Consider the following 1,137,522-nt stretch of genomic DNA (forward strand, 5'->3'; position numbering starts at 1 on the left):
ATCATACTTAACTGTCCAAAACAGAATTCTTGATTTCCACTCCAACCATACCCATTTACCCAATCTAGTTGATGGAATTACCATTCACTAGTTTGCTCAGGCCCTGGAGGTCCTTCACTTGTTTTTTTCTCACCCTTTGCAATCATTTAGCAAACCCTGTTGACTCTAACTTCAGATTCTATCTGAAATCTGGGCACTTCTCCCCACCTTTACTGTTTTCATCCGAGTCTGACCCAGCACTGTCCTATATTGTGTGGGTTTTTCTTCTTGCCCCTTTACCACCATCTCCATGGAGTCCAGGAGGCCTTTAAAAAATGTAGATGGTTGTCATTACAAATAATCTAAAACGCAAATGTTACCGTGGCACCCCCTGGCTGTAAAAGCTTCAGTGTCCCCATATCCCCGAGGGTGGTGTTGTCTTTACTGCTGGGCAATAAACTGTGGGCTGAATAATATTAATCTGGCATTTCTTGAATCACAATGCAAAGATTTGGTGAAATACTATGCCGTCATTACAAATTGTCTATTTGATGTAGTAACATGGGATTAATCCTGACGAAATAAGGGAGCGGATAGCAGATCCTACCGTTACTTTCACACTATGGCTGAGTAAATTGTTATGCGTATACGTGATTATAGCCTGCAAGTGGATAAGAAAAAATGAAAACAGTTACCACAATCATGGAGTTATAAGTGATTATGTCTTTTAAACATTCAGTTCAATCATGTTATTAAACAAAACAAAACAAAACAAAAAAACCCAAACCTTTTTCTTCCTTTCTTTTTTTTTTTTTTAAAGGAACGGGCCTCCTCTCCAGTAGGCAGTCACATCCCTCCACACGTCCCCTCCCCCAACCAGTACAAATTAGCATTGGGCCCTCCGGGCCACCGTCCACAGGCTGGGCCCGCCCAACGCTTGCTAGAGACGCGACGAGCCACTCCCTCGGCGCTGTGCTCTCCCTCCGCCCCACTTCCTCCCTCCAGGCCCCGCCCCACGCCGGTGCGCATGCGCACAGGCGAACACGTGGCTGCCGCGGAGCCAGGACAGCAATGGCGGCGGGTGGCGGTGGTGTTGCGGACCCCCTGTCCCCGGCAGGGGTTCCTTGCGCCTTCTCTCCGCTGAACCAGGCCTACTTCGCTTTGGCGTCTGCCGACGGTCAGTTGCGAGTGTGGGAGACAGCCAACAATAGGCTGCATCAAGAGTACGTGCCTTCCGCGCACCTCAGCGGTACCTGCACCTGCCTGGCCTGGGCGCCAGCGCGGCTACAGGCCAAGGTAAAGCAGGCGGGACGGCGGGGGGCGGGCGTCCGCCCGGGCTCGGTCTCAGCGCACCCGCAGTCCGACGGCGCGTGGCCGGGCATCTCGCGCGGCCCTCCGAGGCCCGGGGTGAGGAGGCACGGAGTGCGGCGGCGGCGCGGACTCGGTCCACTTCGCCAGTCCCGCGTGCGGCCTGCCCGCAGAGTAGCGAAAAGAGGGCGCGGCCCGATTGGACGGGCCGTAGACTGGAGCGCTACCGACTGGCTCCATGCGGTCTGCGCCCCGCGCCCGGCTGTCGCCGGGGCCGCCATGTTCCCGTAGGCCCCCAGTTCGCCGGGGCGGCTTCCTTCTGCCAAGCCTCGCGCAGCAACATGTGCTCAACGTCCTGGATTTTGACAGAGCCCTTCGTTGGGGCTATAGTACTCTTTTCCGATTTCTCTAGCTCATCGGCTTTGCCTTAGGAGATTGGAATGAGTAAGTCTGTTTCCTTGCTTCCGGACAATCCCCTCCATTCCCGAACCCTTGGGTGCAGCAGGCTCACCACGTGTTCTCTTCCACGTCCAGTGTGTGGTACTCTCACTCTTCAAACTTTTGACTTTCCCAGGCTCGTTTCCATTCTCAGTCATTTGAAACTTCAAGCCTTTTTTTTTTTTTTTTAAAACATCTGCTTAGTTCCCGTTTATACACCCCCTTTTCTGAAGTCTGCCTTAGGTTGTGGAGGTAAAGTGAAGTAGCCGGATTAATGTAATGAATGTGAATCCAGGTGAAGTTTTTCTTAGAGGGGACATTGCCGAGTTAGGGAAGGCTTTTCTCTTAGGGCCTCATCTCAGGTAAGATGTCATTCACTGTTGAGTCTTTCCACTACGTCTGCCCCAACTCACGTGCACGTGGGTCCTGCAGGTATAGGGTAGTCAAATCGAATCAGTCTAATGTGATTTGGAAGCATCAGGTATCGTGAATGTTTAGATGACACTATGTGTAAAACTTCAAAAGCTAGTATTTAAGACAGATTTTTAACTCCATCATGACTACCATGGGGGGACTTTCTGCTAAATTTTTAGGTTGAAAGTAGGGGTACATCTAACTGTGCTTTCGGCGAGTATGTTTAGGTATTTTTCAGATCTTAAAATAGAGTCTCTTAGTTTCTAGATGAAGTGACTTTAGTTGATAAATAAAAGAAACCTTTATCCGGGCTCTTAAGGCAAGGCGAACTTGGACTTTAAAAAAAATTCGTAGTTGTCGTTAAAGTTACAGCAGTCTGCATATCTTCCCTTTTTTTAAAGTTGTTCTCTGTGTTTCTTTTTAACATTCCTGTAAAGAGGGTGCCTGGGTGGCTCAATTGGTTAAGCAACTGCCTTTGGCTCGGGTCATGATCCTGGAGTCCCGGGATCGAGTCCCACATCGGGCTCCCTGCTCGGCGGGGAGTCTGCTTCTCCCTCTGACCCTCTTCCCTCTCGTGCTCTCTGGCTCTCATTCTCTCTCTCTCAAATAAATAAATAAAATCTTAAAAAAAAAAAAACAAACAGTCCTGTAAAGAGATGATAATAGCAATGCTGAGGGAAAACGTGGAGCGATGATTAGATGCATGAATCCAAGCTCTGCTGCTTACATTTGCATCTAGGTTTGGCTTCACAGTGGTGATTGTGCCTTTAGTTCCTCATTTGTAAAACAGGGGTAATAGTACCCACCTCAGAGTGGTTGTGAAGGTGAACATGTTTAGTAACACAGAAACATTTAGATTAGTGTACGTAAGTGCTGCATGTATCGTTGTTATTAATATCTCGGATTTGTATGGTTAGTCCTGGAAGGTAGATAAAGACTAACTTTTTGCCTTGTTTGTGAAAAAGAAACTAAGACTCTGGAAAATTAGGCAGCTTGCATAAAAACCAAAAATAGAACCAGGACTAGAACTCAGGTATTTAGAGCTTTGTTGTCCATTATTTACAACAAATAATAATAGGCTAGCAAAAATTTGTTGCCCCCCCCTTTGCTTTTCTGTTGACTTAAGTCACATTATATGCCTCAAGAATAAAACTTTAGCCTAATCTTAAATTTCCTGTTGAAAATCATAGTTTTGGATTATGTATACCACTCTGAAATAGTAGAAAAATATCTAGATTTGGTTTCATATCCAGGACTTAAATTGCTTTTTGTCACATTGAGCGAGTCACTCATTTGGAGGGCCTCATTGAAAAATGAGTTTGGCTTCTTAAAAAAAGTTTGTATAGGTTTCAGTATCCTTTTATATCTGTATGTTTTCATTTTAGCCACACAGCTCTATGAAGTGTCCTGAAATAAAATTTTTAAAAACTGAGAATCAGAACTAAGGAAGTTCCAAGTGACTTCACCAAAGCTTTAGTAACCAATAAAGAGACTGTGACCATTAGAACGAGGTCCTCTGACTCTGGTCTGCTGTTCTTACACTGTAACCCTAGATCTTGAGTCACAGAATTGAGAGCTGGGAGGAATGTAAGGAGGACATTCGGTCCTCATATTGGCGATGTGTCCACCTTGAGCATCAATTTTACTTGAAGATTAGAGGGAGAAGTGGTTCTCTTAAATGTGCACATATATTATGGGATAAAATTATAAAGTCACGTTATTTTTTTAAAGCTAGAAAATGAAGAGTGATGTGTAGTAGCTGCTTGAGTCTCTGCTCCCAGGTCCCTGGGTTAGGATCCTTGCCACTGAAGTTTTAAGATGCTCTGATTTTATTAAACCTTTTTATTTTACATCTTTGAGGATTAGAGTATGAGTCTTAGAAAGGATGTTATTCTGAAGCCTGTGTTCCCAACACCTTAAGATTTTTGTTACTCAAACATGAAGTAGAGCTTATGTTACCCATCTTTCAGGGTCCTCAGAATTAAATGAGGCAGTGTATATGACTGGTGTAGTAAGTGCTCAGTGAATGTTAGTTGTTATTATTGAGTGATTCAGTGAGCATTCTCTATGGGCTCATTTTACCATTTACTGCCACATTCCTCAGTATAAATCATTTTTTTTAAAGATTTTGTTTATTTGAGAGAGAGAATGAGAGAGAGAGAGTACATGAGAGGGGGGAAGGTCAGAGGGAGAAGCAGGACTCCCCACCGAGCAGGGAGTCTGAAGCGGGACTCGATCCCGGGACTCCAGGATCATGACCTGAGCCGAAGGCCGTCACCCAACCAACCGAGCCACCCAGGCGCCCTCAGTATAAATCATTTTGTAAGAGTATCCTGTATCTGGTTCAGTAATTGGCAATTTGCCACCCAAGGACAAAGTTTGGTAACATTACTCCTGTGAGTGGAGAAAAATGAGTTGGTGCTGGGTTACTTGGGTAATAAGCGTTAAAATAGTAGTTCCTAAATGTTTAGAAAAATCATCTTCTGTTTGTTGTTCTTGGTCAAGAATGATTATAATACCTCACATTTATGCCAGTAGTTTTTGGAAGGTTTTTGTACATATTATGTAGCTGAGCATTTCATTTGGTTAATGGAACCTGGGGCAAGAGGACCTGTAATGATAAGAAAAGTGCAGGGAGACACATTGATGGACTATAGATGGATGCTGTTTTTAAAGCTCGTCAGGTTTGTGCATGTAAACTGAGGCTGAGCTGTTAAATGATATGCCAAAGCCACAAAGTGCCTGAGCCCCATCTTGTAACTGACCCTGCTATTTCATTGCCCCCTAAAATCTCTCCAACTTTTCTACTTTTCCTTCCCTAGCTGGTGTACAGCCCTGAAGAAACAGACCTTGTCTACCATCAGCTACCACAGTTCATGTATTTATGCTGCTTTGCTGTTACTGCAGTTAAACTGACCTCACACAGCTTAGTTCTTGTTAAACGAAGCACATGGTGCTTCAGCTATGAGACAGGGCAAGCACAGTAGCATTAAGAATGTTTCTAGGAAGGGGCGACCCTGTCGGGACCCCTCTCATTCTTGAGAGCTTTTTCTGTATCTTCACTTAATAAACTGCTATCACTTTACTCAAAAAAAAAAAAAAAAACGTTTCTAGGAAGAATCTGAGTTGAGTTCCCCATTCCCATTTCTTGGAGATGTGGTACAGTCTGGTTGTGTTCCTGAATGTATGATGCTGTATCTTAGGGTCTCTCCAGTATTTAAACTTCAAAACGAGGAAAAGTTTGCAGATTAGATCCTGTTGGCAGGAATAGAAATTCCTGATTATTAGAATTTGATTGTTTTTGATATAAATATGTAGTGACATGTAAAATGCACACATTTTTTCATTGTTATCCATGAAACTTAAACATTTGCCAGAGAGGTGACAGTAGGTAGGCTAAGAAAAGGCGTATGAGACTAATTGCAGAATGAAACTTGAAACTCTGGCATAATTTTCAGTGTCTAGAGGTCAGGATTTTTCAAAAGTAGGTTTTGATTCATTAGTGGATTATGAAACAGCTTTAGTGGGTTGTGATAGAGTTAAAAAAATGAGTGTATTTTGCATGGGAAAGGATAAGTTTTTTTGTGGAGCTTGTTTCAGTTATATATACATATGTTTTAAAGAGTGTGTATACTAGCTCTCCATGTAAACTTTCCTTACTCTGGGATCTCAGTCTTAAAAAGTCATTGCTTAATTGATCAAATTCAGACTTCTCATCACTTGGATGCCCTTTGTTTTCTGTCTTCACCACATCTGCCCTATGTCTTGCTTTTGTAAATCATGCACTTGCCCCTTGAGACTCTCACTCAGCCTTCTGATTGCCTTCTGGATCAAATGCTGATAAACTTTTTCAGACTGGTGCTACTCTTTATTGCTTAGCCTTGTCAGACTTTCACACTGAAAAAGACTCTTTGGGCGCCTGGGTGGCTCAGTTGGTTAAGCGACTGCCTCCGGCTCAGGTCATGATCCTGGAGTCCTGGGATCGAGTCCCGCATCGGGCTCCCTGCTCGGCAGGGAGCCTGCTTCTCCCTCTGACCCTCTTCCCTCTCGTGCTCTCTGTCTCTCATTCTCTCTCAAATAAATAAATAAAATCTTTAAAAAAAAAAAAAAGAAAAAGACTCTTTAAGAAATCACATTTTTTGCGTCTTCGCTCCTGGTACCTCTAGGAACTCCCAATTTTTCAGTCACAGATATGAACTCAAGTTTTAGCCTACCCTTTTCATTACTTTATGTACTTAACATGTATAGTGAGTATGCACATGACCTTGTGCTAGGTAATTCAGAGGAAGTAAAACTGAGTATGATTGAGACACATCAATGAAGAAGTGGACAATTCAGATATACTGTGTCTGTAATGCAGAGTGCAGTATGATGTGTGCCTTAAGAGAAGAAGAGGGGGTGCCTGGGTGGCTCAGTCGGTTAAGCGTCTGCCTTCAGCTCAGGTCATGATCCCAGGGTCCTGGGATAGAGCCCTGCATTGGACTCCCTGCTAAGTGGGGGTCTGCTCGCTCTGCCAACACCCCCCCCATGCGCTCTCTCAAATAAATAAATAAAGTCTTTAAATAAAAAGAAAAGAGGTTTTTATGGGGAGATGAGAGTTGGGGTGGACCTTGAAGCATGGATAGATTTTTAACCAAAAGAAAATTGAAGTGAGCAGGAAAAGACCCCTCCAAGTTGAGGGAAAAGCAGAAGCAAAATGGGAAAGTGTTAGGGATTAGGGAGTATAATATAAAGATGGAATTGGAAATAAGGTTGGAAAAGGGTGGTTTGGAGGCAAATTGCAGATGCTTTTGAATGCCAGAGAGTTGCTTGTATTGATTTCGTCTTCTCTGGGGAGTCATTGACGTTTTTGATCACAGCAGCAACAGGTTCAGAAAGAAAATGCTGACAAAGGTCTGTCAAAATCTATAATCATCAGCACTAAATTCCTGGTTTCAGAAATATTTGGTAATGAGGTAATATTTAAAATAGATTTTACTAAAATGCACATTGCTTATATAAACTTAGATCGTTGACCTGTTCAGACATGTTCATCCTGCTAACTGGGAAGTGATTTTTAAAAAAGGTCGTCCGGCTCTGAGAAAATATGCATGAGTCAGTAGTTCTTTGAGATGCATTAATTGTGTTATTATTTAGGCTTAGACCACTGATCCTCAAAATTGGGCATAAGTTCTGTGGATGCTCCTCCACTTGCCTCTGCTTGCTTCTCCCGAAATACACAGATTTTGTTGATAGGGAAATTAGGGTTTGCATATGTTAAGGATTAATATCTAAAATTTCTTGGTGCTTTTTATTTTTTATTTTTTTTAAATTTTGTTAAGAAATTTCTACACCCAGTGTGGGGCTTGGACTCATAACCCAAGATCAGGAGTTGCATGCTTTCCTGACTGAGCCAGCCAAGCACCCCTTTTTGTGCTTTTTAATGCAAATTCATATCTGCAGAAAAACATACACATATTTGGACCAGCCTATGTTTCACACATTAGAAACCTCAGTGTGAGATGATTTTAACTTGATTTGGGAAAACCAAGAGTTGGAGAAATAATTTCTAGGCTCTTTGAGAGAAGAGTTTTCTGATGAGGTGTAGTAGGACGTTGATATACTTAACCCCAACTGCTCTTGCCTGAAATAGGTGTTTGTGTTCATAACCTTGTGCTGAAACCACATCTGCCTTGTGGGATCATTTAGAGGTGGCTTTAGATATTCACTGAACTGAAGGTGGGACCTAGGACATTGCTTGTGCTAAGGTTTAATGTTTCAAGCAAATTAAATGTTACTGATAAGACCATCATATGTTTTTATACTTTGGCTTTTAATTGTAACTTCTCTTTGGGGTTTATTAATGTAGATATATTTCTTAGGACTTACAAAATGTGTATTTTTTTCTCTATATAAAAAGTTACTATTTTTTGTTAAATCTTTTTACTTTTTGTTGACCTAAGTGTGTCAAGTGAATAAAATTCTTCAAATGTAACATCTCCATAAGATTAACTAAACAAAAACAAAATGGAAAATGCTTTATAAATCTACTCCTTGATACTCTTTTTTTAATAGGTTTTATTTTTTTTTTAAAGATTTTATTTATTTGTCAGAGAAAGAAAGAAAGAGAGTACAAGCAGGGTGAGCGGCTGGTGGAGGGAGAAGCAGGCTCCCCACTGAGCAGGGAGCCTGATGCAGGACTCGATCCCAGGACCCTGGGATCACGAAGGGAGCCGAAGGCAAACGCTTAACCGACTGAGCCACCCAGGCGCCCCTACTCCTTGATATTCTTTTTTTTTTTATTTTTATTTTTTAAGATTTTATTTATTTATTCATGAGAGAGAGAGAGAGAGAAGCAGGCTCCCAAGGAGCAGGGAGCCTGACACGGGACTCGATCCCAGGGCCCCGGGATCATGACCTGAGCCGAAGGCAGATGCTTAACCATCTGAGCCACCCAGGCGCCCCTTGATATTCTTTATACACTTGTAACATCATAGTTTTCATTGGTGGTTTTCGGGTTGGGCAAATTTTTATGTATCCTGGCCTGCTGCTTTGTGCTGTAGAGCAAAGGTCTTGCGCTATTGGGAAGCTGTTCTTTTTCCTGTGGTAGTGAGTGGTCTGTTTTATGTTAAAAGAATGGGTATCTCAGCTTTCTGCTAAAGCACAGGCTGGCACGCTTTAATTAAAAAAACAAACAAACAAACATATGGAAGAGAAGTTCTGAAATTACATATTTTTAGCATTGTAAACTTTGAGGTAATACCCTGAAGTCGTCATCATTGATTGTGTTTGGACTAACAGCTGTTCTGTTTTTGAAGTAAATCAAAGCAGTCTTGTGGCATTTGACACTAGGTTGGAACTTGTGCCTCTTGTCATGAGGATCACCAAGACTGCATGGAACTTTCAGAATAACCCTTAATTCTCACACTAGAGCAACTTCTAGTATGCTCTACTAGTTACAACTGTGTTTTGACTGAGACTGAAATAAATGTTTGTTTATAAAAACATTTGAGTCCCCTTTCCTGAGAATGAAGCTACAGCACAAGGAAAGATGAAGACGGAAAAAGGGGAAGTGTTGGTTGCTTGGCTGTGGATCTGTAGTCTCTGCTTGGGAGTGGGGGCTTCACTTGGACCTGTCACGAGTGGTTCCTTTCTGAGAAGTGGAAGCAGCAGGGAGGCTGCTTGGACCTTTTAAGAGAATACTGGGAGCATGCCCTATTTGTCGCCTTCCTTCCAGAGAGTTAGGGGACAGGGACAGAGAATTATAAACTCTTCTTTCCATTGGAGTGATTTTTTTTTTTCCCAAATAGTGAGAAAGATAGCATTAGAGAGTGAGTCATCTGCCCCACCCCCCCAATCTTTAAGTGTCTTTTGGTAGCGGTCACATTTCATTTGTGGGTTAGTGGGCATTTGCATTTATGCATTAATGATGTCTTGTGTTTGAAATACAAAATGAACCTTTTCTTTTTCCCCTCCAGGAAAGTCCCCAGAGGAAAAAAAGGAAATCAGAAGCTATAGAAACGAGTAACCAGATTGACTTGTTGGCTCTTGGTACAGCAGTTGGTAGTATTTTATTATACAGTACAGTAAAAGGAGAATTACACAGTAAATTGATAGTAAGTACAGATAAGTGTGTGTATGTGTGTGTGTATGGATGTATATTGTATATAAAAGAAATGGGAAACTGATTATTAGAGATTTATAAAAACAAAACCGAATAATGCTATAGGATCTGTATTACAGGGGCATTTTTCTGCCCCCACATTTAAAATTGCGAACAGTAATATTTGTTAATAGCTATAATAGGTAACATAATCTTTGTTGTAGGTTAGAATATGAAGAACTGTTGACTAGATTTAAGATAAAGGGTAGAAAGAGTTCTAGGTACCTCAAATTGTGACTGTAGGAAAGAGCTCACCACCTCTAGGGCTAGGGAACAAAGGAGGCAGTTGGGATAACTGCTGAAACTCAAACCTTTGAGGAGCTGGTGTTGTTCTCTTTGCTGCTGTCTCTGGTGGAAGAGTGGCCCCATGCTTGCGGTCCAGACCTCTGAGGACAGAGCTTGTAACTGACTGCTGGTGTCCTTGAAGGGAGGGGAGGAGCATAGTTCCTCAGGTGTTGGAACAGTTGCATATTGGGTTCAGCTGCTACCAAAAGGAGCACAGTAGGAGCCAGGCTAGAACAAGTTCCTCTTCCAGCCTTGTCTCTCTCTAGCAGCCCTTATTGGTGGAGCCTACTGGCCATCTGGCTGGCAAAGCAGGGATGTGGTCTGTGGAGTCCCAGCCCCGGCATCACAGAGCAAAGTGAGAGTTTGGCACTACAGGGCAGTGACTTAACTTAGCATAATTTGTTTTGGACACTGTCTGTTACATTATGTGTTTGGTGTTCACTGAATGTCTGTCTTTGTATAGGAATGCTTTCTGTATATATGAATCAAACAGTGTTTTTTTTTTTTTAAAGATTTTATTTATTTATTTGACAGAGAGACACTGAGAGAGGGAACACAAGCAGGGGTAGCGGGAGAGGGAGAAGCAGGCTTCCTGCCAAGCAGGGAGCCCGATGCGGGGCTCGATCCCAGATCCCAGTACCCTGGGATCATGACCTGAGCCGAAGGCAGACGCTCAACGACTGAGCCACCCAGGCGCTCCTTAAACAGTGTTTTCTGTTTTAAGTAACATTCTCCATAGATAATTCGGAACTACATAATGTTGAAAAGGGAAATAATTGTTCTTATATCTATCACCGAGAGATGTTTAATAAGATTGTATTTCTTGGGGCGCCTGGGTGGCTCAGTTGTTAGGCGTCTGCCTTCGGTTCAGGTCATGATCCCAGGGTCCTGGGATCGAGCCCCACATCGGGCTCCCTGCTCCGCGGGAAGCCTCCTTCTCCCTCTCCCACTCCCTCTGCTTGTGTTCCCTTTCTCGCTGTGTCTCTCTCTGTCAAATAAATAAATAAAATCTTAAAAAAATTTTTTTTTTTAATGTTTAAGAATATGTTTAAGAAATACAGTTGAGTTCTGTCCATCTATTTTGTAACCTGATATTTTCCATTACATTACAACATGAGCAATTTTCATGTTTGTCAAGAACTAGTTAAGACATTTTCAATGACTCCCTAAAATCCCACTAAATTGGATAGTCCCTTGGTGATTTAACTATTACCGACCCTTAAGGTGCTTTCTAATTTTTTGTTGTTACACATTTTGTTTGCTGTTTACATGGATTCCGAAAATTACTGACCTGTAATTAATGAGTGAAAGGGTTTTAATATTAAGGCTTTTTATGCATAGTATACAGATAGTTTCTGGAAGAGTTTTCCTGATTTTCTGTATCAGCAATGGAAAGAGTACCTGTATTCCAAAGCATTATTTCCACCATTGGATATGCCCATTAAAACAGCAAAAACATTAACAAAAGCTCAGCTGATTTGATAGATGAAAAATTCTGATTTTAAATTTGCATTTCAAAGTATGTTACTTATTTTTATGTTAAAGAGTATAAAAATACAACTGTAAAACAAATTAAAGCATTTAGATGTATAGATAGTAAGAAGGGAATTTCTCTTACTTCCTCCCTCCTCTCCAAGTCGAGTACTGTCCTCATGTAGGCTTTTACCCTGCTGTAGTTGGGAGCCCATCCTTTGATTTGATCAGTCTTTTGTGGTGAGCAAGTACCTACTATCCATGCAGTGTGATAGCTGCTTTATTCAGCTACTGTGGCAGTGGACATAATGCTAATGAAACCTAGAACTCCTTTTTAGATAATTTTGGCACTTCATGGGATTATACATTAATCTTTAACAGGGAATGAATGTATTAAAAAAATAACTAAGAAGGTCAGAGTAAGGAGTGTTGGGATGATTGGTGAAGTAGAAAGGGATCAGGCTTTGGAACTATTCTGTCCTGAGTTTGAGTCCTTTTAGTTATGTGGTCATGGGTAAGTAATTGAACTTCTCATTTCTTAAATGGGTATTCTGTAACCTACCTTGCATGCTTTTTTGGATTTAGATGTAATAGTATATTTATTACAAGTGTCTAGTGCAGTGCCTGACATGTAATTGGTATTGTGCAAATGTTTGTTGAGTAAGTGAATGAATGAATGGACAGTTGGTAGATTGTTTTTCAAATGGGTGCACTAGCTCCTGGCAATGTATGATAGTGCCATTTTTTTCTGTAACCTTACCAGTGTGGGTATTATAATGCTAATAAGCAAAATGCTAGATGGACAGACTGAAAATGTACTTTGTTTTGCTTTAATCTCTTGGATTACTAACTTTGAAAATTTTATTTTCTTACTGAAATTTTTCTATGGAATTTATGTTATATCCTTTATTCAGTTCTTGTGTATGTGTCAGTGATATAGGACTTAATTCTTTGAGTGGATAGCTCATACTAGTGAAAGGAAATAGCTGAACTTAATATTTAGAAGTATTTTTCTTGGGATGCCTCGAGGGCTCAGTTGGTTAAGTGTCTTCCTTCAGCTCAGGTCATGATCCCAATGTCCTGGGATCGAGTCTTGCATTGGGCTCCTTGCTCATTGGGGAGCCTGCTTCTCCCTTTGCCTGCCACTCCCCCTGCTTGTGGGCTCTCTCTCTGACAAATCTTTAAAAAAAGAAGGGAGCAATCTAATAGAAATAGTGATTTTGAGTTTTATCCTTAGTTTACATATATACATGATGGTGATTCATATATTCATTTAATTGTAATGTGAATTCAGGTAGAAAGAGTGAAAATCACAGTTGCTCACAGTGTAAATTATTTTAGGAGCTTATTCTCCTGAATGAGTTTGTCCCGGAATGTGTGTGTAGTGGGTGGGAGAGTTGAACTTGCCTTTCCCCAGTTGATGTCTCCATTCCTGTTTGCTGCTGAGTGAGCGAGCATCTTGCTATGTTGAATATGTTTAAAGTTTTGTTCATATGGTATCTTCCATAACACAAGGAAATATTTAGTGCTTACCTGAAGAAATAGTGGTTTTTTTTTCTTTTTAAGATTTTATTTATTTATTTGACAGAGAGCACAAGCAGGCAAAGCAGCAGGCAGAGGGAGAGGGAGAAGCAGGCTCTCTGCTGAGCAGGGAGCCCGATGCGGGGCTCGATCCCAGGACCCTGGGATCATGACCTGAGCCAAAGGCAGACGCTTAACCGACTGAGCCACCCAGGCACCCTGGAACAGTGGTTTCTTTATTGAGAGATAGTTTTGGTAGTTTGTTTTTTAAAGGTTTTATTTATTTGAGAGAGTATGCACGGGGGGAGGGACAGAGGCAGAAGGCGAAGCAGACTCCCTGCTGAGCAGGGAGCCTGATTCAGGGCTCCAGCCCAGGACCCTGATTTCATGGCCTGAGCTGAAGGCAGATGCTTAACCGACTGAGCCACCCAGGTGCCCCAGTTTTGGTAGTTTTTTTAAAAAGTGACTGTGATTTTCAAAGATAGTTTTGACTAGACATGATTTTTATCATAATACTTTAAACTCCAAGATTTGACTTTATTAGTTCACTCAAGTGTCATAAGCTTTTGCCACTGTACATGAAGTATTCTGTCTTGTCTTAGTGCCGGCATTCCTTATTTATTTATTTAGTTAGTTAGTTAGTTATTTGACGGAGAGAGACATAGCGAGAGAGGGAACACAAGCAGGGGGAGTGGGAGAGGGAGAAGCAGGCTTCCCACGGAGCAGGGAGCCCGATGTGGGGCTCGATCCCAGGACCCCGGGATCATGACCTGAGCCGAAGGCAGACGCTTAATGACTGAGCCACCCAGGCACCCCAGTGCTGGCATTCCTGTCAAAAGCAAGTGGCATTTAGAACTCGTATCCTTTGACTTATGTCATCAATAAGTTAAATGTAACTATGTGGAAGTATATTTTTTCAACAGAGAAGGGAAAGTTAATTTCCCTTTAGGGAAAAAGTTAATTTGATGAATTTATAGATGATTTATCTCATTTTTGATGTTGGAAGTAGATAGCTATAGGTCAGGGTGTTTTTAGTTAGGTTAAAGCCTGTCTTTTTTGTTAACTTAGTAATGATTCTAGGATGTGTAATTATGTTATATCAGGTGTGGGTTTTTTTCTTTTAATCTGTTTTTTTTTTTAATCTGTAGAGTGGTGGACATGACAACAAGGTTAATTGCATACAGTGGCATCAAGACAATGGCTGTTTGTATAGTTGTTCAGATGATAAACATATTGTGGAATGGAATACACAGACATGCAAAGTAAAGTGGTGAGTAATGTTGATGGTTCCATAGTACTGGAGGGGTAACTTGTTATTGTTGCATTAGAGTTGGACAAATCAAGACTGTGTTCTTGGCTGTAGGTCAAGTTTGATACTGGACACAGAGAGGAATGTAGATACTAAACTAGACTTTTCAAGGAATTTTTAATCAAATCAGGCATGCAAGATTTTAATACATAAACGTTAAATAATGATGCAAGAGTAAAATAATTGCACAAGAGATACCGTAAGATAGCATGCAATTACTGGTCAAATGAGTTGGATGGTGTTGGCAAGGCCTGGTGGAAGAGAAGAGATTTCAGTTGGGCCTTCTAGGAGAGGTTAGATTTGGATAGAAGAGGGTGGGGGAAGGGAGGTGGGCAGATGGCAAGACCAAAGGCTAGGAGAAAGGGCAGTGAAAGATTTAGAGGATTTACATACTAGGGAATAATGGCTGATAGAGGACATGGGCCAAAGTATCTTAAGAGTCTGGCCTTAACTGTCAGTAGATAAAAATCTCAGGTAACTCTTCTAGTTCAAGCACCTAATCCTATCATAAGCTTTGTAGTAGATGTTCAGTAAATGTTGAATTGATTCAACTTAGGCAGATAAGGACCCTAGGAAGGATAATGATGCTCCTGGTCTTACAGCTAGTAAGTGGCAGAGAAGTTCTTATACTGTCTTGAATTCTGGTACAGTGTTCTTTTTTTTTTTAAGATTTATTTATGTATTTGAGAGAGAGAGAGAGAGAGAGCACATGAGAGGGAGGAGGGTCAGAGGGAGAAGTAGACTCCCTGCTGAACAGGGAGCCCGATGTGGGACTCGATCCTGGGACTCCAGGATCATGACCTGAGCCGAAGGCAGTCACTTAACCAAATGAGCCATCCAGGCACCCTCTGGTACAGTGTTTTTCTACTGTATTAAAACTATTTTCTTGGAGTTTTAGATTCTATGTCGTAAACAGGAGAGCGCCACTAAAGGTAATGTCTTGGGAATAAAGTCACCAAGATAATGCTTTAGGAAAAGGTCATCTGCCAGCATTGTGTAGAGTAAATGGAAAGGAGCTGGTTCAAAGGCAGAGAAGCCATTAAAAAACAAAACAGAACAAGGCAGAGAAGCTAGATTGCCGGTGGTTGTAGTAGATCAAGTGTGGGATGTAAGAGTGGGAAATGAGAATGGAAAAGATACCACCTAAGAACATTTGGGTAGCATGGAAGGGGGTATTAAGTAACAGCAATAAGGTAAATGTAACTCTTCAGTTTTCAGCTTTGTGACTTTACTAGGTGAGTAGAGGTACAGTTTGTAGGAATTATGGCCAGAAGAGGGAAATGGTTTTGCGTTTTCAGACAAGTTGAAGTTGAAATAATACATGAAAGGCAAGACTCAGCAGATGAGGTGGTGATGGAGGCTTAGAATTTGAAGGAGGGTTTGGGGCAGTCAGTATAGATGAATAGGTCATCTGCCTAGAGATTCGGTAGGTGTCTTCATTTACATGTGGCAGTAGTTTTCTCCACTTATGACTGTCAGAAACACCTGTGGAGATTCTCACCCCCTAGGTCTGGGATGGGACCATGCCAGTCTATTTTTAAAATGCTGTCTGGATGAGAGTTCCTAATGTCAAGTACTTCACGTAGGGGCTACTAATGTTCAAGGCTCTGTTCACATTGTACACAGTGTTGGATTTTTTTTTTTTTTTTTTTAACGCTGTGAGGTAGGCTCTACAGTTGAGAAATAGGTTGGATCCAAGCCTGAGCTCATCCACACCATAGTCCCATAGGATATTGTTCCCAACTTCGTTCCTGGCATCCTTATGCTGCTGTTAAGATACTTTGGCCCATGTCCTCTATCAGCCATTATTCCCTAGTATGTAAATCCTCTAAATCTTTCACTGGCCTTTCTCCTAGCCTTTGGTCTTGCCATCTGCCCACCTCCCTTCCCCCACCCTCTTCTATCCAAATCTAACCCCTCCTAGAAGGCCCAACTGAAATCTCTTCTCTTCCACCAGGCCTTGCCAACACCATCCAACTCATTTGACCAGTAATTGCATGCTATCTTACGGTATCTTGTGCAATTATTTTACTCTTGCATCATTATTTAACGTTTATGTATTAAAATCTTGCATGCCTGATTTGATTAAAAATTCCTTGAAAAGTCTAGTATCTACATTCCTCTCCATTTTAGGTACTATGTGTTGACTTCCTCCCATGGAAGATGAGGATTTAGCTCTCGGTCTCTAGCCTCTCCCCTCTCCATTCTCCCAGTATTGGTACATCACAGTTTTTGATGAAGGACTATTCATAGTTTGCATTAAATATTATTACAGATGAGCCTTGTACTCTACCAGGTTTTTGTTATTTCCTGGCATAAAACTGATTTTCTTGGGGTATGTAATTGCCTTTTTGTTCATTTGCTTAGTTTTGTATATACCTATCATTAGCTCATTTTCACCCTCACGGTAGCATGTTATTTTGGGGCATATCAGTTAATCAGTTGTATTTATTTCTTGAAGGCTTCCCTCCAGTTTCATCTATTTCTTGGAGGACTTCTCAGCTTTCTTCCAGGATCTGCTGAACAGCAATGATCCTGGGATTTTCTTTCATTATCATTTTGAAAATTCTCTTGTCAGATGGAGCCTCTATGTCTTGGATCCCATTTTTCTCTTTGTTGGGTTACTCTCTTCTTTTTTGTGAAACACACCAATCGGTAGCTTCCTAAGAAAAGTATGAGGATGGTAAATTTAGTGAGATTTTGCTTGTCTACTAGCACCTTTATTGTATCCTCACAGTTGATTTATAGTTTGAAGATAATTTTAGGTTGGAAATAATTCTCCCTCAGGATTTTGAAGCATTGGTTTATTGGTTTATTTATTTATTTGTTTTTGCTTAATTGGTTCTTAGCTCTCAGTACTAATTAACCTTATGTTCTAAAATATCCAGTGCATTTTTAGTCCGTGAATTACATTGGCGCACAGGGGACCATTTAGCCCGGGAGTTCTGTGTTCTTCGTTTTTCTTTTAGTGTGTATTTGACAATTTCATCCCTCTGTTGTCTTTGACCTTTCTCTAAGAACAACCTATTATTACTTAGATCAGTGGACTGATCCCTTAAATTTATTCTCTCTTATTTTCCCTTTTGTCCTTTTGTTACTGGGGAGATTGCCTCAGTTTCATCTTCCACATCTAGTGAATTTTTAAATTTCTCTAACCATTTTTTTTTAACTTCTGGGAGCTTTGTTTTTGTTCTCCTAATTTTCTTTTTGTTGCACCATGTTTCTTTCCTGGATATAATATTTTCTAACTCTCTGAAGATAATTAAAGGATTTAAAGTATTTTTCTTTTATTCCTTACATCATCTCCCTCTTGAGGATGTGTTTTGATTTTTGTTTGATTTTAGCCTCTTTTATGTTAAAGGCATTCTTTGAATGACTGTGGATCCTTGGCTGCCTGTCACTATTTGAAAATGAAACATTAAAAAGCTGATTGGAAGGCCTGTGTGGGTGGGTGGCTCAATTGCTGGGCTTCATTTGTAGAGTGATGGGGAAGCCTTCACATGTCAGTATGTGTGGGTTATTACTTTGGGTACCAGTCACATTTCCTACAGAGGAATCTTTTAATCTAGTGCTTTTCAAGCTCTGATGTGCATGTGAATTACTTGTGCAGACAGAGCTGTTTTAATAGGTCCAGGTGGGGTTTGGGAATCAAGTCTAATCAGTCTCCAGGTGATGCCCGTGTAGGAGGTTACAGTGTGAGTTGCACAGCTCTTACTGGGGGTTGGGAGGGAGCTGTGGCAGTGGTGTTAGTTCTCTGCTGGCGTGTTAGTGCCGAGTGGCGAGATGGACTCAGGGAAGCTTGTCAGGTGGTGATCCTGTCTTTTTTATGTATGTCAAGTGAATAGGTGTGGAATAAGGAATATAAAATGTTGAAGCTCTGGGACAATTTGAAAAACTGTCAAAAGCATTAGGAGCTGAAAAGGGTAAAGGAAAAGGTCTCCTACATTATTGCTACATCTCCTTGATTACTTGAATCAAGTAATCGTTTTCATGTTTATTGACAATTTGAATTTCTTGTATGAATTGCCTGTTCATATCTTTTGTGTATTTTTATTTTGAGTTCATTTTTTTTGAACTTGAGCTATTTCTTGAATATAGAGTGTTTATGTATTCTGAATATTAATCCTTTTCTTATATATTTTTGGTATTTTCTAGCCTTTTGCATTTATTTTGTTTTTATTTATTTATTTTTAAGGATTTTATTTATTTATTTGAGATAGAGAGTTCAAAGGGGTGGAGGAGGAGGGGGAGAGGGAGAGAGAGAAGCATATTCCCCGCTGCACAGGGAACCGGATGCGGGGCTCGATCCTAGGACCCTGAGATCGTGACCTGAACCGAAGGCAGATGCTTAACTGACTGAGCCACCCAGGTGCCCTTAGGCTTTTGCTTTTAAGTTTGTGACTTATTTTGTGGTACAGAAGTTCTATTTATTTAAATCAGGTTATTTTTGCTGTTATGATTTCTGGTTTGTAACCGCTTTGGAAGGCCTTTCCAAAGGGATAGAATGGACTTGTGGTGGTCCTGGTATCCAGTCTGATAGTTTCCTGGGCATTACCAAAATCTACTTCATAGATCACAGGATACACAACTACCCATTTTACATTCTTAAAACTCTTACTCTTCCATTTTCTGGAACCTCTTGAGAATGTGTTTTATTGGGCAGGCAGGCTTTACCTTAGTGTCCAAGGTTAGTCACCTGACACAGGCTTTTAAGGAGTGTAATGTGGCATAGAACCTTAAGTGATATTTTTAATGCTTGATTTGCTTTTTGCTATCTTTTTGCTCTGAGTAAAGTTTTCTCTCTATTCATTGAGGCGTTTTTGTTTCTCTTCACAATACAGCAAATGGAAAGGCGACAATAGCAGTGTCAGCTCCCTGTGTATCAGCCCAGATGGAAAGATGTTGCTTTCAGCTGGTCGAACAATCAAACTGTGGGTTTTGGAGACCAAAGAAATCTACAGAGTGAGTGAATCAAATTAGTTGTAAGCCTAACAGTCATCTAGAGTAAGTATGGAGAAGGGCAGAAAGTCTGAGCCATAGCATATTGTTTTAAGAATACAGATTTGTTATTTTCAGGCATATCAAATAGTGGAATCAGTAGACAAAAGTTAGCCTCCACACCTGGTTTGTTGGTATTAAATATGTTAGATGTGTTCATTTCACATGCATTTGAAAAACGAATAGAACAAATAAGTAGAATTTGAATTAAAAATCTTTTATTCTGCTGTGGAATATAGTAGTTTTGATTTCTAGCTTACATCCAGCATTTAGTACATTCACAGTATTTGACTATGGAGACATAGTGTTACGTTTTGAGTGTGCCCAGGGGTGTACTTTTGGTGCTGTGATGATGCCCTAAAATTGTGGTTTCGACTCACTGAGAGTAAAATGAGGACCTACAATTCCTTGGCTGTGTCTGAGCACCCAGGCACCCCTTTAAACACGGATAGAATTAAGTGGATCTTTAATGCAAAAATGGAAGAAAGAAAGATTGTGGGTAGGACCCTGGGAGTTAGAAGGATGTCCTGATTTTTCAGTATTTTCAGATGGGAGTTTTTAAAAGTGAGAGGAATATAGCACAAATAGCCTCAGTTGCTTAGAATTAAATTTAGCTGTTACCTTTAGTCTGGAGTTCTGATTTCAGATGTGGCTCATATGTATTGCTTATGGTCCAGATGGACTCTTTAATTTTTGTTACTGCTCTGTTCCCTCTCCTAATTGAGATTTAACTTTCTCTAGCACTTCACAGGCCATGCAACGCCAGTTTCGTCACTCATCTTCACTACTATCAGACCTCCTAATGAGAGCCAACCCTTTGATGGAATCACTGGTCTTTATTTCTTGTCTGGAGCAGTACATGACCGGTTACTCAATGTCTGGTATGTAGTCTTTTGGATCTGGGAGGTAGCATTGCCTTGAAAGAATGTGTCACAACTTGTATGGTTAATATAAATGATGAATTTGAGACTTAACTATTGTATTTAGTATTAGATTTACCTTGACTTGTAATAAAGAATTGAGCCTGCCTAAAAAACAGATCTTTATGAGAAAAATTTAAGAGCATTATATAATAGAACCTCCTTTTTGCTTGTTTAGAGGTAGAGCAGTCTGAATATTTTTGTGACTGGGAAAATTATAAATAACCTTAAAAAAATTGGGATAATCTCTGATTTTGTTGAAATAGGACTTCTGGGTTAGTGCAGTAATGTCTATTTACTGATCTTTTACTGAAGACATTTAATTCCTTGGCTTTGTATGAAATTTCCCAATTAGGCACCGCCCCCCCATTTTTTTGTTTTGTTTTTTTTTCTTCTGCTTTTTGCAGTAGTTGTTGTTACTAATTTTCCTTGGAACTCCCTTTCCCCCCCCCCCGCCAAGATTTTAAGTAGTTGACAACCAGTGTGGGGCTTGAACTTAACAACCTCAAAATCAAGAGTCACGTGCTCTGTTGACCCTGGCTTGCTAGCTTGCTTTCTTTCTTTTGATACAATGTTCAGCGATTCAGTAGTTGTATAGTAACATCCAGTGCTCATCACATCACGTGCCCTCCTTAATCCCATCACCCAGTTGCTCCCTTCCCCCCCTTTCACAACGTTTGTTTCCCGGAGTCAAGAGTCTCTTATGGTTTGTCTCCCTCTCTGATTTCTTCCCATTCAGTTTTCCCTCCCTTCCCCTATGTCCTCTGCACTATTCCTTATATTCCACATATGAGTGAAACCTGGCACTACATTTATTATTTTTAAAGATTTTATTTATTTGATAAAGAGACAGGGAACACAAGCAGGGGGAGTGGGAGAGGGAGAAGCAGGCTCCCCTTGGAGCAGGGAGCCCCGAGACACGGGGCTCTATCCCAGGACCCTGGGATCACGACCTGAGCCGAAAGCAGATGCTTAACGACTGAGCCACCCAGGCGCCCCCTGGCACTACTTTTAAAAGTAAAAATTAATTTGGTATTAAATGGCCGTTGGAAAGTTTTTAATTTTTAGAAAACAAGAGTTTTCTTAGATTTTATGAGATCTGATGGTGAAGCTTTTTTTTTAAACCTGCTATTCATGGACAGAATAAATGGAGATTTAAAAAACAAGTAGTTTCTCATCCTAGTAATCAATTAGTTGAGCTTGTTCTTGACCATATAAAGTTACTATGAATTTACACCAAATAATACTCATATAGAAGTAGGCTTCATCAAATATGTAATCTTGACATAGTTGGGAGGGGACAGGTTCATGAGGCCTAATGTGGACCTCTGTTCACCTTCAAACTATCAGCTGAGCCATAGTTCCTAATTATGCCTCTGCTAATCACATTGTGTTGGTTTTCTGTCCTGTGTTTGGTTTTTGAGGTGTGCCTATTGGGATAATTCCTTTTAGTTCTATGTATTAGTAAAGCTAGAAAGTTAAAATATACCACCAAAGCCTCCTGATATTACTCACATGTTTCAGTCTTTTTTGTTTTTCTTTTAAATTTTATTCTTCATTTATTAGAGTGCACGTGTGCATGTGCACAAGTGGAGGGGGTGCGGGGTGCACAGGGAGAGGGAGAAGCAAACTCCCCAGTGAGCAGCATGATGGGGCTCAATCCCTGGACCTTGAGATCATGACCTGAGCCAAAGGCAGACACTAACTGACTGAGCCACTCAGGCGGTGTTTCCGTCTTAAAAATGCTTCACCTCTTTGGCTCCCTAGACCTAGGGGTCTCCAACTACAAAATTTTTTCTATAAAAGAAAAGTTGATTTCTGTTGTCTTAACATCCCTCAAATAATACGTGTATGCCTGAGGGCTTCCTAGTTACAGAGAAGTAAACTTGAAAAATTACAAAACCATATTAAAAGGCTGCCCCAGAGGGCCATTTATGGAAAACTTTGTGTTTTGGTAGGTAGAACAAGCCTAAGGTTGCCTGATAATTACCTTTGAAAGACATATTTCTTTTAGGAAATAACATTTAAAGGTTTCTTGCTGCTGAATGAAAAATTCAACAAAAAAAGACGTTGATATTACTGTAAGGACAGTACTATCTCCTACTGAGGAACTAAGATAACAGTTTCTTCTGTATTAAGTAGTCTGTTGGCAGTGATTTTGAACATGTATAGTATAAATGGCTTCGAGTTAGAATTAGTGTTTTATGAAGAATTTATAAATGGAAATATTTAGAATTGATCAGATAAACTCTTAATTTTCTTCTAGACAAAAATATTGAAAGATTGTTTACTGGTGAATGCATAAAGTCTCACTAGTTGATAAACTGATTTTGAATTGGGTTTGCAAATCAGTTTTGTTACTGCTACTCAGTCATTTTTTAATTATTATTTGTGCCTTAAATTTTTAAAATGCCTTTATTGAGGTATAATTGATGTATAATTAACTGCATGTTTTCTTTCTCTTTTTTAAAAGTATTCTAATTTTTTTCCAGCTTTATTGAGATATAATTAACATACAACATTGTGTAAGTTTTAGGTGTACAGTGTGATGATTTGATACACATGTATATTGCAAGGTGATTACCAGGGTTAGTTACTATCTCCATCACCTCACTAATTACCATTTCTTTTTTGTGGCAAGAATGTTTTAAGATCTATTTTCTTAGTAACTTTGAAGTATATAATACAATATTGTTTACTATAACCACCATGTTGTACATTAGATCTCCAGACCTTATTCATCTTATAGTTGAAAGTTTGTACCGTTCCACCAACAACCTCTCTCCATTTCTTCTGCTCTCCAGGACCTGGGGACCACCATTCTCCTGTTTCTATGTATTATGAATGAATTGCACATATTCAAAGTATACAATTTGATAAAGTTTTAACATATGTATACATCCATGAAATCAGTTACCACAATTGACAGTGACCATGTGCATTGCTCCTAAGAGTTTCTTCATATCCCTTTATAATCCTCATCCCCATTCCAGTCACCAGGCTTGTTGACATGTTTGGGACATTACAAATAAAGTTATTACGGACATTTGGGTATAAATCTTTCTACAGACATATGATTCATTTCTCTTGGGTAAATAAATACCTAGGAGTGCAGTGGGGGGATCATAATGATAGGTGTATATTTAACTTTTTAAGAAATTGCCAAATTTGGGCACCTGCCTGGCTCAGTCAGAACATGTGACTCTTGATTTCAGGGTTGTGACTTCAAGTCCCACTTTGGGCATAGAGCCTATAAAAAAAGAGAAAAAAAGAAATTGTCAAGTTTTTTCAAAGTGGTTGTACCATTTTATATTCTAACTAGCTGTGTATAAAGATTGTGAATTCATATTTTCACCAATGCTTGATATTTAATTTTAGCCATTTTAATAGGTATGTAGTGGTACCCCACTGTGGTTTTAATTTGCATTTCCCTAATCGCCACTGATGTTGAGAATCTTTTATGTGCCTGTGTGCTATCTGGATATGTTTCTTGATGAGTGTCTATTCAACTATTTTGGCCTATTTTTTATTGGGTTTGTTTTCTTACTGAGTTTTGAGAATTCTGTGTATATTCTGAATATAAACCCATTAATCAGGTACATGCTTTGCAAATATTTTCTCCTAGTATGTGGCTTGTCTTTTTGAAGAGATGTTTTTAATTTTGATGAAGTCCAGATCATGTTTAGAGATCTTTGCTTAATCCAGGGTCACAAAGGTTTTCTCCTGAAAGTTTTAGTTTTAAGTCTTGCATTTGATTCTGTGGTCTGTTGTGAGTTAATTTCTGTATATGGTGCAAGGATGCATGGCTTTTTTTTTTAAGTTTTTATTTAAATTCCAGTTAGTTAACATAAAGTGTAATAGTAGTTTCTGGTGTACAATATACTGACTCAACACTTCCATATAGCACCTGGTACTCATCACAAGCATACTCTTTTTTTTTTTTTTTTTTTCTGAGAGAGAGCAGGGTGTGGGAGGGCGGGGGGGGGGGCACGGGGCAGAGAGAGAATCTTAAGCAGGCTCCACCCATGTCATTGCAAGTGGCAAGATTTCATTCTTTTTTATGGCTGAGTAATCCTCCATAGTGTGTGTGTGTGTGTGTGTGTGTGTGTGTCACATTTTTATCCATTCATCAATCGGTGGACACTTGGGCTGTTTTTGTAATTTGGCTGCTGGAGATATTGTAGAAACATCAGGGTGCATGTATCCCTTTGAATTAGTATTTTTGTATTCTTCGGGTAAATACCTAGTGCGATTGCTGGATCACTTTTTGAGGAACTTGCATGCCTTTTTCCAGGATGGCTGCACAAAAGTTTGCATTCCCAAAGAATGGATGGACATGTATGTTTTGGTATTGGGAATATCCATTGGTCCCAGTACCATTTGTTGAAAGGACTTCCATTGAACTGGGTTTGCATATATACATGGGTATACACACACAGTCAGTTCTCGTTATTTGCAGTTGTATAGTTGTACAAGTCCTCATGAGCACTGAGTTGGTGATGCTGAACTATTATTCCTCTGGGAAATACAGGGTTAGGTTTCTGTAAGCCTCGTTGGTTACATCTTTGTCATCTAAGCAATACATAGCCTTGTTTCGTGTTTCTGTTTAAAAATACTTATCTATATGTATGCACACACACACATATACACACGTATATATAACTAGCTGTGTGTAACTATATACACATACTGACATGAATTAATCAACTATATGTATAGTTGATTAATTCATGTCAGAACAGAGTTTGCTTAGCACAAATATTTTCCATAAGGAATATCAGTTCTTTCCTCTTAGGTACACTAGACAGCACTTCAGCACTGTACTTAGGGGACATTTTAAACAGTGAAATCAACAAAAAGCATAAAAGCAAAAAAAGTGGCACTTTAGAAAGAATCTTTTTAGTATTCTAAATAATACTAATAATACTTATTAGAATATAGTATGAGAGCTGAAATAAGTCATAGCATATAGCCTTGTTTAACATTGTTGGCAACTCTTATATTTCACTGCTCTGAGCATAGCTGTTAAAGACCATGGAAGTTCCACAAATACTGAAATTGATCTGTAGTCCCCTTATTTAGCTTTCAGGATGCAAGAGCTATGGGGAATCTAATGCTGTGATTCCCCATAGGTGCTCATCTTTTTTTTTTTAATTTCTTTTTATCTAATCATTGGTTTTGTTATCTAGGCAGGTCCGGTCAGAAAACAAAGAAAAGAATGCAGTGATGTCTTTTACAGTCACAGATGAACCTGTCTATATTGATTTGACTTTGTCAGAAAATAAGGAAGAGGTAAATGGCTTGATTTTTGAGAATTTGTTTTTGGATTTCACAAATTGTATTTTTAAAATTAGTGTTTTGATGATTTTATGATTTGGGAAAGAAGGGGACATGAGGGAGGGAGAACAAAATATAACAAAAATCTTAGGCTCTCCGGGATGAGCGTTCAGTCACTGTGATGCGCTTTCAAGGGGAGGGGTCAGCATGCAGAGGCATTTGCAGCGATCCCAGCCAACTGCTCTGCTGTGCGGGGCCTGCCAGGTCCCTTTTGTCAGTCTCTGCAGTTGGTAGTAGTGACTTTGCTCCTCTAACTTGCAGGCTGCATTTTCCTTACTGTTCTCTTCCCCTACACTTTCATTTCTAAGCTTTACAACAACCACTCTGGTTGTCATTTTGATGACAGTAAGGATTTTTAAATGCAGGAGTTTTGCAACCTTGGTGTTCTAACTTTTTCTCTGATTATTTCAAGGGCGGGAGGGGGGAGAATAGTTGGTTTGGTAAGTGTATTAAAGCAGTTATCCATTAGAGTAGACTGAAGTGTATTAACTCATTAGAGTAATCAGTTAAATTTTTCTCTTAGCCTGTCAAGTTAGCTGTTGTTTGCAGAGATGGTCAAGTTCATCTTTTTGAACACATATTAAATGGGTAAGAAATTTCTCGTTTATTTTCTTTCCCTGATTTCTTATTCTTTTTTATTCCCACCTCAATATTCTTTGCCTTATATTCCTTTTCAGTTAGATTATTTTGAAAGCATTATTAGTTCTTTATCCACATGACTACATACATTCCCAGTAAGAACTCAAGTTTTGGAGTCATGGACCATTTTTTCATATTTGTGGTTAGTAAAGTAGTTTTACAATACATGCTTAGTAAATGTTGGCAGTTCTAATAACACATTTTAAAAGAAAGTGGTTCAGTTGGAAAACTTTGCTTGTGAGCTCGGTAAAACCTTAATTTCTGACTTTGATAATACATATGTGGATCAGTGCAGCATGGCAATGCTAGTGTTTTGGTGAATAGAGGGGAGTATTGCTGTTGTGTAGTAGTCCTAGACCAGGGGTCAGTAAATTATGATCTGTGGGTCAAATCAATATATGGCCCCCCAAAACTAAAATACTGTCTGCTCTTTATAGAAAGTTTGCCGATCTCTGCCATATTCTATAAACATGGTCTAAGACTCAGTCATGTAAACTTTAAAATGGTTTCAACTTTTTGTCAGTTGGTATCCTTCCTTTTACAATCGTAGGGTAGCAACTTAATTTAAATATAAATAGTTATGAAAGCATAAAACATTATTTTAAAACATTTAGGATGCATAGACAGTTGATTATAAAGCCTAATTCTCCCTCCATTGAGTTCTACTCCCTAGAGGGTACTGTTAACATTTTGTGTGTAACACTTGAGGCTTTTATTTACATAGTCATATGTGTACGTGGAATATATAACTTGAGGGCCCAGAAGTAGTGGGCTGGAGTGAGGACTTGGTCCCCTCTCCTTGGTCAATAGTAAGCCTTGCTTTTATGCAGAAGACTGATGAGGTTTGACCTAAGTGTTAAGGCATTAAGCTTTAAGTCGTTCTGTCTGATGTGTTGACAATAGATTACAGAGGGGTCAGAGGCTAAAGCAGAGGCCAGAAGTCCTGGATAGAGATGGTTGTGGAGTCCATATAACTAAGGGAAGTAAGTTGGAAAGATAGGGATAGTGGGGTGCACTTTTTGGTGATAAGATGTCTGTGGTGTGAGTGGCTGAGACACGGTAAAGGCCGGGATTGTTGGAGGTGGGAAGGGTTCAGACCTGGAAGGACAGTGTGTCAGAAAGATCATCAGCCTGTGTGGTGGATATGGAGACCACTTGAGACAGTGTTGGCCAGAATGACAGTGGAGCCACTAGAATCTTGAAGAAGTAAGGGGGAATGACCCAGAAATCATTGGTTGGCAGCAGGAGAGGGAGGTAGCTGGTATTGGGTGACAACATTTCCCAAGGTTACAGAGATGACAGAGGGAGAGACACTTGTCTTGAGATGTTCGTGAAGAACAAAGAGCACACTTAAATGATGTCCAAGGCTTCTGACACAGAGTATGGAGAGAAAACAGCTACAACTTGGGAGATCTGCCCTCATGAGCCAGCGTAGAGCAAGAAGGTGAAGAAAACCCTTAGAGGAGAAATTGAAGATGGGATTCTGTTGATTACATTTTGCTGATAATTTTGCTCCTGGAACTGTGTTGCAGAGATCATAGTGAGGCTTTTGGGGGTTGGAAACAATTGGGGATAGCGCTGATTGGAACAGATGTAGAGAGTCATGTGGGGTTGAAGCTCAAGGCAGCAAGAGAGCACTTGGAGCTTGGGCACCTTGTGGGGCTTGACAGTGGGATAGAAGGGCACATGGTCTCCAGGCAGATTTTGATGGTGAGGTCTTGCTAGATGAGGTCTTGACAGCAGCACTGGTGCTGTGGGGACCCTGGGCACTGTGGTCGTAGTGTGGAGGCCATAGGAGGGTTATATTTCCTGACTCGATGCCAACTTTCAAGCATTCCTATGAGATGTTACTTTGAATTTTCTAATTAATTTTTTTTCACTTCTAGATACTGCAAAAAGCCTTTGACTTCAAACTGCACAATTCAGATAGCGACACCTGGGAAAGGCAAGAAATCAACACCAAAACCCATCCCTATTCTAGCAGCTGGTTTTTGCTCAGACAAAATGTCATTGTTGCTTGTATATGGCAATTGGTTTCAGCCCATCATTGAGCGAGTGGTACGTAGATGCTACTCTGGAGTAGAACAATACAGCATCAGCAAGGCCATGGAAAAAAATGATTTTGAAATGACTCATTGGTCTGCTTATTGGAATACTTAAAAAGAAGTCATGTATTTTCCCTTAACTGAAGGACCTTTCACTCAGTGGTTTATTTTAGTTTGTGAGAGCTATGTATTTAATATTACTTAACCCAGCATATCCAAAATACTTTAATCCTTACTGTGAAAAATTATTTGAGATATTTTATTCCCCTCCTTTATTTGGTATTATGTCTTTGATGTTTGATTATATTTTCACTTACAAGCACATCTCAGTTTGGAGTAGCCACATTTCAAGTGCTCAGTAGCCCCACATCCCTAGTGGCTAATGTTCTGGTCAGCAAATGTATGAGTGAATTTTACCCACTTACTCAAAAGCTAAATCTTAATAAAAGAGCCCTTAGTAACATTACCCATTGAATTTTCTCAGTGGAAATGTAATGGGTGGTTCAGTCACTTAACTTTTTTGATGGCCAAAGTTTCTTTGGAGACTTTTGGAGAGTTATAAGCATGTCTAGTAGGTGATTTCTTCAGCTTGCATTTATACTGCTTTTATTCAGTAAGGCCCTCTGGGAGATGATGAATGGAATATTACATGCCCAAGCAAGCTCCTGTTGAGTTTATTTTAATTTAAACTCACATTTAATTAAAACTTAAGTTTAAGCTCTTGTTGAGTTTATTAAACTCTTCGCTTTTTTTTTTTAAACTCTTTGCTTTTTAAAAATTTAACACATGGATATGGTTTAATAAAAAAAGGAGAAAGACGTTAAGCTGTAAACCTAAGTCTTCTTGCCATATGTGGACCCCCCCTAAACCCTCCTCTGCCCATAAAGCCATTGTTTCCTGCTTGTTTTATGTCCTTCCGGATACTGATTCATTATTATATGGTTATAGAGAATTACATATAACCTTAAAGCCTTATGGGTATGGGTAACATGTACTTTGCTGCATTTGGTTGTCCTCCCTATTTAGTACCACATCACGGTGTAGAGGTCCACCCAAGAGCATTATTCATCAGCAGTGCTGTCTTTGACTTGCTTGTGGAAAGTAGAGCAGTAGAAAGTTTTAGCGTAGGACCATTCTTTTTTAGCCTAGACTATTGTGTTTACAAGGGTGACAAACTGGAATGTTTTCTTTAAAATGTGTTACATTTAAAAAGCCTGTTGATCTCTTAAAGCTATACGTGTGAAAAATTTGAAGAATTTTTCATAACTGAAGAAAGTACACATTATGCTTAATATCTTCAGAGTTGACCCACTTTTCTCTGCTGCCATTGGTCTGAATGGTGATCAGTCTGAGTGGTTCAGTTTTGTGGGGAAACTTTCTGTACTTTTTTGTATTTTTATAAAAATGCACAAGTAGGAATTTGCTTTTCATATTATTCCCAAATGCTTTGTTTGACACTCTTTTTCCCCCCCCCCGTCACACTCCCTCCCCTTTAAAATTGTATTCCCAGGCTTTAAATTCCAAAGAACCTCATGTGTGTTTAGTAAGAGATATTTCAAACTGCTGGGCCCCCAAAGTAGAAACGGCTATAACAAAGGTGAGTGCATTTCATATTAGAAGTTGAGAAAAAAGAGATTTGCGTAAATCTAATTGTAATATATTATTATGTTTAGACTCTTTAATATCCTCTTTATGATCTTGTCTAACAAATTTGTGGGATTAGGTTTCAGGTAACGAGATTATAAAACCACTTTGTTTCTGTGCTCTTCATTTGTTGAATGCATGAGTGAATAGACAACTACAAGTTGAAGACTTGGGAGTTAGCCCCTCCCCCCATGTATGATCATTAAATATCACATTTATCAATAAATTATTTTACTGATGTCAGTATTTAAAAGCGTAACTTTGAGGAATCCTATATTTAAGGGTGGAATAAAGCTTAAAATTATGGGTTTGGAATTGAACATTGTATAAGATGATCATCTTGATGCTTTATTTTGAATATAACATGGCATCTACATGTAGATATCATATGTTTGGCAGTTTAATGAGTAAAGGAAAGCCAAGACATGCTATGATGACATCCATATATGGTTTCGCTTCTGGCTGAGTTCCAGAGATGACACCTTTCTCTTGGCTGTCTGAGCGTTTCTGGCAAAGCTGGATTCCTGGAGGTGCTCATAAAGCCTACAACTTCACTCTAACATTTCTAAGTAATCGATAATCTGTAAATGTTCCTGGTTTTTACTCTTAATGTGGTATTGAAAGCTTTAAAACGATGAACTTTCAGATTATAATTTAAAAATTGCTTGCCAACATTCACTTAAAATTTATCTTTAATTCATGTCATATTAAGTTAGTTATATTAGATTTTCTAGTAGAAAAAGCTTTTAGATGCTGTTAGTTTTCTCACTGGGGCTCAGTTTTGCCAGGACTAAGGCATCATTTCCTTTGTCACGTTCCCGCTGTTCCTGTTCAACAGGTGAGAACACCGGTGATGAATTCTGAAGCAAAAGTTCTGGTGCCAGGGCTACCTGGTCATCATGCAGCTATCAAGCCTGCTCCTCCACAAACTGAGGAAGTAGAGAGCAAGAGGAGATTGGGGGAAAATGAGGTAGTACACTCACTCTGACAATTTTTGAGTTTGAAATTTAAGATTACTTGTGAGACTCTTTTAACAAATAAATTGGGATAGAGCCAAACTTGGAACTTCAGGAACTTACTGAGATTGCTGCTGTTACCCTCTCCCTAATCCCCAGCAGCATAGGATCCGAAATTCCAGACTGTAGTCTGTGAGACATTTACTTGGCCACTGTTAATGGAGAAGACAGACTTGCACTAACCATAGAGGGTGCTGTTTTGGTCATTGTTAGCGGTCAACTGGATCACGTAATTGAATACATTAAGCCAGGACTTGCTGTGATGATTTCCATTGGGTTTCGCTTGTTGCTGACTATCAGTGATGCCTCTTCTCTTGGCTGTCTGAGCAATCCTGGCTAGTTTAGTGATAGTTGGTTTTTAGAAGTGGTCATTATAACGTCTTAAAGTACTTAGAAATTTGATTTTTTTTCTCAACTCCGTAGACTTCCTTCCTGTGGTTACTGTACTAGTCTCTGCAGCCCTTCTTCATGTGTGTCACCCTAAATGATCTAGAGCTTTAACTTTTATTTTTAGAGAAAAGATGTCATGTTTCTTTATCTGATTTTAAATGTCTTTATTGGGTAGGGGGGTTGGGGCTAAAAAGCTCTTCATAAAAATTATTTCTCAATAACATGGTATCTGTATTTAAAAATAATGTGCCAACTTTCTTTATCTTGGCCTAGATCTACTTCTTTAATTTCCTCCTGCCTTTTTTGTTTTTAATAAGATAACCCAAATAGGAGGCTTTGCCAAAGCCTATCTGCTTTGGTAGTTGTAGAACATTTGTATTTTGATTTAGTTACTAAGAGGCTGGCAGAACATGGTTGTCTTGTTTTAATAAGAGATCAGTTTTCTACAATTGAGATTTTGTTTTTTTTTTAATATTTATTAGAGAGTGCGCCCTTGCACGAGCGCATGGGGAGGCGGGAGGGGGCGGTGCAGAGAGAGAGGGAGAGTCTTAAGCAGACTGTGCTGAGTGCAGAGTCTGATGCTGGGCTCAGTCTCCTGACCCTGAGATCACAACCTGAGCTGAAACCAAACATCAGATGCTTAATGGACTGCACCACCCTGGCGCCCCTAGAATTGAGTTTTTGTGTAGTAAATTGAATCATGTTTATTTACACTTAAATTTTAGGTCTGTGTGAAGGAAACTTAGTTGTAGTAGAGCATCTTCTAGAAAATAAATCACCATTTGGAACTGACTAATAAAGACAAAAATAGGAAGGCATTTTATAAATTGTTTTGACAAAATAACTGTCTTTATTTATTTTATATTTATATTTATTTTATAATTAAAATAAATAAAAAATAAAATAATAATATTTTATATTTATATTTATTATATATAATATATATTTATTTATTATATATATTTATTATTTAATGTATAAAATATAAATATATTTATGATATAATTATATTATTATATATATAAATATATTTATTTATATTTATTTATTTATTTTTTAAGATTTTATTTATTTATTTGACAGAGAGACACAGCAAGAGAGGGAACACAAGCAGGGGGAATGGGAGAGGGAGAAGCAGGCTCCCCGCCGAGCAGGGAGCCTGATGCGAGGCTTGATCCCAGGACCCCGGGACCATGACCCGAGCCGAAGGCAGACGCTCAACGACTGAGCCACCCAGGCGCCCCTAGCTGTCTTTATTTTTAATTTTCTTTTGATAATACTTGTTTCCTTTTTGAGATCTGAGGCTGATGACAAAGCTTTTTCCATAATAGGTCTTTTCTTCTGTTTTAGTAAAAGATGCCAGGTGCTTGGCCTTTTTTTGAATCTTACATAGATGTGTTTATGAATTACATTTTTAAATCATGATTTGTTAGGCAGTTGTTTTTTTTTCACTGGGATCTGGTAACTTGGATTGGGAATCATCAATCTGGGAACCACCCGGTCATCCCTTGACCGAACTACTTTAAGCCTTGTCTGGTTTAACATTAATGATCATTTCTGTCCTGCAGATTAGCATTGAAGAGCGCCTGGGAGCACTGGATATAGATACAAAGAAAGAAAAGGATGACCTTCCACAGACAAATAGCTTTCCAGTTCTTCTCACACAGGGTTTAGAAAGTAATGATTTTGAAATGCTAAATGTAAGTATTCTGGCAGTTTTTAAAATGAATTAACACAGTTAATTTTTCTTAGAAAGTGATTGACCTAGCACATTCCGTGATAGTCATATGATGTAGCTGTTTTGAATTTAATATTTTGTGAGTCCAGTCAAAACATTTATCACTTGGTGGCACTATACAGACAGTCACCAACCTACAAAGGCATTGTATTAAATTATTTTGAACCTGGAATGCATTTTCTCATAGAAATATTGTTTTGAATTGTTATTAGGTCTTAGGCTTTAGTTCACAAAAGCCTTTATAAACATAGTGTAGCTGAACTATAATACTCAGCATTCTAGATCACAATTTATATTTTTTTCTGTAGGAAAATGCGTTCCTGAGTTTTTACTCTGGATTCCAGAAACTTATGTCCCCCTGGCCGTGAGAGGGGGCGGTGAGGTGGAACCTTGGCAATGGGTAGGAGGTTTGGGGGAAAAATTCAGGAGGGTTGGGGGTTATGTTGTGAAGTATTTAGAGGTAAAAATACTAGAAATTTGTATAAGGGAGGCATTTATTATTTCTGTGTTTGTAAGTTGGTGACTGCTTGTATGAAGTTACTTAATTAGGTCTTCTTAGATTTCAGAATTTAATATTGGTCTGTAGAAAAAACTTAAGTGTAAAAATTGGATTTAAGTACTGTCTGATTAGATTAAAGCAGTTTACATTTTCTTAAGTGCCTTTATTCTTAGTGATTCAATGATGTTATGGTGCCACTTAGTATTGATTTGACTTTATTCATACGTTAACTTTATTCGGGTAACCTATGAATAGTGTCTTTCTGATTTATATTTTGATCTAAATGGAGATATCATTTTTGTCTTAAGGTGATTTTGCAAAATGAGAGGAGAAACCAGCACATCCTAAAATTACTTTTAACATTAGTTGTAAAATAGTTTGTGAATGTATGTAATTTGGGAGGTGGTTTTTAGTTAACATGGCATAGAAACCTAGGTGAAAAATAAGCTGTAGAAAACAATGGACAGTGTTTTTAAAATGTAATATAACTTAATCTGCCATTATTAGCTCCTTAGCTGTCCCTTTTAACCTTTCTCAGTACAACTAAATCAGCTACCATTTTTTTTAAGAAACATTTCAGAACATTTAAAATTATTACAGTGGCCCCCCCATGAACTCATCACTCAGTTTCAGAAATTACCTACACTAGCCAGATCTATGTGTGCTTGTGTCATCTGTCTGCCCACATGCCTCCCCAGGTTATAGTGAAGCATAGAGACATCATTTTATTCATAAATACATCCCTCTTCAACCCTGACAATAACAACTCCTTTTTGAAAACAACCACAATCCATTATCACACCTAAAAAAGTAAACTAATTCCTCAATATCGTCAAATACCTGCTAGCATGTTTACATTTCCCTGATTGTTTCATAAACTTAAGTTTTTTTATGTTTGCTTTCTTTAAAACAGAATCCTCATAAAGTCCACATAGTACTGGGGAGAGATCTGTCTTCTGTCTCTTGCAGTTAATGTTTTGGAGAAGCTAAGTTATTTGCCCTATAGAGATTCTCACATTCTGGATTTTGCCTCCCGCAAAACTCCCATTTTGTTGGGTCATTTAATCTAAAAATGGTATCATTTAACATGTTCCTTTAGCATATATCCTGTACACTGGTAGTTGGATCTAGAAGCTTGTAGAGATTCAGGTTAAAATCTTATGGCACTTCAAAGGTGACAGTGTGTCCTTTTATCAGGTGTCACAGAGTTGTTGGAAGAACAAATGAAATGATCTTTATGGAAGCACTTCTTAAATTGTAAAGGATTGTACACATAAGACTTTTTTGTTATTACGGCTCTTTAGGTGATACATTGTATTTCACTAGAAGTAATTGGAAACTAGAATCCTGGAAAATTGTGTGCTGGAAAAGACCTGTAAAAGTTATAGTGAAGGGCTTAAAATAACCTAAAAAAGAAAAAAAAGTATGGAGGTTTCCCCATAGTATATTACCTGGGAGATGATGCACTCACATTCTGTACTCTCTTACAAAAAAAAAAGAGACAAGTAAAAAAAAAAATTTTTTTTTCTCCTAAAAATAGTCTTCCCCATTCCCAAAAATTACCTTATGAGGATACATGAAATATAGTAGGAGGACAGTAAGAAAGAAAGAAGTAAGCAAGCATTGGCAGAGATACATCATACAACTAGAAGTGAGGATAAGAATCCCTACCATAGAAAACTTAACATTAAATTTGTGGCTTTAGGAAGGTGGAGATTTGACTCTAGAGAAAACAGCTTACGAGAGAAGAGAAGAGAAGCCTAGTCATTTATGTAATTCATGGCACCCACAGAAGACGGATATTTTTAAGATTTTTAAAAATTTATTTAAATAATTTTTGTATGTGCCATTTACAGTAGTACCTAAAAGTTAGGATAAATTTATAAAAGATGCCTCTCCCTCTATATCAAAAATCACAAAAATCGAGAGAAATTAACCAAGATCTGAGTATAAAGTGATGTAAACGACCTTTATGGGTTGAAAGATTCAATACTGCTAAAATGAGGAATTCCCCCCTTATTTATCTGTGTATTCAGCGCATTCCCAATTAAATTTCAGTAGCATCTCCAGGTAAAATTGGAGGACTTAGCGTACTCAATTTCAAGGTAAAGTTACGGTAATCAAAGTAGTTTGATATTAGTGAAAAATAAATATAGATTAAGGAATCAAAATAGTCCAGTAATAGATCACACACAGTTGTTTTTTAGTAAAGGTACTTAGTTGAGTTAATGGAGACAGTAAAATCTTTCCAGCAGTTGGTCGTGAACCAATGACATATCCATATGGAAAAAAATGCATCTCAGCTCTTACTTCACAAAAGTTGACCCAAAATAGATATGTAAAACCCAAACCTACAGACTTCTAGAAGAAAACAGGATAAAGTCTATGCAAACGTTAGCGGATGAAATCTTGGCATCACAAAAAGCATTACACACCACAGGAAAAAAGTGGTCATTTGGACTTAATGAAAGTTGAAATCTTTTGTTCTTTCTGAAATGGCAGGGTTTGTGACTTCTAAGTGATTATTACAGTGTTGGTTCCTCCTTCCAGGTTGGGAGGTGATAAGCACCATCCCAGGAATTCTCAATACATTCTTATTACTTAAAAAAAAAGAAAAAGAAATGATACTGTTAAGAGAGTGGAAAGGCAAGCTGCAGGGGGGAGAATATTGGCAATTCCTACATCAGACAAAGGATTCGTGTCCAGAAAATAGAAAAAACTCTTAAGAATGAAATTCAAAAAGCAATTGGTAAAGGTGGGAATAGATACTTCCAAAAGAATTCAAACGGCCAATAAGTGCATGTAAGGGTATTATACATCATTGATCATCACAAATGCAAATTAAAATGGCAATGAGCTAACACTACATACCCATTATGGATTGATTAAAATTTAAAAGACAGTTCCATCTGTTGGTGAGAATGTGGTGCAGTTGGAATCTCAAATCTTGCTGGTGGGAATATAAAATGGTACAACGGAAAACAACTTGGCAATTTCTTAAAAGTTAAGGGTTCATCTACTTGAAGACCCAGCCATTCTACTGCTAGGTATTTACCTGCAGAGTCAAAAACATGTTCATAAAAAGACTGATACATGAATGGTCATAGCAACTTTATTTTTTTAATAGCCGGACCCTGGAGAGAACCAATATGTCCCTCATCATATGAATGGATAAACAAATTCTTTATCTAGCAGTGGAAGGAATGTATTATTGATACATCAACAACATGGATGAATCTAAAACTTACGCTGTGAGAAAGAAGCCAGAAAGAGTACATGCTCTGTATGATTCTATTTGCATAAACATTCTAGGAAATGCAGACCAATAATAGAGTTCAATGGTTGTCTGAGAATGGGGGTGGAGGGATAGAGTTAAGGGACCCAGGGAGACTTGAGGGTGATGGAGTGTTTATCACAGTGTTTGTTTCATGGGTAAATGTTTATGTCAACCTGATTAAATAGTGTATTAAGTGTGCACTGTTAATTCTTCATTTATAGTGTAGTAGACTTGCAAAAGAAAAACCTTCAATATCTTCTTGCTAATTACAACTGTGGTTTATAGGGTTGTTTCTTTAAATATATTTTCAGTGGAAGTTAATGCTAACTTCTGTATCCATTTAACACTTCACTTTGTTTTGGGATAACTTAACTTTTACTTGCTTATTTTAAATTTGAAAATTACCATAGAGCCTGTTGTTAGTTGGCATAAGAATTACTTGAGAGCTTGTTAAAAAACTCTTCTGCCCTACAGTTTGATTTAACTTCTAAATAGCTAGGCCATAGGTTCTCTCTGTCTCTCTTTTTTTTTTTTTTTTTAAGAGAGAGGGAGGGAAGATGGGGAGGGGCAGAGGGAAGGCAGAGAGAATCTTAAGGAGGCTTCCCATCCAGTGCAGAGCCAATGCTCGCGGGGCTCGATCTCACAACCCTGTGAGACCATGACCTGAGCCAAAATCCAGAGTTGGACCCTTAACCAACTCCACTCAAGTGCCCTAGGCCGCAGATACTCTTGTTTGCCTTTGACAGTTCTGGTTTATACCTCTTACCTCCGTATAATAATTAAGTGACTTCTTTCGTTGTTACAAGTGTCCCAGTTTAGACAAGTTATATGATCACTTTACATTTAGAGCACTGGGGAATTTCAAACCCTCATTCCTACATTGTTTTTTTAACTAAGCTTGGTATAAATAATGTGCAACAGCAGGTTCAAGTTAGTATTCCTTGACCTGAAGGGCTACTACCGTACTTGGCCAGTTAGGACAGTGAAACCTGACGGTTTGGTGGACATGCTGTGAAAATGGAGGACCTCAACAAGAGCATGTCTTCTCTCAAACAGTAATTTGTAGACTAGTTCAGACAGATTATTTCCTCTAACCTGTGCATTGTTGGAACTTTGGGGTAACTGATAGTTATAATAAATGTGATTTGAGGAATGTTTAGTATCATCACACACCTTCTGAATTATTGTGGAAGTTCTAATCAACATGTTTTGCTTTGAATCTTGTATTTGAAAATATAAATTTAGGTTAATTTGGACTATTGAATAAGGACAGTCCACCCCTCACTTCTTCAGTGATTGTGTATAAAGAGTTTTCTTTTGCATGAGAAACTATGCCATTATGCCTGTGGTAGTTTTTATATAGTTCTTGATGGATTTTTTTTAGAAGGACTTGGTGTAAAGATACTTTTATAAGCAAATAAAATTCATAGGGCATTCTGAAAGGATACTGTTAAAATAAGCTGTAAACCGATTTTTTATATTTTCCCCTTTGGTACTTCTGCTCTTTATATCTTTATAGTACCAACCACCACCAAAACAGCATGCACCCATCATCAGGGAAGTTCCTCTGGGAGTTAAGCCCTTTGGAAAGAATAAATACATAGAAGTATTCAAGAGGAAGGGGGGAATCAAGATTTTGAGACCTGAAAAGCCTTGTAGTTCCCATCCTTTCCTATGGAAGAAGCCTCTGAGATTTGGAGACATTGAAAGGCCTGCCAGGATGAGGACTAATCGCTCTCTCCTTTTCTGTACCCTGCTGTGGAGACTGGGTTTCTCCAGTTGATGGACCCTCCCAGGATTTTGACTCAGGCACTCATTAGATATGATCTTTTGATTGGTTTAAAATTTTATCAAAAAGTTGACAATTTTATTTTTTTATTTTTTTTTAAAGATTTTATTTATTTATTTAATTGATAGAGAAAGAGACAGCAAGAGAGGGAACACAAGCAGGGTGAGGGTCAGAGGGAGAAGCAGACTCCCTGCCGAGCAGGGAGCCCGATGCCGGGCTCGATCCCAGGACCCTGGGGTCATGACCTGAGGTGAAGGCAGTCGCTTAACCAACTGAGCCACCCAGGCACCCCAAAAAGTTGACAGTTTTAAAAGGTTTGTTGCGTAGTGTGGTTTTAGTGTGTATTGCTCCTTATGTGGGTATATCTCTGATTTCATAAAATGATGGTTTGACAGCTTCTCTAAAGTGGCATATGTCTATTTAAGTGAGTAGAGGTGTTCTGCTTTATATAAAAATTTGTTCATAAATTTTAGAATCTGTAGGTAAGAAACCCATTTATCAAAGTAAATGTCCTGATTCCTGAAGATTATACTTCCCTGATAGCCAAAGACATTAACATTCTCCAGTCAGTCCCTCCAACCTTCATTCACTAAAATTGTTGGTAGTTTATTGTTTTGTTTTTAAAACAGACACTTGAAAAAATGCTCACCATCACTCAGCATCAGGGAAATACAAATCAAAACCACAATGAGATACCATCTCACACCTGTCAGAATGGCTAAAATTAAGTCAGGAGACAACAGATGTTGGTGAGGATGCGGAGAAAGGGGAACCCTCTTGCACTGTTGGTGGGAATGCAAGCTGGTACAGCCACTCTGGAGAACAGTATGGAGGTTCCTCAGTTAAAAATAGAACCATCCTATGACCCAGCAATTGCACTACTAGGTATTTGTCCAGAGTATACAAACATAGTGATTTGAAGGGGCACCCCAATGTTTTTAGCAGGAATATCCACAATAGCCAAAATATAAAAGAGTCCAAATGTCCATTGATTGAATGGATAAAGTTGTGAGATACACACGCACACACGTGCACACACACGCGGTAATATTACTCAACTGTTAAAAAGAATGAAATCTTGCCATTTGCAGTGATGTGGATGGAGCTAGAGGGTATTATGCTAAGTGAAATAAATCAGAGAAAGACAAATACCATATGATTTCACTCCTATACGGAATTTAAGAAACAAAACTTAAGGGGGAGGGAAGGATAATAAAATAAGGTAAAAACAGGGAGGCAAACCATAAGAGACGCTTAATTATGGGAAACAAATTGGGGTTTCTGGAGGGGAGGTCGGAAGGGGGATGAGGTAATTGGGTGATGGGCATTAAGGAGGGCACTTGATGGAATGAGCACCGGGTGTTATATGCAACTGCTGAATCGCTGAATTCTCCCCCTGAAACTAATACAGTTTCATGTTGACTAAATTGATTTTAAATATAAAAAAAAATCATTTTTACTGTTTTTCCTGTAGTGTCCTTAGCTTCTGCATATGCTTATCTTCATGTTTCTTTTATTTTCTCACAGAAAGTACTTCAAACTAGGAATTTAAACCTAATTAAGAGGACTGTATTAAGGATGCCCCTGCATGCTGTTATTCCATTGTTACAAGAGGTAACTGAGTACTTTTTTCGTTTTAAGGTCCTAACACTATGAGTTAAAGAGAAAATCTAGTGTTTAGAGAAATGGAACTACAGTATGTAAGCAAGCAGGGTATTTAGAGTAGATAATAGATCTACTCAAACAAAATTTACCTAGTCCACATTTTTTAATGTATTTTTTTATTGAGATATAATTCACGTACCATAAAATACATTCTTATTTAGTACGTATAATTCAGTATTTTTTTGTATATTCACAGGTTGTGCAGTTGTCATGCCAAAAAAAAAAAAAAATCATATACCAGTTAGCCATTCCCCATTCTCCCTTACCCCCAGTTTCTGGCAACCACAGATTATTTTCTGTCCCTGGGTTTGTCTCTTCTGAATTTTCATTCATATAAATTGTGGCCAGATTTTTGTCAGGTAATTACTTTTACTGTGGGAATGTGTTCCTAGATTATGTCATACTGGTTGAACATTTAGGAATTAGGAAATTTAGGAATCCTTTAGGAGTAGTGATTTCCTAAGTCTTTTTTGGTGGGAGGGGCAGAGGGAGAGGGAGAGAGAGAATCTTAAGCGGGGTTCTCCACCCAGCGCAGAGCCCCAATTTGGGGCTTGATTTGATGACCCTGAGGACCCTGAGATAATGACCTATGCTGAAATCAAGAATCGGGTGCTTAACCAACTGAGCCCCCCAGGTGTCCCCTTAATAGTCTTTTCTGTATTTTCTTTGTATCGTGGGAATTGGTGCACATGAGCTGCCTCTGAAGAGCGGTTGCTAATACTCTTTCTCTCCCTCAGCTTACAAAGAGATTGCAGGGACATCCTAATAGGTAAGATATTTAGGCAACTTAAATTGCTTTGATTTTATCAATATTTTAGAAGTGATTCTTAAAAACAGCAGTTTCTGACAGCATGAAATTACATAGTCAGCAGCTCCACACTCTTTAAGTGGTAAGACTGTGTCTGTAAGGGTCAGATACTGCTCTTCCCACTTACTGTAAGTTCAGTGACTCTTATTCCTAAGATTTTAGTACAGTTTTTTTTCCTTTCTTTTAGGAAACTCCTGTGTAGTTTTTCCAGCTTCATTATCAGGTCATGTAATGAATTAGTCTTAGTAATGTTTTCGTCCTCTAATCAGATGTAAAATTGCCTTTTGTAGAACTGCCCCAACCTCTGGTAGCTAAGACACTATAAGGAAGTATTTTATAGGACTGAATTTTGTGGGTCTTTTTTGTTAATAATTTGATGATTAAGTATTCAAATAGGGAGTTGGTATCTCAAAGATCCTAAGCTGACAGTTTAATATTATCAGTACTACAGTATATAGTTTTTTTCTTTTTTAAGATGTTAATTATTTGAGAGGATAACGAGAGAGCATGAGCAGGGCAGGGTGGTGTCAGGGAGAGGGAGAAGCAGACCCCCTGCTGGGCAGGGAGCCCAGTGTGGGGGCGATCCCAGGACCCTGGGATTATGACCTGAGCCAAAGGCAGATGCTTAACCAACTGAGCCACCCAGGTGCCCCTGTAATTTGTCTTTTCTTAAAAAAAAAATAAAAATAAAAATAAAAGATTTTATTTATGCATTTGAGAGAGAGAGCACGAGTGGCAGGGAGGGGAAGAGGGAGAAGCAGGCTCCCCGTTGATCAAGGAGCCCGATGTGGGACTTGAACCCAGGACCCTGAGATCATGACCTGAGCCGAAGGCAGCCGCTTAACCAACTGTGGGCCACCCAGGCACCCCTTTTCTTTTTAAGTTTTTTTCCCCTGATAGACTTCGTTTGTGTTTGGAGTTCACAAAGAAAGGTCAAAGAATTCATTGATTAGGCCCAGCTTTTACACATTTTTGGTCTATATTTGCCTTTTAATGTGGCATAGAAATCTTACGCTGTTTGTACCTGATGGTGAGTAGATGGTGGGCGTAAAAATGCGAAGTCAGTTAAGCCCAGTTTACTGCCTTGGTATCAGTTAATTACGAAGTAAAGCATGGGTTTTATTCTTGAATTGTTTTAGAGGAAGAGAGTTTTGTCCTGTTCAGTCCATGTTATTCTCCTCTCCTTCCCAAGAGATAAGTCTGTTTCACAGATCTCAGACTCATGAAGGGATGAGAAGATCATCAAAGTCATCAAATAAACAGTGGTTTATTTAGTAGTGTTGTTTTTCACAGGGCACAATTTATAGATCTTTACTTGGCCTGAGTTTTTTATAACTCCATTGTATTTAATTTTGAATTCGTGAATATTCGTTTACTTGGATTTTTCTTTTTTTCAGTGCTGTTTTAATGGTTCAGTGGCTAAAATGTGTGTTAACGGTCCATGCATCCTATCTATCCACAGTAAGTCTTCAGCTATTGTAGTTGCTGAATAGTTTGGCTTTGATGAGGATTATAAACTGATACGTTAATGAAACCGTCATCCCTCCACCTGCCCTTCAACCTGCTTTTAAAGATTTTATTTTACCCCAGGTGCATTGTAATAATGTCATCGTTGTTGCCTTTTGTAAATTGGCCTTTTCTTTGCCCTGGATTTTTAAAAGTAATATATGTTCTATAGAGAACTTTGAGAAATACAGAAAGGAGAAAAGTAAAATACTGATAAATTAGCCTTTAGATTTTTTGTGTGTATATATATATATATATATATAACCTGTTTAGCAAAATTATTTTTACAATGTATGTATCTCTCCATTGTTCTACCTTGTCCCAGGACAATAGAAGATAGTTTGTGATAAAAATGAAGTTAAATATTTAATAGCTGTCATTTTGTGGGACTGCTGTCAGGTCTTGGTTATCTGTTACAAATGGAAGGGAGGAAACAACAAGTTTTAATCATTACCAGAAAACACAGTTTTATAATACACATATTTATATACATTTCATAATATGAATTGGGTTCTTTGCTTATTAAGTCAGTTATATGTATGTGTGTGTATATATATTTTTCAAGATTTTATTTATTTATTTGACAGATCGCTAGCGCAAGTAGGCAGAGTGGCAGGCAGAGGGAGAGGGAGAAGCAGGCTCTCCGCTGAGGAGGGAGCCCGACGTGGGGCTAGATCCCAGGACCCTGGGATCATGGCCTGAGCTGAAGGCAGCTGCTTAACCGACTGAGCCATCTAGGCGCCCCAAATCAGTTATATTTTAAGTTTCTGGAAATAAAATTATACAATTCACTTTTTTCTTTTTCTTTAATTTTAATACCTAGCACCTTATAATAGATTTTCTTAATAGGTTATAGTGGATAGTTGAAGAAAGTTCTTAATTGCTCTTCTTTCTTAACACAGTTTCACCCAACTCCGCCTGGTCACTGTCCCTTGTTCTGTCTCAGGCTCCTTTTGCTCTCAGTAGTTTGAAATAGGGAAAACAAGTGGATAACTTGCTTTGAAGCCAGGAGTTTGTTCTTTATGTGTCTGGGGAGAATTCTGCCAGGATGTTAGAATGGGGGGAGGTTAAGAAACAGTAAGAATGGCTGTGGGGTTTCCCCGCTTGCGGAATCTTGGGATCAGTTGAGGCAGTGGTGAGTGGAGTGGTGGAGTGGTGGGTGGTGGGCACAGGAAGAGTCCCACGAGCATCCGGACTTGGGGTGAACAGGACAGCACTTATTTGAGAACCTCGTTCATTTGCTTAGAAGTGAAAAGAGCCCTAGGAGGCCTTGTAGAGAAATCCCTTCTGGAGCCAAGGGTGAGCTGCTGGAGTAGTAGTTGTGTGACGGTCACAGTCATGGCAAAACAGACCAGAGAAGCACGGTGTGGTGAGGGCTCCCCTGCCTACGGGAATTCTGTCCTCACAAAACAGTGCTTTTCCTTCCACCGTTCCTTTGCTTCCTCCTCCTCATCAGGTGTCCTTACCTTCTCTGAGCTGAGGGACTGTGCTAGGCATGAGGCTTAAGGAATGGACAAGATACCCTGATCTCCCTGTTCTGGAGCTTATTGTGGGAATAGGGACAGATGAAAAAAGAGATCGTGGCCACTGGAATGTGATCATGTTCAACTTTGTTTTACTCATTTTTGTGTCTGCTGTTTAAAGTTTAACATTTGAATGAAACTCTTAGGCTAAATCGTCAGTGAGAGGAGGGCAAGTAAAGGCTAATTAAAGGGCAAAGAGTGGGGTTCTTTTTTTTTGTTCCCCTGGAGGGACAAATTTCATGCTTTAATTCCTTAAGCACGGTTCAGAGGATTCTTTAACGGGGAGTATGTTTGAAATACCGTAAGGTCAGCTTTGTACTCTATCGCTCTGTTGTGTTGTCTCTGGAAGCTATGAAAAGCTTCCTTTAGCTTGCTTATGGTATAGATAATGTGATATCATCAAAGAGTAAGTTTCAGAGGAAAGCCCTCTTTAGCCTGGAGATACGTGGTGGGGGTATTTTTTATTTAATGTTTCAGTTATATTGACCTCTCAATATTTTTATTTTTAAATTATTTTTTAATTTATTTTTTTTAGTAGGCTCCACACTCAGCGTGGAGCCCATCTCGGGGCTTGAACTCACCACCCGAGATCAAAGACCTGACCTGAGATCAAGAGTCAGACACTTAACCGACTGAGCCACCCAGGCATCCCCCTGTATCATTATTTTAAAAAACGCGCTATTTTTTGCCATTAGGACATGAAAGGCCAGCCTGTGAAAATTTGCGATGTTGCTAGGCTATGTCCCAAGCAGCCACCGCCACGGGAGGTGTAAGCAGATGCTTATGGTGCAGAAACTTGGGTGTTTCTGAGCGTGATTTGTCTGTTTGTTATCTATACTTTGTCATGACAGTATGAATACGATAATCTTTTTTCCCCCCTAGTTGCCTGATCTGGTACCCCAGCTGGGAACACTATACCAGTTAATGGAAAGCAGAGTAAAAACTTTTCAGAAACTGTCCCACCTGCATGGAAAGCTTATTCTTCTAATCACTCAAGTGAGTAAATCAGATTGTTTTGTGCTAAACTTTAGATGTGATAGGAGTAGAGAGGAAAAGGATCATTTACCTGAACATTGAAAGCCCCATGTTTCAGCAAGAAATTGATAAATCAGGATCCAGTCTTTAACTTTGGGAATCTTATGTATTTGACAGTAGGTAAACTTACTTGTGCCGGATTCTGCTTTTCCTCAAAGGTTCTCACTGTCCTATGTCAGTTGTTAATATAGTTAGGATGGTTGTGCTACTAGGAACAGCAAGTTACAGGGTATTTATACAGTTACAGTTTTGGCACAGAAGCAAGTTCTGATCACCTAAAAAGGTTTTCAACTTTTACAGAGTAATTCTTTATTCTTGTATTTAACAAGTTTGTTTTTTGCCCTGTATTGATCTGCATTGTATTGAGGTCATCCATCATACTGGTTGAGGGCAAGTTTACCGTTGGGGAAGGTGGAGTGTGGTGGTGGCTGCTGTACTTGAGATAACCTTTACTCTACTTCAGAATAATACTTGATTATCTTTCAGGTTACAGCGTCAGAAAAAACAAAGGCAATGACTTGTCCTGCACAAAAGGCAAAATTGGTGTATGAGGAAGGTAAGGCTTGAGGGTCCTGTAGATCTAGAATTGGAACATTCATTTTTTAACATTGAGTTCTGTCACCTTATTTTGTAGAACATGACTGTGAGTAAGGTCATACTATGGCACACCATATTTTCTAATAAAATGGGCAAGCCTGTGGCAAAAACATCCGATAGAAAAGAAAAGGTGCAAATACTGTATGGTAAAACGAGAGAGGGCACTAGGCATGGAAGATAAAGTTAGGTGTAGGAAAGCACGTGAACAAGCTTCCATGCTGGCCATTAAAACCGTAGATGAGAAGAGGTGATTTCCTAGGAAACATGAATGACAAAAGTGACTTAGAAATAGAAATAGAAACCTTGACTAAGCCAGTGGCCTTGAATTGATTTAATCAAAACCTTTGCTCAAGGATGCCAGGCACATTGTTTTTATAGGTGAATTTTATCAGTCTTTCAAGGAACAAGTCATTTTTGTCATATATAACAATTCAGGCATTTTGTGAGTCAAAACCAGGTAAGGAGAGTTAAAACATTTTAGAAGTCTTTAAATATCTTGAGTAGCAAATTGATTACAGAAGTACTTAAGATAATATGTCATTACCAAGTAGAATTTATTTAAAGATTGTAAGGCGATTTAGCATCAAGAAATCTATTTAATATAGTTACATTAACAGATTAATAGGGAACAATATATATTAATAGATGGAGAAAAAGAATTGAGTAAAATTCAGTCTTCCATCTCATTATTGATAATCTGAGCAACCTACGAATTTAAAGGAATTTCCCTAATCTCTATCAGACAAAGTTGAGAAGCATTCCCATAAAGTCAGGAACTAGACAATAATGTACCTTTTATTGCTTCTGGATATCTTGCCTAGTATTGTATGAAAAAAGTGAATTCTAGAACATTGGACTTGGCTGGCAGTTGTTACCCTTCTCAACTTAGAAAATGCAGCAGAATCTACAGTTTATACCATCATTAATGAGATAGGGAGGTAAGCAAGTTTACCCAGATGAGCAGAAAGGAATCAATTGCATGGTTGTCTCAGCAATGTATTGTATGTCTACTAATGTATTTCCCAGTCAGAAAATGTATTAGGAAAAAAGATTTCATTCACCGCAGCAGTCAAAATTAGGAAGTACCTAGATATGTATCTAAAAAATGAAATAAAACCTTTATAGAGAAAATAATAAAACATAGCTGAAGGACATAAAAGCATACCTGAATTAATTACTTAGACTTTATTCTTTTCCAGTTTTACTGAGATATAATTACATATAACATATTTTTTTTAGGTGTACAACATAATGATCTGATGATCTATGTATATGTTGTGAAATGATCACCATTATATGTTTAATTAACATCTATCACCACACATAGTTGCAGTTAATTTCTTATGCTGAGAACTTTTTACTCTCCTAACAGCTTTCAGATATACAGTACGATATTGTTAAGTGTGGACACCATGCTGTACGTTATATTCCCAGGACTGACTTCTCTTATAATTGGAAGTTTGTACCTTTTGATTTTCACTCATTTCCCCCACCCTCCACACCTCTGGCAACCACCAGTCTTTCTCTGTGTCTATTGGTTTGGTGTTTTAGATTGCACATCTAAGTAAGATCATACAGTATTTACCGTTCTCTGTCAGACTTACTGCACCTGGTACAGTGCCCTCCTGGCCCATCCATGTTGTCACAAATGGGAGGGTTTCCTTTTTTTTAATAGCTAAATGGAATTCAGTGGCTGAATGTATATCACATTTTCTTTAACCATCCATCCAGGCCATCGATGGACTCTTAGGTTGTTCCCATATCTTGGTTGTTGTAAATAATGCTGCAGTGAACATGGGGGTGCAGGAATCTCTTAGATCCTGATTTCGTTTCCTTTGACATATACCCAGCAGTGGAATTGGTGGATCATCTGGTAGCTTTATTTTTAGTTTTTAATTTCTTAGGGAGCCTCCATACTGTTTTCGATAATGACTGCACCAATTTACGTTTCTACCAACAGTACCATGAGGGTTTCCTTTTCTCCGCATCCATGGCTTAGTTTTTTAAGATGGATTGTGTTAGGGTTTTGGTACTTTGTCCTACTCAGTGAGATCTTGATAGATGGACTTTTATGCAGATAGGAAGATTAATGTTACTACTTAGATGGATGGTAGCTGAATGCAGTATTTCTAAAAGTAAATTCAGGAATCTGACTCTTGTTAGGGCTCTGCCCTCTGCTTGTTGATCACCAACTTAAGGCCTGCGTTTTTCCCCTCGTAGAATCTTCTGAAGAGGAGTCAGATGACGAAATTGCAGAGAAGGACTCTGATGTGAGTACCTTGTTTCCTGGTGCCTAAATCTGCCTTTACACCCTTGCGCTCTGTGTGAACAAGGCCTTCATGAAGGCTTTCTGTGCTGCATCTCTTTCCACCAGGATAACTGGGATGAAGATGAGGAAGAGAAAGAAAGTGAAAAAGACGAGGATGTTGATGAAGAGAACGAAGAGGAGGAGGAAGATGCTGAAGAAAAGGATGAAGAGAATGGGGAGGAGGACAGGGATGTCGCCAGTGAGAAAGAATTAAATGGAGATTCCGACTTAGATCCCGAAAATGAAAGTGAAGAAGAATGAGGACGGAGAACAAGCCGATGGAGCTGTCACCTCCGGTGCGCCTTCCCCAGTGCTGCCGAGTTCTCCTGGGAAGGGTTGTCTCTGGGACAGGCGCCAAGGACCGTTGCACATTTCCAGATTCCTCGTGGTGGTTCCCATGCCGTCTCGCTGTCCTGAGCACCCCAGACTTCACTGTGTATATAAGAGTGTTTCCTTCAAATGTTAATAAACTTTACACAGCAAATAGACACCTTTTCTGCAATGTACTGACATGAGTGTCCAATATATGGTATATTTTTATAATATAATATCCCAGTATGGTTGGTTATAGCAAGAATTGACATAAGTGAGGACACAGACATTTCCCATGTAGGGTTTCAAAAACTGGACTTTTGTGAAGGAGTCAGCTCTTATCTCAGGTTGGTATCTTTCATCAGATCCAGATACAAAGCGGCACTAGTGAAAACAATTTTTAATTTGGTACATTTTCATAAAATATGAAGGGATAACTAAAGATTCGGAGTGAAAACAGTTGGGATTTAAAAACTTTTAAGTATCAGTATCCCTAGCTTGTCTATTAATGGTGGTGGTCTGATTTGAGTCAGGTTGAGTATTTGGAGTGCTTCCCCCAAACAGCCACTTATTTTTTAAGCTGTCATGTGGAATATTTTTTTAAAACAAAAAATTATGGTAATTAAAAAAACTAAAGAATTAGCCATATTAAATAGGATTTTTCTCGACTGCAAGTTGCCTGTAAAGAATCATCAGTGTATAGATTTAGAAGTACTCATTATCTGCAACTTTTTAAAAAATTCAGTTATAGCTGCTTTTGAAGAGGTTTTCATTTTTATTTAAATTACTAATGGATCAAAGAACAACTGTTTATTTTTTCTCTTTGGTTTTAGATATTAATGATAACCTTGTTGGAATTTTTTTCCAAAGAAAATATTTTTATAATTCAGTAATTTAATGTTTTCCTTCCTTTTCATTACCCACTCTTGGCAGTGTTAGGGTATCTGTTTACCTTTAAAATAATAAATCTGACTCAAGATTTTTTATGTATGTATAAATAAGTATTTTGGTGTGCTACAAAAGCCTTTTCAAATTATCAGTAATTTTTTTTTTTTTTTAAATTAAAAGAATGAGCCAGTATTTGTGTAGTGCTCTCTAGGGAACAATGCAGATGGAAGCTCAACTCTAAGGGAGGGCTGGGGAGATGGGTTTATTTTTACCACCTGTGAATATGTAAAACACAAAACCATTATCTCTGAGGGACTTTTTAACTTTAATGGCAGAACAGATTTCTGTGCTCAACTCATAGAGCTGGAGCCACACAAGCATCTTGGGAAAACAAGTTTGAGCCGCTACTGGTGTAATGTACAGTTATATTTGTCTATAAATGGAACTGTTTATGGCAATTTAATACCATTCTCTTTGTAAAGTGAATAAATATTCATCTTTACCCGGTGCTTGTCTTGTGGTATATGTAGAGGAACACAGCCACGTTTGGGCTTGTGTGCACGTTTCAAGAAAGTGATCTTAACTCCACTAGCATTAAAAGGTAAGCACGCTCTCTGGGTTCGTTGGAAAACCTAGAATTTGTAATGAAGTGAAAGAACCACGAACTTTGAATTTAGATGCAGCCCCGCTTGGCTGGGTGATGCTTCCACAGCCGGAGGCTGCAGCGGCATCGCCAGGATGGAGGTGCTCATCCACTGGGTCCTGCTTTGTGGTCTTTGAGTCTCCTTTCCCTGCACGTGACTCTCCCTGAAGGAGTCGAGGCCTATGGTGTGTAGCGATTGCTTACTCATTATTTTGGGGGTTAGACAAATCCAGGGCTTAATTAGGCTTGTCCCAAAGACATTTCTGGTTTCAGGGTATTTTTCACTATGTTGTTCCGTTCCTAATCCAGGCAACAACATTTTCTGTGGGTAAGGTCATCTTTTCTGAGATAATTTTCTTCCCAACCTTTGATTTTGGAAAGTTAACCTTCCATCATCATCAAGGATTACACATTCTATTTGATTGTTGTTGCTCTATATTTGTTTGTGTGTGTGTGTGATTGCTCTATTAATCCAGAATTCTCCCTTGTGTGTGTGTGTTTCATGATTTTGATGTTTGAATGATTCCACATAAGCTGTGTTAGAGAATGTTTTATAATCTGGATTTGTCTGTTTCCTTATGGTTAGATTCTGGCTTAAATGTTTTTTGGCAAGAATACTAAATAGGTACTGATATTTGAGATTAATTTGTAAAAGTAGTTCTTTGGGTATAGATGAATGTAGAGTATAAGTATGTTTTGACATAAGTAGATGTCCAGCTTTTAGGTTTGGGACTTTTGAAGTTTTAGTACAGAGGGGTGTTTGAGGGTCAGAAACAGGATCTTGGTAGTGAGAACACTGGGTATATCGATGCTATATAAGGCTCTTTCCTGTGGAAGTTAACTCAGCATTGTACGTACGTTCATCTAACAAATATTTATTGATTGCCAACTCTGTGCCAGGGATTGTGTGGGTGGTTGGTATACATCACTGAATTCTGTCCTGAGGAGCTGACGTTCTACCAGAGCGATCTAGGCAAAAAACACTGTATCAAGAGTAAGTAAATTCTATGTAGTATGTTAGAGGGTGGTAACTTCTGGGGAGAAAAAGTGGTGTAAGGAAATGGGGAGTCTGGGTGGGGGGGTGTAGGTTGCAGAATTAAATACACGATCAGGTTAGGGTTTATTGAGAAGGCGAGACTTACCATAAACTAGGAGGGGTGGGGGAGTTAGCAAGTGGGTATCTGGGGAAAAGTGTTCTGAGCGAGGAAACTGAGCAAAGGCCCTGTGGTTAGCACATGCCTGTGATTGTGTTATAGAGAGATGTCAGTGAGACTGGAAAGGAGGGAGAAAGGGAGAGTGCATCAAGAGGTTAGCGGAGAGATAATGAACAGTCAGGTTGCATAAGGCCTTTCAGGCCACTGTAAGGACTGGTCATGCTCTCAGTGAAACACTGTTGCAGTGTTTGAGCAGAGGTGTGCTCTGTGCTCTTGACTTCTGTGTTGAGAATTTTGTATCACCCTGGTGCTATGTTGAGAAATTGAAGGACTGCATCCTAACAGGCAGAAGCCAGTAGGATGCTTTTGCAGTAATCCAAATGAGAGATGACGGTGATTTAGGCCAGGGTGGTGGTCATGGAGTTTGGTTGGTTTCTGGGTTGTTTTAAAGTTAGAGCTAATGGATTTCTTATGAGGGAGACAGAGAAGTCAGGGAAGACTCCCAGGTGTTTTTTCCCTAGAGCACCTGGATGATGCTGTGGGTGGAGCAGGTTTTAGAAAAGTAGATCAGGAATTGGGTTTCAGACATGTTGAATTACAGATACCTAATTAGGAATGTGAATACATACCCAGCTGACTTGGGGAAAGGTCGAAAGGGAGGCAGAGATTTGGTATTGACATGTAGGTGACAGTAAAGCCACAAGACTGGATGAGCTTCCCATGGAGTGAATGCACATAGGAAGAGCACCCAGGCCTGGTGCTCCAGCATCGGAGTAAGAGAAGAGAAACCCCAAGGGACCCATCCAAGAGAGTGTCCGTAACGTAGGAAGGATTAATGTGTAACTCTTCATTGTCTTCAAATCTGAATTCATGACAACTTTTAGCCCTGATTTCTTTCAACTCTTAAGTGATGTTCCTGGTGAGTCCTCCCAGGCCGCAGTGAGGTTATGATGTCTGCCCTTTGTATGACCGTTTGTTGATCCCTTCTTTGAAGGCAACTCAGGCATACATTTTGTTTCTTTAACCCAATGTTGTCTTCACCTTTATGGCCGCTTAGCACTGTCCCTTGTGCTGACCCATTATGTGTCCAAATTGTATACTGGATCGGAAGGTGCAGAACGAGAGGTCACAGGAGTGTGGACAGATGAGCAAGCATCATTCAGACAGGAAACACAGTCTGGCAGAGGCACCGGATAGGTAGGGTTCACTCTTCTGCACAGTGCTGGCTGACTTGCTGTGAGAAAAGCAAATGGGTTGTACTTGGCAGTACCCTGATGGATTGTCATAAATATGTGGATGATTTTTAAAAGGAAGGTTGTTCTGAGAGGAACAGAGCAATTATAAATGCACTTGAGGAGGTGAGGAACGTCAAATGAAAAACCCAAAAGTTGAGGTACCTGGGTGGCTCAGTCGGTTAAGCGTCTGCCTTTGGCTCAGGTCATGATCCCAGGGTCCTGGGATGGAGTCCTACATCGGGTTCCTTGCTCAGTGGGGAGCCTGCCCCTCCCTCTGCCCGCACCTCTCCCTGCTTGTGCTCTCTCACAAAATCTTTTTTTAAACATTTTTTATTATGTTAATCACCATACATTACATCATTAATTTTGGATATAGTGTTCCATGATTCGTTGTGCATAACACCCAGTGCTCCACGCAGAACGTACCCCCTTTAATACCATCACCAGGCTAACCCATCCTCCCACCCCCTCAGTTTGTTTTTCAGAGTCCATCGTCTCTCATGGTTCGTCTCCCCCTCCGATTTCCCCCCCTTCATTCTTCCCCTCCTGCTATCTTCTTCTTTTTTTTCCTTAATATATATTGCATTATTTGTTTCAGAAGTACAGATCTGTGATTCAACAGTCTTGCACAATTCACAGCGCTCGCCATAGCACATACCCTCCCCAATGTCTATCACCCAGCCACCCCATCCCTCCCACCCCCCACCACTCCAGCAACCCTCAGTTTGTTTCCTGAGATTAAGAATTCCTCATATCAGTGAGGTCATATGATACATGTCTTTCCTGACTGACTTATTTCACTCAGCATAACACCCTCCAGTTCCATCCACGTCATTGCAAATGGCAAGATCTCATTCCCTTTGATGGCTGCATAATACTCCATTGTGTATATATACCACATCTTTACCCGTTCATCTGTCGATGGACATCTTGGCTCTTTCCACAGTTTGGATATTGTCTCACAAAATCTTAAAAAAACAAAAGAAACCCAAAAGTTGAAAATCACCACTTTAAAAATTGCCTGGCATATTGTTTGCAGGTAATAATGGCTCAAAGGGGGAGGAAAGAACTCTACTTACTGGCTGCTGAAGTTAAATAAAGGATTTCCTGAAGAAGTAAGTAGGTATGAAAGCTTTCGGTTCTACTCTCAGCCCCACCACAGTGTGTTTTCTAGTTAGAAAGAGGGGAAGGGGCATGATGGCCTGGCAGTGCAATCCCTGAAGTCTGAGGCCATTTGGCTACTACCCTAGCTGGCTTGGTGTGGTCACGATGCTCTGAAACTGGGCCAAAGCTTCGCAGGTTCAGAAACCTAGTTCTATCTTTGTCCTTAGAGTCGCTGCATTTTCACAGAGTGAAATCATTAACGAGGCTTCTAAGAAAAATTGGTATTTGGGTGGTATTTACAGTGAGGAAGTCTACTTCTCAAGTGGAGCAGAGTGTTGATGTTGGGTGGTGACATGTCTTCTTTCTGCACAGGGAAGCCACAGAGTAAACTGGCTTTATAGCTGGAAGACTGTCTTTGAACCAGAGTGTGGAATTGGAATAAGAGAGATGAATTGGATGGTCTTATTAGCTGGTGTTACGGGCCGTGAGGAGTCTGTATCGAAGGGGTTGGGATCTTGGCTTCCCTGTATGTTGCTCTGGGTCCTCTCGCTTCAGACTGATCCTTCTCCTTTTAACAGGACAGTCGCTGTGGTTGGAATGCTGGTGTTTGGGGTCTCCTCAGACACCCACTTAGGGCAGCTGGTTAGGGTATTCTAATCATTTGAGGGGACAGCTTTCTCCTGACCACGGATACTGTCACCATACGGTTACACCTAAAAAATAAACTTGCTATTTTCAGCCCAACTTTGACCTTGTTTATTATAGTTAAGCTAGCAAAATCTGGCTTCTCCCCTTTTCTTTGATTGTGGTAAAATATACCTAAAATGCACCATTTTAACCGAGTTTTAAGCGTATGGTTCTGTGGCATTCATTACATTTACATTGTTGTGCAACTGGCAAAGTCCATTGGTGAAATTCATCATAGGATCAGGTCTAGGAAATGAAAGAGGGCAAACACGAATACAGTCGGTGTGCTGTGGAGGGACCCAATTTAGGGCCAGAAGCTTCAGTTCTGGGCCCACGCTGCAGCATGGCAATGATAAATCTACTTAATTTCTTCTTTTTTTGGTCTGTGCAGGAGAGTAACAGCAGTGCTGTTACAAGAATGCCGTGAGAACCAAATGGAACAGTGTCTGGGACACTGAACACCAAACACCAAGGCACAGTACTTGGTGAGGAGCTTGTTTTCAGAACAATTGTCAGACATTTTTCCAACATGAGAAGGGAGGATGGGGTGCAAGTTATCAGGCAAACTCCTTTTCGTCTCTGGCATTTTTAAGAAATCCACACAGCCTTACCAGTAAGCACAGACACTCCTCCCCCACTTCCACAGGTGAAAAGTGAAATGAGTCAAATCGTTTCCCTTTTCTTTAATATATTTTTAAAATCTATTATTTTAAAACTAATGACATCCATTCAGTAAGATTTGGAAAATACCAAAAAGCATGAAGAAGGAAAATAAAGTTATATTAACAGATAACCATTTTATACTGTTTTGGTTATGTCCTTTTAATCTTTTTCTCTTTGCCTGAGTGCACACACAGTTTTCTTATGAAATTGGAATCCTAATATCTGTTCATTTTACCCTTTGTTACATAATAGCATTACTTACCCTTTGAAATAATGCTGTCTGTGGTTCTTCATATTCCACTGTTATACTTGAACTAAATCTGTTATAAGTAATGCTATAGTGAACATTTTTATTCACATTTTATATTTCTTTTTAAACGTATCCTTATGAGATTCTTAGGAGCAGTGTTACTACATGAATATTCTCTTCAGACTTAAGAAATTTGCTAAATCATTTTCCAGAAAGGTTGTATTGATTTTTTTTTTAGCCCCACACGCAATGCTCATGTTTTTGTTTCATTATGAACCTACGTTCACTTGCTTTGTTCATTGCTGCTTGTATTTCCATAGAGTATTGTGAGTTCAGGTCCTTGTCTTTGCCTCAAAAGATTTGTCTTATTTAGCCGTAATGCCTTTTTATATATTAAAGATACTCAACCCTTGCCAAACATATGCCACAAATATTTTCCCTAGATTGCTTTTTCGTTTTTTGTGCAATACAATTTTCCTTTATAGTTTTCTTATTTTTAAGTTTAAAAAAACCTTTCCCCTAGGAAGATATTCCTTGTATCTTATTTTCGTCCTTTTATATCTTTATCTTTTTTTTTTTACATTTACCTCTCTAGTCACTGGTTGTGATTTATCAGTGCATGTGGAAATAAAGTTGGTTGCAACCACCATTTTTCAAAGTAGAAAAAATAATTACTGTAAAACCTATCAGTATGTTGCATGTAGTTGAGAGTAATTGTTGAGGGACATATATATGTTAGGTTGCAATGTAAAATGTGTTTCTGTGGGTAATCCATTTGGAGTTCTTTGCTGGGTATCTGTGAGATGAGACTCTTAGTTTTCCCCCTAAACACATCAGTTTTCTCTACACTGTTGAATACTGTCGCCTATGGACCAAATTTGTGTCCTCCTGAAATTCCTATGTCGAAACCCTAATCCCGATGTGATGGTATTTGGAGATGGGGCTTTTGGGAGGTAATCAAGTCAGGAGAGTGGAGCCTTCATGGTGGGATTAGTGCCTTTATAGAGAAGACCCAAGAGAGCTTGCTTCCTTTCTCTGCTCTTGCCATTTGAGGGTACACTGAGGACGGCCATCTGCAGGCCAGGAACCAGGTCCTTGGCAGGCACCAGATCTGCCAGCACCTTCATCATGGACTTCTCAGCCTTCAGAGCTGTGAGTACTCACTGATATGAGGAATTCTTAATCTCAGGAAACAAACTGAGGGTTGCTGGAGTGGTGGGGGGTGGGAGGGACGGGGTGGCTGGGGGATAGACATTGGGGAGGGTATGTGCTATGGTGAGCGCTGTGAATTGTACAAGACTGATGAATCACAGATCTGTACTTCTGAAACAAATAATGCAATATATGTTAAGAAAAAAAAAAGATAGCAGGAGGGGAAGAATGAAGGGGGGGAAATCGGAGGGGGAGACGAACCATGAGAGACGATGGACTCTGAGAAACAAACTGAGGTTTCTAGAGGGGAGGGGGGTGGGGGGATGGGTTAGCCTGGTGATGGGTATTAAAGAGGGCAAAAAAAAAACAAAAAAAAACAACAACTGTGAGTACTGTTTGTCTGGTAGTTTGCTGCAGCAGCCCGAACGCACTAACACTCTCTCTCTCCTGTAGACCCGTGCTCCCATGGTCCGTCTGTCTCAGTGTGGTCCATTCTGTCCCACTCCTCTCTCTTGGGCCTGTACTACATTAGTTTGAACTGTTGTAGCTTTGTAATTAATTGCATTTTATTTCTTGGTATCTTTATACCTATAGTTTCCTAAATCTCTGTTTGCCTTTTCATTCTTCCATATTATTAAGGAAAGATTCTTTGGTTGTAAGAAACAAAAACTTAACCGGAGGCAGCTTAAGCAAAACAGACGTATTTTAATTCCCAAGCATCTCCGCACACAGGCCAGCTGGGCCTCGGGAAGGGATTGCAGGCGGCAGGAGGAAGAGGTCCCTTATCTGCTGCTCTCTGCTGCCTCAAAGTCTCCCCTTCACTTGGCTGCCCCGCAGTGCCCACGTTTATGAGGTTATAATCCAGCCAGTGCTGCCTCTCGGGAGAGCTGGATGTTCTCTGCCTCCCCACATCCACTCTCCGGGCTTTCTGCATCTGCTCTGTGTGCTAGGAGGCTGAGTTTTCTGTTACTGCCTCAGCCCGGCTCCTGGGCTGGCCGCTGGCTGGAATCAGCCAGTGGGCAGCCCTGGCGGGGCCTGGAGGCTGGGAGGTGGGGGTGTGTGGTGATGATTCGCCTGGGGCTGCGGAGGCAGGGGCTTAGCTCTAGCTGGAGCTGGTGACAGTCCTCTCTTTGCTTCACCGGTGGCTGCAGTGTTGGCTTTGCCTTCTTGGCCTTTGTCTTAGAATGCCTCACCCTCCACGGCCAGTTTCCCCTAACTCGGGCCACACCTTTGTAAGTAGCCCCTTGATGAAACTCGTCTGACACCCTCAGAGTGTGTCCCCTGTTTTCCGCTGGGCGCCTGAGCCAGTCCAGACTGCCAGTTCCTGGGAGAGACTGGCTTCGTTTTGTTCAGGTGTCCACCACGTCCAACCACCCAGCACCGCAGTGGTGACTCCCAGGAGCCCACCTTGGTCAAGGGGGCAGTCTTCTGCCCAAAACCAGGTTCATTGTGAACTGAGCTGTTGGCTAGCTCATGAGAGTTTAAACACTTAAAAAATACATTTAACAAGTTTTTAAAAAGTTGTGGTAAAATATACATAGTATAAAATTTACCCCTTTAACCATTTAAGTACACAGTACAGTGGCATTAAGTACATTCACACTGTGCAACCATCACCACCATCTGCCTCCAGAACTTTTTCATCTTCTCGGATTGACACTCTTTACTCATTAAACACGAACTCCTCATCTCCCCTTCCCCATAGCCCCTGACAACCACTGTTCTCCCTTCTGCCTTTGAATTTGATTACTCTAGGTACCTCATTAAAAAAGAAATCTTAATTAGACAAGTAACACAAATACATTCTTGTAAGAAAGGATGAAAACATTATGTTTAAGCCTAAACTAAATTTGCCCACCACCTTGAATCCCCCTTCTTGCCACTTGCAATGGTTACATGCAGAGGTGAGTATGGTTATTTTAGAGTCTGGGTTCCTCCAAGTCTTTTTTTTCTTTTTAACAATTAATTTTAGAGTGAGAGAGTGAGAGAGAGCCTGAGTTCACACAAGTGCGGGGAGGGGCAGAGGGAGAGAATCTCAAACAGGCTCCCCAATGAGCACAGAGCCCCACACGGGGTTTGATCACATGACCCTGTGATCATGACCTGAGCCGAAACCAAGAGTCCGTCGTTTCACCCAGTGAGCCACCCAGGCGCCCCCCCCTCCCCCCGGCAAGTCTTTTCCTATGCGTTTGGGTACATACAGATGTGCTCTTAGAAAATAAGTAGTTTCTTCTTTTCTCACATAAATGGTATCATACTGTATTCTGCAACTTGAACTCACTTTTATTACCCAGCGTATCTTGGAGGACTTCCCAAGTTAGTAAGACAGGACTACCTCATTCCTTCAAACTGCCTCAGGACCAGCTGGTGGGGCTTGGGATGGACCAATAGGTTAAGAGAATTGATTTCATCATAAAATATTCTAACAACATTTCTTTTTCCCATTTGATAGGAATATCATATGATGATTGCTATTTTTTAAAAATTGGGAAGTGGTCACTCTTGTTTCTCCGTCCTCAGGCTGGGGTCATTGCATTGGAAGAAATGATCTAATTGCTCCTTAAGGAGTATGTGTGGCTGGACATCCCAATTTGGGCAAAGTCAGTAAGATTCTTGCACAAAATATTTACCAGGCCGTTCCCTCAGGATTGAATGACTTTGTGTGTTTGTTTAGGACTCCAGTAGGCTAGGGGAGGACTAGGGTTCTGCATAGGTGAAGAATCTTCAACGGGAAGGGTTCTTTTTTTTTTTTTTGCCTTTCTTCTTCCACAGCTGGGTGCTTAGTGCTTCGCACACAGTTAATTACATTTGACACGCAGCATTGAAGGCCCCTGGGATTGCTACTTCCCGCACTTATAATTTAGGGGTGGGGATGAGTGGGGAGATACAGTGGAACAACTAATTAGAAAACAAGTGGAATGAAGTAAATGTCATTTACTTTTACAAGAGAGGTACCATGGAAGTCATGAGAAAGGGGAGACAAACCTCTCCCAACCAGGGATCAGAATGACTTTACTACACTGACTCAGGCCTGAGGGAGCATCTTTTAGGAAGCAACAACAACGAAAGTGAGCAGCAAATAGATGCTTAATAGGTGCATTCTAGAAACTTCCAACATGAACACCTTAGAACTGAGATTCTTAATCAGTGAAGTGTGGTAGACTGTCTACTTTTAAGAAACCAAAATGAGTTTTGATGAACAGAGAGCCTATGGCAAAATTTTCTCAGGTAGTCCCACATGGTCCTTTCTCCCTCATCCAACATTCAGGGTCCAGTTTAGAGTGCACATGTGTGTTGTTTATTGCCCTTGCTCGAGTTTGCTGAATCTAGTGGGTGCGTCTTGGAACCAGGGCATTGCGTTTTCTCACCAGGCCTAGTCCGGTTGCCCTGGTTACTTTCTCAGCTTAGAAGGACAACATCAATATAAAAACAACCACTAGGTGCCATCCTTGCTTTGTGCAAATTTCCCAACTCTCTTTTCTGGGGTCCACGTCCTGAAACAGAGCCTAGGTGTCTCAAGCCCAGCAACACGCATTGCGAGAGGGACCCAGAAGTGAACCCCTATTTAGAGGAGGTTGAGTCTCCAGGTGGTTGGTCCCTTCGGACAGTGGCCATGGAGTAGGCAGCTGGTCTGCTGGTCTGTCCACTCTTCTCAGACCTGCCTGGCCCCACCCCCTGCCCCGGTCCCCCACTGGACCACAAGCACCTGCCTGACAAAAAGCCCAGCTGACAGGAGAAGGAGCAGTCTGTAGGAGTTGCTCAGCATAGGAAGTTTGAACGGATGTTTCCCTTTCTGCATTTCCCTCAAAAGTGAAGTAATAATGATAAAGCCACAATCAGAAAAATCACACATACCGCACACCAACTGCATTAGTCTCCCCTGTAGAACCTTGTCCAAGGAAGCCATGATTTTACACTGTGGCAGTAATGGGAGGGGGGTAGAATTTTTTTCCACTTCTTCTCCCAACTTATAAAAATTTCAAATATACAGAAAAGCTAAAAGGATAGTGTAATTATCTATATGCATACTGGTTATGTTAAACCATTGTTAATATTTTATTATATTTTGCATCATCTATATTTGTGGGCACGTTATTTTTGCTGATCTTTTAGAAAGTAAATTGGAGATGTCACGACACTTCTAAATACTTCATTGTGAAGTTCCTAAAAATTGTGACCTCAAACATAATCACAATACCAATATTACACCCCAAAAATCAAACAGTAATTCCCTAATGTTGTCTGATATCTGGTTCATCTTAGTTTCTTCCAGCTCTCCCACCAGTGTCCTTTATTTATTTATTTTTCTTCTTCTTCTTCTTTTTTTTTTTATAGCTGTCTTTTCTCAAGCCAGGATCTAGTCAAGTTTAGCTCATTGGATCTGGTTAAGTCTTCTTTGGTTACTCTTGCTCAGTCTCTTCCCCTTTCCCTATTTAGTTTTTTCTATGACGTCAACACATTGGAGAGACCAGGCCAGTTGTCTTGTAGAATGAGCCACATGCTGGATTTGATTGTTTCTCTGTTGTGGGTATAACTCATTCTTCTAACCCCGGTGTTTTCTATAATCTGGACGTTACATCTCAGTACTATCCAATAGAATTTTCTGTGATGATGGAAATGTTCTCTGCGATGTCCAGTATGGTAGTCACTAGGCAGATGTGGTCATCAAACACTTGGAATGTAGCCAGCATGGCTGAAGTAACTGAATTTTAAATTTTATTTGATTTTCATTCATTAATTTACATTAAAATAGCCACATGTGGCTAGTGGCTATGGTACGGAATAGCACAGATTTTAAGACTTAATCAGATTTGGGATTAATAGTTTTGATAAGACATCAAAGATGACACTGTATATAACACATCAAGAGGTGAGAGAATGAATGACACATTGTCTCACTAGTAGTTATGCTAGCTAAAAAAAAGAAAAGCCAAACTTTTTTGAGGTATAATTTACAATCAGTTAAAGCATACATTTTAAGTGTATAGGTCAATGGGTTTCAACAAATGTTTACAACTGTGTACCGTGGCATGATCCAGATACAGGAAATTTCCATCAACCCAAAAGTTTCCCTGGTGCATCTTCCTAGTTAATCCCAAATGTCTCCCTCCCCATAAGTCTGAGGCCACCACTGATAGGCTCTCTGTCACTATGGAATAGATACCTTTCCAAGAGCTTCATGTAAATAAAATCATATAAATGTACTCTTTTGGTTCTGAGATTCCAATGAAGGATACTCAACATAGTGTTTTTGAGATTCATTGATGTTGCATGAATCTATAGTTTGTTTCCTTTATTGCTGAGTGGTGTTCCATTGCATGGATATGCCATAATTTGTTTATCCCTTCTGTTAATAGAGATTTGCGTTGTTTCCAGTTTAGCATTAAAAGCCAAACTTTCCCTTTGCTGAAACCCACAAATTTTGACAGGCTGTGTTTTCATTTTTATTCAGCACAAAACATTCTCTAATTTTTCTTTTCTCTTGTAAGTTCTCCTTTGACTCATGAATTATTTAGAAGTGTGATTTTTAATTTCCATACATATGGGGATTTCCTGAGGATCTTTCTACTCTTACTTTCTAACTTGTTGTGGTAAGAGAACACTTATTAAGGCTTGTTTTATGGCCCAGTACATAATCTATCTATCTCAGTGAATGTTTCTTACGCATTCGAAAAGAATGGGTGTTTGCTGTTGTTGGGTAGAGTGTTCTATAACTATCAATTAGGCTGGGTCACCTCGGTGGTGCAGTTGGTTAAGCGCCCCACTCTTGGTTTCAGCTCAGGTTGTGATCTCAAGGTCATGATGTCAAGGTCGTGAGACTGAACCCTGCATCAAGCTCCCCAGTCAGCACAGAGTCTGCTTGAGATTCTCTCTCTCCCTCTCCCTCTGCCCCTCCCACTTGTGCTCTCTCTCTCTCAAATAAATAAATAAATCTTTAAAAAATATATCAATTAGGTCAAGTTGTTTGATGGTATTCAGGTTTTCTACTTTTTGCGTCTACTTATCCTATCAATTATTGAAAGAAGTCTATTCAACTAAGTATTTAACTATAAATGTGAGTTTGTTCTCCCAGTTTTTGCTTCATGTATATTAAGCTTTGTTATTGGGTACATACACATTTAAGATTGCTGTATCTTCTGGATGAATGGGCCACTTTGTCATTGTGACATGTCTCTCTTTACACCTGGTGACATTTCTTGTCCTAATGTCTACTTTGTCTGATATTAACATAGCCACTCCAGTTTCCTTATGCTTATTATTTGCATGATATAAACCTATTTTCATCCTTTTACTTTTCACCTATCTGTGTTTTAAAGTATTTTTCTAAAAGATTTATTTATTTATTTTAGACAGAGCAAGAAGGGGGAGGGGCAAAGGGAGAGGGAGAGACACCTGAAGCAGACTCCCTGCTGAGTGCGGAGCCCAGAGCGGTGCTCCATCTCAGGACCCTGAGATCATGACCTGAGCTGAAACCGAGAGCTAGCCACTTAACTGACTGAGTCACCCAGGTGCCCCACACCTCTCTGTGTTTTAAATTTGAAAGTGTACGTCTTGTAAGTAGCATGTGGTTGGGTCTTGTTTTTGCCCAGTCTCTCTCTTCCTTTTGATTTGAATAGTTTAGACTATGCCCATTTACTATAGTAATCAGTATGACTGGGATTAAGTGTACCATTTTGCTATTAGTTTTCTGTTTGTTTCCTTTGCTCTTTGTTCCCTCTTTCCCCCCCTTCTTGTGACTTTTGGTTGAATAGTTTTAAAAATTCCACTTTCTCTGCTCTACTTCTTTGTTTTCTTTACTGATGGCTCTAGGTTTCCTTATGCATCACAATATACATGACCTTATAAGTAAATGCCCTGAGTTATCAGCAAGGACTCTCCTTTCTGGCGAGGTGGAGCTTAAATGCTGTGTAACTTCTGGGACCAGCTCTGCTCACTGTTTGTTGGTAGCTCTTTGTCTGACCTCCTGGGATTGCACTCTACACATGAGCCTCTTGGCATTCAGGGAAGACTCAAGGGCATGCCTGGGCACAGAGTTTTGGAGCTGCTTTTCTACCTACCTCTCTCTCCACCAGAACTCTGTCTTGCAACTTCCAGCTGCCTCAGCTTCTCTGAACCCCCATCTCCATAACTGCGACATAGCCGGATTGGGGTTCCCCTTCCTGCTCTGTGGTCTGGAAGGCGCCTCTAAGCAGAAAGCTAGGATTCCTTCAGACCTCACTACTTCCGTTTCCTTTCCCTAAGGAATCACAGTGCTGCCTGTTGTCCAGTGTCTGAAAATAATTTTTTCATATGCTTGTCTGTTTTTCTAATTGTTTATTGTGGAAGGGTAAATCTGGTCTATGTTATTCATGCGAGAAGGAGAAGTCTCATTTAACTTTTGATTATTGATCTTTTTTATGTGGCTACATAGTCTTTATTATAGTAATTTTAAAATGCATATAAATAATCTATGTTCATAGTAGAAAACCTTGAAATACCAATTGAAGTAAAAATCATCCATAATCCCCTCCATCATGGAGTAAGCAGAAATTAGGTTTTAGCATATATCCTTCCAGACTTTTCTATGTGCACATGTATTTATAAATATAAAAATAAGACCATACTATTCCCACCACAATGATGGTTTATAACAGCTGCCTACTCCCCAAGAATGTGGGAGAAATGGCATCCATTTTTCATCCATGTTATGTCAGCTCATGAGTTTCACAGGAGAGCCCTAATGCATTTCAGAGGCATTTGCAAGACTCTGGACTTGAGAAATTTCATGTGTAAGAGAAAATCATCTTTGTTTTTTGTTTTTTAAAGTCTGCAAGTTTGCAAATGTAAAATTTTACAAGAGGAAGATTTTATTTAATGGGTGGGGGGAGAGAAGCAGCAGGTTTGATGTTACATTGTTAGGCCCCCAAGGGGCTTGTCCTCAAATGTATTATTTGAGTGGGCAGAGACAGAGAACTTTTTTTAGGGATTGTCAGATTTCAAGAAATTTGTCCAAGTCTGGACTGTTTATCAATGTGGATCTATTATTTTATTTATTTATTTATTATACTACATCATTAGTTTTTGATGTAGTGTTCAACGATTCATTAGTTGTGTATAATACCCACAGTGTGCTCATTACCACACGTGCCCTTCTTAATACCCATCACCCGGTTACCCCATCCCCCCACGCCCCTCCCTTCTGTAACCCTCAGTTTGTTTCCCAGAGTCTAGAGTCTCTCATGGTTTGTCTCCCTCTCTGATTTCTTCCCATTTGGTTTTCCCTCCCTTCCCCTGTGGGCCTCCACGCTATTCCTTATGTTTCACATGTGAGTGAAACCATATGATAATTGTCTTCCCCTGCTTGACTTATTTCACTTAGCATAATCCCCTCCAGTTCCATCCATGTCGATGCAAATGGTGGATATTCATCCTTTCTGATGGCTAATGTTCCACTGTATATATGGACCACATCTTCTTTATCCATTCGCCAGTTGAGGGGCATCTCCACTCCTTTCTCAATGTGGATCTTTTAAAGTTAAAAAGAAAAAAGCAAAAAGGCCACGCTGCTTAAGAACTGTATGCATTAAACCTCTGCAGCTCTTCTCGTGACACGGCCAACGTTGGCCCTCTCCGAGGTGGCCATTGGCTGGCCTGACGTGCCTTTTCCTATAAAGAAATCGAGTACGGCAAAAGCTTTGGAGTAGTGTGGAGGACCCAGGCCTCTGGCAAGCCCTTACCTTCCCCGAGTATGTGTCCTCATCCACAAAGGGAAGGTGAGTGTAGCTCTGAAGGTGGCAGTGAAGATGCAGTAAAATAAAGTTTCTAATGTGTCCCGTGGCCATGTGTTCAGTAAAAACCCTCAGAGAGCTGAAAAAACCAGCTTCAGACCGTAGAACTGGCAGAGCGTCAAATACCAAATTCCTTCTTCCGACCCAGACTACATTCGTTCCCCCACCTTCATCTATTTTCCAGTTAGGGCCTCTCTTTTTAAATAGTTCGATTGTTATTGTTGCCCATAACACTGCAAATGCTCTATGCGGTCACCTTGGCGTCTAAACTCCGAGGTGCACTGTGCTGCCATAGACGTTCTCTCTGGCTCTCTCCGTCACTCTCTGGCTCTGTGTCCCCCACTCCCACCCTCTGGGCGTCTTCCCTTTTTCTCAGTGTCTATTTGGTGAAGACAAGGCCACTTTTGTCCTTTATACCTTTGCCCCCTCCTCTAACCGGCACACATCCCAAGGAAAGCGTGCACGCTGGATGTATTTCCGGGAAACCCCCCCAGCTCTGTGACACGCAGGGTCCTTGGAGAGTTATTGCTTCAGCAGTGGTCATAGGCAGCGTTTCAGAGGTTCACCCTGCCTCTGGGGTGGATGGGGCCAACTCCCGGTGGTCGTGTGAGCTCTGAGAAGACCAGCATGAGAAACGCAGGCTCCTTGCTCTTTGATCTCAGCAGAGGAATGTGCCATTTCTGTATGCAGCAAGAATGACAAGTGTCCATCTGGGTTTTATGAAACATCGGGATACTCTGTGCACAGAGAGGCCTCAGGAGGATTCTAGCCAGGCTGGAGGAGGTTTGCAAGGTTTGCAATGCACGGCATGCTGCCTCCGGGGGTTGAGATTTGCCATGCACCCTTCAATTCTGGTCTTAGCCCCATTGAAAGGTGAGTAGATTGAGTCTGATTGCCTGGCAGGATGTGGGACAGAGCAGTGGGTGCTACAGATGACTCAGAGGCGGAGGGTCTTGGGCAAGTGTGGGCAGCTTTCCCAACTGCAGAATTTAGAAGCTGCAGCCTTTCTGTGGCCAGTGAGGCAGGACATACCCACACTGGTGGGGCAGATGAGGATTCTAGAAGACTAGAGTCCCAAGGGGCCTTGGATTATTAATGCTAGTGGGTTCTTTCTGTACCCATAACATTTTGGTATACAAAAACAAATGAACAGAAAACATAAAAACCAAAAGTTTTGGAACCAGATAGATCTCTTTTGAATCCAGACTCTTGGGCTTCCTCGCAACCAGGTCTTTGACACATGGCTTTCTGCTTAGGTTCCTTATCTTTCTTGCAGAGTTAGAGAGAAGCCATTACGTGAGAACCAATGTAACTGCTCTGACACATAGTAGGTGATTAGAGAATGCTAATTTCCTTTCTTTTTCTCTTCCCTAAATTTGGATTTGCTTTGACATAAGAAGGGAAAACATCTTTATTCCCATTTTACAGATTAGAGAATGGGATACAGAGACTGATGTACTGATCTGCACGAGGCCACAGGGACAAGCTGGGTCTGGGTCCCTGAAGTGCTGGACAGTACAGGAGAACTGGGAGGGAACTGGGTAAGCTGGTTTTTGATCCTGGCCCTGCTGCTGCTCACTGGGTGATGCCTCTGTGCCTCAGTTTCCTTGTCTGTAAAGTGGAGGTGGTTAGAGTATTTACCCCCAAGGATTATTGTGGGGATAAATGAGCTAGTGTCTATAAAGTGCTTGGACTGGCAACTAAAGGGTGGCTCTGATTATTAAATGCCTCATTATAGGGCCTACTCCCAGGGGCTTGTTTTTAGATATTTTCTTTCGGCATTCTGGGAGGGTGTCCTTTAGAATTCTGGGTGTCCTGCCTATTAAGGAGGGGTAAAAGGAGTCAGTACCCATCTGTGTCATAGGGCTTCTCCGCGAGGGCCCGTGTGCACGTGTGGGTGCCGTGTCAGGACCTGGGGTGCTGTCCCCGAGCAGTTGCCCGCTGACGTCCACTCCATCAGCGGACCTGAGCTTGCGTCAGGCTGTCCACCGGATATGTCCCTGCGTGACTGTGTTTCAGGGCGAGCTTGCTCTTTATATTCAACTGGCAACTGACGGGCACCCTAACTTGATTCATATCCATGGTAACTGTCACCCAGGGGAACAGTGAGAAACAAGAGTCTTTTCTCTCCATCCTCATCAAACAGAGCTGGTGCCCAGAGACCAGCAGGCCTAGCTCTCCCTCCGGCCGGCGCTGAGCGGGTCTCTTCGGAGAGGATGTGGGTATCTCCTCCTCCTCTGTCCCTCCCAGGGCACCCTGGCTGACTGCTCAAGGCTACCGGCGACCAGCAGGCCTGGACACTGCAGAACGGGGCCTGGGACTTCTTGCCTTTGAAAACGCCCCCGAAGCCTGGCACCTCAGGTAATGGGTGGGAGGCTTGGGGAAGTGTTTGTCAGTCGTGGTCTGGAGGGGGCCCAGATTACTCAAAAAAGCTTGAATCTGTGGTAGTTTAGAGTTTTTAGGGAGAAGATTGGTGGAGATGTTTGTGGGGGAGGTCCTCGATCGACTTTATGATGGTAGGAAGACACGTCCTGTCTCTCTTTTATATCTGCTCTGAGGTATTTTTTTCTCCGAAGGGTTTTTCCTCCTCTTCTGCTTCTGATGAGTTTTCTGGAGACAGGTACTGGTGTTCTGGTACCAGCTGGCAAGGGAGATACACACCTTGACTGATGTGAACAACTTTCTTGAGCTCTTACTTGTCTTGATGGTCCCAAGAGGTAAAATATGATTTGTATTGAATTATAAATTTGTTATTCAGCTGGGCTCAAGTTCTGGGCTAGTTGCCCTGGAAACTTTGAGACAGATCAGAACATTGTTTTGTGACATGTGTTCTTCAAAACTCTGGTCCTAAGAAATATTTCATGAACAAATAGGTATAAGTTCACATAGATATAGAAATTGTTTCATACGGGTCTATGGTCATATATATTTGGAAATCACTTCATACTCTAACCCTTATTGGAGCATTATAATACATAGAACACATGAAAGATCCTGAGACATGGTCTAGTTAAGAAACTAGTTCAACATTATTTGAGTTCGTGTTTCCCAAACTTCCTTTACTGGAATTTTTTCTTCTTTTTTTTTGTATTCACCTTTGTTCCACAAAACACAACTGGGGGATGGCTGGGCTGGAATTCCGTATATATTTCAGATTCATTCTACATTCCAGAATGTAGCTGGAATGAAACACAGAATTCATCCAAGATCCAGGGGGCTGCATCTCCCATTTCCCCTGCATTCCAGAGTCACGGAGCTATAAATGTTCTTAGTGGGGTTGGGGAATGGGAGGCCGGATAGGGGGAAGCTGGATCCCTATCAAGCATCCTAGAAGGATGCTGTCTCACTTCTCACACATACCTAAGGATAGAGAGTTAATTGCTTCCTGGGAAGCAATTTGTTAGAGTATCAGGAAGAGCAACCTCCTGCACATCCGGTAAGTAGCACCCTGACCTCTGGAGCTGTGCAGCCAAGCCCAGTTTATTGTGGCTTGTTATTCCCTCAGTGGCTCAATGGAGCCCTCACATTCCTCTCTGAGTTCATTTTTTCTATGTCTTCATAGTTCCTTATATGATGTCATGGCCTCACTGTCATGTTCTCGTTCCTGCGGATGGAGTGTGTTTTGCTGATATCCTTCCCACAGTGTGTAAGGAGAAGCAGATCTAAAAGCAGACTGAACATTTCCCTTCAGAGTCTGAAGCAGTGCCTGCCCCTAGAAGGGGTCAAGCTCTCACCTGCTTGCCTTTCTCCTAGGGCAGCAACTTTTAGGTGTAGGTTCTTTGATTAGACTGTCCATGCCACACAGGTCCACACCAGAGATGTGATTTGTATTCACATGGGTTGAATTAGGTGTCACCCCTAGGTGAGGAGGATTTGTCAAGACTTTCCATTTTAGTCATTCTGTTCTCAGCACGAGAGTCTTTGGATATAAACTCTCAGCAAGCAAGTTGCCTTGTTATTTAGGAATCTGTCAGCTTCAAGTAATAGAAAACCCTCCCCAAAATGTCTTAACGAAAGAACTTTACACACACATTAGTTGGCATTTGGTAGTAAGGCTTGTGGTTTGCTTGAACCAGTGGCTTCAGGTGCCTCAAACATACCCTTTCACTTTGTCCCTTGATGGCGTCCAATTGTGTGAGCTGTGTGTGAGGATTTTCAAGGCTTTGGGACACTCTCTTGAACCCTACATGTTTGCCCTGCCCCAGGGAGAATAGCCATTTACCCATATTTTTCCTTGTTCTTTCCTAATTCCTGAGGTCTCCAGTTTCCTTCTTTTGTTATTTCCATTCTTTTTGAAGAACTTCCCTTAGCCATTCTTTTAGGGTAGGCTTGATGGTGACAAATTCTCTTAGTTTCTTTTGTCTGAGGATGTCTTGATTTCAGTGTCATTCCTGAAGGATACGTTTGCTGGGTATAGAATTTTGGGCTGACAGCTTTTTTCTTTCAAGATTTTTTTTTTTCTTTGTCTTTAGTTTTTTGAACTCTGATAGTGATATGTCCCGGAGTGGATTTCTTTAGGTTTATTCCATTTGGAATTGGCTCAATTCTTGAATCTGTAGATTAAAGTCTTTCACTATATTTGGAAAGCTTTCAGGCATTATTTCTTTGAATACTTTTTTAGCCCCACACTCTTTCTCCTCTCCCACAAGTCCCTGAAGTCCCTGTTCCTTTCTTTTCAGTCTGTTTTCTCTCTGCTATATGTATTGGGTAGTTTCTATTGTTCTCTCTTCAAGTTTACTGATTCTGTCCTCTGTCATAGTCATATTCACATTGAGTTGTTTATTTCAGTTGTATTTTTCAGTTCTAAAATTTCCAGTTGGTTCTTCTTTATATCTTCTATTTCCTTGCTGAGACCTTCTACTTTTTTATGTGTTTCAAGCATGTTCATCAAAGCATTTTATGATGGCTGCTCTCAAATCCTTGTTAGATAATCCTAACATCTGTATCATTTTGGTGTTGCATCCCTGATTGGCTTTTCTCATTTAAGTTGATATTTTCCTTGTTCTTGGTATGATGAGTAATTTTCAGTTGTGTCTTGGACATTTGGGTGTTAGGTGGTGAGACTCTAGATCCTACTTAGTCTCCTTCTTTTTGGCTGTCTACGTGTAGCGCACTGATCTAGGTAGGGATGAATTTTTCCCACTGAGCCCCACTGGCACCATCCTAGGAAAAGCAGGGCCCTGCCTCATACTGCCATGCCTTGCCTCATTGGCAATGGGCGGGGGGTGGGTATAGAAGTTCCATCCCCCACTGGACCCTGCTGGGTGGAGCCTTAAAAAGAAAGACAAACATACAGAAATGTACACATATCATGTGATGAATTTTCACAAACTGGAAACATGGGGGCATTTAAAAATTTTTCTGATTTTTTTGTATGTTCTTATAAAAATGTATCAAATCATTTTCTCTATTAGCTCCAGAATTATTCATTCACTTACTGATTCCTTCTTTCCTTCTACCCCTCATCTCTCTTTCTTTAATTCATTCTTTCATTTCGTTTATTTATTCACATACTAGTTTTTCTCCCTCCCTTCCCTCCTCCTTCCCATCCATCCATCCATCCATCCACCCATCCATTCATCCATTATTGAAGGAACATGTATCCTCCTTCATGTTCCTTCCATGGCTGTGGGGCAGCGAACTTCTCTACTCTAACACTCTTCTGTGGGGGTAAGGAAGGAGAGGCACACCCCATGTGGGGTAAGGGACTGGCTTTTCTTGGAGAAGTCCCTGAGGGGCAGCTGGGCCAGAAGCAGCATAATCAGAAAGCTTCAGTCCATGCCCTGTCACTACCACTGATTTCCTTTGAGACCCTCTGGGCCTCAGTTTCCCTCATCTGTAATATGAAGGGTTTGGCTTGGTCCACTCTTTGACCCTGTGACTCAGGTTGCCTATATGATTTTGGAGTTTCCCTGGAACTTCCCAGGGGATGAGCCAGCCCACAGGGAGATACGGATTGAGTGGGGCCCATTCTGTGCCCTTGGCAGTGTCTGAGCACCTGCGCCCAGCCTGCACTGCAGTCAGCCTCTCCCAGGCTCTCACGATCTGGGCTCTGAGGGGTGGACTGGGGTAAGAAGGAACATAAGTGATATTTTGGGAGGATGAGTCAGTCCAAGTGTCAGTCTAGAAAGTACCAGCTTGCCTCCATTTTTCTACTTCCTTGTGTGGGTGTGTGTGTCGTGTGCAAGGTGGGGAGACTTCCAACTCTTCTCCTCCACCTGGGGGAGGACCCAGGATACACGGAATCCAGTGTAAAGGGACCTGGAGGTCATCCAGTGCCTGATCCCCTTGTTTCACAAATGACAGTTTGGAAGCCCAGGGAGGATGGGGACTTGCCAGAAGCCACACAGTAAAGTTGATGACAGGGTCAGGTCTGGGACCAACCCTCCCCCCCCATCTCCTTGTCTTAAACCCTTGGTCTGGTCATATGCTAATCATCAATAGACTGGACTTGCTTTATCCTGAGAGGGGGGAACCCAAGGCCCAGCCTGGGCATTCACCTCCCTGGGGTCTCCCCCAGGAGGGCCTTGCCACACCTGCTACATGTGAGCTAACCTCTCTTTGTGGCTAAGACAGTGCTGGTTTTTATTTTTATTTATTTATTTTTATTTTTTATTTTTTTAAAAGATTTTATTTATTTATTTGACAGAGAGACAGCAAGGGAGGGAACATAAGCAGGGGGAGTGGGAGAGGGAGAAGCAGGCTTCCTGCCAAGCAGGGAGCCCGATGCGGGGCTCAATCCCAGGACCCTGGGATCATGACCTGAGCTGAAGGCAGATGCTTAACGACTGAGCCACCCAGGTGCCCCGACAGTGCTGGTTTTTAATGGGGCAATGCCGGCCAAGAGGTCACCCAGACCCCCTTCCCATCTTCCATACAATGTGTGGTGCTCAGACTCTGGTCTGTGGCCTGGAGATAACATTTCCAATGTCTGCTCCTGGGAAAAGCAGTGAATGTTGCAGGGAAAGGGAGCTCTTCACCACTAACAGTCCCCTGGCCTCTATGTCATCAGGGTTTGTGGTACTCCCATCACATGAACTGAGTGTCTACTGTGCACTCTGGCTGGTGCTAGGATCTAGGGAGCTCATGGCCTAGTGTGTGTATGCAGCTGGTTGGGGCAGGGGTGGGCCAGGTGGGCCATCACAGCTCAGTGTGCTGAATGGAGTTATGACGGGGACATGTGAGGCTAGGGAAGCAGAGGAGATCCTGTGGAGTCAAGGAGGACTCCCCAGAGGAGAGCGAGACTTGGCCAGGGGCAATATGTATATGTATAGGGGGAGGAAGAGGTTCGAGAAAGGCTTTTTCTAGTTATGTATTTAGAGGTTTATTTGCATATTTCAACTAGACATCTGGATATTTTGCAATGGGAAGTGTGTTCAGGATATCCAGTCTTTTCCATTGCTAGAAATAGAGCAGTTTAATTCATTTTACAAATCAGTAAGGGCCAAGAGGACCCTCAGGGACATTTTCATTGAGGGAATAGGGTCAAAATGTAATCATCATCCATTCACTGAATCATGTGTTTCAAGTTTCAGGATATCAGTTTTTGAGATCTTGAGCTGCATGCTCAAGGGCTGTCCTCTGTGGATGTGATAGGGACTACTTACCTGGTGTGTACAAGAGTCCTTCTCTCCCAGCTTGTGATTCTGCACAGTCAGTCCATTTAATTCATCATTTCAAGTATTTACTCAGTGCCTTCTGGGGCAGGCTGAGCCTCGTGCCCTGTGTCAGGTGTATAGAAATCACTCATGGTCCTTGTGTTCAGGGAGTTCACAGAATGGTGGGGGACACAGACACGGAGTCATCAAGCTCACCTGAGAATTAGTGAGATGACAGGTAACTTAGGGACTGGCGGAGATAGCCTCATACTCAAATTGGGTGATTGGAGGCAAGTTTCATGGGAGGGGTTTATCCAGGTGTGGGCAGGATGTGGAGAAATCATGGGGGAAGCGCTGAGGCCGGCTGGTCATGCTGGGCACCCCCACCATCCCTCCTAGGCTTGAAGGGGAGTAGTTATAGGACCTCAGAAACACAGAGGGCTGCCTGTCAGGAGCCATGACCTTGACCTTTGTGTGACAAGCTGTGACCTTCAGGTGAGGGGTGCAGCCAGCCCTGCAGGACTGAACAGGGGAATAGAATCCTGGCCTCTCTCCTCTGTCTTCCGCTGGCCAAACCCAAGGGAGCCAGAAGGCAGTGGCCACTGCCTTAATGTAGCCGGAGAGGTGGGCACAGAGAAGAGTGAAGGGGAGGGAAAGAGGCTGGGTTGTGGGGGGAGTGGAAAATAGCCTGCACTCAGACTCTTACCGGAAGGGGCAGGGAGCTTCTTCAGGAGAGGATGCTTGAGTTCTGTATCAGTTTCCTGGGCCTGCTGTAAAATGTACCACACACTGGGTGGCTTAGGACCACAGAAATTTATTGGCTTATAGTGCTGAAGCCCACAAGTCCAAAGTCAACCCTGTTGGCAGGACCACCCTCCCTCTGAAGGTGCTAGGAAGGATGATCCAGCCCTTGCTCCCAGCTTTGGTAGCTTGACTGTGGCAGCCTAACTCCAATCTTTCCACAGCATTCTCCGTGTGTGTGCGTGCGTGCTCACGTGTTCAAATTTTCCCTTTTTAGATGAAACCAGAGAGGGAGACAAACCATAAGAGACTCTTAATCATAGGAAACAAACTGAGGGTTGCTGGAGGGGAGAGGGGTGGGGGGATGGGCTAACTGGATGATGGGCATTGAGGAGGGTATGTGACGTAATGAGCACTGGGTATTATATAAGACTGATGAATCACTGAAGCCTACCTCTGAAACTAATAATACACTTTATGTTAATTAATTGAATTTAAATAAAAAAAATTTCCCCTTTTGATAAGGGCACCAGTCATATTGGATTAGGGGCCCACCCAACTCCAGCAGCACCTCCTCTTAATGGAACCAGTTACATCTGGAAGACCTTATTTCCAGATAAGGTCCCATTCTGGGTTGTCAGGACCTGAAATGTCAACATATGAATTTTTAGGAAACACAATTCATCCCCTAACAAACTGTCTTGAAAGATGTGTAGGGATTCACCAGGCACACAAGCATGGGTGTGTGAATGTGTGTGTGTGCGTGCATGTGCACGTGTGTATATGTGCATGTGTACGTGTGTATGAGTGTGTATATGCACGTGTGTGTACATGTACGTGTGTGTGGGCGTGTGCATGCACATGGGTATATGCACGTGTGTACACATGTGTGGGTCCATGCATGTGTATATACACATGTGTATGAGTGCATGTGTGTATATGCAAGTGTGTATGTGTGGGGGTGCATGCATGTGTGGGCATGTGGGCTCATGCATGTGTGTGGTGCTATGCAGGGGGAGCTATTAGGCAGACACCCAGGGGCCTGAGAGCCACATGTTTGGGGTCTTTCAGGTGGCTTGGATGACGTTGAATCTGGTCTCTTCTCCCTCACTGCCTTTGCCTATGCCCTGCAGGCTCCCCACACCCAGGAATTCCTCTGCCTGTGCCCTCAGCACCCTTCTTTCAGGGGCTGATCCAGGCTTAAACAACGTGGGGGCTTCTTTAAGAAAGAAGACAAAATTCGATCTGAAAATATTTAGGATGACAAAAGAAATCACAACAATTTGGTGAGGCAGAAGATTCAAGCCCCTTCCTTCTGGGATCTCTTCAAATGAGTGACCAGAAAGCTTCCAGATGGCAGCCTGCCCCTAGGCTCCCCACTCTCCTATCCGGGCAACTCTCCCGGCTGGAGTTCCACCCCTGCTGGCACCTGGCCAGCTCCTTAGCCTTCAGGCTTCAGGCTGATACCACACCTCATGGCCCCAGGCTCACTCTGGTCATGTGGTCCCGGAGCGGGGAGCATGTGACTCACCGAGTGCCTGCTCTACCCTGCCCAGCAGAGCTCCGAGTGCTTTCCGAGGGTCAAACACCCGGGGAGGTGGGAGAGCCAAGCCCCTCCCCGCTTGGCACTTGGGGGAACCAGGCCTCCAATAGCTTGTGTCTTGCCTGAGGTCGTGCAGTGTCTGGAATCAGGTCCAGTCTGCCCCCAGAGCCCTGCCTCTCAAGGGCTGCACGAAATATCCCTGCCTTATTGTAGGTAATGCAGGAATGCACAGGGAGTTGGGCGGCGGGGGGGGGGGGGGGGGGTGTCTCTCTCCATTACTCGGCTCCTAAGGGCAAACTGTCATCTTTCCTGTGTTTCCAGCATCTGGCAGAGACTGTGGCGCAGGAGGTCCTCGGGAGATGCACTATGTTCCACTGTCCCACAGGGTCAGGGCGTGAGCAGGGAGGCACAGGGAGAGACGGGGCTGACGGAGGACAGGCGGGGGGCCGGGCTGGAGGGACTTGTCAGATGTGGTGCCAAGTGTGGCCTTTACCAGAGGACACTGGGAGCCACGAGGGGTGTCCGGCTGGGGAGTGATCATCGGATCTGTATTTTCGAAGCTCTGACTCGGGCTATGATGTAAGGACGGGGTCGGTGGGCGGTGCACACATGCCCTCTCCCAACAGAGCTCAGGGACATGAAGGCTGGCCTCATCCTGTGCCCGTGCTGTCTGGCGTTGCCACTGATGATTCACTCTCACTGATGAGCTATGAGACTTGGGCAAGGGCTCACCTTGCTGGGCCTCAGTTTCCCCATTTGTAACCTCAGGTTTTTTTGCGCCGACCTCGCAGCGGGAGGCCAGGGCAAAACACATGGAAGCCTCTTCCTGCTCCTAGCTGCCACTGGTCCTGGTTTGGAGGAAGGGCCTCCTTCCTGGAGCCTCTGGTAGAGGGAGCTCAGGAGCTCAGTTCCCCTTGCCGGCTTGTGCCCTGAGGAGCGATGGAGGGCGGCAGCCTTCCTGTGGAGCCCAGTGGGCCTGTGGGGTTCTGGCCCCGGGGCTGGTGCCTGCCACTGGGGGGATCTTCTCAGTGCTTATGGGCTGGCCCTCCTGGTCCCCTCGTGGAACGTGGTTGCTGCTCCTTCCACAGGAGAGGCTCCACGGGCCTGCTCTCAGTGGTGTCTCAGAGGAGAGAACCCAGGAAGGTGCTAGAAAGGCCTGGAGAGGGTTCAGTCAGTAAGCCCTGGGCACGTGTGATTCAGCCGGCCAGGTCTCCTGGATGTGTGGCCAGCCTCCCGCCGGCTTTCCCTGCTCTGTATTATGCATGCCTGCCTGTTCCCCTGTAACCAGCTTGGGGCATCTGCCTAGAAAACTTCGTAGTGTCTTTGGGTGAGTGGCTCTTTGCAAGGCTGTGTAAAATCAGCAAGACCCCTGGCTCCCACTGCCCCCACCCTGTGCCCCTTGGACGGCGAGGGTTAGAAGGAGGTGGCGTGAGGATTGGGAGCAATTATCACAATGTCAGCCTGGTGTTTCTGCCAAGGGCCTGGGCTCGGCGAGGAAGCACATATGGGCTATTAGTGTTCACATTTTCCAAAAGCTGGGATAGTGAAATCGGGCTGGTGAGGAGGCCCCAGGCTTCTCGCTATGCGTGTGTTTCTGCTGGGGATGGGCGCTACCAGAGATGCGGGGCCTAATGACAGGCTGATGTTATCACAATCTCGTTACCTGCCCTATGTAATCCTTACAGCTACCCTATCAAGTCAGTGTTGTTATCCCTATTTTATAGATGACGAAACAGAAGCCGGGAAAGGTTAAGGACTGGCCAGAGGTCACAGCAGGAAGAAGCTGGATCAGTATTCAAAGCCAGCTCTGCCTAGTGCCAAGGCCTGGGTGCTCACACTCCCTGCCCCTCTGCGTCTAGAAACAGCTGGAGAGCTGAACCAGAATTGGGCTCACAGGCCCCTGCAGCAAAGCCAGGGGTTCATTGCCAACGGCATCCTTGCCCCAAGCCCGCCACACACTCCCTTGCTGTGGGCACTGCGCAGTGGGGGCCAGCTGGCTCTCACCGGCAGCCCCACGGGACCGGTTGGCCACTTGGGAGGGCCCCGCGCCTGGCAGGGCCCCAGAGGAAGTGAGGCCAAGGGGAAATGTCTCCTGGCTCCCTCTGTCCCTCCTGCAGGAGCTATGGGCTCTTTCCGAGCAGTCGTTGCTATGCAGCCTTGTTTATGCAAGGAGAGCCTGGCAGAGGCCAGCAGCACACGCACAGCAGGGCCGGGAGCCTGTTTAACAGCCTGGGGCCGGTCAGGCCCGGGGCCACCTCGTCCTTGCCCATCCAGGCCCATGGGCCACATGGTCCGCGGAGAGATGCCAGAGCCTGGATTCCTCCAGTGACAGGGGTTGGCCTCTGGACAGAGAGGTAAGGGGGATGTGCAGGGGGGAAGGGAACGGGAGGAGGGCCAGCCTGCCTGGAGTCCTCGGAGGGATGTGGAGGAGCTGAGCTGGAGCAAGTACAAAGGGCTCCGAGGGATGGAGGCCTTGGGACTGTGGGGCGGTCCCTTCCTCTCTCCGGAGCCTGCTGCTCTCTGAGCCTGCGAGCTGAGGAGGGGGGCTGTGCTCTCCTCCTGGCCATTGCCTCCAGCAGAGCTCCCTGTTTGGGGCTAAGCTGCACTCCCTGGGGGTGCTGAGGGATGAGGAAGGCTCTGTGTCAGGGGCGCTGGGGCGCAGGCCTTGGACAGGCTGGAAGAAGCAGGATTCAGGCCGCTCTGCCTGCTGCGAGGCCTGGGTGCTCCCACTCCCTGCACTCCTGCGTCCGGGTTTCAGTTCGGGCTCCACCTCTTACTGGCGGTGCCGACTTAGGCTCTTTTCATTCTGAGCCTCAGTTTCCTTGCCTGTGAGGTGGGGGTTAAGTGACGTTTCCCTTGGGGCTGCTCGTGAAGGGTTGAGATGGTAAGGAGAGAGAGGAGTGTGTTGGTTCCTGTGCTCAACAAAAGTTAACTTTTGTTGGTGCCATTATTATTATAGCGGAGATGATCGTGTTCCCTTCCAGAGCAGATGTGGGGCTCCGGAGACAAGGGTTTTGTGAACCACCTCTCCAGGACAAGGGCTCACATTGGCTGGGGACCTCGAAGGGCTGATGTTTCCTCCAAAGCCCTGAAAGGGACTCTAGGGCCTGTGCTGGGTGGGGGCATTGCTGTGGAGAGTCCTGGAGCACGGTGGTGCCCAGCCCCACCCAGGCGGGCCATGGAGGGGTGTAGCCAGGCGGGTCCTTTCTAACCCCAGGCTGGCCAGCTCAGCCCCTGCAACCTTGGCCTAGTCGACTTGAAGGAAGGGGAATGTTGTGGGAGCAAGTGACGGGGAGGGGTCAGGTTGAGCTCAGGAGGGACCTACTTCAAGGTCACCCATTGCCCCCAGTGCCACCTGAAAGGAACCTGACTTGGCTCACCGGCATGATTAGAAGTTTATTACTTGTTTTATACCCAACCTCTTGCCGACAGAAAGATGTATAAAACTTACCAACTGTTCAAAGTAGAATTTTAAAGTCAATGTGTAGCCCCCACTGCCCAGGGCAGGAAAGAGATGCCCTCTAGGGCAGCCCCCAGGTGCCTCCCTCACCGGACCCTTCCTATCACAGCTGCCTCCCTGCCCCCGAGGGTTGACCACACTCCTCATTTCCCCTGGCTTTTCCATAAAGTCTTACCATCTTTGTGTGCATGTCTAAGCTGCTGAATTTTGTCTTTGAAATTCATACAAACAGAATGGCAGCCTTTGGAGTCTTCTGTGTCTAGCTTCTCTCAGTAAACGTTGCACTGAGGAGTCACCCATGGTGCTGAGTGGAGTGGTGTTGAGTGGTTTTGTTCATTTTCTTTGCTGTGCAATATTCCATGGCATGAATACCCATAACTTTTTCTCCAGTTTCCTGCTGGGCATTGGGATTATTTCCGGATTTGGGCGACTGCCAACAGAGCTCTATGAACATTCTTGTACTTCTGTCTTGGTTCACAGCATGCAAGGTTTTCTCGAGGGTAGACGCCTAGGAGCGGTCTTGCTGGGCATAGGGCTTGCATGTCTTTAACTTTAGTAGATGAGCCAGACCACTTTCCCATGTGGCCGTGCCCTCGTTTCCCTCGCCAGCCCTGCGTCGGAGGCCTGGCTGCTCGGCGTCTCACCCAATACTTGGTGTCATCCAGAGTCCTCCAAAGACTTGGCAATCTTTGCAGACTGGCGACAGGGACAGCGGTCTGACTAATTTGCATTTCCCAGATCAGCAGGGGGTCAGGGCCTGTCTTGCCTTTCTTCCTCCTGGCTTTCCTCCATCTTGGGGAGGCCCCTTTTTCCCCTGGTCTCCCTGCTCAGCCCCCTCATCATGCTGTTTGCCGACCTCCATTTTCCTCTCTGCCCTCCAGGCCCCTCTGTCCCTAGGCCCCATTCTCTTTCTTAGGGGACAGTCACTCATCTGTGTTATTCCCTTGCCATCGAGCTTGGAGCAGCAGTCCCGGGCTCCCGTCTGGAGGTCTGAGATTTCCACTGGATCTATGCTTCAAAACCTCTGGATTTTGGCCCTCCTTGCCTCCCTTCCTGGGCCTTGGCTTTCCCTTCAATAAAATAAGGACAGAAGAAATGGCCCTCCACAGAAGCCCTTTCTGTTTTCCAGGCCAAACCTGGCGTATGTCCTGGAGAGGCAGTTGGAAGACTCTAGCTTTTGGTCGGGCAGAGTCAGCTTTCGCCTGGGGCCATTGGGAAAGGACAGAGCTGGTGGTCTGAAGCCTGCTGAGCTTCTTACAGGGAGACCTTTGTCAAGAGCCATTTCCTGGGACAGGACATGCATGTAGACGCTAGGCATGGCCAGCACGAGTTTGCTGAGATGCTGATTGGAAGAGGTGTTTCTTTCTTCTCAGCCCCTCTGGTCCTCTCGCACCTGTAAAGTGCTCACACAGTGCAGTTTGATGACCAGAGCTCCAGCTCCTGGGCAGGGGTCCCCAAGCAGGGAAACCCATGCATAAAGCCTTCCTGGGGCAGTGGACCGGGCCTCTCTGTGTGTCAGACTCCAGGCCCAGGATCAAGCTCTTGGACAACTCAGCCCTTGATGGTGTAAATGTCAGGGTGGATGCAGCAGAAGACTTCCAAGGACTAGCCAGGGGCTGTGTGATTTCAGGAAGGATTGACACAATGGCACCCAGCCCCACCAGGAAACGTGGTCCCCGGGAACACGTTGTCATGGCTTTGGCCAGGCCCTGCAGTCTGAGGCACTGCCCTGCCCACTGCTGAGGTGCCCATTTTCGGGGAGGCCTGGGTGGGAGGTGGGAGAGGGGGAGGAGGGAGCTGGGGACCCTGCCAGCCGGTGGCCAGGGGTATGGCCATCATGGTACGCTTTGGCTCTTGAAGGCCCTGGGTATGTCCTGTAGCCTCGCCAGGCCCCACATTAACCCCTCAGTTACCAGCCAGGAGACTAGCTAACCTTCGGGGTCTCTTACAGCTGAAAAGTCAGAGACAGAGGAAGCAGATGAAGTCTCCTCTTGGCCCCACCATGTGAAGCTTTGTTGAATTACTAGCACATGTTCTGATTTCGAATTTATATTTGCATCAAGATGATACACAAAAGTGGGGCAGGCTCAGAAGATTTTGAATTTTGGAAATTTATGGATATGTCACATACCATTTTCACTAGGGCCACGACTGCTCATCCAGTGCCTTGGTGTGAGTTAGAAAAAGACACCTCTTTGTCAAGGCACTTTACTTCTATTCATCAGAAAAGGGCAATAAATGTGCAAATCTGTAGTGTCTGCAGTGTGAATGATATCTCTTTAATTATGATGCCTTGTGCAGTGCCCAACCTGAACAATCACACAAGGCGGCTGTGCTGGTCACTTGCTGTCATTGTTTTCCAAACAGAGCTTAAATAAAACTTTTTCTCAACCAGGGGCCTTCCCATGTCTTCTAGACCAATGATTCTCATATCAGAATTCCTGGGAGGTGGGGGGCTGTTTTGAATGTCACAGCCCTAGACATAGAGGCAGCTCTCTCCTTCCTCCCCCAACACACACACACACACTGGACTATTGCAAACGGAAGGCCACCTTCCTCAGCTGTGATGGGAATAAAAATGGTTCGAGAAGTTCTGCTTTGGGCTCTTGAGCATGAGATCCACCCTGTCCCGGAAAGTCATTAAGATGCAGGTGCTAACCGTCTCCTTAACAGACTCTGTTCTGGTAAGAAGGGCTCTCTTGGAGCATTTCCCAGCAAGGTGATACTTGAGCTGTTCTTCTAAGGGTCCTGCCCCAGCCTGTCTGCTGCCTCCTGCTCGCCCCGGAAAACTTCCGCAACGAAGGTCATCTGCCAGGCGGCACCTCATTCCGCCATCCAGCCTCAACCAGGCCTCTGGAGCTTCTTGCCCCAAAAGCTTTCAAAAAGGATATTGTCCCTCTTCTCGCACATCTCAACACACACACTGAAATTGTTATTAAAGAATAATATTAATAGGCCCCATTTGTTGAGTTCTCACTTAGGGGCCAGATGATTTGAGATGCTTTTTGTATTTTATTGAATATGCTCAGTAACCTTGTGAGAAAGGCATTATCATTTCCCTTTTGCAGTCAAACGGAAGCTCAGGTTTAGTAACGTGTTGCGTGTGAAGTCTCGCAGCTGGTAGGTGATGGAATTTAATGCAGGGCTGTTGGCCACCGGGCAGTACTGTGTTCTTCTGCTTCGAGCAGCAGAGAACGTCAGCCCCGATGCCTCCACTGGCCAGCTCGGTGACCTCCATCCAGCTACTTAACCTCTCTGAGCCCCAGTCTTCTTAGGCATAAAATGAGGACAATAACATATGCCTTGTTGCTCTATTTCAAAAGCTAAATGGCATGATGTGTGGCAGCACCTAGCGCCGTGCCTGGTGCAAAGCAGCGTGGAAGTAAGAAATGTTAGTTCCCTTCCTTCGTTTCTTCTCAACAAGACTGTCTATAATTTCGACATTTGGGGCTATAATTTTGATTTCTTCATTCATGTGTGCTGCAAGCAGTCATGGAGCTCTTACTATGTGCCAGGTACTGTGTTTGGCACTTTGTATTTCTTTACAGTCCCATAGGCCTGCTAGCTGAAGCACATCCTGCTGTCTGGAGCACAGAAGGTTCCCGTAGCATTGACCCCACCTGATCCCAATTATGGCAGGGAGGTGGCATCTGCAGTCAGAGGGTGTAGCTCCAGAGCTGGTGAAGAGGCTCCGGAAGGGGGCACTTATGGTTGCTGGGGGGCATGTCATCTATGAACTGTCTTCCTGCCGGCCCGCATGCCAGTCACTGCTGGAGCCAGGAGCCTGAGGGGGGGGCCCTGGGCACCTCTCCTGGGGGGTCTGGTGGGTGTGGGGATCAGTCTCCTGGTTTTGGTGGTTTTGGTAGCTCCTGGCTACCAGCGTCAGGAGTCAGATAATGCCATTTCCTCTCTTCAAAAGCTCTTTAGAGTTCCCTTCCCTCCCCACACGGGCTCTCCACCTTCTCAGCCTCGGGTCCTTCTGCCAGACCCCCACCCCACAGCCTGTTTCTTCCTCCATGCCTCTACTCAGACTGTTTTGTCAGCCTGCAAGGCCTTTCCTGTTTCCCTCGCCATCTAGACTCTGCTTCCTTCCAGGCCCAGCGAGGATGATGCTCTCCTGTGGTGGGTCTCCAGGCGCCTAGTCAGACAGCTCTGCAGGTCTCCCCTGTGCCCGTCTCCACCCAGGACCCCCTGCGCTCTGCCTGGTGTCACGGTGGGCGTTCGTTTCACAGGATAGCATCCCAGGTAAGAACTGCAGGAGGGCCCGGCCCGGCCCGTTTGAGCCTCTGACTCTACGGACATGTCTGTCTCCTCCACGTGAGGGGCACCCATGGCACCCGGTCTGTCTTGTAGGGACGGAGGGCTGGCCCCTCATAACTTTAAAGACGGCACGTGGGCGGGGGCAGGGAGAGGAAGAGTCCGCACCTGATCTTACTATCTACCAGCAAAGGTGCTGAATTCTTTTCGCACTTCACTTAATCCCAACCAAACCCTTGGGTAGGACATTTTTTTCAGATGAGGAAACCAAAGCTCAGAGGAATTAGAGTTAATATGAGTGGGGCAGGTGGGAAGGGTGCCCATCTGAGGCCTCTCTTCAGAGAGAAAATGTTTCTGCAGGGGACATTTTTGGGCTCAAAACCTAGGTTTGTTCACTCTGCCATCTTTGCCCCATTCCCCTTCTCTACCCATCTTGACAGGGCACCGCTGTTCCCACCCAGCACGTCTGAGGAGGCACAAACTCTGACTTCCTGGAACCCATGTCCTCAGAGGACTCTAAAAGGAGGAGTGGGTAGTGTCATGGCCCCACAAGGGATGCTACATGTGTGGCAGCCCCTGGGAGGGGGGGCAGGTGGGGCTGCTTCTCAGGATCGGGGGCCCATCCCCTCCGGGGCCTCTCTGCAGCCACAGGGGTGACTGGGATCTTGTCCCTGGGGCTGACGTTCTTTACTGGGCCAGTTCTAGCTTTATTTCCTTTCCACTCGAAACCTGAGTCCCTTCCGTCACCTTGTTCATTCCCGTGGCGCCAGTCGCCATGGAGCCTCTGTAGTCATAGCTTTAGTGGAAGGAGTGGACAGCGGTCAGTTACCTTGGGCCACTCCACTCCCGAAGCTGGAAAACCAAGGCCAAGGGTGGAGGAGCCAGCTACCTTGGGCAGAGCCTCAGGGAGTGAGGACAGAATCCTGGTCCCCAGAACCCACTGGCTACTAGCCCTTTAGGTCAGGGGTCGGCTGTTCCAATAGGGAACAGTCACTCCTCGGTGCCCAGAGCAGAACAGTGCCAGGGGCACATGGGGGCTCAGTGGATTGTGTCTTGGGGGTCAGGTGCTAAGTCAGGTTGATGCTAAACCCCAAACTTCTATCTATCCACATTGGGGCTGGAATTTCTGATCTTGGTTTTTAGAGTTTGTACATGGATTTTTAAGTTCCTACCAGGTCGTGGGCCTCCATGATTTCCCTGGGGAGGTGCCGCCCATTGTTCTCGCGTAGGACATAAGACGTGGTTGTTTGTCCATTTGCAGCTGTGGCCACCTCCCCTTGGGCAGGTGCCTAGGAGGTCCTGCACGCAGACCCTGAGGGCCTGCCTAAGGGGTCAAACGTGTTGACACAGTCAGGAGCAGGCCCAAGAGGGGGTCTGCCTGCTGGGTTGCCCTGGCAAGCTAAGAGAAAGAAACCAAACAGATCCCCGTGGCTTGCTCCCTAGAAGACTCTAATTCAGTAGGGGCCAGAGGTGGGGCCTTGGAATCTGTCATTTTTATCAGTTCCCAGGTGATTCTGATCCACAGCCACAGTTGAGAACAAGGGCTGTAGCTAAGTATCACTTCTCTGCATATAATTTGCATAGAAAGCCAACGCTCTGGTTAGATATGGTAGCAGCAGTCTGTGGGTCCTGCAGCTCTCACTGTCTACAAAGCCTGGACTCTAGCTTGTTTGCTTTAATTCAGCTGTGGATGGTGTGTCCCTGCCTGGAACATTCCTGCTGGGCTTTGCTGGCAGCTGCCTTGCCAATCTCTTGAGTCTCTTTGCCAGCTCACTGAGGCGAGGGGCGGGGTGTTGAGACCTGTGGAATAGTCTTCCACCACCTTGCTCTGGAGAAGTACTGTGTCTCACCGACATCCCCTTGTGGCCAAATACTTATCCTAGTAGTCAGCACATAGGGAGTTGTGAGGAAAATTCTCCTCGGACAGAGAACCTGAGTGCTTGAGGACGTAAGCAGAGAGACCAGGCAAAGGCTGGGCTGGAACCTCTGTTGGGGCCAGAAGTGTTGCTAGGAGCTGCTCTGCCTTCTGGGGCCGGGGTGGGGATGATGGCAGGCTGGCTTCCAGACGGAAGGCAGGTTTTCTCAGTTTCTGAGTTGGGATATGCTGCTCAGCAAAAGGAAGTTGGCATTGCATCTTGCCCTGTCCCCAGATGATATCTCAAGGGAGCTACTCCAGAGTAGAGAGTGGGAGATGTGGCCTTTACCCCTGATTTTGTCACTGATTGGCTCTGGCCATCCACCTCCCCATCTGTCATAGTGAAAATGGGTCACCTTTGTCTCGGCAAAGACTATAAAACTGTGTGAAGTTGCAGAGTCTGTGGTGAGACCCTTGTCACGTGGAAAGAGAATGAAGTTAGGTCCTGAGCAAGAGCCGATGACTGACCCCAGAGGTTTAAGGGGGACCAAGAAGAGGCTTGACGTGGTCAAGCAGTTGGCCACAGGACAATGAAATGACTCTCTGACAGGGTCAGAAGTGTATGGCTTGGTGGGCATGTGGACCAAGAACTTCATGCAGATAGAGCCTGGCATATCCGAGAGAAAACTAGAGAGCTGGTTTCTGGGGAGAGACCCTGCCACATACCCGAGTGATAAGCAAGAGTCACAAAGCTCGACATTCGTCAGGAGCTTCCAGGGCAGCGGGCAGAGAAAATGGGATTCTGAAGAAAATAGAAACTAAAGGAGAAAGAAGGTGTCAGACTCAGCCTTGATCAGTTCCACCTTCCCCGGAGACCCTAAGGTGTCCTTGTCAAAGCCACAGGTGAAACAGCTTTAGTGGGCTTGGTGACACTCTTCATCTACAGCTCTGCTCACAGTGGTACAGCCTTGGCACCTGCAAAACTTCGAGCGTCTCAGAGAGGCAGGATGTCAGAAAAGGGGTGTCCTTTGATCCAGCAGCAGATTTCCTCACTCCGAGAATACCTGGGCTCCTGATGGACTTCCTGCAAAGTCACTTAAAAAGTGTTTGTTACTTGTACTGACATCGCTCTGCCGCTCCCTACCGTAGGACCCTGGATGTTACAGGCTGCCGCCTTCTGGATACCCCAGGACTGTGCTCGCAGCCCAGAAGTAGCTGCTGCCTCTGGACAACCTCCCAGGCACCTTCTCCACCCAGGGCATGAGCACCCATGATGCTGTCCCCCCAGGTAAAGGGCTGCACTTGGCCTGGGAGATGGAGCCAGGCAGGTGGCCATGCCTTTCCGCCCTGGCCCAGCTCCCTGCTGGCTGATGCTGGCCCTCCATGCTCAGCTTGCTGTCTGGGGGCTCCCGGGCCCAGGGAAAGGCTCAGAGTATTCTAGAAAGTCGGCTGAGCTTTACCTCCCTTCTCTGTGCTGGTGGGCTGGCTGAGGAGCTGGCCTGTTTTGTGGTCAGAGGACATGGGGCTGGGCCCTCGGACAGCGGCGTCTCCATCTCTTCAGCGGACAGAGCAGGAGAAGGGGGGGAACAGTGTGGCTAGCTCAGGGTCAGGAGATGGCGTTACAGGCCTGATGCTCTTCCTCTGGGAGCCAGCTGTGTGAACCTCCGTTTCCTCTGGAGAGTGAGGGGATCCACAGGTTCTGCCACAGAGGGAAGGGGTGCTGAATGGTGGAGAGCTGCTTTTCCCTGGTGGGGTTGGAGCCGAGGCCCCGGGATGACAGAGTAGTTCAGGACACAGGTCATTACCTAGGGGCAGAGCACCCTGGGGCTTTGATATATTAATGTGAGGACAACTGCATAATTTAATGCCACATCAGATCCTGCCGGACATTAGATTCTTAGAGGGAAGTGGGGAGTGCTGAAAGCTTAAGAAAAACCTAGAAATCTAGAAATAGAATGAAGGTGTGACCGTATGAACCCCTAATCCTGTCCACCTCCTTTGTTTTACTGATCTGGGGATCGAGACTCAGAGAGGCTAACTTATTTCCCCAAGGTCACACAGCTGACAGAAACAGGAGGGGAACAGACTCCTGACTCCTGGTCTGGAGGCCTTCCACCCTGGGAGTGGGTGTGCTGGGTCGCCCCTGGGTGGAGGCTTCTCCAGGTGGTGGGTTAGGGCCCCAGGGATAGTCCTGAGGTGGCCTCGGATGGGGAGCCATGGGGGTGTTGGACCAGCGATTCAGCTTGCTAACATTCAAGTGCCTCCTGAGCACGGGTCCTGCAAAGACAAATAGGATAAAGTCCCTGTGCCAGGATGTGAAGGGTGGGGTGGGGAGAGGCCAGGAGGGGGAGGGCGGGGTAGGGTATGCCTGGGCGGCTGCAGGGGCACAGAGGAGAAGCCAGGAGAGGGGAGGGTGGGGTGGGGTATGCCTGGCGGCTGCAGGGACACAAAGGAGAGGCCAGGAGGGGGGAGGGTGGGGTGGGGTATGTCTGGGCGGCTGCAGGGGCGCAGAGGAGAGGCCAGGAGAGGGGAGGGTGGGGTGGGATATGCCTGGGCGGCTGCAGGGGCACAGAGGAGAGGCAAGGAGGGGGGAGGATGGGATGGGGTATGCCTGGCGGCTGCAGGGGTGCAGAGGAGAGGCAAGAAGAGGGGAGGGTGGGATGGGGTATGCCCGGGCGGCTGCAGGGGCGCAGAGGAGAGGCAAGGAGAGGGGAGGGTGGGATGGGGTATGCTTGGGCGGCTGCAGGGGCGCAGAGGAGAGGCAAGGCTTCTCAGCGTAGTGGGTGCTTAGCCGAGGCTCCCCCTCTCCCCTCCCAGGGAGTCCTGACTCTCAGCTCAGGCCCCCCCAGCCCCCCTCCCGCTGGGCTCCTGGGCCCCACACTGTCACTGCTGGTTACTCATGGTCTCTCCCAGCAGCCTTCAGGTCTCACCAGGGACTGGGGAGCAGGGTCTCTGACAGGCAGCGTTCGATAAATATCCACGGTTAGGGATCAATCAAATCAATTTGCTGAGCCGGGGAGGTTTAGGAGAAGACGAAGGGTCAGTGTGGGACACGCTGATGAGGGGCTGGAGGACTCCCAGGGGAGGGTTGTTGGGCAGGTAATTGGATGCTCCGCTCTGCCCCCGTGGGGCGAGGTCAGGGCCAAAGCCACAGGTCAAGGGGTTACCGCATGAGGGTGACAATCACAGGCACGGCAGTGAGGAGTAGCCCACGAGAGGTGCAAAGGACAGAGGCGGGGTGGGGGTGTGTGTGGAGGAGGGGGAGCCCGTGAAGGAGGCTAAGGTGTGGGGTAGCCGGGTGGGGGTGCAGGGGCTGGAGCAAAGTCGGATGGAGAAGGCGTGCGAGTGTGAGAGGTGGGGGAGCCAGGCCGAGAGGACTGGGAAGAGGGGGTGGTGGGATTCGGTGGGGAGTGTAGTCCCCTGGCCTGCTGGGTGCGGGGTGGCGGGCCCCCTCTCTGTGGGCCAGGCTCTGGTTTGGGGATGGGCTGCAGAGACCCCGAGAGCGAGAGTGCTGCGGCAGCCTGTTCCCCAGTCCTGGTCTCAGTGGACTTCCTATGCTTCTGTCCCCAGCCAAGGTTCTGGCTCCCGTGGCCGTGTACTGTGGGAGTGTCCCTCGGACCAGTGCTGGGCCCCGCGCGCTCCCGGGCAGGAGAAGTGACTCCGAGCTCCAGACTTACGGAGAAGGTGAGGTTGGTGGGACTTGGCCTGCTGACTGGTCACACCAAATGGCCTTCCAGTGCCCTCAGTGGCCTCTCTGGGGACTGGGGGCAGAGAATCGGGGTTCCACCGGCAGCTGCCCAATCAGGGCCGGGGACCAGCGAGCAGAGCTTGGGCCCCCTCCTGGAGAGAGGATGTGAGTTGATTTAGATGCCTGGCTGTGTCCTCCAGCTCTTGGCACTGGCCACTTTTACTGTGGTCCCTGCTGAAAATGCCCTTTGGTCTTAGGTGGGTCCTTTCAGTTCTGTGCCTCCGGGGATGGAGGTGCACAGAGGGCTGCCCCAGGAACAAGGAAGTGGGGATCTCAGCACGCCCCTCACTCTCATCAGAACCCAGGGAAAGCCGCCGTGAGCCCCGGGAAGACAGGGTCTGCTGCCCCTCGCTTGGGGGTCCGGGTGGGCGGTCAGCAGCCAGGGTGGTGGTGGGGACGGGGGCCCCTCTAGTGGGACAGCTGCTCATGTTATTTTCAGGACAGCCATTCTGGTTCTCGGCCACTCTCTGCTCTAACTTCCAGCTGCAGACCCTCTTCTCTGCAGAGCCCCAGTTCCCATGTTTGCGAGGGAGAACATGATTGTTCTAGCTACTTGCCCTCTTTCAGGCTACTCCCCTTACAGGCCTGTGGCTGGCACCTAGGTCAGCTTTTGCTGGGCCTGGTGCTGCCCAGGATCTGTGGCCTCTTCTGTGGGCCTTGTGGCTTAGGTCAAGGCCCTCCAAAAAGGCTATGTGTGTGGCAGAGATTCTAAAAACTGGTCTCTGTATTTGTTTTCCCCGGCCCTTCCGTGGTCTAGGCTCCTGCAAGGCCCAGTTCAAACATCACCACTTTATGAAGGCTTTCCAGATCCTTCTCTTCCTCCTCTATGTGCACAAAGCATTTTGTTGATATCTCTCTTATGGCACATCTCCCAGTTTACCTTGTAATGAACCCACTTAGGGATAAATCTTCTTTCTCTAATAGCTTGAAAGTCCTTTTGTGGCAAAGACTGTGTCTTACCCATCTCTGGATCTCCACTGCCTGGACGGCTTGGCACATAGGAGATGCCCTCTGAATGTTTATTGAATGAGTGGTTGGATAAGCTGGTGTCTGCATGGAAGCATGATTGGTTCTGAGTCACCTGAACTCTTTTCAAATCTGCATTTGGTATTGTCAAGTGTACTGAATGGATTGGTAGGGATCCTGGAGATTGCTGGATGGTGGTCCCTGGACAGAAGGCCTTCCCTAAGTATATATGCCCTCATGTCTGTGCTGTCATTGGGCTGCATATCGACTCCCTTGTTCTTCCCTTGAGTAGCTCATGACACATCTTGTTAAGGTTAGGCTTCCCAGATACTGTTGAATGAATGAATTGACCCAAGGAGCGATGGTAACAACAAATGATCGGGATTCATGGGGCAGAGCCGGACTGTTCTAAGGAACCAGCACCGAAGAGTTCACTGGTACCTGGTGCCACCATGGGTGCTGTGTGCCCAGCCACTCTCGCCTCTGTCTCCCTCAGCCTCCCTCCAGCCAACTCCGAGTGTCCTGCTAGAGAAGCCGCTGCAGCTCTTGAGTGGACACGGGGACCCCAGCGGCCTCAAGTTGGATGCCCCCCTGAAGGGCTGGCCCGCCAGGAATGGCCACCCCAGGAGCCTTGCGGCCCTGTCTCTGGGGTCCAAACCCCTGGCACCCTTCTCCTCTCTGGAGTCTGAGGCCAACAGTGTGGCCCGGGACACCACCCAGATCAAGGACAAGCTCAAGAAAAGGAGGCTCTCAGAGGGCTTGGCGGCATCCTCCCGAGGTGAGCACTGGGCCCTGCCCACCTGCCTCTCACCCACCCTGAGGCCAGGGACTCAGGCTACCTGGCTGTGAGGATCAGTAGGTGTCCGGCTGGCAGCCGGGTTCTCTGCAAGCTGGTCAGGACGCACCCACCCAGGGCACTGTGAGCCGCCTGCCTGGGAATGCACCTCCTGCCTGGGCTCTGCAGCGGCCTCCCAACTAACCTGCCCTTTCCCACCCTTGCCGCCTTCTCCTCCTTCTAGTCTTCTCTCCAGGGGGATCCTTCCAAATTGCCAGTCTGATCATATTCTCCCTCCCGCTCCCACCAACGATGCTTAGAACCACCCCGTAGTTTTTGGATGTGCTTAGAGTAAGCTCCTGAACAGTCCCTGTGCATGAGGCTGACTGCCCTCACCCTGTGCCTGCACCACACTCTCCCCTGCTCTCCGCTCACTCTCTCCCCTGCTCTCTGCTGTCAGATACACTGACCCTCCAGTCCTGGAGCAGGTGGGCTCTCTCTGGCCTCAGGCTCTGACAGGCTGCTCCCCCCACCTCCGGAATCCTTTCCTCACGGGGCTACCATTCATCCTTCCTGCTTGGCTCAGAAGCCTTCCTCAGAGAGGTCTCCTCCACTCCCCAGTCGGCATCCATCCCAGGGACCCTCTCTAATAATGCCCTCCAGTTTTCTCTCTTACCTCTCTTCGTAGAGCTGTGTACTTACACACCTGTGTACTTACTTGTGTGATTATTTGTTTCACATGTGAATTTTGCACTCGATGGTATTCTTGATGAGGGCAGGTGGGGAGTCCTCAGTGCAAGGCAGAGTTGCCTGGCAAGGGAGATTCTCCAGAAATGTTTGTTGAATAGATGAGCAAAGAATTGAACAGCGAGCACTTTATATTTCTCTCTCATCTGCGTGGTGGGCAAACCAGAAGAACAGGCCAGATTCCAATCTTAGCCCTGACACTGGCTGGCTCTGGGACTTTGGGCAAGTCAGTCACCCCTTCACCCTCAGTTTCGCCTCAGTGTAATGGGGATACTAATACTTCTGTGTGCCTGAGAGTTTGATGCAAACATCGTACACAGAATTCTCAGCACCCGGCATTGTGGGTAGCACTTAATAAATTCTCATTTCCTTTTCTCTCTCCTCTTCTCCTGGACTCATCACTGGGTCCTTTTTTAGCTCAGTGAATGCTTGAGTAACACAAGGAATAAGGAGCCTCGAAGTCTTAGGAAGGAAGGGGACATCCTCTTCACTGAGCAAGATGCTCCCCCTGCTGAGGTCTCCCCGGGGCTGACGGTGCCCAGGATGATGCAGGGGAGCCCCTGTAAGGAGTCCCCCTGTGGCTGGACAGTATGGACGCAGCAGGCGGGGGCTTGGAGTGCTGGAGAAGCTTGCTTAGAATTTTCAAGTGGTGCAACTTCTGGAGTTGCCAGACCAGTGACTCCCTCCCCAAGAGGTCTGAAGTCTTTTTCTAGACATGTCCTCTCTTTGTACAAACTTCTAGTACAGGAGAAAAAGAACAGGAGTTGTTCTACGCAAGGTACGAATGGGATGTGATCTTGACTTAGCAGGTCCCTCAGCAGGTGTGGCGGGATGGGGATCTCTGGCCCCCTGAGCAGGGCTGGGCCTGCCCTCTGCATCCTGGATGGAGGCTGTGTTGGCCTCTCTGTATCAGCTCCCAGATGGAGCCCAAGGCAGGTACCGTCGCCACCTGGCTTGTGACCCCTTCGTGCCTCCCTCCCCTCAGCACACCGACAGGACTGATGACAAGGCAAAGCAGAGCCAGGCTGGGCAGAGGAGCAGAGAAGCTCTTTTGATGCGACCACTTTGATGTAGCTGGAACAAAATGGCCTTTGAGAGTTAAATGCTAAGTTTTTTTCACCACCACCACCACCAGTAGTTGCAAAGATAATCCTGAGCTCTTTACTGTGGGGATGGCAGGAGGCATGTTACTCAGAAAAGAGCTAAAAGTGGGAGTGGTCTGCTTTCAGATGAGGTCAGGGTGTCTCCTGTGTCGAAACAGCAGTACCCACACGTCATTAACTGAAAAGGAAGGGGGGACAGAAGTAATTTATGGGCACCTGCCACGTGCCCGGGACTTTCTTGGCATTTTACAGAAGTCCCTGAATTTTTGGATAACCCCGTGATGTAACTACGTTCAGTTTACAGATGAGCTAATGGGGATTCAGAGACTTGCCCAAGGTCCCACAGCTTCTAGCCAGGACTGGAGTCCGCTGTCCTGACTCCTGGTCTAGTACTGGTGTGTTTCCCGTCCTGCCCAGGCTGCCTCCGAATTTTATTTTTTTTTTAATTTTTTTTTAAAGATTTTATTTATTTATTTGAGAGAGAGAGAGAGAATGAGAGATAGAGAGCACGAGAGGGAAGAGGGACAGAGGGAGAAGCAGACTCCCTGCCGAGCAGGGAGCCCGATGTGGGACTCGATCCCGGGACTCCAGGATCATGACCTGAGCCAAAGGCAGTCGCTTAACCAACTGAGCCACCCAGGCGCCCCTGCCTCCGAATTTTAAATGGGTGACTTTGATTGGCCCTTTTTACCAAAGTTTATAGGAATGGGCACGGTCCGCTTGCTCAGCCTAGTGGTGGGGGTGGGCCGGGGTGGATCTCCTTCTGCTCTCACAGTCTCAGCCTCCCCTGGAACCGATGGCCCTGTTGCCAGTATCTGAATTCCCCCATTCCCAATGCTCCAGGGACTAACTTATTCCTCACCCCCACCCCCTGCACAGTCTCCCTGGATCCTGTGGGAGGCCCCAAAGGAGTTCCTCTGAGGAGCACCATCCCCCGGGCCACTTCTCAGAGGCTGCTGAGGGCGCCCAGGCCAATGCCTCCCATCCAGAGCATCCCCCCGACCCCTGAGGCTGGCGGAGCCAAGGAGAAGGGCCTAGACCCACCTGGGAGCAGTCAGGGTCCCCAGGAGCTGAGACCCGGAGCCCAGGAGGTAAGGTGGCTTGACTGTTCTGAGTTTTGCCTCTCCTTCTTTCTGTCTTTGATTCTACTCTTTTTTTTTTTTTTTTTAAGATTTTATTTATTTATTTGAGAGAGAGAGTGCATGAGCTGGGGGAGAGGCAGAGGGAGAGGGAGAAGCAGACTCCCCGCTGAGCAAGGAGCCCGATGCGGGACTGGATCCCAGGACCCCGGGATCATGACCTGAGCCGAAGGCAGACGCTTAACTGACTGAGCCACCCAGGCGCCCCTGTTTGTTCCCATTCTTTACCACTCCCCCCCATTCCTGAGCCCTGAGCTTCTCTGGAGGTGTGTGAAGGGCTGCCCTCAAGGATAGGGGTAGCACTGGGGGGGCATCTTCCCTGCAGCATCCAAAACCTCCAGTGCCAGGGCGGAGCTCTGGGGGCCTGGGCACGATCTGGCTGGCTGCCCCAGAGGTGCTGAGCACAGGCTGTGTGACCACCGGCCCTACACTTGGGGATCCCTAGGCCTTCTCTGGTCTAAACGTTCCAGAGTTCCTGATGCTTCTGACCATCCCTATCACAGGCAAGGGCGTGTGGCAGAGGGGAAAGGTGGCTGGGCTGAAACTCAGGAGATTTGGGCTCTGGTTTCCACTCTGCCCCTCACTGGCTGTGTGACCTTGGGCCAGTCACCCTCCTCTCTGGGCCTAGTTTGCACATCTATAAAAAGAAGGTATTAGACCAGACGTTTTTGAAGATCCCTTTCAGCTCTGATGTTGTAGGAGTTTCTGAAATGAGAAGAATAGAAAAACAAATAATAATAACAAAAAGAGAGTAGAGATGAGGGGGGTGCCCCGCGGCAGGTCTTCTGTCTTGGAGTGGTAAGGAAACAGTGAGCTTTCTGGGGGTGGTCCCAGGGTGGTGTGGCTGGGAAGAAAAACCAGAGGCCACTTCCCAGCACTGCCTACCACCCCAGGTGGCTCCTGATAAAAGGGACCACCCTGTGTGAGGGGCCTGGGAGGTGAGCCTCCAGAACCTTCCCTCAACCTCCGCTCCCGGGTGCAGATCTCCAGACAATACCTGCATTGCAATGACGAGAAGATGCACAAGTCGCTGGGAGGCGTTGTGACCCCGCCCATCCCGAAGGCCGCCCTGTCTGCTGGGGCCTCCTCCTCTACGGCTGGCCCCCTTCCCAGCTGCTTGCCTCCCGGCCAGGGTGTCCTGACGGGCCTGAGGGTCCCCCGCACGCGGTAAGCAGCCCTCTCTCCAGCTGGCCCTCTGAGATCCGAGATCTGCTGAGCCTCCAGTGCCAGGGAGGAGCTCTGGGGGCCTGGGCACGTGAAGGGCCTGGCTCACCCATGAGCCACAGACCTGGGGACCTCACAGAGCTGATCCTTGAGCCCAGCGGGCTGGGCGTCTGCGCTTAGTAGACAGTGTCTCAGCCTCCATAGTCCACCAGTTTGCTGATGTCTGTGGTTGTTGCAGTGATGAATGAAATAGGAACTCTATTCCCGGTAGCTCTTTGTTATTATGTATTTTCTTAACTAATGGATACTAAAAATACAAGCATTATCCGGTATCTGTAGGGAAGTGGGAGGGAGTGGTCCACAAAAGCTTTGGATGTAAAAAGGGGTCTCTATACACAAAAATGTTTGGGAATCGGGGGAGGTAGAGGGTTGCTGTGTTGTAATGAATCTGGATTTATGGCTCTCAAGTGGGACAGACGGAACTCTTCAGATGTCCCAGAACATCCCCATGGTCAGTCCAAACTGATGTCGGAGCAGGTATGTGTGTGTGTGTGTGTGTGTGTGAGAGAGAGAGAGAGAGAGAGAGACAGAGAGACAGAAGCAGACAGAGGGAGAATGACAGAGGCCTCCCTTCTCGCATCCCTGTGGGGCCTGCTGTACTGCGTTCTGCCATTTCTCTCATGTTCCTCACCTCTCCGTCTCCCATGCTGCCTCCCTGCCCATCTGTACCCACGTCCACCTCCTCCCCAGCCCCGGTGGAGTGTGGGCCTGCTCCTGGATCTGAATGCCCGCTCCGTCGACCTGTGCTTCCTCACGCCAGGCCCTTCCTCCCCTCAGTGGCGGTGTTGGTGGCTGGAGGGACTCTCTGGCCCCAGACCAGTGGCCTTCACTCCACCCTCCTTGCTCTCGACTTCACATCCTGTGAGGGACTGACGTCCACGTCCTTCCCCTTCCTTGCCCTCCTGACTTGAACGCTGCTCCCTGACCTCCTGTGGCAGGACCTTCTAGGCAGTGTCCCCTGCGCCCTCCTTCGTCCACCTCTTAGATGCGGCTGTTCCTGCAGTTTGGTCCTGGCCGTTTGTGCCCAGCTACTTGTTCTCCCCTGGGGCAGTCCTGTCTGTGCTGGCAGCTTCCAGGGATGGGCGGCCCCCTCATTCCCTCATCCCCCGCTCTGCCCCAAGGTCTCCCTAGAGTTGGGCTCCGCGTTTCCATCCTCCTGGTGGGCATCCCCGGTGTCCTCATGGCCGATGCCGATCCGGCGTCAGAGGGAGGGAGGGAGGCTGTGCCACCATCATGGCCACACTGACGGGCCACCTCACGTTGCCCCAAACCCCCTCCCTCCCACGACCTCCCGACTCCCACCAGGGTGCGGGCATTCTCTTCCATCTTCCAGTTTCGGCATCATCTTCGGCTCTTGCTCCTGTGGCCCCTTGTCCTAGCAGATTGCCACATCCCATCGGGTCTTCCGTAAACAAGAGAAAGTATGAAGGCTGCCACCCTCTCTTGCCCCTGCCTGTCTTCTCCGTTTCCACTCACGGGCTCCCTCTTGAGCGCCCCAACAGTTCCCAGCCCAGCACCTTGCTGCCTGGGCTCTGCATTCTAATCTTCCCTTCTCGTGCACCACCCCGTGTACCTTTCCTCCGCGCCATTCTCATTTTTTTGACGTCCTGTATCAGCAGGTTAAGGAGAGTCTCCTCGGTCTGACGTTCAGGGCCTGTCCCAGCCCACCACCCCGCAGGCCTCCTGGGCTGCCCTCCGGAGCCGGCCCACCCCCAGAGCCTCCCCACCCCATCCCTGCAGTCCCAACACCAGCCTTCACCTGGGCGGGGGGGGCGGGGGCCCGTTCAGCTCCTACTGCTCTTCAAGCCCCAGTCGTACGCCAGTCCTTGCGCTCAGGTCTTCCCTGCCCTCCCTGGGGAGGCGATCAGGGAAAGAGCCTCCTCTGCACTGTCCACACAGCATTTAGCCCACGGACCACCTGACCACACTTTTTTTTTTTTAAAGATTTTATTTATTTCTTCATGAGAGACAGAGAGAGAGAAAGAGAGAGAAAAGCAGAGGGAGAAGAAGGCTCCCCGCTGAGCAGGGAGCCCGATGTGGGACTCGATCCCAGGACCCTGGGATCATGACCTGAGCCGAAGGCAGACGCTTAACCATCTGAGCCACCCTGACCACACTTTTATTTAAACCGCCTATCTATTCTTCAACGGGGAGCACTTCCGGGCAGAGGCCATAACTTGAAATCTCTGCCCATCCTTCTGGGGAAGCCCCCGGGAAATGATCTCAATCAGGCTGGGAAGCCTTCCTGGAGGAGGTGAGGCCAGAGCTGAGTTTTGAAGCCTGAGGGAGAATTTGGGCGACGAGGAGGGAGAGACGTGAGGCATTCCCGGAGCCTCAAGGGGTGTGCGCACCAGCACCAGTGTTGGTGTGACACAGGCAGGTGAGGTTAGCAGGACTGCACGGCTCCGTGTGCTAAACCGAGGACCGTGAGCTTTACTCTGAAGTAGCAAGGTGCCACTGAAAGCCTTTAGGTGTGGAAGTGCCATCAGATCTGCGTTAGAAAGGCCACTTTGGTGACCAGAGAGGACTGAGCACGCTGAGGCGGAGACTCTTGCAGGATCGGCGGGCAGAAGCCATGGGCCCCTGAGCGGGGCAGCGGCGGTGGTCTGCGGCGTCTGTGTCTGGACCCAGCCTGGCCTGGCCTGGTCTTCGGTCGGCCTGCCCTTGACTTTGCGGATGGAGCTGCATCCCCCGCAGCTTTGAGCTCCTAGCCAAGAGCCTCTTTACAGAGCCGCCCCCGCCCCCTTCACGGGTCCCCCCGTCTCGCCCGTTGCCCCATCCTGGAGCCACCCAGGCTCCTCACCGAAGTGGCTCCTACTTGCCATCTCTCATGGTGCTTTTTTTCTCCCTGATTCTTTCAAGATTGGTTCGGGAGAGTGGGCCTCGGGAGAAGACCCCTAAATCTCTGGGTACGTACTCCCCACACACACCCCCACTTGCTGTTAATTCAACTCCCTGCTTCCTGGGCCAGGTAGGGGATCAGAAGTAGGGTTGGAGTAGGTGTGAGCACCCTCGGACCCTAGCCCCTCATTTTATGGACGGGGAAACTGAGGCCTCGGGCCATGCCACCTTGGAGGGCGGTACCAGCACATGGAGCTTCCTGGTAGCCCAGCCGCGAGGGAAGCCTGTGTGACCTGTGACTGGCTGCACCAGGACTGCAGGCTGGGGTCTTGTCCCCGGTCCCAGAGCCTGGAAGGTGGCCCGCCATATGTGCGCACGGGTCTGCAGGGCTCCAGAGACCGTGCTTCTGACATCTTGGGCGGCTGCCCCTGCACTGTTTTAAGCAAGCAGAGGAGAATGTTCCATACCAGGCCAAGTGAGACATTGAACCATATCCCCTGAACCCCTCAGTCAGCGGGTCCCGGAAGGCTTAGTGTCGGGAGAATAGGGCCATCCCGGTTGTTAGGGAGGCGGGTGGCCTGCAGGAGGCCGGGGCGCAGAGAGGCTTCAGAAGAGGGAGCCGGAGGCTCTCCAGCCTGATGACCCTAGTCTGTGGGGAGGAGGGAGGCTGAGCCCCGGGCAGGTCCGGTGAGGGGATCTGGACGGAGCACCCCGAGCCTGGGGAGGAGGTTTGGAGATAGCTGCTGTGCTGACCGGCAGGAGGGGGCAGACTCCTAGTCCAGCTTTCGGGCAGGTCACTCTGGACAGCTTAGCAAGTGGATTGGTTGGTGAGTGGGGGGCTGTTGCCCAGGAAGCCCCAGGCTCAGGACTTGAGCTGAGCCCAAGAGGCAGGCCTGGCATAGAAACCTCGGTGGGGGCTGCTTCTCCTGGTGCAGTGGGGTGACCTCGGACTGTCTGCTGTGACCCATGCTGGCACCCACGGTGTCCCTTAACAGCTACCCCTGAGTGTGCCGGCATGGGGGTTTGGGCCAGGAGACCCCAGTTTGCAACTATTCCCCTGTTTGCATCCCCAGCTTGCTGCTTGAGAACCAGGTCCCCGGGGGCTGGGGGGGGGGGCAGGGGCCACGCTGCTCAGACAAGGCTTTCTAGGATGTCTCTTGGAGGTGGAGGTGAGGAAGGGGATACAAAATAGTAAAGTCCTTAAAGGGCTCTCTGACCCTCCAGCCATTAGCTGGGGATAACATTGCCCAATACGTGTAACGTGCCTGCCTACCACATAGAAGGAGCTCACGTGGTATTGTCTGAAGCTGAGGGCTTCCCCAAATCGTGTGGCCTTCCTGCAGTCCTTGCCCTCCTTAGCCAGCACCTGAACATCTGTGTCCTCTGCCCTGCCCCCTTACTTTTGGGCAAATGAAGCCTTTGCCCTTCTTCTGTCTTGGCCCTCGATCCTTCTCCTGGAAGCCAAGCAGAGGGATCCTTGGCAGAAGGCATGGGCTGGGCAGAGGTCCAGGGTAACCTGGGAGCCCTCCTGGAGGCCCCAGATTCAAGGCACCCCTTCTAACCTCAGGCAGCCCCAGATGGTGGCCCCCATTCCAATGGACCCCTTACTTGCAGGTTCACCCAAGGGCGGTGTGCTCCAGACGGTGATGACAGGAGAACCCAGTTAAAACTGATCTACCCCTGTCCTGCCTCCATAAGAAGGCACGTTACTTTTGAAATCTATTGACTAGGAAAATCTAGAATGACCAGGAAACACTAATGATTTGCTGTCACTTGGAAGTGAATTTGTATTGTATCAGTCACAAGAGCATGTGAAGGTTGCTGGGTCTCAGCTTCCCCGTCCGTACAATGAGGGGATGGGACTAGCATTGGTTAGTTCTCTGGTCCCTTCACGCTGTGTGATGATGGGACTCGGTTTATTTTCTCTCTTCCTGAGGTGCACGCCTCCTGGGGAGAGATAGACTGACATGCTCAGGAACTATCTTAAACTTCCTAGATAACGGACCCACTCCCTGTTTCCTGCCCTGCCTCCTCCCTTCCCTGTCTTACGATAAGGTGTGCAGTAATTATTGACTGAACGGTTGGATGGATGGATGCACAGAGGAGAGCAGGAGAATGTTGGTCCTTGGGCAGCCTGCTCTGTGCTTGCCGGCGCTGTTCGGTAGAGTTTCGCCACCAAGGAAGCATTGGGCGGAACCGTGGAGAATGGCAGGCTTAGGCAGTAAAATGCTATACCAGCCACAGGGTCATAGGGCCCCAGGGGGCAGCCCAGAAGGGTGAGTGCTGCTTCAGAGTGCTGGGTGTCCTCAGCTTCATTCTTGTTCTTGACCCCGCAGAGCCAAGACCTTCGGCCCTGCCTGTCAGAGACAGGTCTGCCACCCCTGAGAAGCCCGCCCTGCTTTCATCTCAGTCCGCTCCTACACTGACAGCTTTCTCCTTCGGCCAGAACAAAGGAGCCCGCCCCTTGCTCAAAGAAGAGGACCAGAAGGAGAGCAGTACCAAGGTATCTGGAAAGCGAGGGGAGGAGAAAGTGGGGGTCAGAGTGGACCACTGGCTGAACACAAGCATGTCTTCTGAAATACATAAATGTGGGGCCAGCCTGAGGAAGGCAAGAAAGAGCCCTGAGTCGGCTTCCCGGTGCTTAAGGCTGGAAGCTGTAGATGGTTTGGGGGTGAGGACCAAGGAAAGGAAGAGAAGGATGGGGGTTGGGGGCTAGGTGAGGGGAGGAGTGCAGTGGGGAGCTGAGGGGCGGGGTGGGGGGGAAGGGAGGGCAGAAGGAGGTCACGCGGGGTTCGGGAGGAAGCAGGATGTGGAGAGCCCAGAGGGGCTTAGGTGAACCAAACCGAGTAATTTGAACCAACTCCCAAGATAGCAACTGAGAGACAGCTGACGGGCAGGTCAGCCAAAGACTGTGCTTGACAGGCTGACGAACACCTTGCGCTTCTAAGGTGACCTAGGTCCGGATGATTCCCTTCCCTGGTCTGGATGAATTTACTAAAACTTGAAGAGTCACTATTAGGGGAGCTCTGTGCTCAGTCTTTGAAGCAGAGATATGAGAGTACAGGAAACGTGCCTGGAAGGCCCGCTGCGCGCACGTGCTCCGTTAGAGTCCAGTGATGACGACGATGGGGTCTGGGCCGCGCGGCCTTCCCACTCCAGCCAGGGCGCCGGAGCTCGACAACCGAAGGAAGAGTAATTCAGGGCTGTGACGTGACCCCACTGCCCCCCCCCACCTTGGCCGCTCACCCCCAGGGTCGGACCGTGGACCTTGTGATCACTTCACCCCCCACTGGCATCTTGCTTTCAAGCATCCCCTTCGCCCATCATGGCGTCCTGTCCTTCCAGCTCTGTCCAGCCACACCCCGGCCCCGCACCTCTTCCTGTTCTTGCATCAGCAATATCCCCCCCAGGATCACACCATTCCTACCAGCATCCTAGCTCTCCGTTATTTCTTTTGTCTTAAGAAAACAAAACTACTGCCTCGTCTCCACCCGTTCTGTCCTGAGTCTGCTACAGTCCGATTTGGGTCCCACTGCCCCCACGGAAACGGCCCACATCAAGGCCACCAATGACCTTCACCTTCCCACATGCAGCACGGCTCAGGTCTCTTCTCACTCGACCCGTCAGCAGCTTTGGTGGCTCACTCTTCTTGCAGTCCCCACCTTGGGAGGGAGGCGGGTGAGGGGGTGGCTTCCTTCTTGGTTCTCTGCCTCTGTCAGATTTGGTTGCTTCCCAGTCCTTCTTGGCTGGCTCCTCCTCATCGTCCTGCCCGTTACACGCAGGAGGCCCCAGAGCCTGCATCTCTGGCCTCTGGTCTATTTCTACTGACCCCGTGTGACCTGTTCTGGTCCATGATATTAAGTGCCATCTATATGCTAAGGACCCCCAAATCTCCCTCTCTGGCCCAGACCTTCCCCTGACCTCCAGGAGCAGTTAAATTATATAACTAAGTATGTATTAACTGATACTCTGCATTTCCATTTAGGTATCTAATTATATTTCAAACTTACCTCCTCCAAAACTCAACGGTTGAATCTTTACCCCCTAAAATCTCTTTCCCCAGTCAATGGCAGGAAAAGGCAACTCCAGCCTTCCAGATCCTCTGACCAAAAATCTTGGGCCCACCCTTGCCTCCTCTCTTTCTCTGTCGCCCCACACCTCATATATCAGCAAAAGCGGTGGGCTCTACTTTGGGGACCTGTCCAGAATCAGGCCATTCTGTCATCTTCATTCTCACTACGCTAGTGCAAGCCCTACCACACGGAAACTCTTGGTTCTCTTTTGCAACTTTCCGTGAGTCTTAAATTATTCCCAAATATAAAACTATAAAAAACAACAACACTTAGAGGAACCCCGCATCCCCCAGTGGAAGTCCAACAACGTCACTCCTGTGCTCAGAACCTCGGTGGTTTGCTGTGTCCTTTAGAGGACACGTCTGACCCCTCACCATGGGCCACGGGGCCCGGTGCACTATGGTTCTGCCCACCCCTGCCACCTCTGACCCTGTGTCCCACCATCCTCTGCCTCGGGGTGCTCTGGCCAGTGTCCTCACCGCCCCCCAACCATGCCCAGCACACTCCAGGCTCAGGGCCTTTGCATTTGCTTTCCTCTGCTTAGCACCCTCCGCCCCTAGAAATCTGCATGGCCTCTGCTCTCTTAGCTCATTCATGTCTCTGCTTAAATTTCCCCTCCTCCGGGAGTCCCTCTGGGCCTTCCTACCTAAAATGGAAGCCCTGTCACCCTCTGTCCCTCACTTTCCTCCTGGTACATACTGCCTGACGTTAGAGATTGGTCTGTTTGGCAGCCCTCCAGGAGCAAGGTCTCGGTTGTTTTGTTTACTCCCAGAAGAGTGATGGCAGGTAGGAGCCACTCACATTCCTGACTGAATAAATGCAGGTACAGAAAGCGCCATTGGGTCCTCACCGTAACAGAGTTTACCTTGACCTTCTGCCAGATCCACGTCACCATCTCCAAGTCTGCCCAGGAGAAGATGCGGTTGAGGCAGATGAAGGAGATGGAGTTGCTCCAGAGGGCAGAGGAGCTGGAGAGGGAGAGGGAGCTTGCTTCCCAGAGCCTGGCCTCCCGGAGAGCCCTGATGAAGGAAGGTACTGGGTGCCTGGGGCCCGATTCCCTCAGGCTGGGGAGACTTCTTGGCCAACCACTGGGCAAGAGATTTACCCACAGCTCCCCATGCTCCCCATCCAGACACTGGACAGGGAGCTACTGATGGGCCCATGTCCAAAGGAGGACACAGGCTGAGGACAGGCAGGACCAGTGCCATCCTAGGACTCTCTCTGCCTCCCCAGGCCTCCTTCCCCTCCGGGGTAGTGGGACCATGTCTGTGCCCACGGGGCTGAGCAACCCACACAGAAACATCGGTGGCATCCTGAGGAAGCGGGCCAACCGGGCCTCACTGCCCAGCATCCCTGTCAGCAAGCAGGAGCCCAGCTTTGCCCGCCATGCTTCAGGTAGGGCCCAGGCCGAATGCCTGGGGGACACATGTCCCTCTCGCTGCGTTGCCTCGGGATGCTCTGGGGTACAGCAAAGGTGACCTGGGCCGTTCTGCTTCTTCCTATTACCTGTGTTAGAGTAGAGGGCAGTCTGAGATGCGATTGCCTTGCCAGAGAACGAGGGATAGTATGGGAGTCAAAAGCATCTATGGTCCAGACTGGGGATCCAGGGAATTGCAACTAGAATTACCGATAGAAAGGCAGGTGTGCCCAGCCTGCACGACATGTCCTAGAGGACTCACCAGTGCACCAGGACCACAGATGCTGGGGAAAAACACCCACGAAAGTAGCCGGAAACATCGGGAAGGGGAAGAGAGGGATCCGTAAAGACCTCGGGTTCCTGCAGTTTGCCTCATAAAATGTCGGGGTGGGAGAGGGCTGATTACAGCCTGGGATCCCAGGATCCAAAAGTTCTTTGGGGTGCTCAGGAAGGTGCCAAGGCACAGTGGAGGCTCTGACCCCATTCTACCGGAGCAACATCTATTTTGCCTCACTTTTTTAGATATTGGGCATCCACCTGACATTTCAGTTTTGAAAGATTTTGCTACTAAAGAACATTTGAAAACAACCAGCCTGACTCAGAGTTTCTTTAAGTGTGGGCTGTAGTGGGACCATGGTGACAGCGTAGAACACCATGTTTGGTGCCAGAAATAACATTGACGCATCCTTCTTCTCTGTTCTCTTTCTATCCCTTTGATTCCGTCAAGTAGAAAGTCTTAATTCAGTGCTGGTCTTGAGCATCCCTTTCAGGCTTGGCAATCTCCTTTTTAAACAAAGAGATCTTCCTTCCAGCTTGAGTCATCAGAAGCTGCCTACAATTTGGTAGCTGGAGTTTATAACGTCCTCTTACTTTTACTGCAAATATCCTAACCTGTGGCGAATAATATTTGTTTACCAGTTATGGTAGTGACATAAATTTCCCTTTAGGATAAACTTATTTAAGATCTGAAAAGTGGGTTGGCTTGAAGAAAAAAATGCCATATAAATAAAATTACAGGTAATGAAGAGACATGGCAAGAAGTCATGAAAGTGGTGATTGAATGGTTGATACTTGGGCGATATTGATCTATATAATCCATCCCACTCATTTTATAGTCAACAGGACTGAGACCAAGACCCAAAGTCACCTGAGTTTACTTAAGGTGATGCTGGTCCATGGGGACTAAGATTTTGGCTAATGAATCTTATCCAATGGCAAAGGTGAGAAGAGAATCTGGGAATGAGGTCTTTTGGTCTTTAAGTAAAGGATTTAAGTAAAGGATTGCCCTGCCAACTCAGATTTGCCTAGGACCTCCTGGGTGCGCCATCTTGACAATCATGCTGGTGGAGATGAGCCTCTGAAGAGAAGTAGCCAGGAAGCGAGGCGTGGCAGTGTGAGCTCTGGGTTCGGAGGAGAGCCTCTTGTCATGGCTCCGCTGATGGAGACGCTGAGGGACTGTGGGTGGGGACCCACACCCTTCCAATGCCTCTGAGGCCCCGATGATGTGTTTCGGGCATTGGAGCAGGTAGATGGCTAAACTGCCTTCCTGATCCGCTAGGATTTTATGATTCTAGCATCCGTCCCCAAGGAAGGGGAGCCTAGAAAACATGACCTGAGTTTTAAACAACATCCCTGCTTATCGGCAGTCCCTGCCACATCTTGACCACACGGGCCCCCATTAGCTGCATTGTCTCCTTTGAGCTTTCACTGTCCCCTGCTTCGTCCTTTGGGCCACTTCCCTGCCTTGCCCCTGGGCAACTTCACAAAGGATGGAGAGTGGGGGAAGGAGGAGAAGCTGATAACACAGCCTCCTGGGTGGGGATGAGGTTAGAACACCACCAGTGTGAGTAGGGGCTCCCTCCTCACAGACTTATGAGCCTCACCCAACCACAGATAGGGCAGGGTTGGGGGTGAGTCACCGGCACGGTGGGCTTTGTCACGTCACATCAAGCAGAGTATCACAGGCTGGCTTGTTTAGAACCATGAGGATGGCAGGGCTGGGGCGGAAAAGGCCAACAAAAGCTAGAACTTTCGGAGGTGTCCGCGTCTCCCGGCGGGGGTGGGGCGGGAGGGGACACACAGATCCTGCCCTCCAAGCCCTGGGCAGCTCCTCCTCTGAGCACACCTCGTGTTAGGCCAGGCCTGGGTCTTCCTGCTGAAATGTGCCATGTTCCTTTTCCTTTCTGTGAGGGCAGCCAACTCATTACCTGTGGTGCTTACCTTGGGGTCTCCCGAGCGGGAAGAAGAGGAGGAGGAATTGGATCCTAGAACCTTTAAGGAGTTGAGGCCTTTCTCGAACCCTGAGGTGGGGCTGATGGATGCCCTCCAGTGCCTGGAGAGCAGCGACTGGTGAGGGGACGTCCCCCTTCTCCTGACCCCAGCTACCCGCCTCCCTTGCGGCGGGAGAGGGGTGGTGGTGGCGGGGGGTGGGGAGTGCCCCGATCCGCATGGGGAGCAGGGCTCCTCCCTCCCCACCTGCCTGTGACGGGCCTGGAACTCGCTTCTCAGGCAGATGAAGGAGAAGGGCCTGCTGAGTGTCCAGCTCCTGGCGGTTTGTCATTCAGATGTCCTTGCTGGGAGGCTACACGACGTGTCCTTGGCTGTGACGGGGGAGGTGAGGCCACCTAGACAGCCTGTGTCCTGTGCACTGTCCCCACCCTGCAGAGCAGGCCGTCCCCCTTCCCTGGTGCCGCTGCTCAGGGTGGGTCACATGGCAGCCACGGAGGGGCCATGGCTCCCTGGAACGTGGCATCCCCTGCTTATTTCTTAGCCCTCAGCCACAGAGGTGGGAGGTAGCCGCCCATGTCTCAGATTGGAAAACTAGGCCCTGGGGTTTCCTTGTTTCTAATCTCTGGGCACTGAAACAACCAGAGTCCTGTATGCCTCTTCGTCCCAGCCCTGTGCTGTCCTCTGTACTCAGATGCCCAACAAGGGGCTGTAGTGTTCTGGGCTAGATCTCCAGCCTCAGGGAAGTTGTAACATCTCCCAAGGATTTTTCTCCCCTGGGGCTGGGGCTGGGGTGGGGGCCTAGGCCGGGCCCAGGGAGGCAAAGAGATGCATCTTATCATCTGGGAAGGCCAGGTCCCTTCTTGGGAATAGACTATTCCAGTGGTGGGGGTGATGTTGGTGGTGGTGGGGGGGGCTTGTGAAGGCTAAATTGAACATTCTTTGTAAAAGTACTTAGAAGACTAAGTGTTGCACAAATTTCAGATGTTCAAATTTTAAATTTCAGGTGGAAGTAATAACTACGATGATAACAATAATAACATTTTTATAAAAAATGGGGCTGTTTTGTCCAGAGCTACTGCATGGTTTTCGTTTCCAGCCTGGCAAAGCCTAGGCCTGCAAGAAGGGTGGCGGTGGCAGGAGACGGTGGGGCTGTGCCCCATACTTCGTATGTTCTGGAACCCTTGGCAGGGTCCAGCAGTCCTTGAGGCTCCCTGTCCCATCTCTCTCCTAGGTCACCAACCTCCGCTCCAAAGTGTCCCGCCTGGCCATCAGCACTCTGGGAGCCCTCTTCCGGACCTTGAAGAAGAACATGGACCAGGAGGCTGAGGAGATTACCCGCGGCCTGCTCCAGAAGATGGGGAACACCAGCGAGTTCATTCAGAGAGCCGCCCACCGCTCCCTGGGGGCCATGGTGGAGAATGTGACCCCCGCCCGCTCCCTGGCAGCCCTCACTTCAGTGGGCATCTAGTACGTGGTGGCTCGTTGTCGGAGGGGTGGGTTGGGAAGGTAAGGCAAGGGGAGAGGTCTGGGGATGGGAGAGGAGCAGCCAAACGCAGGAGGTGCCCCACACATGTAGCTGGGGGGGGGAAGACCCCTGCTTCCTGGTGTGCTTCTCTCCCACTTTTCTTGGGCTAGGTTGGGGATATTGAGGCGAGCTCAGGGCAGCCCTGAACCTCAGCTGCAAGTGGAGAGCTATGGCGTTCTGTTCAAGGCTGGGGAGTTCAGAGTGTCCGTGGTAACATCCCTGGAGACCGGGCTGAGAGCCAGCCTGCGGCCCGTGTGCCTCTCCCAGGGGATGGGTGTTCTTTCTGATAAAATCAAGGCTGTGAGCAGAGCAAGGCACACAATCTTACTCTAGCTCATACTCTTGGCCTTTTCCCAGGGAGGAGGAAGGTGCTTGCCTACCAAGGGAGCCTTTCTGCAGCCAGATTTGCTTTCACCTTATTCAAAAACCCAAACTAAAGCAAAACCGAAACCATTTCCCAAACCCTTTCTCCCATAGGGCCAAACCTCTCTCAGCCCCAGAGCCACTTGTAACACAGATGCAGGGGCCTTCTGGAAAGCCCCCAGGGTGTGTGGTAGCCACCGCCAGGCCTTTGCTAGCCGCACCACAGCTGGGTAGGAAGGGTGAGGGGCTCCGGAGTCATGTTGCCTGGGTTCACATCCTGGATTGTTACTTAACTTCTCTGTGCTCAGTTTCCTCATCTGTAAAATGGGAATAATAATGGTGCATACCTCTTCAAAGTGTGAGGAGTAAATGAATGGATTCATGAAAGAGCGCTCAGAACCATGCCTGCCTTTACCGTAACATTCACTGAGAGCTCACTGTGGCTGCCACTAACTTGGGAGATGTTATTTGTCCTTTTTTCTGGATTCCTCCCTTCGCTCAACTTGCTCACCTGCAAAATGATGCTAATAGTGGCTTATGGAATCGAACAGATAATAGATGGGGGGTGTTTAGCAGGGTGCCTGGCTCTGAGGCTGTGCTAAGTACAAGCTGAGGCAATTGATCATTGTTTTTTTTTTAAGATTTTATTTATTTATTTGACAGAGAGAGACAAAGCAAGAGAAGGAACACAAGCAGGGGGCGTGGGGGAGAGAGAAGCAGACTTCCTGCTGAGCAGGGAGCCCGACCTGGGGCTCGATCCCAGGACCCTGGGATCATGACCTAAGCCGAAGGCAGATGCTTAACGCCTGAGCTACCCAGGCGCTCCAATTGATCATAGTTGCAAGAAGCAGGGTCAGGTGTCTAAAGAACTGTGGGCACTCAGGCCCTGTTTGAAAGAGTGAAAAAGAAACAAGTGACATTCTGATGGGTTTCCCCTGTTAGGGTTACCAAATCACCCATGGATCCCCTGTCCCTCCCTCCTGTCTCAGCTCACTTGGACAAACGTGCAGTTAGCTCCCACTAAGTGTGGGCATGTGCCAGGCACCAGCAGGGCACAGGATTCCACTGGGGGGAAGGAAGCTGGGCGCCAGCTCCCCGGGAGCTCCTCACCCGGCTGGGGAGCCACAGGGGTGCACCTGTACTTCCCAGGGGACCAGGACAGCCCTAGCCCCAGGGAACATTCTGCCGAGGGGGTTGGGGAGGGCAGAGAAGGAGACAGGGATTGGGTAGGATCTTTCTAGGTGGGGAAAAGGTGGGGAAGGGAAACACGGGCTCAGGAAAGCGCAGAGGTGGTGAGCACCTGTGTGCGTGTGCAGAGCACCACGTGGCTGTAGGCGCTCCTTCCTTCTCCTGTCGTTACCACTGTCATCCTGGGTTCTATGATCAGGACGTGACTCCTCTTTTCTTGAAGAGTCCCTGTAGTCCATATGAGAGATTGCGGAGCCCATCACGGCATGAAACACGGAGGCACAACTCTAGGTCCACGTGCGGCAGTCTGGGGACCCCACACCCCATTCCTTGTCTGCACCCTTGACTGGGATTGTATTTTTTTTTCAGCCACCGAAACCCCTCAGTCCGGAAATGCACTGCCGAGCACCTCTCAGCCGTCCTGGAGCAGATAGGTGCCGAGAAACTTCTCTCGGGCACCAGGGACAGCACGGAGATGCTGGTGCACAACCTGGTGAGGCTGGCCCAGGACTCCAACCAGGACACCAGGTGATGCAGGGCCAGGGGCTGGGGGCTGCCTAGCCGGCCAGCCCAGGGCAGATAAGGCAACCAGCCAGCCCTAAGGGCCCTGGCCTGCACAGCTCAGCTTCCCTGGGGCCATGGGAGGGATGGTCAGACAGACCGCAGCTGTGTCCTTCCGTTATGGCCGCCATCCATCTCTCTCCACCGGCATAGCCAGGCCTGGAGGAATGGCCGGCACTGCACGCCTCTAGTTCTCCCTCTCTCGCCACTACTCTCCCCCTGTTCCTGACCCACCCCAGCTCCCTCCACCCTCTGAAAGGCCATTCATTCTTTTCAAGGATAGGGATCAGATCACGCTTCGTTATTATGGACAGGGCAGTGAATAAGAAGAATTAGGCCTCTGCTATCCTGGAGCTCACCCCTAGTCAGGTGGACAGATAATAAACAAATAAATTATTACGGTCACTTCAGATAGAGATAAAGGGTACAGAGAGAAAAGCACCACGGTGGCGAATGGGGTGGTGGCTCCTTTGATGGAGAGTCGGGGGAGATCTTTCAGAAGAGTGACACTGGAGTTGAGAACTGATGGGCCAGCAGGAGCCAACTCATTGGGGGTCGGGGGTGTGAATGTGCCAGCGACGGAAATGTACAAAGCCAACCCCCCCCCTCCCCGGATGGGAGTATGCTCGGTACTCCGGGAGCAGGAAGGCTGGGCTGCAGGGCGCCCTGGCGAGTGGGGCAGGGTGGACGGGCGATGAGGCGGATGAGGGCCCCTCGGGCAGCGGTCAGGAGACAAGATTCTGGCTGGGTTGTGACCGGAAGCCACTGGAGGATCTTTAGTAGGAGTGTGAGAAGATATTCGACGGTATAAAGCAGGAGAGTGATAGAACCTGATTAGCGGTCTTGGAAAGCTAGGGTTAGGGTCCAGGTAATCACACTCCTTAGTCCCTGGGACACTGTGGCCAGATCTGGAGACCACGCCACATCTGGTACACCTCCACAGGGCATGTCCCCCCTGCCTTCTGTGCTTTTGTACAGACGAGAGCGCGCCCTCCCCACTGCAGCGGTGCTCCACGGAACAGCCTCACACATGCTCCCTGGTGGAGCCCCGGGAGAATGTCTGGGAATATTCCCCCGGGGGCAGGACTGTGGTCAGGGGCATGTGTCCACCTAAGCCGCCCGAGCATCGTGGGGAGCTCTTGAGCACACCGTGCCCCTCCACTTCCCTCCTTTGGGGCCAGTGCCTACGTCCTCATGACCTTGCGGTATCGGGAGTTCTAATTTTTATTGATCTAATGGGTAAAAGTGCCAGCTCATTATTATTTCTGAGTGCTTTTTGCCCCTGGTTACTAGAGTTTGTGTGTCTTTAAATGCTCGCTGTCTTCTTGATTTTTTTTTTTTTTTAATCTTTCTGGCTGCTCATTAGAGGATTGATAGTAGGGGAGGGGGGCCAGGATGGAGAAGGGACACCAGACAGATGGCTACTCCCCAGTCCCTGCCAGAGGTGCTGGAGGCTAGCAGAGGGGAGGGGAGAGCTGGACTGGGGTGTCTTTTGAAGGCAGAGCCAACAGGATGTGGGTGGTGAGGCTTTCAAAGAGAAATCAAAGATGATGCTTGAGTTTTTAAGCTGAACAATTGGGTAAATGATAGTGTCATTTACTGAAATGAGGAACATTGGTGGGGAACTAGAAGGTTCTGCTTGATTTGTTTTTAGTTGTTGGGAGGGGGATGGACATTCAGATCTAATGTCTCTCCAGCTGGAATGTCGCCCTCCATTCTGACCTCTCTCACATTGCCGGCGTTGACGACACTCCACTTTCCTTCTTGGCACCTGTGCTTCCGGTGTCCATGGACCTACACTCCCTAGTTCCCCTCTTCCTCTATGGCCGCCTCTCCACCTGCCTGCCCTCGGGATGTAGATGGCCGCAGGAGTGTCTTCATTCTTGTCCTCTTACAACTTTCCCTGAGTACTGTCACCATTTCCGTGGCTCCAGCCACAGCAACTCTGATGCTTCGTAGGGTCTCCCTCCAGGCTACCCCTTCTCTGAGCATCAGTGCTTTACCTCTAAAGCCTCTGGAGGACACATCACCACTGCCAGATGTCCCACTGTCATCTTCGGTGCAGAATTTCCCTGAATGAACCCATCGCCTTCTCCCCAAGCCTGTTTCTCTGGCTGTGTTCCTTCTACTCTAAAAAGTCACTATTATTTACTGAGTCATCTAAGATGCAGAATGGGGACCTTCATACTTCATTGATTCTAAGACACACAATTTCCCCCACCTTTTAATATCTTACACTCAGAGGCGTCTCACAGTTGCTGCTGGCCAGGCAGCAATTCTGATTTGGGTCTTAACTCTCTGCACATTCTCAAACTTGGGCATTATTGCTCATAGCATAAACCTTTGAATCACAGTGTGCATTGTAGGAATTAAACTAGGAGCCTTGCTCGTTGCCTTTTATATTTATTTTAAGAAGTCACCATGGATGCTCTGTGGGGACTTGTTGAGTTTAATTGCTCCCTAAAATGTCTCAGAAATATTACACTATTATTAGGCACTGAAATGAAAAGTTATAGTGTATGAGAAGAGGCATGGAACTAGAGCAATGGGACATAAATTAGATATGAATGCAAACAGTCATAGAAGGAACAACCCAAATTCCGCATTTCCTTACCAGGCAACCACCAAGTAGTTTACCCAGCCTAAGGAAGGAAGGGCACTGCCTGTGAGTAACGTTACCTCTGTTGCTGAGATAATACACGAAAGTGTTGCCTTCCCACATGGGGCAGTGTCGTTGAAGGTAGTGGAAATTGCCAGTGCTTTCTATTTTTTTTTTCCTCAGTGGAAAATAATCAATGGTGCATTTTATAATCAATGGAGTCTTGGGTTGAGGGAAATAATGACTGCAGATGTTTCCTGCTCCACCTCCGATCAGCTCCCAAGCCCTGCAGTCTCCACTTTCTTAGCAGGTCCCGAGTCTGACCTCCCCTTCCTCCTCCCACTCTCTGGACTGTCATAGTAGCCTCTTAACAGGTCTCCTGGCCCCCGCCTTGCCACCAGAGATGTGTCCTCCACACTGCTGCCAGACACTTTTCCACTAAAGTGCAAATCTGGTCATTCCGCAGCTTCCCGTTGTCTGTGCTTTAAAGCCCAGCTCCTTCACATTTCCAGAAATTGGGTCATATCCGCTCCAGGCCCTACCTGCTGTTTACCAACCACACACCTGCTAACGTGTCAAATTGTATTACAGACCCTGGAATGACCCCCACCTCCACCCCCCTTCCCCCCTGATCCCAACCCACTTGTGAACTCCTACTCCTCTTTTGAGTCCCAATCTAAGCGTCACCTCTTCCATGAAGCCCTCTTTGATTCCCCCCCCCACCCACTGCTGTTCGCTAGGTGGAGCTGACCACTTCTTTCCAGACTGCCCCCCTCCCCCGCACACTTCCTCAGACTTCTAGATGCCTCGTACTAGAAGAAGTTAAGTACATTTTGGTATAGTCATCCAATGGAATATTATGAATCCACTAAAAAGGATGATATGGGAAGATGATTAATGATGAAGTAAAAAAAGCCAGAGGCAAGTTGTATATACATTCTGGTATCAACAAAAATGTATATGCGTCAAAAAGGCTACAAGAAAATATGTGAAAATTTAATAGTGGTTTTCTCTTGGTAATGGGGCTACGGATGATGTTTATTCCTTTATGAACCTAGTTTTTAACTGTCTTAATCAGCAATTATGGTCTTAATTAGAAAAAGTATCAAAAACTCTTTTACTACAATTACAAAACTCCTGTAAATCTGTAAAGCAGATTTATGATGCATTTCTATGGCTGTTTCTTCATCCCTCTCTTTCTCCTGCGGCAGGTTTTATGGCCGCAAGATGGTGAATATCTTGATGTCGAATACGAAGTTTGATGCATTTCTGAAGCAGAGCCTCCCGTCTCATGACCTACGGAAGGTCATGGCGGCTATTAAGCAGCGGGTGAGTTGGTGGCCTGAGCAGGTGGGGGTGGGGGGGGTGCGGGGGAGGTCAGAGCTGAGCTGGGGAGGGGAGTGGGGTGTGCATTCCAGAGATTCCATTTCACCCATAACCCCTGCCAGGTGGGATAAGGGTGATTTCCTTCCCCTGTGCTCAGACCTGGCTCTGCCCCTCTCTGCCGGTGTGCCTTGAGCCACCCTGGGCACGTCCACACTGTCTCCTGTTAAATGGAGATCTTGACCCCTGCCCTGACTACCAGTGGCCTGGAATGCTCAGTTTTGCCCTCAGAAGCTCTGCCAGGTGGAAGGGGTTATTCCTGTCACTATGGTCTAGCCTAGAGTGGTTGGCAGTTCCCCAGAGGGCCACCCCTTCGGCTCATATTCTGTGTGACTTTTTCAAGGGACTAGAAGAAAGCGACGGACTTCCATCTGCCAAGGGCCGCAAGGTGTCGAGGAGTCTGGTGCTGGGTGAGAACGGGCTGCCCAGCAAGGATGGGTATGGCTGCTCTTGTCTCTCTGGGGCTCCACATCCAAGGCTGCCGATGGAGATGGCCCACTGGCCCTGGGCAGGGGTGGCTCTGGGAGGCTGTGTGGATCTGGGCTACGGTGGAGACCTAGTTGGGTCTGCAGCACTCATGGGTGAATTTAGAACAGGTGTTCCCCACCCAAATCTCAGGGAGACCAAATCCTGGGATCGGAAGCACTGGCGGGAGACGTTGGTTTCTGCAGTCCTGCGGGGTGGGTGTAATGGCACTAGTCCGCACGGGGCGTGTTGCTGGCCAGGCTGTCTGCCCAAGCTCAGAGCTTCTCCACCCACTTCGAGCCGCTCATCCTGTCGCCATCAGGGCAGCCTGGGGTGAGTTTAGAGGCAGAGCTGGGGCGAAGGCAGATGCGAGGGAACGGGTGGGGAGGCTGGAGGGTGGGTGCTGGGAGGAGCAGAAACAAGGCAGAAACTCTCTGGTCACTGATGTGCCTGAAACCCAAAATTCTTCTCCCTAGCAGGCGCTCAGGGAAACCCCCACTACCTGTTCAAGATCAGCTTCCTGCTGTCCCCCACACATGGTCTCCCCGTCAGACCAGAGCAGCTCATCCTCCTTGCCCGACACCCGCCCCCCCGAGCCACGCTCTGTCCCCTGCTGTATCTTTGCTTATGCCACACCGCCTGCACCTGGAACATGCCTATTTCTTCTACAGGATCCCACAAGACCCATATTACTGTCACCTCCCCCCAGAGGCTCTCTCTGACACTCTCTGCTCTCTGTTCTTCGGTCTTCTGTCAGCCCCTTGGCTTACCTGCCTCCATTGGTCTGAGAGCTCCTTAAGGCAGAGAACGTGCCTCTCATCTCACTGTCCTCAGTGCCCACGACAGCGCTGGGCACTCAGTGGGCCAACCGCGCGGACTGCAGGAATGAATGACAGCATGGATGACGTTGGGCTCTGTCAGAGGGGACTTGCGTGTAGGGCACGAGCTCAAAGAGCCATGTTCTGAGCTGGGCGTGGGGGGTAGGAGTGCTGTATGGAACTGCTCTCATGCTGGCTGGACTGGGCCAGAGGCTATGATAGACATGTGCTCTCAGCGGAAGAGAACAGGGCTTAACAGTTCCCTGGTCACTGGAGAAGTATGAGCAGGGCCAAGGCAACCGGATCAGGATAAAGGCACTGGCGAGATCTTCCCTCACTCTTAGCTTAAATGTGCAGTCGTCCTTCGGTGGACTCCCGCCTCTCATTCCCATACCAGCACCTCCCCCTTCTTCACGTGTTTTCTGAAAAGAGAAAAAAAGGCAGGAAGAGAGGGACCTGTCCCCTGACAAAAGGGTGGGCCTCTAGGCAACCTGATTGCTGTCCCCTGAGGAAACAGGATTTCCAGAGTTCCAGGGCCGGTGTCCTCAAGCCGCAGGTAGAGCCGCTGGGGATGGACCAAGCTGCAGGTAGCGCTCTTGTCTCAGTCTCACCTGTCTGCGGGCAGGGCATGGGACAAGAGGCGCAGCCGTCCTCTGGGGCTGCCCAGGTCAGAAGTCCCTTCCACACAGGCTCAGCTCCAACGGCCCTCAGCTGGCGGGGCTTCGCTCCTCTGTGCGCGGCGGCCTCAAGGTGGCGGAGCATCTTTGGGAGCTGACGCGGCTGCTGGAGGCCAAAGAGTACCAGTCTCGGATGGAAGGCGTGGGGCGGCTCCTGGAGCACTGCAAGGCCACGCCGGAGCTCATCACCGCCAACCTGGTCCAGGTGAGTGCTGCCCCAGCCCTGCCCCCCGACCCGTCTCTCTCCTGTGGGTGCGACTTCAATTTGGAAACCTCAGGACAGAGTTGGACATGGTGCCAGATGCCTCAGGGTAAAGGGAGCCGGAAAAGCACCTGCTACCCGGTTGCCTTGGTGACACTGTGAGACTGCCCCGAAGTAGCTGAGTGGGACAAAGGCCCCGCCTCCTGCCAGGCGCCTTGGGACCACCCAGAGATGTCCTGGGCATCTCTCATCCCTTTAGCAGATTTATGGCGAGGAGGGTAGAGGTAGAGGGTCCCATGGCTGAGGGCTGCTCCTGGTCTAGCCAGGCACATGATGTGTTGGGGGCAGAGTATGTGGTTGGCCAGGCGACTGGGCAGGGATGGGTAGATGGGTGGGTTAGGAGCCAGCACAGGCCCTTCACAGACTGGAAACCAGGGCAGATGCTTGCTTCTTCCAGGATCCAGGCTGCTGATGGTCAAGCTATGTAGCACAGTAGTTAAGACACAGGCTCGAAGTCAGCAGACTTGGGCATCCATCCAAGTTCCTTACTAGCTGTGTGATCTGGGCAAATCACTTAAACTCTTTCTGCCTCAGTTTTGGCTTTGTTTTGAATGGTAAACTAAGGGTGGGGACGCGTGCCTCATGGATTAAGATCATTCCACGAGAGGGCAGGGTACCCCTAATGAGATGCTTTAGATGCTTTGGTGGAATGAGTGCTCAACAGGTGGTTGCTCTTCCCCTCTTGTCCTCCTCCCCTTTTGAGGAGGTAAGCGCCTCACCACTGAGAATGTTCTGGCATAAGTTGGATGACCCTGTCGGGGAGGCAAGAGGAATCCCTGCCAAGGGTGGTTGGTTGGGTTGTGGGCTTCCTGCCCAGCCTGGGTTTCCATGGGCTCTTGGTTTCTCTTCCCTCAATAGGTCTTTGATGCTTTCACCCCAAGGCTTCAGGATTCCAACAAGAAAGTGAACCAGTGGGCCCTGGAGTCCCTTGCCAAGATGATCCCCCTCCTGAAAGAAAGCTTACACCCCATGCTGCTCTCCATCATCATTGCTGTTGCAGACAACCTCAACTCCAAGAACTCGGGGATTTACACTGCCGCGGTGACTGCACTGGATGCCATGATTGAGAATCTGGGTAAGCCTCCTGCCTCCGCCCTGCTTGGCTCTGGTAGGGAGAAGACTCGATCCCCGAGCTCGCCCCAGGGTGGGCTCACCCTTCCCGCTGGGAATCAGCAGAGTGCTGATGGGCACTGGGGGGCTCTCAGGCCAGATGTTTCCCCGAAGGCTGCGTAGGACGGGGTGGGCAGCCCAGGACCTGGTTGGCAGGCTTTCCCATGTCACATCCACCCGAGTGTCCCAAATGGGAGGCGGGGAGGATAGATGTGTAGATGATCTAGTCTTGCCTCCTCAGAGTACATGTGACAGAAATGACTCATCCAGGGTCACACAGTACCGCAGTGATTGAGCCAACAGGGCATTGAAGGAAAAATGGGTCCGGATTGCCAGGAAGAAGCTGGAAGCATCGCCAGCAATGTTTTTAGATGTAGCGATGATAGCAGTGGGCGTGGCTTGTAGGGGATGGCGGTGAGACAGCAGAGCAAGCCTGCTGGAGAGGACAAAGTGGACGGGCAGGTGGGCCTCCTTGATTGTCTGGTATAGGAGTGGGGCTGGGATCCCATTGGCTTTTGAGCGTGGAACGGATGAGAGTTGCCTTTGAGAAGGAAGACTGTTCGGGGCCAGGGCTCAGGGTGGGAGGAATCTGGGTGAGGAGTAGGGAGTGAGGGTTGGGGGTGGAATGAAACGGGAAAAAGGAGTGAGCTATGGGAGACACATCAGGAATGGTGAGAGCTTCTCAGTTCCTGTGTGCTTTGCACTAACACATCTTGGTTCTCCAACACTCCTAGGTGGGATTTTGGGTGCATCCACTTCTGTTTGTCATTCTTTTCTCAGATGCTTAGAAGGTGATATTTGGCACGTCTAGGACACATACCGAAGTGCAAGTGCATGTGGGACATAGCACCTGAGTAGTCATGTCCAGAGCAGAGGAACACTGAGTTTTCACAAACCACTCTTGCCATGATGTAAGGAAGCTTGTGACCTGAGAACCACCTGTGCTGGTCTTGTTGCTGTATGTCCCCATGAGCACAGAGCCACGTCCTGCCTTTAAGACCCATAGAGCATCCCCATGGTGAGGCTGCAAACACCGCCAGGCACCCCTCCCTTCCCAGTGCCCATACCCTGTGGGAGCCCAACTCCCTGGGGCTGGACGGCAGCTGTGTCCTTGGCTGAAGCTTCCAGAAGCAGTTTCAGTTACAAATCAAAGGCCTGGTCAGGCCCTTCTCTGCCTTTCGAGTCCATAAATACTGTCAATTTCCTCTCTTCATCTCAAAGGGAATTTATGATTTGCTGAGTTTGTTGCTGTAGAACAAACAATATAAATCCAGCTTTAAATTACGGCTTGTTCTCAGTGCTGCTCTGGGTAAGTGAGATTGCTGTTGCCAATAACCAAGGCTCTTGGTAAATCACTGCAGGCCCTGGATTTATTGGGAAAACCTGCACCAAGCAAAATAGGTTTTAGCTGTTTGAAGAGGCTAAGCACCCTTGTTGGCGGAGAGGCGCTTTTAACCCTTCCCTCTCCGGGTGTTAGAGTTTCCACTTTCTGCCACTGGGCCATCCTCCTAGAGCACGCAGGAGCTCTGGAGCTTTGGGCTGCAGAATCTGGTGTCTTGCATTGTCCCAGGACTCAGGCCTTCTCTACCTGGGGCCCTGTTGTACCTACCTGGGCTGGCCATCCTGGAAAGGGGGCCTGGGGCTGGCCTGCTTTTTTTTTTTTTTAAGATTTTTATTTATTTGTCAGAGAGAGAGAGCACAAGCAGGGGGAGCAGCAGAGGGAGAGGGAGAAGCAGGCTCCTCACTGAGCAAGGAGCCCGATGTGGGACTCAATCCCAGGACCCTGGGATCATGACCTGAGCCGAAGGCAGACGCTTAATGACTGAGCCACCCAGGCGTCCCTAGCCTGCTTTTGTCATCTGACTACACCTTGAGTCAGGTTGCAGCCTCCAGGAAGATGCCTATAGTTGTCCTTTCCTCCTGGGACAGGGTCTCCTTGGAAATGGCTGACGATGCCCCCTCTGGCCCATCAGCCAGAGGATCTATGTGGGGAGAATGGAGGCAGGCGTGAGGGATACTATTTTCCTCTCTAATCCTTAGGTCAGTGTTAGGCTGGAATGGAATGTTGTTGGCCTCGAAGAGTTGGATGGAGCCCAGCAAACCCCTGGCAAAAAAGCTCCTGTGGGGCCCAGAGGGTGAAGCCCAGGGTCTTGGCTCTGGGTCATTTTGAGCAGGTGCAGCAGTGGGCTCTTGAGGCCACGTGGCTGTGCTGTGAGCCATACCCATTCTGCCCAATGAGCAACCTTGGTTTTGGAAGTGTTTTTTTTTTTTTTAAGATTTTCTTTATTTATTTGAGAAAGCATGAGTGTGTGTGTTGGGGGGGGGATGGCAGAGGGAGAGGGAGAGGCAGACTCCCTACTAAGCAGGGAGCCCCAGGGACCAGGGAGCTCCGAGGACCCTGGGATCATGACCTAAGCCGAAGGCAGACACTTAGCCAACTGAGCCACCCAGGTGCCCCCGGAAATGTTTTTAACGATGAAGTGACCAGCTGATTTCTATATCTATGAAGGGCAGAAGTGGAGGGGTGTACATCGCCAGTAAGAATTCATCACTGCCAGGGAGTACCTAGGGTAGAATCAAGCTCTCTCTGGGAATGGTTCTCATCTGCCTGGAATGGTCTGAGTCTGACCTGCGGAAGGAAAAAATGGATGCAGGTCACTAAATTTCCCACTGTCCCAGGGGATTGGGTGGTAGAAGCAGAGACTGGAGCAGGAGTGGCAGAAGGGAAGGGGTGTAAGTCTTCCTTTCCATTTCATCCTGGTGGCTCCAGTCCACCCTCAGCATCCCGAGGCCCCTCCTGGAAGTGGCTTGGAGCCCTTTGAGCAGAGGGAGCTTTCTCCTAAGCCTAGTGTCATCCCCCTCAAGGGATCCAGCCTCCAGGCTGGAGAGGAACCATGAAATGCTGTGAAATACTTAAATGTGGAGAGTCACAAAGGAATGTCTCAGCGTATTATGGTTTGTTCCCCACTCAACGGGGGCCATGGGGACTGAGAACACAGCCGGGGGAGTCCATCTTCTGGCACAAAGTCCAGATGGCACAGCCAAATTGGGAGGTTGGCTTTCTTAGGCAACCTCTTAGGGTCCCTCTTGATTCTGAAATTCAGTGATAAGTTGACTCATCAGCCACCCCATCTCTTCCAGTTCCTTGGTCTTCCTGAGGGTGTATAGGGTGGGTGGTATGGTGGTCGACAGAGCAGGTAGGGATTTCTGCCCATGTCCCCTTTTTCAGAGGTGGTGAGGAAGGAGGCATGTGGGCACCTTGCTCCCTGACCTCTGCCTTTCGTCACTGCCTGCCTGGGGACCTCTCCAGAAAGGACCCTGGAGAGGCATCCTTTCTACTCAGCACCAAGACCTTCTGATTTCAGGGGAGTTATTCTGGGGATCAAGGCAGTTCCTGAGCAGACTGGCTGGTTCTGTCTTTGGGCCTTGTTACCAGGTTAGCTATAGAAGAAACTTCACTAATTAAAACATCAGGCTGCTGACAGCCCACTCCCTCCTGGTCAGACTGAGCGTCAAAAGGAGTTCTCTTAATTTAGCACAGCCCCCAGCCAGTGCTGGAGAGAGCAGATAAGCTCTGAAATGGGCAGCTTCAGATCTACTTTTGTTATTTTGCTCTGCTGACTCTAAATTCATTACCTTATACAAATCATATGACCAACATGGTATTGTTCAGGGAATTTAGAAATTCATCCAAGGTGCCCCTCTAGTGTACCAGCTGCTTAAAAATCTCTCTTCTCTTTCTTGTCTACATGTGTACACATTTCCCTGGTTAAAGGTTGTAATGTAAATACAACTTAGACTTTGCTTCTTTCGTTTAACTGACCAGTTTTTCATGGTACCAGGCAGCTTAGCTTAAAAATATAAAGTTTATTTTCCACCATGTAGAAGTCATACTTGTTCATTATTGAGAAAATGGAAAATACAAAGCATTGGGAAGGAAAAATTTGAAAGCCCCTCATTTTTAGTCTCAACTTCTGGAAGAGACCATTATTAACATTTGGCACTTTTCATTTCAGATATTTTTTTCTGTGCCTATTTGTGTCAAGTCATGATGATATTATGCATTTAAATTTGCCTCCTGCTTTTAAAAAAAAGCAGAGCGTAAGCCTTTATGTATGATTACACACTTGAGTCACTTTTAACAGCTCTATCCCATGCCTAGACCATAGCTTGCATTTTTCTGTTTAAATGGATCGTTCCCACTTTTCCTGCGATGAGTGGACCTAGTTTTGGAGGCTGTGTGACATGATATTCACAGAGTCCTGTGCTTATTGTCGGGGATCCATTTGGACCCCAGTTTCTTTGCTGTCACTATCCATGATACCATACTTTTCATGCTTTTAAAACAGTTCTTCTCTGGCTTTCCAGGAGCCTGAGGATGACGTGGTCTGGTGGCTGTGGGGCTTGGCCACATGGGGCAGGTGCGAGGCCCCATAGACCCCTGCCCCCTAGCAGAGAGGGAAGGCAAGGCCCAGGGAGGATAAGTGTGTGGCCTGCCAGCTGTGGCTGTTTGCTTGCCCTGTGTGGGCAGCACCGAGGCCCGCTGTGGTTTCCTTGTAACATAGCAGAGGGACCCATGAAAAACTCGGGCTAACGGAGCATGGATCTTTAAGGTTTCAGGTTAGATTCCAGCCTCTTAATGGTCTTTCCACCATTCAGGTTGCTGGGCTTTTGGAGCATTTTTGGGTAATGATAGTAAACAGTAGCAAAGATAACTGATAACTTACATAGTAATTACACACTCAGGGCACTATCCTAAGCATCATAACATGAGAGCAGCTCTAAGAGGAAGATATGAGTATTATCGGCTTTTTATAGATGGGTAAACTGAGGTGTAGGAGGTTCTGTCCAATGTCAACACAGAGAAATGTGGAAGAGTTAAGGATTCAGCCCAGGCCACCTGGACTCAGAGCCCACACCCCTCACCGTATACTTTTCCGCCGCTCAATAAGCCTGGGTGTGACCTGGAAGGCGAGCCATCACCACAAAAGCAGACGGCGGGAGAGAGGCCAGCTACTTGGGGCGTTGAGCTCTGGGGTTTATAAACCAGCTCGGGCATGCTTAATGTCTCTGCTTTAACACTCCCTGTAGTCCTGGAGCATTTATTGAGCACCTGTTGTGTGTCAGGGACATGGGAGCATGATCTGGCACAGATGTCTGCTGGATGTGCATTTTCAAGTACCCCCAAGTTCTTCACCTCTCTCTGGCTCTGGGAGGCCACATCAGCCACCAGGAGCGGGGAGACCCAGCTGTGTCCAGAAAATGTCCTGGACTGAGTGTTGTTGGGGAGAGCAAGGAGGCAGACGTCCTTGTCTTTGGAGGTGAGCTCATGGCTAATGATGGGGTGGGACAAATAGAAGCACCTGGAAACAATACAGGTGACATTGATATAAAGACCTATTCTTACACAATTACAGATTTACCAAGACACCCTGAGACCACTTCTTGCTAACTGCAATATTCTAGAGGCGGGCCTCTCTTTTATTTCCCAGAACGAATTATTATTATTTTTTAAAGATTTTATTTATTTATTTGACAGAGAGAGACACAGCGAGAGAGGGAACACAAGCAGGAGGAGGGGGAGAGGGAGAAGCAGGCTCCCCGCAGAGCAGGGAGCCCGATGCGGGGCTCGATCCCAGGACCCTGGGATCATGACCTGAGACGAAGGCAGTCGCTTAACGACTGAGCCACCCAGGCACCCCAGAACGAATTATTTTAAAGACTCTTGCCTAACTTACGGATGGTACTTTTGCAAGGAGCAGGGATGTATGTGATGTACACGTGTACATTTTCTCCTCTGTATCCCTTATAGCTCCCAGGAGGAGAGCAAGGGAATGAGCTCTTAGCTAGAATAGTTGCCTGGTGGGAAAAGCGAAGCTTTGATTGCATATCCAGGGGGATGCTGAGGTATTTGAGGGATCCGGAGAAGGTGGAACTTGCCTGGAAAGACTTCCTCAGGTGGGTCTCTAATCTCTGTCCCCTGCTGAGAGACATCTGGCCTTGAGCGGGTCAGCCCCTGGGACTGGGCTGTGTCCTGGGGGACACACTTTCTGGGGGCGCCTGTGGTAACACCCATGACAGACCTCCACGACAGGTGCAGGCAGGCCCCGTGGCCATATCCCCCGAAAAGTGGTTTTGTTATTTGCGTTCCGTCCCATGGAGTTTTGTGGGGACGGCTGGGGCAGTGTTGGGGGCTGGGTGTGTATCGTCTACATGAGCACGCTTTTCTCAGGTAAAGGGCTACTTTGCTCACCTTGTGTGTCTCTGTGAGGAACGCGGGACTTCAAGTGTAATAGTTTGAGAAACCAGGAGACGTCAGCCAGAACGGGGAAGAATGAGCCGTTTCTAGATTTAGCATCTATGGGATCCTGCTGGGGTTGGCTTTAGAAATACAACCGAAGAATGCCAGAGGGCTTCTTTATCCCCAAACATTCCCCACCCTAGTTGCCTGTGATTTCACCATCTGTGGTTCATTTTAATAAACACTCCATTGGCATCCAAATGGGGGAGCCCCCAGTCCTCGGGCCCCACCATGAGCGTGGCTGGGCAGCAAGGAGAACTGTCTCCTGAAGCCTGATGTGGCTGAGAGCCCAGTGGGTGTCAGGGTGCTGGGACAATTGGAAAAAAAGAGTTAAAAATCCCTCCTTCCCCTAACCCTCCTGAAGAGTGGGTTGGAGCATGTGGAGGACAAACTGTCTGGTCTTTACAAGGATGCCGTCTGGGCCCAAGTCTCACACAGGGAGGTTATATATAAACTATTGAGAGCTAATACACGCCCCCCGCGAATCCCCTCCCCCGACCCAAACAGAGCCAGCCAGAAGCTTCTGCTGCTGGTAGGGTGACCAGCCCTCCTGGTTTGCCCAGGACTGTGAGCAAACGCTCTTTTGCCCCCAAACTCAGCAGCTTTGAGGAAGGACAGACAATAGGAACCAGACCTGTGGGAGTAAGTGAAACCTGTTTGGGAGCCAGTGTAACTATATCAGGCCACTCACTCTTCCCCAAACACCCCATTGTGACTCAGAGAATTTAATTCGGCTCCCCGACAGGTCTCCTTCCCTGTGTGGGTGTTGCAGGTACGTGGCACTGAACAGCGGGTGCCATCGCTCGGGCCACGGCATCCTGGCCGCTGACACCCTCCTTCTCTTCCAGACAACTTCTGCCTCCTACAAGCGTTCGCTGGGCGGGTGCGTTTCCTGAGTGGCCGCGCGGTGCTTGAGGTCACGGAACGTCTGTCCGGTGAGCATCCCGGAGCCCCTCGCCCCAGCCTTCCAGTCAGCTTCCTGGCATGAAGCTGAACCACCCACTATCTTAGAACCCCCAAATAATCCAATAATCCTCACAGGGCTTTTAGAAAATTTTTGATAATCTGCTTTTTTAAAAATAATTCCCACATTACCAAAAGATAATCTTTGGTCTTGACCAAAATGAGGCAGGTTGGTACATACACTAACTCGTTTTTAAGAAACGATGATGCATTTCTTCTTTGCACACAGGACTTCCCCTGGTCCATAGGGTACCTTTGTGTGAATCAGAAAAATCCCCAGCTCTTCTGGGTAGACCCTGGCTCACGGGCGTGGGGCTCAGTCAGCAGCAGCCCTGTGGTGAGCATGAGAGCTGTCCCTTCTTGGGCATGCACAGCCTGCAAGGCAGAGCACAGCCTGGATGCCAGCCCTTCACCGGGCGCCCGGGCCCATGTTACGCGGAGTTGGTCTGAGTCTGCTCTGCTTTGTTCAGGCTTTGGCTGAGGAGAGCTTGCTCCAAGCCGATGTCTGCTCTGAGTTTGCAGTCTCGAGTGATTTCTTTCCAGGGCTGAAACCTCCTGTGGCCCTTGAGCTGGCAGCATGGAAAGGACACAGGCTTTGTGGCAGACAGACCCATTTGCCACACGCCAATTCTGGTCTTGGGCAGGTTACTTGGTTTTCTCATCTTTCGTACTTGCCAGAAGCCTCCTCTTCCTTCTTAGGAAGGTCCCATGCAGGAAGGAGGCAGGAGGACTCTGTTCTCTAGACCTCTGAGCACCCCTCCCCCTAACATGCAGACAGGTGGTGCTGCCTCCATGCGTAAATCCTTGCATGGGTTGTCCTCAGGCTAGTGTCTGGCTCCCTGGCCCTCCAGGCTCTGCCCCTTCCCCCGCCTCAGTTGTATGCACTGGATCATTTAATCCTCATAACATCATAAGGAGGGCGTGGGTTCCATGATTATCCCCTTTAAAAAAAAAGATTTTATATATTTATTTGAGAGAGAGAAAGAGTGAGAGCATGAGCCGGAGGGAGGGGCAGAGGGAGAAGCGGACTCCCTGCTGAGCAGGGAGCCTGACACGGGGCTCCATCCCCGGACTATGAGATCATGACCTGAGCTGAAGGCAGATGCTTAGCTGACAGAGCCACGCAGGCACCCCAGTGATTATCCCTTTTATAGAAATAAGGAAACTGGAGCTTAGAAATGTTAGGTGCCCAAGGTCCTTTGCCGAGAAATCCAGGATTTGTCCCCGGGAGCCTGGCCACAGAGCCTCCCTGAGCAGCCCCTGCCTCTGTCCCCTGGGCACCAGCATGCCAGCCACCCTGCAGAGACGGATCTCTCATCCCCTGTGCCTGCCCACATGTGGCTGGTGGCCTGTGGAGCCCCTTTCTGCCCTTCTTCCTTCTTCCTCTACCTGGGCGGTGCCCGCCTGGTCTGGTGCCGGCCCCTGGGTCTCCTTTCTCCCTAGCCCTCCTGCCTGAGTTTCCCGAGCCTCCCAAGAGCAGGTCCCACCCTGTGCCAGCCCCGGTCCGCATTGGGGTGCTCAGCACATGTTGCCTGACTAAGGGTGTCTTTCTGCGCCTCCACCAGCCTATCTCTTGCCCTTGGCCTTGCCTCTGTGCCCTGGTTCAGTCCTTCCGGTGTCCCTGGAGTGGACCCTCACCTCCCATCCAGGTGCCAGGCCTTCTCCTCCAAACAGGTGGGGCAAGCAAAGTAGGGTTGGGGGCCACAGTGTCACGATCTTGGTGCCCAGGGGCCATGTAATGGAGACACTTGGCCACCAGACAAGGAACCCTTTTCTCTTGCTCAAAATCTGCGTTCTCTGGTTGAAACCCTTACCTGTCCTTGTACAGGTGATATATGGGCCCCAGAGGTGGATGGGTACCTCACTTTAGATTATCCATTTAAATGTAAATATTTTCTACCTGTTTCCAAGAGACCTCAAAGGCAAAAGTTTCTACATAGCTCTCCGGGTAGGTCGGTGTCAGCCAGGAGCCGAGAAGAACATTTCAGTTGACACAAGGTGTGGACTAATAATAGCACAGCTTAACAGGAGTAAATCTTTTGCTAATTACTTCAGCTGCCTTGTAAGCTCCAATTTAATGGGGTTTTCTTCCTCATGATCAGAAGGGCCACTGCCTGCCTTTGCTAACTTGAGAGGCCCACCGCTGTCAGCCAGGTGACCTCCGCCTCCCGGACCCGGGGAACGGGGGCCTCACTGTAGAAGTGAGCTTCCTGGGCCCGTGTGTGATCGCCCGGCTGCTGGGAGGGAGCGAGTTCAGGTGGGAGTGCAGTGTGCCGGGGATGGGGGCGGGTGGGGGGGGCGGGTGAGGGGCAGGTGAGCCTCTCACCGTTTGGTGGGCACGGGGGAGACCTGCCTGGGCCTGGTTCTTGGGATAGTCCTCACCTTGGTTTGCAGGTGGATCCCACGGAGGCTTAGGATGTGGCTAATCAGGATCTTTGGCTTTCTTTTGTTCCCTCTGGCCACCCCCCACCCCCCGCCGACCTCTCCCTTGCTCCTCCTAGCTTCCCATCTTGGGGCTGCCCTGGTGGCTTTCCTGGTACCTGTGCCCTCCTCTGAGCCTGTCTCCAGCTTCAGCGTTTCCAGCAGGTCCCGCCTCTGTCCCGCTTTATGAAGCTGCTCACCAGCCAACATGGCTGGGCTGACACCCAACATGGCTGGGTGTAGTCCTGCCTTCCCCAGGAATGAGGACCACCTTTACTTCTGAGGCTTTGGTGACACTGGGGAGCCTCCGGGGAGGCCCCACAGGGTGGGGTGCAGGAACCCTGAGGGTGTGGCTTGGAAGCCAGAGTACACACTCCATGAGAAATGACACTGCTCCAGTGGCAGGCTTTGCTGGGGGCGGGGGGGCAGCTCATCTCTGACCCCCTGTTGTCCCAGCCTGGCCCTGGAGTCCAAGGGGCCCTGTGGGAAACATCCTGGGGGGTTGGATGATGTTACACTACTGAACAGTCCTTCCAGTCCTCTGGTGTTTCCTGGGCAACATGACCGGGAACGGTGTCCTGCCCGGGCACGGCAGGAACGTCTGCACGGTGGTGCGTCGGCTGTCCAGAAATTGGATATCTTCATCTGTCCAGAAGGAAGGACAAACTGGAGATTAAAAATAAAACTCCTGGGCACCTGGGTGGCTCAGATGCTTAAGCGTCTGCCTTCGGCTCAGGTCATGATCCCAGGGTCCTGGGATCGAGTCCCGCATCGGGCTCCCTGCTCCTTGGGAGCCTGCTTCTCCCTCTGCTTCTCTCTCTCTCTCTCTCTCTCTCTCTCCCCCTCTGTCTCTCATGAACGGATAAATAAAATCTTAAAAAAAAAAATAAAAAAAATAAAACTCCTCACCAGCCCCTGACATGTGGAACCCCTAGAGACTTGGGGTCACCGAGGGGTGCACAGCATGAGCTTTGGAGTTGAGGCAGGCTCTTGCCCTCATTAGATGTGTGGTCTGGGGCAAGCTCCTTGACCCCTGAGTGCTGGCTTCCTCCTCTACGAGATGGACCAGTGTCCTGCTTCTCGAAGCACTGTGAGGACAATGGAGTCATGCCACAGAACTCTGAGCCCCAGACTCTGGACTCAGGCAGTGTTAGTTCCCCAGGTGTGTCTCAGCGCAGGGAACGTTCCAGTTTCCTTGTTCCATCAATAAGTGAAGGTCCTTTGCTCTCACCAGCACTTTTCCTTTGGTAGGAGGATAGGCAGACTGCACTGATTGGACAGAGAAAGCTTTGTTAACATGGATGCCCTCAGGGTAATGTGGCCTCGGCTGAAGGCTGGAGGGGCCCCTGTGAAGTGACTTAGGGTTCTCTGGAGGTGGCTTTGACCCTGGCATTTACTCTGGAATGGAAGTTTTGCTGGCAGGGGTAGCCTGCTTGTGGGTTTTTTGGGGACTAAAGAAGAGGGCCTTGGAGAACCAGATGCAGGGGCTTCATCACTGAATCAAGGGTCTGTGCAGAGCTTGCGGGTTGACAAAGCACATCGATGCCTCCTGGATTACTGCTGGTCTTGTCGTGGGGTTTGGCATCCAAACACTGGGGAGGCCACACTGGTCCTATCCCCTGCTGGCTGCTTTATTTTTCAGAATGCTTCATTTGAGAGAGTGTTGACTTTTCTCCCTGGTACGGTTTTTCTCTGTTCGTATGAACTCAGAGAGGTGGGAATGTGGATTAAAGTAATACTAGATTGCAGTCCAGGTGTGTCTGCGTCTTTCTTCTCCCCGGGGCTGCAGGGACCAATTACGACCATCATGGGCTCTGAGTACTTTTGCGTTTGCATACTCATTCCTCCATTGAAAAAAAAAACTTAAAAATTGTATTTTATAACTGGCTGGTATAAACATGAATATAAACGAAGTTGGATATCTTCATATTTTTTGCTTTTGATTTTAAAAGAAATCAAGCCATTTTCATGGGCCCCTAAATGTGTCCCGAGCCTTAGCTGGTGCGTCTAACGACTAGTTGGCCCTTCTGGGCGGCCTGCCCTTTGGGGGGAATAGAGTTGGTGTCCCAAGAGAGGGCAGCAAGAGAGGGAGAGAGTGCCTGCCTCAAGTCAGTCTCTCCGTTTTCTGTCCAACAGCGCTGGTGGCCTCCGTGTACCCCCAGAAGCCCCAGGCTGTGGAGCGCCATGTCCTTCCAGTCCTCTGGTGTTTCCTGGGCAACATGACCGGGAACGGTGTCCTGCCCGGGCATGGCAGGAACATCCGCACGGTGGCGCGTCGGCTGTCCAGAAGCCTCCAGGAGCACATGGGCTCCCGGCTGCAGGACCTGGCTGCTGGCCAGCCACGGCAGGTCCTCAGAATGCTCCAGGACCTCCTAGACGCAGCGTCCCCGTGAGGCAGCCCCAACCAACGTCACCGACAGAGGGATGGCATTGGACAGCAAGACAACTGGCAGCTCACACCCCTTTCAACCGGCTAAGAGACGGACCTGAAGTGGGCAGTCGTTATATCTTACCTTATTTTATTTTTACGATGGAGTCTTCTCCAGGTCTACTTTCTCTTAGAGTTCCAGATGTATATAGTATATTTTGAAGTAGAATAAAAGCAGTACTTATTTTTCTAGGGTTTTATTGTCTTGTACTTTTTTAACCTGAGAATTTTTTAATAACTAGGGTTGTCACAAAGGACACAAGACAACAGCAAAACCAGCTGCAGATGGCACGGGGACGAAGAGTCAGGGAGGAAGAGTGTAGCACACACCCACAAGGTGTAGACCGTGTCTGGGCACGGCCCCCCATCTGTGAGAGGCTGGGCAGCCCTCCACAACCCAGAGACCCTGAGTTGGCCATTCAAATCCAGTTCAGTTGTTATAAGGCTGATTCGAGGTGAGTAGAACAACCCTCTCTGGGATCATCCTGCTTCTGCCTTAACAAAATCTTCCAAGGGAGGGTTTGACATTTGCGTTCCTGAAAGCCTTCTCTGGAAGCCGGCATTCTGGCTAGTTCTACAGAAGACTAGATGATGCTTCACACTCGAAATACCATCCATGAAAGCACGTGGTGGAGTATAAAGCTACAGGACGTGCAGGGGTCATGTGGGAACTCTGAAATTGCACAGGTGCCCCCCCGCCCCCCGCCTCAGGCTGGGTCACGAAGCTGGAGGGGTGTGCTGGATGCAGGATGTGCCAGAACATGAGCAAGCTGAGAGAAGGTGTTGCCCACGGATGCAGCAGCAGGAGAGGTGGGGTCCTGCGGGGAGAGAGGGATGTGTGGGGCTGGGACTCTGGACACAGTAGGAGTGGCTTTGCCTTGTCTGGGGCCCGTCAAATTGACAACCGTGTGACCAGGAAGAATTAGAGCTCGGATCATGACCTCAAACACACGGGGAAGGTGAAGGCTGAGGGGCAGCGGCTTGGTCCCAGCCAAGGAACACAGCCAGACCCATAGCAACGCTCTGGGGCAGATCCACATGGCTCAGGCCCTCAGACCCCAGCACGCTGCCAGCAAGTTTTCTGGCAGACCCCACCAGTGGACCCCCTCCACTGTCGCCCACCCCTAGGTATAATATCAGTTCCACATCACTGTTGTGAGCCTCTCCTGAGGAGGATGACCCAGAGCAGGCTGGGGAGCCCCAAATCAACTTACATATTTCCAAGTTCATGGGTACCTCTGGCTGAGAAAGCCACTTTTTCATCTTGCCTATGTCTCCTGGGGCAACCAGTTGGGCCCCCACCCTCCCAATGCCCTGGGGTGAGGTTGGTATGGCACAATCATCCTGGGACTTGGGCTTTTAATAGGTGGCATAAGTGTGACTTTGAGTAATTCTAGCCCCAGTAGGAGCTGCTTCTCACTAATTGTGACCGCAGCAGGGGCTTCCCAGCAACCGCCCTCCCTTAGGCTGATTCTGACTGAACCAGGTTAAAGGCCTGCTAGACAGGGGGGCATCAGAGATGCCCAAGAGGCTGATTTGTAAATGTTTGTAAAGTTTTACACCATTTAATTAATTGTGTTTGCTTGGAGTCTGGACAGACTCTGGGTTGGATGGGGAGACTGACATTTTCGGCTTGTCAAGATCCTAGAACCTGTACGAACCCAAGGATGCAGAGTCTGGCAGGGATTTTGTAGGCAGAGATTAAGCTCAAAGGCATTGTCTTGTCTTCTATGCGCATCTTCAAAATGGAAGCTTCCAACCCCCTGTGCTCTGTACCCACCCTCCGGGGTAGAGGTGTTTAAAACAACTGAAAACAGCTGAAAAGCAAAGAATAACTCTGCAGGGTTCTGTTTTCCTTCACTATTTTAAGTTTAAATCTAGTCTCTGGGCAGCTGGGCTCTGTGGGCAATGCCTCTGGCCCAGCCCCACTGGGGAGGGGCCAGGTGGTTCTTGGAGGGTGTGGTGGGGGCTCCAGAAATTTCAGTGTCAAAATGTTTCTTACGAAATTAGCTTAAATTTTTTTCTAAGATTTATTTATTTTAGAGAGAGAGAGAGAGAGAGTGGGGTAGAGGGGCAGAGGGAGAGAATCTCAAGCAGACTTCCCACTAAGCTTGAAGTGCGACAGGGGGCTCGATCTTACAACCCTGAGATCGTGACCTGAGCTGAAATCAAGAGTTGGGCACTTTACTGACTGAGCCACCCAGGCTTCCCCCACATCATCACTTTTAAAGCAAAGGGAAGACAGCATATTAGCCTGGGCCTGTGAGAAGGAGGCAATGAAGATGGAGGGCTGGGGGCGGGGGTGGGGGAGGGTCTGAGCGGAGCCTGCCCCATTCTCTGCTCAGCTGTGTGCGCAGCCAGGAACTCTGCCTCCCTAAGATGCTCTCGGGGCTGGGAATACAGCTTCTAGCTATGCGAGGGCTCCCCTCTCCCTCCCGGTAAGAATTAAGGACTAGACTTGTCTGAGAACAGGTAACTGCTTCGGAAATTTCTGGGGCTTGAGGAAAAGCTGCCTCTAGGCCCTTCTTCCTGGCTTGTTTTCTTTTTCCTCTCGCTCTGCCTCAGCATCTTCCCGGGAGACAGAAAGAAATACTGATGTGGGGCCTCACCCCCAGGGATTTTGATTCAGTTGGTACAGTGCAGGGCCCAGGGTGCTGTCTCCCCGCCCCTCCCCTCCCCCTCCCCCCCCCCCGCTCAGCTTTATTGCAATATAATTGACGTAGAACATTGTGTGAGTCGAAGGTGTACAAAGTGTTGATTTGATACATTCTGTCTTGCAAAGTGATCACCCCCATAGCATTAGCCAACACCTCCATCCCATCCCGTGACTACCATTTCTTTTTTTTGTTGCGTTTTATACTCTTAGCAACGTTCAAGTAGACAATATAGAATTATTAGCTGTAATCACCATTCCATACATTAGGTCCCCAGAATTTGGATCTTCTAATTGGAGGGTTGTCCACTTTGATTATGTCCCCATTTCCCCTATTAGGCAGCTGGCTTGGAGAAGCTGTGCCCGAACCACCTGTTTCCTGCTGGGCTCCGCAGTCCCTTGGGGGGGGGGTGCGGGACAGCATCACCTCTGGGGCTACTCACCAGGTGGGCGTTTCTGGGTCTGGGACCAGTAGACCAGTTTGGTCCTTATCATTACTGGGGCTTACTGGGCGGTGGGGGGAGTGTTACTTCTCCTTATTCCGTCACCTGGTGTCTCAGTGAAGAAGCTTATAACATTTGAAGGTTTTGTTTTGTTTTAATCACGGCTTTATAATTACCTCTCCGGGGGTTGACAGGGGCTATTAGCATCACCTGGGGTTCTCCTTGAGAGTCTTTACACCCAGAAAGTGATCCAGCACCTCTGTGGCTGGTGTCAGCAGCCATTAACTAAACAATAGCTCTAAAAAGTCACCGGGTTTTGTAAACACAGCCAATCCTGTCCCCTTCCAAAGGAGAAAAAAAAAAAAAGATAAATAATTTTCATGAAGGCAATTTGTTTCCCAGGGTCTATAGTTCCTTTCTGTCTCATCTGCTGGGTTTTACTACTTTGGGGCACTGGCAATAAAGTGAGAAAGCTGTCTCCTCGAGTGCTGTCTCTTCCAGCCTGGGCGGGGGGGGGGGGCGGGTTCACCTAGAAGCCCACTTTGGGGGTTCATAGCAACAAGGAACAAAGACTTTTTTTTGGAAAAGACTTTTTTTTCTTAATGCTGGGGGCAGTTTTATATGTGTGTGCAGGGGAGGGATGGGGAGCGGTAGAGGAGGTGATTATAGAAAATAATTCTCTTGGAAATTTTGTTTTGAATTTCCATCCAAGCTAGTTGCAGAGGAGTGGCTAAAATTACAGCTGGCCTTCGGCTGGATCTGAAAAACAATTTCCTATGTGTCAATGTTGGAGAAAACTGAGCATTTCTTCCACGGAAGGTTGTGGTGTCTTTTGGAATAACCTCACTCCTGCTGGCTGTCGGTGTTAGAACCAAGGCTGGGCAGGAGCTGGGGAGCCCCACTTGCTGGCCAAGTGTCTTTGACATCCCCCAGCCTCCTGTTTTTCATTTGTCAAAGGTGTTGAAAAAAAGACTTGCTTCTCATCTCATGCGATTAAAAAATAATAATAATAAAACACTGTAGATAATCGTATTTTGAAAATGTAGAGTGTTACACACAAAGAAAATGTATAATTATTATTGACTCCAGCCTCAGCCCAATAAGACCTGCTGTTCAGGAGGCACTGAAGTCATTCCTGGCATCTGACTGACAGATCACCCACGACTCAGTATGGGAATAAGTGGGAAATTCTGAAGCTTAATTTTTTCCCCCGTTTGGAATATTTGACATTTGTAGTCGTGATGGCAAGCAAAATGTTTTAAAGTCTTTTCACTTTGAAAGATATGGAATCCTATGGAGAAGGAAGTCAATTCGAGCTGAGTTTGACAGCTATTCTTAACTTTCTCCAAGAATCAAAGCACAGATCTGGAAGGAGGGGGATACCCTACTTTCTTTTCTTAATCGGAATCTTGAAGTGCAGAGATGGCAGACATGAACGTTACAAACAAAAGTGGGAGAGGGATCATCAGTTCAGTTCTTCCAGAGGGCTCGAAAAAGATGGTTTGGAAAAAGCGAGTTTGCCTGTGTCTTGTAGATGGCAGGGTATGGAGGTTGGCATTGCCATTGCAGCTTTCCAGAGGAAGGAACAGGCCCCTAGAAGCCGGGTTGCAGGGTGGAGGGGGTGGAGGTATAGGGCTTAGGCTTCTGGGTCCCAACCATCGGGAGTGGGATAGACTCCAGCTCCCCAGGGTGACCGACACATTCACCACGCCCTCCTTCTTTCTCTTCCTTCTTCTTGTTTCTTCATTCCTCTTCTTCCTTGGACTCAGGCCCACCAGGCTTGTCTCGGGGCATTACCTGATTCCTGCTGGGGCTGCCATTCCAGCCAAAACAGGTTGTTGATTCGTGTGCGAGACGTCAAGGGTGCCTGGAATTACAGCATTCAGGACCCGGGCTACTACATGGGTGGAATTCTGTAGTCACAGGGCCCACAGGCTATCGGTCAAGTTACTTTCTGAAGTCCATGAGAGTAATCAAGCCAGCAGCGTCCAGGGTCTTCCATAAGAGGGAATTAGAGTGTGGAGTGAATTAACCATTTGCTCCTCTGTGTGTGCAACTCTTCTTTAATTACATTTCATAAAAATATCGGGATGGATTGATGGAAGTTTATTTAAACTTCAGGTAGGCACAGGGAGTGAACCACAGTGCAGTATAACATGTTCTGTTAATATAGGCCCAGAACACATTTACTTTATGGCAGTTCAACAGAATCTCTGACGTGAGGCTACTTAAAAATATATTACCTTTGCAAAGCTTTCCTTGAGAAGATGCGTTGGGTGTGGGCAGCCTGTAAGCAGTCAACCAAATGATCAATTGACAAACATGTTGACACTTAAAATTTACTGCATCAACTCCCCTGATAGATGCAAAACACTGGTTTATTTCAGAAAAAAGAATGTATTTCTCAAAACCCCTTTCATTCATGTTGCAGTGTTGGATGAGACAAGTCTTATCAAACAAAAGCTTTTCACAGTGAAAGAAAAGTCTCTTAGGTTGTCTGCCCTGAATTTTCTAACAACATGGATTATTTCAGGTTCTGAACTGGGTACATGATGTAAGGAAAGAACTAGATGCTGCTCAGAGTGAACAGCCACACAGATCCAGGCTGTGGACAGAAGTTATATTTCGTCTTGAAGATTGTATTTATCCTTGCAAAAAGCTATCACTGTTCCACCAGAATATTATATCTGCTTTTTTCCTCCATGAATCCTTTTGATGGAACTGGAAAATTGTGTTTTTCCCTTGGGGCAGAGCTATAGGCTATGTTACTAATGTGTTAGTTAAAGAGCTGGAGCACCTCTCTCTCCTCAGCTCTAGGGGTCTCCATGGGTGTTGACAATGGCTGGACACCCCTGGAAAAGAGTTGGCCCAAACAGGAATATGGGTAGAATATGCACCTCTTAAATTGATCTCCTTTTCTGGGGTGAGCTCTCTTGTGCCTTTATACCCAACATTCCTTCTTGGTTTCTAACTTTGGGAAGGAAAAGTGCAGACTCCTGAGTCCTTAGTGGGTTGCGTCTATTGGTGTCATTATTCTAAAAAGACAAGACAAAACTGAAGCCCTGCTCTCCCTTCTCCTTGGAGCCCAGGAAGTGGATTGGGCTCAGCAAGGACGAGGTTCTTGGGTGGAGGGAAGGTGGGTGGGTGAGAGTAGCCCATCTGAGAAGTTGTGGGATTGGGCTTGTCCCTCGTGATTTCCGAGGCAGAACCAGAGACGTGGATTTGAGTAAAGGCCTGGTCTCAAGGAGGGGTGAAACTGAGTTGAAGCCACACAAGTTGCCTGTTGTGGTACATTTAATTTCTTTTGTTCAATGTCCAACTCACCCGTGATTTGGGCTAAGTCTGGTGGTTGGGATGGTAGCCAGGAACCCACATCTGTGAGCCATCTGCTCCAGTGCTGGCTGGGCCCTGCTTCACCTGTGACCTTTATTGCCTCCCAGCCCCTTGGCTTTGGCGACCCCTCTGCTTTACCCCAGGGGAAGCTGACTTGGGGCTCTTGAAGCAGTGAGGTCCTTGGCCAACATGATAGTCTCTATCAGCTCACTGTTCTGGCTGCTTGGGCCTAGAGGTCTCTGACTGCATCACGTACGGGGCTCTGTGGCAGGAGCCCAGCACTGTCCTGGCACAAGTAGGTGCTCGGTAAATGCAGAGGGATGAGGAGGAGCCCTGACCTGCCCCGGGGCTGACGCAGGGACCCTGGAAGCCCTGTGTTCATCCACTGCTGCGTGCAGTGTGGGGACGGTGGGTGCCCACTGCTGCTTAGCGGCCTAGCTCGGGGTGGGGGGGGGCAACTTCTGCTCTCAAGAGAGCCTCCTGCCAGGCACCCTCAGGGAGGCTCATTCCAGACTCTTCCAGGGCATTCTCTTTGATGCTGACCCCTTCTGGGAGGTAATAGGCTGCCTGGCTCCCAGCTGCCCACACCGAGCTTTCATTGCTGCAACTGGGTGCACTTGGCCCCCACCTACAGACTCACACCAGCCCCAAACCTCTAAGAGGGGGCCCTTTAATGGGGAGCTTGGCCTCACTTCTGCCTCCTACGGATCTGGCTCCCACTTCCTATCCTGGTTCCCAGAACTAGACTTTTTATTGTCTCTGTGGTTACACCCCCATGTTGTCTCACCATTTCATGAACGGTGGCTCTATCTAGCCTCCCTTTGTTTCTCTGTTTCTGCTGTTTCTTCCCACCTCTGGAAGTCTGCCCCTAAACCCCAGCCCAGGGCCCCTACACCCTAGCCCGGGTCTCACCTTCAGACCTCAGGAAGTCTGCCCCTAAACCCTGTCTGCTTTCCGACAGCCCTCCCTGAAGCTGCTCAGCCGTGAGCCGCCTCTCCTGGCCTGCATGCTTCCCCTCGGCTCGGTGCCCAGCCTGCCCGGGGCCCACACCCTCATCACCCTTCGGCAGCTGGCCTGCCCGGGTAGGCACACTGGCCAGTTCTGTAGCGAGCAAGTTTCCTAAACCTGGCTGTTCTCACGCACTTACCTCAGTCCTGCCCCGGGAGCTGGACTTCCTCCCACTTCCTGGGGCCCAGGCGGTTCCCCAGGTCCACCCACTCACCCCTGCGTGGGGCTAGGCCCGGAACCCACCCTGCTGCGCCCGAGCTCTGCTCTGACAGTTAGCGCAACCCCACAGCAACCGTGTGGGTGTGGACAGACATTTCCCAACCCAGGGGTGCCGTGTGGCCCCTCCTCGTAGTTTAATCAACTGTTCCTTGGGTGCCTTTGAAGAAATCAGCCTGGTCACCCCTATTTTAATAACTGGACAAGTCAAGGTGAATTCATTTACAGGTAGCTGTAGTCCCCAGCACCCAGAGAAACACGTCCTTGAGCCACGGTCTATTTCAACAAGAAAGGACTTGAAGTCATAATTTTCCCAAACTTAAAAAAAAAAAAAATCAGCTTTGCAGCAGATCTGGAGGATGGCCCCTTAGCTGTACCCCGTGGGTGAGAATTCTTGTCTTTTGACAGCCCACTGAGCCGGCATTGAATCACCCAATTATTGCAAATTCATTTCTAAATAGAAAGCACTCCACAGCCACCCATGGAAACATTCCAAGATCTGCAGCTAATATCTAGCGCATTGGCATGCATGGTAGTTCAACCTCGGCAGGAGTTGTGCGGATGATTTGGGAATAAAGTTGGCCGAGAAGCCCCTGGGGGAGACTGGCATGCGCACGAGCGTTTGTGTGCTTGCATGTACGTGCGTGTGCGCACATCCTCCTGAGCTCCAGCCCCCGCGGGGCGTGGGGAATAGGCTGCTTGTTTGCAAGGCTTGGTTGCACCCACCCAGTTTGAGAGGCATGTGGATGCGTGGGGCAGAGCATCGGAGACACGCCTGCCTCTGAGACACAATCCGAGGCCGCTCAGCCGCAGGAGCGGGCTAGAAGCTTGATGTTGGGAGCTTTGGGTCTGTGCTTGGGAGGGAGGAGAGGAAAGAGGGGGAAGGAGGGTGTGTGTCTTAATTCCACCTCAGTCTTCCGATCTCTGGAGCAGTCAGCTTCTAAATAAAGCTCTCAATGGTGACTTGAATGCTGTGCCACTATTTAAACTTAAAAAAAAACAAAAAAACAAGGCATTCCAACCATTTGTACGACTAGGTTTGCTTTAGGCAGATGGAGCGAGAATGGAACGAAAAACAAGGGATTCTGGGGCCAGCCACACCTGTTTGAATTTTTGCTCCGCTCTCTTTCTAGCTGTGTGGCCTCAGGCAAGACTCTTCCGGGCTCGGGGGAAGGGACCCTTTGGTTTTCCTATCTGCAAAACCGGGAGAATGCGATCTGCTTCATTCTTTGTTGTGAGGATTAAATTAGTCCAGGAAACTAACCCAGGTAAAACCCCCCAGCTCATCAAGCATTCGACAAATGCATTTTTCTCCTAAATTAAGGCCAGTACTTGAAGGATTTTTTTTTTTTTTTTTTTTTTTTTAGTACTTGAAGGATTAAAGAGTGTCACTGTGGGGTCCAAAGTTATAGTTAGCCTTTAGACCCCAAGGCAAACCAGACTCTGGGGCTGAAAATGGCAAAGGTTTAGAATTTAGCAGACTCTCTGGGCAGTGCACCTTCCAGATCTTTCTAGGAGTAGGAGTTTGGTTGGCCCACCCTCTATGGGACAGTCTGGTGCTTGGCTTTCACCCATCGCCTTCTGGGGTGACTCGCATCCGTGTGACCCTGTTGGTTAGCCTGTCAGGCTACTTCCTTCTGTTGAGGCTTGTCCTGGGTGCGGCTGGCTCTGGCCTCCCGTTGCAGCCCGTGACCCAACACGCAGAGTTCTGGGGGAGAGGCACCCCTGCCACCGCCCCTCAGTTCTGGGGCATAGGGGCTGTTCCATGGCTCTGTGTCCTTCTTGGGGCTCTCCTCACTGCTGCGGCAGAGAAAAAAGACAGATGCAGATCAAACACTCCTCAGTTGTTCCTTCTAGGCCCCCCTCCCCGCTCCCCTCCACCCCCATCCATCCTGGCTCGCTCAGTCCCTCACGGTCTGTTTCACCCACAGGCCTGTAGACCCCCCCATGCCAAGCCTCCGCCCTTCCTCACCAGGTTTGCCTGGCTGGTGCCATCCTGGTGCGTGCCTGCTGTGGTCAGGCACCGTGGGAGCCGAGCCCCTGGTGTTTGTGCGGACGGGTTGAGTCCTGTTCTCCTCATGCCCAGGATCTCACTGCTCTGAGCAAAGCAGCTCCCACAGGAACTCTGGGAGCTGGCCTTTATTCTATTTTTGTTTTTAAAGCACTTCTTGTTTAATAAAGGGCTAGGCTTAGCTAGCCTAAAAAAAAAAAAAAAAAACCAAACAAATCCCACCACACCCTGCTTTGCTCAGCGGCCTCCCTTTTCCTGAACAGAGTAAAATGCCAAGTGCTTGGCCCAAGCCTGGCATTTGGCTAGAACAGAGCCTCCCAGCTGCTGAGTGACACAGCGAGAGGGCCTTTGAGGGGAGAGGGACACCCAGTGTGCATTGGGGGTGCAGAATGCAGGAGGATCACAAGCGTGGAGCAAGCTCAGGCCAGAAAGGGGACCAGCTCCGGAAGCCACATGGGCTGTGTGCTGGCAGGCTGGCCTCATCGTTACTGCCTGGAGGTGGGAGTCCGGCTGTCTGGGTTCGAGTCCTGCACTAACTAGCTGTGTGTCCTGTAGCACATTCATTAATCTCTCTGATTCCCAGTTCCCTTCTTTGTAGAACGGAGATGATAACAGCACGCATCTGACAAGGCGCTCAAAGGTATCAATACTGGGTGAGGCGTGCAAAAAAACCCTTCGCATACGAACCAGCACATGATAAGTGCTCAGTAAACGACCAGCTGTCACGCTGGTCCTGCTTCATAGCATGAGCAGGAAGTCACGCCTGGAAAGGAAACTAGGGACCACCCTGTCACATGACAGGCAGGTACCTGAGGGTCAAGCCTTGCCATCAGTCACCTCAGGTCCAGGACTGGACCCAGCTCCCATGTGCAGAGACCCGGAAGGTCCTTCTCTCTGCCTCTGACAGCAGATTCTTAACCGTGCCTTGAGCTTTATTCCGCAGCGCGCTCGGCGCTAGGCTTCCATGAGATGTCGAACCGGTGGAGGGCAAGTTTGAGTTTGGATCCCACTCAGATGAAGGTGGCCGGAATGTGGGGTGAAGTGGGGAACTAAGTGAGGAGCTAAGATGGGCATACACGTGATTTTTAGGCTGTGAGAATCGTACCGTGCTCCTTAGAGCTAGCCTCACCCACGCTGGCCTCGGGCCTCGGGCCTCGGGCCCCGTTCCCGGGCCCTGCGTGATGGAGTGTGATTTTGTGCGCAGGACCAGCTCCCACCTTCCTTGCTTCTTCTCCCTGTGCCCCTTTTAGAGCAGGGAAAGGCATGTGCAGGATGCACCTCCCCTGGGACCCTTTGCTGCTCCCCGACTGGAGTAGCTAGCAGGAAAGGGAGAGGCATGCTTGGCGTGTGGTATCAGTGGAGGTGACAAACGATTTTGTCCTAGAACCGTGTCTTCCCCGACCCCAACCAGGTTCCACACCTGTGTGAGGCTCAGGCTAGGAGGGAGATTTTCCTGGTTGCCACGATGTGGCCGCGGTTCCGCCTGATCCCAGAATGGCTGGGGAGGCAGGCTGGCCAGGTGCTGCCCCGGGGGTCGGTTGGGAGCCTGATCTGGGAAATAGGGTTGGGGGACTGGGCGGCAGAGAGCCCCTGCCTGGGTGGTCCAGTCTAAGCAAAGACTAAAAGCACTGTATTTAAGGGAGAAAATCTGGACCCTTCTTCTTTTTTTTTTTTTTTTTAAAGATTTTAGTTTTTTGACAGAGAAAGACACAGCGAGAGAGGGAACACAAGCAGGGGGAGTGGGAGAGGGAGAAGCAGGCTTCCCGTGGAGCAGGGAGCCCGACGCGGGGCTCGATCCCAGGACCCTGGGACCACGACCTGAGCCGAAGGCAGACGCTTAACGACTGAGCCACCCAGGCGCCCCTGGACCCTTCTTGAATGTTCACCGCCCCGCAGCGTGCTAAGACCTAGAGACGGCACCTCCGCCCGGGGATTCAAAACATAAATAACAGTTGAAGCTCAATAACTGAGCTTCCTAGGTGAGCCTCCAAGGATCATTCCCAATCCCCTGGGCCCCAAGATCAGGAGGATATAAACATCATCATTTTTTCTATAAAAGGGGCTCGTGCCTAGCTTGGGATGATGAGAAGCAGGTCAATGCCAGGTGGAGGCCGGGTTATCCCGTCTCTGCCGCTACATACCATGGGGTGGTTGCATCCCTGCAAGTCCCTGCTTGGGGAAATAGCCCATTCTGAGTCTTTCTGGCTCTCTGGCTGGCTTGTTGGCTAGTTGCATGATCTCAGGCAAATCCTGCCTACTTCCTTGGTCTGGTTTCCCGTATGCAGGAGGGCAGGGAAAACAATGCGTCTACAGTGTTTTCTAGCTGGCATGCTTCTGCTCTCAGATGTCAGCTTTACAGGGGTGGAGGGGTGGAGGGACTGGGGGATGAGCGTTTTCCCATCACATCCAACACATGCTCACAGTTTCAGTTCCGAGTGGCTCGGAGGTGTGGTCTTACCAGGAGGCAGGGGAAGGAGTGTGAGCCATTATTGCGACCTTCCTTCCACACAACCTTGGGAAGTCTCCCGTTTACGAATCCTCCTTTCTTTCAAGCTACAAGCACTTCTCCCCGCCCACCCCATCTCCCTAAGTATTGAGATTCAGGACATAAAACAACCTTTTAGGCTGCCCTATTCCATGGAGAAGCCTGAGAGAAGGGCATTATTTTCTTCTTGAACAATTTTATGTTACTTTATTATTGCTCCTGCTCTTAGTGTTTTTAATTAATGCCATTTTATTGTCCTGTTCTCCCAAGCTCTTCTCCTGAAGGGCACAGTTTTAGAAATGTAATAAGAGAATAAGTGGCTAGTGTGAGGAATAATGCATTAACATTTATACAGGTTCTTAGATGAAAAGCACTGTGCTGTAGGAAGCCCATTTTAGATTTAAGAAAAGAGCAGCACTACATTAAGATTCTTGCAAAAATAATCAATATTTCATTTCTTTCAAGTGGCTGGGGAAGTTTATATAACTATAATAATGCACAACTTTCCCTAGATAATTTTATTTAAAATCGACTGCCGAGTACTTTGTAAAAAAGTACCATTTATGCCTCAACAGATTGTGAAGTCTGTAACATGTATCACTCTGGCCGAAATAAACTGCTGATTGACGCAACAGTGGGCATTTCGAAGACAGCAAGGACTGTGCTGGTTGAGCTTTGTCCCATCTGATATCAAGACACATTGGTAAGAGCTCTTCTCCAACAGGGTCTCAGATAGACAGTTTTCTTCTCATGCCGCATCCTGGAGAAGATGCATTTCCCCATGTGTTCTACCTACTTGGGCATATGTGTCTTTCTTTCCATGTTCAGGCAAATGGCTCTACCATGCCTCATGACCTGTTGCTATCTCATGCCCAGGCCTGCCTACATGGCTGGGCCAATGACCTGTAAGTCAGCTGCCGTCTCGAGAAAGGCGCACTTGGAACTCGGTCTGCCAAGGGTATCGATGGCCATCCTTCCACTGATACTGGTACTTGGTGCCCATGAAGGGTCTTGTTCTTGCTCTACACACCTCCAAATGGGTAGGTGGAGGTGACGCTAGAATGGAAGAGAAGTGGAGGCAGGTCTACACACCTCCAAATGGGTAGGTGGAGGTGACGCTAGAATGGAAGAGAAGTGGAGGCAGATCTTTGGGGGTGTGGGAAAACTAAACATTTATATTCTATACCTCTAGGACCAGTCGTCTCAAGGTATGTCCCCTGGGTGTCCCCAAGACACTTTTGAGGGGATTCTATGAAGTCAAAACTATTTTCAAAATACTGTCAAAATGTTATTTGTCTTTTCCACTCATTCTTTCATGAATGTAAAGTGGACTTTCCCAGTCTACGTCCTGTGTGATGTCCCACCAGATGCACTGCCAAAGCAGGTCTGAGAAGGCCACCATCTTTCCTGGAAGCCAGACATGAAAGGAATTTGCAAAAATATAAGACAATGCCACTCTTTCCACTAAATGTCTTTGTTATGGAAAATATACCTACTTTTAATGGTAATGTATAATGGGGTCATTGAAAAAAATTAATAAGTATTTTAAATATTTCTCAATTTTAATGTATAATACAGTAAAAAGTGATAGATAGAACCCACCTGCACAAAGGTTCTTTTGGGTTCTCCATAATTCTGAAGAGTTTTAAAGGGGTCCTGGGCCAGAAAGTTTGAGAACCTCAGTAAACCAGAGAAAACAGAAATCCGGCTGCTGGTTCCAGACCATGTGACAGTGGCTCAGCGGGGGGTGGAGGGGGTGGGTAGTCACATCATTTCCTTTTCCTCAGGTGTAAAATAAAGGGGAGGGTGTGCTTGGATTAATGTGATTGTTTTAAACTCTATTTTTTAACACAGCAGAGCTTCTTTCAATTAAAATCTTTCTCGGGAACCTGAAATGAGTGGCAGATGAAAGCACAGCTGCTCAAGGACTGGTCCGTTGGCGGGAGGCTGGATATCCCTCAGCCCCCTTTTCCTCTGCCTCTTCCCTTGGAGCACAGTTTGAAAACTGCTGACCCAGATGACCCCAAGGGCCGCTGGGCTCTATTGGATTACCGCAGGGCGGTGGCCCGAGGACCCCCCTTACCTGCTCCTGCTGAGTGCAGATTCCCAAGCGTCGCTGGTGGCACCGGGGACAGGCAGCCCGAGGCGGATACTCGGCCGGCGGTCAGAAGCTGTCCTTCTGATGAAAGGCTGAGGGTTGAAGGCACACAGAGCCAGGCCCCGCTGGGAGCCCGCCCTCAGCCGTGGCCCCGAGCTCCTCCAGCCTCCTGCGGGGGTCCCCTGAGGGCCGCCGGCTTCAGGGGGCAGCGAGGCTGGGGTGCGTGGGTGGGCTGCTGAAGGTGGCAGGGCAGCTTCAAACAGAGAGGAGGTGGCTGGGCGGAAGATGGAACACGTGTTCCCACATGCTTTAGCTGTGGCTGCCCGACTGTCCTCAGGATCTCTTGTTTGCTGGTGCCCCTGAGCAGGGGACACTGGGGGGGACGGGGAGGGGCCAGAGGAAGGGGAACTCACTTCTGTGTGCTGGGCAGGGGGGCTGGAGGCCTTGTGCTGTGCGGGTGGGCTCACAGGGGGAGTGCTGGGCGGCTTGTGCCGTGGTGGGGTGGAGGCTCCTTCCTTTGTCGCTGGGGGGCTGAGCACCGTGGGGCTTACCGGAGGGCTGACGGGCGGGCTGGGGGAGCCGTGCACAGAGGGGACACTTGGCTGGGCAGATCTGTGAGAGGGGAGCTGCCTCCTGTCGGCTCGGGGTGTCCAGTGTCCCCTTGTGGCAGAGGCCTTCCTGACCAGCAGGGGGCTTCTCTCCTGGCTCTGCCTGGGGGCCTCAGGAGAATGTGGCCCTCGTGTTGGCCTGGCCAGGCTGGGTTCCAAGGTCCTGTTCGGGCCAGATGTGTGGCTGGAGGGGTGCCAGGGGATGGCCTTCTGGGGATGCTTGGACAGGCTGGTGGCCCTGTCTGTGGGTGCCTGACCCTGAGCCCCTCTGCTCTCCACCTCTGGGTTTCTGCTGGTTGCTGGTGGGTGGCTCAGGTCCAAGGTGAGCTTTCTGGTACTGCAGCCACTCTTGCTGCCCCCTGGCCCTGTGCTGTGGGGCCTGGTGGGGGCAGTCGTGCGCTTGCTGGGTAGCAGGTCAGTGGGGCTCATGGAGGCTCTTAACTTTGGGGAAGCCCACGTTCTCAAGGCAGGGTCAGCCCCTCCCGGCCCTGGTGCACGGGTCCCTTTGGAGGAGCTTCCTTTTGGCTTGCTGCTCTCTGGGGGCTCCAGAGAGGTAAACGATTTGTCCATCAGGATTTCCAGAGGCGGTGGAGGCAGATGCTCTGGGTCCTCTCCTGTTTCATAGTTGAAATTGAGGTCCTCCCTCTTGGACACTCCTGCTGTCAGCAGAGGGGGGAAAAGAGGAGCTAAGGGCCTCCCGGCTGGGCCCACCTTGAGACATTCTCCACTCGCTGCTGGAGAAATTTGGGGCTTTGGATACAAAGGGGCAAGCCCCCTGTAAATGGGAAATCTGGGGGGCATGAGGGGGACCCCCCACTTCCTGAGGCAGGGGCTTGGCCCGGCATCCCTGGAATCCCCCAGGGTCCTCAGACTCTCAGTGGGACTAAACGTCTCAATGAGTTTCTTGACCGATGTTCTGGTGGGACAGCCCCTGACATTCCAGTCCTCGGCCCCCGGAGCCTCACTGGTCTTCTCACCTGATGGGATGACGACGGGCAGCCCCTCAGCCTCCCCCTGCCGGGGCTGTTCACTGTCAGGGCGGGGACTGCATTTCTGCAAGATGCTCTTGTCCTGACTCGGTAAAATGATGAAGTTCTTGGTGAGGGATGCCTTCAGCTTGCTGATGGTGTTGCTTGGCCCGCTCCCCCAGGTGTCAGGCCTCAGAGCCACTGCGCGGGGCTGCGGAACCTGCTCCGGGCTCTGCCCCTGCTGTCGTGCACCCAGGGCGTAAAACGCCTCCAGCCTCTGGCTCAGGCCTCTCTGGACCCTCCGCAGCTCCTGGAGGGTGGAGTCCTCCACTTGGCTCTTCAGACACCCCTCTGACTGGGACCTCCTCTGCCTCACAGGGGTCCTGCTGCTGCCGCTGGCTGTGCTGGGTCTCGGGGGGACCGCTGTTCTCCTCTCGTCCTCATCGGCCCAGTCCTGGGGCCCAGTAGGCACAGGGACAAACTTGATCCTTTCACTGATGGCTTCCTTCATCTTCAGAATCATTTCCTGGGCTTGGGGGTTCCTGAGCCTATCGGGGTGTGGCCGAAATGGGCCTTCCGGGCCACCAGGTGAAGAGCGTGGCCTGGGAGGGAAAGAGTTTTCCTGCCGTGGACCCGGACTCATGCCACTCACCTGGTCCTCCTCCTCTGGGCTACTGTCCTCCCCTTCAGAGACGGAAGGAGCGTCCACCAACCCGGAGCCCTTAGACAAATGTGCTTCTGTGGAGATCCCAATCCCAGGGGAATCACACCGAGTGCTTTTGCCCATTCCCAGAGGCCTGGCGGCCATAGTTTCTGGGCCTGTGCTCGAGGGGCACGGGCCCCCTGCTCCACCCTGTGCTGCAGGCTGAACCTTTGCCGACAGAGGCCTCGAGAGGGGGTAGTCCTGGGGTGTGTCTGAACCCATCCGGAAAGGACTTGGCTGCCAGGCCTGTCCTGACAGCCTGGCTTCTACCGGGGATGAGAGCACCAGCTTCCATTCTGCGGGCTCCGACACCGAGTCCCAGCTGGCTTGCTTGCCCAGCTTGTCCACCAGCTGCACAGAGTCGTTGTCCCCACCGATGCCACTGTCCTCGGAGCACAAGGGCACACCCTGCATCCCAGGGTCCCCGTGGCCGCTCGCCAAGTTCTCCAGTTGCCCCAGAGCCCGCAGGAGGCGTTCATCCACACCCTTCTTTGTGCTCAGCTTCTTTCCCAAGTGGCTCGCGGTGGCATGGTGGTAACTGCTGGAGCCCTCCAGGAAGTGGCCAGTGATCGAGGCCACCGTGCCACTGAGCACCAGCAGCTTGCTGACTGTGTACTGCAGAAGCTGTTGCAGGAGATCTGGCTGGTCCTGAGGCTCTCCTTTCCTCAACGGCCAGGCCAGATCTGCCCGAACTTCCTGGAGGAGCATTTCTCCATCCTTGGAGATCTCCCCCAAGAGCCGGTTGACCTCATCAAAGCATAGCAGCAGGAAGCTGACCATGGGCTGCAGCAGCTCTTGGGTCTGGGTGGCCTGATGGGTGATGGACAGGATTGCTTCATATTTGGCGATGCAGGTGTGGAGGTAGGTGTAGGCGTGCTGGTGGGCCTTCACCAGGGGCTCAGGGAAATCCACTTTGCCTTCAGGCTCATGAGCAGGAAGGACGGTTTGGCAGCAATGGCCCTGTTGGCCACACGTGTGGCATCTCAGCTTCCTTTGCTGGGTATTCCTTTCTTTACTCTCTTCCCCAGAAGAGGCTGTCCCCTGTGACCCGTGGGAGCTCTGTGTCTTGGATGGAAGATCCTTAGCCATGTGGCTTTGTGATTTGTCCAGCTGGGATGTGGAGATTCTGGTTTCTGGGGGCAGTCCTTCCATATCTTTCCCTTTGCCTGCAGTGGGATCTCTTGTGAGCTGATAGAGACCTTCAGCTGTGCTTTGGGTCCACCTGGCCCTCGTCTGCTCCTCTGTCAGCCTCTGTCCCTGGGATGGGTCTCCCCCAGAGTCATAGCAGGTGGAGCTTGGAAGCAGCAAAGGGATAGAGCATCTTGCACCACCCCCTTGACGTCCTGGCAAAATTGCTTTGGGCTTTTTAAAAAACTGGATGCCACTCTTAGCAACGCTATTAACAACGTCATTGTGGGAAGGTGTACACCCCATGATTCCAGCTTGTAGTTATCGCCCACCCATAGTCTTCACAATTTTCAGAGAATCATCCTTGAAATAGGCACCAAAGGCAGCCTTACTAGTCGGTCCAGGCAATTTCCAGGCCAGAATGCTCTGAAGTCCATGGCGCCGGGTCCTCGGAACCAGCTTTCTTTACTTCCTTGGCCCCATCGTGTAGAGGCGGTGGTGCTTGTGGTCTTGTTGCTCTGTGTCTTGAACTGTCCGCTGTGAGGGAGCAACAGGGCAATTCTAAAGGCTCTCCGTCTCGTGGATTACGTGCCTGCGTTCTGCTCGAGTCCTGACAGATGTGGACGGCAAGTGGAACTTTAAGCCTATTAGGTTAATCATGCCCTAGCCAGTCAGCACTCACAGTGTGTTCTAATATAGAACTTCTCAGCATTTACTATCTTGGGAAACGGATTATTTTTGCACGTGCTTATGCTTTTAATTCTGTTCAGACGCCTGCCATATGAAACCTAGAGAAATGAGCCATAATTGCAAAAAGCTCTGGAAGAGACACATTTGTGGAAGAGAAGGGAGGGCTCGCTGGCTACAGATCCTGGCAGAGAAGTGACCTTCACGGTTTAATAAGGGCAACCCAGCCAAGTGTACTCCAACCTGCTATTATCAAGGAGACCCCAAAACACACAGTAAACAGCAATTGAAGCAACACGTTGTTGTTTGTGTGGCTTATACAAACTCTAAGGGTCTAGTGCTAGAGAACTTCTCTAAATAAGAGAGGGAATAAAGAAGGCGAGGTGGCTTTTCCTTAACACTAGAAAAGTGACTTTGATCGCAGGGAAGCCGTCTTCCCTGGTTTGGAGGGGAAAGTAGAGAAAACTCACTGCCATATAAAGCTCAAGGCTGGTCCCTGCGGAGCAGAGGGGCTCAGAGAGGCAACGCTCTTAAAGAAAGAGGCTTTTAATTAAATCTTTCCCATGGGAAAATAAGCCAGCCTTAGGCAGTGGGGAGTCGTTTGTTCATTAGGAGTAGAACATTGGGGGAAAATGTATTTTCCTTTTCAAGCACAGCTTCTACACAATGTGAGCGTGGAGCTCTTGTCCATAGCGAAGGGTAGAGGCTGCCCATTTTAAAACTCCTTTTAAACTTGTAAAAAGTTCCACAAGTCTAGAGCAAGGAGTAGAGAGACGTGGGTTCAAATCCTGCTCCTTCTCCTTTTAGTTGGGGGAGCTTCCAAAGTCATCTACCTGCCTTGAGGTAAGCCCATCTTTGGAATGGGGGTAATGATACCTACTTCATGGAGTCGTTGTGGGAATTAAGTTGATTCATGCTTGGTAAGTGCTTGGTGCAGTGCCTGGCCAGTGATAAATTAAAAAAGGAAGAGAGAAAGGAAGAAAGGAAAGAAAGAAAAAGAAAAGGAAGAAAAGGAATTCCTTATTCCTTTCCCCCGGCATCTAAGCCACTTATAATAATACAAGTCATAAGAAATTCATGAATTAGCCCAGGACCAAGCCCCAATCCTTTCCTGAATTATCTGGAAATAATGCAGCCCTGGATCTGGGTTTTGGCCCTTTTGTGCGTGCGGAATGACCTTTGCTCAGCACACTGTTGCCTCAGGATTTCCTCATCATGTCAATCCTCTGCTCTTAAACACACAATCCCCATCATCTGCACCAGGAAGAGGGGCTTTTACTGAACCATTTCTCATTTTTGATGGTTGCTAATTTCTAATTTTCCTAATAGAAAAAAAGGTCGTATTGAGCATCTCCTGAAGTTGTTGAGATTGGACTTGATATTTGGGCTTTATAGTTTTCATTTTCTCTTCCAGGGCCCTGTACAACTGAGGAAAATAATCCTGTGGGTCTCCAGACGGTTTCAGAACCAGAAAGGACGGAGGGACACCTCCTGTGCTGTGAGCAAGCTGGAGATGGGCTACTGGGGCTGTGTGCAGAGCCTGAGCCTATCACTGCCCTTATGCCCCAGAGTGCATAATTAGTAAAGTTATCCGATCTGTTTAATTGAGGCCGAACTCATGGGAAACACAAAGCTGACTCAGTGCCTGGGGGCGAGCTGTGTTAGGCATCAAGAAGTTGTTTCATTTGTCATGGTGCTAGGCTGGCTCAGTAAGCAAGTGTGCCACGTGGGAAGATGCCTCTTTCTTCCATTTAACAGAGTGGAAATCTCATCCGAAGGGTTCTTTATGTAAATTCTCCTCTCGGGATTTGGGGCCCTGGTCAAATCATCTTTATGAAAACCTTTGATTTAAGTGGCTAAAATTATGGCCAAACCAATGATCAAAATAAAAGTATTTGCCTGGAGGATCAGCTGTCAGGTAGCTCTGTGCCTTGTAGAACGGTTTTCTTGACTACTCCAAATAATTCAAGAAGCTCTTTATTCATTGCCACTCATTTTTCATCAAGACTAACTTTTAATTTTCTTTCTTTTCAAACTGAGTTTGCCTCAAATGAAAAAAAACATTACTTTGAGTGGAAATGTAAGATGACCCAACTACTTTAGAAACTTGTTGACAGTTAAGCAAACACCCACCTTATGACCCATCAATTCCACTCCTAAGAATTTACCCAAGAGTATTGAATACATAGGTCCTCAAAGGGACTAGTACAAGAAAATTCCTACTAGCTTTATTCATAATACCCTCAAATTGGAAATAATCCAAATGTCTAGCAATAGGGAAATAAATAAATTTGGCATAATTGTACAATGGAATACTTCCCACAAATAAAAGGAACAACCTACCGAAACATGTAACAATATAAATTTTAAAATTGTTATGCTGAGTGAAAGAAGCCAGGCATAAAGGAGAACATATGGAATAATTCCATTTGTATAAATTTCAATAACATGCAAAACAGTCTTAGTTATAGAACTCAGAAAAGTGGCAACTGCTGGGAAGAATTATTAACTGGATATGGGCATGAGGGAATTTCTTAGAGTGATGGAAATGTTCTATATCTTGACCTGGGTAGTGGTTACATATATATGTACAAATTCCTTGAGTTGTACACTTAAGTTGTGTACTTTATGTATGTTAACACACACACACACACACACACACACACACACACACACACACACAACTAAAATGCAGTACTATATGCTCTACTTTGTACCTAAAAGAGTCCCAGCTCTTGAATGCTCTTGATCTTGGAAAAGGGTCCCTGTATTAATTGCCTATTGTTGCATAACAAATTACCTAAAAATTTAGCAGCTTAAAACAGCAAACATTGTCTTATTATGAAACACTATGTTTCTGTGGGTCGGGAATTTGGGAGCAACTCACAGGATGGTTCTGGCTAAGGGTCTTTCATGAGGTTGCAGTCAAGACATTAACCAGGGTTGCAGTCATCTGAGGGCTTGACTAGGGCCGGTTGACTTGCTGCCAAGGTAGTAGATCATTCATATGACTATTGACAGAAAGTCTCAATTCTTTGCTTGATGTCTTTAGGAGTCATCAGTTCCTCATTGTGTGGACCTCTCCACAGTCCTGCTTAAATGTCCTCACAACATGGCAGCTGGCTTTCCCTAGAGCAAGCTGTTCAAGAGAGAGCAAGAAGGAGGTCACTCTATTCTCATCTCAGAAGCCATATGCTTTCACTTTTCCACATTTTATTCTTTGGAAGACAGTCTCTAAGTACAGTTCAGGCTCAACAGAGAAATTAGGCTTCACATTCAAAAGGTCACCAAAAATTTAAAAATCTGGACATATCATTCATATGTCAAACTGTGACATCCAACAGATAACTATATACAGTAAATGTTAACTTACTAAAGGCTCATCTTTGCCCTTTAGCATGTTAAATAAATTCTACCCCATTTTTAAAATCATGTGGCTTTAAACTAATTGATCAGTAAAAGAAGGCTCTATTGTGGCATCAATTTTGAGCCACTACTGTAGGTCATTTAAACAATCTGATAAGATGTCTTATTTCTCAAGTTCTATCAGTGTCACTAGTGAGCATTCCTGAACCTTAAAAGCTAAGAAACATTTCCTACTACCCAAGGCCTTGGGTGTATCTGGTCCTTCAGATCTGAAGGGATGATCTTTGCACACAACTCCCTGATCCAGATGTGGGATAAACAGACAACACGCAACTGTTGTAGTGAGCTAATGTTTGTGTTCCAGGTGTCGTGTTAGGAACTTTACATATATCATTTCACTAGCTCACCTCTCCTGCTTTGCTGAGGAGAATCACTACCCATCATTAAAAAATTAGCCTGGTTATTGTTATATATGTCAGTGCAACCCATCCAGAGTTGCTTATGTGATAAGCAATTTTTTAAAAGATTTATTTATTTATTTAGAGGGGCAGGGGCAGAGGGAGAGAAAGTCCAACATGGGGCTCAATCTCACGACTCTGAGATCACGACCTGAGCCGAAACCAAGAGTCAGATGCTTAACGGACTGTGCCACCCAGGTGCCCCCCACGTGATAAGCAATTCTATCAGAAATCACCATGTGACCTTCAAGTGTCTGTCCTAAGCAGCTTCTCTTTGAGTGATCACATTAGAAACCCTATTTTTACCCCATCTTCATATGTATGGCTTATTGTCCTAATCAGTAGTCACACAGACATTTTATGGTATCTCTGGAGGTGGATTGCTTAACTCTTTGAGATGTCTCTGAGGATCCACCAAAATAAATTTCATCTATACTATGTAGCCTATATTTGAAATCAAAGTATCCTAAATGTACCTTCCAAATTTGGCAAAAATTCATCCAGTTTTTTTTTACATGATAAGAGAAGCTGTTTTATTGCAAAGACTTAATTCTTATCTATAACAAACAATGCCCAAATCTCAGTGACAGCACATGGAGAGTTACTGCTGCCCACAGAATGCTAACATAGAAGTTCTTAGTTGAGTTGCTGTCTTAAATAGCTCTCCTTCAAGTGGAGATCCGGGCCCTTCCACAGGGAAACATCAGCAGTGTCTTTCTTTCTTTCTTTCTTTCTTTCTTTCTTTCTTTCTTTCTTTCTTTCTTTCTTTCTTTCTTTCTTTCTTTCTTTCTTTCTTTCTTTCTTTTTCTTTCTTTCTTTCTTTCTTTCTTTCTTTCTTTCTTTCTTTCTTTCTTTCTTCTTTCTTTCTTTCTTCTTTCTTTCTTTCTTCTTTCTTTCTTTCTTTCTTTTATTTTTTAATTTATTTTTATTTTTTAAGATTTTATTTATTTATTTGAGAGAGAGAGAACAAAAGATAGAGAGCACAGGAGGGAAGAGGGTCAGAGGGAGAAGCAGACTCCCCGCTGAGCAGGGAGCCTGATGTGGGACTCGATCCCGGGACTTCAGGATCATGACCTGAGCCGAAGGCAGTCGCTTAACCAACTGAGCCACCCAGGTGCCCTCTTTCTTTTTTTTTAAAGAATTTTTATTTATTTGAGAGAGAAAGAGAGAGAGAGCACAAGCAGAGGGGAGGGGCAGATGGAGAGGGAGAGGCAGACTCCCTGCTGAGCAGGGAGCCTGACACAGGACTCCATCCCAGGACCCTGGGATCATGACCTGAGCCACAGGCGGACACTTAACCAACTGAGCCACCCAGGTGCCCCATGTCAACAGTTTCAATACATGATCTCCAAGGCAGAAGGGGAAGAGTGTGGGGAAGGCATGCCATATACTCAACTATCTTTGCTCAGAGTTGACACCCATCATTGCTGCTCACATTTTAATGTCTAGGACTTATTCCATGGCCTCACTTAGATGCAGATGGGCTGGGAAATGTCATCAGTCCCTGGCGGGACAACCACTTTTCAGCAACATCTCTATACCATGGAAGGGGAGCCCTAACTTTTGGTCACCAAGTAGTCTCCTCTGCCACACCCATGTTTCCAGATGAGGACAGAGTCTGAACAGTTTCAGATAATTTGCTCAGGTCATATAACTAGCATATAGCTGATGTGGGATTTGGATTCCAAAGCTGGTGTTATTCCTACGACATTTTTTGGATAAGATATCTGTGTTTCAAGCTTCACTTAGGATTGATGGTTCATCTCCTGTTGGACTTTTTAGTCACAAACTCGGATTCTGGCCCCACCAGGAGGAAGCTTGCAGGAATCTATGAGAAGTAACTTCGGATTTGCTCTGCAACCCAAAGAAGACCTGCAGGTTGCCCTTTTAAACCTTCTCTGTCTCTGACTAATGATGACTTGGCTGGATGGTCATTGATTTTTATTTTGTCCCTGGATGGGGACTTTCAGATAAACTCTAGCTCTAAATTCTAGATCCCACAGGCCATACTCTGGTACCTCTGACTTCTCAGCCCAGATTCCTGGTCGTCTCTGGCCCTTAGCTGGTTCACCTCCTAGGATGCTAGCTAGCCAGAGTGGTGGTTGGGGCCAGGGAATTAAATAGGAAAAATAGCTTCATATTAACTACTGAATAAAGTCACTGGCAGAGGAAGACGAAGATTGGACTTCTATTCCCAGAGGTATTTTAAAGTAAGAGATGTTGATTTCAGCAAAAATGTTTGCATTTCATAAACACGCTTGCATTTCACAAGCATTGTAATTTTATTTTTGCTTATTACCTTCCACTCTTTTCTTCTACTTGTATATATATTCTGCATAGCTGTTAATCATATTGTACATGCCATTATATTATCCTTGTTCACTAAAAACACATTATAAACATTTTCTGTGATACAGTGTTTCAAAATACTTAAGGGAAAACTCCTGTTGTATATAATCGCATCAACGATCTTTTACTTTAACAAAAAGATAAATAGCAGAGTCCATAGGTATAAATCAAAGTACAATTTATGAATTTGTTAACTCTTCTTCCCCCATGCAGATGTTTCTCAGAGAGAAGACCTTCACAGAAATGCATATAGACATAACCGTACATACCTCCTCTGTGCATAGGTGGATTGGAGAAGAGAGAGGGTGACCAAATGTACAGGATATGTCTGAGAAACTCGTGCCTAGCAAAGATGAACATCTTGATAGTAGTGAGGTGGGGACTTAAACCTCAGGTATGGCTGACTCTCAGGCTCCTGTTCTTTCCATATTTAGGTTATGTCTATTTTAAATAATACTGAAATATCCTTGTAGGTAAATCTTTGACCACATTTGTGATTATTTCCTAAGAATAGTTTCTGGATGGGAATTGCTTAGCCAAAGAATATAATATTAAAATAATTTAATTGACTTAATTTTTCTAGAATAGTTTTAAGCTTACAGAAAAATTGAGCAGAGAGTTCCCATATACTCCCTCTCAACACAGTTTCCCCATAATAACATCTTACATTAGGGTGGTGTATTTATTACAGTTATTAAACCAATTTATAATTATTAGCTAAAGCCCATACTTTATTCAGAATTCCTTAGTTTTTACCTAATGTCTTTTTTCTGTTTCAGAATCCCATCCAGAACACATTACATTTAGTCCTCATGTCTTCTTAGGCTCCTCTTGACTATGACAGTCTCAAACTTGCCTTGTTTTTGATGACCTTGACAATTTTGGGAAATACCAGTCAAATTGTTGGCTGTCTCTTAATGGGGATTTGTCTGATGTTTTTCTCATGATTAGATAGGAGTTATGGGTTTTTGAGAGGAAGATTATAGAGGTAATGTGCCATTTTTATTACATCATATCAAGAGTACATACTATCAACATGATTTACAACTGCTGATGTTGACCTTGATCACCAGGCTGCTGTGATGTGTGTGAGGCTGCTCAGCTGTGAGATTATTTCCCCACCCTCTTCCTCTACTGTACTCTTTGGAAGTGTGACGGGAAGCCACACTTAGGGAGTGGGGAGTTATGCTCCCCCTGAATATAAATATTTTTCTTTTTTTTTTTTTAAAGATTTTATTTACCTAACAGAGAAAGACACAGCAAGAGAGGGAACACGAGCAGGGGGAGTGGGAGAGGGAGAAGCAGGCTTCCCGCAGAGCAGGGAGCCCAATGCGGGGCTCGATCCCAGGACCCTGGGATCACGACCCGAGCCGAAGGCAGACGCTTAATGACTGAGCCACCCAGGCACCCCCTGAATATAAATATTTCTAAGGCTTTTGGTACAAGCTGTGGAATTACTCTCCAGGAAGAAAGATTATACCAGTCTACATTCCCAGCAAAAATGTGCATATGTATCTACTTTATTGCAAATTTGCCGGCATTGGATATTGTCCTTAAAAAAAATCTGTGGATTTTAAAGAGGAAAAATGGCATCTCATTTCTATTTGCATTCATGAATTTATTGGAGAGTTTGTGTATTTTAAAAACTATATGCTCTGTTGGCTGCTTGCATATGTTCTTTTAGGGATTACTTGTACATCCTTTGCTCATTTTTAGATATTGGGGTATTTAACTTTGTTTTGTTAATCTTTAGTATATTGGTATTTCATTTGGTCATATATGTTGCCAGTATTTTTTTTAAGGTGTTTTTTTTTTTAAGATTTTATTTATTTATTTATTTGACAGAGAGAGACATAGCGAGAGAGGGAACACAAGCAGGGGGAAGTGGGAGTGGGAGAAGCAGGCTTCCCACCGAGCAGGGAGCCCGATGCGGGGCTCGATCCCATTATGACCTGAGCGAAAGCAGACGCTTAAGCACTGAGCCGCCCAGGCGCCCCTTTTAAGGTTTTTTTTTTTTTTTTTATTCATTCGAGACACAGAGATACAGAGAGAGAGAGAGAATATGAGCAGAGGGAGAAGCAGAGGGAGGGGGAGAAGCAGGCCCCCTGCTGAGCAGGGAGCCCGATGCAGGGCTCTTTCCCAGGACCCTGGGATCATGACCTGAGCCGAAGGCAGACGCCCAACCATCTGAGCCACCCAGGTGCCACGCCAGTATTTTTTTTTTAAGTTTTCCTTTTTCCTTTTAATGTTATTTGTGATATTTTTTGGAACATGGACGTTTTCATTTCACATGATCAACACTTCGGTCTTTTTCTTTATAATTTTTAACTTTGTTGTCATGTTTAGAAAGGTTAAATTTGTACTTTGTAAGATACCTGAACAAATTTACATTTGGAAAGTTATTAGTATTATTATTTTAAGAAGTTATTACTTTTAAATGTTGGGTTCCCATGAAATGGGGGGGACATGGCCTAGCTAGCTTGAACTTTGGAACAGTTAAAACATTTCAAGCACACATTTGAAATGGACGTATGTCAAGATGGATAACTGTAAAGCATGGCCTCTTGAGAATTTCTGGTTTTAATGTATTAAAGAATTCTTAAAATGGTAGTGAACTGGCTGACGTGATACTAAGTTCTTTGGGGCCACAAAATGGCAAACTAATGGGGTGACTTGAAAATGTGTTAAGTGAGCACTTAGGTGAGAGATGAGCTTTAAAGAATACGATGATAAGAAATGTGATTCTTAAGAGGCGAATTCGATCACCATCCTTCAGTAATTTGCATATCGAAATGAGTAGTCAGAAATGGGGATTTGGGGTCTTGGGAGTGGTGGGGTGGTAGGGGTGGCCAGAAACATGTATTTCCACAAGTAGCTATTTCCAAAGCCCCCAAATTTTTAGAATAGTCTCGTTTAGAATTTTCTTCTGAGCCAACATCAGTCATGAAATAAAATTAGTCTAATTAAGGTTAGTTGTGCCTCACAAGGTAAAATAGTACATGGAAATAAAGCAGACCATGCTGTGGCAGACTGAGATGCGGAATGTTAATTGATGTGCTTTTGTCTCTCCTTATACTCATCAGATCTTTTCAGTGCATCTCAGACCCCTTTCCTCAGGGCAATGTGGGGGGCAGGGAGCCCTTCAGTGAAGCACCAAAGAGCAAGTCAATGAATCACTGACATCGAAGTTCAAAGGCTCCACCCAGGGATAGGACAGAAAAGATCTGCAAAGGGATTGGAGGAGACAGAAAACGCCCCCCCTCTTCCAATAGTTAAAGAATATCTCCTGAGCTAGGAATGGGAAAGAGTTGGGAGAGAAGCCACAGGGTTATGTGTGAGTGTGGGACTTCTGTTCCTGCTTCTGATCGCAAGCCCTCATCTGGAGGGTCCTGAGAGAACAGGTTCTCGTGCCCCCTTCCTGGGCCATAGCCTGAGGCCAGGAGAGATAGCAAGCCAGCAAACCTTGAGGAGAAGTGCCTCATATCACCCTGAAGTGGCAGACTAGGAAGGTTGGTGTGGCATGTCTAGGTACAAAAGAATGGGAGATTTGCCCACCCCAGTCTCCCACGGGTCAGACTGGCATAAGAGGAAACCTACAATGTCCTGAAGGCTTCCATGTGGAACAAATCTACCAGAGAAAGAGAGAAAGCCAGGGGGTCAGCCAGCCCAGGATGAGGCTGGGAACCGGGTGAGGATGGACCTGCCCTCTCAATGGAGAGAACTAACAGGAACCCCCTTATGTCCCATAGACCAGCCAGGTCACCTCTCAAGGGAACACATTTATCTGCTGGGCGGGACAGATTAAGACCACGTAGGGGGGGGCTCCTCGGATAAGCCCTTGAGAGTTGAGATTAGTTCCAGGGAGGAGAAGCAGAGGGAGAAAGAGAGAGAGAGTTTTAAACCTAATTGTGATTGAATTATAAGCTTGAATTGTCTAAGAAATGACTGAATTTGGATGAGTTTATCTGAGAGTGACTAGGTTGAATTTTCTCTGCTTTGAGGCAGAATGGAGGCTCAAGGCAGAAATTACACTCAATTATAGAAGAATAGAGAAAATGACGTTTTTGCATGCTCGAGTCCGTGACTGTGAAATTTGTGCTGGCTCCGATAATTACAGGCAGCCAGGTGTCAGCAAAATCTCAAGAAAAGACCATGGAATCTATAGGCTGCTTGTCCACGTTATTACCTCATCTGTTGCCATAGCTCAAAAGGTCAACATGATGTCTTCTCATTAGAAATCCTGACAAAATCCATTCAAATTCCTGTTCAAAATGTTCTCTTTATAGCAGAGAGCTGAGCTAACACTTGGTGGAAAAAAGAACACTTTTTGGAGTTCTGAGGAGGCCCAGTCCAGGTTGTAGCCCGCTGACGCAGGTAGTGCTCGGATCTTCTGTCTGCCCCCTCCAGATCCACTCTCCGCACTCCTGCGCCCTTGCCAGCACCCTGGGTGGCGGGTCCCTGGGGTCCCTGGCGCTCCAGCCCTAGAGAGGCGCTGCCCAGGACTTGGAGGAGGGACAAGTGAGTCTGGGTATTGATTCCCCAGTCTCCCCTTCAGGAGAGTATCCTCAGCGCCCAGGCTTCTTCCTGGCCAGACCCTGTTAGCCATGCTTCTTCCTCCACCACTGCTGCTAACAACCTCAGAGGTAGGTTCAAGGTTATAACTCTGCTCTCTGGCCCTTTAAATCTGGTATCCATAGCGTCACAAGCAACGTCATTATTATGTATCTGCTGCCAGTAGCAAAGCCGGCTGGCCACTCAGAGGAAGCCTCCATCCACCACAGGGAGTCAAGTCAAAGCCACCACCACCCCGGCTTTCTGTAACTGGAATCTGCATATGGGCCTGAGGGGGCCCATTGGGAAAACACCTATTTTCATAGACTCCCAACCAACACTCTAAATAATTGGTGCTCTTGCTGAGGAAGACCCATGAGAAATTGACTTTTTTTTTTTTTCTTCTGGGTGACATTGCGAGGACAGTGTCATGACTGGGTAAGTTTCATTATAAAATGAATCTCATACCCACCCAGGCCTCTGATGGAACCTCATTTGTGCTCAGGCACAGGTGAGCATCCTGAACAAAGCATACCATCGTTTTAGACAAATTGCTGCGAGGCAATTTAGACACATTTTACAGACGTGTATCCTTTCCTACATAGTAACACCAAAAAGTCAAAAAGGCATTTCAGTGCTGAAAACCTGAATGAAGTATTAAAAATGCTTCACAATCCACTCCTTTTTTTTTAAATTTTTTACAATCGATGAGCCAATATTGATACATTACTGTTAACTGGAGTTCGTAATTTACATGACAGTTCACTCTTTGTGGTGTATACTCTGTGGCTTTTGACAAACCATCATGTACCCACCATTACTGCACCATACAGAGTGGTTTCACTGCCCTTAAAAATCCCTTGCGCTCTACCTGTTCATCTTTCTCTTCCTCCCTCCCCAGCCCCTGGCAACCCCTGATCTTTTTACTGTCTCTCTTCTTTTGCCTTTTCCAGAATGTCATACAGTTGGAATCACATAGTATGTAGCCTTTTCAGACTGGCTTCTTTCATTTACCAATATGTGTTTAGGTATCCTCCAGATCTTTTTACGGCTGGATAACTCATTTCTTTTTATCACTTTCAATATTCCATTGTATAGATGTACCACAATTTGTTTATTCATTCCCTTACTGAAGGATGTGTTGGTTATTTGCAATTTTTGGTTAATTATGAAGAACTCTGCCATAAACATTCATGTGCAGGGTTTTGGAGACAAATTTTCAAATCACTTAGGTAAATATCTAGGAGTGAGAACGCTGCATCCTAAGGTAAGACTATACAGTACTTAGCTTTATAAGACACTGCCAAACCGTCTTTCAAAGTGGCTGTACCATTTTTCATTCCCACCAGCAATGAGAGTTCCTTTTGCTCCACATTCTTGCCCGAATTTGGTGTTGTCAGTGTTTAGGATTTTAGCCATTCTAATAGATGTGTAGTAGTATCTCATTGTTGTTTTAATTTGCAGTTCCCTGATAGCGTATGATGTTGAGCATCTTTTCACATGGTTTACCTGCCATCTTCTTTGTTGAGGTCTGTTCAGATCATTTTCCTAAGTTGAGTTGTTTTCTTACTGTTGAGTTTTAGGAGTTCTTTGTATATTTTGGGTACGAGTCCTTCATTAGATATGTGTTTTGCAAAGATTTTCTCCCAGTCTATGGTTGCTTTTCATTCGTTTAACAGGGTCTTCTGTAGAGCGGAAGTTTTCAGTTCTCATGAAGTCCAGCTTGTATTTGGTGTTGTATCTAAGAAGTCATTACCAAATGCAAGGTCATTAGTTTGTCTCTTATGCTATTTTCTAGAAGTTTCATAACTTTGCATTTTACATATATACCCATAATCCATTCTGAGTAAGTTTTTGGGAGAGATATGAGATCTGTGTCTAGATTCCTTTTTCTGTATATGAATGTCTGGTGGTTCCAGCACCATTTATGGAAATACTATTCTTTGTCCAGTGAATTCTCTTTGCTCCTTTGTGAAAGAGTGGTTGACTGCATTTGTGTAGGTATGTTTTCGTATGGGTATATTTTGCTCTGTATTCCATTCCACTGATCTATTTGTCTTTTCTTTTGCCAATACTATGCTCTCTTGAATACCGTGGCTTTATCATGTCTTTAAGTCTCATCAGTCGTTTGACTTTGTTCTTCTTCAACATTGTGTTAGTCATTCTGGGCCTTTTGCCTTTCCATATAAACTTTATTTATTATTTCTTTAAAGATTTTATTTATTTATTTGAGAGAGAGAAAGATAGTGAGAGAGAGCACGAGCAGTGGGGAGAGGGAGAAGCCTGACATGGGGCTCTATCTCAGGACCCTGGGATCATGACCTGAGCCGAAGGCAGACACTTAACTGACTGAGCCACCCAGGTGCCCCTCTATATAAACTTTAGAATCAGTTTGTCAATATCCACAAAATAATATACTAGGATTTTGATTGGAATTACATTGAATGCATAGATCAAGTTGGGAAGAACGGACTTAATAATCTTGAGTCTTCCTATCCATGGACATGGAATAGCTCTCCATTTATTTAGATCTTTTTTTATTTCTTTGGTGAAAGTTTTCTAGTTTTCCTCATGTAGATCTTGTACATATTTTCTTCAATTTATAACTAAGTCTCTCTCTCTCTCTTTTTTGATACTGTTTATGGTGTGCTTCTAATTTCAAATTCAGTTGTTCATTGCTAGTATCCAGGAAAACAATTGACTTGTTGTATACTGGTCCATGTTTTAAATGTCTTTTTTGCCTTTTCCTTCTTTGCTTCCTTCTGTCCCTTGAAAGAGAGGAAGGAACTCAGGATTTGGAGAAAGATATTAAACATTTTAAAATTAATAACCTTTATTTTTAAAGAGTAGTTTTAGGTTTATAGGAAACTGGGTAGACAGTACAGGGGTTCCTGTAAGACCCTTCTGCCCCTTGACAGCTTCCTCTATTATTAACATTTTGCATTAGTGTGGTACATTTGTTACAACTTTCAATTTTAAATTTGGTAGAGCAAGTAGGTATGGAGTGCTTTTAGGCATACAAAAGAAATGTTCCCTGCCCTCATGGAGTTTACAGCCTCACTGGAAAGGCAGGAAAAATGCTTCTGTATGAGTGACTAGTATACAAAATAGCATATAATTGGGTTTTAAAATGTGTCCTTCTTTAGTGAAAGGGAGAAATTAGAGAGCTAGCTCTCCATAGATGAGGTGAGATGTAGGAAGGGTCTGGAAGGGGAGTAGGATTTGGATAGGTGGAGGTAGCTTGCAGGCAAAGTCTAAGTAGAAGGAATGGCCCATACAAGGACGCAGAGGTGGGAATGTTGAAGGGGCAGCTTTATCACATTGGGCAGAGTTGGGGTATGACCTTGAAGAATGTCAGTGTGAGTCATCAGAACTCGATAAAGTGTTTCAGGTTGAGTTTCTAAGCAGATCCTTTGGGTCTGGTTCTTTTAGGACCATTGGTTTTTGGTTTCACATATATCTCAAGGCAGATATTCTGAACCCTTTGCTTCTTTGAATCAGAATTACAGGTTCACACCAGGAAGTGTTTCTAAAGAGAAGCACTGCCCTTCTGGGGAAAAACTACCAAATGGGGCTGTGGGGTTTTCATTTGCCCCAAGAGTAGAATTTCGCATATGCACATCAGGAAAAAAGCAACCTACTTGGGAGGTCAAAAATAGTGATGCAGTTGCCAAGGGAGTTTCCCCAAGTTCCCCAGGCCCCTCACTGGCTGGCTGCATTGAACTCACTCTCTTTGAAGAAGTCAGCCATTACTGGGAGGCAGGGGAACCCTGTGGCTGTCTCTCAGGAGGGAGGAAAACAATGAAGGGATTGTATGAATTCCAAAGCTTTAATCTCTTCTTACAACTAAGGGAAGAGCAAAGAGGGCATTAAATGCCCTGATTTTTTTTTTCTTGGTCTGAGTTAACTTACCTCATGAGGCCTCTCTAGAGTTACATGTAATTGCTTATTCAGTTTACCAGTAATAAGACTGTAGGGATTCAAGGAAGTTTTCATAGTGAAAGGACACATTCATATTCAGGACTCCAGTCATGCCTTCTTCACAGACCTTACCTTCCTTCACAACACCTCTCGGCATTCAATTCTTTTTCCACCCCCATCCTGCGTTCAGGCCACCCACCTGACTATAAGGACAGCCACATACCAGATCTCTTTGACGATAGAGTCCCTCTCATAGTGCCTTGGGGTCAAAACCTCAGATCCATTCTTTTCCTTCACAGAGGCTCATTCATTCTTTCTCTGAAGCATCCCTTCCTTTTGATTCCCACCTTATCCCAGGACCCCAGCCCTTTACCGCTAACTCTCCCAGGTATTCTGCATCAAATCCAGGCTCTTTGGCCTGGATCATAAGGTGTTCCCTCTAAAACTTACAAGCCTATCCCATGAGTTGCTCCTGTCTTGGGTCCGCTGCCACTCATGTTCATCCCTCAGCCTGGCATTTTTCTCTCCTCTCTTGCCATTTTAAGCAAATAAAATATCCAGACATGTCCAGCTAAATTTGAATTTCAGATAGACAATAATTTAAAAACATAATTTGGTACATACTTATACTAAAAAATTACTTGTTATCTGAAATTCAAATTTAATCAGGCAGTCTATATTTTATGTGTCAACCCTACCACTCTGGAAACTTTTCTTATGATCCAATTCTTCCAGATCTGGTTTTTTTTTAGTTGCTAAAATACCTAATTGAGACTTTCATTATATGGTATCTTATAATTATTGATTACATATGCAGTATTAACGCTTTTGGAGCAACTATTCAGCATCAGGCACTGTGCTTAGTTCTTTTTATACAACAGCTTATTGAATTCTTACAAGAAATATGTGATAAAGTAGGTCCTACTATTGATGTAGGAAAGACATTAGGGCTCAAAGCCGATGGCTAAGAAAGAATTCTTAGATGTCTTTGGTGCAAAAAGGTTAATTTTTATTTAAAATTTAAATTTTTTAAAAAGTTTAATTTTTTAAATTAAAATTTAAAATTTAATTTTAATTATTTTTATTTATTTATTTGAGAGAGTGAGAGCGAGAGAGATCACAGAGGAAGAAGGAGAAGCAGACTCACCGCTGAACAGGGAGCCCGATGTAGAGCTCGATCCCGGGAAAAAGTTGGTTTTCTTAAGGCACGGGGACAGGGCCTGTGGGTAGAAGGAGCTGTACCGGGGTCATGAGGAGTGGCTCATTACAGACTTTCAAGTTGGGAGAGGGTTAGGGATAGCATAAGTCTGTAAGGAATTTGGAAGCAAGGTTTCCAGGACCTTGAGGGGGCTAGCTACTGTTGGGAAAAGGTCATTTATTACTGTCTAATAAAACCTTAGTCATGAGACCCTTCAGATGTATATCGGAGGGTCATATGCTTGGGGGATGATTGCCAACACGTATCTTGGAGGTGGTTTAGAGATAAAGGAAATTTCCAAAAGAATTTTTTTATGTTAAAGTCGTTTACAGGATCCTGGGGCGGGGGTGGGGAGATGGGGGTGGGAGGTGAGCATCAGGCTAGGATTGCCTTTTGCCCTCAGCAAAATGTCAGCATCCAGTCAGTTGAGTCCCTAGAGGAATGTCACTCTGCCTGTTTCAAGGACTTGTCCATATGCTGTAGGTAGTAAGGAAATGTAATAATTTTTCTTCTGCCTTTGTTTCCCACATTACTATGATACCAATTTTATAAATGAGGAAGCTGAGTCTTTTTGAGAGGTTATTTTATTTGTTCAAGGTCCCAAAGCTAATTAAATTTGAACTTTTATCTGTCTGTAGGGTGGTCAGCTTGTTCTGGTATCTCTGGCAATGTCCTGGTTTTAAAACTGAAAGTGCCACATCCCAGAAATCCTTTCAGTTCCATATGTCTGACTTCAAAGCCTGGGATTCTATCCTGCTTCCCATTTTGTTTTTTAATTTTTTTTTCCCCTCTCAGGTTAGAAAGCCCCCAAAGACAGGGTGATAGCTAATGGTATTTACTGATACTAAGAATTATTTAGTAAGTGCTTGACAAATGAAGACCAGAAGCTCCCCTCTGAGGCCACACCTCTTTTCTTGAGCCTCTTTAGATTGTAGGAGCTGAGCAATGTGTGGACCGTGCTTGAGGGTGGCTAATCTTAGATGCAGCTGAGACCTGAGCATGGCCAGTGGCCTTTACAATAGAGGCACAAAAGTGACCAGGATGTCACTGGCCTTTGCTTACAAAGATGCTAGGCTATTGTTACTAGCAACAATGCCTCCAAATTAGTGGAAATGCAGCTCCTTGGTAGGTGTGTGGTGCCTCACTTGACAAGTTGAACTTTGAGAGACTCCCTGCTTTGAAGTCTGAGTTAGGGCTTGGGTGAGGCTGGAGAAACAGAAATCATGGTGCCAAGAAAAGTGGAGTGCAATAAGGTGGGAAGCAAGTCCATTGCACCTTGCTGGATGGACAGCACCCAAAGAAGCAAAGTGGCTGGTGTTTTTTCCCTGGGCTTGTGCTTTTGTGCAATGCACACATATCCAGAAGATTATTATGTTATTACGTTATTATATAATAACTGAGTGGTGGAAATGGTGATATGTAGGTGTTATTGTTATGCTGCAAAGTGGTTAATAGGGTGCAATGGGAAAGACAGAAACGATAGATTTCCATCCCCCAAGGACATCTGTATAACTTGTCTCAACCTCATTTTGAATGCAGGTCATTACTGTGCATGTGTTACACTAAGTTAAATTAAGCTGTCTGTGGAGGAATCATTTGTGAAAATAATGTGCTATTTAAAAGAACTGGTTAAATTGATTTGATAAAGGCTAACACTCTTAAGGCAACTTTGTTTTTAGTTGCTAAATTTCGCTTCAAAATGCCTGAATTTTTAAGTGTGCTTTTGTTTCAGGTTTTTTATTAAGAGAGCATAACAGATATGGGGCATAAAGATTAGGTAGGAGTTTCTATTTTGAACATTGCTGACAGATTCTATGGTGGTTTTTCTTCATCCCCGCAAGAGTCTCTTAGCCTCCTTGTGTGACATTCGAGGCCATTCTGGTCCAGCCTCAAACTCCCTTCCAGCTCATCTTCTACCAGTCTATACCACAGGCTCTGTGCTACTAGACTCTTTACATCCTTCAAACATACGGTCAGCTTTTCTGCTTCCGATCCTCTCTCTGCTTCCGATCCTCTCTCTTGCAAAGCATCGTGGTTAAGAGTTTAATCTCTTGAACTAGACTGCCTGGGTTCAAATCCTGATTCTGCTATTTACTGTGTGTGTGTGTGTGTGTGTGTGTGTGTGTGTGTGTGTTTAAGATTCATTTATTTATTTGAGTGGGGAGGGGCAGAGGGGGAGGAGAGAGAAATTTAAGCAGACTCCATGCTCAGCGCAGAGCCCCATGTGGGGCTCAATCTCAAAACCCTGAGGTCAGGTCCCTGAGATCATGACCTGAATGGAAACCAAGAGTAGAATGCTTCACCTGCTGCGCCACCCAGGTGCCCCCGCTGTGTGATATTGAGCAAGTTGCCTAACTACTCTATGCCTTTATTTCTCCAAGTGGAAGATGAAACTAAATGATATTTCTCCTTCAGGAGTAAAATAATTCATGGAAGTGCTTAGAACAATGCATAGCACATACTAAAACCCTCGGTAAATGCTAGCTCCTCATTTATGTAACTCATTATCCTCCCCACTTAACTCTAAGTATATCTCTTCCTTGAAGGCTTTCCTGATCACGCCATCCTGCAATGTGCTCTCCCTCTTGGGAAATCCCTAAGACTAACACTGTTTCTTTGGCAGGTTGTTGGTATTCTTTTCTCATGCTCATGTTTCATGACCACATGCTAGAGTTGTCATCCAGGTATTTACTGAGCACCCACTTGGAGTCAGGTGTTTTTTTAAAAGGTTTTATTTTAATTAATTAATTTATTTATTTGACAGAGAGAGATACACAGTGAGAGAGGGAACACAAGCAGGGGGAGTGGGAGAGGGAGAAGCAGGCCTCCCGTGGAGCTCGATCCCAGGACTCTGAAATCATGACCTGAGCCGAAGGCAGATGCTTGACTACTGAGCCACCCAGGCACCCCTTATTTATTTATTTTAGAGAGAGAGAGTGCGCGTGCTTGAGAGAGCACGTGAGTCGGGGGAGGGGCAGAGAGAGGGAGGAGGAGAGAATCTCAAGCAGACGACCCTGAGACTATGACTTGAGCTGAAATCAAGAGTGAGATGCTGGGGTGCCTGGGTGGCTCAGTCCTTAAGTGTCTGCCTTCGGCTCAGGTCATGATCCCGGGGTCCTGGGATCGAGCCCCGCATCGGGCTCCTTGCTCCACGGGAAGCCTGCTTCTCCCTCTCCCACTCCCCCTGCTGTGTTCCGGCTCTCACTATCTCTCTGTCAAATAAATAAATAAAATCTTAAAAAAAAAAAAAAAGAAGAAGAGTGAGATGCTTAACCGACTGAGCCACCAGGTGCCCCAGAGTCAGGTATTTGTGATCTCATTTTACAAAGGAGCAAACTAAAAGGATTTGCTAGGTTTACAGAGCTAGGGAAAGATGGTTCTGGGGTTCCAGCTCAGGTCGCACATAATTGCAGCCCCAACACTCTTCCTCTTATTCTAAAAAACACGGGGCGAATCTTATACTGTGTTAGAGTCCATACTTCCCTTCAGCTGGGAGGCATTCAGTTTATTTCTGGTGATTTGATGGACCAGTATGCAATTTGGTTGCCTTTCTAAGTGTCATTCAGTGCTTATGCTTGTGATTATTTTGATGGTGATAAAGATATTGCATGGGATTTTTTGATGGGCCTTAAAAAGATAACCTGGAACTTATTCTTCTTGGGTTGAACCCCATGTGAATCTAAAAACGCAATTCACATTTATTTTTGTCTTAACTATTCCCTGCTGTTGCAAATATGGTTAGATGAGAAATGTCAGAACCCATCTCATTATCAATGCAGGTTTTGTCACAACGGAGACTTTCTCATGACTCAGTACCAGCTAATTGATCTGTCAATGGCTTTCTTTGTTAGGTGAGTCATTTGATACATTGTTGACAAGATGCAAACTGCTCTCTACCCACCGGGGAAGCTCCAGTGGGTCTGGCATTCTTTCAACCCCTAATCAAGATGCTGTTAAGCAGCTGATGGCTTACAGTGAGCAGGGATGAAACTATTGGTTTTGCAAGCAGCTGCTGGAAAGACAACTTGATAGAGCTTTAGTGAGGTATGAATCCTTCCCATTTTAGAGTGTGTGCATGCATGTGATACAAGGCAACTTCTGTGATTTCTAGACTCCTTGGACATAATAGTTGTATCTTTACTGAGACTGAAATCTTAAAGAACTGGGTCCTTCTATCAACAAATATTTATTGAATTCGTATTATGTGCCAAGTACTGTCCTAGGTCCAGAGGATACAGCACTGACAGAAATAGACTAAAATCCCTGCCCTCTGGAGCTTTCTCTTTGAAGATTTTATTATGGAAAAAATTTCAAATTTATGCAAAAAAGAAAGAATAATATGCCCATCATTCAGCTTTAATAATGATCCATATTTTGTCATTCTTATTTCATCTATCCCTCCCATCATACACACATTTTTTTAATTGAATAAATTTGACATGTCACATTGTGTTGGTTTAAGGTGTATAGTGTGTTATTTTGATACATTTATATATTGTAATATGATTACCAATGTAATGATATTTATTACATTGCCTAATTACAGTACAACACTATTGTCTAGATTCATTACATCTCTAAGACTTATTTATTATTCATTAGAAGTTTTTGTCTTTAAACACCACACTCTTAACCCCCCTAACTCCATCCCCTGGTAAACTCTAATTTTTACAGTTTTAATTTTTTTAGCTTCTACATAAAAGTGATGTCATACAGTACTTGTCTTTCCCTGTTTGACTGACTTTGTGTAATTACTCAAAGTCCATCCATGTTGTTGCAAATGGGAGGATATCCTTCCTCATGGCTGTATAATATTCCACTGTGTGTGTGTGTGTGTATATATATATATCTCACATCTTTTTTATCCATTCATCCATTGATGGGCATTTGGTTGTCTCCATATCATGGTTATTGTGAATAATGCTACAATAAACATGGAAGTGCAGATATCTTGATGAACTCCTATTTTCATTACGTTTGGGTGTAAACCCAGAAGTGGAATTGCTGGATTGTATAGTAAACCTATTTTAAATTTTTTGAGGAACCTCCATATTGTTTTCCATAGCGGTTGGACTAATTTGCATTCCCATCACACACCACTTTAAAGCAAATCCTGGACATCAAACATTTTATTATAAATACTTCAGAATGAATCTCTAACAGATAAGGACTTTTTATTTTTTATTTTTTTTTATTTTTTAAAGATTTTATTTATTTATTTAATTGACACAGAGAGAGAGACCGCAAGAGAGGGAACACAAGCAGGGGGAGGGTCAGAGGGAGAAGCAGGCTTCCCGTCGAGCAGGGAGCCCGATGCGGGGCTCGATCCCAGGACCCTGAAATCATGACCTGAGCTGAAGGCAGTCACTTAACCAACTGAGCCACCCAGGTGCCCCCAGATAAGGACTTTTTAATAAAAACATAATCACAATGTTGTTCTCATACCTAAAGAAATTAACAAAAAGGGACACCTGGGTGACTCAGTCGGTTAAACATCTGCCTTCAGCTCAGGTCATGATCCCAGGGTCCTGGGATTGAGCCCCGCATCAGGCTCCCTGCCCACCAGACACCCAGTTTCTCCTTCTCCCTCTGTTGCTCCCCAGGCTTGTGTTCTCTCTCTGTCTGTCTGTCTCTCTCTGTCGGATAAATAAATAAATAAATAAATAAATAAAGTCTTAAAAAATTAAAAAAGAAATTAACAAAAATTCCTTTTTAAAAAAGAATTGTTTAACCACTACCTTATTATTTATTATCATATTCCTTCATTGTAGACAGCTGAATGGTCTATGTCATAACCCCACCGTGAGGTTCGGTCTCTTCACTGATCATTTTAAAATTTTATATCTTTTCAGCCCAACTGGGTTGGAAATTCTTTAATAAGGGCTTGGGTGTCGTTATGATGTTGGAGCCCCAGAACCCAGTGATCTGCGAAGTTGTGCACACTGTAAATCTTCAATAAATACCTATTGCTTGATTGGAAAAAAAAAGAATTGTTTATTTATTTATTTGACAGAGAGAGACACAGAGAGAGAGGGAATACAAGCCGGGGGAGTGGGAGAGGGAGAAGCAGGCTTCCCGCCGAGCAGGGAGTCTGATGCAGGGCTTGATCCCAGGACCCTGGGATCATGACCTGCGCTGAAGGCAGACACTCAATGATTGAGCCATCCAGGCATCCCAACAAAAATTTCTTGATGTAATTTAATGTCCAATTCAGGTTAAATTTCCCTCGACTCTCAATAATTTTTTTACATTTCTTTGCATCCAGATTCAAATGCTCTGCCCATTATAGGTTGTGGATAGAGCTCTTAGGTCTCTTTTGATCTATACCAGTTTCCCTTAGTTACTTTTTGATTGTAGGAATTAGGTTATCTGCCCTGTAGAAGTTCCTACATTTTGGATTTGGCTTATTGCATCCTCACGGTGGTGTTTATGGTATTCCTTTGTGCTTCACATTTTCTATAAATGATATATCTAGAGGCTTGGTTAAGGTATGTTTCAAAGGGGGGTGGACATTGGAGCTAACATCCTAGTGGAAACTGTCTTGATACCATTACTGTGTGCCAGAGATGTTTCTGGAAGTATCTGGGTGGCCAAAACTTTGAGCAGCCAGTGTGAAAAATTTAGTTCTTGGACTGTCAGTTTTAATCCTGATGCCGTGAAACATTCCCTTCGTTCCTTCTTCCTTTATGTTGGCCCATAAAGAAGACTTTTAAAAATGGTTGTGTCATATGGTGTTTGGGAGTGGCACCTACCGGAGGACCTGGGAAGCAGTTCCCCATACAGGAACGAGTTGGGTTTGAAAACTTCATTTGTTAGTGTCTTTTTGGGACTCAGACTAACAAAAGAGATGATAAACTTTTAGAATAGCATGACTTTAAATTAGGCCAGTTGAGTTTGAATATTTGAGGGAGTCTCTAGCATATATTTTGTGAATGATATTCAGGAGATTCCAGCAGGCAACCAGGAAGGAGAATCATGGATTCAGATAATGAGGCTTGTGGGGGTCTTCAGTTTGTGGTCCACTTCAGTCGACGGGTCCCCACCTGAAGCTTTGAGAAAGAAAAGGAGATGGGTCAGAGGAAAGCAACCTGGGGTGACAGCACTAGGAAGTTCCTGGGTCTCTGGTGACTATTGATTTGTAAGGACTTCAGTGATATTGATAAATTTCTTCATCAAAAAATGATGTCATGGGTAGGGGTGTCTGGGTGGCTCAATCAGTCAAGCGTCTGCCTTTGGCTCAGGTCATGATCCCGGGGTCCTGTGGGGACCCTGCCTCTCCCTCTCCCTTTGCAGCTCCCCCTGCTTGTGCTCTCTCATGCTCTCTCAAATACATAATAAATAAATATCTTTAAAAATTAATGTCATGAGCTTTTTTAAAAAATGGGGAATGGGACTTTGGTTTGGGAAATCCAGAACTATGAAGGAAAGGAAGGATGATTCCAGTGAGCAAACAGAAGAATCCAGATGTCATTTACCAACTTGGGAAGGTCACGGGGAAGGGTTCTATTCTGAACATGCTGTATTTGAGATGCTTACGATACACTACAGATTAGATGTGGAGTAGGCAGTTTGATGTATGTCTGAAGTTCAGGGCTAGAGATAGAAACTTCGGAATCATTAAAATAGAGATGGCATTTAAAGCCACAGATTGGGTGAGATCATCTAGTAAATGAGAGAATGGCTTCCTGGAAGCCACATGAAGAAGGTTATAAACAGGGGAGCCTGGGTGGCTCAGCTGGTTAAGTGTCTGACTCTTGGTTTCAGCTCAGGTCATGATCTCAGGGTTCCGAGACTGAGCTCTGCATTGTGTCAGGCTCATTGCTCAGTGGAAAGTCTGCTTCTCCCTCTCCCTCTGCCCCTCCCCCTGCTTGAGGTTTCTCTCTCTCTCTAAAATAAATAAGTGAATCTTGGGAAAAAAAAAGGGTTACAGTTTCTCAGAGGCATGTCTAGGAGGGTGATTGCTGAGTCATAAAGCATGCTGATACTTTTTCACTAACAACCGCCAGATTGCTCTGTGGAATGTATTTACCAGTTTAAATTGCCATCAACAGTGCATGAGGATTCCATTTCCCCATATCTTTGCCAATATTTCAGACCATTTGACTAATTTTTGCCAAGCGGATGGGTGAAGCAATGGTGTGTTGGAACTGGCTCATGAGAGCAGATTGAACACATTTCTTCTGAACTCCTTGTTCAATGACTTCATGCTGGTAGTGTGAAATCAGCAGGCGTGAGAGTATTTGCACCATGGAAGTTGGCAAACCTGAAAAAGTAGGACCCCCCCCCCCCCCGCCCTCGGCCTGGGCTGTTTTTTTAATATGCCAGCATACTGGTGACTATAGGTAGTACCATACTGTTTGCATTTCTATTCTTTCACTAATGGGTTTGAGCATCTCTCCTATGCTTGCCATTCTGGCTCTTCCTTCTGTGAACTGCCTATTTCTATCCTTTCCTCATTTTTATATTGGATTTTCTAACTTCTTTTTGTTGACTTGCAGAAGTTCCTTACATATTTTAGATATTAATCCCTAGCTGCTTTTGAACCTATCATATATCTTCTCCCAATTTGTCAGCTGCTGTTAACTTCTTCTTTCTTTCTTTTTTAAAAGATTTTATTTATTTATTTGTCAGAGAGAGGGAGAGAGCACAAGCAGGGGGAGCGGCAGATAGAGGGGGGCCAGGGAGCCCAAGGCGGGACTCAATCCCAGGACCCTGGGATCATGACCCAAGCCGAAGGCAGACACTTAACCAACTGAGCCAGCCAGGCGTCCTGCTGTTAACTTTTTCTATGGTATTCTCCATTGGAGAAAAGCCTTAATTGTGACGTAGTCAAATCTCCCAGCCTTTTGTTTTAAGGTTTGTGTTTTTGCAGTCTTGTTTTATGAAGTAAATCCCTACTCCACATTCATAAAGATATTCTCCTACATTTTCTTTTCTACCTTTCAAATTGTAGGTCCTTAATTCATCTGGAGTTCACCTTTGTATATGGTAGACATATAACTAAGCCAGTTTCCCCAACAACATCTTCTAAATAATGTATATTTTTCTCATTGATTTGTGGTATCACGTTTATATATATTGAGGTCTCATCAGTCTGCTTCTGAGTCTTCTGTTTTACTGTTCTGTCCATTCCCATACTAGGACCACACTATTTTTTATCACTGTGGTAATAACAATATTTTGCAAGGCAGTTTTCATCTCTTTGCTCTTGCTTTTCCAAAACTGACATAACCATTAAACATTTTATTTTTCCTTACATATTTTATAAATTTATTGAAGTTTCTTAAAATTTGAGTTCCTGCTGGAATTTTGGTTGGTATAACATTGAATTTAGAAATTAAATGGATTTTTACAATGTCCAGACGTCCTATCCGTGGCATATCTTCACTTATTCAATCTTCCTTTTTGTCCTTAAATAGAATTTTAACATTTTCTCCATAAAGCTCTTGCAAGTTGTTAGGTTAATTCCTGGATATTATGCTTTAGAGTTTTATTGCTATTGTGAATCTTATTGTCTATTATATTTCCTGGTTGCTTACTGCCGATGTAGAAGAAACTACTTTTAGCATTTGATCTTGTACTTGGCAAACTCATTGGACTTACTTATTACTTCTAATAGTTGATTTTGTTAGCTTTTCTATGCTGATGATCATATCATCTGCAAATATAAAAATTTTAGGGGCTCTCTCCAGTGCTCTGATATTTTGCATTTAACTACTTCTGCAAGTTGGTGCTACTGCCAATCTGACATCCCAATTCTGAGAGCTGAATGTCTCTTGTGGTCCTAATGCTCTGTACAACCAGATTCTGGAAACTGAGTCCTTGTGTTCTTCCCCTGTGAATGGTATATCCTGCCCAATATCTCAGTCCTCATAAGAGCAGTGACTTGGTCTTCTTCTGCCTATGTCTTCAATCCTTTCCTCTTGGTTAGGGTCCTGTTAGCTGCTGAGAGACCTTTTCGATGCTGACTTTATTTTATTTTTTTAAGTTAAACGAAACTTAATTTACATTCAATTAATTAACATATAGTGTACTATTAGTTTCAGAGGTAGAGTTCAGTGATTCATCAGCTGTATATAACACCCAGTGCTCATTCCATCATGTGCCCTCCTTAATGCCCATCCCCCTACCCCGCTCCCCTCCAGCAACCTTCAGTTTGTTTCCTATGGTTAAGAGTCTCTTTTGGGGGGGGCACCTGGGAGGCTCAGTCACTTAAGCGTCTGCCTTCGGCTCAGATCGTGATCCCAGGGTCCTGGGATTAAGCTCTGCGTGGGGCTCCCTGCTCAGCGGGGAGTCTGCTTCTCTTCCTCCCTCTCCCTCTGCCCCTCTCCCTGCTCATGCTCTCTCTCTCTCTCAAATAAATAAAAATTTAAAAAATAGAGTCTCTTTTGGTTTGTCTCCCTCTCTGATTTCGTCGTCTTTTATTTTTCCCTCCCTTCCTCTATGCTCCTCTGTTTTGTTTCTTAAATTCCACATATGAGTGATATCATATAATTCTTTCTCTGATTGATTTATTTCACTTAGCATAATACCCTCTAGTTTCATCTATGTCATTGCAAATGGCAAGATTTCATTTTTTGATGGCTAATATTCCATTGTGTGTGTGTATGTGTGTATATATATATATATAATATACCACATCTTTATCCATTCATCTGCTGATGGACATCTGGGCTCTTTCCATAGTTTGGCTATTGTGGACATTGCTGCTATAAACATTGGGGTGCAGGTGCCCCTTCAGATCACTACATTTGTATCTTTGGGGTAAATTTCTAGTAGTTGATGCTGACTTTCTAACTTTCTGCCTGAATTTCTGAACGATCCATGCTGTTTGACACAGCATTTCTGAGTCCTGAATGCGCAAAAGGACACCCTGTGTAAGTAATACAAAACAGTGGATCAACACAGGACTTTATATCAGATAGACTTAGGTTTGAATCTTTTTCTGCCCCAAGGTACACTGAGCAAGTTCCACAACCTCCTGGAGTCTGCTTCTTCATTTGTAAAGTGAAGGCAAATAAAATCCCATTGGTAAGGGCCATATAGTAGTCAGTCAGTAATGCCCCTTCTCCAGCCTGGTGCTGATCACCTCCTGGGACTGTGGTTTATACTTCGTTGTCCAGGAACCTTGCTGTGCCTTAGACATAATTGCATCTTAGGTGCAGCTGGACCATATCCCCATGTGCCTTCTCATCCCAGTAGATGGTTCAAGTTCCAAGTTCTGGTCCCATATCACTGCCCAGTCCAACTCTTGTTAAACAGGCAATACCTGGTCATACTTGTATGACCCATGGGGTGTTCTAGGAAGTATTACCCCATAAACTACCTTGATGATGGTTTATGGTGTAAACTAAATTTTTTGGACAAAGGCAACCAAGTGAGTAGGAGAGTCTCTCCCTAATGGCTTGGTATCCTGTGAAATTGCCTCTCAACTGTTTTGTATGTGGGTGTAGCAGAAAAAGTCAGTAACCTGGCTGGTTTGAACAGAAAGTTGCATTATAGTTAAAAACAACACAGCTAGCCACACCCTGTCACCTAATAATAGTGGTATCTCAGAGGGATAATTTAAATCAGCAATAAAAGTGAATTGTATACCTCTGGAAACTTCTGTTACACACAAATCTTTCTGAGTTTTTGTGGCTTACTTACCATAGGACTCATTTACAGTTGCTGAAAGCCAACTGAAGGCAGATCGCCTTTCTTCTTTTAACCAGTTAAAGAGGTGGGCGGGGTCAGACAAAAACAGGGTAAGATGAGATCAGGGCGAGGGAGGTGGAAGCCCCAAAGGGAGGAAGCCTCTGTGTCACATTATCATCCCTAAGAGTGCATGAAGATGCTGAACTTGCAGGGACAAAGAAACTGGCAGCTGACCGGGGACTGTGGGATGGTCATGGTGTTTAAATATTACATAAGTTCTATGGATTTCAGTTGACAGTATGTTCCAACCAATATAACAATGTAATGTGACTGCTGCAAACAACTCTTTTGATATCTTGAGCTATGCTAATAGAAGCATAGGACCGAGAAAGAGGTCAGAGTTTCTATCCTCTCTGCATGCAGCAGGACACTCCCGTTCATTCAGGAGCTCTAGACAAGCTGGGGTGCATCATAAAGAGTCCTTTAACATGCTGGTGAGTGGGATCTTGACCATGTCTTATAAGGAGCAGCCTAAGGGATAGGGAATGCTTGTCCTGGATACCTTGGAGTGAGACATGATCTGGAAATCCCTAGGGTAGAAAACCAGTAAGGAGGAGATGCAGGGAGCTGGATTTGGCTCAAGGTAGGAAGACCTTGTCAACAAGATTGACCTATGATAAAATGGCTGTTTTCAAAGGAAGTGAGTTCCTGGTTACTTTTTTTTTTTTTACATTTTTTTATTATGTTATGTTAATCACCATACATCATTAGTTTTTTTAATTTTTATTTTTTATTGTTATGTTAATCACCATATATTACATCATTAGTTTTTGATGAAGTGTTCCATGATTCATTGTTTGTGCATAACACCCAGTGCTCCATGCAGAACGTGCCCCCTTGAATACCCATCACCAGGCTAACCCATCCCCCCACCCTCCTCCCCTCTAGAACCCTCAGTTTGTTTTTCAGAGTCCATCGTCTCTCATGGTTCGTCTCCCCCTCTGACTTACTCCCCCTCATTCTTCCCCTCCTGCTATTTTCTTCTTTTTCTTTTTTCTTAACATATGTTGCATTATTTGTCGCAGAAGTACAGATCTGCGACTCAACAGTCTTGCACAATTCACAGCGCTCACCATAGTACATACCCTCCCCAATGTCTATCACCCAGCCACCCCATCCCTCCCACCCCCCACCACTCCAGCAACCCTCAGTTTGTTTCCTGAGATTAAGAATTCCTCATATCAGTGAGGTCATATGATACATGTCTTTCTCTGATTGACTTATTTCACTCAGCATAACACCCTCCAGTTCATCCACGTCGTTGCAAATGGCAAGATCTCATTCCTTTTGATGGCTGCATCATATTCCATTGTGTATATATACCACCTCTTCTTTATCCATTCATCTGTCAATGGACATCTTGGCTCTTTCCACAGTTTGGCTATTGTGGACATTGCTGCTATAAACATTGGGGTGCACGTACCCCTTCAGATCCCTACATTTGTGTCTTTGTGGTAAATACCCAGTAGTGCAATTGCTGGATCGTATGGTAGCTCTATTTTCAACTGTCTGAGGAACCTCCATACTGTTTTCCAGAGGGGTTGCACCAGCTTGCATTCCCACCAACAGTGTAGGAGGGCTCCCCTTTCTCCACAACCCTGCCAACATCTGCCGTTTCCTGACTTGTTCATTTTAGCCATTCTGACTGGTGTGAGGTGGTATCTCACTGAGGTTTTGATTTGGATTTCCCTGATGCTGAGCGATGTTGACCACTTTTTCATGTGTCTGTTGGCCATTTGGATGTCTTCTTTGGAAAAATGTCTGTTCATGTCTTCAGCCCATTTCTTGATTGGATTATTTGTTCTTTGGGTGTTGAGTTTGATAAGTTCTTTATAGATTTTGGATACTAGCCCTTTATCTGATATGTCATTTGCAAATATTTTCTCCCATTCTGTCGGTTGTCTTTTGGTTTTGTGGACTGTTTCTTTTGCTGTGCAAAAGCTTTTTATCTTGATGAAATCCCAATAGTTCATTTTTGCCCTTGCTTCCCTTGCCTTTGGCGATGTTTCTAGGAAGAAGTTGCTGCGGCTGAGGTCGAAGAGGTTGTGGCCTGTGTTCTCCTTTAGGATTTTATACATCATTAGTTTTTGATGTAGTGTTCCATGAGTTCCTGGTTACTGAAGGCATTCAACTATGGCCATTTGGTGGAAGGATGTCATAAGGGAGACTCGAGCAACTGGAAGGGGGCCTTTTCTAATCCCTGGAATCGATGATTCTAACAGGAAAAGATGCTCTGGTGTGCCCCAGCACTTACCTCTGCTCGTGCAGAGTCATAGACATTTATTCATTCAACATCTGCTATTCCTAGGCACTATGCTTGGTGAACACAGAAGTACATTGTAGTAATCTGTATAGCAAAGCCAGAACAAAAAGGCCTCAGAGAGAGTTGTTATGGTGTAACACTAGTGATTCAGTGTTATAAACCTCAGTCATGGGGAAACAATGGACTCATTAAGTTCCTTCACTGAGGGGACTCATTAAGTGTCAAGTAACACCTTTCCTTCACTGGATGATGGAGAACCAGGATGTCAGCATTTCTGTCTGTTAGTTGTCACAGTTTCACCGCCTTCTGGCTCTTGGGGGATGGGGACTGGGACCAAGAGAGAAGAAGGTAAGAAACGAGCAAAGCAGTAGGGGAAATAAAGTTCTGGGATGACTACTGTTTACGCTGTCTACACTGACACCTTTGCGTGTAATTATTCCACCTGGGCATACTATTGACTAGGCTTTTTACGGTAAGACCTGCAAACAGGTAATTGGCTGATGGACCTACTCTGGACCATGCACGGGGTTAGACACAGGGGAGCCCCCAAACAGGTAAGATGCCCTCGCTGCCCTTGTGAAGTCGGTGGGGGCGCTCCTAGCCCCAGGGGCTAGCTAAGGGCTTTAATGGAGGAAAAAGCGCGCCCAGGGCTGCTTCCCCCGCTCACTGCCCTGGGCCCGGCGGGGTTCCTCCGAGAACCGCCCTCGAGCTGCGGTGGAAATGTCACAGCAGCACCACCTCCACGCAAGCTTAACCCCAGACAGTGCTAACCTGGAGGCCTAACCTTGCGTCGGCTGGGGGGCCGCCGGGGCGCAGGCAGGAGGCGCGCGAGCACAGGGGCGCGTTCCCCGCCTCCGTTTCCCCCCCCGCCCCCTCCTCCGGGTCCCGGCGCGTGCGCGGGGCTGGGGCCGAGGCCTGCGCGCGGCCCGGGCGCCTGCACTGCGCGCGCGCCGACCCCGCGTGGGGCCCGGCTCGGCGCGCGCGGAGGCGGCAGGCGGGAGGGGCCGGCCGAGGTCGGGCAGCGGCGCGGCGGGAGGCTGCGCGGCGGGCGACTGGAGACGGGCGCCGGGTGGAGGAGCGCGCCTCTCGGCCTTGCCTCCGCGCCTCCGCGTTCGCAGCCGGCCGCCCCGACAGGACCCGAGGAGCAGGTGGGGCGGGAGCGCGCCGGGGGGGGGGGGAGCTCCGGGCCGGCAGGGCGGGGGCGCGGGGGCCCGAGGGGCGGTTGGCTGCTCGGGGAGGGCGGCGCGGAGGGGAGCCCTGTGGCCGCGTCCAGTGGCGCCGGTGTCGCGGGCTCCCGCAGGCCTCCCTGGGGCGGCGCCGGGGGCGGGGGCGGCGCGGCCCACCTTCGGGGAGGTGGGTTTCTCCTCTCCGCTCCTGGCGGGCGCCTTAACTTTCGGAGGAGGTGCGGCGCGGTGTCTGGTTGCGGCTCCCCCCGCCTCTGCCGCCGCGGCCGCGGCCGCCCGGGCGCCCTGGGAGTGCCACCCGCGCGCCGAGGTGCTGCGTGCGCTGCGCCGCCCTCCGTCTTTTTCCTGCGGCGGGCCTCCTCACATGTCTCGTGCCTCCCTTGGCTTCTTAAATTGTTTAAGAAACCTTTTGCCAGTGGGAATGCGACGCGAAACCAAATGACTTTGCTTCCGGTCTTTGGCTGTCCTGAGATCCCTTAATTCTAAATCGTGGGAATTGGGAAGGGAAGTTGGAGGGAGCACTTGCATCGAGACCTGCCCTAAACAGAGACGTGGTTTAGACCTCATCCTTGCAGATTAGATTGATGGGTTTGTAATGTCAGTTTTCTTTTAGATGTCAGGTTGTTCATTCATCCAGAGACTAAAGAGGCAGTTTGGATTTAAACTCTGAGACAGTGTTTTGATACGTATCAGAGGATGATATTCTCCTGGGATAGTAACTTAGTCTATGTTCCCAGCTAGACTGTGGTTCATATTGTAGCAATATCGTAGTAAAAATCGGCGCCTTTGAAATATTTCAACCAGGAAACGCCCTCTTCGGAAACATCCCCCAAATACTTTTACTTCATTTTCACATTGACATTTATGAATCTTCTGCAGAATTTAAAGTAAGTCGTCTAAATGGCAGAAGATCAGGCGGTGCGGGACATGTAGCAACGATGGACGAAAAGCAGGGAATTGAAAATGGCAGAAGTCTAGCTTTCTGTGTTTTTATTATGCAGAACCATCCCGGCTCTATCTTACTTTGCTAACATTAATATGCATTTTTAATGCTTTCGTTTGATAATGGACTACCAGGGCTGTAAGATTAGATCTCGAAATGGAATGAATATTTTTATTTAGATTTTATAGACGATTTAGCAAGTGGTATATTATTTGTAGTATTTCAGATATTTCAGATTTACCAGATACAGTTTCCACCAGCAGGGCCTTTTTTTAAAAAAAAGTGATATTTATATGGTGTCTTTTATTGTTTATAACGCCCCTAATTTTGAAACATGTACTAGTGATCTTTATGTTATAGAATCAACTCTGTTTATTTTTTAATTTTTTTAAGGATTTTATTTATTTATTTGACAGAGACAGACACAGCGAGAGAGGGAACACAAGCAGGGGGAGTGGGAGAGGGAGAAGCAGGCTTCCCGTGGAGCAGGGAGCCTGATGCGGGGCTTGATCCCAGGACCCTGAGATCATGACCTGAGCTGAAGGCAGATGCTCAATGACTGAGCCACCCAGGTGCCCCTCAACTCTCTCTGTTTAAACCTGCAAATAGGGGTGCCTGGGTGGCTCAGATGGTTGAGTGTCTGCCTTCGGCTCAGGTCATGGTCCCGGGGTCCTGGGATTGAGCCCTGCATTGGGCTCCTGGCTCAGCGGGGAGCTTGCTTCTCCCTCTCCCTCTGCCTCTCCCCCTGCTCATGCTTCCTCTCTCTCTCTCTCTCTCTTTCTCTTTCTCTCCCTCCCCCCTCTCCATATATATATATATATATATATATATATATCTGTGTCTCAAATGAATAAATAAAATCTTAAAAAAAACCCTACAAATATCTGGTTACTTTTAGGCTTACTGTTCCCTTGTTAATTATGTATAATTAACTGTGATGCTGTTGGCTTTCTTAACCTTTATTTGTTTCTTGCTGTTTATTATTTTCTCATCTGGAGTTTGAGCAGCACTGTTTTACTTCAGTGATATTCAGTAGAACTTTCTGCAAGGAGGGAAGTGTTTCTGCACTGTTTCAACAGGTTAGCCACTAGCCACGTGTGGCTTTTGAGTACTTGTATGGGGCTAGAGCAATGCAGGAACTGATTTTTTAATTTAATGTAAGTAGCCACATGTAGCTAGTAGCTACCTGTTTGGACACTGCAGCTATAAATTTAGTCTTTCAGGAAGCTTCCACTGGCTCTCTTGAATCCAGCGCTTGTTACAACTATATAGTACCTACAGCTTTCTTATAGGAATCCTGTACAAGACTCTAATCTATGTGAGGACAAGGGCATACCTATTTTCTTTCCCTTTGCTACCTAGTCTAGGACTTAGAAACACTCAGCAAATGTTTGTTGAGTGACTAAGTGAAATTCTTGAGGGCAGGTGTCTTTTATAATCTCTCTAGGGCCCAGAGCCAACTAAGTATTAAATACTGTAAATACTTGTTTAGTGATTGAACAGATGCATGTACATAACAAATAAGTGGGTAACTGGAGATGTTACATTAGAAAATTTTTTGTTATTAAAGTATAATTAACACGTAGTGTTATATTAGTTTTAGGTATATAGTAAAATGACTCAACAATTGCTATATTACTCAGTGCTCATCATAAGTGTATTCTTAATATTCTTTATCCTTTTCACTCACCCCCGCCTACCTCCCCTCTAGCAATCACTGGTTTGTTCTCTATATTTAAGAGTCTGCCCGCCCTCCCTCCCTACTTTCCTTCCTTTTTTGTTCCTTTGTTTTGTTTCTTAAATTCCACATATGGTTGAAATCATATGGTATTTGTCTTTCTCTGTCTGACTTCACTTAGCATTATGCCCTCCAGGTGCATCCATATTGTTGCAAATGGCAAGATAGTCTTTTTTATGACTGAGTAATATTCCACATGCACGCACGCACACACACACGCACCCCACACATCGTCTTCATCCACTCATCTGTGGATGGACCCTTGGGTTGTTTGCATATCTTGCCTATTGTACATAATGCTGCAGTAAACATAGGGTGCATATAGTTTTTTGGATTAGTGTTTTCATTTTCTTTGATTAAATATCTAGTAGTGGAATCACTAGATCATATAGTAATTCTATTTTTAATTTTTTAAAAGATTTTATTTATTTGACAGAGAGACACAGCGAGAGCAGGAACACAAGCAAGGGGAATGGGAGAGGGAGAAGCAGACTTCCCACCAAGCAGGGAGCTAGATGTGGGGCTCGATCCCAGGACCCTGGGATCATGACCTGAGCCGAAGGCAGACCCTTAACCGACTGAGCCACCCAGGCGCCCCTATTTTTAATTTTTAGAGGATACTTAGAGATATGGTTTAAATGCTTATTTTGGTTATAATACTTCCCTGGGAGTCTAATGAATATAAAGACTCATGGCATGATACAATATGAAATTGAATGGAAGAGCCTCATGATTCCAACTTGTGTGGATACAGCTTAGATGTCCTGTTAGTTGAGTAGCTCAAAGATGCTGCCCTTGAACCATATTCCAAATAAAACCAAGAGAGTCTCTTGACCTCAGTAAGGTTCCATAGTGAGGCCTACCAGCCCTGAACCACTTTGAAGAAGTTAGTGGGCATCTCTACTCACCACCATTCTGTGTTAGGGTATGGCCAGGAAATCCTTGAAAAATCATTAGATACTAGAGCCATGTTACAAGTGGCATTTTCTGGGGTGCCTGGGTGGCTCAGTCGTTAAGCATCTGCCTTTGGCTTGCGTCATGATCCCAGGGTCCTGGGATTGAGCCCCACATCGGGCTCCCTGCTCCGTGGGAAGCCTGCTTCTCCCTCTCCCATTCCCCCTTCTTGTGTTCCCTCTCCCTCTGTGTCTCTCTCTGTCAAATAAATAAATAAAATCTTAAAAAAAAACAACTTTTAAAACAAGTTGCATTTTCTCAGAGCTGATTTGGGGTAATGGTGTAGGATGGGATTCCTGCATAAATCAAAAATTTGGAGAATTTGATTCTACTTTGACCAAGTTTGATCAAGATCCCAGGTGTCATAGATCTTCAGATCCAGAGATTGCTTTTAGGAAGGATTCTAAAACTTGACCAGTTTTTAGAGGTGTGCAGTTTTCTTAAATGGGGCAAAAGGTAGAATGTTGAGTTTTTCATAAAGGAAAGGAAATGGGACTAGGGAAAAATGCAATGAAGACAGAAAATACAAAGAATGTTCAGTACATTGATCAAGTAATATTGTAGCGTCTCTGGGCTTGAAGTATCTAGCATGTGAAATGACAGCGTTTATTACATCTTGTTAAATAAATCATCTTTCCACCGTGAATCTAGGATTTGAATTAAAAATATGTGTAAGACACTAATCTAGCTTCTGTGGTAGGTGATAGTTGTATAAGGTACAGTTCTTTAAGGATCTCCAAATCCTGCAAGGAAATGACAGGTGGTCTCAGGATCACTTTCAAAAAACATTTTTGGATGAGAAACTCTAGGGTGTGTGTGACTTTTTGGAATTGAAGTATTTGAGGAAGATCACCTTGCTGTGTGATACCAGTTCCTTGTTATTTTCCTGTTTATGTGGCAGAGTTACTGTCAGAATGATTCAAAGTATTGGGTGGCAAGTAACTTTAGCATCCAAGAGAACTTGAATACCTTTAACATAGTTAACACTGGATTAGGTTCTTTAATATAGAATATCCACACATCCATATAAGCATGCACTTTATGAGAAAAAAAGAAATCACCTTACTCTTTACCAGTTCCTGTTAGTCTTCAGAAAACATATGAATCAAGTTGGAAAGGAACCAGTTAGCTCAGAGGGGTTACTGTTTCTTTGGAGCAGGATGGTGATGGTGGAGTAAAGATGGGTAAGTTAGATATAGGACTGGTTAACGAAGTATAATAGAACACACATTGAGTAATATCCTTACTCTACCATGACCTGGTAGAGTAAGCTATCAATTTACTATCTTGATTTATTCTTTCTAAAATGGTCAAAAATCATTTTTATTTAGTTTTTTAATGTAGTTTTTTGCTTATATTTAAAAATAGATTCATAGTATTTCAGACTTTAAAGATTTGATACAAAAGAAACTGGATGTTTTTTACCTTTATAGTTCAGTTTTACTAACATTTTCTCTGCCTTCTATGCCATTGCCAAACGAGCTAGGCTGCAGCAGCAGTCCAGTTTATAGCACATTTATTCTAAGCTCTCATGTTTTCTGGGAAAAAGAGGTAATATAAGTGACGTGGTTTACAAGGCATGGCCTTCCAACTTCTGCTAGGATAGACTGAATAGGTCTTGTATGTTGATAAGAAGTGAACGATGCTGGTAAGCTCTTAGATCCATATTTGTGTAAGTGATGTGATTGATTTTCAGTAAAGTGTTCTGGGATTTCAGAAAATAATAACATTCTAAAGTATATGATTTTCATGTGATGAGCATATGACATGAGCTATTACTGGATGATAGACAATATAACCTGTGTCAGATCCTATGATAGATAGAGATATATCTATAAGGGATATTATGTCCCTTTGTTACTTGAGTAAAGAGAAGATCACCCATTTAGATTAACTCAGCATTTTAAAATATTTTCACCTATTATTGGGAAATACATAGCTTTTTATTACTCCCGGGCTTTGTCTAAAAAGACTACATGTCTGTAAGAGACTTATGAAGCAACATATATTCTTCAACAACAGTTTGCTAAAAGGAAGTTTTATTTTCATCTTCCTTTCTAAAAGAGATTCTTGAAGGTTGAAGTTTACAATGTCAGTGGGTTGGGGTGCCTGGCTGGCTCAGTCGGAGGAACATGCAACAGTTGATCTCGGGGTTGTAAGTCTGAGTCCCATGTTGGGTGTAGAAATTACTTTATAACATAAAACCTTAAAAAAAATGTCAGCAGGGCGTCTGGGTGGCTCAGATGGTTAAGCGTCTGCCTTTGGCTCAGGTCGTGATCCCAGGGTCCTGGGATCGAGTCCCGTGTTGGGCTCCCTGCTCCTTGGGAGCCTGCTTCTCCCTCTGCCTCTCTCTCTCTCTGTCTTTCATGAATAAATAAATAAAATCTTTAAAAAAATGTCAGTAGGTTATATATTAAAAGAAAATAGGTTTTTTTATTGTGATTGAAGGCCATCATTCTAAGTTGCATACAAATATAATAGATATGCTTTCTTCTCCCTCTCATTAAAGGTGCCTTTCTAGAAGATGACCATAGAGGACCTTCCAGATTTTCCAGTAGAAGGAAATTGTTTGATTGGAAGATACCCGTTTTTATTTCCAGGTTCTGAGACACCAGTTGTTTTTTCCATTTCTGCGGCACCAATGCCTTCGGACTGCGGTACGTCGAGTAGCTGATAATGGCCTGGAGACTTGACTTCTGTCTTGTGCCCTTTTTGCATTCATAATTTTTCCTAAAACTCTTTGGCATGGTTTCCATAAAATTGCTAGTTTTCCTTTTTCAAAAATACAATTGCTTATTGCTTTTCTTCTGCCTCTTAAGCCATGAATGCTTTATTTTGCTGTCAGCATTTTTATTATGTAAAAATGTTCATTTTAAGCACCGTGATGGATTTAGAGGATCTTATTTTTAGAATGCAGTGGTGCTTAGACATCTAGCATTCTTGTGCTATTGATGTATTTATTTTGGTTAAATGTACTGACTTGCTTAAAAAGCCATGTATTAAGACAAAACAAAATATTATGAGCTAGCCATCTCTAAGGGCCTTGCTCTCTGAAGTGCTAGGATCTAATTTACCAAATAGTCACTACTGAAACGATCCAAATTTGGGGGATAATATAACAAGTTATGTGTTTGAGTACATAAGCAAGCCGAATTGGGATCTTCTCTCACTAGTTTTCCGTTGTAATTATAATGTATACACAAATATAGTAAAACTTAAAAAAAAAAGCCATGTACTTAGGTAGAGAGTGTGAGGCGTTGCCCTGGAATGTGAAGTGGGATTGGTTCATATTTAAATCGGTTCACTTAAATCTCCTTTGTAAAATGTAAATTTATAGCTATTCTAGTTTTTACCTATTTAGGCTTATTTCTCCAGAACTATATATTATCAGATTGTTGCTAAAGGAATAAAAGAAAACCAGGAGATAAATTTAATAGATTTATTACATTTCTAGTTTAGTTAGAATTTTTCAAGTAAAGTATTGGGTCATCATTTCAAATTGTCTTTGGAGACAGAGATCATGCAATTTCTTTTTTTTTATTTGTTATTTTTTCTTCAGAAATGCAACTTTTAAATATTAGTAGATATGAAATTGTTAGGTGGGGAATTTATCTCTTTAGTCATATCCATTCTAATAATTACTCACCTCCAAGTTCAGAATCTAGAGCAGCTTGCCTTGCAGTGATCAGAAATATTCCATAAAACCTGTGCTTGGATCCTGGGAGTTATTTGCAGCTTTTATAAAACGTGGACTGGGTTTATTTTCAGATATAACAAAATCAATTATGCAGGAAAAACCTTAACTAAAGCACTTTGTGCCTCGCTTATGGCACTTACTTCATTCTATCCTGAGTCGTAATTGTCTTATTTCCTTTCCTAGGCTATAGCTCTTTGGGATGGAGTAACAACCATGCTTTGTTTTTGTTTATCTTCTTAGGGCTAATGTAGGGCTAGTGATTTGTTGATTAGTTGCTCAGTCAGTGTTTGTTGAATAAATACATTGAATGTAAGGTGATAATGGCCGTTGACCCCTTTGTATGACTGAAATTAAACATTGCCTATATGCTTAGAATTATACATTCTTAGAATCTGAATGGACCTGTAGGTCAACTTTCCCTACTCACTTCTTAGTATAGAAATTCTATTTTCAGGATCTCTGATGAATAACCACTCAGCCATTTGGATAACTTCAGTAGTGGGAAGCTAGTGAAACAGTCCATTTCATGGTTAAAAAGTTTTAGTTGTGATAAAGTTGTTTTTGTATATAGACTCAAAATATGTCTCCTTGAAACTTTGGCCAACCGATACCAGTTTTTGATGTGTGGAACATACTTCTTTATATGATAGCCTTCAAATATTTGGAGATAATTTGAATATTTTTATTTAATGTAGTTCCTTAGGCTACATGTTTCTGGTTCCTTCATCAGTCCCTCAGCGTCAGGATTTCTAGACCCTTTTCATTCTAGTTGTTTCTTTCTTTGTACAGTGTAGTCAGTGTCCCCTTGAAAAGTGGCATCCTGTATTTATTATTTATTGAGGGCCTGTTATGTGCTGATACTGTTCTAGTTGCTGGGGATAGCACAGTGACTGAGATAGACATTCTAATGGGGAAAGACAATAAACAAATTAATAAACAAAACATAAATATTATGTGGAGAAAAGAAACAGGGTGCTGTGACAGAGGATAATGGTGCAGAGTGTCTCTTGTAGATGGGGTGGTCATCCGGAGTCAGAAGAAACTGGTCACAAGAAGAGCCTGGAGAGAAGTATTCCAGGCAGAAGAATAGGAAGTTAAAGGCACAGAGTTGGGGAAAAAACTTTGGTACATCCTAAGAATTAAAGGAAGGCCGTTGTGGTTGAGAAGCAAAGTGGTTGAGGGGCAGAACGACAGGAAAGGATGTTGGAGAGAAAGGCAGGGGGCAGATCACGCGGGATCATTTAGGCCTTGGTAAGGAATTTGTATTTTATGCGGAGTGTAATGAGAGCCATTGAATGTGAGACTGAGAATGAGATTAAAAAAAGAAACAAAGAAAAACCAACTGCACAAACCAGAGTTTAGACATGCAGGTCAGTGTTGATTCTCCAGGTGGTTACCCTGCAAGGCAATATAAAGATTTTTGGAATCCAGTTTACACAGAATGCATATCACATATATTATAAACCCCACGATGCATTATTATTTTTCCTTAAAGAGTGAGTTACCTCTTAAAGGGATTTAAGTAATAGTAGCATATCTTATTTGCCCAAGTAGTTACCATTTCCAGTGTTCTTTATTCTGTTGTGCAGGTCTAGATGTCCAGTCAATACCATTTTCCTTCTGCCCAAAGGGCTTCCTTGAACATTTCATGTGGTGCAGATCTGCTGGTGAGGAATGCCTACAGCTTTTAGATGTCTAGGAACATCTTTATGTTGCCTTCTCTTTTGAGAAATAGGTTTGCTGAGTATAGAATTCTAGGTTAATAGTTTTTCTCTTTCAGTGCTTAAAGATGTTGCTCCATTGTCTTTTTACTTGCATTGTTTCTGATAGGAAAAGTGCTGTGCTTGTTGCCCTGAATGTAATGCCTCTCCCCTCGCCTCCCCACCCCAGCTGCTTTTAAGATTTTTCTCTTTATTACTGGTTTTGAGCAATTTTCCTATGATGTGTCTTGGTGTAATTTTCTTTATGTTCTTCTGCGTGGGGTCTGTGAAGCTTCATGGACCTGTTGGTTTTAGTTTTCATCGAGTTTGGGAGATCATTATATCTTCAAATATTTTTTTCTGCCCCTTGGCCCTTTCAGACACTCCAGTTCCTAGAAGTTGTCCCACAGCTTGCTGATGCTTTCTTCATATTTAAAAAATTCTTTTTGTGTTTTATTTTGGATAGTTTCTGTTGCTGTGTCGTCAAGATCATTAATCTTTTCGTTTGCAATGTCTGATCAGCTGATGATCTCATCCAGTGTAGTTTTCATTGCAGCTGTTGGTTTCATCTCTCAAGTTCAATTTGGTTCTTTTTCATATCATCCATGTCTCTACTTAACCTTTTGAACATTTGAAATACAGTTATAATGGGTGTTTTAATGTTCTTTTCTGTTAATTATAATTTTATGTCAACTCTGGGTCTGTTTCAATTGATTATCCCTGATTATGGGTCATGTTTTCCCCTTTATTTGCATGCCTGGCAATCTGTGATTGGATGCCAGACATTGTGAATTTACCTGTTGGGTGCTGGATATTTTTCTATTCCTGTAAGTATTCTTGAATTTTGTGGTGGGATGCAGTTAAGTTCCTTGGAAATAGTTTGGCCCTTTCAGGTCTTGTTTTATGATTTATTAGGTAGTTCTGGAGCCGTGCTAATCTGGGGCTAATTATTCCTCACTATTCAGTTTTCTACCCAGTGCCCTGTGAATTTTTTTCCTAGTCTTTTCAGTGGGAATGGGCACTATTTTATTTCTTTTTTATTTTATATATTTATTTTTAATTTAAATTTAATTAAATTAACATGTAGTGTATTATTAGTTTCAGAGGTAGAATTTAGTGATTTACACAGAATGCATATTACTCACTTGCATATAAACACCCATTGTTCATTCCATCAGGTGCCCTCCTTAAAGCCCATCACCAGTAACCCCATCCTTCCACTCATCTCCCCTCCAGCAACCCTCAGTTTGTTTCCTGTAGTTAAGAGTCTCTCTTATGGTTTGTCTCCCTCTCTGTTTTTTTGTTTTGTTTGGTTTTTTTTGTTTGTTTGTTTTTAAAGATTTTATTTATTTATTTGACAGAGAGATAGCGAGAGCAGGAACACAAGCAGGGGGAGTGGGAGAGGGAGAAGCAGGCTTTCAGCAGAGCAGGGAGCCCAACGTGGGGCTCGATCCCAGGACCCTGGGATCATGACCTGAGCCGAAGGCAGGTGCTTAACGACTGAGCCACCCAGGCACCCTGCCCTCTCTGTTTTTGTCTTGTTTTTCCTTCCCTTCCCCTATGTTCATCTATTTTGTTTATTAAATTGTACATATGAGTGAAATCATATGATATGACTTAATTCACTTAGCATAATACCATCTAGTTCCATCCATGTCATTGCAAATGGCAAGATTTCATTCTTTTTCATGGCTGAGTAATAGTCCATATTGTGTGTGTGTGTGTGTGTGTGTGTGTGTGTGTGTGTGTGTGTGTGTATGCCACATCTTCTTTATCCATTCATCTGAACAGGTACTATTTTAGGCCCTTTACAAGCACTGGACTCTAATCTTTTTAATCCTTTACGATGGTTCTTTCTCTTACCTCAGGTTTTCCTCACAAGCATATGTAAAATACTCAAGAAGACCCTTCATAGATCTTTGGGATTCTCTTGCTGTGTATCTCTTTCCTCTCTGATACTCTTTCCTGTGAACTCTAGCTCCCTGGATTTCCTTGGCTCTCAGTGTTGTCTCCTCAACTCAGGGAGTCTTCTGTGCTTCTCTTGGTTTCCCTCTCTCTGCACTGAGACCTGGAAACTGTCAAGGCAGATACCTGAGGCAATTGTAAGACCCACCTTATTTGTATCCTGTTATGATCACTGTCTTTCATTGCCTTGATGTTCAGTGTCCTTGAAAACTGCATTTCATCTATTTCCTTTGTCTTTTTTTGTTGCAGGTGGAAGGGTGAATCTGGTCCTCATTACTCCATCCTGACATGAAGTGGGACAGTTCCTCCCCAACACCCCCTGCTTTCTTTTTATTAAAGCTTCCCCCCCCCCCCCGTATAGAAGCTTAAACTTTAGATTTAGTTAGATTTGTTAATATGTAGTATAGCGTCGAGATTAAGATTACAGATCAGTCTGGCTTTTAATCCTGGCTCAACCACTTACCAGTTGCGTGATTTTAAGAAAATTATTTATTTTCTCTGTCCCTTCTCTGTTCCCTCTATTTCCTCTTTGATAAAATGAGAACAATAACAGTACCGATCTCATATGGTCATTATGAGGATTAAACTAGGCAATAAAGTACATAGAACAGTCCCTGGGATCTATTAAGTACTTAGTAAGTGTAACATATTGTCATTATTATTTAAATGAGCTGTCTGCTGTTTGCCATCACCTCAGTATATAATTACTGAAACCTTGTTATATGCTTTATTATTTATTGGGCTACTGCCCCCTCTCCCTACTCAGATCATTGTTTTTGTTTTTAGTTCAGGTGTTTTTATTTATCTTATATTTACTTTCTAGATCTTTGCTACTTAAAGTGTGATCCTTAGTCTGGTAGCATTGGCATCACTGGGAGCCTGTTAGAAACTCAATTCTAGGGCTCCTGGGTGGCCCAGTCAGTTAAGTGTCTGACTTTGGCTCAGGTCATGATCTCAGGGTCCTGGGATCATCCCCCACATTGGACTCCTTGCTCAGCATGGAGCCTGCTTCTCCCTCTGCCTCTGTGATCTCTTTCACTCTCACTCTCTTTCAAATAAATAAAATCTTAAAAAAAAAAAAAAAAAAAGCAGCAGCAGCTCAGTTCCAGGCCCCACCTGAGATTTACTGGCTCAAAATTAACATTGTAACAAGATCCCTAGGTGATTTCTATCTACGTTAACCTTAACGTTTGAGACGCTCTGCTACTGATGAACCGTAGAGTAATTCTGTATCTCCTCTCACAAATAAATCCTGCTGAGATTTTTTGATTAGAATTGAAACTATTTTAAATAATTATTTTTGGTAAAATTGGCGGCTTTAGATATTTTTTAGTTCTGCGACATGATGTATCTCGCTCCATTTAAGTCACTCACCTCTTCCAGTTTCCTATAAATAAGCCTCACACATTCTTTGGCATGTTTGTTACTTTTATTGATATTGTGTATGGGATGCTTTTCCCATTGTTTTTCATTTTTTTAAAATAGGAAATCATATAAAAATGCACAAAATACAGTAGTAGCAAACATATATGATCACACATATCTACCATCAGAAAGAATAAATGTTAGCATTTTGTCATTTTCCCTTTAGCTCTTGTTTTTTGGTTACAAGAAAACCTTAAAGTTGAAATTCCTTCTGTTTTCTTTTGGTCCTGTTCCCGTTGCTCTCCAGAGGCAACCATTATCTGATATTTAGTGTGAATATTCCAGACCACATTATTATATATTTACTGTATGAATGAGCATATTTAAATGATACGTAGTATTGTTTTGTGTATTTGTGGTTTTATGTAAATGATAGAAACTGCATATTATTCTGCAGCATAATTTATCAATCAGTATGTTTTTTGAGACCTAGCCTTATCAACTTATGATTTAGATATCTAATTCATTTCTTTAGTTGTTAAAAAGCAAAAAATAGAATATACCAATTCTGTCCGTTTCTTTATGGAGAAATGTTTCAGCCCAGCTGTTTTGCCATTATAATTAATGTTAGAATTCTTGAACGTGTCTCCTGTGGACACATGCAGAAGAGTGTCTAGGTATATATTTAGAAATTCCTCCACCATCAATGCCCAGTGCTTAAAAAAAGGACGGATCCATAAATATTTATTGAATGATCAGTTAGACACCCCCACCCTATCTAGTCAACTGCTACTTATAAGAAATTTACCCAAATCTATGTTCAAGAAACCATGCAAGGTGCTTCTCTCTGTTGGATACCAGTTCTTTTCTGAGTCTTCCTTTCTGAACCTAGAGGGCCATTTTGTTGTCTAAGATTTTAGATACTATCTCATTCTAGTTTTAGTTTTTCTGATTCTCTTCTAATGGACTGCTGCTCTCCTTTTATACACATCGTTGGTTTTGTGCTTTCCCACTCACCTTTTAGTTATCCTGATTCTGAAAATATGAATTATGTGTACATAGTATAATTTTGGAAAATATGTAAAAATGCAAAGGGCATTAAAAAAACCATGAATCCTGCTACTCACGTATGCTGTTGAAAGCTGACTTCAATAGTGAATTCTTTTACAGAGGCAGCACAATAGAGGAAGGAGGATAGACTTTGGATACAGATCTGGTTTTCTACCCCAGATGTGCCTTACTTACTAGCTGTGTGACTTGGAGCAAGTATTATTTAGTCTGAGCTTTGGTTTCTTTACCTGCAAAATGAGAATAATAGTATGTCCCAAGTAGGGTGTTTGTGAGGACTTGTAAGATGTTTGGTAAGTTGTAAGTACTCAGCAAATGTTGGTTCTCTAATGCTTTCCTTCTTTAGATGCTTCTGGTTTTTTAGATTCCTTGCCCCCCCTCCTTTTGTGGGATTGTTTGAGATAGTACAATCTGATTTTCTTCCATTCTCTTCTCTAGCCATAGGCTGACCAAAGTTTTCCATGAATCTTAGAGAAATTTTAAGAGATATTTAGATCACATTCAATTTTGCTAGTGTTCCATGTTTTTACTAATACATATTCCCAAATCACCCAGTCACTCTGGTCCAAGGTTTCACTTCTGCATCGCCAGATACTGGTCCCTTATTGTTGGCGTGGCAGTTCTCATGCCTCTTTAGTGGGTAGAGAGTAATGCCTGTCTCTTATAGAAAATTAGGTAAATACAGGGAAGTAAAAAGAATATATAAAATTGCACACCAGTTGATATTTTGGCATTTTCCCCCTTTTATGTGTGTTTTAATTATAGATGTGAATCTACTGTTCATGATATATTTATGTTGTGAGAGCTGAAAAAATTGATAAAATCTGACAGATTTTCTGTGCCTTAGAAGTAGTTGTTGGAAAGTTCAAGGTTTGAGATGGGTGCGCTCACATATTTTGTTCTGTCTGTAATAAAATGTGATATGGTGCACAGAAACCTCATTCCCACAATTCAGGAATGCCACATACTTTTTGGCTCTCTTGGGTTATGAAAATTGTTTAATGTAAACCTACTTCTCTTAGCATCTAAAAATATCTGTATCATTTGAGCCCTGGTCTTATTGTTTATTATTTTCAATATATTTATTTGGCACTTTTAATAAGTTTAATTTACACCCTTTTTTTTTAAATTTCAAACAGAGTTTTCTTTCTTTGATCCTAATGATACATCATGCCAGGAAATTCTCTTTGATCCTAAAACTTCTGTATCAGAATTATTTGCCATTTTAAGACAGTGGGTTCCTCAGGTCCAGCAAAACATTGACATTATTGGAAATGAGGTAAGGAATTCTTCCATTTTACATTTTGCATTGTTAGGATTGTTAATTGTATAGATGCCCCCCCCCCCCCGGCCCCAGCAAACCCCACCATCTGAATGGAAAGGTGGTGATAAATGAAAAACCTTTTAAAGATTCTGATGTTTGTTCTTTGTATCTCCAGGCTTTGCATGGGGCAGTTGAGTTAGTATTGTACATTCTTTCCGTTGTTCCCTCATGCTCCTCACTTGCTTACACCTGGAGTTCTGATGTTAGAGACTCGGTGACAGTGGCATTTTCCATACTTCTTTCTTTGTACACATTAATTTTGTAGACTTTAAAAAATACATTTCATGAGGAAAATTGATTACCAGCATGTTTTATCCATACTTTTGGGTGGTCTGGTAAAGATGTAGGCTTAAATATAGTTTTCAAAAATATTTGATTTTTTGAAGGAGGGAAGAAAGAATAACTGGGTTTTTTGACCTGCATATTGTCATGTGGTTAAGAGAGAGCTTATATATTTTTTCAAATACCATTATACCCATTAGAAAGAAAATTCTGCTTATCCTTTGAGAGGCTAAGGGACATATTTGGAGTGCCAGATTACCTTGGAATAGTCTTTTAAGAATTTCCTTCAGTCTGGTGACAAATTATTTTCATTATTGCTATTGGATGCAGAATTTAAAATTTATCTTTAAGAGAAGCCAGTTCTAGCTACTCATTTTATTGAGAACTAATTCTGATAGAATGGACTAACTTGGTTCTCAGCGTGGGTTTGAAATCAGTTTTCGGTCATCATGTTGTCATATCTTCCTTGGTTTCTTCAGATTCTTAAGAGAGGCTGCAATGTGAATGACAGAGATGGATTGACAGATATGACTCTTTTACATTACACTTGCAAATCTGGAGCTCATGGTATTGGTAAGTGTGTGGCAAATCTGCTGGTGGCTTAAGACATCTGTATTTGTGTTTGTATAAGCTATGTTATGCCCCCATAGTCCCTGGGAGGGCACCTAGCTGATGATAATAATGTCCCCTGAACAGGCAAGCATTCAGTTGGGTCCTCCCAAAAACCTTGTTCCCTCCCCCCACCTTTTCTCAGGGGTGGGGGTCTTTATAGTCTCCTGATACCTCCCAACTTTTCTAGAGCAGGCTTCATAGGTGCATTCTCACTAGATGAGAGTAACTGATAGCACCCTAGAACATTCCTGAGAGTTTACAGCAAGTTAGACAATCTAAGCTGTTTTCCAAGCATCCCGATCCTCACAGACCCCAGTCTTTAGGCCTAAGGAGTATTCCTGTATACATAACATATACGCATATTTTCCCAGATTGGCGTTCTGTGCTTTACCATTGTATAAACCTGCCTCTGTTACTTAACTATATACTGTGAATATCTCTCCCTGTTTCAGTAGTCTGATATATGCCTCTTAAGCTGTTGATGGTGAAGGACTTTTTTTTCTATAATCCATCATGGACTGATTGTAAAAAAAAAAAAACCAAATGAAATTATAATAGAAAAATGAAATAAAGACATAAAATACAAGCCCAGTTTTTCAAAAGGCATAAAATTACATTTCAATTAATATATTCTGAAGAAATTATTGCATTGGGAAAAAGAAAAGGGTTATCAAAAGGACAGAGAAATGAGTTTGGGACTGGTAGTGGTCCACAGAACACGCTGAGTAGCACTGGTCTAGGGCATTGCTTTTAATGACTTTATAGTATCCTAGTATGTAGATGACTTATGATTTATTTAACCAATATCATATTATTGTACTTTTAGAATAGAATAGTTTGTTTATTTATTTATAAAGTAGTTTAGTTTCAAAATTTTATTCATAATAAAAAGTGCTGTGATGAACATCTTTACAACTAAGTGTTTATCCATATCTCTGAGTATGATTGTTTTTTAGAACAAATTCCTTGTAAGTGAAATTTTTGAGGTGTATGTGTAGATTCAATATGCTATTTGCTTTGGCTTTTTAAATAAGTTAGTAGATAACCATCCAATGGAACTTCAGGTTGTACTGAAGGAAAATAATTTAGAATACTTTCTTTAGGTGATGTTGATACAGCTGTAAAATTTGCAATTCAGCTTATTGATCTGGGAGCAGATGTTAGTTTACGGAGTCGCTGGACAAATATGAATGCTTTGCATTATGCTGCTTATTTTGATGTCCCTGAGCTTATAAAAGTGATTTTGAAGACATCTAAACCAAAAGGCAAGTACTATAAGATCACCAGTAGATGTTATTAGTTGAACACTTTATTAGTGGCATAAAAATTAAAATTCAAAGAGATTTCTGCTTGTAATCCATCTTGTTCTGTATGACCTCTTATCCCATTTTTTTTTCAGGAATAGTTTAATATTTCTTTATTGAAGATTAACTGCTGTTGTTAAACAAAAGGCTTAGTACAAAGAGATACAAAGTGAAATAGTGTTCTCTGGGTTTTTATACCTCTGCAAATTCCCCAGTATAACGTGGATTTTATAAAGTGTAATTGAATCTATGGGCTATATAATTCTTTTGTCTTGAGTAGCCAGAAGTAGAACAATAAAGCTTTCAGTGCTAAGCATTGAAATCATAAAGAGTATTTTAGATGGCGTTTGGTTCTGAAATTCTCTGATTAAAGAAGGATACAAATTCAGGTGTTTTTTTTCCCCCTTCCTATTTTGATAGTGATATCCTAAAATTGAATATCAGACTGTCTATATTACAGTGCTGGTATTTTGACTTTCTCTCTGGTCCTCTCAGTGGGTCAGTTTTCTATTGAGAAAAATAAGAGAGCAAATGCAATAGTATTACCCTAAGTTAAAGGTGAGCAGCGTACGGTGTTTTCCCCATTCATAGAAGACTTGTTTTAGAGATTCAGTAGCTAAATTTCCCAGACTGTTTCTCACTCTGCTTTGTATAGTCGTCCATTTTATCTTTAACTTTTACCTTTTAATTTTTGATTGATGTTAGGAAGAAAGCCTCTTTTGATAGTACAGTGTCTTTAATAACTCAGGAAAGTTTGTCCTGAGCATGTCTTAGTTGTTCGCAATTATAGGTAGGACGTGGGGTGGTGTGGTTTAGATTAAGATAGGATTAGTAGAACCAAATGTATTAAACCCGTGTTACAGAAAACATGCAAAATGGGATTCCCAAATCTGGAAGATTTCTTGTGTCTAAGTATAGCATCATGGTGATTTATTGAAAGTTAATTACAATATCCTTAGAATTGCAAGATTCTTTTTTCCTACCATGAAGTCCAAATTCATTTGTTAAATAAAGTATTATGAATGAATATGATTTGTAAGCATTTATATGTTTAATTAGTCTTTAACTTATTCCCTATTTGAAAATTCTACATTGTTTTACCTACTACATTTTATGTGAAGGACCAGATAGGAAATACTGTAGGCTTTGTGGACCACTGCAGCTACTTGATATTGCAGTTATGGCAGGAAGCTAGCCATGGAGAATATGTAGATAAGTATTTGTGGCTTGTTCTGGTAAAACTTTATTTATAAAAATGGGTGGTGAATTGTGTTTGCCCATGGGCTGGTTCCTGACCTAAACCTAATATCTCATTGTAGCTGTCACGACATATATGCAAGACATTAATGAGAGATTGTGTTAAGATCATTACTTTTACAAATGATAATTATTGCCATTAATTTCTTTTAAATATAGTTTATATAATTTAGTTTGTGATAGTTGGAAAATCTATGATAATACCAGTCCATGTTATAACGAAGTTTTATGGTACTGAGAAAATAATTGGTTAACCAGATTGTAGTATGAAGATTTGGTTCCATCATGAAATGATGCTTCTAGTGGCTGGATTTAAGTCTCAAAAATGGCTTAATAAAGTTCTCTCTCCCCACCCCCAACCAGGAAAAAAAAAATCCTACGTGTCTCCTTTTATATTATAGCTAAATTTAAATTCTTAGCTAATATACTTGCGGTGTTTAATTGCAGATGTAGATGCTACTTGCAGTGACTTTAATTTTGGAACAGCTCTGCATATTGCTGCTTATAACTTGTGTGCAAGTACTGTGAGATGCTTATTGGAGCACGGAGCAAATCCTGCATTTAGGGTAAGAGGTTAAACTAAAAGTGAAAAATATTATAAAAGTTAAAGTGTCTAACATTATATTTTAGTAAAGAGTTGAATCTGGATGTTGTTATGGAACTCATATGAGGAAGGAATTTATGTTTTTGTGCTGCATATAAAGAATAATGGTGATCAACTTTATCTCAAATAAATATAATGCATAGCAGTGAATTTCAGTCCCCTTATTTTGATAAGCTCTATAAAATTTCCTTTCATTCAGTGAAGTAAAATGTTCTGTAGTGTGTCATCATCTTTAAGTGTCTTTCATTTAGTTTTTTGTTATATTTATAAAAAGTTAACTATCAAATTAAAATGCATATGTTAAAGTGATATTTCTATATTAAATCATATTTTAAATTCTTTTGGAAAGAAATTTTATTCCAGAGTTTTTTTTTGTTTTGCAGGTGACAGGATCTTTATTTTTTTTTTTTTCAGAAAATTTTTAAAAATGCACATTTAGGAGTGCAGTAAACCTTTAAAAATTAAATTAAAGGAAAAATGAATTTTTTCATGGTAATCATGTAAATTAGTAAATTTACAAAGTTAACACACAGGATTGAATTTCATAATCTTCAAGTCTCTTGGTATTTTATTGTTTTTACAGAGTGGCTCTCACTGTTCTTTTCCTTAATATGAATAACAGTGACTTGCTCTGGCAGGAGTTCTTAATTGGGTCTGGGCCTTCCTTTGAAGGGACAGGGGAGGGCAGTGTTTGAAAAAGCCTCTTCCCTTCCCCTTTTCCTCTCCCCCTCCCCGCTTTCTAGTTTCCCCTCTCCTCTCTGCTTCTTTCTGCCACTCTTCTTTCTGTTTTACCCCATCATTAGTTAATTAACCCTTCTCCCCTCTTCCCTTCCCCAGGCTCCCCCTCCCTCCTTTCCTATTGTTTCTTGGGCACGGGGAGAAAACAATAAATAAAAGTCACTGTCGCCAAAGAGAATATAGTCTAGAGGGGAGGATGGACAAGTAATTTTGCTGTAGTGTGTTGGCATTCAGTGGGTTACGATGTTGGGGTGGGCACAGAGTGCCATGGGTCACAGACAAGGGCAAAGGTGACATTGGGCACTTAAACATAGTTAAGAACTAACCAGTTAGAGGAGGGAGGTGCGAAAAGCCTTTTGGGCAGAGAGGAGAGTAGCATTCACCAAAGCTAGGAGATGATTCCCCAATTTAGCTGGAATGTGAAGGTGATATATTTTTGCTTTTCCTAGTACGACTGTTGACAAAACCTCCTTAGTGGAGAGACTATTTTTTTTTTTTAAGATTTTATTTACTTATTTGTCAGAGAGAGAGAGCACGAAAATGTGAGCACAAGCAGGGAGAGCAGCCGGCAGTGGGAGGAGCAGGCTTCCCGCTGAGCAGGGAGCCTGATGCGGCGCTTGATCCCAGGACCCTGGGATCATGACCTGCGCCGAAGGCAGACGCTTAACGACTGAGCCACCCAGGGGCCCCTATTATTATTGTTATTTTAACAGAAGTTTTAGTTGCCACATTCTGTAGGAATTAACATAAGTGTGTGACTTACTCTAGAAAGGTGAGGACTTAAAAATCTAAAGTAAAAGAGTCCTTGACTATGGACTCTGAGAAACTAACTGAAGGTTCTAGAGGGGAGGAGGTAGGGGGTTGGGTTAGCCAGGTGGTGGGTATTTAAGAGGGCACATTCTGCATGGAGCACTGGGTGTTACACGCAAACAATGGATCATGGAACACTGCATCAAAAACTAATGATGGTAATTAACATAACATAATAAAATTAAAAAAAAGAGTCCTTGTCAATATAGCTTACAACTTATCAGTACAAGGTTTAAAAAAAAATCCCCCCTCTTTTTATCAAGAGTACATATTAGTGCTATACATTTATTTATTTACATACCTTTATTATATTTTGTATATTTTCTTTGAAATCTGAAATTCTTTAAAACAGTCCCATCACTATCCCAGAAATTTAATAACATGTCTCCCTGCCATGCTTTTACTTAGGACCAGACTGACTTGAATTTTAAAATAAAAACTGTGAGGCACTCACAAACTAAGTGTGTTTTAAAAACCTCATTCTTTCATCCAAATGGAGCGTTTGAAGATCATTATCAGCAGAGAAGACAAGGAAAAGAATTTTCTCAGCAAAAGAATCTCGATTCATCATATTAAAAGAAGATTACAGTGTGGAAACTCTCGTAAAATCTAAGTTTTTTTGGCTAGGGAATACAGAAGAGAGATGCCGTGTTAGAGGGAAGGATAGCCCTAAGTAGGAGAAAGGCTGAATGTAACGGGTCCTAGACATGGCTTCAGATGTCCCGTCTGCCAGGAATCCTGTAAATGACTTTGAAGGAGTCATTAACCTTTCCTTACTGAGTTTCCCTAATTGGCAAACCAGAAACGATAGTAATATTTTACTTGTTTAGTTGGTTATTGTCTCTTATGCTACAATATATACTCTCGGCATGGATTTTTATCTGTTTTATTCATAAGATTTTTCTTGATGTGCGAATCAAATGAGATAATTTATGTGATTGGATTTGGTTATATAAACACCATACAAACATTAGTGGGTTTGTAACTGACCATTTTATCTTGTTGCAGGATTAAATCCAAGGATGCAGTCTCTCCTTTATAGTGAGACCAGGGCTGTTTTCTTGATTATAGCACACATTTTAGAAGTATTGAAGTATTGAAACTGTAGTTTCTATTCCTGAAATCCACACTCTTTCAAACACTCACCAGATTCTCAAGTCTATGCTCCATTTGGGTCATCCACACTGGAACGTAAGCCCCATTAGAGCAGAACACTGCTGTCACAGGACCTGGCCCAGTGCCTGGCAGATAATATGAAAAAATCGACCTACACTGGAAACAAATTAAGGCTTTGACTGACCTGATAAGTTTTTTTGATGGTAATCTGCAGTTAGCATGAAGCCACCAATGGTGGGAGCAGGGCACTGGCCTAAAGGACGTAGAAAGGTCACTAGGGTCATGCAGTAGAGGAGGATGCGTTTGAGGACGGGGATCTGAGGCAGGCAGCCGGGCTTACTTAAGTCATTAAGAAATGACAAGAGTCTGCTCTACCCAGTGGCAGCATGAATGTAGATACAAGACAAAAGTCACTCAATAATGGGGCGCCTGGGTGGCTGAGTCAGTTAAGTGTCCAACTCGGTTTCGGCTCAGGTCATGATCTTGGAGTCTTGGGATGGAGTCTCATGTTGGGCTCCGTGCTGGGCATGGAGTCTGCTTGAGATTCTCTCCCTTTCCCTCTCCCTTTGGCCCCCCACCCCTTTCAAATAACTAACTAAATCACTCCATGAGTGGGCAGGATGGATCAGGTTACATGGCCGAGACGGCAGAATCTCTGATCTGGGGTTGGGAGGCCAGTCAGTGCTGTGACTTCTGTCTCCAAACCTGCGCGGCCAGGCATGCTGTCTAGTCATGAGCTCAGCGTTCGCGCTTCCCCAACCAGCTCGCCTGCATGGTGCTCCCACATCTCCTCTGGCCTGTGAGTCCTTCCCCGGCTGCCCTGCCTGCGTAGATGCCACCCTCCGGGTCTTCTCCCCTTCCCTGCCTGGAACTTTTTTTTTCTGCCACTTTTTACCATTTAACATACCATCTCTTTTACTTGTCTGTGTGTGGTCTGTCTCTCGCATCAGAAGGTGTGCTTTCTGAGGGCAGGGTTTTTCTCTTCAGTGTGGTGTCAGTAGCATTTAGAATGGCATGTAGTAGGTGTTCAGTAAATAGTTTGACTGAATACACGATGAATGAATTGAACTTAATTTTTTTCACCTTTATTTTTAAAAATAATTGTGTATGACCGTGTAGAGCTGTGAGTGATATGGATTGAAAATGTTCTCTTCTCTGTATTTGCAGAATGACAAAGGACAGATCCCTGCTGATGTCGTTCCGGATCCAGTGGAAATGCCTCTGGAGATGGCCGATGCTGCCGCAACTGCTAAAGAAATCAAGCAGATGTTGTTGGACGCAGCGCCCCTGTCACGTGACCTTTCAAAGCCCCTGCTTCCAAACTGTGACCGTGTCACTAGCAAGGCGATGCTCACATCCCTCGGTCTGAAGTTGGGGGATCGCGTCATTATTGCAGGACAGAAGGTAAGGAAGTAACGGCCGTCTCTGAAGCTGGGTCCGAGGTCTGCAGTGTGCGTGGCCCGTGTGCCATGGCTGCAGCCGTACACTGTGGACAGGGTTTTGAGTTTTTTTAAAAAGTGCAGTGTGTACATAGAAACAGACTTAATGGAAACAGTGAAACTGAGAGGCACGCTTACCCTTGGACGGAATAATGAAGGCCTCTCCGTTGGGGTGGGGAGAGTGGGATACAGTAGGGCTGCTGAGTGCATTAGGAGGCCCGAGCTGAGACATCGCTGAGCCTGGAGGCGTTTCCTTGCAGCCCCCCTGACGCCCTCACTGGGTTTTTCCCACTACAACTACCTCGCAGTAATGGAGCAAAGGAGACTCTTGCCATTCATGGATGTTTGGCCTTGAGATCCTAGAAATAGAGAAATCCTAGATATTATTTCAAACCTCATAATAAAAATGTATGTGGAAAAGAGGACCCTCCTGCCCCCCACCCCCCGCCAACCCAGCCTATTGAAGATGCTCCAGATGCCTCTTTTTCTCCAAAACCTCAGAGTCCTTAGGGCGCTGTCTTGTTGCCATCCATTCTCTCTTTTTTAATACCTCATAGGGAAGGGCTGTTTTGTTTTAACTTTGGGTTTAATAAGGAGCTGGGTATGGAGAATGGAACAGGGAGTTCCGCTATTTCCTAACACAGTTATGTGTAAATATATGGGTGGGCTTGTGGGGACGGTGACACGGGTTTTGCAGAAAATGCCAAAATCTGGAAGTTTGATTTACTGAGAAAAATGCTCCAGAAAGGAAGGTAAACTCCAAACAGATGATTATGTTGAGAATGACATTTTACCAGCTTCCAAAAGAATATATTCATAGGACATTTGTTAGCTTTTTTTTTTTTTAACTTGGGATTAATGTTCAGCCTCTTCAGTATTCCCATCCTGTGTCTGAGAATGGTTGTTTAGAAGAGTTATTCTGTTGTCCTTATTTTGGAAAATTTGAAGCTATACGAAAGTAGAAGCGTATAAGGTGCATTGACTGGGTTTAACCTGATCGTCTCATGGTCAGTCTTGCTTCCGTTATACTTTCTTTCACTCTGTTGCTTGCCTTTTCATCCTTTTAAGAATGTCTTTCAGAGAGTAGAAGTTTGAAATTTTGATGAAGTTCATTTTTCAACTTTTTCTTACATGGATTGTGTGTTTAGCATAGCTAAGAAATTTTCTACAGTGTCATAGGACAGTGGAAGATATAGTACATGGACTTTCTCCCAGAATTTTATAGTTTTGGGTTTTACATTTAGTTTTATATTTAATTTTGACTTAACTTTTGTACAGAATACTAGGTATAGGTAGAATTTCTTTCTCTCTCTCTTTTTTTTGCATCTGATTACCTCTTTGTTCCAGCACCATATTTTGAAAAGACTGTTCTTTCTTTCCTAAATCGCCCTTGCCCCTTTGTCATCTGACTTTAGGTGTATGGGTGTATTGCTGGATTTTATTCTACTCCATTGATCTGATGATTACCCTTTCTTCACTACTACTCTGTAATGATTGCTCTAGTTTTATAGTAAGTCTTGCAATCAGATGTTGTTAGGCCTTCAAATTTTTTTTTTTTTTTTAGTTTCTTTGTCTTTCCATGTACATTGTAGAATCAGCTTATGGATTTTCAAGTCATACAAAAAATCCTGCTGGGATTTTGAATGGAGTCGTGTTGACATAGATCAGTTGAGGAGAACAGTTATTGTAAAGATATGGAGTCTTTAAAACCCAAGCGCGGTAGGGGTGCCTGCGTGGCTCAGTCGGTTAAGTAGCTGACTCTTGATTTCGGCTTTGGTCATGATCTCAGGGTCATGGGTTGGAGCCCTGTGTTGGGCTCTGTGATCAGCACGGAGTCTGCTTGAGATTCTCTCTCTCCCTCTCCCTCTTCCCCTCTCCTGCTCGTGCTCACTCTCTTTCTCTAAAATAAATAAAATAAAAAAAACACAAGTGCAATATATCTCTATTTAATAGGTTTTTTAAATTTATTTTTATTTTTTATTTTTTTTAATTTTTATTGTTATGTTAATCACCATATATTACATAATTTGTTTTGGTGTACTGTTCCATGATTCATTGTTTGTTCATATATTTAATAGGTTTTTTATGTTTCATCAGTTTTGTAGTTTTAAGCATTTATTTATTTAAATTTTAGGTAGTTAACATACAGTGCAATATTGTTTTCTGAAGTAGAATTCAGTGATTCATCACTTAGGTACAACACCCAGAGCTCATCATGACAGGTGCCCTCCTTAATACCCATCCCCCACCCAGCCCATCCCCCACCCACCTCCCTCCATCAACCCTCAGTTTGTTCTCTGTCATTAAGAGTCTCTCATGACTTGTTTCCTTCTTTTTCTTTTCCCCTTCCCATATGTTCTTCTGTTGTCTTTCTTAAATTCCACATAAATGAGAGCATGTGGTATTTGTCTTTCTCTGATGTATTTCACTTAGCATAATACACTCTAGCTCCATCCACATCATTGCAAATGGCAAGATTTCATTTTTTGGAGGGCTCGGTACTATTCCATATATATATATATCTCGCATCTTCTTTATCCATTCATCAGTCGATGGACATTTGGGCTCTCTCCATAGTTTGGCTATTGTTGATAATGCTGCTATAAACATTGGGGTGCATGTATCCCTTTGAATCAGTATTTTTTGTATCCTTTAGGTAAATACCCAGTAGTGCAATTGCTGGATCATAGGGTAGGTCTATTTTTAACTTTTTGAGGAACCTCCATACTGTTCTCCAGAGTGGCTGCCCCAGTTTGCATTCCCACCAACTGTGCAAGAGAGATCCCCTTTCTCCCCATCCTCATCAACACCTGTTGCTTCTTGTGTTGTTTTTCTAGTCATTCTGACAGGTGTGAGGTGGTATCTCATTGTGGTTTTGATTTGTCTTTCCCTGAGGATGAGTGATGTTGAGCATCTTTTCATGTGTCTGTTAGCCATCTGGATGTCTTCTTTGGAAAAGTATCTATTTATGTCTTCTGCCCATTTCTTAACTGGGTTATTTATTTTTTGGCTGTTGAGTTTGATAAGTTCTTTATAGATTTTGGGTACTAGCCCTTTATCAGATATGTCATTTGCAAATGTCTTCTCCCATTCTGTCGGTTGTCTTTTAGTTTTGTTGATTGTTTCCTTTGCCGTGCAGAAACGTTTTATCTTGAAGCCCTATTTGTTCATTTTTGCTTTTGTTTCCCTTGCCTGTGTTGATGTGTTTAGTAAGAAGTTGCTATGGCCGAGGTCAGAGATGTTTCTGCTTGTGTTCTCTAGAATTTTGATGGTTTCCTGTCTCATGTTAAGGTTTTTTATCCATTTTGAATTTATTTTTGTGTATGGTGTAAGAAGGTAATGCTGGGAATGAGTTGAGAATTAATCCTTCCACTTTTATATACTAGGTTTGTGTAGAGATGATTATTTTTCCTTTAAATTCTTTGGTAGAATTCACCAGTGAGTCCATAAGGTTCTGAAGGGTTTGTTGTTGTTGTGTTGTTTTTGTTTTTTGGACGTTTCTAAACTACCAATTCAGATGTGAGCTTTGACAGTTTGCATCTTTCAAGGAACTGGAACATTTTATCTCATTTGTTAAATTTACAGGCACAGGGTTCAGGGTATTTTCTTACTATTTTTTAAATGACTGAGGGTATGTAAAGATGTCCTGCTTTCATTCATGATGTTTGCAGTTTGTGTCTTCTCTCTTTTGTTTACTTGGTCCCTAGCTATAAGTTTATTAATCTTATTTATCCTTACAAAGAACCAGCTTTTGGTTTCATTGATTTTCTCTGTTCTTTTTCTGTTCTTAATTTCTTTTTTTAAAAAATATTTATTTGAGATTGAGAGAATGAGAGAGAGTGTGCAAGAGAGTGAGCATGAGCTGGGTGGGGGGACAGAGGCAGAGGGAGAAGCAGGCTCCCCGCGGAGCAGGAAGCCTGATGTGGGGCTCGGTCCCAGGACCCCAGAATCGTGACCTGAGCCGAAGGTAGATGCTTAACCAACTGAGCCACTCAGGTGCCCCATAATTTCTTATCTTTATTGTTTCTCTCCTGCTTGCTTTGGGCCTTCACTTTCTAGTTTCTTAAAATGGAAGTTTAGGTCATTGATTTGAGACCTTTCCTAATACAAGTGTTTAATGCTATAAATTTCCTTCTAAACACTGCTTTTGCTGCATCCTACAAATTTTTATATATCGTGTTATCATTTTCACTCAATTCAAAATGTTTTTAAATTTCTTTGTGATTTTCTCTTTCATTATGGGTTATTTGGGAGTATATTTATTAATTTCCAAATGTTTGGAGATTTTCCAAAATCAGTTGTTAGGTGCATAACGATTTAGGATTCTTATGTCTTTTTGGGGTTGGCTCTTATCATTATATAATACCTCTTTTTATCCCTGGTAATATTCCTGTTCTAAAGTCTACTTTGAGAGAATGGTTTTTAAAAACTTCCATGGTAAAGTTGCAAGAGTAGCACATTTAGAATTACTAGTAATCCTCAAAATTTATTCTGATTTATGTTTTCTTCAGGTTGGAACATTAAGATTTTGCGGAACAACAGAATTTGCAAGTGGGCAGTGGGCTGGCATTGAGTTGGATGAACCAGAAGGAAAAAACAATGGAAGTGTTGGGAAAATCCAGTACTTTAAATGTGCCCCCAAATACGGTAAGGTTGATACTATCTAACTTAATGAGAATTAGTTTAAGATAACCAAATTTACTTTTATTTATTTATTTTTATTTTTATCATTTTTAAAAAGATTTTATTTATTTATTTAGAGAAAGAGAGCACGATCGAGGGGGAGGGAGAGGAGAGAGAGAATCCCAAGCAGACTCCTCGCGAGTACGGAGCCCAGTGTGGAGCTTGATCTCATGACCCTGAGATCATGATCTGAGCTGAAATCAAGAGTTGGATGCTCAACCAAGCTTAGCCAACTGGGCCATCCAGGCATCCCTACTCTTCTATTGTTTTTAAATAAACCTGGTTGGGTGGGAGAAAAAAAAAAAAAAAACCTTTCCTCCTGGCTATCTATGTAGTTAATGAAGGGACTGCCCTTTTCCTGCTATGAGCAGTATAGTGATGGGAAGATGGTGTCCCACCAGGAGTACTTCCTGCTCCGTGGACCTCCTGTAAGTCCTGCTCAGGGTGCTGTCATGACTGAGGGAGGGACTTTGTTATCAAGGAAATACAGAACTCGGGGGGTTAAAAAACTTGAAAACTTGGAAAAGCAAGGGAAGGGAACTTTAAAACTGTATTCCTGAGGTGGGATAATTCTTTCTCTTTCTGACAGATGTTTGTTTAAATTCATATTCTTTCTCTCTCATACACATACACACATACAGACTCCTTGACATCTTGAACTAAATTTGTCACTTGCTATGTTGTGAATATTTTTCCTTGCCATGAAATAGTCTTCTAGAACATTAACTTCCCTGGTTGCACAGTATTTCAATTATAGCTGCACAGGGAGACACTCTGGTCTAATGCTAAAGTCCTTGCTTGGAGTCTGACAGCTTGGGTGTGAATCAGCTTCTCTATCTACCAGTTATGTGACCTTAACTTTCTTCTTGTGCCTCAGTTTGTCTTCTATAAAATGGGGCTAACAATACCTCAAGAGTTCGTATGAGGATTGAATGTGTTGATAAATGTATAAAGCACCTTGAATAGTGCTTGATTCCCTATAAGTACTCAACTAATGGTAGCTATTTGCTAGGTGTTACAAATTTATCAAAATTACCAGTTTCCTTTGGTCATACACTTAAAATTGAGCATCATTTTTTTGTCTATTAATTTTTTTGTTTATAAAAGTATTGTATAAAATTTGAAAAACATAAAAAATGTTAAAAGAAGAAAATAAAATCACCGGTATATTTCTTCTGTTTAATTCTTTTTGCAAAATTTGGATTATACATAGTTACATATTTTGCATTTTTACTTGATATGCTATTATAATTTCTCCAAATCATTAAATATCTTTTGAAAATGTGATTTTTAATGGCTCCATTTCCTTTAATTTTTCCAATTTAACGGGTAAAAATTTCTATGTTTGAATTCATATTTCTCTGATTGTGGTGGAATAAAACACTTAAAATATTTTGTTGTAATATATATATTAGCAATTGCCAAGAAATAATTGTTCATATTACATGCTCATTAAATAATTGAGGTATTAGTGGGTTTTAAAAAACTTTAGAAATACAAATACGTATTTAAGATATTAAACTTTTATAGTTATCATAGATATTTTGCCCAGTTTGTCATTTGCCTTTGAACTTCATTTGCAGTGTTTTGGCATAGAGTTTTATGTAGTTAAGAGACTTTTTCTTTATAATTTCTTAACATTGCTTTTATGTTTAGATATTCTTTCTAATCCAAGGATTAATTTAAAACTATATATTTTATTCTTTTGAATGTTTTAATTTTTTGCCCTATATTATTTAACCCATTTGGAATATATTTGGGTAGTTGTGCGGAATTAAGAATTTGATTTTAGTTTTCCTCTGTTAGCTAATTGTGGCAGCTGTGAAGCCGACTCCTAGCAATGCACAGGGTTGATGTCTGTCGGAGTCACCGGAAAGGCTTAGCTTGTAACAGAATGCATGTTGCCCCCCAAATCTCATCATCCCAAGGAGAGGCATGCTTGACGAGGACAAAGCCAGATACACCAAGGACCCTGCTTCTGTCCCTTTCACATGCTTAAAGGCGAGTTTTGGGGGGCAAGGATCATGTGTTGGATTATGGAAAAACGGGAGTTGCCCTGACTAAGCAGAAGCCAAAGAATTTATCTCTTCTCAGCAACAGATTTTTTTTTTCCCGCCTCTATCATTTTTCCTTTGGCTTGTTGTGCTTCCTTTATTATAAATTCTTATAAATGCTATAGTCTGTTTCAGGATTATTTTATTCAACTGATCTGTTAATTCTCACACATACTAGATTTTTTCAATTGTAGAAATTTTATAATAATTTTTAAGACTTTTTTAAGAGCAGCTTGGGTTCAAAACAAAATTGAGAGGAAGGTACAGAGATTTCCTGTGTATCCCGTTTCCATGTGTGCAGGGCCACTCCCAGTATCAGTGTCCCTTCACCAGAGGGTACATTTCTTAACATAGAGGAACCTACACTGACTCGTCATCAGCACTCAGAGACCATAGCTTACATTGGGGTTCACTCTTGGTGGTGGATGTTCTGTGAGTTTGGACAAGTGTTTAATGACATGTCTCTGTCATTACAGTGTCTGTATAGAGTATTGTCACTGCCCTGAGAATCCTCTGTGCTCTGCCTGTTCCTCCCTTCCCTGATCAACTCCTAGCAGCCACTCATCTTTTTACTGTCTTCTTAGTTTTATCTTTTCCAGACCGTTGTATCGTTGGAATTCTACAGTATGAACCCGGCCTCTTCAGACTGGCTTCTTTCACTGTGTAATTTGCATTTAAGTTACCTCCATGTCTTTTCATGGCTTGATAGCTCATGTCTTTTTAGTCCTGAATAATATTCCATTGTCTGGATGTACTACAATTTATTTACCCATTCATCTACTAAAGGATATCTTGGTTGCTTCTAAGTTTTAGCGATTATGAAAATTTTTATAATAAATTTTAATACTTGGTGATACCATTTTTATGTCTTAATAATTACCAAAGTGAATACATAAGTCAAATTGTATTATAAGGTTTATTAAAAACATCAGTTAAATCCTTCCCGGCTTGCCCTTCCCTGACCCTGAGTCCTGTCTTTTAGAGGCAAGAACTGTTTTAACTTCTTTAGTTGTATCTTCTGATATTAATATTTGTATTTGTAAATAATACATGTATATGAATCTCTCTTGATTTTTCCAATTTTATTTTTATTTTTTTAAAGATTTTATTTTTTTTAAATAAAGGGTTTTTTTAATATTTATTTATTTGAGAGAGTATGCACAAGTCAGGGGGAGGAGCAGAGGGACAGAGGGAGAAGCAGAGCAGGGAGCCCGTTGCGGGGCTCGATCCCAGGACCCTGAGATCATGACCTGAGCCGAAGGCAGACGCTTAACAGACTGAGCCACCCAGGTGCCCCTAAAAGATTTTATTTTTAAGTAATCTCCACAACCAACTTGGGGCTCGAACTCACAACCTGGAGGTCAAGAGTCACACGCTCCACTGACTGAGCCAGCCAGGCATCCCTGATTTTTCCAGTTTTAGACATCTATTGAGTTCAGTTCATACTATGAGGAGAAAGATTGGGCGCCTTCATTCTAAGTCAGTTCTTTTCTTGGTTTACTTCTTTGTTTTGGTGGAGCATATCCTCTAGTAGCTTTTTGACAAAGGACTCATGGGAGATACATTTTTTGAAAACTTCCATTCTAAAAATATGTTTATTTCTACCCTCACACTTCATATGATAGTTTGATGGGATAAGGAATGTTAGGCCAGAACTCATATTTTCTCTGTATTTAGAAGGTGATTTTTAAAAAATTTTATCGTGTTATGTTAATCACCATACATTACATCATTAGTTTTCGACGTAGTGTTCCATGATTCATTGTTTGCATATAACACCCAGTGCTCCATGCAGTACTTGCCCTCTTTAATACCCATCACCAGGCTAACCCATCCCCCCACCCCCTCCCCTCTTAGAACCCTGTTTGATTCTCAGAGTCCATAGTCTCCATGGTTCGTCTCCCCTTCCGATCTCCCCCCTCTTCATTTTTCACTTCCTGCTATCTAGAAGGTGATATTCTATCATCTGATGGAGTTTGGCAAACTTCTCCTGTAAAAGGCCGGAGGAGATACTTTAGGCGTCAAGGGCCACACAGTCTCTTGTTCAGCTATTCAGCTGTCCTGTTGTAGTGAAGAAGCAGCTGCAGACGGTGTGTAAACACACGGGTGCTAGGGGGACTTGACGGGAGGAGGTGGTGGGCAGGATGTGGCTCCCGGGCTCTTGGTTTGTCAGCTACTGTCTTGAGCTTCCAGTGTTGCCGTGTACAAGTTGCAAAATCTTTCTTCCGTGTGTGACTTTTTTCCCCTCTCTAGCAGCTTTTAGTATTTTTTTTCTCCTTTTTATCATTTTCTTTTTTCTTTAGAGTTTATATCGTTTTTATCCCTTTCTAATATTTTGGTGCCATTTTGAGAGGAGTTGTGGTAAAATGGGCCATGTTTATCTAGAAATTTGTTATTCTATTTAAAAATCATTCTTCCCTATGTGTTTATTTTAGTTAAGTTTTATGATTAATTATATGTCAAGATCTGAGAAAAGTCCCATTGGTACTTTGATTAGCACGAGTTACTTACTAGGAACTTTAGCCCACATTCTGCATGCACTCTGGGCTTTGCTTGTAGCCAATCTTTGCTCTAAATTTAGTTTTGGTTCTCCCAAATGATTTATTTCATTAAAAAAAGCAGGAAGAAGAAGAACTTATATTAGGTGGGGTTTTATATGCTATGGAAATCTTTTAAAGCCATAGAATTAAATATTTACTGTTTAAGATATTATGTGGACCCTGCTTGTGTCCCCTCTCTCGCTGTGTTTCTCTCTGTCAAATAGATAAATAAAATCTTAAAAAAAAGATATTATGTGGAATAATATTGTGTGGAAATTTTCTATTAAGATCTTGAAATAAAAACCATGCAACTTTCCGCAGATTAAGAAAAAGCCATTCAGGGGCGCCTGGGTGGCTCAGTTGGTTAAGCGACTACCTTTGGCTCAGGTCATGATCCCAGGGTCCTGGGATCGAGCCCTGCATCGGGCTCCCTGCTCTGTGGGAAGCCTGCTTTTCCCGCTCCCACTCCCCCTGCTTGTGTTCCCTCTCTCGCTGTCTCTCTCTCTCTGTCAATTAAATAAATAAATAAAATCTTTTACAAAAAAGATCTTTGTTTTAAAAAAAAAAAAAAGCCATTCATTAAACAACATTATAATGCATTAATGACAAATTTGAAAGATAATTCGAGAGTAATCTGATTGCTCTCAGAAATGTGTTTTGGTTTTCAGTTTTTTACAGTTTTTCTTATATCCACACATAAAATGTTTCTCAGATACAATCATAATGTAATCAAATATATAATTTCATTTTTCTTTTCTTGATTTAATTTTCATACTTTCTGTATTTCTTTACAATTTTTATTGTTTTACTTATTGATGGTGATGTAACAGTTCAGGGGTATAGTTCTTTCATTCATCCTGTTGACACATACTTGTTTTCTCCTACTCATGAATAATATTGCGATGATGACATATCAGGTATACAGTCTTTTCCTCCCATTTGGATTTTTTTTTCATAATTAATTTCCAAAATTGTAATTGGGTCATAGTAGTAGTAAACTAGAAATTGTTTTGGCTCTGGAAATCTATCTTTTCTTTATACCATACAAGTGTAACTTTGTAACTTTTTGTGCACAATTCTATTTCCTTATAATTTAATGCCACAAAGTGGCCTAGGTTAGAATTTTTGTCTTCCAGTAAGATTGTACACATTTACAATAGTCAGTAGCTTAGTCAGAAATTACTATGATGGAAAACTGTTACCTTCACTCATTTCTCTTTTCCCTGAATTTCACGTAATACATGATTATGCCTCTTTTATGTGATTCTTAAATTACTGTGTATGTTGTTCGTCTTGACAGCTAAATTGTAAGCTCTCTGAGGGCACGTACTGCATGTCACTTTTTTCCTGTCTTTCCCTACAGGACACCTGGTAGGCACTAAAAGAACTTAAAGATTTATATTTCCAAATGGTTGTACTTGCCCCTTTATTTGAAATGGTTTTAATTGCTTCACACTAACTCAAGCTCTCCATTCCTCCCTTAGGTATTTTTGCACCACTTTCAAAGATAAGTAAAGCAAAAGATCGAAGGAAGAATATAGCACACACTTCTTCTGGGAAAGCTGTGCCTCTCATCAGGTCCCAGAAAATTGATGTAACTCATGTAACGTCAAAAGTAAACACTGGTAGGTCAAACCAGAAAGTTAAGTCTCTTCTTCCCTTTGCAGTCTGCCTTATGTTTAGTGTGCTTCACACTTTTTTTGTTAGACGACTCTGGAACCTGAATTTAATAAAATCTGCATCTTACATGTTTTTAAATGTCAGTCATGGTTTATGATTTTGATTCCTGACAAGAGTATTTTACATTTGTTCCTTTCTTTTCTTTCTTTCCTACTACCTGCATACCTTCATCACCCCCTAAACTCCAAGCTCAATTTTATACCTCCAATAAATCCTTATTAACACAACTAGCTTTATGTTTCTCCCCTATTCAAGAATTTTAGTGACTTCTTTTTAATCCGAAGAAGTCCTGACTCTCTAAACTGGTGGTCTGAGTCCTTCCTGTATGTAATGGGGTCTCTGGCTACCTCCATAGTTGAACTGTGATTCCTTGTCCTCTGTACTTCGTCTCGTGCTATTTCTCTGAGTACAGTAATTTGACTTCTGCATTTTGAGGCCCTTACTGTGCTTTACCTCCTTATTTGGATGCTCTTTCTCCAAGAAGACTTCCCTGGGGACCCAGATCCCTTTAATGTCTCCCTTATGTCCACCCTTGTGTACACTTGTATCCACACCACACAATTATTTGTTAGTTCGGGTCGTGTCCTCTGGTTGCTTCATTTGTGCAGATCTTTATCCTCTCAGCAGAAATTTAAACTTTAAGTGGACTGTGAGAGTATTTTTTACTTTGGTATTCACTGTAGTAGTACATAGCACAAAATACGTGCTCAGTAAGTACTTGCTAACTTACCAGTGGCTGAAGCAGAAAGGCTTTCTACCATGATTCAAGGATTTTGTCCAAGAATTGGTTGGCCTTTCTGCTCTCTTCCATTGAGCTATTTGAATATCTCTGTGTCAGTCTGTACTTCATAACTACTAGAGTTTTTAACAAATACATCTTGATACCTAGTAGAGGAAAGCTTCTTACCTTATTCTTATACAGTGTCTTGCCTGTTTGGATCACTATAAATCATACTTCCGTATAAATTTTAGAATAAGCTGTTAAGTTTCTTTAAAAAAATATCTGCTAAAGTTTTATTGGTTTTGCATTTAAACCATAAGTCAATTTGGGAAGAACTGACATCTTTACAATATTCAGTCTTTTAATTGTAAGCTTGGAATATTGCTTTATTTAATTAGGTCCTTTAAAAATATGTCAATAAGATTTTCTCATTTTCTCCACAGCTCTTTTTGTACCAGTTTTGTTAGGTCTGTTCCTAGATACTTCATACTTTTTGATGCAATTGTAAATGGTATCCTTTTAACCTGAAACCCAGAAGTTCACGGCCATCATGGAAAGAAAGCCCAAAGAGAAGCCCTCCATTTCTGGTCTAAGGATTAGGGAAAGGGTCCCCTACTAGACAGAAAATATAGGAAATCCCTTTTTTTTATGATAGCTTTTTTTCCCCCTTTGGTCCATTCCCATGCTGGTCCCTAGGCAGTCCTGCATGGTGCAACAGCAGCGGTAGGTGGTGAGGCACCTGAAACCCCACGGGAGGGGAACACTTCTCTCTGACCAGAGAAACTGTGGCCCCAAGAACAGGGATGGAATCCCCAATGGTTTGTCTTCTGCTTGTTCCCAGGGGCAGAGTCAGTCCTGGGAGACTGTATGACAGAGCAGGGAAATCAAAGCCTAGGCATCCTGCCCAGATACCGAGAAGGGATGCCTCCGGGAGCAAGAAAGTAACAGGGAGACCATGGAGAGCAGGGAGCTCAAGAAAGTGATCTCAAAATGTTGGGTATGAACTCCTGGGCTTGCTCTCCAGTGGTGCATGTGTGGATCTGACCACAGGCTTTGGTCTCCGGGGTAGACCGCTGCCCAGGTCCCAGGCACTGCTGGATGGCAAATCATAAGATTAGATCCCAAAGAGTCTTTGGAAACTGAACTGACATTGGAACCACAGGGCACAGGAGGTGGTTAGGGATGTCCAACCTGAACTGGTTTGGGTTGACTCCTTCATAAAACAAAACAAAACAAAACAATAAACATTCTCTGTAGAATTTAAGTAAGACCCAGAGTCCCACAGTGTAATATTCGAAGTGTACAGGATACAATCCAAAATTGCTCAAAATAGAAAAACCAGGAAAATCTCAACATCTCTCAAGGAAAAAGACAGTTAAAGGTTGCCAACCCTAACAGGACACAGACATGACACAGATAGAGACTTTAAATAATACATTAACCATTCTTTAAGAATTAAGGTTAATACTCTTGAAAGAAGTGGAAAGAAAGTTCAGAGAAATGAGGATATAAAAAAGAAATGATGTGTGAGCACACATGCACCTGCACACGGATGCACAAAGGAGCTTGGTTAGAACTGGGGTGACCTAAGATTGGCAGATTGGATCAGTGTTGGCGTCCTGCTTGTGGGGTTATACTATAGTTATATGAAAAATTACCTTTGGTGAAATTGGGCAAAGTGTGCAGGAGATCTCCCTGTATTACTTTATACAACTGCATGTGAATCTCCTGTGACTCAATTAAAAAATTCAAGTAAGAAAGAACCAAATGGACATGTTAAAACTGAGAACTATAACTGAAAAATAAGAAATGCACTCCGTGGGGTGCCTTCACAGAGTCTCTCTTACCCACCCCTCTGTTCAGTTCCTGCTGTTGTCACTCTGGTCCTCATTCCACCTACAGTAAGAACTTCTCTCTGGTCCATGCTTCCTTCCCCTGCCCCTCTCGCTTCCTTCTAAACTTTGCTGTCAGGGTGATGTTATTTCCCAGCCCCGTTCAAGTCCATCAGAGGCCCACTCCTTCCACAAGAAGACCAGGTCCTTATCTGGCACTGTCCTCCTTTGAGGTTTCACTCTGACCTGTCTGTCCAGTCTTACTTCTCCCAACGTCCCAAAAATACTCTTTATTCCAGCCATGCTACTTCTCCATCTCTGACCCTGTTCTTCAGATTTTTCTTTTCTTTTTGTCCGTCTAGAATGCCTATCTTCAGTTCTTTCTTTCTTTCTTTTCTTTCTTTTTTCTTTCTTTCTTTCTTTTTTCTTTTCTTTTCTTTTTTCTTTTTTTCTTTCTAAGATTTTATTTATTTGAGAGAGAGAGAGAGACCATGGGGGGGCAGAAGGAGAGGGAGAAGCAGACTCTCTGCTGAGCTGGGAGCCCAGTGTGAGGCTCGATCCCAGGGCCCTGAGATCATGATCTGAGCTGGAGAAAGACACTTAACTGACTGAACCACCCAGGTGCCCCTGGAAGTCTTACCTGTCCTTCAAGACATATCTCAGAATGTGATCTCCTTGATGAGATATTAATTTATCTTTGTAACCACAATTATTGTCGTTTTCCTCTGTGTTAGTGCTTTATCAATAAATGTCCTCATACTTTAGTTATTCATGCTTACATCACTCTACCATTCTGAATTGAAAGGTGCTCCTTTCGGGCTGGGACCATGTCTCGTTCCCGCTGGTGCTGCTGAGTGCCAAGGATAGTACTTCACTCAGATGCTTCCTAAGCGAGAAGAATTGAAATGGGTGCTTGATGGAATTTAAAACTGGGTGGAGTCCGTTAGGTTTCCTATTTAAATAATTTGGTTCTGTAGAATGGAAACAGAAGTCTTCATAAGGCGAAGTATTATTTGTGGGCTTCTTTTTAAAGTGAGTCTGTTCGTGACACTTGGGTGTGGCGCTAGCGGGTCTGTCGTCGTCAGAGCGCCGAGGGCAGAGAGTGTGGGGCTTCTTCCTGTTTCATGATGAGTGACTACGATGGTTTGCAAAATTTTTACCCAGAATTCACTATCTAAGTAGAAACTCTGCTGTAACCGATTTGCAGACACATGAGTGAAATCTGTGAGTTGTGTGCAAGTCCTGGTCCGTGTACGGTGGTTGTCCTAGAGCTGCGTGAGTTTTGCTCTCTACCTGCCGGCGTTGTGCGGACACACTCATGAGTGTGTGAAGTGTCAAACAGCTAGAGCTGGCTTTAACTGTTTATAGAATTTAGAATTCCTTAGTGGATTGTTAAATAGTTCTAAAAGAGACCTTGGTGGTATTTGAGGAAATTGATTGAGGTTTTCAGAGGGGCTGAGAATGCATTCTTTTCCCCCGCCTCTTCACGTAATGAAATATTGGATTGGCCCCAGCTCTCTGTGAATTTACTATCCGGCATGTTTCCAGAAGTGGAGAAGATTTAGATAATGAGGGATGTCTGTACTTTAAACAGCAAGTACATTTGTGTGTTTAATGTTGAAGTTCTTTCTTGCTGAACATGTTTTGTTTCTATGTGCTAGGATTAATGACTTCAAAAAAAGATAGCGCTTCTGAATCAACACTTTCATTGCCTCCTGGTGAAGAACCGAAACCTGTAACAGAGAAAGATGGTAAAATAATTTTATAACTTCCATTCTAAAAGTTTAGTTTACAGATGGAACTTCGAAATAACATAGTGATAAAGCTTATATGGGGGCTAAGTTTTAGTGTTTTTGAGAGAAAAATCATTGCAGTAAAAAATTATCCTCGGAAATACCTTAAGCAACTCATCGTAAAGTGTGTATGTGGTTTTGGTATACAATGCTATGTGGTGCCTCTGTGTACACTTACATTAGAGAGCTACCAGGTTAATTTAAATGGGAGACTAAAAGGAAATTCCAAGTATAGATGACTTGATAAAAATGTTTAAAATTGCCTTCAGCTGTCAAATCATTGGGTGAATAGAGCATGAACAACACATTCAAGAGTATTCCTGCTTGCCTTCAGGTTAGCTCGAAACGTTTTTTTAGAAGATTTTATTTATTTGAGAGAGAGAGAGAGAGAGCACAAGCAGGGGGAAGAGGCAGGGAGAGAGGGAGAAGCAGGCTTCCCGCTGAGCAGGGAGCCCGATGCGGGCTCGATCCCAGGACCCTGGGATCATGACCTGAGCTGAAGGCAAGACGCTTAATGACTGGGCCACCCTGGCGCCCCAACTCAAAACATTTTAATACTACCTTTTTTTTATCTTAAATTAATAGAATTTTTACGTGTAAATAAGATTGGATTGTACTGAGCCATCTAAAGTGGGAGGTGAGAGAGAGTGTGGGGGGAATAGGGAGGTAGTCAGTTTCAGTGAACCCGGATGTGCTCTCCTGTGTGAGAGTGTCCTCGTGCAGCATGAACCCTTACAGTACAATAGCTTGGCTGATAAAGTCTTGTCTGTATGAACTACAGGACAGCTGGATGAAACCAGGCATTTAATTCAACACTAGATATTCCACAGCTGAGAAAGCTAAATGGAGGGTTTCAGAGGGATTTACCTGGGAAACATCTTACTGGCTCACTTCTTACTGCCCACCCTTCGCTGTGTTCTTTTCCTTCACCTGTCTTAGGTACCCTGCTTGGACCCAGCAGCAGCTCCTCCTCCACATCATCTTTGGAACACAAACCGAGCTACCCCAAGAAACTGAATGCACGTAGCAATAACAAGAAGACAATGAGCAAAAGCCCGTCTGTCTCCTCTAGAGCCAGTGCTGGTATCTATGGCTTTTTCAACCAGGCTTTCTTGGTGTTTTTTATCTTGGTTTGTTTGTAAGTAGATTTGCTCTTTTTAAATGTGTAGAAGGAACGTTTTACTTCAGTCAGATTGAACTACTTGTACTCTTCTGTCTTGCCCGTGCCCCTCCCTTCTTGTGAGCGTCCTTGGTCCCCCTGCCTCCCTCCCCGTGCTCCTGCCGTGTCCTTGTCTGGACTGACTTCCTCCCTACCACATGCATGTAACACCTCTGACCCTGTAAGGTTCATTTTAGAAATTTATGATAGATCCTCAGATATGTGGAAACCATGTGGCTATTATCTTTCTTATCTCTTTTCTAATCTAGACCTAATAATAACTAACACTTATTGTATACTTATTGTTTCATTCTAAGCACTTTACATACCTTATTTCACTTAATTCTCAAAACAAACCTTTGGGTAGGTACTGTTATTCTCACCCTCATTTTATGAATGAGGGACCCGAGGCTTAGGGGAGGTAAGTCATTGGTGCCTGATGGCAGTTTCTAAGTGGCACGCATGGGCTTTAGCCTGAGGTCGGTCTGCTGCTTCCTCGGCTGCTGTTAGGTTTTGCCTCCATCCCAAGTACCTTCCACTCTTCCTCCTGCTCCTGGGTCTCCAGACCCCTCACGGCCAGCCCCTGGAGAGCTGAACTGTTGCCCGTGGGCACAGCACAGTGTGAGGCCCCTCCTGCAATGTGGCGACCACACCGTCATCCTGGCTCCGAAGGAGCCTCCGGCCAGGGCCCTTCTTATTGCCGCTTCACTTAGGACTTATCTGCATTCTCATTTAGTTGAATGTTAGGGGTTTCACCCCTTTGCATTCTGTTGCTTACACCTTGAATACTAGCTTTCCCACATACTTTTGTGTCATCTTCATATTTGAAGTTCAAGTCCTTGTTTAACACTAGGTAGGAGAGGGTCACTGGCTCTCCTGACAGGTGGATGATGGTAACCCACTGGGATGTGGCGAGTCCTGAGTAACCTTGTTCAGTCCACATTTCTCCAGTTACATGTAAGGATATAGAAAGCACTTCATAGCAGACATCTTGCCGAAATCAACATATATGAAACATACTGTCGTTCACTCATTTGGCTGCCTAGCAAACTTGTTCGGAAACAAAATGAAACCCTTTTGGCATAAATTGTTTTCACTGAGCCTCATAATAAGACTCTCATTCACGTACTTTTAACAGTTATACTGAAGGAGTATTTTAATATAGAAAATGTTTGTGACAGTTTTTTTGTTTTTTGTTTTTTCTCTTTAAAATACTGTACTGTGATGGGGAGGAGCCCTCAGCGATAGCATTGACGTAATAAACCTATAGGGTGGGACTCTAAAAGCAGAGAACCTAGAAGTTTTGCCTGAAATTGTTTACTTGGAACTTGTATTTTCAGTGTAGGTGCTCCTTCCCCTGTGAGCAGTTTCTGTCTAGCCCCCTGAAGAACAGAGCTACCGAGACAGGGGTATAGCATTCCTGCTTGTCCTCATTTTATTCACAGTACAAGGCCTCCTTCACTTGGAATTTGGGCTTTTGACATTTACTTGATTTTAAAATTTATATGTGCGTATGGAAGTACCTGTTTTACTTTTATAAGAAGTAGTTCTAGTGTAGCTATGTATTTAACCTTTTTACCCTTTTTATAAATTTAAGCCTGATATAGGCTTAGATAGCAGTAGATGAAGAGACCTGTCAATTAGAATGAGCAAGAAGGCCTTTTAGGAGGGGAGGGAGAGAGAATGGGAGATCCGTGAGAGGAAGTCCATGTTTGGGACCTCAGAGACGTTTCCCTAGGACACTTTTGTAGAGTGAGTAGGTATTTCACTTTCTCCATAGATTTGCATTTGAGGGATGTGAACATACTGGCAAGTGAGGATAAAGAGCAGAAAGAACAGATGAGGGGAATGGCAGAGGTAGGGGAGGTGTGTGTTCTCAGCGTCGTTGTATCCCATGATCAAACATGCTGTCCATTACACAGCCTGGGGACCCACCTGAGGACTTGTGGTCGTAGAGCCCCGGGCTCTCGTCCGGGTGTGCCATCGACTACCTGTGAACACCATGTCTTAGTTAATTCCTGAGTCTGTGTCTTATCCATAGTTGTAATTCTATGGAAAGCACTTTGTAAACTCTGAAGTGCATTAGAAATATTAGCTATTATGAGGACCTAGGACTTTTTAGTATAGCGCTTTATCCACCCCTGCCCCTCTCTCTGGGTTCATGTTCCTCATTTGTTGCCATGGCTTTAGCTTCTCTCCCGTTGGCGGTGTGACTTATCCTCTGTCCCCTGTCTTCACAGAGGCTTCTGTAGGCCTTCCCAGATGATGGCTGTTCAAGTCTGTTTATGGACTGATGGGAGAAGCCTCAAGGGCCCACTTTCTGTTATAATTGAACAGCTTTCCAGACAGCATTTCTCTAGGATGTTTGATAGTTGGCATTTCAGGGATTAGGTTTGAATCAAGGTGAGGGGGACTGGTTTGGTTCCTAAGAAGGAAATCAGTTGGAGCTAATTGGAAACTTAGAGCAATTTTCACGTTCAGATCACATTCCTGAATATATAATTCACACTGAGTCCCAATGAACGACTCTAATTCTAGCATTTTAGCAGAAGAGGGATTGGTACAATAGAGCCTGTGGGCCAAATCCAACCTGCCCCCTATTTCTGTAAAGTTTTACTGGAACGTACCAGGCCTTGTTTTGCTTTTGTGCTAGGGTAGCAGAACCAAGTAGTTATGACAGAGATGGTATGGCTGCATTGCCTCACGTACTCGCTCAGTGGCCCTTTGCAGAAAAAGCGTGTTGGCCTCTGTTCGAGTAAGTGCACCCCAGGCAGTCTGGGTAGAATTGATGCTTTACCAGGAACCATGTGCGTGTCAGGTTCTCATGGCAATAACTTTTTCAGGAAACCCTTCACAAGTTCCTTGAATGTCTTGACCTCACACGTGAGAGCCACAGCTGTAGGTGATGTGTATCATGAAAGGTGTCATACATTGAAATCTCTCAACTAGCTAGACTGGTTAGAAACACGTGGTGATTTTTTGGCTAATATACTTTTTGAGGTTGGTTTTTTTTTTCTTCCCCTTTGCTATTTTCCCTTCTCTTTTCCTGCCCCTTCCCCTTTCCCCACCAACCAATTAAACAGGTTTGAATTCCTCAGGAGCATCTGTAGCAAATAACAGCCGCTGTGCAGGAGAGCCCCACCTTGGAGATAGAGTGCTGGTGGTAGGCCAGAGAATCGGCACCGTTAAGTTCTTCGGGACAACAAACTTTGCTCCAGGTAACTCATCTGTATATTCTTGGCTCAGCTTGAGCACTTCAGAATACAAAAGGTTTAAAATTTTACATGTAGGGAATTCCTGATGAACAGTTCTTGTGGATGTTAGTTATCTATGGCACCGACAAAGCCAAACAGTGATGGAAACACTGACTGGACTCGGGTTGACTGTCATCTGCGAAATCTCGGTTGTATTTTAAATTGTCTAATGTTAAAATTCGTGGCCGTTCTCCAACTTCATGCTCACTGATTGCCAAGCATGCTCAATAACAGAAGATACCAGGATTAGATTTTTGCTAAGGTTATTTTTTTTAATTTCAATTTTATATTTAAATTCTAGTTGACATAATTGGTAAAATTGGTGTTAGGTGTAGACTTCAGTGATTCATCCCTTACACGTAACACCCAGTGCTCATCACAAATGTCCTCCTTTAATCCCCCTCCCCCATCCACCCTACCCTCTACCTCCCTCCCTCCAGCAACCCTCAGTTTGTTCTCTGTATTGTTCTCTGTAGTTAAGAGTCTCTTATGGTTTGCCTCCTTTTTTTTTTCTTCCCTTCCCCTATATTCATCTGTTTTGTTTCTTAAATTCCACATACGAGTGAAATCATATTTGTCATTCTCTGACTTATTTCGCTTAGCGTAGTACACTCTAGCTCCATCCATGTCGTTGCAAATGGCAAGATTTCATTCTTTTTGATAGCTGAGTAATATTCCAGGGGATTTATACCACATCTTTATCCATTCATCAGCTGATAGACATTTGGGCTCTTTCCATAATGTGGCTATTGTTGATAATGCTGCTATAAACATCGGGATGCATGTACCCCTTTGAATCAGTATTTTTGTATCCTTTGGGTAAATTGCTAAGGATATTCTTAAAATGAGTTCACAGCATATAGCTTTTATCTGAGTGGCTTGGAAAGAAAAGCCAACAGACAGATTTGAGGGAAAATGAAAAGCTTCTGTGTACCCTGGGACCTTAAAAATACATGTTTGTGTATTTACATAGTCATTCCAATCTAGACTTAATATTGTGTTTCCAGAAGTAAAGATTAGCTTTCTTTTGTATTTTCAGTGATTTTAATTTCAAATATAGAAGCCAGTTGACTGAAACCATGTTTGTGTATTTTAAATGGCAGTATGCTATTTTGACACATGGTGGCATTGCAGCATTTTAGGAAAAGGTTACCCAGAACATTGATTTTAAATTTGTGGTCTTCTGTCAAGAACTGTGAAGGATCTGAGATTTTACCCTACATGTATAAGCTGACAAGTTAGATTGCCAGTTTCATAGATGCTAATGGAAGACGTTAGGCTCCTGATTCAAGGACAGGACTTCTGGAGTCCCAGCAGCGGCAGAAGCAGAGGGTCAGCATTTTCTTGCACTTGCTTCCTGAGCCCCAGTTCCCCGGGGTGGGGGGGGGAGGTGACACCTGCGCACCCAGTGGTTTATGCTACAGGAGAAGAGCCCTGAGCTTAAGGAATCTGACCCTGTATATTAGACAACACGCATGCCTGTATTTTGGGTGGGGCATGCGGCCCGCACCCTGTCTCTGTCCTCCAAGGCTGTCCTCTGTGCAGACATCCATGGAAAGACAGTGCCTTTGTTCATAAGACATGCAGAAACATGAGCGAGCCACGGAGACTTGTCTCCCAGCACAGTCTTGTTTCATTATACCACTTATAATTGCAGTCCAGCTAATTGATTTGAGATGGGCTGTGTGTTGTATAATTCATGTCTCTCACAGGTCTCCAGGTAGTAATTGAGATGAGTTAGGATGGTCTTAATATAGTTCTCAAATAAAAACTTTTAAGACCCCAAAGGTGGGGTATTTTTCACAATCTCCATGCCTTTTGAGTTCCCTTTTTCTATATTAAAACAAGGTTAGAGTGGTTTGGGTCACTGGATGCAATTCATTGTTTTAGGTTGACTTTTAATTTTTAAATTCCTAAGGTTAAGCATTTAGAAATTTGGGTAGTCATAAGCAAACATAAAGTTGGAAACTTTTCTGTTAAAGTCATTCTGTCCTTTTAGAAAGTAGTAGCATGTATGTCTTGTGGCATCAAAATTTAGATCAGTCAGTTCTAGAGAACAGTGCTGATTCATTGAAGCTTTTTAGATTATAAGATCTAGACCTGAAGTACGTCATTTTTAGCCTCTTTAGCCTTTTTATTGGAAAAAAAATTACCATTTAAGTGGGAAGCCGTACATACCTCACCACTACCAGACAAGGTGTAGTCACAATTGTTAACACTTGTCATGTCTTTCTGTGGGATGTTATACTTTTTCAAGAGTCATATGGTAAATGTATTGCCATTATATGGTACATTGTACCATTGAACATTGTAACTGTGGCACTCAGAAATAAAAATGGCAACCAGACAACCTTGGTTAATGACATTCAGAAATGTGATGACCTATTTCCAGAGCATTAGTATGGCTAAGAAGTAAGTTTGTTTACATTACTCTGTACTCGTGTGCTGTTTAAGTATAGAGGACTGCCGTCATTCATTAGTCTTTTCAGTGCAAAAGTACTGAGAAGTGGGCTCAAGGGTCTTTTTGAACATAAGAGGAAAAGACTGGAGAACTTCTAGGTTGCCATTTTTGAGGTTATATAGACTCTTTGAATTAGTCATCTGAAAGAAACAGTATTTTTGTATTTTGGAATTTGGAATTTGCAATAAGTTTCTCAACATCTGTATTCTTATTTTTTATTTGATACTGATTGTAAGAGACCAGATGCAGTTACTGCTGTATTCTCCTTTTACATAAAAATGAATGGATCATTAGACATTTCTAACTGGTCTTGAGGTACCCTCCATTTGAGAATCTTTATTCCAGGAGTATGTATGTATACACTTAGACTAGGAGTGTATGTCCATCTACCTAATTCTCACCACACTGAAAGCAACCTCACTGCTTTAGTTTTGGCCCTCTAGAAAAGGAGGTCCTATTATTTTCCTCAGAGTGGGTCCTTTTACATACTTAAAATAAGCCTTTTAGAAAATTCTTCCTACTAGCTAATCTAAATCTTTTTACTAGGGTTAAGTATTATGATTTTTCTTTTTATCCTGGGTGGGAAAACAAAAAGAGAAAAAGAAGAGTCACCCTGAAGTCTAATCATATTTTCCATGTTACTTTTGTCCTTCCTTAATTATTTAAGGACAGTCTGTGATGTTGGAATGTTGGGAGAGTGAAAGGAGAAGATTGCACACGCACTTTATGATCCATACGGCTCAGTGTTGTGTTGTGCTGCTCTCACTGAAACGCGCTGTATCACTGAGTCAAGGGCAGTTTCTTTTTCATTATAGCTTGTAGATGTACTGTGGTCATAACACTACTTGCATAATAGCTAAGTCGTGCCAAATTTGTGTATTTTATCTCTCTCCTTTAATGTACAACTCTGTAATTGTGCTTGTAAAATGTTTTTCCTGTTCGTTTTTTCAAATTTTCAAATTTTATCATTTGAAAGCTCAACGATCATGATGCTCTTCCATCATTTTGGTCATTTTGTGAAAATGTTAAGCCATTCGGGTTCTGGGTTTGTATAATAGCATAACCATTTTGGGTGAAATGCGGATGCTTTTAAAATCCAATATTCTTGTTCTAGGATATTGGTACGGTATAGAGCTTGAGAAACCCCATGGCAAGAATGATGGTTCAGTTGGAGGTGTGCAGTACTTTAGTTGTTCTCCAAGATATGGAATATTTGCTCCCCCATCCAGGGTACAAAGGTGAGAAAAAGGAAATTTATGTTTTTTCACAAGGCCTTTTTGTAATTTGCAGTGGTTTATAGTTAGAGTTCCTCATTTTATATTAAAGACAGGCACTGACTACAGCTCATGTCTTCTTTCAAGGGGTTAACCCACCACCTTCTTCAGAGAGAAGGCTCATGGAAAGCTAAATTTGCTTTGCTGAGGATTTGCAATTTTAAAACCCTCCTTTATTCCTCATTTGCAAACCCTATGAGTTTGTGTAGGCTATTACAAGTGGCGTTTGCTGCTAAGAACAGTGAGAGCAGCAAGCTTAATCTGTCATGCAAACAAAAGTAAAAATGCTCTCTGATTGCTTCAGTCACATCCTAACTACATTAAATTTCCTGCCAGCAGGCACCCCATTCATTCTCCTCCAAACCTAATGGAACCAAAATGGCTTTTTCCTCTGATTTCTTTAGTTTTCAAAAATAGATAGGCAGTAGATCTTCGGGGGAAGTGAAGCTTTAAGGATTTATATATAATGTACCTCCTCGGTGTTTCTCCTTAAGATGGTACACTTCTGGACCAGCTCACTCTGGCTTTAAAAAAACAAGTTGAGCAGAAACAAGTTCTCATGAAATCCCAGGTACCATTATGTGAAATGACTTATGTGCTGAGAGAAGTTGGCTTGGCATGCTTTTCCGTGCAGGGGAAATGGGATGCTAATCTTTAAATAGGAAAGAACATATATGGTGTAATCACGTTCATGAGAACGGATCTGCCATCACATCCCAGAGCCCCATCTAGTTCCCTTCTACCTAGGCTGTGTGACTGCCTCCTGGCAGATTTTAGAGTTTTTTTTAGGTCTGTCTTCCACCTCACTTTGTTTTTCTTAATAATTTCACATAATTTTTGTATTAATTTCCTTCTTTGATGTACTTGATGTACTTTTTTTCTCATTATTTATGACAGTATGGTATTGAACATATGTAGTGCTTTGCAGTGTATGAAGTATCTTCAATTGAATGTTGTTTCATTTGATTCTAATAAGTATTGAGTCAGGTAAGCTGGAAAATAACAGTAATTATGACAAACATTTATTGAGCATTTAGTAAATGGTGGGCTCTGTACAGTGTACTTTAGATGCATATTTCATTAATCCCTCTCAAACCCAGTGAGTTGTAAGTTATTATAGTTGTTTCATTTTGCCAGTGAAGAAAAGTTTCAAGAGATAAAGTGACTTAACTAAAGTCATATAGTTAGCATAGGGGAGCAAAAAATTTTCCTCTGCCCTCTTAGGGTCAGTAGCTGATGAGGGGGTTGTGGGGGGTGGTATCTGTGAATTAAATTGACAACAGATAGATTAACAGGAGAAAAGGCATACAAATTTATTACATTTAAATTTGCATGCACCTGGGCATCACGGAAAGAAGTGAATACCCATATAAGTGGTGAGATTGGTGTTTTTGTAGACCATCTGAGTAGGAGAAAGGGAGGGAGAACAAGGCCACTTGTGGGAGGGCACATGGTTTTTAGGGAAGCTAGCTGGGTGGGAGATAAGATAGTTTGTGATGTGGTATTAACCTCCCAGCTCCTCACCTATGAGAAGAGTCGGTCTTCCCTCCTTGATGAAACTGCTGGGGAGCGGATATAGGACAGAAGAGTTCTTTTTTGGGAGCACCTGTTTTAGGCAGATAAGGAGAGTTCAGAGAAAGCCTCTTCCTGCATTTGTTGTTGGTTTTTAAAATTTTTATTGTTAATCACCATACATTACATCATTTGTTTTTGATGTAGTGTTCCATGATTCATTGTTTGTGCATAACACCCAGTGCTCCACGCAGAACGTGCCCTCTTTAATACCCATCACCAGGCTAATCCATCCTCCTACGCCCCTCCCCTCTAGAACCCTCCGTTTGTTTTTCAGAGTCCATTGTCTCTCATGGTTCGTCTCCCCCTCCGATTTCCCCCCCTTCATTCTTCCCCTCCTGCTATCTTCTTCTTTTTTTTTTTCTTAACATATATTGCATTATTTGTTTCAGAGGTACAGATATGTGATTCAACAGTTTTGCATGATTCACAGCGCTCACCATAGCACATACCCTCCCCAATGTCTATCACCCAGCCACTCCATCCCTCCCCCCCTACTCCAGCAACCCTCAGTTTGTTTCCTGAGATTAAGAATTCCTCATATCAGTGAGGTCATATGATACATCTCTTTCTCTGGTTGACTTATTTCACTCAGCATAACACCCTCCAGTTCCATCTACATCGCTGCAAAGGGCAAGATCTCATTCCTTTTGATGGCTGCATAATATTCCATTGTATATATAGCCCACATCTTCTTTATCCATTCATCCTCCTGCATTTGTTGATTCTCAAATGTCTTTAGCTCAAAATAATCCTTCTGCCAGAGTGGCATGTTTTGGAGTGGCATATTTTGATCTGTCTTACACTAGTTAATGATGGAGCTGGACTCAGCCCAGATTTGTTATTTTGTTTCTCCTAAGCCCTTGCTTTTAGATAGTTTGCTGTTTTGTGGTAGGCATTTTATAAATAGAGAAAAAGCCGTAGCCAACACACAGCACTTCTGTGTGTCAGCAGTTAATAGCGCTGCATGCACTGTTCACACCTTGGAAGCTCCCTCTGGGTCAGGTCTTGTAATTATCTCTAGTTCAGAGTGGGGGAAAGTAAGGCACAGGGAGGTTAAGTGAGTTATGCAAGTGTGCACAGCTCCCAAGTGGAGATTTGAACCCAGGTAGTTGAAGTTATGTTCTTAACCAGTACCCTGTAATGATTAAAAGAGGGTTGCTGACTTTCTTTAGGACCGATGTGTTCTGGATTGATTGATTGAGGGGAAAATCCATGCTGGAGTCCCCAGTCTTCTGGGTTCTCTTAATGCTTTGGACAAATATTCATTAACACATTGCTATAGTCTCTTATGAATTTTATTTGTCTCTTAGTCATGAGGACTGGAGTTCTTCATTTTATGTTTGATTACCCAGAGGACATAGTTTGGCATATTTTAGACACAGTAAATACTGACCAAATCTAGTGCAGTGTGTTTTTATGCTGTAACAGCTTTTCCTCCTTTTATATTATGAAGCCACTTTCTTTCTCATGGTTTCATGTTCTTTTTCTTGCTTTGTTTATGGAACACATGGTTTTTACCTTTTTTTTTTCCCCCTCGCCTTCTATTTGGTCTTCTTTAAGGTGATTTATTTAAAAGCACCCCCCTCTTCTTAGAAGATACAGGGCTCTCTCTCTAAATGAACTGCTGTCTCAATCCAGCTGTCTTCCTGTCATCTTCTGATTGTCTCATTCATCATCATCAAATACTATTAAGTGTCTTTTAGCACTTTGTGCTGTGCTAGGCATTCTATAAGCAAATAAAAAGACATGGTCCCTGATTTTGAGGAATTTCTAATTTAAACCAGCTTTAGAGCTCTTGAAAGACACCACTGATCTGTGAGAAGAAGGAATTTTAAACTAAGGACTGCTTGAGGACAGTCTTAATAAAGTAGTGACCAGTCACAATCCCACTCCTCCTAGACTGTAGTTGTCTTTTTTCCCCTCCTTTCCATTGAGGAAAAACCAATGTGCCTCCTCTATGAGAATCTGCGCAAGTGTTATTTCCTCTGCTTGGATAGCTTTCTTACTATCACCAGCTTTCACTGAGTTCATACCTTTTTTTCTGTTAATATATAAATCATCCGGTATTTCTTTGCAGAAATTCCAAGAAGACTTACTGACTAGATCTAATCTTATCTCTCTACCTACTTACCTATTTTTTGCTTAGGTGGTCTTCATCAGCACAGTATTAATTTTCTTATTCTTAGTTCTCACGATTAGGTACTTATTATTAATGAACTGATCACTTTTAGAATTAAGTTCGTCTCAACTACCCATCACCACCTACTTATCTGTCCTCTTCATCAAGTCCTATTTGCGTTCATCAGTCTCTCACTGATTGCCGTAGTGTGTATATCATGTAAAAATGATGCACATGAAGTGCAAGATGGAATTGCAGATATTGTGAGAGTTGCAGGGTTTCTGGATGGTGACCAAGTGTCCTGCAGGAAGTGGGTGACAGAATGAAGGCTTTGTGGGTCAGGTCAGTAAACAACTGAAAGAAAATGAAACTGTGAGGATTGGCTTTTTAACAATGAAGAATGATTTGAATATTAAAAAATACAGACAGACCTGCAGGAAAGTTACCTTTATGGTTGTGCTGAGAGTCAAATATAAAGTAAAAGATGTTGGATTCTATTTAGCCATGCAATTTTATCAGAAAATTACATGCATACGCAGACTGAGTCAGTATTTTTTTTTCAATTTAAGAATGTGATGTTTTTATAATTCTGATCGAACATTTGTTAAATTTAACATAAAACAAATTTATTTTCAGATTTTTAAGTTTCATTTTGGAAGATACAGGTTCCAAAGAAATAAACTCAGGTCTCTATTTTAAGTGAATTTACTTTAAGTTGACTTTTTCTGCATTACTCATCCTTAGATAACAATGATCTCTTCTATTTTTGTTAGTGCCCGTCTTCAGTGCTAGCCTGAAGTTCATTCTTGGCTCCTAATAGATGCTCAATAAATGTTTGTTGAATAGGTGAAATAAGAAATAACCACTGGTGTGAAAACCTCAGTTAAGAGGCAATCTTAAATCTGAAGACCTGCTACTTCTTCTAATGAGGTTTGCTAATTAGGTTTGTTTTATTCACAGGGTAACAGATTCCCTGGATACTCTTTCAGAAATTTCTTCAAATAAACAGAATCATTCTTATCCTGGTAGGTTTACACTGTTTTATGTTCCTAATAATTATTCCTTTGCTTTTATTCATCAATTTTTTTATATTCTCATATACCTTGTCCTCAGATTATGAGTCTTGAATTTTATGTTAATTATTCTCTTGATTTTTTAAAAAAAATCTTTATCACCCCTGTATAGATATATTAATAAATAATATATATTATAAAATGTATATATATTTAATTGTTGTTGGCTATTTTGTTAGTGTTCCATTAAAATATATTATTCATCCTATACTTGATGGATATTTGTGTTACATTTGTTTTTTTACTACTACAAACTAGACTATTGCACACTTTTGCCGAAGTTTCTCTAGGGTTGCGAGGCATGGGCCATCCAGACCTTCAGCCTTCCTAGGTAATTGCAGACTGTTTGCAGTGCACGTGCCCATGAGCAGTGAATGGGAGCCTCTGCAGCCCCTTATCTCACACTAGTCCTGTTTGATTGAGAAGTCTTTGCCCATCTGATGGATTTAAATTGTATCTCGTGGTTTTAATTTGCATTTTTCAGATTATAAATGAGGTTGAACCTCATTTTTTTCTTCTTGATGGGCCATATGCATTTTCTCTTTTATGACGTACCTGTTCAAGTCTCTTGCCCACTTTTTTTTGGTTTGTCTTATTAATTTGTAGGTTTCTGAATATATTTTGGACACTAATACTTTGCCAGTTCTGTGTGTTGTGAATGTCTTACCTGCCTGGTTTTCGACTTGTCTTTTGCCTCCCCCGCCCCCACCACCCATTTGATGTCTTTTAATAAGCAGATATTTAAAAATTTTAAGTAATCAGAATAGCAAACCACTGGGACACCTGGGTGGCTCAGTTGGTTAAACGTCTGCCTTCGACTCAGGTCATGATCCCAGGATCCTGGGATCAAGTCCTGCATCAGGTTCCTTGCTCAGCGGGGAGCCTGCTTCTCCTTCTGCCTGCCATGGGCACGCTCTCACTCTCTTTCTGAGAAATAAATAAATAAAATCTTAAAAAAAATAGCAAACCATTATGTTTTCCATGTTTTATCTTAGGAAATCTTTTCCTAAAACAAACCCCACACAGATATTTTCCTATATTGCTTTCTAAAAGTTTTGTTTTGTATTTTTGCTTTTCATAATTATCAATTCACCTGGAATTGATTTTGTATATAGTGAGGGTCTAATTACATTTTTTTCCATAGGATAACCATCTGTGTAAGAATGATTTGTATAAGTAGTCCTTAAATATTTGTTGAGATTAATTTTATGGCCTGTGGATTTTTGCCATTGTAATAGGTGTATAGTAGTATCTCATTGTTGTTTCTATTTGAAATTCCCTGATGATGTATGATGTCGTACGTATTAGTTTCCTAGGGCTAGCATAACAAAGAACCAGAGATGGTGTGGCTTAAACAAAGGAATTACTTTCTCAAAATTCTGGTAGCTAAAAGTCCAAGATCAAGGTGTTGGCGGCAGGGTTGGTTTCTTCTAAGGCACTTGCTTTGCCTTGTAGATGGGGGTCTTCCCGTGTCTTAACAAAGTCTTTCCCTCTGTATGTGTCTGTGTCTTAATCTCTTCTTTTAAGGACACCAGTCATCTTGGATTAGGGCTGACCTATTTCATTTGATTTTAACTTAATTGCCACTTTAAAGGCCTCGTCTCCAAATACAGTCACATTCTGAGGCACTGAGGGTTAGGATTTTAGCATATGAATGACGGGCACAATTCTCATAACAGAAGTTGAAGATCTTTGCACATATTTGCCATCTGTCCATTTTTGGTGAATTGTTCATTCTGGTCTTTTGCTCATTTTTAAAATTGTGTTCATTGTTTTCTTACTGTTGAGTTTTAAGAGTTTTTTTGTATACTTTGAATGCTAGACCTTTATCAGAATGTGTTTTGCAAACATTTTCTCTAGTCTGCGGCTTGTCTTTTCATTGTCTTAGCAGTCTATCACAGAGCAGAAGTCTTTGATTTTAGTGAAGTCCAGGGTATCAATTTTTTTTTCATGAATTGTGCTTTTGGTGTTATATTGGAAATGTCATCGTTGAACTCAATGTCATCCTGATTTTCTCCTGTGTTATCTTTGTAGGAGTTTTATAGTTTTGTGTTTTCCCTGTAGATCAGTGATCCAAGGAGTTAATTTTTATGAAAGGTGTAAAGTCTATGTCTGGATTCATTTTTTTTTTTTTTGCATATTTTAGGACTATTTGTTAAAAAATCTCTCCTTTCTCCATTGAAGTGCCTCTGCTCTTTTGTCAAAGAACAGTTGACTATATCTGTGTGGGTCTATTTCTGGGCTCTCTGTTCTATTCCGTTGATCTATTTATCTTTCATAATACCACATTGTCTTAACTACAATAGCTTTATAGTGATTCTTCAAGTTTCTTCAGTCTTCTTGATCTTCTCCCTCAATATTATGCTAGTCATTCTGGGCTTTTTGCCTCTCCATACAAACTTTACAAATAGTATCTACAGAACAATTTGTTGGGATTTGGATTGAGATTGCATTTATTGTATAGATCAAATTGGGAAGAACTAACGTCTTAACGATATTGGGTCTTCCTATCCATGAACATGGAATACCTCTCTATCTTATTCGATTTCTTTCATTAGAGTTTTATAGTTTTCCTCATATAGATTTTGTACATGTCTTATTAGATTTATACCAGTCTATTTCATTTTTTGGTGTTAATGTAAATGGTATTGCTTTTTAAATAATTCCTTTTACCTTATATCAGCTTTCTTTTGGTCAAGTATTTGCTTAATACATCTTTTTCTATCAGCTGTCTTGTAACTTTTCTATATGCTTATGTTTTTGGAATATTTTATAAATAGAATATGGTTGGATTTCACTTCTTTAAAAAATATGGTTTGACAATGTTTGCCTTTTAACCTGAGAGTTTCACCTATTTACATTTATTGTAAGTACTCATATATTTGGGTTTATTTATGCTATTTGTTTGCTACTTTTCAGTTTTTTATACTTGTGGTTCTCTTTCTTGACTTTATTCTAGTTATATTCCTACCCCCTCTTGTTCTCATTCCATTCTCTACTTGAATGAAAGTTATACTCTATGAACATACTTCTTAGTAATTACTGTAGGTACTGTAACATACATACTTAGCAAAGTCTAAAGTTGATCATCAGGTGTACTCTTTCCCAAGTGATAGAAAATCCTTAGAAACTGAGTTATTCAGTTTCTATTTTATTTCCCCCACAAATTTTGCATTATTATAATAGTTTTTTAAATATAATTAATAACCAATATTTAATTTGCTCACATATTTACCAGTGACTTTAGTCCTTAATCTTCAGAACTTTAACTTGGGATCATTCTGTTCCTACCACGTGTGTGTGTGTCTGTATATATATTTTAAAGATTTTATTTAAGAGAAAGAGAGCGAACAAACGAGCACAGAGGGAGAGTGAGAAGGAGAAGCAGACTCCCTGCTGAGCAGGGAGCCCTATGTGGGGTTTGATCCCAGGACTCTGGGATCATGATCTGAGCCAAAGGCAGATGCTTAACCGACTGAGCCACCCAGGTGCCCCTACCACACATATATTTTTTGAAATTTCTTTTAGAAAGGGTCTGTCAGTTTTTGTCTTTTCTAATGATAGTTTTACTGGGTAAACCTAACAATTGGTGAAAATTTGAGTTTGAAAGATGTTGTCTCCCTGTACATTGACAATATAATCTTATTATTTTCATCTTCTGTCACTTTTTTGAGAAGTCTGCTATGAGTCTGCCTAACCCATACTTTTGTAGGTGATTTATCTTTCTTTTTTACTGCCATTAAAGGTCTTCTCTATTTCCTTAGTGTTGTATAGTTTTACTCTGATGTTGTCTAGATGGAGATTTCTTTTTGATTATCCTGTTTGGTATCATGGGTCTTCCTGGATCTGGAAATTAGTATCTTTGATCAATTCTGTGAAACTCTTGTCTGTATACTTAAAATATTTCTCCTTCAATCTCTTTATTATCTCCTTCAGAAGCTCTGATGAGTAGTGTAGTAGACTTTCTCACTTTTCCATGCCTCTTTTATATTTTTCACCTTGGTCTTTCTGGACTGTATTCTAGACATCCTTAGCTCTATTTTCATGTTTCCTGATTCTTTCTTCAGCTATGTTTATTGTGCTGTTTAATCCTACTACCAAGTTTTTAGTTACATAATTTTCATTTCTTTTTTCCTTTTCACAAATCTGTTTTGTAGTTATTTATTATCACTTGTTATTTCCCAATATTTTTAAGTTTTTCTTTTATGTCTTTAAACATTTTAAATATTGTTATTTTTATGTTAAATAATTCCATGTCTGAAGTCTTTGTGAGCCTAACTTATGGTTCTGCCAATCTGTTTCTGTGAGCCTAACTTATGGTACCTTCTTTCCTTGTGAATTTTGTAATTTATTGTTGTGAGGTGCTTATTCTACTCATAATTTAATGTGTAGGAATTCTTTGAGACCTGGGTTGATGCCTCCAGAGAAGATTATATTTACTTCTGCCAGTTATTACTGGAGGTACTGCCAACCTGGGACTACTTTAATTTACATTCCCTGCAATTTTTTTTTATTACATAGATAAAATTAATTTGGCTTATGATCACAAATTTTGAAGGGAGAAAATTTTGCCACCTTCTCAGCATTAAGATTGACACAAGCCACTTTGTTTTGTTTTTGTCAGAATGGTGTTTCATTCTGTTCCTTATTTAAACTTACATTGAGGGTGAGCTGGTTGGAATCTGCATTTTAACCAGGAGTCTTGTGTTAGAGTCCCCCTTTTGTAGGTCCCAGGTTTTATGTCCTTTCCTGTCTCCTGTGCAGCTGGTAAGGCAGAAGCCAAAGTTCTCTAGAATTTAGTGGCAATCCTGTGGTACATCTCTTTGAAATTGTGCCTTTGTATCAGCTCAACGGCATATATATATTTTTAATTATAGTTGTATAAAATTATACTTGCTTTGATCAAGAGATGGATTTAGCACATCTGGTCTGCCATTACTTTCCAGAACTGGAAATCTTACTTTTTTGAAGACATCTTTTTAAAAATGTGCCTTTCATGAAATCTTTTTTTTCTTTAAATTTTTTATTGTTATGTTAATCACCATATATTACATCATTAGTTTTTGATGTAGTGTTCCATGGGTCATTGTTTGTTTTTATCCTTTCATATGATTTATCAAGATTATAATATTTGAGAATAAAAAGATTCAGCTTTATCAGTGTCTAATTTAGTTTTATTTGGTTTTCAAGAAATTTTATAATAAAAACCTCCAAATGGAATGTCATGATCTTATTTTTGCATATGCATAGTTTGATGAGAAAGGTAAGATAAAAAATTGTCAAAAAAATGTAAACCACTATTATATTCTGTATGTACTTAACTTTCTTTGCTTTCTGTTTCCAAAGAAACATTTCATAGAGTAGAACACCTATAGAAGAAATGATAAAAGATACCTTTTAATGAGGACTGCAAATTTGTGATTTATTTTTCCTCTTTTGACCTTAACTTTGACATTTAGGTTTTAGGAGAAGTTTCAGTACGACTTCTGCTTCTTCCCAGAAAGAGATTAACAGAAGAAATGCTTTTGCCAAGTGAGTATTAAGAAGATTTAGAAAAACACTTTTCAAGATGAACATGACAGGATTCTGTGAAGGAAGAAATTAGATTTTGTACCTTTTGCATTGCTTGGTAGAATTTTAGCACTTACAAGAAAAGGTGTGATGAGTGTATTGAGAAGAGTCCTCCCTCCTTCCCCTGCGAGCTCAATTAAAAATGTCACCAATGACTAAGAGTAGTATGCTGCATATATTTTCAGAGGGTTTAGTACCATTAATAAGAGTTGGAGGAATTTACATTTTATGTTACCATTGAATAGGGTGGATTGATTTTAAACTGTTTATTTAATTAGTCAGAGATTTGATTTAATATTTTCAGCAACACATGAAAGAAATGTCAGGTCTGTTTGCATAAAGTGATCTTAGTATTATTTTAAAAAATACTCCCACTCCCTCTTGTAGAATATACTGCTCAAAATGCTTTTTTTGTTGTTTCTTTATAGAATTTTTTTTTCTTTTTCATTTATATTGATTTCCCTCAGACCCACTTTACTCCCCCTGATGTTTTTCTGACACTCTGGGAAACTTTTTTATTTTTAGAGGAATATGAGGCTCTTCTAGATTGATTGGATTAAGGAGTTCTTTTTTTTTTTTTTAAATTTAAAATTTTTCCACTTCATCTAAAGGCTAATGCCCGTGGCTGTGGAGGGGTGGGTGGGGAAGGAAAGAAGGACTAGCTGAGCAGGAAAGCACACGTCCTTGCTTAAGTGTGGTACTCTGGAAACCACTAGAAAGTGGAGCCCAGGCGCTGGAACTGGGCAGTCAGCTGAGCAGCAGGTAGGCGGTTTATATAATCTGCTGGGAAGTTACTCCAGGCGTCACAAGGATCTGAAATTTCACTTGCCAACCCTGATTAAGACATTGCTAGGTACTGTTTAGCAGGGTTGGCTGGGGGTTTTGTTTTTGTTTTTTTCTTTCCTTCAAACTTTCACCAGTTTTGAGAGTGTTGAAATTGGTCTCCTCACTTGAGTGGCTGAGTGTGTTAAGAGCAGTGACTCTCTGCTCCAGTTTCTTGAAGATATCCAAGAGTTCTTAGGCAGAATAGGAGAAATACCAGGAAGAGACCATCGGGTTATAAAGGACCTGGGGTTAGGGGCAGTGTCAAAGACCGTGTGCGATGCTGGGGGTGGGGGAACACGATGTGCAGGGAACCAAGGGAAGGACAAGAAATCTGAACCATGGGAATTACGCCGCAGGTATGGGTAGACACAAGATCATCTGCTGACACGAGGGAAAATGTGAGGACCTTCTCTTTATTTTCTATAAAAGTCAAAAGAAATGAAGCTTTACTGATCCTTGTACAGATTGAGACTAGTACCTGTTTAAAAAAAACCTCTCTTATTGAGGGTATAAAATCAATTTTAAAAATAATTGATGTTTGCTTATAGAGTACGGGACTGAAATGTTTGGTGGACACTGTTCTGAGGAACAAGAGGAAGACTTTGGGTGTTGGCAGGTAGTAGGAGAGCTGCCTGTGACCTTGGGCTAGGGGAGACGTGGGAGTGACGGCTGGCCTTCTGCCGATGGCACAGGGGGGATCGGGTACTGTGCTGTGACCAGGCCGGAAGCATGATGGATTCTGAAGACTGGGTTGAAAAATGAGCTTGTTGAGATTCCCCGCACACTACCATTTTCTTGTTTATTCATATGGAAATAAATGATACTTCCAGAAGAAACATGGAAAACGTAGTGGTATGAAAATTCCTGGGGAGGAAACTTGAAGGGTTTGTGCAAAGGACGTGCCTGCCCCACATGAGAGAGGACGTGAGGACAGGCGGGCAGGATCTGGTTTTCTGCGTCATTTGTCGAAATGACAGTGATGAACGCATTTCATTCAGAGGACAACATGATGGCAAGGGGCTTGATGCAGTTCTCATGTTTTCAGAATTCTATGTGGATCTAATGCCAAGAATAGGACTAGAGAGGAAGGGGGCTTGGGAATTGAACCCGGCACCACAGTGATCTGGTGGTCACGGGGAGTCCATCCTCGCCCACCTGGCATCCGGCCTGCATCTGTGTCCTGTCACCACATGCAGCCTGGTCCTGCCAGCTTCTCTCAGCGCCTCTCCGTGCTGTCACGGCGCGTCCCCTCTGTGGGATCCAGCCTGTGGACACGGTTTGTGTGGTCAGCTCAAATTTGAATGTCTTTAGGCAGAACTCGCAGAATCCTGTTTGCTGCATGTTCCATTATGTCACATCATCCATTTGCATTCACTGCCTGTGCCTTGAAGCTTCTCAATTCTCAAACACACGATGAAGTCCAGATTCACTGGCACGGCATCTGAAGGCCCGCCTGCACGCACGGCTCCTGTGTGTGCCCCTGACTTCGGTCTCGTGGGGATAGCCTCACCGGTGAGGCTTACAGGTCACTTCCTCACTGAAGGGTCTTCCCTGGCCCTTAAGGGAGGATAGACTTCTTCCTCCTCCTGTGCTCCTTCTGCACCGCACACAGTCTGTATCGTGGTATTGATGACATTTTACTGATTATTATGCACAAATCTAGAACCTAACCCTGGGCCTGCCATTTCATAGGTGGTTAGTTAATGTTTTTGAATGAGTAGCTCTGAAATGTACTGTAATTCCTAGTTTCTCACTTCCCTGAGCTTTTAGAGCTTTTAGAGCTTTTAGACGTAACTTGAATCAGATCATTCTTATTAGAATGTTAACTCTTCACCCAAACCATGAGTTTTTGGTTTAGATCTCGAATTCATTTATTACTAGTTTATTTCTCTTAAAACTTTTTTGATTATGAAAGTTGATTGTACAAAATTTGAAAAATTATAAAAAACTAAGTGCAGATAAAGATCATCTGTAATTTTTATCACCTAGATGAAATTATCACTTCGTTTTGGTGTATACTTTCCTAATTTTTTTCCTAAAGCATGTATCTGAATTTTAAACCAAGATGGACGAATCAGATTCTCCATACCCTTTGAAAGTTTTTCCCTTAATAAATCCTGTATTCTTTAACAGTTTTCCTCAGTGTGGCTTTTGCAGTATTTTAAAAGACTGTCCTGTGATATGGAAATGTTTTTATGGCATAATAATAAGTGAAAAAATAATAATTTAACTAAGAGTAGATGCTAGACTTTTCATACATTTTCTGTTTCCCTCCCTTCCCGTGTGTGTGTGTGTGTGTGTGTGTGTATTCAGGCAGATATCCAGCTCTATTTCCTTCTGGTTCTTTCCTGTTTTCTAATGTATGTATTTAGCTGTTTAATTTATTTGAAAATTATTTTAACATACAGCGAGTGGTAAGAATCATATTCTTTCCCCCCAAATGATTTTTACAGCACTCCTAGTTGAATGTTCACTCCTGTCCCTACTGATTTGAAGTTTTCCTTTTTAATCACATAAGAAATTATGTGTATTTCTCTAAGGTATCTTTTCTGTGTCATGTAGAAGTACATTCTTGTGCCAGAGCCCCATTGTTTTAGTTATAGTAACTTTAGAATTTAATGTGCTGGCAATGTAAATCTTTGCTGTGTTATTTTTCACTTTTGTGTTAATTACTAATACCCATCTGTGGCTGTAAGCACCTGGCCTTTGTGCTTGGACCACCTTGCACGGGAGCCCCATCTGTCTTCTTCACCATATCTCCGACCATAGGCAAATAGCTTAATTTTTTTTGGTCCTCAAATTCCTCTTCTGTTCAAAGGGAGATAATATCTATGGCAGTGGCTTGGGTGAGGTTGGATAAGATAGTGGATGGAAAGTGCCTGGCACATAGTAGGTGCTCAGGAAATGATACATGGCATCATTTTTATTTGAAATTTAGACTGATTTTGTGAGGTTGCAAATATCCCTCGGGGCGGTGAATTTAGGGAGAATTGACACATATATGTTTCTATCCAGGAGCAAAGCTTGTATATTTTTCTTTTGTGTGTTCTTCAGTAAAGGTTTGTACTTTTCCCAACAGGTGTTATGCATTCTTTGTTAACCTTATCATTGTATGTGTATGTTTGTAATAAATAATACGTTTTTCCATTATATTTTCTGACTAGAATTCTATCATGTGTTGGCAAATGTGGCTTGGGACAAATCTTTGGACCTCAGTTTTCTTACCCATGAAATTAGAGTGGTCTTCCTTTCTTACAGAGTTGTTAATGGAAGGAAATGCAGTGTTGTGTGTGATAGTGTTTTAGGAAATATAGACAGTGAAATGGGATAGAGAACCAGGAGGACCCGGTTTCTTCCAGGCACCATGCAGTTTTGGTAACAGGTTCTGCCTTGTCTCTACAGTGGGAACGGGGAGAGGTTTTGTTTTGGAGGAGAGGTGGTACGCGGGTGGAGCCTGCAAGGCTTCAGTGGTGGTGGTTTGGGGAAGTCTCAGGTCATGTAGGGCAGCAAGAACCTGGTGATGTTTCTATTGAGTTCCAGGCTCAGCGACTTCACAGTGACAGTGGAGGGTGCTAGGGACAGTATTGGCTTGAGGCCTTGGATGAGTTCCCTGCTCAGTAGTTTTTTGCTATCAGGTCAGGTTGGTGGTGGGTGCCAGGACACAGTTCATTATAAATAACGTTTTGTAGAGAAAAGGAGAGGAGTCCTGTGTCTGGAAACTAAGATCCTCCTTACTGTTAGTGACAGGGAGGGTGGTAGATCCTGAAGTGTGGCTGGAGTTCATTCATAGAAGATATATATAAATTTATTTTATAAAGTCAGAGATGAGCAGTTTCTAAACATTGTTTTTCAGGTAAATAAATGTTTAAAAAGTGAACAGAAGGTCATTTTAATTTACCATAGCCCTAATGCTACGTTCTTTTTTTTTTTGCTTTGATAATTGAGCGCAGTTAAACAAGTTACAAGTGTATTTTTTTCTAGTGGCTATTTTTACAGAAAGTAAAAATTGTGTGTGTGTGTGTGTGTGTGTGTGTGTGTGTATTTAGAAATTGCTAGTGAAATCTTGAATCCAGATTAGGGTACTATTAAAATAGCCAAGAGAGAAAAATGTTTCAAATGTTGAACAAAAGTATATCCTAAGGTGGCTATTTCGAATACAAACAATCAGGGTGTGAACAGAGAGTATTTTGTTTTGCGAATGAATCGTGACTGTGGCGGTGGGAAGGGATCTGACAGATCGCTTGTGTTGCTTTCCTGCTGAAGCCGTCCCCTTGCTCTTCCCTCCGCCAGACCGAGACCTGCCCTGCGCCGCAGTTGGGGCAGCACCACCTCCGCTGGGAGCGGGGAAGGGAGCGTGAAGCTGCACGAGGGGTCCCAGGTCCTCCTCACCAGCTCTAATGAGATGGGGACCGTTAGGTATGTGGGCCCCACTGACTTTGCTTCTGGAATCTGGCTTGGACTTGAGCTTCGAAATGCCAAGGGGAAGAATGACGGAGCCGTGGGTGACACGCGCTATTTCACCTGTAAGCCAAACCACGGAGTCTTAGTTAGGCCAAGCAGAGTAACCTATCGGGGAATAAATGGGTCAAAGCTTGTGGATGAGAATTGTTGAGTTAAACTTCTAACATATTCACTGAGCTCATATACATGCCTAAAGAGCCCATGGCCAATGGTTTATTTATTTAGCCATTATTTTAGATTTGAAAATAGAGCTATCTTCCTAAAAAAAAAAAAAAAATAACAATTCAGAGAGACTCCTTTAGAAAGCTAGAAATCTGAACCATGGGAACCATGGTTCTCTTAAAATAAGTTCAAAATAAGCATTTTTAAGAGCTTTTAAGGCTTTAGAGCCAAGAACATTCTGAGACTTAGGGAAAAAAATGTGCCCTTAGGTAACCAACTGACGTTGCTTACTCGGTTTCATTTTTGCACATAATACTGGATTTTTCATAGGCTGTCATCCGTGAGAGTTTTCACAGGCTTTGGTTAACATATGACCGTCACATCCTTTTTTCTGTCAAGTATTTTTGGAGTTTTTCTTTCTGTACTAATAAGTACAGTAAGAGAAGAGCAGCTTATGATTAGTGTATTTTTCTTCTCTTTTTTTTTTTTTTTGGAAATGATTTGCCCTTTCAGGAATGCCTCATCTAGAGATATGTTAAAACTCTGGAGTCGAATGGGCCTTCGAGGCTCTTCTGCTGAGCCTCTCAGCTATTGCCAGATAGAGAAATGGAGGTTCTAGAGCAGTTCTTTTACCCAGAGTCTCTAACTAGCTGATTAACAGAGCTCAGAATAGAATGGAGGTCTCCTGACCTGTGGCTCGTGCTCTTTCCTCTACACAAAGTATGTAATCACAGATTTTTCTTCTGTGTTGGCAATTGCCTCATCTGAATGAACTACAAAACCCCATCATTAGGTTTATGAATTCAAGTCATAATTGGAATTTTTTGCACGTACTTGTCTAATTCCTTATTGGACATACCTATAAAACACACACACGAAGCACTTTTAAAACAATGCACTTTCATCTTTGTGGAGAATTTGCCATTATTTCTTCCTGGGATATGAAAAACATTTAGAAAAATTATATTTAAGAGAAGAGAATAAATTAAGATGTGTTAGGAAGAATATAATAGTTATTTAAATGTTTATGATTTCTCGATGTTTTTGGTTCTAATCATAAAACTGGTGTTGTGTTTGCTACCTTTGCTGTTTTTATGTTTTCAGTTGTTGCAAAATTCAGCCTGTTACAAAGCTACAGAACTGTATCATGTTTTTGTATTTCTTTTTGAGCACATGTTAACAAACTGGGCTTCAAAATATAGTGATATAATGTAAAACATTTGTGTTGTGGATATGTATTGACATTTATGTCTTATATGTGTAGAGATTTATCTTTTAGTGTAGATATGTAGCCTTTAAACGACACAGAAATATTGAAACAGTTTACTTTATAAGATTAAAAGTATCCTTTAGAATGGAGGTCGCTTTGTGCTTAGAAATAATATGTTGAACTATTTTGCAATATACTATTTAAAATCTAAATTCTGTTGCTTTGCTGCCTTTTTAAAAAGAAGTGTGGTATTTCAAATATTGCCAGAGCTATTTTCCTGATATACATTTGCAAAATATGGCTGCTTTATAATCAAGGAATATTTTTATTGATTGAAGAAAATGCCTGTATTGCAATTCAAAAGTAAACTTATTTTATTATACAGCTTATTTCTTTAAAACTCTATTTATACCTTCATATGGAATTCATGATTACTCTGAACTTGGGTGTCCATAATTCTTCCTGTTAAATATGAAACACTCTAAGAAACAGTAATGCCGACTCTAAGGTCAGGGAAACAATTGTTCTCATATTTAGGATCATTAAATCCATATAATGTGTATGTTTACATATACTATACATACAAATGAAGTGTTTTCATTTGTGTTTTGCTTACTAAATGTCATTCACAGTTCAATTCTTGAGCATTAATAAAAAAGGGAAGCTGTTTCGGTCTTGGAGTGTTACCTTGTCGTCCCCCTTCCGCAGCGCGCCTTCTCTCAGTAACTCACAGTGCATGGGCCCCGTGCGTTCGTTTTTTGTCTTTACCGCAATGACTTGGATTTGTCCTGGCCCTCTAGGGTCTTAAAAAGTATCATGCTTTCTAGGCAGCAAGTAAAGTTATATTTTTAGCGACCCTCCTACTGTCTCGTTTTGATGGACAGAGAGCCATTTAAGAGAAGAACGGGTTTCTAGAGTTTTCTAAAATTGCTTCGCTTTCTTTTATACCAGTGCGATTTCATTTGTTTATTTAGGGTAGGATAGACTATTTTGAATTTAAATTAAAAAAATATAAATAATTACCTACATTCTACTACAAAGCTTTATTTTTTATTTTAGGGTAATTTGGTGGGAATATTAGGTGCATAAAAGTGTTCAGATGCAGATGTTTGCCACCTCTGAACTCTGAGACATTGCAATCTTGGTCTGAGACGCTTGCACCCTTCTGTCCAGAACCGTATATATCACCCCCACCCCGTATCTGATTTTTCTCCTTCGTATTTACCATCCTTGATCAGGCTAGACTTTTTGCTTCTTATTTCTCTCTTCCCTCACTAGGTGGAGGGATGGATTTGACTGGTCCATTGCTTTATCCCTGACACCTGGAGTAATACCTGCACCTAGTTAGATGCTCAGTGAATGCTTGTTGAATGAACAAAGGCAATGAAGGCCATTGATGGTTAAAGTAGGGATATTATCTAGCTAGCTTCAGACAGGTGGCCTCAAGAGACCAGGCCATGGAACAGGTAATTGTGCTCGGTACGGGAGGGAAGGGGACAAGGAAGGTTTGAATCATGGGAGTCTAACTTTCCCCCAGAACAGTGACCTGCAGAGAAGGATGCCAGGGGCTGGGTAAGAGAAAGGGAGGAGGCACCTGCGTGTGTGTGTGTGTGTGTGTGTGTGTGTGTGTGTGTGTGTTTCCCTGGGGATGGCTTTGAATTTCTATTTTGGTAGGACCGTAATCCAGAGAATGTCGTCATATGTATGGTCAGATACTGAGTGGTGCACAGCATTGGTCTCTGGGGCCAAACCTTTTTATTTCAGAGTTTCATTTTGGACCTCTCCACTTAGAATATGTGATAATATTATTTAAGCCACATTGACCAATGGCTAGAGACCCAATGTGTTAAGAATCATTCTTAATTAAGAAATGGATCTAGTAATTGTAACTACTCACTGGACAATTTCTAAATGATTCTACGTATTGACACAATGCAATCAATAGGAGAATTTTTTATTCATACCCTGTGCTTCACTATACTTATAATACAAATGCAGTAGTTGATACAAAACTCACATTATCACATATATTTTTAGTAATTATTTAATAATATCCCTTGATACATAGGCCCTTATTTACAAACACTGTCACATATAAGCTGCTTGAATATACAAAGGACATTCCTAATGACGCTTGTAGGCCGAACAAGTTAAATAGGACACATTAAGATTTTATTATAAGCAGAATATGATGCCTTTGCATAGGCAAAAAGGATTTCCTCTGCCAAAATTTTTGCTAATGCTCCTTTTCACAGGAGGGAAAAACAAAGCATATGCGGAGGAATTATGGTTGGTGGGCACCTGTTACTGATGATGCTTTATCTTCATTATGCTTGGTAGGAATGAAGCTGAGTTTCTGCTTATGGCCTCTCCCTTGCAGAGAAGGGCACCAAGAGGTGTGGGAACATTTCCCCCCCGCCTCTTGTTCCTTTAGAATATCTTACAATGAATAAAATTTTCATGATACAGCAGCAGCAAGTTTCAACATTTTCATCATCTACTACCCAGGGAAGGGTGGGGGTCATGGTGGTGCTGAGGGGGCAGTGGAGTTCTGAGTTATGTTAGCAAAGGTATTTCAGGTGTTTAAATCGAGGCTCTTAGGTTAAAATAGAATCTGTTCCTAAAGATCACTAGTGTCATTTTAAAAATGCTCACAAATCTGGCATAAGTTCAGCTCTAAAATCCTGAATGAACCCAGACAGCCAAATCTGCTGCTCCTGTAGGTACTAGGTATTTACCCGCATGCACACCCCTGCGGGCTTCTTTGTCTGGAGGAATATGGTCTCAGGATTGGGTATTCTGTCAGAGTTGTCTGAACTGGATAGATGAAATTAAATAGGGAGTCTCAGAAATTTACTTGTATCGCACTGAACTTGAATTTTAAGCATTTCTAACGTGTAGGAGGTGTAAATACCCAGAGGCTGCATCCTCCTGAGCCTGAGCCAATCTCCTCAGAGCTTACGTTCTTTCAAATCCAGTCCACCAGAGTTCAGGCTGGCTTTACTCAGACTTCCCTTCTTGAGGACTGAACTAATTATTCTTCACTTGACAAATCAGACTGACAAAGAAATGAGTCATGTTCAAATCATACACAAAGCTTCCAGCACTCTCTTTCTAATATGACGTCTGAGATTCAGCTTAAATCTCAGTCCACGGTGTTCCAGATAATGGCTGTCCCTCACAGTTCTCGTCATGAAGGATAGGTGTTACTCTCCAGCGTCTTTGGAAAAAAACATCCTAAGATGGATTTTAAAATGAATTTTAATAGTCACAAAAAGTCCCATATTGGGCGCCTGGGTGGCTCAGTCGGTTAAGCGTCTGCCTTCGGCTCAGGTCATGGTCCCATGGGATCGAGCCCCGCATCGGGCTCCCTGCTCTGCGGGAAGCCTGCTTCTCCCTCTCCCACTCCCCCTGCTTGTGTTCTCTCTCTTGCTGTGTCTCTCTCTGTCAAATAAATAAAATCTTAAAAAGAAAAAGTCCCATGTTGATGGCAGGGCAAGTGAATTTTGCATTCGAGACAACAGAGAAGAGTAAAGTGTCAAACTTCAGTCCTTTAATTGAAACTGCTTAATAAAAGCGAATTTCTAATAAGAATTCCAATAGATTATACATATGAGTTTAAAAGATTATAATTTTCTCAAGTGCTCTTTCCCTTTTCTTGAACGGAATAGAGTTTAGGGAATAAAGAAGGTGCATGAAGTTTCAGGAGGCCTCACTTCACGCTGCCTGGTGCGTGACCAAAGGAGAATCCGGGTGATGCTCTGCACGTTTCCTGCCTTGCACAAAACTTCACTAGCTGCTTACTGGTGCACATGTGTGCCAAAAGAATCTGTCTGTAATATCACTCTATTTCTTCTGAGAACTGTGAAATATACCATAAATATTATTTGGAATAATGCAAAAGGGCTTAGATTTTTTAAAATTTTCTGAAGTATTAGAAGTACTAAAATGTAGAAAATTTGCTGGCAAGTCTTCACAATCTTATCTTTCGGTGAGATACTTGAGTGGGCTCTCTTTGGGGATTCCCTAGTTCTAGATCTACTATAAAGCTATATTATTTACCCCATGTTCAAAAAATGGCCATCCAGTTGCTGTGGGTGTGTCTATAAACCTGAAAAGAGGGATTCTCTCCGATCCTCTGTGGCTGGGAGAGAGGAGTCCTGTTAGAAATGAATTCCTTACCGTAATGGCACCATGACACTTGTTTAGGGATGCCTGACTCAGCAGACACCTCCTGTCCCAAAACTTGTGGCTTATTCTGGGCTTTGTATCTGGCTCTGGGAATGGAGCCTGGGAGGTGCTCATTGACGATGGACAGGAAGTGCATCAGACCTATCGTGAAATATCAGGTATGGCAAGCCCTCCAAAGATAAGTTTTATCATTCCACTTTGCCAATAAGTCTGCAATTGTAGCAGACATAAAAGAGAGAAATGAGTGTTACAGCACTGAAGGCGTACAGTTCATTCAACGAACCCAGTTCTCCTAGCCCTGGCAGCTTTGCTGCTTTCAGGAAACCACCCAATTAACTTTTTTGCTATGTTAATAATTTTATGACTTGTTAAAGAGATCTTCGAATAGAATAAACAGAGAACTGATACTAAACTTTCTGGGCTACTTCTGCATAAAGACTATAATTTGGCTCACTGGGAAGGCGCACTGAGTTAATTGGCTTCGGCTCTAAATGCATGACGAGTCAAGAGTCAAGGTGCTAAGATTAAGGAAAAGGACACACAAGCGTCCACACACCAGTCCTGTTGGGATTTGCCTTGGAAGGGGCTTTGAGACCAAACAGTTCATGCCGTGAAATGAGAAAGCGAGGCTTCACGGAACTTGCTGGAGTCACTGGGGTGTAAGGGTACTTGCAGTCGAGGCTGACCCGTCTGCCTCTGTCTCTCAGATACCAAGTAGTGCCAACCCATCCAAAGTAGTATATCGTCCATCTGCTACTCACCTATACTGGCAAATACTATTTTGTAGAATGTAAATATTCTAGAGGCTATTAACATACACTAGTTGCTGAGGTGTCGAGGGAGTTCATTTAATCAGATTGCCTTTCAACCTAATATATACCAGCTGCCACGTGCCTGTGAATGAGCATTTGAGGGAGGGCAGGATAAATAATTGTAATTGCTTTCAAGAAGGCAAGAGCCTCGGTAGATGGATGGCGTAGGGAGATGGCTGGCGAGTGTGGAACAGAGGCCTCTGAGAAGTGGATATGGGGCCAGCACAAGGCATATGGACTTTGGTGCTTGCAGGCTTTCCGAGGTTGGCCTGTAGTGCCGTCTTCACGGGGAAGGGTAGCACACTCGTTTTACGTTAACTGAATACCGAAGAGGGAGAAGTCATTGCTTTAGTTTTGTGGTTGTAGTTCCTGTTCCTTCCCCCCACCGTTGCATGTATAGTGTGTTCTTACACTGAGCTTTTCCAGTGTTTCAAAAGTTGAGTTAGAGCTAAAAATAGCTTTGTACTTGAGTCGCTCATTAAAAATTAAATACACCTACTCAGAATACGAAAGGAAAACCGAATCTTAATAGAAGCCTTACTGTTTGTTCTCAATAATTCTCTTTTATTTTAGGGCATCCTGTGGAGGATTACAGGAATGCTGGGTTTTGTTTTGCATGTTCGCACAACATATTCGCACAACATGGGGAACCATCTGCTGCAATGAACTTAGGAAAGTCAAATTGTATGTTCTTTGGGGACCCATTTAAAAAATCATTAGCTAAAGACAGAGTGACAACACACTTCATATGGTTTTATGAATCTTGTCATAGGGAGTCTGTTATCAAGGGTAGTCTGAATTCATGCGCATCTGGTTTTTAGGTCTCCAAAGCTCATGTGAATGTGAATCTTGCTCTTATTGGAGAAAATCTATTAAACTAGCCTGATCACTTAGGATTTCTTAGTGGAATAAAGGTAACCTAGAGTTACATAATAACTTACAGCTAGAGAGTTTGCCAAGTATTATATGAAGATGCCAGAGAATTTTTTTTTTTAATTACTCAAGCTGATTACCTTCCTCTCTGTGATGTTTATTTTTAACATTTAAACAGTTCTAAGTGTGGTAGAGTCTTTACAGTCGTTTGAGCTGAAAAGGACTGGGTGCTGGTAGGGTTCTTGTTCCTGTGATTACACAAGTGACAGATGAAATCAAACATGGCGCTTTGGTGGTAGCGAGGCAGGGGTGGATAGGCACATTCTGACTTTTGAAATTCTCCCCCACACCCAGCCCAAATCACTTGGGAATTGAAGGGGTGTACGAAGGAGTGCTCGTGCTTAGACACAGATTGTAATCTCCCCGAGGGGCCATGAGGAAAGGAAGCCATTCTCCTCATTGTACATGGAGACAGGGACAGCCAGGCCAGGTGTGAAACCCCAAGGAGAGCCAGGACTCACAACCTAACTGGCGGGAGAGAATCCAGTCTTTTGACCACTGAGTAGATCGTAGTCTTCAAGAAAAATTAAGCTTATTCCCGCCCTTTTGAAATTTGCTGTAATTTTGAGTTGCCACATATTAAGCTGGTCATTCCCTTACAAACTGCCAATTTCCCAGTGGTACAAGTTGTGCACTTTTGATGAGCTGCTTTATAGACATGGAATATAAATCATTATTCTAGCTTATGGTTTCATTAACATGGCTTTCTGTAAACTCTAATTGTGCCTGTTCATGCTCTAGGTAGGACTCTTCTATCAGTCACTGGACAAGAGCATCCACAGCATCTAGGCGAATTGCCACAGCCGTGTGGCTGGAGCATGACCGAGGGGGCACTAGTCCAGGTTAAAGTCCTGGTGATACCTGGGGCTTACAGCGAATTAAATGAAACACCTTGAGGCCATAATATCTCAGTGTGGAGTTGTTTATTTACTTATCCATGTACACAGGCTTTTAAGACTTGACTATCATTTACATGAAAATTGATACCAATGAAGACAATTAGAATCAGCAAATCAAACTCAGTGGTAGTAAGGCACAACCTGAAAATGTAATGGACTTGTAGTTTTTAAGAAGAGGAAGGGATACGATTTTTTTCCCCATTAATGACAATAAAGAGTTGGTTATTTAACCATGTAGCATGCTCCCTGTTTAACTGTTTACTGGTGTTACAGATACAAAATGAAATTGTTCTTCTCAGGTCTTGTCAGCTCCTCTGTCATTATCCTTTAGGAGAGTGTTTCTCAGTGTTTCATTCTTGGGCCCCGCTAGTGGTTTATGAATTAGATCATATAATTAGACTATTTACTTTTGCACCTGGCATGAGCCAAAACTTTACTGATATGGTTATTTAGAGATGAGTTTGTTGATGTTTCAGCATGATCTGTGGTCTGGTGAGAATATTTTTGGCAGTTAGGATAAAGGAAAAGTGGCGTCCAGGGTATGAGTGCTTCTACAGATGTGCAGGACCCCCGACCAGGGCGAGGCATTTGCCTCAAACAGAATGGACACTTGTCTAGTGTGGGCCTGGATCAGAATGGCTTTCCCACATCTACAGCGATACTCGTGACCTAGGGGAGAGTGAGGAGGTGGGGAAAAGGTGGTTTTATATATATATATATATATAGTCCTTTCGCTTGGGGATGCTTAGAGCCTGACAAGTCACGGAAAAATGCTCTCCTCCCAAAGCAATGTTTCGGCACAGCCACCACCAGAAAGGAAAGAATGAAATGAAAGGTCACCGATAAAGCATTATTGCCTAAGTACGTGTGTGGAAAACTTAACCCATTCGCAGTTCGTTTTCATGGAAATCAATGTCAGCTGTGAAAACCCAAATTCGGAGCCCCCAATATCGCGTGCCGATGTCCATCTCCACACTCCAGTGCCCCGCTGATCCTCTGCCACCCAGAGGGGGAGTCCTGTTTCCATCTGTATTTGGTAGCTATACCAAGGATGTTGTGCCTATGTGAGCAAATCAGTGTTCCCCTGTATGCTGGGATCGCATGCTGCAGGAGGGTGAAGGTAGATGGACACTGGAAGGGTGGACGCTGCACCTCTCAGGACCACCAAGGGCCTGGGTGTCCAGTGACTCGCCTGCCACTGCAGGTGGAAACGTCCCTGTGCTTAACCTTTGTGATGGAAACTGCTGGAAGGTTTGGGCCTGGGATGGAACAACACCTAGGCCCATGAAGGGGCATGTGTCTAGGCTTCGATGCATCACTGCTGCTTACAAATTTTGCTTTTAAATGATCAGAGTTGATTTTAATTAGTGGGAAGTTTTAAATTTAGTAAGAACTCAAATCTCGAGCTTTCAATCCGGTAGGAAACCTCTCACTCAGGCCCCCTTTAGTAGGAGGGTTTTCTTAAGGCATGAGGTATATTGACAGGATGTTTGAATGTCTGGATCTGGACGGACTGGGTCTTTATCATACTCAAAGTACGCTGAATATCTGCTTTTCATTCAGATGAGCATATGCGCATTTTCTCTATCGCACCATAACTATTCATCACGTGTTTATAATCATCAGCGAATCGGCACAATCGGAAGCATCCAGACATCACCTAAAGGGACATTTCAGCTAGTTGTCTGTGATTTTTCCTTTCCCAGTAAAGAGCGTCTTTCCCCATGCCGGCTCCTGACAAGTAACTCCTTTATTTCTGTTCCCTCCCCCGTTCAAGTGGTCCGGGTCCACACCCGCAAGGTCAGGAAACACCTGTGACTCCAACTCGGAGCCACATGAGCAGCTAATGCTGACCGAATTGAGCAGAGCACACACAATGTGAGTGAGCAGGAGGACGTGGACGTCAACCATGCACAAAAAAAAACCTTCTGCAACTGAATCGGGGCCTTGCAGTTATCACTTGTCTCTACGATGTTTTCTTCTTTTGAAAGAATAAGATGAACCCATGCTCAAAACCTTTTTCTAAAGCATTTTGAAAATAGAGCTGTGTATTGGGGCACTTCAAAACAAGTTGGCACAAAATAAGAAGTGACGTTTGGTCTCTGGAGCCATGACCTTGCCCTCCTCCATGGGCTCAGGCTTCCCAAGGAAGAGAAATGAGGGCCAGGGGGGCTCAGGGCCCAGGCTGGTGTTTCAGAAGGGTGTCCTCGTAATGACCGGTCCCGGGGCCAGAGGTGGTCTCCAACGGTAAGCCCTGCTGCTGGTAGCCATAGTTGACGTTTCCACACGGGAAGTGGCGCAGCCTGAACAGAGGCACTTCCTTCATGTTGGCAGTCAGCGAGGATGGCTCTAGGAGCAGAGAGGCACCCGGGAGTCGGCCAGGTGCCACGTTAGGTGGGACAGTACAGCTTCCCTCACGCCCCAGATTTCCCCTCTCCTGATGCTCCTTCTTTGCTGGAGGATTGTTCTTTTTGGTGGGTTTCTCTGTAAACCATGAGCCATACGTTGGGTTCCAGAGGCTGGTCGGTTTGTTTCTGGATCCCTGGACTTTGTGCAGCTCTGATGGCGGGTTGGACTGGGAGAATGCCATGTTAACGTGTCCAACTTCCACGGCTGGCCCTCTTGGGACTCGAACAGAGAGCGCTGCTGCCGTGGGCTTCTTCACGGCTTTGCCAGAGGAAGTGGAAGGAAGGGGGGGCGGGGCAGCGGGATCCTGTTCTTCCTCCCGTTTGGCTTGCGGAGGAGAGACGAGGAGAGGAGGAATACCTTCCGGGTCTTGGGGCCTCATGGGCACCTTCTCCTCCTCTTCCACGAGTGGGCCGTACTCTGTGGGCAAAGCCGTGTTGATCACATCTGGGTCCTACAGGTGGGAGAAATGAACCGATTAAGATGTTGAATCACAGACCAAAATCGTTGGGTCTGGAAGATACCTTAGCGATGGTCTCATCCAGACTTCTTTTCTGGATGAGAAGACCACCCAGTGATTACTGGGAATATATTAATTCATAGGCCCCGGGGAATAGATGAAAATGGGAGGTCATCGTCATCCTTGAAGAGCTTGGAGGGTAAACACTTGTTTAGAGGTGTCTGGCGCAGGGGAGTGGCTTTCCAGATACCACCTTTGGGCAAATGTTACAGATTCATGGATTTAGAAAAATTATTCCAATCCATTCCCAATAAAATCCCTTCTGCTGAAAAGAAGAGTCTGTGACTTCAGGTGTGTGTGTGTGTGTGTGTGTGTGTGTGTGTGTGTGTGCGCGCGCGCGCACGCATGCAGGATGAGGGGAGGGGAGGAGAGACACACGCTGTGTTGGCTCACAAGGTTTACCTCTTCTCTTCCTAGCTACCTTCCACTTTCATCATATTTGGATGGGCTGCACTTGATGATGACGTTTCCTGTGTTACATCATCGTGCCATTCTGTGTGCAGATAGCACAGTGGTTCTTGATCTGGTCTGGATCTGACCGGACCCTTTGTCAAGCCCAGAAAGAACTGCAGTGCCATGAGGAACACCACTCACAAAACTAGCTCTGTGCTAGATCATTTTTTACAGCAATGGATGGTAATACAGAAAAGCAGAAGCAGTTGCCAGAGATTTGAAGAAAATCTGTGGAAGGAAACTTAAACTTGGGGGAATTTAATTCTTTAATATTTTGTGCAAATTGGGAAAACCATTGCTTCAGTGTAGCAGAAGAACACGTTGGTCCAGCATTCATCAATAAAAAGAGTATAAGAATAAAAACTACCTTCTGATTCCCTTATTCTTTAGGTCCTTCCTGGGTAATTATTCATTCTCTATGGGGAGTCATTCAAAATATGCTTGTACAGAATTACCATCTTTTAAAAGAGGGATGTTATATGCTTGGGAGAAGAATTACTCCAAAGTATATATAGTTGAGTGGGTATACTCCATTAGTATTACAACATAATAACCTAAAATGCCATTCATCAGACAGCAAGTTTTCTGAAAGAACCCCATAGAACTTGATCAATGAAGTCCATCCAGATAAAGGCCAGTCCCCTCCCTTCTGAGCTGAAGGAGTCGAAGGGTGGGACAGTGGTGTTAGGAACAAATGAGGTGGCTTGAACATGTATATGGCTTCTGTCACAACCAAGATGGGCGATTTAGGGAGGTAGTGGCTCATTATGCGACTTCTGAAATACTCTCCAGAGTTACATATCCTGGCAGAATGAGAGCCGAGGCAGGGAAGGAAGCAGATGTGTGGAGAGGAGATACTGCCGGAGGGAGGGAGCGCCCCTGAGGGGGCAGCTGGTGGTGCAGGCTGAGGGGCTCCTCTGAGGGAGGGGGGCTGCCCCCTCCACTGACATGTGGGGAGGGGGCTGAGAACCAGTGTCCATGCACAGATTGGGGGGGGAGGGAATGAATTCTCAGCTTCTTCCTCTCTTGAGGTAGGAGACAGGGTCTGCTAAAATAGCGTTTTAGAAAGGGAAAATTTAGAGTCCTTTCTGAAGGAAACGGGAGAAGGATCCGCATAGGGGCCAGCGGTACGGCCAGGAAAGTGCGCAGCTTGGAAAATCTCTCCACGCCTCAACTCATCTGGAAAATGGGGATATTTTACGTACCTCACTGAGGCTAAAATGAAGTACAGGAAAAGTGATTAGTGTGTTACAGACCCTGTACTAATGCTATTGATGAGCTCACATTTCTCCAGCTTACTCTGTTCCTTCCTTGAATCCCTCTAGTGGTTATCACTGGGCACCCAATCTTACAATTACATATTGTTAATTATTTCACATTATTATTTCTCTAGCCACACTATAAGCTCTTTGAGAACACGTGTTTCCCACACTTCTCTGGAGCTCCAGTTTTGTCTAAAAAACGATTAGTTATCCAGGACGGGGACGGATTTAGTTCATACTTGTGAGTTGAATTGATCCCCTAATAGTGTTGGGTGTCTGCAGCTGCGTCATGTGCCAGAGAAGGAAGAGGCAGTGACCGGCATTTATTTACAAAACGGGCAAACTGAGGTACCAGTCAGCTTACTTCATAGATCAACAGTCATTCTCGTGATCATTAATAACTCCTATTTTCTGGCTGGCTTAACTTCCATTTCATAGTTTGGTATTTGCCACCTTTTCATATAAATGCTGGTCAAAGGGGAAAATGCTTATACCTGGGTGCAGTATTCAATCCTCTCCAAAATTATGGCGAAGTTGGGCCTATCTTCAGGCTGATGTTGCCAGCACTGGGTCATTATCCGGTATCTAAAAGAAGAGCAAAGATGCTAATTTAAACCAGGAGAAAGAGGGGTGAATACCTTTTCCCCAGCACTTCTCTAAGGGGGACCAGAAGGTGGCACCGTCTTGGAGAGTGACAACTCAGCGAGGTCCCATGTGGTTGGCATCTGCTGCCCTCTGCTGATGGGCCAAGGAATGGTGCCCAGGTGCGAAGGTATTAGAACACCAAAGCTCCCTAACAGACATCCTGGTGTTTATGTGAAATATGGCTCCTCTCATTCCATTTCTGAATTAAAGGCACCTCTGGGGAAGAATATTCTAATTATATTTCCCATCTGCCTTGGTTGTGGGAAGGAGGTGAGGGATGCCAGACAGGACAGTAGAAAATGCAGGGAATGGAAATAGTCAAAGGAGACTTAAGACAGATGGTGCAGGGCAGCACGGTGGGGAGTCCGGGACACAGACTCCTAGGCGGTGTTGAGGAACGTCAGCCTGGTGAGTCCACAGTCTCCAGCCAGACAGAGGATAACGTTTCAGGCATGACATTACTGCTTTCGAGGGGCCGGAAGACTAACCCACCTCACTGAAGTCACAGACACACTCCTATCCTGGGGCATATTAAAGGAGGTCAGCCATCTATCTGCCCCTCCATCTTAAAACAAAAAAAGCATGTGTGGCTGCAATATTTTTTGAAAAGAAAAACTGTTCTTAGCAACTCGTAGAAACGTTCCCAAAAGAGTCATACACGGGCCCAGGACAGTTCTTAGGTGGGTCCATCCGTCCTCCGCTGGTGACGAACTCCAGAACTTCCTGGTTGCTTTTGCTGGGGTATGGCATGTATCCAAGAGAAAATATTTCCCACAGCAGCACTCCAAAGGACCTGCACACAGAAGAGATCGTACGGGTTTGCATACACACACACATATATACGCACAGATGTTAAATTTTTTATTACACATTTTTCCACAATTGAGAATTCTTAATACGGAGAACAAAAATAAAAAAAGAATGAGAAAGCAGCCACAGGTGATGCTCTATAAAACGATAACCATGGTTAGCATGTTATTTTTTGTTCCAGTCGTTTCTGTACTTAGATTTCTTTTACATAATTGCAGTTATATTTCAAATGCAATTTTGAACCTTGACTGTTTTTGCAATCTCTATTAGAGCATAAACATTTTCTGTGCTCATAGAAACATCTGAAATGGCCATAAAACATTCCATTGAGTAGTTGTGCCATAATTTGCCTTATCATTTCCATATTGTCTTCAATTTTTAAAATATTCAAAAGACTGATGAACAGCTTTTAAATCTGTGATGCATTTTTTAAAAGGACAATTTCCTTAGGACAAATCCCTCAAATTTACGATTAGGATAATCTAGTAAAATCTAGGATAATTCTAATCAAATTACTAGATCAAAAGAATATGAACATTGAAAAATTCTTGGCACCCTATTGTCCACTTCCACACTTCCAAACGCGTCATTCCAATCACAAGCAGCCAGCATTGTGCAGGAATGCATCAGACTCACCCACATTGAGTATCATTAAAAAATGACAACTTTGACTGATTTTAAGGGAAAAAAATGGTAGAATCTTTTAAATTATATTGACTTGATAATTAACATGGTTGAGTGTTTTCTCAAGTATTTATTAATTCACTTCCTTTTTTTCCTCTATGAATTGTTTGTATCTTTTGCCCATTTGTATCTACATATTGTTCTGATATTTATCAAGTTTCTTTTTGGTTTGTAGACATACTTTATGAGATGCTAACCTTTATCCAAAATTGAAATACTTCTATCAATTGCTTTCTAAAACTACCAAAGATTTTATTTTTAGGTAGTCAAATCTATTTTTTAAAAATTTTGTGATTTCCTCCATCTGTTTTATAGATTAGGCAATCCTCCCTTCACTAAAGATTAGGTGAGTATTTGCTGTTTTCTTGTATTTGTTCTTCGTCTCCAGCTGGATCTGAGAACTTAGTTTGGTGTGTGGTGTGAGGTAAGGGTTCTAAATTGAATTGTTTTGCAAACAACCACTCTTCTAACACTATGCATGAATACTTTTCCCCTTACTATTGACTTGTGAGTAAAAACAGATTTCTCGGCTCTCTGTTGGCTTCATCTCTATGTCTGCTTCTTGCATTGATACCATTCTATGTTAACTCTTTGTATATTTATGTTTTAATATCTGGTAGGCACTTTTTTGATTATTTCTCTTTTTAAAGACATATAGTTAAGGGGTGCCTGGGTGGCTCAGTTGGTTAAGCATCTGTCTTCGGCTCAGGTCTTGATCCCAGGGTCCCAGAATTGAGCCCCGCATCAGGGAGCCTGCTTCTCCCTCTCCCACTCCCCCCTGCTCATGCTCTCTCTCCTCTCTCAAACAAATAAATAAAATCTTTAAAAAAATAAATATAGTTGAATTCTCATTTGTTATTTTAAATGAACTTTAAAATGATACTATCATGTTTCAGAATCATCTCCTTTCATATTTTGACTAAAATTTCTATTTTAAAACTTTAATTTCATTATTAGCTTTTTGGCCAAAAAAAAAAAAAAGCGCGCCTATCTTTGTTTTTGTATCTGGTTGTAGTTTTTGGATGTTATAAATATTCTATCAAAAACTTTAGAGAACTACAGCTACTCCATCTCCGAAGGAACAAAAAGTACATCGGCTCGGTGAAATTTCAGACTCTAGTGAGGAGCATAGGGCAAAGATATTTTCCATATTTTTCAGGTGAGAAGGCTGAAGCAGAGGTTATTATGCAATTAATCTGAGACAGACTGGAATACGTTATTAGATCCCTCGACTCTGGTACCTACAAATTGCCTGGTACGTATTTTTCTCTGTTTGGTGGTTTGTCTTCCTCCAAGGCAAAACAAAATAAGCAAAATCATGCAAAAGCCTGGCAGTAAGGCCTCAAGAATTCCATATATCTGTTTTCTGCCTGTCTAGATAGCTAGAGAAATAGATTGTGGTATCTTTGAGAGAAGCAGCATATAGATGGCAAACAGATGTTTATTTTCTTGGTTTGGAGTTCAAAGAAGCAAGAAGTAGTGTTGGTCATAGAATTTTGATAATTTCAGGTAGGGAGAGTTGTCAGATTTAGCAAATAACCATACAGGACGTCCAGTTAAATTTGTTCCAGACAAACAAGAAATGCTTTTAGAATATAAGTATATCCCAAATATTGTATGGGATGTACTTATACTAAAAAATTATGCACTGTTCATCTGAAATTCAATTTTAACTGGTCATCTTTTATTTTGTCTAGCAACCTTACAGGTCAAGTAAATCTATATTTTATCTGCCAGATGTTTTTTACTTACATATAAGCCTGTCCTAACTAGAAGCAATCGGTCCCACAGCTTTGCAGTAAACATTCCAAGTCAAATAAAAACAAGTATTTTAAAAAATCCCACTCTCCTTCTCTCGGTATTAAACTTGCTTTGCTTGAAATGATAGAAACAGGTTAAGTGATTGCTGATTAAATTACTTTAAAAATTTGAATCAATGAAGATAATCTGATGAAAAGGTTTTAAAATTATGAGTTGTGCTGTGCTTATCAGTCTTTTAAAGTTACATTTTATTTTCCTTTATTCATACCTGGAAGATTGTCTTGAGGTGTGGAGCACAGTTTTTGGAAAACTGGGAGCCCAAAGTGTATTGGGCTTCCAGTTATGGAATGAGTAAGTTTTGGGGATGAAAGGTAGAGCAGAGGGCATGTAGTCAATGGTGTTGTAATAACGCTCTACAGTGACAGATGGTAGCCATGCTTGTGGGGAGCACAGCGTAATGTGTAGACTTGTCCACTCCCATTCTGTACATCATGTGTCAGCTATACTTAGAAAAAAAAAGGTTACTGTATTGTATTTAAATATGCAGCCATCTGATTCCACTGTCTCTTGCAGTTCTCCTCGAGCCTCAGACTCACAGATCAGAAGTCCACTCAACGTCTCCACTGACCCATCTTACAGACATCTCACACTGGACTTGTGCAAAAGCTCTTTCCGCACCCAACCCATCTCCTTTGTTCTCTCCAGTGATGGCCAACCTAGGAATTGTCCTTGATCTCTTTCCACACCTCCCACTCCACGGCCTACTTTCATTAGTCCTGTCTGCCACCTTCAAGACAGAGCTTGAATCCCACCACTGCTAATGGCTTCCCCTGCCACCACTAAGCCTAGCCCCTCTGTTCTCTTATCTCGAAGTGGGTAGGATTTCCCTATCTTCCCCTGTCCCACTCCAGTCTCTTTTCATTAGCAGCCAGAGTGATGTTATATATATATATATTTTTTTTTTTTTTCCCTAAAGATTTTATTTATTTATTTGACAGAGAGAGACACAGCGAGAGAGGGAACACAAGCAGGGGGAGTGGGAGAGGGAGAAGCAGGCTTCCCGCCGAGCAGGGAGCCTGACGCGGGGCTCGAGCCGAGGACCCTGGGACCATGACCTGAGCCGAAGGCAGACGCCTAATGACTGAGCCACCCAGGCACCCGATATGATATATATATTTAAGGATCTTGTCAAACTCTGGCTTCCAGCCTTTCAGGGGCATCCTATTGGGTGCTAAATAAAACCCACATCCCCTAACCTGGTTCCTAGGGCCCTCCATGTCTGGCCCCTGCCTGCCCTTCTAACTCAGCTACCACTGGCCCCCGTGCTCACTAGCTCCAGCCATGAAAGCTTGTTTTCATGCCTCAAACAAGCTCATCTTGCCCCTGCCACTGACCTTTTATACTTGACTTCCTCCTCAGCCTGGAAAGTCTTTCAGATTTTCTGCCATTCAGGCATTGGACTGTCACCTCCTCCATGGAGCCTTCCCCACCATCTGTATTAAAATAGCTTCCCTCCTGGGGCCGCTCCACCCCTCCACTCTTGATCCTCTGCTTTTTTGTCTCCCTGGCACTCACCAGTATCCGAGGCTATGCAATTTACCTGTGTCTTTAAAGGTTTCAATTAGGAAATAATCTAAACTTTAAGAAGGAAATGTAATTTAATAGTTCTTTAGGTACTGAGATGTTAAAACTTTGTCTTATTTGTGCCTAGTCTCCTTTTCTTTTGGAAGAAATAAAATAAATACAGTTAAGTCCAACCCTCCCTCCTCTCTTCCTCCCTCCCCTTCCCACACTGAAGTTAGAATCTAGAAAACACAGATGTGTTTTCACAGTTTATACAATGTGTAAAAGCATAAACCGTAAAGAATCTGTATGATAGACTTGATTTTTGTATTGTAAAATTATACTTAATGATATTCCATCCCTTTCTGGAACTTGTCTTTCTTTCTTTCACTCAAGGCTGCACAGAGATTTATCCATGAGGATACATGTAGCTTTGGGTTGTTCTTTTATATTGCTAAAGAGTTTTCCATGATATCAGTAAACCACAGTTTATTTTCCATCACCCATTTGAGGGGTACTTAGGTTGCTTTGTGCTTTTTCTCTATTATAAACAATGCTGCAAACGAACATCCTTGCCCAAGTCCATTTTTGTCGACCTCTGTCTAATGCAGACACTTGGAGGTAGGATTGCTGAGACGTAGGAGAGACATGTGTTCAGCACAATTACTTAGAACACAGATTGCTGGCCCCACCTCTAGACTTCCTATCCCATTCGGCCTGAGGGGGGCAGCTAAGAACCTGCTCTTCTAACACATCCCAGGTGATGCTGGTGCTGCTGATCCGAGGACCACACCGAGATCCACTGGGTTTGGGTAAGTCCGATCTCGGCGACTTAAAACAACAAAGCTCCTGCTCACATCGTCAAACATGGGTCAGAGAGGGACTCCGTTCACTGTGGCTCCTCCAACTCGTGATGTTATTTCCACACAGGTTTCACAATTTGGAGGACTTTTGTCCGTTGTCTTCCTGGTTTCCTGTGTTGCTGTTGAGAAATTCGATGCCATCTGGATGCTCTTTTTTTATCTCTGACCATTTTTTACTACGATTATTTTGTTTTTCTCCTTAGAAGCTTACAGAATCATGATCACCACTGGTCTGAATATTTCATGATGACATGCTTTTGTGTGGCTCTCATGATCCACTGCAGTTGGCACTTGTTGGATGCTTTCATTCTGGACATGTATGCCTGTCTGTTCTGGAAAATCTTCGTGAATTATTTCTTTGATATTTTTATTCCCTTCATTTCTTCTGCACATTCTTTTTGGGACTCCTGTTTGTCAGCTAATTGGACCTAATGGTCTAATCCTCTTAATTTTTTTTTCCTTTCTTTCCTATGCATCCCATCTGCTTATAGTTGTTTTCTTCTTCTTCTTTTAAGATTTTATTTATTTACTTGACAGAGAGAGCGCACAAGCAGGGGGAGCTGCAGGCAGAGGGAGAAGCAGGCTCCCCACTGAGCAGGGAGCCCGATGCGGGGCTCAATCCCAGGACCCTGAGACCATAACCTGAGCCGAAGGCAGACGCTTAACTGACGGAGCCACCCAGGCACCCCTAGTTGTTTTATTTTCTAGAAGATTTATTCAACTCTGTCTTCCAAACTTTCTGGTACTTTTGCATATCTATCATCATACTAAAAATATAAATTTCTTGAGAACAGTTTTAGATTGTAAATAAATGATGCCGATAATACACGGAGTTCCCACAGGCTCCACATTCAGTTTCCCCTATTTTTAGCATCTTATATTCATATGGTACATTTGTTACAATTAATGAGCCAATATTAAGGCATCATTATTAACTAAGACCTATAGTTTATTCAGATTTCCTTAGCTTCTGCTGAATTTCCTTTTTCTGTTCTAGGACCCCGTTAGAATATCACATTATATCTAGTTGTCATGTTTCCTTGGGCTACTCTTGACTGTGACAACTTCTTAGGCTTTCCTTGTTTTTGATGACCTTGACAGTTTTGAGGAGTATTGGTCAGGGCTTTAGTAGAATGTCCAATTGGGATCTGTCTGCTTCTCTTATGATTAGACCGGAGTTGTTGGGTGTGGGGAGAAAGACCACAGAGGTTACATGTCATTTTCATCACATCACATCAAAGGCACACGCTATCAACGTGATCTAACACTGTTGATATTGACCTTGGTCACCTGACCTGACGTTGCTGTGTGCAGCTCACACAAGCTTCCGGAGACTAATGCTCCATCTCTTTCAGGGCTCTCTCCTATTTTTATTTCTAAGAGCTTTTTTCTCTAAAAACCTTGTTTTAAAAAATCTTTCATCCTTAGATCATGGTTGCAATAATTTATCTTTCTGAGAATATTATGGGTTTTTTTTAAGATTTTATTTATTTATTTGAGAGAGAATGAGATAGAGAGAGAACATGAGAGGGGAGAGGGTCAGAGGGAGAAGCAGACTCCTCGCTGAGCAGGGAGCCCGATGCGGGACTCGATCCCGGGACTCTAGGATCATGACCTGAGCCGAAGGCAGTCGCTCAACTGACTGAGCCACCCAGGCGCCCGACGATATTATGGTTTTTACAAGTTTTCCTAAGCTTTCTGTATTTTTCTTCCTCCAAGTTCCCTCTTTATGTTTGTTTCCTTCAGATTAGACTCTTTTCTCAAGCCTTTTTTGGTTCTTGGCTGGCTGTTCATATTTTATGACTGGGACATTGCAAAGCTGATGGGAAGCTCTTGTAGATCTTGTCCACTGGGGGGCAGCTGGCTTGCACCTTTCACTGGGTGTATCAGTCTCCTGTGGCTGCTGTAACAAACTGCCGCCAACTTGTGGCTTGAAACAATGGAAGTTTGTTTTCTCACAGCTCTGAAGGCCAGACATCCAAAATCAGCACAGTATCCCAGGATAAAATCAAGGTGGATAAAATCAAGGTGTGTGCAGAGCCACACTCACTCCAGAGGCTCCAAGGGAAAATCTATTCCTTGCCTCTTCTGGCTTCTGGAGGCTTCCAGAATTCCTCGACTTGTGGTCACACGTCTTCAGCCTCTATTTCTGTTCACATTGTCCCCTCCTCCTCTCTGTGTGTGGAATCTCCCTCTGCCTGCCTCTTATGGGGACTCTTGTGATGGCATTTAGAGCCCCCAGATAATTCAGGATGACTGTCCCACCTCAAGATCTTCAACTTAACCACATCTGTAAAGATTCTTCTTTCCTTATAAGGCAACAATGATAGGTTCCTGGGATTAGAGCCTGATACTTTGGATGGCCATTACTTAGCCTACTGCCACTTGCAGTATCTGGAGTTTTTCTCTTCATTGGTCAGTTCCTCCAGTGAGGAGTTCTCTGATCGACTCCTACACGTGGCCGCGTTCTTGGCACTGAGGGGAAGAAGGAGGGCACACATTTTGAAGTCGGTAGACTTAAAAAATATGTATCCCTGTTTATAGTAGAGGATTCATCCTCAGTAATGTCTAATGTGCCCAAGACCAGAAAGGCTTTAATTCAGTCTCTTCACAGAGGGAACCCCTGGTTTTGGGTGATGGTAGGGGACAGATAGGGGGTGAGGGAATGGGCCAAGGATCTGGTTACTTTTTAAACACACCTGTAACTGATTTTCCTGTCTGCAGCACTCTATGGCCAGGGGTGACTGGCACCCTCAGTTTCTGGGCCTTTCCGGGGCTTTTGCACAGAGTGAACCAGGCTGTTTCTGGACCTAGTTATCAACTTTCCAGTCTCCCAAGAAAGGTACCACTTGTGCATAAACTTCCCAGTTTCCAAACTTTTGTCATTGTTGTCATTTTTGTCCTTGTGGGTTTTTATACAACTAAAAAGACTCCCTTTAGTGTTGTGCATGTGTGTGTGTGCGTGCATGTGTGTGTGTGTGTATTTTGGCAGACAGCACAGGTTTAATCTGCCTTTTAAAATTCTGTGTTGCTCTTATAGACATTATATGGAAAAAAAGTATGGAGATTTCCTCAAAACATTAAAAATAGAACTACCTTAAGCTCCAGCTATCCCGCTTCTGGGTATACAGCCAGTGGAAATAAGAGTCCGTATCTCGAAGAGATATCTGCAGTCTCAAGGTCACTGAAGCATTATTCATAATAGCCAACTTACGGAAGCCCCCTAAATATCCACCGACAGGAGCGCCTGGGTGGCTCAGTTGTTAAGCGTCTACCTTCGGCTCAGGTCATGATCCCAGGGTCCTGGGATCGAGCCCCACGTCCGGCTCCCTGCTCGGCGGGAAGCCTGCTTCTCCCTCTCCCACTCCCCCCGCTTGTGTTCCTGTTCTCGCTGTGTCCCTCTGTCAAATAAATAAAATCTTTTAAAAATAAATAAATAAATAAATATCCACCGACAGATGAATGGATAAAGAAAACGTGGCATGGATATGTACCATGGAATATTACTCGGCCTTAAAAGAGAAGAAAATCCTGCCAGCTGTGACAACGTGGATGAACCCGGAGGACCTGACGTGAAGTGAAATAAGCCAGGCACGGAAAGACTTCCTGCACGTTCTCACATGGAGGTGGAATCAGAGCAGTAGAGAGCGAATGGTGGTTGCAGGGGCGGGAGGAGGGAAGACATGGGGAGATGTTGGTCTGGGAGCACAAAGGTCAGTTTGCTGCAGGACGAGTAAACTCTGGAGATTTCACGTACCGTGTTTTCCACTCTCAGTTTTAACTGTAAAATGGGTCTCAACACCCCTAAGCATGTAGCACTTTTGTGCTGATAATTATTTTCTCCTTTCTTCTGTTGATGGAGAGAATGTCACTGATCAATTTTTCTAATCTTAACTCAATGTTGCATTCCTGGAATAAACCCCAACTTTGTAGTTAGGTGAGAAAGAAAAAATAAATCACGTGTCTCTCAATGTGTAGTCCCCGGCCAGGGGCATCGGCATCCCCTAGACCCTTGCTGGCAATGCAGATTCTCTCAGGGTGGGGACAGTAATCTGTGATCTACCAGGCCTTTCTGCTGATTCGGATCCATGCCAGCATTTGACAGCCCCTGTGGCAGAGGTGCGTTGACGTGTCTCCTCTTACTCTTCCCCGTGGGAGAGTGTGGGAGCACTTGGCTCAAGAGCGGTAGGGAAAGGCCCTCAGCAAGACCCGCAGGAGGGCAGCGGAAAGACTCACCATGTGTCCGTTTTAGAAGTAAATATTCCTTCCATGAAGGCCTCTGGAGGCATCCATTTGACGGGCAGCATGGCGCAGCCTCCCTTTCGGTAGTAGCTGGCTCTGTGGGGAGAAGAGGGGACCCACACTTGGTTCTGGAGGGGGCTCCGAGTGGGAGCTCTGCTGGGCAACCATAGGCTGCAGCCATTCCAGGACTAAAATGGACGAGGGGTTCCCGTGGCTCGGGAGGAGGGCAGGGGGACACATGAGGGGCTCCCGTGGCTCAGGGGGAGGGCAGGGGGACACATGAGGGGTTCCCGTGGCTCAGGGGGAGAGCAGGGGGACACATGAGGGGTTCCCGTGGCTCGGGAGGAGGGCAGGGGGACACATGAGGGGTTCCCGTGGCTCGGGAGGAGGGCAGGGGGACACATGAGGGGTTCCCGTGGCTCAGGGGGAGGGCAGGGGGACACATGAGGGGCTCCCGTGGCTCAGGGGGAGGGCAGGGGGACACAGGTCATTGAAAATTAAGGTAAGAACTTTGGGATCATTTAATAGGAGGTGGCCCGCCGGAGGAAAGGAAAGATCTATGTCATGACTAGAGTATCCAGTAGCAGATGGGTAGATTTCCCTGGATGGGTTTCGTGTATTAAAACTCGCCACGACTAACAGTATTCCAGCCTGGTGCCTGATGGTCCACAGTCATGGAAGACCCAACCTGGGGGGACTGAGAGCAGGGCCTGTGTCTTGTTCGCAGACTCTTGGATTCTCCGTGGCACTCACACAGTGTTTCGTTCAATATAGGTGCTCAGCAAATAATCTGGGGAGCTGGAGGGACACTGCCTTCCCGAGCACACCCTAGCCCGAGAACACGGGGCCGGTGACAGAGGTGGCTCCAAAGGTGCGAGTTGATTTATTAGTTTTTATCATGAGCAGCATTAATGACATCACTGACATAGCTAATAAATTAGCTCACACCTTCGAAGCCAGCTCCACCCCCAGCCCCGCGTCCTCCTGTTGGGGTGCGCTCAGGGAGGCAGCTCCTCACCAGGCGCCTAGATTAATTACTTCACTAAACGTGCAGTGGTCCCCCTCCTCCATGGGGCATATCCTCCCAAGACCCCCAGTGGATGCCTGAAGCCACAGATAGTACCAAATCTTACATAAACTAGGTTTTTCTTATACATACATACCCATGATAAAGTTTAGTTTATAAATTAGGCACAGTGAGAGATTAACAACAAAACTACAATACAACAGAACAATTATAACAATATAGTGTAATAAATGTGAATGTGGTCTCTCTCTCTCGAAGTAGCTTCCTGTCCTGTAGTTACCCTACTTCTTGTGATGTGACATGATAAAATGCTACGTGAGGAGATGAAGCGTGAGCCCAGCGACACAGGGATTGGGACGTGGAGTTAGGCTACTGTTGGCCTTCTCATGGTAAGTCAGAAGGAGGGTCATCTGCCTCCAGACCACACAGTCGACCCCAAACAACTGAAACCCGGGAAAGAGAAACCACAGATAAAGGGGGGGCCCCGGACCGAGTATTTATTCTGCTGAGTGCTGAGGACATGAATAAGTCATGGTCTCTGTCGCCCCAGCGGAGAGTTTAATGGAAGAAACAGACACACAGACGCCTGCAGCGGAGAAGAACCTGTACAGTGATGGAGTGTGTACGAAGCTCAGGGACACAGAGGCGGGGGTGAGGGACAGGAAGAGCTTCACTGACGGGGGCCAATGGAGCTGAGTGCTGAGGAGCTCTCCTGGAAGACTATTCCTGACACGTGAGATGGCATGGGCGTGTGGGGCCAGTGGGGCCAGTTGGGGTGGTGAAGCCAGGGCCGGGGAGCTGTCAGAGCTGAGGATGGAGAGAAAGGGCTGGCTCGCTGAGTCATGAGTCATGCTGCAACATTCGTTATCTTGAACTAAGGGCAATCCTGGGTATTCTGAGAAGGGAGGGGGAGGGGAGCTGAGACCCTGAGAGGTTAAGAGAAGGGAGAGCAGAGCACCTGATCCTCCCTGTGCTGCTACCCTGCAGGAACGGGGTGCCCTCAGCATTCCCTCCCATGTCGATCCCTACCAGTTCTATGGGGGCCTTCAGGGCTCCCCCATACACTCAAAGAGTGAAAGCTCTCTGTGACCATCACTCCTCACTCCTTCCCTGGATTAGGGGTGGGAGGTGCGTAATTAGTGACCATGCAAAGGAGTGACTTGCTCAGCTCACGCAGCACGTCACGGTTGTAAATAGTCAGCTGAAAGTGAAATGAGGGGTTGGGAAGAGAAGAGTAAGGTAAAGTACAGTAGGAGGGTTTTCTTTTTAATTAGAAAAATTATTTTATTTTTTAATGTACCCCTGAGACTATGACAGGGGTAAAGAGATGAAGCTGAGCTATGGGCTCTGAACCACCCTCCCGTGGCTCCTGGTGTAGGTAGAAAAGACTGGGGAGCCGGCCCATAATGTTGTCAGTTCTGGGGTGCTCCTGTCTGGGGTGATGGAAGCCAAGTCCCATTTAGAATTCCTGAGTATTGAGGAGTAAAAGTTTACTGAGAATTTTTTCCCTATTAAGTATCCGGGTTACTCTGTGTCTGAGAACATTCTGGGATTAGAGAGTTGGAACCAGAAAGACGATCTCCTTAAGAACATGGTGTCAGTGACAGCAGTCGGTGTGATCCTAGAATTAGACCACCAGGCATGCGCACTAACTAAGCTGTTGTATGTCCCGGAAAGGGCCTTAAGGAAATGTTAGGCGGCCAGTGGACAGGGTGCCAGAGAGGACTTAGGGCACAGGCAGCCACGTCCCATTCTCTTGAGGGGATGGGGCTTTGTTGGGTGACAGCCGTCTTTGCTCACCTGTAGATGTCTCGGGCCATTCCAAAGTCTCCAATCTTGGCCACTCTGCCAGGGCCCGGACAGGTCAAGAGGCAGTTTCTGGCAGCAATGTCCCTGGAAGAAAAAAAGGAAAGCGAAAATGCATTTCCTAATTTTATTTCTGGGAAGATACACAGGTAATATTCATCACAAGGATTTTCACCTCCAATTAAAGTTCAAATAGTTCCCTCCTTTGCCCTCGATTTCCTTTACTATGTTATACTCCAGTATGGGAAAGATAGCTCGACCCATTCCAGCCCTCAGAACTAACAGGTGAGTGGAAACGGATTAGGGCAGATGATTGAAAATGTTTAATGGGATGGCAATAATGAAAGTAATGATAATAGGAACTAGAATTTATTGGCCTTTTACTCTGCACTAAGCATTGTTCTAAATGTTTCATGGTAATTATCACAACAACCCTAGAAGATACAGGGCTCTATTCTCATTCTATTAAAAAACTTAAGCTAAAAGAAGATCGTATAGGGACATAAGAAATGCCATTTGGCCTTAGCTTATTTTTTTGTACAGATTGCTGTTGGTTTCTGCCAGTTGCCTGGGGCTTGTTCTGGGAGAGCATGACTTGCATGATACCAAGTTCAAGCAGGTCAAAGTATTCCCCAATAATTCTAGTTTTCTTTTTAAATAAGCTACTATTGTTCTTACATTTATGATTTTCACTAATGCTTTTGCTAAGCTGTATGCATCACAGCTCTGGGGCTGAGGAATCATTTCAAGTCGTAAAGTTATCGTGTTTTCTTTGCCGTTGTACTCCAGATGGCCTATTTTCCTGTAGCACGCCTGGAAGGCATGATCAAAGCTCTGTAAGACTCATCCACTCATCAACTGCTTACCCATTCTTGACATGCATGTGGGAATGAAGGATGCATCCAAAGAAAGTCTGGAATGGGTCTCTAATAAAATTGAAGTCCTGGGCAGAAAAAAAAGTCTTTCTAAGGGAGTACAAGTGGCATTTTCCTGTTTTCAACCAGTTTCCCAAAGGTCCTGATCTTTGGTGAAGAAATAAGGACATGGATAACATGTGAAATAAACAGGATCTAGACTGAGGGTCACTAAGATACCAGAACAGGGGGGCAGAGTGGGAGATGGATGTTGTCAATGCCACTGACCTGATACAGAGGGTTTCAGTTGAATTTTGAGGAGCAGTGGTACATAAAATACCCTAATAAAACTATGAAAGCATAACATATATGACATCAAAAAGAAGAAAAATAGTAGGATATATAGCCATTGCTTCTCAAGAGAAATATACTGAAGCAGCAAACAATATTTATATCTCCAGGAAGGTCTTTACGCTGATGCGCATGAAATTGTTGCTTAAAACAGTGATCTTGAATTTAATGGTAAGAAAGTGAATGTGATATCAGAGAACACACCAAGAAGTGGTAGAATGACCCATAATTCTTGAAATGGCAATAAACCATGTCCAAAGGAAACAGATTTAATAGAAAAACAGGAGCCTGTGGATCTGGGAAAGGAGTTCCGCTCTGAATTCAGGAGGTGTGCACGCATGGGAGACTGGGAATCTTGAGGCGGATGTCCGTGCAGGAGAGGGCATTAGAGGTCACACTGCTGTGGGGGTGTGTGCCACAGAGCTCATGGACAGTGAGGAGGTGGGAAGGATGCTTTCCTAATGCTGGTTACCCCAAAAGAAAAGCTTTGATTGGGATGGACAGTTTCTGTTAGATGTTGCCTTTTGCTTATAAAGCAGACCCTCTGATACATTACTGATTTGATCTCCGACAATTTCATTTCTCAAAAAAGATAAAAGTAGCAACAAACAATTACTCTGGGACATAATTCTGACCTTCAGTAACTATTTACAGATGTGGAAGTGATAAGAATCTCGAGAGAATGTGATCCTGTTCTCTCGTTATCTACAATAACAGAGCACTGGATATAGTCAAAGGTCTCATGGCTCCAGGAAAGCAGATTTTAAACAACGACAGAGGAAAGAAGAATGTGACCCCTCAGCTGGAGAGTCTGGACGGTTGGGGATGAACATGGGGCTCGGATGAGAAAGCAGAAATGATCTCGTTGAGAAGGGAAGGCAGGTGGCCAGAGTCACCAAGGTGGCTGCCCAGCTTGCTCTCCAGTGAGTCCAGACTTAGAGGACACAGGCAACGGGTGGAAAGGTGGCTCTAGCCAAGAATGAACTCCAAGAAGAGCACGACCTTGCCCTATCTGAGCAGCCATAAAGCCCAGAGCTGAGATTTATGGAACGTTCTGGCCACAACAGAAAGGGCAAGAACAGTGGCAGGGCTGCCCTGTGCTTTGACGCAGAGGGCGTAGCTTTGGAGGAGAACATGAAGGACTGGTCCCAGCTCCCTTTTCACTCCTGTTATTTCTATTACGCACAAGACCTACAAGTGGGACAGCGTTAGAATCAAGAGGAAGATCTGAAGACCAAAGAGATGGAGCGACAGTGAAAGGGTATGCCGGTGTGAACGTTTATTGCCTTGTTTTAGGAATGAATTTAGGGGCCCAGGCGGTGCCTTTCTTGATCTTTAATTTCTCCATTTTTATTAGGGCAGGAAGCATAGCTTGCTATCTGCTTACATGCTTTTCCATCTCTGAACTCACAGCTTCTCTCATTTCCTGCTTTGTACTTACATATTCTAATTATTACAAACATGTCTTATGCTCTTTGAAGACATTCGTTAAAAAGTGATTGTTCATTCACCAGGCTGGTATTTACCAACTGAGAAGCATATCATTAGGAAGAGCTTTGCAAACAGCCTAACAATCTATTTGACTTTTCAATTTCAGAATCAAGGTGTCAGCTGAGAAAGTCGTCAACATCCACATGGAAAGAAATATGTATAATCTATCATGTCTATAGCATTACATGTGGATTTGATGTCCCTATCAAATACCATTTAAACATAAGGGTCCTATAGAGTAGAGGAGATGAAGTATGGAAGCAAAGAAAATGATCTATTATGCTTCATTTCAGAGTATTTTAGAAAAAAATTAATGTATCCAACAGACATTAATCGTGCCCCACGAAATACCAGGGATACGAAGATGAATAAAACAGGTCCTTGCCTTAGAGTTACCCATAGTCAAATATGTGAAAATAGGAACTCCTCTAACTTCCCTTAAGGAACTCGGTTTTCTAGATGGGAAAAATGTTAAAGTGATAGTGGACTGCAAGGTACCGGCAGGAGTCCCTGCGGAAGGTCAAGAACAGCTCGGCTAGATCTCTGGCACTGGGAAGGAGATTTTATGATACCCATTTTACATATGGGGTAAATGAAGCCCTGATAGAATAAGTAATTATCTTAAAGACAAGTGAAGCCGAGTCATCCAAACAAGTCTGGAGAGAGACCTACCATTGTACTCTGAAGGGGGGCACCTGGGTGCTTGAGACATGCAGGGAAGCACACAGAAGGCAGAGGGGAGAGCAAGGTCGCTTTGACTCACCGGTGGATGAAGTGATTTTCCTCCAAATACTGACAGCCATAGGCGATGTCCCGAGCCACGTGCAGAAGGTCCAGCATGGCCAGGGAAGAGGGCTGGTTCTGTGGGGAGACAGAAGCGGTCCGCTGACGAGAAGCTCATGGGCAGAGAAGATCTGAAACGCGGCCTTTAAGAGCCGGCAAGGAGCGAACACGGACTCGCTGTCCAGCTGGGTCTCAGCCCCGGCCCACTTCAGGAATCACGAGGCAGCTTTCAACACATACGTCCGGGCCTCAACCCAGACCAACGAGCCCGCCTCTCTTGGGGAGCGTTAGTGTTTTCAGGTTCCCTGCACACCGCCCCCCCGCCCCGGGTCCGTGCAACATGCAGCCAGAGCCGAGAGCCCCCAAACTACAGCAACCCAGGATGGGGCAGGTCTATTCTGCACATTCTTCCACCTCAAACTTCACAAACACTCAAACCTCCCAAACTTATAAACAAACCTGCAAAGAAATCAAAGGAGATAGGTTTTTAAAATGTTTAAATGTTTAAAAATATTTAAAGAAATCATCTTCTTCAAGAAGATCTAGACCTAAAGTGGACTGAAAAAGAAAAGTTCTCAGGAAATGCTGGGCTGGTGAAGAGCTATGTCAAGCATTCTTCTGTGAAGTCTCTTGTGCAAAAGGAGAAGTCACCCCATCCCCGGGGGTGCAGCTCATCTCAGCTTCCTTGAAAGCCTTGCCGGGCACCTGGCAGGCTTTTCCGAAGGCTACGTTCCATCTTGGTGTCTCTCTTAATTCCTAAATCCTCGAAGTCTGCAGTAGCCTGTTATCACTGTGTCACATTCACTTTGCTGTTGTGTTTCTTTGACCATATCCCCAAGTAAACTGCGAGGTCCCTGAGTGGGGATTTCAGTGTCCAATTCCGCAGTACACAGCATGATGCTCGGCACACGGCAGCAGTTCGGTGAATACTGGGGCGGGGTGGGGGGTTGGTTGATGACAGCTAAACTTTGATTTGCCCAGATGCCGGCTGGGAGTTTTCTCTGCCCCAGATCAAGGCCTCCTCAGGACTCCCTGGAGCAATAGTATGGATCTAGGGGAGGCAGAGAGGAGTCGAGCTGCTCTAGGGCACGCTTCAATTCTGGGGGAGACGACTTGGGGAAGGATATACCCTCTGCCCACGAGACCTCAGGCAGTGCCTTATATGCAACAGAGCAAGTCCAGGCACATGACCTCCTTTGATGCAACATCCTGTGTGGTTGTAGGGAAGAGACGGTATCTCCATATTAAAGAGAAGGCTGAGGGCTCAGAGAGGCTAAGTAACTCACTACAGGTCACACAGCCAATAGCCGGGAGCCGAAACCGCCCTGAGCTGGGCTTTAAGGATCTGGGTTGGGGGAGGCAGGATTCTAGGAGTTAAAACTGGGCTGCTCAGGATAACATGTCCAAGAAGGGATGGAGAATTCATGGACACAGTGCATAGTACCCAACTGAATCAGAATACAGCACACAAATGCAGTGAGCAACATAGTTCAGTGGCCAGTTGAAATGACCCGGGCTTCATCCCTGCTTGTCCTTTACTCACTGTGTGGCCTGGGACGAATTACTTTGCCTCTCTCCAAGTCAGTGTCCTCGTCTGAGAAAGAGGCATGTTACTATCACCCTCGCTAGATTGTTACAAGGACCACAGCAAGAGTCACAGAGTGAATCCTTCATGAAAGGATCTGGAGTTATGGTGGGGCTACTACATGGAGGATCACGGTGGTCTCAGGAAATGTTCCCTGTTTGGGCTTCTCTAAGGGCCTGATTAGGGTCAGAGCCTCTGGGCACTGTGAGAGAGTACCCATCTCCTGGGGTGGGGGGGAAGTAATATATTTCCAAGGGAAATACTAATCTTTTTTGCTATAGTATTAGAAATATCTTCTCCCTCTCCAGGAAAATGCTCTATTCCTATAAAAGAGGACCGGTCATCGCTTCCCCTGAGTCTCTTTGTGTCTTAGCCCCCATCACTCAGGCTGCAAGGACCACTGATGTCTTAAAAGCCTGGCATCTGGCAGGGACTAAATCTTCCCAGGCATTAACCCATGGGCCATGTTTATCTGAGCTCCCTGTCTCCTGCTGCTCAGAGCAAATTAACTGCTCCGCTAATCAGTTTGCACAGAAGCGGACAGTTGGCAAGCTGTGTGTGTGTGTGTGTGTGTGTGTGTGTGTGTGTGTGTGTGTGTGAGTATGCGTCTGGGGGGAGAATTGGGGAAGGTTTAGATGTTGTGTCAAACTGATAATCAAACTAGCAATGCGGAGCATAGCTAGTGTGTCCAATGGCATTTGTATTGATCCAGGCAAAGAAGGAGTTGGAATCAGGGTTTTGTTTTTTTTTTTTTTTTTTTTCCCCCACCGATTCACCACTGAGTGTGGCACTGTTTGGCAACCATACATTCTTTGGCAGCCATTGTCATGGACATATATCTTGTCCAGTACTCAGAGAGGATTTTGTTCAGTATTTCCCAAAGCGGGCTTGTGGGATGGAATTTGATCAAATAGGCATGGGAATTCCTGGGTCCAAACGGTTTCCTGAGCACAGGAATCATCAGTCTTGGCTATACACTGATGTCCATAGCTAATCAATAAGACAGCAGTCTGCATGGCTCTGAGATGTGTCTGACCATGGAATTCTTTCGAGCCTGCGTGTGAGTGTGCTCCTCAGGGCACTGGTGTTCCCCTCAGGGACACTGTTTAGACCAATATCCTACTTTTGCAAGTCAGAAAACCGGCCCAGTGAAGGAGAATGATTTCTTTGGTTACAGCTTCTGAGGGGCTCTTCCCAGAGGGTAACGTATATACTAATAAAATGCAGAGCAATATGGGCATCTATTCCTTCCTGAAGTAGCTTCTCCTGGGCCGTTTAGAGGTGAAGAATCAGAGGAGATGCGGTAGGAACTGTTTCACCAGTGAAAAACAGAATAGGGATATATTTTAAAGATTTACTTATTTTAGAGAGAGAGCAAGCGAGCAGGGGGAGGGGCAGAGGGAGAGGGAGAGAGAGAATCTCAAGCAGACTCCCCACTGAGCGTGGAGCCTGCCACGGGGGTCGATCTCAGGACCCTGAGACCATGACCTGAGCCAAAAACCAAGAGTCGGGTGGTTAACTGATTGAGCCATCCGGGCGCCCCCAGGGTAGGGGTATATTTTAAATTGATGCATAGAAGGGCACGAGAGAAAGGTGAAAGGAAGAAGCAGGTGCAGATGGGGAATGTGAGGTACAAAAAGCAGCAGAAAGCCCTTGTCAAAAACGATGAGAAGTCACTGCTGCTGGGGCCTCGTATTTCCTGGCTGCTGATGTGGCTGACTTTTCACCAGAACCAAATGCCCCTTCGTGAATTTTGGAGCCAGCATTGGTCTGGCAACCTCAGAGCCAAAGATTTACACTTGGGCATTAGCCCAAAGCAAAGGTTCTCGTCTGGACACTGTGATCCCTGAGATACAGGAACCTCCCGTGTCCTGAGCATCTGCTCAGAGCCGCTACCCACAGGCATTGCCGTGTTCCAAATAGGTACAGACACTGTTGTGGTTAACGACGGTCACCTTTAATTGACAGGTTACTGACCCCTTAATGGCTTCTGTCATTATTGATTGAATCAACGGATACCAAAGACAGCTATTAGCCTGTATCAGGCTTATCTTAAACCCTCAATAAATATTTGTTGAATAAGGATTGGGTCTGTAAAATTACTTTGACATTAATCTTTCCTTCTTGAGAAGGTGGGGTCCTGGGACCAAATGAGGTTTTCATGAATTTTGTTTCCATGACAGCCTGGGTTGGCCAGGGCATCCATTCTGTCCCACCGCGTCTGCACATACCTGTTCTGTCACTTCATGTCAGCACACCTGTTATCTGAAGCCAGAGCCTCTTAGACCGTCTCTGAGGTCCTTCGATCCTGATAGTCTATGGAGCTGCTGGACCCCAGGGACGGCAGGAAGAGAGGACTAAGACCGTGCCTGATTCCGAATGCCCAGCCAAGCGCCTGCATACAGCAGGTGTCAGGTAAGCCCTGAGAGTCTCAGGGGGTTCAAACAAATGAACCGGGTGGAACTCAGGCCTTGGAATCCAGTGTCACACCTCTACCCGCCGTCTTTCGGTGTGTGTATTTCTCCAGCTGCGATGCTCATTGGCCAGTCCCTCCGGCCTTCATCCCGTGCAGGTTACTTGGATAGCCCCCTCTGCCCACGACAGTGCATGTTCCTTTCTCACAGTCAGCCCGATCCTCACCCAGCTAAACTGGATTTTGTGGCTCTGAGAATCCGTGCCCAACGCCCGGCAAATCTCCCAACCCCCAAGGAAGTTGCAGCCACAAACTCATGTTCGAGGGCTCACTCTGGAGAGCTATAATCCAAGACTTAAAATCACCTCTCGTGGGTGGGCGTCTCAGGAAGGACCGGCTCCCTTGGGATGCGTGGGTGTGTATGAAGGTGAGGAGCAGGGTGATTGGGATGCTACCAGGACGTGGGGGCTTGGCCGGCAGGGAGAGCCACGCAGAGGAAGAGTGGGGTCAAGGGTTAGAAGAGTGGATTTGGTGAGTGGGATCCTGACCCTCAGAAGCGGCCCTCCCAAGGAGAGTCGACCAGCTTCTGGCTGTGGGCATCCCCTGGGCGGTGCCTGCAGTTAGAGGTCGCAACTTGGCATCAGGCTCCTTAGGGTGGTGCAGGGGGTAGGAGGTGGCATGAGGTGTGAACGGTCTGCCTTTCCTTGCTGGTACTTTGCTCTTTGGGACAATACACAAATCATCTTTATCATCACAAGGCAGAGACGCTTTTGCTTGCAAGAGAGAGGGAAGATCCCCGCCCCCCATGTCCTCGGGTTTGCCAAGTGAGAGCGTCCCAGGCCCCCTGTACAAGCAAGTCTGTCCTTTGTGTGCACAATACTTTCTTCTCAAGCCTCAGGAGCATCCAGGAGGAAAACCAGAGCCAGGTCTCCTTCCAAAGTGTGATGCTATGTGTCCTTATTTGACCCCTGCCAGAAGCACTGCTGAGAATCTCGGGGCACAAGAGCTGAAGGCTCTGCCTTGCCGAGTGGTGGTGGGAAAGCCTTTGAGGCTGGTGTCCATACCCTGCAGGGACGTCTGGCCGTATGGGCTCTCAAGGACCCAACCTCATCTTGGCATTCCATGGCTTCCTAAAGAGGATCATTTGGATAAACAGCATGGTACGTTGGAGCGAGCCCTGAATCAGGAGTCCCACGTTCTGAGGTCTAGTCTCAGGTCTTTCACTTCCTGTGTGGCCTCAGCAAGTCACCTAACCTCTCTTGAGTCACAATGTTCTTAGCTGGAAAATTAAGGTGAGATCTACGCTGTCTACTCTACAGGGTGGCTTTCAGAAATGTGGCAACCACGAGGAAGATGAAGATAATGCTGATGAGGGTTATTATGAGATGGGGTTGGTCCTTCACCCCCCTCTCTCCTCATCCTCCTGTCAGCTGTGCTCAGGTGTGCACACACTCAACTTTGCCGGGAGTTAGACCGGATTCTTCTCAGATGCTGAGATAGATCACCCAGAGGCTTGTAGGAAGAGTATGGAGGCTCCCTGGCCTAAGGTATCCTAACTTCAGTCTGACTGACGGTGGGGATTAGAGCAGGTGTGACCTTTCAACGTTTCTGCCTCCAGTCTGAGTCCGTGAGAGCACCGCGTTCAGTTCTGGGCTTTCTGGCTCAAGGTGGCTGTCCTCTTGTTCTGCTGCCCCGGGGGTGGGGAGGGTACAAATCTTCCCTGTGGTCTTCATGGTCCAGCAGCAACTTGAGGAAGCTGGGTCCTAGCTCGGGGGTCTGCTCTGCTCCAGTTCCTGATGCTCAAGGCTTCCTGAAGACCCCGGCAGGGACAGGAGTTGGCAGCTGGACTTGGGGTAGGCCCCATGGGCTACGTCTTAGAATTCAGAACCATCTCTGAGATGTTCTAGTCCAGCCCTTGGATTTCACACTGCCGATCCTGAGGTTAGGGGGTTCACAGTCCTAAGCCACATGGGTTGTCTAATGGCCCACCAGGATGGGGGGGTGGCATTCCTGGGTCTACCTAGGTTTCTTCGCTCCCCCAAACTCCAGCCCCTTAATCATGACACACATGCAGAACCTTCATAAATATTTCAGTATTTTATTTTGACAGTAAATCTACAAGCTCAGGATGTCCCCACTTAAGAGATGGGGGTAGTGGGGTTCAGAATGAGTAGATGTAGAATGCCCTGCCCCAAGTCGGTTGAGTGAATGACATGGCCGACATGAGAGTCCCCCTCTGTGCTTGTCCCTAATTCTTGGAATCAGCAGGCCACAAAAATGGATTCAGGCTGGAGGACCCATTGCACAAGCCTGGCTCACGCTCCCCAGGGTGGGTTCAGCCGGCATCCACCTTCTGTCCAATCTCTCCTGGTCATTCCCCCAGACCCAAGCCCCAGGGCTGACTACCCTCCCACTGAGGATGTTGCTCCTCAGGCTGCCCCCTCTTGCCCCTCCCACCCTCTGCTCCATTCCCTGGCACAACCACTAGGGCAAGAGTGGGTCTCACTCACCGGGCGAGGGCGGGTCTCCCGGAGGAAGGACTTGAGGTCTCCACCTGCCATGAGCTCCAGCAGGATAAATCGGGGCAGGGCTTGTAGACTCACCCCAATACAGCGCACGATGTTCTGGTGGTTGAATTTGCTGCAGAGCAGAGGGGGAGTAACCAAATTTAACTGAGCTGAGTCTGGGAAAAATCTTAAGTAGGAAAAGCAGGAGACAAAGTTATGTTTTCAGCAGCTGCATTATGTAAATGCATTCGGTAAATGTGGGTAGCCGGGGTCCCACGCAGAGCCTAGGATGGGGAGAATCTCGCTGCTGAGCAGGTGGAAGAAGCGGAGGGCAGGCTGGGCAGGAGCTCCGTCGGCAGGAGAGTATTTGCCTGGAGACAGAAGGACGCTACACAGGTACTTGGTGAGGAAGTGGGGTCAGAGTGGGGGCGGGGCAAGAGAGCGGCCAGGGTCTTGTCCATTGGTGCACGGACCGCTGGCTAGGACTCATGTGTGAGTTCTTTGAGGAAGCCGTCAGGCAGAGAAGCTGAAGGAATTGCTTCCTCCAGGGACCGTGTGAGCCCTGCCAGGTGACCGTGTGTGAACGAGAGTGAGGAAGAGGGCCCTGGGTGCACCCCCATGGGTGCTCATGGGGAGAGACTGAGTCTGGCCACTAGGCCCTAAGATCTGGGTTTTCTTGCTAATGGGATCCTGTCAGGACACCTGGGGCGTGGGGCCAGTGTACTCCGTGTGGGCACACTCGTGCAGAGCTGAAGGACTACACTGCTCTTCACGGAAATACAGTAGTGATGAGAGATCAGCAACAGTGAGAAGGGATGATTTGGGTCTCCTTCCACATCATCTTATACTTCCCAAATTTTAGTCAATAATCATGTATCACCTGTCTAATCGGAAAATACGTTACCCTTAGAGCTAGGGGCTGAGCCTGCTGGGCATCCCTCCTGTGGCCCCAGACCCCATGGGCACCTCACATCCTGTCCTGGCCTTATTCCCGTGCCGCTTCCACGCCGGGGGGGGGGGAGGCGGGGACCCCAGGCCACCTCACTGTGTCTGGATGTTTGAGGCTCTCCAGCCTCGAGCGGGAGACCACAAGCATGGTGAGATCTTAAGGTCAAACACCTGTGTCCTCTTGAAGGCGATCTGCTGTCAGAGCACATGCCCTCAGGGGCCCTGGGCACTAAGATTTCAAGTTAGGGGCCCCAGAAGCACACATGGAAGGGTGCAAGCCAGCTGGTGTGGGACAGGGTGTGGTGGCCTCCAGCACGTTAGGGGCATACTTCCTTACACAAGATCTGAGAGCTGGGATTGGTGAGGGGCCTTGTGGAAGAGTTAGCGGGGGTGAAAGTATATCGTCCACTGTCAACAACTAGCATGCTCTATTAAGAGAAGGGGGGAGCCCCACTGGACGACACAGGGGTGCTCGTTGAAGGCAGAGTGATATCCGTCGGATTATTAGGCCACAGAAATTTTTTTTCTTGGACAACCACCTGGGGCTATTTCACCCTGGTAAGATGTGTTAAGAATTTTAGGGAGTCTCCCGGTGGAGAGGAAGGGGACGCTGGAGGACGACACCGTGTCCCTTGGAGACTGACAGGAACGTCTAACAGGGGTGGGGGTGTCTCTCTGTGGCTTTATTTACCTGATAATCAGGGCTTCCATGAGGAAATCCAGTTCGTCCTGTTCAGAACACACTTCAGGCAGCGTCTGGGCACAGAAGGGGAGGGTGGGAAAGGAGAAGGCTGTGAGCCGCAGCCAAGAGCTGAGGCCCACACAGACTGCCGGCCAAGGTCAGGCCCGCGATGGAGCTGCCTCTTACCTTTACGGCCACTTGCAGGGGGCTCGGGTCGCTGGGCACTCCGGACACCTGACCTTCATACACCTCCCCAAACGCACCGTGGCCCAGTCCCCTGTGTGCAGGAAAAGGCAAGGTGAGGCAGAGGGGGGCGGGCCATGAGAAAGAGACATACAAGAGGCGGGGGTCACGTACGCACTCAAGAGTAACACCCCCCACCTGGCTTGGCTAGACCATCCCAGGCCGCCACTGAGTTATCTGAAAACTGGCAAGAAAGGTTCCCACCGGGGATTCGGGACACTGGTTGAATGTTCATTCATTCAATGAAGACTAAGTCTTTGATATCCACCAGGGTCACAGAGGTGAAGAAGACACGGCCCTTCCCCAGGGAAAGGCTCCCACGCCCTGGGGAGGGACAGATCACTGGCAGACCCTCCTGTGGGGTGTGCTCAGTAAATGATGGAGGAAGGCATGGGGTGACCTGGAAGCTCAGAGGAGGGACACTTTGCTCCACCTGGAGAAGGAGGGGCCAGGAAGATTTGGGGAGGGAGCAGTTGAGTGGCTTTTGAGGAATGCCCTGGCTCCCTCCCATGTTGTTCTCCTCTCGCTGTGCAAACCCCATGAATAGATGGGGTGTTAAAATAAACAACTACCTCCCCAAATGGCCCCAAACATTAAACGTTCTCCTCCCGGGAAGGTTGGAAATGCCTGAGAGGTGGCTTTGATGGCCTCTTGTGGCTAGAAGAATCCATGGTGCAGGGAAGACATCCAGCCCCCCTAGAACTCCTCCCCACTTGCCATCCCCCCTCCCCTAGTACAGCCGTGGAGCACTCACCGGATGAGGGTGATGTTTTTCCGAGGCACCTCCTTCAGGTCACTGATGGAGGAGGTCTTGCCAGCAAAGCAGTAGTTGGGGTTGTAGTCAGTCATGATGGTGGAAGTGCGGAGCTTGCTCAGCTTGTACTCAGGGCTCTGAAGCTCCATCTGCATGGCTTGCAGCTCCTGGTGCTTCCGGCGGTACACTACAGACAGATGAAGGTTAGCTGCAGTGTGGCCTGGACCAGGCAGCCTGGCCCCTGAAGCCCAGCACGGGCTGCCTCCTCCAGGAAGCCTTCCTGGATCTCCATCTCCTCCTCGGGGATCTAAACGTTTCCATCACACTTAGTAATACTAACAAAATGAAAGATCATTTAAAGGAGATGTACAGTTTAAGATCATGTCAATGGAAAAGATTTTATTGTCTCATACAGGGACAGAAGCCCATTAGCTGGGGTCCTCTGAGAAGCAGACCCAAGATTCACCGTGCAAGGATTTCATTAGGGGAAATGGCTGAGTGGTGGTGGGGAGGGGCCCGGGCAGGCTGGGAGGGCCGTCAGGCGGTGTTGAAAGTCTGAATCCCAGTGTGGGAGCGTGAGGGAAGGTTGAGTGAGGACCTGAGAGGGCCATGCAATCTAAACAAGTTTCAGCAAGACGGCTGAAAGTTCTGAAGCCAAAGTCAGCTCTCAGAGGGGTCCCCTGTCTCCCAGGGGTGGACCCGCCTCAGAGTCTCTGCTCAGCCCTGTCACCGGTGCAGCTGGGTGTCCTGGTCACTTGGGCTTCCTACAGCTAGAAACTGCCATGGACTGAAAAGGTCTCTCAACTGGTGCCTGAGGACGTGCATGCATTCTAATCCCGCCTTCATTACTAGCAACTGAGCAACACTGACCAGGTCATGTGACCTCTTTGGCCCTCAGCCTCCTTCTCTGTAAGCAGGGACAGTAACTCCTGCCTGTCCCCTAAGCACCCCCACTCCCTCTCCTTGGGGACGTCAGAATGAAATGAATTCACCAACGTAAAATGGTTTTGAAAAAGTCTCAAGAGCCCCACCGGTGGAAGGGACCATCATCACTGCTCTTACTCTCTATCTGTGAGAACATTCTGTAGGGCCAAGTCCACGGGAGGCAAGACGAAACTGTGATGCAGGGGATGGATTCTGTTTTGAAAGCCCCATCCCGCTAGTTATGGGCCAGGGCAAGTGAGTCAACAGCTGTGTTCTCAGGGCCCTCCTCTCTGAAATGGACCAACCATGCTCATAGGGTCAAGTGAGGATTCAGTGAACTAAAAGGTGTAAATCACCTGGCACATGGTAAGTGTGCAGCAAGTGTTAGCTCTCATCATCCTGTCTCTCAGAAGGATGGCATCATATAGGAATAATGCCTGTTGCCCTCCCCCTGGCCACCCGCAGGTTCCCTTACCACCCGCCCCCAGCTCCCCAGGGGGCCTGTTCTAAAAGTGCCGTCCATGCTAAGCCTTCCCTTCTGCCTTCCTTCATGTCCCTGCCCACCTGCCCTGCACATTTCCAGCAGGAAGAGCCTGGCTGGACCTCGCTGAGCCCTCCGAGACCTGCCTATCAGCTCACCTGGGCTCACAGGCCTAACAGAAACACTTAGAAACCAACTTCGCGTTGCCTGCCCCACATGGGGAAGGGCGGGGCTGGAGGTGTTCCCTGGGGAGTGAGCCCAGCCAGGTGTCCCCTGGAGCCCAGGTCTGATGGCAGCTGAAAGTGAACTCTGGGGGTGGGACGAGCTTTGGCTACTGTGTCCTCCTCTGCAGAGTGCCTCCAGAAGGCTCTAAGGGGCATCGGGGTGTGGAATCAGCAGTTCCTCTAGGGAACCAAGGCGGTGCTGGGGGCTGGGGGAGGGGGCTTCGGTTTGAGGCTGGCCTGGGCTGCTGTAATCACCACGCACCCAGAGTGACACCTCTGCACCCACGGCAAAGCAGGAGATGCTGTTCTGTTCCACCAGATTGGCCTTCCTTGCCTCCCCCTGCCCCGCCTCCCTGGAAGCCCTGGGGCTCTGGCACACTCACCAATCATGATGCCTGAGAAAGCCAGGACCAGGGCGGCCACGAGGGCGGAGGTCACGACCGACAGGACCAGCGAGAGCGGCAGGTGGGGCTCTGGGGTGGGGGACACTGCAAGACAGATCCCCGCGGGGCACTGGTGACAACACTGATCACCCTCTGAGCTAGCTCCAAGACAGAAATACCCTCCCCCGCCCGGACGGACCCCACCCGCTCCTCACCCGCTCCTCCCCCACTCCGGAGGCCTTCTTTGCGGAGGGCCAGGGCAGGCAGGGGGCTCGTTCTGGCTTACAGCCTTCAGCAGTAGCTTTTGGGTGAGGGAACACGTGGCAGGGATAAATACCAAATCCTGGACATTGATCCCCAACATCAAGTGCACAATGACACGAGGAGGGTGGGAAGGTGAGCCAGCAGAGGCTAAGGAAGAGCTTCAGCGGCCTTGGGTGACCACAGGCTCAGTACGACCCAGGAACAGAGGGTGCCCGTCAGTGACCCTGGGAGGCTGAGTTACTGCCCGGGGCCCAGGTGCACACCGGCACAGCCCCCCCTGGGGCATCCTGCCGGGTCCTGGACACTACATCTCACAAGGACATTGTCACTGGAATGCCCGGAGATGCAGGACACAGGGTGGGGAGGAGACATGAAAGTGTCCCATGTGAACTGATGGAAACAAATGCGTTATTTCGTCTGGAGACTTGTAGGAGGAGGGAGACGGAGCTCGGGCTTCAAACCCCTGCAGCGCCTGAGAGGATCTGCAAGTCCAGCTTGCAAACTCTTGATGGGACAGCACACCTTGGGAGTGTGGAGGTCCCTGGCGCTGGGGTGTTCCAGTGCGGACAGGATGGCCCCTTGGTGGGGACGTGGGGCGGCACGCCCTGGCTTAGGGGTGGGGCAGGACACCTTAGGGCTCCTTTCACACACAGGTCCCTCTGCCCAGTCCTTAGAGCGCCCGTGTTGGGGCGGAGAGATGGGGGTCAGAACGCTTACCGAACTGCATCTGAGGAGCCCCAGAATCGTGGACACCAGCTGCGGCCTCCGTGGGCTCACACTCTGGGCCCCTTCCCTGTCACCGCCCTCACCGCCCCCTCACCGATGCAGGAGATGCCATCCTCAGCCAGCACTGTCCCGTGGTCACAGAAGCAGATGACCTTGTGGCTCTCGGGGTCCATGTGGCACTCGTCTCCCTCACAGTGGCTGCAGTTTAGATAATGCTTAATATTCACTTCCCCGTGGCCCTCCATCACTGGCGACAAGAAGGGAGGATCAGCCTGGGGTTGAGGCAGCGAGGACCACCCTGCACCCCGTTCCCGGCCTCTGTGTGTGCTTTGTCTCTAGCTTGTCAGTGTGGGTTCTCTGGCTCCTGCCCCCACGTCCCCCGGCCCCTGAGGGACCGCAGTGGGGAGGGAAGTCCCCCACGCAGCTGAAGGAGCTCAGACAGGGGACACGTGGCTGCACTGCTGTGGGCGGATGGGCGGCTCCGAGTGCATGCCCCTCTGGCGGGCTGGCCCAGGCCACGGGACTATTGCTGCGGCATTTTCTAGGACGGGCCTGCCTGAAAGTCAGTCTTCTGCCTGCATGTCCGGATCAGACCACACCTCTTGACTTCCAGAAAACGTGCTGAGACGAGCAGCGGGAAGACTTGCCTGTGAGGGACCCGTAATGGTGCCTTCATATCTTGGCTCTGTGTCAGGGGCCCTGAGGTTTGGTCTGGGTGGGAGAACAGGCCTGGCAGAGGGGATACCTTTTAGAGCGGGGGTATACAGGATGCCCAGCGGACTGATGAAGGAAACCCCGTCCTCCCCGTCCATCTCGGGGTCATTGTCTGAGGCCGCGTTGCCGCCTGTGCCAAACCAGAGAAGAGTTTAACGCAGAGAGGCAGGGGGCCCATGTCTCAACACATCTGCGTATCAGCGGGGCATGCGGGGCCTCAGGGCGGTGAAGGGCCTCAGGGCGGGGCGGTGGGGAGGGAAGGGAGGCCTGGGGCACAGGGGCGGCACTTGGGGTGTGGCTCGGGAGATGCTGGGTATGGGGGCCACCTTCCCCCCCGGGCTGGGCCAGCTCCTGCCGGGGAGTCCCCACCACTGCACTGGGGCTGCTTGGAAGCAGTTCGTGTGAATAAGGATCAGAAGCGGTCTCGTGTCCTCAGGCTGGACTAGCCCCTTGGTGCCTCCTCCAGAACTGGCCGGGCCAGTAGCACTGAGGAGTTGCTCTCCAGTCCCATCGGGTCAGGGTGAGACATGGGGGGGTGGGCCCCTGTGCCTTTAGGCTCCTGTCCCTCCTTTCAGCTGGGCTGGGTTATCTTTGGGCTCCCCCCTCAGGCTCCTCCCCCCCACCCCCAGAGTTTGGAAAAGAAGAGCATCTGGTTAATACAAGCATCTTACACACAGCGGAAAGCAAAACACAGACAGAACATCACAGTGCGTGCATGCATCGTGTCCTAATCTGTGGGGATGGTGGAGCCGCCGTTTCCCAGCCTCCCAGCCTCCCAGCCTCCCAGCCTCCCAGCTTCAGAAGCCTCTTGGGCTCTGCTCTGAAGCTCGGAGGAGAGCTGGGGCCAGTGGCCGGCTGCTGGCTGACCGGCTGGGCTGGGGCTGCCCCTCGGCATGGAGGGGGCAAAAGTTCTGGAAGCTGGTGGGCTGGGGCAGGGAAGGGAGAGGGAGTCTGTGAGGCCAGAGGCCACAAACCAGGCCCTTAAGGAGCTGGCTTGGCAAAGACTCAGGCCAGGACGTCCAAAGGGAGGCACGGGCCTGGGGAGCGTGGCCTCTAAGGTTCTCGTGGCAGCACGACGTTAGGGGCAGCTCAGAGAACAGTCTAGGAAATCGAAGCCCTTTATCATTGGCTTTGGGGGAGGCGGGCATCAAGAACACAAGAGCTCTTGAAGCCTTGAGGCAGGATGCTGGCTCGAGAGCCAATACCCTGCCTCTGGCCGGTCCTATGGGGCTGAGAGGAAAGCGTGCATGGTGACATCACAGTCCACACTTGGGGTGGGTGGGGGGAGGGCAGGCGAGGGCCAGGGAGAGGACAGGAGTGCCTAGGACTAAGAGGGAGGGAGTGACACCTTGAACACGAATCATCTTTACCTATATATCCTCCGCCTCCTCCACCTGAGGAGCACCCCCCTCCACCCCCTCCGAAACCCCCTCTTGTCTCCCACCCCCACTTCTTCATGGCCTGGGGGCAGGAATGTCCTCCGGTGGCGCCCTCCAGCAAAGATTTTCCAGACCAGAGCAAGGAAGTGTTATCATTCCAGCCACCTCCACCACCTGCAGGAAGAGACAGAGAAAACCTCAAGCGAGAGGGTCCTGGCTAGGCTCGGTGCGTCCGCCGCGGGGACCCGGCACAGGAGGCAGGACGCCGTGTGTGCTCGTGCTCTGAGGGTGCTCACTCCGGCTCCAGCGCCCAGCCCAGGGGGGCCTGGGGGCTTCGGAATCCACAGCTGGAAAAACAGCAGCGTGCCCTTGGTCCTAGTGAGACCGGCTTTGGCCTCAGCCATGCACAGCCAGTTGGGGCCATGCTTCAGACCCCTGCTTCCCATCAGGCCTTTGGATCAAAAGCTGGGGAGGGTGTTTGGTTAGGGGTGGGGACGTGGGGGGACGGGCAGCATGACAACTAAACTCATTCCTCTGCCTCTTCTCCATGCCCCAACTCCTGAAGTGCAGGGACTTTGTTTCATTAATGCTTCGCATCCCAACAAGGACTGGGACCTGCCAGTCCTTGGGCATCCAACTGTCAAAATCCTGCTGGGGTCACTGCAGTGGGGTTCCTCTGCAGGAATCCCAGACTAGGCCAGACAACCCGATGGGCTTTATTGTTTACTGGCTTTGAAACCCTGGGCCAGCACGTGCCCGTTCTGAGACTCAGTTTCCTCACCTATATCTTGGATATAGTAAGACTTGCCTCATTGGGTTGATGTTCAGACCGGAGGGGACAGTGGGCATGGCTGACGCTTCCTAAACCACGACAGGTAGGGACGGTTGGGCATCAGAAGTAGAACCCAAGTGTGAAGAGGTCTTCACACTCTGAAGCTTTGTCTTGCTTGACTGCTTCTAAAGAGCTGCTCCAAGGTCAGGTACAGGGAAGATGAGGGTGGGGAGGGGGTTGAGGGAAGGAGTGGGCAGGCCCCTGTGATGGCAGCCACTGGAGCTGTGCTTTCCGACGGGCCTGGGGCTGAGGTTGAATGCAACTTTATCTTAAGGCCACAGGCTAACCAGAATCAATCACTCATGCAGGCCCTTGAGATTCCAGGACCCTCTTTGTCTCCACCTATATTGTTTCCTAGGACATTTCAACAGGGGGTCTACTCCAAAAGACCCCACAGTACTTCCATTCCAGCAGGTGATGGATGGTGAGGACCTGGAGAAACAGTAGTGCATGGGTCTGTGGAACCACGAGGGTTAACTGGCCTGGGCCGGTTAAGGGCCTTCTGGAAGAATGTGTGGCAGAGGCTCTTCTGGGCCCTGAGGGGGCAGCAGAGGGACGTCTAGGTGAGGAGCTGCGGCTGGAGATCAGTACTGTGCTAAAGAGAAAGAGCCGGGTTTTAGGACCCAAGGCCAAGGTCAGGAACAAGCTTGGTCTAGAACAGGGACGATCAGAACTGAATTGAGGCCCCCAGGCAAATCAGCTTTGGAAGCTGCAGGCCTGTGGCGTCCGGCTTGGTTTTCAAGCGTCTGGCCTCCCTTCAGCCAGCCAGAGGGTGGCGTGTGGGCCTTTCAGGGCCGTTGATGTCTCATGGCAAAGAGAAGCCCCCTCAGCAAACTTAGGGACCTGAAGTGGGCCATGAGGGTGGTAAATAAATTAGGATGACCTGGCCCTGATACCGTGTCTGCCACTCCACCCTGTGCCCAGCGCAGTCCCTGGCTGAGGGGGTTTCTGATCCCCCACTCCGTCTTACAGCTTTTAAGCAAAGAAAACAACCTGCAGGGGTGCCAAGAATAGTGCTGGGTTGTCCTCACCGAGACCACAACCCCTATTTCTATGCTTCCTTCTCTTCTAGCCATCTCTCACTCGAAGGGAAAGTTTGAGTATTTGTTTAATTAACCTCGAATCTTAAATGCCTCCAAAGATCCTTGGTCTGATTGTGGAGAAAAGAAAATACAAAACTGAACTGTGTTTCCTCTTCGGACATGGCTGGCTTCAGAGGAATCCGAATTCACACCCCCTTCGTGTCTGTCTCCAGGTTCTGTGTGGCTGCCTCTGACTCTCGAGCATGGATTGCCAAACCATGGAGGTTCCTGAAAGAGCTTTTGCAGTGAGACGTGCGAGCTGGTAGCCCCGGGCCTGGAGGCACCAACCACAGGGCCTGGGAGGGCTGACTCTGCCCGCACTTCTTCCATCTGCTCACATCCTGCTGCATTTGAGGAAACCCAGGGAGGCTGGGCTGCCCGTCCCAAAGCGGCTGCCTGTCTCCTGTGCCCGGTGACCTCTGCAATTCAAACCCCATGTCTGCAGAGATGCCTCCACGTCCCCAAGCTGTGGCCCGCCCTTCCTCCCTCCCTCGATGTGGGTACCAGTATCCAGAGCTCCCAGCTTCTCAAGCACCAGCAACTGAGACACAGGTGTGTGATGGCGGCCGGCCGAGCCCGAGCTCATGCAGTCCTGGGGGCCTGTCCTGGGGGTCAGTTCCGGGGAAGCGCAGGCTTGCAGCGCCTTACCTGCGGCTCCGGAGTTGCCATTCAACCCCAGAACTGAGGAGTTATTCTCCAGTCTCTCTGGGTGGAACATGTCTGTCTTGGCCCCATAAGCCCTGCCGCCACCGCCGGCTGCAATGATCAGGGGCACTGGCACGCCATCCTTCATCTGCCGGGGAGACGATCAGAGATTGAGAAAGCGAGCAGGGCTCCCACTCTGGGGACCCCCGAGCCATTGCAGTGTTTACAGTGTCAGAGTGTTGGCTGGGCCGTGGGTGACATCCCGGTGGTCTGGGGGCTCTGACCTCATGTTCCAGCCACCCATCCGCCCTCACCCGCCCCCGGCTCCCATATCCGTCGGGGTCCAGTTAGAGAAGCAAAAGCACCAGGAGATCTAAATATATGAATACCAGGAGGCAGGGATGGATCTTTTCCTGAAGCTGCTCACACTAGGCTCAGAGGACTGGGTGCTGGTGCTTAGAAGCACGTCTCTCTCCTCCCCCTTTCCTCCCCACTCTCCGGGGTCTCTGGCTCTAACCTCCACAACTTCAAGATTAAGCCCTCAGCACCACTGTCCTGGTGGGAGGACCTAGCAGATGCCTTTGACTGCTTTTAAGCATGTCAGAAAAGGCCACCATGGGGCAGGGGAGGGCACCGTGGGACCCTCTGGAACTCTGAGGCAGGGACGACAAGGCCTGCATGGGGCCATCGGGCTGGTATGTCAGGAAGAGAAGAACCTGCCTTTTCTGGGACAGACAGGGACCCCTACATCCGTCTGCGCCTCGCTTTGCTCCTCTTTAGATGGGGCTAAGGACACCTGAGGTGCTCCATTCCCAGGGCGGTCGTGAGGACCCGGCATGACGGATCCATGACTCGCGGAAGTCACCGCCCATGGCGAGCTCTGGCAGCTGGCCTTACCTTGAACACGTAGGTGGCTCCACCTCCTCCTCCACCCCCTCCTGCCCACTCATGCACGCTTCTGTTCACGCGGATTTCTTCTTCTATCACATTGTTCTCTCCAATGCAGACTTTCTGGATTAATCGGTTTGTCTGGAGAGACAAAAAGCACCTCAGGTTGGTGCCCAAGGTTCTCTACTTCCCAGCAGACAGACCTTCTGTGCTTCATGATAGGCTCTGACGACCTCTCAAATAGCTGACAGTTGAGTTGAAGAGATAGAGATAGATATATGACATATATCTGTAGATAAATCAATATCTATATTTATACACACACACACTCACACATAACTGTCCCTAGAGCGTATTAGAGAAAGACCATAGGATAGCTTAGATAGAAAATGCCGGGAAGTTGGGGCACAACAAGCAACTTTGTTGCTGACTGGTGGTCAAGGAGGACTGCCTGTAGGAGGTGGTATTTAGTTCGACCTTGAAGCACAGGGAGATTTTAAAACAGAAAATGGGGGAAAGTCAGAGCAACCCAGAGGAAGAGAGTAGCATGAGCCCAGAGAGAAGCAGGTGAGGGGGAGCTGGGGGATTTGGGGAAAAGTACAAGAGTCTCTTTGGTTCAGAAAAGTCCACTTTAGGACAGAGAGACAGTCCAGGAGGACCTGTTAGGATCCTCTGGACTCTGAAGAAGGGATGACAAAAGCCCTGGTTTGCGAGGTAGGGCTGGAGGGGGTGAGGGAATTCAACTGGACAGTCAGGTAATGGCCAGAAGACTTGACTACAATCAGACTGCATTCTCTAGGCGGTGGTGAGCCATTGAAGGTTTTTTGAGAAGCTGCAGTTTTGAAGTATCATGGGAAGAGAACACAGCAGTGCGAGCCAGGCTCAGATTTATCCCCAGCCCATCTATGTGAAAATCATTTCTCCATTTTGGACATCTCTTCCCTCCCATCTAAGGTCTCACTTCTTGCCTCCAGAAATCCCCCAACACGGCCTGAAATGGAGCTGTGTCCATCATGGAGAACAGGGTGCGACCCCAGGAATCTGCAGACACCCCTGGGTGCCTGAGGAGAAGGTGCTCAACCTCTCTGACCTCCAGGTGTAGAATGGGCAGGCCGTATGTACTTAGGAGAGGTGTCTAGGACGGTGTCTCCTGTGTTAGGGACTGAATAAACAGCTGCTATTATTTCACATGGTCTCGGTGTGCGCCCAGGCATCTGGGAGTCCCGGGGGATCTGCAGGAAATCCCTGTGACCCAGAATCCGGAATCCCTGAATAAGGGGGAGGGCTTCAGGAAGAACCAGCCCGCTTGTCGGGCACAGCAGCTAAGAAGAACGCTCCAAATATCCACCCGAATTCGGAGGAAAATGGCTTTTCTTTCACTTATTAGAAAAAAAGGCCAATAAAACATCACATTTCCATTGACTGCTGCTGTGTAACCAGCCAGTGGACATGCCAATTCATCTTGAGCCACTCCTTATGCAAAAGCACTCAGGGGTGCAGGCAATGAGTACTAGAGAAATTTCCAGATAAATAGCCAAGATGCAATTTGTTTTAAGGCATTTTGGATTTAATGATGGAAATAATTTGATATTTCTTAGAGTGGATTTAGTGTGGGTGGGAAGGTTCTGAATTGCTATTGTACAGGGCTGACATTTCTCCTGTGTGTTTGTGCAGTGCTGTCCGGGTGGGGAGTGCGGGGGGTGGGGGTGGGCAGTGCTGGGAGGAAACCCTGCTAACTGCTGTGGGGTGGGCATGAGAAGCTGGGGGCATGCCCAGAGGGCTGAGCCCGGGGGCAGGGGACACAAATGTGAGCTGTCCACCAGGCAGAGCGGAGCACAAAATACAGGGTCCAATCTGGCTTCTTGACTGGCTGTGCTGGAGATTTGCTGAGCCATGTTGGGTGAGGCACCTCACTTCCCCGGACCTGCCTCCTCCTGTGTAAATCGAGGGGCTGTCCAGTCTGAACCAGTGGTACGAAGAAGGTCCATCCCTTTAGACCCTGCTCTCCTCCTCCTCTCTGTCCAGCGGCAGTGGGGTCTCCACCCTTTGCGGATGCCCTCTTCCTGTGAACAGAATCTGCTGACGGCTAGGAATTGCAGGAGTGGGAAGGAGGGAGCAGGCGGGCTGGGGAATGGCCTTTCCTCTAACGAGAGCCCAGACTCACGCCCATCCCCCCGCTGCCCATCTGCATTGGCTACCAGAAGTCTCCACCTGGCTGTCTGCCAGACCTCTCCTAACCGTGCCCCCAAACCTGCTCCTTCCACACCATTCCCAGCTCAGGTGACGGCAGCTCCCTCGTTCCCATGGTTCAAGTGCAATTCTTGGAGTCATCCTTGATCCTTTCTTTGTCTCAGTTCTTCATCTAGTTGGGCAGGAAATCCTTCTTGATTTTGCATTCCAAATATGCCCAGAATTCAGCCACTGTTGCCATCTTTATCCAAGCCACCATCATCTCTTGCCCAGACTAATGCAGTAACCACTGGATTCATTGTGCTGACTCTTCCCTTGGTCCCAAGCAGGCCATGACGGCCAGAGTGGGTCTTACAATATGCAAATCACGGCAGACTCCCTATCCCACCTTCTTGCCACCTTTAGGCTCAAAACCCTCCTATGGCTTAAGAATGTCCTGATGGTGGCCTGATCACCTCATCTCTCACCAACTCTCCCTCTTGCTCCCCGCACTCACCCCAGCCGATTGAGAGTACACCAGGCACTCTCCCACCTCAACGCCTTGGCTTCTGCTTGGCTGGCACCCCCACATATGTTCCTGGTTCAATTCCTTTCAGAACTCTGCTGGGCTGTCATTTGTTCAACAGGCTTCCGTTGACCACCCCATCTATAATTGCAACCTGCCCTACACACCTGACTCTTGTTACCCCACTTCTGTTCACCGGAACACTTTCACTTATGGGTGTTTTGATTGACTAATATTACTAGTCCTTGTTCATCCCTCTTCCCCCAGTGGGAATGTTAGCTCCTTCAGAGCAAAGATCTTTCTTTTGTTCATGGATCTATCTCAAGTTGCTAGAACAGCGACTGGCACATAGAAGGATACTTGATAGATATTTGCTGACTACATTCGAATGAATTGGGGACTGTCTGGGTATGCGCTGACCCTCACAATATTTGCCTTTCGAGTTATGGTAGTTGTGAAACGTAACACTTAGACCAGTGGTTTTGCTCCCCTGGGGACATCTGGCAAGATGTGGACACATTTTTGATCGTTAATACTGGGGGATGCTACTGGCATTGGGGGGATAGAAGCCAGGGACGCTGCTGGAGAGCCTACAGTGCCCACCACAGTCACCCACAACAAAGACTCATCTGCTCCAAAATGTCAATAGTGCTGATGTCAAGAAACCCATGCCACCAGGTCTGGTGGTCATGCCACCCTATGAGGCTTGGGAGAAATTGAAGAAGCTGTAGCTGAGGGGGTTTCCAGCTGCCGGAGCCCATCCCAGGCTCAGGTGAGGCCAGGCACAAAGGAAGAGCAGCTCCACAGAGATGTGCTGTTGAACCGGGAGAGCTGCCAAATCCTGCAGTTTAATTCTTAGAGTGCACTCCCTTCTTTAGAGGATCCTCTTTAGGCACCGTTTTTCTGCCTAGAGAAGACTGCAGACTGAGGGAGTACTATGAAAAGATCTTTCTTTCTCTCTCTCCCAGTGACTCCTGCAGGAGGAGGCGTGGAGCCACAGGGAAGACCCATGACTTACCCCCCGCCCCCGCCCCCGCCCCGCCCCGTCCCTGCTATGCCCGGCCCCACCAGTAGGGGGCTGGAAGAGAATGGGCTTCTTTAGAACTCTCCCTGTGCATTCACAAAGTTCAAGAGCAAGTAGGTTGATTAATAAAATGATAAAGGGCAGCAGCCCCGAGGAACAAGTAGATTACAATTGAATTAAAAAAAAAAAGGACTTGGTCCTGTGAAAAGACATAACTGATTACAATCCAATCAAGTAAAAGTCCCTTGCAGAAGTCAATGCAATCTTTCTGCTTAGATGAAAGGATTACATTAGCACTCGATACATTCCTGTGGAAATTACAGCAGCCTGTAACTTAATGACTTAATATATTATACCAGCCTCGAAAGTCCTGATTATAGTTGCTAAATAAAAGTTGGAGTCCAGACATTTCTCACGTGCAAGGTTGCACCTGCTGAGCTTACTCCTGTTGCTCTGTTTTAACCCTGTCGGGGGTGGGGGTGGGGGTGCGGTGCTGTGCTTTCCTCCTTGCTCCCAGCCTGGGGCCCAGCTTTTAAGAGTCCTGAATTTATTTTGTGGCATTGTACTGCTTTCTGGGTAGTCCTGGTTCCCACATCTGTTCCCCAAGGCTACTCTTGAATGAGCTCTTGCAGAAGGGGCGCTGGGTCCTGGGCACGAGAACCCAGCTCCCTGCCCTGGCCCCACCCTGGGTGGAAGTTGGCCTTCAGAGGAGGGTGGGGCCTGGCCTTCTGGTGCTGAGTTCTGCCAGGACAGCCCGCACCACCAGGGACCTCTCTCCCCCAACACAGACAAGAGGCAAACAACCGGGATGCCTGGAGTCTCCACAGCTGCTGCTTTGTCAGTCTTCAAAGTCTGATTCTCCTGGTATTTTAGACCACCACTGGCTTTCTCAAGTCCCGCTGTTGGAGCGCTCCCTGTTTAACAGGTGGATACCCCAATGGGGTCAGAAACCAGAAGGACAGGCTGTCTCTGCGGCTGCAGAGGATGGCAGTCTGGCTTGTCCGATGATGGGCTCTCAGTGGGAAAAGGGCATAGAAACTGAGGCCTAAGCAAGCGCCCAGCACAGCACAAGCAGGAGCCAGAGTCCCTACTCCATGCTGCATTGTGAGCGGCTTTTGAAAAGTCCCTTCCCTTCTGTACTCTTGATTTTCTCAACTGTAATATGTCCTGTTTATAATAATAGGACTAAAGACCATGGTGCCCCAGCAAGAAAGTTTAGGAGATGGGCTTTAGCTTGTAGTCTGCTGAAAAGAACCACCATTTACCCATTCAAGTAGGATCCAGTTCTTTAGTTTTAAGGGTTACTCTTGAAACCCATCCCTCAGCCTTGGTCCCTGTGGGGATGTGAACCCCCAACAGCCATACCACCCCCTTTCTCATACACCCTAATGGGCCCGGAAAGGGAGGGGCATTTGTAGGCAGGACGAGGGGTGAGTCCTGCCATCTTCAAATATGAGCTCCCAGAAGGAGGGTATCTAGCGTTGATGCCCTCCGAAGGGCCACTAGGTCCCGGTAAGTGTGAAGCAGAGGTCCCTGCTCTGGGCACTTACGTTGGGGCAGGCGTCTTCCCCCTGTTGTCCAACCAGGATATACAGTGTGTCGCCCTTCTCCAGGTTGAAGATGCCCAGCACAGACACGCCGTGGGACCGCATCATGGTGTTCTTCCCGCCTTTCCCACCGGCAGCTCCGTAGCCTGAGATGCTGCAACAGAACAGAGCACATGAAGACTGATTCCCTTCCTGCCAACCCAGCAGCTCCTAGTGGGTTCTGTGCGCCATTGTGGTCCTGATGGTTCTCCCCCTCCACCTCACATCAGCCCATGAGGTCAGCAAGGAGGCTTCCTCTCCCCATGGTCAGGAGTCCGGTTTACAGAGGGATAGGGAAATGCCTCATTCCCAGGGCCAGGGAGTAAAGAACTAGTACGGGGTGCAAGAGAGAAAGAGAGGGAGAGGAGAGGGAAGATGGGGAGAGTCTGTTTTAATGGGGGGGTCGTTGGGGTGATGCTTTCCTGAATACCTGCAATGTCCCATTACGGTTTCTCTCCCCGTCTGAGATCAAAGGACTCATGTGACCTTAGACAAATGACTTTGTCTAACTTTCCTGTTCCACATCTGTAAAATGGGGATAGTAAGCGCACCTACATTCTAGCATGTGTGTGTGTGTGAGATTAAAGGAATTAAGACATGGAGCCATAGAATTGTGGCTGACACATAATAAGTTATTCCATAGTATTATACAATATATATTATTACATTTTATACTGGTGGAAGTCGCAGTAACTGACTGGGTGTACAGTTTTCAAGTTTTCTCCCCGGGTCTAGACACAAGGAAGTCGCACATGGAATGACCAAGGTGAGCAGTGTTTCTGAGCGCAGACTAGTGGTAACTAGTAGTCCATCCCACCAGTAACTCTCTCTAGAGCCATGTGCGTACAGAAAACAACCAGTCATGATGAATAAAAACAGAGTGGGGGGAGTGCAGGATTATTTCTGTGCCTCTTAGGTTGTTGAGATGGAGTCGCCCAAGGATGGGAGGAGAACTCAACGGGTGAACCTTATCAGAAAAGCAGTATGTCTTGAAGACAGCTACACACCAGCTACAAATGCCTCCCCAGAGACCATCTGCCAGGGAAAGGTCTTGGGAGGTGTTCATGTCTCCGTGTATTCAGATGCAGGGTCCTTTATAGAAAGCATTCAGGGAGATATGTGAGGCGGTTTTGTACATGTGCACACGTGGTGGCTTCTCCCCTGTAATTCTAGGAAATGTACCATGTTCCAAGCATGCGAGGGGCCTCCTGGGGGCTCTCCTAAGGCAGAGCTGAGCCCGTCTGTGCAGGGAGAAGCCTGGAGGGCTGGCAGATTGCTAATGTGGCAGGTGAGGAACAGAGGTCTCTGTGCAATGCCACAGAGAGTCTGATGTCTGTCACCCTGTTGGTGGCCAGACACTGAGTGGAGCTCACTGAAGGCTGACACGGCTCAAGGCTGTGTGCATAAGGGGAGACTGGAGATGGGCTTCAGCTCCTCATGGGGCTTCCAAAGAAACTGGAGAGACAGTTATGTTATGAAAAGAGAAGTCTCACCTTAAGGATGGCTATATTAGGGAGGCAAAGAGACTCCGGGGTTCTATGACCAGAGCCGACCATTTCCTAGCTGTGTGTCCTCTTGGAGTCCCAGCCTCTTCTGTAGTCAAAGAAGAACCGTATCTTCTCTGAACTCACAGGGTAGCAGAGAGGTTCAGCATCAAAAAGAGATCACGGGCGAAAGCCCTGAGAAAGTGACAGATCTCTGCGCAAAGTCAGGGCAGCTAGGTATTCAGGGCTTGGGAAGGGAGACGGGACTGTGACAGGCAGGGGAGCAGTATCACGCCACTGCTGGACATGGGGGGGTGGCGGCGGCAGAGCCAAAGGATGGGTAGGACTCTCACACACGCAGAAAGAGATGGAGGATAGGAGTCGGGCTTGCGTGAGCAGAAGTGAAGAGGCAGGAAAGCCTCCGGGGTGTGGCTGCAGAAGGTGGCTGGAGCAGGGAAGGGATGTAGCTCTGCCGAGCGGGGTAGGGGCTAGTTCCTGAGCGTCCTACAAGGGGGCAGGCATGAATAGGACATCTCCCCAGTAGCCATAAATAGTAGCTGTTAGTAATGCACTTGACATATGAGGACACTGAGGCTCAGAGGGACTGAGTAACTCATCTGAGGCTACACAGCTGGTCACTGGCAGACCCTGGTCCAAGCCCCCTCCCCTCAAAAAGACCATTTTCTCTCCAACATGCTGTTGTGAGGCTTATCTGGTTACACGGCGAGGGTGGTCGGACACGCTACTGGCCCATCCTCGCTCCTGACTCATTAGAAATGGAGAAGGTGGCCAGGACTATTAAAAGACAGAGGGAAAAGGAAGGCGTATTGGTGACAGGAAAGCAGCTGGATTATTTAGCTCAGAGAAGGGAAGCCTGGGGCAGGGCAGGGGCGGTGGTGGTGGGGTTCCAGGGATGGCCTGTGTAGAATCTAGAGAGAGGGTGTGGTTCCCCCCACCGCCCCCACCTTGGTTCTGCTCATTACTCCGTATTTCCAGGGCTTTGTCAGGAGAAAATCCTTTCAACCTGAAGGTATGGTTTGCTTGGAAAACTGCTGCCCCAGAGAGCTTGTCCTGCCCACTCGCGCTATGGCTGGGAGGTAAGCTATACCCTGCTCAGCCCTTTCTGCATCATTTGCATAGTCATTTGCATCAATCTGCATGCATTATGAATCATTCTGAACTCTTGCACATGATTAAATTTAGCCAAATTATTATATTTTAGAAGTTGTTTGTTCCTGGCTCCTTTTTCCTCACTAGCCCTTCTTTCCTATTTCTCCTGCCACCCCCACCCCCAAATAGGGACCCCAGCCCCCAACCCCATCTAGGTCTAGACCTAGCTCTTGGCAATGAGGTGGGAAGCAAAGAGGACTGAGTTCTGAGTCATATACCCGGCGCTCTGCTGGCTGTGCGGCTTGGGGCAAGCTGGTTAACCTCCAGGAGCTTCAGCTTCCCCACCGAGGGAGAAAAGGAGGACAAGGAACCCTGCCCTCATGAGGAGAAGTAATGGATTTGAAAAGACTGCACACGGATGCCAAGTGCAAGGTGGGACTCTAGGCTGGGTCAGCTCTACGGAGTAGATAGTAGAGCTTGGCCACCAGCTGTCAGCAGCCGCATTTTACTTTCCTGTGTGGGTCTCTGCCCCATGTTTCCGACCTGGACTAGGGGTTGGCTTAAAGCCAGGGGAGCATGCAACCACTCGCCTGGACTAATTGTAGGAGAAGCAGGGCCTTCCTCGTCAGCCCTCTGAGGCCTGACATCCCACCATACAGCTGCATTCCTTTGGAAGCTTCTAGTCTCCCATCCAGGTCACTACTTACAATGCTGATCTCTGGAGTGGGCTGTGCCACAGTGAGAAAAGCATGGATGGGCTTGAATGCAGACAGAATTGGATCCAAATCCAAGCCGTTACGCAAGCCCCGGGGTGGATGAGGCACCTCCCTCCCAGGTGCTGACCCCACACCCCGCCGAACCTGAGAGCAGGTGCCTTCCTAAATTTTGTGCCTGAGGCACCTTGCTTACCTCTCCTGGTCCTGGCCCCTGGTCCCTGGCACACAAACTCGTGCCAGAATAATAACCTCAGCCTGACTCTCTGAAGCATCTCCCCCATCCCTTGTAAACAATTTATTTTTGATGGTTGACAAACGATAACAAATTAATATACCTGCCACTCAAGTGGGGAAAATGACTTGCAGTGCTTCCAATTTACTGGAAATTACAAGATACTGTTCTTGATGAGCTGATGCTATAATTTTTGTTGTTGTTGTTGTTGTTTGTTTTTCCTCATCTCAATCCATGCCCCCTGGTCAGAATGGATGTTTATTGGGTTTACGTTTTATATTATTGACTCTGAGCCATTTTTACCTGATGTAATTGAGTGGTGAATCTTTTTAAAATAAAGAATTAGCGGGGCGGAGCAAGATGGCGGAGGAGTAGGAGACGTGGATTTCGTCTGGGCTCAGGAATTCAGCTGAATAGGGATCAAACCATTCTGAACACCTACGAACTCAACAGGAGATCGAAGAAAAGAGTAGCAACAACTCCCTGAACAGAGAAGCGACCACTAACTGGAAGGTAGGACGTGCGAAGAAGTGAATCCGAGGCGATATTTGGGAGGATAGACGGCGGGGGAGGGGCCTCCCTCGGCCACTTCTGGCGAGTGATAGAGCCGCGGAGCACAAAATCGGACCTTTTAGAAGTCGGCTCCGCTGAGGGACGTCGCTCCAGTGGCTAAGTGAGGGGCGGAACCCTCGCGGGACAGTGTGGTCTCAGGACCCTCGGGGTCACAGAAAGACCGGGGGTGCCTGAGTGCGGCAGAGCTCCCAGGGATTGGAGCGGGGAAGCCGGCTGCAGAGACGGAGCCGAGGCGCGGGCTCTCAGCTCGGGGTGGCCATAAACCGTGATCCGCGGCCCAGTCGGGCCACTGCTCCTCCAGCAGGGACCCAACAAGCGGCAGAGCCGGGGAGACTCCCCTTCCTCCCCCGGGAGGAGCGGCGCGGGAACGCACCGCAGGGATCTGCTGGGTTTGGAGACTCCACACGGGGTCGGGAGCCAGAGATAGAAACGGTCGGTCACAAGCCGGGTGAGCACGGAGTGCGGCCGGAGAGACCGGGGAGACGGGAGTGACTGCTTTTCTCTGGGTGCGCACTGAGGAGTGGGACCCCGAGTTCTCAGCTCCTCCGGGCGGAGATTGGGAGGCCACCATTTTCACCCTGATCCTCCAAAGCTGTACCGAGAGCTTGGAGGGAACAAAAGCTCCTGAGAGCAAACCGGAGCAGCTTGCTTAGCCTGGAATCACAAGGGCGGGGCAATTCCGCCTCTGGCAAATACCTTTGGGAACCACGGCAACAGACCCCTCCCCCAGAAGATCAGCACGGAACAGCCAGCCAGCCAAGACCAAGTTTACCGATCAAGGAGAACGGGAGAACTCCAGCGCTAGGGGAATACTGCACATAGAATTCACGGCTTTTATACCATAATTCATTAGTTTTTCAAAGTTAATTTTTTTAACTGGTTTTCTTGAATTTTTCTTTTTCCCTTTTTCAAACAACATCTTATCAATCCCTTTTAAAAAAAACATTTTTTATTTTTCATTTTTAGAGTCATATTTTTATCCCTTCATAGTAGTTACCCTTATTTTTGGCATATATATATATATATAAGTTGTTCTCTCTTTAAAATTTTGAGATACAATTTCTTCTAACAGATCAAAATATACCCTAAATCACTAGTATATGGCTTTGTTCTATTCTCCTGCCTGATCACATTCTCTCCCTTTTTTTTTCTTTTTTCTTTTTCTTTTTAAATCTTCTTTCTTTTTAAAAACAACTTCTTATCTTATCAATTCCTTTTATAAAATCTTTTTTTTTTTAAGATTTATTTATTTATTTAAGAGAGAGAATGAGAGAGAGAGAGCATGAGAGCGGGGAGGGTCAGAGGGAGAAGCAGACTCCCCGCTGAGCAGGGAGCCCGATGTGGGACTCGATCCCGGGACTCCAGGATCATGACCTGAGCCGAAGGCAGTCGCTTAACCAACTGAGCCACCCAGGCGCCCTCCTTTTATAAAATCTTTTATAATTTTCATCTTTACAGTCATCTGCCATCCCTTCATTGTATCAACCCTTATTTTGTACATATATAAGTCTTTCTTCCTTTAAAATTTTAGCAGGCACTTTCTTCTAACAGACCAAAATATGCCCCAAAGCTAGTGTGTGGCACTGATCTATGCACTAGCCTGATCCTATTTGATCATATTTTTTTCGTTGTTTTGTTCTGTTTTTGTTTGTTTTTATCTTTTTCTTTTTCCTTTTCTTTTTCTCTTCTTTCTTTCCCTTTCTTGTCCCCTGGTTTCAGGTCTTTTCTGATTTGTATAGAGTATATTTGCTGGAGACATTGTTAACCTGTTAGCATTCTGTTCTCTCATTCATCTGTTCTCCTCTGGACAAAATGACAAGATGAAAAAAATCACCTCAGCAAAAAGAACAAGAGGTAGTACCGTCTGCCAGGGACCTACTCAATACTGACATTAGTACGATGTCGGACCTAGAGTTCAGAATCATGACTTTAAAGATACTAGTTGGGCTTGAAAAAAGTGTGGAAGTTATTAGAGAAACCCTTTCTGGAGAAATAAAAGAACTAAAAATCTAACCAAGTCAAAATCAAAAAGGCTATTAATGAGGTGCAATAAAAAATGGGGGCACTAACTACTAGGATCAATGAGGCAGAAGAAAGAATCAGCGATATAGAAGACCAAATGATGGAAAATAAAGAGGCTGAGAAAAAGAGGGATAAACAACTACAGGATCACGAGGGCAGAATTCGAGAGATAAGCGATACAATAAGATGAAACAACATCAGAATAATTGGGATCCCAGAAGAAGAAGAAAGAGAGAGAGGGGCAGAAGGTATATTGGAGCAAATAATAGCAGAGAACTTCCCTAATGTGGGGAAGGAAACAGGCATCAAAATCCTGGAGGCACAGAGAACCCCTCTCAAAATCAATAAAAATAGGTCAACACCCTGACATCCAATAGTAAAACTTTTGAGTCTCAGAGACAAAGAGAAAATCCTGAAAGCAGCTCAGGAGAAGAGATACGTAACCTACAATGGTAGAAACATTAGATTGGCAACAGACCTATCCACAGAGACCTGGCAGGCCAGAAAGGACTGGCATGATATCTTCAGAGCACTAAACGAGAAAAATATGCAGCCAAGAATACTATATCCAGCTAGGCTATCATTGAAAATAGAGGGAGAGATAAAAGGCTTCCAGGACAAACAAAAACTAAAGGAATTTGCAAACACAAAACCAGCCCTACAAGAAATTTTGAAAGAGGTTCTCTAAGCAAAAAGAGAGCCTAAAAGCAGCATAGATCAGAAAGGAACACAGACAATATACAGTAACAGTCACCTTACAGGCAATACAATGGCACTAAATTCATACCTTTCAATAGTTACCCTGAATGTAAATGGGCTAAATGCCCCAATCAAAAGACACAGGCTATCAGATTGGATTAAAAAACAAGACCCATCAATATGCTGTCTGCAAGAGACTCATTTTAGACCCAAAGACACCCCCAGATTGAAAGTGAGGGGGTGGAAAACCATTTACCATGCTAATGGACACCAAAAGAAAGCTGGGGTGGCAATCCTTATATCAGACAAATTAGATTTTAAAACAAAGAGTGTAATTAGAGATGAAGAAGGACACTATATCCTACTTAAAGGGTCTATCCAACAAGAAGATCTAACAATTGTAAATATCTATGCCCCTAATGTGGGAGCAGCCAATTATATAAGGCAATTAATAACAAAAGCGAAGAAACATTGTATTGTTGTCAATACAATAATAGTGGGGGACTTTAACACCCCCCCTAACTGAACTGGACAGATCATCTAAGCAAAAGATCAACAAGGAAATAAAGACTTTAAATGAAACACTGAACCAAATGGAATTTACAGACATATTCAGAACATTCCATCCCAAAGCAACAGAATACACATTCTTCTCTAGTGCCCATGGAACATTCTCCAGAATTGATCACATCCTAGGTCACAAATCAGGTCTCAACCGGTACCAAAAGATTGGGATCATTCCCTGCATATTTTCAGACCACAATGCTTTGAAATTAGAACTCAATCACAAGAGGAAAGTCGGAAAGAACTCAAATACATGGAGGCTAAAGAGCATCCTACTAAGGAATGAATGGGTCAACCAGGAAATTAAAGAAGAATTAAAAAAATTCATGGAAACCAATGAAAATGAAAACACAACTGTTCAAAATCTTTGGGATACAGCAAAGGCAGTCCTGAGAGGAAAGTATATAGCAATACAAGCCTTTCTCAAGAAACAAGAAACGTCTCAAATACACAACCTAACCCTACACCTAAAGGAGCTAGAGAAAAAACAGCAAATAAAGCCTAAGCCCAGCAGGAGAAGAGAAATAATAAAGATCAGAGCAGAAATCAATGAAATAGAAACCAAAAGAATGGTAGAACAGATCAATGAAACTAGGAGCTGGTTCTTTGAAAGAATTAACAAGATTGATAAGCCCCTGGCCAGACTTATCAAAAAGAAAAGAGCAATGACCCAAATCAACAAAATCATGAATGAAAGAGGAGAGATCACAACCAACACCAAAGAAATACAAACAATTATGAGAACATATTCTGAGCAACTCTATGCCAGCAAATTAGATAACCTGGAAGAAATGGGTGCATTCCTAGAGATGTATCAACTACCAAAACTGAACCAGGAAGAAATAGAAAACCTGAACAGACCTATAACCACTAAGGAAACTGAAGCAGTCATCAAAAATCTCCCAAGAAACAAAAGCCCAGGGCCAGATGGCTTCCCAGGGGAATTCTATCAGACATTTAAAGAAGAATTAATACCTATTCTCCTGAAACTGTTCCAAAAAATAGAAATGGAAGGGAAACTTCCAAACTCATTTTATGAGGCCAGCATTACCTTGATCCCAAAACCAGACAAAGACCCCATCAAAAAGGAGAATTACAGACCAATATCCTTGATGAACATGGATGCAAAATTCTCACCAAAATACTAGCCAATAGGATCCAACGGTACATTAAAAGGATTATTCACCATGACCAAGTGGGATTTATCCCTGGGCTGCAAGGCTGGTTCAACATCCGCAAATCCATCAACGTGATACAATACATTAACAAAAGAAAGAACAAGAATCATATGATCCTCTCAATAGATGCAGAAAAAGCATTTGACAAAGTACAGCATCCTTTCTTGATCAAAACTCTTCAGAGTATAGGGATAGAGGGTACATACCTCAATATCATAAAAGCCATCGATGAAAAACCTACAGCCAATATCATTCTCAATGGGGAAAAGCTGAGAGCTTTTCCCCTAAGGTCAGGAACGCGGCAGGGATGTCCACTCTCACCACTGCTATTCAACATAGTATTAGAAGTCCTAGCCACAGCAATCAGACAACAAAAAGAAATCAAAGGCATCCAAATCGGCAAAGAGGAAGTCAAACTCTCACTCTTTGCAGATGAGATGATACTGTATGTGGAAAACCCAAAAGACTCCACCCCAAAACTGCTAGAACTCATACAGGAATTCAGTAAAGTAGCAGGATATAAAATCAATGCACAGAAATCAGTGGCATTCCTATACACCAACAACAAGACAGAAGAGAGACAAATCAAGGAGTCGAACCCATTCACAATTGCACCCAAAACCATAAGATATCTAGGAATAAATATAACCAAAGAGGCAAAGGATCTGTACTCAGAAAACTATAAAATACTCAGGAAAGAAATTGAAGAAGACACAAAGAAATGGAAAAACGTTCCATGCTCATGGATTGGAAGAACAAACATTGTGAAGATGTCAGTGCTCCCTAGAGCAATCTACACATTCAATGCAATCCCCATCAAAATACCATCCACCTTTTTCAAAGAAATGGAACAAATAATCCTAAAATTTGTATGGAACCAGAAGAGACCCCGAATAGCCAGAGGAATCTTGAAAAAGCAAAGCAAAGCTGGCGGCATCACAATTCCGGACTTCCAGCTCTATTACAAAGCTGTCATCATCAAGACAGTATGGTACTGGCACAAAAACAGACACATAGATCAATGGAACAGAATCAAGAGCCCAGAAATGGACCCTCAACTCTATGGTCAACTCATCTTTGACAAAGCAGGAAAGAATGTCCAATGGCAAAAAGACAGTCTCTTCAACAAATGGTGTTGGGAAAATTGGACGGCCACATGCAGAAGAATGAAACTGGACCATTTCCTTACACCACACACAAAAATGGACTCCAAATGGTTGAAAGACCTAAACGTGAGACAGGAGTCCATCAAAATCCTAAAGGAGAACACAGGCAGCAACCTCTTCGACCTCAGCCGCAGCAACTTCTTCCTAGAAACATCGCCAAAGGCAAGGGAAGCCAGGGCAAAAATGAACTATTGGGATTTCATCAAGATAAAAAGCTTTTGCACAGCAAAAGAAACAGTCCACAAAACCAGAAGACAACTGACAGAATGGGAGAAAATATTTGCAAATGACATATCAGATAAAGGGCTAGTATCCAAAATCTATAAAGAACTTATCAAACTCAACACCCAAACGCTCGGTGTCAGGGAAATCCAAATCAAAACCTCAATGAGATACCACCTCACACCCGTCAGAATGGCTAAAATGAACAAGTCAGGAAACGACAGATGTTGGCGGGGATGCGGCGAAAGGGGAACCCTCCTACACTGTTGGTGGGAATGCAAGCTGGTGCAACCCCTCTGGAAAACAGTATGGAGGTTCCTCAGACAGTTGAAAATAGAGCTACCATAGGATCCAGCAATTGCACTACTGGGTATTTACCACAAAGATACAAATGTAGGGATCCAAAGGGGTATGTGCACCCCAATGCTTATAGCTGCAATGTCCACAATAGCCAAACTGTGGAAAGAGCCAAGATGTCCATCGACAGATGAATGGATAAAGAAGAGGTGGTATATATACACAATGGAATATGATGCAGCCATCAAAAGGAATGAGATCTTGCCATTTGCAACGACGTGGATGGAACTGGAGGGTGTTATGCTGAGTGAAATAAGTCAATCAGAGAAAGACATGTATCATATGACCTCACTGATATGAGGAATTCACAATCTCAGGAAACAAACTGAGGGTTGCTGGAGTGGTGGGGGGGTGGGAGGGGTTGGGTGGCTGGGTGATAGACATTGGGGAGGGTATGTGCTATGGTGTGCACTGTGAATTGTACAAGACTGATGAATCATGGATCTGTACTTCTGAAACAAATAATGCAATATATGTTAAGAAAAAAAAGAAAAAGAAGAAGATAGCAGGAGGGGAAGAATGAAAGGGAGTAAGTCAGAGGGGGAGACGATCCATTAGAGACGATGGACTCTGAAAAACAAACGGAGGGTTCTAGAGGGGAGGGGGGTGGGGGGATGGGTTAGCCGGGTGATGGGTATTAAAGAGGGCACATTCTGCATGGAGCACTGGGTGTTATACACAAACAATGAATCATGGAACACTACATCAAAAACTAATGATGTAATGTATGGTGATTAACATAACAATAAAAAATTATTAAAAAAAAGGGCACGTACTGAATGGAGTGCTGGGTGTTATACGCAAACAATGAATCATGGTACACTACATCAAAACCTAATGATGTATGGTGATTAACACAACATAATAAAAAAATACCAGTTTTCCAAAAATAAAATAAAATAAAATAAAATAAAATAAAATAAAATAAAATAAAATAAAATAAAGAATTAGCAGCAAATCAAGGTGGCTGCCTGCCAGATCCTGAGATGTGAGTGCGCTAGTGTGGGGCACAGTGGCCCGTCAGTGTCACGCCTCCATGGGGACACTGGAGGGGGGCTGACAGGAATGAGACAACCCCACTCGGAGATACGCGAAGCACCTCATTCCTCTCCTGTACCTGACTCTGGGCTCTGCCTCTACTTCCCAGTGGGACCTTGGGTGAGCCCCTCCTCTCCTTTGTGTCTTGGTTTTCTCCTCTGCGAAATCAGGGTGTAAGATCTGCCGTGCCCATCCTAGCGCTCAGGGTTATTGTGAGGGCACAGGAGATGTGGGAGGGTGTAAGCGCTCGGTCCATGGGAAATTTGTGTTTAGATGTATAGTTGCATTACCCAGCTGGGTCATTTGAGTCATCAGGAGACCCCGCTGGGGGTTGGCTGTTAAGGGCGAGTGGAGGAGGCACGTGCTTCTCGCAGCCCCAGCTCTGTTCTGGATTGCTCCGGCGAGCAAGGCTCATGGTTCTCTTCGTCCTCCAACCTTCCTGACAAGCGCAGCCCTATGCACCTGGAAATATCAGCTCCAGAAGGGATCTCAGCAACTTCTCTCTACAACCCCTCCCTCTAGGGCCACTGGGGAGAAGGGAAAGCACACTTTCAAGGTCACATGATGTCACTGGCAGAATTTGGACCCAAACACCATTCTGCCTGCAGCCCGTCAATCTTTGCGCCATCTCCCTGCCTCTGACTTTCCCTGCTCTGTGCTCCTCGTGGTGATGGTTATCTGCACAATTACTCTGGCAGTTGATCATGCCCGTGACTCCTTTCTGCAATTGTCTAGAACTTTATTGGCATCGTGGACTGTTAACTTTTCTGCTCTGCAGAGAAAAGATGGTGAGAGGCTTTGCAAAGATGGTGAGAGGCTCCAGCGTCTCAGTCCTCTCTGCAAGTCCTGCAACGCCTAGTCAGTGATCAGCCCGCAGCAGGAGCTGCACGGCTGTGGGTGGATTGGGTTAATGACGGTGTCATTCAGCCGCACACACCGGTCCCTGGAGCCAGGTGAGGAAATGAGTGTCAGTGATGGAGACCATCAGGAACTGCTGTGGCCCAGGTTAGCTGGCAGGATTTGCTGGCTCCAGCTGGGATCTGGGACCTCATGTACATTACATCTGAGGAACAAGTGAACCATCAGAGAACTGCCATCAGGAGCTGTGGGCTGTGCTTGACAAATGTTTTTATAAATGATCTGTGTGTGTGGTGGTGGGGTGGGAGAGGACCGAGGGCGTGGAGGGATGCTGAGCCCTAGAGAAGCAGGAAGGCAGGCAGTGGGGAGGAAGGGAGGAAGAGTGAGAGGGACCGCCGACCATCTACCGAGCGGGCACTGAGTCACAGGATGTCCCCAGCAGTCTGCCTCTGCTCCACGGTGAGGCGGAGCCCCCCACTCGCCCCAGCATCCATGCCCTTTTGGTGCCCTACTTCGGCCACCACCCCCATGGCACACTCTAGACATCGTCACTCCGATCAGTGCTCCAGAAATCTCCCTGACGCCTGATAAGGCGTCACTCTGGCTGTTGCCCTAATCCTTGCCTGTCCTTCTCAGTCAAGCTCCTTGAGACGGTAGCTGTCACTCACCGTCCTGCCTCCTCAGCCCCAAGCTCCGGCTGTCACCTGGGTTCTGCCTCCACCCCCAGTCCTGCAATCATGCGGATCCCACCTCCCAAACACATCTTGGCCCCACCGGGCCCCTCCGTGTGCATCTCCCTGCTGCTGGCTTAAGCCCTTTAGGGCTCCACTCCAGCCACCTTTCCATCGCTGTCCCCGCCTCCAGGCTCGCTTCTCCCCAAGCCGGCGCCAGGGGGAGCTAACAGCATTCGGGATGTGAGGCTCCAGCCCCAGGGGCTCCTTCCTCCCCTCTTCTTTGTGGACAACTCTATCACCTTCAAGACTGAACTCAAGCTCTGTCTCCCTGTGGAAGCCATTCATGAACTCAGGCCCTTCCCTGGCCTCTGGCAGCAGTGCCTGATGCAAACCTCCCCTGAAGTACTTTCTACATCACTCATAAATGCTTTCTTTCTATGTCCAACAACCCCATTGGCTGGGGTTCCTCCTAGGCAGAGCGTGGACCCTGTGCACCTTTACATACCTAGTGTCAGGCACAGTGACCTAATATGTGCTGAATGCACTCCACAGAGATTTGGGAAGCAGGAGGGGAGCAGGTCTGGACACCGGGACATATGTACTTGGAGGGAGTGAGAGCATCACTGTTTTGACAGAGGAAGTGGCAAATCTAGGGGAAGGAGAAGCCCAAGGCAGGAAAGCAGGGGGTTGCGGGGGGGGGGGGTGATGGGGATTTAGATGTTGTCTCTGAATCTCCCTCCCTCTCAAGCCTGCTGTTTCCTGCCCCCCAGCCTCTTCTTCCTCTCCCTTTCTGGGTTTCTTCCTTCGTGGTGGTGGGCAAAGGAGTAGAGAGTGGGAGATGGGGCCCAGGATAACTCACAAGATAAGGGCACACTTTTATCTGTGTGCATCCCCGAGGAAGGCCCAGGCAAGGATGGCCCCACCTTGGCATACAGTAGGCTCTCTTTCCTTCACCTTCTCAGTAGTAAAGAAGTCAGTGGGAACAATAATGGTTCCAGGCCTCAGGTCGCAGCCAGACAGCACTAGTGAGCACTCACACTCTTCCAGGAACGGGGGGAGAGCATAAGAAATGCTCCCACGCTTTCTCTCCTTTTTCTCACCTCTTGAGAAAACGTGATGTGTCCCATGTCTTTCTCACTAGATGAGCTGCACTTACTAAACAAGAATTAGTTAATATGGAGAAAATGTCTTCCAGAAAGAGGGCACCTGACTTGTCAACATGGATAGTTTGACTTGGGGACGTTTTGATGTGGTCTAAAAAGCAAATCATTAAATGGTCTGTTTCTTTGATACTAAATTATATGATCAATATGCATTACTGTCCAAGCCCTGAGCCTCCTCCAGGGTCAAGGTCAGAAATATCTGTTACAGCCCTTAAAGGGTTAAAAAACCCCAAGGTTTCAAAAACAACAACAAAAACCCAACGTTTTTCAGTTTTAACTCCTCCCTTTTTGATACAGTGCTATCTCAGGCCAGTTTTAAAAAGTCCTACGGATCAAAATCTTCCCCTTTGCCAATCTAGACATGTTGAAGTGTCCTGCTTCAACAGCAAGATGGCTCCTTGTCCATGTTTCCAGTGAGTGTTCACCAGGCAATTCTGGGGGCTCGTCGCAATATTTCAGAGAGAAAGAGAAAAGGTTCTCCGATTTGGGTTGGGGTTCTATCAGGGAAGTGTGGTAATATGTGGTGATTCACGCAGATCAGAAACCTGGCTAGACTTAGATGTGGCTGTGATTAATTAGTTATTTTTAAAGTACAGTGTGTCTGCCAGGCGAAATCTTTTGAAACATGGGGCCCATGTCGTAAGAAGTCGGTAAAAAGTCCTTGGAAATGGCGAAGTCAGGAAGTACCCCCTGTGGGATCAGTCTGTTCCTGGAAATGCTTCTGGCCACTGCCTCCTGCCTGACGCTCTCACGGCTCCCACTGATTTCTCTGCCCATGGGCCAGGGAACAGCCAGTGCGCACAGGCCATGTGCGAGGCACTTGTACGTCACCTTCGCAAGCCACTGGGCAGATGTTAGCATCTCCCAACCCCTGCCTTTTACAGATGGGGAAACAGCCTCAAGGGATTAAATGACCAGCCTGAGTTTGGAAGTGGGTCTGATTCACACTGTCTCAGGGGGAATGCAGCCCAAGAGTAATCCCATACGTGGCGCCTCCTATTTGTGGATCTTTGTGGGAAGGGCAGTAAGGGACTTTCAGTCTGGCTTGGGAGTTGCCCTGGATGGGATGGGACAGCGGGTCTTGTTGGGCGTTTACTGTTGAGGTCTCTCTGCCCCCCAGCTCTTCTGCCCTCTTCTTCACATTGCCTCTTATACATGGGGATCTGCACGCAGGGCTGGGCTGGCCAGTATCCCTGCAGGTGGTGGGGCCTCCCCTCCCAGGCTTTCATTTCCAGAGGCTTCCTGGAGGTGGGTGGTGGATGACTGCTAGGCCTCCTTCCCTTTCTTGTTCCTCTTGCCCCCTGCATGCCTCTCAGAGTCCAGATGTGGGCATTAGTGGAAAGAACACACAGACTTTGAGCCAGAGGGCCCTGGGTTTACTGGTTATGTGGCCTTCGATCTGTTGCTAAGCTGCTGACTCCAGTTTCCCCCTATGGAAACAAGGGAATTTCAATAATCATAGTAATGACATCTGCCTCACTGCTAAAAGGGGGAGAAATACTTGATGAGACCTCAGCAAACATTCATCTCCATCTCTCTGGGATGGTGGCTGACCCAGGGAACCTCAGCCAGGCAGGGAGCAGAGACCTGGCTTGCTCAGTGTGGCAGGTGCAGGGGTGACTGGGTGTCTTTGACAATTTATTGGGGATGTGTGGGACCTAGAGCAGCTAATCTGATTGCAGCCAAACCTTGTTACTGCATTCCTGCCCAGAATGTCATTTAAAAAGCACTTAGGGCTCTCCCCGAAATGCATTTACACTGAGGTCCCAGGGGTGGGGCTGCACAGAAAACCGGGCAACTTGAGACCCTCCTTTCCTTCCCAGGGTGGCTGAGGATGCTGGGGGTTGGGGGCTGAGGAAGGGGAAAGAGAGCTCACGTCCCACTGTGTTCAGCCTCTGGGGGCATTTGCACCAACAATGTCATGGTTATGCTGCTTCCTGTTTCAGCCTGCCGTTTGCTGTGGAAGGAGCCTCAGACTCAGAAGTCTGGGGTTGGAAGTGATATCCGGCCTGTCTGTGGGGAGGCTTCTGACTCTCTGACCCTCAGTTTCCTCATGTGTCAAATGAAGACTGCAGCACTGGCCTTGTCCACAGAGCTGTGGGAGGACTACATGCAAGGGTTCAACCTAATTTAGTTATTCTCGGGGGCTGTATTAGCATCACCTGGGAACCTGTTGGAAATTCATTCTCAATGAATGAATGAATGAATACAACAGCACGATGAATACCACTCATGTCTCCCTTCCCAACCTGGATCCAATAAATGTCAGTATTTTGTCATATTTGCTTCATCCATATAAAAATGTTTAGCCTAAAATTTTTCTTAATATTCATATTCCTGGACCCCTCTCCAGACCTACAAAATCAGATGCTCTGTGAAGGAGGGCCAGTAATCTGCATTAACCAGCCATTCAGTCTTTCGATGGTTGAGAACCACGGGTCTGAGCCTTGCTGTCAGCTTCACTTATTAGCTAAGTGGCCCGTTGGGGTGAGGCCTCCCTCCAACCTGGCCTTGCTTTGGTGGAATACTGTGCAGCCGGGGTTGGGTGTGGGACAAGAGTTCGAGAACAGCTGCTTTACTTGTGAACAGTGAAGGCCCAGGGAAGAAGGCTCAAGGGTAAGGGCATCATCTTTCGTGTACATCGTACGTTTGTTTCCCCAACATTTTACGTGCGCTGATTTGTGTGAACAGCATGAAGTAATATTCAAAGAATCCACTATAATTATAATTATTCATAATAAAGAATATTCTGAAGCTAGCTCGTGCATGTATATCATCTCCACAAATAGTCTGGGCTCCTTGAGGACAAGGGACACATCTTTATTGCCATATCCCATTATCCCAAATCTCCCCATCTCCAGCCCCTGTACCAGAGTCTGTGGCCTCTGAGCCTAGGTGTGCCCAGGCACCCGGGGGGCATGCACCCGCAGGCAGCACCCCATCATTTTCAGAAGGGCAGATCCACTCCTTGGCCTCCCCCTCCCCCATACGCACCTGTAGGTGTCGGTGGCTGGCACCTTCCAGGTCTGGACGCCTTTCAGGGGGCCCTCGCTCCCCACCACCACGCTCAGGTTGGTATTCCGGTAGGCATTGTTACACTGCGCCTGTGTGGGGCCATGAGGCCCACTGGCCCCGCACGTGGTGAACAGCCAATGAACTGTGGCACAAGAGGAAAGACAATCACTCACTTGGCCTGGCCCTCCCTCCTCCATACGCTTCCCCGGGCTACCTCTGAGCTGTCAACTCCACGGCCCCAAACCCATGTTCCAAGATGGCACCAGGGCCAGGGCAAGAAACACCGATCAGCCATTCAAACTGGAAACGTCTGTTGAGGATCTACTCGGTGCCAGGTCAGATATGAGGGGAGAGACACAGATGGAGCAGAGTGATCTGGCCTTAAGAAGCTTACAGGCTCCTAAAGGAGTCCAAAAGGGATACAACATCTACAACACAGGACGGTAAGGTAAGGAAAAAAAAAAAAACCGTCCGAGGGTCTGGTGAACACGGCCCTGTGAGAGTTACCAGGAAGGAGAGAAGGCCCCTGTCAGGTATGACAAGCATGGGCAGTGGCTGGACCCTCCCCTCGTTTCTCACTGAGTCTGGCACAGTGCTGGGCAAACAACATCAATCTATGCTACTGTGACTGCACTGAACCTGCTCCCAAAGGTTGGACATAGGCGTGTAAGAACTTCTTAGCTTGGAGAAGCTTAAAAGAGTAAACCGGACATAGAGTCAGCTCCATGACCCTCCGCCCCCGTTGGCCCAGGGACCCAGGATAGTGGTGGGAGCAGGAAACCTTGCACACCTGGCTAGTGGCTTTGTCTATCTGTCAGGACCTCAACAGGGCTCAGCCTCCTTATTTACAACCAACTCAGGTTCATCAACACAGTGAAGGTGGCTTTCAGGTTCTCTATGCAAGAGAAAGTAAAAAAAATGGGGAAACACAACACATTTGTCTCTGGTGCATGCTCTCCTTTCCTAAGTCCCTCACCCAGAGCACCCAACGTCGTTACGTGGCCTTCTGGGGGTGGCTCAGGATCATTTAGCACACCCCAACCCTTCACCGCCACTGGGCCATTTTCTTTGAAACTTTCTATCTTTGAGCCAGGCTGGATCTTGAAGAATTGTCAGATTTCATGTTGGCCAGAATTCTAAAATTTTTACAACCTATAACAACTTCTTAAAAATGTGTTCTTGATAAGTTACTTTTACTTAAAATATAAAAATCTCATGATAAGATTGAAGAAATTATTTCCCTCTAATGTGATTAAGTCAAATTCTACCTATAGAAAATTGTGGAAAAATTAATTTGGTATACATAGTTTTGCTCACTAAAATGTTCAAGTGAAAAATTTCTGAAGACTTTCAACTAATTTAATGATGTGGAAATGAAAGCTTAATATGGGTTGCTAATTACAAGCAATCAGATTGAGATCACACTGGGTAGTTTTGATAATCTGAAAACTTGGCCAGTGTGGTGGGCTTTTGTGATACTGCCCTGACCTCAAGGTCAGAGACCAAAGTCCTAGCTGAGATTCCAATGTATACAGCTACTCAACACTGTGTATTCAATGCTTTTCTCTGCTGGATTCACCTTTTTGAAATGAAGATGTTGATTTCTACTTGGTTTCTGAAGGTCGTTTCAAGGGCAAGAAGGTAATGAATCCATTCATGTTTGGTGTGAATGGTTGATTGTTAATTTTATGATCTTTCTGTATTCTAACGGAGGTAACCTGTTATTTCAAAGAGCTAACTCTTCGAATCCTGAGGGTATTTTAGCAGAGCTCTCTTGGCCAGTTGCCTTTTTATCCTCTCCAGCACCCAAATCCTAAGTGTGGGCTGTGCCCAAGTGGTGAATAGAAAAGGACATGGATTTAGGGGCAGCCTTATCAATTATTGGTTGTGGGACCTTGATAGAGCTCCTTGGTCTGTAAAAGGGGCTGGATTGGCATGAGGATTAAAGGAAGTACGGGATATGAAAGGTCTTTGTAAAATCCAAAACTCTAAAAATATGCGTTGTGTCCATGATTCCTGCTTATACCCAGGGCAGGTGCTGTTCTTGACAATGGGAAATGTGACCAGGGGAGTTTCTGTGAATATAGATCCTCCACCAGCAGCACCTAGGGATTTAAACTCAGTGAGCTGGGGATGAGAATGGGGACAGAGAAAAAAAGATAATCCTGGAAAGGGAGCTGAAAAATCCACTTGCTCCATATGATCTCCAGCTCTTTGAAGCCTATTCTCAGATCCAATATGTGCCTAACGCAAGCAGCCTGGGTTTGGGGGCAGCCTTTTCAATCTGAGGCAGAGCCATGACAATCCATACAGTTAATTCAATCCTGGAAATGAAAGAATATATATGTGTGTGTGTGTTTTTTTTCTTTTTTCCTCAAGAGTGTGCTGCAGAAGAGAGCTAAAGGTATGGGTGTGGCACCCTACCTGAGCATCTCCCCTTCCGTGGGACCCACTTCTAACTTCAGTCTCGATTAACATTGATCTAAATGTTCTGACACATTCCCAGAGATGCTGGGATTCTACTTCTTGACCAGGTAGGGTATTTGGTGAGGTAGAAAGAGAAGCCCTTTGGATCCAGATGGACTAACTTTTCCTACCCTGGATTTTGCTCCTGACCAGCTATGATATCTGGGGTAAATCATATATCTCTCTGAGCCTCAGTTTCCTAATCTGAACAAACCAAGATTGGACTTAGTGAGACTACTGAATAATGACTTAAGCAAAGTGCGTAGAAGAACATATGACATTAGAGATGCATGACGAATACAGTTTAAAATTGCATAACTTCCTGTTCAATTTCTTTTTTTTTTTTAAAGATTTTATTTATTTATTTGACAGAGAGAGACATCGCGAGAGAGGGAACACAAGCAGGGGGAGTAGGAGAGGGAGAAGCAGGCTTCCCGTTAAGTAGGGAGCCCAATATTGCGCTCGATCCCAGGACCCTGAGATCACGACCTGAGCCAAAGGCAGATGCTTAACGACTGAGCCACCCAGGCACCCCTCCTGTTCAATTTCTAACTGTGGGAAGCAGAGACACCCAATCTCAAGATTTATGTTCCCCATTCCATAAGAGGGGGACATTAGGGCTGTTTCTCAATAAAGGGATCAGTATTTTCCCAACTCAGTGGACATATATTAGTCTCAGGTGATTTCTATACACAAAATTTTGTTTTTATTTTCAGTGATTCCTGATGGAAAGTCCAGAGAGAAAATTCTTTCTAGAGTGGATTCCATGGGAATGGGATTGCCATCCTAGGTCAGATCATGATTTATACAGCTAGAATTCTCTTACTTTCAGCAGCTTTCCAGGCATGGTGCCTGCTCCCTCAGATGGCCCTGACCCTCATAAATCTGCTCGGAGTTGCTTGGAATCAATTTATGTTTCCCACCAGCTTTACCTCTTTGGGGAATGGGGAATGGGGTTTCTGAGTTCATTGCCCGTTGTCTAAGGGCTGTCCTGCTTCTTATGTATGTGGGCTTGTCTTGCTTGAGCTTCATCCTGTTGGTTCTCTTTGCTCATTCTGTCTGGAATCTGACATCATAGAATGTCACAGCAAGATGGGACCTTGGAGATCACTGAATTCAGTGGTCCCCAAAACACCTGAGGACCTTTAAAAGTATGAATTTCAGAGCCCTGGAGATTCTGATTAGAAGATACTAGGTTGGACGATGATTCGGGGAGGATAATACTTGCATTTTGTAAAAACTTTCTCAGGAGAATCAACCAGATTTGTGAACTAAGTCCATCTACTTCATTGTTGAAATGGAGAAAGAACATTCTAGAGAAGGGAGGAGACTTTTCTAAGTAAATTAGCTTTAGAGAAGGAACTAGAAATTGGGGGTTCTTTTGTTTATGTCCAAAGATCCTTTGGTGGTGATCAAGCCCTTCCCAGCTTCCTGTCCTGACGATTTCTAGCCTTTTCAGATTGTCTCTACATGAATCCCTGATCCTGTGTCCTTCCTAGGACTTTAATGCTAGATTCTGTTTTTCGAGATAAGGTTACCAGAACTGTGGGTTTGTATAAGGGGACAGGGACAATTGTTATTCTGCTTTATTTCTGGTGTCCCTCTAAAGTGCCTAACACAGTGTTGGCCCCCCTCAGCTGAGCATTGGATTAAGGCTTATTGGGAGCAGGCCATAATAATTTCCAGATCCTTGCTTGAGAGGTGGGTTCATGGATGTAATTGCAAATTACTGCTGCTTTGAGCCTGGTCGTATTAACTGCCATGGGCCCAGGAAAGCCCCAGAGGAGGCATGGAAGCAGGAAGGGTCTGGCAGAACATCAGGCAAGATATCCAGGCATGAGATCCGTTCTAAGCTAAGGCTGATAGAGTGAGAACCATAAGGGGGTAGGCAAACACTAGGTTGATTTTCGGAAGTGTCTCTGGGGGTGGAAAGTGTTGGATACAACCTTATAGATCAAAGCAGGCAGGTCCAGAACCTGAGAAGCAGGAGGATTAGTGACAGTAGTCCCAGGGGGCAGGAGAAGTCAAGGTGATCCCAGGGTAGAAGCCATTTGTTTCCTGACTTGTTTTATGCTTCCTTCTGTGTGTGTGTTGGGCGGGAAGGGCTGAACCTCAGACACCTAAGAAGTAAACTCCTCCCATGAAGGGGGCAAAAGCCTCTCAATATAGAATGTGCACATAATATGAGTCAGGCACTGTGATGTTATGTATGTATTAAATTTAAAAATCAGGAAATTCAAGTTCAGAGAAGCCAAGTGACTGGCCTGTTGTACACAGAATGAATAATCAGTCAAGCCAGGAATTAAGCATAGATCTTCTGAGTTCCAGCTCAAGACTTGAAGAGGTGCTAGACTCACCAGGAAATCCTCATGGAACTTGTCTGAGAGTCTGTTTTTTTTTTTTTTTTTTCTTTTGAATCCATAAGCCTTGGGTGCACGTAAAGCCAGGACAGACCGTACCAAGATTGCTCAGGCCCAGAGAGTAGGCAGGCCACCATGAGGGACAGGTGAGAGTCTGGTCAGGATAGCATGGTGGGTGGACTCTCAGCCCCAGAACTGTGGCCCTGTAGTATTGTAGCATAGCAGAGTGTAGGCTTTAGGGGGTCACGGGCATAAGCCAGGGAAAGCAGGTGCTTAGCATCAGGGGGAGCCAAAGGTATCAAAAGGAAAATCCAGTAACTGGAATGTTTACAAGGCCAGGAAGTAGAGATGTAAGAGAGAGGGATTGGGTCATGAAACAAGGCAAAAGCTTGGTTTTTGGTGAGAAGAGCAAGGTCACAGATTAGTAATGTGGTGGGCTTGAGGCTGAGCTGCCAATCCGAGAGTACAAGGGTCCTCGTATTCCCCTAGATGAGAGTCTACATTGGTCTTCCCCTAGGTGAGAGTCTACATTGGTCCCTAAGTATGGGAGGATCAAATTCCCCCCAAGGAGGAGACTGGATTGGGGGTAGGGGAAGGAGGAAGCCTGGTTCTTTTCTCTTGGAAAAAAATAAAAACCAACAAAAATAAGACCAAAACTATTGTATTAAAACTCATTTAGGAAAGAAAAAAAAAAAAGAACTGCTTTATCTTGTTCTATTTATACCACACACTGGAAAGTTAGTTTAATACTCATTCACATCTAAATTGTACAAAGAACCCACAAACATCAAAATACTGATTGGTTATAGACAGCTGAGTAAGGAAATACCCATTAAACACTGGGTTTCATTTTAAGTATATTGCAGTACCCTCCAAGAAGAAACAAATCAATTAGTAATATACCGCACAATGCTAAAAATAATAGGCTAGACAGTGATTGTGCTAGTTTTATTACTGTTGCTAAGCCATCTCATCTGCTCAATTGAATGCAAAGAAATAAAGCGTGATACCAAGGAAAATAAGTTTTCAACTATTACTATTAATCACAATAATAAGGATCTGCCTCCTGTTGAAGGCCTATGTGGCTGTACCACAGAAAAGCACTCAATGGAGCTGGTGGATTTTTTGGTACCATTTTGATTCTGATCCATGGAATTGAATTCTATCTGTATCTGTTGACTGAGCTGAACTTCACGGGAGCTGTGGCATATTGAGCCATTTCAGCTGCCATTGTAGATACCATTAAATAAAGTCATGACCCAAATCCAAGTAAATATAATCATTCACCATCAATAAATGTATATGACACCATTCTTTATTATAAATTGAAAAAAGTAACCCTTTTTTGGGTACATGATGAAAATTAATGAATTGTTCTCCTTATTAGGGAAAAATAAAAATAATACACATATTGTAGCCATTGTGAGGTTAAAACATTTCTATCATCTGTTTCAAATCTTTAAATAATGGAGCAGCATCCCCTTCTAGATATGTGATCAGTGATTCTTGTTTTTGTTTTTTGTTTTTTTTTGAATGTTAGCAACTGTTGAAACTTAATGCTTAGCTACATTTATTTATTGGGAATTGCAAAATAATGATATTTAAATGATATCTTTTTCACTTATTTATTAGTTGGAATATATAAGAAGATGCTTCCTTTCATCTACTATTTGGTTACCAAGTGGTACAGTTCATACAGGAAAGGCAGGATAAATGCTCAATTCTTTCATCTTATTTATAGTTTCATGATGATGGATTAATTTTCTATCATCCTCTGAAGTTGACCAGTTAGTTTCTTATATATCATTATTAATCTGTGAATTTAAACATATTTTTGAGTTTTAATTAATCATAATTATTATCCTTTAGAAGTTCATATTGTCACATTTTTGCTCAGTGGTAGCTTCCTAAGTTATTTTGTTTCCTTGCTATCTGGTAAGATGAAATGTTCCTTCCCTAGACCTGGACTCAGCCATCTTCTCAAAAGTTTTGATTTCTTTTAGTGAAAAAACATCCTGTAAGTACACAATCTAGGTGCCATAGACACTTACTGCTACTGGGCTGGTGATTGTTTCTAGGCTTCTTTAGAGGACAGAGCTAAGATACATGTATGTGTATCACTATAAACATACATACATATGAAGTAGATACATATGTATATGACAAAATACCTCATGAGCTCACAATGATACTTTCAGGTCAAATTCAGGACTACAAGGTTTTAAATTTAATCTCCTCTGTATTACATCGGCATTTCTTTTTTCCACACTGAGAATCTTGGTTCTCAAGAACACAGGTGATAATAGGTTTAGAATATTCTATAATTACTCAGTTACTTTATCCTTCATAATACACAAAATAGTATCAGAACTACAACACTGCTACTTTACCATCATTGATATAAAAACTGAGATCCAGGGGACCCTGGGTGGCTCAACTGGCTAAGCGTCTGACTCTTGATTTCGGTTCAGGTCAGGATCTCAGGGTTGTGAGATCAAGCCCCTTGCTGGGCTCTGCTCTGGGCATGGAGCCTGCTTGAGATTCTCTCTCTCCCTCTACCTCGGCCACCCTCCCATGATCCCGCTTGCATTCTCTTTCTCTCTCTAAAAAATAAAATAAAATAAATAAAAAAATAAAAACTGAAATGAGTTAAAATTTTTTTTTTGATGTATGTGCTCTCCTTTCTCCTATAATTTCCCAAAGTTGTACTGTAGCTACTCTGTTTGGGCATATCACCATTACATACAATACTCTTCCCTCTTTAACCTTTAGTTAGTCTCACTTCTGTAAGTGCTATACGTTTAATGCTCCTATCAGTCATGCTGAAATATCTCTAGTCATTTTGGTTGTCTGAAGCTTATTTTCAAGTAGATTCCTTAGGAAGAGCTCATGGGAATAATATTCTTTGAGTTCTTGGATATTGATAATATTTTTTCTCTTGCGTATATTAAATATTTTACTCCATTGTTTCTGGTATAAAGTAGTACTATCAAAAACTCTGATGATAATCTAAATTTCATTTTCTAATAAATCACTTGCTGTCTTTGGTTAGGTGCCCAAAGTCCTTTTCTTCTTTTTCTTTAATTTCCAGCAATTTTACTAGAATACCCTTTGGTATTGCTCACCTGGGTTAGTATTCTCAGCAACACAGTGTGCTCTTTTAATAATTAGATTCAATAAGAAAAATTTCCTTGACTTACAGCTTTAAGCATTTGTTTTGTTCCCTTTCTCCGATTTTTCTTCTTCAGGCACTCTTGTTATCTGCATGTTGGATCTTCTCTGCCTATCTTGATGGATGTCATCTTTTTTATTTAAAAATTTTTTTCTCTTTTCACCTTCTATTTCTTGTAAGGCATTAACTGTTGGGTGTATTTGCTCTTGCATACCTTCTAATTTAGTTTTTATTTCTGAAATTATTTTTTCCTTTTATCTCAAATTCTTTTCTGAGTTTTACCACTTCATTTTTAATCTTTTGTAACACTGGCTTTTGTTATTTTTTCACTGTTTTAGTGTCAGCTCATTTGGAAGTAGGTTACAATTTTGATCTCTTTTGTAGGTGGGTCTTTCTGGTATGCTTTCACTGGTGTGTGGGGCTGTTGTTTTGTCTTCTACACTCTTTTAAAGTTCTTATTGTAATGTGGATAGGATTTGGTCTTGATACCTATGCATTTTTATTTTTCTATTTCTAAAAATTAATTAATTAATTAATTAATTTTATTATGCTATATTAGTCACCATACAGTCATACCTATGCATTTTTACATGAAATTAATTTTCTAGGACTTTTAGAGTTCAGGAGCTTTTCTAACTTCACAGAGCTCCTTCTATTCTTTTCTTCATACAGTGTTGAAAAATATGGTGGTTTTCCTTCAAACATTTCTGGCTCTCTTTCTTTCCTTCATATTTATCTGGATATCTATCTATCTATCATCTATCTATCTATCATCTATCTGTCTATGTCTCTGTTATTCCTATCCTACTCAATGTTGGAATTGAGTAAAATCTAGAAATTTCTTCTTGGTATGGGCTCTTTCCTGGAAAGGAGGCTTGGTGGCCAGGTCCCCCTAGCTCTTTCAAACATTACCATGGCCCCTTGTACTCACATATACCTGGACTGGACAAAGCCTCTCCTAGATTGAGCAATGGTTCTCAAATTGGTTGTCAGTCATTTTCAGCAAGTATCTGTCAGCGATTTTCTCCTGCTCTCAGGTTTATAAGACAGCCTGTTGCCTTCATCTCCTTTCTCTTGCTCAGATGCTGATATTAGGCAGATCATATGGTGGTTGCACTTCGTCTGCATCCATTTGTATCTGGGGTATTTTTTAATAAAAAATTGTTGTTGTAAATGTCCATGGGTTTTCAGTTTTGATATATGGTTGTTTGCTTTTAGATTCAGAGAGATGGACAACTATGCTGGTACCACCATCACTGCCATCTTCCCAGAATCTTTGAGAAAAATTGTAATGTAGGTATCACTTGAGGTCACTTGCTATGATTAGCCCTTGTATATCATCTGTCTGGTCAGTCTCTCAACTGCATTTCTACTACTGGGGCTGCAGGGTTTTTCAGACTACATATCAGGGACATCTCCAAGGACCATGGCCTAGAACTTGCTGTTACATCATGTCTGCCTTTTTGGAATACAGCCCACTAAGTATAATTTAACTTTTTCTTGGTAGTGCCACCCAGACTTAACCAGTTGTTTAGGGCTATTTGTCCTTTCATGAAATGGCCCTCAACTATAAATACTTTATACTAATCCACTTTCTTCTCTCTCACTGTCACACATGTTTTCCTAGTGCTTCAGCATGTCCTTCTATGTATAATCTTATTTTATACTCAGTGTTGGGTGAGGGCGTGAGAGTGACCCCATATCTCTGCCTCAGGCTGAGGGCCAGCTAGCTGCAAGAGGCCTTTATCTCACAATTTGGGGATATATTGATATCTTGGTACTTCTATTTAGTAGATGGTGGAAGTTCCTGGAAGTCCAACCTTAGGTAGAAAGACATTACTATGATTATGAGTGAACAGGGCCTCCAATTTCAACGCATTTCATTATAGCACATTTATGTAACACCTCCAGCCTCCAGCAAGTTTAGCTCCTGAAAACCATGTTAGGTCAGTAGATAGGGAAGGGGGGAAGAATCACTTTTATCTTACCAGATAGGCGACCATGTAGAAAAGTTAAATCTGGGGTTAAGTGAGGAGAGGCAGGTCACATTTACTCTTCCTACAACACAGTTCTCAGTTGGTGAATTTTCCATGTTCTAGTTTGCTTCTTAGACTGTTTCTTTGCATGACATATGCACACACATGCACACTCTCACACACACTCTCATACCCACCATGCAAACTCTCACACACATACTCTCACACACTCATACCCACAACACTTTCACACCACACATACACTCCATATGTTCACACACCCACCACAAAACTCTCATATGCTCACACTCACACTCACTCACACACATCACACAAACTCTCACATCACACATATGACCCACTCACACACTCCACACACTCACACACCACATATACACACGACACACACACAGTGTTCATTTGTGCAAAGCTTTCTGGTCATTTCTCTCTTGTTCTTTTTTGATGATGAGAAGTTAGGAGGTGGTAACAATAATTCAAACACCAGCCCTGTCTTCTGTGCTAGGTAGGCTCCTGCACATGATCTGTGTTTTACTGTTACATCATCATCTCCTTGGCCCCTCACACAGTTCCACCAGACAGGATGCCTAAAAATGCTGAGGTCTCCCAGAGAACAAAGACCAGAGGCCCATGTCCCTCTCTGCTGGGAGGCAGATATCTCTTCATGGAAGGGAACCTCTGAGCTAGCCAGCTCCCCACCAGCAGGGCAACAAGTCAGGGCTGTTGAGATAAAAGCTGCTTTCAGGATGGAGTTACCCTAAACAGCTCTGACACCCGGCAATCCGAGGGCGTTTTTAATGGCCCTGTGATGGTTGCTGTGTTGTGTTCTCAGCCACCCCCTGCTCCCTGAGGGAATGTCAGTAACACATGAGAGAAGAGAAAGGTCACAGGAACAACACTCTCCTGAAAACAGAGCTGTAAAAATTAAGTTAAGGGAGTCTTCAGGGCTAATTTTGTTATTCCCAAGTTGGTTTCAAGGCCAGAGTTGTGTTAATAAAGTATTTGATGGGGAGAGGGTTGTTGCAGACTCACCCATCTGGGGGTTACACATAGTGGATTTGGTTTTGAGTTTCCAGTGGGAAGTGGTGGCGGTTCGAACACCAGCCTTGCCACATGCAGGCCTGAAGAGTCATTGATTTCTGCCCGTATCTGCTCTTCTCCATGGACTGGTTGGGGCGGGTGGGGAGAGAAGACCTTAGTCTGGTGCTTGGCCATGGGGGTTATGTAATGGGATTCACTGTGTCTGGAGAGAGGGGCAACAGTACAGGAGGCCAGAACCCTTCATTGCTTTATTCTTAGTAGTTCTTGCTTATGGTCTGGTTCTAAGTCATTAAGGGTGAAATCCTTACAAGGCCCTTGTGACTGGGACACTTCTGACAGATGGACAGATGGAGGGCCGGTGGCCCAACTGGCCAAGTGATTTGGACTAGAAAGAACAAATGTCCTGACTTCTGCGTCTGGGTCTTGGACCTTCTAGGATGAATTGGAGAACAAAGACACCTGAGAAGGTGGGAAATCCAAATGTCAAGGGCAGAAGGGAAAGGAGTAGGGGAAGAAATAGGACCAAATGGTGGACCAGAAAGAGAAGGCAATGTGTCTGAGTGAGAGGCCTAGAGAAAAGGGGAGGAGAAACACTTCTTTCTTATTCCCGCTTATGATGCCACCATGGCGGCCGGAAATGCAGCCTCATAAGAAACAAACATGGGGAAAAGGCCAAGAAGATCACAGAGATATGCGCCTCCCCATCATCAGGCACTGAATTAATGACACTAGTCATGTACAGGGCCACTGAACTAATGTCAGCAATCATCTATAAAGTACTTTTCGTTATGGCACTGGACCCTTCCTTGGGCTCCCAGCCATTGTCTGGGTCCTACTTCAATCTGAATGGACCCTTCTAGAATCAAGATCTCCAGCAATGACCAGAGACTCCTGCTGCTATCCCTCAAACAGTGATGGAGAGAGGGAGTAGGTTTCCGAAGCTTCTTTAGACACCATACATGGCCTTCAGCTTGCCTTCGCGCTGGTGGGGAGCCAGACATTTGGGTCGCTCTCCCCGCCTGGCCTGCTCAGCCCAGGCATGCGCTCCCCTTTTTTCATCCACTCTCGGTTGTGTCTCTGCACACTTCATAGTCAGGGCCTTTGCATTTATGAGAGTTGTAGCTATGCCATGAGGGCCTTGGAGGTTTTCCCAAGCCAAGTCTGCCTAGGAGTAAAAAGTAGGACTTTAATGTTAGTAATGAATAGCATCATCTGATTCTGCTCTGATACACACTTGAAGGAACCTAGAGTTTTCTCTGTTAACACCCCCATCATTGTAGCACATATGCACACACCACATATGCTTTGCCACTGTCATTTCTGTCCTCTTAACTTGCTTTATTTTCTTCACAAAACATCACTATCTGAAATATATCACCGTACACTTGCCTTGTTGTCTGTCACCCTCATTGGCATGTAAGCTCTATAAGCTGAGTAAGGCTTAGTCGATTCTGTTCACTGCTTTGTCTCCAGGACCTAAAACAGTGCCAGTCATGTAGGAGGAAGTTAATAAACCTTTGTTGAGTGAAGAGCAAAACAACATAGAAAGAAGAGAGTAGGCCAAATATCAGCCCTCAAACCCCCTTGAGGGGTCAGGAGGAGGAGATCATGCATGCTGAGGGTACTGCGTGTGGTTTGGCGGGAGCACCTTTGGCCCTTTGTGTTCCTGTATTAGCATTAGAGCAATATAGGATGGCAAGAGCCAGGCAGTCTGGTAGTATAAATGGGTGTTTGTTGAAAGCTATTTTGTCTCTTAGCCATGACTGCACAACAGAAAGGGGTAGGGCCCGAGGAGACAGCACACATCTCCACATTGTCACTCACGTACACACCAGCACACACTCATAGACATACAACCACACCCACATTACTGACATGTAGGGAGCCCCGTAGTCCTTAAGAGAATGCTCGAGTCCTACTTCTTAGTAGTGTGGACCCTCCACTGACCTGACAGTTGACAGCAACTATCATTTCATAGACTGTACGGACTAGTAAGTAGGATCAAAATCATAAAGCCAGTTGAGAAAAATAAATAGTCCTTGTTTCCAGGTAGTTATTCTGAAGCCCTGAGGAGTTTTCCTGATTCTGTTAGGTTGCTGGACGAGCCCAAACCATGCCTTATTTTCCTCACTCGTTAACATTAATCCTGGAATAGGATCAATCCGTCAGTCACTTAAAAAATAATAATTAAATGTGTAAAATGTGCTCACATTATTATGAAGATACTGTCAATATTCACTGTAAAAACCAAATCAGGCCTCTCAAATCCAATCTCCTGGGATTTGATTAAAAAGCTGTTCCTGGAGAAAGTTCTGGAGTCCTCATATGACTGAGATTTTGACAAGCTTTAAAAGACTAAAATCGCTCTTTCAATTTGTATCAGTGAGTGGGTCTTTTTGGAGCAATCCTCTATGGCCCCACATAAGTCATATATTTCCCCCAAATGGAGTTTGAGCATTTCATTTGCAAGTTGAAGATGAACTGTGTTGGGAGGGAGCTGATTGGACGAGAGGACCCAAAATGCAGAATACTACCCCTCCTCCCTTTTTAGCTCTGAGAGTGCCTCGCTGGGATTTGCCTGAAACTTTTGCAAAAAAATTCAAAGAAAAATATACTCAGAACACACACTTCCATATAAACAAAGGTGCACAGCTCATAGTTTGGGGAGGAGGAAGATTATAAATACACTGAAAATTTATAGAGGGCAACATATGGGAAGGATGAGTGAACTGGCCTGATCTTTTCCATTATATATTTTAATAATAATGTTAATAACAATGTCACAACATTTTATGTTAGTATATTCTTTTGTACCCTTCAAAGTCTGCTAGAAATGAGCTCATTTGCTCACTACAATAACCTGCTCGAGAAAGAAGTGTGGCAGGTAACTGTTCTCTCTGCTTTACACAACGAAGGAAAAAACTGGGGCCCAGAATGTTTGATTCTACTCAAATCACAAAGCTAGAACCCTAGTCTCCAGGATTCTTGACCAATGCATTTGTCGTCTTGCTGTGGATTGGCACTCAGGGGGTGTTTTGTGAATATTTAGGTGTCTGATAGGCGTGAGATCACGAACAGGAATTCTGCCCATCAGCCTCCACAATGAGTTCTCAAAGCTTCCTGGTAATCAGGTGATCTCTGGCATACAAAAGCCCACTGCAGGTAGGTTCTAAGGTGGTCCCCAGTGATCTCTGCATCCTGGTAGTCACACCTTACTTAGTTTCCTCCCTTTGAGTATGGGTGAGACCTCTGCTTTGCTTCTAAGCAATGGAATATGGTAAAGGGGATGGAATGTCTTTTTCATGATTACATTACATAAGATTATAACTAACTTCCATCTTGCTTGCAGACTCTCTCTTTGTCTTTCTCCCTTTCTCTCCTCCTCCTCTCTTCCTAGGCTTCTCAAGAACTGCCAACAATCATGTGAACCCGGGAGCGACACCTTCCCTGGTTGAGCTTTCAGATGAGACCCAGCCTTAGCTAACACCTTGATTGCAACTGTATGAGAAATGATGAAGGAGAAAACGCAGCTGAACTGTGCTTAGTTTTCTGACCTGCAGAAACGAATATAACAAATGTGTGTTGTTTTAAGCTACTGCATTTATGGTAACTTGTTATAAAGCAATAGATCACTATCTAGCCACCCCCAAACTCCACACCAGCACATTCACTGGCTTCCACGTCTTCTGTGTAAGCACCCAGTGTGGAGGGCCCTGGCTAGGCTGCATTCTCCCAGGTGTCTTCTCTCTCCTCCTCGACTCGGTGATGGCCAGGGTGACTCCACCTCTTGTCCCTTTTCCTCTTGCCAGTGGAGGAGCAAGTGGGGAGGATCCCCTTATGTGATCTAGAGTTAGTATTTCAGTCTTTCTCCTCTTAGTTCCTCTGTTCAGCTCTGGGCCCAGATGAATTAAAACAAAACAAAACAAAACAAAACATCTCTCTGTCCAAGACCACTGAAGCTTTGCTGCAACAAGCAGAAAACTGAATAGACTCCAAGGGGGTACAGGTTTGTTCTGCAGGCTGAACCAGCAAGTCTGGGAGTAGGGCGATAATTAAAAGTGGTCTTCCCCACAAGAAGTGCTTAATGCATTTGCACTGATGGAGGGGCCTTTTGTGTTCTGCTGGTCTTGGAGCTAAATGATCTTAATCAAGCTGTGCTGAGACGAGAGTTCCTGGATCATTTGTTGTCTCCCACTTATGCAGCCTTTCACTGAAACAAATGGGTAAAAGCAACATGTTTTCTGAGGCCATCCAGAGGAGAGAAAGGCAGTGAATCATCTCTTCTGCTAACAGGAACTATGGCCTGGTGTTAAGGCATTTTGTCTGTAGCTTGGCCATGATTCCAACCACCACATAGCATTAGACTGGGGGTTCGTGAGGTGTTTTCGAGTCTGTCAGAGCTGGTTGATGCTGTGCTGTTTCTCCAGTGGGGCCCACGGTTGGGAAGTTCTGAAGTAACAGCATAGATTCTTTCCTTTCTCAAAGGACACTCGATTTCTTTTCAAAAATGATGATCAGTTCAGTAGAATTTGCAATGCACCCATCTTGGATGAAGACCTCCTCATCATCCAGCACAGGGTGAAGTCAGAGCCATGGAGTATAGGGGTGGGGGAGGACCCGTCCAAATTCCAGATGTGATCAGAATTAGAAATTGGAAAGGGAGCCAGGATCTCCCTTGTGCTGAGAGAGCAGTGGTTTCATCTCAGGCTTATGTGGACCCAGCTCTGGGTGGTGCATTTTTTCAAGAGTGGCGCTTTGGCTCCTTCCCAGCTGTAGGCCCTGGGGCACCCAGTACAGGGCTCGGCACAGACCAGGCATATAGCACACACTTGTTAAGCTTGTTGAATTGAACTCAGCCCTGCATGATTTTTTTTTTTTTTTTAAAGGACTAGGATTCAGGGAATTCTAAGAACACACTGACTAGAAAGCAATGATGCTTTCTGTGTTGAATGCTGAGCTGAATTTCCTGAGTTGGAAAGAGAAAACCAGTCGATCTGGATGCAGCAAGAGCTTTTCCCTTTTCAGCAGCTGGATGGTATTTGGGATTGCTCCCAGTGGGCATAGTGTTAGAGCAGGAAGACTTTGGAGTGAGCCAGCTTGAGTCTGGATCCTGGCTCTGCACTTTAACTGGGGGGACAAGCTACACAATGTTTCTGATGCTGTCTCCTCACTTCTGAAATGAGGAACACAGCAATGACTCAATCAGCTCACTTTGTGTCCTGCACCTCTTTCAGCCTGGGACAGGCATGCACTCGCCTAATCCTTTTATAGAGCCTATGAAATGGAAGCACTAGTGAGAAAAGCACCATTTTTTTTTTTTTTACGTGGGGAAACAAAGGCACAAAAAGGAGAAGGAAGTAGCTTAAAGTAAGTGGCATAGCTGGGACTTGAACACAGGTGGTCTGTGCTCTTGGAAAGTATACCCAACTCAGAATGGGTGAAGCGGCGTGGGAGGTTCAGGCTTCCGGTCATGGAATGAGTAAGTCACAGGGATGAGAGGTACAGCATAGGGAGTCTAGTCAATGGTCTTACGATGGTGTTGTGTGGTGCCAGACGGAAGCTACACTGGTGGGGAGCACACAGCATAGTGTATAGATGTGCCAAATCACTGTGTTGTACGCCTGAAATGAATGTGCAGTTGTGTGTCAACTATACTTCAGTAACTAACAAACAAACAAAAAACCAACAGCGTTGCCATCTTGCATTCTGATAGTAATGTCTATCCTCGGGGAGCCTGGGGGGGAGGTAAGGACCAGAGGAAAGAAGGTGAACATGCTTAGTAACCAGGTACAGATCCAAGGGGGCAGCCTGCAATGGTGCACTATTGGCCCCGGAAACTGTTCCTGGTAGGGGGGCTCTGTCGGGGGAAGTGGGGAGCAAGCCTCCTGCTCAGCCCTCTCCTCCGCCCTGCACTGTCACCAGATCCCCATGGCAGGGCTTTCTCTCCCTCGGCAACCACGCAGGCCACCTCTTGGGGATGCTGACGGGGTCTCCTAACACCAAAAACCTCTTGCACTGGAAGAGACTCTTGCATGTCAGTCACGGGCATCATGCATCACAAATTAGTTCATGACGCCTGTCTTCCCGGAGCCTGGCCCTGTTAGCTCCCAGGGAAGGGAGCCGCTCTCAAAGGGAGAGTGACAGGGCAATTGGGTGGGCACTGAACTTGCCGTGGGGACTGGGGGCCCACAAGCCTTGTTGAGGCTGATGCTTCATGCGTCCTCACGAGTTCCCTTGCTATAAATAGGTGATAATCCACAATACTCGGTAAAAAAGCAGACCAGCTGAACAGGAACATGGCCAGCCGCCCAAACAAGTCCCCAGGATTCTATCTACGGCCCATGCCTGCCCAAGTCGTAAGGAACTGCTCCCCTCAGTGGAATGGCTGCTGACAAAAGTACGTTCCATGTGCACCAGTGAGGACTGGGGTACACAGAGGGGTGCCAATTGGTTGCAATTATCAGCTTTCTTACGTGTGTGTGGGTACATCGTGTGCTGAGGGTGCTGTTTGGAGCATCAGTGAAGATGCAGATGTGCTCTAAGCAAAAACTTTAGACAGAGTTTTTTTGTTTTTTTTTTTTTAAAGAGATTCCTCTAGAAGACTAGTCAATGGTAGAATTCCTTTAAGATTTATGACAACCTGCCCTTCCAAATGTTACCTGGCTTAGAAAACTTAATTTTCCCATACAATTTTTAAAAGGACCATGTATTTTAGCTTTTTATACAAGTTGTATAAGTTAAGGCAAGTTACTTACCCTCTGTTTCCTCATCTGTAAAAGGGGGATTGTGTTAGAGAACCACCTAGTGAGATAATGCATACAGAAGAGTCCAGGACAGTTGCTCACATCCAGCACCGCCCAGTGACTGGTGGTTTTTAGGTGTGTAAAGAGGAGACGACAAAATGCTTTGCTGTCTGAGAGATAAAAACTTAAAAGTATGCTATGTGACTCTGAGCCAGCCCCTCACCTTCCCCAGGCCTAGGCTCCTCCTCATCTGTTTTCAAGAGGTCAGGCTGCCCTTTGGGATTGCGAAACTTTATTTCAAATCAGGCTTTCCTTGAGAGTTTGTTAAAAATGCAGAGTGTGACCTCCTCTTCCTAGACATTCAGATTCCACAGGTCTGTGGGGACCAGGAAGCTTCATTTTGAATGAGCAGCACTTCTGGGTCCTCCCTCCCCTCGCAAGGTGACCCGAAGCAGATGGCGTGAGGAGACACTTGGAGAAAGCCTGAGGTGGATCTGGGTCCCTGCTGCACTCAGTAAGTCCCAGATTCTGTCACTGGGCACCTCTGGGGAAGGCTGTCAATGATGCAATGGAGCTGAGAGTCCAATCAGAGTTCCCCACCCCTCCCCCCCCCACCGGGATGAGTAGGGCTCCCCTGCACTTCTATCCTTACTTGTTTCCTGTCCTCCCCATATGTCTGGGGGCCTCCTGCCTCCCAGACCGGCACACGGTAAAGAGCTAAGGCGAAAGCAGGGACCCCAGCTCCCTCCAGCTTGTAGGTAGCTGTCTGCAGTGCCAACAGATGATAGGATGCTATGATTTGTTTGGGACTGGACTGGAATACATTTATTTGTTCAGGAACTCGCTGGCTCCTCACTATTTGGGTATGCCGCCGAAGTGAGCTTGGCTGGGCCTGCAGTGCCCGAGCACAGAAGGCTCTGGTGGAAATGAGAAGACAGGTTCTGAGCGAGGGGGCCGGGCCCTGGCAAGCCTGCCTTGCAACAATGCTGTCATCCCCAGAAGAGCACGCTTGGACCATAATGGCTCTAGCTACAAATTCTATTAGCTCTAATAGTTGTTCTGTGGTGAATGGATAATGCATTTAGCAGAAATAGACTCAATCAATTTATATGAAACACATAAAACTTTCTCATTGAAATTGGCATCTGTTCTTGAGTCATAGGAGCATGCGGGGAAATGGACAGTCTGTCACCCTTTCTTCTGGGCACATTAGCAGTGCCATGGGTTAATTAGAGAGATAGGCCAAGAAAGCTCTGGGTCCCTTACACCCTTATTCCTTCAGCCCTTAAAACCTCGGAGCTGGTGATGGGGAGGGACCTGGAGACTGTCTACTTTAAGCCTGGACTATTAAAAGAAGCAGTTTGCTTGCCTTTGCCTGTGTTGCCATTAGCGCCTCTCCTCTGAGCTCTGCTATGTGGGGGTTTGCTGACATGCCCCAGCTGTTAGATGAGGAGAGAGAAGGCTGTGCAGAGGCAGGACCCACCCCAGGACCATAGCCTGCTAGTGCAGGCCTGCCAAGGCTGTGCACAGAGCTGCTGACTCCTGGTCTAGTGCTCTTTTCGTGATCCTACCCAGTTTTAATTGCCCCCCTGCCCTTCGGCAAGAGATGTGTACTCAGAAAACAGTAAACCAACCATCACTAACCAACTCAGAGGCGAGAGTGTGGTTTGATGCCAGGGCTCCATGAGTTACTGATACTTGTGGGTTGGGCCCAAGGTTTGGGCTGGTTCTTATGTAAGTTTTCTGAGCTGATTCCCTCCTGCTCTCCCTATACAACATGTGAGCTCACAGGAGGAGAGAGGGGTAAGGAAGCTGAAGCAGGGTCATGGGCCTTGGGGGTCCTGCCTGTCCTTATCTGGGCTTTGAGGGGGTGGCAGAGCCTGCTTGCACTTTCATTACTGCCGAGAGAGAGAGAGAGAGAGAACTCTGCAGCCCCGTGATTGCATTATCCTAAGCAGTTGGTTAGCGTAATTGTATGTGCAAAGCTGACAAATGTAATTTTCCCAGACTTAATACTTGCCCCATTTTCTCTCTCAGTTTCTTCATCTGATTAGCTAAAGTGACTCAGGCTTCCGAGAATGCTTCAGGAAGCACCTGGACAGGCTTTTCCCTGCCTCGATGCTCCAGTGGCTCAGCTCCGCCCTGTGGCCTTTGGGGTGAGGGAACCCCCAGACCCAGAGGTCAGGGCCTTGTCATGGGGCTGACTTTGGGGACGTTCAGAGTGCTTAGGGAGACCTGGATGTGTTGTGGGTGACTGTTTTCAAAAGCCCCCGTGTACCTTTTGTGTTTCCAGGAGCTGCTCTAACCCCTGCCAGGAGGAGAGCTGAAATGCCACCAGCTGACCTTGTTCCAGCCCAGCAGAAACTGACAGCGCTGAACTTTGGGAAGGAAATCTTGTTATTTGGGGTCCCCCATCCTTTGTTGAAGGCTGGGAGCTGACGTGTTTACTGGACATGCAGGCGTTTTGTAGGGATGCTTTCCTGCTCTTTCCCATGTTCAGTGTTCATCTCTGGACTTGGCTACCTGGAATGGCTTAGTTGGCTGAAAGAACGTAGACTTCGGGGTCACATCTTGGCTCCATTCCCTACCAGCGGGGGGACTCATCCCTCTAAACCATCTTCTCATCCCACGGTGGTAATGACACCAACTCTCCCCAGCCAGAGTGAGGTCTGGATGGGTTGGTGTATGAAACACCCCAGCCCAGGGTCAGGCAGGCAGACCCCTCAATCGCTCTTCCCCTCCCCTTCCCCTCCCACCGCAGCCCTCCCTTCTTCTCTAGAGGCCCTCAGGAAGGCAGAAGCTCTGAACTGGTCTCAGCTTCCCCTTGCTGGCCATGACCTACTGGCTCGCAGGCGCCCCTCCCCCTCTACCTGCGCTCTCCTCTTGTACACTGGCAGTTCTTTGACCGCCTGACCTGGGTCTTGCTCGGCTCAGCATCTCTGAGCACGTAACTGGCCCCAGAGGAAGTGTGTAGGAGCTGTGTGTAGGTCTAGATGAAAGCCAGGTGAGGGAGGGCCACGGCATAGACCCAGGGTGGCCTGTTCTCCTTGACCCTGAGGCTGGGTCCTGGCCAAGTGGCACCTCAGGGGGCGTGATGGGCTTTGCCTGTGGGGGGTGGGGAAAGGCAACCCTGCTCCTCCTTCTCCTGATGATTCAGAGGGTGCTAGGTGTGGGCAGCATGGTGGGGCTGGGACATCTGTCAGCAGGGGCAGGGGCTGGGAGCCTGCCTCAGTTTCTCCCTGCCCTCGAGCTCCCCTGTGCAAGAGTGGGTTCCTGGGAAATCATTGTCTCTGTATTCAGTTTTCTAAAGCCTTTCCAAGGAACCCACTAAGGCTGCTTGGGGATGTATCTGCCTCAGTTCCTCTTCCCTTAGAGGCGGGGTCATTCCAGAAGGGGGCCTGGAGACAGAACACTGTCCCATAGCCACCTGCCTCCTGCTCTGAGGCTGGGTTGGGCAGTAGAGGAAGCTCCAGCCTCTCAGGCAGCCACTCGCTTCCAATTTTATTTGGAGGTGGTGGGGGAGCATCGCCGCTTTCCAGCCACTGCATGATTTCATTAGTCTAAGTGGCCACTGCGTGGACCCTCATTGATGAGCCTTTTAGGGACAGTGGGAATTATATGGCAATAAACTGGGGAGTCAAGTGGCGGGGATGGCTGCTCCTAAGTGCTGGCTGCCAACATCCAAGAACTGAGCTCAAGCCTCAAGGGCCACCCACCCCAACCCACCCTGTCACCCTGTCAGTCCGCCAATCTGTAAGTGTTTCTGGAGCTCCTGCTATGTAATCAGTGTTGGTGGTGAGGCAGGGCCGGGGCCTGCCACGAGGTTTGCTGAACGTGTCCTGAATGCATTGCAGGGAGGCAATCACTGACCAGGGCCCGGGGAGTCCCGGAGGTCCGTCCCTGGGGTGGGTGGCAGGGAGGGGAGTGGTGGCAAATGATGGACAGGAGGCTGCAGCCCTCATCTTAGCCGTTTTCATGAATGATAAGGCAGAGTAGGGAAATGGAGGTGGCAGGTTCCCCTTCATGTAGACAAATGAAAAAGTGTTTTGAGGGTTTAGTTAAAGGTGAAGGGAGGAGAGGGGGAGAGGTGAGGGGGAAAAGCAATGAACTTTTCCCCCCTGGTCTGGCTACTGGGTTAGATCAGGCAGGAATCGGGGACAGAGAGAGCTACGCCTGGTGTGGCTTTTCAGCCAGAGAAAGGAGGGGTTTCTTTCTTAGAAGACAAAGCAAAGCTGATATTTACAAAATAAGTTGAGAGTCAGTGAATTTAGTGTGAAGGTGTAAGTCTCCACTTGTTTTTCTCTTTGTACTTTGCACTAAACAAGGATTTTACATTTTAAGTAGAAATTTATCATTTATCTATTGTTATTTTAATAAAGTGATCTTTTATTGGAAAAAGAGTGTGGGTGGACAGTGCTGTACACGTACTTCTCCAGGTTACTCACTTCACTCCCATACCCAGGCATCCAGCCCACCTGGGGGAACCCCTTGACCTGCTGGTGTTGGGCCCCAGCTTCTCTGGGGCGAGGCTCACAGGTCTAATAACTGCCAAGGAACATCATACTGGCTCTGGAGACTGATTCTAGGAGATTTCCTCCTTGTACAAAGAATAGCTGAGAAGTCACACCATGGTTTAGAGCCAGAGGCTGAAGAAGCCTGTGTTTGAAGCAGCAAGAGTCCCCATGAGAAGTCCTTCAGCCTGGAAGATGCTGAAACAGACAGCTTTGGAAGGGAGCCAAGGTTTGGGGAAATGTGTTGAACGTGAAGTTTTGGGGCCTTTACCCGTGATGGCTTTGTGCTACAAATAACGTTGGTTTGGGGCCCGACCCCCTTTACAAGAAGTCTGATGTAAGGTTTCCTTTGTTCAGTAAATGGGGAGTGGTTTCAAGGGACCGAGTTTGAGGAAAGGAGATCAGCTTTGTTCTCCCGTGTTGGTGCCTGGGTATTCCCCAGGCACAGAGGAGAGTTGCTCCTTTGCTCAACTTCCAGACGCTCCATTCAGCCAGGCAATAAGAGACCCAAACAACCTCCCCTTAGAGGCCTATAGCCAGGGTAGAGGTGATGGTCCTTTTAAAGGTTGACTATTTTATTCTTTAAACACAGCCCCCCACTGCCATCACAACCCGTATCTTTCTTCTGCCTTTTGCAACAACAACAAAAAATGACTTTGCTCAAATTTGTAAGTTGAACCCTTACCTGTGGGGTCAAAGACGGGGACCTCTCTTGTACTGTCCCAGGCTTTTGGCTCCTTGTTTGGATTTCTCTCAAATAGATTTCTTGATCTGGGTGCCGTATCCTGTGGTATCTTGTGCTCCCCACTGACTAGAATAGAGAAGACCCCGTGGGCTGAGTTAAGTGAGGCCTGGTTTAAGGGAGAGAGCAGAGCATGCCCCCAGGGAAGGTGGGAGAGGCAGGTGGGCTCAGGTTAAGGAGGGTAAGTGAGGCCCGGGGTTGTCTGGGTTGGGGACAAGTGCCAGGGACAGGGTGAACTCACTGGTGAGGTAGCAGTCCAGGCTGATGGAGATATTGTCAAAAGCCACGGTGGCTCTGGATCCTTGCCCCCACCAAACAACAATCTGCAGCCAGAACCTGTAGGTGTGTTAAGAGGAGCGTGTGTGAGAAACGGCGTGGGTCAGTCACCTGGTAGGACTCAGCATCTGGTGGATGCGTGCCGATGCCTGGCTCATAGCAGTCCTTCATGTGAGCCTCCCCTAATCACAGAGCAGTTGTGAGAGGGGAACAGTCCACGGCTCCCCCTACTTCCTTTCTGAGGGATCGTTCCATAGGTTCATCCATCCTGGAGTTTGGGGCTTGGTTCCAGTACTGCCTGAAGCTCCGAGGAGACCTCTTTCACTTTTTGGGTGTGGAGGGTGGGTAGAAATGGGTAGGCTTGATATTCAGTGGGTACCCCCTGGTGGAGCCGAAGTCATTATTAAAAAATTTCTGTACCATCTGATAAAGGGCCACTGTCCCCCAAGTGTCCCCTGGCTTCTTCCCTGGTACCCCTAGTTTTCCCCATTATTCAGCAACTGAAAAGTTAACCCCCTGCACAGCGGGGTGGGGGAAGGATCTCAAGGATCTGGTGTCTTATCCAGTGTCAGTCTCCACTGGGCTTGCTCTGTGCGGTGCCTGACCCGTTGTTAAATATTAAATAATTTGACTCTGATCCCTGGGAGTGTTTGTAACTAACACAGAGCAGGCTGTAAGTATTAACGGCAAACCTACTGAGGTTTCTTCACAGAGAAGGCAGCCTTTAAGTTGGTTTCGAAGGAAGGCGAGGACTCGGAGGTGTGCTTGTGGGGCCGGGGAACCGTGAGGGGAGGACATCTGTGGCAGAGGAACTGGAGTGAGGGACAGCTCAGAGCATGGCCCGGCCCTGGTGGCTCGTGGCTGAGGGGTGCGGAAGGACACAAAAATGGTGAGCGGCATGTGTGTATCACGCACAGCATCAGGCTTCTCCATGAGCCATGGCAAGGTCACGGTTTCCTTAGATTTCCCGGGGGACTCTGTCGGCAGATGAGCTCCCAGCTCCAGCCCGTGTCACCTGGGACACAGCCAGGCCTGGGATCCTCAGGGGGCAAACAGGGGCCCTAACACTGTCGTCTTGTTCTGTTTACAGCAGTTGCCAGGGTGAGAGAGATGCTACTTGCAGGCAGCAAGAGAACAGGTGCACGGAGCCACTTGGGGATGGAGACTAGAAAGAATCACATCCCTGGGTGGAAGAGCAGTGGGTAAGGCCCCACAGCGCACCCTTCCGATTTCTCCACCCTGGGTTACCACCTCCTCATCTGTTATCCACAGGCTGAGGGGACAGGCAGGTGCTAAGCGTCACGGGCGTACCTTGCAGGCGGCCTGGGCCCGGAGCAAGTGAATTACCTGTGTGCGCCTGCTGAGCATGGGGGAGAGGGACAAAACCCCTGTTTTGCCCTAACTGGGCCCTTCCTGGGAGACTGCATGGCTCCCCTCCCCTCTCTGCTCTCCCTCCCTTCTGTCTGCCCTCCTTCTTCATTACTGAGAGATTAGGGCTGCAAGGTTCTCAAGCCGCCACTGGGCCTCTTAGCATGGAAGGCGTGATGCAGGCTGGGGCTGGCATGGTCTCTAAATAGAAGAGTTTCTAAAGTGCTCTGCAAGGCAACAACAGTGGCAGCTGCTGTTTAAAAGAGTTTGATTGACACGGGGAATTGCACATAGTTGGAGTCAGGAACACTCCTAACAATCAGGGAAGACTCAGTCAGATGTCGAATCAGACATAAACATGCAGTGCAGCCTCCATCCACCCACAAGGCCACCCTGCCGACCCTGCCCCAAATGCTCCAGACTCCAGAGGCTGCAGGGAGGGGACGGGGCGGGGGGGAGGTGTCGTGGGGGGACGAAGGTGGGTCCTGCTGGGGTGTGGGGACCGCAGGGGTGGAGCAGAGGCATTCTGGGAATGGGGTCTGGGGATGGTAGGTGCTGGGGCAGGGAGGAGACAGCAGGACCCATCTGGGAGTTTCTGTTCTGTGGGGGCACTAGCCGAGAGGCCGGGTGGCCATCGGGGCCACCCAGATTTAGGAGATTCAGGATTCTCTGCTTTGGATGGTACCTGGTTGTGTGTCTTCAGCTGAACCCCAGGGGAAGAAGAGATTGCTCCTGGCTCTGCTTCCCCCTCCCTGCTGAAGATGGGGGCGACTTCCTCAAGGCTCTCAGTTTCTCTGGTGCAACCTGTCTTTCCTGTTGCGCTCCCCCAGAAGTACAGATACCAGCTCACTCTCCAGGGTCAGCCGTGGCCTCAGGCCTTGAGTTCTAGCATATATCAGGTGGAGTGCTTTGGGGTTGAGGGAAAGTTTAGCATGTACCAGGTGGAGTGCTCTGAGGTTGACAGGAAGTTCCAGCATGCACAAGTTAGACTGCTGTGGGAATGAGGGAAAGTTCTAGCATGAACCAGATGGAGTGCTCTGAGACTGAAAGTTCTAGCATGTACAAGTTAGACTGCTCTAGGATTGAGGGAAAGTTCTAGCATGTACCAGATGGAGTGAGCTGAGGCTAAAAGTTCTAGCTCTTGTACCAGTTAGACTGCTCTAGGATTGAGGGAAAGTTCTAGCATGTACCAGGTGGAGTGCTCTGAGACTGAAAGTTCTAGCATGCACCAGTTAGACTGCTCTAGGATTGAGGGAACGTTCTAGCATGTACCAGGTGGGGTGCTCTGAGACTGAAAGTTCTAGCATGCACCAGTTAGACTGCTCTAGGATTGAGGGAATGTTCTAGCATGTACCAGGTGGAGTGCTCTGAGACAAAGTTCTAGCATGTACCAGGTGGACTTCTCTGGGTCTAAGGAAAGACAAGGTCCATGCCACATTACTGCCAGGATTACGGACGTCAGGTTCTAACAAACATTTGGTTACTCCACTGTTCTTTATCCCAAAGCCTTAGCTCTGTGCGGAGGAAGAAATCTGAGCCCCCATGGCTAGAAGAACCTAGCCCTCCCTCTCCGTGGGCAGCCTGGTCAAGGAGAAGGGAAGAGCGAACTCTTTGGGGTTCCTCCAGCTCCCTCACTCATCTGTGCTATTTAAGAACATGGCAGCTGAGCTCTTTCTAGCCTTTAGCAATTGATTTCACTCCCTGTCCCTCAGTAGTTCACACCTGCTCAGCTCTTCCAGTTTTTCCAAATAAGACACTTTTGATTGCACGGATTATTGTTGTTTTTTCTCTTTTTTCCAGCTGGTGGGGTTTGGAACTTGTTGATAAAACAGACTTGGCTTAAACAAACAAACAAAACAACAAAACAAACAAACAAACAAAAAAACAGACTTGGCTTGAGATCTTGGTTGGAGCCTGTCTTCACACAAAGAATATACCCCTTGACTCTGTTCTTGCTCAGAGAGGCCTGTTGAAAATTGTCCCGGGGGATTTGGGGAGGTGGCCACTGGGGCAGTGGGCCAGGTTTAGAGGGGACAGCCTTGAAATTGGGTGTCTCCCAGACTCACTGGGCAGATCTCTGCGTAGGAAATGGTGAGGCTACTCATGCACAGCTCTGAAAACACACAGTCTTGTTCAGGCAACAGACTGTTAATGGACAGTGAATATAATGCCTTATTTGCCACCCTGGCAGCCTTAGGGATTGACAAACCTAATTAAGTTCACTTAATGATTTTAAGTAGCTGACAAAAAGGTGTGTTTCTGAATGTGGACTGAGGGAATAGCAATGCTTTAGACAGCGAGAAAGAATGGCCAGCCTGGGTAAAAGGCATTTATTTAACGGATGGGCACCAACCACATCTCAGATTCCTCTGGACCATTTAGTGGGCTCAGAAGGGGGGGGGAGTGTTCTGCATCCCTTTTCGCAGCTGAGGCTTGTCTGGGTTCTGGCTGCTTAGGATAGAGCTGGCAGATATTGCTAAGGAAAAATGCTTTCTCCAATTTCTCACTGCGCACTTGATTTGCTCGGCAAAAGTCTTCTAAAATGGAATGTCACAAAGCTCGGGTCGCGGTATGCATTTCTATTAGAATAATGTATGTGATGAAAAAGCCCCGCCACATCCATCCTATTATCTGCATAATTGACTTCAGTTACCAATTCAAGAGGAGTGGCTGATGGCCAGCTTTGGGTTCCTGGGACCAGCCTGGCTCAGATCACCATGGCCAGGGCTGGACATGTGTGCCCTGCCTGACTCTAGAAGTCTGGCTCTGCGACAGTAAAGTAGGTCCGGACATTAAAGGCCAGACTCAGTAGTTGGAAGCACCCTCTCTTCCTGCTCAGCCCCAACTCTCAGAAGGAATTTACCATGCTCTGACTTTGTTTCCCCTCTGGGCATCATGACCCCCACGGCAGTGAGGGGGGAGTCACTACAGAGTGATTCAAGGGCCACAGAGATCTTTCACAATGAGTTGGCTTCTGTGAGGGAGCCCTTTGGGGTGGAAGAGGGGAGAAAATGAGTTTTCAGCCAAGCTGAGCAAGCACAGAGAATCACTCACACTCTTCAACAGTCTCAGTCCCAGGCTTCCAGGCACTGGCTGTGTGTGACTAATGGTTCTGGTTCCCACATTTGCCATGGCATGCCACCAATCAGCAAGGCCTGCCACCAGGGTGTTCCACCAGACTGCAGGGAGAGAAGAAGCCCTTCTCTGGCAAGTTCCCACTTTGCTCTTTCATTTTCTCATTCTGCACTATGTATATTGAGCTCTCCCTGGGCCCTAGGTTTGCGGGGAATGGTGAAGGGCAGATCTTGCTTCCAGGAGCCCCGGCCCGGAAGGGGAGGTGCCGGTGCATGAATACACCTGCTCAATAGGCTCAAAAGTGTCAAGTGCCCTGAGGGAGGAGAGGTCATGCACTTGCCCCGGGGATCCCTTGGAACAAATGGGGGTCTTTGGAAGGCTGTCCAGAGCTAGACGGCACCTGCATCCATTCTGCTCAAGAGACGGGGATATCCACTGCACCTTTCTCAGGACAGAGAGACATTTCCGACACTGGCTTCTTCCTCTACTCTTGGCTGTTGTGTGGGCTTATGGCTTTGAGAGCTGAGATGGTGCCAGAGGTGGAGGCACTCTCCACGGTGAGAAGACCCAAGAAAAGGGTTGTTGCTGGTTCCCTTCTCTCCTGACAGAAATATCTTTATGAGGGTGAATTAGCAGCTTTCTCTGCTTGTTGAGGGCCAAGTTTCAAAAGGTAGAGTGGCGTGAGGACTGGGCCACATACTTGGTGGGACCCTGGGCAAGTCACTGAAATTTGTTAAGCACCATCTTAGTTTAAAAAAAAATCACCTATGTAATATGGGTATTTTTTTTTTATAGTGGAAGCTTTTCTTTAGCATGGGAATTCTTGTTCATTGTTCCTGTTTTATGTTTTTATTAGAAATCTGTGCTTCCTCAGCAGTGTTATAAGTTCCATATCTCCCCCTCTGCCTTTGAGCAAAGATTATTTGAGCTCTTACTCTGAGTCAGGCACCGTGTCTGTAGCTGGGAGTATGGAGATGCACAAGACATCGACCCTCACCTTGAGGAATTCAGAGGACTTGTGATTCAGTGACTAGGAGATTTCTAAACACCTTTTTAGTTCTGCTCCCATAGAGCTAGAATGTACAACCTGGGAAAACATTGAATCTGGGCAGTGAGAGAGAAGTCAAGAAAGACTTTGAAGAACTGAAGGTCTCAGATAATGGTAGGGCTATGGACAGAAGAATCACATAGGGGCGGGGTGTTGGGGGGCATATTGAATGTGTGGGCAGGATGCAGATCAGGCAGCTGTTAAGCCAGGTATGGGACTCAGGTGAGATGAAGACTATGCGTCACCTCACAGAGGTGAGGGTAGATGTGGTGTACACCGAGGAGATCCTAGAGAACAGCACGTATAGAATTGGATTCTGCTTTGTTTCAAATATCAGCAGTCCAGTTTCCCCCTAAATTCCAAACTCTGTGCTTGGGGAGAGAAGGGCGGAGAACTTAGGTCTACATTCTGAGGGGCACTAAGAGCTATGAAAAACATGCACATCTGTTGACTTGTAAATTGAGCTGTGGATATTACAAAGGAAATCTTGAGAAGATCTGAACATCCTGTTATTCTAAAGGGGTTCACTTATTGCCATTTTGCGTGACTACTTAAAACCAGGCTCACAGGCAGGATCTGTCTCACTGCTTTGCACTCTTGATTGTGGAAACTCAGCAATCAAAAGCAACAACTTGTCCCAAACGTCGCAGTAAATCAGTGTTAGAAATAGGATTTAAAGCTCAGAATTGCTAATCTACTCCTTGCTCCAGTGATCTGGGATATTTTCTGAGAAAGAAACAGGGCCAGATAACTTTCAGAGTTATGAATGTTTGATTTGTATATATCTATGCCTGGCTGCACATTGCATTGCTGAGCCACCAGGTACACCTATCCCCTTCCTCTTGGAGGGCTGATCCATGGCAGTCCTGGGTCAATGGTGCCATTTAGAAGGTGGCAGCAGAAGAGGCCTCTTCTCCTCCAGCCTCTCTTCCCCCCTTCTGTGCTCTATTTCCAGGCACAGAGCATTTCACATTTGGTCCCTCACAGAGCTTTCAACAGTCTTCTTGCTCTGGTTTCCCATCCTCCACAGTGTGGAGTCCAAAATATGTTGCCCAATATCCATGCTCACATTCTGCCAAGCAGATTGCTCAGGATTCTCTGATACAACCTAGTTGGCTATTCTTGAACCCACATAAAACATCCCTGCCTATAAGCCTCCATTCATCCTGATGGCCTTCTTTGGAATGCTCTTGTCCCTGTCCCGTTTCTGGAAGATCTAAATTTTCCTCAAGGTTCATCTTATAATAATCCATGTTCTCCATGACATCCCCCCTGACAGGGAGGTCACCACGCCATCCGAATATTGGCCATGCTGTTGGACTCTGCACAATACCACATGTGTTGCTGTTTGCCTCTCAGTGTGTATGCTCCGTGTCTCTCCCCATCCCCAGCATGCAGGCCCTGTGACTGGCAAGAGGCTGGGTCACACACCCCTTTCCTTCCTCTGTGCTTGATGGGGGCTTAATGTATGTTTGATGACGATGTGACAATGATCCTTCCCTAGTCAGTCATTACCCTGTCTTGCCCACAAGACATCTGAATCTGACATTTTATGCCGGTGACTTCCAAATGTGGTCAAACATCAAAATCACTTATGAAACTTAAAAAAAAAATGTATCCTTGGCCTAATATGTGACCTCCTGAGTTCGAATCTCTGTGTCTGGAGCCTGGGGCTCTGCATTATTAAAAAAATGAATTTGATCTACATTTTCAATGCAATCCCTATCAAAATACCATTGACATTTTTCACAGAGCTGGAACAAACAATCGTAAAATTTGTATGGGACCAGAAAGACCCCGAATCTCCAGGAGAATGTTGAAAAAGAAAACTAAAGCTGGGGGCATCACGATACCTGACTTCCAGCTCTATTACAAGGCTGTGATCATCAAGACAGCATGGTATTGGCAAAAAAACAGACACATAGATCAGTGGAACAGAATAGAGACTCCAGAAAGGGACCCTCAACTCTATGGTTAACTAATCTTCAATAAATCAGGAGAAAATACCCAATGGAAAAAAGACAGTCTCTTCAGTAAATGGTGCTGGGAAAGTTGGACAGCCACGTGCGGAAGAATGAAACTGGACCATTCTCTTACACCATACACAAAGATAAACTTAAAATGGATGAAAGACCTTAATGTGAGACAGGAATCCATCAAAATCCTAGAGGAGAATATGGACAGTAACCTCTTCGACATCACCGACAGCAACTTCTTTTAAGATACATCTCCAAACACAAGGGAAACAAAAGCAAAAATGAACTTCTGGGACTTCATCAAGATAAAATCTTCTGCACTGCAAAGGAAACAGTCAGCAAAACTAAGAGGCAACCCACAGAATGGGAGGAGATATTTGCAAGTGATAAGAAAAAGGACTGGTATCCAAGATCTATGAAGAACTTCTCAAACTCAACACCCAAAAAACAAATAATCCAGTCAAAAAATGGGCAGAAGACATGAACAGACACTTCTCCAAAGAAGACATACAAATGGCTAACAGACACATGAAAAAATGTTCAACATCACTAGCTATCAGCAAAATACAAATCAAAACCACAATGGGATACCACCTTACACCAGTTAGAATGGCAAATATTAACAAGGCAGGAAATAACAAATGTTGATGAGGATGTGGAGAAAGGGGAACCCTCTTACACTATTGGTGGCAATGCAAGCTGGTACGGCCACTCTGGAAAACAGTATGGAGCTTCCTCAAGATGTTAAAAATAGAGCTACCCTACAACCCAGCAATTGCACTACTAGGTATTTATACCAAAGATACAGACGTAGTGAAAAGAAGGGGCACATGCACCCCAATGTTCATAGCAGCAATGTTCACAATAGCCAAACTGTGGAAGGAGCCAAGATGTCCTTCAACAGATGAATGGATAAAGAAGATATGGTTCATATATACAATGGAATATTACTCAGTCATCAGAAAAGATGAATACCTACTATTTGCATCGACATGGATGGAACTGGAGGGATTATGCTAAGTGGAATAAGTCAAGCAGAGAACGACAGTTATCATATAATATCACTCATATGTGGAACATAAGGAATAGCGTGGAGGCCCACAGGGGAAGGGAGGGAAAACAGAAGGGGAAGAAATCAGAGAGGGAGACAAACCATGAGAGACTCTGGACTCTGGGAACCAAACTGAGGGTTACAAAAGAGAGGGGGGTGGGGGGATGGGGTAGCCGGGTGATGGGTATTAAGGAGGGTATGTGTTGTGATGAGCTCTGGGTGTTAAATGCAACTAATGAATCGTTGAACATAATAAAAAAATTTTAAAAATAAAATTAAAAAAATGAATTTGAAAAATGTTTAGCCAAGTTTTTCAACTGTCCTATGGTACCTTACTGGTTTTAAGCCTTCTCAAAAATACCTTTTATTTATTTAATTTATGTTTTGATTTTAGAAAGGAAAAATTCAGTGAGGGAAATTCTGGGTGATTTCTGTGAGAAAGTAAGGTTTCGCTATGTCATAAAATTTTGGGAATGAAACATTCATGTTTTAGAATAGATCCTGGAATTGATTTCAGCCTTGAAGTATGAAGGTTCGAGGAAAAGACTGATCAATGCTCAGAGTAGCTAAATAAGGAATTGGTATTCTCAAATGACACTTTGATAGATGCCCAGAGATAGGGGCTATATTTCTTGGCTAATTCCATGACACAACATACCTTTTATTTTTAACCCCATCAAACCCATTTTCCCTTCTTCTGGACACACAGCTAGACTACATTCCTCATCATCCCTTGCAGCATACCACGTGACTGAGTTCTAGCCAACGGAAAGTGAGCTGAAGCAATGAATCACAAAAATCTTCCTATGTGAGATTTCTTCCCCTCTCCCCCATGCTTTCTCCATTGGCTGTCTTAATGCAAAGGATTCCAAAACTGGAGAAAAGGATTGAGCCACAGAGAGAAGGAGGCTGGGCCCCTGGATGACCATGTGGAAGGACACTCTCCAACTAGCACACTCATTTTGGATTTCACATGGGTAAGAAATACATTTCTTTTTGTACGTCCCTGAGGATTGGAGGTTTAATGTTACTCTGGGTAGTATTACCCAACCAACATATCATGTAGCACAAACCTAGTTACTTAGGTGTTCTCCATGTACATGACATGGTTGGGTTGATGACTAACTCCCTCCTGGGGGTAGGATGATGGGTAAAGTTAGCCCTTGTCTGGCTGCAGGACTCTGAAGTACCCTTCCCTCACATCTCCAGCCATCCCCCAGTGCACACTTTACACCTCTCCAGGACTAGGGACACGCCTGAGTAAGGCAACATGGATTTAAGGAGTGTGCTCTAGTGCTCTGGGATGTTAAGTCCCTCATCTCTCTGGGGAAGGTAAGGAGAGCAAAGTCAAGTTATCCATGAAGGGCTTTGAGCTTGCTGGGTTTAGTCAGTGTTATTATTCACCCTGTTTGGCCTAAAATTGCCCTGGAGCCTACCGTTTTCTCCTGGCTCAGAGGACTAACTCAGGCTGATGTTAATAAGCATGTGACAATCCCTGGCCCCTGTAGCTTCAGAAAGGGACACTTGCACTACCACAGCTGGCTAGAGGCAGAGAGCATCTTTTTTTCTTTACCCACTGGGAAGAGGGCCCTGGAAGTGCTGTGTTTTGCCTGCGTACATGGACTCAGGGCAGTCAGACTCACTCCAGAGGGGTAGATGCCACCTGGGAATGAGAGCCTTGAGATTTTTCCCTTCCCATTGTCCCCACCTCTGACTTTGAAGCCCGTGGGGGCACTCCCGAGTGAGTCCCTGATGTGCATCTGTTGATAGTGAATGAATGAACAAATGCAGGCTACCCAGGGTGACAGTCATTGCTCTCTGCTTCTGTTAGCATGGGCATATCTGGCAGAGGGAGAATCCCAAACTGGCTACCAGAAAGGAGCCCGTTTGGCAAGCAAGGAACCCCAACAGCTGTGGCTTTATTGAGCCTCATGCTCTTCTGTCTGTGCTTCCCTCTTCCCTGGCCTTGACTGCCCTGTGATGCAAAGGTCTTGGTTTCCTACCAGGCTCCCCCTTAGATGATATTCCTAGAGGGCTGAAATACATTGCTTGTCCAGGTAAGCCTGTCACCTGGCACCAAGTAGTCAGTAAGTGTTGGCTGGATACATACATAATATCTGGATGACTTTGGAGGTTAGTACCATTTTACACTAGAGCATTCACAGGTATTCTCTGGTGGACTGAAAGGAGATGGAAGGAGCTCTGAGGAAGAGCCTCTATGTTTAACTCCCCGTACCTTGATTTAACCCTTCTGTGCCTCCATCTTCTCACCTGAAAACGGGGGATGACATATCTGCCCCAGCTACCCCAAAGTGTGGGACAGAGTGGGAACTGAGAGTTGTGAGGGGGTAAAGCACTTGGGGAGGCAGGTGCATGGCTGCTGTGGGTGCAAGGAATATGGGGCAGAGTAGATGGAATTCCAGGAGCTGTTGTGACAGTTGACACAGCCTGTCCTGTAGAGGGGCAGCAGACACTGGTTTGAGGGGCTTGCAGGGGTGACATCCACTCCTTCCATAGGCATCTCTCCTTCCTGGAACTGGTGGAGGCAAATGGGAACTTGTGCAGAAGAGAAGGCAGGCAGAAGGTGAAGAGCCCAGGCAGGGCCTGACCCTCTGCTGGCTTCTCCTGGGGACTGTGTAGCCATTGTATGACCTAGATTTTCTGTGTCTGTCCTTAAGGAAGTGAACTTTATTCTCTACTTGAGGGTGATTCATTAAATGTATAACTAAACATATTTTATATTTATGCTTTTGTTAGACATGGTACATGAATACATTTGCAAATGAAAAATGGCTATTGGGACTTATGCTCTAGTTCTGAAGTGGAGATAGTTAAAGACATGCTGGAGTGGTGAACTGAAAAGGCACATGGGGAAGGGGCCATTGTGTCCCAGGAGAGCAAGGAGAGACTCTCCCTGTGCTGGTGGTACTGCCCAGGCTGGAGGTCTGAGAGAAGGAGAATAGGCAAGGGCTGGGTGGGGAGTGGTCTTCAGCAGGAGCTGGGCTGGGGAAGCAGACGATGGGTTTCCGTGGTAGAAGATGCAAAGGAAAGACAATAAACTAACTCAAAATGAATAAGAGGTGTGGTCTAAAAAATCCAAAACCAAAATATTTTGTTCATAATGATGGCAATCACTTATCAAGTTTTCTACTACATGCCAAACACCGTGCTTTCATTTCCTCAGGCATGTACATACGAAGTAGACTAGCCTAAGAGTTAAGGGAAAGTTATTTAATCTCTTTAGAACTTCTATTCCTCTTATAAAAAGGGGGAATTAATTACAGTGTCTATCCCAAGGGCTGTTATAAGGATCGAATGAGATAATGCATGTTAAGTATTTGTGACAGTGACGGGCATGAAGTAGTACTCAATGAAAGCTAGTCTAGTCATTATCATTTATCACTCTGCTCATAGCTCTATCAGGAAGCTGTGATTCAATTTACAAAAGTCTGAATTAAACACAGCTTCTTAGGAGTGTGTCGAGACCTGCAAACTGAGGTTCATTGTAAATTTCTGGATTTCTTCTCCCTGGAAGTTACTACTTCTCTACTCAGGTAAGAATAAGTAATGAAAATGCCTTTTTCATCACAGAAAGATGCTACACAAAGAGAGAGTATTGTTACTGATAGCACCCCGTCTAAAGTGGAGGTTCTGTGGATGAGAAACAAGAATGGGATATGAGAAAAATCTTGGCTCTGTGGAGGTTGGCCTCAGTACATGAAGACATAACTCTCAGTTTAACAGATCCCATTTGAAAGATGCATTTGTCAAACACACTACTTGTCATTTAGGACAAAGGATACAAAAAGAACAGAAATCTAAATATCTTCAGAGGGAACATTTTTTCTTGTTAGACTATGTATATAGGGTACGGTTAAAAGCCTTTATAATGATAATGTTGGGGAAGAGAGCCTCCACATGCACATTAAGTTATGTACTTTCTATCTGACTGTGTGATTGCAGTGATTTGTGGGACAAGGTTTGATCCATGGCGTTTCCAAATCCATCTTGTAATGAGTCAAACTTAGCACCTGCTTCTGCTCTGTAAGCATGTCAAAGCTTAAGATGGTGTCAGAACATTGTGTTTAATTTACTGGGATATGTGATTATAAAGAGGAGGAAAACTATGTCCCTATAAAAACCTGACAGATTAAGGGGAGAGAACATGCCTTACTTCCATTTTGAGAAAACGTAGAATTAATTCCAACAGAAAGAATGGCAGTTGAATGGGGAGGGAATGAAGAAAACTAGCTATATGAGGTGGATTTAAAGTAATGAGATAACTCTTAAGCACACATCAAGCCAGTATTTGACTTGGTGCTGTCCTTCAAAATTACCTTGAAAGCACGTATCTGTATTCGAAGGATGCTGCTACTGCTCAAAACATCATGGGCACTACTCGTGGAGATTTTTCTTGTTACTCTTTATAGTATGGTTTGATACTCTAGTTGGTTAATATCACTTTATAATGATGACAGAGTGTGACATTATTTCTATCCCTTTGCCCGTTTGTAAATGGACAGAAGAAATACCTTTCCATGGATCAATGTCTCCCTATCATCATCCTTTATATACCAATGGCATATTCTCTGAGCCTTCACAGAAAGACTACTATGTGGTGGCAGCAATGTGAATATAGCTCTTTGCTCTCGAGTGCTCAGCTCTAGCTCTCTCTACTCACAAGGATTAAGGCACACAATTAAGATCAAGGCCTTTCTTATAAAGTGATTCTGACAGAACAGTGACCAGAGATAAAGAAAGCACAGGTACCAGGCAAGTCCCTAAAGAAAATTCCTTGTCTTAAGAGGAACAAATGCTGCTTGGGTTCATCTGATGGGATATAGGTGTTGCTCTGATATATAGAACACTTTGTAGCAGTATTTATTGTAATGTGATTTTATCTGTTTTGTTAGATTGAACACAGGAAGAATGCTAGATGGATTCCAACAAGTGAAATTCTCAGTTAATTCAGCTGGGATTTGGAAATATATGCAATTTCTCTCAACACATCATTCTGTAAACACATATTTATTGGGCATATGATGTGTTAGGCATGTTCTAGATGCTCAAGGAACAGTGATATATAAGATGGATTTGATCCCTGTCTTATTAGTGTGTATATTCAGCTTAAAAAAAAAAAAACCCAGATAGAAAAGAGTGACAAGTTATTATAGGGATATTTCAAGAGCTATGAGAAAATATTGTAGGTATACTATTTAGTCTAGAAGTCTTTAAAAAGTGAAGGAAGAGTGGTAGTTAGGGAGAAGGAAGGTAAAGGAAGAACATATCAGGTGGAGAGAATGGAAGGTGCCAAAGTCTGTAAGTAAGAATCTAGCAAGGTACAACTGAATTGAAATAAGTGTCTTGAACCTGGGAGCAGTTTAGAGCTAACGTGTGAACCCTAATAAAGTTGCTTCAAAAAACTTTGTAATGTATGCAATGTAATGTAATGTTGGGGAACCTAGGAACGGAGGAGATTTGGGACAGCATTGGGAATAAAGTAGCTGCTCCTTCAAGGTCCATGATTGAGGAGCTGTCCAGGACTTGGGTGCTGAATAGCTGAAGCCCCGACCTGCCTAAGGAAGCAGGTGGTACAAGGTGCTAATGCCTACCTCAGGGTGGGGAGAAAGAGAGTTGGTCTTTATCTTTCATCCATTTTCCTTCTCTTTCCCTTATATACTTCCTTCCTCTACCTCTTTCTCCTCCCATTTTCATTTTTCTGGCAATCTGGCAGCTATAGCTCACTCTCCCAGGGAGGAAAAGGAAGAATGTGTTTCTTGCTCCTCCTCCATCAGTGACTTCCCCTTATAAGGAGTCTACATAGCATTGATGATAGCAAATTTGGAAGAACACTCACCTCTATCTTAGGGTTGCATGACTGGTTATTATTGCTAAATTGGCCATCCAGCCTCTTCTGAGGCATTAGGTGGGGAGATATTATTATTATCATATTATAGTTATTGTTAGTGTTATCACTGACTGAGCACCTACTGTGGGCCAGGCAGTCTACCAAGCACTTTACTTCCCTAAGCCTCAGAGGTAAATTTTATTATGTCTGTTTTACAGAACATGGCTTAACTTGGAAGATCAGTTGTTGTGACTTGTGCTCTTTTTTCAGTGAGTTATCTGAGACTACCTAACTGAGCGATGAGGATGGAGGATGTGGGAAATAAAATTCACTGGTACTTACTATACATAGATGCTTTTAACAGTTGTTTTATTTAGTCTCATAACAATACGGTGAAGTTGTACTGGTACTATACTTACTTTACAAATGTGGACACCAAGGCCCAGAGGGGTTCAGTGACTGGCTGGGGTCACACCACTGCTGAGTGGCTGAGACAGTTTTAAACTTGGGACTATCTGATACTAAAGCCTATGCTCTTTCATCCACAGTGCTTTTTTTGTTTTATGGGCTAGTCACATCTACTGGTAAGTGACTTTAGCAACTGAAAACTGCCGTGCCTCACTCTCCTGCAGTCCCATTTTCCTCTGGGTCTTGATGCCTTCTATATCTTCTCTAGCTCTGGGTGGGGGGAGTAGCTTCCCACATCAGAACATGTCAGTGGCGTGCAGGCTCCTGGTGAATGGGGGGCGCTCGTGTGTTCTGTAATTGCACATTTATTAGGTCACAAAGCATCATCAAACCACGCTGGCCTTTGTCTGAATTCCCACTGGACAGTTTGGTCTCAGTATCAATATTGGAAATGTCAGTTTGGTAAACAGCCTTTAACAGGGAAGATGGAGGCTGAGAACAAAGTCTCCTTCAAATGAAACTCTAGCGGATGGGAGTGAACAGAGTCAACATCTTACTTGCTCTAAATCCCCTGGAGTGGTTATGAAAGAGAGAGGACTTGCTAGATTGAGGAGAAAAAAAAAAAAAACCCTTTGATTCATCCGAATTAATTTAGCATCTCCCAGGAGGGAGGGCTCTGGCATCATCCTCCTGTTCTCCATCCCCTGCATGCAACCCCCACAATCCTGAAGGACAAAAGACCAGTCTATGGTAGGGAGTGCCCACACTGCCCCTTCTTCCACTTTAATTAAATCCATTTGTCCTAGGGGCAGCACTGTGCCTCGGGATATCCAAGGGCTTTGATCTTTAACCCACACACATCTGAGGGAGTGGGAAGCTGGTGCTCAGAGTGAGGACAATCGCTTCTTCCCATGACAGCACAGCTCAAGTTATGAGCTCTTGGAAATAGCAGACTCTGTGAAGTTTGGGTGATGAATTTGAGACCCAACTTTATACTTACAAAGCTGCAAGGCAACTGGCAACACCCTTGCCTTACCTTAAGCTCTTTGTCCTCATTTTTCAAAGGTGGATCTACCAGGATGGTAATTTGAATGGGTTTTAAAAAGTCTAAATGCAGAGGCTGCTCTGGATTGCTGGGTTTGACATTTAGCCTATAAAAGGCTCCCCTTCCAGACCCATTTATTTGCCCCCTTGAAAGAAGTAACCCCCATCCTCTGCCTTCTGCCTTTTTTGGTCTGGAACAGATCAGCGCACCAACCATGGAGGACTCAGTATGATGCATCAGGGAGTCACGTGAGCTGATGTGCTGAGCCAGGCCCAGCTTGCTCCTGGCCGACTGCAGGTGGCAGACTGGTGCCATCTCGGGGAGACAAGTGGTAGATGTTCTCAGTGGTTATAGCTCCATTTCAGAGCCACATGGAGTCAATGATCTTCTAGTCCAACCCTCTCAGTTTAAAGATGAGGAAACTGAGACCCAGAGAAGTTCAAGGTCACAAAGCCACTGGGGATAGAATTCAAATAGGACCCAGGGCAGGGCCTCTGGTAGAAGCCCTCCTCTGTTTACTGAAGAATTTGTCATCTCCCTCATCTACCTGCTTCAGGGACCTGAATCCACAAAGCCCTGGACTTGGACTGACCTGAGCACCAGTCCTCACTCTGAGGCCAACTTGCTGGTGCTGTAACTCTTTGGTTCTTGATGAGAATCTTGTGAAAGGGCAGGCATGGGGAACATGATAAGGTCTGTATTACCCATGTCACAAATTTTGTTGTTAATAAGGGATAAATAAAACGTCAAATGGGAAAGTAAGGCAAAATGCATTAATTAAGAGAAAATGTGATATACGCATAGAGCCTGATTATTATTTGGCAGTAATATGAGTTGTTCAGTTTTATTTCTTCCTGCTACAGATACTGGAAGCAGCCAATCAGGCCAGGCCAGAGATGCAAGAGATGAGGGCTCATTAGCATGGAAATCCCACAGAGAAACTGAGTGCTCCCTAGAAGTCTGTAGAAAGTGTGTGTGTATGTGTGTGTGTGTGTGTGTGTACATATTTGTGTGTATGCACATGTATATGCTCATCTGGATCTGTATCTTGGGTAGAAGTGTTGGGGGGGAAGACATGACCCCTTTCTGCATCTTGGCTGATCGAGGAAAAGAGAGTGACAGGAACGGATGGAGGCCCACCTGTCAGCCACATCGAGAAGAGGCAGCACCGTCCACTGCCACAGGCTCAAGCCTTCATTGGTGGCAACATGCCAGACCATTCTGCTTTGTTCCTTCCCAGTTTTGTTCTCCACCAGCACCAAGGAGACATTTCCCTGCAAGACTCCACGGATGAGCCAGGACATTCGGAGCTGCAAGGGAGAGAAGAGCCAGAGGACAGGTGTTAATGTTAAAAGGAAGCCTCAGTGTTATGCTGAGTGAAATAAGTCAATCAGAGAAAGACATGTATCATATGACCACACTGATATGAGGAATTCTTAATCTCAGGAAACAAACCGAGGGTTGCTGGAGTGGGAGGGATGGGGTGGCTGGGTGATAGACATTGGGGAGGGTATGTGCTATGGTGAACGCCGTGAATTGTGCAAGACTGTTGAATCACAGACCTGTACCTCTGAAACAAATAATGCAATATATGTTAAGAAAAAAAGAAGAAGAAGAAGATAGCAGGAGGGGAAGAATGAAGCGGGGGGAGCCGGAGGGGGAGACAAACCACGAGAGACGATGGACTCTGAAAAACAAACTGAGGGTTCTAGAGGGGAGGGGGTTGGGGGGATGGGTTAGCCTGGCGATGGGTATTAGAGAGGGCACGTTCTGCATGGAGCACTGGGTGTTATATGCAAACAACGAATCATGGAACACTACATCAAAAACTAATGATGTAATGTATGGTGATTAACATAATAAAAAAATTTAAAGAAAAAAATAAAAGGAAGCCTCAGGTCCCCTTCCTGGAATTCTCAGAGATATTGCTGGAGACTCAGACAAGGGTGCCCAGGAAGGAAAGCTGGTGGCTGCCTGATCTTGCTCAGTCCCCCAAAATGTCTTTCATGAAGGTTCAAGGAGCTGGGCAGGGGCAACGATGGACAATTTTGGAATTTTTTTCAGGTTGATCCTAAGTTTCACCAGATTCTGTGTCTGAGGTGATATTAAGATCCATGGGATAGTAAATGAACCTCTTAAAGGGGATCCAAAGATTCTTGTCTGTGGCCCCAATTCACTTTGTGATCTTGGACAAGTGATTTTATGACTCAATTTCTTTAATGCCTTAGGTATCATAGATTTTTATTCTCCCCTCCCCAGACTCTAATAATCTTATCTGAATGATACTATACCTTGTGTTAGCTAACTGGAGACTCTGTGACTTGATACCTGTGGGCACTTGTAGGCAAAGTTAAGACAAAAATCTTGTATTGAGATACTTCCATATACTTGTCTTTCAGAACAGTATACTTGTCATCCATTTTGACAAAAGGAAGCTACAATCATATGTTTTCATTGGGTCTTGATTAAAGGTTCCTATGGCATTGTTCCCTAGACATATGAAAGGGACTGTAGCTAATATTTCTGAAAGAGTTTAAGGGCAGTCATGCCCAGAGTCAGTATATACTATAACGAGGTCTCTGATCTTTGTGTTTGATAGAAACAATCTATAAACAACATTTAAAACTTAGGACAACCAGAGCATATAATTTGCCCCAAATATTCCCATTCAGATCCTGTAATTAAAAAAATGGCTATTGTAGAATAGAAGGTAAAATATATCCTCTGGAAAACGAGAGTTTTCAACTGCTATGGTGCCCCCTTTTCTTTGTTTCTCATTGTTTGAAGACATGCTTTTCTGTAAATGACCATTCCTTTTTCTCCCAGTCTCTGAGCTCAAGGTTTCCTCACAATTTGACCAAAGAGGTCACGTACCATGAACTTTCCACTTTGTTGCACATGACCTCTTCACTAATAAGGTCACACCTGGCACTGGGGTGCCCAAGTGCTGTTCTACTTCTGAGAGCCTGAGTCAGGTAAGCCTGGTCTATAACCATACCTCTTCCCTTATACCGTACCCCTTTCCCAAATCCAGTGTAGCAAAAGTACTTGTCAACAACGAGCCCTCCCAGGATAACTTAACAAATCTGTTAATTGTTTTTCCTGACCTCACTTGCTTCCTTGTGCAGTCTGGATGCCATGACTAGAAACTTTAATCCTACCATTGCCAACTAACCTCTCTCAGCCCTTAGCCCATGCCCTGCAGTGCCTAGCTTGGGACATTGCTTGCCACAACCTTTCTCTCCTTTTGCTCCTTGGCCACAGAATATTGCTGATGTGGACTTCTGTGAAATCAGAATGTTGAACCTCAATGCCCTGGATGGTTGGTGGTACTTATTCATCCACTGTTGATTTCCATAGTTGATTTTTGAACACCCACAGCACAATGGGTGTTTCAAACTCTTCCTCAAACACTAATGCTGTTACCTATTGGTACCTAACTCTCTTGATCATTATTTTGATTCTTACTTTACTGATAAAGGTTTACTATATTAGGTGAAATCTCCTTCAGCCTCTCTGCTTTCCTTCCTCCCTTCCTTTCTTCTTCTTCCTCCTCCTCTCCCCCTCCTCCTCCTCCTCCTCTTCCTCCTTCTTTACATAGGTGTTTATTTATCCACCTTCCTTCTTCTTTTCCTGTCTTAGAGGAAGATGTAGCCTTCATTTTCTTCTATGTTAATTCCTCCTGTTTTACCACCCCCTAGTCCTTGCTCTCTTAGAAACTGCTTCCAGCACCTTCAGACTCTTTCTGCCTTCTGGGTGTCCTGTCTACAAATAAGATCAGCTTTCACCTGTCCCAGAAAAATATCCTTTATTTGATCCTGATAGCTCCTCTGACTCACAACCTATTTCTGTACCTCCATTCAGATGTTAACATCATGGATAACTGGCATGTAACTGCTTTTATTTCCTTGTTGCCCATTCTTTCTTTAAATTCTTTTAACCTGGCTTCTCTTCTCATTACTCTAACAAGGTAGCAGTCACAATGTCCTTTATAACTTACTCTTTCAACTCTCTCCACGGCCTCTTAAAGTGCCTCTCCCTCTCTACTTTCTCCCTTCTAAATTCTTTTGTGTATCTTGATCACATCTTCCTGTTTACCACTGCCATCTGTGACTCTTCCGTGGTTTCTCACTCCCTATCAATTAATGTCAAAGCATTCGTGTTCCTCTATAATCTAAGAAAATAAGCTTTTTAGGCATTCAATGAATATTTATTGAGTACTTATGCCGAGCCACATGTATCCTCCACCCTAGAATGGTCTAAGAGTTTGCGTTAGAGAGATCTGGATTCAAAAACTGTTCTTGTCACTTTGGTCCTTTTGAAGCTCAGTTCTGTATTCTCTAATATGAGAATAGGTTTATCTACCTTATAGGATTATAGTGACAATTTAATGAGAGATAACAAATAGTGTAACAAAATGGTAAAAAGGCATTTCGGCTGAAGCACTGAGGCAATAGATACTACAAAAGGATGTCTGAGAGCACAGTGACACAGGACTTTCATGAGGGGGTGGATGAAAACAGGTTATACAATTCTTAATCTCTCATCCGTACTTTGGATTTTTTTTAAAAAGTTGGTGGTTGACTACTAGGAGAGAGTTTTTGGAATGTGCTTTTTGTATATCATGAGTTCCACCTCACTTTACTCTCCTGCAAAGAAGGTTCCCTCTTCATCCCAAGTCAAGAGAGAGAGAGCAGTTTTAATGATACCCCCTTGAGCACTTGATATTAATCCCCTGCAATTTGGGGAGCTGAATAGAATACTGTCTAACTCCTACCTGGAAAATCCAAAGTATGAACAAGGGCCTGGTTGGCTGCTCTGATGGCAGAACAAAGGCAAGGTGGAAGCATTGAATGGCCTGTACTCCCAGAGTCTGGCGGTATACAACATGCATGAGCATTACACATAGACTAGAGTGAGCCATGTATACGGGAGCCCATGTGGGTCATTTTAGATCTTGTCCAAGAGGGCTTCTTGAAGGGGTAAATAGAACTCAGAAGAAAGAAGCTGCAGGCATCTTAAGATGCCCAAGGACAGAGGAAAGTGATTACCTGGAATGATACATATACCCTAGTCAAGGTGAAAGATTCCTAGCCATAGTGGAGGGGGTGAGGAGAAAGGTAAATCTCCCAAGAAACCACCAAAGTGCCCCCCTGTGAAAACTAGTAAGCCTTGTCACATCCAGAGAATACCAGTGCCAGATCACCACAACAGGTCTGGTCGAGTAAGATTTTCTTTTTCCCCTTAACCTCTTTTCTTTTCCCTGCACTTAAGACCTTGAAGGGTCACAATTAAGCCAGAAGACTGAAAAGGAGGAGCGCTGAGTGAAAAAGAAGAGAGATCAATGATCCGTTCCCCGATCTCAGGCTTCTCCTCTGCAGTAGGGCCAAGCATGGCAGGGCAGGGGAGGAAAGAAGCCCTAGCTTTATTTTTATTTTTTTAAACAATTTTTTAAAGATCTTATTTATTTATTTGAGAGAGAGAGAGAGAGAGAGAGAGAGCAGAGCAGGGGTGAGGGACAGAGGGAGAAGGAGAAGCAGACTCCCTGCTGAGCAGGGAGCCCGATGTGGTGCTCCATCCCAGGCCCCTGGGATCATGACCTTAGCTGAAGGCAGACCTTTAACTGACTGAGCCGCCCAGGCGCCCCAAGAAGCCCTAACTTTAAAGCGAGGTTGAAGTTCTGACTAGATGGGCATTTTGATTTCTAAATAAGCCTGCTTTGTGTTTTGCAGTGACTAAGAAACTATATTACCTTAGAGCACCCAGACAAGGAGTTTTCACCCAGTAGTCCAAACGTGGGGGCCTAACAGATGTTAGTTCCTAGGCTCTCTCAGGTCAGTCTACATACCAGCTCTGCACCTGACATGCATTTTTCTGTTTCTGTGCTTTTGATCCTTCCATTTCCTCTACCTCTTCTTTCCTTCTCATCACTTAAAAAAATTCAATCTATTTAATTTTCAGGGAAACTTTTCTTATCATCTGTCTCAGAACGACTTTCCCCTCCTCTGAAATCTCACAGTTGAGGCTATTGGGATCATCACAGGACATAGTTCTGTTGCCTTGTCTTCCCTCCATCCTCCTTGGACCACAAGTTCCTTCAAGGTAGGGACTGTCTTATCTTGTATTCACAGTCGTTGTCAAGTGAGGGCACATGGTGGCTGCTGGTCAGTGTCAGAATATATAAAGGTCTGTACACTTCCAGGAAGAGCTTCCTGTCTTTACCCAGTCCCCTCTCAAGGACAGAAACCAACTTTGCACCTGTGAAGCTCCTTAGCACTTTCCTGCATTCTAGGGGTTGGGTTCTAGGGGGTGGGTTCCAGGGAAGGGAAGGGGATCCAGGCATCTTGCTGCTAACTTGGCTGTAGTTGAAATGGCCCAGTTCTCCGCTGTTCTTAGGAAACTTTCAGTCTGAAGTAGAGTCTGCTAGTGGCCTGAGCATGTCAGTGAGATATAGCTCTGTCATACTGACAGTGGGGCCACTGGCTTGCTGACTGTTGAGCTTTCTCCACCTGCCTGCACTGTATTTTAGGCCAATAGGGCCTGGAAAGTGAGAACAGTACTGGCTGCCAAGAGATGGCATCCCTAGCTCTTGAGGAGGTCTACCAGGATCCCTCTTGGTATCAATCTTTGAGATGATCATCCATTCATTCAATAAATATTTACCGCATATCTACTCTGTACTGCATATTATATGTATCTTCCCTGTTCTCACGAAGCTTATCATCTAGCCAGGAAGTCTGAATTTAAATGAGTAACTGCAATTGTGCTGAGTGTAGCAAAAGGGGAAGTAAACAGAGCCACTTGATGGTGAAGACATAAAACATAGGAGAGTTAAAAATTTGACTCTCCTTTCATCTTACAATACCACCACATATATTTATAGCAGAAAGCATGTATCTCAGCTACAACTCAAGCCAAGGCATGCACTAAGTTTCGGCAAAGTCTATTTCTAGAAACAGACGCAAAAGTTTTGGTATGAGATTACAAACTGGCAGCGAGTGAATGGCTAGCAAAGTATGTCTTCCGGCCATTCCTTTTTTTTTTTTTTCATCCACTGAGTGTTTAGTAAGGTGATGCATCCAGGTGATACTGTTCTTCCTCAGATACAAGCAGTCTAGAACCTCTGGTCTTTCACTTGGCCTACTTCTCACCTGTAGTTAGCCCTAGTCATTCCAGGTTCACCTCTAGAAGTCAGTCAGTGCTTTGCTACTCAGAGTGTGATGTTCAGGATGGTGTCATGGGTGTTACCTGGATGCAGCATCTCTGGCCTGATCCTGGACTCACTGCATCAGGATCTGCAGAGAAGCAGCCTTGCCCCTGTGCTCCTATGACTCATCCTGCTTCCTTTCTGGAATGCCCTGGAAGCAACTGCCCTTTGCACCAACATTCACTCTCGGGGGGCTTATCAGACTATCCTTGTTTCTTGCCTATTGACGATGGGATAAACCGGGGTTTGTGCTCCAATATCCAAGTGAATCAGTTGTGTGACTTTAAGCCAACCACTTAGCTCCTCTGAGCCTCTATTTCCTTATAGACGAAACTGTCATCATAGCCATACTTTCCCTGCCCATCTTAAAAGGTGGTTGTAAGACTGAGGTAAAGAATGTGGAAATAGAGCCCACATGTTGTGAATGAAATGGTGATACTAGTGACTTTCAACCAGGGCTCCAAATTAGAATCACCTGGGGAGTTTTCACAACTACTCGTTTCTGAGTTCTCACCTCAGAGATTCTGATTTAATTGGCCTTGGGTAGGTCCTGGGCATCAGCAGTTTTCAGATCTCTCCAGGTGATTCTAAAGCACATCCTAGGTGGAGACCACTGGGGAGATGGGGCTACTTAGGGCCAGAAATAGCCTGGCCTTCTCGGTGAGGGGTCCATTCTCACTTGGACTTCGAGTCAGAGGTAATTCTTAATAACTAAAAAATGGCTTAACAAGTGCCCGCCATCACCAAGGTGTACAAGGAGTGTCTTTCCTGCAAGGGGGAGGACACAGAACCCAGCAGAGGGCCTTTGCGCGGCTGCCATGTCATCCCTGGGCCAAGACTGAGGACAGCCCTGAGGGTGAGCAGGGATAACCTAAAGATGCAAATGGGACCAGAACCATCCTCTTGGACCTACAGGGTCAGGTTCTTACCAATTTCTTAATTAGAAGACCTCAAGGACTGATGTCAATTCTTTCTGAATATCCCTCACTCATTATTTGTACGTAAGTGTACAGAGTGACTCTTGGTGGTTTCTAGGGCAGACTGCAGGATCAAGGCCTTCTCCAAGACTTCCATTTTCCTTATAAATGCAGTCTCAGATAAAAGAACCCCTCTGATACCGTTATATGTAGATATCCATGCCAGGAAGACCTCACTTGATACTGACAGTTAAGGATCAGGTGCTCAGAGTGGGTAAAAAACACTCTTGGAATTAGATCTTACTAAGACCAGCTTCTATCTGGGGGCCCATAGGATAATTTGTTAGTTGACTGTTTATTGAATACGAGAGCTGTGCCAGGCACTTGTACAAATGCTGTCTCATTTTCTGTTCACAACATTCTTTCCTGGGGGTATGATCAGGCCCATTTTTCAGATGCGGGATCTGAAGCTTAGGTAGGGGAAGCCGCCTGTGGTCGCTGAGCCCATGTGCTGCAGACTTGGATTCCATGCGTTGGTCTATGCTGTTTCTACAATATCAATAGCGCTACATACACGTAACATGTTATGATAATACTTAAATCTTTGCGGGGTGTATTGTGAAGGTTGTCTAGATCCTTGTTGCTCCAAGTGTGGTCTATAAACCAGCAATATTGGCATGACCTGGGAGCTCATCAGAAATGTGGGGTCTCAAATCCCACCCCAGGGCTGCCAAGTCAGAATTTATATTTTAACAAGATCTTAGCCCAGAAATACCTTCATAACAGAGGAATTAGGGAAATAGAGGGCTTTAAACCATTTGCAACCTTGTCTCTGCCAGACAATGAGTCGTCATATGTGTGTGTGTGTGTCCATATATATGACAAATGTATTCACACAAATATGAGACATCTACAAATCCTAGGTCATGTTTGTGAGAAATACCACTTGTTGGAGGCTGTAACAATAAAAATGTTGATCCTTCTAGACACGTCCTGGTAGATACAGGTTATGAACAATAGCTTTTGACTAATAAACTCTTTGATATGCAGACAGCAAATGAGACAAGTGGGAAGAGACAACGCCAGGAACATGCCACCAGCTATTATATTTCCTGGCTCCAGCAGACCCTTTCACAAGGGTCTTCCCCACTCCCCCGCCCCCCATCTTGGTGGGGCCTGATAGACTTTCCAATTATGTACTACCAGTGTTTGTCATTTTATTAAAGTTCTGTACATAAGGCAAGAGTAGCACTGTGGCTAGGCCTATTGCTATTATTTCTCTCATGGCCCTTTCCTCCTCCAGAGGTAATTATTGCAATTTTATGTCGAGAATATACCCCGTGTTTGCTATGCATACCTCGGGGCAACTTCACAACAATCTCTTGAACATATTAAAAAAATATCAGTGTGGAATTTAGGCTGAAGTTGGACAAAAGAGACTCTGTGGTATCAAAAAATGTCCATTCTGCATGCAGCACCCCCAAATGTAGGTCATGCTGTGAGGGGGAAGGTGCGACCTTTCTTCCTCTTTCTGAAGGGCTGTGTGAATTCCTGCAGGACAGACAAAGCCGGGATGGATGCTCTAGTGTGTATTTCACTTCAATAGAAGGAAATGCTTTTTAACAGAGAGAGAGGCTCAAAGATGACCTTGCTTGGGGGTGGTGTGTGCTCCTCCGATATTTCCCAGCCTGGGGGTCATCCAGCAGTGACTGGGAAACCGGGATTGGAGTTGTTGTTAGGGACATCCAAGCTTTGAATGGAGGTTAAGGCTGCTTCCCAACCTAAGCTGCCATGGGGCTGTGATTCTGGGGTGAACTGGTAATTTTAAGAGTTCCTTGGTTTCAACGTGGTCTCTTATTAACTTTAATTGAGAGTACTGACTCACTGCAAAACCCAGTGTTTTTGTATGCCATCTCCTAATTCACCTGGAAAGAAAAATGAATACCAACTCTCTAGCTATAAATAGCCTAATGAAAAATCAACCCAACACAGCAAGAAGCAGACCAGAGGCAGATTTTTTGATAACAAGCAAATAAAATATGCTGGCAAATACTTGCAATTATGGAGGCTTAAGAAATGCTGGATTCCTGGCCATGTAGGGGACTTAAAAGATTGAGATCCTTTCTGAAAACAGCACCCCATGTCTCCTCCTTTCTGAGACGTCACTTCGAAGCCAGAAACAGCCAGCCAGGGAAATCTACATGCCCCCTTTGTTGAAAACACAGCAAGAAAACATGAAGGTTATATACAAAAATAATAACTGTGGGGTGGGATCCCTGGCTGGTGAGGTTACAGAGTTATCGGTATTTTTTTTTTTTCCTTCTTTGGTCTCCTAAATTTTTTACAATGAACATCTCCTACTTTTTGATAACCTGAACAAAAACAATAAAATAAATGTAGTGTACACAGCAATTAAAAGGATGTTTATGAAGAATTACACTGATACAGGAAAATATAATAGTAAGTGAAGAAAGGAGACATAAAATACTTATATGGTATGATGCCAAATTTGTATAAACGCTTTTCACTCTGCTCAAATAGACGTCCATGTGTCTGGAAGGAAATGTACCAACGTGATAAGCAGGGTTACCGATGGGGGTATGACTGTGGGCAATTTCAGTTTTCTTCATGCTTTCATGTATTTTCCTAATGTTCTGCAATGAACAGAGAGCACTTTTGTAATCAGAAAAAACAATAAACACTATATTAAAAAATGGCAGCAAGGGAGGGTTCTGATGTCGTTTGAAAGTGGTGAAAAAAGAGTACTTTCTTTCCACCCCCTTAGGGGAGAATGAGTTTCTCTTGCCTGCCTCGTGCGGGCTTTTTGGGGGAAGACCAGGGAAGGTGGGCACTTCTGGGAAATGAGGGCTGCGGACAGAGCACGAGTTTTGAAATCAAAGAGAGGTTCTGCCTTTATTTGTGGCATAATTGGTGTCTCAGTCTTCATCTGTAAAATGGGGCCAGACATACTCTGCTCAGAGAGCCGCTGGGGGACTGTCACAAGATCATTAAGGAGCCCAGTGCCCAGTTACCAAATACATTCAATCAATGTTACTTCCCTCCTCCTGCACTGGGAAGGGCGGGCAGGGAACACCACGTTAGAGATAAACAGCTCACAAAAAAAAAAAAAAAAAAAAAAAAAAAAAAATAGAAAGGGACAGCGTGAAGGAAGCTGTATTTAAAAATTTCAGTTCAGTGTTCTATCTTCCAGTTTCCCCAGAGAGTTATCTTTCTCGTCTTACAGAAAGAAAAGGGTGATATTTTCTTTTGAGTTACATTGCGATGGTATGATCTTAAGCTAACAGCCTCCTCTGTACCTCCGTCTCTCTGTGTGTGATGGGGACAATGCTGCGAGATAGCTCTGTAATGGGATCGACTCTGTGCAATGAAAGTGGACAGAGGAAAGAGAATGGACCCCAGGCACATGAGCGTCTGCAGGGGCCCAGGGCCACTTGGGGAGTATTTATTCTGACAGTTGGAGAGAGCCTCTGCTTTCAACATGGTGCCCCCCTGCATATGGCCTTTTGAATGTGTCATCAGGATCTCCTGTAGGAGCCACAAGGGTCCACGATTAGCAGGTGGATTCTGAACTGGATCCAGATCTCTGCCAAGTGCCCAGGAGGATTTTATTCACACCCATGAGCCTTGACAGTAATTCTCCCTATGCGTTAGTTTCATCATGTAATAGAGAAGTATTAATTTTGAATGGCTCAAAGGTATTAAATTAATTATGTCCGACGGCAATTACAATTGCTGTTGATTACTTTGGGCCATTAGCGTGTGTCCTGACAGCATCAACTGCATCATAGTAAGGGGTGGTAGAGTGCTAGGCACCAGCATCTTCCCAGCTCTAGGTCCTGAGGGGAGAATTATTTTGGCTCAGAGATCTCAGTAGGGCCATGTTTGTTGGATCCTTGAGAATCAAGGAGTCGTCTCCTTGTTAGCGCCTATCCTGGACCAGGGTTATGCTGTGTAATTAATGATTGATTAAGCGGATTCAGGGGGCATGTCCTTCTGGTGCTACTCCTAGGCACTGTGCAAAATAATGCTCCCAATCTTCCCGCATGTCGCTATTGACCGAGAAGAGAAACAAGAGCACACACGGCGTCTGAATTCATGGTGGACTGACTTCTGCCTGCCTGCCTGTGCAAAGAGCAGATAATAATCATTGTTTCCACCCATAAAACTCTGTGGGCATTACAAAGAGTTCTCACTTTTCATTTGATCTTTGCAGCAAATGAAACAGCTATTTTTATCCCCAGTTAGGGGGAGAGTGACTTGGTTGAGGTCATGTGAATTATAAGGGGCAGAGCTGGGATTCAAACTCAGGTGACCTAAATTAAGTCCAGTGACCTTCAAGGGAGATGGAGGATGTTCGTCTAAATCCTGGCTCTGCCTCTTACTAGCAGCCCCCCCCCCCCCCCGGGGCAAGTCACTTAACTTCTCTAGGCCCCAGGGTCTCCATCAGTGAATGGGGGTAATGATGCCTCACAAGTCTGTTTTGGTGGTGAGATAAAACAAGTGACATTCTTAGCATAGTCCTAGCCACACACTAAGGGACTGATATTTCAAAATGCTCCCTCAGGTGGCTTACGAGCTATGAAGAGTCCCTACCTCAGACCCAGACTAAGGAAGGTTTCTTTTTCCCAAGAGTACAAAGAGTTAGGTGTTTGAGGGCTCTAGTTAAGAACTTTGGCTTGCTTTTTAATGTAATGCAGCTGAGTGATCCCTAAGTTACCTGGAGACCAGAACTTGTCATACTGAAAGTATTTTTAACTTTTCTGCCGAATAAACACTCCAAAAAGATCTCAGATTCTTGCTGTCTATCTCCAGCATGGCTGGCCACACGGTGGGCTTGAAATGAGTACTTGCTGGTTTACTGCCTGACTGAGAGACCTCTGTGACCTTCCCTCCCTCACTCCTGCCAGCCGTCTTCGTGCCCATCCAACCCAGCCAAGTTCCAAGCTACGGCTCTGATCCTGTCCCTGCAGCTGCCCACCCTTTGCATGCTCAGGGGGCCACCACCCCCCCCCCCCCCCCCCGCCGACTACCTGGCAGGGGAGTGGTTGAGCAGTTACCTTTGAAGTTAGGAGACTAGTATTTGAGTCCTGGTTTCTGCATGCCTTAGCCTGTGACCTTGGGGGTGTCTCTTAGCCCTCTGAGGCTCTCCCTCTGTAGAATGGGGAAGGTTTCATTCACCTCACAGGGTGACGGTGGAGGTGGGCAGGCTCTGTGATCTTTGACATTATAGAGGATTCTTAATACAGGGTATGGGTGTTATGTGATTACAGGCGTATAGGATGGTCCTTAGAGACTGAAAATGGGGTTCAAGTCTCAGTCATCCAGTGGGTCTGTGCAAAAGCCATTTGGAAAATGCCTCCAGAACCAACCTTCTAACCTCTACCCCTTCCCTCTCTGACGCAAAGTGATACAGGCTTAGGCCCTGGGTTACGGCCCTACGATAGTGTCTTCATCACAAGGGGTCTGAGTGGTTACAGAGCTAAGGTCCTCCTAGAGTTTCAGACACAGTGTCAGAGTCCGGGTGACTCATGGGGCAGTGGGTGGGGGACAGGCATCGTTGAGGTGGACTTTGGGGGTGATTGAGGCAGGGCAGATACTCTTCAAAACGCACCACCTATGGGCCTGATGCTGACCCCGGGGGATGGAGTGAGGTCACACAAGAGGAGGAGGCCTTTGGGCTTCAGAGAAAGGCAGTGGGGGCGGGAGCTCTTCCTTGGGGCTTCTTAAACCAGGGGACATACGCCTCCCAGGTCTTCCTAGGGGGCCCCAAAACCACAGGATAGACAGGGTGTATCTTCCTAAAATCTTAGCCATTCCATATTAAGTAGTGAGTCATGTTTTTGAATCCAAACAAACACACAATGTTAGAGAATACGGCATTCGTTCTCAAGTTATAAAAAGAGGTAATAGAAGTCAGGCATGTGATGTTCTGCTTCGGGTCATTTCGCCAGACTCCCTCTGTGCCGTCATGTCTTCCTCTCTTTCTCTCGGGCCGTTCCCCCTACACGCTGCAGCTGTCCCTTTCCCAGGAATACCCCCAGGGGAAAGCGGAGATGCCTCTGTGTCTTAAGGCCACGTGGCCACACTGCCGGCCAGCCATGCATAATCGCAGGCTCCCTCCTCATTTGTGAAAGTGTGACATTATCATCTCTCGGTGTCTGCTGCCGGGGCGGAAGTGGAGAACAGGAACTTCCGCTAGATTGGAAGAGGCCGTTCCCGTCTAGATTGGAAGAGGTGGTGGGGAGAGGAGCTGGTGGGATGGTGGAAGGGGTGAGGGGTCCGTCCATCTCTGGGAGAGCATTAGCTTCCCTGGACCCCAGTCACTGAGCTGGGCAACATCCCCCATCCCCTCTAGTGCCAGGTCATCCAGGGCAGAGCGGACGTCAAATTCTCTGGACGCAGAACCTCAGAGAGGGCAGCCGCCAGCCTCTGATCGTGGAATCGCCACAGAGTCGGTGATGATAGGAACGGTAGTGGTACAGAAGCAGAAGCCACACGTCCCATTTATTAAGCATCCACTACGTGTCCAGCTCCAGGCTGGGCACTTTATACGCCCACCTACCAGTTTCTCCCGACAGGCCTGTAGAGGCTCCTGAAGCTGAGAAGAGTGAGGTGATCTGCACCAGATCGCCCTGCTACAAAGTGGCAGGACCCCACCAGGGTCTGAGTGGCCTCAAGGAGCTGCTTTCCCCACCACACTACACTTTGTCCTGGGCCTGCGTGACCAGCTGGGTTCCTTTGCACATGGGTGATGTCACGTGTGTTGGGCCGCAGGGCAGGAGGGAGTCCGAGGGGCACTGTGCTTCCTGCGGGGGGCCCGTCATTATGTCTCCCTGGGCAGAGAGTGGGCGATCCAGCTGGACATTACATAGCTAGCACGTTCCGAGGCCTGCCCCAGCTCCCCAAAGGTTCCCAAGCAGGAAGGGGACTGGGGAGAGAACAGAGAGTGGAAAACAACCCTCGGCAAATCCATTTGGCAAGCACTGAGGCCTGGAGCTGTCCAAAGGTGAGCTGGCCTTCCCCGTGAGCATTCTGTCACTGCAGTGGGTGTCATGGCATTTGGCGAGACGGGGGATGGATTCCAGCTCCCACATACCTGACCCAAGGAGCTCGGGCTTGTGGGAGGGGAGCTAGGGCTGATGTCACCCTGGAATGCCCCTAGCGTGGCTCTGGTCCCTATTTACAAGGAGGATTTCTATAGCCACCCTAAGGTGTCTGGGCAGCATTGCCTGGCCACACAAGGGCAGAGGCTGGTCCCAGGTGGAGCCTGGTAAGGACCAGCTTGTCCTTTCACTGGTCAGCAGTCGGCCTGGATGCAGGGCAGGATGAGTGGAGAGAGAGAGAGGAGAAGGTCTCCTTCTCCCCAGATGGGCACGTGTTCTATAGAAGGTGGAATAGATCCAGGAAATGACAACCTTATTCAGGATCAAGACCATGAGGCCTCTTAGAATAGTTTTTCCTTCCTGATTTGCTAAAACAAATGAGACCACGTGGGGTGAAGAATAAGGCACTCACAATGCATACATCACATTGGGGTCCTCTTGGTGAGTAACAATGTCCCATTGGCCACTCAGGAATTAGGTCCAATGACTGGTCTCAGCCTGGGGAGAGGCTAAGTGGGTACCTTGATTGCTACAAAATGGGGCAGTGTCTCCTTCCTGCCTCCAGAGATGAGGAGTTTGTGGTGGGTGGGCAGGGGCTCTGTTAGGCAAGAGAAATGCCAGTCCTCAGGGATGCTATGCAGGCTCACGGCAGTGCCCCACAAGTGGAGAAGGTAACACCACCCCCCCTGCCCCCCACTCCCGGGGCAGGGCAGTGTGACAGAAAGAGCATGAGGCTCAGACTAAAAGGTCTGGGTTTGCTTTTGATTTTGCATTTACTGGCTGTGCATCTCTGAGTACATTCCTCTCCTGCCTTGCTGAGAAGGGCCGCTCTTACCCCCTGGGCAGCCCTGCATGCGCCCGCACCCAGATCTGCTCCGTAAAGCCAGCAGAGCAGAATGTGCTTGTCAAGGGATTAGTGGGGGCTGCTAAAGGAAGAGTCTTCTCCTTCTGTTTTCTCCTCTACATCAAGCCATCCTATAATAATTAGGATTGCTCATCCTTGTCTTTTGCCTTTCCACGGAGGATTCTGCCACTGAGTTTAATAAACTCTCAAAACAAAACAGAAAAGAATTTCTCTTCATCTTGTCTGAAAGTGCTATTTGTCTGTCCCCGCCCCCCCCCGGGGAGAGAGTGGGGTCAGCTTACATAAACCCAAACGACACCAGCCATGGCTCATCTTACTTTGTCTTTGAGTTACCCTGAGATGCCGGAGAACACCCTGTCAGCCAGATCCCTGGAAGGATGGGCCCCGTGTCCAGGAATGATCTCCGCCATCCTGAAAAGTCTCACCAAGTCAACCAGAGAGCAATTTGCTGAAAAATTCCCTGGCCTCCAGCCTTCAGGGCCCTGCCTGCCCTAAGGGGGCCCTTCTCAGTGGGGCTTTGCGCAGGGCTTAACAGACAGCAGAAGGCAAGTTCAGATGCCAGACTGCTCTCTCAAGTCCCTCTGGGCCACATTTACTGGTTTTAATGACACTGAATGGAGAGCTCCTTCCCTGCAGGCCAGTTCCCCTGCTGACCGGAGGAGGCCTGCTGGTGGCCTTCTGTCCTCATCTCAGGAGACCCAGGCTAATCGAAGCTGACCCCCTTATCACCACAGGGCTGACATCAGGGGCAGAAAGGCCCCAGGTGTGTTCCAGGGTGCCAGGGGTTATGTCCATGTGCATGCACATGTATGTGGGGGCAGGGCAGAGGTGGCTTCCGCTGCAGCAAGGTCAGAAAACCAGAAGCTGGGAACTCACCTGCCCTTGGGTGTCATCACCCATCAAGTGGGTCACATCCCACTCCCTGGGCCCCTTTTGTTCCTGCAGCTCGGAGAAGAAAAGCTGCTTATGCTTTGGAGAGAGGGAAAGTGAAGGAGGGAAGTCCACTTTTTCTCTTCCCAGGCCTTGTTCTGTCCTGAGAACACGGTTTAAAATATTCTAGTCACAGGCAGGCTATTCAAATAAAATAGAATTTCAAACCGCACGGGGCTTGTTGAGACATTCAGGCTTCTGGGCTGTGTGAAAGGCAGGGGGAAGGGCGGAGACGGCCCCCCTCCCGACTCTCCCCGTCCTCTTTATTACCAGCAGCTGCAACACTAGACACATCCGAGTATGTCTCCCAGCTAAGGCGGACAGAGCAGGGCTGATGGCGAGCGAGCACACGAAAGCCACAGCAAGACTCCCCTCCCCGGTGGCAACTTTAATTATTTGAACTGGAGCTCCGCAAAATAAAAATAAAAATAAAAATAAAATAAAATCTGAATATTGTAAGTGGCTCTCCAGTTTCCCGCAGAGCAAAGCTTGGGGGAGGCAAAAAAACCAAAAAAAAACAAAAAAAAACAAAAAAACCACAACGCTCTCTGTTGTTTGTGGCTGGGCTAGGCATCGGTCTTTAAATATTCATGCCCTGTATGCAAGTGTGCGGCCATAGGGAGGAGCGGACCGTGCCTGCACGAGGCTGGCCAGAGAGAGGCACGGGGCCAGCGGTGGGGACTGCAGGCATCTGGGGCGGGGGGGTGGGGGCGGGGGGCTGGAGCCGGCGGGCTTCTGGAATACCCGGGAAGCTGCCTGGCACAAAGGCACATCCTGGCTATGTCTCCACGATCTATCGGTGGGCATCTGACCTGCCTTCTACTGTGCTGCTTTCCTGGCCCCTTCTGTCTCCATCGCCTATGCCCTCCCCCCGCCCCCCTGGGTCATTTCTCACCACTTCTGACTCATCTCTCTAAAAGGCAAGTTACATCACAGGTAGTGGCGGAAGACTGCACCGACTCAGAAAGAATTCCCATTACAACTGGCAGGCGCACCTCTGGCCAAGTATTTTCAAGTGTCAATGTGCATCTAAATCGCTGAGAGTGCGGTTTGAAAAATACAGATTCCCAGGCCCCGCCGCTCTAGGGCGTCATCAGGGAGGCCTGGGGTGAGACCTAGGAATCCCCAGTGACCGCATTTTCTAAGTGCCGGCAACTGGAGAAACAGAGTCCTACTGGTCAGGTTGTATCTAGATTTTCAAGGAAACGCACAGAAGGTGACGCCAGCTCCCTTTTGGGAATCGGATGATTGTGGGGTTTCTTGAGGGAGCATTTTGAGATATTCTGCAACTACTTCAACTCCCAAGAGTTGGAGGGACCCTAGGGCTCCCAGGACTGGTCTTCGTTAAGAGGAGATGCTCAGTGCTGGGTGTCAGCCCTGGAGCTTGGCCAGCCTCTTGGTCCCTGTGGGCTTGACCCTCATCAGAGACTGTCACCCATCTCTGCCTCGTGTCCCCTTCCTGTACCTGTCTCCAAGGCCAACGAAGGCCCCTCTCAAGTTGGTGGGGTTTGAAGGCCCTGAGGTAACCCCACACAGTTCACACAGCAATGCACCATCCCCTGTCACCGACGTTCACCGACCTGGGAGGAGGAAATCAACTTGCAGCTTCTGCATTTAGGAGCTGAATAAAATAAATGGCAAGGCTTACAAACCTGGAAGTGCATATTTCTATTTTGGTTATTTATTTTTCTGATGAAAACATTTCCCCCAACACTGGGAATTCAAGACCCATCAGCACTAGATGAATGGTCTGCAAACCTGAACATGAACGAGCTGTGTGCTGAGAATGGAACGGACTCACTGCCTTCCCTTCATTACTCCTGCTGAGCCAAGTTCTGGAAAAGGGCAGGAAATAGCAGAAATAGCCCAGAGCAAATTTGACTGGAGGGAAAATAAAACAGGCCAGTAAAACAAAACACCTGTTTAAGCTATTGATCAACCAAAGGTTATCAGAGAAATGATGAAGTATTAGAAAAATATCATTTTTAACCTTGACATTTCTTACTCTAAAATTAGGCCCCTGTTAAATCAAGTGAAGAATACATTTAAAAATCAAATGCTTTTAAGGATCCCCCTGACCTCTCAAGAAGGCCAACCGCCTCTCTGCATTTAGATTTTCCTCTTAAGAAGCCTTCCCTCCCAGGAGTCCGCTGGGAGGCACCTCAGAAATTTCAGCGAAGACTGTGTAACCCACCACCTGCATCAGATAACAGGATTTCTCAGATACAGTTCCATGTAATGAACCTATTCATTTGTGCCCTGACTTCTTCCAAAAAGGACTTAAGGTGGCTCACAGAGATATGTAACATCTAGTAAGGTAACATAAACGAACTAGAAGGGGGTGAGAAATTGGCCAAACGTTGGCTTGGAAAATCAAGCCGGGAGTGAGGCTGCCTCGGACTACACATCATGAACCCCTCTTTGCTTACTAAGAGTGGAGCCTCAGACTTAATTTGACCATTCTTCCGATTAAAAGAAAAATTCATTGATACATCTTTTCCATGCTTATTTGTGCTTGCCTGTGAGTTTGTATCTCACAAAAAGCCTGGAGGGCTTGAGTTTAGCTGTGTCCCCGAGCCATCGAAGCCTGTCTCCCTGGGGCTTGGGGGCTCTGCGGAGCCAGTGCAGGGGAAGCGAGCCGGTCAGTTTCACAGAGTCCACAGCTTGGAAGGAAACGAATTGCTCAGGGGGCACGTAGCTATTCCTGAAACAAAGCCAGGAAGGGATTTCTCCTGTGCGTTTCCAGAAAGAGAGGACTGGCCAAATCTAAAGCCTGTGTTGGCTTTCTACTCAGTGCAAGATGTTGATGGTGGCACAAAGAAGCAGAGTCATGTGAGGCTCCTGGAGAACTTGGAATCTGGTTTTGGCTCATGTCCTTTCCCGCCTTCCCCATTCTCCTTACCTGTTTCCTCAGGGTACCAGGCACTGTTGGCTAAGTACTGTCACACTTACTTTGTGCCAGGAACTGTGATAAGGCCTGAGTACATATTAACCTATTTAATCCTTTCCTCTTTGGGGTAGGCAATCCTATTGTGTCCACTTTCCAGGTGGGAAGACTGAGGCCCTGAGAGGTTATTAACTTCCCAAACAAACTGTACAGCCAATCAGTGGTGGAACCTAGCTTGGACTCAGGCAATTGATTCCAGAGTCCATGAGCTTAATCACTGGGCCATGTTTGGGTTTAAGCACATTTCTTGTCTCTAGAGATTATGACCTTAAGCTAAGAAACATGGCAAGCCCCTCAGTCCACACACTAAAGCTGTTACAGCCATAGGAACCATCCAGGCAAGTGGCTTTGGAGGTACCTTACTGAATGCCACCGATATCTTAGTGAAATTTATGTAGATCAAATTTTTGATGCTCTATAAAATTTGAAATGTATCACAAGAGCTGGATGTTTATAAAAAGGCTTGTGTAGAAAGTCTTTTGTAGATCACTATTACCCTCCCCTGTTATGCCTTGGAAATATTTTCTGGGTTTGCTTCAATCGAGGCCCCACTGCAAAGAGTCCAGTGTAGCTGAGTATGGGTGTTTAAGGTAAGATTCTCTGCAGTTGGTTGGTGCACCGTGTTGGTGCATGCCCTCTGCCTAAAAGATGACCAAAAGGCCATCTTGTCCTCACCCCACCCCCCCGGAGAACAAGCAGCCTACCACCCAGGCTACTTTGCTTATGTTTGGGTTCGGCTGGAAGTGCCCAAGGCGAGGAGTGGGAGGAGCAGTCCAAGAATTAAGGGAATATTGAGACTTGCCTCACATGGAGAGTTCTTCATCGGGGCGGGAAACGTAGCGCTGGTGACTGTAGCACTTCCAGAAGTAGGGACATCAGTGGTGCTGAGCAACAGGGCGTGGCCTAGGGCAGAAAGGAAAAGGGTCAGAAATGCACCATCTTCATGCACTGAAGTGCCTCAGGGTGCAGGGTTAATGGGCTCTGCATCATTCTTCTCTAGACTTGGAACATCTTTGAGGACACAGCTTTCTGGTGGCCAATGGATAAGGCAGTCTACTTGTCACTGTCAACAAAACTTGGCTCATGCACAGGTCTTCCTTCCAAATGCCCCACAATATCACAGCATCATACATCCCGAGCTACTGCACCCCTGATCTCCCCAAGTCACCAGCTTTAGCCTATAGCCCAGGAGCAGCCTGAAGCACACTGGACTCCCCCACCTCTCCCCATTTCCAGTCCTGCCAGCCCTTTGCCCTCCAGTGGTCTCCACGACCTTCACTCTCTTCCACCAGGTCATCCTGTGCCCCATGACCTGACCAGGAAGTCTTATTTCTTGTGTTTTTTCATCGATCTGCCTGCAAACCTGGGAGAACATGAGCCTCCAACCCCACATGGTGGGGAAGAAGCATCTGGAAACATCCAGGAAGTACAGAGTGTTTTGTAGGTGGTCAGTGCCATGGAGATAGGTGTCAGGGTGCTCCCGCAACCTTTTAGGTACGCCACAGAACCCCAGAGAGGACGTTACTCATTCATTTCTGCTCTTCTCTCTTAGCCAAGTCTGTTTTGGGGTTGCTACCAAGTAACAAATTCAAGTGGGTCCAGAGCAGAGTAACCAAGACAAGCCAGAAAGCCTAGAAAGCATGTGGCCCGTCCTTGAGGAAGAATCTGTGACTAGGGAGAGAAGTCCTTCACACAGTGGGTGGGTCACAACCAGTGTCTTCAAATATCTGAGGGGCTGCTTTGGTGAGAGAGGGAATAGTTGAGTTCCAAAGGGCTCCGGGAGACAGAAAGTATGATCCATGAGTAGAATTTACGGAGAGGTGGAACTTATCTCTGGGAAAGGAAAACTGGTCTTTGGTTGCAGCAATCAATGGAAAGGACTCCTTTAGGAGGCTGTGAGGGCCCTGTCACTAGAGGTATTTGGCCAGGGTCAGATGCTTACTTGTTACGGGTGCCATGGGAGGCTACCGAACTGAGAGCAGAGACATGCAGACCATGTCTTGCTTTGAGGCCCATTTCTGTTCTCTTCTCCTCCACAAGGTGCTGAGGATGATGCAGTACGGTGAGGAGGCCGGGAGGAGAAGCAGGAGCTCTGGGGCCTCCTCTCTGCTGAGAGTCTCCTGTGGCTGCAGTAACTCAGCCTGCTTCCTCCCGGGCCAAAGCCAGCTCGCTCAGGTGCAGTTAGCTCTGAGGGCCAAGGACAGGACTGCATGGGCTCTGAGATCTCCAGTGGTGGATCTGGACATTGTCCTCTCTCACACTTTGATCATCATCACTATTATTATTATTAATTCTTAGAGGGATCCATAGGCTGTATGATCTTTGCTTGGAAAGAGAGGGATTTGGTACAAGGGGCTCTAGCTCCACAGAGTAGATAAATGCAGGGGAGAGAGGGGGAGAGAGCCCCTGCCGCTGACACCAGCTCTATCCTGCACAGAGGTGGGCCACAGGGCCTGCTCAGGCCTAGCTACTGGGTAGAGCCCAAGGCTGGGCCCATGGCTGGGTGGTCCGGCCGCTCCAGCAGCGCAAATTTGGAAGCTGTGCTGGCCTCCCAGGCCCTGCCCCATTCCTCCTCCTTCATTCCAGGCCCCAGCCATGTCTCCAGTAGCGTCAGCTCACCCAGGTGTGGGTGGCCATCTCTTGGGTGCGCGAGGCCCTCGTTCCTCTGGCAGGCCAGCAGGAGCAGTGGCAGGATGGGCTCTGGCCCTGGGAAGGTGGAAGTTGCCAGCTTTAGCTGGGCAGGGATGGGAGATATCGCTGAGGAGGCTGGGCTCCAGGGAATGGACCAGATGCGGGGCTAGGTTCCCAGGGCAAGGCCTTGGGCCCAATGACACAAGGCCTCCCTGTATATCAGCCTCCCCATAGAGAGCTAGGGTTTTCCTTACCTCTCAGTGAGTTATGTGCCAGACACAAAGTTGGTTCTCAACAAACACTTAGTGAATGAATGAATGGTTACTATTGTTGCCACTCTTATCTTTTAGCCAATCCTTCATCCAGGTTCTCATTTTAGGGAATCAGAGGTGACATCTACCTTGGCCTGATTTAATCATTCTGAAGCCCAGGAAATCTGAAGAGGGAATTGTGAGAGAGCACCCCAGGGCAAGCTCTGTGCAGTCCCCTCACCTTGCCCTGCAGGGATGGGGAGGTCTGGCTATTCTGGGCTAGGGCCCTAAGTCTCTTGTCTGGCCAGATGGGCAGCAGGGGGAAGGGAAGAGAGCAACAGTACCTCGGTGGTCCTGGCCCCGGGCATCCTTCAGGGTCCTGACCTGCCACCGGGGGCTGTGGGGTGCGAGTGTGCCCTGGGTCCAGCCACAGGAGCCATTCTCGAAGTTGCAGTAAAAACCAGCAGGGAGTTTACCTGCAGGGAAAGCACAGGGGCATGGTCATTTCTGGGACTGCTAAAAGCAAAATATGCCAATGTCAAGTAACATTAGCCAGGCATGACCCAAGTATCCTCATCAGCTACAGCTCCCCAGCTGGACTCTTGATGTCTAACGATACTGATGATAATGAAAAGAAGCCCGGGTCCCTAACGTGTACACATGATCTTCAAAAAATAAAATAGTCATAATAATAATAATAGTGTGGTAGCAGGGGAATAACCCAGTTCTATATGTGACAGAGGAGAGCTCAGGAAGGTTAAGCAATCTGACCAAGGTCACACAGCCAGTAGGTAACACAGCCAGGCTTGAACCCTGATCTTCTGCTTCTAAGTCTGCGCTCCTTATTCTGATCCACTGTGAATGTGACCCCAGGAGAAGGCCCTGGAATCCATTTCTGGTGGTCGACACAGTGACAAGAACTCGTGGCAGTGGTAGTGTTGGTGGGACTCGGTTGGATCCCTCAGTCGCTCCTGTCTGTAGAGACACATACTGCTCAAGCTTTCTACTTGCCCCCCTTTATCTCCCACCTCCCTTCCAGTGAAAGGAAGCCACGTGAGTAGCTCTGGCTTCACGAAATGTGAGTGGAAGCAATGTGTGTCGCTTCTGGATTGAGGCTGCAGAGAGCCCCTGTGCAATTCTTCAGTCTCTCTCCCTGCTGAAGCGGCCAAGGGGAGCTCTTGTTCCTGAGACCGCTGCTGTCTGACAGTGGGCCACCCACTTCGGTGCGCAGGTACTCTAAATGTTATGTTAAGCCCCTGAAATTTGGGGATGGCTTATTACTGTTCTAACCTACCTTTTCCTGGCTGAGCAATGCCAGCCACGGGGCCCCTTTATATCATCTGTTGGCTCAGCATAAAGGGCCCCGTTACCCTTTTCTCTACATCAGGCTGACCTCGGGTCCCATTGAAAAGGCCACAATCAGCTTTATGACCATATATTTTCCAAGTGCCTGCAGAAGGAGAAGGAAAGGAGAAGAGGGTCCAAGAGAGCTTACTCTCTGTGGCTTGCTCAGAGAATGGCTGCAGGGAAGGCACCCAGCCCTGAGGAGCTAGTGGGCCATTCCAGGCTATTCCGACAGCACCAACAGCCCCAGGCCAGGCTGGGGAGAAGCAGCAGGACTATGTCTCTGAGCAGGAGGAAAGGCGCTCTAGCTGGACCCACCACTCTCTGCGTCCTTCCTCTGTCTCAGCCTTCCCGGCAATGGCAGGCTGACAAAGAGGGTCCTAACGCTTCCTGGCTATGACAGCACCTTAGTGAATTATTACTCATTTCCCCCTGATTCTTGTGCATTTCACACAGAGGCGGAATTATAAATTAAAACCGGCTGTCACTGACTTTGAACATCTCTTCCCATTTATACCCCCCTGAAGAAATCATTTCCCCCCCAAGCCCCGCATGTTCCTCTGATTAAAAATCCAAAAGCTAAGGAGATCTTTCTGTTTTATTTTTTATGCCCCCTCAAGGGACCCCACATCCACTTCTTTTGCAAAAACTAACTGGTAGCTGGAAGTGACCTTCCATGAAGTGTCCTTTACAGGTGTGCTTTAAACCAGGGACCATGATGGAAGATTCTAGCAGGCAATGGCTCCTGGTAGAAGGAGGAGGCAGGGCTGGGTTGAAGCCTTCACAGCTTATCACTCCCTCCTTCCCCTTTTAGGAGGCAAAGACTGAGAAGTTAGCCTCAACAGTCCTGGAATTTGGACACCTGGAGGTAGCCCTAACCTGCTGCTTTCTGCTGTGTGACTCTAGGCAAGTCACTTTCCCTCAGAGATGTAGCTCCGTCATTTGTAAAATGGGGCAATATTAGTGTCTACTTCACAGGGCTGTTTTGAGGGTCAAATACAGCAGAGAGTGTGGAGTTTTGTAAGCAGACAGTTGAGGGAAATACAGGATGGTGGTGGCATTATGAATCATCGATCATTCCCGGACTCATCAGAGGATGAACTGAAACAGTCAACACTGCCCTGGGGGCAGAGACAGAGCCCTCGGCTGCCTCTCTGGAAATGCCCATGGTAGTTCTGCCCAAGCCTTCCCCCTGGGACAGGAACGAGGAAAGCCAGTGGTGTTCTCCACCTTCTGGAAGCCCATCGTTGTGCTGGCTTTGCCTAAGATCCAGGGTGAGCTGGGATGGGGAGCCCCTTTCTTTTTGGCTGCTTGAATAAAGGGGGAGGAGAGAGGTGAACTAGTTGGGTCAATGGACAATTTCTGGGATCCTGAAAGCCTTGCAGGATGGGAGGGGGCGCAGGAGGAGAGGATTGCTACTCTTGCCAACACAGCCTGTGTGTGCTCAGTGAGAAGCTACTCCTAAGGAAGCTGGTGGGGTGGGGGGTGTCCTAACAAAGACCCTTGATGGATTAGGGCCAGGTTTGGGACATTGCTGCCAGGGACAGTGGCTGCGCACAACATTGGCGTGCAGAGTTGAGTCCAGTGGTTTCAACTCCTTCTTTGATCATGCCTTTCTCCTCTCATTTACCCCAAGAGCCTACTTAGGGCTCAGCGCGCTGTAGGACCAAAATACTTATTTGCTGAATGAAACAGGCGTGGGTTCAGTCATCTAACACCTTGCTACTCCAAATGTGGTGCAGGGACTAGCCACACCCACCTCACCATCACTGGTGAAACTGCTAGAAGTGCAGACTCTCAGGCCACCTCCCCCATAACTACCTGCTGAGTGAGAATCTGCATTTCTAACATTTTCCAGGCGGTTCCTATGCACGGTAGTGGCCACCGAGAAACACTGTCCTAACTGATCCTCTTACTTCGTTGGCTGGATGGCCAAATCAGCCTGCGTGGGGGTCAATCAATCCTGCAACATTTGGCAATTATGACAACTGATTCCACTGTAAGAGAGACAAATTGGGAGAGTCACAAAGATGTGGCCTCAGCAGGGGCTGCAGGAAGCTGCCAAGTATAAACTCTAGGCCAAATGACACTACTTCTTTTCCTTCCTGTGTGACAGCTCTGTTAACATTTTTGATAAATAGGTGTTATACATTTCCTTGAAAATATAGAGTCATGGGAAAAAATGCTAGAAGAAATACATCACCATATTATGGTTATCTCTGAATGTCTGAGAGGGAGGATGACAGGTGATAGTTATTTTCTCCTGTGTACTTTTCTAGATTTTCCAAATATTTTACAGGCAATATGTTTTATTTTGCAATAAAGAAATAAATTTTAAAAAACTGTTTGTTTGTGTGTTTTTTTTTTTTTTTTTTGGCCTGGCAGAAAGAGTGTCTCCACCAAACAGACGAGATTAGTGAGTACGGGGAGGGGAAGCGAAGTGCCTGGATTGCACAGCGAGTCAATGACCTATCAGGGGAGGAAGCGGAGACACCTGACCATTTTCTGGGGAGTCACATGCCATTGAGGCCATGGCTTGACACACAGGAAACCCTGAAAATACCCTTTGATGGGCTCCAGCATTCTGGGATATCTCACTGGGATCAGCAATGTTGAAGGGGAGAGAGGGAAGGAAGATGGGGTGAGGTGTGTGGCTTGGAGGATGCGATGTGAATGGACACATTCATGCTTGGATACAGGAGGGCAAGGGCAATGCTACCTCCATTTCAGGTACCCTACTTGTCCTGGCTTGAAATGGTGCTCAGGATTGAGTCTGATAATCTGCATGAAGCTGTGTGTGGACTTCCTTCGGAGCAAGTATGGGGAGTTAAGGCTGGGAGTTGATGGGATACAACCTACTTTCCCCTCCAAATTCCAACCATGGAGGGGCTTAGTGGACTACCCTGACCAGAGATTAGTGACCCTCACTCATGGGGGTTCCTTAGAATGGGACATTCCCAACAAGGCTTGGGTGACCACCTGCTCAGAGAAGACATTCTAACAGGTTCCAGAGCATCTGGGAAGGACCAGGTGATGTCAAGACCATTGTCCTAAATGCATCACAAACATCAACATATCAGTGGGCATCATGTTATAGGTTATATATTACATGTGAGGAAATAGGCCCAGAGGCTGAAGACAAATGATCTGAGCCCCTTCTCCCCGCAGAGGAATGTTGTGACAGAGCTCTGGACCTTCCTTGACTTTTCCCTTCCTCCCCTTCTTCCTGGGTAGATACGTAGCTAGTGTTGTGCTTGGCACAACCAACCACTAGAAACTGATATAACAAGTGAGTCTGACTCGCAGTGCTTCAGGTTGGGTCTGAACTGCTGCTCAACCACTGGTTAACAATTTCATGGACTTTAGGTTCCTCATCTCTAAGATGGGTATAATAGCATCACATAGGATTATTTTGAGCACAAAATAAGTTCAAACATGGAAAGTATTTGGACAGTTCCTGGCACACAGTAAATGCTCAATAAATGTTAACCATCATCATCATCACTGTCATTATTATCTTCTTCTTTATGGGGATGTTTTCTAGAACCAACATCAGTGTGATAGGGAAAACTGCAATGATGCTAGACAGAATGGGGCATGCTAAAGAGGAAAAGGGTATTTGCTGAGAGTACTGCCAAGATCAGAGTAGTGAGACTGGTATAACCCTCCTTCTGAATTGAATTTCTCCTCCTAGCAACTGATTTCTATAGCAAAGAACTCCGTGGGGGCGTTCTCCAGGGTGGAGCTGTCATTCTGAGAGCTGGTCAGAGCAGCTTTTCAAGTGTGGCTGGAAAGGCCTCTGGGCTCCTGGAAGCTGCCCTCCATAGGGGAGACAGGCTATCCTCAAGCTTGGAGTTGGCCCTGGAAATCCATTAATGCCAGCCCCAGAATGGTAAGAAAATGCCCCGAGCCCACAGTAATGGGCTGGATCCCACAGACTCAGGGCTGTAATCATGGCTCTGTTCCTGACAGAGGTGTGACCCCAAACAAATCAATTACCTTCTCTGTGCTTTCATTTCCCCAATTGTAAATCAGGGCATGGCCAGCCTGACCTGTGTCCAAGCTGGGAAGTGGGTATCAAAAAACTTTAAAAAGGCAAAAACAAAATCACACAGCTCAGATGCACTGCTGGAAATACTGCAGGGACCAATAACTAGAGAGACACACACAAAACCCTGCCCGGGGCAACATGGGTGGGCTGGCTTCATTTTGGTCCACGTGTATAGTGAGAGCTTTGTGAGAAAGGCCAGGAACAGTGTGGGATAAACAAAGGGCTTACCTGCAAGTCTTTGCTGAGTTTTATCGAAACAACCACAATCCCATCATGATTGGAAAAGTTCACTGGAAAGTTTTATATAAAAAGGAAGTTTTTCAAATTGAAAAATGGGTTTTCTTTATTACTTCATTTAAAAGAGAATAAATAAAACCTTTTCACCTCCCCCCCAAGGGAAAAATCTGTCTTCTAGATGATGTGGAGGTTACCGTTAACTTCTTAAAGCCATTTTGCAGGCCACAAGGTCTTAGGGCCAGTGTATCTGAGAGGTTGAGGCATTTGCTTCTGTGTCTGGGCCCACAGCACCCCAGGGACACATCTGCCATATCTGGTCCCTGCTGGGACTCTGTGGTCCCACTCCCTGCCCCTATGCTGGATTTTCAGCACTCTGAAGACAGAGGCTGTGTTATTTATCTCTGCTGTAGGCTCTAGTACATTTTCTAGCTCATAATATATGGGTTTTATAAGTGTTTGTGGTTCCCCTGGCATACACGTGTATACTCTGAGCCAGACAGCTGCTGAGAACACCAGATTCAGGTGGAGTGAGCACCAGCCTGGGAGTCTAACTCTGTCCCCAACTACCACTGAGACCTCAGCAATTTGTTTTTGTCTATGGGGACAAATTTCCCTACATTTAGTCATTTTAAATCAACAAATAGTTAGTGACCCCCTAGGCTGTGCCAGGAGATACTGGTCTGGGGGAGAGTACCAGATTCAGTCAGCCCACAGCAAAAATCAAAAGACATCACAATAAGTGTTGACAAGGTTGTAGGGAAACTAGAAGCTTTTACATTACCGGTGGAATGTCAGGTGGTATAACTACTTTGGAAAACAGCCTAGAAGTTTTTAAAAGTGTCAAATACAGAGATGACCCAGCTATTTACTCCTAGGTAGATGCTCAGGAGAAATGAAAACATCTGTCCATCCAAAAACATGTACACGAATGTTCAAAGCGGCAGAAAGCCAGAAAGTAGAAGCAACTCAAATGTGCATCAACTGATGAATAGATGGACAAATGTGCTATTAGCCATACAATGAAATAGTATTTGGCACTAAAAAGGAATGAAGTACTTACACATGACAAGCAGGAATGGGCCTTGAAAACATTATGCCAAGTGTAAGAGGTTAACCACAAAAGAGTATGTATCGTATGATTCCATTTATATGAAATGCCCCAAATAGACAAATCTATAGAAACAGGAAGTAGATTAGGGGGTGCTTAGGGCTAGTGGGTCGTGGGGGGAGTAGGGGAGGCGAGATTGGAGGAAATGAAGAAAGGTTGCTAGCGGTTAACTTTGGAGTGATAAAAATGTTCTAAAATCAGATTGTGGTGATGGTGGCACAGCCCTGTGACCATACGAAAAAATACTGAAAGGTGTACTTTAAATGGGTGAATTGTATGGAATATGAATTATATTTCTAAAAAGCTGTTAATAAAAAATAATGGATGGATGCACCAAATTGGGGGGGCATCCAGAGGAAGAAGAACCGACTGTACTTATTGGGGTGATACTTGTGGGAATGTGATTAGAGGAGTCTCTCCAGAAGGATTGACTCTGGAAGTGAGTCTTTTTCTTTTTTTTAAGATTTTATTTTCTATTTCTTTGAGAGAGAGAGAGTGTGAGAGAGAAAGAGCATGAGCAGGCGGAGGGGCAGAGGGGAGGAAGAAGCTCACCCCCCGCTGATCAGGAGCCTGATGTGGGGCGCGATCCTAGGACCCTGGGATCATGACCTGACCTGAGGGAGATGTTTAACCGACTGAGCCACCCAGGTGCCCTGGATGTGAGTCTTGGAGGAGCAGACATGACCGGAGAAGGAAAGGGCCTCCTGGGCCAGGGGTACTGCCTGAGCAAAGCCACAGAGAAGCGGTCTGATCCAGCTGGCTGGGGTACATGGAAGCTTGGGCGGATGCCCGGGCCGGGTAGGCGGTGGAAGAGACAGCCTGAAGAGGGCAGGGAGTCTGGGCACAGAGGGCTTCTAATGTCAGGTTCCTGAGTTAGGCTTTACCCTGCACATCTTCTCTGTGCCATGAGGTTGCTGACAGCATAACTTACAAGACCTTGTTTGGTTCTTAACTTAGCTCCTTCTCTTGAAGACTGTGTAGCTTTTGGAAGTCACCACTGAGAGGACACGAGTGGCACTGGACGTGAGGAAGGGTGTCCAAGCTCATGTGCCTGGGGTGATGGGGGCAGGGGGCTGAAGGCATGGGCTGGGCTGGGGCGGGTGGTGCAGCCCCATCTACTCACTGCACAGCTGGTCCTCATCTTCTCCGTGGGCGCAGTCCTGGTGGAAGTCGCAGGCCTGCCCGAGCTGGAGGATGGTCCCGTTCCAGCAGGTGAAGGAACTCTGCAAGGCCATCTTGGAGCCAGGAGATGTTCCTGGAGAACACAGAGAGACACACGCCCTTGGTCAGTTTGGGTGGCCCTGTGGGAAGGCTCAGCAACAGCATCGCTCTGCCCTGTCGCATCCCACTGGGATGCCCACATCTCAATCTGGTTACACGCAGGGCCAACACCAGGAGGCTGAGGATGTCAGCCTTAACACCCCATCCCCTAGCCCCTGGGGGGATCCTCACTTTCTAGTGATGGTGACTAGCAGAGTGGCCCCAGGTTTGGTCCATGTGCCCTCAACACTCTGGGGTCCTCAACCCCTGGTTTCAATGTGCCAGGTAGAGAGTCTGTGGGTGGAGACAGCTCGACCTGCAAGGTCAGATTTGAAGCCTATCTGGTCCAATGTATCACCCACATGTTCTTGACCCCAACTTCACCATTGGAATGATGCTAGAAGCATGCAGCACTTTCTAGTGTTGGACCAGCTGTGTGAAGCTGACCTTATCCCTTCTCTATCTGGCCCCCTGTGTCCCCATCCCTGAAAGGAGGGATTCTGATGATATTTCTAAGGTCCATTCCGGAATTTTTACATAAATCATAAATCTCACATAAATCATATTATTCAGTGGCAGAAGGGAGAAGGAGCAGTTTATCATGAACATATTAGCAGTTATTTCTGTATCAAGAACAATGGGTTATGGTAATGAATTAACCCGTGACCCCAGAGGGCCAGGCTTAAGTTGGCCTGCACCAGCCTGCCCTTCTAAATGGGGGCTTTTGCCTGGAGCTCACCTAGCAAGGGCCTGGTTTGTGTTTCTGAGTGTGACTCCTGCCCTCTAGCTCTTGGTTTGTATTGGATGGGGGAGATTTTGGCTCCTGTGGAGATGAGCAGGCAGGGCCCACCTGGGTCAACCCCCCCAAGTCTGGTGGCTTTGCATTCTGTCCTCTTTTCTAGCTCCCTCCCCATGATGGCTGGTGCTTCCGCAGTCTCCCCATCCCCACCCCACCCTCTCAATGCTCAGCTGGGTGGGCAAGAGGGTGAACCAGGACCCCCACTTGGCCGAGTCCCACAGTCTCTCTGAGCTTCACATAAGGGGTGGACTTCTCCAACCCTGGCTGTGAGAGTAGACTCCTCTTTATTAGATTTTATTTCAGTAAAACCTCCCAGCTGATTGTGATGTGGGACCCTGCAGGTTAGATCATCTTTACTATCTGAAATGCCATGATTTTCTGGCTCATTTGTTCCCACTGAAACTATCATCAAGTCCAGGTTGTTTGCTTCTAGAATCCTCTGCGTACCTCAGCACATCTGTCAAGAGGCTAGGCAAGTCTTAACAGTGCCCATTTCCTGAGTGGGGAAAATGAGTCAGTGCAGTGAAGTGACTTCTCTAAGGCTGGTAAGTGGGTTGCAGGCCCACCCTGTCAGACTGCAAAGCTGCTCTCTCCATGTCACAGAAGGGGAGCGCTGGAAGTGGCCTTGGGGCCTCTTTTGCAGACTAGTCTAGATAAGGCTCAATTTGTTAGTGGCTAGCACATGCTACCACCGTTGTCAGATGGGCCCCCGGCCTGGCTGGGGGTTCTCTGTAACTGCTGGGCATGGGAAACACAGGCCCTGCTTCCTTCAGGGGATCACATCAAAACTCTTCAACCTGCTCTTCAAGGTCCTCTGTGCTCTGCTCCCCAATTTCCTTTCCTGTCTCACCTCACTCTGTCTCTCCTACAGACTTTTGCTCGAGCCTCTTTGGGTGTTGGTTCCATGGTTTCGTGCCCCCTAGCTCTAGAACATGTGTGCACGGCCCCATCTTCTTCCCCACGTCGCTGGAGTGTCTGTGTGTTGTCCCTCCAGCCCTCGCCAGTGCCTGGCCCCAGGAGTGTTCGTGAAGAGCCTGCACGTTAGGTTACCTGCCTGCAGTAACCCCCAGAATAATGGCTCCCCAGATAGCCATATCCGAATCCCCAACACCTGTGAATATTACTTTATGTGGCAAAAGGGACTTGGTGATGTGACTAAGTTAAGGGTCTGTAGATGGGGAAAGTACCTGGATTACCCAGGTGTGATCACAAGGGTTCTTAGAAGAAGGTGGCAAGAAAGTCACGGGAAGAAGCAGGAGATGTGACCATGGAAGCAAGTCTGGAGAACTGTGAGGAAGGCGTCACGAGCCAGGGAATGCCGGCAGCTTCTAGAAGCCAGAAAAGGTGAGAAAACCGTATCTCCCTTGGAGCCTCCAGAAGGAGCTGGCCCTTCCTCTAACTTGACTTGAGCCCAGTGAAACTGATTTCGGGCTTCCGCCCTTCAGAACCAGAAGAGAATAAATAGGTGTAGTTTTAAGCCACTAGGTTTGTGGTGGTCTGTTACAGTGGCCTCAGGAGGAAAATACACCGGCTAACCCCGACGCCAGATGCAGTCACGGGCTCAGTCAGCTGAGGCCCCGCATGGCTTTAGATCAACTACTCTGTTCCTTAGCTTGTTTTGTGTTTCTTGGTTCCCTGGACTAGACATCTCTGCCTTTCCTCCTCACACAGAAGGAGAAACACCACCCTCTCCATCTCTGTGCCTTGAGCACAGAGACAATATTCCCTCCAAATCCCTTCCCGATCCAAGTGCAGGGGACTGCACAATGGAAAGCCAGCCCGCCCCTCTCAGTTCCAAATATTCAGCTCTCAGGATCAAAATACAGAAGGAACGATAGGAGACACGATGCTCATTTTCAAAGGTAAAATGCCAAATTCATTTTATCGCTTTAACTCTGCACAGGAATTTCCCACTTGTCTGTCATGGCGTCTCGGAAGCTGGGCAACACGGTGCTTCTAAGGAACAGGTGCTGGTCCCCAGAAAGTGCAGTCTCCCCGCTGGCAGAGCTGGAGGAGGGGTGTCCTCCCTGAAGCCCTGATGGAGGCCGACTGGCTGGGGGCGGCTGTGGTCTTTGTCCCTGGAAGCAGGGGCCCAGCAAGGACACCTGGCATCCAATATGGTGCACCAGCTCCTTGCCAAGTACAGTGCCAGGCATTTCACCTGCTTGTGCACTAAACCTTATAGCCACCAGAACAGGGCAGCTCTGTCCTTCCCACTTAAGAGGGGGGAGTCCCAACTAAGGGAGGGTGAGGGGCAGTGGCAGGCAAGTGGCCTCCAGATGGGCTCTGCTCCTGAGGGCAGACTGGTGTGTGCACCGTAGCCGGCAGGCCCTGCCTGCTTGCGACGCTGCCTGTCCTCTCTAACCCTCCTTCAGCACAAGCACATTTAGGACAATAAGAAAAATTCTCCTTCATCTTGTTTGGTGATTTCCCAGTGTCCCAAACATTCTCTTCTTATGCCCTCTATGGGACCATCACATAATGAGGACCTTATTCCCTTCACTCCCAGCACTACCAAAGACAACATCAGGGAAATAAAAAAAAATCTGTGAAGTCTTCTTCCACCTGTGGGACAAATGAAAATCGTGTCATGTTTGAGTCACACCTTGTGATTAGGCCTTACGTTTCACTGAGTGTTTTCCGTGAGCATGTGCGTGATTCACGCACCCATTACTTGTCATTCCCTGAATATGTCTCCTAGTTTCTTTTACCTTCCTTCATTTGAAAAATATAGGCCTATTGTCGAAAGCTTGAAACCAGGGTAAAAAGAAACAAAAACAATGCCCAGAATTCCACCGCCCAGAGGCCAGCATTTTTAACATCTTGGTAGGTTTCTCATTAATGTTTTTGGCCGATGCTTTCCAAGTGTGTATAGTTGTGTCATATGTATATAGGCCTTAAAATAATTAGGGTTATATCACAAGCTTTTCCCAGGCTTTAAAAATTCCCCAAAGGAAAAAAAATTCCCCGTAAGGACACTTTTTAATGGCTATGATCTTTCGTAATATGTGCCATCATTTATTTAAACATTATTCAATGACTGGATTGTTAGGCTGTTTATAATAACACTTTGAAGAATATCTTTGAGCATAAACCTTTGCCCACATTTCAGATTATTTTCAAAGGATAGATTCCCAGAAGTGGAATCACTGAACCAAAGAGTATAAACATTTTAAAGGCCCTTGATACATATTGCCAAATTGTTTTCTAGAAGTTAATCCAATTTACACTCTCACCAGCTGTGTTCATACACGCACGCCCCTCTTACTACATCCTGGCCAACCCTGAATATTATCATGGTTTTTATTTTTAACTCAAAGTATTTCCCTGCTGTTTTATTTGTATTTCTTTGATAGTTAGGCTGGATATTTTCCCGCACGTTACTAGCTTTATTTTAATCTTTTAGGGACTTGTCCACTTCCTTTTGCCAGTTTATCTGTTGGGTTCTTCATGCCTTCCTGTTGAAGTGTATGAGATTATTGATAAGGATGTGAAATATTTGGTTATATGTTTGACAATTTTCCCCAGTGTGTATTTTCATTCTGTCTATAATGCATCTTGATATGCAGGAGTTCTAAACTTGCATGTCATCCAAAACTATCCATAGCTTCTTTGGTGATCGATTGTCTTTTATGCTTCCAGAGTTTCTTCCATGTGGGGTTGGTAGGCAGTGCGTGGGTCAACCTTGGTAGTCATAGGGTTGTCCTGTCATTGCTAAGGCTGCTTGGCATTTGGGAACATCTTCCGCCAACTCCCCATTTTGCAGTAATGGGGATCTAGATCTCCCCAGCTCATCTGTGACATTTTCATGGAGTGCCCCATTCTCTCCCTTCCATGAACTGTCCTTTCACTTGGGCTTCTTGCTTGAACATGGCAGACATTCTGCTTGATGTTGTAACTAGCTGTTTGTATGCCTGTCTTCTTCAGCAAACTGTAAGTGACTTGAAGGGAGGTATGAAGTCTTATCTGCATGAGTCTCCAACAGCGCCTTCCACAGAGATCTCCCCACCCCAGTATTGGGGATTTGAACTGAAACGATGTATTATGGGTGGGAAGTAGCTTGCCTCCATTTTATAGTGGAGAATACAAAGTTTCGGAGTGCTTACATGGCTCTCCCGGGGCTTTGACACCTTGTTCTCTGTCTCTTGTACTGTGTCTGTCTGTGGGATCCCCCTGGGTGATGGGGGTCCTCAGGAATGGTGACAGTGGGTACAGAAGGGCAGGAAGTCAGTATCCCTCCCGTGCGACCATAAACCTCACCAAAGGAGGGGTCCGGTAGCTGGAAGGGAGTGCTGCTTTCACTCTCTGGAGGCCACAGAGTTTATCCCCAGGAGCCCCCTGCTGCACAGCTGCAGCCCAGAGAAGCTCTCTCCTTCAGCCCCTGCTCTACCAACTCCTCCGCACCCCCCTCCCCTGGCTGGAGACTTCCAGGCTCCCTGACATTGCCTCCTCCCCTGTACCACGGGGAACTTTATGCCTGTGAGAGATTCAATTAGATGGATGCCCGGCACTCTGATCTCTACTGCCAGCCCAAACTCAAAACTAATGAGGCGCAACAGAAAACAACTGCTCTGTCTTCCCAAGTTCTTCTCTTTATGGGGCCCATAAATTCCAAGGAGTAAAGTACCCCTGGGGAATGGTTTTAATCAAGGGATTGAGTTTCCTAACAGCATCCCCTCGGTGGCTGTCAAGTGGTTGTTCCAGCTTGTGTGGTAGGGTAACGCGAGGTCCGGGATGGTCAGAGCCTGCTTCAGAGCATGAGGAAGACACTTCCTGTTGGCGCTTCCCGATCACTTCTGGTCACGGTGCCAGTGACTCCTCGTAACCACCAAAATGCCAAATGCCCGAGTCACAGAAAGATTATGGAGAGCTGAGATCAACTCTGGGGAGAGCTGGTGCTCAGGGATCTTTCGTTAATAAGGGTCTTCTCCTCTGGGAATTTATTTATTACCTTCGAAAAGGCAGTTCTTCCCAGAATAACATCTCAGGCACTAGGGAGAGTAAACTGTCATCATTCCTTACCCTTGGAGAGCATTTTAACACCTTACCATGTTCCTTCCTAATCCTTCTTTGCGTGAACCTCAGAAACAACTGGTAGGACATTTATTCTTATCCCCATCTGATTAATCAAAAGACTGAGGATTTGAGAGATTAAATAATGTAGAGGGAAATGATTTTTAAACAGTAAGGCACAACAAAATGCAACCAGTTCCTTGCGAGGTGCCTTGCCAGAGGTCTCAGCAGCAAGCAAATCACAGGGGAAGGGCCCCGATCCGGGTCACACGGTCCCAGGTGGAATCCATCTCCCAGGATGCAGATTACATCACCTTCTGGAGCCGCTCCCTGACTGCCCGTGGGAGTCACTCGGGAAGTTAGAAATACTGTCGATGATCTGGCTGGATCAGTGACATCAGTCCCTCTGGAGGAGGCGCCCTTGGCTCTGGTGATTTTTAGAAGCTTCCTGGGTGATTCTCATGCACATAGGGTTGAGAACCACTTGCCTGGAGGGCTGGAGGATCTGTGTGTCTTAGGTGGGTCCTGTACCTCCATGGTTCTCCAGGGTGCCCTGGTAAAGTGAGAGTGTAACTTCAACCTCCAAGACCCCTTCCATCCTCGACATCCTGATTCTGGGCTTCTGGCAATGGTTGGCGGCGGCTCTATGTTCCTAAGTTGATTTGGTAGAGTTGGTGCGATTTTTATTAATGTTGACCACTTAATGACTTTCCCCTGAAGCCTGCTGCCCTGCTATGCATCTTAACTGAGCCACTCACTTGCCCAGCAAGCTTCCCTTAGTTACCTCATGTTGGCTTTTCCTGTCTCGGTCATCTGTCATTGGCACCCTGGAACATCTCTCCTGAAACAACAAACAGCATGCCACATTTGTTTGGCCATTTCTCTCCTCTGTGGATGCAGTAGAAATGAGTTTGGATCTGCACTGGAGACACGTGTGCCCCAGGTCAGGTTACATGAGGTGCTCTTCTGCCCCACGGGGGACTTGGGGGGTTCGCTCCCTGGGAATGACTCCTCTTCCCTAATTGTGCATTCAAAACAGAAACCCACACCTGCTCTCCTCCTTCAGTCACGTCTTGGAGATTTGATGCTTTGAAATGGACACAACTCTCTTAACTCAAATTTCTTTTTAAAATGAATGTCAAATTTTAGGGGGCTTAATTAATTTTTAATTAATGTGATTTATGTGGCATTTAAAAAGGCACATTTGTATCAGCTTTCAGGCCTCTCCCACCTGCTTGCTCTTGCCTAACGGATGCCACTCATTAAAGGGGGAAAATTGAGTGCTGTGTCAGCGAGAAGGGGGTCTTGCTTTTAAATTAAAAAGAAGGGGAGATGGCTTGTGGGAGGAGGCTGGCTTCCAGAGGGTGGGGAGGTCAGGAGCCAGGCTACAGCTGGAGCCCAGAGGTGGTACCCAGCTCCCACCTCCTGGTGGAATCTTCACGTTTTCCAGGACAAGGAGAATCAAGTGCTCAAGGGGAAAGAAGCCCAGAGATGTGAAAATGGATGGTGGCATGGTGAGGGTGTAGTCAGACAATGTGCATAGACTAATAGCTGCCACCACCACACTGGCATTAATGGGGATGTTAGAAGGCCTGTGAACTGTGTATATTAAGCCTGGAAGAGACCAGTCCTGCTGAGGACTTCGGGCCTTATAAATTGTAGTTGGACAACCTCATTAAAGAACTGGCATCTGGGGTTCCTACTCAAAAGGCAAACTGGCAAGGAGAGGGCCTGGGTATGGAGGACCCCAGTGGGCTGGGTAAGAAAGCACCGTGCTGGGAGCCAGGAGAGCTGGTTGGCGGCCTGGATCTGCCACTAGGCCTCGGACTTCGTGGGCATATCACCTCTCTGGGCCTCAGTTTCCTTGTTTGTAGACCCTCTACAGCCAGCCATTTGTGTTTACCATGGGCTTAGGCTACTGCCTTGATGGCATGTCCCCACTGCATCAAAGTCATATGAGCTTGGTAACTATCTTATTTCCTAGGCCTCACTGCAGACCTACAGAGTCAGAATATCTGGGGGTGAGATTCTGGAACCAGCATTTTCCACAAGCTCCCTGGGTGACAACTGGTACACCAAAGTCTGAGAACCTCTTGTGTTGGAGAAATAAATGGATCTTCAGTTTCTTCTCCCTTTGGAAGAATCCTGAGCCTCCCGGCACCATCCACTCTCTCACCATGATGACTTCCTCCTTGGTCCAGGGTTCTCAGAGTTCCCTTCACCCCCATATTCCGTCTCTGTTCTCAGTTTAGCAGGCCCAACACATCCCTAGCTAGCGGTACAAACTCTGACACACTTTAGAGGGCTTTTCCCTTCTGTAAGTTGTGGATACTATCTAATTCACAGGGTTTTTGGAGGGACCAAATGAAATTGTGTCCATAACACAATATGTGGGTTTATTTTGAGCTAAGTTCAGAGAGTATCCCAGGAAGTTGGGGAGAACTGGCTATGGAGGGTGGGTGGGAAGGCGTCAATGAAGAGGTTGAACAGTCCCAATCTTGGGGTCAGACAGCACTTTTGGGAATCCCCCATCCCACAATAGGGGCAAATATCTACAATGCAATGATAGAAACAAACCCAATAGTAACCCACAACACAGATATAGCTATGAAAAAGAACGGCAGTGATGAATTTTCAAGATGATTTGTCTCTGGCGTCACCCTACCACTGGACTGAACTTTCTGAGCCCAGCTTCCTTTAGGTCTTAATCCTCCATCTTTGCTGGTTTCCATGGCATTCAAGCCAAATTGAGGCTTTGCACAGCTGGCACAGCCCACGTTCCCAGCTTCACCCTGTTCCTTTACATCTTTAGCTCAACACCACGACTAGCAGCTTCTGGAACAGGGAGCCATGGTTACAGCCTCTGTGTAACTCTATTCTGTTGTCTAGAATCATCTTCTCCATCTGAGCAATTCCTCCTAACTCAGATGTCACTTTCCCCAAATGCTTGTTCTTCTCCCTTGAAGAAAGACGTGTGCCTCCCTCTGGGGTGCGATGGTAATCGCTCCATACCTTTAACTGTGCACTCACCTTTCCTCTTGGGCGATTATGTCTACACTGTTAGTTTCTCTCACTAAATTCTAAATTCTTGGAGGCAGGGGGTCTGTCTTCTTTGTTTGATCTCCTGGAGAGTGCCGGGCACATAGCAAGCACTAATGAATGTATGGGGAAGGAACGCAGAATAGATCACCAGGTTTGAGCAGAAGAATGGGGTGAGGTGGAATTTCCTTGCATTCTGGAATTGCTAATTCTTTAGGTCATACTGTAGACATCCCCCTGCCCCCCCAACTCTGTCTTTGGTTTATTGAACAACTATGTTCAGAGCTGCTATTGAAAGCTTGGCACTGGGGTTAGGAGTAGTGACTAGGGGGCAACGTGGGTGACCTAGTTTGACAGGTGGGCTGCATGAGTTCTCTCTGGGGAGGTGATATTTGAGCCGACCCTGAAGGATATGAGAGAGTCAGCCCTGTAAAAAGGCTCTGGAGGAGCAGGAACCACAACACCCAGAGTGAGAGATCTAGAAACAGAGCAAAGGCCAGTGTGGCTGGAAGGGTCACAGAGGGTCAGGAGGGCCATGGGGAGGAAGGCAGAGGCCCAATCAGGCAGGACCTTGCAGGCTGTGAAGGGGTGTGGATTTTGCTTAGGGAGTTTAAACAAGTCTCAAATTATTTGAAAACAATTTGATTCATTTTCTTAAAAGATCATTCCGAGCAATTTAGAGAGAATGGCTTGGACAGGCAACAGGAAGCCATGGTGATGTGACAGAGCCAGCTGACGTGACAGAGCCACTGAGGGCAGGCTTCAAAATCGCAATTCCTCAGACAAAGTCAGTCTCCATATAAACTCAGGAAGAAGCACAAAGATTCCTGTAGGCCAGCTGTAGGAAAGCTGACTGTGTTTTGTTTTCATGGCTGAGCTCTCTTAAGAAATTAAAAATTTTCTCATCCCTCTGTAGTCTCAACAGGCCCTTGATGTTTTTGCATGGCCCTTTCCCCAAGGTTTCTCTATGCGACATTTATCTTCGTTGCTTTGCCGAAAAGACCCAGCAATAATTTTATTTTTAATATTATAAATGACCTCTGTGCACATTTACCATTAATCTCCCTGAAAAGCGGTGATATTTAACCATTCTGCACCACATCTCCCTATATAATATGTCATTTTCTCCTCTTGTTTGTTCAGTAAACAATGAACAGTCCCAGTCGTACCTTGGAGAATTAGTACTAATCACAAACAAATTACAGCGACAACCAAGACCACAAAGCAGATTGCGCAGCAGAGAAGGCTGCTTGGAATGGAGAGCAATCGTGGTAATAATAACTACCACACTCACCCTTTATTGAGTGCCTGTCATTGCCTAGGTACTGTCTTAATGGCTTTATATACCAGGACTCCAGGGTCACAGAGGCAGGATTTTACGTCCACTTGACTCCAAAGCCCATGCTCTTAATCAGTATGCTAGACCCGCCAGGTGGAGGGGCCATGTTAGAAGTCCCAGTGATACACAAGAGGGAGGATCATGGACTGCAAGCAAGTGGGGCACCAGAGAGAGAATGCACGCAACAGGCTGGAGACCAAGGCTGGGCAAGCAAGCTGGCAGTCTCAGAGAACCATGGAGGGGTAGAGAGAGAGGCTAGCTGGGATTCTGGGCTGGATTCTAGTCCCTCAAAGGGCTGGTAATATGCTTTTAGGGAGATGATATACCCAGGTAGGTGATAAGCCAGGGTCTAGGCATGGGGGGAAGAAGATGGGACCTGAACATCAGGATTCATAGCCTGTCCCCTGGGCCAGGCAAAAATCTCTGTTGGGGGTGGCTGGGGTCAGATACCTAAGGAAAAGTACTTTGTAAACCACTGAGTGCTAGCAAATCATTAAGGTTTTATTTGATTATTAAACCACCTGACATTTATACAGGATCTCACCAAAACTGTAAGAGGCTCACTCCCTCACCTCCCTGTCTTTACTGAAATTTTAACTTCTCAGTGAGGTGTTCCCTGGTAACCTTATTTAAAATCCCTCCCCTGCCCCCCGCCCTAGACACTTCCTATGTCCCTTTTCTGCTCTGTTGTTTCTCCTTCTACTTACAGTTGGGCAACACACACTTTCCTTATTAGCCCCCTTATTGCTTGTCTCTCCCCCACTGGCATTAAGGGGATGGAATCCCCAGTTCCTAGAACACTGCCTAGCATAGATTGGGTGCTCAATAAATGTTTGTTGAAAGAACAGGTAAATAGGTGTTTTTAATAAGTAATTTTTGACAATGGATTCCAAAGCGGGATTTCTGTTTTATTCACAGTTTACAACTGGTATTTCAGAGAAAAGACCTTTCACTGAAGAGGACCTCCACGTAGCCCCACCTCCCATGGCTCCATGCATACACAGTTGGGATTTGTCCATATAAAAAGCAAATCATGTAGAGGCTCATGGCAGTGGCTGCGGCCCTCTCTGTTTCTAAAGACCTTGCTCACATGCTGCCATCCCATTCAGGATGACAGCTGCACACTCGTAAGCATGATGGAGCACTAACTGGGGAGGTAAGGAAGCTGGGGTAGGCACAGGCTGCTGGGAGCACCACATGCGGAGGTGAGAAGTGCCGGCTGATCCTTAGTGAGGAGTGAGACGGTCAGAAAGTACACTTCCCGTTCCAGACTCCAAACCAAGAGGGAGCCTGGGACCAGGCCCCCAGCTCTCAGGGTTCCGTGGTTGGACCACTTCCAGGCAGAGTCAAGAGGAAGCTCAGTGTCATTGGAGGAAATGTGAGGAGCTTTCGTGTTATTCAGTTTGATAGGTAGGAATCTAGAAGGGGGATAAAATCTCCTATGACAAGATCAAGGTCACTTGCTCTGGCTAGGAGTCAAGACTCTCTTCGCATTTTTTAGTTTTTAGTTCATTTGTAAGACTCTCATCTTAAAGTCTGACCTCAGAACCAGAAAATTGAGAGAAACCTAGTGAAGGAGGAAAGCTTGGTGACAGAGAAACCTAGTGAAGGAGGAAACCTTGGCAGGGAGGACGGGTGGGAAGTAGTTATAAGATGAAATACTATGCAGTGAGTATCTCCTGTGTATCAGCCTTTTTTGTGTGTATAATCTCTCACTTCATTCTTTACATGGACATAACTGAAATACATAAGAAGTGAGAGATTTAGAATGGTAACTATAAAAAACAAAAGGAAAATATCAAACGGTGGCAAGATGTGGGGAAGAAATCGAAACTCTCGTACTCTGTTGGCAGGAATGGAAAATGGAGCAGCTGCTGTGGAAAACAGTATGGTGGTTCCTCAAAAACTTAAAAATAAAATCATCGTATGACGCAGCAATTCACTTCTGGGTAAACATATCTAAAAAGTTGAGAGCGGGGTTTCAAAAAGATGTTTGTACACCCATGTTCATAGTAGCATTAGTCACAATAGCCAGAAGGTGGAACTAACCGAAATGTTAATCAGCAGATGAATGGATAAGCAAAGTGTTGTATATACACACAATACAATATTATTCAGCCTTCCGAAGGGAGGAGCTCCTGACACCTGCTACAACATGGGTGAACCCTGAGAACATCATGCTAAGTGAAATCAACCAGTCACAAAAAGACAAATACTGGAGAGCCTGTGTGGCCTCTGCCTTCAGCTCAGGTCATGATGTTGGGGTCCTGGTATCGGCCCCTACATCGGGCTCCCTGCTCGGTGGTGAGCCTGCTTCTCCCTCTCCCTGGGCCCCTCCTTGCTCCCTGCTTGTGCTCTCTCTTTCTCTCAAGTAAATAAATCAAATCTTTGGAAAAAAAACCAAATACTGTATGATCCCACTTATATGAGCTAACTAGTGTAGTCAAATTCATAGAGCATGGAATGCTGGTCGGCAGGAACTGGGGGGAGGGGAAAATGGGGAATTGTGTCATGAGTACAGTTTCAATTTTGCAAGGTCACAAAGTTCTGGAAACTGGTTGAACAATGTGAATTTTTTTTTAAGATTTATTTATTTTAGATAGTGTGACTGCAAGCTGGGGAGGGGCAGAGGGTGAGGGAAAGAGAGAATCTCAAGCAGACTCCCTATCGAGCACAGAGCTGATGCCAGGCTGGATCCCATGACCCTGAGATCATGACCTGAGCCGAAATCAAGAGTTGGACCATCAACCAACTGAGGCATCCAGGGTGCCCCATCATGAATATTTTTAACACTACTGAACCGTATACTTACAGATGGTTAAGATGGTGAATTTTATGTTATACATGTTTTATAATGATTAAACAACAAGAAGATGACTGGTTATGCTGGCCTTAAAACTAGGCCCTAGCTAAAATGGCAGGGCAAGGGGACACCAGTGTGGCCTAGTAGGTAAAGCCTGTTGCTGGGGCCTTGCGAGGAGATCAGGTTCTTCTTCTCTTTCTTCTTCCTTTAAATACCCCTGTTTGGCTTCCAGTGGGATAAGCTGGTATGTGAGGCAGTGGACGCAGCCAGAGTGTGCCAGGCTGGTGGTGAGGAGGCCTTAGATCTGCGTGGACACTGCTAGGTGCCTGCCACGTGATGCTGGACCAGGCACATGCGCTCTCTTGGCCTCAGTCCGGTTAGCTGGGAAATGATGGTTGAGCTCTAAGGGGCCACGATTCTGCTTTTCCTGAAGGTTAAGGTCTAAGCTAACAACAGGGAACAGGGGAGAAGAGTTCCATACGTAGGAGGAAGCAGCAGGGTGGGTTCAGGGTGGGGGAGGGCAGTCTGGTAATAGTGATAAATGTGAATGACAATTTGGAAAGCTTATGGGGACACTCCCAACTCAACTAGAATACTCTCAGTCCCTGCTCTTGCTATTAAATGTGGGGCATGTCACACAGAGAGCTGCTTCAGGCCCAGCAGGGTCCCGCCTCACACAGGGCTCCATTTCCACTTTTATGAGTATTTCCCGAACACCCAGGGGGGCTTCTGCCAGGTACTGTATGCTCGAGAGTGAATCGCTGCTGAATAGAGTTTACAATTTCATTTTGAGAAAATAGGTGAGAAAGAGAGAGGACTTGATGGGACACATCTGTGAGGACACCTACAGGGTTGTTCTTCATGCCCACAGGTCTCGGGCGGACCTGCCAAATCACAGGGGCACAGACACACACGTCCTCTCAGTTCAGGAAGAGTCACCAGAGGAAAACAGTTCTTCCATGGAACTCCTGGGAATACCAAGATAGCCTGTTTTAAAGGGACCCAATGGAAAGTTCTTTTTTTTTTTTTAAGATTTTATTTATTTATTTGAGAGAGAGAGATTGCAAACATGAGCAGAGGGAGAAGCAGACTCCCCGCTGAGCAGGGAGCCCGATGCGGGACTTGATTCCAGGACCCCAGGATCATGACCTGAGCTGAAGGCAGACACTTAACTGACTGAGCCACCCAGGCGCCCCATGGAAAATTCTTTTTTATAATTATGTTAATGTTTTCATTTTGGAGGTTTCAGCAAATATGCAGTACCTACAATAGTTCTGGTAATACAAAATGCACTTAATAAATTCTTGCCAAATAAATTAGAATCACAACGGATATATTGCTTTTAATATACTCTGCCTATTTGTATCAAGGATTTGAGTAGGTTTAAAAAAATACATACAAAGGAATGAGATCTTACCATTTGCAACAACGTGGATGGAACTGGAGGGTGTTATGCTGAGTGAAATAAGTCAATCAGAGAAAGACATGTATCATATGACCTCACTGATATGAGGAAATCTTAATCTCAGGAAACAAACTGAGGGTTGCTGGAGTGGTAGGGGGTGGGAGGGATGGGGTGGCTGGGTGATAGACATTGGGGAGGGTATGTGCTATGGTGAGCGCCGTGAATTGTGCAAGACTGCTGAATCACAGATCTGTACCTCTGAAACAAATAATGCAACATATATTAAGAAAAAAGAAAAAGAAGAAGATAGCAGGAGGGGAAGAATGAAGGGGAGTAAGTCGGAGGGGGAGACGAACCATGAGAGACGATGGACTCTGAAAAACAAACTGAGGGTTCTAGAGGGGAGGGGGGTAGGGGGATGGGTTAGCCTGGTGATGGGTATTAAAGAGGGCACATTCTGCGTGGAGCACTGGGTGTTATGCACAAACAATGAATCATGGAACACTACATCAAAAACTAATGATGTAATATATGGTGATTAACATAACAATAAAAAATTAAAAAAATACATACAATAATAATAGACTATATGTGAATTAATTGAATTTAAATAAAAAAATACATACAATAAAAAGTAAAATAAGTAAACGAGACAAATTAGGGCAAAGGGAAAGTACAGGCAGGAAAATAGATCTATGGTAAGACTGGTATACAGAAATGCATATGCATAGTTGCTAGAGGTTGGCAACAATTGTCTCTGTGCTTCCTAGTGACCAAAGCAAAGAAGGAAACAGGACCAATTACATAGAATTTGGTGTCCAATGGAAAGTTTTTTTAGTTGTGTGGCTGTCCTGAATCCCCATTGGTCTTTGTAGTTTGCTGAGAATGCACAGAGGCTAAGGAAATAGGACTGATTTTAGAGACAGATGGACCAAAATTGAATTCTGACTCTACCATGTGGTCTTGGGCCAAGTACTCCATTGTCTTGAGCTTCAGCATTTATCTCACCAGGCTATTTCCAGGTTTAAAAAAACTGCAAATAAGCCTCAATGAGAAGTACATAGTAGGTACTCAATAAATAGTGAATGATGGAGAAGACACAGTCTCCGGTCTTGAGGCCATCTTGTATGTTGGGGCAGCTATGTGCACAAATAATAATAATAATAATAATAATAATAATAATAATAAAAGGGCTAAAATAGGTATGTGTTGTGATAGTTTTACAACATATCTGCAATTTCTTTAATAATCTTCTTGAGAGGATTACTGAGGGATGGGAAATCTCTATCTCCTCCCCTTGAATCTACACAGGCTTATGACAGCTTGGACTCATAGCACAGAATAGAAACCACCATGTGACTGTTGAGGCGAAGTCATAGAAAGCTATGGACCTCCCAAGTGGGAGGTCCTGGACATGTGACCTTGGAGCCTGGAGCTTCCATGCAAGAAGTTTGACTCCCCCAAGGCTACCATGCCAAAGAGGTCAAAGGTAGGCACATGAGGGACAGTCCCAGCTGAGCCCAGCCTCCCAACCACCTTTGCAAATGCAGCAGATATGTAAGCAAAGCCATCCTGAACCCTGCACACCAGTCGGTCCGCCAGCTGAGGACTCCTGCATCACCTCCAGCCATGCCACGTGGTACAGAAAGTTACCTAGCCGAGCTCTGCCCGAATTACTGCCCCACAAAATATAATAGTTGTTGTTTTAAGCAACTATACTCAGGAGAATTCGTTGCTCAGAAATAGATTACTGAAATGTATGAATGATAGGCACACAGAGGAGAGCTGTCTCTGGGCCAAAGGAAGGCTTAAGAACAAAAGAGCTGACAACTGAGTTGTGCTCAAAGAATGGACAGGAGTTTATCAAACACGGAGAAAGGACAAGGAGATACCAGGAAGAGGACGGTGTGCTCAGAAAACAGCAGGATGTCTGGGTGACCCCCAATATGAGCTGGCCACGGGGCAATCTGGAAAAACACGCAGGAAGCAATTCATGAAAGCCTCGAATGGTAGACCAAAGAGTTCAGGCTTTAGGCTTTATCTTATTTAGAACATTCCGCAACTCCCTGAAGTAGCTGTTGTCTCCATTTTACTGAGAAGGAAACTGGGATCCAAGGATTTGTAAAGTCATTTCTGAGGTCATAGAGTATTGGCAGAGCCAGGATTTAGACAGCTCTGCCCAACTCTGAAGCCCATGTCTTAATCAATGTGCTAGACCCAACAGGGAGGAAGAGGTCATTTTGAAGGCTCAGAAATAAGTCAAGAGGGAGGATTGTGGACTGCAAGCCCATAGATGACAATATCTATCTAAAGATAGATATAATATCTAATATTTAATATTAGATAAAATAATATAGAATATCGAAAACACTTGTGAAAGGGATAGGACCAGAGCAGATGACAGGACTCCATGTCCTAGAGGGGTTTGGAGAAAGGTGTGGGGTGGAGAGGGGAGGGGGTTGGAGATGCTGGTGGTCAGAGGGCCATCGCAGGAGTCCAGGGAGGTCTGGGTCAGAACAGGGCCATGGGTGGAAAGGAGGGGGCTGGTGAGAACTATTTCCAAGGTAGAATCAGGAGTACAGGATGGTGGAGGAAGAGGTGGATGGCATTGCGGCTTCAGTATCTGGGTGATGGTGGACCTTTATCTGCAGAGGCAGATGAGAGGGGCAGGTGGCTGCCAGCTGGGACGGCACCAAGGGGCAGTGACATGGACCACCTCTACTCTGTCCTCTTACAAGGCCTCCAGGGCCTCGGAGGGCAGCTGCCGTGGTGTCAAGGAGGCCCAGGAGGCAGGGCTACACTGGGAGTTGCGGAGTGCGGGGAGGACTCTGACTGGCGTATGGGGTAGCATGTCCCAGATGGTCCTGAGGTGAGGTGCATTCTGGGAAGGTACACTGCTGCAGAAGGTTGAGGCGTGGCCGACCCAGCCAGCTGTGGTCCCCTTTCCCTTGGCTCCCCCACTATAAGCTCCTCCCTGTTGCCTTCTAGTCCTTGAGGCTCTGAGAACAGATGGCTCCGCAGGCCCTCCCCACCCTATAGTCACCACAAAAGGTTATGTGTTGTAGATTCTTCATGAAGCTGGGACTGGCCTGAAGATGGAGGGATGCCTTCTTCCCTCCCCTCCTCTGCTCCAAGAATCCATCTCTTCCTCCACACCACCTGCACTGCATGCCAACATTTGGTGAAACCAGCCATCCCTAAGTGTGGCTGTGCCATGGAGTTTCTTCTTCTGTAAAATGGAGACAACATCTTCTATCCTTTGCAGGGTCATTGTAAGGATTAAGCTATGTTTCCTAAACAGGAAAGCAGTCAGAGAGAGGCTGGCCTGTAACATTTCCCTCCCCATTCCTTCCACCTGGGACTCCATTTCACCATTGAGGAGACAGCAGAAAGCTCTGTTCCGAGCTCAGATTGGCAGCCGTTGGCCCACCTTGTCAGCTGAACTCTCTGGGCAGATGAGAGCGGCCTCCTCTGCTCGGCACACACCTGCCTCTTGGTGGATGACTGCAGGCCCTGGCTTCGGAGGGGGCTGCTCTGGGTTTGCTTCCCCTTGCGGTTTTCTGTTGAAGTGCTTGGCGCAGCAAAGGGGAGAAGGCAGGTGCCAGGGGTGTAGGGAGGATGCTGGCTCAGATGCAGGGGTTTGGGCAGCTCTGCAGTCGGATCCTGGAATGTGAAGCCATTTCTGGACCCCCCTGGAACACTGCCGACGTGCTGGCAGAGCACAGCCTTCTTGCCGATTGCAGACTCTGGGCCAAGGACCAGCACCAACAATGTTGATGATGGGAACTGAACCAAGTCATTAACAGGGCCAGATCTGCTGGTCTGGAATGTCTTATGCCAAAAGTTGGCTCAGCAAAAAAGACCCTCAGGAAGATGCTTGGCCACTGAGCATCTTTGAGCTAAGCAGCCTACTTGCTGCAATGTTCATGTCAAACCTCTGAGGCCTCCTGCCGATGGAGGGGAGGAGGAGGGAGAGAAAGGGAAAGGGTAGGCACGGCAGGGTGGTGGACTAGTTCAGCACATTCCAATTCTACCCAGACATTGGTGCTGGAGGCCTCAGCGTGCATCTCTCTGGGTTCAAGTGTCAGAAAGGAAAAGAGGACCGCTCATCAGACCCTCTCATGAAGTCCATTTTACTGATGGCAAATTTACTCTCTTCAATGAGAATAAACAAACTCAAGTCTTTGCAGGTAACAGATGAAAAACTTGAACTATTTCTGCATTGTTCAAAAAAGGATCTGAGGTGACATGTGATGACATATAATAAAAGCATATGAATAAATGAATCAGGCCGATCTATCTTAGTGCAAAGGTGCCCTCAGATTTCTACATGATAACCAAAATTTAGCTAAAGTACACTTCTGTGCTTCGTAGCAGCCAAAGCCAAAAGGCAAACAGGATCAATGATAAGATTCAAAATGTTCACAGGAAAAGGAATGTTGTTGCTGACACTGAGCTCCAAGAGAAATTGTTTTGGGAGTCCTCATGAGTGTTACAAATGACAACATCCTCACCTGTGTGTGCGTTAGTCAATACAATAGCATGTTCATTTAGTCATTTTGTAGAGTGGGATGAAGCACTTAACTGACCTGAGGGTTAGATTTAAAAGTTTGGGGCTCCAGACTCTTAACAATAGGAAACAAACTGAGGGTTGCGGGAGGGGAAGGAGGTGGGGAAATGGGGTAACTGGGTGACAGGCATTAAGGAGGGCATGTGATGTAATGAGCACTGGGTGTTATATGCAACTGATGAATCACTGAACTCTACCACTGAAACTAACAATACACTGTATGCTAATTAATTGAATTTAAATTAAAAAAATAAAAGTACTCAGTACTAGCAAGGATGTAGTGAGTTAGGGACTTTCACAGACCCCTGGTGAGAATGTGAGCTGATAGAATTTTCCCAGAAATATTTGGCAATATGTTTCAGGAAACTTAAAAAAATTTTGTCCGGACTCTTAGACCCCAAAGTTCCACTTGTAGGAAATGTCCTTGGGGAAAGAGAGCATTATACAGATAGTTTGACCCAAAGGTTTTCGTGGCAGATTAGAACACCATAAAAGTAAAAAGAAAGAAAGAAGCCTAATGATGCGGGAATGCTAATAGAAACTGGCATGCCTGTCTCACACAAAGATGTTTTTGAAGAACTTTTACTAAACCGAGAAAATTTTCATGATAAATTAAAAATAAAATAAAAGCACTGAAGCCTGGGTAGAATTTGAATGTGCTGACCATTCACCACCCTGCCATGCCTACCACCTGTAGGTAAGACTGTCAGAACAGCATGGCAAAACCCATTTATATGCACAGAAAGACAAAGTGGAAGAAATATCAAATTGTTAACCCAAGTTCCCTCTGAGCTGAAGAATTATGATGCTTTGAGTTTTCTTTCATGTCTTTCTGAATTTATGTGCTATAGAAAGGACATACATAATAATAACACAATATGATAATTAGGATAATGGAAGTAAAGTTACTCTAAAAGAAGCATGAGCTTGTCAATCCTCTCTCTCTCTTCCTAGTCTGATGCTTACATTCTAAGGATACAAATTCACCCGAGTTTCTATTCATGAGAGTCTTCAAAGCACTTCCATGTCCATTACCTCATTAGTTTCTCACCATCACTCCAGAAGGCAGGCAGGGCAGTTTTTTTAGAAGGGAAAAAATGATCCCTAGGAAGGTCCCATTTGAATGGCGCCTTTGCTTTATTTTTAGGAATACACACCCCTGACCCACACCTGAGAACCTCTGGCGGTACGACGAGGACAGTGGTAGAGACAGGATGATGGACCCTACCTGGGGCTGGACCACCAAGCTGTTGACACTTCTCAGGGCTACCTCATCCCTGAGACGCCCACGGTGCTCTGGCAAGGCTTCTAAATCATGGTTTAGACCAGCACTTCTGACAGAGGCACAAATTGCTACTTTGCACTGCAGTGAATCTCAACATCTGATTTCCACTGACAGCTAAATTAACACATCAGCTAAACTCCGATATATTTTATGTCTCATCTTATGCCAGATTTAATGTGTTCCGGGCACAATACGGTGCAGAGGAGTTTGGATTTACAGGCTCAGGGGTAAACTGTAAACTATTCACCACGTCCATTTCACTCACCGAATGAGGAGGCAATTCCTGCATCCATCTGTCAGGATCTCTGAACAGGGAGGAGAGGAATGAATCAGAGGCAGCTGACCTGGCCAGACAGCCCCCAAGAGCTGGTTATTCACTTTGCAGCACACTTCCTGGGGCTCCATTACAATCAGTGGGCTAATTTCACTCATAATTTCTTGACCTGGGCACACTTGTTCTACATCTGCTCCCCAGACCTCACTTGGCTTCCTTGAGGATCAGTGACTCAGAACAATAAAGACCTTCATAGGCACAGACCCTCCACTTTTTGAAGTTCAACAACACATATGATTTCATTTGATCCTGACAACAACCCTGTCACATGTTACTGTCACCACCATCCTATAGATGAGGAAGTTGGTTCAAGGTCAGACAGGTGGTAAGAGTCGAGAGGGACTAGACTTGTGGTCTCCTGGTTGCCAGTCTGGACACCTTTTAGAACATTTTAAGGGTGGGGTCTCTGACTTGGAACTAAGAGGAAGGACTCTGACCACTCCTCTGGAGCCCGAGTACCTTCCCTCTGCTAGAACCTGGTTTTCCAAGCAGACTTCTGTTCTGGTGAAGGACACACCGACCAGGCAGCGTGACTCCCAGCTAGCTGGCAGGTGGCCCCTCCCTTTATTATATTAAAAAAAATTTTTTTTAATTGTGGTAAAATACACATAACTAAAAACTTACCATCTTAACTGGTTTTTTAAAATATTTTATTTATTTATTTGTCAGAGAAAGAGAGAGAGCGAGAGCACAAGCAGGGGGAGCTGCAGGCAGAGAGAGAAGCAGGCTCCCCACTAAGCAAGGAGCCAGACCCAGGACTCGATCCCAGGACCCTGAGATCATGACCTGAGCCGAAGACAGACTTAACTGACTGAGCCACCCAGGCGCCCCTACCATCTTAACTGTTTTTAAGTGCACAGTTGAGCGGCATTAAGTACATCCTCACTGGTGTGCAACGATCACCACTATCCAGCCACAGAACTCTGGCTATCGTGCAAAGCTGAAAGGCTGTGCCCATTAGATGCTAAGTTCCCACTCCCTCCTCCCTGAAACCCCTGAAAACTACCCTCCTGCCTTCTTTCTCTATGACTTGATTACTGTGTCTATGACTTTGACTATTCTAGGTCCCTCAGGTAAGCGGAACCACAAAACGTGTCCTTTTGTGAGTGGCTTTCTTCACTTAGCATCATGTCTTCAGGGTTCATCCGAGTTGCACCATATTGCAGAATTTCCTTTCCTTTTAAGGCATTCATCCTTATTATTCAAATGACCCACTGTATGCATATACCACATTTTGTTTATCCACTGGTAGACACATGGGCTGCTTCCGCCTTCTGGATCTTATGAGTAATGCTGCTCTGAACAGGCACAGATATCTGTTTGAGGCCTGCCTCTCCTTTATAAAAATGGCAGAACAAGCTTCTAGTCTTCATTTGCTGAACCAGCCTCATGATAATTTGGGGGGCCTGAGGCCTCTCACCTTTTCTTTTTTATCAACGTTATCAAGGAATATTTTATGTAGAGTAAACCACATCCATTTAGAGGGTACCAATCGATGACACTGATATATACCTGTGCAACCATCACCATAATGAAAAACTCAACATCTCCATCACCCCCAGAAATTCCTCATGTCCCTTTGCTGTCTATCCTTTCCCTCTATCTCAGCCCTAGGAGGCTACTGGTCTGCATTTTTCACTCTAGATTAGTTAGCATTTTAGATGCATGGAACCATATGCTTATGGACTCTTCTCTGTTTCCTTCTCCATTCTTGATCTTGCTACCCATTTGCTCAGAGCCCAGACCCTGGAGGCTTGGGTGGGAACAGCAACGGGGAGGTGTCTGTTTGAGGTTAGTGTCTACATGTGGAGGAACTCGTGTCAAACTTCTGACAGGCCACCCCACGTAGCCAGTGGCCACCACCAGCTTTTGGGCTCAAACCTAACTCCACAGACTGCTGTGGCCAGACCATTCCATTTTTCCCTCAAATTTTAGGGCTCCAAGATTCCTATGTCCTTGCCTCAAAGTATTATCCTAAGAAGGACTGGAGAGAACAGACATTCCCTGTGTGATAAGGTGCTTCAGACACACCTCATTTGATCCTCACAGCAACCCTGGAACGTAGGGTTTGCTCTCTCCATGTTCTAGATGGGAAACACTTGTCAAAGGTCTAGTAAAATGTCAAAGATCACCCAACTGTTTATTTCTAGAGTTGTCTTTCCGGCTACAGAACCCAGGCTCCTTCCCTTGCCCCCTGTCTCCTAATAGGCACAGGGGTCCTTGATGATGAAGCCAGTGGGATAGCATCGAGTTCTCTACCATAGCTGATGCCAACATTCCCTTGGCAGCAATTCCTTCTTACCCCAGGCCAGTCTCAAGCTTTCCCTGACATGAACCATGAGTCTGATACACATCTCTGCAGGCATTGATGCCACCTAACTCTAACCCTCCCCACGTTTGCTGTCTACCACTCATGGGTTCACAGCTGGGCACTACACTCTGTGTTCCTTCAATGCAGGCTTTGCAGGGAACCCTCTGGGGAACCCAGGGTAGATTGCCCCCAATCAAAACGACTACAGAGCACCCCTCACATGTTCGTATGGGGCTGCAGAGATAAATGAGAAACTGCATGGTCCTTGCTCCTGAGGTACCCAAGTCAGATATGCCAATATGCTGGGGGATACCAGAGAAAGAGAAAGTGTGCCTGCTTGCTTCTGATCATACCCCGATTATTAATTAACCTGGAGCTACCTGTCAGAGCAGAGTTCCCTACTCAGCAATGAGAGATGGGAGCAGTTCCATTAGCACTTAGGAGAAATACTGAACAGAACCACTAGAGGTAATCGTTTGGTTTGGATGGGATGGGGAGGAAGTGACAGGGTGGACGCTCTGAGCTGCTAAGGTCTGCCTGCAGCTGAGACTTTGGTGCATTTTTCAGAGGACAGAGAGATTTAGGTCTAAATTCTCAACCACCAGGCAAAAGGACTTGGGAAGCCTCTCTCTTCTTACATCTTATTAACTATCAAAGAACTGGAATGTGGTCCCATCCACTCCCAAAATGCAGGGAATGCTTGAGTAGTAAGAGGGACAAATGGGGTGGTAATGGTGGTGGTGGTGGTGGTTGGGGTGGCTTTAACCTCCATGGAGGTTGCTCATGGAACTGAGCAAGAATGATTGCTCAGGAACTGAGCTGTCATAAAGCTAACCCTGCACATCTGCAGACAGTACCTTCCATGGGAGCCAGAAATAAACCACCTGGAACTGGGATTTACTCCAAGAAAGTGGGCTCTCAGACTTTAGCATGCATCAAAATCATGCTTCTTAAAATTCTCCAAATTTCTCATTCAGGAGGTCTAAGGTAGAGCCTGATAATTTATACTTCTAATTATAGAAATTCTAATGGTGCTGGTCCTGGGACACACCTTGAGAACCTCTGCTATAAGGGTTTGGTCTGCAAGGGACTGCTGTCGGGGTCTGCTGTGTCACCTTGAAGACTTTCCCATTAACTTGATGTGGGCTGGCAAACTGCGCCCCTTCAAGGACAAGGGGAAATTTGGGAGTGAAGGAGTCTACTCCTTTCTCTAAGGGAAAACCCCACAGTCTGGGCCAGGTTGAACAGGGGTTGAAAGCACGAGTTCCAGGATTCCACCCCCACCCCACTCAGCCAGAGTCTCTCCATCTCTCCCAGGCTGACTTGGCACATCTACCCAGCCAGATGGTCCCTCAGGGTGGTCCATCTGGGTCTGCTTAGAAGAATGAATGAACTCTGTTGGTTAAGTACTGGCAGCTCTCTGGAGAGGGCATCTTGGTGCAATCACCATCATAATAAATGCTTTCCTTTCATATGGTGGCTGTGTGTCCTCAGGGCACTCAAGGGCCACAGCTTACTGGGATTTTTACAACTTGGACAATTAGGTCATTAGGAAGCCAAGGGAGAAGGTGGTCATGTGTCAGTCATGTCATTCTGTGGTTGGAGAGCTGAAGCTCAGATGTACCATTCGCACAGCCCGTTGAGCCACTGCGGTTAGCCAGCGAGTAGCAGACTTCTTCAACTGGTTCTTCTTACAACAGCAAGTCCTAATGGTTCACACGCTCAACATCATGGTTTCCGAAGCACTTTGACAAACATTATGAGATTCAATCTTTGTAACAATTGTATGAGGTAGTGATAAAGCACAAAGAGGTCTGCTTCTTGCCTGGATTGTGTAGAAGGAAAAAGGCAGAGCTGAAGACAGCCCCATTTCTCCTATTTACAGCTCCTTCTGTCAGAATAGACAGTGGCCACTGAGATGCTCCATAAGAGGGTCCCCAATTCAATCAGGACGGCTCAGTGGGTCCTGAACCGGGTGCTGAAGACAGGCTGCCTGAGTTTGACTCTGGCTCTATTACATATTTGCTCCATAAGCTTGGGCATGTGGCTTATCCTTGCTAAGAGTTAGTTTCTCAAGTGTATAATGGGGATAAATGAGAGTACCTTCTTCATCGGGTCTTTGTGAAGAGTCAGAGTCCATAACGCTCTCAAGGGTGCCTGACCTGGAGCAAAGCTTGCATGCTGGCTGTATTACTATTGCCGCCCCCCCCCACCCCAACACACACACACAATGAAATGGTTGCAGGGCCGCCCTCTCTGCCAGCTCGGAAAAGACAGTGCAGTGTGCCTTCTTCTATGACGCTTTGCTGGGTCCTAATTACCAGGAAGTAGTGGTTTCCCTGGCCTGTGGCACAGCCTACCCCTTCGTTCTTGACCCCGCTCTGACTGGTGTCTTGACAATAGGCCTGAGCCTGAGTTTTGGCTTCTGTTTGTGGTCTAATCTAGGGAAAGCCATTTCAAACGGCTTGCTTGTGATTGCTGCCACACAGTCTAAGATTCATGGGGCAACACTGGCCTAACAGTCCATTATGAGGCACAGTGGGGAAATTAGAGTACATTATGTGAGACAATTGGCATGGTGGAGCCCACCAGGGCAAGGGCAGTGGCCGAAGAGAGAGGTTTATTTAGACACAAAACAACTCCATATCCAGGAGGCAGGGTTCTACCACACTGGGGCTATTTTCAACCTTTGAATGCAAAAATAGGTTGTAGCCTACGCCCTCTCTTGTGGCCTCTCTTTTCCTTATTTCTAGCTCTTGAGGAACATCTTGCAGGTGCCATGAAGGATATGTAGAGGTTGGCTAGGTGATAGCTCATGGTGAGGAACCACATGAGCAAGGAGAGGGATGGAGACATGGTTTACACAGTCAACACCGGGGGATATGCCATGGCCAGCAGAGAGCAGCCTGGGGCATATGGTGAGGCCTGCGGGGAAGGCTCCAGGCTGTACAAACAGGACCAGTGCCTACAGGATCCCTGTCACCATGGGTACCAGACAGGGCTGGTCAGGAGGGCAGTGTGGCCTAGGCAAGGGAGGAGTCACTGAGATGGGAACATCACATACTCAGAATGGAAGCAGGCAGACCCCAGAACCCTGGAGGGTGACTGAGAATCAGTAAGAGCATGTCCAGTAGGCAAAGCTGATGAATTGTTGATCTTAGGGCAAAGCCTTGGGGAACTAGCTTATTTTTTCCAAGTCTCGCGTTTTGATAGGGCATAAATAGACTTTGTCCTGTCTATCCTGGGATCACAACTGTTCCATTGCACAACTCCAAGGCATTCTATGCGAGGTCTATTGGACCTGGTTGAGGTGATAGAACAGAAGCCTTAAAGGAAAGCTCTTTGTGAACTTGAAGGCACTATGCAAATGTAGGTAACTTCATTATTTTATTCAGTATGCTAGATGAGAGTGGCCCGGAGCCAGGGAGTATTTTTTGGTCAGAAAGAAGTTAGAAGTCCATCAGCGATCTCTAGCTCTGGTGAGGGGATGGGCAGAGGTGGAAATCCCAGGAAGATCCCTGCCCTGAGCTGAGTGTCTGAGTCTCCCACAGGGATGGCTGCAGTTGGCTTTCACCTTGCTGGGTGTCTGTTGGCTATCAGGAGTCTTCTAGATTTCTCCATGATGCTACGCTTCTGAATGGGCACCTCCTGAGCACCCGCCCCAGAGTAAACCCAGCAGTGGAGGAATACAAAGAAACTAACAGTGCCCATGTATTGAGCACCTGTTCAGCATCAGTCAATGTGCAAGTCACTCTGCATACCCCATATGCCACTTCATCCTCCTGCCGACCCTATGAGTAGGTGTTATTATCTTTGAGCAGATGAAGAAACCCAGGCCCAGAAAAGTTAAGTGACTTGTCCAAGGTCACAGAGCCAAATTTGAACTACGACTCGTCCACACCTGAGTCTAAGCAACTTCTGTTACACTGATGTCTCCCAAACTGTTTTCTGTAGAAAACACTGGTTCTGGGAGTTGTTTTTGGTGCTTCCTGAAAAGGCAATGTCATGGCAGTAAGTAAAAGAAAGTTACATATTTTATTTTCCCATTGGAGTTTACAAAGCACATTAGCAAATTAAAGTCCTGTGCTAGAGAAATTTGGGCAACATTTAAAACTCAACATTCATTACATGTATTTGAAGAGATGGCACTTTTTCACCCAAACAATGCTGGGAAAAACTGAGTTACATTAGGACTTTTTAAGAAAAATTAATAAATAGAATTATTAAAGATAGATGAAAAATACTTTAATTCTCTTGGAATCTTTATTTGAGAGCTTTTATTTATTTATTTGAGAGCTTTTATTTATTTATTTGGGAGAGAATGAATGAGAGAGAGCACGAGCAGGGTGAGGAGCAGAAGCAGAGGGAGAGGCAGGCTCCCTGCTGAGCAAGGAGCCTGATGCGGGGCTTGATTCCAGGACCCTGATATCATGACTTGAGGCGAAGGCAGACGCTTAACCAACTGAACCACCCAGGCACCCCCGGGATCTTCTATTCTTGTAGGGGTTAAGATATATGTGAAACTGAAGAGAGATGTATGGAAATCTAGAAGGAGGGCTGACGTTCTCACTGAAGGCTTCATAAAGGAGGTAACACTGGGTTGGGCCATGATGAATCATCAGGGACCACCTGATAAGGACAGAAGAGAAGGTGTCCCAGGCAAAGATCAGGGCATGAGTAATATATCTGCACTGGATGTGTCCGTCCTGCTGCCTTCATTGTCCCAAGTTCCGGTATCCTGGAAGGCCACCTCTGTATCACACGACACCAGCTTGAGCCACATCTGATGGAGCCCGGGGCAACTGATTTCTAGATTGGCCATAACCTGTGACTTATGTGGTTTGACTTAAAGAAATAAGCTAGAGAATCAGATTCTCAGCTGGGGAAATCTGACACACACATGGAAAGATCTGATGATTTATGGCGACAGTTGCAGCTGAAAAGTCTTGGAGGGGAATGAGGCTGGAGCGGCCAGAGTAGGCTGGGAGCAATTCAGTTACTTCCGTGGGAAGGAGGGGTGGGGTAGGGGATGCAAATACTTATTCCTTAAGTAGAGGGCTCTAGTTGGAAGAAAAAGAGCCAGAGAGAGGATTGATGCTCAGTTGGGGCTGATAGACGTGAAGGGCAAGATGTTGGTTTTAAGAGCCAAGAACGTTCCTGTTGGGGTCCCTGCAGCCCCAGGTATTCCAGACCCTCCTCAACCCTGGCCACAGAGAAGCCAACTCTATCATCACCCTGACACTGGCAGTCATCATCTCTTCTTCCAGCGTCCCTTGGCATAAGGATTTGGAAATGGTGACTGTCTCAGAACAGGGAGGTGCAGTATTATGGAGACAGGCCTAGGCTAGTAGCTAGTAATCTGGTTCCAGTTGTGCTGTTGGCCACCCACTTTATGTCTCTGCTGTGCCCTTACCTCCCCCACTGCTAACCTGGAGACAGCAAGGATTGTAGGGAAGGGCCAAGGAGATGCTGTGTATGAAAACCCTCGGTAAACTATCACAAGTAGCATAAATTTATTACTGTTATTAGCGGTGGAAATGTAGGTAAAAAAGGAAGGCAGAGATGCCTTTAAAGGCCATGTGGGGGCTGCCACTGCTCACGGGAGCCATGTGAGACAGTCTCCAGCTGAGATGGACCACGTGGTTCTGAAGGAAGGCCACTGCTCCATGCCCACCCAAGCCTCAGTCTCCCACATGTCCCCCGAATGTCACATGTCTGGCGGTATTGGATACGCTAAAGTGAAGGCATGGAGGACAGAATGTCAGATTGGACAACGGAGGCCTGAAGAGGTTATGAGACATTGTGATGTTGACAAATTCATTGGCAAGTAGCAAGTCAGGCACTTCTAGATCCATCTAGTAGTGCATAGTGTTGTGCATAGAGTAGTGACCTCAAGGTTCCTAGATTGTGATGGGCAAGAGGAAGGGAGGCCAGAGGGTGGTGGCTGGGGGTGGGTAGGGAGGGATAGGAAGGGTGTGGGAAGGGGGCAGAGCCCAACAGTGCCCCATGGGGAGGGGTGTCTGGAAAGGGCACAGAATGAGAAGGGGTCAAGTGTGGGGCGGTGAATGGGCAGGGACCACTCATTCACTCACAGTTGGCATAGGACTCACTGTGGCCACATCCTCTCGTTCCAGATTATCTGACGATGTGCACTCTTGTCTCAGAGATTGTTGGTGCTAAATGGGAGTGAGGGTACACCTAACTGAGAGTTCAGTTTGCAGATGAGAAACCTGAGCCCCAGCAAGGAAAGGGGCTAGACCTGAGTACCATGCTGTTACCAGCTGACTTGGCTCCCAGGCCTACATCCTCCAGCTTCTGCCCCAGCTACCCCTCACAGCCCTGTGGCCCACCTCCTCCATTAGCCCCTGACTGTGCAAGAACTGCAGGGCTGGCTGAGTGCTGCTCCAGGGGAAAATAATGAGCTGGATCACATTGTTCTTCCTTATCAACCATCAATTTTTCACTTTCTGTGTATTTACATTTGCAATTGTCCCAAATTCCAGGGGAAAGAGGGAAAAAAATCCCAACATAACTGAACAGAAGACTCATCTCTGAAGTTTTCCAAACTGAGAACACAGAGCTTTGGTTTCCTTGCCAAGTCTGGGTTGGGCAAGCCCCCATCTCTAGAGGGCAGAGGGCAGAGGTTTACAAGGTGCTGTCTGAGCTAAAGTTCACTCTGTCTGCATACCCAGGAGAGGTGCTCTGTCCATTACACACTCGTTTTGAACTGTAAATGACCTGAAGGTAGTGTGTGGCCTTCCGATATTTTCTGGTGGGAGGGGGTCCTATTGAAGTAAGGGCTGAAGGGAAAGTATTTATTGAAACTTTTTAGATTGAAATTGCAGACACTGGACCATTCTGGACCCACGAACATGGCAATTTCATACAATTCAACTGAATATATACATAGGCTGCTAGATTCTTTATAAACACGCCACCAGGAAAACATCTTTCTTTTTCTTTGCCTGATTAGGGTAATGCAACTCAAAGATAGAGAAATGGAGGAATACTGAAACTTTCAACAACGGGCTGCCATTTTGGTCCCTATTTACAGGAGAGACTTAACTCTGAGACAGAGGCATTTTGTTCACTACAGCTAAAATGCCCCAAACCCTCTTCCCAACCCATGCACCTTCCAGGTGGTTTCATGTGTCAGACACAAGGTCCTTCAGAATTTTATTTCTGAGGGTGTAGGGGCCATAAAAAGACTGGAAACATATCCAAAAAAGATAGGATGTTCCAGAGAGGCCAAGTGTGGTCTGCTCTCTGCACTGGCTCCTAAAGGAATCTGCCCTGTCTTGAGTGGCCAAGTTCTCTCTGTGCTGTGTGACCCCTTCTTGGCTGAGAATTAAGGGCAGTCTTTCCCCAGGCTGGCCAGCCACACATGATTTATACGGCTTTGCTTGAAAGGTCATTCTGGGCCTTTGTTCAGAACTGGAAACCAAGGTGGTGCTTATTGTCTGCAATGGTTCAGCTGAAAGGTCCTAGAGTGGATGTGGGGGCCAAGGCAGCCCTTCTGGGTCATTCTCCAGCTAAGGTTAAGAGGAAGCTGGTTATCAGATAAGGAAGTCAGAACAGTACCCCAGTAGAAGCAGAAACACTATGCAAAGGACACCATTCTAACTAACTCTTCATCTTACTCTGCATTCTTTCCCTTCACCCAATGGTAGACACAGAAAGGCTAAAACTCAGGCTTTCATGATCCCTAACACACAGGAACAGAGATGAGATGCTCACACCTCTCCCTTGAGCAATAAAATGAAGAGTCACTTTCCAGGTGCCTATAGCTTTCTGGTTCTAGTCCTAGGCCGTGAGTACCCTTACAGTATTCCCACCCTTCTTGGTGGCAACACGAGTGAATATCTGACACCTGCCTAGCAAGTAACCGATTTCAGGGGCCTTTGGCCAACCCCTGGGTATTTTGCCACTTCTCTGATGAGTAGGGTTTAATCTGGTCCTTCTGTAGAGAGCTTTCACAGATATTATTTCCCTTGATCCTATAATACTCCTGTGGACAAGGCATGGCAGGCATCATAATTCTCATATTTTCCGAAGGGAACACAAAGTTAAACGGTGCTGGTCCTAAAATCCAGGCTCCTGGATCCCAGTCCAGGGCTTTTCTATGTGATCTCTCTAGTTCTTGGGTTATCTTCTAGTAGATAACTCCTGAATTTTCTAAGTCCAAGACTCTCAGCCCATGCTGGCCTGTGCTTCCCCAGAACACACACACACACACACACACACACACACACACACACACACACCCATCATCCTTGAAGGGCTCTGCAATGGACATCATTATGCCACACTCTCATCCCTCAGCTGAGGCTTGCTGCCCAATGGGCCCTAGAAGTAATTGAATAGCTGCACTCAAAGGGAAAGCCTTTTAGCCACAGGAAGCAGTTGTGCTGATTCAATCTCATCTAATTAAGAGTCACTGAACTGTCAGACACATTGCCTTTTGGATTAGGCATAAAACCAAGACCCTGAACTCTCCAGACTGTTCTTGCTCCCTACTCTTTGCCCACTGCTTTACATTTGCCCACCGCTGGGGGAAGCTTAATTCCAAAGTTTGGGTTACCCTGAGGTAGAATACACAAGAATACAAAACTAGAGCTAGGAGGGACCTCCCAGATTCTCTGGCTTCCACACTAGGTTTCCAGAGTGCTAGGGCCAGTGGTGTGCTGGAGTCAGCTGTGTGAGTACATCTCGTCCCATGTTTGTGTTCAGTGACCTCATGAGGGTGCCTAAAAATCAGCCATTATTGGGAGTATGTACACAACAGAAATTGGCAAATGTCAAGATCAGAGAGCCTTCTCTCCTATCCCTCTGGAGAGCCAGTTGTTAACATATCTGTCAGCTCGCCACCGCCCAGGGCCCCCAGAGGTAGCATGAGAGCCTCCAAGGGGAGTGTGGGTGGCACCAGACTGCAGGCCTCTCCGTCCTGATACAACAGCTCTGTTTTTGTCTGTCCCACAGAACAACTGTAGCTGACCTTGACTTAGCACTGAACGTGTGCCAAGTTCTGCGCTGAGGCTTTACAAGTCTTAACTCACTTTATCTCCTTAAGACCCTAAGAGTAGGTAGTATTACTAAGTGCCCTTTTGCACATGAGAACATTGAGGCTCAGAGAGGTTAAGTAACTCACCCCAGATCACTCAGCTAGTGAGGGTGGCGCCAGGATTTCAATTCAGACAGGCTGACTCTTAGCCCCACACTGTCAATCTCTGAGCTCTATTTCTTCTCCACATCCGATTTAACTTGGGAAAAAAAATTCCCAGGTTTAAAAAAAAGTTAGAAAAATCAAGTAACATTTTCACTAAAGTATGAATCGAAGGAACAGGTATTCCCTTCTATCCTCCTGCACTTTCGTTGCTTCTGGTTCTAAAATTTAGCAAAAGCTGCTTGCTCGGAGTTGGCCCAATCAATAAGTACACTTCAGAAATCCCCAAACCATTCTACTCCTCCTGTCTGAGTTTGGGACGGGAGACTGAGCAGACCCACGAGGGTGGTGGAATCGCTCAATCACACTGAAAATGACATCTAAATAAATAAAGAAAATCAAGCATACCATCTGGGCCCTCCACACAGCATAGGCTCCCACACAGCTGCTGGGTGCTATTTATTCCGGGCTGCTTTGGGCAGAGAAGGAGAAACCTGAGTTGAGCTGAGGGTAAAGAATTTTCCAGGTTCCTGGGTATAAGTTGAAACCTATTAGTGCCCAGAGTTTTCCCTGCCATTTGTAACCCGCCCTGGGCTGCCCCAAGTCTACCTTTCCTCAAAACTCCCAATCCTCCCTCTGGACCTTCAGCCACCCCATGCTTCTCAGGGTTTCCTAAGCAAGCTCTCCTGGGCTTTTCCCCCATGGAATTGAATGAAAAGATCCAGTCAGGCCACGGCTGTCACCTTTGTTCTGACACATTAGTTCTAGTGGCAACCTCTGTGTCTAAAATTGGGATAGTGAGCTACCACGTGGGTTATGGTGGGGATAACCCATCTAAAGTGCTCAGCACAGAGTGTGGCACCTGGCCAGGACAAAATATGGGTCAGCAGTGACAAATGGTGATGATGTTGATGTTAGTGCTCTGCCCTCATCCCCTCCTCGCCACCATTCTCACTGTCCCCTGCACCTGGATCACCTTCCCATCTCTCAGTGCATGCTCCGACTCATGGCAAGGCCCGGCTCGTACTGTTCTTTGAAGACTTCTGTGGCTCTTTCAGGGAGAGACAGCCTCTTTGCCTTCACATGGTATGTTACAACACTGCTTCCAGATTCTAGAAAACCAGTTGCATTAGTCCTGAAATCTGAGCGGTCTTGGCAAGTTTTCATGGCAGACATCTTTGCTACCCATTCTGCCCTCCTCACGATAGGTGAGTTCCGAGGCACACCCCCTGGTCACCCTGTCCTTTGGGGTGTTCAAGGTCCCCATGTCAAGTACCAAGCTCCAGTTGGGATCTGGTGTATTCTTTCATGTCAGCATCCCCCTTGCAGAATCTGCAAGGCTGACTTAGCAGGCTCTTCCTGCGGGGTGGGGTGGGTAGGGAGAATTCTCCTCTTGTATATGGTGCTCGAGGGTGTATCTCAGAAACTAGACCTTCAATATCTGAGATGTTTAATGATATCTCATTGGCTTGGCTCTTTCCTGGGCCCTTAAACGATAATAATTTCTAGTTATCAAATCTCCCTATATACTAATCACTGTGGCAAACACAGAATATGACCTATCTTACTTACTCCCCTCAGCACCTCTACTCTAGTTATCAAATCTCCCTACATACTAATCACTGTGGCAAACACAGAATATGACCTACCTTATTTATTTCCCTCAGCACCTCTATGAGATAGGCAGTATTATAACTATTTTACAGATGAGTAAGTTGAGGTTAGGAGGAACTGACCCTGTTTCACACTGCTGGGAAACAGCAGGTGGGAGACTTGAACCCAGAACGTCAGACTCCAGAGCCAGAGTTCTTAATCAATATCATATTGAATTTGTCAGGATCCCCGTGAAGTTGTGTGTGTGTGCGCGTGCGTGTGCGTGTGCGATAAGCAAGTTATGTAAGGAAACTTGCAAATGTGACAAAAGAGATCAATGGTTGACCGAGACACGGGTGCTGTTCTTTGAAATAAGCAGTGCTGTCCTCAGAAGATATTTTATCTTATTATTTGGAAATTTGAATCTCTGAATGAGGACTGATAGACTGACCAAATTCTGTAATTTTAAATAAATGTCCTGGCCTTAGATGAAAGATAAAGTTGGAGAACACACCTTCCTCAGATGCATATGTGGTCTCACACGGAATGTTAGGGATTCAGCCCACTTCTGTTTCAGGCTCTTAGTCTTGTTTGTCTCCAAATACGAACAAAAGTCTCTGGCATCTGGCCCCCAGGAAGCTGTCTGGTTGACAGCGAATTCTTCCAAGGGCTCCCGAGGAACCGTTTTGATCTTCAGTTTGCTCAAGTGTTGGGAGAAGTCAATTGTTCACCAATCCTACTTGCATATGGATTTCCTCTGCCCGTGGGTGCCCACTTTTCAGTACAGCTCCCCATCTGCATCTCCATAAAATAAACTGTGTGTGGTCTCAGTGAGAGGCAGGCACCAATGTCATCTCTCCCATTTGGAATCATCTGCTCATTTCCCTGTTTCCACAGCTTCCCTCCTGGTGGTACTTCACTCCATCATAATTAGCTGTCATATATCCTCCTTGACTACCCTACCAGCTCTGGGAGGATCAGCAGTTCCCTACTCTGCAGATGATTCATAAATGTTGGAAATTAATAAATGAGTCGTTCCAGCACAGGACTTTATCAACTGAGGGGTGAGCATTTAAGACGATCGAGGTGTATCTAGAAGGATGAGCCACAGGAGAATTTAGAAGGAGCCTTTCAAAGCTTGCACTGGAGTCTCCACACACATACCAAGTGGATCTGTTGTTGTCCTTGGATCATCAAATCAGAGTCTGTACTGCAGCCAGCTCCCCAAGCCCTGAAGAGGGGATTACTGAGGCTGGCCTAGTACTCCTCTGCACCCCGATTCCAGACCTCCATCTTCTTCAAGTGCTACCGAATCTGTGCCCTCGGGCTTTCAGATGGTCCCCCATACGCAGCAGGGTTCCTGGCAGGGTTGATGTCTGGATGTTCTCAGTGAGGAGCTTAGTCAATTAGCCCAGAAATCCTGTTCCCTTTTCACTGGATGCTTTCTTGTGGTTGGGCCAAGTCATGGTATTTCATTAGGATAATAAAAGGGAGAAAGTCAAACTCTTAGAATGTGAAAGTCTCTCACATAATAAAGGCTGACTGGTAAATTATGGCTGTTCCACCTGAGGGTGACTTTGGGATCAATACACTCTCCAGTTGGACTTTCAGAGCTCAATTCAGTGTATCATTTAGTGGACTGCATCAGCCAGCTCACCTCCAAGAAGGCAGCCAGCACAACCCAGCTCATCCCTAGACTGAAACTCGGAGCCAGCGTTCTGGTCAGGTAGTCTAACCACCTGCTCACCTCCTTGTTCCCCTTGGAGACCATTCTACCTGACACAGAGCTTATGGAGCTTGGCCCGTGAGTGGTGCCAGCATCTTCGAAGGCTTTGTCCAAATGCTTCCTCATTACTTTTTTGGGGGAAAGATGTGCATTTCAACTCCCTTCTTACATCCAAGGCAGTAAGTGTCCACAGTTTGAAAGCCTGACCAGACTCTGGAATCATGAGTCGGGGCTATTCCTGCTGTCTCAAAGAGCTCTGGCTTCCACGGCCCTGACCCCCCCTCGCTGGGCAGAGTCTACATAGCCACCAGGGAGCTTCCAGTTCTGGGGGCTCATTTTCGCCAGAGAGGGCTGTGTTTCTGTCCTTTCTGATGAATGAGCTGCTACGGAGTTTCGGGGTTGGCACACTGTTCTGAACGTAGCCAGCCGACCTCAGCCCTATCCCAGATCCAGTTTCTGTGAGGCCTTTTGGCCTCTGCAGAGCGGGAAGGACAAAGGGCGCACATTATCCAGAGCTCCCCACCAAGGCTCCCCACTGCATGGCTTTTCTCTAAAGCCGCATATTAAACCTGTTTTCGTCAGTTGCTCCACGCCAAGGTTTTATTCATGGGACATCTTTCCTGTGGCAGGTGTCAGGTGCTGAGGAAATACAGAGATGATTCATTGACTCTTAGCCTCAACGAGCAGCCATCTTAGGGCAGATGTGACAGAAGCACAAACAGCTAGGAATTGTGGTAAAACATAAGTACCATCATGGTGGTAAAAATAAAAGCCTGCAGACATTTAGAGGAGGAGGAGTTATTTCTAGGTTTGATGAGGTGAATTAATTATGCTTAATTTATGTGCTTTAGAGTCAAGATGCTTGTCTATGAGGTTTATTTTAAAAAGAGGGGTGGCAGGAAGCCCACTCATTCTGGGTTCTTCTAAGAATAGAGTATTTCTCTAAATCCCCATGCCATGTGCACTCCCTGGTACTGGGGCCTAGAACCAAACAGGCTGCCAGGGGCTGGTGGGAGACGAAGTAAAGAAGAACAGGTATATCTGAGGGAGGGCCCCTGGAGGCCACAGTGTCAGAAGCCAAGCTGTAGCCTCCCTGGGTCCTCCTGGCTGGAGAGACTCTCAGGGCCCCTCTGGAAACTGATGAGTGTGCATGCTGATCTCTGAGGCCGTCTCAAACTGATACCTCTGACTGGCAAAATGGGTCCCTGTGCTATTAGGAGTGGTGACAGCTTTCAGACGGGACATCAACCAATTGTTAAAGACCCCTCAGCATTATTCACCAGGCAGGAGAATTAGTTTTGGTATCCGGGAAAAACAGCCGTTTGGGTAATTACATTCTGTTTCCCCGCATCTCCTCTAAAGCATTAGCAGGAGATAATGTTCTACACTCTAAGTCCAGAACCATCCCACAGAGCTGCTATTAAACAGCTGTCACCTTCCTCCCAATCACTGCATGCATTTCTCAGCAGGAAGAATGAGTACCCGTGTGTGTGTGTGTGTGTGTGTATGTGTGTGTGTGTGCGTGCGTGGCAGCCTCATCCATCCTGGTGTGCAGGAAACCCAGCGCTGGAGCGAGAGGCGATGCGTTGCGGTGGGAAAAATTCTGCACTCCTTGTCGGGAGATGGGGTTCTGGGTTTGGCTCTGCCATGACGTTGTGTGACCTTGTCTAAGTCACTTAATTTCTCCGGTGGCTGGGGTTTCTAAGCCGTAGTGTGAGGAAGCTGGGATAGGTGCCGTCTGCCATTTGGGGTCACTATGTGGGCTCTTTATCAGCAGAGCATGGACTCTCTTTGACTCTGGTGATGGGCTGAAAACTCAAAACAGATTGGCCACATGATCCTTGGAGACTGTGGCCTATCCACGGCCACCAACTGCAGAGAGCAAGGGCTGTGGAGACACTGGGCCGGGTTCTTCTTTGTTCCTCATTGACCCGAGGTCTAAGGAGACTGGCTGCCTTTGAAACAAATTGTATTTGGTGCATCCTTTCCCTCACTTCATCGTTTTTCATCATCCATATCAGACTTCTGACCTCACTAAAGGAATGGGAAGTTAGGGAGGGAAGGATGGAGAAAGGACACGAAGGCTCAGGGGTGGGACCGGAAGGGAGAAAGGGGCAGCAGGTGGACAAGAAACAGGAAGCAGGGCTGAGGAAGGGGAGAGGGAGGGCCCAGGCATGGGTGGGTGAGGACGAAGGATTAGAAGGGAATAGGTGGAAAGAGAGACAGACTCCGAGCAGGAGTTATTGGAAGGAGGCCAAATATAGGAAGATGATAGGAGGTTATGGAAATAAGCCCTGGATGTTTGAGAAATTCATTTCCCTCCTTCCTTCTTTCCCTCCCTCCCTACTTCCTCCTTGTTTCCTTGCTCCCTACCCACCCTCCCTCCCGCCTTCCTGCCTTCCGTCCCACAAACGCTAATTAGCAAGCCACAATCTGACACACAATATTCTACATCAATATTCTAGGTGCTAAAGATGCAAACATGAATAAAACATGGTCGTGCTTGTGAGGAGTTTACAGCACATTAGAAGGAGGCAGAGTGTTTAATGTGTGACCAGGTGTGGAAACACGAGCATAGGAGGGGTGTGTAGGCAGCAAGGAGTGTGGATCGATTCTACGGTGGGAAGGGACGGAGGGTCAGGCAGGCTTCAGGCAACTGGACGGGTCTCATGAGAGGCGAAGGATTTCTGTGTTGTTCTATTACACAGCTCCCTCTCTATAGCTTTGTTGAATTATCTTCCTTCACACGGGCCCCGAGTTAGTTACTTTGTCCTCCATATTTCCATGGCGCTGTGCAAATCTGCATTCACCTCACTGTGTTGTAATCACTTCCTTACATGTCCTTCTCACTCACTAGACTGAGCTCTTTAAGGCTAGGAAACTTGGTTGAATTGCTTTTAAATTTATATTGCCCAGGACTTAACACATTGCCAGCAAATAGCAGATTCAAAAAAAACCTAAACCCGAACCAAAAGTCCACTGAATGGAAATGTTAGGCACACGTAGCAACCCTTCTACTGGTTCCCATCTCCGTGGGTTACCATGGTGACTAACTCCCAGGCCAGTATTTCCATCACATCACCACCATTTTGGAGAAAGATGTTTCTCTGAATGCTTTTATCAATATCCACACCTTTCCTTCCCCGTTTCCTCTTCCTTCCTTCTTCTTCCTTTTGCACCTGCCTCTTCCTCCCCTCAGAGGTCCTGAGTAGAAGTGGGTTAGCCTCAGTTTTCCTTTCATACTGGCCATCTAGAACCTTTTTTTCAGGGTGTGGGGTTTCAGGGATCTCCTCTCAGTCAGAGCCTGGGGTGTGCACTAATGGAGATCAGTGCCTCCTGGGATTATCTCTTTCCTGGGAACAGGGACCCCACTTTGGCTTCCTTCTTCCTGGGGGGCCAGCATCCATAGCTGCTGGGGTATTTCTTGGAAAGCAGTATATCCAGGGAAATGGAGGCACGGCCTTTCACACAGAGAGGTGGTGCTTCTCAGAGCTCACACCACTCAGCCCCCAAAATGTTGGATAATGGCTTTTAAGCATAGGTGGAAGTCACCTGGCCTTATCTCTCAAACTCTCATGAAACCTTCACTTCTACCAGGACATATCTCACTGGACCACCACCACCACTGGATTGCATGGTTGTCTAGACTATAGTTGGCTTGGCCTACACATAGGTTACTCAGTCTATTTTTCTGAGGGAATTGTGTCTTTTGATCTTTGCACACAAGCCCAGGGACCTCAGTGATGGACATATTAAAAAAATCACAATAAATAACTCCTCAATTCATCATTCCCACCTCTGAGAGCAGGATTCTTGGAAAGCTGGTATAATTTAAGACAACAATTCAAACTCAGTCATCTCTTCAGAAAAGTTATTAAGAAACGTCTGGAGGAAACCAGATTGCAATCTGTTTGTGAAAAGCATCAGGAGAATTCAGGAGAATATAATACCTTAGCTGGAAACACTGAGTAACACCGGTGTGAATCAGCACCTACCCTCCAAGAGACCTCTTTCTTCCTCCCATTTTGGGAGTGAGATTATGAAACTCTCTAATGGTCTCACTGAAATAAATCTAAGCCCTTAAAAATGTCACCCAACCTCATAGTCCCTCATTATTATGAGCTATAAACACAAATTCAAAATGGGGAAAATCTAAATACTACTGAGTTAATGTTCTACTTTGAATTGGAGTCTTTAGTGATTAGAGATTAATTAAAGGGAGGTTTTTCTATCCAGATATAGCTACCCTACCTCCGTGGCAGACACCTGGCATTTTCAGACCAGGAAAAGAAATGTCCAGCTTGGGTAATGATAATAGCTGGCTTGGCTGCCAGGCTCTGGTTTTGGGTATATCTCCTTGTTCACTCTGGAAAGGGAAATGGAGCAGTACAAGGAGCTGTGATGGCTTCTCTTGAAATGCAGGGCAGTTGTTGAACTGGGGAAGGGCCAGATAATGAGGTTGGCCTGACATGGGTTTCCTGCCACTGCTTAAAAAAGCTGGGAGCCCCTAGCACACTTGCACTAAGAGAAAATCTGGTTCTGACAGAAATCCTGGCAGTTCTTTCTGAAGGACGCACTGCCCTTGAGGAAAGAGCCAGCTATCATTCCTTACATGTGCCCTGGTTTTCACTGCTAAGTAAACTGAAGGCCCACTTTATGGATCCTTGCTAACCTCTCCCTTAGCAAAATGGACAAAGGAGAGCTGGGGCTTGGGGCAGAGGTCAGAGACCTCCCAGAAGCTGGGCGAAGTTGCTCTGGTGAAGATGGAAGTGGAATGGAGAGTAAGTGTGGGTAATGAAGCAATCCTAACATGTCGTTCCTTCTCATTAATTCATTCATCCATTTATCTTTCATCCATTTAGCACATCCTTACTGAGGACTTCTTAAGCTTCAGGTATCAGATCAGCATGTGAGTTGATAGGACCCATTTTGCTAAGTGGAGGGGGGGATGCGGGAGGAAAGGTAGAACCCTAAGGAGAAAGAAAGAAGAAAACCAACTTTTTTGAAGATTTCTTTTTTTTTTTAAAGATTTTTTCATTTATTTATTAGTGAGAGACAGAGAGAGAGTGAGCAAGCAGGGGGAGGAGCAGAGGGAGAGGGACAAGCAGACTCCATGCTGAGTGCAGTGCCCAATGTGGGGGCTGAAACCAAGAGTCAGACACATAACCAACTGAGCTACCCAGGCACCTCTGGAGATTCTTGTGCCAACCTCAGTGAGGTTGTCTCACTGAGTCTGATCTCTTCCCTATGAAGTTGGCATGACAATGACTCTCATTTTATATTGGGAAATAACCAGGGCTTAGAGGGGTTGAGTCAGGTTTGCGTGTAGCTCCAAAATCTTTTCACTGGAGTTCACTGTCCTCAGAGTGCTCACCATCTAGGTAGCAGGCACACATTCTTGTGTGCTGCATGAACGAGGAGTTGGTAGACTCTAAATAAGACATAGACCAATGCTAAAAATGAAATAACTTTTTATAAGAAGCCATGACTAGCGAATGACTTAAGGCTAGTTAGTGACAAAAAGGGAGTTTATATGATGATGCCATGGGAAGTGTTCATGGATGAAATGAACATTATGATGGTCGTTGATGAATGGATGGGATTGGAACAGCTGGAATGGCCATCGTGGCCTGTTCAGAGGACAGGTTATTGGTCTGGTGGGCTGGAGTGTGGGATTTAGTCAGAGGCCAAGACAGAGAGGGCTAGGCAGGAAGGTTGGAGCCAGAGAAAGAAGGCTTCAAGGTTTTGAACTTTACAGGAGATAGTGATCTTGAGCAGGAAAGAAAGATATAAGAGGTACTTTCAAAAAATGAATCTGGCTATAACAGAACACAAGTGGGATTTTGCCTTAGGTCATGATCTTTTTTGCCAGGGGAAAATATGGTATAAACCAAAGAGATTCACATATAGTTCTGTGGAGCTCTGAGCCTGACTCAGGACTGCAGTTTATACCTAGAAAGGGTGAGTGTTTGCTGGAACATCTTAGAATTTAAAATATTTTGAGTTATTTGTCTCCTATCAAAATTGTTATGGAAACTCCTTCCATGAAGTCACTAAAAAGGGGTACCTGATAGTTTCCTCTGGTGATTGTTTAGCTGGAGGCACAGTTGGACAACCGGAGTTGGGGGGTGTGATAATAGAATATTATCATGATTATGATAATTATGATTCAAAATACGATAGTCATCTGAAGTTTCTTTTTTCTGAACTTTGTGACCCATTCCCTCCAATTTCCTCCATTCAGAGTTGCTATCACTCTCTCCTTGCACTGCCTTGGATCGGGGGGGGGGGCAGATATACTTGAAAATATAGATTTTCAACAGTAAGATCTAGACTTTTTAAGAGTGAAATAGATCTTGGAGTAAAAAAAAAAATTGAGTCTTGAGTATCTGGAACCAAGAATCGAGGGGCCCCCAAACAGGCCTATAAGTAAAAACACAGAGTGAGGCACAACATAAAAGGGTGTGAAATAGACCCCATAGATTGGGAACAAAGAGAAAATTAGGAAAGGAGAGCTAGGACAACAAAGTCTGTGCATTGCCTCTACTTGGTGGGACTTGTCTGGTGGGGGTGTAAGAAGGACATAAAGACCAGAAAGTTTGGGAAGACTTGTAAGCAAGAAGGCACATGAGCTACACAAAAATGGATGAAAGACCTAAATGTGAGATGGGAATCCATCAAAATCCTGGAGGAGAATACAAGCAGCAACTTCTTCGACCTGGGCCACAGCAACTTCTTGGTAGACACGTCTCCAGAGGCAAGGGAAACAAAAGCAAAAATGAACTATTGGGACTTCATCAGGATAAAAAGCTTTTGCACAGCAAAGGAAACAATCGACAAAACTAAAAGGCAATTGACAGAATGGGAGAAGATATTCCCAAATGACATATCTTATAAAGGGCTAGTATCTAAAATCTATAAAGAACTTACCAAACTCAATACCCCCAAAACAAAAAAGTCCAGTCAAGAAATGGGCAGAAAATGTGAACATTTTTCCAAAGAAGACATACAGACGGCTAACAGACACATGAAAAAATGCTCAACATCACTCGGCATCAGGGAAATACAAAGCAAAACCACCATGAGATACCTCCTCAAACTGGTCAGAATGGCTAAAATGAACAACTCAGGAAACAACAGATGTTGGCAAGGATGTGGGGAAAGGGGAACCCTCTTACACTGTTGATAGGAATGCAAACTGGTGCAGCCACTCTGGAAAACAGTATGGAGGTTCCTCAGAAAGTTAAAAATAGAACTACCCTATGACCCAGCAATTGCACTACTAGGTATTCATCCAAAGGATACAAAAATAGTGATTTGAAGGGATATATGCACCCCAATATTTATAGCAGCAATATCCACAATAGTCAAACTGTGGAAAGAGCCCAGATGTCCATGGACAGATGAATGGATAAAGAAGATGTGGTATAGATATACAATGGAATATTAGTCATCAAGAAGAATGAAATCTTACCATTTGCACTGATGTGGATAGAACTAGAGGGTATTATGCTAAGTGAAATAAGTCAGTCAGACAAAGATAAATACCATATGATTTCACTTATATGCAGAATTTAAGGAACAAAACAAATGAACATAGGGGAAAGGAATGAAAATAAAATAAGATAAAAACAGAGAGGGAGGCAAACCATAAGACTCTTAACCCTAGGAAACAAACTGAGGGTTGCTGGAAGGGAGATGCATGGGGGGATGGGGTACCTGGGTGATGGGCACTAAGGAGGGCACTTGATGTACTGAGCACTGGGTGTTATACGCAACTGATGAATCGCTAAATTCTACCCCTGGAACTGATAATATACTATATGTTAACTAAATGGAATTTAAATAAAAAAAATTTTTTTAAAAAGGCACATGAACGTTGGGTTAGCTCTAGGCTATTTCAGTGGAATCAGAAGAGTGGAGGGGAGCAGCTGGGAGGTTGTGGGTAGAAAGGGCCTGAACCCAGAGCAGCATGGGAGAGTGTCGAGGGTCTCAGTGTCTTCCCGAGAAGGGCCCAGAGGTGGCTGAGAGAGTATGGGTTGAGCTGTAGAGGCCTTGTGAATGGAGCTGGGGTGATCTAGGTGGACCAGATGACCTACAAACAAGGACTCCTTCAGTCACACTCATGGGGCTGGCCCAATGACCGAAGACCAACAGGGAGTGAATCTCTCAGGGCAGGCCAGAGGGGATGGCTCTTTCATTACCAGATGACACAGAAACCTCCTCATTTCTACTTGCTTCCCAGAGGAATGGGAAGGAGAATGGAAAAGGGGAGAATTCAGAACAGTCTGATTATCTATCCAAAAGGAATTTAAAAAAATTCCCATTCAGAGTTGACTTCAACTCTTGACTTTAGATTAAGCTATTTGCCATCAATGGAAATGAGGGGTTCTCCTAAGAGCCAAGTTAATTTTCATTTTTAATTTTTGCATGTGGACTGTGCAGTTTACATCCTCTATATGATGCTTAAAATCCTTTCCAATGGCTGATTCTCTTATATGACAACTGGTCTGGGTCTTCCTGCCCTACTATAGCTCTCTTCTTAAGCATGCCCTTTTCCTGGTTGAGCATGGGCTGGTCGTCTCTCTGAAAATACAAGCTGAGATAACAAGGTTCCAGTACAATTATCATTCATTTGATACTTTATTGGGATGTCATGTATGCCATTTATTTCAGTTAAGAACACTGACTGAGCATCTGGTCTGTGCCAGGCTCTATGCTGATGGTGAGGATCTGGGACAAGGCTCCCATGGAGGGGGGAACAGAAATGCATAGATGTTAAAGACACTTTCTAATCATTTCAAGGCTGAGAAATAGCAGGGAGAGGTTGAAGGAAAAAACAGAGTAAGAGGTAAAAAGTCACAACTTGGCCATTTGGTAATTATAGAATCTTGATGTCTTTGGGCCTCAGTCTGCTAATCTGTAAAATTACGGAGGAGAGGAAGAAAATTCCTTTAGGCCTTTCCCAGATGCTAAATTATATGACACTTATGATTTTTAAAAGTGAAGAATTGTATAGTTAACTGAAACCCCCGAAGGCAAGAGTTAATAGAATACAGCAAGTACAAGTACCTTTGCTGTTTGATTCTGTTGTAATGTCTTTGGAGCAGTGGCAAAGTCTTACCTCAAGCAAATCACGTGGGGGTGAATATGTCACTCATCACCAATCTGGGTCATCCTAGCAGTGTTCAGGACCTAGGGAAGGAGTTGCTAGTTGGTGTATACTGGAGGTCCCACACTTGTGATCATTATTATTAATATTAGTAGTATTATTTTGGCAGGGGAGAATCTGGAATGTAAGTATGCTACTGGCTATTTGTCTTTGCCTGTATTTACAAAGCAGAATGCCCACCTACAATGGTTAAGTGGATAACCGAAACCATTTGAAATATTGACATATTTGCCTTGTTTACAGTTTCTTGTTGCTGATCTCAATTTTCCACTCTGCTTTGCATTCATAGACACTTTCTCACACTGCTCCCTCTTGACTCATTTATACATTCATTCATTCAACACTCTACAAAAGCTCATGGAGCCCCTATCGTGTGCCAGGCTTTAAGCCAAGCACTAGGGATGCAGAGATGAGGTGGAAAGCACACAACTTAGCAGGAGGGAAAAATAACAGCAGAAGTCAAACAAGCTGCGGTACTTGGATGATCCACTCTAGCCATCTGAAGCCTTGCTGGAGCTCTGTGGACACAGCACTGGGTTACCCCTCATACCACACTTAATGAGGTTGTCTGTGGCTGGAACCAAGGGCTAGGGTAGGGGTGTGGTGGAAGGAGTCCTATGCCTGACAAAAGAACCCATCAAATGGGCGCCTGTGACTCCTTTCTGTTTTTTATCTCTGAAAAGCAACAACCAATGATGAGAGAAGGTAGTGCCTCATATGTTAGTGGGGCTTCTGATGAATTTGCTCCAGATAATATAACATGGAAATGCAAATATGATTTTTTAAAAAATCCCAAGGAGTTTGGGTTATTTAATAAACTCTCCAGCCTTGTTTCTGGAAGCATGGAGTCCAGTTACTAGATGGTGGGGAAATGGAAAGCCCAGTTTATGCATTGGGACAGATACCAGGTCAGTAGGTAGGAAGATTCCACCTTCCTTAACCAATGCAAGCTCAGCACCTCCTAGTTTGGTACAAGAAGAGAACTTTACGGTGGGTGGAGTGTCCAGACCTCATAGCCTTTTCTACCTCTCTCTTTTTTTTTCAACTTCCTTTCTCCCTCTTATTTCCTTGGAGAATCTTATGGATCACAACTGTGATGTTTAAACCCTTTAAAACCCTGGCCGAAGCCCAGACAAAACTCTTGCAGTACAACAAAAGTAAGCTGGAATGTTCAACATGACTTTACCAAAGACTGGGAAAAACAAGGGGAAAAAGTCTCCAGTGCGTACCATGAGCTTCGACTCTATGCTTTGCTGACCCCTGAAGAGAAGAGAGTTTTCCCAAGATTCTCCTTCTTAGCTTCTAGTGTCTTCTCTTGTTGTGATTGCAACCTCAGCTCCCATTACCCAAGAGCTCACTCCAATTTAATTTCTTGACCCCTAAAGGAAAATGCTGGACCCTCCTATCTATCTAGATTCTTGCCTTTGCCATGTGATTGACTCCAGGAAGACCTCACTCTCAACTAAAGACTGTGGTCTTGCTCCTGAGGCCTTCTTTAGGATCACGATGTCCAGATGCCCCACAAACCCCCTCACTGTTCATATACACGTATGTGCCTATGTGCACATGTGTATGCATGCGGAGTGAGGGCTCCTCATGAGAGGGTGCCAGGTACATGAAGGGAAAGGAAGCAAAGCAGAGGAAGAGAAAAAGGAGGAGAGGAGAAAATCTATGCTTAGAATAAGGAAGAAAAGTAAGGAAGACTCCCTGTGTGCACACCCCAGATCTGGCCCCTGAACAGCCAATCTGGCCATTTCAGTTGCTGTCCATATGCCTGGGGTAAAAGCAGACTAGGCTTCACTGATTACTGAGGTGCCCCAGCAGTCAGATGGCCGACTCCATGGCCCAGTCCCTCCCCCCACCGCCCCCCGCACAAAAAGAGAGGAAGAAAGTTGAGAAGTGAAAATGAATTAATAGACAAGTGAAAAGACAAAGGCATTCAGAGTCTGGGAGAGACAGAGGGAAGGGAGACTGAGGGCGAGGAGATGTAGGAAGGACCTGTCCACAAGATGCCAAAGCAAACAAGATGGGTGATGATCTGTCTGCCTTCACATATTGATTATCATACAGCGCAAGCAAATGCTTTGATTCTGAATCGAGTAGATGCTTTGGCATTACAAATAGCCACAGGAGAGGAAGGGGGAGAAAGGAAGGGGGGAAGGGCCATGCCAGGGGAAGAATGGTCGAGAATGGGCAGCTCTCTAGCATTGGTATGCAAGCACGCACATGGGATATGTGAGAGAGAGTGGGAAGTGCAGCAAACTAGGGTTTGTATTTGCACACTGACAAGAAAGTTACCAGTCCTGAGATGTAAGGTAAGGAAAACAGAGAACATCTCTCCTTGTCATCTTCTCCTTTCTGTCACCTCATAATGTGATTCTGTCACCTCAGCTTTATATACTCATAAGCTCAAGTCCGCAGGACAGAGGCTTTGGGCTACTCCCAGGCTCTCCTTGACCTCTGGGAGTGGTGTGACCCTCTCCTAGGGTCCGTTCCACTGCCCTTCCCGGCTGTGACCGCTCCCTCACTGTGTTCCTGAACCATAAACCTGTAAACAGGCTGCCTCGGACCCTAGACTCGAGTTGCTTATCCCTGTAGCATGAAGAAGCTAATCAGTGCCAATGTTTTAATTATATTTACATTTCACAAATGATCGAGAGGATCAGCTTATAAAAGCACAAGAAAGTTGAGGCATTCAACCTCTCTGGGCCTTTTAAGACAACAAAGTTATTATGTCCATGTGAATTTCCAGGAAGAAGCTTCTAATTAAGGCTTATTGTTTCTCAGCTGCCATTGGCCGGCAATGTGTCTCATCCTTCCTGTTCATTAGAGAATAGGGGTTGTAGCCTCACAGAATCAGTGCTCACCTTCCGGCCCACACCTCCTGTGAGCTTGGGAGGATCCCAGAGCTGCCATGATGGCCCCATCACCCCCCACCGCCCCCCCCGTTGTGTGACTTGGGAACCAGACAGGATATTGCACCTGTGTTCTTGAAGGAAATAAGACCCCTGGTCTACCAGTTGCATGAATGATTAATGAGGGGTAATTAGTCACTGTTGTTAAGCATTTTATAGAAACAAAAATGCTGGCTAAGAGCTAAATGAAGAAGCAAAAGCAGCAAAAGCCAAAAGGCTTTACCTCCACCCAAATGCTGCTCAAAGAATCCCAGAATGTTGTAGTGGAGGGAAGGAGGGATTATTCAGAGACCATTTACCCTGTGATTTGCAAACTGAATTGCAGGGCCTTCTAGGCACCCATCAAGCAACTATTTCCCCATGTTTCCTCCCAAAACAAATCACAACCAAAAAGACAAACTAAAGTTCCATGCTCACAGCATAACCTAAAGACAGAGAATGCCAAAAACTTCAAAATAACCACGAGTAAAAAGAAAAAGCACCACATCCTAGCAGTGGGAGCTCTCACACTCCACTCTGGAGGACCTGGCCATTTGGTTCCCATAGTCCCTCATGTTGAGGAACTTTGTCCAGGGGTCTGGGCAGAGAGGAAGTAAAATGTCTCCCAGCTCTTCAGATAGAGAAGTAGCATCCCTTTCTATTCCCTTTCAAAACAAAACACAGCCAATTCTGAAATCCATTCTGTCTTGGGGGAAATTAAATAAGCTTTAGACCAATGCACAGGGGACTTGAAAACCTAATATTTGGTTAGTCTGGCTCTGACCTGGTACATAAATTTTAGGAACGGAATCCTTCTCTGACTGATTTGGTAGGTTAGGGCCCCCCTGCTGGTCTCTGGTATCACCTTGAGATTCGGCCTGTCACCCTGCCCATCTCTGACTGATTTGGTAGGTTAGGGCCCCCCTGCTGGTCTCTGGTATCACCTTGAGATTCGGCCTGTCACCCTGCCCACCTATGGCTTGCAACTGAAAGGATACCTTCCATTTGGCTCCCGCTCTCCAGGTCTAGCTGTACCTCCTTTTCTTAGCCTATGTCCCTCTGTCCCCTTAAAGTTGTGCTTCACCAACATCCCCTCTGATATTACCCCAAACGGCAGAGAAGGGTGAAGTCACCCCCCAGAGTCTGGGGGATCACTTCTAGCAGAAAAGGTCTTAAAGCTCATGTTTTATCTTAAAATTTGTGTGTAGCTTGCACAAAGCCCAATATATAGCCATGCTAATTTAAATATTAAAATATCCCTCTATTCCAATATTTTGGTAAAATTGAAGGTCTGGAAAAATGTACCATGTTGATTCTCTGGGACTGCGCATGCCCAGAACACTACTACGTATCCTCAAGGTCCAAGTGTCGAAGTGTGAGAAACACTTGCCCCTTTACCCCAACCCACTTGTTGGATCCCGGCCCCTCCCAATTTGCTCACAGCCAAATGCCTTTAGCCATTTCCTGTGTGGACGGGGCTTGGGAGGCAGGGCAGTGAGCCTGATCTCAGACCTGTGGGGCAGGGCACTGAGAGTGGAGCCATCCCGTCCTTGCTCCAGGGGATGTCCTTAGACTTCGCCAAGCCCCTGAAATTGTACAGTTCACTGTTGGTCCAGTTTATCTTGATGACTCATACCAATTATTTGTAGCACGGTTAACTAAGAGTTGCCAAGGCCACTGGATCAACATCATTACGATACACTCTTTGGACTTCGGGAGGGGTGGGACTAACCCTGTTTGATTTCCCACTAGGTTGCAGGCACTGTGTCACATAAGGCGCACACACTGTCATTTAATCCTCACACGGATTAAATCCTTACGGGGAGCAGGTACCACCATCTCCATTTCCTGCGTTAATGATCTAGCACTGCAGGGTGTGATGGATACGTAGCACCCAAACAACTCAGGATCCAAACCCACGTTTTTCTCATCCAAATCCTGTCTCCTTTCCACCGTTCATGATGCAGTGTTCCTTCCTTTTTTTTCTGTTGCACCTTTTGCCCTTTTCCCTCCTGATGGCCTCTATCAAGGAATGAAAGAAACAGAGAGGAGGTGAGATCCGAATGTACGATTTCTGCTATCAGCTGTTTCGGGAAGATGGAGAGGATGTGGGAGAGGTGGTGGGTTGAAACCAGTGTCTAAACTGACATTTCTCCTATCTCTGGAATTTATTTATTTGGGTCTGCCTCACAGGGACAGATTTTAAGGAATGGTTACAGAGGGGCCTTAGAGACCTGGGGAGGGAACATAGCTTCACCCAGCCTCTCATTCATCGCCAGCCAGAGCTTTGGTCTCCTTAATAACTGGGGCTTAATCCTCCACATTCGAAGAGATTCCCATTACCCAAAACAATAATTTTTTTAATTACCCAGGCAGAATGGCAATCGCATATTGAATACCAAGGATGATTTAAAACTAATAAATACTTTTGGAAATTCCTTGAACATTTTAATGAATTAAAAGTTATGAAATATTTATAAGCAGTAACAACGCCATTTAGTACCATTAATAAAATAAATACATTAGTCAGAGAATGAAATTCATTACTATTTTACTACTAGACATTTATGTCAATGACTGAATATTGCTCCAAATTACTTGTAAAATAGACCAATTATTTTAGTGTGATTAATCTTTTCAATTATTTCTTTTATGTAGTTGTAATTTGAAAGTAATTTTCTTCCGGGAGTACAATGACCTCAGCACACTGGTTCCTTATTTATTTGTATTTAAAAATCTTTTGGCTCTGCCCCCATTTCCGGGTGATTTCCAATGGTCAAATATTTAAAATCGTCGCCCAAGCAATCATTGTTCCCATGTACTTTGCGGGGCATTTTTTAATGGGCTTTATTAGTGATTATGAATAAGCCATTCCAGTGTAAGGAAGTCTCTGCCAACAGCAGCTGTACACGGGTAGGGAAAGGAGGGGCAGAAAAACTCTTTCCTGGTTCCACCAGCTGGGGGCCTGGCTGATTTAGACCCCATCCTCAGTCTGCCAGAAGGACACAGTACGATAAGCATATCCCAGGAGGTTTAGGCTCTCCCTTGGCCACTACCCATCCCTACAAGATTAAGCAGTCTTACTCCTTTGCATGGCACATTGGATTCTGGGCACCCAGTCACAAATAGAAAAATGACTTTATCAGAGATAAAAGCAGAGATTGTTGGGGGTGGGAGTGAGGAAAGAGAAGCAGCGGCCTTCGAAACCAGAAAATAGATCTGGGCTTTCAGAGTTTCTGTTGGAAGGGGGGTAAACTTGACCTTGGCCCAATGGCTCAGACGAGGCGCAAGTGGAAAGAAAAAGGTGGGTGCAAACCTGCAAACATACCCTGGGCTAGCTGGGATGAATTATTCCACCCTTGTTCCAGGATGAGGACATTCAGCTCAGTCAGGGGGTGAGGAAGGGAGAAGGCAATAGTATTTATTGTGCCGAGCTCTGTGCCAGGGGCTCTACACATAGCATCAGTTTTTCATTTCCCAACAAACCTATAATTATGTATCATTAGCTCCATTTACTGTTGAGAAAACCCAAAACTCAAAGATTTAAAAAAAAAAAAACTCTTCTGAGCTCAGAAGGGTGGTAAGCGATAGACCTGGGATTCCACACTCATTCTGTCTGATTCCAAAGCCTATAATCTCCCTCCTACATTGTAACCAGAAAACCTTTATTCAGTGCTTACCACGAGAAAAGCACTGTTAGTTGCTAATTGGGGTACAGAGATTAAAAAGAAAAAGACACAGTCTTTGATTCTAGGAATTTAGCATCTATTGAGCAAGACACATAAATAACTCTGGAAAGTAGACGGTTCTAAAACGGAAATCTATGGAGACATAATTCTGAGCTGAGACTTCTTGGAGAAGACAGTATTTGAGCCGAGATTTGAAAGAAGTGTGAGGCTTGGGGAGACGGACACTGGGGATGGGAGAGGGAGGGCACTTGACCGGGGGCATAGCTGGAACCAAAGCGTGGGGCGGGAGGTCTTTGGGAAATGTGAGGGGAAATCACAGTTTTAATGCTTATCTTTTTAGCAGTACAATCCACAGACAACTTATGGGTGGGAAATTTTAGAAACAGGTAGTTAAGAAGAATAATGAAAGATAATGGGCCTCGCCCTTCAAGGGAGAGCACCATGAAAACGAATGGACAAGGCTATGGCTGCTATTTCTCCTTGGCTTTCACTTCCAAACAATAGATCCCACCCCTGCAGAGGTGACCCCGTCCCCCGAAGTGACCGACCCGGGCAGTGGCCACCTCGGTGCCGGTGTCATGTTGGCAGGGCCGTGATGCTCGACTCCCGCGTGGCATTTGGTTATTGTTAGCATCCCACGATTTGTTTCTGTGAATAGCACTTTCTCCGTAAGAAACCGAGCAGCAAGGAGGGAGCAGCTATGTTTTTAGAGGCTTCAGGCCAGATGAGTTCCAGAGAGGTCCGGGAGCTCCAGGCATCATGTACAATGCATCTCCACAGTCCTCTTCTCATCGGACCCTCACGGTGAAGGTCATTGTTGGGACCACCACTGACATATGGTTATTCCTGTTTTAAATAAAAAACAATCCATGTGCCAATTCTGATAGAGACCTTTAATGTCCCCTCTGATCCAAAGAGTTGATGAGGCTAGGGTAAATAAAAGGTTGAAAGGGAACGTTGGTCCCCCGAAGGCTGGTTCAGTGCTCATTCCGTGGTATTTCTGAGAAAGACATGGGAACCAGTTCAGAGGAAGACAATCTCTACAAATGGAGCATTTATTCAATACCTCTGGTGCGGATTAAATGTAAGTCAGAGATGCCCTTTGGTGAGCAGTTTTGTGTGAAGTAGGACGGGGATCTTAAGGCCGCCACACCAAAACTCAGTCCTAAGACAGAAGCAAGTTTATATCGGTGTCACTGTACGTTCAGTTTAGTATGTGCTCAATAAATGTTTGTCGAACGAATGAGCAAATGCACGGATGGGGAGATGGATGATTCTGCTACATAGAGCGTTTTCTGCTGGCAGCTCCAAGAGAGCACCCCAGTAATCTCCGTTTTACAAACACGGACTGAGGATCCTGCTGGGGTGTTGCTTGCTGTTGGAACAGAAAATGCCCAGTTTTGGCCACGCTGTCAGGAGCCCGGGAGCCTATGCCTCATTTTACCCAGCTGGATTTTGGAGCCTACTCCAGAGGCTGATTAGTTCCACATGGCTGGCCAAGATGAGAATCCGTTCGTTCAGCTTCTTTCCTTTCCTCTTGTCCCCCTCTTGGCCTAAGGAGAGCATCCTTGCCTGGCCAGTGTTGTCTTTGGTGGAAGAGGAGAAGATAGAGGGAACAAGGCTGGAACACGCCACACATTTTTGTTGTTGTTGTTACCGGAAACATTCATACAGAGCTAGTAGCTCTGTATCTAGCATCTCAAACCTAGGATCCAGTGAGACAAGAACTTGCTTTGTGTAGATGGGCCACTGCCCAAAGTATAACAGCCTTGTACTTAGTCTTAACTGTTTAAGGAAGGTATAGTTAATGTAACAATTTTTGGCTATCACATTTTACATAAGCACAGAATCTTATGATCAAAAAGCTGGAATTAATAGGAGAGTTGAAAATCAGGATGTCCAGTGGTTCTCAAACTGTATTTTATGAAACCCCATGGTGGTGGTGGGGCGTGGGTGTCAAGGCCTGTGGAGCAAGTGGGTTCTGGGCCCCCTACTTATCACTTCCCCTGGGCATCTCTGCTTGTGTAATTTTATTTATTTAATTTTTAAATTTTTTTGTGCATTCTTAAAATTTTTTTATTGTAGCACAAACATACATGGTAAGTTGCTTGTGTAATTTTATATACTGGACTTCTATATAGGACTTTATTTGAATTAAGCATTCAGCCTCTAAAAAATGTTTGAAGTCCATAGATCCAGTTTAAATGCCATCATTTTAGGCCCAGAGAGGTTAAGATATCTGCACATCCCCAACTCTTTTGGGACATGTGTTTTAAGGTATCCATGGTGGTGGGACTGCTTTTGATGTTTTGTATTCCTGCCCCTTCCTACAAGACCGAAGTTAATGAAATAACCCCTCAGGGGTAACATGAGGATTATGACATCCTCTCTGCTGAACAGATCAGAGGAGGTAATGTGTATGAAAATGTCTCAGTAGGGTAAGAAACCAAGAGTGCTTCTTGTGGAGAAATCTGTTTGTGAGCTGAATGTGGTTCTGACCTAGGAAATCTCAGATGTGATTCTTGTAGGTTCATGAAAGGGAACAGGAACCCAGGGGACCGGCAGTAAAATGTATTTAGGCTCACCTAGGTGCCATCTGCAGCTCTTTGATGTTATGGATGGGGGTGTCCACTGTTGGTCAGTGGACAGCAGTACACCTAAACTACCTCTGACCAACCAAGGCAGGGAGAGGGAGGTTCCGAATTAGCATCTTAGAAAAATCGAGAACTTGACAATCATGAGGTGAAGGTAGAAATCATACTGGGCTGGTCAGTTATTTAGTGTGTTGAAGTTCAAGGTAAATCACTGGGTGGTTTGTTCATTCAATTTCCACTGGTGAGAGAGGCAGAATAGATGCTTTCTGGCATGTTTTCCAGCAGGTAGCAATAACACGTAGCAGCAAGAGCATGGGTGCTGGAGCATATGACCTCTAATATCAGCTGTGAGACGTGGGATAAATTACGTAAGTCTCTGTGCCTTGATTTCCCTATCCATATCATGGAAATGTTGATAATGATAATACATTCCTCATTGCACTGTTGTAAGGATTAAATGAGTTAATATATGCAACAAGTTTAGAACAGGGCCTGGCACATAGAAGGTGTGAGATGGGTGTTTGCAATAATGTATATTCCTTTCTTTAAAGAATTATTTTTATTTATTTATTTGAGAGAGAGAGAGTGCATACAAGCAGGGGGTGGAGCAGAGGGAGAGGGAGGGGGAGAAGAAGAGAAGCAGACTCCCTGCAGAGTGTGGAGCCTGAAAGGGGGGGGGGGCGCTTGATCTCATGACCCTGAGGTCATGACCTGAGCTGAAATCAAGAGTCGGATGCTCAACCAACTGAGCCACCCAGGAGCCCCCAATAACATATATTCTTATGAGCTGCTCAGAGGCACAGGGTTTTTCAAATCTTTTTCAAGAAGCTAGCCCTAACCCCCCTTTTTTAAAGAAGGTTTTTCTTTTGTTCTTTTTTTAATTTTTAATTTTTAATTTATTTGAGAGAGAGAATGAGAGAGAGAGAGAGAGCACACATGAGAGGGGGGAGGGTCAGAGGGAGAAGCAGACTCCCCGCTGAGCAGGGAGCCCGATGCGGGACTCGATCCTGGGACTCCAGGATCATGACCTGAGCCGAAGGCAGTCGCTTAACCGACTGAGCCACCCAGGCGCCCTAGCCCTGCCCTTTCTGACACGTGTTTTTCCATAGGCTCCTCTGAACGTGAGGGGTCCTGATGAGTGTCCTGCACCATTCTATTGCTTTGGACTGTCTGCTGAAGGCGGGTCTTTGTGAATGGGTGAAGGGTTCCCTGGGAGCCCAGGCATGGGTGTCTCTGGGGGCTGATACCCTTCCCATCACTGCCAAGTATACACACTGGCTTTTTTAAGATCAGGGAAAAACCTCTTCTAAGCAATTTCCACCTACTGCTACCTTCTTTTGGCATTAGTAGGGTAATAGCCCAAAGCTAAAAAAGCAGGAGCAGTATTTATCAATTGATTGATTGACTAACAATCAGTCAACAAGTATTTAAGCAGTGTTTTCTATGTGTTTAGCGCTGTGTTAACTGTCCCCTGGGGAAATAAAAGAAATACAAGACAAGATCTCAAACCTCAAGTTAGGGCCCCAAAATGACTAACTGGGAAATAACTGTAAAGCAGCTACTAAATCTAGATGTAGAGAGCAAAGTATTCAGAGAAGAATTTCTATGGCTGTGAACGATGTTCTGGAGGGTTTGGGCCCTAAACTGGATCCTCAGTGATGAGTCTGCATTCAAAACGGAAGGCCTAGGACCAAGCTGGTTTTCTGTACACTGCCTCAGCCTGACTAGAGGGCCAGGGGTGTGAGAGAACAGAGGGCATAACGTTGGACAGGTATTGAGACCAGATTTTAAAGAAGCTTGGAAATCACGCAGAGACACTGAGGGCTTTCCAGGCAGGACAGAGCAGTGGTAAAAGTACCCAAGTCAGAGTCGAGATGGCCCTGATGTCACTCTCAGCTCTACCACCAACCAGCTGGGTGATCTTCAGCCCATCACTTGCCTGGACCCAGGAATGAGTGAGATGGCCCACTCTAGCTCCCATGTTTCTGATGTGGGAGGCAATAAGAAGTTACTGAGGTCTCCTGAAAATGACACATGGAGAGGAAATGTGTGCTAATGTGTGAGGGCTGGGTAACGCTATCAGGGAGACCAGCTGGCTACTGCCAAAGCCCAAGAATGCGTAACAAAGGCCTGGAAAAGGCACGCTGCTGAGGAAATGAAGTCAGAAGGGTAAATTCAAGAGACAGCAACAGTAGCATCTAGACAGCAACGGATAGGATGAAAAGCAGCCACGAGTCTAGAGCCCAGGGCCTGGCCATCTGGATGCAAGAATAAGAGGATGAGTTAAAGACAATTCTAAGGCTTTTGGCAACAAATTTAAAACCCCAGCCTCTACACATTCCATACAGGTGACAGAGCTTTGTGGACAGAAACAGTGGCTTGGTGGTCAGACTGACTTGGGATGGAGTTGGGCTCCATCTTTCCCTAACTGAATGACCTGGGCAAGTTTTGAAACTTCTGTGAGCCTCAGATTCCCCATCTGTAGATAAGGATAACAGAACCTGCTTCATAGCATTATGGTAAAGTTCCCAAAAGGATCAGCATTTCCCTTTGCACGTGGTAAGTGCTCTGTTGATGTTAGCTTTTATTGCTTCTTAACTGAGCACTTATTAAGTGTTACACAGTGTGATAGCTGTCAGGATTCAGAGAGGAAAGAGGATGGCCTCTGCCCTGATGATACCCACAGATAAGTATCATCTCCTATGCAGGGAGAATTGTCCCAACATCCCCTGTAAGGCTTCTCCGGACCAACTAAAATGGCACCTCTTTATGTGGGCGAAGGAAGAGCTGTAGAGTTCTACAGATGTGTCTCCTTTCATATTCCTTCTGTGTCTCATCAGGAGGGGACCGAGTTGCTATCAGAAAATAGACCAGGCATTCTGCAGACCTATCTACAACCCAGGCTAACATGCCACCAGCCCTGTTCACCCCCTCAAAGATAACACTTCTCTCTCCTTATCGCTTTCTTTTCATGACCTGATCAAAGCAATACATCAGAAAACACAACCATTTGTCTACATCAAATAAGCCTTGAGCATACCTCTGAAATAACTCTTTCCATTTAAAAATGTGAGTGTAGTTTTAGGAGGCTTCTTATGTTTGCAACTTGTCCACACCAACTGATGTGCACCTGAAATTGTTCCATGATGGGGAGGAGAATTAGAAGTTCTCAGGAAACACAGGAGTCACTTTGTTTTTCCTCTGCTCTGTGCTTTACACATCCACACTTATTTCTTCATACCCACTGGTGGCCACAGGAGTCCAAGTCAGAGAAGGAGTGCAGAGAACATCTGCTTCTCCATGGAGACCCTCTGTTTTTAGACATGAGCTTCTGAAGGAAGGTAGCTGGGACATGAGAACCTCCCTAGGTCTCTTGGCCAATTTACCTTCTCAAGGGAATTAGAAGCAGACTTCTTTTCTCTGTCCTCTTAGAGACTGTTCTGCCAGAAGACATACTTTTTGGATCATTAGAGAAAGTTAGAGAGGTCACCTCTCTTGGTTTCATAAGGGTAGAGAGGCCGACAAGAAACAGGTCCTTAAAACTCTGCAACAAACTCACTGCAAATGCAACATAAGATACAGAGGAAGAATTTCGTAGGTGAAAGGGAGTTGTAGGGGTAAGGGAGGAAAAATCTGCATAACTGGTTGAGAGCCTTACTCAGAGGTATGAAGAATTTTTGCAGGAGGATGGGCTGGGCCTGATATCTGGGGTTTTGTAGTCTCTTATTCCCTTCTCCTGACCATTGTTCAAATGAGATTAGGCCAATTCTGGGAACTGATACCTTCTCCCTGTCACGTTCCTGTTAACTGGCTCCATTTCAACAGATCGCCTCTTTTGGATGGCACACAGACCTTTGACATCAGCAAGGACTGATGATGTCCAGAGCCATCCACAAATCTGCAAGTTTGTGAACATGGAAACATTTGTACAAGCTCCTGGCTTTCTCCCAAACCACATGTTTCTTATACATTGCCTCCCATCACAGGTTAACCACCTTTTCAACTAGAACTGAAATTCAATCTATCACATTATGATGATTTTTCTTTTTTCTCACACATAACCCAGTTTTCATTAAAGGAAAAAAAAAAAAAACACCACTTTGTGAAGGTTCTTGCAAGACCAGCAACGAATGAAGAGCCATAGCAGCATAAGAAACTGGGTGGTCAGCGGTCTCCTAAGGGAGTCCCCTTGTATAGCACCTCTAAGAGGCCCAAGATTCAAACCTGGGCCTCTATGCAATAGATTGCTGTGTGTTCTGAGCCTTCATGGCTGCTCATGAACAGTTTAAATTGAGAACTTAGGTCTGGGAGTACCACAGGCTTCCTTCCTCTCCAAACTTCATTCTTGGTCCTCTCAGACCACAGATTCTGTGGCACACGGGAGAGCTCCCTTCGCACTGAACCTCTGGGCAGACGCAGGCACAGAAGAAGAGCAATAACGAAAACAACCTCTTCCTGAAGATCTGTATAATTCAAGCCCATCTCCTATACCTTCTACACGCGGGAAACAATAGAGGGTGTTTATCGTTATGACCCTAGGTCTTCTGAACAATCAGGGACAGATCAACCTCCTGTATCTATTGATGATTCATTTCCTCCTGTTTACCAATCAGACTTGAAGCAGTGTCTAATGAAAGCTAAATAGGTGATCTTGAAAACAAGAGTAGAAGGTCAAAAACTCTCTAGAGGGAGGGGAAATAAGCTTATCAGAAACCTACACAGATATAACTACTGTGACTGAGTATTGCATTTAGTTCAGTTTCCTGGCAACAAAGGCAAAGAGAAAAAAACAACAACAAATTATTCTTCAGGAGAGAGATGCTTTTTCTTGGTAACAAATCTTGAATGTGGGACTTATGCAAAGGAATTCAATGACAGAGTGGACAGTGCCCTAATGGTATTTACAAAATAATCAAAACATTTCATATATAACCATTTCCCAAGTTGCCCCTTAATAACAGTAGGAATCAAGTCATTAAAAATAGTTAGTCATAAATTTTGCCTCAGGGAAAAAAAGTAAAATAATCACTCTCAAGTTGGAGGGGTAAGGAGTGGGTAGAGATACAGGTGAAAGAAAAATGGTAGAATGTTGATAATTATTGAAACTGAGTTGAAGGTATATAGGGGTCACTGCACTATTCTATTTATTTGCATACATTTGAAATTCTCCACAATAAAAAACCAAAGCAAAGCAAACCAAACCAACATAGCTGAAAGCATTTGGCAGCCCGGGAAATTAAGCTGATATGTTCTCTAACAAAGACTATTTTCTGTTTGATGAAGTTTTAAGGTAAGCAGATATAAAGTTATACTCAGTCTTTGAAAGTTGATCAGCTGGGCTGTGGAGCACTTGATAATATTCAGAACCAGCCCCAAGGCACCATAGACTTTACTAGATAAGCAAACACATGCCCAGCTAATCGTGGCAGCAGGTTATGGACACACTTAAGACAGCAAGCTACCAAGGAAGGGAAGAGAAAGCCAGATTCAGATACCTTCACTGCAGTTCTTCAGGGCAAAGAAGTCCACTGCAGACAAACTTCGGTTTCCACTCGAGATATATTCCAGGGCCACTCGGAAGGGATTCTCTGGACGCCCAATTCTTCCCTGAAGCACCGTCCATCTGGTCACATTGGAAAGCAGAGGGGAAGAGCAGAGAGAAACAGTGATGAGAAGCAGGGCTAACTTGCACAGAGATTCTGTAGTGATTTCTAGGCCCACACTCTTCATGGGCCCCAACCGATGCCACCCTAAGAGGCTCTGAGAATGACTCTGACAGCAACATGCAAACGTTTGTTTCCTTCTTGTCCAGCTAACCCAGAGACCCACTTCTCAAACCCACTGTAGCCTCTGGTGTTTCTTCCGTTATATTCTTTCAGGCAACTGCAGACCTTCCGACTGCTTTAGTAGTTAATCTTATGGGAAAAGAATATATGTACTTAAGAATATCTGTTGGCAGAGTGAAGGGATAATCTTCAAAAACATGTATCGGTGGATCTGTAATTATCTTTGGAAAGAATTTTGGCTTTCAGAATTTTTTCTGATCCCAAAGTCTCATAACCCTTGAGTTTGCTATGTGGTCACTTAAGGGAAGTGATCAAGGGTTATTTATTTACTTCAGGAAAATTAAAGTGCACCAAAGCATGTAGTTTGGGGTAAAAGGTACCTAAGATTGGTGTGAACTCTGCAAAAAGGTGCAAACAGAAGAAGATAGAAGTAGGTCAAATGGTGAGCTCTGCAGCCATCTATGATCAAGGACACGGACACCGCTGGAGAACAGAGAATAAGCTGAATGAACATTTTTTACACCTCACTCATGCTATTAACCTCTCGGAATAGCCTCCTGTCACTGATTGGAACATCAAATTTATTTTCCACCATTGATTCAGGTTTCTTAAACATATACAATTATGCTGACATTTTGCGTGGTGAATGGCAATTACCTGGACTACTTCATATTTTTTGTCCTTTAAAAAACAGTTTTATTGAGGTATAATTGACGTACAGTAAATTGCGTGTCCTAAAAATGCATAGCTTGGTGACTTAAAGTGTATGAATTGATGAGGTTTGACATATGAATATACCCATGAACTCCTCACAGTGTTTCATAGTGTCCTACCATGATGTAAGGCCTTAGGTAGGTTGGCCAGTACAAGTGCAAAGGAATTTAGGGAAAGATTAGCTTTCTGTTTTAAAAAAAAATGTTTAAAGCACCCCCAGCCCTGCAAGGTAGAAAGTGATGCTCACCATAAAAAAATATTAAAGATCCAACCATTCAGAAAAGTTGGCAAAGGAAATTAAGAGTCACCCAGAAGCTCATTATCTAGAGATAACCATGGTCAACACCACAGTGGAGCCTTTTAGTTACACTTTTATATAAACAAGGCCATCATCTTCCACGTGCTCTCTGTGAGCGGACTTTGCCACTCAATTGTATGTCGGGAGACAATAAATACAGACTATGTGATGAGTTCAATGATTGCATTTTTAATGATTTGTGCATTGCTTCTGAGTTTTTCCCTTCGTGATCATGCTGAGGCTAGCCCTGTGTATCTCTGTAAATACTGCCTTAAGACAAATTCTTAGAACCCCAGTTAAAGTGCATGCACACTGAGAACTCTGAGCATATTGTCAGTCCTCCAACAGTGCATCAGAGAGCCCATTTCTCCATCTGCTTGTTAACGTTGGATCTCATCACATCTGTCCTGTCTTTGCTGCCTTTTGATGATGAAGGCATCGCCTAAGGCAATCGGTGGTCTTTCAGTGGGGTGCCCTTGCATGGCAGTTTTGAGTCTCCAGGCCTGCCACGTTGCGGGGTATGCAGTGGGAGTCAGCTGAGTGAAGAAGGTAGTTTTGTTCTCTATGCTCTTCTGTAGTTAATTCAGATCACCAGAGCCAATGCCTCAGCCATTTAATACAAGTGTATTAAGTTTCCCCACAATAGACGCTGTAGAAGGGATTACTGCTGTTGTAGAGTTTGTTCCCTGTTACGGTACCCAGCAGGATTCCTATCCAAAATAAAACCAGTGCAATTGAATAAGGAAAAGGAGGCCTTTCGGTTTAAATGTGGAGCTGTCAAAGAAATAAATATTTGAAAAGCAAATGTAAATGCAGCGTTCTTAAGAAAAAAAACACACAAAGAGAGCAGAATTTTTCTTGTCCTTCTGAAATAAAGAACCTTATTTTTGAGGAAAGATGGTGGAGAAACGCCTGACTATTCATATTCTGCCAAAATTGTAGCTCTCTGCTGCAAGGAATGATGGCTTTTAATTCCAGGTACACTGTGGCCCTTGACAATGATTTCCATTTCTATATTGGCATTAGCCCTCTGGATAAATGTGTCAAGAGTTTTAGGAATTAGTTTCTGAGTTACTGATGCAATAACTTTTGTCTGAAATTCTCTGGCCTCCCATAGTTTACTGTTGCAGCTTTAATAACTTTCAAAGCAGTTGCCAAACATGTATTTTATGACCAGGGAAGTTGGGATAAGAAAAGGGCAAGTTTGTACCTAGGGTCAGCTTTGTTTAAGAGACAGCAGAAACAGGAACAGCAAATGCAAGCTCTCTTTTCTGTCTGACTCCATTTTCTTTGCTCATATCCCTGCAGTCATGAAATTCCCTTATTAGGGTTCTATTTTCCTCTTTGGCTGTGGCAAAGAGGGAAAGGTTATGTTGCGGGAGGGAAGGTTATGTTCTGACCTAGATCCTCCTAGAGACCAACGTGCAGCTGTGTCCATGGGCTGGGGATTTGTGGGTATCTGAGCACTGGTGCTTCAATCAATCAACGTGACAGTGTGGGGAGTCCATCTGGATTCTGGGAAGCCAGAAAGACTGTATGGTCAGCCTGTCACCATCCATTATCTTCCAGTTGTCTCTCTAGAGTTCTCCACTTCCAGTTTTGGCTCTGCCCCTCAAGTGTCTGATGACTTTGGATAAGGCACTTTACTCTGAATGCCTGAAATTTTGGATCTTTTCTGATCAATGTATTCTCAACCAGAGAAAGTGTCTCCAAATTTGTGTGAATTTGCTGAGGAAAAAAAACCTGACCACACATTTTTGCTGAGTGGTTACATCATACTGAATAAATTAGAACCCATGTTAAAAAAAAAAAAAAAAAGCCAGGAGGGTTGGTTTGTGAATATCAAGGTCGATTTCTGAGTTGGAGACTGAAAATAGGACATATAAAGGCCACTCAGTTGGGAGTTGGGAGCTGAATCCTGGGTTCTGGTTTTGGATCTGCATGGGTTAGGCTATGTTCCTGTACCTCCTTGGGGTTTAGTTCCTTTGTTAGCAAAATGCAAGGATTGAATCAAAAGTTCTCCAAGGTCCCTTATTGATCTGGTGCTTACACTTCTCTAGCAATTTGTAGGAGTCCTAGTGACAACACACTTCATGAAACCTCTGAAAGCTGCAATGCGCAAACAATATTCTACAGAAGGTGGAAGAAGTGATTAGTCAAAGAATTAGAGATTTCTATCTGTAAAGAGACTAAGTTCCATCCCTTCAGAGAAATGGAGCAACTTGCCCAAGGTCACATTTTTGGTTACCTGCAGACCTAAGATTAAAGTCAAGTATATTATTGCTTCCAGACTGCAAGGACAAGAGACAAGGCAACCTATGGTTCAGTTTGTATACTCAGTCACCATACTCAGTCACCACTCCGTATCACTGGAATCCCGGAAACAGAAAAGGAGATACCTACTTCGCATTATTAGAAGAATCACCAGTCTGGGTTATAAGGATACACAGGCCAGCCAGATAGTAAAATACATCGTCAGAAAATGCACACACAAACCCAAAAAATCCTAAGAAGCTCTGACATGGTCACAAGCATCTCCAAGGTACCCCCCACTCCATACCAGGTTAGTCTGTACATTTTTAAAGGAAACCGTCAGCACATCTGATGTGAAGCCAGCTGCTGATGAGATTGAAAGTTTAGCATCCATGACTCAAGGAGGATGAAGGCATGAAGTTATTTAAAGCCCAGAGAGGGGCACCTGGGTGGCTTAGTCGTTAAGCGTCTGCCTTCGGCTCAGGTCATAATCCCAGGGTCCTGGGATTGAGCCCTGCATTGGGCTCCCTGCTCTGTGGGGAGTCTGCTTCTCCCTCTCCCACTCCCCCTGCTTGTGTTCCCTCTCTCGCTGTCTTTCTCTCTGTCAAATAAATAAAATCTTAAAAAAAAATAAAGCCCAGAGAGAAGGGAACTTTTTGATGGCCCATGAGGACTATGGATGGCAGTTGATAAGACAGAGAAGTATGTGTTACTTTGCTATTGTGTGCTCTTCTAATAGGCATGATGCTGACATGGGGCTGGCTCACAAAGCAAGCCTTTGAACCCTACATGCTATTCAATGGGATGCCTTTCTGAGATGGTTTTAGTTGTTGCAATATTGTGAGGCCTAGAGTCAGTTCTCAGCTCTACCATCTAGTTAGCTAAATGATCTTAAGCAAATAATTTAACTTCTCTGATCTTCAGTTTCCTTATTTTTAAGATGGAAATCATAATGCCTAGCTCACTGGATTGTTGTGAGGATTTGTCAGAAGGATGTATGCAAAAGGACATCCTTTTGGGATGTAGTAGAAGCTATTTTTATAGAAGACCACGGCTTTCTTCATGGAATGGCACTGGTCCATGAAACTATCAGTATCTCAACTCATTTATGAAATTCAAGGGGGAAAGGAATGTACGTAAAAGAAAGGGAGAAAAGCATTTGTAATTTATCAATAGCAGACACCTTATTTACTTAAGCCAGAAAAAAGTCTTCATTTTTAAACGGATCTTCATGTGTTAAGCACAGCCCAAAGAAATCATGTTGAAATACCCAGACAACAAAATATATTAGTGACTATAACAGGAGGTCAACATTCTGTGCAGAGACCTCCAAATGTACTCATCTTGCTTTAGAGTAAAAGCCTCTTATTTACCTTTGTATCTTCTTGTGGCATGTGGAAAGATGCCTTGTGTCGAGATGTCGGTTAGAATTTGTTGAATTGAATTCCATTTCTCAGGTATTTATTGGTGTGTTTTTGCACACTAAATAAAGTATTAAATGCTCTGGGGATCCTAAGAGTTTAGGATTTAGCTTGGCACTCCTGGCACTTACAGACTAGTGAGAAAGAGTGAAAGAAAATACCAACATTTACAGTGAATGGCAGTATAGAAAAGCTAAGTGAGTGGCATGGGCATTATTTACATTGAAAGCTTAGAGGGCAAAGTGATGTCTCAGGTTGGGTGTAACTTGAGGCTGGGTTGTGAAGGGGGTGCAGGAAATGGGAAGAGGGCAACACAGAAAGAGAGGTTGGTGTGAGCATATGAGCAGAGGCCATAGAGACTGTGTGTTCCGAGAACAGGAGGTCCAGGCTGACTGGAGTCAATGGTTTCCATTGGTCTCTATAGGAAGGAGGTCCCTTAGGTCTTTTATGCTCCTCCTTAAAGCTAGGGTAGTAGGTCATTCATTATTGTGTCTCCAGATACCGTATTTGTTGAATGAGAGAACAAATACATGGAACACATTTCTGTTAAATCAGACAAGATTCTGACATTCTTGGATAAAAGTTATATTATAATGGAGCTGAGTTCATCTGAAAGTTCCTGTCAATTCATTACTCATTAGCTATCAGCCATTCAGGTAATAAGGATGCCTTCCCTGTTAGGAGGAACCTAAGGACTAGGAAAGTTGGGGGGTCGAGGGCTGTTTGCAGGTTTGTTCATCACGTAGCTCTTGGTTCTCCATTTGCCCACAGGTCTGTTCTTTAAAGGGGCAGGGCCATGGGAAGCAGCCATCAGATTAGCTCTTCTCTGAGTACCCAAGAACCCAAGAAAAGACTCAGAGAATTGAAGTAATTGAGACATGGAGGGATCTGAGTGCTCAACTAGGAGAGGTCCCATCTGATGTGTGAATGTCCTCTACAAGGCAGGTCAACCTTAAACCAAGTCACTATGAATATTAACAAGAGCAACAACAACGGTTAATATTATTGAAGGCCTACAGTATACTCTGCTTCCAGCTGAGTTTTAAAGATTTATTTATTTGAGAGAGAGAGTGTGCATGCGTGGGGGGAGGGGCAGAGGGAGAGGAAGAGGGGAAGCAGACTCCCCACTGAGCAGGGAGCCCCACGCAGGGTTCCATCTCCCAACCAGGAGATCAAAACCTGACCCGAAACCAAGAGTCGGATGCCCAACTAACTGAGCCACCCAGGTGTCTTCTCAGCTGAGTTTTAAACTCAGGTTAGTGTGACTCCATTAGTCTTTAGGGACACTATCTTAAACTGCCCTTTTTAGCTTCCTGAGGTTGGGAACTGTGTCTTTCTGAGGCTTTGTTCTAACTGCTGGCCCTGGTGAACATGGCTGGGGGCCGGAAGCTAGAAGGTGTGGTCATCTGCATGGTCTGCAGTGGTCATGAGAGCAAACTCATTTAGGTGGTCACTAGACCCCTTGCCAAGACAGCCAAACTCCTGGGTTAAGCAGAGGATGATGGAAGCCACATCAATTAGACAACCAGCTTGTCCCTGTCTGGTAGAACTCGGTCCCACGACTATCATTTTCAGTGAGCGTAACACTGTCAAGGCTCAGGCCCTGCTGCTGACATTCCTTCACATGTCTCTCTGCTAAGACTGTCTCTTGACAAGTATCCAGACGTGCGTATGAAGGTGTGAAGATCTGGGAGAAACAAGAAACTGAGCCTGTGGGAGTTTGTCTAGATCAATACAGGAAAAAAAAAAGCCAATTGCACTTTTCTCTCTCATCTTATCCTAAAGGAAAAAAAACACACACAACTTTCAAAATTTTCTTAAAATATACCTTATAGTAATTCTGCAGCAAATATAAACCATTCAGCACTATTTTTTATTGTTTCCATTAAATCAGCCTGCATTTAAAGCATTTTTTAATGGAAGATAGCAGGGGGGAAATGCCAGATCAATGTAAATTTTAGTGTGAAGTCCTTTGTTGGTTGTTAATTTTCTATAATAATAATAACACTTGGTATGGGGTGTGGGGTCTTTTATCCAGGTACTCTTGGCTTTCTTATTCCCTTGCCCTCTACAAGTCCCCAAAACTTAATAGATGTGCCCTGGGGAGGATCAGATCTGGGTGGAAATGAGGTTTCAGGTTGGCTGTGGCTCCCACCAGCCTGTGGTGGCAAAGAGCTGCCTGGAGGCGGAGAGTGGCTTCCGGCTCTGCTGGAGCAAAGGGGATGCTCGCTGTGGCCACAGGTGGACTTGGTTGAGAACTTAGCACTGGCAGCTAGAAAGCGGTTTTGGTTTACATCAGACATGCTGTATCGGTGACAGGGATCTGGAAGGTTGCCCAGCTTTCCTGGAGCAGGGTCTAAGAAAATGTTCTCAAACTGTATTTCTTCTAATTCTTCTCTCATGCTTTTGAGCAAAGAAGAAATGAATAGGCTCCTTTTCCTGGCCTCTCTTTAGCTTCTTCTAATTTTCCTCCCACCCTCCCTCCTTCCCTTTTTCCTTCTTTCAAGGAAATATATTAAGACCACAAACTCTGGAGCCAGATTTCCTGTTTTCTAAGCTCAATTCTGTCTCTTTTTGGCTGTGACCTTTGGCCAGCTACCTAACCTAGCGTGTCTGTGCCAGTGTTCTGTCATTAAGAGGTGGGGATAATAATAGAACCTTCCAGAGGTGCTGTGAAGACTGAGTGAGCTAACACATGTGGGGCTAACACTCAGTTAACACATGACTCAGCTGACACTCAGTAAGCCTCTCAGGAAATACTGCTCTTATTGTGTTCCTGTTTCTCTTCTCTCCTAAACCCAGGGTGGCAGATGACCTTTCAAAGAGCGACCTCAGAAGAAGGTAGAATAGAAAACTGACCATGTGGTGGGATTTGGGAAATTTGGGGAGAGCCTTCCACCCCAGAACACCAGGATTTTCGAAGCCTCTTTTGTTCCCTCCTGTGGAGATGAAGAGGCAAAATGTACAAATGCAGATATCCCAGGGAACATTGTGCCAAGCATTTTATTGGTCTGTGTGCATGTTTATTTATGTTCTGCATCTTTCCAGAAGGGATTTAAGGCAGAACATAAATAAAGCTATTTTACCTTATCTCATTTAATACTCACAATAAATGCATGAGACAGATATTATCACCCCCATTTTATAAGAAAATTGAGGCTCAGAGAGGCTTACACAACCTGCCCATGTAGTAAATGCTAAGTGATATGAACCCGTGACTTTTTATCTCAAAACTCTCGCACTTTCTACTACACTGTACACAGGTTTATATTTATGCTAAATGTAAATGATTAGTTTCTTAGAAGAGCTTTTTGCTGGGTTGAGGGTGGTTAGTACTTGAAGACCAGCAGTGTGCAGAAAAGGATGCATCTAATAAATATTTTGGCTTCTTCTCAAAGTTGTCCCAGACTACCCTATTCCTTCCCTCCTCAGATTCCACATCATCCTAATCCAGGTTGGAATACGCAGGCTTGTGGGAGGCAGGCATCCACCCGGCCCCTGGTTGAGATGCTTTCCTTTATTCTCTATAGCAGGCCAGGAAGGGGAGACAGAATCTATATCTAGTGATCTAGCTCCTGAATCATTAGGAGTGGGGTGGGCAGAAGTAGACTGATCATAGCCACAGTTGTCAGGAAAATAAATGGTCGAAGCAGTATTCTTGACTGGCCTCCATGTGACCAATTGGCTTGCTGGGGTTAGACCAATCTCTGCATTGCACATTCAATGGAACTCCCCTGTGCCTCCTGGATGTTCCAGCTTACCCTCCAGGACTCCTACACTCTCTACTCCCATCACCTGAGTTAGATGCCTACGCCTACTGAGAATCAGTTAGGGTTGTTCCCAAGCCTGCTTATGCCAGGTGTGCTCCTTCAGTGGATGCAACACGAGCAAGAAAAATTTAAATTACTTTGTAAAGACTAGTACTGATAAATCACTAAAAACAATTGCTGTTTAATTTGGTCTATATGGGGCAACAAAAAAGATCAGGGGGAAAAATCTTAAAAATCTAGAAGTTTTCAGGTTAATTCCCAAGTGTTTTAAGATTATTTCCATTTTGGAGGAACTGAAACTGAAAATCGAGGATGTGGTGTTGTGGTGTCATGAACGTGGTTTATGGAGAAAGACAAAGCAGAACTCCAATCAACAGGCCCATACTGGAAGCAAAGGCCTTGGCCCTACATCAAGAGATTAGTGAATGAGCATGCATCTAGAAGTTGTAAGTAAAGACAAATGTTTAAGGACGTCAGTTGATTCCCAAGCAACTATTGGTCCCAAGCTTGTTGTCCAGAGGGCTTCTTCTTTGCTCTCGGTTGTATAAAAAACACCTGGAGGATTCACTGGTATTTTTTTGTTCTTTTTAAAGGAGGTTCCACTGATTACCAGGCAAAAAATCAAGTGAGAGAAAACCTTAAATCAAGAGTAGGGAGCCTGGGAGTCCTGAATTTCCTTTCAGTTCTTCTGCATTTTGGATTAGGTCCTACACAAGCCCCCACCTCCTCCAGCATCTGCTGAACATCCCTCCTAAGGGAGGGACTCAGCTGGATTCTGGGCAAGGGATGGGAAAGGAGAGAGGGTTCGGCTGTTGCCACATTCCAGGAATCATTTAAGATTACAGAAGTGCCTCTGGTTGCAAAGGCAAACGCCTGTCCTGTGACAGCACTTTCAGTTTCAAATATATCATTTAAATGAATGTAAAAAAAAAAAACAAACCAAAAACCTGCAAAATTACGAAGTGAGCACCAGAGGGGATGCCAGCGGGGTTCCCCATTCCAGTCTTGTCAGACAATCTCTCTGGCAGGGTGGGCGGTCATTTTCTCAGGTTAGAGACCCAGGTGATCATTTTGCCTTTCAAACTCCTTCTGTAAGGAGATTTGGGCATGTCACCCACCTGCAGACAGTAGGAGTCTGGAATTTGGTTTCCTAACTCTATTCCTTCCAATAACTTTTTACCACCATCTGTTCTTTCCAAATACAATCTCTTTTTTTCCCAAGCCAACTCAATGCAGTTAGCCCTTTTGTTTTGTTTTGTTTTGTTTTTCAAATACATTCTCCCCAGGAGAAAGAATAAAGACAACATTGAAACCTGGAATGTGGCCGTTTCTGTAGGATCCTTCCTTCAGCACAGTCTGCCTCTCACTCAAGTTCTGAGTCCTGAGTGGGGCTAGGGTTAGGGCTTTCATCTTGTGCCCTCACCTCAACACCCATGATTTTCCAGGCCTGAAAGCAATCCTCTTTGCTCACGCTCAAATGACAGCCAGTTGCCCATCTTGCTCCCTAGAGAGGCAGCCTAAATGCCATTTAATGCGTTAATGTGTTGATTGGTTCAATAGAAATGCAAGCCTCTACACCAAGTGAAATGCTGACACCCAAGCTCAGAGGCTCTATTTCAGTCATGAATCTCTGGCCAAGTCAAGCCAGCCTGTGCTGAAACTCCATATGGTAGGGTAGACCCGGCCATAAACTGCAGCCCTGTAAGCACATTCTGGGGCTGGGATAGGGGTCAGCTGGAAAAGGCTGGAGGGGCCCGGATAGGTGGGGTCAGGAGAGCCCACAGACTTGTCCCCATGGGAGATGATTCCCCCATTCCACATGCTGCACCTGCCCCACCGCTTTGCTGGGTGGCCATCCAGGGATGCAGAAGTAATTGCCAGAGGCACTGATGGACTATGTTCTGAGCTCCTTGGTGCAGAGGGGCTCACTGGCCCTGCTACAGGGGCTATACTGTGCCGTGGCAAGTATCGTGGATGATGATGTTGTTGTGAGGTCAAAAGATGTAAGACTGGCATGAATCTTGGAAATCACCATGTGTCTTCCTTCCATGGGGCAGAGGAAGACTGAGGTCTGAACTATGCACCTCCCCTCCGTGGACAGAGAAGAGTTCCATTCTATAGCTTGTGTCCTGAATCACTCTTTAAAACTGAAACATGACCATGTTCCCCAATGCCCTCAGGACCTGCCTGTGGTTCCCAAAGCAGGCCAGGGTTCTTCCCTGCCCCATACATGTGCTCAGGGTGTCCCTTATACCCCAAGTCCCCTTTCTACTTTTTCTTTGCTGGGCTGCTCTTCACTGATCAAGACTGAACTTGGTATCCCTTACTCATCTGACTCCCAGGTTAAACTGGGCGGCTGGTATAGGGGAACAAGGGCAACATGTGCCTACCTCTGCCCAAGAGGTTTTTAGAAGAGCTTCTTAAAGGACGTAACATCTGTTATTATTGGCTGGTCCTCTCTGGCCCAAGAAGGGATGACAGAAAGGGTGGTGTTATGTAGTGAACTGTATCCCCCAAAAAGATATGCTAAAGTCCTAACACCCAATGCCTCAGAATGTGATCTTATTTGGAAACAGGGTCTTTATAAAGGTGATCAAGTTAAAATGAGATTATTAGGGTGGGCCCTAATCCAATATGACTGTGTCCTTATAATAAGGGGAAAGTTGGACACAGAGACAGAAACATACAGGGAGAACGCCATGAGAAGAGGAAGGCAGAGATCGGGTGATGCATCCACAAGCCAAGGAGTTTCAAAGATTTGCCACAAGCCACCAGAAGCTGGGAGAGGCATGGAACAGATTCTTCCTCATGGCCCTCAGAAGGAACCAACCTGCTGACACCCTAAGCTCAAATGTCTAACCTCTACACTGTGAGACAATCAATTTCTATTGTTTAAGCCCTCCAGTTTGTGGTACTTCTTTATGGTCACCATAGAAAGCAAATATTGGTGGATAGTTCAAAACCATCCCAACTAAGTGGAGAAACAAACTTTAAAATATGTTTACCAACTACGTGTGAATGATTATCTTTCTATGTGATGAGCAGCCCATGGACAGGCAGCCCACAGTCTACTGAAAAACCAACTGACTTCTCACAAAGAAGCCCCATTTTCCTTGGGGCCAGAAAGAGTACAGGATGTTTTCCTACATGCTTACCTCTGACTTCCAGGTGAATAATATCAGCTTTGCCTTCAGGGAGGCCCAGTGTATGAATGATACTAGAAGTACTTGCTAATAACCCAGGAATCATGGGCCCCTTAGATTCACCTGGGTAATGCTCATACCTTTAAGCCATGCTCAAGGAAACTAATGGAATTTAAACTTCAGGATTCTACCATGTCAGCCATGTGGGAGTCTTCTGGAACCTAGCAGCCAGAACCGCTTGAGAGGCCATGAGATTGTGCCAATGATGTGTTCACCTGGGAGTCAATTTCTGGGCTGAAACTGCCAACACCAATTTTCACATGAGATCAGAGGGTCAGCTCAAAATTGTGACCTGGAACTTTTAAGGCATGCTGAGCCTGCACTAGAAACAGAGGCACATGGGGGAGCCAGAAAGATTTGGGCTGGGGTTGAGGCCAATCTTTTCTCCCCTCTCCTGATTCATGTCAGACTTTGAATACTCACAGTCAGAAAGCTCAAGACACTCAGAATCTTTTGACACTGTTCCTGACCCTATACACGGGAAGCTGCAATTTTCTGGAAAGAGCAGGCTTCTGTTTTTTGCCTGGTTCAAGCCCTAAGAGCTTGGGGAACAGTCACCTGATAGGAATAGCCCATCTTCTTTTACCTGCCTCCCAAGAGATATATGCAAAGTGTCTTAGAAGAGCTGCCTGCATATCTGCTATATTTTAAATGTTACCGTAGCCATTGGTAAGCCTGCAATGCAGTTTTGTTAAAAGGAAACCAAGCAGAAACTCCAAAGAGTAAATAAAAACTGACTCCTAGAGATGAGGTTGTAAAGCCCATCTCTTTGCTCAGGCCTTGTACTCATAGATCATGGAAGCTGGAGTCTATCCAGTTGTTTGGCATGTTTCTCATGGAACCAAGAGGGATAGCAGAAGCTCTCTTTTCCTCTCCAGTGTATGGCATCCTCAAAGGACAGAGGATTGCAGGAATGGACTGTGACAAAGGCTGGGAAACAAAGTCTAGTCATGAGCTCCTAGCTCATGGGAGCTCTATGGGTTGGCTCTGCCAACAGCTCTAAACAGGTTCAGAGACATCATTCAAAACAGCTCTGATCCTCTGGTTCAAGGGACTGATGGCCTCTGCACCAAGCAGGTGGTGGACACTCATCTCTGGCCCTTCATGCTCACAGAGCAGGGATTGTGTGGCCAGTGCTGCTATGGGTAGATCCTGAAAGATGCGGAAGGAATTGGTGGTCTGCTAAGATCTCTGGCTTTGGAAACCTGCCAGTGGTGTCATCCAAGCAATGATGGTAATAATTGTTATGTTGCTTTTAGATGATTATAAGTATCATAATGCCTACCACTCCTTGGACACCAATGCTGCGCCAGAGACTGTGAAGGAATTCGTCATGGCTATTTCAGGTGATCCTTTTAAAACCTGCAAGGCGAAGGTGCTGTTGACCCCTTGAACAGATGAAGAAACTGAGATCTCAGCAGGTGAATTATTTTGCTCTCGACTTAGTAAGTAACAGAGCTGAGATTCAAACCCAGGCCTGTCAGACTCCAAGCCTATGGCTGTCTCCGTATGCCTCAGCTTCCCAGAGAAGCAGGATGCAATCTGGCCTGCTTTAGGAACTAGGGGAGGATGGCCTCAGGCACTCAGAGATCCCATAGCTTTAGAGCCGAGAAGTATCCCAGGAAGGCTGAGATGCAGTAGTTTCTTGAGGGCCTACGGTGGCAGAACACAGTGTTTATCATGTGTATCAGATTTTAAACCTGAGATGGACTCAGCGTGAAGATGGATTCTCCTTCCAGAATATTTAGGTTCATAACGCTAGTGCTCCTTGGGACAGCCATGGGACATCTGCTTGAGCACACTGACTCCCATCTGAGGGGCTTCGTGTTCCTGCACGCACTCTCTCATCGCCACCTGGGGTGACAAGTACACAGATGCTCTTATCTTCTTGGTCACACAGCCATGTGGAGTGGAATGAAGAGTTATAGCCTTGCTCAGAGGACTAGTTAAGAAGTGCTAGAGCATGATCTTGTGATTCCAAAGCTGGTGCTTTCCTATCCATCCCCTGAAGACTACTGGAAGCAGGAAGAGCCTCAGAGTGTGGAGACTGGCCACCATGTTGTCTGCTTGGTGCTGGTACACACAGAGCCTGACTGATGATGTTCTCCTATTTCTAGAGCCATCCCCCGGCAGGGGATGAGAGGGGTGTGTGTGTGTGTGTATAGTGGGGGTGGAGGCTGGGACAAATCTGAGTTGGGAGTTTCCTCCTTCCCTGGCATTTTTGCAGGGTGAAAATGAACATCAGTTCTTGTAGGACAGGAATAATACATGACTCTTCCCATTTTATAGATGAGAAAACAGAGGCATGGGAAGTAGAAGGAAATGGAACCCAGTTTTTTAGCTAGGAAAGGAGCATAGACACGAGGGTCCTTGGGGTCAGCATCTAGCGCCTAATCCTTGTAGTGTCCTACTGAACTGAGTGAAGGTAACTGGGGCCCTTTTGTCCTCATCCATGCCTTGGCCCTGTGTATGTTTATGCGCCATATGTTTGTATATGCCTGGGGGTGGACCTGGGGCTGGAGCCCATGTTGAATTAAATCAGATACCACCGAATTTTTAATATCAAGTCACTTAAAAGTATCATCAAACTTAAAAGATTTTATTACTTATTTTCCTCTATTATGAAATTCTTCTGAATAGGTACATGTACTCCTATCTGATATTAAATATCAGTAACATTTACTATCTTATTTTTAAATGAGTAAAACATATAAGTAGGTATGTTTACAGTACCTCCAAGGAGCCATTTCGCATGCCCATGGGGTGAATGCACTCTGCCTGGAGATACATTGGCTTAGTCCATTGCCATGTGAGAAGATCAACCCTCTTGAGTAAGGAACGTTCTTCTTATTTTGGTCCCATCTGCTGATCATCTAACAGAACACAACTCCCAGTACAGATGACCTCTAGGTGGCCTGGGATGGGTTGATGACCTCTAGGTGGCCTGGGAAGGGTTGCCGACAGAGGGCCTGGGGGCACCTCCTCACCAAGGTTGGGGAGTCTCATTCCCTCTTGGCTGCCTCTACCAGAGGGCAGGACTCAGAATATCAGTGTATGAGGCCAAGTCTTTTTAGTGACTTCCCCCTTTCTCAGCCTGAGCTCTGGCCCCCACCCAGCCCACCGAAGCAGATGTTTTTAGTCCATAAGTAAATCTTCTTTCAGCAATTGATGACTCTGGAAATAGTTATGCATTTCTCCCATACCACCTGCTGTCACCAGATAATAAAACACTGAATGACATCTTGGAGGTGGCTCCTTTAAGGTACTCTCACCCCAGCATCCTGGCTTAGTCTCCCTCACTATACCCTGTCCTGCTGGGGTCTTCGGACAGGGTAAGAGCTTACTGAGACTCCAGCTCTTCTCTCTGTATGGCTTAGCTGCCCTGTGCAGGATGTTGCTGCTCCAGTGTCCTCATTCTGTCTTTGGTGGTGGTGGGCGGGGGGAGGTCGCTTTCCAATACAACACAACCCCTTAGATAGCGTCTGCTTTTACTTTCCCCAAAGTATCACAGGGCTCTCTGGGGCTCAGCTGGAGGATCTCTCCCCTCCTTGATCCTTGCAGTGACGCCTTGAATCACATTGCTTTAAGTTATTTTCCATGGAAGGGTTCCCACTCTGCATTTGCATGTTCTCAGGACTGTACTGCTTTCTCAACAAGCATGGTGAACATTCACATCCTAATGCATCAATCTCTGGCTTCCTCCTGGGGACTGGGAGGGCAGGGGTGGATGGCCATTTGGTTCACAGCCTCAACTCCCTGCATAGGGAGATGTCTTTCCTACAAACCCCAAGCTCTTTGGTGGAACTGCTTGTTAGACCTGGTGGCTTCACCCATGACCCATGGCTAACGTCTCACGTGCAGTCCTCCAAAAAGGAGGTGACACAAGTTGAGTATTCAGATTGACCAAATCCCGGGGGCCACTGTGTGGAAATAATTGAAGTCTTTTAACAGAGGTGTCTAAGAGAGCGATTAAAAGAGAATTGCAATTATCGAGCCCAGAGGTAAAATTTCAGAACTGGTCCATAAATCCTGGTCTGACATGAAATTTAAAACTCCCCAATGGTCTCCAATGCCATATTAAAAGGGTTTTACTACTAAGAAGTAGAAATAATGAATGATAACCAGGGTATCGTTTCTGGGAGCAGGGGCAGCTCCCAGGGACGGGCTGCAGGAAACTGCAGGCTTGTGTTTGCTTGTGTTTTACACCCCTCACTTCACAAGAGATCTATGATGGAAGGGAAGGTGGGCTTGGCAGAGGGGTATTGAGTAAAAACCTGGTGGAGCCATTCCCCAGTGAACCTCAGCTCAAGCTCTGCTGAAAGCCAGAGGTGCCGATGGCCCTTGGCTGCCTTGCTGACGCTCTGGGCCAGACCGGGCAGGCAGCACTTGCCTGGGGAGGGGTCAGGGCCGGGGAGCTGACCTGAAGAGGAGGCATGACACTGGGGAGGAGCCCTGGATTGAGAATCCCCAAGATCCTGGCTCAAGACCTAACTTCTTCACGGCTGGGGGGCTTTGGCAAGTCACTCCACCTTTCTGTTCATGGTTCCTCTATTTTAATGCCTCCTTCACAGGATTGCTGGAGGGTTAAAAGGCAGAACGAATAGGAAGGTGCTTTGAAATATATATTATAACAGGTTTCTATTGTTTTGGTTTCTGATGTTCATCTCTATGTGGTCATTCTCCTCTCAGGACTTACTTTAAGTTTATTCCCTTAAAATTTGTCAACAAAAATACAGCTAGATGAGTTGTAAAGCTCTTTTCAGCTCCTGGAAACTAGGACGATGGCAGTACCTTGCACTAGTTTGGACAATGCAGGGAACACTGGTGTCAAACCTCCCTGGGATTTGGACTCGGTACCTGCGGTCTCTTGGAGCACTGTCTTCTTGGTGGGGGGGGGCGGGCTGCAACACCCCATGGCTTCGGGCTAACTTGTGATCAACTGGAATCCCCTCCCACCCCAGGTTACCCCTAATCCTATCCCCAGAAACTGTTTCCAAACCAGATGTGGCAGATCCTACAAGTTGTGGCTCAAACAAGTGGGTTGTTTTGAACCAGAGTGCAAGGCCATGATGTTTCCTGCAGCCAATTTTAACTGGCTTCGTTTCCAGAATTTAGAATCCATTACCTGTGGTATTAGCTCTCCTACCAAGCTTGGAATCATCAGCAGACCAGGCCTCCTATGAAATGAGATAAAGAACACATAGCTTCTAGTGCGGTGGCAGGCGTGCAGGAGGTCTGAGCAAATGTTAGATTTTCTTTCTGCCAACCATCCCAGGCATGCAGCAAAAACACACAAGAGCCAAAGGTCAAGGCAGAAGTCTTTACTGTTTTTGTTGGAGATCCGTTCCAGATGGACAGTCTCACTCACTAGCCTCTTTGGATACAAGTGTTTGATTGCTGCAGACCCACATACCAGAATATCAACGGAAACACTGTCAAACGCATGGCTTAAATTAAGAGAATCTGTGTCTGTCACATCCCCTCATCCTACTAATCACACGACTCTTTTGAAGAAAATGTTTTCCGGGACCTGTTTTGGGTGAGCCTGTGTTGGTTCTTGGAAACACTGCAAACCACTTCTTCAGCAACATGTTTAGAATTTGACTAGGATTGGTATTTTAAAAATTAAAAAAAAAATGATTGACTCCTCAAGTAAACAGAATCCTAAAAATACAGCGTTGAGATCTTTGCATTTAAATCTAAAAATAAAATTGGCTATAAAAGGAAATCGACTCAGACGAGCCTAGTTTCATCTTATAGAGAGAGCATATAACAATCTACTCCAATAGGACATTTTATAGCTCATGCTGGGTGGGTATAAAAAACGGACTTTAAACAACAATCGACATGGCTGTCGAGCATGTGAAGAACTTATTACATAAATCTGTAGGAAGTGTTCTAGCGGTAGGGCAAAGGAAGAATGAGACAAGAATCCTACCCTCAAGGAATCTGCAGTCATGAAGACTAAAGAGATCATACGGGATAAGAAACAAATAAGCCCAAGGCACATAGAGGCAAGTTCACCGAATTCAACCAAGGCTTATTGAGCACAGTCTATACTAGGCATGCGGTAGGCCCTGGACATGGAGGATGGGACATAGTTCCTGCATGAAGGGAAGTTATATTCAATAATTCATGGGTTGAGACTGCTTAAGTGCTGAGAAAATTCAAAGTAATTGGGGAAAGAGGAATTTGAAGGAAGTGGAGGCCAGGGAAAGACATTCCAGGTAGGCAACAGAACAGGAAGCAAAGCAGCATGAAAGTCCCTGAATCTAGCTCCGGGTGAGCAGGGATGAGAATTCCCTGTGGGGGCGACAAACTTGGGTTTCCATCACCTGATTGCTCCAGGCTCCTAGAGTTCAAATCCCCCCGACAGAGACAATGGTAAAAATATGGAGAGAGAGTGAGAGAAGCCAAATTCCAATTCAACAAGAAATAGATCATGTTACAGGTCAGGGAACCCGTTCTGAAGTAAGGCTTCCTTTTTGACAGTGTCCCTTTAAATGATGTGACTCTGGGGACTCTTCCTTGTGCAGCATCTGCTACCCTACACAATAATTAGCCAGCGACACATTTTCTTTGTTGTTCATTAAAGATTAATGAGAGGCAGAGCTTCAGGCCTGGTTAGATGGAGAAACCTGAAGGGTTCATTTGAACCTTTCATATCGGTTCCTTTTGGAAACTCTGATGAACAGGTTTTCGATACAACAGCAGCCGTCTGCCTTCTAACCTACAATATGTCTTTGGTGGAGACTCAGACATTTCTGGCAGGCTGTCTCCCACCATCAGCTTAAAAGCACATGTACAGAAAGAGGCAGAACAGATGTTTGCAGCTCTGCAGCGGGGGGAGCATGTTTCATGCCGGGGTGATGGGCATTCTCGGCAAAGTGTGTCTCCTCACTTGGTGCTGAGTTCCTAAGGTACCATCAAGTAGAAACGCCAGGTGGCAAGGTGCCCACCGGGCAAACACAGCAAGGTCTGGCCAATTTGGAGGCAACTCCTCTTTTACTTATTTCTTTTGTTCTGGTAGATTTCTGCTACTTCTCCCCCTGCAGACGGCGACGTTGGAAGAGGCTGATAGGTGATAAAGAGAAAGTTTACTTAACAGAAAGGATAAATGGAAATCTAATAGAAGTTTAAATACTTCTGGCTAAAAGTAGGCAGCTGAAAATAATGAAGCTGGAATAACGAATGCCCTTCTTGAATTTAGGAGCCCTGGCCCTTTAAGATTAGCTCACATCAATGGCTTCAGGCTGATGTAGATCTTGCTTCTCAGAATGAGTCCTGGTCGGGTCTACTTTCTGCTCTTTTCCATCTTTCATTTTCTGAATCTGTATTTGGCACTATTTAGCATCTTGTACAATGCCCTGTACCCAGAGGACTTCGAAACCCATTAATAGATGATGTTGATGATGCCAATAATCAGAGCTGGGAGCTGTGATTGTATTCTAAGCAAAGCATTTGAATAATTGCAGAGCCAACAGGCCTGGAGTGACATTTCTCTACCCCATCACTGATGAGCATGACCTTGGGACAAGTCAACCCCTACTGTTCCCCAGGATGCAATTCAGGGAAGGGTGGGGCATCTTCTACAGAAAAGACCGAAGGAATTGAGGCATCACGCCACCAAATCTGCCATCCTGTGTTTTCTCCAGTCTTCCCTGGGAACTCTGACACCCTAACCCCCTTTCCCACACCACTCTGTTCTCTATTCCTCCCACCCAGAACCCCTTTGTACTGAGACTCCTTAGGATTTGAGGTAGAATGAGAATCTCTGAGGCTATGAGCTGAATTATTTCTAGCCTGTCCTTAGATTTGCCTTGAGTAAACGTGAGGTCCCTCTTAGACTCAGGCCTCCACTTGGGGGATGACCAGTACCTCTGAAGTCAAGCCTGCTGATCACTGATTGTACCTCAATTCATTTGCAGAGCCTGGGCAGAACTGAGAGGACTGCCCAATTCACGGACCCTCTTTGTGATCAAGTTAAAACAGAATTTTCAGGACAGAACTGGACTGAGTAAAGATCGGGAGGCAGGACTTGCTGCTCCTTCATCCTGTGGCACATTGATTTTGTCCATGTGTCAGCCATCCCTATTAGCAGCGCATCTTATTCTGTGCACCGAGTCACAAGCATCACCCACGCTCCATGCTCCATCTGGGGCAGCAGGACCCTTCCTCAGCTCTGCGGCCAACACTTCTAAGTGCCTAGGAGTCATAACTTTCTGAGCAAGTTCTTTATCTTCTTGGCAGAGCATATTTTTCACCAGGCTCAACCACACAGGAGCCTGTGAATCGGCTTTGTCTCCTCTGGGTGAGATGTTGCAACACCCCAGGATGAGGGCTTCGGGAGACCTGGGTCTCTAAGTTTACCTTTGTGGCTATTTGCAGCTGACATTTATTGAGTTCTTTTTAGGTGCTGGACAGTGTGGTAAGCACCTCCTATCCGCTACTTCACTCGACCTTCACCACATCCTTATGAGGTAGGACTATCTTGATGTGGCAACAGGAATTGAGAAAATTTAGGTGAGTTGTTCTAGATCCCACAGCTAGTCCCAGATGTGGAGTTGGGACTGAAGATGCAGGTCTGCCTGAGTTCAAAGTCACACTGTTCTTAACCACTACCTGCACTGCCTCCCAAACCATGTGGAATGAGGCAAGCCCCTTTGGGTCTCTGGGCCTTGGTTTCTTCTTTATTTGCAAAATAAGGGGGTAGGTCTAGGACTTCCTATGTCCCTCTGGTTCCTAAATGTTATGGACCAAGTCCCCACTTGGACCCTGTAGCCTTTTCTACCCACGAGCCATTCAGAGCTGCCCAAGGTTGTGCTCTCTTCCTACTGGGCCACTGACATTCTCTCCCCATGAGCCATATTTGGTGGCCCAGCCATCATGTTCCGCATGAGTGTGGAGCTGAGAGAGGAAAGGAACCAAATAAAGGCCAAATCCTAGTGTAGTGGCCTGGAAAGCCAAAAAGCCACAGAGACCCTTACAACTGGAGGCAGAGAAAGGTACACCACCAGGGTCAAAGGAGAAAGAGTGAGCAGACTATGGGGTGGGGTCTGAGAAGATTCCTGAAGGCAAAAGTATTCAGGAAATACCTTTTGATAGAACCTGCCAGGAGCTCAGGATGGGAGTGGTTCATGAAGGGCAGCAAGCCAACTGCAGCTCAGGGTGCATGCCAGTGGGGGAGGTACATGCAACACATCTCAGCCAGGCTCTTCAGGAGACAAGTCTCCATCACCAGTCAGCTTGAACCAGACTTTGGACTCTTAACCTGGAGTCTTGGGTTCCCTGGAGGGATAAGTAGTGTATCCCTCCAGGACTCATAAAATATCCTTTTTTTATTGAAAAGGGGCTCATACAATACTCTGATTTGAGAAATACTGCTTAATCCATCATATGCACTAATGACCTTGGGCAAGCCATTTCATCTCTTCTGGAATGGTTCTTCATGTTAAAAACCAAACCAAACCAAACCACAAAGTGGGGGATGGGAGATGAGATAATCTTCAGTTCTATGAAGTTTAGGCTGAGAAGAGAGGGAGGGAGACTTTTCTGAGATTACTGCCACAATCAACCACGTCAAGGTCACCAGTTTTGAGCATGACAGTGCTCAGTTAGAAAACTGGATCACGAAAAAAGCAAGATTTGCTGATACTTTCTCTGGAATAGAACTGTCCAGGGAGAAGGAAACATGCAAACATCCACATCGAGGGGCTGATTTATTTCTGTGGCTTCCACATCTCAACCCACACTCTCTGAAGGAAAAGAAAACCAGGGACTTATTTTGTTGTTTTTGCATTCTGGAGACAATGGAGATGCCATCTCATCAGTGAACAATAATGTAAGTGAAGGAGAGGCACAGATAGGTGGATCTGATAATATGCAACTCAAGGAGGAAAGCCCATATTTATTCCTGTGTCCTCTAAAATGCCACTTGTCCTTTCTCCCACCTGTCCTCAACATATACTTCACTATTAGCCTGGAGTAAGGGAAGAGGATAGGGTGCTTTTTAATTTACTTGTCCAGCCAATGGGGCGCCTGAGTGGCTCAGTTGGTTAAGCAACTGCCTTCGGCTCAGGTCATGATCCTGGAGTCCCAGGATCGAGTCCCACATCGGGCTCCCTGCTCAGCAGGGAGTCTGCTTCTCTCTCTGACCCTCTTCCCTCTCGTGCTCTCTATCTCTCATTCTCTCTCTCTCAAATATATAAATAAATAAAATCTTTAAAAAAAAATTTACTTGTCCAGCCAAAATGGGGATGTTCTCTAAGATTGTCTTTGACCTTTCTCTTTCTCCCTTTGCTCTCTGGAGAGAGCTTATCCATTCTCACAGGTTCAGTGCCACTTTCTGTGGGAATGACTTTCAAGACCTTCAGCTCCAGCTCTGATCTGAGGGCTCACCTGGGCCATGAGCACTGCATCTCCTGCTGCTTTGAACCATTTCTACCTGGATGTTCTCCACCGCATGGAGCTCCCTTCAGTCAACCAGCCAGTCCTTCCATCCGTTAATCTTCCAGAGGGTAGGAAACAATCCACAAGCCCAGGGCTTCAAAGAAGAGAAGCCTTTGGACCTCTAGTCTTGGAATTACCACTATTGGCTGGGGCCATGGCTCCCCATCAAGCCTTTTGCTTGACTTTTGCTTTTCTTTGTCAAGACTCTTATCCAGGTTCTTGATTTCTAGCAGGCTTTCCACCTGCCTGCTCTGTTGGTGATCCCAGACCTATTCTGCTCCTTGAACTCTGGATTCTCCTGCCCACTTCTCTACTCCATTCTTCATTTCTGGCTTCTCTGTGTGGCCTGTTGGCAGCTCATCTTTCTCTGCTTGGACCTTGACCTGGGTCAAGTTCTTCCAGTCCCACCCTCAAGCCTGAGTCTTTATCTCAGTAGTATACATTGTTAAACATATGTTCAACCTTCATAATTTGTAGCTCAGGAACCCTCACAGGAGCACAATACAGTAAGACCCTTTCCTATCTTCACATGTGAATCAAGAGTTGAATCAGATAATTTCTAGGATTTCTTACAGCTCTGAAACGATAGGATTTAAAAGCACTGAGAGACCATTCCTCTAAACTCTTCACTTGAGAGACAAGAAACTAAGACTCAGAGAGATAAAGTAATGTGACAGTCTGGGGAGTGAGCTGGGATTAGAATCTAGGTCTCCCAACCCTGACCCTTGCTAAAACTCTCCACTTGGTCATTTGTTGCCTCCCTTGCTCCCTGCAAGCAGGCCCTAGTTCACCCCCCTGGCCATCTGCTAGATTGTTGTTTACTTGGAAATAAGAAGGAATATAAAGGACCCTGGCTCCCAGGTCACTTCTTGCATTAGCAGCTTCAAGACGACAGTGGGAATGTGCAACCCACTTACGAGAACAAACTGTTTTTAAGGACTTGAGCACATTGATTGCGTGCGAGGGGCACCACTAATTACAAATATGTCCTGTCTATTTATTAAAGCAGGCCCCTTCCAGACACTTCCCGCATGCAAATGATCTTTCCCCACAATTAGGGTAAATCAGTAAGGTTTTACTGAACTAATGAGACAATGTTTGTGAGGCTTGTCTTTATGTTTTCCAGGCTGTTTTGAGACAAGAGTCTGTAATGGGGATTCTTCAACTGCCACGTTGAAGGCAGGGCTGCATGAGAAGGGAGGTTGTCAAAATCCCTGGTGGCTTCAGGAGATGCCGCCTGGAGGTATGGCTCCGCGTCCAGGGGCATGCACGTGCATGAGTGCATACACAGGGTATGTGCACACTTACACATGCACATATACACAGACATACACAGAAAACAAAGTCACATGTTTCTGTTCACAGTTAAGCTTCCCCTTCTCTTCCTAACAAGTGACCATCCAGAATGCTTCAAGTGCTGCCATGCTGGGTCTGACATCTTGCCTGGTTCATGAAGGATAATACAAATAAAGCAAAAATACTAGCAGGTGCCTTTAATTGCCAACTAGACTTTTGCTCTATGTTAGCAATTCTCTTCATGACCTTCTAAGAGAACTGTTATTATCCTCATCCTGTGGGGGAATACAGGATGCCTGTGACCCAAGGTACATGGTTAGTATTCTGAGCTGGTGCGGAAACCCACTATCTTTCCACTCTGCCCCCAAAGCAGAGAAGAAGGCTTTGGACCTCTAGTCTTGAAATTACCACTATTGGCTGGGGCCATGGCTCCCCATCAAGCCTTCTGCCAAAGCTCAATTTGCTCCCCTAAAGAATTCTTTTTCCTTTTTAGCATAAAATGGAGTCTAAACTTAGGTTGTTAGCATTCTTCCAGCCTCCACCTCGATCCTTTTGAACCTCCAGATCCCTGCCCTGCAGCCCTACAGGAGACAGTGAGCAAGGAGCTACCTTAGGATGGCGCAGCACTGCTTCAGGGTTTGGAAAGAGCAAGCTTCCCAGTCAGAGCCACTGTGTCAAGGACACCAGCCTGAAAGCTGCAGGTCAGGAGTAGGAGGGTGGATAGGTCTGTCCAAAGACTGTCATGCAAATCCAACAAGAAGCCAGGGGTTCTGGGGAAGGGGATTAAGAAATGAAACTCCCACCTTTTAGCTATTTCTTCAAGTACCTGATTGTGATCTGAAATAGGGCCTCTAGAAGTATCAAACATGGTGCCCAAGGCCAGGCTTCAGAGGTCTAGTATTGAGTTTTCCAGAAGAGATTTTCCAAGGGATTAGTGTGATTTACAGGAGATATTTCTGCAAAAATTTTTAAAGAGAGTGAGGGATTTTCAGAGACCACTAGACCTTGGGGATAGTGTCAGGAAGCATAAAAACCGACTGTGGTGGCTCCATTAGAAAGAAGATGGAGGGACAGATGAATGGATAAAGAAGATGTGGTATATATACACAATGGAATATTATGCAGCCATCAAAAGGAATGAGATCTTGCCATTTGCAACAACGTGGATGGAACTGGAGGGTGTTATGCTGAGTGAAATAAGTCAATCAGAGAAAGACATGTATCATATGACCTCACTGATATGAGGAATTCTTAATCTCAGGAAACAAACTGAGGGTTGCTGGAGTGGTGGGGGGTGGCGGGGTGATAGACATTGGGAAGGGTATGTGCTATGGTGAGCACTGTGAATTGTGCAAGACTGTTGAATCACAGATCTGTACTTCTGAAACAAATAATGCAACATATGTTAAGAAAAAAGAAAAAGAAGAAGATAGCAGGAGGGGAAGAATGAAGGGGAGTAAGTCGGAGGGGAGACGAACCATGAGAAACGACGGACTCTGAAAAACAAACCGAGGGTTCTAGAGGGGAGGGGGGTGGGGGGATGGGTTAGCCTGGTGATGGATATTAAAGAGGGCACGTTCTGCGTGGAGCACTGGGTGTTATGCACAATGAATCATGGAGCACTACATCAAAAACTAATGATGTAATGTATGGTGATTAACATAACAATAAAAAATTAAAAAAAAAAAAGAAAGAAGACAGAGGGTGTCAGATCCAGTCTCAGGCTCCAGACACTACTCCTTTTGATCCTTTTGACTCAACTCCCAGGATGCGACATGACAAACTGCCACAGTCAGAACAGTCCACCCACCAGTAGCTACGTGACCTTATGCCAATTACTTAACCTCTCTAAAGGTCAGTTTTTCCATCTGTAAAACGTTGCACCTCTAGTACCTGGTTCAATATCTGCTGTACAGTATGCAGTCAATAAATATTTGCTCATAAGACAAGAATTACTCCTGTCTTATTACTCCTGTTTGGTGCATTTTATGCATTCTAGCAAATCAATTGATGTTAGCATCTTTTCTTTGCTTTGCTGATCAACTTTTGAAACACTTCCTCCTTCCTTTCCTAAAATTCCTAAACCCAGTTTTGGAATATCTCAAGAGGCAAATTTGTACTGCAAAGTGATCGTCCTGAAGATGCTATGAAGAACGAACATTCATAGGCTCCTAGAATTTCATTCACAAGAGGGAGCTCTAGGTTTGAAAGGAGACCCAGAAACCCTCCTTTCTAATCCCTCAGTTCACCAGCTAGAGACTGATGGAGAGGGAAGTGACTTGCTCAAGATCACACAGCTAGACAGAGTATGTTCATCCCAAGTCAAGGCTGTTACTGCTGATTAAGCATTCTCTAACATACATCTTGTGCTCACCAACTAGACAATTTCCAACCCAAATAAAAAACCCAGATATGACACCAGGAAAGGAAACTCTTCCCCAAGGCTGTCCCCTCTCTGTGCTTTAAGTGCATAAGGACCAGAACTACTGTGCTCTATTCTTGCAGCTGCTAAGTATGATTGTCTTATGTCCTGGAATATATCTGAACACTATGCTTAAGACTGAGAGCACACTTACCCTAGTATGCTTCAGGACATGTTTATTTTATTTATTTGTTCCTCACAAGTATGGTTGGAATTCTATTTGTGAAAATCAACAGAAGAGACCTCAGTGCTTCACAACACAGGGGCATGGCACCCCTCTAAGTTAATGCTTCCCGGCTTCTTTTTCTTACCCTATACTTCCAACCCACAAGAAGTGGCTTGCTTTTAATGGCTGAATTCAATTAGTCCTTTAATTTGAGTAAAAACACAGAGAGCTAGATTTCCTAGTTCTTGACCTTTGAAAGCTGAATCAACTCTACAATTGAAAAATATTCACCCAGACCAAAAAGCAGTCAATCTCTTGTGTGCTCCGGCTGGTCTAATTCCTAATGGTTTCTAATCCCTACACCTCAGCACTCCTTGGAGATTCCTAGGATTAGAAAACCCAGCCCTTAGTTACAAGTTTTTATGCTCCCCTCTCTTAAAGTATTTTTGCAACCAAGTGTTTCAGAGAAAAAAAAACATAATTAGTAACAGATATTTTATAATCTTGCTTTTCAAATCACATTACTAAGAGGTGAGTTTCTTTGCTTTGTGTAGCATAGGAAAAGAGAGACTAGAGGTTAAGGGAAGGTATGTCCACTATTAATTAACAAGTTAATAAATTTGTTGATCATTCATTCATTTATATATTCATTCATCATTAAAAACTTATTTATTGGGCGCCTGGGTGGCTCAGTTGGTTAAGCGACTGCCTTCGGCTCAGGTCATGATCCTGGAGTCCCGGGATCGAGTCCCGCATCGGGCTCCCTGCTCGGCAGGGAGTCTGCTTCTCCCTCTGACCCTCTCCCCCCTCATGTGCTCTCTCTCTCTTTCTCTCATTCTCTCTGTCTCAAATAAATAAATGAAATCTTTAAAAAAAAAAACTTATTTATTAAGTATATGGGATATCCAAAGCAGTGGGCTACTAAAAGTGAGGGGGCAGGATAGAAATAAAAAAAAAAAATACATGGTCTCTACTCTCAACCCTATATTCCAAGTGGGGAAGATGAGATACCTACTCATATGTTTATAATACAAGAAGTTCAATAAAGATTTCCTGACCCTGGGGCATGCGTTGGAATGTGACAGGCAGAGATGGGAGGTGAGGGCCTTCCAGGTGGAGGAACAATCATAAGTAAAGGTTGCAGAGTGAGAAGGTGTGAAGGTCGATTATAAATAAAGAGTGAACCTGCTTGGCTGGAGTGGAGAATGTAGAGCATTATTAATATGATACAAAACAAAAGACCTTATCTGATCTATGAAGGAATTCAGTTTTTGTTTGAGGGTCAGTGGGGAGCTTATGAAAGTTTATCATCACCAGGGAAGTTATGTAAGTAAAGTGGTCCATAGGAAAAATGCTTTGACGTTAGCAATAATGAAGATATTTAGGGGTCGGGGTCAGGGCTGGGATGAGCGGAGGCATATACATGATGGGCTCCTCATGCTAGTGCCAAGGTTTGGGGAGTAAGACTTGAATTTGGGTGGTGACAGTAGGACGAAAGAGGTGGGGGCTATACCAGGAAGGTCTCCAAGGCAGCATACTAACATACCTGATATTGCATTTCTAAAGAACAGTGATTAAGTTCACATCTCCCCCAACTTCTGAAAGATGCAGACCAAAGGTAGTCAGTAGATGGGAGTGAACATATGTGAATAAAACAAACTTTTACTGGTGTTTGAAGGTTTTAGATGCTGCTTAGAATTGGTCAGAAAAACACCTGAGTGCCCAGAGGCATCAATTTCACCCCATGGAGCTGCTCCCAGGTTCATTACCATATTTATTCAGTGGTTATTCTCATTTGAGGGATGCATTCCCGCAGAGGGCTGATTTTTCCTTCCAGCCTCCCACTCCAGGCCTATGAAACCACAGCATCCTAACATAGCTGGTTCAAAGGAGGGAAAAATCCTCCCCTGTTTAACATTCTGCAAAAGACACGGGCAAATCTCCGAAGTCAATCATCATGAATGAAGCCATTTAAGAGTGAGGCCCGTGACTCCTCTGTGCGGATGAATAACTAGGCGGAGTGAATCGCCAGCGGAGGAGACTGCAGGCGACTTTCTTTCTGCTTTGTCACCCTTTATGACCCGTCTTACAGTCCCAGCGCCCTTCACGGGAATGTCTTGCTTTGCAAAAAGAAACAGCTAATAACCACAGAGAGAACTGCTAGTCCCGCAGCCTGTTATTTTAAAAAGTCTGGAGAAATGGAATGCTGGCCGGACCTTCCTTCCACGCTGACAAACCTATTCCCTCTGATTTGCAATTACCGGCCAGGAACCGCAGCAGAAGCAGGAGAATGGACCGAGGCCGCCCGCCTGCCTGCATCACAGAACTTGCCAGGGAAAGCAATGGCCGAGGGTGCTTCGGTGGCTCACGGCCCCTCCTGTTTCCACAGTTAGTCCCTATTCAGCCAGGGTGGACCTGGCCGAACAGCAGTGTTCTTCCATCCTCCCTGGTCTCCAAAGAGGAAATTGGCTCCGATCCATTCCTTAAGTCCATGGCATCCTCTGCTGGTACTGCGCGACAGCCCCGGCCATCCAGGGGTCCGCGGAGCAACCAGAGGAGGGGTTTTCCAGACTGAGTGCAGGCAGGAGGCCACCTTTGGCGACTCTGTGTTTAGCTCCAAGCAACTGTGCTTGAACATGCTGACGAAGTATTGCTGAGTGCTGCCTCCATGACTCATGGGGGTGGAAAAGAGAGTCTTGTGTGCTAATTTAGCTCCACCACTGAGTCACCAGCACAATGTATACTCACTCATTCCTCCTTTGCTGAGCACCTAGCCTGCATCAGGAAGCATGCTGGTAGCTGAGAACATTAAGATGAATGAGACCCTCATGAGTACCGGGGGAGGAGTCACTTGGAAGGTCATTTGATCCCTCTGGGCCCGTTTCCTTTAAAAACCAAGGTGCTGAGCATGACTTCTAAGGTCCCTTCCTACCCTAACAGTCTGCGAGGGAGTGACTGGGTTCTCCCACCCCACCAAAGATGAGCAAAGCTTGAGAGATGTGGGTCCTGACTCCCAGGGCTCAGCCTGGCTCCCTCCTATGTCTCAGAAAGCCAGAGCACTGAGTCAGACAGGAGAATCCTAGGTGCCAGGCAGTGATCAGGCATCTCAAGTAACCTCTGTCCAGATTGCAGCCACAGTGGGGGTAGAGAAGAGCTCTTATATTCAAACATCCCTGCAAAGCCCCATTCTGCAAATCAAACTACAGAATACACCCCTGTAACGTCTTGCAGAAGAGCCTTTGCTAGAAATTCTAGAAAAGCAACTCCTTTTATTGCCAACTTCTTTTTTAACTTTTAAGAATGCTTAGGATTTGTTTGTAGGTAAACTCCATTCTGGAATTTTCCCAGAAAACTTCATTATAGTAAGGCCTATATATTGAGGATCCCGGGGCTTTGTCCAGGAGGAGAGGCCAAGGAATGAGTCTGGAGACTAAAACGCAGGTGGTCTACTAGGAGGATGGAGGTCAGGTGGGTGAGACTCAGCGCCTCTGGGCCAGGATCATAGAAGTAAATGGCTGACTAATGATAAGCAAGTCCTTTCAGAAGAAGCTAATGGCCCGCAGCAAAAATCAGGTGAAATTCAGCAGTTAGTGGGGTCTCTCGACTTTCTCACTAATGGAAAGCCCAGTGCCCCTTGACATGGGGGCATCCTCGTGACTGGCTGTAGGCTGCAAATTGGTGGGATGTACTCACTCAGAGAAAACCTCGTCCCTGATCCTATGGGAGGTCTCTCGAGTCCCAGGTTTCTTACCACAGATGATGAGTATCACCGGGCATTTGTAAGTTTGGGTGATTCCCCAGGTGCCAGTCCAATGTGACATTCTCCCTTTCCCAGCTTCTCTCATACTTGCTTTTGGAGGAAATGCTTAATGAAAGCAACATGATGGTCAAGAAGTTTTTATGGCTTTTTCCCTCTTTAGGGGACTTGCTAGGTATCCTTCACACCAAGTTTATCACACGGAAATAAGAATACCAGTGACATCTCCTGCCACCTGCTGTTTCTCCTCGAGAGCCCCTAGCTAGAGGATGGGAGCATTTGGCATGACCCGGGGTTATCCTTCCTCAAGCACCCAAGTTTTACTGCTCCTACTGATACTGGAAATCTTTTATCTTAGAAGCTTTTTCAGGAACTGCTTCAAAAGTGGTGCCTGGGCCTGGAACAACTCCAAGCCTCCATCAGAACAACATTTGGTAGTTTGCTTTTTTTCTGTTCAGTCTAAGGGATCTTACCTGTAAGTGTTACCAACGGTACTGGGGAGAGGGATGGGCATGGGTGAGGACTGCTCCCCATATTTTTAGAAGGAGAAATAGAGGATACATTAATGCCATAAAAATGAGAATTTTTTTTTCTGTCTTAGCAGAGGGAAAGGAAATTGGCAGTCAGTCATAGAACACCTTCACGTACCCCTAGCATTCATGGAACTCGGCTCTTTCATGTGTCATTTAATTTAATTCTGGAAGGAGGGGGGGGAGGCAGAAACTTAAACTGACTTGGAAGGGACTGAGACTTGCTTGTGAGCCCATCAGCCAGAAATCAAAACAAGATTTGTATCAGGATCAAAGCCCCGTAGTCCTTGCCCTCTCTACCACATAGCATTGACCTAACCAACAATCTGCATCCTTCTGTGACTAACTACATGGGAGCAGTTAGTGTCCACTGAGGAGATGGTGGAAAGGCAGGTCTGGGCTCTGCCACACCCAGCTGTCTTCCCTGGGCTGCCCCGGCTCGATCTCCAAGCAACGATGTGACTAGAGACTGGGAACAGAATATGCCTTTTTTTTTTTTTTTTAGAAGTATCTCTTCAATTCCCCCTGCTCCTTCATGATCAAGCTGGTGTTTACTGGCAAATAATCTAAGCAATAAAACTGCCATAAACCGCAGCAGACCAAGCTAATAGAAAATGGACATTGTAGATGAAAAAGGCACAGACAAGAAGAATGGTACCCTGTTTCTCCTACTCGAGAGACACCAATTAGGAAGAGGCGAGTGATTTCTCTGGCCATTGGGGGACCCACTAGGAGGTTTTGGCTGAATTTATTTCATATACATGTGGGGGTGTGCACACGTATATGTGCACATATGTGCACATATGTGTTTGCACTAAGATGACAGTGAGCAAAGGGAATGAAAAGGAGGAAGGCACATTCTCCTTGTAAAATGGTAAAACATTACAGATAAGCCTAGTGTTCTCTTTGACCAGCGGGCCCCCTTCCTCTGCTTCCCATTGCCATCCCCAGAGATAACTACTGTGTTGCTTGGAATAGATCTTTGCAGGCCTCTTTTTATGTCTCTCTCTCTCACTCACACACGCACATACACAAATATGTATCCATAGAAGTGTTCACAAGGAGAATATATTCATGTGTTACTTGGGTAATGAAAATTTAATTCTAAAAAAGAAAAAGTCAGAAAGAAAGAAAAAGTGGAACTTAAAAAGTAAAGCTCCTTTTGGAATGAAGCTACTGATTCAACATTCAGTGCATTAGAGGGAGTTGTCAGAACTAGACTGAGATACAATCACACCGTGAATGGTATACCTGGCTGAATTTCTGAACAATGCAGCATGGAAGATGACCGACCTAATAATAGCCAAAGTGATGAATTGTGCACAAATCTAATAGCACAGAATACTACCACCTACAATCTGTCACTGAAATAAACCCGAAGGGAAGACATTTTGCAAATTCCAGAGAGCTTAGTGTTCTACTTCTGAACACTGTGGCTATACACTACCCATTGATCTAACGTAATGGATTTAGGACCAAGGTTGTTATTGTATTATGATTGCCATTAAGGCAGCGGGACTAATTAGCAAAACCAGAGAGGTTTCTGTGAAGGTGCAACAATGAGCTGGAAAGCAAAATGCAGAACGAGTAGGGGTAGCCATGTATTGATATACATTCTTAGACTTCTGTGCCTAAGAGTTCAATGACTGATTCATTCACTTAGAATTTTTTTCACATTCATTCTGCTAGCACCTGTATCCTAAGCACCACGCTGAGTGCCAGAGACGCAAGGGCGGTGCGGGGAGAGAGTCTCAGAGAGGGAGACTTGGTTTGGTCTCTTGTCTCCAACACTTGCTAAAGGTGAGATCTCAGGCAAGTCGCTGAACGCCTTAGACCTCAGTTTCCTCACATGTGGAGTGGTGATAATAACCAACTTGCTATGGAGGGGAATGGAAATAGTAACCAGAGAGTAGCATGCGCATCATTGCATGCATTCTGATGTTAGATTCCTCACGGATCTCCCCAGGCCCTGTGCTTTGGAGCAGCTCTGTTTAGAGCTTCAGGAGGAAAAGAGTCCATCAGGGCAGTGCGGGTGCGCTCCATAAGAGCTCCAGCTGGGGAAGGCGGCTGGACTGAGAGGCACGCTAAGGACAAGGAGGCTCTACTGCAAAGGGGAAGTGTTTTTCTGTGATTGGGGGGTAAAAATAACAGTTCTTGGAAATATAATCACTTCCGCCAAAGACAGATTTGGAGATGCCAGACACAAGAGAATCATTATAAGCTGTGAGCCAGAAAGGACAACAGTAAGCTAGCTGAAAGCAAAGGGAAATTGATTTAGGTGATTCAATCAAATGATTTCTGATATAAGACACAAAGGGACCTAGAAGGTTGGAAAATTAAACCAAATGATAAATATGGGAAGATAACATGCTCTCGCGTTGTAACCCCCAAGAGTCATTAATACCCATTTAAGACCATGTCTATAAGAGCAAACAGCAATGTGAAAAGCAGAGCATTCAGGCTAATGGATTAAGTAGGAGATGGTAGTCAATCCTCTTGACTCCTGTAACCAACTGACTCTGAATTTTAGCCAAAACTAAATCACGAATAGAAATCACTGAAGTGATTTATTTTTTCCATTCGTTATGATCTATTCTAGGTACCTAAGGACAGACAAATCAATTTGGTGAAACCTTTCCTCTTGCTCAGGATTCCATGCAAACTGCCTGCTTGTCCCTTGACTCAGCTGACTGACAGGTGTGGGTACCATGGCAATGGCAAGCAGGATCAGCAGCCGGGACTTCGGAGATATTCACCGAGTGTGCACCCCTGGTGATAGCCACCAGTAGAAGCTGAAGGTCCTGCAGTCAGTCATTCTTGTGATGGAGGCTGAGTCAATCAGTGGATTATGAAAGAGCCCCCTTAAGAGTTCCACCAGGCAAATAGGGATTCAGGGCCTACTAGGTACGAGGTGCTTCGGGGACCCAGATACAAATCAGATGTGCATTATGTCTTCAGGAGCTCCCAGGCCAGTAGAAAAAAGAGTGCTCTGTCCCATTCCATGCCATTCCCATTCATTAAGTGGAGGAGGCAGCATTTTAGCTGGCCCTTGAAGGACGGCCTGGGGGGAGGGCATTCTAACACAAAAGGAACTTAAGGTGACCCCCTCAATCCCTGAGGCCTAGGTTACAAGTAGGTCTCTCCCTGAATTACTTACTCTCTGGGATTGTCAGGGGACAAATAACCTTGTATTGTATGATTGCATGATAACTAGGTCATTTATTTGATGATTAAACTTGGCCAGTCTGCCCGTTGTCCCTGACTAAGGCCATGGCACTAGCTATGGTACAAAATGGCCATGTTCCTATGATTCTATTTTCTCCCCTTGAGAATATGACTCTAAGCCATGGATCACCTAATGATAAATTAGATGTAGTCATTTTTTTTTTTTTTTTTTTTACTGATCTGATCCATTGTGCAGCAATTGATTTGTGATTCCTCCAGACATGCCTTGCAGTGGAGGGGGAATGGAGTGAAGTGGAGGTGAATAAGCGCTAACTAATGAAGTTCAGAGACCTCAGTTCTAGCCCCGGCTCTCCTACTCACTAGCCATTAGCTGTTGATCGTTTCCCAGCTCTGGGTTTCCTTATTTCTATCAGGAGGAAATAGGTAGTCAGTCAGATCCTTCCCAGCCGCACCATCTATGATTTCACATAATCAACAAAAATTTCCTCCTTATCAGACCTGTAGAGAAAATCTCTAATTATTTCCCAAGTGACCAGGCAATATTTAATTACTATAAGAGGCTGTTATGACAATATTGGATGCATGGTAGGGACTTCAGGATGCCTCCTGTGAGTACCCTTTGATTGGCTAAGTGATTGTTTCTCAGACTCCTCTGGTCTGCAGCAATGCTTCTTAAACTTTTAATGTACATGTGAGTGACAGCAGGATTTTGTTGAAATGCAGATCTTGATTTAGTAGGTCTACAGGGGGGTTGGAGATTCTGTATATCTAACAAGCTCCCAGGTAGTGCTGATGTTGACCACATTTTGAGCAGCAAGTTTCTAGAGGGTTTTGAGGCGGAGACATGAGATCATGGAGGTATCAGGAGGTTTGCTACTATATCTGAAAGAATACCAAATTTCAACTAACTTATGTTCTCCCCAAGTGCTAACACCAAGGCCTTGCTCAAAGGCAAGTGCCTAGTAAGTGCTTGCTCACTGATTGATGGAATTCACTCTTGTTAAAAGTTAGAAGAAAACGTACCTTCCTACCTAAGGCAATGATTGCCCAACGATTTCCCTTACCTGGAGGATCACATGCCATCCCGCTGGCAATCCCTATGAAGGCTTTCTAAATCCGTTAGACCAAGTTTAATGGAATATCTGCAACAAGATATTTTAAAACTCAGAGATTCCTTAACCCTAACCTCTCCATAGCCGGAACCAGTCCATGTATTTTCATTAAGTGTAGAGAAGCAGTGGACATGGGATGCATGCTTTTGTCTGCAGGTTTATGAAGGATGTTTTCCATATCACTTCAACACTTGAACATGTACAAGAATCCCTCATGTGTTATCCTTGGTTAGAAAGTCAATGCATAAAGCTTTTAACTGAACATTTTCAAAAACTCCTAATCTCAATCTTATATATCTCTAAGACATACTCCAAGTAAAAAGAGGATGAAGGAACATAATGGATTGATGAAAATGGGATTAGGGCTACAGTGAGGTACCCGGGATAGCTTACTCCTCTTCTGAAAGCCAAGAAAGCAGAATCGGACCCAAGGCCCACTTCCATTCCTGCTTTGTCTCTTAGGAATATCCAATTCATATTGATTGCTCTCTGATGAATGATTTACATGGCTAAAATGGAAACATGTTCATCAATTTAAGCCCTTGCTTGCCATAATGTGTTTCTTCCTGAATATAGTGTGCATTGCTTGGAAGCAATGTTAGTTGCATCATAAATATTACAGCTGCCAATGTTTCGGACTTGTTTCTTTGACCTGGCTCTAAATCAGTCAGTCAATAAGTAATAACAATAGTTTGGTCTTTAGAGTTTGAGGACCGCTGAAAATCCACATGATTAAAATTCATAAGATAGGCATTTATCAAATTAACACTTCACCCACAAAGGAAAGGCATTGATCAGTCCCTAACATGTATAACATCCACTTACAGTGGAGACTCGCCTTCCACTTCTAATGGACGTCACTGGACGTATAGCTGAGTGACAAGGCAATTGTATCTTTTCCCATTTGATCAGTGGGAAATCCATTTGCAAGGGAATAGTCAATTTTGGATCACAGATCATTAGAACTGGGAAGGAATAATAGAAATCGTCCAGCCCAAAGCTGTCATTTCACAGATAAGAACACTAAGATCTAGAGAATTATTTGCCCAAGGTTATACAACTATTTTAAGCACCCAGATCTCCTTGGTTGTTAGGCCAGTAGAGTTCAAGAAAGCACCTGCCTTGTATTAAGCAATGTCCTTGGAAGCACCCAATTTAGTGGGCTATTCTTCTTTTTACCAATAGATTTTTGTGGCTTTGACCCAAAACAGAGTGGCTTTGTGGCTTTTGTGGCTTTGACCCAAAAGAGAGTGCAAATTGATTAAAGGAAACAGAGTCCCTACTACATGATATCCATTCATTATACAAAATATGCATTGAGCCTACTATGTGCTCGGCATTCAAATGATAAAATCCTGAGGAGTCACTGAACTCTCTTACCCGGAACTCTGAATCTCATTTTTCAATAGAAAGACTCATAGGAGTGTAGAGCCCCACCAAAAAACCATTCTGCTGAGTCTACCTCGAGAGTAATACCTTTATGCACCTGTCAGAGGTGGCCCTATCAGGTGCTATAAACAAGAGGATAACTGAGAACAGTATAACATCAAAAAAGTTTCTGAGCCTCTAAGTGCCGTGTCAGGTGCTTTCAAACCCATGTTCTCACCTAGTTCTGGCAGTAACACAGAGGATTGCCTTCCTCCCCCACAGTAAAAACAAACAACAACAACGTAAGAATACAGAAGTTTGGAAAGGTTTTATGAAGCCGATCCAAGGTCACAGAGGTAAGAAAAGCTGGAGCTAAGACTTGAATACCCCAAAGGCCCTCTATTTGTTAATTCTGTTGAGGAATTGTGTCAAGGGCAGTCAGCGAGACAGACCTTCACTTTAAGCCTTAAAGTAGTGCTAAAGGCTAAATGTTTATGTCCCTCCCAGATTCATAGGTTGAAGCCTAAATTCCCAACATGGTGGTATTTGGAAGCAGGGCCTGTGGGACCTGATTAGGTCATGAGGGTGGAGCCATCATGATGGGCTCTGTCACTTTATAAGGAGATGAAGAGACCAGAGCTTCCTCTCTCGCAGGTGTGACAGGAGAGCAAGAAAGTAGCCGTCTACATACCAGGAAGTGGGCCCTCCCCAGACACCACATCTGCTCGTGACTTGATCTTAGATTTCTCAGTCTCTAGAACTGTGAGATGTCTGCTGCTTAAGCCACCTAGTCTGTGGTATTCTTGTTAGAGCAGCTCAAACATACTGAGACAAGTCGCAAAGGTGGGATCCATGTGGCCATTACGATTCTTTCCTCCTACTTGTTAACCACTTAATTTTCCACCTTTATCCTAGGCATTTTTTTTCTGTATGATATATAATGTGTTCTGGCCTGGATAATGCTAAGATTTGGCTCTGAGTATAACTTTGGTCCCCCCAAAATGATAGGAAGAGACCAAGAAGGCACAGCAAGTATAACCAGAGAACTTTCCTAGTAATGCAAAAAAAAAAAAAAAAAAATTCAGAATCTATTTATTATAAAACCATCAGTAAGACTTGAACTCCTTAGAAATGTGACAGCCAGTTAAAATTCTTTTACCAACGAGTTTGGCCACATCTTCCAGCCTGAGTGAGGCGTGGTGAACTCACTTCCCAGCACCTGCTGCCTATTCCCTGGGGGACTGGTTTCATAATCTCATCATCTTTTAGCTGATGTCTTCACATCAAATGATCACCTCCAAACTCTTCTCTTACATCATTTTCATTAGCCCCTTTAAATTAATCTGATTCAATTGAAGCTATTAACTGAAATGTAGCCAGTATCAAGAGTTCATCTTCTACCGGGATCATGAGGTCTTTTAGAAGAGCCCCTTCCAACAGAGGCCAATTTTGTTGCTATCATAGTGATGTTCGCTCATCAGCTGATAACTCTCTATTAGCCCATAGAGTTCAGCTTTTAATGGCCAAGCCGTATCTGTGACAACAATTCAATTTCCACTCTGCACTTCTGGTACCTCGATACCTCGGAATTTTTGAAACCTGCTTGATTAGCCACCTGAGGTAAATGGCTTAGTCATTTTTAGGTTTCATGAAACATCTGTGGATCCTTGGATCACAGACCAGCCACAGGAGAAAATGGCTCTGAATCCCCCTCAAACCATTCAGGAAGCACACATAGCCCCCAAGATCCACGTGACAGAATCCAGGGGAAGTGGGAGAGGACGTTAGGACTGAATCTATAGCCAATCCCAGGATCTGATGAAACTGGTGTCCCTTTAACGGACTTGAGTGGCTTGGTGCTTTCTAGGCTGACCTTTTGATGCTGCCTCTGGTGGTGGCCTATTATGAAGTGCAATTAACTCAATCCGTTGGAGCTCTTCCTCTGCTCCCAGAGTCCCAGTGAATGTGCACACCCCAGCCTCTCACATTCTTTCCCTGTTAAATCCTCCTTGCTTTTTCTCTCTCCTTTCTTCCTTCTCTGTTACCTACCTTGAGTGCATTATTTTTAAAACTCCATGTAGGCCCATGGTTCTACAGAGAACCTGTTGGTTTGAACCCGTGTAATGTGAGAGAGAAGAAAAGAGCAGCCCCTGACATTCAGAAGCTGGCCTGGCACTTGCAGCTCAGCCATGTTATTCTCCTATCAGACACGAACACAGAATACTGAGCTCAGACAAGGTTACTCTGAGATCGTGATAAAAAGAGACAAAGCAAGGCCACTTCTAAGCACAGACAAAAACACGATCACTGTGCTGCATACCAAATACCAAATACCCACTCTCTGGACCGTGAGTTACTCCTGCTTCCACCACACAGCTTTATCCTCCTTGTGGTCTTCCCTCTCAACAGGGAAGACTTACCAAGATTCCCAATCATAGAATTGTGCCCACTTTCTGACGGCATCCAATTTAGAGCAAACCCCTGCTTCCTGAGACCTCTCAAACCATCCAACCAAAGCCCAAATCCTAGAAGAAGTTCCTCTAAGACTCTTACCGAGACACCCCCTGGCTCTCCATTGTGTTTGTTCTTCCAACTACAACTAATGATTGACTCCACTTGTTTTAACTACAGGTATGTTCTTGGTGGTCTCTGGCTGAAGGGCATTGACACATGGCAAAAATAACTCAGCCTGAAACTGCAATTTACATTGTAAAAAGCTTTCACACCCATTATTGTATCCAATCTTCATGACAATGAGGAAGGGAGGCAGGTATTGTTATTATTATATCCCTTTTCCAGATTAGGAAATGGAGGCTCAGTATGGTTAAAAGAGCTATGTAAGCTCCAACATCTATTAAGTATTGTAAACAGTTGTTTTTTTTAATTGAGGTGTAGTTGACACAGAATTTATATTAGTTTCAGATGCACAGCATAATGCCTCAACATTTACAGAGTATGAAGTGATCACCATGATGAATCTAGCTACCATCTGTCACTATACAAAGTTGTTCCCCATTATTAACTGTATTTCCTATGCCATACATTGTATCCCCATGTCTTATTTATTTTATAACTGCAAGTTTGTACATTTTCATCTCCTCCCTCCTTTCACCCATGCTCACCCCCTCCCTCCCCTCTGGCAACCACCAGGCTGTTCTCCAAATCTGTGATGTGAGACTGTTTCTCTTTTGTTTTGTTTTGTTTTGTAGGTCCTACATATAAGGGAAATCATACAGTGTTTGTCTTTCCTTGTGTGACTTATTTCACTCAGCACAGCACCCCCTTGAGGTCCATCCATGTCACGAATGGCGGAATCTCACCCCTTTTTATGGCTAAGTGATATGGAATCTGAATTTGAGCCAAGTGTTCTTGCTCCATACTCAGTGTTTTTTCCTCTTGGCCGGTCGTAGAAGAAAAATGTCCCTCAACTATTTGTTACTTAGTGCAACTGGAGATTGCAGGTGAGAAGGGGATAAGGCTGGAATACTTTTCGGAAGCATCTATTTTAATTAAGGAGTTTTAAGGAAACTAGTTTAATATTTTTAAAAAGAATGAGGTTTAGGGGCGCCTGGGTAGCTCAGTAGGTTAAGTGTCTGCCTTCAGCTCAGGTTGTGATACCGACTCCTAGGATGGAGCCCCGCGTTGGGCTTCCTGCTCAGTGGGGAGCCTGCTTCTCCCTCTCCCTCTGCCCCTCCCCTTGCTCATGCTCTCTCTCAAATAAATAAATAAAATCTTAAAAAAATAATGAGTTTTAAATATTTGTAGCTAAACAAAACTCAAGAAAAACTAAAAGATAAGAAGAAAAGCAGACATTCATTATTTGCCGCAAGGGGCTTAAGGCTACTCACTGGGATTCCCACCCCCACCCTCCTGGGGTCTGTATTTAGGGATACTTAGGTGGAGCTGAGAATTCCATCTGATGTTCATCCATCTGTTTCTGGATCACAGAGCATAGCAAACACCTTGGACTGATGTTCAGGCTCTCTTGTTGGAGTGCTGAGGGCAAAAATGGAGGGTCAATAGAGTAGAGTAAAGTGTTCCCTGGGGCTCCTACTGACTCTGGGGAAGAGGAGCTGTGGACTCGTCTCAGATGCCAGGTATTTTCTAGGGTTCCAGGGACCACCCAACTTCTTGGAGCTTGGCTATCTCTGGACCCGCCCTTCCTGTGGGATGCAAGCCAGAATCTGGCCCCTCTCTGGCCCAGATATTACTGCTGAGAGGCAGGGGGGAAAGGAAAGGTCCCTGACACAACTGACCTTGACTCCACACCATGTCAAACCCCACTAATGACCTTAGGGGCATACGCTGGTCATAAGAGGTACACAGACCTTCAGGGAATTTGAAATCTGACCATATACCTAAGAAAGCTCCTTTTAACAGATCTACTCACACCTAGCTTTGGAGAGGTGCCATCTCCTGTCACATCTGGAATTCATCGAGACCCCAGGGGCTCTAGTACTGAAACAACATGCAGCTACTTTAAATAGAACAAAAGGAAATTGTCAAGGACTACCTGAGCTGACAAATTATTTGTATTACAATGTCATTTAAAAACATACAACATAAACGTGGGTATAATCTCCTTATGCTTACAGCTCTTGTATGACTATTAAAACCAAACAAAATAATCTAATAATTATTTACAAAGCAAATACAAAAAAAGGTACAAAACCATGCGATTCAAATGTGCAGATCAATTCAACGTGACGGCAGGTGCTTTTGCTGAAACAACAGCATTGCTCACACACACAACGGGCACACACTGCTCCTGCTCAGTCCCTGTTACGCATGAGTTGTGTCTCCCAAAAACATACGTTGAAGTCCTAACCCCTGTACCTGTGAATGTGACCTTATATAGGGTCTCTGCAGATTCAGCCAAGATGAGGTCATGAGGGTGGGCCCTAATCCAACATGACTGGCATCCCTATAAGATGAAAAAAGAAGAGCCACAGAGAGAAGTTCATGGGACTGGAGATCAGGTGGTGACAGCTGCAAGCCAAGGAAGGCCAATGATCAACAGCCACCACCAAAAGGTGGGAAGAGGCAAGGAAGGATTCTACCCAGAGTCTCAGAGGGAGCACGGCCAGCTGACACCTTGATTTTGGCCACTAAAACTGTGGGAGAAGAAGCCATCCAGTTTGTGGTACTTCCTTACAGCAGCCTTAGAAAATAAATACAGGGCTTTCCAGCTTGACATGCCCATACTACATGGGCCGTGTGATGAATCAATTCTCCCAAGAGGCTGTGCCATGCCAACTACAGCAAATCCTTCTCTTCTCCAAGTCTCTCTTGGTAGATTGGCCATCAAGGGCATGAACACTTACCAAGGCTACCTTGTTTCTTTTTTCGGGTGTCATGACAATGAAAGCACCACTCTTTGGTGCCAAAGTGATTGAAAACATAAGCCCAAAGGTAGAGGCAGAAATGTCTTTCTTTTAGATTCTCATCAAAATGACAACAGATCATTTAAATTATCAGAGGGAACTCACAGACCCTTGTGTGTCGACGGGCTGTGATTGAGGGGGAGAAACACCTAGATTTTGTTATTTCTCTTTCTCTCTTGCCTCCCCTGGTTCTCTGATTCTTGTTTGCCTCTGGGCCCTGGCTGGTAACTCTTGGATAAAGAGCCTCTGGCTTTCAAAGATACTTTAGATTTCCACTCCTCACCACACGTGACCTTAGCTCGGCTTTGCAGTCAGGGTCTGGGCAAGCAGCCTCTAGCATCACCCACCTGACCCCTGTAAGAAGCAGGGTTTGGAAAGCCCGGCTCCAGGGCCAGCCATGTCTACCTCACCGCCAACTAGTGGGCCCCAGACCTACAGAGTTCTCTGTAAAAAAACACTGCCCTCCTTGTGCCCATCACTAAGAAATCTGAACATACAGTGTGATATTAAAACCATTCAGCAACCAGTCTCCCCTGGGAGTGCCATCTCCCTCTGCAGGGCCACGCCTGTGTGGCTGGGGGACAGGCAGGAACGAGGCAGGCACACACAAGCCATGGGGCTTGACTGGCAGGTTGGTGAGGGGCTGGGTGCCAGGGCAACTCCTTGTTGAGGTGCATTTGGGCTTCCTGCATCTGGGGCAGCTGGGGACGTAAGCAGGCATTTGCACAGCCCAGAGAAGTGGCTATTTCTTCAGACCAGGTTGACTGGGAAAACATCAATGTTTTAAGAATCAACACAGTTGTGGTGGTGTAGGCTCCCTGAATATCTGTCCCAGCTTAGCAACTATAGAAGAGCCAATCATATGCTTTCCAAAGTGCTTTGGAAGGGATCAGACATTTCTCAAGACCTTGATTTGGGTGTTACGTGAATGTACTGAGATTATGCAGTAACAATGACTTCTCGAACACGGGCAGAAACAGGAATATCCACCATTCTGTGACAGCCCAGCAAGACCCCTCAGATGTGTCCATCTGGCCGACTGTGAGAGGAGTAAAAAGTTATGGTCATAAGAAAGCAAACAACTTTCTGTTATCTGTCTTGTAGAGGCACAAATCATTTCTAAAAAAGCTAAATTAGCACTAATTGAGAAGCAGATGTCCAACTCCTTGTGTGGAACTTGCTAGTTCCATCATTCAAATCTTCGCAGGAAGCAGGCTCATAGGTACACCAAAGTGTACCTACGATTGTTAATGACAAACCCAAATCATGCCTTCCCTCCACTCTCCTCTGGCAGGTGTCTTTACCCCTCCGTTGTAATCCTCATGATAATGCCACTTGACCAGTAAAAGAGCATCTGTCGGGAGAATGCACTGAATCAAAAAAACCTTATAGTACTAGTAACTTTGGGGTGTTAATTACACAAATTGCCCATCAACTCCATTGTTACTCTCTTTCCTCTCATAAATTAAAAAGAAAATGTTGAGACTTCGAAGCATGAAATGCAGTTGAGCCAGAAGTTTTTCCTATAAATATGGATGGGAATCCTGGCTCTTTCATAAGAACCATAGCCAAGAGCCCTGGACAGTTGGCTCCAAGGCAGTGTGGTGTCTGGGAAGTTCACGGTCTGGGAGTCAGGAGACTCGATTGTATATCGCCTTTGCTACAATGACCTGGTTGAACTTGAGTATTCTCCCTTCCCCATTTTGAGCTTCAGCTTCTTCATTGGTAAAAATGGGGATATATTACTTGTTTTCCAGGCCTGGTTGCTGTAAGGATGCATAAAATAATGAAAGCACACCTAGACCCCCAGTGTGTGGAAATGTGTTTGTGTGTGTGTGTGTTTATGTAAGTGTGTGTGTATACATGCACACCCACGCACACACCTAAAAACTTTATGCACTACAGTGAAATGACACTGGACTGGATAGCAGAACACCTGGGTTTTGGTGCTGACCTATTTGCTGTGTGAACTTAGACAAGTCCCTTAAGTTTCTGGGCTTCAAGTTCCTCATCTGTAAAAAGGCAGTGTTGGACAAATGATTTCCAATGTCCTGCCACTGGCTAGTGTTAGGGGCCACATGGTGGCTGCAATGTGACAAGGGTGCAGGGGGCTGGGGAGCACTTCCTGAGTGTCCTGCCCAAAGGATGAGCATGCAGTGCAGAATAAAGGCACCGGCCTGGAATGACACCCAGGCAGGTAGGGGTGTCCTTTCCCTTCCCTATGACGCCTCTAGCTTCCTTTTCTCCTCTTGCTCTTCCCTTCTTGCTCCCGTGTCCTCATCCCTTGGATCTGAGGCCTGCCAGGAGGTTGACCAAGGCTTTCCAAAGTTATTGGGCAGGAGCATGGCTAAGCCTGCAAGCTAAACCGACTGCTGGCTCGCTCAGCCTTTCACAGGTTGTGGGTGTGAACTGAGAGTGGGTGTGAACCAAAAATCAGGGCCCTTTCAGTAGTGATGAAATTAACGGATGGTAATTCAGGAAGGAAGTGGAGGACAGTGAGCTCTGGAAACACAGGAAGTCCTTATGCCCTGGGCACTCCGAGAGGCTTGAGCTCACTGATAATCAAGCTAATAATAACTCCTAGTTCAGCTTGAATGTTTCTTCTGAAGCATCTGCACCTTCTCAGCTATAATTTCATTCCCCTTCTCATTGCCCCTTCCACGGCTGCTCTTATTAGCCTCAATTTGCAGAAACTGAGGCACAGAAAGGAGAAAGTCACATCATGAATTGGCATTGGTTTTCCTATTTTCTCAATGGTTGTGTCAGATAAACTCCAATAAAGAACCATGTGACTGCTATTGAAATATTTATCTGTGCTGCTCAAACGATTTCTGAATGAAAAGGCAGGGAGGAAATGGTGTGCCATGGGATAGGGAGACAGGAGTTCCCCGTTTCCCAAGCACCTTCTCCCTTCTTTGTCCTGTTGCTTGTTCTTGGCAGTTCAGCGGTTGTGGGCAGGAACACGAGAGCAATGGGGAATGTGGACTGACAGTGGCTGGAGCAAGACACAGGGAAAGCAAGTAGATGAGTCTGGGCAAGTCAACCACATTCCGAAACAAATGACCTTCGCAGAAAGGTGGGGTTCTCATATCATCTTGAGATGTTGGGGGCTAGGTCACCCAAGACCCCCAATTTGGATGCTCTTTTGTAAATGAACAGATGAAAATTGAACAGAATGGGTGCCCAGGGGACAATAGAGGGCTAGGCGGGAGCATCCAAGCCTGCATTATGACTTTCAAAGGCTCAGGTACTTTTGCCTTCATGGGACCCTTCCTCCAGAAAAAAAAAAAAAAATACAAATAAAAATTTATTTTACAATTGCATTGGTATACAGATAACTATATCAATATTATATATTAAACCACTCTGATTTTAAAAGAAATTAAAATGTTTTCATGGGGCCCTAAAAGTACCCGAGGCACGTGCTTGCTGTGAGTTGGAGACAGGTCGGCCCCGGGAGCATCTGCTGCTTCTAAGGGCTGGCGACTGCACTAGCTGACCGACCCCTCAGGTCTGCCCAAGCGTGCCCAGGCTCGGCTTACCCAAACTTGATCCTCCTCAAAGCATCGGTGTAAGCTTCTAGGAGGTGCAGATGCACGACTGCCTTTACAGAAGCTGAAGCTCGAAGAGACCAAAGTCAAGTTATGAAAGGTGGAGGAATCATGATTCGACCTTAGCTCAGCCTGGTTCTAAACCCCATGATTTGACTCCTACTTCCTGCTGCTGAACACCACTCCCCCAGACCAAAGGCCTTCCAGGACTTGCATCAGATATACATATAGATCGATCTATCTATCTATCTATCTATAAAACGTATATATTATATGGAAATAAGTAATTAGGCAAATATGGAAATTAGTAATTAGGCAAGGGTGGAGAGGTGATGGTGGATCATAGGGAGAAAAGTCTAAAAATAAGTTCTACAAGATGCAGTGAACAAGGTCCCACAGAGAAGCTCACAGGAAAAAAAGAAATCATCCCCAGAGGATTAATGTTCTAGTAAACTGTAAGCTGCTTATATTTTCACCTCATTACCGTAACTTTCAAGTATCTGTCTCAAACAATAAAAAGGCAATTACTTAGGGCCAGAAGCATCACAGGCTGGGCGACGCTCTCCCTGAGCCATAAGGGGGTCCCCCCGCACAGTGTTCCAAAGGCAGTGTGGTGGCTGAGGAGCCTCTGGATGGGCAGTAAGTGGGGACACTTCGCCTCTTCTGGAGGGAACTAGATCAGTTCTCCGAACATCAAGCCTCTGGAGGACCAAGAGACCTGGACTGGGAGAATCCGAGGTTTCTGTGTAGGCGTGACCATATACTGGTGTGTCACGAGCAAGTCACTGCCCCTCTCTCACGCTCTTACGAATGAAGTCCACACCAATCCCACCCCTACTGTGCACACAGGTTCCTGTGAGGCTTAAATGGGGTTCGGGAACGACCAGGTGCTGTCTGGTTGCTTGAGACTTCACCCTGCCCCCCTCCCCCCTCCCCCGCCGAGAGTTTCCTGTTCTCAGACTTTATTGCGTCCATTTGCTCTGGGATACACCGAACCAGGGGCGTTCATGGCTTTCTCAAATCTGCCTCTTTGCTCTCCCAGCCTCTGGCCCCCATGCCACCACCATCGCCTGGCTGGGCTGCCGCACAATGGCAGTAGATTACACTAATTTGTTTTATTTTATTTGACATACTTAGAATTAAGGCTTATTGAAAGCACCATGCAAATGTATGTAAATGACTACATTTCATGCAAAATAACATGCAAATAGTGTCCCTGTGTTGGCTTAGAAAAATCTCGTGGCCAAAGGCTGTTTATATCATCACAAGAATCAGGAAGAATATTTTAAACTTCAGTTCCCCTTCCAGATGTTTAAAAAAATATATAGACATTAGGGAACCTAGAGTTTAGTGGGTGGCTTCTCGGCTGTCTGGTGGTTATGCTTTTTTAGTCTTCATCGGGAGATCGGAGAGCAGTTAAGCTAAGTCTTTTGTCCATTAATTATTCAACAATGATGGTACGAGGTACGAACTCACTAGAAGAGGAGTGAGATGCCAGCTCCCCTTTAAGGTCCTCCCTGGCAGTGTGGAGGCCAGAGGTGCCTGTTAAAACTCAGCCGGGGGGCGCCTGGGTGGCTCAGTTGGTTAAGCGACTGCCTTCGGCTCAGGTCATGATCCTGGAGTCCTGGGATCGAGTCCCACATCGGGCTCCCTGCTCGGCGGGGAGTCTGCTTCTCCCTCTGACCCCCTTCCCCCTCGTGCTTTCTGTCTCTCATTCTCTCTCTCTCTGAAATAAATAAATAAAATCTTTAAAAAAAAAAAAAAAAACTCAGCCGGGGCCTCAGTTTCCTGGTGCACATTCGTGGGGGGTGCCCAATGCCATCCTGAACAAAGTCCAAATACCTGGTCAAGGCTCTCAACACTCTTTACAACCTAGCCCCAGTCGACTTTTCCACCAGAATCTTTCCCCTTCCTCTTTTCGGGAGACCTCTACTTTTCCCAGGTGTTCAGCATGTAATATTTTTACTCTTCTAAACATGTATACCCCTGCCCCTGCTCTCTACCTCTGATGTTGCTTATTTCCCCAATACCGAAGAGCATTATATCATTGCTCCTGGCCCAGGTTTCCTTTTGGTAGACGAACAGGAGTGTTTTGTTAACGTGGGCTTCTAAAGCCAGAGAAAGTTAAAGCAGGTGAGTCTTTAGTGATTGATCACATAATCCAACACCCTCGTTCTACAAATGGGTAAACCGAGGCCAAGAGATGGGAAGGAACTTGATCAAGGTGATAGAGCTAGAACCAGAACCCAAGCGTCCTGACCCAACTCCAGGACTCTTTATAACAAATGGATGGTCATGGCTCCCAGCCAGAAGTACTGGGGGTACTAGGGGTCATCTAAACGAATCAGACTACGTTTATTGAACACCTACCCTGTGTGGAAAGTAGTGAGGGGACACTAAAATTCTAGAACAAGACCCTCCCCTCACAGGGATGCTACACAGATGTGCAACCAGCCTTTGTATGAATGATAATAATAGTAATGAGAGCAGCTCACACGCACTGTGTCTGAACTCAGAGTTGGGCACTGTGTAACCCTCTGCCACCTCTCCAGAGCCTGGACAAGAGGTTCTCAAGCCTGGCTACACACTAACATCACTCGGGGGACAAGCGAAGCCTATCAGTGCTCAGGCTCTGCCCCCACCAATTAAATGGGATCTTGGGGGTGAGGCCCAGGCATGGATACTTTCAATACACCTGGAGAAGGCAGACTGCAGGGAGGTGAGGTGAGGTGGCTCCCTCACTCTGTCCAGAGACCTTCTCTGTGTTCTCTGACTGCCCCCAAGATGCCCCCGATTTGGTTCATTCCCCACGGCCATAGCACAGCTGCAACACTGACCTGGCTACCTCCTGCCTCTCCCCCTGGGCGGAAGGAACGAGCGGGGCCTGGACACCGCTTACCCTGGCTCTCCAGGGGCGAGGCCTCTTACTTATCCTGAGGTTATCTGCTGTTGTTCATTAGCGCGGCTCATGCTGAGTTCCTGCAGAGACCCCGCTGGTAGGTATGCCAGCGCCTGGGCAGGGAGCATTCAGATGAAGCCACCACCGCATCTGTGTCGGACGGGGACACAGAATGGGTCCGCTGACATGCGGTGTTTTTGTCAGACTGGGAAATTATTGTGAGCAGCACGGCAAGCCTTATCAAGTAGCACACTGGCTTCAGGAGGGGGCAAAAGTCCTCTGTGTTCATGATAATGCTGTCCGAGATGATTGACCCGAATGAACAAAATATAATAGAACTGGTCCTGGTTTGTTGAGCACACATAAAAGAAAAGCAAATGGAGTCAGACCCCGTCCTTCCCTCCGCAGTCTGCTTCTATTAGTAAATGACACAATTCAATGGCACCTCTGGTAAAAAGAGGGTGGCTGGGGGACAAATGAAGGGATGTCACCTTGAGCACAGGTGGACACTGTATCTCAGTTTCAATGGCACAGGTCCTCCAGGTAAGCTCCTGGCTCTGCTTCCTAACTGGAAACCCACCCACGCATCGTGTCTCTTTGGGGTGGGCGGTCTTATCACTCTCAACTCTTCCTAGTCTCCTTGCTCCTTGAATTTGTGTGAATTTCTCAGTGCAAGTGTTCTGCCTTCTGGAGGCTGGGGAGAGACTGATGTTGCTTTTGATGCCCTTTCACAATTGGTGAAGTAAAAGCGTGAACAAAAAGTGATGAAGAATCGAAATGATTTTTTTTTTTAAATGACAAAGGAGAGTAACAGTTTTTGGTTTCTTGCATTATTGTTTTCTTTATAAGTTTAAGGCCAGATGCAGCAATTTATGGTTTATTATTCTTTCCTGTGGTGCTTGCTAAAAATTTCAAAGTTATACCATACTGACTTTTTTTCCCTTTGTATTTCTTTGCTAGCGGACACAGTTTGAATCAAATCTCCAACAAAGAGACAAGGCTCAGAGCCTGCTTGTTTGCTGAAACTGCTGGAAACCTTTTTTGATTTTCTAGGAAGCCAGAGAAGATGCAGGGGCTTCTGTAGTCCACAGGCTTAATAGATGAAGTAATTTAGGAGGGAGGCTGGCTTGGTTTTGATGGTAATGTGAGTTCATTTGCAATTCTCCTCTCTTCTTAGGCTTGGAAATGAGTGTTGAAATTCAGAAGAGGGTGTGTGTGCCTGTGGGCGTGTTAAGCCAGAGGGTGTGTGCTCCTTGTCTATACTCCGGGGAAGGGACGGCTGGCCATCCGTCATTTTTTACAGCTGTATTTGCACAGGTGGGAAATAACAGTGTCATCTTGGAACAGCAGACAATGATATACGTGTTTGGGGGCAGCTAGAGAGCACGGTGAATCATGCAACATGTAAGGCAGCCCCACTATAAGTCAATCCACGCTGCCCACCAAAAGCTCCTTAGGTAAGTGGGGAGGCTGCCTTCAGATTACTTTGGAAGATGAAAAATATCCCTACATATATTCAGGCCAATAAAGCAGCTATGCAGGTGAATAAAAACAAATCCTGAAATCAGAGTCTCAAGGTTGGAAGAAACCATAAAGGTGTCTAGACCAGCCACCTGTCCAGGCACCCGTGCTTGAATCCTCTTAATATCTTTGCATACTCTCGACTAGTTTCCGGTTTGAACACCTTCCACGATGGGGATCTCACTGCCTCCAAGCAATTAACTCATTCAACTTCTCAGTGTCCAGACAATTAAAAACCAAACCAAGACAAAATCTGTACGTTGTTAAAATCATAGCACCTACTGCTCTATTCTAGTTTTGCCCGCTACTGCACAAACAGTAAACATGATGCCTCTTTGCGTGACAATCTTCCAATAGTTGCAGACAGCTGTCATGCTGTCGCGCTCTAGAATTTGTTTCTTTGTTCATTCACGAACTGCACATGTTTTGAGCACCTACCATGTGCCAGAAACCAGGGTCTAGGGACATGAGGTGGATAAGACATAGAACCCCCATCACAATATAATAGGGAAGTAGACACCTAACTCGACTAATTTGAATTCACAGTGTTGAGTAAAGGTCTAAACAATGTCTTCTGGGGGCCTGCAGGAAAACATTTATTTGTCCAGTGGGTGGGTAGGTGAGTAGAAGCATAGATGACCTCCCAAGGTGGTAGCTCTGGTCATGGACCCTGCATACTTCCTACCTGCTCTCTAAGCTGCTTGGTAAATTCCTCATTAGGAGATTTGCATGTTGGTGTCTGCCCAGCCACTGTGTTGGGTCTCCGTTAATGCAGGTCCTGACAGTTACTGCTCTTGGGTACTTTTCATCTGGAGCAGGGAAGCCCTTGAGAGAGGACACAGCCCCCAAGGGTCTGGCTGTAGGACCTGAGGGCTCATGGATATCAGTCCCCCTCCCCCATGCTAGTCACTTCCCTGTAGGAACTGTCTATGCAGATGAGGCTCTGTGTCAAAACCCTCATCTGTTTTGCAGAGACATAGGTTGCCAAAGGAAATCTTGAGGCTCCTTTTGCAACATTTTGTCTGCAATGTGACCTATTTAGGAGAAAGGGGCCATGTTAAATTGTGAAAGCTCCTTCTTTCTGTGGAATTGGAGATTGGAGAAAGGTCCTTAATTATCACCCTCTGGACTTCCCCAGGTACCTGTGAATCGGGCGTGCTCCTCTTGAAGACGGGCTAATGGAACAGCTGCCTGTTGGTGCAGATTGCATCTGGGCATTTGACATTGGAGAGACAGGAAGAGAAAATGCCAGAGCTGGAAGTGAATAACAGCAAGCAAACCCCAGAGGGTAAAAGAGAAGCTGTTCCTTCCGCATCCTGCTCACTCTCCTGCTCCCCTCTTGACAACAGGGCTCCCATGACTCCAGGCCATCAGCATCACCAACCTTGCCTGAGGCCATGTGGTGAAGAGCAAAACCTGTGGGGTGCTGGGCTCAGAGGTTTAAATTCAAAATCACTCCGATATTTACTGCATTCCCTTGAAGATGCCACTGAAACCCTTTGAGATTCAGTGACCTTATCTGTGAAATGGCTTTGGTAATGACCCTAGTTTGGCAGGGTTACTAGAACCCTTGAGGTACCAGGTGGGCTACCGCTCTGAGGAGGGTCCTACAAGTACCAGCTAGCTGTGGTGATCGCAGGGCACCGGCCGAGCCCTGCTGGGTTCCTGGAAGTGACTCCAACCAGGTCCTTGTCCTCACAGGATTTTTGGCTGTGTAGGGCAGACAGGGCAAATCAAAACAATGTCAATATAACAGATATGTGTGAGAAGGGCAGACAGACCAATCTCTGGAAATGAGCACTTGGAGGAAAGAGAGGACAACGAAGGGGTCATTCTTTTCTTTTTCAGTCAAAAAATTTTTTTAATTAAATTTCTTAATTTTTAATTTTTTTAGAAGGGGTACTTCTTTAAGCCCTGACCCCCCCCCCTTTTAAAAGTAAACTCTACCCACAATGTGAGGCTCGAATTCATGACCTCGAGGCCAAGAGTTGCATGTCTACTGACTGAGCCAGCTGGGCACCCCTTTAAGCCTATTTTAAGTGGATAAAATAAAAAGAAATTAAAAGTGGAAAAATATGTTACAGTTCTCTTAAACCACGTACTCCATGGAGTTAGGAGAAAAGGGCCTGATGGGAGAGGAACATACTTTTATATTTGTAGGACTATAGGCTATAAATAATGAGAAGGGGACTCTGTTAACTTGAAGAAAGAAAGCTCTTGGGATTGGTCAGTTTTTCTCAGGTGCCCTTTCTCAGGTTATTGCTCCTTTTATGTTAAAATACAGGTTCCTAGGCCCCATCCCATGCCTAATAAATCAGAACCTCTGGAGTGGGGCCCAGAACTCTGCATTGTAGCAAGCTACACAGGTGATTTTTAGGAACACTAAAGTTTTGAAAACTCTGATTTGGGTAAATACACTTGCACAAAGGTCACCTGTTTATCAAATATCCATACCAAATCTTATGGGATTTATATGTTAATATTAATTTCACAGTTTCAGTATGTATACTGCAGTTCTAGAACATGTTTGCTTGCTATAAAGAGTAAGTGGTATCTTTTAAAATCTCAAAGTTTGTTTCTGAATGTCATATTTCAAGCAACCTATCTTTACGTGCTTGATAATGCTTTAGGCTTTAGAAAAATATATGCTGGGTCCATATATACAACGGACTATCACTCAGCCATCAGAAAGGATGAATACCCAACTTTTACATCAGCATGGATGGGACTGGAGGAGATGATGCTAAGTGAAAGAAGTCAAGCAGAGAAAGGCAATTATCATATGGTTTCACTTATTCGTGGAACATAAGGAATAGTATGGAGGACATTAGGAGAAGGAAGGGAAAAATGAAGGGGGGGAATCGGAGGGAGAGACGAACCATGAGAGACTATGGACTCTGAGAGACAAACAGGGTTTTAGAGGGGAGGGGAGGGGGATGGGTTAGCCCGGTGGTGGGTATTAAGGAGGGCACGTTCTGCATGGAGCACTGGGTGTTAGACGCAAACAATGGATCGTGGATCACCACATCAAAAACTAATGATGTATTGTATGGTGACTAACATAACATAACATAATAAAATTTTAAAAAGAAAAAAAAAGAAAATATATGCTGGGCTAGGATCGAGTTCACGTTTGCTCGACTGCAAATGGATGTCCAACCCTCCCTCCCCCTATGGTCTGTCTCTCCCAACTACAGTCCACCTCATACAGCACAGACCCATCGATCTTTCTGAAGCACACCTTTGTGTGTGATAATGTTACTCCTTTGGTAAAAACCATCAATGGCTACCCACTGTCTGAGGGATGAAGATAAAACTCCGTAGACTGTTCCAATACCTTTTACACTGTATTGCCCACCTGCCTACTCATCTTCCCCTCCCAATATCCTACACACACCCAAGTTCCAGCCAATGTAGACTACTTGTCAGCCTTGCCTTGGACATTATGCCTCCCCAACCTCAGCTCACACCAAGCCTTTCATCAGGAATGACTTCCTCATTTCAACCCATCAAGATCTTAGCATAGACATCAAAGCACTGCTTCTCCATGAAACCTTTCCTGATCTTCCAGTTGTCAGTGCTTTGTCCAAATCCTACAGCATTTTTTTTTCCTGTGCCATGCCCACGTTACTGGCATGGTGTTTAATCTTTGCACATTTGCCTACCATCGTTGAAGGACTCTTAACTCGGTCACCTGTGTATTGCCTGTAGAAATGAACACAACGAATGACCTCCAGAAGGCATACACAAGAGCACACTGTCCAGTAGAATTCCCTGCTGTGACGGAAATGTTCTGTATCTGTGTCATCCAATAGGGTAGCCACTAGTCACAACAGTGACTATGCAACACTTTAAAAAATGTGGCTGGGCTGGCTGAAGGACTGAATTCTTTTTTCACTTTATTTTGATCAATTAAAATTTAAGTATAAGTCGTAGATGTGGCTAGTAAATACCCTATGGTACAGCACAGATAGAGACCATATTTCATGAAGGAAGTTGCACTGCCCTTAGAAGACTTGAACTCTCTACCCTGCCTTCAAGGTCCACCTGAAGGGAGGTCCACCTCCCTCCTTTGGGCATCCTTAGCTCCCACCACTTTGCCTCTTATTTTTTTTTTTTAATTTTGTTTATTTATTTGAGAGAGAGAGAGAGTGAGAGAGCATGCATGCACCCATGGGGGGAGGGGCAGAAGGAGAGGGAGAAGCAGACTCCCTGCTGAGCAGGGAGCCCACGCGGACCCTGAGATCATGATCTGAGCCAAAGGCAGACGTTTAACCCACTGAGCCACCCAAGCGCCCTGGCTTGGCCCCTTATTCACTCACTCTAGCCATGTCTGGGTCATTTACTTATCTCAAACAGGCCTTGCTCATACTAGTCACCGGGCTCTTGCTCTGACTAGGTGCTTTGCCTGGAGTGCTCTTCTCTCAAATTTCACTCCCCTGGGTTTTTGTCATTCAAGTCCCAGCTCAAGTGTCACTTTCTCCGAGAGGTCTTCCTTGATCTGCCATCCAAAGTAGACCTCTCTTTCTGTCACTCCACCTTCTTATATTTTCCTGAGAACACTTTCACTATCAAAAACCATCTAATTTATTGCATTACTTCTTTTTACTCCAAATAAAAGGTGAGCTTCTTGAGAAAGAAAACGCTCAAAAAACAATGCGTAATAAAATCAGTGAGTGAAAGGATGATGAGAAACAGGGTATTTCTATAGTCTCACACCATCTCTCAGCAAGTCACTAATTAATTATAAAGGAGAAATGGTACCTTTGTTATGGAGGAGAAAACTCTCAGATGCCACCGTCATCAGGCGTTAACTTCTCCAAGTGTCGCCTAGGATTAACGTCACGAGTGACAAGACATTTTGACATCATGTACCTCCTTGCTATGATGCATGGAGAATACATCATGACTGTGGTATCCTTCCAATACTGTAGGACCTCAGTATAATCATGAGACAGTGTTAGACAATCCCAAATTGAGTGACGTTCTACAGGATACCTGACTAGTTCTATGAAAAATTGTCAAGGTGACAAAGACTGAAGGATTGCCATTGACTAGAGAAAACTAAGGAGATGTGATAACTAAACATGATACAAGGATCTGGGTTGGCTCCTGGATCAGAAAAAAAAGGAGTAGGAAAACAGGAAAAACATCCTGGTAGTATCTGTAGGATTACTATTATAAATGTACCAATGTTAATTTCCCGGTTTCAGTATTCATACTATGGTCATATAAGATGTTGGCAGATGGGGAAGTTAGGTGAAGGGTATATAGGAACTCTCTGTAACTTTTTTTTACAACTTTTATGTAATTCTAAAATTATCTCAAAAATAAAATGTTTTTCTAAAAAATACAAGCTTTTTGAGAGCAGATGCTTATCTGTTTTGTTCTAGAACAGTAGCTATTATGTAGTCACTAATTATTTGTGAATGGGAGGAAGGATGAGAAGGAAGACAGAAGGATGGGCTAGAGGGAAGCAGGAACTGGTGAAGGACAAGCGGGGGTGGAGGGAGAAGAGATGGAGGAAGTGTGGGAAGAAAGGAGTGTGTGGCTTTGGGAAGGCTTGAGGTGTCCCCTGAAGAAGGTGTGAAACACATAACAGACCATTAAGGTCCTCAAGGAAAAAGCTCACTTGCAGCATCTGCCACAGGCATGGGCACACAGAGGCTTGGGGATATCCCCTAGGCAGGGGCTATGGTTATTCATCTTTGTGTCCCTGGAACCTAGCACCCACGTCACATTCTAGGGGTTCAACACACATTTATTGAATTTGATTTAATTAAAGTAGTTAATGACTTGGATTAAATGCAATGGTTGGATTAACACAGGCAATGCCCTCCCAAGAGAATTCTCTACCTTCTGGTGGGCAGGTTAATAATGCGGGCTGCTCAATAGAACCGGCGAAGGGTAAGGCTTGGGTTGTGAGAGCTTGGGTAAGTCTCCGTAGACTACAGGAAATTGGAGCTACATTAATTTAGTGAAACACAGCCCATACTGGGATGACCTAAAGAATTGAATCCATTTTCAACTGCAGGGTATATAAAATTACATACTTCACTGTCCTCCAAATTGAAGAACATAAGAAGGGCTCACAATTTGGGTTGTCTTTCTAGTAGAAGGAGTGAAATTTCATCAATGAGTATTATTTCAATTCTACATATCAACAACTGATTGTGTGCCTAGCATCTAGTTAGAGATTTCCTTAGTTGTTCCCAATAAAAACACCTCGAGATTAAGTTAATATTTCTGCCTTATGGATGAGGAAAATGAAGCCCACAGAGGTGAATCACTGATCTTAGTTTAGACAGCATAGAGCCATGGAGTCCAAAACTCAGGTCCCACTTTATCTCATCCAACACTCTTGAAAAGGGTCTTAGACATCATCTAAACTCAACACGGCCTTGCCCCATCTTTCATCCTGATAATAATAGGCATTAGCAGGTGAGACAGACTAGACTTTCAGAAAAAGAGGCCCTTGGCCGCTCTTTCACAAAGCACTAGGGCAGGAGGCCAGTGGGAACGATGTGCACAAAGCCGGGGAACCTGCAGACTGGAGTCCCTTCCGGCCTCTCGTGTTGTTTTCCCTGTGGGATCTCGGTCAAGGCACATGCTCTGTCTGAGCTTTATCTGTGCCATCTGTCAGATGATGAAGATATGGAAGCCCGCTCCTTTGCTAGGAGAACAGCAATGTGAGGTCTTGCGTCTGGTCTCTGCTGGAGATCCTGCTGCCCCGAATGCCAGGGATACATACAGCAATGGTTTAACTGGCGGAAATACTGTGCCATGCTACACACATCAATCTCATAATTCTCTCTTTTTCTCTCATTCATTGCCTCTATTTTGCCGTCTTTCTCTCCATGTGTGTGTCTCTCTCTCACACTCTGAGTTTTCCAAATAAAAACTGTGTGTGTTAACTGCACAATCAAAAAACAAAATGATCTAATTGGCTGCAGAAAGGTACATGCACGATGTCTCCACGGGGAACCTTAGTCTGGATGCAAGAAAGAAAATGTTCGAGACCACTTGACTGACCAAGAGAAGTAAAAGAAACGGAAATTCAAAAGCCTCAGTGTATAACCGTGGAAACCGAAATTCTGAGTTCTGCTCTTGAGCAGGCAATTACATCACAGAAACAGCCTGTCCATCCTCGGGTGGCTCTTGGGAATGAAAACAGACTCAACCAGGCTCTCCTCTGTGGTTCTCCCGAGGGCTCGGCATGCCTAGCAAAAAGTTTGAGGTCTGAGAGTTCTGGATTAGAATCGAGAATCCTTGCCTTGCCAACAGCCTGATGTTGAATAAGTTACCTCTCGTGTTTGAACCTGAGCTTCCTCACCAATTAACTGGGAATGCCAGCTCACATGCACTTGGATGGCCATTATCACACCACAACCACAACCACAGCCAGAAAATAACGGGTGTTGGTGAGGAGGGGGGGGACCTGGAAGCCTCACGGCTGGTGGGAGGGCAAAATGGCACAGCTGCTGCAGGGGAAACCCGGGCGAGAGTGCCTCAGAAAGTTAAACACAAAACTACCCTAGGAGCCAGCAATTCCATTCCTAGGTATACAGCCGAGAGCACAGAAAGGAAGGACTTGAACAGATACTGGATGGCAATGTTCATAGCCACATTTTCCCAATAAGCAAAAAGTGGAAACAGCCCAAGTCCTCTTCAACAGATGAATGGGTAAACAAAACGTGGCCTCCACATATAATGGAATATTATTCAACCTTAAAAGGCAAGGAAATCCTGACACATGCTACAACATAAATGCACTCCGAAGACGTTATGCTAAGTGAAATGAAGTAGGCACAAGGGGACAGACACTGCATGATTTCACTTAGATGGGGGGGTACAGAGAGTAGTCAAATTCACAGAGACAGAAAGTGGAATGGTGGTTGCCTGGGAGGAGGGGGGGAGGGGAATTGATGTTTAATGGGCACAGAGTTTCAGTTCGGAAAGATAAAACGCTCTGGAGGTGAACGACGGTGATGGTTGTCCAAAAATATGAACGCCAGTGAACTTTACACTGAAAATGGTTAAGATGGTAAGTTTGATGTTATGTATATCTTACCACAATTAAAAGATGGGAATACTACTACCTAACTTGCGAGGTTATTTTGGAGATTAAAGTAGATACATGTGAAACAGCTAGAACAATGCGTGTTACGTAGTAGCTACATAACATATATTAGTTTCCCTCTTCACACAGCATATACAAATTTTACAGGGCCTCTCCTTGACGTCACTGAAAAGTGGCCACACAGATGGAGATGGATAGAATAACATTTCTACATAAAGATGATCACACTCCAAGAAAGAAGATGTTAATTATAGGTCAGTCTGGAAACACCTCTTCCTTCCATTTTATGCTCAAAGAATAATCTGCTCCTTGAAGCAAACTGAATGCAGAAAAGAGCCCCTGAGGGACAACTGTAAGTTTCTCTTGTGTTTAAAATAGGAATGGAGAAAAACCTTTCTAGGTTTCAAAAGTGAAGGAAAGCATCCTTACCTGCCTAGTTCACTGCCAACAGACATTTCGGCACCAGCTTGACTCGGGTGTGGGAACCAGAATCTCATCCGCCATGCTGAATGGAATTTCTGATTGGGAAGTCACCACACCTGCCCAGTTATGCACAGGGGGCCTTCAGAAACAGGAGGAGGAGGTAAGTGGGAGGTTAGGTCCTGTCTGAGGCAGGAGTGGGGAGGGTTTCTGCAGCTGACGGGAAATGGACTTCTAAGGGGTGATGCCAAAGAGCGCCTCTTCCAAATACAACTTTTGGTGCCTTTGTGGCTCCATGTTGGAGAACAGGCTGCAGCCTGCAGGTCAGGGAGAACTCTTCCAACAGGAACCCATGCCAGGCCCTGAGCCCTCTAGCACACCTGGCCAGGTTGGGCTGGGACTCTGTCCCTCCTTCCCAGATGGTGCCTTTGAGCGCTATGACTCAGGGAGCTTGGGCTCAAATCGCTTCTTCAAACCTGTCACATCTAAATATAGAAGGTAGTAAAAGTAAAAATAACCGTGATTTACCAAGGCCCTACTATGTGTTAGGGCCTGTCCTAGGTGCTTTATATACATTATTCCACTTGATCTCAGTAACAATATTGTGATGTCGGTATTATCATACCCACCTCATGAATGAGGCAACTAAAGTTGAGAGAGGCTAGGTACCAAAGTAAAAAATCCTTATTTCCATATACTTCTCCTTCTGCCCCTTGCTAACTCTTTAGCATCTTGAAGGTAGTATTGTTAGGAAATTTAGGAAGGTCTCAGATGCTATGCTTACAAATAGCCCTAGTGCAAACCCTAGAAGTGTGCTTAGCCTATAGGAAAAAAGTTCAAAGAATGACAAATGGAGCTATGCAATCTACTTTTTAAACCAATAACCCTCTCGACGATGTGGCTCCCATAGTATGTTTATAATGTGTGTGTGCATGTGTGTGTGTGTGTATATATGTGCAGGTCCAGTTATGTAACTTGGGACACACAGCCTAGAATGATCGTCTATAAATGATTAATTTGTTTTAAAATCAACTAGGTAAGCATCTGCTCAATCATGCCCAGATACTTAGCCTCAGACATGCTATATTGTTATGTATAACTTTTCAGCTTTCTGCCAAGGGTCTAACCAGTAATGTATCATCTGCCCTTCCCAACACTCTGGGCTAAGGAGATGCCACTAATCATTACAGCTTGAATTTGTTTTAGGCTGTCTTTCTTTTGAGGGACTCCATACCCTTTAAAGATAGTACATCAGTCTTACAAATATCTTCAAAACAATCTTGAAGCTTGAAAATTTTAATACCCTAGAGAATGCACTGGACATTTCCTATTGTTCCTGTGGATTGAATTAGGAGACCTCAATGGCGCCTACCACATGGAGACTTGGGTAAGAGTGAATTCATTTCACAGACAGTGACTGAACAACTGAGCCATAGCTGAGGCATCCATTAAGATCTGGGTCTCCTGGTGCTGGAGAGAATTGTCAATAATAATAAAAGAAAAAGGTGCCAGCATTATTGAGTGCTTACATTGTGTTTGGGGCTGTGCTGCAGAGAAAGTATGGTTACTGTTCAGCAGTCTGCTCCTTCGGTGTCCCTTCTCTCATGTGCACATCTACCCAAGAATACCTGTTTTTATTTTATTGGGTCATCCCCAGTCATGCATGGCCATGGTTCTCCATTTTTAAGGGGCATAAGAATTACTTGGGAAATGCTTTAAAATATAGGTTCCTAGAACCCACCTAAAGGCTCATCTCTGGTAGGTCTGCATTTATAGTTTTAACTATCAAACCTCCTGGTATGCTCTAATGCAGGCATCACACAAGTCTACTTTGATAATCACTGACTTAGGATTTTTGATGCCATTCTTAATTTCTACTGAAAATTTCCCCTCCATTCACTTCTCAAACATCCACCAAAAAGTTAACATAGTGAAGAATCTCATTTGAGGGTGCTTTGACAGTTGGAAAATCACTTCCATATACATCCTAATTGACGCTCATACCAGTCATCTAAACTCCATCAGGCAGGGATGGGGGCAGACAGAGCAGACACCAGTGAGCACTCTTCTGCTGCTGATTCACCTCTGCCATCAGGACCCTGATGCATTCATGTGTTGGGTGGAGAGCCCATGAAACCTGGGAAAGTGGGTTCCTTATCCCATCCCCAGGGGAAAACTTTTGATTGGCCCTAACTCATTACTTTCAGCAATTGATTGGCAAAGGATGAGCATGTTCTGGCTAATGAGATATAAAAAGGAGTATTCTGGGGAGAATTTCCCTTCCTAAATTAAAAAACAAACAACATCAAAAACTAATGATATACTGTATGTTGGCTAAATGAACATAATAAAAATAAATTAAAAAATTAAGTACATCTATTAATTTGCTAAAAATAAAAACAGAGGCAAATCAACAACAAAAAAGAAAAAAGAAAGAAAAGAAAAGAAAAGAAACTAAACAACTTCCTAAGGTGGATGCCTGTCCCTTCTTACTTTCTGGAACTCATAAATGAATGGCCATCTTGTGACTTCGAGGCAATGAGCATAAGAATGAAAGCCAAAATGCTAAATATGGTGAAGCAGAAGAAAGATAAATGGTACTGGGGTCTCCAATAATATATATAATTGAACTTGTGAAAAAACTTGGAAACTGCATATATCTGAACTCGTTTATATGTAAGAAAAATAAACCGGGAGCCTGGGTGGCTCAGTTGGTTAAGCGACTGCCTTCGAGTCAGGCCATGATCCTGGAGTCCTGGGATCGAGTCCCACATCGGGCTCCCTGCTCAGCAGGGAGTCTGCTTCTCCCTCTGACCCTCTTCCCTCTCATGCTCTCTATCTCTCATTCTCTCTCTCTCAAATAAATAAATAAAATCTAAAAAAAAAAAAGAAAAGAAAAATAAACCTGTGTTTTTAGGTTACTATAAGATTTTTTTTCTGTAACTTCAGCTAAAAGCATCCCTAACTGATACAGAGGTATTATAATTATCAAAATCCTTATTTTTTAGAAAACAGCCTCAAAGGGGTTAAGAAACTTGCTCAAAATCTCTTAGCAAGTAAATAGTGGGTCCTGGATTTGAACTCAGATGGATTTATTTTATAAATTGGACTTTTTTTTAAAAGATTTTATTTATTTATTTATTTATTTATTTATTTATTTATTTGACAGAGAGAGAGAGAGAGAGAAATCACAAGCAGGGAGAGCAGGGGAGGGAGAAGCAGGCTCCCCACTCAGCAGGGAGTCTGATGCGGGGCTTGATCCAGGATCCTGGGATCATGACCCGAGCCAAAGGCAAACACTTAACCAACTGAGCCACCCGGGTGCCCCTGGGCTTTCTTTTAAGACATAATTTAAAGAAAGGGTTCTGCTCATTTAAAAAAATAGTTTAAAATAAAATGGCATTATGCCATACTGCTTTCCTCTTATATGTAAGGCATTGCAGATACAAAAAACTGCAATACTTGATTTTTTCTTTCAGCACATTTGTTACCTAGTGGAGAAGATTAATGTGCCCAGACACATACACATACCATGTTGAGGAGCAATGCAAGAGTTAAACTAAAGCTGTTTAAAGCAAAGGCTACTTTTTGCTACAATATGTCCCTGAGAACAGTGTTATAAAGCAAATCATTATAAAATGATTCCTATTTCTCCCACAGGAAGTATGTCATAAAAAGGGTTATATTCCTAACCAAAGACATAGGATCCAATTAATTATAAATATAACCAATAACAAGGCACAAGAGCAAAATGTAACATCATTTGAAATAATAAAATGATGATCCAAGTCTTATAAAGTGGGAATAAATATATTGAACATATTATAGCACATTTGGGCTTATGTATAATCAAAGTAGTCATATAACATATAAACATAAAAATCTACACCATAAATCTGACCTAAAACTAACACACTAACAGCAGTAAACCAAAAATATGTAATGAATGATAATTTTCTTGCTGCTTTGGCACTTCAGATGGAGTTTTACAGGATAATTTAGATGCTCACTTCTCTGGTAAGTGTGAGATATCCAAGGAAATCAGTATTTATGCACTTCCTTGTTTTAGATTGACTCCTGAAGCAAGCAGAAGTATTCCAAGTATTCTATTCACTTGAAATTCCATGGAAAATGATGACTTTTGTTCAGAGATCCACAATGGCAGGTGTGGTATTTTTCATAATGCAAAATGTTTTAAATGGAAAAGTCTGCTGTTTTTTGTTGTTGTTGTTGTTGTTATTGTTGTTTTATTCAAAGCTCTTCATGGAGACTTCCACATCTGCCCATGAGGATTAACTGCTACAAGGATTGGCCTCCTGTCACAAACGAGATAGCTAAAAATCTATATAAATCTATATAAAGTGGTGGGTTTCAGACACTTAATAACAGATAGAACAAGACTGTGATCCACGAAGGAAGGAAAATCAGTGAGAAAAGCCTTATAACTTTCCTAGATTATTGCCCAGAAGCAGCTTCCAGGCTGTTAATCAGAGACAGTAGACCCAATCAGAGCATGGTGACTTTGCCAAGTTGAAGAGGCAGAGATGGGAGTTTGGGGAGAATAAATTGCTACAATTTTCAGGTACAATACCAGAGAAAATGCTGGAGAAATTGGAGGGAGGAGGTGTGTGGTGAGGAGAGCATGAGCACCCTGGAAATCTGCAAGGGTCCCCTTGAATCTTTGGCTGAGTACTAACTCAGGCATGCATGAGAGAAAACCACCACAGGACAAGGAAAGAAGCACCAGGAAGCAATAGACTAAACAATCCCTGGAGCCAAAGCTATAATAGTCTGTGTCCCAACCAGCCAGAGTGGAGAAATCTAGTAAGACCATTCAGTAGAGTCCTCAGGAGAATCACATTTTAGTAGTAATGGGTTAAATTTGTCTCAGAATAAGAACTACTCTGACCCTGCCACAGCAAAACTTAAAAAAGAAGAAGATAGCAAGAGGGGAAGAATGAAGGGGGGGAAAATCAGAGGGGGAGATGAACCATGAGAGACTATGGACTCTGAGAAACAAACTGAGGGTTCTAGAGGGGAGGGGGTGGAGGGATGGGTTAGCCTGGTGACGGGTATTAAAGAGGGCATGTTCTTGAGTGGAACTTGAGTGCATGGAGCACTGGGTGTTATATGCAAACAATGAATCATGGAACACTACATCAAAAACTAATGATGTAATGTATGGTGATTAACATAACGTAATAAAAAAAAAAAAACAATCCTTGAAAGGATCAAACTGTTACCTAACTGCACACCAGAACAAAATTCAATACTCTTTAAAGGAATATAGTAAATGTCCAGCCCCCAACAATGGAGATCACAATGTCCAGCATCCAGCCAAAAATAACCAGGCAATCGAAGAAGAAAATATAACCCATAATCAAGAGGAAAAGCAGTCAATGGAAACAGATCCAGAAGTAATAGAAATAACAGAATTAGTTGACAATGACCTTAAAACAGCTATCACAAATCTTACAAATATGTTCAAGTATGTAAAGCAGGGTGAAACTATCCAAAATGAAGCTCAGAGAGAAAAAGACTGGAAAAAAAAAATGAACAGAGTGTCAGTGAAATATGAGATAGTTATCCAACAGTCTAATCTAACATAAGTATCCTTGGAGTCCCAGAAAATGGGAAAACTATTTGAAGAAATAATAGCAGAAATATTTACAAATTTGTTGAAAACTATAAATTCACAGATCCAAGATGCTCAATGAACCCCAATCTGAGCAGACAGAAATCACACTAAGATCTATTATAATCAAATTGGTGCTTAAAACCAGTGATTAAAAAAAATCCTTAAAGCATCCAGAGAAGAAGGATACATTATGTCCAGGGGAGCAAACATAATAATGGCAGCCACCTCTTTGTTAGAAGTCATGTAGGCCAGGAGAAAATAGAGCAACGTCTTTAAAGTGCTGAAAGAAAAAATGTCAACTTAGAATTCTATATTCAGCAAAAACATCTTTTAAAAAATGAAGGCAAGAGACTTTCACCTTAAGACATGTTAAAGGAAGTTCTTCAGGCAGAAGGAAAATAATACCAGATGGAAATTTGGATCTGCGCAAAGGAATGAGGAATGCCAGAAACGGTATATATGTAGGTAAATAGAAGAGACAATTGTCTGATTTTTCAATCCTTTTAGAAGATTTCACTGTTTAAAGCAAAAATAATAATGTATTGTGGGGTTTTTAACATATGTAGAAGGAAAAGTATAACAATAAGAGGATGAAGATTGGATTTATACTAATATAACAATCTTATACTGCACATGCAGTGATATTATTTGAAGACAGATTTTTATAACTTCAAGATGAATAATAAAAACTTTAGAACATGAACTAAGATATAAAACAAGGAGGTTTAGCTAATAAACCATAAGTGAAGTTAAATTGAATTAAAACAATATTCAATTAATTTGAAGCTCTTTATGGTCCCAGGGCTTCTCTCCCTTATTTTTTAGAAAGTCATGAAAACATTAGTACAGACCTTAGAAAAGAATTTCTAAACCTCTTTTTTTCCTTTAAATTTTTTTATTGTTATGTTAATCACCATACATTACATCATTAGTTCTTGATGTAGTGTTCCATGATTCATTGTTTGTGCCTAACACCCAGTGCTCCATGCAGAACGTGCCCTCTTTAATACCCATCACCAGGCTAACCCATCCTCCCACCCCCTCCCCTCTAGAACCCTCAGTTTGTTTCTCAGAGTCCGTCGAAGAATTTCTAAACCTCTTTAACAGTGTTGATATCTTAGTTCTCAGTATCTGTTGTCACTCTATGCCAATGAATCATGGAAACCACATACACAAACACACACACACACACACACACACACACACACACACATACACACACATGCCCCAAACTTTATTTGGAGTCTGTCAAATATGCTTCATTTTATATATATATATATATAAAACAATGTTCAAATACATGTGGATGCTCTCATGGTAGAAATTTATTTTAAAGTGTTATTAAATTGATAGGACTTGCCATTATGTGTTTTTTTTTAAATCCATTAATGTTTATGACTAAAGAATTAACTTCTACTACATGGGAGTCATTAAAAGGGCTTTCATAAAGACTGGGAACCATGGAACCACTGTGTTAGATTGAAGGGCTTGGCCATGAGAGTTTGGGACTCTTCCTTATAGATAACAAGCAATCACTGACGGTTGCTGATTGGTGTGACATATGACAGCAAAACTCTCACACTTTCTACATTTGATGGAAGTGACATAGACAAAAGTTGAACAGTTTGTTCTGAAGCTCAGTGACTAAAACTAAATTGAACAATCGTAAATCAATCACTCAATTGTTAATTTGGCTGGCCTACAGTTCTCTGTTTGGATCAATGAGGTGATCAGACCAGATATTACACATCTGATAATTTGAGTTTACACTTGATTAGATAATCAGTCATTTATTGATAGGTTATTATGACATATTCAGTGGATGTTTGTAATTTTGGGTGACATGTGCTCAGTGTTCCTTATTTTTGGGAACTGCTACAGTCTCAATTTGATTGTGGTGGAGTTGTTAATAATTTTACCGCTCTTCCCTTTCTGAGCTGGCAATACCCATTCCCCTGATAGACAGTAATTAATTCAGAATGGGCACGTGGCCCAAGAAGGGCCAGTGATTTTTCCCTTCTGTGGAATAATATGGATGCTGTGTCAAGAAAGGGGTTGCTTTTTCTCTGGGATTATGAGCACTAAGGACCATGTTTTACCAGAGCTTCCAGGGGCCATCTGGCCAGGGACTCTCACTGCTAATAGAAAAAATAAGAGGCAAGCAAGTTGAGGAATGGAAACAGTAATTCATATATTGTATAATTAATTAGAAAACATATATTTAGTACATACTGTGTTTATCACTGTTCTTGGCCTTAAGGATATGGCAGTGAACAAGCCTCATAAATGATTAGATTTTCAAGAATTCTTCAGCTCCTTATTGGGTAGCTCAGTCCCATTATTTTATACTTTCTAATTATGTGAGCCAATTAATCTTCCTTTTTCACTTAGTTTACTTTCAATTTCTGTCATTTGAAAGAATTAAAATACATTATTAATTTTGATTTAAAAAGCCAAGGGGATCATTTAAAAAGAAGAGCCCCGTTGAAGACCAGAACTTGGAATTTCCTCACTTTTTCTGGTCTACCAGCTTATCATCTTATCACTGCCTCTCAAAGTGTGACTTAGAGACCTCTGGGGGTTCCTGAGTCTATTTCAGGGCGTCCTCAAGGGCAAAACTATTTTCATAATCGTATTTAGATATGTTTGCCTTTTCTACTCTCATTTTCTCATAAGTATATAGTAGAATTTTCCAGAAGCTATATGACTTCTATTACACCAGACATGAATGAGATTTGCAAAAATGTACAATGCCACTCCTCTCACTAAATTAGTTTTAGTTTTGGTAAAAATAGTTGTTTTTCACTAAACATGTTATTTATGTTAAGATTTAATAGGTTTATTATTACTTGCAAATAAATTAATAAACATTTAAACATTTCTCAGTTTAATATATATAAATAGAAGAGACAATTGTCTGATTATATATATATATATATATATATATATATAAAATCAATAGATTTAACCCACATGAACAAAACTTCCTGGGATCCTTAATAACTTTCAAGAATGAGAAGTGTTCTTGAGACAAAAAGTTCAAGGCCTGCTGATCTAGACCAGTGCTGAGCAGTTAATGGATCAATACATACATTTTGTGATGAAACTGAGGAGTCATGGATATACAGATTAGAAGAGTGCCAGCTTACTAGGGGTGTGAATGCAATATAAGTTCACAAACATACATTTCTCTCTTCTATTCTTCTAGATGAAAAGTTCCTGACTCAAACTGATTTGGCACAAAACAAAGTACAGTAATGGTCTTACCACTAATGAATGGCACAGACTGATGTATCTTGGAAGGGGCCAGCCCTAATGAGGCTTGAGAGGGCAGAGATAGTGCTAAGAATCTCTCCTAAGGAAGCTACTCTTACTGCCGATCTGAACGAAGGAACAGGTATCCTGTCAACAAGATAATGAAGAGATGAATGTTCGATCTATTCACAGTTGTGGATATGTTGGAGAAACATAAAAATTACCCAAATCAGTGATCATTAGCCATTAGCTTGTGCAATCAACTTCTCAGTACCCAGAGCTTTTAGTTTGACTGGTACTGAAGTCAATAGGAACATCAAATAAGGAAGCAGCAAGTGGTCTTTAGCTATTACAACTTCTATTAGCTTAAGTATCTTGATAAGGTCCCTTTCACATGAATTTTTGACTTGTATTTCAAGGTGTTCTTTCCCAAATAGCTAAAACCAGTGTGTCTATCCAATCCCAACATCCTTTCACAAGCATCTTCAACTCTGTGGCAGTCAAATCTCTCCCTTTTCTTTCCCAATTTTGTCTTCCTTGCAGCTCTCTTAATGGCATCATCCTCCTGGTCACTGAAGTTCCCAGCTTAGAGTGTTTGACTTTGCTCCTGACGATCTTAACCACTCCCTTTCCTCCATCCCTGGATTTTCAGTAAGTTGGTGATCCCTGCCAGTTCTAACCAGTCTTTCATTGAGACTCCACAGCCTTGAATGACTTACTCCTTGATTGGATCAACGGGATCTGCCTGCCAAAATAAAATGAAACCTCTCAGAAGAACAACAAAATCATCCAGAGCTTCTGTAATTCAATAAAGTATTACCAGGAATACAGAAAATAGGGTCAAATGGCCCAAAGCTGAGATAAAAAAAAAAACAAAAAAACAGAGAAAAACAGAACTTGAAGTCTGGTACTAGAGTTATCAAATATATACTTTAAAATGATGATCTGAAGAATAAGTTCAAGAAAATGAATGAAACATGAAGAATTTTCATGAACACAAATTTAAACATTCACAGAACATGAATCTATGAAATAAGAATAAAATAGAAATTCCAGAAGTGAAAAATATAGTAACTGAAATCAATAATTTAGTAGATGGATTTAATAGCACATTGGACATAGCAGAAGATAGAATTAGTAACCTAGAAGAGAGAACAGTAAAAATATCCAGATTGAATCATAGGGAGAAAAAAGGAGATGAAAAATTCAGAAAAGAGAGACATACGAGACACAATGAAAAGGTCTAAACAGATGTAAGTTGAAGTCGCAGAAAGAGAGGAGAGGGAAGAAAGGAGCAGGGTAATATTTGAAGAAATACTGGCTCAGAATAAATAAAAAGAGAAACACATTTAGTTATGTCATAATAAAGCAGCTGGAACTCGAAGACAAAAATAAAACCTTTAAAACAGCCAGAGGGGGGAAAAATATTACCTCCGAAGGAGCATCAATAAAGCTAAAACCTGACTTGTCAACAGAAGCAATGGAGGCCAGAGAACAGAGTGATATACATAAAGTGCAGAAGGAAAGTGACTGCCAGACAAGAATTATTTACCCGGTAAAAATAATCTTCAAAAATGAAGGTGAAATAAAGATTTTTTCAGACAAATCTGCTGCAAAGTTGTTTGTTTGTTTTTCCAGCATATCTCCACTAAAAGAAATACTGATGAGAGCGCTTGAGGCAAGAGGAAAATGGTCCCACATAGACACAGAGTAATGCAAGGGACTAAAAAGCATTGGAAAGGGAAAATATGGAGAAATATTTAAATGAATTTTGAGTATTTCACGTGGATGTCCTGAGAGATTTAAGATATGTGAGGCAATAATATACATGACAAGAAAAGGACAAAAGAGAGGGAGGGAGTAAATGGAATTTAGGTAATCTAAGGTTCTTGCCTTGTTCAGGAATGATAAGCATATTAATTTAAGATATACTCTAATGATCTCTAGGGTAACAACTAACAGCATATTATAAGAATATGTAAGTAACAAGTTAAATGAATACATAATTTTTCACAAAGATTATTCCAGGCCAAGATGGCTTTACCAGGGAATTCTTCCAAATATTTAAAGATGGAGTAAAACCAATTTCACACAAACTCTTAGCAGAATATTGAAAAATAAGGAAGACTTCCCATCTTGTTTTATAAGGTTAAAATAACTTCGATAGCAAAAGCTAAGAAAACTTATAAAAGGAAAAAAATCACAGGCCAATCTCTCTCATGAACATAGATGCAAATTCTATAAGTTCTAAAGAAAATATTAGTATATCAATATGAATTACATATAAAATGGATAATCCATCACAAGGAGCTGGGCTTATTCCAGGATATAAGGTTGGTTTAATTCTCAAAATTCGATCAGTATAATTCAGCACATTAATAGAAAAAGGAATAAACATTATATAAACAACTTGATAGATATGGAAAGAGCACTTGATACAATTCATCATCCATTCATGATTAAAAGTCTCCATACACTAGGTATAGGAATTGTGTTAAACTCTTTTCCAATAAATGGCCACAATATTTCTGTTTCCACATGCTCTTCTAGAACTTGCAGAAATCTGTTGAGTAGAATGCAGTAGAAATGATGCTGTGAGAATTTTGAGGCTGGATCATAAAAGGAAATGCAGCTTACACTCTGCCTTCTTGCAGGATACTCACTACTGGAACGTATTCATTCTGCTATGAGAAAGCTCAAATTAGCCTGGATGAAGAGACTGTAGGGAGAGACCCAACTAGAAAGGCTGTAGGTAGCCTTAGCCACCAGATGTATGAATGAGAAGCTTTCAAATGATTCCATCCCCTCAAATTCAAGTCTTTTAGGTGAGGCCACAGACATTGTGAAACAGAAACAAACATTCCCACTGTTCTCTGTCTAAATTCCTGACCCACAGAATCTTTGGGGGATAATAAATGGTTATTTTTTGCCACTAAATTTTACAATGAAACCATAGGAACCACAGAAGAAAATGTCCTCAATTTGATAAATGACATTCTTTGAAAATCCTACAGCTAACACCATACCCAATGATGAGATATTGAAAGCTCTCTTCTAAGTTAAGGAATGAAACAATGATATTCATTATCACTACCTCTAAAATACATTTTACTGGCTTTCCTAGCCAATACAATAAAGCAAGAAAAAGAAATAAAAGGCATACTATTTGGAAAAGGAAAAATAAACCTCAACTTTGGCAGATACCAGGATAGAAAATCCAATATAATCTATAAACTTTTAGAATCAATAAGTAAATTTAGCATGGTCTTTGGATACAGAGTAAATACACAATAAAAAGTATATTTTAAAATACCAGCCACAAAGGAAAATGAATTTTTAAAAACAACTTTTACAAAAGCACTTAAAATTCACATAGGACTAAATCTAAACAAAGATTGGCAAGAACACAAAATATTACTGAAAGAAATTAAGGAAAACCTAAATAAATGGAAAGCTCTATTATGCTAATGGATTGGAAGACTCAGTATTGTAAGAATGCCAGTTCTCCTCAAGTTTATAGTCAGTGCACTCCCAATCAAAATCTCAGCAGGTTTTCTTTTTCTTTTTTTTAATATGAGATGATTCTAAAATGGGAAAGAAAGCGTTAAGCATGGCAAAGATAATTTTGAAGACATGCAAACAAAGACACACAGAGCAACTGAACAGAGTCCAGAAACAAACCCACACTTATAATTGCCTGACTTATAACAGAGTTGCCATTGTAATACAGTGAGGAAAGGATAATCTTTTCAACAAATAGTGTTGGATCACAAGGGGATATCTATATGAAAAAAGTGAGTATGCATCTGTACTTCATGATATACACAAAAATCCACATTAAGTGAATTATAGTCCTAAATATTAAAAGTGAAACAATATAGTTTCTAGAAGATAATGCAGGAGAATATGTTCATGATGTTGGGATAGGTAAAGATTTCTTAAACAGGACACAGATCACATTAGTAAAAGAACTGGTGAGCAGGACCTCATAAAAATTCAAAACTTCTTATTGGAAGATTCTACTAAGTAAATGGAAAGGCAAGCCACAGACAGGGGGAAAATATCTGCAATATTCACAATGCTTAATCTGATAAAGCACTTTTGTTTAGAATATATAAAGAACTCCTAAAATCAAGTAAGAAATATTTGGATAATACAATAACAACAACAAAAGAGCAAAAGACTTACATGGGTACAATAAGCCTATGAAAAGACATTCAACATCACTATCCATCAGAGTAATGCAAATTAAAACCACAATGAAATACTACTTCCCAACCACCAGAATGGCTAAAGACCAACAAAAAGAACAGAACAACCAAAAGCCAAAAAAAACCCCAAAACTGACCATTTCAACTTGTTGAAGATATGGAACAGCTGGTAGTCTCATATATTGCTGTTAATTGGTACAACCACTTGGGCAAACTGTTCAGCAATATCTTCTAAAGCTGAATGGGCATACACTTTTGACAACCCCCCCAAGTAAATATATGAAAGAAATGCAGACATATGTGCACCAAAAGATATGCACAGAAACAGTCCAACTCATTGGATAAATTATAGTATATTTATACAATGGAATATTATATAATAATGAAAATTAAGGGCAACTACCTCACAGAGACAAAATAGTTAATAATATTCATATACTTATTCATATAAAACTATATACATTGTAAAAGCAGGAAACCTAATCTATAGGGAAAGAAGTACAAATAATGATGATCTTTAAGGGAGGGGGCACATGTTAGCGGGGAGCCTTCTCATATGTTGGTCATGTTACATATCTTGGTCTGCCTGGTAGTTGTATGAGTGGTTTCATTTTATAAAATGTCATCCCCCAGTGTGTGTATGTATGTTACATTTCATCAAAAGACTTAACAAAAATAAAAAGAAGAAAACATGAGAGACAACTGAGGAGTGTTGATGGCAACAGCGAGGACTTCCTGATCCTAAGCAGACAGGTGTCTCTGCCCAAACCCCAACGGGTGGACTCCATGCAAATATCACAGTTGGAGTTCTAGTTACCACCGTGTAACTAACTCGGCAGTAACAATGTCTCTGTTGTCTCTGGGAACAAACTGTGAATTCAGGACCGTGGGAAGTGGCACCGTAGAGTCAAAACCTACTCCTGAATTCACTTCTTATTCTGTTGGGTTTGGGGAGGGTTAGTTCAGGTTGGTTTTCTGGAGGAATAAAAGTAGGGGCAGGGAGAAAGATGAGTGTGGGGAGGGGTGATTCATCAGATCAAGTTGAAAGGCAGAGACAGAACAGCACAAAAGCCTGAACTAATTATCTGCTCAAAATGCTTTCCCAGTCGGGGCCCGTCCACCACTCCTGCCACTTGTCAGGGCCCAGGCTTTGGCATCACTTTGAAGGGAGACCTTAGGGGACCCTTGAAGTTCCCGCAGAAGCAGACACTGCGCCTCCTCTGTCTAATCTGAAGTCCCCTCCTGTCCCCCCTACGCAGACATCAACTCTACCTTTGATTCCTTCAGCTTGCCTCCTGGAGTAGCAGTGCCCAACCTCAACCGAGAGGGAGGGGGGTGGAGAAGACACGAGGAAGGCAGGGGCGAGGTCAGAGGCCCAGCAGCCAATCCTGGAGAAATCCCCTCCTGGCTGAGCCACAGGCACGTCTCAGGGACAACGTGGGCCTCAAGGAGTCCCAGGGCAGCACTGAAGGGACAGAACTTCCCTATATTGTATATCTATTACTGTACCCCACATGATCTCAGGTAGTATTATTTCTACTTGATTGATGGGGAAATAGGCTCAGAAAGGTGAAGTCCCCTGTCCAAGGCCACAGTGTGTAGGTGGCAGAATCTACCTCTCTGGTCTTATCCCGGGGCCCCTCCCCACTCTGCCGGGGTCCTGCATTCTCCAGGTGCCCACACCCGCTGAACACTCTGGGCCTCCCTGGGTTAGCTGCAGGAGACCCCATCTCTAGGCCCTTGGAGCCAGCAGGGGAGGGAGGCAGCTTCTTTTCTCCCCCTTAGTGAGTGGCTGACTCCCTGCGGACACTCTGGACATATCCCTGAACCCCCTGGGCCAGTCTCTATTTGGCCCTGGCCTCTCAGTCAAAGGTTTGGAAAATCTGGCTGGAAATTTAAGACAGCAGAGAGCACAGCTGGCTCCCACTGAGTAAAGAGCAGGGAGCCCCCGATAAGAGCTCATTCATCTCTAGGAGCTTCATGCTTGAAAGGCTTTGAGCCCCTGAAGAGAAACTGTGCAAACTGACATCACAATAAACAGAGAAAGCATGTCTATAATATCCCAGACAGGCGGCAAATGCCCCTGGTGACATCGAGGCCCACATTGCAACAAAAAGAAAGTGTCAGTTGGGCCCGGTAGATGGCCTCAGACAGATCGGGTGGGGACAGTGGGGTACAGACCCCAGCCAGGGAGTTCTGGGACCCGCCAGTGCTTGCTATGGGAGACAGTGGTCATGAGAAGCCCTAGGAACAATTTACTAGTCTACGATGCTGAGACCAATAGGATTTATTACTCACTTTCCGGATGATGAACTGAGGTTTGGATCATGTCTTTAATTGCCAACTCAACTGCTATCCTCTTATTCATTCATTCATTCACTCACCGACATAAAACTAGCACACAATAGGTTCTGAGCTTTGAAGATAAACCAAAGAATACCTGGTTTCTGGCTTTGACAATCCCATGGCATAGTGGGAGGGAGGGATGGACAGACAGAAAATAACCACCATGGTGGTGGTGGTGGTGGTGTTAACACTGCCAATTGTTTTTTCCATTTATAAAGATAATTGTAGGAAAGATACATTGTAGGGGAAAAAAAAGAAAATATCTGAAAATATCAAGAAGGAAATAAAAACCACACACAGTCCTGTTATCCAGAGACAACCACAGTACACATATAGATGGGGCTCATAGACCCAGTAACCAGTGCGGTGGAAGAGGCAGAAAGTGGGTAGGGGCTCGGAAGAAAGAAAGAGTGAATGACTGGCCCAGGCAGTGGTGGTGGGGGGGGGGTCTCTCCAGGTGGAGAAGGAGGGCAGTGCTTCCCTGGGAGAGAGGGAGGAAGGGGCAGGACAGCGTGGTGTGTGTGAGAGCTGGGGAGAAGACACCAAAAAGATAGGTCAGGCAGATTGCAAAAGAACCCTGGGCTCTGTAACCTCTCTCACTAATGGTGTCCCTCTGCAGAAATTAGTTGTGAGATGGGTTGCTAGTAGTTTGTTACTAATGACTCCAGATATTGATTGACATGGCTCTTTATAGTTAATTTACAATAGAGCAGATTCAAAGTGGTCACTAAGCACCTCATCTCAATGGCTTCCAGAGTGGATGCGGAAGGGGTGGGGCAGAGCCAGGACGGTGCCCCCTCAGGAGCGAGCATCAACATGTCCCTTCCGCCCCGTGATAATCACCTGCTGCGTCGTCCCTTCCATAGCTGTCTTGATGTTTGCTCTGTCCCCAGCTCCTTGCACATCTCATTTATTCATCCATTTAGCCATTTATTAAGTATTTATCGAATGCCTACTGTGTGCTGGACAATTGACACACTTCACTATGGCAGACAAACTTCCCCACCTCTTGGAGTATACAGTCTGGTGGCTGTGGGACTTTAAATGAGTAAGCATGCTGATAAATGTTTCATTATAAACCCTAAGAATACTGTGGAAGAATAGTACCAGGGTTCTGCACGGGGAGGGCTTATGAGACCGGGAGCCATGAAGAAATTGCAGAGGAAATTACATTTTAGTTGGTTCCTAAAGGGGCTGGAACAGAACCGGCACCAAAAAATTATGTACTGAATGGAAGAATCGTCACAATCTGCATACGCTGATGGATGCGTGTCATGCGTGGGAGTGATGCCTGTAGAAATCAAAGCGTGGCTTCCATGGCCGAGGGCGAGGAAGAGCTCGTGGTATGGGCGCAGCATGGTCAGATCTGTGTTTTAAAAAGATGATGGCTCCTCTTTTGGACCTTAATTTCTTTTTCTGTCATTTCTGGGAACAGACCTAGAGGCTTCCTAGGAATTCTTCTACTTCTCCTGTTCTGGAATCCTTGACCTATCAGTCAACAACCACCAGGCCCTTGGGCAAACTTGGCAAGAGGGTGAGGGCAACCCTGACCTCTCTCCCACTCAAACTCTTTCTCCCTTCAATTGCTGATCTTCTCATTGTCCTTGGGCAACTCCGTGGACCTCACACTGATTCTTCCTCTTCTCCTTATCAAAACTGCTCTCCCAAAGTAAATGATGCAAATGCCTGCTAGGGCTCATTATGCCTCATTCCTTCCTGTTACCAATGATAGACTCGTGAGCCAAATAAATGAATGTGAATAGCAGAGTCCCAGCCAAATCCAGGACCACAAATGGCTGCCATCAGGCCCGCGTGTACAGCGCCTCCTGGGCCCTGCTCACTCTGCCTGCTCACTCGGAGCTCCACCATTGCTTTCCACTAACCACTCGGGGGGAGGAGGATGCAGGAGCGTCCAGGATGGGGACAGACTGGACTAGAGAAAGGCTGTGGGTGCCACAGGAGGAGGCAATCAGGGAAGGAGCGTTGAGCTGAGTGGTGCAGACGAGGTAAGGTTCGGGTAGGGGAAGAGGAGCAGGGGGATAGTTCCTGGTGTGGAAGACCTGAGTGGGTCACAGAGGCCGGAACGAGCTAGGGGACCAGGGTATCAGAGAGTTGTCATTAACATGCTGGGGCCACCTTATCCCACGAGCCGTAGGCAGCAGTATGCTGCAGACAAAGCTGCTCAGCTACGGTCCGGCTGTGTGGTTTGGGGCACACGCTGAGCAGTTCTGAGATTCCATCTCCTAAGACAAATCGCCTTACTTAGCTCTCTAATTGTGGCGAGGGTTTAGGAAGATGGAAACCATGAAATCGCCTCGGAGAGTGCCTGTCACACAGCGCGTGTTCCATTGATGTCAATTTTCTTTCCTTGCCAGCCAAGTGAGTCCGTAACTTCCCACCCTCAGGATCGGGCGGTTACACTAGAGGCATTGTAGGATTCTTAATAACCCAGAGTGTGTCCCAGATTTTGAAGGTCAACCACTAAAAGGGTGATCTTTCAAAGGTCCCAGCGTTTCCTGCTCTGGGACACAGCTGTTCTGAGGGCGACAGATTCTAACTGGCTCCCAGTGTTAGAGGTGTAGTGATGGCAGACAAGGGGGTGTGGAGGGCTCTATGTGGTAAGGGGCCACAAGAAACGTGGGCACTTCAGATGTGGCTGGATGACTTAGGCAAATTGCTTACCCGGCTAGCTAGCATGAGGTCGGCGGTCCGGGCATGTGAGCTGAATTTGAATGTGATTTAGTAGCTTGGGTTTTAGTGGGAGGCGCTGTGCAGGAGCACATAGGCAAGGCCAGTGAAGGTCTTTTGCCAGGAGATAAAACATTGATTTTAAACAAAAAAAGAGAAAAAGACTATTTTCTCCAGTCTGAGTTCAATATTGATAAGCTGTGGAAAGTGCTGCCCTGCTTGATGTATGTTTCTCCATCCATAAGAAATGAAGAGACTGTGTCACTTTTAGCTTTGCAGAGATGCCCAGGCTCCCTGCTTCTGGCTCCAGACCGAATAGATAGAAATATGAATATTAAAATCACAAATATGAATAAAACACATATAAACATAATATGTTCATACATATAAAACATAAACACATTTATGAATACAGGACCTGTCTTCTTCCTCTGGTCTTGGGGGAGACCGTTCTCACTCCATAGTCCTTATTCAGAATCAGCCTTATACTGTACACATGACTATAATGATCCTTATTTCGTCTAAAGTGTGTTGTAGCCTGAAGACAGCTCTCACATCCCTTGTCTGCCATGTGTCAAACAAGCTCCTTCCAGAAAAGCTAGGGCAGGTGCTGTCACCTGGGTGTGCATGTGGAAAGAGCCACGGACAGGTGGAGGACTTGCCTCCCCGGTGGGTGGCCACTGCATTCTTTCCACTACCCTCTTACTCTCCGCTGACCTTTAGAGGATTTATTTTGTGCTCTAAGTCTCCTTGCAGAACAATTAGGAGTGAGTCATTTGCATATGCAAATCCATTCACACCACCAGGTTTTTTAGGGGCAAGATTCCACCCTGAGCTCCCAAGGCTCTAGAGCTGCAGAGACTGTCAGATGTGAGCCCTTAAGCACAGCCTCGGTCTTTCTCAGTGCACAACTCTGTTGCCGAGATCAAGACCTAGGAGAGAGCTAATCAGGAGGCCCAGGGGATGCTTGAACATACCGTTCTGAAACTCCCTCTTTATCTGCTTGGTGATTTTGGAATTAATTAAATATCCCATTTTACCAAAGCTTTAGGGTATTTTTGCTCTAGAAAGCTTCTTTTCTCTTAACTAAATTGAGGCCCATAAATGAGAAATACAGTGTCTGAAATCTCTGGATGTCACACCATAAATCAGGCATGCAGCTTTGCAAATCTCCTTTAGGATAAATTGTAGCAATAAAGTGTTTGCATTTTCTCCATGTACTGTTTGGTGCGGGGGAACTGGGCCTTCTCTAATCCCTGGCACTTTGACTGCAGACCTTGGGATAAGGCAGGGGAATGTGAGGTGTGGTGGTTGTGGGCCCTGTGGGTCCCCGGGTCTCTGCCCTTCGACCACCACCTAGAGGTAGGGGTGTTTCTGTTGGCAGTGACCTTGGGAGAAGTTAAGAAGGTGTGGACAAAGTCTTCTCAGGGGCAGAAGGCATAGGTTTAGATCAGAAGGGGCATGGGATTCTTGTGATGCAGTACAGAAAATTTTTGACCTAAAACACAATAGACACATAACTAAAATTTGCTTTTTTTCTAAACAGCCTTTCTCATTCTCTTCAACCTGATGGTTCCTCAGTGTTTTACTCATTCAGTGAAATACTAAATAGCAGTTTAAAAAGAATGAATGAACTCTATACATTTCTTCAAAAAGAAAAATCCCAAAAATAATACCGAGTAAAGAAACACAAGTTCCAAAAGATACATACGGTGTGATCAAAACAAGAATATGGATTGGCTATGGACGCATTCATATATAGGCAAAATATAAAGTCTCATGTGGGATAACACTCAGCAACTTCAGGAGAATAAAGAGGGAGTGGGGGAGGGCAAAGGGGAAATGGACCATGGCTTTACCTTTATTAAAAAGGAGGGAGGGAAGCAAAGCAAATAGGGCAAAACGTTAACTTTAATTTCAAGTGGTGGGTACATGGGTGTTTGTTATAGTTGGTATATTATTTTCTGTATGTCTGCAATATTTCACAAATAAAAGTAAAATGTTACTTTAAAAAGAATAAAACTTATACCAAGAGGTGTGAAATGGTATTTTTTCCCTCAATTTGAATTTCCTGAGGTTGGGCATCTTTTCACAAATTTATTGACTATTTTACCTCCTTTTTTGTGAATTGCCTGTTCATATTCTTATTTTTCTTTTATTTGTTGGTCTTTTGTGCTTTTTCTTCTTGAGCTAGAAAAACTCGTGTAACAACTCCTTAATAGACATAACTTAACCCCTCTCTCGTAAGTATTTTCAGAGTTTGCAGAGTTGTATGGAACTGTTTATCTCTAACTGGTCCCAGGTTTTCTGTTTATATTTCTTGTCTCTGCTTTTTACTGTTCCCTTGCCCGAGGGACATGATGACGTTTCTTGCTGTTGTCAGTCAACCTACCCACTTCCTTTACATACCAGCCCAGAAGGTAGCCCAGTCAGAACCGGAAGGAAAGCAGGAGTGGGGTTGCCTGGGACGGGAAAGAGCCCTACAGGCACTCTGTCTGCACACAGGTGGATGCAAAAGTGGGCAGTGCGGAAGCTCAAAGAAGAGCCATCCGTCATCTGGGAAATTGGAGGTGTCCTCAGCTAATCGCTTCTCAAACTTAAATGTGTGTTGGAATCTCCTAAAGACCTTGTTAAAACACAGATTCTGATTTGGCAGGTCTGAGCCGGGCCTGAGATTCTGCTTTTCTAATGAGCTCCCAGGTGCTGCTGCTGCTGCCGCCGCCACCGAGCAACAGCCACACTTTGAACATCGAGGTCCTAACGTGGGAAAAAGAGATTCGACGCAGTCCTTTGGGTCACCCCACATAGCACATGGGTATATTCATCCAACAGGAGCCTGCGCTCCTATGTTGGAGGATCAGCTCCCCATTTAGTGAAGGGGAGGTCTTAGAGATAATTCTAGAATGGCTGGTGAGGAAACAGTGATTCATCCATGACACACAGCTGGGTAGTGGTAGATCTGGGCCGGAACTTGGATTCCTGATCTGTAGTTCAGTGTTTCAACTTTTACTATCTCATCATTTCCATCTTAGTAAGAAAAAAACTCCAGCACTAAGAATTCACTGAATTGCCAATATAGTTGGTTTAAAGTAACTCTCCTGTAGATTAACCCCGATTTAAAATAGAAGAGCAATGGGGAAGGGAAAAAAATTGTTTCAGTCTTTATCATAGCATTCCTACAAACTGCAAGCTACCATAATAGACTTCATATATAATTTGATTTTACCAAAAATCAATTTGTACGTACTATTTTATCAGCACACATTGCACAAATAAAGCCCCACCTTAACTGATTATTCTGTCCCGGCTGGATGCTAGGTCCATGTCTTTCTTTAGCTTTCCAGAATCTCTGACTTTGGCAAAGTGACTTCTTTTGGCTTCAATTTCTTCACCTAAAAATGGTCCTGGACCCACTGCCTCTAAGGTCTTTTCAGTTTTAATAGTTTTTGAGTCTAAAGTTTTCTTCTTTGTATACCTTAAATACGGTTTTCTGGGACTATTCTCCAGCTGTCATTTTTCTCTTTACATGGTTCACAGCTTTCCTGCCCAGAAGAGTGATAAGTAAAAGGAAGGACTATTGATACAGTAGTTACTTTATATTCAGGAAAGAGGGTCAAGGTACTATTTAAAACCCAGTGACAGAATGACTTGTAGATTGATTTTCAAAGGCTCTTAAGCCTCAGTTCTCCCCACAAAGAAATAAATTAATTGCCCCACCTCCTACATGCCTTAGAAGAAAGAATATGGTCAGGGCAGTGTGCCTGTTAGAAAACCTAATCAAGCCAATTGTGGCTTTCCCTTCCTGACCGTGACCACAGACTCAAGTGGACAAAGCATCAATCTTTAGAATAACCGCTGGGTAAATTCTGACCCATCACTGCCTCTTTCCCCTGAGACAGTCCTGGTTTGAGACCAGTATTGGAAATGAAAACCCCAGCAGCATTAGAACATAAATGCTCTCTCTCTGGGCTTGGAAAAGTATTGCTAGTGGCAGAAGATACACCACTGGACGGCAGGCCGTGAGTGCAGAAGATTGCCCTATGCTCAGGGCCTTGGTTTCATAAAAGGGAGGTGCTGGTCTGCAAGATGTTGTAGTTTCTTAACTCTAGACGTATACAGTTCAAAAATAGGAGTTTGCATTTTAACAAGATTCTCAGGTGATTCATAGGCACATCCAGATTTGAGAAGCCCCTGACCTCCGATAACATTTTATTTTTAATTGTGAAACATTTTCAACATACAGAAACATTTAGAGAAGGATGTCATACCCATGTACGCAAGTCAGTTTTATCATATCATTAGTTGTTACCCTTTTTGCTTTAGATTTTAACGTAATAACACATATTTTAAGTTGAAGTCCCTCTATGTTTTTCTTCTGAATCCTATCTTTTTTTTTTTTCCCCTCTCTTCATAGATGCAGTCATATCTTGACTTCGGTGTTTTTCTATTTCATGAATGTTTTTATATTATTCTTACGGGGGTAAATACTCAGATAGATAGGAAGGCAGATAGGTAGGGAGATGCATAAAATGGCTTTGCCTACTTAGTAAGTTTTCTGTTGATCCACCTTTGTATTCCTGGGACAAATCATAACGGGCCATGATATATCTATAGCTATATGCTTTTTTAATACACTGCGTTTAGCTGCTTGTATATTTTATTTAGGATTTATGGTATTAAATGAGATTAGCCAAAGTGTTCCTTTATTGTCAGTTTTGTTATCAAGAATATGCTGGCCATATTAAATGAGAAATCGTTGGTAAAAGAAAGGATTATTTATCTGTTTCTTGGATGAATAAAATCTTGCCTATAAAACCATCTGGATCCGGTGTCATATGCAGAATGTCGGAGGGGTTGATTATTGATTCTTTTTCATTAACGCATATCAGTTTATTTGGGGTTTCTATTTCTTCTTGAGTCAATGTTGCTAATTTATCTGTTTCTAGAAAATTATGCATTTCATCTAAGTTTTCAAATTTATTGACATAAAATTGTTTACTGAATTCATGTATTTTTAAAATTTTGCTGTAGTTGTAGTTATTGCCTGGTTTTCCTTTTTCTTTTTTGTCTTATTTAAGTTTTTTATTTTTAAAGAACCAGCTTTTGTTAACTACTTTTTTCTTACATGCTTTTTTTTTTTTTAAAGATTTTATTTATTTATTTGACAGAGAGAGACACAGCGAGAGAGGGAACACGAGCAGGGGGAGTGGGAGAGGGAGAAGCAGGCTCCCCGCGGAGCAGGGAGCCCGATGCGGGGCTCGATCCCAGGACCCTGGGATCATGACCTGAGCCGAAGGCAGACACCCAACTGAGCCACCAGGCGCCCTTATATGTTCCTTAAATTTAGTTAAATTTTATATTAGTAGCCTACTGAATTGCATCTTATAACTTTTTTTGGAAAGCATACAGACCTCAAAGTTCACTGTAGCTGCTTTCAAGTTTTGATTAGTACCTCGAATGTCTCTTGATTCTAAATACTTAGCAATTTCCACTGTGATTGTCTCTTTCATCTATGAGTTATTTAGGAGGACATTTTTATATTGGTATTGTTTTTAACTGTATTTTATTATTATTATTACCCCTAATTTTTATTTATTGTTTTTTGGAATATTTATTTTTTGGGGAATATAAGAAACAGCACAGAGGATCTTAGAGGAAGGGAGGGGAAACTGAACAGGAAGAAATCAGAGAGGGAGACAAACCATGAGAGGCTCTTAATGCTGGGAAACAAACTGAGGGCTGCTGGAGGGGAGGTGGGTGGGGGGATGGGGTAACTGGGTGATGGGCATTAAGGAGGGCACGTGATGTGATGAGCACTGAGTGCTATATGCAACTGATAAATTATTGAACACTACATCTGAAACTAATGATGTACTATAGGTTGGCTAATTGAATTTAAATAAAAAATAAAATAAAAATTTAAAAAATATATTACCTCTAATTTAATTTCACTGTGGTCAGAGGACATGATTTCTACAGCATCAGTGTTAATATATATTCCTCTGGATATAGAACGTGGTATCTTTTTATAATTGGGTTCATAAGATGTTGTAAGTTGACTTTGTTGTTCAAATCTATCCTTGCTGATTATTTTCTGTTTCATTTTCAAATTTCTGATAGAGGGGCTTTGTCAGTTCCTCTTTGTTTTTGGTCATCTTTCTTTTACTTTCTACCTAACGAGGCCTTGTCATTAACTACATGAAAGCTTACTGCTGCTAGGTCTTCTTGCCAGATTCCCCTTTACTACTTTGTTGTGTCCCTTACCAATATTATGAGTTTTTGCTGTAAGTTCCATTTTTCTGATGTTAATTTCTTTTGGTAACGTAGTAAATCTTTTTCCATCGCCTGATTTTCAACCTTTCTGTCTTGTTTTGTTTTTGTTTTAAGTATGTTTGGTTTTGTTTTAGGTATACTTCTTAAAAGGAGTAGGTAGCTGCTGGTTCTCTTTTTAATTCAATATGAAAATCTGTCTTTTAAATAGGGGAATTTATTCAATTTACCTTTCTTGTGTGATTACTGATATATCTGGCTTATTTCTACCAACTGCCATCATCTTTTTGATTTTTTTACATTTTCTTTCTTTTATTTTTCTCCTTGCTTTCTGTTAGATCAATACCATACTATTCCACATTACTATCTACTACATTAACTTTATGTTATTTACTATATTGACTATACATACTATGTTAGTTTTTCCTTAGCTGATTTATACCTGAAGTTATAGATTAGCTTTCTCTTCTTTGAAACAGTCTTAAACTTTTACATACACACTTAACTATAATTTGTTTTGAGGAAGAACTAAATTGAATTTTTTTCAGTGTTTCCATCCCTCTCCCAAAACAACACAGAACTTAGCACGCCTTCAAAGTACCTGTTGAACATCACTTCCCATTTTGTTTTGCTTTCTCAAGAGTTTTAGTTTTACCTCATCAAATACCCGAAATTATTTCCTGTAATCAATGATTAATTATAACATTATAAAATCTACCAACATAGTTTAATCACTTCCGTGCTATCTACTGTTTCTTGTGTCCTATACTTTCCCTCTAGATTTTATTTTCCTTTTTGATGAAGTGCATCCTTTAATGTTCTTTTCATGAGAGTCTATGGATTGTAAACTCTCTTCTTATAATTCTGAAAGTGTGTTCATCCTGCCTGATTTCTTTCTTTCTTTCTCTTTTTTTTTAAGTAGGGTCCATGCCCAATGTGGAGCTCGAACTCATAACCCTGAGATCAAGAGTTTCACCAACTGAGCCAACCAGGTGCCCCAACCCCCCGACCTTATTTCGTTTTTTTGGTTTTTATTAGGTTCAGTTAGCCAGCATATAGTACATCATAAGTTTTTGATGTAGTGTTTAATGATTCATTAGTTGCCTATAACACCCAGTGCTGATCACAACATATACCCTCCTTAATACCCATCAACCAATTACTCCATCTCCCCATCCCCCTCCCTCTGTAACCCTCAGTTTGTTCCTGGAGTCCAGAGTCTCTCATAGTTTGTCTCCCTCTCTGATTTCTTCCCATTTCATTTTCCCTCCCTTCCCTTGTTGTCACTCACAGCAATGGACAGACCATCTAAGCAGAAGATCAACAAAGAAACAAGAGCTTTGAATGACACTCTGGACCAGATGGACTTCTTAGATATATACAGAACATTCCATCCTAAAACAACAGAATACTCATTCTTCTCAACATATAGGGTCACAAATCAGGTCTTAACTGATACCAAAAGATTGAGATTATCCCCTGTGTATTTTCAGACCACAATGCCGTGAAACTGGAACTCAACCACAAGAAGAAATTTGGAAGGAACGCAAACACTTGGAAGTTAAAGAGCATCTTTCTAAAGAATGATGGGTCAACCAGGAAGTTAAAGAAGAAGAACTTAAACAATTCATGGAAACTAATGAGAATGAAAACACATCGGTCCAAAACCTATGGGATACTGCAAAGGTGGTCCTAAGAGGGAAATACAGAGCCATCCAAGCCTTTCTCAAAAAATTAGAAAAATCCCAAATGCATAAGCTAACCCTACACCTAAAGGACCTGGAGAAAGAACAGCAAATAAGGCCTGACCTTATTTCTTAATGATACTTCAGATGGCTTTAAAATTCTGTGTTGACAACACCTTTTCCTCAGCACTTCAAAGATACCATGTCTCCTGTTTCCTGGTATCTTTTGTTGCTAATGAGAAGTATGATGTTGTGCTGATTACATGTAATCTGTTTAAAAATATTCTTCCAGCTTTTTCATTTTTCTCTTTATTGTCCTTGATCCCCTCTACTTTCTTCTGACATCCTGCTAGACTAGGGAAGGCCCTCTCTATCTTCCTTGTCTCTAAACTGCTTTTTTCATAAGTATAGAAAATCTCTTAGTCTCTGTCTGCTGTGTGCTGGGTGGATCCTTGAGTGTAACCATCTGATCCCTTAATTCTCCACGTGAACAAGACCATTCCAGAGTTTGTCCCATCTATCGAGTTATTAAATTTGACTGAAAGATTGATTTTTACTTGATTTTTAATGACTTTTTTATTTCCAGTATTTATAAGTCAGTTCCTTTCCATATTCCTGCCTCATTTAATATCAGCCAGCTTTTTTTCCCCCTGACTTGTGCTTGCTGACTTTTTAAACAGAAGCTTTCCTTCGTGTATCTATTTGAGTAGACCCTAAATGTACTCATTCTACAGCCCATTCAGACTGGCACAAAAACTTCTTTTAATGTGAGGAACATTCATATCCTGATCATTGATTGTAGGCTTTCTTCTTGGAGTATCTTTACATTTTAGGATTTTGTACTTGAAGGCCAGGCTCCATCTGAGTGATGGTGTTTGTTAGCAGGTCCCCCCTTGCTGGCCAGGCTCACCCTCCCTTATCATGTGTCACCCCTGCAGGCTCTTCCCTCAAGGCCAGAATCAGATCCAGTCCCTGGACACTTGGTTCAGTTCTAGGTCAGAAGACATTGTCCATAGGACTGCAGCTTGCTAAAAACAGTGGCCTCAGTGGTACTTTTTAGTCTCCTTTTATGATCAGGAGAGCTTATTCCATGTCAGCCCTGCTCTAAGCACTGAACACTGAGTTCTCATCTTGAATGGTCACCTTCAGAACTACTTACCTCCGCAGGGCCCAATTCCTAGCTGTATGGACTGCTTTCTTCCCCAGAGCTCTTTAGGCCTGCAGCTTCATCTACTAGTTTCCATTTTTGTTCTGGGTTTGAGAGATGGTGTCTGCATTTTTGAGCTCAGTTATGTCATTCCATACCTATCACTGTGATATATTTAGAAGAGGGGAATGCAAAATACAGAATCTCGCTCAAAGTCTTGATTTGCAGAGAATGGCCCTGGCACTGTCAGCAGGTTAATGGGGAATCCTGTGTTCTCAGACAGTTGGGAGTTAGTATATATTATGTTATCACCTACCCTTTAGCATACAAGTACCAGAAGGACAAGGTCTGTTGTTCTCTATCATGCCATGCATTTCCAGGACCCAGGAGATTGTATGGCATGAAATGAGTGGTTCACAATGTTATAGAAAAAACAAAATAAGCTTCTCTGGACACTTTTCTGAACCTTTCTGATAATGTTCTTAGACTTACATTCAAACATCTACCCCCTGGTCCATAACTTCAGTGTTGTAGATAAAGTCAGCACATTTTTAAGATCAATGACGTCTTGAAGTCAGCCATTAACTGCAAGTCAGAGCTGCAGTTAGAGAGATACGGACATGCCCTATTTTATCACACAGGACCAACATGGAAAATATTCCCTGATAAATATCCTACCAGTAAATTAAAAACAATAAGCAAATACCTTCAAATTGCTTTCACAGTGTGTTTTGTATGTCTTTCTCTTTGAATATTATTTATGAAGGATAATTTACTGATATTGTTGTTACCCCAAATTATATACCAAAGAAAATTAAAAGCACTACACAGGAGGAAAAAAATGAATAGTAGCATTTAATTAAAACCAAAGTGAGTACAATCAATGCCTGTCTAATACAATAATGAGCTTAATTTAATTTTCATTTAATGGAAAAAAAATGAAGCTTACATCAACTGCCTATGGAATTAAATGACAGCAATTTTAAAAATGCAAGTTTTTCTGAAGCAGAGTCCTAAGAGAATAACAATGACTAAACACAATGCCAGCTAACAGGTCCATATCCGTTTTCCAGTAGAGTTAGAGGGGATAGCAAGACGATGCATTTTGAACTTCTGAAAAGCGGAATTAATTAAAAAGCAATGCTCTAACTTTCTGAACTTTGGAGTCAACAAAAAAGTAGACAAAAATTGGATTTCTAAGGATTGCCAGTTTGGAATCTTGGCCTGAAAGGGACTGAAATAAACAGGCTGCCACGTGGGGGAGCGTGAATGGCGGCCTCCCACCGGATCTCCGTGGCAAGCGCAGGGTGGCAAGTGAGGGTGGGAGGCAGGGAGGGAACCCCAAACCCCGACAGCCTCTGTCGCTGTGACTGCATCTGCAGCTGCCGGAACAGGACTCAGGTTAGATAATGAGGTGGGGCTGTTTTCCCAAGTCCTGGCTTGGACGATGAGGAAAGGCGGCTGCACTCTGTTAAGACTGTGCTATTTATGAACTCCAGCTTCAGCTAAAGAAAGCAGTCTACTTGAGATGGTTAAGCCGTGAAAATGTGAAATGGGAAGCAATGTGGCTTAGTGTTTGGAGCCCTGGATTCAAGGCTGAAAGTCCCATCTCTGTGGCTTAACATTCTGTGACCTTGGGGCAACTCAATCTCTTTGAGGCCCAGTTTCCTAATCTGTAAAATGGGGTTAGTGGTAGACGAGTCAGGGGATAAGGAGACATTTATTCAATGTCTGCTATGTACCAGTCACTGTACTAGGTATTAAAGATTATTTCCTTTCATTTCCTGCCCACTTACTGATCTAATTGTCATTTTACTCAGATAGAATCGGGGCCATAATGTGTGTCTGCCCCCATCCCCGCAGGCTGCGTGCTATCTCGTGCTTGCTTCTGGAGCTCAGCCCACATTCAAAGGCAAGAGGGGCCCAGTGTGACTGGAGTTATTTTGGTCTCCTCTGCTCAGCTCATTTTCTTGCATTGTTATTTTTTTTCTGCCGGATGCTTCCACAACAGTTATACACACATGTACACACACACAGACACATACCAACAGCCCTCCACATTCTGTCTGCCCTACTTAGACTCAACTTTATAGCAGCGAGGATCATCTCATAGGCAGTTCTAGGTAATCCCCGGATAGTTCTTTGGACGAAGCAGGTGCTATTAATATATGCCTATGTAAATGATTAAACTAGCCTTCTCTTAGGTTTGCAGGCTGCTTTTTAGGCAACTGACAACTTCCTGTTATTTATTTCTTGATAATCTGTCACCATGCTGCATCAGGTTCCTAGTTCCTATTACATAAACTGTGTTTCATCCTGCTGTTGTATTCAGCAGAATGCTGGGGTCACTCCCTAACCCCCCAAGTTGATACTCAGACACAGTGACTCACCAGCTCTCCTAAACATCTAATTAATCACAGCAGCACTGGGGCAGAACGGCACTACTTGAGGGGACGTCAAGCAGTTCCCCCAACATGACTGATCACATCAGAGCTGTAGGTTGGCTTGGGCCAATTAATACTAGTGAGAATCCAGATAGCCTTCATGGTCGTATTTCATAAGTTATGCTGAGGTTGGATGAAAAAGCAAAGGATGGAAAAAAATCATGTCTCACATTCTTTTCTTCATGATTTACTCATGATCTGCATCTCCCATTTAGTAATGATGGTCTATGGGGAGAACTTCAAATTGTTCAGAATCATGGAGCCCCATGACCATGGAGTATGTTCAAAGGGGGATGAGGACAGCAGAAGTGGGAGTACCAGGTGGGCTTAGGGAAAGTGAATTTAGTTGGCTGCTTTTGATCACAACCTGGTTCTCTTCCATCTGGGAAGGTGCTTGTCTTTGTCCAAGCTCATCACTTTGGTGTCAGGGAGCAAAGGAGAGGAGTATCACTTTATTAGCCAACTCAACCCAAAGGATCACTGGGATCACTGGGGCAGTGAATGGAGCTCCAAGCTCCAAGAAGAAAGCCAAAAGACTAAAGACTTGCCAAAGGAGAACTCACAAATGGCCATCTTCAGGATTTAAGGAAAAGTCCAGTTAAAGAAGATGTAGAGATGAAGTATTAAGTAGAGCTGAACTATGCAAATGAATATGCAATGGAGATGAAAAAAGACCATAATTATTTATTTATGTTTATATCTCATATTAGTCTGTGCATTTCTTAAAACAAGGTCTGTATCTTACTTAGATTTTTCTTTTTCTATCCCTAAGTCTTGGCATGATGCCTAGTACTAAATAGATATTCAATAAATGATTCAGCTAAATATTCTACACCTATAACCACCTCCAAAGATGTTATATTAATACAATGCTTGATCCTGCCCAAAGTAACAGAACATGACAAATATGTTATTTGGGGCATGATGGGGTGTGTTACAATGGACTCGAGAAGGGTGGGTTAACTGAAGCAGGTGGAACTGGAGCCCAGAAGCTCATTCCAAGGGAGCTGTCTCAGGTGCTGAGACTGGGAAAGGCCCAGGATCTGGTATGTGAAGGACATGCAGGTAGACAGCTGGTTATGCAGGTGTTCTGAAGAGGATACGCCTCCACAGAAGAGAGAAACATGTCCAAAAGAAGATGAATTATACTGAAATACAGTTATCAAAAATAATAAAAAGTTATGATATGGTAATATGTGTGTTTCTTTATTAATGCCCTTAATAACTGTATCTCATGGCAGATCTAATAACATCTGTAAATTTGAAGGAGTGATGAGCTTAAATAGTATTTCAGGATGCCTGCAGCAACTGTAATGAGATTTGTGTTTGTGACAGAATCACAACTGCCTCTATTACTGCCACAGCAGTAGATTTATTACCTACATTCACAATTAAGGAAGTGCTAAATTTCCATTACAAGTAGTAAAAATAAAGATGCATTTTTTTCCATCCCAGTTCATAGACCTTTCAATTCTATCCATAGTCCTCTAAGGATCCATAGACACAGAATTAAGACCTCTGGTATAAGTGTTTGAGAAACATCATCTTATTTTATTCTTTTAACAACCTTATTTTTAATATTCCCATTTTATGGATAGGGAAATTAATGCTCAGAGAATTGAAGAAATATAACCAATGTCTTACACAGCTAGTAAGATATGTAGTGCTGATTCAAAGCTCCACTGGAATCAGGTTTTCCTGAATAATGAGCTAGTTTCTCCCCAGTGCCCAGAATAGGGCCAGGCCCACAGTGTGTGCTCATTAAGTATTTGCTGAATGAATGAATGAATGAATGAATGAACGAGTGAACTTGACTGGACTGAATGAAAGCCAAATCTGCCTACCTCAGAAGTCCATGCTTTTTCTACTCCCCCCATCCACTCTGTGCTATTATTAAAATGGGACATTTCTTCTTATTTACCCAGGAGGCGGGAACAAACAAGTTCAGTTCCCTGGTCTGCTAGACCCAATAGTTGAGCTTTGGTTCTAACATTCATGCTGAATATGCATACCATGAGCAACATTATTCTAAAATTGGAAAACAATTCGACAAATTGAGGAGAGGAGCATCTCAGCAAGGAACACGAGTCCCTCTGGTTTCTCTTGGAAGCAGAGGAGCTTGTTTACGAAACAGGTTGTTACTTTACTCAACATGTGTCCTTTAACTGACAAATTAGTTGGTGCCAGCAGGAGAAGAGAGAGGCAGGGACTGCCAGGGGTGGGGATGTGGAGGACCCAGGCACTGGGAGAGATATAGTGTGCAAAAGAAAAAAAGAAACATGGAAGGCCGCCTTCTCATCTGAACAAACCAAATTTTTCTCAGGGGCTTTTCATAGATGTCTAATGTTCTTAACTAACCACACTTAATTTAATTACCTTAAAGGTGAATTGGATGCTGGAAATTCATTTACATAACAGCAATTCTAATGCTTATAAATTGCACAAGTAATTAAACCCTTAAGAACAAATGTATAGGCTGTAAATGAAATATCTACCTAATAGGATTAATCAAAAACTAATCATGAAAAATATCACCCTTGGCCTGACTGGAAGAATATGCCACAGTTGCCATTCCAAATTACAGTATTGCAGGGTCTGTTTTAATTCTCAATCATATTAATTGGCAACACTATGCTTAATGTGTTTCCACAACCCTTTCCTTCTGATTCAGAAATTCATTTTTCTTTGGGCTGTGCCTTCTTGCCCCAACTCATCGTCAACACTGTTAATCATTATTACAACTGTGTTTTCCATGGAAGACATGGGGCTCACCACTGGAGATGCTTCGAGGAATAAAACACAGTCCCCACCCTCGAGGACAGAAGAGACAACAGTGCGAGATAGAGTTGCTTTAAAGGAGTGGGAGAGAGGCATTAGGAATGGGAAGAGAGACTCAGTGCCATAGGGCGAGACTCCACTTTGGCTTGGACTGTTCAGCTCTGGGTTTCTTTAGTCCCTGGCTCAGGGTGTGGCACATAGTAGGTACTTAGCAGAAGTTTCATAACTTCACCTTGGGCCAGTGGCTCTGCCTAATAAGCATGAAACCGAGAGTACGGATCTTCTGTTCTTCTGTTCATAGAGGTTCTTCGAGATGATTTTTGAGGCCAGATATAACATCAACAGTGTGCTTGGCTGAGCTATGGAGGTGGCCCAAGGCTGTGTGGTTATGTAGATGCTTGTTGCAGATGAGATGTAGGTAAGTGTTCTGATTTTAAAAATCAACTTTGTAGTGGTAATACTGGCATAGATCCTTGGCCAAATTTTAAAACAGATTTCTAACCAGATGGTTTGGAAGCATTTAGAAAAGAACGCAGGGATCACTGAAAAGACACAGTGGGTAAACTCAGAACGAGGCATGTAAGCCAATCTTGTTTCCTCTTCTGATAGGCCTGGCACATGGCAGGTTGGGGAATAATGCAGTAGAGAACACGCATCTCATTTCAGCCTTTGCTGTAGTCTCTCCTGCTATCCATTTGAGTAGTAAGATAGACGTGGATTAGTTGTTAACAGTATTAAGGGGATTTATAGTTACTTGAGTGTCAACAGCAAAGGAGTGTGGATTAATGTCTCTCTGTCCACGGCTATGTCCTGCTGAAGGTTTTCATCCAATACTGGGATGAACACTGGAAGGTTTGCCAATCAGATTTTCAGATGGCTTTCCCTCGGTGGCTCACTCCTGAGATTCTGGCAGCTCCAGTGGCCACGAGGACTCCTTTGGTCCAGGCCCTGGTGTCTCCTCATTCCAAAATTGTCCCAGCCAAGGCCAAAGGCATATTCTATCAGAGAGTGAGTACTTTCTCCAGTTGTCCCATAATCCAATGAGCTGCCTTCGAAGGGCAGTGAGGGTCCCAGTTAGGACATTTTCTAGGAGGTCCCTGTTATCAGTGAGACATTGACTAAGATGCTCTCTGAAGCTTTCCTGCTTGCCCTTTCTTATCTCATTATCTGAGGGAGCAGTGTGTAGAGCAAAGAATATTAACTTTCAAAAAACAGAACTGACTTCACTCTTTATTGCACAAAGCGCAGAGTGGGCCCTTGATAAATGTAATTCCCTTCTGTCTTCTAGCATCTAGGTGGATATTAAGGGTGCCGATCGAGGCTCCCTGAGAGGTGTCCTGCAGATCCTTGGGACTTAGTGATGCACCCCTCAGAGTCCCTCTTTGCGAGGCCATGACTGCCAGGATAAAATGGCCCGATGGTGAAGTAGCAGGTTCCTTCTACCTGTGAGGGCTTTTGACTCTGGCAGAGCAGAGGGGAGGCATGGTGAGTGCAGAGAGATACACGGGGCTTCCCACTAACTTGTGGAATGTTAGGCAGGTTTTTCAGTGTCTGGCACACTGTCGCAGGGTCTTCATATGAGGAATAAGAAGGTGAATCTCAACCTGATGTGTTTGGGGGGGGTTAGCTGAGATAAGGTATGTGAGATGGTCTGGATCAGAGCCTGGCACCTGGGAGATGCCGAATTAATGGCAGGTTTTAAAATTACTTATAGCAATGATAATGTAAAGAACAGCAGAAGCCTTTAGGTTTTCACACCTGGTATTAGTCCATTCAGGCTCTCTGTTAATGTGAGGGAGAGTACAGCTAAAAAACCTTGGTCAGCCCTTAATGGGAGAGATACGTGATGAGGGGTGAAGGCTAATACTGCAGAGAGCTTGCAAAACAGAGGGTGTTTGAGGGCTCACGACGTTTGGAGCTCTGAGATCTGAAAAACCAGCAACTTCCCCACATTCACCGTGGGCTGTGACTTTGGAATGAGGTGGTGAGTCCCAAAGGAGGTGGTGGGGAAGTGGGGGCTGAGCGTGGGTGTAGCATAGGCTGTTCCGCACAGGTCCTTCTGTGGTTACTGGCCCACCCCAGAACACAAAGGGGTGGGTTGGGCTAGCTGTTCCCTCAAGTCCTTCCCAGACCTAAAATCTCAGGATTCTGGGTATGCCTGGTCTTGCGACATGGCATTACAATGGGCCCTTCGGGGATCTTAATAATTTTGTCTCAAGGCTGAAATCTCAGGATCGACTCACTACCTAGTAAATTCCATGCTATTTTTAGAAGATCAAAGCTCTTTAGAGAGAGAGTTTGTGTGTGTGTGTGTGTGTGTGTGTGTGTGTATGTGTGTGTAGAGTCTCGTTCTGTGCTGTTAGACCTCAGCTGGAGCTATTTTTTCTTTCATCTATTTATTCATTCTGTAAATACATTTTGCTCACCTACTATGGCAGACTCCATGCTTTACATCATATTCCCTAAGTTGCTAGCACATTCTCTACTAAAAAAAACAAAAAAGAAAGAAAAAGAAAATTCTTCTCACGTTTCTATTTTGCATGCTTAATTTAATGCACATCAAATAAGTTCATATTGCTGAGCTGGACTTAGGGAGTGGGCTCGGTATCTCTTGACCACCCCCAGATGGGCTCTCTGCCCTTCTCCCTGCATCGTGCTGCAGATGGGAGCTGCATGAGTGTGTCCCCAGCTTCCTTGTTTTTCAGCGTCTGGTTGGGTTTGGCCAATAGAGAGCCTCACAGGAGACTGGGGGGTGGGGCATGGCATTGGGGAATTTATTTCTTTACTTCCCCTGCTCTGACATCATCAGTCTGTCCCTCCACAAAGCTCACTGCCCCCTCAAGGCTGACTTCTCTCTACAACTCTCTCTGGATGCTAGTAACCATGCCCCCCTTCCCCTTCAGAACTGGGGTAGCCATGGCCCGTGGTTACTGCCCCTGGCTACTGCTTTATCCCTGGTGGTTTCCTTACCCTGCCCACACCTTTTGTAAAGAGTCTCCTTTCTTAAACGCACCTCAAAGTATCCAGTTTGAATCTGCCATCTCTTTCCTCCTGCGACCCCGGATGACAAAAATCATCTATTCCAATCTCCTCATTTTGACAGAGGGCAAAACTTAGGAAGTGACTTGCCCAAGGTCACTCAACTGCAGAAAGCCTGGTAACAAACTGAAGAAGGCCGTGATGGATTATATAGAGAATGAACCCAGATTTTCCTGTTTTCTGATGTTTAGTCTTTTTTTTCTCCTGAGTCCCTGGAAAATGCTGCCCAGGGTATCACAGTGTAATTAATTATGCTGGCACAGCCAATGAGTGGAGCTATGATTTAGCAAGTCTTCTAGAGATGCTGATAAATTAAATATAAAGCGCACATTCCAGTTTCAGTTAAGAGAATCCAAACCCAGTTGAGGAAAAGAGCACAACCTCATGTACGCCTTTTAAAAGAGGGAAGCTTTACGTATTCCTGCTCTGAGATCCCCTGGCCTGCCAACACTCTTGCCAACATGCTTTCCCCACCAAGTGATGCCAGTTCCTTGCTCAGGAATGTACTGTAGCTCCACGTGTAGATCAAATGAAGTAACTTGGCTGAAGTATTTTAAAGAGCATAACATGCTTCACAAAATGCAAAACATTATAGGTACTAAACCTACAAATTCTGATTTAAGGAGAGCATATGCATATAAACAGCCCTTTTGCTTATTACCTATTACATCAGATCCAAGCTCTTTAGGTAAAATTTTAAGGCTCTCTAAAAACTTACTGCCTTTACTCTCCAACTCCCTCACTTTTTCATTAAGGCAGTGTGGGGTAAAACGAATACAGCCCATCTCGATTCAATCCTGGTTCAGGGTCACTGTGGACAGCTGTGCCCTGCACAAGGAGGCCATGTCTAAGGCATTCATATCACAGATGCTGTAGATCTTCATTTTTTTAAACAATAATATTCCAGAAGATGGTAGTAGAGTGGCTTGCTCTGTTAAAATTGGTATATTACAACCATTTTATAGCAGATGAAAGTAAAATATCTTGAGGAAGGGATGCCTTTTCCTTATATGACCCTCTCCTAGCTTCACAAAAAGCAACTATATATTTATGAAAGCTCTGTAACTGAACCCCGATTTCCTAAACTAATCAACTGGTACCCCTTAGAACAGAGATGACAAATATTTGCCATGGATCTCACAACACTCTGTGCCCATGGCAGATGCCCATAAGCCACCCTGACTCCCTTTCTTGACAAACCTGGATGCAACTCACACCATGTCCTAGGCAAACCACAACCGACAAAAGAGGTCTGCCATCCTGGCTGACATCCATTTACCATCACTGCATTACGACCCCTCACACAGGGTTGTAAGGATCTCAAGATGGCGAATTGACAGTGCCCGGAACGTGGTGATGACTACCGCTACGTAAGGACACAAAACTGCCACCAGAGCTCTGGGAATGTTCTCCACACACTTGGCGTACCGTTCCCTCTCTCGGCAATGCCTGGCTCCCACCTCTCCACCAGCCTGTGCTTTGCCTCAAACATTGAGGGAATGTGAACAGAGCCTTGGTCTGTGTCAGACATTTACGACCTGGAGCGACCACGGCTCCCAAATTTACTCACATCCTCGCTAACTCCAGCTCACTCCGCTCCCCTCTCTCCTCAGTAAGCCCAGCCCCGTGCTCTGTTGCTTTCTACTAATCAGCACTTGCTGGTGATTTGTAAGTTTTTGTAAAACTAATTATAACTCTCGTGTGTCTAGGCCCTGGATTCGCATCATGAAGGCAAATCCCCCAAAGAAAGAATTTTGTCTTCCCTTCAGGTTCAATACCCAGCTCCCATGGGAACACCACAAACCATATTGTTTTGGTCACCTAAGGGGCCTTGACAAATAAAGCACCATCATTTGTTATAACTAGTCCCTCGTCACCCTTTTTCATCTGAGGCTAAGAAAATGAATATAGTCATAAAAGGATTATTACTCTTCTGGTCCAGAAAGTAAATTTAATTTTTTTTCCTCTCTTCTTAAGTCCGAAAAACACAAAACTAATTGGGGGCTCCTGATATCTTTACAATACGATCGCTTATAATAAGTAATAATAGTATCAGTCAAAATATAATTTCTTATGCTGTTACTATTAACTTCTTTAGGATTCATTTCTCTTTCCCCCCTTCTCATTTGGCCAAATGCATTTCAGTAAGTGCATGTGGGAGCTGAGAGGATGATAAAGAATTATGGGTTTCAGTATTTATTCTATGCTCTCCTAATATTGCAGCTATATTCCTTCCAGATGAGATGGCATTTTGACTGTGGGTAATACGACTAACGTCCAAATACGGTTTCAAAGCATAGTGACTGGGTTGTGGGGGGGGAGGAGATACTCTCCATTAAGTGAAAAGTTGTTTAGGCAAGGAAATGTTCATTGATATAAAATACGCAAAAAAACAGAATAGTTCTGAAATGAGACCCTTTCAGGAATCTGAAGGCTGAAGGGGCGGGGTCTGGGCGCGGAGGGCCACAAGACTGAAGGGGGATTCCTGAGGCTTTCTGCCTGATGCCTTCGTCCGTACAGTGGGAATGCTGACTCGCTGTCTATGACACTTGTGTTGTCACAAGGACTGAAATCAGGGTTACAGCTGTAGCAGGGAGTACCCTGCGACAGGGACGAGGGGCCCCTGGTCCAGCTTGGTCCCCCTTGCCACGCCACGGCCTTTAGCTCATTTGTCTGCCAAGAGCTGGTTTTTTCCCCCTAATTTGCAAGGCGTTTTTGGGCTAGCAACTGCCGTGATTGAGTACATAATGACATTATTATTCAGCCAAGGGTTTCCCCTTTTTCCTAACGATGTCTACCCCTCCCACCCATGGAGAGAAGGTGGAGGGGGTCATCACTGTAACTGAAACAGTCCGAAGCAGTGCACGAAGAGGCCAAGGACACTGAGAGCACGGCACTCTGAAGCCGGAAGACCGCCTACCCCAAAGAGTCCCATTTTGCCGAAAATGAGTCTAAGACTCAGAGTAAATCCCCTCGCCTTCAAAAAACAGGCTTATCGCTCTGTTCACAAAGCTAGCTGGTGGCGGCTGGCTTGCGAGCACTGAAGCAGGCATCCCCCCTTCCCAAGACATATGCTGGGCACCCTGGTTTTGTGGCCCTTGAGAACGCCATGCCTGGTGACTGCTCTGGACCTCCTTCCCAGGGGTGCTGACACCAACTTTACAGACCCTTGGAGTTTGGATGCTTTCCTCAGCACGCATCTCCCTGACTCTGCTCATCCCTCTAGCCTGATTCCTTGTCCAGCCTATTCACAATTCTTGCTCAAGCTATAAATTCCAAATCCGGCTCTCTCCTTCCAACCCTCCTTCCTTCATGGGTGGTCTCAGCCATTCCCACAGGGAACCCTCGTCAGTGGAAGTTGATTCCCCCACCCTGGCCCGTTTCTTCCTGACTGACTGACTGACAGGTCCGCTGGGCTCCTCACGTTCCATGGCGGCATCGCTCTCTTTTAAGAAGCTCCTTCTGTTTTTATCCTTGCTAGCTGAGCAAACCTCTCCCTTCACACCATCTTCCCACTCCAGTGACTGATTTTCTTATTCATCTAACACCTGTCTCCCCCTCGTCACCCTGTCACCATCCCTGAGGACATTTCAACATTCTACAAACCCCTGGACCTCACAGTTCCCGGACTTACTCTTGGCTGGTGTCCACTCCTGGTCAGCACCGCTCTCCTGGACCCTGCCTTTCCACACAGCAGCCCCTCGATCATGATTTCAGATTCAAAATTCCTCTATGGCCTCACTTCTCTTTCTTCCAGAACCATCTCCTCGCCCTCATCATGACCTCGAATCCCTGACTTCACATCCTCCTTGGGTCCCTACTTCCCTCCCATGCAGCCTGGACCACACACACGGACATCGGTTCTCTCCACGCGCTTGCCCTCCTGAGGAAGCAGGTCTCTCTGGCCTGCTGCCGACCCTGTCTCACCCCATCCTTGTTGGGCAAATATGCCATTTGCTCTCTTCCTTCAGGTCACCATGAGCCTCGGGCTGGCCCACTGGTCTCCTTACACACACAGAGGCTCTGAATCCCAGCTGGATCCAGGGCTCCACCATTCTCCATTGTGTGCCTGCCTGCATTCCCTAGAACACCATCCCAAACTCTTCGACTTTTCTGTGGTGTATTCGCAGCTTCTCACTGTTAGCACTTGCTCTGGCGTCCCCCCTCCCTCAGGAGACAGCAGCCCTGCTGCTCCTTCTTCTCCACCCATTTCTTCCTGAAACCTCCTCCATCTTCTTATCCTACCCTCTTGTTTCGAAGGGAGAAGGAATCCCCAACTCATCCTTCCCAGCCATTCTAGATCCTTCCAGAACATTCTTTCCTTCTCTTTCAATGCCTCTGTCCCCTGCTTATTCTTTCTTCTCTCTCCTCCGATTCCTTCCAGTTTCTGCTATCATTCTCCTTCCTTTACCATCAAACTTCAATGTCTTATTCTTCATTCACTTGGTATTGTAGCCTCACTGCCATGCTGACAATGCTTGGAAGAGCCTGCTCTACCAGGGGCCGCCCCTTATCTCCCAACTGTCAAATCCAAAGGCTTTGGTCAACCGTTGTCATCCTCTAAGAGGCCGTTCTTGGAACTCTCTGACCCTTCCTTTCCGTGTCCCTAATTGTTCCTCTGCTCCTGCAGGTTCCGACCACACTTCCCTTGGTTTCCTTTCCATGACCCCCCAGAGTGCATCCTCAGTAAAATTCTATGCCCTCTTCTTCCTCTCTCCCTCAGAAAGCACATCCACTCCCAATGATTGCTTCTCTCCAGGACACTCCATTACATCTCCTATCTCAAGCTGTCTCTGGACTTCTTGCTAGCCCTTTAATGATTTTTATTCTTGTTGTTATGGTAAAATATGTATAGCATAAAGTTTAGCATCCTAACTACTTTTCAGAGTATAGTTCACTGGCATTAAGTTTATTCACCTTGGTCCACAACCATCACCACCATCCATCCCCAGAACATTTTTCCTCTTGCAAAACTGAAGCTCCATACCCATTAAACAACACCCCGTGTCCTCCTACCCCAGCCCTTGGCAACCCACCGTTCCACTTTCTGTCTCTATGAATTTGACCTCTCCTATAAGCGAGCTCATACAGTATTTGTACTTCTGTGACTGGCTTATTTCATTTAGCAAAACGTCTTCAAGGTCCATGTAGGTTGTAGCATGTGTTAGAGTTTCCTTGCTTTTTAAGGCTGAATCATATTCCATTGGCATGTATGTGCCACATTTTGTTTATCCACTCATCCACTGATGGGCGCTTGTCAGTTAATAAATTTTTAATGAGCTTCTCTGTGCCAGGCCCTGCAATAGGCACTGGTATGCACTAGAGAGTAAACAGACATCATCTCTGTCCTTGTTAGCTTACAGTCCACGTGGCACCCTCATGACTGGGTGTGAGTTGCATCTCCCCTAATGGGGGTCCCTGGAGAGTATAGACCATATCTGGCTCCTGTGAAGTCCAAAACCTCTAACAGAGCCTTCTGCACAGAATTGGTGCCCAGTAAAAATTTGCTGAATGAGGGAATGAATGAACCCAATAAGCACTTGGGAATAAGATCAGTTTTATCAACACATACCTTGAAATCCTTCTGTTGAAGTTTTGTCCCCAGAGAGTGTTTGCAGTAGAAGCGACCTCCAAACACAGCATGGATCATTCAAGTTTTTATTACTGAGAGATTCTTGTTACTCCATAAATCTTGCGCTCCCCGATGTAAATTGCCATTGAACAAGCAGAACGACGACATGGGCATTCTTTTTATCAAGGGCCTAGTATTAAGACAGATTAACTTGGAGGGAACAGCACCAGCCTGGGTATCTGCCCCATCCCTCATTCTTATTGTGATTAATGAGATGGGGCACATAATTTTTTTCTATTCTGCCTGAAAACATGTTGAGTTTATGCTTCATCCCACATTGTTAAATATTGTCTTAGAATTACATTATCTCTTACACAGATGGATGGGCTTGGTGCTGTGTGTACGGCTGATGGTTCTCCTGAAGTGGAACCAGGATTGGGAGGGAATCATTCAGCTGTGATTACAGCTGGAAAGTAGGCAGAGACCTCTAGTAAAACCAGAATATGCAGGTATGTGGTGAATTCAAAAACAAAGGATGTAGACCAAGAACCACGACAGTAAGAAGTAGACATGTCTTGATGGCGGGTGGCTAACTAACAATAATGTCATCGTGAAGAAGTAGAACCTTTAAGGGGTTGTGTCTTCATATTTATAACCCAGGGGCCTTAGCACTGAGTAAGGACTTAATAAATATTTTTGAAATTAATGAATTTATATTTTTTCAGACTATTTTCATATTTACTATTTTATTCTTTGACCACCTGAGATGGGTAGGTAGTTAGTTATTATTCCCAATTTACAGGTGAAGAACCTGAGACACAAAGTGGCATGAGTCACTCAGATGACCTACCAGGGAGCTGCTGGGATTAGTAATCTGGCCTATTGAATTTATATCCAGGGACTGCTCTTCCACTTAATTCATTCATCTTTTCAACAAACGTTTGTTGAGCAACTAATATGTTTCAGGGTTCTGTACTTGACTGTGGGGGAAGGTTGGAGAGATGGAGAAGACATAATCTCTTTCCTTAGGGATATCACAATTTACAGAGGATACCATTATGAAAATAAACCACGACAACCAAGTTGCCAACAGCAAGAATAGAAGCATGGGCACCAGACTGTGGCATGTGGAGGTCTGGGGGACTAACTGCTTGGTGAGGCTGGAAAGGCTTTAGAGAAGATAAGGGATTTCAATCAGAGGAGTTTTCTAGAAAGATGCAGTGGTTTAAGAATTCCAGCCCAGGGGCAGGTTCAAAGGCACAGAGATGTGAAGCAGCTTGCATCTTCATGGAATTCCAGTCAGTGTGGCTGGAATGCAGGTGCAGGAGCCAGGGGTATCAGGGGACGAAGACTGGATAAGTAGCAGGGGCTAGATTCATTTAGCATTCAACCGACAAAATTTATGCAGCACCTTCCAAATGCTATGAAAGGCATTCAGTGCCACTGACCCAGGGGATAAAATGAGAGAAACAAGGTCCTTACCCTCAAGGAGCTTTCCTTCTAGTGAGCAAGTTAGACAATGAACAAGGAACCAAATACATTAATTACAGATGGTGAGTAGTACTAAAAGGAACTAAACAAAGTGCTGTGATACAGAAAACAGGCCACAGTAACCATTCCTGAGGTGGTCATGTCTCAGCTGAGACCTAAAAGATGAGCAAGAGATGATGGTGTAGAGCCAAGGAAAGGGTGTTCCATGCTAAGGGAGCAGTAAGTGGAAGGGGCCTGTGGTTGGGAGACAAATGAACAGGGACTGTGGGGAGAGTGGTATGAGAGAGGGTCACATATGTGGGCAAAGCCAGATGATACAGGGCTTTTGGTCATGATTTCACTCTAAGACCAATGGGAAGTCATTCTAATGTTTTATAGTGAAATGACGTAGTTGGATTTGTACTTGTAAAGCTTACTCCAGCTGCTATGTAGGGCATGAAATAGAAGGGAGCAAAAGTGGAAGCACGAATCCTGCTGTGGTTCAGGTGAGAGATGACGATGGCTTGGACCAGCGTGGTAGGAGAGAGAGGTATGTGGGTAAATATACATTTTGGAGGGAGAAGTGATGGAGCTTACTCTCTGAGTGGGTGGGGGTGAGGGATGAAGTAGAAGATGAAGAATCACAGCCTTGTGTAAGGCTTGGATAATGGGCTACTTCCTGAGATGGGGTGGGGGGAAGCAGCCAGAGGTGAACTAACATGGAGAAACAGGAGGGACTTTGAGGCTTGACAGCAAGACTGGGCTTGATCCCGTAGGAAATGGGAAGCCACAGAATGATGCTGAGCAGAACAGTGTGGTTGGACTGGTACTTTAGGAGGTTGTTTTGACAGCTGGCTGGAGAGAAGAGGCAAGGAGCCTGGAAGCACAGAGGTGAGTCAAGGTGACTGATTGTAATGGTCAACAGAAGAGGTGATGAGGACCTGAAGCAGGGCAGAGACCCCAGGCTGCTCATGATCTGCTGACACCCCACGTATCCAGCTCTGTTAGGATTATGAAGCAAAATGTGGTTCCCATCTGGGAGGGGTCAGTAATTGGACCAGGGTAAGGGAAGGCAGCTGGGCTGAGAGTAACTCTGAAACCTTTGGGCCTCTTGATGGGGCATGACTTGGGAGCTGCCAGGCTGCTTTGGTGGTTCTCAGGGTGGGAAGGCTGATTATTCCTTCGTGGGTGGGACACCCTGATGGCAGTTTTCCAATCATCTTGCGGTGTTCAGGCCTCACGCAGTCCTCAGCATAGCTTCCCAGGACTATCAGGAAGGGGAAAGCTGTCCAGGGAGTTTCTGTTACCACAGAGCCAGGCAGGTGGCTTCTCCTCTCTGTTTACACATATATGCCAGGTTTTTCTCAGTAGAATCTTGGGGGCATCAACAGCTCTAGAACAAATGTGCTGTCTAGAGATGATTGAACTTGGGGGCAGTGAGTTCCCTGTCACAAACATTTAAATAGACTGACAACCACTTGGCAGGGGCTTGGAATACCAGCTGGAAGGTGTACTAAATGTGCTAAAGGTCTCCTTCTTGCCAGGGCTTCCAGTTCCTCTTTGGTTCTGATGGGCTGGGGAGGACTCTGTGTTGGATCAGGCACCCCTGACATGACTGGAATTCCATTCTGAGTGAAAGAACTGGAAAGGACATTGGAACGGGGCCCTCTGCTGCCTACTCCCTGTCTGTGGTGACTGAGGGCTTCAGGGAGTTACTTCATAAGGACAAATGGGTGCAGGGCAAGCCAGGGCTGACAGCAGCCGTGTCCCACATCAGAGCACTCATGTGGTAGCAGAGAAATCATCATTCTAAGAGGACAACTCCAGCACTGCTCAGCTCTTCCTATAACATAAGGCCGCCAAGGGGTACGATAGCATCCCTAAAGAGAACACAACGAAAGGTCGAGAAGATTTCAAACTCATACGAGGGCAGATTAATTGGAAAAAAAAGAAGTAACATTTGTTTGGTTCAGCAGCCAGCAGCAACCCCACTGGGACTGTTTACTGACATCCACCATGAAGTGAATAGATATGGAAGAAAACTCAGCCCTTGTGTAATGTAAGTGGTTGCAGACATTGTAATAAAACCCACATGAACTCCCAAAGCAATCCCCTGAACTAATGAATTCTTGTTTGCTACAATTTTGTGGTTAGCCCTCCCAGAGCCAGTCCTTACCCTAGAAGCATCTCTCCTCACCTGATAATCTTTAGGGTCAATGTCTCCAAGGTGACGGTGGCCTTGGAGGATAACATCCTAGGGGAAGCATGTTTGGCTAGGTGGGTACAGAGGCTCTTAGTAAGTCTCCACCAGAGACAATGTTCTGTGGTAACAGGACTCAGTTTCTTTTTTTCATGTACAGAGTTCTCAGAACTGAAACCAAGCTTTGGGCATTTGACCCCTTTTTCAGATTGCATACTTGCTTTTCTTTATATTTTTCTATCAAACAAGTTGCAACGTAGAGAAATTGCTTTTATTGCTAGGTAAAACCAAAAAGCATAGTACATGACCTCTACCTGGTGTAATGGGGAGACAATTCAAGAACAAGACACTCCTTATCAAGGGAAAATAAGAATGGTCTCAGGGGTAGACAAGGAGGGCTCATCAGGGGCTAACGTCATCAGACTTTTTAGAAAACATGTGACTTGACTTTGCTTTAGAGGTTGAGCAAGATTTGGAGAGGGCAGAGAAGAATGAGAGCATTTCAGGTGGGACACTGGGACAATGGCCCAACTTACAGCTGAGGAAGTTGCTTAAAGCAGGAGTCAGATGCAGTGGCAAGGACAGAGGAATTGGAACTCTTGTGTCCTGCTGATGGGAATGTAAAATGGTGCCACCACTATGGAAATAGTATGGTGATTCCTCAAAAATTAAAAATTGAATTAACATTCGACTTAGCAATTCCAGACCATTGCAATTAAAGCAAATATCACAATCAAGTCAAATGGAATTTCTGGTTTCTTACTGTATAAAAAGGGATGTTTACACTCTACTATGGTCTCTTAAGTGTGCAATGGCATTATGTCTAAAAAATGTATGTACCTTAATTAAAAAATACTTTATTGCTAAAAAATGCTAGCCATCACCCGAGCTTTCAGTAAGTCATAATCACAGATCACCATAACAAATATAACAATTATGAAAAAGTGTAAATATTGTGAAAATTACCGAAGTGTGACACAGAGACAGTGTGAGCAAATGCCATGAGAAAAATGCTGTCAACAGACTTGCTTGATGCAGAGTTGCCATTTTCACACAAATGCAATATATCTGTGAGGCAAATAAAACAAGGTATGCCTGTATCCACAAGAATTGAAAGCAAGTCTCAAAGAGATATTTGTACACCCATGTTCATAGTAGCACTGTTCACAGTATAAGTGTAGCAGGAACTTAAATGTCCATCGATAGAAGAATGGATAAACAAAATGTGGTATGTACACATAATGGAATATGACTCAGGCCTAAAAAGGAATGAAATTCTGATACATGCTACAACACGGACGTCCTTGAGGAGTTGCCTAATGGATATGGAGTTTCAGTTTTGGATGATGAAAAACTTCTGGAGATGGATAGTAGTGATGGTTGTACAACAATGTGAATGCACTTCATGCAACTCAACAGTACACTTAAAAATGGTGAAGATGGGGGCACCTGGGGGGCTCTGTCGGTTAAGTCTCCGACCCTTGATTTCGGCTCAGGTCACGATCTCAGGGTTGTGAGTTCGAGCCCTGTGTCAGGCTCTGTGCTCAGCGGGGAGTCTGCTCAAGATTCTCTCTCTCCCTCTCCCCCTGCACCTCCCTTCACCCCCTACCCCCCCTGCCCCACACTCACTCTTGCAGTCTCTTTGAGATTCTCTCTCTTCCTCTGCTGCTCCCCCCACTCTCTCTAAATAAATTCTTTAAAAAAATGGTTAAGATGGTAAATTTTATGTGTATTTCACTGCTATTAAAATTTTTTTTAAGTAAAAATTATATATACTAAAAAAGTAAGAGACAGGATGGCCTCCAGACACAAATCAGGGCTCAATTTTCACTAACATTTCTGTGACTTCCGTGCCCTGCACAGCACCTGGGCCTTAGGAGAGTTTCATGTTTGAAAGATGAAGGGATGATCTGAACCCAAACACTTCAAGAGAAGAAAGAACTTCTTAGAATAGGAGCAGGAAAAACAGGCCAAGCTGCTTGCCAAGCCACCCGCTGATTTGAATCTGATATTTTGGCTGCCCGTGTGGATCTGCTTGTAGGCAGAGAACTGCCTGGCTGGCCACTGATGAGATTCTCACCAATCATTATATGTTTTGTGGGACATTTAAAAATTAGCATATATGACTTTACATATGTCTTCTGGAAGTGTGCTTAGGCTGAGTCCTCAGCATGTCTGGCCCTGCAAAACCAAAGGTCTGATCTAGAACGTGGTGAGTGTACTGAGAAGCTGTTGCCCCACGGGGCCTCACTGGCTTTCCCAACATCACACATTAGATGAACCAGGAGAGCAGAAAGTGCTCTAGGTCCTTCTCTAATTGTTCCCGCCTCTAGTCCCAATTACTATCTCTGTGAGGACATTGGGATGCATTTCCTTTAGACCTTTGCTACATAGAGGGTTGGAGCAGTACCAGCATCATCTGGGACCTTGCTACAAATGCAGATTTTAAGCCCAATCCTGACCTACTGAAAAACAATCTGCAGTTTAACTAGGTCCCCAGGTGATTCATATGCACAACAAACCTCGAGAAGCTCTCCTTCAGACCCTCTAATTCCTGTTTCCCAAGGCTTCCCAGTAGGGAGCCATCTGAGATGGGTTATTAAAGAGATTCCTAGGCTCTTCCCTTGGTGATTCTAATTCAGTAGGTATTTTTACTTTAACGGGAAGGAAAAAAGGTTAGAAGTGGGATGTGAGTAGCATGTGCAGGTACCCCCATGTTTGAACAGTCAGGGAAGAAGGAAACTCAAGTCATGCTATAAAAAGACGTTTCATGAGTGCGCGCGTGTGTGCGTGCGTGCGTGCGTGCGCACACACACACACACACCACAGTGCCAATGTTTATGGGCAGGAGGCTTCTGTGTAATAACAGCTTCTACAGGAAAAGGACACTGACTTTTGTGAATGTTGATAAGCAACTTGTAGCAAATTTGGGGTATTCAACATTTAAATAACAATTCTGGCTTTGACCTTTTCCAGCCTTACTGATTTCAACTTCATCTCTCACTGAAGCATCTTCAGCACATCCCTGGTTTCCTCTGATACATTAAAAGAAGTTTATTTTTTTTTTAAATGTATCCAAGATAGAAAAGCTTAAGGAGAACAGAAATTCCTTCAACCATGGAGAAGGCTGATTTAAGAGTGAATTAGATTAGCAAAAGCCTTCTGCACTTGCTTGTACAATCCTTTCAGTACCTCCTACTCTTGCTTTTCATTGAATATGAACTCTGAAATCTGGAAGAAAGGAGCCTTTCTACCTTCTACGCAAGTACCTCTTCTGGATCCTCATGAATTTTGGAAACCATTACTCATGAATGAATTCCTATCCCCCACTGGTTCAAAGTACAGTTAACTCACACTAAAATATGCAAAAATCAAGGACACATAATTGGAGTCTAGTTCCATGTCTTTTCACAGAAGGCTTTTTACAGTTAAAAGAACCTTTTTGGTAAGCAACTATAATGCAGCCTTTTCGGGACATTAGAGAGGCAGAAAGAAAGAAGGTAGGGTTGGAGAGAAACATTTCGAAAAGGAGAGAGAGGAAGAGGGAGAACTAGAGAGGGGACTTCATGTGCAAAGCAATTGAAAGGTAGTTTTTATGTTTAGCAATTGTGATCTGTTTGTATTTAAAGTTTTGGAGTTGTCACTTTGCAATCAGAAGAAAGGCCAACTGGGGTGCCTAGGTGGCTCAGTTGGTTAAGCGTCCAACTCTTGGTTTGGGCTCAGGTCATAATCCCGGGGTCCTGGGATCCAGCTGGTGTCAAGCTCCCTGCTCAGCAGGGAATCTGCTTCTACTTCTTCCTCTCCCTCTGCCCCCTGCCTCATGCTCTTGTGCACACACACTGTCTCTCTCAGATAAATAAAATCTTTTAAAAAAGAACTGCATTTAAAAAAAAGAAGAAAAAGAAAGACTAACCAAGCAGTGGCTTTAATCACCACTCCCTGCTCAGGGATTCCTTATGGGGTCATAGCTGTCATGGAAATTCATACATTGGGTCTGGGCCAAGGTGACCAGTGGAAGTGGCCACAATTCCCCAACACTCCTGTGGCTTCTTTTGAAGAGAAGGTGTGAAAAGGTAGTTGGAATGAGTGAAGAGAAGGAAGTTGACCTGCTTTTCTCTTCTCCCACCCAGGTGGTGGCAAAAAGTCTGGGGACCTTTTAATGAATTTCTTAATCCACTCCAGCAAGGACAAAACGTACCTAGTAACTGACATTCTTAAAGCCCTTTAAGAGTGGCAGGTGGTTGCTATTTTAAAGAAGCATCAAAATATTAATTGAGGGACTCAATCAATGAATAAATCAATATTTGTTTATCATCTGCAATATGCTTAGCACCATACCCATCACAAAGTTATACGAAGTAAGTATAAAAAAGAACCTCGTTTGGAAGGAGGCCATATCTCCAGTGCTTATGAACAGGCTTTAGCACTCAGAAAGAACTGAAAACTCAGAACTCAGAACTCAGGAAGACCTAAGTTCAAATCCCACTTCTGCCGCTTGGGACATTGCTTAATTTCCCCGAGCCTTAGTTGTTTTCTTCCCTGTAAACAGAAGTTAGTAATATTTACTTCATAAGCTGTTACAAGTATTCAATATGTACAATATTTGTAAAGTGTCTAGCTTTGGCAAAAATTCAATATTTAGTAGCAAAAGAACAGTTTCTGGGGAAACTGTAAACACCTACACAAAACAATTTGTAAACAAAAATAGCAGTGGATATTGATAGACCAAGGAAACAAAGAATGGAGTATGGCAACCTACAGGCATTATCTGATCAGATGGGACACTGGGGTGTTATTTTGTAGTCTAGACAGCTGCACAGAGCTGAGAACAGATGAGAACAGAGTGGCTGAAGTCTCCTGGGAAGCCCTCACGAGGGAGGCGATTCATGAGTCAGAGTGGGGCTCCATTCTGACTAGCAGTATCTGACAAAAGTCAGACAAAAGGACAAGTGAGACATGAATAAGTGGCCTTGCTTCCTCTGCCCCTCCAGCTGCCACCTCTCACCAACCCTTCACACTTAAGTTCCTCAACCTGTGTGCGCACGTCCACCCACCTCCCCATCTCCCTTTAGCTACCTTCATTCTCCGCTCTTTAGCCTTCCCACTTGATTCTCTCTCTAGGTATTTTTAAAGTCAATTTTATTATGGTATAATTTATGTGTCATAAATGGCATCCCTTTAAAGTGCACAATTTAAAGAGTTTTAACAGTTGTTACACCAGGAAACCAGAACCACATTCAAAATATAGAACGTTTCCATTATCCCCCCCAGCACAACCCAAAGGTTCTCTGCCCCTTTGCAGTCACTTCTGCTCCATTTCCCTCAAAACCACTGTCCTGCCTCTGTCACTGTAGGTTCGTAGATTAGATTGCATTTTCTAAAATTATGTATGAATGGAAGCACACACGATGTGGTCTTTGTGGCTGGCTTCTTTCTCTTGGCATAATGATTTTGAGATCCATCCATGTTGCTATAAGTATTGGTAGTTCATCCCTTTTTGTTGCTGGATAGTGTCCAATTGTATACACAAACCACAGTGTGTTTACCCACTCACCTGTTGGTAGACAACTGGGTCATTTCCATTTGGGGACTACTGTGACTAAAGCTGCTATAGACTTTAATGTGCAAGTCTTTGTGTAAATCTATGGTTTCATTCTCTTGGATAAATACCTAGGAGGGAAATAACTGGGTTGTATGGTAGGTGTATGTCTAATTATTAGAGAAACTTCCAAATTACTTTCCAAAGTGGTTAGACCATCTTACATTTTCATTAGCAGTATATGGGAGAGTTCTAGTTCCTTCTCATCCTTACTAACAATAGGTATGGCCGGTCTTTCTAGTTGTAGCCATTCTAATTTTCCTGATGACTAGTGATGCTGAGCATCTTTTTACATGATTCATGATCATTTTATATCTCTATGCAGTGTCTATTAAAATATTTTGCCCATTTCTTAAATGGTTGGGTATAAGCCCTTTGAGATATATATGTATAATCTCAAATAGTTTCTCCAATTCTGTGAGAATTGGTTTTATATATATATTTTTTAAGATTTTATTTATTTATTTGACAGATAGCACAAGTAGGCAGAGCAGCAGGTAGAGGGAGAGGGAGAAGCAGGCTCTCTGCTGAGCAGGGAGCCCTATGCGGGGCTCAATCCCAGGATCCTGGGATCATGACCTGAGCCGAAGGCAGAAATTTAACTGACTGAGCCACCCAGGCACCCCAGTTTTATATTTTTTAAATGCAATCCTTTGAAGAGCAAGTTTTTAATTTTGATAAATTCCAATCCAACTGATCAATGTTTTGTTTTATAGTTTATGCTTTCTGTGTGCCATCTAAAAAAAAATCTTTGCTTATCCAAGTTGGCAGAGATTTTCTCTCATGTTTTCTTCTAGAAATTCTATAGTTTTAGATTTTACACTTAGGTCTATGATGCATTACCAATTAATTCCCTAGGCATTTATTATTCTCCCATTGGCTCCAAGGCCCTGCCAATATACCAACAACTCCTAATTTTGTTTTCTTCAGAGCAGAACTTTTCTCTGATCTCCAGACCCCTGTGTCTACCTGCATATTCACTTAGATGTTTATAAGTTACTAAAGACTCAAGATCTCCAAACTGCACTTTCTACTTTCCTTCCATACATGTGCCCCCTTCATTTTTGCCTGTTTTACTGAATAATTCCACCCACCCAGTTGGTCAAGGCAAAAATATCTTCCTCTTTCTCCCAGCTGTATCCAATCCATCGCTAAACCTGCCTATTGCACCTTGTACAGCGATATGTACAAGGCCATTCTTTTCTATCTGCATTCTTAAGTCGGGACTACCCTCCTGTCCCTTGGGCTGGGGTCTCTATATCCACCCCTGCCCTACCTCCAATTTATTCAGAGTCCTATCCTTAAAACTCGGCAGCAACTTTCCTTGGCTCTTAAGATAAAGGTTGTATTCCTGAATGTGCCTGATCCCCACTCCGCATGTCTTTCTCCCCATCCTTTTCTCCAGCCAGACCTCTCTTCACCTACAGGCCCACAAGCACGAGTCTGTCTTGATTTTCTCAGAAACGCCTCACATCGGGACGCCTGGGTGGCTCAGTTGGTTAAGCGACTGCCTTCGGCTCAGGTCATGATCCTGGAGTCCCAGGATCGAGTCCCACATCGGGCTCCCTGCTCGGCGGGGAGTCTGCTTCTCCCTCTGACCCTCTTCCCTCTCGTGCTCTCTATCTCTCATTCTCTCTCTCAAATAAATAAATAAAATCTTAAAAAAAAAAAAAAAGAAACGCCTCACATCTCTTTCCCTTATGGGCATTCATAGGCCGTTCCCACTCCCAGAGTCTTACCACTGTCATACTCCCACTCTTCCTACAGACTTTAATTCAAATGCCACTTTCCTGGGAAGGATTCTCCGATCCCCTAGGCTGGGTCAATCCCTCCTCTTGTAAGAGCTCACAGGAGCCTGTACTCCTCTGTCATGTATCACTATGGTAACTATATGATGATACATGTCATTAGTAATGTAGTGCTCATTTCTCCCTATAGAATGTAAGCCTCATGAGGACAGCATGATTTCTGCTTGTTCCCAACTCAATTCCCACTGCCTCACACACTTCCCTGCATGTAGTAGAGGAATAATAAATACATTTAGTATTTACTAAATGCATGCATGCATGAATGAATGAATGAACAAAGAGAAGGGCAACCTTGGGTGGAAAGAGGGGAAGGGGTGACCATGGGGAACCATCTCCCCAAGACAGAGGGGTCAGAATGGAATCATGTGGTTGTGGGAAACATGTTTGTTGATTTGCCTATTGAATCGGGAATCGATAAATAATTTTCTTTCCCCAATCATGTAAGCAGACAACCAATTATAGCAAGACTGGTGGGACCTACATTGCTCTTATCAAAATCAACCTATACTCAGCTTTAGAGGCAGATGGTAAAACAGTTTCAGCACGAAAGATACAGATGTAACTCTGAAATCTCTGATCAAGCAGCTTTCTGTTTAAAGGCAATTAAATGCAGGCATCAAAAGGCATAAGCAAGAGGGGAAAGTTCAATTAGAGGAATATATTTTCATAAACCAATTGGAAAAGAGAATGATGTTTTTCACTTTTCCTCTAGAGCTTTTGGAAATCCTATTCACACGATGTGCAAGGCCAGTTCAAGCCTGGCTGAGCAGGGCTGAGGAGAGAGCAGGGTCCAATGATTTGAGTAGGGGCTCCGGCAGTAAGAGAGCAGGAGTCTGGGGCTCAACTCAGGAGCAGAACGCACGCAGACTATGTTATTTCCATCTTGCCTCAGTTTATCCAGTAAAACATTATGTACACGTCCCTCAGCTTCATGGTTTGTTATTCAATTTCACCCATGAATAGAAGGACTAAGTGCGTAGTGGAGGCTGGGTTGGAGGGCAGGTCTGGCATGCCTCTTCCTTCTCTCTACTCATGTCCTCAGGACACTGGGCTGTGCAGGGAACTTCTCTCCTGCTCGCACCGAAAGCCTGCAATGGTTCTGATCTCATTTTCCCCAAACCAGCACCATACCTTAGGCTTTGCCTAGCATCCTCCTCCCAAGGCTAAGGGTAGCTGAATCAAGCGGCCCCCTTCCCTCTCCTGCACATTATTGTCCCTGGGTAGGCGGTGGAGATGTCATTTCAGGTGAAACACAGAGAAGACAGTCTCTTCTCACTGGTGTCTGCCCCTGTCTACTTGACATGTCACCTGATGGGGCATGTGAACTGCCTGGGGGAGGTCTGGGGAGAGCTCCTTTCACATCTCTTTTGGAGAGGTTATATCATATAGTGTGGTGGTCATGGGCTCTGGAGCGAGACCCTGTGGGTTCAAATTCCAGCTCTGATTATTTCTAGCTGTAGGACCGTCGACACGTTCAGTGTCTTCATCCATAAATGGGGATAAAAAGGTTATGTCACCTCATAGAACTATTGTGGCAATAAGTGCATAAATATAGGTTAGGGCACTTAGAACAATGCCCCCTGTATAATAAGTACTATACCCATGGGAGCTATTGTTATTTTAAGGCAATATGCTGGTTGTCAGGGGTCTTTATGTGTTGTTTTCTATCTCTGGCCAGGGATCCTACTGCTTCAGGCCTGCCCAGCACAAAAGGTGAGATACTCCTATTCATCATCTACTTCAACTCCAAAAGCAGCATGATGGTATTTCTGCGTTCTATTTGTTCAGTCAACACACAGGTATTCAATGCCAGTTCTGTGTCAGGCACTGTTTGGGACTCTGAGGACACCGAAATGAAAGCACAGTGTGAGCCTGCCTGAAGTTCAGACTCTAGTGGGAAAACCTGGCAGAAACGCACAAAGCTGGTCAGTTTCCACGCGATCAGAGCTGTTCCCTACAAAGGGCCTTTGGGGGCTGAGAGGGAAGGGATGCCCAGGGACAGAGGTGTCTGGGAGAGACCCTGGAGAAAGCACCACACTCACAATCTTCAGAGCTGTACATCTCAGGGCTCCAGAATCTCAGTTAGGGCATTCTACAGTTGATGCTTTATTCCTCTTGTGTATCTAACGCACCGTCATCCCTCTGAATGTAAAACAGACTGAACAGATCCGACCACCTTTTACTGAGTCACTGTGCTAAGGGCTTTCACACGCATTATATCATTTGGCCAATTCTCTGTGAGGATGTCCAGATTTCTTCAGAAACCAGGATGCCAGATGGAATAATTTTTTGATGAATGGAGTCCATTACCAGTTTAGCCTATGAGCCCAGGTGATTGAAAAAGCATAAATCAGGCAATTGTCCTGGTGTTGCCACTCTCTCTAATTTTTAAACCTTCTGCTACTAATGGAGATATTACCTGACTCTCTTGATGATAAAAGAATTAGCTCATTGAATCACCACATGATCATCTGGATTGCAGCTTTTCCTTTTCACTGGCTTTCAAAACATTGTTTAATTTTTACACTAGAGAGGGTTGGCTGGTGCTTTTTTTTTTTTCTTTTTTGTGCGTGCTTTGTTTTACTGCCAAAGACTTCCGGCCATCTGATTTCTACTTAAACCTAGATGTCATGTGTGTACCTGATGTATGATGAGAGAGAAAGAGGCTCTCTCCTTTCCATTGTCTCTTACCCTCGGCTGTGCTTCGCTCTGAGATCACCAAGTCAAGCCCAGTGTGTCAGTCAAATTTCCAAATCTGAGCTCTTTAAAAGATCTCACCTAGTTCAAGCCCTCCCTAGAGGGATAGAGAACAAAACAGGGCTGGGATGGGTTTCAGGTTTCCTCAGTTCCCTTTTGAGGAGTCTGGCTGCAGAGAATGAGTCAGAATAGTCATGAAGCTATCTGCCTGGCACTAACCCCAGACCTGTTTTAAATAACGCATCTAAATGTTAATGCACACTTAAGACAACAGTGCAGCTCATACTCTTCCCAAATTGATTCATTTTGCAGTGAGCCTGATGCAATTTACTCAGTATAAAAATGTCTCTGGCAATTAGGGGAACAAAGGGGCAAGGCTGGCGGACCATAAAGATGACAAACAAAGCAAGATGATATGAAAGCTGGGGACAAAATTACATTTCTTTTTGAATCAGATATTTTGGGGAATGTCAATAGCAAACAAGCAAGGCTTCCTTTGCTCACAAGAGACACTGGAGGATTCTCCATCAGGAAGAAAAGATGCAAATCGTCTTGAAAATGGTTTTGATGAAGTGCTCCAGCGGTCTCCGCAGTTGCTCACTTTAGGGTGCCTGGGGTTCAAGCAGCAGAAAGCAGTTGGTGGGAGAGTGAGCCAAGCTTATGCTACATTGGTGGGTAGAGGTTTCCAGATCACTGAAGAGCAGGCTGCTGACCCCTGAGCTGGTTAAGATCACCCAGAAAGAATGTGGCCCCGGAAAATACACTGTAGAAGAAACTAAAGTTGTTTAGCCTGGGGAGGAGGAAGGAAGTTAAGAAGAGACGTGAAAACTATCCTCAAAGCAATGAAAAACTGAAGTTTTTTCATTTGTGAGGATAAAGTAGGCTTGTTCTATGCGATTCCAGAGGAGACATGGAAGATCAACCAGATAACGGTGAAAATCTGGTGAAACAGGAGAGGGAACTCCCATACAGTATCTGCTCGAATGACTCTAGGTGCCTTGTATGCACGCTCATAGCACTACTTCCCAGGAAAATTGCGATATTAAATGTAATCATATACCTCAGTGCTAAGAACGTGGTAAACACTCCATGCATATTAGCGATCATTGTTAAAAGCTCCTGCAAGATAGGTAATAACTATTCCCATTTTATGGATGAGATATAGGGGGCTTGAAGAAATTAAACAACTCTTAAGAGCCATTCAACAGCGTTTCAAAATTACAAAGGCAGTGGGTTACTAGCAAGTTCTTCCTAGCAGCTAAAGCCGCCCCACAGCGGGGTGGTCTGCTTTGCAAGAACGTGAGCATCCTACTGTTGGAACCAGGTAAGCTGATGTCAAATGAGTTTTGGAAGAAGCTCTTGCATTGGTTTAGGGTGGGGGTAAAGGGGTTGAATTCAATGACTCCTAAGGTTCTTTTCTGCTTGATGAGTCTATGACTAAAATATTTTTCTAGTTCTGTTGGCTGGACTCTGCCTTTAACCCAAATTAGCGTAAATAGTCACGTGGGAACGTGAAATTGGAGACGCAGCCACAGAAGACGACCAATGACTCAAGGACCATGGACAGAAGTTTTTATTTCCATCTGGACTCTGGCTTTGCCAATCATCACATTTCTTGGCTCAACTCCATACACAACAGACCTGATGCCACTAGCACCTGAACCCCAGAGGCCAGCCCTAAGTTAACAGTGTGGCAGAGAGTTACTCAAGAAAGTTAACAGACAAGTGAGGATTTTTAGAAATGGAAATCATCTGGGTCTATTGAGAGGAGGACCCAATGGGCACCAAGAGGCTCTCGAGGCAAAGGGACCAGGAGAAGAAAGTCCAGACAGAGGAATCACTCTGTGAGGCTTATAGGTAAACATCCAATAGACTCATGATCAGAATTTCATGCAGTCAGGGAGGAATTTTAGTCCCAGGAGGGAAAAACAAAATAATGGGGGGAATATTTAAGGAACAGTTAGAGAGACTACAATTGGAATTCATCCTAGCTTGTCTGAAAAGATAAAAAAGAAAAAAAAAACCTCAATGGGAGTTGGTGTGCTTAGGTGAAGACAAGTAAACTAAGGAGAGGGAGAACTTGGGGGGAAAACACCAAGTAGAAGATTATTGTGGAAGATTAGACAACATACAGGAAATATACAGGAAATTGCCTGGAAAATCAGAGGGGCGAAGATGATCCCAGAGCAGGCAATCGGGAAGCATGGGAACCATCTTGTTTTCCAAGCCTGATGTATGCCAGCATTTTCCTAGTGGTGTGGGATGGCTAAGGAGACAAATGGAGAGGATGCAGGCTGAGGACAGTCATTCTACCTGGGGTTGGGTAGAAGGAAGTGAGATGTTACAGAGGATAGAGATCGAATTTTGGTCAAGAGCTTTCGAGACGCATTTTTTTTTCTTAAAACTATATCTCAAGTTCTCAAAGAGTTCCTGGTCCAATTAATTTGAGGTTTGTTCATTTAATAAACATTTCTTGAGCATACACTGCAAGTCAGGCTCTGTATGAGGCAGTGGAGACACAGTGATCAATAATGCCCATGTCTATTCTTAGGGTGCCTCATTGGTGAGAAAGATGTGTAAAAGAACAAAAGTGGTGTAGGGCTGAGAACACTAATAGAGAAGTGAAACAAGCCAGAGAAGTGGGTTCAAAAGATGGTAAAATCAACGCTGCTGGGAGTGGGTCTGGAGACCCAGGGAAGGCTTGGGAGCTAAGGGATTCTTTCTCCGAAGGAGGAGGAGAAGAGTTGTATGTGGTGGTCAGAGAGGTGGGAGAAGGCATGAGGGCTTGAAATTGCTTGCCTCAGTTAAGGCAACTGTGAATAGCTTATGATAAATGAAGTTTGGGTCCAAAGGAATGCGGGAAGCTCAAGAAGGGGAGGGCCGGATTGGGGTCATGTGTCATGCTAAGAAGGATCTTGGAATTGATCCTCAGGGGTTTACTGAAGGGTCTGAAGCAGAAGATTCGCAGCCTGCAATGTTCACCTGCTAGTTCCCTCGTCAAGTTCTCGACTGGCTCCATTTGGGGACCTCCCAATGTCCAGGAGTCAGCACTGAAGTTATTGTTCTCAAAGACTTCAAGGAACATTCCACAGAGTTAACAATACAACAAAGAACAAAATCTAATCTAGAAGTGGGGGCAGGAGGGAAGCAACACAGCATACAGCTCTTTCCTGATTCCCACCGTGTGGCATCGTTTGCCCGAAGTTGCCCTGAGGGGTGAGGGGAGGCCCCAGACCCTCAGGGAACCTGATGTCCTTGGGTGACTGGCCTCACCGGTGGTTCTCATGCCCTGGGCTCAGCCTGCTCCCAGTCGAAAAGTGGTGGTCTTCGCTGCACGCCCTCCCTTTTCTCGCCACCACAAGACTTACCCATTGGCAGAGGGAAAGCAATCAGTAATTTGAAAGCAGCGGCAACACACCTTCTTGGAGCTTAGTGATGTAAGATCATCTCAGGAATAGACATCGCACCAAATCCGTGTGTAGATTTTGTAAAGCCTTTTAAATGCAAGGTCCCATGGTTGATTCAGCTCTTAACTAAGGCTCTGAACCATAAGAAAATGCATTTCTGTTATAAAAACAAGGAGTTTAGGTAGGCATGTGAGTGTGGTGCTATAAGCAAAACAAAGGGGAAAAAAGAAAACTCAGAAGCAGGCCAGGTAATGAAAAACAGGGAGGTTTGCTCTGGGCCTGGAGTGACTATAAAGCTGAGCTGGGCTGTTCTGCAGCTGCTGGTCTTTCTTTACTCATGTGCCATCAGCACTTGTGGCTAAGACTCTTTGCATTACAACTAAAAGAGCAGGTCATTCCATCACCGGGTTCTGCCTCCTTCACCGCCGACAGAGACCTGGTGTCTCCAGGCAAGGGGGCCCTGATTGGCCTAGAGCTTCAGGAAACAGAGAAGCCAGGACCATGTTACCTGGGCTTTCTATAACCTTCTTTAACCTTCTGCTGGGCCAGGCTTTCTAGTTCCCATTCTTAAGGCTGCCTGCTCTTCAAAATGTGCTTCTTCTATGGGCCAAGGCCTTAGAATTTTGCCCTTTATTTTGGATGACATATATACCACAGAAGATATGCAGCTAGGTATTTATGAAGAGTAAACAGTGGTTAATCATCCTATGTAAATAGTAATGTCTTCTTAATTATTGGTTGGGGATAGGGAGGCCTGGAGCCTAGTAGGTAGGCGTGTGGACTGTGGAGCTAGTCTGCCTGGCTTCGAATCTTGTGTGCTCCTTACTAGCTGTGTGACTCTGGGCAAATTACTTAACCTCACTGAGCTTCAGCTTCCTCACTATAAAAGGCAGGTAATAAAACTGCCTCCCTCGTTGAATGGTGGTGAACATACTATCACATGAGATGACACGTGGAAGGCACTCAGACCAATGCTGGGCACCACAGAGTAAGCACCAAGTAACTATTCCTATCTCCTTGCTGTGGTCTGAATGTGCCTTCCCACCCCCCCAAATCATAGGTTGAAACCTAACCCCCAAAGTGATGGCATTAGAAGGTGAGGCCATTGGAGGTGATTAGTCATGAGGGTAAAGCCCTCACGAATGGGATTAGTGGTCTTAAAAGAAGGGCTCCAGAGAGCTCCCTGGCCCCTCTCACCATGTCACAGTGAGAAAGTACCAACTACGAATCAGGAAGAGGGTCCTTCTGGAACATGACCGAATTGGCACCCTGTCTTGGACTTCCAGCCTGAAGAACTGTGAGAAATAGATTTCTGTTGTTTCTAAGTCAGCCAGTCAGGGGTACTTTGTTAGAGCAGCCTGAATGGACTAAGACACTCCTCTTCTTCGCTAGTATCAATATACAAGTGTGCTGGGGTAGAAATCAGCTGCATATATGGATTGTCTATAGGAAAGTAGAGTGCTCGTTGGGGAGAAAGAAGCTACCACAGAGGGAGAGAAAGTCAGAGAAGAGCCCAGAGCCAGGGTGAAATCTTTCTAGCGCTTGTGGCAGGATCTTAGCTGGAGGTGGGGGAGGGAGTCGAGGGATAAGATGCCTGTTTGGAGACCGCTGTGGCGGGGAGGGGATGGGTACTGTTGCCGTGCAAGCTGGTGGCACACACGTGTAAATCGAGTGCTCCGAGAGACCGGATGGGGGCGGGGTGGGGGCAGGGTGGTTCTGGATGATGCAGCCCCAGCACCACCTACTTCTCAAGTTGCCAGGCCCTCGAACAAGGTCCCTCTGTGCCTAGCAGGCCTCCATCTCATTCTCTGCCTGACCACGCCCCTTCTCCCTTGAGAGCCAGTTCAAGTTGTCTTCTCTGGGCCAACGTGCCTACCAGCCACTCTGCATGCATACGCTCCTCCACACCCCTTTGCACACACCCTGTGCACAAACCGATTATAGCCCTTCCCCCACAGCATCACAGCTACCCCGTGTTACCCATCACCAAACCTCACTGTGAGCCCCCTTGAAGGCAGGACGAGCCATCAGAGTCCAACCAGTGCTTGGGACAGAGTAAGACTCAAACGTTTGTTGACAGAATGCATGATGGAAAGGATGAGTGAATTCCTCGACACTAGGGGCCCACCGCCTAAATTCCTCCACCTATTTTTGATACCTCCCTCCCCACTGGGAAAAGGCGAAGCTCAATAAACACTTCTTAGATAAGAAGTGATTGTTTTTATGCATTTTGACTTCTTTTTGTATACAACAGACATTTATCATTATGGGATTTTCCAAGATGCCATTCTGACAAGCCAAGGGGTTATAGGTATTCATAATTCTCTAATCTTCCTAGTGCTCAATCCATCAAATATCCAGGGCAGAGTGGGAAAAGGAAAGCAACCAGCTCAAAAGAGCCCCACTACAAGCCTTGGGCTCTCAAATCTCGAAGGTCAAAACTGGCAGAAGCCGATGGTCTTTTCATTTATTTTTTTTGACACCCATCAATGAAAGCAATCGTGAGTAAAAGTTGTATCTGCCAGGAAAGGGATTGTCCTTTGTACTTAGTGGCAACCTTCACAGTTGAAGTGCGCTCTGACAGCTGCTTCCTGAGCCCCAGGGAGGATTATACATGTCTCCCTGGGCGTGGGCTAAGGGTGGGAAGAAAATACTTTTCATCTTTTCATGTGATCCCGGACTGGGCTTTAACTTTTAGACTCAGAGGTCAGGTTTAAGAAGAGTTGCATCATAGACTACCATAAATTGATCTGGTGTCCATTCACCTAACAAAGAACACTTACTATGTGCTAGGCGCTGTGCCAGGCATTTCGAGGAATAAGAAGATACGCAAGCCTGAGGGCTTGTGGCTCAGCATCAGATGACCAATATCAGGTGAGTCTACTCTAGAAGAGCTTTTCCTGACTGGATGAGAACAGGCGTCACTTTCCTTAGAGCCAGACATGATATCAGGGTTCAACTACAAGGCTTCCTTGTGGAAACAACAGGAACCCCCACCCCACAAAAAAAGAAAAGGCCCCAAAGATATGCGCTTCCCTGTGTGTTACTTAGGACTAAAGGAAAAATCACTGAACCTCTCTGAGGTTCTGTTTACTCATCTATAAAAGGAAGATAGTAATATATATGACATAGATCAGAGTGAAGATGAAATGAATTGATGGACTGATGGTAGTTGATGCACCTGGTAACCTGAACATGCACTCTACAGAGATTTGCTGTGAATATTAACAGTGTAGTGTCTACCTCCTGAGAACAAAAAGGAGTGCCACAGCTCTGCTGTTAACCTGGGACCTAGATGAGAGTCAACACATGACATTCTGAAGAACAGAGATGGGCGGTGGGTGGGTGGGTGGGTGGATGGATGGATGGATGGAGACTCTCTCTGACTCTGAAAAATCCAGTACTCTCTAGTCCACTCTGTATTCTTCTCAGTCTCCTGTGGCCTTGAAAGCCACAGTAATTCTGGAGAGAGAATCACAGATGTTTCTTGAATAGACCCACTGGTGGAGACCAGTCCCTTACATGGCCTTGGATTCACCCAGTTGCTCCAGATGGGGGACACACAGGCAGGACCCGGCCCGGGGTGGACAACCTTGTCACTAGCGTGTCCACCTGTGAGAGGGAAATAGGACTCTCCACCCTGCACACAAGTGCATTTCACTTCTCTCAGCTTTCTTTTTAATTTCTGTCTTTAGTGTTTAGTAAATGATTATAGAAAGTTACCAGTATATGTGACCAACCAAACCAAGCTGAGGTGTTAGTCACGATTCCTAACTGTTGATTATACCAGAATCTTTTGTGCCCCTTTCTAGAAATACTGATGCTCATGCCCCTTCTCAAGACAAAATCAGAATCACTCTGCTGGGACTAAGCCGTACAGATTTTATAGAAGGCGTGATTCTGATTTGTACCCCGAAAGCTTGAGACCTATCATATTAATGGCTTTAAATCCAGGTGTTCTAGAGAGGATTAGCATTTTAGTAGTTGCTTCAATAATACTACTCACAGGGATGAGAAATATGGTGAATTCAGGCCCAGTCAGTGGGCCTGGTACTTTGGGGCCCGCCTTAGGGGAACACAAGCAGTCACTCTGAGAACAGGGGGAATGAAATTGCTAACCTTAGCTGTTCTCGTGCCCACCCCCACATAGCCCAGAGCAGCCTGGAGGAAGGCCGGCCCTGGGCCCCTGCGAGGGGCAGCCAGGAGCAGGGACGAAGCATTATTAGCACCTGCTCTGCCTGTGATCTAATTTAATCCTCAGGACAATCTCGTGAGGCATACATACCCATTATTACCATTTTACCGATAGGAAAGCGGAGGCTCGTAGAGATTCAGACTTGCCTAAACTCACACTGTGGGTGGGGGCTACCTCCAAGCACACTTAACACCCAAGTCTCCTGACCGCCCTGTGCTCAGAGAACTCCAACCTGCATGACTGTTCCGGGACCAGATGCCCTGGAAATAGGCCTCTGACAAGCCCGGGTGTGAATTTTAAGGCTTTTAAAAATTATCTTTAAAGCCTCTGAATGGCTCTCTCTTTTTAGTGTAAATCACCCAGACATTAAAGCCCTTATTGTATATTTATTAGTGTGTTATTCAGACCAAGGGGAAAAAGAGAAAAGCCAACACTCTGAATGACTCTGAAAGTGAGAAAATGCTGGGCCTGAAATTAAATCATTGTGACACTGCCACTCAAGGGCATCAATTTCAATAAATGATCACCCTTTTTACTCCCGATCCCATTTATCATGCAGGCAGGATGCGAGGAGAACTCTGGCTGGAGCCCGCTGAATGCCACGAGCCCCTGCTTGCCCCGTGCTGGCCAGACCTGCCCACTGCCCTGGGCCGACAGCTTGGCAGTCGGGTACCTTTTCAGAAGTGAATGTCTAGGGGCATCTTTCCATGTTGCCCTGCCCGAAGCCTAAACCTCGCTCAGCCTGCTGAGACCAGCCAGTCTATTTGCAGGACAATTCGGGGTTCTCTACGTTGGCAGCAGAAGGTCTCTGTGTCGGGAGGGGGTAACTGTCCTGTGAGCCAGACTGGGGACTCTGCTGAAAATCGTTTCCTGCTACCCCAGTCCCGAGTGGTCCCCTGAGGTGAGGTGGCTGCCCTTGCAGGATGAGGAAGGGGACAGATTACAGCTGGAATCTCTGCTTTGGAACGTGAGAAACTGAGGCCGGGAGGAGCTACAAATGAGCAGGGGAGCGGGGACTGACACAGCGCCTCCGAGCCCCCGGGGTCAATACTGCTTTGGATTAAATCACTTTGGCAGATCTCCCATTAGGATGGTTCTGAGTTTTGAAAGCTGGGATCTTTGGTCAGAACCGATGGGTTTAAATTAATGTGGCAACTGTGTGGGTACCCAGCACAGACATGGGTTTTTCTTCACCTGGGGAGAGTGGCTGCAGATTTTAAGCCAAGGGCAGTGAGTTTGAGGATTTCCTGATGCAGCTGTTCAGCCAAGAGAGAGGGAGGAGGGCGGGCTCTGGAGGCCGGACATGGGTGTGAGTCCTGGCTTGGCCAGAAGCATGCCCTTTATCCATCATACCACGTCATGCCTCTGGGCCTTCGCTTCTTCCCCCATCAGGATGCTGACAGAGGAGAAGGAACTCACGCCTCCTCTGGGAGTAGGGGTTAAGATCCTGCAGAAAGGGGAAGCTCTGTACTGGGGGGGGAATCTTATTTCTCTGCCACCTTCTGGAATGAACCTTGTTTGTGCCATGCAACCGCCCCAACAAGCTTCTCCTGGCTCAAGCCCAAGTCTCACCGAATCCTTTAGGTTTAAAACATCTTTTCAAGTATTAGTAATTCAAATGATTGGTAACTTCTTTCCCCTCAGGGCCCAATTCTTCTTTCCACACACTGTGTAGTTCTGGTCACACATAATCAAGTCCCCAGACACCGGGGGCTGCGAGAGAAAGCCGTGTACTTGGAGAGGAAGGGAGACTTGTGGGTGTCCAGGAAGGAGGCATGGAGGCGCTCCTGCAGCCCCCAACTGCCCCCGCCCCACCAGCCCCTAAGCTTGTGGTCCTGAGTCCAGGAAGGCGCCAATTTCATGCCGCCAACGGCTTGCTCTTTCTTTGAAATCAGCTCTCTGCAGAAAGGCAGGGCAGCGCGGGAGCTCAGCTCAGCTTCCCAATCTCTCTGGGCCCCCATTTAAAGCCATCTGCACAAGCATGTGCTGAGTCTTCCTTACTGGACCGGATGCTCCTTGAAAGCCGTGCCCGTGCCATCTTCAGCTGCGTATTCCCAACATCTATCACACGGGAGGCAGCCGGTCCATGGATCGGATGTGCTGAAAAGCCTCTAGCGAAGCATCTAGCATGTGCTAAGCACCTACTACCATAGCTGGCACTGTGCAAACCATTTTCCCTATGCCATTTCACAGCTCACCACTTCAGAGAGGGATTATCATATTCATTCAATGCATGGGGACTTTGTAACCTCTGACTTCTAGTTAAGATGTCCTAGGCCTGCTGGATTCTGGGGCCAGCAGGGCTGGGCTGTTGGACAGAGTATTTCTCTGCTTCCTTGCTCCTGTGGCCGTTCTGGTAGGACAGAGGAGCCGATGAGCAGACCGGGCACTCATCACTGTGTGTCCCCTGGGGGATCCTGGCCAAAGCCAGGCTGCCTTGGCAGACACGGGCGCTCCTGCCCTGTGATTCACGAAACCTCATGTACGTGGCTGTTTTCCAGGCGACAAGGAAGGGAGCAGCTGCTGGGGCTCCCCGACTGCCTTCCCCTGCCTCCCTAATCTCCAGGCAGGCTGCTGCTCCCCCAGTGTGGCCCTTGTGTTCGCGACTCGGTTTCCGACGAACTCAGTGGCCTCAGACTTGTCCTTCCTCAGCCCACGCCTATGAGTCAAGCTTTCCCCAGCCAACTGTGTTATGACAGCCTCCTCCCGTGTTACCTCAAATGCTGAATGTTGGTTTGCAAACGGCAGTCCCCAAAGCACCATGTTCTGTCTGTTTTTATCCTCACTGTCATCACCACCAGGATTTAACTCTGTCCCCCTCGCCACTTGGAGCACTGTGTTCCTGGGTCATCTCTGATCTTAAAGGGAGTGAGTTTCAGGGAGTCAAACTGCCCTGGATCTCAAAACCAAAGGATTCTTGAGACTAGCACTGCCCCCATAATCGGAAAGCAGATGAGTCTCAATCCTTTCTGATGCCCAATTCTGAGCAGAACAGAAAAGGCTAGGCTATTAAATAGTGGCCTATCACGTTTGCATCCTGCTTCGTGTGCAAAACCGTTCATGTCTTGTATTACCTTGACTCCACAGCACAACAAGAGCAGAGCTGGCCTCTTCATCCCCATTTCACAGATGGGGAAACTGAGGCTTGCTAGGGGGTGGGATTCCCCTGAAGTCCTAGAGCTCATTCATGGAACATCCTCCTAAGGACCATCAAAGGCTGGCCTTTGTATCTCTGGCACCTGGACGGTCCCCAACATACAGGAAGTACCCAGTGAATCACTGTTCCCCAAACTGACTACTGAATGGTGCACTGGCTCCTAAATTCAGGGCTTTGACTCCCAGCACGCTAATTTTTCTGCTGCACCACCATGGCTTAACTGAGCTCTTCTAGCAATGGGCAAAGATAGTCTGAAGTCAGGCCAGCTGGATTCAGACCCCTCGTGACCCGTCTAGCCGGTGGCCTTGGAGAAGGTTATTTGACCTCACCGTGAAACCGAAGACAGTAACAGTACCTGCTTCACTGTGTTGTCAAGTATTAAATAAGAAAATGCACATAAAGGGCACAGTGTTGGCTGGTTATCGCATCTGGGAAATGTTAATAACTGTTAGCAGTAGTCACTATTACTCGAACATAGAGACCAGGCCTCATACATCTTTGTAACCCAGGACCTAGTACACCAGTTGGCACATAAACATGAGTATAAGGCTCAAGACACTTGTCGACCAACACTGATGCTCATCATGTGACATGGGGCAAGTCCCCACCCCCGTGAATTGAGAAGGTTGAACCAGGTAAATCTCAGGGTTCCTTCCAGCTCCAAAATGCTCTAGCTATTTCAGTGGTTCTCAGTGGGGGCAGTTTTGCCCCGCAGGGGACATCTGGCAACGTCTAGAGATATTTTGGTTGCTGTAACCAGGGAAGGTGCTCCTGGCATCGAGTGGGTAGAGGCCTGGGAAGCTGGGGAGCCAGGCCCAGGACGGTGCCCACAAAAAGAATTCTCTGGTCTCAGATGTCAACAGTGCTGAGGCTGAGCAACCCCGATCCAGCTCGACACAAATGCCAGGAGCCCTGTGAGGTACTGGACAAGTGCCCGTGACCCGCGGCCTGCCAAGATGGCTGGGGCTGCGGAGTGCCTCCAGGTGGCAGAGCAGTCTCTGGCCAGCCCCTTCAGCTGCCACCTTCCACCCTCACTCCATCGATTTGGTTAGAGGTGGAGAGGTTGGCTCCAGCAGCTTTAGTTTCAGTTTGGACTCATTCCTGCTCATCCTCAAGTTCCAAGAGGGCTCTGCCAGGGCTGGGTGAGAGCATCCCTGCCCGCAGATGCATGGAGCCCTGCCTGAGGAGGAGCCCCTGTAGAGGCGGCCCCAGGCAGAGGTAAATCGGGGGCTTGCCCCAGCACACCTGCTTCCCATCTCCTGCCTCAACTCCCACTCTCGAGGGGGCAGGCCAACTCTGGTGATGGGAGAGTCGCCTTGGGAGGGTGATGCAATGGCCAGGAGGGTGGACCTGCAGACTGATAGCAATGGCGGCCTCGGTGGGGGATCACGGCCTGCCCGCACCGTGCCGCCTTCCTCTCCTTATTCTCACTCTCTGTGAAGGGCACACGCCCCCTGTGCTCATCTGTCTGGACACACCAAAGAATCTAGGTCATCTCTTGTTGCAAGATTCCATCACTGTCCAAGTCCTCTTTCCTGACCCCGCCCTTTCACCCTGAGTTCCTGCTGAGGGGCTACGTGTTTCCTGGAAAGCGCAGGAATGAGGAAAGGGGAGACCTGGAGTCTACTTTGGGCCCTATCACGTCCTATTTCCACTCCCTGCCTCAGTTTTCTCGTCTGTTAAATGGGAACTCACGGAGTAGTTGCAAGCATGGGAAGATAAGAGGTGAAACATCTTTGCAAGCCCCCATGGCTCATTGTACAGATGGGCTCTGGTCTCCCGCCCATGCTATCCAGGGGACCAGGCTCCACTGCTCAGGAGGTGCTGAAATCCCTCTGGCGCCCTTCCTTCACACGCATGCACCTTCTCAGCCTGCATTTCAGGGAGACTCTGAACTTCACTTCCGCCTGTGACATCAACGGGTCCAGGCCCCAACCACACACTTGAACAGACTGATGGTGTGAAGTCTCGGCAGCCCCGAGCAGCACCGTCTGCTCTCTGCCGGGCTTGGTGCTGATGGTAGAAGTCAGAATAAACGGCTCATGAAGCTGGGCAGACATCTGCAGGATGACGCTGTGGCCGAGGCCAACACCCGCCCTGCACGCGGGTGGGAGGCCTTACCATCTGGCCTTCTCACAAGAAAGGAAGGCCATGCTGGAGGGAAGTCTGGCCCAGAGGACAGCTCATCCAAAACAGTGCGCAGCCCAGACGCCCAACATTCCTAACTTCCGGTGGACTGAGCAAGAGGCACTTGGTGCTGGGACCCTCCCATAGAGCCCAATGAGGCATTTCAGAGGCAAGAAGATGGAGCGGAGTTTAGGTACCGGGACAGCATCCTTCTTGAAGCCAAGGCTTCATTCCTGCTGGGATGGTAGCAGGTTGTAGTTCTTTGAAGCATAACTACATACAGGTGGGTCAGTGGTAGGATAGTAGGGTAGACACCTTCAAGAACTTACTAAGGAGGCCACAGAGCTTTGTTGGAAGAGCAGTAGACAGGTGCTCTCCCCTCCTCACCCAGCACACCATGGAGGTGAAGGATGGGTAACATCACTGTTCAGATGGGACTCTTCGGAAAGGTATCTTCTTAGAGGAAACCTAAGTCTAAGCTTAGATAGAAATTTGAGGTCTTTCTTCTGTAAACATGTCACAGAGATATATCTCTCACTCTTGTTGATTATAATAAGTATTCAGATCGGGGGCCCCTCAAGACTTTTTTTTAAGACTTTATTTATCTATTTGACAGAGAGAGAGGGACAGGGAGAGATGGAACACAAGCAGGGGGAGTGGGAGAGGGAGAAGCAGGCTCCTGCTGAGCAGGAAGCCCGATGCGGGGCTTGATCCCAAGACCCTGGGATCATGACCTGAGGCGAAGGCAGACGCTTAACGACTGAGCCACCCAGGCACCCCAAAACTGGGGTCTTATGATGGTATTTATTCTTATGGAATAAGGAAAATAGGTATGCACAGAGATACCCTGGTTCAGGTTTGCTTTCCAATGTAACTACTTCTAGAGGCTCAGTGGATCGCTGAGTAAACAAGTGGGTATCTCCTAGAAGCTTGAGCTCACTGACATGGGCATCTGGTGTGACTTCAGGACTCTGTAAGCCTTAGAAGTTCGGGAACAAAGCCTGTCCCAATCTCCACTGAATTGATACCACTGTGGCATCCCTGACCAATTATCTGCTCTGAGGTCTCGTACTCCTGCAGGACCTGCTTGAGTGATTACAATAGTTTGCTCTTTCCCTTCCTGCCAATGTCCTGCTGGTAAAACCCAGTATCCAGCATATTAAATTACTTTCATTTTGGCCTCTTAACACTCCCCTTGGCTGTTTTCTTCTTGGCTCCGTCTGTACTTTGGGAAATAAATATCTTTAACACCCACTCATTAAAGGCCCACTCTGCCAGCTGGTCTTCTGGCCTCTGGAAGGACCACCAGCCTGGGCGGCCAGAGGGCCCCACAGATCAGTGCCCGAGACACTACCTTGGGAATATTAGCAGTAATGGCTCAATCTGGACCCTACCCATTAAAGGAGGATCGTGAGTTTTAAGTAGATGTCACAGACTCTGGAAATTTGCAGCCAAAAGCCAAATGGCCTTTTATAGAATCAGTTTTAGACATGGAGAAGGACTTACCCATGCTTTCCTGGAGTGGGTACCAGGAGGATCTCCCTTCCAGGCTCGTTGTGGGGCAGCAGCTGGGCGACATACCTCCCAGAAGGCTGCAGGTGCCTGTGCACGGACACAGCCAGCCTGCAGTGTTCACTGCTGCTCCTCATCCATGGGCTCAGGATGGTGTGCTTGGAGTTCGCAGAGGTGTTGAGGAGGAGGAAGGAGCCTGGCAAGAGACAGAGAGGGTGACTCTGCAGGTGTGGCCAGACAGTAGGACCAGCAGCATATCCATGGCAGGATATAGAGACCAATGGCACCAAAGTCAGCAAATACTGGAGGCCTTCCTCACCTTCTTCACATACACCCAGCCCTCCTCCCCTTTTCTTAGATTATCTCTGTGAAAAGCAAAGCCTGAAGCAAGAGGTAATTCAGGACTTGGGCTTTAGAGTCAGGCAGACTAAGGTTCTCACCTTAGCTCCCTTATTAACTAGCTCTATGTCCTTGAGTCTCAGGTTCTTCATCTGTAAAATGGGAATGAAAACACCTACTTCACAGGGTGGTTATAAGGATCACTTGAGATAAGCTTGGAGAGTTCTTTACCCAGTTTTGTGCAGAGGGAAAGGACCCTATTAAATAATCAATTATTTGACTTCAACTGTCTTCTAAGTTAAAGCAGAGAAGACAGCTACAGATTCTTTGCCAGCCTGTAATAGGCACAACTAATGGAGTCTCACAGGAAACTGGAGAAAAAGAAGGGGTATTCTCTAATCCCCAAAGAGTAACCCAGGTGCTAAGACATTCTGCTGGGTTTACATCCTGGTCTACAGGGACAGCCTTGGCAGTCACCACCTCCGTAAATGTGCCAAGAGTGGAGCAAGAACATCAGTGGCATCTTGGCAACATCCATGTAGGGTGTTTCCACGTCCCACAAGCCAGGCCACACTCTGGGGCTTCTTAGGCCTCCTGACAGGTCACAGTTCCAATAAAAGCTGACCCAAGTTCCCCACAGTGCATTCAAGCCAACTTGGCACTCAATTTACGGCCGACTCAGAGTTTCTCTGGAATGTATGTGTTGGCTCTACAATCTCAAATAGTTCGGACCAGTTCAAGGTTTCCCTTGAGAGGCGGGTGGCTTGGAGAGGCAGCATTTGGGGCACACGTTCACAGCTCCTGATCACTGATCCTTTGGTTACTAGCTGAGTGATCTTTCGCAGAGCATTAACTTTCTCAGATTTCCGTTTCCTTGTTTATAAAACAGGGTGAGAAGGGTTGGCTGAACTCAATAATCTCTTAAGATCCATTTCAGCTCTTGAGTCTATGAGTCATATGAATTTGTAACTGGTCTCCACAAGGAAAGCCCTACAAATCCCCCTGATGCTGGCCTGTGGCAGAGTCTCCCTCAGGGGCAAGCCAAGCCTAATTCCAGTAGCACGGGCCAAGTGATCTATAAGAAACCTGTATTCATGGGCTTACTGTCAGCATAAGAGCACAGCGCATTGGAAGCCTATTGTAAGATCCCCAATCCCTCCAGTGTGAACCAGCTAATGAGTGCTCAGCCTTCTGAAATCACTTCTGAGTGCTTCAAACTGGTCTTCTTCTACAGACAACCCAATTGACCACGTAGGTAAATGAACTAGCAGTCAGGGGTAAAGAATGATGCAGATGAAAAGAAGGGATCCCTACCAGAAGCATTCTTCAAGGAGAAGGCATAATATCAGGAACTAGAGACTTGCAAAATTCTGGAAGTAGAGAAATGTGACTTCCAGTTAAAATCAGGATGAGGTCAGCACAAGACTGTTTCTGAGCAGGACTGGGGACCTGGGGTCAGCACTAGAAGCTGAACCCTCTGTGATTGCAGGAATGTTTCTGCATGGCAGATAGACCAGTAAAAAGGGCTCGACAAACCTCAGTAAATAATCTATATTATGATCCTATTTTACAATGGGGGAGATATTCTCGTCATGGGCACAGAGGTAGAAGAAAGGGATTAGAATAAAAAACTCAGAATTAGAAAGGACTTAAAGATCATCTAATATAATGTCCTGGCTTTTCTAGAGAAGTAGACTGCAAGTCAGAATGGGGAAATGACTTGTCCAACATCTTGATTTGAAACTCCAGACCAGAGTCCAGGTCTCTGGACTTCTAACCAGCGTTCTTTCCCTTGTATATTTCTCCTTATCCCACTGTATTCCTTATCCTAAAATACGATCAGAGTGCATTGTGGTCAAGCTGTAGGACTCAGGCACTCAGAGGGTGAAGAAGAGAGAAATGCAGGCAGTTGGGTGCTGGACCAAATCCATTTGTTCACTAGCTCCCTTCCTCACTTTTTCTTGCCCTCAAATTTCATTTCCTGGATGCCAGTGTTGAGCGAACATCCAAGCACGGGCTCTGCTCTGGGGACAGAGACAGAAACCAGAACATAGTTCTAGAACTCCAGGTCCACAAGGGGGATGAGGTCATTGTAATAACTGCCATCAAAAGTAGAGGTTATAAAGTCATAAGACACATACAGGTGAAGCACTTTCAGAGGCTCCGGGAAGAAGACATTGGGTTCAATTGGGAAAAGTCATAAAGAAGATGACCTCTGAGCTAGGTCTTACAGGGAGAGAAAGACAAAGATATTGGCAGAACCGGCTGTGTGGGAGATGAGGGAAGGGGAGAAAAGGCATAAATGTAGGAAGTGCATAGTGGCACTGGGTCACAGAGGGGCAGCTGAAGACAAGGCTGGGGCATAAGGAAGGCTAGGGCAGTGGGGGTGGGAGCAGACCATACAGGACTTTTAATTCCTGGCTGAAGGTATTCAACTTTATTTTTGGAAAACGTTTTTGAGGAGGAGAGTGAGGTCGTCAGAGTGGTGCTTCAGAAAGATGAATCTCTTATGGTGGGGGAAAGGTGGGGGGTCAATACTGACCTGACATTGTCCTATAGCACCAGTCACATGAGGAAAGGCTGTGGCTAAATGCCAATGGGACGTGTTTAGATTGTTACTGTTGTAAGCAAAAGTGCCATGTTGGGGACAGACTCTGGGATCACCTGGAGTTTCCAATACCAGACGAGTGTGTGTTTGTCCAGAGCAGGTGAGAGTCCTGGAAACATCTCTGGGTGGAACAGTCTTGCTCCACAAGCTTTGGGGCATGGCCTGGGGTTAGAATGGAGCCAGCCTGTCACATGTAAGGGAGCAGCAACTGGACCCTGGTCTGAGATCCTACTCTGATGTTTTCAAGTTGGTGGAATGTCATATTGAAACCCAGTTTTTGAGCTATTGAGGGAAGGAATGTGGGCAAGAGAAAGGAAATGTTCTCCCTCTTCTCAGAAGGATTATGTGCATGTGTGCACACACATCCCCCAGGGGAAACTCAAGTTCCCAGCGGGAGAAAATCAAGCTGAATCAGGTGCTAGGCTTAGGGCTCCTCCTGCACCACTCTCCCTCCCTCCTGGGGGTGGGAACACATGTAAACTCTGTCCTTGTAATTCAGTAGCTCAATAACGGAACTCTTTCCAAGCTGACTGGAAGATGGATTATTTTTCCAGTTCTAATATGTGAGACGATGTTTATATGAATTTTGTTTTGTGCAACCGGACTATCAATAAAAACCTGAGCTTAAAGTATCTTCACTGTCAATGAAACTCTAGTTGAGAGCTCTCTCTTCATCAGGAGCTTTCCTCTCTCCAAAAAAAAAAAAAAAAAAACAAAGGAAAAAATACATTTCATAAGCTCCTTGGGATATTGTCAGTATAAATCTTTTAAAGTCAGTGAGCATTTCTGTCTCCCCTCCCTCTTTTCCGTTTCCTGTTTATTTTGCTGAGAATAGCTTGGGGCTACTTAGAGGCTCCTGGGGTCCCTTCTAATCAAGAAGGATGGCCTGGCAGCTCACAGACCCTCCCCCAGGCTGGGCCATGGGGGAGTGGAGAAGCAGATCAAAGAGCCTTGCTTAGACAGTGCCAGGATCATGTTTCCCTTATTAGTGGATCACGTTGATATGTTCAATGATTAAATATGGAATGGCCATTATTTTTTACGTTGGTCATCAATATAGGGATGTGTAGCTCTTATCTCAGTCAGCAGGGGGCAAATTATGGGCCAGAAACCAAGGGGCATGAACCTTGGAGTCAGACAGACTCATTCATATCCAGGCTCTGTCTGTCTAGCTCTAAGCTTCAGACAAATGATTTAAACTCTTTAAGCCTTAGTTCGCTCGAATGTAATACGTGTCTAGCCTATCTCACATGGCTGTTGTAGAGATTAAGTTAGATAACATGCGTGACATGGCCAGTACAGTGCCTAACCTCCGTAGGTCCATGATAGATGTTGATTTTGTGCTTCCAGGGGTGTCTAAATGGGAAGCTCCTTTTAGCTCTTACTAAACTTGCAGTCAGGACGACTGAGTCAGGAAGACTAGGTCGGCCACGACCAAGCCAACTTTGTCTGTAAAATGAAAGGGTTGGACAGATCTTTCCAAGAACCCTCCCAGCTCCAAACTGTCGGTAATTCTATCTGCCTGCCTAGAATATTATCATTCTAAAGGAACCATGTCAAGTCTCCAAGCCCCAAGTCCTAAAGGCTTGTCCTAATTCACCTCTGTGGCGGCTCTATACCAACAGTCTCCATCGGTTGGCCAAATACACTGTGAACTGTGATTCTCTGCCCTGCTTCTTCTCTTCCGATTTCCACAAACACATCCCAAGGAAGGGCTCCTAAACTCGCATCATCTGTTTCTTTAGACGCTTCTGCTACAAGGCTGGTTACCACCTCTGAGTATCTGGTATTCAACACAATGCCTGCACAGGGCAGGTACTCAGTGACTTCAAAAAGTCGAAGCAATATACGCACGTGGCCAGAAGTCAGACAGTCCACAACCGTATGTAATAATTTTTTTTAATTTTATTATGTTATGTTAGTCACCATACCAGACATCATTAGTTTTTGATGTGGTGATCCACGATCCATTGTTTTCATATAACACCCAGGGCTCCATGCAGTATTAAGGAGGGCACGCAATAATTTTTTAAAGCTATCCCCCAATCCTGCTCCTCTCTCCAAGTCCCAGGAACATTTTTAAGATTTCTAAGTTCTTTTGGTGGCCACCTTCAGGATTCTAAATATGGCGATCATCTTGTTACTTGTTGAGGCAACAACTTTAGGCTCCTTACATCCATGGGACAGTTAGAAAAATGGTACTCTTCCCCTTCTTCTAATTCTTGATTTTTTAAATCCCGTTTTTCTTTTTTATTATTTGCCTTTTTAAATTTCCATGGCAAATGTATTGTTCCATCAGCTTTATACACTATTTCCTGGCTCTCCTCACTAGAAGATGGCTGTTAGTCCTTCTGTCCTTCCCCACACCTTCCCTGCCCACGTCCACCTTCCAGGTCAGCTGGGCTTTTCCTCACATTTGTCAACATTGCCTAAGAGTGATTAGGTCTTGTGTTTTGTTTACAAGTTGATGCTAAACTTTGACGATCAGTAAGTAGAGCTTATATACTGATGACTGTATATTTTTCCAGTGCAGTGAAGAAGGGTTATATTTGTGATCTTCTCCATAGGTCCAAACAACACATTTCTACTTCATGGAGAATGTTTCTAGCATCAAGATCAAATGAATATTCTCTCTTTCTCTGTGTTAATTTGCCTCATGTTTTGAGCCCAGACTTTCTTGTACAGTTTGTCTTTCTGGAAATTTCTAGTTGCTGTTCTCTTTAATTTTATATCTGCCTTCTTTCGTTCTTTTTTCTATTTACTTTCCATCTGTCTTTTACACCATATCACTAACACCTTTATATATTCCTTGAAAAATCTCTCCCTTCTTCTCAAAGACACTGATTTCCTGTTTTAATTTGGACCAGCTGCTTTCTGGGCTTCCTGCAGAGCATTATTCTGGAATTTATTTTCACTGGGATTCTTCCACCAGTCCCACCATACTTAGGAAACTTCCTCAGGGGAAACTCATCGTGAATCTTTGAATATCTGAAATATTTTTATTTTGTCTTCACGCTTGGTTGACAGCTTTTCTGGCTATAGTCTCCAGATTAGAAATTTTGCTTCAGAAATTTGAAGGTCTAGCTTCAGTGTTGTCTCCTCAGTGTGACTGAGGAGAAGTCTGAGGCTAGCTTTATTGCTAATCTCTTTGTAGTCAATCTGTCTTTTCTCTTTTTGGAGGCTTTCAGGATTTTTTTTTTTTTTTTTTTTTTTTACCATAGGCTCCACGCCCAGTGTGGAGCCCAGTGTGAGGCTTGAACTCACTACCGTGAGATCAAGACCTGAGCTGATATCAAGAGCCAGATGCTTAATCAACTGAGCCACCCAGGTGCCCCTCAAGATCTTTTTTTTTAACACTGAGTTGCTAAAATTTCAATACAATGTATCTAGGTTCAGATCTTTATAAAAATTCTTCCTGGCATTTGGTGGGTTCTTTCACTCAGAAAACATACTCCTCTTTCATCTCTAGTAAATTCGTTTTATTATTTCTCTGATGCCTTCATTCTCTGCTCTGCTCAGCCTAAAATTTTTCTGAAGACCTTTATCTTTCAAATTAACCTCTGTTACCTAATTTATCCTTGTTTTCTCTGGCACCCATTTTTTTATGTTGATAAAGGCAGAGGGGCAGAGGGAGAGGGCAAGAGAATCCCAAGCAGACTCCACGCTGAGTGCAGAGCCTGACACGGGGCTTGATCCCAGGATTCTGAGATTACAACCTCAACCTGAGCCAAAACCAAGAGCCGGATGCTTAACCGACTGAGCCACCCAGGCACCCCAATATTTCTTTTTCATGCTGCTGGGCTATTCATAGGCTGGGTGATCCTGGATCAGCACCATATATTTAAACAGGAGAGACAAGGAATGCTGATAGGGACTTCAGCGCACATAGATGGTGCTTGCTCTCTCTGTCAGAACTGGCCTGATGGCAGGTGTCAGGGCCATGCCACTTTGCTGGTGCCCACTCCCCAATGACAGCAGGATGGACTCACCACTCGGGGCATGAACACTGCTGCTAGCAGTCTTAGCACCTGAACTTTTAGAGATGAGCTCCCTTTTCCTTTCCCCTGCAGTTAAATAACCTGCTACCTTTAGTCTGGAAAACTGGGGTTGAAAGTGGGTGGGAACATATGGGGAACCATAGTCCAGAGGAATTTCACTCTGTTCCATCCTTCCGGAGCATCCCTTATCACTACTTGGCTGTTGTTTCTCCCAGCCGATGGACTCCCTCTGTGCTAAACTCTCCCTGCGTCTTTTCAGCTATGGCTGCTTCAGCTCCTCCATCACCAGCCTTGTGCTCTTAAAATCATTCATGGGTTTCCTCCAGTTCTGTTTGCTAGTCAGAATTTATCCCCTCCTTGGTCATCACTTGAGTGGTATTTCAGGAGAGAAGGAGACAAACGTGTGTGTAACCCACCGTCCTGAACCAGAAGCCTCTTAATCATATTCTTTGAATAAGAACATCGGTAAACAGATGTGTAGATGGACAGACTTCTGTCTCAATAAATCACACAGCATTCTGCCACCATTGGCTAATTGTCCATGTTGCAATTAAACTGTTAAATCATTATTTTAAGCTATCGCTCATTTGATTGATCATGATGCCGTTCATATTAGATGGGACCGAAGGAGCAGCAGAAGTTAAATGGGCTGGAATATGGATAGAAGGAGTACAATGTGACCCACGCAGGCCTCATACAGACACAGGCCACTAGATGCGGTGTCAGGGGATAATGCTGTGCTGTCCCCAGAGTACATGTCACAGAATACCAGCCCCACAGGGGGCTGACAGGTATCATGGGAAATCTCGGGGATCAAGTGGGCTGGAAGGTTACTGGGTCAAACAAAAGGAAACAGGCTTTTTCACTGCAGGGCTTCTTAGAACCTTACTATGCCAAAGAGTCATGACTCTTTAAGAGTAGAACATAAAATTAAGATTACCCAAATTCCTTTGGGTACAGAACTCTTTTGCTGTTGTGTATAATGTACCATGGAATGTGCTTGGAAACCCGCCTCCAATGTATTTCTGCTCTAGAGACCGTTTGTAGAAAGAAAGGGGAAAAAAATGAAAAGAAAAGAAAGTAGTGTAGAAGGTGAATGATCTATCTGTACATCAAACATCTCTTAAATCTTAAGAAGGTGAATGATCTATCTGTATCTCAAGCATCTCTAAAATCTTAAGAAGGTGAATGATCTATCTGTATCTCAAGCATCTCTTAAATTAAGTCTTCTTGGTTTGTCTGACTTTAAACTGCCGTCTCATCAAGAACTGAGCTCCTCGTGGCAGAATCCTGCTTCTGGAGAGGCTCCTGAGTTACCATGTAGGTCTCTCTACCTGATCAGATTAAAAGCACTACATTCCACATCCAGCTTTAGAATGTCAGAGCTAGAGACAAATGTGGTGGTCACAAAGCTTACCCCCTGGCTGTACTGGGGAGAAAACCAAGAAGCAAAGAAGTGAAGGACTTGCCCAAGATCACACTGCAAATCAGTGGTGGGTCTGGAATTGGAAACAAGGTTCTCAGGCTCCCTTTCCAATGGAAGCTCCAGTCCCCACCTGTCCATGCCGTTTTCGGTGAGACACCCTGTTGCCCCAGACCTCACTCTCCTTTCTTTGTACCCTGACAACTCTGAGGATTGGGTCAAGTAGATGGTCTCAAGCCTATCATCTAATTATGCGCAGAGGTCAAAGACCACGGCGTGGGCTGGTGGGACTCAGACAGATAAGTTCTCCTTTGGAAATCATTTGTGGGGGCCTATGGTGGTTCCCAGTGGCTGGGCAGTATGTGAAGGTCTCCTCTGCTCATGTAATCTTACAAAGTGACCAAAGCACACTGGTACTACATTAAGAGTTCCCTTATTGTTTATTTTTCAAATTCAAATTCTGCTACTCTACCCTCAACTCAGGTTTTAGGTTTTAGCGCAGAATTCTGAAATTTAGAGGAAGGAGTAGGTGGGATTATCCCCACTGGGGTGCTTGGCCTAATGGTGGGTTAACTTAGGAATTCAGAACTTCAAAGACCTAGAGCTCTTGAGGGTCATCAAGCACCACCTTTCGCCTTGCAGGGGAGGACACTCAATCCAGTAGGGGGAAGGGGTATGGCTGGGCTCCAGAGAGGGCTGCTGGGCTGTGGTAGGACCCAGCCCTGGGCACTTTGACCGTCTCTGCTGTGATGATCCACCACCAGCACTTAAATGTATTGCTTTACTGCCCCATCATTGCAAAGCACTCTGAAGAGAAATGGTATCAGTTTTTGAGATCAAATGATGAGAAAAACCAAGTGTGCTCATTAAGGGAGGGAAGGGAGGTAGGCGGAGTTGATTTTCCTTGACAGTATTATTAATCTTAACACTATGAGTTCAGTTGTAGCCTAAAGTCGCAGTACACTTGCGTGTTTGGCGGAGTTCTGCAAACTCCCTCTCAGGTCCAAGTTTATTAAGGCAGAAAGAATTCATGCTTGTGTGTGTGTATAGTAAGTATGTGTAGATTTGCATGCGCATGTATATAAATAGCTATATAAGGGTGTGTATCTGTGTGTATGTGTTCATGCTAATACAGATCCCTTATTAGATCTCTGTCCCTCTCAAAAGGAATAAATCTTTCTGGGGGACACACATTTTTTTTTTTTTTAACCAACAGGTTTCGTTTAGGAGAAAGGGAAAAAGCCAGTAATCTCTACATACTGCGTGTGTGTCCTGGGGTGTCAGCAAAAAGGATAATAAAAAGCAAAGCAAATAAATAGAAGGAACAGAAGCTAAAGTGCTGAGAAATCTTTTTTCCCCTAAGAGCTCATTTTGGTAATCCTCAAGGAAAATAGAAAAGCACTTGATCTGATGAGAGGGAGAAAGGAGAAGCCAAATGAAAACTAAACAATTGATTTAATTCAATGAGAAGCAGGAGGAAGGAGAGAGAAAATTATCTGCTGCAGGCGGGGTAGGAAAGGGAGGCAGTTAGGGGACCAAAGTGCCTTTGTCGTAACAAAATCCACTTTGGAGGGAGAGAAGCATGAAATCAGGTTTTCCCTTATCCACATTGGTTCTTAGCTCTGGAATCAGATTATTCAACATTTGCTTTAAGTCCCAGATGTCAGAGTATAAAAATTGTCCATGTTACTTTTTAAAATTTTTGCTAAGAGGTAGAGATTTTATTACTTTTTCTGTGCATTTCATTGATTATTTTTTAAATTAAAAATTTAAAAAGCAATTTTTTACCCATTTCCTTGTGGGAGTCTCACAGGATCTTAGCTTCATGATCTTAAGTTCTGATGTTCCATGTACTATGGCTCTCAGACACTCCTCTGCTGAAGGAGTACAAAACGTGGGCCAACATTGACAACCAAGCTACGTGGCCGAAAAGCAAGAGAAGGCCACCATGTCACCTGTATGCCACTCTGGGCATGCTGCATGGAGCACCAAGAGAACACCCCATCCAAATCTTCGTTTTTCAGAAGAGGGAACTCACATGTAGGAAAGCGAAGGGCCTGTCTGAGGCAGGAGGGGCATGGCAGGATGGCTAGGCAGAGTTCTTAAAGGTTCTAGAACAAGCTGGGTTTCTTCCAACTGGTCTTCCCACTTCTTGCTTACCTTCCGCCTTCCATTCTGCACACATAGCCAAAGCCATCTTCTTAAATAGAGTTAGTCACTCCCTTGTTCGAAACTTGCCAATAGCTTCCCACCGACCATGAATTCAAATCCAAATTTCCTACTATGATCTTCAAGGAAGTCCAGAGGGGACCTGACCTGTAGCAGATGCCATAGGTGGGCTCACTCAACTCAACTCTCTGACCAACTTCCTTCTCACTTGCCTTTCTCTTTTATTGAGACTGGAAGTTAAAAAATGACTAGATTTCACCAGCCTTCTTGACAGATAGGAGTGGCCTTGTGACACAGTCTGGCCAGTGAACTGTAAGCAGAACTGTGCTCAGAGGGTTGCCAGACTTAGCAAAAAAAGATACAAGACACCCTGTTAAACGTGAATTGCATTAATAAATAGTGAATAATGTTTTCAGTACAAATATGTCTCAAATACCGCATGGGTCATGCTGAGACTGAATACTTTATGTTGTTTCTCTGAAACATTTAACTGGACATCCTGTGTCTTATCTGGCAACCCTATGTGCTGGAGAATTTTGAGACATCCCCCCACCCCCAACGCTTCTTTCTTTTTCTTGCCTGGAACACAGACAGAAGACCTGGACAGGTGGCAGCGATCTCGTGACCATAAAATGACAAGCAAGAGCACGTCGAATGGAAATGGAGTTGAGTCACTAATTGGGTTGCTGGACATCTGCACCATGGCTTGTCTCTGGTCTTCTTACGGGAAAAATAAAACAAGGCATCCAAGATCTTTCTTTGGCTAAGCCCCTGTAGCAAGGGCTTCAGGAGCTATGTAGCTGACTCTGTGAACAGGGATCTTGGCTGTCTCGGGCCAGCTGTTAGTGCCTAACACAGTGACAGGGACAGTGCTTCTGCAACGAGTATCTGCTGAATGGATCAAGAAAGGAAAAAGCAGGTAAGTCATCTGTTTCCTTGTATCTTATCTAGACTAGTGTCATTCTTCTTATTTATATTGGGGAGAACATTGTTCCCCTTGAACTGACTGGTGCCTATAGAAGGATTATTATTTACAACACAAAACAAATCAAGGGGAGGGGTGGGGGGATGGGTTAGCCTGGTGATGGGTATTAAAGAGGGCACGTTCTGCGTGGAGTACTGGGTGTTATGCACAAACAATGAATCATGGAATACTATATCCAAAACTAGTGATGTAATGTATGGTGATTAACATAACAATAAAAAATTAAAAAAAAACAAATCAATTTTTAAGGTGCCTGGAAATTTAGACTCTTAAGATCAGTGTTTCTCAAATTGTGGTTTATAACCCATTAGTGGGCCATGAAATCACTTTAGTGGGTCATGACCAGCATTAAATAAAGAGGAGGAGAAGGAGAAAGAGGAGGAAATCAGGAGGAAAAAAAAGGAGACTGGAATTTTAAAAGATCCACATTATAATTTTCCTTTGGGAAACAATGGTTATGGATATACATACACACACAGACACAGACACAGACACATACACACAAATGCACACATACCCACAGAGACACACACAGACACACAGACACATACATACAGACACACACATGCACAGACACATACGCACACAGACACACATGCACATACATACAGACACACATACGCACACAGACACACATGCAGAGACACACATGCACATACACACATATGCACACAGACACGCACACAGACACACATGCACACAGAGACACACATGCACATACATACAGACACACATACGCAGACAGACACGTACACAGACACACATGCACACACATACAGACACACATACACACAGACACACATGCACACAGAGACACACACAGAGACACACAAAGAGACACACATGCACATACATACAGACACACATACACACACAGACACACATGCACACATGCACAGAGAGACACACATGCACACACATATATACATAAACACACATACACACACACGTTTTTGTATAAAGTACATTTCTTACTGTGAGTCACAGTTAATAAAATGGAAAGGCTCAAGAGGAGTAGTGTTCAAATTTCAAATGTCTATATGTGGAAATTCTATTGGCCGGATTCTGGTCCCTGAGCCACCTCCCATTAGCTGAGTGACTTTGGGAGGAGAAGTAATCTGTCATCTCCAATTGTACCTATGTCTAATATGCCAGCTGCTAACTAAGCCTGGTACCACTGGTACTCAAAATGTAGCTCATGCAGCTGAGGGACTGAATTCTTCATTATATTTAATTTTGATTAATTCACATTTGAAAACTGACAGTTGATTCAGTTATTGGAAAAATATGTTTGAACAACTTGGGTATGTGAATCTGATTTTTCAACTATGAAGTTTAGGAGATAGAGATAAAATATTTCAGATGAATATGTAGCTTCCAAGTTGAAATGTACTGTCAGTATAAAATGCATACTGGATTTAATACAGGAAAAGAATATACAATACTTCATCAATAATTTTATATTGATTACATGTTGGATAATATTGGGTATATTGGGTTAAAGAAAATATCTATTTTTAGTAAAATCATGCTTTTTGTAATGTGTTTTCTAGAAAACCCAAAATTACATCTTTGGCTATTATATTTCTCTTGGACAGCACTACTCTAAGGATTAAGTGTCTTGCCCTAGGCCACTAAATGAGTAAGTGCTTCAACCACTATTATGATCCAGGTCATCTGACTCCAAATCCATGGCTCTTCCCATTAAACTACAACAAATCACATCTCCCTAGGCTTCACTGTTATCTTTAAAAACAGTGAGTGAAATATAGATGTAGGATGGTAAGGATAATGATGGCTAACATTTAATGGGTGCCTAACATGTCCCAGGCACTGAGTTAACATCTTGTAAGATTTATTGCACTTGATCTCACAACAAACCGGTAAGTAGGTATATGATCATTATATCCACTTCTTAGATGAGGAAACGGAGGCTCAGAGAGATCAATTACCTTGCCTATCAGCTCAACGTGGTGCAGACTAAGTGGCCCAGAGGCTGGGAGATCCATGCAGATGACTGAACATTTAGGGCCTTTCCCTGGATTACAGCCCTCACGAAAGCAGCTGGGCTCTGTTTGGGTGACAGAGAAGCAGCTGTATCTTCCAGAGTCCTGTTAGATTCATTTCCTTTGGGAAATAACATCTGCTGATCTTGCTGCTGATTCCAGTACCATACAGTAAAGATCTCCAAGCACCACAGTCTTTGAATATATAGATAAGGTCAAGAATGTGACTTTGTATCTGAAAAGTTTTCAGCCAGAAAATTGAAATATGGGCTTCAATACTATGGAGGCTTATTTAAAGATCTACTTGCAATGTGAAACTAAATTTCAATAATAGCTTCAAAGATAGGGACAAATCATACTTTCCCAGTGAAATTACTTTTTTTATTATAAACATTGTGTATGTTCATTAAATGCAATTTAGAAAAAAAATAAGAGAAAACAATTTATCTAGAGTCTTACTATACAAACTTTTTATTTTACTTGGTGTTTTTGTTCCTCTGTATGCACATGATTTTTAAAATTGATAATTCTATTAAATATAATTTTTCCTTGCTCTTTCACTTAACATTGTATCATAGGCATTTTCTATGCTTTTAAGTAGGCTTTGCAAATATATTTATTATAATACTTGTATGATAGTCCAATAAGTGGACATCACATTTAAACTCTTTCTTTAGACAGATTGTTTCCAATTTTTGGCCGTTAAAGATAAAGTTTTTCTCTTGCTCCTTGGCATATCACAGTCTTTCTGGAGGGGTAGTCGACCAACAGAAATCAAAAATCTTAAATCATGCATGTTCACAATTGCCTTTCTATGGGTCTGCTTTAAAAAACAGAGTTATATATCCAGACTTCTTGGCAAAGTCGCTTAGCATTATTTATGTGGGCCAATATTCAGAAATGGTAAATGTTGGACATAGGAGATTTGTTAAGTAATGTATGGTGTAGCTATGTGATAAAGTACTTCAGGAAGCCACTAAAAAAAAGCCTGTCTTGTAGAACAGGTGAGGATTATTAACTACCACTAGCAATAATAACCATAGCTTTCTTTATTTAGTGCCGGGCACTATGCTTATACATATTTAGGAACCAATGTAACCCTTAACAACCTACGTGCTCGGTACTTTTGTTATCCATGTCCTTTGTACAGAGGAGGAAACAAGCTGGCAGCTGAGTAAGCAACGGGACCAGGACACAAACCTGGGGGGTCTGTCTCCAGGGCTTACCTCCTTAACCTCTGTGCTGTAGAAATACTGAGGATGTTCATGGGCTATCACTAGACGGAAAACATGGCCAAAACAGCAAGGATAGTGTGACCCCAATATAGTAAAATATAATAAGTATATGAGTATGTATATGAAAAAAGAAAATACTTGAGGGTATTCACCAAAAGGTTAAGTGGGTAAGCCCAGGTGGTAGAATATTTTTCTTTATACTTTTTTGAATTTTCCAAAGCACCTATTAGTTTTTTGGTATTTTTATTGTAGTAAAATATACATAACATAGAATTTACCATTTTAACCATTTTTTAAAAGATTTATTTATTTATTTAAGAAAGCGAGAGAGCACGAGCAGGGCGAGAGGCAAAGGGAGAAGGAGAGAGAGAATCCCAGCAGACTCCCCACCGAGGGCAGAGCCTGACGTGGAGCTTGATCCCACGACCTTGAGATCGTGACCTGAGTGGAAACCAAGAGTTGGACATTCAACTGACTGAACCTAGGCACCCTCCATTTAAAATTTTTTTTTAATTTATTAGAGAAAGAGAGAGACAGTATGAACAAGGGGAGGGGCAGAGGGAGAGGGAGAATCAGGCTCCCCATCCCAGGACACCGGGATTACCACCTGAGACAAAGGCAGATGCTTAACCAACTGAGCCACCCAGGAATCCCTGGGCGCCGCCCCACCCCTTTTAACCATTTTTAAATGTACAGTTTGGTGGCATTAAGTATACTCACAATGTTGTGCCACTATCATTACCATCCAACCAAGAACTTTCTCAGCATCTCAAACAGAAGCTCCCAGTTACCACCTTCCCCCAGCCCTTGGTAACTTCTTTCTGTCTCTATGAACTTGACTACTCTAGGTACCTCATGTAAGTGGAATCATACATGTGTCCTTTTGTGATTGGCTTATTTCATTAAATATAATTTCTTCAAGGTTCATATATGTTGTAGTATGTGTCAGAATTTCATTCCTTGTTAAGGTTGAATAGTACTCTATTGTACGGATAGACCACTTTTTGTTTATCCATTCATCAGCTGATGGACATTTGGATTGTTCTACCTTTTGGCTATTGTGAATAATGTCACCATGAACATGGGTGTACAAGTATCTGTTGGAATCCCTGCTTTTAGTTCTTTGGGGGAATTGCTGGGTCATATGGGAATTCTAGGTTTAACCTTTGGTAGAACTGCCTAATTGTTTCCTGCAGTGGCCACATTCCCACCAGCATTGTACGAGGACTTCCAGTTTCTCTACATGTTCACCAATATTTGTTATTTTCTTTTCTTCTTTAAATAACAGCCATCCTAGTCAGTATAAACTGGTATCTCATTGTGGTTTTGATTTGCATTTCCCTAATGACTAGTGATGTTGAGCATCTTTTCTTGTACTTATTGGCCATTTGTAAATCTTCTTTGGAGAAATGTCTATTCAAGTCCTTTGTCCAATTCTTAATTGGGTTGTTTGTTTTCATCTGTTACTTTTTAAATTATAAAAATAAACCACAGTGACTTTTATGTAGGATTTTAAAAAATACACATCTGATTGTGTTCTTTCTTGCCTCTCTGCCTTGGGCTGCTTCTGGGATGAAATTCACGCTACCAAAGCACGGGTGGGCGAGGCTCTCTCTGCAGCCTCCTATCACACTCAATGCTGCAGGAGTTCCAACCTTCTTGCAGACACTATACTCTTGCCCACGCTCTACCTTTGCAGAGATCTCCTTCCCTTCTCTTCTCCCTTCACATTGCCCTTCTTTATCCAGCCAAATTCTCATCACCCTTTAAGAATCATCTCAGGATCATGAATGCCTGCTATGTCCTAAGCACCATCTATGAAGATCTCTACGCATCATCTCACTTAACCCTTGTAATAGCCCCTGGACTGAAATACTATAGTTATTACTACTTTTCTAATGGGACCAGTAAAGCTCAAAGAAGAGAAATAAGTTGCCTAGTCTGGAAGATGGCCTCACCTAGAATTCAAACCCAGTTCTCTGTGACTCCTGAGTCCTTAGCCTTCTGCCACACAGCTGGGATAGCCTACAAAGACAGTGTTCCTGTGACCTGTTGCAACAAAACTTGGTAAGATAAAACAACCACCATTATACCATGCTTCTGCATTCTGTGGGGAAGGAAGTTGTGCAGGGCATAGTGTGGCTGCCTTATCTCTGCCTCATAGTCTCTGGAGCCTCAGATGGGAAGATTCAACAAGTCTAGAGGCTGGTCTAGGCCCTGGGCTGGGGTGACTTACAGACGGGTCTCATTCTGAAACTGCTCACCAGAACGTCCACATTTAACTCTCTGTGTAGACCAGGCGCCCTCACAGCAGGGTGGCTTGCAGGTGTTTGGACTGCTTACATACTGGCACAGGGGTTCCAAGAATGAATGTTCTAGTGAAACAGGAGAAGCTAGGCGGCCTTTTATGATCCAGTCTTAGAAATCACTTGGCAGCATGTCTTCCTGCGTTCTGGTCAATGTAGTAATAAACCTACTCCGACTCAAGGGGGAGGGCACATAGATCCACCACTCAATGAATGGAGTTTTTAAGATTTTTGCAGCCATGTTCTAAAACCACAATCGATGGGATCAGCTGTGATCTATGCTGGGGCATCTGGCTAGATTGATAAAGACGGAAGAATCTGAAGGGATTGGGGCCAAACATTGGCTCTATGATCAGCCTAAAAATGAGCTTTCCAAGAGTCCAAAGAATAGTGGCCAAAGTGGTGGAGAAAGCTCATCTTGATCTGAGTCAGCACTGTTATTTGAGACGAATTAATCCAGGGTATCTTGTAATGCCACCAAGGCTTCCAGGCAGAGATGATGGGCGAGGCTGATTAGGGAGCAGATTATGACCATTTAATCTTGTTTCCTGATGATGGATCATGGTGGAGGGCATGGATTTTGGAATCAGACAGACATGGGTTCAAACACAGGCTTGACCATTTCCCAACTCTGTGAACCTGAGCAAATAACTTGACCTTTCTAAGTTTTGGTTCACTTTTATGTTAAATGAGGTAATATAAGCTACCTCTACTGGGACTCTAGTGAGATGTCAACGAGAAAGCGCCAACACGCGCCTGGAGCATAGTATGCACTTATAAGTGTTAGTTACAATTATTCATCATTCAATCCCTCATTAAAGACATGTTTATTGAACCCTTCAAAAAAAAAAAAAAAAGAATCATCTCAGTATTATTTCTTCAAATAATCCTTCCAAACCCTCCAGGCTGGGCTATGGTCTTACTCCTGCCTTTGCTACATGCTCTGGATGCCTTTGACATTTGCCTCCTAATGATGGAGTTATCTGTGCATGTCTCTCGCACAGGTTGTGCTCACTCATTGAGAGTAAGTGTGGGCCCTTGTCATCTGCATACATCAATTCCTAGTACAGAGAAGGAGCCCAATATTTGCTTAACAGAACTGAACTCTTGATTTCTATTAACTAACAGCTTACCAACAAGGCTTTCTACTTTGTCTATCAGTAATGCATAGAAGTACCTGTTTCATTGCACTCTTGGCTGCACTGGGAATGATAATATTTGTTGTTTCAATTTTCATTTCTTTAATTACTAGTGAGGTTGAGTCATCTCCCCATATGTTCTTCAATTAGTTATTCCTTCTCTTTTGTGAATTGCCTGTTCATTGATTTGTTCAGCCATCTATAGCAGGGTTACTTTTCCTCACTGATTTGTAAGAACTCTTTAAAAAACAAGGCTATTACTCTGGAAAACAGTATGGAGGCTCCTCAAAAAGTTGAAAATAGAGCTGCCCTACGACCCAGCAATTGCACTACTGGGTATTTACCCCAAAGATACAAATGTAGGGATCCGAAGGGGTACGTGCACCCCGATGTTTATAGCAGCAATGTCCACAATAGCCAAACTGTGGAAAGAGCCAAGATGTCCATCGACAGATGAATGGATAAAGAAGATGTGGTATACACACACACACACACACACACACACACACACACACACACACACACACACACACACACACACTGGAATATTATGCAGCCATCAAAAGGAATGAAATCTTGCCATTTGCAACAACGTGGATGGAACTGGAGGGTATTATGCTGAGCGAAATAAGTCAATCAGAGAAAGACATGTATCATATGATCTCACTGATATGAGGAATTCTTAATCTCAGGAAACAAACTGAGGGTTGCTGGAGTGGTGGAGGGTGGGAGGGATGGGGTGGCTGGGTGACAGACATTGGGAAGGGTATGCGCTATGGTGAGCACTGTGAATTGCATAAGACTGTTGAATCACAGACCTGTACCTCTGAAACAAATAATACATTATATGTTAAAAAAAAAAAAAAGAAGATAGTAGGAAGGGAGAAATGAAAGGGGGGAAATCGGGGGGGAGATGAACCATGAGACTATGGACTCTGAGAAACAAACTGAGGTTTTTAGAGAGGAGGTGGATGGGGGGATGGGCTAGTCCGGTGATGGGTACCAAGGAGGGCACGTATTGCATGGAGCACTGGGTGTTATACGCAAACAATGAATCATGGAACACTACATCAAAAACTAATGATGTAATGTATGGTGATTAACATAACATAATAAAATAAAATAAAATAAAATAAAATACTAAAAAAATAGAAATTAAAAAATAAAAACAAGGCTATTAACCCTTTGTCTATTCTATTTGCTAAATGAAATGGCTCTCATTTGTTCTTTGTCTTTTAATTTTATTTTTAATGTGAAAATATTTGAACAATTTTATGCTATCAAAATCTTAGATATGAAGTTTACCAATTTGACTATTTATATTGATGAACTTGAATGTTCTCTAATGGCTTTCCATGGTATCACTTTCAATAGATTTTGATAAGAATAATCACTTTATTTAAAGATATACCAATTGCACTCTGACACTTTGGATAGAACTTTTAAGCATAATTACATTCATAGAAATCATTAAGTTTAAAAAAAGAAACCTAGTGAAATCACTGAATCTATAGTGTAAATTGAGCTTTCTTTAGGCTTCTTTAGCTATTACAATTAGAGAAAAAAAGCCTTAAATTTCAAGTGAGATCTAAATTGCAAAACAATAGTCAGATCTGGAGAAGAAGGGAATATGAACAAGCATGCTAATCATCAACCTCAGGGACCACTGTCCATAGGTGGGCTTTCCTTTGGCCCATGTCTCGGTCAGCAATGTCTTTTAAATCGAGATTAGTAGTCAATGTCTAAAAGTCAGGAAACATCAATCACATGAAAATCTGCATTTCTAGCTGCTCTGGGGAAAAAAAAGGAAGATCTGGCAACAAGGGACCTGGTTTTTGGTGACAACAATTGACTCCCGTGGTGTATCTGCTAACCCCCAGATGGCCATGTGCTCTCCTTCTCCACAGTCCCCACCATGCCCTAGAGTCCCATCACTGGGGATGAGGGTCAGTGGCCATTTATCGTCTTGCTCTTGGCCCACTTCACTCATTTACTTTGTCTGCTAGGCTGCTGTGGGCCTTCGTGTTTTGGTTTGGGATATCAAATCAGGCTCCTAGAATCTGCTTGGTAATCTCACCAACCATATATCTATGAGGTTTCAGTGTAAACCCAGGGCTTTGGAACTGAGAACTGCCAATTTGTAAGTACGGACCTATTGCTATCAGTGGAAATTGCTACCTGTTTCTCATCCCTACCCGCCACTTCCCTCTCCTCCTCCTTCCCTTGGTTTGGACTTAACAAATATGATTTATATTGACTTCAGTTCAGAAATTCTGTAATGAAAGCCCACCCGAAAAATAGTGAAGTGACCCCCACTGTGATTGTCTGAGGACGCAACTGGCATCTTGTATCTTATGTCCTGACGGCCACAGGTAATGATGATAAATATTAGGCGCAGACTCTCAATTTCTTTGGAAAATAAGAATGCTTTGTGTTTCAAAAATCAGGAGGGGGAAAAAAAAGACCAAAGGTCAGTCAGTTGCCTAGGACTAAAGAAAAAGAAAAGGATAACTGTTATATATTTATAAATACAATTTAGAAAAAAAACTATTCATTTGTGGAAGACAGAAATGGCTTTTTCAGGCTGTTAAAAGGTGTAAGTTTGGTGGCGGGGGGGCAGGGGGTGGATACTGCCTTAAGGGCCAGGCTAACCTGACATAGGAGAAGGGGATTGGAATCCTCACTGAATGACAAAACTGGCCCCAAAGGGAACTTGGCATCAAAGCTCTGTACCTATGATGGCCCAGCGGGTACCTGGGAGCCTACCTGAGATGTGCTGCAGCCCAGACATGGCCCCGGCACTTCGAGCTCTGATCACCTGGGCCAGATCCTGGCTCCGCATTATGTGCTGTGCAATCTAACTACAGAATGAGGTAAATAGCCTCTAAGGCATTTGTAAAATAGGACAGTGATAGGGCCCTCTTACACACTTATGGTGAAGATTCATAGAGGAAAACTATGTGAAAGCACTTAGCAGACACTCTGGTATTCAGCAAGGGCTCAATAACTGTTCACTGTCATTATTACTGTCATCACGATCATAACTATTGCAAACAAGACTGTCCTAAGCACTTGTGCGTCTGTCAAGACAACTTTCAATGATGAGAGAGACAAGGAATGCCACAGGGACAAAATCTCAAGGTCGAGGTCCCAGTATAGGGGCCTGAATGGGGGTGGGCCAGGCCTGGGGATTGGAAAGGTAGTGCTATATTTTCATAGGTTCACTCTTCTTTAAATACAAAAGTTATTATCAAGAAGTCGTAGGTTTTGCGGGTGATTTTAGTGGAGCCCACAAGAGCTATCCAAGTTTCATTTAAACCTGGAAGTGACATTCAGCTCCAGGTTTTCTGATCAATATTCTACCTGCGCAGGTTTATACTGATGACATTTCCCAAGTTTCCCAAGGCTTGTTAGTAAGCCTCAAGGGGCCTGAGCTAGCCTTCCCTTGGAATTTATAATCTTACACGATTTAGCCTATGTTATAAGTTGTAAATATCTCTCATCCAAATAACTTGTAGTAAATTACACTCCCAATTTTGATTTCTCCCTTCTTTGAATACTAACTGGTTAAATCAGAAATACCTTCACAAATGCTTCAGTCTTATTATCTGGCTCCCTTCTGCAATATTTCATACAGCAGGTGGTCTATTCCAAGTATAGGAACATGTATCATTCAAATGTATAATAATATCACATATACTTTGTTCCCTAAGTGCTGCGTAGGTCCTAGACAGGTAGATGTTCACTGAGTGATTGATGGCTGAAAAAAGCAAATGCAACCATTTTTTAATGGAAAAAAGAAAAGAATAAAGGAACTAAGCATAACCCTGAAACTGAGACATATTCTCTAAATTCTGCTTGTAAGTAGCCTAGAGCAGATCATCAAATAGCCTATCTGGAAACACTAAGACATATTGAAAGTGCTTGGTTTTCAGGAACCCAATGGTCATAGGTCATGTAGGTATTTCCTATATAGCCGAGGATGCTGACACCGTCTTAGGGAACGATTTTTGAAATAGTTCCAATCAGAATGTCAGGGCTCAGAGCTCACTGGTCTCAGATCCTGGAGCATTTGGCAGGTTGATAGGCTGGGAATAGGCAGTAGAAGCAGGCCAGCAACATCCTTCTCTTTGACCTTTTAACTCACAGCTGGGCATGAGACAAAATTGATGAAGGGCTTCCAAATGAAAGCATTCTCCTTCATCTGAAATACCCACTGGTAGGTTACAAGATAGATTTTAAGCATTTACTATACATAGCACTACAGTGAATGGGGTGGGGATGTCTCTAAAGGATTATATACACCTTCCTGGTCATCAGGGAACATAGAGTATAGTGGAAAGAAAAGCAAGAACAAAAACCATAGGCACAGATAAGTCATAGGTGCCAAAGAGTTGCAAAATAATCCATGCTGGGATTTTAGGTTGTGGGTGAAAGTTGGACATTTGCATATGTCGTCTCCTGCCCGTCTTCTCCAAGGTGACTCAGGGAATCTGAGCTTGCATGTATGTGTTCTTTCAAAGCCCTGGCAGAGGGGTCCTCTAGGCCAACAGTCCACAGTGCCTTTAAAGACATAAAAAGCTGGGGGCGCCTGGGGGGGCTCAGTCAGTTAAGCGTCTGTCTTCAGCTCAGGTCATGATCTCAGGGTCCTGGGATGGAGTCCCACATCGGGCTCCCTGCTAAAGTGGGGAGCCTGCTTCTCCCTCTCCCACTTCCCCTGCTCATGCTCCCTCTCTCTCAAATAAATAAATAAAATCTTTAAGAAAAAAAAAGAGATAAAAGGCTGTTTGTTTCTTTCCTCCTTCCATGTCTGGCCAATGATGTCTTCGGTCCTCTGGTTACAAAGAGGCTGCCAACCAAATCTGATCTGAAAAGTTCTTCCTTCTTTATGGCATCTGTAAACACTACATGATTATCCTTGATCATCTCTTCTTCATTTACAAACAGGTTTATCTGTTTAGGACCCGTGTTAGGATATTTCAGATCATTCACCAAATCAGAGAAATTTTGACTTGCAAGGACTCTTAGAATTGGAGATTTCTGATTCGGCGCTCACATATTCCTGACCATCTCAGGGTTAGCTCTTGGCTAAATGCTCAGGCTTTGCCTCTCTCAGGAGTCCTCTATACTCTTAGCTTTGCCAACAGAATGAAGCCCAACCTCTTTAACCTGGCCCACATCCTCTTTACACCTCCTTGCCCTCAGACCCTTCAGGTCACACCAGGACCCAGCCCCCAATCCACAGAGCTAGTCACTGCTATTCAAAACCTCCATATCACCAAGCCTTTGCACGGACCACCCCCTCTATGCCTTTCCTCCCCTTCTCCACCTAGAAACTTCCTAATCACCCTTCAAGGCCCCTTCAAAGGTTGCCTCCTCCAGCAACCCCATATCAATTTCCTCAAGCAAAATTAGTCATGTTCTTCTTTCCTATACCCATAACTTTTTGTATTATATTTTCCAAAACTTAGTGCCTTATTATGACTGTGTACCCATGTTTTCGGCTAGTCTGTGTTCTCCCCAAGGGTACAAATCACAATTCATTCATTCAGCATTTATTCCTATATTAATTCATTCATTCACTCATTCTCCCCAGCACTTATCCCAATCCTGACACATAGTAGATACCCATAAGTGACTCCTGGATTAAAGTGATGGGGAATTTAGGTTTAGAAATGTGAACTCATCTACTAATTGCTGTAACAGATCAAATTTGAAGATTTCAAGAGGATACCCTATACTTTTCTGTCCATAAAACTACCATATACAATGCACAAGTGGAAAAGCTTTCTAGTCAACATGCATCCTGTACCTGATATAGTCTGAAGGACTCAGACAGGTCTACCCAGATCTGAAAGCAAAGAGTTCCTGAACAGTTGGATGGACTTTAGCTTAGCTGCATGAAGTGGTAGAGATAACCCCAAACTGAACTTCAACAGCCCTGCTAAGAATCTGTATTGAAGGAAGACCCATCTGATGGCCTTGGGACCCTCACTCTGTCAGTTTTGGAGACTCAGAGTTACATCCAAGTCTGTTTGTTAGAGATTCAGAGAGCCAAGGGACGAAACATCTTGAAATCTTGAATAACTAGGTAGAAATGATGGAGTACATAAGAGAAGTAGCCCTAAACTCTTGCCAATAGAAGCTCACTGGCTGAACACTTGTCATCACTGACAAGTAATAGAGATCTCCAGAATTATGACACAATTTTTAATATGTTCAGCTTTCTAATCTTCACTGTCTCTCTACATTCTTAATATTTGCCATCAACCCTTAATGAGGTTCTATATCTTCATTTTGGGGGATATACTTCTGCTAATTTATCACCTTCGGTCCCGCGAGATACGTATTTCAGCAAGGCATGGATAAATTATTGTAAAGCATATTTATTTAGCACAATCTAATTATTACAACATTCGGTAAAGGCAAATGAATAAATCATAAACGAAGAGTAATGAGGGTGGAGCTGCTATGCACATGTTTCTGGTGAGTGTATAAATGTGTGTGTGTGTGTGTGTGTGTGTGTGTGTGTGTGTCTGTGTATTAGCCTGCAAAACACATTCTCCTGACCTAGCTTGGGACTCGAATAGGATGTCTGCAAAGACATACTTCTGATCTGTACTGTCCAATACAGTAGCCCCACACCCCATGTAGCTATTGAGCTTTTGAAATGTGGTGAGTCCAAATTGAAGCGTGTTATAAGTGTAAAACACACACCAGATTTTGAAGACGACGTGTTTTTTTTTTAAAAATGTAAGGTATCTCAGTATTTGGACAGCAGTTTCCAAGGTTCTTAAGATGTGAAACACAGAGCTAACATACACCTTGCAATTCCATTCTTAGATACTACCTAAGAGAAATGGAAACATGTCTACACGGAGATTGGGACGTGAGTGTTCATCGCAGTTTTATCCATACATAATAGCCAATGACTAGAAACATGTCATATGTCTATGAACTGGTGAATGGATAAACAAAATGTGGCATATCCTTACAATGGAATATTACTCAGCAACAGAAAGGAACTAAGTACTGATGCATGCCACAACATGAATGAAACGTTATGTTCGGTGAAAGAAACCAAACATAGAGGTCGAGATACAATTGCCTTTAAAGCTATAGAGACAGGAAATAGATGAGTGGTTGCCTGGGGCTGGGGATAAGAAGTAAGAGTGACTGCAAATGGGCTGAGTACTTCTTTTTGGGGTGATGGAACTGCTCTACTTTTTTTAAAGTAAACTCTACTCCCAATGTGGGGCTTGAACACACAGCCCCAAGATCAAGAGTCTCACGCTCTACCGACCGGGCCAGCCAGGAGCGCTGTGATGGCACTGTTTAAAATTAGATTGTGAGGACGGTTGCACAACTCAGCAGTGTTACTGAAAATCACTGAATCTTACACCTGCAATGAGGAAATTTTATAATATGTAAATTATACTCAAGATGTCATTAATATGTAATATTTCCAATGTAATTTTTAATGTAAAAATGTTTATATTGTTTACATGTTAAAATTATAATGTTTTGGATATACTGGGTTAAATAAAATGCATTAAGATTAATTTCATCTGTTTATTATTACTTTGTAATGTGGCTACTAGAAAATTTCAAATTAGTGTGTTGCTTGCATTATATTTCTATTGGACAATACAACTTGCAACAGTCCCATGGTGCCAACTGAGCAATCCCCACACCTCCATTCGATTCCAGAGAACATGCTTCCCTTCTTCCTGGCTCACAACCAGCCCCATATGAGAGCCGACCACTTGCATCCCTCCAAAGACTCTAAAATAGGGGGAAATGGCCCGGATTGCAGCTGTTTTGGTGAATGACTGACTATACGACCGTACCCCGCTGATTGGAAGAGAGCTCAGAGCTGGGTGCGGAGAAAGGTGTGACCCTCGCCAGCTGAGGCACCGGCATGAGGGGAAAACTGCTTCATTGTCAGTAAAGCATCCATCATGTCTGACAGGGATTATGTTCATTGTACATCCACATGCTCACATACCCTATATATCTCTCAATGTCAGTGTTACCTGCTAAAATAGTTTAAGAATACAAGCTACTAAAACCATCTAGGAGGATCTAAGCTTAAGTGCTACTAATTTATTAAGACAAAACTGAATTTTAATTTTTAAAAACAGTATCACACAGCATGTTGAAAGGGTAGATGTTAATGGCCCGGGGTGGGGGTGGGAGCGGGAGAAAGCAGGGTTATCACATTCTCTCCTTGTCTGGGTTCACAGTTCAGATTTCCCATTAAAATTAACTGGGGGATTTAAAAAAAATATGTGGATGCCTGAGCTCCATCCCTAGATATTTTGATTTATCTAGTCTGGGGTGGGGTCTTGGTCATGATATTTTGACAAGTTTTCAAAGTGACTCTAATATAGGTCAGCCTGAAAGTCACCAACTGAGGGCCTTGCTCAGCAAGCATTTGATAGTGGAGTTTTGGGTTGATAGAAAGAGGAGGAAGAAGGGATGGACAAGGAGGAACCACAGACTTCCACAGGACCCCCGAACTTCCCAATCCCCTGTTCAGCCAGGTAGGAATTGCCCTTGGCAATTCCTCTGGCGGCTGTCCAGCTTCTGCTGGAGAACCTTGAGGAGGACACAGCCTACAGCTTATGAGACTGCTCCTTCTGTGCTGGCCAAGCTTTAATCGTGAGCTGTGTCTTTCCTAGTCCAACCCACTTGCAGTCTTATCCTGCCACCTGGACAATACTGATGAAGGTTACCCTCTCCCTACACAATGGTCTTTCCACTATTTGAAAACATCAGGACTCTGGGCTCTCTCTTTTCTCTACTATACAGCCTTCATTCCTTGATCCGTTCCCTCCAGGCCTGTAACCATCTCTCAGCATGAGTTTCTCAATTTCCCCTTTAAAATGTGGACACCCTGGACGCTCATCCTCCAGATGGTGTCTGCCCAGGGCTGAGTACAGCAGGACAATTACATTCCTTGATAAGGCCATTACACTCCTGGTAATGCAACCACCACACCACACTGGCTAAACAGCAGAAAAATTGGAAAAAGGAAAGAGAAGGGGGCGGGGGAAGGGAAAGTGAGATTCCTAAAATTTTCCATCTGTAAAATTTTACCATTGGAGTGTGGCATGTCACAAAACATTCATCTGAGTGAGCATCAACCCAGTTTATGAGAACAGAGGGATTACAGGCAGAGAAAGGGATTCCCATTGTTTCAACCTATTTCTTAACTGTGAATCTTCCTTTGAGTACTCCAGCAACTAAAGTTTGGTGACATGGGCAAAGTGACTATATTCAGCAAGGGCCTTAGAAGATCTGTAAGGGCTGGGTCCATCCTGGGTGGGGTGTATCCTGTTTGGGAAAATGACTTGGTTCCCAAAGGTAAGCCTAGATCAAAAGCGAATCACAACTCCTGCCTGGAGTGGCCACTGAAATCCCACGAAGTGAAGTGAAACCAGACCTTACGTGGCTTTGCTCACAAAAATATGGCCTCCCTAAAAGCAGTGTCCACATTTGACCCCTTGGTGCTGTCACAGGCCCCAGAACATGGTAGCAGTTATCTGCTTCTTAGCTAGCTTAATTACCCACACCTGTCTCCAAAGACAATTCATTTGAAATTCAATTTATGTATACCAAATGCTCACTCTGTGCTGGATACACAGGTAGGCGCCTTCACATATGGTTTATTACATAAACATTTTCAATTTTTTGCAGTGGTGTAACTTGGACTGCAAAGTGGAAGAGAGACACTAAATGCTGTTCAGAAAAGATCACTGGACTCCAGGGAGAAGGAGCGTGGATGCTGGAGTTGAGAGAAGACCCAGGGAAGTACCAGAAAAACTCAGGAATATCTAGTCTTCCCGCCTGATCTTGAGACTATTCATAGAGTAGGACCATTTATCACACGTCATGCAACCCCTAATGACATAAAGTTAGCAAAATTCTACAGGCAGACTTGGCAGAGGCCGCACGGGGCACCAGGGGAGGGAGGGTTACTGAGGGTTTTGTCACACACAAGCCAACAGCCTCTTTCCAGTGTGAGGGGCCGCCTTCCCCACCCACGGGGTAATGCACCCTCCCACGGGATATTCCTTCTGAACCCTGGGAATGGACCATTCCAACCTGAATGCTGAAAGGCCAATCTCAAGGGACAGGGGAATGGGGGTGGGGTGGGGGCAGGCACTCCCTCTTATCTATCTTATCTATTTAACTATCAAAATCAAAACAAAGTCAAATCAACAGCGGGATAGGCACGGTCAAATGGGTGTTTCAACAAAAATGAGTGAGCACAGAGCACCTGGCCTAGAACAAAGGATTGCCATGCCGCCTCCCATCCCTAGTCATGGGGGACAGACTGCTGCTTCCTAGCTCTATGGAGACCATGTGGCAAAGTGCGCATCCCCTCTAAGATTTCTTGTCCTCGGGGGGGGCGCCTCAGGGGGGGCGCCTGACGCGGGATTGGACAGCCTATCTTCCCATCCACTTTCTCCATGTCCCTCCTAACAAGTAAATGAAAATAATAAAAAGAATCCATATTTCCAGAATCCTGGAAATGGCAGAGCTCAGTGGATCCATCGAGATCATCATGAGCGAGGAATCAGAGGCCCCAGAAGGAAGGTGGCATGTAAGCTCCACTCTGAGTCAGAGACAGGTGGAGCTGTTCTTGGGTGGGTTGCTGCTCCATATTTTTTCGTGCGTTTGTGTTGCTATAACTTGATTTTTTCCATTTTTTTTTTTTCAGGGTTTGATCTGAGAGGACCCCTGTGTCTTCTTGCTTTATTACAGAGAGACCAGGGGAGGGAGTTCTGTCTGCTGATGGCCGTGATTGAAAACTTCTACTCTGGTTTACTTTCTTTTAAGTCTCTGACTACAGTACTTGCAAAGCATCCTCTGAGTTTTGCCCAGGAAAATACAGATTAGATGCTTTACCCATGATGCATGTGGTAAGGTGGCTTTAGAAAAAGACATAATGGCATCACGATCAATGCAACAAAACAAACCCCACAGCAAGTTTCCCAGCAACTGTACTCAGGAGAGGGAGTGCTATAGTGGGCCAGCTAATAGCAGGGAGGGACCATGCTGGGCTTAGCACAGCCTTGACCTTCTTTCCACTGTAAGCTAAACCAGTGCTCTCCAAGCTGTTCTGCCATGGGAATCACCTGGTGGCTTAAAAACAAACCAAACCAACAAACAAAAAACACTGGTATCTGTGTCCTACCCCCAAAATCGTGACTGACTGTCACGTGGAACCTGGGCTTTGAAAATTTTTAAAATTTTCCAGGTGATTCAAAAGTGCCAGGTATATTTGGGAACCACCGGGATGAACTGATGGAAAGCATTGTTTCCAGAAGAGATCCAGGAACCGCAGTTTGATGGGTCAGTTCCAAACTCTGACCAAGACATCTGACCGAAGGGGTCCAGGGGCACCTCAGCTACATGCTTACAGGAATTTAGGGCTGCTCAGGCTAGGCAACCAGTTTTCTTCTCATAGGTATAGGCAGCATTTCTATAAGACTGCTCTGGCTGAACAATGGACATGTGGTGAGCCAGCCCTCAAAGGCACTTTGCTTTCCTCAGGAAGGAGAAGGCTTTGTCTGCCTTGGGGTCTACCATTCATACATCTTTCCAGGAGCAGGAGAGCTAACCTCTCACTGGAACCCCAGGCTTGTAGGCCACATATACCCAGGGACATTTACCAGAATACCTTCTGCGGTTAACAGTCCATCCTCATGACTTGAGGCTGTTTTCAGAAAATGACAATAACCACAGTCCCATTTATTGGTCACCTACGAGGTGCGCAGCCTGGAGCTGGGGGAGGGGCTGCTACAAGGCACAACTTGAGCTAAAGATGTCAACTGTGCCCTCCGGGGGCAGGCGCTCCTGTGGCACTGCATGGCAGGATGATCGAATACATTCTCATTTAATCCTTACATAAATCCCTGGGAGAGATTATGGCACCTATTTTTGCAGATGGCAAAACTGAGGCAAAGAAGTTTCAGGTCTAAGGACAAGAAGAACCTAAATGGTGGAACCAAGATTTAAAGCTAGGTCTTACTAGCACATAGCTTCCTAATGGTGAGCAGGAAGAACACCAAGGTGCAGGAAGATAGGTAGCTAGGTAGGTAGATGGATGTGGCTACAGATACAGAGGTATAGCTGTTTAGCTATTTAGCAAGCCTAAGGGAAGCTTACAGTTAGTGAGGGGAGGGTAGCAAGAGCAAAAGGGAGCAAAGGAAAATAATGGAGTGTTAGAAACCAGGCATTTAAGCAAGTGCATTATGGAAAAATAATATCTGATAGCTACGGAATAAACAACAAGGGAGCCGAAACAAATTGAGAGGAGCCTGAGGAATCTACTTCTTGGTGAGTTTATTCAGTGGAGAATCCCCAAAGGCAGTGGCCCAGCTCCTGTCATCACCAGCAGCCACCTTTCCCAGGGATTGGCTTCTCACGTGGAAAAGCAGGGTGGCAAGTCAATGGCAGCCAGCCTCACCTGGCCCAGCTGCTGGCCCACGGCAGCGACCCCCCTGCACCCTGCAAAACTGGCAGATTATTATTCTGAACATAATCTCTGTTTTCCTCCTAAAAGGTTTTTATTGCCTTTTGCATATGAGTTCAATACTGGGTGAGATTGAATTAGAGCAGTTGAAGGAGAAGGAGAAGGAGAAGGAAAGGAAAGAAGGAAGGAAGGAAGGAAGGAAGGAAGGAAGGAAGGAAGGAAAAAGAAGAGAAAAGAAAGAGAAAAATCTATGGGCAGCTATGGGGACCGCTATTACACAAAGTTCAAAACTTCAGGCATCGGTACCCCATCAGCTTTTACTGCCTTGAGAGACTCCTCCGGTGTGGCTAGTATAGAGGGTGTGCTGGAGTTGCCTTTCTGGTGAGCTGAACACGGTACCTCTTGCTTGAGCTGGAAGCTTGCAGGGAGCAGAGATAGGCCAGGAAAACAGGTGGAGGCTGGAACCAGAGCCACTCAGCCTGGATTGCTTTATGATCAACATACCCCAGCCTTTTGATGGTGGCCACTCCCCGTGGCTGCATCCTAATCAGTCATCAGAGTCCAAGTGATTTGTGGCCACATGATGCTTCCAGGCATCTTGGGTTTATACAGAACTCACTAGAGCCTCGAGGAAGCACTGCTAACTTGCCTCATTATATTTAAGAAACCAGTAGTGGTAGCAAAATCACCTTGCTAGATCTTAATATAAGAAATACAATGCTCTGGGTGTCCCGACTTGGGTTCTGCACGGAACTTTGGTGATATTTAGGGGCCGGGTTTCCCCAAAACACTCATGTGTTGTTAGGAAGTTAACTCTAGCAAGAAACCAAGGCAAGAATGTGGAAAACTAGTTGTCACATACACTGCTGAAAGGAATGTAAATGAGTTGAAGACTTCTTGCGGAACATTTGGTAAGAACCCTAAAAACCTTACCCTCATCAACTCAAAGCTCAAAGTCTGTTTAACAGAAATGATATGGAGGCGAGTAAAAATTTAGTTTCCAGAATATTTTAAGAAATATTGATTATAATAGCATAATAAACAAAAAAGAAATAGCCTAGAAAGGAGAATGGTTAAGTGAAATACTGCATGCATATGATGGGAATAGGAGATAAGATTGGAGGAGAACCATCAGTAATAACCTGGAAGATGACCATGATATATATTTATGTAATAAAAAAGTCACAAAACAGAATGACCCTATGATGTATGAACTTTGTATGTAAATACATGCATAGAGAGAAAGGCGACTAAGGCATGCACCAAAAGGGGCTAAACGTGATCATCTTGAGGTCATCAAGTTATGAGTAACTTTTCGGCATTCTTATGAAGATCTTTATTTTCTCAAATGTTCACAATGAACATGCTAATCAAATAAGTTATAAAAGTGATATTTTTTTAAGATGCGAGGAACTCTTGGTGGTGCTTTATGTAAATGAAGAAGTCATAGCGCAAGAGGGACCTTTGAGAAAATCTAGCAGCTCCACGACCAAAGGCAACAGAAACTACACAGCACCACTTGGTTGTCTGACTGTCTTGTGTTCCCCAAACAGTAAGGACTCACTAGATATGCCATACAGCCCTGCTGACGGGTGGATTACCTATGGCTTATTGATACAGTATTGATACAGGATCACGAGATCAGGGCGTAGAAACCCTGGCCTTGCTGAGAGCCAACCACCGGGACCCACTGGTGTTTTCCATCTCTGTACAGTGGCTCATAAATGGACAGGGGCCAAGCCCATGCTCTTCTCCACCTGCCCAGCACCTGTCCTGTACCTGGCACCTCGTAGGCCCTCGAGTAACCTCTGACTCAACCAGGCCTGGATCTGCTCTCCGTTTCTAGCAGGAGCGACTTTTCAAAGACTCTTAGCCAAAAAGATGTCTTTCAGACAGAAGTTTTACGATCACACAACATCATCAACCTGCTGCTACGCTGGAAACCAAGTTCTGAAAACTTTGCACGCCTCTTTCTTGCGAAGTACCACTGCACAGACTCCCTGAAACAAGATACTCGCTGCCCCCTAGGCAAGTCTCGCCGGGTTTCTACTTTCCCAGAGAAGTGGAAAAGATGAAGCAATTATCTGGGGAATTCGGGTAAAATGTCAGTTTTCTTCTGAATCTCCTTTCGAGTCTAAATCCCATTCCATTTCCAGGAAAGCATTTTCCTGATTCATTCTGCTACATTTTCTCAATTCCTAGTTTAGTTTCCGAGAGAAGGCTTAGCCTATTAGTGTTAAATACTAGGCGCAGAGATGTGTGCACCTCATGCCATCTCTTGGAGGAATATTTTACCATGAAAAATGGGCTTTAATAACAGAATGTTGAGAAAGATGACACAGAGATGATTTACCCACGTATATATTGTGACATATTAAATTGCAGGCAGTTTGGGTGAGATTCGGAGTCTTAAATGAAACATCCAATATCTGCACCAGCACACAGCCAAAGAAACTGCAGAAAAACAAAAACACGAAAACATCCATATGTCACGGGGGGCAGCAGGGCCAGCGCCAAGTCCCCCACCACTCCCCCTCCCCCCAAAATGGCTCTGCCGTGGGTTTATGCCTAGCTGTGGAGCACTGAACTGAAAAAGTGGTTAATTAATGAAAAACTTAAAATTCAGCAATGAAATTACCTTTCCCAGTGACTGACAAAGGCAGTATAAATAATTCAGTCTTTCCCACAGTTGACTGAACAGAGTGACTTTCCTCTTTTGTCAACAGCATAGAGACATTTTTTTTTCCCCCTGCTGCCCCATTTTGAAGCGGTGACAACAAGTGTTACTGTCCAAGTCTAGCCGGGGAAATAAGAAGGGGCAGAGAAAATCAAATTGAGAACTCGTTTCGGTCAGTAATTCTGAGGGGGCAGTGTGCTTTTTCAGGCCGGTGGTGGCCCAGAGCTTAGGGCAGGCCTTTCAAGTGAAGACTCCCAGTGGTTCCTGGGCACAGTACAGCCATGAGAACCTGGGTGCTAAATGGTCTCCCTACCCACCCACCCCCAACCCTGCTGTACTTGCTCACTGAAGAAAGAGAAACTGCGGGCTGGGCCCCTGGTTGGCCAAGACGGTAAAGAGAGGGCAGAGAACTAACTTGAACTGGAGGAAGGCCCTTCTTCCCCCGGGGACTTAAAATTGGTGTGTGTTGCCAATGTTCTTCCGGCGGGCCTGGGTGGGAAAAGGCACTGCTGGGGCCATGTGCAGGGACACCTCGTCCACCTGGCTCTTGTGTGCAGTCCGCAGGAGGGGCCGATGGAGCACCTTCCAGCTATGCGGGGTCTCTCCACCTCTTGCCATGTTGGGGGCGTGGGGAGGATGAGTCTTTCTAGAGAGACTGTAGCCTGGGCCCTGGGCAGTACCCCCCTCTTTCCACCCAAGGGAGGAGGCCAGAGGCTGAGTGCTCAGGAGACTTTTGACCACAGCGAACCCTGCTAAGCCCTTTGGACACTGGGTGTTAATTTGCACCTGTATGTGGCTTAAACTACTTGAATTTGGTCCAGTGTGTGAGGCTCCTCATCCTGGCTCAATGAATTCCTCATGTTTCCTCTCATTCATCTTTAGAGCCTGAGCCTGGAAATCAAGTAGCCTGGCTTTATAACCGCAGGAGTGGCCCTAAAAGTCATCGCCACCTGCTGATGAAATCACTTAGCCTTACTACCGAGTCTCAGTTTCCCTGTCTATAAAATGGGACAGATAATAAGATGTGCTTTGTAGAGATTAGGGATAATAACAGATGGGAAAGTACTTAACACAGGATGTCACTCATGCTCAATAAATATGACTTTTTTCCCTTTTCCTTTTCTTTCCCCAAACGTGGTCTCCTTTATAGATGAGGACATGGAAGCGAGAAGGAGCTAACAGAGTTCCTTAGCCATTGCTTGTTTTTTTTTTTTTTTAGAAATTATTTTTTTAAAGATTTTATTTATTTATTTGAGAGAGAGAGAGAATGAGAGAGATAGAAAGCACGAGAGGGAAGAGGGTCAGAGGGAGAAGCAGACTCCCTGCCGAGCAGGAAGCCCGATGTGGGACTCGATCCCGGGACTCCAGGATCATGACCTGAGCCGAAGGCAATCGCTTGACCAACTGAGCCACCCAGGCGCCCAGCCACTGCTTGTTTAATCAAGGAGACACAAAAGGGCTCCTGGGGGCAGCACAGAATCCTTTCTCTGCCCCAGGGCCTGTGCTGAGGACTGAAGGAGCACCCTAGTAGGATAAAAAATGATCTTGGCTCTGAAGGAACCTCCTACTTAACTGGGGAGTAGCCTACCACTGTTGAAACAATTAGCAAATCTCCTGAACAAGAGTCTCTGGGTAAAGAGTTTATCCTTCATCCCTAAAGGAGTCTATTCAGGATTATTTATTTCTCATTAGACTCCCCAGGGCATGCTAAGAGCTGCACAATTAAACTCCTTATATCAAGGAAACAACTAGTAAAACCTGGAATTCTAACAGATTTCTGAAAAGAAAGAGAATATAAACGACGAAGGTCGGTTCTCAAGCTATTGCGGAAAGCCGAGGCCTGGAAGGTGATGTTTAAAGAAACGAGTTGATAATGTATGGTGATTAACATAACATAATAAAAAAATAAATTAATTAACAACAACAACAAAAAGAAACGAGTTGATGCGTGCACACATTGTCTGTGCAGTTCACAGCGGCTTGGCCTTTAGGACCTCTTTGCCGAGGGGGCTTGCTGAGTTTGTTCAGGTCAGACGGCCAGTCCTCAAGGATGTGAAAATTCTGGGAGTGTTGTGTGCCAAGAAGGACACATGTGAACAGAAAGTGTCTGTGTTTGGGCAAGGGCTCTGGGCTAAAAGGGCCCGGAGTGTCACCCAGTCCAGACCACAGGGTCCCCCAGGAGACAGAAATGGTGTTAGCGGAGCAGGCTCTGAGGCCAGGTCCTTGCAGAAAGCACTTCGTCAGAAGCTGGTCAACTCCAGTTCCAGAGCAAGGATCCTCAGTGCCTCTGACAAGCAGAGTTTATGTCTTTTGGACTTTTCACTCTCTCAACAGGAAAGCTGGCTTCTTGGGAGTGACTTTGATGAGAACCCAGTTCCCTGACACCAGGCATCCTTGTGTAGAGAACAAACGGCAAACATTTTATCCAATGAGGGTTCCTCAACAAGGAAAGACTTGTATTTACCTGTTTCTGAGAGGGAACTATATACTACTTTCTCTCATCAGCTTTTTAAACTTGAAGCAGGAAACATAACATCTTTTCAAATGATTAGAACAGAATAATAGAATCCTCTGTGTGTATTATGGATAACTATGGAGCAGAGACTCAGGGAGAGGAGAAGGGGAAACAGAGATGAAGAAACAGTTGTAGAAGAGAAAAATAGAAAAGCAGAACACAGATCATTGACAGGCCCAGTGGGATGGGGGAGGCAGCATCACATGCTTCTTCTTCCCGCCTCAGGGTGAAAGATGAAAAGGCATACTCTGCAGAGGGGCTGAGGGGGTCCTATGCAGTGCCACACAGAGCCACACACTCAGAGGTGCCCAGAGCCCCACAGGGCTCAGCCACACACCAAGTTGGTTTATAAACCAGAACACCAGCAAATGCAGAGAAACTCCAGCTCAAGAATGTGCTGGACCTTACCAGAATGAGCGAGGAATGGTTAAGAACTAGCGTGAGAGAGACCTCACCCTCACTTTCACTGGAGACAACTCTGAAATTTTTATCCTGCAACATGGTTAAAGTCCCATCCCATTTTAAAGAAGAACAGGCCCATGTTCAAGGGATCATTTCCAAATTGTGGTACTTAGTTTAGAATATCTTAGCTGGTGTCACTTACAGCCATTTGGGGTTAGTTAAGCCCAAATGGGTAGAGATGTGGATTAGAGTAGAGATGTGGATTTTTCTTGGAAAATACTTTGTGAGGTGGACTTGATGAGAGAGGTCTTGAGCTCTTGATGGAGAGTTCAAGATTTTAGACCATCCAGAGAGGTGGTTGGCTACCATTCAAATGAAAAATTTCAGACTTCAGAATGCAATCCAAACACCTCAGCACAGCACTCAAGGCCTACAGTTGCTGGGCACTCCCTCATGGAAAGGTCCTTACCTTACTCCACTCTCCAACATACAGCTCATAGTTCAGCCATACTGATGACTTCTTCCTGCCCCTGGGCCCTTGCACATGCCTAGATGCCTGGCATGCTCCTCCCCACCTTGTCTGCCAGACAAGCACATACCCTCCTTGGCACCTAGCCTGGGTGCCTATGATAGTCTCACAGCATCCTCTACTTCTTCTCCATAACACCTGCTACCAATTCAATGAGATAATGGTTAAGGTCTATTTCCCCCCTGCAACTGTGAATTCTCCAAAGGCAAAGCCCATGCAAGTCTTTATCTTCATCTCCTCGCCCAGTCTGTCTCAACACATGGCAGTTGAACATATGAATGACGGCTTCTCTCAAATACTTCCTGCTGAGAAAGTAGCCCTGATCCACCCACTTGCCCAGGCTGTGGGAGGGGCCTCTTCCCCTTCTTTCCCACAGTGCCCAGCGCATTCCTTCACCCAGCCCTAGACAAGCAGCACAGTGGCTGTCTGTGTGTCTTTGGGGACAAGCCTTCTATAGTTCTTCTCTCTGAAAAACTAGGCCCCCAAGATGACACTGCTCCCCTCAGGCCCTGCCTTCGAGGCTCATCAGCCTATCTCTTTGTAGATCCAAAGAGGTTTTTATTAATGGAACCCAATCTCCGGGTAAGCTTTGGGGGAGATGGGATGGACTCCCTGCCTTCCTCTTGTCCTGATGAAGAGTTCCTACAGCTCCCTCCATGCCCTCCCTCCCGTTCCATGTAAAACAGGAGTGGGGGCTGTCTGCGTATAGGCCTGTGCCTGACTTCCGACGCACCTCAACTGCTTCATAAACACCTGATGGCTGATGACTGCTACTTGATGCTACCGCGGGACATAGCCGAGTTACATATTGGTTCGCTCGCCCCTCCAACAACGACTTCCTGCATACTTCCTCTGGACCAGCCACTGATCTAGACCAGAGGTCAGCAAACTATGGCCCAAAGGCCAAATACAGCCTAACACCTGATCTGTATGGCCCACAGGTAAGAATGTTTTTCATTTTCTTAAATGGGGATTTTTCAAGACGTAAAAGTCATACAAAATTCAAACTTCCGCGTCCATAAATAAAACTGTATTGGAACACAGCCAAGCCCATTCACACACATGTTGTCTACGGCTGCTTTCACACTACAGTGGAGACCTGAGTGGCTGCAACAGAGAATGTTGCCCCCAAAGCCTAAACTATTCGTGATCTGCCCTTTCCAGGAGCCGTCAACTCCTAATCTAGATGCTGGAATGGAGCAACAGGCCCAGCAAAGTCTCACAGCTGGACTCAGAGGAAGGAGATAGGCCACTGACAAAAAGTGAGAAATGCTATAGAGAAAAATTTAAGAGAAGACGGAGGATCAATGTGAGGGGTGTGGGTAGGTAGAAAGAAGAGACCTCACGGGTGGATGGGCATTCGAGCAGAGAGCAGGACGAGACCTGGATGTATGGGGGAGAGATGTGCGGGTGCTTGGGAGCACCAAGTGCAGGGACCTCAAGGGAGGAAGGTCCTCAGCCAGAACCTTCCATTTGAAAATGTTCCTGGCAGCACTGATTGCTGCTGGAAGAGACAGACTCGCAAGCTGCACGGTCTCTGGCCGCGTCTGGAGAGGGAGTGTGGTGTCGTGGCTGGGGCACGGCTGCAGCGTTGGGAGAGCTCGATGGGACCCAGCTGCATGGAGCTTTGCTCTGGCCGCTCCTTACCCCTGAGGCAGGGCGGGACGTCTCTTCCCAGCCCACCTTGGCTTGTTCAGTGAGATCATGAACACACAGGCTCTTTCTAAACTGCAATGTGCATGAGGAGGGTAAGCATCACTACGATGGGCTTCTCCCTGCCTGCCTTTGTGGGTGTTTTCTGCTGTTGACTGTAGGTCCCCATGGACTGGCTACCATTCATCTTGAATTCTCCGGGACAGCTCTGATTTCATAGGGGGGTCCTGCTGGCCCTATAAACCACCGAAATGTCCCAGGAAGTCTCGTATTTCAGCCTCCAAACTACATCTCCTGACTGCTTCTCACATGAAGTGCCTTCTTGCAGACCCTTGTGAATGAAGATGTGGTGAGAAAAGCCTGACCTCAGGGCACGTGGGCAGGAAAAGGTACAAGTTCTCCAGAACGGCTTTGAGGCCAAAGCTTCCCGAGGGTCAAGGCTTCTACTGTTTCACTGGTGAGGAGAGGGGCTGGCCCTAGATTCCTCTCTCAGCCACCACCGAGGTCCTCAGGAGCTTCCCAGGCACCTGGGTTTTCTGCTCTGGTAAGTAGGATGGGCACGGACCTCCACTACGCCCTTTCTGAAAACAACACCTGTGGGACGAAAGTGAGCTCGCTGCAGTGCCCTGTTCACATGAATAACATCCGCTCTTCAGCCACTTTAGCGAATCTGGGTGGGCGTGACCGTGACCGGAGGCAGTCCAGCCGCAAACAACGTGGTTTCCCGACGCAAGGCTCCTCCGAGAGCCTCTGGAAGTCCAACGCTGTTTCTGGTCACGTGACCTTTGTTCAATGATGAACTCTGATTCGCGGGATGGCCACTCGAGGTGAAACTTTTCATAGAACTCAATGAAATCAAATTGACTGTGGTTGGTTTATAAGAGTGATAATCCACGAGAGGATCCCCGTAATGTAAAAATCACTCTTAAGGAAACTGCCAAATAATAGCTTTTTGCTCCTTTACAGGATCCCACCAACATGGCCTTCTGCACGCTCTTATTTTATGGCAAATGGTGAGTGTCTCAACCAGGTTGTCATCAGTTTTCATTCTCCTTAGTTACCTAAGTGGCAGCTGAGGTGTGAAATCAAATGATGGCCTCCCCACCCCTGCCGCACCACCCCCATGTGACCGGGTCTCCTCAAGGATGGCTATAGCTCTGTGACATTTTAATTTGCTAGAATGAGACAGAATGTAAGCAGGAAGGCTCAGGTCTGGGCATTTATCTTGCTTGGGGGAAATTAGTGCTGGCTCGAGAGCACACCCACCATATACACCAATGAAGAACTGCAATTCAATTTGTGTTGGCAGCTACAGGAGAACAGGGCAACCATTTGTTAAGTGCGGGGTAATTCGACGCCTGTTTTTGCAGAGAAGCAGCGCTAAATCCCCAAGTTGGCAATTTTGCCGGCAGATAAGTGAGTTCCCAGCCTTCTGGAAAGTTTCTGGGCAGGAGATTGCTCTTCTGCAGCACTGTGGCCCCAGAGTGGTGTTTCTGTTGGCCACGTCTGCCTAGCTCCAGGCTCGACAAACACACAAGCTGGCGGGGTCCAGGGAGCCTCACGTCAGGGACATGGCTGATGTTCTTCTGAAAGGCACACCCTGACAACTCCAGTGTCACACCTGAGAACATGCTGTGCACCTTTCCAGCCTCCGCATTCGAGTCTGCCCCTAGGCTCCCTGTCTCACTGCTGGAGATGGAAGAAGGACAGACTCCAGGTGAGAGCCGGTAGCGGAGGGCTCTCCTGTGACCCCCTGTTCTGTGTCACAGTATCCTTCCCTCTTTGGACCGCCTACAAGGGCTGTCGTGTTTTCATTTTCATTGGCTCCCATGTATTTTTTTTTTAATTTCTTCTTTAATTTCCTGGTTAACACATTCACTCTTTAGGAGGATGTTCTTCAACTTCCACGGATTTGTGGTCTTTCCAAAGTGTCATAGCACTGTGGTCTGAAAAGCCGCATGATATGATCTCGATCATTTTGTACTTGTTGAGGGCTGATTTGTGACCCAGGATGTGATCTATTCTGGAGAACGTTCCATGTGCACTTGAAAGGAATGTGTATTCTTATGCTTTAGGATGGAATGTTCTGAATATATCTGTGAGGTCCATCTGGTCCAGTGTGTCATTCAAAGCCATTGTTTCCTTGTTGATCTTCTGCTTAGATGATCTGTCCATCGCCGTTAAGTGGGGTGTTTAGGTCCCCTACTCTTATATTGTATTATTATCAATGAGTTTCCCTTACATTTATTATTAATTGATTTATATATCTGGGTGCTCCCAAGTTGGGGGCATAAATATTTACAATTGTTAGATCTTCTTGATGGACAGGCCCCTTAATTATGACATAATGCCCCTTTCTATTCGATGGTAGGTGGCTAGGGGTGTAGGGTCAGAGCCCAAGTGACCAATTTGCTGCTCAAAACAGAAGTACATTTTAGAGACTCTGAAACGACTGAAACAGGGAAATATGATGTGCTGAAAAAAAGTAGAGGCAGCTTATATATCCCCAAATAGCCATAGTACATTCAGAAATGGCCCAGTTTACAAGTATGCTTTGCCTCAAACTCACCTGCCCTTTAAAGTCTCAGAACAGGAGCAAAAACTCCAAGTCCCCCCTCTCCCACCTCCTCTAGGGCCAGGGCTGCAGGCTCCAGTCTGGGTAATGCTCTTTATTTTCCTCCCTCAGCTTCCTTCTTAACACCCTGCAAGTGCCCTCTGACTACAGGCTGGCTTGGCAGTTCCCCCTCTCAACTGCCTATACTAACGTGGTGAGGGAGGGACACATGTCCTCGGCAGGTGCTCTGTCAACGTTTGCCCGGGAAATGGGCCCAGCCCATGTTCCATCCTGGTTCAGATCCTTCCTTTGCCTGCCCGGTGTCCTCGGGGCAGCTACCTGCTGATTGTGGGTGCCCCTACAGCCCCTACTTGGAGTCCTTAGGAGGACTTCTCGGCTGCCTGTCAGCCACCTCGCACCCCTCAGGAATCCAAGACCTTATCTGTGTTCCTGTACTAAATGGCACTGGAAGTTCGTAAAATAAACTGTGGTGTGTTTGGGTTCAATCTCGGGCCCGCCCTTTATTCTCTTTGAGCCCTTTTACCCCTCTGAGCCTCAGGTTCCTCATGTGGAAAGAAATAAAGATACCCCTTTCAGGGGAGCTTACAGCACATGACATTTGTAGCAATCCCCACATGCCCCGTGCTGGCACCCAGTGCTCACTGAATAAATCACGCTTCCTTTCCTGAGGTGTGAAAAAAGGCAAGAAAGGATCCGGTGAGCAGTCCAGGGTCGGGAGTCTGTCGAATTGCCTTACGTAACATAGATAAGAATACGCGGGTGCAAGGGAGGGTTGGTAAGTCCACACAGAGCAGACCTGGGCCTGAGATGGTGAAGGATTAGCAAAGGCAGAGAAAGGTGTCAAGGGTCCAGTCTGGGGGGGATGCTGCAGCTTCGTGCATTGCTGCCCATCACAGGCCTGTCTTTCTAGCCAGCCCCCATCCCAGCTCTGCAAATACAGGAGCTCTTCCCAACCTCCTTGCTTCTCAGATGGCCCAAAACACTCATCTGAGAGCAAATCATGTGCTTGGTGATTCTCCGCCCCAATTCTCACGTGTATTGGCAGGTGATGAATATTTTCCAGCAAGGTAAACGAACAGTCTAACCTAATTCTCAAGACAGCCAAGACCTCTCTCCTTGCAGGACAGGGTCTTCTGTTCTTGAAGCCACGCTGCCTTCCTGGATCAGGGAAAAGCTGAGAGGAGGTGCTGGGTAGCACGGACGTGAGGCCAGGACGGCACCCCCGGACTGCCGGGGCTCTTTCCCCTGGGCAAAGAGGAGCAAGAGAGGATCTTGATCTGCAACAGCTCAGGGAGGGGTCACAGGGAATAGTGCCTTGGATTAATATGCTCTCTGTTCAGACACCTGAGTCCAGGCTATTAATAGAATCATAAGCCCCTGAAGCTGGACGGGCCTCTGAGACAGCTCAGCCCAGGGCTCCTCCGAGCACGCTGTGCAGAGCCCTCAGCTTGCGAAGGGCCTCGGGGCCTGCTAGGGGGTGCGGAGGAGACTGAGAAGTTCTCCCCTGGCTTTGACCAGAACCACTCCTCTCTCCATCTCTTTCCTAACGCTGGGGCGTGTGGCCAATGAAGGCTTCACCTGGAAAACCAGGGTTTCATCGCAACCAAACAAAACCAGCCACAAAAGCCCCAGAGGTAGTTTATTCCATGTCCACATTCATGTCCAGAGAACTGAGGAGACTTGCCCAAGGTCACCCCGGCCGGTTAGTTGAGCTCTTCTTCCTTCCCCCACCCTGGCCTGCCCTTCAGGCGGTTTTTGGGTACCCTCTGTGCTCTCTGGGGTGCCGATGCCAGGAAGGGCAGTCCCAGCCAGCTGAACTCGGCAGCTGGAGGCAACGTTCCCCTCAGTCTCGGGTAAGCAGCGGCCAGGGACAGTAGACGTTGGAGGAGTTCCTCACATCTGTAGGTGGCCCCGCTGAGTGGGTCTGGGGTTCCACAGGACGTGAGGCAGCACCGGAGAGCCTGGAGCCCAGGGGTCCTGCCCTGCCTCTGCAGCCAACTTGCCATGTGACTCTGGGGGAGTAATTATGTCTTTGCATCTCCTCCTCTACAGACAGATTATTTCCAAGACCCTTCCAAGCTTGAGAATTCTAGGCTCTCTCTCATCTTTAACAACGACCTCAACCTGGCACCAGTGTTTGTGTTTGCAATCAACTTGCTATAAAAAATAGGTCTCTGTTCCTCCTTTCTATCCTCACAAGCTTCAGGTGGTTGCCTTAAATATTCCCTTAGTGAATCTGACCTTCAAAAAGGTGACATTCTGGTCCATGTGGGGGCAACATGATAGAAAATGTTCAGCCCAGCTTTGATGATGACCTCTATTGCTCTATGCAGGAGAAGCCTACACCACCCCCAGGCCCCGCATCCTTGGCAATGTCCTCTGTGCTCTTAGCTGGTATTTTGCTCTTTTCCTCTATGCCCGGCAAACTAACTCTGCGTACGTGAGCTATCCCGAGGTTTGTCCAAGAGCACCTGCTATGTGCCAGACTTGAAAAACTGTGCATATAGCCAACTAGTCAGATTAAGAAACAGCTGCTCTGAGGGATGGGTGAGCCCCCACGGACCTCTTTAGGGGTGTGAAGACAGGATGTATGGCAGACCGAAGGCAGTTCCTTGTGCTTTGGATACTGGCTATGGAGAGGAAAGGTTAACAGACCCCTCAGTAGAGTCTTCAGTCTTGGCTAAGCTAAGCATGTGGATATATTGCCCCCAAAGAGGGCATAATTCTAGGAGTCAACAGTTTCAAGTTCTTCACCCACCAGAACCCAGACTCGTTGTAGGAAAAAGCAATGATTCACTCTGAGGCTTCAGAACGGTATTAAATTACTTGTCCATTACTATGTGATTTATGCCGGGATTGGGCTGGAGGTCCCTGCATTGCTTTCTCTTCCTCACCCCACCCACCCCTCCGTTCCAACCACTGCCCAAACAGCCACAGAATTTATCACACAGAAATTGGTTCAGAGACCTAGCGCTGTGGCATTGTCTTTCTGCCAGGGGTTTTTTGCTACTGTGTGGGTTTTATGCATATGTCCAGAGGATTCTCATATTAAGCCACCGGAAAAAAAAAATTCAATTTGTTTTTTATTAAAGTCCAACCGCTGCCCTGCCAGTCAAACCCATTTATCTCACTGAGCATGGATTGCTCGTGTCAACTCGTGATTACCGTGCACTACCTCGATAACAGCCTGCTGATTATCCCAACATCTGAAAAGCTGCCTTTTGTAAATTATATTGCAACTAATGAAGCCCAGATGCACTCGCTTCGGTGTCCTCCCTCGCTCTGCCTCTCTCTGTCATGCACAGGAGCCAAACCAAGGCCAGCGCTAGCATCTGAACGTCATGATCACTGGAGCCTGGGATTTCAGGCCCAGCCGCAGCGGAGGCTGCCTTTGCTGGGGCCACGTGGAGATAAGGTTTACATAATCCCCCTCTGATTCAGCATGCTTTCTCCCAAAGTTTGATTGGGAGTCCGATTAGAGCTCCATTATTACGGTCTCTGCAGAAAATCCAGACACCAGGCAACACTTTAATTTGGGATAATAAGGAAGATGAACAACACGTGGAGCCGGTCTCGGAGGTGCAAGGGCTGTGATTTTCAAATTAGGCTAAACAGATGTGGAGGGGAATGTTGCCATCCGCATGACAGTTGCGTTCAGCTTGAACAAAGACAGGCCCTGACGTGGTTTGGGGCTATTTCTGCCGCCCTGCCGCCCAGTGGCGGCAGGTCCAAGAGGATGAGCGGCAGGCTCCCGCCACCGGGCTCAGCAGTGGTGGTTTCGTCGCGTTCTGCTCAGAGACAGCATAAATGCTGAGAAGGAAGTGTCAAGGCCAGGACTAAGAGAAGTCGGTCTCGCTGAACATATGGTGCCTCTTTCCCCAAGGTCAAGGTCTTCCATGCGGCTCTAAGGCCTTACTGTGCGGTTCCTGGAGGAACCACACGGAGCAGAGCCTGTGCTCAGCAACAGCTTAGGAGAAGGGTCTTACTTGGTGGGATTCATCCGTAGCCCCAGAGCCAAGGGAACCCCGGCGAGGACTGCACTCCTATGCTGGCCTCCCAGCAGGCTCTGCTCACCATTTTCTGCTGTCAAAGCCCTAGAGGAGGACAGAGAGACAGGCAAGGGGAACTGCAGCCTGGGGGCCCCTCGAGGACTAGAGGTTGCTGGCCAAGGCTGGAGGTGAGAGTCATTTGGACCAAGAGCCAGAGCTGCAGGAAATGATGACCATCACAGATGGCCAGAGCAGTGAGGGACAGGCAGGGACCCCGGTCCCTGGACTCCCATATCAAGTCTCTTTCTCCTCTCTTTATACTTCTTTCTTTCCAAATTAGAATAATTTCTGAGAAGACTAGCATTAGGGTCTGCCAAGCTTTTGCCCCCGAGAGCTGAAGTGCCTCTTCTGCTTCGTTTCCTGTCTCTCAGGCAGACAGAAGGGTGTGGAAGGCTAGGAGACAGGGAGTTTGGGCACGGGCGAGCAGGGGTGCCTCTGCAGAGCGGGCTGCAGGGTGACGGGCATTGTGCCGTTCTACGCCTCCCCCATCCAGAATGCAGACTCAAGTCGAACATTCACTCAACAAGCATCGATCAGGCCCTGTCTGTTTGGAAGGCACTGGGCCAGTGTGGCAAAGGCACAGCTCTGGCCTTGTGTTGTTTGCACTTTTCAGAGACCAGAAGATCCGCATAGACAGAACCGTGTCTGGAGGAGAGGGTGGGATGAGTGCCTAAGAGTGTCGGAAACAAGGGAGCCCACAGGGACAGCAGACAAGTGTGGCCTTCCTGCTGCGGCAATCCTGAAGACTCAAGGCGGAGGGAGAGGTTGGAGTAGACCCTAGAAACTCCATCCCAAATCCTGGAAGAATGGGAATCTTGCTTTCCTTCTATGTGGGTTTTTTTTTTTTTCCTTCCCTAAATGCAAAATGGATTTTGCCCTGTATTTTTTTTTTAAAGATTTATTTATTTATTTGAGAGAGAGAAAGAGAGAGTGAGTGGGGGCAGGGCCAGAGGGAGAGACTCTCAGGCAGACTCCCCGCTGAGCGCAGAGCCCAACATGGGGCTCAGTCTCACCACCCATGAGATCACCACCTGAGCTGAAACCAAGAGTCAGACGTTTAACCGGCTGAGCCACCCAAGCACCCTGGGTTTTGTCCTGTATTTTAATAACAAGACCTGAAGAGAGACTTTGAGGCAGGAGCTCATGGGACCAGTCTGATAACTATGACCTAAAACTGGGGGCCTTGAGTTTGGGTGGGTGTCAGATTGTTCAGAAACCCTGTCCTGCATATTTTCACCTGTCCTGTAACTGCCAGGCTGTGGCTGGCAAATTAAAGGGACACCGTGATGGGCTCTCCTCTTGTTCGCTTCTGTGCTGACGATCCAAAGAATCTCACTGTAATTTGGGGGAACGGGATTCTCCAAAGTCTGGCATCCACATTCCCTTCCAAGGAGTGGTAAAGTTGATTTCCCAGACAGAAACAGAGGGAGGCAAGAGTACAAGACAGGGGCATAGACTGAATCAGAAAGAGGCAGGATTTTTTCCAACATCATCTTCACACAGGGAAAAGAACGAAAAGTCAGAATTCAAGCCCAGCTCTCTTCTTAATTCAGAGAAACTGTTCTTTTCCATGACACGTTGCTTCCTGCCGTTATTTACATCATATTATAATAAAACTACACATTTGCATCATGCTTCCAAATTTGCAAAGCGTTCTGAGTCTTAAGATTGCTTGGGGATCCTTTCTCCATTCTTAGTCTCTCTTTAGAGATGAAGAAATTAAGTCACCGGACACGGGATGATTTGCTTAAGGCTATGCCACTGGCCAGTGGGGATCCCCACAGCCTGCCTCACTGTTAATTCAAGAAAGCTTCCCCCCTGCAACCAAACGTCCTGCTCTCTGCTAGACCTCCAGCCACAGCAGAGCCCTGAGCGGAGAGCATGAGTCAGACACTTCATTCTAATTCCGAGCCCTCATGACCTCCGTTTCCTGATTTCTAAAGTCAAGATGAAAATACTCCATCTGTCTTCTTCCTTTTCCTGTTCCAATTATCATGAGAAATCTGCTTCCTTCTTCCCTAAAAGCTCTTTCTTAGGTGCTCTTCTCTGATTTTTTCTGTGGCTGGACCCCTGCGTGTGCGGGGGGACGTCTCTTCCCTGCTGTTTGGCATTTGTCCTGCCCCCTTCTCTTGCAGACACAACCACCTGATGCACCGGATAAACCCTTTGACAGAAACATGGAATGTTAACAGGCTGAGAGCTGCCATATGCCTCTGGGGCATTGTATGGCCTCCAGTAGCAATCTCATTATCTGCCTAAATTTGTTTACTAAATAAATGAGACAACCTATTTATTTATCATGTAAATCTAATTAGAGGCCTGATTTATTTACTCCGTGTCTATCAAGGTCTCACCACCTTCTCCAGCTCTGCATCCCTGCCGCTCCAGCCAGGGTGTATGGCAATAAAAGTTAGCCCTTGTGGTTGGATCTTGGCCCTACAGTAGCAGGGAGCAGAGTTCTAAGGGCAAAAACAAGATGAGGTAGGGTGGGAGAGGTGGGCATTCAAGGGACAGAGCACCCCTCCCCCACTTGCCAAACAAAACAAAAAACTTCAAAGAATCACCAAATCTGAGTGGGGTTCCTATGAGCATGATTCCCAGGAACCACTGTGGAGTCAAACCTAGTAGGATTTCATGCAAGGGCAAGGATGTAGTGAATCCATAAGAAACCACATGCAGTCACTTCATCATACAGGGAGCTTCCTTTTTTATTATTTGTTAAGTTGATGTTCCTCTTCCTTTAAAAGCAATACAGGTTCCTTGGGAATTTTTCCCAAAGTCAAATCTGAGAAAGACCAATGGCTGGTTCATCTGGATCTAACAGGAATTATGCAAACAAACAAACAAACAAACAAACAACTAGTCAAATAAATTTGGGCAACCCTGAATAATTAAATACATTTGATTTGGTGATCATGTACCACCACGTGGCCCATGGAGTACACAGGCGTCCTCACACCCCTAGGACCAGAGAAATGTGTCCTTTTCTCATGGAGAAACTCAGCGAGCATGGATGTGCAGAACTCAGTCCTAGAATCTACTCCTGGATATGGCCAAAGGATCAGAACTGCTTTTCTGATTTATAGCTTGGTATGGTGAATCAGCTCATATTTAAAGGTCATTGTAAACAATGCTGCATAAAATGCGTTGCTGTGATTATTATTCAGATGATGTTGAATATTGGTCTCTCTTTAAGAATCCAGATGATGGGGCACCTGGGTGGCCCGGTCGGTCAAGCATCCAACTCGTGGTTTTGCCTCGGGTCGTGATCTCATGGTTGTGGGATCAAGCCCCAAGTCGAGCCCCCCTGTTGGGCTCAGCGCAGAGTCCGCTGGAGATTCTCTCTCCCTCTCCCTCTGCCCCTCCCGCTTGTGCTCTCACTCTCTAAAATAAATAAATCAAAATCTTTAAAGAAAAAAGGAACCCGTACGAAACATTTCTCTCTGGTCAGTTTCAGACCACAAATATTTTTACTAAGCAATTAAAGATTTCATTTCACTTTAGACACACTGTGAATCTTGTAACTGAAAAGCATTTCATGCTTCCTGAGGACCTCTAGGAAGCCTACAGCCAAACCTGTGGTTTTCTCTATCAGTATAATATACATTGCGTGGTGTTTTGTACTAGGGACATTCTGAGATCCATAGTAACTTTCTTACCCGCATCTTCTCTTTCACCATAATTTCTTAATTATTTTTAGTGTTTTTTATTTGGCTTAATTATTCCTATTTTTAAACCTGAAGTTCTTTTTGGAATTAGGCAAGGTATGAATGCATAATTAAAAATTTTTAAATGCTCATTTTAAGTGCTGATGCACAGAAGAAAGTGAAATTTACGGGTACTGACAACACCTAGAGAAAGTTATAGACTGCTCATAGAAAATTAGAATCATACAACCTATACAAGTTTGTATCTTGCTTTTTCCATTTAATTACATCCTAAGCATTTTTTTTTTTACCTTAAATATTCTTTATATTGAACACTTTCTTCTTTGAGGGCTTTCAGCATATTTTCAAGGTGTTTTTTTTTTATGTTATAAGTAATGCTGCATTAAAATCCTTTTTGTTCCAGTTTTTAGTTGTTATTTTAGGATAGATTCCTAAGAGAATCAGTAGTTTGAAGGATACTTTTAATGCCCTTGATAGACACTGTACAACTATTGTCCAAAACCACTAGATCAGTCTCCATCCCTGTCAGCAGCACAGTGACTTCACTGGCATGATTGCCTTATATTATCATTTAGAAACTTTGTTAATTTTGTAGTTGAAATCAATTTATTTTTTAATTTGCATTTTTTAACATCCACCACCATACACTGTTGCAAATTTAACTTGCACTTTAGATGATTAGAATCTCAATCATTTTTCTTCTCTTTATTGATCTTTTTCATGTATTTTTCTTTGAATTATTGCTTTGTATCAGTTGCCCATTTTTCTTCTGGGGGTATTAATGCTTTTCTTTTTTATTTATATGAGGCTTTTTATGTGTATAAAATAGATCAACTGTTTTCCTATGAATTTTTGGAGCATATGTTTGTGTTCTCATTGTGTTTATAATTTTTGATTGTAGGATTTTAATTATCTAATCATCTCAACAGATCTGTTCAATTTATTTTAATTCTTATCTACATTTGAGGGTGAAATAACTATCCACATATATTTTCTTTAAAGTTTCTATAAATGTTTTGATCTTTTAAATTTAGCTACATTTAGCTAAAATCCAGAATTTGTTTTGGTATATTTTGGGGCTTCTGTGCCCATAGGTTGTATCAACCTCTCCAATATCCTCCGGGCTAGTGGTTCTGCTCTCTAACCTGGGAAATAGGAACCTAGCATTCACTTAGGCTGGCCTCTTGGAAGAAAGTAATACAGCTAACAACCTATGTGGTATGATTAGAATTGAATCAGGAAGACATATCCCCCCACTGAAACACACCAAGAAATATATAGTACCTTTAGCATGTAGGGACTGGTCCCAAATTTCACCATTAAATGTGAATCCCTTTTCTTTGTACTAGATTACAGCAAACAAAAAGCAAAAGCTGGGAAAGTAAAATCCTTGGTTCCCAGAATTAGGGGTGATTATGTCCCAAGACTTTTAACAAAGAGTTCCAGATTCAGTGGGTCAAAATCCAGGATGGAGGAGCGTGGGTGAAGGCATCCCTGGGGCTGAGGTGGGCGGGGCCTCACCAGTAGGTGCGGGTAGGGCTGGGATCACCGTTTTGCCTCTGCCTCTTCCTGCTCCTGCTTCCCCTAGCCTGAGAGCTAGCTTAGCTCCCCAGGGGACCTTCTCCAAGGATGGTGAGTTCAGGAACGATGCGGCAGTCCTGAGCGTGCACTCTGAGCGGACCAAGGGGTGGGACCGAGCAACCTGCTCAAGGTCGCACAGCCGATAAGCTGTGGGGCTGGAACGCTCACCCGGGTCTCGGGAATCCTGGAATATGTGGGTGTTGCTACACTACACAGCTTTTAGTGTCAGAGAAACCTCAAAAACTGATCACCCACCATCTTCAGGCTGTGCATTCGGCAACAATATCCCAGGGCATTAGGAAACTCCACCATTGTTCTACAGAGTGGGGGCCTTCTCATCCAGGATACAAGCACAGGAAGTGGCACTATCCCCATTTAATGGAAGAGTAAACTATTTTCAAGACATGACCCAGATCAAAAGAGTCCAATTGATATCCAGAGACCTGGCATAAAGAGCTTCTGTAAAGATAAAATTGGTGGCCAGGGAGTGGTTATCTCTGTTGCAGGTGGAAGTTCTTTGGCAGAATAGAAGGTAAATAGCAGAGTACCCTGTAGTGTGCTTGTCAAACTGCCAGCCTGTAGGGACTGGGGCGGGGGGGGGGGGCGGTCATGGAGTTAAACTCTCTATGCGACAGGGAACGAGACATTATCGAACATGTTAGGGAAGAGTCACCCCCGGAGCGCCATCCGGCCACAGTCAAAGCTAGCTGTCCAGGCTTGTCACTGCCCACACATGCCTGAATCTACAGGGCAATGAGGACTCGTGTGTAATTATGACCAGTGACTCTAAGAAGAATGCATGCCTTCTTAATCACAAAACCATTTAATTATCCTAAACATAATGTTATTGGTCATTTCTTATGTTTTAACTCCTTGAAAATCAATCACTAACTTGTACTGCATTCATGAGTCCACAGCGGTGTACCCAAATCCTGCATGATTCCAAAGTTTGTTTCCAGTTGGTCATTTTTAAAGGTTGAATTTTTTACATCCAAACTCATGTTCCTGTTCAGTAACTCCTTTATTAAAACAGAACACCAATGCCCTCTAAGCCAAGGTCATTTATCAAGTCCTTTGGAGTTCCTCATCATGATAAGCTAAAGTCCTCCATTGTTCTTTTTAGTCACTAGAAAGAAGTTCAAAGATTTACAGCTCCTCTTAAATTTGGGATCTCAAAGAATATTTGGCTTACCAGCCCCAGCCAGTCTGGTAAACAGAGGGAAGGAGGGAAAGCGAGACAGAGAAGCATGCAGGAGGGCTGGAGACAGGCAAGTGGGAACGGCCGCCTCCTCAATTATACTGCAGAGCCGTGAAACATTCATGGCCATGGCTAGGAAGACAGGAGAATCTAAAACACGAGAGGGGCACAGGCGAAGGCTGGACTCAGCCAGAATTTAAAGAGATGGAAATAAACAGAGAGCTCCAAAGCAACTCCTTGGAGACTGTGTTTTGGATATTTCTTACTAAAGGTCAGAGAGAAGAGGGAGGCAGAGAAGGAGAGGAGCAAAGACAGGGAGAGAGAGAGAGAGAGAGAGAGAGAGGGAGAGAGGAGGAGGAAGCTGGGGGAGGGGTGGTGGAGAGGGGAGGAAGAGGAAGGGGGAGGAGCAGGGAGAGGGGTGGGGGGAGGGGGAGAGAGAGAAATGAAATGAGAGGAAGGAGGGGGCCTGGTAGGAGACTGAAGAAAAAAAAATAAATTTTTTTTTTTCAGAAATAATCAATCCCCAGAACCTCCGTTATGTATATCGCCATGTCTTCCCCCAGCGGTGTCCCGGGTGGCCTGTGCCTTCTCATTTTCACTGTCATCAGGGCTAAAACAAACCTTTTGGGCTGTGGTTAGCATTTTTCAGGACCTGAATTCCTTCTGGGTTTTATTCTTTCTCTTGTTTTCCTCATGTATCCATTTTTATCCCTTTTGGCTTAAGTTCCCTTTTTGCCAGTCTTTTTAAGATACTTCTCTATCTCACGTACAAAGTCAAGGCTACCAACACTTAAAGCTAGGGAAATTGTCACGGAGATCCAGTCCCAAGAGAACTCAGACGACAAGTCCTGGGGATGGGCCTGAGGGAGAAGAATGAGGGGGGCAGGGTGGGAAGGAGCTGAAGCCCAGGAGTCAACAACAGCTGATGGCCCCTTGGGTACTGGGAGGGATCCCAGATCACCTAATCCCCATCCTTTGCTCCTGTGGTACCACAGGCCTGCCCAGCCTGGCCTCAGCCACAGCACCCTGTCCCCTGCTGCTCTGGGCACTTGGTTGGGAAGCACTGTGTACCTTGGAATCCAGCTCCCTGCCTCTCCCAGGTCAGTCTGGGGGCCCACCCTGCGAGCCCTCTCTTCTCCTTAACCTGCCCCGCTTGGAGCTGGAAAGGGTCCCTCGGACTGAGGTGTCAGGGCTATCTCCCCAATATGAAACTGGTAGAAGGAAGTGAAAGTGGGTTTAATCCCTCTCTACACCTGGAGAGAGGGAGAGCCCAAGGCCCCAAGGCTCCTTCTCCTCACCTCCTGGCTAGCTTCAGTGCTGGACAGCCTGACAACGTGAATAATCCATGGAGCAGGAGAAATAACCCTCACTCCTACTCCCCCTGCGGTGGACTGAATAGTGTCTCTCAAAAAGATACGTCCTGAACCATGAAAGACTATGGACTCTGAGAAACAAACGAGGGCTCTAGAGGGGAGGGGGTAGGGGGATGGGTTAGCCTGGTGATGGGTATTAAAGAGGGTACGTTCTGCATGGAGCACTGGGTGTTACGCACAAACAATGAATCATGGGACACTACATCAAAAACTAATGATGTAATGTATGGTGATTAACATAACATAATAAAATAAAATTAAAAAAAAAGACTCATCAGCTAAAACTAAAAAAAAAAAAAAAAAAAAAAAGATACGTCTTCATCCTAAGCTCCAATCCCTGTGACCAGGTGTCATTAAGTTTAGATAAACTCTGAGTCCAATGACTGGTGTCTTCACAGGTGACGGGAGAGGGGAATTTGAAACACAGGGAAGACAGACACGTGGAGACAGAGGCAGAGATTGAGGAGTTGCAGGGACATAAGCCAAGGAGTACCAGGAACCATCAGGGCTGTAAGAGACACTGAAGGATTCTCCCCTAGAGCCTCTGCAGGGAACACGGTCCTGTTGACACCTTGATTTCAGACTTTCGGCCTACAGACCTACGAGAGAATAAATTTCTGTTGTTTTAAGCCACCCAGTTTGTTGGTAATTTGTTGTGGCTGCCCTAGGAAGCTAATATATCCCCTGAGGCAACTTCTACCAATAATGGAATAAATTCTGTTGACACAAAAGAGTTGTGGAATTATAAATTGGCCCTCACAAGTTGGGAAGAATTGGTCCAGGGGTTACATCACCCCCATGCCTGGAGGGCATGTGCCGTGGGAGCTCTGAATGAAGCCAAAGGTAACCTCAGTCAGTGAAGGGGCATCAGGCACTTGGTGGGAGCAAAGGATGAAGGCATCAGGAGGTCAGGAGAGGCCCAGAAAGGGAAATGCCTGGACGCTCTCGAATCTGCAAAGGCTCACCTCATTGCCTACAGACAGACGAGACAGGAAGAGCCCCCCACCCACCCCCACCGCCACCCCTACGGCTTGGCAGAACTTTCAGTGCACACCTGTCACACTGTCACATTCCAGCTCCCCTTCTCCTGGGGTAGAGGGATGGGAACAGGCTAGAATTTCTTGTTCTAAGGACAGAGTCTCACTGGGGAACGGGAGGGTCTGCCCAGATCACTGCCTAATGCTGCCTTAGAGGCCCCTTCCCCTTCATTCTCTGCCCCTCACCTCCCACTCTGAAGCTGGCTTCCGTGGACAGCACAAGAGGACTGGGGAGCTCCCTAAGTTTGGCTGAATAGAAATTCACACTCACCTTCAAAGCAACTCTAGAGCCATGCACTAAATAAAGTCCACTTTGGAAGAAAATCAGGCAGTCAGCCATGACACCTTTATTTCAAAGAAGACCAAAAACATGATGAAAGAAAGATGTTGTTTTGTGTTCAGGGATGGGATGAACCCAGTGGTTAAATGTACAAACCAAAAAATCCCAAAGTGTGGCTGAGCTCTCTTCTTTCTATTTCCTCTTATTTATGATGCGACCATGGCAAACCGTTATAGTCTCAGGACAAGCTTCTCTATGGGAGATGTAGTAGTGAGTAAGCAAGACCTGCCGGTTGAGTTTTCCAGATTTTGAGAGAAGATTGTTCAATACAGCCATCATTAAAATTAAAGTATGCAAACCTACAATGACGTCAGTGCTTCTCACTAGGGGTGATTTTGCACCCCAGGAGACATGTAGCAGCGTTTGGAGAGGTTTTATGGTTGTCATAACTCTTGTGGGTACAGGTCAGGGATGCTTCTGAACCTCCTACAATCACAAGGCAGATCCCCAGAACAAAAAATTCTCTGGCCCAAAATGTCAACAGGGCCAAGGTTGACAAATCGTGAACTAAATAAATGAAAATAAAAATAAGGGCAACCAATCCAACAAAACTCACCACTCCCTAATTATTAAACTCATAGGTGTTTATGTTTTCGAGGTTATCTATTTAAATACATATTGTATCCGCATGGTGGAAATTCTATATAATGGTGTGAACTACGTATCACTTCCCAACTCCCCATTCGGTAAAATCATGTCAGTAGCTTAAAACTGGCCACGGTGGGTGGATTTCCACCACGGAAAGAGGCAAACACTACCCATGAGTTCTCCCCTCCCCTCACAGTTATTAAACACCCACCACACATTAGCAGGTATGGATACAGCATGTGCGAACTGGGGTGGGATTTTCTCTTTCTGTTTTACTTTTCTCCAAAGAACACAGGAAGTGGAGACCTCTATTTTTCTAAACAAAAACAGGGAGGGGGCCAAAGAAGATTGGAAAAATGAAGTCCTTGATAAAAATGCAAAAGGAAGGAACTGAAGAAATAGGGTGTTTACAAGAAATAATATTAAATGGAAAGAAAGTCATGCATCTAAATCTATCTTTTTATACTACTGAAACATCTGGATGAAAAATGAAAAATCAATCCTTTACCCAGATGTCTTTTCTTTGTGATGCCAAGTAGACGAATAGTAGAACATTTAGATTATGTGAAGCATAATATCTCAATATTAGCAAATATTACAATGATTTTCCCCTTTTTTTGCCTTGCCGTTCAGGTATTTGAAAGCAATTTCACTTTCACTAGAGTAGAACTTGGTTTCAGAGGGAGCCAAGTTGGAAGCCAGGATGCCAGATGGTGGCTACCACGTTCCGAGCTCCTTACTTGTCTTGTGTTGAATTACAGATTACTCTACGATGTGGTAACAGCGTCCAAGAGTCTCTCTCGAGAAGAAAACAGAAGGGAAAGGGCGGGAAAGGAAGTGAGGGAAAACAAAACACCTTCTAGAATTTTATAAATTTTAAAACTGAATACATGAATGAAGTCTGATGAAATAAAGTGGTAGCTTCAAGACTGAAGCAGAACGGAAAGGTTCTCTGAGGCTGAGAGAATTCTGGAACTGAGGGGAGAACACAGGAGAGTCCTGGGCCCTGACAAGAGTGACCTGGGGTCTGAGTCGAGGCATCTTGTGCTCTGGGAGCGGACAGCTGGATGGCCAATGAGGAAACAGGCTAACTGTGTTCGGGGAGCTGTGAGTCAGTGTCCACGTAGGTCCTGGGACCCAGGACTGAGCCCAGTCCTCATTCTCTAGGAAGTAGAGGTGGGTGTGGAGAGATCACCAGTTATCGCCAGGCCTCCTGGTTGAGGGTCAATGGCTATTTGTCCAGGTCAGTCCCAGCTTGAGGGCCCACATGAAACACTAGGATCCTAGAAGAAAGACAGGACGGAGCATTCCAAAAGAGTAAAGCAGGGCATTGCTACTAGCTAGGGTTGGAGGGGGTTTCTATTTTATTCTTTCTACAGTTCTGTATTTTCAAAATTTTCTATCATGAACAAGGGCTAATCTATAACCAGAAAAAAAGGGGGGATTCTTTCTAAAAAGAGAAAATGACCAGAAGTAAATATACATGCGTGGTCTGCATCTTTCCAGGTGACAGGCTACTCCAAAGTGGTTGGCCCAAAACACAGCACTGAATGTCCTTGTCACGGTTTGGGTTTGCTTTTCCAACTGCATCAACACCCTATTTTACTATTGATATTTCGGATATTTAGCAAAGACTCAGACTGACTTACATCTTTCTGATTTTGACACCTCAAAGGCAGAACAGTTTAAAGCAGTGATCCCCAACCTTTTTTGCCCCACTCCTCAATTTCAACCTTAGCTTTCTACTATTTTGTAACTAGAGTGAAATTATATCTGAATATTCACATTAAGAATTCCAGTGTTTTTTTACCTATTACTCTTTTTTTTTTTAAACAGATTTATCCATTTATTTGAGAGAGAAAGATCAAGCACATGAGAGGACAGAGGGACAGAGGGAGAGGAAGAAGCAGACCCCTGCTGAGCAGGGGGCTCGACGCAGGACTCGATCCCAGGACCCGAGATCATGACCTGAGCCAAAGGCACACACTTAACCAACTGAGCCACCCAGGTGCCCCTCACCTGTTATTCTTCAAGTTTGATTTGAATATACTGTGTTCAACTCTCTGACTTCCCAATATGACAATATTTTTGCTTTAGATTAATACAAAATGATCTGAATTTGTTTAACAGATATAAAATTCATGTCTACTGTGTTCCAGGCACTATTCTGGGTTCTGTGGACACAAGACTGAACAAAACAGATAATGTGTCTGTCTCACATAGCAGTATGTTCAGGTACATACAATTCTGGCAAAATTCAACTAAGTTAGGATTATGGATTCCAGGAAGAGCTAGAAGACCAGATTCTTTACTATCAAATCCTTTAATAACATACCTCCTTCCATGGTTATAGAAACTGAGATCAAATGCATTCATGACTTGTAATCAATGGAAGCATCAAGAATAGAACCTATGGGGGCGCCTGTGTGGCTCAGTCGTTAAGCGTCTGCCTTCGGCTCAGGTCATGATCCCGGGGACCTGGGATCGAGCCCCGCATCGGGCTCCCTGCTCAGCGGGAAGCCTGCTTCTCCCTCTCCCACTCCCCCTGCTTGTGTTCCCTCTCTCGCTGTGTCTCTCTCTGTCAAATAAATAAATAAAATCTTTAAAAAAAAAAAAAGAATAGAACCTATATATTTCTAGTCCAGTCCTTCTTCTACTGTATCCCAAAGATGATAAATATTAATAAAAACTAGACCTCATTCCAACATGTCTCATCTGTTGATAATTATCAGTGATTTCCTTCGCTAGATTCAGTAACTGTTCTCAATCTTCATCTTATTGATTTCTCGGTAATGTTTGGCACTGGAATCATCTCTGGGGTCATATTTTGGAGAGAATATAGCTTTAGGTTTAAATTTCAGCTACATGTATACAAACAGCCTAATACAGTGTTGGCACTTATTAGACCCTCAACAAATCTTAGCTCCTCTCTCTTACTTCCAGTCATACACTATGTTGATTTTCCTCTCACTTCCGACCTCCCCCAGCTGGACCTGTCTCTACCCTACCTTTTTGCTAGATTTGTCATTTCCAAAACCCCACTAGAGGCTTTGTTCAGGGCTCTATGCACTTCTCCCTGTATTCCAATTGGTGCCTTCAATTGCGCTCTCTCTGAAAATGACTCAGGCGCACAGCCTAAGTCTTGATCTTGCATTACCCATGTCCTATATTTTTAGTAGCCTATAGACATCTGGAATGTTTTGCTGTCACCTTCACTCAGTATGTCCAAAATAACTCACTGTCTCTTTCCCCAAACCATTTTTCTTTACCTACAAGTGCTCCAGGCAGAGGAAACAATATGTCTGAAGACTGAAGGCAAGGGGAGAGAGCATGGCCATCTAAAAGAAATGACAGAAATTCAGAATGGCTGGGAAGGGGGGGTGAGGGGACAGGGGAGCCAGAAATGGTGATCAGGCCCAGATTCTTAGAGCCTTGAGCCACAGTAAGGATTTATGGCTTGATCATGAAACCCAGCAGGTCACTCTAACACTAAGGGACTGGCTATATAGGTGAAAGAGGCTAAAAAAACAGAAGGCAAGAGCCCGGCCACGTGGGAATTCCCCAGGCACATTGGGGCAGGTCTTGACTTCAAATGGGAAGCACTGAGAGCAGGTGGTGAACCTCCGGGGAATACTTCTGGAGTGGATACTGACCCCTATGTCTTGAATGAGGTCAGACCTCATAAAGTGGTCCATGAAGTCTTTCATCATTACCCTCTATGGTGGGATCCAAAGGCCCCTTGCCTGGCACTGAATTCCTCCCCAGAGGGAACATCCAGTGTAAGCTATTGGATCTTGAATTTGTACAACTCTGGCCCAGTCAGTATCTCTATCTCCTAGCATTACCCCACTTCAAGACTGACCTGAAAAGACCACTCACTCCAAGACTAGAAATGAGACTCAATCAGCGACACTCTTTAAGGCCACAGCAAAGTTCCTCAGGAACACAAGACAATTATTAAGGGTTCGGTGAAGGAAATCTGAAGGAAAGGGACGGTCTTTTGGAAATCCAGCCCCCTGACTGACCGTGACTGAGGTAGTGGATGGCAAGCCTGGCTGGCCTCACAAATCAGACTCTACTTAAGTAGCGACTGTCAACAGGGTGGTGAGGGAAAGGAGATTTAGTGCTCACTCCTAGAGCCATCATCTGTTGTGCTTCTGAGCATGTGAAAGATGATAAATCAAATAAGAATATGAATTGACACCTCTAATTTGGTGCCGAGTCATTCCATTTGCCATGGAGTCCTCGGAAATTCCTCGACAAAGCCAGGTGCCCTTCTCTTAAAATTACATAACCAATCAAATAATAATAAATTTATTCATTCCTAACATGAGAGTGACTCGTACAGATTTCACATTAGAGGGAAAAAAGTCTGACAGCCGAGGGGTCTCAACTGGTTCTAACGATCTAATGAGTAATTCTGTCCATTAAGGGAAGATGGGGCTTCCTGATTAACGTGGAACCTTAGCAGTGTTCTTAATAAAAGTTTTAATATATACTGCTGCTCGACTGGAGTCATATTTAATTAAAACCCTGAAAGCTCCAGGAGGGCCCTCTCTTCTGTTCCGCAGATGAGGTGATGCAGACCGCCGCCACCTCCGGGGGAGTTAGGGAACAGTAGGGCAGGTGGGGGCACAGGGCTGAGGAGGCCTGGAGGGAGGGCGGCTGAGCACCTGCTGCGTGAGAAGAGGGTTCTGCCAGGGCCAGGTCCGCGGAGGGGGCTGGGCCAAAGTCTGACCACCTGCTCCATCTCCTCACTTTAGAGAGGAGAAAATGGAGGTTCAGCGAGCACTTTAAAAAGAACACTTGTTTTTTTGTGCATGAACTAGCATATGTCCCTGTCTAGGGTACTAGGGGTGACACTAAGATGTTGCATGACCCCAAAGCAAATTGTTCTCAGCCCAATATCTTTTATTAGGGATACCATGAGCGCTCACAGCTCCGCCTTATAAAGAAGGAAGGGAGCTGCCATGGATCTAAAGAGCAAAGGGCATTGGGCTCTGGATTTAAAATTACATGATGCTAAGTGAAAATCATGGGCTATAAAAACAATACACATACACACACACACATACATACACACACTGATTCCTGTCATGGAATATATAATATATATGACCACTTATATACATTGAAAGAAGACTGGGAGGAAATGCTCTAAGATATTAATAGTGATTAACAGCCTCTGCCTGAAGAGATTATGAATGATCTTTATTTCCTTGTTTTATATATTTGTGTCTTTGATGAATATTCTATAATGGGTCTGAATTGTTTTTATAACAAAAATATTATAAACATATACTTTATGTTATACAAAATAATACCGTCTTCAATTATAAGGCACCACAAGTCGTGTCTTCTAATCCCTGTTAGAAAGTATATAGACACCTCAAACTCCATGTAAAAGGACACACAGAAAATCAAAGACCCAAAAAAAAAAAAAATTCTCTACTTTAAAATAATGATGTCCAGGCACTTAAGCCGTATGGTGTGGAACGCTGTAAAAAGATAGAGCTGTGTCATCAATGGATAAGTTACCCTCAGAGGTAGCTTAAGAAACAGGGGCTGGCTTTAAAATGACCACAAAGAAAACCCGACAATAAAATTCACTTAAATATCTGACTCTGCAAAAAAAATATTACGCTCTGTCCTAGAGGAGTGCTATGTAATTGCAAAGCCTATGGTGTAACAAGAACATCCTTAGGATAAGGGGCAATCCCAGATGTGATGAAATAAAAATGTGAGCTCTTAAGTACTTTCTAATGTTTCAAAGTCAATGAGGGACTGGCTGCCACGAGTAGGGCAGTGGCTCTCTCACTGGGTAACACGTTTTTAAGCGGAAAAATCCCTTTGCGGGAGATAAGGAATCGTCATTATCGGAATTGTGGAGTACCAAAGGGACTTTTAGATTAAGCTGTTGAATGACTCTGCTCTTGGGGTACAAGAATGTGACCAGGACTTTGTCTGCAGGCCCAGCTGGGAAAATGCAAGTTCTCAGGGACCGGCCTGGACTAAAGGGTAGAATTTGAACTTGAACTTTCTGTTCAAGAGGGCAAACTGAGCATAAGCTGACTCCTCATTTTCCACACCAAACACAGGAAATGATAGAAAAATATTTGAGTGGGCGCCTGGGTGGCTCAGTTGGTTAAGCGACTGCCTTCGGCTCAGGTCATGATCCCGGAGTCCTGGGATCGAGTCCCACATCGGGCTCCCGGCTCAGCGGGGAGTCTGCTTCTCCCTCTGACCTCCCCTCTCATGCTGTCTCTCTCTCTCTCTCTCTCAAATAAATAAATAAAATCTTCAAATATTTGGGTGATATGAAATAACAAATATATATCCATACTCAAAAGAAAGAAAGACACTTCTCACTAGACCAAAGTAGGGATTCCTTAAACCCCTAAAAGAAAAAAAAGGAAACCCATCATGGGCAATAGGGCCCATGTTTTTTGCCTGTGGTGAAGCCAAGACCATGATCATGAGGCTGGGGGCTAGGTTCTGATGCCCATCGGGGTTGCAGGACTAAGCTGTGTGGTTCTTCACCCCTCCCATCTTCTCAAGGTTGGGTGGGCGTGATGTCGAACTGCTTACCGGGGTCTAGGTGAGGAATGTTCCAGTCACGTGAGACCAGGACCCAGAGTTGTGTCATACCAGTGAGGATAGGGCTCAGAACCACACCACCCATCCGGGAGAGATTCAAACCAGTGGCCAGCACAGTCCTGGCCAGGAGCCACTTCTGCTCAAGCCTGGGGCTGAGGGTCCCCAAGCTTGTCTCGCTGGGATATCACCCAGGATATTCAGAAGCAAAACCCCTGGTAGAAGATGAGCTCACAAAGCAAATTCCTCAGGCCTGTGTGGGACAGGAACACCATGAGAGGGAGACAGCAAATAGAACTTACGTGAGGATTTAGAGAGACAAGAATAACCTTAAGTAGGCTTTCTAACTAGATATCTTTAAGAAACTCAAAGAGATAAAGGAGGCAATACCATCCATGGAAAAGACTAGAAGATACAGAATGAGAAGAGGTGGTTCCAAAACAAAACAAAACAAAAAGATCTGTAGAAATTCTGGAAATGAAGGCTATAAATGTAGAAGAATTAAATCATCACTTCTGTGGGAAACAAAATGCCGAGGCTGAAGACGTAGCTCCCGGCATTAGAGGAGAAGCCAATGGACGACAGGGACGAGGGCAAGAAGTGGGCTCTGAAGCGTGCTGGGAGACGGAGAGGTGGGCCGTCTAGACTGAGCCAGTCCGTGGAGCTGCCCACGTGCGGGCTGCCGCTTGTGAGTGGTGTGGTGCCGCAGTGGGGTGGCCCTGAGAGCTCAGAGATTCGGGCAGGGCTGAACTTGGTGGAGTCGGAGCTGGAGGAGATAATTCCGAGGGAGGGCCGGGGGCACTTTAAGAGCTCGGGTAGTAAAGAGACTATAACACAGAAATTAATAGAACAGAGAGGTGTGGTGGTGGCCAGGGGGGCGGGTAGAAAGGAACCCAGGTCATACATTTGGAAATAGGCAGCTTCGCTTGGAGAACTAAGAAAGGGCTAAGTCTCTCTACTGAAGCTTAACGGCAAATTCCTTAACAGGCGAGCCCAGAGAGACACCTGTCTGGGTGGAAGGGGAGAGGGTTGCTTGGGTCACTGGCTATCTTTGGTTAAAGGCTTCAGAATTGGGTTTGTAACCTATTTTTCTAATTTGTTGGCAATCACTCATTTCTGGAGCTCAAATTCACTGTAAAATAGTTCAAAATAACCAGAACTGCATTTTCACCCAGTTGTGCCTAGATGCAGAGGAATTAGCTCTGTCCCATGCCCCTGTGAAAAGTAGTTTCCAACTAGCCAATTCAGAGCTTGGCAAATGGCTTCTGTGAGCAATACAGAAATATCAGGTGGGGGAACCAGAGAGTGGGAGCCTGGTGTTGCAACAAGCCCCAGACTTGTTCTAAGCACTTTACAAATTTTAACTGAAAACTCCATCAAGACCTTGGACACCAATTCTGGCTCCATCCCTGCTTAAGAACCTGATGCTGGTGCCTCAGTTTCCCCATGTGTCACCAGGATAATCCCGCCTCCTCTGCCCACTGTCAGGATATGAATGAGAAGACTTTGTGAACTGGGATGTGGAAGCCGGGCAGGGGTGGAGGAAAGGGGAGCCCGAGAGGCAGGAGGTACACCCCAAGGCCTGGATTCTTACTCTTTCAATTCATCTCATTGGCGGTGTCCAGAATACTAGTGAGTCTCTTCTCAGCATGGAGAGGACAGGACGGAGTCATGGTGCTCGCTCAGCGTGTCTGAGTATTCCATAGGGTGAGGACAGCTGTGGGGAGTTATCCCCTGAAGGAAAAGGAGGCAGGCAGAAAAATCGGATGAATGGACTGCAGAGCAAGTCCAGAAGAGCGATGCTGGGTGTGAGAGACTCAGAACATGGTTTGGGCAGATTTCAACAAATAGGGTCCAGAACCTTGTCCTGGTCTTTGCTGTTTGGATGCCCCTTATCAGACTCAGAGCGGAAGCTTAAGTGGCCCATCAGGACTGAGCAGGAGACAGGAGCTCTGATGGAAGCATGTCCAAGGGGGCAAGAAAGGAAGTTGGACGGAGCCAGGCAGAGGCCCAACGCTGCCTCCCAGGACACCTGACGTGTGAGAGGATAGGAGTTCAGCCTGGCTCAGAGTTCTCTGGGATGGAAACCTCTCACAGCTGGATGCTGATGTACTGGGAAGTTAAAGGCCTGCCACCTAGTGTATGTCACTCATTACCTGTCGACTGAGGTAACAGAAAGCTGGACAACCTTGACATAAATTGCATTTTGGGTTTTGTTTTGGTTTTTTTTTTTTGCCCCTGATATTTTGCCAGCAGAATGGGGTTCGTCATTTTCTGAAGAAAATGGCTTGATTTTCCCTGATTCTCCTTGCAGAGGGCTTGGGTGGACACTGTCACAGTCCATTTGCCCAGGGAGTCCCCAGACCTGGGTCCCCTCCTAGCTCGGGATCTAACATGGATAAGCTTGGAGTAGAAACCCTGACCACAGACTCGTGGAGGGCCAGGCCTGGGGAGGGTCCGGCAGCTGCTGGGCCCAGTGAACTCTGTATCGACCTCTATGTCTGAATGTATGTGAAACATATAAATGGGGCTCTCTGCTGAAGCTGGGGTCCCCCCACTCATTCAGTCATTCTCAGGCCTGGAGACTGTTGGTATATCAAAGCTTTTGTGTTTCAGTTTAGGAGAGGTTAGGCGATGTGTCTAGGACCACAGGACAAGGGGGTAGCAGGAATGAATCCAGAACCCAATCACCCCACTCCCAGTTGTACAAAATTCCTGTTCTGCTTCATAATGTCACTGGCTCTCACCTGCCTCCCAGGGTAGGAAGAACGGTGATGAAGATCAGGATAGAGGCTGAACTACTGAAAATACACAATGACATTAAGGGAGGTACAGGGACCTTCCTCTCCTGTGTCACGTTTAGAGGCAAGATCATTCCCTCACGCTGGGGCATCACATTCTCTCTCAACTTCCTGGAGCATCTGCTTACCTGATAGGACGGTAAAGAAGGATAAAAACCACTGCTTAGTTTATCAGTCTGAGCTATGATTCCTCTCTGCCTGGAACACTTCCTTTTTTATCCACTATATTCTGGCTAAATATCACTCATCCTTAAGTCTCTGTTCTCATTTCACCTTCTGATTCCCCAATTTAAGTATCTCCCTGTTATAATTCCTAATTACACCCTTTGTTTTCCTTCCTATGCAACCAGTAATTTCATAAAAGCAATTTGAATTATTTGTTTTGTATCCATCTCTCCCATCAACAGTAAGGCTAGGACCACACCCAGCAGTACCCCTTCTGTCAATCACAGGGGCTGGCGAACTCTAGCCTGCCTGCCAGATCTGCCCCATTGCCTGTTTCTGTAGGACCCAGGAGCTGAGAATAGTTTTTACATTTTTTAAGGACTGGAAAAAAAAAAAAAATCAAAAGAAAAATAGTATTTCGTGACATGTGAAAGTGGTATAAAATTCAAGTTTCTGTGTCCATAAACAAAGTTTTATTGGAACACAGCCACGCTCATTCTCTTACATATTGACTGTTTTCACATTATAATGGCAGAGTTGAGCTGTTATGACAAAGCAAAAAAAGCAGAGAAGGGCGATGCTGAAGTTCAGACATGTGTCAGGGATTAAGCTCAGATCTTTCAAACTCCTACAGAGTTTCCACTTACTGAATTTATCCAAACTGGCAACAAGGACTGCAAAAACCAATGGCCCAGAATCCAAACTGACCCCCACCCCCCAGCAGGTTTTCTAGATATCCGTGATAGGTAAATATCCCCCAGGACCTGGGATAAAAGGTGCTTTGTTAAAAGCCACTTTGAACACCTCCCTGAGAAAAGACACTTAAAGGGATAAAAGTGTTTTCAGTGAAAAGATGCCTGATGTGTTCTGTTTGTGCTGAAGCTGAGGTTGGTTTCCATTCTATTACAAAATGCAACAGCCCGAGGAGTTTCATGTTCTGACGCCACATTGTTCTGCTTTCAGCTCTTGCTTTTGTTCCTACTCACATCTCTGACATCGGAACAAAGCCACAGTCCTGTGCAGACAAATGTCCTTGGATTACAGTGCCTTGCTTCAGCTCATCCCGCTCAAACCAGAGCTATGTTAAGGTGGCGACACTGGTGTTAATTCAAGATTCTTGAAAGTTGGCGAATCCTCCCATCGATCACTGCTGTTGGGCTATTCTGGCATATTTCACTCCAACTAATAAATGCAGATGATGTTTAATGACAGTGGGGACCAGGGTAGTAGTTAGAAGAAGCTATGGGGAGCTTGAAGACAATAGTCTATAGCCCAGAGGGAACAATGTCTGAGCTGATGCGTTTGATCTCATAAACTCTCAGGATTAGAAGGGGCCTTAAAATGTTGTCCAGCCATTACGGACTCAATGTTTGTGTCCTCCTAAAATTCCCATGTTGAAGCCCTAGCCCCCAGCGTGATGGTGTCAGGAGCTGGGGCCTTTGGGAAGTGATTAGGTTTAGATGGGGTCACGAGGGTAGAGCCCCCATGATGGGATCGGTGTCCTTATGAGAAAAGAAGAGAGACCAGAGCCCTTTCGCTCCCTCTATGTCTCTGTATCAGAATGACCCTGCAGAGGAGGAGGTCGTCTATAGGTCAGAAAGAAGGCTGTCACCTGGAGCTGAATCTGCCAGGACCTTGATCTTTTCAGCCTCCACACTTGAGAAAGAAATGTTCACTGTTAAAGCCTCCAAGGCTACAATATGTTGTCATAGCTGCCCAAGCTAACACAACAGCCCATCGGCACACCCTAATTTTGAAGGTCCTCTCCACCGCCTCTGCTTGAATGCTCATGCGATGCCACGTCCCCACCCCTCGCACAAGATCAGAATGACTCCTGATCATTGGCTGAAATGTACTCCCTGTAAGTCCAACCTGATGGTCTTGGTTCCATCCTTTGGATTTCATAGGAAAAGCTTAATCTCCCTTCCATGAAGCAGCTCCACAATCACTCAACCTGTCCCCAGCTCCCACCCCCACTGCCACCTCCCCATAACCTCACCACTCTTCTCTTTCCAGACCCAACCAGCTATATTTTCTAACCATTCCTCATATGGTTCCAAGTCTCTTTTTTTGTCACTTAAAGCTTTCAACAGAGACAATAAGCAGCCAATGGGCTGGATGCTCACTTCATTTTCCCTCACTCTCTTCCTCATAGGACTGAAGGAATGAGAGAGGCAAGTAAGTAAAAGTCCTACTGGATAAGCCACAATCTGGACCATTCAGAGCTGCTCTCAATGTGGGCCCAAATGTTTCTTCTGGAAATGGCAGAAAGAGTGGATGTTACTGATCAATCACAGGGAACAGGGGAAGGACTCCAGGGGGGAAATGGAATCTAGATGAGCCATTTCAGGTCTTGGGCCTTTGTGCTCAACTACAAAGAATTTAAATATATTCGAGAGTGCTTCTAAGTGGAAGATAAAGAAACAGTAGCAACTGCCACATTGAGGTAGCTGGAAAGTGGGTATCCCTGTGGGCAGTTAGACTGAAGGAGAATGAGTTCACCTCTTGAGGCAGATTATCTGATTCAATGGTTGGCACATCTGGCTGTTGCCTATTTTCATAAATAAAGTTTTATTAAAACAAAGCTACACTCGGGGTGCGTGGGTGGCTCAGTCATTAAGCATCTGCCTTCAGTTCAGGTCATGATCCCAGGGTCCTGGGGTCGAGCCCCACATCGGGCTCCCTGATCCGTGGGAAGCCTGCTTCTCCCTCTCCCACTCCCCCTGCTGTGTTCCCTCTCTTGCTGTCTCTCTCTCGCTCAAATAAATAAAAATCTTAAAAAAAAAAACAAAAACAAAGCTACACTCATCCATTTACCTATTGTCTATGGTTACTTTTTTGCTACAACAGCAGAGTTGAGTACTTGTGATACAGACTGTGACCCAGGAAGCCTAAAATATTTACTATTTAGCCCTTTCCAAAAAAAAAGTCTGCCAACCCCTAATCTAGCATGCTACTTCCTATGTTGTATGCCTTGTAATGCTAGTCCTGTGTGATACTTCCCCAAAATATGTTGGGGGAAATTCTTCACCTGAGATGCCCCTCTTGGAAATTTCATGGCGATCATCAGCCTTTTAAAGGCTCCAAGAAGACCCATCAAACACCTCTATTTATCTTTGTTTAACTCAGCATTCCTCAGACTCACTTGACCCTATCAACATTCCATGGAGCCCAAGGAGCATACTCGGCGAAACACCAATCTTGTTGCTTATTACTGCTCTTTGAATTGATTTTCCTTCAGTTTTTTTCCTGAACCTGTAGACAAGCCATGCTTAGATTTTCCAGTCTCGTGTCAGTTACCCTGACGAGATCTGAGGGAAGGCCTGCGGTGCTCCCCTTAGGCCAGAGTGGTGCAGGTATACAGGGCCTTTGTACCCCGGAGGTGACTATATCAGGAATTGAGGGAAATCTCCAGTGGGCCAGAGGATTCCCCCCTAATGTCATCATATTTTCCTTCTTTACTGGATCCTATGAGCAAAGAACATGATATCTCTCATAGTCAAACAAACAAAACCAAGCCCCCTCTGGAGCCCCATTCCCATGCAGTTAGCAACCATTTCTCTGCTGACACTTACAACTCCTCTGAAGCATTGTCTATACATATCTCCTTCAATTGCCTCTTCATATTCTCTCTTAAACCCCCTCTACTTGGGCTTTCTCCTCCTATCATTCCCCTGAAATGGCTCTTGTCAAGGGCACCATGACTTCCATGTGGCTACACCCAATGGTCAAGGCTCAGGTGTACTCAAAATATCTGCAGCATTCCACACAGAGAATGACCCTCCTCCCCAAAACACATCCTTCTCCTGGCTTCTGAGATCCCTCTCTCCTTTGGCTCCCCTCCTACCTCCTTGGTCCCCTCCTTCTCAGCTACTCCACGGTCACCTGCTTCTCCCTGACCTCTAACTGCTGGAGTGTTTGCTGACCTCTTGCTGGAGTGCTTTTCTCTATCTACATTTTCTCTGGGTGATCTCATTCTGTCTCATGGCTTTAAATACCAATGACTCCTACATTGCTATCTCCATCCTCAGGCTGGAATGTGCTTTCCCCAGAAATTTGCTTGGCTCACTTCTTTCATGTTTCTGCTAAAATATCACATTATCAGTACGGTCCACTCTGACCACCCCCTATAAATATATGTATAAATAACACCCCTTCACCCCTCGCCCCTCTGCCTGCCAGTGCTCCCTTACCACGCTTTCCCCCCCCATCTTAGCACTTATTACCATCTGTTATCATCTATATCTGCTTGTTTGTTAGTTATTTGTTAGTTGTTTGTCTCCTGTCACTAGAACATAAGCTTCATGAAAGCAGGTGCTGTTTTGTTCTCTGCTATAATCCCAGGGCCTAGAACCCTGAAAGGCACATAGTAGGCACTTAGTAAATATTGTAGTCTGCACTGGGGTTGTAGAGTTCAACATGATTTCATAGCTCAGGGAGCTGAGTTTAGGTCTTTTTGCCTCAAATCACATGCTTGTTAGTGACAGAACTGATATTAGAAATCTGGTCATTTATTAAGTCTCTACTAAGTACCAGGCACTCTGGTGGACAATGGGGACATGGGTTCCATTTCTGCTCTAACGGACTTTTTCAGTGAAGACAGACTTTGAACAGACAATAGTAACTTGCCCCTTGCCCTCCAGGCTAAGTTCTTTCCATGGCTCCTTGTTACCACCACCAAGACCAAGATGGTTAACCTTAGAGAAATAGCAATTACTCCTTCTTGGGGCATAAATTTTTGAGGATTCTGCAGCAGGAAATGAAGTTACATCTCCCATTCAAGACAACTTCCTCGGCTCTTAAACTATGCCTGTGAACAAGTGGTGGGCATCTTGTGTGGTCTCTGAAGAGTCCCAGTATCTACTGGTCTCTCATATTTGCAGTTTCTATTTCTAATGCCCATACCTTCTCTGGGTGAAGGGTTTTAATTTCATTCACCCTTAATGGTGTCTAGCCCAAAGTATTGCAGCCTGCCCTTCCATTCTGAGAAGATTCTATTACACGGTGGCAAGCAGGGAGGGACAGAGGCTCTGTGAGGTCTTTATCCCATCCTTCTAACCCACAGAAGAAAAATGATAAGAGCTATTATTTCAGAGGTCTTCCCTCACTCATCTACACATTCAAAGTGAATAACATCTTAGAAGCCAGAATCTTCGATTTGGATGGGATCTGGAATGTCATATTGTCCCACCATTTTGCACCAATGAGGAGGCCCCTCCTTGAAACATCTGGGACATGTGGGTAACCTTCCTGTAAGCCCCTTTATCGACAAAATATATTCACTGTCATACAACTTGCCTTTGGTTGAGTCAAAGCCAACTCCCTAAAGCCTTCACACATCAGTCTTGGTTTTGTCTTTGAGACCGAGTTCCACATATAACTCACCTTCCACTTATTTGCCAGGTCTTCAAACAGGCCTGGGAGCAGGGAAAAAAGGCATTCATTCCATTCACATTGGACCTAGATACCAGTGTCACTCTGTTGGCAAATATAGATCAGTACATCTTTCTGTTTGCCCACAGGCTACAACATGAGGAGTATGAGGGGTTGCCATTGCCAGGGTGTGGATGGGGGATCTGAGGCATATGGATGGCAGAAGGCTCACGGTGGACAAATGATTCAGGGCGGCTTGTCCTCAGCTCTGACTTGGATCCCTAATGTATTGCACACTCTGGAGAAAGCTATTACAATAACGACTCCAGGAACATTAGAATTCCTATTATTGAGAAAGATGCACTTTCATTTAAAGGGTTTCATTCTTCTCAGATGAGTTCTACTGTCTGCTTTCCCTTCATTCGAATCCCATGTTTATTATTTCCGCTCCACTGCTGGCCTGACAAAGCTAAAATTCCACTCACACCAGCCAGCAAGCTCAACTCCAGGTAGCAGCAGATGGAAGCACGTGGTTTGTTGGAGACAAAGGTTTCTCTCCAGTTTGGTCAGCAAGCCGAATCTGAACTGACAAGATCATAGCTCTACAAAAATAAGATCTATTAATTGTCCTGTGGAAGGAAAAGGTCATTGGGCAAATGTTACCCTGTATCTCATTTTACAGCTAGAGTCTGGGCATCAGCATCAAATCATTTCTCTGTAACTAGATTCTGCCTCTCAACAATAATTTTAAAAATGACTAGATAAAATCACGCTCCAGGTCCGCTTGTGAATTTTGTTCCTTGAATACATTTCACTTATGCCGAAATCAGTTTGGAGTTGCTGACACCGTACTTTCTCCTAGACCCCACTAAAAAATTTATTCGAAGTGTCTGGGACCATTAATTGATTCTCCCAGATCTCTGCTGGAGCCCATTTCTTGGGCTTCAGCTCCTAAGGAAGAGGCAAAGTTTCCCTCCTGTGACCTGGGTCACTAATAATGGCAGAGCCTGGGAGAGGGGCAGGTCGGGGGGTGTTACCTGTCAGTCCAAACACTGCACCTGACAGCCTTTGGGAGTGGATGGACTGCAAGGGCCGGCAGCAAAGAGCACCACCATCAGAGTCAGAGGTCTTCAGGGGCTGGAAGGTGTGGGACTAGGCATCGTGCACAGGGAAAGGAAGCTGCCGCAGAAGAAACTCTCTCTACCTCCCCTTGGGGGTTGTGGGGAGAAGCCACAGTGCTTTACCTCCTCGGGCTGGCACTCGCATATTTGCAGATTCAACAAACATTTCCTGAGCATTGACTACACGCCCATGCAAAGAGTAAACATCCCTTGAGGAATAGTACTTCCTCACCATAACTAAAGAGAGGTAGATTTTGAGGGTCCTGTTGTTCGTTTATCCGCTGTTAGCAGTTCCATTAAACACTTATGTCAGCCATCTTGAATCTTATGGGGAAGAAGGTGGATTTTGGATAAATAAATAAACAGATAGCAGAGAGACAAATAGGTTCTTCCTCTCTGGTGTCAGTGCCAGATCCGGGCAGGACGACTTGCCCCAAATCACACAGCTGGATGTGACAGAGTTGAGACTGGACACCAGTCTCCCTCCCCCCTCACCCCCCACTGCCTTCCAGGTGAACAACTGTTGAATGCCTTGGCGCTTATAAGATAACTTTGTGGTCACCATCTCAGTAGTGTTCGAAAAACCATCTTTGACTTTAATGTAAAAAAACAGTAAGAGAAATGAAGGCTTTCTAAATGTAATTTGCATCCTTCCCCTTCATTTTAACTGCAAGTTTGGTTTGTTTTTTTTTCCCCATCTCTTTACCTAGATGATCAATAAAGCCCCTGATAATTTTCATTTCATCCTGCTTTCTTGGTCTTGCTCATGGCTGCCAGTCATGTCCATATTTTAGGGCTCCATGCTTTATGACAAATGTAGGAATTCTATTTCTAACATGGTTAATTTCTCTCTGGTTCCCAAAGTTATCATGAGATGGAGCCGCACTGAGCCAGCTGAGGAGGAATCACCCTTGTCCAGGGGAGAGTTCTCCCTGGTGACCATTCTCTTTCCAGCCACTGCTCTTCTGACCTTGTCTCTCTTTCCTTCTGGCCGCCAGCCCTGAAGGCTCGCCTGCCTGGGGAGGACTCCCTGATGGCAGCTCTCCAGGTGTTTTAGTTCACAGCAGGGGTGGCGGTGGGCATGGGAGAGCCCGGCAAGGCTTACTGAGGGGATGAATCTGGGAACAGGTGGTTTTGCTGTCTTCTGAAAAAGACTCCCTCCTTGACCTAAATCTGGTCAAGGTCCCCTAAGCCCTGTGAGCCTCGACCTTCCACGTGCCTCTTTGTCGGGCCTGTACAGCCCAAGTTTAGTAAAAATCCCAGCAAGTCGGGTTAGCCAGAGAATCCCCACCCTGGACATCTGGCCAAATTCCTCATCCCCTGCTCTCCTCCAGGGAGTGTCTGGTTACCCCAGCCTGCCTTCGGCAAGACTCCCTTTAGGTCAGTGTAACCAGACTAACCCTACTCTGTTCCCAGTTCTCCATCCACCAACTGCTCTTTGGCAATAAATTCCTACTTTTCCTGGTCATATTTGGAAATGAGCCTAGCTCTATGCTGGGGTCTCTTTTCTCCTGTTGCAATTGTTACTGAGTAAAATCTCTTGTTACTGCTGTAGCTACTGTCCAGCTCTGATTTTCTCTGTCACTTCCACAGATACCTTTGGAATTTTAGAGTTCCAGACTACATGTCGCCCTCAGAACAACTCCCAGCCAGCGTGGGAAGGAAGGAATCAAAACGAATACAACACTTAAGGAGCATGACCTCCTCCCACCCTGGGTGTGCACATACAAAGGGGGCTCGGAGCCTCTACGGTAAGGCACTCTATCAAACATGAGCTTTATCAGAAAGGAAAAACACTGAGAGCAAGTTCATGAATTCTGGTCCTCTTTCAATTTTGGTCCCCAAGCTAACTGCTGAGTCATAAGTATTCTGCCATGATTGTGGTCACTGGTAGCTTTTTGTAAATGAACTTAAAAAAACTTTATTAACTCAAATTATTTTTTAAATGTCTGTGCCAAAAGGAAGCCTTGAGCTAAATTTAGTGCTCAACTGAAATCTTAAATTTATCCCAGATGCCTGGCATTTCTCATTCTCTGCTTCTTTTCATTACTTTTGGCTCCCCTTCTACTTTTAATTGTCAAGGTTTATTTGAGATTTAACATAATAAACTGCTTCTATCCCTTTTGTATTTCTCCTTATGAAGTCAAATTAGCTAATATTTTCAGATGTTGACACTTCCTTTCAAAGAATAGGCCTTTCCTGTAAAAAAAAAAAAAAAATCAGCTTCGGAGAAAGAATGTAAATGGAAACAGAGCCCCCTGGCTTGGCCACTGTTCTTCCCTGCTGTGGACATTGGCTGACTTGATCTTTAGCAGGGGCATGGATCACATTGGTACACGAGCATCTTACAAAGTCTGTATCTCCTCCACTAAGAAAATAAAACCCTGTTCTTCATGGATAGGAGATTTTGAACACCAGGTCGTGGGCCTGAGTTCAGTGTTCTTCCACAAGAAACACACACCATTTTATACCATAAAATGAATTTGCACTGTCCAAACGGAATGGTTTCAAATACTGCCAAACGTGATTACCAAGATTGATTTACTCCTGTCCTCTGATAACCTGGTTACTTAGCTTTGTGCGGGTTCAGCTGGACTGGCTTTTCCCTGTGGCTAAGTAGAGACAGACCCACTTTTGGCAAGTCAGGGAAAAGGTGAGCTCTGCAGAACGGGGACGACTGGGCAATAAGGCAGAAGCCAGTGCTGGCTGCCTAACCATCATCTTGCATCCAACCGGTGACGATCCAGCCCAGGCTGTAGGAGACTCACCAGGGATGTGAGGGCTCAGGAAAAATGGGTAAGAATAGGAGCAGAGTTACCTTTCCTCTGTCCTACCTATGGTTCCTCCCTAAACCAATGTCCTGCTTTTCTTGGACCCCTGAGTCCTTAGGTGCCTGCTGGCCAGGGCCACCTGGCTCCCTTTCCTTGACAGCCACCCCTGGTTGGCACCAGTGAGACCTGGTGTCCAACCCCAACTCCACCACATGCCAGCTCTGCGTTCCTTGACCTCTTGGAAGTTCAGTTTGTTCAAAGGGGAGAATAATCCTTGCCTCACAATTAAATGTAATCTTATCTCAAAATGAAAACAGGATATCAAAAAGATATCTGCACTCCTGTGTTTACTGCAGCATTATTCATAATAGCCAAGATACGAAAGCAACCTAAGAGTCCAAAGATGGATGAGTGGATAAAGAAGATGTGAGATTATACATACATACATATATATACGCATGTGCACACACATAAATACACAATGGAATATTATTCAGCCACGGGGAAAGAAGGACATCCTGCCATTTGCAACAACATGGATGATCTTGAGGACATTATTGTAAGTGAAATAAGTCAGACAGAGAAAGACAAATACTGTATGATCTCACTTACATACGGAATCTAAAAAAGACAAACTCAGAAAAAACAAGGAATAGAGGGATGGGTGCCAGTGGTTAGGGGATGAGAGAAATGGGGAGATGTTGCTCAAAGGGTACAAACTTCCAATTATAAGATGAATAAGTTCTGGGGATTTACGGTACAGCAGGGTGATTTTACTTAACAATACTGTATCATATATTTGAATGTTGCTAAGAGAGATCTCACAAGTTCTCACTGCAAAAGGGAAATGGTAACAATGTGACAGGATGGAGGTGGTAACCAACACTATGGTGGTAACTAATACTATGGTGGTAATTATTTTGCAATTTATAATCAACAAGTACCCTAGGAAATAATTAAATAAAAATAATTAAATAGGAAAAAAGTTGTAAAAAATTTGTAGCCTATTTCATGTGCCTGGCATGATGGTAGGCCACCAGTAAAGGCTCAGTTATGGTAAATTCCCTCTTTCTCTATTCTCTGGTCCCTGCCCCTTTACAGACTTATCTAGTTTGTCTCTTTTCTGCAAGGATCCCCACTCTGTAGGTTGACAGCATATTTCATTCACTGTAGATGATTCAGAGACTGACAAATATTCTCTCCTTGCCCAAGCTTCAGTCAGGCTCTTCTGAGCCCACTAGACCTTAACCTTGGCCCCCTGTGCTGTCTTTGGCCTGCCTCACCACATCTTAGCCAGAATCCTGCTAAGTCAGTTTAGGAAGAATCCCCCTACCCTTGATGTCTCCTCTGGGTGCTTTTCCATCCGACCCCCTCAACCTGCTCCCTGGCTATAAATTCTCACATGTCCTTGTTGTATTTGGAAGTGAGCTCCATCTCCCTTATTGAAATAGCCTTGAATAAAGCCTTCGTTACCATTTTAACAAGCATCAGAATCATTTTTCTTTTTTTTTATAATTATTTTATTATGTTATGTTAGTCACCATACACTACATCATTAGTTTTTGATGTAGTGATCCATGATTCATTTTTCTTTAACAGTACATGCCAATGATTGTTGCCATCATCTTTGCTCTCTTTCAGGGATCAGGAGATCGTGGGATTTGTCCACCTAGTTCCTGGGTGAAAATGCAGCACATCCACAGTCATGTGAGAATTCTTCTGTCCTGGCATCACAGTTAGGCTGGGAAGACCTACGGTTATATGGTGTCTACAGGTAGGCGCTCTGAGGTCAAATGGGGAGGGGTGCAGAGTCTGCTCCAACACATTCCTCAGTCCCCTTCCTCGGGGTCAACATGGTGAACTGCTGGGGAGGGGCTGGGCCAGTCCTTTAGAAGCTGCTCTTCATTTCTGACCCACATTCAGCCCAGTTCAGGGCAATCACACCAGCCTTTATTTAGGGAGAGGTCTCATCTTAGGAAACCAATGTTTCAGATCAAAGGTCAACCTCAAAATCCAATCCAGAAGCAATTATAGTAGTGTTTTAAGAACCACAGTTGAGGTTCAAAGTCTAACTTTTTTCTTCTGAAACAACTTGCTTCTGCCCTTTGACAAACAAGGTTAAGTCTCAGGGGAACTATAATACGATTTTGATTTAAAATCTAAAGCTCAGTGCTCCCTTCAAGTTGTCATCAGTTTGTCATACTGCTTTGTTTAAAAAAAAAAAATCAAGGTCAGTGGGCATGAGCTCTGTCATCTTCCTTCCCCTCCATTTCAAGGTTGCTCTGTCCCTGAGCCCATTTGTCCTCATTTTGGGGGAAGAAGGTCCCTCCTTCTTTCCAGAGTTAAACCTTCCCTCTGTGCTCCCACCCTTTCCACCCTCTCTCCCTCCAGGATGCTCCTCAGGCCCTACTTCTCCTCCCCTATCACATGCTACCCCCAGGGCAGAGTTGTCCAAACTATGAAATAGGTGGGTACTACCAGTTATGTACAAGATGATGAAAAAATAAAACACTTTAAAAATAGTTATACACTTATTTGAATATGTGTTAAGAAAAAAATTACATAACTAGCATGTCAAAGCCATAATTCTGCAGATATTATCACTTTAGATGAGGTTAAATATATTTAATTTTATTAAATAAAGCTAATTGACTTCTAACAATACCAAGTAAATGAGAGCAGGAGTAATATGGAGCTTTGGAAACAACGGACTGAAGTTTGGACAGTCTTTGCCCAGTAGAAAGCCCTGGACCGGCAGACAGGAGTCCCTCTTCTGCCACTCACTCGCCACGTGGCCTCAGGCCAATGCCGTAAACTCTCTAGGCCTCCTCTGGGATCATCTGTGATCTCATGGGGCTTGCTCCTTTCCTCATTTACAAATATACTTGGTTTTTCCCAGTATGGGAGAAAAATTCCAAAAACCGTTCCTTGGGGTGCCGATCCCTCAAGTTCTAGTTCTCCTAGTGCTCTCCCTCTGTTTTGAGGGTGCGAATTCTGAGGGTTCTGCATTTTTCACCCCTCCTCCCTTGAAATCCCCCCAGTATGCCTGCCAGCTTTTTGAACCCATTGAAAGAGCCCTCATCAATGTCGCCATGACTTCCCAAACAGCAAGCAGCATTGCTAGTGTGGAACTTCTAGAATAATACCACTCACATGGGCTTTGAGAAAGGGGCCTGGGAACCTACCCTGATGTATGGTGGCCGTTACCCCAGAAAATTGGATTCTGAGCTCCTAGCATCTCATTTACAAGAAAACTTTTAGAACCGTCATAGTTGAAGACCCCTACTGGATGGTCAAACAACATGCAGTGGGGGTCCCCAGGCTGCTGCCCTCACTCAGCACTGCTGTTTGCCTTCTGGGGACAGGAAAGATGCTGGAGGAATGCCAGGAAGCAGCCTGTAGGGCATGGGTGTATCAGTATGGGCTGTGGCGGGTGCCTCCACCCACACTGAGGGCCTCAGAGGGGCATCAAATTGGGGCCGTCATGGGCAGCAGTCCCAAGAGGAGTTCTGGGGTGAGCAAGGACAAGCAGCTGAGTTTCTGGGCTCATTACTTGTCTTTCCAGCCTTGGACCAAATGGCTCCCTTTCTGCCTATCTCAATCTCTTACTGTGCTAAATGGCAATAATTAGAATTGAGGGTAAGAAAGAGTTTGTTAGTTTGCTAGGGCCACTGTACAGAAGTACCCCAAACCAGGTGACTCAAACAGTAGAAATGTATGGTCCTGGAGTTCTGGAGGCTAGCAGTCCCAAATCGAGGTGTTTGGGCAGGGTTTGCTCCTTCTGAGAGCTCTGAGGGAAGGATCCCTTCCAGGCTTCTCTCCTTGGCTTGTAGATGGCTGTCTTCATGCTCACACAGTGATCTCCCTCTATGTGTGCCTGCTCCCAGATCTCCCCCTTTTACAAGGACACCAGGGGCCCACTCTCCTTCAGTAGGACCTCATCTTAATTAACTACATCTGCAACAACCCTGTTTTCAAATCCCGTCGCATTCCAAGGTGCTACATTTGGATTTGGGGAGGGGCACAATTCAATCCATCAGACTTAAAGAACTGAGCAAGGAGACAGGGCAGGACATTCTAGACCTGGCTCCGCCACTAAGCAGCTCTGCTGTGCTGGGTATTTCTCTTGGCCTCGGGCTTCTCACCTCCTCAGTCTGAAGGTAAGGCTAGATCGTCTCAAAGGCCCCTCCAGCTCGAACAGCCAGTTGCTTCATCATCTCATTGAAATGGATCCAAATGTTTGCAAAGCATTTAAAACTTCTTACACGGAAGATACAGTATAAACACTAAGAAATAATAACCCCCAAGCTTCCATAGAAAGAGTGCATACAAATTGGAAGTGGTTTTCAAACATTATTTCATTAATCCTTACAAATCCCCTGTGAAGTAGTACTATTAAATAGCAAACTGACAATTGTGCTATAATCTGGTCAAGTAAAAGAACAATATCTCAGACAAGATAATAGCAGACTTATCTGCCACAGAGGAGGGCTGAATATGCAAAGGCCATGAAAGTTGGAAACAAATAGGAAATTTCATCTCAGGTGGCTTCGAAATAGGGGTTGGAAATGAGGCTTTGGCTGCCATCCTGGGACTTTCCAAAAGAGGGAGGGGAGATTTATGAGCAGACTTTCCAGAAAGCATGCATCATTCATGGACTCTAATTTTTCATGCATAAATGTTTGAGCTGATATTTAAGATCTAGGAAATCTTCTGGGAGGGAATTATATTGTTTTCCTGAGGTGAGAGAAAAAGTGCTGCCCTAGATTTTTTTTTTCTATGTACAAGGTGGCTAGAACAAAAATGTAGGTGACATTGTTATGGAAATGTGGCCATTTCATAGAAGCCCTCCCTCCCAGCCAGGCAACTGGGCTCTTTCCTGATTCTCACCAGCTTTCAGAGACAGCTGATCAGAAGGTGCATTCTATCCCAGGACAACTGATCCTACTCTACCTAGAAAACAAGATGAAGGAGACATTCCAAGGCAAGAGTCAACCCTGGGCAGTGGGACAAAAGGTTCTCTCTATGCCTGGACTTGCACAAACACTCTCCAATATGGTGGATGATGGAACAGGCCCAGAAGATACTTCTTGCCCACGCCCAGCCTTAAAGAGCTCTCTCACTGGCCAGTCTTCTGCCCTGAAATTCAACCATTGGAGATTTTTGAGTTTGCAAGATTTTCTATTTCCAAATGACCTCCTTTAAAATCCAAATGCTCCTGGAGAAGTAAGGGCTGAACCTCTTAACTAATCACTACCATCTTAGTATGAGAGGGCTTGGCCAATCAACCTTCTCTATGGTATTGTGAGATTACTTAAAAGAGAAGTGGGTGGGGCAGGTCCCCAAACCTGTGGAGAAAACCAGGAAAGAGAAGAACGAAAAAGGGTGCAGTGGGGGTAGTGGGAAGCCTCTGAAGATCGTCTCTGCCAGCCTCACTGCTCTGCCACCTGGACTACAAATAGGGGTTAACCTCACTTAGTGAAGCAGCAACACTAATAGTATACAGATTAACTTTATTTAGTGAAGAATCGTCATGGCTAAATTCTTTTCACATTTTAATACTGTGACCCAATTGGTAAATCTGATTATATGCAGTGAGCAACTCTCTTGCAGGGTTCTACTGAGGCTGCTTATATTATCAAAAACAAATTAAGAAACAAACAACCTTTAAGACTGTAACATTAAAGGAACTCAGCTTCTCTGCTGACCTGGCCTACCCTCACCTCTCAACATTCTTTCAACCATACCTACGGCTAATTTCTTGTAGTTCTTCAAGTGTGCCAGCCCCTCACACCTCCTCTGCACATGGAATCACCCTCCACCACCTTCCATGGCTAACCACTATTCTTTATTCAAGACTAACTCAAGCCCTCCACTTCCAGAAAGCCTTCCCTGACTTCCAAGCTAGGTGAGGGTCCCTCCCCTGCACTCTGGGAGGGACTTATCCCTCTGGTTTTAATTGTTAGCTTGGTTTCCAGTTTCCTCCTCTGGAGCACAGGCAGAACCATTGTTCTCCATCTCGGCATCCCTAGTGTGAGACCCCATCCCTGCACTTAGGAAACGCTCAACCATATTTATCGTGAATGAAAAACTTTTTTACCTATTAAATTTGCTGATTAAAAAATGACAGGACTCAATTTGGTGAGGGTGACTTAAAGCGCTTATCTTCTATGTTGGAGATATAAATTGATTCAAGCCCTTGGAAAGCCATTTGGCATATCATGAGCAATCGCAACTTCATGGCCTTTGACCCTGATACTCCTCTTCTGGGAATCTATTCTCACAATAAGATAAACTATGAGAAAATGATATCCATGATGATTTTCAGGACAGTGCTATTTAAAGTAAAAAAAATACCTGGAGTGAACTTAAATGTCCACTAATAGAAGAATGGTTAAGTGCAATCTGATGCAATGTTTCGCAGCCATTGAAAATCATAGTTACAAAAAAGTATGTGCAATGTGGAAGAAAATTATGGTAAAACATTAAATGAAAAAGATATAAAATGCATGTAGGATGATTAAGATAATGTCAAATAAGAATAATAGCTAACACATACATGGTGGCTCACTTGAACACTGTTAAACTCTCTAAATTCTCACAATGACTGTGTGTGGTAGGTGCTGATGAAGATTCTCCCCTTGATCAAACTCTAGGCAGGCTCTTCTGAGCTCTCCTTTTGACCACCCCCAATCTGGGGTTCCCATGTCCTTCTTTGTAAAGTCCAGTTCTAGCAGGAATCCTGTTAAGCCCGTTCGGCCCAAACCCCTCAATATCTGTTCTGGGTCCTCAGCCTCCACCATCCCATTTAATGTCTGATCTGCCCTCAGCAAGAATCCTGTTAAGTCAGTTTAGCTAGAATCTTCCCTCACCTAGGGTGTTTCCTCCATCCACTGACCCCATCCTGCTCCTTGGCTATAAATTCTCACTTTTCCTTGTTGCGTTCAAAGTTGAGCCCAATCCCTCTCCTCGACTACAAACTCATTATGGTAGGTCCCTTCTTAAATAAAATCTGCCTTACTGTCCTTTCACAAATGTCAAGAGGAGCACCTGGGTAGCTCAGTTGGTTAAGCGTCTGTCTTGGGCTCAGGTCATGATCTCAGGGTCCTGGGATCGAGCCCCGCATTGGGCTCCCTGCACAGCAGGGAGTCTGCTTCTCCCTCTCCCTCTGCCCCTCCCCCCACTCAGGCTCATGCATGCTCTCTCTCTCAAATAAATAAAATCTTAAAACAAGTCATGAATAATTTTTTAACAATGCCATTAATATCTCCATTTTATAATGATGAGGGCAGAGGCACAGAGAAGTTAAGTAACTTGCCCTAAATCATACAGCTAGTAAGTAATAGAGGGTGAATTTGAAATCAGTCTGTGTCAAGAGGCTGTGCTCTTGACCACTAGGATAGAAAATTCATCCAGAGTTTGGAAGGAAATAAACAAAATGCTATTGCTTTAAAGCTATGAAAATATAAATGAATTTCTTTTATTTCCCTGTATTTAAAATTTTCTATAATGTGCTTATACTATCTTTACAAAAGAACAAAATTTTAAATAAAAATTTAAAAATTAATCATAATATATAAATCTTCTTCAAATGTCTACTTGCAAAGCATGTTTACAACAGTTGTTCAGTTGTTGGGTTAAATATTCTGGGGCTGTCTTGAATTAAAATGTTTAAATACTAAATTACCTGATGTATACACAGATATACATAAAGCTAAAATTGTATTTCTGCTCATGTATTTTTTTCCTTTTCAATAAAGTGTATTCACTGTAATGTGTAACATAAGAGATTAGATGTTTATACCCCAGCAAGACTTCATAGAAAGAAATCAAATAGGAAAAAAATCCTTTGTCAAGCCATGTGTCCTGCTTTCAGATTGCAAAATATGCTCACTGCAGAGTTGGGGGCATGTGAAGGAAAAAGGGCTCCCCTCCTGCTCAAACCCTAGTCTTGCTCTAGGTGAGAACAGGAACCCCAAACCAAGTCCTGGGGCTATGTAAGGGGAGACCAGAGTTATGTCTGGACCCTTAAATTTCTTCCAAGTTCATCTCATTTGGGGTCTCTAACAAAGGAGAACCAACCCTCTGGAATTCCTTGAGCTCTCACACAGAAATGTTTCTGTGTTACAAAGGAAGGTTTAATGTCTATAAGAGGAGTGCAAGAAATTCTAAGGGGAAGGAGGGCAGGGGAGAGAAAGGGGATGCCAGGGGGAGGGCCCCCCTTCCTCTTTGGTGTTCGTGCTTGCAGAACAGAAGGGCCGACCCTGGTTTGGGGGAGCTATTCCTGCAGAGCAGGGTGAGGAGGAACATCCCGGATACCATCACCTTGACTCAGTATCTAAGGTTCCTTGTTCCTGCGCTCTGTCCACGCCCCGCTCCAAGGCACTGTAAATAGAGACATTCGTTCACCTGGGTTTTATGGGGTGGGTGTTCACTGTGGGCAGAACCTGGTGCTGGACGAGGTGGGGGTGCCTCATCCCCAGAAGATAAATACTCACGGGGGCGATGAGATGAACACCCGGGTAATAAGCTACCTCAGAGTCCCTACTGTGTGGGACCCACAGTGGCCAACCTGAGTGGTGTGGGCCCAAGGAGCCCTAGGTCAGCAAAGCTTGGGGTGTGTGTAAGGATGTAAGGACGAGTGTCTGTAGACCCCAGAGAGGCTTTGTGGGAAGCAATTTCACTACTTTATATTATGTCATCTTCACCAACATCCTCTATTTGCTTTCTTGATTTTACAAATGAGAAAATTAATCCTAACAATTACATAGCTAGAAGGGGGCTGGAGCTCGACTTCAATATTAACTGTTTGACTTCAAAATCCATGGGTAGAGGGAAGGAAGAATGCCCACACTTGGATGTGTGTACATGTGTATGTATGTATGTATATATGCGTGTATATAGTCCCAGAAAATGTTCCAAACTGTTTGAATCATTTCCCATTTACAGAGCTCTCTCCCTCCAGGTACTTAATTTGACTCTCTCAATCGCCCAGCAAAGTAGCAATTATAATTACCACTATTGAACAGATTAGAAAACTGATAACCAGGGAGTATGAGAGATAAGTGAACTGGTGAGGGGCAAAGTACGTGTGCGAACCCACTTTTTCTGCCAATCCCATGCTCACTACACTCTCTCATTCATCCTGCAAACCTTCTCTGACTGCTACGGGCAGGCCAGGCTGGGGACAGGCCCTGGAGACACAGAGAGGAATCCAGTTCTGCCTCTGCCTGGTGCGGAGAAGGTCCCCCATGCTCTGCAGGCCCCGGGGGCAGGGGAGGAAGGGGGTGAGACAGGACACATTTGGGGCCTTTAGGCTCCACATGGCAAGCGAAGATAAGGCTGGGGAGGGCTTCAAGGACCCCTCAACTGGCACCTTAAAGCATGGGTTTGTCACAAGGCCAAGACAGGTGAAGGCATCTCCATCAGAGTAAATAACACCTGCAAAAGCAAAGAAATGAGGAGTAGTGCAGGGCTCAGGAGAACAGCCCACGGTATGTGTTATGGACTAAATGTTTGTGTCCCCATCAAATTCCTATGTTGAAGCCCTGAGCCCTAGTGAGATGGTCTTAGGAGGAAAGGCCTCTGGGAGGCGATTAGGCTTAGATGAGGTCATGAGGGTGGAGGTCCCATAATGAGCTTAGTATCCTTTTAAGAAGAGGAAGAACCCAGCATCGCTCTCCTGCTCTCTCTCTCTACCACCTGAAGACACAGCGAGAAGGCAACCATGTGCAAGGCCGGAATAGGGCCCATACCAAACCCCTGACCACACTGGCACCCTGTTCTTGAACTTCCCAGCCTCCAGAACTGTTATAGCAGCCCAAGGAGACTAAGGCTGTATGCATTTTCCACTCTACTTCTCTGCTTTGTATATGGCTGCCTGCCAGCAAAACAGGTCTCTGCAGAAATCATGGCGGAAGCCCAAATGGAGTGGGAGAGACTCGCCACGAAAAGAAAGCCCCTCTTATCCGTGCCCCAGCGATCCAACATCCCCACACCCAGGAGCTACTCCAAAGCACTCACGGTCTGCCCGCTGCAGTTAGGAGACCTGCTGCTAGGAGCCTGGCTGCAGTTTCCAAAAGAGAAAGATCTCAGTGTCAGGTAATCACACCCATCATCCCTAATGATGCTTAATGCCAGGCGCCACCGTGGCTCTGAGGCCTGGCTGACGCAGGGAGGCTCTGCTGGGCAGGATGCTCTCTGGAAGGCCAACAGCAGCCTTTTCCAGACCACCGCGGCTATGTTTTATAAAAAGATCTCTCTCTAGCCCAATTAGAACGGAAAATTCTCCTCCGTTCTCTGGTGTCCTCCGGCCCCAGCTGCCCTCTGCCCAGTACCCAGAGGACAACACATCATTCCCTTGATTCCGAAGTAGGGCAGTTTGCAAGGAAGGACATTTGCGGGCTCTTTGATCCCTCTCCCCCCAAACACAACTCACTGCTGATGCTGTGAATTTCTGCGGTGGAAGGCAGGAAGCCGCTTCCCACTCCCTAACTTAGCAGATGAAGATGATTATCGTATCTCTGTTGTGTAAATGGCCGTGGGCCAGGGAACGGCCGAAGCGTTCAATCCGCCCAACTCAGGGCTCATGCCGCGCACACGTGTCTCTGGCTGGTCTACCACCAAGACCCCCACAGGAGAGAGAGCAGGAAAGCATGAGTCACATCTTGTTTGTTGAAAGAGGAAGATGTCCCAGGACCTTTTGAAGGGGGGCAGGGGGTGGAATGATGAATATTTCAAGTTCTATGAATCAAATATGAATTGAACTGTAATCAGGGTTTAAAGTAGATGGCTGCATAATAAGTGCTAAACAATTCATCTTTCTGTCAGGCGGCAGAAAGTAATTTATTCATTACCATTTAAGCAAGAAGAGATCTTGTGTGTTTAAAGACAGAAAAGTTTAGTGTGCTCTCTTTTACAGGGCACTGCAAAGGGCCCAGGTCGAAAGAAAGTGCTGGAAAGGGAAAAGCAGTGAAATAATCTGTAGAACATCCAGCCTTGACTTGGCTGGGGAAATATCATTAATTCTCTTTCAGCATCCAGTGGAGAAATCAACAGGGCTTAGTTTAAGAATTCTTCAGATGATGAACTGGTAAATTCAGGAAAGCTTGATCTTACTTTATGCATCTCAGGCAGTCCCTAAATAGCTATGTGTAAAGTTAAAAGGTACGTATTAAGTTACATTCTTTTCCCTTTGACTTCCATTTGATTTCGGAGATATGTTTCCTTGAGACGCCCAAATACAATAAAAGCCCATTTAGGCCTCTTATGATTCACTGCAAGCATTCTACCTTTGTCAACATGCAATCTATGAGCATTAAATTGTTCCACAAATCCATAAGAAAAATTTACACTTTTCTATATAATCTTAGCACATTCAGGATAAATCCCATGTATTCTCCATTAAAACATGTTATATAGCTAATTTTCATTTTACTGCAATTTTTTGTGACTCCATGGGACTTAAATGTATCATCAGCCATAGTCACCAGGAGAATTCTTAAGGATTTCAGCCAAACTTATGAGCTGGAGGAACCATATGGTGGAGTTTTCTTGGACAGAATTCAGTCGTACTGCTTTACAAGTATTATACTGTATTCATTTGTTATTGCACAGCAAACACCATGTTGTATTATAAAGAAACTGGTGTGCAGTTCTGTTTTAAAACTTAGTGGAATTCTGTTTAAGATGCTTCAGTCAAAAAAAAAAAAAAATGTCTGGCCACCTTAATAACTAAACCCAAATCTTTGGCAAAGACCGGACTGTAAAAGCTGTTTTCTCTAAAATAGTTCATGTATAATCCCAAGCAACTCAATGCAAATAACTTTTAAGTGAATGAAGCTTTAAAGGAGAAACTATTCAAATACAGAAAAATCTGTAAAAAAAGAAAATACCATAAGAAAAGAGTTACACAATTCAGATTTAGTATGTTCAAGACTCTGTGATTTCTGTCTCTCCTCAGAAACTGGGGAACTGCCACCACAAACAGAGAATGAGCTCATGCACCGGGACGAGTCATTCTTTCTAATGTACACAGGATGCAAGGAAACAAAATAAAAGTTGAGCCTAAGACTGCCACAGAAGTGTTTAGAAGGCAAAGTCAGAGACTTCTCATAGTAAGTTGCAAGTTGTCATTTAGAGGGCACGTGAGGTTCTGTCGAGTTACGTGTGCACTAAAGCAATGGTGTCAGACCTGACGTGGACACCATGGGAGAATCTCCCCTTCACACATGCTTCTGGGTGCTTAAGAAGCCCCACACTCGTACCTAATCTACAGGACTACTGCCTATTAACTATGATTAAAATAATCTGTCAGCTCAAATATTTAAACCTCTATTGTGTTTTACAAAGTAACTCTGTAGACAAGTGCTAGAAAGTTCAAGAGCCTAAGGAAAGAACGGAGCAAGGGGAAACTCATTTTCTAATCACAGGTTTTTGTTTTATTTTGTTTTTTTTGTTTTGTTTTGTTTTTTGGGTTTTTTTGAGAGAGAGAGAGAGAGTGTGAGCAGAGGAGGAACAGAGGGAGAGGGAGAGAGAGAATCTCAAGCAGACTCCGCACTGAGCATGGAGCCCAACACGGGGCTCGACCTCATGACCCTGAGATCATGACCTGAGCTGAAATCAAGAGTCTGACGTTCAACTGCCTGATACCTCCAGGCGCCCCAAACTGCAGGTATTTTTCCAAGCAGACATCTGTGATCATGAACAGATACACAATGGCCTCTAAGAGGAGTTTCATTTGTTTTAATCTTTCTTGAAATGGAATATTGAATTTCCTCACAGAGTAGTCAGAGTTTTCTTTTAGGATTTTTTAAACTAAGCTTTATAGGAGAATCTTAAATTGAATAATCTTTAATTGCTCTCATAATTCTTTCTGTTACATCAAGCTCAGATTCCAAGGAACCACAATCCACAGCACTACTGTCCACTTAGTGGCCACTATCTATCTTCCGGCAACAGCAACATCAGACATTATTGAGTTGCCAGGTGCTGTGATAAGTCCTTTACATATGTGATCTCAATTAATCCTGGTAACAACTGTCTGAGGTGAGTACTATTATCATTCCCATTTACAGATCAACGCTTGGAGCAGTGCACCACGCTGTGGCGGGTCATGGCTCAGGACAGGAATGCAGGTCAGCCTGACTCCACACTCACAGTTTTCACCATTAAGCTAATTGGAAACAAGCTGACCCTGAAGAGGTCCCCTCATGTTCCCAGACCTATAAAATGATGGGCGGACCTGAGGGGCAGTCGAGGACCAAACAAACACAGTTCCTGTTCTACTTCCTCCCCCCACTGCCCATAAAAGCCCTTTAATAATAAAGAGTAAGACATGTTTTGGGTGGTTCATGTTGGTTGTCTTCCCAATGCACCAGAATACAATTCACCGTCTAGACAGAAACTTGATTGAACGTTCATGGCCACGTGTACCTTCAAATCCTGGCAAGCGACCCGGAAGAGGGTGAGGTGGAAGCCCAGTTGGTTGGGGAGCAGCAGTTGTGGAGGCTCAGGAGGGTCCCCAACGTGGACTGTGCATATTTCCCCTCTTCTGGTCTCCTCCAAGAGCCACTAAGGAGAAAATAAAAGCCTTCCCTCCTCGCAAAAATGTAGGAGAATAAAACAATACCTAAGAGGTGACCTTAGGGATTTTCTGGTATTAATAGAACCATCATAAATGAAGAATTTTATTTCATTTTTTTTTGCAAGCGATATTAAGCCTAATGACAGGGTCTCTAATTCCAAGCACCAGAGAGTTATACGGTGGCTTAGGGACTTTGACACCCAAGCTACTGTAAGTGAGAAGAAAATGTTAAGGTTTTATGGAAAGCAGAGAAGGAAAAGAGAGACCGAATCAAAGTTGGCAAATATTAAGTACCTGAGTGTATTAGTATTTATAATTTTAATACACTATTTTAAATGTTGTTCTTAAAGGTATCACAAAAAGTGTTATGCAAACCATCAAGTATTAGCGATTCTCCTAGATTAATGCTTTGCTATCTTAAAAAGACATATTTTCACAGGAAATATACACATTGGTATAGTTATCACAGGTTATATTTTGAAATTCGGTTGCCTATGTCTTTGAGTTTCACACTGTATAACTCATAGTCTAATTACCTACTGGTACCTATTTTTTTCTTTTGAACTAACTTTACAAGCCCCAGAGTCAAACTGGCCATCATTAATCAAGGATCCACTACTGGTCTTATCTCTACAGATGGATGTATTTAAGTGTGATTTGTGTACTACACGGCATTTTAGGTTCTTTGTGAAAAATGAGGATATTGAAATGTATATTTTCAATATATTCAAATAAGAAAGCCAATTCACAGTTCTATAGATTAAATGACCAGAGTGAAACTGCACTAAATATATACAAAATGAATAAAAATGTAAGTGAATAACAAGCTCTTACTATTATATACAGAGCTTTAAGATTTAGAAAGCATTTATGCATTCTCTACATCATAAATGTTGCTAAGATTCACTGAAGAAAATTTCTCATTAATAGATGTCATTGAACAAGTGATGACTTTGGCCCCTGGGCTATATACTCATGTTGAGGGTGACTCAGGTTAAATTTCAAACTTTGACAGACAAAGGAAACTAGCCTTTATCATCATTCCAGGCAGGGGCTATAGCTATTCCTAATTTTAGGTGAGTTTAGATCAATCAGGGAAATCTTGCTGATGCAAAGGAGCCCCTCCTTCAGGCTCTGCTAATATGTATGAACATGTGAACATGAAGATAGGCTTTCATTCTAGATCCCATTCAGGGATTGGTTGTACATCCCTACAACTGGGTGGGGCAGTAGACAAAGGACTAGGAGTTAGAAATCCCAGCTCTGAAATAAGTCAGTCAGGGAAGACATGTATCATATGACCTCACTGATATGAGGAATTCTTAATCTCAGGAAACAAACTGAGGGTTGCTGGAGTGGTGGGGGGTGGGAGGGATGGGGTGGCTGGGTGATAGACATTGGGGAGGGTATGTGCTATGGTGAGCGCTGTGAATTGTGCAAGACTGTTGAATCACAGATCTGTACCTCTGAAACAAATAATGCAATATATGTTAAGAAAAAAAGAAAAAGAAGAAGATAGCAGAAGGGGAAGAATGAAGGGGGGGAAATCGGAGGGGGAGATGAACCATGAGAGCCTATGGACTCTGAGAAACAAACTGAGGGTTCTAGAGGGGAGCGGGTGGGGGGATGGGTTAGCCCAGTGATGGGTATTAAAGAGGGCATGTACTGAATGGAGCACTGGGTGTTATACACAAACAATGAATCATGGAACACTACATCAAAAACTAATGATGTAATGTATGGTGATTAACATAACAATAAAAAAATTTTTTAAGTTCAACAAACTATAGCCTACAGGGCAAATCTGTCTGCCATTTGTTTGTGTAAGTGAAGTTTTATTGGAACACACACACACACACACACACACACACACACACACACACAAATCCCAGCTCTACCAGTGACGACCTACCTGACTTTGGCAAATTAATTAACCTATCTGAGCTTCATTTTGTTTTTTAAATCTCTAAAACTGAAAAAATAGAACCTACCCTGTGCAATTCAAAGGACTGTTTGTGCATCAAATGAAAATGGATGCCAAGGTTTTCTGAAAGCTGTAAAACAGATATGCATTGAACTTCACAGTTAACCTGTTTTAAGAACAGAGATTAGATCTTGCAACATAGCCTTCAACATTCTACACCATCTAGCCCCTTCCATGTACCCTGCCTCCGTGTCCTCTCCATTGATCCATATACCCTCTGCTCCAGCAACATGAATCAAATAAACCATTTTTCTCCCGTACTTTGCATACACTTTATCGTGTTTCACATGCATACTTCATGCATATCTCATTTGCTCATGTTAACCCTTGAAGGCAGACAGAATAGGCACAGTCTCTAATTAGCAGATAAGCGTGCAAATAAGTGATCTGCATAGGTCCGATACAGCTAATAAGTGGTGGAGCCAGGTGGTGAGTCCTGGTCTGTCTCTTAGTGCTGCCTTCGGCAGAGTTTCCATATGTCTCTCCCTGGACTAGGTAGTCGACTTGTAGAGGGGGCTGACACTGCTTCCTCTCCACTTCTGTGCTGTCCCATGCAGAGTTTTGCACAGAATATGAAGCTAATTAAGGCTAGTGATGCTAAACTGAACCTGTGAGAGCCGAGATGGGGCCAGGTTCTCCTCTGAGGGTATGGGGATGGTGGGAGTGAAGGGGCTATGGACTGAATTAATTGTATCACCCCCTCCAAATGCAAATGTTGAAGTCCCAACCTTCATTGCGACTGTATTTGGAGATACAGCTTTAAGGAGGTAATAAAGGCTAAATTTAGGTAATTTAGGAGATAAATAAGGTTACACTTAAGAGGTAATCAAGGTTAAATTTAGGCAATTGAGGAGGTAATTAATGTTTAAAAATTAAGGTTAAGGTTAAATAAGATTAAGATAAATAGGGTTAAATTAAGGTTAAATAAGGTTTAAAAAAGTAATTAAGGGTGAGGTCCTAGCTCAATAGGATCAGTGGCCTCTGAGAGGAAGAGATCCCCCCTCTCTCCCCGATGTGAGAACACAGCAGAAAGGGGGCCATTGGCAAGCCAGGAAGAGGACTCTCACCAGAAACTAAATATGCTGGCACCCTGACCTTGGACTTCTGGCCTCCAGAACTATGAGAAAATGAATGTCTGTTGTTTACATCCCCAGTCTATGGCATTTTGTTAAGGCAGCCCTAGAAGACTAAGACAGCAGGGGCACAGACTACCTAGGGCTGAAGGTGAAGTCCATAAAGACCCACCCCACAGGGTGAATGGGCTTTGCTTCTCCAGCAGAACATGTTTCACCATAGCTATAAACAATGAGCATGTCAAGAATGATCTTTAGGGCACAAAGAGGCTCCGCTCTGCGTATGGGCTCAGGAGGTGTGGGACAGCTTTCCTCATGTCAAATACTACCTGTGTGTCAAAGAGGTATTCTCAGAGGAAATTTAAAAATACACTGAACTGAATGCAAATGAAAAAAACATACCAAATGTGTGGAACACAGTGAAAGCAGTGCTGAAAGGGGATTTTATAGCACTAAATGCTTACATTAGAAAAGAGTGAAATTCTCAAATCAACAGTCTATGCTCCCAACTCAAGAAACTAGGAAAAGAAAGGAAAAATAAACCCAAATAAACTCAAAAAAGCAGGAGGAATGGCCTAAGAAATGTAAGAGCAGAAATCAATAAAATTGAAAACAGAAAAACAAGAGAATCATCAATAAAACAAAGCTGATTCCTTGCAGAGATCAATAAAATTGACAAAAAATCTAGGAAGAACAACAAAGGAAAAAAGGTAAGACACAGATGACCAATATGAAGACTACAGTAAGGGATCCCACAGATCCTACAGTCATCAGGAGGGTAACAAGAGAATACTATGAACAAATCTACACATATCAATTTAACAATGTAGATAAAATGAGCCAATTCTTAAAAACACAAACTATCACAGTGTACCCAATATGAAACAGATGATTTGAACACCCAATAACTAAAAAGGAAATTGAATTTGCCATTTAAAAACCCCCAAAAAAGGAATCTCCAGGCCCAGTTTGTTTAATTGGAGAAGTCTACTACATATTTAAAGAAGAATTAATGCTAATTCTACACAATCCTTTCAAGAAAACTAAAGAGGAGGTACACTTTCCAATTGATTTTATAAACCTAGAATTACCTGATACCAAAACAAAACAGAGACAATACAAAAAAAGGGGAAATCACAGACCAATAGCCCCCCTGCATTTAGATGTAAAAATCCTTAACAAAATAATGTCAAATAAAATTCAACAAAATATGGAAATAATTATGCAGCATGACCAAATGGGATTTATTCCAGTGATGCAACGTTGATTCAATACTCAAAAATCAATTAATATAACCCATCATACTGACAGGAGAAAGAGAAAAAAAATCACATAATCATACCAATTGATGCAGAAAAAGCAATAGACAAACTCAATACCCATTCATGATAAAAACCCCCAGAAAACTAAGAAGGGAGGGAAACTCCACATTGATAAAAGAAATCTTCAAAAAAAAAAAAAAACAAACCCAAAACCCTATATCTAACATCATACTTAAAGGTAAAATAATCAGTGCTTTCCTCCAAAAATTGAGAATAAGGCAAGATGTTTACTTTAACCAATGCTATTCAGAAAGGAAGAAGTAAACTTGTCCTTATTTTCAAATGACATGATTATCTACATAGGAACTCCCAAGGAAATACATAAAAAATATGTATAGCTAATAAATGAATTCAGCAAGGTTGCAGGATATAAGATCAACATATAAAAATCAATTGTATTTCTATATACCAGCAATGAACACGTGGGCATCAAAATAAAAAACATTAATACCATTAAATACTCAGGTATAAATCTAACAAAACTTTCTCAGAACTTATGTATGGAAAACTACAAAATGCAAAACTACAAAATGCAGATGAAAGAAATCAAAGATCTAAATAAATGGAGAGACATACGAAGTTCATGGATTAGAAGACCCAACATAGTAAAGATGTCAGTTTTCCCAAATTGACACATAGGTTTATATTGGGGCTATTATGTATATATTGGGGCTATTATGTATATAATGACCACCCAAAGGTATCAGGTCCTACTCCTTGTTTGGAACCTGTAAATTAAATATTACCTTATGTGGAAAAGGGTCTTTGTAGATGTGATTAAGTTAAGAATCTTGGCACAGAGAGATTATTCTGGATTAGCCAGGTGATTGGACAAATCCAATCACCAGTGTCCTTATGAAAGAGTAGCAGAAGGTTCTTGCACACACACAGAGGAGAAGGTGATCTAACACCAGGGGCAGAGTTTGGAGTGACACAGCCAAAAAATGCTGGAAGTCACCAGAAGCTAGAAGAGGCAAGGAAAGGATTCTCCCCTTAGAGCCTTCTGAGAGATACTGGCACCTTGATTTAGATTTATGGCCTCCAGAACTCTGAGAGAACACATTTCTGTTATTTTAAGCCACCAAGTTTGTGGTCATTTGTTACAGCATCCACAGGAAACGAATAAAAGGTTTAATACATACAATTCATATCAAAATCCCAGAAAGATTTTTGTCGATATGAACAAGATAATTATAAAAATCATATAGAAAGAAGAAGAAACTAGAACAGCTAAAACACTTTTGAAAAATAAGAATAAAATCTGCTCTACCTGATTTCAAGGTATTATACAGCTGCAGTAATGAAGGCTGTGTGGTGTTAGTGGAAGGACAGACACGTAGATCAAAGGGCAGAATGAGAACACAGAAATAGACCCACACAAGTATGCCCAAATTCTTGAAAAAAATGCAAAAATAATTCAATGGAGCAAGGATAGCCTTTGCAAATGGTCCTGGAGCAAATGGATATCTATTAACTTGAAACAGATCATGGGCTTAATTAAGTAGAAGATGTAGAACCATAACATTTTTAGAAAAAATTTACGAGAAAATTTGGGGGATACAGGACAAGTCAAAGAGTTCTTAGACTTGATACCAAAAGCACTATCTAGAAAAAGAAAAATTGAGAAATAGTATTTCATCACAATTAAGAAGTTTTGCTCTGCGACAGACCCTGCTATACGAGGATAAAAAGATAAGCCACAGACGGGGAGAAAATATTTGCAAATCTGAGAAAAGACTAGTATCTGGGATACATAAAGAACCTCAAAACTCAAATGGGCAGAAGACATGAAGATACATTTCACCAAAGAGGATATATAGATAGCAAATAAGCACATAAGAGATGTTACACATCATTAGTTATTAGCAAAATGCAAATTAAAACCACAATGAGATATCACTACACACTTACCAGAATGGCTAAAACTTTTAAAGTGACAACACCAAATCCTAGAAAGGATGCAGAGAAACTACATCACTTCCACATTACTGGTGGGAATATAAAATGGTACAGCCACTCTGGAAAACAGTTAAGCAATTTCATATAAAACTCAACATGCAGTAATCACAGGATCTAGCAATTGAACTCCTGGAAATTTATCCCAGAGAAATGAAGACATTTCATACACAAAAACTTGTACTTGAATTTTTGGAGTGGCTTTATACATAATAGCCCCAAACTGGAAACCCAGATGTTTTTCAGTGGGTGAACAGTTAAATGAACTGTGGTACATCTATACCATGGAATACTGCTTAGTGATGATAAAAAGCAAAACAAAACAAACAAACAAAAAAACAAGCTATTGATACGTGCAACAATTTGGGTAACTCTCCAGAGAATTCAAAATGTGTGAAAAAAACCAATCCCCAAAAAGCTACATAATATATGACTCCATTTATACAGCATTCTTGAAATTACAAAATTATAGAAATGGAGAACAGATTAGTGGTTACCAGCATTAAGGAAGGGATGGCAGTGGAAGTGCGTGGCTATAAAAGGGCAGTACGAGGCATCCTTGTGGCACTGGAACTCTTCTGTATCTTAACTCTATCAATGTCAGTATCCTGGTTGTGATATTATACTTAAGTTTTACAAGATGTTACCCCTAGCAGAAACTGGGTAAAGGGGGGGCGCCTAAGTGGCTCAGTTGGTTAAGCGACTGCCTTCGACTCAGGTCATGATCCTGGAGTCCCAGGATCGAGTCCCGCATCGGGCTCCCTGCTCAGCGGGGAGTCTGCTTCTCCCTCTGACCCTCCCCCTTCTCATGTGCTCTCTCTCTCTCAAATAAATAAATAAAATCTTTTAAAAAAAGAAACTGGGTAAAGGGTAAATGGAATCTTCTATTTTTTTTACAATGGTGTACAAATCTATAATTATCTCAAAATAAAAAGTTTAATTAAAAAATACATAGTTGCTATTAAAACTTAAGCTGGGAATTAAACCCAACACAGAATTTTGAAGTAAACATGAAAACAAATTAATGTGCATGTTAATGAAGTGAGTGAAGAGAACCAGTGTTCAAATCAGAACTTTAGGGGTGCCTGGGTGGCTCAGCCATTAAGCGTCTGCCTTTGGCTCAGGTCCTGATCTCAGGGTCCTGCCTGGGATTGAGCCCCGAGTCAGGCTCCCTGCTCAGCGGGGAAACTGCTTCTCCCTCTCCCGTCCCCCCACTTGTGCTCTCTCTCTCTCTCTGTCAAATGAATGAATAAAATCTTTTTAAAAAAAAACCAGAACTTTATGGAAGTCTGTGACCTACATTCCTCTTTATTGACTCCATTCTCCTTAAAGAGACACATCAAACTTAATCCTTAAAGAACTCTCTCAACCGTGGCTGGTATTTCAGCAAGGATGGCAAATGGAGGCAGGAAACCGGGGCACCAGCAGGACCCTGGGCAACTTCTATAAGCCTCAGCTTTCCCACCTCCACTGCAGAGATAATCATGTCTACCATGCTAGTCTTTTGTGAAGCTTAAATGAGATAATACCTCTAAAGGATCCAGAACATGACAGTATCTCAATACATAGCAACTGTTACAAATATAGATATTCAGTAATTAGTATTCACTCTCAAGAAGTACCTACCACCCAGAAGGATGCTGTGGAGATAACTATATATCTGTTTCTCTCTACATTTAAGTCCTTGAGATGCAAGAAAAGTGACTCCAGGACCGTCTACAGTGTCAGGGAACTTGTTCGTGGCAACAACAGAATACTAAAGATGACAGGATGGGGGAAGGAGAGGCACTGGGTTGGGGCTGGGGCATCTTCACTGGCAACAGGGGCTGGGTTCTATTTTTTTTTAAGATTTTATTTATTTATTTGACAGAGAGAGAGAGAGAGAGAGAGAACACACAAGCAGGCAGAGCGGCAGGCAGAAGGAAAGGGAGAAGCAGGCTTCCCTCCGAGCAGGGAGCCGGACACAGGGTTTCAATCCCAGGACCCTGGGATCATGACCTGAGCCAAAGGCAGATGTTTAACCGATAGAACCCCCCAGGCGAGGGGTTGGGTTCTTATGAGGGTCTCCTCCTTTTCCTTCTGTCTGCCTATGCATGCTCTCCCAGCTGCTCTTCCCCTCACCCACTCGACGTCACTGCTCTTCCCCTCACCCCCTCGTTGAGCTGCCTGATTTTTGCCCTGTCCGTTGCCTCTGCTCTCACACCATCTTCTCAGTGAACAGCAGAAGATGAGCCTCAGTGGGGCCAGAAGATCAGGATATAACCCTGGCACTACCTCTCATTAGCCAGGTGACCTTGGGTAAGTCTATCTTCCTGAGCCTTGCTTTACCCACACAGCGAAGGCAGAGAACGAGCGTGCTTTGCAGAATGGGTACAGGAGTTAGATCAGCCCACGTGAGGTAGGTACACAGCATCCAGCGCACAGGCCATGCGGAACGTGCACTCATCCTTGCTCCCTTAGAAACAGAAGTAAATGCCAGCTTCTTAAAGTAAATGGGGTTTCCACAGTAATGTCGGACACTTAAAAAGAATTGGAAAGTAGCTACAATTAGTATTGCTTACAAAATCACTCTAATTCTGACCTATCAGAGAAGACCTTATGCCAGTGGAAATCTAGCTTTCACATAGAATTTGAGGAGAGATTACAAGGCTCACTCTATTTCACCGCTCCCCAGAAAAGGATTCAGACCCCAAAGAGAGGACAGAGTCACTCACACTCCTGGGTCACTTGAAGGTAGTTTTGGCAAGAGATCAGAAACAAAACCACCTCAATAGCTGTTCCAAGAGGGTCTTCCCTGCCATGTCTTTGCATGGCTAAGGAACACCTGGCTGGCGGGGCTCTCCTCTGCTCATCCCTCCTACCACGATCAGTCCCAGAAAGGAACCCTCTGTACTTTAAAGGGAATGTATCTCAGAGCCTCATGAATTTCTTCCTTTCATGTATCTCCCTGCCTCATTCCACAACGGATCTGAGGAAGCTTATAAGATTTTGTACTCTAAAATAGAAAGCTATAGGGCGCCTGGGTGGCTCAGATGGTGAAGCATTGGCCTTCGGCTCAGGTCATGATCCCAGGGTCCTGGGATGGAGTCCCGCATCGGGCTCCTAGCTCAGCAGGGAGTCTGCTTCTCCCTCTCACTCTGCCTCTCCCCCTGCTTGTTCTCTCTCTGTCCCTCTCACAAATGAATAAATAAAATCTTTAAAAAAAAATAAGTAAATAAAATAGAAACCTATAAATAATTTAATAAACTAAGAGCAGAGAAATACAGTTAGAATAGAAAATCAAGACCAGGGCAAAGTGATATTGCAGCTGTGTGGGCCATAGGCCTCTACAACGACCAAAGTGGAGCTGAGAATGTGGCTCTGAGCTTCCTGGCAGCAACAGCTAAGAGAGAAAATTAGGATTCACACATTCAGCGGTATAAGGAAAACACTCAACAGTTGCCAAAGGAAGTGACGCTCTTTCTGGCATTGGAATCTACAAGAGCCATTTCTTGGGTGGGCCTTTCCATAGGGGACACGGAGTGGCAAACAGCATTTCTCAGCAGTATGTCTACAAAACCACTGTTCTGGCCTCTGTGCCGCTTCACCATGTACCCTGCTAGGCTAACACTGCAGCAGCAGGGTGGGGAAACATAGATCCAGTTTGCTGGGTTTCGATGTCCAATTTAGGGCTAAAATATTTTAGTCACTTCAGGTTTTTTAAAACATATTTTGGGGAAGGAGGGGGGGAGTTGTGGATACTGGGAAGAGGAAGGCAGCAGCTAACTCAGGGAATTAGACAGTGGGAGGCCCAGTGCCTTGTTTCCTCTTAGATCCATATGATTCTGTATGGTCAGTTCGGGTGCCTGGTGGATTCTTACACTTATTTCTCCAACATATAACCATCAAGCCAGGTGTATGTTGGACAATGAGGAATTAGCTTCAAATGACAGCCACATCTTTTTGGGACTCATCATAAGTGAGGGAAGAAAGATATTAAGCAAGTAATTACTGGTATAGTCAACTGTTACCAATGGACAAGCGCCAGGTGTTACGGAAGGGACTGACTGGGGGTCAATCCTTTCCATGTTAGTCTTGTGGTCAGGGAAGGCTGCTTGAGAAACACAAATATATGCTGAGAGCTGAAGGAGGATATAGCTGGGAAAAGAATCTTATAAACAAGGAGAAGAACATGTACAAAGTCCCTAAGTCAGAACATTCCAGAAATTGGAGACAGGAGAACATTCCAGAAGCCCAAAACAGTATGGTGAGAGGGAGAGAAAGAGTGGCTGGTAGCAAGGCTGATGAAAGGATGTGGTACAGTGTACTAAGGTCCTGAGAAGCCTTGCCAAAGATTTGTATTTTATCCTAAAAGAAACAGGCCGCCATTCGCAGGTTTTAAGCAAGGGAATTATAATGCCAGTTCATAATCCTGTTCGTCATTAGCGGCCGCGTGAAACAAGGGATGAAGGAACAAGAGTGGAGGCGAGGAGATCATAGTCTTCCTAAGTTTAGGAAGTTATTTGGAGCCGGGGGGGGGGGGGGGGGGGGGGGGGCGGGGCTGGGGGGAAGGGCGAAAATCTTGAGAGAACAATAGGTCAGCACCAGAAAAGAAAAGATGACCGCATTAGACTCTGAAAGCCAATGCAACGGCTTGCAAGTTCAGCATTGTAAGTACGGTACATTGTGAATCATGTCTGCTGACGCAACAGCCCCTGGGAAAGGCAGGGGCCCTGAGACAGACACGAATAACAATGCAAAGTCATTCATGCTTTTATTGTTCAATTATAATGAGTCCACTCATCACGGTAATAATAATAATGATGTGTTTGAATAACATAATTGCCTAATAGCATTCCTTCCCACCACCACCACCACTACCCCCTACCATTAGGATGAAACTAAAATAATCTAGAGTATTTATCATTCTAAAAGAGGCCGAAAAAATTGGTTTTCCGTGTTAGCAGCTTTTAAGAATTAAATTATATACAGGATCCAGTTACTTCTGCAGCTTTAAAGGGGAACTTTCTCCTAAGGTAGCAAAATGCATAGGGATCATTTATTTATTTATTTGTTTGTTTATTTATTTATTTATTTATTTATTTTTCAGGAAAATCCCTTCCATATTAACAGAATCTTCTTCATGGAATTCAAGTAGTCTCTGGGTCTCAGTTTTGCTGCTCCTAGTAGGCAATCAGATGATGTTTGTGGTTCTCAAATCCAGCTGCACATCAGAATGAGGTAAGGAGCTTCCTGAAAACTCACTCGTTGGGGCCCCTTCCAAGACTCTGGGTGTGGAACCTGGGTCTCTGTATTCTAAGACGCTCCCTGGGTGATTCTAATGATCACTTGGGGCCGTGAACCACTGGCTTGGCTGAACTCTAAGGTTCCTTCTGTCTCCAAAAGTCCAGGACTCTGCTCTTCAGTGCGGTTGACCTGGGAGCTTGTTAGACACACAGAGACTCAGGCCCCACCCCAGACTTGCTGAAACAGAATCTACTTTTTTTAACAAGAGTCCCAGGAGACTGAATGTACATTAAAATTTGAGAAGCTCTAGTCTAGGACTCTACCTTTCACACATGGCCCTCGTTTCCTAGAGTTCAGGAAAACTTGGCAGCTGGAGAAGAAACCAACTTTCTAGGAGTTGCACAGCAACTCAGTGGCTGAGCCTAAAATACAGTTTGGTGTCCTTTAATCAGCAAGGACACAATGCCTCTCTCCCAGCCATAAATAAGCTCAGAGAAAAGAAGCCGAATCAGCAAAGGTAAATCAAGTCCTGCATTGTGCTGGCTCATGCATATATTGGGAGACAAGCAAAAAACGAAGCACTAAAATCTTGTGCATATTTCTTTAAAATACATAAATAGTAGATAATCAGAGGTTGACTTCAAATCTGGGTCTGCATAAATTTCTCCTCAAGGATATTGCATACCCTTCTTCCTTTCAATTTCCTTTTCCACTGGGTCCTTCTGAACCTGGGCTATGTTCTGTATGCAGTTTCCCTCATCTTAAACCTGGATCTTACCTTTTCAGCTACTCTTAAAAAAAAAAAAGGCAAACAAAATAAGCAACAATAACAACAAAACCGTGCTGTAATTCTTCTATCAATAGTAGATGGATAAATTCCAAATCCTCACCTCTCCACTGGCATTCAAACCCCATCTTCCCACTGTCTTCAGGAATTTGCTCATTAACATTCATTTGACTAATATGCGTTGAGCACCTGCTTAATGTGATGCGCAGGTATCACACTAGGTGAGAGTAAATTAAACCTGCCTCTACCCTTTGGGAATTCATAGTTTATTAGGGATTTAAACTTCAAGAATAATAATACCTAATAGAAAGTGAAAAGTGAAGATTTAGAAAGAGAATAATTTGGGAGAAAGCCAAAAGAGAGAATCCCTTTAAGCTGGGGGAAAATCAAGGTTCCTTGGGGGAACCATGGTGGGTTTGAAATATGCACTGAAAAGTGAAAATATAGGTAGGTCTAAAATTTTCCAGGGCTGGCACTGGAAAGAAAGAAAACCAGGAAAGAAAAAGCATATGCACATGCAAAGGCCAGATGGTTACCACATACAGGGTGAGCCGACAACTGAATCTGGCAAAATTGACTTGAATGACCCCTATGTGAAGTAATGGAAAAATAGGTTGGGAGGTGAGGAGGAGGGTTCAATTTTAGGCTAAGAAATTTGAACTTTATTCTATAAGCAAGAGAAGCCACTGAAGGCTTTCTCAATAGAAGAGTGATATGGCCAAGTCTGAGATTTTGGAGGAAAATACTGATAAAAGAGTATTGGACACTGAAAGCCTGGAGGAAGGGCATCATAAAAAGTTTTGTACAGGGCAATGAGGGCCTAAGCTAAGAGTGGGTGGAGAAGAGGGGGGAAAGCGCAAGAGATGGTGATAAAGGAGACCACCATTGGTGTGCAAATAGATTGCAATTCGTTAGGGATTTGCAAGGAAGAATAAGAAGTAGAAGTAATGCTAAAATTTTGGATCTGGATGTCTGGGAGGATGAGGGAACCAATACAGTCATTCTGAAGTAAATGCAGTAAAAGTGTGAGTATCCTCAGTCCGTCATGCCAGTGGGAACGGAGGGGGCAACTGGAAATATATAATGGGAGACTGGAAGAAATTGAAGGCGGTGATTTGGGGATCATCTATCTAGAGAGGTGAGGCCATGAGACTAAATATGACAGAAGAAAGAGAAGGAAAAGGAAGGCGTTTTCCAAGAGTAAACCAAAGGTGTTTAGGTGGATGTTGTAAAATCAATATGGCAAAGCTGAAGATTCTTATCTACCTACCCGCCCCTGACCTGCACATCCTTCACAGTAGCTTTCTCTGCCCCTATCAAAGCTCTGTATTCAGACATGCCCCTTAAGTCTTCACTTCACAGAGGGCTGAAAGATGCCACTGAGACATTGGGGAGAATGCTAGCCTAGGAGACATAGATTCTAGTCCTGGTTCTGCACTAATTATCTTGAGACTTGGGGTAGCTGATCCTCTCTCTCTAGCCTAGAGTTTGCATCTAAAGTGGTGAGGAGTAAACCAAAGGACCCACAGTCTAACTCTGAGTCTTCCCATTCTGATGTGAAAGAGATTATGAAGACCAGCTATTTCCTCTCTGTGATATCACTCAAATATGTCACATGTCCTTCTTTCCCAAGCCAAATCACTGATTATTTGACACCTCTACTGCTAAATTTACTTAGCCTGCTGGATGTTTCGACTAAGATCATTTCAGGCTCCTAATGTCTTCTTATGTCAAAAAATTGAATCATAATATGTACAGGTCTCCATCATTAGTTGAGTCCTACCCATTTCTTCTCATTTTCTGCCATGATTAATAAAACTGCCACCCCAACATCAAATAGTACAATTTTAAACCTTTATACATTTATATAGAACTATTTCAAGAAATAAACATCCAGGTAGAGTTATTCCTTAAAATGATCTTAATTCATGTGATATTTATTCACTTCCTTTATTAAGAGAAATGCCAATACCTATCATGCTCATTTGACCTGGTGTTGAATCCTTTGTTTGTTCAGGGCAATGATATAGATGACTTTGGGGACAATCTCTCTTCTCCTTGGTGTCATCCATTACTCTGGCTCTCTCTGTCTTGTAACTCAGACCCTCTGCTCTGTGTTGGCTCAGGAAAATCAGGGGAGGAAATGGGATGGGGTGCTATAATGATAGAAATCTGGCAGTTTCCTGTTATCTTTTATTATTCCTTCCTTAGAGCTCCTTCCAGATTTCCCTGCAGTTTCAGAAACACAAAGGAAGTATAGTCATATCGGTATGTCTTTGCATCAGCAGACTAAATCCCAGTAACTATCTTTTTTTCAAATTAAAGAGTTTTTTCTTTCTTTCCTTTTTTTTTTTTTGTTTTTGTTTTGCTTTGTTTTTTACTCTCCAGGGACAGCAGAATCTTCTCTATTCATGTAGGAATCCAGTTGTTAGCTATTGTGTTTGCTGATAATTTAAAGAAGTTTATATCCCTTAGCAACCAGATATGCTCACAGTTTGTCTCTGACACAGATGAAAGACCTTACAAATACAAAAACCCAACCTCTCCTAAAAATAGTTTTCTGAAAGTATGTCTTCAAAACGGTAATTTTAAAAACAATACTTGCATAGATAATTTCTTAGAGAGTTTAAGTGGCTTCAGAAAATTAGGTTTAATGTTAATGGACCTCACTTACTTGATCCACTCCCCTAGAAACATTTTGTAAATAGTTGGTGTGTCTGGATTTCATTGGCTCTGGATATAAGGACCCCAGGCCAAGCCTCAGATGTCAGCTCTCCACGGAGTTGTGCATATCTCATAGCCTCAGTGGCCTTGGAGACATCACAAAGTCAATATTGCCTGGAAAGATCCAGGACCAATCCTTGGGAGCAACAAACTAAGAAAGGCTCCTCCTTTGCTTTTCCTCTTTTGCTCAATTTTGTAATATTTTTGCTACCACCAGGTGGTAGTAGGTAGGTGCATCCATGGGAAAGGTGGTGTTATCAAAGGGCAAAGGTTCACTTTCAGGAAATTACCAAAACAAACTCTATTTAATGAGAGTCTGGAAATCTTAATTAAATAGGATCAATATTACACACAGAACAAAAACAAAAATACAAATATAATTGAAGTATCTTTCCTTGTGGGAAAAGTCAGAAAATGTGTGTGTGCATTTTGAGCACATGTGTGTGTTAAACTGTCTTAGAACAAACAATGAACTAACTTGGCTTCTTCCACACAAGACCCAAAAGTCAGCCTGCTGAACATCCTATATTTCCATACACATTTTCCTCACTCTGGGAAAAGAGAAGTCTCACATTCAAGTTTCAGATTCCAAATATTTTCGTGTTTCAGTTTCATGAAAAATGAACAAACTGATCCATTTAAATGATCATAAATTTATAATTTTAAGGCTAGAGAAGGTGTAGAGATCTTCTAATTCAAAGCCCCTCACTTTACAAATGGGGGTACTGGCTCAGAGAAGTTGTGGGATTTATCTCGTCACTCTGCGTGTTAGTAGTATGGATGGGAGCCCAGCGAGTATAACTTTAACTTTAATAAAATAACTTTTGTCCCCTCTTCCACCAAGATGCTCCTGTTAAGGTTACCAGTCACCTCCATGTTGTCAAATCCAGTGGTCAATCCTCAGCCCTCAGATGCTCTTCCTGGAACAATGCGGCACTTATCTACAATGATGACTCTCACTCCCACATTTTCTTTACCTGACTTCCAGGGTACAGGACCCTGTGGTTTTCCGCCCACCTCACTGTCCTTTCTTCATTCTCTTTTGTTGGTTGCTCCTCATGGCCCCAACCTGCTAGTGCTGGTGTTCCCTGGGGTTCAGCCTTTGGTTCAGCCTCTGCTCCTTTTCAACTACACTCATTCTCTTGAGAAATCTCATCCAGTCTCATGGATTTAAATGGCATCTCCCTAGTGAAGACCCCCAAGGGGCATCTTCAGCCCAGCGCACTCCCCTGAATTCCAGGCCTATTTAGCTCTCTGCCTTCTTAAGATTTCCACTTTGAATTTCTAATAGATGTTTAAATTTTCCATGTCAAAAACTGAATTCATGATCTACTTATACCCATTCATAACCCTGAACCGTTTGCAATTCCATCCTACCAAGCCAAAACCACTGGACTTACTCATGTTTCCTTTCTTTCTCTCACACTTCACATTCAAATCCTTGGCTATAATACACCTCAAATCTGACCACTTCTTTCCTTCTGTCTGCTAGTATCTGACTCAAGTTACCTTTTTCTCTTACCTTGATTCATTTCTTGCAAATGCCTTCCACAGATTTCTCAACACATCAGCTAAAGGGATCCTTCTAAAACTTAAGTTACAGCACGTCACCCCTTTGATCCAAACCCTCTAAAGGCCTTCCATTTCTCTAAGAATAAAAGCCCAAGTCCTTACAAGACCCTGTGCAGCCTGTCCCCAAACCCTCCCCGGCCTCACCTCCTGTTACATTTCCCCTGGCTTACTCTGCTCCAGCCACATGGCCTCCTAACTATTCCTGAATATTCCAGGCATTCTCCTACTTCAGAGCCTTTGTGCTTGCTCCTCCCTCTGCCTGGATGCTCTTCCCCAAGAAGTCTGCACAGCTCATTATCTTACTTCCTTCAAGTCTTTGCTCAAATGTTAACCTTCACATAAGGCTTTGACTGACAACCCTTAAAAAAAATTACACCTCTCCATTCCCACCTGTCCAGCCTTATTCTTCTTTACAGCACCATATTCTCCTCCAACATACTGTATGTTTCACTTACTTATTCCTTTTCTGTCTCTTTCTATGAGAATATAAGCACCAGGAAAGTAGGAATTTCTGTTAGTTCTGTTCACTGACAGATGTCCAGCATTTAGAACAATTCCTCACACAAATGTGTGTTGAGTAAATAGTTATGGTGTGAATGAATGAATGAGTGAATGGCTCCAAGTCCAGTCTCCTTCTACTATAATATATGGCTCCTTTTCTAGTTTTACACTCTTCTGAGCCTTGAAAAAATCAGTTTCTCATACCACTGCTCTGAGTAATGTAACTGTAATGTTGCAGAATTCAATATGGCAATGAACTTCTGCCATCACTTTTTTGTTTGGGCATACAAGGCTTATCCTCTAAAAGCTGTTTATTTCTGGGGTGCCTGGGTGGCTCAGTCAGTTAAGTGGCCACCTTTGGCTCAGGTCATGATCCCAGGGTCCTGGGATCGAGTCCCACATCAGGCTCCCTGCTCTGCGGGAAGCCTGCTTCTCCCCCTCCCTCTGCCTGCTTCTCTGCCTACTTGTGTTCTCTATCTCTCTGTCAAATAAATAAATAAAATCTTTAAAAAAATAATGAAAAAAATAAAAGATAAAAGCTGTTTATTTCTTCATTAGGTGCTCTACTTGCAGTTCAGATGTGCTGCCACCAGGTAGAACGCTAAGCTTGTAGTCAGGAGCTCTATGCATCTAGTCTGTCTCTTCCTCTCCCTAGACAATGTCCCAGGCCAGTGTCCTGCTGGGTCACTGGCAGAAGCTTCTCTATTTTTCTCCCCGTTCTCAGCCTTTCCCCTCTAATCTCCCCTCCTACCTGCAAACCAGAATGATCTATCTCAGTGGTCTGCAATCTTTTAGTTTTTAGTGGCCACTTCTTTTTTACTCATAGACAGATTCATGGAACACAGAATCTCCACTAGAAGTTGCATCTCTCACCTCAAGGCAGCCTCTGAAGATGTCTCCAGGTCTCAGGGAGCTGTAGAGGGCAGTTCATATTCCCCTGGCCAATATGGGACTCAAACTTGGCCTGGACACTCTGCCTTACATAAACCACCAAAGGTTCCCTTTTATCTGGAAAAGTGTTTTTCTCTAACTTGGTCATCCACGTACCAACTTCACAATTTTTTGCCACAACTGTGTGCCTCTCAAATGATTATGCACTTAGTGTTCTTCTTAAAATCAACTCACATTTATAAACTTAAATTTAGTTTGAAGAATCTATATCACTATTATCACTTCCATAAACTAAAAGCTGGGGTCACTTGTCATGAATAGAAGGTAATCTTAAAATTAAATATAGAGCTCTTCAAATGACAAAGATCATCGGGTACATCCGTAAATGCATACCACAATGTGAGAGACACCATCTGAGAGAAGAGAGCCCTAGCTCCTTCCCATGGACTGTTCAGCGCTCCGGGAACACAGAACTATGTAACGTTCTCCCCATGCTGTTTCATGCCTCCCCTATTTTGTTCACGCAGTTCCCTTCACCTAGTTCTTTTAGTTGCCTATTCCAACTAAAATTCAGCTGTAGGGTTTTTTAAATTATTACTAAAGTATTAAACAGACACAGTTCAAAAAGGTGGTTAGTGCTCTAGGCTTATAATAGAAAGTGGTTGCCGCACCATCCTAATTCCCACCCCCAAGAGCAAACACTTTCAATCTTCTTTGGATTGTGGTAAAATACATATAACATAAAATGTATCATTTTAACCATTTTTAACTATAGAGATCTGTGGCATTAAATACATTCACATTGTTATACAACCATCATTACCATCCATCTCCAGAACCTTTCTCTTCTTTCCAAACTGAAACTTCATATCCATTAATAATAATTCACATTTCCCCCTTCTCCCAGCCCATGGCAGGCACCATTCAATTTCCATCTCTCCGAATCTGACTACCCTATCTCTCTCATATAAATGGAATCATGAAGTATTTATCCTTTTGTGACTGGATTATTTCACTCAGCACAATGACTCCAAGGCTTATACATGTTATAGCATATAACACTTTCAATTCACCCCAAGACTTCCTTTCACCATTATGCTGAGAATTATCTTTGCCTCTCTTCTGGATGGATCTCCTGTTTCTTAGTTCCCATGTTTTCCTAGTTCTTGTTTTTAATGCCATAATTTGATGTAGCACATCCTCCAGTATCTTTTTAAGAAGAAGGTGTAGATACAAGGTAAATTTTTTTAGACTTTACACTTATGAAAATATCTTTACTTTAACTTCACATTTAATGATAGTTTGGCTGGGTATGAAATTCTAGGTTGGAAATTATTTTCCTTTGGGATTTCGAAGGCATTTATCAATTGACTTCTAGATCCCTAAATTGTAGATATTATTCTGAGTCCCTATTATTTATATGTGATTTACATTTTTCATGTAAAAGATGCACAATCTTTTCTTATTTTCTAGTCTTCTAAAATTTCATAATTATGCACTATTGGGTACACCTTTTATATTTTGGAATTAATTGTACTGGGTACTTTCTGTCATTTGTGTGTGTGTGTGTGTGTGTGTGTGTGTGTGTGTGTGTGTGTTTAAAATTTATTCCTGTTCTTTGCATTAAATCTGAGCACACTTTCCCCTTCTCTGTTTTGATTTGCTTCTTGGTTTTGGTTTCAGTCTGTTTTTTTTCTGTTAGAACTATACAGTTGTTAGAACTATCATCAAATGTCCAGTGGTCTTTATCCTTTCTTATTTAAGACAGGGAGGAACTAAAAACCAATTGGAATCTCTGTGTGTATGGATAAGGGCTGTTGCCTTGTAAACTCCATAGGAGGGTGACTGGGACAGGACCTAATCATTGTGCAAAGGGTCTCCCATATCAATATCAGTAGATCTTTCTCTTGGGTTTGCCAGTTTCCTCAGGGAGGAACCTTCTGCTTTCCTTCCTGGCTGGGAGGCCATAAGCCTGGCTGCCACTCTTTTGAAGCCTGGAGTGGGGAGGAACAGGCTAGGGAATCTCACTGTTCAGGATAGACTCTCCCTTAACCCCCCAGTAGGTGGTATGGTGCAAACCCATTCTCTCACCTTTGCCTGTCTCCTGGACTCTATTCTTAGATTCTATTTGGGGTTCCTCTATTCTTTCCTTCAGCTGGCCCACTTGCACCATTCAACCTTTATATATAGCTCCCCTCGCCTGCTTTCCTCCCCTGCCAGCCTTAAGTTCAGATATAATATCCTTGATATTTTTTAATGAACTCATAATTTTTGCCTTTCACATAAGAAATAGAGTCCGTGCAGATCCCTAATTCTAGGCAGAGGACTAAGGCCCTTTGGGAATCAAATTCCACATCCTTGGAAACATAAGGAAGAGAATGAAGCAAGGGAAGTGCCCAATCCATGCCTTTCAGGTTTCAGATTCTTAATTTTAAGACATCAAGTAACAAAAGATTGAAGATGAAAATCAGGAAATATTTTAAATTATGACAAGCCTTCACATGAGTATGCATATAGTAGATGCTCTATGGAAACATGTTATGTAAATTTAACATATGAGTAGGCGGCAAGTATATGGTTGCTTCTAAATGGAACTAAGATTTGGAGATCTTTAAATGTCTGTGTGCCTTATCAACAATCAGCTTCCCAGTACTTTTTTGATGATGGGCTGCCTCTCCTTTAACTGGGCTTTTAGTTTCTAACCTAATCTTATTTGTCATCATTCTCTGAGACATGCCAAATAGAGCTTTCAGGTTTCTGTGTATTTTGGTATCTGGATATGTCTGACTCACTTAGGGGCTTTCATCCAGTGACAATAACCATACCCGATGAGGTCTCCATGTTAACAGGGTTTAAATGTTTTCTACCCCCTCAGGCTCTTTGGGTGATGATTCAACCAAAGAGAAAATGGGAAGTGAAAGTTTGTACCCCCTCCCCTTCTTACTCCAGTGCATTGCAATAGGGCTACTTTTAATGTGCTTAGCAACAATTAGCTCTTGAAGCTGCAACAGCTGCACAATGCTGATGCTCTCCAGATGCAGCCAACGAATTAAATCATGCGATAATTCAATTGGAAAATTGGGTGTAATTATGGAGAATGCAGAGTCTGCTAGTCGCCTCACAGTGACTTGGAGCTCTTGAAACAACAGTGGTGTGGGTTGTTCAGAAAGTGTGTGGCATATACAGAAACTGATATGGGTATCTGCAGGAATCTCAGCCCCTTCTCTGACAATGACAGTATTACCTAGCCCAAACTTAGTTAAGAGCTAGTGGAGTGCCACCAAAACAAATCTCCTTTGTACCTTCAAAATATTTTACAGACCACCCTTTGTGATATGATGGTAGCTGTACTTTGAGTATCTGCTGGTTGAGAACATGTGAAACAAGCACCGACTAGAGTCCCCAGGGACTAGCAGTTTGTGTTCATCAAAAAAAAAAAAAAACAGTTAGGTGGGAGAATCATAAGATAGGATATCTTGAACATTCTATTTTAACTAGAAAACACACACACACACACACACACACACACACACACACACACACACACATACCCAATTTTTTTGTGTAGGGCCCAAGCCAAGGTCTTGGGTCTTCTGTTTGTTAATTATCTTTATTACACTCACCATACCCTTAGTGCACTGTCTATAATTTCCCATTTGGGTTTATGTAAAGGAGAATAAGAACCTAAAAAGATTTGTGTAGCATTCTGAATAGAAACATCTTAGAGATATTAATGCTTTTCTTTCTAAACTTTTATAGTCATCTTACTCCCAGTGCAGAGGCGCTATGCACTGCTTGCAGTTGTGCCCCATACAACTCGAGGGGACATCATGCACAGCACGGTCCCCAGAGCTCTGTGGCTACAACCAGCAGAGCCTTCCTCAGGGGCCCTGCCTTATTCAGCAATAACTTCTTTTTTAGTGGCTTGTCTTTATTGAATCTTTCCAAAGTATTCAACTGAATTTTCATAGAAACAATAGCTCTCTTCTTGCATTGTAATTGAATTTTGTAATTACCATAAATATCTTTGAGAACGAATACAACAATGGACTCTTGGGAAGCTAACATCTTAACTGATGGCAACAGAAGTGTGCAGGTATACTAGAGAATAGCCTGTTGACCTCGAGTGTTCAGGTTGCTGTGGGCATCAATCAGGAAGCTTTACAGTGGGAGCAATTACCACAGCAAGTTGGTAAAGTGGAGGTTAATTAAGATAGCTTCTACTGTCCTAGAATTTAGTGATGTGCTTAAATGAATTTGTATTTTGTTCTTCACTGTTGCTTCGATACATTTTTGAAACTATCATCCAGAGGGGTGAGGCATTTTATCTTTTTATAGTCCACAGACAGATTTTGGGATTCCTTATCAGAGCTCCCAGACATATTAGTTCTCAGGTTGGGAATCCCTGGCTTAGGGTTTCCTACCCATAGTAGAGTAAAAAATATTGAGGTTAGTTAATAAAATGGTTATAAAATTCTCTTTGTATAACAGTAATTTAAAATCAATGGGGAGAATAATGAAGGTGTTCTACTGGGAGCCACTCTTCCATAATGAATGCTTCCTGAACAGTTTGAAGGCCACAAGAAACACAGAAGCTAAAGAGGAAGAAAGCCACCAATTCACCCATCTGGCACTTTCTCCAATTCCTATTCCTTTGGCTCTGCCTTTGAACGCATCACATCTTGTCTTTTAATTATACCAGGGCAGGAAATAGCCACCTCTTTAGACTTGAGAAGCACCCTATTGAGGAAAGTGCCCTGAAGCAGATGGTCTTTGGTTCCAGTCATGACTCTGCCACTTGCTTATCTAAGTTCACTTAATTCAAATATCAGTCTCTTGTCTGTAAAAGGTCATGGCAGTAAGTATTCCACAGAGTTATTATGAGAAATAAATGCTTCAAGATATCCCAAAAGACCAGGCATGTGTAGGTGTTCAGTAAATATTAGGCAGGAGCAAAGAGTAACCAAGTTTTATTGGAAGGCAAAAAAATTGGAGAAAAAATGTAAGGAGGGAGGTACAGAAGATACAAAATAGAGAAAGAATATAAGAAGTAGTTAAAATAACATAGGGAATTTAAAAAAAATAAATAACATAAGGAATTTTATAGTTACAAATTAAACTTACACACATTGTATCATTGGCATATCCTAAGAACCCTGTGAGACAGGATGGGCATTAGTATTCTTCTTATAGATGAGGAAGCTGAAGCCCTGAAGATTAAGAGTAGGTCAAGATGATGGAACAGAGTTGAGATTAGACCCAAGGTCTCCTTATTCCCAGCCCTGTACTTTTACATGAGGCCATGTGAGTTTCAATTTCTGTCATTACCACACTACCCTGGGGACTCTGTGATGAATCCCATCCCCCAGATGAGATTTGATCTACAGAGAATTTCTACAAGCAGAGTCAGTGCTCTAGGAAGCTGCTTTGGGTCTTCCAAATCTAGCATGCCTTCCAACAATTATTTCAAGAGAAATAAGGATGGAGAGAATCTATGGAAAACAAAAGGTTGGGTCATGATGTTCTGTACAGGGAAACAATGAATATGAAAATTGCAACTGGAGATCACCCACTGAAATTAAGAGCCAGAGATAAGTGGTGTTATGAGTCCTGAGTTGTTTTATTAGATGGTAGAAAATTACAGGAAGTGATATGTTTTGAGGACAAAAAATTTAAAGGTCTAATGTAACTCTCCAGGCATATTAAAAGACATTATTTCCATATTCTTCTTGGATAATCAATCATGCCATAGCAAATTAAGAGTTCTTATTTTTAGCCCTATTAGCTACACAATGATAATGAAAATTGATTACAGTCACATTCTACTCCTTAAGACACTGTCAGTAAATGAACTGAAATGCCCCAGAATCAATCCATTTAAAAAATATACCAAAGGTTGCAAAAAAGAAAGCCCTCATCAATTACTCTGACATCTGTTAATAAAGAATAGATGATAAACTGGCAGCTTCTGTCATTGCTAGCTTACTGTAGGCCAATAAAACAAGTTATTTTGTTCCACCAACTACAGACATCTTCAGGAAGCTTAATGGATCTGGGCTGCTGAAGACCATATATTGGTTTCCAGAAATAGTATTCATAGAAATGTTCAAAAATACTAAAAGGAATGTGCAAAAACTAAAGAGAACAGCCAAGTTTTTCTCTGATTTATCAACCTTCAAACTCTAAGGGGGTTCTCTGTGTCTAGATTATAGAAAAGCCATCTCAGGATTCTCTTTCAGGTGAGAAAGCGGCAACTTTGGAATACTGTAGGAGAAACTGGGAACTGCACATTTTGTGGGCCTAATTGAGTGGTTTTGAGCTTCAGGGTTTTGAAAAGATATCAAGATGTCCAATGGAATAGTGAGTGATATATGCCAGCTCCCCATAGTGTTTCTACAAGCTGATCTCCTGGGTTCTTGAAAAGATACTGAACATAGTATCTTAGGGGATCCACACTAATACTAAAATCTTTCCAACAACAGATTCCAGGAGGAGCTCATTGAGTCCTTCCTCTGGTTATTCTGAGCTGTGTTCCTGGAGGCCTGGAAGGGCTCAGTAATGACCACATAGGACAAGAAGACAGTTCTCTGGGTTCTAGGCCCATGATCTCTGGACTCTATCATCCTCACCTTGTGTTGTAAAGTCTCAACTTCTTTCAGAGAGCAAGATCATTAAAAAACAAGCTCACAAACATGCATTGCTTTTGAACAATTATAAACTAGTCTAGATACTCTTTGTAAAACAAATTGAAAATATAAAGATTCGTTTCTCTTTTCTGAGGGATTGAGCTTAAATAACTTGGAAAAATGCTGGATTAAATCTCAAGTTTCTCAATACTTCTTGCGTTTCTCTACTGACAGGCATAAGATAGCTGGATACTGAGTTAAAAGGGTTGACTCTCCATTCTGTCAAACGCCTATATCTATACCTACACTGACATCTATCTATCTGTAGGCTTCTTCTTCCAAGAATATATAATTCTGCCTGAGGGTCAAAAGCATATGTGTATATACAAATTCAAATGCACAGAGGAGGTATGACAGAAATTTTTGAGGTGATAGAATTTTTTTTTCATGATTGTGGTGGTGGTTTCATGCCTGTGTGTGTTTATCAAAACTCATGGGACTGCATACAACAAACAGTGAATTTTACAAATGTAAATTTGTACATTAAACCCTTCAATAAATCCCAGTGGTGTTGTTGTGGAGACTAAAGGTGTCTTTAAAACTGATACGCACATTCTGAAGTACACTGAAAATAGGGATGAAAATGGCAGAGCACCAGCCAAAGGAGGCGGGCAAAGAGGCCAGGAGACACAAACATGAACAATCAGAATTACTCTCTTCCCAACAAATACCCAGGTCAACAAACTAGCTCTGTTGTCAAGAAAAAAAAAACAAAAAACCCTCAAGTAGGTATGTTTGAAAGTCACTTCTGAAAGAGACCTTGAAGAACGGATGGAGATTGTTGGGGGTGGAGAGAAACTCCACCCAGCAAGACAATGAAAGATGACAAGTCAGGTCACGGTGGCTGAAGAGGAGACAATGATTTGTTGTCTAACTCTCCAGCCACGATGGGCCTATAACTAATGAGGTTATTCTGGTTACAAAGGAAGCATTCAGCCCCCTAATGAAAAACTCTTTGGCGACTGGTGTTAGGGAAAGAAAAAACAAACCAGCAGCTTATTATTAGTTCCGCAGCAAGTTAATTAATTTTTGCCAGTCACTTCAGGTCACTTGCAGGCCAGAGTATCTGTCTCACTCAACTGAACAGCTGGAGGGATGGTGGGCGTGTCTCCAGGCCACGCCTTTGTCCATGGTTCAGGGGGTGGGGCCAAATACCAGGCTGAAAAAATATGAGCTTCTGGTGCTCTTTCTGCTCCTTTCCCCCCATGATCCACTCAAGCCAGGCCAAAGAACTGCAATGCCATGAGATATAAAGGAAACCCAAATACTTAGGATGAAGTTATTTCTGCCTCTGTGCATCATTCACAGGAGCATCAGAGTGCTCTTGCGCAGTGAACGCTGTAGCAGCCTGCAGCAGTCTGGGTCCAGCCCACAGGCCCACCTCTCCCACTGAAGAGCTCTGGAGACATGAAAAGGTTGTTAAACTTCTCCAGGCTTCCTGCAGCTCACTTGAACTGCCTACCTGCATGGAGAGACACTCATTTGGCATCTCTCCTATTGTTAGAAAGTTTGAGTCAATAAATATTTATCCTTTCCCAGAGAAATGTCAAGCACTGGCCAGACACTACTGACCACTCTTTCAGAAAGCCATCAGCATAAGGCCTGGTAGAGCCCCTCTTCAGAGATGGGAGCACCACAGCTAAGAAAGGGCTCAAATAAAACACCTATGTATTTGTACATAGAGGTTGCCTTGGCCTCAAAATGTACTAGCATTTCTTCTAAAGATGTGTAATATGCAAGCACAATGAATGCCATTTTGTTTTGCATGCACATTCACGCTAATATATTTACTTTCTAGCGTGGATTAAGTGATACAAATTTTCTTAATTATGTGTGTTGCATAACATATAATACACATATATAATATTTATTACATACTCACCCTCAGAAAAGACCAAGGTAAAGAGGCTCATAAACCACACTGAAGCAGGGACAGTAAGTTTAATCCCCTCTTTGAGCCAATTTAAGCTACTGTTCAGCTGCTGTGGTTTTTAAAGCATATTTTATTCCAAATTATAAAGTTTTCAGCAAAAAAGAAAAGAAAATTGGGGAGGGGCTCATTATCTCTAGCCACCACATACATCTTACTGGGCTTTCAGAATTGTCTTCCCTCCACCTCCTCCTGAAGAAGAGACTATGAAGTTAAAGCCCTAGTTTTAATGCCTAGCCAGATGCTCATGAACTGCAGCTTCCTCTCCTCCCCCCTCCCCCTCCCCCCCATGCATATTCACCAGCAAGCCTGCCGCAGGTAGTTAACAGGAATGATTGGGATCCTCTAAACCCATTCAAACAAAAGAATTAGGATCTGATAGGGAGATTTGCTGTCTCACCGGGCACAATGCTACTTAATGAAATAAGCATTGCATTTATAGATAGCACTTCATGTTCTGTGACAAACTATCAGTCCCAGGTAGGCAAGTATGTGTGACTAACATTACTAATCCGAGTGGGCTCCTCCGCCCTGGGAAAGTAAGCTGAGGAGATGGATTGGGGTCCCCACTGTGAGCTGTTGGCTGCTATGATTTAAGCAGCGCCCAGGACCTGGACTGCTCACAAAAGCTTGCCACACACTTTACGTGAGCAGCCCCTTGAGGAGGGTGAGATAGCCTAGCTGTTGGGTTATACATCAGGAGACTGAAAGTTCAGAGAGATGAGGGGAATGACCTCAGCTCTCAGGGCTGAGACTAGACCCAAGATGTTACAAAAGCAAGCAAACAACCTCTACCAGCCTACCAGCAAACACCAACCCATCTTTACATTTATAATATCTGTCCTCAGGGACTAGGCATTTCTGACCATCCACCCTGACTCAAGATCCATTTGGAAGTAGATGAGAATGTTAGTTTTTAAAAATGTAATTTATGTAGGTATGTATGTATGACCATGTGTATGTATCTATTTTGGGGGGGGGGGAGTCTTGATCTTCATAACATATTTAACAAAAGCAATTAATCAGTCTCTTGGAATATTATTCCTCCCTCCTTCCTCTTGCTACCTGTGCTCTTTACATTCTTTCCCATCTTCTCACTTTGTCTCATCTCTTCTCTCCTCTACTCTGTCTCCCTTTTCCTTGCCCTAATATAGCCCCTTTTTACAGATCCTCATTTTCTGTATTATTAACTAGAATACTAGAATATATCTTTTGAAAAGATCAACACTCCTATTCAGAGGCATTGTAAATACACAGCCCTTTAATATATACAATTTTGGAAGGAAGCCTTGACCTTAGCAAGCAAGTCCCTGATGTGCTGTGGAGAATGGAGGTATCGAGAGTCAGCCCAGAATGGTCCCTCTGGGGCCCAGGGCCCAGCCAGAGCTCCACACCCCCAGACCGCCAGACCGCCAGACATGTTTGCTGACTGATTGTGTGATTAAACTCTGGTCCGGAGACATTATAGCAGCTGAATAAGGAAAGTACGTGGACTGACTAGGAACACAGACCAAAGAGCATTTTCAAGCTTGACTCATCTGTGCCCAATTTGTTCAGAGGAATTGGAAACAAACAGCCCAGGAAGAGTGGGCAAGGCAGGTCTCAGCTGCTCCCTCTAGAGGCCACTGTCATCTGAAAGTCACCTGTGGGAGTGGGGCCTCACCCTGGATGCCAGCCACTAGGCTCTGCCAACCCTCAGAGCAATGCTTCATGCTGCCCCCTCTCTCCTTTCCAAGGGAGGGAGTGTGATGACGAAGGAAGGAAGGAAACACAGGAGGAAGTGAGGGTGAATGGGAAATGAAGGCCCTCAGTAGAAGATTGGGGAGAAGAAAAGGAGGGGAAATAAATAGGGCCAAAGGGAGGGCAGAGGGAGGGCGAAATGGGGTGGTAGGAAGGGTGGGCAGAGCAGCAGGCAGGAAGCCAGAGAAGGCTGGAACTCTCCTTTCAGTCAAGAGTGTGCACAGCTATACCAGAGTCCACTGATTTCTTCTCTTTGGGATCTTCTCCATTTCCATTATGTTCTTCTGGTATATCTTCTTTTTTTTAATTTTAAAATCAGTTAATTAACATACACTGTATTATTAGTTTCAGGGGTAGAATTTAGTGATACATCAGTTGCCTACAACACCCAGTGCTCATTACATCACGTGCCCTCCTTCATGCCCCATCACCCAGTGACCCCCTCCCCCCCACCTCCCCTCCAGCAACCCTGTTTGTTTCCTAGAGTTAAGAGTCTCTTATGGTTTGTCTCGCTCTCTGATTTTATCTTATTTTATTTTTCCCCTCCCTTCCCCTATGTTCCTCTGTCTTGTTTCTTAAATTCCACATACGATACTTGTCTTTCTCTGACTGCCTTATTTCACAAATGTTCTGTATTTCTTGTCTCTTTCTGAATGTGATTACACAGCCCTCCCCTGCATCCCCCCACCCTGAAGTACTGTGTTTAGCTAGAAAGACCTAGAGGCATGAGACCACAGGTTGCCCTAATGGAAACTGTGGTGCTCGCCCTCCTTCTCATCTGCTTGACTTCTCCCAGGAAGCGCTCATGTTGGATATCTTCCTGTGCAGTCAAAGCAGTTACTGCGGCTCTGCTCCTCTCAGGTCCATGCAACATAGTTATGAAAAGCAAGGGAAGACACCAACATTTATTGAGTATTAAGCACGGTTCTAGGGATTTTATATATACATTGGCTCATTTAAATCTCATCATAGCTCTATAAAAAAGTACTATTATTCCTAATTAATAGATGATAAAGTAATTTTGCACTGATGCTGTGACTTGGGGCATATGCCCCAGACTCACCACATGGGTCTCATTACATTTTTGTTAAATGAATAAATAAATGTTTCCACTTTTGCAGTTGAGATAAGAATAGCTTATGGCAGGCAATGTCATGAGGACACACGAGTGTGAAATACCTCTGAATGTGAAGAAGAGAAAGAACAATGACTGTTTAGGTTTTATAGGTGCTGTTCTAAGGCCTTGCCATGTATTAATCATTTAGTCCTCACAAAAATCCTACAAGGTATGACTATTTGCATTGTGTAAATGAGAATAAAGTAACTTTCCCAAGGTTATATGGCTAATAAATATGAAGCCAAGGTCTGAACTCAAGCATCCCGACTCTGCGGTCCTGGTAACCTGTATATTTCACTTGCACATGACTGAAATGGCTGGTCTGCATCATTCAGAACCTAAATAGCAGAAAACTGCAATTCGACAGAGGTCAATGTAATAAATGCCTCATCTGCTGAGCTCCACATATTTAGCAAATTTCACACTTTTTTGTTTTTTAAGTAATCTCTAGACCCAACGTGGGGCTCAAACTCATGACCCTGAGATCAAGAGTCACACGCTCCACTGACTGAGCCAGCCAGGTGCCCCACACCGTGTCTTTCACTGATACCTTGTTTATGCCTATGTAACTCAAAAGCCTACTAGGGTCTGCCTCCCCGCCCTTTGAAGTCTAGAGATGAGCTTGAACTTCTAATTCTAAACATTGTGGAAGTCTAAAATTCTCATTAAGATTTCTAAAATTCCCAGGTACTCGTGGCCATTTCTAGCTCCAGACTCACAGACTCATTTGTGCCAGTGTCATGTCTGTTTCATAACAGGTGGGCCCTGAAGAGAAGCTTGACCCCTGCCTGGAGTTCCATCGAAAAGATCACTTACACAAGGCAATTTATGTGTTTACTACAAGCTTTGTGGGAGGGGAATAGCAGTAAACACAGAGAAAGAATTTACATCGAAGGAATGCACACGGCCTCAAAGTGAACATTAGGCTCCCAAGCTCCTACAGTTCTTCAACCATCCCTCCAGTGAGGAACTGTCGAAGATGGATTCACTGGGCCTCTCATTATTTTCATGCAGAACATATGGGCATTTATAACTTCAGATCTGCTATCTACCCCTGAAGCAATTCATATGAAGATATTTTTCTAAATAAGGACAGTTTCTTCCCAAGAGGAATTTATGTGCCAGTTTTTATAATATAGTTTTTAACCCTTACGACATGTTTGTGACTTATCACTTTGACAGAAGTATAAGCTCCTTAGGACAAGTACCATATCTTAGACAGCTATGTATTTCCCACCAGGCCTAATCAAGTGCCCAGTAGATACTAGGTGCTTAAGGGCTATTTGATGATTAATAAGAAACCACAGCTTTGTACATTCATTCATCAACTCTTAGGAAGTTTGGCTGTTAGAATAATACTCTCTCCACGGAACACATTCTCTGAACAACACTGACTTTCTGTAAACCCATGCACAACTACCACTATATTTCCTTAAAGGGCAATTCATAAATCAGAGCAGACTAAACCGTGGACCTAATTTCCCCATTGAAACTCATAATATTCATCTTTCCGAGGAACTGTAAAACATGATTCCAAAATGACCTTGTGATTATGTCATGGGGACACTGAAAAAAGTTTAAGTAAAAATGTCTTGATTATGCTGGCACAAAATTCTTTCATGAAGCCATGCTCTTCTTAATCACTTGAGGTGAGTCAAAGTAAACATAATCAGTCAAAGCTTTAAAGGAAGAGGTTGAAAGAAAATTCTTGGTCCAAAATGATTGCTTTCCCTCCCTTTCTCCTTCCCATTGTCCTCCTTCGCTCCCTCCCCCGTTCTCTCAGCAACTTTTAACCCAAGACAGAACATGAGCAGTGATGACATCCATGCGATCCTGGAGCCACTTTCCTCTGTTGAGTTTAACTTCATGAGGACCATCTCAGGAGGGCTGGGTTGTATTTGGGGGGACTCACAGCTGTGTCAGGTACGTAGGACACATTGAGTATCTTCTCATAAGAGCTTTCAGTGAATCAGACAATATCTTTTATTTTTCTTCATTCAATTATTTTTCATTCTCTTTTGTTTAATATGTTTAAAGGAAAGCGTAGGACAAAATCTAACTTTGGACATGAGGGGTTGTGAAAGTTTAGATGTGGTTCCATGTTATGGCAGAGAGTTCACAGCAAACAGGTCTGGTGTCTAACCTGGTATGTTTCAGGTCAAGGTATTTATAATGCTTCTCTCTCCCGTTTGTCTATACGCCAATTAGAAAAACAATGAAATGTCTGGCTCCCTGCTGAACACACTTGAGAAGGACTTTTGAAAATGGTTCTTTGTTACACTGAACCAATAAAATGAAGGGGAAAGAGAGGAGGCTAGTATCTCCAGGAACTGCCTTGTTTTCTTGGTTTCTCGTTTACTTCTTCCTGATAAGTATAGGTTTTCCTATTCTCCCCCAGGTGAAACTTCCAGAAATGTTTCTCCCACAAACAGTGCTCCTACTGCCAGTGTTTCTGAATGCTGGGAGAGAGAGCTCAGGGTCAGTCTAATAAGACTTTGCTTTTACAGGCAAAGACAGCAATGATGAGAATGGCCTGCCATAGTGGAGACACTTGATTTGTGTAAGTCCAGAGGAACTTTCTGTAGGATGATAAAAAACCAACCTTACGATCTGCGATTTCTGCATCTAAGCTCCATTTCTCAGATACTGGCATTACTAAATATCCAGTTGCCGAAACTATACAATTAAACAAATGCTGATTCTCTTTTCTTCAGCCCCCAAGACTGATTTCATATTGACAGCCTAATTTCTACTCCCAGCATGACGGCCCCGGTTTGGGTCTTCGGCACTTGAGCAGCCTCTTCCCTGGCCTTGTTTTGGCCACTCTTTCCTCATATTCTTCCTCCACCACTATCAGAATGGTCTTGGAAAAACAAGATCTGGCTAAGTTACCCCTCTGTTTACGAGCCCACTCATGTCCTCCTATGGTCCGCCTTATAAAGTCTGGATTCCTTAATGTGACTTTTAAGGTCTCTCTTCACAAGCTGGCTTAAACCTGTCTTTCCAGCCTCATGTCCCACCACAACCCCTACCACTTCACCCCTTGTCCCCCACCATTGGCAGCTGCAGCATCGTGGCTTCGGCTGTTGAATTCTACTCTGTGCTCTCCACAGGGCTATGTTCTATACAGACAACACTGCATCCTCACGACACCACTTAGGGCTGATACAGTGACTATTATAGTTTTACAGGTCATTTACAGAGGTTCAGTAACTTGTTCCAGTTTGCCCACTAGTCTCCATCCTCTGGCTGGATTGTTCTTTCCTTCCCCATCCTATATAAAAACTCTACCCTTCCTTTAAGCCCCTGGCCAAATATCACCCCCTCTTTGAAGCGGGCCTCGGCATCCCCTGGCCCTCCCAAACTCCTCTTCTCTCCCATCTAATGCTACTCTCAGTCTCTTCTGTTTTTCCATAGAATGTTGTTTAAGCTGGACCACAGCAATGATCCCTACCAGTTCAATGGGCCTATTACCTACACTAAATCAGGAGCTGTATGTCCTGTGTATTTAGGACATCTCTTATCTTGTATGTCTACCATGGGCCTGGCACCATAGTAGGTAACGAGTAGTTAATTACAGGGTTGAGTGTTGGGCTCCAAAGTGCTGGAGGGCTCCCAGGCATTGGAGGTTGCGAGGGGGCCTATGCGGGCTAAGGGCATGATGACGAGAATAGGTGGGACCGTGGCCTAAGGTGATTACACCCACCTCATCATTCCGAATTAGAGTCCCCGTTCATCTGGGACCACATGATATTGTTTGCATCCATACGGCTTCTCTTGGGACCCAGAAGGAAGCTAGGAAGCTATTCCTGGGACTGGAAACCAGGTAGACTTGCAGGCTCTTACAGGATTTTTCATTAAAGCACACAGATAAGCTATACTATGAATTTCACTCACGTAAGAGCAGCCTCCTCTTCTTCCTGCGAAGTAATGAAATAATTAAATAGAACTGACCCCTGACCTGAACCTCCCTGCCCCACATCTCCCCACTATGATGCATCACCGTTTCTCATTCCCTTCTGCTGTCTTGCCACCGTGCTGAAGTTCACGCAACAGTGCTCATCTCTAGGCCATTTTCAATTAATTTCCTGAGTAAAATTTCATGAGACACTATCAAACCTTTTGCTAAAATAAAGATATATTACATCTACTCTATTCCCTTAGTCTACTAATCAAAAAAGCAATCAACTTTGTCTGGCATGATTTGTTCTTTTCAAACCCATAATGCTTATTGGTCATAATTCCATTATCCTAGATAGTATTTTTTTCCTCTTAATATTTGTTTCACTATTTTAACAGGAATTGAATTACTAGATGGTCATTTCTAGGATTCCTTTTTCCACGACTGCTTTGAAAGTTTCCTACCTAATTTGATACTATCAACAGAACAGTATTTCCTTATTCTGTCGAATCATAGAAGAATAGGAAAGGGGCTGCTGGGAGTCACTTGGTCAGTGTCCTTGCTTCTTCTAAAGGCTCCATCACCTTACTGAACCATTTCAGACCATTATCCACTCTCAGTGTCTCCCCTAACAGGAAAGCCTGAGACTTCTTTTGATAACTGACTCGGTGATTCACGACATTATGCTTAGGAAGCACTTGCTATTTTCTTATCTGAAGGGCGATGGTATGATGGAGAAGGCACAGATCTGAGTTCGAATCCTAAACATGCCATTTACTAGCTGTATGACTTTAAATAAGTCACCCTATTTCTTTTCTTTTTAAGGGAAAGCAAATAGGGGTTTTTAAATAAAAACATTTTAAAATGTTATATTTATTCTCTTTAGTTTTTTCCCCTATTTATTTATTTATTTATTTATTTATTTTTGATGTAGTGTTCATGATTCATTGTTTGCATATAACACCCAGTGCTCCATTCAATATGTGCCCTCTTTAATACCTATCACCAGGCTAACCCATCCCCCCACCCTCCTCTCCTCTAGAACCCTCAGTTTGTTTCTCAGGGTCCATAGTCTCTCATGGTGCGCCTACCCCTCCGATTTCCCCCCCTTCGTTTTTCCCTTCCTACTATCTTTTTTTTTTAACATATAATGCATTATTTGTTTCAGAGGTACAGGTCTGTGATTCATCAGTCTTACACAATTCACAGCACTCACCATAGCACATACCCTCCCCAATGTCTATCACTATTTTCTTTAGTTTTTAATTACAAAAGAAATATGTGAAAATATTCTACTGATAAAAAAGTATATTCTCCCCTTGGTTCTCCAACCAAAATTTCACTCTCCAGAAGTAACTGGTGATCCATCAGAATGGCTAAAATTAACAAGTCAGGAAACGACAGATGTTGGCGGGGATGCAGAGAAAGGGGAACCCTCCTACACTGTTGATGGGAATGCAAGCTGGTGCAACCCCTCTGGAAAACAGTATGGAGGTTCCTCAAACAGTTGAAAATAGAGCTACCATACGATCCAGCAATTACACTACTGGGTATTTACCCCAAAGATACAAACGTAGGGATCCGAAGGGGTACGTGCACCCCAATGTTTATAGCAGCAATGTCCACAATAGCCAAACTGTGGAAAGAGCCAAGATGTTCATCGACAGATGAATGGATAAAGAAAAGGTGGTATATATACACAATGGAATATTATGCAGCCATCAAAAGGAATGAGATCTTGCCATTTGCAACGACGTGGATGGAACTGGAGGGTGTTATGCTGAGTGAAATAAGTCAATCAGAGAAAGACATGTATCATATGACCTCACTGATATGAGGAATTCTTAATCTCAGGAAACAAACTGAGTGTTGCTGGAGTGGTGGGGGTTGGGAGGGATGGGGTGGCTGGGTGATAGACATTGGGGAGGGTATGTGCTATGGTGAGCACTGTGAATTGTACAAGACTGATGAATCACGGATCTGTACTTCTGAAACAAATAATGCAATATATGTTAAGAAAAAAAAAAAGAAGAAGAGAGCAGGAGGGGAAGAATGAAGGGGAGTAAGTCGGAGAGGGAGACGAACCATGAGAGACGATGGACTCTGAGAAACAAACTGAGGGTTCTAGAGGGGAGGGGGTGGGGGGATGGGTTAGCCTGGTGATGGGTATTAAAGAGGGCACATTCTGCGTGGAGCACTGGGTGTTATGCACAAACAATGAATCATGGAACACTACATCAAAAACTAATGATGTAATGTATGGTGATTAACATAACAATAAAAAATTACTAAAAAAAAAAGAAGTAACTGGTGATGATGTTTTGATCTATTTGCTTCCAGAACATTTTCCATATCTAAATAAACACATACAAACCAAAATGAGGCCATAACATGCAAATTGTCTAACCTACATTTTTCATTTGACTATATATCAATAGCATTCCGTGTTAGTATATAAGTCTATGAATCTACCCAAATTTTTTTCATAATATGTATGTATTACTTTTGTAATTAAATTCTAGTTAATTTGGCCAGTCCCTGTTAGTGGACATTTAAAGTAGTTTGCATCTTTTTCCTATTCCAAACAATGCCAACAATAATCATGTTTAAACATTAATGAAAATCAAGAGAGAGAAGGAGTGAGAGCTCTAAGACTATGAAAGTTGCCCCTTAAAGGCAGACTGTTTCTCCCTCTTTCTCTCCCCAAGCCTCCCCTACCAGCAGAACTTGATGGAACAGGAACACAGCAGAGGCCCCATCCCTCCGAATGAAGAGATGGCCCAGAGGAGTACCTTTCACTCACTCAGTGTGATTTTCTAAAACCTACTTGGACAGTGCAAGCTGGAGCCTGAGTGTCCTAGGGCAAGTTCTTCACCTTCTCCAGAGCTCAGCTTGTTTATTTACGAAATAGTAATAATTTTTTTTTTTTTAGTTTTTATTTAACTCCCACTAGTTAACATACAGTGGTAATATTAGTTTCAGGTATACAATATAGTGACTCGACACCCATACATCACCTGGTGCTCATCACAAGTGCCCTCCTTAATCCCTAACACCTGTTTCACCCATCTCCCCACCCACCACCCCTCTGATGACCATCAGTGTGTTCTCTATGGTTAAGAGTCGGCTTCTTGGTTTGCCTCTCTCTCCCTCTTCTTTTTTCCCCTTTGTTCATTTGTTTTGTTTCTTAAATTCCACATAAGAGTGAAATCATATGGTATTTGTCTTTCTCTGACTTATTTTGCCTGGCATAATACTCTCTAGCTCCATTCACGTCATTGCAAATGGCAAGATTACATTCTTTTTGATGGATGAGTAATATTCCATTGTCACATATACATATACATATGTATATATGACATCTTCTTTATCCATTCATCTGTCGATGGACACTGGGGCTGTTTCCATAATTTGGCTATTGTAGATAACGCTGTTATAAACATCAGGTGCATGTGCCCTTTCGAATCAGTATTTTTGATCATAGCTATCACTGTCATTTACTGAGTACCTACTACATGCCAAACACTGTGCCAAAGACAGCTGTAGTGCATTATCTTAATTCTCACTAAATTCCTTAATAGGAAGATATGACTCTCAATTTTAATTGCATTTTTAAATCATTACTGAATTATAAGAATTATTTATATATTCAGGATACAAGTCCTTTATATGATATGTGATTGCAAATATTTTCTCCCAGTCTGTGGCTTCTTCTTTCATTTCTCTCAATGATGTCTTTTAGCAGAAAAGTTTAGAGTTTTAATGAAATCCAATTCATCAATTCTTCTTTTATTTATTGTGATTTTAGTATCATATCTAAGAATTATTTTCCCAACCAAAGCCACAAAGATTTTCTCCTCTATTTTTTTCTAGAAACTGTATCGTTTTAGCTCTTACATTTAGGTTATGACTCATTTTGAGTTAATTTTTTGTATAGAGTGTGAAGTAAGGGTCTAAGTTTAGTTTTTGTGTATATGGATATCCAATTGTCCCAGCACTATTTGCTGAAAGACTCTTTTTTCCCCCATTGAATTGTCTAGGCACCTTTGTTAAAAATCAACTGCTCATAAATGTAAGCATTTATTTCTGTACTCTCCATTCTGTTCCACCGATGTATATGCCTTTCCTTGCCCCAATATTGCATCATGTTTCTTAATTTGGCTTTATACTAAGTTCTGAAATCAGATAGCAGAAGTCCTCTAAATTTTTCCTTTTTTTCCCCTCCTTTAAAAATTGTCTTATCTATTCTAGGTCCTTTGCATTTTTATATCAATTTTAGGCTACCAAAAAAGAAAAAAAAAAAAAAAGAGGCAGTTAGGACTTTGACAGGGATTGCATTGACTTTACAGATCATTTTGGTGAGAAATGCCATCTCAACACTATTGAGTTTTTCAAACCATGAAAATCTAGTGTCTCTCTTTTTGTTTATACTATCCTTGATTTCTTTCAGCAATATCCTGTATTTTTAGTGTGAAAGGCTGGCCCTTCCTTTGTTAAATTTAGTCCTGAGTATTTTCTTCTTTTTTATGCTTTGTCCTTTGAATTGTTTTCTTAATTCCCTTCTGAGAATTTTATTTTTGTTTGTTGTTATACAATAACTATAATTGATTTTTATATTGATTTTGTATCCTGTAATCTTGCTAAATTCGTTTATTTGTTCTATTACTTCTTGTTTTTTGTGCATTCTTTTAGATTTTCTAAATAAAAGATTATGTTACCTGCTAATAAAGAAAATTACACATTTTCCTTTTCAAGCTGTATACCTTTCACTTCTCCCTCCTTCCTCCCCCTTTCCTCCCTTCATTCCTTCATCTTTCTTTTTTTCTTTTCTTTATTGTACTGACTAGGTACAATGTTGTACAGAAGTAATGAAAGCAGACTTCCTTACCTTGTTCCCAATCTTGGGGGAAAGCTTTCAGTCTTTTATCACATATGTTGTTAGGTATGGATTTTTCCATAGATACTGTTTATCAGGTTTAGGAAATACCCTTTTTTCCTTGTTTGTAGAGAGATTTTATCATGAATGGATGTTGGATTTTGTCAAGTGCCTTTTCTGTGTCTACTGAGGTCATCATATGATTTATGTCCTTTATCCTATTAATACGGTGTAGGTATTATTCTTACTGATTGCTTCGTGGATGTTAAGCTGACTTTGCATTCCTGGATAAATTCCAGTTGATCACAGCGTCATCCTTTTCATTTGTTGCTGGATTTTGTTTGTTAATGTCTTGTTATGGACTTCTGCACCTATGTTCATGAGGGAGATTGGTAAATGGCTTTCTTTCCTTGTGATGTCTTATTCTGGCTTTAGTTTCAGGGAAAAGTGAGTGGCCTCACAGAATGAGTTAGGGTGTACATTCCTCTATTTTCTTAAAGAGTGTATGAGGAATTAGTATTATTTGTTTTTTAAGTATTTGATATAATTCACCAGTGAAGACATCTGGGTTTGAGCTTTTCTTTATGGGAAGATTTTTAATGACAAATTCAAGTTATTTGCTTGTTAAAGGTCTGTTCAAATTCTTCTAATTCTTCTAGAAGTAGTTCTGGTAATTTGTGTCTTTCTAAGAATTTGTCCATTTTATCTAAGTTGTCTAATTTATTGGCAAAAACATATCTATAATATTTCCTCATAATCATTTAATTTCTTTGGAGTCAGTAGTGACATCCCCTTTTTCACTCCTGATTTTGGTTGTGTCTACTCTCTTTTTCCCCCTTGGTTCGTTTAGTTAAAGGTTTGTCAATTTTGTGGATCTCTTCCAAGAACCAACTTTTGGTTTCATTGATTCTCACTATTGTTTTCTGTTTCATTGATTTCTATTCTAATCTTTATTTCTTCTCTTTTGCAGGGTTTGGGTTCTCTTTCCTTTTTTTTTTAAGTTTCTTAAAATGGAAGCTTAGGTTATGAATTTGAGACTTTCCTTCTTTTCTACTATGGGCATTTAAAGCTATACATTTCTCTCTTAGCATTTTTTTTTTTTTTTTAGTTTTATCCCATTAATTTTAACATGTTTCATTTATTTTTAAAGATTTTATTTATTTATTTGACAGAGAGAGACACAGCAAGAGAGGGAACACAAGCGGGGGGAGTGGGAGAGGGAGAAGCAGACTCCCCGCTGAGCCAGGAGCCCGATGCGGGGCTCGATCCCAGGACCCTGGGCCCATGACCTGAGGTGAAGGCAGATGCTTAACAACTAAGCCACCCAGGCGCCCTTAACATGTTTCATTTTAATTTTTGTTTGATTAAGCTATATCCTTCCTTCTCTCCTCTCCTCTCCTTTCTCCTCCCTTTCTTTCTTTTTCTTTTTCTTTTTTTTTCTTTCTTTCTTTCTTTCTTTTTCCTTCTCTTCCTTCCTTCCTTCCTTCCTTCCTTCCTTTTCTTTCTTTCTTTCTTTCTTTCTTTCTTTCTTTCTTTCTTTCTTTCTTTCTTTCTTTCTTTCTTTTCTTTCTTTCTTTTCTTTCTTCTTTCCTTTCTTTCTTTCTTTCTCTCTTTCCCTCCTTCCTTCCTTCCTTTCTCTCTTTTCTTCTTTTTCTTTTAGTAGGCTCCATGCCCACATGGGGCTTGAACTCACAACCCTGAGCTCAAGACCTGAGCTAAAATCAAGAGTCAGATGCTTAACTGACTGAGCCACCCAGGCACCCCATGGTTAAACTATTTTTCTAATTTTCCTTGTGATTTTTTTTTACACCTGTATTATTTTATTTCAAAATATTTGTGGATTCCCCAGATTTCTTTCTGTTGTCAGCTTCGAAGGTATTCCATTGTGGTCAGAGAACATATTTTGTATGGATTTCAATCCTTGTAAGTTGACAGAGACTTGTTCTATGGCCTAGAAGATAGTCTTCTTAAAGAAATTTCTCTATGCACTTGAAAGGAATGTGTATTCTATAGTCTTTGGGTAGAATGTCATATATCTGTGAATTAGGTTGGTTCATAGTACTGTTCAAGTCTTCCATATCCTTTTCTGTTTAATTGTTCTACTCATTATTGGGAGTGGTTATTGAAATCTCCAACTATAATTATTAAATTATCTGTTTTTCTTTCAGTTGTGACAGTTTTGCTTTCATGTGTTTTGAAGCTCTGTTGTTAGATGTATATATATTTATAATTGTTATATATTCCTGATAAATTGACTCTTTTATTATTATAAAATGTCGCTCTTTTCCTTAGTAATATTTCTTGTCTTAATGTCCATTTGTCTGATATTAATACAGCTATTCTCTTATGGTTACTGTTTCTATGGTATCTCTTTTTCTATCCTTTTGTTTTTAACCTATTTGTGTCTTTGAATCTAAGATGTATATCTTAGAAAAAGCATACCATTAGATCTTGTTTTTTATTTGTCTGATGATCTCTGTCTTTTGATTGAATGCTTGGACTATTTACATTTAATATAGTGATTTGATTGGATTTATATTTGTCTTTTGTTATTTGTTTTTTATATGTCTCCTGTTTTTTGGTTCCTTTATTCCTTCCTGACTGCACGTTTCAGTGTATCATTTAAAAACCTCTATTAAGTTTTTTTACATTTTTGGAGTCATTTTCTTAGTGGTCGCTCTATGTTATATGCATCTGAATTTATCACAATCTTCAGATTAATACTAACCTAATTCCAATAAAATATAGAAACTTTGCTCCAATACAGCTCCATCCCATTTCCTACCCTTTGTGCTATTATCATATATATTGCACCTCTATTTGTGTCAACTCAAAAATATGGCTTTATAATTGTGCATGTATATAATATTATGTCTTTCAGAAATGCTAACAAAAGAAATAAGAAAAAATGTGTTTATGGACTATTTTATATTAACCCACATACTTACTATTTCGACTGTTCTTCATTTCTTCCTATGGATACAAGTTATCTCCTGTTTTGATTTCATTTCAGCCTGAAGGACTTATTTTAATATTTATAGTAAGGCAGGTTAGCTGGCAACTTTGGATTTTAATTTTCTACCCTGAAGATTTTTGTTGGTTCTTTTGTTGTTGCTGTTTTGTTTTTCTTAAGTCAGTTTTTTTGTTTAATATCTTGGCTGAGCTATCTCTGGGAAATCTGTCTTCCCCACAATGTGTGACTGCTGATGTCTCTGTTCAGTTTTGTTGTTGTTGCTGTTGTTATTGTCATTGTTTTAAAGTTCTTGCTTTTCTCCCCTTTTTCTTTTTTTTATTTATTTAAATTCAATTAGCCAACATATAGTACATCATTATTTTTTTATGTAGTGTTCAATGATTCATTAGCTGTGTGTTCTTGCTTTTAATTTTAAGCCTGGCTTCCTAAGCTTCATCCGTGTATAGCTTAGTGGTCTGCAAATATTCGGACAGAGGATGTGCTCAAACACCTTGAACCAGTAAAACTTCTGTCTTTTTGCCAATAGGTCTGTGTGCGGATAAGGGAATGCATTCAATGCTCAGGATGCTGATGTGTCTTCTGCATGTATGTACAGTCTCAGGGTTAGCTAGAAGGCTGTGGCTAGCTTGGACCTTTTCCCATCCCTGTTGGGAATACACATAGTCTCAATCATGAATACACCTGCCCTGACCATGATTGAGCCTCAGGCTAGCTGCATCACAGATTATCATTTTCACCTACAATACTGCTCCAAATCGAGTGAGCCACCTTCCACTGCAGCATAGAAGTTGTTGGTCTTCATGGTGTGCCCTGCTTTTGAGGACTTCTATGTAGACAGAGTTGGGTAGATAGTAGAAGCACCAGGTCAGAATGCCACAGATTCCCACTGTTCTTACCTGGGTCTTATCTGCAACCACACTCTGCTGAGAAGACAGAAGTTCATCATTTTCTTGAGCACAAATGCTTCTCAGACTGTTATATTCATTTGGTCAATTTTTCAGAGCATCCAAATGGTTGTTTTTGTCAATTTTGTCCATCTTTATAGTTGCTTTTTGGGGAAAGAATTTGCCAGTCTCTTCACTTGGCCATGACTGGAAGTCCTGATTTACCTTGCTTCTTTGAGTCTAATTTTATTAGTCTGAAACATGGTCATTCATGTTTCTGAAACTATTTTATGGGGTTATTGTGAGAATCATGTAAGACAATGCATGATAAGTGCTTGGTATAAAGTAAGCCCTTGATAAACATTAACAGGGTCATTACACACAGTTGGGTGATTTGTACCCTGCACAAATGTATTGAGTGAGGGAACAAGTGGGGCTGAAATTCAGCTCATGTTCTCTTCTCCAGCTACGAGTTCTAGCACTCACTGCATCTATCCAGAGGAGGCATCTTTTCCTAATTCCTTCACCCAGAGAAGGCAAGTTTTTTTTTCTAATTCACCCAGAAATGCCATATAGGCTAGCTGGTCCCTGAAAATTGATTCCTGTTGCCTTTCCTTCCCTCAACTCTAGACCTTCTAAGTGAAGGCCAAGTCCTTTATCTTGAGCTGGCCCAATAAATAATTCTCACACAAAAGCTCCTTATCAATCTCATGTCCTTTGGTTATTTCTCCCTTATTTTCACGTTATTTTTTTCATTCCCCTTTTCAGATTAAATGGGCTCAGTGACTTTACTCATGCATTTACGGAAGCATGAATTAAAAATAAGTTGTGGACTGCTGCTGCTGCTAGTGGGGATGTTGGGAAGGGTACTGCTAATTAGATTTCTTGCAGAAACTCAATTTCTGAATCCTTCTGAAAGACCCAGGACTCCTTCAGGATCGTTCTTTCACCCCATCTAGGCATCTAGTTTCCTCCTGAAGGACACTGATTTCTTGTCTTGCCTTTGACCCCAGGGATAAAGAAGCCAATGGACTCAGCTTATTTTTCTAGTATGTGGGGCTTTTATTTTATTTATTTCCTCATGGAGCAGAGGACCTCAAGAATTTGTCTAAATTTCTTGTTTCTCTAGCAAGCAATGCTTCTCAAATTTGTCCTTACATGTGTGTCATGCAAAAGGCCAACATATCTGGATCTGTCTTTATTGGTAGGTGAAGACTGCTTCTGGTCCATGTGCCAGCCAAGGCTGCTGATCCTGCCTATTCTGCTTCCAGAGTTGTAGATGATAGGAAGGGAGCATTCAGCTTTTGAGAAGAAAGAGAGGGTGAGAACTGAAGAGGACTAGAAGACACGGGATAGGAGAGAAAGGGGAAAGCAAGAGACAAAAAATAAGAGAAAGGAATGAAACATTCGTGTGAGAGCTGGACAATTGTGAGTGACCTCTGGAGAGTTGCCAAGTCAAAAGAATTGAGACTCTGACCTTCTCCAAAATCCTCATTTTGAAAGCATTAATTATTTGGATTGCCCTTTTTAAAAAAAAAATTCTCAATGTTCTTGATCTAACCTACAGTTAGACTTTAAATAGGGAATACTCTGTGTTAAGAGCTTGGACATGGGAGGGATAGCAGCAATTGCACTGAGCTCTCTCACACTCAGCTCCCCGAGTACACATGGCTATGGAATGGATACCTTTTGGGTATAAACACATCATGTTAATAAATGAAGAAAAAAGAATTCTTAGGAGAGGGGGAGTATATAATCCAGTGAATGATATCTTTTTGTTGTTATTGTTGTTGTTGTTATTATTATTAGTAGTAGTAGTTTCAGGGGTAGAATTTAGTGACTCCTCAGTTGCATATAACACCCAGTGCTCATTACATCAAGGGCCCTCCTTAATGACCATCACCCAGTTACCCCTTCCCCTTACCCATCACCCCTCCAGGAACCCTCAGTTTGTTTCCTATAGGTAAGAGTAGTGACTGATATCTTTTTTTTTTTTTTTAGATTTTATTTATTTATTTGAGAGAGAGAGAGAATGAGAGACAGAGAACATGAGAGGGAAGAGGGTCAGAGAGAGAAGCAGACTCCCCGCTGAGCAGGGAGCCCGACGTGGGACTCGATCCCGGGACTCCAGGATCATGACCTGAGCCGAAGGCAGTCGCTTAACCGACTGAGCCACCCAGGTGCCCGAGCAGTGACTGATATCTTAATGATACTTTGTATTTGTGTAGCCTAGGCAATATTGAAGATGAGAGTATTTTTTAATACTCATTCCTTTTTAAGAGCATCTTATGCCATTGTTGCAGAAGTGAATTTAATGGCTATCTACTTTATAAGACCAGTCCCATTTGAGGCACTCTCATTTTTGACCACTCATTTCATTTATAAGGAATAAATCATTCCTTATTGCCAGCATAATATCTCAAATGCCCTTTCCATTGCTTCTAGTATAGAGAATGCTGATCACGTCAGAGAGAAGACAGTTGCCAAAGAGAATACAACTGCAGGTCAGGGCACTCCCTAACAGAGACATAGGGAACTGCCACACTGTGCATGTCTGCAACCAGTTTCATTAACAAAATAAACCTGGCATCAAGCATATTTCTAAATAATAACAGCTTCCATGAAAATCAACTAAGAAAGACCTAGTACCCAACAAGAGTGTTTTGATCAAGCATGACTAGCGATTAGTACTAAGAATCCTAAAGCAAGAAGTGGAGAGAATCAAAATAGATCATAACGCTTTAAATTTGGACTACTATTAGAGCCACCCACCTTAAAGATTCTTAATAATCCTTTAGTGGGGAGAACTGGACACTGAAATCTGAACCCCCATGCATTCTGCAATTCCATTTGCAAATGTGCATGGTTACCATAACTGGAGAGGGCTCAGTCATTCACAGCAAATTTGTTTTCATGGCCCAAAAGCCCTGAGTTTAAAAATACCCCTAGAGCTGCTGTACTTGGATACCTGGGATGAATAAGCCTCCTGTCTTTTAAGATCAAGATGCTTAAGTCAAGACAGAGCAGAAACCTTTATCTCAGGCTGCGTGGCTGGAATAACTACTATCAGACTGGGCTATATGTTACTTTACTATGCCATTTTCCTGTTTACAGAGTGGTCTCTCATGCATTATTTCCATTGATTTTTATAACAAGTCAGGAAACGTGGCCACAGAGGTATAATGACCCCCAGATCTCTCTTCAACTTACATTGAACCAGTCTTTCTCCATCTTGAATGAGTAAAGATTATCTTTCCACTCTAAGTAGAATTACACTGTAGTTACCCCATTCAAGAGAATTTTATTTTATTCCTCTTTGCAAGGTCCTGGCTTTCCTTCAATTATTTTCAAGCATAAATTCAGAGCGGTTCATGACTTTTCTGAGGCAGAGCCCATATTTCTTTAAGATGTGTCCTATCTGAACCATTTGATACATAGAAATCAGTGAGGCTAAAAACTCCACTAATAAAAGGTTCTTAATAAGAGGAAATAAGAAAGTCAGAAAGACAGGTTCCCATACTCTTAGAGATTATCTAGTCCTACCCACTCAATTTACCAGTTGAAAAATGGAGGCCTGAGCTCACATGTTAGTCAAGGGCAGACCTGCCACTCCTGACTCCCAGCACAGTGCTCCTTCCATTTCTAAAGGGCAGCACCGGTTGCAGTGACCTGATTCCACCTTCTCACACTAATTGCATCACCATGTAGCCTGGACAGCAAGCTTCGTGCTGTGCCCGTCTCAGGCAGCTCTCTGGCCGTCTGCAAAGAAGACAGAGGAGAGGGAGGGCTTCCCAAGACCCTTCTGAAGACGCTGCCTTTTATCAGACCCCACAGCAGACGTAACCTGGTTGTGTCATCGAACTGAGTGCACCTCCCCGGCATCACTGGCGTGTGGTCAATGCCACCAGCTGAACGTACAGCCAGACCTTTAATGAGAGTGAGTCCCACATAGGAGTAGGCCCTGGGAAACACTGTGTTTTAGGAGCAGTTTGGTACAATGGAAAGGACATGAGACTTAACATTCAAAAACCGGAATTCAAGATCTGGCCCTGCCATATGCCAGCTTTGTAGACTTGAGCAATTTACTTCATTTCTCTAAGCTTCCATCTGGGGGTCAGGAAATACTTAATGAATGTCTATTTTATCCTGGGCCCTGGGCCAGGCTCTTGGGACCTTGTAGTGAATGAAAAAGACCTAGTTTCCTCTCTTCAAAGCTCACTACTTAGCCTCAGTTTACCAACCTCTATGTTTAGTCACACTAACAATACCCATCTCGCCGTGTTGTGAGCATCAAATGGGATCATGGATGCAAAAGCATTCTGCAGACTGTCGCTCTTGCCAACTGCATCTGGGACAGAGCCAAGGGCCAGTCCCTGAGCTGTCGGCAGCTCACCACGGGCCTTGCAGCAGGGGCTTCACTGCCTCCTCCAGCCACCACACACAGGAGCGTTGCAAACACTGTCCTGGGAAACAGCACAGCTTCCTGCCGTGGGCGAGCTAGCCTCACCCTCGCTCCCTCCGTTTTGAAAAACTGAGCCTCTCCAGGCTCCTGCCTCAGGGGGCTTCAGTCCTTCTTACTCACAGGAGCCGGGCTCGTAGAACTTCTGCCACTTCCAGCCTCAGCTCCTGCTACTGCTATTTCTGTTCCGTTTTCGGTGCACAGAAATGTCTGCCCCGTTCCCAGTGGAGGGGGGCAGCTTACAGCCTGCCCTCCCAGCGATAACTCATCACACAACTTCTACGGTAACCAGAAGAAAGTGTGTCCCTAAGGCCCAGTCAGTCCTCTGAGCCCTGCCCTTCCTAGAATCATACCCCAAGACCATCACTTTTCCTCCAAACTTGGTTAAGACCAGCTAGGTTAGTTTCTTATTGCTGATGTAACAAATTACCAGAAACTTAGTGGCTTGAAATAATACACATTTATTATCCTACAGTTCTGGAGGTCAGAAGTCTAACATGGGTTTGGTGAGCTGCCTTCCTTCTAGGTGGGATTCAAGGGAGGATGATGCAATTTCTTGCTTTTTCCAGCTTCTAGAAGCTGCTTGCGTTCCGTCTCTCGTAGCCTCTTCCTCCACCTTCAGTGCCAGTCACGGCTGTGCTGCCTTCTTACATAGATTTACGCCCCCCTTGATTTGAGACGTCCCCCCAATTTAGATTTTAATCTGCAGGGCCCTGCATTCAGTAGGGGCTTACAAATTGTTGGCTTAAGAAATGAAGAAATACATGGTTCAAAAAATTAATAAAATTGAAAAATTGATAAACATTAGCACATAGTGATCTTCAAATCTCTGTTTCTCTCTGGCCTCTGCTTCCATCATCACATCTGCTCTGATTCTGGCCCTCTTGCCTCCCTTTTTCAAATATAAAGACCCCTGTGATTCCATTAGGCCCACACATATAATCCAGAATAATCTCATCTGCAAAGTCCCTTTTGCCCTCTAAGGTAACATATTCACAGGTTCTGGGAATTAGGATTTCTTTGGGTGGTCATAATTTTATCTGTCACACTAGCCCTAAGTTCTCCTACGCTGTGCATATGCCTCAGGATCACCAGCCTCAAGGAGCTAACCTGACAAATTCATCTATGCTAATGGATACAGGAGCCTCTTTCTTCCCTCCACAGTGCCACACAAGTTTCTAGAATCAATGCTCCCATCTTGATGCCCTGGTCCAAAGAATGACTCGAGCCACGGAGCTGTATAGCTTCCAGAAGCTGTGGCTAAATTTGGGGGGATGGGTATATCTCCTGCGGCTGGTGGGGATATCTGCGGCTCAGAGATTTGTACCAGGTGTATGGCCATCATTTGCATTGGATATGCTTACCCTCAGTCTCATATCAGAGCAAGAAGAACCTTAGTGACAGTTCAGTCCAAGACCTTTACCTTACAGATTAGGGCCTAGAGATAAAGGGACATCTTTTATAGCAGATCTGGGATGGAGAGCCCTTCTCCCTCCAACGCCTGTCCTTCTTTCTTACTCCACATGCCCTGTGGGCAGGGTTATGAAGCTTAGGTAAGGAGGGACAGAATCTTCACCAGACTACCATAATCCATTCCTTCCCAGTGAAGGCATCCCTTAGAAGGCAGAGGTAATACCATAGGAAAGGCCTGTCTTGACAGAGAGGACTTCACAGACACCCTGCAAGTATTCTGGCTCATTAAGGCAAGTCCCTCTGGAATTCAAGTGCTGCCAGCTTGGCACCAGAATCTCGTTAAAATGAAAGAATCACAAGTCACAGCTTGTTGAAGGGTTTGCTCAAGGGTCAGGATTCAAGGCCCAGTGACCTCCTTGCTCAGGAGATGAGGGACACATTTCTGCAAGCAGCACCAGAGAGCTCACGTGGCCTCTCATGATGAGTTCCAGAAAAGGGGCAGGGATAAGAGGCTACCAATCCCCCCAGCAACCTTACTATGATGAGAAGTTGGCTCAAATGAAAGGCAGGACCATCCAGAAACCTTCTGCAAAAATTCAATTGAAAGAGAGCATGCCACTCCTGCTTATAATACTGCACTTGGTCATTGGGTACATTCTTGAACCTGATGCGCATTTGGTTCCCACAGTTACCCTTTCCCACCCTTCAAGGACAAGTCAAGCAGAAAGAGGGGGGTGGTGGGGGGGTGCTCTAGATTTTTGGGCCAATGTGAATATACACCCCCCAAGCAGGCAGAGAAGCAACCTGCTTGTCCATCTACTTGTCTATCCTACCATAGTCAGCAGGGCTGGCTTTTTTGGTGGCTGTTGTGGCAGAAAATAGTTTACATGCTTTTTTTTCTTACCCCCTCAAAATCTAAAATAATTCAATAGAACATAGCCTCAAATGAGAATTTTTGTGTCAAAAACATAATAGTATGTTTTATCTTATTATAAAAGCAAAGTATGTGGAGAGGCGGAGCAAGATGGCGGAGGAGTAGGAGACCTAGATTTCGTCTGGTCTCAGGAATTCAGCTGAATAGGGATCAAACCATTCTGAACACCTACGAACTCAACAGGAGATCGAACAGGAGAGTAGCAACAACTCTCTGAACAGAGAAGCGACCACTTACTGGAAGGTAGGGCGTGCGGAGAAGTGAATCCGAGGCAATATTCGGGAGGATAGACAGCGGGGGAGGGGCCTCCGCCGGCCGCTTCTGGCAAGTGATAGAACCGCGGAGCACAAAATCGGACCTTTTAGAAGTCGGCTCGGCGGAGGGACGTCGCTGTAGTGGCTAAGCGGGGGGTGGAACCCTCGCGGGACAGTGGGGTCTCAGGACCCTTGGGGTCACAGAGAGACCGGGGGTGCCTGAGTGCGCCAGAGCTCCCAGGTATCAGAGCAGGGAAGCCGGCTGCAGAGACGGAGCCGAGTCGCGGGCTCTCAGCTCGGGGTTGCCATAAACTGTGATCTGTGGCCCAGTTGGGGCACGGCTCCCCCAGCAGGGACCCAACAAGCAGCAGAACCGGGGAGACTCCCCTTCCTTCCGGGGAGGAGCGGCGCGGGAGTGCACCACAGGGATCTGCTGGGTTTGGAGACTCCACACGGGGTCGGGTGCCAGAGATAGAAACGCTCGGTCACAGGCCGGGTGAGCACAGAGTGCGGCCGGAGACCGGGGACACGGGAGTGACTGCTTTTCTCTGGGGGCGCACTGAGGAGTGGGGTCCCAAGTTCTCAGCTCCTCCGAGTGGAGATTGGGAGGCCACCATTTCTGCCCTGGTCCTCCAAAGCTGTACCGAGAGCTTGCAGGGAACAAAAGCTCCTGAGAGCAAACCGGAGCAGCTTCCTTAGCCCGGACCGACAAGGGCGGGGCAATTCCGCCTCCGGCAAAGACATTTGGAAACCACAGCAACAGGCCCCTCCCCCAGAAGATCAACACAAACAGCCAGCAAGCCAAGACCAAGTTGATCGATCAAGGAGAATAGGAGAACTCCAGCGCTAGGGGAATACTGCACATAGATTCATGGCTTTTTTTTTTTTTTTTTTACCATGATTCATTATTTCATCAAAGTTAATTTTTGTTCACTGTTTTATTTTTTATTTTTCTTTTTCCCTTTTTCAACCAACATCTTATAAATCCCTTTTTTTAAAAAAAAAAAACATTGTTTATTTTTAATTTTTAGAGTCATATTTTATCCCTTCATAGTAGTTACCCTTATTTTTGGCATATATATATATAAGTTGTTCTCTCTTTAAAATTTTGAGGTACAGTTTCTTCTAACAGATCAAAATATACCCTAAATCACTAGTGTATGGCTTTTTTCTAGTCTCCTGCCTGATCACATTCTCTCCCTTTTTCCTTTTTTTTTTTTCTTAAATCTTCTTTCTTTTTTCAAACAACTTATCTTACCAAGTCCTTTTATAAAATCTTTTATAATTTTCATCTTTACAGTCATCTTCCATCCCTTCATTGTATCAACCCTTATTTTGTACATATATGTCTTTCTTCCTTTAAAATTTTAGGAGGCACTTTTTTCTAACAGACCAAAATACGCCCAAAATCTAGTGTGTGGCACTGATCTATGCACTAGCCTGATCATATTTGATCATATTCTGCCTTTTTTGTATTGTTTTGTTTTTGTTTTTATCTTTTTTTTTCTTTTTCTCTTTCTTTTTTCTTTCTTTCCCTTTCTTTTCCCCTGGTTTCAGGTCTTTTCTGATTTGTATACAGTATATTTGCTGGGGACGTTGTAAACCTGTTAGCATTTTGTTCTCTCATTCATCTATTCTCCTCTGGACAAAATGACAAGACGAAAGAAATCACCTCAGCAAAAAGAACAAGAGGTAGTACCGTCAGCCAGGGACCTACTCAATACGGACATTAGTACGAAGTCGGACCTAGAGTTCAGAATCATGACTTTAAAGATACTAGCTGGGCTTGAAAAAAGCGTGGAAGTTATTAGAGAAACCCTTTCTGGAGAAATAAAAGAACTAAAATCTAACCAAATCGAAATCAAAAAGGCTATTGATGAGGTGCAATCAAAAATGGGGGCACTAAATGCTAGGATAAATGAGGCAGAAGAGAGAATCAGCGATATAGAAGACCAAATGATGGAAAATAAAGAGGCTGAGAAAAAGAGAGAGAAACAACTACAGGATCACGAGGGCAGAATTCGAGAGATAAGTGATATGATAAGACGAAACAACATTAGAATAATTGGGATCCCAGAAGAAGAAGAGAGAGAGAGAGGGGCAGAAGGTATATTGGAGCAAATTATAGCAGAGAACTTCCCTAATGTGAGGAAGGAAACAGGCATTAAAATCCAGGAGGCACAGAGAACCCCTCTCAAAATCAATAATAATAGGTCAACACCCCGACATCTAATAGTAAAACTTACGAGTCTCAGAGACAAAGAGAAAATCCTGAAAGCAGCTCGGGAGAAGAGATATGTAACCTACAATGGTAGAAACATTAGATTGGCAACAGACCTATCCACAGAGACCTGGCAGGCCAGAAAGGACTGGCAAGATATCTTCAGAGCACTAAACGAGAAAAATATGCAGCCAAGAATACTATATCCAGCTAGGCTATCATTGAAAATAGAAGGAGAGATAAAAAGCTTCCAGAACAAACAAAAACTAAAGGAATTTGCAAACACGAAACCAGCCCTCCAAGAAATATTGAGAGGGGTCCTCTAAGCAAAGAGAGAACCTAAAAGCAGCAAAGAGCAGAAACGAACACAGACAACAGACAGTTAACAGTCACCTTACAGGTAATACAATGGCACTAAATTCATACCTTTCAATAGTTACCCTGAATGTAAATGGGCTAAATGCCCCAATCAAAAGACACAGGCTATCAGATTGGATTAAAAAACAAGACCCATCCATATGCTGTCTGCAAGAGACTCATTTTAGACCCAAAGACACCCCCAGATTGAAAGTGAGGGGGTGGAAAACCATTTACCATGCTAATGGACACCAAAAGAAAGCTGGGGTGGCAATCCTTATATCAGACAAACTAGATTTTAAAACAAAGACTGTAATAAGAGATGAGGAAGGACACTATATCCTACTTAAAGGGTCTATCCAACAAGAAGATCTAACAATTGTAAATATCTATGCCCCGAACATGGGAGCAGCCAATTATATAAGGCAATTAATAACAAAAGCAAAGAAACACATTGACAACAATACAATAATAGTGGGGGACTTTAACACCCCTCTGACTGAAATGGACAGATCATCTAAGCAAAAGATCAACAAGGAAATAAAGACTTTAAATGACACACTGGACCAAATGGACTTCACAGACATATTCAGAACATTCCATCCCAAAGCAAAGGAATACACATTCTTCTCTAGTGCCCATGGAACATTCTCCAGAATTGATCACATCCTAGGTCACAAATCAGGTCTCAACCGCTACCAAAAGATTGGGATCATTCCCTGCATATTTTCAGACCACAATGCTTTGAAACTAGAACTCAACCACAAGAGGAAAGTCGGAAAGAACTCAAATACATGGAGGCTAAAGAGCATCCTACTAAAGAATGAATGGGTCAAACAGGAAATTAAAGAAGAATTAAAAAAAATTCATGGAAACCAATGAAAATGAAAACACAACTGTTCAAAATCTTTGGGATACAGCAAAGGCAGTCCTGAGAGGAAAGTATATAGCAATACAAGCCTTTCTCAAGAAACAAGAAAGGTCTCAAATACACAACCTAACCCTACACCTAAAGGAGCTGGAGAAAGAACAGCAAATAAAGCCTAAACCCAGCAGGAGAAGAGAAATCATAAAGATCAGAGCAGAAATCAATGAACTAGAAACCAAAAGAACAGTAGAACAGATCAACGAAACTAGGAGCTGGTTCTTTGAAAGAATTAACAAGATTGATAAACCCCTGGCCAGACTGATCAAAAAGAAAAGAGAAATGACCCAAATCAACAAAATCATGAATGAAAGAGGAGAGATCACAACCAACACCAAAGAAATACAAACAATTATAAGGACATATTATGAGCAACTCTATGCCAGCAAATTAGATAACCTGGAAGAAATGGGTGCATTCCTAGAGATGTATCAACTACCAAAATTGAACCAGGAAGAAATAGAAAACCTGAACAGACCTATAACCACTAAGGAAATTGAAACAGTCATCAAAAATCTCCCAAGAAACAAAAGCCCAGGGCCAGATGGCTTCCCAGGGCAATTCTATCAGACATTTCAAGATGAATTAATACCTATTCTCCTGAAACTGTTCTAAAAAATAGAAATGGAAGGGAAACTTCCAAACTCATTTTATGAGGCCAGCATTACCTTGATCCCAAAACCAGACAAAGACCCCATCAAAAAAGAGAATTACAGACCAATATCCTTGATGAACATGGATGCAAAAATTCTCACCAAAATACTAGCCAATAGGATCCAACAGTACATTAAAAGGATTATTCACCACAACCAAGTGGGATTTATCCCTGGGCTGCAAGGCTGGTTCAACATCCGCAAATCAATCAACGTGATACAATACATTAACAAAAGAAAGAACAAGAATCATATGATCCTCTCAATAGATGCAGAAAAAGCATTTGACAAAGTACAGCATCCTTTCTTGATCAAAACTCTTCAGAGTATAGGGATAGAGGGTACATACCTCAATATCATAAAAGCCATCTATGAAAAACCTACAGCGAATATCATTCTCAATGGGGAAAGGCTGAGAGCTTTTCCCCTAAGGTCAGGAACGCGGCAGGGATGTCCACTATCACCACTGCTATTCAACATAGTATTAGAAGTCCTAGCCACAGCAATTAGACAACAAAAAGAAATCAAAGGCATCCAAATCGGCAAAGAGGAAGTCAAACTCTCACTCTTTGCAGATGATATGATACTGTATGTGGAAAACCCAAAAGACTCCACCCCAAAACTGCTAGAACTCATACAGGAATTCAGTAAAGTAGCAGGATATAAAATCAATGCACAGAAATCAGTGGCATTCCTATACACCAACAACAAGACAGAAGAGAGACAAATCAAGGAGTCGATCCCATTTACAATTGCACCCAAAACCATTAGATACCTAGGAATAAATCTAACTAAAGAGGCAAAGGATCTGTACTCAGAAAACTATAAAATACTCATGAAAGAAATTGAAGAAGACACAAAGAAATGGAAAAACGTTCCATGCTCATGGATTGGGAGAATCAACATTGTGAAGATGTCAATGCTACCTAGAGCAATCTACACATTCAATGCAATCCCCATCAAAATACCATCCACTTTTTTCAAAGAAATGGAACAAATAATCCTAAAATTTGTATGGAACCAGAAGAGACCCAGAATAGCCAGAGGAATACTGAAAAAGAAAAGCAAAGCTGGCGGCATCACAATTCCAGACTTCCAGCTCTATTACAAAGCTGTCATCATCAAGACAGTATGGTACTGGCACAAAAACAGACACATCGATCAATGGAACAGAATCGAGAGCCCAGAAATGGACCCTCAACTCTATGGTCAACTTATCTTTGACAAAGCAGGAAAGAATGTCCAATGGAAAAGAGACAGTCTCTTCAACAAATGGTGTTGGGAAAATTGGACAGCCACATGCAGAAGAATGAAACTGGACCATTTCCTTACACCACACACAAAAATAGACTCCAAATGGTTGAAAGACCTAAACGTGAGACAGGAGTCCATCAAAATCCTAAAGGAGAACACAGGTAGCAACCTTTTCGACCTCAGCCGCAGCAACTTCTTCCTAGAAACATCGCCAAAGGCACAGGAAGCCAGGGCAAAAATGAACTATTGGGATTTCATCAAGATAAAAAGCTTTTGCACAGCAAAAGAAACAGTCCACAAAACCAAAAGACAACCGACAGAATGGGAGAAAATATTTGCAAATGACATATCAGATAAAGGGCTAGTATCCAAAATCTATAAAGAACTTATCAAACTCAACACCCAAAGAACAAATAATCCAATGAAGAAATGGGCAGAAGACATGAACAGACATTTTTCCAAAGAAGACATCCAAATGGCCAACAGGCACATGAAAAAGTGCTCAACATCGCTCGGCATCAGGGAAATCCAAATCAAAACCTCAATGAGATACCACCTCACACCCGTCAGAATGGCTAAAATTAACAAGTCAGGGAACGACAGATGTTGGCAGGGATGTGGAGAAAGGGGAACCCTCCTACACTGTTGGTGGGAATGCAAGCTGGTGCAACCCCTCTGGAAAACAGTATGGAGGTTCCTCAAACAGTTGAAATTAGAGCTACCGTTCGATCCAGCAATTGCACTACTGGGTATTTACCACAAAGATACAAATGTAGGGACCCGAAGGGGTACGTGTACCCCAATGTTTATAGCAGCAATGTCCACCATAGCCAAACTGTGGAAAGAGCCAAGATGCCCATCGACAGATGAATGGATAAAGAAGAGGTGGTATATATACACAATGGAATATGATGCAGCCATCAAAAGGAATGAGATCTTGCCATTTGCAACGACGTGGATGGAACTGGAGGGTGTTATGCTGAGTGAAATAAGTCAATCAGAGAAAGACATGTATCACATGACCTCACTGATATGAGGAATTCTTAATCTCAGGAAAGAAACTGAGTGTTACTGGAGTGGTTGGGGGTGGGAGGGATGGGGTGGCTGGGTGATAGACATTGGGGAGGGTATGTGCTATGGTGAGCGCTGTGAATTGTGCAAGACTGTTGAATCACAGTTCTGTACTTCTGAAACAAATAACGCAACATATTTTAAGAAAAAAGAAAAAGAAGAAGATAACAGGAGAGGACGAAAAGGGGAAGTATGTAGAGGGGGAGACGAACCATGAGAGACGTTGGACTCTGAAAAACAAACTGAGGGTTCTAGAGGGGAGGGGGGTAGGGGGATGGGTTAGCCTGGTGATGGGTATTGAGGAGGGCACGTTCTGCATGGAGCACTGGGTGTTATGAACAAACAATGAATCATGGAACACTGCACCAAAAACTAATGATGTAATATATGGTGATTAACATAACAATAAAAAATTTAAAAAAAAATAAAGGTTAGAATAGTGAAAAAAAAAAAGCAAAGTATGTTCATGGACTCGTTTGAAAAATACCAAAGCACACAGAAAAAATATAAATCACTGATAATTCAGTCATCTAGAAATAACTTCTACACTATGTTGGTATATATAGAGTTTTCTCCTTATGTACATAACTTGGTTTCTCTTTTATGGAATAAGATATATCAAACAAGTTGTTTAACCTGGTTTTAATGGGCCTTGAATACTTTCCCATCTTATTAAATATTTTTACATAGCATCAGTGGAATGGCAGCATAATATTTAGGTGTACTATATTTTATTTAACCAATTCCTTATTGTTTGAGTATTTAAGTGATTTCTAGTTTTTCACCATCATAAACACCACCAAGACAGCTTTTTAGATAAGCCAGTAGGAAAAATTTGGTTGTGACCCTGTTCCTCAAGTCTGTCAGGTAGTCTATAGAGAAAGGTATCTTCTGATTCTTGAGGGTTGAGTTTGTACTGTTGGTAGCACTCAACCCAGAAAGTGATTTCCTTCTTCTCTAAACCATGTAGAGTCTGAGAAAAGGGACTAAATGGTCTTTGAAACTTAAGAGTCAGAGAGACCACAAGAGCTAGACCTGTCTAGCTTGAATATATTGCATATATTGACTATATACATAGTAGGGGTGCCTGCCCAGGAATATTTTACTGATGAGGCATAAAATAAAGTTTAGAGATTGTTGCCTTAAAACAGTAACTTCATAATAGAGCAAGCAGCATAGGAAGGGAGCTCTCGGGGGCTGGAGCCTAAGAACACTTGGCATCAACAGTCCCCATTTGATCATCCCGTTTGAACCAAATGAAAAGAAAAAAAGATCGTTCTGTCCCAGAGGATGTGTGTGTGTGTGTGTGTGTGTGTGTGCGCGCACGCGCGTGCGTGTGTGTGTGTGCGTGTGTGTGTGTGTGCATGTGCATCTGTCATTCCCACTGTATTTTTCTTCTGTCCCAGTTTGCCTTTCTCCCCTAACCGCCCTCTCAGCATCAATACCCTAAAACCAGAGGTCTTTGCTAAAGGCTGCTTATACAAAGGGAGTTGAGCAATTACTGACTCTCCCATGAACAAAATCACCTTAAAGGTGACCACTAAACCCTGTGGGCAGGAAGCAGCTGACTTTAAGCACGCATTAGCACATCTCACCTCTGCAACAGCACAGGCCGGGGACCAGAGGGTGCTTCCAGGTGTGCTGTCAATGATGCTCCAGCCCCACAGCTCCTCCCAACTCGATCTCACTGACAGCCTATCCTGTTATCTCCACCCTGTCCTCACCTATGGACCTTGATCTCAGAAAGAGCTGTAAACCCACTCATGTGTAGGTATCCACCACCAAAGAGGCTAATTTATGAGGTCCCACTTGGTCAGCCAATAAAGCCTGAGCAGGAATGGGTGGCTAACGATGAGTTTCACTGGGTGAAGGAGGAAGTGCTAGGCAGACTTTCATCACTCCAGTTGCCTGTCAACACCACAAAGGGTTAAGGGCAGAGCAGGAGACTTACAGCCAGCTCAGTCCACCAGCTGCAGCCCCCAGTGACTGCATGTAGAAAGGGTGATGTATCCCGAGACAGAGTGCCCATCAAGTTAGCACCTGCAGCTCAAAATGTGGCCCAGTTTCAGGTTCCCGCTACTCCAGGGATGCAGTAAATCTGCGAACTGTTCAGAGACTCTTTTAAGGATGTTGCGAACCTTTGAGGCAGGGGAAGGAATTAAAGGAAAGAGCAGAAATGCTGGTATTAATCTGGGCTCCTCTAAAATCACCTAACCTGATTTCCAGAAGGATCTAAGAACCCACAAGTACACAAGGAGAGACACAGAGGATCCACAGACCAATCCACACACACGGAAAGAAAAATCAGTGTGTAGTAGGTTGAATCCGGTCCCCAAAAGATATGTCCAAGTCCTAATCCCTGGTGCTTGTGAAAGCGATCTTATTTGGAAACAAGGTGTTTGCAAATGTAATTAAGGATCGTGAGATCATGCTGCATTTAAGGTGGGCCCCAAATCCAGTGACGTGTGTCCCTATTGGAGACAGATCTGAGACTCAAGGAGAATGCCATGTGGAGTTGAAGCCAGGGATTGGACTGATGCATCTACAAGCAAAGGAGCACTGAGATACCAGCAGCCACCAGAAGTGAGGCAACCAGGAATGGGATGTATAGTCCTGCAGAGTCTCCAGAATGTACCAACCCTGATCACACCTTGATTTCAGAATGCTAGCTTCTGGAACTGGGATAAAATCAATTTATATTAATGTGGAAAACCCAAAAGACTCCACCCCAAAACTGATAGAACTCATACAGGAATTCAGTAAAGTAGCAGGATATAAAATCAATGCACAGAAATCAGTGGCATTCCTATACACCAACAACAAGACAGAAGAGAGACAAATCAAGGAGTCGATCCCATTTACAATTGCACCCAAAACCATAAGATACCTAGGAATAAATTTAACCAAAGAGGCAAAGGATCTGTACTCAGAAAACTATAAAATACTCATGAAAGAAATTGAAGAAGACACCAAGAAATGGAAAAACGTTCCATGCTCATGGATTGGAAGAACAAACATTGTGAAGATGTCAGTGCTCCCTAGAGCAATCTACACATTCAATGCAATCCCCATCAAAATACCATCCACCTTTTTCAAAGAAATGGAACAAATAATCCTAAAATTTGTATGGAACCAGAAGAGACCCCGAATAGCCAGAGGAATCTTGAAAAAGAAAAGCAAAGCTGGCGGCATCACAATTCCAGACTTCCAGCTCTATTACAAAGCTGTCATCATCAAGACAGTATGGTACTGGCAAAAAAACAGACACATAGATCAATGGAACAGAATAGAGAGCCCAGAAATGCACTCTCAACTCTATGGTCAACTCATCTTTGACAAAGCAGGAAAGAATGTCCAATGGCAAAAAGACAGTCTCTCCAACAAATGGTGTTGGGAAAATTGGACAGCCACATGCAGAAGAATGAAACTGGACCATTTCCTTACACCACACACAAAAATAGACTCCAAATGGTTGAAAGACCTCAACGTGAGACAGGAGTCCATCAAAATCCTAAAGGAGAACACAGGCAGCAACCTCTTCGACCTCAGCCGCAGCAACTTCTTCCTAGAAACATCGCCAAAGGCAAGGGAAGCCAGGGCAAAAATGAACTATTGGGATTTCATCAAGATAAAAAGCTTTTGCACAGCAAAAGAAACAGTCCACAAAACCAAAAGACAACCGACAGAATGGGAGAAAATATTTGCAAATGACATATCAGATAAAGGGTGAGTATCCAAAATCTATAAAGAACTTATCAAACTCAACACCCAAAGAACAAATAATCCAATCAAGAAATGGGCAGAAGACATGAACAGACATTCCAAAGAAGACATCCAAATGGCCAACAGACACATGAAAAAGTGCTCAACATCGCTCGGCATCAGGGAAATCCAAATCAAAACCTCAATGAGATACCACCTCACACCCGTCAGAATGGCTAAAATTAACAAGTCAGGAAACGACAGATGTTGGCGGGGATGTGGCGAAAGGGGAACCCTCCTTACACTGTTGGTGGGAATGCAAGCTGGTGCAACCCCTCTGGAAAACAGTATGGAGGTTCCTCAAACAGTTGAAAATAGAGCTACCATACGATCCAGCAATTGCACTACTGGGTATTTACCCCAAAGATACAAATGTAGGGACCCGAAGGGGTACGTGCACCCCAATGTTTATAGCAGCAATGTCCACAATAGCCAAACTGTGGAAAGAGCCAAGATGTCCATCGACAGATGAATGGATAAAGAAGAGGTGGTATATATACACAATGGAATATTATGCAGCCATCAAAAGGAATGAGATCTTGCCATTTGCAACGACATGGATGGAACTGGAGGGTGTTATGCTGAGTGAAATAAGTCAATCAGAAAAAGACATGTATCATATCATATCATATCATATCATATCATATCATATCATATCATATTCTTAACCTCAGGAAACAAACTGAGGGTTGCTGAAGTGGTGGGGGGTGGGAGGGATTGGGTGGCTGGGTGATAGACATTGGGGAGGGTATGTGCTATGGTGAGCGCTGTGAATTGTACAAGACTGATGAATCACGGATCTGTACTTCTGAAACAAATAACGCAACATATGTTAAGAAAAAAGAAAAAGAAGAAGATAGCAGGAGGGGGAGAATGAAGGGGAGTAAGTCGGAGGGGGAGACGAACCATGAGAGACGATGGACTCTGAAAAACAAACTGAGGGTTCTAGAGGGGAGGGGGGTGGGGGGATGGGTTAGCCTGGTGATGGGTATTAAAGAGGGCACATTCTGCGTGGCGCACTGGGTGTTATGCACAAACAATGAATCATGGAACACTACATCCAAAACTAATGATGTAATGTATTGTGATTAACATAACAATAAAAAATTATTAAAAAAATCAATTTATGTTATTTTAAGCCACCCAGTGTGTGTTTATTTGTTACAGCAGCTACAAAAAACTAATGCACAAGGGTACAACAGAAAGGGACTGAAAGGCTGAATGGACCCCACTTTGGCATTACAGTACCCTTGTCATCTGTGGCCGCATCGTTAGCCATTCCAGAACTCTAGGACAGTGCTTCTCAGCCTTTTGAAAACCAAGCCTTCTTCTTCTTCTTCTTCTTCTTCTTCTTCTTCTTCTTCTTTTTTTTGTGCCAGTATAGTTAACATACGGCGTTCCATTAGTTTCAGGTGTACTATATAGTGATTCAGCACCTTCCATATCAGACCCCATGCTCATCACAGCAAGTGCCCTCCTTCACCCCCATCACCTGTTTCACCCATCCCCCCACCCACCTCCCCTCTAGTTACCATCAGTTTGTTCTCTATAGTTAAAGAGTCTGTTTCTTGGTTTGTTTCTCTCTCTCTTTTTTTCTTAAATTCCACATATGAGTAAAATCATATGGCTAGAGAGTATAATGCTAAGCCAAATAAGTCAGTTAGAGAAAGACAAAAACTGAACCAAACGAAGATTTGAGAATCAGTTCTCTGGAAGAGAGCTGAGCTGATACAGGAAAGGGGTCAGCCTCTCCCAGCTGACTCTCCTCCCATTCTTCCTGGGTATGCATATGACTAGGGGGTTGTGGAGGGGTTTGGGGGTGAAGCTGCTAATCTGTTTTCCATTTGAAAGCTAGGGTTCATGCTGGAGACTAAGATCTTGTCTTGCTGGAAAAGAAAAATGTGACTACATACCAAAAGAGCAACTGAAAGTAATTTTTCCTGGGGTCTGATGGAGGGACCTATACTCATATCAGTCTCAAAAACATGCCCCTGGCACTTCGTAAAAAGTCATAGAATGCCTCAACCTGATGATTCCTCAAGATTTTATTAATTTATAATATTGTGTTCCATCAAGATCATCACTTTTTATTATCTTGCTGCTCTGAATTGTATCTTCCTTATTATTCTCAGCTACAGGGGCTATAAATTAAAATCATTCAGAATTTATACTCTTACAGTTCATTATCTATGATTGGTATTATCTCACTGCCTTTTTCTGGTCTTTCTATATCCCCTGACAAGAAATATTGCAGTGGAGTCTAAATACTATCCAACCAATAAATGTTGAGTTTTAAGAAATCCCTATTGACTGCACTACCCTAAAGGGCACCCCATCACTCCTTCTTATCTCCACCACCAGCACCCTTTCTGCCAAAATGACAGAGAAAGTGAGATTCCAAAGAGTTGGCCATTAGGACTGAGATGTAGGCCCTTGCTTTGGCGCTGTGCAAATTGGGCATGTCACTTTCTCTCCCCTCACCTTCCACCTCTTTCCCTGATAGTCAAGAAACACTAAGATACATCAGCTTGCTTCATGAGGAGCAACGCTACTTCAGAGAACGGGTAGTGATATAATTAGCTGAAGCAAACAGCAATGAGCAGCCCATTACTAGAGGTTCTGAGCACCTATCAGTGACATTCTAGAAGTGTCCCAGTGAAGGCTGGGAGGCTACTCCCTTGTTTTTGAGACTGATATGAGTATAGGTCCCTCCATTAGACCCCAGGAGAAATCAACACCAGTTTCTGACAGTGGTGAGATTCTCTCAGGTTGTGTTTGGATGTGTTTGTTCACTAAAGAACTTGATGAAGTGGACTGGTGTATCGGCAGTGGCTTTGGTCGTGGCTCTTCACATCATCATTCTTAGTGATGCATGCTACCATGCTAGGAAGACTGTTTTTCAGACAGATGGAAGCTGGCAGTACTCACTAAAACATGACTATTCCAATCCTGACTGATTTAACTAATGGGAAAAGGTCTGTATTCAGTGCAGGTACTGGCCCTTGGGACCCAGCTATAAAAACTAAAGACACTGATACATTTCCACACTTGGGAACATTGAGGAATGAGTGTTTATTTTTTAATTCCTTCCTGTTCTTCTTTTTGTTTTTCTCCTAGTACTCAGGGTATTGTGCAGATGCCAGAGATCACAAGATAGCAGATCAAGGAGAAAGAGGTCAGAGAGTGGCAACGTGCAATCTTTTGGCGCTCTTCTAAAAATTGCTTAAAAACTTAAAAAGCACCAACTTTCAAATGTACTGAGTCTGACTCCTACAAAGTCTGAGAACAACTGCTACTTGTCCCTCTCTCCTGATCTCATTGGAACGTGCTCACGATTCAGTAGTCATCAAATAAAAAACGTACAAGGACCAAAAGTGCAGGTCTTGCCAGGACTGCTTCTAGAGGCTGGGGAGGAGGCTCTGGAGCCATCCTTAGGGATGGGTGAATGGGAGTAAGTCCGAAAGGGGGTCTGCATCAAGACTATAACAAACCTAGCTCTGCCTCAGAATCACCTGAGAAGCTTCTACAAACATTAAAAAAAAAAATAAAAGGAGGGAGAGAGAGAGTCTCATGGAAATTAAAGCTCTGAAGAGATACTGGATTGCATCCACTAGCTGGACAAAAATGACCAAGTCTGACACTATCAGGGACAGGTGAGTATGTAAAGTCCTGGGGAGGAATACTGACACCTCACTAGTGGGGTATGATTTGGTACCACCACTTGGGAAAACAGGTCAGCACTGTCTATTGGAATGGAAGCTGCACCCCATGTCCCAGCAATTCCGCTCCTCCTCTCTGCTCTAGGGAAACTCTTGGGCACGCACATGTGCCAAGAGGCGTGTGCAAAAATGCTCACAGGAGTGCTGCTGGTAATAGCAAAACCACAGAAACAACTTAAATGTCTAAGGACAGTAGAAGAGAGAAACTGTGGTACTTTCATGCAGTGATTGAAAACCAAAAGAACCAAGGCTATGAGCATCAAAATGGACAAATCACAAAACAGCAACGTTATCTCATTTATGTAATAGGTTACAAACCTAATCGATACGTTGTTTGGGGCTACATGCATAAGTGGTTAGGCCATAAGGAAAAGAAAATGAAGGATGAACACAAAATAGCAGAGTGGTTACCTCTGAGGGAAGGGAGAGATTCTGGCTCTAGCAGGGTGAAAGAAGAGGCTGTAAATGGACTGACAATATTCAAATTCTTACACCTGGTGCTGAGAGCACAGTGTTGATTTCTCTGTGATCGTCTGTCCATGCACACATGTTCTACTTTGTTGCACATGCTAGATTTTATAATAAAATTTTAAAAATATACAGATTTCCAGGGTTCATCTCAGATCCTTCGAATCAGAATTGCAAATTGTGGGGTCTAGGCAGTACTTTGTATAAGTTCTCCGAAGATTCAGATGCACTATAGGGTTAAGAGCCACTCACCTACACACAACAACCATGACCCCTACCCTGGGCAATATGCATCAGCATCCAGGTGAAAGCAGCTTAAAATATAAATCAAGGTCAAGCAATTTGAAAAGAGTCATAAAAACAGAAAAAAAGGTCAGCCTGGGAGAATGTGTAGAAAGGAAAAGCATCTCCCAGTTCAGGGTTTGAGGCTGCTATAGCAGCCTGAGGGCATCAGCTATTTCCATACCACTTCCAAACTCCCCCAGAACTTAATTGAACTCTGTCCCCTTTAGATTCACAGTAGCATGAGCCTGAGATCATTGCCCCTTAGACCCGGGCCCAGGGCAGGCTCTCGCAGTAGCTTTAGCTACAAAGACAGAAACACGATGTGGTAGAAAGTGTCCTTGTCTAGCACTCATCACCGGACATCCAGACCTGGACCAGCATGGACCAGCTGTGTGATCTTTAGCAAGTCACTTCCCCTTTCTGAGCCCCCGCCTTCTCATCTGGCCTGCCTCTCTCACAACACTGGAATCAAATAAGACAGTGGAGGTGGAAGGGCTTTGCAAAATGGAAGTATGACTCTGAATGTTCTGTAAGTCCATCACCGCACCAGTGGTTATTTCTTCCTATGAATCAGAAACGTAGGCTGTCGATTCTGGATAAGTAGAGTTTCCTGGGTCCAAGGAATGTGGAGCTCTAAGATTTGCCAAAGTGAGACCTGAAGGCGGGACTAGGGCTTAGTGTCTCCACCTCTATCTCTAAAAACTCAGCAAATACTTAACAAGCACCCACAACTTACCCCGTCCTAACTTCTCCCATCCCTAATAATTCAGAAAGCGATGTTCATTAATAGCTCAGAACTACTGGAAGCAACTTGCAAAACTACAACACAGCCTGAATATTCATTAATGGCTTTGAAATTAACATTTAACCCAGTTACACCATACCTTCCGAATTAGAAATGCCAGATGTAGCAAGTAAAAAGGAAGGACCCTCAGTTACATTTGAATTTTTTAATATAATTAGAAATTGGAACAATTTTTAAAGTCTAAGTATGCCCCAACGATTTCATGAGATATACTAAGAAACCATTCATTGTTCACCAGACACTCAAATTTAACTGGGTGTCCTGGCAACTCTATTCCTCCACAGACAAACAGATCAGCACTTTCTCCTACATCTGCGTGAAAAAGAGTTATAAAATCCTATTTTCTTCTCTTGGTGAGAGAGTAAAAGGTCGGCTTGATCCTTGAATCCTATGGACGGCACAGGTATTAGAAGCAGGTTTCAAAGGAAATAGGTGAGAGCAGAGCCAGGGAAGCCTCATACCTGGAAACAGAAATGGGCATCCAAGCCCCATCCTGGCCCGGCCGGGACACTCTGCGGTGGCCCCTACACTTACCTCGGGGCATCTCCTTGGAGTGCTCTGTCTCGGGCCCATCCAACAGGTCCATCTGGGAGGCCTCCTCAGAGGGGACGCGGCGCCAGGACCAGCTCTGGTTGCCAAGGTCGTGAAGGGGCGGGGAGTACTCCAGCTCGCAGGGGAAGTCGAAGCTGCACTCTAGACCTGCAAGGACAGCCAGCAGTCAATAGGGCAAACTGTCTCCCCAAGGAGACCTTCCAGCCCCCACCACCCCTCCGCTCCAGGAAGGAGGCCTTTATCTCATCCACAGCCCTCACTCCATCTGGGGCGTCCGGCGGTCAGGTTCACAGCCGGCTCGGCTCCGTATGGCTAAAAAGGGTACCGAGAGAGGGGGGTGGGGAAAGGAGTTCCTTGTATAATTCAGGTTAAGGGAGGTATCTTCAGAGAAGACAGGTGAAAAAAGAGCTAACAGGTGGCACTTGGAGAAGCTCTGCATCATGGAATGTTGCCTGGTGACATGAGAGGGTCTGAGGCCACATGGCTGGATGCTGGCTTTGCAACCAGGTAGGTCTGCCTCTAAGTCTGGGTTGAGCAAATCACAGCCTGTGTGGTCTCAAATTTCCTCACCTGTACATTGGGGATGATAACACCTACCTCTAGAGATCACTGTACGAGCTAGTAGGATAATGTGCTTTCTGTATACATGAGCCTGTCTACAGTAGATGCTCAGGAAAAATCCTGGCCAGGTTCTGCCCTACCTGAGAAGAGAAGGCCAAAGGGAACAAAGGCCTTACTCATAGCCCTGGCTGCCAGCCAACCATCTACACTTCGGCCCCCTCCACACAAGATGACCAAGGCTAGGACAGCTAGTCCGGGCTCACTGTCTCTTGGGGAAGGGTGGGAAAGGTCACTGGGTTAAGGGGGGGGGCAGGAAAAGGCTGTGCCCTGGGACTTTTTATGACCTTTGACTTGGGCTACTTGTGTCCAAACCATTCCACGTTTGCCCTAATTTTAAGATACCCTCACTTTCTCCTTCCCCTTCCTCAGTGTGCATTACCCAAAGTGGCTGAAGTGCTTTGTACCCCGTAGGGGCCCAAAGCTCACTGATGGGTAAGTGAAATGTGTGCCAAAGTGCAAGTTATTCATCTACATTTTACTTCATTTTTTCCCCTCAGCCATGGGGATGTGAAGAAAAGGAGAATGTGATACGAAGGACAGACCACTGGACTAGCAGATGGGGACTTTGGCTGGTGTCCAGGCTCGGACAGTCTCTTCTCATATGTGGCACTTGGTGCCCTCAGCTGCGAAACAGGGGTTTAGACCAGGTGACGGGGAAAATAAATGCCCAGTGAGGCCCGGGTTCCAACTCCAGCTCTGCCGCCGATGTGCTGGTTCCCTTGAACAAGACACTTAACCTCTCTGGGCCTCAAGTTCCTCAATTACAAAATGAGACCTAGACTAGATGTTTTCTAAAGCTCTTTCCTGATTTGACTTCTTAAAGATTCCTCAGTCCTTGTTCTCAGAAGGGTTATAGCAAATTTGATAAATCAGTCTGTGGGGTGGTGTTAATGGGTGCTAACTCCCAATTATCATTTTGCATTTTAACAGCTGCTTCTGACCTCCAAGATGAGCCGGCTGTTTAGAATTTCTGAACACAGAGGAGAAGTGGGGTCAATTCTAGTGCAGGCAGCCAGCCGTCACTGGGTGGTCCCTTAGTCACACACATAGTCAGCTAAGCCCTGCCCCAGAGTGGGAGTAAAATAATTCCCATTGGCACTAGCCAAACTCAGTTTAGGTGGTGGTGGTGGGGAGTGAATCCTTCAATTACACTTCTATTAAGTATCTTTCTGCTTCTCAGCCCGTAGAGGTTTAGGTACCAGCTGCTTTCCACGAGCCGCCATCTTTCTGGTCCTAAGGTTAATACCACTCGCCCTTTCACAATGCAGACAATTCACCTTTCTAATGGCAAGCTGAAATGGGCAGAGCTAGCCCTGTTTGAGTTGACGTGCCACTTGCTGCCTACATATTTTATCAACTTTGAAGACTTTCTACCTTCCCCTGGGGGCTGAGCTGCTGCTATGTCCATGAATTGTAGGCTGCCTTACTCTTCCAAGACTTACTTGCCAGCCACCTAGTTTTGATTGCAGAATGCAAGGAGAAAACTGATCCAACATTTTGTACTTTGTAGCACAACAATTATAATGAAAAGTGTAGCCACTAACCTTGGCTCTTCTGAAGAGGGTCAAAAGGATCCATCCATATTAGCTAATGATCAAGTCAAAAGATTGGAGAGAAAGGTATTGGCCATCCCCATTCCACACTGACAAAGGTGACTTTCTCAAAGCTTCCACATCTATGGCCCATCCTCTATCTTGATTTTTCTCCTCCAATTAAAGTCATCCTATCTCTATTTGGGACAGAGGTGTGGCATGCAAGGTCAGACACTGTCTGGTGCATATTAGATGAACAGACCACAGAAACCCAGCATCAAGCATCATCCATTCTGGGATCTTTGACTCTGAACAGTTGGAGAACTGGCCGTGTTTAGACCAAACCCTGCCTAGTGACACAAGCTAGACACATGCTCCAATTATCAAACAGGTTCATTTTGAAATTCTGGCTCTGAGGCAGCCTCCCTTTAGCTGTCAAAGCCACAGTCTTTGGTTTTAAATAGAAAGGAAGTTAACATTACTGTTCATTGTGGGTGAAACTGAATTGGGCTTTCCTATATTCCAATTTAATTTCCCATAATTAATTTCCTGCACTAGCCCCAGTGCCTTTCAAGAAATAACACCTGGGACTTGTCATCTCTAAAACCACCAGGTTAAGGATCATGTTCCTCAGGGCCTGTTCTGAAGTTGGAGACCTAGGATGCTTCTTGCGTCTTTCTCCATAACCATCCTCTACCCACGCCTCGTAGGATAAGGACTACCGAATCTGTTTTACAGACAGGACTCAGAGGGATCCAGGGTGTCAGTGAAGGGGTCAGCCTTAAGCAATCCAACAGCAGAGCCAGGTTCCCCACCCAAGGGAAGGCATGGGGACTTACATTCACCGGGTCCCAGCTGTCTCCAGAGACTGCGAGGTGTTCTTCTTATGTCACTACATTTAATCTACAGAAGCACACTGAAAAGTAGGTGACGGCTTCTCTCTACAGATGAGGAAATAGAGGCTCAGAAAGTTTACTCTATTTGCCCAAAGATCAAAGGATCAGCCTAAGGCAGAACAGAATGTGACCCAAAGCTGGTTAATGATGAAGATCCAGGCATTTTTCATCACACTTCCACAGTTTCAAAATCTCAATCCAGGGCCAACCAAGTAAATTAAATAATATATGAGACATCTGTGAAGTGTTACATTTTAGTTATTATTAGACCCAAAGTCTACAGCCTCTTCATATCTGCAACAGCTTGTCCTCTACCCTAAGGCAACAGATCTAGATTTCCTCTCTGTCAGGCCTATTTGGCAAAGCGACCATGACCTTCAAAAAAATCCAGACATCCCAACCTTATTTTACCTATCAGGACCCGGGAGAATCTAACCATTGAAAAATAGCAGTGAGAAAAAGACATACTTTCCAGAACCTGCTGATCACATAGTGGAATGAGCAATGAAAAACAATGAGGAAAAACAGTAATGAGAAAAGACATACCTTCCAGAACCTGATCATTGCTACCCACTTTCTAGTTACTTGAATCATGAAAGAAGCTTAAGGTAATGGAATCTTCTGTAAACAGTTTTCCTGCTGAGAGGGGTATCAAGAGCTGTGGAGGTACAGCAGTGAGGATGGTTCCAGGCGTGGTCCTGCACATAGCAGCTGAGAGACCCCAGCAAGTCTGCTCGCTTCTCCAGGCCTAGTTTTCTGCATTTGAAGAAAATGAAAGAAATATATCTTCTATTCTGCCCTCTGTCTCTGAAGGTCGGTGATTCTACAGGGCAAATACAATCAAACCTACAGACCATCAGTCATTTTCACTCTGCCTACCTCTGAATGGGAGTTCACTGTCACCCCTAGAAGCAGATTCCCCATGAAGTGAGACAAAAGTGCATCACACTCCATGGGGACTCAGGTTACCTCAAGATCCTCAAAGAATTAAGATGAAAAGCTCAGGTAAGACTCTTCCTGGATGAGTAAGTGTGAATATATGTGTGTATTCGTGAATTTTTGTCAGTTTGTACCTATTTTCTGAAACCTTCCAGGGTATGAGTCACATTTCAAAAACTGAATTCATTAACAGTTAGCTTTAAGGCACTGTTCTAGTCTAAAAGGCAGCCATTCCGAAGAATGTTACAGAAACAGATCAGAAAACCCTGTGATGGCCCCGCCTGGAGGGATGCCCAGTTCCCTTATCAAATGCCCTTGGCTGCAGAGGAGTTGGCCATGACCACACACTGAGTCTGAGGGGGGACGTCTAGTCTCTAGGAATGTGTGAGACCACCCAAGCAGTCATGCTAAGGCTGGCACCAAGGAAGCCACCTCGGCTAATCAGCAGAGATGGGGGTCTTCCCAGGCTGAGCTGCATGAAGGAGATGCCATGAAAGTTCCAGGCACCGTCTACAACGCCACGTAGAGGTGACAGGGAGATATGACGTCCTTTGGACACTCAGGTCTTCCCTGGGGTAGGCTTAGAAAATCCAACAGTCCTCCTTTGTAGACTGATCCAGACTCACCTCAGGCTCCAAAAAACTCCTTTGGATCAAGGCCTTTTGTGCCTCCTTGACCCTGACCCTGGAAACCCAGAGATCTCCCACTAGTTTCCTCAGTCACCTCAAGTCAGTTTCAAGTGAGGGGACCAGCAGCCTCTAGTTCTTTAGATTTTCTTTCCGAGGCTGGCTGGTATCCAGGATCCTTACAAGCTGCTGTCCTGGGGCAGGTGCACAGGAACGCACTGGCTGATGTCTCTCAGGGTCAGCCCGCCATGAGGTTTAGAAACAAACATTGCAGAGTGAAGAGCAGAGTCATAAAAAAGAGAAGAACGCCATGTTTATCAATCCTATGATACCTCACCCTTCTTTCCTTTTTTCTCTTATTATGAGTGTTTCAGAAACAAGCCTGGGGTCAGACGACTTATGTTCTTGGCTGTGGTAGCACTGGGTATGCGTTTATAGAGGATCCCTGAGGGGAGGACCTCCGTGAAGGCCCATGGGAAGTATTTTCATAATTTACAATATTTACTGAGGGCTTTCTGTGTTCAGACACAGTTTGTCAGGCCCCTTACATTGTTATCTTATTTGATCCCTATGAAGTAGGCAGGATTCTTACCCTTACTTAGCAGATTTAGAAGACCCTGGGCTTAGAGCAGTGAAGTTACGGCTAAGTTAGATATGAAGTGACTGAGTGGGCTTTCACTGACCTGCTTCCTTCCTGGGACCCTGAGACTTTGATGTCAGTATCTCACAAACAGGGAACTATGGGCTAAAAAGGCAGCAGAAATAGCTGCCCTCATTCAGAGCCACGGATACCAGTAAGGGTCAAGACCTGCAGTGAGGCAGGTCAGGAACTAGACCCATGGCGAGACAAGCAGGGCCAAGCTAGAGGCAGGACATGACCTGGAGCATCTGAGCTGCCCTTGAAGGAGTTGGAACTGGGATGCCCTGAGTGAGAACTGAGTCAGACTTCGTATCTCTAAGATCCAAGCCTTAACCCCCGTGGGTGTGCTGACTCAGGAAGCCAAGGCTACACATGCAATAAGGACTGGGGTTCAAACTTCCCATCTAGGTTTCCTAACATCTTCTGGAATATTGGCTGTGTTTCTTGGATAGGGCTAGGGGTCACAGTTGAGGGAGCTGAGGGTGGGATGGGCAAGGTTTCTATGGCCATCAGGGGCCCATGAGAGAGTTTACCCAACTGGATACTCAGCCATAGAATCTGCATCTAAAAACAAATCATCAGGTTGGCTGCTAGTTTAAAATATGGCAACATGACTGTGATTTTGTCCTGGGGGGTTATTTTTCTGTTTGACTGCCAGGATGCATGATAGCCTTGATGTTGGACCTAACATTCCTCACTTGTTGAATGGTGATCTCTGTGGTCCCACCCAGCCCTACAATCTTCTGCTATGTATCTACGCCCATAGATCTTATTCATTAAGTGACCTTAATATCATTAGGATTGTTTCTCAGGGACAGAGCACAAGATCTGAGATTTGACTCCAATTACACCACCTGCCAGATGTGCGGTACAGGGCACTCTCTCCCTCTCTCTGAGCCTCAGCCATCTCAGTGATCAGACTAACTTCCCAGAACTGCTGGAAGGACTCAATGAAGTGATGCAGGTGCCTGCAATGGAGAAATTCCCAACACACACTAGCTGATTCAGAATTTGCACCGCCATGCCCTTTCTGAACACAGTTTCTTGTTTACTATGAGAGATCATATTTATGTGAGCCATTTTACCTGATGGCAGATGACCATTTCCTTGGTTTTATGTTGCCCCAGGTGAAGGTTGGCATGTCCACTGCTAGGTGATATTCACAGAGTTAAAGGCTATCAGGACTTGAAACGACATTTGAGGTCAACTGCTTCTCCCACTGGACAGGTGAAAAGGCCAACACTGAGGCAAGGGAAAAGACTACCCCAGGGTCATGTGGCTGGTCCAAGGGTCCTTCCCACACACTGTGGCCCCCACTTCTCCTGGCTGGATGATACTTTTCGAGTATCATCCTCTCTGGATAGCACCAGGCTTGGGCCAGGCTCACTGTCAGACTTACTGAATCACCAGCCCTCACTTCCTCGGGCTTGGCTTACTGGCACGGTTAAGCAGTCTAGATTGCTTCAAGGATGGCACAGACAGATGACGGAGGAGTCCTGACAAGCCTGGTTTGTGTATTCAACAAAGAACCACATGAAGTATCATGTACATGTGACAATTCTCTTATAAGTGGCCTTTAGACGTCATATAATAGAGCTTCATGTTTGAAGCTACAGCTCATTTGATAGAGCTCCAGAAACCAACATTCTCAAAATACCGGCAGTCCTTAAGATTGTACACAGCTCAAGGGAACTCCCTTGGCTGCCACCAGTCTTGAGGCACATGGTGGAGTCCTCTCCTTTTCTCAAGGAATTCTCCAAACTTCTCAATCATTGACCTTCTGGGTGATGAGGGACCTCTGGGACCATCTGACACGAAGAAACTGAGGTCCAGAGCCAGTACGGATAAAAGTGGGGGGCTTGCAAAATTGGTAGTAAAATCTGGTTCCTAACTGTATGATATTTATTATTACTATTCTCAGCTATAACAACAACAACAAAAAAACCAAAATAATACCTTCAACAATTAGGAAAATTTTCAAAATTTTAGACTGTGGTTTTCTGGAATAAGCTAGCAAAAACATACATGGCTAGGTTTCAAATATCTTCCAGTGATTTGAAGGCTCAAATCTCTTCCAGTCAGGCTTTCTGGCTTCTCTCACCCTAGAGGTACTCTGCTGCCAACAAGCTGTTTTTTTTTTTAAAGATTTTATTTATTTATTTGACAGATAGAGAGAAAGAGCACAAGTAGGCACAGAGGCAGGCAGAGGGAGAGGGAGAAGCAGGCTTCCCACTGAGCAGGGAGCCCGATGTGGGGCTCGATCCCAGGACCCTGGGATCATGACCTGAGCAGAAGGCAAATGCTTAACCGACTGAGCCACCCAGGCGCCCCCAACAAGCTGCTTTTTGGTGGTTGCTGGAAGCTCCCTGCCAGAGGGCAGGTCTGTCCATAGGCCAGAAGCTATGAGAAGAGCAAAGGGAGGAAAGGCAGGGGCCTAGGAGTCAAAGGGGAAGACCACTAGAGAATTCTTGGAAGTTTCCAAGTTCTGGGCTCATCAGCCTTATGCTTTCGGACAGTTCATTTAACCACCCGAGTCTTGGTTTCCTTGTGTTTGAACATGAGAGATTTATCACAATAATGATGCTGATAAACATAATAATACCTGCAGCGATGATCAAATAAGGGAATGAGTGTGGGCATGTTTTCTTAACTAGGAAGGACTATACACGCATGTCTTTCCACCTTGGTCGTGCTGTGCCTCGGATTTACCCCCAGGAGCCTCAGAATGAGTTGGACTGACTGGATTTGGAGGACCCAGGGAGACACTGACTGGAACAGGCATCTTTCTACCTTGTTCTCTTTGACATCAAAACCTCAGGGGGCACCAGGCTGTCTGAGGAATACTTCGGTGCCTAGATGCTGCACGGGATCAGGCTGCTCAAGGTGAAAGCTTGGCTCTGTCACTTTACTCACTGCATGCCTGGGGGCAAGTTACTTACTCCTTCTGTGCCTCAATTCTTTCATCTGTCAAATGGGGATTAGAGCAGGGGCCACCTAGGGGAATGTGAGGAGGATTAAAGGCAGTATGCATATCAAGCTCCCAGCAAGGCTGTGAGTGGCACACAGTTTATTGTTAAACTTGGCAGTCATTGTTGCTGCTGCCCTTCATGTGGCCCCAGGGATCAGCCCTGGCAGAGGGGAACTGAACAGGTGCGTGCCCAGCACTGAAGGCAGGAAGCTTGGACTCTACCTAGCCTTGTGGAAACTCCTTATTCAGTCTTTGCATTTCGACCCGGTGATCTAATATTCCTTTGGAAGTGAAGTCACACTAGACCTTGAGTAAGAAGAGTTGTTATGTAGACCCTGGCTCTGTGCTGTGACTTCAGGCAAATCATTTAACCTCCCAAGGCCGTGGTGTCCTCATGTGAAAAATGAAATGGTGGAATGAAATGATTCTCAGGTCTCTTCCATCTCTACCATTTTAAGACCAATTTCCCTTTTTGGGCAGATGGCCAAAACAAGCTGTCTAACTTGGCTCTAGCAGCTGGTCAGCAGAACCCCAAGAGTCCTGACTTTCAGCTCAGGCTTGGATGATTAGGGGCTTCTCCTCCCCCTTGCTGGGTTATCTCCTAAAGGGGCACTTAGCCCACCAGATACCTTTGATATTAATCTTCCAGCTGCCACCAACATCTGGTCACTTACTTCATCATAAGACTAAGTACCAAACCTAACCCCGGCCTGCCCCCCGCCCACAACTACTACTCATTTGTCATGGGGCCCCAGAACTGAAATCATTCACTTCCTTCCCACCAGTTCGCTCCCTAGAATGCATCTGGGAACCAATCACCCAATTCAAGACATCTGTTTAGTTCACTTATAATCAAGCGGCAGCAAAGAAGGGCCAAGTCTCCTTCAATCAATCAATTATACAAACACAGCCAGAAAAGAGGCTCAAAGAGGGTGTGTGTGCAAACATACCCAGGATGGTGGGAGATAGGCACAGAAAGCTTAATTCTCATTTCTCTTATCTGTGGCCAAAGCAATGTTGTGGATGGAAGAAGCGGGACTCGCTTCTTCATCCCAGAACAGAAAAGTGAAAATAATTAAAATCCCAGGCATTCTGAAGTTAACCAGCCCAGCCTCTTCATTTTACAGATGGCAAAACCAAGGCTCAGGAGGGTGATGTGACTTGGCCAAAGTAGCAGAGCCAAGGGTCTGGAGAAGTAAGAGAGCTGAGACCAGAACCCAGATTGGACTTCCAGTCCCGTTCTTTGCCTGTGATCTCCAGGAAGCGTTCATGTAGAACATGGAGTTTCAGACCCCACAGAACATGGTGAAAACCTTAGTAGTTTGTCCACTGCTCAGTATGACATCCATACAAATGGGATCATCCCTAAAACCTGAAGGTTGGAGGAGAGCTCTGAGCAATGTGGTATCCATGATAACCAGAGGAGGCTGATGGTCGTGGGGGCTCTCAACCTCAGAACGTGCAAAGTGATCCTCCCCACTTTCTCTTCTTATCTCTAATGGTGAGCATCTGCTGGGTGTTGGAGGTTACCGACCATGGGGTTCCTCCCTGATACCAGTCTCAAAACACAGACTGAAACCAGGCTGCCCTAGCATGGACCCTGTGCCCTTCGGGGACTCCCCGTCCCGGGCGGGGAGATGGACTTCTCACACCTAACTCTCATAGCTGGCAGACATGTTGGAGACATGGCGGGGCCACGGGGACACAAAACAAGAGAGACTTTCTGCCTGGGAGGACCAGAGGCTCACAGAGGAGGTGATTTTAGGAGAATGAGAAGATTCTGACATGGTACAGGTTTAAGATAGAGAATGTGTGAAGAACAGACGAAGGAGGGAGGTTATCCCAGGCAGGTGGGGAACTGGTAGTGCTTATTCTCGTGTAGTTGCATGAATTTTGAAGCTGGGCTGCATAGGATTAAGTCCTAGCACGGATAGCATCATGGTGAAACGTAAAGTGCTTTCCGGTTCCAGAGGGCAAAACTAGGGATTTAAGGAGTTTTCAGGAAACACTTTCTAGCAAAGTAGAGCCAGGCCACCAAAATGCAGGCTACCCGCCTCTCACTGAAACGGGCCTCACTCCGCTTCAGAAGGTGCTAGTGAAGCACCTGCATTCTGGCACATGGAAATCTGTCCTCACCGTCGGTCTTTACAGCGATGCTGTCAATAGGAAACATGACCATCCCCATTTTTCAGATGACAGACAGAACCAGGGAGTGGTTTATGGGCTGAAGGTACACAGGAACCGGAGCTGGAAGCGAATTCCGCCTCTCAGATCCCTTGAGCTTCTTCCCCACCATTCTGCGCTTGGCTTTCAGTCAGAGGCTGGCAGATGGCTTGCCTGGATATTACAGAGGACATTTAAATAGGCAACAAGGAGGTGAATATTTGGAAGGACTTTTTTTTTTTTTTAAGATGCTCTTCACATGTGATGGTGAAGTAACTAGACTGGGCCCAGCTGTGGATCCTTCCACACCAGGATGGCATTGACCCTACAGTGATGCAACACTTAGGACATCATGAACCCACTGGATTGATGGGAGACCCAAGGACTTAAAGTGATGACATGGATAAAGCGACAGATAGGAGTGACATGCGTGGAAATGCTTTGCAGCCCAAGTACTGAGAATATATGAACCATCACCCACGCATCTGCTACGGAGGGTTAGATGTGGGCTCCTCCAAGCAGATGACCTGGGTTTGAATCTCAGCTTTGCCACTGGGCAGATCACTGACCTCTCTGGGCCAAGTTTCCTCATCTTAAGATGAGGCTACTTGACCAGACCACTGTGGGCACCGACAGCTCACAATTTCTAACAAACCAAATTATTCTAGGCATCCACTCAAATGGACTGGGTAAAGTTCCATTAATCTGAGGTCTCTTCTGGCATAAATTTTTGCATCTGAGGTTGCTCTTAACAAAACATTTCATTTTAAAAGGATTTCCTCTCATTTTTCTCACTCTTGATCAGTCATTTTCCTGCATATGTTTTGGACACACAGCTTTCTGGGCTGGTTAGAACGCTCTGTATACAGTATCTCAGATGTCCCAAAGCTGTCAAAACAAAAATTTCCTCAGCTCACTCACATCTGCTGAATATGCTTTTTTAGATTGAGTAGAGAAAAAATAAGCCTGCCCAAAGTAGTTAATGTCACAGCTTTTAATTCTAAACCAAAGTATGTCCAAACCAGACACTGCTTTCCCCTTAGCCCTCTGTCTTTCCTGAAACCAATTACTATGACTTTAGGAATAAGAGGGCTGGTGAGAACATCCCTACCCTTTACTAAAACAGAGATCCTCAGGGGCTCTGGGTTGGGAACTGAGAGACCTGAGTAAACTCCTAGTTTGCCCCTGGTCTGTTAGACAAATCCTGCTATTTCATCTAGTGTATATTTATCAAGAACTCAACTGAGTACAAAACACTGGCTTAATCACTGGAAATGCAAAAGGGAACAAAATGTGGATTCCTTGACCTCTGAGAGCTTATAGTCTCAGACTCATGATGATTCAGGGCTGCAAATAACTAAGATAAGCTGCACCAAAAAGTGTGACATCAGAAATATAAAGTACTGCAGAAAGACATTATACAACTTTCCTTGGTGAGAAAATGAGGACAGAGTGAGGTCTGCAACCTTGCAGGCTTTTCTAATTTGGGGTTAATGTGGTCACCAGCTGCTGGGAGGGAATGCTTACTATATGGTTTCCAAAAAGAAGCTCTACTAATCTAATAGACATACTATGTCTTTGCTAAAACTGAGAAGTCTTATTTCCCAAGCAAATCTTCCTATTAGGTTTGACAGATCATCAGACCCAGGGATACTGTACGCATATACAAAACAATCATGCAACAAGCATTTAAGAAGCACCTTTCAGATGGATGTTTGGGACTATCCTAGAACTATGAAAAAAGTGAACTAGGGTAGAATCTCTACGAGGAGCAGGGGCAAAGAGCTTGGCAAATTGTAGATACTCACTGGATGAGTAAATATATAATAGACTGATCAACTGATAGATCGATAGATATATGGATAATAGATAAAAGTGACTTATCATCTTTTTGTACATTTTTCTAAAAATTGTATTTTATTTAAATTTAATTAACATACAGTGTATTATTAGTTTCAGAGGTACAGTTCAGTGATTCATCAGTTGTACATAACACCTAGTGCTCATTACCTCACATGCCCTCCTTAATGCCCATCACCCAGTTACCCCATCCCCCCACCCAACTCCCCTCCAGCAACCCTCAGTTCGTTTCCTATGCTTATGAGTCTCTTATGGTTTGTCTCCTTCTTACTCATCTCCAGTTGGGTAAATTAGACTCATCCATGATTGCTTTATCAGCTGACCTAGTTTACACCTGGGCTATAAAAAGGGATGAAATACAACCTAGGAAATTTACTTGGTTGGAAAGAAAATCAGGGAAGTTCCAGGTTTTGTGATGATGGACATCGTCCGGTGGAGTTTCTTAGAGAATTTGGGATATTCAAGAAATAACCATTTCCTGTACAAGTCAGAATCTTCTCAGATATCAAGTGGGGGATTATACCAACCCAATGTTATAAAAAACATTCCATCCATTTTTCCTTAAAAAAAATTCCAAGGAGAAGGAGACATCAGTATAGTCTGGGTATCAGTGAAAGCTCCAATGTGGAGGCAGGGACTGAGCTGGGCCTTACAAGCTGGAGCAGGTCAGCTCTAGGGAGACAGGTTCAAGGGAAGGCAAAACAAAGCAGTTGGGGACAGAATGGAATGAGAAAGCAGGAAACAGGGGAGAGGAAGAACGTAAAACATAAGGAGAATTTACGTAAGCGTGAGAAAAGCCTCTTAAAGTCCTTGTTCCACTTTATCTCTCAGTGGCTTCAACACTGTTGATTATTTCTCTATCTAAAATTCTTCACCACCTTGGCTTCTTTGACAATTCCACCTTCTGTTTCTCCTCCCATATTTCTTATTTCTCCATTTCTGTGTGTCATGCTTCTCTTCCTCTTACATGAAATATCAGGGATCTTCATCCTCCAATCACCAGCCTCAACCACAGCCTCTATGCTTATGACTCATATCCAAGACCTAGATTTCCGACTCTCTACCTGTCACCTTCACCTGGATGTCCTGACAACATTCATGTATAACTTGCTCGGCATAGCTCTCCCCATCTTCCCCCCCCCCTAGATGTCTTGGTCACCATCTCTCCTTGCCAACAGTTTCTCCTCCTCCTTATTTCAGTTAACACAATGTTCATCTACTCAATTACTCAAGCTGGACTCTCCTGGATGGACAACCAAGTCATGCTCACCTTATAGCCTGAATCTCTCCCAGATTCCCATCCTGCCATGCCTTTTCTGACCTATGCTTCACATGCAGGATCATGTCTAAATCCTGAGTACAACCGGAAGTAACTGTTTCTCTGGGCTCATCCCTGCCGCTTCCTCCCAGGTCCTCCACATCCTGTGTCACTGAGTTTGACCTGGTCCTGAACATGCCTTTGCACATTCCTTCCCTCTCCCTGGAATGCCCTTCTCATTGGTCTCGGGGTCCCGAGGCCCAACTGAGCTGTCCCCATTTTCAGAACACCTAACTTCCTAAGTCCTCCACAGAACTGGCCATCCTTCCCTATGTTTCAGGGAGCTTTGAACATCCCTCTGTTTCTGCACCTGTCATACAGCAGGCATGCCTGCCTCTTCCTTGAGAGTTCTTAAGGTAAGGGGGTGTGTGTGCCCTATTTGTCTTTATCACTGCTATGCCTAGAGAAGAACTAGACATACAGTTGGTATTCAAAGAATATTTATACCCATTCTTCCATTCTCTGTGGTGTCAGAGACACACTAAGGGGGAAATGATGCAGGCAGGCAGGGATACAGAAACAACCCTCAGTGGGGAGGTCAAGATTAGACCGGGCGTCAGGGAACCACCTGCCAAGGTAGAACTGCTGAGACCATGTTAGCAGGAGAAAAAATATGGGGACAGGAGACCAGACAGGCCTGAGTGATCCTTTCCACATTTGTCTGTCTGTCTTTATCTCTGTGTGTCTCTGTCTCCATTCCCTCATCTGTCTTTCTTTTCCTTTTGTCAGTGCCTTTCCCCATGTCTGTGACAACTGTTTTATTTATTTATTTATTTATTTATTTATTTATTTATTTATTTATTTAGGTTTTTTTGAGAGAGAGAGAGGGAGGGGGTAAGGGACAGAAGGGGAGAGAGAGAGGGAGAGAGAATCTTAAGCAGGCTCTGTGCTGAGCTCCACGTTGAGCTCTGCATGGGGCTAGATCTCATGACCCTGACATTATGACCTGAGCCCAAATCAAGAGTTGGACGCTGAATGGACTGAGCCACCCAGGTGTCCCTGTGACAGTTGTTTTAATGGTTCTCTTTTGACTTGCTTTTCTTGCCTTTGTGTCAGTTGGTCAGTCACTCTCTTATCTTTTAATCTGCCTGTTTCCTTTCTGCTTTATTCAATCTGCCACTAATGGAGAGAGAAGTTGTTGGTATTTATTGAGTGGACCTATGTGTCTTCATTTTAAAGATAAGGGATATAACCAAGTGGAAACATTTTAAACAAATCTTTTCTGGAAACACCTAAGCCATCTGCCTTTTATGTAAGTTTCATGGACTGCGTTCCCTGGCCCCTAGCAGGTCAGCAGTCCTCAGGGTGACAGGCGTACCCTGTTCTTGGTGGAGTATGACTGCCAGCCTTGGGACTCAGTCTTGCTGGTGAATGCAACCACAGGCCTTGTGCTCACCATGTTGTAGATTAAAATACAAGAGTATGGGCTAGGAAAGAACTTGACTTCCCAGTTCAGTGGAGCAGGGTGGAAAGAGAACACAAAGAGGCCTGGCCTGTCAGGGCAGAGGAATTGTTAAGAAAGCTTTCAACCATGGCAGTGGTCCATGAGGGAACTGGGAACTGCTTTTCACTGACAACAGGCCCTTGAGGGCGGAACAGCTGATCACGTCCAGCTACATTAAATATGGAATTTCAGAAATGTGATCAAACTGACTTCCTGCCAGAGCTATGAAGCAAATCCCATAAGGGGCTTGTGGGCCTTTTTGTTTTCCATTTTTGATTCTGTGGTAGGTTGATTTTTTTTTTCTTGAGAGAGAGATAATGTTTAATTTACCCAGTGTTTTCAATCAAAGAAATTGATACATTAACAGCACCGGTGATGGTGGTAGTGGCAGCACGGAAAGTAATTAAAAAGTCTAATTTTTCTTTCTTTCCAAGAGCACCAGTCCTTAAATTGGATGGGTCTCTATGGGCTTGAAAAGCAGACAAAGTTTTAATAGAACTTTTATTTAAAGTCCAACAATGGCTTTTTGTGCCCTGATGTTGGGTGTTAGGAGGAATCTTTCTTTGCCAGGAGTCCATGTTGTAGACATAGCGGGGCTGGAGGGACGAAGGACTGTATGACCTTATTAGGGCTGTCATAACAAAGTACTGAAAACAGGGCAGCTTGAAGTAACAGTCATTTATTCCCTCACAGTTCTGGAGGCCAGGAGCCCAAAATCAAGGCACTGTCTGGGCTATGCTCTCTGACAGCGTTAAGGGGGATCTGTCCCATGCTTTTCTCCCAGCTTTTGGTGGTTGCTGGCAATCCTTGGCATTCCTTGGCTTGTAGATACATGACTCTAATCTCTTCCTCCATCATTACATGGTGTCCATCCTGTGTGTCTGTGTCTATGTCTCTGTTTTCTCTTCTTGTAAGGCCCCAGTTATATTAGATTAAGGCCTCCTCTAATGCAGTATGGACCCAAGTTGATTGTATCTACAAAAACCCTATTTCCAAATAAGGTCACATTCACAGGTATTAGGGGTTAGGACTTCAATCTATCTTTTGGGGGGGCACAATTCAACCCATAACAGGTGCCATAGTCTAGACCGCCTACAGTGCCCACATGTGGGAAGAGATGAATTAGATGGCCTGCCTGAGAGAGCCTCAATTTGGGGACATCAAGTCTCAGTTCTACAGCTGCCTAGATCTTGGGTATCAGACTGGTCATTCAGTCCAAACACCAGGTTGTCCAGGAAATGAGAGCCCTCTCCATGGAGGGAAGACTTCATCTTTGAATTAACTTTGTGTTGTAGTAGGAAGAGCACTCTAACTTGGAGTCAGACGGTCTGGGTTCAATTTTGTCTAACTGCCGTTCTGCTCCATAATGGGAGCATGTTAATAAACTTCTTTGGCCCTCAATTTACATTCCTATAGACATGGGATATAAAATAATTTCCTAACAGGCTTAAGTGAGAAAGAAATGTAAAAGAGTTTTGCCAAGTATCAATGCTTTTGTTTTTCATAAATAAGAACTCTCTTTCTCCTCCTCATCTGGGGCAGAACCTTTGGTTATATTACATTTCACATGTTGACCTGATTCTTCCCACACCCAGAGTGGACAAGCATGAGTTAAAGTGGGCGGGATGCCATCTGCTTCTGTAGCTCTAGAACTGAAGGGTGATCACAGCCCCCAGTGGCTTCAGTCTCTTAGCCCCTGGAGGGACCGGATGGAACAGATTTTTATCTGGGTGGGTAGTGACAGCCCAGTACTCTGGCCAAGCCTATAAATAAGTCTTAAGGCATCAGGCTGATGATAAAAGGAGGGGAAAAAAGTATTTCTGTAGATGCCCCCACCTCCTTCAAAGCCTCGGAGCAGGAATGTGTAGCTCTCCGCTTGGCAATGACGAAATTAGCGGGCTGCCGTCCTTCAAGACAAGCGAGAAAGAGCTGAAATCTGATACCAAATGCCACTGAAGAGAATATATTTTACACAACATAAAAGGGCCCAACGTAAATTAGAAGAAATATGGGAAGACTTCAAAAAAGGTAGGTCAAACTTTTTCCTCAAGCAGATAATTACAGGCTGGGGGTGAGTAAATCTTGTTAGCCTCTCTCCACCTCGTCCCTTCTCATAAAACACTGGTGAAAAGAAAGCCACACTTAATTCAGGACTGGGCAGCCTGCCTGAGAGGGCCTGCCGGCCGCTGCTCCTCACAATGCCTGTGGGCAGGGTGTTGCCGCCCCCCCCCTTGCCCCCTCCTGTGTCCCCCCTCCCGGACACCCCCTCCCACCTCCTCCCCAGAACGCAGGCGCCAGGCGCCACCACACAAACACCCACGTCAACTTGCTGAGACTTGGTTACTTCTCACTGTCTGAAGAACTAGCCCTTCAGGCAGCAATTTTCCAGTCAAATTTCTCTGCCCAAGTTTGAGGTCTTAAAATTAATGAAGTTGTTAACATTTCTTAAAATGTCTTTCACGGCAGTTGAAAGGTGTGGATTTATCACCAGGGAGGCTGCTGGCCTCTCTGGTTCATAGAGACATGTGGGCTGAGCCCCCACAAACACCCTTAAGGGAACAGGAGTCTTGGCCTTCAGTGCTCTCTGTGCTCCAGGATTAGCCCCCAGAGGCATTCACTGTGGCGGTGCCTAGCTAGCTGCCTACGGAACTATTTCCCTGGCCTCTGAGCCCTGAGAGAGCAGGAGTAAGTCTTATCTACGTATGTATTTGTATCCCCTCTGCTACCCGGCACTGGACCAGGCACACGGAGGTGATGGTGGAGGCAGGTGGGTCTCAGCTGAATCAAATACAGTCAGATAAAAGGCTCTGAAATGACCCCTGCACTCAGTCAAGGAGCCACCAACCCAGAATCAGTTCTTCCCACCCTATGAATCAACAGCAATAATAGTACTGCCTTTGGCATCTTCATCCAGCATTTGGGCAAATTCTGGCCAATGGTTTGGGTCCTCTCCTCTGCCTAGAAGGCAATTCGTGAGGATTCTAGGCCACAAGGAGAGTCTGAAAAGGATCCTGGGAATACTCCTGATCTATACTTTTGCCCCAAGGCAGCATGCCACTCTGCCTCATTTTATAGATAAGGAGGGTGAGGCCCAGCAAGAGCAAGTAGGAGTAACAGGGCCAAGCAGCGGAAGGCAGCCGCGAAACAAACTCGCTTAACAAACTCCCGTGGCTTTCTCCTTTCAACCTTCAACCTCTTTCTGGATGTTCTACAGAGGACAAATGCAATGCTCTCTGTGTCATGCAGGAGGTAGACCTGCCTTTTTTTGGACATTCTGCATTGTATAAAAGTTGTCATCCTGTGGAGATACTGAATGACTTTGAGAGCGAATTCAAAATGTTACCCAAAGACCGGTTGTATCACAAATCTGGTTACAAAGCAATAATGATACAAAGGACCGGATTTCAATTATTTATAGACACTTGCCCTTATCACAAAATGACACTCAATGTCTGGCTTAAATAAAATCAAGAAGTAATTCTTATCTGGAATCTTCTGACAACTACCGATCTTCCTCTCCCACTAGGGAGTCTTAGAAGCAGCAGGAAACATCCCAGCAGAGTGTAATCCTATACTGCCCTAGGGCTTTGGATGCATTTATTTTTTTTAAGTTTGATATGAAAGGTACAGTTAATATGAACCAAGACTAGCTGCATTTATGCATGAGGGATAGCGGTGAGTGGAAGATCTCTGTTAAGTTCATTTTTTAAAAGCTCAGGTCCAATGGCAGAGACTGAGTATCAGGAATAGGTAAATATGCCCAGAAGGGAATCTAGAACTTAGTGGTCTACCAGGTTCATAAATACTTAATTGAATCAGACCTCATGAGTAAGTTCCATCCCCGGAAGCCTTTTGTATTCACTCATCATGCACAAGCCTTTATGAGTGTCTTCTAAGTGATATGATAAAATGGGGAGCAAACAGCTGAGTGCCTGCCCTCCTGGGGTTCACTCTAGAGAAGTTCAAGACAAAAAAAAAAAAAAATGCCCACCTGAAAATACATCAGCTCTTTTCCAAACCTGCTCTTTCCTCTGCAGACGCCCAGCTTCTATGAGTTGATAGAATGTTAGCTGTTAGCACAGAGAATGAGGAATCCTACACCATATAAATATGGCCTCCTAATGGCTCCTAGACCAAGATGTAGCAGGCTGAGTAGGTGGTCCCGTGGGAGCAAGTGAACGTAAGGGAAGAATTCTGGTTTTGTAGTTAGAGAATCCACTCTGTGCCATCTTGTTAAGCTCAGTTTCTACATCTGTGAAAATGGAATGAGACCTGGCCTCCTTACTTCTGAGGTGGTTGCAGAAGCACATGAGCTGAACTAATCTCTAAGAACATGTCCCAGTATCCTTAAAGAGCTACCCAAATGTAAGGGAGTCACTGGAAGACCTGTGACCTTCAGAACAACAATCCTTTCTCAAGGGATCACCGTCATTAGAAACACACATGAGTTAGAACCCTATATCTAGAAACCACAGTCAAAACACAAATAAGTATGGCATGTAATGATTGGTCAGGGGTGTCAGGAACACTATACACCATAAAGGCTGGGGGTTGGTATATAGCAGCAACAAAGTTGTCAGCTTCCTCTATGATAAAGAAAGCAACTGTGGGTCTGGAGAGGCCAGGCCTGGCTGGAATGTGCACCAATGGAAGACAGAGGACACCAAAACTCACAACCCCCTTAATTATGAGATGGTGATTATACATCACCAATAACTATGAAAGATACACTTACCATATCGACTTCGATGAGACAGGAAAGGGAAGGAATCTTTCATTATCCACGTCAGATTCCATGCAAAAGCATCAGGAGGAGGAGAAGGCAGGCTTGTTGGTGACTCCAAGGAGCTGTGACCTGGACATAAAAACAGAGAGAACACTGACCCGTGTGCTTGAGGAGTGTCTTCTAGCTGTCACTCATATGGCTTATGGAGGAAAGCGTGTAAGGGGTTTTCACATCATCCACCGGACAATGGGGGGGGGGGGCGGACTGAGCTACTAGTAGATTGAATTGACCTCAGCACCTCAGTGCACACTTTCTACCAAGGCCGCCAAATCTAAGAAGTCTGAATCTTGTGACCAACACCCCTGCCAAACATCTCTGGGAGACGAATTAGAAGCCAGGCTACTTAATGGCTTGGTCTAATAGCTCTATTCAAAGTCTATTCTGCCTATAAGAATTTGTACAACTTTATAGAGAACTCCAGTTCATCTTGTCCAGTTAATGCCTCCACTCCACTTTATGTTCAGATTTGTTGCTTCCTCTAAGGTTGTTTGCTTGGGTTATTATTGCCTTATCAATGAGAGGGTTTGAAACTGCACTCAGAAGTTATGAGATTTTGACAATTATGTGATTTTCAGGGACAAAAACAGCTAGGTGATGGGTTTTCCCACAGCCAGCAAGCAGTCCAGGAAGCCACAAAGGATTAACGCTCTGATTTGCATGACAGAAAGAAGGGTTGAGAGAAAAGGAGCAAGTGTAGCATTATTCCTTTCCTTAACAGTACCTCAAGTGGGTTTTGTGTGGTGCAAAGTAATTACAATATATCTACAAATCAAACGAACACAGGTTACATGCTCTTATGCAGTTCTTCCCAGAAAATCCCCAACTCAATCACTGTTTGCTAATGTTTTATGGGGCAGGCAAAGCTTCTCCTGTTAAAGAAGGAACAGCTTTTCTGTTAAAGCTGAGCATCAGCCCTGTTTCGTAGACAGATGTGTGGCAAGACTGAGTGTGGGGAAAAGGGAAGGAATGGGACGAGCATTTCTTCTGCAGCTTCCATGGGCCAGGCCCTTATGCTGGGCTCTTAACCCACATAATCCCACATGATATGCACACTGACTCTCTGAGATAAGCATTACTACCCCATTTTACAGATGCAACAACTGAGGCTCAGAAGAGCAAATGATGGAATCAGGAGCTGAACCCCGGTCTGCCTAGTATCAAAAGGCCACGCTCCACCATGGGCGGGCTGGTTTGCTACTCAAACATAACTCTTAAGCCACCTGGAGGGACTCGGTGAAGAGAATGAATAGGAAGAAGAGAAAGAACAGGAAGCAGCAGAAGCCTTTTTCCTGCCTGTCCGCTTTGTAGTTTCTTCCAGATCCCCTCCCCCAGCAGCCCTATTCTCCTGCCTCCGACCCCTCATTAGTCTCAGTCCCTCTTCACATGCTTTGGGGAAATGGCTGCTGGGTGACCCTGGCAGCCTTGTGTCTCTAGGCCCCTCCGCTGTTTTGTCTACTGGTGCCTTACTTGGGATCACGCAACCCCTGCTGCTAGAACAGGATAGGCATTCTACCGTCACCATCCTGAAGGAGACATCCTTATCTCTGCCTTCCAAAGATTTGAGTTGGAAGTGCTGGCTCCTGAGTACCTAGAAGGGGTTTTTGACTCTTCTCCTCCAACTGATCTAAAGAAATCAAAATTGAATTGGTTGGTGCCCAGATCCATCTTTCTGGTAACATCTTCTACATATGGCTCAGGGGACATGGGCTGAAAGGGGTCAGGAGCTCTGCTGATAAGTTTCAGAGAGAAGCTGTCTCATGTCACCCTCATGTCAGCTCTGTATTGTAGATGGACAATGGGGCTGAGAGACATCAGGCCCAAAACCACACAGGTCTACTTGGGGGCAGGACTTGGGTTTATTAGACTTTAAAAAAAGCAATAATATGAATCGAACACATATGGACCAGGCACTATGACAAACACTTTAAACGACTGACTATATTCACTTCCCATAACAACCTTGTGAATGGTACCATTATTGGTCCTCATTTTGCAGCCAGGGAAATCAAGGCTGAGGGAAGTTAGACTCCTGGACTGTGGCCACATGGCCAGTAGGCAAGAGACCAGAGTCAACAGACCAGGTTAGCCTGATGCTACAGCCCATGCTCCTCCCTCCACCCTTCTGGACCCCCACAAACCAGTGCAGGGGTCCTGCAGCCCTCTACTGGGCTTCAGGCCCTCACGGGGGCATGGCTAAGGCCAGGGGTCACCACTGAGCACGCTCCAGAACAGGGCAACAGTGTGAGGGCTCTCTGAGCTCAGGACAGCCAAATCCCTGCAATGACCTCCGTGCGGATAACAATCTGCCTTTCTACGTCTGAGTCATCAACATAGCTCAAATTTTAAGTAGTTTTGAAGCGGGAGGAAGATCAAGCCTAGGCAATATTTCCCTGCTTCCAAGTGAGCTCATGTTTCTTCACCACACAGTTTGGGAATGGTACTAACTTCTTCCTAAATGAGAAGCACCAAATGGATGGCACTTGACTTCAGGAAGCGTTTACGAATCTGTGCGTGGGCACAGAATGGCAGATGACTTCAAATCTGGATAAGGGCCAGGTTATATATTGAGGGGTAAAAAATATCTGAAATCATTCAAAAGAAAGGGCTCTGAGGGCTGAGTCATGGCCCAGCAAGGAGCCATGGGCATCACTGTGGGTCATCCCTAAAATAAGCTTAAAGCATTTTCTGTCCCAAAATGCCAATAAATTGTTGGGCATCTCCAAAGACGAATAGTACAGAAAATGCAGAAATATGGACTCTGCCCTTACAGGAACTCCTAGAATTCTTGCCAGGAGGCTGGGCTTACATGGTTCCCAGAGGGAGACAGGTAGTAATTTGCTGCATGTGGGGGCAACCAAAAGGATGGGCCTCCTCACTCGAAAAAGTAAAGACCAAGAAAACCACAGCCCACATAGATGAAGTTGTTTTTGCCAAAATCTGAAGGATGAGATAGATATGAGTTCTAGCCAAAGTTCACAGAATATGCATAAATTTAAAATATAAGGAAGAAAGTACTTCTGCATCTCACAAGTGCAGGGAAGAGGCTATTTCCATTATGCCCTCTCTCGGCCCCGTCCTCACCCTCAGTGGTGAGGGGGGGCTTTCAGCACAGAGAAGTACAGGTGCCATGAGATGCAATCCACTGAAGCAAGAGCATGGCTTCGTTTGGGGGGGGCTTCCTTCTGAACACATGAGGATCCAGAGAGAAATGGTCCTCATCAGCACATATGTATGGGGTGAAGGGGTGAAATAAGACCCACTAGCTCTAGAAGAGTGCATCCTGGACCCTAGGAAGAGGGGTGGGAAGGAAAGGAGAGGGGGAGAGCAGGAGCAGGAAGCCTCCAGGTGCCCAAGGGAGGCTGGCCCGTGATGGCCGAGACCACCAGAGGAGCGAAGAGCACAGAAATGCACTCTGGCCTGCGGGCATTATTGGTTGGCTACAGGTAAGATTGTCTTTTTCTGGTGGTATCCTGAGCCCTTTCTAGGCACCGCAGGGTGTCCAGGCAGAGTGGAACCCCCAACCTCTCGAGGCTCCTCTGTCCACCCCAGATGCCAGGTCCATCAGTGTAGGAACTCCCTTGCAGACAAACACAACCCCTCTGCCTCCTTCCTCCTTCCCCAGTGTCCTGAGCAGCTGAGTGTGGTGGTAGGTGAGGAGGGGAGCCGCAGGGGAGGGGGCACACACCATGGTGCTGACAAGTCTGGCTTCGAATCCCTGACAACACACCTCAAGAGGACCCTCAGTTCTCCCCAGGAGTCTCCTGCATTCACTGACGAGGTCAGTGCACCCTCCCCCTCTCCAGCACCGCTTACCCCTCAAGCCTCTAATTCCCCCGTTCTGGCCACGTTCTCAGCCAGTCGCCTTGTTTCTCATTCCACTGAGAAAAGAGAAGCAAGTCTACCAACTCTGGTATCAGTTCCTGTATCACCACTTCCCTCCTATGACAAGGAACAGAGTGCCTGTACTCGGAGGCAGTGACAGCCTCCCCCCACCCAGGCGCCCTTCTTGTCTCTGCTCCGGGACCCTGCTGCTGCAATAGCCCCCCTTTCTCCTGTCCTCCACAATGTCCCCCTCTACCAGGTCAATCTCATCTGTAGCCAACATACGGCATCTTTAAAGGAAAACCTTTCTTGACCTCCACACTCTTCTTCAGCCACGGTCCCGCTGTCCTTTTCTCCTCTACAGCTCAGTCTTTTAAAAGATGTGTCCATGCTCCGGTCTCCACTTTCTCCTTTCTCCTTTTCTCTTTAACTTAATAAAAGCAATATTGTCTTCACTATCCCAGGCCAAGCTGCTGCGACAACGGACAGTCTTGGTCCTCCTCCTATGCCTCTCAGCAGCACGTGAGCGCACGGACCTCTCCCTGTTTCTTGGATTTCTCACATCCTGGTGACCTCATGGTTCTTGGCTGCCACAGTGCTCACCTCCTGCTCCACTGGCAGGTCCTCTCTACTGTCTTTTGCCAGGTCCTCCCCATTTTCCAGGCTGAAAACAAAAAAATAAACAAAACAAAACAAAACAAAAAAAAGCCCACCAAACCAAAGAAACAAAACCAAAAAAATTCCCCCCCAAAAACCCCAAAAAAGCCCCACAACCACTCTCAACTATCCAGCGGCAACTGTCCAGGAGATTTCATGCTGAATATAGAATTTCATTACAGTGGTTTTACCCAGCTGACAGTGATCAATGACCATGAATTTCAAGTGACCTCAGGACACTAGACCGTTCCTGGACCTCACTGGAGAATCTTGGCCAATGAACAAGGAATTTGTTTTAGCCAAGCACTTGCATACTTATAAATTCATTCTCTCCTATCCCAAGTGCTCATTTCTAATTCTGACTTGCATGACCACCATACAACCCTGTTCCTAAAGCTTTAAAAACTGTGACCACCAGAGGAGCGAAGAGCCAAGGAGTTCTGTTCTTCCTTACAGAACTACTCAGTGAATTTTCCTTGCATGACAAGTAAATGTGCTCAGCATTTTTTTTTTAACACTGATGGTCAGGGGATGGGGGTATCATTGTTTTATTTTTTTTTAATATTTTATTTATTTATTCATGAAAGTCAGAGAGAGAGAGGCAGAGGGAGAAGCAGGCTCCCCACCTAGCAGGGAGCCTGATGCGGGACTCGATCCCAGGGCCTTGGGATCATGACCTGAGCCGAAGGCAGATGCTTAACCAACCGAGCCACCCAGGTGCCCTGGGTATCATTGTTTTATTATTTGACAGTTGTTGAAAGTCGGGGAGCTTGGGCCTTTTCTCTTCTCCATCTAAACTCACTCCCAAAGTGATCTCATCCAGTTTCATACCTTTAAATACAACATATATACTAACGCTACTAAATTTATAGCTCCTGGCCCAACTTCCCTAAACAGCAACATATATATCCAACTGCCAGCCTGAAATCTCCATTTTACTGCCTGATCGGTATCTCAAACTTAACATGTGCAAAACTAAACCCTTGTCCTCCACTTAAACTCAGGTGTTCCCATTTCAGAAAGTGATGACAATCCTCTTCCAGTTGCTTAGGGCAAAACCAGGAGGAATCCTTGACTTCTTTCTTTTCCCACCTTCACATCAATTCATCAACAGATCTTGCTGGCTCTCCCTGAATTTTACCCTTTCCATTTCTCTCCCATTTCCTCTCATCCTGATGACTGCTGTACAAACTCCCAACCAGCCTCCTGCTTCTACGATTATCCACTCTCGGTGTTTTCCACAGAGCGCTTAGACGGTCCCTTCACACCTGAAATGGCTTTCACATGGCCTATGCCGTGGCCTAGCCCTTGATGGTCCCAGATGATCTGGGCCCTGGTTCTCTCTCTGACCTCATTTCCAGCCATGTTTCCACTTGCCTGTGGAGCTCCAGTGCCAACCTTGCCAACCTCAACTCACCCAGCAAACCCCCACCTCAGGGCCTTTGCAGGGGTGGTTCTCTCAGCCTGGAAAGCTCCTCCTTCCCAGAGGCACATCGCCATTCCCTCTCTCCACCCAGGTCTCTGCCCAAAGGTCACCTCCTCAGAAAGATCTTCCTGATCAACCTGCCGGAAACAGCAGTCCCTGTAAACCACTCGCTATCCCCGTGATCTGCGGTTAGGATTTCTTACAGTTACGTCCACTGGTTTACTGTGTGCCTCCTGCACTAGTCACGGATACATCCCCATGCCTGGCACATAGTAAGTGCTTAGTAAATATTTGTCAAATGCATGAAACCAGAGCCCTTGAGAAAAGTATTAACTCTGGCGCTCACTAGCTGCTGGACTTCATGCTGATCACATACTCTGTGGCACCTCCATGTTCCCAAAATGATAAGACCAAGAATAATGTATGTTCTACCAACCCTCAGGGTTTTGTAAGGGCCAGATGAGCTAAGGTGGGCATGATCTACTCTTTAAATATAATTTATGCCACTCTTGAAGTTTTATTCCTCTCTCTCTGCTTCAGAATCCAAAATGAATGGGCGTCTTGGTTCCTTTTCTATGTCTGGGGATCTCAGATACAGTGTCCAGAAATTAAAAGTGTTCCCAAAGAGCTGTTTCTGTATTATTCACCAGTTAATTATTAGCTCTACCAACTGTCCGCAAACTCTACTACCCCAGATCCAGTCAACTGCCGATATCTTTATTTCCAGTCTTTATTTTACATGTCTCGCTGTGTGTCTATTTATTCCTAAGCCAATGTACATAATATAGTAAATACATCATACTCACCTCAGTGTAAATAATAAAGAGCTATTTGTGTGTGATGGTTATTTATATAAATGCCCTGGGTTCACTAGCAAGCATGTTTTACAAAACTACATCAATAAAATGTAAAAATGCTTCTATTCTAAATACTCCTTGGAACCGTTCCTGCCTTGCCTCGTACACGTTTTACTTATTTATTTTCCTTCTGACACTAAAACAATCAGTGACAGGCTGCCAGTGTTCTTCCCTTATTTGAAAACACACTTAATAATGCATCCTTTTACAATGATTTTGTGTCACACAAAGCAAACCTTAATGTGGTCAAATAAATAGTGGTCCTAACGTTGAATGGTGGTAGTGAGCAGACACAGCAAGGCTGGGCACACACGTCAGGCTGCCCGAGGGAGCGGATTCCGTATTCACCAGGTTGGGCCCGCACCTGCTCAGCCAAAGAAACCCTCCCAGTGAATTTGCATGTCTACTGGAGACAGCGGTGATGTGGAGTTGTAACAGGCAGTTCATCTAGTCTGAACAACAGAGATGTGATTTTCAGAGAAAAGACAGAGAGAGACGTGCAGATGTGTCCTTTGTCCTAACATGCAGACCCCCCCCACACCTTCGCTAGGCTGGAGAATGAGGGGGTTGAATCAGCTGTTCACGAAGGTCCTCTCCAGTTCACACATAGCTGATTCGCCATGCTTTGATTTCACATTTCCTTCCAGCTGGCTCATTCAGACAGGGGCTATTAGTGTCAGGGGTGGGATGTGAATGGGACTCAGCCGGCCCCCATTCCACCTTGTCTTTCTCCAAGATCCACCCCCACTCTGTCAGGAAGCTTTGCACTCTTTCTTCGCAGCTCAGGTCCTGAAGCAAAAATTATCTCCCATAATAGTCTCTTGTACTACTGAAAGCTATAGTTTCAACACACGTGTTTTGTCTCTCCCCAACCCCAAAAGGATTCATGTAGAACTGCTGAGTGCATTCAGCGGTGAACCACTTTTATCAGTTGGGAAAAGCAGGCATTAAGGAATACTGAGGGAATATAAAGGAAATTATGAGGCTGCTCCCTGCCCTTGAGGAGATGGATTACCTGCAGGGTATACTAGACCCACACCAAAAAGGCATCACAAAGGGGTTTCTGCAAAAATGGCTAAAATGTGTAAAGTTGAAGCCCTCATGCTTCTGCTACTATGTACTTTCTCGGCTGTATTTCCCACTCAATCCTTCCGCATTCTATGGTCTCTAAGACACATGTCTTCAAGCTTTTGCCTAAACTGATCTCTGTCTAGAATATCCTTCCTTAACCACTTCTTTCCTAAACCCTGCCCTTCCTTAAAGGTTGAAACCAAATCCCTCCCTCTCTGAGGTTCCCCATCTTCCCTGAGCTTGAGACCCATCAAAGCAGTTGAGCTGGGATTCAGAATGGACCAACACAAAACTCAACTGAGGGCACCTGGGGGGCTCAGTTGGTTAGGCATCTGCCTTCAGCTCAGGTCATGATTCGGGGTCCTGGGATCAAGCCCCACATCGGGCTCCCTGCTCAGCGGGGAGCCTGCTTCTCCCTCTCCTCTGCCCCTCCCCCTGGCTCGTGCATGCTTTCTCTCTCTCAAATAAATAAATAAAATCTTAAAAAAAGAAAAAACTCAACTGGTCCCTCCTGCCTTATTGACCACCAGACTTATTGCCATTCAGGATAGTGGCATTTAGATCCTTTAACAAATGTTGCTCAAATTACCTTGGTTGTTCGTGACAACAGAGGATAATATGTTAATTTCACTCACAGATCTCAAGCTCAGAGATTTAGAAGAAATTAGGGAAAACTTCTCATAGGGGCTATTGTTCGGTCTCATGTAGGACATTCTTCCTAGGGTCAAGATCAGGGTCAAATCAGGGGCACAGTCCCCAAGTAGCTCCCAATCAGTTGGGATACCATGTTTATGTAGGCCACCAGTGACTCCTAATTCACGGCCAAAGCCAAATAATGAAGGCACTGTGACATCTGATGCTGCCCCTTCAGAATTTGTGTTCTAAGCTGCTACATTTTGACCTGTCTAGAGATGACCTCAGTGTCCCAAGCAAGCGTTCATGACTGGCCTGTGAGCCCTACAGTGCCTTCTCTTGTCCTGCAATGCCTGTTCCAATTATAGTCACCTGTCCCACCTGTCTATCCAGGGGGGACTCACTGGCTTTCAGGAACAGAGGAAGACCAACTGGCATTTATACCAATCCACAAGGGCAGCAGAGAGGGTATCATTCTCTAGGTAGCCTGATTCTTTAATCACGCATGTTCATGAGCGCATGCGCGTGCACACACACACACCTCCCCCGCAGCCTGACAGGGCAACATGATTATCTGTTCCAGGTCCATTTCTGTGGCTTGCTCGTATTCTACTCTTTATGAAATTTACTGCACTATGATCTCAAGTCTATTTTCTTCCGCCCAAAATACATTGAGTAGAATAATAATCAAAAGGAAGACTTTGAACTGCCACCAGGCCTTTCATCTTGTGATCTCCGAGAGCTTTACCAGGCACTAAATAATTAATGTACTGCAAGTGACACAAAGACCAGGCAGCCTGGAAAACCAAGTCCATCAATGAGAGACCTTTGGAATGAGGGGGTGCCCGGAGGGACAAAGACCAACCAGTGGGCCCAGCAGTCCCTGGGTGGGTTGAACAAGAAGCTACAAACTATCCAGGACAAACTGGCTCTTCTCTTGACCTGATGTTTCAAGCTGGGAAGGGACAGTTTCCCGGGTAACCTCTGGAGAGGGCATGGCCCCCTTTCACAAGAGGAGGTGAGATCCAGCACAAGAGAGAGTATATTTTTTTTAATTTAAAAAAATTATATTTATTTATCTGAGAGAGAGAGAGAAAGCATGAAGGGAGGAGCAGAGGGAGAGGGAGAAAAACAGACTCCACTGAGCGTGGAGCCCAACGCAGGGCTCGATCTCACAACCCTGAGATCATGACCTGAGCTGAAATCAAGAGTCGGACACTTAACCGACTGAGCCAAGTAGGCACCCCCAGGAGAGTGGATATTAACTACTTACACAATCACCATGATTTTTGACCCACTGATGCCTTTTGGAGTCATTCATCTCATCATCCTGACAAGAGTCCTGTTAGTTACCCCTTTTTACAGATGAGAAGATTCAGGCTCAGAAAACACAACTTCCCTATGCAAGGTCACATAGCTAGTATCAGGTTTGAACATAGGACTGAGGACCCCTGATATATGGACTAACCAGAAATGCTACTCTCCAACACAGACCTCCTGCAGATGATGTTGACTGCCCTGGAGAACAGCGACATCAAGTTAAACACAGTGGAAAGATTGATCAGATCGCAGATGCCTGCAGCATTCTCCTGAGGATGACAGATTCCCTTCAGGTCAGCCAGGAATGTGACCTAGAAACACACACCTTCAGTCAGGGCAGCCAGTTGTCCAGGGCCTCAAGCTGCACCTGCATTGTTACCATGGCAACCACCCCCAGGTCTGATGCTTGGCCCTTGAGATGGGCTTTGGTTCGTCCAGGGAGAGGATGCTTGGGGTGGAGGAAGGAGAGGGGCAGAACACTTTCTACTAACTTCCAGTCTTTTCAATCTCTTTATCTACTTGTCACCCTCTCATTTCAGGAAAGAGTCTATCCTCCAGGAAACTGTACTTCAAATACCTTTTCTCAGAACAAAGACCTCTCACCCATGGCTGGACCCATTTCCAGAGAATGGAAGCAGAATGCCTGAACAAGCTGGTGTGCTAAATAGAGACCCAGGTTTCTGGGAGCAGTGATGTTACTGTGTGACCTTGGGTAAGCTACTTAACCTTTCTGAAGCTTTGTTTCTCTGCATATAAAACAGAACTCATCATGCTTTTCCATCCAACTTTAGGGACACTCGGAGAATTAATGAGACAGTATATACAAAGCCCTCAGGCTCTTTTGAAGAAAGACACACTAGAAATCCTTGGGCTGTTACCAAGGGACATTGTCATGATGACACATTTTAAAATATATTTCACCTGTACTACTAAAATAAACTCAGCTTGTATTAAAATAGATAGGCCAATAGCCTAATTTGCTTCTCCCTGTTCTGATGCTGCACTTCTTTTTGGCTTCCACTCATCTTGCAGTGAGAACAACCATGGTCAGTGTTACCCGTGACCCCTGTGCAGAAACCCAGGGTGAGAGTCGGGAAGGGCTCTAAAGACCATTTGTCTATGTCTTCCCATCACATACACGATGAAGCTGAAACACAGGAAAGGCCAATGGTTTACCCAGGGTCATCTCACTAGTGAAAAATCAAGAATCGATCTTTTGACCCTTCATTCTGTGTTGCACCCAACCACAAGAGAAGGTAATAAAGAAAGAAGGAGGGGAAAGAAATAGGGGGACAGATACTTTTGCTCTTTAAACCTTTAAACTACTGTTCCGTGCAGTACTCTGGGATGAAAAAGAAACTAAGGAAAAAACCAATACTTCGTGGGTATACCTATTACACATGCCGGCCCCACACTGGGTGCTTTACAACCGTTGTCCCATATAAATCCTACAATTTTCTGAATGGGGGATTATTATCCTCATTTACAATGAGGGACCTGATGCTCACAGAAATTAAGTAACTTGCCCAAGGTCCTGGACTGAAAAAGAATGGAACTAAGATTAATTCATTCAATGAATATTTATTGAGCATCTCCTATGTGCCAAACTCTGCCCTTGGCAGATAGGATGCATTAGTGAGCAGAATTAGACATTACCCCTCTTAGAGCTTATAGGCTGAGGAGCTTAGAGTGTGGTGGGGCAGCAGACAGCAGTCCGACCACTTCACAAATCCTTGTAATGTCTCAACATTGACATGTGTTGTGAAGGAGAGATACATGGCCCTATGAGAATGTGTAAAAGAGAGGCTAGATTTCAGCCTTAAGGCAGGGAAGGATTGCCTAAGAAACTGATGCTTGAGCTGGGGACCTAAAGTGGATGAGCAGAGTTAGCCAGTCAAAGGGTGTAGGGCGGGGAGGGAGGCCAGAGTGGGAAGGGATCTGTTCGAGCCCAAGTCTGTCTCAGTCCGGAGTATCTGCTCCTTATTTGCCACAAGAGGTGAGGTGTTACTGAGGACCGCTGCCCTAAGGACCAACCAGCAATGCCACAGTCTAATTCGGAACCTCTTGGAGATGATGTTGATTGTCCTGGAGAACATGGACATTGAGTTACACACAGAAGAGGGACTGATGAGATCACAGATATCTGCAGCATTTTCCTAACTGACGGCAAGGCTTCCTTCAGGTCAACCAGGAAGGTCACTTAGAAACCTATGCTTTCAGTCCAGGCAGCTGGCTCTCCATGACCTGAAGCCCAGCCAGCACTGTTTCCATGGAGACCACCATCAGGCCTGATGCCTTTCCTATAGATGGGGCTTTGGCTGGACCAGGGAAAGGATGCATAGGGTGAAATTTATCAGAGGCGTGGCAGTCTGATGGAGGCCGTGCTGAGGAGGAAACCCTAGGGGATTAGACGCACAGAATCTAAGCACAGTGCCATATACCAAAGGGAAGGGCTGGGCCCTGGTGTCTGGATTCCAGGCCTTATCCCTATAGGAAGCTTGGCCAATAGGCAGAGCAAAAGCAGAAGGATCACCAAGAGGACAGAGTAGTCCTGCCAGTGGGGAAGAGTCATTCTGTGGCAGTTCCAGGTGACCTTCTTGGCCGACCTTTTTCTGGAAAAGCGAAGGGATGACCCTGCGCCTGGAACACTCTCTTGCAGCCCTCTAGCTCCTGGTGATAAACCTGTGTTTGCTTCCTCCCCCCACCCCACCCCCGCCAGGGCCCAGGCCAACACAACCAAAGCCTTTCTTTCTCACCACCACATTTTATTTTGCTTGAAATATTAGGTGAAGAGAGAAGCGGGGGCAGCAGGAAGAAAGGGAAAAGGGGAGGGAGGAAGGAGAGGGAAGAGCCAGTGAAGAGACTAACAATGAGGAGTGAGCAGAAACAAAGAGAAGAAAGGGTGCAGAGGGAGAAGGGAAAGCATCTGATATTTTTCACCATTTGCAAGTTACTGAGAGAAAGTTATTCAAAGTACCACTGTAAAAAGGCCATAAAACACCTTGGGGAAAACATGAAAGTCATGCCGCCACCATACAGATGAGCACCCTGGAATTAGCTGCCAGAGAAATGTCGGAAAAGAGGAAATTCAATGGCCCATGCGGCTGCCTCCACTCTTTCTCCCTCTCGGCTCCCACCCCCTCGGAACCTCCTGGCTTGGAAAGCACAGGCAGGAATTTGGAGCCAGCAAGTGTGAAGGAATGTCGGAGCTGCTATTTGCCATCATGAAGCACATCTTGAGTGCATCTATTAGAAATATATTTTAAAATACACTTTCAGTTTCACTACAGAAAATCCGAAAAAGTCAGGAAGTTCTAAGGAAGAAAAGAAACCTAGCTCCTACCTCAGCACCCAGAAACCAGTGTTGACACTTTATGGTATGTTATTCTGGGACTTGGTTTTCACGCACTGGGTTTTCACACTTAGAGCCTTTGGCTTAAGGTCTGTTGAGAAGGGCAGGAGAGATTTTTCTCTCCACCCATGAGATCTCTGTTTGCAGGGCTGAGAGAAGTCATTCTCTGGAACCACCTGGGGGGGCCGACATTAGGGGGCTAACACCTTGAAGCACAAATGCTAAAACCATGGAAACTCAAGAGGCTCTCAGCCCAGAGCACGGGCCTACAGCCAAAGGCAACACAGGCTCGGAGGGGAGTCAGCAGGAAAGTGAGGGCTTGCCCTGGGCAGAGTTGGGAGCAGCTGCGAGGTGAATGCAGAGAGACCAGGGGAGGCAGGTACACTGCTGTGCACCCTCAGCATCACTGAGCAGAGGGGCGAGGCACTTCTGCTCTGGCAGACGCCTTAAAGAAGTCACAAGAACCACAGACTGTAGAAAACGTGTGATGTCCATGTTGAACCTAAGTAATAGATGTGGTACATTGATTACATGGCTTGGGAAAGATTTAAAACTACGTGTGATTAAAAAAAAAAAAGTGGACTTCGATCCCAATCTCAAAGGGACAGCCAATGACGGCAAACTGGAGATGAGCTCCTATCTCTCTGTGGCCAGTGGCACTCAACAAATGTATGGTAGCTCTTAAAAGCCCCTTCGTTGGCATTCAAGCCAGTGATCCTCACAATGGTCTTGTAAGATAATAAAAAATAATGCCACCTTACAGAGGAGGAAAATGAAACTCAAATGCTTCCTAACCTTTTTACACATCATGACACACAGAGAAAATGATATTTATATGGCTCATTGGGGCACACAGAAGAGGGACCAGCAGTTAGAGGCAAGTGGTCCAAGGGCATCGGCCTCTCCTCCTCTGACTCAGCATCCCTGAATGCTGGGGGCTCAACGGTTTGGTATCTCTGCACAGCTGTTGGCTATTGACAGCACATGCATGACCATGGCACTGCTGGGGAAGGAAGCTCTGGGCCGAGAGATGCAGCCAGAAGTCACGTTGGGAGAAGCAACAGAGAATGCCGTCACTCTGCACCTTCTCCCCAGGACATTTCAGAGCAGCAACAGAGCTATTAGCCACAGAGGAATCTTGGGGCTTACTCTGCGGGCAGTTAGGAAAAGAACAGGTGCATCCAACACTGTGTCATCACCACACAAAGCAGGTGATTCAAGTGAATAAGGATCTTGAAGTTGGATCTGATGGGGCCATAGAAAGTTCTGTTTAAGCATTTATAACTGCTGAGATGCTTCAAAAAAAAAAAAAATAGGAGGTAAACTCAGTTCCTTTCTCTATTCTGGGAAATTCAGAAAATAATTTCATGGGATGGTTACTGAATAGCCAAAAAGTAATGATTACAAATGACAGAGTTAAGGCTGTATGTGGCCTCATCTGTCATCATTCCAGAGCCTTATCAGGAGCCTCATCAGGATTAGGGGCTCATCATGACTGATGCTATTTGCCGACCAAGACGGCTTGGCTCCATCCCTTGCCCCTTCAATCATAGTGGCAGGAGGAACCTTCTAAGGTTTGAGCATAAACCCTGAGAAATGGCTTTCGGCAATGACTCCGGGAGTGGCTTCCAAGATAATGGACTCTTTTTCTGCAAGTGATAGTCTATCTCCACCAAACCTCCCAGGTCTTGCTGTCACTGGGGAGTTTGAGCAGCACCACGACATGATGGCGGCCAGTACCAGGTGTATGAGAAACTAAACCTTCTAGCCTGCTGAGTGAATGTCATACTCAATACAAGTAGTTTACACTTGTGCAGTGTCTACACAACATGAACCCCTGGACGGAAAATGAAAATATCTCCTCAGTTCTCTGAGTATATCCAAATGCTAACCAAAGATTTCCATTTTTGTCAAGATAATGTGCATGCCCTGTGTCAATCCCGCCCAAGAGAAGCAGTCAGGACTAAGCATTAGAAATATTTGGAGCAGGTGAATGAAACACGAGCTAACTCGATAATACTACTTATATCACTTATAACTGTGTATAAAGAGTAAGCCTGACTTCTAGAGAGGTTCTGTCAGTGACTGGAAAAGGTGTTGTAGGAAGGTGAAGTCAATCCCCTGCTAATACCTTACGCTCAGCAACGATCAGCAGTGGGTGGGAAGGAGAGACATCACTTTTCCCTGGGCCTTGCACACAGGATAAACCTCTCCCTCTCCCCTTTTATTTTTTATTTTTATTTTTTGTACAGGACATCCAGAGACTTCTGGAATATTCACATACATGAATACTGCTGCAGTGTATTATTACTTCCATAAAATGCATTGCCACAATATGCAGAAAACAAATCATTCACTAAGTGACTGGGGACCACACCCAGCCTAATAGTGTGAGACTTTCAAATTCTTATCTCAGCAAAATGACAATTTATTATATATCATAGAATTTGGAATCACTTGCAAATCATGGAAACTGTGACTATTTCATCTGCCACTATTGAGAAGTTGCTGCAGTCAGAATATGAAAGTGAAGGAATACAACCAGATGCAAAAGTCACCTTTCCAGGTCCATTGGGGTTCTCTGGGGGGGAATACTCAGGTTCCAGACTCTGCAATGGGCAGCGGGGAGGAAAAAAACTGTTTATCACACAAGCCAGAAGATTTATCCGTGGTTTCCCCACTTCCCATGTCTGTAGATGTGTGCAGTTTTCCCGTCCAAGGTACGTAGCAATTATATCCACAATTGGTTTAACTCACCCTTGAGGTGAAAAGGCTTGAGGAAGTCATGTTTGTAGGTTGCTAATTATTAGGGGGGCCCCAAAGAAAAAGACATTGAGATCCTTACTCTCTCAAGTGGGTATAAGCGGAGCAGATACAAGACCAACAGAGAAAGGCTCTGGAATGTGACGCAGTCTGCTGGCAAGAGCAAGAAGGAAGCTACAAGTGAGCAGAAGGACACCCACTCCCAGAGCAAATCAGGAGAGTGTGACTCCAAAGGGAAACACATACATTTGGCTGGTGGGGCCCCTGTCCTGCGGGGGGGGGGGGGGCGGGGGGGGACTGAAGAAGAGTTACCTCCCTGGGCTCCCGGGAAGTCATTCAGGGAATACGAGCAGGATCAGGGAGGAGAAAACCTGAGGTCCCCCTACCAGAATGAAATGACAGAGCTTCCTCCCATTTGAATTATCCTTGTTTACAGAGATATGTGGTAGGAGAGGAGGGTTTATAAAAGGGACTCAAAGCGAGATTAGGAAGAGGAGGCCAAATGGGGAATCTGGATGGTGCCATATTATCTCGGAGTTTAGATCCTGGGCTTAGACACGAGGCTGACCTGAAATCAATGCACAGCTCCAACACCGACTACCACCGGGGTGACCTCAGCCCCGCTATTGGACTTCTCTAAGCTCCAATGTCCTCGTCTGTGATGTGGGGACGGTAATAGAACCAACGTTATGCGCCTGCCTTGAAGATGCCATGACAGAGTGCTTCTGAACCACTTGGCACAATATCTAGCATACGGTATGTGCTCACTAAATGTTATTTATAGCACCATAAATAATAATTTATTATTATTATTATTATAAATAAAGGAAATGCTGGACAAATTGTGTGCCCAGGAATTAAGAGGTCTGAGTCCTAAAATGTCAGGGAAGAGTCCATACCATCCCTCTGAGGGAGAACAAGAGTTTTGTGGGCAGCGGAGATAGGCCTGGAACCCAGACACAGCCACGGGGGCGGTTGTTTTCAGGGCTGTGTAGACAATGACGAGAGGGGTTGGAGGGGCTGCCCCTGGAACCCAGACACAACCGCGGGGGCGGTTGTTTTCAGGGCTGTGTGGACAATGACGAGAGGGGTTGGAGGGGCTGCCCCAGGAAAAAGTGGCCGTGGGAGCATGGGTGTGCAGAGTGGCCAGTATCAGAGAAGTCGGCCATAGAGGCCTGAGCTGGGAGTTCTGACGCTTGCAAAGGTGGAGAGTGCTAGATACATTGTCAGTCTGGGAGCCGGTAAACAACAAATTAGGTTACCAAGGCAAGAACTCGGGCACGGAAAAACAAATTAAGTACCCAGCTAGGAGGGAGACGTGCAGAACAAGCAGAGGAACAGGACCCACGCCTAACAATGGGCCCAGGTGTCAGCCTCCCTCTGACCCTGTCCCAGACTCAGTGATTCACCGAATCATCTGTGCTCTTTATAGTCACTCCCCTCGCCCACATTCAAGCCCAGAGGAAAGGTGCTGCAGACAATCTCTATCACCACCTAGAAACGCTGAGCAATCATGGAGATTTCACACTGTGCCAGAGATAGGAGGATGGCTAATTAAAAAAAAAGATTTTTTTAATGGGAAAAAGGAATGGAGTTCGGGGACGTTATTAGACTTGTAGGCTTAATAATGCTCTCTGGCATAATTCTAAAATGGACAATTAACCAGATGGCTTGGAAACCTTTAGAAACATATACTGATCATAGGGAGATAAAACTAGTCCAGTAGGAATAAGACAGGATCAGACTAAGGATAATATAATTACTAGCAAAAGAGTAACACAGTCCCCCTCACCCCCACCAAAAAGGAAAATAAGTACAAAACAAAGACCCCTGTAAAATAAATAGATCCTGATCTCGCTCTTTCCCCACTACACCCTCCCACACATACTCACATGCAGAAATTCAAATGGCTAATAAATATTGGACAAAAGTTCAACTCCAATAGTAATCAAAAGGAAGCAAATTAAAATACCAAGATGTGGGGCACCTGGGTGGCTCCGTTGGTTAAGCCTCTGCCTTCAGCTCCAGTCATGATCCCAGGGTCCAGGGATTGAGTCCCACATCGGGCTCCTTGCTCAGTGGGGAGGCTGCTTCTCCCTCTGCCCCTCCCCACCCTGCTCATGCTCTCTCTCCTCTCCCCTCTTTCTCTCAAATAAATAAGTAAAATCTTTCATAAAAAAACCCACCAAAATACTACTTTTCACTTACTGAATTAGAAAATATTTTAAAATAATTTTTAATAATGTAGCTGGTTTAAATTCATTTAAATTAATTTAAAATAGATGTCAAAATGATCATGCTCAGCAAGGATGAGGGGCAATGAGACAGATAATTTTATACACCCCTGGTAGGAGTAAAAATTATAAATGTGATTGTTATTTGTAATGATAATGTTATGATAGCTAACAATGAGTGTTTACTGTGTGTAAAGCTGTATAAATATGCATCATTTCATTTGTCACAGCAACCCCATGAAATAGATATTGACATCCCTGTTTTGCATATGAAGAAATTAAGAGGATATTTTCAAATTCCGATGCGCACACGTCAACTGATGGAGGGAGAATGCATGGGGAGAGGATGAGAGGAGAAGGGTATGACTATCTCTCTGCTGAGAATAACAAAACTGTACCACGCTGGAAGTAAGTGTAGATAAGCAATTTTGGTAATATTTAGAACCTTATGAGTGTGCATACCACTGACTTTGATTCTATTCTAAGGAAATATTCTAATGTTATAAAAAATGTTTGTGAACAACTACACTCCACAGTGATTTTATAACAGTAAATGTTATCTCAATTGGAAACAGATTATCTAGCATTAGGTGGAATTATTAAGAAAATAATAGTAGTGGTAATAGTAATAATAATAACTTTTATTGCTTGTTGATTATATGCCAGGTATTAGTTTAAGCTTTACTTGAATTCCCATGTATTCCTTATAGAAACTTGAAAAGATAGGGATTATAATTATCCTGTTTTGCAAGTAAGGAAACTGAGCCATAGAAAAGTAATTTGCCCAGGATCACAGACTAACCCATGGCAGCAACAGGACTAGAACCCACACAATCTTACTCCAGAGCATTCACTATTAATCATCAAACTCTATATATTTCATTGGTTTCCATGATAGACTATTATGGAGCCATTAAAGGTAATGTTTTCAAAGAGTTGTTCATAACGTAGGGAAATATTTACATTATATGCTTGGAAAATTGCATATATAGTATGATCTCAGCTATGTAAAAAATATACAAAGAAAACGCCTGAAATGAAAACACCAATTAACAGTAATTGTCTTTGAATGGTCTGGTCATGAGTCATTTATTTTCTTCTTTACACTTTTCCAAATATTTCTAATTTACTGAAATAAATATGAGTCTTTTGTTTTTTTTTTTAAATCCAGGGTGGAAAAAAAAGGAAATCATACTCAGGCCAAATTATTTTATTAAAATTATTTCCTTTTTGACAATGTATTTTAAAATTTGACTAAGGAAGGAAAAATGAAGAGGGTGGGAATCAGAGGGGAGACGAACCATGAGAGACTATGGACTCCAAGAAATAAACAGAGTTTTAGAGGGGTGGAGGATGGGTTAGCCCAGTGATGGGTATTAAGGAGGGCACGTATTGCATGGAGCACTGGGTGTTATATGCAAACAATGAATCATGGAACACTACATCAAAAACTAATGATGTAATGTATGGTGACTAACATAATAAAATAAAATTTAGGGACACCTGGGTAGCTCAATCGGTTAAGCTGCTGCCTTCAGTTCAGGTCATGATCCCGGGGTCCTGGGATTGAGTTCTGCATCGGGCTCCCTGCTCGGTGGGGAGCCTCCTTCTCCCTCTTCCTCTCCCCCCTGCTTGTACTCGCTCTCTCTCTCTCTGACAAATAAATAAATAAAATCTTTAAAAAAAATTAAAATAAAATAAAATTTGAAAAAAATGATATCATCAAAATAAAAAATAAATAAATAAACTACTAAGGGAAAAAAACTAATGATGTACTGTATGGTGACCAATGTAACATAATAAAATAAAATAAATGAAAAATAAAAAGCAAAAAAATAAAAATAAAATAAAATTTGACTAAGTAATTTATATTTAATACATTAAGAAAGGGAATACATTTAACATAAAATGTCTACAATTGTTTATTAATGGAACAATTCTTCCTGTATTAAGTAAATAAAAGAGGACTGAGATTAAGGTTTATGCACTCTTGAGTTTCTGCTTCCTTTACCCCAATATCTAACACAGTGCCTTATGCAGTGTTAACTTTTGGCAAATATTTGCAAAATGAGTGACCTTATCTTATTTAACACTTTTTTAAAAATCAGTAAAACATGGAAGAATTCCTTATTGAATTTGTAGTGATAATTGGTGCAACAGAAAACAGTCAAAATTTGAAATTATTTAAGCCAAATTCAGATGAAATGTAATATTCATTAAACTTTCAAAAGTATCAATTGTTTATGTATCAAAAGTCTTTAAATAAGTTACTCACTAATTTGCTGATGTGATTCTAAAAACCACCCAAGGAAATACCTGAGAATGTGCACAGACTTAGCCCCAATGATGCTCCTGGTAACACCTAAAGATTAAAAACAATTAGATCTGTAACGGTACATGATAGGTTGACTATACTGTGGGCATCCTTAAAATAGAATATTATCTAGTAAAAGAATGTTGTAGGGATTTATTTATTGATGTAGATATTTTCGTGAAGATAAAACAGTATGATCCTACTTTGGTTAAAATACATAACCGGTAAATAGCCAGAGATAAATGCATGGAACACAGATTGGAAGGCTATACAGTCAAATGTTAGCAGCAGATTATCTTTGCATGGTGTAACTATGGGCAGCTTTGTATTTATTATGCTCCATCAAATTTTTTAAAATGTAAAAATATTTTCTATACAACTACAGAATGTGTTTTGGGGTATTGGTGCTGATTTTACAACATTTCACATAAAAAAAGGTGGGGGGGCTCTGGATGTATGATTGCCCTAAGCTCCTATATAGTTAGCAATACTGTATGGCAACTAAAAAGACACTAATTCCAATCTTAAGTGACACCACTAGTAGCAAAACCTCCAGACTACAGGCTGCAGTGACTCCCTTGGGCTCTGCAGTGGACAAGCACATTGATAATACTGCATTCACTTCCTGCATTATTTTAGTAAAAGAACTGACAAACCAGGGAGTCCAGAGCAAAACAAGCAGTGGCAGGGATATCTGCCATGAGTGAGGTCTGCCTAGAAAAGAAGAGTCTACTGGGAGATGTTCCATCTACCGTCCTTCCCAACTTGGTGTCTGTTTTCTTTTACATAATCCTCCCTGTGTATCTACCACCAGGAAACATCCCCAGAATAACACTATGTCTGCATGGAGGACGGGAAATGGTAGAGCTGGAGTTGGAGTGAGGCCAGAGGAACAGGAGGGTCATGGCAAGAGTAACTGAGCTAAAGTATGAAGGAGAAAGACAAGCACAAGAATGCAAGCCTGGTGGGCCTACTGAGAGCCTCAAAACCCTGCTCTGGCATGGGAGGAGTCGAGAAGCAGAGAGATGGCTGGCAATGGCAAGCAAGCTTTCACAGTAGCTTTTAAAGTGGCTCAGGTCAGGGAGGAGCTCATGTTATATTATACTCATCCATTTATTCATCACATACTAGCAGAGCACTTGAGCACTGCAGACATACAACTGAGTTTCACACCCAAATGACCTTGGCCCTCAAGGAGTTTGGAGCCTGTGTCAAAAGAAGAACAACTGGTCCAATGAAGATGGCAAAGTAGGAGGGCCCTAAGCTCACCTTGTCCCACAGATATACCTACATAACACCCATATCAGTGTAAATAACCCAGAAAATGAAGACTGGCAGAACAGACTCTCCACAGTTACATGTAGAGAAGAGGCCACATCTAAGAGTGTCAGAAGAGCAGAGAGAAGGTCAGGAGCCAGATAGACCCACGGGACTGTCCATAGAGTGGAGGGATGCTGTGGGCATAGAGAGGGGAAAAAAACAGACCCTCACACCAGGCACAAGGATCCCACATGGGAAATACAAACCCCTATGACATTTGGGGACCAGCAGGGCCAAATTTCATGAGTTCTTACAATCAGCAGTGCTTAATACCTGGAACTTTCAAAATCAGCTGGCTCCACTCTGGGAGAGCTGGGAGGGCAAGAGGAAACTGAGTCCCCATCCTTAAAGAGATAGCACAACAAAGAACCCCACTGAGATACAGCATGGAAGTAGCAGTTTGAAAAATGCCTGGGGTATATGGGAGGAAGCTTTATTAACTAATCTCAGAACATGTGCTAGAGGGGCAGGGATCATTGGGAGACTTCCCTAGGAACAAAAGAGCTGTCAGGGACCATTTCCTTCCCCCGTGCCACAGCTTAGACACACAGACACCTGCAGGGACCAGCGTGGTACCAACACTCACTACCTAACTTAATAACAGCAGACCCCACACCCGCCAGCTAACCCTCTGCTCCAGATCTCCTCCTACAGCAGACCTACATGAGCTTTGATAACATTGCTGTCCCACCCCTGCATTCACCTGTTTACCTGTCCCTTCCAATAAACCCTTGGCTGAAGCCCATGCAAAGCAGTGCCACAGCTTGGCAATGTGCAAGCAGCCCCCAAAAGGGGCCAGCACCACTCCAAGGAGACTCCTGCCCTGGGGGACAGGAGAAAATAACCACACACCCAGTCAGACTGTAACCCCCAGTAGTGGGCTGGGAGCAGACATCTGATCTGACTGCAGGCCCCACCCACCAATGGAAGCTTCTCAGGGGACAACACAGGGGAAGCTCCCTGCAGTTTGGTGCTACAGCATCTCTGTCAAACACTTGTCTGACTCAATTTAAGTCCAAGGTGGGCCCAGACTGGCCCAATAACAACATAGGGACCAAACTCTGCCCACAAAAGGCAAAGACAGCCATTGCAGATGACTGGACTGAAGGCAAAAGCAGCTCATCCACAACAGTAGGATGCACAAAAGACATATAGGAGACACCCCTGAAGTGCCAGGTTCTGATGAACAGGGAGCATTGAACTTCAGGGCACTACAGGACCTCTTCTTCATAAGACCACTACTTTCAAGAGCAGGAGACATCGCTGACTTTCCTAATACATAGAAACAGACACAGAGACTTAGACAAAATGAGGAGACAGAGGAATATGTACCAAATGAAAGAAAAGGACAAAAATCACAGGAAGAGACCTAAACAAAATGGAGATAAATCATTTGTCTGATAGAGAATTTAAAGTAATGGTCATAAATATACTCAGTGGACCTGAGAAAAGAGTGGAGGACCTCAGAAAGACCCTTAACAAAGAGATAGAAAACATAAAAAAGAACCAATCAGAAATGAAGAACTCAAAAAGTGAAATTAAAAATGCACTAGATGAAATAAATAGTAGACTAGAGGAAGCAGAAGAACTGATCAGTGACCTGGAGGACAATAATGGAAAGCAATCAAGCTAAAGCAGAGAGAGAAAAAAATAATAAAAAATGAAAATAGACTTAGGGGACATTTGCACTATAGGGATCCCAAAAAAAGAAGAGAGAAAGGCAGCAGAAAACTTATTTGAAGAAATAATGGTGGAAAACTTCCCAAACCTGGAGAAGGAAATAGAAATCCAGATCCAGGAGGCACAAAGAACCCCCAACAAAATTAAGCCCAAAAGATCCACACCAAGACCTACAGTAATTAAAATGGCAAAAAGTAGTGATAAAGAGAAAACTGTAGGGGTGCCTGGGTGGCTCAGTTGGTTAAGCGACTGCCTTCAACTCAGGTCATGATCCTGGAGTCCTGGGATCGAGTCCCACATCAGGCTCCCTGCTCAGCAGGGAGTCTGCTTCTCCCTCTGACCCTCTTCCCTCTCGTGCTCTCTATCTCTCATTCTCTCTCTCTCAAATAAATAAATAAAATCTTTAAAAAAAATAAAAATCTTAAAAAAAAAGAGAGAGAAAACTGTAAAAGCAGGAAGAAAAAACAGTTATATACAAGGGAAAACCCATAAGGCATCAGCAGATTTTTCAGCAGAAACTTTACAGGCCAGAAGGGAGTGTCATGATATTTTTAAAGTTCTGAAATTAAAACAAAACAAAACAAAACAAACAAACAAACAACAACAAAAAAAACCTGCAGCCAAGAATATTCTATCCAGCAAGGCTATCATTCAGAATAGAAGGAGAGAAAAAGAGTCTCCCAGACAAACAAAAGTTAAAGGAATTCACGACCACTAAACCAGCCCTACAAGAGATGTTAAAAGGAACTCTTTGACTGGGAATGAAAGAGCATAATGAGGAGTAAGAAAAGTAGGAAGCACAAAAGCACTAAAAATAAGTATACCTATAAAAATCAGTCAAGGGGTTCATAAAATAAAAGGATGTAAAGTATGATACCATATACCTAAAATGTGGCACATAGAGGAATAAGAAATGGGTTCAAACTTAAGTGGCCATTAACTTAACACAGGCTGTCATATGCATAAGATGTTATATACAAATCTAATGGTGTCCACAAATCAAAAACTGGTAATAGAAATGCAAAAAATAAAGAGAAAAGAATCCAAATATACCACTAAAGAAAGCCAACAAACCATGACAGAAAAGAGTAAGAGAAGAAAGGAACTACAAAATCAATCGCAAAACAAGTAACAAGATGGCAATAAATATATACCTGCCAATAATTACTTTAAATATAAATGGATTAAACACCGCAGTCAAAAGACATAGAGTGATGGAATGGATCTATACAATCTATACACTGCTTACAAGAGACTCATTTCAAACTTAAAGACATCAGATATGTAGATTGAAAGTGAAGGGATGGAAAATTATTTGTCATGCAAATGGAGGTGAAAAGAGAGCCAGAATAGCAATACTTATATCAGACAAAATTGACTTTAAAACCAAGACTGTAATAAGAGACAAAGAAGGACACTATATAATCATAAAGAGAACAATCTAACAAGAAGATATAACAACTATAAATTTTTATGCACCCAATGTGGGAGCCCAAATACATAAAGTAGCTAATAACAAACAGAAAGGAAATAATAGCAACACAATAATATGGGACTTTAGTGTCCTACTTATATCAATGATAGATCATCCAAACAGAAAATCAACAAAACAACAGTAGCTTTGAATGACACATTGGACCAGGTGGATCTATCAGATATATTCAGAACATTCCATCCTAAAAGAGCAGAATACACATTCAAAAGCACATGGAACATTCTCCAGAATAGATCACATATTAGATCACAAAACAGGTCTCAACAAATTCAAAAAAATAAAGTCGTACCATGCATCTTTTCCAACCACAACACTATTAAAGTAGAAATCAACCATAAGAAAAAAATCTGGAAAGAACACAAATACATGGAGGTTAAATAACATGCTACTGTGCAGTGAATGGGTTAACCAATAAATCAAAAAGGGAAAAAAAAAAAAACACATGGAGACAAATGAAAACGAAAACGCAACAGTCCAAAGTCTTTGGAATGCATCAAAAACCGTTCTAAAAGGAAAGTTTATAGCAATGCAGGCCCACCTCAAGAAGCAAGAAAAATCTAAAATAAATAACCTAACCTTACACCTAAAGGATCTAGTAAAAGAAGAATCAACAGACCCCAAAACAATACAAGGAAGGAAATAATAAAGATTAGGGCAGAAATAAATAAAATAGAAACTAAAAAACAATAGAACTAATTAATGAAACCAGAAGCTGATTCTTTGAAAAGATCAACAAAATTGATACCTTCAGCCAGACCCATCCAAAAAAAAAAAAAGCAAGAGAGAAAAAGGACTCAAATAAATGAAATCAGAAATGAAAGAGGATAAATAACAACCAACACCACAGAAATACAAAAGATTATAAGAGATTATGAAAAATTATATGCCTAAAATTGGACAACCTTAGAAGAAATGGATAAATTACTAGAAACATATAACCTCCCAAAACTGATTCAGGAAGAAATAAAAAATTTGAACAGATTTATTACCAGTAATGAAATTGAATCAGTAATCAAAAAACTACTGACAAACAAAAATCCAGGATACACAACTTCCCAGGTGATTTCTTACCAAATATTTAAAGAAGAGTTTATACCTGTTCTCAAACTATTCCAAAAAATAGGCAGAAAGCTTCCAAATTCATTCTATGAAGACAGCATTACCCTGATACAAAAACCAGATGAAGACACTACAACAAAAAAAGGAGAGAGAGAGAGAGAGAGAACCACAAGCCAGTATCTCTGATGAACACAGATTCAAAAATCTTCAACAAAATATTAGCAAACCAAATCCAACAGTACAGTAAACACATCATTCACTATGATCAAGTAGAATTTATTCCTGGGATGCATGGGTAGTTCAATATTTGCAAATCAGTCAATGTGATACATCACATCAACAAGAAAAAGGATAAAAACCATATGATCATTTCAATAAATGCAGAAAAAGCATCTGACAAAGCACAACATCCACTCATGATAAAAACCTTCAACAAAGTATGCTTAGGGGGAACATACCTCAAAATAATAAAGGCCATATATGAAAAACCTGTGATTACCATCATACTCACTAGTGAAAAGCTGAGAGTATTACCCCTAAAATCAGGAAAAAAGACAAGGATGTTCACTCTCACCACTTTTATTCAAAATAGTACCGGAAGTCCTAGCCACAGCAATCAGAAAAGAAAAGAAATGAAAAGCATCCAAATTGGCAAGGAAGAAGTAGAACTCTCCCTATTTGCAGATGACACGATAGTATATATAGAAAACCCTAAAGGCTCCACCAAAAAACTACTAGAATTAATAAATGAATTCAGTAAAATTGCAGGATACAAAATCAATGTACAGAAATCGGTTATATTCCTATACACTAATAATGAAGCAATAGAAAGTGAAATTAACAAAGCCATCCCATTTACAATTGCATCAAAAACAGTAAAATATCAAGGAATAAACTTAACCAAAGAGGTGAAAGACCTGTACTCTGAAAACTATAAAACACTGATGAAAGAAATTCAGGATGACAACAAAGAAATGGAAAGACATTCCATGCTCATAAGTTGAAAGAATAAATAGTGTTAAAATATCTATACTACCCAAAGCAATCTACACCTTTAATGAAATCTCTGTCAAAATACCAACAGCATTTTTCACAGCACTAGAACAAACAATTCTAAAATTTGTATGGAACCACAAAAGACCCTAAATAGCCAAAGCAATCTTGAAAAAGAAAAACGAAACTGGAGGTATCATAATTCCAGACTTCTGGCTATATTACAAAGTGGTAGTAATTAGTACAGTACTGGCATAAAAATAAACATATAGATCAATGGAATAAATGGAAAACCCAGAAATAAACTCACAATTATATAGTCAATTAATCTTTCACAAAGAGGAATGAAGACACAATGGAAAAAAAACAGTCCCTTCAACAAATGGTGTTAGCTACATGTAAAAGATTGAAACTGGACCACTTTCTTATACAATAGAGGAAAATAAACTTAAAATGGATTAAGGACCTAAATATGAGACCTGAAACCATAAAAATCCTAGAAGAGAGCACAGGCAGGAATTTCTCTGACATTGGATGTAGCAATATTTTTCTAGGTATGTCTCCTGAGGCAAGGGAAACAAAAGCAAAAATGAACTATTGGGACTACAACAAAATAAAAAGCTTCTGCACAGATAAAGAAACAATCAACAAAACTAAAAGACCGCCTACTGAATGGTAGAAGATATTGGCTAATGACATAACCAATAAAGGGTTAGAATCCAAAATATATAAAGAACTTACACAACTCAACACCAAAAACCCCAAATAATCCAATTAAAAATAGGCAGAAGACATGAACAGACATTTCTCCAAAGAAGACATATAGATGACCAAGAGACACATAAGAAGATGCTCAACATCACTAATCATATGAGAAATGCAAATCAAAACCACAATGAGATATCTCCTCACACCTGCCAGAGTGGCTAAAATCAAAAACACAAGAAACAACATGCATTGGTGAGGACGTGGATAAAAAGGAATCCTCTTGCACTGTTGATGGGAATGCAAACTGGTGCAGCCACTGTGGAAAACAGTATGGAGGTTCCTCAAAAAATTAAAAATAGAACTACCACATGATCCAGTAATTCCACTACTGGGTATTTACACAAAAAATATGAAAAAACTAATTCAAAAGGATATATGCACCCCTATGTTTACTGCTTCATTATTTATAATAACCAAATTATGGAAGCAAAGTATCCATTGATAGATGAAAGGATAAAGAAGATGTGAGATAGATAGATAGATAGATAGATAGATATAATGGAATAATATTCAGCCATAAAAAAGAATGCAATCTTGCCATTTGCAACAACATGGATGGGTCTAGAGAGTAAAATGCTAAGTGAAATAAGTCAGAGAAAGACAAATACCATATGATTTCCCTCATATGTAGAAGAAACAAAACAAACGAACACAGAAAAAAAAAAAAAGAGAGAGAGAGAAACCAAGAAATAGATCCTTAACTATAGAGAACAAACTGATGGTTGCCAGAGGGGAGGTGGGTGGGGGATGGGTGAAATAGGTGAAGGGGATTAAGGGTACACTCATCATGATGATCACCGAGTAATGTACAGAATTGTTGACTCACTATATTGTACATCTGAAACTAATATAACACTGTATATTAACTACACTAGAATTAAAATTTTTTTAAAAAAAGAAAAAGAACAACCAAGTGGAGTTTGTCGAAAAGAAAGTGATACATTATAAATTTTCATGTTTTTTCTGCAGAGGAATCATGCTCAAATTCCATGTATCATTATTTTTTATCATAAAATATGGTTCCATGTTTTTGTCTTGACAGTATAATCTGGCTTATAAGCTCACTGGGTGAATGAACTTCTGCAGTCATCTACTATTTTGTTGTCACTCCAGAATTACAGGGTGGTGATGATGCAGCTCATGTATCAAGCTCTGCTCATATTTAGAGGAGTTTGCCCAGGTTTTTAAGAGCAACAACATTTTGAGGCATGTTTTGAGTTTATAGATCTTAGGACTTTTCAACATGGAGAAGGGTATCAAATGAAAAACTGAAATGATAGGAACTACTGAAAGGAAACTCATTTATCCAATGGGATTGAATTCATTAAAGAGTGGCCTGGATTTAGAGTACAGCATGGTAAGAACCATATGAGCCATTTGCCCTCTCTGACAATTTGAAGCTTTAGGCTTTAAATTTCTTGAGACTCAAAATGAAATGGTGATAAATTAAAACACAGAAGGACACTTCTATTGATAACCTATATCCAAAAATAGCAAAAAATATTTCTGTAACATGATTTCAAGGGTGCGCAGGAAAAGGTGGAAAAAACATGGTTACATATTTTGTAAAGTTTGATAAATCTGGATTTACATTTCCATCTTACCACTTATTAGGTATGTGATTAAGGGCAGATTCATGAACAGATTTGAGTCTAAACCTCCTCACCTGTTAAAAAATTCAATGGGGATGAAAATTCTGCCTTATGTGATTATTGAAAGATTTTATGAGATGTGTATAGTGAATGCCAAGCACATATCAATGCCTGTAGTGTGAGTTCCCTGTGCCCCCCACCCATCAGAATCAAAGTATTGGAGGCCAGCTTGGGTTTTGACTCTGCAACCAGTGATTCACAATATGGTGGTGTAAGGAACTCTATCATTGTATGTGCCAGGCACTAGGAATATAACCAGGGATGTAGATAAAATGTCAAAAACATCTTTCAGTACACATAATGAATGAAGTTTTAAAAAACGCATTTGTAATGTCTCTTTTATCATTTTTATTGCATTCAATTCAGTAAACATTTATGAATGCCTACACCATCCATATTCATTGTCTAATTTAGTAGAACTTCAGAGAGCTATTGCATTTTGATGTGAGGTCAGACACTGGTCAAGTCTGTTGTTCTGACATTGAGAAGTCTTCTGTCCTCAACTCTGCAGGGCCAGTTTACTTCACTGCCAAGCTCTACACTGATACAGAGGAGTTTTACCAGCTTTGTGAATTAATAAAAAAAAAAATAATGCTTTCCACATAGTAGGAGATCAAATATTTATTCAGTTAAAAAAGGAAGAAATAAAGGAAGGGATGGACAAAGGGAAAACAGAAAGAGGAGAGAAAGAGGGATAGTCAGTCACAGAGACAGACAGAGGATGGCCCAGAATATAGACAAAGGGGCAGTCACACTGACAGAAAGACTGTCCTCTCACCTACTTCATGGACTATTGAAACAGACATTTTAAAAATAAGAGAGGGGCGCCTGGGTGGCTCAGTCAGTTAATTGTCTGACTCTTGATTTCAGCTTGGTCATGATCTCAGGGTCCTGAGATCCAGCCCTGCATGGGGGGGTGGGGGGGGACGGTCTGTGCTCAACAGGGTGTCTACTCGAGATTCTGTTTCTCTTTATCCCCTCTGCCCCTCCCCCCACTCTCTCTCTCTAAAAATAGATAAATCTTTTTAAAAAATAAGAGAAAACATCAGGTTCTAAACAGTAATGGAGAGCGTCAACAGCATCAAATAAAACAGATAAGTCATACTAACATAAGTATATTTGATTTTTAAAAACTCCTATAATCTGCATAGTGAAGCTGGTGAATCAATCTTCACATACACACACACAATGAAAAACAGGTTAGATCCATTGTGAGCTCTTAAATTGGGCGGCTTGGTTATTAAAGTCAATCCAGCCCCGTCTTCCCCAATGGCATTCATCTAGTCATTGAGAAGTTCACAGGAGCCAAAATTAACTCCTCCCTTAGTACTACGGAATTGCTGATTCTTCCAAGACAAAAGTCTCTTCGGCCTCCATTTTCTTAGAAGAGTCTCTGAGACAAGTTGAAGGCACTGTCCAGATAGACTGAGTCAGAATCAAGCTACATGGCCCCTGCATAGCTACGGAAGGACTCTAGTCAGCAAGGGCCGGCAGTTACATGACTGCATCCAAAGGCGGTTTGGAGAAAAGCTGGGGTGGTGAGGAGAACCACTCACCCAAAGTGCTGGGACTCACAAGGTTTCACTCACAAGGTTTCAGTCATTTTTTAGAAAAAAAATCTAAATATTTCTGCAACAAAACTTGAACTCTGCCTCCCATGCCAGCGAGCCTATTGGCTTCCTTCACACCCACATGGTTCCCCTGTGACAGGACCTGTGCTTCCCCTCAGCCTCAGCCCAGGCAGGGCGTGCATGACTATGGATGAACTGGGAAGGGAGGCTATTTTGCCCAGGGCCCTCCTGCTGAAGGAGCCTACAGAGCCAGGTTCATTATGTAAGCTGCCATCTCTAACCCTAAGGTGGTTCTGCTGACAAATACCCGTAAGGCAAACACTCTAAATTGTCTCTCTCACAGCAGGCACGGGCTCATGGTGGTAACCTCTCCTCCGGTCACCCCTGTGATCAAGGGCGGGCACTTGCAGGCTGCCTGCCCTGGACTGAGACCTGGGCTGGGGCTGACAGAAGAAAAAGGAGGCCTTGCCTCTGTTATAGACCATGGGTAAATTACTCCCTGGCTCTAGGGCTCCATCCCTGCATTTGCAATACAAAGGGGCTAGACTAATTGATTGTCAAGGCCCCTCCGGTCTCCTGATTTCACCTACAGCCTTTATATCTGTATCTCCAATCCTCCATCCAGCTAGGGATCCAATACCAGATGTGAACCCTTTCGGGCTCTAACCAACAGAAGCCGACAACCACAGCTCAGGGCCAGGGACCCCCAGGCAGAATACCTCTGGCATGTCCAACACGAACTATTCCCTCATCCTAGCCAGGTAAGCGTAAATCTCTCAACTAAAATTCCAACCCAAAACCTGTTCCCCCTTTTCCTTTGCTCTAAGAGCATCCCAGAGCAAGAGCCAACCCTCCTCACAGCTTCAGCCACCACCAGGGTGACAACCGCAAAGCCCAGCTGATGAATAGGACCCTTCGGGTGCTGGCCATCCTTCAGTGAAGAACTTAAAACACCAAGCATCTCTTCCACTTTGACAACATATCTCCAATATCACAATAATGGCCATGCTCCAGGCGGCAGAAGGAGAGAAAACCCAATATCCCAGGGATATAATCCAATCTTAGCAGCCTTAAGGAGACCAAGGAAAACAAGTTTTATTCTTGCTGGGCATTTAGTATTAACTTTTTCTGACATTGAGATTCATGATCTGCCTATTTATGGGTGGGGGTAGGGACTAGAAAAACAAACAAATCAGTTTTTCCATATTGATATTCCATAAGCTAGACGAGATCTCTAAAGCCTCTACGATCTTTTATTCTCTCTCTCTCTCTCTCTCTCCAAAGCTCATCCAGAAACTTCCTTTAATTAGAAGTGTTTCTTCTGTTTCCTTTAGAGATGTGATGTTCAACACGGGACCTGGTTTTCAAAGCGACCCCTTTCAGGCTTGCTTTTGTTCATCAGACAAGCCTAGCCCAGGACAGGAGTTACAGACCCAAGACCGAGCAGACTTACCTCAGTGGTATGAAATTAAAGAATAAATGAAGGAGACAACCGACTTCAAAAGAAAAGTCCGCCCCTTGGCAAAGGAAGGGGATGAGAACAAGGAGGACTCAGAACAAGCCAGATCACTTTTCCTTTGTCATTAGAGAGCCCCTGAGGACCAATTCCTGTTTGACTTGGAGCCTGTAGTTTTGACAAAGTTCCCAAACATGACCCCTAAATTGATTTTAAATCCTTCTTCAGAAGAAACTGAAATGATAAAACACACAGCACCCTTTAGAGACCATCTGCCAAAAACCACTCAACAGATGGGGGCTTAAAACTCGGTGAGCCTGCAGCCTACCAGCCTTTATTTCAACTTTAAGAGAATTTGCAGGTGTTAAATGGGCCCCCTGGATTGCAGACTTCTTCAGGACCCAGGTTCTAATGAGGACTCCATGAGAATTACTAGACAAGTGGATTAGAACAGGCCTGAAGGCTACAGCCAAGCCCATTTCATGGTTCACATGGAGGTCTTTAGTCATGCAAAAATGCCTTCTCCAATCACAGGTGCTTAGGCTATGTCTTCTTTAGTAGAAAATTCACAAAGAAAGCTCTCAGAGAACACTAAACTTCTACACAACAGCCCACAAAACTTAGGCTTACAATAAAAAAATACCTAAATCTTGCAACGTTTCTTATTTCCATATTGGTTTCCTACATGACCTTGGACTAGCAAATGGTAAAGAGTTCCTAATCCGGAACGGCCACACAGAGGAGGAAACTGAAGCCCACAGAGGAGAAGTTGTCTTTGCTGATCTCTCTGCTACTCTGGGCCCAGTGTGATGGGAGAGACACGGGGTAGAGGACCGGACAGACCAAGACAGGGAGGTGTACTATTCTAGTTATTTGTTGCTGTGTAACAAATCTCTCCAATCCTTAGGGCTTAAAACAAGGATAACAGTTATTTTGCTCACAAATCTATAGTGTGGACAGGGCTTGACAGTAGCTCATCCTTTTTCCATTCAGGGTCAGCTGGGGCATTTGAAGGCTGGGGCCTGTAATCATCCAAAAGCTCATTCCCTCACATGTCTGGTGGTTGATGCTGGCTCTTGGCTGGGACCTCATCCAGGGCAGTGGCTGGAGCACCTAGAAGTGCCCTTTCCGTGTGGCTGCTTGGCTTCTTCACATCATGGTGGCTGGGTTCCAAGGCTGAGGGTGGAACACATCTCAAGAGAGAAGAGAGCCAGATGGAAGCTATTTCCTTTTCCACTGTAGCCTCAAAAGTCACTCAGTGTCACTTCTGCTGCACTCTATCTATCAGGTGTGAGTCAGTCAGACAAGCCCACTTTTGAGGAGAAGGTAGGCGTGTCAAAGAATTTGCAGACATGTTTTCAAACTACCATACAGCCAAAGACTTCTTTTTCTACCACATGGAAAATAGGGGTAGTCTTCCACTATTTTAAACAACCCCCCAGGAGAAGTTGCTTTACTCTGTACCTACTCTATAAAAGGCACTATAATGAACATTTTCTTTGCTTTTCTCATTTCAATTTCAGTCCTAGCAAAAGAAGCCACACTCACATTTTACAGATGAAGAAACTGAGACTCGGAGATAGGTAACTCGCCTACACTCACTCAACTACGAAACGGCCGAGAAAGGTGGTATCACAGGTCTGGATTGAAAGCCCATTTTCTTCTCACAAGTTACACTCCTTCAGCATGGATAGGAACTGGATCCTGGTGATGTGCGATGGTTGACTTTATGTGTCAACTTGACTGGGCCGAGAGATGCCCAGATATCTGGTTAAAACATTGTTTTGGGCTTGGCTGTACCCATGTTTCCACAAGAGAGTAGCACCTGAGTTGGTGGACTGGAATAAAGCCAATGGCCTCCCCCAGTGTGGGTGGGCACCATCCAATCCACTCAGGGTCTGAATAGAACACAAAGAGGGAAGAAGGTTGAATTTTCTCTCTCTTCCTGATTGCCTGTACTGAGACATCAGTCTTCTCCTGCCCTTGGACTGCAACTCAGACCACTGGTGGTTCCCCTGGCTCTCGGGCCTGCAGACTCAAACTGGAACTGACACCACTGGTTTTCTCAGATCTCCAGCTTGCAGATGGCAGACCATGGAAATTCTCCGCTTCCACAAATGCATGAGCCAATTCCTTATCATGAATCACACACACACATACACACACACATTACTGGTTTTGTTTCTCTGGAGAACCCTTACGTGGTGCACCATCCTAAGAAATGCTGAGTCCTAGAGAATTGTGTTATGATGGAACCCTCCTTCATACACAATCAAATGAGCAAAATTCTCCCTCCTAGTTGCTGGCAAAGTCTGCCTATACAGATGGGGAAAAGGCTGGGACTCTCACCCTGCATGGGGTACTCCTGGTGAGACTGCATCTACCCAGTGTGTTAATGGAGGAATAAGGGGTTCTTTGCCTGGCTGGATCTTTTTCATCCTTCAGGCCCAGCCTAAATAAATGTCACCTCTTCAAATGTCCCTCCCTGATCACTATCAGAGGAGGTCCCCACACACTGATATGTTCCATCACTGCTTCCTTCACATTGCTTAGTCACCGGCTCATTGACTCCTATCCTAGATTGTAAGGTCCATAAGGGCAGAGACAACCCCTATTTTACTCATCTATACCAAGTGCTTAAAATAGTGCCTAGCAGGGAGTAGGTGTTAAATAAATATTTGTTGGATGAACAAATGAATGAAAGAATGATCCTAGACTATGAAAATGCTGACATCAATTACGGACCTCCAGGACGCTAGGACCATAGGTCCATACCCTCAAGCCCCACTACGGAAGAATTAGGTGTAGCAACAGTGATCTTAATGAAGCACTTACCTTGAGTCAGACACTCTGCTAAGACTTTATGAATATTAATCTCATTTAATACTTACAACAACCCATGACCTATGTATGAGAACTATGCCCATTTTATAGATGAAGAAAGAGGTTTTTAGAGAAGATATGTAACTTGCCCCAAGTTAACACTGCTAGAAAGAACCAAGGCTAAAATTCCCGTCTGTTTGATTCCACAGCCTTATCTCTCTGCTATTAGGCAATACTGCCAACTATGGGTTTCTTTAAAGGTCTAATAAAAAAAGCCACTGGAGATCAGCTTTGAATGATCAATTTTTGTGAAAAATGAGAATTGGATAGAAGATTCTCTAACAATGCATTCCTAATGTAAAGCTAGTATTTGGACCAGGTCCCTGTTACCTGGTGACAGGTACCCAAATTGTAGGAGCAGTATTCATGAGCCCCTTGAAGCCTGGATCTTCAGAGGACACATAGGGGGAGGTATGATAAGGGTCGGCTTTGCTCGAACCCTTTAAATAAGAGGATGACTTGCTGTAAATTATACAAAACTCTCAGTTTTCTACCCAGGCCTAGCATTTGATGCAGAACTTGGCTCCCATGCTACCTCCAGCATCTTCCCTAGCTGTGTCCTGCAATGCACTTAGGTAACTCAGAAACCTGTTGGTGAGAGAAACCTGATGTTTCCTGGGATCCTCCAGAACTCTAGGACTTTAGGCTGGTTTAGGAGAAGTTCCTATAACTGCTCCTACTTACTTGCTTTGAGATAGCTATTGCACTCTAAGCTCTTTATGTTTGCTTCTCAATCTACTGCATTTGAGCCAAATTCCCAGTGTCTTCTCACCTGAGAGAGAGAAATAGAATCTAGCTTGCATTTGCAAGCCCTTCTATTCATCCTGCAGAAACAAAATGGAATAAGCCACGTAGATGTTGTTGTGCTAAAAGACCCACAGTCCCTGAGATAAAGATCATGCATTCCTATACTTCTTACAAAATATCAGGGTTGGAAGGCTGCCAAGTCCATGTCCCATCTCAAAGCCTGTGGCAATGACAGCTGATTCTTCTGCCTGTCCTCCCACCAGTGCCGTGTGTGTGTGTGTGTGTGTGTGTGTGTGTGTGTGTGTGTGTTGGGGGGGGAGGGCTGTCACTCTAATCCAGAAGTGGCCAATACTGACTGATGCAAAGGTCTTCCTTCCTTAGAATTTCAACTTGACCTCCCTCAAACTGCCTTTGGGAAATTGGGGGGGAAGAGCCATTTCTTCTCCTCTAATCAGTACACTATTCATGATAATATGTTCCAACTAGTACAAAATTTTAAAAACTTACCTTTGGAAGCAGGTGCTCTTAAGAAAGATTGCTTCCACAATCAAACCTAAAAACAAATCTCAGGAACAACTATCTACAGGTAGTAGACATTTAAAAAAATTGTTAACTAATGAATGAACAAGTTTCTTCACACCAATAAAAGTGGAACTTTCCATAATATTCTTGATAAACACTATTGGGTCACCATGCAGGTACATCAGTTTTGAAGGGAGAGGAGGAAAATATCTCTTAGACCTCAGAGACAGAGCAAATATTTCTACCCCTCTCCCTGACCCCAGCCTGGGAAAACAGAAGCATTTTCTTAAATTTCCTGTCCCCTCAGTGTCTAGCACAGGGACTAACACAAGACTGAACGCTCAGCAAATACTCAGAGGATTTCCAGAAATAGAAAGAGCCCCAGATACCATACAACCCAACCACTTTTCTCTTAGAAATACAAAACAGAAACAAACCAGTAACAGTCAGAGGTTAGGCCCAGATATCCTAGACATGACCTGAAGGCTCAGGATTTGAATATCATCAGCCCTAAACACCTTTGCATCTGCTACCATTGCCTCTAAGGAAAGACTAGAGTCTGTCACAGCACATACTGTCAACCTTCCCCTTCCAAAGCGTCAAGACCCAAAGAAAAGATAAATTAACCTCAACTTACACTAAAGTGTAAAGGATTGCTGGTAGGTCCTTTCTGGAAACCAACTACAAAAAAAGATTGAGTCAAGTAACTCCTAAATCTCTGTTTCTCTGGACTAAGTGTTAGGAATAAACTGAGATTGCCTGTCTACTCTGGGGGGAGAAAAGGTAGTTTGGAAGGACATTTGAGTGGACTTCCCTTCTTAAAAGATGCAGGACCCACAACAAGGGATCCACATGGTGCTCTTTGACCCTATACTCATTAGGGGCTGACCAGATCTCCAGTGCTTTGCAAGGGTATATAGTTTTATATTACTTACACTGGGGCAAGCTCCAAGAGGTCTGAGTGAAGACCCACAGAACAGTGGTACTTTTTAAGAGTCCTTACTCTACTCTGGAATGATACTTTGTATTTTGAATTAGGGGCCCACATATAGCAGGTGCTCCAAGCACATGGTCTAAGGCAATGCTTCTCAAATGTTAAAATGTATACACATCACCTGGGGATCCTGTTGGAAATGCAGATTCTGATTGGGTATGTCTGGCTGGGCCTGCCATCCTGCATGTCTAACAAGTTCTCAGGCGATGTTCATGCTGCTGATCCACAGACCATACTTTGAGCAAGGAAGGTCTATTCAATGAGGTAAGTCCTAAAATTTGTTGAGTGTAAGAAGCCTCTTGGGAGCATGTTAAATATGCACTCTCCCCAGGCCCCCAACTTCAAAGATTTTGATTCAACAGATCTGAAGTAGGGCCCAGGAATCTGCAATATTTAATAAGCATACCCAAGTGATTCACAGAAGCGGTCAGTGGACAGTACTTCGAAAGATACTGACGTAGAAGATGTTGTGGCGGGTGTGTCCCCCAGTCTGTCCAGAGCAGAAACAACACACTGGAGTCCACTCCTCCTGACCACGGAGAACAGTGGCTCTCAAACTTGAGAGGGCACCAAAATTACCCAGGGGACTTGCTAAAGCACTGATCGCAGGGACCATGGTCCCTCTGAGTTTCTGATTCTGTAGGTTTGGAGTCGGGCCTGAGAATTAACATTTACATGCTAATACGTTTCCCGGTGAGGCTGATGTGGTCTGGCGGCCACACTTCGAAAATCTGTCTAGGGGAAAGGTAATCTTATTAAAATCACCAGAGCAGGTTTTCAACCCACCCCTACCTTCCCACCCTCATTATAACATACCTTGGGGGGTGGAGGGGATGGAGGGGGTGGGGCTGGTGGTGTGTCTTTTAAAACAGCTCCTCAGATGCTAAGTACCCTTGGGGTAGGGGGACAAGCTCACCAAAGGGAAGGCCTTTAATCCCGAATAGATAACAGAGTTAAATACATATCCTCGGGGCCCCAGAAGGACCCGTGGGGCTGCTTGCTCATTGGTTTGGGGTCCAGACGGGGCTGTGCCTTCTACCCCTGAAGGAAGTCCTTAGGCCCAAGCCAAGGAAAGACCCAGCCAGGAAAAGCAGGAGGGAAGCTCCTACATGGGGTGGTGGGACCCCATTCTCTCTCTTCAGTCGCCAAAGACAAGGAGGTCATGGCTTCCTCCATGGCCCAAACAACCTCCAAACCTGGTAAGTTCAATCATTTACTAGCTCACATGAGGAGAGCTTTGGTTTAGCTCAAAGCGTATCCATACAGAAACGAGGGTGACATTTTTTTAGTTCACTGAGTCTTTCCTCAGACTCCAACACGACAGAAGAGGTAAGTCCTCTTTTGTCACGAGATGGGAACACATTCTCCCCAGGACCTGTAGTAACTAGAGCTGCAGCCCCCTCCCCTAAAACAACCTCAGGCTCTGGGAAGCAGGTTCATGTGGACATCTCAAGGGCAGCCTTAGCCTGAAGAAATGAGGGTTCCTCGCCAGGAAGGAACGGCCTTGAGAAGCATTTCAGGGAGGAGGGGGGAGCCAGAAAACAGCCATCCTAGACAAACAGCATCCCAGCTGAGCGTATGTACATCGAGCTGGGACACAAAAAGTGGTGTCATTTGGGTTTGGCCTGCCCTGTGGTCTCAGCACAGGTACAAGTGTTGGGTGAAGTCTCATGCTTGTTGGGTATGAGCGTCGCAGCTTCTTTTTTTATTTCTAGGTAATGATTCCACTCCCTTTGCCCCCCGCCACTCTGAGTAAGTGAGCTACACCAGACAACTGGTTTCGGAGATAGCAGCATGGGACCCCAAGTGTCGGGGCCCTACCTATAGCAGGCTCCTATTTGCCAAAGCTTAGGGATGGTTTTGAGGCAGGCACCACCTTCCATGAGGTGACATGTAGCCAAATAAGGCTGAGGCAGAGAGAGTGTGCCTCGTGTTCTCATGTTCTAGATTCTTTGGGACAGTTTCTGGTTCAAATAGTCTGTTTTCTTGTTGGACCGCAAGTCCTAACCTTTGGTGATGAAAATATACATAAACCCTAGAAATACCATTAACGATAGCAGTAAAGGAACAGTGGTGACAATTATAACTGACATTTTTGAAACTCGGGGGTATAGGTGATGTTGTCCCCATTTTAGAGATAGGGACACAGAGACTGAGAAAGCTAAGGCAATTCCACATAACTGCCACTGTCTAACTTGGATCCAGCTGTCACCAAAGACCTTACCTGTCCTCTATACCCTGCTGCTTCTCCCCTCACTTGCTACCCCAACACTGGAAAATGACTCGGGAAGGTAGGAAGAAGGAAAAACAGTCTTGTCATCAGAGCCAGTATGCCAACCTCACTCCCCAAGAAGTTGAGGGACACACACAAGGCTGAGCAAGGGGACTCGGAGCTGGGACAGGGACAGGGACAGGGCACAGTTAGATGGATGCCCACACTCCAGCAACAGCTGCATCAGTACCTGCCAGGGCCTGCAAGTGGAGTCAAGGGGGATGTCCCCTGTGCCACACGTGTCCAGCTGCTTCAGGGTCCTGGCTAGAGGGAGTGGGGCCGTGTGCATTCCAGCCGTCATGCCCATACCAAGCCCAGGAGAAAGTGCCTGCCTCCTCTGCTAGGCCCATTAAGGCTTATTTCTCCTCTCGTGGACACCCTGCTTAGGGTCTGCCAACTCAGAAAAGGCTTTTGAAGCTAACACAGCTCTGCTCGTGGCAGAGACACACAAAGCAGGAGAAACAGACTGAGAATTTCAGAATGTGCAATAAAATGGAAACCCCTTCAATGTTCCCAGCACCAAAGCATTAAAATAAAATCATTTGACAATTAGTTGTCTGGATCGAGAAAGTGAAGTCATTTTCGAAGTGGCCACTAATCTTCAAAAATAACGAGTGTGATTTGATCCGTGGAAGGAACCAGAGCGCTTGAAGATTTCACTGCCTGAGGCTCTGCACTTTCACGAGGTATTGACAAAACCTGGAGGGTGAGTGATTGGGGTTGGGGGGGTGAGACCACTGAGAGCATCTGCAGAAGTGGTAGGCGTCACCTAAGTTAAGATCAATGATTTCCTTGATTACCTTGTTTCCCCCGTCTTGCAAGCCTGGTCTCCGTCTCAATTTCTATTCCTATCAGCCAGAAAAATAAAGATTGTTTACAGAGCTGAAATAATACCTGCTTGGTTTATCTTATTTTAGAAACAATAAAAGCTAGGGAGTTGGAGGGATTAAGGAGGAAAAAATCAATTGTGTTCTTTCATGTTGGAAACATTAAAAAATAAGTCACTAGGCTACCTGCTCTAAGGCCCAATTTGGCTCTCCATTACCCAGGGCGATTTCCAATTTCATCCTGCAGCTTCCCAAGATTTAAACTTGACTAAACTGTAACAGGGTGCCCTTGACGGACTCCAAGAAACTTTTTCTGGTCAGTTTTTGGCTATTCCAGGGCATGAATCTGATGTTAAAAATGTCAGAAGAAACAGAGATGTCTGCTTTTGGTATTAACACCTAAACACAGTCAGTAGTCTGAATCTGGCCAAATTGCTTTAGATGTTTTCAAAGTGTTTCATGTCTCGTTACTTTGTAGTATCTTTCTAAGGAAGGCACCAAGCTGGTGGCCAACACCACCGTCTGTGGGCTGTTGGGTTTCTCGGCCCCTTCTTCTCTCGGGATCAGCTGCTCACTCCAAAACACCTCAACCCTGCACTCAGACCTTGACTCTCCGTAGGTGAGTGGCCCCTGTATGAAGACCTAGCTGCATCACCTAAATGATTTCTCCAGGAAGCTCCAGTGTGTCAAACCGCCAGACATCCTCAACTCTGTGCCCAGATAAATCCATCGGCAGGTGCTTGGAGAAGGAACCCTGAGGCTTGGGTGCAGGAATCCTCTGGGAACCTATTTCACCACAGCACCTGTTTCTGCAGACTATCTCAGGGGACCAGGATTCAAAGGGCACATGATGGAAACCACGTCCTTCGCCTCAGAATAAATAGATCCCACCAAGTAGAAGAGGGCTGGGTTTGAGAAGGGGGACGTGGGAGATAGGAGCTCCCCATTCCTTGGGTGCCCTGCCTGGGCCAGGCAATAAGTCGGGCACATCATATCCTTTCCCATGTGATTCTCAATTTATTGGCTTTATAAGGTGCATATAAATAGCCACCTCCCCCATTTTGCACATGGGGAGATTGAGGCTCTGTAGGGGTGGTTAACTTGCCTGAGGTCAGAGCTTGTCAGCAGAAGAACACACAGGGCTGGCTGGAAGCCTGAGCTCTTCTTACTGGCTGTCCCCACTGAAAAGGAGACAGTAAGGACGATGGGGGGGGGGCAGGGAGAGCGAGGGTAGCCCCTCATGGTAGCTATGCCGCGCGGCGGATCTACACATCAGTCTTCAGACCCGTCAGTCTGTCCCTTCCCACCAGTGCTAAAATGACTCAATAATAATAATAAGCACAAGTACTGAGAAGTAGATGCCAGGAGGCTGCAGTGAGCTCAGATCCATCTCGGTAGTGCTGACACAAGCATCAAGCCAGAACACAAAAATATCTGAACACCACATGCAGGACAGATAGGCTGCCAACTACGGCGGCAGTGCACCCCCATCCTTCAGCGCCCTGGACTCCTCTGCGCTCCGTGGGCATGCTGGGGCTGCCCCACCTCCAGGCCCCTGCACCTGCGGCTCCCCCAGCCTCCAGAGCTCGCCTTCCCCTCTTTACATAGCTAACTTCTGGTCTTGCTTCATGGCCAACTGCAAGGGTCCCTGCAGGGAGAAGCCTTCCCTGACCTCTGCCAAATGCTCTCAAGGCCCCGAGGACTTTTCTTTGATGGCCCCTTTCTACTCCCTCATTCTTAAGTGCCTGTGCCATCCTGCCTTCCCAGTGAGGCTGCCAGGCCGTAACCTCAAAGGGAGCCCAGGACCCCATCTGTTTTACTTCCAGTGCTATCACCGGCTTGTAGTTGACCCTCATTAGCACACGCTGCCTGCTTCACAGCTGCCTCCCGGCTCTGAACTAAGCCCCTTGCTGAAGTACAGTCCACCACTTATTCATTCATTTATTCTTCAAATAAGTGCCAGGCACCAGGCTGGGGATGAGGAGCCTAACAGTGAAGCAGACCAAGAGCAAAGGACACGGATGCACAACATCAGGGAGAGGTAGAGCCATGACGACAAAGGAAAGCAGTGCAGGGGACTAGAGAGCAAGAGTGTGGCCAGGGATGGCTTCCGGAGGAGACAGCAGTAGAGGAGAATCCTGCAAGTGCACAGGGAGGGGACACCAGGGGACACTGGGAAGAAGACAGTTCCAGGCAGAGGACGTGTCTAGTACAAAGACTTTAAGGCAGGTGCCCACGTGGCGGGGGTCCGGGAGAGGCCAGGCAGCCACGGGGGCCGGAATGGAGTCTGGGATGGGAGAGTAGCCTGCAGCAAAGAAAGGTCAGCTGTCTGCTTGGTCACATGGGGGGCGGGAGAGGGACGTGAACCGCGGCACTCTGATTCCAGCCCACGCTCTTGCTATACACAATCCCTTTAAGCCCTGTATGTCGGGTTGCCAGATAAAACACGGGGATGCCTAGTTACACTTTAATTTCAGATAAACAGGAAGTCGTTTTTTAGTTGAAGTACATCCCAAATATTAGGTGGGCATCATGTTTTTGTTGTTGCCTTGTCGTTTTGGGGGTCAGATCTGTCCGCACTACTTATAAGCCATAATTAACTTTGGATTTTTCCTAAATGTGCTGGAATCCTTTAGAGCAGAAGTCAGCATACTTCTTCTACAAAGAATCAGATAGTAAATATTTGGGGCTTTGAAAGCCACATTCAGTCTTTGTCGCATATTTTCGTTTGTTTTTGGTTGCTGTTGTTTTCAACAATGCTTTGACATGTAAAAACCAATCCTAGCTTTCAAGGGCATGCCAGTCACAGTTTCTGAACCTTGATCTAGAAGGTTCTGAGTACTGGACAGACATGGTCTGACTTAGGTCTTGATGCTTTGCATTTGAGAAAACATTCAATATTCACTCCTTACCCACAATACTCTTATTTAGGGAGCAAGAAGGAGTTGGTTGACTTGGGGTTTAACGTTGGCTAGAGGAATAGCTCCCTGCTGGCCTCTGGGTTGGCACTCACTCTGGCATTACGGTTCAGCCATGGTTCCCGATTAACAAGGCACTGGATAAGCCTTTTCTGAGGATGAGGCTTGTCCCATTTGTGTCTGGGAGGGTGATTTGGCCCCAGGGCTCCCATGCCCACAGGATGTATCAGAGATGAGCAGGATTTGCATCGTGTGTACCATGCCTCCTTGGGCTCCTTTCTGCTCCCTGTCCTTCTGTGTGTTTGCATGGGGCCCCTGGCACTCTCCTGGGCTTCTTCCTCTCCCCTCGGGCTCTACTCCCACCTTATTCATCACCCATTCCCATGGGTGACCTCCTGGCCTCCACAGCTTCTTGCTCTTTCTTCTCCTAATTAAAGAGACTTCAGCCAAAAATGCATTCCTTCCTCCATCAGACCTTCAAGTTTTCCATTTTCTGGACATTTCAGATTTGCCTGGAAGAGTCTCAGAGGCAAAGCTTGTTTTCCTTTTGTTCTTACTATGCCCTACAAGGCCCCTTCATAGGCATGGAAACCACTGCCTTTTAATACACCCTTGGTGTGCCTCATCCTATGATTTGACTTTGCAAAGCACCCTCCGCTTTGCACATAATGAAGGCGCTAGAAGGTTTTCCAGGTGGAACCCTTTCATGTCCTGTCTCCTCCTCTGTGAATCTGAGTTGTCTCCTCACTGCTCACCAGCCTCATCTCTTTCCTGAAGTCAGCGAATTTGCATGCAAGTCTACAGGATCCTCACACAACACTTCTTTCTTCATTATTGTGTCTTCCTGTTCCTTGAAAATATCCATCATCCTTCACCTAACTTAGGTTTTCTGTCCGCCTTTCTATTTAGAAAATTTAGTGGGTGATTTAGCTAACTGTACAGTGCCTGGTGTCCAAGAGATGGTAGGTAATAATAAAACAGCCAAGCAATACTATTGACTGAGCCCTCTAGAACTTAGAAAGTTCTAGAGAAATAAAAGATCCCTGGACATGCATGTGTGTGCATGTGTATGCACATGCATGGGTATGTAGGCATGTGCGCATGTGTGTGAGCGTGTGGAGGTCGAAGGAGAGGAATGTCATTCTGATTTAGTCTTCCAGGGATGGAGAGAATGCAGGAGTGTTCCCACTGACATCCTCTCTAGGGAGTTTCCAATGTCTGGGTTTGACCAGTCTGACTATTTGAAATCAGAAACGCTCTGGCTTTTGGACAGGATTCCAAATCATAGTAAGAGATGTCCATAATTTCTCTCTCTCTTTTCTATAATCTGGTCCTTTGGGTTGCACCATCCTCTGGAACGCATAGCTGGAGGAACCTATTAGTGATAGGTACACGATGAACAGATCTGAGTATTTATTTAACAACACTGCAGATGAAAGTATTAATAAGTCACTGCTTCCAAAGTCAAAAGCCATTGTCACATTAATTCATTTGTGCACATAAGATGTCCACTGCTCCTAAGAGTGCAAATAATAGCTTTGCCAATATGAAAGCAAAACATAATTACGCAACAATAAACACACTGTACACTGGAACAGCTGTTATCAACAGCATGTTCGAAGCCAAAACAAAGGAAGTATTACAGGATTTTTTTAAACCCCTGCGTATCATTCTCATGGAGGTAAAGTCATTTTTTTTTTTTTTCCTGTCACAGGAAGGGTGACTGAGATAGAAGTATTTTATTCAGTCACCATTCTACTCCTGCTATCAGACCAGGCAAGATGTTTGGCCTCGTTTTGTCTAGCCAGAAAATGGGAACGTGAATCCTAAAGGAGAGTTACTTAGGTCTTCAGAACAGGTCTATTCATTGAATATATATGGATTTTATTTTTTTCCTCCTTAATATCGGAAAACTAGCTTTGATAGTTGCTTTATTCTGGCTGTGAATTTTATATCAGCCTTCTAGAGAAACAGAAGCCCACACAGCAATGGCCAATCACCATTTACACTGAGAATCTTGTCTGATAGCCTTAACCATGGGATGAAAGTTATGGTAAATATAGTCAGTCCATTTTGGGAAAATATGTATGTATATATATACATATGCATATATATAATATTTTTCCATATAGTCACGAGAATGCCAGCACAACTCAAGGCAAATGTGTAATGGGCAAAATCTCCTCTCCTTTCATCACCCCCACCCCCCAACCCTGCCACACACTTTTCCATTTGCTCAGACTGTCTCTGGAATCTGAGTGACTAACCTGGGTGAGAGTCTTGGTTCCAGCACTTACTATCTGGGTGACCTCCGGCAAGCTATTTACCCCTTAAAGCTGCGGTTCTTCATTTGGATATGGGGATAGTAATAGCACTTGCATCCCTTAATGGGTAAGGATGAAGTGAGAAAATGCGCATCAAAGTCCTAGCTGCCATACCTGACACAGGGTAAGGGATTGCTAAATGTCAGCAAATATTAGCTCCCCCAAGTGCAGAACCTCACCCCAGGCCCAGCCTTCTCAGGGATGTCCCAAGTGCTAGACTTCAGCAGCAAAATGGACCCATCAGATTCCATAGAACCCTCTCCCTTTTTGCTAACTAGTCTGACCTGTAACCTGGTTCAGGTGAGTGCCAGTGGATTCCTGGGTTACCCTATTTGGCTAGCACTTGCCTCTCCACAATAAACATTACAGACACGGGTGTTGGGATCCCTGCTCGTTTTTGTTGAGGGTAGAAGGAGTGTTTGGAAGCCTGTAATCCAACCACGCAGAGAACACTGCAGACAACTCATTAACCTACAGTAAGATCAGGTGAGCTGTCCTCAACACACTTTAACACGCCCTGCCTCCTTCCCTGGACTCTGAAGGAGCTTCTGGCCATTTTCATACTTACTCCCCTCCAGAGCATCATGGTGCCCTCTCTTTCTCTTCTGCTTTAAGGGGAAAAAAAAACAAAAACAAAAAAACCTGCCTGTGGCTGCAGGTTTTCTAAGACAGCTCTGCTGAATTATCTCTGCAGCTCTGCTCACGCCTGCCAGGGGACACAGGGCCCACCTGCCCAGAGAGAACACATCCCCCCCCTTTTTTTTTTAACACATCCCCTCTCTTAAGAACTTTGTGGTTACGCTGCAGAATCTGGCAGCTGCAGGGGCCTTTAGGACCCCTTACCCACTAACAGAGAATGACCTTAGGGAGCAGACATAGGCTTCCATTGCTGAAAAAACAAGATATTAGGCCCCATTTATAAATGTGGGAGGTAGCACAGTAGAGAGTAAGACTGAACAGACTTTAAGTGGGGCATGTTTCTTAACCCTTGAAGCCTCAGCCCTCCTGTGCCAAATGGGGGCAATAATAAGGATGAAGATGCTTTGCCCAGAGAAGCAGGCACTGCTGAGAATGAGCTCTCTGCTTCTCCGCTGAACCTGGAGGCCAGTGTTACTCGGGGGTGTGCAGTTACACCCTTTCTGGAGAAGTAAATCCTTTAAAAGCAAGAGGCAGCCCTGGCAAGCAAAGCAAAGTAGATTGGAAATGATTTCTCGTAGAATTTAGGCTAAGAATACAGAGCAGCTTCCCCTTCTGCTGGCTGCTGGAGAGCCTCCTGGTGCCCTCATTAAAGAGACCGCTGGCTTGTCCCCTGGCTTCCCACACCCACAGGCAGAAGGTCATGTTTGTGAAACAGATTGTCTTCTCTGGATGACAGCCCCCCTCCCGGACGAAGACAGACTTCGGGATAGAGTGAGCAATCTCTCCCATTGGGTTCCAGTAATGAGTCCAGAAGTTTAGAAGGACTTTAAGCGGGAGGCAAGGAGAATACAATGTATATTTAGTATCTAATTTAGACGGTTCATTTAAAAATCAGAAAGCATTCACCTCTACTCAAAAATGGCCCATTCTAGGTTAAATTCTTAATTATTCCAGAAAATGCAAATGAGAAGCTATAAATACAGAGTCGGGGAATAATCACGGTCTGCACAGTGTAAATTCAAGTCAATCGGTAAAGGGGGAAAGAAAATCATTTGCCTTTGACATTAAATCCAGCTGTTCTTTTAAAGTCGGTTTTCCCTAGCCGAGGTTTTTGTGTTTGCTATGACCAAGCCATCTCCAAAACCTTCTGGATTTAGACAATACTTTAATCGGAACGTCTAATGGTTCACTCTTCCCTAACCTCATTGAACATTTCCATTAAACCACAGTTACTATTATCAACATTATGAGGCCTGTCAGAAGTAAGCCCATTGTTCAAATGAATTGACCTCCACTACAATTGACCTTAACATTGCTCAACTGTCTGACAGTCAATTATCTCATGATCTCCCTTCAAATGGGCCTCATTGCTGAAATAACTAATCCATTATGGAGGGAAGGTTATTTTAATAGCTGAGCAGAGGGTTGCTTTTTTCAGTCGCCCAGTGAATATATGTTGGCGAGCAACTCGTCGTCCTCAATCCATGTAACGAGGGGAAAGCATCCTGCTAGATCCATGTTTCAGGGGAGAGAGAGAGACAAGGGAAGGATTGGTATTGGTGAGGACTCAGGTATGGCTGAAATGATGTTAGTCCTTAAAATATAACAGCTCTTGGAGACACACCCTACTGTGTCTCGAAACTATGAAACAGAAGAGGAAATGGTGATAGAGGGGGGCCTAAGCGATTAGCCGAAGGTGCCCAGCCACACAGGGAAGCTGAGTAGAGCGCTGTCAGCCTTTTCCTAGCTTCAAGAATCTATGGCAGGGCCTCAGTAATGGGCTCTGGAGTCATTCAATCTGAATATGGATCTTGCACCACTACTTTCTAGCTGCATGACATGGGACAAGTTGCAAAGCTTTGCCAACCTTGATTTCTTCATCTGTATAATGGGGTAACAGTATCTACTACATATGGATGTTTTGAGAATCAGATGACATACAAGGCACCAATTCAGGACCAGGTCCATAGCAGCCACCAAAACAGTGTTATTACAATTATTATAAATGCCATCACCCTTCTAGACACTTTGAGGGTCAGCTTTTTGCCCAGAGATAGACCCCTAAATAATGTGATCCCTCTGCTTGGATGAGGTCTTAGCATTGAGAGGCACAAGGATAGGGATTTTCCATGAATGAGGCCTCATAAAATAGGATAGCTAATAAAACTGAGTGCTTCATAAATCAGGAAATTAGGTGTTTTCCCATCAAACCACTCTCAGCCCCCATATTTATCAGCCGTTGGAGACCCAGCTGCCCCTGCAGGAGGAGCTCATAGCACCGCTGCTGCAGGGAAACCAGTTGGCCCCACCTGGCAGGTCAGAGGCTGTGGCAACAGGGTTAAGGGCATTGTCCTGCTGTCTCTTTCATATCAGTTTTGAGGGCTGTGCTCTACAACTTATTTATGACTTGTCTCAGAGCCCCCAAGGTCCCTGAAACCTTAAACCCAACCCTAGGGCACTAAAAAGGTAGTCTTGGCTCCTATTACTATATAACAGGGCTCGGGCCAGTTTGGGGAGGAAAGTGCAGTGAGAGAGGAGAAAGAGAGGAGGAGAGAGAGAAGGCGCTTCCTTCAGGGTCCCATGCCTACTTTCAAGGATCCTGAAAACTCCCTCCAGCAACAGCTTATTTATCTTGCCCTCTCAGCCACCTTGCGGGGTAGAGCACACTAATCTACAGACAACAGGCAAAGGCACAAGGACCAGGGATATCCTGGGACTGCCTTGTGGTCAGCCATAAATACAACCCAGATTTCCCTCAACCTTAGACCAGCGTTTTCAATAACTTCCCTATTCGGGGTCAATCCCTTGACTTCTGGACACAGCATTCATCATGAGGGTCCACAAAGTCCGCGAGAGGTCTTGAGATAACTGCAGAGCTGGGCAAAGCAGAAGGGGGAGGGTAGGTCCAGCCAGAGAGGCACCTGGCCGTAGTCACTAGAAGCCTGAATACCAAATGGGCCAGTGATGTGCTGGAGCCTGCTCTGAAGAACCTAATTGTGCTTACATCTTCCCAACCCCAAGTTCAGCGACTTCACACTCATAGCTTGAAACTGGCCATGAGGAGAGTATTTAAGCCACAAATTTCAGCAAATGCCACCAATTAGGAAGTTCAACATGTAGCAGCACATCACAGGGGGAGCGCCATCTTTTACTCATGCCCTCACTCCGGGCCAGGCACCATGCAAGGCGCCACAGCTCTATAAAAATAAATAATGGATCTTGTCTGCTTAGGTCTTTTGCTCTGTCACTGGCTTGATCTATCCCCTTAGGGACCACCGGGGCTCACAAGAGCAAAGACATTCAAGTCCAACCATTTTACTTTTTGTCATCAGCTTCACTAATAATGAGGTCGGGAAAAGGATTTGAAATTCTGGCCAAGAATGAAGGTTGAAAATCACGTTCAAACCCATGGATACTCCATTCTCATGATATCTGTTTCTAGTTTTCCTTGGGTTGGTTGTATAAAAGTATTGCCCAAATGTCCATTCTCCAGGGGTTTATCACCTGAAAAGGACTGATGGTTTTTGAAGTTCGAAGGTGGCCTCTTCCAGAAATCTTAGGACAATGCTCTCCATTCCCTGTACCGCCCAATCGGGGGGGGGGGGGGCGGTCTCCTGTGTGCTCACAGGCTGGTCCTAATAACCTTGAAATTGGATTGCCTATTCCCATCCTTTATCATGACAATGCTGCTAGAGTGAGCCCTCCTTTTTTTTAATTAAAACAAAAATTACCTAAGTAATGCATGTTAATTTTATTTTTTAATTTTATTTTATTATGTTATGTTAATCAGCATACATTACATCATTAGTTTTTGACCTAGTGTTCCATGATTCATTGTTTGCGTATAACACCCAGTGCTCCATTCAATAAGTAATGCATGTTAATTTTAAAAACTTAGAAAATACAGATAAGCAAAGAAATCACTAATCTCCTCACCCAGCGGTGACCAGGCCTTCCTCTGTATCTTTACATACACACAGTGGGGTGCCCGTAAATGTTTAACAAGTGGCTCTCTGTTAATCAAAACAAAAAGCCCTGACTTGTAGTATTTGCCAATTTCCATGATAAATACTTCCACTTGGCTGATTTCAAGCTACCAGCATGATGTCACTGAACATGAACTTGGGAAGAGATACTAACAATTAGTTCTTTTGAGCTCATTTGAATTGGCTCTAGCATACCATGGTAAAATACACATATAATTTTTAATGAAACGTAGAAATATTACATTCTTTTTTTGTTACCTCTTCTTGAACACATATCCAGGGGAAAAGGAGAGTGTCTTTACTTCAGGGTATGGCTCCTGATCTGTCTGTGGCCCAGCCTCCAGAAGATTCTACTAGAAGCCACCGTGCACACTGGCCTTCTGAGACTCCTGGCTCCTGGATGAGGGCAATCCAACATTAAGTGGGCAGAACTGACTTTCCTAAATCCAAGGATTCTTCCAGTAATAATGACATCGGTGTAGCCTACTTTTTGACAGTGTTCTACTACTTTGGTAATGAGAGCCATAGCTAACATTTCATAGGGGCTACTATGTGTCAGGCACTGTGATCAGGAATGTACACTTAATTTTTAACTTTTCAGCTGATTCTCAGTAACCTGATAAGGGGTTCACTAGTATTACCCTACTGTAAAGACCAGAAAGTAAGATCAAACTTAGAGAGGCTAAGAAACTTGATCAAAGTTTCTCATAACTCTCATAACAACTCATAAACCGTTCTGCTTCCCAATATCTTGGTGATCCTTACTCAACTCTTTAAAGGCAGAGTGGGAGTAGATGTCAGGAGAGAGGGGCTCAGCAAGATAAATGACACGGCCAAAACCACATAGCTAGATAAGGAGACCAACCATCTTGGCCCAGGACTTCTGTGCTTTTGAAATGAAATGTCCGATACCCTGGGCAGCCCATTGGTCCCAGGCAAACCAGGACCATCGGTCACCCTAGGAAGGAATAGAACCCAGAGCCTCCTAGCACAATGCCCTTTCTACCACAAAGTATACTTTCTCTCTTCATAATGGAAGATAAAGTCATTAGGATGCACATGTTCATTTTTCCTGGCCCTTCGTAAAACAGGCATTTCAGAATCTGTTTAGAACGTTAATCACTCAGGCTCTCAAGAAGAGACAGACCCCAGCTGGAACTGTTCCTTTTAGTGTACTCCAGTGATGAAATGCCCAGGGTCTCCCCTGCCTCCTCCTCCCACACGGCACACCTGGACTCCTGCCACTCGGCTGTGTAATGTGCCTAGCGCCATCTGGCCTGGCATCTCGTGTCCTGTCAACAGGGATGTCAAACAGGCAAGATGAAAGGACATAACTCCAAGGAACATCGCTCATCTCCTAGCCCCAGTCTGGGGGAAGGCATGACAATTACTCATTAGGTAGCTACAAGGAGAGAAAAATGACTCATTGCGGTCCAGCTGTCGGTTGGTGCCTGGAGCAGTCTTTGCAATTTCTTGTTTCAGCGAGTCTTCTGGGGCGGATCCTAGGACTTTCAAATGAACGTGGGTATAGGCTGAAGTAACTCAAGGAGCTACCTGGGAATTTTCACGGTCTAGAGATCTGATGACAGCTTTGGCAGTGTCTGTGGTTCTGTCAGCGCATGCTCTGTGTGAAAGTGGCAGAGGGGAGGATGGACACGCTTAGCCCAGGGGATCAGCGCTCTAAAAGCCCTCATCTTCCCACCCAGTAGCCGAGCCAGCCTGCAAATTCCAGGTAAATGTGGGCCTAATAAGTAGTAACTGAGAAACTGTTGGAAAGGCTCATGGCTTTTTGAGAAATAAACTTACTCGTATCCCGTTCTGGAAATCTACTTAATATACCTTCTTAGTATAAGCAAGAAGAAATTGCAAAGAAAGAAAGACAGCTTTGATTACATAAATAACTACTAATTTCTCTGTCAGAAGATGTCAAAACAAAAGAAAAAGAGAAAGAATAAAAAAAAGGAAAAGACACAACTAAAGGTTGATTCCATTGATATATAGAGTTCTTATTGATAATCAAATAGAAATAATAAATCTCGAAATATTAAATGGGGCCAAATTTAACAAAACAGAAAATGTTTAAAGTTACTTAATATCTAAAATAAATAAGAAGGGGGACAGTTTAACCAAATACAGAAATGCAAATTTAAAAAATGAAATTTGCTTGTGAAATACACACACACACATGCACGCGTGCACGAGCTTTATGTAAGGGACGAGAGAATTAGTCTCTTATCTATCTCTCTTATCTCTCTATATATGAGTACAACTTTTTTGTTTGGCAATTTGATAATATGCATTAAGATCCTTAGCAATGTTGGGGCGCCTGGGTGGCTCAGCTGGTTAAGCGTCCGACTCTTGGTTTCAGCTCAGGTCTTGATCTCGGGTCAGGGGACCGAGCCCTGGGTGGGCTCTGCACTGGGCGTAGAGCCTGCTTAAGATTCTCTCTCTCTCCCTCTGCCCTTCCCCCACTCACATGCTCATGTGCTCTGTCTCTGTCTCAACTAAATAAAATCTTAAAAAAAAAGATTTTTAGCAATGTCTATTTTCTATAAACCAATAAATCCATTTCCATAAATTCTAAGGAAATAATAAGAAATGGGTTAAAATGGTATTGCATATAAGAGATTATCAATTAAAGCATTATTTATAATAATGAAAATTAAAAAGCGCCAAAAGAGTTTAAAATACAAATTCTATTTACATAGAATTTTACAGTCATTAAGAATCATGTGTTCAAAGGAAATGTAATGACATAAGAAAAGCTCACAATGTAATACTGATTGTATTCATTATGATTCCAATGTCATTAAATTATATGTATATATATATGTTTATATGTACATATATACACACCACTATAATAGAATATTTGAAGGTGATGGGATTATCAGTTTAGTTTTTTCTTTAGCTTTTCCTTCTCAAATTTCCATATTGTGCTTGAATTACTTTATAATCAGGAAGCAATCCTTCATATAAAAGAGGGCAAAGAAGAATATGGGAAGGGGTTGGAGACTCTTTGACTCTCAACCCCGCCCCACCCCTCCTCTTCCTTCCATCTGTAGAACACTGTGTCCCTTTGTTTCTGGCCCATCTTTCACCTCTCTCCACGACTCTGTTCTGATAAAGAAGGCAAAGAAAGCTCATGATTAGAGCCTTCACTTCTTTAGCCACTGAGATACCAACAGTCAGAACCAGACTGTACGGCCGGAGGGAGGAAAACAGCACCCAAGCACAAGCTCCCTGCCCTCCCTCCCCCATGTCTGAGCCTCAGCGCCCCGCACCAGCTGGGGACCTCGGGGTGGGCATACTTCAGCACACGGCTATCTCTCACTGCTAAGTACCAAGGGCTATTAAATGTGCAGCATGTGTCTCTTCCTTCAGAGGAGCTCCTTCTTCAGAGGATCTGGTAGACAGATTTACAACGAACTATAACACACAAAGAGAGGTGCCATGAAGTAAACGTGCACGGAAATGCTGTGGGAGAGAAGGACGGTATAAACACACAAGGACAGAGAGAATGGGAAAGCCGACAACAGCGGCAGCATTTCGGAATCTGGGCAGCAAGGGGAGAACCAGACTGATGGCCAACTGATTTAACAGATCCGAGAAACCTGTATTCTCAGCTGACAGAGCATGGAACCCTCAAAAGTGTAAACCCCTCCAGAGTATGAGGAATTGACTCTACTACCTCTAGGAGTGTGGGAGGGAAGCGGAGCTTATGCAAAGAAGCTTGACCAAAATCCACAAACCTACTCCCCGTCCCCAGCAGGAAGGAAAGTGTGTTTGTTCTCTGGACTGGGAGAAATGGAGACTCCCCGGTGCAGGGGACACCAGGCAGAACTCAGGATGAGAGCAAGGAGGAAAGGAGAGACCATTTGCATCCTAAAAGCTGATACCTCCAACCTTCTTTCTATTTGTTTTTTTTGTTTGTTTGTTTTTTTAAAGATTTTATTTATTTATTTGACAGAGAGAGACAGCGAGAGCAGGAACACAAGCAGGGGGAGTGGGAGAGGGAGAAGCGGGCCTCCCGCCGAGCGGGGAGCGCGATGTGGGACTCGATCCCAGAACCCTGGGATCACGACCTGAGCCGAAGGCAGACGCTTAACGACTGAGCCACCCAGGCGCGCGCTATTTGGTTTTTATCAACGTGGCCACTAGGCCTATTCCTAAAAGCAGACCGGTAGAGCTTTCCCAGTGGGGGATTTGAACAGTGCAAGAGGAAAGATCTAAAGACACTGACATCAAGGTTCTCCAACAAAATAGCCCAGCCACAGCCTACACTGAAGCCCACAGGTAACAAGCCCCAATGACAAGCTCAGAGCTTGCAGTCTACATCTGAGCGCTCTGCTCTTAATAAGAGCAGAAACTAGAGTTCACAGATATCTGAAGAAAATCTGTAACGCGAAAGATGGAAATCAAATCAAACAAATGGGATAAAAGCAACTTAACAGGAATTATGCAAGGAAAACATTTATATTCAGAATATATTTAATATCCTGAGAGATATAAAAGAAGATAGATCGTATTTATGAAAACAAGAACTGGATAATACAAAAAAAGAACACTAAAAGAGCAAAACAGAACTGGTGAAATTAAAAATATTATAATAGAAATGGAAAAAGTCAACAGAAGGGTTATAAGATAAAGAGACAGAAAACAGGACAGGAAAGATAAGCAAAGTAAATGACAAGGCCAGGATGCTCAACACGCAAATAATAAGAGATCCAGAAACAAGAAACAAAATACACACACACACACACACACACACACACACACACACACACACACACACAGAAGGGAAAGAAATTAAACACAGAATAATTCAAGGAAATGTCCCTCAACAGAAAGACTTGAATTTCCAGATTAAAGGGGTCCACAGAACCATATTAAAATAAACTCAGAAGGCCCAGTGTCATGAAATTTTAGAATACAGAGGAAAAAGACACAATCAAATAAAATTCCAGAGAGGAAAACAAAAAGTAAAACAGATGCCATTCGAAAGATTATGAATCTGAATGGCTTTGAAATTCTCGATTGCAATGCCAGAAGCTAGAAAGAAATGGAGTTATGCCTTCAAAATTCTGAAGAAAAATGACTTCCAAACTAGAATTCTATATTCAGAGAAACTACCAATCAAATATGAAGGTAAAATCATGGTTTTGTCAGATATTCAAGGTCTCAAATGTTTTATCTCCCTGTTATTCTTAGGAAGCTGTCTGCCTGTGAGCTCCACCAGCATCAGCAGGACACTGGAAGAGAGGGGTCTTTGCCTCAGAAGAGGCAAAGGAAGGGCCCCAGGATGTTAGAGAGTAACCCATCCAGGTCAGAGCAGGACAGAGCACTCTAGGAAAGACTTTTCAAGGAAGGTGAGATCAGTCGGACAGTGAAGGCATCTCATGTGTAGAGACAACATTTAGACAACTGACAGAGAGTTCGAGGTTGAAACAGTGATAAATTCAGAGGAAACTAAGCCAATGTAAAGAATATAATGTAATCTAAATGTAAATAGAAAACCCAAGCAAAACAAAACCTCTAGGGAAAAAAATTGTGCATGAAAGGAAAAGTAAAGACTTAGCCATGAATATCATGTGCATTACCATATAATATAAACACTGAATATTGATTTGAACAAAATTAAAATGTAACACTATTGGAAGAATGGAGGGAGAGAAAGGCCTATTTTGGCATGACTAGAAGGGAGTAGGGTGGGAGGCAGCCAGTATGACAGAGCATGCAAGAGCCCATTCCTCACCTACCATAGTGGGAAGTCACTAGTGTTTAAGACCCCAAATCAAGAAATAACCATTTAAGCCTTTTATTTAGAGGTATGGAGCTGTGTGCCTCCTAAATCAACTAAATGGGTTGAAGGTGGTCTCTCTAGTGAGAGGAAATGGACTGTAAGAGCCAGAGGACTGCCGTGTTGCAGGACGTCTTATACACCATTTGTTTCTTTCTTTCTTTGTTTTAAACTATGGGCATGCATAAAATTCAACAAATCTCAATTCTTCGAGTGCTCTTTCCTCTTTCAGGTCATAATTGTGTTTTCTTATCTGTTCTCATGGTCAAAGCAGAGGACTGGCTGATCATGTAACCTGAGGCCTTTGGGACTCGTGACATGTGCTGGGGTTCCAACACATAGCTTTCTTGTTTCAGGTTTCCCTTACTTGTTAATGTAAATAAAAATACCAGCCAACACTGATATCAGAACTATGCTCATTTGTGAATTACAACCCTATGTTAGCTACAAATACAAATTTTGGCAAAAATCAACGAAAGCATACTGTGGGAATCAATTTAGATTTATTATTATGTGGTAAATTGTGCACTGCACATCTTTTATATCCGTAAAATATACACTAAGTGTACACACACACACACACACACACGTTTTTCTTTTCAGAGAGCCAGTTGTGAAACATTTACCAGCACGCCACTGGACCTACAGCTATTGCTCAGGAAGGAGTGAGGAATGAGGAATCCTGACTAGAAGCAGAGAATTGGCCAAAATAATCCCTCAGGGGCCTATGTTCTTGGAAGCAGCTTCTACCCTCTGCTCTTTACTTTCTACTACTTGGGGAGAGGATGCCTCTATCCGTCGGGAGGGTCTCAGCTCCGATTGCACCAATTAGCAACTTGGTGGGTTTCCCCAAAAGGCACTGGCATTGATGACCGTAGAGGGAAAAGCTCACTCCATGATAAGAGATTTCTTTCCTGGGGCACCTGGGTGGCTCAGTCGTTAAGCGTCTGCCTTCAGCTCAGGTCATGATCCCAGGGTCCTGGGATCGAGCCCCGCATCGGGCTCCCTGCTCGGCGGGAAGCCTGCTTCTCCCTCTCCCACTCCCCCTGCTTGTGTTCCCTTTCTCACTGTGTCTCTCTGTCAAATAAATAAATAAAATCTTTAAAAAAGAGAGAGATTTCTTTCCAAAATTAAGATTTACTGGTAGCTGAAAGACTGTATTCTTCAAACAAATACAAATAAGACATTCATCCATTGGACTATTTATTACATTATATAAGCACTATGTGTGATTTTAGATGAACTTTGTTTCATGAATTTCCTATGAAATTCTCTTCTTTCCAAAAAGCATCCTAAAAATTAGGATTTCAAAGGAAGAATAAACTAATTTAGAGTCTTGAAGGGAACAAAGAGAGAATCTACAAAGACTTCTTTAAAGAGAAGCTCTTCGACTAGGATGGTACCAGATTTATAAAAATCCTAGGAAAAACACAACTTGGTAGGATATTACCCAACAGAGCTAGTCCTATTGAGGACAATGTCTAAAAGATACAAGTAAGGTGCCTGGCAGTGCTCAGAGCCACTGGAGGCAATGCACAGTGGTGGCTGGAGTGGCAGACCCCTGGTTAATGCCACCTTCTGAAATGGCCCAGGTAAGGTTTATGTTCTACTATCTTTGGTGCTACCTACAAGCTGGAAGATTAATTAGTGCTCATAAATTTGTACGAATGACTGTCAGCTCATTTTCTCCCCCCTGTTGCTTTGAAACTCCCTGAGTGACACATTTCTGACTGACAGGAATGCTCAGCTCTGAGGCAACTTAATCTCAACCCCTCCCAGATATCTGCAGACACACACCAGGATAGACAAGAATCAACTGTCAGGTTGAGAGTTTGGGGTTCTCTTGCTCTCTGCCTCCCCATCATCTCCATATGCACCCACTTCATAACCATTTTGGGCACGGAGAGCGTTGGCCTTATATTTGCCATCTTGTATTACAGTCTACTAAGTGCTTTTACGTGCATTCCCTGTGTGAGCTTCTCAACAACCCTATAACAAGGGCAGGGCTGGCAGAATGCCCATTTTCCTGAGGATGAAACCAGATTCCCAAGGTCCCAGGGCAGAATCCAACCTAGGACTCACTCAGTTGTTTGGCTTCTAGCCCAGCCCTCCTTCCATAAAATGCTGACATTTGGACTCTGAGGTGGGTCTAAGTGGTAAAAATAGAATGCCACACGTCTGACAAATTTCTTCCGATAGGGGGCAAAAGACACTATTCTGGGCGCCAAAAAAGCAAAAAGAGCAGAGGCAGTAATTAAACAGCTCTGGTTGTGTATAAATGGCCTCTCTTTGAAAATGGATGGTGTAACGGTGCTCCCAAGGAAAATCAGTAGATGGAACGGTATGCACCAAAGCGTTGCTGAAGAAGATGATTTCAAAATTCTGACTTGGGGATGGGTTAATTCAAATTTACATAATCATTCTATAATTGAAAGAAGGGATTTCTTTCTGGATGTAATTAACCTGGATGTTCATGTCGAGCCGATGAACAGGTTCTGAGAGGAGAAAAGATGGAGACAAGAAAAGAAAGCCAGTTGGAAGATTCAGAACAAGGGGAAAAAAAAAGATTTCTTATTTTCATCATTGGAAGCACAGGGCCACCTTTGACTGATTAAAAGATAAACCAAAATACAACATGATGCTTGGCAGGAGGTTATAAAAGGGAGCCATAAATTAGATGGGGATTTGGACAAAAGGGCCTTTAAAATCCCTTCTAACCCTGGGATTTTGATTAATTTTGAGCAAACTATTCTTTAACTTGGAAGTCAGGGTAACGTTTCACTGAGGCTATTTCTGTTACCAAAACACTCTGGCCTCAAGGAAAGTGACAGACTTATTATTTTGCTAACCAAAGGAGCTGGAGATTGTCATGCCACTCGGAGAGAAGGGAACCCCTCCTAGACAACTAAATACCACTTGGAAGGAAGAGGAGGAAGAGATGTTTTACCCCAAACCTCCTCTTCACACTCAGAAACCTGCTCCACCATGTAGGACATGAGGAGTCTCCCTCCCCTGCAAAAAAGCCAAAGCAGAGGTAAAACAAAGAGAGAGAGAGAGAGAGAGAGAGAGAGAGAGAAGGGTTTCATATACCTTTAGCGGATAGCACAACAGCTAATAGCTTGGCTCTTCCAGACAGACATCTTTGGGTCCAAATCTCTGTTTCCTCACTTACTTGCTAGGTGAACTTACCACAGTTATTTAACCTGTAAAATGGGGATAACAGTAGTACCAGCTCATAGGCTACCGTGGCATTAAATTAATTAATGAAAGTAGAACAGCTAAGCAGGAATGTAGTTACTGCTTCCTGGCTGGAATGTGCTAACCACCCAAGGAATACGAGAACGAGAAATTGCTTCTGTGCAAAGCTTTAGTGAGAAAGTGTTGCCTCGAAGGAGAACCATGAAGGTTATGGCCAAAGAGTCTTATAATCATAGAGTGTTGCACAAATTCTCGGTCCCTTTGAAAAAGCCACATGACTTTTAAAAGCTTGGGGAACTCCTAGGTCTACCAGTAACGGTGTAAGGCAGTGGAGAGAGAGATTTTCAAATGTCCACTTCTGAAGCAGTGAATCACGTGACCTGATGACATTACAAATCCTTCACTGAGTAGATATATGTTGATTTGACCAGCTTTTCCTTAGCAGGTATGGGGTGAGACATAGCATAAAGCACGGATACACTCTTACACACACACACACACACACACACACACACACCCCTTAGCTGTAACTAAACTAAAAAACAAACAAACAAAAAACAATGGAATTTGGGAAAAGAGAGCAAGCATACTGCCACCAAGATTTTGTGATAATTAAGCTGGCCCTTTAAGCATGGGCAAGAAGGATGTTCTTCCCAAACTGACTGACAAGTCAAAAATGGCCATGATTCTCAACCGCCTCCTCAGTACTTCCAGTCCCTCCACTCAGTGCTGAGCAACAAGTTGCAGTGGAGCAAAGGCTGAGGGCAGCCTTTGGGAGGGCAACTTCTCCCTCTCCCTCCTGGCCGTGCTGACCTTCTGAATGGGTCTGTCAGGGACCCCTTCCTTGGGGTAGGCCTCCTGTGGGTCTGTCAGGGAGCCAATGTGTCCTCTGACCTCTGGAAAGCACAAGGGAGATGCCACTGGTTGAATGACTGCTGGCTTTTTTCAAGTCTGAGTCGGGTCTGCTTTTCATCAGCATCTAGACACTAAGGCGTGGGTAAACTCAAAACAGGTCCTAGCTTGTATCAAGCCCTGGAAGCCAACATTATTTTCATGATTCCCTCGGGGTACCAGCTGTGCTGAGACAGACCTAGGATTACTTGAGACCCGAGGAGAAGCACCTCAACAGGTGGAACCCCCAAATCAGCTTCTGGACCCCAGTCTACTGGTGACTCTGACACCAAGAGGGGGTCACAGAGCTGGGACCTTAGTCTCCTCGGGGATCCAGTGTCTCCTCCAGCTGCAGCGAGGGCAGGACCAGGGTGCACTGGGCAGGATCTGATGCCCCAGTGATGCACTCGGGACACCGGCAAAGCCGGGGCTCACACATGAAAATCGCGTTTGCTATTTTAAAGCAAGAATTAAAGTATTCATCCAAGGGGAGAATTAGAATTTTATTATACTTTTTATATCTGTCTTATAGTTCACTGTTACTTTATTTTTAATTCCATGGCAGGAATAGGGAAATGGGCACACCATTAAGTTCCTAGGGACCCAGGGTCTTTTAAAAGCGTCGCCCGGCCTCGAAGTGGGCACCGTGAGGTCAGTGGCAGCTGGTTTGTGGGGAAGGGGAAGGGGTGTCAAGGAAGTGCGTGTCCACTCAGACCTTTCCTCCGTGTCCTCTCATGCCATTGTCTATCCCCTTGCCTCCTGCTGCGTTCCTTGGTCCTTCTGCCACCTGGAGACCCCAGAGTCAGAAATCCATGCTGCAAAGCTCTGCTGTCTTGCTTCCTTTCCACTCCCCAGGTGGACATTTTCTCAGTACGATGTATCTCAGAAGGAAGGACTGTTGCTATGAGAAGAATAACCTTTAAGGTAAGGGAGCTGACGGGTCAGCTGGGGCTCTGGTTAAAATGCAGATTCTGACTCAGCATGCCTAGGCCGTGGTCAGAGATTCCTCATGCTGCCGAGCCCCCGGATGATGGGGATGTCTCTGGTCTCAGAGTAGAGTGGGACTAGAGACCCTGCCATTCTGACTCACAAACCTGTGAGCTCGCCCCAGAACCACTGAAGCCAGAAGTTCTCAGAACAGTGGAGTCTCAGGGGTCATTCCCAAAGGCCCCTTGCTTTCCATGCTGTCCCCATATGCCAGCCTCATCCTCTACCTGCTGAAGACAGTCAAGCTGGACCAGGACTCCGATAGCAGGAGGACACCTCTAGGCAGGGCAGTGATGCTAAGGAAGCTTCCAGACTTGCCAGAAAGACTACAGCGTGTCTTCAACAGCTCCAGTTATCCTCCCCAGGGGGAATCCTCAGGGAAGGAGACAAAGTCTGGATGAAACCCCCTCAATCATTTGCATTCACAGTACAGGAAGTACAAACACATTAGGATGCGTCCCGCAGTCCTGTGTCAGGTGGCAAAGCTAATCACCTCACGGTGAATCAGATCAGGTTGGTGGCAGTAATTTAGCCTCCCTTAAGCATCACTCTGGACCCATATGTGAGGATAGAAGACTGAAAGTGAAAATACTCTCAAACAAATGAAGAACGTCTGATATGGTCGGACCGGGTTCCCAGGAAGGGCCTCCGTCACTGAGCAAACTCCAGCTCACATGCCAGACTCAGGGAAGAGAATGTCTCTGCACCCACATGAGAACAGGCCAGATGAGAGCACCGTGTGCACTCCTAGATGGCTCAGACTCACCAGCTTGGCAGATGCAAGGCTGCATCCGTATGTGCATATGTGTGCACGCGCGCGCATGTGTGTGTGTGTGTGCGCGTGTGTGTACACACGTGTTCATGTTTGTGTGTTGGCAGGTCAGCAGGAGCAAGGCAGGGAGGAAGAGGTAAACACACTGATTCTTTCTCTGTAAAATGGCTGCCATCTCCTTCACATCTTCCACTCTCTGACAGTATAACGTAACTCAACCACCTATTCTTTATTTCCCCTGAAAAGGCAACACTACACTGTCCTTCAAAAACCTAGCAAGCCTGAATAGGAAACAGCCTACTCTTAATGAGGCAAGGGGAGGGGTCATGCTTACGACCTTAGCACCCCCTCTAGTACCTGCATGTTCTGCCATAGGCCTTCCTGTCTGAGAGGACACAGAATAAAGGAAAACCTCTGGTGCTTGGAAGAGGCTCTCAAGAAGGACCAACTGGAGATAAGTGGCACCTGATGTCTTAACAAGTCCAACTGGGAAGCTCTGTGTGTCCCAAGATCCTCCAGCATCCTGCCCACCACTCTGTAAACCAGCACAGGCCCAGGCTGACGGGGCCAAGTGCCCACTGCGATGGTGGGGGCAGGCCAGCTTCTCCACCAGCATCTGCCACCCTTCACTGATAGACCAATAAACATGGATAAAGAGCACCTTCAAAGACCTTGAGGGAGCTTCAGAAGAACGGGCCCTTTGGGGATTAAATCACGTCTCCTGATTCCCAATTCAAGCCAAAGTTCTCCCCATACTGGTTCTATGGACTCCTGAGTTGAATCCATATAATTCTATCTACAGATTCCAGGGCAGCCACCCAGACATGAAATTCTTCAAGAGCAGCTCTCCAAGGAAGCCAGTTCTTGGTTCTGCAGATAATACATCATGTGCTAAATCACTGAGGGAAGTGTCACCCAGTTGTTAGAATAAAGAAGGTTTAATTGCCAAATATTGGACTTTAAAAACCAATCAAGTGTAAAAGGTAACTTTAATTAGACAGAAGAATCAGATAAACAGAGTGTAAAACTTAGTGTGTGAACAGCATGTATCGCCCTGTGCCTTTATTCTCCAAGGACACAGAATAAAAACAGAGAATAGGCCTCTGCCATCCACTTTAGGACAATTACAGCAAAGGAGACAAGTGTATTACTTCACTCACATTCAAGAAATAGTCTTTCATTTATGCATTTTGATTTCAGGAATGCTAAGAACCAAATAACCAGCTTCGATTGTGCATCAAGCATCCCAGCCCTGAAGACAATGGGTATCGACTCCTGATCTCCACACGCACACTCAAAAACACAGACCGAAGATCATCAATTGACTTGTGATCGATACTGTCTACACACTACATCCATCTTGGAAAGGAAAAAAAAATTTTTTTGAGACATGTCACAGCCATCGGGACCCCGTAACTTCCAGGGTCGTGGAGCCCTCCTACCTTCCACGGAGTTGAGACTGCCAGGTGATAGAATGCTCACGTTTCTACTCTGTGCTGGGGGAAGCCCCCTCCCTGAAGGTGGGAGGGTGCTCAATTCCCCCCAGTGAGCTCACTGCAAGCCCTAGAGACCCTCACCTACCGGAACAGCTTTGAACTGCCTAGCCTGGGCCTCCTGCTCACATGGGTATTTTTAGAACTGAGCATAGAACAAAACTGAACTTTTCAGACAGAAAAGGAATGCAAAGTGCTTAGGACTAGTTTTCAAAGGGCAAATCTTATTTAAAAAGACTACTGATCGGGCCTAAATGCAACATGACTGGGTCACGTGGGGGGTCCAGACACGCAGGAGGAAGCCAGGTGGGGAAAGCTAATCCGGGGACAGCCGAGGGTCTGGGCAGCATAGCCGCTGAAGCCGATGGGCCTCATGAGCCCAGCCCATTAGCCATGTAGCCAGTGATGGATGCTACAAGGAACAGCCCCTGTTGCTTGAGAAAGGAGATGTGGGCAGGAAGTTGTCCAGAGAGACCCAGCATCCTTTCATCTGATTAAGCTTCGGCCTTATCATCATACGATAGCCTAAGTTCCAATTTTCGGTTTGCTTTGTTTTGATTTCTGGTGCCTGAACAGGGACATGAACCCTAGACCCTCAGATCTAAGTTCCCATTTTTAAGATCTGTTTCCCAGCTACTCAACAAAGTGTTCTTTGATGACTTTCTGGAGGCTTCAGTGTAGTTTGAAGAGCAGATTAAGTAGGAACGGACTGAAAATATGCCAAGGCAGCCAAGTATCATCTTCGGAAAAGGTGGGACTACCTGAGCTCTGTTCTCCCTGCTCACCCCTGCTTATAACAAGTATTTTCTGCACACCTACTACCTGTCTGGCAGCTGGTAGGAGTGCCGGCAACAGAGATGATTCAGACACTGCATCTGGGGAGTTGCAGGTGTAGTGAGGGGAAACCTTACCCACAAATACCAAAAACACACCCACCTCCTGCCAAGACAGCACTAACGCAGCAGCTGGTTCTCAAGAACACCACCCTTGTTTTCCAGACCACCCTCTGTCTTGGCAGGGCCACTCGCTCACAGACCTGTATCTCAGCATTGAAGCTTTTGCACAAATCCTGTGTTCCAGAGACAAATGGAAGCCACTCTCTGGGCTTCTCCTCAGCTTAATGAACGCTCTAGCCCACCAGCTTCCCCACCCTCCTGTGGGCTGTCCAGGTCTGAAGCCAGGTTCTCTACCCCCAGGGGGAGAGAGAACATGCCGGCAACCACAGAATTGACACGCTAGGCAAACTTTCTGGAAACATCATTTGCAAAGTGACAGAAAATCACTACGATATGCAAACAAATAAGTTATCTCGCCTACATAGAAATGACATTGGCTATTATGATGGGTGATGAGCTATATTGAATTTTTCTCTCACATCTCCCAGCCTGTGACCAAAGGGTGGTAAGCCATAAATTATTAGACCCTGCCAATTTTCTCATAGGCCCTTTCCTCTGTCTCTGGTCCTCTGTCCCCTATTTCATTCTACAAAATAGACCTTCACAGGGTTTTTAGATTTGTGAATTGCCCATAGGGAGAATTTCTTCTTGACAAGAAGCTGATGGACCCACAGGCAGGTCCACTGGCTGAACTGGGCGGAGGCTTCAAAAGCCCAGGAATAGGGTAAGTGTCAAAAGAAACACATGAAATTAAATGGAGCAGGGTGACAACTGGAGAGATGGGCTTTCTATCCTGTACGCTTCCTCGTGCCAAGAGACACGGCCCCCCCCTTCACTGTGTCAGGAGAGGGGCTGACAATAGTAGAAAAACCAAGAAAAGTGGTTGAACTCTAAGAGCCAAAGCTTTTGCTTTGTAAGAGCCTGAGTTTTGCAATAACCTTAGAGCTGAAGGGATTAAACAAGGGATAAGGAAGCCAGCTCGCAAATCATGCTCCCCTGCCCAGAAACTGGATTAGGACTTGAGGTGGGGGAAGAAGGGGGCTAGCGGCAAAGAGGCTGGTGGGTCAGAGGCGAGTTTCTTCATGGGACTCAGTCCAACTCTCTGCCCAAAGTCCCCAGGCTGGTCTGCCTAAAGGCTGTCATCAGGATGGCCGCAACCCTCACACGTTCAGGGGCCCGAGGAATCAAGCATTTTCCTCCCTCCTCCAAACTGCTTTTCCTCTGGGCGCCTGCCTAGTGTGTATTCCCCTCCCCCTCCCCGCAGAATCCCCTCCTGGACTCGGAGCAGTTCTGTACCTGTTGGCCCTCCCCAGCCTTCAGCAGCCTTCCAGGAAGGGAGACCAATTACAGTGAATGTGTTTAGGAAGCCAACTGAAAGCTGGGACCTAATTTCCCATCAGCCATCAAGCCATAACCGTTTCCAGCAGTCAGAGTTTGAACTGAACCAGTGACCCGCACTGAAGTGAAAGGCTCCAAACACCATTATGGCTCCCCAGGGCCAGCCTTCCGTGTGCCATCGCCTCTCACCTCCCCTTTCGGAGAGCACAGAGGAGCCTCCTGGAGTGTTTACATCAGTTCTCCTCCCCCAGTCCTTCTTCTCAGGACTTTTGGGAAGTGCCCTGCGGCCACATTCCAGACAGATGTCCCATCGGGAGTGCGGTTCTGCGCAACACTAATATTCCTCAGAACGGGTTTTCTCTAACCCCACTCCTGCTGCCTCTGATGGTCAAGGTGTTGGGCTCCATTTCCAGGCGGATTCAAAGAAATCTGAGCCGGTGCAAGACATCTGTCATGACTCAAGGGCAGTGACTTAAAGACAGCTGCTGTATTATAAGCTCCTCATTTTCTCCTGCCTTTTTCTCCGGAATGTGTTTTTCTCTTTTCAGCCTCATAATCAATAGTTCTTCTCTCCTTTGTGATGGATATCAGGCACCACTATGCTAAACTGTCATCTGACATTTAGTTTGGATGCTATTCTCCCAAATGGAAAACACACAATTTTCTCTCTCTTCAATGCCTGGAATATTGAAAGAGCCTAAGCAACAATGCCCAATTATGTGTCAAGTCACAGTTTTGCTATAGGACTAAGAAAGAGAACACATTCTCAGCTGCTCCCAACTCGCCACGGACCAATGAAAAGCAAACTCAGTAAGTGTCAACCTGTCTCATAACAAAAGCCCATTTATTATTGAGAAAGAAGACACACACATGAAAATTAGATCAAAGGCCCACTACTGTTCATTCATGATGTACTATCCATGCTGAGCAACTGTAGATTTTTTTTTTTACAACTGAGAAAAAAAAAAACAAAAAAAAAAACCTTAAATACCCCCAGTCCAACGGCAAGAGAGTTTCAGGAGACATCTCAGCTGAGTTCCACTGCCCCAGGAGACAAGCTAGTTTAGCTGTTTTATCAAAGAGCTTTGAAATACAAAATGCTCTTGAGGGATTAGAAAAGAAAGACGAAAAACACTATTGGAGAGCCTGAGAACTGTAATTCATCCCTGTCCTCACCAGGTTCCATGCGGATAAACGTCCCTCAGATGGTCACCCCCAGGGACAGAGAGTCATAGAGGAGCAGGCAGGCCAAGCATTCACCTGAGTTTCCCAGGATCCCAATGCAGCAGGCCCTTGTGCAGATGCCCATTTCCTCGGGGGTTGGTTGTCTCATCGGATGCATCGGAGCTGGATCTAAGAATTTCCAAGGGACATATTAGCTTTGAAATGTTGTGAGTCTTAAGATGGAAGAGAGAGTGGGCATACCATAACATTAGATGTGAGAGAAAGCAAGAGAGAGGGTGGGGAAGAAATTAGGGAGCAAGGAGACTGAAAGCAGAAAATGTCTTTAGGCAACCAGAAGAGGAGTGTTACGGAAAATGGAAGGGTGGGCAAAGGGGGAGATAAGGGCAAAAGGAAGGGAAGTTCCAAACAGCTTTTGTGCTAATGAACATTACTGATCCTGACATTTCCTATTTATGCAGCCCCGACCTTGCTGTACGTACATCTTTCTCTAATATCCACAGCTTTCCGAGGTTGATATTAATATATCCATCTTACAGATGAAGAAACTGAGGCTCAGAGAGAGGAAGAAACTGGTCCAGGTTCATACTGCTAATAGTTGATTATACCATGATTGAACCCAAGAACCCAAGCCAGCCCTTCCTCTATGTTATACTGTCTCCTAAATCATTAGCCCAGTTGTTTAGCAAGAGAGTCAAGTGCTTTCTTCTGCCTTAGTTTGTAAAGTGTAGTTTGAGTAAGAGGATCTGTGAAAGATCCATGAAGGGAGCATCTTCATCCATCAGCAGGTGTGAATGTGCCCCTAATGTAGAAGGAGAGCCTCAAGGGGAACATGTCCTTGATCACTGACAAGAAGTACCATGTTTCAGGATGAGTCCCACTATGGGGAGATGGTATGGCAAAGAGAGGGACAGGCCCTCAATTAGATATCTGGAGAACAGGGTCTAGACTCTAGACTCTGTGCTCCGCATAGGCCCTACCCATGCTACCTAGGTCCAACTACTGCAGAAGACCCGGACGCACCTGTGCCAGCAGGTATAAAGAGTTAGTTAGTTAGATAGAAGCAAGGGACAGTTCTGTCCCAGGCGCTTCCTGATGGTAAGCGAGGGAGAATGGAGAGATCAGAGCACACCACCGTCGTGCAAACTGCAGTCACCTACTCACGGCTTCAGGAAAGTCAGGGTCAGCTTTAAGAAAATTGGTGATTAAAAAAAATTACCCTTCAGAAAAGACAAACTGGTACATGAGTGGGATTGCTCGTCTTTTTCATTTGGTGCAAGACTCAAGCCTGACTTCCATTAAACAGAAAGCTCCTGAGTACATTCAAGAGACAATTAAATATACCAAAGTTCCATTTGTGCACAACCTTTCACACAGCCTTGCACTAACAAAGGAGAGTTACACAGGTAGGAGTCCATGTGATATGGGAAAATGGGTAAAGCAGGAAGCAAGGATGTAAATTTGTGCAGGCCACGAGGCTAAGACCCAGAAAGAAAGCAGAGGGGACTGAAAAGGAATCTTGCAGCAGGAAAAAGACTTTAGTATGAACGCATCCGTGAACCTGCACCAGCCCCGCCCTGCTTCCCCAGAGACACATCCCTGCAGGTTTGGCCTACTCCTCATCTCCCATTCCCTTGATATTAGGAAGCACAAGAAAGGTTCAGAGGGATTTCATCCACGCGGGGGATGATGTTTTACAGTTGATAGTTTTTTTTTGTTTTGTTTTGTTTTTTTTACCCTATCTGCAAGGTTGGAATTAAATATCTTTCTTATTCACTGTTCCTGGATAAAGTGGCTTTTAAAAGTTATTCACCATTGTCATTTCCACCTGTGCTTTTATTCGCACACACAATGAAAATAAAGTAATACTGAGAATGACTGATGCTCTTCTTTTTAATGATGAATTCCACCGATTTTTGCATCCTTTGGAGAAGTTTTTTCACATTCATTTTCTTTGCCTCGCTGAGTTTTCCCCTGCTTCTTCCATCCAGTCTTTTATTTCTTTCCCTCTCATTATCTGAAACTTCTATAGAACCCTAGAAGGACAGGGGCACCTGGGTGGCTCAGTCGGTTAAGCATCCAACTCTTGGTTCTGGCTCAAGTCCTGATCTCATGGGTCCTGGGATGGAGCCCCACGTCCAGCTCCGTGCTCACTGGGGAGTGAGTTTGTGATTCTCTCCTTCTGCCCCTCTCCTCACTCATGCTCGCTCTCTCTCTCAAATAAAAAAATCTTAAAAAAAAATAAGAACCCTAGAAGGACAAGGGCCACTATGCCAGCCCTAACCACTACCCATGAACCAACACAAGTGCAGTTTCCAACAATATGAAAATGGAAACCACCTCATTCCATTTAAGTAAAGCATCAGCAAGACCATCAGGGATTCTCTTTCGAGAACAATGCAAAGGCAAGTGAGTTGCCCTTGAACAACTTGAATAACTTTGCCTGGAGAGGAAATGGCATCCATAATGACTGAGGTCAAACCAACACGTGGGCTAGGCAGATGGTGCTAGAGGGCTTCCTGGGTAATGCCGAGGTTGCCACGTCATCACTCACTTTAAAGCACTGACTGTGTGCCAGGCACTGGGCTAGGAAATTAGAGGTCCCCAAACTGGAGGAGGTCAAAGTCGTAGTCGGGGGAGCCCAAGGTCTAGGTGAAAACTAAATGCAAATGAAGTTTCTCTTTCTTCCCTCTGCTTCTTGAGTTTGCACTGACAAATGCCCCAGGGATTGCCCCAGGAGTTTTCCAGAGGGAAGGGAAACCCACTCAACAGAAAGAAACAGCTCCTAAAGTCCAATTTCACCTTCCATGTCAGGTTCCATCCAAGCCAAGCAAATGCCACTTAAGGTGGGGCACACGGGGACCTCAGTCGTCCATCCAGCAATGGTTCATTCATCTAGAAAACAGGTACTGGCACCTACTGTGTTCCAGACACGGTGCGAGGTACTGGGTGAAGGATACAAAGGCGAATGGATCGGGGGCTTCCCTTAAGCCACTTAACATTCTTCCATTTTTGAGCCAGAAAAAAAACAGATGGCAATCCAAAGCCCCGTTTGTTACTTTGCATTTAAATTTATTCACTTTATTCACCAAAACACTTATTGTGCTCATACTGTGCACATCATGTATGTGAAACTAAATCATGCCTGGGCTTCTCCTCAAAGAGCTCAGAGGAAGAGGATAAGCGGTCCATGGGACCACTATGCACACCAAAGGTACTCGGATGTAGAGGAGAGCGCAGGGAAGGCTCCGGGGGAGTTGACATGTGGGTCGAGTTGTGAGAGATGAGTTAGAATGAGTCGGGAAGAGAATGGGACAAGAACTCCAGGGAGAGGGAGCTGCAAGTGAGAAAGTGGAGCTGCAGACAGTAGGGTGGATTCCACAAGGTTGAACACTGAAGTGGTTCTCTGAAGGACAGGCAGGGAGATGGCACCTAAAAGGCGGGTGGGACTAGATGACCAATCACACCCCACGCCAGGATCAAAGTGATCAGTGACCCTCTTTCGTAGTCATCTGTAGACATGAATTCCATGAAAGTAAGGTCAGAACCTATGCCTTTATTCAAAGTGTTGTTAAGGGAAAACCCTGGTTAGGTGTGACATGTAAGCATAGCTGTGGGAATAGAAACACATCATCGTTACATTGAGGATTTCCAGGAAGGCAAGAGGTTTCTTGAAAGCAGGCAGCGGTTACAGTTGATGAGAGACCTGCTTTGTCGACTCCGCCTTGTCTTCAGGCTGTGACCTGTCTTTCGGGACAACAAATAGTTGTCTGAGCTCATCCAGCTGTCTGATGATGGAACAGCTGTTTAGATTAAGGGGCCTGGTGATAGCTTGCCGAGTGCCTCGGTGACATGGTTCGTGACCTGGCCACATAGCCGCAGCACCTGTCATGACAGGTTCTGACACAAGAAGGGCTCGAGTGTCAAGGGAGGCAGGCAGTGAGGGCATGTACCAGTGGACAAATTACTGTACCAATGTGCATCAGGGAAGGAAAGGTCTAGCTGCTGAAACCAGACAGATCCCCAAGAGCCGGCCTTGGGGATTGGGAGCACTGATCACTTTTCCATTTTTATTGCTTGTGTGATGCAAACGGCAGGATTCCCGGGCCTGGGAGAATGAAGAGGTTGTTCAGGCCCTTGGGAACTCATGAGAAAGGAAAATAGGCAAGGGCCCAGCTCCTGAAAAAGGGATAGGCGATGGTTAACAGGCAGCCAAGTGAGACTTGAGTCACTGAGAACAGAGCACAGATCCAGGCAGGACCTCAGTGAGACTTACTGTCAAAAAGAATTAAACTGAAAGGGACATGCAGAGCGACCGAGCTAGGGGACAGGAATAATCCCAGATTCCAGGGTCAAGGAGCTTTAGCTTCAGGAGCCACAGGGATAAGCAGCAAAAGCCAAGAGGTGCAGTATGGCTGCACCTTCTGTAAAGCTGAGAAGGAACCACATTTTCTTCCTCAGACATGGTTTTTTGGTGTCTGTGCTTCTGGTGACCCACCAATGCCACTTCCACACGCCAGGTTTTTTCTGGAAGTGAAGGAGTTAATGGACTGGTTGTTTCTTCCTCCTGATCTCAACTTTTGCCAAGTTTTGCAAATAGCCAAGTCTAAAAACACGCTCCATTCTGGCACACACACATGCACGGGCTGGATCTGGATCTGGATCTAGGTCACTGCAATACCCCAAGGCAACGTGAGCATAACAATTACTACCATTTATTGAGCACCTACTATGGGCACTGGGATGAACTCTTGAATCTCTAATCCTTAGAGTTGCAGAGGATAGGATTTCATTTCTTCTTTTACAGGGCTAATGCTGAGACTCCCGCATGCTCCCAAGAACTGAACTTACAACAGAAAATAATGTAATATATGAAAAATATATCATCACACCTCCTTGTAAAAAGCAAGGTCTAGAAAAGTAATGTCCACACATAGACAACTAGGCAGACCACTTTATCTGAAATGACTAAGTCAGCCAACCAACAGATCTCACTGATTGTGTCCAGTGAACTGACTGGTTGATTGACTGGGATGGGAGAATAACACAGTGACTTCGGCATTATGTGGCCACTGCGTTGCACTGTGTCTCTCCCAGTGAAATGAAGTGAAAAGCTCAGAAATTACTATAAATATTTCCTGTTTCAAAGATGCCAGCCTGGATTGTTAAAACCTCAACAACTGCCATAAGCCAAGCTGTGAGACCTGGAGTGGCAAAGGGAAGCCATGGGCAGATTCCAGGACAATAGTGTATTAGGCAGAGTTTCTCCCCCTGGGTTTGCCTTCGTCCAGCTAAACCTCAACTCCGGCTGCTCGTTAGAATCATCTACGAAGCCTTTTTTTTATATATATATAGTTTTTATTCAAATTCCAGTTAGTTAACATAAAGTATTAATATTAGTTTTGAGTTGCCATATAGTGACTCAACACTTCCATACGACACCCAGTGCTCCTCACAACAAGTACACCCCTTAATCCCCATCATCTACAAAGCTTTTAAAATCAATGGAGGGGGTGCCTGGGTGGCTCAGTCATTAAGCATCTGCCTTCGGCTCAGGTCATGATCCCAGGGTCCTGGGATAGAGTCCCACATCGGGCTCCTTGCTCGGCAGGAAGCCTGCTTCTCCCTCTCCCACTCTCCCTGCTTGTGTTCCCTCTCTCACTGTCTCTCTGTTAAAAAATAAATAAAAAAATCTTTAAAAAAATAAAATAAAATAAAATAAAAAAATAATAAAATCAATGGAGGGAGGTCCCAGGGATGCTGATTAAATGGGTCTAGGGTGGAACCTGGACAATAGTATACATTTTTAAAACTTTCCAGGTGATAATAACAGATAGCCCTTATGAAAACCCTGGATTTTAGTGATATGGCCCCTCTGGGCCTCAGTTTCCTGTTTATTTAATGAGGACGTGGGACCAGGTGATATCTAGGGCCCTCTATAGTTTTAAGATTCCCTGTTAATCTTGGTTCTTATCCCCAGCTGGCAGGCAGCTCTGAAAAGACCACTTTTTCTTTGCATAATTCAATTCTCGAATGCCGCCAAGACGGCTGACCTACCACAAAGGGTTGGCATGTGGGTTAATGAGATCATATTTGCAAAGTGTTTGGGGCTCTGGGGAAGGAATCTCTAATATATGAAGCTAAAGAATGATTACAGCAACATTAATGTCATTTTTTTAAGGAAGAGTAAACCACAGTTCACAACCCTGCATCTGCCATAATTAGACTATCTTGCCTGGATAGAGAACGGAAAAGTGGAAAGTAGATTAGAGCAGGTCTGCTCTTGTTAAGACTAGATGCCAGGTCAAGTCTCCATGAGATATGTCTATGCAATCACAATTGAAATGGACTGGACTTTAATCTATGCAGAACCCTCTGGTGCTCAAGCACACAACAGTAGACTCCTTTGTGGCCCGAGTCTTTGTAGACCTACTTCCATAGAGGAGGGACAAAAGATGAGTCTTGTGGGTCTTTTCCAAGAGTAAATAATCATCAGTGGGACTTAGCTTCTAAAATGTTACTATCTGTGCTATTTCTGATCCACTGAAATTAGAACCTACGAAATAATCTTCTTTATTTAAGAACCTATACATTAGACCTGCCCATACACAGGCTATGAGACACTAGAGACCAAGAGATGTGAAGGTGTACCTGGTTCCACAGCTTACAACCTCCATAACCTCCGGGCAAGTCTTTTCGTTTCTTCTACCTTATTTTCTTCTGTTAGACAACACGTGAAAAGTACCTAGCAAAACTCCTAGCATAGCTCAATAAAAATTTAGTTTCCAATGTCTGTACCACTCATGGGGAACCACTGGTTGATACCATCAGACTTGATGTCAGTAATTTCCAAGTAATAGTCACTCTGCCCAGATGACACAGAAGGCCTCGAGTGAGCCAGATCTTTTGTTTTTCATGGCCCATCTGTAATCTCATTCATTCATTCATTGACTTACATTCAACTAGTTTTTATGTTTTGTCCAATATAGACCCAGAGGCAAACTCTGTCATTAGCAATCAATCAACAATTGAAATTCTAGGGAATATGAAACGTTCCACTTCAGAATTCTCTCCAAATCATCAGGGTGATTCAGAGGCACCAAATGATGAGAAAATCAGTATTTAGTGTTTTATGTTTAGGAATCACTAATTCCGATCATAACATGAGCTGATGAAATAAAAATTAACTTGGGATCTTGAGGAAGGCTGGGTTCATATATAGGTTTAAAGATTCCACCTGAAACACCAACAGGTTTTCACTGGAACTTGGAAAAATGATTCTAAAATTCCTATGTGTTGTGATGAGCATTGGGTGTTATACACAACTAATGAATCACTGAACACTACATCAAAAACTAATGATGTAGTGGTTTGTCTCCCTCTCCGGTTGAACATAATAAACAATGAACATAATAAAAAAAATGAAAAAAACAAAAAATAAAATAAAATTCCTATGTTAAGTAGTTTAAAGCTTTTTTATAAAAGAAAATTAATGGAGGGATGGGGGATTCTCTTACTATATATAAAGGTATTTTATCAAGTTTTAATTCTTAAAAAGTGTGGTGCTGACACAAAAATAGATCAGTGGAACTAAATGGAGACTCCAGGAAAAGACCCAGTTCTATGTAAGAGTTTGACACATGCACCAGCTTGTGCAACCACTCTGGAAAACAGTATGGAGGTTCCTCAAAATATTGGAAATAGAGCTACCCTACAACCCAGTTATTGCACTACTGGGTATTTACCCCAAAGATACAAATGTAGTGATCCGAAGGGGCACTTGCACCCCAATGTTTATAGCAGCAATGTCCACAATAGCCAAACTATGGAAAGAGCCCAGATGTCCATCGACAGATGAATGGATGAAGAAATTGTGGTATATATCCATAATGGAATATTACACAGCCATCAAAAAATGAAATCTTGTCATTTACAACGACATGGATGGAACTAGAGGATATTATGCTAAGTGAAATAATCAATCAGAGAAAGACGATTATCATATGATCTCACTGATATGTGGAATTTGGGAAATGAGACAGAGGATCATAAAGGAAGGAAGGAATAGAGGAAGGAAAAAAATGAAATAAGACAAAACCAGAGAGGGAGACAAACCCATAAGAGACTCTTAATCTCAGGAAACAAACTGAGGGTTGGAGGGGGGTGGGAGGGATGAGGTGGCTGGGTGATGGACACTGGGGTTGGTATGTGATATGGTGAGTGCTGTGAACTGTGTAAGACCGATGAATCACAGACCTGTACCCCTGAAACAAATAATACATTATAAGTTAATTAATTGAATTTAAATTTTAAAAAAAGAAAAGAATTTTATGCACAATAAATGGAGTAACTGCATGATAAATGGAGTATCCCAGTTTAGTTGGTAGGGTAGGATTAGCCAGTAAATACTGCTTAGAGCCACTGATTAACTATTTGGGAAAAGTTCATTTAGCATCAATAAGAGACAGGTAGAATAAAGCAAAATAACTAAAAAACAAAAACAAAAACCTTAGTCCATAATAAAACTCAATAGAAATACAAAGTAGTATTTCATGGATATCTAAGAGAGGACTTTTTTTTTAATATTTTATTTATTTATTTGACAGAGAGAGACACAGCAAGAGAGGGGACACAAGCAGGGGGAGTGGAAGAGGGAGAAGCAGGCTTCCTGCTGAGCAAGGAGCCCGATGCGGGGCTCGATCCCAGGACCCTGGGATCATGACCTGAGCCGAAGGCAGATGCTTAACGACTGAGCCACCCAGGCGCCCCTAAGAGAGGACTTTCTAAGATTAAAAGTAATGAAAAAGTTAAAAGAAAAAGGAAGAAAATTTGACCAATGAAATTTTCAGACTGCATAAAAATTATACAAAAATCTTTCAAACTGGGAAAAATTTACAACACACATGGGTTCCTCCTGATATCATCCAAATAATTTAGAAAAACATTATTAGTAGGTAAAGAGGCTGTGGATGTTAACTGAAAATTCACACACACACAAACACACACTCAGCGAACAAACATGAAAAATTGTTCAAACTCACTAGTAAGCAAAAAATTGCAATTTAAAAGGAGATAGCACTTTTTCTTTACCTATTAGATTAAAATATATTTTTAAAGTAATATTCAGTTCTGACAAGTGTTCAGTGAGATAAGCATTCTTATGCACTGCTACTGCGAGTATAAATTGTTCTAGCAGAGCATTTTGTAAAACTTTCTGAAGGCAAATATAGATAGTCTTTACAATGTGCCTACCTTTTGACCCATTAATTTAACTGACTGAAATCTATCCCAAGAAAATGATCTGATATACACATAAAGGCTTTTTGCATAAGGATATTCACTGCCCCAATCTCTATAGGAAAAACAAAACAAACCAGAACAACTAGGAGGCAATCCAACTGCCTGAAAGAAGAAATGATAAAGTAAATTATGGATAGCCACAAGATATGTTATTTTTTTTTAATTTTATTTATTTATTTGACAGAGAGAGAGAGAGAGCACAAGAGCAGGAACACAAGCAGGGGGAGTGGAAGAGGGAGAAGCAGGCTTCCTGCCGAGCAGGGAGCCCGATATGAGACTCGATCCCAGGACCCTGGGATCATGACCTGAGCCGAAGGCAGACGCTTAACGACTGAGCCACCCAGGCACCCAAGATATGTTATTATATGACCTCCAAAAAAGATGTTTATTAAGAGTTTGAAAAAAAAGAGTTTATGAAATGTTTATGTAATGAAAATATCTTCAAGATATTAGATATTACATGTAATATATTTTCAAATCTATGTTTAAAACTCACAAAGTAAAGACTGACAGGAAATAATTAAACTGTTAAAAGTACAATTGACCCTTGAACACCATGGATTTGAATGCTGTGGGTCCACTTATATGCAGATTTTTTTCAATAAACATATTAGAACATTTTTTGGAGATTTGCAACAATTTGAAGAAAATCAGAAATGAAGTGCATACCCTAGAAAAACTCACAAAATTTCAGGGAAAGTTAGGGATTATTGTAAGAATAAAGTACATAATATGTATAACATATGAAATATGTGTTAATTGACTATTTATGTTATCAGTGAAGCTTCTGGTCAATAGTACGTTATTAGTAGTTAAGTTCTGGAGGAGACAAAGTTATACATGGGTTTTCAACAAGGCAAGGGACAGGCAGTGGCTGTAACCCCCACGTTGTTCAAGGGTCAACTGAAGTTATTTGTGGTTGGGAGAATTATGGACATTTATTTCATTCTGTATAATTTTCATTATTAAAAATTAAAATATATTGTTTTTAGAATTAAGACTTTGAAATAATTATTTTGTATGTTAAGATACAATTAAGATAATAATTGTATAAACAGAATGGAGGTCCATTCCAATTGTTACTTTGCAACACAAGATAAATTAAATTGGGTCTTCAAACTCAAGACGGCCTTTTTTCTACCCTTCTCTTCCTTCCTCATCTCTATGAGACCCACACATGTGGCCTTAAATGTGGAATAAAAGAATCATTTGTTGCAGGTCCGATTCTTCTCTTCTAATCCCAGCAGCCAAAATGGGAAGACTTCCTCTAAACAGGAGACCCTAAGGTATTATGCAGAAAGAAAAATAGATAAATGCTTGACAAAAGTTCCTTGCGGTGGGGAAGAGATCCTGGAATGACCAGCAATTTTGTGATAAAGCATACAGTCTCCACAACTGTCTTCCTAAGAAACCACAGGCGCATTTACTATAGCCTGGCAGGTGATGATCGGTAAAACTTACGAAAAAATACAGCACGAATTTCCCCCAAATGTTAGCAGCCGATTTCACTCTGGGAGGTAAAATTACTGGAACTGATAAGCCAGTATTAAGGGACCAAAAAAGCTCCTTAAATATTCCAAAGACCAATTTGAGCCATCGTCCCTGCATCTGAACAAACGGGAAGATGGCAATCTGAAAATTGTAATAAGGATGAATTGATTTTGTATCTCTTCTCCAGTTTCATTATGATCTCTGACAGCAGAATGGATTCATTTTATGTCATTTTCTCCTAAGCCTCATAGAATATTTTCTTTCCGGCCCTGGGAGATGAGCAGAAAGCACAGATGGCCCTGTCTTTTTAAACCCAGCAGAGACGGCGAACGACTTTGGAGTTGTTTAAACTTGTTCTTTTCTCCAAGCAACCTGGCTATTCAGCAGCTGTTCACTGCAAGGCTCGGAAGGATGCAGGTGGAGCTAGAACTACCTTAAAGGAAACTTGGCGTGGGGGAGAGGCGGCCTGGAAACTGTCCATGATGAATGTCAGAGGGGAGGGAAGGCTGATGGAGTGGTCTTTTAATACAGTGTTTTGTTTTTTTTTATGTAAAAGAATGAAGTGCAAATAAAATCCTATTTGTTTGCTATCACGAGATATGCACGGGGCCATGATGTTTACAACTTACTACCACAAGGTTCCATGACAACCAGGACAAAACCATATAGTGGTGGGTATATCCATGCAATACGTAAGTATGTACGCATCGATGTATGCATGTACACAACAGGAAAATGTGACAGAAGTGTAAATGAAGATTCAGAATACCATCCTAGCAACTTTTCTTTAGAGTTGAATCATTTTTAAAAGATTTTTAAAAATAAATTGAATTTAAGAATGATTTGTTCTGTAACTTCTTTTAACAGTCCTGTCTCCACAACTGGGCATACGCCCCACATTCTAACCAGTCCAGGTAACTCTGTATTTCTCGAGCACGTTTTCTGCTTTCCCACCCCCCTGCCTGTGCTCATGCTATCCCCTCCACCCAAAGGGTGCTCCTCCTGCCGCTATTCGCTGATCTCTCAAAGATTTGTTTTCAAATGCTTATCTTTGAAGCATCCTCTGATCTCTGCCCCTCCCATCCCCAATAATATTTGATGTCCTGCCTTTGAATCTCTGTTGAGACTCAGTTGATCACGGTAGTCACCGTGGCTATGAGATCCCAGAGCACCCTCTCGTTCCCCCTTCAAATCCCTAAATACTCCTTACTATCATTGCTTGTTTCACTGTCTCTCTCCCTTCCTGGACTGTCTCTCCCTCTGGACTGCCCTCCACCTGCAGGCAGGGGTCATGTCCGCCTCATTCACCAGGACAGCCCAAATGCCTGGGACAGTGTTTGGCAGAGAAGTACTCACCAAATATTTGTTGAATGAATGAACAACCTATGAACTGACAAGTTATTTGTCTACTCTTAGATTTTTAGGGAGGGTTTATTTACAATACACTACTTGCTTTCCGTGTTTCCTCTCATTTTAGGATCTTACTCTCCTTTCACTGACAATGTGGAAAAGGCTATCTGGAATAAACAGGAAAACTAACATGCCATATAACGTATGTTGCCTCAAAAGAACCCTCAGAGAAATCCTGCCTATCCCTGACCTTATGTATATCTGCCCCACTATCTATCGCTGCATAACAAACTATCCCAAAACTTACTGGATTAAAGCAAGGACCATTTTATTCTGTCTCATCAGTTTGTGGTCACGAATTCAGGCAGGCTGACTCTTCCATTCCACAAGTTTTTATCAGATGTCATGACATGGTTTTCAGCTGGGAGAGGGGCTGGTCTGGAGGACCCAAGGTGGTTGGCCTCACATGTTCTGTGCCTTGGCAGGGACAGCCAGCAGGCTGGGCTCAACCGGAACTGTTGATCAGAGGACCTACGAGAAGCCTCACCAGTACTGTGGTCTGACATGACCGCACAGAGATCCCTGAGGCAGTGAGTGCTAGCTGAGGAAGGTGGAGAGAGTCTTTTTTTTTTTTTAATAAATTATTTAATTTATTTAAACAAAAACAAAAAACCCAACAACAGCAAAAAACAGTTCACCCATTTCTCCCAGCCCCGCATCTCCTGCCTCTGCCAACCACCAATCTATTCTCTGTATCTACGATACTAGTTATTAGTTACTAGGTATTTGCCTACACTTATATTTTAAATCTCAAGATCAGGGACTTTTTCTTACTCATGTCCACATCCATGCACAAAGTAGGTGCTCAACTTGTTGAATTAAATATTAACAGAGAAATGGAGGAGTATTTCACTTTCACGCAAGGCCCAGACTGACTCACTCATGCAGTCTCTGGCCTAAGAGTTTGGGTCAAGTGAGGCTTTAGCCCTGGCCATCGATGGGTTGGAGGGGAAGGCCAAAATGAGTGGGTAGGACCATCTGCAGAAGGCAGTGGAGTGGTGAACTTCAGATCTCCCTGGTCAGTAAACAAGTCTTACAGCTAGGGAAAGCTGCCTGAGGGTTAACAGCCATGGATCGTAAGGGTGAGCACTGCATGGATATCTCCATCAAATACTGATCAGGAAAGGTGAGGGCGAGCAGACAGCGTTCCTGCACCCGCCAGGATCCTTTACTATACTAGCTAATCAGGAAACAAGCTCATAAGTCTAAGACCAAAAGGGGAATAAATTGCCACCACTTTAGAATTACAACACGGCCAACTCTTCCCTTTCTGTGCACACGTGTAAAAGTATTTTGGGTGCTTTACTGTTCAACCAGTACCTTCACCAGCTCCCCTCCGTTTTGGGACAGCCAAGTGCTCTCAGCCATAGGTTCAGTCACAGGGACAAAATTATCCACATAAGTCCCATTAAAAGAAAATCTAAGGAATTAGAATTCTTTTTTCTTGCAGATGGGAAATGTGGTTTCAAACATTGCTGGAATGAGAATCACCAGTCAGGATTTAGAAATCATACAGGACATAGAGAGATTCTATGTTGGATAGAGAATGTCTAGAGTTTGGTGTTCCCATCACAAAAAACACAATTCCCTGTTTCTGGTGTCACAGTCACTTTCGTGTTCATGTACATTTAAGGAATGGTGAAGCTCCTGAGAAGTAGGAAGTGATTCCCTGGCCATGTGGTATAACCTGACACCACATCTCAAGACCACCACGCCTCCACAAACATCCAAACGTAGCATGATAAGAACTCAAACAACTGCATTATACGTCAAACCCCACTTAAGTAGAGGAGCTTATCCTCACCCCCGAGGAGAATGTGCACAGAAAGCTTGGTTCTAGAGAGGGAAGGATGCTGACCTTTCTGCAGAGTTTTTCTGGAAAGAATAAAAAGAGGGAGAACATGGGGAGGCCTCGTAGTATTGTAGCTAGAACACTGCACTCAGTCAGCAGCCCCGGCTCTGGTCCTGCCTTTGAGCTCCGCGTCCATGAAAACCTGAATAAGACACTGAGCCTTCCCGAGTTTCAGTTTTGCCACCCTCAAAATGGGAATAGAAAGTTTTGCTTCACCTACCTCACAGAGCTACAGGAAGGAATCGGTAAGACAAGGGGACGTTAAAATGTCTAAAATCTGAACCCATGGCCACAACCAGCTGGCTATCTTTGATGTGACTTTTCTCATCAGCCAGATTACAACAAAACCAACAAAGTTTTCATAGCATCTTCTCCATATGATTTCTTCACTTCATTTCTCTTTCAACTAAAGAAGAAACATTTTCAGAAACTTCTAATTAAAAGCATTTTTAAATCTCCTGAATGATCCACTGAGATCCAGCCAGGGCAGTAAGGAGGATATTTGAGTGGTTCTGAATGGATAAGGCACAAAGGGAAGAGATGGGTTGGGAAGAATGACCATGTATGGCTTTAAGAATCTTAGTATTTTTCTTTAAAGATAGAGAATGGTTGGCCAAAAAGCAAAAAGGGCGGGGGGAGAGAAATGGGAAAAAAATCATTCTAAAAGAAGATCTAAAAATGAGAAAGAGACCATACTATTGTACTATCATTAACAAATTGCATTTTACTGCACAAGAAATGCAGAAGTGGACCCCAGATAGGCATAATGCTGACGGTTGTGCTGAGGGCCACCGGTATGTCATATATTCATCTAGTCACTCAGTGCACCTGCGTTCACAGTGTTCTCTGCACCAGGCACTGTGCAGCACGAGGGTGCCCAAGAGGATAAAGGCCTTGCCTCCAAACAGGGGAAGTGAATACGCAAAGTAACGACTGTATATACCATGGTGGGTTCAATTCTCTAAGAATGCCGGCAACCCCCTATGGGGACACCCATCCTGCTCAGAAGTGACAGGCGGATCCCTCAGAGAAGGTGATGCCTGAACTGAGTCTCACAGGGCGAGAGGTGGGGCAGGGCAATCATGGCTAAGAGACCCCAGAATCAACTTCTCAGAGAAGAAAGACTCGGGCTCAGCTGCCACCATGCTCACCAAAGGAAAGGCCTCAATTTGGCCAGCCCTTAGCCTTCATTTGGGCAGACCAATAAAGCCTTGCATGTATCTTCACGATTTCCCAGGATTTCCTGAGCCTCAGGAAGGGAAGTAGAACCATTCATTCATTTATTTGTTATTTATACCTGCCTTCTCTTAAAAGCAATCTAAGGTGGTTTCATAGAAGGAAGAAGGAAAAGGTTTAGGACTACACAGAGCATAAGTTGCTATGGAATAGGATTCCTCTTAGGAGCAGCTAGTCAACGAGGACAGACAGCTCACAACCCTCAACAACCACACACACCCCCAAAAAACCTTGAAATGAGAGCCCCCCAGAGCTTCCAATGGGAAGTCCTAGCAACTGGAGATCTTTTTCAGAAGGATCAGGGCCCTGAGGGCATTCAGATTTCCTCCACATTGGACTTAGCAACAGGACTTTCTCTTTGAGACCCAAGAAGAGTCCTTTTGGCTCAAATCTACCCCCGTCGACCCCCACCCACCAAGGAATACAGGCAGAAGGAAAGAACCACAACTTCCCCAAGGGGCCTCCAGGTCCTGAGCAAGGCAATCTGGGGAGCTAAGTCACAGCTGAGTCATTCTGTAACTCTGATATATGGTAACAGAGCACAGCCTTGCAGCTGGGAATGTCCATGCTGTTGGCCCCCATACACAGTGGCCCTCTTCATCTAGATTCGAAAGGGTCCTACTCTCAGAGAGGAGCGAACCGGCCCTTAAAGGCAGGCATAGCCTCTTCTGCCGCAGGAAGGGACAGGCACTAAAGCAGCTACCCCCAAGCTCTCATAGACACACAGATGGCAAGACAGGTACACCCTTTAACCCAGAGAAGACCAAGGAGCCGAGGGAGACCCTCCCCCCACCTAGCTGATGGTGGAAAAAGAACACCATATATAACAACCAGCGGATCGTGTCAGAAATGTCTCCCACCAAGAATATGAGAAAAAAAAACAAGAAACATGGGAAACAACAACCCATTTGCTTTCCTAATTTGTAGTTCCGCTTCATTGCACCTAATTTGAAAAACACATAGAATTTTTTAAGCTCAATGACTAGTCATCTATCACTTGGTCTCAGAGACTGTTTTATTTAAAAAAAGAAAGAAAGAAAGAAAGAAAGACAGAAAGAAAGAAAGAAAGAAAAGAAAGAAAGAAAGAAAGAAAGCTAGAAAAACTGGAATGTCACTACCTATACTCAGCAATGCTTCAGTTTTCTCATTTACTTTTAATGACTGTGAAATCGGCTCCGAGATGTATAGGTTTGGCCTGCAATGTGCATCTTGCTTTACCGCTGCTAGGCGACCTGCAGCCCTCAAGGATTGGGGAGCCCCCGGCCACTCCAACAGAAATTGACCTCTATTCCTTGTTTTTGCCTTCTTGGCTTCCCTTAACTTTTTCATTTTGTGTTTTCTTTCCTGCTGCCTGACTCCTTCCTTTTTTTTCCAGGAAGAAATAGATACATCTCTCCATTTGCGGGGAGTGTACAGACCATTGAAGTTCAAAGAGTCTCCAGAAATCTTTCAGTAATTCATCATCTCATATGGAGAAAATAAAGACCAGTAAATCACAGCCCGGAATCATGGCTGTTTACTGAGTCGGCTCTGGCACGCCAGGGCACTTGACTGCCATGTTAGTGTTCTTTCGACCCCAAGCACGGCAATGCATTTGCAGGGCAGACAGTTCGGGACCTGACAGGGTTAACAACTTCTAAAGCCCTAGGTCTAGAATGGCATTGATAATAATAATAATAATAGTAATAATATAATAATAGGTTCCAAAAGAAAACCTGCTGCTAGTTCTGCAAGATAAACTCTGCTATAAAACAGAATAGTTCTTGCTTCAAATGTTGACTTGGTTTAAATGTCAAAACAAAACAAAATAAAATCTCCCAAACCTAATTAAGATCAAATATGTTTTGCTCAGTCACATAAGAAACTCACGTATGTCTCCCAAAATAGTCAGCCACTCAAGCTCAGTCAAGTATGGAGATTAAATCAGAGAAGAAAGCTTAGCAGTTGATTGTAGTAGAGGGACTCCTCGGTCTTGCTTATCACCAGGGGCAGGGAGATCCTCTGTAGCTGACTCTCTATCTACCAGCTGATTATCAAGTTGGTAGATTATTCAGGATCTTTGCTTGCTTTCCCCGCCACCACCCTCCCCGGCCCACCTTCCTCTGCTGACATGATTTTTAGGTCATTGCTCTAGTCCCTGTACCTATACTGGAGAAGGGGAAAGAAAACGTGAAACCAATTTATCTGGTTAGCAGTTGTGGTTTATAACAATAACAAAAGAGAAGGTGGAAACCAAAAAGAAAGTCTGAGACGTATTTTAGACCAACTGTGGCCGTCCCCTCTGCACTGACCCCCAAACCACACGTGCTGGCTTAAGTCCAGTCCCTCTGTTTCCCCTTGAGGGCACAAATAACCTAAATAGGGTTTTTTAAAAATAAGAGAATTTTAAAAACACTTCAGATGTATTCAAAGGAATTCTTTCTTAATTATCTAAATGGCTTGAATTGTAATGCAAGTGAGGAATTGCTTTTATTAAATGCCAAATCTTTTTGTAAAGCAACCTCAGGGAGATACTCTCAATGAGCTGCATCCATGCCAGCAAAACAAAGTGGCAGTTTGGACAACTGTCCACATAATTCAGAACAAAGAAATCTGACATCGCCACAACTCCACTAACATGAGGTTCTGAACAACGTAGCCCATCAGGCAGCAGACCTGGGCAGGGAATGGGCCAGAGGAGATGGAGCTCCCACAAGCTATTACTGAAAAGCTGAATCTAGTCAAGAACACCCTTGTTTGCTTGAATTCCACTGGTTGTTTAATAATAATCAAATGACGAGCAACTGGTTATTAACTTCTTAAAACAGTAATTGGTTGTTCACATGGGTCCGCTACCCCACTAGCGTGTTTGGGGTATTCTTCATGGTCAAGATGCAGAAAATTGAATAAAGAGATTTAACTGTCTCTGCTCCGTTTAGAGAGAAAAATAACAGTGGGCTTTCAGGGTGCTGGTCTTCCCCTTCTTAGCCATTAATTCAGATTGCTGTAGGTTTGATTAGATCTATCATGTAGAAATTGTCTTTTTATCCTACCAAGAGAAAGAAATTGACTGCACCAGGGTTGATTTATTCATGTAGAATAAACACTGTCTCAGGTTGTCTACAGAGTGAAATGTAGATTTAAGACACTTACACAGAGAGACAGTGGCATCCCAAGCCTAGAGGTCGAGGGTTGGGGGAGGGGGGCCCATCGGTCCTGTGGATCTGCGCAGCTCTCCATCCCCCCCATACAGGCACACGGCTAAGCCTCGGTGGTCCTTCGAGGCAGCATTTTTAGGGAACAAACAACTTACGCTGAGAGGAAATTAACCTTCCCCAAGCAACAGTGGTAAATAGATAAGTAAGCTGGCAGACATAATATATGTATGCTTAGCATTAGAAGCCGAGGAAGAAATACCAAGTCAATTGTTTTTCAAGACAATTAGGCAATACTCAGAGGCAAACCAGGAAAACGAAATCTCTTTTTTTCTCATTACTGCACCGCAAAATGTAAAAGACTGCCTATCTGCAAAGCCAGCAGTGAGAACATTTTCAGAACAGCAATCTCACCCTCCAAGAGCTAACTACCGTATTTATAGACAAATTTCCAAATGAATGTTAAAGATGCACCTGCCGGCTGCCCCTAGCCCTAAAGACAGGTGAGTGTGGGTCACAGGTGGGGTTCAAGGTAGTGCTCTGTCCTCTCTGATGTCATTTCTTTCCATTTGGAACTAATGAGTTCTCTGAGAACTGGGCAGGCCTGATCCGCCAGGTATGAATCAGTCCCAGAAGCCTTATGTTTGCACAGCATTCTTCAGGTCACAAAGAACCTTCATACTCTCACCTCCTGTGCAGCTTATGACCATGACCACAAGGTAAACAAGGCCAGGATGATGGTCTGCATTCAGCAGAGAAGGCAACAGAAGTTCAGAGAAGTTACTAAACCAATAATAACTTTCTTACCCAGAGGTAAGGCCCATGGCTCCCACCAGACCTCTGCTGGTTTCCCCTTTCTGGAGACATACCAGCATTAGGTGTAAGGTGCTGACCGGGGGTGGGGGTGTTGGCCCATCAGTCCTGCCTCTGACCTTTCAGAATATGCCCACTCTCTCTGTCTTAGATCCGTCGCTTATAAAATGAGAACAACCTCCCAACCTGATGGAGTGATTGAAGAGAGCAGCTGAGAGAAAACACAAGGAGGCCTCGCTTATAGGGAGAGCTGTCAGACAGGAACCCTATACGCAGAGGCAGAAGCCCCAGGGAGCACTTTTTCTCATGATCGCCACCCCTCCCTGCCACTGTTTATGTGCACCAGGCTGCAAGTGTCTCCCACCTGCCTGTCCCAGTCTCCACCTCCTGTTCCACTCCTCATCTGAACACCCTCTTCCCATTGCTAGGCTAGGTAGACAAAGACACCAGCTGAGGAGGACAGAGCCCAGTCAATGAGGAGCAGAGTGGATTGGGCAAGGACCGTACATGTCACTGGGGAGGTGAAAGGAGGAGTCTTGTGTGTGTCCCCGCGTGCGCATGTATATGAGCACGTGTGTGCACACTCGCACACACACACACACACACACACACACGTGTGTGCCCACTATGACAGCATGAGCAAACTAACGATGAATCTATACAGGCCTCAGTAGGTGAGTAAGTCCCAGGAGCTTTCAAATATGCAGATGTTGACTTAAAAATTCCAATGCCCTCCTATATTATTTTTCCATGGTCTCCTAGCTGTGGTATCTGATGCAAAGACCTGAGTGCTTCAGGGAGGCTTTAAGGCCAAGGACAAGGGTCAGGGAGAGTGGAGTGAAAAGCCCTAAAGCACACTGTGTTCATGTGCGTTTTGTGTCGGTTGTGGCTGTTGTCGGGGGGAGGGGTGTGGGGTGACCAAACCTGAGACTAGCTTCTTAACAGCATGAGAGAAAGACTACCAATGTTATATACTGGAGGGAAAGGGACCCGCGTAGTAGAAGAAGAGGAGAGGAATATGTCAGGAAAATGTGAGTTAGAAAGGGAGGGACACCCCAGCAAAATGACGGGAGAGCTGTAGAGCCTACCGTTACACAATGGGGACCAAGGGAGGAAGAGCTGCAAGTCCATGTGGGCAGAGACACGCACCCCTGAAGACCGCACGCTGGCTGGCTAACCTGGCCAGGACCCCAGCGGAGGCTGTCCTCCCCAACCACTCACCTGACAAGATTTTCTAGCTGGGCAATGTGGATGTTTCCAAAATGGCGGGACTGGGAGAAAGAAAGAGGTGAGCACTTAAAGCTTCCCGGGGGGATTTTTTCTTGTTTTGTTTTTTTGCTTTTGCTTTTTTAAAAGATTTTATTTATTTATTTGACACAGAGACATACAGCGAGAGAGGGAACACAAGCAGGGGGAGTGGGAGAGGGAGAAGCAGGCTTCCCGCGGAGCAGGGAGCCCGATGCGGGGCTCGATCCCAGGACCCTGGGATCATGACCTGAGCCGAAGGCAGACGCTTAACGACTGAGCCACCCAGGCGCCCCTTCCCAGGGGGAGGTTGAGGAATTGGTGACACCACAAGGAGGTCCAACGGGGAAATGACCAATTCCTGACAGCTCTCCCGAGCGCACAGGGAGTAACCAGGCCTGGACAGGGACCCATTTCTACATGGCTGAGGGACAAGGACGCTAAAAAGAGAGTCAGAAAGGAAGGTCCCAAGTTAGATGGTGGTAAGAAGAACAAACAGGGCTGCTGAACGAAAAGACCATCATTCTGCGTTCGACAATTGTCAGGGAAAACACAGATACACACATACACTCACACACACATTCATTAAAGAGACCGCAGACAACTCAACCACCTAAAGTACTTTCAAACTCCACTTGGGAGCGATCCTCAGCAAGGATCACAATCTGTGCAGATTGAAATGACAATTAAAACGTTAATTTTTTTAAAACCCACGAATGGCACTTTGGGTCTTTATGGCAAGTTGTCGGGTGCTACAAAGAGCTCATCTTTCCTCTCTCTCCCTTGACAACCCAGAAATATCTGTCACTCTTGTCCCTGTGGCTACAACAGTGATATAACAAGAAACAAGGGAAGAGATGAATCTCTCCCCAGACTCTCATCCAGGGAAGCTAAGGGAGGCTGAATGAAAAAGGATAGAAGATAACCAGAGTGGTGTGCGTCTAGTGCTATCGATTGTGCGTCTGTCTCCAACATCACTCACCGGAATGGCGGCAGCCCCGAGGAAGGGCGCAGGACGCTTCCTTCTGCTAGGGAGGGCTCTGTGCTTACAGGCCCCATGTGTGCCAGCAGTGGTGGGCAGAGGGACTCTCAGGGACCGGTTCCTTGGCCCTCTTCCAGGCTCCAGTAATTTGCTGAGTTTAAGTGTCAATGGTTTTTAATTAGCACCTGAAAGTTTTTTGAAAATGCAAAGTGCCGGGTGGGCAGTTCAAATAAATGCCAGTGTAATACAGCCCAGTAAGCAAGTAGTAAGAAGTGAAAGTGGAAAAAGAAATAGTTAATTAGGTAACTATTAGGGATAATAGATGGAAGTAATAAAAATTTGGAGTTGAAAGGAACTAAAGATTCCTAGTACAGTTTTCCCCAAAGTATAGGATTCATTCCAATGTTAGGATGACAGATGACATTAGACGGTCCAGAAAATGCTGTAAATGACACAAGGATGGGTTATTAAATAATATCAAATTACACTGTGAGAAAGTTACTCCTGCTTCAATCTCTTTTTAACTCTTCTGAGCACCTCAAAGAAAGTCTTAGTTGGATGTTACTGTGTCTTTAACACTTTCCTAACTCTTGCCAAGCTCCCTTTTTAACAAAAAGAGACCAAGCTTCAGGTGGAGCGACAATGATCTGGCCAAAGCATCTAGCAAGAATTTCATCTCATTGTTTGGTTTTCATTTTATCTATTCCTTCATCTATTTTTATATCCATTTGTTTTAATGATCTAAGGCTTCTTTAAAAATAAATTTATCGAAATGAAAACCTAGCCCGTTGGGAAACAATGGTGCAAACACGTTACACAAAAAGGACGCGGCTGATGAAGGTGGCATGAATATGACTGGACTTTGGAGAGCAGAGACGTTGGGCCCAGAGCAGTAAATGACTTGCCCAAAGTGGCACATTCGGTTGGTGTCTTCCACTCCTGCCGCTGGGCCCCTATGAAGAAGGAGAGGAGGAAAAGTCAGCCTCATGCAAAAAGCATGCGGAGCTCAGAGAAACCACAGGACTCCTCTAAAGCTCTAGTTCCCAAGATTCTCAGTAGGAGTCAGTCCCTCCTTCTCAGGCCAAGAAATTTACCACCAAGACTCAATTGACCCCCACTGGGGTGCATCACGTGGCAGTCACAGAATTAGTCACATTGCCTCATTTTCTTTTCCTTCTCCATCCATTTCCTAGATCCCTGGGAAATAACAAGTGAGCTCAAGCCAAGATAGCTCTCAGATGGAAAAACAGACACCATTACCCTACACTCTCTGGTCCATTCTCCAAACCCCTGGTGTTCTGAATGTTCCAAAGAATGGTCTAAGTACAGGATTTGGGGCCTCCAGAGGGCTAATCACCACCTTTCCACATGGCAGCTGTACATGACCAGAATGCAAAGTGGAAAGTAAAAGTCCACCCTCATGCGGCCTGCCATGCATCACATTCATATACAACTGCATCTTGATGGATGCAGCAAACACAGCCTTCTATGTCTGTCACGGCCCCAGTGACCTTTCAGATCCCTGAGTTAAAGGGACCATTAGTCATCTTTATGTACAGCTTCTGATGACAGGTCTGCATGATAAAGCCAGAGACACCCTGATGAAGTAAATAATTTAGCTCCATCCATAATCACCTGCCATTCCCAAATCCTAAAGCTTTTCCAGGGACTGCTTCCCCAAACCAATGAAATAATGAGTCCCTTATTGATGATGCCAGGGCAGCATAAACTTTATGCAGAAGCTAAATGGCATCCAAGAGCATATGAGTTTTAAGGAAGAATATGAATGAGGGACACTTTCTTACACCAGGCTCTGCACACACAAGCCTGTCACACATTTCCATTTTTTAAATAATGGGTATTGTTCACTGGCCACCTACTATGTGCCACGTGTCCATGGAACTTACGCACATTATTTTGTTTAACCTTCCACAAAGCCTTGCAAGATGGCTGTCAGTATCTCCATTGTACTGAGAGTCAGAAATCAGCTGAGTAGCTTGCTGAATGTCACCTCAATAGCAAGTAGCAAGGCAGTAAGCCATTCTAAAATTTTGCTGGAACCAGGGAGTAAGAACAAGGGAGAGAAAGAAAGAATGACCACATGGCAGAGTTGGGGTGTGAACTGTAATTAGTGTCACTCCATCCATACTCCTTCTACTGGACCTCACTACTACTCTCTTAGTGAAGAAGCCTGGTTAAGGGAGAGGGGGCTGCTTCTTGATACATTTGCTGCATCTTGTTTCCTGACAACCCCTTTTCCTGATGTTGGGTGTGCAGGACATTTGAAAGAGTATGTGAAATCCCAATGACACCCACTTCCCTTCTTGGGGTATGGTCAGAGTGTAGGCTTCATGAGAGTCTCAATACATCTTCCAGTGCTGTGTCTTGAATTCAAATGATTACCTCCCAGAAACATACATAAGGCCAGGAAATTCCAGAAAGCAAATAGTATTGGCTAACTGCTTTGCAAAGAGAGCAACAAGGTAGCACTGGACAGTTCAGTCTGAGACTAGTCTGAGACCAGTTTCTACCTGATGGGTGTGTATCTGCCCATGGCTTTGGCATCTCCCAAGCCATCAATCTGAAAATCATCAAAAGCCCATGAATTTATTAAGCCAACTTATTCAGTACAACTAATGAACACAATAATGGTGTTAAGATGGTGGTGGTTTAGGTAGAATTTTCTCCCTTACAATTTAATTGAGATATCATCATTAAAAAATCAATAGCTATATAGTCATATTGTTAAATGCTGTCAAGGAGGTAAGAACTGAGAAGAGATGGCTGCTATTTTTCAGTTGGGGATGACTCGTGCTGGGGTACAGTCTGAAAACTCAGGTTCCCTCCCCTGCTCCCACAGTGACCAGCCTGGCACACTTGTGCAAGTCGCCTGACCCTACTGTCAACTTTCTGAGCCTCAGATCCAATGCTTATAATAAAATGGCAATCACAACGCTTGTCCTGACTCTCTCCTGGTCTTCCAACAAGGCTCTGTTAAGGATTAAATTGTGCTTCCCCAGAACTCATAGGTTAGAGCACTAAGTCCCAATGTGACTATGTATGGACACAGGGCCTTTAGGGAGGTAATTAAAGTTAAGTGAGATCATAAGGGTGAGATCTTAACCTGATAGGACTGGTGTCCTTCTTAGAAGAGGAAAAGACACCAGAGAGCTCCCTCTTGATGCACACACACACAGGGAAGGCCACGTGAGGACACAATGAGAAGGTGGCCATCTGCAAACCAGGAAGAAAGACCTTACCAGAAACAACACTGACAGCACTTGATCTTGGACTTCAAATCTCTAGAACTGTGAGAAAATATATTTCTTTTGTTTAAACCACCCAGTGGGTAGTATATGCTATGAGAGCTCAAGTAGACTAATACAGGGTCCAAAGAGATGAGGTATGAAAAGAAATGTAAAGTTACCTACAGATGTAATATTTGTATGTATATGTAATATTGTGTGCCTGGTGTCTGAGGTCAGGTTGTAAGGGAGAAATGGGGAGGTGAAGGGGCAGAGAGGGCACATTTTGACTCCTCCATTGGAGGTGAAGAGCACAAGAACAGGGGAGTAGCTTGGGGATTCAGCAAAGTGGAGAGATATTTGGGAGGATGGGTCAAGGTACTTCCCATGAGTACCTATAAGAGATGTGGAAAGGACAAACCCGTGAGGCATTTATAAATAGTATCCACATTGGGGCACTGTGAGCTTGAGTCATTTCTCAAGAGAAGGGGATTAGAACAAATTTAATAGTCCTTCTAAACTGGGTGTTCCCCGAATCCAAAGGCTATGCAATATGGAAATTTCAAGTCTTCTGGTTTGTGACTCCCTGACAGGGCATGAGATTGGATTAATTATTTGCTTCACACAAGAAATATCTTATTCTTCTCTTAACACAAACTGATTTCACACCAGGAGGTAAATCTGAAGCACAAAAGCAGTAAGACCAAGCAGAGGATGGATGGCAGACTGAGTTGTAAGATCTGTAACCTCTCTGTTTCTCTAATCGCCGGTTCCCATCTGGATTGAACATGCATGGTGTTGGTGATTCTCTTCTCCTCCCTCAAGGCTACATGTCTCATTGCATAAATGAAGTCCGGGGTAAGGCACTGGGGGAAAGACTGGGTTTGAATCCCAGCTTAGTCACTTACGAGGTGTGGGACCCTGGCAAGTCATTTAACCCTTTCAGTCCTCAGTTTTCTTACCTATCTCATGAGGCGGATTGAGCCAGGATGTGCCTGTCTGGGGTATATGCAAAGCCAGCCTGGCTTCCCACGCCCACACCCGGGGCAGACAGAATCAGTCCTGGCTCTCATTTCCATGGAGCTCAGATAAGGACAGCACAGGGAAGCCTCAATCGGTGGGTTCAGTTGGCACAAGAAATAAAATCTATTTAACTTCTTGGGTGCTAGATGATGTCTAAGTCCCTTCCAGTTCAAATGTTTCCAGATTCTGTGATGTGAATGTGGTAAAGCTATGGCACAAAGTAAAGGCTTGGGGAAAATGTAGAAGATGCAAGAAAAAGAAAACTGAAGGTGGTAGGTGGAGATGCAGATGAATATGAAGGATGACAGGGCAATTCTCTGTTTTTAAATGGCCATAATTCAGGTCCTCCATGCCTTCTTGTGCCTGCCAGGTGTTTGCCAGGATGGGTGCAGGTGCATGAGGGAAGGAGAAGACCCAGAAGGCTGCCACGCAGTCCCCACCCACCCAGCTCCCCTCTGCATATCTCACGCCGCTGGGCCCATCACAGCTACACGTGACAAACCCAAGCACACGTAGGCAAAGCCTGCAGGGGGAGCGTGACAGTCAGGGGTGTGCTGGTAAATGTGTGGCAACTGGCTTTAGCACGATGAGAGGAGATAAGCTCTGGTTTGTAGCATTTGCCGATTTTGGTGGCATAACTATTCCCACTATTGTTAATTTCTAGCTGCCAACAAGAAATCACTGGACAGTGTTTGGACCTTCAGGGGTATGTGTGAGCTGCACTCCAACACAGCGATGGGGGAGGGAAATGAAAGACCACTAACACCTGCTGAGTATCTTCTATGCCTCACTCACCCTAAGAATTTTACATTATTATTCCATATATAGATCTATACATAAATATCCCATTCCTGTTTATATGGGGTTTCAGATTAAATTCCATTTGCTTTCTACCAAATGTAAGTGTAATGGTATCACCAGAATGATGCTTGGCTCCAGGAAGCAGAGGCCCAATGAGGCACAAAGAACTGATTAGCTGATGTGGCTCGGCCAATTCTGGCTGATGGGGCCAAATGAAGGGGAAGGAGGCCAACCGCTGGGAGACCTCCACCCCTCATGTCTTTCAGAGCCTACCACCCCTCCCACTTGTCCCTGGTTGTTTTTCCTCCCATAACAGCTCCTGCCTGGGCTTCATGTATTCAGCACATATGTATGGGTCACTTACTATGCGTTAGGCACTGAGCTGGCATGGGGCTGTGCTCACACACACATCTAAACACACATATACACAAGCTAGGAGGGGAGACAGGCATAAATATGACAATGGAATAGGTGCACAGTAGAGTCTGGTCTCCCTCTCGGGTCCCATCATCTACTCAGCAAATATTTATAAAGTGTCAGTCCTGCTATTTATCCAACAATCTCTTTGCCCAGCCATGATAAGCCAGGTTCTCTATTAGGTAGAGTGACGGCACACATAAAGGAGGAATCAACTCCTCTTTGGTGGATTTTCTTGGGTGGATCTTCTTGGGTGGGAGCTGAGCAGGGTCTTGAAAGATGAGTAGAATGAGCATCACTGGTGAAGAGATGACAAGTGCAGTTGCATACAGGGGTTAGAAACCCGGCTGTGGGAGGGGCATGTGATTCTGCCATGGGCTAAGGAAGCAAAGACACAGTCTCTGCCCCGAAGGCGCTCACAGTCTTTTGGGAGAGACCGATTTCCAGTTATAATGGCAGAGCCCCCTCACAGAGAAAATGCGTTCAAGTTCACACAGGCACACGTGCCCACGCGCACACGCACACACGCACACATGCACACATACACCCCTCACTAATGGGCTCATGCTAGGTACTGATATTGGGTCAACTTGGTCCTGATTTGAATCCTGCTAGGGAACCAAAAATCACATATGCCACAATGTGAAGCTTAAGAGGTAGAGACAAATTCATGGGACTTCAGATCGGAAGACATTATTTTTGGATGAAGACATTATCAGGGAAAACTTCATAGAGGAGGTGATGGAGGATTGAGGAGCATCCCAGCAAACATGGTGATTCTGGGCACAGCACATTCACGCCTTCCTCCAGCCTGCATTTGCTGGGCACCATCTGAGAGTTCCCCACTGCACCAGAAGTCAAAGGAGACACAAAGATGTCTCTTCTAGGCTCCCCCAGCCTTTGGTCAGCATGCTCTTTCTTATATTTATGAGGTGAAGGTGTCAATCATCCCTTTCAGTCTGGCCAGCAAGCTCCAAAGACGGGCAGAGCAGAGATGTCACAAGCTAGAATCTCCGGGCACTAAGGATGGGGGTGTAAGATGAATTAGGGAGTGAAGAGCAAAGGAAAGGCAGCAGGCCAAAGGAGTAACCCTGTCGAGGGCTCAAGGTTGAATACATGTTCTTGTTACACCAGAGGCAGGGCGACAATGTCTCTCTCAACAGTCTACTGAATTCATAACCTAGATGAAAAACAAGTGTAAAAAATAAAAGGTCGCCTGGCTGGCTCAGTTGGAAGAGCACACAACTCTTGATCTCAGGGTCATGAGTTCAAGTCCCACACTGGGCATGGAGCTTACTTCAACAACAACAACAACAAAAAATAAAATAAAATAAGATCCCTTCCTTAAAAATACATACATCCACATATACACCTCCTAGAACTGCAGGGATATGGGCATACGTTTCCTCATGAAACAAGAGAAGCCCCGCCCCTGCACAGATAATGCCTCACTGTAATAAGACCAACTTGTGACCTGTAGACCGGACCCTGAACCCTGCAGCATGCTCTCACGGCACCCACACCTGCCCACCCCATGTCTCCCATCTAAACTAGCTGAGCATGTTCTCCTCGTGGGAACTTTAATCCACAATTGTGTGGCAAATAGCTGTTATACTGTCAGTCCCATAAGCAGGTGCCTAGGAAAGCTCCTTCTATAACTCATATCCAGAACTAATAGAACTTTAGTGAATTGAATTCTATTAAGTCTTTCATGTCTCTAAGTCTATCAAGGCTTTCATGGTTGAAAGAAACTTAAGGAGAGAAAGAAAGGAAAAGTTAATGTTTCCAGAACATCAGAGAGTTGCCTCTCTAAGCATCTCTCTAGAAGTCTGAGGCCACACTTCTGCCACTGTGGTGCAAGGGAGCAATAAATGTGCAGCTGACGCCCTCCTCAGAGCTAGAGCACAGGCTCGGGGTCATGAATGAAGAAAAGGAAGACAACAGCTCCCACTGCAATGAGTGTCAGGCATGGCTCCAAGCTCACTACATATGTTAACTCCACAATAACCCTAGGAGGGAGGTGTACTACTATTATCCTATTTTACAGATGAGGCACTGAGGCCCAGCAAGGCTAATGTTACCCTGTACCTGCTATAAGCAGAGGAGCTGTGATTCCAACCGAGGCACCTCTGCTTAAGAGTTAAGAGTCAGACATGCCTGAGCCTCAATCCTGGGTCTGCTTTACTAGCTGCAGGAACTTGAGTTAGTTATTCTCTGAGCCTCCGCTGTGAAATGGGATCAATACTATGCCATAGGATTGGTATGAGAACCACATGCAATTAAATGCACATAATAGCACCTGGCAACTAGCAAGCTATCAGTACAGGGAAAAGTTAGTGGCTATAGGGGCTGTAGTTGTGCCTCAGAGTCATAGAATGTCAAGCCGTAGAGACTCTCTAATCCAAACTGGAAAAAGTGAAAGGATTAAATAATAGATGAGTAGGTCCAACCCACTCATTGTTTCTGCTGTGTTGCAGGCTATTAGTGGAAAACAAGAAAAATCGAGAGGGCTGAGTTGTGTCTGGAACCTCAGATATTCCTAATGCCACAGTCTCAATTTAAGTCACTTAAAAACTGTGACTTTGGATAAGTTACTTAGGCTTCTTAGCCGGCATCTCCCTCTCTGCCAAATGGGGATGACGATAGCCCACTTGCAGGGTTGGGAGGATGAGTCAAAGTCTGTGTTTAACACAGTACCTGGCATTTCTGTATAAAAACACTACTAACTCCTCTTGGTACACACTTTAAAAGAAATCAACGAGTAGCAAAAACTTTCTGGCCTCCTGAACACCTTCAAAAGCTCTCCCTCCAAAAGCCAGAGCTGTGGGCACCCATCAGGTAAATGCAGCCACCCCACTGGATCCCCTGGACTGGTAGCCCTGGTTGCACACCACTTCACAGACAATCTTGTTTATCTCACAGGGTTTTGTGTGTATGTTGTTGTTGTTGTTGTTGTTGTTGTTTTATTTTGTTCTCATTTAAATCAGCTTCCAACACTTAAAAACAGAGAGCTTTCGTGTATGGCTCCAGATCCCCATAGGGCAAGAGTCAGCCTCTGCTTGCCTTCTTTTGTTGAAGCCAGTTGTCCCATTTTTTGAACTGGGTTTTTTTCATTCTTTCTATTTCATTGCATAAACTGCCTGCGCCTATAGGCATCTAAATTTGTGACTTCTTTGGAGTATATTAACATTTTCTATGTTTCTACAGATTTTTGTAATGTTTTTAAAAACAAAAGGGAGGAAGCAAGAGCTATGCATCAAAGTCTTTGAGGGACCCCACTACTCCTGGTCGACCATCTGTTTAATCCGAACAGTTCTCTTTGTTGGGACCCAGAAGGCGAGGGAGGCACCTGGACCCTGAGCTGGCGGCCCCTCTTGCACTGGTCCTTCTCCAAGACAGGTTTGCTCTTGGAAGCCTTTTGCCACTAGACCTCAGAAAGGTCTCCCTTATGTGACTCAGAGAGGAGTCCATGCAGAGTTGCATGCAATCAACTGTTTTAATGAATAATATTAAGTCAGTAGTGCCACCATTAATTCATGAAATAAGGATATAATTAAAGATCGAGGAAATAGAGTACAAGAGCGGGTTGGCCAGATGGCTCCCTCCCACCTCCTGTCCATGTCCCCCCAAACTTTTTCATCCTGATGTAATCCTGAAACACTCTGTCCCCAGACTGACCCTCTGAATACCCACACGACACACTCTTTCTCCTGGCTTTGTGTTGGAAAAGCCTGAGCAGTCCACAAATGTTTAGTTGCCAGCCTGCTATCAAAGCATCACCAAGAATTTGAAAGGAAGTCAATAGCTTTAACCACACTGTACAGAGGAAGAAAAAGAAACACAGTCTGGGGAGTAGGCGGAAGAAGGCCACACAGCCGATAATATTTGTGTCTGGACAGACCCTATCTCTTCAGGGTTGGAGGCAACAGTGAAAAACTGTTACTAATTTCATCAACAAACACATATTGTGAGCCTGCTGTGATGACTGTAGATTCTTTGAGAATATGTAGAATTCTTAACACATGGCCCAGGCCTAGTGAAGAAAACAAGACAAATCCACATGAAACATTAAGTAACGTATTCGTTCATTCAGGCAAGCATAAATAGCAGGGCTATTTGCAGACAGATGGGCCCCCTTCCATGTGGCTGGGTGGCCCTGAGCAATTCTCTTCCTTTCTCTAAACCTGTTTCCCCCTCTCTAGCAGAGATAAAAATAATCCCTGCCTCTTGGTATTGTTGCATTGAGATAGTGATATATCTGAAAGCACTTTGTAAACAGCAACCTCCTAATCCAATATAGCTCATTATTATTATTATTATTATTATTATTATTATTAGTGAATACCTACTGTGGACAAAAGAACATGCTCGGCGTGTGGAGAACATAAGATTAATCAGAAAGACTATTCTGCAAGGGAATACTAACTATACCCTAGTAAAAAGGCTTTATAAGAGAGTCATCGCCACAGGAAAGATGCTGAGAACAGCTCGAGTTCCAGAGAGGGAACTGGGCACTGCTGCCCAGTGTCGGAAGCAGGCCCTGGCTGCGAGGTGCGTCCCCCTGGGTTTGTGGCCTGTGCTGCACCAGCTGGCTCTGCGACCTTGAGCCACTGGCTGGGCCTCTCTGTGCCTCTGACTTCTCATCTGTAAAATGAGGGGGTTGGATTCAATTATCTGTAGGGCTCCTCCCAGCTTGACAGGCTGTGATGTATGGTCTATGAGGGGCTGGGCCTTGAAAGCTGAATCAGATTTCAGTAGAGGAGTGGGAGCTCATAAATAAAGGTACAAGGGCAGAGGCAGGAATATATAAGAGAGAGGGAGTGATAAAAAGGGCTGACATTTATTGAGTGCCTACTTTGGGCCCTGTTTTAAGTGTTATGTGTATTAACTCATTAAATCCTCACAACAACCTTACAAGGTAGAAAAAAAATGATCATCCCTCTTCTGCAGGGGACAAGACAGAGGCACAGGGAGGGTATAACTTGCCCAAGGTCACACAGCTTGGGGAAGGGCAAGGCCTGGGATTCGAGCCAGGCAGTAAGACCCCCTTGCCTGCGTACACAACACCTAACCACTAGAATAGATTACACAGCAAGCAGTGTGATGGCGGACAAAGCGTAAAATGAATATGCAGTGTGAGTGTAAGATGGTATCTTCTCTAGTGGTCCTTTCTGCTCCCCTGAGCAACAAGCCTAGGGCCATGTCTTCTGCCACTGGTCTACCTAGCCAAGCACTCTATCCCCACAGAGTGGACAGCTAGGCTGGAAAAACTAAGCCCTTAATAATGGAGAGTCAGAAGGGGAAATGTGGTTTGAGATCATCTGCCCAAACTCTCCTCCATGAATATTTTACTGATTTGGCCACAGAAGCCTCGGAACATAAGTGACTTTCCCAGGGATGGATGGGTGGATGGATTCATTCATTCACTCATTCATTCAAAGTATCTCCTAAGTGGCTTGTACTGTGGAAGGCCATGAAGTTGAGGGCTGAGCTAAACACAGATTAAACAAACGTCATAAAGAGCAATAAGTCCTCTGATGGGGAAATAGAGAGGACGCTGGGAACTGGGAGCCGGTGACTTTCACTTAAGGCCAGGGGACTATAGACGATGCTTTGCTTTCCACAGAGAGTTAAGTTTAAGCTGAGCTCTTAGGGGTGGGTTATTTAATTATAAAGAAAGCAAGGAATGAAACCAAAAACCAAGTACCCTTGGCCTGTCCTCCTCAGGCTTTGTGGCAGAACAAACTGTTTCCTCTCACTATCCGGCATTTTGCTGCAGAGAACAAAGTGCATTACAGATACTCTCTTGGCTCACCAACCTCCACGTGCAAAGGCAGGGAGTAAGAATTATTATTCCCCTTATTATCTTCTATTACTGTTTGCTTCCATTTTTCCTAGGGTTCTGAATTTGTAAAACAGACTGGAGTTTTGATGTGACCTGGATTATACAAACACCTGCGTGGATGTCACTGCTGTTTTCTCTCTCCAAGAGAAATTACTGCAAGTGTGTGTGTTTGAACCAACTTGGTCATTATGCCATTTGAGTTTTTCTCTTTTCCATGTCCTATTTTTAGATTTCTTCTCCCATTTCCCGAGCTCTATTAGAATAAGGTTTTCATTTTAATCACGCTCTCTGGGCAGGCCAAATTTAGGCATAATGAAAACAGAAAGTGTTATGCAAAATGAGACGGTAGAGGAAGCCCGGCGAGGCGCGTGCACTGCATCTGCAACACACGCTGGCCCCGAACAGCGAGCAGGTTGCCCAGGCTGGCTGAGCTCAGGAGCCTGACGCTGCGCCTGCTGTTCTCCCCTAAAGCAAGACAGCCCATTAGCGCTCCAAGAATATTCTGCTGCATGAGTAATGCAGCTCTGAGCTGCTCTGTCCCCAGTCTCTCCAGCAGCCCTGCAGCAGATAAAGGGTTTGGCAGTGCCTGGCCCAGTGTGGGGTGGCAGGGAAATGAGGCAGGTCTGGTCCTGGGCTAGGTAGGGCCTCAGGATGTCCCTAGGAAACTGCAGATTTACCCCTGGGGACTTGGTTCTACACCCTAGCTGCACATGAAAATCACCTGGAGGGTTCGGAAAGCCTCTGCTTCCCCCAAGAAGCCACCGCAGATCAAGGGAATCCGAATATCTGAGGGTGGAAGGTTTTGCTTCCATTTTTGTTTTCTTTAACATGTCCACCCTCTGCTCCACCCCCACCACAGGATACTAAAGTCCAGCCAAAGTGGAGAACCTCTGTTCCAGGACAAGAAGAACAGGGAAAGGGGAGGGACGTCTTATCACTCAGATTGTAGTTGCCTACCCCATCAGCTGGGAGCTTCTTAAAAAGGCAGACCCTCAGCCCCCAACCAGAACACACAGAATCAGAATCTGCATTTGAACAGGTTCCCATGGACTCCAGGAAATTCACATTCACATTATGACCTGAGAGACATTGCCTCATTGCCCTGTATTTTCATCCAAGGCTGTGTGTAAAGCCACTAGGACTTTCGTCTAAGAGCCCGGATTCAGGAGTCAGACAATGCGGGGATCAAGGCCACGGTGTTGCCTACTTGGCTTTGCGTGTACTCTATAACCTCTTTGTGTTTCCATTTCCTCACCTATAAGATGAATTCCAGCATTTAATTCACAGAATTGTTGTGTGAAAGGAATTAGTTACTACTGCTTGAAACAGTGCCTGGCTCACTGTGAGGATTCTCCGCGGGTTATGAACTCTCACCCCGAGGAGGGGTGACTGGCTGAAGACCGAGACTCCTGCTCACCCAGGAGTTTTCACATTCCCCGATCACGCAGGAAAATTATGCACCCTACAGAAACTGGTGTGACCCACTGGATGGCAGCATTTACGTCAGGGCACATGTTGCCGCAGCGTGAGGATGAAGGTACCTTTGTTCCCTTTTGCTCCAGTGACTAGAGTCCCCACAGTGAACAGGACACAGAAAGATGCTACCAGAGATGACAGTTTGCCCTGTACCATCCCCACTCCCTGTAATGCTACCCTCCGTGGACCAGAAGTCACCGCGTCTTCCTTGGAGTTGGGCCGTGTTGCAGACGAGGAACAGGCAGTTCCAGCACCCACACTCACCTGGCATGAAGACGGGAAACACCCGTCCCTATGAGTGGGTGCCTTGGGTGACAGGCTGCGGTGGTTTTTAATCCAGCCACAAATTCTTTGACACTCCTCTCTTTAAGAGATGGAACTTGATTCCTCTCTCCTTGAAAGTGAGCAGGAATTAGTGACTCACTTCTAGTGAACAGAATGTGGTGGAAGTGACAGTATTTGACTTGAAAGATTAGACTGAAGAAGGCACTGGAGTTTCCTCCTTGCTGCCACTTAGACCACTTGCTCTGGGGGAAGTCAGCTACCATGCCGTGAGCTCAGTCAAGCCATCTGAGAAGGAACTGAGTCCAAGCGAGTAGGTCGTCACGGAAGGAGATTCTCCAGCTACAGTCAAGCCTCCAGGTGGCTGCAGCCTTGACCAACAACCTGACTGCAACCTTGGGAACGACTCCGAGCCTGAAGCATTCAGCTAAGCCGTTTCTAGATGTCTGACCTGCCAAAGCTCTGTGGTATAGTAAACGTTTGTGGCACCACAGGGAACCATGTGGAACCAAGCTATGTCCTTCCTCTGGAGACAGAGGAAGATGAGGAAGGCACCCCCTCCACCCCATTGTCCACCCTCTCCCCACTTCCTTTGCATTCTCTGTTACCATCCCCACCTCAAGAATCGAACTCTTGGGAAAACTGTGAAAGGACCAGCACTGACCTTGACAAATTTCTCTTACACAGAACATCAAGTGAAGAAGGCCTGACCTGAACTTCTGGACCAAGGGGGCCTCTTGGTGAGAAGTTCTAATCCCTGAGACTCAATCCTCCTTCCCTGACAGGCCCAAGACCAACCCCACAAACGTGAATGAAAAGGAAGCCAGCCCCATCCCCAGCCCTGGCCACCCACACTGATGAAGTACATCTGGAGGGGAGTACTGGGGTGCTCGATTCCTCCAGACCACTTGGCTCCTGACATCTTCCTGGCACTAAATGGAAGAGCTCTGGAGTGCATCTCGCAGGCTGGATTGTCCTAGCCTCCCTCTGTTGTTCCCATTCCTCAAACTTGAGGGAAGAGAAGGAAACTCAATCTCCTGCTGCTGGCCATGATTAAGTCTCAGCAAAGGGAAATCAGTCTTGCCTGAACTACCCCCCTCCTCACAGTCGCCCTCCTAAAGATGAGCACAGACAAGGGATTTGGGGACTGACAGACAACCCACTCCAAGATAGCTGTCCCACACGTTCTCCTGACATTCCGCATGGCTTGTTGGGAAGTCAAAGGGACTCAGGAAGTTTTCTCAGTCCTGGTGTACTTAGGGTCTAAGCCTCAAATCAGGGCTTCCTCTGCAGGAAGAAATAACGATAATGTCTGGAATTTATACTGTCTTTTTCCTCAAGGGGTCCACAGGATTTTATGCACATTTTCCCAGTAATCCAATAGTCAACTAACAATCCAAGAAGTCAACTTCTAGGCCTTAAATACCTTCTGATTCAGCAAAGAGAGGAACCAGTGCACAGAAAGGCGAGTGGTTCCATGTCTCCCCACTCTCCAAGGAGGAGATCTGGAATTCCACCTGGTTAGTCTTGGACCACTACCGAGAATCTGCTGGTGGTTTACAGGACCATCCTAGGGAACTAAAGGACCAGGGCAGTTAGGCAGAGGGAAGACAAAAGGAGAACCATCTCTCAGCCAGTGGAGGGCAGGGGAAATGTGAAACTGGCATGGCAGAATCTAAATTCTGACCATTGGCTGGGGGGCACCATCCTGGCCTCATGAGTAGTCAAAAGTCATTGTCTATTAGCTCATAGGTTGCCTCACTTCAGCGTGGTCAGGGCTATGATTTAGTGACTGATGCCCATCTTGTTCTCTAGGACTTGGGCAGTTTGCAAAAATTGACCTGGAGCCAGTCCCTCTACCTCTCTAAGCCTCAGGGAGGTGTCTCACTCATAAAATGAAGATTTCTCCCATCTCTAAGGTTCTAGAAGTTGACAAATATGAAATCTTTGGTGATACAGCAATGGATACAGGATTATTAGAATAGGCATTGGAAGACCTAGATTCTAGTCTCAGGATATTAGCTGGCTGTGTGCTGTGTGATACTGGGCGAATCATTTGACTTGCCAGAGCCGTGGTTTCCTTGCTTACAATATGAAGCAGCTGGTTATGCTCTCCCTAAGATCCTTCTCAGTTTTGGCCTCTTTCTCTAAATTCAAGGATTGTGTGCAGAAGGAGCTATAGTAGAAAGAGTCTTTTCTAGACATTGACTCCTTTCTTTGCCTCATCTTTTCATCTATCCATCCATTCATTTGTAATGTATTTATTGAGCGCCTCTTATGTGGCCAGATCCTCTGCTAGGTACCCTGGGGAATAACAAAGAGAAAGATGGGCATGGTCCAGTCCATGACTTAATTATAGTCAAGAAAGAGAGGCAGGGAGCTAAATCAATACCACAAAGTGTGTGTGTGAAGAGCTAGATGAACGAGAGACCTTGGTACTTCAAGGAATGTGAAGAAAGTCAACAGGGTTGGACCATGAAGTGCAAGGCATTGAGTAATGGCCATGGAAGCTGGGGAACAGCCAGGAGGCAAAACCAAGAGCCTGCTACCCCAGCTTCAGAATTATGTTTTTCTATCTTAAAGAATCCTAGAAGAAATCACTGACTGACGTTAAGCATGTTTGTGATACCACTAGGTTTTTGTCTGGAGAAGATAATTTTGTGTCAAAAAACAACAACAACAACAAAAAACACCACTAGTATGTGGCAGGGACTGGATAAAGAAAGAAACAGGAAATGGTCTCGGAGGCCAGTGCAGGCAGGAGATGACTTGAATGTCCTTGGACCAGGATGGAGATGAAGAAACGCAGAAGCATCTGAGAAAAGTTCAGAAGCTAGAATCAAAACATCAAAAAAAAAAAAAAAAATCAGATGTGGAAATGGTGGGGCTTGGAAGACAGTGATCATTAAGGAAGATTTCTGGAGGCTGGGGCATCAAGACTAGGGCGCCAAGTGGCCCACGGCTTTGTCTTGTGACTCAATGAATACAAAAATCAAACAAAGTAATTTTTCCCTACACAAATGCCCTCCCTAGGGCCCCTTCAGGTGAGAGGCACCCACGTGGGACTGGCTTGGCCTGTGCTGCCCTACCACCTTCTCCCCAGGGCTCTGTCATGGCCCTAGAGTTCCATCGGAGGGACAAACAGACCATAGCTCTGAAATCTACAGAAAGCCTACCTCTCGATCTAGGGTAGTAGAAACCCAACTGCAAAATCCCACACTCTTGGAGGAAAAAAGGAAGACAGAGTGGCTGTGATTTTGTAAGAATTTTTGTGTGTGAAAAATCAGGAAAAAAAAAAAAGGAAATATCCCTGTACTTTTTGGCATTTGGGCTGATTTACCATGGGCCGTGCTATTTTACCATGACAAAAATCTATAATGAGAATTATCAAAACATTCTGAGTTACTACAGACAGCCTTTCTAGTTGAGAAAAAAAAAAAATACAACCTTAGGTCTTTACCAGGATCTCTCTTTTATTTTCCCCCTCTTCTTCTGTCTCTTTATGTGTCAGGGTTTACCATTCACATACTCAGTCAGTCTTATACAAGCCTCATGCAATATTAAAATGTTTACGCAACCCTTTCTGTGCTTGAAGCAGCAGCGAATGTTCCTGGTGTGCAAGAATGAGGAGAATAATGTTCTCACACTCTCTCTAGAAAAAGTCCGACACCAGCCTGTCTTGCCCTCCATGATTAATCAGAGCAATAAATCAGATCTTGTTCTCCCCAGCTACCGGCACTGGGGACCACCAAGCATTGACTGAGCGCTGAAGGGAGGGCATCACCTGGTTTCTTTGCCGTAAGGAGCAGAGAATTGGACTGGCACTCACAATGCTTTTTATCTAAGCTCATGGCTGCAATCCTACAGGAGCATGTCATGCTGGTATTAGTCAGGTGTCATATTTTAAACCCATTTAAGGGGGCTTGTTAATAGTGCGACATTTCAAAAGGTTTGCTTTCGGCAGCTGTACTCTTATAGGAGATTGATTTCCAAATATATGAATTGAAATCCAAGTTTTGGAGACTAACAGAAAAATCCGTCTCAATCCAGTATCTTTCAAACAATGATTGTAAGATATTTGATGGCACAAATATTGCTAGAAGGAAAAGAAAGGCTTAGAGATATCAAGTAATGGTCTCATAACAGCGCACAGTTCAGAAGCAGCTCTGGATGCATCGTTTTTGCCAAGCCCAGGAAAATTAGAATATCAGAGCTAGAAGGAAAGGCCTCCAAAGTCATTTTATATGTGAGGAGTCAAGGTCCAAAGAGGCTACGGAATTTGTTCAAAATCCCTAATTTGTGGTTCACTGTCTAAAGCAAAACCCCAGTGACCTTCTAAAAAGAAGAGGCAAGCCAAACATTTCTAAAAAGAAACACACTTGCTCCCTGTGGTTTGCTGTGATGATATGATGATCTCTAATGCACGGGTCTTCTCTACTTATGAGCTGCTATCCAATGAGTTCTTTGCAGAATTTACATATTAGAGATGCTTTCTGGGTTTTTTTTTTTTTTTTTCCTTAGTACTTAGTCCAATCTGTCTAGTGAGTTCTTTTGGCTGAGGTCAGGGACTTAACTGGTAGGCTCAAACCCCATCTCAGGTGACTTAATGTCCCCACGAAGAAACCAGTCCCAAAGCCTGAGAAAACTTCCTACCACCGGCTTTGCAAAGGGCCCTGGGATGAAGGATGGATATGACTAAACTAACGCAACTCCACTCTTGGAGCTGAGCTTGTAGATTCTGGCATCCCTCCCAAAATCAGGGAGCTGGGTGGGAAGCAGTCCAGGTCGTTGTTTATAAGGGAAGAGAACCAGGACAGCCCTTACTCTCAGTTCTACTGCATGGAGCTTAAGATTATTACCAAGCAAGGCTGTACATGCTTTAGGCTTGTCACAGTTGTTTTGAGGACATTGATGTAGATACAATCAGATTATAGGTCTATACTTGTATGCGTGACATGGGTCCACACTAAGATCATTTTCACCTACAAGGGAAGTATATTATTCACTAAATTAATTCCCAGTGAAGAGTGAACCTATCTTTTTTTAAAGATTTTATTTATTTATTAGAGAGAGAGAGAGAGAGCGGGAGAAACAGACTACCCACTGAGCAGGAAGCCCATCGGGCTCTATCCGGGGTCCTCTAGGACCATGACTGGATTCAAAGACAGACGCTTAACTGACTGAGCCACCCAGGCACCGCAAGAGTGAACCTATCCTAATACTACCAAGTTCCAGTGTTAGAAAAATCTCAGGATACCAGCGCGAGACTGTCCCAGATTCTCTGAAGCCTGTCGCCTCAAGCTGTGGGTGTATGCATCTCCCTCTCAGCCTGTTCTGACCCTGATCTGTGAGGCTCTCTCCTCCTACTGAACTTTGATCTCTTTTCAGTAGCTACAAGTCTCAGCAAACACGCAGGGCCGATAGGAACCCAGGAGCTGTCAGCCTCTGGGTCAAGAGTTGAGATTTCTGTTACAGTGATGCCATAACTTGCTCTCTCTCCCGAGATTTGCTTTCCTATCCGGGCAACCTTCATCACTCCCTTGGCAAACCGAAGTAGCATGGAGCTGCTGGATGCTGAGAAGCTCAATACTGACTTGGCTCCAACTCGCTGAAGACAGAGTGTTTGTGTAGCCTATCACCCCTCTATTCAATGTGGAGTGGAGGTTTTAGTGAGCTTCTTAGCTTTAAATACCTTCAGGAAAACGTATTCTCAATCGTTTCTTAGAATTCTGTGAACAAACACATGCTTTGTCCTTCACAAAGACACCAACAGCAAAGAATTCTCTCTCCTTTCAACTGAATTAGTCACCGCAGAGGGAAAACAATCCCCAATCTTCAAAAAGTAGGGGTGTTGCTAATGTCACTTTCCAGGATGTGGGCATAGCCCAGTATGTCCCATTGATAGCCATTACCTTGCCAACCCTGCGACAGAAGAAGGCCCCACTGGGGAAACAGATCTAGGGCTTTCAAAAGACATGTCAGCTAAGAAGAGTCTTATTGGTATAAGGTCTTTTGTCCCAGCCCAGGGCTCCTGAGACCCTGGTTATTCAAGGTGATCCAGTGACCGATAACTGTAACACTGGCTTGGAGTTTATTAGAAATGCAGTGTCTCAGGTCTGACCCTGACCTCCTAAATCAGAATCTTCATTTTAACAAGATCCCCAGGATATCTGTATGTATATTAACCTTTGAGAAGCACACCTGAGATCTTCCTTCCCCTGTGCCCTTAGGTAAGATGACTCTACTACAGACTGAACTCCTAGTTCCTAATCAGCTCCTCTGGTTCTTACTGTCTGTACTGTGTCCCATGTTGACCTAGTCTCAACACTATTGACCAAGTCAGTTTGTATTTTTGGCTTCTCATCTCACCCTCACTCTAATTGATAGCTTTTATGGCAACAAATCCTCTAAATGCAATGCCTTCCCAAGGTTCAACACCTAATGGTTAGCCTTAGTTGTTGATAAAAATCATTTAACCTGTCTAGGCTACAGTTTCCCCAGATGCTAAGTGGCCATTTATGTATGTGTCACTCTCTAAGGGACACACATGCCAGAAGGACAAATGAGGTCATTCATAGTTAATAGTGCTCATTATTATACAGGAAGTGCAAGGCATTATTTGTAAGCATCTGTCTGGGTTAATGGCCGCTATCTCCTGAATAGGTTAACCATTTTCATTGCACGCTTAATTCAGAGACTTTTAGAAAAGTTGGGGTTTCACAGTGTTCTCTAACTGAGCAGGGCCTTATCGTTGAAAGATCTCAGTGGATGGAACTAGATTTATGAAAAACCTTTAGCAGCAGGAAAGGAATATTGAGTAAGGGTGAATTTTCACTGCTACCCTGCGAGGTGAGGTCCCTAGTCTGCACTGTCATCTCTATGGAAATGGACAAGCAAGGGATGGTAATGTGGGGTATCTTAACACCACAGATAGACTGGATTGGAATTCTGGATGTTCAAAAGCCAATTTCATAGGACTCCCAACTAGTGATAGGAAGGGAGAGGGCAGAGGACCCAGAAAGCAGAATATCTGGCAAATTCAGGTAGCCATTTTAGAAAGGTGGGAGTGGGCACTCTCATAGTTCTCACAAGCAGGAGAATGTCCAAGATGCAGACAGCACTCAAATGTGTCAGAACTGGGAAATCAAGGTGAAGACTAAGGGACGGATCTCTCAAAGGGGTAAACCAAGGAACAACAACAAAGAAACTCAAAATCGGTTGTCTTTGGAGGGATGGAATATGTGGAATGCACATAAAAGTGAAGGCATGTACACACTAGGGTCTACACAAATGCCCTAGCTTTCCTGGTCATGCCTCGTTGCACTATACATGCAGGCACTTTGCCCAGGGATCTTCAAGTCTCTGAACTTGAAGAAGCAAGAACCCTTGCTTCTTTAGCACAGTGGACTAGCTTTCGACCATTGTGCCTGCTTCCTAATACTCACCCATCCACCTGTTTATCCACCTAGACTACACGTATTTATGGAGTACCTACTTTGCGCCAGGCTCTGAGTAAAGCAGTGCCCACCCCCATAGATCTCAAAGACTAGTGGACACAGATAAAGTAAGCATAGAAATGAATGCAAAATTGTCACTCCACTATGAGACCATGTAAGGGAAGTGAGGAGGTCAGGAGAGGCTTACTTCCCTGAGGAAGTGGCAGTCAAGCTGAACTCCGAAGACTGTGTACAATTTGATTTGGCAAAGAAGGGTAGGAAGAGTGTGTTCAGTGGAGGCAGGAAGAGGGCCAAGAGAAGACCAATGTGGGTGGGGTGGAGAAGTCCAGGGAGCACTTGAAGCGGGGAGGTAGAATCATACTGCACAGGACGGAGAGGTCTGGTAGAGGACAGGACCTCCCAGGCAGCCCTCAGAGGCTGCCGCTTAAAAGTCCTCATGCCCAGAAGGTCAGTTCTCTCCTCTGTCAGAACCTCTGTAGGTATCTGATGAACAGAGTGATGAGTTCGGCCCTTATTCCTGCCATCCCTACAAGAATGGCTTGGCCCAGAATCTGGAAGACACTGGGCAAAATAGGAAATCCAGCTGCCTTCACATTATCAGGTCAGTCTTTGGACAAAGTGGCCTCCCAATGCTCTACGGTCTGAATTTTCACTATTTGGGTTGAAGAGTTGAGTCACTTATTTTCCATAATCTGACTCTCTAAAAGAGACTAAAGTTAAACATAATGAAGGACTCCCCACAGCAAGGACCATTTAGTACACAGAAGAAGAGTTGCCATTTTCTGCGCACTTACTATGTGCCAGACACCGTACATGTGCTTCACATGCATTGTTTGATTTAATCTATACAACACTGCTGCACATTGAAGGCATTTTTAACCCTCACTTTACAAATGAGGAAACAGACTCAAAGATATAGAATTTACCTAAGGTAACATAGCTAGTAAGCAGTGGATTCAGGATTGCGGCCTGTGTCTATTTGATTCTAAAGGCCTTGTCTATGGGGAAGAGGTATGCAGCCTCTCCTTTCCTGAAAAATTATAAACACAACTCATAACCTCCAGCTCTAGACAGTTTTGGCATTGTCCTCGGAAGCCTAGTCACCTGGTTTCTGGAGACCCCTTATAGACTGTGTCATTAGCAATACCACCTATACCTCCTAGTCCAACCCAGATCTCAGTTTCTCAAGCCAGGGAGCACAGTTTAATCATATAAAGTCAACAGAACACAGTTGGGCAAATAAAAGGGAGGCAAGTATACAAAAGCACTTTGTAAACTGCAGAGGACCATACAAACGCCTGGTAGATTATTTAAAATTATCCTAAGATATACATCAGGAATGTAAGACTCCAAAATGCTGATGAAATCAGAGAATGTATCTAGCAAGGTCACACATCTGGTAAGGTCAAAAATCACTCCACTTCTCAGCCAATACTGTTTGGGGACATTGAGAAAAATGCTTCCTTCTGACCGGGAGCTCCAATCACATGGTATGCTTATTGTCTACATGGGACCCACCCAATTAGTAAAACACTGAAAAATTCAGCTGAGTTAGTCAGGTTTTGTGGCCCTGACACAATGCTAAATAGCCCATCTCATCCATTACCTCAACGGACTTGACAGGTTATTTTTGTAAAAGGTTGACAGAGCTGGAGGCAGACATTTCTAGGGGAAGGATCAACTCTAAACAACTAGGGCAACACTAACATGTAGAAACTAGATAGAGTGGGAGGGCACAGTAAAGATTTCCCAAAGCCAATAGTGAAGTAGGTTTAGATATCAGCTATAATGGCAATATAACAGACATTCTATCAGTTAAAAATCATGATGAAGAACTAAGATTGCAACAAGAAATATTTTGTCCAGAAATGTCAACAAATAAAACAGGTGAGTGTGGGGAAAAGAGATGAGGAAAAAAGAAAAGGAGGGAAAGACAAAGAGGGATATAATTCTGTAGTCCCAAATTGTCGCTTGGTCCCCAACCACTTTACTGCACCTAATTTAGAAGTCTTTCCACATCACTCACACCAAAACATACAAAGACCAGAGTTCCCTGATCTGCCTTCAGTAGTAACTGCAGCCTTAACTGCAGTAAAAGAAACATACACCTTCACTTCAAATTGTGGCAGGAAAAATTCCACTTGCTCCACCTTTAAAGAGCACAAAAACAGCATAACTCATTGAGCAATCTTAGTAAAGACAATCTCCCCATTAGACAAGTTCCCCAAAGCCTTGTGACCTAAGCCAAATAAGGAAGCAGCTGTCACTCAGGCTGGGCTGATGATGGGGTAAATCAAGTAGTGACAAGAAAATGAGCCATTGTGACCCTTGTCTTTTTGTAGAGCAAATGGTCTGAGGACCCTGATGGCAGCCAACAAATAAGCAATAACAAGAGCTGAAGCCAAATTTTGAAGTTCTCTTTTACTCTAAGCTCATTCAGAGGCTGAGGAAGTAGAAGAAAATGTTAGTAGGAGATTTGCATGAAAATTCAGTGGCTATGCTATGGAGTGTTTATTGACAGTCAAGACATACTGACACGAGGGAGAAAAGGTCTTCCCATATGAGACTTCTGCAACCACCAGCATTTCTATCTTCAAAAAATATTACAGTGCATTTATTCCATGCCATTTTATGAGATAAGAAATTATGAGTGTTCCCATTGTACAGAACTAAAAATGAAGGTACAAAGCTTTTTCCCCCTCCCTTGCGATCACGGTAGTGGACCATGCTGTTGCTTCACCTAGATCTCCTTGTACTGCCTCCTATTTATTCTCTATGTATCAGCCTCCCCTCCCTAACCATGGTAGTATATGATCATAAGAAAGCCTAACTCCCTTGCCTTGAGTTGAAAGAACACCAAGGCAAAACTTAAGGTCCAGAATTCCTCTGTAAAATCAGGCTGCAGCATACCATCCAATATGGCATGGGGGAGGACAGGGTGGGGATGGGTGAAACAGGTGAAGGGGATTAAGACTACACTTATCTTGATGACCACTGAGTAGTATAGAGAACTGTTGGGTCACTATATTGTACACCTGAAACTAATATAACACTGTAGGTTAAGTACACTGGAATTATTTAAAAAAAAAAAAAGTAACTTGTACACTAATTTTCATCTCAGGCTCTGCTTCTGAGAAACCAACCTAAGACAATCAAGTTTTCTCCAGATTCTATCATTTAGGATAGGCTATATTACACAATGAAAACATACAATCTCCCAAATCATTGGCTTAAAAAATTAAGGACAACTTCTTGTTCATGCTACTCCTCCACTGAGAGTTCAGAAGCAGTTGGTCTCTGCTTACCTTAGTCACTCAAAAACCCAGGCTAACAGAGCCATCGTCGTAAACAACGTCGGTTACCCTGACAAAAGGGACCGAAAGTCCCAGCCAGCAAGAAGGGTTCACTCAGAATTAACATATATCTCTTCTGCTAACAACTCACTCTCTTCAACTAGTTTTATAGCCCTACCCAACTAACAGCAGGCCAGGGGCAAACTTCGCCAATGACTACTACAGCACATCAGAGCTTAGAAACTTGAGATCTATTGCTGCTCTATGAACTATGATTGGGTTTCTGTAAATATCAATCTATCCCCCACAATCTGCTTACAGACGCTTTTTTTTTTTTTTTACAAGAGACAGTGCTGTTGGTTAGAGAAACCAAGAACTTAAAACTTGTTATTATTCCAGCTTTACCATGGGTTGGTAGTATCATGATCCTAAATCATCTATGGTCAATGCCTTGGTTTCTCCATATGCAAAATGAGCTAACAGAACTACTTTATGTGGTCTTTCACTTTAATCAAGATAGAATAACTGGCACAAAGCTATATGTCCTAATGAAAATACTTTTTAAAACCAGAAAAATACATATGAAATCACTATTTTCTGACATTGGACAGCAAGCAGCAGCAGACTGATTCTTGAGAAAGGGGAAACAGATGAGATGAGCCATGCAATTGACTCAGTTTTCTATCTGGAGGCACTTGATGGACTGTAGCACAATAAGAGGGATTACAAACACCATCTTGCTGAGCCCAGGAAACAAATACTGGGGCTCAGGTCTACTGAGGTGGCTTAAATTCCTGGGATATGGTACCAGAAAGAAGGGAGTGGTGCATAGAAGGAGATCCACAAATCTTCCTTGAGTCTTTGGCTGAACACTATATTGCATATGTGGCGGGCATGACTCCCCAGGGCTAGGAAAATAACATATAGAAAAGAAAGAAAAATTTCCATAGAATAATTGTTCCTTTTTCAACTAGAGACTATATCCCAATCTACTAAAGATACTGAGAGACATTAGAGTGACAATCCAACCACAGTGAAAAATCCTAATTATTCATTAGAGACACCAGAAAGTCCATGCCTTAAGAGTAGGCCTAAGCTAGCCCTAGGTTAAAGGCTACTCTAGGTCGTCCCTAAGAAAGTTTAAAGACAAGCCTCAAAAGGATTAAACTGACTCACAAGTAAATAAACTGCCTGCCAGAGCAAAATTCTACTATCTATTAAGGAAGACAAAGAAACCTAAGCAGTCAACACTGTAGCATCAATAATGTCCAGCATACAGTAAAAAATCACCAAATGGGCAAAGAAATAAGAAAATATGATCCATCACCACCAGGAGAAGCATCACTTAGTAGAAATAGACCAGAAATGACAGAGAAGAACGAATTAGCAGTCAGTGACTTTAAAAGAGGTATTATAAATATGTTCAAAGATTTAAAAGAAAACATGAACTTAATGAACAAACAAGGAATCACAGTAGAGTAATGGTAAGTAAAAAGAATTAAATAGTAATTTTAGACTAAAGAAATACAATATCTGAAATGAAAACTTCACTGGATGGGCTTAAACAACAGATAACACTACAGATGGAATTATCAGTGAACTTGAAAACCAGGCAATAGGAACTATCCAAACTAGAAGGAATAGAGAATCAAAGAGAAAAGAATGACAAAAAAAAAAAAAAAATGAACAGAGCCTCAGTCATCTATGGGATTATCTACAATAGCTCCAAACTGGAAATAACCCAAATGTCCATCAACAGGAGGATGTAAAGTTTGTAATTTAATTATACAATAGAACACTATTCATAAAAAAAACTCTAATACTACAACATGTATATCACAGATATTATGCTAAGTAAAAGAAGCCAAACACAAAAGAATACTTTTGTCAAAGTACACCAAATGAAAGAAGCCAAACACAAAAGAACACATGAAATTCTAGCAAAATGAATCTATGTTGAAAGAAATAACAGTGGTTGCTTTCTAAGGGGTAGATTACTGGCAAGGGGCAAAAGGGGTCTTTCTGTGATGGTGAAAATGTACATCCTGATAGCGGTGAGGGTATGCAGGTGCTTTCAATTGTCATAACCTCCAACTGTACACTAAAGATACATGCATCTCATTAGGTACATATATATGTATTTCTCAGTAAGTTTTTAAAAAGTAAAAATAAAATCAACTTCTATGTGTAAGTGACCAGTAATATACTTTAATTTTTCAAGTACATTCTGGTATCACCTTTACCACCCAAAATGACTTCCATGTGTGCCTACAGATGCCTGAAATTCTAATTCATTTACCTTGAAGCACTCTGCCTGTTCATAAAGCAAAAGGCGCTTAAATGGGGCAACACTGAAAACCATTTGTACCTTTAGAAATTAGTGTATCAGCAAAATAAATAAATTAATTAATTAATTAATTAAAATACAAAATAAAAAAAAGAAATTAGTGTATCAGCTCCTTTTCTAAGAATGCATTTTTGGGGGATGACGGGGTCAATACCATGAGAGTCACAGGAGGTAGTTTTTATTCTGTGTTCTAATTTCTCCTCAATAAACATACATTACATATGTATTAAGAAAAATAAAGTTTTTTAAGTACATGGAGATCCTAGATGACTGGGCAGGGTGAAAGACCCTAGTAAGATGGAAAACTTGTAGAGGGAAAAGTAGCCGAGAATTCCAGAAGACAAGTTTCATCATCTTTAAGATTCCACATAACTGCCTTCCAATTCAGACCAGCAGAGCATTAGGATAATGGAGGCAATTTCCTACACAGAGAGACATGGCAAGATATCTTTATGGAAATTTCAAAATCAGAAATGAATGAATTAAGTACATCACAACAAGAGCTTTTTGTTATGGCAAAATAAACGTCTGGTCATTCTTACCACATGCCATGCTCTCTCTGGCTTCCCTCCTTTGCTCATATCCCTCCCTCTCTGTCTCTCTGGCATGACCTTTTTCTTACCTCTGCCAATGGAAAGTCTTTTCCTCCTTTAATTGGCCTACAGGTCATGCCTGACAAAGCCTTGCTGAGTGCTCCCTCCTCTGAATTTCCGTGATACTCAGTATGTCTTGTGAAATCTAACATGGCTTGGTATCATGTCTCTCTGGAGTAATGATGATGATGCCAATAATAACAACCATGTATGGTGGGTTTACTAGGTGCTAGCTTTATACACAACAGCTCATTTGCTCCCGATAGCCACTCTTCAAGGTAGGCAGCACTAACCCAATTACAGGATACCAAGGTTTAGACAAGCCAAATAACTTGCTAAAGGACAAAGCTAGTCTCCTTAGCAGATCTAGGATTAGACCCAAGGCTGTCTGACTCCAAAGCTTTTGTTCTTAACCACTATACTATCTCCTTGACATCTGTGTCTCATCTATTCTAAAACAAAAACCAAAATCAATCTCTATCTCCATCTCAATATACTCACCATGTGACAGGCAGAGTGTTCAGGGTTCCTTGAAGGGAAGGATCATAGTTTGTATGTCTTCGTATTGCCTCCTGCATCAACACAGTGTGTGGCAAATAGGTATATCTCAACATACGCTTGAAGGGGTGAATAGATATACAAGCCCATTGTGAGACCCAAGTTCTTTCCCAAATTCCAAAATTGTATTCTTAGAACCTCAAGCAACTGAAATGAATAAATAAATTAATACAAACACATATCAGTCCCTACTTCAGACACAGTCTCAGTGTTGGCTACAAACCACAAATCACAAACCATCACAAGAGACAGTTTTGCTCCATCTCTTGAATTCCCTTCCAGTTCTAAGTTCTACAAATCTAGTTCCTATTCCTCTGCACTTCAGAAATATTTCTTTCCTAATTTATTTTCTGTTGAAAGGAGATTACAAAGATTATAAACGCTATCATGCTGTTTATATGAGATGTTAGTTCAGGACAGAAAGGACTCAAGGCATTCCCACACTCTATGTCACTACATCTGGACCGTGTAAGTCAGTGCATCTTTTAATACCTGAACACCTCCTTGAAGGACACATTGCAGTAACCAAAGTACTTTCATTGCATTATTTTGTCTGACCTTCACATTGGAGTAGGCAAGGAAACTTGGATCATCCCGATTTTACAGATGAAGAAACTGAGGCTCAGAGAGGTGAAGGGATTAGCTAGTAAATAAAGTGAAGGTCTCAATCAAAGTCTTTCGGCTCTAATTAATGTCATTTTCACCCACATCATAGTGTCTCCAGCTCACTAGGTCATTAAAGACTGTGCTCCCTATTCTAACTGTCACTCTAAGTGTATAATAGAACCATTCTGTTAGTCCTGTATTGGGGGGCAGGATTAACCCTCCTTCTGTTGAGTAAGCCATATTTTGCCAGACTGTTCCTGAATGTGATTCCTATAAGTTGGAGTAATAGAAGGGTAAACCTTAAAAGGTCTTAGGAAGCCAGGCTCTCACTATTTCAGTATCACATTTTTAAAAAAAACATTTATTATGTATTTGAGAGAGACAGAGCACACGCACGAGCTACTAGGGCAAGAGACAGAGGGAGAGAACCTTCAAGCAGACTCCCCACTGACCATGGAGCCCCAGGGCAGGGCTCGATCTCAGGACCTGAGCCAAAACCAAGAGTCTGACACTCCACTGACTGAGCCACCCAGGCACCCCTCACATTTTTTTTAAGTAGGGCCAACTGAGGCCTAGAGAAATTAAGTGATTTTTTTTCCAAGATAACGGTGCACAGGATTAAGGCTTTAACATATCCAGCATACTGTATACGAACTAATCTGAGATTCCTCCAATGCAGCAACTTCTATTGTGTTCATGGCACTCGCCCCCCTGTTTGTGCCTTTAGCATCTGAATCAACATCTATCCCTTTGCGTGTTAGGTAAGCACAATAATCACTGCCATTATAGTTGCACCTCTCCCTGGTCAAGGCCACCCAATTTTGCTCGGTGTTCTTGGGAGCCCTCTATTGGCCTTCTGGGTAATAGCAGGAAGCCTCTGCTGGGGGCTGAGCTTGGTGAGTCCTGGGAGCTATGAGAACAACCAACCAGCCGAGTTCGTACAGCCCAGCCAGCACTGCTCATTTCAGCGCCATCTGAAACACAAAATGGGGTAAAGAAATGTGCGTTTGCTAAATTGAAACAGGCAGAATTGGCAGTGAAATAAACTTCCATTTTCTCAGCTCCCAAAATATATCCATCAAAAATAATTTCTCCAAAAACAAAATTCTACTCCGAATAAGGGGCTTCTCTGGCCTTTCCTCAAGAAATATTCAGCTTCAAGTTCTACCCATTTCCCCCCACTCTTACCCCAGCCACGGGATACACAGTGATGACACGCATCTCGCGCACATCACATACCTCCTAAAAAGGAACCTGCCCCCTTCCCTTCCTCCCTGCAGCCTTCCCTTTCCCCTCCGTCCTTCTTACTCTCCTCCTTCGTTCCCTCCTTCACACCTTCCTTCCTCCTGCCTTCTCTCATTTCCTCCTCCTCTCCCTCCCTCCTTCCCTTTCTCTTTTTACTCTAACAATTTATATCAGAAGCTAAAAAGGTGACTCTGAATTGGAACCTACCTCAAGGAATTTATAATCTGATAAGGAAGACATGATAGATATATTTAGGACAATTTTAAAAAGAAAAAAAATATCAAGGACCCTAGGAGAAGTTCTAGCTAGACAGACTCTCGTGGTTACAGTGAGGTACCTCAAGTAACAAGAGACTGATTGGAAGGATTCATGAGCTCAGGAACTCAAGAAGGGGCTCATCATCAAACCTCAGATAAAGCAAGAACTGGAGGGTGAATCTGGTCCTAGGAGTGTTTCAGGGATTCACTGACCATCATCCGCATGCTCCACCAGGGCACACGAGCTACATTGTGTGTCTGGGTTTTTGAGTTGTTTGTTTTGTTTTGATTTTTAATCACTGAATAATGGACTTTCTCACCACACAGTTACTCAGCTCTTTGAGAAAGACCCTCATGCTCTGGGTTAAGGGCAGGTGTGGGTAAGGGGCAGTAAGGACTCTGGACATATCCAATGGCAATCAGGCAGCAGCTGAGGAGCACCATCCTCCAGGCCTCCACAGCACGGAGCAGGCCTGGACTGTGTCGGGAGGGAAGACGGTAAGCACGTATCGCAGGCAGGGCTCATTTCCAACAGAGCAGCTTTGCTAGGTGCTATATTTGACTGTGTCATCTCAACAACAAAAAACAGCATGCTTTGAGCACCTGGAGCTGTGGAAATATCCCTTTCACACCTCTTTCCATTCAAACTCCTCTCTTGCAAGTGGGGAGGTAACTGCATCTGGGGAACTACAGGCTCAGTTGATAGATATTTGGGTGGCAGGATGCCAAGGCAAAGGGGAAGTTTTAGCAAATGGTCCAGCATTAAGGGCAGAGGAAATGAGGAATGGGGGAAGGCCTCTGGCTTCTCATCTCTTATGAGGCTAGGTTCCTGATTTCTCCTCCCTACTGTGAAATCCCCAAGACATAGCTTGACCAAGTGGCAAAGGCAGGGTAAGGAGGTAAGGGTGGTTGAGCGAAAAAGATATTAGGGCTTGAGATCTGAGTAATCCTGACATTGGGAGGTTGTGCTGATGGAGAGGAGGGGAATGGGAATGGGTGAAAGGCGGCTCATCAGCTAAAAGGGGTCTTAGTGCCCTACCACCATGCAGACTCAGTCTCAATTATAATTTGGAATTATTGGGAGTGAAGCTTTGCCTTACTTTATACCCACTCCCACCTGCCAGGTACACACATACACATGGAATTTCCTCCAATACACACACACACACACACACACACACACACACACACTCTGCCCATCCTAAGGAAAGGCCCCTTAGGGTATACCCCTTGTGGGTATAGGCCCTTTCAGAAGACTGGGGTTCACAGGGCTTCCATCTAAAGCCCAAGAGTGTTTTTGTTACCAGCTCAGTCATAGCAGCCAAGTCTGGGCACTTATGAATGCACATCTCCTCACTTCCTCTCTCCAGGCCCTCCCTTGTCCCCCGCTACCAAAGTGAAAATAAAACAAGGGGATCCAAGCCAACAAAGGCATAGTTGACACTCAATGATTTGAGTCACTGGAGGGGATCATCAGCGTGAACAATCCGGGCACGAGTAGTGAATCACTCACTCAGATCCTGGAGCTGAAGTTACTAATCCCTTGGGCCCACACAAACCCTAGATTTTTCTTTAGCAGGGATTCCCAAAGGCTGTTCCTTGGTATCTTAATTCTAAGTGATATTAACAGGAGTTCTGAAAATAAGTAAGATTTCCACAGTCCAGTGAATTTCAGATCCTTTGTATTATGAAATGTAGAACAGGTAACTTTGCTGCAAGACTTCCCCCGTTCTTTCTGGTAGTTTTTAAACCTGAAGAAGGAAATCCAGTTTACAAATTCCCCACACTTTTTAAAGACTTCCCCAGAGGCTTTGGTTGAGGAACATCTCTCAACATCCATGCTCCAAGGAGTATTTGGGGAAATATGGCTATCCAAAGTGCCCTCGTTCGTGCCAGGGCTCTCTTCAGCGCAATATAGAGTCCTCATTTTCCATTCAAGGCTCATATTAAATCCTCCTTGTGAAGGAAGCTTTCTCCAGGGGTCAAGTCTACACTTAGTGCTTATAGGCTAAGCCATACCTGTGGACCCATGATTATAAGAAATTTAATTTAGGACTTGGGAACATAATGTCATGTTTTGCAGGCTCTCCACAGTCTGGCCCTGACCTCACCCTAAACGGTCCTCTCCTAGGCCAGTCACCCCCCGTGGCCTCCCTGTGTTTGTTATCAGGTTCATTCCTGCCTCCTTGTACTTGCGGGCTGCTCTGTCCCACGGCTGGTGCGTGCTGGTGGCTCTTCTCATCAGTCCCTGGAACTCAACAACCCTCCTCTCCAAATCGCCTATGGTTCCACTGCCCTGTTTTATGTTCTTCACAACTCTTAATGTTCTGTAAAATTGCCTTGTTCATTTATTTATACGTCCATTTATTGTCTCTCTTCCCCCTCTAGAATATAAGCTCCATGAGACTAGTTACTTGTCTCTTGCATTCTTCCATTACCCAGAACATGGCACATAGTAGGGATGTAGACATTCACTGAATCAATGAACACTTCCAATGGGTTGTTTCTAATAACTTTTGTCCCATAAGACATACCACAATCCCCTTGAAGGCAGAGACTACTGTCAGTGAAGTTCAGCAGAAAGGGTCCTAGGGTAAGCTGGAGGAAGCCTGGGTCAATCATAATCCTGCCATTGCATCCCTTTAAGGAAGGCTCTTGACCCCTCTGTGCTTCACTTCCTCCTTCTGCAGCAGCTCAACTCATTCACCATTGAACACCTACCTCCAACTCAGAGCAGGTGCACGAATGGTCACTGAGTGATGAAAACCATTCAATGAGGGCCCAATAAGTACCTACTGAAACAAAACAGTTATACATTGGGTTTTTTTATTTACATCGGTAAGGCAGATATAATCCTCCGCCAAAAATAAGTAGGCATTTAAGTATTAGTGAACTTGACTGGTGGTGTTGAAAGATGGATAGTGCTCCTTAAACTTTCTCAGTCTCTGTAGCCTGTTTAGTCTGTCCTGGTGGAGGCCACCCTTTCTCCATGCAATTGTCTTCTGAGTGGTCCAAGACCCACCCCCTTTTCCTGGCATTGAAGGTTACTAAACACTGCAAGAGAGGGAGGCCAGCTTCCTGTGGAGGCCCCCTCCGGTCAGGCAACTTCCTTGCTGGGTGGTTGTCACGAAGTACTACTACTTCGACGGCCACTGGGGGAAGGAGGGCTAGGAGGCAGAGAAGGAGTGATCAGAGTAGTTGACATCACTTATCGAGAGTGTATTACAGGCCAGGAACTCTGTGAAACTCTTTACATATATCACTTAATCTTCACAAAAATTCCGAGAGACAGGTTCTATTATTATTTCCATTTCATAGATGAAAAAACCCAAGCTCAGAAAAACCATTTACCTCAGGATTTATAAACAAGAAGACTCAGTTCTTGCTGAGCTACAGAATCTGTAAACAGATGTGAAAGGAAGAGGAGAACCAGTTCTGCCACGCTGGCCACCTCCCCAAGCGGAAACATGGAAGGAGAGGCTGGGTGGCCCCACCATCTCCAGCACAAGGAGGAATCTCACTGCGGGTTGGATGTGGTTTAGGAATCACCCAGAAAAGCTCTGGTGCCGGGGGTTCCGTCTCTCCTCTGCAGGGCGTAGGCATTCCCCTGGCCCTGGATAGGTAGCATGTCCCGTTCCTGAGGTGAACAGAGTGAGCTGCTCACCACAAGGCTGAAAAGATACTCCTGGGGAAGCTGGAGGAAGTGGGGCGGTGGGGGGGAGAGGAAATGGTGATCTAGAACCAATGGATCTGCTCTTATCTCCCCCCCAGGAGCCCAAGGAGCTGAACAAATACTCCAGGAGCCCTGAGATGCGAGGAAACCAACAGGGGATTTTAATTAAAAGCAACTTGCTGATCAGGTATATACTTAATGTTATAATTACCCAGTGATGACAGCACCATGAAGTACAGGCGAGCAGGAAGTACTGACCAAGCAATTTCAAAAGGTTGGTCTAATGCTCTTCATTTTTCACTAAAGCCTAAATTGAGTTTGTGCTTTCAGGGAATAATGAAAAATACAGAAAGGTGAACCTGACAATCCAGTTCCAAGGACCTGAGACTTGGGGAAAAAATAAATAAATAAATTTTCCTCTGAAGCCAAATAACGGCATTCATTCACTCATTTATCAAACTTTATAGAATAGTTGTTCTGTGCCAGGCACTGTGCTCAGTGGTGGAAATGTGGAGCGGGGAGGGTGGAAGGGGGAGGAGGAGGAGAAAAGGAGGGGTGAGGGAGGAGGGAGGAGGAGGAGGGGGAGGGTGAAGAGAACTGGAGAAGAGGAAACGGTCTTGCCTTTGATGAGCTCATTGTCTATCAGGGGAGACAGACTCTTGGCTCCAAAAATAGAGGCTCAGCTCAGGACCCCACTGGACTTAAATCTCTCCATAAGTGGCAAGGATTTCCAAGTCTCCACGAAGTGTCCTCTTGGCTGCTGGCAAGGCTGGGTATATAGTTGCCAGGGTCCCTGGGGGCTCAGGGGCAGCAGGCCTTGAGTGTGCCTTAGTCCTCCCAGGACGGGGCAGGAGGAAGGCTGTTCTTCCCAGCCAACTTACCAGCACAGTGGGACTTGCATTCTGAAATCAGTGCAAAAGGTAAAAATTGCAGAGTCAAAACTATGCTTGAAAATCCCTTAAATCGCCTATGAGGTGCAGCATGAAGCCTTTGCCTACCACCTGGTTCAGAAAGCCTTTTTCACAAGCAAGTTTGAGAACCACCCAGCTAGCCTTTAAAGGGGAGGAAGGAAAGGAACACATCTACTGTCTTCAAGATAATTATCAAATTGCTGGTGGTGAAAAGGGGATGAGTAGAGAATTCTAAGTGTTTCTGCTAGCCTACAGAGCTTTCTGCATTGTGTTTTAATATCTAGCCTCTAAAACCTTCATAAATGTTAATGGATTTGTTTGTTGTCCAGAGGGTTCCCTAGGATGGGGAATGCAGGCGGGTAGGAAGGGGGAGACGCGGGCAGGTCTCAGTTCTGAGCTCCCTGTGGCAGGATCCTGCAATCAGGTGCAGGACAAGGTGGGGGCAGCCTCACTCTGAGGGTCTAGGTGAAGGACCCAAGCCAGGCCATGCCTCAGGGGCAGTGGGTAGCAGCCAACTTAGGAGACGAGGTAGGGAGCAGGCTAAGGTCACCTGAAAGGCAGAGGTCAGGGTCATGGAGATTCAGCACCAGAGAGCCCAACAGCAGACACACAGCAGAGACCCTGGCCTGGGCTACACTGACTCAGGCAGCATTTGTGGATGGACCTGCCACAACATCCTCCTGGCGCCTATATTCTGCAGCCAACCAGGATACATCCCTTCTCTCCCCCTGCTCCCCATCCCCTTGCAGCCTCCCCGGAGCCTCCCGCAGCAGGGTGCTCAAGCTGAAGACCTGCCTGCTCTTCTCCATTTCCGTAAGCCTTACCCCTTCTTCAGGGTCCCACTCACACCCCACCTCCCCTGAGAATCTGGGCCTCCTATGGGAGGGGCTGGCTCCCCGAGTGCCCTTCCTCCCATATGCCTCCTGCAGGCTGTACTCCCTTGACACCAGCCATTCGGGGGTGAAGAGCATGGATCTGAGCTGCCTGGTTGACTCCGAATGCTACCCTTGACTTTGTGAGTACGGGCCATGCCTCAGCTTTCCTGTCTGCAGATGGGGAGAAGAAAAGTAACTACCCCACGGAGCTGGGTAAGAATTTAAGGAGGTGACAGATGTAAAGGCCTTAGAAGGTGCCTGGCATGGGGCAGAGTGCTTAACAAACATTTTTCAAAAGATCCTCAAAAGAAGGATTTCATACCTCACTGTCTTCTCAGGGCCCACCTGACATATCATAGATTCACAGCAACTTGTATGCTTTGTTTTATTAGAAACTCATTCATTCAAGAAACATCTACCAAGTGCCTACACCAAGCCATTTATAAAAGTGAACAAGGTACATTTCCCGCCCTCCACCGGCTCCTGCGAGCAAAGCGATCCAGCCAGCCCGGTGGTGAGGGTGCTGGGCTGGAAGCCTCTCTGAGCCCTGCAGCAGCAGCTTCCCTTCAGCGGGGTTCCCTGAAGAAGAAGGGGAAGGCGGAGGGAAGGGGCAGGCAGGGGGGGCTGATGTGGGGAGGCAGTTTCCTCAAACCACTGATTTCTTACTGCACATTTTTTATTTAGTATTAGTTTCTATTTATTTCCTGCCAAACACGTATACAACAGAGCATTCAGTTTTAGAGATGAATTTAGTGACAATAAGGGAAACCTGAGCAAACTGAAGAGGAAGACCCAGATCAAAGGTTGAAACGCACCCCCCCAAATAGCCCCAAACTGGAAATTACCTAAATGCCCATCTGGAATGGATAAGTAAACTGTTGTGTAGCCACACAATGGAAAATCCTTTGGCAACGTGAAGAAATAATCTACAGACAGCTACAGGCAACAATGCAGACAGATCTTGGGAACGTAATGTGGGGAAGCCAGCAACGGAGAGCCCATAAGGCACAAAAAGAAGAGAGTGAGCGGTCAGAACACTGACTCTCCGGGAGAGGACTGCAACTGGCGAGGAACGGCTCAGGGCAGAGGGCTTTGCGGTGCTGAAGCGTACAGATCCCTGGTCGCGGTAGGGTTAACGAAGGTGGGTCACTTAGGGAGGTTCTGTATGCTGTTAACTTAAGATCTGTGAGCCTTTTTTCTATGATTTGCATATTCCAATAAAATGCTTTAAAAACAAGTGCAAAGCAGTCGACAATCAGGGATGCCCCCAGAAGAGCCCGGGAAAGAGAAAGAGAAGAAATTCTCAGTGGTGACTGCACAAAATGGGCCCCATTACCCTTGCTGGAGGCCTCCCAGTAGCGCCCTGGCCCAGGACCCCGAGGAAGGCTTCATTTGGGGTCAGGATCACTGGCGACCTTTGCCTTGCTAATCTCTGCCCGTATGCCTTCCTCCAGCAAGCCAAACTTGTGCCGCACCTCCGCGCCTCCTCCAGGAAGCCTGGCCTAACTACCCGGGCACTTTAACTACCCAGTCTCTGGAATCTTCAGGGTGACAGCAATTTAATGGGAAAGTGTCTGGAATCCTTCACTGGGAGTTGTGTGTGTACTTGCATCTCGTCTCCTCACCCAGGTATTCAAACCTCAATCCTCATCGCAGAGAGAAGGAGCTGCTTCCTTTTCTGCATCCTTTACCGCACCTTGTACAGTGCCAAACACTCAATTAGTGGTGATTAGACAGTCATAGATTGGCCCACTGGTTATATTGTGCCTTTTCCTCAATTAGAGTATAAGCTCTAATTAAGACAATTAACCGTCTTTATTGGATTGTAGGAAATGTCTTAAAATTACAATAGCATGATATTGACCAGAAAAAGCCCTTCCCTGTTCCAAACCCTTTAATGGCTTCCCATTGACCTGCGCATAAACTGCAAAATCTTTCCCAAGATTTATAAGGCCCCTTCCACTGGGCTGCTTCAATCCATTCCCTCCTACACTGGCTCTGTTCTTCTCCCTACCACCTTGGGCTTACTCACTCTTTCAGAAGGACTGAGTTCTCTCTTGTATAAGACCTTCCTCTGGAGGGGCGCCTGGGTGGCTCAGTCGTTAAGCGTCTGACTTCGGCTCGGGTCATGATCTCGGGGTCCTGGGATCGAGTCCCACATGGGGCTCCCTGCTCGGCAGGAAGCCTGTTTCTCCCTCTCCCACTCCCCCTGCTTGTGATCCCTCTCTCGCTGTGTCTCTATCAAATAAATAAAAATCTTTAAAAAAAAAAAAAAAGACCTTCCTCTGGAATTGTATGCTTAACCCCACACTCCCCTCCACTTTGACATTCTAATTATTTCTCCTGACTTCATTAAAGTCATTGTCTCAGAAAGGCCTTCCTGAATGCCTCGACCAGTGGTTCTCAATTTGGGACATGAATCCAAGTCTCCTGGAGGGCTTATTAAAACGCAAGCTCTCGGCCTTTCTGAGTCAGTGGGCTTGGGGGTGGGACCTGGAAAGGGCCAGGTTTAACCAGCTCCCAGCTAAGGCTTCTGCTCCTCTGGGGACCACACTTTGAGAACCTCTGGTCAGAGGTCCCACCCCAAACCCACTGACTCAGAAAGGCCGAGAGCTTGCGTTTTAACAAGCCCTCCAGGAGATTTGGATTCATGCCCCAAATTGAGAACCACTGGTCGAGGCATTCAGGAAGGCCTTCCTGAGACAATGACTTCAATGAAATCAGGAGAAATAATTAGAATGTCAAAGTGGAGGGGAGTGTGGGGTTAAGCATACAATTCCAGGGAAAGGTCTTATACAAGAGAGAACTCAGTCCTTCCGAAAGAGTGAGTAAGGCCTTGTTACAGTCTCTGAAGACGCGTCTTCTTACCCCCTTTCTGGCCACACTTCTGTCACTGCCCGTTGTTTATCCGCCTCACCAGACTAACTTCCAAGAGGACGGCGGCGGGGCTGAAGACACTGAAACATGTGTCCCATCCTTTTACGGCACTTGAATGTTGCCAAAGCACCTTCACACCCATTGTCTCATTTCGTCTTTGAAACAACCCTGGGAGAAGGGCAGAGCAGGGGAGACGGCTCCTATTCCTCAAATGGACCAGCTGCAACTCAGGGTGCTCAGGGGACATGCAAAAAAGTCTGACAGGCAGGAAACAGCAGAATGGGAGCAAGAATCTGCATTTTCTTATGCCTCTGCCCAAGAGAACTTTTTCATATCATTACTCTGTTCTAGCCACAGCAGCCTGGAGGGGAAGATAGAGAACAGAACAAAACTGTGACCCTTTTTTCTCTTCCTTTCCCTTAAGTGCCTCCACAGGCGTAAGAACTCCAGCCTGCTATGCAGCATTTGTCCCACGACCTGTGGCACAAAGTCCGATTCCCTGGGAGGGGCTGTGCTAAGGTAGCTAAGACAGCAGTGGAGCGATAATCCTTACAATGTCTTAGCTTCCCACAGACGAACCTCAGAGCCTTCCCCCAGGGGACAATCAGGCAGAAAGGGTGGACAGCACAGACACTGACCTTCTCGACAGTGACATCTACGTGACTGTCCCTGCCCCCCCCCCCCAGACTCAAAAAACAGGCCTGGCTGCCTCACCCACCATCACCCGGGCTCACCACAAAGGGCCACCCCAGAGAGGCTCTGGGGTACGACAGCTGCTGCTGATGCATTCCAGAATGTCTCGAAGGTGTCCTGCCATGGGGCAGGTCTCTCAAATCCTGGCTGTAGGAACTGGAACTGGAGAAGCAGCCTGCCCAGCAGAGAAACCCGACGGTTCTGAGATCTCCCGCCACAACCCTCCCCTTGCCCTAAGTCCCTCGGTCACAACTCCTGATAATACCCAACCTAACGCGGGTGCTTGACACCTGCAAGGGAAGAACAGCAGAGAGGAAACTCATAAACTACAAGTTGCTATTATTACCATTTAGGAATATACTCCAGACTTAGAGCTCTGATCCCAACTTGTTCACAGCCTGTTTGATCCCTCCATTTGGATATTCCGCAGACACCTCAAATCTGACATGTCCAGAGCTGAACTCTTTGTTTCTCCCCATCATAGTGAATGACACCTTGATTCTGCTTATTACTTACACCAAAAATCCAGGCCTCATCCCTAATCCTTTACCCTTCTCTCTCCTGGATGCCAATCCTGTTGGTTCTGATGTCACCCCACCGCCCAGAGTCACCCATCTTGCTCCCTGCACTTCTACCACGCCAGTCCCGCTGCCATCACCTCCCCCACCCGTCCCGCCGGGTCCAGCAGCCTCTTGACCAGCCTCCCAGCTTACACCTCTGTCTCCCTCCCCGTGCGTTCTCCAGGCAACCAACTGGGCAGCCTTCCTAAGGTGTCGACTGGATCACGCCATCTTTCCACTTAAACCTGCTCCAAGGCTTCCCATCACACACGGAATAAAATCCTAAGCCATTCCCACGGCCTGGGAGACCCGGCCGCACCAGACACTGCCTGGCTCCCCAGCCTCTCATCCCTCTCCTACCTGCTTCATGCTCTCCTCCCTTAGGCCTCCTCTTGCAGACTTGGAAGCACCTCCCTCCACCAGCCTTTGCATTTACTGTTCCATCAGCCAGGAATGTTCTTCTCTAACCCCACACCCCCCATCCTGTGCAGGATGGGTCTTTCTCATCCTTCACTGGTCAGTCTGTCACCTCCTCAAGGAGGCCTTCACCGTCCACATTATTGGTATTAACTCCCTGGGCTCTCTTTTGTTTATTTATTCTCTCTGGGTTACTATCATTTGCTCAGTCAATATCATCCACTGTTGGACATTTAGGTTGTTTCCAACTTCAAAATGACAATCCTGGGGGGAAACATCCTAACAATGAAACCTTTGTGCAGCCCACAATTATTTTCTTAGAATAAAGTCCTAATATTTGAGCTTACTTATTTTGGTATATTTTAGTATATACTTCTATAGCACTTCCTCTGTGTCAGGCAATGTTCCAAAGGCTTTACTAATATCAAGTCAGTGAAGTGTGTGCACAACTTTTGTTTGTAGTTTTGCAGTTTATAGTTAAATACACTGATCTGTGCATTAATTCTATTGTGCTAAAATGCTTAACACAAGACCTACCCTCTTAACAAATGTTTCAGTGCACAACACAGCCTTACTAACCACAGACATGATGCTGCACAGCAGATCTCTGCAACTTATTCATCTTGCACACTGAAACTCTGTACGCATAGAACAGCAACTTCCCATTTCCCTCTTCCCCAGCCCCCGATGTGTTCTCTCTAACATCCGTGTTCGCTTCCATGCCCTTTATCACACTTTATAATTCCATGTTTTCTCCTCTGACCCTTTGTTGTTGTTCTCTCTTCTCCATTAGACTGTGAGCTCCTTGAGGACAAGAACGACCTGCTTTATGGCACAAGCCTGGCACACAGAGGAGCTCAAGCTGTATTTCCCAGATGACTCGATGAAGGAGCAGGCCCCGCAGCCCTCAACATGCGATATCTCATTTAATCTTCACAGCTGCTCTGTAATGGTGTTGTTATTTCACTTCTAGACTTGAACGCACCAAGGCTCCTAGGTTAAGAGACTGACCCCTGAGTTGGTTTAAAATGTCAGACTCAGGCTGCACAGCACTGTTGCCTGGGTGCACAAGTGACCAATGTCTTTAAGCAGTGCCACGCTCCCCTCTCGGGAATGACACTGGGAGAGTTATCCCCTTCTTCCTTCTACCAAGAGAGTGCTGTCTCATGTTCCTGGGGACACGGAAGTGTAAAGATGAGAACCTTGATTAATTGGCCCATACATAACCTTTAATTAATCGGTCAGTATTCAAGGATTACACCCTTGAACTTTAGGAAAAATTAACAGAAGTGCTCCTAAAAATTAATTAGTACAAATCAACACACTGACAAAAGTCTCCATGCCTCCCTTAAATAAGCAGTTACAGGAATTTATGAGTCCGGGTTCTCTCTCTAGGACCATCAGGTCAGAGAGGCTTGGACAGACAGAGGCCCCCCCCCCCCATTTTGTCTTCAGATGCCCATGGCTATGTGGTTCTTAGAAAATCCTGAGCAAAATCCTGATCAGTCCTGTTTAGTCTTCCCGGTTCTTCAATTATTTAGTTATTTCCCTGTGATTTGCTATGTGTATAGAATAATCAAATTTTAAAACCAAAAAGCACCCTAAAGATGTTTTGATTCTTTAATGTGTGACCCCATTAATTCGGATGACATTAATTTGAAATTCATGATAATTATATAAACACTGAGTGAGAAGTATTGTGGTTCTTTCCCGTTAAAATATGTGTCTCCTCTTTACTGATACACCGTCTCTTCCCAAGAAAGATGTGAGGTGACTGCCTGATTAATGCACTGAGGTTCCTAGAGGGAGGAAGGGGGAAGCATGAATGATGTGGCGTTGTGGGTGAGGACTCTTTCTCCAGTGTCAGAAAGACCTGGGCTTGAGTTTTGGCTCTGCTGTTTTCCCACTATGTGGCCTTGAGCGAGTGACTTCCCCTGGCCCCAGCTGTCTCATCTGGAAAGTGGGAAATGAGAATAGCACCTTTATTATAGAGTTGTTGTGAGGAGTAAAAACAAATCCCGCATATGAAGTGCTCAACGAAGCATCTGGAAATTATTACAGCTACTACTAGTGACGTAAGTATTCACACTGAAAGCACCTGCTACGCACCACAGACTTTATATACAGGACCTCACATACTTCTCACCTCAATCTTTTGAGACCAGTTTTACATGTGAAGAAACAGTCCGAGAGTGACTTAGTAATCTGCTTGAAGTCACCCATTTAGTAGGTGCGGGAACAGCTCTTTGAGCCCAGATCTATGGAACTCCCCCATCACACTGCTTTCACCAAATACCTCCTCCATGGTGACACTCACACGTAGGGGGGTAAAGAAGGCCTGGTGGTGTCATCTGTTTACCCTGGATGTGCACAAAATGGCTGAAAGCGTGAGTACGGGCAACACCGGGGAGACAGGGGTTTCAATCTGCAGAAAAGCACAACAAATGGAGGGACCTGGGTCCCTCCTGGAGGCAAATGGCTGTGGACCCACCGTAAGAATGTCTAACAAGCCAAGTTCTGGGGTTAGGTAGAGTGCTGAATTAGAAATAAGATGTGCTCGCAGTCTTTTCTGCCTCTAGAATTCTGCAGGAAATTCGGCCACAATTATTAGGTTTACTTTTTAGCCAAGCCATCTTTGTTGGCCTTGTATAACCACGTGGGCTGGGCAGGGGACTGTGGGAATGAGATTTGACAAAAAGACAAAACAAAACAAGAAGGACCTGACCTAGAGGTAGAAAAGATCCAGAAGGTGTGGATGCCCATCTCTAGGGAATCAGACTGGACTCAAATTGATTTACCTTACTTATAAATTACCCAGAGTAGGGGAGGTGCAGTACATTTTCAGATATTGCAGGTGGCACTCAGTGTGTTTGGATAATGAATTGGCAAATTGATGGGAAGAAGCCACCAGCTCCTATGTGAATAGGAAGGGAAAGTCTACAAAGGAGGTTTCTCCAGCTTCACAGGATTCAAAGCTCTGAGGTCTCAGTGAAGATCTGGGGAATTCACCTAGGAGTCTTTTCCAGACTGGACCACAGGCTTCCGTTTAAGGTGTTCCTGTGGTCAAAAATGTCAGGAAGGGAGGTGAGGGGAAGCAGGAAGAGGAAAAATAAAAAACAGAAGATCCCATTGGGACTGTGCCAAAACCACGGTGCAAGCATGGTTGGGCTGTGGCTGAGCATGGTTCTGGCATTTAGAAAGCAAAAATCGCACAGGCTGGGGGCCAGAGAAGAGAAGAAGAGTTTAAATAATCAAAGGGACACTGAGGTTGCACTACAATAATTGGGACTCTCCAGTCCAGAGGCAAGAGCACGCACCAGGGAGAGGTGGGTGATGTCTACAAAATCATACATATAAGAATGAGCAGAATGCTAGGGAAGTTAAAGCTAGAGGTACATTTTGGAAAGTAAGTGGAAACATTCTCTCATTAAGTGAACAAAAATCCCATGAAATCTATTACTCCCAAGAGGCACAGCTGGCTGAAAGAATAAATGGTTCAGTTCAACAAATACCACTGAGTATTATATCTAGGAATGCTAACATTTTTCTTAATTAAACTTTATATCTTGGGGTAAGTAAGAGATTCACATGCAGTTATAAGAAATAATAGAGCGAGATCCTGTAGTGCACCTTTTACCCTGTGTCCCCCAAAAGTAACATCTCGCAAAACTGTAGGACGGTAGCACAACCGGGATACTCACAATGATACAATCCAATGATCTCACTCAGATTTCCCCAGTTGTACCTGAACGTGTGCTCACCTGCACGTGCAGGCTTGATTCTGTGCAACTCTGTCACATGTGTTAGTTCCTATCTCCAGCAGCACAGTCGAGATACAGACCATTTCTATCACAAGGATCTCTCCCATGTCTCCCTTTTACAACCACGCCCATCTCCCACCCACCTCCATCCCCCAAAACCCAGTAACCACTAACCTGTTCTCCAGCTCTAGTTTTGTCATTTCAATAATGTTATATAAGTGGAACCACATGAGCTGTAACATTTATGGATAAGAGCACATAATTAAGGATGAGGAACCTCCCCTGAGGTAATAATTGAGACTCAAAAGTTGAACTACCCCTCTCACAAAGTACCTCTTATGTGCTAACAGTGGGCTACACAGACAATGGGTCTGATACAGCTGAACTTTCTGACATTCTCAGGAAATAGCCACTCTGTCCTATTTAAAAACCTGACTGGGTGGGGCAAGATGCAGAGGCGGCGCTGAGGCTAGGAACTGGATTTGTCCCACTAGAGCGACCACGCCCTGGGGAAGGACCCCTTGCAGGTGAAAGGGGGAGTGATAAGAAGGTGTCGTGTCTGAAAGGTCAGGTACACACCACAGTGGTGCAGCAAGTGGTCAGGTCTGGGATGGAAGCCAAGCTGGGCCTGAAAGAAAGGCCTTGGAGTTGAAGTTGGCCTCTGTTCTCTCAAGAGCCAAACCTATGCATAAGTGATATGTGCATAGAGGGTTGCAAGTGGCTGAAGTTGAGAATAAACCATTTTCAAGAACTTTAAAAACACTTCAACTTCACCCATGTGTATTAAATAAGCAACAGATGGATCCAAAAAAATGGAGGGAACGAGGGCTAGCAGCAGAAAGACCAGTGAAGTGGCCACGGCAAAACCACAGGAGCCAGGAGAGAACCTGAATTAAGATCGTGGCAGAGAAGCTGAAGAGAAGAAAGTGATCACTTGTGAAAAAATAAACAGAAGATCAGGAGTGAGGGGAAGGAAAAGAAAACATCACACGCATACCCCAGATTTCCAGCCTTGAGTGACTGGGAAACCCAGAGGTAGGAAAAGGCAGGGGTGGAGAAGTTGGGCTGGTCATGATGACACTGAGTTACTGGGAGGACTTCCAGGAGAAATGACCACAGGAGAGTTGAGGGATGCAGTATGGAGGCTGGAAGAGGTACAAGTCAGACTGACTTGGCAGGAGTGCTTTTAGTCGCAGTCATAGTAGATTTCTGAGGGAAAGAGTGTTAAGAGAGCTTTAGGGTTCCCAAAGGATGGGCGGAAGAAGAAAGTCTGCAAAGAATATAGACATGGACCAAAGGAAGGGGACAGGGGTGGAATAATCAGTATGGCAGGGACCCATGAAAGAGAAGAGAATTTTTTTTAATTTTTTTATTCTTATGTTAATCACCATACATTACATCATTAGTTCTTTTTTTTAAATTTTTTTATTATGTTAATCACCATATATTACATCATTAGTTTTTGGTGCAGTGTTCCATGATTCATTGTTTGTTCATAACACCCAGTGCTCCATGCAGAACGTGCCCTCCTCAATACCCATCACCAGGCTAACCCATCCCCCTACCCCCCTCCCCTCTAGAACCCTCAGTTTGTTTTTCAGAGTCCATCCTCTCTCATGGTTCGTCTCCCCCTCTGACATACTCCCCTTTTCTTCCTCTCCTGTTACCTTCTTCTTTTTCTTTTTTCTTAAAATATGTTGCGTTATTTGTTTCAGAAGTACAGAACTGTGATTCAACAGTCTTGCACAATTCACAGCGCTCACCGTAGCACATACCCTCCCCAATGTCTATCACCCAGCCACCCCATCCCTCCCACCCCCAACCACTCCAGTAACACTCAGTTTGTTTCCTGAGATTAAGAATTCCTCATATCAGTGAGGTCATGTGATACATGTCTTTCTCTGATTGACTTATTTCACTCAGCATAACACCCTCCAGTTCCATCCACGTCGTTGCAAATGGCAAGATCTCATTCCTTTTGATGGCTGCATAATATTCCATTGTGTATATATACCACTTCTTCTTTATCCATTCATCTGTTGATGGGCATCTTGGCTCTTTCCACAGTTTGGCTATGGTGGACATTGCCGCTATAAACATTGGGGTACACGTACCCCTTCGGGTCCCTACATTTGTGTCTTTGTGGTAAATACCCAGTAGTGCAATTGCTGGATCGAACGGTAGCTCTAATTTCAACTGTTTGAGGAAACTCCATACTGTTTTCCAGAGGGGTTGCACCAGCTTGCATTCCCACCAACAGTGTAGGAGGGTTCCCCTTTCTCCACATCCCCGCCAACATCTGTCGTTCCCTGACTTGTTAATTTTAGCCATTCTGACGGGTGTGAGGTGGTATCTCATTGAGGTTTTGATTTGGATTTCCCTGATGCCGAGCGATGTTGAGCACTTTTTCATGTGCCTGTTGGCCATTTGGATGTCTTCTTTGGAGAAATGTCTGTTCATGTCTTCTGCCCATTTCTTGATTGGATTATTTGTTCTTTGGGTGTTGAGTCTGATAAGTTCTTTATAGATTTTGGACACTAGCCCTTTATCTGATATGTCATTTGCAAATATTTTCTCCCATTCTGTCGGTTGTCTTTTGGTTTTGTGGACTGTTTCTTTTGCTGTGCAAAAGCTTTTTATCTTGATGAAATCCCAATAGTTCATTTTTGCCCTGGCTTCCCGTGCTTTTGGCGATGTTTCTAGGAAGAAGTTGCTGCGGCTAAGGTCGAAAAGGTTGCTACCTGTGTTCTCCTTTAGGATTTTGATGGACTCCTGTCTCACGTTTAGGTCTTTCAACCATTTGGAGTCTATTTTTGTGTGTGGTGTAAGGAAATGGTCCAGTTTCATTCTTCTGCATGTGGCTGTCCAATTTTCCCAACACCATTTGTTGAAGAGACTGTCTTTTTGCCATTGGACATTCTTTCCTGCTTTGTCAAAGATAAGTTGACCATAGAGTTGAGGGTCCATTTCTGGGCTCTCGATTCTGTTCCATTGATCCTATGTGTCTGTTTTTGTGCCAGTACCATACTGTCTTGATGATGACAGCTTTGTAATAGAGCTGGAAGTCCGGAATTGTGATGCCGCCAGCTTTGCTTTTCTTTTTCAGTATTCCTCTGGCTATTCTGGGTCTCTTCTGGTTCCATACAAATTTTAGGATTATTTGTTCCATTTCTTTGAAAAAAGTGGATGGTATTTTGATGGGGATTGCATTGAATGTGTAGATTGCTCTAGGTAGCATTGACATCTTCACAATGTTGATTCTCCCAATCCATGAGCATGGAACGTTTTTCCATTTCTTTGTGTCTTCTTCAATTTCTTTCATGAGTATTTTATAGTTTTCTGAGTACAGATCCTTTGCCTTTTTGGTTAGATTTATTCCTAGGTATCTAATGGTTTTGGGTGCAATTGTAAATGGGATCGACTCCTTGATTTGTCTCTCTTCTGTCTTGTTGTTGGTGTATAGGAATGCCACTGATTTCTGTGCATTGATTTTATATCCTGCCACTTTACCGAATTCCTGTATGAGTTCTAGCAGTTTTGGGGTAGAGTCTTTTGGGTTTTCCACATACAGTATCATATCATCTGCAAAGAGTGAGAGTTTGACTTCCTCTTTGCCGATTTGGATGCCTTTGATTTCTTTTTGTTGTCTGATTGCTGTGGCTAGGACTTCTAATACTATGTTGAATAGCAGCGGTGATAGTGGACATCCCTGCCGCGTTCCTGACATTAGGGGAAAAGCTCTCAGCCTTTCCCCATTGAGAATGATATTCGCTGTAGGTTTTCATAGATGGCTTTTATGATATTGAGGTATGTACCCTCTATCCCTATACTCTGAAGAGTTTTGATCAAGAAAGGATGTTGTACTTTGTCAAATGCTTTTTCTGCATCTATTGAGAGGATCATATGATTCTTGTTCTTTCTTTTGTTAATGTATTGTATCACATTGATTGATTTGCGGATGTTGAACCAGCCTTGCAGCCCAGGAATAAATCCCACTTGGTCCTGGTGAATAATCCTTTTAATGTACTGTTGGATCCTATTGGCTAGTATTTTGGTGAGAATTTTTGCATCCATGTTCATCAAGGATATTGGTCTGTAATTCTTTTTTGATGGGGTCTTTGTCTGGTTTTGGGATCAAGGTTATGCTGGCCTCATAGAATGAGTTTGGAAGTTTCCCTTCCATTTCTATTTTTTGGAACAGTTTCAGGAGAATAGGTATTAATTCTTCTTGAAATGTCTGATAGAATTCCCCTGGGAAGCCATCTGGCCCTGGGCTTTTGTTTCTTGGGAGATTTTTGATAACTGTTTCAATTTCCTTAGTGGTTATAGGTCTGTTCAGGTTTTCTATTTCTTCCTGGTTCAATTTTGGTAGGTGATACATCTCTAGGAATGCACCCATTTCTTCCAGGTTATCTAATTTGTTGGCATAGAGTTGCTCATAATATGTTCTTATAATTGTTTGTATTTCTTTGGTGTTGGTTGTGATCTCTCCTCTTTCATTCATGATTTTGTTGATTTGGGTCCTTTCTCTTTTCTTTTTGATCAGTCTGGCCAGGGGTTTATCAATCTTGTTAATTCTTTCAAAGAACCAGCTCCTAGTTTCGTTGATCTGTTCTACTGTTCTTTTGGTTTCTAGTTCATTGATTTCTGCTCTGATCTTTATGATTTCTCTTCTCCTGCTGGGTTTAGGCTTTATTTGCTGTTCTTTCTCCAGCTCCTTTAGGTGTAGGGTTAGGTTGTGTATTTGAGACCTCTCTTGTTTCTTGAGAAAGGCTTGTATTGCTATATACTTTCCTCTCAGGACTGCCTTTGCTGTATCCCAAAGATTTTGAACAGTTGTGTTTTCATTTTCATTGGTTTCCAGGAATTTTTTTAATTCTTCTTTGATTTCTTGGTTGACCCATTCATTCTTTAGTAGGATGCTCTTTAGCCTCCATGTATTTGAGTTCTTTCCGACTTTCCTCTTGTGGTTGAGTTCTAGTTTCAAAGCATTGTGGTCTGAAAATATGCAGGGAATGATCCCAATCTTTTGGTACCGATTGAGACCTGATTTGTGACCTAGGATGTGATCAATTCTGGAGAATGTTCCATGGGCACTAGAGAAGAATGTGTATTCCTTTGTTTTGGGATGGAATGTTCTGAATATGTCTGTGAAGTCCATTTGGTCCAGTGTGTCATTTAAAGTCTTTATTTCCTTGTTGATCTTTTGCTTAGATGATCTGTCCATTTCAGTCAGGGGGGTGTTAAAGTCCCCCACTATTATTGTATTGTTATCAATGTGTTTCTTTGCTTTTGTTATTAATTGCCTTATATAATTGGCTGCTCCCATGTTCGGGGCATAGATATTTACAATTGTTAGATCTTCTTGTTGGATAGACCCTTTAAGTAGGATATAGTGTCCTTCCTCATCTCTTATTACAGTCTTTGTTTGAAAATCTAGTTTGTCTGATATAAGGATTGCCACCCCAGCTTTCTTTTGGTGTCCATTAGCATGGTAAATGGTTTTCCACCCCCTCACTTTCAATCTGGGGGTGTCTTTGGGTCTAAAATGAGTCTCTTGCAGACAGCATATTGATGGGTCTTGTTTTTTAATCCAATCTGATAGCCTGTGTCTTTTGATTGGGGCATTTAGCCCATTTACATTCAGGGTAACTATTGAAAGGTATGAATTTAGTGCCATTGTATTACCTGTAAGGTGACTGTTAACTGTCTGTTGTCTGTGTTCGTTTCTGCTCTTTGCTGCTTTTAGGTTCTCTCTTTGCTTAGAGGACCCCTCTCAATATTTCTTGGAGGGCTGGTTTCATGTTTGCAAATTCCTTTAGTTTTTGTTTGTTCTGGAAGCTTTTTATCTCTCCTTCTATTTTCAATGATAGCCTAGCTGGATATAGTATTCTTGGCTGCATATTTTTCTCGTTTAGTGCTCTGAAGATATCTTGCCAGTCCTTTCTGGCCTGCCAGGTCTCTGTGGATAGGTCTGTTGCCAATCTAATGTTTCTACCATTGTAGGTTACATATCTCTTCTCCCGAGCTGCTTTCAGGATTTTCTCTTTGTCTCTGAGACTCGTAAGTTTTACTATTAGATGTCGGGGTGTTGACCTATTATTATTGATTTTGAGAGGGGTTCTCTGTGCCTCCTGGATTTTAATGCCTGTTTCCTTCCTCACATTAGGGAAGTTCTCTGCTATAATTTGCTCCAATATACCTTCTGCCCCTCTCTCTCTCTCTCTTCTTCTTCTGGGATCCCAATTATTCTAATGTTGTTTCGTCTTATCATATCACTTATCTCTCGAATTCTGCCCTCGTGATCCTGTAGTTGTTTCTCTCTCTTTTTCTCAGCCTCTTTGTTTTCCATCATTTGGTCTTCTATATCGCTGATTCTCTCTTCTGCCTCATTTATCCTAGCATTTAGTGCCCCCATTTTTGATTGCACCTCATCAATAGCCTTTTTGATTTCGATTTGGTTAGATTTTAGTTCTTTTATTTCTCCAGAAAGGGTTTCTCTAATAACTTCCACGCTTTTTTCAAGCCCAGCTAGTATCTTTAAAATCATGATTCTGAACTCTAGGTCCGACATCGTACTAATATCCATATTGAGTAGGTCCCTGGCTGACGGTACTACCTCTTGTTCTTTTTGCTGAGGTGATTTCTTTCGTCTTGTCATTTTGTCCAGAGGAGAATAGATGAATGAGAGAACAAAATGCTAACAGGTTTACAACGTCCCCAGCAAATATACTGTATACAAATCAGAAAAGACCTGACACCAGGGGAAAAGAAAGGGAAAGAAAGAAAAAAGAAAGAGAAAAAGAAAAAAAAAAGAAAAAAAAGATAAAAACTAAAACAAAACAATACAAAAAAGGCAGAATATGATCAAATATGATCAGGCTAGTGCATAGATCAGTGCCACACACTAGATTTTGGGCGTATTTTGGTCTGTTAGAAAAAAGTGCCTCCTAAAATTTTGAAGGAAGAAAGACATATATGTACAAAATAAGGGTTGATACAATGAAGGGATGGAAGATGACTGTAAAGATGAAAATTATAAAAGATTTTATAAAAGGACTTGGTAAGATAAGTTGTTTGAAAAAAGAAAGAAGATTTAAGAAAAAAAAAAAGGAAAAAGGGAGAGAATGTGATCAGGCAGGAGACTAGAACAAAGCCATACACTAGTGATTTAGGGTATATTTTGATCTGTTAGAAGAAACTGTACCTCAAAATTTTAAAGTGAGAACAACTTATATCTATATGCCAAAAATAAGGGTAACTACTATGAAGGGATAAAATATGACTCTAAAAATGAAAAATAAAAAATGTTTTTTTTTTTTAAAAAGGGATTTATAAGATATTGGTTGAAAAAGGGAAAAAGAAAAATAAAAAAAAACAGTCAACAAAAATTAACTTTGATGAAATAATGAATCATGGTAAAAAAAAAAAAAAAAAAAAGCCATGAATCTATGTGCAGTATTCCCCTAGCGCTGGAGTTCTCCTATTCTCCTTGATCGATCAACTCGGTCTTGGCTTGCTGGCTGTTTGTGCTGATCTTCTGGGGGAGGGGCCTGTTGCTGTGGTTTCCAAATGTCTTTGCCGGAGGCGGAATTGCCCCGCCCTTGTCGGTCCGGGCTAAGGAAGCTGCTCCGGTTTGCTCTCAGGAGCTTTTGTTCCCTGCAAGCTCTCAGCACAGCTTTGGAGGCCCAGGGCAGAAATGGTGGCCTCCCAATCTCCACTTGGAGGATCTGAGAACTCGGGGCCCCGCTCCTCAGTGTGCCCCCAGAGAAAAGCAGTCACTTCCGTGTCCCCGGTCTCCGGCCGCACTCTGTGCTCACCCGGCCTGTGATCGAGCGTTGCTATCTCTGGCACCCGACCCCGCGCGGAGTCTCCAAACCCAGCAGATCCCTGCAGTGCGTTCCCGCACCGCTCCTCCCCGGGAAGGAAGGGGAGTCTCCCCGGATCTGCTGCTTGTTGGGTCCCTGCTGGGGGAGCCGTGCCCCGACTGGGCCGCAGATCACAGTTTATGGCAACCCCGAGCTGAGAGCCCGCGACTCTGCTCCGTATCTGCAGCTGGCTTCCCTGCTCTGATACCTGGGAGCTCTGCTGCACTCAGGCACCCCGGTCTCTCTGTGACCCCAAGGGTCCTGAGACCACACTGTCCCGGGAGGATTCCACCCCCCGCTTAGCCACTGCAGCGACTTCCCTCCCCCGAGCCAACTTCTAAAAGGTCCGATTTTGTGCTCCGCGGTTCTATCACTTGCCAGAAGCGGCCGGCGGAGGCCCCTCCCCCGCTGTCTATCCTCCCGAATATCGCCTCGGATTCACTTCTCCGCAAGCCCTACCTTCCAGTAAGTGGTCGCTTCTCTGTTCAGAGAGTTGTTGCTACTCTCCTGTTCGATCTCCTGTTGAGTTCGTAGGTGTTCAGAATGGTTTGATCCCTATTCAGCTGAATTCCTGAGACCAGACGAAATCTAGGTCTCCTACTCCTCCGCCATCTTGCTCCGCCCCCACATCATTAGTTCTTGATGTAGTGTTCCATGATTCACTGTTTGTGCATAACACCCAGTGCTCCACGCAGACTGTGCCCTCTTTAATACCCATCACCAGGCTAACCCATCCCCCCACCCCCTCCCCTCTAGAACCCTCAGTTTGTTTTTCAGAGTCCATCGTCTCTCATGGTTCGTCTCCCCCTCCGACTTACTCCCCTTCATTCTTCCCCTCCTGCTATCTTCTTCTTTTTCTTTTTTCTTAACATATGTTGCATTATTTGTTTCAGAAGTACAGATCTGTGATCCAACAGTCTTACACAGTTCACAGCGCTCACCATAGCACATACCCTCCCCAATGTCTATCACCCAGCCACCCCATCCCTCCCACCCCCCACCACTCCAGCAACCCTCAGTTTGTTTCCTGAGATTAAGAATTCCTCATATCACTGAGGTCATATGATCCATGTCTTTCTCTGATTGACTTATTTCACTCAGCATAACACCCTCCAGTTCCATCCACGTCGTTGCAAAGGGCAAGATCTCATTCCTTTTGATGGCTGCATAATATTCCATTGTGTATATATACCACATCTAAAGAGGAGAATTTTAAGGAGAAGTTAAGCAGTGCTGAGCACTTCCAAATATTTGAAGAGAACAAAGATAAAAATCTACTAAGAGTCTCTGAAATCTTCCCGTTGGGAGCTGTGGTTTGAGGCTTCTCCCAAAAGAAGATATTCTTAATGATAGAACTTCTAGTAGAATGACAAGTTTCTTTTTAAGAAAGAGTGATTTTAGTGGTATCTCTCCAATCCCACCATATGGCAACTGCCTCCTCCCTCTTGCTAGTTAACTCCCTTACTTAACCACGAGGATGGGTAACGTCCAGAGATTCTAGCAGCTGGCTAGGGAACAGCCAAGTCAGGGGAGAAAGAAAAGCAATTATGAAAACAAAGATAAGATCACAAAAGTAATTATTAAGATTGTCTTGGTAATAATGACAAAAGCTGCACTTGAATTTTAACACCTGTTATGTACCAGAGGGTCAGCTAAGCACATACTGTTGGCAGCCCTGAAAATGCACTGCTCCGATCCCCTGCGGCAGGAACACGATGGACTGACAGCTCCAGCAGCCATCCCTCGGGCTGGTGGCGTCCACAGCAAGGCCACGCCTGTCCCTGGGCACTACAGGTTCAGTCCTGTGAGTTGTGAGACTCCTCCAACGAGCAGCTCTGGCTCAAGGACTCCTCTCTAGCCTGGCCAAATCTGTCTCGGAATGCCTTCCTTTTCCTCTGCATTGAGATCTGAAGACCTTCTCACCGTTTCTGGCTTCCTCCCCTTCACGCCTCAAAATGCTTCTCCCAATCCATCTATTGCCCTGATCCTGTCTTGGCATCTACTTCTCGGAAGACTTGAATGCACACAACACTTTACCCCATTTCATAATTATCACAACATATAAATACCACTACCCCCATTTTCCGATGGGGCACAGAGCAGTTAAGTGTTTGTCCAAGATCACTGTGGTCACCCTGGCCATATTCCATTCCTGAACACACCCAGGTCTTCCTGCCTTGGGCCTTTTCTCCACACAGTTTATTCTATTTAGAATGCTCTTCCTTTGAAGGGCAGGAAGAAAGACTCTTGAGGGTCTTGGCAGAGGAGTATTCAACTCTCTGGCCTCCCTAAGTAGATCCTTTGCTATTCCCTACCTCTGGCCCTGGTTTATTTCCTTCACAGCACTCACTTCAGTTTAAGATTATTTCATTTATTTTCCTGCTTAGTCTTTTTGTCTGTTTCTGTCCCTCATGTCCTACAACACCAAGAATCATGTCTTTCTCTTTCCACTGTATTGACAAATCCTAGTACAGTGCCTGACACACACATTTGTAGAATAAATGAATGGGTGAATAAATAAATGTATTGCATATTATTTTCCACATATGTTATTTTGTTTAATGACGGGAAAGAAAACACAAAGGAAAGAAAAGAGAAAGGTTAAATCCATTGGATGGGAGAAAAAGATCACTCCTCACAGCCCCAAAATGGCCTCAGATGCCAGAGTGTCTCTAATGATGGGAGAGTCTGCAGCCTGCAAGGACACAACCCATTTTTGGAGAAAAGGCAGTGTTTTTTTCCCCGAAGAGATGTATACAGAGCTAACAGTTCAACATGCAAGTCACATCATGGTGACAAACACATCCCCCGTCCTCTCCCCTGGAGGACACGGGAGATCAAGCAGGGCTGATATCCATCAAAGGTGTCAGAGATGTCAGCCAAGTCCTCTCAGCCACACTCTGGTCCGATGCTACTGAGCTTTGCCCCTGTCAGCGCAAAACAGAATTCTGCTGCTAACAATTAAATGCATAGAGCTGGTGGCTGGGGTGCTCTGTCTCAATGACATCTTCCCAACATAGCCACGACCTCCTCACCACCCTAAAGTGACCTGCTCAGGGCATGTGCACTCCATGGGACTGCAACTTACCCACCCCGCCCCCCCCCTTACTGAGCAGCAGGCCAGAGCTTGTTCAAGATAGTGGGCTTAGAGTTAGGGTCAGGGGTTGTGAGGAGCAGGAGAAGGAGACAGATCCTTTCCTTGGAGGGAGGAAGACCCTTTCCAGCAAATCTAAGGCAACAGTGAGGCTCTTTTAAGAGGGAACCCAACTGCTCCCCTAGCCCAGGCTCCAACCTTACCGAGCTCAAACTTCTAGATTAGCTCCTAAATCACCTGGGAAGCCGCTGGGTCCAGGACCACGGCCAGCTCTACTCCATTTCATACCCGGTAATACCACCATCAGTGGCGCTCTACTGAAAAATTCTCATCTCACATCTTACAGGCAGATTACTTGCCCATTGCTGTGTGATACTCCTCATCATTGCCAACATTATTGCCATCAGCAGCCAATAATCTCCTGCATTTTAAACAAATCCTTACAGCTTACAGAGCACTTTCAGACTCGTGGTCTCATTTAATTTGGTCAATTCCCCCTTGCACAAAAGAAATATATTATTTAGGACTTTGTGTTACAATGGCTAGAAAGTCACGTCACACTGACTCCAGCCACGAAGGGAAGATTTTGCTAGGACTCACGCTGCCTCACCGAGTCCAAGAACAGGCAAAGAGCTGGGCATCCAGAGCATGCTGGTACCTGGGCCTGGAGAGCCCCTGGGGCCGCTCTCACTTTCTTTCCTGTCCACCTTTCTGCTTTATTTGTTTCTCATGTGTGGACTGACTTCTTCAGCTGCTTCTGAGTTTGATGTGTCACAATCCACACACCCAGAGACTCACAGATTCACCTTCTTCCTCTCCCTCCCCGCTGACACAACTCAACTCCTGTCCCAAATTCCAGGATAAAGACTGTTGGCCCTCTTGGCTCAGACATCCATCCCTAGATCACACAACCACAGCCATGGGGCCTGGTGGGAGTGGGGGGGATTACAGTGGAGGAAGAGCTGGGCTGACAAAATGTCTGTTCGATACAAAGAAACTGGAAGTAGAAGAGGCAGACTTACTTAAATCGATAATGTGTGTGAAATCACCTAACTTCCTGCCTGGCACATAATCAGTGCTCCAAAATAGACATTATTAACATAATTATTGCCCAAAGTCGTACTGCCAGCAAGACGGAGGACTCAGAACCTGCAACCGGGATCTGTGGATGCCCACGGTCTTTCTCTCGGGGCCCAAGGGTTTCTGGGAGCAGGGGCAGTCTATTCAGCATCATACCCTCAGCATCTAGCCTGGTACCTGGCAGAGACTGGGTGCTTTAATTTTCTTTTTTAAACCAAACTAACAGTTGTTCCCACTGTTTCTAGAACCACAGCAACATCAGTGACTTTCTCAATAGGGCAGAGAAAGAAATGGCATGAGGGAAAGCAAGGGGAACCTGCAGATGGACCCTGACCAGCCCAGATGCAGAAAAGGGGCTCCTCCAGGAGGAGGCCACCTCGCTCCTTGGGAGATGGGTCTCCCCCCTCCACATCATCGCTCACCTCCAGGGACTAAACTCACCCCCACTGACTCTTTGGTAAATGGAATGAAAGGAAGGGCCCGGGAAACCCATTCATATTTACAGAGCAGAATTTGCCAGCCTGACACACAATGCACAGGGGCCTTGAGTGCTGGGAGCGGGCAGTGTCTGATGCAGCGCCCAGGTAAGCTCCAGGTCAGTGTATGGCCAGTACAAGGCTCTCAGAGCCCACTAGGAGCTGGCGGGTTTAGCAGCCCCTGTCTAAGGACCAAACCTACGTGTGAGTGGAAGAATGTTTAATTTCTACGGTAATAAGGAGTTTAAACTACAGTTTGATTTACAGGTTAAATTTAGGAGCTACATCCCTGTGCCCCAGGCTGATCCCTATGATATGCAGATTTATAAGGGAACAGAAATGACTGAAGAGAACCTACAGGAGGAGGAATCCAAGTTAGCATATGGAAAGAACTACATAATTACAGGAGTTGAGAGAGATTGAAACAGAGAAGGGACAAAATCCTCCAAGGCCTGTTGAAAGTGTGCCACATGGAATACAAGTCAGCTGTCTGAAACCCCTAAACTTGCAATGGCGAGGCAAGTGCCCCAGGCAGTATGCCCCAGTGAGGCTCCTCGGGGTCCCAGCTCCTGCTCACTCCGGTCTGTGGCTCTTAGACGGTGGTGTGCTCATGAATCCTGGGGCACCTGTCAAGAAATGTACACTCCTAGGCCTTCCTGCCACTTCCAAATGAGCCGGCTTCTAACTTGTAGCTGAAATATATACACTGGCTCAATATTTGAAGGGCAAAATTCATTATCTGGCTTGCCCTGTGCGGCAGCTTCCAGGGCAGTAGAAGGATTAATATATTTACATAAAGTAAGCCTCCAACCCACTCCACATTCCGCAGGACATCACTACATAACAGCAGAATGACAGTTTGAAGGGAAACCTTCTAGAAAATAGTCCCCATTTATTGAAGCCCAGATCTCAAATGAGTGTGTCAAAGAAGGTGAAATGAAGTTATTTTCTTGTGTCCTCATGTCCCTTCAAGGAAATTTAGTCCTTAAAAAAAGAGAGAGAGCGAGAGATTGTCAAAATGTTCTCCAGACCGACAGTAGCAGGAGAAGTACAATAACCAAAATAGTCATTTGCTCAATATGTAACTTCTATATTAAAAATAGTCAAAATGGTATTTCTGGAAGGCAGTTGATCAAATTACAAGGTTCACTAAAGAGATATCCTAAAGAGACATTCAACCATTTTCTTGCTATGTTCACGCTATTCAACTGATTCGTGAATTACAACAAGGCTGTTTTGTCCCTGACAACTTGAGGGCTTACAACTTGGGATGTTTTTAAATTTCCTTTGGGGGAAACTGAAACACAAAGAAGAGACTGAGAAGTGGTCCAGAGCCACAAATTAAGACAGTCAACACTTCAGAAAGTATTGAAGCGTGTAAATGGAGATTCATGTACTCCAAGTCAAGGGCATCTTAGCTCAAGCTGTTGTTCTTCATGACTTCAGGCAAGCTCTCTCACTACACGGCTCTTCCATTTCCTCGTCAGCAAACAGATACCTCCATATTTGGCCTTCCTGCCTCCTGGAGTGGTCTTAAGGGCCCAAGTGTCCTTGTCTTGCATGAGTGAGGAGTGTGATGAAAGGAGATGACGTAGCCATGGATTGGTGAGGGAGCAATACCCTCGCTTCCCACTGGTGGGTAAGGACAGAAAAGACCCAGGCCTTGCAGAATCAGGTGGAGAACGAGAGTGGCTGGAGCAGGTGTGAGTGGCCTGGGAGGCTCAGAGCCGGAATACTCCCCATGCTTCAGCTGGGACTGAATGAGGTCTAGCCATTAAAGAGGGAGTGGCGAGGAAAAAGACTATAGAGTTGGAACAAGAAAGTGGAACAGGATTCCAGGAGCCAGGAAGAGAAAAAGGAAGGAAAGCAGATGAGCTACTTGTCTCTTTTGGCTTCCAAAGGGGCCCCAAAAAGGAAGATAGCCAGGAGAAAGAAGGGAGTGAGGGCCCCCTGCCCTTCAATCATCTATTTGCTCATTCAATAATTTTGAGCACCTATATTGTACTAGTCACTGTTCTAAGCACTTGGGAGACAACCGTGAACTTTAAGAGATAAAGATTCTGCTTTTGTGGAGACTGTATTCTACAAAGGAGATATAGGCAATAAATAATAACATACTAAGTCAGTGAGATTGCATGTTCGATGATGACAAGTGTTATTATAGAAAAAATAAAGCAAGGACAAGTAATAGAGAGTTTGAGGGGTTAGGTGAGGTCAAATTTAAATAGGATGATCAGGGGAGACCTTGCTAAGAAGGTGGCTTTGAGCAAAGATTTGAAGTTAGTGAAGCAGTGAACCATGTGGGTATTTGGGGGAAGAGACTATCAAGCAGGAGAAACAGTCTAAGCTTCATGCTCTAGCCCAGCTTGTCAAAGTTCCCTGCTCTGACAACTGTACCTCATCCAAAGATGGCCACAGTAGTATCTCTTACCCCCCATGCTCTCCTTATAATATGGCCTTGGCACTCCTTCCATCATCTCAAATCTGGACAGGTTTGAGACTCTGGCAGAAGTGATCCTACATAACTTCTGAGGTTGAGCCATAAAAGAAAGCAAAGTTTCTGCATGGTTTTCTTGAGAGACTCACTCTTGGAACCCAGCCACCACCCTGTGAGGAAGCCCTAGCAGCCACATGGAGGGACCACAAGCAGTATTCTGGCTGACTGCCCCAGCTGAGGTCCGAGCTGACAGCCATCAAGTCATTCCCAGTTCAAGTCCTAGACATCACGGAGTGGAAACAAGACACCCTTGCTGTGCCCCTTTCAATTCCTGACCCATATAACTCATGGGCATAATAAAATGGTTGTTTTAAGCCTCTAAGTTTGAATGGTTTGCTATACTGCAAGAGATAACTGGAGCATCCATGATAAAGGAGAGAGCCCTATGCCAGGTAATAATAAATATTATACTGATTTGCTTGTCCCTTGTGCATATGCCTTCTTCAAGCATCTCACAGAGGGAGTAGAAGTGGTTATGCTAAGTTAAGATTAATGTCTTTCTCTGCCCCTTGACCTAATAGCTACCTAGTAGTCTCAACATTACCCTAACAGAAATCAGCAAAAAAGAACAAATAGACCAGAAACAAACCTTAGTAAATGTTAAAGGAAATATCACAAATCAGTAAAGAAGGGAAGATTATTTAAAAATTGATACTGGAACACTTGGTTAACTACTTGAAAGAAAATCAATTTAGATCCTGCACTTACATAAATTCAGTATAAATCAAAGGGCCTAATGAAAAAATCAAATAATAAAAAAATATAGATAAAGGTATATTTTATTTCTTGGAGGAAAAAACTTTCTTTCTTTCTTTTTTAAGATTTTTTCTTTATTTATTTGACAGAGGGAGACATAGCGAGAGCAGGAACAAGCAGGGGGAGTGGGAGAGGGAGAAGCAGGCTTCCTGCAGAGCAGGGAGCCCGATGCAGGGCCCGACCCCAGGACCCTGGGATCATGGACTGAGCCACCCAGGCGCCCAGGAAAAAACTTTCTAAATTTAAAAGCAAAGGAATTACAAAGGAAAATACCAATGGATTGGATTGCAGGCCAAAAAATTATATGGAGTATTAAAAGACAATGAACAAGGGAAAATACCTACAACAAAGAAGCAAATAACAAATATTAAAAAAACAAAGAAAGCAAAAGCACTAAGATCCCAACTGATTAATGGGCAAAGGACACAAACATAAAAATTCTAAATGAGAAAATCCAAATGGTAAATATCCAACCTGATGAGTTATCAAATAATTTCAAATTAAAATACTAATGAAGCAATAATGATCTTCATTTATAATAATAGCAGATGATGATAATGGTGCATCGCGAGCTTAGTATTCTCACACACTGCTGGTGGAAGTATCCGTTTATATAACCTTTGGTGAAGTAAGTTGGCGATACGCACAAGGGCAAACAAAATAAAAGAAAAATCTTGAAACCAATGTAGGGTAAATTTCCACCATTAGGAAAATAGTTAAGCAAATTATTATAAATCTGTTTTAGAAAATATTAGGTATTAAAATCATATTCACAAAGAGTTTTTAAAGATGTGGAAAATGATGTAATCACAATTTAAATTTTAAAATATGCAAATACATGTATGTTTCTGCAAAGAAAAAAGTCTAAGATGTACCTCAAACTACTAGTGCTGGTTATCTCTAGGGATTACTGGCCAATTTCCTTATCTACTTTACACATTTCTGTTTCAGTGGAATTTTTTCGGGGAAAAAAAAAAAGGCAAGACTGATCAAGGTTTGAGTCCCAATTTCCCTGTAAGAGAAGTGAAGTGCTGTAGGTCTCTGATCGATTCTCTAGCCCACAGGAAACACAAGGCTATGCAGGATCATAGCACAGTTCAAATAAGTACCTTCGCAGGAAAGGGGACAAGATGTGATGACTTGCACACTAGCATTCAGTCTGTGGATAGATAGATTTCATGTTCCTTTACCAGTCCATTGTAGGAACAGAGAAGTCTGGCTGGTCAACATATGTGACCTTGGTATAGACCCCCACTGGCTTTAGGAAAAAGTCGGTAGAAGCCAAGTGTTGAGGGATAGGGTGCCTGATTGCAGAGGAGAGATCCGTGTAAGACCAAGCCTACAACCAAACGCCAGCATAGGCATCTTCTGGCCCAGTGGAAGTTTGTATCTAGGCTAATCCTGGCTCCCCTGAGTTATTTCCAACTAGTACTAAGGCCATAATATATCCATGCAACTATCCTGAACCGACCCCATAAATCCTAGCGGATGGAATATTCTGGACAGGCTTCATGGAATCAGCGACCGCATTCCTTTATGGGGGTCCTCCACAGGTAGGAGTCCAAGGCTGGTCACTGGCTGAGCATGTGGCAGTGGGAGGCTCAGACCTATTAGGCACAAGCAGTACGAAAAGGGGAAAAACAAATCAGGGCAGGCCCAGCACCCAAGAGCAACAAAACCTCTGATTCTGGGACCAGCTCTCAACCAATGGTTCCAACAATATTCTTGACCATAAGAAGCCTGTGAGAAATGCAGGAAAAGAGGCTTGGGATCATTCTTCAATGGATGCTACCAATATGGCATGGGTCACGGAATGACAGACCCCTAAGATATCTTAGATATCAGCAACTCCTCTCGTTTTACAGAGGAGAAAAACTGAAGCCCAGAAAGAGAAGATGAGTGGCCCAAGGTCACACAGCTCGTTCACAGCATATCCTAGACCAATTCTGACAGAAGCCTGGCATTAGCTTTGAAGAAGCAATCACAAATTGAGAGCAATGATAGTACCTGCCTCACTGGGTTGGAGAGAAGCCACTCATATCTGGTAAAGCAGCCTTCTAACCTACCCAGCTGGCCAAAGAAACCATGCAGCCTGTCGCCCTTCAAACCCTAGATTGGGTAGCATTAAGTCTCAGGCTGATAATGATCTCACAGGCCTGTTGGATACACAGACCCTCAGACCCAAGCTGCAGGAGACCTCACACCTTCTACCTTACCCTCTACCTTCCTTACTTTCTAAGTGCTTCAGGCTTTCAGAGAATATTCCAGAATATTTAATGATAGGGAGTTGACTGAACTGCTCTCTGGAACATTTTTTTTTAATTTTATTTTATCATGTTAGTCACCATATATTACATCATTCGGTTTTGATGTAGTGTTCCATGATTCATTGCTTGTGTATAACACCCAGTGCTCCATGCAATATGTGCCCTCCTTGATACCCATCACCGGGCTAGCCCATCCCCCCATCCCCCTCCCCTCTAAAAACCTCAGTTTGTTTCTCAGAGACCAGAGTCTCTCATAGTTTGTCTCCCCCTCCAATTCCCCTTCATTTTTCCTTTCCTACTATCTTTTTTTTTTTAACATATAATGTATTATTTGTCTCAGAGGTACAGGTCTGGAACATTCTTAATTCAGAGAACTGAGGGCCTTGTAAGCCCAAGGAATTTAAGATCAAAGCCAGACACGGGTGCAACTGACTGGCAGAGAATAGTGTGGCATTTAGGACATCCCTGTGATCTTTCCCGGTCTCAGTTTCCTCATCTGGTGAGGAGACAAAACAGGCAGACAAACTAGAAAGTCACTAAGATCTCTTATAGCTATATGTGTCTTTACATTTCTTCTTCAACTCTGCTATAGATTTGCTCAAAAGCAGCTCTCCTCACTCTCAAGTTGGCGGGCACATTTACACGTCAAAAAGTAAGAAACATCTCTCCTTAGAAGAAGCCCAGAGAATTCCCAAAGGCTTCCTTGGAAGTGGCTTAGATTGAGTGGGCTCCTTAGTGCACTGTGTCCCCATCCATGCTCCCTCTAGGAAGCAGGGGCACTGGTGGTGTTCACCCCAGGCTGTGGCTCTGGCCACTAATGCCAATGGTTTATCCAAGTGACAGCTCAGTGCTCTGGGATCCTCCAATATTCCCAAAGATCCCATCCAGAGCCAGAATGACATGTGAGGGGGTGGAGGGAGCAGCTGGGGGAAAGGTGTGCACTGGGATGCAGAGAGCCCCTGAAGCCAGGACAGCACAGTCCAAGGGAGCAACAGAAACTGACGCGGGGCCAGAACACTGGCATTTGGGATGAGAAACCTAGTGGTGACCCTGGGGGGTGGGGGTCAATAATAGCCACCCTGCTCAGAGATCGGTTCCAGGTCAGACAGGACGTAGGCGGGCAACTAAAATCAGTGGAGCAAAACAAGATGCTAACAAACCTGCGCAGACGGGTTCCAGAAGGGCTCTAGAGCCAAGTCCTAGGGAGAGAATTCAGCATCAGGAGTTCAAAGCAGAATCTTAAAGGAAGAAGCAGATGCCTCACAGGAAGAGCAGGGACCTCTTCCTGGGCAAAGCAGTGGCCAGTGGAGCTCAGGTCACCCTTCCCAGCCCCCTGTGATATGGAAATGCCACCAGAACCATCAGAACCCCTGCGACTTCCTCACTGCCCAGACACAGTTGCCTGAGAACACTTCTAGGCTGAGGTTGGGCCTCAAAAGCCAGACCCTTTTAATGTCCTGGACAAAGCAATGGCCTCTGGCCAATAAAGCAGGTATTTCCCCATGTGCATGGGAAACTGGTTTGTTCTGAAAGCTCTCTCTTTCAGAGTGGCCCAAATTTAGCAGTGAACAAATACAGTTTCCATAATGGGCCATTCTTACAACAACCTCCCCAACTGTGCATAGAAATTGCTCTGCTATCAAATCATCCACTAACTAGTGACCAAATCTACTGATGCAAAGAAATGTACATACACATCCTCTTGTCACATTGCCCCAGGATCGGTGCCTCCCAAAGCCTGTGTTGGTATGACCGCTTTTGTGGCTTTAAAAGATGGTAAGATTATTTCCTTCTCTGTGGCCTCCTTCCCTGGTCCTCACCGCACCCCTACCCCTCAGAACCAAGCAACACTTGACATCTGTCTACTGAAGCCTAGTACGAAAAAAATGCTCTGCTGAAGTGACAAAGGCTGACATACTTGAAAGAAACCTTGGCAATGACAAGCTGAATCCAAAGGGACTACGTGAAATATCAGATACATCAGATCAGACATTTTCCTCCCTCTTGAGAGGAACTCAGAAATCAATGAGAAAATTCATACGTTTAAAGGAGGGGACATGGCTAAAGCAGCTATGGTATCGTGGACGGGACCTCTCGACCCACAGGCATCCAGAGAAAATGCTCTTCATATGGCCCAAGCGTACCTCAGATGTACTGTCTCCGCGTGACCTATGCCATTCCTCAACACGCCAGCAGGATCGAAGGGAGCAGGCATAATGTGGCTTTCACATGGGGAAACTGAGATACATATGGGGAAATCATTTTCAGAAAATCCTACAGGAAGCCAACAGGGAGGCCAATGGATGCATTCTGGACTTGCACACACTTATTTCTCATTTCAGAGGGGCCTCCATACAAAATATTGGAGACACGTTTACACAGATATAAGCCCTGGGGCTTAACTACATGGGCCTCGACAACTAGCTCCCTCCATTCTCACGCAGCTCATGACCCTCCTCAGAAGCCCTCACCCACAGTCAGTCTGCTCGAAAAGTTAAACATGGAATTACCATTTGATCCAGCAATTCCACTTCTGGGTTTATATCCCCCAAACTGAAAGCATGACTCACACAGATCCTTGTGCACCTATGTTCACGGCAGCACTATTCACAATGGCTGGAAGGTGGAGACCACCCAGATGTGTTCGCCGGCACATGAACAGTTAAACAAAGTGTGGTACAAACACACAACTGAGTATTATTCAGCCTGAAAAAGGAATGAAATTCTGGCACATGCTACAACACGGATGAACCCTGAAAATATTATGCTAAGTGAAATAAGGACACTTACTATACGATTCCATTTACAGGAAATACCCTCATAAGGCAAATTCATAGAAACAGAAAGCAGAATAGGTGGTACCAGGGATTACAGGAATGGGAGAATGGGGAGTTATCGTTTAATGGGTGTAGAGTTTCTGTTTGGGGTAACGAACAAGTTCTAGAAATACACAGTGGTGACAGACGCACAACACTGTGAATGTACTTAATGTCAATGTACATTTAAAACTGTTTAAAATGGGGCACCTGGGTGGCTCAGTCGGTTAAGTGACTGCCTTCAGCTCGGATCATGATCCCAGGGTCCTGGGATCGAGCCCCATGTCGGGTTCCCTGCTCGGCGGGGAGTCTGCTTCTCCCTCTCCCTCTGCCTGCCACTCCCCCTGCATGTGTGCTCTCTCTGACAAATAAAAAAAAAAAAAAAAACTGTTTAAAATGTTAAATTTGATGTTTATATATTTTACCAGAATAAGAACTAAATACAAACATTGTCTTAAATAAACACAGAAAACTTAAAAAAAAAATCATACCTAGGCTTGCATCTTACCTAAGACCAACTGAATCAGAATCTCTCAGGGGTGGCCCGTGTGTTTTTTAATATCTGACCACCCTCTCAGCCCTTTGTCCACCTGTTCTTGCCTTTTCTCTTAAATGAATAAGCTAAATGAATAAACGTTAACAGAATGCTTTGCACGTTTTAAGCAGTATGCTAAGAGCCAGAAAGGAGCACCCGAGGATCAACATGAATGACCTGATGAAGTTTCCACAGCTAAAAAAGTAGACACGGTGATTTTTAAAAAGTCTATAAAGTCTTGGGGGCGCCTGGGTGGCTCGGTCCGTTAAGCATCTGCCTTTGGCTCAGGTCATGATCTCATGGTCCTGGAATGAGCCCTGCTCAGCGGGGAGTCTGCTTCTCCCTCTCCCTCTGACGCTCCTCCTGCTTGTACTCTCACTCTCTCTCTCTCTCTCTCAAATGAATAAAATCTTAAAAAAAAAAAAAAGTCTGCAATGTCTTTCATACTCTTTCCTTCAAGAGGTGCAACTAAGTCATCTCCCCTAGAGAATGAGCTGGACTAAGGACTGGCCTGTAATGCCCAGAATAAAGCCCTACTGCTTCCAGCTCGCCCTGTCACTGAGGTCACTCTCAAGGTGGGAGGCTGGCTGCCATACTGTGAGGTGCAGAGCCAGAACTTGTCTCGGCCAAGTCCCTGGGTCCTGGCCCTGTGAGGACATCCGGGAGCCCTGCAGAGAGGCCCTCATAACGAGGAACAGAGGCCCTCCTGCCAACGGTGGTGTGAGTGAGCCACCTGGGAAGCGATCCTCCAGCCCCAGTCCAGCGGTGAGGTGCCCGCAGCCTCAGGAAACACCCTGAGCCCCAGCTCAGCCGTTCCTGGCATCCTGACCCTTAGAAACTCTTTGAGATAATAAATGTTTGTTGTTTTAAGCTGCCGCTAAATTTGGGGATAATTTGATATGCAGTAAAACCTGTATTCAAGCACTGGAGTTGAATTCCATTCTCAGAACCAAAAGTGATCTGAAAGGTCACCAAATCTAACAACACAGCCCCTTCACTCCCAAGCGCCCCCTCCATTCCTGACTTGAGCTTTTCCTCCTGGCGCTCACCTATCTGACTGACTTCTAGGTCATTCATTCAGCAAGCATTCACTGAGCCCCTCTTTGCTAGGTATGAGTGCTAAAGGACTGAAACGCACAAGGACACCACACAGAAGTAAAATGCGTTGGTCCTGGCTTCTCCCCACAATCATGGCCTACTGGTACCCATAATAAAAATCAGCCTCCAAGCACTGTTCTACAGAAGGGGGCTCAGAGCAAATCTAATACCATGCATTTATATTTACAGATGCCCCTATGGGGTCACACTTGCATATCAGAAATAAGCATGTAACTGTTTAATTTTAATTTTTTTTTGTTGCCTATTTATGAGCTAAAGTTGGAGGTTGATGTAGGCTAACATACACTCTAACAACAGGCCCTTTGTGCTTGCTGTTCCCTCTGCCTGGAGTTCTTCTCCTCAAGTCTCTCCCCATGGCTCCACTTCTCACATCATTCCTGCTCTAACATCAGCCTGTCTCAGAGGCTTTCCTGACCCTCCTATGTAAACCAGCTGCTCGCTCCCTTCCCAGGCTCTGTTTTCTCCCTGACCCTTGATACCCACTCACGTGCTATGTATTTCTTGGCTATTGTCTGCGCTCCCTTCTAGAATATAAACAGATGTGGAACTTTTTTTTTTTGTCACACCATGATATTTTTTTTATGTTATGTTAATCACCATACATTACATCATTAGTTTTTGATGTAGTGTTCCATGATTCATTGTTTGTGTATAACACCCAGTGCTCCATTCAGTACATGCCCTCTTTAATACCCATCACTGGGCTAACCCATGCCCCCACCCCCTCCCCTCTAGAACCCTCAGTTTGTTTCTCAGAGTCCATAGTCATTCATGATTCATCTATCCTTCAATTTCCCCGCCTTCATTTTATCCCTTTGTACTATCTTCCTCTTTTTTTTTTCTTAACATATATTGCATTATTTGTTTCAGAGATACAGGTCTGTGATTCAACAGTCTTACACAATTCATAGCACTCACCACAGCACATACCCTCCCCAATGTCTATCACCCAGCCACCCCATCCCTCCTAACCCCCACCACTCCAGCAACCCTGTTTGTTTCTTGAAATTAAGAATTCCTCATATCAGTGAGATCATATGATACATGTCTTTCTCTGATTGACTTATTTTGCTCAGCATAATACCCGCCAGTTCTATCCACGTCATTGCAAATGGCAAGATTTCATTCCTTTTGATGGCTGCATAATATTCCATTATATATATATATATACCACCTCTTCTTTGTCCATTCATCTGTCAATGGACATCTTCGCTCTTTCCATAGTTTGGCTATTGTGGACAATGCTGCTATAAACATCGGGGTGCACATACCCCTTCGGATCCCTACACTTGTATCTTTGGGGTAAATACCCAGTAGCACAATTGCTGGGTCGTATGGTAGCTCTATTTTCAAGTTTTTGAGGAACCTCCATATTGTTTTCCAGAGGGGCTGCACCAGCTTGCATTCCCACCAACAGTGTAGGAGGATTCTCCTTTCTCCGCATCCCCGTCAAAATCTGTCATTTCCTGACTTGTTAATTTTAGCCATTCTGACTGGTGTGAGGTGGTATCTCATTGAGGTTTTGATTTGGATTTCCCTGATGCTGAGCGATGTTGAGCACTTTTTCATGTGCCTGCTGGCCATTTGGATGTCTTTGGAAAAATGTCTGTTCATGTCTTCTGCCCATTTCTTGATTGGATCATTTGTTCTTTGGGTGTTGAGTTTGATAAGTTCTTTATAGATTTTGGATACTCACCCTTTATCTCATATGTCATTTGCAAATACCTTCTCCCATTCTGTCGGTTGTCTTTTGGTTTTGTTGACTGTTTCCTTTGCTGTGCAAAAGCTTTTTATCTTGATGAAGTCCCAATAGTTCGTTTTTGCCCTTGCTTCCCTTGCCTTTGGCGATGTTTCTAGGAAGAAGTTGCTGCGGCTGAGGTCGAAGAGGTTGCTGCCTGTGTTCTCCTTTAGGATTTTAATGGACTCCTGTCTCACATTTAGGTCTTTCAACCATTTTGAGTCTCTTTTTCTGTGTGGTGTAAGGAAATGGTCCAGTTTCATCTTTCTGCATGTGGTTGTCCAATTTTCCCAACACCACTTGTTGAACAGACTGTTTTTTCCATTGGACATTCTTTCTTGCTTTGTCAAAGATTAGTTGACCATAGAGTGAGGGTCCGTTTCTGGGCTCTTTATTCTGTTCCACTGATCTATGTGTCTGTTTTTGTGCCAGTACCATACTGTCTTGATGATTACAGTTTTGTGATAGAGCTTGAAGTCTGGAATTGTGATGCCACCAGCTTTGCTTTTCTTTTACAACATTCCTCTGGCTATTTGGGATCTTTTCTTGTTCCATACAAATTTTAGGATTATTTGTTCCATTTCTTTGAAAAAAGTGGATGGTATTTTGATAGGGATTGCATTAAATGTGTAGATTGCTCTAGGTAGCATTGACATCTTCACAATGTTGGTTCTTCCAATCCATGAGCATGGAACGTTTTTCCATTTCTTTGTGTCTTCCTCAATTTCTTTCAAGAGTATTTTATAGTTTTCTAAGTATACATTCTTTGCCTCTTGGGTTAGATTTATTCCTAGGTATCTATGGTTTTTGGTGCAATTGTAAATGGGATTGACTCCTTAATTTCTCTTTCTTCTGTCTTGTTTTTGGTGTATAGGAATGCCACTGATTTCTGTGCATTGATTTTATATCCTGCCACTTTACTGAATTCCTGTATGAGTTCTGGCAGTTTTGGGGTAGAGTCTTTTGGGTTTTCCACATACAGTATCATATCATCTGCAAACAGTGAGAGTTTCACTTCTTCTTTGCTGATTCGGAAGCCTATTATTTCTTTTCGTTGTCTGATTGCTGTGGCTAGGACTTCTAGTACTATGTTGAATAGCACTGGTGATAGTGGACATCCCTGCCGTGTTCCTGACCTTAGGGGGAGAGCTCTCAGTTTTTCCCCATTGAGAATGATATTCACTGTGGGTTTTTCATAGATGGCTTTTATGATATTGAGGTATGTACCCTCTATCCCTATGCTCTGAAGAGTTTTGATCAAGAAAGGATGCTGTACTTTGTCAAATGCTTTTTCTGCATCTATTGAGAGGATCATATGGTTCTTGTTCTTTCTTTTATTAATGTATCACATTGATTGATTTGCGGATGTTGAACCAACCTTACAGCCCAGGGATAAATCCCACTTGGTTGTGGTGAATAATCCTTTTAATGTACTGTTGGATCCTATTGGCTAGTATTTTGGTGAGAATTTTTGCATCCATGTTCATCAAGGATATTGGTCTGTAATTCTCCTTTTTGATGGGGTCTTTGGTTTTGGGATCAAGGTAATGCTGGCCTCATAAAACGAGTTTGGAAGTTTTCCTTCCATTTCTAATTTTTGGAACAATTTCAAAAGAATAGATATTAATTCTTCTTTAAATGTTTGGTAGAATTCCCCTGGGAAGCCATCTGGCCCTGGGCTCTTGTTTGTTGGGAGATTTTTGATGACTGCTTCAATTTACTTAGTGGTTATAGGTCTGTTCAGGTTTTCTATTTCTTCCTGGTTCAGTTTTGGTAGTTGATACATCTCTAGGAATGCCTCCATTTCTTCCAGATCACCTAATTTGCTGGCGTAGAGTTGCTCATAAAATGTTTTTATAATTGTTTATATTTCTTTGGTGTTGGTTGTGATCTCTCTTCTTTCATTCATGATTTTATTTCCTTGGGTCATTTATCTTTTCTTTTTGTAAGTCTGGCCAGGGGTTTATCTCTCTTATTAATTCTTTCAAAGAACCAGCTCCCAGTTTCGTTGATCTGTTCTACTGTTCTTTTGGTTTCTATTCCATTGATTTCTGCTCTGATCTTTATTATTTCTCTTCTCCTGCTGGGTTTAGGCTTTATTTGCTGTTCTTTCTCCAGCTCTTTTAGGTGTAGGGTTAGTCGTGTATTTGAGACCCTTCTTGTTCCTTGAGAAAGGCTTGTATTGCTATATACTTTCCTCTTAGGATTGCCTTTGCTGCATCCCAAAGATTTTCAACAGTTGTGTTTTCATTGGTTTCCATGAATTTTTTTAATTCTTCTTTAATTTCCTGGTTGACCCATTCATTCTTTTGTAGGATGCTCTTTATCCTTCATGTATTTGAGTTCTTTCTGACTTTCCTCTTGTGATTGAGTTCTAGTTTCAAAGCATTGTGGTCTGAAAATATGCAGGGAATAATCCCAGTCTTTTGGTACCGGTTGAGACCTGATTTGTGACCTAGGATGTGATCTCTTCTGGAGAATGTTCCATGGGCACTAGAGAAGAATGTGTATTCCGTTGCTTTGGGATGGAATGTTCTGAATATATCTGTGAAGTCCGTTTGGTCCAGCGTGTCATTTAAAGTCTTTATTTCCTTGTTGATCTTTTGCTTGGATGATCTGTCCATTTCAGTGAGGGGGGTGTTAAAGTCCCCTACTATTATTGTATTGTTGTCGATGTGTTTCTTTGCTTTTGTTACTAATTGGTTTATATAATTGGCTGCTCCCATGTTAGGGGCATAGATATTTACAACTGTTAGATCTTCTTCTTGGATAGACCCTTTAAGTAGGATACAGTGTCCTTCCTCATCTCTTATTATAGTCTTTTGTTTAAAATCTAATTTGTCTGATACAAGGATTGCCACCCCAGCTTTCTTTTGGTGTCCATTAGCATGGTAAATGGTTTTCCACCCCCTCACTTTCAATCTGGGGGTGTCTTTGGGTCTAAAATGAGTCTCTTACAGACAGCATATCGATGGGTCTTGTTTTTTTATCCAATCGGATACCCTGTGTCTTTTGATTGGGGCATTTAGCCCATTTACATTCAGGGTTACTATTGAAAGGTTATGAATTTGGTGCCATTGTATTGCCTGTAAGGTGACTGTGACTGTATACTGTCTGTGTTCCTTTCTGGTCTATGTTACTTTTAGGCTCTCTGTTTGCTTAGAGGACTCCTTTCAATATTTCTTGTAGGGCTGGTTTCGTGTTTGCAAATTCCTTTAGTTTTTGTTTGTCCTGGAAGCTTTTTATCTCTCCTTCTATTTTCAATGACAGCCTAGCTGGATATAGTATTCTTGGCTGCATATTTTTCTCATTTAGTGCTCTGAATATATCATGCCAGTCCTTTTTGGTCTGCCAGGTCTCTGTGTATAGGTCCTGTTGCCAATCTAATGTTTCTACCATTGTAGGTTACAGATCTCTTGTCCCGAGCTGCTTTCAGGATTTTCTCTTTGTCTCTGAGACTCATTAAGTTTTACTATTAGATGTCGGGGTGTTGACTTATTTTTATTGATTTTGAGGGGGCTTCTCTGTGCCTCCTGAATTTTGATGCCTGTTTCCTTCCCCAAATGAGGGAAGTTTTCTGCTATAATTTGCTCCAATATACCTTCTGCCAAGATGGGGAACTTTTATCCCATTCTGTTCGCTACTATATTCCTAGTGCCTAGAATGGTGTCTGCTGCATAGGAGCAATTCAACAATCATTCATTGGTTCATTCATTCATTCAATGAGTTAATCAGTCATTTACTGAATGAACTCCAGAGCCCACCATCTACCGTTGATTTAATTGGTTCAAAATTTCACAGAATGCAGAGGCAAGACCCCCACTTCAGCACTTCCATACAGAGGCTCTACCCATCTGAAGTTTCAGAACCAGGGCTTCAGGGCAGGAGAGCCTAAGGGCTCCTCTTGCGGTTGCCCTTGGCTCCACAGTGGAAGAATGCAACAGACTGCCCCAGGGGGCTGCTGGTCCCCAAGGCATGACCGGCTGCCATGTGGCTCCCAGTGACCAGAAGCAAGGAAGCTCCTCTTCTTCCCGCCCAGCACCAGGACTCTGGCCTCTCTCCGAGACCCAGAGGGGAGACATAACCACCAGATCAGAGGGTGGCAGGCCCACCTGCTTACTGCAGTCTGTAGGGGTCATTATCCCACCCGTCCCAACTTGGGAGACAAATTGAGGAGGGTATTGTTTGGTAAGAATGGGTTTTCTGCTCTTGTACAGAATAAAAATCTGTTTTTTCATTTTGTGGGATTGCAGGATAAATCAAGTACACAGATTTTTGTTTACAAAGAAACCACCTGTTTACCATTTTATGTAAAGGGACTTGATTGCCCTGAGAAATACTAGTGTGGAGCTGCAGTATTCTACCCACTGAGGAGTGCAGGAGGCGCAGAAATGGGAGAGAAAAGACAAAGAAGAAAGTTATGGGTCTTTAGAGAAAATCAGTCTTCAGGAGGTTGAGTGATAATAATGGAAACTATGATAAGCCAAGCCTTGTGTTAAGTGCATGTCAAATGCATCTACTGAACTCACACGTTTCTGCAATTATCCATATTTTACAGATTGAGAAACTGAGGCTCATGGTCACATGACTGGCCTGAACTCTACCAGCCGGTAAATCATCCACCACAGATTTAATCCCAAGCCTCAGTTTTATTCTCTGACCATCATCCCTAGGCAAATATGCTGCACTGTTCTGCTGGGACATTTTCTAACACAACTTCACCCAACTCAGATCTGGACATTCCCAGCAGGCCCAGGTCACTACAGGGGCCTTGGAATTCCCAGTCCACCCTGGAGGATGACCGGTTGCCAATCACTATGAGGAAGGAACTCCCCTGCCATGGGCTTAGGGAACAAAGGGAAGTACAGAGCTGGGCTGAGGGACTGGGGCACATAGAGCTGGCAAGTGTGTCGCACAGAGTCACTGGGTCATGAGGGTAGTGGCATCAGGAGATGATATCAGCCAGGAATCCAGCATCCAGAAGTCATGGCTGGTAGATGGGGCAGGAAAAAGGCCAGAGCACAGCATGGGGCTGCCCAGCAGGCTGGCTGGGCAGAGCCCAGGTATAGAGGCTGAGCAGTGAGCAGGTTTTAGATGAAGCAGCTTAAGGGAATACTTTCATCTTCAACCAGTGCCTCCCAAAGTGCCGGCCATAGAGAAATAAGGAGCAAACACAAGCATGCAGCAGCACACTGCGTCCTCCTTTGAGAAGGTCTTTCAATGAAAACAAAGTCAACTGAACTGACCTGTAAACTCAGGGACTCTGGAGCAAGATCTGTGTCTCATCAATGACTGGTAACAGTGTGTGAACGGGTGTGTGTTGTTTTAAACCATTCTGCTCCAGCTCCTTGGTCGAATGCCCTCTCTCTCCCAAACCAATGCTGCAACGTCACGTGCGTCCCAGAAGACCAACAACATGGGAAGTTGGGCCTCGAGGACTCGCCCCCTATGCAATGATCTATTTACCTTGACTCAAAAGAGGGGGTGGCTGTCATGTGCCAGCTTCTTCTGTCCCTTTGCTTTCAAAAGCAACAGAGTCATTGTTCCTTGGAAATGAAGATAGTGTGACCACTTATGAATTATGAAAGGAAGAAAGATTGCCAGGCCCAAGTCTTTTCAGGAGAAATTTTTCTTCCCTTCGGTAGGAAGCAGCCAGTAAGTTTCCTGTAAATCTGATAACTAACAAGGCTGAAACTCCAGGGGCTGAATCTGTCAGAGAGAAGAAACGCTGCCTGAGTTATTTCAAAGGGCCAAATTATTACTTCATACTCATGCTAATCCAACTCTTTATCACCTCAGATGATGCCCTATGCCTGCCAGTGTCCCATGGCAGATTTACAGCAGATCCAAGAAATCCCGTTTGACACACGTCTTCTGCATCCATTAAAGGCTGCGTCTTGTCACAAAAAGGATTGGGAAAATGCCTCTTTTCTTCAGACCCATCCTTGGAGAGATGTCCGCCTCATTAATGACAAGACCACTTTGTCATCTCTCAGAGCAAATCGCCCCCTGGCTGCCTTGAGGAAGAACCTGCTCTTCTCCTTTCTGCTTCACGCCTTTGCTACCTGTCAGGTTCCATCTTGATCGGCTCTGTGGTCACTTGGAATTAGCTGTGAAGTAGGAAAAACCAGCTGGGAAGGCTGATGTGCCTCAAGGCAGAAGGGTGTGCCAATCTGATTTGGAAAGGAAGCAGAAGCTTGGGGTTTGTCAGAGCCCTTCCATGATTTGCTGAGTAACTTCTGACAATGGTTCTTAAATATTGCAGGTCATGAATCCTGCCATAATCTGATGAAAACTATGGATCCTCTTCTCAACAAAGAAAAAAAAAAAGAGCCCAAACATGCAACCTACACATTCACACACACACACACACACACACACACACACACACACACACACACACACACACACACACCCCACTTATGGACTACAGACAAAAGTCACTGACTTAGGGGTTGTCCTTGACCCCAAGACCTACCTATGCTCCTTTTTTCCTCCGTTATAGGTCCTTTGGGATCTATGGATAGATGGATTTGGATTTTCAGCACTGAAAGAATAACCTAAGTGGGTTTATTATAGTGGCATATATCTGGAAGGGAGGAGGTCTGGGTTTTAATTCGTCCAGTCTCTAATCGCTAGGGTGTAAAAAAGCTGTATTTCCTTTAGTCACCCCATCGTAAAAAAAAAAAAAAAAAGAGGGTAATGAACAACTTCTCCAAGGCATCTTAAGGGTTCCTTAAGGAGCAACCAGCTGGTTCAAGCCAGGGGCAAGGTGGAGGCTGAGTGAGCAGGGGTTTGAGTGAGCAGGGCATTCTCTTACCCTCCCCTTCAATTGGAGAGACTCTTCTGGTCTTGAAGAGTTTGAGCACTCTGGATTAGAGGATCTCTAAGGTCCCTTCTTCCATGGCTGACTTTCTAGAATTCTAAGTCTGACCAGAACAAAGAGATGAACCAAGGAAGAACAGCTCAGAAGGGGCCTCAGTGGGATCTGTATACCCCAGACATTGCCTCTCTGCCCCAAAAGAATGGAGGTCTATCTTCAACCTTGCACCCCGAGGTCACTGACTCAAGGCCAGATGCACCTGGAATGAGATGCAAAAGGTATGGAAGAAAGCCAGGAAGAAAGACCTTGCTGGGGAAGGGAAAGAGGCACACCACTAAGCAATCACTGACAAGCCCTCCAGATACAGGGAGCTGAACCTTGCAGAGCTCCAGGGGCACCGAGTGAATGCTGAGAGAAAGAGCATGCTGCTCCCGACCCATTCAGTGTGGAGCCGTGTTACTGGTATTGTTCTGCTAACTTGCTAAATAGCTATAATTAAAACAGGGCTATTATCATTAATTATGATCTTCCCTCTTCTGATTGGCAGGTTGGTGCTTTTATCAAGTTTCAAAAAGTTACAGGAAGAAAGAGAGAGTGATGGGGCTAAACAGCATTCTGACTCTGGAGCAAGGGGCACGGCGGCATGGCGGGTACAGAAAACCTCTGTTCCCGGGGGGCAGGGGGACTCCCCTACCAGCTCCCCCAGACATGGCAGCCTGCTTCCTGCCTCCCTGACTCCTCCACGTGCTGTCACAAGCTGAGCCCTTGTACTCTGCACAAAGTCACGTGATGAGACTGGGAGAGAAGACAAGATTCCACAGGCAAGAACAGGGTGGAAGTTCCACTCAGCTTCTGAAAGCTTCGCTGAAATGTCACCTCTTCCGTGAAACTTTTCCTAACTCCTCACCCTCCCACAGCCCCTTCACCTGCTCCAGGTCAGAATGAATCACTCTCTCATCATTCTCTTCACTCTATCTACACCTCCCTTTTCCCTAGTCTTATACCTCCAATCTTCATGATGTCGATTGCCATCAAATTGAAGAAAGAATAACTGGAGGCTCCCTCATCCAGTGAGTCCTAGGAGGGGGCCCACCCCCCTGTGTGACACCTTCCTTTCCTGAGCCCCAGCTCTTCAGAAGCCTGCTGAAGACCCCCACCAGCACCACAGCCCCAACCCAACGTGTCCATGTGCAAACAGGGACACTATTTGAGGTTGTCTAAATAAACATCATAACTTCCAAGTCTGCTATGAAACACAAAAGGAAGTGAAGGATTAGAAGTATGAGAGCCTTTGCGTCTCCTCACGGCAAACCTTGGCTTGGTCCAGAACACTTTCCAGAACTATGGTTGTCAGACTTGAAAGTGTCAAAATCAGGAGAATAAAGGCAGGGAGGAAGAAACCAAGCGAAAAGTGCATACAGGTCATTTAAAAAAATAAGAAAAAATAATGTATAAGTGTAACAGGATGTCTTGACATGAACTACCACACTGGGCTAACTTCACTCATTTATAAAAACTAGACAATACCAAGTAGTTCTCACCACCCCTGTGGAATAGACATGAGAAGTCAGAGGAGCTGTTTGTGTTTTCATAATACTAGAGTTATCTGATAAAATACAGGACACAAAATTAAATTTGAATTGCAAATAAAGAATGAATAAATTTGGGAGAGCACATGACTATCCCAAATATTGTATGGAACACGTTTATTTGAAATGTAGATTTAACTGGGTATCCTGAATATTTATTTGCTAAATCTAGCAACTCTACCTAATACCCAAACATCTTTTACTTGGTCAAAAATGGAAAAAACAAGTAAGCCTACCCTTGATATTGACAGAGAATTTTTTCTTAAAAAAAAAAAAAAGGCATTAAAGAGTCTCTTGACTTCCCTTTTAAGAAGGTCAACAGGATTGAGGGCCCCCAACCCCAAACTCACTCCTTCTACACACAACACAAAGCCTGGACTGACTCCAGCCACTGGGGTCTGTTTGCCATTAGGATTTGCCACTGCCATTTTCCTTACTCTAGGCCCTTGCTTTTGGTGCCCCTGCCTAAATGCTCTTAACCCCATCTCTATGAAATCCTCAAGGCCCACCTTTGCCCACCTTATCTAGAAAACATTCCCTGCCCCTTCAAGACTGGCGATCCTCCAGCCTCTGCCCAGTGATATTCATCAGTGCTTGATGATGAAGTCTCCAGGTGGCTGTCGAATTTTTTCACCTGTACCCCACCGCCCAACAGTGCTGGTACTGCACCAGGCCAAAAATGACCTTCAGTAAAAAACGCTGAAATGAAATGCATTTCTCATTCATGAGATAAATACAAAGTTGAGGAACTCAAACTCAGTGGGGTAAAAACTAGGCTCAAATCTATTCACTCCTTGAAGAATGAGACAGAATTTCCTCTTAGGCCAATTAATTACCTTTGAGCCTGCTGCCTAAGAAAAATCGATCACAGGTGTGCAGTACATGGGCACCTGGTCCTGTACCTCTTTGGTTACCTGCATCTTGGTCTTTGTTAGCCCTCCATCAGAGACTGGATATAAAAAAATCAGAAAAGATTAAACTCAAAACTCAGGCCAGTGATACCAGCCATGTCTGTTTTTCCCCAGGAGGGAAGAGAAGGATGGAAGAGTGCCTTTGGCTGACAGTAACTTGTCTGGCCTGAGGGTAAGAGAATCTCAACCTTGTGCCATCAAAAGATGGTATAACCTGAGGAAAAGAGGCATTCAAATCAGAGAGACCTATGTTTAACTTCTAGGTGGTTCACCTTGGGCAAGTCCTATAACCTCTTTGGCTTCAGTTCCATCACTGATAACATGGGAAGAATTATACCTAACTCATAAAGTTGTTATGAAGAGGAGCGGATATAACACTGTGAAGCACTTAGCTCAATGCTTGGCAGAGTAGACTCGTAATAGATGTCGGTTTTCACATTCTTGTGGTTAAGACCTGCCACAGTTTACACAGTAAACATGAGAAGAGAAAGCCTGAAAAAGGAACAGTCCTACTTGAAATCAGGAACACCTTCATCCACCCCAGCATTTAGACCACTTCGGCACATTTCTCCCAATGCCTCCCTGAGTGGTTGATTGTTGTCATTTTGTCTAGTGCTTCTAAAGTTTTACTGGGCATACAGTTCACCTGGTACAGGTACATTTCGGATATCTTGCTGCCTAACAAAGCACCATCAAAATGTAGTGGCTTAAAACAACACCATTTTATTATATCCCATGAATTTTATGGTTCATAAACTCTGGCTTGACTAGGCCATCCTTCTGCTCCATGTGGCATCAACTGGGGTCATCCGGTCATACTCAGCTGGTGGATGGGCTGGTCTCGAGGCCCATGGTGGCTTCATTCACAAGGATGGCTAGAGGTCGAGGGTTAGGAGGGACAGATTATTCAAGCACCTTCCTGGCTATCTGAGGATGCTCAGACTTCTCACATTGCAGCTGGTTTCCCCCACAGTGAGCATCTCAAGAGAATCAGGAGAAAGCTACTTGGCCATTTCTGACCTACTCTCGGAAGGTCACTCAGAGTCACTCCTACCATATGCTATTATTGGTCAAAACAGTCATAAGCCGAACCAGGTTCCAAGGGAGGGGACACGGGCTCCCCACCTCCCAATGGTGGGAATATCAAGGAATTGGAGCCCATTTTTTAAACTGTTACCCTGGGAGTCTTGTCAAAATGCAGATCCAGGTTCAGCAGGTCTGGGGCAGGACTTGGGACTCTGCATTTTTTAAAAATTCCCCAGGGGCAACGCTAGTGCTATTCCATAGATCACAATGAGCAGGAAAGGTTTCGACAGCCCATTACGCTGCATCTTCCACTGAACCCAAATCCTGTCTGTTCCTGTTTCTCTTGTCTCATTTCCTGGTAGCTTCATTTAATTTAGAACTCAGCCAGACAATCTTTTCTTGGGCTCACGGGAAGGATGGCTACATTCAAAGACCTTTATTTCAAAAGAAAGAAACATCCCTGTGTTCAGATGTCACAAGGGAGCTTCAAACGGCTAAAGGGGAAAATCTTTGGCAAACGAACATGTCAGGTCAGGTAACCATAAAAACTTTTGGGCACCTTTCTCTCCACCATCCATTTGAGGAGAGACACTTATAAGAAGAGGGTTCACTGGCTGTGTGTCACCTCTGGAGACGCAGCAAGGTCGGGATCAGCTAGTTGCCGACCGGTAAATACTGACGCCGTGGGCTCTGGTCATACGAGTCAAGATCCAGTTATCATGGTTATTCCTGGGTGTGGATGGTTGGGCCTGGAGACATTGAGCATATAGTTCAATCAATTATCCTTTTTATAAAAGAGGGACTATGTATTAGCTAATGATCAAGGTTAATACAACTTCATTTATTAACATTTACTTATTTAAGGAATGATACAATTCAGGGGTACCTGGGTGTCTCAGTCGATTAAACATCTGACTCTTGATTTCGGCTCAGGTCATGATCTCAGAGTCGTGAGATCAAGCCCCGTGTCAGGCTCCATGCTGAGCATGGAGTCTGCCTGAGATTCTCTCCCTCCTTCTCTCTCTCTGTCCCTCCCCTCACTCCTCTCTCTCAAAAAAAAAAAAAAAAAGGAATAATACAATTCAAAGCAGGATTCAGAGAAATATAAACCCCTGGATATAGCAGGGTTAATTGCTGGATTAATTCTCAACTGCAAATTACTATCTCCATAGCACCTATTTTCTTTAAAGGGATTTTCCCTTTGTTCAACCACCACAAGTACAGATTCCAGGGGCTATGCTGCTCTAGGGACTGAACCTCCCTCACAAGTCAGAGACTCATGGGCACCAATGGTCTTGAAACCTACCATGTAATTCCCCACCATCACGAAGAAAGGGGAGGGGAGGGGAGGGGAGGGGAGGGGAGGGGAGGGGAGGGGAGGGGAGGAAAGGGAAGGGAAGGGAAGGGAAGGGAAGGGAAGGGAAGGGAAGGAAAAGGAAGGGAAGGGAAGGGAAGGGAGGAAGGAAAGGAAAGGAAAAGGAAAGGAAAGGAAAGGAAAGGAAAGGAAAGGAAAGGAAAAGAAAAGAAAAGAAAAGAAAAAGAAAAAGAAAAAGAAAAAAAAAAGAAAAGAAAAAGAAAAGAAGGAAGGAAAGGAAAGGAAAGGAAAGGAAAGGAAAGGAAAGGAAAGGAAAGGAAAAGGAAAGGAAAGGAAAGAAAGGAAAGGGAAAGGAAAGGAAAGAAAGGAAAAGGAAAGGAAAGGAAAGGAAGGAAAGGAAAGGAAAGGAAAGGAAAAGAAAAGGAAAAGAAAAGAAAAGAAAAAGAAAAGAAAAAGAAAAGAAAAGAAAAAGAAAAGAAAAAGAAAAGAAAAGAAAAAGAAGGAAAGGAAAGGAAAGGAAAGGAAAGGAAAGGAAAGGAAAGGAAAGGAAAGAAAGGAAAAGAAGAAAGGAAAGGAAAGGAAAGGAAAAGAAAGAAAAAAAAGAAAAGAAAAGAAAAGAAAAGAAAAAGAAAAAGAAAAGAAAAGAAAGAAAGGAAAGGAAAGGAAAGAAGAAAGGAAAGGAAAGGAAAGGAAAGGAAAGGAAAGGAAAGGAAAGGAAAGGAAAGGAAAGGGAAAGGAAAGGAAAAGGAAAGGAAAGGAAAGGAAAGGAAAGGAAAGGAAAGGAAAGGAAAGGAAAAGAAAGGAAAAGAAAAGAAAAGAAAAAGAAAAGAAAAAGAAAAAGAAGGAAAGGAAAGGAAAGGAAAGGAAAGGAAAGGAAAGGAAAGGAAAGGAAAGGAAAGGAAAAGGAAAGGAAAGGAAAGGAAAGGAAAGGAAAAGGAAAGGAAAGGAAAGGAAAGAAAAGAAAAGAAAAGAAGAAGAAAAGAAAAAGAAAAAGAAAGAAAGAAAGAGAAAGAAAGAAAGAAAAGAAAGAAAAAAAAGAAAGAAAGAAAGAAAACAAGCAAACAACAACAACAACAACAAAAACACCTCACTAATGCTTCTTTTGAGTATGCCATATTAGCTCTGGAGTACCCTGAGTTCACAGAAGTCAAGTTCAAGATATGTACGTGACTTCCTATCAATTTCTCAAAAAACGATTTCCTCTTACTATAAGCACAGTCTTCATATTTTTTACACTTCCATCCAAAACCACTTGGAAAAAAAACATTGAGTCACATGCCAATTTCTAAGACTGTTTCTTTACTATTTGAAAAATCTTAGTCCAACATCCAGTACACCACTTCCTCTGATTCTTAGGAAACTCACTGTTGGTGTAAAAGAGGGATTTGCATGCTGTTTATCTGTATCAGAACATTTCGTCAAGTGAAGTTCTAAGATGATCCCAGTGTATAAAATTCATGAAGCTATGGTGTAATCAAAAGTGGGGGCATCTCCATCCCTGGACACAGTTCTGAAAACCACTGGGTAGAAGTTAATTCAAACCAAAAAGTGACTATGAATAGAAAACTACTAGTCTTGTGGCTTCTTCTTTAAAAGTTGTGTCTTTTTACTTTGGTAACATTTAAAAGTACATTTGAACAGAACAAAACGTTTCCAGAGCTGTCCAGTTCCTCTGCAGAGCGGTGAGAGGAGAAAGAAGGAAGGAGATCTGGATCTATGGATCTATCTCGAGAGAGAGAACGAATGAAAATGAGGTGGGGGGTGGTAGATGGTCAGATGAGGTGGATGAAGACCCTGAGGAAGATGGTCTCAAGTATTCCTAGCCCTAAATGCCTGACCAAGCAGTCACTTCATTTAGGATGCAGCCTGTTAAGTGAAAAGGAAAACCACCAGCTAGCCAGCTATTGCCTGATGCTACTGAGAGTAAGCTGATTAAACAAGACAACAGGGTGCTTTACATATGCATCATGCAGAAACGCTTCCAAAAATGTGTACCTCCTAAGGGTTTCAGTCCCCTAAATGAGTATTTCCAGGCCATGTACACTTTCCGTGGAACACAGAACATACATGTAGGAGAGAAGTAAGCTCTGCCCACTGTCTTAACTGGGCATTCATTTTGGCAATAGACCCTATACCCCATACCACTTGCACTGAGATTTAGCCACTCTGTGAATCTGCCTTTCCCCCACGCCAATCAGATTGTATGTCACCAGAGTAAAGAGACCATGTCTTCTATTTGGTAAAGCCTGTTAGTACCTAGCCAACTTTCATCCTGTTTTAGGATGAAAAAGTGGGAGTTTCCAAGGTCAAAGCAGCCTGGGTCTGAATCCCTGAATGCCTTTGATGGAAATCTGGATTTCTGTGCCCTGGGATTTCTAAAGGTGAGTTTGAAATTCTGTCTTTTGTTCTCTCTGCTACAAAGGAGTTACAGACTTGATAGTCCTTCTCCTGTCTCCTGGAACCCTCAAAACAAACATTTGAGGGGGTAGGATTTCCTTTTTAGGCAGAGCCTGTCTCTAAGAGGAGAAGTGGCAGTTAGCTTCTTTTCCTCCTAGAGAGAACCACCAACAATGCTGTACATTTGAATAATATTAAATTGTTGACAAAGTATTTTCACATTATTCTTTCTTTGTGCTCAGAATCTCTGGGAGGTAGGCAGGTTAGGTATCATAAATCCTGTTTTATATATGTGATTAACCTAAAGTAATTGAATTAATAAACTGTGAACCTGGATCTAAAAACAAAGAGCTCCTAGCAGCTAAATGTTCCCTTGCCTCAATTTCACATAGCCAGAGACTTGCCTCAGGCCACATGGCTCAAGTCTTGGATGGAGGCCCCCAACATCATGGTATTTGAAAGTCATTCCTTTGGGGGTAAAGACTCATCTCCTCCAAAAATGGAAATAACGATCAGTCATGCACATGTCAGTGACACCTTGCAGCAGATTTTCTGAAAGAGGTGCATATAGGAAACCAAGCACCCCAGGGTAATGGGAGACCTGGAGAGGATGCTGGGTGACAATCACCCTTTTATAGTAATGTGGGCAATGCAATGCAACTTTAACGAATGTAATGTTACAATTAACACTAATGTACGTCAGGAAGTTTCTGATCAAGTGTGTCATTCATGCCTCCCAAGCACTTGTCAAATCATCATGGTCATAGACCACAGACACTGGAAATGGCCTTAGAGATCACTCTACCACATCTCATTTAAAAATGACAAGTCTGAGGCCCATAAAGAAGAACATTTTATGATTCTGGGGAGAACTGTAAGAAACTGCTAAATTCTGATACTGCCTGAGAATCAGAGCTAACGTTTACATCATCCACCTGCTTAGGGAGACACCGACTCACCGTCAACTCACACAGACCTGGAACCACCACCAAAGTGCTGAGAGCTCAGGGTCAGGGAGGCCACTGCCAGTCACAGGTAGAGGTACAGATGCAGCAAGACCCAAGTGCCACAGCGGTGGGGAGAACTCGGGCACAGCCCCCCAGCATTCAGCCTCTCTCCATACAGTGCCAGAGCTAAGAGCAAGATTCGGCAAAAGCCCATTCTCTGACCATGTGACCACCACTTGGGTGAACAGTGGCTGGACCGAGTTCAACCACTCTCTCCCTGACCCATCAAATGACTTTGTTTACCACCATGGTCTTGAGCATGAGGGAGACTCCATTACTGTCCTGAAAATATTGTCTCTCCTTCCCACCCTCCATGGGAGGATATGCTTCCCTGCTCCACCAATGGTAGCCTGGACCTCGGGATTTCTTTGGGCAGTTGGAATGTATGTAGACGTGGCAAGGTACCAGTTGTAAGCAGAGGCTCACTCGTACTAGTTTACTCTGCCATGAGAATATTGAGGCTCAGAGAAGAGGTGTCCCTTCCTCCTGAATCCCAGAATGAGAAGGTGCACAGAGCAGATCTTAAGCTGCTGACAGCTTGGAGCAGAGCATCGGTGGCCATCCCATGATACAAACAAGCAGCATGAAGGAGGGAGATATAAACGGGGTAAAGCAGAAAGAGTTTGAGGTTATTTATGCAGCAGAACCCAGAAGAAATTTTCTCCTACACTCTTCATCTGTTGGAGTGTGATTTCTGGGTAAAGAAATACAATGATTTCCCCCTTTAATAATTGCTTCTGACCACTTACCCTATACTAGACCCTGAGTTACATGCTTTCATCATGAGTTCTTTTGATCCTCACAATGAGCTATCATGACATATGATTGTCCCCATTCTACAGATGATAAAACCAAAGCTGAGAGAACCAGAAGGCTGAGAGCTGAAGGGACTGGCCCATGATGGGTGGTCGATTCAGGACTTGAAGCCAAGACCATCCGTGCCAGAGCCCCAGGCCTCATCTGTACCACTGCAGACTGCTTCTGTGGGCATTGATGGAACCAGGAAACATAGAGGCCAGGACACCCAGAACCTCTCCCCTGCTCCGGCACACATACTCTTACCCAACAGAATATAATCTTGTTTATGTTAAATAGGTTCTTGGAAGAGGGGGAAAAATGACTTGTGGATCTTCAGAATGACTTAACTACCCCCACAAGCCCATTTGTAAAAGCAAGTTGATTGAATTTTGAGCCTTCCCAAGGTTGACACAGTCAATTCCATCATGCCCAGAGCCTGGGAGACCCAGCCTTATAAAGCCATCCAGCCCATTCTCCACTCGGGCATAGCAGTGCCTTGTGATGTCCATAATGCTTCTCCCTGTGATTTACAGCCCCATCTATCCTGGGCCACTCCTGATGGGTCACTGTCATCCCCCGCGGCCTGACAGCTTGAGAGATTCTTCTCAGGCCATAATTTCTGAATATTTCCACCCCTCCCCTTCCCTAGCCATGGAATTTCAGCTACTTTCCATTCAGAAAAAGATTGCTCCATTTATTCTCAGCTTCATGGTCCTTTTTACATTTATCTACTGCTCAGCCGCCTTCCTGACCAGGGATTTAAAGATAAGCCAGTCTACTTCTGATGAGTGACCCTGCTCCTTTTTCTTGTTGCTCTGAGTCTCTCCCTGGCAGACTCAATATCATTTTATATTTTTGCAGGCTTCCAACTCACTCCATTATTCTTTTCCTCTTATCAAAAGAGATAATGGATGTGGACGGACCTACAAAACTAAAAAGAGGTCTATAAATATTAGTTCTTTGTTGTTGTTGTTTCTATACCTAATAATTTCCCAAGTTCACTTCATCGTGGTGAAATGTTTGCTCTCCTGCCGGGAAGGTTCCCAGATTCATTCTCAGCTTCAAACAAACCTAACACCCAGGTTGAGGCTGTCCAGGTCTGAATTCTCTGGTATCCAATGCCACCTAATAAACAGACGGCTGCCCAGCTTCAAGACTGCTCAGTTACCTAGATTCCTATTTCCATGAGATCTGTAGTTAGAGGAATTAGCTTGTTTAAATGAATGGAGCTTATTAAATTTCAAGTGCAATGGCTCAAAAAGTTGCTTATGTAGGGAAAGCGTGGGGCTGACAGAGCCGGGTTCAATTCCCACTCTGCCATTTATAAACCAAATGACCTTGGCAAAGGTCACCTCTCTGAGCCTCCATCTCCTCACTTGCAGCCTGTCCCTGGACTGGCATGAAAGCTAAATTCAATAGTCCTATAAAAGCCCTCAGCAGAGTACATGGCACATGACAGTCATCCAATAAAAGTGTGTGACTAATATTAATAAAGAAATGGAAGACCAGAAGTCTTTGCAAATAATTTAAATGCTCATAAACTTTCAAGTTGAAAGGGATGCCAAGGATCTGAAATCTTTTCTTACACTAGAAAAAGATCAAGAAACAAAGGGAGAACTTGGTTGTCCTGCTCTGCAAGCTCTGAGGGCTGGGGCCACACCTGTCTCCATTCCATTTCCGGGCCTGGCTCACAGTAGGCTCTTAGCGGATATTTGCCATTGTGGACCATGTTGTTGGACTCACGACAGGCAGCAAAGCAAGGTGGCTAATGGCAGGTGTTAGGAGTCCGGGAGCCCTGAGCAAGAGCCCAGCTCTTCCACTTGGGCAGGTGACTTAACCTCTCTAAGCCCTTGTGCAAATGGGAAAAGCAATCATACTTTCCTTGTGGGGCTGCTAGGATGGTTATATCAGAAATAGAGGCAAAACCTGACTCAAAAAACCGCTGCAAAAACCCAATAAAGTGTTAGCTCTTAAAACTCACAACAACTTATCTAAGATCACCTAGCTAACTAGTGGGAGAGCAATGAGAACCCAATAACATAATTTCTAGCCAGGATATTTTCTTCTACAGTAAAAAAATGAAATTTTAAAACATCAGGGTACTATCATGTTATCTAGTATTTCATTCTTGCTCCCAAGCACTTTTCTTTAGTGTACTATATCCTTTGACTCTGGATTCTCTTCAAATTCTCAAGTATCTCGTTTTTCCATTAGGAAGAAGGCAAGGGAAAAAGCCCGACAATGTTGATGCTTCACACACACACACACACACCACCGACACATATTCTCCTTAAAATGCACTTCTGGGGTCAACATTTCCTATAGAAAGATGTAGCATCTGCTTAATAATCATTGGAAGCCATTAAACCCCGAACAATTCTATCAGTGGTAAAACCTCAATATGTCAAGTCAAATGTCCAGGCTCCTTTGTGAAGAATTCATATCAAGGTGTCATGGTTATCTATAATGTATTTTTGAATCGGGTCTTAAAACTTAATGTGGCTTTTATGCCTGGAAATAAGGCAGGGTTTGGGGGTGACAAGTTACAGTGGCACACATGAGGGCCACCGGTTGTTCCTAATCCTCTAAGATGATTTAAAACCATCATTAGCCCTGAAAGTTGCGACCCTGACTCCTCGCCATTTTGCTCTGTGAGCAGGTGACACCTGCAAAGGCAGGGCCACACTGACGCGCATCGAGATTCCACTAGAAAATCTTTTCTTCATGCTGAAAGACACTGGAAGTGAACAAGGGTTAAAAGACAAAGATTTTCTCTAAAAGGGAATGGGCTGTGAGTCGAAAGTCTTGGCAGAGAGACAGAAATCTTCTGAGGATGCAATCAGCAAGCTGCAGTTCTGGCAATCCTGGGCTGTGGCCGTGAGCCCGGCTAAAGCACCGGCCCGCACCTCTACCTCTGCTGTTCCTTCCCAAACCTACGGGCGAGCTGGTTCAACAACGTGGCAAAGGGTTCACGGTCTCCACAGACGAGTGCTGCAGGATTAGCCACAGTTGCTTATTTTATTCTTTCCGGACACTACTTGCATTTTAACAGTCATTCCAGTGGCTTCATTCAGGAGCTCCCCTACCATCAAAATTCAGCAGTTAATTGTGGGCTTCAATCCAGTCAATTGCTGGCCAGATTGGCGGCTCCGTGGACTCTATTTTGGCCAATGGGCATTTGAAGGGAGGACCCCAGGAGTGAGTCCGTGATGCTCAGCCTATTCAGTGGCCCAGGGCAAAGAATGCAGGGCAGCTCAAGTTATGGGTCTGTCTCTTTCCCTAGCCTTGTACATATTTCCCAGGCACTGTGCTTGGTGCCAGAAGATTCACGCACAGGTCTCTTCAACCTGATGTATAGAACATATGCCGAATGTCCCTATGGGGTCCACAAACTGATCTCTGCAATGGGGGGGTGGGAGAGGGCATGGGGGTGCAAGAAGACCCAGAAATGGCCAGAGAAATGGCAAGAAAAGTCATGGGGTCATACACTCGTGGGGAACACAAAGGAGCGAGGGGGCCTCTCTTGTAGAGACAGGGAGGGGGCTATGGAGGCTATGTACTTTGGAGGAGTTGACATGTGAGTGGAGACGTGAAGTATAAGGAGCATCTTCCAGGATGGAAAAGAACAAAAGAACACCTCAGAAGAGGGAGCCACTTAACAAAAGCACAGAGCTGTGCGGGTAAATCAGGTTGTTGCCATGGATCGAATCCATATGTGGGCGCCTTGCCCGACCCCCCATATGAAAAGAAAGAAAAGGAGAAGGGAGAAGAGTGAAGGGGAAAGCCAGCAGAGACCCAGTTCCCAGGTCCCGGACTCCCAGCACCACCGCTACCTACAGAGGACCTCTCCCCGCCTCTAGCCCCGGCACGCCCACTTCTCACTGTCCCCAGGAGGAGAGCAAGTGTGTTTTTTTTTTTTTTCCAGTGAGCCCACTCTGATTCCCTCTTCCAGATTCTAGGTTTAAAAGCATCAAGGAAAGGCCACATTCCTAACCAAAAAAGGGTTTCTTTGAAACTGATCAAATGCAATTAAGGCAGAATATCCAACTCATCTACCTTTGATTAACCTCTATCTGGAGAGAAATGATTGGTGATTAAGAATTAGATGAGGTGACTAATTATATCAGGAATCTGCCTTCGAAGAAATCTCTTTCGGCACCAGAGAAAAAGCTGATAAAAAACAATCGTGGCTGTAATGGTGCCTTTTAAGGAGAATAATTAACCTGTAATAACAATTTTGGCCTCAACTTAAGCCCTGTAAAATAATCCTTTTTCACTGACTTCAAGTTCAATTAGCATCAATAATGAGCGTTGTGTTCGGGGTAACCACAGTCCCGAGCTCCCTGATGGCTGATTCCGTGCAGCTCAGCCTCGAGCTGGAAGGCCCTCAAGCCCTTTGCTGCCACGGGAGCTACGTGTCCCCAAAGTGGGAAGCTCTGACTGCACTCATTGCGGGGTCAGGAAGAATTCAGTCTTCTGAAAAGCGGAAGTTTCATGTGACACTGAAATTTGTAGGGAGGAAAGGGAGGAAGAGGAGAGGGAGGAGGAGGAGGGAAAGGGGGAAGAAGATGCTGCCATCGCCAGCTCCAGCGGCCTGTTAATCTAAATGTTTGGTATCCACAAGCCTATGTACCAGAACAATAGTGAGACTTCTCCTGTCTTCAGCTGAGTTGGATCTGTGATCCAGACACTCTCCTGAGTTGTCCCATGGGAAAGCCCCCTACAGGACACAACCCAGAGGGAACTGAGAGCCTTCTATGGAACTGTCTGCTCTTTCTAGAACTCCCAAAATTAACAATGATGTTGGAGACACTCAGCAGGCATTCCCCCTCCCTTCTTGCTAAGAGAAGCTCAACTGTGGTCAGGTTTGGGGCATCTGTGGAGGTCAAGGGCACTGCCCCAGACCTGGGAGACAACTGATGAATGGTTTAAGCCAATGGTTCCCAGAGTGTGGTCTCAGCACCAACAGAGGAGATGTTAGTAATGCAAATTCTCAGGCCCTACCCTATACCGGCTGGACCAGAATTGTGGGGGCGGGCAGTGGAGTCTATTTTAATAAGCCCTGCCAGGGGTTCTGATGCACCTTCAGGTTTGAGACAAGGGAACTGTGTTCTTCCCTCTGGATATCCTCTCGATTTGGGCATGGTCATGTACGTTAGCCCAAGCAAATGGGACACAGGGGAATTCCACCAGGGGCCTTTGGAAAAGGTTTCCCTCTTCTTATGAGGGAGCAAAAAACAAACACTTGCCCCTTGCAGCTGTGTGTGAAGGAGCTTCTGCAGCCACCAACCCTGAAGAAGGCAGGGTGGAAAGACAGGAAGGGCCTGGGTCCTTAACTTTGTCCTGCGCCATGAATTATGAAGTGACCAACCCTGGAGCCACACCAACTCCACACCTCTTATTATGTAAGACTGTTGAGCTACTTTCAGTTGGGTCTTTATTACTTGTAGCCAAAAGCACTTGAACTGATCTCAATGAAAAGAAACATGCTCACGAACATGTACGAACAGCGTCTCTGAGGCACTTGCAGCACGCTGTATGGACTATGATGGCCGTGAGCCACGTGCTGTGGGGACTGTCTCACGGCCCCTTCCTGACCTGTCATCCTCACTAGTAGCAACGCTTCTCCAGACGGCTGTAGTTACCACACACTGACTGACCGCAGAATGCTCTGGGGGCGCTGGCCCTCTCCATTGTCCCAGTTTGCCCAGATTAGCATGTCTCAGAAAGCCCCTCTAGAACTACCCTGAGGGTAGGCTCACATCCATTCATCCACGGGTTAGACTGCAGAGCAGGAGAAAAAGGCGAGGCGATTAGCGAGTCTGCATGGAGGACAGTGGAAACAGGCTGCCAAATAAAAAGCCTGGACCCAGGAGGGCCGCAGACGGAGCAGTGGCCGCGTCACGTAGCAGGCCCGGCGGCCAGGGCCGTACATCAAGCTGTCCTCCTCTCCCCACGAACTTGTTAGCCTCTAAGCGAAGCTGTGGCCTGCCCCTCCCTCTTCCCCACTCCCTTCTCCTCGGCCCATCGTTCTTAAATACGTAAAACAGTAGCACAATTTTTTTTCCTTAATTCTAAGGAAATTCCAATTTAGTCACTTCCAAGTAATTTTTTCTAGCACCAGCGTGGTGCCTTGTACAGAGGAGGTGCTTCTCTCAAAGTCTGTCCACAGTCAAAATGAAAACCAGCAGTTATAACGCAGCCACACTGGATAGCCAGGCTCCACAGAAGGTCAATAGTAAGGGCACAGGATGCCCTGAAAGACGAAGGACTGGGTGCTGTACTGCCTCCTCACGCTGCCTCACTCACCCCTTTCACCCGCACACCCCAAGAGAAAGGTGTGAGAAGAGAAGCAGGCTTCCCACAATGACAGGCGGCGAAAGAGCAGAAGAGCAGGCAGGAAGGAAAGAGGGACAAGGGACATGAACGACACAGCTCGGGAGGACATGGAGAGGAGCATTACTGGATTCCCATCCTCCTCCCAGGCTTCTGGAAAATTATAATCAAGTGTCTTTCTTAAAAATAATGTTTTTCCTTCTATGAGGGATTGGAAGGCAGCACAGCTTGGAACAAGGAGGGAACCTTCAGGCTTAGAAACCTAGTCCCAGTTCGGGGAACCAAATCCCAGTTCAGCCGCTTACTCATCTTATGATCTGGCAACGTCACATAACCCCCAGTAGTCTCATTTGTGAAAGAGATTAAAATACCCATCTTTTGTGGCTGTAAAGGTTAGTGAGAGGATGTCTGTAAAGTGCCTAGCATATAATAAATGGTCAATAAACGTGAGCACCTGCATCTTATTTCTCCAGCCATCTCCTCCCCATCACTACCTCATCTAAAGTCAAGTCTGATACCCTGTGCCAGGTAATAATGCCTGAGAACGTCTAGGTAAATTGCTGGGGAAATTTTCCCTTTGAAGGGGAGGAAGAAGAGGATTAGACTAAAGAAAATTCGACTTCTGAGAGCCGCACCTGCCGTTTGTGCTCAGTTCAAACCACTAATGAAAGCTCGGTGTCAGCAAAGGAGTCCCAGCTTCAAGCCCATCCACCGGCTCTGAAAGCCCTACTTCATCTGATCACGTTATCTGCCAAGCTGCTTGTGTCTTGGTGAGAATCAGTGCTTTACTTAAGAAAAGCTGTAAATCAAACAACGGAGCTGTCCAGGGAACTGAGAATTTAGCTCTTTAAACATTTCCTCCTATAAATATAAATGGTTGCTTTCCTCTAGAGAAACCTTCTACCTCTCTGATCTCTGAAGGACTGGAGAGGGTGCCAAGAAGATCACTATATCTTCTGGTGAACCTTCCTGATCACCTTAATCTCTTCACTGACAATCTTCTGATCTGACAGAAAGAGATGTTATCGTGCCCCTCAGTTTATAAAGTATTTGGGGGGGGGGGTGGATCGGAAGGAAGAACAGAACACCAAAATCACCAGGGAGGCGGATGGGAGGGGGGAAGAGAGAATTGCTTTTAATACAGTTGCATAATCCATAATTCAGCAAGCTTTCCATTTCTCTTATCTTCTGAAAAACATGAAATTAAGTTCTAAGCAAAGTGCATAATTTATGAGAAGTCTCTGTGCTGATGATTCCCAAATCTCCATGCCTGGCCCTGAGTTCTTACAGGAGTTCTAGTCCCACATTTCTAATTGCCTACAGGATGTTGCTGCCTAGAGCCAGCTATTATCTCAGCTTCCCATGTACAAGTGGAACTCACCTCTCCCTCCCCAAATCTCTCCTTCCTCAATTCTTCGTTTCTATCAAAGATACTCTAGTCTTGCTGGCAGAAAGTTCCAGAATAACTTGGATTCATCCCTCTTCTGCCTCTGACAACAGGATCTGTTACATCTCTCTGCAGCCATCCTTCTCTCTGCCATCCTCATTTCCAAACCATCCCCCACACTGCACCCGGATGACCAACTCCAGTCCCCACATTCTAATATGAGCTGCACACCTCTATCAGTTTCATCGTCCTAAAATTCAGATGAGATCTGTTGACAGTTGCCTGGTTCTTCCTGCGAGAAGATGAAACACTCTTGCGTATTCTCCAAGGCCCTCCTGTCATGTCCGAATCCCAGGCTGCCCATCCAACTGTACCTTCCAACACAAAATCTCTTCTCCAGAGAAGTCCCAGCAGAGCATGATGTTCACAGCAGGTACTCCAGGAAGACTAGCTGATTTAATCAGACTGAGTTTGGCACTTCTCACTCCATGCTTCATGCTCCCCGTCTGGAATGCTCTCCTCTCATCTTGATTATCCAAACCCTACTCATCCTCCAGGACCCATGAAGGCTCAGTTTCGTCAGGAAGTCCATACTCATCACCCCTACTCACTGTTCTTTGCCTCAGTACACTTAGACTTTAAGCCCACACCCTCTTGTATTATTTCTAATAGCTGGTGTAATGCTTATAGTGCTTTCAATTTTACAGAGCACTATTCTATATATATAATCTTATTTGATCCTCTCAACAATCCTGTGAGGTTGGAATCATCCCCTGCATGTCAGCAGGACTCAAGACCGTTTAAATGAAGATCATGAAGCCAACTGATGCTGGGGTCAAGTCCTGAATCCCCAACTTTTGACTCTAAATCCACATTTCTTGTCTTATAAGTTCTTTAAAGTCAGGAATCACATTTTGTAATTATTGTCTTTATAGTTTTACAAAGTTCTGAACACACAAGGAGTCTCTATGATTATTTGTTGGATGGAGAATTGAAGTTAAGGAAAGAGTCAATGAGCCATTAAGAAGTGAGCAAGTGAACTTGTAAGGCACATTGTGTTCACTGCAGCAGGTGGTTATTAAAGATGGAAAGAGCTTGTCCTGCAGCCATTTTCATATATCATATTTTTATTCCTCGTTCTTTATTCCTTTCTTTGTTGATTCAACAAGTATTTACTGAGTACCCCCTATATCCCTCACACTGAGATAGATGAGTCAAGTACTCCCATATCACAATATCCCACCCCTAACCTAAACTCTACCCAAATAAGGAAGAGGAAGTATAGTTTTCATGTATGTGGGTAAGTAGGTAGATAAGAATTTATCGGTCTATCAGTCTATCTATCTATCTATCTATCTATCTATCTATCTATCTTATTGCCTCTGTCCACACAATTGGTTCCTGACTAGCTGTAATAATTAGAACAGAAAACCAGAACAGAGCATCTTAGGTGAGTTCACTATATATCCAGAAAAGAACCAAAATAACTTGGCTTTTCCTTTTGGTAGAAACGAAAATAAATTTCTTTAATCTTATCATAGTCTCTAAGGCATATTGGTTAGAAGTAAACAGCTCTTGTCATCATCTGCTAGTTATCAAATGCGTAAGAATCAGAGAAGGTTACCATTTCTTATTACTGCTCTGTGAAATTCTAACTGACCCTGCATCTGTTCATAGAATTACCATCTTCCCAGTAAAGCTTTGGCACCAGCCCTGGAATTGGTTATAATCACACAATTTTAATATGAAAGGGAGAGTAGAGATTAGAACTCACTTATTTCATATGACAGAAACTAAGACTCAGACAGCTTAGGTGACTGGCCCAGGTTCAAACAGGACAACTCAGCACATCCTAAAATGAAAACCTAATCCCACCATTCCTAGTCCAGAAGTCTCTTCCCTCCTTCCATGCCCCAACTGACATTATAGTTTTTCAAACTTCATAGTTAATTATTGAAATAAGTATTTTTCCTGCTATGAAAGTAAAAAATCTTATAATGAGTATCTTAAGGGTTTAGAAATCTTTACGACCTAATTAAAATTCTTTGACATTAAAAAATAAATAAATAAAAGATTTGCTATTTCCATGTGGAATTCTTAGGCAATGCACAATGGGATGGCACTGACTTTCTGATGATTTTAGCTCTGAGCAAATAGGCTGCTTTTGTCCATAATACATAAAGGTTTTGGGGGGCCTTTCATTTGTTTAATTGTATTTTCTACAAGATAAACTCTAATTTTGAGTACAGTTAGATTTCAGCAAAGATGACATGGAAAGGAAGCCACAAAAAGAAAAATCAGGTGAAGCCCCTTTATTAATAAAACAATAATAAAATTGAAGATAATGGATAATATTTTCAGTGCTTTAACCATATGCCAGGTGTTATACTAAACTTTTTTTAATTATCTCATTTACTCCTCCTAAAAACCCTATAAAGCAAGTGCTATAATAACCTCTACCTTATAGACGAGCAGGAAAATTAAGTTATTGTCTTACTGTGTTAAGATTTTGTAACTACAGGGCGCCTGGGTGGCTCAGTTGGTTGAGCGACTGCCTTCGGCTCAGGGCATGATCCTGGAGTCCCGGGATCGAGTCCCGCATCGGGCTCCCTGCTCAGCAGGGAGTCTGCTTCTCCCTCTGACCCTCTTCCCTCTCGTGCTCTCTATCTCCCATTCTCTCTCTCTCAAATAAATAAATAAAATCTTAAAAAAAAAAGATTTTGTAACTATAGTAAAGTGCTGGAGCTGGGCACAAAACCGAGAGCAAAATCCACAGTCTATTTTCTTAACACAGTGCAATGTTGTCTCTTTTCAGAAGTAAATGGGTTAACTAATGTTCACCGTTCTTTAAAAAAAAGAAGAAAAAAAAACCTTTCAGAGCCTCCACTCTGTAAAGGACACTGCTGCTTCTGATGATAATTGAGTATGAGACTGAGTTCAGAATTACACTGCAGGCTAGAGGATTATACTTCTATCAGGATTTACACAGCTGGAGCAAGATAATTCTCCCTCCTTCTGTTTTAGCAATAAAATGTCTTCGGTAAAATAGGTAAATGATACAGGTAAACCTGCATATATAAAATATCTTGCATTTCATCAAAAGAGAGGACATGTGGATTGTGGGTCTTTCTCTGGGATGCCACCACACCATATGAAAAACCCAAACACAATTGTGTGTTGCAAAATACTTCCTTGATGTTATCAAATGTTCTCATTACCTATCAGGGATCATTTGCCACTTCGTTCTATTCTGATTTTTCACATTTTCTGTTGTCTGAAATGTAAACATCACAGCTTATGCTGGTTCCTTAAAAGTACTTAGGACTCTCACCAGTCAGAATCTTCACTTAAATTACACTTAAATTTGAACTACATTTCTTCCCTAAATACTTAAGCACACAAATAATCTCTAACCATCCTGGCTGTCGTTTTAAACTATTTGGCATTTATTGTTTTGAAGAGAAAAAAGGTCAGATATACCAAATCTGCATTTGTACTTCTTGACATTTTTCTCCACCTAGATTCTTCCAATTATACTGAGACTGATACTAAGAGGAAGGATGGAAGGAAGGAAGGAAGGAAGGAGGGCAGGGGAGGGGAGGGGAGGGAGAGAAAAAGAAAAGGGGAGAGGAGAGGAAAAAAGGAGTGAAGGAGCAGGGAGTAGAGGAGAGGGCTTTCAAGAGGGGAGGGAGGGGAGGTGTGGGTAACAAGGGGCTGGAGCATGAAAGAAAAGGCAGGATTTGTGGAATGGAAGGGACTGCATGGCGTGGTGATCTATTTACATGACTTCAGGTCACACTGCCTGGACCGGTCAGAGACCATCTGGCCCTACTCCTGGGCTCTCCGTCCTTGTCTTTTGCCTCTGCCTGGCCCTCTGCACATCTGTCTTCTTGTCTCAGAGAAGGGAGAGCTGTTCTTTCTCTCTAGTCCCTCCTGCCTCTGGTTCTGCCCATTCCTACCTCAAAGCTGCAATAACACAAGGTTTCTCTGTGAAGATCCCCACTGGGCTCCAAGATCAGACCACAGTGGTGGAAACTTGGCCTCGTGTGAAGTCCACTCCTTAAAAGGAGAGGAGTCCGGAGGAAAGAAGCAATGATGGCGAGGCCTCTGAAAATCTGAGTTTATGAGAAAGGGTGCCAAGGGGGGGCGGAGGGTAGAGATGCCCTGTTCCTTCACAGCTCCTCACTATTTCTTATTGTAGATTTATGTGTTCATTTGCATATTTAATACGCCTGCCTCGCCAATCTGTAAACCCCGTGAGGGCAAAGCACTGGTCTGTTTTGTTCAACACTGTCTGCACAGCACCTAGCCCAGTGATTGACACACAGAAACTCTTCAATAACCACCTGTTGAATTAACAATTAAAAAAAAAAAAAAGAAAGAAAGCAAGAAAGAAGAGGAAAAAGAGAAAGAAGAGGAGACAAAGGAAATTATCCAGGGTATATGGGATAGCTGACCTCATATATTTGAAGGGCCCTCATGTTGGAGAACAGACAATACTTGGAGGCAGAATGACAACCACAAGCAGGAGCAGGAAGACCGAGAGATAACAGGTGCACACTTCAACAAAGTGGGACTCGGATACTCGATCCTTCTCTTACTAGCTGTGTGACCACGACTGGTTACTTGACGTCTATGCGCCTCAACGCATCTGGAAATGGGAGTAATACTAAAATCAACCTTGCCATCTTAGAGTAAATGAAGTAATCTGTGTAAAACTGTTCAGTCGTGGTTGTTACTAGTATTAAGTTACAGAGTAGAATGTAGCCACTATTCAGTATTTTCCCAACAGTTCTAGGTCCAGCAAGCACTGGGCAGCCTCATAAAATAGTGATTCCCCGCCTCCCAGAACGACTTAAAACGATAAGGCAGCAAAAACTCTATTTTAAGAAGCAGCCACAGCCTGGATGGAATGCATCCAAATCTGGGAGAAGAGTCCACACTGCCTAGAGTGAGTGCTCTTGCTATGCAATTATCCCTTCCCTTGCTGTTCCTTAAACCTCCTTTCTCTGCAGCATTTTCCCTCCTAATTTTATTAAGAAGGTTCATCCTTCACACATCTTTTCTTCGTTCTGTTAAACCTTCTAATATCATTGACTTTTCATTCTCTTGGTCTTCTCTTCTTCCTTTCACAAACCGAACAACTACATAAGTACATTTTGCTGTAATTTCTTCAGCACCCCCGATAAACTTCCTTCTACCTCTGCCTGCTCTCCAGAAGGCTCTGGGACAAACACCAGGCCTTTCCACTCCATCTTTGGAACATCCATCTCCCTTAGCTTCCATGACACCACAATCCAGTGGCCTCTCTTCCTTCTTAGAAGTTCTTTCTAGTGATGTCATTGACTCCATTCCATTGTCAAATTATGAACTTGCCTAAATCCAAGGTGTGACCTTCTTCCTCTTTCTTCTTCCTCAGGAAAATGCATCTGTTCTCAAGAAGTAAACCATGAGGTCCATGTAAACAGTTCCCACATCCGTATCTTCCACCTGGATCTCTTACCTGCCCCTGCTTCTGTTTCCTACCTTCACGTGCATTCCAGATAACCTGATCTTCAGATGGAGACCCATGAAACGGTCATCATTTCAGGTACTTCCCCTCCCAAAACCAGTTGTTCTTCCCAACTATCTTCTTTTCAGTAATACCACCAGTCTGCAGGGCCCCCAGGTCAAACCCTTGGTCCTTTGACTCCTTTCTTCTTGTTCCCCTTACAACTGGGCATCTTTTGGCCCATCGCCGAGTCCCTCACTCCTGAGCCAGTACAACAGCCTCTCAAGGCTCCAATGCAACTATCTGTGTAGTCCAGGACTGAGACCTACAACCAAACAACATTTCTTGAAGAATCTGCAGTCAACACACATTCCCCTACTCAAAAACTAAATACTTTTTGATTTCTTCAGCATCAAATGTAAATTTCTGATTCAATAAGCCAGCCCTCCCTCTAACTCAGATTACCTGACTCAGCACCCAGCCTCTCAACCCCCAGGATTCCTTAGGCTTCTCTGCTCTGGCTAGTCCTACTTTGTTACACACACACACACACACACACACACACACACACACACATTGTCTGTCTGTCTCTCTCTGTTCCTCCTCTGGGTGTTATTTTATGCTATCGCCCTAATTTGTAAGGTCCTTTGCCCTTCTCTTTTCTCTAATTCTATACTCCCCCCAAGACCCAGTTTCTCAAATCACCTCCTTCTCAAAGTTTTTTCTAACTCACTTCTGCCAAAAGAAAAACCATCATTCTCAGCAGATAATGACCTGACCCCCTTTGACCTGACCCCCTGCCAAAAGGCAATACACTTATTCTTTCTAAAATTCCAGAGCTATAATTTCCTGTCTTAGAGGAACTTCACACATCCTACCATGCACTGAGCAAGGAGAATTCATCAGCCTTTCAGGGAATGGTTTTTGAGATCTGGAGGAACAGAACAAAACTATCTCTAATCGCCCCAGCTGGAGCTGACATCTCCAAGCCTCCCCTGAACCACTATAACCATCTGCGTCCTTTCTTCAACATCAAGTGCAGCCGTTCCCTGGAGTTACTTATTAGCACGCCTTGTTTGCCTTTTTCCCTCCCAACTAGTTTGTGAACTCCTGGGAGAAACAGACTGTACTTGATTCAACTTGGTAAGCACTCAATGTAAAACAAACAAACAAACAAGAAATAGGTGAACCAATAAATAAGCATTTCTTCAGGCAAAAGTCCAAATTTATAGATACTCTTACAGAGGATTCCCTTGTCTAATTTCTGTTTGGTGAGCACCTCTCACACAGATCTAGATGGTGTATCTGGAGATAAGCCAACATGGCCATGATCTCAAAGTTCATTTTATAGGCTCTCAGCCATGATAAAGTAATAAACAGCTGTAAAACTGGACAAAATATGTGAAAAAACTGTTTTCATGGGATAATCAGTAGCACAGGAGAAAAGGAAAATAAAAGTGGTAGGCCCTAGCACTGTCCTGATTTTCTGCCTGGAAGCATTTAGCACACCCTGACATGGGAAAGAGGGAATGAAAGAAAAATATTATTGATGGAAACTCTGATTCCAAAAAGGAATGAGGGACTTCCAGTGCAGCATGATGGAGTAAGCCCACTAAATTCTATTTATCCTCCTATTTACAACAAAGAACTCTGGACAAAATATGAAAAACAACTATTAAGGGACTCTGAAAAATAAATAAAACCAGGAATATTGAGGAAGAGAGTCAAAATCTGGGAAAGCAATCCATATGGAGGTAAGTGTTCTGTTTTTACCTCTTTTCTGTTGCATCTGTGAACCAAATGTGGGCACCCAGCTAAGCTAGGGTAATGGTATGGGTAAAATGGCCACAGAAATCTCTTCTTTCTGGCCAGGAGAAGGAGCCTTGTGATCCAGAAAGTATGGAAGGAAATTTCTATTTCTTTGTTTTTTCTTCCTTTTTTTCTCCCGCTCATCTCATGATAGTGAGCTCTCAGCAGAGTCAGTGTGGCTGGCAATGTCAGTAGCCACAACTCTACTAGAGAACCTACTAGAAACCACATCTTTCAGGACGGGGCTTGGGAAAAGGGGGCACTTCAGGCCAGAGTATGGACAGAATCCCTGATTTGTTTCTCTTTTATCTCTCTATTTTGCCCAAGGACAGCCCCCATTGCACAAACTGTGCAGAAGCAGTACAGATAGGTAAAACTGAGCTTAAGGAGAATTCCAGAAGGGAGAGACAGAAATATGCTAATTCTGTGAAGAAACTGGCCTAGGGTCCCAGCTCATCTCTGAGCACACATGTATGGACAGACTCAAAGCAGCATAATAAAGTCTTTAAGAAAAAGAAAACTGAGATTTAAAATACACCCAGGTCTCAGACCAAACAACATGATGCTCCATCACAGATATGATGTAAAATTACTCAATATACAATAGCAAAACAAAATAAAACAAATGACCAATTGGGTTTTTTTATTTAAATTTTGTTAGTTACCATACAGTGCAATATTGGTTTCAGGAGTAGAATTCAGTGATTCATCACTTACATACAACACCCAGTGCTCATCACAAGTGCCCTCCCTAATACCCATCTAGCCCATCCCCCACCCATCTCCCTCCATCAACCCTCAGTTTGTTCTCTATAGTTAAGAGCCACTTATGGCTTGTTCACCTCTCTCCTTTTTTTCTCCCCCCCCCCATATGTTCATCGGTTCTGTTTCTTAAATTCTACATGTGAGTGAGATCATATGGTATTTGTCTTTCTCTGACTGACTTATTTCACTTAGCATAATACACCCTAGCTCCATTCATATTATTGCAAATGGCAAGATTTCATTCTTTTTGATGGCTGAATAACTATGGAGAAAGCCCAAATGCCCACTGACTGATGAATGGATAAAGAAGATGTGGTCCAGATATACAATGAAATATTATTCAGCCATAATTATTATTTGGCCAATTCGTAAAGGTAAAGATAATCAACAAATGCCAATAACAAGACGACCCAGATGTTGAAGTGATCAAAGACTTTAACGAAGCTATCTGTTATAACTGTGTTCCCAGAGGGAAAAGTAAACATTCTGGAAAATTGATGAAAAGGTAGTTCTAAGTAGGGAAATAGAAATTATTTTTAAAAACAGAAAATTTGGGGCACCTGAGTGGCTCAGTCAGTTAAGCATTAGCCTTCGGCTCAGGTCATGATCCCAGTGTCCCGGGATCTAGCCCCACAGTGGGCTCACTGCTCAGCAGGGAGTCTGCTTCTCCCTCTGCCCCTCCCCCCTGCTCATGCTCTCTCTCTCAAATAAAATCTTTAAAAAATAAAAATAAAAAACGGAAAATTTTAACTGAAAAATACAACATCTAATATTAAAAATTATAGCAAAGTGGTGGAGGGTGGGAAGGATGGGGTGGCTGGGTGATAGACACTGGGGAGGGTATGTGCTATGGTGAGTGCTGTGAATTGTGCAAGACTGTTGAATCACAGATCTGTACCTCTGAAACAAATAATAGATTATATGTTAAAAAAAAGAAGAAGAAGAAGATAGCTGGAGGGGAAGAATGAAGGGGGGAAATCGGAAGGGGAGATGAACCATGAGAGACGATGGACTCTGAAAAACAAACTGAGGGTTCTAGAGGGGAGGGGGGTGGGGGGATGGGTTAGCCTGGTGATGGGTATTAAAGAGGGCACATTCTGCGTGGAGCACTGGGTGCTACATGCAAATAATGAATCATGGAACACTACATCAAAAACTAATGATGTAATGTATGGTGATTAACATAATAAAATAAATAAATAAATAAATAAATAATAAAATAAAAATTATAGCAAAATGGAAACAGAGGAAGAGTCAGTAAACTCAAAGATAGATCTCAGAACCTGTCCAATCTGCAGAACAGAGAGAAAAAAGTTGAAAAAAGAAATTAGAGTTTTGAGGAACGTGAGACAGTAGCAAAAGATGTAAAAGTTGTGTAACTGGAGTTCCAGAGGAGGCGAGAAAGGTATTAGTGCAAAAAAAAAAAAAAAATGAGGAAATAATGGCTGAAAACGAACCAGATTTCATAAAAGATGTAAACTTACAGATTCAAGAATCTCAACAGACGGCAAACCATGCACAGATTCATCATAATCAAATAGTCAAATTATCAAACTTCTGAAAACCAAAGACAAAGGAAAAATCTTGAAAACAGCTACATATAGGGAAGAACAATTTAATGGCAGAATGCTTATCAGAAACTATGAAGGACAAAGGAACAGCATTCTTAAAGTGTAAAAAGAAAAGACTTGTCAACCCACAATTCAGAAATAAAGGTGAAATAAGGACAGTCTCAGACAAAGGAAAACTAAGCTAATTTGTTACCAGCAGAACTGCTCTAAAAGAAATGAAAAAGGGAGTCCTTTAGGAAAATGATTAAATAGGGAAACTGGAACTTCAGAAAACAAGGAAGAGTAAGAAAAATGTTATTTATCTGGGTAAATATAAAGGACTAGTTTTCTCCTCTTAAATTATGTAAAATATGTATAACTGCTAAAAGCTATGTGTGTGTGTGTATATATATATATATATATATACACATTCTCAGAGTTTTTAATTATGTAGATCTAGCACACAGGACAACTATAACAGGTGGAGGGTAAAGGGACCTATATGATTATAAGGCTCTATATTTTACTTGAAGTACTAAAATGTCAACTCGATGTAGACTGCTAGAGTTTATATATAAATACATATGATATGTAGGTGTGTGTATATATATATATATATAAAACTATAACATACATATATACAAAAATAGAACATATATGTGTAATGTCTAGAGCAACCACTAAAATAAAAATACAAAGATAAAGCCAAAAAACCAATAGATAAATTAAAACTGAATTCAATATTCAAATAACCTAAAAGATGTCAAAAAAGGAAAAATAGAAGAACAAAAAACAGGGAGACAAACAAACAAAAACAAAATGATAGATCTAAATCCAACCATATCAAATATAACATTAAGTACAAGTGGCCTAAAAGACCAAATGAAAGACAAAGACTATAAGATTAAATTTTTAAAAATCACACAATATCCAACAATATGTTTTCTATAAGGAACTCACTGTAAATATAAAGATATAAATTAAAAGTAAGAAGTTGGAACAGATACCACATAAGCAATAATCAAAAGAAACCTAAGAGGCTATATTAATATCAATCAAAATAAATTTCAAAATATGAATGTCACCAGGGATAAAAAGACATATTATGCAATAATTAAGGAATCAAATCATCAAGAAATGAGTCAATCCTAAATGTGTAGGCACTTAATAAAGAACTTCTCAAACTCAAAACTCAAAAAACAAATAATCCAGTCAAGAAATGGGGAGAAGACATGAGCAGACAGTTCTCCAAAGAAGACATACAAATGGCTAACAGACACATGAAAGCCATCAGGGAAATACAAATCAAAATCACAATGAGATACCACCTTACACCAGTTAGAATGGCAAAAATTAAGAAGGCAGGAAACAAGTGTTGGCGAGGATGTGGAGAAAGGGGAACCCTCTTACACTGTTGGTAGGAATGCAAGCCGGTACAGCCACTCCGGAAAACAGTATGGAGGTTCCTCAAGATGTTAAAAACAGAGCTACCCTACAACCCAGCAATTGTACCACTAGGTATTTATCCCAAAGATACAGATGTAGTGAAAAGAAGGGGCACATGAACCCCAATGTTCATTGCAGTAGCCAAACTGTGGAAGGAGCTGAGATGCCCTTCAAAAGATAAATGGATAAAGAAGATGTGGTTCATATATACAATCGAGTATTACTCAGTCATCAGAAAGGATGAATACCCACCATTTACATCGACATGGATGGAACTGGAGGGGATTATACTAAGTGAAATAAGTCAAGCAGTGAAAGACAATTATCTTATGGTTTCACTCATGTGAAACATAAGGAATAGCATGGAGGACCACGGAAGGGGGAAACTGAAGGGGAAGAAATCAGAGAGGGAGACAAACAATGAGAGACTCTGGACTCCAGGAAACAAACTGAGGGTCACAGAAGGGAGGGAGGTGGGGGGGATGGGATAACGGAGTGATAGGTATTAAGGAGTGCATGTGTGATGATGAGCACTGGGTGTTATACTCAACTAATGAATCACTGAACACTACATCAAAAACTAATGATGTATTATGTTGGCTAATTGAACATAATAAAAAATACATGAAATAAAAAATGATAGAATTAAAAGGAGAAGTAGATAAAACAAAACCTGGAGACTTTAGGAATCCTCTATTGGTAATGCAAATAGCAAACAGAAAAAAATAAGTAAGGGTACAAAAGATCTGAACAACTCTATTAACCAAATTGATCTAACTGACATCGATTGAACACTCCACCAAATAATAACAGAAAATGTTCTTTTGAAGTGTGGAACATGGAACATTCAGCAAGATACACCATATTCTGAGGCATAAAACAAACCTGAACAAATTTTAAATAACTAAAATCAAACCAAGTATGTTCTCAGACTATATCAGAATTAAACTAGAAATCAGTAAGAGAAAGATACCTGGGAAATCCCCAAATATTCAGAAATAAAAAACACATATAAAACCATGAGTGAAAAGAACACCAAATGGAAAATTTTTAAGTATTTTAATTGAATAGAAAGTAAATTTCATTACACCATAATAAAATTTATATGATGTTGCTAAACCAAGTTATTAGGGAGAGAATTTTTCCATTACATACTTATAATAGAAAAAGGATAAAGGTCTCAAATCAATGATCTAAGTTTTCACCATAAGAAACTAGAAACAGGAAGAACAATTTAAACCTAAGGCAAACAAAATGAAGAAAAGATAATAAGAGCAGAAATCAATGAAAATGAAATATATGAAGATAACAGAAGAAATCAGTATCACAAAAAAAATGTTTTTTGAAAAAAGTCAATAAAATTGGAAAGCTTCTAGCCAGAATGACCACAAAGAAAAGAGAGAGATGATGTAAATTACCAATATCAAGTATGAAAGAGGGGACATCACTACTGACGTTACAGACATAAAAAATAATAGGGGGATATTATGAACAATTTAACTTGCATTAATTCAGCAATATAGATGAGATGAACCAATTTTCTGACAGATACAAACTACTAAAGTTCATTCAAAAAGAAATAGATAATCTGAATAATCCTATAATCATTATTAAATAAACATAATTAGTAATTTAAAACTTTCCAATGACTATACCAGGCCAAGAAGTCCTCACTGGCAAATTCTATTAAACAAAAATTCAAGAAAGAAAAAATTATAATTCTCTTCCAGGAAAAACAGAAAAGGAAGCATTTCACAACTCATTTTATGAACTCAGCATTACCCACACCCTAAAGCCTGTCAGAGACAAGAAAACTACAGACCAATAATCTTCATGAACACAGATGCAGAAATTGTCAACGAGGTATTAGTGAGCTGATCCAGCAATACATAAAAATACAATACATCATGACCATGTGGGGTTTATTCTGAGAATATGAAGCTAATTCAACATTTGAAAATCAAACACTGTGATTCATAATATTTACCCCCCAAAAAGATCATATTATCTCAATGGATGCTCACTCTCAGTGAAGCCAGACACCAGGTTACAAGGATGCTCCAGCAGCCCTATAGACAGGAATACCTGGAGAAGCAATGGGACCTCTCACCACTAGCCAGTATCAGTTTGCTAGCCTTGTGAGCAAGGTACCACGCAAGTAGATCCTGCAGCTCCAGTTAAGATCTAAGATGGCTGCATCCTTGGCTGACATCTGACTGCTATCTCATGAGAGACTCCAAGCAAAGAAACACCTAGTCAAGCTATTCCCAAATTCCTAACTCATAGGAACTATAAAAGATAAATTGTTATTATTATTTTGAACCACTAATTTTTTAGCTAATTTCCTATGCAATATTAGATAACCAACACAAAACAAAGTATACATTAACACCACAACAACATACCACCACAAGTTGACAATATCAAGTATTCTCAAGGAGTTTCATACATTACTGATGGGAGTATAAAGTGGTATAACTGCTGTAAAAACAGTTTGTCAATTCCTTATAAAGTTAAACATACACTTACCATATAATTCAGCAATTCCAAAATCAATTTAAGACAACTGACAACATATGTCCACACAATGGCTTAAACAGGAACTTCCTGGGATGCTAGAAATGTTCTGAATCTTTATCTGGGTGGTGATTATATGGAAGCTGCATATGTGAATTATAATCAAGCTATACATGAGATTAATACATTCAATGTACTTCATTGTATTTGTCATCACTCAATTAAAAAAATAATTTTCTGACGTTAAAATGCAAGTTCTTATGTCCCACAACCAGAGATTCATTTCCAGAAAAGTCTAGAATTGAGCAAAATTATTTCAATAAAAGGACCTCATTTTGAGAAACCATGGGAAGTGGCCACATAACCCCTTTTCAGGGCTACTGAGCTCTTAAATGAAGCCCAACATCTGCCTCAAAATCTGGGAGCTGCTCCCTAATGCCAAGGGTTGGTTGAAATTATGAATTGATAAAGTAGAATCTCAGCACGTTTTATGATCTTGTACACATTCATTCTTCTATGGCCTTATATATTTATTCCTTAATAATCCAGACTAGAATCTTCCAAGTAGGTTATTTTATATAATGCTCACAAAGACTCCATGAGGTACTCAAGACAAGTTCTGTATTTTCTCCTTTAGGAAAAAAGCCCCAGAGTCTCAACAAGTTTAAGGAAGTTGCACAACATGTCAAAGCTAATAAAAGGCCAGTATCATAATAGAATCCAAGTCTTCTAGCTCCTAATCTAGTGTTCCCTCCACCACGGAACACTTACTTTAATTACCTGGGCTGAAAATGTGGAAAGGATCTATAAAGGAGACCTGCCCATGCCCACCCTCATGAACAATATTCTGATGAAAACTGAATAAAAGATAAATAAGAGGAAAAACAGAGTCAGTGGTTTAAAGTTTCCTTTTGATTTCCTCTGGCTAGTTGCCTGATTTCCTCTAAGCTTGCTTGGATTTTCTTTGTTTTTATTTTCAGATCTTCCCGTTAGCCTTTTCCTTACTCCAGGGAATTCTCACTGCCTACCTCTCCATGCACCTGTTGTTATGTAATTACAAAAGTAATGTTCAAGACACAGAGACTCTTACTTAACCAAATGGTTAGATGCATCTGCCCCAACAGAGCTCTCCTCCTGCCCAGTTCTGGGACTTCCCACATTCTGGAATGCCTATGTTCACCAAGTGAATCTGAGAGAGTTTTCCTGGGAAAGGACCCAAGCTCATAAGAGCCCAGCTGGAAAGTTCATCACAAAATTTACTGAATTAAAAAAAAAAAGTTGTTTTGAGAAATCTGGCTCAGCAAGAAGGGTACGAAGATACCTCCCACCCCCTCCCTACCTCCCTACCAGGCCAACACTCTTTTTTTTTTTTTTTAATTTTTTTTAAAGATTTTATTTATTTATTTGAGAGAGAGAGAATGAGAGATAGAGAGCACGAGAGGGAAGAGGGTCAGAGGGAGAAGCAGACTCCCTGCTGAGCAGGAGGCCCGATGTGGGACTCGATCCCGGGATTCCAGGATCATGACCTGAGCCGAAGGCAGTCATTTAACCAACTGAGCCACCCAGGCGCCCGCCAACACTCTTTTAAACTGCTCCTTCCTCACACCTTGGCCCATATGAATATCCCAGGTCATCACTAGATTAAGAAACATTGGCCACATCCTAGACTGGAGGACAACACAATGGCTCTAAAAAAGAAGACACCCCTAGGGCTCTTTGATAAGTTTATTCACAGCTCTTGTCACATAACCTCTGGACCTATAACCATCCTCACAAAAATATCCTATTCTCCTTCGACTCCCAAGCAGAAATAACGTCCATGTGCATCTTTTGAAAGCAATGGCTCAGCCATGGCTCATAAAAAATACTACCTATAAAATGCTATGTGGATGCTTAACAGCCTCTTTTAGGTTAAGCCACATTCCTGAAGACTCAAGTCCCTGGGCTATGTGTCTCCACAAAATCTGAAAGGTCTAATTGCTCTTACTGGGCTCATGTCCATCAACCAGTTGGCACCTTCTATCTTTCTCCTGCCTTCCACTTGACAACGAATGGTGAAGCCAGAAATGTAAGGAAAGGGCACAGCTCCAGCTAATAATAACAAATTACCAGAGGTCAGTGGCCCAGCACCTCTCCAGGCACTGAGGGGCTTGAACTACACACATTGCTCTCAGTTAAGAAAGACCCACCATCTGAGAACTACTGTTCTCTAATGCCTCTATCTTGTTCTTCATTATTAGACTTCCTATTTTCATAAAGTTAAGGCTTGCTTTCTTTGTGTAGAAGAAAAAATAACTGGATTGTGAATATACTGCTTGAATCTTTGAACCAAATCCAAGGTCAAAAGACCTTGGAAGATACTACTTAATAGAAATGAAGTAAATATCACACCTCAATTCTCCTCATCCATGTTTCTGAGTAAGACAATAAAAACTATCATCCTGGTCACTCTCCCCATTTCCACTGGATCCCACTTCTTATCTCAGGAATTAGAAGTCAGTTGCATGGGAGCCCACATCTGCTGCTAACGTCACCACATGTGGCCACACATAGGGAGTGCACAACTCCAGATGGCACCATTTAAATAAACTAAAATGTATATGCAATTCTTGGAGTTATAGAGTACACAACCTGCACAACCAGACACTGGGGTGTTGCTGCTGCTAGGAAAAACCATATGGTTCAGATTGATGGAGCACTTTATTATTTCAGGCATTGGGTTACAGATTTACATGTATCCTCTAATTTAATTTCCATGACAACATCTTGAGATAGGAATTATTACTATCACTATTTTGCTAATGATGAAACTGGGGCTCAAAGATTTTAAGAAAATAAAATATTTTAAAGAATTTTCCAAGTCATGGCTATCGAACACCAAATATTTGTTGCATGGCCTTTTGACAAGGATAATGTAAAGCTTTTCATCTATTTACATGTCTTTGTTATTTATAATCTGCATCTTGAGATGATTCCTTTAGTGAAAAGAGCCCCGATTTGAAGGCAAAAAGATCTGTAGTCTTAGGACCTAGCACAGCATCTAGCATCTCATAACCTCCCAATACATAAGTGAAGGTTTCTAGGTCTACCAATTTTTACCTTGAAAAAAGTCTTATCAAATAGCTGGATTCCAGTTACTCCATTTATAAAAGAAAAATATTTGCCTTGCCTACTGTAAGATTGGAAAAAATAATAAATTTGAAAGTTCTTTATAAATTACAAAGTCCCATACAACCATAACAGGACATTAGTAATCGTTATAGAGAAAGGCAAAATGTCCTTTATGAACCAGGCTGGGCAAATTCCCACAAAGCGAGGTTATCAGGCAATAATCCTAAGAGTGGCAAGGGCTACCACTTCTGCTGACACAACTCCCCCTATCTTCCTCTCCCACGTGCAGGCTGGTCGCCCTTGTCCTTCAGAAGACATACTTCCTTATAAAAGCATTCAGTTTTATTAATGGTAACACCTTCCTCCCACACCATGCACATAAACCCCTCATGGGATTTCCTTCTTTTTCTTTTGTAAATTTGTGAAAAGATCAAATGGATTTAGATGATTTCATCACTCTAATAGCCATATATATGTGTGTGTGTATATATATATTCTCAGCATGTCAAAGGGTTTTCAAGTAGCTAGTAGCAGTCCACCAAATCTAGAACTGATCTCATCTTCTCAAGACCTAGGTATCTCCTGCCCTGCCCAATGGCTTGATGACACACACACTAGAGATGCATCTCAGATGCATAATCCTCTATGGGTATGGCCTCCTCTCCAGTGGATAGACAGACAGCACCCCAAAGAAATACTCTGTCTCAGTCCGGGGGCAGATATAAATAAACCCAGTAATTTCAAAATATTTTTTCCACTAACAATCTTCTCTGTAAGTACATCCCATCCAATTTCAAAGATACATATGCAATTCTTTTCTTTTCCTACAGGAAACATCAACATCCAAAGTCTCTTGAGAGTTGAATTCTGAAAGATCCTGATCCCTGCTGCTGTTCCCCATCCCAGCTCTCCTTCCTGTTGTGTCTTCTCGTTTCCAAATATAAAACTGATTAATTATGAATGCTGTGGCTTATCTGACCCACATCTTACCTTACTCTTTGCTCCTTTGGAATTCCATTCCATAGTCAGAGGAATATCAATTTCAGAAAATAAGGTTTCCCTGATATCCACCCTGAAGTTTCCTTCTGCAAGTCTCATCTTGTTACTTCTACGGGCCACACTATATAACTCCTCTCCTTCACAGCCTCTCCCTCTTCAGAGATTTGTAGATTGTTACCATGGCTTTCCCTTCATTGCCACTTCACTCAGCCATATATATTTAATTCTTTTCATCTTTCACCATAAATCAGTCCCTTCAACTCTTAAATCAGCTCTCTACCCTTCTCTGGACTCCAACTCTCCCAATTCACCTCCAATAACTGATATCCCTTCTGGGAGCTCTAATTTCCTTTCTATCTTCCTTGGCTCTCTTTGCCCTCTCCAGAAATAAAATCGGGAGGGACTGAAAGATGTGTGAGGTCAAGGGTCAGGTGTATTGCATTGCATACCTCTACTTTAAGTTTCTCAGGCCTCTCCAAAGCACATGTAAAATCCCCAGTCATATATCCCCTTTCCTGGAGTGAGAGGGGGCTGCTTATAGAGAAACAGGCCCTCCTATCCCACAAGTCAATATCCTCTAGGCCTTTGCCTGGGAGATGGCAGAAGCAAGATGTCAAAACAGGTTACAAAGTGGGGCTGTGAGCAATGCGGCAGACATCTTTTCTGAGGTTTGGACTATCCCAGAATGATGCACCAAAATTCATACAGTCTCAGCAATGGCCTTTCTACCTTTCTACCCCTTCTACTCTCCATGAATGAGTACTTTGAAATACTGATCCCATTTATGAATTCAAAGCAACCCAGAAAGAAAAAACATTGCATATCATGCATTATAAGGCCTCTCAGACATGCTTTCATCCTCTCAGATATCCCAAACCACAAGCAAAACAAAGTTACTTTATCCTGACTGGGTGCGTTTCCATTTCAATCACATCCCTAGTCACGGTCTTGTTCAGATTCAGGAAGCTATCTTCAGTCTGAGACAAATGGGTTGTTGTAGGCCACTCACCACAAGGGGAACAGGCAGAACACACTTCCTCTCCTGTCCCCTCCTCACAGTTAGCATGCCTGTGCCCCTCTAGGCCAGACCACGGTCATTTGGGCAGAAGCAGGGAGAAATAAGCTGAGTTGTACCTATTTTCCTTTATATACTTGAAGATCCTAGGTCACAGAGGGGTTAAATGTCTTTTCTACAACACAAGTCTATATAAGAAGAATAAACCCATTTCTTCAAACGCAATAAATAGTAAAATCAATCCAAGTGTGAGAAGCTAAGCTTGAATTTTCATACAGGAAATGAATGGAACCACATGATATATATTGCCCCAAACATGAAACATGAGATAGCAGGGTGTGTCCACTCCCTCCATGGGAAGGTCTGCAGTGGAAACCATATCTGAATGAGGCTGGGGAGGCAGTGGTAAGGCAAGAGGCTTGTCCTGCATGGCCATCCGCCTAACTGAAAACAGCATATGCCTCAGAGCAAGAGAGTCCAGCCTGTTCCAAGTGTGATCACCATAAGGCCCAAAGTGCTTTTCAATAAACTGTCTGTCTCTCTGGAGGTCATGGGGAGCTCATACAGTTACACTTAGTGTCTTATTTGATCCCTTCAATAATCATTTGATCCCAATGCTGCTGAAAAATGCTTGGCCAAAATTTCTAGCCTTTTAATGACAAAATCCTGGCTCTTTCTGAAAACAGCATTGTTAGATGTGTCAAATGATGCATAAGGCCTTCGTCCAACTGCCAAATGGACTACGATGCTGAGGGAGGACTTGGGATGCTCACAGAGCTTCCCTACTGTCAGCAGCAGAACAGCTCTTGAAGCACATTCCTCTCTACGTGAAACTCCCCTGCTCAGCAGCTTCAACTCCTACCTAAGGCTTGACTAGAGTATATTCTTCAAAAGCACTAAGCATGTGACTCTTCAGAGACACCCACTGACAACTTCATGCAACCTCCCTGTTTATAGTAGGCAAGTTCAGGGCTATGGAAAGGACCCCTTTTATCTGCCACCCACATCTCACAATAGCTGATCTAGACTGCTGGGCCTATAGCCATTTGACAAGAGGTGACAGGAAAGCTCCAGAGATGCTCATGGACATGAAAGGGGAAAAAAATCCACATTCCCAGAGAAGTCATTTTTATATCCATTATAAATACGTTAGGCGCTAGAAGAGAATGTTGCCTATATAAACCACAGAAGCCAGGCTGACATTAAAGCACAGCTGTTCTTCACCAAAGTATCTGTGGTGAGACAACAGTATTGGTCTCCAATCTCAGTTCACAGAAGGCACCATCAAACTCATCAGACCCTGCCTCTTACTATAAATTCTGCCTCTTAACAAAATTCCAGCACTGAACACAAAGGGGTCATTTTAGGTGCCAGTGCCACCAATGCTAATGCTGAAATATGCATCCAGACTCTGTTTTCCTTGGGGACCACATACCAGTATGTTTTGTGCGTGTGTGTGCAATAACTGAAGAACCTCAGCTTCTAAATATCCCTGCTGAAGGAGAGTACTGGGTGTGTGTGGGAGTATATGTGTGTGCTGGGACAAGCATGGCAGATACTTGTAGTTCTACAGTGGGCTCTTTTCAGTGCTCTCCATCCAATTAATACTAGACATTAGTAACCAGTGGAGCATAAAAATTTCATTTATTTCTGATGATGAGAATGACACAAAAGATGCTGGGTTTGCTCAATGGAATTAGTGTAGGCTTTTAAAAGGCATGATTTCTTTTCTGTGCTTTCTCATTCATTTACATGGTATATTTTATTCACTGAGCCTTTCCCCAGTGGTCTTAGGAGAGAAACGTCCATTCAAAACCACCTGGTCTCCCAGTCAAAGAATACTATGGGAAGAGTTAGAAGTAAGTGCTTGCACATACACCCCCAACTCAGTGAATAGGAGAAGAAAATGAGAGAGTAAATGAAACAGAAACCTCATTTCAGGAGTCTCCAGCAGAGAGATCTGCAGTGAAACAGGCATGCCAGAGACTGTTACCCAGAGCTGCTGCTGCGGACATTCAAGCTAAGAATTAGAAGGGGGGTTGGGGGGTGGCAGGAGAAGAAAGGGAATTCAACTACTGTCTCTCCTGGCTTCACTGTGACTACCTCAAAGGGAGACAATCCTGGCAACTTTGTTCCCTCTCTTCACATCTCCCTCCTGTCCCATGTTCCTTAGTTCCTCTGGGGCTCTCCCAACAACATCTGAGAGGAAAAACAAGAGGCTGAGAGTGGATAGCACACTGGGGTTGGAGAAAGAGGGCAGAATGAATCAATGAAGAGGTAATCCCTAGGTAAGCCAACATTTGAAAGGGACAGCAAGGTAGGATTCAACAAGATGAAGAGGCCTACATTCTCTGAGAAAGTGTACCACATTGCCCACATCTGTGATGGCCAGGAAGAGGAACAAGGGGAAGGGAAGATGGACAACAGTCTTGAGAGCTAGAGCTAAGCTTGGAACACAAAAGTAATAAGGGCATTTCAAACATCCTGGGGGCCCCCATTAGAAGTGCATCCAATTTTGGCTGGAACCCCATGTAAGTTGATAGAGGCATTCTGCCAAGAACAGAAAAGTTTTCTCCCAACTTGGTTGCTGGAGAGGAAGGAAAACCCTCAGGGAGTGACCATGTTCAAGAAAAAAATAAGAAAATATGGTCTAATGGGAGGGAGGAGGTTTGCGGAAGGAGGAAAAGAGCTAAGAATGAGAGGTTGGGGTTTTGGAAACAGGGATTAGTTGATAGTGGTTGCAAATTGATGTGTCTAAAAATACAAATCCCGACACGTTCAGGCGGGAGCTGCTCACCGGTCCCCAAGATCTGGAAGAGAAGGAGGGGCTGGGAGGCGCGGATCGCTGCGGACAGCCTTCCCTCTCTGCCCACTTCGGAAGCCTTCTTCTCCGGCATCAGGCGGATCCTCAGCCGCCCTTCGCCGTGGTGAATCCACCAGCTGAACAGCTCGCTGAGGTTGAACTGGAGCAGTCCCGCAGTCGCCTCCTCTGGGGGCCCAACGCAGCCCTCAAGGATCGCCTCCTCTCCCAGCTCCAGCACCAGCTGCTTGGCGCGCCGGAGCTTGCGAACCGAGCCGCCCTTCAGCACCCTGGTCAGCGTCCGTGCCTGGGCGGGAGCTGGCGAGCTGAAGCTTTCTGTCCAGGAGACCCCAGGCGGTGGCCCCACCAGCCGAAGCAGTGGGGCACAGTCTAGAGCCAGGGAGCCGCGCGCCTCCGTCTGGCGAGCCCTCGGCTCCGACGAGGACGAAGGCGGCAGCAGCAGGTCCCGGGCATAGACGCGGAAGAGCGAGGGCACCACAAAGTCCACCGCCAGGCTCTTCCTCTGCAGACGTGAGTAGCTGAGCGGCTCCCGAGGCTGCAGGGCCGGCCCCACGGCGGCTGAGCCCACAAGCTGGCCGGTCCCGGTCCCGGTCCCGGTTTCTGTCCCGGTCCCTGAGCCCGAGGCTGCCACTGAAAGCAACGGCAGCAGCAGCCCTAGGAGCCCTAAGGATCCCATCCCGTCAGAGAAGGGCTGTTTATACCAGTCTCCCCACTCTCTGGGATCCAGCCTTGCCCTTCACTTCCCCTCAAATGAGAAGGGTCTCCGAATAGTCCTTAGTCCTGAAAGGTTCCTTCCACCTGATCTGTGCGGGGATTATGCGTGCACTCGATTCTCTCGCTTTCCTCCAACTGCAAGGAGGCAAGCAGGAGTCTCAATAAAATGGGGCTAGAAGCTCAGGGGCGTGTCAAGAGAGCCTGAGCGCCTTGGGCTCAGCAGCTGGGACCCTGTGCCTCTGGCGCGCCGCGACGAGCGCCGCGCCTTCGTCTGTAGCTTTCTGCGCTCCGGAACAAGAGAAACTACTATGGTTGAAGGGAGGCGGCAATGGGGTGCAGTCCTCTCCTGCCCCCCGCGGCTTGAGCTGTGGTCTGTCTGCTCTCCAGCAGCCTCCAATCCTCCGCAACTTTCCAGCTGGGAACGGATGGCTCTGAGCGTTCTGGTGTCCTAGCTCCTTCCTCTGCGCTCCTTTCGGGTTCTGAGCTCCTCTCCTTTAGTGTAGGGGAAAACCGGGGGCAGGGGTTGCTTTCTCGCGCACCCTCCTGCAACCCTCCGCAGCGGGAAGTCTGCGGATTGCACTGCTCGCTGAACTTCTGGGCTTGAATCGAGCCCCCGCGCTGTGAAGCGGAGGCTCAGGCCGCCGCCGTGCCAAGTTTGCAGCGTCCTTGCTCTCCCGCGTCTCGTCTGCTCAGACTTCTCAGGCACCGAAGCGGCCCCGGCGGCAGCAGCCGAATGAAAGCATTCTGGGCAAGAGAGCCTGAAATCTTGCTGCCCCCTCCTCATCCACCGGCAGCCGCGCCCCCCACCCCCCTGGCTTCGGGTGGCTGAGCAGAGGGCGGCCAAAGGCGCCTCTGTGCTGTGCGACCCTCCGGACAGCAGTGACGGGATGTGCCAGCTGCTACCTCCACTGCCGCCCCCGGAGCCGCTGGATCGCATCTGCCTGGGCGCCCGCCACTTGCAGCTGGCGAAATCGCGAGCTCGCGCCGGGAGGGGGCGGGGCCGCGGCGGGGGCGGAGCTCGACCGCTAACTCCGAGCCGCGGCCAGGCTCACGCAGGCCCGCCCCGCCCTGCTCGCACCCGCCAACCAATGGCGCGGCGAGACAGGGTCCTATGCAAATCTGCAGAGGCCTCGGCATTCATTGAGAAAAGCACAGGGCCCGCCCCGCCCTCCCTCCATCCCTCTCCCCTCTCTCCTTCCCTTCCTCCAGATTCCCTGCCCTATTTCTCTGCTATGTGAAGAGGAGCGTGTTTTGGATAAATGGGAGGATTGGAAGAGGCCTTTGCAATCAAGCACTCTCCCTAATTATGCATTTAAGAGATTAAACGGGTCCGACTTCAGAAAAGCTGGTTCTGGAATAAAAGTGGAGGCGAGGGGAAGGGAGGAGTGGGAGGAGAGGCAGCACGACATCGCCAAATCCGAGAACAGCTTGGATTAGGGCCCTGAGACAGAATCTTCTCTGACCCTTCCATCACGATTTAAACGCATTCCTGGGAACCCACCATCTACACGAGAGAAGTTAGCAGCGTGGGGGTAGAGTGACGATGATCTCTAAGAGTTCTTCAGCTACAGCAAGTACATTTCAGACCTGTCATTCATCCCGCGTTTTCTCAGAATGGTGCTTGAACATGTGTCACCTCCTTTAGTCTCTTCAAAGCAAATATTTTAAATTCCAGCTTTAGAGATGAGACACACTGAGCCGCCAAGGCGGTAATTGATTTTCTTTGGGTCACATAGTCATATGTGCGTCTCAGGCCCTCCCTCGTGTGCTCTTATTCATACTGCTCTACTTATCCCTCCATGAGTAACAGGCCAAGAAGATCTAGGGGTGACTTAGCTGGAAGGAATAATGATCGAACACTTGCTCACAGCCTTGGGAGTAAGAGTTCTTTACTGTACCTCTGGTCTCTCTTTCTCTTCATCTCTCCTGAGCTGCCAACACAGAACTCAGATAATGGCTGTGTTTATAACAAGTGGTTCACTAGGACCAAAGACAAAACTACAGGGTTAGGTTCACACAAATCCCCTCCGTTCCTTCCTGTCAAAAGTTGATTGTCAGGTCTTGTGCTAACTGTCAGAGCAAAAAATAAGGCAAGATCCTCCCTTGAGGAGCTCACAGCCTGAAAGACAGCAGAGAAGCTTCCTCATAGAATCAGAGCACAGAGTGGAGTTGAATCTCTCTCACTGAGCTGCAGAGTGCTGCAGTAATGTCTCCCTTGCCTCACAGGAGGTGGTGGCCAAGCAGGCCTCTGCTCTCCCAGGCCAGGCTCCTTAGAGCATTGTGGTACTGCCTTTGGCAACTGGAAACCTAATAACAAAAGAAACTTAATCCCAGGAATATTTTGCTTCCTGCTGTATGTTTGGCAACTCACTTAATTTGACAGGTAACTGGCTTCTCCCTGGAACTCAAACTGGGTACACTGCCTTTACAAATTTAAGGGAAAAGAATGATCTGACCCAAGGAGAGAAAGGATGCTCCTACCTTGGTAGAGGAAGAGAGGGAGGGAGAAAGAGAAGAGGAAGGAAAGGGTATGGAAGTTAATACTTGGAAAGGATATGTTGGTTAATGCTTTCCTAGTATGGGGGCATATATGTTTGGATTTTCATCAGATTTCACTGGCATGTACACTGGAAGAATAATTTTCTATTTGAAATGTTAAAAAGACTCAAATGCAGGCCCTTTCACTCCTCATTCCATGCATTATTCTCTACATAATTCTTGTCCAAAGTCAAATTGATCAGAGTAATCTGTCAAGAACGATGACTCTTCTGCTACAATCAGTGGCCAGTAGGGGGCTGCAGAGACTTCAAACTTCAGAGGAGCCACCAGGGTTTAACTTTACCTCCCAGGTAATGTCGGGGACCACTGCCTTGACACCTAGTGCACACAGGGGTCTCAATTAATTCTCATGCTTTTATGAATTCTTTCAGATTTCCCCTGAAGGAGGAAAAGTGCTTATCCCTGTACATTAAATCATACCAAATCTCCAAAATATTCCCTTTTTGTTAAGTTTATAAGGGAGGCAGGAATGAGTATTGATAAGTCTATTGGTCACTATGTATATGCATCTATAGGAGTGTGTGTGTGTGTGTGTGTGTGTGTGTGTGTGTCACATCACACAGTGGCCTTTTGCGGGAAGGTATATATTCTTATTTCCATCACAGAGATAAAAACAGTTAAGGATCAGAGAGACAAAATAATTTGCCCAAGGTCAAATAGCAAGCAAATAAAAGCACTGGAATTCAAACCAATGATTCTTTTTCTCTGAAATTTACACATCCCTCTGGAACAAATTAGGCCTCTTCCTCATGCCTACAGCTCTAATGTTGGCAACTGTAACCTGCATCTTTGCCATCTAGAGGAAGGGAGATGAGAAAGTGCAGCTACAAAGTGCAGGGATAAAAAAAGGATGAGCAGGAGTGACAGCTAACATGTCTTGCACACCTATTAAGGGCCAGCATATTTCAAAATAATTCCCATGCATTATCTCATTTAAGATTCCCAGTAACACTATGAGCAGAAATAATAGTATCTCTTTTTTACAGATCACAAATGGAAGCTCAGAGAGAGTGAGTTCCCAACAATAAGACTACACAGGGAATAAAATCTGTTGAAGGATTTGAACCTGGATATCTGATGAAGTCCATGGTCTCAAAACCTGGGTAATCTCACAAGAGAGAAATGGAGCAGGGCGCAATAGACTGAGGTGGGCAGAGGGCAACAGAGGGAGAAACTGAAAGCCCACTCAAAAAGGGAGCAGCAGGGGGTAGGGTTGAGGGTGGGGGCAGAAAGGAGATACTGGAAGCCCTGAGGACACAGTTAATGAGATGGGCTGCTGTGAGTCACCTTGCCATTGACATGACCAGTTAGGATGGGAGGCAGGAAAGTAAGCAGACCTCGAACCAAGAGAGCAAAAGGGCCGAGTTGCACAGTGAAAGCACCAGGACCCTCTTCAGGAAACTCCCAATTTCTGAAAACGGAGAAGTGCACAACTCAGTTAAGGCGGAGTTTGAACTCTCCTCAAGGGAAACAGTAATCCAGGCAATGTGACTTAAGGCAAAACACAGCTCGCAACTGCAGAAAACCTGATGGCGACCTACAGGGTTAATTAAGTCAGGCATTCAGTTGGTCTGGGAGGAAGGGGAGGAGGAGAAGGAAAGACGGAAAGAAGGAAAATGGGAAGAGAAGCAGGAGAAATAAGGAAGAGAAGGAGAAAAAAGGTGGGAGAAAAATCAGGAAGTCAAGCTGAAGTTAGGCATCATAAAATACTCCAGCTAAGACATTTGGAACTCACAACTGGAATAGCTTACCCTGGGGCCAAGATCAGGACTTGAACCCAGAAGAAACATTCAAACGAACTGTGGATTTGTAGTCAGGAAACTTGTTTTCAATCACAGCCTTGCTTAAGAGGCTCTAGGACCTTAGGAAAACCCTTGATTTCTCTGGGCTCATGTATCAAATTAGAAAGACCAGGTATAGTCTTTAAGACACACACCCACTCTGAAATTCTGTGTGAGATTCTCCAAGTGGCCAAAGGGTTTCATCCAAGACTGGGGACCAGAGTTAACAGGCACTAGAAGGAGACTATGAACTTGCAGGGGAACCAGGAAAAGAGCTTGGACCTAATGCTAGTCAGAGAAAAATTAAAATAAAACAAAAACTTATTTTAAAAAAATGTCTCTGCCACTAGACAAACCTGAGCTTTGAATCGATAGCCAGCAATTGCTAACTGCTCATACATAAGGTGTCTTCTGATAATCATCATGCTAAGAGGAAAGTAATTCAACCATTATGTATTAGGTACCTACTGTGTGCTTAGATTTTCATGAGGTGCTAAGGAGAGAGACTGTGATTAATAAAACAGTCAAGGTTCTTATCATCATGAAGCCATGATAAAATTAAATTTTTAAAAACGTTTTATTTTTTGGGCGCCTGGGTGGCTCAGCTGTTAAACGTCTGCCTTTGGCTCAGGTCATGATTCCAGGGTCCTGGTATCGAGTCCCACGTCGGGCTCCCAGCTTGGCGGGAAGCCTGCTTCTCCCTCTCCCCCGTTTGTGTTCCTGCTCTTGCTATCTCTCTGTCAAATAAATAAATAAAATCTTTTTTAAAAATATATTTTTTATTTACTTATTTATTTAGAGAGTGTGTGTGTGTAAGGGGGGGGGAAGGGCAGAGGGAGAGGGAAAGAGAATCTCAAGCAGACTCCACACTGAGTGTGGAGCCCAACACAGGACTCGATCTCACAACCCTGAGATCATGACCTGAGCAGAATTCGAGTTGGACACTTAACTGACTGAGCCATCCAGGTGCCCTGATAAAGTTAAATCAAAAAAAAAAAAAAATACAAAATTGAATTCATACCTATGCTACAACTAAGCAAAAATTACAAATACAAATAAACAAATAAACAAAAAAACCCTGGCAGAAAACATTGAAAAATAAACTTATTGAGGTGGCAGAATTGTGGGTGATTTTTTTTTCACAAATGACTTTTAATGGCTTTGTTTTACAAATAATAATAGCATTTGATTCCTATTTTTTTTAAAAAAAAGTGTATCTGTCAGGATACCCAGGTTATGTTGTAACAACAACAACAAATCTCAGTAACTTAAAAACAAAGAAATCCATTCTCGTATTCTATGCCCATTTCAGGTGAGCAGAGAGCTCTGATCATCATAATCAGTTAGGGATCCAGGCTGATGGAGCCTTCACTATCTGGGTCCTGCACCAACAACTAAATACTCCAGCCTGGAAACGGCTCATGTCATTTCCACTCACAACTCTGGATGGAGCTATCCATATGGATACCCTACCGTGAGAGGCCCCGCAAGGTAGAAGCAGAAACATCTAGCAAACAGCCTTAGTGGCTCCCAAAGAAGGAGAAAACCTGCAAGTGTTGCATTATCGGACTGAGACCAGGAGGGGTCTAGGAGACAAAGTTACCCAGAGGAAAATGACCTAATTCTCTTGGGATCCACAGACACATGGGTAGCCCCGCTGCCAACAGAGAGCACAGCCTCTGAGTCTGTACCTACATCATTGTGGAAACAACGAAGAGCTCAGCCCGCTCTTCTCTGTCCCTAGGCATGATAGGAGAGGCCACAGAAAAAGCCCTTCTCAACCACCAGAGAGTAACAGCTCTCTCCCGGAAACCATAAACAATCGCACATTTACTGGAGAGAGGAGCGACAACCAGAGAGATCATAGCAAACAGTTCACTACTATGTATTTCACGGCAATCCCCCTGTTTGCTGAAGCACAGTACATTAGGGAGAAAGGGTGTGAACCATTACTGTAACTAACATGTGTTGGTCTTACCACCTGCTGCTATCCTAATATTTTCTTGTGTTTTTTTTTTAATATCCTTTTTGGCTGAGGAAGATGAAAATAAAATTTGGGGAATAATTTGGTGATCAATATGGTCTTCTCAAAAAGCCCTTTAAAGAGCTCCACACTGATGCACAGTATCCATTCCGTCTTAGTTCTTTCTGATTTCCAGCCAACACAGGTTAGCGCCCTGGCCTGTGACTTCTAGTGGCATCAAGAAGGCTTTAGTATCTTAGAGCCTAGTCACGTCGATGTGATAGATCAAATGGACCGTGGGCAAGATAATCTCTGAGCAATGGATTACAGCTAATTGAATGATCACAGTAACAGTTCCCACCGGTCAGTCCTATCTGATCCATCATTTCACATCTCCACTGTCCTGCCCGGGCCTGTGGCCCTGCTTTCCTTTCTTATCCAGACCCAGGGCTGACTGAATCCCTTTGACTCAGCCCTACCCAGTTTAGGGACCAACCTTGGCTCCACTTAGGAAGAATTAAGATCAGAACTGACATTCATGCTAATCCCCCTCTCACTTTGAATCCTATTTCAAATAAATGCTATTTTTGTCTTGCTCCTGTGACCAAGGCTCACGTTATCCCTCATTTCCTAAAGGGCCAGGCTTAGTCCTGATCTTCCAGACAATCCCTTTCCTCTGAAGTCTGCTTTCCATTGTTTGCCTTCCCCAATGCCAGTCCTGTGCCGACTCAGCTATGTCCCAGTCCTCTCTCCCAGAAATAATGAACTAGGGATGCCCACCTTTCCTCCCTTTCCCCCTTCTTCTGATTGGGCCCACGGCCCAGACAGAGCATCACTAATTATCAAGGGGTGCAGGCCATGGCCATGGCTGATTAGAAGAGAGTCAAACATCTGACTCTAGAGAGGCCGGTCCCCAAGCTAGGTGAAGCCAATCAGCTTCCCTCTCCAAAATCTGCAGTAGGTAGCAGGGACAGTGTGACACTGACATTTGAGTCGTGTTATTAGTGGGGCACCGGAATGCCCCCTTTCTTCAGGACTGATGGTTTCCAATAAACCCTCACTTTCTGAGCAAATTTGGGATGGACTTTGCTCCTGGCAAATCAAACTAAGACAAGCTGGGACACTTGCCCTTTCCCTCTCACTGGTCCTTCCTGGCACTGACTCTCTGCCTAGGTTCTGGGTAGACACTGTTCTCTAAGCCCAGAGGCACCGACCCCCAGCACTGCTCACCCTGCCATCCAGGACTGGCCCCAGAGTCCCCTGCTTTCAGTTCTGCGCTGACTGGGAACGGAGTATCGGGGGTGGATTTGGTCAGCACTGGAAAACCTAGGACCATATTTTCAAAGCCACAAATCTAAACATGTGGTCTGACATGACCTCTATCTACAGCAGGTTTCCCCATACAGCAGGCAATTTGGATGTTGCAATGTTCATATTCTGCAGATATTTCAAGACCCTATAGAAAATAAAGTTACATCATACTGATCCAAAGCATCCAGGATGTAAGGTTATAATTCCAGTAAGCAATAACTAGGCCCCCAGAATTTGACAGCAGTCCTGTAAACAGGGAGAGCTACCTAGTTGCCTGAGGAAGAGCCTTGTACCTTCTTTCCCTTTCCAAGTTCCAAACCCTATCTAAAGGTTCCTGGTGACTTGGCAGTCTCAGTATGGCCCAGCTAATCAGTTCTTATTCTGCAAAACAGACCCTCAAACCTCCCACCAATCCAGGATGCTTGGCCATGGAGAGTTAGCCAAGCCCCAGAGGCTTGCCCATTACTTTGAACACCAAGTGTCCACCAGTGGGAACCAGCTTCAAAGATAGCCCTGTCTCCTTATATTTGCACCCTTGTGCATTGCCCTCCCACACTAAATAGGGCTGACCAGTGTCATCAATAGGATATGCAACAATGATATTGTGTGACTTCTGAGTTTGGTCATAAGAGACATGAGACTTTCTTAGATCACTTGCTCTGGAGGAAGCCAGCTTCCATGTTGTACAGATATTTAAAGATTTATTTATTTATTTATTTGAGAGGGGCGGGGGCAGAGGGAGAGGGAGAGAATCTCCAGTGACTTCCTGCTGAGCGCAGAGCCTCACATGGGGCTCAATCTCAAGACAGGACCTGAACCGAAATCAAGAGTCAGACACTTAACCAACTGAGGCACCCAGGCAACCCAAGATACTTAAGAAGCCATATGGAGAGGCCCATGTGGCAAGGGACAAAAGATTCCTCCCAACAGCCAGTCCTCACTTGCCAGGCATGTGAATAAGTCACTTTGGAAGTGGATCCTGCAGCCTCAGTTGCTGACTGTAGCCTTCTAAGAGGCCCTGAGCCAGAACCACTTAGTTAAGGCAAATCTTGACTCACATTAACTTGTGAGATGACAATATTTATTGTTATTTTAGATCGCTAAGTTTTGCATTAATGTGTTGTGCAAGTTGCAAATATACCACCCCTTCTTATTCATTAGGTTCTTCTGTCTCCCCTTTCACCTGCTTCCCCAGTCAAGCCATGCAGACCAGTCCTCCACAGCTGGTGCTGCATGTGCCCAAACATCCACCAACATGGGGTTCGTCCACCAAGGCAGAGTTCGTCTAGCAGCCAGGGGCAAGGTACCCCTCAAATATACCTCCCTGTTCTATCGACACTGCAAAAAAAGCTACACATCCCCTCACGGCCCTGGGAATGAAACCTTTCCATTTCCTTCTTTCTTTTATAGCACTTTCTTTCTGTTTATAAAAGCAATACATATTAATTATAGGAAATTCGGAAAATTCAGAAGTTTAAATAACCCATAGTCTTGCCACCCAAAAATAATGACTCAAAATTTGGATATATTTCCTTCCAGTATTGTTTTAAATTATTACAATTTGGCTCATGCAAAGTTATATCCTGCACTACTTTTTTTAACTTAACATTATATTGTGAGCATTTTCCCATATCACAGAACATTCTAGGGATTTATGATTTTTAATGACTGCATAGAATTACAATGTGTAGATGTACCATAATTTGTTTAAACAATCTCTATCTTTGAACTTGTGGGGTTTTTCCAAGTCTCTACTGCTATAAATTATGCCGTGACAAATATTCATGTACATCAATCTCAGCCCATGACTCTGATTAATTCTATAGCTCATAAATCTGTTTGCATTTCATTTCTTTAGATCCTTTAAGTTTCTTTGTAAAAAAAAAAAAAAGTAACCATTAACACATACATAGAATTTAAAAGTTAAAAAACTTATGCAGTGACCGGGTGCCTGGGTGGCTCAGCCAGTTGAGCATCTGACTCTTGATTTCGGCTGGGATCATGATCTCGGGGTCATGGGATTGAGCCCCATGTCGGGCTCCACACTTGGAGGGGAGTCTGCTTGGGATTGATTCTCTCTCCCCATCTACCCCTGCCCCTCCCCACCGCTCGCTCTTTCTCTCTCAAATGGATGAAAAAATCTTAAAAAAAAAAAAAAAGTTAGGCAGTGAAAGTACAGCTTTCTCCCACCAGGGTTCGCTGGTCCTTCCACTGTCCTTTCTCCAGAGGTGACAGTTTTTACCTATTCTGGAGTATTGATGCAGAATTCCTCTATGTATATACAATCACCTCTGTAGGTCAGTGGTTCTCAAAGTGTGGCCCATGGACCCCTGGGGGTCCTCAAGACACTCTCAGGGGGCCCACAAGATCAAAACTATTCTCATAATACTATCAAGGCATTAGTCACCTGCTTCACTTTTATTCTCTCACAAGTATACAGTGGAGTTTTCCAGAGGCTGCATGACATGTGATTACATCACCACTTTGACAGCTAATGAAATGTGTGCTTGTGGATTCTTGGGCTTTCTAGAATTTTCTAAGACAACTGAGAACGCTTGATTAGAGTCCTCAATAATTTTTAAGATTGTAAAGGCCTCTGGAAACCAAAAATGTTTGAGATATATTGATAGAGACTTCAAAACACACATACACAACAGGTATCATGCCATATATACATATATATATATATTCTATAGGTTTTTTCTTTAAATATGACAATATATCTTCGAGATTATTTCATCTCAGCACCTATAAAACAGCCTTAGTGTTTTTAAGTGACTGTATTTCATTCTATTTTATGGTTGTTCCATATGTATTCAACCAGTTCCTATTGATAGAATTTAGGATTTTTTTTTTCAAACCTTTGCTTTCATTATTACTAGTATAAACAATAAATATTGCACAGAATAACCCTGTATGCTCCTCATTTTGTACAAATGCAAGTACATCTCTATAGTAATCCACAGTGGTAGAATTGCTGGCTCAAAGGGTATGCACATTTAAAACAGGTACTGGGAAACTGCCTTATAAATATATCAATTTTTATACCCAAAATAGTTGAGAGTGATTGTTTCCTCATAACTTCACCATCAATCGCAGTGTATTATCAAACTTTTGATCACTAAAATCAGATAATTAAAAACATGGTATCCCACTGTACTTTTAAATTCCATTTCTCCCATTCTGAGTAGAAGAAGTATATTTTCCTATTTTGAAAAGTCTTATCATCTTCTTTGGAAAGTCTCTACTTATGTAGTTTGTCCATTTGTCATTTGATTTATTAGTTCTTTCTTATTTATTAGTAGGATATCTTTATATATTAAGAAAATTAGCACATTTGTATCTTTTTGCCCCTTATCTTACCAAGAAAATTAAATTTTGCAACTATCAAATTAATAATCTCTTGTATAACTTCTGGTTTTAAGTTCCCCTCATCCAAAATACACATGTATTCTAAAATTTATCCTATATTTTATCCTAGTATTTTTATGAGTTTTTACGATTTGACGTTTTTAAAACATTTGGATTTTTTTGGTAAAGAATTGAAGTCCAACTTTATCTTTTAATTTTCTTCCTACATGGGACTCATTGAATTCACTCAATATTTATTTCATGAGCAATATTTTCCCCCACTGAAAAGAAATGCCAAGTTTATTATAAAATAATTTTTTGCCTGAATTTGGATCTCTTCCTGATGCCCCATTCCGTTCATGGATCCATTTGTCTACTCCTCCCCGAAAGTATAATAGGTAGAAAGCTATATCCTCCTTGCAATTATTCTTTCTTTATATTAAATTTACCTATCCTTGCTCCTTTATTTTGCCATATGAATTTCAGAACTGACTCAACTAGTTTTAAAAACTCCTGTTATTTTATTTATTGAGATCACTTAAAATTTACAGATTAATATAGGGAGATCTGTATCTTTATAATGTTGAGTCTTTCTATCAAGAACACAGGAGGTTCTTTTTTTTTCCCCACCATGTTCTTTGTAACATTTAACAATGTCTTCACATACTTCTTACATATTCTTTGTAATATTTATTCCTATCATTTCTTTTGTTATTGTAAATGGGGATTTTTTTTCTTTCAGATATAATTTCTAACTGGTTATTGTGACACATGCTGGGATGCTATTGATTTTTCTATATTCATTTTGTGTCTAGCCTTCTTAGCAGATACACTCACTGCTTCTAACAGTTTTTCAGTTGATCTTCTTGGATTTTCCAAATACACAACTATATCATGTGCAAATAATGATAATTTTGCTCGCTTCTCTCCAATTTAATACCATCTTTCATTCCTTTATCAAATTTCATTGGCAAGCTCCTCCAAAAACAAAATTAAATCATAGTGAAGTTGGTGTAGAGCTATGTGTCTGTTGTTCCTGATTGTATGAGAATGATTCTAATATCTCACCATTAAGACTGATGTCGGGATTTGCCTTGAAAAATACATCTTTTTATTGAATTACAACTTACATTTCCAAACTCTATGGCCCCATGAAAATTTCGGATCCCCCAATCACTGTGACCCCCATCATGCACCTGCCAGACAATGTGTGTGTACATCTAAACTGGAGGAATGAGCTTGTCGTCTAGAATCAGGTGGCAAACTTTCCCTTGAGGACCAGGATTCGATATTTTAAACATTGTCTTCTAAAGTGGATTACCAAGAAGAGGCACTACAGAAATTTCATTTTAGGGGGCTGAGTGAGAAGTTACTATTGGGGCTTGACTAGTTCTCAAGGAACATTTAAGGAAAGGAGACTGTGCCTGCAAAATCCTCAAACCCACACTTATTCGTACCACTGATCTTCCTGATCTTTCATACCACTCTTTCTCCTGAGTCCCCTAAGTCCTTGCCTGTCTCTGACTTACGAAGCATACCTCAGCCCTGGCTCCAGAGTCATTTCAGACACACCCTCTATCCTGACCCCAAACCAGCTAACACCACCCTTGTGCAGGCTATCCAACCAAATTTCACAGCAGTGTTTCCCAATGAGCATAAGAATAGCCCAAGATGCTTGCTTAAAACTTTAGAAGCCTGGGCTCCACGCAAGACCTGCTGATGCTTATGCACACCAAAATCTGAAAAGAAGCACTGCCTTACAGTTCCATCACTATTGCAAGAGCCAATGAAATTCCAATGGCCCAGGAGGTCCCACCCTTCTTCCTCAACGCTTCCAGGTCCAAGTAAAATCATCAGGCTATCCCTAGAATTATCTGAGTATGTTCCAACCACCGTGGAGGGAACAAATGCTATTTCTGAACTATCTTGACCCAGAATTTCCAAGGGTTCTCATGCATTTATGGGAAGTTGGAAACCCATGCAAATCATGGGTAGATTCTCACAGCCATTCTGAACGAAGTATGTAAGTAAGGTATGTTAAACCAGAACTAGAAGAGGCAATTTGCAACCTTCTTTAGAGAAGTCAGCCTTTACTGGGATGAACCATGAGAGCCTATGACAATGAGATCCCGCCAGTCACAGAGAGCATGTGCCCCAGACTGGCTCTGTACCCCCCTATCCATGCCGCAAGCTTGCCTCTAATTCCCCAGTGTCTCAGAACACATGCTTGCCCCTGGGTCACCCCAGGTATTAAGGTTAGCAAGAGCCAAGATGACATGGGCTACTCCCCCTGGTTGCTACCACTGATCTGCTGGCTTCCATTTTTGTGAGAGAGGGCTGATTGCCCCGTACCTATCTCTGACCTCTTCCTGACTCCCCCTTTTCCCCACAGCTTCTGACACTGTACAGGTCTCAGCCCCCACCCACTTGAGTTATGGCCACAGGTAAGTACAAGAATTCCTGGAGATGATCAGCCATCTTCACAAACTGTCTACTGCCCACATGCACGTAGTCAGGGCCACTTTGGAAAGTGGCCTTAGAACACGGAGGAGACCCACAGGCAGCTCCTGTGGTTAGAGTCAAGGGTGGTAAGAAGTAGCAGAACTATTGCTTTTAAACTGGTCTTTAAGCAAAAAAGTAAATAAATTGATCTTTTAGCAAAAGAGTAAAGCAGCTCAGCACATTAAGGAACCCTTCCTCAGAAGCTGTCCCACTGACATGCCTCCCGGGGCCTTCGAGGACTCTGCTAATGAACCCCCAGCCCCGAAGTTACTGGCAGTTACTTCCCCGAAAGTCACACCACATCAAGGCGAGTTTGCAGGGACATGAATGTATGCCTGTTCCATCGAAGGAACCCATCTGGTGATTTTAGCTTCGATCTCCAGCAGCAGGACATAATGAAGGAAGCTCCTTTGAGGGAAGCAAAGCATTTTTCCATCCTGTCTCTCCTCCTTTACAGCAATGATTTTCAAAGCCTGATGAATACAAGATGTCTCCCTTTCTTCCAGGGAATGAGGAGCTGTTCTGTAGACTTTCATCAGGATATGGGACTATGGGCTACTTAGTAACAACTTAAATTGAGTTATTGAGGTCATTAAATGTTGTCATTCGTAAACTAAGAGTAGCTCATTATTAGAGTCTAGAGGAGTTTATTAAACTCTAGAGGAGTTTAATTCACTACCCACTAAAATGTGAGGATGCCTCACAAAGCCTGGCCATGTTTCCCAATTCCTACTTCCTGTTCACTCAATGTCTTAGAGGTAGTTGTACTCCAACAATTCTGAGGAAGTTGGCTTTCTTATCACTGGGTCTTCACTGCTGTTGTGACTTGCACTCACAAGGTGAATGATATTCCATATGATTTCTTACTAGCAACAAGATTACCACAACTATTGTGAGTTGGTGAGGTTCAAGAGCAGCCACTTTTGATTTTTTAAATATAAACTGATGTTCATTTAGCTTCTTATTATCAATTTAGAGTATTATCAATTATTCAGTTAACCCCATGGTATGCAGTGATATGTAGTTGCATTTACAGTATTTCAGGCCTATAATGTTTTCAATAATTACAGTTTAATATTAATCATTGATATCCCTGTGCTTTTATAAGGACACTTAATTTGTAATGTGCTGCCTGTGAATTTGTGCCATTGGAATAACTTGAACCTTCTTACCAGAGAAAGTATGACTAACTCACTGGGTTGTTTTAAGATCACAAGGCACTGTTTCAGCACGTATACTTGCCGATGCTCACTTTCCTCTTTTACAACGTAATTTGCAATATGCATTTCTTACTAGCACAGAGTTTATCACAGTTTGTTGATTTTCTTTTTTATCCTTACCATTTGTCTTCATCACTGAAAGAGGAAATGGGTAGGTCATGGGAACTTTGGCCTCATGCAAGTGGACTATGGTGAAAACCACAGAGGGACTCGGGAAGTTGGGAGGAGTTCTATGCGGGGAGCCCATGACCAGGGATTCGGGCCCCTCACCGCTTCATTAAAGCACAGCAGTTTGCCTCAAATCTGAGCACACACTGAGTTTCTATGTTTGCAGAAAGAACCCTGCTGCCAAAAAAATGTTTGAAATCTCTGCACTACATTTTTCAATTTATTCAAATACCACAGTCATTTAAAACAATGCTAGGAAAATCCAGAATGGAAACACTACCTTGTTAGTTATGGGAGTTGCTTTATTTTAAGAAAAGGAACACAGAAATGAAGAGTCAAAGCAATGAAAAAAACAAACGTGGAACCAGGTATAGAAGGTTTCATTCCACTCAATTTAACCTAGCAAAGCACCCAGCTGGGCGTTGGCAGGCAATGGGGTGGGAATGGTGCCGAGATGAAAGAGATAAGATCCTAGACTTTTTGGTCCAAGAGAACAATGAGAGAAGTTCAAAACTGGCGATGATACAGAAAAGAGATGCAAAAGGCACTGAGAGGAATGGGGGTTATGCAGAGGAGAGGGGGTCACTTTGACTGTGAGGGACCAGGGAGGACACCTCTCCCCCAGCCCTGGGTTGGCAGACTTATTCAGTCATCCAGGAAAAATTTACCACTGATAAGGCACTGGGCAAAACCAAGGAAAGGACATCAAGAGCCAGAGATTCCCTTTTCGCTCTTGACACCAAGGCAAGTGATGGAACTCAGGGCTTTCAAACTTGAATGCGCATACAAATTACCTGATTGTTGGGGGCTGCTAAAAAGCAAATTCTGGGGGTGCCTGAGTGGCTCAGTCGGTTAAGCATCTGCCTTCAGCTCAGGTCATGATGGGTCTTGGGATTGAGCCCCGCATCGGGCTCCCTGCTCAGTGGGGAGTCTGATGCTCCCTCCCCCTACCCCCCTCGCTTGTGCTCTCTCTTGCTCTCTCTCTCTCTCTCGCAAATAAATAAAATCTTTTTTTAAAAAAAAGCAAAATCTGATTCAGCAGGTCTGGCTTTGGCCCTGAGAACCTGCATTTCTAACAAGTTCCCAGGTGATGCCAATGCCAAGTATCAAGTCAGATACTTTGAGTAGCACGGATCTAATAAGCTCATGCCACACTTGGGTGGTTTGGGTGTTAGTAATACATTATAAGGCAAAAACTTCTGTGAGCAATACTGCTACTTGCCTAACCCAATATCCATTCTCCTTTTATTTTACTGTGGGAGCCCTGGTTTGTTTGGCAGGGTAATATGCTCAACTAAAACTGTTCGCTTCCCCAGTTTCCACTGGAGTGGGAGTAGGGCTGACATAATTCTGACAAAAGATTTTAGGTAGAAGACTAGGGAGAAGACATCCCTTCCTGTTTAAAATCACAAAACCTCTGATGGAAAGGTTTTGGTCTCTGTCTTGGCTTTTGGTGTTTTCTCCTTTTTCCTGCCTGAAACATGGGACTATCATCATGACACTGAAAACCTCACACTGGACATGGTGGAGGAAGAAGGAACAACCTGGGTCCTTCATGCCTCATGGATTGTGCCTACCTGCTGTTACCTGGTGTCTAGGTTTGGGTTTCCCCAGAAGCGGTCTTCAGACAAAAATTCAACTGTAGTTTATTTGGGAAGTAATCCCAGGAAACACCAGTAGGGGGATGGGAAGTGACACAGGGAAGGGAGGGAAGCCAAGAACTGTGTGTCACCCAGCCAGTTACCACAGTGGGAGGAAACTGGAGCTTAGTCCCAGTTTCTGGTAGACTGTGCAAAACACAAATAAGAATTATGCCACCAAGGGGTGAGGGGCTGGGGCGTGCATTCACGAAATCCCATCCAACCTTGGGGGAGACCGGCTTCTGCAGGGCATTAATTCTCCAGCACACTGCCCTGCCCTGCACACAAGCCAAACATGCTCCCACAGCCTAAAAAAGCCCTAGTACCAAGACTGGGGGTATTTGCAAAATCAGTGAGAACCTTGTAGACAGACGTGGGCAGCCAACAGCATCTGCATACAACTGGTAAAACTCAATCCAGACTCTGTTACCAGATTCAGGCACAATTCTAGCTGAAAACCACCTTACGAGTATTCTGATTTTAAAAGAGATTCTTCCCCCTATCACACAAACATAGAGGGCAATATTTAATGCTAAGCTACATATCTGTAATGGCAGAATCCAGAGCAGTATGTTTAGAAGCAGGAAGCTTTTTCTAGCAAACTTTAAAACACACTATATAGGCAACCACCTACTCTGCCAATGGGACCAGCCAGCAGGCCTCACCACAATGCGGGGATTTTGATATAACACCCAGAGCTTATAAATATGTTATTCACACAGAATATTTTCCCACTTAGTCTAGATTTTATTTTCTTAGTTCTTGGGCAAATCAAAGAGACTTTCAATGAGTTCAGGAAAAAGCATTCTCCAGGTAGGGAAAGCTCCCATCCTTCTAAATGATTAACATCCTTATGAATGACCTAGAAGATGAAATAAGGAGAAAGTTACTCGGAAGGACACATGGTACCGAGCTGAGACAAGACGGACATGTGAAGAACGAGTAAAAGAATGAGTTCATAAAGTTCTTGGATGTAGAAACTGGAAGCAAGTGTACTGAGATCATCTTCATTCTTGTCTGAGCCCTCTGGCTGACCTTGGGGGAGAGGAACGGCCCCTGTCTTGGACTCCACTCCACTGCCCACGGCCCCGCTCTGCACAGTGCCTGGGCGAAGAGCTGGCCGCAGCCAAGGCAACACAGACTGGGGATTAAGTAAGCCTAGAATTCCAAAGGTCAATGATTTCAAAGAAAAAAGCAGCAGAAAAAGCAGCCATCACCAAGAAGCAAAGAGCGGCAGAAGCTGCAGAGGTGCGGTGCACACCCCCTCCACCCCCCCACCGCTGGCCCCTGGAAAGAGCTGGCCCACCAGTGAGGAAACACAGGCAGTGCTGGGTCCTGGAGGAGAAGGGGAACCACGTCGCTTTGGAAGAATTTTGGGAACTTTTCCATACCAGGTTTCAACACAGCCAAACGGTGTGCAATGAAGTAAGTGCTTTTTCGACAGGAGAGTAAACACTCCATTTTCTTTGTGTTACACAAGTCCCAGTGAGAGAACTGTCCTTCCTTCCTGAATCCCCAGGGCCGTCTCCCTGAAGGGACCTGCATCAGCTCTTTCTCAGGTGTTGGCCAGCCTGCTACTCCACCTTCGTGAGTCTCAGCTTCCTGATCGACGACGTGAGACACAGTCGGCCTTTTCAGTGGTAGGACTGTTGCCAAAGTCAAACAGAAAAGGGATCAGAGATGAGCAATGGCTTCTGGATGGGAGTAAATGTAAAGTGCTGCTATTACAAACGTCACTCTTGTCTCCTCAAGAGCTCTGGGTCTGTCGTTCATACGTTCATACGGTATAACTGTTTACACACGGCTGGGACGTGGGCTACACTGTGTGGCTCTGAGCATTAAATGAAATGCTATCTATAGAGACTTAGCTCAGGCACATAATATGTATCTCTGTGCTGGCTGTTCTCATCATCATCCTCACCACGCTTCCTCCTCTACCTCCTCCACCACCATCTCCTCCTCACCACCACCATCTCCTCCTCACCACCACCATCTCCTCCTCACCACCACCATCTCCTCCTCCACCACCATCTCCTCCTCACCACCACCATCTCCTCCTCACCACCACCATCTCCTCCTCACCACCACCATCTCCTCCTCACCACCACCATCTCCTCCTCACCACCACCATCTCCTCCTCACCACCACCATCTCCTCCTCACCACCACCATCTCCTCCTCACCACCGTCCTCCTCACCACCGTCCTCCTCACCACCACTGTCCTCTTTGTAATTATCATGTGTCGTTCATTTTAAATTATAAATGCCCCTAACTGGTGAACATTCTCTTCCCTTGATTCATGGGCATTTGGCTGCTTGTGTTTCCTTTTTGAGCCAATGTCTGAACCACCAAGCAGCATTAGGAAAGTGAGCAGTAAGGCTTCCTCTGACACCCTGAGAGGTTTTTCCTCCTCCACAACAGGAATGGTGACTGGATGTGAGATGGCTCTGAAAACCAAGGGACCCTCCATCTTGTTTTTGCTTTTGCCTCATCTTCCATTTTGTCAGCAGTACTCACACAGGTGTTGTCACCACCGAGCCTGCAAATCTGCAGGCTGAAATTTTCAACCAAACAGTCAGAGAGCAGATTTTCATTGACCCTGAAGCTATTCAAAGGTGGCTTCTCCACCTGTGGATAAATGAGACACGTGCCCCTCATCTCCCTTCCAAGGATTCAGAGCATCAGAGAATGTGAATGCTGAAAAAGCCCACCCCAGTCCACGTCCCTTGCATTGTACAGACTGGGAAACTGGGACACAGAATAATAAAGGCCTTGTACGAGAAAACCCAGATAACGAGAGGTGGGCACAGGACCAGAACCCATGTCTGCTTAACTCCCAACCCAGTGTTCTTCTGCTACCTGCCGGCCCCTCCTCTCGGAGTCTGTGGGCACTGTCAGAGCCTTGGCAGGAGGGCTGGCAGAAAGGCAGTTCATGCAGGTGGGATAAGCCAGGAGCAGCTGAAAATCAGCTGGCTAGAGTCAAGTGAAACAAACACAGAAACAAGCCTCAGGACCAGAGATGCAGCCACGAAAAAAGGCAGGGACAGAGCGGGCATGTACGAGCAGTAGGCCGAACAGATGGGAGCCCAAACCCAACTGACAGTGACATCTAGCCAAGCTGCTTAGAGGCAATTACCTGGGAGCCAGACTCGTGGCACTCACTGCATGACTGGTTCCACATCTCCAGCAAGGCCAGCCCTGACCTGGAGTGACCAGGGATGGGGGCTGGGCTAGTGTTCTGAAACAGTAAGGGTCGCCTCTGGTTTCAGAAATTATTCTCATGATGGTTGTTCCAACCTTACCATTCTGAAAGGTCTCATGTGATGAAAGCTTAGGTCAAGGATGGAAACCACAGGCTGGGAGTGAGGGGTCCCCAAATCTTGAACATAAGAGTCTGGAAAAATGAGGCAGGAAGTTCACCCCAACTCCTGCACCAGGCTGAGCTTCTGCAAGAGCTGATGGTCAGGAGAATCAGAAGAAACCAGTCTTTACTGAAAAGACATCTTCATGTGTCTCACCTGTGCCTTAATAAATAAATCTTAGAAGTCAAACCCTTTTATTCCGAGCCAAATATACAGATTGTGTGGAAGACCAGGTTTCCTACCCACTGGCATCCCTTGAGCTCAATAAGAGTTTCTCTTGGTGAGAATAAAGAGGGCGTTCTAGGCAGAAAACAGTGTGTACGATGGTAGAGAGGCAAGAAACAGCATTTCTTTTGCTGACCAGAGAACACCAAGGACAGCTGGAAAATGGGGTGTATGAAAGGGGCAGCCACAGAAAGGCTTGGAAAGTAGGCAAGGGATGTATTTTGGAGTGCTTTGTGCACGGGGTAGGGTCCCTTGAATTTTATCACAATAGATCCTCATGACGACTCTCACCTACAGGTGAGTGTTCACACATTTGATATGTGCAAATTCTCCTACTCACTAAAATTTACTTGTAAGCCCAAGATCAATTCTTGCGGTGCTTTTGCAATCATTCACACAGGCAGAGCAGCAAAAAGTTTTGTGCATGATCCTAGCTGAGGTCAGACAAGGTAATGCTCCTTCTGTTTCAGCTCTCATACTATAAACGAGTGCCTCTTTTGCCATTTATTTAGTGCCACATTTTACACATTTTTGTGCTTTGTGTTGGTGATTTCACTGTTTAACATAGCCCCCAAGCATAGTGCTGGAGTGCTGCAGAGCAAGGAGCTAGAGGAAATGTGTGTGTTAGAGAGCTTCGTGCAGGTACGGGTTACAGTGCTGCTAACCATGAGTTCAATGTCAGCAAATCAATGATACATGTAACAGAAGAGGTCTTTAAACAGAAACACACATACAACAGGGTTCTGTATTGACATATTAATTAAACTGTTGGGACCAAAGGCTCACAGGTACCTGACTCTGTATTTCCCCTAAGAGTACTGGCTCAGTGTTCGCTGATGCAGTGTTCTCGGGGACTTTACAGAACATGACTACTGCAAATAAAGAGAATCCACTGTACTTGACATGACTTTATTTCACTTTTAAATTTCCTTCTCACAAATGAGGAACCTAGTCTCACAAAGCTGTCTTTCCCAAGGCCCCATTACCTACTAAGTGACAGAGCCAGGACTTGAACCCAAATGGTGTGATTCCCGCTCCCTTCGTATTTCTACTCTGAAATGCTACAGAGCCTAAAATAGCAGCAATGCCAGTGTCCCCAAACAGGCAGCCAGGCCATCAGGCTGAAGGATAATTCAGTGCATCTGCAAGGATGCCTCTCTGGCTCTCAGCTGGACGGAAAGGCCAGGGAAAGAGGTAGATTCCTGCCTGGCTCCACTTGAGCTGGGCTTCAGAAGGACTCAACCTATCAGTGGCCTGTTACAGGATCCACAGCAAGCTGCCGGCAGCCCCTGGGGGAGCTCAGTGTCTGAGTCACATCACAGCAGTCCCATGTCTGTATGCCTGATATTCCCTCCAGCAAGCCCAAAGCCCTCCTTCTGCCTCCAAGTCCTGCTGTGTTTCTGAGGAAGACTGACAGATTAGGAAGGCGATCCAAAGAGGAGATGGTGCTCTGGGGGGAAAACCATGAAGAGGAGGGCATGGGGGTGAGGCAGAGTTGCAGTTTTCTACTTGGGCTGTGTTTCTTTTGAGTTCTTAGATGCCTAATCTGAATTCAGCTGGCCTGCGTGACAATATAAACACCACTAGTGAGCGCTGAAATGCGCGCGCACGTGCGTGCGTGCGTGCTTGTGTGTGTGTGGCAAATGGGGTGAGGGGGGATCCAAAATATCAGAAAAGAGAAGAAAGGAATTTCTTCCCATCTGATATATTTGTAACTGACCATCTCCATGAGATCCCCCTTCAAATCTGCCAAAGCTGTAAGAGCAGAAAGTCCTTCCCAGACAAGGTTCCACCACGGGGAACAGAACCAAAGCTGAGAAATGCCAAACTCGGCTCGATTGCAGAAGCCTCAGGTTACTTGCAGAGTTTGTCTTAGGAGCCCAGTTCTCCTTCTGAGGGCTTCTGTCCCCAGACAGACACTCAGAGCCCCATGGGGTTGCCCTATGTCCGCCTCCTAAGAAGTGTGGGATTTAGGCTAAAAGGGACCCCACAGGCCAGTGAACCAGAACCCCTACCTAAGACAGAGACATACACCCTGACACTAGCTAGTAAGAGGGTCTTTCTACCTCTCCCGGAACACCTCTCCTGAGGTGTGAGTGGCGGCGGGGGATAGTCCTTACTACTTCCTTCCCGCAGCCACGGAGCTCTCCACGGAGCTCTCCACGCACTCCACTAACGCGAGGGCCAGCAAACGTGGCCTGCCGCTTGCTGTTGTGAATCCTGCTTTATGGTCACACAGCCATGCTTCCTGCGTGTCATCTATGGCTGCCTTCACACGACATGGCATGGCTGAGCCTCAGTGACAAAGACTGCACGGCCCACAAGGCCTAGAACACCTACTGTCTGTCCCCTCTACCGACAAAGTTTCCCAACCCCTGCTTTTAATGCAATGGATGCGTTTTCCTACGTTACACTGAAATCTGAAATCAGCCCTGTGGGTCATCCTTCTCCCCTGCAGTGCCAAGGGAGGCTCTGCCCTTCTCCATCAGACAACCCTTCAGTTTTATATAATCGATCACTGTGGCCTGCTCTTCGTTCTCCCTTCCCTGAGATGGAAACCCCTGCCTTATCCAGTCATTGCTTGTATTTCAGAGGAGGACCCATGCCCAGCCGTGCCTGGTCATGCCCTGCATTCAGAGGAAGCTCTGTATTTCTCATGCCCACTCCCACCCCACCCCGACCTCCACCCCAGAAATCTTTGGGTAGGTACTTACACATAGAGTGCTAGATATAACCTGTATTTATTCAGCCTTCACAAAGACCCTGTCCGGTGAGGTGTGCTTTGCCTATTAATCAATCTATAGCCCCCAGCCAAGTTGGGGGGGCAGGGTAGGGTAGCAAGCAATTGCAGACAAGAAGGGAAAAAAATATTTCAACTCATGGTGATTAACATAACAATAAAAAATTTTTAAAAAATACTTCAACTCAGTTTGGCTGGATATTAAAATCAGTGATTGTTGTAGCAAAAAAAAAAGAGCTTACAGACCAATTCCTTTATTTGACAGATGAGTGAGCAGAGGCCCAGAGAGCTTATGGAACTTGCTCAAGGTCACAAAACTGAGCAGTGGCGGGATTTAGACCAGAACTCAGGTGTCCTGAATCCAGGATTATTCTTCCCACTGTTGTTTTTATTTTTCTCTCTCCATATTGCTCATTCCCTTAGAGCTGCTGCAAAAATGTTTTGAGTATCTCAGTGAACGTAACCTGGGAGACGAGGAGATCTTTCCTAGGCCATAATATCCTATATCCAAGGATTGCCCTTCATCCATCCCACTCCCCCAGCTCTCTGAGACCTGGAATCAGACCCAGGACATTCAGGGGAAAAAATAAATTATTGACATTTATAGAACTGATATAATTTATTGAGCACTTACTATGTACCAAGCACTCTGACAACTGCTTCCACACCGATCATCTCATTTAATCCTTACCACAACAAAATAGATATTATTGTTATCCACACTGTATGACTCAGGAAGTAGGGTTTTAAAGAGCCAGACAGAGGCTATTTGGTGCAACTGGGATACCAAAGGGATAATTTAACTCCAGAGCTGGAGCCCGGGGCCCCCACACTCGCCTCTTCCTGCTGTTGAAATGTCCCTGGAGCTCATCTACGGCACGCCGAGAGCCAGGCCTTCCCACACATCTGTGAGTCTGTGAGGCTTTTACTTGCTTGTCCTCTCCCTAATACTCTTCTCTTTCTCTTCTGTTATTTTCATGCTCAATGATTTTTTTTTTTTTTTTTTTTTTTGCTCAACCGATCTATCATGGGCCCTACAAATCTTTGTTTCCTCTTCCTGTTTTTCTCTCCTCTCATTTTTTTCTCTTCCCTTTAAAGGCTTAGATCTGCCTAGAGCCCCCAGAGGCATTCCCAGCTCTGACAAGGAGTGCCGGAATAAGAATTCGCTTCCCTCTGGATCCTGTTCGGTTAGAGGCACGATCAACGCTATGAAGCCTACCTCCTCCAGCAGGCACCTGGCCTTGACCTGTAAAAAGGGATAACCTTGGACCCTGATTTCAGTTCTTCTCTTATTAGACCTCTCTACAGCACATTCTGTGAGCAATGCAGGAATACAAAGAGGAAAATATAGTCCCTGCCCTCCTGGAGTTTACTGCCTAAAGGGACAGAAAAACACATGCACAGATCATTCCAAAACAATGTGGGATATGAGGCAATTTATGAAGCCCAGAGGAGGGGCATCTGACTTAGCCTAGTGGGGGTCAGGGAAAGTTCAAGAACAGAGAGAAACCGTTAAGCTGAGTACTTTTGGATCAGTAAAAGCCGCCCAAACCCAGGAAGGGGAAGAAAGCATGGGTTCATGCAGAGGGTTTAACACCCTCAGTCTGGGGCCCACTGAGGATGGAGGATGAAGGGTCCTCCTCTCATGTAATAGCCACCATTCAGTGAGCACTTACACCTTATCACTAGGGCTTAGAGACACTAAGTTCCTTGCCCAGGCTTGTGCAAATGAGAAGGGGCAGGGGTGGGGGTGGCAAAGTGCTTGCTCTCATTTTTAAGCCCAAGCTCCTAACCTCTATGTACATTCCTGTCTTCCCTGGAGCAGCGTGAGCTTTTCTCTGCCACCGAGACATGCACTCAGACCATTCGTAAGAGGTGAAGGTGGGGACTGAACATGCTCAAGAGGGTTCCACAAATCCTCAGGAAGGGCCTGGGCAGCCATGTGCCCTCCCAGCAGCACCCCTCCTCTGGCACAGCAAGAAAGGCAAGTGGTGCTTTTGTACCCTCTCTCTCAGGTCCCCTGAGAATGGTACCTGGGATCTGTGTCTCCCTCCCCACCACTGCAAGGCCCCTGCCTTATGCCTGAGTATCTGGGTGCCTGCGAACCGGTAGTCACAGGGGGCTCTGCAGCCCGTCGGGGCACAGTCCCTCAGCCCCCCTCTCCTCCTGCCTGCGTCTCTGTCTTCCTCGGTCCTGGAGTCAGGCTGAGCTTCAGACTGGCCCCAGCACAACTTTGGCCTGGAAACTGCCAACTACTTTTTGGTAATGACATCACCAACGATGGATCCATGTTTTACTTCTTCCAGCCCCTTGTTGAACTTAAGTAACCAAGACTTAAAAACAAAAACAAACACAAACACAAAACAAGAGTCAGCAGGTCTATGACAAGTAAAGAAAGCTCTGCAGGTGGAGCCGCGGCCAAGGCCAGGTCCAGAGCAGCTGGGGAAGCTCCACTGCAGGTTGGAGCCTGTGGATGCACCTCCCTTTGGGCCCAGCAGCTGGGGCCCGGCCACGATGGTCCAAGGGCCAGGTGCAAGACGACAAAGCCAGGCCTCCTTGGAACAGAAGCCAGCTGCCGAGGCTAAAAGAGACTTACGAGGCCAATAAACAGTGGGCTTGTTTTCGCCTAAAGGCCCCAAGGGTGTTAGTTATAGTCAGAACAATCTTCTTAAATCAAACGCTGTGTGTTCTGGCCTCCAATCTTATGTCTGAGCCATGTTAAGCTCTGGGAGAAGTTACCTGTGGCAGGTACCCAACACCGGAGAAAGCAGCAGCGTTTCAAGTCAGAAGAGCCGGATGGCCTCCGTCACTTGCTGGCCGCGAGACCCGGAGCTCAGCCCGAATCTCCCTGAGCCTGTTTCCTCACCTATAAGATGAATGAAGGATGTATTAGACAGACCATGGAAACCTCACTCCGAGAATCAACTGAGTTAAATTATGCAGAGGGCAGACACATAGTACGAGCTTAATCTCTCCTCCCTTTCAGTGAAGACTTCCTTGTTCGTATACTGGATTCTCTTTTCCTTTCAGAGAACTATCGGAACACAACAGTTACTGTATCGTAATAATTACTTTATAAACTCTCTCTTTCCCATTTGATTGAGAATGCCTTAAGAAGAAAGGCTGTATCTTATCTTTCTTTGTATAGCTCACACTTGAGACACAGCACACGTGCCAAAAAAAAAAAAAAAGACTTGTTAAATGATGCATCCACGTGCTTAGTGGAATAAATAATAACTAGAAATTTCCATATGTATTAATTAAAATCTTTTTCTCCACTGCTCTCTCCTTTTCTTGCTCTTCCAGCTTTTCATGCACCGATTCAGCAAACATTTGGTGATGAGTTCTTCTGTGGTATCCCCACTCCGGGCCCTTCGGAGGACATAATGGCACAAGAGCGATGGTCCTCCAACTCTTCTAATCCTGTCGGAGTAAGAACGTGGGTCTAAAAGCCAAAACAGTGGTGTGGGCCATGTCTTGTAAGGAATCTCTCTGGCGTTCAAAGTGCTCCGTGAGTTTAGAGGAAGGAGCAATCCCTGGGGTGGCAACGGCAGCTTTGCAGAGTACACGGCCTTCGAATGGCCCCTCTGGGTTTGTTTCACCCTGGCCTGGGTTCTAAGACTTTCTTATAGTGCTCCCAAGCAAAAAGAGGCTAATGATTAGAATGCAGACAAGATGAAGGAAAAAAGACTCCTAGCCATTGGCCAGACCTCGCTGTAATCAGGAAAAACTTTCCAGCGAGACTTCATACAGAGAACAGGCCCATGGCACCACCTGGCTACTAGAGTCTGAGGCCAGATGAAGGCCATTTGGGGCCCAAGGCACCGCCAGGAACTGCCTTATCCTGTTTTGTCACTCATCCATGCCCCACCATTAACGTGACTCAGCTTGCATCTGTGTCTGCTTCACTCCATGTGTTTCAGACTCTGCAGCTCCTCGACCCTCTCAGCATCACCTAACAGCTAAGACAGCATCAAGGATCCAATTGAGTCTCCATCAGTCTAACAAGGTAAAACAAGTCAAAAATCACCTGAAAGGCTGCTGTCCTATCTATAGATGGGTTTTCCTTGGGTCATGGCCAAGCCTCATATAATCAACAGTGAAAGGGGAGCAAGAGGGGCCCATAGTACAACATGGCACGTGTTACTGAAGGGACCTCCTGTGACCAGCTCTCTCAGTCTGGCCTCTGGGCAGACTCTGTTAGAAGGATATTGATAAGGTAAGTACTCTGAACGGCAGGCCCCATCTAGCCCTGAAGCTTGGGTCGGGTGCATAGGAGGAGACTATAGGTGGGGTACGGGAAAGGAGAGGGAACATTCCAGTGGAAAAAACAAGTGGAGGCTTGGTGACAACAACACTCAGGACAAAGCTATCACTCTAGATTTTGTGATCCTGGCTTGGCCTTTGGAAAGTCAGGATTTGGAGAAGTTCCAGAAAACCAAGATTATTTATTGCATGGTAAATATTGATCCTTGGTAAAAGGAGAAACACTAATTCAGAAATGAATAGTTTCATACCTAGGAAAGTTTTAAAATGCAGAATGCATTAATAGGGTTGAAAAAAAAGTATGTGTGTTTTTTGTTTTTTGAAACGCCAGGTCTAAATTTAACATAAAATTTAGTCCAAACCGCATAGGACAATACAAGGGTGGCACTGCTGAGAGGCAGACAGCTTGGCAATGACCCCTGTTAACAAAATTATTGGTAATTAAAACGTATTCCCAAAGATGGTGGACGGAACACATGTCTTATTCCTCCCAAGACCTCCTTAAAGATCCAACAGGGTAGGAGGGGTTCACCAGCAGACCAGAGTGCTCAACAAAGGGAAAAGGAAATCACTTGATACGTATTGACTGATAACAGATGAAACTGCGTCCTAGAATACACAGAGCTGGCCAGAAATGAGGAAGAAGTGAAGCTGTCTGGCAAACTCCAATGGGGACAAGTACAGTGGAGCCCACCAGAGTCAGAAAGGAGACAAGCACAGAGAGTTTCCAATCAGCCTGCTCCCAGACTCCCTTGAACACGGGGCGGACAAAGCCTGCAGCATGATGAAGAAACACCAAGATGAAAAGAAAAGGTCCCCAGTGGAATTCGAGACAATGCTGCATTAACAAAACAAGACCAGGGTGCCATTTTTTTTTTTTAAATATCAGAAAATATAATAAAGATCTCTTGGAAATCAAAACTAAAATTTCTTCGAAGTAAAAATAAATAAATAGAATCATGAGAAGATAAACGTAGAGGACTACTTTCTGAAGGTAGAACAACAACAACAAAAAGCCAAAGTGATTGGTGCAAAATACAATAGAAAGGAGACACAGTGGTCAATTCAGAAAGCCTAGATTCAGTGGACGGGGCTCCTAAAAGAGAAAACATAAGTGTCAAGGACGATGACACACATCCTCCTTGATGACACAAGAAAATGTCCCACATCCAGACACGTGAGCACCAAGCCTCATACAAGCTCAGAAAAACTATCGGGGCCGGGGTGGTGCGGGGGAGCAGGAGCAGAGGGTATGTTTCCTTACAGAAGAAAAACATTTCAGGTTGACAACATATTTCTCATCAGGAACACTGGATGCTAGAATGTAACAAGAATATCTTAAAGGCTGAGGAGAAAATATTTTCATCTATAGTTTTATAATCAAGAAAGGTGTGAAAGGAGAATAAAAGTATTTTGGACCAATAAAACCTCAGGAAGTTAATATTCCACGTATCTCCTCTTAAAAGTTGCTTTCGGGTGTACTTCGACAAATTAGGGATGGGAAAAAACAAAGAGGCAGCTGAGGGATCCAGGAAATAATGGATGCAACAAGGATGACAATACAAAAAAAAAAATGTCCTAGTGGGAGAGCACAGTGAAGAATGAATCAGGGAGACTTAACCCTCTCAAAAGGAAGTTCAAAGTGAAAAAAAACAAACAAACAAACAAAAAACCCAAAAACAAGCAAAGAGAAAACAGGAGCCAGAGGAGGGAGGGAGAAGGGACTCAACAGAATGGAGTATGAAATCACATTTAGAAGGATAAAAGCCCAGAAAACCTTGGCAGTAAATAAAGGAAGGCACTTAGATACTCCAAGAAAAACAAAAAGCTCTCAAGAAAGCTATGGTCCAAATATAAAGTGGCTGGTTCAACACCGGACAGATAGGTTATCCTTGAAGAAATGAAATAGATGCTGAACAATAGAGAGACTGAGTGGTGAAGGAACCGGGTGAAAAGTGATGCATTTCTCCCCTTAACAAGTTAAGTGTGATGCCATCAGGATGCAGGTTGGGGAGGGGCTAGTACAAGAAAGGCAAAGTCCAAAATATGAAATAAGCTTAAGTATGACATGATTCTGAGCAATTGGAGGAACGTAAGAAAGACTATCTAGTTGAGGATTTTTTTCCTTTGAGCGGCACAAGAGCGAGGACATGCAGCCATAGAGGAAGAAATGTAATAAGAGCACAGAACTTGGCCATGCAATAAACAGCATCTCCTCATGATAACTGGAAAGTTTTGCGTTCATTTCCACTTTTAGAATCAATTGAAGGCAAAGAAAATTTCATTATAATTCCAAAATATAATTATGTAGATACTCTCAACTTTAGCAATCTAAAGGTTTAGCTCACAGAAATTCAGAGTTGAAGAAGTAAAGGGAAGTGTTTTCATTTTACAAAGTGGAAGTCAAGAGGTATGGTCTTTACTTGCTATCATAAGGTACAGTGGTTTAATAGAGTATTTAAAATTTTAAAGCTAGGAACTGAGAGTAGAATGGTTACCAGGGGTATGGGGTGAAGGGATAGAGAGGGCGGAAGGGGGAGATGTTGGTCAAAAAATCCAAACTTCCAGTTATAAGACCTAAGGCACAGCATGGTGACTATAGTTAACAATACTGTATTATATACTTAAAAAGTTGCTAAGGGAGTAGATCTTAAATACTCTTAACACACATACGTGCACAAAAGTAATTATGTGATGTGATGGATGTGCTAACTAACCTTATTGTGGTAATCATTTCACAATACACACTTGTACCAAATCATCATATTGTACAACTTAAATTTACATAATGTTCTATGTCAATTATATCCCAATAAGCCTGGGGGGGGAAAAAGCCAAAGGAACCGTAAGTAGTGACATCATTCTTCTAGAAGAACGGAAAGGGGAGGATGAGAGGATAAATAAGCTGCATCTTCCTTCACCATAGGAGGAAGTCAGCTGACACTCTCTCAAGTTGAGAGTGGTATCAGTGTGCCATATAACACATATACTGGGAGCCAGACTAAATCCGGGAAGGATTCAAAGATATTGCTTCTGAGAAACAGCCAAGGGTGAGGACAGGAAGGGCAGGGTGTGGACTGGGGGGAATTGGTTTCATTATAAATCATGTGTGTATATTAGTTTAATGATTGCTTTATTTAAAAGAAAAAAGATTATTTCCAAAAGGGTTATTAAAAATCTTAAAATCCATAATCCATGAATAATGTGGCGTATCCCTGATTTTTTTTACTAAAGAGCAGTCTAATTCTCTAATTCACACATAATACAGTGCAAGCCTTACAGAGCTTTGGATATTATTCTTAGCCACATTAATTTTGTTCTCAATTTTGTATTTTCAGATCATTTCAGGCTTACAGAAAAGTTGCAAGAATACCACAAAACGTTTCATACAAGCTTTGCCCATATTTTTAACATCGTGCCACTCTTTCTCTCTATGTATTTTTATAATACACGTGTTATTAAAGTATTATAATTAATGCCTTGTAACTATATAATTATTATTTCACATTTTAAATAATTTTTTCTGAACCATTTGAGAGTCTACGGCCATGCCACCCTGAATGTGCCCAATCTCGTCTGAACCATTTGAGAGTGGGTTATATATATCATGTTCCTTTACCCTTAATATTTCAACGTACCTTTCCTAAGAACAGAGATATTCTCTTATAAAACCATAGTATAGTTACCAAGTCCAGGAAATTTAACCTTAATATGTTTTTATCTAACTACAGATTCTCTGATTTTATCAATTATCCTAATAACACCTTTTGCAGTAGTGTTTGTTTGTTTGTTTGTTTGTTTTCCCGAAAAGGATCCAGGTCCAGGATTACATTGCATTCAGCTGTCATGTTTCTTTAGTATTCTTTAACCTGAAACAGTTCCTCAGTTTTTCTTTGTTATTAATTACATTGATAGGTTTGAAGATTACAGGTCGGTTGTTTTACAAAATTTGTCTCAATTTGGGTTTGTTTGATGTTTCCTGATGATTAGACTCATGTTATGTATATACGTGTAGTTTTGTTAGATATTACCAAATTGCACCAATCACATTCCTACCACCAATGAATGATACTTCCTATTTTTCAATTCTATTTCTGAAGATGAGAAACAGTATTTCAGTATAATTTTAATTTCTCCTAATTATAAAGTTGCACGTGGCTTTTTATGACTGAAAACTTTATTTTGAGGTCATCAAATTTATTAATCTTTTCTTTTAGTCCATTTGGATTTTACAGCCAAAGTTCAAAGCAGAATTAATAAGGATATACCCAGGTCATACCTAAATTCAACCATATTTTATTCCAGCACTTGTGAGGTTTTATTGTTCCCGTTCAAGTCTCTGATCCATTTAGATTGCTGCGACAGATAATCCCATGTGGTCACTGTGCATAATCCTTTTTACATGTTGCTGGATTCAGTTTAAGAATTTTTGCCTTTATTTTCATAAGGAATAATGTGCTTGCCGTGTGATGTCATTGTTTGCCTTTGGTGTCAGGGTAATAGTGGCCTCAAAGAATGAGTTGGAAAGTGCTCCCTTCTCCTTTGTTTTCTGAAAGAGTTTGTGTACAATTGGCATATATTTGATTGAGTTCATCTAGGCCCGGGTTTTTCTTTGTGGGATCATTTTTAATTACAAATTCAACATTTTTTACTCTTTGTATTCCTATTCAAATTTTCTATTTATTCTTTAGTCAGTCTGGGTAATTTGTATCTCCCTAGGAATTTGTTCATTTCATCTAAATTGTCAAATTCGTTGACCTAAAGATTTATAGTATCTCTTTATAATTCCTTTGAATTTCTGATTTTTGGCAGTTTGCCTTTTTTTTCCTTTTCTTTTCTTTCCTATTTTTTTTTCTTTTTTTGGTCAGTCCACCTGAAGATTAATCTTTATTTAAAAAATATTTTCAAGAGACAAATTTCAGTTTCATTGAGTTCCTCTAATGTTTCTCTGTTTTCTATTGCATTAAAAATATATTATGTCTTTCCTTATACTTACTTTGAATTGATTTGTTCTGTTTCTAGCTTTTTGAAGTGGAAATTTAGATTATTGATTTTGGATCTTTCTTCCTTTCTCATATAAGCATTTTAGAGCTATAAATTTTCCTCTAAGCACTGCTTTGGCTGCAGCTTAAAACTTTTAATATGTTGTATTTTATTTCCATTCTCTTCAAACTATTTTCTAATTTGCCCTGTGATTTATTCTTCCACCCATGAATTATTTAGAAGTGTGCCTAAGTTCCAAAATTGGAGGATTTAAGTTTTTTCTTTCTGTTATAGATTTCTAATTTATTTCTGTTGTGATTGGAGAACATGTATGATTTTGATCCTTGTAAGTCTATTAAGACTTGTTTTATAGCCTAGCATAAATTCTATCCTTGAGAATATTCCATGTGCACTTGAAAATAATGTGTATTCTGCTGTTGCTAGGTGGCATGCTGTATAAATATCTGGTTAAGTCTTCTATATAATTATTAATGTTCTGTCTAGTTCTACTTCTATTGATGGTGAGGTACTGAAATCTGCAACTATTATTGTTACTGAATTATCTGTTCTTCCATTCCTTTCTGCCAGTTTTGCTTTATGGATTTTGGGGCTCTGTTGTTAGGTGTTTATAATTGTACTATCTTCTTGATGTATTCACTCTTGTATCATTATGAAATTTCCCTCATTCTCTCTAGTTCTAGGTCTTGTCTTCAAGTGTACTTTGTGTGGTATTATTTATACCCATTCCACTTCTCTTATAGTTTCCCTGGTATAACCTTTCCATATTATTTGTGTATTTGAACATAGCTCTCTTGTAAATAGCATAGAGTTGAACTGTAATCAAGCCCAAGCTCCTTCTGCATGACACACAATGAACCATTAAGTCGAGAGGCAAGATGTTGGGACAAGGAAAGCGACTTTATTTGGAAAGCCAGAAAACTGAGGAGATGGTAGACTATTGTCCCAAAGAACCATCTCCCCCAGCATATTTGAGCTTCTTTTATGTTAGGAAGAGGGGGATGTAGAAGGGGGTTGGAGTCAAAAGGTGACTGACATCTGTAGACATCTGAGGAAGGTTGTGTAACTCATTTTGTCCTTAGCCAGTTGATCTTCGCATAGAAGAATCTGGTCATGTTGCTCCTATAAGTCTTAAACATAGCATAATCATTTCGGTACATACTTCCTTAACTCCGTGACTGAGATGGGTTTAGGGTAAAAAAGCAGTGCAGGGAGGAGGAGCAAGATGGCGGAGGAGTAGGAGACGTAAATTTTGTCTGGTCCCAGGAATTCAGCTAGATAGGGATCACACCATTCTGAACACCTACGAACTCAATAGGAGACCAAAGAAAAGAATAGCAGCAACTCTGAACAGAAAAGCGACCACTTTCTGAAGGTCTCTTCTGATTTGTTTAGTGTATATTTTAATGGGGTCATTGTTACCCTGTTAGCATTTTGTTCTCTCATTCATCTATTCTCCTCTCGACAAAATGACAAGACGGAAAAAATCACCTCAAAAAAAGGAACAAGATGCAATACCGACTGCCAGGAACCTAATCAATACGGACATTAGTTAGATGTCTGAACTAGAGTTCAGAACGATGATTATAAAGATATGAGCTGGGCTTGAAAAAAGCATGGAAGATACTAGAGAAACCTTTTCTGGAGAACTTAAGGAACTAAAATCTAACCAAGTCGAAAATCAAAAAGGCTATTAATGAGGTGCAATAAAAATGGAGGCTCTAGAGGCACTTGGGTGGCTCAGTTGTTAAGCTTCTGCCTTCGGCGCAGGTCATGATCACAGGGTCCTGGGATTGAGCCCCACATTGGGCTCACTGCTCCACGGGAAGTGTGCTTCTCCCTCTCCCACTCCCTCTGCTTGTGTTCCCTCTCTCACTGCGTCTCTCTCTGTCAAATAAATAAATAAAATCTTTAAAAAAAAAAAATGGAGGCTCTAACTGCTAGGATAAATGAGGCAGAAAAGAGAATTAGTGATATAGAAGACCAAATGACGGAAAATAAAGAAACTGAGAAAAAGAGAGATAAACAACTACTGGATCACGAGGGCAGAATGCGAGAGATAAGTGATACCATAAGATGAAACAATATTAGAATAATTGGGATCCCAGGAGAAGAAGAAAGAGAGAGAGGGCAGAAGGTATATTGGAGCAAATTATAGCAGAGAACTAGCCCTCATTTGGGAAAGGAAACAGGCATCAAAATCCAGGAGGCACAGAGAACCCCTCTCAAAATCAATAAAAATAGGTCAACACGCCAACATCTAATAGTAAAACATATGAGTCTCAAAGACAAAGAGAAAATCTTGAAAGCAGCTCAGGACAAGAGGTCTGTAACCTACAATAGTAGAAACATTAGATTGGCAACAGACCTATCCACAGAGACCTGGCAGGCCAGAAAGGACTGGCATGATATATCAGAGCACGAAAGGAGGAAAATAGGCAGCCAAGAATACTATATCCAGCTAGGCTGTCATTGAAAATAGAAGGAGAGATAAAAAGCTTCCAGGACAAACAAAAACGAAAGGAATTTGCAAACACAAAACCAGCCCTACAAGAAATATTGAAAGGCATCCTCTAAGCAAAGAGAGAGCCAAAAGTAACATAGACCAGAAAGGAACACAGACAATATACAGTAACAGTCACCTTGTAGGCAATACAATGGCACCAAATTCATATCTTTCAATAGTTACCCTCAATGTAAATGGGCTAAATGCCCCAATCAAAAGACACAAAGTATCAGATTGGATAAAAAAACAAAACCCATCAATATGCTGTCTGCAAGAGACTCATTTTAGACCCAAAGACACCTCCAGATTGAAAGCGAAGGGGTGGAAAACCATTTACCATGCTAATGGACACCAAAAGAAAGCTGGGGTGGCAATCCTTATATCAGACAAATTAGATTTTAAACAAAAGACTGTAATAAAAGATGAGGAAGGACACTGTATCATACTAAAAGGGTCTATCCAAAAAGAAGATCTAACAATTGTAAATACCTATGCCCCTAACATGGGAGCAGCCAATTATATAAGCCAATTAGTAACAGAAGCAAAGAAACACATCGACAACAATACAATAATAGTAGGGGACTTTAACACCCCCCCGTCACTGAAATGGTCAGATCATCTAAGCAAAAGATCAATAAGGAAATAAAGACTTTAAATGACACACTGGACCAAATGGACTTCACAGATATACTCAGAACATTCCATCCCAAAGCAACAGAAAACACATTCTTCTCTAGTGCCCATGGAACATTCTCTACAATAGATTACATCCTAGGTCGCAAGTCAGGTCTCAACCGGTACCAAAAGATTGGGATCACTCCCTGCATATTTTCAGACCACAGTGCTTTGAAACTAGAACTCAATCACAAGAGGAAAGTCGGAAAGAACTCAAATACATGGAGGCTAAAGAACATCCTACTAAGGAATGAATGGGTTAACCAGGAAATTAAAGAAGAATTTAAAAAAAAAATACATGGGGGTGCCTGGGTGGCTCAGTTGGTTAAGCGACTGCCTTCAGCTCAGGTCATGATCCTGGAGTCCCGGGATCGAGTCCCACATCGGGCTCCCTGCTAAGCAGGGAGTCTGCTTCTCCCTCTGACCCTCCCCCCTCTCATGTGCTCTCTCTCTCTCTCATTCTCGCTCTCTCAAATAAATAAATAAAATCTTTAAAAAAAAATAAAAATAAAAATAAAAAATAAAAAAAATACATGGGAACAAATGAAAACGAAAATACAACTGTTCAAAATCTTTGGGATGCAGCAAAGGCAGTCCTAAGAGGAAAGTATATAGCAATACAAGCCTTTCTTGAGAAACAAGAAAGGTCTCAAATACACAACCTAACCCCACACCTAAAGGAACTGGACAGGGAACAGCAAATAAAGCCTAAACCCAGCAGGAGAAGAGAAATAATAAAGATCAGAGCAGAAATCACTGAAATAGAAACCAAAAGAACAGTAGAACAGATCAACAAAACTGGGAGCTGGTTCTTTGAAAGAATTAATAAGAGAGATAAACCCCTGGCCAGACTTATCAAAAAGAAAAGAGAAATGACCCAAATCAACAAAATCATGAAGGGAAAGAGGAGGGATCACAACCAACACCAAAGAAATACAAACAATTATAAGAACATATTATGAGCAACTCTATGCCAGCAAATTAGGTAATTTGGAAGAAATTTGGAAGAGACGTATCAACTACCAAAATTGAACCAGGAAGAAATAGAAAACCTGAACAGACCTATAACCACTAAGGAAATGGAAGCAGTCATCCAAAATCTCCCAACAAACAAGAGCCCAAGGCCAGATGGCTTCCCAGGGGAATTCTACCAAGCATTTAAAGAAGAATTCATACCTATTCTCCTGAAACTGTTCCAAAAAATAGAAATGGAAGTAAAACCTCCAAACTCGTTTTATGAGGCCAGCATTACCTTGATCCCAAAATCAGACAAAGACCCCATCAAAAAGGAGAATTACAGACCAATACCCCTGATGAACATGGATGCAAAAATTCTCACCAAAATACTAGTCAATAGGATCCAACAGGACATTAAAAGGATTATTCACCACGACCAAGTGGGATTTATTCCTGGGCTGCAAGGTTGGTTCAACATCCACAAATCAATCTATGTGATACAATACATTAATAAAAGAAAGAACAAAAACCATACGATCCTCTCAATACATGCAGAAAAAAATTTGACAAAGTACAGCAGCCTTTCTTGATCAAAACTCTTCAGAGTATAGGGATAGAGGGTACATACCTCAATATCATAAAAGCCATCTATGAAAAACCCACAGCGAATATCATTCTCAATATGGAAAAACTAAGAGCTTTCCCCCAATGGCCAGGAACATGGCAGGGATGTCCACTATCACCACTGCTATTCAACATAGTAATAGAAGTCCTAGCCACAGCAATCAGACAACAAAAAGAAAAGAAAGGCATCTGAATCGGCAAAGAAGAAGTCAACCTCTCACTGTTTGCAGATGATACGATACTTTATGTGGAAAACCCAAAAGACTCCACCCCAAAACTGCCAGAACTCATACAGGAATTCAGTCAAGTAGCAGGATATAAAATCAATGCACAGAAATCAGTGGCATTCCTATACACCACCACCAAGACAGAAGAGAGACAAATCAAGGAGTCGATCCCATTTACAACTGCACCAAAAACCATAAGATACCTAGGAATAAATCTAACCAAGGAGGCAAAGTATCTGTACTCAGAAAACTATAAAGTACTCTTGAAAGAAATTGAAGAAGACACGAAGAAATGGAAAAACGTTCCATGCTCATGGATTAGAAGAACAAATATTGTGAAGATGTCAATGCTACCTAGAGCAATCTACACATTCAATGCAATTCCTATCAAAATACCATCCACTTTTTTCAAAGAAATGGAACAAATAATCCTCAAATTTGTATGGAACCAGAAAAGACCCCGAATAGCCAGAGGAATGTTGAAAAAGGAAAGAAAAGCTGGTGGAATCACAATTCCGGACTTCCAGCTCTATCACAAAGCTGTCATCATCAAGACAGTATGGTACTGGCACAAAAACAGACACATAGATCAATGGAACAGAATCAAGAGCCCAGAAATGGACCCTCAACTCTATGGTCAACTCATCTTTGACAAAGCAGGAAAGAATGTCCAAAGGAAAAAAGACAGTCTCTTCAACAAATAGTGTTGGGAAAATTGGACAGCCACATGTAGAAGAATGAAACTGGACCATTTCCTTACACCACACACAAAAAGACACTCAAAATGGATGAAAGACCTAAATGTGAGACAGGAGTCCATCAAAATCCTAGAGGAGAACACAGGCAGCAACCTCTTCGACCTCAGCCGCAGCAACTTCTTCCTAGAAATATCGCCAAAGGTAAAGGAAGCAAGGGCAAAAATGAACTATTGGGACTTCATCAAGATAAAAGCTTTTGCACAGCAAAGGAAACAGTCAACAAAACCAAAAGACAACCGACAGAATGGGAGAAGGTATTTGCAAATGACATATCAGATAAAGGGCTAGTATCCAAAATGTATAAAGAACTTATCAAACTCAACACCCAAAGAACAAATGATCCAGTCAAGAAATGGGCAGAAGACAGAAACAGACATTTCTCCAAAGAAGACATCCAAATGGCCAACAGACACATGAAAAAGTGCTCAACATCGCTCGGCATCAGGGAAATCCAAATCAAAACCTCAATGAGATACCACCTCACACCATTCAGAATGGCTAAAATGAACAAGTCAGGAAACGACAGATATTGGCGGGGATGCGGAGAAAGGAGAACCCTCCTACACTGTTGGTGGGAATGCAAGCTGGTGCAGCCCCTCTGGAAAACAATATGGAGGTTCCTCAAAAACTGGAAAATAGAGCTACCACACGACCCAGCAATTGTGCTACTGGATATTTACCCCAAAGATACAAATGTAGGGATCCGAAGGGGTATGTGCACCCCGATGTTTATAGCAGCATTGTCCACAATAGCCAAACTGTGGAAAGAGCCAAAATGTCCCTTGACAAATGAATGGATAAAGAAGAGGTGGTGTACATATACAATGGAATATTATGCAGCCATCAAAAAAAATGAAATCTTGCCATTTGCAATGACGTGGATGGAACTAGAGGGTATTATCTTAAGGGAAATAAGTCAATCAGAGAAAGACATGTATCATATGATCTCACTGATATGAGGAATTCTTAATCTCAGGAAACAAACTGAGGGTTGCTGGAGTGGTGGCGGTTAGGAGGGATGGGGTGGCTGGGTGATAGACACTGGGGAGGTATGTGCTATGGTGAGCACTGTGAATTGTGTAAGAGTGTGGAATCACAGACCTGTACCTCTGAAACAAATAATACATTATATGTTAAAAAAAAAAAAGATAGTAGGAAGGGAAAAATGAAGGGGGTGGGAGAATCGGAGGGGAGACGAACCATGAGAGACAATGGACTCTGAGAAACAAACTGAGGGTTCTAGAGGGGAGGGGGGTGGAGGGAGGGGTTAGCCTGGTGATGGGTATTAAAGAGGGCACGTATTGAATGGAGCACTGGGTGGTATACGCAAACAATGAATCACGGAACACTACATCAAAAACTAATGACATAATGTATGGTGATTAACATAACATAATAAAATAAAATTAAAAAAAAAAAAGGCAGTGCAGTTTTTTTTTCAAATCTCAGCTGTAACATTCCTGCATGCAGGCCTAAGCAAAAGTTTCTAAGTTGTAGGTCACAGCAGCAAGGGAAATAGAAGCAATATGGAGTCAGATATGCTAAGTTTTTCCCTGTTACAGAACCGTGCTTTTAAATCCAGTCTGCCTTTTAACTTCTGGCTTTTAAGTGGAGTGTTGCATCCATTTATATTTAATGTAATTATTGATATGAATGGATTCATGTCTGCCATTTTGCTATTTATTTTCCATAGGATCTCCTGTTTCCATTTGTTTCTCTGTTCCACCTTTAGTGGCTCTAATAGTAAACAATTTTTAATATACATTTTAGTCACTCTATTTTTCACTATACTTTTTTAGTTATTTTCTTAGTGATCACTTTAAGGACTGCATTAAATGTCTTTAATTTATCATAATCTAATTCAAGTTAGTATCATCTTAATTCCAATACAATGTAACAAGTTGGTTCCAACATAGCTCAATTTTCTCCATTCTTCTTTAAAATTTTATTTATTTGAGGAGAGAGAGCGGGAGGGGAGGAGGGAGAGGTAGAGAGAGAATCATCAAGCGGACTCCACGCTGAATGCTCTATCCCAGGACCCTGAGATCATGACCTAAACTGAAATCAAGACTAAGCCACCCAAGCGCCCCTCCTCCACTCTTCTTTATACTTTACCCATACATTCACCATTTCTGTCATTCATCATTTCCTCCCATGTATTGAATTAATATCTTGTATCATTTTCTTTAATTCTTAAGGTCTTTCTTCAGAATTTCATGTAGGGTAGGTCTGCTAGCAATGAATTCTCTCAGGTTTTGTTTATCAGGAAAAACTTTATTTTTGTCTTCGTATTTGAAGGATATTATTGCTGGATATAGAATTCCTAGTTGACATTTTTCTCTCAGCATTTTTGCAAAATGTCATTACACTACATTTTGACCTTCATTTTCTCTGAAGAGAAGTCAACCAATTGGATTATCGTTCACTTGTATATGATAAATCATTTTTCTCTTGCTCCTTAAAAGATGTTATTTGTCTTTGGATTTTATCATTGACTGATGTGTTTAGGTATGGTTCTCTTTGTGTTTATTATACTGGGGGTTGTTAAGTTTCTCAGATCTCTATATTCATCTTTAAAATCTGATTTGGGAAGTTTTCAACTGTTTTTTTCTTTAAATGTTTATTCTGCTCTTTCTTCTCTTCTCATTTTGGAACTCCCTTTACAGATATGTTGTATATTTGATATTGTCCCAGGGGTCTCTGAGGCTCTGGTTAAGTTCTCTTCAATAATTTTGTTCCTGCTCTTTAGCTTAATTTTATTGAACTATCTTTTTACCTCACTGATTCTTTCTTCTGTTATCTCAAATCTGCTATTGAGCAAATCTAGTGTTTTAATTATTGTATTTTTCAATTCTAAAAGTTACATTTGCTTCTTTTTATATTTTTTCTCCTTTATTGAAATTTTTTATTTGTTAAGTCATCACCATATTTCCCTTATTTCTTTGGAGACAGTTTCCTTTAATTTTTTGGACATATTTATAATCATTCTTTAAAGTTTTCTTGGCTAAATTTAACATTCTGTGTCTACTGAGAATCCATTTCTATTGAGGTTTTTTTTTTTTTTTTCCTGAATATGAATCACACTTTCCTGTTTCTCTGCATGTCTCATTTTTGTTGGAAACATTTAAAATAATATTTTAAAACAATTCTGGATTCTTTTGTTTTGGGGGTCTTTTGGGTTTTTGTTGTTGTTTTGTGTTTGTTTGTTTGTTTGTTTCATGAGCAAACACTAATGTCTCTCATCAGTTCTTTTATTCTTACCTTCATTTTGAAACCAGGCTTTCTGGGATTATATAGTTTAATAGACAACAAACAAGTTGAATAGAGATTGTTCTCAAACATCTTCATCCCTAAAGACTTCCACCCACGTCTCTGCTGACCTATCTATGTATAGATACGTACATATCTATGTACGTATCTATGAACTTCCTAAAGAGTTCAAAGTTCAGCCAGTTCTCAAGTCTGTGCTGACTTCCACTTTTCACTGGGCTCTCTTGAGTCTCTCCTGAGCATGCATCTAATCTAGTCTCATCATCAGTCAAGGGTGGGTGGAGAGTTTATGTAGCCCTTCCATACTGGCACCTCCAGGGTCTCCCTCTTAAATATCTGACTGATCCACCACTTGCCCTGCCTTACCCTAGAACCACAACCTCAGGAAGACAGAGTTGTAGATTTTCCCTATTCATTTTACACTGAGTTTTGTACTTCTGCTGACAACACTCTTGAGTTTTTACACTCTGCCCCGTGTGAGGTCCAAACCTCTTAGCAGCAAAGCTGTTGTTTTTCTTGGCCAATTCTGCAACAGTGAAACCCTAATTCTTGCCAACACATCTGTGTGTAGAGATGGGGATGATGGTTGAAGAATGATAGCAGCCCCAGTAAGTAGGTGGCAGACCCTCGTGTTCTCACCCAAAGTTCTAGTAGTTTTTGTTTAAATAAATGTTTCTCAATTTTCTGTCTGTCTTTGGTCAATTTTGAGATCCCTTAAATGATTTTTTTTCTTATAATTTCATCCAGTTTTATACCTGGGGGGGGGGGGGAGAATATGCCACCACCACAGCCAGAAGTCCCACTCTCCCTCTGATCATTTCAACTTTATTTTTGCATACTCTATGGATCTATTATCCTTTGCTATATGGCTATCCTGTTGTCTCACACTACTCATTAAAGTATCTATCTTTCCCCCAGTGATTTTTTTAATTTTTTTTAAGATTTTATTTATTTATTTGACAGGAGACAGAGAGAGAGCACAAGTAGGCAGAGTGGCAGGCAGAGGGAGAGGGAGAAGCAGGCTCCCCACTGAGCAGGGAGCCTGACGTGGACCTCGATCCCAGGACCCTGGGATCATGACCTGAGCCGAAGGCAGCCGTTTAACCAACTGAGCCACCCGGGCACACCTCCCCCCCACCCCGTGATTTTAGATGCCACCTTTATTATATGTGCTGAATTTCTCTATATATTTGGTCTGTTTCTATTGAGAACTTTCTATTTTGTTCCACTGGTCTATCAAGCTATGTCCCAGTACTATGCTGTTTTAATTATAGAGATTTAAAATACGTTTTAGTATCTGGTAGGCCTGGCCCCTCCTTCTACCCACCCCAACCCACTCACCACCCTCCATACACACACTAGCTGTTCTTTCATGTTTATTTCCCCACATGAACTTTTAGTACCATCTTGTCTAACTACAGGGGGGGAGCATGTTAGCATTTTTATGTGATGACATCAAATTTATAAATTTACTTAAACTGTACCAACCTACTGATGATACTGAGATAGCCTATCCAAAAACAAGGGATGTGTTTCTACTTATTCAAGTCTACTTTTGCGTCAGAAGTATTTTAGGGTTTTCCTCATACAGGATTTGCACATTTTTGTTAAATTTATTTCAAAACGTTTTATCTATTTTGTTGTCATAACCACATTTAAAAGTCTAATAGCGTTGACCTTCAGCCTCAAATCAGAACCCATCCAGAATGAGATAAAAAGAACGTGGACCTCAGAATCAACTACATATGGACTCAAATCCTGACTCTTCCTCACCATGTGAACTTAAATAAGCTATAACCTCTCTGAGTCTCAGTTTCTTCACCTGTACAATGAAGATGATACCCACCTCTAAAGGCTACTACAAGGATGAAACAAGGTAGCCCATTTAAAATGCACACAAGGGGCGGGGGTGCCTGAGTGGCTCAGTCAGTTAAGTATCTGCCTTTGGCTCAGGTTGTGATCTTGGGATCCTGGGATCAAGCCCTGCTCAGCAGGGAGTCTGCTTCTCCCCCTCCCTCTGCCCTTCTCTCCCCCACCCCATTCATGTTCTCTCTCTCTCAAATAAAATCTTTAAAAAAAATAAAAATTAAAAAAAAAAATAAAATGCAAGGTTATTGCCACCTCCCCCCTTTTTATGATGTAATCATTGATTCTTAGACTCTGAGCTTTCATTTTTATCTATTTCAGAATGGTTGCTTTATCCTCACAGGTATATCTGCTGGATCTCTTGCTGATGCCTTATCAATAAATTGTGGGGTTAGAATTGGTGCTTGAACAACGAAGCACAGTATTATGGTTTTTATTCTTTTATTTCAGGAACTATTCAAAGGATGGAATATGCTTGCTTTTCAGGTTTCTTAATAATAATCTAAACCCTACTTTAGGATTATTTCATTGGCGATATTTTGAGGAATGAAAAATGAAATTCAGATCCAAATGCACATAATCACCCTTCTTTTAGTTCCAAGCTCCACAAGAGAGGGGAAAAAAAGGGAAGTAATCCTATCAAATTTCCAACAGCATTTTAAGCATTTATTTGCGATTTATCATCCCCTCCCTATCTCATCCTGCAGGCTCTGTTCTTTCTCCTGTCTCTGTTTTCTCTCTACGGAGCTGAAGTAATCGTCCTTAATGCCAGGCAAGGTGCTTTGAGATCCTAAGATGAAAGGATTTTGGCCCATAAACATGGAGTTTGGGACTGCTTGAAGCTGTATGTCTCTGAACCCTCCATTCAGCCCTGAACATCTCCGTAATCTTGCTCCCTTTCAAAATGAATGTACCACGTGGGGTGCTGGGAGTATTCTGCCTTTAAAGACACCAAATGTCCTATTTTCAGAAAACAGCCTGTTCCTTTCTGAGGCAGCCCTTGGCGGCTGCTCCAGATTCCTGGAGCCAAACAGAACCTCCCCAGGCAGCTGGGAAAGACAGGTGCTTCCTGGCTCCCCCAGATTCACACCTGGAACGAGAACACGTGCAGTCCTACTCTTCACAGCCTCCCTCCCTGCCTTCACGTGAGAAGAACTGCCCCAGCCTTCGCTACCCACGCTGGACCTCCAAAACCCTGGCCTGACAATCCAAGGGGGATGGTTTCCTCTCGGCGGTGTTCTCGTATTCTTTTTTTGGCAGTGGGAATCCTCTTTTCAAATTCATTTCTCTTTTCTGAAATCCATTCTGTATGACAAACAGTAGCAGAACAGTTCGGAATAAGGGGGAGGGAGGATGAAGGACCCTGCTGATTCACCACCACTTCCCGCCCCCAGTCCTCTTACCACCAGACACTCACATGCTCTGAGTGAAGTCACATTCACCGAACCCTCCCTGAAACATAATCTGAAACTAATGGGAGGGGGGAAAAAACCCATTTAGCTCTCTATAAGTGAGATTTAAGAAGATTTTTCAAAAAGGAGATTGCAGCACCAGATGATATCCCTAACAAAAACTAATAGTGAAAACAGCATTTAAACATTAGAGACCAATCCATGCACAGGCTCAGCAATCAGGGCACTTGGGCTACACAATCCCCTCTGTTGACTGACAGCATGACCTTGGGAGGGTTACTTGGGTTCTCCAGGTTCCAGTTCCTCATTCAGGTAGGGGTTAATGATGCTGACCTATTCCATTAGGTTCTTCAAGTCACTGGCAAAGCTCTTTCTTCCTCCAAAAATATTCTATGACGAACAGTGGGAACTGATGACAAAATGCTGCATAAAAGTCATATTTTACAGTATTTTGTGTAAGCCGAAAGGTAATCCCAATTATCTCTATATTTAAAATAATTATTCACTCACATATAACCATTCCACTTTACTGGAGTCTGAACATACTCGCAGTTGATTAAGGTTTCTGTATTTTACAGTTTTCTGTACGATGCATTTAGAGGGATCTGCTTTGCAATACATCCCCACTAAGACTTGTTCAAGGTAAGTCTGACATTTTTAAGACGTGATTTTTAAGTGGTATCTGTGTGCAAATTACATTAGCGCATCTGAATTGAATCGTTTTTCTTTTAATGCATCATGTCAACAGATAAATACCTAATTCTTGGGAGTAGAGAGAATGGTATTAAAAATGTCAATATAATAGCATGCTTAAAATCTAAAATTCAAAGAAAGTTAGGAATAGACATTGGGGTTTTACCTCATAAAATCACTGTCACCTTCAAGCTGGTCTTGGGGTTTCTGGGTCAAAAAAAATATGTCAGCACCTCCCACACAGATAGGGTAGACAGCCTGCAAGGTGGAAGATGTGAGGAGACAAGCAAAGAACACCAGCCCTGTTCTGACACTCTGCCTTTCTTCTTACTTTGCTGTTTTCCTCTGTGAGTTTTCCCAACCTTGCTCCTTGCCTCTGGGTTAATGATGTTACTCATTTTATGACTGTTTACAATTACAAAACACTTTCTCACTCATCTCATTTCATTTTATTCCCACAATAGTCCCAGGATATGTGGGGGTCAGCTCTCTCTGTATCCATTCTTCAGAGGAGGAAGCGGGCTCTGGGGAGTAACTGACTGCCCCAGGGAATCAAAGCTCTTTGGGCTCCCCTGTGTGGCCGGACCAGCACTCACATCACAGGTGCCGACATCTGGGCCCAGCTGCCTTTTAGGTCCTCTCTGAGGACACCCCCCCCACCCCCAGGAGCAGAGGACGCCTCTGGTGGACCTGCCTAGAGCAGCCAGCTCTCTTACAAAGAGCACAGACCTGAGTCAGAAGACCTCAAAATCCTGGTTCTAGTTCTAGCGCTGTCTGCCTCACTCAGCAGCCCCTGGCCCTCCACTCATCTTGTCTAGGCTTCAGTTCCCCCATCCATAAACCGGGGGTGGAGATGTGCCCTGCTGGCCTCAGAGGCGTACCGTGTTACTCAACATGATACACAAATAACACATACAAAAATGGTTTCCCAGGCAGTGGTTTCACCTCACCGTGTCCCCCAGGCCCCTGGCGATGTCCCCTTTTAAAGTCGTCCCAGGCCGCCAGGGGCCCAGCCGTGAGACCTTCCTCTCTGGGACTGGATGGGCCAGGGAGGCTGCTCTAGCAGGGGCCCTTCCTGCCCTTTTGCTCAGCTCTGCCAGTGGCTCTCCAACATACCATCTTTTGGGGCCCAGTCCCACACTCCTGCCTCAGGGGGAACGGGGACGGAGCTGACCTCTGAGGTTCAGAGAGCCCGCCCACCGCACACCCCCATGGAGCCTGCTGGAGTGGCCAAGACTGAGAGGAGGAGAGGGTGGGGTGTAGTGAGGAACATACCGCTCTAGGTCCGGGGGTAGGGGCGGGCTGCTCCTCTCCCTCATGAGGCCCTCAGGACAGAGTCCACCGCACTCCATGCTCATTATATGTTGATCTGAGTAAAGCTTCAAGCCCCGGATTAGGGAGGTTGTGGCTGGGAAAATCTGCAATACTTATCAGGGGTTGGGGTGAAGGGCAAGGAGCGGTCCTAGACCCGGTGCTGTAGCAGCAGTCCTGGTGGGGGAGGTCCGCTGTGGGGGAGATGGGGAGGGAACAGGACCCCTGCGTTTGGCTTCCCCACTGTGCTGTCACATACACAGTTGCAGACGTGCTTCTAAGCTGTCGGCAGGCCTGGGACTGGCCCCATCCAGGAAGAGGCAGCGGCCACCAGGCCTCTCCATTTTCATAATGGCTGGGGGCGCCGAGCCCAGAGATAGGAGATGTCTGCAGGGTGCGGCAGGCCTGGCTGGAGAGCTGGATCCAAGAGGGAGTTGCTAGTCAGCCACAGGGAGCTCCAGCCTTTGGATGATTCTCAGTGACATCTGTCTGCAGTGTTTTTATGGGTAGTGATACGCCAGTGATGGCCGGCACTGACTGGTACTAAGAACTGAGCTGCTAAACTGTTCGCAAGCAGTATTTCACTTGATCTTCACAATGGGTCTATAAAGAGGGGGCAGTGTGGGCCCTGAGGCTCACCTATGCATGTTCACACAGCCTGTACATGGCAGCAAACCTCGGAAGCAGGCCTGGTGTCAACTCCAGAGCTTGTACTCCTAAGCCTGCTCTTCTGAACTGCCTCTCAGGCAGGAACAGGCTCTGCTAAATGACATCTGAGGGCTCTTTTAAGGAAAAAGGCAAAAAACGCGTCTGCTGAGCACCTACTTTGTACTAGGCACTTTGCATTCATTAGCTCTCGTGTTTCTTATGACGGTCCTGTGAGGTAAAGACTCTTGTCTCCGTCCTCTTTCCACCAGGCTGATCTGATTGTGTTTCTTTGTGATTTGCACCCAACTTCAGGGGCTCCTATAGCCCCCCAAGCAGAACCATTAAAAAAAAAAAAAAAAAAAAAAAAAGAGCAGTAGCCCCTGGGGAATACCATGGTTTAAGGGGGGAGAGGGCTCATAAGCTCAGGTTGGACAGTGACATTTCAGAGAAGTATCTACAAATCCCCAAATCCTGGCAGTTACTGACCCACATTTTGAGAATCTTGCTTTCAGTACCATGAGCCCAGAGTGCCCTGAGATATAAAACCACATGCTTTGAAAAATCCTGAAAGGGAAAACATCAGACCAAGAGTCAGAAGAAGTTTGCTTCGGTTCTCCCCTGAATTCTCTGGGTAACTTCTATAAGTGAACTATCCACTCTGGGCCTCAGTTTCCTAATAAGACCTCTTTTTATTTTTTTAATTTTTTATTTAAATTCAATTTAATGAACATATACTGTATTACTAGTTTCAGAGGTAGGATTTAGTGATTCATCAGTTGCATACAACACCCAGTGCTCATTCCATCAAGTGCCCTCCTTAATGCCCATCACCCAGTTGCCCCATCCCCCCACCCACCTCCCCTCCAGCAACCCTCAGTTTATTCCCTATAGCTAAAAGTGTCTTAGGTTTTGCCTCCCTGTTTTCCTCTTATTTTATTTTTCCTTCCCTTCCCCTATGTTCATCTGTTTTGTTTCTTAAACTCCACATATGAGTGAAATCATATGGTATTTATCTTTCTCTAACTGACTTATTTCACTTAACATAATACCCCCTTGTTCCATCCACGTTGTTGCATATGGCAAGATTTCATTCTTTTTGATGGCTGAGAAATATTCCACTGTATACATATACCACATCTTCTTTATCCATTCATCTGTCGATGGACATCTGGGCTCTTTCCACAGTTTGGCTATTGTGGACATTGCTGCTACAAACACTGGGGTGCATGTGCCCCCTTCGAATCACACTGTTTGTATCCTCTGGTTGAATACCTAGTAGTACAATTGCTGGGTCATAGGGTAGCTTTATTTTTAACTTTTTGAGGTACCTCCAGACTGTTTTACAGAATGGCCGCACCAGCTTGCATTCCCACCAACAGTATAAGAGGGTTCCCCTTTCTCTGCATCCTCACCAACATTAACATGAGTTGTTAATTTTAGCCATTCTGTCCAGTGTGAGGTGGTATCTCATTGTGGTTTTGATTTGCATTTCCCTGATGCTGAGTGATGTTGAGCGTTTTTTCATGTGTCTGTTGGCCATTTGGATGTCTTCTTTGCAGAAATGTCTGTTCATGTCTGCTGCCCATTTCTTGACCAGATTTTTTGGTTTTGGGGGTGAGTTTGATAAGTTCTTTATAGATTTTGGATACTAGCCCTTTATCTGATAAGACATTTGCAAATATCTTCTCCCATTCCCCAGGTTGCCTTTTAGTTTTGTTGACTGTTTCCTTTGTTGTGCAAAAGCTTTTTATCTTGATGAACTATAGAATACTTAGGAAAGAAACTGAGGAAGACACAAAGAAATGGAAAAACATTGCATGCTCATAGATTGGAAGAACAAATATTGTTAAAATGTCTATGCTACCCAAAGCAATCTACACATTCAGTGCAATCCCTATCAAAATACCATCAACATTTTTCACAGAGCTGGAACAAACAATCCTAAAATTTGTATGGAACCAAAAAAGACCACAAATAGCCAAAGGAATATTAAAAAAGAAAAACAAAGCTGGAAGGATTACAATTCTGGACTTCAAACTCTATTACAAAGCTGTAATCATCAAGACAGTATGGTACTGGCACAAAAACAGACACATAGATCAATGGAACAGAATAGAGAGCCCAGAAAAGGACCCACAACTATATGGTCAACTAATCTTCAGCAAAGAAGGAAAGAATATCCAATGGAAAAAAGGCGGTCTCTTCAACAAATGGTGTTGGGAAAATTGGATAGTCACATGCAGAAGAATGAATGAAACTGGACCACTTTCTTATACCATACACAAAATTAAACTCAAAATGGATAAAAGACCTAAATGTGGGACAGGAACCCATTAAAATCCTAGAGGAGAACACAGACTGCAACCTCTGTGACTTCGGCCACAGCAACTTCTTGCTAGACACATCTCTAAAAGAAAGGGAAACAAACGCTAGTAAGACCTCTTAATGATCTTTCAATACTCTATTCACTGATCCCACAGTCAAATCTATCTTAGCCTATGAAAGTGGCTCCCATTAGAGGTGTCCTAACACGTTAATTGTGAAGCATATTACAAATGGTTTGTTATTCATATTAGGTGTGCCAAATTGGAGACTGAAGCCAGTAACATCACTCTTATTCACGATCATGAATGAGCAGAAGAGAAAGGACTGAATTTCAACCAGCACTAGGAATGGCACAGATACAAATTATTGGTGCTCCAAGGTGGATGCAGTTGAAAAGTCCGAGATCTGCAGAACTGAGACATCAGAAAGATGGCACAGAAGTGCCATTTGCACTGGGTCTTAAAGAACAAAGAGGAGTTTTCCAGGAGAAAATGGCCTTCCAGACAGAGGACACATTAAATTCAAATGGTCTTTTCCAACCAGGAAGACAGCACGCTGTTCAGTGCATGCTAATTGAGCCAGTATCTTCAGGGGCGGCCTCTTGAGTCCGTGAGACCCTTGACGGAGTTCACAATCCACAATGAAAACAGGGCAGGCAGGCTCCTGATACACGGGGAGGATGGGTTCTGGGATTGCAGTTTCTAGGCACGCTGTGAACAGAGAACATTCTCTTTCCTTCAGCAACTCCTTCCAGAGTCTGAGACCCTGTCGGGCTATGTTTTTCTTTCCCTGCCCAAACCTGCCCAGTCTTGTCCAGCCCTAGTAGCCCTGTCCACTTTTGCCCTGAGCTGCCCAGTCCTGCTGAGCCCTGCCCAATTCTGATGACTTCTGCCCTGTCCAGACCTTGCCCAGACCAGACCAGACAGCCATGCTTTGCTCTGGCCAGTACTGTCTGTTCCTGCCCAATTCTGCCTTGCCAAGCTAAGCCCTGCTCAATCCAGTTCATGTTCCGCTCAACCCTGCCCACCCGCCCTGCCTGGCCTAGCCCTACCCTGCCCCACCGTATCCTGCCCAGCCCTGTCAGCCCTACCTTGATCTAGTTCAGGACCACCGCCCCCACCACCCAGGCTGGAAGGAAACCTCTTTTTTCCAAGACGTCCTACTCCCTATATGTTTGGGGACTTTATAAGAAACAGCCTTAATAAGTAAACTAAATCAGGCAGAGTAAGACAAATACTGTGTCATTTCACTTATATGTGGAATCTAAATTTTAAAAAGAAAGAAAAAAGGCCAAACTCAGAAAAAGAGACCAGACTGTAGTTACCAGAAGTGGGTGCTGGGGGAGCGGAAATTGGAAAAATGTGGTTAAAAGGCACAATCTTCCAGTTACAAGAAATAGGTACTAGGGATGTAATGCACGGCATGCTTATAGCTAACACTGCTGTGTGATATATAGAGCAAGGGAAGGGATGAGCTTCACAGGGTCTGTCTGGTGCTCGCTCACTCCCCGAAGCATGACCACTGAGCGCAGTAGCCGGCAGATGAGTCTACACAGTTGAGATTGCTCTTCTGTCTACGTGCACACACGTTCCCGTAGCTGAATCTGTATAGATGAAAGGCACGTACGGCGGGACTCCCTTCTGTTTCGTCCCTGGTCATGTTGGCATTTGTCACTTTCTGCCGCCGCCGTCACCGCCCTGCATGGTGGGGCTCCTCAATAGCTGTTAGAGTTCTGGATAGCCGGCCTCCTCCTCTGGTTTTTGCAAGATTCCATCCATTCTAAGCACTAGAGTCATGAAGCTCCTAAACCCTCCTTGACTGAAAGGAAGTAGGAAAGTAACGAAAGTAAATTCTAAGAGTTCTGATCACAGGAAGACATTTTTTTCTTTTTCTTTTCTCTGCTGTTCCATTTTTTTACTGTATCTATGTGAGTTAATGGATGTTAGCTGAACCTACTGTGGTAATTTTCTCACAATATTTGTAAATCAAACCATCATGCTGTATGCCTTAAACTCATACAGTGATGTATGTCAATTATTTCTCAGTAAAACTAGAAAAAAATACATAAAAAAAGAAACAGTCTTAAGAAACCCTCTACCGCATCCATCGTAAAAACATGTTGAGGACACTGTTTACCATACAATTGTTTATGGAAATCTTTGGGAGAAGTTCTCTCTGGACTCAATAATAGGAATTGTGCTTCTCTCAATGGATGGCACTGTTTTCACCTCAAGGCACTGTAACTCTAGAGTAGTTCCAACGGCAGGGTATTGCAAGCAAGGCAGGAGCAAATACCTGACCCACCTATATAAGTGCAGAGGTTTTCATGGTATGCATTTTTTCACTGACCTTTTTGCATCTTATGAAGTTGAAAACTTTTTTTTTCTCTTTGTCTCTTTTTTTTTCTTATGGTTAATTTATTTTTCTTGGCAAACTACACAGAATTCTTCTTAGCAAGAAGCTGGGCACAGATAATAAGGAACACTTATGGAACATTATGGAACTGCACTCTATCCAGTGTCGCATGGACGGGAGCCCCCCCACCCCGGGAGCCCCCCACCCCCGTTCTCTAGCACAGCTGGATAAGACCCATGGAAAAGCCGCCTGACGCATGCGCTATTCCGTCACACGCACAGTTCGTCCAGTCAGAAGGAGTGGCAGGGAGTGACTGCTCCCATGCACAACGACGCTGTACATGCTTATAAACTGGCTGGACTTGACGAGAATCAGGTTTGAAATAAAAAGATTGGCAAAAGATAAATGACTGACAGCTTTAGGTTTCCAGAAGCAGAGCTCAGAAAGCGAGTAATCATTGTCAGATCATTAATTATATTAAGACAGATGTAAGGGGAAGCTCTGTGGACATGGGAGGAAAAAACAAAGCCAAGTGAACATCAATTTGCATACAGGGGGCAAAATAGTACACTTCAGGGTCATCCTCTCTATCAATGGAAAAGATAAGAATTCATGGGGGTCCCACTGTGGGAAGAGTCTATGAGGATACAGAGGTTAGAGAAGTGACTCTTAGCCTCCAAGACCTCACATTCTGGGTGGTGGGAAAGCCAGAGGGATAAAAAAAAAAAAAAAAAATTACCAAGCTGTGCTGTGTCCGCTTGGCAACGGAGCAACATACAGAAGGCTTTCAGTCAAGGAGGGTTTAGGAGCTTCATGACTCTAGTGCTGAGAACGGATGGAAACTTGCAAAAACCAGAGGAGGAGGCCGGCTATCCAGAACTCTAACAGCTATTGAGGAGCCCCACCATGCAGGGCGGTGACGGTGGCGGCAGAAAGTGACAAATGTCAACATGACCAGGGACAAAACAGAAGGGAGTCCCGCCGTATGTGCCTTTCACCTATACAGATTCAGCTACGGGAACGTGTGTACACGTAGACAGAAGAGCAATCTCAACTGTGTAGACTCATCTGCCGGCTACTGCGCTCAGTGGTCATGCTTCGGGGAGTGAGCGAGCACCAGACAGACCCTGTGAAGCTCATCCCTTCCCTTGCTCTCAAGCTCCCCATGTATGGCTAATGTTCGAAGATCCTTTTTTACATTAGCATGTATCCCCAAATCAAGTCTTCGCAAAAACATACATAATGTGCTTTATGGATGATCTAAGGAGTTTTCAGAGGTAACTGGGACTCCACATACTTTTCTGCCTTCACCACTTCAAACTTTGGAGCCCCACCCATGAATAAGAGGCAACTCTCCAAAATGACTAATAGGTGCTTGATACAAAGTTGATGAATGAACGAATGGCTAAAAAGGAGAAGGCAGAGATGAGAATAAGGCTCAGGTTGTGATCTGGAGTGAATGAAGGGGTCGCTGAGATTGTCATAGAAGGCCAAAGTTGGAGCTGGTTTTGACAAATGTAAGCAGGTTTCACTGTGTGGCCTTTGTGTCATTAACCTGTCATTTCCTGAAAGCTCCTATTCTCTTTTTCCCACCTGAACTACTGCTCCTATCCTTGAAGATCAGCCTAAATGACCTTAGTTAAGTCTTTTCTGAATCCAATGTAAAGATTTAGTTACTGTGCTCCCTTAGCATGTATGTAGTATGTACTTCTATCGCAAGATCTGTTGATGATAAGGGCTTTATAACCATCCATCCCAGTGTGTCTAGCCTATACTGATCTGGGAACATGTCAGGAGGCAAATCTTATTTATTGTTTATTACTGATTCCTCCAAACAGAGCCTCGAATATAATGTAAATTAAGCAAGCGAGTTTGCTTCGAGATAAGCTGAGACTGACTGATAAGACGCCCATCATTGTAGGTTGAATCATTGGTCCTAATTCTTCAACCCCCTGCAGCACCCTTATAGTATGGCCTCAAGGAGGGCAGAGGCCACTTCCCTGCCCCTTGCTTTTGACCTTGGCCAGCAATTTTCAAAGTATGGAATGCAAATATCTGAAAGGTGTGGTCCCTGACGTATTCTCAGTAGGGCTATGAGGTCAAAACAATTTTCTTAATAGTACTGAGACATGCCTTGCATTTTACACTGAGGTGATATTTTTACTGATGGTGCAAAGGCAACATTGGGCCAACCTGCCCGTGCCTAAGCATGCATCAAAGCCAAGCCACCAAAGTGTACCAGCAGTCATCGTGTTCTTGATAACCATGCACTCCTGGTCAAAGAAGAGGCCAGTTTCTCTACAAATGTCCTTGATGAAGCAATAAGAAGGATTAATTTTATGAAATCTTGATGCCTGCGTAAATGCCCCAACTATGGTTATTCAGACTTGTGGATTTAGCAGACACTTGGTCAAAAGCAAACAAAATGAGACTGTCACTTCTTGGAAAACACCTGACAATACTCACCTGCCAATAATACAGTTTGAGCTTTTAAGTCAAAATTAGAATTTTGATAAACATTTGTATCACCGTAATAAAGACTCTGATTCCATTTTTTTTTTTTTTTAGACTTGACAGGCCCCACCCCTCTCCCTTTCCTCTTGCCCCAAGTTTGGGCAAACTGCTAAGAAAGCCCCGGTGCTCTTTCCCTGGGTGACAGCAGAGCAATTCAAACCTCACAAGCCCTGGCTACACACAGAAATACTCACTCTGTTCCTGCCCCCCCAACCACAATAAAAACCAAAGCCACTATCCCCTTATTTCACTCAAGCCATTTCAGACCAGCATGGCACATGCCCTGCTCCCTCCAGAAAGCCTCAATACATAAGTAATGAATTATTTTCACATTCTCTTGGTGCAGGTGTGGCATCATCAGTCCTGACATCCAAGCAAATTTTTAGTGAAGAATTGGCCCCATGCTCCATGGACAACCATCAGACAACAGGCACTATAAGCAGGATGGTCTAGGCGATGACCACCACCAAGAATCTTTCTCTTGGTACTGGCTTGCTAACCAGCTCAGTGGCCTATTGGCACATATGCACTTGAGCCGCTGTCTGCCGGCCAGCATGCTCTGTGAGCTGTGCTACTGCCCGCTGGTAAGCTTGCACTCTGAGCAGTGAGTCCTACTGAGACTGCCATACACTTCCCTGATCTAAGCCAGAAGCTTCGACGATTGTCATTTAGACACAAGAGTCCCTATATAGGATTAGGGCCCTCCTTACAGTCACCCTGGGTAGTGTGTCATGGCCTGCATCTATCTGTGTGTCTCAGACGGAATCACATGTCTTGACTTCACCATAAGCCAGGACGGACTGACTCTAGGCTCAGGGAAGGACTCTTGCCCGATGACTGTTCTTTGTGGGTACCACCCAATGTTGACCCCTGTTCTATAGAACACTCAGGGACAAACTGATACCGTGTGCAATATACGGGCCATCGGGTGGCCACTCATATGGAGAAAGCAGCTATTATGTGAGATACAAGCTCCACAGGACACCTGGCTCCCCAGATCTCTGTCAGGCTGAAAGTGCCACTGCTGTTGTTGCCACTTTGCTTCTATTAGACATACACACACACACAGACACATACACACACACACAAATATGCACATACACACACACAGACACACACACACACACACAAATACACACAAGATCCTGATCTTCAGCATTATATGCCTGATGCCCCAAGGCAAAGATCCTAATGAAAGGGGACCAGAATGTTTCACCCAAGTTTCCCCAAAGGGGCCAGAGGAAACTATACATTTACTGGAAAACTGAAAAAGTGATCACCAAAGACTCTGGGTGCTACCACCTATCAGAATGCTAAGAGGCCATTCCAACTCCACTGTGGCTACAAAAGAGATGGTACTGTGGGGTGACATTATGGTGGGGGGGGGCGGGGAAGAGTAGAATTCCTGAATCTGATGACACTGACTGGGATTCCCTAGACAGAGAAGCTTAAAGATAGGGCAGGGCAAGACCTCCCCTGAAGTGCTCCTCATCACTATTCAAAAAAAATTTTTTTCAGGAGGAAACAGAAACTAAAACAGAGGTCCATGATTTGACTTGATTGGAAATTCAAAATTTATTAAAAGAACTTAATGGGAAGATGAAAAGGGAACCAATCGGCTTTTGCACCTCTGCAACAGTAGTTTGGAATTAATTTTAACATCTATTGAGATGTGCCAATTGGCACTTATATCTCATGATCTGCAAATTAATAACTTATTAAGAAACCCATTTAATCTCTCAAAATGGACCCATAATAATGCACCCCCAGGAGCATTCTAGAGCTCATCTAGAATGGCATGGTTCATGGCATGGTAAGCAGCCCATCCCACTGCCATCACTGCAAATGATGCCTCCAATTGTGGGAAAACCTTGGAGGAAGGACAACAGCTATTGAGGAAATTAGCATGGTGCAATGGATTTATTGTTATTGAACGTCCCAATGGACCACAGGCCCTAAGTAGTCCCATACAGAACCTTTTGACGTTGATACAAGGCAATTAACCTTAAGAAGGGCACCTCCAAAGTATCAAACAGTCTTACTTCCCCTTCTTAGCCAGGCTGCCACTATTAAGAAAGCATTAGATGGCCTACAGTTATTAGTTGCCACTGAAGAACAAGATGATGAAGCCCAAATAAGTGTTTGCCTATCAAGAAAATAATCAAGAGAATAAGAATTACAAGGGAAGCGATGGTCCTCAGAAAGGACATCCAGGCAACCAACCTCCCCCAAACCAACATCCCCATCAAAAGGCCTGATATTGGAGACTCTAAAATCTGGGTTTCTCAAATCATTTAATTTGGCACATAATCCCTGAAAAGTTATAAGTTTTATTATAGCAGACTATGGGGAAGCTACAAGGCCCCCAGTGCCAGGCCACATCGGGTATATAGCAAGTTGCCTCCAGACCTCTGTGTCTCTCATGCCCCTGCCAACTCAGAAGGTGCTCCCATCCCGAACCCTGATTTTAGGCAACCATCACAAGCCTGCTGGCAACTTCACATCTCCCAGAGGCAGCAGCCACCATCTGGGGACAACTGCCCCTATCCCTCTCTGGTGGTTCATTGGTCTTCACACAATTAGCAAATCTTCATGGCCTTAATATTGGGCTAAGTTACAATTATACCTGGGATTCCACAAAATTTAAACAAGGTACCCCTATATTCTTAGGGAAGTTATGAAACATTAATATAGGGCAAACAGGTATACTTCCCCTTAACCATAAGCACTATTACCCTACCTAACTAAATCCCTCATGGTTATAGTACTCACTGCCCTACAAGAGCCCACAGTGGGCATTGACACCCTGACACAATAAGCAGTAAATGTGAATAAAATGAACAATTTAGCACTTACAGTCAGTTTCACAAAATGAGATCCCACAGACCTTCTCCACACCTCCCTTCCACCTGGTTAAAATACTTCAGATGACCCAATATATTCTGAAACAAGGCCTACAGGAATTAAGAGCCATTATATAAGACTTACTGAAAGAAGGGATCATAGTTCCTACAGACTCCCTCTTTAATAACCCAATTTGCCAGTGCTCATTGAAACCTGGTAAAAATAACTGATACATAACAGTGGTTTACCAGTAACCATAATGCCATGATACCCTCAGTTAAAGTCCCCATGCCAAATACTGACATTACTGACTCCCTCCAATCAGCAATTGAAAAGTATTTTTTTGTCATAAATTTGGCTCATATGTTCTCTTTGGTACCTATTTTGACAGAATCTCAATTGAAATTTACCTTCACTTTTGAATGAACACAGTAATTGCCTCCCCGTGGGGTATTTCAACAGCCCTGCCATCACACTCAGTCTTTGCGGGCGGATCTTAACTGCATTCAATTTTCTCCAGGAACACAAGGATGACAACAAGTATGACATCACACTGATGATATCTTCCTCTGAGGAGATTCAAACACTCACACAGGATGTATAAACATTCAGCAGAGCATTTTTCCAGTTAGGGCTGAGCCACTGTTCCCCATAAGATTCAAGGCTCTACCACTTTGATGACATTCCTGGGCACTGTTTGATCGAGGAATCAACTCCTCACCTTAGTGGCATCACTGCTTTAAGGAAAGCCCAACAACTCACTGGATCTATTTGGATTGGGAGGCAACATATTCCTCACTTATAAATTCTACTTAAGTCCATTTTGTTGTTATGCATAAATCAGTCCACCTTAAAATGCCCCCTGCCCCAGCAATAAAAGTCTCTAAAATCTGTCCAAATTGCAATGCAACAGGCAATCCCATTAGCGCTCCCTAGAGACTTCTGCACTGTAGAACATTAGCCACCTCCTCCCGTGCCTCCTGAAGTCTCTGGACCCACCTGTGATGGCTATAAATTGCTCATGGGTTTCCAGTGTATTTTAAAGCAGCAACTTCCAGGGCGCCTGAGTGGCTCAGTTGGTTAAGCGACTGCCTTCGGCTCAGGTCATGGTCCTGGAGTCCCGGGATCGAGTCCCACATCGGGCTCCCTGCTCAGCGGGGAGTCTGCTTCTCCCTCTGACCCGCTTCCCTCTTGTGCTATCTCTCATTCTCTCTCTCTCAAATAAATAAATAAAATCTTTAAAAAATAAAAATAAAAAAATAAAGCAGCAACTTCTGGCCACATATTGAGCTCCTCTGGAGACGTATGGAAGCTCTCACAGTCCCTAAGGCCAGCCCTTGCCCAGATTTCCAAGTCCAGTCTTTATCCAGGTGCCCATTATGCCTTGGGTCACAGAGGCAGGAATCCACAGGCTCAGCATGGCCAAAGAGGCCTCCTTATTAAAATAGAATAGTTACAGCCAAACCTGGGGCCCTTGGCATATCCTGCCTATGGGAGGAAATGGCCTCCCCTGTCCTCAATCTCTCGCCAGAATCAATGGTGTTAGAGGTGGACAGCCCCTCTCCCAGACCCACAGGCCACCTGGAGAGCCCCTTGGAATCAACTGAGTTGACCAGTAAAGGATGTCTGCATATAATATGTATGGTGGTGGCACGACCACACATAATAGAGCCCACTGAAGAGCTGATGTTTTCCATTCCCTAACCAGGACATCTCCAATCAAGGATGGGACCCAAGGTAAGCACAAATGGCCAAACATCCAGTGGTTGTCTTAGCACTGGCTTGGCCAATAATCAGTTTCATCTGCACATTTTTACTGTTTCATCTGCCCATCTGCCAATGGTATGGTCATCTGGTACAACCAATGGCAACAGCAATTCCTTATCCAAGTTACACTTTTTGTGGTAAAAAAAAAAAAAATTAGGGGATTTCTTTCCTCACAGACACCCAAAATATAAATCAAGGTAACACATGTCCCTGTACATATTAGAGACACAATACAGGTCCCCACTAAAACACTCCTCATCACTTTCAAAGTTCCAGACATTACAGATAATTACCAAGGCACTCATTTCACTTTTCAAAATATATAATGCTGGGTCCATAACTATGTTTTATATACTTCTAATTCATTTATTCTTCGGTTATTCATTGAGCATTTTCTATTAGCCAGACACTATGTTAGGTCCTGGGAACACAATGAATAAGGCTGATGTGGCCTAATTCCAAAGGGAAATGGTCAACAGTAAACAAGTTACTGATGAAAGTGAGCATGGAGTGCTGTGGGAGCTCAGAAGGGAGACACCTACGCTGAGAACTGAAGAATGAACAGAAGTTAGTCATGTTTAGGAGGGAAAAGAGAGAACTGTTTCAGACCCACAAGAGAGAACATGGCTTATTCCAAGAAAAGATGTCCACTGTGGTTGAGAGTAGAATGCTAGATGGATGTAAGTCAGGACAACAGAAACTTCTCAAGGTATCTCAAATAGGGAAAATTTAATAGAGGGAATTTTTTACAACTGTTATGGAATCGTTGAGAAGATAAGCAGGATGAGACAGCAACTCAGCCATCAGCGACAGCAGGAAAGCTGGGGAGGATTGGGGTTACCAGAGCCCACAGCAGGAGCCATCTGTCAGGGCACCAGCTTGGGGGTGACTGCCTGGCAAGCATAGAGCTACAGAGGACACAGCAGCCTGGTAAGAGCTATAGCCACAGAAGACAGAGAAAACACAGCCATTTCTGGAACATCATCCGAGGCAGAGCGGTGGGAGAGTAAAAATACTCTCCCACCCTTCATCTCCCACGAGTGCCTTCAGTGAGCCAAACCTAGCTGAAATCCAGCCAAGAGGGGAGTCCTGGAATGTATTCTTTCTGTCCCACTGTGATGTAGAGCAGAGGAATGGATCAGAGGGAAAACAGACAAATGACTAACACAAGGATGTCTGGGAAAGATAAAACTGGAAAACTAGGCTATGATCGGATCACTGAGGGTCTCATAAGCACTTTCTCCTAAAAACACTGGGGAGTTAGTTAAGAGTTTTAAGCAGGAAGTGTAAGACTAAATTTGTCTTAAAAGATGACTAAATCTTTATATATCTATTTTTTAGTCTTAAATATCTGGACTTTAAAAAAATAGAGGTTTCATTGTAGTAGATATGGTCATAAAACATCTGAAACTATGATTTCCCCCATATAAAAGCTACATTGGTAAGTTAGAGCATATCTAGAGACTGAAAACAAGAATAATGAGGCATCTGGGAACCATGTCATCAAAGAATCAGTTTGAGGGTATCAGTCACATTCCTCCTGGAGAAGAGAACTCTGAGGGGAGACACGACAGCTGTCATATTATACGAAAAGCAGCCATGTAGAAGGAGAGGTAGCTGTCTCCCTTATTATTCCAGAGGGAAGAGTGAGGAGTCAGAGGGAATCATGGAAAAGCAGATTTTATTTCCATTTTGAAGGAAGAACTTCCCAACAAGGAGCAATGGAATGGACCCCCTCTAAGATGCAAAGTGCCTCCACATGATAGTAAGCTCCCAAGTGAGGAAAGGTGATTAGACGGATCCTTGTATTAGTTGGGGTCAGTTGATGAAGCAGTAATAATGCCACAAAATTCAATAGCTTAATATGGCAAAAGTTTAATCACTTACACTACACATCCAATGGAACATAGGGGTCTTTGCTCACTTGGTTCCTCAGTGAGCTGGTGATGGGGACATGAGCATTCATCATAGCCACAAAAGTGGAAAAGGGAATGGTCCTCTTAGAGTCTCTGATCATTGGTGACAAGATCCTTCCTCATATTTCATGTGACAGAGCATGTTACATGGTACAACTATTTAAAAGGGTTGTGCTCAGAAAACAGAAAGCCAGAAATATGTAGAGAATAGCGCTAATGACAATCAGACATTTCAATGCCTTGATTATACTTGTCTTGCCAACCCTGTAGGATGGTTGGAAGGATAAAATCCCATGCATGACAGTCCTTCGTTAACAATAAGCTGCTATGGAAATGAACGGGGTGCTGCTGATATTCTGTACCTTGTTCACTGCTCTCTCCCCAGGACCTCACACATGCCTGGCACATAGTAGAGGCTCCATAAATGGTTACCGAAAAATAACGTGGATTAACAAACACTTAAGTCAATTTGGCTTCTTCCTAGGGAAACAAGAGTTGAGTCTAGATGTATTCAGGAAAAGGTGACTAGTCCACTATCATTTCTGAGTTGTCGTAAAACAAGACTCCTGTGTTTAGATGGGAAATGAATTAAATGACCTCAAAAATCCTTTTCAACAACAACAACAACAAAAAAAATGCTAGCTGCGCAGTTTCCCCCAGAGAAACAAAAATACAATGGTTATCCTGAAGTAAGAGCCGGGTTTCATGACTTGTGAAAGAGATTTTATTCTCTCTAATAAACCCCTTCTCCACCTACTCTTTACTTTGTGGCTTGGCTTTATTACCTTCATAGCATGAAACACTTTATGAACTTTTTTGCTGTGTCCCCATCTACCATAGGAACTACATAAAGCAGGCACACTGTTTTGTTCTTGCTGGTAACCCCAGTATCAAGAATGCTGACCACACAATAGACATCCACTATTTGTTGAATGGATGGATGCTGCTGGGCCCAATAAGATAAGAGAAATTTAAGAGAAATTTAATGCTTAGAAAGCCAAACCAAAGTCAGAGCTTCTGACTTGGAGAAGCATACAGCGTAAGAGTTTCTCTGAGCCTCTTGGACTATGAGACAGAGCCTTCAACCTCCAAACACCAGAAAGTATCCTGGGCAAGGAAACTTCACTTTCAAACCCAGCCATTTCACTCACTGAAGGAGAAGAGGAATCTCACTGGTAAACACAACCCCTTTGGGGAAGGAACCCTGGCCTTCACAATAGCTGTTTTCTGCCAAGGTGGCATTTTTCCCAACACGTTATGCAAAAGCCAGTTGGAGAAGATGCTGAGGAGTGTTATTTCCTAATTTGATTCTGCCATTTCCAGTAATGGAAAGCTGCACTCCAGCCATCCATCTTAATAAGTGACAGATGCATTTCAGTAAAACTTCCTTAAATAATTTCTTGTGGTTTTAGAAGGAGGGAAAAACAAGAAAGAGTGCTGTTTTGTGCTCCCGTGCATGTCAACGTTTTGAAAGCCATTAAACGAAGCAAGAGCTCATCTCATGTTGAGAATTAAGTGGTCAACTGATGCCAACACAAGGATGTTTCTCAAATGCAGTTGCTCATTGGACAAAGGCATACAAGGTTGTTAGACTTTGTTGGCGAATGAGTAATAACAGTAATTACACATGATCTGACAATTCATATTGCACTGTCTGTCCCTAAACACACTGCAGAAAATGGAGATAGGTAATTCTGTAAATGGGTTCTTCTCAACTTTGCAGCTCTCTACAGGTAAATAGGTATATAAAAATCCAGTAGAGTGAAAACAGCACTACGTTGGATTCAGAGGATTTCAATTCTCATCTTGTTTCTACTGCTGAGGAGCTCTGTGACCTTGGCCAAGTCAACAAATTAATCTCTCTGTGTCTCCAATTCGTATGGCAAAAATAGAACACTTGTCAAAACAACCTCACAGGATTATTCTGAGGATTAAATGAGACAACAAAGAGCAAGAACTTGCTAAATTAAGAAGAAATTTTCACACACACACACACACAAAACCCCAATTCCTCATAAAAAAATCTCGTTAGATTTATATAAATATAGAGATATGGATAGGTATCTAGATTCTTTATCTATAAACTATTGGTTCTGTTTCTCTAGAGAATCCCTGACTAAAATACAATGAGTAAAGCGCAATACAATGGACTTTATTAAGAAGCCATTTAAGTGGGGCGCCTGGGTGGCTCAGTCGTTAAGCATCTGCCTTCAGCTCGGGTCATGATCCCAGGGTCCTGGGATCAAGCCCCACGTCGGGCTCCCTGCTCGGTGGGAAGCCTGCTTCTCCCTCTCCCTCTGCCTCTCCCCCTGCCTCTCCCACTACATGTGCTCTCTCTCTGTATCTCAAATGAATAAATAAATAAATAAATAAATAAATAATCAAAAAAAAAAAAAAAGAGAAGCCATTTAAGTTAATTTGACCTTCTAAGAAACAGACACAAAGAACTTAAGCTGAGCAAGCCTAAGAAAGAATTGTGACGAGAAAGCTCAATTATGACTCAGGGTAGGTCGTTTTATACTTGAAATCTCACGTAGGACCCATCAAGGTTTGTTTATGTCAGTACTGTCAAGCTACACTCTTCCGAGCTCTCATTACGTGCCTAGCGGTGTACACGCTTTATCTCATTTAATCCTCGAAAGCCTATTATCCTGCCTTACCCTACTCTACGTATGAGCAACACTGAGTCTCACAAAGTGCAAACAACTCCCCCAGGGTCAGAGCTGGTGAGGGAGCAGTGGAGCCAGACCCCTGAATTCCTAACCACCAGGCCACTGACTCTCAATCTCCGGCCCAAGTACAGCTGCTTCCCCCAACGTGTACTGTGTTATGAATAGTAATAAAATCTAAACCAGACTGGCTTCCACACAGAGAGAATGCACTGATTCCCACAGAAATGCACAATGTAGAGCTGTCTTCTGAGCAGTTTGAGTCAGGCTTGTGTTCCATTTCTCTGGTTCTGCCCTTATCCATGCGCTTGCTTCATCTCTGACTAAAGCAAAGCGGTTACAGAGATTCCAATACAATATTCATGCTCTACATCACCCAGAGGAAAGAGAGAGACATGAACCTTCTCTTCTCCAAAACTTGGAGCAGACCAATAAGCTTCACTCTGATTTAGATCAACCTGAAAAAAATCAGAGTGGCCCAGATATATCCCTGTGCTGATTAGTGCAGCCCTGGGTCATCACCTGGCCCTAGACCAACACCCAGGCAAGGAAGATACACTGATTGGCTGAGGGTGGGGTAATCCCCACCTTGGCCACCGAAAGGAAACTGTGTGCTGTCAGAAAGAGGGGAAGGCAGCCCTGGATGCCATGTGAGCAACCAACAGACAACCACCACGACATCCAGACAGCTAGCCTCCCAACAAATGTGTCAAGAAACTTTTTGAGTAGTGACAAACAGCCTGCACTTCCTCACTCCTCTGAGCCAGCTCTGGCCAGCTCACTCTATATCCATCCTGCCTCCCAGTCACTCAACACTCAACACGCAGTGAGTGAGCACTTTACTCTGTATGAACACCAGTGGACTGACATTCAGAGACAAATAAGGTATGATTCTTGTCCTCGGAGGACTCGTGGTCTGATAAAACGAGACAGACCACAAAGGCTGGGAAGGGAAGAGAAACAAACAGCTGAGAGGAGGACAGATGGACATGTGTGCAACGGACAGTCGGAGCCTCATAAATCCGAACCTTTACTTTTGCAGAGGAATGAGCCCAAAGTATTTAACCTTCCTTCAGAGCTCCTTTTGTCATTTTCATTGCTTTCTTTTGGACCAGTTACCCATCTCTCTTTCTCAGACTTTGAGCCCCATGGCATATGTAGTGCTCAGGGGCTCTCCTGATTCTTGATGAGTCTAATTCCGCCCCCTTCTCCCACTAGCACAATTCTCATTTATTCATGCTTAGCTTGTTTTTTATCTCTTTAATTGTAGACATTGGGGAGGGGCTATGTTTACATATTCTTATTTACGGCTTGCCTAGAGCATAGCTGGGAATGTTCAATACATGCCTATTAACCGTAGTAACTATGTTGATAAAAAATTTCAGTCCCTGGAGCTATTAATCAAATGCTTTTTGACCAATTCTAAATCCGTTTCATCCTGAAATGTTTACAGTTTTCAACTGTTGGCAAGTTACTCAGGTTGGTTATTTTCCATTCGCTGGTACCATAATATTAGAGGCTGAGAGCCTCCTTTTTCTCACTGTTCTCTACATTCGAAATGTTTTTCTATAAATTTACAGATCTACTATTATATAGATTTTTCAGTCCTAGAAGCTTAGTACATTCACCAAGCCTCATAAGGTTAGCACATTTTTATGGATGTAAAAAAAGCAATATACAGAATTAGGTTGCATCTTATCCAGGGCAACAGCAGAACCAAGAGTATAATTTCAGTTACCAGGTATGGCTTACCTATTCTTAGTGTCTTCTTCAGGGACACCCCAGAGGAGTAGCTGAATGCACTGCAGACAGGAAGAAGCATAGAAGTGGGTATTTACTGAGCACTTGCTGTGGGTCATATACTTGGTCACATGTTTTCATATGAACCATAATATTTATCCTCACAAGTCTTAGAAAGACAGTACCATTGTTCTCATTACACAAAGAAGACAGTAAGGTTCAAAATTATTTAACTTATTTGCACAAAGCTGATCATCTCTAGAGCTGGGATTCAAACCCCAATGTCACTCCAAGCTCTCTCCTTCCCTCTGTTCCCTGATGTCTCCCAGCCAATAAATCTCTGAACTTGGAAATGCTCAGGAAATGGCAGCTGAGGACTGATGGGAGACAAGCAACCTCATAGCCTGACCATGCCACCTTGCCATGCTGTTGTCTGTGAATGGGTTGATAATGGTAGTGAGTATAGCTGAGGAAGTCCACTGGGTTCTACTCTCAGCTCTGCTACTGACTGGCTGAGAAATCTTGAACAATTCCATTTCTCCAAATATGGCCATAAATATTTTTAAATAGCTAGATGGATGGTTAAATTAATGAATGCTCAACAGAGGAAGCTGTCAGTGACTTTGGCTCTCTCTGCCCCTGACAACCCTAAAGGACCCTTGGAAGTCTGATCATGGCTCGAGAGCGAGTTCAGACTTCATCATCTGTTGCCAGTCCAAACACGCCGGTACAGAAGCATGGAAAGTATAGCATCTGCATGCAGTAGAGGACAGGGAGATAACAAGCTCATATAGCTGCTCTTACTGGTTTTCCTTGGCTGGTCTCTGAGAATGGCCCAAAACATGCAGCTTTACGTGAAGAACATACTGGAAATGAAATCATAGGACAGAGTGGGGAAAACAGAAATCTCTGAGGCTAGGAAAGAAAGAAAAGGGGAAGGCAGAAGCAAACGTAAGATTTTGACACAAGCAGGAAATTCACCCTCCCAGGAAGAGGCTAAGGGGATGCTGGGCCACTGGAGTGGATAAGAGAAAAGCACTGGATCTGTAAACATCAGACAGACCTCAAGGTTGGCTCTAGAGTGACTCCTGGGTGACTTCAGAGAGGTTATTCACCCTCCTGAGATTTCCTCTCCCATCTGTAAAATATGGGTAACAGACCCATCCCACCTACTTTACAAAGTTATGCTAAGAGTTCAGTGAGCTAAACCAGAACAAGAGCAGGTTAATGCATCCCAGATGGGTTTCAGATTGCTCTGCCTGTCATCTTTATTATTCTTCCTCCGTAGAACAATTCAATTGGTATGTGAATATACTTACTTTCTCTACCTGCGCTTTTTTTTTTTTGAAGGGGAGATAGTCAACAAACATTTACTGAGAATCTATTACATACAAAGTTTGCAGAGAGATACAAAAGTGTGTGAAACATACTCTCAACCAGTATAGGGAGTGGAAATACCTACCAAAACGCCTATCCCATAAGTGATAATAAAGCTAGTTTGGAACTTTGGATAGACAGAATAGTGGCCCCCAAAGATGTCTACATGTCCTAAAACTCCAGAACCCGTGAATATAATACAGCAAAGGAGAATTAAAGTTGCAGCTGGAATTAAGATTGCTAATCAGCAGACCTTGAGATGGGAAGACTACCCTGAATGACATGGGGAGGGGGACAATGAAATCACAAGGGTCCTTTAAAGTGCGAGAGGCAAAAGAGGGAGAACCAGAGGGAAAGTAGCATGGGCAACACTTGGCCTGATGGTGCTGGCTTTGAAGATGGAAGAAGAATGAGGCCATGAGCAGAGGAACGTGGGCAGGCTTGAAAAGCCAGAAAAAGACAAGAAAACAGAATCTCCCCTAGAACCTCCAGAAGGAATGCAGCCTTCCTGCTACCTTGGTTTTAGCCTAGTAGGACTCATTTCAGACTTCAGACATCCAGAACTCAGGACAATAAATTGGTGCTGTTCTAAGACCCTGAGTTTTTGGTCATTTGTTACAGCAGCCATAGGAAACTAATACACGAATTCAGTTAACTTGTTTTTTTGTTAACAAATGAGGTACAAAACAAGCATTTATTATGCTCATGAACTCTGGGAGTCAAGAGTTCAGGCAGAGCACAGTGGGGATGGTTTGCCTTTGCTCATGATATCTGGGTCCTCAGCTGGAAGGCCACAAGGCTGAGGGCATCTTGACAGCTAAGGGCTAGAATTCTCTGAAGGTTCATGTACTCATATGTCTAGGAGTTGATGCTGTCTGTCATCTAGGACATTAGCTGGTACTGTTGGCTTGAATACCATCATATGACATCTCTAAGTAGCTGGGATTTCCTTAGAAAACAGTGACTTTTCCAGAATGTCATATAGTTGGAATCATTCAGTATGTAGCCTTTTCAGACTGGCTTCTTTCACTAAGCAATATGCATTTAAGTTTCTTCCCTGTTTTTTTGCGGCTTGATAGCTCATTTATTTTTATCGCCAGATAACATTTCATCGTATGGTTGTACCACAATTTGTTTCCATTCATCATTTGAAGGACATCTTGGTCACTTCCAGTTTGGGGCGATGATGAATAAAGCTGGTGCAAACATCTATATGCAGGTTTTCATTGTGGACGTAAAATTTCAATTTATTTGGGGAAACGCCTAGGAGCATAATTACTAGATCATATGGCAAGACTATGTTTAGCTCTGTAAGAAACTGCCAGGGGCACCTGGGTGGCTCAGTCGGTTGAGCGACTGCCTTCGGCTCAGGTCATGATCCTGGAGTCCCTGGATCGAGTCCCACATCGGGCTCCCTGCTCGGCGGGGAGTCTGCTTCTCCCTCTGACCCTCCCCCCTCTCATGTGCTCTCCCTCTCTCTCTCTCTCATTTTCTCTCTCTCTCAAATAAATAACATCTTTAAAAAAAAGAAATAAAAACTTAAAAAAAAAAAGAAACTGCCAAATTGTCTTCCAAAGTGAGTGCCATTTTGCATTTCCATGAGCACTGAATGAGAGCCCCTGCTGTTCCATATCCTCGTCAGCATTTGGTGTTGTCAGTTTTTCAATGTTAGCCATTCTAGTGCTCGCTTCGGCAGCACATATACTAAAATTGGAACAATACAGAGAAGATTAGCATGGCCCCTGCGCAAGGATGACACTCAATGTTAGCCATTCTGATAGGTGTAGAGTGAGATCTCATTGTTGTTTTAATTTATAATCCCCTAATGACATACGATGTTGAGTATCTTCCCACACATGCCAGGTACATCCCATGTACCCCCCACTGGGAAGACTGCTGCTAGAATCATGTAAGGATGTCTGTTCTCCACCTGCCATGACCCCTGGGAAATAGAGAGTTCTCCTACTAGGGACTCTGGTGATACCAGTCTCTGATGTCTCTCTATCCTGCAAAAAGGTTAAATTTAGTGTGTGTTCTTTTTTAAATAAAATCAGAAATAAGGCCTTAAATTTCTCCTTCTGTGAATTTAAACTGTCGCTGTCTTCCCTTGGGGATTTCAGGAATATTAATATTGTCAGTGTAATCTAACAAAGTTATACTTGCGTTTTCTTCCTTCCAAATACTGTACTAGCCACCTGTATCAACACAGAAGTTTAAAGCATTCTATAGTACTCTTTCAAATTCAGTTTCATCAGCAGCTCATGGTATTCCCCAAATCAGCTGTGACTTCTGAGAGTTCATACTCATCTCTGCCCACCAGTTTTCCAATAGAGAAACAATCATTTCCTCAAAACCAATTGGTGCCACCACTAGGACGGTAATAAATCTGTGGACAAGTATGTTCTGCCCTGGATTCTTAGCAGTCCTAGATGAGGTCCCTACATGTAGCAGGTATGAATTTTATTCTATAAGATTTAACATAATAAATTTCACATTATTTTTATCTCTTGAAATAAAATGTAATCTTTTCTGAGCCCCCATTGCATTGGGTTGGTAACAAATTTAACTTGAGTCACAAATGGAGTGTACTTTCCTCCCTCAGGGTTGGTAATGTTCCCAGACACCTGGCACAGCAGGCACCATTCAGGAATGGCTCTCTGATCCATGATCTATCACTAATATGGTATTGTCCAAATCCACGAAATCCCACAAAGGTGAGCATCTCCTCTGTCCTGGGTTCACAGTCAAGGCTGAGTGTACAGGGTGCCAAGTCCAGCTTCCTTGGAGCACCCGAGGAGTCATTTTCCCCTGAGATCTGGCCACTTCCCTGCAGTTATCTTCAGGGGCCAGTCACTTGTGCCCACAACCCGATGAACCTGAGAACTTTTCCTTCCCTCCAAGTCTAAGGGAATGTTCTAAAATCCTCCGTCTCCTATGGCAGGCTCAACATCTTGAGCCTCTTGGATGCTAAACACTTGCCTCCACCTTGTCTTCCCTTGCAACTCAGCACAATCTCCTCCAGAGCACAGACTTTGGCAAAACAAAAGCCAGGAGAGGCATTGTCTTCTGGGAGTGCTGAGAACTTCTGTTTCCTGCAGAAGCTTCCCTCTAATGGAACAGAGGCCTTAGTGGAGTACGGAAAATGCCAGCTCTGTTGCATTAACAACAAAGCCCCAATTGCTATTTCAGTAAACCATGCTGCCACAGTTAAATTAGTGTAATTATAGGAAAGAACCTCTTCTCTAAGGGTTCTTATCACCTGTACATTCCAAAGTACATTTAAAAAGGTAAAAAATCTAACAGATTACTTCCTATAACTTCAACCATCATACCTTCCCCTCTCCACCGGCATACTGCCTTCAATTGGCCTCTGATTGGTTTTGCAGTGGTTGTGGATAGGAGTGGTTTTGTCTGGAACCCTCTCTCCTGTTAGATTGTGAGTTTCTTAAGGGCAGGACCTGAGTCCTTCTGTAGTGATCAGGTCCCAATAAGAAACAGAAGGCATACAGAAACTGGATAATGCCAAGAGGATTTATTTACCAAGGGACTAATTTACAAAGCTGTGGGAAAGATACAGGGAACATCAATGGACAGTGTGGGGATCTAGAGCTAGTAAAAGGCCAGAGATGAGATAGGGTCAGGTAAATGGATCCCAAAGGGAAAGAGTAGGGTAGAGTTAGTAGCCAGGCTGAAGTGACCACAGGGAAGAGGGCATTCAGTGCCAATATCCCAGCCTTACTCTCCACTAACTAGGTTCTCCACTGGTCAAACCCAACCAGAAACCAGAGCATCAGCACCATTAAGGTAATTTATACAGCTCAACCTTGGGGCTGAGAACAAGGTGGCTTCTGTGGGCTCTAAGTACTGTGACTAGTTCTTCTATCAGATTGAATCAACTCTAGTCTGTACCCTCAAGAGTCTTAGGATCTAGAGACAGAGAAGGGACTCAAACCCAGGTCTCTTCACCTTAAATCCACAGCTTATTCCATTCCCCTTTGCTGTACTGAATCCCTCACCTCTGTGATTCTGAACCCTACAAGTACTTAGCCTGAGATACTCCATCACTTGATTATAAGCTGTTCTGTAATTCACGTGGGTTATTTTATTACCCTCAATTCAACTATAAACTCTGTGAGGACAAAACTTTCTTCTTGTACCTTTCTTGTATTTCTTATAGCTCTGAACATAGTGCACTGCCCATAGTAGGTACCTGATATCGAATGAGTGAGCCATTGAAAGGATCTTAGCGTGTCCACACAAGTTAAGCTCCAGGAGTGGGGAGGGGACATCCTTTGAATGATTGCCATACCCTGTTCCTATAGAGATTCTTGGGCAAAGAACTACCCAGAATCAGGAATAGTTTCTAACCTTCCCCTCCCCCCTCCCAGTACCTAAAGCCCCAAAGGCAGTCCCAGATATGCCCCCAAACTAGAAAGGTGATGCAGGGCCACTGAGTCATTCATTCGGGCACTCAATTAACAAATAATTATTGAGGATCTCCTAGGTTTCAGGCACTGAACTAGATACTGGCTATACAGTAATAAATAAGATGGATACTAGAACTATAAAATTGTGAATTAATACAAAATTGAAAAGTGTGATAGGTAAAGTTAAAAAAAAAAAAAAAAGAGTGGCTTAAGAGACTAGCAGAGACATGACCGAGGTGGTCAGTGCCCCTCCCACACCCCCAGCTTGACCTGGAGGTGGCCACACACCATTTCAGCCTGTGCATGGCTTTCTGCACCATCTCTGCTTCAGGGTACTCTCCGCCCTCCGGTCTGTTCTGGGGGAAGCCAGCAGTCCCAGGGAGTCAGTGCCCCAGGAACAACTGCTATCTAGTGAGAGATGGGAGTTGGTGGGTAAGCACCCTGACTGCCTCACCCTTCCGGGCAGTCCTGAGCCATGCTGCACACAGGCGCGCTCTGTGGAGGAACAGCGCCCCAGATGCCCACAGCAGTAACCTGCTCAGTAACCCAGGCTTGGCTAGCTTTGTACCCTTTCTTCCATCACTTCCTCACCCCCCTACTGGCACTTCCTGGAACTGCCCCCCCACAAACTTGTCTCAGGGTTTCCTTTTGGAGGAACCAAAAGGAAGACAATAGAAAACTCACTCACGCTAAGCTCAAGGCCCACTTATACTGAGACCCCTCCAAACTCAGGAGTCTGTGACATCAGTCGAATGTACTCTGAGAAGACCAGTCATTGAACTTTTTTGGAAAACAGGTGAGTCAAAGGCTGGTAGAACTTTATTAGGAGAAGAGATGCTGGAGAGGGAGTGGGATAAGGGCAGGCAGGGACACAGGGTGTGACCGCAGGTCAGGACCCCGGGCAGCCACAGGGAAGAGGACAACTGTCCCATTCAATCCATGGAAACACAGAACTCAGCCCCTTTTCACCACCCCATGGTGATGTGGATCATACGAAGCCAAGATGAGAGCATTATCACAGCAAGTGACACCACATGGATTTTCTTCCTGACTCAAAGGACAGAAAAAGGCACTTTGTGGCCTACTGACTGTGTCACTTAAAATTCATGTTTCATAGCCCCTCCTCTTCCCATGTTGAACTTGAGAGAAAATACCATTCATTACTCAGGTACCACCTTCTGTGATTGCCAGGACATCTTTAAATCCTCGTCCCTTAGCAGAAAGAGAAAGAGAAAGTGCTCAAAAATATGTGTGATGGACAAATGAATGAGCAAGGAAGGTGAGTTTTGGGGTGTGTTTCCTCTTCTCTCCTGGCGTTTCTTCCTTGTGAAGGGAGCTCATGAACAGCACCCCTGGCTCCGCCCCTCCTCCCCCTCGCTATGGCCTTACTTGCTCACTGTATGTGGAAGGCAAAGCTGGAGAAGGTAGCCCAGACTGTTCCTCTCCTCTTTCTCTTCAAAGTGAGCTGTCCACAAGTGCAAGAGTTCCCTTGGCCCCAGCACCACTGAGACAGGGCAGATGGGTCTGCCTAATCCTGGGGTTCAGCCTTTGCCTAAGACCACAGCCATATTCTCCAGGATCAGTTCTATGATTAATAACAGCTATATTTTCGTCCCCATCAACTCTCCCATTTATGCCTTAAAGTTCAATTCATTCAACACCCAACATTCTGGAAAGAGAATTACCTAACTTCAGTGGGATAGAATGACAGACTGAACTAAAGAGGCCAGAGTTCAGCGGGTCTTTCACTTACCAGCTGTATAAACTCGGGGTTTTACTTCATTCCTATGGGACTCAGTTTCTTCATTGTTATGAACAGTAGAAATGAGATGAATTCTAAGGTCTCTTCCATGATTCTAAGAAGTAGGATTCACAGGTTCTTGTGAAGGTGTCCCTGTGCCACCCGCTCTGGGTGCAATGTCTCTTCTCCATGTAGCCTGGGCACCCTGCTTTTTCCTTCGGGCTGACATTTAGCACACTGTCGACAGGTGCACGCATCCTCAGCTCATCAGTGAGCACCGGGGCAACCCCCATGTTTGTCTTGCTCCCTGCTGTATCTGCAGCATCGGTCACATCTCACAGCAGGTACTTAATAAATATTTGCTGAATTTGTAACCGTGATATAACCTAGGGGGCTGGAGGTCCCTGTGGCACAGTTAGCCACCCCTTCCAGTGTGGTAGGAGGAGAAGCATGACCATGGCTCATCTAACCACATCTCTTAGGCCACATAACCGAAGGACTCTCGCTGGGAAGTAGAACAAATGCAAGAGAACAAGCCTGGATTTTGTATTTATTTCCGAAAAGAAAAATATTGTCCTATATTATTTGCAGACAAATTCGCTAATACCGGGGAAACTGCATGCCACCTTTAGGGGCGAGGCAACCACCTCTCCCGTTGACTCATCCATATGTGTGGGCATCTGGGTTGGGGCTATTGCTGTGTGTGTGCTCAGATTGTCAGCGAAGCTTTTAGCCATTTGGAGAGCACAACAAACTCCTCTCCCTTCCCATATGCACAAGCCCATGCTGCAGTCATTCCCTTCTGCAAACCCCACCTGCTGTCATGAGACCTCTCTTCCCTGGGACTGGAGGAAATGAGCAAATCAACCCTGAGCACGCTTCAGGTGGCTCTGTGACCTTGCATTCCTCCCCCATGACCTTTCTCATGTTGCTCTTTGCATGGGCAACTCTAGCCATTACATTAGCAACACACAATTACACCTTCAAGGTAGATTCAAGTTCAGGCTCTACCAGGACATAAATACCTTAATGAGGTGACAGCCATGCAAAACTTCTGAGTGGCATAAATCAGGGCTCTGATAGACTGCAAAGATATGTTGGCAGGTTCATGCCCCAGCACAAAGAAAGAAAGAGAGAGAGAGAAGGAGGGCGAACCTTTCTATGACAATGCTGGTAGTAGCATACAGCACAGTATTTTTCAAAGTGATTTCTAATGTTTTCATCCAACACTTGCACCCTTGTCCCTACTCCTGTGATTCCTCTTCTGGTTAAAATTCCCACTGGCACACCCAGGATTCAGCACTCGTGTTCAGCAAGCGCTCCCAGTTAACAGAGCATACTCTGGCTCTAGGTTTTCTTTGCTTCTACTGGTATCCTCCAGATACCCCTTGACCCATGTGGTGGGGAGGGGTAGGGTCTCTACTTCACAGATTCCTAAATTTCTGTCAGGAGTCTAAGGGTATATAAATCTCTCATTGGAAGGCAGAGTGGTTGGGGGCCACTATCCAGCCTACACCACCAGCTAGGAAAAGGCACTCTGGCTGGTGGTCTAGCCACGAGGTGACAGAAGGACGTCTTATCCCTGAACCTGCTTACCCATACTCAAACAGCCTTCAACTCAGTTCAGTGTTGACTGCAGAACAGAAGAGCTATTACTCAAAATGGCCCTGGCCACTCCCTCAAGTCCAGACATGCGGGGTTGTGACTAATGCCAGATCCTGAGAGAGTAGTGAGAGCTACAATCCAGGGTCAGAGTCGAAATAAAAGGAAATAAAGGGTAGCAGACCTATGGAGATTCACTCAGCCTACAGTTGTCCCCGCAGATTGCCATTTCCTTTAAGAGTTCAGTGGTCACTTAAGCACAGATGTTTAGAATGGTGCCCAACATGGCTAGGCCTGGTTACCCCTCACAACAGCCCCACCAGCTCCCATGTGCCTGAGTGGCTGTGCTCACAATGATGAGAACAGAATCAGCAATCATCTTTTCCCAATTCAGAATGGAGGGGCCTAGTACAGCGTTGTCCAATGGAAATATAATGTGACTGATGTGTGTCATGTTTAATTTTCTAGTAGCTACATTTAAGTAAATGTAAAAACAAACAGGCAAATTAATTTTAATAATATATTTAAGTTGATCCATCCAAAATGTCATCTCAACATGTAAGGGATATAAAAAAAAATTAGTCGAGATATCTTCTTTTATCAAGGGCTTTGAAGTCTTGTATACATTACACATTTACAACTCCCTTCAATTTGGACTAGCCACATTTCAATTGTTCAGTAGTCACAATCACCCAGTGACTACCATTTGAATAGCATTGTTCTGGTGGGATTCCCAGACAGTCACATTCTTTTATGTTCCCCAGTCATTCTACAGATACCTGAGGTTCAGGTGTACACGTGAATAAGAAAGAAAGGGCTCTGGGGGTCCAGAAGCCTAAAGCATGGCATGCCACAGGAGTCAGGAATAGCAAGTAGGAGGATGTCAGTCTGACTCCTGATAGGAGGAATGACTACCACTCCAGCACGGGTGCTCTTCTGCTCCCTAAGGCCTAGAAGTAGCCTAGATTCCTACATGCTTTGAAAGTGGGCTCCCCAAGGCCAGAAATGGTTGGGTCTTGGTTGCAAAATGATTTGATGAGAGTCTCAACTAGTGGCAGGCAGATTTATTATGTTTGGCCTGCAGATCAATAGCCCTCCTAGTCTTTAAAAAAATTCTTTTTGAATTGAGTGCACACTTAGAAATTGAGTAATTTCACTTGAAAATCTAGCTTCCCAGCCTCTCCTGAAAAATCAGATTTGGGAAAACTGGGCCCACATTTCTACATGACAACACACCGACTGGGCCAATACACCTGCCAACCTAGGTGGGGCACCTGCTCCCCCTGACTACAGACCCCACCTCGTCCTATTGTCTTCCCTACAACAGCAGCCGGGAGTCCACTGCCACATATCATTGCACCTGATCTGTTACTTAGAGAAAAGAGAATAAAATATTTCTTGACCCCATGTGTATAACAAAAAGTGCGAAAACCAAGATGGCTCAAGTGGGCCACATGCTTTCTGTATCCTGCCTGCATTTCTCACTGTGACCTACCCTGGGGGCACTTGATTTTGTGACCCTGTGACGGCTCTGTGCCCACTGCCCACCATGGAGAAGACAGATCCAGCAGGTCCTTTTTGTACCTTAGTTCCTCCACACTTCTGAAAGTCTGAAAGTCTCTCTATTCTTGTCTAAATGTACCAGCTCTTCCTTCCAGCAATGAAACTCTGCAGTGCTCTGTGTTGAGCCTGGAACAGAGACAGAGAGGAAATTGAGCCCAAACTGTTCTTCCCTTTATTCAAATCAAAAAGAAAGAAGGGGTTATGGCCCTCACAGACAGAAGGGAGTGTGTGCATCAAATTCGCGTAGCCACAATGATCACTAGGCCACCCTGGCATACCTATTTTCCCAGTAAAACTCAGATCCTATTGACAGCACCTAACTGTAGAGTGAATTTCCCCTTTTAACCACACTCCTCACCCCCAGCTCTGCACCCCAGCTGTCCCAGGACAGGTACGTAGGCCTAAACCTGTACTACCCTAGCTCATTTATTTCCGTGTCTCCTCCCCCCTCTAATGTGTTAGCTCCTTGAGACTAGAGTGCAGAGACCTTATTTATCTTATTTATCTTTGCACTTTTTGCATCCGTGGCATCAGACATAGAGTCACCCTTTGAAAACAAAAAGTGATTAAAAAAAAAAAGCAAGCAAGCAAGCAATAAGAGGTCAGCCCTAGAATTACAACCTTGCTATATTTTTTTATTCGTTGTATGACCTAGGGCAAATAAAAATCTTTCTAAGCCTGAGTTTCCACATCCATAAAGTGAGAACAATGATTCCCATCTCTTAGGTTTAACGTGAAGATTTGCTGGGGAATACACTTAGAGCACCTTAGCCCAATACCTGACATACAGTGGGGGTGCAGGAAAAGCGAGTTCACCTTGTGCCTGAGCTGAGGCAGAATGGGAAACAAGAGATGACAGGAACTGGGCTGAGTTCAACATCGGCCCTATCCAACTACCTGTCGGCAAGAATACAAGTTTCCATTCAGTCCCTTATCTCCAGGCTGTTCTGACCCTCAGTCTGATCTTATCCTGGCCACAGCGGCAGGCAGAAAGAGATGTCCTCCCAATCTGTGCCGTGGTTCAGAAAAGACCCACAGTTGAAAACATGAACAGCAATGTACTCAAGGGGTACAGATGAGAATACTATTTCCTTGGTTTCACTTCTTAATGCATGTTAATTAACTTGTTTGTCCCTCTTGCTCCATTTCACTAAGAACCAGCCACACCTCTCTCTTTCCTCAGGTGGTTTAACTCTGAATCAGGCCAACTGGTCCTCGGAGAATCCTCAGTCCCATCCCTTTCACTCCACGTCCAGAACCCAGATCCCCAATTTCTGCTGGAACCACTCCGAGCTTGAATGACTCTCTTTCGGGACTTCCTTCTCTAGCCCCTCTGGACAGAACGGGAAGCCAACGTGGGGTGGGCTGAAGATGACATATAATGCAAAAGATACTATTACTCTTCCAAGAACTATACAGGAGAGAAGAGAAACATGAAATAGTAACTGGAAGGAGATATAGCATCAAGGAAGTCTTTCTTTTAAGGATAGGAATATATTTTCAAGATGACAAGTTTTACCATCATTCTCTAGATGACATTCTCCATTTCAGGAGCCTGGGAGTCTGAATGCCTCTCAAATCACATGAAAGCTCCTTCCCCTTTTCTATCTAGATATAAGCCTTTCCTCTTAAAATTTGTTTAAGGCATCCCACACACTAACCCCCTCCTGAACTATAACCATTTCTTCCTTGTGGTATATTCCTTGGAATTCATCATCACTCTACTTATTTCTACCTTATGAAAAAACCATCTGGTGATGTCAGTAAATTTGGCAGAGTAAGGGCCTCTAAAAATCCTCTCCTCCATAAAATTAACTAGAACACTGGCAAAAGTTGTCAGAATTAACTTCTTCAGGACACATGAAAAAACATTCCAGGAAGCACTTATTCAAGGAAAAAGAGCAAGGCTCAATAAGAACAATGAGTATTAAGGCATTTTAACTTGCCCTATTCCCAGCCTCCATCCTGCCCCAGCCCAACAATAGCCGCAATATCCCCTGTCCACAGACCCAACAGCCTACACTCACAATGGAAACCAGCATGCTGGCAGCCACTAGAAGGGGCAGGGCAGAGCTTAATTTCCAGAGAACTGCAAATATTTGACCTGTCTTAAAATTCCCTGGAAGATCCCATTCACAAGGCTTATAATTATTTGACCTGACTCGGAGCTTGCCCAAGTGCCTTACTGGAATAGAACTGCAAATCCACAAATAAACCCTTACATCTATAGTCAACTGATTTTGACAAGGGGGCCCAAGACAATCCAATGGGGGAAAGAATGGTCTTTTCAGCAAACTGTGTTACGGCAACTGGATGGTAACATGCAAAAGAATGAAGTTGCACCTCAGTCCCAAATCATGTCTGAAAGTTAACATAAAGTGAATGAAAAAGCTAAATGTAAGAGCCAAAACTACAAAACTCTTAGAAGAAAACACAGGTTGAATCCTCCTGGCCTCAGATCAGGTAACAGTTTCTTAGCGAGGACACCGGATGCATAGCAATCAGAGAAAACAGAGAAACTGAACTACACCAAAATTAAAGACTTGTGCTTCTAATGACACAATCCAGAAGTGAAAAGACAACGCACAAAATTGAAGAAAATATTTGCAAATCATATCTGAAGGTCTAATTTTATATATTTTTTTAAGATTTTATTTATTTATTTGAGAGAGAGAGAATGAGAGAGAGAGAGAGCACGAGAGGGAAGAGGGTCAGAGGGAGAAGCAGACTCCCCGCCGAGCAGGGAGCCTGATGTGGGACTCAATCCCGGGACTCCAGGATCATGACCTGAGCTGAACGCAGTCGCTTAACCAACTGAGCCACCCAGGCGCCCTAATTTTATATACATATAACAACCCAACAATATAAAAACAACTTAATTGAAAAATGAACAAAATATTTGCAAGATATTTCTACAAAGAAGATATACAAATGCCAATAAGCCCAGGAAAAGATGTTCAACATCATTAGCCATCAGAGAAATGCAAATAAAATCCGTAATGAGATACAACTTCATAGCCGCTAAGATGGTTATAAAAAAAAAAAAGTAATAACAGCAAGTGTGGTGAAGATATAGAGAAACTGACACCCTCTATTGCTGATGGGAATATAAAATGGTGCAATTGCTTTGGGCAAGAGTTTAGCTGTTCCTCAACAAGTTAAACATAAATATTGTATGACCAAGCAATCCCACTCCTAGGTATATACCCAAGAGAATTTAAAACATGTCCACACAAAACTTGTACAGAAATAAATGTTCATAGAGCATTAGTCGTAATAGCCCAAAAGTGAAACAAATCAAATACGCATCAGTGATAAATGGATAAACAAAATGTGGTATACCTATTCCATGGAGTATTACTCAGCAAAAATGAGGAATAAAGTACTAATGCAGCCTACAAAATGGATGTATCTTGAAAACATCATACAAAGTGAAAGAAGTTAGTAACAAAGAAGACCACATGTTGAATGATTCGATTTACACAGAATGTCCAGAAGAGGCAAATCTAGAGAGACAGAAAGTAGACTGGTCTTGCCAGGGACTGGAAGAAGGGGGAAATGGGTAGTGACCACTACTGGGTATGGGATTTATTGGGGGGGCGGGTGATTAAAATGTTCTGAAACTAGATAGTGGTGATGATTGCACAACTTTGTGAATACACTGAAAACCACTTTTAAAAGGTGAATTTTATAGTATATAAATTATATCTCAATGAAAGAAAAGAGAAAGAAAAGGCCACCCGCCTTTGGGCCATGTGTTTTTCAGCTACCTACACTTTATCATCATTTTCCACTCCTGACCACCTGGATGGTATCCACAGACAAAAAGCCATCTGGTATTACCTTCTCATGTTCCCAACCTGCCCCTCCTCCCATCACTCTTACCACCCACTTCTGTGAAACTGAGCTATAAATATGTGTTCTTCCTCAAGATTCCCCCAACCCAATTATTAAAATTCATACCCATCCTAAAAACCTTCCTACCATTACTGGAACATGAGATACTGTCCTCCTTTCCAAGGCCAGTCTGTCCCTGATGCCCCTGTCCACACTCCCTCCGGGCTCTAAGGTCCTGATGTATCTCCAAACCTTCTCACTTTATATCTTCAATTTCCCCCTTTCTGGTAAATCTGTCTTAACTGTTATCCTGAAAATATGCTTACATGCCTCCTGTCCTTAAGAGAAAACTTTCCTTCGTACTGGGTCCATTTCTATTTACTACCCCATCTTTCTCCTCTTTTTTCAGGTAAACTTTTCCAAGAGGGGCCACAGTTATTCTGTCAACTTCAACCCACTCCAGTTTGGTTCCCCCCCATCCCTCCTCCACTGACCCCACTCTATGATTACTAGGTGACTTCCTAACTCTCAAATACTATAGGTAGTTTTGGGCACCTTTTTTTTTTTCTATACTACTGATGATCCCTCCCTCCATCCTGAACCTCTATTGCCTTGACTTCCAGGACTCCACACACTCCTGGCTCTTCTCCTGTTTTTCAAACCATTCTTTCAGGGCCTCTTTTGAGGGCTCTTTCTACCCCAGCACAATGCTTCAGTATTGGTATACTTCCTGAATGCTCTGCTCTTTATATTCTACTTTTCTCCTTGATATCATGATTTTAACTATATGTTAATGATTCCTACATTTCTCTTTCCAACCTAGACTTCTCTATCAAGCCACAGGCTCAAATGTCCAACGGTATATGTCTAGTCATCTCTCATGTACCTTCAATTCAGCAGGTCCAAAACAAACATTTCAGTTGGCAATCTATCTATCTTCACTAGTCACACAAGCCAAAAAAACTTGACTCTTTTCTCTTTGACTCTTTCTAACCCCCACGTTTAGCCAGCAATACTATGAATATTATGTACAAAAGATTTCTTTAGTCCGTATTTTTCTCTCCAAATTTGAGTAGGCTTTTCACCAAGGTTAGGGCAAGAACACTAAGAAACCTCTTCACTGGTTCCCTTCCTTCCATGCATACCTTTCTCAAGTCCATTCCTCATAGAGCTGCTAGCATGACCTTTCAAAACATTCTCTGCTTCATACATTTCAAGGCTGACCTACAGGATGAAGTCAAAACTCAAGAGACATCCATGGCTAAAAGGACTCCTCCCGCCATCCTGATTCCTTCCATTATTAACCCACCCATCACTTTCACTGTCTTTCACCCTCACTCATCTGTCAGTGACATTTTGCATTTTCATTCCAGAAACCAGGACCTGATTATAGTTCCCCTGTAGTCCCCAGGCTTTAATACATAAACACACACACACACACACACACACACACACACACACACACACATACACACAACCATTCTCTATGTCTCAGAGGTAAGAACAAGCATGTATCTCCTTTCAACTCCATCACTTCCTGGATTATTCCTACTCGGCCCTTAAGTAGCCTCTGAAGGTTTACTTCCTCAAGGTACAAGACCTGCCCAGATCCTTCATATTTGACCTACTCTTAGATAAGTTAAGGGTTTCATGTTGTTTAATGTCTCAACCATATATCACTCATTATATTTACTGTATTGTGTTTTAACACTCTGTGTCTCTCCTACTCGTCTGCAAGCTCAATGAGGGGAAAGTCCATGTTTTAGCCATCAAAACTCACTTCACAGGTCCTGACGCATGGAGGCACCAATAAGAGGAATGTGGACTAAAGGGATGAGCACGGCCATAACTAGTCATATGGCTATGCACAGCCTTCACAAGACCAAACAAATGAATAAGCAAACAAAAGAAATTCAATGGTTGGGGCAAGCTTCAAGGTCTAAAGTAAGCTTCAGAGTCCAATGTACACTTCACACCTAGCTAGATCCAGGTGCTCAGAAATATTGCTCAGGAATATTGCCATAAATATATGGTTATCCTGAATCTTAGAAAAAACTTCTGTCTCAGTATCTGAGCAAGAGCTCAGGACCTGGCATTCAATGGCCCATGCCAGAACCAAGTGCCCAGGCTCTCTCTGGATAGAAGGCCTGGGTTGTGTGTCCTCTTCTATGAACAGGAGGCTGAAATCAGCCTCACCCAAATACCATACTGATAAGAGTTGGGTAACGGTGGTTAACAAAAGGAAAATTGAGGTTTTCCTCCCAGAAGAAGGAAAATAATGACTGGACAGGCAGAAACAACAGTTGTCCACAACAGGATCAATGTTTATTCTTCCTCTACAATTGCCTACACACCCTGCAAGCTGCTCCATGCACACTGGCCACCTACTCCAGGTTGTTGACTGACTGATGGGTGAGTCATTATAGACAACATCAGCAGTGAATGAGTCTGTCAACATGTGTGCAAGGCAAGCATTACAGAGCAGGTGGAGGCTCTGGATGGGGAACACTTTGCCTTGCAGACTGCTGAGTATTTATTTGGATTAATGGCTTTCAAGGTTGCCAGATTTCAAATGTAAACCAAATATTTATTGGTGATAGATGGTAAAGAGAAAAAGTATACTTTGGGGGTAATCATTCATGTATTCCCACTCATCTGTCACTGGGGCAGCTGAATTTCAATCCCACAACCTGGGGACCCAAGCAATAATAATCATATTTGTAATTCTTCACACTTACATAGTGCTTTAGCATTTGCCAAGTCTTCCCATATCTTACTCATTTTGGCTTTAAATCACACACCTGTGCAAGTGTGGGATTTGTTAGCCCCATTTTATGGATGAGGAATATGAGACTCTAGTGTTAAGTGATTTATCCATGGGTGACAGAGCAGGGGTTATTGCCCGTGCTGCCTGATGCCAAAACCACAGCTCTCACCAAGATACCACACTGCGTCCTCACCCCCTTTCCTTGTTAGTCCCCCTAAAACAGAGTGATAACATAATCTCATTTCAACAACAATCCGTAAGATGGATATTATCCTTTTTTTTTTTTTTTTTGATGAGTGCTTCCAGGTCAAGAATTGTGACTAGGAGACCTAGAGAGGTGAGCCAGAGATAGATGGTACTGCTTGACCAGTTACTTTTTTCCTCAAAAATCTTCACCGTGTCCAGCTTCCCTTGAGAGAGCCAGATGGATGCCAAGTCCTGGCTGTTTCTGATCATTAATCAAATGCAAGGCACGATCATCACAGAAACTCCTCCTCAAGTGTTCTCTCAAAATGAATCTGTTCTTTCATCTCAATTTAAGTCCTCAACCATCATTCTCAAAGATAATTGTCTATTTGTACAAACCAAATTTCCGACCTTTTCAAATTTTCATCAGTCTTACAGATGACGGACCCTCACTTCATGCGTGTATCTGACCTCCATGAATCCTTCAGTGTCAGCCGACAGCTCTTTTTCTTGACTCACTTAAACTTCCTTTTACATGCCAAGTATCTCATTTGAAGATTTGTTTACCCTCACAGAGAATGTGATGTGAGCTCCTTGCTCTTGGTAATCGTCAATCATCTTTCACAATCATGAAATCAAGCTCTTCTCTTCACTGTGGCCGTAGGACGAGGTAACTCAATGACCTTGGATGCACTACCCTTATAAGATCAGCCACACTGCCACATGACTCTACTGTGACTATTCCTGAGTCAACATGTGACAAAGGAAGACATTCTTCTTACTTCATATTGTGTATTATAACTAGCTTTTTATATCAGAGAATGTTGGGGTTAGAAAGGGCTAATCATAATCCCACATTTCCTAACTTTAGATGAAAAAAACTAAGATCCTCTTGAAGTGGCTGATAGAAAATGTGGCTGAAGAATAAAAACAAGGTTTCCTGTAATAAGATTGTAGACAGGATTCTTCTTCCCTAAGTCTCTTCGAAAATAAAATCAGGTGATATCTTGATCTGTTTTGAGCTCTGGGTCCCCCTGTCTTGTACATTCTCACACTAATTTCTCCTTTACCAGTGCAGTAATCTGTTTTAATGAGACACACATTAGTGATGTTCTCTTCCATTTTAATGTCATATAAAGAGCTCGAAGCCTAGACTCATCAGATCTGGGCTCTAGTCCTAGCTCAGCCACATGTGACCTTGGGAAAACCAGAAAGCCCCTGTGAGTCTCTACTTCCTGATCTCTAAACCAGGGAATATACTAATATTGTTGTGGTACCAGATGAGCTCATGTATGTAGGTGAAAGACCCCACGGCTGCCACCACCACCATTTCTGGAGGACTGCTCTACACTGGGGCAGAAAGACACCGTGCCTGGCAATTTGTTTGGGCCAAAGGAGAAGAAAAATGACTATTCTTTTTTAAATGTCCAGGGTCTTTGACCATCTTTCTTTTTAGAGCAGTGAGTCTGGGGGGCATATGGAAGAATGCATAAAGAACAAATGACACTGCTTTCTCTCTGCTCCTGGCAGCACGCTCTATGCAGATGATATTGCAGAAAAGATCATGTTTTTCTCCCATATACCACTGTATCAGAGAAATACAGCTGACCCTTGACCAACACAGGTTTAAACTGTGTGGGTGCACTCGTATGTGGATTGTTTTCAATAAATACAGTAAAGCACCATAAATGTATTTTCTCTTCTTTATGATTTCCTTAACATTTTCTCCTCTAGCTTACCTTATTGTAAGAATACAGTATATAATCCATACAACATACAAAACATGTGTTAATCGACTACCTAGGTTACCAGTAAAGCTTTTGGTCAACAATAGGCTATTAGTAGTTAAGTTTTGAGGGGAATCAGGTTATACACAATTTTTGACTGCACAGTGGGTTGGTGCGCCCCCTCACCCCAACATTGTTCAAGGGTCAACTGTACAGTCTTTGTGAGGTATCTCTGTGAGGGTGGGGGTGAGGACCAGGAATAAAATAAAGAAGGGAACCTATCTTCACACTGACAGAGAGATCCCCAAAGGGCATCAAGCCTTGGAGTACCAAAGCCCACCGTGGACTACCCCATCTAAGTACCCCTCTCCCTCCCCTTGATGCTGTCAGGGATACAGTCCTAGTTTGAGGTGTGGTGAAAAGAGCGGATTCTGGGGTGAGATCAAGCCACTGTGAAAGCAGTGTGAGTTTTCGTTTTTTTAAAGGTGGAGGTTTTCCACACTGGATAACTGACAAAGTCTCTCATCAGGGAGGTGAAGAAGAGACTTCACACCTTGCACAGGGAGGTTAGGTATCAGGATGTACCCAAGGAGAATTTACTTATTTGTTTGGGTTTTTCCCCCCTTGGACTATAGAAAAAGTGAAGTGCACATGAATTCACCTTTTTTGCTCCAACTCTGTAATTACGTTCAGTTACTGCCCTCCACTATCGAGCCCTCTACAGAGGTGGGATGGGGAACAGAAGGTGCAGGGCAGTGTAGGGACATATGGCCTTAACTAAGTCGTCCCTCTACTGAGGCCTACAGGGCTGCCCCAATCATCACTCTGTGTGGAATGGCAGTCTCTGAGTTGCAGGCCCTGTTTGGTGAGGGGAACCCATGATGGAGTTAAGAGAGGGGGACACTCACATCACGGAGAAGTGGATGCCAATGGGCATTCAGTAGCAGTTATTAATTAGACCCCCCTTTCTCCAAAGACACGGGAAAAGTGAACCTTGAGGGAGGGTAGAGGTTGACACAAGTAACAGGCATGTGACAGAGTTCTGCATGAACCGCCAGGCCCACCCGGGTAAGAAAGATGATCAGACTTTCCAGGTGGTCCTCTCTGTGGCTCTCACTCCTCCTCAGGCCTCCAGTGTTGCGACCTACCTATCAGAGAGCAGCCACATGCTCCCAGCCCCCATCCATAGTCCCTGCCCCCAAAGGGACCAAATGATGCTCTCCGGGTCCCCAGCAGGATGGAGGCAACTTGCCCTGCTGTGATGCTGTGATGACACAGGTCACTTCCCAAATTTTCCTATGCCCATTCCTGGGCATGGCCAGAGGCCTTCTGGGTGCTCAGCTATTTCTGTCTCAGGTGACCTTGCTATTTCCCACTGCCTGGAACAGCAGACATCAATTGTAGTAAAATAGCTCCTATTCCTTGGCTCCCCAATGCCACAAGGCCCTCTTGGGAGCAATAAACTATGTGCTGATCTGAGACAATCACTGTATTCCCTCTTGATTAACCTCTTTAAAAACCAAGCCACTGTCTCCAGAATAGAAAGCCCCTCCTCAGAGGACAGTCACGAGAGGTCTCCAGTGCGCCTCCCCGTGCTACCATCTTCAGCTTGACAAACCCGAGTTAAGGCCCTTCCAGTAGCAGAGCAGCCCTCCTGGGGCAACGTCCCAACTTGCAGGGGCACGGCCTCTGGGATTGAGCTGAGATCACAGAGCTGGGGCAAGTGATCGCACCCCTACACCGTAAGTGAGCTATCGCCTCCTCCTTCACAGCAGGGCCCAACAGACGGTGTCTGGAGCTCATAAATCACGTACTGGCAATACATACATCCTTTAGAGGTATGGAAATAACCTCCAGTAGAACTAAAACCAGAGAGAACCATGAGCAGTTGTCTTCAGGGAGTAATACTTGGGAGGAGAAGAGGAGAAAAGGAGGACACTTTCATTTTGAGCACTTGTGTATTATTCAATTTTTCAACCACATGTATTAATTTAAGTATTTCAGACTGACTCAAATGAAAAAAAAGTAAATAAGAGGGATACAAACAAGTCAAAATTCAATGAAAGAAAATGAGGAAAATATGATCATATGTGGATTATAGATTCAGAGACTCCACAGAGCTAGAAAAGAAAAAAAAAATCTAGATTCCCTCTTCTGGTTCCCCCTCAGCCCTCTACTTATTTACAGGTGGGAAAAGCAGGCTCAGAGAAGACATTACTTGCCTAAAATCTCACAGGGAATTGATTCCTACAATAATCTTACTTCAACAACACAGTCCTGGAGGAAGAGTGGTTGACGCAAGGAGACAGGATAGAGAACAAGGTCCAAAGTCCAATCTGTCCTCGTGCCTGGAGGGTCACATGGGTTGTATTAGCAGATGAATCGCCACTCTTATATTCCCAGCCTTTCTGGTCGCAGGCTTTAACTTGAATGGTAGGCTGTTGCCCTGGAGAGGCAGAGCTGCAGAAGCTGGGCCCACTGGCTGATTTAAGGAAGGGCGGGCCAGGGGAAGTTTTAGAACGGATTCAAAAGACCATGATGCAGCAATACTCTGGTTCTGTGATCTTAGGGAAGCCACTTAATATCTCTGCACCTTATTCTCCTGATCTAAAAAATGGGGATAAGCAATGGTACCTACCTCATAGTAATGTTGTAAGGAGTAAATAGGTTAATATACATTAAGCACGTACAACAGTGGGTAGCATATGTTAAGAGTCTTATCAATGTTAACTTTCCTATCCTATTCTACTGCCCAAACTTCTAAAACTTTAATAAACACATATAAATAGAGAAAATTTTGGTGTATCTGTAGTTGTGAGGCATAGTGGGAAAAAAAAAAACAAAAACAGTAGATAGGAAGGCTTGTTACATAAGCTAAGATTCCACAGGATCTCCTGACACCCCATGGGAAGAAAATGTAAGGTCTACATGGGAAACTGCTGGGTCACCATGCCAGGAAGCACAGGAGTTTGTCTCACCTGCCATGCCAAGAAACAACTAATGACATGACGAGAAGACATTTGGCCACCTGGAAAAAAACCAGCACGTCCCAGGGTCACTGGGGAGGATGCTGTCACTGAAAATGAATGCAGAACCAAGAATTACATAAATGTCAGATGATAATGAACATAAGAGGTAACTCTCCAACAAAGCAAAGAACTTCCATGTGGGGAAAATAGTAATAAAACAAAATTTTAAAGGACTTTTCAAAGGTATAGTTGAAATCCTCTGAAAAATGAGTACAAAATTTCCTCAGTGAGAATAAGAAATTTTTAAAAAGGGTAATTTCTTTGAAGAACCAATCACAGACTTTAAAATTAAAAATATAATTGATGTATTTAGCAACAGAGTAGACATAACTAGAGAGAAAATTAGAGAACTGGAAGGTTAATCTGCAGCAATTTTCTAGGATTCAGAACAGAGAGATAGAAAGTAGAAAATATGGAATGAATATGTAGGTTAAAAGGTACAATGAGAGATGGGAGCATATGTCCTCACAAGACTGTTATTAGTCACAAATTAATAAGTTGATTCTTATCAATTATAATGGTAAAATAGTGATGGAAGGCACCATCCTTAATCATGTGGTCAAAGTTAATATTACCAGTAACAAAACAAATCAACCCTATGTCCCCTAGATAGGCACTAAGAAGGGCAAAACCTGACTTCTGTAGTATTTTTTTAAGATTTTTATTTATTTGGGGTGCCTGAGTGGCTCAGTTGGTTAAGCAACTGCCTTCGCTCAGGTCATGATCCTGGAGTCTCAGGATTGAGTCCCACATCGGGCTCCCTGCTCAGCGGGGAGTCTGCTTCTCCCTCTGACCCTCCCCCATCTTGTGCTCTCAATCTCCTTCTCAAATAAATAAAATCTTAAAAAAAAAAAACCGATTAAAGAAAAAAAGATTTTTATTTATTTAGGGTGCCTGGGTGGCTCAGTTGGTTAAGCGACTGCCTTTGGCTCAGGTCATGATCCTGGAGTCCTGGGATCGAGTCCCACATCGGGCTCCCTGCTCAGCAGGGAGTCCGCTTCTCCCTCTGACTCTCCTCCCTCTCATGCTCTGTCTCTCATTCTCTCTCTCTCAAATAAATAAATAAAATCTCTAAAAAAAATTTTTAAAAAAAAGATTTTTATTTATTTATTTACTTATTTGAGAGAGAGAGAAAAAGAGCATGAACAGGAGGAGCAGAAGGAGAAGGAGAAGCAGGCTCCCTGCTGAGCACGAGCCCAACGCACGGGGCTAGATCCCAGGACTCTGAGATCATGACCTGAGCTGAAGTCAGCTGCTTAACCAACTGAGCCACCCAGGCACCCCACTTCTGTGGTATTCTTGACAAAGATGTTTAACTTCAATCTATTCAAGAGAAAACACCAGACAAATCTAAATTGAAAGATTCTTTACAAAATAATTGGCCTGAATTCTTCTAAAGTGTCAAGGTCATGAAAGGCAAAAAAAATCCAAGGAACTGTCAGACTGAAGGAGTCAGGGAGATGTGCCAATCAGTAAAATGCTAAATCCTGTAAATCCTATAATTAGATCCTGGACCAGAAAAAGGACGTTGGTGGGAAAACTGATGAAATTCAAATAAGGGCTGTAGATTAGTTAATAGTCGCATTAGTGTCAATTTCCTGATTTTGAGAATCCTAGTATCATTGCATAAGATGTTAACATTTAGAGAAAGCGGGATAAAGGGTATATTAAAATTGTATGTTACAATTTTTTGCAACTTTTCTGTGCATCTAAAATTTTATCAAAATAATTTTTTTAAAAAAATCACTTAGAATAGTGCCTAATACAGAATAAGCACTCAATAGATGGTTATTGTTGTTATAGTTATTTTTGAAAGTCACATTTGAGAGTATCCCCTGCATCCATGGTTCCTAACCTGTGGGTAATTTTCTGAAAATTCACCTGCACACCAAATATTCTCTTTAAATAGAATATGTCTTCTAGGGGCGCCTGGATGGCTCAGACAGTGAAGTGTCTGCCTTTGGCTCGGGTCATGATCCTGGAGTCCTGGGATCGAGCCCCACATCGGGCTCCCTGCTTAGCAGGGAGCCTGCTTCTCCCTCCCCCACCCCCGCTTCCCTGCTCCTGCTCTATCTCAAATACATAAATAAAATCTTTAAAAAAAAAAGAATATGTCTTCTACATTTACATAATATTTTTCAGAAGTAGATAAGTGCATTTGAAGACTAATAAAATGTACACATTAAAAAATATAGGTATAAAAAATATATAGGTATAAGTCAATGGACACTTGGGCTGTTTCCATAATTTGGCTATTGTAAATAATGCTACGATAACATCAAGGTGCATGTATCCCTTTAATTAGTATTTTTGTATTCTTTTGGTAAATACCTAGTAGTACAATTGCTGGATTGCATAATAGTTCTATTTTTAACTTTTTAAGGAAACCCCATACTGTTTTCCAAAGTGGCTGCACCAGTTTGCATTCCCACCAACAGTATAAGAGGGTTCCCCTTTCTGCACATCCTCACCAACACCTGTTGTTTCACATGTTGTTGATTTTAGCCATTCTGACATGTGAAGTAGTTTTCATTTGTGTTTCCCTGATGACCAGTGATGTTGAGCATCTTTTCATGTGTCTGTTGGCCATCTGTATGACTGATGAATGGATAAAGAAGATGTGGTATATATATACAATGGAATATTACTCAGCCATAAGAAGATAGAAATCTTGCCATTTGCAATAACATGGATGGAGCTAGAAAGTATTATGCTAAGCAAAATAAGTCAGTCAGAAAAAGACAAATACCATGTGATTTCACTCATATGTGGAATTTAAGAAACAAAACAAGCAAAGGGGAAAAAAGGGGGGGGGCAAACCAAAAAAATGACTCTTAACTACAGAGAACAAACTGATGATTACCAGAGGGGAGGTAATACCTTGCTGCACTATCTCAGCCCCTGTAGTTCCTATGCAACTAAAGGTTGTTGGTGAGGATGGGTTAAATATCTAATGGGGATGAAGGAGAGCCCTTGTTGTGATGTAGAGATGTGTTGAATCACCATATTGTACACAAGAAACTATTATTACATTGTATGTTAACTAACTGGAAATTAAAAAAAGAACTTAAAATATATATATATATAGGTATAATATTTTATACTTTTCCAATCAAGAGTGGATTTTTTTCCCAGCCCCTTGTATGTGGGCTGTCCCTGTTCCTTACTTTGACCAATAAATATATCATAATAAAATGGAAACTCCCAAAGAAAAAAAGATCCTAAAGCCATCAGAGACAAACAGATTGATGGGGAAAGGATGACAATTAGTCTGACAGCTGACTTCCAAATACCAATAATGTAAACCTGAAAACAGTGAAATAATATCTTCATCAGGCTAAAAAAATCTGTTAACTTAGAAAATTACCTTGAAAACATCTTTCAAAAACAGGGAAAAACAGACATTTTAAGACAAATGAAAGATGAGAGTTTGACACTAGGTACCACCACTAAGTGAAAATCAAAAGAATAGGGGCGCCTCGGTGGCTCAGACCGTTAAGCATTTGCCTTCAGCTCGGGTCCTGGGATCAGGCCCCACGTCTGGCTCCTGGCTCAGCGGGGAGCCTGCTTCTCCCTCTCCCTCTGCGTCTCCCCCTGCTCATGCTCGCTCTCTCTCTGTATCTCTGTGTCTCGAATGAATAAACAAAATCTTAAAAAAAAAAATCAAAAGAATATACGTCAGGTGAAGGAGAGTGATCTGAACATAAGAAGGAACAAAGAAGGGGCGGAGCAAGATGGCGGAGGAGTAGGAGACCTAGATTTCGTCTGGGCTCAGGAATTCAGCTGAATAGGGATCAAACCATTCTGAACACCTACGAGCTCAACAGGAGATCGAAGAGGAGAGTAGCAACAACTCTCTGAACAGAGAAGCGACCACTTACTGGAAGGTAGGACGTGTGGAGAAGTGAATCCGTGGCGATATTTGGGAGGATAGATGGTGGGGGAGGGGCCTCCGCCGGCTGCTTCTGGCAAGTGCTAGAGCCGCGGAGCACAAAATCGGACCTTTTAGAAGCCGGCTCCGCTGAGGGACTCGCTGCAGTGGCTAAGTGGGGGGTGGAACCCTCGCGGGACAGTGGGGTCTCAGGACCCTTGGGGTCACAGAAAGACCGGGGGTGCCTGAGTGCGCCAGAGCTCCCAGGGATCGGAGTGGTGAAGCCAGCTACAGAGACGGAGCCGAGGCGCGGGCTCTCAGCTCGGGGTGGCCATAAACTGTGATCCGCGGCCCAGTCGGGCTACTGCTCCTCCAGCAGGAACCCAACAAGCGGCAGAGCCGGGGAGACTCCCCTTCCTCCCCTGGGAGGAGCGGCATGGGAGCGCACCGCAGGGATCTGCTGGGTTTGGAGACTCCACATGGGGTCGGGTGCCAGAGATAGAAACGCTCGGTCACAGGCCGGGTGAGCACAGAGTGCGGCCGGAGACTGGGGAGACGGGAGTGACTGCTTTTCTCTGGGGGCGCACTGAGGAGCGGGGCTCCGAGTTCTCAGCTCCTCTGGGCAGAGATTGGGAGGCCACCATTTTCACCCTGGTCCTCCAAAGCTGTACCGAGAGCTTGCAGGGAACAAAAGCTCCTGAGAGCAAACCCTAGCAGAGTACTTAGCCCGGACCGACAAGAGCGGGGCAATTCCGCCTCCAGCAAAGAAATTTGGAAACCACGGCAACAGGCCCCTCCCCCAGAAAATCGGCATGAACAGCAAGCAAGCCAAGACCAAGTTTACCGATCAAGGAGAACGGGAGAACTCCAGCGCTAGGGGAATACTGCACATAGAATTCATGGCTTTTTTTTTTTACCATGATTCATTAGTTCATCAAAGTTAATTTTTTTAACTGTTTTTTTTATTTTTCTTTTTCCCTTTTTCAACCATCTTATCAATCCCTTTTTTAAAAAAAATATTTTTTATTTTTCATTTTTAGAGTCATATTTTATCCCTTCATAGTACTTACCCTTATTTTTGGCATATATATATATAAGTTGTTCTCTCTTTAAAATTTTGAGATACAGTTTCTTCTAACAGATCAAAATATACCCTAAATCACTAGTGTATGGCTTTGTTCTAGTCTCCTGCCTGATCACATTCTCTCCCTTTTTTCTTTTTTTTTTTAAATCTTCTTCTTTCTTTTTTCAAACAACTTATCAATTCCTTTTATAAAATCTTTTATAATTTTCATCTTTACAGTCATCTTCCATCCCTTCATTGTATCAACCCTTATTTTGTACATATATGTCTTTCTTCCTTTAAAATTTTAGGAGGCACTTTTTTCTAACAGACCAAAATACGCCCAAAATCTAGTGTGTGGCACTGATCTATGCACTAGCCTGATCATATTTGATCATATTCTGCTTTTTTTGTATTGTTGTTTTTGTTTTTATCTTTTTTTTCTTTTTTTTTCTCTTTCTTTTTTCTTTCTTTCCCTTTCTTTTCCCCTGGTTTCAGGTCTTTTCTGATTTGTATACAGTATATTTGCTGGGGACGTTGTTAACCTGTTAGGATTTTGTTCTCTCATTCATCTATTCACCTCTGGACAAAATGACAAGACGAAAAAATTCACCTCAGCAAAAAGAACAAGAGATAGTACCGTCAGCCAGGGACCTACTCAATACAGACATTAGTATGATGTCGGACCTAGAGTTCAGAATCATGACTTTAAAGATACTAGCTGGGCTTGAAAAAAGCGTGGAAGTTATTAGAGAAACCCTTTCGGGAGAAATAAAAGAACTAAAATCTAACCAAGTCGAAATCAAAAAGGCTATTGATGAGGTGCAATCAAAAATGGGGGTACTAACTGCTAGGATAAATGAGGCAGAAGAGAGGATCAGCGATATAGAAGACCAAATGATGGAAAATAAAGAGGCTAAGAAAAAGAGAGATAAACAACTACAGGATCACGAGGGCAGAATTCGAGAGATAAGTGATACGATAAGATGAAACAACATTAGAATAATTGGGATCCCAGAAGAAGAAGAAAGAGAGAGAGGGGCAGAAGGTATATTGGAGCAAATAATAGCAGAGAACTTCCCGAATGTGAGGAAGAAAACAGGCATCAAAATCCAGGAGGCAAAGAGAACCTCTCTCAAAATCGATAATAATAGGTCAACACCCTGACATCTAATAGTAAAACTTACGAGTCTCAGAGACAAAGAGAAAATCCTGAAAGCAGCTCGGGAGAAGAGATATGTAACCTACAATGGTAGAAATATTAGACTGGCAACAGACCTATCCACAGAGACCTGGCAGGCCAGGAAGGACTGGCAAGATATCTTCAGAGCACGAAACGAGAAAAATATGCAGCCAAGAATACTATATCCAGCTAGGCTGTCGTTGAAAATAGAAGGAGAGATAAAAAGCTTCCAGGACAAACAAAAACTAAAGGAATTTGCAAACACGAAACCAGCCCTCCAAGAAATATTGAAAGGGGTCCTCTAAGCAAAGAGAGAGCCTAAAAGCAGCATAGATCAGAAAGGAACACAGACAATATACAGTCACAGTCACCTTACAGGCCATACAATGGCACTAAATTCATACCTTTCAATAGTTACCCTGAATGTAAATGGGCTAAATGCCCCAATCAAAAGACATAGGCTATCAGATTGGATTAGAAATCAAGACCCAACAATATGATGTCTGCAAGAGACTCATTTTAGACCCAAAGACACCCCCACATTGAAAGGGAGGGGGTGGAAAACCATTTACCATGCTAATGGACACCAAAAGAAAGCTGGGGTGGCAATCCTTATATCAGACAAATTAGATTTTAAAACAAAGACTGTAATAAGAGATGAGGAAGGACACTATATCCTACTTAAAGGGTCTATCCAACAAGAAGATCTAATAATTGTAAATATCTATGCCCCGAACATGGGAGCAGCCAATTATATAAGGCAATTAATAACAAAAGAAAAGAAACACATTGACAACAATACAATAATAGTGGGGGACTTTAACCCCCCCTGACTGAAATGGACAGATCATCTAAGCAAAAGATCAACAAGGAAATAAAGACTTTAAATGACACACTGGACCAATGGACTTCACAGACATATTCAGAACATTCCATCCCAAAGCAACGCAATACACATTCTTCTCTAGTGCCCATGGAACATTCTCCAGAATTGATCACATCCTAGGTCACAAATCAGGTCTCAACCGGTACCAAAAGATTGGGATTATTCCCTGCATATTTTCAGACCACAATGCTTTGAAACTAGAACTCAATCACAAGAGGAAAGTCGGAAAGAACTCAAATACATGGAGGCTAAAGAGCATCCTACTAAAGAATGAATGGGTCAAACAGGAAATTAAAGAAGAATTAAAAAAATTCATGGAAACCAATGAAAATGAAAACACAACTGTTCAAAATCTTTGGGATACAGCAAAGGCAGTCCTGAGAGGAAAGTATATAGCAATACAAGCCTTTCTCAAGAAACAAGAAAGGTCTCAAATACACAACCTAACCCTACACGTAAAGGAGCTGGAGAAAGAATAGCAAATAAAGCCTAAACCCAGCAGGAGAAGAGAAATCATAAAGATCAGAGCAGAAATCAATGAACTAAAAACCAAAAGAACAGCAGAACAGATCCACGAAACTAGGAGCTGGTTCTTTGAAAGAATTAACAAGATTGATAAACCCCTGGCCAGACTTCTCAAAAAGAAAAGAGAAATGACCCCAATCAAGAAAATCATGAATGAAAGAGGAGAGATCACAACCAACACCAAAGAAATACAAACAATTATAAGAACATATTATGAGCAACTCTATGCCAGCAAATTAGATAACCTGGAAGAAATGGGTGCTTTCCTAGAGATGTATCAACTACCAAAATTGAACCAAGAAGAAATAGAAAACCTGACAGACCTATAGCCACTAAGGAAATTGAAGCAGTCATCAAAAATCTCAGAAGAAACAAAAGCCCAGGGCCAGATGGCTTCCCAGGGGAATTCTATCAGACATTTAAAGAAGAATTAATACCTATTCTCCTGAAACTGTTCCAAAAAATAGAAATGGAAGGAAAACTTCCAAACTCGTTTTATGAGGCCAGCATTACCTTGATCCCAAAACCAGACAAAGACCCCATCAAAAAGGAGAATTACAGACCAACATCCTTGATGAACATGGATGCAAAAATTCTCACCAAAATACTAGCCAATAGGATCCAACAGTACATTAAAAGGATTATTCACCACGACCAAGTGGGATTTATCCCTGGGCTGCAAGGATGGTTCAACATCCGCAAATCAGTCAACGTGATACAATACATTAACAAAAGAAAGAACAAGAATCATATGATCCTCTCAATAGATGCAGAAAAAGCATTTGACAAAGTACAGCATCCTTTCTTGATCAAAACTCTTCAGAGTATAGGGATAGAGGGTACATACCTCAATATCATAAAAGCCATCTATGAAAAACCTACAGCCACTATCATTCTCAATGGAGAAAAGCTGAGAGCTTTTCCCCTAAGGTCAGGAATGCGGCAGGGATGTCCACTATCACCGCTGCTATTCAACATAGTAATAGAAGTCCTAGCCACAGCAATCAGACAACAAAAAGAAATCAAAGGCATCCAAATCGGCAAAGAGGAAGTCAAACTCTCACTCTTTGCAGATGAGATGATACTGTATGTGGAAAACCCAAAAGACTCCACCCCAAAACTGCTAGAACTCATACAGGAATTCAGTAAAGTAGCAGGACATAAAATCAATGCACAGAAATCAGTGGCATTCCTATACACCACCACCAAGACAGAAGAGAGACAAATCAAGGAGTCGATCCCAATTACAATTGCACCCAAAACCATAAGATATCTAGGAATAAATTTAACCAAAGACGCAAAGGATCTGTACTCAGAAAACTATAAAATACTCATGAAAGAAACTGAAGAAGACACAAAGAAATGGAAAAACGTTCCATGCTCATGGATTGGGAGAAACAACATTGTGAAGATGTCAATGCTACCTAGGGCAATCTACACATTCAATGCAATCCCCATCAAAATACCATCCACTTTTTTCAAAGAAATGGAACAAATAATCCTAAAATTTGTATGGAACCAGAAGAACCCCGAATAGCCAGAGGAATATTGAAAAAGAAAAGCAAAGCCGGCGGCATCACAATTCCGGACTTCTAGCTCTATTACAAAGCTGTCATCATCAAGACAGTATGATACTGGCACAAAAACAGACACATAGATCAATGGAACAGAATCGAGAGCCCAGAAATGGACCCTCAACTCTATGGTCAACTTATCTTTGACAAAGCAGGAAAGAATGTCCAATGGCAAAAAGACAGTCTCTTCAACAAATGGTGTTGGGAAAATTGGACAGCCACATGCAGAAGAATGAAACTGGACCATTTCCTTACACCACACACAAAAACAGACTCCAAATGGTTGAAAGACCTAAACGTGAGACAGGAGTCCATCAAAATCCTAAAGGAGAACACAAGTAGCAACCTCTTTGACCTCAGCCACAGCAACTTCTTCCTAGAAACATTGCCAAAGGCAAGGGAAGCAAGAGCAAAAATGAACTACTGGGATTTCATCAAGATAAAAAGCTTTTGCACAGCAAAAGAAACAGTCCACAAAACCAAAAGACAACCGACAGAATGGGAGAAAATATTTGCAAATGACATATCAGATAAAGGGCTAGTATCCAAAATCTATAAAGAACTTATCAAACTCAACACCCAGAGAACAAATAATCCAATCAAGAAATGGGCAGAAGACATGAGCAGACATTTCTCCAAAGAAGACATCCAAATGGCCAACAGACACATGAAAAAGTGCTCAACATCACTCGGCATCAGGGAAATCCAAATCAAAACCTCAATGAGATACCACCTCACACCAGTCAGAATGGCTAAAATTAACAAGTCAGGAAATGACAGATGTCGGGGGGGATGCGGAGAAAGGGGAACCCTCCTACACTGTTGGTGGGAATGCAAGCTGGTGCAACCCCTCTGGAAAACAGTATGGAGGTTCCTCAAACAGTTGAAAATAGAGCTACCATAAGATCCAGCAATTGCACTACTGGGTATTTACCCCAAAGATACAAATGTAGGGATCCGAAGGGGTACGTGCACCCCAATGTTTATAGCAGCAATGTCCACAATAGCCAAACTACGGAAAGAGCCAAGATGTCCATCGACAGATGAATGGATAAAGAAGAGGTGGTATATACACACAATGGAATATTATGCAGCCATCAAAAGGAATGAGATCTTGCCATTTGCAACAACGTGGATGGAACTGGAGGGTGTTATGCTGAGTGAGATAAGTCAATCAGAGAAAGACATGGATCATATGACCTCAATGATATGAGGAATTCTTAATCTCAGGAAACAAACTGAGTGTTGCTGGAGTGGTGGGAGGTGGGAGGGATGGGGTGGCTGGGTGATAGACATTGGGGAGGGTATGTGCTATGGTGAGCGCTGTGAATTGTGCAAGCCTGTTGAATCACAGATCTGTACTTCTGAAACAAATAATGCAACATATGTTAAGAAAAAAGAAAAAGAAGAAGATAGCAGGAGAGGAAGAATGAAGGGGAGTAAGTCAGAGGGGGAGACGAACCATGAGAGACGATGGACTCTGAAAAACAAACTGAGGGTTCTAGAGGGGAGGAGGGCAGGGGTATGGGTTAGCCTGGTGATGGGTATTAAAGAGGGCACATTCTGCATGGAGCACTGGGTGTTATGCACAAACATGAATCATGGAACACTACATCAAAAACTAATGATGTAATATATGGTGATTAACATAACAATAAAAAAATTTTTTTAAAAAGGAACAAAGAGCACAGAATGGTAAGTATAGAGATAAATCTAAAAACAAATATGGTGTGTATGATACATTAACATCTTGTGGTATCAAAAATAAAAAAGAATAACAAATTCATAACAAAACAAATAAGTCAAGGGAGAGGTGAGCAAAGTTAAACTGTTCTAAGGTCCTCTTATTTTTGTTCTAAATGAGATCAAAGATCTTGATATGCTTTAGATTTGATAAGTTAGGTGCATGTTAACATTTCTAGGGAAATGACTAAAAATACAAAGAGAAGAAAAAGTGGAATGAGAAACTACAATCGAAAGGAATGAAAAGAGAGAAAAAAATAAGGGCAAGGCAAGTAATATGATAGCAGTAACTGAAATTGTAGAAATATATCCAAATAAATTGGTGCTTACAATAAATGCAAATGGACTAAAATATTACAGTAAGAGACAAAGATTCTCAAACTCAATAAGATAACTTATTTATAACACTGTATATCAGTAGAGAACGGATAAGTTTTTTAATAAATATTACTGAAATAATTATCATCTCTATGGGAAAAAAGGAAATTGAAACTCAAACCTCCCACCACATAGAAATTCAATTCTAGTTGGGTTAAAGACATAATAGTGAAAAGCAAAGTTTTCAAAGACAGTACAGGAGGTTATTTGTATGTTCTCAGGGTAAGGAAGGAATTCTTGAAAATAGCACAAAAGCAAAATCATAAAAGACAAAATTTATAAATCAACCATATAAAATTGAATAACTTTTGATCATCAAAACACACTATAAAGGAAGTGAAATGATAAGCCTGCAGTTTATAACTCATATAAATTGAACAAAAGATTTAGAGGCCATATATATTTAACTTCAAACAGCAATAAGAGATAAGAATAGAGTAGAGAAATGGGGAAACTACTGAATGGGCACTGCATAAAAGAAAGCAGATTGCAATGGCTAACAAATAAAAAGATGGTCAACTACACTGGTAACCAGAAAGGTACAAAATAAATCATAACAAGATACCATTTCAGAGCCACCCTGTTGGAAAGTATTTAAAAATCTCTTAATTCCACATGGATGGACTTGGAGCAACAGAATGCTTTCATAGTGCTAGCTGGGGTGTAAATTATTACAACCACCACAGAAAACAATTTGGCATTATATAAAGATGTTCATATCCTATGATTTAGTATATGCATGTGGTCCAGGGTACATGTGCTCAGATATTCATAGAAGCACTGTTTGAGATAGTAAAAAATGTCCATAAGCCATTAAATAAATAAGTGAAGTATGGGATATTTTTACAACAATTATAGATAATATTTATATAGTGTTTATTATATACCAGTTACTGTTAAACACTATCAGATTTTTAACTCATTCATAATACCCCTGTGAGGTAGGTGTTATTATGCTCACATTACAGATAAGGAAACTGAAGTACAAAGAGTTTAAACAATTTTCCCACTGTCACATAGTTAAAAAATTGTAGACCTAGGATTGGAACAAAGACAGCAGGATGCTAGCAGCTGTGTGTTCTTTCCTTTACACTGGATTTGGGGTACTTACATGCTCACTGTATTTTTATTTTGTATCTCATACATATTTTATAGATATAATTTTGTACATACTCAATATCTAATAAAAATCATTTTAAATCTCTTTATAAATAAGATACAGAGAGGAAAAAAATCAAAAAAGCTTATCTATAAGTCTAAGTAAGTACTGACTATAAAAGAAAAAAGTTCTTAATAAAAATATGAACCCAAAATTCTAGTCAATAGCAACATGGGGTTTAGATAAAGGGGCGGCAAATAAAGAAATGCTTTTCAGTCATATTCAGAGAAAGAATCTAAATACTAATTAACTCTACAATTCACTAGAAAAATATGCATTTATGTATCATGTCAGAATGGAAGACCTAGAAAACTTGAAATAAAGTGATTAACTTGCTTCCAATCAGTGGAGGAAATTTTTCAAGAATAAAATGTTAAAAAGAAGAAGAAGAAGAAGAAAATGTAGCAGCATAACCATGTGATTAAAAACTGGAAGAAAATAACAAGAGAGAACTGAAATGACGCAGGGAAGCAGAAAATAGGAAGGATAAGCTTTAAAAAAGGCATTTCCAATTAGATACCTTACAGACTATCTTCCTTTTAACACGTGTACATGTATAACTTTAATAAAAGTTAAAATTAAAGAATATGATTATTTCCAAAACTGCTCAAAAGGCACTTGATACAACTCAATACCTATTTATGATTCTTAAGACTTTCAGCAAATAAGAAATAGACATTTAAGTCCTTAACTTGGTAGAAACACCTATCAATATCATACAAGACAAGAATATTCATTATCACTGATATTATTTAACAAAGTGCCAGAAAAGAAAAACCACAAGAAAGAAATAGAAGTTATAGAAAAAAGAAAAGGAAATAAAACTGTCATTACCCACAGATAAGATTATATACCTAGAAAACTGAAGAAAATCAAGGAAAAAGCAACTGGAACCCATTAGAGAGTTCAGCAAAGTAACCAAATGCAAAACCACTACATAAAAATCAATGGCTTGTCTATAAACTAGCATTTGTCAATTAAAAATACTTTAGAAGAGATATCTTTTGTCATGAGAAAAACAAAAGCTACCTATTAATAAAAATAACAAAATATGCAAAACCGGGACACTGGGTGGCTCGGTGGATTAAGCGTCTGCCTATGGCTCAGGTCATGATCCCAGAGTCCTGGGATCGAGTCCCATATCGGGAGCCTGCTTCTCCCTCTGCCTGCCACTCCCCCTGCTTGTACTCTCTCTTCCTCTCCGACAAATAAATAAAATCTTAAAAAAAAAAAAAATATGCAAAACCTTTTACAAAAAACATCATAGAACGTTACTGAAAGACATTTTTTTAAAGACATAAATAAAGACTAATCATGTTTACGGATGAGAGATTTAATATTGTATTTCATTTCTCCCCAAAACAATACTCAATTCAATTCCAACCAGAATTTCAATGTGACTATATCATTCAGGGACCCAGCAGGAAACAAACAGCACATTCAGATTAGGATGATTTCGGAAGGTTTTAATAAAAAGAGCTATTTTTACACATGATATAGGTAGGGCCTGGGGAAATCACAAGGAAAAGTGCCATTCATATGCCAGAGCAAGTGACAATGGGGCCATTACCACCCCCAGACCTGAAGAAGCAAAGAGAGACAGCAATTAGCAGAATCCAGAAGACAGAAAAAGGAAGAGAACCCAAAATCCAGAAGGAAGGAGTTGGGAGAAGAGGAATTTATATGGGAATTTAATAAATAACAGAGGTGGCATTTCAAATAAGAAGAGAAAAGATGGATTACTCAAAAAATGGTGTTAGAGCAGCAGGCTCTCTCTTTAGGGAGGAGGAACAGTTAGATAGCTAGGTCATACAAATAACTTCTCAATGGAATAAATACCTAAAAGTAAAGTAGAAAGCTATAAAAAGAAAAAGGAAATATAATATTTATTCATATAGGTAAATCTGACTTTTCCAAGTGCTATATACTAAAATACAGTATTAAATAATTACAAGAAATAGAGATAAAATATTTTCAAGTATTAACAAACGAGTAGTATCCAAAATATACAAAGAACTTCTAGAAATCAATAAGAAAAGGATGAACTAATAGAAAAATAGTCTGGAATATGAATAGTTCATAGAAGATTTACAAATGAGTAATAAACAGAAAATGCTCAATCTTGCTAATAGGCAGGAAAACATAAATTTAAATGATGCTATTTTTCATTCATCAGATAATCCAAATGTTAAGTGTTATAATATCAAGTGTAGGAAACAGGTACTATTTGCACTGCTGGTGGAAGTAAAAATCAGTACAACCACATTAGTGGTCAACCGACCATATCTGTTAAACTAAAAACATGCCAAAAAAAAAAAAACCCTAAAAACATGCTTATCTATTAACCCTTCTTATTCCATTATGTGTCTTAGACATTACTTATGAGATTTGTTTCTATAAGAAACACTTAAGAGACATTTGCAAAAAAAGAAGCAAACACAAAGATGTCCCTTATGGCATTGTCGTAGGTGCAAAAGCCTGAGAACAAGCAAACCTGTGTATTCATCTATCAATGGGAGAATGATCAGATAACCAACCAGTCATACATTCACACTGGAATACCACGCAGCACTTAAAAGTGATGTTCTAGGTCTGTATGCAACAACACAGACAGATTCCAAGATATGTGGTTGAGTTTTAAAAAAGCAAATTACAGAAAAATACAAATAATATACCATTTGTATTAAATACACAATCATAAAATATGCACACACAGGAAATGTTTGTGGGGAATACAAATCAAAGTTAAAACAACATCGGATATTGTTCTGGCCAATGAGAGACAAACTGCAGTCGGCTGGGGAATTCAGGAATGGTGTTTATTTTTATATTATCGGTATCACTTCCTCTTGATGCGTCCCCATTCCTTAGCTGCAAGGGAAGCTGGACAATGTAGTGTTTATCCGGACACGGGGCTGTTGTTAGGAGGAACCTCACAGTGTTTCTCCAATACCTGCGACCCCAAGCAGTCACAGCAGACTCCTCATCCGCCTCCTCACACTGCTCCTCTCCCGTGCTCCCCATCCACACCACCCATCTAATTCCCATGCATGGGCCTCATCACTGACTCCTTCTCCTCAAATCTCACACAGGAAGTCACCTCGTCTTTCCATCACATTTCACACTTGTCCACTTCCCTGTGTCACCAGGCCCACGACCCTTCACCCAGACAGCTGCTAGGCTGCTCTATGGTCTCCTGACCCCTCTGTGCTAGTCTCTGCAATCAGCCAGAGGGATCGTTCTAAAAGGCAAAACAGATCATGAAATGGTCTTCCACTGTCTTTAGGATAAAGAGCAAATTTCCTACCATGGCTTACAAGTCCCCCTAACTCTCTTCAGTGTCACTTATCAACACTCCCTCCTCCTCGTTTCACAGCCATTCTGAACTCCTTTTCCATTCCTTCTCATAAAATCAAGAATTTTTACAGGTTTTTCCCCCCTCACCTGGAATACTCCCCATTCACACCCTGTGTCTAAACAGTACTTAGACCATCTCCAGGGCTCAACCTAGAAACATTTTCCTCTGAAGGGTCTTCCCTACTTCATGCGTCCTATTAGAGGATGGGGGTGTTATTGATCAGCTTCCCCCTAGTAACAAGCAGCCATAAAATCTCAGCTCATGAAAACCAGCAACAACTTCTACTCACACCTGGTAGACATCACATCCTCTCACATTCTGGTTTTTTTTTTTTAGAGGCAGGGAGGGGCAGAGGGAGGGAGAGAGGGAATCCTAAGCAGGCTCCATGCCCAGCAACGAGCCCGACACGGGACTCCATCTCACGACCCTGAGATCCGGGCCGGAGCCGAAACCAGGAGTCAGATGCCTCACCGACTGAGCCACCCGGGTGCTCCTCCTCTCACATTCTGTTGATCAAAGTATGTCACGTGGCCAAGCCTGCCGTCATTGGATTGGGGATGTATACTCCTCCCACAGCGAGACACCGTAAGTCACACGGAAATGGGGAGGGCTGCTGAATCCTTTAATAAGGAAGTGAGGAGAAAAGGATACAATCTACCACAACGATGATGATGACAGTGGTAATGGCGATCACTGTTGTGTGTGTACTATGTGCTGGCTGCATGCTAAATGCATTCACATAAATTTGTCACCGTATCCCCACAACAGTAGGTATTACCCTTGCCCCCTTCGTGTAGATGAGAAAAACGAGGGGAAGAGAGTTTGGGTAACTTGCTCGTGGTCACACAGTGAGTAGTGAAAGCCTAAATTTAAAACCAATTCCAATGCTGTCTGATCATGATCCATGCTTGAAATCACTATGTATGCCTCCCCCATAGCTCCCTGCCCACTCTCAAGCTTCGCCCCTTCCCTAACATTGTAATTTCCCAGGCAGCCTCTAAAAGAAGATAAACGACTAGCACAGGGCCCGGCTTACAGTAAGGCTCAGCCAGTGTCCACAGAGTGAAGACACAGCTTCTGCAGCTCCTTCCCCTACTCTTCACTTCCCCTCAAACTTTTAATTTCAGTTTTAGATGTTAACTCCTTCCAGAAGCTTCCTCCGATCACACAGGCTGGGCTAGAACTCCTCTTCTGTGCTCCCACAGGGACTTGTGCATAAAGCTATTCTTGTTCTCATCATACTGGACTGTAATGATCTTCGTGACTCTTAAAAGCAGGGACTGCATCCCGTTCACGTTTACCTCCAGAATCCCTGGAGAAGCCCAATCTCAAGGGCTCAATAAATATTTGATGAATGAATACATGAATATATGAATGAATAAATGATAAGAAGGCACCAAGACCACCTTGGAATACTTATACCCAGGTCCAGGCCTAGCTAAGAAGCTAACACATCATTCTCTAAGATGGAACTCTTGTATCCACTGTCTTCTCTTACCTCCTCACCCTCAGAACCTATTTGTTTCCTGCTGGTCCTCAAATCCACAACAGTACCTTCCACATCTCAGGCCCTTTCCAATTGTTGGGACAGGGTGCTTTCTCTTGGGTGAGTATTCTAGGCCTAAGGGAGGCGGACTGGTGGAGGACAGATGGGAACTTCCCAGTGGCTGCCTACTTCACAGAAGCCTATCTCCATCGTAAGGAAGGTCTTCCTTCCCCAGACACATGCCAAAAGGCACAGATCTGCGTATGGACCTAATTACTGCCAGCCCCATGCAGGACTCCTTGAGAAGCCACTGAGATGCTCAGGGGAGAGTAAGAACAGAAGCAGGTCTGGGACCTTGTGCTCCAGGCAATCTGGTCTAAAACAGAACTGTGAACCCAGCATCTTTTCTTGCCAATGCCCATGGCTCCCCGGGTCTGAAACCTTCTTTCTCTTCCTCTGTTCCTCTCCTTCCCTCTTACCCATGGTTAGTCGCCTTGAAGCAGAGTTGTTATACTATCCAGATGGGAACTATGACATTCGCTCACTTTCATAAGGGCCTGCTCTGCACACCAGGCAGTGAAGTCAGTCTCCTTCCTATCATCAACACCATGCCCTTATAGCGCCCACAGCCTAGCGTGGGAGTGAGACAAGACACAAGTCATCCGACTGGAAGCAGAAAATAAGTACACACCGGAAGGTCAAAAACAAAGATCAGTGGGATGCTGGATGGAAAACAGTAAGTCGTAAAGCACCTACTCACAATGGAATTGTCAGAGAAGGATGTTTTAAGGCCTTCATGTTTAAACTGAAACCTGAAGTATGAAAAGAAACCAGCCAGGCCAACACAGGGAAAGAACACACATGCCAAGCTGAGGGGACAGTACATACAAAGGTCTGACAAAGTTCACTGTGTTCCAGAAACCAAAAGAAAGCAGGTGGCTGGAACACGTGGGCCGCGGGGAGACATGGTGCGAGATGAGGCTATGCGGACAGGCAGAGGTGGGTCCTGGACAGCCTTGCGGGCCATGGTGAGGAATGTGGATGGGGAACCTCTAAAAGGTTTTCAGTAGGGTAGAGATTGTCTGCTTTCCATTTCAAGACCTTCATCTGGCCACTGTAGAATAAAGTAGGACGAGACCACAGCATTGTCAAAAAGATAAATGGTGGTGGTAGACAAGACCAGGGAAGGGGCCATGGAGACAGAAAAGTGGATAGATTTCATATGTAATATGGATTTAAACGTGTTTCATGTGTGGTATCTACAGACATCCAAGTGAAACTGTCATGCAGGCAGCTGGATCTTAGAAGAGTTCATGCTAAAGGTATAATCTGAGAGTCAGCAGCATTCTGATGGGGTCTTAAGCTAAGGGGACAGAGGATACCCCCCAGGGAGACAAAGCCCAGGATCAAGCCCTAAGAACACCAATATTAAGAAGTCAGGAAGAAGAGGAGCTGGTGAAGGGGGTTGAGAAGAATGGCCAGGGAGGTAAGAAGGAAATCAGGAGAGTCTTGTACCACAGACACTAAGATTAAGAGGTTTCAAGTACAAATGGACTGGTAAGGCTTAATATTTCTGCTCTTATGATAACTGGAACAAAAGAGGTTCTGAATAATCGTCAGGGCTTTTTTTTCCTACCCTACCCATTGATACTTATATATTAATGAAACTAAACTCTTACATCAAAACAATTATTCTCCATTTGTGGGATTTTAAGTACTAGCCTACACAGAGGCACACTTAGGGGAACAGTGAGGATGAAAGTACATCCTTTATAAGGCCATATCTATTTGTTTATAAGTAAAACTTTTATTGCTAGGAGAGCCCTTAGAAATTATCTAGTGCCCTGCTTTATATAGTTAGCACAGCCTGGGGACATCAATAATGAGTGTCACATGACAAAATCACTCAAGTGCTCATAATGTACCCATCTATGGTTGCTCTGAGGGATGGGGCCAGCCATCTGAGCTTCAACTAGCCCTCCAGGTGAGTCTGGGGCACACTCCAGTATGCGAACCACTGTATTACAAGAACCTTCTGGCCTGGTACTCCATTCCCAGATAACTGGTCATGCAATGGGCAGCCTGGAATAAATAAATCAAACTTGGTGTTGACAATCAGGCACAACCTAGCAAATCTTGGCAGCCACTGGCAACGGAACAAAGGGAGCCATGCTAGAATTTGTCCCAGGGCCTCGGCGGGGGGCATGGGCCCTGGAGGAAGGAGAGCAGCGCAGGGTCCTGACTCCGTTGAACCACAGCCCCTGGGTTGTAATCCCTTCTCAAGAGTTCCCTGTCTCTGTAATGCTGCTATCCCAGAGACCGTGACCAAATGGAAAGGCATTAAAATTTTAAGTCACTTCCCCCACCTGGGCCAAGAGAAGCCCTGAAAGATTTCATGAAAGTCTGACGACACCTGTACCTGTCACTGATGTACACCTCAGTCAAGACCACAGAATACAGATTATTCACCCCAAATATGGCCGCTCCATAATGAGCTCCTCCAGGGCTGCCTCCTAGTAGGGAGTAGGAAAGAGCAAGGCAGCTACTTACAACATATGTTTCCAAGAATAGCAAGGATACAGGGCGGGAAGCCTTATGCTCTCTGTACATGTTGATGGGCACACTGCTTTCATTCTGGCCCCCATTTCCTCAACTGGGCGGTCTCCAGTGCCTCTCAAAACTTTAGCATGCATAAAACTGCCTCGAAAGGGGACCAATTCATCCTGGTGTTTCCAGGACTGCAGGGGGCGCTGGGACATTGGAGTTTCAGGACTAATACCAGGACAGTCCCAGGCAAACCAGGATGAGTTGGTCACCCCTACACCTGGAGGGCTTGTTAAAACCCCACCCCGCAGGCTCTACCTCAGAGAGCTGCACTTCTAATAAGCTCCCCGAATGCACTGTTACAGACTAGATGGTGGGTGGCTCCTAAATGCCTTTCTGCAGACCAGCTGCGTTAGACATACCTGCGGAGCTTGTTACAAATACAGATTCCTAGGTTCTAGCACCCGAGAGTCTTATCATTCGGTAAAGCTGGAGCTGGGCCTGGGAGTATGTGTTTTCACAAGCTTCCTGGCGATGCCCTGCAGGGTTTTTGAATCACTGAACTACAGCATCTTGCAGGTTCCTTGCAATTCAAACATCCTACTGCATTTTAAATGTCTATGTCCACCCCCATTTAGTAAAAGCTCTCCATAAGAGGGACAGCCCCCTAGTCAACTTCTGGTGTTTGGATCTGTTATGCTGGGCATTTCCATTTCTTGCTGTGAGCAAAGGCAGCTGTTAGAAACAGCACAGGGGTCCCTGGGAGACAGGAGCACGTAGTCAGAGTGGGCGAGCACAGGCGCTTACTCATGGATGCAGCTCTCACTTGCCCCGGGGGGAGACCCAAGCCTGCGTCACGGAGCTCCAGCCACGGAGCTCCAGCAAGCTGCCCGGATATGAGCTGCTCACTGGGGCCTCATTGGGGATGAGTGTGCCCTGGTCCACATGTGTCATGCCAGGTGAAGTCCGCTGCGGGCAGAGGGGGGAGCAGTAAGTGCTTCCTGTACCCGGGGCTCAGCAGTCCTGCTGGCAGTCACGATCCAGCAGATCACAAACCACCTGCAGTGGCACGTAGCTAAAAAGTGCAAACGGGAGTGCGGCATGATGTCCAGCCCAGACCCTGTGGCCGTTGAGGCAGCCGCGGGCTCCGATCAGGACAGGTGCTGCCATCTCCTGGCCCCTGGCTCAGACTGAGCCACAGCTGTCTTTTTAGGTGGACCTGGAATCTCAAATCAGGAATTCTGGAGTGTCTGATCTAGAAAAGACCTCAGAGACCATCTAATCCCTTCTCCCCACTGTGCAGAAGAATAATCTACAAAGCAAATAAGCATCATATGGGAAGAGGGCCCTATTTCCCTGCTACCAGACCATGTGCAGTTCACCGCTCCTGTGTTGTTGTTTTTTCAGAGTTGTTTGGGACCATGGCAAACTCCCCCTGTAGCACGAATCAGCAGCTGGAGAGAGAGGGTGTGCCCGGCAGTGCTCTTTATTGACCAAGGCTTGGGGACAAGTGAAATGAAAAAGAGGAAAAGGGGGAAGGTAAAGAAAAAAGAGGGAAAAGCAAAAGGAAGGAAAGGCTGGACAGATACGATCACTGAGCACCAACCTGGGCTGGAGGCTGCTGACCCCCACCTCAAGAAACCTCTCCCTCATTCATTCATCAAACGTTTTCGGATGCCTGCTCTGCCCAAGGCATCCTGCCTGACTCCGGACTCCACGAAATAAAGAATCACTTAACCCTGTTTTCAAAGATGAGGGAAGGCAGGCAGAAAAGAAACCGTACCAAGCAACTAGCAAAGCAGAAGGTGAGGGGGGTTACGATCAACAAGACACAATCCTGTGGCCACCCAAAGGAGGAAGGGGTGTTTCGTTGGGGGAGAGGAACCAAAGAAGGTGTCACTTCACCAGGGCTCTGGAACCATGGGAGGAAGGGGTGCATGCAGAGACGGGATCTAGGACACATGGAGAAGGAAAGGAAGGAAAAGCATGAAGGGCAAAAGGAGGGAGAGTGGGTGTGGGAAACGTGGTGCTTCCATCCGGCTGAAATGCCCGGTGCAGGCAGGGCAGCGCCGGCAGCAGGTGGAGAGGGCAGGAGACGGGGAATCCAGGGCAGAACAAACTCCCACGCAGAGTCTGCTCAGCAGACAGGAGGGGGCCCTTGCAGCATCCTAAACAAGAGAGGGCCACGTGCCTGGGGCAAAGAGAACCATCGAGCACGCTGCAGTATGAGGAAAGAGAGGGCGCGAGTCCCTGGGAAGAGAGGTCCCCCACCCACTGGGATTTTATTTTGCAATTCGACTGAAAGCACTGAACGATATGTCCCAGTGTTCATATTGCCAGGATTATATCCATCACTGACTGCTTCCTGTGTGCGCAGCGCCAGGCTTGCTCCTCCACGAGCCACCCCAGAGAACAATAATAATATCTTCTGCTTGCCACTCTCCTCCATTCGGTTCTACTGGCTAAATGATGTGTTTGCCTTGGCTCCAGACTAGTTACGGGTTATGTGTCTGATTGATCTTCACCATCAAAGTCAAAAGTAACTGTGCTGGACCGGGTGATGTACGGAAACGTGGAATCACTCACTATGTATTGTACACCTGAAACTAATATTACGCTGCAGGTTAGCTACACTGGAATGAAAATACAAACTTAATTTAAAAAAGAGAAAAAGGAACTGTGCTAGAGTATTTGGGTACTGTGAGGTGGGTGGTCTCAGGGTCAACCCTAAGGGGAGAAAGCCAGGGATCCCTTACTCAGAAGGAAAGCCCTGTTCGAACTATACACTGAAGACGCGGATGTCCCTGACTCCCTCCCCTCCCCAGCCCTTGTAAGACAGTGACATCGGACCATGAGGGCTATTAACAAGCACCTCGGAATGTACAGAGGGATGATGAAGGAAGCCTCACATTGCTGTCGCTCAGGGCCCCACCCACAACAACAGATTCATCACACAAACCTGCCAAATCTCTAAAGTTTAATTTTAAGTGACCAGGTCCCCTTGTTCACAACCAGATGAGCCTATCCAGTATACTGGAAACATGTTTCAGTCTTTTCTGAGTTAGGGTTGTTGTTTTTTTTTTCCCAATTTTAAATAAATAAGAGTTATTTCCGAGGCAGTTTTTCATTCCCTTTGCTTCACAACCTGACTAATGTGGCTCAGTGCTACAAAAAGCCAAGGGGAGTAAGAAAACAAATGTGAAAGCCCAGGCATCTCAGGGCTCTTCTGGCCTTCCCAGAGAGGTTCAGCACCCACCACTGCCCCTGGAAATGACACTGCCTCGGACTGGGCTGGGCCACGTGGCAGGCGGGTGTGGGATAAGCCCACATTGTGCCTGAGCCCAGTATCCTCTCCAGTCTGGGCTAAACATGATCTTGAAAAGCCAAGTGGAAGTCACCAACCTCTCACCCTTCACACTGAATTTCTACCACGTGGTGGTGCAAGGAGCAATAGATTTGGAGGTGGAAAGCGTGGGCTTGAGACTTGAGTCTACTCTTGCCTGGAAGTGGGACTTTAGCCAAATCACTTCCCTCTCTAAACTTAGCTTCCTTCTCTTTAAAAAGAGGTTACTCACATGAGAGGTTACTTGCAGGCTTGAGTAATATAAAGTGGGCAAAAGCACTAAGCACAACGTGGTGTAAAGGCTGACAAAGCGCACCATCTCCCTACCTGACCGTGGGTAAAGGGCTCTGTAGTCCTTACACGGGACCCTTAAAAGCAACATGCAGTGGCAGAGACAGCGTGGGACCTGGCATCGAGCAACCGCATTCAGAATCCTGGCCCTGTGGTGTGAACTTAAGTAACTCACTACTTCTTTCCAGGCCTCAATCTCCTCAAGTGTAAAATGGGGCTGATGCCCACTTCAAAGGGTTTAAAGGGCCTGGTACCAAATGTCTTTGGGAAAGACTCCTTTGTAGGAAAACTTCCCTGAGAAGCTCGCCTGAGATAATGTATGACCAGTGAGACATGGACAGAACTGGGACCAAGGGCTAAGGAAAGGGGTGAAACTTCTCTGCATGAGACAAGACATTTCTAAATGAAAAGGCAGACAAGAGCGTGAGGGAAAGAGGTGAGGGAGAGCCAGAGGTGTGAGAGGCAGATACAAGGTCCCAGCCCCCTCCTCCCACCCCACCCCACCCTCCTCATATAGGTAGCAAAATTACTGACTAATAAAACATGTGGGTATAAGCAGAGTGCATGTGTGAGGAAGCTGCATTTTACAGGTGGCCATTCTAGTGTGGCTTAGAACCACGAGAGTAAGCCCTCGAGATTCTGCTTCGCTGCAGAAATTTCGAGGACAAGCTTGGGCCTTCTGCAGGCTCTGGAGACTCTAGGTGACATCAGTGTGGTCTTGCTATCATTGCAGTCAGAAATCAGTATGGGCAAATTAGGGACATTGCATTCAAAGAGTCAAACTTCCCAAGAAGGGGCTTTACACCAGGCAGTATTTTGATGGACTGTACTCCATTCTGAGCCATGTTCTGGTGAACACAGAATGGTTGGTCCACCCAACCTGAATATGGAAGAACAAGAAGTCCCCTTTCCATTTTCAGCCTACTATTAAAATCCAGGTGGGGTGCAGTGGGGAGTATCTGCTTCTGGGTCTTAAATGGTAAAGGGGGCAGAGCTTCCACACTGGGGGAAAAAGATTAAACCCATTTCACGAGGAAAACAATCTCCCTGGCAAGTTAGTTTCATGTTGCACCTGTTCTATAGGCCTTCTTACTTCTGTCTCGGTGGCATTTTGCATATTTTACCCACAGTGCCTTGCAACAGTTTAGCTTTCAATAGGTTGTTTCTTAGCATTTCTCCTAACCTAATTAGGTATCTGCCTAAGCCAAGGGAGTGACACTTTCTGGCTGAAGTTGCCTTTCCAGGATTGTGAGCGCTCCCAGCACACACAAGTCCAGCACTTATGATGGACATCACTCACGCAGCTCGACAAGGAAGGCCCTGAAATTTCCTCTTTGCCTAATGTCTATAGTCTACTTGACTTCATCTGGGGCACATTATTCATGGTATTGCCTGGTAAATTATTTATCCATTGAGTTATTGTAGCAAACTTGTAAGCAGGTGGGGTTTTAGATTTTTCACCCTGTCTCAAAGAAAAATGAACAAGGAGTACAAAATACCTAAAACCTCTCATCCATCATGGCCCACCAGCAGGTGATCTGCTTTTTAGCTGTCCGTGCTGTGCACATCTCCTGTGTTTCTCTCTTCTAGATGGCTACAAGGGAGAGATGTGAATCCACAGCAACCATGATGTCAGCAACACCCAGATGTGGGACCCACTCCTCTCCCCATGTAGGCCACATGTCCTGGCCTCTCCCGGCTTCCTCGACAGAGCCTCTGCACTGACATTTATTTATAAATCCTGGCTCTCACTTCCCTTTGCCTTTCGTCTCACGTCCCCGATCCTGGCCTCACCTTCAAAGCTTCTTAGCACTCTGCTCTGACAGACCAAAATTCCCTTATTTCCATCAGGGTCTGTCTATACTTGGTCGCTAATTAACTTCTGGCTCTCCAAGTTACAGAGCTCATTTGCTGACTCACAAGAGACAACCAAAGGAAGCCCTTCATTAGCATTCCTGAGCTGTTCATTAGCCACTGGGAGAATCGTATCATCCAAACTGTCAAACCCACCTGACTGCAGGAAGGAAAAATGACTCTACCTAGATTAATAACACTGTACATCCACAAGCATTCACTGAGCATGTGCCACATCCGTGCAAAGGAAAACCCTGTCCTCAAGGTGATGGGGCCAAGACCCACATGCATGAAACAACTAAAATACAATATGAAACAGGAGTATAAAACATCAAGATAAAGGCAGTTTTATTTTGAAAAGGAAGATTGATTTAACATTTTGAAAATCTATCAGTGTAATTTTCCAATTTCATAGAAATATAATTTAAAAAAAAAACAGTTTAATAAATGAGGAAAAATCATCTGATAAACATCAACTCATGATTTAAAAGAGAAAACCTAGTTTATTACCCCCAAGGAGTAGAAGGGGACTTTCTTCATCTGATCTGGGATAGCCACCAAAAATCTTAATGCGAACACTGCATTTAACTTTGAATTGTTGTAAGTCTTTCCTCTGAGAGGGAGTAAAACCAGAATGGTTACATCATCCCTTTACAGTTACTGGATATTCACGCAGGGAAAAAAAAATCAACCCCTATTTCACACCATTCATAAAAATCAATTCCAGGGGGCTTATAGAGCTAAATACAAAAAGCAAAACGATACAGCTTCTAGACCATAAACACAGGAGAATTAACCTTAGTGATAGGTGAGGATTTCTTATGCAAGACACAGACAGCACTAACCATAATGAAAACATTAATTAATTGATCTACATTAAAATTCAAAAACTGCTAGGGCACTGGGTGGCTCAGATGGTTGGGCATCTGCCTTCGACTCAGGTCATGATCTCCAGGTCCTGGGATGGAGCCCCACATCTGGTTCCCTGCTCAGCAGGGAGCCTGCTACCTCCTCTCCCTATGCCTCTCCCCCTGCTTGCACTCTCTCTCTCTCTCTCCTTCTCTCTCAAATGAATAAAATCTTTAAAATATATATATAAATAAAATTCAAAACTGCTATGCTTTAAAACACAACACTGATAGAGGAAAAAACATTACATATAACTGGGGGGGGGAGGGTTTATCCAGACTATATAAATAACTTCGGCAAATCAATTATAGAGACAACTCAATTAAAAATGGAGCAAAAGCCTTAAACAAGCATTTCACAAAGAAGGTATCCAAATGGCCAATAAACATATAAGAGTTTCTTAAATTCATTAGGGACCAAGGAAATGCACATTAAAACCACAATATGATATAAATGATTGAATTAATAAATGGAGAGAAGAAACAAATCTCCCTTGTATAAGAATTCCAGATAATTTGTATAGATACTCTGCCCTCAAAGAGGGGAAGAGTAACTCACTATTCCTTAAGTATAGTCTGAGTGTAGGGACTTCCTTTCAAAGAGTACAATAGTACAAAGGGGATGTGGGGGCAAGACTAACCTCACAGTTCAGAAACCTGACAAACACTACTTTGGCTGGACGGCCAAGGTTAATACCTGTGATAAATACACTGACATTATGTAACCTTGACATGATGTGATGGAAATGACCTTTGCCTCTGTAGTCTTCCTCCCAATGCCTTTCATCTTCCTTTCTAATAATGAGAAAATCATTAGGATTCTGAGAGCAGGGCATCCCACAAAGTACTCATCAAAACTATCAGAGTTGAGCCAAGAGGAGCCTAAGGAGACATAATGTTATACCTCAATGTAATATGGCATTCTGGATGGGATCCTGGAAGAGAAAAAAAAAAAAAGGGATAAGAGGAAAAAACTAAGGAAATCTGAATAAAGTATGAAATTTAGTTAGTAAGAATGCGTCAATATTTGCTCATTAAGTGTGGCAATTGTACCCTACCAATGTTAGAAGCTAACAATAAGGGAAACTGAAAACAGGATATATTGAAACTCTTCATGTTATTTTCTCAATTTTTTTTCTGTCAATCTAAAACTGTTTTAAAAATTAAATCTATTTTTAAACACACACTCATTCACACCACTACATTTCTTCCAGAATGGTTAAAATTTCAGGAGTTGAATCAAGGAGACATGACTGAAGGTTGGCCAAGACCTTTATGCTCTATTTCACTTCTGCTGCAGTACCCCTACCCCCCATAGGACCCTTTCCCTTGGACTGTCCTGATTGCAATATGGATTCTTCCACCCAAGGCCTAAGGAATCTCGAGGCACCTCCCACAGCTCCAGCCCCCAGGGTGTTTTTGCCTTCTGCAGGAGCTCAGACCCTGCTGGGCAGAAGTAGCAAGTGCCAGGCCCGCCTTACCACATTCTCTGCGTGAGCTTGTCCTTAGCATGTGCCCTGGTCCCCAAGACTCTGAGGGAGGATGAAAGAAGAGGGCACCATGGGCACTTGTCATTGACCCTCTTTTCTTCTATGTCTTTGGATGAAACCTTTTCTTTGGCAAACTCTAAAACATCATGCAGTACAGGCACCAGGAAAAGGTTTCATCCAAAAACCTTCAGTAATGACCTTGAGCTTTGGGAACTCGAGAGTAAAGGGCCTGGCAGAGCAAAGGAGACCTCCTGAACCAGGTCATTTCAAATCCACAAATCACGGGCCCCTGGGTGGCTCAGACGGTTAAGCATCTGCCTTCAGCTCAGGTCATGATCCCAGGGTCCTGGGATCGAGTCCCGATTCGGCCTCCCTGCTCAGCGGGGAACATGCTTCTCCCTCTTCCACCGCCCCGCCCCCCGCTTGTACTCTCTCTCTGTCAAATAAATAAATAAAATATTTTAAAAAATAATAATTAAAAAAATTTAAAAATAAAAAACAAATCCACAATCACGGTAATTCTAATCCTCGTGGACCTCTGCAGTCCTCAAAGTGCACTCAAATATAACCTTTTGTTTATTTCCTGAGTCACTTTGTAGACCTGACAGAGACTATGTTTTTTTCTTTTTTCTCATAATAAAAACAATGAACACTTATTCATGAAATTTGGAAAATAGAGGAAGAAAAAAAAGTACCTGTAGATTTTCATGCTTAACATTTTAAAAAAAAAAAATTTATTTATTTGGGTGGAGGAGGTGGCGCGGGGAGGGCAGAGGGAGAGAATCTAAAGCAGACTGCCAGCTAAGCACAGAGCCCCAAGGCCACTGTGGGGATGGATCCCAGGACCCTGAGATCACAACCTAAGCCGAAACCAAGAGTCAGGCACTTAACCAACTGCACCACCCAGACGCCCTTCATGCTTAACATTTTTAAATAGTGTATCACATTCTATGAGAGAGTTCTGTTGAGTTTTTTTCCTCTTCATGAAGTCGTAATCATGCTAAATAATCAAATTTGCATAGCAGGGATTTTTAGACCCCTTTTAAAGATAAATAACCTGAAGCTGAAACGAGTTAAATAACTAGTCCAAAGACACAGGGCTATTGAATGAAAAGGCTGGGTCTAGAACCAAAAAATTCTGACACTCTATTCTAGTTTTTTATGAATTTGAGAATTAAGTAGAATCTCTCACTTCATTGTCCACTACCACCTCGGGCAGATCATTTCCTCTTTTATCTGCCCTTCCTGGCTTCCTGGCGGGAGAAGAAGAAAAAAACACGAAGTCTCAACCAAAAGCAGTTGCAGGAGGGTTGGGATCACTGGCAGCTGTAAATGAGGCACGGGGGAGGTCCCCCTTGGCTCCCACTACACACTGCTTCCTACGGACAGCACAGGAGTCAGGGCCAGGGCAGAAAACAGATGGCCCCTTCTAAAATGGGTAAAACAGGTTTAATGAAGGCACAGTTTATAAAAATGGGAAAAGAGCTAAGAGAATACACCAAAAAAGATGATAAAGTGTCCTGGGTCTAGAAACAGTGGGACTGGAAGCTGCAAAGAGCTGAGCTATGGGAAAGGAATTCCCTCCCCTCCCCAGACCCCTACCAGCAGGGAGGGAGCTGGGCAATAAGCTCCCCACCCCCCTCTCCTCCCATGTCCTGAATTCCTGCCAGTGCGTCAAAGACTCAGAAATCAACCAGAAGGCAGAGGGCAAAGGGACTGGATAAAGCTGTCCAGGCTCAGCTTCCTAGGACAGGGGCGGCATGCAGAAGCAAGAAGAGTGCATCTGGGCTAAAAAGAGGCTCTCCGGGATGAGCTTTCCCCTTGCCCCCCCACAGGAGGCCAAACGGGGGCTGTTCCTGATTTAAGGACTTACAGGAATGACACATCACAATTCAGAGCCGCTAATGCATCTACAGCAGGGATAGGCACACTGAAGCTTGTGCACCAAATCCAGCTCCAGCCCTGTTTTTTGGAAATGAAATTTTATAGAAACACAGCCACAGTCATCTCTTTGTGTATTGTCTGTGGGGCTGCTTTCACGCTACACAACCAAATTGAGGCACTCTGATGGAAACTGTATGGCCTGCAAACCTTAAAATATTTACTATCTAGCCCTTTACAGAAAAAGTCTGCTGACTTTTCTTTTTCTCCTCTACAAAAATCACATTTCATTTAACATTCATTCTACAAGTATTTGCGGAATGCTTATGTTTTAGGCATTAGGGATACGGCAGTGAACCAAATAAACAAAAAACTGTCCTCGTGGCATTTGTGGGAGGGGCTAGATATGAAACAAAATAAGTAGATGATACAGCATCCAAAAATTGACAAATGCTGTGAAAAAAACAGAGGTGAGTAAGGGCGACAGGACATGCTAGGGTGTAGGGGAGAGTTTGAGATACGATGCATTATCATACTTCGTCTAAATCACCTCACTGAGCCCCAACATAAGGCAATGAGGCAATATTTTCCCTACTTCTCAGATGAAAAGGATAATGACACTCACAACCTGGCCCAAGAACACACAGCTAATCAATGCTGTTGTTGGGATTTGAATCCATGTATGTCTGCTCCAAAGCCCTTGTTTATATAATAACCATGCCAATTCCTGCAAATGAGGGCACTGCCTCAGAAAAAGTAACTTCCGATTAAGTCTTCTCTTTTCTCTTTTGATGTCAGGCGATAGCCAGGACTAAGTATCTTCATCTTCCTGAGGATGACTTGCCCAAGCTCATACTGAGTTACTAGCCAAGCAAGTCTTAGAATCCAGATCTTCTGAAGCCAAACTCAGACATTTAATCTACAGTAGCCAAACTAAATTCTTAGCAAGAAATATTTTGAGAGTTGATTAGAATTGAGAAAAGTTAAAACAAATGTGAAACAGAGAAAGCAAAGGAACAGTTTTGACACCATATACTGGGTTGCTTCGTGATACACTTGAGCAAGCAAGCATAGAATGGCAAAGCTACTAAACACACACTTCTCCAAGGACAGAGTAAGGAGTCTAACATCATAGCTATTAGCTTCCCAAAGTCAGACTTCCCTAACTATCTGTAATCAATTGTTCTCCCATCTTCCAAAGGTCAGATTACAATTACCTTGACATTACCAAAGATGTAGGTCTGGGTTGTAGAGAAGTGCAATAAATATCTAGGGATGTATAACAATAAAAAAAAGTTTTATCTCTCAAATGTCCATTCCAAGATGGCAGCCTCTCTTCCTCTTGGATGGTATGGCCTGGGGAGCTCTAAGTCGGAAGCCCTGGGTCATAAAGAGCCTGTCATTGATTCTGCCTCCAGTTAATTAAATCCCTTGGCTAGGAGAGCTACTAAATTTCAGTGACAAGTATTAGTGTCTCCTCCTGATTGTAGTGATTCAACAGCCCCCAGTGAGGGTGAATCACAGGAAGAGTTAGAGGGCTGAAGGTGGCCCTCGGGCCCAGGCAGTTGTCATGTTCATGGGCATCATCTGGCTTTTACATCAGCCAAACAGCTGGGCCCTTGGCACAACTATCACCAGCATCATCCCATCCGGTCACTGTCCTTCCAGCCATGGCTATTTGGTCCTTGCCCTCAAAGCTAGAACACACCAAGTTTGGGGCTGCTCTTTGAACAGATGAAGAAAGGAAAGGTTCCAGGGATCATGTGGAATCATGAAATATGTTTCTGAAGCCTCCCCCCAACCCAAGATATTCTAATGCAAAGAGGAGACACAAAAGCATCAATGAGAAAGAGCTGAATTAAAGATTCACTGACAAAAGAAATTACATAAATGCCTTCTGGATAACAGGATTTATAAAGAATAGGAGAGAAAGAATGGGATCTTTACAATATGGTATATCTTGCCCAGGCAGAGGCAGTTTCTTAAAAGAGCTGCACCATACCAGGCAACAGCCACTCTCATTTGGCACTTGTCATAGTGATTTCCATAATATAGTTCTTTTTTTTAAAGATTTTATTTATTTATTTGAGAGAGAGAGAATGAGAGACAGAGAGCACGAGAGGGAAGAGGGTCAGAGGGAGAAGCAGACTCCCTGCTGAGCAGGGAGCCCGATATGGGACTCGATCCCGAGACTCCAGGATCATGACCTGAGCCGAAGGCAGTCGCTTAACCAACTGAGCCACCCAGGCACCCCATAATATAGTTCTTAAAGTCCCCACCCACAAGCCAGGAGTAGACACCTGATCCCAGGTGCCTCAATGTTCCCCCAAATGATCAGCAATACCAAGTATGACAGTCAGAGACTGAGTCAGTCGCCCATGAGGAGCAAAGCTAGAGGTTGGTTAGGTTTAGAGGTTCCACCTTATGGAAGTCAAGATGGGCACTGGGCAAACAGATATAGGAACAGATGCTCAGAAGGGCAGGGAAGGGGCCCAAGCAGTCCTGGGGGCAGAGAACAGAGTAGGCTGATAGCACTAAGTTCTTCTGAGCCCAAGGAGAAGTCAAGTTCCATTATCAGCAGCTTCCCTAGGACTCAAACTTGTTTGAATGAGTTTCTATTCCTTGAAACAGAACAAATCTAGACCAAAGCTTTATGACCTGTTAAAGTAACCAAATTAGGCCCAAGATGGAGTCACTCACACTAAATCCTACGTCAGCAAACCAAAACTCAACTAAGTTTCTATGCTGTGCTCTCTTAGAAAAAAAAAAAAAAGATAGGTCAACCAATCTGCACCTGCCTGCTCGGGTACCAGTTACCTGACTCAGCTCCAAGACTTCTCTTGCTCCATATAGGGACCATAACCATGTTTCAACCAACTAGCAAATGCCCATTGTAACTTCCTTGTTCCTGCTCACTTTGAAAATCTCTCACCTTTTATAGCTCTTCAGAGCTCCTTTTTTATCTGCTAGATTGGACGCTGCCTGATTCATGAATTGCTGAAGAAAAGCCTATGAGATCAGCGAAGTGTGGAAATTTTTCTTTTAGTCCTCTGCTCTCCTTTGCGGTTTTATAGATGAGGGGAAGAGATTGGCTTCTTTTTAGGAAAAGGAAGGAAGGACAGGAGGGAAGGAGGGAGGGAAGCAGAAGAAATGCTGTCCTGGAATCAGTAGGTCTGAGTTATCACACAAGTTCTGAACTATTCCACAGGCAAATCATACCCCCTGTTCTGGTGTCAGTTTCCTCACTGATATAAGGTGCAATGGTTCCCAGCCCAAAGGCCATGAACTCATCCTAGAGGTCCTTGCAGGTAATAGCAGAGTTTCTCAATACCACGTATCACCCAAATTCTACTAGAACGCATACGTTTTTCCACCAAATGGATGCAGAGGACACCCCTTCATTACTGTGCACAGCTCTGTATGGTGCCCCACAGGCACCAGCTCTGTGCACCTGGCTATTTTCCCCTCCCCTCATCAGGCTGCTGAGCTCCCTGAATGCACACGCTATGAGTAATGAAAATGCTCTGCTAGTAAAGTTCCCAGGAGAGGGAAGAGTTTGATGTTAAAACTATTAAATATTTAGGTTGGAAGTGGCAAAGTGGCCTCAGAGACCCAATTTTTTTTAATTTTTTATTGTTATGTTAATCACCATATATTACATCATTTGTTTTGGTGTAGTGTTCCATGATTCATTGTTTGTTCATAACACCCAGTGCTCCATGCAGAATGTGCCCTCTTTAATACCCATCACCAGGCTAACCCATCCCCCTACCCTCCTCCCCTCTAGAACCCTCAGTTTGTTTTTCAGAGTCCATCATCTCTCCTGGTTCGTCTCTCCCTCTGACTTACTCCCCTTCATTCTTCCTCTCCTGCTATCTTCTTCTTTTTCTTTTTTCTTAAAATATGTTGCGTTATTTGTTTCAGAAGTACAGATCTGTGATTCAACAGTCTTGCACAATTCACAGCGCTCACCGTAGCACATACCCTCCCCAATGTCTATCACCCAGCCACCCCATCCCTCCCACCCCCGACCACTCCAGCAACCCTCAGATTGTTCCTGAGATTAAGAATTCCTCATATCAGTGAGATCATATGATACATGTCTTTCTCTGATTGACTTATTTCACTCAGCATAACACCCTCCAGTTCCATCCACATCGTTGCAAATGGCAAGATCTCATTTCTTTTGATGGCTGCATAATATTCCATTGTGTATATATACCACCTCTTCTTTATCCATTCATCTGTCGATGGACATCTTGGCTCTTTCCACAGTTTGGCTATTGTGGACATTGCTGCTATAAACATTGGGGTGCACGTACCCCTTCGGGTCCCTACATTTGTATCTTTGGGGTAAATACCCAGTAGTGCAGTTGCTGGATTGAATGGTAGCTCTAATTTCAACTGTTTGAGGAACCTCCATACTGTTTTCCAGAGTGGCTGCACCAGCTTGCATTCCCACCAACAGTGTAGGAGGGTTCCCCTTTCTCCACATCCCCGCCAACATCTGTCGTTCCCTGACTTGTTAATTTTAGCCATTCTGACGGGTGTGAGGTGGTATCTCATTGAGGTTTTGATTTGGATTTCCCTGATGCCGAGCGATGTTGAGCAGTTTTTCATGTGCCTGTTGGCCGTTTGGATGTCTTCTTTGGAAAAATGTCTGTTCATGTTTTCTGCCCATTTCTTGATTGGATTATTTGTTCTTTGGGTGTTGAGTTTGATAAGTTCTTTATAGATTTTGCATACTAGCCCTTTATCTGATATGCCATTCGCAAATATTTTCTCCCATTCTGTCGGCTGTCTTTTGGTTTTGTGGACTGTTTCTTTTGCTGTGCAAAAGCTTTTTATCTTGATGAAATCCCAATAGTTCATTTTTGCCCTGGCTTCCCGTGCCTTTGGTGATGTTTCTAGGAAGAAGTTGCCACAGCTGAGGTCGAAGAGGTTGCTACCTGTGTTCTCCTTTAGGATTTTGATGGACTCCTGTCGGCCTCAGAGACCCTCTTAAGACACTCGCATTAAGCAAACCACAGGCTTCACTTCCTTCATTGGTCAAATGACATGGTGGCTTTCTAGTTCTGTATTTCCATTTTCTATTGCTTCGTAACAAATTGGCACAAACTTGGCAGCTTAAAACAAGACTCACAGTTCTGCAGGTCCTAAGACCACACCAGCATGGCCAAGTTCTCAGCTCGAGATAGCACAGCTGAAATCAAGGTATGAGCCAGAGAAAACTCGGCTTGTAAAAGGGCTCAGGTGATGAGGTGAGGCCCACCCAAATACTCTCCTTAGCTTAAGGTAAACTGACTAGTACTGTTAATTACACCTACCAAATCCCTTATACAGGGGTAAAGCTAGGAGTGAAGGTCATGGGGGTCACCTTAGAATTCTGGCTGCCACACTCCATTGTAATTATTTCAATAATTTCTTTTCCATCTTCCACCATTTTCTCACCTATTACATGTGGGTGAGGATATCAGCCTCTCTCACTTCATTTGGTCTTAAACATCATTGTGGGGTAATGTCAGCATGTTTGAAGCACCAGAGGGGTTGGTTGTTAAATGAGTATGAAGTATCATTACTTGAAGATAAAGAAGAAATAAATATCTCTGAACTTTATGAAAAATAAGTTCCTACCCTCCTGAGCTCCTGAATAACAGTAACAACGAGAAACCCTCTCACTCCTAAGATTGGGGGGGGCGGTGGGCAGAGCAAGATGGCGGAGGAGTAGGAGACCTGGATTTCGTCTGGTCTCAGGAATTCAGCTGGAAAGGGATCAAACCATTCTGAACACCTATGAACTCAACAGGAGATCAAAGAAAAGAATAGCAACAACTCTCTGAACAGAAAAACGACCACGTTCTGTAAGGTAGGACGTGGGGAGAAGTGAATCCAAGGCGATATTCTGGAGGACAGACGGCGGGGAGGGGGCCTCCGTCAGCCACTTCTAGCAAGTGATAGAGCCGCAGAGCACAAAATCGGACCTTTTAGAAGTCAGCTCTGCTGAGGGACATCGCTCCAGTGGCAAAGCAGGGGGGTGGAACCCTCGCAGGACAGAGTGGTCTCAGGACCCTCAGGGTCACAGAAAGACCGGGGGTGCCTGAGTGTGGCAGAGCTCCTGAGTATCAGAGCGGGGAAGCCGGCTGCAGAGATGGAGCCAAGGCATGGGCTCTCAGCTCGGAGTTGCCATAAACTGTGATCCGCAGCACAGTCGGGCCACTGCTCCTCCAGCAGGGACCCAACAAGCGGCAGATCCGGGGAGACGCCCCTTCCACCCCCGGGAGGAGTGGCGCGGGAGTGCCCCGCAGGGATCTGCTGGGTTTGGAGACTACACACGGGGTCGGATGCCAGAAATAGAAACACTCAGTCACAGGCCGGGTGAGCACGGAGTGCGGCCGGAGACCAGGGAGACGGGAGTGATTGACTGATTTTCTCTGGGGCGGCAATGAGGAGCGGGGCCCCAAGTTCTTGGCTCCTCTGGGGTGGAGATGGGGAGGCCACCATTTTCACTCTCGTCCTCCAAAGCTGTACCAATAGCTTGCAGGGAACAAAAGCTCCCGAGAGCAAACCAGAGCAGATTACTTAGCCCGGATCAGGCAAGGGCGGGGCAATTCCGCCTCCAGCAAAGACATTTGGGAACCACGGCAACAGACCCCTCCCCTGGAAGATCAGCAAGAACAGCCAGCTAAAACCAAGTTTACCGATCAAGGAGAACGGCAGAACTCCAGCACTAGGGGAATACTGCACATAGAATTCATGGCATTTTTACCATGATTCTTTAGTCTTTCAAAGTTAATTTTTTTAAATGTATTTTTTTAATTTTTCTTTTTCCCTTTTTCAACCAACATCTAATCAATCCCTTTTTTAAAAAATATTTTTATTTTTCATTTTTAGAGTCATATTCTATCCATTCTATCCGTAGTTACCCTTATTTTTAGGATATGTAAGTTGTTCACTCTTTAAAATTTTGAGATACAGTTTCTTCCAACAGATCAAAATATGCCCTAAATCTCTAGCATATGGCTTTGTTCTAGTCTCCTGCCTGATCACATTCTCTCCCTTTTTTCTTCTTTCTTTCTTTCTTTTTTTTTAAATCCTCTTCTTTCTCTTTTCAAACAACTTATCAATTCCTTTCATAAAATTTTTTATAATTTTCATTGTTACAATCATATTCCACCCCTTCATATCAACCCTTATTTTTGTACATATATAAGTTTTTCTTTCTCTAAAATTTTGGGAAGCACTTTTTTCTAACAGATCAAAATACACTCAAAATCTAGTGTGTGGCAATGATCTATGCACCAGCCTGATCATATTTGATCATATTCTAAGTTTTTTCTTTTGTTCTGTTTTTGTTTGTTTTTATCTTTTTCTTTTTCTTTCTTTTCTCTTTCCTTTTCTTTCCCTTTCTTTTCCCCTGGTCTCAGGTCTTTTCTGATTTGTTTAGAGTATATTCTCTGGGGACGTTGTTACCATGTTAGCATTTTGTTCTCTCATTCATCTATTCTCCTCTGGACAAAATGAAAAGAAGGAAAAATCACCTCAACAAAAAGAACAAGAGGTAGTACCGACTGCAAAGGAACTCCTCAATACAGACATTAGTACGATGTTGGACCTAGAGTTCAGAATCCTGATTTTAAAGATACTAACTGGGCTTGAAAAAAACATGGAAGTTATTAGAGAAACACTTTCTGGAGAAATAAAAGAACTAAAATCTAACCAAGTCGAAATCAAAAAGGCTATTAATGAGGTGCAAACAAAAATGGGGGCACTAACTGCTAGGATAAATGAGGCAGAAGAGAGAATCAGCGATATAGTAGACCAAATGATGGAAAATAAAGAGGCTGAGAAAAAGAGAGATAAACAACTACTGGATCACAAGGGCAGAATTCGAGAGATAAGCAATACGATAAGACAAAACAACATTAGAATAATTGGGATCCCAGAAGAAGAAAGAGAGAGAGGGGCAGAAGGTATATTGGAGCAAATAATAGCAGAGAACTTCCCTAATGTGGGGAAGGAAACAGGCATCAAAATCCAGGAGGCAGAGAGAACCCCTCTCAAAATCAATAAAAACAGGTCAACCCCGACATCTAATAGTAAAACTTACAGGTCTCAGAGACAAAGAGAAAATCCTGAAAGCAGCTCGGGACAAGAGATATGTAACCTATAATGGAGAAACATTAGATTGGCAACAGACCCATCCACAGAGACCTGGCAGGCCAGAAAGGACTGGCATGATATATTCACAGCACTAAATGAGAAAAATATGCAGCCAAGAATACTATATCCAGCTAGGCTGTCATTGTAAATAGAAGGAGAGATAAAAAGCTTCCAGGACAAACAAAAACTAAAGGAATTGGCAAACATGAAACCAGCCCTACAAGAAATTCTGAAAGGGGTCCTCTAAACAAAGAGAGAGCCGAAAAGCAACATAGACCAGAAAGGAACACAGACAATATACAGTCACAGTCACCTTACAGGCAATACAATGGCACCAAATTCATAACTTTCAATAGTTACCCTGAATGTAAATGAGCTAAATGCCCCAATCAAAAGACATAGGCTATCAGATTGGATTAAAAAACAAGACCCAACAATATGCTGTCTGCAAGAGACTCATTTTAGACCCAAAGACACCCCCACATTGAAAGGGAGGGGGTGGAAAACCATTTACCATGCTAATGGACACCAAAAGAAAGCTGGGGTGGCAATCCTTGTATCAGACAAATTAGATTTTAAAACAAAGACTGTAATAAGAGATGAGGAAGGACACTATATCCTACTGAAAGGGTCTATCCAACAAGAAGATCTAACAATTGTAAACATCTATGCCCCGAACATGGGAGCAGCCAATTATATAAGGCAATTAATAACAAAAGCAAAGAAACACATTGACAACAATACAATAATAGTGGGGGACTTTAACACCCCCGACTGAAATGGACAGATCATCTAAGCAAAAGATCAACAAGGAAATAAAGACTTTAAATGACACACTGGACCACATGGACTTCACAGACATATTCAGAACATTCCATCCCAAAGCAACGCAATACACATTCTTCTCTAGTGCCCATGGAACATTCTCCAGAATTGATCACATCCTAGGTCACAAATCAGGTCTCAACTGGTACCAAAAGATTGGGTTCATTCCCTGCATATTTTCAGACCACAATGCTTTGAAACGAACTCAATCACAAGAGGAAAGTCGGAAAGAACTCAAATACATGGAGGCTAAAGAGCATCCTACCAAAGAATGAATGGGTCAACCAGGAAATTAAAAAAGAATTAAAAACATTCATGGAAACATTGAAAATGAAAACACAACTGTTCAAAATCTTTGGGATACAGCAAAGGCAGTCCTGAGAGGAAAGTATATAGCAATACAAGCCTTTCTCAAGAAACAAGAAAGGTCTCAAATACACAACCTAACGCTACACCTAAAGGAGCTAGAGAGAAAGAACAGCAAATAAAGCCTAAACCCAGCAGGAGAAGAGAAATCATAAAGATCAGAGCAGAAATCAATGAAATAGAAAACAAAAGAACTATAGAACAGATCAACGAAACAAGGAGCTGGTTCTTTGAAAGAATTAACAGGACTGATAAACCCCTGGCGAGACTTATCAAAAAGAAAAGAGAAATGACCCAAATCCACAAAATCATGAATGAAAGAGGAGAGATCACAACCAACACCAAAGAAATACAAACAATTATAAGAACATATTATGAGCAACTCTATGCCAGCAAATTAGATAACCTGGAAGAAATGGATGCATTCCTAGAGATGTATCAACTACCAAAATTGAACCAGGAAGAAATAGAAAACCTGAACAGACCTATAACCACTAAGGAAATTGAAACAGTCATCAGAAAACTCCAAACAAACAAAAGCCCAGGGCCAGATGGCTTCCCAGGGGAATTCTACCAGACATTTAAAGAAAAATTAATACCTATTCTTCTGAAACTGTTCCAAAAAATAGAAATGGAAGGAAAACTTCCAAACTCGTTTTATGAGGCCACCATTACATTGATCCCCAAACCAAAGACCCCATAAAAAAGGAGAATTATGGACCAATATCCTTGATGAACATGGATGAAAAAATTCTCACCAAAATACTGTCAATAGGAGCCAACAGTACATTAAAAGGATTATTCACCACGACCAAATGGGATTTATCCCTGGGCTGCAAGGTTGGTTCAACACCCGCAAATCAATCAACGTGATACAATACATTAACAAAAGAAAGAACAAAAATCATATGATCCTCTCAATAGATGCAGAAAAAGCATTTGACAAAGTACAGCATCCTTTCTTGATCAAAACTCATCAGAGTATAGGGATAGTCGGTACATACCTCAATATCATAAAAGCCATCTATGAAAAACCCACAGTGAATATCATTCTCAATGGGGAAAAACTGAGAGCTTTTCCCCTAAGGTCAGGAATGCGGCAGGGATGTCCACTCTCACCACTGCTATTCAACATAGTACTAGAAGTCCTAGCCACAGCAATCAGACAACAAAAAGAAATCAAAGGCATCCAAATTGGCAAAGAAGAAGTCAAACTCTCACTGTTTGCAGACGATATGATACTTTATGTGGAAAACCCAAAAGACTCCACCCCAAAACTGCCAGAACTCATACAGGAATTCAGTAAAGTAGCAGGATATAAAATCAATGCACAGAAATCAGTGGCATTCCTATACACCAACAACAAGACAGAAGAGAGAGAAGTTAAGGAGTCGATCCCATTTACAATTGCACCCAAAACCATAAGTTACCTAGCAATAAATCTAACCAAAGAAGCAAAGGATCTGTACTCAGAAAACTATAAAGTACTCATGAAAGAAATTGAAGAAGACACAAAGAAATGGAAAAACGTTCCATGCTCATGGATTGGAAGAACAAACATTATGAAGATGTCAATGCTACCTAGAGCAATCTACACATTCAATGCAATCCCCATCAAAATACCATCCACTTTTTTCAAAGAAATGGAACAAATAATCCTCAAATTTGTATGGAATCAGAAAAGACCCCGAATAGCCAGAGGAATGTTGAAAAGCAAAGCTGGCAGCATCACAATTCCGGACTTCAAGCTCTATTACAAAGCTGTCATCATCAAAACAGTATGGTACTGGCACAAAAAGAGACATATAGGTCAATGGAACAGAATAGAGAGCCCAGAAACGGACCCTCAACTCTATGGTTAACTAATCTTTGACAAAGCAGGAAAGAATATCCAATGGGAAAGAGACAGTCTCTTCAACAAATGGTGTTGGGAAAATTGGACCGCCACATGCAGAAGAATGAAACTGGACCATTTCCTTACACCACACACAAAAAGAGACTCCAAATGGTTGAAAGACCTCAACGTGAGACAGGAGTCCATCAAAATCCTAAAGGAGAACACAGGTAGCAACTTCTTCGACCTCAGCCGCAGCAACTTCTTCCTAGAAACATCGTCAAAGGCAAGGGAAGCAAGGGCAAAAATGAACTATTGGGATTTCATCAAGATAAAAAGCTTTTGCACAGCAAAAGAAACAGTCCACAAAACCAAAAGACAACCGACAGAATGGGAGAAGATATTTGCAAATGACATATCAGATAAAGGGCTAGTATCCAAAATCTATAAAGAACTTATCAAACTCAACACCCAAAGAACAAATAATCCAATCAAGAAATGGGCAGAAGACATGAACAGACATTTTTCCAAAGAAGACATCCAAATGGCCAACAGACACATGAAAAAGTGCTCAACATCACTCGGCATCAGGGACATCCAAATCAAAACCTCAGTGAGATACCACCTCACACCCGTCAGAATGGCTAAAATTAACAAGTCAGGAAATGACAGATGTTGGCGGGGATGCGGAGAAAGGGGAACCCTCCTACACTGTTGGTGGGAATGCAAGCTGGTGCAGCCACTCTGGAAAACAGTATGGAGGTTCCTCAAACAGTTGAAAATAGAGCTACCATAAGATCCAGCAACTGCACTACTGGATATTTACCCCAAAGATACAAATGTAGGGATCCGAAGGGGTACGTGCACCCCAATGTTTATAGCAGCAATGTCCACCATAGCCAAACTGTGGAAAGAGTCAAGATGTCCATCGACAGATGAATGGATAAAGAAGAGGTGGTATATATACACAATGGAATACGATGCAGCCATCAAAAGGAATGAGATCTTGCCATTTGCAACGACGTGGATGGAACTGGAGGGTGTTATGCTGAGTGAAATAAGTCAATCAGAGAAAGACATGTATCATATGACCTCACTGATATGAGGAAATCTTAATCTCAGGAAACAAACTGAGGGTTGCTGGAGAGGTGGGGGGTGGGAGGGATGGGGTGGCTGGGTGATAGACATTGGGGAGGGTATGTGCTATGGTGAGTGCTGTGAATTGTGCAAGCCTGTTGAATCACAGATCTGTACTTCTGAAACAAATAATGCAATATATGTTAAGAAAAAAGAAGAAGATAGCAGGAGGGGAAGAATGAAGGGGAGTAAGTCGGAGGAGGAGACGAACCATGAGAGATGATGGACCCTGAAAAACAAACTGAGGGTTCTAGAGGGGAGGGGGTGGGGGGATGGGTTAGCCTGGTGATGGGTATTAAAGAGGGCATATTCTGCATGGAGCACTGGGTGTTATGCACAAACAATGAATCATGGAACACATCAAAAACTAATGATGTAATGTATGGTGATTAACATAACAATAAAAAATGAAAAAAAAATAAAATAAAATTGTCTTATTGAGTTCCAAGAGCTCTTTGTACTTTTGCACTTTGCACCTTTATCAAATATGTATTTTGCAAATATTTTTCCCAAGCGGTGGCTTTTTATTCATTTTCTTGTCTTTATATGAGCAAAAGTTAATAATTTTGATGAAATGCAATTTATAATATCTTACTTTTATAGTTTACACTTTATGTCCTAAGAAATTTTTGTCTAACCCAAGTTATCATTTTTTGTTTGCTCTTTAAAATTTTATGACTTTAATAACTAATTCATTTTTAATTAATTTCTGTGTATGGCCTGAAGTTAGTCAAAGTTGATTTTTTCCATATAAATAACTACTTGTGGGGTGCCTGGGTGGCTCAGTCAGTTAAGCAGCTGCCTTCGGCTCAGGTCATGATCCTGGGGTCCTGGGATCGAGCCCCACATCCGGCTCCCTGCTCAGCAGAGAGCCTGCTTCTCCCTCGCCCTCTGCCTGCCATTCTGCATACTTGTGCTCTCTCTGTCAAAAAAATAAAATCTTTTAATAAATAAATAAATAACCAATTGTTCCTGCACCACATTGAAAAGATTATCCTTTTACCATTGAACTACCTTGACACCTTTACTGAACATCAATTGACCACATAAGGGTGATCTGTTCCAGGACTCTCAATTCTGTGCCAAGATCTACAATTCTATCCTTATGCCAAAACCATACTGACTTGATCACTGCAATTTTACAGTAATTCTTTTTTTTTTTAAGTAAATTCTATGCCCAATGTGGGACTTGAACTCAATAACCCCAAGGTCAAGAGTTGTATGCTCTACCATCTCAGCCAGCCAAGCACCCTTTAGAGTAATTCTCAAAATTAGGAAATGTTAAGTCCTTCAATTCATTTTTAATTGTTTGATTTTTCTGGGTCCTCCTTTGTATTTCCATGTAAATTTTACAACAAGCTTGTCAATTTCTTAAGAAAAAGAAAAAATCTTACTGGGATTTTGAATGGGATTACACTGAAGTTACAAGTCAATTCTGGGAGAGGAGTCATCTTAACATTACTGGATATTCTAATAAATGAATCTGGTATAGCTCTCCATTCATTTAGATATTGTCTAATTTCTCGCTGCAATGTTTTATATATTTCAGTGTAGAGTCTTACAAATCTTTTGTTAAACTTATTTCTGAGGATTCTATGCTACTACTGTGAATGGTATTTCTATAATTTTATTTCTGGTTTGTCATTTGCCATATAGAAATACAGCTAGTTTTGGTTTATGGATCTCATATAACCCAATCTTACTAAATTAGCTTATTAATTTTAGTGACTTTTTTTTCTGGAGATTCCTTAGAACATTCTATATACGTGCTAATATTGTTTACAAATAAAGTCTTATTTCTTCCTTTCAAAATTTTTTTTTATGTTATGTTAGTCACCATACATCATTAGTTTTTGATGTGGTGATCCACAATTCATTGTTTTCATATAACACCCAGTGCTCCATGCAGTACGTGCCCTCCTTAATACCCATCACTGGGCTGGCCCATCCCGCCACCCCCGTCCCCTCTAAAACCCTGTTTGTTTCTCAGAGGCCATAGTCTCTCAGGGTTCATCTCTCCCTCCGATTCCCCCCCTTCATTTTTCCCTTCCTTCTCCTAATGTCCTCCATGATATTCCTTACTATGCCTTTTGTTTCTTTTTCTTGCCTTACTGCACTGGCTAAGACCTGTATTACAGTGTTGAGTAATAGTCATGAGAGCAAATTACTGCCTTATTCCTGATCTTTGGTGGAATACATTCACCATTAAGTGTGATGTAAGCTATAGGTTTTTCATAGATGCCCTTCCTCAAATTGAGGAGGTCCCCTTCCATTCCTAGTTTGCTGAGGGTTTTGTCATAAATATGTGTTGAATTTTCTCAAAGGCATTTCCTGCAACTATTTAGATAATTAAATGGGTTTTACCTTTTATTAACATGGTGCATTTAATAATGTTAAATCAACTTTGAATTCTCAGGATAAACTCTACTTCTCATGGTATAATTTTTACATATTGCTGGATTTATTAATACTTCAAGATTTTTAAATCTACATTCATGAGGAATATTAGTCTGTGGTTTTCTATTCTTGTGTTGTCTCATCTAAGTCCAGTATCTAAGTAATAATACTGGCCTCATAAGAGGAGTTGGGTAGTGGTCCTTCCTCCTCAATTTTCTGAAAAAGTTTGTATAGGATTGGTATTATTTATTCATTAAGTATTTGATGAAATTCACCAATAAAACTATCTGGGCTTGGAGGTTTTGTGGTTTTTAATTAAGAATTCAGTGTAATAAGTCAATCAGAGAAAGACAAGTATCATATGATCTCACTGATATGAGGAATTTGAGAAACAAGACAGAGGATCATAGGAAAAGGGAGGGAAAAATGAAACAAGATGAAACCAGAGAGGGAGACAAACCATAAGAGACTCTTAATCTCAGGAAACAAACTGAGGGTTGCTGGAGTGGAGGGTGGTGGGAGGGATGGGGTGGCTGGGTGATGAACACTGGGGAGGGTATGTGCTATGGTGAGTGCCGTGAATTGTGTAAAACTGATGAATCACAGACCTGTACCCCTGAAACAAATAATACATTATATGTGAATTAAAAAATTAAAAATAAAAGAAAATTAAAACAAAAACTTTTTTTAAAAAGAATTCAATGTAATCAATAGATATAGGACAATTCATTTTATTTCTTCATGAGTGAACTTTAGTAATTTGTGTCTTCCAAGAAATTTATCCATTTTATCTAAGTTGTTGAGTTTGTTGCCATAAAATTTTTCATACTGTTACTTCATTATCTTTTCAAAGTTTGTGAAATCTATAGTGATGTCCCTGTTACATTTCTGGTACTGCTAATTTTACTCTCTTGCTCTCTCACTTTCAATCTCCCTCTCCCTGTCTCTGAAGTTTTATTGACTTTATTCATCTTTTCACAGAATGAGTTTTTGATTTCAGTGATTTTCACTATTGTCTGTTTTATATTTCAGTGAATTCTTATCTGATCTTTATTCTTTTCTTCCTTCTGCTTTTCTTTGGGTTCAATTTGCTCTCCTTTTTTTTTTTTAAGATTTATTTATTTATTTATTTATTTGAGAGACAGCACAAGCAGGAGGGGCAGAGGGAGAGGGAGAGAGAATCCCAAGCACACTCCACACTGAGCACGGAGCCTGACTCAGGGCTCGATCCCACAACCCTGAGATCACAACCTGAGCCAAAACCAAAAATCAGATGCTTAACCAACTGCACCACCCAGGCACCCCTGCCCTTTATTTCTTAAGGTGGAAGAGTAGCTCACTGATTTTGGACCCTTCTGCTTTTCTAATGGAAGCATTTAAAGATATTAACTTTTTCTCTAATCATTGCTTTAGCTGCATTTTATAAATTTTGATACACTGCATTTTCATTTTAATTCAGTTCAAAATACTCTCTAATTTCCCATGTGATTTCTTCTCTGAGTCACACGTTATTTAGAAGTGTGTTATTTATATTTTCACATATTTGAGAGTTTTTCAAATTTCCTTAGTGTTGATTTCTAATTTAATTCCGTTGTGGTCCCGTAATTTTAAATTTCTAAGTAGTGAGTCATTTCTTTTATGGAATCAAAAATAGCTTTATTACAAACAATGAGAAAAAGAAAGAACACCAGCAAGAATAACCAATTGTTCAAGCACCACATCCTGAAAAGACTATGCTTTCACCACTGAACTACCTTGACATCTTTACTAAAAATCAACTGACCATCTAAGGATGATTTGTTACAGGGCTCTCAATTCTGGGTCAGTACTCCATGAGTCTATCCTTATTCCAATACCATGCTAACTTGGTCACTGTAACTTTACATACAGTGATTTTAAGTTTCTAACTAGACAGTCATTCCTCATATGGAAATCAGGAATATCTTTATGTACAACAAAGAACAAAACAGTGCCAGCAAGTCCTCCACTTCCTACAAATAAACATTCCTTCTAAAACACAGGGAAGCCTGAGAATAGCCCTAAGTAAACCCTGCCCCATAAGCAGTGAACCGTTACCCAGCCTAGATGTCCCTTTTTGATAAAGCTTTCCCCCAGACATCCCAGACAGATGGCACCCTCAGATCTCTCAGTTCCTGTACTTAGCAAGCTGGCTACAACCAAGATGGACCCACAGCGGTCCCATTCCTGGCTTTGGCTCTCACCTGCTCTGGGTTTTTTGGTGAGTTACTGCAGCTGATATTACTGCCTTTATGCCTTCCACTCTTGGACTCAGAACATCTGCAGCAGATAAGGCAAACTGCTTATCTGTCATGCCTTCCTGAAAATGTCAACCTTACTTTCTTCCATACTTTTGGAATATCTATTCAGTCATTCCGTAGTCAGAATGTAGTTAGAATCCAGAAGACATCATCCTATAAAATACTGCTTTTCATTTCAGGGGCTCAATCAATTTTTGTTCAAATTGAGTAAAAATCTTTTTTAACATCCCACAGCCATTTAAGCTGGCATAAAATAACCTAAAAAAAAAATTCTTCCTCAGAACTTTGAAGAACTCAAAATGGGAATGAAATAAGTAAAATTTCAATCCTAACCAGTCTTATCCCCTGGTATAAGTGTAACTTTTTGAGCAACAACTACTACAAATGACTAAATTATTTGAAGGGTCCTTGTTTTTATCATGAGTGGTTTGATTTAAATATATACATTAAATATGCACGTATATATTTAAAAGAAGTATGTAGCATGAGAAGTAAAATCCCCTCTCCTCACTCCTGCCTGAATTCCCCTTGGAATTCCCCAGAAGAAACCACTGATTAATGTTTAATTGCTATTGGTTATTTTTTAAATTGCTACTTAGTAGCCTCTCAGAGGCTACTGACAAGCTATGGATGGAATTTTCCAGGTAGACAGAATCCTGTCATTTATTTCTGATTCCATCTTAAACCACACAAAAATGACAATAAAGGAATAAAAAGAATATAGGCCCACAAAGACAAAGAAAACAGTCTCAACCAAGTTTTCTGAAGATGAAAAGCAAGTCAACAAGTAAGAGTCCTTCAGGGCTGATCTGGACTTCAGATTGATCTACTTTCCCTGCTTGGGACATAAATCCAGTCCACTCTCTAAGGCCTCACTCAATACAGATGACTGGTCAAGAGTCACCAGACATGTGAGGAAAGGGAGACTATGTAAAACTGAAAACTCACTAAGAGCAGCATATTGTATGTTCCTAGAAACAGGAGATAAATATAACAGTAGAAGAAAAGAGTTTAAAGTCTTTCCCCATGGTGGGTGGAACTCTAAGATGAATGGGGTGAACAGGGGCATACAGTTTCTCAACATAAACTTTGTAGTATTAGTTGACTTTTTAAATTATACATATGTATTAACTTGACAAAAATTAAAATTATGCTTCTAAGAAGCCACTAAGCCATTCACTGGTTTCCCAGAACTTTTTATTTCCACTTCACCTTTGGCAATGCCTTCGCTCTGACTTTAGCAAGATAGCTGCAAGCTGTCCACTAGTAGTTTTACATGTTTTTGATATACTCTGCTCATCTGTGTATCATTTGGAGAGTTCCCAACTTCATGATGTTCGTTTAAAACACACACACACACACACACACACACACACACACACACACACACTTAAACCAGGATATGAATACCTTGCTGCAGTCATACATGAATATATACCTATTATGACTCCCCATCCGGCTATAAGTATGATGGTACTTATTACATCATTTGGCAAAGCAAATGCTCGAGGCTCACGATCTTCAGATCTTCAGCAGGACCTGATGCACCTTTGCCACGTGCTTATCATTAACCCATGCCCTGTGCCAAAGCCCTTTCCCTGCATTATTACCCTCGTCCTTACAACAACTCTGTGAGGCAGGTACCATTATTTCCCTCCATTTTACAACTCAGTAAAATTGGCACAACTCAGGTGCCTCACCCCAAATCAAGAGCTAATTTTGTCAAAAATCTATGCTGCTGTCCGCTACACTGTTTTGCTTCTCGTATGTTTTGTAGCAAAATTGTGCTACGGTGTATGTGGTCCCTGTTCATTGCCACTCTCCAACACCAGCTGAGGTCAACAGGGCAATGCTTCCTCTAGCCCACACACGGTCCAGCGATCTAGAAGTGCTAGGAGATAAAAGCCCCATTGTTCTTCAGGAAGGACAGTTGCTCCAAAGCCATTTCCCACTCGGTAGGATGGGGAAGAGATTCACTCAGAGAGCGCCTGCAGGGAAAATGAAACATTCTTCATAATCCAAACGTTCCCTCTAAGGATCTTTTAAAGCCATACGGTAGGCCATCCATGAATAGACAGCTCTCGAGAGAGCTCTGCCAAGGAGTTTACTGATATCCAGGTCGTCCTGTCTACATGTGATGGGAGACAGAGGGGCAGGCACTTTGTTTCCTCAAGTATCCGATTTCGTTTCCTGGATATTGGAGGATTTCAAGGGGACCACGCTGGGGTCGTAAGAGCATCACTGGGAAACATCTGGGTGGAGAACCCAGAGAGAAGACCGGGCACACTCACTGCCACGGCCCCTCGTTCACAGCCAGGCACAGCCACCAGTCCTCAGACACCGAGACAGGCTCAGTTCTGCTTGTAGCCTTTGGAAAGAAACATTTCCTTGACAGCATTTGCAAATCATGTTTTGTTTTTTTCCTCCAGAATAATTTGCACCACAGAAATTCTTCCATATGTCAGAGTTTGTCTCATCATCTTGCTTGGAGGAGGGAGGCAGGAAAGAAGACTACAGTCGAGGAGCTTCTTTAAACCAGGGCATGTATTAAATATTGTAATGGCATCTTTTTGGCATAACGCTCAAGAACTTTCATTCCTTCAGGCTTCACCTCATTGCTAAAGTGTAGGTGATTCTGCATTAAACATCAGGTTCTGACATGAAAAATATGGCAATACAGCTGAAATATAGCTTAATAGCCTGAATTTTGATAATATTAACACCTTAACTGTTACTGCACGTTATACTTATGCTAGCTAACCCACTCTCATAACAACATGGTGAGAATGCAGGCGGAAGTACCGCCTCACCTGACAGATCTGCACTGTCCTCTAGATGGCTGTGTACATTATCCATTTCACTTGGTCCTGGGCTTCTTGAGGGAGGGCCTGTTAAGGGACACCCAGCGAGATTTGGCGATGTGGTGATGAAAGATGGGATCGTGTCGAGAAATGATAATGGCACCTGCTTTACTCTCTCTCTCTGGGCCTCTCAGACCTGGAAGTTTCCAAGCACGGCAAGTGCTAGAATGGCCAGTGTCCATTCACACACGCAACAGGCCCAACAACATCTCTGCACCCCATTCCAGCTCCTGTGTCTGTGATGGCTTGGATGAGCCACAACTCCACAAGATGAGCGATCTAGGTTCAGGGATGAAGGCTTTTTTTTTTTTTCCTTCCTGTTTTTCCTCTAGAAGCCTTGGAACCTTGGCCTCCTCTTGGGCTTACATTCTGGGCTAGTTACAGTGCACCGTTACTGTTGTTACAGGTGAGAACGTAGGACGGGGACTGTACGTAAATAAACTACAGAGCACACAAACATTCTGAATACATCTTCACAATGTCCTCGCTTTGCTACCATTGCTTGCACATGTACAGTTTTAAATGTTCCTAAAAGACGCTTTCCTAAGTAAAGGAGCTCATATCACAAACATCAAAAGGCAGCATTCAGTAGGGATTCTGGTAGGACAGACATCTGTATACCTGTCTGACCTACCTGGAAACTCATGAGGCCTGGGCTTCCGGCTCCTTCCGAGCATCATGCCCACTGCTCCTGGTTTGTGATTGCTGCCACAGCCCTTGGTGGCCCCAAGGCCTATGATCTTGCTCCATGAGGCTGCCACAGTTCCCAGAGCTGCTCCACCCTTACGTGCCTGCACCCCTGCACCCGCACACCTTCACACAGTAACTGGGGCTACAGCCTCCTGACTGCCTCCCCTGCGGTCTCAGGGAGCTCTTCCACGGGGTCAACACTGTTGCTGCGCTGTGTGCCAGACCATCCCTTTATCCCTCCTTTTCTACCGTTCCCTTCCCTTGCTTCCACAAAGCGATCATTGCGGGCACCCCCAGTGCCACCACCAAGACCTCTTCCTGGCTGGTCAATTGAATTGCCTACTAATGCTTAAGCTTCCACACGCATCATAGTTTACTTAGGACGCGGTTTATTAGCACAGTTACACAGTTGACTTAGCCTTTATCCAGTGGTTCTCAGCCCCAGATACATTAGAATCACCTAGAGAGCTTTGAAAACACACTGATGCTTGGACCTCACGCCCAGAGATGCCGACTTAATTGGTCTGGGGTAGGGCTCAGGCATTGCTGTGCTTTACAAGTGATTCTAATGTGCATCCGGGGTTGAGAACTACTTTATTACCTTTCTGTCTCTACCTAAATGTGAGGCATGGGTAGTGCTTATCCACTTAACAGGCCACATCAAACACACACTAGCTAATAAGATACTGATTCAACTTAATGGAGCACATCTGTAACATCTTAACATTTCTGTAGCATTGAAGAGCTGCTCTTGTGATGGGTCTAAGCACCCAGGGGATGCAAAGCAGGGTACTTCTTTCAACACTGGTTCCAGACACTCTGCCAGTCCCAGGACTCTGAGTTCAAAGCAGCTGCAACTACAAATCTACTCAAATAATTTTGGTCAACATGAGGCAGAAGGTAATACACAAGTCCAACAAGGTAATGAATCATCATCTTCTATTATGATAATGAAGTGCTCTTTGCCGGTCAGTGTGGATCCTTCTCTTAAATCTAAGATTCAACTTTTACCACCTGTTCTCAGTCAATGGAGCATGTCATATGGGATAGTAAAAAGTTAGAAACGAACTTGCGGCACGTCTGGGAGGGTGCCTGGTTCTGACAGCCCATTCTGATCACCACGGTGGCCCCACAATAAGACCTTGGCTAGGATGGGGGGGTGCAACTGTACCATGAAGCCAGGCCCCCACAGAAGCCTCACTAATTAGTGATGTCTTCACTCTCAGTGAGCTGGGAGGTAATGTAACTTCATGCTAAAGAGCACTGGACCCTAAAGTCCTAGGCAATATGCCTCTGTTTGAATTCAAGTTTCAACAGTTCCAGCTATGTAAATGGAAGGTAATTATGATAACCTAATTCATACAGAGCTTTTGAGGACTAAAGGAAGTAATGCATGTAAAGCTACTTAGCACAGTGCTGTGCTAGGTCATTACTGTTTGCCAAGAGTGCACATAAAAGTTTTCATTTTGCATAACTTAAAAATCATTTGGGGGAACAAAAGGCCATATGAATACCTCCTAAGTGTGATTTTCTTTTTTTTAGTCACCATACATCATTAGTTTTTTTATTATGTTATGTTAATCACCATACATTACATCATTAGTTTTTGATGTAGTGTTCTATGATTCATTGTTTGCATATAACACCCAGTGCTCCATGCAGAACGTGCCCTCCTTAATACCCATCATGGGGCTAACCTATCCCCTCTCCCCCCTCCCCTCTAAAACCCTGTTTGTTTCTCAGAGTCCATCGTCTCTCATGGTTCATCTCTCCCTCCAATTCCCCCCCACTTCATTTCTCCCTTCCTTCTCCTAATGTCCTCCATACTATTCCTTATGTTCCACAAATGAGTGAAACCATATAATTGACTTTCTCTGCTTGACTTATTTCACTTAGCATAATCTCCTCCAGTCCCATCTATGTTCATGTAAAAGTTGAGTATTCATCCTTTCTGATGGCTGAGTAATATTCCATTGTATATATGGACCACATCTTCTTTATCCATTCATTTGCTGAAGGGCATCTTGGCTCTTTCCACAGTTTGGCTATTGTGGACATTGTTGCTATGAACATTGGGGTGCATATGGCCCTTCTTTTCACTACATCTGTGTCTTTGGGATAAATACCCAGTAGTGCAATTGCTGGGTCACAGGGTAGCTCTATTTTTAATTTTTTGAGGCACCTCCACACTGTTTTCCAAAGTGGCTGTACCAACTTGCATTCCTAGGCATGATTTTCACTACTAATTTTTAAACAATTTGGAAAAGGAAATTGGGAGAGTCCCTGAGGAAGAAAAAACTGAGAGGGAAAAAATGTCTTCCTCTTCCTTATCTAATACCTCCTTCTTGCAAGTGGTGAGGAAAGCTCTCTTTCTCCTGGATTCAGCAGAAATTAACTCTTCTCATTCTCCCTGCTGATGAAAGGCTGGGAGCCAGGGAGGAAAGGAAGATTCAAAATCAGACAATTCCCAAAGAACCTGAACCAAGAGGGTGCCTCTGCTGTCCTACATCATGATCTCCGAGGTGTGTCTGTGAGGCTCTAGGGCCTCCACTGGACGTTGGTTACAGAGGCTGGTGAGACCTCCCAATGACGACCACAGCCAGGGCCATAATGAAAAGTTGACTTTGCCTTTAGATAGCAGAATGAAGTCACCCTTTTGCTCCACAAGGCAGTTTCCCAAGTGTTTATGTGCTGATGCACCAAAGTCAGGCTGTGATGGTTCCAAATTGACTCTACCCAAACCTCCCAATGTCCTTAGCTTTACTCATAGCTGAACAACAAACACTCAGGGAAGAGAAATTCACTCTCACCTTTGGTAAATAAAAAAGGGGGGGGAAATCAATAAAATAATTTCCAATCTGTTCCTTACAACTCGAGGCCCCACTGATCAGAATGAGTCAGGAACAAACGTATTAGCTCTGAAAGAAAACAGCTTTTAGAAATAAGATTTGAGCTAGTTGGCTGAGCAATCATTATGCTTGAAATTCTCCGTGCCATATTTGCCAGTCAATAGAGCACACAGGGATACAGACTGCAGGGACACAGCTCCTTTCATCTGGCACCGGCTTCCAGACCGCATCTATAATTACTATGAAGATCATCAAACCATTCAGCGACTTCAGAGAAAAGCTTAATTCTCACCAAAATGAAGCAACAACTAGCTTGTAACAAAATAATACAGTTCCCCTTGGGACCCAGCTCTTCATCTCTGCTTCTCAAATTGGAAATACTATTAAGATTTGAAACAAAGGTTAGTTGCTGGTTGCCCCTGCTTTAGCCAGTCCTGTTCAACAAAGTCTTTGAGGCCCAGACCCACACCATCACTGAGCCAACCATGACCAAGACAAGAGCATACCAGAAGTCCCATCATGCTCAGTGGATAGGGTCCAGTTTAGGTGTTTTGACATAGGTCCAGAGTTTGGACTCTTTGTGTCCTATTCCAGAATTATTCTATTACCCACCTGACTGTAAGAATGCCATTTTCCAGAGACCCTACTGTGACATCCAACTCACTGGATTAGAGTCTTTGGGATATAGACAGGCTACCCTCCGCCGGAGTCTATGCCAGCATCAGTCCGTTCCAGCAGGACAAATCCAGTCCAGAATGTCTGGCCATCAAACCTGCCTGAATTATACGAAATATCTGGAGGGTTTTTTTCTCGCTCCACCACAAAAAGCTTAATTTCAGATTAAGCATTTGAACTATAAACTATAGGGTCTTTGGCAAATCACCAAATACCATATAAGCCAGGCTAAACTTTAAAGGACGCAGGCTCTATGAGCAAATCACTAGACGTGTGCCCTAAGCAAGTTGGTTTACCAGCCGTCTGCTTCAAATGTGAATGTCAGGTTTATCTGGTGGGATATGTTGGTGTCCAGCCCAGATCATGTTTGCTACCAGCATCGATTCCCCAGTGTTGTGAGTACTGGGTGTTAATGTTCACAGCTGTCCTCTTCCTTGAAGAATCTCCCTTATCCCACTCTCCACTAGCCTGGGGACCCACAACCAATGACTGGTTACCATGGAGTACGAAGGGTTGGTCCCTTTGCCCCAAGGTGGGGACACCCCTGTGGTGCCATTCCCACTCCAGAGCCATCTCGTGGGATCAAGCTGAAGCTGGGCTCTGGCTCTGACCTGGTCCTTGCATGTTTTCCCCCCTGCTGTGGCCTGCTTCCCTCCTTCTTCTTCTCTCAAGAACACTCTCAATAAATCATTTGCACCAGCATCCCAGCTCAGTCTCTGCTTCCAGGGAATCCAACAGAAGGCAACTATGCTCCGGGTGGAAAATGGATTGGAGCAGGTGAAGACTGACAGCAGAAAAACAAGGTGGGAGGCTCATGCAGCAATCCAGCTAAGCCACACTGGTTCTTTTCTGTTTGACTCTGAAATTCCAGGACTCTGTAAGTTCCTGCTAGCAGTCATAACAAGCTCATTAAATCTGCTCCATATGTTAGAACAGACACAGGTCAAACTGGCCCAGTGAGTTGTTTTATCCACTGGGGCTAGTGGTCAGAGAAATAACAGAGCAAAAACTGAAGCATTTGATTTACCAGGCAACCAGATGGAAAAAACAGATCATCTTCCAGTCCATCAAGGGTAATTTTAAAATAAAATTCCACTGGGGATCCCAAGACAGGTCTCTTGACTCATAGATTATCCAGGAACAATTTGCAACCCTGAGTCATCCACCTTCTGCCCCCTAGCAGTTTCTTCTGGAGGCAACAGGTGTTACAAGAATGTGACGTCAACATAAGTAGAAGCTAGATCTACTTTGAACATATCAAGCTGCATCCAACAGCAGACTGGTCATGCATTTATCTAGAATTCCAATCAACGTGGAAATGCATGTCTTTCCTTCGATAAAGCACATTACTGTTTCTTAAACTGGCGTCTATAGAGATATAGCCTCAGGAATTCATAGCTCTGTAAGAGTTTTTCTTCTACTTTCATTTTTTATGATAACCTTTAAAAAATTAACCTAACTTTATTCTGTAGCTCACGGATGGTCACTGATCACTGCCATTAGATTTCAATGGCAGTGTTATAATTGGGTGTTGGTCATACTGACACAAAGTCATTACCCAGAACTACAAGTGCTTAACTTTTAAAAAGTCTCTCAAGCTGGAAACAAGCAGATGTATTCTTAGGAGCCTATAAATTTTCAAGTTTGAGAAACACTGAACAATAACTTTATTTCTAAAGGTGAACAGTGCCTACAAAGTCCAACTGCCAACATGATAGCAAGTAGTCCAAGTAAGGAACTGGTGTTCTGGGTGCTCCACTATCCATCACAAAAGAGCAAGGCACAACCTGGCCAGCAGGGGTGAAGGCACACCTGTGAAGTCAAATGACATTGAGTATTTGCACGCCTGGGCTGTTGAGGGTCATTGTTGCTGGTGGTGTTGTTTATGTCTAATTTTAAAATCATACAAATTATTAAATCAGTGACCGTAAGGTTGTTCCAACTTGAAGCCAGGGCCTATTTTTATTTCTAACTCTTCAGAATCCAGCTGCTGTGCTGTTGGGAGATGGCCACTAAACACTTAACAAGAGAATAATTATGCATTAAGCCACAAAGGTGGTTCCTCAAGGAACTTCCAGGCTAACAGAAAAATGCCCATATTATAAACGATTATTTGCTTGATCAAAAAACAAGTCTGCATTCTTAGGTGCTACCATTAGAAAGAAAAGCAATGAGCTAATTACCCTACAAGTCAGGATAATGTTACCTCCGGAGGGAGGAAGGCATTGTGACGTGAGTGGGAAACATGGGGACTTCCTACAATGGCTGGTAATGTTTCCATTGCTTATCCTAGCTGACAGTGACCTGCTGTTTATTTTTAAACTATTCAGCTTACTATGAATTTGTTTCTGCAACCACAAATCTCAGTGAAACTCTATGCTCTCCAAAGTCCTAGTATGAATCCCAGGTTTGTAACTTATTAGCTGAGTGACCTTGGTAAATCCCATAACCTGAGCTTCAGTTTTCCTCACTGTAAAATGGGGATATCACCAACATCACAAGGTATTGTGATTCTTAAAAGAGAGAATACATGTGAAAGTGTTTCATTGCTTTGTACAGTGGAAAGCATTATAAAAATGTAAACTTGACTGATATGATCTAGGACTGGTATTGCAACTGAGATATTGTGTCTAAGAAAATGTGGGTCTAGGGCCTATCTACCACTGAAGTGAGTTCATCGCTTTTGTATCATATGAAGCACATCCTCCACATTCTCGTTGGTTCCTGGCCTGCCTCCCCTCTGATCTCCACTCTCTGACACAGATCCTGAGCTCCTGCTACACTGTGACCTGACACCTGCCCCAATGTGTGTCATATGCTCTCCAAACTCTGTGCTTTCCCACACTCTGTTTTTTCTGTCTAGAATTCATCCCTCCCTTGACCCATCCTTCCAGCTTCTCAGTCATTCATTCACTCAACCAATGCTTACTGAGTACCCACTATGTGGCAGGCACTGTGCTAGGCACTGGGAATAAATTCCTGCCCTCATACTACTTACATTCTCGTGGTGGCTGACTCATTCTCTCCCCATGGCACTCGGCTCAAGGATCTCCACCTGCTCTAGAATAATTTCCCAGAGGTCCCCTCCACACTCCCCTCCTACAACCACCAGTCACCAAACCCCACTGAGTTAATGACTGCCCTTCTTTGCCCTCAGAGCATGCTATGTACTAAAATACTAGCCTGTCTTCATACAGACAGCCAGCTCTTGAGATAAAGGACTTTCAACTCCATTTGTAAAGACAAGCACATAGTAAAAATAACAGTTTATGTGCATTAAGTGCTCAATCTCTGGCTGGCACAGTTCTAAGTACTTCTACACAATAATACCTTTGATTCTCACAAAAATTATATGAGGTGGGCATTACTATCGACCCTGTTTGAAGACAAGGAAGCTGAGGCACAGGGAAGTAAAATGACTCGCCCAAGGTCATAGAGCCAGGAAGGGATAGGAGCATAATTTGAACGCAGGCATTCCCACACCTGATCCCTGCACTCATCAGCCTCACAGTTAGGAGACCCTGTAGATGTGGCACACAGGAGAAAGGCAGAAGAAGAGGCAAGGGACGAGAGCCATTCACTCAGCAAATTACAGGATAAGGAGACTTTTTCATCAGGTGCTTGCAGTGAGGATGAGCTTGAGAGAAGGAAAGTTTTCTATCTTGATTTCTGCTTCTCTTCCCATTTCCTTCATCCCTTCCCTCCCTAAACAACCTAGGGATTATCCAATCAATTAGAATGTGCTTTAATTAATGGCATTGTTCAAGCCGGTCTGTGTTCTTTCAATCCCCAGAAGACAATCTCTGGATGAAGTTAGGGGCTGGGAACTCGGGGATTGCCGTCTCCTTCCTGTCAGTCAGCCCAGGGTCCTCACGGCCTGCAACACCATCTGGGAGGCAATGTGAAGACAGGCTATCAAGACTGGATTGAGCCCCAGAGATCAGCTGGTCTAGCAGCAGGAAACACCAATGCCTGTGTGGGGGAGCCGCTAAGAGAACTGGGGAAGCAGGCAGTGTTCGGTGTTAAGTGGCTTGTAAGAGCAAACACTGCCTAGTGACTTTGCTTTTTTGTAACTTTGTACAGAACTTCCGGTTATAAACAAGGCAGATTAAACCCATGCATTTATCTCTGCTTCCTCCTCCAACCCCACTAAAATGACAATGCAAGAATTTTTTTTTTTAAAGCATGAATCCATAAGGACAAAATGGAGAGAGAGGGTGACAGCAGACAAAGACATCAACAAGACTCTGCAAAATAAAAGTGATAGCGGATTTAGTAACACGGAAAAAGCTGAAAACTAAGCAGGAAGGGGGGGAAGTCATCAAGAAGCAAACCAATTTTCACCTCAGAACCACAGAAAATCTCTGAATTTGGAGGAACCAGAAAACCAATGGCCGGGGTGAAAAAGGAAAGGAGGACAGGAAGCAGCTAAGAAGGCCACTCTCAAGTGGCCAAGCGACTGAGCCCCCCTCCTCTGGGAGGGGACAAGAGGGTTGTCGCTGCTGTAACAGAACTAGCAGGGCTCTCCTGAGCGCCTCAGACTCACCGGAAATAAAGAGCAAAAGTACCTCAGTGAAAACAGTGGAACAAAATGATATCCTCCATTTTCAAGAGGGAGACCCAATGTAGCGGTTTTGCCCATTTTTCTTTAAACTTATTCCTCATATTTGTTTAGACATTATTGCAGATGCTGTTTTAAGATGTTCATTTTCATTTTTTCAAGGTATTTTTACTTAGAGCACACAAGTGGAGGGAGGGGCAGGGGGAGGGGGAGGGGCAGGGGAGGGGCGGCGGGGAGAGAGAGAGAATCTCAAGCAGACTCCCTGCTGAGCGTGGAGCCCAACACCGGGCTTGATCTCACCACCCTAAGATCACGATGTGAGCTGAAATCAAGAGCCAGACACTCAACCAACTGACCACCCAGGCACCCCTAAAATTTTCATTTTCTAACTGTTGCTATTGCCCATTGACCTTGTATCCAGTGACCTTACCAACCTCACCTAATAATCTGAATCCTACACCTGTGGGATCTTCAGAACTTTCTGTGGACACAATCATGGCATTTGCAAATAATGAAAATTTTATTTCTTCCCTACTCATTTTGCCTTTTTCTTTCCCTGATTTATTTCCCTAGCTAGGATTTCCAGTATAATGCTGGAGCAAAGTGGTGTTGGGGGCATCACTGTCTCCTCCCTGACTGTCTCATGAAAACTTTCAAAATTTCACCATTAATTATGTTTACTGTAGGTTTTTATTATTTTTTGTAAATTCCTATTATCAGAATAAGGAAGATTCCTTTTACTCTAGGTAACTGAGTTTTTTTTTTTATCATAAATGAGTACTGAACTTGGGGCACCTGGGTGGCTCAGTCAGTTAAGTGTCTGACTCTTGGTTTCAGCTCAGGTAATGACTTTAGGGTCGTGAGATCAGCCCCACGTCAGGCTCCATGCTCAGAGCAGAATCTGTTTGAGATTCCTTCCCTCTCCCTCTGCACCTCCCCCTGCTTGCTCACTCTTTCTAATAAATAAATTAAAAATAAATAAATAAATAAAATCTTTTAAAAAAATGAGTACCAAACTTTATCAAATGTGGTACTTCATCGATGAAAGTGATCGTATGACTTGCATCTGTTAAACTAATCACTGACTTTCATTATTGTGTTAATCAAGCAAATTGACTTCCTATGTAAACTCAACTTGGTCATGATATATCTTCTTTTCCATATATTGCTGGATCAGTTTGCTAATATTTCATTGGGAATTTTGTATCATTATCCAAGGGAAAGATTCACCTGTAATTTTCCTTTCTCGTAATGGTCCTTAATAGGTCTGGGTGTATGTTACTAAACATCTGAGCCTGTATTTCCTTTTCTGTAAAATGGAGACAATTTACCATGATGTATAGGGTTTCTAGGAGGATTAAATGATAAAATATATGTGAAATCACTTAGCCCATTTCCTGGCACATAGCATGTATTCAACCAATACTTACTGAAAGACTGGAATGGACTCTGGCTCTAATCAGTTTAAACTTGAGAATAAAATGAATACAAAACAATCCCAAGAATAAATCAATGAAAATAACAGCAGCTTCAATTCTAAAATCAGTAAGCAGGATTTGACACACAACAATCTAATTTGTAGAGCCTCAGCTGATGTTCAGACTCTTACTTAAGATCTAAAGCCCAGTGAAAGCAAATTCTAGACAAAGAAGAATAGGAGAGAGTGGCTAAGATCCCCACATACCCACTCTTTCACCCCCAGCAATAATTTCCAACCCCACCATCTCTGTAAAAAGTGGACTGGTAAGAACCCGTCTAAGCTGGCACTTGGGAGACTGTCCTTCAATGCTTGATATGACCTTTTACAAATCACCTATTCTTTCTGGGCCACAGTTTCTTCATGTGTCAAAAAAACAACAATCCCCACCTAGTCTATTCAATAGGGTTTTATAGGAATGAAATGGAAGGGCTTTTAAAAAGTTAAAACCAGGGCACCTGGGTGGCTCAGTTGGTTAAGCATCCAATTCTTGATATTGGCTCAGGTCATGATCTCGGGGTCGTGGGGCTGAGCCCTGAGTTGGGCTCCATGCTCAGCAGAGAGTCTGCTTGAGATTCTCTCTCTCCCTCTCCCTCTGCCCTTCCTCCTGCTTGCATGCACATGCACGTGCTCTCCCTCCCTCTCTCTCTCTAATAAATAAATAAAAATAAAATAAAATAAAAAGTTAAAACCAGCTACATGCAGGGGCACCTGGGTAGCTCAGTCAGTTAGGCATCTGCCTTCAGCTCAGGGCAAGATCCCAGAGTCCTGGGATCAAGCCCTACAGGGGCTCCCTGCTCAGTGAGGAGCTTGCTTCTCCCTCTCCCTCTGCCTGACACTCTGCCTACTTGTGATCTCTCTCTCTGTCATAGATAAATAAAATCTTTAAAAAAAATTTTTAAACCCAGCTACATGCAAATATGAGGTATTACTATATTATTTTTCCAATAATATGCTGAGTGTTTTCTATTGACTATATCAATTAATACTTAAGTAAGCCTATGAGTTAGGAACAGAATGGCACAGAATAAATCAGCAAATTGCCCAAGGTCCCACAGCTCTAAGTGCTGCAGCCAGGATTTGAATTAAGACAGTATCAGGCCTGAGCCTGTGCTCTTAACCTCTATACCATATCAACTAAGAAAAATGCCAGCTGTCCACCCAAAACAAAAACTTCCCATGTTTCATGTTGTGATAAGATTGAAAACTTGGTAGGGGCACCTGGGTGGCTCAGTCGGTTGGGCGTCCGACTCTTGATTTTGGCTTGGGTCATGATTTCAGGGTCATGGGATCGAGCCCCACATCAGGCTCTGTGCCCAGTGCAAAGTCTGCTTGGGATTCTCTCTCTCTCTACCCTCCCCCCCCCCCCCGCTTACACACGTGCATGCATGCTCACTCTCTCGCTCAACAAATATTTTAAAAATAAGAAAAAATAAAAAAGATTGATAATAGGGTATTAAGACTCAACATCATTTAACACAAGAACATCTATTAAAAAGGAAAAATAAAAGTGCTTCCTTTTATAACATCCCTTTTCCCTTTTGAGAATGATTTCTCTTTCATTGGAAAAAAAAATAACAGCACTGTCATAGGAAATGTTTCATCTCATAAAGCTCCAGCTAATCAAAAGTTTCCTTGGCCAATTGCCCCAGCTGTGCAACTGGAAGACATTAAGACTTTGGGGAACTCACAGTTCTCCTGTTAATCTAATATTAAATTCTTCCAACATTTCATTGACCCAAAGATTGCTCTCCAGCCTACAGTAGCTTCCTCCTCTGGATGTTCTTTGTCAGGTCTCTCTTGTCTCATTGTAAGGTCTGCAAATAGCCACAAGCCTTCTCAAACACATCATCTCTAAGCATACCTGATATTGGCCACTCGGCCCAAGGGCTCACCTTAGAGACAGATGCTGTGACAGGCAGAGCGCCAGCCCTGTGGCATGAGTAAATCAGCTAGGCTCCCTAAGCCTCACATTCCTCACCGGTTCCATGGGATTCACCGTGTCAACTCCAGCTGCTTCCATGGTTGGTGTGCAGGTACAATGAGACAAGGTTTGGAAAAGTACTGTGCCAAGTGCAGGACACCGGTTATAGTCTAAAACATCATTTGTGACCAGCCTAGTTGAGTGATGCTGTCAAAAAAGCACACTGTCTGGGCCTTGGTAGTCTTGCTCTCTCACACAGAAATCTAAGAATAGTTTCTTCTCTCATTTTTATTGTTTTTGCCACAGTTCAGGCTCTCTTTCCCTCTTGACTTTCCCTCACTTAAAATATTTTTTAACTCTTTGCTAAAAAACAAAGAAGCTGCCCCTCTCCCCAGTCAGACGCTTTCACTACTAGACCCAGAGATCCAGATGTCCGAATATGCCTTCCCATCCATCCTCTGGGCACTCTCCCCGATGACTCCCACCTTATGCTTCCCTCCTGCCATGACAGGTAGACTCACCTACGACCGAGGCCTAAAATGGGGCAGGTCTTCCTGACCCTCGCCCCTGCCTCCACATGAAGTTCTAGATCTCTCTCCATTCTACCTTAATCATTCAGGAAATATTCACTGGATGCCACCCCATGTGCCTGGCCCTGTGCTAGGAACAGAGGATACAAAGTCAAACAGAACACAAACTCCTCAGGAACTTAGGAGTCTAGTGGGAAAGACAGATTACTAACTCAACAATAAACTGACAGAGTCTGATAAGACCGATGACAGACAGGAGGCCAGAGGAACACCTAAGCCAGTCTGGGGCGGTAACTAGGGAGAGCACTGCAGAGGAGGAGTCCTATGGGAGGGCTCTTGAAGAGTGAGTTAGAGTCAGCTAGATGAAGAAGGCAAAGGGCCTCCCAGGTCAAGGGAACAGAGGCATAAGTGAGCAGGGCCCTTGCAAGCAAATCCCAAGGAATGGCCAAGCACTGGCTGCATTTGAGGAAGTTCTGGAAAATAAAATATAGATGTAGGCAGAAATAAATCAAATCCTGAAGGTGGCATCTGCTAAGCTCAGAAGCCACGGGGAACCACTGAAGCCAGGGAGTGGTGGGGTAAGATTTGTGTTTTAGAAGTCCACACTGGTTACTGGGAGAAGGGTAGACAGGAGAGGTCCTGGTGGAAGGCACAAAGACCAGTTAGAGAAGCAAGCAGTAAATGGAGCCTCAGTAAAGTCAGTGACCTTGAGAATGAGGAGAAAGGCAGGCCCAGGGATAGAGAAGAGAAAGAAGCTCCAGGACTCACTGACTAATTGCACATGGCAGGGTATGGCAGGGAATGGTAAGTGAGAGGAAGGGGCCTCAGGAAGATGACACACCGGTCTCTGACTTCGGTATTAGGTGAATGAGTAGAGGCACCATTACCAAAGAAGCTCAGAGAAAGAGAGGTGCTTGTTTTTTGCACCTGTCAAAAGTGATGACGAGGTTAAGAGAAAGAACTCAACACAAAAGACTATATGCCATCTGATTCTATTTTCATGAAGTTCTCAAGAAGGCAAAACAACGTAGCAACATAAAGCAGATCAGTGGTTGCCAGGGCCGAAGGGTCAGGGCAGGGGACCAACTGCAAAGGACCACAGGAAAAGTTCTCAGGGCGAGCAGGTACTGAGAACCAAGGCTAAGATACAAAAAGGAAATGTCACAGAATGGGAGCCGTACATTGTTCTACAGCCCATATCTTCACTGAGGTGGTGGTTACTGAAATTCATGAAACTATACCCCCAAAATGAATGAATTTTATTGTGTGTAAATACCTCAATAGAGCTATTTTTTTATTTTTATTTTTTTAATAAAGCTACTTTTTAAAGCAATGTCCTTGGGGACAGCCAGGTGGAGACGGCAGGGAGCAGAGTCTAGCTACCCAACATGGTTTTGAAACAGTGGGGGAGGGGCTGGTATAAAGTAGGACAAAGGCCAAGGACAGTGCATCTCGGAAACCACGAGAGCATGGGTGCAGAGAAGCCCAGCAAGACAGCTCAGAAGAAAGAACTAGAGACCTAGAAAGTCCAGCAGGAGAAACATGAACACAAGCTGAGGTAGAGTTTTTTAAAGAGGACAGTAATCAACAGAGTAGCACCCCCAGAGAGCTCCAGAAAGACAGAAGCTAAACCAGAGAGCATCACTGGCTTTGTCTACCTGGATAACTTTGATGGAGGCAAAGTCAGAGATTTCCCTCCCTTGTCCTGCTACTAGAATAACTAGGTCACCCCGAAGCAGCAGTTTTTAAACATTTTTTTTAACAGCAAAGTTGTTGAGGAAGATGGCAGAGTACTTTCTGTGACCAATCCCAAATGTGCTGACTTGCAAAATTTTTCTGATTTGGGTCCTGAAATCCAATTTGCAAACACTTTGGCTGTGGGTATACCTTTCTGGTCACATGTCTGTTAGGTGAAAATTAAAATAAATTAGAATTGCACAAGCACCCTCTACCCAAAAGCAAATGGGTGCCAGGTGATAGCACCAAGGGTTGCGGCCAGGGACTGAAAACCTGTGAGGGTCACAGACTAGAAAGACACAGAACATACGAGACCTGCCACGCTCAACACCCAGAACTAAGGCTGAGGGGAAGAGGAAAATTTAGAGGGCAGTGGATTATACATATTTTAAGGCCGAGAGTGACACCCAGTGTTCACAGAGATCACTCCAGGCTCCCAACAGCTTCCCTTTCTGTTCGGGGCACAGAAGACGGCTGGCTGGTCCCAGGCATGACCCAGACGGAGCTGCCCTCTGGCTTCCCAGGTCAGGAGGGCAAGCTGGACTGAGGGGTGGTGGGAGTTAGGTGACAGGGATGAGTTAGCTGGACCCCAAGAAGCAGAGTGGCCCACAATTCCATCTCGTGATGACAGCTGTGAAGAGAGAGCCTGACCGTCTCTAAAGCACTTACTGCATGCATTGCGTATTCTGATCCTCACTGCAACCTTAGTGAACAGGCAGGGCAAGAGGTCAGCCCCATTTTTTTGGAAAGAAGATTAAGCTGCAGAGAAGTTAACAGATTTAACTACAAACCTAGGTCTCCTGTCCTAAGTGCTCATTCCTTAACACCAGGCCATCAGGACTTGGCCAGGAAGATGCTGGAGGTACAGGAGCAGGGGTACCTGGAGTCTCACATCTGGAGCTCCAAACACTAAATGGGACACAGCCTCTGAGCAATCCCACAGTCACTCAGTAAACAGACTTCTGGAGCACTCATATGTGCCAGGCACTACCCGTCTGAGAACAAAAGACAGCCCTTTCTTTTCCTGAAGAGGTCTGTAACCTATCCAGCGAGGCAGATGAGCAAGATGAGATGGGACAGGACAGGACTGTGACGGGCTGACCCAAGTACAGCAGGGGCCCAGCTTCCCAGGGGAGGATGAAGAACGGCCCAGAGGCGCTTCTGCTCCAGACGCAAAGCACGAGCCCTCAGCCATGGACAGCTCAGCAAGCCCTCTCACCTGCACACCCTCTGCACACCACCCTCCTTTCCAAAAAGGAGAGAAAGTGGAGAAGAAAATCCACCTTCAGTGAATCTAGGAAACAGCCAAAAACCCAAAGCCCAGTGGATGGAGAGTAAGAGCAGTCAGGGCCAAGTCAAAGGGGGAGGCAGAGAATGGCTTTGGGAAGTGCACAGTTCTAGAGAAGTCTGCACACACCACGGAAGGCCAAGCCAGCAAACATTAAGTTAAGCAAGGTCAGGGCCTCTTGGAACTCGACTGGCACCACCAAGGGACAGGGGAAACAGGAAGCCGAGTGAGAAATCTTTATAAAACACTAGCCCTCAGTGAGGCCAGGTAGCAAACAGCCCTGCCACTTCAAAATGAAGTCAACTGAAAAGAAAGAAATGCTAAACGCTATCCAAAAACCCCGTGACAATGCAGGATTTTCTGGTGAGTAAGCAGACTTGCTGCTCACTCCGAAAATAGGAATATGGAGAATGGAAAACATGAAGCAGAGATAAACTCTCTGCAGAAGGCAGAGCAAAGTCTGAAAAAGTATTTCAAGGACTTGTATTTTGGGCAAAAAGGTGACCAGAGATCGCTGGGGTGGGCAGTGGGGGAGAGGAACTCATGCTATAAATATCTGAAAGTACGGGCAAGAGATAAAAACATCCTTTCAATGCACAGCTAAGCTCACAGCAAAGTGAGAGAAATCCACAAGGTCTCCAAATGAAGTGGGAACAGAAAGGAGACGGAGGAGAGAGCCTTGGGCTACTCTAGAATTTTCTGCCCGGAACCTAGAAGCCCTGTTTTATTGGTCCCAGGGAAGATCCAAAACCAGATGCTGAGAGACCCCAGGTGGAGGCTAGAAGCGGGACCTCTGAGTGCATCCAGGAACTCCGAAGAGCTACACCCTTGGAGGGGGGCACGCTGGAGGGAAACGTCCACCTGGGGACTGAGAGGCAAATCGGTCTCAGGCACAGCTCCGGGTAGAAAAAAAAGAGGCTCACTGGGAATTTAGAAGCACAAGCTTTCCCTCCTATAGGAAGGCTTTGAAACTACACTATCTATATGCAGGGGACTCCAAAGGGAAAATTAACTTCAAGTGCTTCACTGTCAAAATCACCCTCAGTACCTGGCAGATGCAAAGGCAAAATCGCTCAAACCCCGCAGGATTCCCACAGTCAGTGAAATATAATCAAATCAAAAAATTACAAAAACTTAAGAAACAAACTACCTGGAAAGGATCAACAACAACAACGCAAAGATTTAGATAGAACCCAAATGACTCACATATAAAATGATCAGATACAAAATATAAAATAGGAATAGAAGACACAAGTCAACAAAAACATTTGTCCAAGGATGTTCATGGCAGCTTTTTTTTTTTATTATTTATAAAGGCCAACATCTGGAAACAGCCCAAATGTTCGTCCATAAGAATGGATAAGCCAATTGTGGTATAACTCACTCAAGGAAATTTTTACTCAACAATAAAAAAGGAAATGAATTAAAGAATGAACTACAACGTGGATGAATCTCAAAAACATTAGGCTGAGAAAAAGCAGATTCAGAAGCCACACATACAACCTGTATGATTCTATTTATATAAAGTCCAAAAATAGGTAAAACTAATCTATGGGTTCTTATAAATATCAAAACATCTGGGGGAGAAGGAGGAGAACTGACTGGAAAGACACATGGGGGAGCTTTCTGGATTTTTGGAAATACACAAATGCTGATTAGGATAATGGTTTCACAGGACATACAATTATCGAAATTTATCAAATTGCACTGTTACAATTTGTGCATTTTATTGTATTAGTTAATCTTGATAAAATATACACACACATATTTAAATGGAAATCATGTTCCAGCCCATAAAAAGTGATCAAGAACATCTGAAAAAAATTTCAGAAAGAAATTCTAGAAATAAAAATATATAATCACTGAATTCAAAAGCTGAACAGGTTCTGCTTCAAGCTAAGGCTTCTATCAGACCAAGTCGTCTCTCAAGAATGTTTAAAAAAGTAGGAGAACGTAGTTGTTATTTAAAAAGACACTTTTAAACACTGTAGAGCTACTGGGATGCCTGGGTGGCTCAGTTGGTTGAGCATCTGCCTTCGGCTCAGGTCATGATCTCAGGGTCCTGGAATGGAGCCCCGCAACAGGCTCGGCGGGGAGTCTGCTTCTCCCTCTCCCTCTGCCACTTGTGCTCTCTCGCTTGCTCACTCACACTCTCTCTCAAATGAATAAATAAAATCTTTTAAGATAAAAAAATAAACAAACACTGGCGAGCTACCAAAACAGTGAGATCTTAAACCTAAGACCTCAAAGAGAAAAGACACATAAGAAATGAGAGTCAGGTATTTAGCTGCGCTTTTCCCTCTCACAGGATTTGCTGAAAGTGACCAAATGAGAATGTGGGAGGTTGTCAAGAACATGGCAACAAAGAAGCTGTGAAGCTAAGCCAAACTCTTGGCAGTCTTGTGGGCTGGGGAGATAAACAGGGGAGTTCAGAACACTCTACCTTATCCCCAGGCTTTCAGGTGGGAGCCTAGCAGAGTTCCATCCTAACAGTAAGAGCGATAGCCCCCACCAAGGCCAAAACCAGCATCAAATCAACTGAATTTAAAAATGAATTAAATCGGGGCGCCTGGGTGGCTCAGTTGGTTGAGCGTCTGCCTTCGGCTCAGGTCATGATCCCGGGGTCCTGGGATCAAGCCCCAGGTCCGTTCCCAGCTCAGCGAGGAGTCTGCTTCTCCCTCTCCCCCCTGCTCATGCTCTGTCTTGCTTCTCTCTCTCTCTCTCTCAAATAAATATCTTTTTTAAAAAATATGAATTACATCTTCACTTAGCACAGCAGTCTGACTGAAGCAAAAATGAATCATCTTCGGAGGAAGATATCATCCACAGCCTCAAATTATTTCTACAACGTCTCTCATTCAATGAAAAACCAGATAAGGACTCCAGAGGGCATTGAAAACCAAGGAAGTAGGGTTGCCATCACTGCTGCTCAAGAAGGTTACGACGGCCTGGGAGATGCCCCAGCACGAAAGCAAAGGTAACAAAACGGCCACATTTCTTTACTCAGGCAGCAGCTGACTTCAGCTCTAGCAGAACAAACCTCATTGCATACCCTCAGGGACACCAGCATCAGCCAGCTGGACCCCCCCTCAGGGGTCTGGATCTCAGACCCAGGAGGCCCTTCCCCTGGAGCTCACTGACACCAGCACCAGATGAGCTGTAAGGACCTGCTCCCCGAAGGTCTACATTGCAGCTTCGTGAGGCCCCCCTCCACGCTTGCAAGTTTTAGCAATTCTGGCCCCTTACCTTTGCTCCTCCAGCTTCAGGAATGGTTACCTGTACTCACTACCTCTTTAACACTTGAGACTCCTTTTTTTGGTTTGTTTTCAGAAACCTAGTCAACAAATTTATACCTAGTTAATAATACTTCATACTAAATTTTCTCTGTTAAAATAACGGGTGTATCTCCCCAATCAGTCAGGTCTTCTTTGATTCCTCCTCTTCACTATTTTATAGTTTATAGCAGACAAATCTTGTACACAGAGTTAATAGATATAGATCTCATGACTTCATTTTCTTAGTGCTATCTTAAATGGCACTTTAAAAGTGAGTTAAGGATTGAAGGACTCATTATAGTTGAGATGTCAAGTGTCCCCAGATTCATCTATAGATTCAGTACAATCCAAATCAAAATCCTAGTAGCCTTTTTCCCAGAAATTAATAAGCTGATTCTAAAATTTATATAGAAAAGCAAAAGGAATCAAATTAACCAAAACAATTTTTTTAAGGTTTTTTATTTATTTATTTGACAGAGAGAGAGACAGCAAGAGAGGAAACACAAGCAGGGGGAGTGGGAGAGGGAGAAGCAGAGTTCCCTCCGAGCAGGGAGCCCGATGCAGGGCTTGATCCCAGGACCCTGGGATCACGACCTGAGCTGAAGGCAGACGCTTAACGACTGAGCCACCCAGGTGCCCCTAACCAAAATAAAGTTGAAGGACACACACTACCCGATTTCAAAACTTGATATAAAGCTGAAGTAATCAAGACAGCTTGATACTGGTGAAAGTACAGACATACGGACGAGTGGAACACAATAAAGAGACATAATAGAGCCTCACTTATGTGATCAGCTGATTTTCAATAAAGATGTCAAGGCAAACCAATGGAGAAAAGACAGCTTTTCAACAAATGGTACTGGACAACCAGACATCCATATACAAAACAAACATACCAAAAAAAAAAAAAAAATCTGATCCATCTCACACACCATAAACATTTTCAGATAAATACTAGCAGTTTTTATCATTGACTATCTTCACTAAAGAAACTTCAGAAAGAAAAAAACTATCTGTGTCACAAAAAGGAAAAATGAGAGGAGAAATTGATAAACATGGGTAAATCTACACAATTATTATCTGTATTAAAATAGTAGTAATATCTCATTTTTAGGGCTTTAAAATGATTTAAAAATACTACATAAATCGGGGCACCTGGGTGGCTCAGTTGGTTGAGCGACTGCCTTCAGCTCGGGTCATGATCCCGGAGTCCCGGGATCAAGTCCCACGTTGGGCTCCCTGCTCAGCAGGGAGCCTGCTTCTCCCTCTGACCCTCTACCCTCTCATGCTGTTTCTCGCTCCCTCGCTCTCTAATAAATAAATAAATAAAATCTTTAAAAAAAAAATACTACATAAATCATCTAATATAAGAAAGGGCAACTAGATTTTAGATAAAATATCTCAGTATTTTTCAAGAAAATTATAAAAGTGCTTGATGATTTTAGCTTTTAAGTTAAACATGTATATTAAAATATGAAGAGCAACTGTTAGAAATTTAAGCCATTAAAATGTTTTAAAAACAAAGCATACAACTTCCAAAACAGTAGAGACAAATGGAAGTAAACAAAATGTAAATGAATACTAAGATTGCTAAGGAAGGAGAGGGAAAAGCATTGAAAACGTGGGCAAATAGAAAGCCCAAAAATGATACATAAATATATAGGAGTGATCATAAAGAAGAAAACTTGATGACACTTAGCAGTTAAAGAGATCATCATTTCGGATGGCAAACAAAATCCAGCTCTATGCTACTTTTATTTTTTTAAAGATTTTATTTATTTGACAGAGAGACACAGTGAGAGAGGGAACACAAGCAGGGGGAGTGGGAGAGGGAGAAGCAGGCCTCCCGCCGAGCAGGGAGTGCGGGGCTTGATCCCAGGACTCTGGGATCATGACCCGAGCTGAAGGCAGACGCTTAACGACTGAGCCACCCAGGCGCCCCCCAGCTCTATGCTACTTATAAAATAGGACACAGAATATTAGAGAGTAAAAGACTGAGAAACCACCATGACTGAGGCATACCATGTATACATTAACTGACAGAACGGACAGATGGCTCCATAGTAACATCAGACAAGACACAATTCAACGGAAAACATTATTTTATAAAGAAGGTCACTAGTAATAAAAAAAATGTTGATTCTCAGGAAGATAGAACAATTCTACACTTGTCGTAGCTAATAACCCACCTTCAAAATATATCAAGCGACAACTGACAGGATTAATAAATTCAACATCATGGTAAAATCTTTTAATGCACCTTTTTCTCAGTTACTGAAAAGATCAAACAGTCAAATATTAGTGAAGCTATAGATATGAACAGCGCATTCATAAGCTAGATCTCATGGACGGTGATAGGACTCTTCTCCCAATAATTAGAGACTATGCATTCTTCTCAATTCCATGTTGAACTAACACAAAAAATAGACTAGGTATTAAGGAGGCCATAAAGCAAGTTTCTATAAAGTTCAAAGAATCTATCTGAAATAGCTCACATTTTCTGATCACAATGCAATTAATTCAAAAACACCAAAAGCAAACAAACACAAACACTTTAAAAATGCACATTACCAAACAGAGCAGCTGATATTCCCAGTGGAGCTTGAGCTCAGAGGCAAAAATAACTAGACTCCTGAGAGTTAGAACAACCTCAGAAAAAAGTCAACAAACTGAAGAAACATACACCATATGAAAAAGAAATATTAAAACAGAGGAACTAGGGGTTATTGTTTTTTTTAAGTAAGCACGCAAGTATAATAAGATGTTAGTAATGAAAACAAAAATTTGAAATTATTTTAAAAAACAAAAAAGAAATATTAGATTTGATGACTATAATAGTTGAAATAAAAATCACAAGAGAGGGGCGCCTGGGTGGCTCAGTCGTTAAGCGTCAGCCTTCAGCTCAGGTCATGATCCCAGGGTCCTGGGATCGAGTCCCGCATCAGGCTCCCTGCTCAGCGGGAAGCCTGCTTCTCCCTCTGCCACTCCCCCTGCTTGTGTTCCCTCTCTCGCTGTGTCTCTGTCATATAAATAAATAAAATCTTTAAAAAAAAATCACAATAGATAGAATATACAGGAGGATGGATTCAACTGAAAATATAAATTGGTTAGTTTGAAAATTAGATTGAGAAACTGTCCCAAAATCAAGCAGGAAAAATTAAGGAGATAAAGATTTAAATTAAAAAAAAACTATCTACTAAATAATAATTGTAAGCCAACATCTGAAAAATAGGGTCCCCAGAAGACAAGGAAAGATTTGAAAAAATAATGAAGATAAATGTCCTATAATGAAAGAAAATGAACAAGTTTGAAAGGGTTCAAGGAGCACCAAACACTATAGCGAAGTACAAGAATATCAAAATAGGGAGAACAAATTAACATTTGCCATTGGAAATTTTAATATACCCCTCTCAGAAGCTGATAAATCAAGCAGACAGAAATAAGTGAAGATAGAAAGATCAGAACAATACAATGAATAAGTATGAGCTATCACTGGAATGACTCTGTGCCCTCCTCTGCCCCAGACAGTAGTCGTTAATGCCTGTTGCCCTGACTAATTATTCATAGTGGCCCCTTTCACTCTCAAGCGTGTCCTTAGGTTGGACAATAAATTATACAGCCATGCTGGGCTATTGGATGCATTTAGAACTTTACGCTCAACAGCAGAGAATACAATTTTATTAGCAGATATGTAACATTTACAAAAGTAGACCTTGTTATTAGGCTATAAAAGAAAGCTCAATGTAAGTCCATTCAGTCTTTCTTTCACTCGGCAAATATTTTTGAGCACCCACCATGTGACTTGGCATCTTTCTAGCCTCGGGAATGCAACCAAGATGCTATATGGCAAAGTTTTATGGCAACTGTTCACGCTGTGTTCTAACAGTGGTATAGCCAGGAATGCCACATTGCACCACACACGGGCTTGGAAGTCTATCTTAACAGCTACCTGAAAGCTTTACATTACACAGCCTACGTGCCACAGCAACAGTCTCGGGTATAATAGTGAACAAAACACACAAACATCTTGCCCTCCTGGAGCTTATATTCTAATAGAGACAGAGGATGAACAAAATAAGGACACCTGGGTGGCTCAGTCTGTTAAGCATCTGCCTTCAGCTCGGGTCATGATGGAGCCCAGCATCCGGCTCCCTGCTCAGCGGGGAGTCTGCTTCTCCCTCTCTCTATTTATGTTCTCTCTCTCTCAAATAAATAAATAAAATCTTAAAAAAAAAAAAAGGAAAGAAAGAAATGAAGGAGAACTGCAGAAGCAATGCCCCTGAGTAGACATGAGCAGACAGGACAGAATGTCAAAGTTGGTCAAATTTAGGAGCCTGAGATTTATAATGAAAGTAACAGGAAGGACGACCCAGCATAAGGGGGCAAACAGGGGAGGGTCAATGTGGTGGTGGGTGCTGATGGAAGTTTCCTTCCGATTTTGAAGAAATCACTTCAATTGTCCACAGAAATAAGAGGTGAGATCTTTGAGTGTAAGAAAGTGGTGTTACAGGTCATAGCAGGTAGTGAAAAATAAGAGAAAAGGTCATCCCGCGGAGAGAAGCGAGGTAGTCACCAGCACGCTACCCAGGCCAGGCCCAGGCCCCTGCCCCCAAGTCCCAAGTCCCAGGCCCCAGGTCCTAGCCCCTAGGCGGCAGCCCTCAGGACCCAACCCGCAGGCTCCAGGTCCCAGGCCCCAGCCCCGAGGCCCCAGCCCACCGGCGCCAGGTCCCAAGTCCCAGGTCCCAGCCCTCAGGACCCAGCCTGCGGGCCCCAGGTCCCAGACTCTAAGGCCTCAGCCCCTAGGGCCCAGGGCCCAGACTCTAAGGACCCAGCCTGCAGGCCCCAGGTCCCAGACTCTAAGGCCCCAGCGCCAAGCCCCAGCCTGCAGGACCCAGCCTGCAGGCCCCAGGTCCCAGACTCTAAGGTTCCAGCGCCAAGCCCCAGCCCGCAGGCCCCAAGCTCAGCCCAGCCTACAAAGCGGCAGCTATCGCTGCCTGCACGTGCTACGCCGCCTACCCACGGAGCAGCTCATCCTTACCCGCGGGGGGGGGGGGGGGTGCCCGGGGTCACCGAGCCGCCACAGCGCCCGCACCGCCGAAGCCGCGCGGGCCACCCGAGACGCACACGGCTCTGGCCAAATTGCGACAGAGGACAAATTGCCTTCCAAAGGCGTCCTGCTCTCGCCCCTCGGTGTGTGGAAACCCGAGGCCGCCAACGCCCCCCACCCCAACACGCACACGTCGTCTGTCCAGAAGCCCGAGGGCTCCGGACTCACCTCGCCTCCACGCGGCTGCCCGCCACTCCGACGTCGCGGGGTCACTGCGGCGCGTCCCCCTCGACCTCTGCGTCTTCGGGCCCGCTCCCCGCCAAGGAGCCGCTCGCCCGCAGGCCGGGGCGCAGGGAGAGGGGCGCGGCCCCGGGAAGCGCGGGGCACCGGCCAAGCGGTGGGCGCGCTCTCCGGCCTCGGGGCGCCGCGGGCACGCGTCCTGCCCGCCCGCACGCAAAGCGCCGTAATGCGGCCGCTGGCGCAGGCCCGAGCCACGCGGCGGTGAACGGAGGCCGGCGTGGGCAGCGAACCTGGCTGCGGAAATAACCCCAAACATCCATGCAACTGGCCAAATGCGGGAACCGGGAGACGAAGGAGGACAAAACGTCCAAATTTAAATGAGATACGGAAGCATCTTCATCAAGGACATAGCAGGAAAATGAGAAGCGGAGCAAGTTTCTGTGCTTGGACTCAGTGTGGCAGAGGAGCAGGTGAGTGTGCCCTGCGCGCCTGGGACGCGGCAGCCCCGGACCCGCGCACTCTCTGTCCTCGGTGCGCTGTGAAATGGGTACAGTAGCAACCGTGGCTTCCGATCGCAGGCCCCCAGGTGTCCGTGTGCTTCACACAGGGGCCTTGTTCATACCAGTTCGTTTTGAAACAGTTTCCCGGGGCTTTTATCAAAATCATGTGACGTTTTCTTTCCGATGTGTCAGACTGAAATTGTAAACAAAAGAAAAAAACAAGAATCCCAGAACTAGCCATTAATGTATATTTTGGTACTTCTAAGCGGTAGGTCAAATTTTGTCAAGGTCTTTTAGCTCCTTGTGCAGATGCAGAAAAGAAATACTGGGTCAACATGAAGCAGGCTTTACACTGGTTACGTAGATTTTTTTAATCTGACTTATTAGTCTTTATGTTTTAAAAAAATTTTAAGAGCTTAGTGGACGTATGATTGATATGTAAACAACTGCACATATTTAAAGTGTACAACTTCAGGGGCGCCTGGGTGGCTCAGTCGGTTAAGCGGCTGCCTTTGGCTCAGGTCAGGACCTGATCTCAGGGTCTTGGGATCTAGCCCCACATGGGGCTCCCTGCTCAGTGGGGAGCCTGCTTCTCCCTCTCCTCCTGTTCCTTCTCTCTCTCTCTGCTTATGTTCTCTCTGTCTCGCTCGCTGTCTCTGTTGCTATCTCTGTCTCAAATAAATAAAATCTTTTTTAAAAATTGTACAATTTTATAAGTTTTTTATATACTAAAACCATTTATTTTTTCTATTTCAAGACGTTAAAATTAGGAAGAGATTCACTTTTTTCTTTTTTTTTCTTTTTTAAAATTCTTTATTTAAATTCCATTTAGTTAACATATAGTCTACATTAGTTTCAGAGGTAGAATTTAGTGATTCATCGGTTGCATATAACACCCAGTGCCCATTACATCAAGTGCCCTCCTTAATGCCCATCAGCCAGTTACCCTATCTCCTCACCTACCTCCCCTCCAGCAACCCTCAGTCTGTTTCCTAGAGTTCAGTGTCTCTTATGGTTTATCTCCCTCTCTGATTTCTTCTTTATTTTTCCTTTCCTTCCCCTATGTTCATCTGTTTTGTTTCTTAAATTCTACATATGAGTGAAAACATGGTATTTGTCTCTGACTGGCTTATTTCACTTAGCATAATACTCTCTAGCTCCATCCATGTCATTGTAAATGGCAAGATTATGTTCTTTTTGATGGCTGAGTAATATTCCAACACACACACACACACACACACACACACACACACACACACACACTACATTTTCTTTATCCATTCATCTGTTGATGGACATCTGGGCTCATTCCATATTTTGGCTATTGTTGCTATAAACATTGGGGTTTATTTGCAAATGACATATCAGATAAAGGGCTAGTATCCAAAATCTATAAAGAACTTATCAAACTCAACACCCAAAGAACAAATAATCCAATCAAGAAATGGGGAGAAGACATGAACAGACATTTTTCCAAAGAAGACATCCAAATGGCCAACAGACACATGAAAAAGTGCTCAACATCGCTCGGCATCAGGGAAATCCAAATCAAAACCTCAATGAGATACCACCTCACACCAGTCAGAATGGCTAAAATGAACAAGTCAGGAAACGACAGATGTTGGCGGGGATGCGGAGAAAGGGGAACCCTCCTACACTGTTGGTGGGAATGCAAGCTGGTGCAGCCACTCTGGAAAACAGTATGGAGGTTCCTCAAACAGTTGAAAATAGAGCTACCGTATGATCCAGCAACTGCACTACTGGGTATTTACCCCAAAGATACAAATGTAGGGATCCGAAGGGGTACGTGCACCCCAATGTTTATAGCAGCAATGTCCACAATAGCCAAACTGTGGAAAGAGCCAAGATGTCCATCGACAGATGAATGGATAAAGAAGAGGTGGTATATATACACAATGGAATATTATGCAGCCATCAAAAGGAATGAGATCTTGCCATTTGCAACGACGTGGATGGAACTGGAGGGTGTTATGCTGAGTGAAATAAGTCAATCAGAGAAAGACATGTATCGTATGACCTCACTGATATGAGGAATTCTTAATCTCAGGAAACAAACTGAGGGTTGCTGGAGTGGTGGGGGGTGGGAGGGATGGGGTGGCTGGGTGATAGACATTGGGTAGGGTATGTGCTATGGTGAGCGCTGTGAATTGTGCAAGACTGTTGAATCACAGATCTGTACTTCTGAAACAAATAATGCAACATATGTTAAGAGAAAAGAAAAAGAAGAAGATAGCAGGAGGGGAAGAATGAAGGGGAGTAAGTCAGAGGGGGAGATGAACCATGAGAGACGATGGACTCTGAAAAACAAACTGAGGGTTCTAGAGGGGAGGAGGGTAGGGGGATGGGTTAGCCTGGTGATGGGTATTAAAGAGGGCACATTCTGCATGGAGCACTGGGTGTTATGCACAAACAATGAATCATGGAACACTATTGATGATGTAATAATATATGATGATTAACATAACAATAAAAAATTATTAAAAAAACATTGGGGTGCATATGCCCCTCCTATCACTATGTTTGTATCCTTTGGATAAATACCTACTAGTGCAACTGCTGGGTTGTAGGGTAGTCCTATTTTCAACTTTTTGAGGAACCTCCATAGTGTTTTCCAGTGTGGCTGCACCAGTTTGCATTCCCACCAACAGTTAAGATATGAGACTCGCATAAAACCATCCCTGTGATCAAGATAGTGAATATATCCAGCCCTCGGAAGGGTTTCCATGTGCCCCTTTATAATACCTCCCTTCTGCCCTTTCTGTCTTCCCCCTACCCTTCAGGCAGCCACTGATTCACATGCTGACGCTGTAGATGAGTTTACATTTTCTGGAATGTTACAGAAATAGAAGTATACAGTGTTTACTCTTTACTATCTGGTTTCTGCCACTCTGTGTGATTACCTTGAGGTTCATTCCTGGTCTTACACATATTAATATTTCATTCCTCTTATCAATAAGTAAGTAGTATTTCATTTGTATGAATGCATCACATTTTATTTGTCTATTGATAGATATATTGGCTGTTTCCAGTTTGGGCTATTACAAATAAATCTGCTATGAATATTCTTTAATAATAATAATAGAAAGTATGAACAAAATATTGCCTATAAAAGTGGGAGACGGACAGTGAAACGTTTTGAAAACATGACAGGATTGCAGAGCAGGAATAACAGTAATGAATTTAGAGTGAGACCAATCAGCATGGTTTTGCGTATTTTTCCAGCTATCTTCAACTGCAGGAGTAGAACAAGCTTAGAGAAGACAGAGAATTACATTCAGCCAAGTTAGAGTTTTGCTCTGAGACTACAACAAGGCAAAAGAGGGGCAAGATATTTGAGAGTGCGTGTAAGAGAGGATGTTGGTGGGCCGTGAGTTTTGGAGAAGGTGCAAGAGCCAGTTAATGTTGTTTATGTTTGTGTTTGAGTGTACATGTAAACATACAGGTAATTTTGTAATGATAATATCAGTAAATATCATTGATACATTAGTTATTTTCCTCTTATGGTTTCAGTCCTTTTCTGTACTACACTACCAGCTTAAGAAACTCCCAGCTCACACTGAAAGAGAGAAAGGAGAAAGAGGGGACAGGTGGTTTATTTGCCGGACTCTGGGGCACTCCGGAAAGGCTATTGGAACATAGTTGAAGGGAATAAAAATAGAATATACATGGTGAAGACATTCAAATATGGACCCACATTCCAATTCAGCTGCACTAGCAGGCAAGTCACCAACATTGTTTTCCCACCTGGAAAATGGGATCATAGGGCACCTGGGTGGCTGAGTCATTAAGCATCTGCCTTCGGCTTGGGTCATGATCCCAGGGTCCTGGAATTGAGCCCCGCATCAGGCTCCCTGCTCGGCGGGAAGCCTGCTTCTCCCTCTCATACTCCCCCTGCTTGTGTTCCTGCCCTCGCTGTGTCTCTCTCTGTCAAATAAATAAATAAAATCTTTTAAAAAAAAATGGGATCATACATAATGTGCCCACATCACAGAGTTGTAATGATAGCTGTAAGCTCTGGGAGAGCAGAGGGTGTGTCTATCTCATCCCTTATGTGAAACCCTATTCACAGGGTTTCAAACCTAATTCTCTCATGTATCAACACCCATTGATGGTTAAATGCTAGCTTGAGCGATCGACGTGAAAGAACGTCTTTAAACTAGCAAGTGGTACCCAAATGTTAAAAATTCATTCCTTTTCTAACTAATGTCCCCTCCCTTCCCCGCACTGTTATTACTCCAGCAATGACCCTGAAACAAGCCCGCCCTTCAACCTAAAAGTTTCCCCCAGGCCTCCTCGGCCAGTGTGATGTCCCAAGCGTAGAGTCAACCAGCCCACAGTCAAGGACAACAGTGGTTCCAACATCCCCCAGTACAGTTAAGATCTCCTAGACCACTGAAGTCACAATACTCCCAACATTTCTCATATACCGGTATCTCCCAGGGCCACTCCAAGCATGGAAGCAGGTCTCCGGGAATATCTAACAGCCCTAATCTCCAAAAGGCCTCCCCAGTTGGACAAGTTTCACTCCTGATCTCACCTTCTCTGGCGTCTCTGGCTCAGCCCAGCTCCTCAGCCCAGGGCTCCCTTCCTACTCCAGCCTGGGGCTCACATCTCATTAGACAACCCCACTTCACCCTCCTACCAGATGCTGGAGGAAGAAATAGAACCTCGTGGGCAGCAACCACATTATTAGCCCCTTCACCTTTACCTGTTCGTGGACTCTAAAATTGATGTATATGGTAGCCTGAAAGTAAACCAGGATGAATCCAACAGAACACTACCCTTGTCCATTTATTAGATGAATGTAACAAAGTGTGGGTGATGGGAAGGCAGACTTTGAGTTAAAAACCTGACAAGCTTGGGCGCCTGGGTGGCTCAGTTGGTTAAGCGACTGCCTTCGGCTCAGGTCATGATCCTGGAGTCCCTGGCTCTAGTCCCGCATCAGGCTCCCTGCTCGGCAGGGAGTCTGCTTCTCCCTCTGACCCTCTCCCCCCCTCTCATGTGCTTTCTCTCTCTCTCATTCTCTCTCTCTCAAATAAATAAATAAAATCGTTAAAAAAAAAAAAAAAAACCTGACAAGCTTGCTTCAGCACCAATCAGGTCAGGATAATAGGGTCTTTTGCTCAGGGTCGTTGGGGGGCTCAAGGAAAGCATTGCAGTACCTAGTTTAGTAACTGGCACTTTGCACTTCACCAAATGTCAGCTCCCCTCCTGCTCTGACCCAGTGCATCCAGTTGCAGCCACAATCCCCAGAACCACATGGAAGCTTTTCTCTTAATGCTCTTTCATCACCGCATGAAGAAAATTAACATTTCCCTGGCATTTTCCCCTTACCTGACCCTTCTTAGAATCCCTCTGGGATGACCCCCCCACACACACCTTTTTACAGAGGCTAAGCAATGTCAGGTAACTTTCTCAAGGTCACATAGCTCCTATGGGGCTTAGCTGAGATTCAAACCTAATTCTTTGGAACTCCAAAGTCTACTCTTTATGCTTCCCACGGCACTCCCCTCCAGAGGGTTGTATGTGAATCAGAAGCACAAACTGGTCAAAATGATTATACAACATCAAGGAAAGAAAGTCATCAGGCAGGAAGGGCCGTTTACTCAAGGGACATCTTTATCATATGCTTGAATATCCTATCCGCCAGTCTCCTTCTCTCATCTGGCTTTCCTTCTCGCTCCACAAGGTGGCGATATTCCGCAAAGTGAGGGGTACAGCAACCTGTTTCGCTGGAATCCAAAGGTCTCAACATGGCAACCTCATGTAAGCACCTGCTAGGAAAGACACTCACAGCGAAGTACCCTGAAACACTGGGCCGAACGCACATGAGCATCACAACAGAAAATACCTCCTTCCACACCACTCACCCCCAGAAGACGAACAGGTGCACTCTCTCAGGGGCGTGGCTGACACTCTGTTTCCACATGACAAGTCAAGTCAGAAAAATGAGAAAAAAGAATGAAAAGGGGTAAGAAAACAAGAGGAGAAGGAAAAGACAAAAGAGGAGGGCAAATAAAAAGGAACAGTGCCAGGGTTAATGGTGAAGGACAGCAAAAAGGAAAGAAAATAGAATGCTCTGAATTGGTAGACCCTATATTTCTAGCAACCCACATCAGGGCATGTAGGAAACCAGGATCAGAGAGAGGCAGTCACTTGGCTAGGATCACACAACAGTCAGGGCAGAGTACTCATTTGGGCTGAGCTACCTTTCAGCCCCTGGGCACCACTGGCACACCAAACCCGTAAGTAATCTCCCAGGGCTCCAAGATCACAGTTTGCTAGAAAAACTGACCCTAAGACTACCACTTACAGAACGATGGAGTAGACATTCTTTTCCCTTTTTCCTGCTAAGTACAGATAAAACCCTCCACCTTAAAATAAACTTAGGAGGGCGCCTGGGTGGCTCAGTTGGTTAAGTGACTGCCTTCAGCTCAGGTCATGATCCTGGAGTCCCGGGGTCGAGTCCCGCATTGGGTTCCCTGCTCAGCGGGGAGTCTGCTTCTCCCTCTGACCCTCCCCCCTCTCATGTACTCTCTCTCTCTCTCATTCTCACTCTCTCAAAATAAATAATAAATAAATCTTTAAAAAAAATAAAAAAATAAACTTAGGAGTCTAAAAGTTAGAAGAAGACAGACTGGGGACCTCAGGACCCAAGAAACTACACAGTGATGAGTTCTCTGAGTTTTCTTTTTTGCCTCCAGTCTGAGCGCTGGAAAAGCTAGCAACCTAGAAATGCCAATAAATAGAGACCCCACCCCCACCCCCAGAACTCCAAAAACTCCAAGAAAAGCCTGTCCCCAAGAAAGGGACAGCCTAGCAAAGAGAAAACTTCTGAACAAAAACCACTCAGCTCCCGCCAAATATCCCAAAAACATTGCAGCTTCACCCCCCACCCTCACCAGTAAAGGTCTAATGGAAAGCCTAGATTTTGACTTTTGCCAGACCTTAATAAGGCACCCTCAATTCCCTTCCTCCCCTACCCCCAACCGGTGTGATGCCAGAGAAGGCCAAATGAGGAGCTGGGATTTTCATTCTCGTTGATCAATATCGAGCACCCCTGACCATGTGGAGTGGTCAGTGGAGACCACACAGGGTCCTGGATTTCTACCTCCACCAGGTGGTAGAAGGGCATCCCTTCTCTTCCCTGCTGGGGGCTATTGGAGGATCAGAGGAGGACCAGGGGAGAGCTGGGGCTCACACCACCACTCAGCAATAATGAGGCTCACCACCCAAACCCCCATCCCAAGGTGCCAGTGGAAGCCATGTGGGGAGCCTACTCCCACCACTGTCCAGCGGTAACAAGGAGTCTCTCCTCCCACCCCCCAGGTACCTCCTGAGGGCAGGAGGAGAAAGAACCTGTACTTCCATCCCCACCTGGCAGTAATAGGCCATGTCCACTCTTCCTCCACCAAACCAGCATCAGCGAAGACCTGCTAAAACACAAGATCTAAATAAGATCCAGAGTCTCAGAACATCATACTCAAGATGTCCCGCTTTCAATTTAAAAAAAATTATTCAGCATCAAAGATCTCAACTTGATTGAGAAAAGACAACAGAAACCAACACTGAGATGACACAGCTGTCTAACAAGGTTTAAAGCTGCCATTATAAAAACCCAGTTAGTGTTGGAGCTGAATTAGAACCTTCCTCTGTGGCCTTTGCCTGAATAAGGGAACAAAACCAAGAGCTTTCATACGGGGGGAGAAGCTGCTTACCAAAAAGGCTACTGCTCTATGCCCTTACTTTGTTTTTATGATAACAGAAGGAGGTTAAGAAGGAAGTAGTGCTTTTCATCCGCAAGCTAATCTTACAAATATCTGTACAAGCTAAATCGGTACCCAGAGTAATAAATGCCTTCGTCAGAAGGACTCTGAATTGATTTGGAGTTAAAAAAATAAAATAGGCAATCTATGTAGAAATGTTTCCCTTCTGGAAAAAAATGTAAAGTATCCTTGGCCTAATCCAATCTAAACTTTCTCCTAAATCATTTATCTGTGAAATGGCTATGATCAAAACATTGTTTCCTTAATCTGCTTCACTGCTCCAAGAGTAGTCCCTTTTCCCTAACAAAGCGAAAACAATCCAAAAAGCCCAAATTTAATACTTATTTTATGTGGTTATGTTTCCTATAGGTATACACTTGTAGCTTAAGACAAGTAAAAATACAAGTATATACATTTTTTTAAAACACAACAATTGCCTGATTTGTATCTTATACAATTAAACATATGACAGTCTAAGGGGCACCAAAGCCTAAAATTACATTACAGATTGGAAGTCTTTGGCTTACCAATTTCCATTTCCAATCAGGTTGGCCCCCTGAGAAAATCTCTTTCTATGTTTCTGTCTCCTCATCTATAAAATGCCGCTAAAAATGCCCCCTAAATGGCATGAGAAAACTTCCAGGGATAATATATATGTTCATCATCTTGATTGTGGTAATGGCTCTGTATGTGTATATACGTATACCACATATATACCATATATATAAAACCATTATATATACATATATATCAAAACATCAAATTGCACACTTTATATTTTTAAAAGATTATTTATTTGAAACAGAGAGAGTGTGTGTATGGGGGGGAGGGGCAGAGGAAGAAGCAGACTCCCTGCTGAGCAGGGAGCCCAATGTGGGGCTGGATCCCAGGGCCCTGGGATCGTGACCTGAGCGGACTGAGCCACCCAGGCGCCCCCAAATCATACACCTTAAATTTGTACAATCTATTGTCTGTCAACTGTACTTCAATAAAGCTAGTTTGTTTTTTATTAAACACTCTCTAATCATTGTTGCCGTTTGCTAAACACTGATCCAAGCAGAGAATGCTGGATGGCGGCGGGGTGGGGCGGGGTGGGGGGGGGGGGTGCGTGGAATGTTGGCCAAAATGCAGGATAAAATGTGCACAGGTTAAAGAGAGATTGTCAGCGTTTTGCAGGGCATGCTAAAAGGAACATACGTCCCAGGGAAAATGATCAAGACTGCAGAACCGTTTTTATATGGGATTCAAGGCCCTGAAAAGCAAAGGCTTCCCACCGAATGCAACAGAAATGACGTGGGATACAGCAAAGTCTCGGGAGAAGCCCTTCCGCGCCCCCCCCCCCCCACCCGTCCTGCGCGCTATTGCTAGGATCTGCTTTCTCCGGGATCATCCTCATGCCAGAATTTTCTCTCCCATGTCCCGTCGTCCTCCGCGATTTACGTGGACAAATGCAATCCCCACCTCTTCTTCTCTCCGACTTTCTCCTCTACGGCGCGACCTACCAGGTCCCACTGGCGGTTCTCCCAGCACTGACTCAGCTCTCCTCAGGCTACACGCTTACCTTTCTGCCCCCCAGGCTGCCCTCCCCATTTCTCTCCTAGAAGCCCCACCCTGCTCATCCTTTTAGACCCAGCTTATTTTCGCATCCTCTGCAAAACCTTTCTTGGCTTCACCACTAGATGATAATTTATCATTCCTTTCATTAAAGACCTATCTATAGAGGCTATATTTCTGAACCCAAAATTGGGGCATGTGGATGTAGAGTTCTGTGCTGTTGACAGATGTGAAAGATGGGAAACATGGCTCGAATGCCCCAAAATTTGACTTTGCAGGATGTCTTGCTAGTGCATGGGGTCGGGAACAAAATACTTGAAATGGTGAGCATACAGCGTGTCCAGGATACATGACTGTATCTGTCATTTGGCTTTTGGCATGAGCTACCTATGGGCATTATTAAATTGTTTTATTCATATCATTTTTCCAAAGTTAAGTTTTAATTACCCTGGGGACAGGAGCTGTGTCAATACCTAGATGTACTCTCAACAGTTAGGCAGAGCCTGGCAAATTCTATAGAGCAAATGAGTGGTTATGAATGAACAATTTCAAAGGCATCATCTCTGTGGGAAAATTATTCTCATGCAGTGTCACCATCAGCCACCCTTCCTTATCCATTCCCCGGGGAGCAACACCCCACACTGAAGTGATACAGTGGAGAGACAATCAGGAATTGACCTTTAGGATCTAGTGCCATTTGCATCATCCTCTAACCACTATTTTAGAGAGAGTAAGAAGAAAAAAAAAATGAGACACTGCTAGAATGTACAGCGAGTCTCTGAAACTTGAACATGCATTAGAATTCCCTGGAGAGCTTGTTAAAATGAGTCCAGGGTCCCACCCTCACAGATTCAGTAGGTTTGAGATGGTGCCTAGAAATTTGCATGTCTCACAATCTCCCAATTGAGACTGATGCTGCTAGCAGGTCTTCGCACCCCACCCTAAGTAGAAATGATGTACAGCATGTTCTGAAGGAAAAAGGCACTATGAAGATCTCTTCACTAAAGGGATGCTGGAAACCTAAACCAAACTACCTTAAGCAAGAAAATGGATCTGTTGGAAGGAAATGGAAGTAGGTAGCTCACAGCGTGAGCAGTAAAGGAACAGAAGCAGATGAAGATCTGAGGACCTCAGGGATTGAATTCGGGGCCTTGATCATCATTAGACTCTTTTTTCACTTTTATCTCTGTTTGGCATTGTTCTCCCCTACTGCCAATAAACTTTCTTCCTATAGTGGACATGGGTCCTGGAAATTATAAATTCTTATTATCAAGTTCCATGTTTCAATTATTTATTGCTGTATTATAAGCCATCCCAAACTTGGTGGCTTAATACAACAACAATCATTTCTTTTACTGACAAATCTATAATAATCATAACCACTATAAGCTATAACTTGGGCAAGGCTCTCATCTTTAGTCTCTGTGGCATCAGCTGGCTGTCAAAGGCTAGGGGTGATGACAGCTGGGATCTGGAATCATCTGAGATTACCCATTTGTCTGATGATTGGTATAAGCGGTCGACTGGGACCTCAGCTGGGGCTATCAGCCAGAACATATATACATGACCTCTCCAAAAGGCTGTTCGGGCTTCCTCACAGCATGATGGCTAAGTTCCAAAAGCAAGTACCCCAAGAGAACCAGGTGGAAAGTGCATTATCTTTAATTACATAACCTCAGATATCACAAAGCATTGTTTCTACCATAGTCGCAAACTTACCCTTATCCAAGGAGAGGGAATATGATAAACCCCACTTCTCAATAGGAGAAGTGAAAAAGTCACATTGTAAGAAGAGCTATAGTCTGGGAGACATTGTTGTGAGCATCTTTGAAAATATAATCTACCACAATCCATAAATTGACATATCGGATTTTTTTAATTATGTATGAAAAATCCCAGGGAATAATTTTGACTGACCTGCCCTTGGTCAGTGCTCCTTCCATTGACCAATTCTTGAGGCCAAGAGGATGAAGTACAATGACAAGCCTAGCCTGGCTCAATCTCATCCTGTAGCTGGCTAGAGAGAACAGCCAAATGACATACATTCACCATAAAATGGAACTTTCCAGGTTTGGGTCCTTCTGGACACCAGTCTTAACTAACGGTTCATAGAGTTCAGATATCTATATGTGAAAACATCTGGAGGGGACTGTTCTCAGAAATGCATAGGTGTTATGGACTGAATGTTTGTGCCCCCCCAACCAAATTTATATGTCGAAACCTAATCCCCAAAGGACAAGATGTTGGGTTTACCCATGGTATACCTTACATGGTTGTATCAATTACATGGACATGCAATTGGCTTTGCAAAATATCTTCCTGCCCTACATCCTGCCCCCACCTTGATGTTACTGCTCTCCTTACTCTAAATTCCTTAAAATATATAAAGTTTGGATCACTTATTTGTTATCTTTCGTCAACTGTCTTATATGTTAGTGATCTGCCCATGTTTACATCTTACCTCCCAATTAGATTGTAAACATGCAGATGCAGACACAATGCCCTAGTAATGCTAATGAACGCCTAGTGACTAGGATGGGAGCCCTACAGAAGCTCACATAAAAGCATCCTTTTTAAGCTGATTTGCAGGCACTTGCTAAACATTTTCTTAAATGTTTTATATGCATTATCTCATTTAATCTATACAACCACAATCCTGGAAGCCAGGAATTACCTTGAGGAAACTGAAAGAGGAGTTAAGTCACCCATTCAGCATCACACATGGCTGGGAACTGTGGGAAGGAGGCCCAAACTCAGGCCTGTGTGACATCAAATTCCCTGCTCTTGGCGAGAACAACGTAGGACTCCTACATTCTTTGTGTTAAGACATAATTGCTTCTTACAGGTCTTTCTGTGAGAACTGGCTGTGTAAGCACCATGCCTAACATAGTGCTCAAAAGTGATCAGCTACCTTTTTTTTTTAAGATTTATTTATTTATTTATTTTAGAGAGACAGAGCACAAGAGCAGGCGAGTCGGGGGAGGGCCAGAGGGAGAGAACCTTCAAGCAGACTCCCCACTGAGCTCAGAGCCCAAGGACACAGGGCTCCATCCCATGACCCATGAGATCATAACCTGAGCTGAAATCAAGAGTCAGACGCTTAACAGCAATCAGCTGCTTTTAATATTCGACTTTGTGTTTTAAAACACCTGGTCACAATGCTCATTTTGCTTATTTCTCAAAGCAACCCTAAGTGGTACATAGAACCAATATGACAAGTGAAGTTATGCTACAAGTGAAGAACCTGAGACTCAGAGGTGGTAAGAGGCCGGCACAGTCCCTGTTCAGGGCTCCTTCCTTCCACCCTGCTCCTTCCACTCTCGGTCACATTTCCCTCCAGTCGGGGACATTCCCACCAATCTGGCAGTTCAGGGCTGTCCTAAGCTCTTGCCCCATCACACTCCCAGGCCGAGGGCACAAGACAAAAATCTTCATCCGGTCCCGAAAAGAAAAAGCAGATGCAACCTCTTCGGCCATCAAATCCCTGCTCTCGGAAGGACAGAGAGCAGCTCCCACATCTGAGCTGAAGCATCTTCCATGATGTCTCCTAGGCTTTCTCCTCAGAACTCATCTCCCACTGCTGACTCCATGCCAGGCTCCCAACCTCAGAGCTCTCGTTTGACTTGTTCCTTGGGATCCAGGACAGGAAACATGTGTCTTCTGACTGGGCTCTGCCAGGACCAGCTGTGTCCACGAGGGTTTAATCATCCAGCACGATCAGCTCCAGAGAAGGTCATCGTTTGACTCCACCACTCCGGGCCTAAAAAATTGATCTGTAGGGGGGTGGGGGGATGGGTTAGCCTGGTGATGGGTATTAAAGAGGGCACATTCTGCGTGGAGTACTGGGTGTTATGCACAAACAATGAATCATGGAACAAACACTACATCAAAAACTAATGATGTATGGTGACTAACATAACAATAAAAAATTTTAAAAAAAAGAAACAGAAAAATTGATCTGTGGGCTTCAAACTTCTATATTTTTTAAATATTTTATTTATTTATTTATTATTTATTTGAGAGAGCATGAGCGAGAGTGCACAAGCAGCGGGAGCAGCAGACTCCCCGCGGAGCAGGGAGCCCGACACAGGGCTCAATCCCAGGACCCCAAGATCATGACCTGAGCCAAAGGCAGACGCTTAACCCACTGAGCCACCCAGGCGCCGCCAAACTTCGATTTTTAATAAGGGATTTTTTTTTCAGAACAAATTTTTCCACAGAGTTCATAATAAAAGAGATGCAAGTGATAACTGTTTCTTCAGACATTTTTAAATTATTCTATGTGCAGAATCAACTCCATCACTGTTGAAGGAAGCCCAGGAGTAACTCTGGATAGCTAAGACTCACCAACAGTTTGAAAAGCCCCTGGACCACAAGGCCACTGAGGCCTGGCCAGCTCCACCAATGTCTGGGTTAGTGAGTAGGGCTTATTGAAGGGCAGTATGTTCATCTTCAATTCAAATAAGGTTTTGAAAGGTGGGGCGGGGCGAGGGGTATGGTCAGGAGCATAATTTGTGTGCCTCCTACATTCAATGTTCATTAGTACTCACTGAGATTTAAGGGGGAAATGCCTGCCTACAGAAAAAATTAGACTGGCTCATATACTACTTTCTCCATGAAAAATCCCTCAGGCTCATTCCCAGAGTCCTTACGATATGAATCCATTTAAAGCCAACAAAGACCCACCCCAAGAGGATGCCACTCTCCTCTCCCACCTCCTCCCTGTTCCCTCTCGCCAGCCCCAGCACCACAATGTTCTTTTCTCAGAATATAAATTTAGCTCCTCGAGGAGGATGAGCAAGGCTCATGGCAACTGTGCTCTCTGCAGGCGGTCTGAGTCATTCAGCCTCCAGAGGGGCCTCTCTTCCCGAGCTTGTCAGCCTATCTTCAGCCAGTCAGCGGGGTCCGGTTAAACACACCTGAAGGGACATCCATCTTCTGTATCGTGCTGTGTGCTCACCCAGAGAACCAAAGCTGTAATTAAATCCACCCAGATGTTCCATCCCCTGCATTTGGCTTCTCTAACTCCAGTTAGCTTTCCTTTCCTCTTTTATGCAATTTGTTCACATGGACATGTGATTTGGATCAGATGGTGAAAGCAGACCCAGTCAGCAGTGAAACAGCATGCCTTTCTTCCCACCCTAAATTCTAAATGCTTGAAAGATTTTATGCTGAATCTGATTATTTTTGCTTTTTACTACTTTCCATGTTGCACTAATCTGCTCCTTCCAGTCTGTCCCGTAAACATATATATTTCACTTCTCTCTCTCTCTCTCTCTCTCTCTCTCTCTCTCTCTTAATCCCCTGGACCATGGTTTTCCCAGATGGCTAGCATTTCCAAGCGGTCTGTTAAGTGGGATGTGCAGTCTTTCTTTAAACAAGGGGGGTGAGGCTGCCATCTAGTGTCCAAAAGGGGACATGCGGTCATAAAAGAAGTCAGCTATGTCTGCAGAAGTATATTGCTTCTTAACCTGCCAATTTCTGGAAACAAGGATCAAAGTCTGTCACACAATCAGACAAGATGTATACATTAGAGGCTAAGGAAATGGTGTGTGGGTGAGAAAACACATCCCTCTACCTTCTCCTCGTGTAAAGTGACCACCCATCCCGGTTTACTTAGGACTGAATGGGAACCTAAGGCGGAGGACTTTACCCAAACCAGGAAAGTGCCGGGGAAACAGAGATGAGTTAGTCAAACTATCTGGAGAGAGAAAATGGCTCTGGAAGCAGAAACTATAAGACAGAAGAGACCTCGGACATCTGGCTGGCGGCAGAAGACTCAGCTTGAGAAAGAGAAGTTTTACTTTTATAGAAGAGATTGCGTTTTGTGGGTCTCAGATGGAGGAGGATCAGCCAGGGAACAGAGAAAGTACTTGGAGCACCAGCCAAAAATATCTTGGATCAAGATACCCCAGAATGAGCTCAGGGGATCCTCTGGGGGCCTCCAGACTGAGGGATCTCAGTGAAAATCATCTGTCTCCTGCTGGGACAAAAGTGCGTTCTGCATCTGCGCTTACAAACTTGGACTTGCTGACCTGGACAGCATATTGTTTGTTTAAATGCCTAATATAGCCTCAGTGCTCTGAGTAAACATATTCAGCTATACTCAAGAAGTGAACCAGAACATGGTGCTTCATTGAGCCCCTGGGAATCTCCCAGTGAGCAAGCGGACCTCAGGGTTGTTCTGCACTGAATGTGTGTGTCCCCCCAGAATCAAACATGGAAGACCGAATCCCCAGTGTGATGGTATTTGGAGGTGAGGCCTTTGGGAGGTGATTAGGTTTGGATGAGGTCATGAGGATGGAACCCCTTAATGGGATTAGTGCCCTTATAAGAAGAGGAAGAGACCGGTGCTCACTCCTGGGCACTTTCTCTCTCTCTCAGCCACGTGAGGACACAGCAAGGAGGCAGGGGTCTGCAAGCTAGGAAAAGGGCTCTCCACAGAACCCAACCATGCTGGCATCCTGATCTCCATCTTCTCAGCCTCCGGAACTTGAAAAATAAATATGTTATTTAAGCCACCCAACCCACAGTATTTTGTGATAGCAGTCCTAGCTGATGAAGAGAGAGGTCAAGTCAGGCTAAAATTGTAGCTCTGGGTGGCTCATTTGTTAAGCATCTGCCTTCGGCTCAGGTCATGATCCCAGGGTCCCGGGATCAAGCCCCGAGTGGGGCTCCCTGCTCAGCGGGGAGTCTGCGTCTCCCTCTCCCTCTGCCCCTCCCCCCTCCACCGCTCCTGCTCATTGTCTCAAATAAATAAAATCTTTTTTTTAATTTTTTTATTGAAATTCAATTAATTAACATATAATGTGTATTATTTGTTTCAGGGGTACAGGTCTGTGATTCATCAGTCTTATATAACACCCAGTGCGCATTACAACACATACCCTCCCCAGTGTCCATCACCCGGTTACCCCATCCCCCCACCCCTCTCCCCTCCAGCAACCCTCAGTTTGTTTCCTATGATTAAGAGTCTCTTACGGGTTGTCTCCCTCTCTGGTTTTGTCTTGTTTCATTTTTTCCACTCTTCCCCTATGATCCTCTGCTTTGTTTCTTAAATTCCACCTATCAGTGAGATCATATGATAATTATGTTTCTCTGATTGACTTAGTAAATAAATAAAGTCTTAAAAAAAAAATACAGAAAGCACTCCTAGCCCAGTCCTAGCAATTGGCGAGGACCAGGTAAACCCTGTTTACTGTTGACCAGGCAACCCAGAACCACTTTCCAGCCCTGAAGCCAGAGTCCTGGGGCTTCTTCCCTTTCTTGGAGCAGACTTCAGATTGAGCCTACTTTTTTTTCTATTTAGAGTTGCCCACACAGTATTTATTGCCCACCCCCAGCCCCACCCCCCCAACACCCCCCTTAGCAGGACTAAAGGCAGAGTAAAGATAATTAAGTATTGTAGGGATTAAATGAGCTAAGAGCCTGACGGAAGGTGAGAGCATAAAAATGCTCCTGTCATTGTTACTGTTACCTCGCCTTCCCCTTCCTAGCGACAGGCCCTGTTCATCTGAACAACTGCCAGAGTCAAGGAAACAAAAGTTCAAGATGTCACCCAAATTTCACCCTAAAGTCTAAGCAATGCTGGAAAGTTTCAGAGGTCTTCCTGGTTTATTTGTTCATCTATCCAACAAAGATCTGTAGCCCCTAGGCCAGACACGGGGTGAGGCAGGAAGGCCCCTGTGAACCAGACCTCTGCCCTCAGGAAGGCTGGGCATTAAAGGTGAATTACAATGAGGTGCAAAAGACAGGGCCCTGGAGGGCTATAGGAATGGACTCGAAGAGCCCGTGTCCCAGGCAGGACCTCTGCAAGGCAGTCATATTTGACCAGACGCACAAGAGATGGGGATAGGAACGAGTTCCCTCACCAATGAAAGGGGCCAGGAGAAAGGTGGAAAGAATTCCCAGCTGCGGGAGAGAAGTCAGGGCGGCCAGTACTGGGACTGAGAGAAGGCGGGAAGGTAGAGACAGAGTGGAGCAGAATGGTGTGTGGTGAGGCTGGGAGGAGAGGTGTGAGCTAGAATTTGTGGGACCTCAAAAGCCTTCGTAAGGACATCGGGCTTCCTTCTGGGGGTGATGGGGAGCCCTGGGAAAGCTGGGAGTAAGTGATCAGTTTTGAATTTGGGAAGTTCCTCTTTCTCTTTTTTTAAGATTTTATTTATTTATTTGACAGAGAGAGACCCAGCGAGAGAGGGAACACAAGCAGGGGGAGTGGGAGAGGGAGAAGCAGGCTTCCCGCCGAGCGGGGAGCCCGATGCAGGGCTCGATCCCAGGACCCCGGGATCATGACCTGAGCCGAAGGCAGACGCTTAACGACTGAGCCACCCAGGCGCCCCTGGAAAGTTCACTCTTTTATTCCTGAGGTTGAAACTGAGCAAATGTCATCTATTTCTTTCTTTACTCAACTCTTCAAAGAAGGTATAGTTGGGATGGAGACATAGGGATGAAATATGAGCTGTTCAGGTAGGTAAGTCTCATTCCCAGAAGACTGCCAGACTAGCGGGCCTGACTTCCAAAGGGCCTGCCAGGCAAGATGGCACATTTCTTCCCAGCGAGGCACCCACCCCCGAGTGAGGGAGAGGACTGGAGAGTGGGGCTCTCCCCCCGGGGCCCCAGATGGTGAGGGCTGGTGGGAGCTAGCAGCAAGCCAGCTGCAGCGCCTACACATGCCTCCTTTTTCTTTTTATAGCTAATTTTATTGCTAGTTTTTACAGTTGGTCAACAAATCCAGCTTATCTAACCCCTGTATATTTCTCAAATCCCTACATTCTGTAACAGTTGATCTGTCATGATTTAACAAAAATGGCCTCGATGCTTTTGGGTGTGGGTGGATGGATGCGTTGGGGTGTGGAGAAGATAGATATAAAACAGAAACCTCATTCCAGGCTTCACAGAGCTTATAATCTTGTTTTTTTTCTTTTTTAATTTTATTTACTTATCTGAAAGAGAGAACGTGAGCGGGGAAGGGGGGGCAGAGGGAGAAGCCGACTCCCCGCCGAGCAGAGAGTCCACACAGGGCTCAATCCCAGGACCCTGAAACCATGACCCAAACGGAAGGCAGACACTTAACCGACTGAGCCACCCAGGTGCCCTGAGCTTACAATCTTGTGAGGAATGGGGCAGGGAAATGAATTCAGCAGGAGACAAGGACAGTGATGACCTCTGTACTTCATGGGCAGGGAAACTGAGGCTGGGAATGCAGGGAGCCATTTGCCCAAGAATGGGATGGAGGCAGCGCCGGGGCCAGGTGTGGAAGCCACCAGACCGCGCTGGCCAGGGCTCACACAAGAGCCTCAGGAAAGAGCCCCGGCCCTGTCCTGCTCTGTAGGGGACTGAGCATAAATAAGCTGCACACCAAATTCTTAGCTAGAGTCCACCGGCCTAACAGCCCCCACCCCAGCCTTGCAGACCTTCCTCTGGTCCTGCAAACAAGCCAAGTCTCTTCCCACCACCTCAGGATGTTTGCTTTTCTGATTCCCTCTTACTGGAATGCTCTAACACCCGGAATCATCTGGCTTCCTCCTCCTCCGAAAGGGCCCCCAGAAGACCCCTCCTGAAGGGACCCCACACCCACACACTTTTGAGTCTCTCGGCCCTGGTGTCGTGCTTGTCATCATCATAGTTAGCCGCCATCTGAAATGATCCTGTCCAATTAGCTCTCTCTCCTGCACCCCTGGGCCCTGGCCCCCGACTCTAAATTCTATGAGACTAAGACTGTGTCTGTCTTGTACACAGCTGTGTCCCCAGTCGAGGGAGGAGGGCTGGCACATGGCAGGCACTCAGTAGCTTTAGAATGAGTTTAAAAAAGAAATATTGTGTAAACAAATTCATATCAAGTAGACACGGAAATCATTGCTTATAAGTAACTAAATTCAAGGCTAGTGTGGTGGAAAGAGGCCAGGTTGACTGGTCATAAGACATGAATTTAAGTCCTAGATGGATTGTTTTTCTTGCTATGATTGTCAATGTACTGAAAATTCTGAGTCTCAGACAGTTTTGGTGCCTGCAAAAGAGAGGTCTGTCTGACCTTACCCACTAAACTTGGTGTCCTTGAGTACCCAAGAAATACTTGTTGAAACAATAAATGAAGAGTCAATGAAAAAAAAAAAGAAAGAAAAAAAATAGTGCCTCACACATCGCTGTTGGGATGGTCAAACTAGACAATATATATTAACATGCTTTGTAAATGGGTAAGTGCAAATAAATGTATTATTGTAACTATACAAAGGGAATTACTATAATATTTACTTATATAAGCACTTTCCCTATCCTATCTAAAGTAGGCCTCAAATTAGAAAAAACCAATTTAGAGTCAACATTTCAGAAACGCATCTAGGACATAAACGGAATCATTTCTACAAATGAGGGCAGAGTATATAAATTGCGTTATTCTTGGACTCTCTTGTGTTTTTTTTCGCACTTTGCCCACTGACAGCTGGTTTCACTTTTGAACAGTCTTTTTTATCTGACTGTTTATTTTCTTTTTTCAAAGGCTTTTTCCCCATTTACAATGTCATATACGTTCTTATAAAACTTTTAGAAGACATTGCAAAGTCTAGAAGAAAACAAAATCACTTGTAAGCTTCACAGTCTAGAGATAACCAAAGTAAATGTTTTGAAATACTTTCTGCCAAATGATTTTTTAAAACTGGAGTTGCACATGACGGTTTCATATCATACAGAGCATGGGGCGTCTGGGCGATGGAATAAGGGCTCTGTTAAGCTGCCTGAGACCATGGTGCACGAGAGGCGGATGGCACGGTATGGTGGGAAAAGCACAAGAAAATGAAGAAGAATAATTCCTACCACCTAGAGGGGTTGGAAACACCCAAAATAAAATACGTGATTGACAGAAACATGGTGATGCACAATAAATTATGGTCATATTACTAGTACTGTTCACAATAATGTGTTTAGAGGTGGCAGCTCAGCCTTGAAGAAAGAGAATTTAACTTAAAGCTGGGATACCTGGGTGGCTCAGTTGTTAAGCACGTGCCTTTGGCTCATGTCATCGAGTCCTACATTGGGCTGCTTGCTCAGAGGGGAGCCTGTTTCTCCCTCTGCTGGCTGTTCCCCTGGTTTGTGTGCTCTCTGTCAAATAAATAAATTTTTTTAAAAAATTTTTAAGTTTAAAAAAAAATAGTAACCTGAAGCAAAGCTGGCTGAAGCCAGACACAATGGGGTAGGACAAGGTAAGAATTCTGCTCCCATTTCTAGGATCTCGCCTTGTGTAGCTGGAGAAAATTTCCCATATCTGAGGCTTACCCCTTCCTTGAAAATAGCTATCAAAAACATAGAAAACCAATGGAAATCAACAACCCCCAGGTCAGGCCACAATTTAAGGATTGCGATTGGAGCTCTCAGTCACCAGCCCATCATAGAAAGTCAGGTGTGACAAAGCAGTGCTGTGTCACCCAGAGCCTGCCCTGCCAAAGGTCACAGCCCTTTTCTGGGCGACCCACATCCTGTGACTGACAATGTGGGAGTCTCAAAGGCCCGACCCTTTCTGCCCAACTTGGGACACCTCCAGAATGTCCTGTCCGGTCAGCTGAAGCTTCCATGGAGACTTGACATCTTTCCCTTCCCTCCCTTTCCACGATTGTTGATCCCAAAATGCTCCCTCCTGAACATCCTGCGTGCTGGCTCCTCCATCTCAGAGTCTGCTCCGGGGGGGAGCCATCCTGTGACGGGAGCCTTGCCTGCACCCCCTCCCTTCTTCCGGTGCAGTCACTACGGCAGAGCCTGGAGGGCTTCTTGAAGAAACAAAGCACTGAGGTTTCATTCTTACACTTTATCTTTTAAAAGGACTTCTGCCTCCAGGAGGATGCAATAGGTGTCTACTTTTCCCTATTTGTCCTGCTAAATACATCTAAACGCTGGACATAGTTCATACTCAAACAAAAGAAGACTCTGAAGGTGGACAGAAGAAGGAAGACAGGCTAGGGACCTTGGGACACAAGGAGTAACAGTGCTGAGCTCCTTGGGTTTTCTTTTTCTGTCATGGATCTCAGACTTGGAGCTGAAGCATTGGGAACTCAGAAATGGTGACAAGCACACGTGGAAGACCACCCACAGAAGACTGCTTTCTGCAGCCACAGAACCAAGAAAAGTACAGTCTAGCAACAGAGAAGCTTTTAGACAATAAACACCTTAACTCCAGCCAAATGCCCCCACTCAGCAGAGAAGGCCAAGCGGGGAGCCTAGACCTCCACCCTCATCCACAAACGCGAGAGGGAGGACAGAATCTCCAGGTCCCTTCAGCTCAATAGTGCCATAGACAGTATTTGTTAAGATTTCAGATTTGTGGATGCGATCTTTATCATCAAAGAGAAAGATGGATTTTCTTTATTAACCAACAAAATTAAACACAGGGTGAGTCTTTCTCATGAATGGTACAGTTATTGATCCCAGGCAGACAGGAGCAGGAACAGAATGGATTCGGTGCCCCCTGCTCCTGCCAGAAAGAGCTGGTGGAGGGACCACAACCCACCCTGACTTCCATAGACTTCTTTTTGAACAAAATTTCAAAGGTTTATAGGCCCTTTATTTACTTATTTAAAAAAAAGATTTTATTTATTTATTTGACAGAGAGAGACACAGCGAGAGAGGGAACACAAGCAGGGGGAGTGGGAGAGGGAGCAGGCTTCCTGCTGAGCAGGGAGCCCGATGCGGGGCTCAATCCCAGGACCCTGGGATCATGACCTGAGCCGAAGGCAGACGCTTAATGACTGAGCCACCCAAGCGCCCCCAGGCCCTTATTTAATGAAAAAGATCCAATCAATACATTTAAGTGTAAAAGTTAAACTGCTGAAGGGTTGTTGTTGTTCACTATTTATGATGTGTTTCTCTTTCCAGACCTTCCTTTCTTTCACACAGATTCATGTATTTGCACTTAAACACATTTTCTCTGCTGTATTTTAAAAATTATCAAGAAAAAAAAACCTAGACGCTCAGTGCAAAAAAAAAATTTTTATAGAAGATGCAGGGCCTACAAAGAAGTATTAAGTTCCACTTCTCCAAGGCCAGTCAACGTGCCCGGGAGGCAATTCATGTATATGAATATACAACCACCTACCTGATATCTTGACTTGTATTCCAAATTGGCAGCTCGAATTTAGTAAGTCCCAGATGGGCCTCTTGACTCCTGGCCCAACTCCACGTCCCAGAGTTTCCCTATCATTACAGGGCCCCAAATTTCATCTTGTTCCAGTTGGCCTTGGTTTCTCTCTTTCCCTTACACCCCATAACCAGTGCACCAGGAAGTCCTATTGACTGTTTTCAAAATACATCCTGAATTCTGCCACATCTCATGGTGTCTATGACCTCACCCCTAGGGCCAGCCACCATCTACTCTCACCTGGATGACTACATTTGCTTTCTGACTGATCTCCATGCTTCCAACAGCGGCCAGGTGCACACTTAAAATGAAGTTTTGCACTTGGGATAAAATCCAACCCCTTTGGCCCCACATGGGCTGCCCCCCTTCCTTTCACTCCTTATGCCTCTGGCTCACCAGACTTTCTAGGCGATGCAGAGCTCCTTCCACACAGGGACCTTCAATTTTATGTCTCCTCTGCCTGGGATGTTCTTCTCGGGCATCTTTCCATGGCGTTCCTTCTCTAACATCCCTTCTTACACGACCTCAGAATGCCTCCCCACCCTCCCCTAGATGGTGCTTCATTTTCTTCAAGGCAGTCAAAGTGATTTGCAAGTAATTATTTACTTGTTCCACCTCTCTCTCCTGAGAGCTCAACGCCTGTGAGGGGCGCAGACTTGGTCTGACTTAGCACCGCATCCCTAGTCTCCTTCGTACATTGTGTAAGTACTCAGTAAATATTTATTGACTCTGCTACAGGATTTTCTTTTCTTTGGTGCCCACGGTTCTTGGTCACACCACTTTGAAGAGTGAAGAGGTAGACCAGACAGAGTGGTGGGCAGCAAAGCAAAGTTTATTGAGTGATAGTACAAAGCTCCCAAAGAGGGAGGGGAAAAAGGGAAGGGACCCGAGAGGATTGCCAATTTGGCATTTGATCTAGGGGTTTTTATGGGCTTGTTGGCGGGCTGTTTTAGTCTGATTAACCCTCCATACCCCCGTCATCCAATCAGATTTTTGTCACGTGGGAAAGGGTGGCGGGCTCCTTCCAGGGTGGTGTCAAATCCTTTTAAGGGTGGTTTCCTCTTGGGACCCTTGTCCCCACCTGCCTTTCTTCCAACTATCCTTCATCAAATAAAAAATAAAAACATACAGGGCGCCTGGGTGGCTCAGTTGGTTAAGCGACTGCCTTCGGCTCAGGTCATGCTCCTGGAGTCCCGGGATTGAGTCCCATGTCGGGCTCCCTGCTTGGCAGAGAGTCTGCTTCTCCCTCTGACTCTACCCCCTCTTGGGCTCTCTCTCTCTCTCTCTCTCAAATAAATAAAATCTTAAAAAATAAAAAATAAAAACATACATATGTATCTACAATTTTTTAAATAATGGTTTCATGCTATATCTACTATTTTCAATTTGTTCTTTTTGCATAAAAAATATTACACAAACTAAGTCCATGCATAGAACCCGCCCCCCCCCCCCCCAAGGGCACCTGGGTGGCTCAGTTGTTAAGCCTCTGCCTTTGGCTCAGGTCATGATCCCAGGGTCCTAGGATCAAGCCCCGCATCATCCGGCTCCCTGCTTGGCGGGAAGCCTGCTTCTCCCTCTCCCTCTCTCCCTGCTTGTGTTCCCTCTCTTGCTGTGTCTCTCTCTGTCAAATAAATAAAATTAAAAAAGAAAGAAAGAAAGAAAGAAAGAAAACCCCCGCTCCTAACACAAGATATACTATGTTTGTACCCTAATTTATCAAAGCATTTCTCTGATAGACATTTAGATCATTTCCATGTTTTTTGTTTAAGTGTATAAGCATCTTCTAGGAGGCAAAGTTCTGCACAAAGGGGAAAATGATGAATCCGGTAGTGTGGCACAGCCATTGAGAGCACCGACTCTGGAGCCCTACTGCCCCAGTGCCAGGGCAGACTGCTGACGTATCATTGTATCCTCACACAGCAGAAAGAGGTCAAGCCAGCTCCCGAATCTCTTCTTATAAGGGAACCAATCCTGTTCACAAAGGTTAATGTAGGCACCACTGTTTCCTGTGGGCAGAAGGCTTATCCTTCTGTGCCTGGTATCGCCGTCTTTGCAGAAAATGGGGATAATAATGGTAACCATCCCATAGAGTTGTTGTGAGGATTTTGTAAATTAAAATATGCATAAAATACTTAGAACACTGAGTAGCACATAGTCAGCACTGTGTAAGGACTGTAATTACTGTTATTGTTGTGATTTATTTCAGAGCACATAAAACATTACTTTATGACCAACAGAGCTACCTAAATACTTCTTGATACTTTTTCTGGTTTCCAAAAAAATCCTCACATCTTCATGAATTATAAAAATTTCTCTCACCATTTTATCCCTTTCACTTACACTCTCTTACCCTTTATTAAATTTGAATCCTTTTGAGCTGGTTCATGTGTCACACAGAATAATACATGTAGTCTAATCTATATTCTATTTTTGTCAAAAACTGGGTTAAAAAAAAAGAAAACCCTAATATTTCTCAGGGATTTTTAGGACATAAACACAATGACATAGTGCTGTTCTGGGTTGGGGGGTGCTGCCAGTGTATTGAACTGCTATGTACCATCATCAAAAGACGCTGGTTAATATTCATCGTGTATTCGTCTGGAAATTCAGACAGCACATCCATGAAAGACAAAGCTCAGCCCCACTTGATGTCTTTCTGCAGAATTCTCAGAGCTAAGATGCCCAATGAAACAGAGCTGGTACAGCGGGTCCAGTTAACCCTCTTTGCCTGGTGTGTGCTAAATGACATGAGGCTTTCCACCCTCAGGACACGGTGGAACACAATGGTCCCAGCACTGGGGAAAGAGAAGGCTATTTACAATTTGATACACAAGCATTGATCTATTATATGGTCATCGTCTTTGTATTTTTGAAATTCTGTATCTCGGGGCACCTGGGTGGCTCAGTCATTAAGCGTCTGCCTTCGGCTCAGGTCATGGTCCCTGGGTCCTGGGATCGAGCCCCGCATCGGGCTCCCTGCTCCGCGGGAAGCCTGCTTCCTTCTCCCACTCCCCCTGCTTGTGTTCCCTCTCTCGCTGTCTCTCGCTGTCTCTCACTCTCTGTCAAATAAGTAAAATCTTAAAAAAGAGCAAAAGAAATTCTGTATCTCTATCTCCCTCTGTTTTTTCCAAGAAGTGATCAGTGTGTCCATTTTGGAGCCAGAGAACATATCTACAGAGGCAAAGATGTGCTACCCTTGAGCCACCTCCTAGATTACTGATATAATTACAACCTTTGTCAAAACAAAGGGCTTTCTGTGAATTCCATAGGATGACATCTTTTCAGATCAAAGCTTATTCAGCTGGTATCAATTAAAATTCAAAATTAAAGTAAGGATATAAAAGTATTGCGATAGTTAATTTTATGCATCAGCTTGACTGGATCATGGGATTCCCAGGTATCTGGTTAACATTATTTCTGGGTATGTCTGTGGGAGTATTTCTGGAAGAAATTAGCATTTGATCATCAGAAGACTGAGTAAATCAGATTGCCCTCCCCAATGTGAGTGGGCATTATCCAATTCATTGAGGGGTTGAATAGAACAAAAAGGCAGAGGAAGGTTAGATTCAATCTCTCTCTGCCAGACTGAGCTGAGACATCGATCTTCCCCTGCCCTTGCTGCTCCCTGTTCTCAGGCCTTCAGATGCAGACTGGAATCTCCACCATCAGCTCTCTGGCTCTCGGGCCCGGGAACTACACCACCAGCATTCCTGGGTCTCCAACTCACAGATGGGCAACTGTGGATCTTCTCAGCCTCCATAATCACATGAGCCATCACCTTATAATAAATCTCTATCATTTATCTATCTAACTATCTATCTATCTATCTATCTATCTATCTATCTATCTATCTGTCTATCTATCTATCATCTATCTCCTATTGATTCAGTTTCTGTGGAGAACCCTAATACAGGTATCTTTTATAGAACTCCTAAATCAGTCCTGTCACCTATATTTTTAACAGACTCGTTTAATTGACATTTAATAAAAATTTATGTCTAGGGGTGTCTGGTTATGTCAGTCAGTTAAGTGTCTGCTTTTGGCTCAGGTCATGATCCCAGGGTCCTGAGATCAAGCCCTGCATCAGGCTCCCTGCTCGGTGGGGAGCCTGCTTCTCCCTCTCCCTCTGCTGCTCCCCCTGCTTGTGTTCTCTCACTCTCTGTCAAATAAATAAAGTCTTTAAAAAAAAATATGTCTAGTATTCCTTTTCCAATAGTGAGGCTTCTGTTCCTGAAAAACGTAGGTTTTGAAAAACTTGAAATTGGGGGATCTTAAGACCTTAAAGTCTTTGGGATTAAAAATAAACTTACCTATAAAAAAACTTTAATGTAAATGTATTATTCTGGCCAAATTTCTTAGACTACCACTGATGCTATATCTACTATCTCTTCTCAACCTGGGTTTCTGATCTTGTCTCTGGACACTGCCCTCTACGGATGCTACTCTGTTAAACAGAGTCTCTTCTTCTTCCTTTTTTCTTCCCCAAGCACACTGACACTTCCTGTCTTGGAGCCTTTGCTTAAGGGCAAATTACTTGCCAATAAACTTTCACAACAGATGCTGGAATGCATCTTGGCAATGTCTTCAGCAATAAAAATATACAGCTGTCTGCCCAGAACAGAACCACTCTTCTTTTGGGGAACACCATTGTTATGGACTGAATGCTTGTGTACCCCTTCCAAAATTCCTTTGTTGGAGCCCTAATCCCCAACATAAGGTAGTTGGATGTGAGGCTTTTGGGAAGTAATTAGGTCAGGAGGATGGAACCCTTATGAATAGGAGTAGTGTCCTTATAAGAAGAGGCCAGAAAGCTAGCTTGCTCTCCTTGTGCTATGTGAGGATACAATGACATGTCAGCAATCTGCAACCCAGGAGAAGGCCCTCACCAGAACCTGACTATGCTGGTACCTTGATCTTGGAGTTCCAACCTCCAAAACTATGAGAAACAAATCTCTGTTGTTTATAAGCCACCTGTCTATGGGACTTCGTTACAGTAGCCTCTACAGACTACAATAGCCATCGCCCCAACTACAAATCTAGGGTTCTAGGGAGGGATGGGGGCTGCCATTCACAATACCTCACACATCTGACCATGGTGACAAGTCCCTGATCTACCCAGACTATCTGAATCCTTCTCGGGGACTTTCCTAACTGGAGCTTACTTTCCTTTCTGGTCAGGAAGCCATAATGATGCAAGCATGGAGCCTCTTGAGGCCGAGGCAGGACAGTACAAATAGTGAATTTGCAAAGAGAAACAGAAGTAGAGACAGAATCAGCCAGTCTTAACTGCATCCCAGTTCCCTAAGGCCCAATCAAACCACCCTTCCTGTTCTTTGGTGATGTGGGCCAGTACATTTCCTTCTTATGCTTCAGCTACTTCAAGTACTCACAACCTACCAATGTTGACTGATACTGCTGGATTTGCAGAAGACGCAAATTCTTAAAATGACCACTTTTGGGTATCAATCTTCAATAAAAGTTGAGTGCAAACTAACTTAAAAATGCTTGTGGCAGGGGCGCCTGGGTGGCTCAATCATTGGGCGTCTGCCCTCGGCTCAGGTCATGATCCCAGGGTCCTGGGATCGAGCCCCGCATCGAGCCCCGCATCGAGCTCCCTGCTCCATGGGAGGCCTGCTTCTCCCTCTCACGCTCCCCCTGCTTGTGTTCCCTCTCTCACTGTGTCTCTCTCTGTCAAATAAATAAAATCTTAAAAAAAAAAAAATGCTTCTGGCAGGGGCCTGGGTGGCTCAGTCGTTAAGTGTCTGCCTTTGACTCAGGTCATGATCTCAGGGTCCTGGGACCAAGCCCCACATCGGGCTCCCTGCTCGGCAGGGAGCCTGCTTTTCCCTCTCCCTCTGCCTCTGCTTGTGCTCCCTCTCTCGCTGTGTCTCTCTCTGTCAAATAAATAAATAAAATCTTTTAAAAAAATGATTGTGGCAATAAAATTTATCTGTACCAGTTTTCTGATTGCTGAAGTTAAACACAGGCATTGTCAAATAGGTTTATGAAAACTAGGACAGAGTATAAATGAATATCTCATATTTTTATCTGTACATATATAAATACATATAATTATCTTCTTATTTTACAAAAATTGGATAAGACTATGCATGTAATACCACAGCTTGCATTTTCCACTTAATAACGTATTTTGGACACTATAATATAGCAGTTCCTATAGATCTGCTTGGTGTTTTCAGTGTTTATTTTATGTTCAAAGTGTGTCCTCCTAAATGTCTATCATTGGTAATGGCGGTCACCAAGAGTGCATGTTATCTCATTGATGGAATTCTAGCTTAGAGCCCAGAGAGACCTCTGCTATTGACTTTTTGTGCACAGGTAGATTTTGAGAGAATGTGAATGGCTCATTTTTCACCTCCATGATATAAATCATGTAAGACTATTGGCAGTATTTCAAAGTGCTGTCTCGATTCAGGGTTGAACCACACAAGAGAGCTAGCAGGCATTTGCCTGGCAGTCTGCCAGGTGACCTTAGCATTCTGTAATGTGGACAGTACGGGGGGAACAGCAAAGCCTGCTCACTCTGGACTTCTTGACTTGGCTTCATAATCAAGAGTCATGAAAATAATAACAACTAACAAAACAGCAACTTTCATTGAACACTTGAAAGGTGCCAGGGACCCTGGCTAAGCACTTGACATTCTTTAATGCTTATAATAACCCTAAGACTATCACTACTTTTAGTAATGAAACTGAAGCTCTCACCCATGGTCAGACAGCTAGCAAGTGGCTGTGCTGGGGTTTGACCTCAGGCTAAATAACCCTAAAGCCCATGCTCCTCACCAACATTTATTCTGCTCTCCAGTTTGCCCCACCTGACTTAGGACATGTATCTATCCTTACCCCAGGACTCAGGTTTGGGGGTGTAAGAATTTTTAGTGTTGGGAAAGTTTGTGGAAATTTTACTAACACCGTTGCTGTTGGTTTACAAGAAATTTAGGGGAGGATATTATAAGATCCTTTTGGGTGGTACAATCTGATGCAAGAAAGGGTTAGGAGTTTGTGGGCTAGGGTTCTATTCCCTGACACCTCCAACATTTGTTGAATCAGACTTCTGAAAATAACATACATTAGGAAAAATATAGTTATGTGCAGTAACAAAATTCATACTAATTATAAACAACACCAAGCCATTAATAAGAAAACTCAACAGAAAATATGACTTTAGGAAAACTGGGTGATGTACTAAGTTCCTATTGCTGCTGTAACAAATCGCCCCAAACTTAGTGGCTTAAAACAACACAGCTTTATTAACTTACAGTTCTGGATGTCACGAATCTAAAATGGCTCCCACAAGGCTGAAATCCAGGTGCCAGTAGAGTTGGGTTCCTTTTGAAGGCTCTAGGGAGGATCCATTTCCTTGCCTTTTCTAGCTTCCAGAAGTGCATGCATTCCTGGCTCGAGGTCTTGCTCACTCTGACCTCTATTTCTGTCATCAAATCTGACCTCTATTTGTCATCACTCTGATGTTCCTACCTCCCCTTTTCAGATGGTTGTTATTACTGTTTTTCTTTTTTAAGATTTTATTTATTTCAGAGAGAGAGAGAGAGAGAGAGGGAGGAGTGGGGGGAGGGGCAGAGAGAGAAGCAGACTCCCTGCTGAGCAGGGACCCTGATGGATGTGGGGCTTGATCCTGGGACTCCGGGATCATGACCTGAGCTGAAGGCAGACGCCTAACCAACTGAGCCACCCAGGCACCCCTATGGCTGTTATTTTTTATAGAAAACCTAGTTTATTTTTTAATTGTGGTAAAATACACAAAACATAAAGTTTATCATCTTAACCATTTTGCAGGGTACAGTTTGGTATTATTAAGCATATTTACACTCTCTACCTATTAAACAACAACTTCTCCTCCTAACCCCGAGCAAGCAGAATTCTACTTTGTGTTTCTATAAAGTTGGACTACTCTAGACACCGCCTGTAACTGGAAATCTATGATCTTTGTCCTTTTGTATCTGGTTTATTTCATTTAGCATAATGTCTTGAAAGTTCATGTAATAGCGTGTGTCGGAATTTCTTTTTAGAGGCTGAATAATTTTCTATTGTGTGTAGATACCATGTTTTGTGTATCCATTCAACCATTGGAGGCTACTCAGGTTGCTTCTAGCTTTTGGCTATTTTTTTAGTTTCCCAGACCCAATCCCTCCCCCCGCAACACCAAGCAATTCTTGGACACCAGTGGGCTGAATGACCAAATATATATTTCTTATAAATTGTTATTATATTGCACTATTGTGAATAATGCTGCTATGAGCATGGGTGTACCAAATATCTCTTTCAGACCCTCCTTTCAATTTTGGGGGGCATATACCCAGAAGTGGAATTCTTGTATCATATGGTAATTCTATTTTTAATTTTTTGAGAACTGCCATACTGTTTCTCATAGCAGCTGCACCATTTTATGTTTCCATGAGCAGTGCACTGGCCTCCAATTTCTCTACATTCTTTTTTTTTTTAAGATTTTTATTTATTTATGTGACAGAGAGACACAGCGAGAGAGGGAACACAAGCAGGGGGAGTGGGAGAGGGAGAAGCAGGCTTCCCGCCGAGCAGGGAGCCTGATGCGGGGCTCGATCCCAGGACCCTGGGATCATGACCTGAGCCGAAGGCAGATGCTTAACGGCTGAGCCACCCAGGCGCCCTTCTACATTCTTGCCAACATTTTTTGTTGTTTGTTTTGATAGTAATCATCCTGATGGGTATGAAGTGGTATCTCACTGTGGCTTTGTTTTACTTTTCTCTAATGGTTAGTGATGTTGAACATCTTCATATGCTTAGTGGCCATCCTACCTCTCTTTTATAAAGACCCTTGTGATTACATTGGTTCATTTGGATGGTCCAGAATTATCTCCCCCTATAAGGATCCTTAAATTAACCCCACCTACAAATTTCCTTTTGTCATGTAACATAACACATTTATAGGAGATTAAGACATAGACATCTTGAGGGATGACAGGGGTGAGGGGGGAAAGGTCATTATTCTGCCTACCACAGGTAACTACTATACCACCAAAGCCAAAAGAACAAAAAGTTTGAAAAATGAATGTTTGGTTGATGATTTCAGACACTGCACAGAGTCTGTGTAGTCCAAAAAGATTTAGCTGCATTTTATGATCAGTGACTTTTGAGACAGCTTTTGGTAAAGTAGCAGGGCTGCAACTCAGGAGACGTTACTAATATTTTTAGGTAAACTACTAATTTGTGATTGTACTTACATATATATGTTTCTCCCTAAAGGAGCTAGTCTGTTTAAATTACCCAGAGTTCTCATAAGTTCAGGTTAAAGTAAAAAACATGCAGTCCCCCACCACCAAAAAAAAAAAAAAAAAAAAAAATCAAACCCCCAAACCCCAACATGCAGTCCCAGGCTAGTATGGCAATATACAGCAAATGGAAAGATAGACCAGTTATTATAAGAGGTCACTCGGGTCTAAACTAAGGTGTTGGGTGTGAGGGCAGATCACTTGTATGGAGGATCCAAACAAGGGAGAGATGGCAAGTACTTAGAGCAGTTGAAGGAGCTGGGGGGATCGTGGTTTGCCAACAGACACAAGAGGGGAGTGACAACCCTAGGCCTAAGGAAATATGTGTTGTTTGTTAAGACAAGATGTGGATTCTGTTAAGGACTGACTGAGTCTCAAGATCCAGAGTGCTCTCCAGTGTTCTGCCAGGACTTTGGAAAGGAAGAGAGATTGTTCTAGCTCTGGAAAAAGCGCCAAGAAAATCGGTGGTAGAGGAAGAAATATGGAGATTGAGAAACTCTGAGGTAGCTCATCTCCAGCAATCTTAATCTGACTCTAAATTAGGAGGCACGATTATTTGCAGAGAGTAACACATGTGGGTAGAGGCCCAAGTGTTTCAGGGCTTATTGAGCAAAGTGATTTACAAGGCCTTGGGAAGTGTGAGGAGCCAATGAGAGACTTATAGCTGTGTATGAAGCACTCACTTGAAAGGTGGTCTTACCTCTAAGGGCACAGCTCCAGTGCAAGAGTCCTTCAAAGCAAAAGAAGGAAAATCAGAGCAAAGGGGAAGTCCATGGAAGCACCAACAGAAGGGAATTCTGGAAGTCTGACGCAGCATTTGTAGTTATCATACTGAACTACCTATTTGGGGTGTGTCAGATCGTTTCAGTCAGAGAGTATAGTCAACAACCAGAATTATGCACCATGGTGTACTGGGGTTTGTTGATATACTCATGTTTCTGATTTTATGTATTGGAAGAATGTCAGAGTTGGCACCTATCAAGTAATAAAGGAGATTTTATCCCAAAATGCAAAGCTCATTTAATGTTGGAGATGGGCTACTGTAATATATCACATAATGAAACAGAATAAGAGAAAAACATGATTCCCTTAATGGATGCCAAGAAGCTATTCGATAAAATTGCATACCTATTTTTTATTTTAAAAAAAGGAACCTTATAAACTAGCAATAAAGGAAATTTTTTGACACATATATTCACACATGTACTCAAAGATACTTAAACATAAATAAAAGGCAAGTGACTGGAAAGAAGTAAGCAAAATTATGATCATTTGAAGACAGAATAATGTATCTAGAACATTCAGGAAAATAAACTACAAAGTCATTATTTTTCCTATAAAATAACCAAGAAGAGTTGTAATATATAATAGAAGTTCCACGCATAGTTATCCCCTCTGTTAGTTTCCTAGGGCTGATCCAACAAAATCCAATAGACTAGGTGGCTTACACAACAGAAATTTATTTCTCACAGTTCTGGAGGCTGGAAGTCCAAGTTCAAGGTGTCAGCAGATTTGGTTTCTACCAAGGCCTCGCTCCTTGGCTTGCAGGTGGCCTTCTCTCTGTGTCCTCACAGGTCTTTTCTATATGTATACACACCCCTGGTGTCCCTTTTTATGTAATGATCTCTCTTTTTTAAGAAAGGCAAACTTACATTGCTGTGCCTCATTTGGATATGTCTGGAGTCTTGGAAGTTTAACTACCCTACATTCTCCTATAAATGGACCTTGAGAGCTTGTTTGGGGGTTGTAGCAGGGGAATGCAGCTACTTGTATACCCTCGCCCAAAGAACAGTCCTTCCCTCTTTCGGGGAAGGTCATCTTCTTCCATCAAGCATGCAGCTTCAGGGAGGAACAGGCACGTGGAGCAGTAAGGGAGGAAGGGGACCCGCCCTAGCCAGCGAGATCAGCAAAATAAACCCTGGTGATCAATGGAGTGACCAATGTCACAGCCAGATTTCCCTCACATCCCTCATCTTCTCCTTTTATAGGGACACCAGTCAGATTGTTTTAGAGCCCACTCTAATAACCTCATTTTAACTTAATCACCTCTTTAAAGGCTGGATCTCAAAGTACAGCCACATTCTGAGATACTGGGAGTTAGGACTTCAACATAAGAACGGGGCTGGGGGTGCACGATTCAGCCCGTAATACCTCCAGAAAAGACACAAGACTTAAATACAACCCTAAGAAGATCTATGAACAACCTAAAGGAAGGCAGCCATACCATGAAATTGTACAGAAAGACATAAAGAATGGATAAATGGATACATACCATGTTCTTAGTGGGAATGTCTCAGTATTATAAAGTGCTAATTTATCCCAAATTTTATTAAACTAAAAGGTATAACACAACTGTAACCAAAAGCCCAACAAGACCTTCTTCACATCTCTTATCTTTTTTCTTTTCTCTTCCATATTTGTTACATTACCTTCAACTGTATATTCTTTATTTCTAACGGGTGTGCCACCATCACTTGGATCCATTATCTTCCACTCCAAACTGACCTTCGCAACTACCCTATACCTGGTAATGGGAGGTCATCACCTATGAGTCACACAGGAGAAAATCTCTGGTTTATCTGGGAAAATTCTTCTTAGTCCATCTATAAATAATCAATCAGTCTTATGTAGCCATTTTTGTTAAAGTTATACCTGTTCCTTCCATTCCATTCCCTTCTTACCTCACATTTGGATTTTCACTCTGCACATCACCATCATCTAGATTAATCTTTCTAAAATATTATTTTCATCATTCTCTTCCAAGTTTACAAATAATGGGTTTAATAAGTCTACTGGGCGACCTTGGGCATGTTAATCACTGTGCTTCAGTTTACTCATCTGTAAAATAGGGATAATAGATAATAGCATTTACCTTATAGAGTTTTCATGAAAATTAAATGTTACAAATTGTTAATTTGTAGAGCACTTAGAACAGTTAGCACTATCTATATATTTATTTAATAAATATCTTCCCCATTGTTTTACCTGGTCCTTAAAAATGCTCACTTTGAGGAAAACTCATTCCTGTGGGTTTAGATACTGTATGCCCTTTTCAAATGATTATTTCCAGAAACACTTGACAAACAGATTATCAATGAACACAGGTGTTCCTTACAGCAGTATACTTAATAGAAAAAGATTGAAGTATGTCTGTAGAAAAAAATGTATAATAAAAGATAGTGAAGTCATACTATGGAAAACTGGGGAGACAAAGATATATTTGTAAATAAAAGTTGCATTTGCTATGGAGGGATGGCCATAATACACTGAGTGAAAAAAGTAAGTTGAAGAATAAGAGGTATAATATGCTTTCATACACATTTGTTTCCAGAAGAATAGGATGCACAGGAAGCTGTAAGCAGAGGACAGAGGTTTCTGTTATGAAATGAGGCTGTATGACCTTCCTACAATGAACATGTTTTACTTTTATAATTAAAGCTAAGTAAAAACAAAAGAATAATGAAAGGAGAACTAAAAACTGGTTAAAACTTCCTTTTCTCTAGTCCTTTGCCTTTGATGATCAGGTTTTTATCTGAACTGCATGAAAATACCAGTGATTTTGAGGTTGGTGAGAAGTCAAACTAGGATTTGCTTCAAAACCTCTATACCACTAGGGTGCCTGGGTGGCTCAGTTGGCTAAGCGACTGCCTTCAGTTCACGCCATGATTCTGGAGTCCCGGGATCCAGTCCCCCAGTTGGGTTCCCTGCTGAGCAGGGAGTCGGCTTCTCCCTCTGACCCTCTTCCCTCTCGTGCTGTCTGTCTCTCATTCTCTCTCAAATAAATAAATAAAATTTAAAAAAAAACCTCTATCCCGCTAAAGATGGTTTTAAACACCTTGCAGATGAACCACAAATGTTAGTCTTTACTTTTTTTTACCGGAGAAATAGGCATCATCAAATACTTATGCTTCATCCTGATCTTTCATCCAAAGATCATTAATGTAATTACCTGGAAAACTCAACTTCTATCTTAGACGTTGATGAGGGTTAGTGGGAACAGCTACCCTCTTCAACAAACAATCTCAGACTTTCAGAGGTAGAATATCTCCATGTAGAATTTTCTCATCTTCTTGATAATCACTTCCACTACCAAGAGAAAACTCAAGAGAGTTGTAAATTCAGTCGGGCACACTTGAAAAATGCCTTTTTCCATAGACATTCTTCAGGATTTCCTATATGCCAGAATCAAAGGGTTTGGGGCTTGTAAATAAAAGGTGGCCCTTTATAAGGCATGACAAAAGCAAGCAATCTCAAACTAATGACACGGTAAGGTTTTAACTATCTAGGCACCTGCTTTGCCTAGAAAAACAGCCTGTTGTTTTCATTTGTCATCAGTGGGCCTCAAAAAGCTAGGCCTTAGCCACCACCTAGTGACGCTAATGACGCGCGATGTCTTACAGCTGCCGCAATTAGAAAGGCTGAGCCTTCTCCTTTAAGAAGCTGACTCACGTGGATGCTGTGTTGTGTGCTCTCAGCTGGGAAGGAGGTGGATCCTAAGTCTCTCCACATTGGCCGCCTCTGGAGAAGGGGCAGAGTTAGCCTCTTTGATTGG

The 1,137,522-nt window shown here is 44.4% G+C and overlaps 5 protein-coding genes, 3 non-coding genes and 1 pseudogene across 11 annotated transcripts; 7 read left to right on the top strand and 2 right to left on the bottom strand.

Annotated features, from left to right (window-relative positions):
- The first annotated feature begins 1,029 nt into the window (after nt 1–1,029).
- Nucleotides 1,030–49,805, top strand: WDR43 (WD repeat domain 43). Its single transcript, XM_028099511.1, has 18 exons — nt 1,030–1,275; nt 9,597–9,734; nt 14,209–14,330; nt 19,211–19,331; nt 20,109–20,248; nt 25,477–25,579; nt 26,148–26,212; nt 28,150–28,321; nt 29,819–29,905; nt 30,791–30,922; nt 32,927–33,058; nt 40,189–40,275; nt 41,064–41,095; nt 42,532–42,595; nt 45,046–45,159; nt 45,685–45,754; nt 48,016–48,065; nt 48,170–49,805. The coding sequence occupies exons 1-18, from the start codon at nt 1,051–1,053 to the stop codon at nt 48,362–48,364; spliced, it is 2,049 nt and encodes a 682-aa protein (XP_027955312.1). The 5' UTR covers nt 1,030–1,050; the 3' UTR covers nt 48,365–49,805.
- Nucleotides 19,709–19,793, top strand: LOC114206051 (small nucleolar RNA SNORD53/SNORD92). The gene has a single exon (XR_003608544.1). It is a non-coding gene; the product is annotated as a small nucleolar RNA SNORD53/SNORD92 (small nucleolar RNA).
- On the top strand, nt 30,378–30,457 carry LOC114206048 (small nucleolar RNA SNORD53/SNORD92). Its single transcript, XR_003608542.1, has one exon. It is a non-coding gene; the product is annotated as a small nucleolar RNA SNORD53/SNORD92 (small nucleolar RNA).
- On the top strand, nt 31,223–31,298 carry LOC114206049 (small nucleolar RNA SNORD53/SNORD92). The gene has a single exon (XR_003608543.1). It is a non-coding gene; the product is annotated as a small nucleolar RNA SNORD53/SNORD92 (small nucleolar RNA).
- Nucleotides 49,806–85,673: 35,868 nt separating the features above from the next.
- Nucleotides 85,674–127,801, top strand: TOGARAM2 (TOG array regulator of axonemal microtubules 2). The gene is given in 20 exon segments (XM_088026614.1): nt 85,674–85,701; nt 87,984–88,097; nt 89,624–89,905; nt 92,632–92,843; nt 93,874–94,058; nt 96,978–97,024; nt 99,293–99,459; nt 101,911–102,061; nt 102,263–102,424; nt 104,642–104,795; nt 104,955–105,060; nt 105,907–106,142; nt 108,121–108,279; nt 112,123–112,240; nt 112,638–112,732; nt 114,267–114,459; nt 115,375–115,591; nt 122,776–122,862; nt 127,448–127,710; nt 127,712–127,801. Coding segments are annotated over 20 exon segments (3,066 nt in total).
- Nucleotides 127,802–137,014: 9,213 nt separating this feature from the next.
- Nucleotides 137,015–145,699, bottom strand: PCARE (photoreceptor cilium actin regulator). Its single transcript, XM_088026172.1, has 2 exons — nt 141,972–145,699; nt 137,015–137,192 (listed from the first exon to the last, which is right to left on the bottom strand). The coding sequence occupies exons 1-2, from the start codon at nt 145,697–145,699 to the stop codon at nt 137,015–137,017; spliced, it is 3,906 nt and encodes a 1,301-aa protein (XP_087882298.1).
- A 31,205-nt stretch (nt 145,700–176,904) lies between these two features.
- Nucleotides 176,905–250,985, top strand: CLIP4 (CAP-Gly domain containing linker protein family member 4). 3 transcript variants are annotated; one of them, XM_028099607.2, is made up of 16 exons: nt 176,905–177,031; nt 183,212–183,359; nt 191,637–191,776; nt 192,583–192,676; nt 193,819–193,980; nt 195,724–195,842; nt 199,712–199,948; nt 204,495–204,630; nt 210,745–210,885; nt 215,155–215,244; nt 216,226–216,369; nt 219,529–219,663; nt 223,275–223,398; nt 228,089–228,153; nt 233,661–233,733; nt 250,609–250,985. In XM_028099607.2, the coding sequence occupies exons 2-16, from the start codon at nt 183,227–183,229 to the stop codon at nt 250,727–250,729; spliced, it is 1,914 nt and encodes a 637-aa protein (XP_027955408.1). In that variant the 5' UTR covers nt 176,905–177,031; nt 183,212–183,226; the 3' UTR covers nt 250,730–250,985. The 3 variants fall into 3 exon arrangements, with proteins under 3 accessions (XP_027955408.1, XP_027955407.1, XP_027955409.1); XM_028099606.2 differs by lacking the exon at nt 250,609–250,985 and adding an exon at nt 238,888–241,083; XM_028099608.2 differs by lacking the exon at nt 250,609–250,985 and adding an exon at nt 235,146–235,463.
- Nucleotides 249,386–939,573, bottom strand: ALK (ALK receptor tyrosine kinase). 2 transcript variants are annotated; one of them, XM_088026382.1, is made up of 30 exons: nt 938,874–939,573; nt 828,848–828,853; nt 737,701–737,820; nt 717,941–718,105; nt 565,387–565,588; nt 438,057–438,184; nt 378,696–378,827; nt 371,177–371,308; nt 368,753–368,853; nt 349,101–349,270; nt 332,107–332,201; nt 331,809–331,934; nt 308,816–308,978; nt 291,730–291,880; nt 286,470–286,601; nt 285,576–285,720; nt 283,005–283,187; nt 281,666–281,764; nt 281,015–281,167; nt 279,931–280,035; nt 277,919–278,105; nt 277,108–277,198; nt 276,931–276,995; nt 275,295–275,424; nt 268,767–268,864; nt 265,302–265,394; nt 262,469–262,570; nt 253,210–253,344; nt 252,401–252,491; nt 249,386–250,125 (listed from the first exon to the last, which is right to left on the bottom strand). In XM_088026382.1, the coding sequence occupies exons 1-30, from the start codon at nt 939,571–939,573 to the stop codon at nt 249,439–249,441; spliced, it is 4,887 nt and encodes a 1,628-aa protein (XP_087882508.1). In that variant the 3' UTR covers nt 249,386–249,438. The 2 variants fall into 2 exon arrangements, with proteins under 2 accessions (XP_087882508.1, XP_027955404.1); XM_028099603.2 differs by lacking the exon at nt 828,848–828,853.
- A 68,261-nt stretch (nt 939,574–1,007,834) lies between these two features.
- Nucleotides 1,007,835–1,007,933, top strand: LOC114206036 (U6 spliceosomal RNA; annotated as a pseudogene).
- The last annotated feature ends 129,589 nt before the right edge of the window (nt 1,007,934–1,137,522 follow it).

This window comes from Eumetopias jubatus, unplaced genomic scaffold (genome assembly GCF_037043125.1).
Source record: "Eumetopias jubatus isolate StellerSeaLion01/CBP00866 unplaced genomic scaffold, mEumJub1_p1.0 scaffold_9, whole genome shotgun sequence".
Taxonomy (NCBI): Eukaryota; Metazoa; Chordata; class Mammalia; order Carnivora; family Otariidae; genus Eumetopias; species Eumetopias jubatus.

What these genes read in the sequence shown, in the direction of transcription:
- WDR43 (XM_028099511.1), top strand. Translation starts at nt 1,051, where the DNA reads ATGGCGGCGGGTGGCGGTGGTGTTGCGGACCCCCTGTCCCCGGCAGGG. An exon ending in CAGACATGCAAAGTAAAGTG is followed by an intron (nt 14,331 to 19,210) that starts GTGAGTAATGTT and finishes TTCACAATACAG; the next exon opens with CAAATGGAAAGGCGACAATA. An exon ending in AGCCCATCATTGAGCGAGTG is followed by an intron (nt 28,322 to 29,818) that starts GTACGTAGATGC and finishes TTGTATTCCCAG; the next exon opens with GCTTTAAATTCCAAAGAACC.
- PCARE (XM_088026172.1), bottom strand. Translation starts at nt 145,699, where the DNA reads ATGGGGTGTACACCTTCCCACAATGACGTTGTTAATAGCGTTGCTAAG. An exon ending in TCTGCACTCAGCAGGAGCAG is followed by an intron (nt 137,193 to 141,971) that starts GTAAGGGGGGTC and finishes TCTCTGCCGCAG; the next exon opens with CAGTGAGGAGAGCCCCAAGA.
- CLIP4 (XM_028099606.2), top strand. Translation starts at nt 183,227, where the DNA reads ATGACCATAGAGGACCTTCCAGATTTTCCAGTAGAAGGAAATTGTTTG. An exon ending in ATCTGGAGCTCATGGTATTG is followed by an intron (nt 192,677 to 193,818) that starts GTAAGTGTGTGG and finishes TACTTTCTTTAG; the next exon opens with GTGATGTTGATACAGCTGTA. An exon ending in TCATTATTGCAGGACAGAAG is followed by an intron (nt 199,949 to 204,494) that starts GTAAGGAAGTAA and finishes TGTTTTCTTCAG; the next exon opens with GTTGGAACATTAAGATTTTG.
- ALK (XM_088026382.1), bottom strand. Translation starts at nt 939,573, where the DNA reads ATGGGATCCTTAGGGCTCCTAGGGCTGCTGCTGCCGTTGCTTTCAGTG. An exon ending in CCCTGCAAGTGGCCGTAAAG is followed by an intron (nt 276,996 to 277,107) that starts GTAAGAGGCAGC and finishes TTCTGTGCCCAG; the next exon opens with ACGCTGCCTGAAGTGTGTTC. An exon ending in GAAAATCACTTCATCCACCG is followed by an intron (nt 265,395 to 268,766) that starts GTGAGTCAAAGC and finishes TTTTTCTTCCAG; the next exon opens with GGACATTGCTGCCAGAAACT.